The sequence below is a fragment of the Poeciliopsis prolifica genome, unplaced genomic scaffold (assembly GCF_027474105.1).
Source record: "Poeciliopsis prolifica strain line A6 unplaced genomic scaffold, Auburn_PproV2 SCAFFOLD012, whole genome shotgun sequence".
In the NCBI taxonomy this organism is placed as follows: domain Eukaryota; kingdom Metazoa; phylum Chordata; class Actinopteri; order Cyprinodontiformes; family Poeciliidae; genus Poeciliopsis; species Poeciliopsis prolifica.
The window spans coordinates 2,765,559-3,857,054 of record NW_026562387.1 but is presented as its reverse complement, the minus strand read 5'-3'; the positions used below and the strand labels follow the sequence as shown (position 1 = coordinate 3,857,054).

The window sequence follows — 1,091,496 nt, the reverse complement described above, 5'->3', positions numbered from 1 at the left end:
ACCCTGTGTGGCCGCCCTGCAGAGGAAACTTCACTGCGGGGCTAAAAGATGCGATTCTGAATGCAGATGAGAGGAAGAACACTTAAACTCCCCGCAGGCCCTTCTTTCCCTCTTTCTTTCCCTCTTTCTTTCTCTTTTCTTCCCAAACGTCATGCTTTTTTTTTAAAATGAGATTTTTGGACTTTTCTTCAGGATGTGCAAAATGAACACCCTCTCTTTTCAAAAGAGCCGTATCAAAACTAGCGATCTGAAAAGTGTGGCGCGCTGATTTATTTAGCCCCTTCAAGCTGTGCCTTTTCTTACAATGACTGTGTCTTCTAAACAGTCCGATGCCGCTTCCCCCCCCTCAGCATGATACTGCCACCACTGACCTGAGGAAAACGTCTGTCGTGGGTTTTGTATGGTCTCGTTTTTGTGTAATTGAGCGTGGCTCACCACCAGGTCAAAATAAAGAATGTTAATGTGGTTTCTTTATTATTTTTTTTAAATATATATTAAAATAATGTAAGGTATATTACAAATACAGCCTATGTTTGCACACTTACACAAACCGTTATTAGACTTTGAAATCAATGCAAATGTCATGAAACGTTAAAGTTTAGTTTACTTTGAAAGACTACTACCACAAGGTACCTCAAGCCCGTGAAAACGACCCTAATGTTAGCATACATTGTGTCCTTGAGTAATGAGTGCTTTGTGTACTCCTCAAGAAACAAAAACACAATTCATTTCCTTTTCCTACATTTATGCACACGCCACATTCTTGGTGTCGACGAGAAAATAAACAACAAAACAAAAAAACAACAAAAGAAACATGAAAAACTTCAAGGGCAATGAAGACAGTGCAAGCTGAAATGAGTTCCCTCTTGAGAAACCACTTCTAGCGTCGACACCCTCTTGGAATTTCGTTTGCAGGTAACCTTCAGCGGCCGCACAAAGGTAAAAAGAAAAAAAAAAACTGTGTTGTGGACACAAAGTTTGAAGATTGTGACATTTTGGCATTTTTGTGCGAACGCGCCGCGTCGAAGCTTTCACAAAGCATTTGTGTTTTCCGTTGCTGCGGGTTGTTGTGCTGCTTGCCTGGCCTCTGCGGCTGAAGGTCAGCTTTGGTGTTTGAGGTGTGGAGGCGCTACATGCACATGCAGGTACACAAATACGCACAGATCTTCAGGCTGATTGTGCGTATTTTTACAACCTGACGAAAACTGACTTGCTGTTTCCTTCAGTCCATTTCTGCGTTTGTTTCTGTTGAGCCAAATAAGGCTCACCAACCAGGGCGGCATGACTTAGAGGGCGGCAAAAGCGCTCAATAAAAAAAAAAAGCTGACCCTCAACTAGACTTTTTTTTTTCTTTCTTTGTGTGTGTGTCCTATTCTGGCCCCTTAAACAAACCATCTAACGCATCAAGCTGCCTTACTCACTGAGCTACATGAGCTAACTTTTAGCTTGGTAGATAAGCTACTTGTCACACAAGACAATTAGGTAACTATTAACTTAGATAAAAGCTAATACCTTAGTTTTCTAAACTAATGAGATTACTCATTAGCTTAGTTACCTAATATGTAGTTTCCCTACCAAAGATATGCATTAGCTTAGTTACCTATTAGCTTATGTAACTAAGCTAATAGCTGGTTTAATATAAGCTAGGTAACTATTACCGAAGATAAAAGTTATCAAATTATCTTAGGTAACCAAGTAAAGTTACCTAAGCTTAGTTACCTCGGAAACTATGCTAAGTTGCTTAGTTGCCTAAGCTAGGTAGCTTAGCTTAGTTACCTTGCAAGTTTTATTAGTTAATTTCCAATCTAAGTTACCTAGGTAATTCAGCTAGAGAGTAATAAAGCTAAGGTAACTTACCTAGCCAGGTAGTTACCTCAGCTAAGCTAAGTTCATTCTAATAGAGTGAAGTTTACTGCATTTCTAATAGAAACAGATTTTATAGCATTTATAGATAACAAAATGCATTTCTTTTCATTTTATCATCTCTAATACAAAATATGAAACAATTAGGAACGTTCATACAATGGTTTTCAATTTATGCTGGGAGTAAAACACGTTTTAAGTTGCGTATTAAGCATTTGTTTGCAGAACGGGCTTCACTGGGAGAGGGCTCACCCAGGGAGCCACTCATGCACCGCGACCCGTCTCTTTATCCTAACGCCATTCCAGCTCTTTCAATTTGCATGATGAAAAGCGAGGGGGAGGGAAAAAAAACGTATTTGCTCTAAAAGCATGACATGTTTGCTGAAGCCAGACTGAAAAAGTCACTTTGAGGCCCTGGCAGCTCAGCGGGGAGAAAAACTTCCTCTCAGACGGAGGAAACAAAAGGCAGAGAGGGCGGTGAGAAAGGGGCGGCTGGGCTGCCTGCCAAGCTGCAGTCTGCCCTCAGGACACCCACAAATATCCATGTAAATTGCAGTTTAGGACAAATCAATAAAAGTGACAAGTTGCCAATTCCACTATCAGGGCTGTAATGAAGGTGAGCTGGTTGTGCGAGGGGGGTGGGGAGGGGCTCGGGTTGCGTTCATAGATAACGCTGAATGGGTGAAGTGGTTTGGAAGTACAGGTTGCAGAGGGAACACAAACACACCGACGTCGGAAGGTCACTGTCGACAGATTGTTGTTGCCTCCCAGCAGAAGCAGAGAATCTGACCCAGTTTATCCCTGTTGTCATCTGCTACATGTACTGTATGTGTGTCTGCACATGTTGACACCTTAAAGCAGTCCGGCGTTCAACACCAGCTGCGTTTCCATTGATATTATAATTACGCAAATCTGACATTTTGAATCTCAATTTGCTGACATCGATAAGTTTTGGCGCTAAGGATGAGGCGGGCGGATGCAGGCACGGCATTTGTCTTCACCACTGGCTGAACCCATTCTGCACACAAAAAGATTGGCAATACTACTACATAAAGTTTGCAATTTTTCTACATTTTTCTTGCGATATAGCTCTTACATTTCATTCATAAAGGTCTCAACAGGAACACCTCGCTTACGTACTTTAGATCAACTTCAGATCATTTTTCTTCTTTTGCTCTTTCCTTTGGTTTGTCATTTTGTTTGTATTTCCTTTTAATCCCCGTAAAGCGCTTTGTATTGCCTTGCTGCTGAAAATGCGCCGTACATAAAGAGAATTGAAAAAGATAAAAACGCAGAATAAACAGCAAATGCCGACGTTGTTACGAAACAAAAGTTATTTAAAAGGAAAACTGTTGAAAGCTGTCCAAAATAAATTGAGTGGGCGGTGTGGGTGTTGGTATGAGTTGCAGAAGAAGGGGGGTTGCCACTCATCCAGGAGCCCTTGTTGGAGCCGAGCATGTGTTGATAAAATGTCTGCAGGCCAAAAGTCAGCTAAGGGCATCAAACCTGCGTGTAAAAACTCTTCTGAAAACAACGCTTTTTTTTGTCTCATGTTTTCTTATTTAGTCAAACACTTGGCATTAGTTTGATGTCATATCTGTGGATTAAAGAGTTAGATTGAAATTGTGATTACAGCAAACACGTGGCAACAACTTCTCTTTTCCTTCCCCCCTCCGTCATCAAATCAGACACCTGCAATCTAAGATAAGGAGTTCAATCAGAACACCTCTCAAACGCGTTCATTTCCTGCACTCCTGATTAAGATTTTCTTAAATCTATGTTTATGGAAGGCGCTCTGAAATGGAGAAATAAAAAAGTTAGCTTCTCTCGCTCTCTCTTTTTCTTTCTTTCTTTCTTTTTTTTTTTTTTTTTCAGTGGCATTCAAAATTACCAGAATAAATATTTTAACACCTTGTCGTAGCTCAGGTAGCACCGTCTCCATGGTAATGCACGTGTTGCTCTCATCAGAACAAAGTAATTAACAGCTTTTAAAAATAAAATAAAATAAATAAAGTCACTGTTGAGAAACAGCATGTGTTAACATTCAATGCGGAGCATTTGGCCCCTGAGAGAGATACAGTTAGCACTACAACTCTCTAAGTTTGAGCTCATATTCAGCATGCAGCTGCAACCATAAAATATAATGTTTTTCATCTGGGGCAGAAATGAAAGAACACCACAATTAATGTACGGATTTTTAAAGAGAAATCAGTAAACAAGAGTCCACCTGAGGGCACGGCTGTTTATCTAAATCTATATGACAGCGCTAATCAGAGGAGCAGTGAGGACAGAGTCTGAAGTCTGTGACTCTTCAATAGTTTCGCGATAACTTTGCTTGAAAATAATATATAATGAAACACTTTTTTTTTTTTTAATGCTTCACGCATACATTTTCAGATATATTCAAAACAGTTAACACCTCCAAGATACAATAGATGATAAATAATATATGCAGTAATGGCACAAAAGCAAAAATGAAACAATAACATACAAATAAGAATAAATCATGTAAGTTGCATCCGGTGGCACAATTTCTGTTTTTGCTGCATGTTATTACCGTTAAGTTGTATGAATCGGATGACCAAAGAAAAAAGAAGCGAGGCGAAGAAATTAGAATGGAGGGAACTAGCCAATTATGACACAGAAAATTAGTCTGAAAACTGTCAAATCTCAGAATAAAGTTGTCACTCCTTGATGGAAATACCGTGCAGAGGGAACGCGGGTCTGCTGCTTATCGACCCTCCCAGCCAGGTAAATGTGGTGATTGGAGGCTTCAGAGGCCGCCCTCATCAGTCTCTGGGTGAGTACTGACTTTAAGTATTGCCCCCCCCTACCCTTCTTTTTTTAAGTGGTTGGGTGGTGGTGGGAGGGATTAGGTGGCGGTGGCCTTATCAGGTGCACAGGCTGCTCACAAGGCGGGCGGCTGGGAGACTCACACCGCAACCTTCATCTTCCCTCCACAGCCGGTTTGCTCCTCAGCCTCTAATCCACGGCGAGCGGCGGCACTCTGCTGCAGTGAGTCTGGGCGCACTGGCGCAGTGTGTGTCGCACACACACACGCGCACACGCATGCGCTCTGCAGGCAGGAACCAGCCCATGATGTGTTACAACTGCTGTTCCTTCTTTTTGCTGATAGTTGTTGCAAATGTTGGAAAAGCGGGATTGTTTCACACGGCGGATTCACCGTCGTCCTTTAGTAGCTTTTTGAGCCAAAAGGTAAAATAGGTCAGTTGGTTTACGGAGACAGGTATGATCTACAGCAACACAACTTAACTCTCTACCTGCTTGTGGTTTTCTTAATATAACATATTTTTTGTTGTTGTTGTTTTTGGCAAAAATATAAATATGCCACTTTGTAGACAATTTTAGGTGCTTTCATTTGAACCTTTTCTTTTTGTATTTCTAGTCTGTATTATTGTGTTGTCCTTCTTGCAGTGAACTGAAATTTACTCAAATGAAAGCTAAATTTTGTTATATTTTGCAACCTTTTGCCAATGTTATATATATATATATATATATATATATATATATATATATATATATATATATAATTGTGAAGTCTGGTGTAGTAATAGTGATTGTCTGAGTTACGTTTAACTAAAAAAGAAACATCTATTGCCTCTGTTTTTTACATAAAACAATATGTACTATTTTCAAGATATGTTTGCAAATTAGATGTAGTTAAGCACTAGTGATTATATTTTACTCAAAAATGTGCACCAACCAGAAGGCAGCTCATCACATGGGCATCAAACTTTTAAAAACTGATCATCAGAACATAGCTCAGTTGAAAGACATTCAATAACTTTCGTATTAAGTGGAGGTAAAAAAAAAACAAAAACAACAAAAAAAAAAAAACAATTTTCTGTGACTGAAAACTTAGTCTCAGGTCAATTTATAACGCATTATAAAAAATTCACAGCCATGTTGGCAGGGGCGGATGCAGAAAAATATCTGTTGGGTGGCAAGAGGGGGGCATGGAAACATGCCAGGGGTGGCAGTATATGCACATGTGTGTGTGTCTCTTTCTCACATTTAGCTCACACAGACCTAACATTGGACTTAATTTACTTGATTTACTTGTTGCAAACAACATTTATCTAATTTTGTTTCCATTTTTGGAAACATTCCAAAATCAGTTTCAGGAAAGTTGTTACTATGTCTCCTTTTCCCTCTGCTGTCCAATTATTCACATCCTACATAACTACACAACAGTCTGAGGTAAAAACTTGACAATATTGTAAAAAAAAAAAAAAAAAAAAAAAAAAAAAGAAGTTACATTTCTAACACTGTTGCAAGGCACTGGATATTTTTTTAAATCAACTTTTTTACCACAGGGAATGACGCAAGTAAATTACGGCAATATTGTAAAAGTGGACTTGCTCTGATGAATGCACTTGAATATTTGCCTTAATGTACTGTGTATAATTATGAACACAAAGAATCCTAATTGCTACCTAAAAACTCTTCGCTCACACCTCAGCACAAGGTTGAATTCTCCAACTGAGTTTCAACTTTGAAAGTGACTTTCAGCATATTATTTTTGCAACACGTATCTGCAGCCGGGGGGGTAAATTCTTAATTCTTGCAGAGGAACTGCCACCAATGCACCTTTTCACCAATGTAACAATCTCCTCTGAATGACTTTTTTTCTCTTTTTTTCCCCCCATTTTCAACCTCAGCCCACCCCTCTTAAGTGACACCCATTAATCACATTAGTTCTTTGGGAGAATTGTCTTCCGAGCGACAAGTCTTGGCTGACCCCAACATTTGGAGAGTGAAGATAAAGCCGTTCCACTGACAGCTATGAAATAGCCTTTTTTCTTGGGTCAGCATTCAGGGGAATATGAATATTATTATCCACAAAAGGAGAGCGAAAACAATTGAGTTCTTACTCAACGGGAACGACACTTGCTTGGTTTGGCAGCCTGGAGAAAGTAGGGTTTAAGGAGATGAGAAAATGTTTCAGAAATTTCAAGTCAAGTTCTTTTGTTCTGCTTCTTGGCAGTTTTTATTTATCCTTTAGATTCCTCCCTTTCCCTTTTTTCTTAACATCATTCACACAAAATCAGATTCAGGACAGTTTTGATCTACATAAACCCGCATAAATATGACAGGGTGCAGTTTTAAGCATGCCAAACCCCTAGGGGGCAGTGTAGCACAATGATAAAACCTACGTCAGCCAATCAAACAGCTTTAAAACGACGATGAATTCCTATCAGGAGTAAAACATGGCGGCGGCAGGTTCATTTGTGTGGACAGACATATAGGTTAAACTACTTTTAAATAGTGTATCAGAATATAAAGTTATTAAAACACACGACGACATCAACTGTGTCAAAGCAAGCATGTGGACATTGTGGTGCATTATTTGTCGCAGACAAAACTTCTGTTTTCCCATGTAAACACAATCACAAATACTGAGGCGTCTCCAATCTCCACTTTGGTTGGAGTTTTTATAAATAATAATTTTTCAGTGATATTAAACTTGAGTTTTTGTGTGGATGAAAGGCCAAGACGTTTGTTTTCAGATATCCAGCTACCTGTGGACTAGGTCTCAGTTTTTCTGCTTTGTCCTGGTCTCAGGTGTGCAATATTTCCGGATGACTTCATCTGGTCATATTATCACCTTGAAACTCTGCGTCAGTATTTGAGCTTTGGACTTTTCATTGTCCGGCGCTGGATCGTCCCATTTCCATGCCTGACATCTGTTGCCTTCCAATACCTGTGACTCTGTCCGTTCATGCTCGTCGCCTCTTATCTGTCAAGTTTTTGTTTTAATTGAAGTCATCAACACGTCACTTTCTTGTGCCTCTCAGCATCTTAGCCACGCCGAGCTACACTTCATTACAGTTTCTGAGTAAATCCACAATGTCCGTCAAAACTGCGTCAGAGGTGCCCGAATCAAGTCCTTAAGAGCAATTTTCCTGCTACAGTAGATGTTCCACTATCTCAGCACACCCGTATCAAATAAATGGTTTATTTCAGGCCTTTGCAGAACATGACGACATGCTGAATTGGTAAGTGAACTATTAGTTCAGCTTTGTTGAAACAGGAGATTACTTCTTGAGGACGAGAGTTAAACATCCCTCTATGGAGTCTATGTTAACTGTGTGTTTCTTTGTATTTATTCCCTGCTTTACTGCGATTTCTTTCTAATTGAACTCCGTTGTTGTTGTCTAGGTCAGGTTTCCCTCCCAAAAGAGATCTGGGATCTCAATGGGAGAAACCTGGTTAAACAAATCAATATGTGGAGGTACAAAGGACATCTGTAATAATCATTAAATTATATCTTCCGAAATTTATATTGCTTTATAATGTAGTCTTTGGTCTTCTTTATCAGGAAACCAAACATCTTCTGACATGCCGGGTAATAAAATAGTCTGAAACCCAGTAATAATTTGGTTTAATATAAGAATCCTTAATTTCAGAAAGCATTGAATATTATGGCTCTCTTTGTGAGTCTACATTCCAATCAAAATGTCTCTCTGAATAGGAGCTAACATCATTGCCCTTAATGTCACGTAACATTATCAGCTCTGTGGTTTGGTACAATGGAGCCATTGTGCTGTGCGGTGAGGAGAGCTTATCAGTGAAAGACAGGAAAGGGGAAAGCGAAGGAGAAAATGAATAGAATAAAAGTAAATTTGATCTCTGTTTTGCAACAGAGCCTTTCGCACAGAGCTGTATTCAGAAAAACCTTATTCAAACTCAAATGATAATAAAAACAGATTGTTGGTGTTTGTTCTGATTGTTAAGCATAGAGCTCTTTGTTTTTTGTTTTTTTTTGCTAAGGATACAATTTTACAATTTACCATCAAGCTTCAAGCGAGTGATGTAATGAGATCCAATGGCGGGGTTAGGTTGATTTACAAAAAAAGCTATATATGTAGACAATAGACTCCTCATATAGTCCTTAGGTCTAGTTTTTTCTTCAAATTATTTATTACTGATTTAGCATACATTCTATTTACCCTGGAAGATGGAGCATTTGACATCACATTTGAGGTGACAGCGTTCCAGCTTCGAAAGTCAAGCAGTCGGGATTTCAAGATGGCCACGCCCAAGGAGACATTGTTCGCAACACCTCTCATTAAGGTTATTTTAATGAGATCCACTTTACATAAGCAAATACCACTTTGAATTTGTTCACTTTAGAGTTTTAGGTGCCACATGTAACACGGAGTTTAGGCAAACGTTTACATGTGTTTTGAAAATTATTGTTCTGTGAATTGTTTCCACCGCAGCTTACTACTGTTGATGCGAGGAACGGCCATATTGAAACGTGAAGTCAGCCTTACAGGGAGTAGTCAAAGATTTCCACTTTCCAAATTGCAAGTCCAACTTCAGAGGACGTTCCAATTGAACACACACTGAGGGAGGATTTGGAAAGCCCAATTAACCTACCAGTCATGAAGAAGCCGGAGTACCCGGGGAGAACCCACACATGCACCGGGAATTGAACGCAGGACCTTCTTGCTGCAAGGTAACAGTGCTACCAACTGCGCCACTGTGCTAGCAAATAAGAATATCAAGTATGCATACTCAAATTTGAATGTTCTCACCATCCTTCTAAAAAAGCATAAATAAAGGAATGCATAATTAAAGCTGTGCCCAAATTAATAGAAGATGGAGCTTTATCCATGGAACATGGGGTTGTATTTTTTTATTTTGTAGGTTAAAATAAAGAAAGAGTTTAAATCTGATCTCTATTTAACTCATCAGAATGACCTTCTGAACGAGCTATTTGCTCATATCCGGAGTTCTAAAAAAACTTTATAGCTATTTTTTTTCTCTTTCGCAACAGAAAAACTTTTTCTACTGTGTCACTGCCTTCACAACCTGGGATCTCCTGTGTTTCTTTTTCTATTTCGTCGCTGTTCCTACAGTATTTCCATCTCAATCTCAATCTCAATTGAGATTGAGAAAACCAATTGTTGGTTGTTCACAGAAGAAAAACAAAACAAAAAACAGCTTACTGGTGAAAAGGTTTGGGATCTAAAACGCAGCAGATTTGATTTGTGTGGTATGGAGCGAAAGAGCGAGAGGTTTACGTGTCAGTGCCAGGCTTAGGCAGCTTTGTGTTAATTTGTTTGGGATTGAGGGGTAGCAGATGTTCATTTATTTGTCTGATTCTGCTGCGTGAACATTTGAGTTTTAATGACAGATTGTATCCAGCTTCAGCACTGTGACATATATAATAATTAAAGAGAAAATGCAATGGAAGTACACGTACGCAGAAGACGTAAAATCAGCATTATTATATCATTGGTAAAGGATTAATTAAAAAACTTCTCCATTTCAAATCTCAGGTGGTGTTTTCACAGATGTTCCCCTTCCTGTATAAAAATGTCAAAGGATGCATAATAAATATTTTAATTTCAAGAAATTCCAATGATCCTCTGTTCTTGATTGAGATAAAGAAAAAAAAGAGTGTTTTATTTTCTTTTTACATTTCCTACTGTCTTCATTCTCGCTGGAAAAAAAACACATTACCTTGTGTCGAGCTCAAGTTTCAGATTTTTCTGCACCTCCTGAGATAAGTTTGTGTTCTCGGACAGACAGTGAGATATATCTGCGCCGACAGACGGAGGAAGGCGCTGTGAAGCTCCTGAAGGTAAAGAAGCTTGTTGTGCCAGGTCTGATCAGGATGAATTCTGCAGCCAGAGGGGAAGTGATGCACAGCAACGTTTTGCTTTAGCTTTACTCATCGGTATCAAGCAGGTACAGTGGCGGCGAAACTCCCCCAACCTCGCCGAGAGCAAGTCTCTAGTACAAACGAAAAACCTTTGAAATTCAAAAACAGAGCTCTCTCTGTCTCTCTCCTGGATAATCTTCATGTGATGTAATGTTTTTCTGCCCAATGATTCACTGTACAGCTCATGTGTTTGTGGACTGGGTGATTCGTAGCCCACCACTTCTCTGAGTTTAGCGTAGAGTGAATCAAAAATATTAAGAGGAAATTAAGCTCACTGGAAATTTTCTGTGATGTAAACACATCACTGCAAAGAGACATGCCGAGCCGAACAAGATGGATTAAATATTTAGAAAATACTCACTTTAGTGGTCTGGATCAGCTACGTCACTAAGGCTATGTTCACACTGCAGCCTGAAGTGATCCAATTCTGATTTTTTAGTCAAATCTATTTTTTTTTTGCAGTGGTCGTCCACAGTTCCAAATAAATGCGACCTGCATGTGATCTCCAGTGTGAACTGCAAACGACCTGGAAGTGTCCCGCATGCGCAGTAGTGGGAGCAATAACGTCACGCATATAGAGCGTGCTCAGTGTTTGGGGAAGTAAACGTGGATGCTAACGGTGGGGCATATCTTGCGATTTTGAAGTTGTTGTCAATGAGCTAGAACATTAACAACTTAATCCTTGTTTTTCTTCCTGCTTCAGCAAGTCAGGGTGCAAAATAGGGGGATCTGTAGAGTATCGATGACGTTCAAGTCAGGCATGCATCAGGTATCCAAGTGGCCCGGGTCGCATTACACCAAAAGAATCTGAATTGGGTCACTAAAGGCTGCAGGGTGGACGCAGCCTATGTTAGTAACACTGGAGGTTCCTTCCAGTCTCATCTTTAACAAAACAAAGTACATTTGTTGTATTTTTCACGCACTGATTGATCAAGACTGCACAAAATTAGCCTGGTAAAATTCAACTTCTTGCTTAAAGCTTCAGTCTAAAGCAACAAGTATTGAGAAATAATTACTTCCTGGAGGTGTTTTGAATTTTACCTAGTTGCTAACTGTGATGATATGTAAAGTGCCAGGTTGATGCTATGAAGCTTACCTGCGCTATTAACAACCGTCCTCCACTGTGATGAGAGAAGTATTGAGCCGAACAATACGGCTGTTAACGTTAATTCATTACTTGGCACATGGACTGAATGACTTCATTCGCTTCTAAAACAGCACAGAAAATCAACGTCTTTGTGTACAACTTCTTCTGTTCGGAAGTTGGAAATTCTACTGGAGAAATCCACTTCAGTGGGAGAAAGCCCAGATGGACCATTGAAGGGAAATGAGAATCAAGTGGAATAGAGTAGAAAAGCAATGTCAGGTTTATTTATTACTGGTCTTTCTCTGAAGATACTCAATAGATGAGTCTGAATCACGGCAAAGTTACTTAATTGGCATTGCTGGAGGTTCCTTCCGGTCTCATGTTTCACCCAACAAACTCGGTTTGCTGTATTTTTGACCCACTGTTTCATCAAAATGACCCTAACAGCACAAACCCAGCATCTGGCTAAGAGAGAGAACCAAGCTGTTTTGTTTTCGTGTTGCTCTTCTGTTTGTGACCTCAGAACAAATAGGGGGTGAGGGGTAAGGACATGAGTAAAACGAAAAAAAAAAAAAATCTAATGTCAGCAGGGCTTAGTTCTGATCAAACACGCTGTTCGAACTGACAGAAACTGGAATGCTCGATCCGCTCGCTTGGGAGCCGGTTGTAATTGAAAATGAGCAAAAAGGCAAAATCAAACAAACACTGTTGCAATCACACACCTGGGATAGAGGTGGGAGGAGGCATGGGGGATCACTAAACCTGCCCTTAGCTCGTCCAAAACTTCACACATGCAGATTTGGATCTCTGCCACATATTTGCACAAAGCGTCAATACATCTAAAAGGGAAAATTAGTAAACAGAAGCTTATCATCTTTTCAGAAGATCCCAAAGGCCTTGAAGCTCAGCTGTATCCCATTTTGAAGACGGAGATTAATTGCCTCTTTTCCGCCCCAACAGTAATCCTTGAAACCGCCTTTCGCTTCGGCACCGCAGCATCTCTGCGCCTGCAACCTCTCGTCTCACGCGGCCTCGTGAAGTCAAACCAGTCCTGACGAAACACACACAAGTATCCTCCAACACTATTCATCTGCCCATTAGGCACATAAAGGCAAAACATCGAACATTAAGACGGGGCTCACATGTGCTAGAAGTCTTTGAGATGGCCGGGTGAAGCGAGTGGCATGAATGGATTCATCTCAAAATGAAAGCCAGCTCGGGTGAGCCTTAACCCCGCCAAGACCCCACCGCTCCTACTCCCTTAATACCTCTTGGAATAAAGAGCAGATCAGAGCGAGTGTGTGCTTGTTGACACTCGCAGGTGTTAAAATAATCAAAGCGGTGAGTTGTGGGTTTTAATTAATGGCCCTCGTCTTTGTTCACGCGACGGCGCGAGCCGCGCGGCAACATATGGCGCGCCCTGTTTTCGCAAATCCTCAAACAAAAAATAAATAAATAAATCCAGCCCTGCGTGGGATTTGTGAACACAGCAGATGAGGGCTTGATGATTATGAGTGTGCTGCTGATGGTTGTCGGCGCTTGGAAAGGTTGAGCCTTCGACTCGGCGTGCCCCGGCATATGCCGCCGGTGGATACGGAGAGGTCATCCAGATCTTCTGCCAAGCGCTGGCCATTTCATTACGCCACCAGATGGCTGCGGGGATTTTATCATTAAAATATCCTTCTGTTGAATCTTTCTCATATCATGAGAGTTATCAAACTGACACAGATTGGGGTGACATTTAACACGTTTTCCTCTTGGAAATGATTTTAATGGATCTCTTCATCACTCCCAACTGTCGACCAACTCCGCGTCATGCTTGTGAAATGTTCAGTTTCTTCAGATTACCAAGGATTAGCGTTTCAGGATGCCCTTCAACATACAACGATGTTTCTTTTTCAGTACACAGAAAAAGAAAAAAAATGTTTTCATACCATTAACTTGTTAAACCAACCTGGCCTAGTGTGAAAATATTACCCCTCTTGTAAGGAGTTTAATTAACCGTGATTCTCATTATATCCACATCCAGGCTTGATTAGCGCCAGACCAAGAAATCACTTGAACAGAACCTGATGACAAGAAGAAAGCTAGAAGGTCAAAGAAAGAAACTATTTAGGAATGTACAGGAGTCAAAGTCAGGTTTTGGGGCAGTGAAAACCATGATCCACAAATGAAGAAACCACTGACTGTCTGCGACTCAATGAAGAGGCCGCAGATCAACCTAGAACCACTTCCAAGGTTATTTTGTCACATCATAGTCTGGTTGAATAAATGTACTCCATGGTGGTGAGTGAAATCATAACACATAGTATAGCTGTGTTTCTGTTGACCATAAAATTGCGCAATTTGACATTTCAAAAATAATTTTGCTTAATGCAAACATGGCAATTTCAAAAAAAGTATTTTTTTCATTTAAAGGTTTTGCCACTATCAATGAGGTGAGTATTTTTTGTCCTTATCAAAATTGGTTTATTTTACAAAACTACAATGGGGACACAATCACATGAATAACCAAATGCAATTGCTGTCAGAAACTGTGAAGAAGAAGAAGACGACAGGAACCAGTAAGAGGAAGGAAGTCTTTTTAATGACATAACGTGTGAACAAACTTACCTACCTGTCCCTCCCCCCCTCGCCTGTAGCGGCGCTTCACCAAGAACCACTGAAGCAAACGACAAAGTGTGACAAAGAAAGAAATGCAGAGAAAAGGTGCAAATTCTTTTCCACAGCATCGTCATGTAGCGCTTCATCCACCCAAACCTCGCGGCTATTGACTTTATGTGTGCGTGTCGGATTTTGATTTCAACTGAGATTACCCGGCACTAGAATGCAGTCAGTGATTTTTTCCCCCCCTCCCCTCTCCCAATAGGGCATCATGTTCCCACCGTACGGATGCTTATTACATGGCCCTGCGTGTGTTTCCGTCCTCTGGAAATGGTGAGGCATGAATAGAGAGTAATCAGTCTTGGAGCCAATCAGAGGCTGATGTCTGGTTGACTGACAGGGAGGTCTCTGCGGGCCTCTGATGAGGCCAGAGTTAAAGGGCTCCCAGGGGACAGGCAGCCATGACAAAGACAGCCGATGGACAGCAGCAACTCACTGACATGAATGCAGTGACAACTCCACACTTCAGTGTTAAAAAGTATATCTTTGATGTGCTAAATCAAAAGTAGTGAAATTATTAAAAAAACAAACAAACAAATTAGAAAATAAACTCAGTTTAAGTTGATTTCAAGCCTAATTTTGATCAAAAGTCTATTGCAGTTACGGGAGTCTAAAAGACAAGTGTCCTGCAATAATTGTTAGTAGCAAAATAGAGGTAGAATTTTAAAAAAAGAAGTTAGAACTTGATTCTTCGGGTTCCAACATCAGAACCAACACAGTAGAACAAGAAAAGACTTGTTAACGGAGTCCGTGAATTTAAGTTAGGTCATATCTCTTAATGCGGTTGATGGGTTTAAATAATTATGCTTTCAAAAATGCTAAAAACAAATTCTGCCATGCTGCTGCAGTTGTTCCAAAGGATGACGAGGTTTTTCTTCCAGCTCACACCTGTTGTGGTCGTTTATTGAAAAAAAAAAAAAAAAATTATTATATATATATATATATATATATATATATATATATATATAAAGCTGTTGCCTTTACTGTCTTATTTACAGAACTGAGGATAAAAGGAGGCTTGAAAGAAATGAACTCGGATGTCGGGATAACTTTGAGAAAACGGAGTACTGTAACACTGAGTTTGGGTTCTGAAAGGCAGGTCAGAGTTGAGGTGGACAAATGTTTATATATATATATATATATATATATATATATATATATATATATATATATATATATATATATATATACCCTAGTAACTGACCCAGTTAGAAAGCAACTGATGTAGATGCTACAATATTTTTCAGTTTTCAGCAGCCTTACTCAATACCACCAAGTACCTTTTTAGATAGACGTAAAAATTTGTTTTAATGTAAGACCTGCTGCTTTTCAAAATGAATATATTTATCAGTTTTGGAATATGTATCATCCACACCTACAGTAAACCCTGAGTATGATATCTTGGTTGTGACCAAGCAACGCCTGAAAGCAAATGTGCTATGTACTAAAGGCAAACAGTAAATGTATTTGCAGCCTATAATACAAATGAAAGGTTTATTCATCTCAAACAAAAATAAATATGAAGCATTGCAAATGTATTTGCACTCCTCTGGACCTTTTTTCTACAAAAAAAGAAAAAAGTTTTGTCCTGTTACGACGACAAACCTCAGGATATTTTACTGATGGAAAAGGTCAGAGGAGTATGAACATTGTAGCATATCTGGGATGCATCTGTATTCAAGTGAAGGTGCAAAGTTTTTTTTTTTTTTTTTTTGTGCAAAGGCCTGGGCATTATGTTCATACTGGAGACCTTCAGCGTTTCAAGAAAAACCTTGAGCTCCCCGATAACAAACGTCATTCGCTCCAAAGCGTATTAAGGGAACGTCTTGCTGAGCATGACACGCCTGACCAAAAGGCATTCAAAACGTTAAAAATTATGAGGAATCAAATGAGAATAGTATGTACAACCTGAAAAGCAGAAAAAAGGTTTTCCCTTATTATATGTGTCTTAATTTGACATCCGTTTTGCTCCAATCATGATCGTCCTGCCACGTTTCATTGCCACAAACTCACACGAGGGAAGCGTGGCTTAACGTCAGCTCCCCTAAACGAACAGCAGATGGTGGTAGTAAACATTTTTACATGCAGTTGAGTTTCAAACAGCAGCTTCTCAAATCTTTAAAATTGTTCAACGGTACGTAGATTTTATTTCTGCACGTTCAAGGAAGAGGTAAAGAAATACATCACCCCCTCGCCCCAAGTCTTCTTTCACTTCCATGTTCACATTTCTCACATATCAAAAGACAGTGTCTTTACTTTCCGTCAGCTCTGGATAAAAAGTACGACACGAGGTCTACACAGTGTTTGACAAAACGCAGGAAGTGAGAGACAGAGCTGCTAAATCCCTCAAGTTAAGCTCATCACCTCCTCCTTCTCTGAAGGCTCCTGTCTTTCATCAGGCAGGGTTTATCACCGCGTCAGAGACAGACAGTGTTTGAAGTTTCGACTCTCTTCCCCCCCACCCGTCCTCCCGTCCACCCATCCCCCTCACTCACTAAACCACACATTGAGGTGAGGCAGCGGCTGAGATTAGATCCCCATCAAAACGGGCGAATGGGGCCTGGTGAGAGCAGGAAGAGAGGGGTAGGATTCAGCTTGGATGTAGTTTGACATGCCAGGCACGAAGGCACATGGGTGGAGTTGGGGTTTCTTTCTTTCTTTTTTTTTTTTTTGTCTGGCAGGAATTTCAAAAAAAGCCTGACAGAAAGCAGCATCATACAGTTGGAAACAGACAGTGTATTTGTGGGGAGAGCTGCCGAAGGAATAAAAGCAATGCAGATTAAGTAGTCAGTAGGGGTGTGTGGCATCGCTGTTGCTGGCTTTGCAGAAAGGAAAGTAGCTATTGGCTGTCCCAAAAAGATACATTATTAAAGGACATTTTTTTAAAATGTACTTTTGTGATATTTTTTGTAATGCCTTAAAATTGGGTCTCTGCCTCTTTAAGAAACTCTTGCTCATTCTGAAACTCTGCATTCAGTAAATCATCGCAACGTTGCGCCCCTATTAATACTTTAACAGCAATTTTACCACTGAGCAGTATCTCAGATAATGAGCTTATCAGACGCCTGGGTCCATCGTATGTTTGCTAAATGCTGCTGGCTAGTCTGAAGGAACTGATTGGAGGAAGTCATGCATGATAGAATCTGGGCAACACATGACGTAAAGCTCAAAAAAGGCGACTTTACTTAAGTCTGGTTTGGCTTAGGAACATGCAGGTCTAACGAGTGTGTTTTGCTTCGTTTCTTACGTTATCTATATGAACAACCTTAAACTCACCAAAAAGATAAGTGATTCATTTTACTGCAGCACTCTAGTTTTGACAAAGACATGAAGTTCTTTGCTTTGTGCATAGAGAGTCATTGACAGTCCAGATTATGAAGGGTCATTGTATAGCTTCAGCTGATCTGGGGCTGCTGTGAAAGGACCCACCCACATGCTATATGAGCTTTGAGATTGGGACCCACAGCCTCACCTGCTGCATGTTAAGGAGAGCGAGAACAGAACGTGCTTTCCTTATTCTAAGACTCAAATAACTCCTAAAACAGTGGTTACAGCAGTTGCCAAGACACTATGTTTTTTAAAGTATCACTAGAAGGTTCTGGAAAGTTGCTAAATGTAGCAACAAAGTGGTGACGCCGAGACCCTTGCTGGGTAACCTTGAACAAAGCCAACCACAGCTTTATGCAATCAGTTTTTACAGAAACATTTAGATAAAAAAATTTACCACCTGATGTAAATTACTTCATATAAAAGCATTAATTATTTCTCAGGCTGCAAAAATAGTACACAGACTTGCACCGCTGCAGACAATGAAATGTAACAATAACATTTCACTGAAACCCAGTTCCTTTTAAACGGAGTCCTAGTGGTGAACTTTAGGAATAACATGACATAAAGTTCAATGTCATAAAACCAAAGGGTTCAGCTGAACATACTAGTTTCATTTAATTTCCCAGCATAAACTCTGAATGTAGCCAAAGTGTTCAAAAATATCACTCTCCACTAGCAAGAAGTAGCAAATGAACTAACTAGCCAATGCGTTAGCTCCATTCGCTGACAGTGCAGTTTCGCTAGGGCCTGTCAAGAGCTAAATTAAAAGCTAGTTAGCTTAGTTGGTGATTATAATGGACTGGTCTATGATAAAATAATGATTACATTTTCAAGTGTTTGACTTTGTAAATGAGTTGTTAGCTGTTAAGCTAGCTAGCATCTCCATTCGATTTAAGTGGAGAAACTCCTGAACACTCTATTTGGCAGGTTGGTTGTTAGCCTTGCCAAAAAGTCTAAATTAAAGCTACAGAGAGAATTACAATAAATTAAAACAAATATATATTCTGAAAAATATTTTCAAATAAATTTGTATTTCTTTTGGTAGAGAAATATGTTTTTTCCAAAGCTGTTGCACTTGTACAGACTCTTAAATAACACGTAGCGAAAGAAAAGGGGATTTCTTATCGACACTTCCCAAACCTGCTTGCTGCACAACAATCTAAAGAAGGCTTTGCTTCAAATTCTCCAAGGAGATACGCATCATCTAAATGGTCCCAACAAACACCGCCGCCGATTCCAGATTTTCAGCTAAATGCTGTGAGCATAGAAAGACAGGATCAGAAGCGTTTCCTGCTCTGCCTTTGATTTGTCGGCGCTCGGGGACGGTGAACCAGCGGGGGAATTTGTTTTTTCTTCTTCTCCTTCTTTTGGTCTCATTAGACGGCATTGATTTCTTCAAAGACGACAGTTGTTTTTTTAATTAAAACAGTGAACTGGCTAATTGTGAAATTGATTCAGGTTGGTGTTTTTCACTGTGTGGAGCAATATGCTGGTGCCCTCGGTGCTATCTGTATTTATCAGGGAGAGTAAAGCAGCTTGCACACAATCTCTTGCCTGTCTTTCGTTTTCTAATTCTTGGAGGGAGCCTTAGCACACACACACACGCACATTGACAGTTTAGGGCGTTTAATGCCGTAATCCCGCAACTCTTCAGAAACGTTGAAGAAGTTTTTCAGTAAGCCGAACGTATGAATGACAGTATAAAAGTCCTTTCCTCGCTTTGCGAACCCTGTAAGCTCATCTGCAAAGTAGTTTCAAAGTCTGTATCAACAACAGGATTAAGCATCAAACTTCTGAGGTGATTTGGCAGTAGTTCGCCGTTGCTCGTTTGGACAGTTGAATTCTAAATGTGTGCTATGTGGACACGTTCGGGGGGAGGAAACATGGACTTTCCACTCCTGTCAGTATGATTTATGTCATGCCTGAGAAGAAATTTGCCTTTGAAAATTGTGTGACAAAACTTCACATCAGTCTTTCTTGAGGGCTAAAGTTACCTTCAGAGGTTCTATATTTCAGCGAGGTGTTTCGCCACTGGATTAATCATTGCGCCTTAAATGATTTATTCCTCATCCAAAGTTGAGGAGCTGTCCTCGGTTCAATTTCGCTCCACGATTTTCCAGAGAAAAACGGCCCCTTGTGACGTCGGACATTTGTGTTTGACTGCAGGTCCATTGGGTCACAATTTATTTTCCTCTATAATTGTCAAGGACAATCTCATTACAGAACTCCTAACAAATTTCTTCTGCTCTTAACTTGTGTGTTTTAGATCAAGACTTACCTAACTTTTCCATCCCACAGTCCCCAACCAGCTTCAGCTGCAGGCTGGTGAGCCTGCAGCTGAAACCCTGCTAGACAATGTTACAAAATATGTACAGAAGTAAACTTTTAGAATGTCTTATTCTTGATAATTATTGCATTCATACCTTTTTAGTTGCTTTAGTTTAGAATTTAGTTGCCATGTTAGCTTGAGGAGCAACACTGCTTGATGAATTGAGCATTTCAATTAACGTTTTAATAAATTATTTTAACTTGGATTATATAGCAGTGATTGAAATATAGATAAAATTTTATGATAAACAAATATTTTGTTTCGAAAAGCACCTAGCACCTCTTGTGGCCCTCTGGTGAAAAAGGAAAAATACTGACTACCTTAAGGCACATGATCACTATGTCATTATTATTTGACATAAATAAATACTTAAACAAAAAAACTTAAATGGTAATTAGCAATTACTTGCAATTAATATCCACAGTGGTGCTGGAAGAACTGGTTCTTAGCTCCATGTTGAGTGGCCAAGGTCACTTTTCTTTTCACATCATGCAAGAGGGAAAACAACCTACCGTCACAGGATTTATTTGAACCACGTTTAACAGGAACTCGGCGACACAAATTGTCTCCCGCAGGATGTTTCCCAGCGCTCGCCTTTACGACACTTTCCCCAAGAAAACGCTCGGCGAGGCACAACGGTCTGAACTGGAGAGGTGACAGCGCGCCGTGAGCTGCTAACTCTGCCGGGAAAACAATCCCTGGTTTGTTAGCGGCACATGTCCTAATTAATCACAGGGCTCTCATTGCCCAGCTAAATGGCTGTCGATTTGGAGAGTGTCAAGGAGTCAGGCTTATTTATTGCTGCCAAATATTTCAAGACTTCAGTCAGCTGTCGCCTCTGCGGCTCCCCTATGAGGTTTTATAAATCAGGCCTCTAAGCCAATGAACCTCTCGTTGCTTAGCCATGTCTGGACCTTCGAATGTTAAGTGGCACCTTGGAGTAATTAGCGAGATGCTCAGACTTTGAGGAGTTTTGAAGGAATGCAATGTGACAAAACCATGAAGCACTGCGTAGTGTACTGTACGGATTCTGTGAGCTGCGCAGACTCTGCACTGTCTGTGGTCAATTGAGATTATATAGTCAACTGTACCGATTGCCTACATTTCTCATAATAAACTTCTTAATTTCCCCCAATCCAAATGGATACTAGCAAGTTTGATGAGCTAGCTGGGTGCCTAGAAAGCCAGGCTGCCCTGGTTCCTCTCCGTCAAGGCAGCCACTGTACACGCGTTAGTTCCTGTGCGTTTTTACGACTGGTAGCGCAGAATCTAAACCCAGTAAACTCGCTTACAGAACAGTTTGATGTGAAAACCGTTTTCCGCCTAGCAAGTTTCTGAAAATAAACTTTAACTTTCTATGGTATATTTCATATGTATCAAAACTATCCTGTGCAGTATTGTGCTAATTTAAAATATTATTTCAACAGTGCCCAAGTATGCAGAACCCTCAGCAGAGCAGGTTTCCTTTGCTTCATAGTGGAATTGCAAAAATACAAAATCTTACCATTTTTTTTCCTGTCTAGATTCTAGTGCTAATATTTTGGTACACTTGAAATAAGAAAAAAACTAACTTACAAGTAACTTTTTAGTAATACATAGGAGTTCGTATTTTAAGTCAGTAGTTCTTGAATATCGATAAATTCTAGATGCGCTTGCGGATTATTTCTCTTGTAATCAGTATAAAAATGTACTTTAAAGTGAAATAATTTGACAGTCGACACAAAACTTTTTCATAAATATTAAGAAATTATTGCCTTAAAACAAAACATTTGCTCTTGAAATTAGATAGGAAAGAAACACTTGATAATATTTTGTATATTTGCATCGAGGACGTTAATGCTTGAAAATCCTCGAGTGAAAATTCCTCCATGGTGGTGCTCTTGATGGGAGTTTCTTCTTCCAGTGGAGGCGTAGTTAGCAGGTTTAGGGGACAAATAGATCTTCACTCAAGAGCTGGTTGGCTTGGACGACCATTTTTCTCTTAATTCGAAAACTGTATTTTGAATTCGGATGGTCTAAAACAAACAAAAAAACGACCCCTAAAATTTGTAACACTCTTTCATGACACTGCAGCGAACTGTGGAGATTTTCTGGGGCTCCAACACACTCTGAATGCTGGCTTGCCAGGGTTGTGAGGATAGACCGGGTAAACATTGAGATTTCATCCCAAACAAAGCGCCGGCAAGTCACAAATCTGGCTCCGGAGAGGGAAATCATTCTCACCTAAGTCCCAGCGAGACTAAAAAGGATCCAGGGATTACAGCGGCGCTCTCACTTCACTTTAATCAACGTGCAAAGCCGAGCCGGCTACTGTTGTCCTTGTTAGACATTCAAAGGAAGGAGGCAGCGTCGGAACATTTAGTTAAACAGACTGGTGAGTAATTACTTGCTCTAGTTACAGTGTCAACATCCAGCATGTTCTACTTGCTCTGTTTGTTTTCTGCCCCCGCGTCACCCCCTCCTTGAGCTCCTCGCGCATTTGAAACCAGGGAAGACAGAAATATTCCTCCCTGATCATCTCCACCCTCAATTTTACCAGCTTGTCTTTTGACTGTGTCGCCGTTTTAAGTGTTTTTGAGGTTTCTCTGTTATTGTCGGAGCGCCGCGCGCAATGTGATCTCCATATATAGCGTTTTTTGTTGTTTTTTTTTGTGTCGGGGCTTTTCGTCTTTTTGCGACATCAAACAGTCAAATGCGGCGTGTTTACGCTTGCGTCTGTTCTGCAGCCCGCTTTCTGTTTAACCTCGACATCATTGCGCTCGTCTTTGATCCCTCCTCACCTCTCTTTCGACCCGCCGGTTCCTTTGGGGACTCCAACCGAGGCTACGATGCGGCACCGGGAACGCGGGAAGGAAGGAAGACTCTCTCCGTCTCTGTTCTTCAGGGAGACAAAGGAAGGCCCGGAAGCCGTTTCACCGGGACACGCGCAGGAGGAGGAAGGTAAATATAGATCACTGCGCGAGCAGGTAACAGGAACTGCTGTTATGATCCATGTCAAGGGAACGGTATCCTTTCGAATCGATTTTTTTTTTAATGACATTTCAAATCAACTTGAACACTAATATAACATAAACACACAGACACAGGTGTTTGGATTCAGGTGTTTACAAGTACGCTATCTTGAGCTGCAGGTGTGAATGTAATGCGTCATGTATTAATTAGTACTGTAATGTTGTTATATATGAATATGTTGTTGCTGTAGTTTCCTGTTTTTCTCTTCTTTCAGCAGCAAACGTTTTCTCTTTATCCTTCATCAGCTCTATCCTTGCCTGCCTCTTTTCATTTCAACTTTTAGCCACACCTGTTGTTTTTTTCTGTTTTGTTCCCTTTTTTATGCATATATCTAATAATATTAATCAGGAGGAGCGTTGCAACAAAAACTGTAATGAACATGCCAAACTCAATGCTTACGACGGGTCAAATCTGGGAACAGTGTGAAAAACAAACAAAACTATTCTATTTATACAGTTCTCATAAAATGCAGACAGTACTATTCTTTTTATATAAATTGTTTATCAGTGTAAATGGTTGGTTTTATCAATAAATACGTCCCCCTCCATGACCAGCCCCGTGAAATCTTAACAATCTTTGCGTGACCCAAAATAAAAATGAGTTTTACACCCTGCTGTAAAGCTCCACTTGTGAAAGTCAACACTGATGGACACTACTTGTTAAATAATAATAAAATAAAAATAAAACTTGAATATGCTGCAAAATGTCTTAAGTGAACAAAATAAATGGCAAGTAAAAATGGGATATTTTTCATTCAGTGACATATGTTACTCATATAATGTAATTTTGTATCAGTTTTCTTTAACTCAGAGTAACTCTTGGTTCAACAGTCAAAACTATCGAAAGTTCCCGAAAACTCCGGTACATCTTGCCATTAATCAGCCGAGCCACGTGAACTTTCTGGCAGTGTTCCTCTCATTAACAAAGTAACCCATGACAATGTTACAGACCCGAGCTTAGGCCTGCCTCGTTAAGGGGAACGTTGGCGGATAGATGGACTGAAAATGATCAGACTACTCTGGACAAAAGGATCACGCTTAATGACTTTCCTTTTGTTTCCACCGACCATGCAGCTCAGGGCGAAGACTTCCTCTCACTTCACTGGGATAAAGACTCAGGTTTGGTCCTTCGGGATCAAGAAGTAAAACCTGGGTCTCACTCGAACCTTTCCTGGTACGGCAGGCGATCTCAATCCCTTGCAAACCAATGGACAATTTCAGTCACCAGTATTAAAAGATTAAGCTAGTTACTTGATAGCATGAGTAATATTTGATCAAAAATAAAGACTAAAATATACAAAAATGTGAAGATCAACAGATCAAGAAACCTTGAGACTTACTGAAACGGAAGACTGGCTAGATTTGTTATAGATTTTCTTTATAATTTTCTTTACTTGAAATATTTCGTCCTGAGATTTGTGTACATCAATGATTGACTCAGATGACTTTAGTTGTTCAATAATAAAATTAATAGAACTTCTCTAATAACAGTGATTTGTAGTCTCATTCAAGGAAAGGCTTCAGGATGTATCTGGTGCGGAAATCGTACAAACCCTGGAAGGTAATTTTGTCGGGCCAGGAGAAATACCTCTCTATGAAACACCCATACTTTCTGTCTGAAGTTTGGAAAAACTTTGGTAAAAACATCAAAATTAATATAAACATTAGGCTTAAGGTAGAGGTATCCAAATTCCTTGATAAGCCAATCCTTAAATCAATGCTCGTACATTTACTGAGTGAATTAGCTTCAAATCTAAATCACCACTTTGACCATGCCAATCTGCAACAGCCCCAATTCCCTTTTCCAGAAAAACTCACATAGCCTTGAAAGCTTTACACATCTATCACGCCATCAGAACGTCAGAAGATTAAAGTAACCAACCAGAAATTGGCGTGATCTTACGTTTGCGGTGACTTTGTAACTATTTTGAAGGGACAACAAACAACATGATCATCATCATCACCACCAGACACCCAAAAGCCCCAGGAAGTAAGAGTGGGCTCATTATGACATTATGTGGATGATGTCTAACCCTACCTTCTTGTTTCATGTTGGGTAATATAAAGCAATTTTGTCGCCCTGCTCCTGTCCTTGTTCTTTTTTTTTTTTGCTGGGGAGTCTTTGAAGATGGAGCAGCATCAAAGTGGACTGTGGTGGTCAAATTGGTGACATCTGGACACCTTCGGTCATTCACAAAGCTGATAAAAAAGATCTTATTTATGGACGGCTGCTTGATGCAGTATTCTGAGCGTTGTCAGTTCTGAAAAAGCCACACTCAGGTTTTCTGAAGATATATATATATATATAAAAAAAACATTTAATGAGGCTTATTTCAGCTCCTTCCTTTACTGACAATGACCTTCACACAAAAATAATTAAATATTTTTGGTCTGGTTTCTAGAGGAAATATCTCAGTACAATGGAAGTAAGCCAAAACTATATTACAAATAACTTTTCAACAAGAAATAGGAGTTTGTTTTAAGTCAATAATTCCTGAATGTTGAAAAAGTTTTAGTTTTATTGGCAGATTATTTCACTTCGAACAAGACCTTTCCCTATGTTTCCCATGAAGGCATCAAATGTCATATTTTCAGTTCACAGGGTAACAGAATCAACCAACTGATAAATATGATTAAAAATTGAAACATTTTTGAGATTCTGCTAATGTCGAAAAAACACAATTTTGCAATTGCATTGTTTGCGTTACAGAAGAAATGACATTAAATCACGTGAAAAAGCTCCTTCCCCTAACATTTCCTGCAGTCTTCTTTGTCTTTTCCATCAGTAGTAACACCCTCCTGTGAGACTCGTCTAATGTCATAATGGTGCTTCCATTGCAGTTTTGCGAAAAACACTAATTTTGACACAGCTGAAAAACGACCTCATATGAGCACAAAAACATTGATCAAAAAACTTGTTTTCTGAAATTGCTGTTATCATTAAGCACATGTATTTTTGCTCGAAATTGTACTTTCGAACAATTTGCAGTTATATAGTCAATGCTAGTGAGAAATTTACAAATTACATTTTGTCTAATTATGATATGCCAGCATGAGGCTCAAGTGACTTCTGAGTGACTATGTAATTCATATCTGTCACCTACATTTAAAGTCATAAAAATGAAAATAAAAAGGACTGCTATGGTGAATATGACTATTTTGATCTGCTAAATAGAGAAAAAATGGATAAAATTCAAATTGACAACTTTTGTTCAGAAAGCTTTTTTCTTTCCACATGCTGCCTTTTTCAGGAAAGCTCATCTATGTTTTAGGTTCCAAGACTCTCTCTATGTATATTCGCTGATCTGTAATTGCTGGAGGAAAGAAAAAAAAAAAATCTCAGAAACATGTCCTCTGTCAGTAACAACTCTTTCATCCCTCCCACCCATTGGGATGCTCTGTTCCTGCAGCTATTACTATAAATTTATTATTTAAGTGAATAGCTATCAGCAATGAGCCGAGCAATTTACTTGTCAAAATACGCTGCCTGTATGGTCTGAAAAATGACTTGTGGGAGCTCAGGCCCAGGCTGAGCGAGGGAAGGAGAAGGAACCTTCTGCTAAATTATGAATGTTGGTCTGAGGTTGCAACTTGCGCTGAGTGATGAGCTGCAAACCCGAACGCGGGGAAGCACAGGTAAGAGCAGAACAAAGAAAAAACGGATTTATATGGAGTATGAAACTGTTAACAGAAAGACAGCTTTGGAGGTGGAACAAAAGCTTTGGAAAGCAAACTAGTAGCCTAGTAGAAACAACCAATCAGAGCTCGGAGGTGGGTCTTAGCGCTGCTAATCACAATTGTGTGGCTACTAGCTCAGGCTAGTTAGTAAGGCCTCCGATGATGGCTTTCCTGTAACGTTAATTTTTTATCATTTTTTTTATCACATTGAGTATCGAGTACATGAGTTTCATTGAGAGTGCTAAGCCCCTCCTGCTGGCTCTGATTGGTTGTTTTTGAAAGGGAGTGGTGTTTTCCTTCAGGTGACAATAATAGCTCAGGAAGGAGGTGGCTAAGGTTGATCTTTTCACAGATTATCCATCTCAACTCACTGTCATGACAACAGTAAAAAAAACAACATTCTTTATTGATCAACTGTGGCAAAAAAGCAAAAACTGGTATTGTAGATGGTACTGCTGGGTGGTGGGGTAAATACTTCTTCACAGCTCTGTAAAAGAAGAAAGCCGCCTCAGGACAGAAAGGACACCAGAAAACTGGGCCACTGAAATCAGTACTTTCCCAGGCTTGTTCTTATCCTACTTTGAGCTCTCCTAACTTCATCACCTCTCATGCTTTTCGAAGACCTAAATAAACTCTTTCCAGCTAGGGACACAGGAAAGATGGATTCTCTAACATAAAATCATCATGACCTAAACTAAAAGGAAAAGTAAAAAGAACTGCTGCAGAGACTAATGAAGCTTTTATTTTTTTTCCCCCCAGCCTGTATCAGGCCTTAATGCTAATCTACCTCTTCTTGTTACATCAGCTTTTCCCCTCTCAACACTTCTCTTATTTTTGCTGAAGCAGCTTTGATCCTCTGTAGACCCCGGTGATCTCCGCTGCATTGGTTAAGTGCTTAGGCTGGATTAGGAGGAATGGATAAGCGATGTTGGGACACGGCCCCCATCCACATTTCCTGGAACGACGCACCCTGTAGGGAAAAGGCAACACCCGGCCGCACGGACTGACAGCTAACAGCGCAGTGCGCTACTGCCAAAGATTAATCTCGTCTACTATCCGGTTAAATGCGTTTCCTCCTTTCCCTCCCCTCCATTTGTTTTGTATTTTTCCCCCCTCCATCATCGACTGTATTTCTTGAGTTTGTGCTTCTTCATTTGCAACCTCGCCCTCCTGAGAGCCTCCCAATAGAGGATTAAAACAGCTCTAATGTGATTCATGAGATATATCGAACTCATCCCCTGCTGGTTGGAGAATAACACCATGCTTCCCGAGAGAGTCTTAAAGAGAGAGAGAGAAAAACTACATTATTTAATGGAGTCCTTGTTTCTGCGTTGGTGAGGTGCTGGCCGGGCTGCGGCTGCCTAAATGAGGACTGTCGTTTGGTCCCTGGTGGGGACGTCTTCTCTGTGGCGGCGCGCGCGTTGGTGGCTGCTGCTGTACCCACTCGGGAGAAAGGACCGCCGCATTCCTCCGAGCAAATCTAACACAAATCAAAGAACTTCTCAAAGTTAAACAAATCGCCCCCCAGGGGAGTGTTGTCCTTTCACATTTGGCTTCGACTCTAAGAACACAGAAATATGAGGAGACCGCCTGAGCGGCAGAGCAGCGCGCAGCAAAGTGGAAAAAAAAAAGTTGTTGGGCAATAAGTGAACACTCTTGATGTGAAGTTTTCTTCTTCCTTTCTGCTATGAACAAGAATGTTGTTGTCATGTAAAGTCAACTTTTTTGAGCTTTACGTCGCGCTATGATGTTATTCCCTCATCAGAAACATACCTGGAATGTTTGAGAAGTCTTTTAGTCTCTCGTGGCAAACACTCAGCTGTACAAAACGCCTGGGTCGACCGTGCGCCGTCTTCGTGACGCAGCTGCAGTTCCCAGGCTTCCCATCTTCTGCATTAAAGAGCAACTCTCATCTGCAGCTCCCCCAATCAGCTCCTTCAGACTAGCCGGCAGCAATTGGCAAACACCTGGTGGAACTGGGCATCAGCTGAGGTCATTGTACAACGAGCTACGTCTCAGGAATTTCTTAAAAGAGACAGTGATCCAATTTCAAGGCGTTAAAATGCTAAGTCAAATTCAACAGTCACATTTATATATGTGGCATATATAGCAGGGTTCAATAGGTACACAATGAAACTGAACAACATGCAACACCAGTTCTTTCAACTCTGGTGTTTACTCCCTGCAGACTCCAAGTTGTGGTGAGTATTATTAAGTAACTAAATGCAATATTTCCAAATCAGCAGCATGGCTTATTTAATAAGTTACAACTGCTTATTTTGCAGTGAAGCAACTTGGTTGTTATATTCTGTACGACATGATCAGACAATCTTATTTGAAAAATGTTTTAGGAGGGAATTAAATGTAGTACTGCCTTCATTAGCCTGCATGCATCAGTGTTTAATTATTAGCCGTTATTCATTGGAGTGCAAGCCGTTTTGATTTTGTGAATGCGTACAGTGATGTTGCATCACCAATAAATTTGGGTGGCATTAATATGCACACATATAATTACATACAACTCAACTTTAAAACTTACTTCAAGATAAAAGTCTATCAATCAATCAATCAATCAATCAAATTTTATTTGTATAGCATTTCAGCTACAAGGCATTTCAAAGTGCTTTACATCATAAACACAAAACACAAAGGCATGCAACATAGAATAAAATACCAAGTTTTTTTTTTTTTTTTTTTTCTTTTTTTCCCCCTTCATTCCCTCTTCTTTCCCTTTCTTCCCCCTTCCCTTTGACACGGAATTTAAGCGCCTGTTACCGCCGGACTCCGCCGTCCGTTTAACCACGGGTATTCGCCGGGCCCCGTTGCCCACAACAGGAAAAAAAAAAAAAAAAAAAATTACATACATATCCACAAAATCAAATTCATACATATAGGCATCAACTGGGCCTTTAAACCTTTGGTACTTTAGTCAAGATATTATTTGACAAGGACTCCAACCTAGAATTTATGGTACTTTAGTCAAAATACTATTTGACAAGGACTCCAACCTAGAATTTATGGTACTTTAGTCAAGATATTATTTGACAAGGACTCCAACCTAGAATTTATGGTACTTTAGTCAAAATACTATTTGACAAGGACTCCAACCTAGAATTTATGGTACTTTAGTCAAGATATTATTTGACAAGGACTCCAACCTAGAATTTATGGTACTTTAGTCAAAATACTATTTGACAAGGACTCCAACCTAGAATTTACGGTACTTTAGTCAAAATACTATTTGACAAGGACTCCAACCTAGAATTTACGGTACTTTAGTCAAGATATTATTTGACAAGGACTCCAACCTAGAATTTACGGTACTTTAGTCAAGATATTATTTGACAAAGGACTCCAACCTAGAATTTATGGTACTTCAAAATACTATTTGACAAGGACTCCAACCTAGAATTTATGGTACTTTAGTCAAAATACTATTTGACAAGGACTCCAACCTAGAATTTATGGTACTTTAGTCAAGATATTATTTGACAAGGACTCCAACCTAGAATTTAGCTGATATTACATTTCAAATGCAACTCTAAACAGGTGCGTTTTTTACTTGAGATTTGAAGGAAGTCAGGTTTCCGCTGTTTTACAGTTTTTGGAAGTTTGTTCCAAAATTTTGGTGCATAGATTCTGAAAGCTGCTTCTCCTCTCTTGGTTCTGGTTCTGGGGATGCAGAGCAGACCAGAACCAGAAAACCTGAGAGGTCTGGAAGGTTGATACAACAACAGCAGATCTTTGATGTATTGTGGTGCAACCATTCAGTGATTTGTAAACTAACAACAGTATTTTAAAATCTATTCTTTGAGCTACAGGGAGCCAGTGGAGGGACTTTAAAACTGGTGTTATGTGCTCTATTTTCCTGGTTCTAGTGAGAACGCGAGCAGCAGCATTCTGAATCAGTTGCAGCTGTTTGATTGATTTATTGGACAGGCCTGTGAAGATGCTGTTGCAATAATCAATGCGACTAAACAAATGCATGGATGAGTTTCTCTAGATCTGGCTGAGACATTAGTCCTCTAATCCTGGAGATGTTCTTCAGGTGATAGAAGGCCGATTTTGTTACTGTCTTTATGTGGCTCTCGAGGTTCAAGTCCGAGTCCATCACTACTCCCAGGTTTCGGGCCTGATCTCTAGGTTTTAGTTGTAATAACTGAAGCTGTGCATTGACTCTAGATCGTTCCTCTTTAGGTCCAAAAATAAGGACTTCAGTTTTATTTTTGTTCAGTTGGAGAAAGTTTTGGCACATCCACACATTTATTTGTTCTAAACATTTATTCAGTGATTGGATGGGTTCAGAGTCACCTGGACATCGTAATGTAGAGCTGTGTGTCATCCGCATAGTTGTGGTAGCTAATATTATTTCCTGTTATGACCTGAGCTAGTGGGAGAATATAAATATTAAATAAGAGGGTCCTAGGATTGAACCTTGGGGTACCCCACATGTGACCTTTGACCTCTTTGATGAGAAGTTTCCAATTGAAACAAAGAAATCCCTGTTCTTTATGTAGGATTCAAACCAGTCGAGCACCGTACCAGAGAGTCCAACCCAACTTTCAAGTCGATTCAGTAATATGTCATGGTCGACAGTGTCAAAAGCTGCACTGAGGTCCAACAGAACCAGCACTGTGGTTCTCCCACAGTCCGTATTTATATGGATATCATTGAGTACTTTTACGAGGGCAGTCTCTGTGCTGTGGTGAGCACGAAAACCAACTGGAAAGTGTCAAAGCAGTTGGTCATCATGAGGAAACTATTTAATTGTTTACACACTGTTTTTTCAATAACTTTGCTGATGAATGGGAGGTTTGAGATTGGCCTGTAATTCTGCAATAGTGATTTGTCCAGGCTGTACTGCTAGTGCGCAACGTATTTTATATTTTGAGTTGAAGGAAGCACAGTTAAGCTTCAAGAAAAGGAAAAACTAAGAACTCAAGTTTTATGGATTTATTTTTTGTAAAAGTTGTTTAGTTGTTGTTTAGAAAACTTGCACATCGAGGCCACAAGTAGCAGCCATCTGCCTCGCTGGTAGGAGTCGTAAAACGTGCCACCAGTGGATTTTTACGGTTTGGAGCATCATGGAGGTGGAGAGTGAGTCACCGAACTGAAACAAAAAAATTAAAATAAGTTTGCACTTTTAACATCAAAGCAAAAAAAAAAAAAAAAAAAAAGTTAATTACCAACCGTCAGGTAAAATGTGGGCATGATGAACTAACAGATGTTTCTTGTGCAGCAGATGTTGGCTTACATAAAAAAAAAACACATAAAAACTCAAACACTATCAATTGTAGAATTTTAATGCACAGTGCCGTCTGTAGCGTATCTTTTTCTATCTTCTTTTTCCAGAGGAAAGTACACAGCAATCAGGCGCGCCACATCCATTGAGTAGAAATTACAGGATCAATACCACTTTCACTTTAGCCTTAAACAACTGAAATGAAGCCTGGAGCTCATGGCGTAATAAATCATATGCCACAGTGAATCAATGAAATTGCTAAATCCACATGCTCTGAGTGATCATTAGACTGAATGAGGATACTTATGTCTAACAGCACCTTAGTTAATAGCTCCACAAGCCCTCAGAGCACAGTTGTTTCAGACAAAAGAGAGTTTTTTTGTTTTCTTTCTAAGGTACAGCGGCGAAGCTGCAATGATGACGTTATTCTGATGTTTCTTTTTTCAGACGGGGCAGAGCTGATCCTCCGATGAGGAGATAAACCCTAGAGATTCATATGACGCGAATGGATGCCAGACTCATCCATGGCTCGTGTTGAATGCGTTATTAAAAATTACAAGTAAATGTGACGTGCATTAATGTCACATTTTAAATCTGATGTACAGCTCCGGTCTGACCTCCACGTGCAAAATATAAGTCGATTTAAAATTTATTACAGTTATCCACTCTTGTTGAATATTATACACAAAGGCTGAAGCATAAAGTTGCACCCTTATCTGTGACTGACTCAACTTTGAAACTTGACTCACTTCAAGTTTATGGAGGTCAGCTCTGGTTGCCAAACGCCAGTCTGATGGGGTTCTCTGAAACAATGTCTCTCGACATGGTGACCTATTTGATTTTGTAGATCTTAAAATCTTAGTAAAGTGGCTCTGAACTAGTTGAAGATTTATGTGACAGAACTTATTAAGCTATTGCAGAAAACCCGAGGGATCTACTTTGGTCCTTGCAGGATTTATAAATGCACCCTTATAGAGCACTAACTAAGGGTGCATTCACACCAGCCTTGTGTCGTCCACTTTAATCGAGATCTGGTTTGTTTGCCTAAAATGTCTGGTTCATTTGAGAAGGTGTCGATGCATAATCAAATGTTTTAATTATGCATTGATTAACAAAATACATTTTTTGGATTCTGAGTTTTACTATGATACCTAGCCAATTTTTATACAGCCAATCAGATACAATTGTCCCAACTAAGCAGGGTTTTTACAGAAGTTTTTTTTTTAATAAGTGTAATTTTAAACCTTTTCAAACATACCCAGACTTCCCAAATGAGACAGTTCCTAAAATTGTACAATTGTACATTTATTTTGCCATCAATCAAATTTTCTCTCCATTGAGAAATAAGTTTGTTGGGATATTTATGAATTATTGGTTTCAATCAAACTCCTATCATGTCTTTCTGAAAAGTTACTTGAGTACGCTAGAAATAAGACAAAAAGTAAGATGTTTGCACTAGAAAACAGACAAAATATCTTCGGTGCAATTTTGTGTTGTAACAAAGTTTTTAGTTATGAAACAATAAGGCAATGAAAACTTCTCCTCAGATGTTTTTTGGTGAGCACGCCTGTTTCTTTTCAGAGAGAAAGGAGGCGAAATTAACTCTCTTCGCCTCGGTCCTCTTCCCTCAGTGTAACAATGATTGATCCCTCAATTGGTGTTAAGAAGCACTTCTCCATCATGCGCTTCCTGCCACCTCCACCCCACGTTCCCTGAGCTGTCGTGACGGGCTTGTCTGGGAGGCCCATGATAACGACAGACCCGGGACACAGAGGTAAATCAATCTCAGCGAAGGGGTAAGCACGAGCACCCGTTCCCAGGATTGGTGCTTTCCTTCTTTCTTGTATCACCCGAAGGTGCTGATGGTGCTGATACAAGTCCGTTCAAACATCTACATGATATGTGTGTCAGGATGGATCACCTCAACGTAAAGCTCTGTGTCTAATTTCAAGCAAACTGTTTTAAAACCTTTTTGGCACAAAGACCTCATGACCCTAGCCTGGACGGTTAACGTGGCCGCTGCCATGACGCATATTAGCGGACATTTGGAAAATTATTTAATAAGAGTGATTGTTGTAAGCTGCGTTTCCATTGACTTTCACATCGTGGAAATTGGAATCACAAAACGAAAGTTTCTTAACGGAAACGTACCGATTTCAAAGAAACTATGTTTTCCCTAAAAGCTTTCGCCACTTAGATTAGGCGGTTCATCAGTCATCAAAATAAATGTAGTTCACAAAACTCCAGTGGAAACACTTTTGTTTTGGCATCACACGAATCACGCGAACAAACAGATGTTGCTCGTGATGAAAAAGAGGACAGGAAGTGGTAGGAGGATGTTTATTTGTTCTCGTATTCATTATCTTCATGGCTGGAAATGCATCCAGCATCCCGTTGCCACAGACACAAAAAGCAAATAAGACGACACAAAGAAAAAGTGAAAGGTTAAACAGACTGTGGTCTCCTTCACTGTAAGTAATGGTGGGATTAAATCGACAAAACAAATATATTCGTTATCTTTATTTGGTTCATTTATATGGTTTCAGCAGTCAGTTAATTAAGCCAGTTGTTTATTTTTGGCGCTATATTTAGTCTCGCTTCGTTCCCTGGATACAGTGTGGCCAGAAAAGCTGAAAAAAATAAAAAGAAATGTTTTTCAGCCTTGAAATTATCATCTTTTTTTGTTCACTGCAAGAAGAAGAAAAAGTTGTATCTCCTGTAATTATTTGTCTAATTTTATCTTTTAATTTACTTACGTCACACATTTATTTAAATTTACCCAACAGGAGGGAGCATGGGCTAAAGTTTGATCCATTTTACACGTCGCTGCATCCTTCAGCTTATCACAGCTCATGCACATCCGTGTGAGTGTGCGTGCGCTTGCAGTGGTGTTGCTCGGACAGGTCGCTCATCCTGAAGTCCGTCATTCAGGGACGGAGACGAGATCTCAGCAGGAATGGGAGCGAAGGGTGTAATTAGACCCTGTCCTCGTGTTTGATTACAGTCTTGTTCCCTCATAAAGCCCACCTAGAGGGAGGCTTTCTCTGGTCTTCTATGTCTGCCTGATGATCTGAGCCAAATCCCTGAAAGCGGCGTTCCTTCGTTTTTCCTCTCCCTGAACTCCACGGGGCTAAAACACTCTTAACATATTACAGGTTTGCAGCTGTTCACGTTTCACACCTTCCAGCTGACATGAACAAATCTCTCATGTGCCACAGCTTTTTAGCAAGATTAAATATTATTTTATCAATCAAATGACTGCTGTTTTTTTTTTTTTAAATCTATCTGCTCACTGCCAAATCACGTTCGTCGGTTCCTCCAGTTTTCTTGAGGTTTTTTTTTGCGACCGTGGAAATTCTCGCAAAATCAACAGACCTACGTGTCACTAACGTTTTTTTTTTTTACGTTACTGAATAATTGTGAGTATTGAAAATGATCTGCAAGAACGGTCAAAAACTAGCTGCGTTTCTATTGTGACTGTAAGCAAAACTGTGTTGAAAAGAAAAAACTATTTCGCAATTAAACAAATTTCCATTAAACAATGGGCGCAATTAAACTCACGTGAATAAGTTTGCTCACGCGACAAGTCCAGAGGCGATTCCAGTTTAAAGGTTTCAAACATAAAAAGGTGCGTTCACATTCAAGATGACCTAAAAAAAAAGAAGAAAAAAAAACAGCAGTTAAATAAGATGTTTCTGATCACTGCTGCAAAGTCTGGTTTAGTAATCTGCAGTTGTTGGGTTTAGTTTTATTACTTGAAGTCTTTGATTCAATGGCCCTGACATGATGGAGAGGCTCTACGGGAACAAATAAAGGTCATGAACGTTTCATCTGTCAACTGGTTCATTTCCAAATGACCAGGAATGCCACTTAGTGTAAAGAAAGAAAAGGTTGAGAGCTTCTCAGTCATTATGAAATTGATCGTTGTTATCATAAACATCAATAAGTTATTTATCAGTAACTCCCAAAGACCTTTAGCAAACCCAACTTCTAACTTTAATTTAATGTCCTCGCCGATCAATATGCAATTCCCATGTAAATATCACATTGATTTGTTGCATAAGCAAACCATTAAATACCAACTAAATATGTATTCTTAGTATTTTGAATTTAAGAGTTTATTGAATCCAGCTCTACAAAATACTTTCCAGCGTTCAACTTATTCTGGGTTTTAATTCTTCTGGGAAGTCCATCATGGAAATGAGATAACAACAACAACAAAAAAGAAATCAATACTTGATTATTAAATGTGTATCCCTTATCTCTGTTTTGACTACCACACCATGATCTTGTTATCTTCAGAGTTGTAACCTTGAGAAGGTCACATGGGATTTACAGATGATCGCCGCGAGCAACAGTCTCCAGTTCCCGGGAAAATGGGAGCAGAAAGAAGACACGACTGTCTCTCAACGAATCCTAGACATTTGGGACAAAGAAAAGCATAACTATATATATATATATATATATATATATATACATATATATATAAGGCACAAAGACACAAGAAAGTAGAGAAAGAATAAATAAATAAATACTGGAAGACCAGACAAATCAAAACAGTATCACAAACATGTCAAGTCTCACGAACAACAGTATTTAACTCCTATTTAGCATTAGTTAGCATTTCAGCGTAAATTTAATGTTATAATTGTGTCACTCCCACACTCGCTCCTGCTGGATTTTATCCAAACATGTAGCCATGTTGTTGGCCATGTGTTAGCTAAATGCTAACATGTAGCCATGAGCAGGAATGTTTCTTCTTGTTTTCCAGACTTGGTTTACCACGTTTTCTGTCTGCTGGAGGTTAATTTCCAGTGTGATTTGACAAAATGCAGCATTTACCTCGACTTCTAAATGTTATATGTATTGCAACTTTGTTTTAAGTTGGACTGCCGTTGCTCCCACCCTAAACCCGGCTAAACCGGCTCTACTCGACTATCGGCATTCCTCACCACATAACATTAAGAATGCAATTACAGTGGCACAAAAGAGGAGCCGATGATGCGCTTTCCTCTACATAGGTTTATGATAATTAAGCGACTGAAGGTCAAAGGCACTGTGTGTTAAACTAATCACGGAACAACACTGCATGCATTTTTAATGACCAGATAAAAAGGTGAAAGTCTGAAACCGGAAAAGAAATAGATAAATAATTTTTGCATTGAATCGATGGAATCTTGCCAGGGAGGAATTTCAAATATATTTGCAACTCTTTGGCTCATGTCTGTTTGCCAAAGATACCGGGAAGTTCACGAACGGGTCGGACTGTGTGCGTCGCTGTGATGTCCATGTTAAAAGAGGCCATTTTCACCCATGACACACAGGTAGAGGGAAAAAATAGATGAAAAAAAGAATAGCGAGGCTTGTCTACAATTAAACTGCAGTAGTTATTTCTGAATGACGCCGCAGACTGCTTCCCAAAAAGGTGTTATTTGCTGTAACGTGTCTGGACTTATGACACAAATTCTTATATTTGAAAATTATATCTTTTTTTTATTACATTTCGCTGCAGCGAATATTGTAGAAATGATTAATAGCCACTGAATATGCAGGAAACGGATGTTTTTTTTTCTTCAGCCGTATTGTTCTTTTTTTTTGCTTTATTTCTGCACTGAATTCACAAAGCAATTTGCACCAAATACACAGACGAGCTCATCCACCATTCAGTTTTAGTATCTGGGACCAATATTTCATTTTTTCTTTTTTTTTCAGGTTTTAGTTTCTCTCTCTTTAACCACCACAACAGCTCGCCATCCTGTTGTGTTGGGATGACGGTAAAACAACTGTTTCATCTCTTTACCTGCTTTTTCCTGCAGCTGTGTGTGGAACCATATGTGTAACGCAAACATTTTGTGGCTGAACTATCATCAAAGTCAGTCTATCCCGTCAAGTCAAGTCAACAAGTGACATTCATCTACCTTTATGATATACAGAGTTAAGAGTTTCTTTTTGATCACTTTAATGGCTGTGGTTTATAGCTTATGAAAACTTGAAACTCATTGTCTTCAAAAAGCTGAGGATCACACACGTCCAATGAACTTGTCCAAGCACTTTTTTTCTGTGCTGCAGTTTTTCCTTCCACTCAACTTCTCGTAGGTTTGCTCGGATGCCGCAGCGTTCTGAAGAGCCGGCTTCTTAAGCCTGACGATATCCTTTTTGTTTTTAGTTGTATGACAATCAATAAAATAAAAAATGACAAAAATTGTCCGTTTTTTCTAAACAAGTCAAATAAATAAATAAATGATGTATTTGTTTACTTTTTGAAATTTAAAATACTAAACTCAATAAACCCTAAAATGAGCATTTATGCATTTGATTAATGATTGGTTTAAACAACAACTCTTGTTGGTCATTAGCTACAAATTCCTCTCTCAAAGTTTCCTTTCTGCTTTGTTATTGTTGGGTTTTTAGGTTCTTTTTTTTTTTTTTTTTTTTGCATCAAAATCAGCTTTTTTTTTAAATGTATGCAAGCAGAAAAAAAGGGGAGCAACGTCCAACTAATTTGTTACTGCGCTCAGATTTACATTCCCTGGCCCTGGGAACAGACGCTCGCTTGCTCCGGCCCATTTGTTCAGCACTTAATAAATTGCGCGGCGGGTTCAGAGAGGTGATATGATTGATCACTGGATGTGGAGCTCCCTAGCAGGAATATTAGTCTGAGGACGCAGAGAGAATTAGCAATAACTACGTATTTGGGAATTTGACTTTCAGAGATGGCATAACTGGGACGATATAATTGCTTATATTAAAACGCACAGAAGTTTTTTTGCTCTATTTTAGCGAAATAGCTTTAGTAGAACAAAGAACAGCAAAGCATATCACCGGTGTGCTGGGTCTTTACCAGGATCGACTGAATTCACAGATTGTTCTCTGACTGTTTGAAGAACTTTTGCTTAATAGAGACTCTAGGGATAAGTTAATTTCACCTTAGTCATTCCGATGAAGGGCTCAGTAATCAGGGTAATTGCGGATAATAACCCCGGCCTGCGCTGCGGGGTCGCGAGTTCCAGGGGGCCCCTCCTGTCCCGTCGACGGTTCTTCCTAACGAAGCGGTGGCCCCTGCTGCTCGGCATGATTACCACGGCCTTTGATTCTTAACGCGCCTCGCTGGATAGCCGCTCTCCAAGCGTGCGTTGTGAATTTCAAAGAAACATGTTTGCCAGTCGCAAGACGCTGAGTCAAAGAAGTCAAAGATCTGGTGACATGTGAAAAGCACACTAAGAGTTGTGAACGATTTCCCAAAACTCTTACCTATATTATGACCCTGAAATCCCAAAAGCAAGTCAGAAAGCAAGGAAGAAGAAGTATATTTGAGGCAAAAGAATATTAACTAAAATCAGGGCGTTCTGTCTCAAGTAGACTTTTATTTAAAATTATAGTGCAAGGCATTTTTTTTAAATCACTGGCATGAGGATCCCAAAGTTTTCTGCAAGTTCTGTCCAGGGTTGATTTGATTTTAACTGGACTTAAATATGTAACAGGTTCAATCATCAACAAGTCATATGAAACAAAACTGCATACTAGCATTAGCGTGGCAACAAACTGCTCAATTTGAAAAGATCAACAGCAGAAACGCTGTATAAGTTTTATAAAGACCCTAGCTATATGTATTGAGTCAAACATAGCTTCTTAAAGAAATGATAATGTTTCTTCAAAATGTTCTACCATTTTGTCAGAACATCGTAGCTTTCATAATCTGAGGTTTACTCGTATCGTTTAAGGATGAACCTGCAGAAACACAAGTTGGGGCAACACGTCTTTTATAGACAAGAAAAAAAAGACATAAGTGTGAGCTCAGTATTAGATAAGGCTTGCTAATTCTTAAACTAAAATCACTTAAATAACAAATAATTAAAAGAAGAAAACTTCTAGATTTTGTAGGCTTCTGTAGAGTGTTAGAAACAGACTAGGTTCTCCAAGGGAGTGTATGGTTAAATGTAGGACATGTTAAAGAACTGATTCTTTGTCTTATTATGCTCTCAAACAGATATTAGGGTTATTTTTTGGCATAACTACATTTTACAACAATCTAAGAAAACCTTTTACGTTCATGAAGCAGAACAACTTTTTTTGTCAGTTTAGTTAACTTACATTTAAGAAGCACAGTGAAATGTGACTGGGTGTTTTATCGGAAAGGAGAACAAGCAGGCTAGCGTCAGCCGAGCGCTTTAACCTGGCGCTACATCTAAACGTCAGAAAGAGCGAGGTTCTTCTGACGAATGCTGGCCAGGTCGGTCCAGGGTTCGATTACCATAATGCTGTTATGCTAACAAAGAGTGATAACTATGAACTGGATGAATAATTTTAGCCTTTATTTTTTGGTAAGAATGTGAAGAAACCAATAAGTTTTTATATTTATTATTATTTCCTATTGCACATTGTTTTAACGTCTTTTGAGAGATTCCTGCCTCGTTTAGAATAATAAACACATTTTTTGGTGGAAACCCCCCCCAAAAAGCTTAAATGTAAATTACGAGGGGTATGAAGAGTTTTGACCTGACCTGTACACAGAGGTTTCAGTGACAGGCAATCAAGAAGCAGCTAACCTCATGCAGGAGCAGCTTATTTGAGGTCAGCACGTACTCTGAGAGAACAGAGCAAATTGTTCTTTTCCTCGAGGCGGGAAGAACAAGAACAAGAAGTTCCCCCTGACCATAACATTTTATTCTTCGCCAGAATAAACTCAAGTGGAAAACTCCTGGGAAGTCCTCGCAGGGCCCTCCTGCTGCATATCAAAGGACGAGCCCGGCCCACCGTGAATCTCTTCTAAGTCCCACTATAGCTGCTGGACGTGGCACAAGAACCCCCGCTGCAAGAACAGTATGACATGGCCTTGTTCTCGCAGTCGTGGGAGAGAGGGCCGATGGCAGGATCTCCAGTTGCAAGAAAATGTCTGATACTGATGATAGAAATAATGTCATCACCGGTGACGCTGTGGAGCTGAGCGTCATCGGTGAGCGAGTTGGCTCGGGCCCAATCGTAAACCAACGGGATCCCGATGAAATGTGCATGGCGCTCGGTTTGTCAAGTCAGGTTTGCTTGTATTGCACACAAACAAGGCATTTCAAAGTCACAGATAAAACAGTCAACAGCTGTGATACAATCGATAAACATTACTCTGTCAAAGTCGTCCAAAGATACACAAATATCTCGATCGATGTTCCAGTTATTGCGAATCAAAGGCAGCTCTAAACTGGTAGGTTTTTAGGTCTGGTTTAAAGGGACTCAGTGTTTCGGCTGTTTTGCAGTTTTCTGGACGTTTGTTCCAGATGTCTTAGCGCTGTTAATCATCCTTGTATATGCACCCTGCACATCCTCATTCTTGCTCTTTGCCATGCTACAGCTGGTGCTAAGGCTAGTTAGCATATTCATCATTGATGGTGGAAAAACTGTTTTTGTGGAATGGCAAATTGTTTCTCCAAAATTAGCAGCTTGTATGAAAGGATGATTGACAGCGGTAAGTCTTTCCTCTTCCTTGACTCTGATTGGTTGTTTTTGGCCGGGAGCGGTGCTTTTCGTCAAACACCCATAGGAACTCTGGGAGAAGATGGAGCTTGATTTTATTTATTTATTTTTATTTTTTCACAGAGGTTATGGAATGATGGCAGTTTTAACAAATATGGAAAAAAAGATTATTGTAAAAGTTACAAACTGCTGCTTTGAGGAGGTTTCAATGACGGTATTTTGTATGCCAACTAAACATTAGGCATATTTGCGTCCTCCACGTTTAACACGCCAATTTTCTCCCTTGCTGAGAGCCAGCCTGCCATCGCCACTGCAATGGCTCATCTGTTCTTGCCGTTTAAGACATCAAACCCGGAAAAGTGATGTTTGTTATGTGCCCTAATGTCTCTTAATTGATGCTAGGCTGCGGACAGGAATATTGATGAGCCGGGCCGGCCAGATTGGCAGCTGCATGAATTGTTATTAGCCAGGCGGTTTGGACGCCCCCCCGATGGGCCAGGAGGAAGTTCAATATGCTGCCTCTGACAGAACATTTGGCCGTCGGACCCGGGGGAACGCGATCAGGAATCCGACGAGAGATAATTAACCATCCGAGGCCGGCCGCTCGCAGGCCAGCAGCCGGGTGAGGAGGGGAAATGGATGAAACCACAGAGGGATACAAACAGGAACGCAAAACCTCCTGCGCTGACTCTCTGTACTCAGTCAGTGGACGTCGGGCTCACTGTACAGGCCTCAGACATGTTAATACTGGATTGAACTGGAAGTGGACAGATAGGCAGATGTGACAAATATAAACATTTCAGATCTAACATGAATTATTTTGTTGCTAGTGAAAGTATACGGTAGAAAAAAAAAGCAGCAATATTAACTGGATTTATTTCCATATCTTTGTCATTTATGTGCCCTAATGTGCAGTGTAGTTCAAATGCTTTAATTCTTCATGTCATTTTTTGAAAATTCAGCCTCTAATTTGAGAAAATTGATCCAGAGGTATTAGAATATTTTTTTAACAAAGACACTCCAGGACCAAAAACAAAACAAACAAAAAAACTTGAACTGAAACTTTTATGTTTTTCTTTGAAAAGCTCATTTAGGGTGAACTCATCTTGTGTTTACCTGGAGTCTAAATATATTGCTTTATTTCTAAAAGAAAAAAGGCTGCAAAACATGCCAGCCCAGTGAGCCAGTGGAAGGTTGTTCTTCACATGCCTGGATATTGTTAGAAACAAAAGGACTGGAGCCACAATTTAAAAGTGGGTCGCTAAGTAACAGCATTAAAAATAATAAAAATAAAATAAAATCAAAGCACAACTAGCTCCAAAGCAGATTGTTGAAGAACTGATGAATATTTTAAATGCCACTGTTTAAAGAGAGAAATCAAAATTGGTTAAAATTCGGTGAAGCAGGTTGAAATTCTGATCAGTCCTCAACTCGGCCCTATAGTTTAGAGAGTCAGTCCCCAAGAACAGTAAATAATAAGAAAAAAAAGTTTTCGAAAGCTGAACAGGAAGGAAGCCTATCAAATATTGACTTTGTGTCTGACAGAACCCCGTATGGTTGTTTGACAAATACACTTCTCTGGTATTTTTTGAGGATCCCTGGATCAATAAACCAACGTTGTGCGACTTCTGGTCCTGTACAGACCAGGACTGTCTGGTTCCACCATGTCAGATCTGCAGAGTTGCCCTTTTTTAGCAGAAACAGTAACATCAATTACTAGTTTTGTAGTGAGATTAACTGGATTACTAACTCAGATATAAGGGCAGCTCAAATCTGACTTTGGACAGCTGTAAAGATTAAAGGGGCATTGTTATGTGACATAATTTTTTTTTAGCTTTACATCATGTCATAATGTTATTCCCTCATCAAAAACATTCCTGGAGTGTTGCCTTGATTATTTCATGCATGTTTCAGAAATCCTTTAATCTCCCATGGCAACCATTCAGCTGTACAAAATGCCAGAGGGACCTAGCTCCGCCTCCAAAGACGAAGCTCCTCCTCAGCTGCAATTTCACAGAATGCCCCTTCCCAGCTCCTTCAGACTAGCCAGCAGCAATTAGCAAAAACCTGGTGGAACTGAGGATCTGCTGAGCTAATTATATGAGCTCCTTCTCAGTGTTAAAAGGGTTAATAGAGGAACGATGTTGTGATGACTTCCTGAAGGTGGAGTTTCAGAAAGAGCAGAAGTTTCTTAAAGAGACAGAGACCCAATTTCAAGGCATTAAATTACAAAGTCATATTTCTCTTAAGTCATATTTGATGTACAGAGAATTTTTAGAAAAACTCAAGGTCACAGTTACTTGATTGTGCTATGAAATTACACTATTGGTCTGGAAAATACATAAGACTTCTCCTTAAGAACAACAACAACAAAAAAAAGAGATAGTATGTTAAATGTGTTTGTTGCTGAACATATCCTTTGACTTTAGCGAAAGCCTGAGGGAGAGTCAGTCACCTTACAAACAGCCACAGTCCAGGTGACAGGTTATTGAACTGTTGCAACTGTTATGATGAATCATGCATGGAAACATTTAAAAAAATGAAAGAAAAAAAAATCTGTATCTCTTTTCTGCTTGAGAAGCTGACGGCAGCAATCAGCTGGAGATGAAAAGGCGCTCCGGACCCGTATAGCGGCGTAGCGCCGCGCCACCGCTGTCGATTAACATAAACGTTCCGGGACGTGGCTCCGGGACCGAATGTGTCCCATTTCCGACGAGAGTTTGTCAAAAACCTCGCTAATCCCAACTTCTCTACAATAATGGTCGCGTTTAATCGCATTTGTCAGGGAAGAGAGGCGACGATTGTCAAAGCGAGGCGCCTCAAGAGCTGTCACTTCTCCAAGTCTCAGAAAAGTGCTCTATGGCGTAAATCGCACACTTCCAGATCACATGTCCCGTTTCCCTCACGTACAGTGAAGCACACACACACACACAAACACACACACACACAGATATACGGCTGGGTTTAATAAACCTGGCGCTGGTTTTGCCTGGAGGCTGGCAGTGGACGGTAAATTACACAGCATCCCGGCTGAAGCAGAGGGGAGGAAAGTATTGTTGCAGAGAGCGGATTAAATACCTTGTTCATTTTGTGCTCAACACTGATATTGACTGTCTGCTGTCCTATATGCTGTGAGTTGCTAAGCAACTCACAACGCTAAGCAATGCAGGGGCGCCAATGTGGCCATCGGCCAGCCAAACACCTTAAAGAGCGCCTTGTTTAATTACTTTCGTCCTCTGGTCTCTCCCATTCATATTCATTACCTGGACTATTGTGTTTATGTGGCTCCTTGACGACATAACCAGAGACCAATCATGCTTGTCTTTGTGTTGTTTTTGTCCAAAAAGCAGCATTTAATCAATACATGTAAATAAATGTCTGTCATTCTGACACTCTTTCCTGAAAGAAACAAGCTTACTGGGCATTTAACTGATGTGATATTACTCTCCTTTGAGGGATAATGCTTTATAATGTATATGTGATAAGCAACCAATGTGTACAGTACATTGGTTGTTCTGTACACATTAAATGGCTTTTAATGGTTTACACCTACAAAAACATAAGGCGTTTCATATTTTTCACGAATCTAATCCAAAGTAATTGCTTAGCCTTTAACCAGTGCTAGTAGTGGAACAAATAATGTCCCTAAAACAACAATACACGTTTTGAAAGGCATCTAAGAAGCCATCAGCTATAAGCAATGACATTTCTTCAAACTAAAAATGTACCTTTGACTTCTGTAGATGTATTTAGTCATGAAAAAGGTACAACCTTGAGAAATAATTGCTTTTCTCAAAACAAAATGAATTTTTTGAGTTTTTTTATTATAACTTATCTTCTTTCCTGGCCTCTTTCGTCAAAAATCAAAGTATGCGTTTGTGTCCACCAAAGATGGACGCGTCTTCTCAGACCAGAATGAGCAACTCCTGCTTCCTCTGACCTCTCCAGCTCAGGCCGGTGGAACTTGATTGATCAAACCGTGACAACCCCTCTGCCAAGATACCAAATTTAATTATGAAGGCGATAAATAACCCCTTTTCCAGAACTGTATAGATCATCTGCTGCTGCGGATCCACAACTTCTGAATTATTCTCCAAAAGGGAGCATCCCATCATTAGGAGCGCGATGACAAATCAAAGCAACGAGGCTTCTCGAACTGAAATATTTATCTACTCCCGAGTACAAATGCTTTCCTTATTAATGCTGCACTTTTCCGTGTAGAATTATGATAAGTCCGATTTGAAAATGGCATAAGCAAGAAGTGGTATGCGATTGTATTTCACTGGAACCTCAGAAAAGCAAGAAACGTGCATGTGTTTTGACTACGTCACAGTAGGCATGAAATTGCTCAGATTGAAATGATGAAAATTGATTTGCATCACAGAAACACGGCAATTTTGAAAACAACTCAAGTTTTCTGACGTGAAGTTTTAGTGTTGGGTGTATCGAAGCGTTTGCCGCGTCACACGAGGCACATGGTCAGCAGCCGGATGTTACTTCAGGCGAAAATGTTGAAGAAGATAATGACAGGAAGTGATGGGAGGAGAAAAGTGTCAGGTGTGATAAAGCATGAATGAAAGGAAAGGTGTAGAAAATGGTGGTGAGACCAGCATTGCCGTTTGGTTTAGAGACAGTGGCAATGACGAAGAGGCAGGAGGCAGAGCAGGAGGGAAGAGGGACAGATATGTTGAGGTTCTCTATGGGAGTGACAAATAAAAGTCTTCATCCACGAAGATAAAGTCAGAGAAGCCAGACCGAGATGGTTTGGACATGTGCTGAAGAGAGATATTGAGTAAATCGGTAGAAGGACGCTGAGGATGGAACCTGTAAGGCAAGAGACCCAGAGGAAAACCACAGAGGAGATTTATGGACGGATCGAAGGAGAGCATGAAGGGAGTTGGTGTGAGAGAAAACGATGCGGAAGATAAGTTGGATGAATCACTGTGGCGACCCCTAAAGGGCAAAGGGCGAAAGGAAAAGAAGAATTGCGTGAACAAGCTAATTCACAACAATTTATTCAAGCTCATTCGTTTCATTCCTTATTTAATGGAAACATCGCAATTTCAAAAATGTGATGTTCAACATTAATAAAATATTGACTTGCCAATAAAGATTTGCACACATTTGTAATGAAAATGCAGCCAGAGAGAGAATACAGTTACTTTGCGCTGCAGTTTAAATTTTACCATCTGAGAAAAAAACAAAAATAAACATGGATGAAAAAAACAAGTTATCACCAAGTTGCCGCATTATCTTTTTAGTACAAACATTACTGTGTAATTTCAGAATAGCGTTTTAAAGTCCTCTTTCCCCCCCATTGTATTGTTATCAAGCTTTTCCAGAGAGGCAGCGAATGTTGTGGTGAGCATACGCTGATTGTTCTTGGCAGGTTGAAGGTTATAAACAGCAGCAGAAACAGTAAATTTACTCTGGATACTTCAGTGCGTCGGGATACAGCTGAGAGGATCACAAGTGAATGGGGAACGGGAAGACGGGGGGGGTGAAAGGAAAAAGACAAAAAAAAAAGAAGTCAAATAAATTCAGAGGCAGCCTGGCAGACATTACGTCCATTTGTCACCTAGCGCCGCGTGCCGTATAAAAGGCCGCTATGAATGGAGTCTATTATGTGAAGAGAGGGCAGCTAAGCTGCTTGCTGCTGTTGATTTCTTGCAGCGGTCGATAAATTGAGCCAAGCCGAAGCAGACCGTGGATGTCCCGTTAAACAGAGTGCCGCTCGGCATGTCGCACTTTTCACCGATGCTCCAAGCGGTTTCCCATGATTGCTATTCTCCGCATTGATTTGCCGTATTCACGTGCTCACCATGCGGAAAATGCAGAGGAGACAGACGCTGTCTTTTCGGGATGCATAATGCTCCTAATAATACCTCTGGTGCTCCTGTCCTGCACATTAAACTAACATTAGCGCTGACGGCGGCGGTGGAAATTGAATTCCCGTTGAGAGGACATTTATACGTCTACGCTGAGTTTCGAAGGTCTCATATTGACTTTGGACCGGGCTTCATTTGCATGGTCCACTGTAAGACAGTTACATCATCTCCTGCAGAAGAAGCGTAACGTCATTGACCGTTCCTACACCCTGGTAAAGACTGTTACGCGTTACTGAGAGCGCAGTCCAAACGATTTCTTGACAAGACCCAAGAGTGTGTTTTTCTAGAGTCACGTTAATTTCATGTCAAACTTTTCAGTGGTGATTGAGCCTTGCAAAACATTTTAACTGTTTTATTTGAAAGTTGGGCTGAAACTGGACTTTCATGTCAAATTTGGTACTTGTGTTATAGTTTGAACGAAGGTGGTCCAACACAGCACCCTCTACTGCCATGAAATGTGGTTTTAGAGAAGGACCCCGCTGCAGGAGTGGCAGAAGCTCACACAGCAAAAGAAGAAGAAGAAGAAAAACAATCACAGGAGCCAGGGGCAACAGGGAATTAATGAGATTTAGCAAGATTTAACAAGAGGAACCAGCAAGGAGGAACTGAGAATGAGTTGTATCCAAAATGGAGAGGTTGATTAGTAAAGAATGAACAGATGCCTGATTAGAAACGGGTTGTGAAGGGAGAGAGATGGAGAGAAGGGGGAGAGAGAGAGAGTACACAAGGGACTAGGAAATTAATTTAAGACTACAGAATAACTCGATTAACAAAGAAGAACTAGAAACAAGAAATAAACATAACTAGAAACACTAAGAAGGACTGAACTAAAGTAAAGCAGAAACAAGATTGATCCTATCAGAGAAAGAGATTAAGGAACAGAGAATGAAATCAAAAGCAGCCCAACATTATTATTCTTATTCTTATTCTTATTATTATTATTATTATTATTATTATTATTAACATCTCAAGAGTTTGGAAAACAGAGCAAAAACGAATCCAGCTGATTCATTTTTTTTTTGTATCATCCTGGGCTTCCATTTTCCCACAACTAGCTGTGTCAGCTCTCATTTTAAATACAAAAATAACTTTCTGTCGCAACAAGAAAAATAGTGTGGCGTTTGACCTTTAGCCGGACACCTCGTCTGTAGCACAAAAGACTGCATGCAAATGCACAACCGCTATTGTACGGCTTAATGCATTGTCCGTTCCATTTCCACATTGTTAATTAATCTCCCCTGGCCTGGTTTAGTAACGTGGAGGTAGTTTATTATGAGCAAGGAAGTTAAAAAAAAAAAAGCACAGAATTTGCTTCTCATTACAGAGGCTGCTCTTATATCACAGCGATAGAATTATGCCACAAGTGACATAACAACATTTCTCCTACTGGCTTTATTAGCTGGCCTGTTTCCTAATTATCAAAATGTGATCTTTTCCCCTCCCGTGCCTCATTATTCACCTTCAATTATATGAAGAGTTTGTCCTGTGCTACTTAATTACTTCATCCAGGAAGATGATAAGTTAATTTTGTGATTAACCCTTTGACACCTGAGCAGACAAGAACATCACGGGGGAATTGTTATTTCAGCTCGGGTGCGACGACGGGACTGTCGCTAAAAAAAAGCCGACGCCGAGTTTCTTTAAAAGCAAAAAACAAAAAACATGCTTCTGTGTTCGTCCGCTGGTCTCGAAGACAAATTGAATTTTATTTGACCGAAACCTCGGTGAAATGACTCGTCCGGGTCATCGCAGCGTTATCATGTCAGAGGGACGGCAGCAAACAAATTGGAGGAACAGTTTAATTAGTGCTCCGGCTCGCTGTTGGCTTCCCTTCGCTTCCCCTCTCTCCGCCATCTCCTCTGATTACTGGCATTACGGCAAATTCGCAGTTGATAATCAGCCTCATATTCCTGCTAAATTTCTCATTACGCCGCCGGAGGTGTCACTCGGGCTTTGAAATTTGCATTAACGGGAGGGGAGAAGAGTGGGGGCGCCGCCGGGGAACGGGAAGAGGAAGGGAGGCAGTTAATCTGCGAGCGCGCGTGTCTCAGCGCGAGCTGACGCCACGCCGCCTTGACGCAAGTCAGGTACAATCACGAGCAGATTCCCCTTCGACCCCCACCGAGGCCACTTGTTGAACAATTACCCTTCATACTTCATTCCGACATATTGGCGGAGAATGATTACATGCGGGTCCTGACGGAGCGCGCGCGACTTGTTAACGACACCGACCGACCGACCGATCCCGGAAACAGGCCTCCGCTGGCGCCCGCGTCGTCTGAACTAAGCGGTGGGGGAAAACCGGGGTTATGCTCCTTGACTTCAATACTCTTAGGGTGACGGAAATGTGTGAAAATCCAAAGCTTTGGTACTTCAGTCAGTTTCAGGTAATGAAATTAGAGCCACATTAGCAAGAAACAGTAAAGTAAACGTCTCACTAATGTATCACGCTAAAGTCAACAAGAAGTACCATTAATTTTTTTCTCCCTTGAACCAACTGGACTAGCTTCACCCAAACATAAGGAAGACTTTGGATGTTGGCTTTTGCAGCAGTGTCAAGACAGTTTCCATTGAGTGTAATAATGTATATTTGGCGACTGAAGTGTTAAAATGGTCAAATATGAGAATTTTAAAAAGGGGTCGCCAGAATTTGTTGATTTCAGCCATTTCCAAGCAGTCGTGGTGCCCCGGCTACAACAAACACTGGGAGTCCACCGCATTTCTGGGAAAACAGCTGATGAGTTTTTGTGTTTAGTTTAGTGTTTTCGCAGACATTTTTAATCCTGTATGTCAGGATTAAAAATGGTAAAGGCAAGTGGTAAAAACAAGCAACAATTGGTGCAATATTGTGTTAAGTGAAAAAAGTATTCAAAATGTCTTTCTTGCTCTTCTTAAGGCTTGTTGTTTTGGCATTAGGCTCCTGTTTTGTGTTGTCTGAACAAAGCCAATCTCCCTCAATCAATAATGTCACCGGTTCTCAAACGGGAAATGACATTACATTGCAAATATAACTAAATGAAAAGGATCTAGGCAAAAAAAAATCAATGAATATGAATTTTCACCCCAAAAAGGGCACCGCTGAACAATCACCTAAATTTCAACTCTCATAACAAACTGCACCCATTAACTTTTTAATCTTGATTAAATGGCGGCGCATCACACTGTGCTCGGCAGAAGTGACTCGTAATCAACCCCCAGTCATTAATGGCCCCGTTATCTGCACCTGGCTTATGAATAAACAAAAATCTCATTTTCCTCCTCAATCACTTGAAAGTTATCCCACTGAGAGCCACTTCCAGCATCATCAGTGACACGGCTGATTTTTTATATTTTTATTTTTTTGGGTCCCAGGCGATGGAGCGCTCCTCTCCGAAGAAAGCCTGATCAGCTTCCCCCCGGGGCCCCCGAGCGCCGCCGCTCTCTCCGATTCACGCTGTTCAGCGACTCACAATCACAGCTCGCCTCAATCGGCCTCATTGTTGCGGGCCCCGCGAGCCTGCTTTGTATGCTGATTGATTCATGTCATTTGAGAGCAAGATCCTAAAAAGGACCCATCATCATTCATTTGTGCCGCTTTCTGTTTTATAGGCCGGCCTGTATTGATGATTGCTATATCAGGGAATCTTTAATTAGTGGCTTTTGTGCGGAAGATGAATGGAAAACAAAAAAAGGCAGCGGCCTCAGATTGGTGCAATGGTTGACAAGTAAACATTTTAATTGTGCCGTTACGTATTAAATGAAAGGGAATGTTTACAGACGAATAAGCATAAAGGTCACTTTTATCTGAAAGTGGTTGCTTAATGGCTCCTCTCCTGGCTGCTCGGTCTTCCTGTAGCCAGTTAGCAACCTCATTTGTGAATATGAGCAACTTAGTACTGCAACTGGTCAACTCAAACCCAGTTTTGGTGGCACTCTATAACACAATAACATCACTCACAATCCAAGCTGGACGCCGGTAGCAAGAGACAAGATATCAAAGCATAAAAATGTACCAGGACAGAAAAACAGCAAGGTTTTAGCAGTAATCCATTTCTAACTTTGATTTAAAAGCAACGTGTCGACATGATAAATTTATGCAACCATTTCTACATCCCCAAAATTGATAATCGGCAAAAATAAGAAAGTTGATTGAAAGAGGAAAGGGAGACGAACCAAAAAAAGGATACAAGAAAGGAGGAGTGGTAGGAAACAAATAGCGTGCAAAGACAGAAGGATGTAGAGAACATAGCTAGGACCAATGAAGGACGAAAAGAAGTACAAAAAGAATGGTGTACGAACAAAGAGGAAGGAAGAATGTGTGACAGATGTGTAAGCCTTGATCTTGCTTTGGGCCCCAAGATGAAGGAAGTGAAGAACAAGAGGAAGAAAGGAAGACAAGGAATAAATGGATGGAAGATATGGAGGTTGGAAACAAGGAGAAGGAAACTAAGAGCAATAGAAAGAGAGGAAGAATGTATGTTATCTTCAAATGTGGAAAATACAGACTTTTCTGTCACATTTCACTTTAAAACACTTTTATGTTTCAGTGGCTGAAAGGTCCACGTCTTCTTCAGCTTCAAAACAATCACTCCGCCCCCACCGTACCTTCTAATGGATACTTTGCTAACGTCTTGTGTTTTGTTTTTAAAAAAAAGGCAATGTTTCAGAGTGACATTTTACTTCCTAATTCAACATATTTAAATTGGGCCTCTGTCTCTTTAAGAAACTCCCGTTCTTTATGAAACGTTGCGTTCAGGAAGTCATCACAACATGGCTCCTCTATTGACCCTTTAACAAAGTTTTAACCAGGATTGCACTGAGATGTAGCTTTTATAATAAGCTTAGCAGATGCTCAGTTCCACCAGGTGTATGCTAATTGCTACTGGCTAGTCTGAAGGAGCTGAGTGGGGAAGGGCTGCTCTGTGAGGCAGAAATTTGGAAACTGCAGGTTGGAGGAGGAGCTGCGCCTCGGAGGCGGGGCTAGGCCCAGCCAGGCGTTTTGCACACCTAAATGGTTGCCATGGAGATTAGAGGATTTCTTAAGCATGCCTGAAAGCATCAATGCAACACTCCAGGTATATTTTGTTGAGGGAATACTAGTATTACATAATTTAAAGCTCAAAAGAGTCAATACTATGTACCACAGCCCCTTTACACAAATCGGTGCTGATCACCGTACGGCTGAAACTCTTCTGAGTGTCCGGACCGCCTTTTGTTGGCCCGTTTCAAATCATCTCCGAAGTGACCGCGCAGATGTCCAAGCCCTCATTGTGTCTTGGTGCGCAGGACGCATCAGACTGAACTTGCTGCTTTTCATCACATCCATTACATGACCTGATCTGGTCGGAGACTTTCGGCTCGCTCGGAGCCCCGACGTGACGCGATGCCGGCTGACACGTCGTGACAGGCCTCACCCCCACCCTTCCCCGTCACCCTCTCTTTGCTGACTGCGGGCGCTCTGGTGGAGCCTGGTGCTCTACCTCGCAGCCTGCAGTCACCCAGATATCACCTCGCCGCCTTTCTGACAGCGGAAGGAAAAACGTGGAAGTGAGACACACACACAAAGACACAACCACCCAGCGTCAGGCCTAGCAATGAAAGAGCTCCGACTCTGCAGGTATCTCTTGCACGGAGCTGTTGTAGATAGCGGGAACAGAACGCAAACTCCAGCTTCCTTTCCGCTTACGGAAATATCAAAAAGCTCGGAGGAAGTGTCTGAGGCAGTTGTGTTATTTCCGCTCCCGTTGAACTCTTCAAATTGCGTTTCTTCAAAAATAAACCTGAAAGAAGGAAAACAAAAGATGCGTGCGAGAACTGCATGAGACTCTTCAGAGTCTCGAGTGTTTTCACTCAGGATTTGAACCCACTTAAAAACTCTTTCTTCTATTTCCCTGAATACTTGTTTTCTTTTAGCCTGGGAAACTTTCCGGTGATTATTGCGTACCCTAATGACCTTGGCCGGCATCAAACAGGGTGCTTTACAGCTAATCTGCAGCACAGGGACTTAAACAGCGTGAGCCAAAGCAGAATTCCTCGCGCCGAGCTGCGCCCCGGCAGCATGGCGGCCTCAACTGAAGGCAGACGCACATATAAATAAATAAGTTGCTCAGAGATGTGCCTCTCGAAGGCGTATTACTGGGCTGACGGCTTAAGCTTAGGGAGAGTGAATGAGGGACAAATTTGGTAGCAGATCTTAGAATAACTAAGGTGGGGATAAAGCTTATAAAAAGTGCAAATGGCTGCACTTCTGGACGCTATGCTTAAGGCCCCAAGATGAAGTGCTGACTGTAGTGTTTGGAGTTTAGAAGAGGGAGGGTAGAGAAAAAAAACAACTTTTGATCAACTAATTTATGCCTGTTAATCCTTAAAAACAAACTCAAACTGAAGCCGAAGCACTGTTTGGAAATCTGAAAATGGGTTTGTATGAAGGCAAAATAAACAAACAAACATAAAACCTGGATTCACTCCAGCGTTGCTTTCTTCTCGTGTCGCGGCTGAGACGAGCAAATGTCAAATCTGAGATCTCGAGTTTGGCTTCACGTCAGGGCTGAAAGTGTGGTGCAACAGACTGAAGGAACCAGGACTCAGACAGGTGTTGGACTAAATCCCATTTTCAACCAGGGCCTAATGAATGTCTGCTTCACACAGAGAGTGAAATGCTCTCCCGTAATGTCTTCATGCGAACAGTGGGTCCGCACTGCGTCGTATTTGTTGGAAAAGTGGTCTTCACGCTGTATCAAATGCAAGGACACGCACTGAATGTCTTTTCATCTTCAGAAGGACTTTGCATCGACTTTCGTTCTTTTTTTTTTGTCATTTCTATGGGCTAACCCCAACCCTCACCCTACATCTAACCATTACATTAGTTTAGGTTTCACACCTCACCTCTGTACCAAAACCCTAATCTTAAAATAGGGGGCCCACCATAGGACAAGAATATGGCCCACATAAGGTCCATTGGACTTCAGAATGTTAGTAGATATGCCAGAGAAGGTCCCAGATAGAATATCAGGAGGAGTTGATCTAAATCCAGTTGTCCTTGCAGGGTTACTGAGGGACTGATTTCTGCTCGTCCACCATGTAGTCTATTAAAAATATGAAAACCTGCCCAGTGGGACACTGAACACCCCAGAAACTGATTTGTCAATTGGCTATTATTATAGTCTGCCACCTTACTGGTTATATAATTGCGTCCTTTCATAATTCATTGGTAATAATTCATCAGTGCCTGCCATCCTGATGTTTCGCATCCCTGACTGCGTTGCCACCCCCAGCACATAATTACCGCTCTAACAAAAAGGTCAATCACACAACAAATGTGATCTCGGTTTTTTAAAAGCATAGAAAACGACAGATTATGGTCAAATTGAATATATTTTTACCTCCAGGTGCAGGAATAGGTATGAGGAGGCAGAAATACATGCTGGTGTACAATATTAGAATCCCTTTCATAGGTCATCTCCCAACTGCTCATGTATGTATGGGTGAATGCACCCATGCTTTTTTTTAACATGCCTGGGTGCATTCGCGTCAGCCTTGCTTAGTCGAACTTCAATTTGTTTGGCCAGAAAGTCTGACTCGTTTGGTGAAGGCCGGAATGTGGACAAAGTCTGGTCCGCCTAAAAACTTTGGTCTCGGTTCAACAGAAGTGGACTCACAGTGTCGTACGAAAGCAAGAAGCGGACTATTCCGCAGGGCATTCTGGGTAAATACAACCAAAACCAACCTGCATGTCTCGTGGCACTGGGAGAATCAGTTTGTGGTCTTTTACTGATGACAAAAGAGAAATACTACAACCACTAAAATCAAAGTTCACGTGTCATAAAGGACACCTAAGGTGTCTTCTTCAGACGTTTTTGTGTCGTTTCGGTCAGTGGCACAGTGCCACCACAGGCGAGGAGTGGGGTGAACTTGTTTTTCAAAGTGTCTGGAGGGTTTGATGCGTCCAAACACTTTGGAAATGGAACAAATTATGGCACTTAACCATAAAGATCAACAATGGTTGTGATGACCTTCTTGTCATAATGTCACATGATAAAATAAATGATTTTCTTTTCAAAATAAAAGTGCTCGGCTCATGTTTTACTCTTATTTGAAATCATTGTGTTAAAGCAGAGAAATCAAGACACAATCATATGATGAGAATGTTATACTGGCTCTTCCCTTTTAGTGTGACAAACTAATTTAAAGTGATAGTAAACACTTTATATCCACCTTATTATCAAAAATGTGGAATTTGTTTGTAACTTGTTTTAATTAAATCCAGGAGTGTATAAACCTTCTGTGATGGGCTCTTTTACAGGTAAATGTTTTGGATACAAATGCCAAAAATCAACCCAAAAGTCCACAAGGTTTAACAAGATTGCATCTTTCCGTGAGCTGTTCTCCAACCTCAACCTAGCCGAACCCAAATTCCCCGACGGACCGGCAGAAGTTCTGCTCCGTCTGTCCGCCCACCTTCGTGTTTTTGAGCCTCCGCCCTCTCGGCTTCCTCCAGCTGCCCGCAGGAGCCAGAACGGGCGAGGTGTGGCGGTTGCGTCGCCGGCTTGTGCGACTTCAACATCTGCTCCGCAGCAGATACTCCACTTCGAAGACCCCGCTCTCTTCCGGAGAGGAGCGCGGCCCTCCTCGGACCGCATCGGGCGATGTTGTCGCCTTCTCCTCTCCATCTCTCCCCGCCCGCTCCTCGCTCCTCCATCTCCTCTACTGGAGTTAATACACACGCTGCTCCTGGAGTTATTACCGATATGCTCCGGCCAAGTGTAAAGCCTCTATCTGCCACTTATCAGACTCCCTTCTGAGAAGAAGGAGAAAAAAAAACAAAAAAACTTCCCATCATGCCACAGATGCCTCTCCTGTACCGGCAACACGTGATTTTTGCTATTTCGGTCGCCTGAGAAGAAAACTTTCATCACTTCAGACATGAGGCTCGACCTGAGCTGCGTTTCTTCATTCCAAGAACAAGCAGAGTTCAAAAAATTCTAGCACAGCGAGAATTATTATTATATTTTTTCCATCTCTATTTGCATCTTCATGAGCATGGATTACAAAGGAGAAAAAAAAAGACCAATTAAGGATTTAAAAAATTAACTTGCAGAGAACTCAAATGAATTTGGCAAATGCTTTGGGGTAAAAAGCTCTCTCTCATTCTCTCGGTTCACACACGCACACACACACACACGCACGCACGCACACACACAGACGGGAAAAAAAGGGACTCTGGATCCTATTATGTTATTACAGAATAAGAACAGCCATCAGAAATTGATTAGCCTTGTAAAACAAATTTGGTTTCAGTTTTTGAAAGAAAAGCGATGAGCTTCACATGGGGTACATTAGTGCAAGAAAGAGTAAAATGCTTTAAAATCAAATAACAACAAAAATACCCCGAGCGACGTGATGAGTTTTAAAAACTCATCACCTTTGGCACAGAGTGAGTGAAGAAGGAAGTGACGTCCCTCTATTGTAGTTTATTAACTGTATGTGAAAATTTTCAAGAAAATTTTGGGATTTTCTTTTTCTGCTTTAAAAGAAAAGCAGGGGGAAAAAATGCATTTGTTGGTGTTTCCTTGCAATTTTCAACGGCTGTCCACCGAAATCTTTTTATTCTGAGAGCAGAATAAAAAGAGATTTTATTTTTTCCAAACGTTTCTTGCTCCACGTCAATTAGAAATACTCTGTTTTTTCTTCTTCTTGCTAAATGCCTGAAAACTTAGCAAGAACATTTTTCTTTTCTTTGCGCTCATCCAGCATTCAAGGCATTGTAATTTATTGAATGACTATAATTTTGCCGCCCGCTAAGTTTAATTATTAGTATTTCTATCCCCTTTTTTGACTTGTGTAAGTCACAGTTACATCCCAGCTATGATGGAAGGAGACCTTTGATGTTTTTTGTTTGTTTTGGGGTTTTTTTTGCTCTTGCTCATGGTCCTAGGTCGATAATAGTTCAGCTTTAAAAGCATGAGACCAACCAGAATTCATTTAGCACCACAAACCAACACTTCTCAATCTTTCTTCTTCAGCCGCAAAGCCAGATTTAACCCCTAAGTGCCTGATTCAATACCCTCTCTCTCAGTTGTTACAAGCGAACACAAAACTTGCCTCAGTTTTGCAACTGCGGTGTTTAAATTAAGAAATGCAATTAAAATGGCACGTGAATAAGTTTGTTTGTCTAATAAGGGTCGTCCTCTTTGTCTTTTCCACCAGTAGTAACATCCGGTTGCTGATAACGTGACTCGCGTGATGAGAAAAAACAACAAACAAAAACTTTTTCCACTGCAGCTTTGCGAAATGCACCAATTTCGATACAGTCAAAATAAAACACCTCATCCAAGTGAAAAAAACTTTTATCAAAAGATATGAGCTTTTTATTTCCAAATTGGCATGTTTCCACTAAGTGAATTTCTGTCCTTAATCCTAATGGTCGAAGGAAGCTACTGTGTGTTCATGTCAGCTCTGTAGAAAATGTGATTGGTGAAGATCTTGATGAGAAAGTGCTGACACAGGCACAATGTTTCAGTCATATCCACACGTTCCAGAACGTACCAGGAACGCTTCACTGTGAGCGACGCCGTTAAAAGTCCGCTGGTGAGTCCACTTCTGTCTCTCTGTCTTTACATTGTGCTGCAAGTTTGTTTGCAATTCTTCTATTGCTTTTTTTTTTGAGTATTTCAGTGTGCTTCTCCACTTTCACTTTGTTTTCCACAGTAAAGAAAAATTATTATGCTCAACAAAAACATTGTATTTCACTGTATGCTATTTTTCCTTCTTGTTTACAAAGTTACGGTTCTATTTTTCACCAAGAAGTAGATATTTTTATCTTATCCCTCCGTCCCTCAATGGAACCAAATTGGACGGCTTGATTAAAATCCAACGGGGGAGAGAAATAGCATAAACGTCCGCTGTTCAGTCCAGTTCATGTTTTCGCACGATCTCTGAGCACACGCCACGTTAAGAATGACTTAAAGGTAGAAAAGCAAAACAAGACGAATTTCAAACGACTATTGTCTTTTTGTAGAGGCTAAGACAGCTCAGCGGCCCTCCCCTCCCTAATCCATGAACACATGTTAGCCCCTGGGGCAGCTAATTTCGAATGTAATTATCTATTTAATCACAAGTTAACATTATTGATCCCCATGTTAAAAGCTATTTATGTGAAGGCCCGTGGGCTGCCAGGAAAGCGCGCACGCTCCCATCTGTGTCATTTATTTCCCACTCTGCCGTGCCAGCCAGACGCCTGCAGCATGCTGCAGAGATAACAAATGAATTGGGTGTCTGCTGAGGAGGACCATAGATGACGGAGCCGGGGTAGATGGAGTGGGCCCTTGCTCCAACACACGGCTCAGTATTTAATAAATGCAACAGATGTTAACGAAAGCGAAATGATAAAACCGCTAAGGCGGTCTCTCTCAAGGCCTTACTGCGTCAAGACAATTACCTACGAGTCAGACGTCCCGGTTGACGGTGAATGTTATGAGAACTGGGATGATGCACTTTTAGAATAATCAGTTATTCGTAGCTTAATGTCGATTAAATAGCTCAATACCCTGAAAGCTAAAACAATTGGTTTCTTTTCGCAGTCAATAGTAGCCATACAGCTACTTGTTGATCCAGATGGGTAAATTGTGCAATCAAGCGCAAGACAATGTTCAGTATAACTCGTCTAAATGCGCTACGCCAGTTGTTTTTTTTTTCACATTTTATTGATTTGGGAATTTACATTAGCATTGATTTAGCACATTATTAGTGAGTCCTAACAGTGAGGTTGAGTATTTTCAATCATTGTCATACAAACTGAATTGGTATGGGGGGAGTGAGGGGGGCAAATGAAATTCCGCTTCGGGCCCCGAAAAGCCTTGAGCCGGCCCTGGTTACCGGCACTTTTTTGTTTTGCTCCGTTTTGTTGAATGAGTTATTGGATGAACAAACTTATCCATGTGTGATTTTAATTGTGTTTCATATTTAACGAAAACACCACAGTTGTGAAACGGTGTTTTGTTTTGTTTTTTCACATCGACACAGGCCGGCGTACGTTTGTAACGGAAACCCACCCACTGCGTTTGCATCCGGAGCATCGGGTCGGGCGAGCAGAAGCAAACAGAGTGAGGGCACCGCGGTCGGGTAAAGACACATCAGCGGCGTGTGGGACCACCTGATTAGCCTACATGTTTAAACATATTGAACAATCAACGCTCTAAAGGATTCTAATTTGCTTCATAGTGTAACGAGCTGCTGATTTTTATACATAATGCTTGCCGTCGGATTAAATCAGAAAAGGGCTCAAGTGTGTCATGTAATCAGTCTTACCTCAGGCACACACACACATACACACACGCAATTATTTAAGCACCAGAGGCTTCAGGTTGAGCCAGGTAATTAAGACCAAGTGATGGTGTGCCAGAGCCCGGCATCGGGCCCTGCGGTTTCAGGAAGGTGTCCTGCCTTATCAGAACCACATTGATCCGACCCCAAGGAGAGGCCGGTCTGAGGGAATCTGTGTTCATTTTGCGAGCGGACGGAGCTGTCAGCGGGCCAAAGATTAGTCTGTCTAAACGAGTCTTCCTGACAGTACCGGTAAACACCGTCTGTCTGAATCCAGACAAGGGGAATCAAACTTCAGTTTCAGTGTGTGAAATAAATCATGCATGACTCATTTACCCTCTTCACCCTTAAAACCATTAGATGTGCTTCCATCACTGACCATGGGGGCCAACCTTTCAGCAAGGGAAACTTTACGTATCTGTGTTCTGAAAGTCTTCAAGCCTTCCTCCGCTGACAAACTCAAATTTCTTCGACTTGGCGTCGTTTCTGTTGTGATCAACACAAGAAGGATGGAGCTGGCTGGCTAGACGAATGCCGGCGGAAGATAAAGTAGGTCTGAGCCTCGGGAACTAATATCAGATTTAAATCACAAAGGAAGGATTTAAGACTTTGACCTTTAAGCTGCTCTTCTCAATATTTTTTACACCCGCCGTCAGTCAGACGTGTGGCGTGTGACGGAGTCGCAGGCAGTGGAAAAAATAACAAAAAAAAAAGAGGAAAGTATTAAAAAATAGGCCCAGTAAATCCTTGCAACTTTCTACGGGTTCTTGTATTTTTATGTAACACATTAATTTGGTGAGCAAGCTGTGATTTTAACTAATGTTACGACGCTGGAAAAATGAAGTATTTTGCACAAATAAGCTGCCTATTTAACATAAAGTGTAAATATACTTCCAAAAGAAAGAAAATCTATTGCATATGATGGAATATAATGGATTTTTCAAAACCTGCAACATTCATAGGTTGTTGCATCTAACATTATGAACCATTACTAATCATAACCAACCAGTAATTAGTGCTGGAACTATATAACCTGCAACACGCCGCTTTAAAAAAACATTAAAATGGCTGCCGAGGACTGTTCAATAAACTCTACGGCTTCAGAAAAGGCTCGTTTTGCCTCCATGTGCCAAAATGCATGGGTTAAAGATGTTCGATGACATATGAAATATAATAGATGGAGTGACGGAGCTCGACAAGTGAGGATCCATCAAACACAATGCACTTGAAGAAGCAAAGCAGGTCGCGAAGAACGACAGAAAGGTGACCTGATGGGGGGGAAAAAATGGTAGTAATTCATGGGGCTGTTTGATTGCCAAAAACCCAAAGAAAGAATATTTCATTCAAAATTCTTACCACACAATAACACAACTTAATTCCACATAAGTTTTAACTTTATGAAATGGCAAATGTCGGCAAATGTTTAAGTAAACTTAAGAAATGGCTTTTGTCTGTTGAACAAAATACTTGTTTGGTTTCATTGAACTCTTGAACTGAAACAGTTTTTTTTATGAAAAAATAAAAATCAACATTCTGAGATCTGGGAAAATACAGAATAAAAAAATCTGTATTTTTCTATATTTCTTCTGTGTTTTTAGCATATTTACTGAGAATCTCTTATGATTTTGCGTTGCGCTTTCTCTATACAAACACTAGGGCCCGTCAATTTCAAAATGATCGTATTTAACATTTTTTTTATTTACCTGGATGAGCATTTTCTTGCATCGTGGGTGATTGTTTCTTTGTCCCTTTATTGTCAACTTTTGTAAAACTCATTATATTTGTGAGATCCATTCTTAGCTTATTGCCGTTAATAGTGTGTTACTCCCTCCCAGACTGAACTCTTACCCCTCTGATGCATCCCTGCATGTCCATTGATTGAACCCAGATAAGTGTGTCCAATTAGTGTTCCTGTCTCTGCTGCGTCAGGCTATGCTAAATCTGCCCCCCCAACCCCCAAAAAGCCAGGGATCCTATTAGCTCTGAGTAACACCTCAGTGTTTTATTCAGCTGCTTTTATGGGATCGCCAATGTCACTGCATCAAAGGAGCCTTGTCTGTACATGAATCTCACCATGGAAGAATCCTTCAACCCCATTATCTGAGTGAAGTGCCCTTCCTTCGCTAGTCCTCGCCTGCTGTGCCTCGCACCATTACCTTCCAATGGGCAATCGCTCCTCAGGCCTTTTTCCTCTGTGTCCTGCTTTTGTTCAAAGAAGAAGAGCTTAACCAAATAAGTTTTGTTTCCATGCATCGGGATAAGACATAAGAGCACTTTGGAAATTGTCTTACAAAGAGTGTTCATGCTAGATACAGTATATGGGAAACATCTCAAATATTGTTTCTTTACTGCCTTGATTGACAAGGAAAGTTCATGAAGTGAGAAGTTTTGGGTCGTTGCAAGTCAGAATAGTTGCCATGTGAAACACCTGAAAAGAACTTTGGTTTATGATCTTCCAATAATGTGACGTATTTGTCTTACATCTCTAATGTCAATAGCTGTGTTTGAATTGACCTTAAAGCTGAAATTATGTTACTCAACATGCTTAATGGAAATATGCCAGTTTAAAAAAAGACAGCAACCTCCGAGACCAAGACCAGGACCTCATTCTCCAAAACTAAGACCAAGACCCCGTCTTCCAAGGCCAAGACCAGACCTCCAGAGAGCAAGACTAAAAAACTGGTTGGGAGGAAGACCGGTCTCAAGTCCTCCATCCCTGCTGAAGACTGCATTTACTCAGACCGCCTGACATTAGAATTTCTTTGAAATAAAATAAAAATTGAATAAATCTTTTAAGGGGGAAAATACATTCTCAAGGTCCTGTATTGGGAAAAAAAAAACAAAAAAACTCAAGGCAGCGTTTCCATTAAACACGCATTAGATGATTATTTACTCTGGATGGCTGTGGTTCTGCTCAGTGATGCATAGCCGATCTCTGGAGTCACCCACCATAGTGGTGGGTGAATATGGGGTGAGAGGGGAAAAAAACCCTCAAGGATAATGGAAAATTGATTTCTATCTCCCCATATCTGTTTAAATATGATTAACAGTGAGCTTGACACAGCATGCCAAATTAATAATGACGTGCTGAGGGAAAAGGCAATCAATAATTGACAAGATAAATATAGATAAAGGTTCTTAATGCTCCTGACGCAGGTCACAGCGATAACAAATGGATCATTACCATGTGAATGATAATCAGGAATCATTAAGTAGGTGTGAATGACAATACAAAAGCGTTGCGCCCACCACATTTCGACATTACCCGGCCGGCACGCCGAGCCCCGGTATCTCTCTGTTAATCTGCTCTGCTGCCTGATAGGAACCTAAAGGTCATTTGGCCGTGCACAGCTTGCACTCCCCAACATTGACTCCTCGCTCTTCCTCCTCCTACAATGGCTTCCACTGGATCAAAAGTGAAGTGGCGGCTAATGAAAACAGATCGCGCGTTCGTACGTCGTTAGCGCGGCGCGAGATCTCGGGAGGCAGACCGTCGACATGTGAGCACGGTTCAGCGGTGATTACGCGGAGGTTAACGAGAGGTCTGACTTAAGTGTTCGCCTCCTCGTATTATGTCGATTTACAGAGCCGTTGAGCCATTACCGTTCACCCCGGCGCTCAGATAGAGGTGTTTGCCCACAGTTGGGTAGACGGTACTTTGCATTTATGAGCGCGTACATTTCATCTGACATCAAACATTTGCTTAACATTGCCTCCGAATCTCATCACGCTTCAGTCAGGTCATCATTTCCTCGCTGTTTTGTACACGTTTTCGGAGGATACATGAATTAACCAGGGCAGGAAAAAAAAAAAGAAAAAAAAACTTGCAAGAGTGTGCAACGTTCCTGCTTTGACTTATCGTCACCCTGCTCAAAACTATAGGTTTTAGATGACAGGGCTCATAAATGGGTTATCTAAAATCCAATATATATTGGAAGAGAGATTGCAGGGGGAAAGGCGCGCTTGACTGTTTCATCCTGATCCATAACTTTTCCTCCCAACCAGGGACCATTTATTGTTCGATTCCATCCGAAAGACGCCTCCGTCCGTTCGGTGGGAGTCTCGCTGCTGTTTATTTTCAAATCGATACTCAATTACTATAAGGAAGATCCACTCCCTTGCCCATTTTCAAGATGAAATTATAGACTGCAGCAATAACACTTAGTCAAGGCGAAAAGCTGGTGTCATTAACTCACGACTAGGCGGGATAAGTGCCCCGAGATTTTTTAACAGCTGGATTTCTAACCACCCCCCTTCTCTACTCCTCCTTCTACCCTTTCGGTTTTTAATTAATCAATATGAAAAAGACCTTTCTTGACAAGACGGATTACGAGAGAAAACAATTTTCACCCCAACAGCCGTTTAATTTGAAACTCCGAGAAAGCATTGACTCCAACTCCCAACAACCCATCAATGCTAGTTTTTAATGCACTTCCTCTTTTGTTATGGAGAAGAATGGAGACCCAGATCCTCTTCATAACTCATGTCATTGATTTGCTAAATGCCAGACATTTGCCACAGGAAAGAGTCCTGTCAATGGCTCTGGCGGGGTGTGAGTAAATTACTCCATTTGGCGAAATTTTGGTGATTTATAGCCGAGAGAAACAGAGGTAATCTGCATCGCTGATTGAGTGTTGTGGCGCAAATGCACATCTTTTCTGTCCTTGTCACATGGAGAGAGACAAAAAATATATTTAATATTGTTCCATAAGAGCAGAAGCCATTATTCAATGTAGCACATTATGACAGACGGGCTTTGGTTGTGTGAAAGTAGGCTAGAGAAAATCACAGTGGACACGCGTTAAAAATGAAAAACAACAGAGAGGGAAGTTTTAGAGGAAATAGAGATGGAAAAACGTAAACATTGACTCAAATCTTTTGTAATCAAAGAGATTGAGTAGATAGATTATGGAATTAAACGTAGGTTAACGTGCCTTAAAAAGTTCTATCCAATTTGTTGTCACAATTATTAAGCTTTTAGAATATATTTGAGGAGTAATTTGATTGTTGCAGCACCTGAAAAGACTGACTTACCATTCGTCTGATGCATGCGTGGGATTTTTCTGGGTGTTCTGGATTTATAAGATTGCCTGAAAACACGCTTTTCAGGTTTTACTCCACACAATAACATAAACATATAAAGCCCATAAATAGGATTCTAATAGACTAAGACTATAAACTTCCAGACACCTTGCAATGTGATGTCATGCACACAAGATCCCCAAAAAACTGTTCGCTGACAAGGGCTAACTTTGGTTTTAGCTGTCAAGTTGTCAATATGATGGGATTAATCTCAAATGTATGAGTGATATATAAAAGAAAGAGGGACGCAGTGCTTTGTTGGGAATCGTCAATACTGTGTCATCAAAAGGCTTTTAATAAATAAAAAATAGCAGGTCGGTTAGCTATGCTAGCTTGACTTTGACAAAATCCGCCAATCAGCCACCGCTGTTTGCAGATGATCACGTAATTATCGGAAAATACATATCTAGCCTGAAAACATAAACTTTGTGCGGGGAATATATGTTAATACGGGTTATCGGGTATCAATATGCTTTTCATTATCTGCACGTTGATGTATTCATTTATTTTTCATCACTGATGCAATATTCTAATTTTAAACGTTGTTTCCTATTAGATGTTTTTTGGAAAATCATCATCATGATTAACAGAAATAAACGCTTGAAAGCATCAATCTGTGTGTAATTAGTCTATAAAATGTGTTTCACGCAGTGATAAGAGTTACTGCAATGAATTAACTTCCCACTAATATTCCTATTCATCGAATATGACGGTATATTATTATCATGTGCAGCTATTGTGATACCCGGGTGTGTAACCGCAGCTGTTTGAAGTATGCGGGTTGCTCTAATTTATTCCTGAACAGAAATTGCTTTTGTTTTTACTACATTTAACAATCTCTTTCTGGTTTCTAATCCAGCTAATATAATTGTAAAATGTATATGTTCCAATACATGGACGACAAGCCCCAAAGCGTAGCAACAAGGAAACATGTTTTCACTATCAACACGGTCAATGTGGATCGTCTTCTAGCTGTAATTACCAGCAATCATGGTTTCTGTTTAGAGACGTGGGTTCAGTGAGGCAATAATTGATACATCTTGACCTAAGTTGTGTAAAATGCACAACTTTACATCACGCGCCATTGCCATGGTTAAGATTCAAATGAGAGCTGTCTCCCTGATTGCAATTGTCCTTTGATGTTAATTGTTTATTCGTATGCACGAGGTTTCATGTTTGCGTGTGCAGCCGGTGGATATGAACGTGCCGCAATCGCAGCGGCTGCACAAAGAGTTTTACCTGCGTGGTCTGCAAAAGCAGTGGCGCATTTTAGTGAACAAAACCTGAACTTGCAGTGACAAAATGGGCCAGTTGAGTGGTGAGATATATATATATATATATTTTTTTTTTTCTTTTTTTTTTTTGCCTCAACTCTTCTTTGACACTTTGATAAGGCAATTATGGAGTAATTACCTTAACCAGTGGCATCAAATAAAATTACCTTCATTTTTCAGCTAAAATAGCAGCGAATTAGTTGTGGGTGAATTTCAGAATCTCTAATCAGTTCCTCATTATGCTTCGAAACTGCATGATTTAGTCAGCTGTCAATGGCAAATGCAATTAGCGCCGCCCAAACAGAAAAAAAACCCCAAAACGTAACCACACTGTGCCAAATAAATATTTAAAGCTTTGCTGTCGCACAAATCCAGTAGTTGCATTTGGAGGGCCAGTGCGCACGCCTTCGGCGCCGAAAGAACCCGGAAGCCTCGGCGTCTGGGACGCGTGGGAGCTGCAGAGTCTGTCCTCTTTCAGTCAACAGGACAGATAAGTGAAAACACGGCCTCCTCCCGAGTTTAGCTGGTGCAGCAAGGTCAGGTGAATGTGATCAGCGAGTGTGTCTAAGCGCATTATCAGGTGAAATCTGTCGAGCGACGTGAGAGAACAGGGCCAGTCAGCTGTCTGAAAAGAGAGAGAGAGAAAAAAAATAATCATTTCACAGGGGAAGATATTTTGGATAACTTTCGAGCCAGTTCGGCTGCTTGGGATGCAGTGCGACCAAAACGCCCTTGAATTAAACACTTCCCCATCTCATCGGTCAGCAGTCTAAGCTACAAGGATGAGCGTATGACTTTCAGAACAAAACGTGTCACGCGCTTTAAAAACCGCGGCCTCTTCAGCAGTCACGTTCAGCGACGTCTGCGTTTCAAAACTCACATTTGCTGTTCAGGGCGTTTCAAATCTCTGTTCCAAAAAGAGGACCTGCACTGAGCGAACGCTTCACGTAACGAAGTTAATAAACAGTTACGCTGCAAAAAAGACTAAATCTTACCAAGTCATTTGGGTCTGGTTTGTGGTGCACATGAAACAAAGACCAAACTAACTGCAAGCAGCTTTTCCTGCAAGAAATAGGAGATTCCATTGGCAGATTGTTTCACTTAAAACATTTTTCCAATGTAATAAGTGAAATAATTTGCTAGTCAATATAAAGGAATTATTGAGTTAAAGCAAGCCCCCATTCCTTGTAAGTTAGTTTTGTGGAGAGACGCTCGACCACCATCCTGCTGTCATTTCTGTATTATCCTAAGCTTTGTAAGTGAGAGGCAAACTTTGTGCGTGTGCTTAAGCCTTTTTACGGCGTCGACTGTTGTTTGTCGCGCGTTAATTATTTCCGCGGACATAAAAAGACACATTTTGGACACAAATCACAAGAAACGAGCCGTTTCCGTTTGCGTCACCGCGGCGTTTGATCCGTGAACAAAAGAAGGGAAGCGGCGTCTCCTTCTTGTTTTTTTAAATCTTATGACCAGAATTCATACTTAGTCTCATCATCACAGATCCTTAATTACCATCTATAATTAGCTGAAGATCAGCCTAATGATATAAGACACAATTATGTCTCTGAATGCATTGTTCCTAACGACGCGCTCATATTCCAACGCTGCTCAGTGAGGGTGAGATGTCTGTCTGTCATCCTGCTTTCCGCGGCGGCCCCTCCTCAAGCGCCGCGGCGGCGTCCGTCCCCGCGTGCACGGGCGCTAATCGAGGCGAGGTGCCGCCGTTACCGTGCACAAACTGGACGTTTGAACTAAAATGGCGTTTAATGACTCATTTGAAGTGTCTGAATTGCAAAGGGAACGGCACACGGCTTTGAAGGAGGAAATGCCACATTCCAATCAAACATTTCACTGTTGCGAAGGTTAATGAATACTATTAGCCCAGCGCCAATAAATTCAGACTCGCACTTTCACAAGATGCATAAATTAGATAAGGGGTCCAAATCCACAGCTTCATATGGGGTTGGGGAGGTGGTGGTGGGGTTGGGGAGGTGGTGGTGGTGACGGGGAGGGATGTTTATGAGGAGCAAAATTACACACCCGTGGAAGCAATGGAGGCAATTTGACAAGGTTCAACAACTAGAACTTAGTGCTTCTATCAACTCCCAACTTTGTCTGAGCTGTGTTTTTGTTTGTATAAATATTTATTGGTTGTCATTATCATACATTTACAAAATCCTCCCTTAATTGTAGCTCATCTGAAGGCGTATTAGTGCTTTCCATTTCCAACATGAATAAATCCTCTTGGAAGTCATGTCAGACTGCATGACTGAATGGGTGACAATATTTATTTCTGGAGATATTACAATAATTATTCACCAATTTTCTCTTAAGTTTCCTTTTGATGCTCATCAGGCGCTCGTTTAGTCGGATCCTCTCGGCCAACGGCTCATCGCTTCTTAGAGTGTCCTGCTTGGCACTAATAAGGTCTGACATAGGCATTTTCTCTACTTCATTACTCCGTTCAAATGATCACTTGGCCCTTTTAATTACATGATAGCTGAGTTATAGCCCCGCTGTAGATTGCGACCTTGAGAGCAAGTCGAGACCTGACAAATGACAGCGACGGCGAGGGAAGCTTGTCCCGACTCTGCGTCGATCCGGTCTCCAGAAGCAGTCGCATCAGAGATCGGAAATGTGGCTTGTCTTTTGTCAAACGTAAATTTCCCCTCCAAATTATTGGGCTTAATGATGAAAGATTTTTTCCATTAAGCTCCTGAATGTGTCGTTTGCATTATTGCAACGTTTTAGGGTTTAGTTCGACCTTCCTCAATCGATAAGAAAAGCACATTTCTGGTTTTGGGACTCTTACTCCCATTTTCTCACTTACATCAAACAAGAGGCATATTCTAGGGTTTGCTGTTCACCTTGTAATACTTACACGTAGTGAAAAACCCAAATTTTAGTGCTTAAGATATTTAGAATACTGGGAAAAAATATCGTTGATGGAATGCATGTAATTGGCAATGTAATTAGCTAAATAACTCAAAACCCCTGCAAAGTTTAAATTAGCCTTTCGACTGTCTCAATCTGGATCTATAGGCTACACATTAGGAAAGGTGGCTGGTTTGGCAGTTCTTTTGGGGGAGGGGCTTAAGTAAGTGGGCGGGACTTCAAGGTTAGCTTCTCTCCGATTGAGGAAACTAATGATAATGTAAAATAAATAAATAAATAAATAGACAAAGCATAAAACAGGAGGGAAGAAAATGCAAAGAGAAAATAGTTGAAAAGAAAATATATCAATGTATGACTTTTTTTAAAAAGCGACGGCAAATAAAAATTTGGTAAATAATTACAGAATATAAAAAAACTAGAGTAAATCATTAAATAAAATGTGAAAAATAGATATAAATGCAAGGGAAAAATATAAAGCAATAAAATGAAATGATAGCAATAATGTTGAATTAAAATAATGAACAAATATTAATCTATGTTGCTGTTCATCATCAAATACATATAGTATGTTCATTGCTGTCCTCCATATGTGCCATGAAACAAAGCACAAATTAAATCTGACCAGGATTTTTGTCGTTTCGATTAAATTTCGTCACAAGCTGTAATCGTCCATTGAAATGAGAGTGCTCTTAAACCGCTGCGTCACGTTCCAGTTTAATACGTCTCCATTCTACTTTCTTTCAGACATTTCACCTGACCTTCTCTACCTGAATTCACCATCAGAAATGTGTAAATTTATAAATGTGTTTTAAAGAATACGAATCAGCAGTAAGTCCAGTGTGCACACAAAGAAGGCAAAATGGTAAATTGAGGTTTTTTGTTTTGTTTTGTTTTGTTTTTTAACCCCTCCCCTCAAGATTTTTGGTGCTGCTGGTTAAAGCAAGGCTTACCGCAGCTGTTCCATCTCTGAGGCAGCACTATCACTCTTGATGTACACCACCACATCACTCCAGTAAGCAGAATCCCCCGAGACGGCCCTTTTTTTTTTTTTGCCTGCGCTAACATGTGAAATATTGCTTTCCTGGGTGTTCACTCAGGCGAGCAAAAATCATTGCCTCTCTGTGGGTAAGGCTGACAGATGGCCATCCGTACTGTGAGAAAAACAAAGGCCTGGATGGCAGAGTGAACAACCAGGTCGGCCCCATGTTTTATCCCCCTCCTTCACTCTGTGAAGCGGCCTCCAAGGTTAACCCCGAGCTGCTTTCATTTAAGAGAAACCGGGGTGGGGTGGGGGCGACGGGACCCAGCAGGCGTCTTGAACCTGCTTTCTGCATCGGCGAATGATTTCAAACTTTTACTCTATTTTTAAACACTCTTAATACCTGACAAGGTGTGTCTGACACGTTCGTACATTTTAATCAACGCGCATAGAAATGACGAACTTCAAAACGGGGAGCGTAATTTGCATGTGCTCGCTTGTGCAGAATAATCAAATCACGCGGTCGCCGTGCGTCGGGCGCCGCAGACAGTGGTTTTGTTCTGTCTGAAGTAATTGAGCCCCTCTGCCGTGTGTTTTTTTTCTTTTTCCCGAACAGAACCCGGCATAACCACAGGTTGTCGAGAGTCTGAGGAGTATCAGATGAATCATTTTTAATGTTAATTACATAGCAGCAGACAAACCCTTTCATGACAGGCGACGCGGCGAAGTTAAAGATGTCATTAAAAGCATTCCCCTTGGTGGTACTTCTGGAAAGAGAGTACATGTGAGCACAAATAGCTGTCATTTTTTTTGCTATATTAATTTCCAGGTCAGGGTTAAGCAGAACTTTTTTTTTATTATTATTCTTTTAGTTGCATTTTAAGTTTGATTTGGTTCCAGTTTTAGTTCCTCCGTCTGTTTATTTAGGTTTGAAGATTCCAGTGGAGATGAATGAACGCCGTCAAGTACATAAACTGAATTAATGCAGCACCAATAAATGGAGATCCATGGGGTTCAGAGAGCAGCTGTTAAAATGCCCTTACAAAGCAGCAAACAGTTATTTGAAGCTGCTGGTCCCTCTGGAACCTCAAGATAGAGGATCCTCCTGAGGCTTGCGGTACGTGAACCGACTATTGGGCCCCTAACCAGCTCACAAGCAGAAACTGGGCCCAGCTGCATACGAAGATTCATTTTCAAACAGACTTGGTCACTGATGACTGCTGTGTTTATGGTCCAGATACAGGCAGCAGTGGATGGTGGTGGACGGCCACCACGTCCCAACACAGCTGTGACGTCAGCAAGGAGGTGGTGGAGTCATGCTTTGGGCCCTTCAGAGTCCCTGAAGGTGTGCAAATGACCTCAGCAAAGTATATGGAATTTCAGACTGATCACTTTCTTTCATGGTTCAAAAATGAGAGCCGGACTTTCAGCAGCAACATCGTCTTCATGCATGGCAATGAATGCTGCAAGGAATAGCACTGTGTCATTGGCTGCTGTGGGCATAAAAGGGGAGAAACTCACTGTGTGGTCACCATCTTCCTCTGACCTCTGACCCTATGGAGAACCTTGGAGTTTCCTCAAGCAGACAATGTGAGGGTGCAATGCAGTTCATATCAAAGCTGCAGCTCTGGGAAGGTTTTCTGACATCCTGCTAAGAAACTCAAGCAGAAACTTTCCACAAACTCACAAGTTCAATGGATGCAAGAATTGTGCAGGTGATACCAAAGAAGATGTTCAATGTTAACTGTCTGTTAAGATGTTTTCCATTGAAACAGCTTTGGATTTTAGTGCATGTTAATAAATGTGATTGATACTGTAACAGTTCGTGACTGACCATCATTTGCATTGACCGTTAAAGAAAATATCACTTGAAAACATCACGGTGCAGATACAGTAGAACTTTTGCACCACTTCTTTCTAAAATCCGTTAAAGGTTACATTATCAATCTAAAAAGAAGTGTGTAAATAAAAAAAAAAGCCAATAAAAGTCTCCAGTTTAATATAACGTTACAGCACATAATGAGTGCATGTCAACTTCTTGCAGGGACTTTAAATGCCAACTTTCCTGCAGATCAGAGTTATGAGATTTTATATATAAATATATATATAATAAAAGAGCTAAATATGAGATTCCAGTCAGTAATGGGTGCAGAGTTTGCAACACGTCGAAGCAAAAGTCATTAGGGCGTCTGAATTCAACCGGTTCTGGCAGAGCGCGTTCCCTCCATCTGCTGAGGTAAAATTACAATAATTTAGAGAAAAAAAAAAAGAAAACTCATTTAAAACACCATTAAATTTTATATTATAGATAATATTTAACTGCACATCTAGCCTTGCAACATAATGTTGCTTCACTGTGTATCCTGGAACAGCTGTGATTACACCTAAAGCTCGCCATGCTGGCGGTAAAACCAGGAGACCGCGGAGGTGTTTGTGAAAGTGCATAAAATACTTCCTAACATGGGGCATTTAAAAACTGTAAATTATAACAGATCGTTAGAAAAAAAATAAAATAAATTCCAACAGCTAAAGCTTGTTTGTGTTGAAAATGTTGCAATGTGTGGACTGAACTACCTGAAGGTCTGAATGGAGGTTAAGGTTTCAAATATTTCACATTTAAGACATAATTTATAAAAAAAAAAAAACAAAGAGCAAGAAAAGCAGAAGACATGCTGATTCACTGGAGTCTTTAAAGCTCCAACTAAGGATGCCACCATTGGAAAAGACACAGTAAATATGAATAGTAATAGTAATATGAATTCATCTTTCACTGAAGTTTCAGAATCTATTGCTGAAAATCTGAAAAAGAAAATCCAACTGTTTGTTTGGAGGCCAGACAAATAATTATTTCTAACTAAATCCTCTTTGCCTTGGTTATTTCAACCCCAAATTTAATAAACAGTACACTGATCAGAAAGTCAGATTTTTGTTGCTTTGAAATTTACTGCCCTGTCTTAAAATATGTATTTATATATGTACAATCTGGTATTTGCAGGAGCTTCCGAACTGAATCCTTAAAACCCTTAAAAAAAAAAAAAACAATCATAACTGCCAATAGAAAAACAGAAAAAATGTGTACATTTTTTTTCTAAATAAAGTGCAAAATCATTATCATTTGAGAGCACACTACAATACAAAAATATTTCAAGAGGAAATTTAAAACGAAAGCATCGATCTCACCGCAATGACATCAATCCGATACCGATACTGATAATCGGGTTGGCCTCAATATTATCGATATTTTGGCTCAATTCGCCCGCCTCCAGCTCTCATTCAAGATGTGCAGAAATAATCTGTGTTCTGCACTTTTACTTATAAAGACCTGCAGTGGAATATTAGCATGGAACAGCGAAAGTAAAGTGAACACGTGAAATCAGTGACTTCACCGAGACGGTCGTGTGTTTTACGTCTTTTAGACTTTCTTATTTTTGTCACTGGTGGCAGAGGCGCATTGATCAAGTCGGCAGACAGGCACAAAGAAGACCGACTCCAGCTTGGCAGCGCTGAAGATACTTAGTCGCTTTGGTGCTCGCACCAAGCTGTCAGCAAAAATGAACTGAGTGGCTGCACACGGCGCGGGCCTGAATACAGACAATGTCACTCCGCCTGGTTACCGAGGGCCAGAAGCTGCTTGGTCAACCTTGAAAGTGTGTGAGTGGGGTTGATTCGATCTGCTGAGGAGGCAGAGGAGAGCGGAAAGGGAAAAAAAAGAAAAGCCGTCCCTGGGAGGAGGGATCTATTCGAGACGCAGGATGGTCGAAACCTGGAGAATGAGGTGCTTGAAACTCATTCAGGATTAAAAATAACTCTCCAGGCCGTGGCGAGGCAGAGGTATCATGTCACGCCGGGCGCTCACATTCAATCTACCTCCAATGCATCTTTTATTCTCACCTCTCGCACCAGGGCGTACATCACTCTAAATAGTTCTTGTGGGTGGTCTTGCCTCGTGTGGTCACAGAAGAAGCCTCCTGTCCTCTGGGATCGAGGAGTAATCCCCTGCAGCATTGATTAGCAGCGTGTTACACTGACATGGACGGAGACAAATAGAGTCTCTTGGATCTGTCCGACTGATAACGTCCGCTGCCAAACAAAGGGAAAGACGGGGGAAGCCGAACAAGCACGATGTGTTCCGACATCGCCGTGGCTGATGTCAGGAGGAAACTGCTTCGGCAACGAGGAGCTGACCTCGCGAAGGCCGCATTGAATATTCCCTTGACCCGACTAGTTGCGCCCCCACCGCTGAAAGATTGTTTTTCAATTAATCGCAGCCTCTTTGCAGGGAGCGACACTGACAGATGGAAAAGTCTCTGTCGGGGTTGAGACGGATAGTGCTTACCGGTGGGTAAAAGTGAATTTTGAGGGTCAAATGGTGACCGCCGGTGAGGCAAGTTTCAAAGTGCCGAATCCGCTGGAAGTGCAAAGAAGCAGGAAATAAGGCGGAGTTCTCTCTTCGGGTCTGTTGGGTGATATCTTGCTATGTCAAGGGCCTTTTTGAAGTGATAAAGAAATGTAGTTTAAAAATCACAATTCTTCGGTTTTACTCTGTGCCGGAAGCTGTCAACAGTCCAGGATGGAACGGCTTTGGCTTATGTTTAATTAAAAGTAGTCAGACGAATGCCACTCTGATGGAAGACAGCAACATGAAGCATTTCTTAACAAGTGTCTTTTTCAGCATGCACTACTTTCCAAACCAACCTATCAGTGTCCTACTTTTGGATTTTTCGCTATCACGAGTCATCAACGTGGGTCTGGCATCAAACAAAGGATGAACGAGGGGGAGGGCACCTTGCTCCTGTTGTTAAGTACAGTGGAGGGTCTGTGATGCTCTGGTCTGTTTTGAGATGTTGCACAGTGTAGTCAATTAGAGCAGATCAACAAAACATTGTAAAAGAATCAAACAAAACAAACCGGGCAACGGAATTTATTGTATTTTCATTTGGATCGAAAAGGAACTGTACGGATTGGATTAAAGAACGACGAGGGCCGATGTAAGGAAACAAAACAATAATCTCTTGATTATTGTTGTCATAACTAGATTTTGGGGGTGAATTGAGGGAACCCTTGCGTTCCCTCAATTCACGTCGCTGCAGTTGCTCGGCGACAGTCCCTCGATGACAGTCCCTCTCCTTCATGTCCCACTAAGGAGCAGCAGATGCGTCGTTAAGTAGCTCCCAATGACTGCTGGTGGAGGCCGAACCTTTCAACGGTGCTGAGCTATTGATTTTGCATTAGGTAAACATGAATCTTGTAAATAAGAGGTGAGTCTGGATTCATTGACCCTCCCCTCCCTGTCGTACGATCAGGGGGAGAGGAAGAGGGACGGCGGCAGGCAGCTTTTAAACACTAGCCGATACAAAAGGAGTGTAATTATCTTTCCCACTGAAGTGCGGCGAGGGAACAAATGGGAGCGCCAGAGGAGACACAGACTCCTCACTGGTGGACTCCATAGGTCAAACCTCCGAGCTAAAGCCGGCGGGTGAGAAAACCGAGAGGCGTGATGGCTGACAAAACGCAGCTGGGGCCAAATACGAAACCAGACAGATGGAAGCAGATAAAAGGCCTTTAAGGGACCAAAAGCGCAGAGGTCATCCACGGTGCCACGCAGACGCGTTCATCCTTCACGGTGTTTCGCCGCGTTACAACCACAAGCTTCATGGTGTTTACATGATGGACCAACACACAAAGACAGTGCCGGCGATGTGGACTTCAAGTTTCAAAACGACACTTTGTGGTACTATAATGATAACGGCGTAAGAGACAATCAGGTCCAGTTCCTGCCTCTGTCTCAGGCGACTGTATGTCTGACACAGCAATCATAACCTCCACACATATTTTCAAAATTGTTGACGTTTTCTGATACTTTCACAGAACAATTTGATATGCAAGTGCATTCATAAAATTAGGCCATCCTCACTCCCCAAATAGTTTATAAACTACGAACCACTTATTCTTAAACATGGGGGAACTAATACATAATTTTTATTGGTACTTTTTCTTCTTTTGCTCTTTCCCTTGGTTTGTTGTTTTGAATGTATTTCCCTCTAATTCATGTAAAGCACTTTGAATTGCCTTGATGCTGAAAACATGTTTTATAAATAGAATGACCTCACCTTAAGTTTTCCAGGCGTGAGTCTGGAAGAGGATGAACATTTGACTTGACATAACCTGGAACACACCATCCGCCGCGGCAAAGCACGGTGGTGGCAGCATTATTTTGTTGGGATTTTTTTTTGCCCCCTTATGATCAGGGAAGAAAACCTGCCAGTGGTAGAACAGGACAAATGAATATATTTAATTTGTGCTTTCTTCTATCCTGATCTAAAAAAGTCAAAAAGGCCTGCTTGTCTGCCGCATCATCGCCCCCGCCGACCCCGGCAGACACCAGATTCAGCAGAATGTCAATACATAAACTGCTGTGAAACAAAAAAAAAAAAACGCTCTGGTTCTTATCTGGTCCTATAATTTCAATACGCTCGTATAGACATAAAACAACGGCGTGGCGCTGTAGCCACGCCATTCGACAGGAGGTTTTCATCAGGTTTTTTTTTTTTTAATGACGGCAATAATGTTCTGAACGGTGGCGGGGGGACAAAATTCATTTCGGACATGGAGGAAGGAGGGAAGAGCCTCGGCGGCGTTTGATTCATCGGTTAGAGGCGCTCTCTGTGGAAGAAGTTGAAGGGGAAAAAAAAGAAAAAGAAAAAAAAAAGCAGTCTCTAACAAGTCTGATTTATGTTTATGGGCTTCTAAACAGACAGGTAGTCATTGGAGCCCGGGGAGCGCTAAACAGAAGTACATAAAAACAATGGAGAAGGGATTGGATCAGCTCAGCTGAAACACATTTGTCCCGAGAGGGGGAGAGGGCGGCAAGAGGGGGTAAAAAAAAAAAAAAGAGCCTCTTCGGCACCAAATAGCCGGCAGAGCCAGTATATCTGGGAAATGGAATCCTCTGACTGTTTATTAATCAATAAACACATTGGCTTGCATCAAAGCGTGACACATTTCGGCCTGGATTTTAATGTCACTGATTAATTCCGGCGGGGTCTTCGGTTCTGCTCGGGGGGCTGACAGCTAACATATCGTGGTAAATACCTCGCTGCTGCAAAACAGCAAGCACCAGTGGGTATCGCGTTATCAGCTTTTCTATCACTTTCCTCATTATGGCGTGTGATTATGGGCCGCATCGAGGCTGTGTGAGAAAACCGGCCTCCCAGATGCTTTTTTTTCTCGTGTTGTTTTGTTTGTTTGTTTCTTGGCGAGCGGAGCGCCTCTATATGTTTTCTCGGTCCGGCGGCCCTCTGCATCTCGCGGTGTGGAGCCAAAGCAAGTTGGACTCTGGATGAGATTGAAAGTGAAAGCCTTCCAGTTCTATTCCGCCCTCCCTTTCTGATTCAATATGAAGCCTGCCTGTGTGCAGATGATAACTGAGAGCTAAAGGTTGACATCAATAGGTCTGACTGACTGTCTCTGCTTTCCGTCTGTGCGTGTGTGTGTGTGTGTGTGTGTGTGTGTGTGTGTGTGTGTGTGCATGTGCGCGGCCGTGTCTACATACATGTAGCCCTATTTGTAGGGATCACACACACGAGTGCGCTGGGTTCAGATCTGTATACACGGTTTTGTGGAAAAAAACATTTTCTCCCCTGCAGACGTGTTTCGCCTGGGCTGCTTCTAGTGTCGCCATGTTGCTGCCCGACTGCGTGACCGTCGTCCGTCGTGCCGTTCCTATGCACCGAGTGATTTTTTTCTTTATATTCATAGAAATCATGTGCAACACAAATGAACATGTCGAGGCTCAAGGGTGGCGAGGAAACGAAGATTGCAATCAGAAAAAAAGAAAAATACAACAAAGTTTTGGCAGATTATGAATTCAGCACTAAGGGGTCAAAGCTCTGACATTGCGTAGAGCTTTAAGGACTACAAATACCAAGATACGTGGGCAAAGAAATAAGTTATTCTGGGTTTTAGCTTGAAAATTTTACAGCAGTACAGTATTTTATTTTTTTTATTGACAGAAGCTAAACTGTTTATGAGTCACACAAGGAGAATACATGCTTTGCATGTCAAAACATCAGTGATTTTAATCCAGTTTTAATTTAAGCCCCATTTTATTGAAATCAAATAAGAAATAAGAGCACTATGAACTTTTCCGTGACAGATTCCCGCTCATCATAGTAATGGCAGCCGCATGTGAACGCCGCTAGCGACTGCAGCTACCAGGGACTATCTTATCCAGTAAGACATATTGATGGAATCTCTATACATGCTGCAGATCTTCAAGAATCGCAACTTTAAAAACACTAACTGAATGAACAATACATTCTGCTCTCTGCTAAAGCATAGTGAAGGGTAGTCAAGTCTGAATTGCTCAAAATAGCTTCAAACGAAGCTTTGGGAACGGCCTAGTCCAGTGGAAACACGGCAGCACGACTTTTAAACACTCAGTGCGGTTGTGTTAAAGCAATTCTGCAAAGAAGAGACGGTCAGCATTTCAACCAACCATTGGGTGTGCAGGAGGCGAATGCTTTTCACATAGAGCCAAGTTGCGTGTACTTAAGTGAAATCGTCACTTAAAAACAGAGTTACAAACACAAAGGAATCTGTAACGTGGCAAATCGTTTCCCCACTGCACTGTAAACATCAGAAAACAGCAGTGTGTGTTGCTGCGGGAGAGCCGGACCTGTCAGTGAGTGATTAGTGAAGCCTGCTACAGTAATAATCCTCCTGTAATAGTTTTCTCAGACGATGGCCTATTTGACTATTGGAATTCGTTGGGGCCTTTAATTACGCGCACCGGGCTAATTTGTACCACCGTCCCGCTTTGCATTTCAAAGTAGCAAATCGTTCTCGCCGCCTTTATTAGACACCTCCGACTCCTGGAGCGATACTCTCCGCCGTCTCTCTCTGTCGCGTCAATATGGAAAGTTTGAAATTTAATAACCCAAACGCCGAAGCAACGGAGGCAGGCCACACGGGCAAACACAAACCTGTCTCTTAATCATGGGCTATATGACCTCAGCCCTCTGAGGGGGAATGTTTCAGACAAAAAAAATAAAATACTTTGAGTGCGTAATGTTTTCCGTTATTACCCAAAAGTCGAGCTTTGACGCTCGTGGCTAAGGTTTATTAACCTCCTCATGAAAGTGCAGGTCGTCACTTTGACTTTCTTTTTCTGTCTTGCAAACACGGGATTTACGTGGACATTTCTCTTTTAGCACTCCGCTTTGATTTGACGGTCGTCATCATTACAGTCTGTTTGCTTTTTAACAGCTCAAACTCATTCTGCAGCTCATTTGAGTGTCATATCAGCGCCAGCAGTTTTCTGTGGCTTTGTTGGTTTGCTATCATTATCGCAGCATCTTAAAAGGTAATTGTGCTGTATACAAAGGAAATGCATGTACAAATTTACATTTTTATGCTTTCAACTATGCATCTTCAGCTTTAAGAAATAGCCAGAAATGTGTTCATTGTCTTTGGATAAAAACTAAAAAATGTGGAGGCTGCAAAAGACTTGACTTGGTGGTCCGATAGTTCAACCAGAACCTACAATATGATAACATCATTAGGCCTGTCAGGATAACAAATTTTGCAGGGTGATAAATTGTTCCAGAAGTTATTGCGATAAACGATAATATTGTTGTTTTGAGACCATTTTTAAGTGATACAATGCAATAGCAAGACAGTAATGGAAGAGCACAGATCAGTAAACTGTAGATTACAGTGAATATTTCACACTGTAACTGGAAGACATTTTAAATATTCAAAATAGACAAACAAATAAAATGAACTTGTAAATACAATCGTCCTTCAAACAAGTGCAAGTTGAGACAAAAACGTCAAACTGAAGACTTTTTGTCTTGCGGTTTTTGGTAGAAAGGGAGAAAAAATGAAATAAATGACAGATCAAGCCAATGGAAATTACTGAGTTTAATTTATCGTGCGATCGATTAATTTGCTGGTTATTGTGAAAGGCCTAAACATCAGATTCTTGCGTCAGAACGGCCCACTCAAAGTCCAGACACAAATCCAAACGGGAATCCGTGCCGAGACTTGAAAACGATTCTTTGTAGACGCTCCCCATCGAACCTGAGCCTGAGCTACTTCTTGCAAAGAACAATGACTCGTCGTAGACTCAGCTCTGAAGCTGGTGGAGACACAAACCTGAAGACTTGCTGCTGTAATTGCAGTGGCGTGAAGTCAGTGGTCTGAATGCAAATCAGCGTCACGCTTTTCAGAGTTTTCTTTGAGAAATTTCCTGCCGACAGAAAAACATCAACAGCTAAAGTGAACACATTTACTATTTATATACCTGAGCACTTTGGCAATCCAAGAAGTCAAACAGTGCTACACCGACGTATCATTCACATCTGTTCTTGAAACGCAGGCGCCTTTTCGTGTTTTCAGATTTCTTCTTCCATCTCTTTTCCCGATCAAAACAACCCCCCGGGGAATATTTTCTGTTCTTTATTTATTTTTTCTAAGCCTTCCTCTAATTGGTAAAGCCTGGCTCCTTCCGTCATGAGTTGCCCTCTTTTCCTTACTCCTGGCTGCAGATGCTTGAACTGATTTCTCCGCCTGCCGACGCTGATAAGGTGTGGGAGCCTATCTGATGCTGCTTGCTGAGGAAGCGCGATTAGATCTAAGCTATAAAGTCACTTTAGTCTTTCCTGAGAGCGCCGGGAGGCGAAGGTTCGTTCGCTGGGAAAACGTAATCCGCAGGACAAAACGCTCGGAACAACAACCGTACATCGGCGAGTGTCGCGATCACCAAATCAAGGCGGGTTTCTTTCCAGGCAGTTTGTCTTTTGTCGGGCGGGAAGCAAAAGTCGCATCGGAAAAATGCGCAGTTGCCAGGCAACAAATCTAGCAGGGACAGGTACATTTCAATGTAATCATGATATGGCAACATACTTATGTGAATGTTGAATAAAGTTCTAGAGATAGACGGTCATCTTCTGAATTAGAACCACAGAGAAGAAAAGAAAACATTGTTTGGTTTCTATATGAATAGTGTTATATAATTCAATGAAGTGACTTCAATCTTCATATATTGTTTTTTTTTTTTAAACCAACATACAAATAATAATAATAATAATTACGTTCTGCCCAGTTTGCCTTTCTCAGTGATTTCTAGTCGCATTTCTTGCTCTGAATCCCAAAGGTGTAGCTTCAGGTTCCAAAATGGCCGCCCCTCTTCCTCGTTTTAATTCAAAACCTCCCTTCAAAAGCCTGCTTCCCAGCGCAGGTGTTGGCGCGGCACGTCCGAGCTCCGACTTACATTCTGCAAATAACCAGGATGTTTGTTTTCTTGCGTAGTGGAGGGGGCAGAACACCCAGACAACGACTTCTGGTTCAAGGTTAATGCTTGTTGGCTCACCTCTCGACACACAAGGCTGTGATTGATGCATGCTCAGTTGCCACAGCCGGAGGATTACCACTACCTGAATAACAGGAGCGTTTACATTCGGTGACCTCTTGCATCACCCTCCCTCTACAGCGTGGATTACCTTGCTATTCTTGTTCGTTGTCCACCTTTGTTCTCCATTCAGAGAACACATAAAGGAGGGTTTGGCGGATTTATTTAAGATGTGTTCTTTCGGTTCAGATCTATTGTTTCTTAAGTGAAACTACTCCGCGCTCTCGGTTTGGAAAGAACATGAAGGATCCAAAGCGGGCGCGTTTACCACACACATCCACACGTTCTGTACGTTCCTGGACACAGACTGCGTACCGCTGCGTTTCCCTGCCCTTGCAATTCATATGAAAAGTAAACAGGGCCCTTGGGCGATCGTCATGCTGCACCGCGTGAGAGTCGATCACAGGCCATCTGGTCAGGCCCAGAAACAGCTCCGCCGTAGGCGAACTGTAAAAGCAAGTCATTTGTAAATGTCGCAGGTGGTCCCCCACGTCCTCAGAACGCGGTAATGAGTAATGAAGGTTGGTCCGTCGAGGATCAGTCTTCCAGCGGGGGGCTGTGAACGCAAGGACACCAAATTCGCCACCAGGTAGAAGTTCCATAATACGTTATGTGACCAATATCAGGAAAGCAGGCATTGATGGGGGATTGTGTCCTTCAAGTAATCAGTAAGCAGAGGCCTGCAGTTTAACACCAATCATTATAGATCCCAAAACAATAAATAAATAAAAAAACCGGAGATAAACTGTATTTGTTGCTGATTGCTACAATTTGCCTGTGTTTTTCAGTTTATATCTGCATGAGTAAGAGAATGCTTTGACCGACTTGGGATTTTTTTTTCACTTCTCATGTTGTTATGTTCTCCACTTTGAGGTGTCTTGTGTATTTTGGGAACGTTAAGGTGGTCAGACATCCGTTTGACATGCTCTGTCAGATGTTTAGTGTTGCCTCCCCAATGCATGGTGCTTAAACTCAATATAAATATTTTTCTGTTTGCTTTTAGGAGTCCTGCCTAAGCATTACAGGCTTACATTATGGAACCAAAAATTGTAAAATCTGTTATATTTTCAGATGGTGCATTTTACAAGTAAAAAAAAAAAAAAAAAAACATTTGCGTGACTTGCTTACCGCCTGGCCTTGAGGTGGCGCTGCACCAAGAACTACTGACCAACATGAAAACCCGAGAACAAGACGCAGAGTGCGGAAAAATCTGAAAAACACCCCAGAAAAAAAAAATGCGAGCTCACTAAACCCAGTGAGCTTAGTATAGTAATAGAAATAACTACAAAGATTTGTGATTCATGAAACGGCTTCACCCTTTAATAAGAGGATGAATTATTGACGCATCCGCCAGCTGGAGCGTCCCGAATCCTCACACACAGTTTTTATTTACTGAAACTTCAAATGAGGAGCTGACTGGAAAACTCACAGGTTTCTAAAAAATCCCAGGGAGGAAATCAGACCGATTTTCTATGTTTACAGCTCAGAACATTTAGACTCAGTCCCATGTCAATTGGTTGGGTGTTAAATAAGCCTGGTGAAAACCAACCATTTGTCCTGCACTGTATGCTTTGCCCAGATGGTCTCAAAGCTGTTGAGGAACGATTTGGTTCTGACGTGGTTTTACATTTTACCCAATTGATAATGTTTGGCCGTAAATGTATGCAACGCAGTTTGACGCAGAGAAAGCTTACCCCTGCGAAAGGTCCTCCACTGCAAAAAGAGAGAAGTTTTTGTTTTTGTTTGTTTTAGAGTGGAATTTCAAAGTGAAGAAATGACCACGTTAAATAAAAAAATTTACAAAAAACTTGAAGCAGAGCTCACATTTGGGTTGGAAGCTTTTAACCAGCAGCACAACGTGCAACAAGGAGAGCAGGCTGAATGAGGAGACATACGGGGAAAGTAGGTCTCATTTCCCAACTACACGGTTTGACTGGCGTCTGATGTCGGAGGGGGAAAACACCGCAACGCCTTTGGATGCTGAGCAGAAGACGGAGAAGCGCGCTGAGGAAAGAAGATCACCCACCACTCCCAACATGTGACCAACCACAAACTGCAGGTGAAAAGGAAACTCTCAGCACTGCCGTTTCCACTCTGTGAGGAAAGTTCCTCAGTCTGAAGCAGCGCAGTGGAGTAGTGGCCTTCCCTCCCACTCCTCCATATATGAGGACCTAAAGACTGCTGTCCCTGGCTAATAATTGCTGACACACCAAAGCCAACATAGCCCAGTGAGCCTTTAATAGTTTTCATTTTTCTTCCTTACAGGATGGCCTCTAAGGTGCCATCATGAGTGATCAGCACACAGGCAGCTCCCTGTGCAGGCTGCAGCACGCACACACACACACACACACACACACACACACACACACACACACACACACACACACACACACACACACACACACACACACACACACACACCTGCACGCACGCACACACAGTCCTTTCTCTGCTCCTATAACTATCACCGACATCTTTCCACTCTCTGGCTATTTCTCCCCCTGCGTCTTCCTCACCTCTCATCTTCGCCCCATACAGACAATTTATATTTATAAAAAAGATTTTCTTGCTTACACCTTTCATCACAGAGCCTATTTTTATCACAGGGGCTATTTCACAACATTAATCCACTGTTCCTTTCTTACCAAAAAGCCGTGAAAACATTAATTTATTAACCATTTACGTGGGTGTCATCCATCAGAGGACGGGACGGAGGATTTACTGCAAACACAAAGACAGGAAGAGGGGGGGGGGGGGCACGTCGTATTTTACCCTGACCCAAGTTACTTGGGGGGGCTGTAAAGAACGGGCCATTATTTTACCCTGAAGGCCTTCAAAAGGGTGAAAAGCATGGAGTTGCTCACATCAGTGGAAAAAGGTTGGAGCCCACATTTCTAAAGCAATCCAAGTGAGCGAAAACGTCTAAAAGAAAATGCCAATGATTGCTTAGAAAAGCAGCATGCATGGGTTGTAAAGATCAGAAAATCGGTTTGAATGCGACTTGAGTCCGTTTCAGTTGGCACGCTATTAAAAGGTTAAGCTAAAGAGCCGTTTCTTGTAGCACATACTGGAGCGGTATTTGATTTTTAGGGCGTTTTGAGACCTAATAGTCTGATAAGTTTCAACGTTTTTTTCCATTTTTATCTGGTGCGGCTTTCTTTCATAATGCGCTGCGTCCAACGAACCAAAACACTTGAACAAAGCTATTCCCCTCCTCGCCTGAAGGTGGCGCTGAACCAAAGACGTCTGAAGGAAACAGCTGAGCTTAACTTCCTTTTTGTCGCAAACTGTAACCAAAAATTTAGCAGTATTTCTCTTTTGTGTTTGGTAAAAGACAGCAAGTCATTACTCCTGCTAGTTTTGTTTCGGATGCATTTACCCAGAATTCCACATTTTGCCTCCTGCTTCTGCGTGGCGGTCATGTGAAACCTCGGCATGTAGGTGAACAGCAATTTGCATCAGAGTTCGATTGCTCGAACCGAAAGGATGACGCGCGTTCAGAAAAACCGAAAGGATTTCCTGGATGCGTTAATGTAAAAAAAAAAAAACAGTACAAACTCCAAATTTACAATTTAAATATACCAGCGTTGGCTTGTGCAAAAAAATAAAAGAAGAAAAGTATGTGCAAGCTTTCAAGTTTTGCCCACAAGTCCCCGTTTGGTCAATCGAGTGGAGGCGGTGGCAATGTGGGGGGGTCGCCTCGCTCTACTTCCTCACATCTCGGGAAACAATGGAGCGTTTTATGCAAGAGGACACACTCCTCAAAGATTGATCACTGTGCTTGTAATTCCCTAATTTCCAATACACTCGGCGACTTTAACTGGAAGCAGCCATTTTTTTCTGAACGCCGACCAGATTCCTTTTATTTCAGGGCTAAATGGGTAGAATCTTCCAGCCCATTAAGCAGGCTGTCTGTCATAAAAGTTTGCCGGCCGGGTCTCGGCTTCCTCTCTCCCTCTCAGAGGCGGCAGCGGCACGGAACGGCGTGTTTGATCTGCAGGCTGCAGGTTAATAGAAATCAACCTGCTCATCAGCAATAGTGGATTGAACCTAACCACCCACCTCCGCCCTGTCAATTCACATTTGAAAAAAACCCCACTAACACCGGCTGTAGACTCATTTCCCTCTGTCAGGCAATCAGTATCTCACTTTAAGCCTATTTAAGGAAGCAAATCACAAATCAGAAATGGTCTGTGCGCGGCTTCAGAGCCCAGATGGGAATTTCAACCCCGGAAAGACCAGCAAGGGTGTCCAGAAAACCTCCAAATGCTTGCTCTTCGGCGACTTTGCAATCCTAGGGAGTATTCCGACGTCGTATAATCGGTTTAAGCAGATGCAACCTTATTAAAACAACCAAAACATGTTTAAAAAAAAAAAAAAAGAATGTTTATTTCGGTCAGATTTAAAAAACTTTAAAAGACACAATAACTGATTGAGTCCAACAGCAGATTTCAACAGCGCTTTTTATTCTAGCATATTTCACATATAAAATGGAAATTCATAAATGTTTTTCTCAGGGCACCTTAGGTGGGGCGAATTTCAAATGAATGTATAGAATCCAGTTTGGTGCGTCTGAGCAGAAAAAAACAAAGGAAGCGTGTGACGTTAAGTCAGCAATAGCTGAGTTAATGACTCCAAGCAGGAAATAAACCCAACAATGCTCTGGCTCAGGGATCCTTTCTATGGAGGAATTAAAAAAACCAGTGAGAGAACAAAGTTAATGGAAGAAATAATGACCAAGTGATGGATAAAGAAGAACATTACGAGAAGAAAAACCAGAGTGAAAACCAGCATCCTACTCAGCAATATGACTGCAAAGATGCCTCAGGGTGACCAAAGATACTCCAACCACAAGCTAATCTTAAACTGAAGAACAGGTGATGTTGCGTCCTCTGACTTTCAGTGTCTGCATATTGATAATGAATACAATTATGCATGTAATCATGTCACCATGATAAAAAAAAAAAAACACCATTGCTTCATTAAAATTAAGTCTGATTTATATGCAAAAACTGATTGCGCCGCAGACCAACTATTTTATTGCACACTGCAAATATATTTTCTGAAGAATTCTTTGTTTCCTTGATTGTCGCAGGAGAAAACATGCATCAGGAGACCGAACTGCTACTTACTTCGAAGTCTAAAGATAAGGTGGCCATTGTTTTGGTCAACTTTAGGAAGCCCAGATGATGCAGTCATGGCTCCTTATGCTTTTGTTCAAATTTTCAATTCCCTAATAGTGCATTGTTCATCTGTTCAGATGATTTTATGCAACACCATGGTAATTCCCCAAGTATCATCAACAATTTCAATGCAATTAATCACATTCTTTTTTTTAATCCATACCAGGGTTCCTGTTGAAACAGATTGGACTGATGCAAAGGTTCCAACAGGCCCAGTTTGTCCAACTCAGACCTTTTTGCATTTCTGATACGCCCGTAAAAGTTGGGCAAAAAGGAGCTGGCCGTGTCAACGCTGAACATGTTGCTGCAGCACAGATCTAACACTAATGTCAGCGTCCAGAGTCCACAGTTCAAAAGTATTTTTTAAAAATAAGTTCCTTTAAGACTTGAAAGCTGAATGGTATAGTAAAACTTTTCACCAATTTTATGGCTCAAAAACATATGTAACAGATTGAAAACAATAAATATCTTCCTTATTGAGCTCATAGGTCTATGTAATGATTCATTTAGTAACAAAAAGGGTATTTGAATTGAAAATGTTGGTTATCTTGAGTTAATGCGTGATTAATGAATTACAGACGGTGCAGTTAATTTCATTACAATTTTTATTTGAGTCCCACAATATATATATATATATATATATTTTTTTCTATTTTCAATATCACGTTCTATAACAGCCTGCTAATAAATATGTCATCTGCGTTCAAGAATAAATGGGTATCGCTTTTTTTCTCTTTTAATTTATCGCCAGGATCCAAAAATAAAGCAGACGGAAGAGTACAGCATCATCCTGGAAGTCACAAAAAGTTCTAAAAGTTCAGAAGTCTTAATTTATTAAAAAAACAACAAAAAAAACCAAACAAGCAATTTAATTTTCATCTACTTCCTAACAACTTAAATCCTAGCTCCGCTCCATATTCTTGAATAATTTCCGAACGGAAACCGCCTGATCTCACTACTCCCGTGGAAACGTCACAGCTGAGGGGAACGTGAAGAGGATTTTTCTCCCCGCGCCGCCTCGGTTCGTCCACTGTGTCAAGCAGGCTTTCGTTGACTCCTGGCTCCACAATCAATCTGAGAGAAAACAAGATGCCAGAGAAGATCGCCCTTTCTCTCACTTAAGCACCGATTTGGCTGAGAGTAAAAGAAAGTGGAAATATAGCTTGACTTGAACGTCATTAAGGAATTAATTGAAATAAATGGAGAGATGAGTTTCAGGCTGGCTGAGTAGGGAGACGGAGTAGTTTTTGCAGGTTATAATCAGGGTTTTGATTACAGACCAGGCTGCTGATTGAGAGGCTTCAATCAGCAGACTAAATACATAACCATAAGCAGTCAGGTGAAGGGACTTTCAATCATCATTTAATAATTAATAGTGACGAGGAAGAGATGCAGTCCCACAGTGTGGAGCCGTAGATACTTTGCAAAAATAAAAGGCACAAGACAGCGTACTGAGTTTAGTGAATACGTGAGCTGCTGAGTTGGAGTCGAGTGTGTTTCATCGATGGTGTGAATTCACTTTGATGGGAATTGAGTGTGTGTCACAGTCAGACTTATATCCAAAGAACAAACATATTTGTTGGAATCTTTTTCCTTTTTCATGTTTCAACCACAAATCATTCCCATTTTCTAGACTTGGGGTTGAATTTATACTGTTACAATGTAATATGTACATCCCTCTGACAAAGTCTGAAAAAAAAATGTACATTTTTTTTTACATTTGGCCAGGCCACTCATGCAGATATTAATGTGTTTAATTGACTTTTTATAATGACAGAGAGGCAGGACATAATTATGATGATTTCTTTTTCAATAAAAAAACTGAAAATTTTATATATATATATAAATATATATATATATATATATATATTATATATATATATATATATATAATATATATATATATATATATATATATACTCCCCTTTCCTCTAACAACCAACAAATTAAATTCCTGTATTCCAGAGATTTATTTAAAAAGCAAATAGACTTCACTAAAACTTTAACTTAATGTTTTTATTTATTTATTTATTTTTTTTGCATTAGCAAGGAAACTGGTCAGGAGCAGCATTCCCACAACAAAGGTGTGCAAATCCTTGTCGATGTTCCGCTAATGTCGACAAAAAAAAAACAAAAGAAACACAAGTGCTGCGTTTCCACTAGGCGAATTTATTTCCGTAATCTTGACTTGCGCAACTCTACGCTTAACGGAAACGCGGCCGGTTTGAAAGGCAAAACGGGTGGAGCTAAATACAGAGCGACTCCAGCTGTTTGTGGCTGGACAAAAAAAAAAAGAACAAAAAGAGGAATTTGGTGTCTCAGCAGCGAAAACAACCCCCACCCCCACCCCCAAAAAACAAAAAAAACAACTGACATGCAGGCTGAAAACCCCCCAAAAAACATTAGCAGCAAAATTGGGGAGAAGACTGAAGACATAAAGCATTGAACACGACTCTGATCTTATTTATAGTCAGAAAGACCCCATGTAAGTGGATACGCAGCGGTTACGTCAATGCAATGTTAGCAACAGTTCCCAGTTTGAACAAATTCGACAAAGTAACCAACACAGTGTCACAGCTGGCAAGCAATTAGCTACATATCCTCATTAGGAACATGTCTAATAATAAACCGTTTCTCAGTTTGCTCTTGTTACTCACTGCCTGTCTGAATACATATGCGACTTCGGTCTATTTTAACTTGACAACATATTGTAACACGTGGACTCAAATGGCCTCCTCAGAAGAAAGGGGCCCCGCTCTTGGCCTCGGGTGTGTAGAGAAAACAAAAAAAAAGAAGAAGCAATATCTCCCTTTTCAAGCTCTCACATCCTTTCATTTCAGCAAGACTCCAAATATATATTTTTTTCACTTCACCTTGCTCCAACAATAAGACGCTGCCTTTAGAGTAATACTATATTTTTGTAAAAATGGTTCCCCCCCCACCCCCCCACGGATTTTCCCTTTTATTCAATTTTAGTTAGTAATCTGGCGTTCTGCTCTTACTCTGTTAAGAGCGGCTATTTGTCTTGTTCCCTACATTACATACCATCAGCCTCCACCTATATATATCCTGTGCGCGTAAATCATTTCAGCAAAGTATTCAATAACTCAGTTTGCCTGAACTGCAGAGCACCGCTGCTTCTGAAGATGTGCGCCTCAAAATAAATGGTTGTTATGGAGACCCACTGACGCCAAGATGCCTCCCTTTGCTCCCGTAAAGCTGATGACAGAGTGCAAGAGATTTCTTCTTTTTATTCCTGATTTTACCCATGGTTCCCATTGAGACAACGCTTGCGTCAGTCTGCGCTAAATGTGAGTTGCCAGCAGCCAGGGAAAAGCAAACGGGAGCCCATTGAGTTCCTTTAATTTGAACTTTTTTTGTATTTGGAAAACAGTCGGGAATTTGAATATGCAGCAGAAAGTAAGTGAATGGAAATTTATAGTAATGACACAGATAAAAACAAAGGCACATGTGAGGAGTGCACAGAAGATAATTAGGAAGTTAAATAAATTTAAAGTTGTAGCATTGTGTAAAATTGACTTTTCTGAGCTTTCGTGTTATAATGTTATTGAAAACATACCTGGAGTGCTGCCTCGATTCTTTCGTGCATGTTCGAGAAATCCTTAAATCTTCCATTGCAACCAGTCAGCTGTGCAAAAGGCGCGGGTGGACCTAGCTCCGCCTTCGAGACAGAGCTCTTCCTCAGAGCCGTAGTTTTCCAAGCGTTACGGAGCACCCTTGCCGCACTTTTGTACCACTCAGCTCCTGCAGACTAGCCAGCAGCAGTTAGCAAACACCTTGTAGAACCCCACATCAGCTGAGCTCATTACACAAGCTGTTTCTCAATGCAACGGCGCTAAAGACGTTGTCAAAGCGACTGTAAAAGACCTGACTTCCTGAAGGAAGAGCTTCAGGAAGAGCAGGAGTTTTTAAAGAGACAGAGGCCCAATTCTGAGGCGTTAAATTGTGAAGTACCATTTCTTTTAAGTCATATTTGACATACAGAGATTTTTTTATAGCAACTGAAGGTAACAAGTTGCTTGACTGTGCCATAAAATGGCACCATGTGCCTGAAAAACCCATCATCCTGGCCCTTTAAAAGGGAATGTGTGACGTAATATCTGCATAATACTAGTCAATTATTTGTAAATCTTAAGTTTTTTTTTAAATTAAATATATGATGATAATTTCTGGGAAAGTCTTTTCCTTAAAATCCTTATTAGTAGCAAACTTGGTGGAAGCTGACAGTCGCATCTTCGTTCTTAAACTTTTCCTGTCAGTTAGGAAACAGCTGCATTCTGAGTTAAATTGTCACCGTGGTGCACAGGAGTTTCTTTCATTGGTCGGTTTGACACGTCTTGTGGGCTGTGATCTCTCTCCAGCTTGCTGCCGCTGTTAAGCATGTGCGATCTCCAGTCTTTCAGCAGTCTCACAAACATTACCTTTAATCATCCGGCAAGACAAACTTAGAACCTCATGCAGACTTTTTGGTTTTTTTGTTTTGTTTTGGTTTTTTTGCAGCGTTTGCCACGGTTTTACATTTTAAAATAACTGATTTGGTGTTCGGGTTGGGCAAAAAGCTCATTTCTGGAAGCAGTTTGCACACTTAGAAGGAGAAACACACAAATATCATACCTTACCGTATTCCTATCTTAAAAAGTGGCTTGGAAAAAAAATTGTGGGCGGAAGCAGGCGGGAGCGCCAGGTGCCGACGAGCAGGAGAACCGTGATTGTTCCAGAAGCTTCTCCAACCGCGGAGTCACGGCAGATGCTCGAGATGACAGAGGGGTCCTCGAGAAGCGGTGACAGACTCTCGGCGCGCGTCAAGACCCAGCTGCAGCGCGTCGCGCCCGACGTCTCCTCTGCAAGCTGTGTGGCGAAGGAACAATCTGGGCTCGGCAGAAGAAAGAAGTTTTAGCACCAGTAAATTTTCAATTAGAATTTTTATTATTATTACTATTTTTACAATGCCTTACAAAGTATTTATGCTGGATCTTTTTCCATCATCTGTCAGATTAAAAAGGATAACCTTCAGAACAGAGGCCATTGAGTTGTGATGTTGAAGAACAGCAAAGTTCCTTTTCGTTTTTTTCCTACTTTGATACCTTTGAGTTTGTTAGAGAAGCAGTAAAGAAGACTGGGATGACTCTGGAGGAGCTGGAGATATCTGCAGCTCGGGTGGGAGGATGTCTTTTCAGAGCTGTTGGTTGTGCTCTGTGGCCTTTTCGATCGATCGATCAATCAATCGGTTTATTCACTCAGTTTAAGAAATTTACAAAGATGAAAAAAAATCTTCCACAAACCTGTCCCATTCTCAATAATTACAAAATAAATTTTCACGGTCTTATTTTTTTACATGCACACCACACTTTTCAGTTTTCTGGTTTGAGAGGCTGTCGGAGGGTTTGGGAGGTGGGATGCTTCCTCCACAATGGGGATTTGTCATATGAAGTCCTAAGAAAGTACTTTGTTGTAAACTGACAACATGAGTGAAAGTTCAAGGAGCATAAGTAAAGTACTTTACAGATATAGTTTTGTAGCCAAACAATATGCAAAACAACATTTTTAAAAACAGGAGGGGGAAAACAAGTATTCTGGAAAAATCCGACATCCAGTCGACGTGCTGAACACAAATGTTTTCTTTCTCGGGATGAAGCCTAAATGTGTGCTTTATTCTGACAGTTGCCGCAGATTCCTGTTGATGTTCATGGAAAGTAAAAGGAAGAACCTCTCAGGAGGAAACAGACACGCTGACAAGCAACATGGCAGCTGTCTGACATGCAGCTTTGTAGCTTTGAAACCAACAAACACTGCTGGGTTTGGAGGGACTCAGAGCCTTGCGTTCACATTTCACCTGAGCCTCTGCTTCCCTCTAGCGGTCGTCTGGCATCATTGCAGCCACTCCAGGCCAGGCAGGGCCTTTCCTTTGTATACTGCCCTGAAAGACATTTTTAGCCGGAACACAGAAAATGGATTTTGAAATATATAAATACATTTTTCTTCATATTTTTTGAAGTCACAGCACATTTGATTTGCATTCTCCCCGCTTTGTTTTAGGACTGGTTGCATTCAGCGCCAGGCCGCTCTGCCCATTATCCCGTCCTAATAGCTTGTTCAATGGCGCGATTTGCCATGTGGGTTCAGTGGTCAGCCGAGACACACGCCATTAGTCCGGGCGACCGTCGCCTCGCAGCGCCGCGGCAGGAAACGCACCTTATTTGTACGGCATTAGCTCTTCGATGTGGCGTGGCGTATTACGTAAACAGATGCAATTTATCAAACAATCTTTGGGCCCGGATGTGCTTCGCTGACGGCGCCATGGCGGGGGCCCCAACATCAGCCATCTTTAGCCCCTCGCCTCCGTTCCTATGGAAGTGGAGCGGCGGCTGCAAATAAACTCCGCTTGTGTCATTGAGCGTGCTAAATGGCTTGCGACGCATAATCGTCTAAATAATTACGAGGCTGCCATTAAATTGAGCCAGATAGATGACACGTGAGGGGGGGAGGGGGGCCACGGAAAAAACTGGAGGTAATGGTGCAACAGGAGATGATGGGAGGGTGCATTAAGGATAATAAATAAATAAGAGAGAGGAAAAACGGTTTTCTCCTTGGTGTTACAGAACCCCAGACTGGATGTGGTGGAGGTGGTTGGCGGGCTTGTGAATCGGTGTGATTAAGCCCAATCAGAAAAAGAAGCAACCAGGGATTGCCGTCGCTTTTTTGTCCTCCCACATTTCATTAATCAGCAACCTGAGGACCCCCCCCCAGAAAATCAGTTCAGCAGATTGGCGGCTCTCTCATTTGTTCCCACGTGGCAATCAGGGCGCGGGAAAAGAAATCAGTTCACAACCTTTATGCTATTACCTGCCGCCATAAGCCGTCTCTTTGTGTTCTTTTGTTACTTTTTCGTCTGACCTCCATCAGTCCCGGTTTTGTACCTCAGATACTAACAATTGCATTCTTTTTTCTTTTTATATAAAAGGAAAAAAAGAATTACTCCTATTATTAATGGAGTCCTGCTTATTTCTTTTTTGTTTCTCTACGCAGCATGCGAAAAACACACAGATTTTCCTCTGCTTACTTTAAGTAGGCCTCCCGTGTCCGCCCGAACGACGCGTCCTGTCAGCAGACGTGAACGGAAAGAGCAATAATCCTCTGCTCTTGGAGGATATTGCGCGCCACTCTGCACCTTTCACACGCCATTTGCTCACAATGTCCGTCTGGCGCTTCATCCTCCCCACCCCTTAATGTGGGAAATGGAAATAAAGTGGAAATGAGCTCCTTGCGACGAGGAGGATGAGAAGCACAAACACACGGATCGCTTTGCCAAAGCCGAACTGAGTCCTTTAGGCGCCAAAGTAAAAGGAACGTTGAATTATCCACGTGTTCTTTAATGGGTCTCGTTTCCTGCTGTGTTCCTCTTGTTTAAAAGGTCAATGTTTCAACTTTTTTTTTTTTAAAAATGACCCATTCGCGTCAACATCCAAGGACGCTGAAGGAAAGAGAAAATGCTGCTGTCGACTGGAATGACTGAACAAAATAGTCTGTGAATATGTTACCTCAAAGGGTGAATCTGCACGTCTATGGGAGCCCATTTGTGCCACGAAAAAAAAGAATGAAAGCCCGACAGGAAGTCAGAATTACGAGAATAAAAGTCATAAGTAAAATACAAAATAAGGACATTGAAGTTTGTGTAGGTTTAAAATCCACTGAACCACAAACTGTGTTATCCCAGCACAGCTAGAAACAACAACAACAAAAAACAAGCCAGTGAAACAAGAGAAATGTGCGTCCCGTACATTTTGCAGTCGTTTCCCTGTGGGGGTATGGAGGAAAACGATGCTTTCCAATATCTCGCCCTAGTTTCTCCCATGAGAGAGGCAGCGCATGAGATTGAGCTCTGTCCCTTTGGGTCACAATATCTGCTGAACCCTAATCTGGACAAAAAAAAAAAACAGCCAATCTGAATGACAACATGCAGCCAATAAACATCCAATCAATACGAGGCCAAAACTCGCTCAAACTGCCGGCTGATTTCCCCCGGGACACAAAGTAGCAATGAGCGACGCAATAAGGTGTGAGCGGTAAAATGACCAAGAACAGGAAATGTAATCTGACAGGCAGAGCCCTTCCTTAATGGACAGATGGCTGCTGGGATGTGAGGCCGCGTCGCGAGTGACCTCCATGGGGAGTTGATAGTAACAATCAGCCTCAGCCTGGGCCACTAATGCTGTGCAGAAATTCAGCCGCCACCGTAGCGATTTCTACTTAATCAGAGGTTTGTTTAAATTCCTAAGATTATGGGAAGCAATCTCAATGTCACTTTTGTTGGGGGTTTTTCACACCAAGACTGAAATTAATTTTTTCATTTATTGTTTTTGTCAACATCAACAACATGAAATGAAGCTACAGGCACGAGGCATCGATGCCTCAACTTTTGTTATATTTGATATACAAAGCATTCTCATAACAACTGAAGTCAACACTGTTACCTGATTATGTTATAAAATGCCTCTATATGTGCCAGGAAAAAAAAAAAATCCACAATACTTCTTTAAATTCAGCAAATCACCTCAAACATTACAAACACATCAACATATTCTCCCCTTGGTTTTATTATTACATTTCAGCATCCTTTTCCATTCACTATTATATCTATCACAAGGATAAAATAAAGAGTTGCTGCCTCTTTAAGACCACAGTTGACAGACTACTGTATGTTTTAGGCTCCAGAACGTCATTAGTTTAATTGGATGCTCAGAAAGCCATCCTGCCACTTAAAAACTCCTAATGGATGCTTCGCTACAGTAGGCTGTGATGCCGTGCTCCTGAAACGCTGAACGTCAATGCAGTGAAAATACAAACTAAAACTCGCCGCGTGTTTAACGCACGACGATTTGTAGCATGGACGGGATCTTTTTCTGTCAGCAGGATGTGTTGCCACTGGATCTAAATGATGTGCTTTGGCAGATGATATCTTTCGACGGCTTAGTGTTGTACGAAGCAAAAAGAAAGAAAAAAACACCAAGTTGGGGGAGAAAAAACATGACAGATGAGTGCAGATAACAGACAGATGAAGAGGCCGTGCGTCAAGTCTCCAGCTGCCGGCGTCATCGTCTGCAGATTCCACCAAAGCCATCTTCTCAGCAGCTGTGTTGAGTGTGAGCATATGATCCCTAGAATCGCCTGAGGGGAGCAGAGACAAGCTAATGTAAAGGAAACACAGCTAATGTAAAGAAAAACGTACAAAAAAGATCTTTCCATAATAATGTCAACGTCAGAATATTCTCTCAGATGCTACTAAATAAATGTCTACATGCAGCCAGGTTTGTACACAAATAAATAAGCACTTTGCATTTTTCTGAAGCGCCGAGAAACTTTTTCGCGCATAAAATACTTTTCTGGATTCTGAAAATTGTTCCGAGGAATGGTAAATAGAAGTGCCGCTGTGTCAGCGTCACCTTTTGCAGACTCCATCATCCCCCCATTTGTTTAAATGTGCATTTCCATTATAAATGAATTAGCGGAATATTTACAATTCTATCATTGTTTTGTTCCATTAAATAAGAAATGCAATCACCATCGCACAGGAAAAAGTTAGGTCACACAATAGGTCAAGAAAAAAAACAAAACAAAGACCGCCGTGCGATCACCCTTCTGCCATTCTGGTCGTCTTCTTCGTCGTTTCCGGCGGTGGTAACATCGGGTTGTTGAGCACATTTCGAGACCCCAATCCAACCTCCTTTTCCAAGCACAAAAACAAAACAAAACGTTTCATCGAAAAACATGTTGTTTTTTCCACAATTGCTGTGTTTCCATTAAGCAGATTTATTTTCATAATTCCAATTTGCACAATTTGGAAACGCTGATCTGTCTGCTTCAATTTAAAGGTACTTGGCGGTAAATAAAAATGCACGCTAGTTCTTTCTTGCAAAAAGTTTTCGGGGTAAAAAAACAATTTAAACACTTCCGTTCACCTCACAATTATGCCCCCTTTTTATTTTTATTTTTTCCAAGATTTGACCATTGAAACCCTCAACAGAAAGCATTTGACAAAAACTAAACAAACTTCATGGGCATATGAATACTGCAAATACGTTAAAAATGAGAAGGGAGTGGGGTGCGTGCAGTGTGAGACATTTTCAAACTGAATTTTCACTCAGACACCAAAACGTCTGAGTCGATCGTGACGGCAGAGATCGCTGTCTTCGCGGGACTCATAGACGCAGATGAAGACTGATGTATTCAAGCAGGAACACAGAATCTGTAGTGACGTGCGTGTGGCGTTTCCCCCCCAAACTCCCACCCCACCCCCACCCAAACAGTCATGGCCCATATCTGAAATGGCACACAGCCTTTCAGGGGAAATGACTGTGACACTTTGTCATATGTGCTGGGAGAGCGTATTACTTAACTTGTAGATATGTCAGTTGCATTTTACTGTCAGACACATTTTTACTAATGTAGACTTTTGTACCAGAACTCTCATCACTTTAATGTGAAGTCAGGCTGTTCTAACCACTGTTTTTTTGACTGAAACAAACTTTGTAGATCTTGTTTTTTATTTCTTTTTTTTTTTCTGGTGTCAATTCTCTACTGCAAAAGCTGCTTTTTAAAAAAATATTTTATTTTTAAAGCCTTGAGCATATTTCTTTCTTCACAAATGCAAAAACGTCACTATTCTGAGCAAGACTTTGCAAAAAAGGCCTTTAGGTGAAATTAGATTTAGTTAAAAAAAAAAGATTCTTTATTCTCACTCTGCTCCTACAAATCCCCCAAAAAGGCAATGTTTAGTACCTTTTATTTTCAGGTTGTTTTTGTTGTAAGTTAATGTTTCCTGCGATGATAAGATTCTGTTTCGCTCTCCCACTAAAGGCAAACAACTGTTGACTTTTGTTTTTTTAATTGTGCATTATTTTTCTTTTCAGCTGTCCAGTAAATAATTATAAATAATTTCATTGAAACAAAGTAGAAAAGAACACTGTACTGTAAGCTAGAAAGAAATGTCTTAGATGGAAAATGGGTGCCATAAATTAATTTATGTATTTCTCAAAAATCAGTCACAGATCTGCCATTGGACTCTTGTTCTAATGGGTGATTACGGCAGTGACCCAGCCTCCCACATTTGTTCGCCAACAAACGTTCTTTCCTATGAATATGAAAGGGAAGCAAATTCTGTGTGAGTTTTTCTGAGTCAGTACAATAATTAGTTTTCCATCATGTGGCAGAGGAATAAAGTACATGTAGTTTGCGCTAACAGCCTCACGATGGAGACACTGAGCCACAATCTGAGGCTGCAAATTGCACATTTTTATGTGAGGACTTCCTGGAAAATCCAGAATTGAGTGCTTTACAGTAAGTGTGACAGAGCAAAGTGCATGACTCACACTGAAGCAAGCACAGATCAAACTGGATTATTAAAGGAAGCATAAAAGAACCACTAATAGCTAAACGTTACAACTTGGTAAAAAGATTAGCGTATGATGAATCTGCAGATGGACAATGCTGTCCAGTAATACAAACCAGCTCAATATGTGGATAGTTATGAAAAATAGCTCTAATTCTCCTGGTCTAGGAGTTTTAGTACTTCGTGGGAAATGCCAAATGGGGATTCAAATGCATATGTCCTAATAGCCCATAAGTAGAATGCAATAGCAGCAACCCCACCAATAATAATTATCATATTAGCCCATTGTAACCACTCAACCACTTTCTTTCCATCTGTTTTCAATTGATATATTCTGTTGCACAACCACATTTTCTCAATGGTTTCACTTCCAGTAACTTAAAATGTCCTGGACTATTTTCAAGAGGTATACATTTGTGATTTTCTAGGGTCCAGGTCTTGTAGAGTTTTTGAACCTTTGCTACTTTTTATTGTTTCTTTTTGTGGACTAGGTTTTCTACAATGTCCTCACCGGCTACTTTGTCGCTGGTTTGCACCCCCTCTTCCCTTGTTTTTTTGTTAGTTTTTTTTTGCAACATTGATTCAACAACAAAGTTGATGGCAGCATTTCTGAGGAATTTGAGTCTACGCTGTCATGAAAGCATCACACATCTGCTAGATTTGACAAATGGATACCCAAATATCAATCTGTTCGGGGAAAAAAAAAACAAAACAAAAGACCTCAGTGACTTTAGGCCACATCGGAGTTCTGCTCAAGAAACCGGTTTTAGGTTGAGTTTTGTTATAATATATACAGTGCAGTAACATGCTGGAAGCTGTCATAGAAGTGGCACTGTGGGGTCAAAAAGTGTTGGACATGATCAGCAATAATGGCCCCACATCTGCCGTTCAAACCAAACCAGCCATTTCTGACTGAAATTGTGACTATGCAAGCTGTCGTTGTCCAATTTTGTCATGCCTGTGAGAACTGCAGTCTCAGTTTTATGCTCTTCCACTGGTGTAGTCTATCTGCTTCAAGGTTCCATGTGTTTATCATATTTACACACACCAGCACGGGGGGATAAGTCTTATTGAAAAAAGTGCTTCATTAGACAGCTTGCACTTTTGAACATGTCACATTCTCTATGCCATCAGGTTAAACAGGCATCACACGAGTTGTGGGATTTAAACTGAGCAGATTTACACACACACACACGAAAAAAGTCATTTATTTTTGTGTTGTAAAGTATGCACGTTCCTGCATGTGTAATGCAGGAACAGCCACACATGGATTACATAAGAGGACCCGTTGAACCAGAGTAAACAATTGTTGTGGTGAAGTCGTAAAATCTTCATGTTTACGGCCCTGTGAAACCTTGGGAGGGCACTGGGTCAGAGCAGTGGCATAGAAAACAAATATAAAAAAAAAAAAAAAGAAACAATGTAAAAAAAAAAAAATTAAAAAAAGGGTTGACAGAAAATAGGCAGAAACTGCATAGTATCCAAAGAAAATCCAAAGATAGGTCTATAAACGTGTGGGAAGTTTTCACGACTTTAGAGTTTCAGAACTGGTGACTCAAAGCAGAATCAACCTGCTTTTATTTTAAAGTTGGGTTTACACCGCAGCCACCAGTCTCATCGAATCACGCACCTTCCACTGCTCAGCCCGCCCACAAGCCAGCTACGTCTCCTCCTATTGGTTCATCTTCAAGCTGAGGCCACAAAGTAAGAAGATAATTGGTGCGTCTGTCTGCCAATCAACCCGTCTTCGCCGGCGAGACGCGGAACAGACACACGAGAAAAAACGACCATACTATCGGCAGAGGGGGCTGTGAAGACTGCTGCCCTTCATCACTTTTCGGTACAACCAGTACAGAATTGTTAGGAGACTTTTAACTACTCTGAGCCGAAATAAATATATTAACCAGTCGAGAAAATGGCGCAGCCGGACAGCAAGAAGATATTCTTCGAGAACCTGTCGGGAGCAGGGAAAGCCATCGCAGTGCTCACAAGCGGAGGAGATGCTCAAGGTAACTTGTCGCATTCATGGACTCAGGTTTATCGAGGTTCCTATGCATTAATGCAGCCATGCCCGTAGAGGGCGAACATACACCCCCTCCGCAGCGATGCTGTGTTGTCAGTGATAAGAAAGGCCATGTTTGTGCAACAACACGTCTGTGGAGCTTTGCGCAGTGGGCCCCTCAGTCTCCGGTAAACTAAAAGCACGATGTTGAATCATCCAGGAAGAGGCAGCTGTTAGCTGAGATGCTAACGTGACGCAACGTCATAACTCAAGACCTCCGCATCCTCAAACTCTCCAAACCCCGAGCAGCTCAGAGAGATGTCAAGGTCGAGTTATGTGCTGCGTTTCCCACCGGGTGCTGGAAGCTCGTCAATTATCTCACGGCGCTTTTAGTTTGAACGAGGAAGTGAAAGTCGCGGGCGTGCTGCTCGTCACGGCGGCGGCTCGCTCGCCCGAAAGGCTGAGCTAATATCGAGGGAGGCGAGAGCTGGAGGTTTAAGCAGCGGAGTGTGGGCCAGCGGCGGGAAGCCTCCATCCTGCGTACGTGATGAGCGGCACCCGGCTGGCTCTACGTCACAGAGGAACCTCTGAGTCACGTGCTCCACCGGCTCGCCTCTTTATTTATCAAAACGCTCTGAGCCGCTAAAGGACGCATTAATTTGACACATTTATCAACTCTACTCTAGCCAACCCACACTCTCCGTTAGCATATTTTTTTTTTATTCAGACGTACCGTTTCTAATTATTAAACTTTTGTTTTTAAGTAGGAATTTTAAAAAAAATTGGTTTGTCTTATTTTTTTTCTCTAAATGGTCTGAACTACTTTTTGTCTCGAAACAAAGACCTTCTATACAAATATGGCGTCGAGTCAATGTTAATGTTATTAGTGATAAACAGTAGAAAAGATGACTCCTGTCTTATTAAAAAACGTCTTTAGTTTTTAATTCCAGACAGTGACGTCATTCAGATGTCAAATGGCTACATTTTTTAGAAAGTAAATGGCATATTTTCTTTGTTTTGGTGCATATGATGACTTTGGAATAACAATGATAATAAAAAAAAACATGTATGTTTTTTAGTATGTGAAATAGGGAAGACCAAAGTTTACTTTTCTCTTCCAGATGTAATTAAATAAATTCTTAATATAGTGTTTTTGAAAACTTCAAAGTGGTTAATTAGAAAGAAAGAAAAACAAACCCCTCTAAAAATAGATTTTTGTGTGTTTGTTTTGATCTTAAACCTGCCCTGAGCGGACCCCAGAGCAAAGTGAAGTTGCATATGCATGACAGGAGTCGTCTGGGGCATTGTTCAGGCTTTTTGCTCCAGGCTTTGTGGGCGGCGCGCCGGAGAAAGCGCCAGTCATGCAGAACGAGAGATGGGTTGCTTCGATTAGGGCCTCGAAAGCCTCAGAGGAGTCGAGTGGGAGAGACTCCTCAATAGGCGTTTGTGTGCGCCGTTATATAACCGCTCAACAGGTTGCTTGACTCGACTGTGAATGAGTTCTTCAAGAATATCCTTCAGAACAATCCTTTTTCCAACGTTTTCTTTTCCAGGATACTGCGAAAACTTTACCTCCTTTGACGTTAAACGCAGTATTTATCAAATAAACACCAAAGGGCTTTTGAGTACAAGTAATAAATAAAAAAATCCCAACAGATGCACAGATTGTTTTTGTAAATGTTCTCCCCTGCTGTCCGGCAGCCTGAACTTTTGCGTTGCTAAGCAACAACCCTCCGGCAGCCCACCAGTTTTTGAGACATTTGTTGATTTAAAGCCGATCCAGTCGGCCGAGTTCTGTCCCAGCGAGCGAAGCGTTAACCGTTCTGGTCTCCTAACCCTGCATTTACTCTCAGATCACATAGCAGAGTCTCTTCGTTAATGAGCGCACTTTGTACAAACCGCACTGTAACAGAGAGAGAGGGGAAGGACGAGCTGGACGACATTGTGCCCATAAAAGGCTTTCAACTCTGCAATAAGAAACAGACAGACCTAAACCGCAGAAGTCTAAAACATAAATTGTCTGAGCTTACACCGAAGCACGCATTCCCTCTCCTACACTGCACTTCATTACAGCAAAGCTCCTCTGGTAATTATTATGAGCATTGTGCAATTTTCTCTCCTCTCCTCCGCAGGGATGAATGCGGCAGTCCGCGCTGTGGTCCGAATGGGGCTGTACGTGGGAGCTAAAGTTTATTTTATTCATGAGGTGAGCCCGTCCGCTTCACAGGTCCAACAAAAGCATGACTCTGCACAAAATGCTGTTGTGTGAAATTAGTTACGACTGCTCTCACTCATGAGAAGGTGTTGATTTCGAAGTGTGAAGCGTTTGCGCAGGTACGGATCTGTGCTAAAGGGAGAGGATGTAAGCGGAGCCGTAGGAAGCAACAGTCGTGCTCTGCTGCTCGTACCGTGACCCCAGTTCATCTGTCCCAGCTCACTCTGCATGCCGTTACGTAACAGGCTTAAGGCTTCAGCTGGAGGCTGATGGGAACGCCTTACTGTTCCTACAGCTCACAAAATGACGAGGGACAAACCTTCAGCATGAGAGAGAGTATCGCTAACATGGTGAATCTAGAAAGTGTACACACCCCCTGTTAAAATTCTAGCTCATTGTGACGTTAAAAAAATAACATTATGGTAGAGCTGGGTGATGAATTGATTTGATCGATTAATCATATTGGAAAATCTTTGTTTTTTTGCAGTCCTTGGGTTTCCAGAGTTTCCAGTGATGTCAGCACGCCCAATGTCTCTATCTTGTTTGAAAGGCGCTTCTTCTTTTTTTTTTTTCTTTTCCGTTTTTCTTATTTATTTGGATTTTGAATTCAGGCCAACTCTATAAGGGTCAGCAGAAATGCAAATCTTTCAGTGTCTTAACAATTTGACTGATTTTTTTAGAGTCACAATTTGATTCAGAAACACATTCTTTCTATTCAAATGGTCTAGAGACCCTGTTTGAATTATGTGACTGACAAGGAAACCTGAATGAAGTCGTAATGATAGGAAAATGAAGAGGCAACATAAACTCCAACACAAAAATAACAAATAATTAATTATCCAACCATTTTTCTCATTAAAATGTCTTTGGAAATGAAAGTCTGTTGATCCCTGAGAGGGTTTATTTGCATCATTATGCTTTTATTTGTTATACCAGTGGATTTTTATGTGAAAGAAATATTCTTCTATGTCATCGCTGTAGAAGACATCCAGTATTTACCGAAAGTCTCCGCAACTCTTTCAGTATTGCTGTTTGTTTCCTGAAACCTGCTCTAACTGGTTTGCATCGTGTCTTTTCATTAATTATGGAGAAACATGCAATTTTTGTACAGCCACTGTTGCAGAATACAGGCTGTGCAAACAGGTTCTCACATATTTCCCATCATGTTTTCCCTTCAGGGCTATCAGGGGATGGTGGATGGAGGGGACAACATAAGAGAAGCCACCTGGGAGAGTGTCTCCAGCATGCTACAAGTGGTAATAAACATGTATCTGCTTAGAATGAGCTGTTTTAAAAGAGAAAACACAAAAAAAAAATGTTGTTTTTATTGTTTATTAGTAGGACTGAGAGAAACCAGAGTTGTCTGTCAACACTTTTTGATTTAGTCCTGAATTGCTTCCCCTGCTTTCTTCTGCGCTGCCATCAGGGTGGGACTGTGATCGGCAGCGCCCGCTGCAAAGACTTCCGCAGCCACGAGGGCCGCCTGAAGGCGGCTCACAACCTGGTGAAGCGCGGCATCACCAACCTGTGCGTGATCGGCGGCGACGGCAGTCTGACGGGAGCCAACCTGTTCAGGGAGGAATGGAGCGGCCTGCTCTCTGAGCTGGTGCAGCAAGGTAGTGGAACACAACCAAAATATCAGCTGTTCTTACTTTAACCAACAGGAAACAGTGGATATTTGAGAAGTCCACATCGTTGTCAAAAGTTCTTGTGCAAACAGTTCTCAAAGGCGAGGCGCGCATTTGTATGTGATCTCTTTTACGCTGTTATCCGTTAAATAAATTGCAACCAAATCTGTTAAGTTACCCACATATCAGCCATCCATTCAATCTTTGTCTTCCTCTTATCTGACATCCAGCTGTGAAGTAATAGGACCAGAAGGGAAACCGATACACCACTCTCCATGGCAACAATCTCTAGTTTGTCGTCTTTATGGTACAGTGGCTATAAAAAAAAAAGCCATGAGAAGTTTTATTCCCCAGGACAGCTCCTGCAGACTAGTCAGCAGCAATTAGCAAACACCTGGTGGAGCTGAGCATTAGCTGAGCTCGTTATAGGAGCTACATCTCAATAAAACTGGTAACAACGTTAAAGGGTTAATAGTAGAACCATGTTGTGATGACTTTCTGAAGGCAGAATTACAGGAAGAGCCGGAGCTACTTAAAGAGACAGCGGCCCACTTTCAAAACGTTAAATTTCTAACTCAAATTTCTTTTGAGTCATATTTGTTCTGTGTAGTATTTTTATAACAATTGAAGGTAACACAGTCACATGACTTGTATGAAATGGCACTTTATTATTGGAAAGTACATGATACTGCCACCTAAGGGAATGCTGAAACAGTTTGTTTCTGGCTTCATGGAGCCAGAAAGAAACGTGATGAAACCAGAGTTGAATGAGTTTCTCCCGGTCCCTTCAGGTCTGATCGAAGCAGACGCCGTGCAGAACTACTCGGCGCTGCACATCGTGGGGATGGTGGGCTCCATCGACAACGACTTCTGTGGAACCGACATGACGATCGGCACCGACTCGGCCCTGCACAGAATCATCGAGGTGGTAGACGCCATCATGACCACCGCTCAGAGGTGAGAGCCAAAAACTTCTACATCTCTTGAGTTTCCAACACCAATCTTGTACTGATTCCACTTTCACCATCCGGCCTTTTCAGCCACCAGAGGACGTTTGTGTTGGAGGTCATGGGCAGACATTGTGGGTAAGAAAAATAGACAGCAGTGGGTGTGGTCAATGGTATTCACATGAAGCTGACGTATTTGTGTGGAACACGGCAGCTACCTGGCCTTGGTGAGCGCTCTGGCTTGTGGCGCTGACTGGGTTCTGATCCCTGAAATGCCCCCAGAGGACGGCTGGGAGGAGAAGATGTGCCAGAAACTATCTGCGGTAACTCCGTCGCATTCCCACAGCAGCAAAAATGAACCAATATACCAGCCATTTGAATGACCAGTTTCATTTCCCTACAAACCCCCCCCAAAACATTAGTACCTAAGTTATCTAATGTTTCAGTGTTTTTTCTGTTTGAAAACCTCACAATGTTTTATAATCCAGACCCGTTCCAGGGGAACAAGGCTGAACATAATCATAGTAGCAGAGGGAGCCATTGACAGGCACGGGAAGCCTATAACTTCTAGTTTTGTCAAGGATGTGAGTACACGAGTGTGGAAATAAGAAGGGGAAGCCAGAAGCACGGCGACCCGACCGATGCCACCAGATTGTACCCGAACGTTCACTTCTGCTGTTTAGCTACAGCGTTTAAATCTCACGCAGGGAAAGTGTTGACAAGCAGCGATAGAAGCAGGACACAGCTGATTATATCATGAAGGAAGCTGTTCTTTCTCTCTCGCTCTCTGTTTTTGGCTCCCGTGCTTCTGAAAGCCCACGTCACAGCCACACACTCAGTTTTTCTGTCATGTTTTCTCTCCACCACGCCCTCCTTTTGTAGAACCGCGCAGGGATGAAAAGGCTGAATATCATAATTGTCGCCGAAGGGGCGATTGACCGTAACAACAAACCCATTACAACTGACTATATTAAGAATGTAAGTACGGAGTTGTGTGCAGCGAGCCTCCAGCCTCCTGTATGACTCTGACCCTGCCCCGATGTGGCTTTTGACTCTGTTGCTGTGTTTCTGGAATGCTCTATCAGGCACACTTGCTAGTTTGGTAAGAAGGCTTTCACGGTTCTGTACTCTAACGACAGTAGGACACTCATTAAACCAAACACACATTTTCCCAAACCAGCTGCCACTTGTTCAGTAGAGATGCACCGATCAGAATTCATGTATTTTTTTTGTCAATGTAATATCTTCATATTTTAAGAATTTTTTTAAATCTGCTTCTATTCTGCTTCTTTGCAAAGCTAAATTTCAAGTTAAAGAATAGCATTTTAAAAATGTTAGCCTGCCTGTTGTTGTGTAACTCATTATTTGAATTAAATTTAAACAGCATTATGTCATGCGTGTTCAAACTTGTTGAGCCCCGCTGGGTTTTCTGAAGTCTGTGTTTAAAATAACAAAAATAACATACATAAGTTTTAAACAGCAGTATTAATTTGATATTATTTGAAAAGTGAGCCAAAATTCCTTTTGCAGATACATTTTAAACTGGCTTTAGCATATAGCAAATTGCTTCAACATGTAAAATATTATGTAATTAGCGAGGCTGGCGTTTGTCTTGTGGATTCCCTGGCTTTATTTTAATCATCCCAACTGATATAAAACAGGTATCTTTGAGGTAACAACAACTTCCACTCCATCGAGTTGTTGTCAGAGCAAACATGTTGCTGTTAACATGTGGATTTTTGTTTCCATCAAGTCCTCGTTCTCGGTGCATCTCTATGATTTATACCTGCTTTCACACATTAGTTTTCACACTCATTCATTCAACTAACTGGTGATGAAGTCTAAAGTTTTATTGTTTTATCAGTACCTGGGTATTTCTTTTCTTTTCAATGGTTCACATCCTGCCTGGGTTCCTATATGGGCTAAAAGCTATTTTGCTAACATGACTGAAAAATTAGAATGGCTTGCTTGTGCTTTGCAGTTTCCCCTTCTCTTTAGCCTTTATATTGTGCCTGTGTTTTAATGTGTGATGTGCCCAGTTATTTTTGAATGTTTCTACATATACAAAGTGTTTCTTTTTTATATGTTTTTCCGCAACAATGCCTGTTTCTAAATCTTTTTGTATGTTGTCATCAAAGCTCGTTGTCAAAAACTTGGGCTTCGACACACGGGTCACCATCTTGGGCCACGTGCAGAGAGGAGGGACGCCGTCTGCTTTTGACCGCATCTTGGTAGGTCCACAAGGAAGAATTACAAAACAAAAAAAAAATAGCACATTGCCTCAATTTCTTATTGTCAATAATATAAAATATTCGGAACCTGATGTGAAAGTGTTTTGTTTCTTCAACATCAGGCTGAACAGATGGAAAGTTTGAGGTTAATCATGATATTTGAAGTACAGGCTGAGTTTTTGCGGTTTGAAATAGTCAGTGCATTACCGTAATTATTTTTATTTTTCATGGCCCGTCAATACAAAAAAAAAAGAACGAATAAGCAGTCATGGCCTTGAATTCACCTTGAGGCTCCAGAACAAACCAGTCCACATTTCTGTTATGCCTTTATGAAAAGCTAGCTCTAAAAGCAGGGATATGGATAAATTATTTCATTTTCTTCCTCAAAGTCCTTTCGAAAGCTACTCTAGTGCCAATTGCACAATTATTAGAATCCCTGGTCAATAAAAATTGGATTTATGAAGCAGAACTGTTTTATCTTTAATTGCTGTTGCATCATTGCATACTAAAATGTTTACTGCAGTTATCTAGTAGTGATCTTTTTTTTAAAGGCATCCTCATTCAACTTCATTTTTTGCACTGACTGCAACAAATGAAGTGGTTGCATTGCAACAGTTGTCATGTGTAACCAACGCTCATTGGTTTGGCTGTACTTCAAATATTTAAAACAAAAGAACGAATCAACAATTATTGATATCAACTGATATGAAATGCTTATATGGTGATACATTTTTCAGCCTTATCGTCTGGCCCTAATTTAAAACATTTCCATCCTTAATTTTGTTTCCATATTGACTAAATACTACACAACAATCAGTGACATTGTAGGAAACTGTAACGCTGTAAGTGGAAGCTCTAGACAGGAATATGTAAACATTTGGAGTTGTAATGCTAGTGGTAGAGTATTTCATGGTAAAGCCTCAGTGTGTTTGTCTTAAAGGAAATGGTGTCAGGGATTTGAGTTAAGCACATGATGGGATTTGAGGCCGAGGACACGACTCGTGAAGACGCGTTTCTACGCCCGCACTGCAAGCCTACCAAAAATAGGTCAAGAAGTGAAAATGAACTGGAAAAGAGCAAACAGAACAGGATTTAAATGTTTTAATAAACACATGCGTGCAAAAATAAAGCAATAATGACGCACTGTTGTTTGTTCCTGTCCACCCGTAAAGGCCAGTCGTATGGGAGTGGAGGCCGTCCTGGCTCTCCTGGAGACCACCGCCAACACGCCGGCCTGTGTGGTCTCTCTCTGCGGGAACCAGTCGGTGCGCGTGCCTCTGATGGAGTGTGTTCAGACGGTGAGTGTGGCGCTGAGCTGGAAACGGTCCAAGAGATCCACACACCCTTTAAGTTATCGTGCACACACTTAAGCAACGCACAGGAGCTGAGAGGAGCCAGCTGGGCTCAGAGGGGCTGTAACGTCTAAAATGTTGTCTGAGAAACAGTTGTAAATGGTTGATGATCTTCTGAAGCGTTTCGAAGGGGTTGGCGATGACTGCCGAGTGATGATGTAACAGCTAATCATCTCCACAGGAACAGAAAAGAGCTTTGTTGTTCTGTTGGCCAGTCATGTTTGGAATTTGGCAAATGTCCCTGGGAAGATTTCTGCTCATCCCTGAATATTTTTATTTCAATAAAAACAGGAGAATCTTACCTTTCCATTTATGTCTTTCATAAGCCATTTCTTTCAATCATAGATCACAGTCAGATAATATGACACATACCATTGTTCTTTCATTTCTTTTCTTTGTGTTTAGGCTTAAATGTATTACCTTTTCTGTCCACGTTGCAGAAAACACAAAATCTTATCAAGTAACTTTGATCTAGTTTCTCGTGCAAATATCTAAGTACACTTGAAATAAGACAAAGACTAACTTGAAAGTAACTTTTCAGCAGGATATAGAAGCTTGTTTCAAGTCAATAATTCCTTAATATTAATGGAAAAAGTACTAGTTCCATTGGCAGATTACTCCACTTATAACAAGACATTTCTCACATGTCTTAAGTAAAACAATCTGCAAATGGAGCAAGTACATTTTAAAGTCAATATTAAGGATGTGTTGTAGCAGAATAAAAAACACTTTATGCTCACAAACAACACCTGCAACTGCCTTGCTGCTGATTGCGATACTCTCAATTGTTGCCTCTCAATTGTTGCCTCGACATCTGCATTGCTGTGTCTTTGTCCACTTCCTTATTTGTTTTGATAACAAAACAGACACAATATTTGCGATCTGTGAGGAGAAGCTGTGTTCTCTATATGCAGTAATTGGCCACACATTCATTTGACCTCTTCTTGAAAGGAAGGCATTATACATCAGAACAACCTTGTTTTATTTCTTGAACAACAGGCACTCAAGTTTTGGTCTTTATATGTGCTCCATTATAATCAGTTTATGGTGATAGTGTCTCAGATTAGAATATGTAAGTAAAATGCATTTTAATCTGACATGATGGCTCTCAGCCACAAGAGAGAAACGGATTGCAGTTAGTTTTTGTTTCAAATGCTTTAAATGTAGGAAACATAATTTTTTTTCTCTTTTCCTCAGACTCAAGAGGTCCAGAAAGCCATGGACCAGAAACGGTTTGAGGAGGCCGTCAAACTTCGGGGCAGGTAGGGCTGACATAGAAATCTCAGCTACAATTAAAGCTTTAGTAGGAAAAGATGTAATAATTTGTTTTGCTAATATCAGTCAGCTGGTGTGTGTTGCGATAGCTTATAAGCACAAGAAGAAGAGTTTAAATGGAAGCAAAAATGTCTTGATGTGTTCCTCGAATCGAACAGGAGTGCTGACTGTTTCTCGCCGTGTTTTACAGGAGTTTCGAAAACAACCTGAGGACGTACAAACTGCTGGCTCACCGCAAACCCGAGTCTGAGCTGCCAGTTGTGAGTTGAAAACGCAGAGCGCACGACTTTCACACACAACCAAAGGAGCAGATTGCTTCCAGAGAGCCGAAAGTGCCTCGCACAACCCTCTGATAGGCTGAATTATTTATTACTGTCCTAAGGTTCTAGCTACAGAGAAAGACTCAGAAACTGCAGGCCTCACACACCATGCTGCTACTGCTGGATTCTCGGCAAAACAAGAAGCAATAAATAAGCAAAGCAATTCTCTAAATATGTAGCTTTAGACGTTTAGGGATCACAACCAACATGTGATCAGTTACAAAACAACTGAACTTTCTCCATCTTCTCCCTAAGCTACAAAAGCCATCTGCAGAAATGATCCCCTCCCGGTGAGAAACAACCAATCAGAGCCAGGAGGAATGCATTAACAGGGTCAATCATGCTCATGTACGCGCTGATAAATGTAATGGTGGCGATGCAACTTAACCTTTCCAGAAAAAATGTTTATCCACCATTATTGATGCCATGCTAACTAGCTTTAGCATTCATGATGGGCTCTGCTGTGTGGTTGGTTGTTTTTGACTGAGCTGTGTACTTCTGCTAGTACTGGCTGTGATGGAAGATGGCAAAGAAGCTTAATTATTTTCACAGATTATTTATCTTATGTTATTATGTCACCAGAAAGCGAGTTAACAAATAAAATTTATTTTATAAGTTACATGCTGTAACTTTATGCTTAACTGTTATCATGTTGAGCTGAATAACAAAAATATAGTAACATAGACTTTTAAATCCTGAAATACTTCTTGGGGCTACACCCAATTGTAATAAATAAAAGAAAAGCAATAAGCGACCTGCCTGACGCTTATCTTTGACAGGCAGGTTGTCAGCAGCCGTTCATTAAATAACATAATCCCAACAGCTACTATCCACCTGCTTGCTAAACAGCTCTAACTGTAGTGAGCATAAAAGCCCTTCAGGAGACTCAGAGCTGGGTTGATGTGCCACGCTGGGTTGATGTGCCACGAGACGACGCCTCAGCCTCCGTCTGAGAGCCGACCCTGTCAACCCGGCCAGGAGGCGGGGCGTCTCACACCGAGCGAGGCGTGGAGGCAGCAGCCCGCCTCAGGGCCCGACTCACTCTGCATCCGTAACGACAGCTGTGACGTGCTCCCAGGAGCACGCCGGAAGCTACGTGTCGATTTCTTCTTTTGGAACATCAGCAGCTATCCTCCCATCGTGCGGTGTGTCATTCAGCAAAGCTGCAGAGTGAATGATTGAGCGTTGACGGCTGCTTTGTTTCCAGCGCAGAAACCACCTGGAGTCAGCACGTAGCTTCAGTTCTTACAGCTAGAAACCAGACCTGAACCTTCTGAGACGCATAAAGGCAGTTACAAAGTCAGTCTTCTATCATATGAAGAAAATTTCCAGGATTAAAGGACTAATGTCGCAGAAAGATCTGGAGAAGCTCAGTCATGTGTTGCGTTGATTAATGCAGTGGTGCTAAAAACCAGAACACTGACAGTCATTACTTCAGTGGAACATAAGAGCGGTGGGAAAAAATGAAAATGAACAAAGTTCCTGGTTATTAGGAAGTAAGCTCAGGCATTTACTTTATATTTTAGTGTTCAGCATTTCTAAGAGGAAGATTTCCTTCTATATTGAAAACAAGATTTCTCGCTTCAGTTGCGCATCATGTTTGAGTTTTTAAAATCTTTTTTATCATCTTGTAAAGTGAATATTCTGTTGAACCACAACAGTTTGTTTCATTAAGTATTTTTATTTGCATTTGGTTGCTGATTTCAGACTGTTTTTTTTCTTGGCCAAATTTAGTTGGCATTTATATTTATTCATCCATTTTATATTTTCTTACACACTAAATGTACTGTGTGATTTTTGTGTACATTTATGAATGTATATTTTTTTAAATTATTATTCTTGTGGGTGTGTTTGTGATATCGTTATTGAGGTAGTGACATAATTTTTGGCAGTAGTGACAAAAAAATATGTAGTGACATAATTTTTGGCAGTATCGCCCAGCGGGTAACACTAAGTTCCTTTTAAAGCAAGAAAAAAAATGAGTGTTTAGAGCTGCGTTTGATCAACGTACTTGATGTGAGTTGATGATTTGACAAAATGTTGTGATTATTGCTTGTTCGAAGCACTTTGAAGTGTCTCGTTGCTTAAATGTGTTACAAGATTAAACTTGACTTGAGTTGACCCGTTGTTTTGACCCGCAGAGCAACTTCAACGTGGCGGTGCTGAACGTGGGAGCGCCCGCGGCGGGCATGAACGCCGCCGTCCGGTCGGCCGTCAGGGTGGGGATTTCCGAGGGACACAAGATGTTTGCCGTCAGCGACGGCTTCGAAGGATTCTACAAAGGGCAGGTGAGCTGCTGGACCGAAAGCAGGAAATCACATAGCGTGGAAAAAGATTTCCTATTGGAAATGAAATCTGGAATCTGGAGTGCCGCTTTGGTTTGATGACTCAGATATCGCACTCTCTCTGCTTGCTCATCTGACTGAAGAATAATCGGGGGATAATCCGCGCAGATTAATGTAAACCAATTTCCAGCACCGACTTTCTCCCTTTAGCTTGAGCCGACGCAGCACCCCAGGACACCACCAGATGGCAACAGGAGAGTTGTGATCTGACTCAGAACGGCTCTCTGTAGAATTACAGATGATTTCCACTTCAGTTTTTCAGCAGAACAAACGGATTTAGTTGTGAATGAAGCATAGATGCCTGTGAAACCTGCAGGGGGGAATCTGTTGTTCTTTGTTCTGTTACTGATAGAACTGGTTTCACACTCCTCCCACTGATCTAGTTTTGTCCTTTTCCCCACTGAGAAAACCTCAAAGGGCTTCAGGTCATGAGAGTGAGTTGGTTCAGAATAGTGCCAGGTTTTTTGTTGTTGTTTTTTTTTGCCCTGAATACACTCATCCTCTCTGTTTTACAGAATGTGTTCGATTTTTGGCAGTAAATTACCATTCATATTTTAAATGTAGGTGTCCATAAAAGTAGAGAAATTTACACCATCTTGAGTTGCTTTGACATTTGTTAAGCTTGGATAATATCACGTGATTGCTCTGTATTTCTCTTTTTCCAGTTATTTAATAATGTGAAACTTTCCAGTGTTTGATAAGACTTGAGTGTCTGTTGTCCTCTTTTCAGATTAAGGAGATTAAATGGGGGGATGTTGGCGGTTGGACTGGACAGGGTGGCTCCCTGTTGGGAACTAAAAGGTGAAAATCTCCAAAATCTATAAATCTAAGTTTTTGTTTTTTTCTTGTAATGATTGTTGTTCAGATTAGAGGTTATAAAGGCAAAAAAACAAAGAACATAAGATATGGAAAAACATCTGATGTTCTATTGAAATGAAACTATTTCATCTAAAAGCTGACTATTCTGCTTTTGTAGAACACACCTATTAAAAAATCAGGCAACATGTAACGAATGGAGCATTATTTTATCCAGATCAAGTAGAAGATGGACAATGTGGAATCCCAGCATAATTCACATTTCTATAACAAATGCCTGCACAGGTCTAATGGTGCACATTTGAGTTCTATGAGAACTCAAATGTGCTGGTGTTTTTCTTTTGGTGGATTATTAGTATTTTGTCAATTACATTACGTCATTGAAAATGAACTACTTTGAGGCATGTTTTACAAAGTGACAGTGTTAAACTGTGACCTGAAGTGGTTCCGTGTCACATCTGTAATCCATTCTCTTCGCTCCTCGTATTCTGATGACTTTATTGTTTTTGCATCGAATGACTAGAAATGCAGAAGCAGCTTTTTTTTATTTGCCTTCTCCTCCGCAGGACGCTTCCTGCGAAGCACGTCGACAAAATTGCCGAGCAGATCCGAAAGTACAATATAAACGCTCTGCTGGTGATTGGTGGATTCGAGGTACGTTGAAATCCTTTCCCGTCGCTGCCTGTTCATTAGCTTTCGTTTCGCTCCTGAGGTCTATCTTTCATTTTGGCTACAAGCTCGTAAGCTCTTCAAGACGTATATTTATGACTTCAGCTACAGCCTTATTCCTCATCAAATTAAAGCAGACAGCTGTTGTTCTTTACTCCTAGTATCAGATGTGCTTATGTTCTGAATCTTGTTTAGTGTTGATGTATTCCATTAGCCCTGTTCCTTTCATGCCAGCACATCACCATATGCTCCATGTGTTCATATCAATGCTTCAAAGTCATTTCTCTGCCTAAAACCGCAAATAGAGCGCTGATGAGTTTTGTAATTAGCTTCCTTTTTTTTTTCTTCCAATTTTTGCTGTAAATGCAGATGCCGTGTGAGAATAACTTGAAGCATTAGTATATTTTTAATAGATAATTCTCCTGCTGAGACAGATTTGATTAGGAAACAGTAAACATCTGCTTCTCTCCAGTCATTTCACGCAAATCCTGTTTAGATGCTCACCAGCTTCGACTTTCCTGCGATGTATGGAAGTAGAAGAGTCTTCCTTTGTGAATATGAATGTTCAGTGAGGCTGAATGTGGAGTGGTACCTGTCTGTTTCGCTGCTGTCCGTTGTGATAGACCTGGCTCCTCCCCTTGGCAGAGCACTTACGTCCTTTTCCTTCCTCTTGTTTTTTTTTGTTCTTGTGGCGAGTAGCGCCTCTCTCAAAACCAAAACCCACCTGCCACAGTTCCACCCTCGCACTACTAAAGCCATTGGCTCTGCCCTGCAGGCCTTCCTGTCACTGCTGGAATTGTCAGCGGCTCGTGGGAAATATGACGAGTTCTGTGTGCCCATGGTCATGGTCCCGGCCACGGTCTCCAACAATGTGCCTGGCTCAGACCTCAGCATTGGCGCTGACACGGCTCTGAACGCCATCACTACTGTAAGTGATGGGGGGCCTGGCGACAAGACTTTTAGATGACCTCAGCAACACACCAACAGATGAAAAAATAAAATAAAATAAAAAATAAGACAAACAAAACACCACACCCACATGCACTCAAGAATGAAATCCACAAATATGCTGACGCAGCGAAAGCCGGTTGTCACAAGAAGGGAGAGATCGCTCACTCTGCCTTTTCACCAGTGACTTTGTATTCCTGCCTCCCCGTCTGGGAATTGTTTGGCAGAAATTCTTGTCGTGGTCAGCGCCTGTAAGCCACATCTGGCCTACAGCGACGCTCCACTCAGAGCGTGTGTGTGTGTGTGCGCCCGCTCTGAGAGGCCAGACTGGTGAAAGTTACAGTGTACAGCAGCATCCCTCCCTTCATGAACAGGTAAGTAAGTGAGTGAGAACATGGACGCATGCTTTGGGGTGCACAAGCGTCTTGACCGCCATGTTTGCTCTGCCTGCCCCGCTCAGTGTGTGTCTCCCCCCCCCACCCTCTTCTTTTTAGCATGAAGATGAAGTGCGAACAGAGTGCAGCGTTGCTGGCTTGTTAGACGGACAGAGAAGTGCAAATAAAAAAAGAAAGCTTGTCTCCTAAGCTTGATTTTATGGCTTTTATTTTCTTACAGACAATATGCAAATACAGTACTTCCAGCTTTTGTCGCAAAATGCATGTTCCATTTTGCATCTTGCAGAGTTAAAAGAAAAAGAAACCTGTCACATCTTTAAAAAGTCTCATTTATTGAAGCAACAATTAAAGTTACGAGTCTTAAGAATTCGTCTTCTTCAGAGCATTGTTTGATTCTTTCCCCCCACAAAAAAAAAACTGCCCATAGTAACTGCATAAAATCATATTAGTGACCTTGTTGAATCGTAAAAGAGATTCAATAAGGTAAAATTTCATTGGAAAAATGTGTTAATAATAAAAAAGTAATATATTTCAACAATACAGTGAGTTTTGAGGATTTCCAAACATCAATAATGGGAATTTATCAAATTTCTACTGTAAATTTTCACCTTAAAGAAGAGAATTATTGCAGTGACTCATAATTAGTATTACTAAGTCACATAACAATAATTAATGGTTTTCATCAATATTTTGTGAGTGAACCAATTATTTTGTGCTTTAATGTAGACTCTGAAGCTAACTTTTTGGCATTCATTTCCAATCTGTATTGAAAATATTTCAATGTAGGATCTTATGAAGTGACATTAAGTTGCAACAAGCCTTTGGGAGGCAGGCATGAACTCCAATAGATAACAATGGATCACTTTTTCTACTGTATTCATATTGTATGGAAAGAAGTGAAAGTCAGAGTAAAATATGGAAACAAGCTCTTTTTTTAAATGAGCATTTCTCAGATAGTCCTGACACGTATTTAGGCTTCTAAATGTACAAACTAGATGTACTAGCTAGATGTGAAAGAATCACAATGCATTTTAAACACAATGATGCTGGTCATCATCCCCTCAGGTTCCCAGCTCCCTACGCCCCACACCCTGTGTTAGTGGGTTTGACCAGTGCTGCTTGTTTGGCTTGCAGTGTACCAAACCTCCATAGCCGATTTGGCAGTTTCATGGCCGCTCTATGCCGTATCACCGCTGAGGCGCGCCAAACACCACTCCCGGTCTGTCATTCTTTCTCTTCTTTCTTTCCTCTCACCCTTCGCGCCCCCCTCTTCTTCCCCTCCCTCCCTTCCATCCACACCTCTACATTTTACCTTCTCTGCTCTCCTTCCACACTCCTCTGTCTACACTCCCGCTTCTGTTTGCCAAAGGGAAGCCACCGCAGCTATCACACGGGAAAAGCCGGAATGGCAGGATACGCTCTCACTGGCTGAGAGGGTTTTATCGCTCTCTCAGCGGCCGGCCCTCTCTTAGTGGCTCTAACAAGTTTTCTATATGCTGCCGCTTCAGGCGCTTGAGTGTCTGCTGCAGATGTGTGAGGCCCGTTCTACCTTTGAGGAGTTTTGCATCCCAATGTGTATGCTGCCTGCCACCATAAGTAACAATGTACCGGGCACAGAGCTATCTATCGGGGCAGACACGGCCCTGAACGCTATCGTGGAGGTAAGGCAGTTTGAGCCGCCAGCACCGCCGATGAAGCTTTGATTGCTTTGTTTAAACTGATTTGTTTGGGAGGGGGAGAACTAATGGTCCAGTCCTAATAATTAGCAAAAAATCAGGTTGCAAGATGAGCGAAAGTAAAATGTGTGAATATTTCTAATCTATGCGTTAGCTCCAGTCCCAAATGCAGTGAACCCTAACTGAAATTATGAATATTAATCTTTGTCTTGCCCCTGTTGTTTGCAAAACACCATTTTTTTTTCTCAAACTAATTTTAAGTTTCTTTCTCCTGCTTGTGGTACAATTGAATTAAAAATGCCGTCTACACCGTCATCCTGTGCAGCATGGCGCAAATTTAGAAGAAGATTGTAAGCACGACTAAAGCAGTTTTTCAAAAAACGTTCAAACTGTGCGTGTTGGTACGAACAGCCCCATCACCTGACTGCAGAGCGACTAGATAACTTGATTATCAGCACTGGGCCATTAAACAGGAAGTTCACACCAGCTAAGGGTAAACAAACAAACCAAAAACACCCCTCTGATGTTTTTACATGTAATGTGCTCTCTCATTTTTTGCAGGACTCCTGTCAGTCTGGTAAAAACAGCATCTAGCCTGATGAAATAGTGAAATATTTTGAATGACCAGCATGCAGTTTTGGTGTCGTGTTTCTCATGTGGAATGTCTTCCAGTATGCTAACAGTTTTGATGGCTAATTACTGCCTCTTGTATACTCGCTGGTTTGAGTCCTAAAAATCCACTTAAATGCATTTATCAGAGGATCAGACTTGTGGACTAAAGGGATTGTGTTAGCCTGCGTCCATGTTTTAACATACTCACTCTGCGAGCTTGGTGTGCGTGTGTCAGACTTGCGACCGCATCAAGCAGTCAGCCAGCGGGACGAAGAGGCGCGTGTTCATCATCGAGACCATGGGGGGCTACTGCGGCTACCTGGCCACCGTGGGGGGGCTGGCGGCGGGCGCCGACGCCGCTTACATCTACGAGGAGCCGTTCGACATCAGAGATCTACAGGTAAAGACGAGGCCGGATCGCCCGACTGGCCGCTTTGTCGTTTCAAAGGAGTCAACGCTGGTCGTCGTTTCTACCTTCAGGCTAATGTTGAACATCTGACAGAGAAAATGAAGACCAGCATCCAAAGAGGACTGGTGCTCAGGTGAGAACCAGGGTTCTGATTGTTTTGTTTTATTTCATTGTGACTTTTGTTTGTTGCTCGCTGGCACTAGAGAATAAATCTGTGTTTCTGTCCCTCGCTTTTTGACTCTGAGCTGCTTATACACTAAACAGAGCGCGTGCTGCCGTCCACAGCTCATAAGCTCGCATCATGTAACACTCATAACAACACCTCCGTCGGTCTGTTCAGGAACGAGAACTCCAACGTGAACTACACGACGGACTTCATCTACCAGCTGTACACGGAAGAAGGCAGAGGAGTGTTCGACTGCAGGAAGAACGTGCTGGGACACATGCAGCAGGTACCGCCGGGCCCCGACCCGCATGCTCTGCTGCCGCACAGCGGATTATTCTAGAAGTCGGGGGTGAGAGGGGGGACCAGACCGGGGAAGATTTGTTTTTGCGTTGGAAGCACGCATATCCCCCGTTTGCAAATGAGGTCTTTTGTTTTGTGCGCGTCTGGAGATTAGTACAGATAAAGCAGGATCAAACAAAACTTTTAATAAGAGAATTAATAATATGCAGAAACAAACAAAACACACATTTTTTTTTTTTCTTGGAACTTTTTTGCATTTCATCACCTTAAAGCTACAACCTTTAATGTATTTTAATGAGACAGTCCAAAACAAAATAGCTCATAATTGTTAAGTGGAATGAAGAGGAAGCCTGCTTGGCAGCATTACTACCTGCAAAGTGTGGAGTGCATTTTTATTTAGACGCTATAAGCTGGATAGCCCTAAAGACAAACAAGTGGAATGAAGTGATCTTATCCTCCTCCGCAAATATCTGAAAATGATCCACTGACCACATTTGCTCTGCTTTAGCAACTCTGTTACAATGTTTAGTGACTTTTCAGAAGAAAAAAAAAATCAGCGTTGGCCAAAATGTGCAGGTCAGGTTTTTTTGAGAGATTGTGATTGGCCAAGAAAACGCCATCGATTCACCTCTAGTTGAAGCTCAATTATTTGCTAGAATGCCCTAGTCAAATCCCAGACCTAAATTTAAACAAGACTTCTTGGCCCTAAAATTATGTATTAGCTGTTTTTATTGATCAAACTCCTCCACTGATCTGACCGAGTTAAGAAGAAAAACTCAATGAAAAGAGCGACGTGTTAACAAAATTATGCCAGAGTATAAAGATGACGGAAATACACCCCCGAAAATTCTAAGAATGTTTAATTCTCCTTCTTTTTCAGAATTCTGAACCACTTTCTGTCAGCCTGTCACATAGAAACTCCTATAAAATACATAGAAGGTTTTAAAATGACAATACGCAAAAAGTCAACCGCATCAGCAAATGTGAGCAATAAACCTTTCTGGAAACGGAGAAAGAAAAGTGTTTAAACTTGAGAATTCCTTTGAAAGGGAGGAGCGCCGTCGCCGTTCGACCGCAACTTCGGGACCAAGATCTCCGCCAAGGCCATGCAGTGGCTTTCCCAGAAGCTGGTGGAGACGTACAGAAAAGGTGAGGCGTACCAGTCGCTGTGTTTGCTGCTAGATGAAAAGCCAAGCTGTGGACCCCTAGAGGATCCTCCCTCCCTACAGAGACGTGACCGTTGTGACACAGATCTGTCATGGAGTCGCTCAGTCGTTTATTCTTTTAACCGCTGCCTTTTGTCCAGGCAAAACATGTTTTGAAGTGAATCATTACAAAGTACCGTTAAAATTAAAGCTGTTTTTTTTTTATGTTTTGTTTTGTTTCCCTCTTACATACGGATCACTTAAGATGAAGGTAAATCTTGCTTTTTATGCTGGCTCCATGACCATCCCCGTGTCCTTGTGTTCCCATTTAGTGGCCATGAAGCTTAGAAATTCACACTTCCTGTGCAGACGCACATTTGTGTTCGTGTCTTTCATGTTTATCAGCAGCTGTCATGCAGTTCTATTTCCAGATTGTGACTCATCTCACAGCGAGCTGGAAATGTGTGAAACCTTGGGCTGCCTCTCCTCGTTACAGAAGAGGTTTAGGGCCATCGGCAAAAAAAAAAAAAAAAAAAAAAAACTTTTTTCCTCATAATTCTGACTTTAAACTTTGAATTCAGATTTTTTTAAATCAACAAAATTCCAACTTTTTTTGTGTAAAATTCTGACCATTTCTCAGAATTTGGAGTTTAACATCACTAAATTCTGATTTTAATCTCAGGATTTTGACTTTTAATGTCTGAATATTAAAGTCAGAACCGTAAGAAAAAAGTCAGAATTCAGAGTAAAGTGAGAATTTCCAGTGGCCCTAATCTTCTCCTGTCCTGTGTCTGTCTGTAGCTTTTTAAGTTCATTCTGATTTCTGAGTCATCACCTCTTTTTTAGATTTCGCTAGTGTCTTGTCTTAGAGTAAGCATCATCATTTCGTACGGCGAGGACGAAGCTGAAGCTCCTTCGTGTGCGTCCTGTAATTGCCGTAATGTTTCCCCCCCGGCAGGCCGAGTGTTTGCCAACACCGAGGACACCTGCTGTCTGCTGGGGATGCACGCCAGGGCTCTGGTCTTCCAGCCCGTCGTGGAGCTCAAGGATCACACGGATTTTGTGTGAGTATCCGGGATGCAAGATGTCAACGAATGTGTCAGTCTAAAAGTGATTGATCTTGGTGACTAATGAGCGACCATTCTCTTAAAAACCAGAGATTTTTCTCTTGTATGAAGAGCCTCAGTCGTCTTTCCATGACATAAAGGGCACATTTTTTTCCATATGTTGAATTTAAAAAAAGAAAAATGTAAACATTTTAGCATTGTTTAGCTGATTTGAAAGATGGAAAATAAAAGAAAAAAGAAATTCCCATGAACAGAAAGATGTTTGTGGCATCTAAATAGGCATGATTGGCTGTGCTAAAACCCGCCTCCTGGCTCTGATTGGTTGGTTTTAGTTAGCACAAGGAGAATGGTCACAATACAGAGACAGTTTTAACAAGTATATAAAAACATATTCTTTATAAAAGTTACATCCTGCAGCATTAAGATGAAACTTAAGGAACTTGTTTATATTTCAAATCAGAACTACATGAAGTTCAATTTGCGTCCCACACCGCACTCTGTTTGGATCGGTTCTCTTTTCCGCTCTAGTAAAAGGTCCCGTCATCTTTAAGAATGACCAGTGGTGCCCTCTGCTGGATGGCAGGCGAATGACAACACTAAAAGAAGGTCTATTATTAGTAAATCGATTGAAACTGCTTTTAATCTAACCATCAATCAACACTTAAGTCGATTAAAGGTGAAGATAAGAAAGGAATCTAAAAGCAGCGATCTGGGTGAATAATTTTGTGGTCTTCTGTTCAGCCACAGGATCCCCAAAGAGCAGTGGTGGCTGAAGCTGCGTCCCCTGATGAAGATCTTGGCCAAGTACAAGACGAGCTACGACGTGTCCGACTCGGGCCAGGTGGAGCACGTCATACACAGCCGACCCAAAGACTCGGACGCTTCGGTCGCCATGTGAAGGCACTTCGCTGTCCGGTGTCCCGTGAAGTCCAGCCTCTCTCTGTATGTGTGTGTGTGTGTGTGTGTGAGAGCGAGACTAGCAAGTCCAGATGTTGTAACAGAAGTCAGCTGTCAGAGAAACAGCTGACTTCTGTTTTTGCTCGTCATGTGCGTTTCCTCCGGTTTTGACTCGTTACCATCATGAATTGCAACCGAGCCTTTCAGTACTCCCGATGTTGCATAACGCAACAGTCTTGCCATGCATACGCGTGTTCCCGTTGTCCTGGTTGTTTAGCGTCGTTGTGGTTCTTTCTTTTTCCTTTTTTTCTTTTTAAATTGCACTTTTTACTGTCTCCGGCTGCATAGACAGACTCTGATTGCAGAGCTGCAAGTGGACAGAATAGACACTTTATCTGCAGTAGAAAAAAAAACAAAGAAAAGGAAAAACTCACCAGCACAAACGTGGGGGTCCAGCATATTTATGACGACTGATGCAACGACGTTCTACTGCTGCAAGTCAACTGTGTGCTGTGCTTTTCACAGAGAACTAATATTTATATATTTAACATTGTTTATTTTGCTTGTAAGCATAGTTATATTAATCATTGTACTGTAGGCGATGCTGTAATCAATAGTTGTCCATCATTGATCCAACGAGTTAGATGTGTACGAGATTAAGGTTTACCACAAAATAAAATCCAACCTGACAAGTGTTACCTATTGATTGTTTTTATTATTTTGTTTATTTACTATTTTAATTGGCTGTGAAATAAAGTCAAATATGTTGTTAAATTGACAAAAAAACAAAACCCTGCTTCATATTTGCAATATTTTTTTATCGCATATATTCATAAAGCTGTTAGAAAGACGCAGAGCAGGGAAAACTATGAACCAGTTTGTTATTGGAAAAAAAGCCAGACAGATTCAAAATGGCTACCATAACCATACAATTATGAGCACACACACACAAAATAGTCTTAAAAGTAGAAAACAAAAAATAAAGGACGGACTTAAGGAAAGAAAAACTAAAAGAAATGTCAATAAAAAATGAACAATATAAGATGAACAAGGAGCAAACAAGTAAGATTTTCAATAAGATTTCAAATGACAAAAAGAGCTAAGATGAGAAAACCGTTGACAGAGATGCAATTTTTCCAAACAGTCAGAACTGCATCATTTTAGCGGCTCTACAAAATGTAGGGATGTTCTAAACAATGTTTTAAATGATCAGTAAAGTAGCGAACACAGATTTAGAAACGGTTACAACAGAAACAAGATGAAAAGACACCAAACAGCTGCAACTAACAGCAGAATGTTGCTCTGTGAGTGGTTACCGATCTGGGAGTCTTTCACTTGTTTCCCATTGAGGAGAGGTTTCTCTCTCTCTCTCTCTTTCTCTCTCTCTTTCTCTCTCTCTGCCCAGATTTCTGCTGCCTCACAGTCCTCCAGTGAGGATAGATGCTCCGGGCCATTTTGGATCATTGCACACACAACAATCGGCTTAATCTCATCTTACATAATCAATCGGCCATTTTAGTGGCTGACCTTGGAAATTCTCGTCCGAAACAGAAGGTCGCCCTCTCCCTCCGTCCTGACCGTGATGGGAGGACTGAGAAGGGCAGTGATTCACCGAGCCAGTTGTGAACCGGAGGATCCAGTAGATGGCGGCAGAACGCCATCAGGCCCGCTGCAGTCCTCCGGTTCACCGGGTCCACTGTGACACGGATTCCCTCCATCACTGGCTGTCCACCTTTCCTCACAGTTCCACTGTATGGTGGCTTTTTTACTAAAGTAGATTAACTCTGTGTGTGTGTGTGTGTGTTGCCATAATTAGGAATTAATCTGATCATTTGAAAGAAAATTTCAATTTCCCACGGGTGTATTAATTGTGTATACATGTAATTGGGCTCCCTTTTTATTTTTAACCGCTTAAATTGACTTTTTTTTTCTCCCTCTCTCTTTTGCCTGTGCTAACTGGGAGTAATTACATACATATATGGCTGTGCTGAGGCCATCGCTTAGTGACAGTGGAGTGACGTGAAATGTAATTTGAAGAAAAAGCTACCCGGATCACCTTTGCTCCCCACAGACGGTCCAAGAATAATTATTATCCCCGACTTAGACCCTGTACGGTTAATGCAGGTTCACTCGCACGGCTCCACGCTGGAAAAGCAGACTGGTCTCTCTTCACGTGAATTTCTTGAGACTCCCTCCTCCAATGACTGCTTGGTTCGTCGTGTCGGCAGTTTTGTGTTGCCGGCTCCCTCTCCCTGAGCATGAAATTAGAAAGTTCAATAATTTGGGTTGATTTAGGAATGCAAGGGGAGAGCACAGGGTTATATGCACATAGGTAATCAATACTAATTACCATTTCATTTCTCACTCCCCCCCCCACACACACACACACACTTTCTCTTCTTCTACAATCACACATGAATCGGATCTCGCTGGACTGATTAAAGGTTGCAAATGAAGCATCCTCACCTCCTGATTCTCATCAAAGGCCAACCCTGCGCTCAGTGACTTTGTCTTCATTTAATTCTTCGCGGCTTCAGACAAGCTCCCCCATCTCTTCCCCTTCCCCCCAATTACGAGCTCGCAGTGAATCTCTAAAATGGCTTGCGCACATTGACCTTTTTAGATTAAAAGCGCATTCTGTATCTCTCGTGGACTCTGCTACACTCTAATTTCCCTCCTAATGAACCGCGCTGGTTGGGATTCCTGGAGCTGTAATAACTAGTTAGGAGCCAGCAGTGCCAGCATAGATCACCGTAAAGGTAGCCTGTTAACAGTAGCAATGAGAGCCAATGAATCCAGACTGACTGGTGATTGGGGGGGAGGGACAGAAAAAAAAAAAAGCTTCGGATTACTTGCATATGTGGTGAAAATTAACGCTAGGGCGAAGCTACGCGAGAACAAACAAGCGTTGATTACAGGACCTGTTTGCAGACTCGGGATTGAGGGATTTGATCCGGCCGCCCGCGCACACGAAGAGAGGCTTAGACTTAAAACAACTCCAGTGAGTCCGCTCTCCCAATTTGAGGCCCTCCCGAAATCCAGCGGCAAGAGCAGCTCGCCTGAGAATCTCCTTTCGACAATTAAGACGCCCATGGAGGCATGGAGAGCTCTCTCAGTTCCATGAGCCTATGTGCTGTTTCACTCTCTCTGTCCACTGAGCCTTAACTTACTTATTAGTACAAGTCTGCCATATTTTGTTAGGGAAGCGATTAGTGGAATCTACATGAAAAGGCAACCCACCAACCAACGCTCCCGGTCATCGTTTCTTTCTCTTCGCTCCCTCACACTTCGCTGAGATGGGACAGATCTAAAGAATGGCATTTGCGCACTAATGAAATTCGCTCTGCACCATTTCGGATGTTAATCTCGGGATGGAAGTGACTTGTGTCTTTATTTACTCGTTTCTGTCTGACAAATGGTCAGAGTTGGCAAAAATTACATTGGCGCCGGTGCGCTTCCCCCTCTTTAACCAAAGGCGGGCGGCAGGGGCTGGCAGTCGGCTTAGAGACTGCAGCTCCACTTTGATGTATTGGAGTTAATATCTTCCTGACATTTCTCAGGACAGATTTTCATCACAGGATTCATCTGTACTTTTGAGGCTATGTGATAAATGAGGCGGGACATTCATTTTCCTCTCCTCTGTTGCATCTGTAGAGGGACGGCGTGCGCGCAAGTGCGCGTGTCAACACTGTGTCTGTCCACTGTTGAGATGCAGGGGTGTAAATCTCTGCCTGAGCTTGTGCAACTGTGTGTGTGTGTGTGTGTGTGAGCGCGCGCGCCCACGCGTGTGTCTCCACGGCGGTGCCTGGCGCGTGCGTGCCCATGACACGAAATAGACGGCGGCATTAATGGAAGTGACATTAATTTGACAGAGCGCTCACTAACATGCGAAGTCACTCGCAGTTCATAAGAATAATATTAACTCGGCATTAACATGCAAGGCTGTCTGTTGCACCAGATGCCGAGCGTTTTGGAGAGCGGGTGCTGCAGTCTGTCTTTCTGGGCCACAACTAGATGACGGTTGGATGCATGCAGAGCAAGAAAAGCCTCTGTGCTAATGTCTGTGTGCTCGCTGACACTAAGAATCCCCTGTCGTCGTGGCCGCGGGGAGACCAGACAGCTTTCTTGAACGAAGGGAAGGCGAGAAGACGCTGGGTGTGGGGGTTTGGTCGAAGTCGAAGGAGCAGGAAGTAATGTCGGTTCCTCTCCATGAACTCCCGTTGGAAGTTGGGCCGCCAGGCGACGATTGGCTTGCCCTCAGCTCGCCAAGCGACGAGCGAGATTCGTGTACACGGAGACACAGATGTACACACGCACAAGGTGGCTTAAGCTTTAGCCTGACGCCATCGTCCTTCGTCCCCCGTGTGTCAACACCAGTTACACGTCGCAGGCTTGCGACGCAACACTCGAAAGTTGAAAGCCGTTGCTTTGAGGTTGACCTTCCAGGAGGACTTTAAAAAAATGCATCCAGAGCTACAAGTGCAGTTACATTCATTAGAAAAAATGGAAAACCATGAATCATTTTTCTTCCACTGTATAATGAACGAACTATTTGATGTTAGTCGACAAAACCCTGGACGTTTTTGGTCGGGAAAGGACGAAATGTGAAAAGCTCAATTGCTACAAATAGCTTTTTCAAGATTACCACCCCACCACCTTCTCCCACCCCACTGCTCATCCTTGCAAAGCAGATACAGCTTTTTCAGCTTGATGAATCGCTGGCATGCCCTTGAGCAGAGCAGCAACACGCACACATAATAACAAGTGTAGCCAGTGGAAAAGCTGAAGGCTATTTAGTCCGAGCCATTAACACTAATCAAAAACCACTTTACCTGATAAGAACTACAGGGGTCGTCTTCCAGCCACTGGCACCCGCATTCCTCTTCGCCAATATTGACTGTGCTTAAACAAGGTGCCACTAGTAGAAACCATGAACGTGATGAAGAGATACAGGTGAGAGTGCTAATTTGTAGCAAATCGAAATGGGGACCATTCATCCGCTGACCTGAGCAATTAGTCGACGACGGGCTCAAAACGCCGTAATCCAAAACAAAGGACAAACACCGGATTGGCGCTCAATTGTGCAGCACCTTAAACACTTTAAAAAAAGAAGAAGAAAAAAAAAACACGGTGAGGTGCAGAAGAGCTAAGAAAAAAAAAAAGGACAGGAAAAATAAAGTGCGGGCTTTCACACACTCTTTCGGAACACACACTCGCACACGCGGTGCCATACAGTATGGATCGGGCATTGACCAGCGCTCATGAAAGATGCAGTTATGCAGATGGATTTGGGGTGACTGAATAAAGGCCACAGGGGGCTGGAGAGGGGCAGCTGAAAGCTTCCCCCTCTGCTGAACAGGCAGCTCTTCCAGGCGACACAAACCTTCTGGTGTCACACAAAGTCACAGAAATACAATAATGCACAGTGCTAGTTTTGTCTGAAAATATTCCACAAAAAAAAAAAAAAAAATCCCCATACGTTGGGAATCAGGGAGAAAGGCCCCACCGTGGTTCAATGCTGACGCCCCATTTCCATTTTAAAGTTAAAGCCATTCAGTTTGGTGGGCGGCTCCTTTCTGGTGCATAATCACATTTTTCTGCCATCGTGCCAAGATCCTGCATCATCCGTCATCTTTGAAACACTTTGTTTGTAAAGACTCAGTGCATCTTGTAATCTCTTAAGCTAGTGTTGATAAATTGATGAGTCTCATTGTATTTTATTTTAAAACTCACGCTTCACAGAACGCCTTCATATTACCATTAAATGTGTGGAAAAACAGCCAAAGTTTCAGGACGTTAGTGCCGACAAAGCTCAAATTAAAACACGGGGAAGTCTGACTGCTGGGAAACAGAACCTCTAAGAATATTAATATGTGCTCAGAACCTGCGGATCACAAACTCCTTGTATGTGGAAGGCCTGCCAATGATTAACACCCGTTGTCTAACTTTACAGCTCTGACTCACACCTGTGTGGGTGTTCTACTTTTGGCCTCCGTGAGCGGCCATAGGTCTGACCAGGGTCAACAACCCACACGGTTTCAGGTTAATGAAACTCTCGGTTGCTTTTCTATCTCTGCCCTCCTTCTGTGGCACATGAGTTGGAAACCCAGATGAAAGTCTTAACTTTCAGAAATGGGTGAGAACTACACATTTCAAGGTGCTGTTCATCTTGGAAAGCATATCCAGGGTTCCTTTGGGGATGAAAATCGCAAAGATTTGCCGGAGAGAAAAGAACTTTGAGAGAAGGAGATGATTATCTGCTGTTCAGTCGCTTGCAGGCGGCTATCAGATGGGGAAAAAAAACACACACAAAAAAAACTCTTGCATAGCTGCTACAAAAGAAGTAACTAGGTAGAGATGATATGCTGGTGGATGGATCCATTTGTGCACCAAACTGGTAGGTCTTACACGAATGGTACCCAGGAATATCTGCTCAGTGTCGTACTTTGTTGTGTGCTATCCATCTTTTCAAGGGATTTTGTACACTTTGGACAGGTCGCTAGTTTTTTCATGGAAATTTTAACTAAGCCCTGATTCTAAGTACACCAGTGTAAATAAAAACAGTTTTCTCAAAACCGTCTTAAATCAGCAGCGGTTCATTGCATCAGTCAGAGAGTGTGCCAATAAAACACCAGTAACTGTATCCTGTGTTGTTTGACACCCGTCTCACAGTTACATATTTTAACACCTCCAGGCAGTTTAACATTTAGATTTCGGTGAGTCTCTTGCTTAAAAGATAAACCATGAGCAATTTCTTTTTTTTAAAATGCCGACAAGGAAAATGTTAGGATTTGACAGTGAAACTATCCCAGTTAGACAAGATTAAGAATTTAGTTGTACTTTTGGGGATATCTCAAGTCTCATTCTCGGTTAAAGAGTTTTCCTTCAGTGTGGAATGATCCATTTTGATCAGCACGTTTAATTTTTGAACATGGGACGATGAAATACAATCTCAGCCATTTAAAACTGTAGAAGGCCTTCAGCACCGACAGGAAGCTATGTAGCAGGTGGCGTTTCTCAGCAGCTAGGCATTAGCCTCCACTAGCATTCTTACAGTACTTGCAAACATGCATCACTCTGGCATTAGGGAGTGACAAGAGTGACAATAATCCTGCAGCCTGCAGTGGACTACAGTCTGCAGAGGACCCTTGATATTCGCGAGGGTTTAGAGACTGAAGCTGAAATCCACAAATGCTTGAGACTGTCTCTAAAAATGCTTAGCACTGCTTATTTTAATAGTTCAAGTGTCTTAACATACCTTAATATCCATTGATATGTACAGTTTGCAGCATTGTAGCACTAACATAGAAGCTAATGTCTACGATCTGCTCTTGGATTGCCTCCTTTGGAAACAGCACAATGTCACATAACATTGTGCCTATGCTTTCAGCTTCAGAAACTGCGTTTTCTTTTGAATAACTTAGACATTGCTCCTTAAAAAAATACCACAAATCCCTGCAAATAATTTGACTTTATGTTCCACAGAAATTAAACCCAAGATTTTGTCAAATAGACAGTTCTCGTGTCTTTTTCTACCTTTATTTTATGAGTCTCATGAGATAAAATCTCATAAAATAAAATCCCTGGCCAAGAGGAATGCATACAGTTACAATGTAATAAAAGTCGCTAAGTTTGAAATTAGCCCATTGCTAACATTTGTCCACGACGGTTTGATGCTATGAAGCTTACCGGAAATTGTCAGTGCTGCAAAACAGCCACCCCCCACTGCGTGGAGACAAGTGCAGAGCCGAAGAAAGTGACTATTAATGACAATTCAATGTTCGCTTCTCCTCCTGTAGTTGTAGTTGCTTAAACTGCAGGCAGACTATGATTCCAAAACAGCACAGAAAAACATTGTCATCGTTCACAACTGCTCCTTCGATTCGCTGATCGGCCTGCTTCAGATTCAAGGTCCCAACGGGTTACAGCAAGTATATATATTAAAATTTTACAGAAGAAATACAGCTTTTTTGTTGTTGTTGTTCTTGTTTTTGATTATGACAATGGTGTGGCAGTCTGACTCCAGCAGTACGTCTGTAACTCAAAAGCTTTCCCGAGCTCCGTTCCTGCACTCCGAGCAGTTTCATAAAGCAGTTCTCGTTTCATCCTGCATCCTAGAGTCGCGTCACCTCCTACACAGCCCCGCTCGACGTGAGTGTTTGTCAGCGTCTGCAGCGTCGTTTGAAGTTCTCACTCTCCCTGCAGAGAAGTACTGCCATTTATGGAGCAGCTCAGCTGGTATCGGCCCACATTTTGGAGGGTCGCTGGGGTCGAGCGAGGAGAACCGGCTTCGCCCCGGATGACCGCGTGGCGAAAAAAAAAAGCAGACGGCGGGGGAAAAAAAGCTGTGCAGTGTCCTTCTGCAGATTTCCATCGTTTTCTTCCATGCATAATTCAAAGTAATATTTTCCCATTTTTACCGCCCCTAAATATTCATGAGCGGTAAGAGCTCAGGGCAAACTTTCCCCGAACTTGGGAGATTCCGTGAAAACTCCCCGCTTCTTTGTCGTGTTTGTTTTTCAACTGGGCCTTGTTTCTCTGTCGTCGCCTCCTGCTTGAGCGGGGATTGGTATCGCGGCATCCATCTGCACAACTACGACGGCACCGCCGCCGCCGCCACCCCTCCACCTCCGAGCACATGGTGTTGTGTTACACCATCACCGGCGAATGAAGTAATGAATTCACGGTTCGACACAAAGGCAGACGACGGCATGTTTTTGAGCATTCAAAGGACGGGAGAGCGGAGGGAGAGGAAACCGTGGGTGGGGTGTGGGGGTGTGGGGAGGCGACATTCCCAAAATTAATTTTCATCTCCAGGGTTCATGCATATTTAATAAGAGAGCGCTTGAATATCATAGGGTAACACTAGCCGGGCGTGCATGCAGGGGCCCGAGCTGCGGAGAGAAAATAAACGACCGTGATCGTTGTCATGAGCAATAACTCTCGGCAGAGCTGCGAAACAAAATAGCCAGAAATGCTCCGATGAAGGAGAAGCAGGAGAGAGGATGAGGAGGAAGAGGAGGGAGCAGAGGTTAAAGACTGGGAGAGTGATGGCCCCTTTGGATGCAGCAGCTGTGGCCCCTGCCTCTGTCTTTGTTTTGCAGTTGGAGGGAGAGAGAGCGGGAGAGGGCAACAGAGCAGGGAAGCATGGGATATTGCCGGTTGATGACTGAGTGACAGAAGCTGACAAGCCTCATGGTTGGAATCCCAGGAGGTTCTCGGTTGCCCACCCCCCCATACCCCTCTAGTTCCCCTCGACATCTTCCTTTCAATGAGTAAACACATCAGAGTCAGCACGTGCACGCAAGCATGCAGAGCTGTGTTGCACTAGTAAGCCCGCGCGCTCAGATACAAGTTCACAGCAGTTCCCCCCCCACCCCTTCTTTCTAAAACATACGAGAAAAACCACCGCAGCCCGAACACGCGCCACCAGCTGCAGCTGCTGCTGATAGGCTTGGCAGGGGGTGGGTGCGCGTGCGCGCGCATCAGCTCCCAGTCCGTTACCTGCGCGCGCGCCCCGCCGTTAGCTTATTAAAAAGAGCCGAGCTCATCCCGCATTCGCCCCGCGCGTGAAAATGAGGCATGAAACAGCGTCGTCATGCTGAACAGAATTTTAATTACGGGCCCCACTCCTCCCTCTGCCGGCGCGAGCGCTCCCACTTGGTCTAAAATAACAGTGGGGGGAATAAAACGAAGAGCAACAAATGACAGAAGAGGGAGGCAGACGGGGCTATTAGCACATGGCTGCTATGAGAGCGCGCGCTGAAAGGAGCCAGGGAGAAGAAGAAGAATGGAGGAAAAAAACAAGTCAACAGCTCGAGAGTTCAAGTTGCTGGGATTTGAAGCGAAGCTAAAGACTGACATTGATCTGAATAAACTTGCTTGATTAGCGTGCCCCCCCTTTGCCTACCGTCTGATGTGCAGCGGCCCCCACGCCGCTCCGCCAGGCTCCCTGACAGCTCGGGGAGCCCCACTAACTCATCTCAGGCCCCCGGAGCGCCGACGCCCGGCTTGTTTTATTTCCCACTCGCTAAATTGAGTCGTAAAGACTTGCTGGAAAATAACGACGCGGACGAAAAAGGCGGCCTCGTTCCCGTTTCCCGAGCTCATCTCCCCCACAGACCCCCCTCCCGACCCCGTCTTCCCTTTCCCACGAGTCCCAGGTGGGCCGTTTGTCGACCCAATTAAGTGCCGTGACATGTAACCAGAGCGCGAGGATATTTACGGAACGCTGACTTCCAGCGACTGAATCCAGGTAACCGTGTTTCTCCTGTTCAGTGGAGGCTGTGCGCCAACATCCTTTAGCACAGCCGCTAAAAGATGCGTCAAAAGGTTTTAAAGTGAGTTTATGTCGCATTGAGGTGAAATAGTCCGCAGTCAGTGCTGGTTTGTGCAGCCCTCTTTACAACAGGACACACAAACGCCTTGTAGGCCTATAATAATAATAATAATAATAACAGGTCAACTTTGAGTGATATGAGCCATTTTTTTGTTTTGATTTGACCAACTGAAAGACCAAATCATTTTTCACTTTGAAACATCTTTGAAATCTGATGTTTCAAATTGTTGGTGACGCACCGTAAACTTCCTAGAACCCCAGATCCTTGTGTACATCATATTCCTCCTCTTCATCCCGAACCTGCCTCGTCTGAGGAAAAAACTCTGTCTCAGACCTGTCCGACCAAACAACGTTGTCGTCTCAAGACCTTCCTCAAGACGTGATGACTGAACTTCTACAGCCGTGTCGAGATGCTCAATGGCGGCAAAGAAAAATTCACGCAAAACAGATTGTACAGACGAAAAGCTTAAATAACACTCATTTTCATACTGACAGCCAGAGAAGGGTTTAATTGATGGGCCTTCAACCAGTTGGCATTGAGATATTATGATCTAAAGTACAACCAGCGTAAAATATACCTCTTTGACGTTTTTTTTAATATTCTGCGTTATTTGAATCACCATGTCCTCCAGCGCTTCCCATTTTGATGTGGAAGACTTTAAGAGAATTGGCGCTCCGTAACATTATTCCGAGAAGACACGGATTACAGATTAAAAGGTTCTTTGGGGCTCTGATTAACCCATAAAAGTAAAGCATAAACACTGAGATGCACCAGTTAAATTTCATTTCCAGGATTCGCAAGGTAGTGGCCAATTACGATTTTATTATTATTATTTTTTGTTTAAACCCATGAATTAATGACTCCAATTAGCGTTTTCTTTTCTTCCAGTGTGAAATTGTACCATTAGCACAAAAGATACATTTTAAGTCTTTTTTTTTTTTTACATTCCTACCATTAATTGCGCATGCCACAAACTGAACATCTGGATACGGTGAGACGGACTCCAGGCCTTCAGGAAAACAGCTGCCAGGATCACGGGGTTTATCTCAACTTAAGGCTCCTTTTGGTCGCACACACTACAAATTCCTTTTATAGCCCCAAAGCGGTTCAATCCTTCATATTCTCCGTTTCTCACCGTTCACTCATTAACCATTTCAGCATCGATTGCGGTTCCCGTGGCAGTTAACCCGTGTTTAACAAAGGCAGCAGAATGAAAGGGGTGTTAAATTCAGTGAGGAGCAATACAATTCATTAAGTGTAATTTGGTGGCTGTGTACCTCATAAATCATCGTCTGCTGGGTGGTAGATCTGCGCCGCTGTATTGTACGAGGCGGCACAGACACAATCTGCAAAAAAATAAAAAAATCCCTTTTTTTTTCCTTTTCCCCCTGAAGCAAGCTATTGCTCTCAGAGTCTGCTGCACAAAAAAGCCACAAAAAAGGACAATGCAAGATATACGGCCCTGTTAATATGCATAAAGAGTGTGTGCATTAAAAAATGCATATGTCCTGCAGCAGTTAAAGGCGCACTTACTGTAAATATTGCACACTGCTGTGGTTCCCCACTTGGAGGTGGGTTACAGTCTAGCACACATAAAATGGGAGCTCCAGGAACGAGAAGCTCCATCAGTGCAGTGTGAAGGAAGGAGCGCTGACTCTGATGAGACGTGTCCCTCTGAGGCCAGCGGAAAGACTGACATCCACACGCCGAGTTACTTGGTTTTCGTGCGAGCGCGTGCCCGTCCGCCCCGTCAGGCACCTCACACTTTCATCACCCTTCTGGACTCGGCCATGTGTGAAGGAGGAACATGCCCAGCAGGCTGCAGATAAAAGCTTTACACGCCGCCGCCGCGTCACTGCAGATCTCCTGTCACTCATGGGCTCTGAGCAGCTGGACAAGTGACGGCGGTTTTTACTCCGAGGCTGGGCGAAAGGCGCTGTCGTGCTTTTCCTGTAGTTATTCTCGGGCTTTGTCTGCGGCCTAGCTCAAAATTTGTGGGTGTGTATAGTTTTATGTAAAGGTAACGATGGATTGTTATGCCGCAATGCACCGCTTGCCAACAAGACTCAAGAGTAAATGTGCTTTGAAGTGGATTTCAAGTAACTTTTCATAAAATAAGTTACTTACCTTATTATAATCTAATAACTTAAGCATATTCTTCCATGTCAGTGTCTTTATCCTTAGAACTGGAGACAGATATCTCTCCCATGCCAGGCAGAAGCTTCAATGGTTAGTATGAGGCATCTTCCAGGCTCATAGGGCCATTTTATATCACAATTAACTGTTACCTTCAGGTTTTGTAAAAATGCTGAACATATCAAACCTGACTTAAAAGGAATTTGACTTCACAATTAGTGAAGTTTAAGAAGCTCCTAACTCTTTCTGACACTCCTCTTCAGCACAACAACACAACTTTCCTCCATTAAGTCTGGAGGAGCTGAGTGGAGCAGGCGAAGCTCGGCTGGACTTTGCAGCTCCAAGGAGGAGGTATGTTAGAGCAAGTGTTCAGATACTCTCCGAGGGTTTCCACAGGAGATTGAAGTATTTCTCAAACATGCATGAAAGAATCACAGCGGCACTCCAGGTCTGTTTTTGATGAGGGGATAACTTTATAACATATAAGGTAGTAGTTTGATGGCAGTTTTCAGCTGAACCTGAAATTATTATGCCACTGTTTAACGTTGCAACTCCAATTTGTGCGCCTGAAACAAGGTCGACGTGTCTACGTCTGTTGCCTCTATCGGTTTTGCTCTCCAGCGAACACCACCGGCACAGCACAAATCCTCAACGTCAATATTTGTCTAGGCTGCGGGAGCCAGCTACTCGTTGCAAAGCTCTGAAGGGTGATCGGGATCAAAGAGATGACAACGGAGACAGCACCGTTTACCGTCAGGTAAAGCTGGAGTATGTCAGGAGACGGAGCAACCACATCAGACTGCTGTGTCCTGTGGCAAAAGGAAAAAAAAAAAATCACATGAATGATTTTCAGGGTTTGTTCTTCTTCCATCCGAGATGCTCAATTATGCATACAATTCTCCTCTGGACCTTCACCATGGCAGCTGACAGATTGGTTAGGCAGTTCTGTGGGACATTTAGAAGGCCTTGGAAGAAAGAAAAGACAGTGAGAAAGAAATACTGTCAGCACTCAAGCCATTCATTGGTCCCTCAGAGACAGAACTGCCTAACAGTTTTGCCTGGGTGTATGAATAGGCCGCGTCTGTTATCATACGGCGGAGACACGAAGCACGCAGGCGTTACCTGGAAAAAGAAAACGGAGCGTCGTCCTGAACTCGAGGAACAGACGGTAATATTTTTGGCACTTGGAAAATCTTTGCTTTAATCGGGAAGTAACTCTTTTTATCCTGTGTTTCCATGGAAACGAAGGAGGCCGGTGCAGGAGAGAATAGGCGGGAGGTGTGATAAGGGAGAAGAGCATCTTTCAGAGGAGCTGGAGGAAGGGGATGGCAACGGAGGAAAAAAGGAATAAAAAGGCGTCCGTCCGGTTGCCTCGTCTCTCGCTTCAGTTCACAAAAACCGTCCCATCACCTCCGTGTCCTTGGCAAGCCTGCTCACAAAGGTATTTATCGGCCTTCGCTCTGTTAATTACCATCCAATTAGCTGCTCCCACAGTGGAACTGCAGCAGTCGTGCACAGCGTCAAGTCAGTCCATTTAGCGAATCCTAACACCTTTGTGTTCGCCGCTCTCTCTGCACTCAAACTGGTTAAGGGGCAGAATATTTTCTCAAAGGAGCCGTCATAGTGGTGACATGTTCATTTACAGTGCCCTGCAAAAGTATTCATATCCCCCTTTACTCAGCGCCCCCTTGAGTCAGTACTTGGTAGAACCAAATATTTCGGGAGAGATCTGTACAGCTTTGCTCAAACTAGAGACTAGACGTTTACTTATATTGGCTGGAGAACATCAGTTCAAGGCTTGTTATGGATTCTCCAATGGAGTCTGGACTTTAACAAAGCCATTCTAACATCATTTGATTTGCTCTTCTTAGGACCATTGCCTTGCCGGAAGGTGAACCTCTGCATGAATCTTAAGTCTTTCGGAGCCTCTAACCATCATGTCTGAGATGAACTGTGATTGAAACACGGGAAACAGGAGACTTTTAGAATAAATGTTCAAATCATAAAGGCTTGGGGCTCCATCGCTTCAGATTAGCAATGGAACCTGGGAGGGAGAAACAGAATAGTGTCGCTCAGATGGGACCTGGAGGTTGATTGAATGTTTGGGTTTCTGCTTTTTATTGTAGGTTAGAGAAATGGCAGGAAATTTAGTGGGAGACCCCGGGGTGGAGACGTCAACTGGGAACAGAGCTCCAGGTGAGAGTTTTGATAGATGAGACTACGGCAGCTGGAGAGCATACAGGCATGAATCACAGGTGAGTTAACCTTCATTTTCTCCTGCAGCTACTCCAGGTGGATGAATGAGCGGGGCGACAAGTTGGGCGTTTCTCTTCTGACGTTTGTTTTGCAGGTAGGTTTTCATCCATGGGAGGGTATTTTTTTGTTTGTTTTTGAAGAAAGTCAGACATTTCTGTGGTGACACAGGTTACTATTCAAATGGGGTTCCAGAAAGATCCAGACACAAAGCGACACTGGGGTTAGCACCATCTAGGAGGCTGGAATATTTGCTAGGAAGGTCTCTAGGAGAGAATTAACACAGCATTAACAGAAGTTCATGACACAGACGCGTCGTTTCCACTGGGCGTGATATTCCAGCTGCCGCCAGTTGGAACATCACAGGGAAACTGAGGTTAAACTCAACTACCTGCTGCGTCACGCTTGTGAACAAGGAATGGGGTGCACAAGTATGTCTACTGTGAACCGCATGTTTGTTTTTGTTGTTTTTTTTTTAAGCTGCATCTCTCTTGCTGCCCTGCCTGCGCAGTGTTGCAGTGCCACCGATTGGTCCGGCGTACGTACTGCAGCATTTCCAGTGGCTCTGCATCCTGTCCGTGTGAACGCATGTTTTTTTCTTTATCGTTTGCAAAAATGTGTTTTGTTTTCATGTTGTGCGCTTACATTAAACGCCTCTTATTTTCTAATTAATTGATTCCTGAAGGTAGTTAGTTGCACTGAATTTTATTTAAGGATTTCAGGGCTAAACAGGTCTGGAGACATATGCAGATCACAATACTGGGATTTGTACTGAGACCAAACACTGCATAGTGTTGCTCTACTTTTTGCAACATGAAATCCCCTTTAAAATACACAGATTTTTGAAGTTTTTTTTGTTTTTTCAGCTTCCAACAACAAAGTATGTGAAAAAGGAAAAAAAAAATGCATTAATCTCCTTTTTAAATATGTAGTGATTCAATTTGTTGGACAGTTTTGTCACTAAATAGCCGTTTTGGCTAATAGGCGACGCAGCTTAGCCTTGTCTGCTTCATGTCACTCGCCAGGCGTCTTTCATGTCAGCAATACAGGCTTATTAATGCGACGCGCCTTCACACCCCTCACAGACCTCTTCCATTCAAAAGCCTCTGAGGGGGGAAGAAAAGTTTACAGTGACTTTTCTTGGGGTTGCGGGGGGCTGACAGACCCAGAGTGAGGCTGGCTAATTGGTTTGCTTTGAGGCTGGCCTACCAGGCTGTGGGCAAGGACAAGCATGTGGCATCGCTGACTTGTTAGCATGGAATTAGCCTCAGAGAGCGAATTAGAGGATGCGCCTCCAGCCACTAGCCATCACACGAGTGTATGACACCAGAAGAGAGCTACCCCATCTTTCCAAGTGCAAAACAAACACACATTTGCATCTCGCACGGGCGAGTCTCGCACACACACACACACACGCATTAACGCAGCACACACAAACTTATCATGCTCATAGCCAGACGCTAAATACCCCAAGAGCTCTTAGCTTTGTGCTTTGCATTCATAACAAATCAAATTGAAGTTTCTCATAACAGGCTTTCGCTCTTTCCCCCCCTCACTCCCCTCGCACCCACATCCCGATGAAAAATGCCCGGCCTGTTGGGTAACAGGCGCATTTGCTGGATGAATGCAGACGGCGGGCATGTTAATGTGTGCACAGGCGGGTCAGTGATGAGGAGGCGTTTGTGTGTTCGGGTTCCAGTGAGCTGAGAGGCTGAGTCTGCAGCACATCATCCCACACACCAAGCACAGTGCCTGAGGTTGTAGATGAGTTCTTTAGGCATGCTGTGTGGACATCTTCCCCCTCAACCCCACCAACCCCCCCTCAGCCTTACACTCACACACACATGTAACCAGCCCGAAACCCCCATGGACTGGGAGTATGCTGACAGAGCAGCTGCTGAAATGGACTCACACACACACACACACACACACACACTGAAGGTTGCCTTTTCCTTCTTTGATCTGGCAAGCGTACTGCAGAGAGTTTAGTCGACGGCAGAAGCTGTTGATGTTTAGAGGTGATTATGGACGCGTGTTAGAGCCAGACGTCTGTCAGCTGACATTCAGATATGGGTCAGTCGTGGTGTCGGTGTCAGTTTTATTCAACTTCAAATATGGGCATTTGGCAGATTAGCTCCAGCCTACAAGCATGTAATAAAAAAGAAAGAAAATAAAACTTCAGGCAGACTGCGATTCTAAAACAGTGCCGAAAATCAACGTCGTTGTTCTCAACTTCTCCTTCTTTTTGCTGATTGGTCTGGATAAAACTCTACCAGAGGAATCCACTTCAATGAGAGGAAGACCAGGCAGAGCACTGAAGGGAGATGAAGGGACCAGAAAGTGCTTGAACATGTGGCAATGTTTCCATAAAAAAGGGAAGACAGTAGATAAATAGACGTACCCCTGTTTGCTAATGAAATGACCTCTGAAGGTATTGCTTGTATTGAATTTTGTTTAGGAGAATCACAGTGAAGGAGGCAGAATACCGATTCCCACTTTTCAGAATTTCAGTTGGAAAAGGACGCAAAAGCATGTTTTTCTCCGCTGTTGGTTTATGCCAATCCTCCACATAAAATCACAGTAAAATACATTTTATTAAACGCTAAAAGGCTCAAAAGGGGGTTATGATTACTTGGCAAGACACCGTAAACAGAATGAGTGGAAACTTCGGTCCGCTGGTAGTACTTGATGAAATGCAAGCAGACCAGCAAATTAATTTCAGGAATAATCTTCCGTGCTAAACTTTATGGTAACCTCTTCATGAGTTTGGAGGAAATGAGAACATCCAGTTCATTGCTGGCTGTAGATGAAAGGTCAGGGGAAAAGCAGTCAGATTGATCCTGTAGAGAACACAAAGGTCTGAACCAGATTTGGCTGCGTTTTTGCACAGAGCGTAGTGACCTCGCAACCAGGGTCAGCCGAGGGTGCCGCGAAATGAAAAAGATCGGAAACTCCCTAGTTACCTTTCAGCAATAAAACGCAGTCAAACAAGGGTATGAATGTTTCAGTACATAAATCAAAAGTCGAAGGGACAGCTTGCTTGCGTGTGAGCTGGCAAGCAGCGAGCAATATTTAAGTCTGTGCAAATTGCAGACGCAGTACATATAATGAAAAAGAAAATATACATAACTGTGCACAGGTAAATTTACACATAATTCACTTCTGCACGTGGAGAGCTGACGCGAGCAGGAAAATTGTTTCCATCCATTGCTAAAAAATAAAAAAATTTGGTGGGGAAAATTAAATCAGGGAACTGGTTCTTAATAAATAAGGCATTATCTGAGGACTTTATGCATAAAGCCGTGTCAATCTCCACGTTTTCTGCTGATCCTGTATGAAATGCGGTGGCTCGCAAAAAAATTCGTGCCCCGTGAACTTTTTATCTATACTTTGCCACATCACAACTACAGTTTATTTGCATTGTTTTATGGAATAAATCAACACAAGCAGCCACATAAAAACGTGAAGCAGAATTATTTGTATTCAGGCCCCTTCACTCCAGTACCTCCAGGTAATATTCAGTGCAACAAACTGCCCGTCCTCTAATTAGCAGATAGTGTTTAATTTAATTTGAATATAAATCCATCTGGCCCGTTTGTTAGAACACATTAGTTCAGAGTGTCCACATATCCGTAAAACGTTTAAAATTCATACTGCTCTTTTATTTGATTATATTTATATAACACACTACTTGCATAGAAATAAATATGTTGCTTAGATGAGATTAAACAATCATAAAATGTCATCGGTAAGGCAGTTCCTTGAGGAGGAACTGATACTTTTATTCCCCATGGGAACTCTGGAGGAGCTGCAGAGATTCACAGCTTAAGTAGGAAACATATGTTAAGAAGGAAAGAGCCACTGCTAGAAGAAAGCCTCAAAGCCTAACAGGGAACTCCACAATCATGTCAAAGAAGGTCATCTGATCAGATGAAGCCGAAATGCAACCTTTTAGTGTTGCTCGATGTTGCAGAAAGAGAATGCAGCACAAACCACATAGAGTCATATGTATAGCAAAGAGAGTTTCTGCACCTAATAATAATTTAAAAAAAGGCAACCGTGAAACAAAATGTGAAAAGTTCAACAGGTTTGAATATTTTCAAAAGACTTGGCTTCAAGTCCGGCCTGCCGGACGCGTTTGATGGACCGGATACACCATCGGCGCGGCCGAACAAGTTCGAGTTCTCGTCGCAGAATGCGAAAGAAAGGTCATTAGTTGTCCTTAGATGTAAAGCCGGGCCCAGTGGAAGGCTCCACGCGCAAAGAAACATGTTCTCTCAAAGGACTGATTACAGCTGTGACCTTTCATCTGATGGCTCACTAATTGAATCAGGTAGTAAATAGATGATGATAGTCGTGGCTGCAGATGACGAGGATAATAAAGAAAATGGCTTTTCCTCCTCCCGACGCGTTGCGGAAGAGGTAATAGTAGTAATTGCCGTTTTGAGTGGAGGGGTGCTGCGGAAAAAGTCAAAGACACAAGGATGACATGAATAATACAAGAAGCAGCGAGATAAAACCAGAAGCCCTGAGCTTGCACTAAAATAGAACTAACCTCGCAATTATTACTGACACAGAGTGAAAATGATCATTATGGGGACCATATACAGACCGTTAGTAATTTGGAGTGAGCTACCGCGCTCAGAGGTAATAGCGCTCGCAGCAAGCAGAACATGAATTTTTAAAAAGTTTTCTACTGTAAAAAACAGACACTATACCTCAAACAGCCATCAGACACGTGAGTTGGGGGGGAGGATGGGAAGGTGCTGGTAAGCCGAAGCTACTGTTATTTGATGGCACATGGAGCAGAGAGCGAAATGATTGACATAATCAGAATCATAATAATTGCCACGGAAATAACGCTGCCAATCAGGCAATCATGTTGGTGCGCGGCGCTATGGTAATTGGAAAACACGGTGACTGACAGTATCAGTGCGAGCCGTCCCCACCAACACCTGCTAAACCGCGGCTGGCGCGGCGGTGCAGACAGAGGACGGCGTTGAGTCATGAGAGAGAGACAGATGGACGAGCCGCTTCGCGAACACTCCGAGCAAAAGCGCCAGCCTGCTTCGTCGGGACGGTTTAGTAGCCGGCCCGCCTTTGAACAGGGTGTTGAGTCAGGGGTTAGCGCAGAGACACGAGGATCTTCTCTTGGATTTGACTCTCCTGGCGCTGCCGCAGGACGTGAGAGTTGCGAGCCGCCCGCGCGTCTGTGTTTATTCCATCCATTTTGATGCATAAAAGAAGGTTTAAAACTAGGGAAACATGCCTGCAGTGGAGCCATCTGACACCGACATCCCAGGTGTATTCACCCCGCAGCAGTTTGATGCATCTGCTTCTAACAGATGGGTCCGTTATTGCTGTCTTGACATCATTTGTGTCAAAGCTGGTACCGTCTCTGGCAAATCCTTGTAGCACGCTCCAGAGGCTCCACCCGCTGGAATATTTGACACCGAGATGAAAAAAAAGAAAAAAAGAAATTGAACTGCAATAATAAGTGACAATTTGTAGATGGAGATGCACTGATTGGACTCTTAGTCTACGTTCAGATTGCAGCCTGATGTGACCCAATTCCGATTTAGTGTCAAATTGGATTTTTTTTTTTACTTCCAAACATATGCGACTCGTATGTGTTCTGCAGTGTGAACGTCAACAAACTGCATGAGGAGCAGAGGGCTCAATAGCGTCAGCGTTCTCAGTGTTCTGCCCACCGCCATAAAGAGAAGCAGTGCTCAGTGTTTGCGGAAGTAAACATGGAGTCTAACGGCGGAGCATAGCTTACACATTTGAAGTTGTTGTCCCACCGGAGCCAGGATATTGACAACTTAATCCTTAAATATAGTCCGTCATACTTGTTGTCTTTCTTCCCACTTGCGCGTGTCAGGACGCAGAGTAGTGAGATTTGTTGAGCACCAATGACGTTCAGTTTGGATGAATGCGACCTGGACATCAGGTTGTATTTGAATCGGATACGTATCGGATATGCATGCGGCCTGTGTGAACGCAACCTTAATGGTTCATACCAATATAAGGAATCAAGGAGGTAGAAGGCTTGAATTGTAGATGTTTGCTGCTGCGTTTTCTGTCTTCTCTCTTTCTGTAGGTGTAGAATCAGACTAATGTTGAACTGTGTTTTGTTTTCATCTCCTCTGCTCTCATTTCCTTTCCTTTTAAACATCACTTTTCTCCCTTTCTATTCTCCTTTCTTTTTTATCTCTGCCTCCATTACGTTTTAAATAAACCCGAAGCAATTTCTAATAAAGTTCCATGTGGAGGATCATGGTGAAAGCCGTAATGCTCCACTTGTGACAGTAAATCTGTTGGGCCTCACCTTCATGCTTAGTAAATGCTGTGCTTTGATGTGTTTAAGGACTGAAAACTTTGGGAATTCTTAGTTTCGATGTTTTTTTTTTCCTTTCATATTCAGTTGATTAGTTCAGCTCTGTTGCTCGGAGCCAGGGCAGATTATGGGTCTATAATTAACCAAGTTTTGTAATCAGGAGATCTTTCACTGATTTCACTTTCAGACTTCGCTTTGTTCCCCTTTTCTACCGCACGGTTTACATCCGTTTTGTTCGTGTGATGCCACTGTTTCTCTAGTGTCACTTCCACTTCCTGTCTTGAATGCTCTGACAAGCGACATCGGTTCCCTTTTGACTATTTAAAGTAATCAAACCCAAAATGTCCGGATCAACATAATTATATGTTTTAAGTCAGTCCCTTTAAAGCTGTGACAGTTTATTACTCAAACTGAGAATATTTAAAAGCTGCCATTTTGCAGAAATGTAAAATCTGGCTAATAATGCATTTGTTTTGTTGTTGAAATGCTGCAACTTGCATTCTCGATGCATCTAGAATTGGCTAAAATTAAGAACTAAATGGAAATCAGAGTAAATGTGGAAAGTGTTCATTGCCCCTACATGTAAAGTTTGGTAGAATTATTATTATTATTATTATTTTGTACAGTAGAATACTGTGAAAAAAAAAAAATCTCATGCTCAAAATTTTTTTGAAAAGTCCAAACTTTATGTTGACATAAATTTAGTAGGTACGTTTCCATCTGATTGTCACCTGACTTTTGAGCGAACTTTTAAAACGTCACAAAAAAGCGAATTAGCTGTGTGTCTGTGTACTGGTCTGGAGCAAATCACTCAAGAGTGTTATTTAGTCAGACTTTGAAGCTACGTATGGCTGTAACAAACAGGAAGTAAAGGTTGTAAACTAGCATGGACCACACAGCTCAGACATGTTGTGTCTGGTGAAGACTGTGCTGTTTTGGCCATACGCTTCAGATCATTCTACTGAAAGACCCAATGATGCATCATTTTAAGTTTAGTAGTTGAGGCTGTATTTATTTATTTTTTCAGTTTTTCAGTTTTTTCAAGACTCAGTGATATCAAGCCCCTTCAAAGGAGAACAGGCCCACAGCGTCACAAATCCACAATCATACTTAACTGTCCGAATGTGGGAAGTTCAAATCACATTTGGCAAACTCTACACACTCGCTGCCTCTTAAACATTCACCAGGGATCTGCAAAGGGAAACGAGTCGTTGATTCCGCACTAAAATTTCCTTCAGGATCCGAAATGTAACGTATAAATAAAATACGGCTTCATTTTCCTTTTATTTTACAGGAGTTGTGAAGGGTACTAATAAAGGTTTCTCTTGTTGATTTTTGGGGTTTTCTCCTCTACGCCAATGTGCTCAAACTAAAGAATGGATTTCACTCCAGATTTCGCTGTTCAGATTTCACTGCTGCAGTGGAGCATGTATTTGTTTTAAGTTTCTTTTTTTTTTAACCTATTTTTAGAGGAGCCAATATTATGAGTCAGAGTTGGAAACTTGCGTATTAAGAGAGGGCTGTTATTTTTCTCAATTACCCAAAGTAATAAGTCATATAAAGGGCCTTCCTAAATCATAACAATATTTGGGGGGAAATTAAAGGAATACGGTTATTGGCAGCGTCTATGTTTTTTTTTTCTTTTTAAATCACAACAAAATCACTGGCTTTGAAGCAGTTCCCTTTTTTTTATTACAGTGATGATTAAAACAGTTCTGAGGGGATTTTTGAAAAAATGTTTTCCCCCCATTTGTTTAATCGCTGTTTTAGAATAACATGAAATAATATCCACATTTTGCCATGTCACAACCGCAAGCTTTAATGGCTTTTCTGGGGATTTGGGGAAATGATTCATAGCATTCAAGATTATTTACAAAATAAATATGAAAGGGCTGCTGGCTGTTTGCGTTCTGATCCTTCGCGAAGACGCATTCGTGGCTGTTGCCGCCAGCACTTTTCTCCGTAGGAATGCTGTGTTCAGGGCGCAGCAGCAGTTTTCTGTCCTTAAAGACCTCAGAAGTTAGTTGGAGAACATTGCTGAGCAAACAGCAACAAAAAATAAATAAAAAGTAAAGGAAGACCAAGGAGAAGAGTCAGAGATAAAGTTATGGAGAAAGTCAAACTGGGGTATATTTTGCACATCTCATGACAGTCATGTTCTCTACAAATCCATTCTTCGAGAAAGCAGGGCAAACAAACAACAAAAAAAGAGCCGGTGCCTTGAAAGAAAATTTTATTTAAAGAGAAAAGCTAACTTTTCTCTCTGCGTCCCTTTAACTGGAGTATTTCATCACAAAGTGTGCTATTGCCTTGAACTGACGCACATTTGTAACCTCGTGTTTTATTGCGACACCTTGGCAGATAACACAAAGACTCTGTGCATCTTCATGTGGCCTCTTCCACCCAGCACATTGAAGAAAATAGCACAACAAAGCACTTGGGGGAGTCAAGTAGGAAACATGAGCAAATATCACTCCCTATTGATCTGACCACTGCTATAAATACAACTAATGTTTAGTGGAGGATCTCCTGTTCAGATACAGGGTGTTTTGCTGTAATGCCTTGTCCTTCATGAAGTTATCTTTTTAGGATTCATGTTCTGGCCTTAGTATTAAATTTCCCCAAATCAATTATTTAGTGGCTTAAAGTGGCTATCACTAGCCTCGGAGTTAGCTTTAGACCTGCAGTGGGCCAACACCATCTGACTGAGGAAGCTTTCGAGACGATCTGATGAGTGTGGAGCAAAGAAGCATTCAGGATAAATAGGAAACAAATAATTAATCGTTATTTCGTGCATGTCAAAAACATACAGTGAAATGAAGGGATTCGATATAACCTGTCTGACAACATGAATTAGGCTGGAAAATCTCTAAAGAGAACACATCACGCTCCATCAATATGGAAATAGTGACGGTCATTTCTAAAGCTTTAGGTTTCTGGTAAACTAACAGTTAGAGCCGTCTAGATCACAACCATTGTTCCAAACTCTCACCATGATTATACCAAAGAATACCAATAATGTACAAATAGTATTCTCTTATGAGACATACTTAAAATGTTTCAAATTGCGTATTAGGGTGAATTTACACCAGGCCTGTTTTGGGGAGGTGTTACTTTACAATCGAGCTGTTGTCCGCTTACAAACCTAGGTTTTGGTTCGGTCCAGGTGAACTCTGATGCTGTTCATATTCATATGTGAAGGCCAAGCGGACCGGAGAGCGCTCCAAAAGCAGGGAGTGGACTGCAGCGCAGGGCATTCTGGGTAAATACAACCTAGAGAGTCTATATTTGTCTGGCGCTGGCCAGAGAAATGCCTGGTGGTCCTTAGAAAAAGACAAACGATAAATCCGACGCCACTCCATATTCATTTACGCTTTGTGAAGAAGGAAGTCTTCTGGTTTCCTTCAGATGTTTTTCATGTTGCTTCCTCCAGTAGTTCTTGGTGCAGCGCCACCACAGGCGAGGGCGGGCGGGGTCAGGTTTTTCAAAGGGTTTGGATCGTTTGACACGTTGCAGTGAGAAAGCGAACCGCGCCAGCTGAAAATGTAACTGGTGTTGCTCTTTTGGTCCCCAGTCAAACACCCTTCTTCGCTTCATGAGTGAGCATAACAGACTCGAGCCCCTCTGAATTCAGAGAATATCATCCATTACTGCCACCTAGTGTTGTGGATGTTCCTTTAAACTGGCAAGCAGACTGACAACAAGTCTGCTTGCCAGTCTCATTTGGTTTCAGCTGGTCTGAGAAACCCTGTAGTCTATGAAAACCTCTGCAGGCTTTCACTTGTGACACCATTGTGTTAATGTAACCGCATAGTCTTTACAAAACCTGTGATAGTTGTGCAGTTTAAAAGCATTGGAAGGCGAAACAGTGAGAATGAAAGTGGGTTTGGCTGTATAGACATCAAATCACTACATTTGAAATAGATTCACATAGAAAACAACCATCTACTTTAATCTTGAAAGTTATTCCGTTTTGGTAACACTGAAAATGCTGCTGCTTTAGCTTGTAATCACATCTATGAGCCACATGTGAACCTTTTGCAAGGTTGCTTTTTTTTTTCCTGCTGTGATATTTTAATAATGTATTTCTCTATTTTCTGAATTGAATTACACATCTCACGGCCTGCCTGTTGTCACCTGCCCCGCTCAATATATATATATTTATATATATATACATATATATAAGAAAAAACGCTTTGCTTGAAATCTCCACGACAGCTTATTGTGGCCTCAGGTTGACTCAACCTTAAGTTCACCCCTCTTTACACAGCGCGATTTCCTCGCCACACTAATCTCTCGGGTGCATTTTACTGCACACGGCTCGTTGTTTGTCTCGGGCTTCAACTTCCAACCCCGGGGCAGGTAGCAGTAATGGGCTATACAGGAAACAACATTGAAGCAGCGCCCTGCAGTGTGGATCCTAATGAGAACAGGAACAAACACACATACACACAGACACAGACAGACAGAGGCAAGCATATTTCTTTCTTGGAGGAATTAGATTCTTAAAAGTGGTGGTGGTGCAGCGACATCCGTTGATTCTCTGGGCTTTTTATGGAAAGTTCTGCTCCCCGCCCACCTTCTGAATGTACAGTGCCGTGCAAAAGTGTTCAATCGACTGGACGTCTCTTGAGTTATGTCTTGAGCAGGTTTGCATTTCTTATCAAATTTTCTTTACAAACGAGTTGAGCTCTGTGCATGGTAGTAGCATGATGTTGCTACTCTCATGGTTTACTGTGATTATGGTGTGTTTAGGGTCTGGATATGCAAGAGGAGTTGCTGTCGTGTTGCAAGGTGATGCTCCATCCCATGCTCAAGTCTTTTGAAGCCTCTACCACATACCCATCCAGAATTAGTGAGGAAATAACTCATTTCTGACCAGATTCCCCATCTTTGTTAAGAGTTGTCCTACAGCTTGATGGTACAGTAAATTGGTACGGTTATCTGTAGTGTTTAAGCTCCAAAATACTTGCGTACTGTACGTATTTTTGTATCCAGGCAAACTCCACCTACACCGTCTGCAGACCGTTGAGATTTCATAGTCAAGCATATTGACCGCCTGCATTTCTGATGACAAATTCCTTCTTTTCCCTCTATCTGAATAGATTCTATCAAGTTGATGAGCAAGCTGGACACCTTCCACCATTTCTTCTCTGCCAGGGCAGCCATCACACACCGGTCAATGTGGTACGGAGTGGCAGTCTGGCCGTGACCTGGCAACTGTTTGTGCCAACTCACAACATTATCAGCACATATAAATAGGTCGATGGGAACACTGTTTCCTGTCAAAAAGGTTTCTGCACAAAACAGAGTATGCAGTCATAAAGACTTTCCTTTGCACAGATGCAAAGGAAAGTCTCTGACTGTCTTGAGGAGGAGTGGACCTTCGCGGAGTGAAATGTATACCTGAGCATGAGAGGGCCTGTAGTTCTCAAAAAGGTCAAAACGTTTCGTTCTGTTCAGCTTTATTCTTGCTGTGTTCCTGTGTAGCTTACTGCAAGCTTGATTTTTATTTTTGACAATGATTCCGGTCTCAACATTTTTCTACAAAGGTGGGGCTGGTAGCTTCTGGGCAGGGCTTGCAGCCCAGCCAGAGGTTTTTCTGCATGGAGTTTGAGGGTTTGCTCCAGGAGCTACTTTAAATGATAGCCTGCAGCACAGGTGACAACCCACATGCTGTCGCTCTCTGTTGTAACACGATGAAAAAAGGATCTAGCTCAGACACTGGGTTGGATTTTTGCCTTGAACGAAGTGATGGCTAAATGTTAAGCATTCTTCTTTTGTGTGTAACTGCATCATTCGGTAGATCGTAACTGCAATTTAATCCGCTAAGGATGCAAGTTGTCCTGCAGCCCCTTTTATTGAATCATACAGATTTGAAACACTTCTCATATTCCAGGCAGGTACTTGTAGCCAAAGTGTAAGTGGCTCTATTTGCTGTGTCAGGCCTTAAGTCAGTGTGAACATGTGAATGTGGAGGTGACTCAGGGCATGTGTGTGTGCATGTTGGCTAATATTCCTGCCCAGGCAATGGAGCGCGCTCGCCGCAGTCTGTCATCGTATGCTTTCATGGCTTTGAGCTCCTGTAGAAACCCACAGTTCTTCCAGTCTGCATTTTCTAGCACACACTCACACCTACATGTGCGTGCTTTGTTTTGATTGAGGCAGCTCACCAATGGGATTGTGTGTGTTTCACCACAGCGAGCGCACCCCTTTACTCTGATACTCCTGATTAAAATCCAATGCTACCAGCTGTCTTCAGAAATTTACCCGATTAGTCAAATGGAGTAGACCGGTGCGCAATTTAATCTGTCTAAACGCAGCTTCTTCTTCTTTTTTTGTTTTTTTCTGTGAAGGCCTCAGAGGTTTAATATTTGCAAAGAAAGTGTCACTCTGGTGGAAGATCAGAGATCCACATCTCAGGCATGGTGAGAATATTGTTTCCTTGAACAATATTGTTATGCAGATTTACAAGAAGAAATAAATGTTCACCTTCCAGCAAGTCAGCAACGTCAGACAGATAGCCAGAGAGACACTGACAGCTCAGATCAAATAATGTTCATAAGTTGGATTGGCCTAGTCAAAGTCCAGACTTGAATTGAACTGTGAAACTGTGGAAAGAATTGGAAATTGATGCTGCATTTGCTTTAAAGGGTGGCTGGATAGAGATGCACACCGGACTTTTCAGACTGATGTTTTTTTTTTGCACTACTTTATATTTTTCTATTATGTAACAGAATTAGTCGTGGCACTCAATTAAAACATTTATCAAGTTAATTGCAGGGTCTGTCCTTGATTGATCAAAATTAATAGCATTTCAATCAAAAAGCGTGAAAAATTTTAATTTCAAAAATCCTTTTTGCTGCTAAATCATTGAATTAATAGGAATATAACCTCAAAAACAAATATTTATTGTTTTGTATCCTATTCTGGTTATCCTAAGTGCTATTACACCGAGTGTTTCAGGAACCGAACCTAATCATCCATGGAACTGCTTTGAAAAAGACTCTTCTTCAGAAATGTGGACTGATGTTAGTTTTACATGCGAACCGGAAACATGTGCATACAAAGGTTCTGGCTTGGGACCAGGAAAAAATCAAAAAACCCAAAAACCAAACAAACAAACCCCCAAAAATGAGTAATTGAATAACATTTTTACGTTCTTAATTAATGAAAATTAACATGTTCAAGTCCCAGCCATGTTACAGAGTATAATACTCATTTAATTTTATTAATATTAGATCTAAGATTTTGAGAGTTTCTTTACTGATCATGTCTCAATTGGTTTCGTCTGAATCGAGGTAGTGGGACGCGTTACTTCTGTTCCTCCATTACAGCACTGGAAGCAAAAGGAGTGACGTCATGTCTATTTTCATTATTTCTTTTTACAGGGGCTAACAGCCATAAATTGAATAATACAAAGTTGCGCATTATTCTAGCGTTGTGTGCTTCACTTTCTCACCCATCTGCTGATCTATTTCTCCAACATTACCCCTATTGTATTGTCTAGGTAAGAGGAAATTATGTAAAAATGAAATATCAGCGTGCCTGGTTCTCATTAATGTGCATTCTCTATTGTTTTATGACCAGATGATGCCTCTGACACCATATTTTGTTAAAGGGACAAACACAATCCTTAAGGCTCCAACACCGACATGTTTATGTTTGTTCATTTTCCACCATGAAAGCCAAGACATCGAGCTGCCTGTAAATACCGAAGGCAAGCAAAGTTTTGAGAAAGTTCATGCAGATGCTTCGGCACAGCAGGACTGTGAACAAATAAACAGCACAAACACAAATTAAGCAGAAACACAAATTAGGAGCAGATTAAATTCACCACAGAATCCGCTTAGTTTTTTTTTCTTTTAAACATTTTTTTCAGTGATCTGTGGCCTAAAATTAATTTATGTGAATAATTACAGATAATCACATTCAATTATGCAATTAATGCTAATATGACTAATAATGCAGACTAATTAAGACAGCCTTGACAATTTACAATTTACCAAAGTAGGCCACTTTTTTTTTTTTACTTTGCAATTAAAATTTCAGCTTAACATTGAAAGTGGGAAAAGGAAAAAAAAAACCTTGCTGAGGATTTCCCATGGAGCTGGTAGACGGCGCCATGTAAATACAGGTGACGGAGAGGGTAATAACACACTTATATGTTATTACCATAAATATTGATGTTGCGGTATAACCCACATACATTTCAGCATCACAAAAGGTCACATCACACCACACTATCAAGTCCAGCATGAAACTGATTATCACCGGCACCTCGTCACATGTCGAACACATCATTATGCGCGGGACGGCTCCCGCCGGATGCAACGTGCCGGATTCTGATCTTCCACGGGGGCCCGTTTCGCTTTGTCACCAGCGGGCGGACGGTCAATCCAACGAGCGGTGATTGGTAGAAATGTAAAACGTGACCTTTCCGAAAGGAGAACCAGCACCATTAACTAAAGGTCAGAGCAGACAACACATCTAACACCGGCCACCGCTCCGCCGGCGCCGACACGTAGCCGTCCAGGACAACAAAACCCGCCACCGGTCATGCAGCCGGTGGATTCGTCTTCCATGGGCTTCCCCACAGTGAGGAGACCTGGCAGGGCTGCAAGCCTGTAAGCCATGTGGGCGACATATTGTGCAGTTTAATAAAGCACATCAGCTGCTCTACAATGCTCAGAAACTGCATTCGCCCCCATACACATTTCAGACCAGTATGAGAGCTGCATAAATGTTGTGTATTCAGGGAAAGAAGCTATCCCAGCCAACTTCAGACGATCTGGAAAAGTAGTTGCTTAACTTGTTATCAAGCTATGAGTAACTACCGTTTAGCGTATTTTTGGAAAGTTTCACCCATCGGTCTATCGCTTAAACAAAACCTTTTTGACAACTTGAAGTAGAGTTAGAAGTCTCAAAAACCAACACTGATCACATGCGAATCAGTGTTCGCATGTCATGGCAGGTTGACACGATTGGTCAACCTGCCAATGGTATCACAGATGAAAATGAGCTGCTTGGTCATAGTCTCGTGTATGTACATATAGTGTTCATTGAAGGGGAAGTACGATGTAAAAATGACTTTTTTTTTTTAGCTTTACATTGTTAAAATGTTATTCCCTAGAGTACAGGTGTCAAACTCCAGTTCTCAAGGGCCACTGCCATTCAACCTTTAGTTGTGCCACTGCCGCACCACACCTGAATAGAATAATTAGGTCATTTGCAAGACTCTGGAGAACCGATCTACACAAGAAGATAACTGCCCTAAAGTGTTGCTTTGACTCTTTCATGGAGGTTTGAGGAATCCTTGAATCACCCGATGATCGGGAACCTTTTCCTAATAATTTAAATATAAATTATTTACATTTCTTTGTGACCTGAGGTACGCCCCACTTTTTTTTTTTTTTTTTTTTTTTTTTTTTTTTTTTTTTTAAATCTTTTTATTCGATTTTTACAACAAAATACAAAATATGCAAAAAATGTATAAACAAAGTATATAAACTTTTTCTATAACAAAACCGGACATATAGAACGCATACATAAACTTTCCCCTCGGGGGGAGAAAAAGAAAGGAAAAAAAAAAAAAAAAAAAAAAAACACAAAACAAACAAACAACAAAAAAAAAAAAAAAAAAAAAAAAAAAAAAAAAAATTAAGTAAACGTGTACATCAATGGGTATTAATGACAAAATAAATTATTTGGTAAATAATATAATAAAATGTAAATAAAAAGGTCAGGCAAAAATAAAATTTAGTTGGGTACCATACGGGACGGCAGCGTCTGAATAAAATCAAAAAACGGCTGCCAAATTTTCAAAAAATTAGCTGAGCAACCTCGAAGGGTAAATTTAATCTTATCAAGTTTACTAAAATGTAAAGCATCTTTAATCCAAAATTCAAATGATGGAGGTAGAGCTGATTTCCAGCACAGCAAAATTCTACGCCTCGCCAACAGAGTGAGGAATGAGACCAAATCAGCCTCGAGTCTTGACACAGAAACCCTCTCAGAAAGTACACCAAACAGTGCAGTTAGTGGGTCAGGCTGGATGGACATGTGTACTGCTTCAGACAAAGCTGCAAAAATATTTGTCCAATACTGCTTTAATGATGGGCATGACCAAAGCATATGAATCAATGAGGCAGGTGTCTGATGACAGCGGTCGCATTCCGGACTAATGTTTGAGTATATTTTAGAGAGCCTGGCCTTAGTCCAGTGAGTGCGATGCAGGATCTTACACTGGATTAGTCCATGTCTGGCACACAGTGTCAAACCATGTACCCGATAAAGAATTTTATCCCACAGGTCATCTGGAAGCAAAAAACCCAGGTCCTCTTCCCATGCCGCTTTGATTGAAAGGATTGGGGATTCACGAAAACAGCACAGCCTCTCATACAAACATGATACAATGCCCTTTTTCGGTGAAGGGGGTAACAGAAGATTATCCAACTCATTAGCAAGAGGCTTAGATGGAAAAAAAGAAGTTTTTTTCTTAACATAACTTCGGACCTGTAGGTAACGAAAAAAGTGGCTCTTTGGGAGGTCAAACTTAATAGAAAGCTGGTCAAAAGAAACGAATGTACCTGGTCATAGAGGTCACTAAAGCTTTTGATACCATGAGAGAACCAAACAGAGAACGCACTATCAATAGCGGGCCGAAATAAAGGGTTCTTAAAGATAGGAGATTGTAAAGAAAAAGAGTTTAATTTAAAATAACGGCGAAGCTGGAACCAGATTTTCAAAGTCTCTCTCACCATTTTATTGTTTGGAATTTCAGCACCAGATAGCAGTTTGGGAGCATAAACTAAAGCAGACAAAGACGATTGTATACAGGAGGAGGCTTCCAATTTCAACCAAGCTGGGGCACTATCCAAATCCTTTGCCTTTAACCAGTAAATAAGAATTCTAATATTGGATGCCCAATAATAAAACATAAAGTCCGGCAGTGCCATTCCACCCACACCTTTTGGTCTCCTCAGATATGACTTACGAATTCTAGAGGGTTTATGACCCCAAATAAATCCAGTAATAATTTGGTCCAATTTACTGAAAAAAGAAACCGGGATAAAAACAGGGATACACTGAAAGAAAAAAGAAAATTTGGGAAGCACGTTCATTTTAATCGTATTAATTCTCCCAGCAACGGATAAATGAAGCAAAGACCATCTATCCAGGTCCTGTTTGACCTTGTCCACCAATGGTTCAAAGTTAAATTTAAAAAGTTCGCAGAATCTACTCTTGACCTTAACCCCTAAGTATGTAAAACCATCAAGGGCAACCCTGAAGGGGAGAGAAACAAGTGAATATTTTCGAGCCGCCAAATTTATTGGAAAAATTTCACTTTTACCAAGGTTTAGCTTATAGCCAGATATGCGGCTAAAATGATCAAGAGTTGAAAGTACAATAGGAACTGAAGTGGCTGGTTTAGAAATATAAAGAAGCAAGTCGTCGGCATATAAGGAAAGCCGCTGTTCAATGCCTGATCTTATAACCCCACTTAGATATATATTGGATCTAAGGGAGATGGCCAATGGCTCTATAGCAATTGCAAAAAGTAATGGGGACATGGGGCATCCCTGTCTAGTGCCTCTGAAAAGAGGGAAGTACTTAGAGTAAATGAAATTTGTTTTAACAGAAGCAAGAGGAGAAGTGTACAAGAGCTTTATCCATGAAACAAAATTATTACCAAATCCAAATCGTTGAAGTACATAAAAAAGGTAACCCCATTCCACTCTATCAAATGCCTTCTCCGCATCCAGACTAATCACAAATTCAGCTTCACTAGAATCTGTGGGGTTATAGAGCACATTGAATAACCGTCTAACATTGGAGAAGGCATATCTCCCCTTAATAAATCCAGTCTGGTCAGAATTGATCAAAAGTGGCAAAACAGTTTCTAAACGGAGTGCTAATAATTTGGCAAGAATTTTATAGTCTACATTTAAAAGAGAAATTGGACGATAGGAGCCACAAGACAAAGGATCTTTATCCTTCTTCAGGATCAAAGAAATAGAGGCCTGTAACAAGGATGCTGGGAGAGTTTCAGATTCAAATGAATGTCTAAACATATTCAGCAGGAGGGGAACCAATTTGAGACTGAACTTTTTATAAAATTCGACAGGAAATCCATCCTGTCCTGGGCATTTTGAACTCTGCATATTATTAAGAGCACGTACAACTTCTTCTGCAGCTAAGGGCTCTTCCAGTTGAAGACTATAAGTTCGGTCTAGTACAGGAAAAACAAGGTTGTCACAGAAAGAGTCCAAAGATAAAATATCAAATGGACATTCAGACACGTATAATGAAGAATAGAATTCATGGAACTGATTATTAATTATTTGTGGATCCGAAGAAATGCCCGTGTGAGTCCGGATCTGTGGGATAAGATGTGCTGCTGCCGCGTTACGAAGTTGGTGAGAAAGAAGTTTACTGGCCTTGTCTCCATATTCATATTGAGCATGCTGTGACTTCAAAAGCATCTCGTCCACCTGCACTGATGCTACTCGGTCAAACTCTGCCTGTAAAGACAACCTGACATTATATGCCTCGGGTGAGGGGAAGATGCATATAGTTCATCCAACTGCAAAATTCGAGTCGTAAGTTCTAACAATTTTGCCTTTCTCTGTTTAGTTTCGAAACTAGTATAGGATATAATCTGTCCTCGTATAAAAGCCTTAAAAGTGTCCCACAAGAGAGAGGGTGATATACCTGGAGTATCATTTGTAGCAATAAATAAATCTATTTTTGAAGTAATAAAGGCAACAAACTTATCGTCAGACAAGAGACGTATGTTCAAACGCCAAGGAACGACAGAGGGAGAGCCTCCTCCCATCATCAGGTCCAGTGTCACAGGAGCATGATCTGAAATCACAATAGCATTGTGAGAGCAGGATCGAATATGGGGTATTAATCGGCTGTCTAAAAGAATATAATCAATACGAGTATATGTATGGTGCACTGGGGAGAAGAATGTATATTCTTTACGAGTAGGATTGAGAAAACGCCAGGCATCAATGACTGAAAATTCTTTAAGAAAATTATTAATAACTTTGGACGAATGCGATTGTCTGTTAACTTTAGTTGATGACCGATCCAAAGGACCCAACCAGCAATTCAAATCGCCAGCTAAGATAAGAAAATGTGAAGATAAATCTGGGATTTTAGTAAAAAAGGAACTAAAAAAATTATGATCATCCCAATTAGGTGCGTACACATTAGCCAGAACTAGTTTTGTATTGAAAATGCTCCCACAGACAATAATGTATCTACCGTTAGGATCAGAAATAATATTAGAAGACACAAATGGTACTAATTTGTGAATTAAAATAGCAACACCTCGGGATTTACCTTGAAAAGTTGAATGATACATTTGGCCAATCCAGCCCTTCCGAAGTCTAATATGATCTGAGATTTTCAAATGGGTTTCTTGTAAAAACACAATATGAGCCCCCAGATGCTGTAAATGATGGAGGACTTTACTTCTTTTAATGGGTTGGTTTAAACCCTTGCAATTCCAGCTACAAAACTTGAAAACCTGACCCTTTATTACATTATCACCCACTTTTTAATTATTTCACAGCTTCTCTCCAGATACAAACAAACTTCTCTGTGTAGCGCGTACCTTCTAAAGTTTCTAATTGTATTTCACCCCTTAACAATAACTTCCTTCTGTTTCACTGGAAATCCTTTGAATGATTGTGTAATTGATGAAAGCATGAATTATGCTCTGTACCAGGAAGTCATGCAGGGCAATTATGCAGAAGGCGGTGCTGAAGTCAGAGTTGATGGGAAGATGGATGGAGCTAGTTAAAGGCACGGAAAGCCGAAAGAGGCTGCAAAAGACGCGGGACTGTGGCTGAGACGCCTCTCAGCAAGACTGTAAACATACAGCGAGTGCAACTCCGGAATGATTTAGAGCGAAGCATATTTATGTGTAAGAATGACCCGGTCAAAGCCCAGACCTAGATTCATTCCAGAATTTGTGGCAGAGCTTTAAAATGATGGCTTGCCGAAGCTGTCCAACCCAGTGGCTTGAGCTATTCTGCAACAAATAAGTACAACGAGTCATTTGTGTTAGTATATGAATAAAATGTTCATAAAATCAGTAAATGAAAATAGTTGGATTGTGACAAAATATGATAAAAATAGATTTAAGAGGCATTTTTCGCTACATTAGCTCTGTGGGTTATACATACATTTAAACAGGCAGAACACACATCATATTTTACAGAGTTAGTGATGTATTTATTGATCAATAACTGTGTTTTTATTGTTTGTACCTGCTAGAAAGCTATCTTAAAGCTTTTAGTTGGCTTTTCTTGCTAGGGTTTGATGGCTTTTTACAAAAAAAAAAAAAACTGCCAATGATATGCTAATAGCAATAGATTAATATCCCAAATTGCCCCATTTTCTTCTATTAAAATTGCAGAATCTGCATGAATTATAAACTTTGGAATCGTCAGTGTTTCTGACAGCCAGAGAACTCCTCTGAAGTGTCTGTGGAGTTCTCTGTCTGGGTGGTTTGTGACCCGAAGGCCCCGTTGACACTCATGACATTGGCATGCCCAGACTGCAGCGGATAATGGAGCGGACGGACGACCTTTATGATGAATTAATAATTGATAGAGTAATTGGGTTGGCCTCTTACTGAGGCCGAAGGAGGCGACGGTTTTTGCCTGGTGCAGCTCAAAGAGAGCCATTATTCTGCACCGTGTGGCCGGCAAAGGGCAAACAGCAGATCAAATATTCACCATGGAGAACACACACACAATTATCCCTGACTTAATGGGGGCTGACTTTACAAAAAAAAAAAAGTCTTTGCTAAATGCAGCCAACTGGAGCTGACCACGGTTACTGGGGGTCACCTTGCAGGATTCGGTCAACACTGGAGCTAATATGACCGGTAGAAGCGACGGTGGCGGAAATGATCTTCATCCGGCTTTGTCAACAGAATATCAAGGATATGATTAAATATAAAAAGGTTGGGGCACGGGGGAGGAGGGAGTATTTTCACAGCAATTAGTCTAAGATAGCACTCGCTCCACAATTGCTTCATGAGGGATGGTCTTTCAAAGAGGGGAACCGTTCACATCCGAGAGCGTTCACTCCTCCATCTGTCCTCCCCTCTCTTGGTCTTTCTTTGACGTGGAAATAAATGCGTCCTGCCATGTCTGCTTAAACGCTGCCTCGGTCCTGCATATCAATTTTTTGACAGCGTTGCTTCGCCGTCCATTAAGGCGTAATTACGTTAAAGATCCTCTATCTATTATTTGATGCTTAGCTGTGCACGCAAATCGCGCCGAGGTCAAACTCCAATCGAAGTCTGCCGTTTAGTGACTCTTGAGTGCCTCGTAGGTTTTTCTAATTGGCCTTTTGAGCACTAATGGCACGTCAGGACTGATGATTCCCCCTCCACCCTCCCAACCACCCCCGGTTTTGAGGTCCGACATATGCTTTTTGCCAAACGCGGGTAGACATTAAAGAGAGCGGACGGGCGGGGAGAGGGGGGGAGACGTTTCAGCTTGCTGACTATAAGCAGATCGCTCGTCATTACTGACTCATTTGTATTCTCTTGATGAAATCCTTTTTTTTTCCCCTCTCCATTTATTTGGTGTGAAAATGGAAAGTTACGGGTAAGTTGAGGGGAAAGTCAGAAGGGGAAAGCTGAACAGAGAGGTGGGTTCACAGGGTTCGCTCAAGCATCAAGGGTGAGGCGCCCTGCCTGACCTACGGAAAGCGCTGTACATTAACCAACTTCAGCTCGCAGAATGCAGCACGAATAACTAATAATTCTCATTTGTGTTGACTGCGGTGTGCTCCCCGTCTGCCTTTATAAATCATAGTGCTTTATTAAACTATTCATGCCGCATGGATTTCTTTTTTTTTTTTCTTTTCACATTAAATGTCAAAGTATTCTGTTGGAACCTTATGTGATAGTCCAATACATAGTTGATAGTGGTACATTAGAGGGGAAAATGATTCATGGTTTTCGCTTTATATTCACAGATTGACCCATTTGAGAATTTTATTTTCTGTGGAATGTAACTCCTGATTATTTATTAAAAACCAGCCGTGTCGTGGATTTTTAATTTTTTTGTAACACGTGAAATATTCGAAAGAAAATGCAGCTTTGGAAGTTGAGACACCGAGGTGCCGTGCTCCTCGCCAATGCAGGAGTGCCGTTTCGTTCCTGTGGCGTTGATTGGCAGCACCGCCACAAGTGAAAATATCAGCTTCTCCCATAGTTCTCAGATGGTTTCCACTGTGCATGTTACCGTATATATTGGAGTATATTTGGTGTTTAAACTACTGAGAGGCAGTTGTAGGCATTTTTACAAGTTTTTGTATTCTTGCGAAACTTTGTTCTAACCGCCTCCACGTTCCCTGCACCTCCCATCCGTAAAGACGCTTCACTGCACAGGATTTTATTTAAGGGTACATTGCAAATGCATGCCGCAATTTTCTATAGGCCTATCTTTAATAGAAACCTTTAAGAGCAACCGAGCCCTTTCCTTTCGCTTCACAATGGCGGAGAACTTTGTGTTGCACTTATACAAAATCCAAACATATGCTGAGGTTTGTTATTCTACTGTGAGTTCGTGTGACAAAGTTCAAGGGGAATGCATACTTTTCAAGGCACCGTATTTGTTTTGGTATTACCCCCCCCGCCACCCACAGACGTGAGCGTACTCGCCACCTCACCTCCCGAGACACAGAGACAAAGAGGCGTTTTACATGTTTGCAGGTGAACAAGAGGCGACTGGCTTTGTTTCAGTATTTAAATATTTATCAAAAGGGTGGTAAAAGAAACACCCACCTCCTTTATTATGTTTTTTTTTCCTCTCTTTTTTTTTCCTTTTTTTTTTTTTTTTTGTCTTAACTAAACCTGGAATAACAGCTAAAAATGGATCGCTTTTAACAAAAAGCGTACCCAGAGAGCCTCGCAGCGCAGACTCGCTCTTTGAAGTGCGCTTCCTGCAGCTCCGAGCGATGGAGGTGCAGCCTGTCACCTCCTGAATATTCTCTCAACAACATGACAAGCCGCTTAAACACAGATGAGCAGCGACGAGTCCACCATTTACCAAAAAGAAAAAAAAAAAAGAAGGATGTTTTGTTGTCTCAGTCCCTCATCCTTCCCTTCCTCCCCCCTCCCTCCCTCACTGGGGCTGCAGTTGTAAAGCGTGGGGAGTGACGCGCACAGCAGGTGCTTGCAAACTCGACTGAAGCTCAGTTAAACACACCAGAACAGCTCCCTTCTCTCCTCCGTCTGCGCTGACGAGGGATCAAACGCAAGAATGTTGACACGAACAAAATAAACCCAAGAACACGGCGAGGCTTGATGACGAGATCAAGTGGAATTCTTGAACGTCCCGGGATAGGCGTCGAGTGTCCCGCGCTGGATGCCTGGAAGCAGCCTCATTAGCTATTCCAGACCACATCGGAGACGGTGCTCGGGGCAGGTGGTCTGTGAGGGGGCCTCCCGGATCCCCCGCTGCGATGAAAGGCATCTGCTTGTCACGCAGATTTGACTGGACGACGTTTAATCGCCGAACTCTGGTTCGGCCGTTGGTTCGTTGTAGCCAAAGCCGGCCCGGTGAGCTCAACGTGGGCGCGTATATCAGCTTAAAGCAAAGAGGACGTCGAGCTTGTGGCAGGGGGTTGGCAATAAAGAAGATTTGTGTGGTAGAAGGGCTTCGGCTTTCCAAAGAGCATCCTCTGTTTACCGCGCCTTGACAGGCAATCACATCCTCACGCCATTTCATAGTCTGGTTTGCGGCTCTGCAGGAAAACAGATTCGTGAGGGATCACAAAGCAAAATTATTAAAAGGAGCCAAGAAACAATTGACTAATCCGGTGCAAACCCAGGTATTGGGTCTTATTGACTTACTGTCAGCGTAATCCATATCTTATCCATCTGCTCCAGTGCTGTAAAACACCAAAAGCATATTAGTTGTTTGTCTCCTGCGAGGGTTTTAGCTGACAGTAGCCTGAAGGGCTCTGTGGAGTCATTTGGAAGAGTACCTGTAAAGCCACGCTCTGTGAATCCTAATTCTGCTGTTGTGTGTGCTTGTGGTGAAAGCTCAATAGCTTTCTTGCCTGGGTTAACACAGGAGCACTCCACAGTGAGCACCGCAGGAGTGTTATGCCTTCACACAGACGTGGAATAAAGTCTTTGGAGACCCATCTCTGTCTTTTGTGTGAGTGAGTGAGTGTGTGTGTGTGTGTGTTGCTGCTGGATTGCGCTTTACAGCAAATATTTTCATTTAAATAATTCACGAGAAGCAAACAGTTTTTCGGGTTAGGAAACGTTATAGAAGCATTATGTTGTCTGACTAGAGGTGTACCGGTGCATTCAGACAACGGCCGTTGGGTCCACAAGAATAAGACGGGGTTTAAGGGATATTTGTGGGGTGGTTATGGGAAGGCAGCTGCAGCCGTTCCTCCTTTTGGGTTGCTACGTTTGCGGCCTTGTGTGCACACCGATGTGGGCTACTATTGCCAGGAGGTTTGAGTTGCCGTGGTTGATTTTTAATTGTTTTATTTTTTTTTAATTGTCATGAGTTTATTAGAAATTGCTTTGGGTTTACTTTAAATCAAACATGGGGATGGACAAGACAGAGAAAAATAAAAAGAAAGAGATTGGGGGAAGACGATAAAAAGATAAGGCTGCGGTAAGAAGAAGGAAAAGACGTTACAAGACCGTATCCCAGAAGAAACCACAGAGACCAACAACATATTGCATTTAGAACAATAACAAAAATTCAGTTTCTTGGGACTCTTTACTACTTTTATCCAGTTGCATAAATTTAATATTACTAAATTGAAATATAAAGTGTCTGTTTCTGTAATCCCAGTTTAAGGGATTATATCTTAAATTACCATCACTAGTATCAGTATCAAACTAAACATACAGTAAATTTCTTTTGACTTTTTTTGAGCTTTGTGTCATGTTATAATGTTATTTCCTGATCAAAAACATACCTGGAGCAGGGGTCACCAACCCGGTGCCCGCGGGCACCTGGTCGCCCGAAGGGACCTTGTCAGTCGCCCGCAGAGCTCCTTCTAAAAATAGCCATTATCATTAGGGAGCACTACCCAAAAAATAATTTAATTAAATGTTTTTACATTGAAGTAATGACGTTTGCTTATAATTTGAGTTCAAAAGAGCGAAATGATAAAAACAAATAAATTGCTTTACATATAGAAGTCTTTCCTGCTGTTAAAGTTCAGAACTGCACGCACCACCTGAACCTGGGAATCAACACCAACCACATGGAGAGGCTTCACTTCCATGTCTTTATTATTTAGCATCGTCTGGAAAGGAAAGTCCGCTGCTCTTGTGGTTTAGGTTTGTGTGGATTTTTGCGCATTGGAGAGATGCTTGTGCTCTTGCAGGTCAGGTGGAGTGATAGTTTTGTGTCAGACCTTTATTTTTTCACATCTGCTGGTGTCAGCCAGCAGGTGACCCGTCAGCTGTTCGGTTCGCGAAACCACAAATAAAGCTAATAAACCGGCGACCCGCCAGAACCGCACAGACTATCAGAAGCTCAGGCTGATCTTAGAACAACGGGAGGTTCAAACCCAACTTGTTCATTTTTGCTTTTGTTTATTTCACCCAAAGCCGTGAAATAAACAAAAGCAAACTGACCAATAAGATTTAGGCTTTGGCGTTCCCCACTTCAACCCTCAGACTAGCACAGCTGTGTGTGTATAATATCTTTTGACACAAAAGATATTTTATTTTCTACAATTTTGCTTATATAACAGATGGTTAGATAATAAAACAATAACTATTATTTTCTTTTTCATTTAAATAAAAATTTTAAGGTACTCGGTGCTGTACAGCTGCAGGTGTTAATACAATAATCCATCAGTTTGCTTTTGTTTATTTCAGTCACTTGTGGCCAGTTTAGAATCACAGAGAAAAACTCCAAAAGGAAATCAAACTTAAAACTGTGAGCTCAGAATTTCTGATCACATAATAGCAATTAACCATCATGGTAAATTATTACTGATAACTGTTGTGAGTAGTTCTGACATTAATATGATCAGGCAGCATTGTCATATATATATATATATTTAAATATATGTGTGTACTTATCAAACAAGTAGCCCTTTGTGTTGCTCTGTACCCGTGAAGTAGCTCCCAGTCTTAAAAAGGTTGGTGACCCCTGACCTGGAGGGTTGCTTTCATTCATTCATGAATGTTTGAGGAATGCTTGAATCTCTCATGGCTGCCATCCCTGCAACGTGCCGCGTATTTACCCAAAGCCGAGCTCCAGCCAGAGCAGCCCTCCACCGCCCATTCCCCACGTAGCTCCACCGGACTATTGGCAAACACCTAGTGGAACTGCAACGCTCCTAAGAACAAGTGCAAACAGCATCAATGAACGGCAAGGGGAACCATGATGACATGCTGACGGAGATGCATTGGAGAAGGTTGGAGGTCATTTTCAAGGCGTCAGATAAGACTATAATTCAAGGTCAAATTTTGCAGAGTTGTTTTATAATTCCATGAGGCCTGAAGGTAACATAAGCTTCGTTCGCATTAACCTTAAAATTGCACAAACTGAAATTAGGAAAATTAATTTGAATGAAAGTGCAACAACTTCCAAACATGATGGCGTGGCATGCTTTTTAAAGACTTATAAAGAGAACAAACTTATTCACATGTGACTTTAGCTACATTTGTTACTTAACGGAAACACCGCAATTGCAAAGTTGTGTTTTTTTGACATTTGCAAAATATCAACAAAGTTTGTCCATTTGTAATGGAAACATATATGGTATGTGCCATAGCACCTCTTTCTTACACTCTGTGGCCATCCTAGTATGCATTCGCTTTTTGTTGACTTTGCTTTACGACAGAGCGTAAAGGAACATCTTCCTTCCCACTTCAAGATAAGAGCCGTAGCACAGATACAGCAGGAAGTGGAGCTTATAGCACTCAACTTCATATCCTGGATACGCAATAATGGCTCACTTCACCAGACAAAGTCACATCCTGACAGCAACTGAATATTGCTTTCCAAGAAAGAATTTGATAACAAGTGGTGGCGTTTTAATATCGCAAGACCTCATGTCATAAATCTTGTTACAGCCTTCCATCTGGCAGCATTTTGTGATTTCCTGAGAATTGGGATATGTCTGGTTACGTCGTTCTCGTTCATAATAAACTGCCCAACCGAGATCCAGTGGAGGCCAGTGTGTTGTAAACTCCCAGTGACTGAAACTGTAATAACCTTCTGAGGGCTAAAATACACAGAGGTCATTTTCTGTCCACCACCTCCAAAGACGCACTCCGTGTTCAGTGCTTCCCAGAATCGTCAGAGCCATCCAAACAACTGGACACAACCCTGCTCTGAGGTTTTAATGAAACCCGCCCAGCTCCCATTTCCGCTGTGACCCGGGCAGGGGAAAAAAAAAAAAGAAAAAGAAATGGCCGGGGTAATGAGGTTGTCTGTGGCCTTGACGGTGACTCCCCGTTTCAGCCCAGAAACCCTGCAGATTCCAACTCGTGTGCTTGCTTTCATCAAGCTCTCAGCAGAAGGTTCCTGACTGTGGCTGCTTGTGCTCGGCGGGGTTGAACGAGGAGAGCAGTGATAGGTAGGCAGCCCTAATCTTGGCTTTGTCACTAAATATCAAGAAGACAGCAGGGATAACGGGGTGTGACAATGCAGGATAAAGCGCACCAGAGGGCTGTTCATTGCACGGCTTGCTCCGCTTCCCCTGCCTCGCTCTCACTCTCTCTCTTTCTCTGATCCCGCGTCTCACTTCTCTCAGTCTTGCTCGCGACCCTTTCTTGTTACAGTGTGTTATCCAAGGTCTGATCCCTGTTCGTACTTTTAATATCTTTCTCTCTGCCAGGTGAGCCACGGAAAATGAAATGCTGTGAGCAAGCTGAAGACTGCGTGTGTGTGCGTGTGTGTGTCTGTGCGGATGTGCCTCCCTGAGCTGTAGTCTGAACTGCCCCGACTGATGAGTCAATACAGGCAGCAGAATCCGTAGCTTTTAGCAGAAAACCAATATGCTGTCTTATCGACTTGTCTAAAGATAAAACAACGCTATATTTTGGTGGCTTGAGCATCTTAAAAGCTGTAAATAGTGTCAGGTCCACGGGGAGAAGACAATGGCGTAAAGAGAAAAGCAAGATGTTACACTGCCTTTTCTTGGCACATGTAGGCCAAGGATTTCTGATGATTTATTGACCAGAAGAAGTCGCAGTTCTATGGGAAGTACTGACACTATAAGTATGTCTAAGGAATTGTCCTTAAAAACTGGGTTCAAACGTTTCATTCTTTGTTTTGGCAGCGTCTCCGTCATGTAATGTAAAAACCAGATAACCAAATAGTTCACCAGAGGGTAATGAAAGGACATTCATTACTATCTCATCACCCTAAAACTTGACCCTATGGTTGACCCTACTAGATTAGTAAACCCTAGTAATACTAGCGTTTCTAATGATTGTAATCTTACAAGGTCAGGGCTTTAAGCCCAGCCATAACTCTTTGCTTATTAAATATTAAATATTTTCTTTGTGAAATTGCCAAGCTTCAGATAATTTAGTATAATTACAAAAGTTCACCTGACGTTTATGGCAGGTAGATGGATTTGATGGATGGATGGACAATCAAATTGTGATGTGCAAGTGTAAAACAAGTGACTGATGGACTAACAGACGGGTCAATAAAACCACGTTTCCATATTTACCCACATCTCGGAAATACCTCAATCGAATTCCAGCCATATTCAGACCACATAGCTAACCCAGTGTGTTTAAAGCCTAAAGTTCAACTTCAGGTTAGACACACATTCAGATGAGCATGCATTGGTTAGTTGCAGCCTTAAGCCCTCAAAGGGGAATTAATTTGTTTCTTTAAAAGGAGAGCGGGAGAGAGAGAGAGAAAAACAGAAGCCTGTGGAGTTAAAGAGAGATGATCATCACGCTGTCCAGAAACATATGGAGAAGGACCCTGAGAGACCTGCAGAATGAAGATAAAGCTGTTTTCCAGCTGCTCTGAAGACTCGTATTATAGGGTTAGCTAGACAAATGAACAACACCTCTGGCGAGTGGTATACAGGGCTCAGCTTATAAATAAAAAGTTAAGAGGGATCTTCTTTGTTGTGAGTCATTATAGATTGGCTCAATCAGCAACCCCTCACCCAGCCCACCCGCTATCAATCTCCCCACCGCTACATAAATGCCAGGAGCCGATAATTAATGATAGATCAGCGGCTAATGAAGGCGGCGTGAGTGATCCTACGCAATCAGATGGCGTGTTCGAGTCTTTGGAGGCTCGACAGGCAAAGGTACATCAATTCCACCCCGGAGACGGGTGTGCCGTAACAGCCTGCTGGTCAAAAAGCAATGACAGCTGCGGGTGAGTGTTATGAAGAAGGAGAGACGAGGTGTCCGCGCACGTCCCCCCCCCGGTCACCCGGTTGTGACGCGCGGCAGAAGGCGGCCCAGTCAACCGGGAGCGACCTCGTGACGAGACAGACAGCCGTTTAACCCCGAGACCTCCTCAGGCAGGCACATCAGAGAGGGAGAGCGGGGAGGAACCGGTGGGGACCTCAGAGACGAACGCTCCTGACAAAATATTTAATTCCGACTTAAAAGGTTATTTCACAATAACACGCAGTCCCTCTTGGCTCTTTTTCCCCCCCCTTCTGTCCCCTTCCCCTCCACGGCATTCAATTTATTTCCTTCAGGCACACGCTTCGCTGGGTGCTCTAGTCGACTCCATCGCTCACTACAACTGCTGGTTTATTAAGTTTCCATGGCAACTTGCCGCATCCACTTGTGTTTTATTCCAGCCTGTCGGGACCCCACAGGGTAAATCTTTAAGCCGGAACACCGGGAAGCGATAGGTTTAGATGGAGGGGGGAGTACAACCTGCGGCAGCACAGAGGAGAGGGATTGTTGGAGAATTGCTCGTTGCCCTCCGCTCCATTTAACCCGCCATGAGGCAGTGGAGCTGAAGCATTGTTTTTTTTTTTTCTTTCGTTTTTTTAATGCCACTGCGTTGCCTTGCATCAGGCCAAATTTGAAAACGTATTGACAAAACCACTACCGGCGAGGGAGGCATTCATCTTTGTTTCATTGTAAAATAAGTGCCAACAAAGGAGCTCCGCATTTAAATTGTTTTAAAGGACACTTTGCTTCGAAGGCCTTGCTGTGTCAGGTTGAAGGTTTTCGCCACGGTAGCTGCACGGCTCCAGGCATGGCAAAGTCAGCCTTTTGTCGAGACACAAAAGTCGTCAAGATCCACCTTTGCAGGGTGCAATAGAGTTTGTGTAATTTTCCGTGCTCCCCAGAGGACAAACTAACAAAAAACTTTCTGCACTTGGTACTTGAGGGCACAAACGTTTTCAAATGTTGCTGGCTTGCTGGTACACTGACAGACTTTGCTCTACCTTTTAATTTTCCCAGATCTTTCTAATCACCGGAAAGTTTACTAAAGTTTCAGAACGATCTTGAATAAGGCCTGAATCTGAAAGACAATCTAGACCGTGAAAGACTTGGAGCTCATCACCAAAACCATAAAGATATTAGTGGAAGCTGAAATTTCCCACTGACTATCAGATTCTTTCCTATGGAAAGGTTGGTACATCAGGGAAGATGTACAAACCAGATCTGCACATCTTTCCAGATGTGCCATAAGACAAGTTTGATCCCTTTAGAGGCAACAAAAGCTTTTCAGTTAATTATATAGAAGGGTAGACATATGTTTTGACAAGCCTGTTGCAAAGAAACCATGTTAATAAAAACCTTTCACTCAGAACAACCACTTAAAGTTTAAGGCAGAAGAGACATTTTCCCTCCACGGTAACAGTGTACCTTTGTGGACAGACGTTGCAGTTGATAAAATATGCACCTGCATCCAATTTCTATAAACCTTTTTTAAAAAAATATGAACTAAATTGTGAAAAGACAGACAGAAGTCACCAAAACATCATAGTCATAAATAGTGGTCAGACCTTGCAAGTGAGGTTTTGATCTGTTTAATACAGGTTATTATTATTATTCTTATTATTATGATTACTATTATTATGACATGTATCCTTCTTTTCCCTGGATTTCCATAGTTTCCATTCCTGTCCACTCCATCCCAAGATTCATTGCAGGCCGGATGAAAGATATTTGCTCTTGTAACAATTAATTAATCAAATTGAAAATAAGGATTAATTAAGGTAAAAAGAAAAACTTGTGCAACACTGTGTGCAGTTTACAAAACTGAAGGGCATCAATCTCAAATTTGTTGTAGTTCAAACAAACTATTTGAACTACAAATTGCCGTTTTATATATATATATATATATATATATATATATATATATATATATATATATACTCAAACTGACTGCTTTAGCACTGGGAAAACTAAAAAATGTCTCTGTTTCAGGCGTAAAAACTGATTTCAGTCCAAAACACAAACCGTATTAGTAACTCAGTTGGGAAGGCCCCCGTTCATCTGGAGGCCCTGTAGCTCCACACCTGGTAAAGCCTGCAGAGTGGCCGCTGCAGTACTTTTCCTGTCACCGATTCGATCTCGCATTTTCATTCCACTACTTAATCACCGGCTCAACTCTCTGGGACCTTCTGAGAGCAAATAGATCTAATCTGCCGCATAATAACTTAATGATGTCGATTTTATTTTACAGTCCCACATTTCACATGCATACTAAGGACCTTGTTAAGATTCTTACCAAAAAGCCATAATTAATAACTTTATTTGCAAAATGAGAAATTGTCTTATCTTTAAATTACTCTTCAAGGTATTACACCAGATTTAGGATTCCAGCTCTAATTGGACGCTCGTTCTTTAAAGGCATCTGTGCCCGCATTACTGTCTTCATTAAGTGCCAACCCTATCAGAGTCGGCGGTTTTTCATTACCGTAGACTCCACACAATCAAGACCCCTTTGAAAATGATCCCCTTGCACTGTGTACTCAGGGCAGGCAGAGAGGAGGGGATCTTTACTCAAACTGCACACGTTTTAAGTCATTTCATTGACAAATTGCCGTTAAATGCACTCTGACCACACACGGCCGCGGTGAGGGAACTGAGCGAAAGGTCAAGTTCAGTGGAAAGTGGCACTAAAAGGCGATTAGATGAGCCCCTAACTGCCCTAGTTAAATAATATTGATGGCTATCGCTCACGGTGTGGTGCGAAAAGTCGACGACAATGGTGGCAAAGAGACTGGTTTAAAAAAAAAAGAAAGGAAGAAAAGAAAAATAAAGACAGATGCCATTCCTCTGTGTTATGAGGATTTGGCTCGTTTAGCCGCCAGACTTATGAAAACGTTTAATCTGCGAGCAGAAAGGATAATTGGAGACAATGAATATGTCCCCTGCTAATTGTTTGTGCTTCGGACAGCGTGAAACCATTAACAAACACCACTCAGAGCCATCAATTTGTCTTCTTCATGACAGGAGAATTAAATACGACCTCATCGCTTTGCTAAAAGTCAATGAGTAGAAATGCGCAGGGGTTGGAGGGGAGGGCTGAGTGCATCACATAGTGCTGGAATAATATGCAAAAAAATATTCACACCCTTTGAAACTTCCCACGTTTTGTCATGCTGGGTCACACACCCCAATGCATTTTAAAGGAGCAGTATAAAGTATTTTTGTGTGGTGCTGTAAATCTCAAAATAAGTTTTGACTTTGTAATTTAATGCCTTGGAGATGGAGCTCCAAGGAACAAACACAAGATTTGCAACAAACACTTTTAAAAAGGTAAGAATATTAATATTTGTATGCAGTCAAATATTGCATTATGATGAATATTTCTGGAGAAAATGTCCCACCATCATATAGCTTAGCACGTACAAAAAAAAAAACTGTTGGCATCTATACTTTTGAACACTGCTAAGTTCTGCTTTGGTGTTGGGGAAAACACAGTCATGTGGTGTGAATTCAGGCAAAGTCAAGAATTTGGTCAAATCAACAAACGCTTGGGTGCTGTGGTGGTGCAGGGGTTGAGCGCAGCCCACATAAGGAGGCCTTAGTCCGTTGCAGGTTCAATTCCCGGCCTCGAGACCTCTGCTGCATGTCTGCCCTCTCTCTCTCTCTCTTCACCTACTTTCCTGTCTTAATGCTTTCAAATAAAGGCCACTTTGAGAATAAATCAAAGTTTGCTGTCATATTCTGGCAAAAATGCAAAAAAAAAAAAAAAAAATGTTTTGAGGGGTGTGAATACCTTTGCTGCACTTCACTGTAAAAACGTCCTCCTCTGCTCTATACCATGCGGGGATGAGGATTTAAATTTTAAAGACCACTGCAGGGATGCGAGCTCTTTAAGCCAGCTCAGATTTAAGAGTGAAGGCCACAGGGGGCCAGATAGTAGATCATGAATGGTTCCACTGTGTCTCGGTCTGGAGCTGGACCCCAGTGCACACATACACACACACACACACCCACCCACACACACACTGGCACCCACCGCACACTCCACTGGTTCAATCTTTTCATTGCCCTGGTGTCACTATGGAAACCCTCTCCTCCCTTCCTACCCCCCTTTCCGTCATACCGTCACTCCCACAAACTGTCCCTGCCTCAGTAATCCTCTGGACTGCGAGGAACCGATACTTCAGGCAACGGATGGCCGGGTTGGTCTAATCGAAGGGTGTTGGGAGGGTATTAAAAGGTTTGGAAAAGTGCGCCCACCTCATCCGTCCTGCCACACCTGAGTGAAGGCGTTAGTTTGAGAGGGTGCCGAGTAAAAACAGGCCGCCGAGTCGGCCAGGAAGGCATTCTGGCGGAGGCACCTTTGGGAGGACAGGCCATGATTAAGCAGCAGTTTATCACAAGCCGCGGCGTAAATACCACATGTATCACATTCGCAGCCTCCCAACAAGCTCTGGGACAAAGGGATCATTCTGTTAGCCTGGTGATCTCACTGCCGAGCTATCTCACGCTCTCCGTTATAGTGCCACGGACTGAATCAGAGCGTTGCCAGCTCCTCTTTCTTTCCCTTTCCCTTTTATCACTTTTTCGCTTCCCCGGTTAAAAAAAAAAGAATATCAAGAGTCAGAATTTCCTTTGGTGCACTTCCTGATAAGTGATCTCTGTTTTCCCAGCCTCTCGGTGAGACGGGGCCGCTGATGCGTTAGAGATATGCGGCTGACTCGGTTTTGGAAGAAAGAATGATACACTGCAAAAACAACACAACAAAGAAAAGGAATTGTGGAGAGCATAAGATATTACAGTCTGTTTCAATTATTTAAATTTCAATTAGATTAGTTTGTGGATTCAATATTCAGCTACGTTTACACGGGTCTCAGACACGAGGAAACGAAGAGGATTTTGTCATGTCTTTAATGCGTGTCGCTGCTCAGGAGACGTCACAGTCCCACCAAACCGTCAGTTCCCGAAACCACACACACAAAATGACCTCATAAAAGCGCACGCGGGGTCAGTTCAACCCGGCCGGACCGCACACAGGGTAAAATTAGATCACTATCTTCTAAGAACGCGGCACAGTTCAAAGTATTGGGCTAATTGGTCATTTTGTAACTGAGTGCAGCTCATCAAATTCACTTTATTGATGTTTGTTTATCATAACAATTTAATGAACTTAATTAATTAAGTTAATTTGATTACTTGTGACCAATTAATGCAGTTTTTGCCTCTAAGTTGGAGCTGTATTCTCTTTGTCAGCGTATACTGGGATCAAAGGTGCGACATTCACAGTGTTTGGCTGAGTCAAGACACGATGCTATACATTTGCTTTGACGTCACCGTCTCATTGTGTTTACATATGTTGTCTTATTTAAAAACAGAAATGAAAAAGTTTCTATGAACCAAGTTAAAAACAATTTCTGAAGCAGTAATTATGATTTTATTATCCAAATCAGAATCATAATTTGAGAAAAACCAATAAAATTAGCTGTAACAATTTTTTTTTCTTAAGTTGATTCACAAACATTTATTTGCAATGTAGGCCCAAGCCTATGCAAGAGAAATAAGGTATATGAATGCATGGACGTGTTATTAATGTATTAGAAGTTGTGGCAGTTAATCAGACTAATTGTCCGTATTTCACAATAAAGGTATTTTGCGACCAGGCACATTTGGTGAGCAGATGAAAAATGTGTAGAAATGCAGTGCTGGAAAAGGCAGATATTAGAACATTATTTACTTTGCTTACTAACAGAGATATGGGTAAAAATTGACAGACTCTTTCAAATTTTTAGTCATGGAGAACAAACCTGAAAACCAAAATTACATTTGTATTCAATGAAACAAGACAATGAGGGGAACATAAAACAAACGTAGACTAAGTAACTATTTCGGCCGCGTAGGTACGTTTGAAAAGGTTGTTGGAGTTGAACCCGCAATCTTTTTGCTGAACTTCCTTCTTAGAAACAGCGGTTCAACTCTACCCTACGAAAAACAGTTGCATTCCTGGTGGAATTGCAACAGATTGTTTTTTGGGGTTTCAGCGTAAGGGCGAGGAGGAGCGATGGGGAGAACCCCGAATCCACAAGGGGAACAGAAGGGAGCGTAGGATGAGATGATGGAGAGGGTCAGATAACGGAGGCAAGGGAAGGACGAAGAGGGAGACAAGATGATGGCAATAGGTGTGTGTGTGTGTGTGTGTGTGTGTGTATGTGTGTGTGGGCGGCAGGGAGGAGGGGGGCTGATAAAGACAGAGGGGCAGTAAGAAGTCCCTCCTCCAATGTGATGTTGAACAGGGCTAGTAGCAGAGCACACATTCCATTAGGCAGTAAATATTGACTCAGCAGCGAACAACTGGTTTCTATTGCATAGCAAACAAAGCTATTGTGTGCCTGGCAGCCCTGAAAGGCCTCTGTTTGCACATCACGCTCACAGCTGATAAGTAGGCAGTCTCATTCACTGTGGGGGTCTTATACATCTCCCTTTTACCTCAGAGTTTTTCTCTTTTTTTCCTTCTTTTTTCTCTTCACGCCTCCTCCTCCTCTTCGTCTCGCTCTCTACATTTCTCTATCTGTCTCCCGTCGTTGGCCTGTAGCCACTGGGCCAGCAACCTTGACTGTAATCCCTCTACACACCGTGTTTTCAAGTAGCAGCCGAGTGTGCGGCTGAATTAATCACGGGCATTCCCGTCTCAAACGACAGGGGTCCAAACGCGGAGCACGGCAACAACCCCTGGCCCGGCGACCCACCCGCTCCCGGCTCATCGGCATTTATGAGATTGCGACCCATCATGAGAGGCGGCGGCCGCGGTGTTTACCCTGATGACTGAGGCGCAGGACAGGGCGTGTTTGTCTGCAGATTAAGGTCTGCATTTACATGCTGACCTCTGAACCTGGCGCAGCGGCTCTGTGGGGCGCGGTTTGGGACCAGAACCTGGGTGTCCGCGCCCACTTGCGCATTAGTTTCGTTGGAGATTGCGCACAGTCCTTACCGTTGCATCATGGCGGCTGACTCATGGTTTACAAAGGATTGGGCAAGGTTACTGTTGTGCTATTGTGTTGCGATTGCAGGTGTGTTCAGCATGAGCTTAACAAGGGAGGGATTTTACTGCAGCCTGCAAGACAGGAGAAGAGAGAGAGGTAAACTGAAGTGGGTGTGAACTGAAACGTAGGAGGAAGCTGAGCTACGCAATTTTTAGATATAAATAAACTCAAAATATTTGTTAGATTGTGATTTGAGTGGCTTTTTCTCGATAATAATAAATCTAGATTTTATTTGTTTAGCACTTAGATACTTTACAAGAATCAAGTACGTTTACAAACATAATCATAAAATGTGAACGTACACACCACCTTAAAAAAAATCACTAAAAATAAAAAATTCATAAACCTTAATTATGTTTCATATATATTGAAACATTTGTATAACCTTGTCAAAATACTGCGTAACATCACTGTTTTACAAAATACCATTTATAGATTTATGTAACGACCTTTCACAGTTCCGTCTCCAGCTAAGCCATCCAGCCACGTGTGCATCACTGTGTAAGAACGAATGCAAGTGCTGGTCAAATGTTGCAGCAACGACCCAATAATAGGATTACTTCATCTTGTTATGCTACTCTAAACAGATTCTCTGTCTGCGCTGATGAAGATGAACTCACCTCGGCATGCTGATTGCCTCCAGGAGCTCCAACCGATGGAAGAGGCATCTCATATATTCAAAACCCTTAACTCCCATTTGTTTTTCTTTATTTACTGAAAAATAAATGTTAAACAATTGATATTTTTAGCTCTTAGGTTGAAATTTCGCCTAAATAAAAGCAACACAAGATGTGTGATACGTCAGAATTACACATTCTACTTTTGTGTTTAGTATCAATTTTTTCTGTAAATACGTTATTATTTTGGAATATTACACATGCATTGCAAGTTTGTTTTATATGCTGCAGTGTCTCCAGAACGATTCATTCTTCCATCCCTATTTGAGGGCTGAACCGCCTTCAAAAAGGAGACGGCTTCATTTCAGACCCTTGAAAAATCAGGAAAAAGATAAACAGAACATCTGAAGTACAACGTGATTATATCTGAATGGAGCCGGGAGCTGGTCACGTCTTGTGCAAATATGTTTGCATTGAGTCATGCATTTCTGCGTCGAGATTGGTTGCTTCATAGTACAAATGTGCCTTCATTGAGAAACCATAGTGCCATCAACAATTGCAAAAGTGTACTTGGCTCCTTGTCAAGAATGTTCCATTCTATCCCAGCCCTGGGAGCGTGCCAACCGCTGTGCTCTCAAAGTACACATCGAGTTCAAACCGCAGCTGAAATACCTCCTAAATTAGAAATTGTCTGCTTCAACATACCAAACAGATCATTAGAGTAACCTGTAAATAAATCAGCGGAGCAGGAAACAGACCTTCACAGACTTTGCAGACATCTGAATGTTACCAGTGCAAACAGTTAATTGCCGGGGACTCATGTGGAGGCGTTGCCCTACTTGGGTGTCGCTGGAAATGTTGCAGATAGAGGATGTTGCAACTTGGCACTACGTGTCATAAGTCCCAGACAGCCAGGAACAAACTGTACATAGGTGTGCCAATTATGATGAAACTGGCAATTGCTTCATGTGGGATGGTTCAGAGGTTTAAGGACAAGAGCTCAAGTTTTACAATATGTACCCAGTGGAAGTCAGAAAAACTGAGAATTCCCTTGGATTTCTATGCACAGAGACAAACACCGGAAACATGAAAAATACGGCCCACGTGGTTCTGAATTACTTAAGTTTTAATTTGTTTATTGAGGGGTTGTTGGTGATAGCCGCTATTGTGAAACCTTGACTTACCTTAATATCAGCTAAGGGAGGTTTCCTTCCTGAAACAATGACCGTCTTGCACATGAACACTGTTGGTGTGTCCAGTTGTGTAACAGAATCCTGCATGTGTGCTAACATGGTCCAGGTCACCTGGACTCAAAAGACTGCGCTGTAACTTTACAGCTCGACATGAAAAACCTGACCAGCAGTCACTTATAATTTTGGTTTCTTCCCCCACACACATGCACACACACACAACCCCTCACGCCTCATTCAAGACTGACTGTTCGCCTGCCAAAGTGGCACCTACTTTAAAGAACCCCTACAAGGTCCTGTGTGGTCGCTAGGTGTAAGGCGGCGCATTATAATTACACTGCTTTTGTCACTGTGTGATACTCCGACAGATGTTCGGAGAGGAAGTGCCCCGGAAGGCGCAGCGCTGTTTATCACAATCTGCCGCGAGACCTGTAATACGAGGCACAGATTGAAGACTTTAATACTGCTCCTCCACAGCAAAGAAAAACGGCAGTAAAAATGAAAGCCAACCCATCAAAGTACAATATGTCCAGGCGACAGCTTTGCAGAATATTTCGCCGCCTCCACTCCTACCCTCCCCTTCCCCTCTCCTCTATGTCTTACTCTTACTCCTCTCCTTTCCTCATCTGTTTCCCTCCTTTGTCACCGTCTCTCTCGGCTCTTTCCTTCCCGTTGGACGGCCACCTCCAGCCTCCTGCAACCGGATGATCTCCTCGATAAGAAGGGTTTCACCATGACCAGGACCCCTTTGGACTCAAGCAATGCCAAAGTCTGTGGAACTTTGCCATGGTATTCTGGGACTTTTGATCCTAGTGATCCTGAGAGGGACGGATGAAAAACAATCATGATAGGAGGCAATTTTTTTATGAGGCAGTGCTTTGGATGAAGTATGAAACGGTGACTCACAGATGTGACTAAATTGTAAGCACTGTTGGAATACCTCAAATGCTCAGTTGAGTGCTTGATGACCTGACTAGGTATCTGTTGGAAAGTCTTTGTTTTCAGGTACGACAGGAAGTAGCTCTTGAATTGTGGCCCTGTTGCGTTGAGTTTGCTATTACTAATAGCAAATTATTAACTCTCCCACGGCCTTAGCGCAAAGCTCAGAAGGAGCGCAGCAGATGTCACGGTCAGACAGCGGGGAAGTGGGTGGTGAGGGTTGTCCCATCAGACTGTCTGTTCCCATAACCACACACACACACACACACACACACACCCACACACACACACACACACACACCCACACACACACACACAACTTGGTAAAAGTGCACGCTGGGTCTGTCACCCCGCTACATCCCACACAGCATACCCTGTCTCTTAAGACTGCCAGAGAATTAAAGATGTTGTTAGGCAAGGAAACTCCACCACTTCAAGTACTTTAGGTTCAGAAGAAAATTAAATGGTGACAGACAAGACATGTGCAGCACAAAAATAACCGATCATTTCTGTAGAACACAGTGACAAATGCATCATGAATAAAATTACATTTAATTCAACTACCCTACTGAAAAGGATTTCGGGAATTGTTGATGGCTTCCTGACCTGAACTTTGGTAACATCAGCTTTAGAACACAATTTGTGATTCTGAAATTTTTATTATGGTTAGTTAAGATTTTTAATTCACCTCAAAATTATATATGAGTATATGAGTTGTGCTTTACTAAAATCTCTGGAGATGAATTCTTTTTTTCCTTCTTTTCATGAAGCACAAACAGTGGAGCATCATTTGAATAATGTTTCATGAGCGTCTCCGCTCCTCCATCCCCCTACATCGCTCCCCGATCGGTTCATCCTCACGTCCCACCCGGGGAGGAATGTATTACGATTTACTACAACGCACACACAAACCACACTTATGTCATCCTCATGCGAGCACACATTCCCACATAAACCAGAGATCACCATAATGCCTAGCAAGTTGAGGGAAAGTAGATTTTTTTCTGATTTTTTTTTTTTTTTTTACTGGGGTGGATTTCAAAGGGAACATCGATTGAATTCCCTCTCTGTTTCCCTCTGTGATATAGTGTGTCCTAATATAGTGCATCTGGAATGAAAATGGATGGTATTGCATGGAAAAAGATTATTTCAAAGGCCACTGCTGCTATTTTGTCTGAATATCAATGTTACTCCCAGATTTTGATCCCATACAGCACAACCGCATGGGTTTGATATTAGAGAACAAAGGTTATAGCTTAAGGCGAGGTTTGATGCGAGCCTGTAATCCCATGCGCATGCAAGGGGACATCTATCCACAAGACGTGCTGCGACTACTCTCGAGTTTTTGCACAGCTTGAAGTCCCCCTCCGGCCCCCCAACCCGCCATCCCCCCCTTCCCCCCATTTCATCTGTTTTAGCATGTTATGGTGGAGAAAAAAAGAAAAAAAAAGAAAATATTCCTTTTAGTTATCAACCAGTGGATTGATGCCACTGGTTCCCCTGGCCCAAATGTCTGGGTAAAAATAACTACACTTCATAGCTTGATGTAGTCACATAAGATCAAATCCTAATTAATTAGGAAAAAAAGAAATAATGCAAATGTGATACTTTGGTGTTCTTCCGTGCTCCCTTAGTAGATTAATTTAACACACATATATAAGAACGAATATATCGACAAAATCCCAGATGGTGGATAAACACGACGCTCGCAGAAAGTGCTGTAAAACTAAACAAGCGTAAACTTTAATATGCTTTTAAAATAGGACTGGCAAATGTTGTTAAGTGACAATTAACATTATACTGAGGCCTATAAATTATTTTAACGCTCCGTTCGCAAATACACAGTGCTAAACCAATGTTTTTATTTATTTATTTTTGCGTCTTAAGGTTCATTTTTACAGACTGTTTACGCGCTAGCTAAGAGATCCGAGATTATTTATCCCGTCGGATTGTCTCCGCTCAGCGTTAACGTCAGCGTTGCACCACCCGCTGAGGTTCTGCCACGTTTGAGGTGAAACATTAAAGGCCTCCTCCATTTCATACCTAATATTTTATGATATGATTTGAATGGAAATGAAGATCCAGCTGTGCTCCTGGGTTTGAGTCCTGAAACCTCTGCAAAGTGTACATTGTATATTCGTTCTACAAACTCTTGCATTCTCTTTACCGTTCTTCTCTTTCCCTTTCTGCTTTTTGACTTTCTTTTTATTTTATTTTTTTCTTAAAAATAAATTTGTCGGACCTCTCCTTGGGAACCGGACAACGGTTTTTGTTACTACACTGTTTGGACAGGACATAATGTGCAGCAGAAAGAAATAAAAAATTGACACAAAGTAAAAGAAGGTGTGATTTGGTGCTGCCCCTCTGTCCTTTTGCATCTCTTTTCTGCTAAAATGCAAAATGGGTTTGAAATGCAGTCCCTCCGGGGTTTCGTGATTGTTTTTGTGATTTTCTTTTTTTTTTTTTTTACACTCAGGTAAACTTTTAATTCCACCACCTCTGACACGTGAATGGCAGCGGCGCTGTCTGCTGTGTGACGTCTGGTCCGTCCCTGTCAGCGCAACATTTTGCCGTATTACAATAATTTTGTTCACTCCTATGTTTTGTCGGGTCCCCTCCTTCAGGAGGTTGCCTTCTGGTTATCATGCGTCATATACTGTCATATTTCATCAGGGATCAAATCCAAGGTGAATCAATCATGTGATTTGAGGGTTTTTCTAACTTTACATCTGTAATCCCTGAAAATAATGAACTTCAAATAACAATAAGTTGATACTCAATGTAACGCAATGTAAAACTGCAATATAAAAACTGATTTTCATGTTGCAGTTTTTTACGTTTGCTCTCAAATAACTTTTTTTTTTTCACTTTAATTATTTAGGAAAGAAATGTAAATAGAAAGTATCAGCATCGGTATCGACATCAATATCAATATTGATGGTCCCGTATTGACTTGGTATCGTACCACCAAAATTTGCGGTGTGTCTACATCGGTATTTCTATTAAAAATATGTTTTTTGATTAAGCAAGTATGCAGAAGCTCCATCGACGCCTCTGCATATCTCCATTTGCAATAGTGTGAGAAGCTCCGTGTGTCTGTGTGTCCATTGGCAAAAACTTTGCAATTTAGTGCCTACTTCTTTAAAACATCAATCATTTATAACTAGAGGTGATGAGTTAAAAACTGTCTTTGCTAAAAAAAATTTAAAATGGCAGACAGGACTGAAACTTTAATGTCATTCAGAATTCAGGTGTGTGCCGCGGGTCGGCAGGGTCCCTTTGTCTTGTCATGTTCAAACTCCTCTGCGACTTCTAATGAGCTCCTCTTCCTTCTTTTGTGTTCCACTTTTTAAATCTTTCATTCTTTTTACCCCTGGACCGTCCCTTTGGGGAATCCTCGCAGGACAACTTTCACGATGGGAGACTCATTAGAGATGGTCTGCTGTACTCAGCCGCTGTCACCGGGTTATTTGCGATATTATCTGGTTTAAGTGTGCAACAGATTCATTGTAAAGCTGTGATAAATCAAATCAAGTTAGGCATTGGAGAGGGAAGGGAGGTGGGGGGACACGAGGAGGAAGAGAAAGTGGGGGGTAAGTTTATGTTGCTGGCTGGAAAACTAAAGAGAGGAGCCATTATTGGGATATTGCCTAGTTAGAGGGAAAGGTCATAAAAGTTTCCAGGTACGGAATCTAATCACCTGAGAAAACGTGAGAGAGTTTATAGTGTCCGTTAAAAGAAAAGTACCTGCACAGGCTGCTGCTCCTTGCCTCATCACTTCACTTGGTTGTGATACGTTCGACGCGAGTGATGAGTGATAGCCGGGGAGACAATCGCTCAACTCACATATAATAAAGTTCCATTTCCCGGAGGGAATGCTGAATCCTGCCCGTATTACACCCAAAGTTTCCCTCCCATCATCACCGAGACCCGATTGGATTTAACGACCACTTTACGTTCGTGCTAATATCACCGAGAGACGGTAAAAATATTACTGCACCTTAAAAGACGACAAAGCGTGAACTCTTCCCCCGAAACCCCACACTCAATCCAGCAAAGGAGTGTCAATCAGTGGCAAACGTCAGTACTTACAGAACAAATGATGGGACTGATAGAGCTGCAAAGAGTCAGGCAAGACCTTAAAATGATCAAAGAACCTTATCAGACACTCTGTATCTGAACTAGCATACGTAAGCGCCTCCATCTGTTGGTGTGGAATCACAGACAGCTGCTATAGGAGGTTTAAGATCTAAGTGGATCTCTTATTCCCGTCTTGTCTGTTATGTATCATGTAGACAGGTTTCCTTAAATAGCTGCTATGGGGGCACAGATCTGTCTAATACGTATATAGACACAAGACTTGGCCCATAGTTTGATTGCGGTAACAGTCTTCTGCTCCTTCATGCTCTTACACCTGAATGAAAACCAGTACAAGCACCTGTGTGAGATTCAGGCCTAATATTGAGATCTCACAGGTTTATTAGAGAACAAACATGAACAAACAGCATTATGAAGACTGAGGAGCAAAGCAGAAAGGTAAAGGGAAGCGTTGGGTCTGCAACACCTCAAACATGGCTACCTCCCCAGAACTGATTGGTCCAACATAGGCCTACGTCAATAACAAATTTTGCTAAACGATAAATTGTCGCAGAAGTTATTACGATAAACAACAGTGTTTTTTTGAGTCCATTTTCAACTACAATATGCCACTGTTATTTACGCCACTGTGTGAGCCACGTCCTCTTTGAAACCATCGTGTTGCACCTCTGTAATCTCAATCTATGACGTCGAAGCTCCGACTCTCTGTCTATCCTGTGTGCGCCTCGCTCTCACAAATACCAAACATGGCGCCAATCAGGAATTTTCTGTATGTCGTTACCTGGCAATGTTACAGTGTCACCCGTTGGCCTGCCATCACCTACTGCAAAGTTTTCTGTTCTCTAGTTGTCTACGTCTGCACAGGACCTTATTCAAAGTGTGTCACGAGGACAAAGACAGCAAAAACTTGGAAGTAGGTTTCCTGGCTCAATGAGAGAAGAACCGTGCTGGCACACTACACATGTCATGGCCAAGCGTTAGCAATCGGATGCAATAAGTTCAGACTCCAACAGAATCCGACACACGCAGAAACAATTAAGTCACCCATTACAGAATCCCCAGTCGAATCATCATGCATGTTCGTGGATAGTGGGAGGACATCAGCGTACCAGACGACCAGGCAGCTTCTACCTGTCTGCCATCTTCACCGACAGTCTACTGCGCGTCTCATTTCCTGTAATGACGCACTTCAATAAATTACGTCCAAATTACAGCTCAAATACCATCATTTACAACTTTGCGGATGGTGTTGCCGGCAATAACGCGACGGATAAAATGTCACGCCGCATAAGCGTGGTATTTCCACTGAAACGGGAGGTTGTCACTTTACTACCAAGTGGTAAACATGGGGAAATTACACCTCATTATCTGCTCTCCCACACAGTGACCCTTCCCTTCAGCTAAATGCCCACAGCTTCCAAAGTCAACCATGTCGCTATGTAATGATGGGTTATCATGCTCATGCTTCGAAAGACGTCAACGTAGCCAAGACGCAGCAATTACATGATAATTCTGTAAATGTTAGCTGCAAAGGCACGTCGGAACCGAAGCGGCATCTTGCGTCTGAACCCACCCCGCCACCCCCCTCACCCAGAACGGCGTGGCCACGGTCAGCAAGTTTAAGCACAGAGAGAATTTAAAATCCACTACTTCTTCTTCTTCTTATCTCTTTTTTTTTCTCTCCCTGTGTGTTAACCGACACTGTAAAGGAGGAGGGGAGCATGATTACTATTCAAAGCCTTTAAATGAATTTAAAAACAGTTACTTTAGTGCATTTGCAATTCAATCACCACGTCTCGGATTAATGCAGAAAATGCCATTTGCATTCCTGCTCCGAGTCGAGTCGAGCTGAGCCGGGCGCTCGCTCGCTGATCCACGCCGAGGATCACAGGAGCAGCTAATTTATGTGTTCGTCTGCAGAATTATCATTCATGATCACCTGTACGGGCTCCAACATTTGCAGCGGAGCGCCGCCCCGACCCACACTCCCTTCCGATCCCAGCAGAAACTCTGCTCGGTGTACGCGGCTCACGGTGCGGAAGAACCTCAGCCGCTGCCGTGTACAGAGCAGCGGGGTGCGACGGTTTGATGCCGCCGTTGAGCCCTCCTGCTGTTTTGACACTTCCCTCCGAGGATGCAGCATGTTTTCATGATGCAACATGCGTTGCAGCTGGGAGACTTAGCAGAGCCCCGTCTGCTCCAAGTTGCAGAACCGGCATGAGCCCTAATATTTTGTGACTGGAATTTTGATCATTTAAAAAAAAAAAAAAAACTCTTGTTTTATCTGCTCTTCCTTATTTTTTCGCTCCTCTCTCTCTCTCTCTCTCTCTCTCTCTCTCTCTCTCTCTCTCTCTCGCCGTCTGCATCAGCCGCAGAATAATGAGTTTCTCATCCTCCCGCGGTGAGCCGCACTCGCTCCGTTACCCGAGACCTCGTTTGATACGGGTTCAGCTTACATCAGTTACATCACTTATTGTTGGAATCCCTTGATTTTTCATCCTCTCATTAAAAGCCAGTCATCGTTGAGAATCTTAAGTTCATTTTGCTCCTTTTTTCCCCCTTCTTCTGTTTTTTTTTTTAACCTGTGGAGCAAAAGAGCCTTTTCAGACAAAAACTCTGATCAGAAAAATGTAAGATTCCTGGAGATCAAAGCAAGCGGCGTGTATTGCTCACGGTTCTGTGTGCGATGGTACTGGAGGCGGGCAATTATCGTATCGTTTTTCCATTTATTGTCATCAGTTTTTTGTGATAAGGTTTTTATTTTATAAATGCCAGCTAATGTAAAAAAAAAAACTAACTGAAATGTTATTTCCACTATGGTGTTCACAAAAAGCATCAATAAATATCAGTATATTTTGATATGCGATTAAACCAAATTTCTAGATGCAGTTTGGTGATGTATATTTCAAATAGAAATGTTTTTCAAGAGCAACATTCTGCGTCATGCAGTCACTTAAAAAAAATGACTGAATGGGTTTTAAGCATAATTTCTATCATTATCATGATAATGATAGAATATTGTGGTAAAATTCAAAGTCCTTTGTTAAACGGGGAAACAAGGAGATCTGTATCTGCAGAATATCTCCTGCTCAGTGCTGAAGCCGTAACTTAGAAATGACCATGTGTGGATTTGCCCTCCGGTTCTGCCTCCGTAGTAACAGAGATTAAATTAGCACTGCACTGAAACGAAGGTATGATGTCTGGTATGCAGGCTTCAATATCCTGTTTGCTCTCAGCCACTTGCTCTGACTTCATATGCTGCTGGTAGACAGAGGAACTCTCCTCACAAACTTATTTTCCATGACTTTTGTGAGATATGACTTTTGGTGTCGCTCGCTGCGATCTGCTGATCCATATCTGCCTTATAACTTTTGGAAAGCAAAGAGAATCAGGTGGGAATGCGCGAACAAATGGCTTGCAAAAGTATGGGCATCACTCCCCCATCCCACGTTTTAGTAGAACCTTCGCTGTCCCCTTTCCGTCTGTTGTTCTGACTGAGTTTTTTGAAAAGCGTCGTTCCACTCTTGGTACAGATTGGGTCTTGGTTGACTCAATATGACCAATGAGCATGCTTAATTGTTTCCGTGGTCGCTCTGGCTGCCCTGTTAAGATCGTTGTCCTGACAGAAGGTGACACGCCACCCAAGTCTTTTCGAGAGAAAAGCAACCCTACAGCCAAATTTTGCGTGACAATTTTCTCATGGCAGTCCTTTCATACGGGTACGTTTTGGCCATTTAATGTGAACATATAGCAGATCAGTCACGTCTAACACCCCCTGTTGTTGCTCCCAGGTTGTGTTACTCCAGAAGGGCCAGCTCTCGGTGACAGCCAGCAGGCTGCTAGAGGCATTGGAAAAGAAACAGTTTTGACCAAGAGTTACAAACAAAAAATGCAGAAGGAGAAGGTCTGAAAATAGTGGAAATGCATGCAAAGAAATGCTTGGTTTAGTAGTCTCAGATTAAAGGTATAGACACACCGCAAGTCTTCAAACTCCACTCAAATTTTTTTCTTGACGTACTTTGATCTCCGAGAGTCCTATGTTTTCCCAACTCAGCAGACCCTCTTTGGACCACCTGACTCGAGAGTATGGAAACCACCAGCATAAACTCAAAGCTGCTTGAACAAGCTCATACAAGAGTTCTGTTTCACTCTTGATTTTTCTTTTCTTAGCTATTATGGGTAAGTACACTGCTTTTTTTCGTGAATGAAAGACTTTAATTTGTACTTCCCCTCAAAGAGGATGTGTTTTACTGTCCCTCTGTGTCTCACTTCCTGTCTCACTCATGACATTCCTGTCAGATTCCAACCAAAAGCTCTATCAATCGGAGACACAGTTGCAGGGAATCGGCAGTGACCTGCAAGGCCTCATGTGCTTTAACTTTCTATAATTGTGGCGTACATCTTCCGACACAATTTTCCATCGGATCGGATCCCAAAATGTATCCGGGTATGTCGTGGGCTTTAGAGTGACGGTTAGGAAAGACTCCAATGCCTGTATGACTCTAGTGTACAGTGAAGGAGAAAATGGCATGAATGCAGGGATTAACATGTTAATGAAATCAAACACAGACATAATCTCTTTCTGCCACTGTTAGATTTATGTGTTTTTCAGAAACAGTCTTTGAGTTTCATTCCAGATCTACAATCATCTGGTTTTATTGGCTGTCTACATGATCTGGACTTGAGTAGAAATGTTTCTTTGAATCATTGGGGATGTAAGATTTCACTTTGACTTCACCTGTAAAGTCCTGAGACTCAACTTGTGCCTGCCCTCAGACTTGAGGTTTCACTTGAATTTCTTTCTGAAAACCAAACCAAGATTTGAACTTGAGATTGAGGTTTCACTTGAATTTTTTCTGAAAAAACCAAACAAGATTGAACTTTGAACATGATTCATTCAGGTGACACTTGGAAGTGACTGGACTTTGATTGGACTTTCTCCTCAAAGACCGGTCTCTTAAAGACGTGATACTTGATTTGCTGCAAAAGAATTGAAACTTGACTCGATCTTGTCCATTAAAGACTTGACTTTGACTTGTTCTTTAGATACTTAAGCCTTGACCTAGCCCAGTAGCTGCTAGGCATAGGACCTGACTGCCAATAGCTGACCTGTGAACATCTTTTCCACCGATTGTTGCTTCTACTGAAGTACTTCATTGAATTGACTGCCATTGTACATGTATTTAGATGCGTATTCACCCTTTCCATTGATCCTATTCCTCATGTTAGTGTGTCAACTTTTCTGAGCAATAAACTATCCTGTAAGACCAAGTCTTGACAAAGACTTACAAAGAGATCAGTGTCCTTTTATAAACTGTCATAGAAAGTAAAGTTTAACAGACATACAGAGAGTGTCTTAAGGGGACAAGTCCACAAAGTCTAACTTGTGTTATCTTATCAGCAAAAGCATAAAGTACCCGGGACGTCTTACGCTGGTTGCCAGATGTCTTGGCGGTCCAGGCCGCAAATCTGATAGCAGGGTCATTTTTGCATGAGCGTGTTGCGATACAGACGCTCCTCACTCTCTGCTCTGTTTGCAGAGATGAAGACCAGGCATTCTGCGGTTCATCTGCAGAATCATATGAAAATACACAGATGAGTAATATTAGCTTCTGCTGTTTGAGATATGAAGATTTGAAAGGGTGTGTGTGTGTGTGCGTGTGTGTGTGTGTTTGGGTTGGCTAGGAAGGGCAGGTAGAGAGCTCCACAGTGAAAGACATGAATAAAAACATGGAAGCCGACCTCAGTATTTACAAAAGCATCGTGAAACACTGGAGCTTTACTTAGATTCAACAGGGACTTCTATAATCCTCGCAACAAATGCCAGTTATTTACATTAGATAAACTCAGGAGGCGAAATGATTGCAAACCATCTTTCCTCTTTAAGAAGGAGAGGGAAAACACTGGGTGCCATTCCAGCAGTGATGAATGAGGCCTCGCCATTGAGCTTCCAAAATAAAGGAGTAAAATAACATGGGCGTGTGAGGAACTCTGTGTGAATGAATTGTTTTGGCTGCGATCCAGAGCGTTCCTCCGGCAGAGCCAGTTAAAACACAGATAGTGGCATGGCTCATTGTTATTTGTGTGTGTGTCGAGGGGAGGGGAGCGGTTGGGAGGAGAAGGGGATCTGCCCCAGAGCTTGGATTTGTGCTCGCAGTACAAAAGCAGGGAAATTAAATAGTAAAACAAGCTGGAATGGGAGTGAGGATGTGTCATCCTGCTTGGGCTGAGGCGATGTGATGTTGGGGTTACGCAGGGTTGGCGACATGTCCTTGGGGAGATGAGCTGAAATTTAATAAGGGCCTTCACAAGTTCAGGCAAGTACTGTAATCTGCACTGACTACAAAAACAGCAGAGTAAACCCCACTCCACCCACACACGCCTACACACACACACACACACACACACACACACACACACACACACACACACACACACACACACACACACACACACACACACACTCCCCTCAACTCATGTCATGAAAAAAAAGCCTTGTTTACTACTACAGCTGCTTGGTTGGGGAACATTGTGTAATAGCGTGCAGTTTTCTGCTATTCTTTAAAAAATGATGCAGAAATTTGCAAAGTTGCAAAGCATCACTTCTTTAGGCTTCCATCACCTGATCAATGAACTGTCCTTATGTTGCCAGATGTTTTAGTTTCACTGCTTTAACTAACCATTGGTTACCGTTGCACCAGGTAAAGCGGTAGCTCTTGACAGGCCCGAAAGGCACCTTGTCGAGAACTTCTGCTTGATGAAACCGGTCCTTTAGGTGCCTCTTGTTGCAGCCAGAAGAAGATTGTACCTCCAGTTTCTTTGGATTTTGCTTTGACACCGACTGGTAGAGGCTTACCGTTTGGCCTTTGAGTAGACACAGGTACAAGTTTGGATGGGATTGACTTCAACAACCAGGATGTCAGACAGGTTCTGGGCCTTCATGAGTATCTTTGCTTATTTTAAGTGGGTATGTGGAAATCCAAGAGATCTTAAAGTGATTGTACACCGTATACCTGCTGGTCAAACCACACCCCTGCAAACAATGTACCACTGGTGTCTTGCTGTATTGTGGGGACCTGGGAGATAGTCTTTTTTTTCAGAAAGAAAGTGAAGCCCAAATAAACAACTTCTTGTTCAAAAACAAGCAGAAAACAGCACAACCCAGCAACTCATCAGATTTAGAAACTTTAGAAAACAACAAGCTCAAAGTTGTTCACCACATGTCTTCCCTCTCTCTCTCTTTACCCTCTTTTCTATCTAACCACTTTCACATAAAGACTGCTTGAGCTAATAAAGACTTTTAAAAAATGCACATCAGCTTGACCGGAAATTTTGAAATAAAACACCAGCCATCCACGCGTCGTTGTGGATGATAACGAATGAAATGATAAACATGATTTCCATTCAGCAGATTTCACCACCACTCATCCCACCCTGTTGCTGTTTCACAGCGAGCCCTCCAGAGATAAGCCTTCCCTTCATGTGCTGTGTCTCAGCACAGATTACATGACCGTGTGGGATTCCCCTCCGCTTGCCTCCTCATCCCTAACGTTTCCTGGACATAAACAAGGAAGATGCTGGGACCAGCGAACAGGCGTCCACTGTGCTCTGTATCTTTGTAATCCCATACGGCACAGCTGTATATTGAATGGGCCCACCCATTCACTGAGTCTCAAATGGCTCAACAAGTGATGTAAATAGTCTTGCGAAGAGCTTGCAACCAAAAGCTTTTTTTTGTTTAGTTTAATGTGAATGCAGATTTTTATCCTCACACAATGCATGAGAAAGATGTGTGCAGAAGATGCCATTACCTTCCCTTTATATCAAAATAATGAAAGAATTGGTGGTAAAATAGGCTGAAAATGTGTTAGTCATACAAAGAGATAAGAAGACTAAATGGGAGAAGTCACTCAAGCTCCAGATGTTTTCTGGGACAGAAACTTCTGAAAGGTCCAAAAGAAATCAAATGACATGCATGTACAGTTAAAAACTGTCTTAAGAAATTGAAAAATTGCCACCTTCTAACACATTATAGAGGATTATTACATTGCAATTGGTGTCCGAATCATAAGACAGTTCTTTCCTCTGTTTAGGAAGGATGAGAGCATTCTTCCTCTTAGATGCTCTCATCCTAGCATACGTGTTGTTTTACTCTTTTCTTGTATCTGTGAAGTTTTGAGTTCTATTTTTGTGTAATTGTTTTTTTGTTTGCTCTCAAATTCTGCACAGCACTTCAGTCAGCTTCTATGTTGTACTTTAAGTGATTTAGAAATAAAATGGTACGGTACAGTATATAGGAGTGGCATATGGTATGCCATTGTATTGTACGATGTATGTTGTGGTATAAGGTGCAGTATGGTGCAGTATGGTACGGTAAAGGGGCCAATCCACAAAGACCTCACAATGTCCCTGCTGACCCATCCTCTCTCTGGCTTATTTTTCACACATTTTGAAGGCACCATAACCAGGAGCATAGTCAGATGGTCTTCTTTCTTTCCAGATTTCCTAAATCAAGTCCTTGTGGGGCTAACCAGAATGCCTTTTCTGGCATTTGCCAATTGATAATTTGTGCAAGTACAATTTCACTGCCTTGGAAATAGTTTGCTTTACCTGCTGGATTTATTGAAGTGCTTTACTCTTCTTTTTTATGTCTTTGGGGCTCTACAGAGGTAGAATCACAGCCCTCAGTCTCATCATAGCTGCTAGATTTCCATGTTACAGTGAATTCTTCACAGCATGCACAGATTTCGTCTTTGCATATTGCAGCAGCTCTCCGGCAATACTCTGGTGAAAACCCTTCCTCCTCTTCTCCCTCCTCCTTGTACTACTTGTCCTCAGATAACTGCCTCCAGCAGACAATGTCCTGTCGGCACCTGGCACCCAGGGGAGCCGAAACGCGTTATTCCCTACCTAATGCTCACACATGCGAGCGTACACCAAGTGAAGAGTGGGTGTCTGTGTTTGTATGCTAGTGTACGTGTGTAAAAGTAGCTGCCCACGCAACAGCGGTGCAGCATGCAGTGGTGTGAACGTGTGCCACTGCATGCACGCCGTGGCGGTGCTGAATTATTATTGTGTGCCTGTGAGCTGGTGTTGTCTGTCAATCTCCCCCTCAATCCCCCCCAAGTCCCAGTCTGCTCTGCCTGGTTTTATTGAAGCAACAGACAGCATGGGCACACACAAATACTCACTGACACACACACACGCAAACCCAGAGCAGCCATGATCCCAGGCTGATAGAGACAGAGACAGACTTGGTGAAGTTGAGAGAACAGCCTGAGGTTGTCTGCAGACCACGGGGAATACGCCCCCGAGTCATGAAAAATACGGATTAAAAGCCAAAAAAACTCTGCTAAAACCTCGCCCCTCCCCACCTCTATGCTAATGCTGCCGTTCAGCTCCCGTCTGTCACTCATCCCTGCAACTGTTCTAATCGTTCTCACTTTTATGCTTTGCAGTCATCTACCGATCCTGGATTTGTTTTGTTTCCTCTGTCGAAACACATGCATCTGGTTGCTCCCTTTTTGTTCAACATTGCCATCAGTCTTGCACGAGGAAAACCTTCACATCAGCAGTGTAATTTTTGTAATCAGCGCGGCGAGGAATACAAATCAGATCGGAAGCACGGCCGCAATGCACGTAATCCATCAGCACGAACGCGTTGCAGACAAATGATAAACACGCATTTTCGAGGTGATTAATAGTCTGATTAACAGATTGATCCGTCCAGAGTTTCTTTTCTTTCCCTCTGAAGCATGTTGGTGGACTGGTGATTGCGGCTTCAGAGCCATATTTCCTGTTTGCTTTGTAAAAAAAAAATCGATTTAAATACACTGACTGTTTAGGAATACGCATTGCACGACTGATGCATTTTTATTTCCCCTGCAGGGCCATTACAATATGTGTCTGATTGTAACATTTCATTTTATTTATAGTCTTTCTTCATTTCAATGCACTGTATTGTTGGTTATTAGGTTTTATAAAGGACTGTAGAACTTCTTGTTGGCTGCCTGCTCCCACTTCACGACCACCAGACAACACTGAAGTATGGTGAGACGTTCACATCACAAAGAAACAAGCTCAGTAGAGACAGTCGGTAAATTGATAATATGGCCACCGGCCATTTTTATACTTCTTCAATTAATTGTTTGCTAACGCAAATACTTAATCAACCAACCACGTCACAGGAACTCAGTGCATTTAGACACCTTGATGTGGTGATGTTCGAGTTGAGCATCAGAATGTGAAAGAAAAGGCCTTTTGGGATGTTTTCAATCCTGATTGTGTGGTAAAAATTTTTATTTTTGTGACATTTTCAGATGGAGCTATTCGCTTTCACGCTCTATTGTGTCAAATGATTCAAACCAATTGAAAAACCTGCTCCGCCCTTTGACCTGCGAGTTCGCTGCACCAAGAACCACTGAAGGGATTGACAAGTACCTCTGGAGAAGAAATTGAGTGTAACTTCTTCCTTCACCAAATATAAATAGAAATGGAGGAGCCGAATTTTAGCGGTTGCAGGATTTCTCTACTGTCATAAGTCATTCATACTGCTATTGCTAGACTCATCTGATTGCTTTGGAAATGTTTACCCACAATGCCCTGGGCTATCGTCTTCTCCATTGTTTCTGAAGTGGTCTCTGGTCCAAACCCAAATCTAGATTTTTAGGTTCTACAGTCACAAGAGTCACATCCAACAGAACCCATCCGAGATGTAGAGGTGTGTCGACCTTAAGTGTAAATATGGATCAAAATCTCAGAGGAACGATTTGGACGCTCTGCTAAATCTTTGCCAAAAAGAATTATAGCATCTCTGAGGGCAAATGTGGGGGCTGGGGACATCTAACCTGGTTCTACCAAGATGTGTTAGCAAGTGTACCCAACAAAGTGGCTGATGTAGAAATATCCTCTGAGTCGTAATTCTGCAGCTTTGCCATTAGCTTCCATTTGAGTTAACATAACCCTTCGGTGGCCGAAGCATCAAACGTGCTAGCGCCTCGGTCCGCTTTCAGAGCACCTGACTTTAAAGCCATTGATTCATGGCCATCGATCGCCAATCCTATCAACTCCCGCAGATATATGATGGTCATTTTGTGCAGCGGGGCACAGAGAATAATCATACTGATTGCTCTTTCACTCCAAGAGGCGATTGGTCTCTCCTGCATAACCAGCAGCAGCGGCGGGGCTAAAGACGAGACCAGAGCGATTGACATCGGTCCCCCTCCCCACCCGGCAGTCAAAATATTGGGCCCACGCCGCCTGGCCCGGCCGTGGCTATCGCAATAAAAGATTGATGAGGTTCTTCAGGTGGATACAAAGCTAAGTGTCTTGTTTATTAATGTGCTGTGATTGGATCCATTAGCTGCCTGTGTAAACTAATCGCCTCATAATGTGTGTTGTCATTTCAGCCTAACTGCTCATAATGTATTCCTCCCCCGTCTTTGCAAATGCAGTTATTTTCTAATAGACTCGTAGAAAATAATGTCGTGTCAGGAGTAAGGATTTTTTTATTTTTTTTCCTTTTTCATTCGGTCCAGTGAGCAATGAGCATGTTTCGCATTCGCATTGATTACTGACTTTGCTATGCGCTCCGTCCTGCTGTAATCTCTTATGAGGAGTCGTATGCACAGCAAGGGCAGCAGAGGACAGGCAGGCAGCTTTTTTTTTTTGCAAATCGAGATGCGATGCAGACCTTTTGTTTTGTTTTATTTAGCTAATTCTATCTGGTGGAGGAGTGAAGATTTTCTGACATACCGAGTCTTTAACTTGAAAACAAATTGGGTCAAATCTCAGTCGCATCCATGCGCTTTGATTGCAGACGACGTTTTCCCCTCGCTTGACACGACATCCAGAGACACTTTAAGCGCAGCAGCGACACCAGGGATGAAGATTATTGACTCATAATAGCACATCTAATAGTATCGTTTTCACAAAAGGCTGAGATTGAAAAAAAAGAAGAAGAAGAAATTATTCAAAACCTGCCTGACAGAACGGTAACCGTATCATAACCACCTTGGCTGTCACCCAGCTTGCCATCCTTGCGGGATCAATTTCTTCAAAGCGTAATGTATCTTCTTTCTTCTGCATCTGAGATGCAGAGTTGGTGATCTCAAGGTGCGCTGTGAGACTTTGAAGTGCAAAAGAGTCGGAGCGGGGAGATGGAAGCCTGGCAGCCCGGGTTCCTCCCCACTGAGGCGCTCTGACCTCAAGTGAACGGCGAGAATGTGAGCAAATTGAAAAGATTTCAGTCGGACGCACTGCAGTTCGGTGTACACACCGGAAAATAAACCTCATGCAACCACCTGTCAGAATCGATTTGCGATGCCGGCGAGTTTTAAGATTGTATCCTTGGCTGCGTAAATGGGCCCTCCTTTCTTACGCCCAACACTGCAGAGGTGCAGAGCCTGGCCAAGCAGAGGCACCACTTGCCTCTTATTGTGCAAGTGGTGCCAGATTGTGAGGTGGAAAGCAAACAGAACACAGTTTTCCAACGTTTTTTTTTTCTCTTCTTCTTTTAAATAAAAGGTTTCTTATTTCTTGAGGTAGTGGAAGGATGTGGATGTTGAATATGAGGGGTCCCATGATTGAACCTTGAGGTACCCGACTTTTGCCTATTGACACAAAGAAATCCCTCTTTGTTAGGTTCGGCCTGATAAAGTCAAGTTCTGCACCAGAGTCCTATCCAGCTCTCCATTCGATTCAGTGACATTATCATGGTCAGCAGTGACGGATGGTCCAACAGAACCAGCACTGCGACTCTTTCACAGACCGTATTTATGTGGATGTCACTAAACACTTTGACTGGAACAGTCTGCGCACTGAAAGACGTTAAAGTACTTGATTGTTGTTGGGAAGCTTTTCAACTGTTGTGATGCGGCTTTTTAAATCACTTTAATTCTGTAAATAATACTAGAAACTTGTTTTTCCTTCCACTTTGCAGCTGCATTGTGTCGGCCTGCTACATACTTTGGTTGTGGCAAAATATGATAAAAGTCCCAGAACTATACATAGCTCTGCAAAGCACCACACATTTACTTTTCACACAGCCGCTGCAGAAGACATTTGAATTTAAAAAAAAATTACAAAACTACAGAGCGTTACTATTTTCATCCTCTCCCTGCTGATCCCTGCGTCACGTACAAAGTGACAGGTGTGCTTTGCTTTCATTTATTTTTTTCCTTTTCTTTTCTTTCTGCTGCATGCACACACACCTCTATAAATAAAACTAGCCCGCTCTTTTTTGTTTTGTTTTTTTTGCATCGGGGACTCCACTTCAGAAGGAGCAGCTCGACAAGAGCCACACATGCAGGAAATGAGCGAACAATGGCAAGAAACTGTGTCTCTCTGCCTTTCTTAGCGGCCAACACTCCACGCGCTGCGCTAGCTGTGAGCGAGTCGACCTTTGAGATCGGCCGTGTTTCAGGAAGCAGAGTAACGGATGCACCGTCAACAACCTGGTCGGGAGCTAAATTCGCACGTTAAGCCTTTTTGGCACTTAAGCAGGACAAAGGCTTCAGATCTCTCTGATTTTATTCAAAGTATCTGAGCTGTGTCGGCTGTTTGTGTTCATGCAGTGTTTCTGGGAACCAAAGGATGTACTTTAGGGGATATAATAGACTGAGGAAAGAAAGAAAAAAATAAAAATCGCACGCAAACACTCCTCCATCTGCTCCAAAAGAATAACAAGCGCACATTCACACATTTTCTTTGCTCTTTCTATTGTCCTGATTATAAACACACCTGCAGTTCCTTCCTTCCAGCAGCAAGGTTCCCACAAAACCAATCAGGCAGGCCTGAAAGCCAGAGCTACAATGATGTAATTACTCACCCTGCTTCCCAGGACATACAGAAAGGAAAGAGAGGAGGGTCCGGGTCCCACAGCCGTGGCTAAACAGCAAAGACTTTGGTGTAAAGCGATTCCGGATTAACCTGATACATAAGTTAAAGGCGCATTCCGCATCGGTCCGGCCCACCAGAGCGCTCAGCACAAAGTAACAAAAGCAAACATGCGGATGTAGGATGTCTGGAAAACAAATCTGGAAAACCAATCTTTTTTTTTTTTTTTTTTTATCTTGTGACAAATTCAACTAGGTTAGATTGCTTCACTTGATGAGTCAAAAGTAGAATCATGCAAAAAAAAAAGAAAAAAAGCATTAAAAAGCATAAACCCTCTGGCAATTTTGTTGAACAATGTGACAAAGTGTGATATGTTGGACACATACATGATGAATGTAAATGTGTAGGACTAAAGAAACGTACAGTTTTCTTCCTACAGTAAATGTACAAAAACAATTTAGACACCAAAAAAATTTAATTTTTTAAAATTTTTGCCAGTAGCGGAAAAATGAAAGCTATAAGTGAAATACTCTCCGTATGGAGCCATTAATCCATTTTAAGTAATTATCAACGTAAAACAAGCTGCCGTATCTTGTTGAAATGTTAGTTGTAAGTTAGTTTTGTCTGATTTAAAGTGCAGTGAGATATTTGCACTAGAGACTAGACCAAAAACACTCAGTAAAGATTTTGTGTTTCTGCGGTGTATATGGCTTTAGTTGCTAAAAATCCAGATTTTTTTTTTCTTTTTACGTTTACTCTATCTCCCTTGCATGCTGTTGCAAAACCAGAACATCTTCGTCACCTTAAAACAATTTGAGTCCGAAACATTTCGGTGTGACACTTTATAAATCTTTTGAACTTCGGTCAGCAGTCGTTTGTTCACTCGTTCCCGACACTGTGTTGCTCAGCTGGATTGTCGCTCCAATTGAAACATGTATTGCGAAATGTAGCCTGGACCCATCTGATGCTCAATTCCTACCCCTGAAGTGAATGCCACATTGCTGATTTTCACAATGTATTTTACAGAGCCAGATTTGGCAATCCCGCTCACTCGCTGCTGACCTAAAAAACAAATCACTCTTGTCCAGAGTGAAATCGATTGAAAGTATCAGAATTATCCGACTTTCTCTCATTGTGTCATTTCACAGCCATAAACTCTGATTTTAGATTTTGTCATTAATCCAAAATGCGTGACACACATTTGTGAAAAAGATGACTGTGACACCATCATGCTGCGGGCTTATTTTTCCTTAGATAACATTACTGGAGCTAAATACACATCTCCCCTGGAAAAAAGTAGAACATGTTTTGGAACACTCAACCAGAGCCGCGCTGATTTCATTTAAGACATATCTAAATGTAAATGATAATTGTTGGAGGCAATTGATAACATTTCCAGAGGCTCAAGTTTGCGAAGGAGAAAGATAAGAAAAATTGAGCGTCCCGATGGTCAGTGCTTGTTGAAAATACATTAAAATTTGCGGGCAAAGTGTGGATACTTGCGCCTGATATTTCCCTGTTATTTGAGACGGACTGCCTCTCAGGCAATGCTGATTGTGGACTGTGATTTTTAAGGCTTATCTGTAAAGAGCAGGGTTTTATTGGCGGTTGCTCCCAATATGTCGCTTGTGTTTCTCCACTGTGTCTGTCAGATAAACCCCAAAATGGGGCCCTCTGTCCAGACGCTAGCATCTTCCCTAGAAGAGCTAGCCTCTTCCCTGCTAACGTGAATCCAAATGATGGCGAGTTTGGCAAAATTGACTATTGACTACTTAAGCTTTGTTTATGATGCTAAATGAAATGGAAATAACCTTTGAAAATAAAAAAAAGCGCAGCATGAGCAATCATCAGCACTTGTTTGTAACTTCCTGTCATCCTCTAAAGTTTGCAAATTCATCCTTAAAACTCAATTTTTGCTTCTCTTGACAGAAGCATTCAGGACAAAATTAGTCAGATCAGTCTGTTTTTCCATCTAGTTTCACTTTCTAACCGATTTGTCAGTCAAAATTCGAAGGACGAACGAAGCTAACACGCGCGCTTGCTAGCGCCCGCTCTTACTTCCGCTAACAACTTAGCAGAAAATGTGAGGACTGCCTAGGCCTAACATGCTTACAGTCTTCTGTGTTAGTGACAGTTTGTCACTCAGAATAACATGTCTGTTCTTTGTGTTAGATTTTAGCAAATAAATTTCCCTCAAAAATGTGACTTATACTCCGGTGCGACTTATAGTCCGGAAAATACGGTAGGTTACAATTTTTAACCCCGTGTTTGGTCAAAGCTACAACGTTCCCGTCTCAGCATCAACAAGCTTTTGTGTTCAATAAAATCCTTAACAGATTTTCTTTCTTTTTTTTATGTAAAACTGTACAAGTTACAGAGAGGTGTTTGTTTTTCTTTCTGTTTGCAATGTACGCAGCTCTTATCTAGCAAAACTTGATGTTTGTGTATATTCACCTCACATGACCCCGCTGTGGTACGCCCCGGTGATTTCACACCACCACCTTTTTTTTCCGCTCACCTCCGATTAGCGAGTTACTGACTCCATCCGCAACGCGTTACTATCTGCTCAGTTTATTTCCTTCTCAGAGCTGTTCTTGTGCCCTTTGAAACACCCATGTAAACCAGCGCCATTAAAATCGGGGCCCGTTTGTAGTCGTCCTTGTGGCCACTACAGCACTTCTTGAAAGAGAAAAGCTTTCTCAAGAGGATGCAGATGAAGACGAAATGTTTTATTGCCTCTGAAGTTGGAGTGGTTTTTAGTGCTTTCCAACGACGACCTTCACTGCGCTTGTTTTTTATGCAGTCTGAAGTGCCTGGGGATTTGATTGCGAGTGAAAAAAAGGGGATCCTAAGTGGTGTAGTCACCAATTGAGAAGATATAGGGGGGAAAAAACACACATATATAGCTAAAGATATGTATGTCTATATGATTAAATACAGACAGCAGAAAGTGGTAAATGTTGGTGATAATTTTGGACACAGGGAGAGCTTACAGTAGGTTAGTTGGATGAATCTTCAGCTGGAATCTTTTACCTGCTAAAGGGTTTGAAGAGAACTCAAGAAGTCGAGAGACACTTCAAAAAGGCAGACACTCGAGAGGCATTAAGCATCCCAGATTGCTAAAAAATTAACCCCTGGAAGCCCACATCAATTTCAAATGACTCGCACACGACAACACCAGATATTAACACGTATTTTCACACCTTTTTATTCCTCCTGCATGAATAAGTCGTTCTCGGCAGCCTGCTTGGCTCCTGAGCCCTTAACTTTTTGGTGGTGGATGATTGGGAGGAAGTTGTGGTGGGGGACCGGAGGGGGAGGAGGGGGCGGCCACAGTTGTAAAAGTGTGGGTTTTTGAACCCGTGCCATATTCTCTGAAGCTGGAAAACAAGCCCCATCAGTTTCTCATTTTGTATGGATGTGTTCGGATGCGGCAGCAGCTTTAGTCTCTGCTCAGTGTGGTGCCTTGCTATAGGCACTTTGTGTTTGCTTCTGTCTTTCCCTTTTTCTTTTGATTTTACAGTTGCAGAGGAGGCTGTCGGGTAGCAAAAAGAGGGAAGTTGATGCTCATCTGTAGTTTTTTCACTTGTTGTTTTTTTAGGTGTCTGCCAAACCCGAGTCCCAGTCTGATACATTTGAGAACAAACGCCGTTTATACTAAAAAACGCTACAGCCTTAAATAATAACAAAGCTCATCACTAGCACATGGTCCACACTATTGTCAGTGTATTCAACTTAGCTCACTGATTGTGGATCTGAGTCAATGGTTTTTGTGACTTGAGATTGCTCCCCCCCCCCCAAAAAAAGGTGCTGCTGTAGGTATGCCGGGCCAATCTGTGGTGCTGCACCAAGGCAACAAAATGATGCACACAGAAAAAAAATACTATAAACCCCACCAATCTGTGTTTTACTTGTGAGAGTAACAGAGCTTCAACGTCATCTTTTCAAAATAGACGCTCCTCGCATGCGCACCACCAAAAGATGGAACCGCTGTTTTCACATTTTTCCTCTGGGACCCTTTTTCAGAAACGATCATTTCCTGTCTCCCAGATCGCCGCATCCGTGCCGGCAAACAGCCTAAACGACAACAAAACCTTTGCAGAAATGCCTAAACTCCTCTCCAAGTGTCCAGGGCTCAAAACAAGATAAGATTTCAACGCTACCACACTTTGGCCATACAAATCACAACCTGTGTTTTCAACAACCTTATTGCTGTTGAGCTTTCAAGAGATTGAGATTCAATGGCTGCTTAATTGTTTGCCTGTTTAAATCCTAAACAGGGAAACAATAGTGAAAAGTGAAAAGCTCTAAATTACTCATTTTCTGTGTTTTCAAAAAATAGGTCAAATTTTGATGAATCCCCAAAGTTTTATCAAGGAAGCTTTTTAGAAAAGACGGAGGCTTCTTCAGTGATTATGTAACAAAGTGCTGTCAGACAGCTAGATAAGGTCTTTGTAAGCAGACTCTGTCAACACATTAGGATCTCACGTTACAAGACCTCCTTACGACACTATTTCAGTTCTGTCCCAGTTAATAGTGTGATAAAACATGCAAAATGCCTCTCTTCTCTTTGTATATGAAGCGTTTTGCTGCTAATGTCATAAACATTTAGTAGAGTTTAAATTTAGAATGCTTTAGCTACTTTCAGTGCAACTATTCAAACCGAACGCTGCGTGGGAAAATCCAAAGACACCATGACATGACCGTGAAAAGAGAGTCGCAACAACTGTTTCACATGAAATGACGTCTGATGTGAACGTCAAACGTCATTTGAATAAAATTAAAATTATGGTTAATTTTATTTGCCATAAAACTAACCAATTTTATGGTTAATGTGTTACCATTAACCATAAAATTGTGTAAATTGAAAGTACAAAATTAAGTTGCATAATAGAAACATGTCAGTTTAGAAATAAACTTATATTTCAGCTAAAGTTTTTCCACTAGGTTAATGTGGTTTTTCAGCCATGTCAAAATAGATGTTTTTTTTTTTAATCACACAAGTCACTTGCTTAACAACCGGATGTTACCACTGGCGGAAATGGCAAAGAAGACAACAGGAAGTGGCCGGAGGATGATGGTTTGTTTTTGTCGTTTTCAGACAATGTGCAGCTGGCTCCACCAGAGCTCTCACGGCATCGCACAGTTCATAAAATGTTGGAGGTCATTCGAACATTTTGAATCCATGTATCTTCTGTACAATCGGCGACTACAATTTTCTCAAAACATAGCTGCTCCTCAGTAGGCGGGGCTTGTCGCTCCGACACCTGAATAAGACGCCAACATCTCCTCTGATGACTCATAGCTGATGACTGATAGCTGATGACCGCTGGCGCCACGGCTAATTATGAAAGTATCTCACGTAACTGGTTACATCCACTGACATGATTTTAAATGACTTATTGCCTGCACAAGCTCATTCACTTGTTATTTTGATTTAATTTCTCAATTAATTGAAATGCCACAATTGCAAAATTGTATTCTTTTGACATTGGCATGAAATAAATACCTAAAGATGTGCATACATATGTGATGAAAACGCAGCTACTGTTGCTGGCTAGAGAAAACCCTGACTTGATAGATCTACAAAGTAATTAGTATCTTGTTCTCAGCTGTTTTTAAACCTTTGGTAAGCTCATTGCGATTGGGGAACTCGTGTGGCTGCGTGCTTGGCATAAATTCAAATGCAAGAGACCACAGAACAGGTAATGTGATTTTAGTTGTAAAATGCCATTGACAAAAAGGGAGAGTGGTGTTAATGATAAAACAGCAAAACATCATCGCATACAAAAACATCCTAAGACATCTGCAAAACTCCTACTACTGTTCTGGGAATACATACAGATCAATTCAGCATGGGGTTCAACGGCCAAGGCGGTTGACATTTTGATCTCTGTTCTGTGGCTGTAAGTGGCTATCAAACTGCTGCTGTTCTCCAATTGAGCGTGTTTGAGTGAGCCGTGTTTTCCTCTGCGTGCGCGCGCTCGCGTGGCTTCAGTCAGAGAAAGGGGGGTGGGTGGGAATGTCCTTGGGGAGTCATCAAATTCCAATCCCCCACAAAAGACACAAACAGGAAATAGGAAACAGTATGGGCAATTAATAGTGCATTTCCACTCAAAGGCCTGACATAAAAAGGGAGTCTAAAATAATTGAAAGTAAGCAAAAGCAAAAAAAAAAAACAAGAATCCCTTTATAGCCAAATGCTTTTTTCCTTACATTTGAGAGCGCTTTGTTTGGTTGGCTATTAGTGGCTAATTGAAAGAGTCCTGGGATAAGCTGTGGAAGAATGTAAGTTCAGTCCAAGCCATACGAAGCCCCCACAGAGGCGGAGCAGAAAGGGCCACATAGGAGGACAGATACCTGCTTTTTCTGCCCCATTCTTCCTCTCTACAACTTTCTAATTCCTACTAGGAGTCCGCTTCACTGTACGGATAAATTTGAGCGAACCGCAGAGAAAAATGTCTGAGCAGTTTTTTTTTATTCTTGCCCCCCCCCCCGCCACCCCTCGCAATCCCCCCTCCTTCTTCCTGATGAGCAAATCTCCTCCCAGCGCCGATACATCTTTTGTTCCATTCCCCCGATGGCTTGTTCGCTCGCTTCCCGTTTTGACGTTCATTTGTACCAACTTCAAAAAAACACGCTGGCACTGAATACACAGACAGATGTTAGCGATGAAATATTTATCCCGTAAATTGTAACCTGGATTCCCTCACTCGCCTTGTGAGCTTAGCCAACATGTCTATTATTCATGATGAATGAGGCCCTTTTTTTTTTTTTTTTTTTTTTACCTTTTTATTTTTCAGCTCTGTTGATTTGTAAAATAGCTGCTCAACAACTTTTTTTCATACTTTTTTTTTGTTTCTTTTTGATTGTTTTTTGTGGCCGACAATGAGCGATGGGGGGCTAGAAAACAGCAAGCTCAGGTCTGTTCTCGCCCGATGAATCTTCATCTGAAATCCATCTTTATCCACCCTCCAATGGTGATGACTGGCCATTTAAAGACACTCAGGCTGTCTGTTGAGACGGAGCCAGGAGCGTTTGAGCCGGAGCTGTGATCCAGGTTCCTCCCACCGCTTTGACACATAAATAAAAGGGAATAATAATGTTCGGCGCCGGCCTACACAGCATGCTAATACGACTTAAAGCACCCTTTAACCAATGCGCCATATCAAAAGGTGGAAAATATGCCCCTTGGAGGCATCTTAGAGTCTGTGGAAAGCTGTAATCCTACACAACCGAGGCTGCTGCCTTATTTTATCTGTGGCTAAATAAAACCATTATGCTCTTAATGTCCACATCTGAGGCTGAGCGAACAGCAGAATCAATCTGTTTTTAACGGTGAAATCTCCAGGTGTAAGCTGTTTTTTGCCACATAAACGAAGCACAGTTTAGGAGACGTCTTTTTTTTTTTCCCCCCAGTAAGCTTTGACTAAACCAGTAACGGTGGGAAATTAAGTGGTGCAGATTAATTGGCATGCAAGTGGAGTAACTGTCCACAGTCTGCCGATCACAGGGCAAGCCAAGCATGACAAGCATAGCCTATCTTCTACTTTTCATTAGGCCGCGGACGGGGGGCCAGCCTCAAGCTTTATGCTAAACGGGGTTGATACGGCTGTGTCAGTCTCCCATAGACCTTTACACCCTCAAAACAAAACAACAGGATATGTACCAACAAAAGCAAACAATGCTGGAGGAAAAAGGCGGAAGGAGGGGGTCGGAGGGTTTGAAAATGATGGGTCTCGTATGAAGTCTGTCGTGCAAAACAAGCCAAGAATGAAAAGTTGGCAGAGACATAAGGAGGAAGTGCTGTATCAAAAGTTGTCTTGATCAATGATTCTGGAAGCATGCCTGCTCAATTTTCAAAATATACATTTCATTTGTTGGGATCCATTAAGCGGGGCGTCTTGGCAGAGTTATAATTTCTGCATGCAACAGTGGCAAAGCAATTAAGATATAAACTGGGCTGTTGTTTTTAGTTGTCTGTTGCATCAATGACTTGAAAACTAATTGCAAGCAAACAAGGTAGGAATAGAAGAAGAGTTTACCTGTGTGTGTGCATGTGTGTGCGTGTGTGTACTTGATCTTTACAGCACAATGGGAACTGACACGTTAACAGACAAATGACCATTTGGACAAATAACTGGACGGACGGCCATTATGAATTCCATTTTTCACACCTTGCCACAGATTCTCATTAGATTCGGGTTTGGGCTTTGACTAGCCCATTCTACCACATTATTACAGTTTGAGTACATATCTGCATTTTGTATGTGTAGGTTTATGGACACCATGTAAGTACAAACTGTAATATATTAATTCACACGAATAGCATTCGTAAGTTCTATGGCTCGTATTGTCATTTTTGATAACCATGCAGTATTTTTATTTTTGACCTTGTTCTTACTTTGTTTTGAAATCCTTTGGTTTTGCTATATATTTTTTATACTTTTAAAACCTTTTTGTGAACCTACATGTCCCACAATTTTCAAAATGTGGGACAATAAAACATATTTTTATTGTGTTATATTCTTCAATAACAGAACATAATACAAAGCAAATGGTTACACTTGGATTTTTATTATCAATATTTTAGCAAAGGATGCTGAATATTAACACTGCACCATTCATACTTTTCCTTCCACTTCACTATATTGTGTTTTCATTAATTAAAATCATTACTACTCATGTGAAAAGACCTGTTCCATTCGAGATGCTAACAAAAAAAACAAGTTTGGAGGTTCAGTTGTGAAATCTGAACTCCGAAATCAGAAGCACATAATGGCAAATGTTGGACATTCATTACACTTGTTGTTCGGTTCCCATAAGGACCCACTTAAATTAAGTGCAATTATGCTTAGACATATTCAATTGGGTTTTACTCAATGGACACTTACAGCTTGATGGAATAGAAAAGACAAAGAACTCTTAAGAACTTTAAAGTATTCCTACCAACCTCTATGGCAGGCTTCATATTAACATTCCTCTTTATCCGGTCAGAGGAAGTGACCTGACTTTGACTGAGACTCAAAACAAGATCGGTCCGATTATTATAGTCTTAACCTTCGCTGCTACAAACTACCTTTATCATTTAAATCATCTCTCCGTTGGAAAGGAGAATCCTGATAAACACAAGATAATTTCTAGAGACTCTCCCAGGTCAAGAGTGACACAAAGGCAGAGAGTGTTTTAACATTTAGTGTTGTCTCAGCTTCCTTCTCTGTTCAAAAACAGTAAAAGACGCTACAGGTTAGTGGTTTTCACTGGAACTTAAGGGTAATTTTGAAAAACACCATTAGTAACGTTTTGATGGTAAGAAGTACTCTGGAAAAGATTTAGTCATTTTCTTTGGATAGGTAATAATTTAATTTTGTCTAGACTAGGCATTCCCAGTGACTGAACCATGGAACAATATGGTTTGTGGATCAAATGGTCTAAAAAGATTATTTGATCAGCAGTCAAAATGATTGGCAATTCCACTGTGATGTACCTTATTTTGGTCTGGTCCTTTCAGTGCTTTTGGTGGACTTGACCCAGATCCCTCAGCCAACTGACTTGATGGTTAGAGAGGGTTGGCGTCTAATGGACCAATCCATTGATTTGCATTTTTGCCCCATTCTAAACTGGTCCAAGTGCCAAAAAACCTTTGATTAGTATTAATATATTAGATTTTGAAATCAAGATTAAGCTGAGCCGGCAATCAGAAACAGTGCAGATCATTTAGCATCTATAAATATTTTGGAAGTAGATGTCAACACTAGTATATTAGTGGGTGATGGTTAGCCAGTCATAAAGATAAAACTTAACATTTCACCTCTGCTTTTTCTGAAATTTGTATTGTGAATTTATTAAAAAGTACTATATAAATAAAGTTTTACACACCTGCTTTTACTTAATTTACTAGTGCATACAAATTGTCCTTACCTTGTGTCTTTTCTGTATCTGTTGTACAGTAAATTTCCCCCAAAGAACATTTCTTGTTTTTTTTATGAGATTGATCTCACAGCGCTTACAAATCATTTGCAGTTTGTCTGTTTTTCCGTCACCATTTATTTATTTTTTTGCCTAAAATGTTCCCAGATAAACAACTGAAAAGTTCTGGCAACTTCTTCAATGTTTTTTGTGTTGAAAGTGTTTTGGCTAGCCTCTAGCTTGACGAAAAGTCTCCAGTAGTTGTGTTGTCAAACACAAACTACATCTTTTCAAAATATAATACATCTCTTCAAAATAAGAGCCTCAAACATAGTCACAGCACATCCTCAGGGCGTACAGGCTTGTGATAGTAGTTGAAACTTTCTTCATCAGGCAAGGTCAGACACTCAACAGGATGCAGCATCAGCAAATCAGTTAGCACTGAGCCAGCGAGCGCTCCACGGCCACGGCACGTTATCGTCCTCTCCATTTTTCTCCTGGCTGACATACTAAAGGTGGAGACCTGCTTCCTACAGGGCGTGTGGGAACGTATTATTTTGATAGCGGCTCCTCCCATTTTCACAGATGACAAAGAGCCTCCCCATTCTGCCGGAGTGTATTCTTTAGCCTGCCATGGGAAGCCTCATTCACAGTCAGCGAGTGTTAATAATGCGCCAAACAATTATGTCACAGTCTTTGGTCTCCCACGTGAGAAAGTTAGCCCTCCCTCCCCGGCTGTGTTACAGTATGCAAATGGCGAAGGAAAAAAAAAAAGGGTTGAAGTCTGAGAACTGGATCTTATGGAGAGGGGCCAAAGTCCTGTGCTGGAGCAAAGTGAATGGCATCTATGAGCTTTTATGGGACAGTGGTGTGAATTAGAGCAGACTTCCATGGGAAATAAATTGGTAATAAAGGAGGGACATGTTTTTTCTATTTTTGTTGTTGTTGTCCAGGGTAGCCGGGGTAGAGTTCGCGAGCATCCATAACAAATTTCTAGTTTTCCAAAACATGCTAGCTACGTAGCCTTTCACATGTACGTCTGCCTGCAGCCCGTCCAAACAGCTCAGTGGGGATAAATTATGAGAGCAGCAGTAAATGGTGTTGGGTGACAGAAGCAAAAAACATTAGCAAGTTACAACCTCAGGTTTACTGTGGGAAATGTTCTCTTTAACAATTCCCATTAACTTTATTAGCAAAGCAACTATTAAAAATGTTGAATACAACAACAAAAAAAAGCAGAACCTTGAAGGATCTGAGGACGATTTTTTGGACTATTTGTTTCTGCTCTTTCCCACCCCACAGTCTCACATCTCTGCATCATAAATTACTGCCAATACTTCCATCAGCAAAGGTTGCTGAGAGAATGTAAAAGCGGTGATGGGGTCAATGCATCCTCAGTGCTCTATAAATTGTGCGCCCGGGTGCATGTTTAATCACATGAAGCACAAGGCTAGCAGATGAAACCTGGCCTGACCTTCTGATAATTAAAATGCAAAGTAACCTGTTGCCCGTCTGCTGCAGTTATTGGATGTGATGCGGTGCAGACGCTCGCTCCTACTGCCGCCGGCACGCAAATCTGCTACCTTACTTACTGCCTTTTTGAAACTTGTCCTGTGCCGGATTAATACAGCTGTCGCATTGCATGGGGCATTTTCTTTTTGTTTGTTTGTTTTTTCAGATTATTTGCATCCATTATTGTTTTCCACATTTTATCATATTACAACAGATTTTAATATTGTCACCTTCCGAAAATAATGACTTTTGTCTTTTTTTTTTAGAATTTTTTTTCTTCTTTTATTTTTTCCCTGAAACATCTCTTGGGAAGACAGAAGTAGCAATTTTTATTCATTTATTTTTGCAAAAGTCACTTTTAGAAAAAAAGACTATCATTTTATGAAGGTGACAATATTAAAGTGATATATTTCATTGGGATTTTATGAATATAACAACAAAGTGCACAAAATTAAAATGATACACAATTTGCAACATTTTAATGTTTAAACAGAAATCTGAAAAGTGCGGCACTGAAAAATGGAAAGGAAGCCACTGTTTGAAAGATGAAAACAACTCTGGAAAGGACTTGAACTTCTTAGCTGACCTGCAAAACCCTAAGCTATAACAATACCTTTTGATAACAATACCTACTGATATCGATACCTATTGCGATAAACAATATCAGTGGAAAATACATCCATTAAATTTTCTGTAATTTAACTGAACTCTGATCCAGAACCGCATGGCATTCTGGGAGATGTAAGCAGAGCAAATGCTCTCATGATCGAGCGAAGAAAGGTTGGAAGCTAACTAACCCCGTTCCTCTTTTGTAAGCTAGCAACAACATGCAACACACACAGTAGCAATTTCATGTTGCCCCCAACATATTTGGGCGTCTTTCAATTTTTACTCGCACAGGACACTGCTTGGCAGGAAACAGCGTTTGAACTGTTTCATGCGACACCGATTTGGTATCTGAGCGCAATCAGACGCAAGAATACGCATGAACACAGTGCTGCCTTGGCGGCATCACCCTATGGGAGAATAGATTGACCTAAACTAAGGTTGGTCCAGGAAAAGAAACTGAGCTGCAACAGACTTGAGACTAAAGCAGAGGCCACCATCAACAGGAGTCGTTCATATTCATGTGATCAAACGGTCCAGTCAAAGTCTACAGCTAAATCCAACTGGAAAACTGTGGCAAGACCGAGGTGCAAAACTGATGACCAATTTGACCAATTCAGTTAGAGTGAGCGTGACCATTCTGTGCTCAAAACAAACTTTTACATTCACATCACAGAAGATCTACTGTAACTGGAGCAAAAGGAAAGAAAGACTGTCGACGGAGGGAGAGCTGGATATAATGCAGATGTTATCGAGTTTAAAAAAGATGCATGAACAAAACCTCGTATCATTTCAACTTGGAATAACTTTCAACAAGAGTCTAGATTGACTCTCCAGTGAACAAACAGCACAGCTGAAAAATTTGTGGATGAGAAAGTTTTAACCTCGATTGCTTTTTATGCTTATGTTTTCTATTAGCATCTTTATTTTTATTTTTTCATTTAACATTAAACAAATTTATTTCTCTGGTTGAATCTAAATGTCAATAGTTGGAAGCGATGCTGCTGTCTTTCCCAGTCCCTCTTGGAAAAAGAGATAGCCGAGCTCAAGTTATTTTTTAAACATGTAAAATCCCATTAAAGATCCCACATGAATGTTTGCGGGTGTACCGTATCTCTCAAAAACGTCGTCCTTCTCATGCCTCCCCCCCCTGACCCCCCTCCTGACCCTGCACTGTTGAATCCAGCGTTCACATAAGATTTGGTCGACTTCCACATGCGGCCATTCAAAAGGAATTCGCTCCGTCTATAAAAATAGCCTATTTAGGTTGTTTTTGTGCTTCACATTTTCCACGAAGGAAAAAAAAAAAAAAGAAGAAGAAGAAGAAAGCTGCATCAAAACCCCCAAAATAGGAGAAGCGGGGATTCCACATAACCGCTGATTCATGTCTGTTCCCTGCATCAGCCTTTCCTCTGAACTGACTGCGGTTGGAGGGCTCATGCCTCGCCGCTCCAGAACCATTCAGCATTCCGCCGCCGCCGATGCCGACGGCTCCAAAGTGTTACAAATGGACACGCGTGAGAGGTCGTTCACGGTCAAGAAATGTTTTTATGTTTTGTTCTTGTATATTACAACACGACCCCCTTGACCCTGAAGAATTAACTGGCAAAACAAAACAACCGCTTCGATAATCGGAGGACAGATGTCTTTTTTTTTTTTTTTTTTCCCATGGGGAGCAGCAATTAGTCTTTGAAATATGCTAGATAATATGTCAGCTGGAAATGGAAAGTGCCTGCCCTTTCTGCCTGAGCACAGTGTGTCGTCACTGCACCCCCAGTGTTACTGTGGAGACGGTACGCACACATAACCACAGCAAAGACTCTCCAAGATTACAGCAGGAGCAGCAGCATGAATTGGGAGATTTAAAACTGTAATATATATTTCCTGATAAAAACAGAGCAAACACAGGGCCGCCTCATAAACCCTTTACACACCGTTTCATACCTTGTACGTTGACTGACTGTAGTAATTTCTGTACGTTTTTTTTTTTTTTAAGTTGAGAATTAAGTAGTGTGACCAAAAATTAATTAAGGTCTAGTCCAAATAACATTGGTGTGTGTAGCAATAGAAAAAGAAGAAGAAGAAAAAAAATGAATTCTTGAGATGTAGGTGGAGAGAAAAGGATTAATACTGTACATGATTGTTCTGGTTCACTTGTAACCCTGGGTTTTAATTGGATACAATGAAGTGAAATGTAAATATCAAAGTGTAAAAGCTAATGATTGACTTGCAGCGGCAACATTTACATATTTGCGGTAAAAAAGAAAAGAGGGCTTCGTGATTTATATACATAAAAAAGGGAATTTGTGAAGTGCAGCTGGTGATGAATCGGCTGTTTCAGGACGCTGTGGCGACCTGAATACTGTTGGATTAATACACATTAACAAACCAACAGCAGATAAAATTCACCACCAATTTGGTTTTAGCCATGTTTTTGGGAGAAATAGCAATTTCACAAAATTCTGACATTTTACAAACAGACCTTTCCTTAAAAAGTCCTGCACTATTTCTCTACAGCTCGGTTACAAGGCAACAGCGTGCAGTTGCAGGATGGCCCCAGGTTTCCACAAACTTTTTTTCTAAATTTAGATTGACCTTTTTACCTGTGACGTATATTTTATGAAGCCTTGCATGGAGCCGCAACCTGTTGCCACATCAGAACAGAAATCTGTCCTGGGGGGAGGGAGAGAGAGCGCACCTGGGTGCTGCAGTCTTTCAGAGGTGCTTTTGTCAGTAGAGGCACGTAGAGAGCCGTGTGCTGTCCTCGGTGCTGAAACATTTAAGCACATCTCTCAATTCGTCTTCTCCCCCCCCCCCCTTCTCCTGAGCAAGCTTTCCAGACAAAGTGGCTCTGCGACATGTGATCCTCACCACAGACTTCGCCGTGATCTTTGTGCTTCTGGTGCGCTCGGCTTTGTTGGGTTTTGGGAATTGATGTTATTATTTTTTTTTTTTTGCCTACTATTTCCTCTGGTTAGAAATGCTCTGCAGCTGGGATAATTTTTGCATTTTTTTTTTTTTAACTTTTGGACATTTTCTATGATGTGTAACCATGACAACAAGGCTTTTTTTTTCCGTTTCTCTTTTAACCAGGAGCAGCTGATTATCACCTGAGAAAGCACAGTTAATACCTGAGCAGACAGAGACGCAGGAAGTTCAAAACATCTCTTCCGCTGGTCATAATGGGCGAGAATCACTCATACAGAGAAGTAGCAAAAGCAAGTGGGGTGGATCAGCAGCGCTTAACAACAGATGGTGTCACTCAGGTCGATAACAGATATTGCTGGACAATAAATTGTCCTGGAAATCATCGCGATAAACAATAATATTGTCATTTTGAGACCATTTTCAAGTAGAACGTTGATAATGATGTAACTTTGCAAATTAAGAGAGCAACACACTTGAATTTTGTACACTTAAAACTGGAGCAAACAGATGTTTAAAATATTCTAATTAAAACACAACCAAAAACAGTAAATAGGCCATAAGTAATAAAAAGAAACACATGACCAAAACCATAAATAAGTTGGATTATATATAAAAAAATGAATTCAGCATGTGATTAACTGATTAATTGCTAATTGTGACAAGCTTGGCCAGGACTTGTTGCTGTAGAATAATTGAAGTAATAAAAAAAAAGTACATAAATAAATCAATAATTGCTTTTGTTGCAATGCTAAAGTTGTGAACCAGCAGCACCAAAGACGGGCCAAAACGGCCCAAACTTTTAAAGCGGAGTGTTTATGAATTCCTAAAGCGATTCAACCTCATCTTTTCTTGCACAACGATCACAGTGCGAGGAAAGCAGAAAGCGTGCAACGCATGAGTTGAAAGCAGAACCATTTTCAAAGTGTGAAATTAAAATACACGTTGTCGCGAGGCTATCAGAATCTCTCCTCTGCTTTCTTTCTGTAACTCTTTCTTTCTTTGTTTCTTTGTTTCTTTCTTTCATGCTTTCCTTCCTTCTTTCTTCTTTTTCTTTTCCACTGCCAGGTACAACACACAGTCAGGAGGCAGTTGTCATGGTGATTAATGCAAATGCACTCTGTTAACCTGTACATGAGAAGACTTTTTTTTTTTTTCAAAGCATCTCAGACCTTGACTTCAGCTAATAAGTGTCTCTCCTCACTACCTACGGTACACAATGGCGGCAGAAATTGAAAATCACGCCGGCTTTTATGACGGTTTGACATCTCGTTTAGCTGCTGTAAATGAAACCCCCCCCCCCGAACCCCCTGTTCTTCAGATTGCGGATTGGTGTCACGGTTTGACGACGGCGCGCCGAGAGCGCGACGCTCTTTCTCGAAACGGGAAGAAGTGACAAAGCAGTTGTTCTGCTGGAGGAACCTGACACGAGCGAGCACAGCAACCGGCGACAGCCAATGCCACGGCAGCGCCATAACAACTGGAATCATTAGCGTACAAAAACCGGTAAAGTATTGCGTCGGTGCTCCTTGGAGCAACGTGACCTGCCTGGAATGCCTTAATGAGAGCGGGAAAGGGCAGAGACAAAGACGTCCTTCCATCAGGGAAGGACGTACTCGCCTGTCCTCGCTCCTTCTCGACCGCTCGACCCCGGGCTGCAGCAGCTAACGCTGCGCCCCACTCTATCCCCCATTGAGCACAGCCACTGCTGTCTACTGGTCTGATACAAGCCAGACACTCAGAGACCCAATCTAATTACAGACACAATTATGACTGTGACCCGGTTCAACCCGGATTTGTATCCAAATGGACTCATTTACCTTGTGTCCCGGAGACGCGTCTTCTGAGGACTGGACGTTGAGTCCAGAGACCCGTCTCCCGCTCAGGTTCTTCATCTCTCAATTATAGGAGTCACACGTGTGTGTCCTGCACTCAAACACTGTGATGATTGTTTGATTATTTCTTTGTTTCATTGTCACGATGTTCTTTCTTACTCTCTGTCAGATTTGGATCACAAAGAAAGTTTGTCTGTGCAAGAATTGTTTTAGTTTCATTTGGACTCCACCGAATTAAAGGGGCATTTACAGCACAATCAAGTGGCCTTCAGTTGTTATAAAGTTGCCATATATATATATATATATATATATATATATATATTATATATATATATATATATATATATATATATATATATATATATATATATTAAATATGACTTAAATGAAATTGTACTTATGCCTTGAAATTAGGACTGTCTCTTTAAGAAGCTCCTTCTCTTTCTGAGGCTCCACCTTCAGGAAGTCGACACAATATGGCTCCTCTATTAACTCTTTAATAAGTTCTTTTTGTTTTTTTTTTTTTTTAACAAATGTTGCACGGAGAAGTAGCTCCTAAAATTAGCTCAGCAGACGCACACTTCCACCAAGCCTTTGCTAATTGCTGCCGTCTAGTCTGAAGGAGATGTGAGGCTGAAGCCCGGGAACTCGCCTTGACCTCGAAGATGGCGCTCGGTCCAACCAGCTGTTTTTCCCAGCTGAACGGTTGCTACGAGAGATTAAATGGTTTCTCAAACATGCATGAAAGCTCAAAAGCGTGGAAGTTACATAATGCTGCCCATTTCGTGTATTTTCAGTGTTTTCTGCAAAATCCTTGCAGGATCAACACAATCGCGACTCAACGTGAGACGTTTTAGTCGCCTCGGGATGCTGGACGATTGAAACCTAAAGTTCCAGTCAAGTTTCTTTATTTCTGTGAATTGTTTTGTGAATACTTGGGGAGGATTTATGAAACATGTGGATTGCACGTCCAGACGGTCAGTTGATTCTATAAAATCAAACAGAAAATGAACAAGTCGGTATATCCCAGAAAGTAACAAACCCGGTCACAGCTTATAAAAATCCTTTCGTGTATCACACATAAACTAAAATTAAAATGAATGTTTCAGACAATCTTTAAATATATTTTTCCAGAACATCAGGCTGCTTTCATCAGTTTTGGTTAAATGACATTCTGTCAAAACGATTCCCTAACTCATTTCAATTAGACTCCCTTATTCTTGTTTTGCCCGGTATGTTTTGAATCGTGACAGTAATAGGACAGACAAACTCCGCCGATACGAGAAGGCATTAAAATCATAATGCAGACCACTTACTGTCTCTGACGGTTCCCTGTCATCCAAGCTGCAGCGGAGTCTTGCCAAAGTCTGCAGGCAGAAGGCAAATTACAGGCTGAAAAGCTGACAGATTGTGATTTTTGCGACATAAATGATTCTGGCAAACCCCGAAGCCCCCGGAGTGCTCCGCTCAGTATTGTTCCGCGTTTTGGCGGCGGAGAGCCCTCGCAGCGAAAGTGCTGAGGGCAACAAGTACGTACGATAACTGGCAATAAACTCCGGTCACGACAAGTCGGTAACACCAGGTCGCGTCGTAATGAAGAGGTTGAGCAGCCGGCGTGCTCAGGAGGGAAAACCACCCGTCATTCACAACCAGAAACGATGACGGCGAACAAAAATGTTTCGCACAGAATCCAGCTCTTTCCTGCAAATGCAAGCGCAAATGGTTTGCAGGAGTAATTCTCAGCTGCAGCCAAACATGCTCACTAACATCTCAAACTGGAGTTGAGCAAATGAAGCTTAGAGTAAATTTGGACAGATCCGACATCGCAATGAAAGACCATGCCAGTGGACACCAAGTGTTTTCGCTCCGTTTTGTTGCATGTGAAACGATGTTAATAATGGCGATTCAGAACAATTTTAAAGCGGAATTTGCAGACCTATTTCTCGAGTGAAAAACAATCAAATTCACCAAAAAAAATAAAAAACTGTAGTATTAATGAGTCGAACAAGAAGCGGACTATTTTTGAAAATGTGCAAAATTACCTTCATAAAATCTGAATGTCGGTTAAGATTGTAACCTGTGCTGCAGAGATTGGCTAATATTTCTTCAGTTTTACTAATGTGACTTTATAAAGAGCAGAATGTTGAAATGGTAAAAGATTCAACACAACAAGCTCTGGACGGAGTTTATTCTAGATGCTTTTGCACAACTTTATCCAAAACAAGAGACAAGAGAGAGAAAAACTAAGTTTTTAGTAACATCTCGCAGAGTCCTCCCTCATTCAGCTCCTTCAGACTAGCCAGCAGCAGTTAGCAAACACCTTTTAAGTTGTTTTTGACGCATACAGGCGTTTTCACGTCGACCGGAGGTAACATAAGCTGTTTCCTTTACATTTGTGCGCGAAGCTTTGTCGGTATTCCGCTAATATTGAGAAGACACACAAGTTTTGTAATGAAGTAAGAAAAGCAATTAAAATTACACAAGAATATGTTCATATGTGTTGAAATTCTAAAACATCCACTTCTCACACTGTGTGTGCGCCTCGAACACAAGACACAGCAGAAGCGACGGAAAACAAACAAATTCAGCTTTGTTGTGGCCAACGTTCTCAGCTCTTTTAATTCCAACATGCTAATTAGGTCTGGAATCCAATTTACTGTGGTGGTTCAGTTAAGGAAATATGCATTATTTAAGGAGGCAGGGCAGGAGGGGGGCATATAGGAGGGATTAATCATCGACTGGAGATGGAACAAAAGCAGCGCTCTTCCAGACGCGACAGAAAACACCGGAATGGGAAGGACGACGAAAGCGAAGAGATATCAACACGGCAGGCGATGATCACGATAATGGCAAAGTGTTTGTTTTTTTTTCTTTTTTTTTTTGCCAACCGGCTCCTTGGGTGCCAAAAACATGAAGGAGGGGTCGCTGACCTCGGATTTCAGCCCCGTTCCCGCTACCAGCCAAATCATAATAGAGTCCATTAAGAGAGGCAGAGGGAGAGAAAGCCCTGACTCTGGAGTAAAGTCTGCATATGTGATGACTTGCAGTCTGGCTGGCTGAATGAAGCAGGCTCAGAGCCTGATAACCTTCTCTTTCCTTATTATTTCCCCTCATTTAACTCACTCTGCGCCTCCATCACAGTCCATTTTCTTTGCGAGTGCGTGCGTTGCCGCGCGGCACCCGGCCGTGGAAATCTCTCACTCCTGCGAGCGCGTCTGTTATTTCACAGCAATTTTGGATAATGATTTATTTTACAATCCACAATTGGAAGGCCTTCCGCTTGAAAGGGAACGATAAAATAGTAATCCCGTTGCAATTATGTCGTTAGAGATATAGTCACATGCATTGGGGATCAGGGATACAACCGGCGTGGACCCGACAGTGTTTTTTGGAATCGCTCTGACAAACACGTCCTGTTAGCAGAGTTGGCAAGAGGCCGCGACTTTAATCTGCACTCTTCTGCACTTGCTGTGGAGAGTCGATCCGTAGCCAAATATAGAGATATGTATTGTCTTACCGTTTTTGTGCAATTGCTACTTATAGATTCACAATTTTGAAAGCACAAAAAAGTAAAAAAAAATCAAAAGAGCAGATTTGCCACCAAGAAAATGTGCAGCCTACTGACTTGAGAAAAGGTGTAGTTAAACCCTTTTTTTTTTTTTTTGAAGATTTCTGATATTTTATTGTCAGTTCCTGAGTTTAGAGGCAGTGTGAACCAGGCACTTGCTGCAATTTTATAGGACAATCAAGTAATTATGGTAACTTCAGTTGTTATAAAAATGTTATATATATATATCAACCAGTCTGGTTGGTATTGAACAACCAGACTGAACAGCTGTCACAGACCAAAACGGGAAAACACAACGACATCAGCTCCCACTCCGAGAATTGAATTTTCCCAACTAAGAATTAAAGTCCAAAACTTTCTAGTTCAAGCAGAGGTTTTTGACCAAGAATAACGAGCCACTGTTAAAGCTTTTATTCACAAATTAGACGGGAAAATTTAGATTTCTGCGGTTATATTTTCTATTATTGAGATAAATGGGATGTATTTTAAAAAGCATCTTCATGTCAGAACATCCAGACACAAAAGTCGTCTTCACCCTAAACATACAACTTCAATTTATCCTTTGTTTGTTTCACAAATGTTTCAAAGCCCTGATTAGTTGTTTACCAAAAGTTAAATTTAGATTTTCAAGATTAAATTAGGGAACAAATATAACCAAACATCTTGTTTGAAGGGATGGGGTGGGGGGGGTCTCACCAAGCTGAGAGAAGGGGTTAGAGAAATGCTTAATAACCCTGGGGAGGACGTAGCTTTTGAAACATATGGCTCAGCCCACCCTAATGAATTTTGCACAGTTCTTTCAAGTATCAAGTTCGGGCTGTTTCTCTGCAGAGACGCGTCCCCCCGTGGCTCAGGCTTTGGGGTTTTTAAACATGCAATTTGGGCTCGAAAAAATAATGACTGAGTTGTAAAACCGGCGTTGCAGAGTGAACGCTAAAAACACTACCAACAGCAATTACTTTCGGCTGACACGCTCGCACGCTTTCTGTCGCCTCGTGACAAAAGCACATTTCCAAGCCCCTCGCATTGTCATGGAACGCCGCAGCCCCCCCAATCCCACCTCGTCTTCAGTCGAGACGGGTGACATCTAAAGATGATGGATTGTTCCCAGCCATCCTTTGGGGTTGAGTCTGTGTTACAATATCAATGTGGGAACGCTGACGCTGAATGGGAGAACGGGCTACATCAAAGGAGGAATGGAATCTTCGCGCCAGATTTATGAGAAACTTTATCCAAGACAGGCCACTTCAGAGAGGAGGCTGTTGTATGGTGAGCAGAGACGGCGCGAGGTATCAGCCTCAAAAACGTCGACGTGGAACCCCAAGACGCTTTTTGGGGCGAATGTGGCTAAGTTGGGGGAGCCTTAGCCACTTCGCAAACGTCAGGCGAACGAGATTGCGGAAGCTTTCGAAGTCAACTGCAGAGGACTTGAAATGTAAGGAAGAGGCAGAAGAGGCAGAATGAGGCAAAAGCCTGGAAGACACATACAAAACACAAAAAGAATGTGGAAGAGGAACGAAAACTTTTAGAAAGTGCAAAAATCCCCAAAAAGGGAAAAAATAGGACGGGTTTACGGTTGGGCAGAAAGTTGGGAGTACAGTTGGAAGGAGGGTGGAAGACGTCGATACGATGAGACGCAGTCGCAATGTCATGAATGATCAGAATGAGGTAAAAACTGAATGGCTGAAACAGCACAAAGTACGCAGAAGTAAAGTAGTAAAAAGTGTACAGAAAACCAGTGGAGGAACTCAAGCGGGTGAATACATTAATCAGGATCCATGGGGATCCATCAGGATTAATCGTTTTTTTATCATAAATTTGAAAGGCAATGATTCATTTTTATAATGTGATAGTTTCAGCTTGTTGACATAGTTAGAGTGACATTAATTAGCAATTACTCATTTTTAGAAGCGTTATTTACAGATTTTCATAACTGCTTATTCAGTTCGGCGGCTCCTTCGTGACTCTATGAAGATCCTTGTTGCCATGTTTAGCGGGAGGAGGACAGGACAGGAAGTGGGTCCCAAAATCAAATTTTGCCCAAGGCCCCGTACAGCCTTGGACCGGCCCTGATGAAGGACAAAAAAGCCAAATACATTCATCACCACATGTCCAGCTCCGGATGAAGAGTTTGAAACCGAACGGGGTTCCTTTTTCTCTTCAGCTCATACGTTAGACACGATATTGACAAATTAAGCGAGGCAGCAGTTTGAGGAGATCAAGGAGCTGCGGTGTTCTGGGCAAAAACAACAACTCTTGAACACTCGAGCCGGGAGGCTTAATTACCAACTGGGGGGAAAAGCTTTGTTTAGGGCTCTTACTGGAAATCAGGGCCGGCCCATTCGAGGTCAACGGCATTCAGCATTTCTCTTTTTTTTTTTCTTTCCTCCACCTTATGCTGATGTTAGTTTGTGTCTTAAAGTCGCCTCTTTGGTTTATCAACTGCTGTTTTTATGTCATTATCCATATCAAGTAGGGTAATTAGCTAACAAATGTATAAAGGCGGCTCTCGAATTAAAATGCCACGGGCGCTGAGAGATGGAGATAAATTATTTATGCTGCTTTGATTAGCTCTAGATTACTTGAAGGAATGAGCAGTCAGACTTTTTCTTTTTTCTTTTCGGTTTTTATATTCCGGCAGAATATTGCTCCGAGAAAAGTTGTTTTTGTGGGGTGTTTTTTTTATTATTTTTTTTAATTTAAAGAAAAGTTTAGTCAGTCGAGGAAATTAAATAATTTTCCCCTTGCTCGCTAAATGACTCGCAGCCCGCTTCACGTTTTGTCCCTTTTCTGAGCACAAATTAAATGTGTTTCATGGAGAATTTTAGGTTGTAGACCAACAAACTAGTGGAAAAACGCTGAAACGGAAGAAAATTGATTTTGCTTCCTCTTTCCCCCGTTTTTACACACATATATATAAAATGTGTGTATCCACGTCAGCACTTTTCATCTATTTTCAGTCAAGTTTGAGTTTTAGTCCACTCGGTTTTACTTTAGCGGCTAAAACATGAAGTCATGTTTTAGGGTTTCTGGCAAACAGTTGTGCTCAGAAGTTAACTTGTGAAATTGAGAATACAGCCGAAATTTAACAAAGCGGGTTCTTTTGAACCAAGGAACACAGAAGGAAAGTCCGCTATAAATTTGTGGAGAAGTTGAAAGTAGGTTTGGAAACGACATCCTAAGCTTTGAACATCTCGCTGTTGAAACTGCAAATATGCCAGGAAAAGGTCATCGATGTAATCCGTCACGGTAACTCCAGAGTCGCTGGATCCGCACTTCGTTTGGGGAAGAAAGACACAAAACAGTCTGCGTTTAGTTTGCAGCAAGCCACAAAAGAGACGCGGCACCCAAGTCGAAAGAGGAGTTCTTCTTAGAGGCGACCTAAAAAGGATACAAAAAAGGCGATGGCACAGCACCCTAAACGCACCGCAGTGGTAAAGACGCTTCCATTAAAGATGAAAACCTGTCAGAGGCTGCAGAACAAGCCGAGGCCTACAGCAGCAGTTCGAGGTCACAGCATATTATGGCCCAGTCAAAGTCTAAATGTTTGACTGGACCAAGGGAGAATCTGTGTGAAGGCTTTAAAACGTTTATGCCGATTTATGCTGAAGAAGAAATGGGAGAAAGTATCACTGTGGTTGTGCACAGCTGGAGTTGCTGGGCTGAACACAAAAGCACGCCACACTTTTCAGATCACTTATGATCCAGCCTGTATTGAAACCACTAGGCGCCGGTCTCTTGCATAACATTCCGATAAACTGCATCAAGATGTGAAAATATGCGAACGTTCGAAAAGGATATGTAACGTTTTTTTTTGCAAGGCGCGCTATATATCCTCGCGTCTAATTTAGCCAGAGTACTGCAGAGCAGCATGCCAGGCGGCCATTTTCCCCCTCCAACCGTGCAAAACAAGCACTCACAGTAATAAAAATCCAAGTGAGCAGAATCAGCTGATGAGACAAAGGAAGCCAGCCAAGAAAAGTCAGATAAGAATTTCTTATTATTCCAATAAAAAATACATTCATACAGAAATATAACAATTTTGCAAAACAATTTCAAATAAAAATTTCATAAAGCATAAACATAACAATTTTACAAAAGTCTTTTTTTTTCTCTTATACAAAGATTCAGTTGAGAACAAAAGAGCTGTGTGTGTGTGTGTGTGTGATAGAGAGAGCAAGAGATAGTGTGTTTTCTGTATGAGAGAGAACAGCTGGGTGAGTGGGATGAAAGAGAGATGATGATGATGATGATGTGGAAATAAATGCAAGCAAAATGAAAACAAAAAAACAAAAAAAAAAAAACGACGCTAAATCAAGGCTCAATTATCACTGGAAGGATATCGGCTCGCCGACGTCACAGATGCTGCGGCTCTTTGCAGCAACTCCCCCCCCCCCCAAAAAAAAAAAAAATCTACCGCAGCAAGCAGTTTCAAAGCTTGAACTCATCCTCCGTCTCCTGCGACTGATCCGAAATCCATACGTCCGGAGCGTGTCGCGGTCGCCGCGACATCGGAGGTCGCCGACCCCGGGTGGGAGCGGACAGATCGCCTCATCCTGATCAACTGAAGTCAAATCACCTCTTTTTTTTTTTTCTTCCTCCCACCCCCTGGCAATCTTTCTGCTACAGTGTCAATAATGTTTTTTTTTCCCCCCCTTCTGCCTAATTTCCTCATGCATCCCTCCTTCATTTCCCCTCTGCGTTACAGTTGCAGCTTTGGCCGAAACAACGCGCTCCAGACAGGTCAATAACCAACCTACACAGTCAGCAGTCTGTGACAGATTCCATGCCAACAAAGCCTTTAGCAATTCATTACCGAGAGGCAGTACAAGGCGAGGCCTGTCCGACTGCAGCCTGTTAATTACAATAAATCTTTAGCTTTTTTTCTTTTCTCCCCCCTTCAGTCCCACTTGGATGCGGGGACAGGAGATGGGAGAACCAGCAGAGGAGAGGAAGGGTAACTGAGTTCAAGCTAAAGTTTCAGACAGCCGCCCCCCAGCTGCTTTTATCACTTGCCGCCGAAAAGAAAGTCGCGTTTCTTTGTCGTCTGTGCCGTCAGACGGTCGGATTCTCGGGGCCACACTCGAAACGTCGCCGACTTTTTATCATTTCAACATCTTGATCACTTTGTACCTTTGTGCTGCTGTGTGAGATGGACTCGAGTACATACTACACAGTAGTTAACGCCTTTAATCAACAAATTTAAGTGCTCCCAGGTTACAGCATCGCCTTATTTACAAGTTAACTTAAATGCGATAAACAGCTAATCCACTGCTCCGTCTCAAAAAATAAAAAACTAACAAAAAACGGCAAACCAACTGATAACAGGTACTTTGTGTGAAAGACTTAAAAAATGGAACAACTCAATTAGTCGTGGGGAAAATGTAACTATTGCAACTGTTTTGTAATTGAGCCTTGATAGAGCTTGTAAAAAAAAAAAAAAAATTATAAATCACCCAGTCGACAAACGTGACATCCCCAGGTGGGAGGCCACTTGCATAAGGCACCATTAAGGTCAACAGTGCATTATTAGGTAGAAAGAAAAACGAGTATACGCACACACACATACATAAACAAAAGAAGTACTAAGCAGAAATTAGTCTTTGAGGCATCAGATGGATATGAGCAGCAGTGAAATCTCCAGGCAGATGAAAAACCACAATGAAGAGGAAACTTAAAAAAAAAAAAAAAAAAAAGGGGATGAGAATAGAGATGAACCGATCAACCAGCCAGATGTTGAATACATCAAAATGAAAAATCCCCACTTTTTTCAAGTAACTTTATCCTTTTTTGTTGTTGTTGTTGAATAATGATAAAAAACGTTTTAATTTATAGGAATCTGGTAAATGTTGGAGACATACAACGTGATGCACAAAGAGGGGACGAGTTATTCCTTCACTTGTGTTTGATTTAAAAAAATATAAATAAATAATCGGCATGGGCCGGTCAAGCCAGATCGGTGCATCTCCACCAAAAACAAAATAAAAGGAGGAATTGTCGAGGCCTTTATGTACAATATTGTAACATCTAACCGTTTGCGTTTTTAGCTGCACTTTTCTTGAAACTATTTGCAGTCCTGATTACAGTGGGAAACTGGAAATGGAAACAATCCCTAGAACCATGCAACACCTGTCTATGATACTGAAGTTAATAGTATAGTTGTGTTATTACCTCTAAGCACACAGCTCATACAGTCGGTACTACAAATGGGTTTTGTAGCTTGTAGAAAAATTAAGAAACCAGGCTACATAACACATTGCACATTTAGTAGCTGCACCAAAAAATAACAAAATAAAATTAAAATAAAAAAGTAAAAAGAAAAACCACCAAAACAAGGCTTCTGTCATTCAGGGAAGAGGTGGTGGAGGCACAGACCAGAAGGCGTCATGTCTATGTTCTGGTCGGACCCAAAGCCTGACGCGTTTCAGATGAAGCGATCCGAACCACCCCGGCCCCCCGTTTTTAGAGTCTGGCAGCCAGACAGACGTGACCCGGCCTCATCCTCACGCCGCTGCCCTGAGCTCGCCTCCGCCACAGAAACTCATTCAGTCCACAGCAACATTGGTACCAGCCCCGCACCAATCCGTCTTCTCGTCAGTCCTCATCCTGGGCCGGTCAGCCAATCTCAGACATTCACAGTGCAGACATGCTAACCTCAGACAGGTTTGTAAAGTACCAGTGTATCTGCTGTCCGGGAGACGTTTCCCCCCCCCCAAAACATCATGCACCATACATACAATTCATTCACTCGCCTTTTTTTTTTTTTTCTTTTTCTCCTGTAAGCATTTTTTGTTTGTTTTTTTGTTTCTCCCCACCCCCCCGGCTTCCCCTTGGTCTTTTCTTAAAGTTCTCGATGGAAAACCATTTCCTTCCCACTCGCGTCCGCAATTTCGTCGTCCTGTTGCAACAGAAAACCATCAGAGCGCCCGTCTCCAAAAAAAGAAAACACAACAAGAAAAAGAGAAACAAAGTGAGGTCCCGGAGGCACTGGGTTATTTCGGTACGGTGCAAAACGGCATGCTTTGGCTGGGACACGCCTCCTCCTTCCGCCCCATTCGCCCTCGCCGCTCTGCTCTCTGGGACAGTTCAACCAAGAGGCCAGTCGGGAGATGGCGTGCGTTTGGATTTTTAAAATTTTTTTTTTCCTCTCTCCATCAAAAAGAAAAAAAAAAGAAAAAAAAGAGGAAAAAAAAAAACGTTTGAGAGAGAAAATTTCAGAGGATTTTCCCTTCGGTGCGTTGCCCGGTGGACGCTGGCCCTGCGTTAGACGTGCCTCTTCATGTGAAGGGCCAGGTGGTCTGACCTGGAGAAACATCTGAGGACAGAGAGAAAGAACAAGAGGTCAGTCGGTAACCAAGGAAACGGTTTAAAAAGATCAAGGGTAGGGATTAATCGATTGTGCTGACGATTAATCAGATGAAAAGAAATTGCACCTTCAGTTTTTAATTTAAATCGCATTACAAGATGCCGATATATGATTCCATTCTGTTTTAAATAAGGACTAAACATTTTCTTCACTATTAACTTAGCATTCTTTTAATGTACACTTGATCATTTGTAGCAAAGGATGCATCTGCAGAAAAATAAAAATAAAAATGAAAAGACGAGAAGCTTTCTGCTGGACTTGACATCAATGTATTGCAGGCTGATCTGCTGATTCATTTTCCGATGAACCAGTCAAAAATTGGACAGCAAAACATGGTGTTTTTTTCCTTCTACAAAATGTTTAAGTTTTAACTTCAACATTTGAAGCCAGCAGTGCTAAAACGATTGATCACGATTAATTGTTTCAGTCCTGCTTCACATTTTGTCACACTGCAACATTTCAGGATCGTTTGTTTCCTTAGAGTCTAGATCTACATAGTAGCATAGTCGTTGTCAATTAGCTCTGATTCTGTATTTCACATTCCCACAGGATGATGCCACCATCACCATGTTTCTCTGAGTTCACAGCTGACTTTGACTAGGCCACAGCACAATGCTGTAATGTGCAGAGTTACCTTTCTACCACATGTAGGCCAAAACTTGAACTTTCCTCTTATCTGACCAGAGCACCTTGTTCTGCTTCTATGCAGCGTTACTGGTGTGAACTCTCGGCTGCTTCTGGATCCTTTATGACGCTGTTTCTTTTTTTTTGTTTTGTTTTTCTTTGCTCACCAGTGTTCTCTAAAAGAAAACCTCCGAGGCCTTCACAAAACATTCATGAAGACTTCTGAAGGTAATTGGAGCAGAGGGGATGAATGTAAATGCAAAACTTTTGAGATATTTATGTGGAGAAACAACAATACTTTCGCCGCCTCCACATCACAATAACTCACTTTTGTTTGTCTGTCACATAAAACATAACCACATACTCAGGTTTGTGGTTTTTATTGTGAGAACGCTGCTAAAACACAAATCTTCTGAAGTGTTTTTTTTTTTTGTCTGTTTTCTCGTCTAAATGTATCTGAAATAAGAACAACCTAACTTACGAGCAACTTTCCTGCAAGACAGAGGAGCTTGTTTTGCAATTCCTTAATGTTAATCAAAACGTTTTGGGTTCACTGGGATACGATTTCACTCATGACTTTTTCCCAGCTTATAGAGTCAAATGGAACTAGTGCAGCGGACAGTGCGAGGACAAGCGGCTTACCTGTCACAGTGATTGCATTTGAATGGCTTGGCCCCTGTGTGCTTCCTGAAGTGTCTGGTCAGCTCGTCGCTCCGTGCAAAGCGCCACTCGCAGCCCTCCCACGAACACCTGTACGGTTTCTCACCTGCGGAGCAGACGCACGGCGACGTTAGAGGGACGCTTACATTCTCAGCGTAGTTATTTAAATTGCATTCAAATTGGCCGTGCGCGAGAGAGAGAGAGAGAGAGAGAGCGATGACGCAACTAAAACAACAACAACACACACACAAAAAAAGCGCCCACAATCCGATGGAGACTGAAATTCCTACAGAGTCTGTTGGCTCGGGTTCGGATTCTGATGCGACCTGCAGCAGGCCGAGAATGCAGACTAGTGCATCGTGGGAGCGGGGAGAAGAAGGGAGGGAGGAAGGGAGAGTGGGGACAGAAATAAACGAGTAAACCGAAACAACACAAGCAATTTCTCGCTACTAAATAAAAATAAAAGACATTTAAATGACCATTCGGAACCCGGCGGCCCCCTTCGCTCCCCGCCCACTCAGCTCTTTCCCATGGCGAAACCCAATCTGTTTGGAAGTCCTTTCATCTCCCATGTGCCACCACTCCCCCCTCCCACTCCCACCTCTCTCTCTCTCTCTCTCTCTCTCTCTCTCTCTCTCTCTCTCTCTCTCTCTCTCACCCACTGGTTCGCTCTCTGGCTCCGTCAGTCACATTCCACATAGATTAGGTCACAGTTTAGGTATCCAGCCATGCAGAGCTAATGCTCGCAGCGCTCCAGCTGAGGACATGGTGCAACGTGGGCCTTTAATTACATTACACACTGGCTGGACAATGCCATTAAGGTGGAGGACTGAATTAGCAGCACTTCCATGAGTCACTGGTAGTGATTTTTTTGATTTTTTTCCCTCCCTTGGTTTTCAAGCCACAGACTGACCCTGCAGGAAGCTACGATCGCAACCGTTGATCGACAGTAACTCGTCATTCACACGTTTTTTGCGCGGACTTGCGAATTTCGTTGCGACTTTTCCACAAACCAGGCCCGGTCGTTTACTTCTTCTCTGACCAATCACTGAACTTTGGTTGAATTCTGACCAATCCTCTCAGCCCCTGTTCTAACTTCGCTTCCTGTTTCTCAATGTCTTTCAAAGGTCGAACTTGCAAGATGAAAGTGTACGATGCTAACATGCAACGTCAGCCTATTTATTTATTTACTTTTTTCCGAAAATCATTTTCATAGGTTCTGTAGAAGTTCGTGTTGCCTTCAATGACCAACATGGAGTTCTTCTTTTTGCACTCTGACCGCTCCTCAGATCCTTACGACAAATAAATTAGTATTAAGGATGTTACTTGAAAATGTTATTTGGACTTTACATACTAACTTCCTCAGTATTACCTTCCGTTTGTGGGAAGGTAATGTGCAGCAACGTCATTCATAGACTGTGCAAAAATTAAGCTTTGCAACTTTGGCTGCAATCTTTTAAAAAAAAAAAACTGCAGCAGAAATCAGTCATTTTAGGCCACAAGAACAAAAATAATTTTAAAAAAATCATGGATTGACTGCTTGGAGATGAACTGGTTTTCCTTGAATGGAGCAGCCCCTCCTACTCCGTTTACACACAGATCACATGACCTCAGCGTCCCCCTCCCCTTCCACTGAAACTCACCTGTGTGAGTGCGCTGGTGTGCCTTCAGATGCGAGCTCTTCGTGTAAACCTTGCGACAGCCGTTGAAGTGACACCTATGTACCCGCCTCCGGGCATCCGGGGACGCGTCTCCGCAGAGGAGTCCAGTCTTTTCCGTGGCCTTCGCCACCGCCGCGCCTCCTACTCCCACGCCACCACTGCTGCCGGTCCTGATTTTGACGGGCAGGTTCAGCCCGGCGTGCGTCGCCACCCAGCCATTGACGGCGGCGGCCGTGCCCATGGCGGCCTCCGGCGAGGACGGCGGCGTGCTGATGACGGAGGGGCTAAAAGGTCCAGAGCCAACCAACGTCGACCCCAACGGGTTGGAGGTAAAGCTGTGCGTGGGGGAGAGCTCCTCGAAACTGTCCGAAGCCTCGCTGCTGGCGTCAGAGTTGACGCTGTTGCTGTCCAAGAGCTGGCCGTCCTGATTGTCCTCGTCGTGGGCCGGCACCAGGGCCAGGTTTGGGTCGGCCTTGGCCTTGTCCCCGCAAGCCAGGATCAGCTTGCTCCAGAGGTCCTCCTGGCCGCCGAACTTCAGCTCGGACGTGGAGACGTACGGCTCGCTCTGTAGGTAGCGTTCCAACTCCAAGCAAGTCTGCCAGAATGCACAGGGAAATAAAAAAGAGGGGAAAAGAAAATTATTGTAACAGCTTTTCCTATAGAGAAGCAGCTGAACACCTCTGTGAGGGAAATCCTCTTGAATCATGCATGCACACATCCCCCAAAACGCTTTTTGGCAGCGTCATGCTTGCTTACAACAGGAAGCGCAAACCAGAAAATCAAAGCTACTCCTGCACTTTTAGGGATTAGCTTCAGGAATGTAAGCAGGAAAAAAAAAACCAAAGAATCATGGATCTCTACTCTTGGCCGTGGTGAGTATGTGGCAGAAGTGTTTAAATATTATCTCTGCAGACCTGAATGATTCATTGGGAAAACATCACACTCCACGTCTTCGGCTCCAACCCAACGTGACCCTTCGCAGGTGGAAGTCTCCAGCTGCAAATGTGCACCGTCATTTCAGCGCCGATGACTCACCGAGCAAACTTTAGAGTCCTTAAAAGGAAGACGCTCAACTTCCCCTTGCGGCCTCACAGAGCCGTTCAGTCGCTTTCCCTCTGTTGACATGCAATCCCATCCTCCCCTCAGCAACCAGCAAGTCCAGTAAAACACACACCGTAGCTCCCAGTTTACTTAGGACGTACACGGGAGAGGCCGTTAAAAGTCGGAGGCATTCGTTAGACGGTGCGGGAATAAAAAGATTCTCTGGCTCCAGGTGCACCCACTTTAAATCTGACAATCTTCTTTCTCACCGCTTCCTCACAGTCATATAGCTTGCATATAATTTATTATTTTTTTATTATTATTATTAAAATGGATTTAAATGTAGAGCTTCTGTATGTTTTATTCATTCACTTGTTCATTTGCATGTGGAGGAGCACCAGTCAGGCTTCACCTGGGCTGACCTGCCAATTCCAATTTTGACAGACTCCTTTTTTTCCCCCTCCAGCTGCTTTTCTACAAGGACTATCACCCATAAACGAACAAAAAAATAGATGTAGGCTCTTTAACAGTTGCATTAGGTTTACAAAATGAGATTATCAGTCATTGATATATCAAATAACAAGCTAATGAAAATGAATAAAAAGCAAAGCCGTTGGTTCTTGCATTTAAAGACCAAAAATGGTGGGATTTCTTGGTTTTCTGAAATGATGCATTTATGAGTAAAGCATTCAATTTTCCATGGTAAGCACCTTAAAATGGACCCCCCCTTGTGTATGACAGAGTAACATAGCAATGCCCCTTCCCCATGTTGCTGTGCACTGCCAGTCAGCTGACTGGAAAAAGTCACTTTTTCAAATCATTTACAAATCAACGTAAATGATTTAAAACAAACAAACAAATGATCATGATAGCCAGCATGTGTAAACCAAAAGAGCGCCACCTGTCACCCATATTAAGGCAATGCAGTTTTAAAGCCCATATACACACCTCAAATGTTACTGACATAAATGATAAACATCATTAATGTTGTTGCTTATGTTGTCATGAGCAACAAGACAGATAACTTGTTTGTGACATTTTTGGCATAAAGTGGTGTAGTTTGTCAAGGTTTTCAGCGATGACAGAATAATAAAACTCCTGAGATTATTTTTCCGCTTTTGTTTTTGCCATCCCAAGTTAACCCATAACAGCCCCCCCCCCCACCCACGACCCCCTCTCTACCCCCACCAATCGAAAACTTTCTGGAAGCGCCCCTGCAAGCCTTCGCCAAAAACCTCCTCCAAGCCGAGCTGCTCTGCTGCCTCTACTCATGCGCGAAGGAATTGACATTTCACCGCGTCACGTCGAGGAGTCCATTCAAATCTCAGGGTGAATGCAGGTGAGCGCCACGAGCAGGAAAACACTGTCAAAACCCAGCGCGTGCGTGCTGGGGGAGGAGGTTCGTCGTCATCTCGTGAATGAGTTCAAACATCCACTTCCTCCTGCATCGTCCGTTGTTTTCTCTTAAAGGCAGCGAAAGTAGCTCTCCCACAATAAAATAAAAAATAAAATAAAAAAAACAGGAAAAGAAGAAGCGGTAAAGCTCGTGTTTATATTTACATTTCACAACGCCGTTAAAGATAAAAGTCGCTCGTGTCGCCGAAGGAGAGAAGCTCTCCTCCATTCATTCTGAACGCAGCGCGGCCAAAACAACGACGAGACCCTGCGTGAAGCTGTCAGTGTCAAAGTGAGCCGCCTCGGCGGCGGCGACGTGCCAACACAACTTCACAGCGAAACCGAGACCGAAACAAGCGGCGGGGCACCGTGTGTTCACCACCATTACAGCGACAATCTCACGGACAACTTCTGACACCGCTCGGGTCGGCGGCGTTTGATCTGACAGGAGGCGCGTGAAACCCGCTCAGTTCCGCTTAGCTCGACCAGCTGAGAGTAGATTTGAAAAAGGAAAGAGAAGAAGAAGTTATATTCACCTGCTGCCAGTACTCCTCCAGAGACGGTAAGGCTGAGAAATAGCCCGTGTCGTGAACTATTTGAAGTTCTTGAAAAATACTACACATCGGTAAAACATCCATTTTTCTTCCCCGCACTTAATTGTCTGGAGGGGAGGGAGGTGGGAAAAATAATAATAATAGTAATAATAATAATAATAATAAAAACTATGTAAACACCCGCGTTTTAAATAAAAAATGTCTGTGAAAGGAATAAAGAACGATCCCCTCTGCGATGCAAGCGAAGGTTTGTTTGTAGCAGCAGTCCGTACGTCGGTGCTCCACTTCCTTCTCCCCTAGCCCTTCGCAGCGCTCAGCTCAGGATATTTGCAAACAGCACACTAGACTGGCTGCCGGACAACTGCGCTCTGCAAACTTCCCCTATTCAAACCTGGACCCCAGCCTCCTCCCCTCCTGGTGGCTGCCGTGCATGTCCAATCAGCTTCGAGCAGCGTACGCGGCGGCGAATGACATCACAGCCGGCCAATGGACGCGCTTCTGGTTTGGCTATCTCCCCGCCTCGATTGGCTGACTTCATAAGTTGCTCGCGGCTGATTGGTCGGTTATTTTTGGCGTGTGTATATAAGCGAGTGATGAGCTCGCTTTCCCCGTAGTCTTGACTGTCGGCTGCGCGTTTAGCCACAGACAGCGTATGTGAGCCGAAATAAATAGCCCGATGTGGAAAACAGAACTGCAACTTTGACACGAGTAACAGTTGCAACAGCGCTGCTCAGAAGGGCTGAGTGAGGAGAATGTGTTGACACCAACCTCAGAAAAGACTCTGTGACCATGAGTTGACAGGCTATTATTATGTTATCAGGACACACATGAGCTAAGAGGAAACATTTGTTCTCTTTCTCTATGATTGACTTCATCACCTTTAAAGCAAACTTCTGCTTTCTTTTTTTTTGCCAGCCGCAACATTGAAAATATTAAAATGTGCACTGTCCCTAAAAGCAGAAGTTTGACTATATTGGTTGAAAAAAAAACTTATTTTAACAACCTAATTTGCATTTAAAAGAGATTTAAAATGAAGGATTAATATTCAAGAGCAGTTCCTGAAAGTTAAGGAGTTTGTTTTACCCCGGTTTAGATGTTATGATACATGGGGGGATCTGTATAAATTAACTCAAGAGTTATTCCAAAGATTGTTATAGACAAAAATAAGGAGTCCATGCCATCATTGTATGGTTTTAACAAATTCATGAAAAACTAGTTCTCTGGCTTTTTTTTTTTTTTTGCTGCACTACAAGTTACGAGTTTTTATGAATTATGCAGAGTTGCATTTATACAACTTTATGTTTACTCAACAGTCAAATGTGTAGTTTTTTTTCCAATGAGATTCTCAAAGCATGCAATGTTCAAAGATTTTTCATAAAAATGTGACATGTTCTGACTTATTTATGGTGTTACTACAGCTGCATACATTAGCACATTTGGGTACTTATTGCTCACAATGTAACTGTTTTAGCTTCCATTAACAGTTAGCGAACAGAGGCGGGGTTTCCTCCTGGAGGTAGGGGCACCTGAGCAGTCCACCGTGTTTTTGTGTTGAAAAATGTCAAAAAGTTACAAATATTCTGTGGCGTACAAGCAGGCATGATCATTTAGAAGCCAGCGCAATTGGTAAAATGTGTCAGCTATAAACCTAGCTTAATCTGTCTTTATTGTCACTATTACCTGTGTTTAAAAACCCTATCTACAGTAAACAAACAACTCTTAGCCTGGTGGGAAGGGAAGAAATAAAGTCTGGAGGCCCGCCAGGCTTATTATAACCTGTGGGGAAACCTTGACAGATCCTAATTTACTCAAACTGCCGCATACTTGTTACTTTTTATGTGAGTAGCCAGTAGTCCTTGTCAAAATTTATCACAACAGTGAACTTTCATGACATTACATCGGTCCTTACACAAATGGATTTCCTCCCATTTAACTTCCTTTGGTTATGTCAACTTCCTCTCAACCGGGTTACAATGTTTTGATACACACTACTTTATACATCGGCATGCGGTGGATTCCTTTACTCTAAATAATGCTTGCAAACAATTTCCCCACAATTTTTTGTTGAAAATGATGTGTATGGACACATTGGATTAATTATCGGAACAATCTGATTGTTCAGTAAGATCTGCAGTCAGCTGCCACACTCATAGTGTGGCGTCAGAGCAGCCTTACCCTAATAAGATCATGCTAACAGCTGAATTAGTCGAATTTAGTGGTTTTCGAGGCAGCGTTGCACTTTAAACAACCAGGAAAACCTTTGGTAAATCTTCAAGGTTCAGTGAGATCTTATGGTTCTAAAACTTTCTTTGAGTAAAGCTCATCTTGCTTTTCCGGAAACAAAAACGAACATTTTCACTTTTCCAATAAATGTTTCTCCCCAAATTTTGATGCATCATTCGTCCAGTGCAGTGGGTCTATTTTACATATTTCTCACCAATTCCAAAAATATTGAGTAATGTTTTTATTATTTGAGGCTGTGATCATGATAATAGACCTTGTGGTGGAAAATTCTCTGTTATCGTTTTCACTCCTCAAAACAGTCACTGTACTTAGCTTTTTAGTTTTAAAATAGATCCGGACTGACATAACAACGTGATTCAACAAATACAAATACACACAAAAAAAAGACAAGAAATACAAGTACAGTGCTTACAGGTGGGTATTTAAACCTCCAACTCTCAATGCAAATGGAACAAAAGACTGAATAAAACAAGTGAACTCAAAGACTGTTAGAACATGACTCGCATCTCTGATGTTCATCAAAGCGAAACCGGGAACATTTTTACACTGAAGTTTGTTCGCAACACCCAGAATTCCTTTGCTGTTCGGCAACCACGCCGACGCATTCTCCCGCACGTGACGTTTCATTCCTGTAGCAGTCCGAACACACATTTCTGTGGTCCTTACATCACCCCATCTCATTCTTATCATTTCCTCTCTGCTGAAAACACACGTGTGTGCACGCGCACGCGCGTGTGTGCCACGGCGGCATTTCTCTTCCGGCAGCTATTTCATAGGCGCAGAGCCGCGCCGCAGCCTGGCACGCCATTTGCTCATGAGATAAACAACGCTTCGACACAGGCGCTTCATTGTCTTTCTGAGTGGCAGTGTGTTTTGCTGTTGCCTGGCTGAGCAGACAACTGAGCGGCCTTTGTGCTGCTCCCAGTTGCAAGGTCATATTGGTCACCCTTAGCATCTGATTTGATCATATGGCAAAGGGATGTCTTTTGAAGCCCAGAGCAGCCCTGGAAAGAAATTCTTGCGCTAGTTTTGGGGAGTTTTTTTTTTTTATGTTACAGATGGAGCCCCCAGTCCATTATGTCCACCCTGGACCCAGTGGGTGTAAAACGTCCACATAGAAGAGCGGTTCAAACGTCTTTCGTTGCGATGTTGAAATGTCATCACACGACAACATGCTCGCACGTTGTTCATCCCTTTCCAGAGCGTGCCAGGGCTTACACAGTGTGGGTTTTGATGAATAACAGACTGACTGGTCCAGTCCCGGCAGAGCATTAGCGGGCAGCTCCACAATAATCACTTCCTTCAGAAGACCTCTCAGACGAAGCATCTGGAGAATGCGCACGGCCCCGCATGGCAGCTTTTATCTTGGAAGGCCAGGTCCCCCAGCTTCATCATCGTTATGTAATTCCAGCTCGGCCAGTAGCCACAGGAAAGAACAATTACAGGATGACCCATTTGAATGCATCACTGTCAAGCCAATCTGTGACTTGCTCTAAAAAAGAGAAAAAGGGGGTTTTCTGGCTAGCAAGGAATCACTTTTTTTTCCTTTTTTTTTTAACATGGGCTTTAGATGAGGATGCTTCCTTGCCTTCGACACATTAATGTTTGGAAAAATTATGTGGACTAATTAATTATTTAAAACGATAATATTTCAATGGGTATGTGCATTAAACTAAAGCAGGCATCGTGGAGAGAAAAGCCTTCACGTCCCTTTGATAAGGCAAGGATTTTGCAATGATTAAATCCGTTCCCAACTTTCATTTTACTTCATTTTTTTCCCACATTTTAATTCAACTGCAAAACAAACAACTCTGTTTGAGTGGGAAACATGAAAAGCAACAAGGCTGTGAAACGCTAAACTTAACAGTTCGTCGATTCACCTTTTTGATTAAATTCCGGTGTTAGCTTTCAAAGGTGCAGCGAGGGAAATCCACATGCGTTCCGCCATCCAAGCAGGCGTAGACGAAATGCTTTCCAAGAGAACAAAAGAAGAACGATAAGATACATCAAAAACACCAAAATATATAAAAAAAAAAAAAAAAAAAAACTCAAAAAACAACATAATGCATCATATGAAAGGAAAGAACCACTGAAATTATCCACTTTAGCAAATTAAAACCTCAAGTACGATGCAAACCAGCGGACGTCATTCATCTTCGTGGATAATCTTGCAGTACAAGGGGAATGTTTTCTCTGGTCATGACCTGAAGAAGCCAACAGCTTCTGCTCATCTCGTATTTAGTTTCAGAAACTAAAAGCTGCGACTTGCTGTTCTGGTCCTTGGAACGCAGCCTGAAGAGCTCTCAGACCACCAGAGAGGAGCACGCTGCACACTCGCTCAACCTTAAAACAGACGATGCACAAGGACAAATAAAATGTGCAAACATAAAGTAGGCATCCACTAATTGAGTAGCTTTTTGCTCTTGGCTTAAGAGTTGCGGTATTAAAATACCAGTATGTTTATTAGAAGTAAGATGGAGTTTCTTCTAGTTTTTCCACACCATGACTGTATGGTTTTTTTTTTTTCCTCAGAGCTGATTCGTCATCCTTGTGAGTGAGAGAAATGTGTGGAAGGCTTGTTTGTGCCAGCTGAACAGCAGTGCTCGGCAACAGGAGTCTTATTCAACAGGCTTTAATGCTGTGATGTAGTTGTAGTTGTAGCTATGTCCATTCCATCATATAAACCCCCATATTGTATGCATTGAAAAGTAAAAAAAAAAAAAAAGTAATATTTTACCACCTGAAACTTCTTCGGCACTTGCTAACATAGTTAGCGAGTGTTAGCTAAGCTAACTATACAAACTCTAGCTTCATTTTGTTCTGTCAAATGTCTTCATGGCACGATTACATGACAATGTTAATTAGTTTTCAAGTTGTACTATTAAATAACAGCCTTTACTCTAAGTTAAAGTCTGCTATATAACTAGTAGCATCAAATTAACTTATCATTAGAGACAAATGATGGAAAAAAAAAGAAAAGTCTTCCTTAGCATGTAGCGCAGAGTCAAACTCCGAAATTAATTAAAGATCCCTCCATTTAAAACAACAGGAACGGTCACAGAAATAAACAAACAAAGATCTTGTTTACATTCAGTTTACTTCACTGTCAAAGGGGAGGCTTTACGTGGCTCAAGCAAACATGGCTGCCTCCGAAATGAATTAATTATTTGCCTGCTTACTACCAGAAGGCCTGTTAGTAATGAGGTACAGGCACATTGATAGAGATGCATTACTCTCCGCCGGGGCCACTGAAAATTTGTCCAAGCTTAAATAAAATGAGAATAAAAATAATTGATTGATAATCAATACACATACATCATTCACTCCTTTGTTAAAAGGAGAATTGGAAGGAAAGAGAGGGAGAAGGGGCTGGGCTGTCCTGGAAAATCAATGTTCATTCGAATCATAAATCAGAATTGAGTCAGCGCTTGTGGGGTGGTGGGGGATAATCATTGGGCTGGTTTTGGATTACAAACGGCAAGCGGCGGAGACGTTGTCTGGCCCGAAGAGACCTCGCCCTTCATCAACCGCCTTCTATCCGTCCTCACAAAGCATCATTGCGAGATCCTCTCATTGAAATGCACTGATGGTTTAGTTGCCAAACTGGCCTGTCAGCCCAGCGTCTGGGGGACAGCTCAACATGTGTGCACAAGGGGTCGCGGCGTGTCAGAGCCATCAGGCCATCGGCGAGCGGGCTGCACTCCCCAACACGTCTTGACCTTGCGGGGTGAAGAGTGGGGCTGCCGAGAGTGTGTTTATGTGTGCATTTCGGTCGAGCGAACATGCATGGGCCACGGCAATCAGTCAGGATGCTCTTGTGATGCTCGGTGATGGAAGGCAGCGAATTGGTTTGTGCGCTCGCATTCAGAGCCGGCCAATATATCAGTTTTGCTGATATACTGGGGCAAAGAAATCAATATTGTCCACCTCCAGCGTGATAGAGGCTCTTTACCGCTCACACTTGCACTCAAACGCAGTCGAAACGGATTCATCTCGGACGCGCCGGTTAGGCCTCGTCGGAGCTTTTGAATATTTTTGACTCAGCTGGTGTTTGTTTTCCTCTTGTCAAAAGGGGACGGTTCATTTTAATTCTATGTAAATCCCCCACTGACCTTTGAAATTTGCTGAGGTTTGCTAAGTGGCTAATTTGCATTAATAATCCCAAGGTAATTAAAAACACACATTTTGTAAAGACCTGCATAGTTCTGACTAGATGTAATAACACTTATCTCAGTGTTGTGCTTTCTTTTCTCTTTGATGATAGGAAGAAAGCGTGTACTTCTTAATGAAATGGAAAAGGTTTATTGGATGGGTTTGCAGTATGTAGTACTGTTGCCTTGCAGGGATCTTTCTGCATGAGTTTTGCATGTTCTTTCAGAGTACTCCGGCTTCCTCCCACAGCTCAAAAATATGTCTGTAATTGGACTCCCTCTATGTCACCCTTTAGGTATGAGTGATCACATGCATGGTTGTGTATTCTTTATATCTATGTGTTACCCTGAGATGGTCTGCTGACCTGTCCGAGTTGTACCCCCACTTCTTCCCAATGAACTTTGGAGATAAGCACTTTTATTTGTCGTTTGCTTTGACTAGGCTGCCAGGCAAAGAAATCAATCGTTTGTACACCTGAAGAAAAAAAAAATCTCTAAAGCTTTTTGAACTGCAAAAAGCACCACTAATCCTATTAAAAGAAATTATGAAAAGAAAGAAACAGCAAAATGTTTATAAAAAACAATGTTACCATACTTGGCTACATTAAAGCAACAAAACAGGTTACAGTAGAAACATCGACATTAATGACATTCATTGGATCTATGTAAGTTTTGAGCAATTTTTCATGTAGCCTATTGCGGGCTTAGGGGCAGTTTTACAAGAATAATATATTGCTATGTCAAAGACATATTACAAACTTGGGGCATAGCAGTACGGTTAAGCTAGCTTGAGTATTTGTGACGTATTCGTCAATGCAAACAAAACAAGTACAATTTAAACCAATATCACTTCTGTTTTCGTTGTGAGCCAACGCTTAAAATAAGGGCCCCGCCAAGAGCTTTTTGGAAAGTGCCGCAGGCTAAAACCCCGTGCATGTGAGCGGAGGGGCCCTGTGTGTGCTGGTGATGTTTTGACAACAGACAATTATCTGCGACCATGGAGGCGGTGTCACACAGCCTTGAGATTATCACTCAAATGAATAGCTACAGTTTCAGTGATTCCGAGACACTCTCGCTGTGCCCTCGGGAGCCTCTGAGCTCAAGTGAAACAAATAGTTTCCAGCAACATTTATCGAAAAACAAGCCACACACATCCCGCCCCTAACCCCCTGCGAACCGAGCCTCATTCACATCCACTAATGGACATTTGGCTGGCCGGAGATTTCAAGCGGTGCTTTGTTTGGACTTTGCCGTCACGCAGGGGAGAGATTTCGGGAGTAGATCTTTAAAAAAGCGCTGGAAAATCAGTGGGACAGTTCAATGGTCATTGTTTCACACGGGGTGGTGCATTCAGGGGCCGCAAATTGTTTTCCCCTCCACTCATGCCAGCTCTGCACTAAGAGCTACCACTATTATAGAGGGTGGAGGAATGTTGAGCATTTGATTTTTTTTACTTTTTTGCCAACGTCTGTGGGAACCAGAACTCTGTTCACTGTTTGTGTGGTGGCATTTATTGAGGCCAGGGTACAAACACAAGTCCAACCCGCTGATTAGGGAGTCGGGATGCATTCATTGTCCACTTTCGGGTGTGGGAGAGGAAAGAATAAGGAGAGAATGAGTAAAAGACGGAGGGGGGGGGGTCGGTTCATGGTTACCCTGACTGTGAATGCGTTGGACTGAATGTGGTATTCTCAGACCTTTATTTATTTATTTTTTTACATCATCGCCCAAGTTGTGGAGAGCACGCAGATGGATTCCTCATGCATGAATGGAAGCAACGCTGCCTGAGTCACAGTTTCAGAGCCGGTCGGACAGAAAAACAGCTGTAATCTGTTGGCCCTCGCTGTCACAGGAGCGTGATTGTTGTCTCAGTTGGCATGGATTCAATTATGTCTTCTCAGCTTCACAGAAAAATATGTCCGCGTTGGGCTGCTGGAAGCACTTTTCCGTAATGTGCCGACATGCGGATATGAAATTGTCCGTGTGAGCAACAACGTGCCCTCAGGGTTTGACATGTGGAAATGTATATTTTGCAGCTAGAGGGCCAATGCAACCCCGCCGCACGTACAAGCCAAAACAAAAGTTTTTTTCTGTACTCGTTTAAAACCAGGTATCTATTTCCAGCTCTAAAGCACTGAATAAAAGTCCTAATTAAACAACAGTCGTTTTTTTTCCCTTTCTTTTACTAGAAAATAAAACGGTCCCGGATCCCCGGGGAATACGACTATCAGTCGTTGTCTTCCTCTGCTGTAGTCACTATTTGCACCGGCAGATCCATTAACACTTAACTGTTTGCTTAAAGGTACTTCCACCGCGGTGTAATTCCAATCCCAGCTGTGATCGGTTAAGGTTTTCACACTCTCTCCTCACATCCACCGAAAACAATACCATGCATGTTCTTTTGCGCCGAGTCGTCAGAAAAACCAAGTCCATTAAAAGCAGCATTTAAACTAACTGACCTTCTGATCATGTGGCAAACTCAAACTTTCATGTACTTTATAGGGATTTTATGCAAATCATCTGCAGCAGCAGCTTTATTAAAGACACAAATAGGTCCATAGAAAGATAAGAAAATGAAAAGAAGAGAAGCAATCACATAAAAAGACAATAAAGCACCAATATGATTGGCTCTGCTATTAACTTCAGAGGTAAACATGTCCCTCTTGTCTGAAACATATGATAAATACAGCTCACTGTAGAGATCGAAGCAAATTTCTCTTTGTAATGGCCCATGATTTAATTTTACTAAATAGGATTCATGATTTAAAATGTAACAAACTTTGGCTCTTTATGCTTTATGAAATATTTCATCCTATTGGACAATTGCTCTGTATATTGCCACATTCTACGAACAAAGGATGCAATCTGTCCTGGGAAAAATGTAGAAAAACAGGTGGTTATCTTATTTTTTTGTCAGTGGGTCAGCTTAACGTCACACACAGACTCGTTGCCATGCCAAGCAATAAACAACAGGCCCCGAAGCGCAGAGCGAAGATTATGTTCAAGTGCATCCGGAATTATTAACACTAAAAAACCCCACAAAAACATTTCCCACACAAAAAAGGAAATAAAAACACCAAACAGAACGTTCTGTCTGTTGCAGATTTATGCTTTTGAATTTACATTTTGCGATTATTAGTGATGCGTGAACATTAGCGGTGGTTGATTAGCTAACTTAAACAGCCGCACTTCCTTTATTTTGCGCAAATTGAACTGAAATACTCCAAACTGTGCAGCAAGAGTATGTGTGAAGTTAAGCTAGCATAACTAACCTACTCTTTTTACTGACCTGTGAAAAGTGATCCTTTTGAACCGTGTTATCTTGCTGTTATAGAATTGACAATTAATATCAAAACTTTGCATCCCCTATGCTTCACCCTGAAACGCAGATCACCTTGACAATAAAGCATAACGGTGGCATTCTTTAGAAACGCCACTAGATGGCAGAGAAGTGCTTCCAAAACATTACTTGGTATGTGTAGAATATGCATCAACAGGCATTTGTGGTGTTCATAATGGCAATTAAAGGTGAATTACAGAGAGTGGTCCAAAAGAGGGTAAAAATGGTAAGTGGTTTTGAAGAAAACACAAGCTAAATTTGTTTAACTTGAACCTCTTCAAGATCTTCTTCCAGGTAAAAATGACATCTGCTGTATTGTAGAGTTAAAAGTATGCCCACTTTCTGGTGTATCGGTAGATGTGCTTTCATTGTAAATGTTCAGACATGAGACAGGGCTGAAGTTTCACCTTCCAGCAGAGCAACCATCCTAAACATACAGTAAATAAAGGACATCCAAGAGTCAATGACCCAGTTAAAGTCCAGACCTAAATAAAACATTTTTGGCCAAGCTTAAAAATTGATCTTTACATAGCTGTAAATCTGATTGAGTTAGAAATATTTTGCTTAGCAGAAGGGAAAATATAGCTGCTTTGTCAGTCAGTGAAAATTTTAACAAGCAAAGAGTTGCGTCTGTTTTCTATGTTTTCCCATCCGTCACCCCGCTGTCTGTGCTTTTTGAGTTCATGTCTGCAAGCCATTGACCGAAGAGGCATTCCCCCTACTCGCCGGGATCGGTGCCCTCATCCCACTGTGAACAAAGTGGCTTCTCTCCTTGCTTAGCGTACCAAATCCCATCTCTGATCTACCGCTTATTGCAGCAGATTTGGGTCACAGATCAGCTTCAGTCCGAGGCACCGGCCTTTTTTCCTGTGACCCTCGCCAACTAAACCAACCAAAAACAAAAAGAGAGGGGCTTCTGTCTTCACGGGGCCCGTTTGCACTGAGGTGAAACACTTTTGAAAGAAAACTTTTGAGCGTCAGCAGCACTGCAGGATGAGTAAGTCTCTGGTCATCAAATTGGGATTCTGCTTCCTTGCCCAAGTCCTCCCCCTTCCCTGTGATAAGTGTCATGCAGCCAAAGTTTATGGCACAATAAAGAATGAACTTTGCAGAATCCTTATCCGCACTGTGAGGTGCTGCTTTATCATAATTGTGGTTTTGTCAGGAAAGCTGATCAGCAGCGGCTAATGCGGCGTGTGAACTTTAGTTGTCCGTGCTGTATAGGAAACACATCAGCTCCGCTGCACCTTTCGCTAAGGTCGTGACTTTTAAAGGTTGACTCCAAACACCGGCTTTGTTGACTCAGCGCCTGTCTGTACATTAGGACACAGATAGTGGACGAGCTAAAGGCCTGTTGTTGCCAGAGCAACAAATCCTGCCCACCATGACCTCACTCGCTGGTGTACACTGGTGAACTTTGGACGGCTATGTCATTTATTTGATGTGTGTGTCATCGGCATTTCCTTTCACAAGTTCCTCCCCTGGGTTGGCCTCCCTGTGCCCCCGCCCCAATCACATGTGTTTTTTTTTCCCATCAAAAGGAAATCCTATCCCTAATCGCCTTGTTTCCCTTCGTAACCTTTTATGCATTTTGCTTTTGTTGGGTTCCATTGTGAGTTCTCTTTCGTATAGCCATTAACCACACAGCCCTTTTTTTTTCCTCCTCTTTTTTTTTCCTCCCCTAGCTTACATAATGGATGTTATCTGAGGGTGAACACTTGAGTGAACGCTTTGATTTATCCTGACCAGGTTCAAATCGAATCCAACGATACCAAAACTAATTGGTCAAAAAGCAAACAAGCAAGAAATCAAAAACAAAAACAAGGGCATAATCAAATCCAGTTCTGGATTCATCTCTGCTGGTTCTGGCAGATTCAATAAATAAGCATTAAGGTCCTTGTTTGTACATCAACATCATCTGGTTGCTGCAGCAATCAGATGATAATCATCATCATCGCTGGAGAAAGCCCTTCGCCCCACTTCCATCCATCCCCCCTCTCTCTCTGTTTCACTCCCTCCTTCCGCTCAGCAGATACCTTTGTCCGGCTCAAAGTGACTCATTCATATCTCATGACTGCTTTCCAATGAAACGCGTTGTTCCGAGCGGCAGCTTCCGGGAAGGAGGCAGCGCGGTGAATTATACCATCACACCACAGCGGGCTCCAGGGACCCGGGCTGACATAAACAAATATACAGAGGGCCGACTGTACATACTAATGGCCTTAATTGCTTGTCAAACAGACGTGAAGGCAGTGCGACCGCCGACATGTTTCTCTCTGAACCTAGGAGCGCTAAATATTCTTAAAAGACAAGAGACGGCGAATAAATCTGCCGGTGTTTTTTTTTACCCGTGACACGATAAGAAGTATGACAGAAACTCTGTCCCTGTCTCTCGCAATACACACATCGATTTGTCCTTGGATAATCTGCTGAAGCCCACATTCCTCCAAATGTGTGTGTGTGTGTGTGTGTGTGTGTGTGTGTGTGTGTGTGTGTGTGTGTGTGTGTGTGTGTGTGCGTGTGTGTGTGTGTGTGTGTGTGTGTGTGTGCTTCGAGTACAACTTCCTTTCCTTACTTGGTTTCTGTTACAGGCCGCGTGTTGATCACTAACTTGGGATGATAAGGAGGAGTGGCTGGCTATTGTGTGTAGATGATATCTAGTGGAACACATTGTGCCTTGAATATTTACATTTCTTGTCACGCTTTGACCCATACATCGATGTTATTCTTTGGGGGCTTTAAAGGACAAAAAAAAAGATAAATAACAAAATCTGCTTCCCCCAAAAATAATATATGTTGTTTAAATAAGCCAATACATCTACATTTTTGGGAAGCAGATCTTTTTTTTTTTTTTTTTTTTAAGAAAAAAAAGCAATTAAATCAATACTATTTAGAAGAATAAAATAACATTTTTGGGGGATTTTAACTGTCTAAGTGCCAGTATGTTCCCGTTGTTTTAATTTTGTCCAATGATAAAGCCAGAAATTAATATAACTTCAATTAACTGCAGTTTAATAATTATTTGACCATCATTATTATTATTATTCATAGGTTCTGAGATGGATCAACTGGCAGCAAAATGTTAATGCAACAGTTTTTTTGTTTTTTTCATAAATCAGTCAAGGACCTAATAAAAAAAAAGTTTGCTTCCAATAATCACCCAAAATGCCTCAGACACACACACACAGTGTATGTGTGTGTGTCTAAACAAACATAAAAACATAAAATTGATAGCTGGATGTCCAAAATGAAAGTTTAACATTATGGGTTACATACATTTAGTGATGAGATAAAAAAAATTTTTTAAATGAAAATCAAACTTTATTTTTGATGGCTTTTTTTGGCACATTTTTAGGAAGACGTGTGAGTTTTTATAATGTTTTTGAAGCTTAGCCGTTATATGTTAATTTAATAAACTGAAATGACAACTCAATATAAAAACATAATTAAAGAAAACAGAATGATCTTTTAGCAAATTTGGATGATATTCATTAAAATCACTCAAAATGGCTTGAAAATTAAAAAGCAAATGGTTCAAAGTAACGACCACTGAAGACTCAAGAAGATATCCCGAAAGTCCTAGAATGTCTTTTAAAATGCTAATTTTAAGTGGTTGTCATTCTTATTACAGGTGTGAGATTGAGCAATAATCTGAACGAAGGGACATTCCACAGAGCCGAAGGGAGAAAACCACTGATGTAATGGTCACGGAAGGATAATTGTAAATTTACACAAGGTGGGAAAGTTTTTGAAGACATTTCCAAACAGCTCAAGAATTCATGTTCAAACAATTATTAACATATCCAAGTGAGTCATATGTGTCAGCACTTCACAAGGGCTCGAGTAAAAACCGCTTCCCTCCCGTCAAAGGAAATTGGTTTGGCTGTTCAGGAACAGACATGGCTCACACTCGTCTACTGAGAACAACAAGATGACGGGACAATAATGAAGCTGTTTGGCCACATCATTGGCATGTACAAGGTGGATTAACATCTAGTGATACGCCACAGACGTGTTTAACGCTACAAAAAGCAGGGTGGGAAGCAACAGTTTGCAAACAGCCATTCGTCCAACTGGTTGTGACATAGATATGTAAAATTAAGCTCAAAAATAGCAAGCTTATACCGTTAGCCACCTGCCCAATCGGAAGCTTTAATTGGAAGCTAACTTCAGCTCCATGCAGTGCTGTATGTTTATTCTTGGTGTCATTTAGATGAAGGCAAACTCTGACAAAAGAACACATCTAATGTATGTTGCTTACACATATTGTATGTCAACCAGTTATCTTGATATGGTTTCCTTTAATGAAGAAAGTATGAGTCATGAGTGACCAGCTACAGGAAGGAGGCAATACAGTGGGTGACTCGCCTCGGCATGCTAGTCACTTGCCTCATCAAGGCTAACACAAGTGTGTGGTCTCCTTCTCACCGCTAGCATCAGTTGCTCAGTTAGCAGTGCTAGCCCATCATTAATCACATCAGTAGCTAGCTGTGGAAAGGATATAGCCTCCTGCTACAAGGAAGTAGTCAATAGTCTTAATTTTGACAATGAAAACACACCATAGGTTTAAAGTAATCTTCTATATTTGCCAACAAGATTGAAACCAATATTGACATTTGGGAGTGGCAGGCCAGAGACTTGACTTGAATGACATAGACAGTCTGTAGCTGGAGCTAAAGAATAAAGTTGATGGAAGGACGACATACAGACCCAAAAGCCTTGGAGCTCAAATTGCTGAAATACCAGTGGCATATTTAATTTTTTTTTTTAGCTCAGTATTTCGAAGAGTGTGAATAATTTTCAGCACACCTTTTTCGTCAGCCCATTCATAAGCGTGCAAGAACTGTATGTACTTTGTTCTGGATCACAGATAGCAGTCCGCCAACATAACGTCAAGACAGTGAAGGGAAGCGATGCTTTCCCACAGGACGCATGCTTTTTTGCCCATCCCCCAAAATTTCAGCAACGTTAGCATAGCTAACTGATGACATGGTATTAAGCCGCTCCATGTGGCTTTTCAGCTGCTTGTCCTGTTGATGCTGATGATGTTGATCACGATGCAGACATCTCCTCATTTGGCAGAGAGCAGATCTAGAAAGATAAGGAAAGATAAGGAAATTGTTTATAGCTGCGGGTCACATTTTTACGGTTATGGGTCACAACTCTATCATGTGACATTGATCCTGCACTACAGTAAACAACAGTAAATTGAGAAAATTCAAAAACATTTTGTTTTATGTGGTCTGGTTAGGGTCAGGGCTATACAAACGTCTACTTACAGGTGTTTGCTTCGGCCACTTCGCATATAAACCACTTATTTGACAAATTAGGCCACAAACAGTGACATCATGTGGGATTATTTTTAACATGTTGAAAGGAAGTACAGTTCACCGGCTTGTTAGTGAAAATGTTCAGTCAGCCCACAGTTTAGGAGCTGTCGACATTCGTCATGTTGTAATCATGAGCCCATAAGTTCCTTTTAGAGAAGCATTGAGCTTCTCATGCTTAGCGATTCCAGTCCTGTTGCGGAGGACTAAAAGGCAAAAAAGAAAAAGAAAAAAAGAGAAAACTTAGAGGGAGAAAAACCTGTAAAGAATAGATAACACTATCTATTCACCAAGCATAAAGTCTCAGGATTGCAGACTTATTTTATACTGCCTCTTTACGTTTTCTAATGTTACATTTATTTATTTGGATTTTATGTGACAGACTAATATAATGTGCAGAGAAGTCAGAGAGGATTTATAGTTTTTAAGGAATTTTACACATACAAATATGAAAACTCTGGAGTTTGTTGTGTTTGTTTGTCCAAATTCTCCTGTAAGTTTTAACAAAATAATTCAAAAGGAAAACCCACAAACCTCTGACCTCATGGTCAGAGGTTTGGTAATGGAAAAATTTTAAATAATGGAAAAGAATCGGTATCAGTTTGGGTATCGATGATACTGGTTCAATATTTACTTGGTATCAGACTGAAACCACAAAATACAATATCAGACATCTCTACTTTGACCAAGCATTTGTTGCTGCAGTTACAGCTGCAAGTCTTTTCATACAGGCCCCATTCCCTCAGTACCACTGCCATTACTAATACATTCTCTGCTTTTCAGATATTGAAAAAATGTTGACAATCTTGTATATATTCCCTTCCATCTTCACTATAATGTCCTACTTTGAGTTGTTCTATCTAAAAATCCCAACATTACATATTTAAGTGCGTCTTTGTAACATGACAAAATGTAGAAAAGTTCAAAAGGGTGTGATTACTTGTATGTAGCTTATAATTATAAATGCCAATAAGTTTTAAAAGTCTCACAAAAAAAAAAAAAATGCTGCACATTTAAACTGCACGTTCAAACTGCCATTATCAACCTGCTGTCACTCCCGGAGCATCAAAGCTCCTCGCATCTTTGAGATATGCGCAAGGTGTCCTTCAGCATTGGGATGCGCCGGCCGTAGCAACATCAAATGCAGACGGCAAACATCGCTGTGAAGTGTTTACCGCATCCTGAGAAGACGGCTGGCGGGCCGATGGGGGAAGAATCACAGGACCTACACACAGAAGGCTTGAGTTTAGGACTGCCTTGGAACAAACAGTTTTGCACTTTTTCTTTTTTTTTTCAGCAACCTTTTTCTAGGAGTTTGAACCCCTGTTCAGTTAGATCTAGGTTTAAAAAATATTGATATTCAGTGCTGCAGAAAAGTATTCATGCTCGAGTTTATTTTGTGCTAATTATGTTTTCATCCTCAAAATAAAATCGGATACACTCCTTGTACATTAATTAGTTACAGTCTACTATGGGGCTGTAAACAATTAATCTGATTAATTAGATTCCGATGAATCCAAATATTCTGATTAATCACAATGAACCGGTTATCAAAATAATTGTCAACTAATGTAATAACTGATTAATTGTTAACTAGAGGATACAGATTTTTACAAAAGGCCATTTGCTGAAAGAACAAACTACTCAGTAACAATTTAGTCAAAACTGCACAAAATATTGACACATTTTGGATTCAAGATGAAATAAAAAGCATTGTCTGTAAATGTTTTCAACTCAGAACTCCTCACGTGTCAAAGTTTCAGCTTCAGTCAGTTCTGTTTTTACCATCTCACTACTGATCGGTTTTTCCAAAAGTCAATCAATAGATCAGTTCCACATTACATTGATGTTGAGTCAGACAGAAACGGTCGAGGCCACGTGTTCATGTCAGAAGCATGTTTCGTAGCTGCAGATGCATCCTTTGCAACAAATGATCAAGAAGGAATGCTATGTTAACAATTTTAGGCAAGGCAATTTTTATTTTCTTATTTAGAAAAGGAATACACGTGTTTGTTCATACGTGTCTATTAATGTCATTCTAATGTATAAAAAGGTCTAAATGAAAATTCTAATCAATTTCCCCATTGTTTTTACCCGATTAATCGATTAATTATCGGAATTATCGTTAGAATAATTAATGACTGTAATAACAGTTAGCTCCAGCACTACTCCAAATGACTTTCTGCCTCTCCTCAACAGGGTAAGCTGGTTTCTCCTCTTAGACTAGAACAAGTTGAGAACCACAACTTTATATTGTGCATTATCACTCTGTTTTCTCCGTGCTCTTTCCATTGCAGGCTTTTTTTCAAAAGCGCGTCACGGAAGCAGGGTCGGGTTGGGTCGGCCTCATAAATCTAAGCTCTACTATAACTTCACCGCAAGTTCTCCGACGTATTGACCCTGAATACAAACACTAATTTTCCATTTTTATTTTGCAAAAAGTGGTGCAAAATATCCGTTCATTACCATCCGGACGAGTTTTTCATAATTGATGCATCCATTTGCATCTTCATGTCAAGCCAGCAGTGTCTCCACTTCCTCTTCTGACATTTTCTCACCTAACGTGGTGAGCACATGACGTAGCATCTTTGCTTTACATGCTTTGTGCATCACATAAAATTCCTGTAAAGTACGCAGCTTGCGGTTGTTCCGCAGTCTTATGTGAAAAGCGTCAAGTGGCATAGCTCCTCTTTAAAGACACCGTAAACAAACAAACAAAAAAACAATAAAATAATGCTGATGTAAAGCATAAGTGGAGCTACTTTGAGTGCAATCTGAAATCTTCTCCATTTCTGACCTGCGACTACGTCATCAAAGAGCCCCGCTCATTCAAGAGCCCCGATTCGGAAAACCATTCTAACCCCGCCGCTGCTAACGAGAACTCCGAGCGCAGCCGCACTGGCATTCGTAATGAAAGAACACGAGATCCGGGCCGTCTGTGATGGGCGGACCGGTGTCGGGCTGAAGCAGAGGCAGCGAGGCCCGCCACACCGCAGCAGCAAGGTGACACGAGAAGACAGACACACTCGCCGGCAGACTAAAGCAGACAGGTAGACAGAGAGACAAGCAGGACCGGGGGAGGAGGAATGCCCCCGAGAGCGATGACACGAGCCAGCGCCTCTCGGCCAAGGCTGAGCGGGCAGGAGACGGAGAGGGAGGCGGCGGCGGTGGCGGCTTTGAAATGACTGAATATAGACACGGTGGATCCACCTCAAATACACAGCCTGTAATGACTGGAGACAAGGCTGCCTTCCCCAAGGGAGGAAAACAAGAGGTTGTGGGGTGGAGGGAGAGTCGGGGGATCTCAGCAACACCTCTTCCCCCCAACAAACCCTAATAGCTTGGGCTCAATAAACAACAGCAGCAGCAACAACAAGCTAAACAAGGCCTGACAGCTCGTGGGGTACCTGAGCAAGCTCCTAATTGATCGACCTCGGTTGAAACCCTCCCCAGCCTCCCCTCCCAACTCTCCCTCCGAGGGCTTCCATCCAACACACGTGCCTTTTTCCTCATGCATGCATGCCACTCTCACGTTATTTGCATCGTGGCTATTCTCGGCGCCGCTGTTTGCTGTGCTGATGGTATTCAAAGCTGCGTAGCTTCAGCTGTAAACAGGATCCAGAAAGAATAAAAAAAAAATCGCACTCAGAAGGTATTCACGTCCCTCCAGCATTCTTCGTTGTGTCGCTTTACAACCTTAAAGTTCAGAGTATTAACTTGGGATTTAAAGCGGCAGTGCGTAACTTTTACAAAAGTGTTGTTTTTCCATGTGTTAAAGCTGTCACCAAGTTGTGATAGTATAATGTGACACAGGTAATCTGTGAAAGGAACTGTCGGCTACTATAGCCGTCCGGGGCCAAGACAACCAATCAGAGCCAGGAGGAGGGTGTTAGCAACAGTGCTAAACGAGCTAATGGGTTTGTTTCAAGTGTCATGTAACAAATTTGATGAAAACAGAGCTAATTAATCTTATTGCAATGTTTGTTCATGGGAGCTTCTGTGTTGTACGTTAGAAAACGGTGGGACTTGCAGGTAAACCACAAGAATAAACCATCTTGTGGTTTATTCAAGAAATCTTTGAATAAACCACAAGGATTTCCTGTGGTTTATTCTTGAATAAAGCACAGGAATAAAATGTTTACAAAAAATGTTTTACCACTATCTGAGTCGTTGGTTAAAATAAATACAATAAATACTGATATATGAATATTAGTCATTTATACCACCTGTGCCACATTTCCTTTGGGTAAGCCAAAATGGATCCCAAATTCCTGGTTGCAATTTTCCCAGTTGAAACTGATGTGTTTCTGACTGGTAACGCAGAAATCTTTAAAAAGTTCAAGTCCATTACCCACAATATAAAATGATAAAATGTCTTCAACATTCCTCTTGCTTTGACTTTATTTGCTCAGTATTTGTTAAATGTGGCCAACATGGACTAAACAACTTTGCTCACTTCCTCTGCTGCCATGGCCAAACTGCACCCTATGAAGGCAGAGTACAATTCCAAAACAGTGCAGAAACTCAACGACATCCTTCACAAGTCCGCTTTCTGTTCACTTCAACCAGAGAAATTGAGTTCAATGGAAGAAATCACAGACTAAAGAGAGATGAGCACCAAGCGGAATTACATAAGCGAAGACAATGGCCAGATTAGACTCAGTTTGTGATCTAAGGTGGTCCAAGTTTTTCTGACTACAAATATATACATATCTTTTGTATATCACATAAAATCTCAATGAAATACACAGAATTATAGAAAGAATTATTAAAAAGTTCAAGGGTTATAGGTACTTTTTCAAGGCTCTGTTTCCATATGAAGCTGTCAGGCAAGACTTATTTCTGGAGTCCAGCTCTTAACTGCGGGCCAACGCCAACATGCAGCCAAAGCATGTTCTGCGCTCGCCCGAAGCCAGCCAACCTATTGTGAGAATTAATTAACAGCCCTGGCAGATTTTAGCACAGTTATTTGGGACTTTCTGGACGTAGGTGTGATACATGGGGGATGGGAGGAAGCAAAGAGGCCCGGGCATCATGTCATCCCACTGTATCGGCCAGCGACAGAGCAGCCTCAGTGCACGTGTTGATCCCCGTCTGGCGCAGTTAACATTCCCCACCTCTGTGGTCGCCTAATCCGGGAATTTTGACAACGCGGCCGACACTTCCAAAGCCGGCGGATCAAATTCTCTCGGTTGACGCTGCAGTAGCTCTGCCAGCCCTGCCAGTTCGCCCACAAAGCGGCAGAAATCCTCCCACCCCTCGCGCTCTCGGAGCCATTCTCGCCCTCAGCCACACGCAACGCCGAGTAACAGAGGGTCGCTAATCGTGGGCTCCTCTTGTCTCTTCTTACTTTTTTTTTTCTCCTCCCCTTTCAAAGCTTTTATGTGTTTTTCATGTCCTAACCCGGCTCACCTTTTGAAAATGAATTTAAGCCAGTCAAGATTGTCAGGTCTTTAACTTTGATTATGGCTCCTGACATTGAGGGGGAAGAAAAGTGGGTGGTACGGGGTGAGTTTGCACACCGGCTGTGGGGGGAACAAATCCAGGCCAAGAATCGAGATAGGGAGGGGGGGCCGGACACATCCAGAAATGCAATTAGGCTACACAGCAGTTTGAGAGCAATGCAATTAGGGAGTGTCATTTTCAAGTTTTATTTTTCCAGCTTCACGTCCTCGCTTTTCACTCCAGACTATCGCAAGGTCAGATAGAAGAGATACCCGGCGCCTGTGTCGGAACCTGTTGGCCACGTGAGGTAATTACTGGTGTCCTTTATATTTGATGTGGAATAGGGATGGTAACCTTTAGTGTTTGCCTGTTAGAGCACCCCCCCGTATCGCCCCACCCCGCCCTCAATTGCTGCCACCTCCGTCCCCCTCCGCTCCTGGGAGCCTGAGTGGAAAACAGGAGGCATGCTTTGGAGGGAAATGCGAAGTGTGTTTGAGTGCCAGCTGGTGCCCAGGGATTGCTTAAACATCTATTGGCCAAATGGCGCCCTGTCATTGCTGTGAAGCCAGATGACACTGTTTGATGGGGGCCTGCTGTCCAGGGGGGTGCGGGGGAAAAAGAGGAGGAAAGGGCGAAGGGCATTAGGATGCATGCCTTAGTCCTATTTATAATGCTGGTGCTACAGCTATACAGTTCTGATGGTGGTATGTCGAAAGTACAGTAAAGCATTCACTGTAATCATGGAATCGTCAAACTTTATTATATTCTGTTAGCTTTTATGGGGGGACAAAAATAAAGTTGTCCGAAAACTATAAAGAGACACATAATTTTCTTTTTCTTTTTTGCAAATGAAAACATGCTATGTTTCGATCAGTTTCATTCACTTAGAGATTAGAAACTGAATGAAAATCATCTGTTATCATCAATTTTATATTTAGCATAAATGACATTCCATCTGTATTAGTGTAACTCTGTGTGTGATACTGCATATTTTGGCTTTGATCCGATACCAAATGAGTACAGGGCTAATACTGCTGATGCTGATACTGATACTGATTCTTTTCATTATTTAAGTTTGATACGTCAAATTTCTGACATTCAGGTGTTTTTGTTTGAATTGTACTGTTAAGACTACAGAAGGAATTTGAACAAAGTTCATGTGTGTCTCCACAATACATTAATCACATATTTTAACACGTTAAACACAAACGGCAAAGAAACAAACAAACTATTCTGTGTTTTTTTGCTAAATAAACAAAGGGCAAATTTTCAGAGAAAATCAAAACAACATCTATAAGGTCGAGCAGAAGAACTGCAACACAAAAATGTTAGACATTGACACATTTGGAGTGGAAGAAGAGCCAGAATCCAGTCAAATGTACAAAAGGATGTCACAATTACAAGGAGGAATGAAAAAAGAGCAAAAGTAGCAAAGGCATTTAATACCAAAATTGGTTTAATATTTTATTTTGAGCCCTCTGACTTTTAAATTATCTAATTGTATTAGAATTTGAACATGGAAGAAAATTACACTTTTAGAGAGAGAGAGAAAAACACAAAACCTTGATTATTCAGCTTTTTTTTCCCAAATTTTAAATTATGCTCCACTCTCTGATCTTCACAAGCAAAAGTCCAAACTTTTCTGCTTTGGCTCTTTTGCTAATTGAAAATCTCATCAGAATTCATAAATTTCAATTAACTTCGGGAGAAATGAGCTAATACCGTGCGAATACTTTGTCTGAGATTTAAGGGCTGGCTGGAGAAATCTGATTAATCTTTTTTTTTTTTTTGTTCTTCTCTCCAGCTGCAAAATCTCTGGATTCTACTTAACAAAGGCCGACAAGAAGAATCAAATTCATTGTTAACAATTAGCCCACGGAAGAACAGTTCATGCTGTTAGCATTTAAACGCTAACTGGAGGGGCAATTGTCTCACAATGTAGCTCCATACTAGGAAAAATATTGTAAATCTCTGACACATTCTTTCTCTCACTATTTTGCAAACTAGAGATAATTTTGGTAATAAAAAATTACTTAAAACAAACTAGGGTTAGTAGGATTTAGCTCCGGATAATGAGGAATAAACCCATGTCTTTTTATTCCGTACTCTCAAACATAATGACCAATTTTTAAAAAAAATTCTCCAACTCTCAGAGCCAGAGTGGTAAAAGTAAAAGGGAACCTGAAGGTCTGTACTGAGACAGAGTCAGTGCTGAATGTGCCTACAGCTCAGTTGTTGCTGGGCTACCAACATAACATCTCAGTGTTTTTGGGTGATCTTGAAGATGTCAACTTAACAGGAGTTTGTCCGCTGAACTATTTCATTCATCTAAACAGACTCACTGCATTTTTTTTCCTACTTAGTCAACATTTTTAAAGTCAAGATGTTTTGCAAAACAATTGCAATTTTGAGTGCAGTTTCACTGTTTGCACAGGGTTAAATACTGCCATGTTACATGCTTTTAAAAGGAAGACATAAGCACAGAATATTTTAGGAATCCAGGAAAAAGTGTTGGAACTCTTTTGCAGAATTGCTTTGTTTTGTTCTGGACTGTTACAGAAAAGAAGAAAGTAGAGAATGCAAACACCAACATAAAGGTGTCTGCATAGATCAATATTCATTCACCTCAGCATGCTCAACGCTTGAATTGGCTCCAATGGACGGTGGTATGACCTAATTTCTGGTCGATTTAGATACTATTGAAATGTAGCAGTGATTGATAGTGGTGAGACCCTCCTCCTGCCTCTCATTGGTTGCTTGCTTCTGACCCAACGGCGCATGTCTGCAGATAGCAGTAGGACCACAGGGAGGAGACAAATGAGCAGAATATTTTTCACAGATTATCCGTCTCACTTTGTCATGACATAGTGACTCACCCAGTTCAGCTTTAACGATGAGGGAAAAAAGAACAGTAACATCTTACTCTGTCCTGACGCTGTAGGTTGTTGTGAAGTTCACCCCCTTCGTCCCAATACTCATGTCCTGTTGACTTTAGTCTTATATTTTGGGAACTTTAAATGGGATAGCAGACCACTTTTCATCCAAACTCCAGTTATGGTTTCTGCTGATCAGAACAATAAAATACAGGAATACGACATGTGAATAGGAGCAGCTGCTTTGGGTATTTGATCATTACAAAACGCAGTTTATGCAAGCAGAGCTGGGCATGCGATGACATAATTTGTACGCTAATTTACGAATGACGTCACACCTTATATATTTATTAGTTTCTCACAGAATAAATGAACCAGTGCTTGTTCCTGTTGGAGCTGTGAAGTCTGTTATGTTTACCTGAGAAAGTCAATGAGTTTAGTGATAGTTCTCATCACTAAGGACAAAGCAGGACAACGCTGCACGCAGCAGAATGCAAGCTTGACACAATGCCTGAAGAAGTGGCTGAGAACATGTGGTAATTATAAGACAGTGCAGGGGCTTTGGCTGCAAAGCTGTGGTTAGATCGAAACTCCTGCATTAGCACGCGGTATAAACCATGAACCTCAGCCGCTTCCAGCTGAGCAACCTCAACCTGAAGTAAAGTTTTGCCAAGTAAAAGTTTTGGAATTTCTACAACTTTTGTTGGGGCCTGCCCATAGCAATGCATAAGGAGAGCAGTTACTGACTTGCGAAGCAAGTCAGTAACTGCCTCCATGCATTGCATGGCAGGCACCTATTGTTCTTCACCTAATAGAATGCCTCTTTATTGGGGCCTGCCCATAGCAATGCATAAGGAGAGCAGTTACTGACTTGCGAAGCAAGTCAGTCACTGCCTCCATGCATTGCATGGCAGGCACCTATTAATCTTCACCTAATAGAATGCCTCTTTATTATTATTATTATTATTGGGGCCTGCCCATAGCAATGCATAAGGAGAGCAGTGACTGACTTGCGAAGCAAGTCAGTCACTGCCTCCATGCATTGCATGGCAGGCACCTATTAATCTTCACCCAATAGAACGCCTCTTTATTGGGGCCTGCCCATAGCAATGCATAAGGAGAGCAGTTACTGACTTGTGAAGCAAGTCAGTAACTGCCTCCATGCATTGCATGGCAGGCACCTATTATTCTACACCCAATAGAATATCTCTTTATTATTGGGGCCTGCCTAGCAATGCATAAGGAGAGCAGTGACTGACTTGCGAAGCAAGTCAGTCACTGCCTCCATGCATTGCATGGCAGGCACCTATTGTTCTTCACCTAATAGAATGCCTCTTTATTCTTATAACTTATTCTTCCGTAGACCGGAATGCGGCTCGCACCGCTGCGAGCCCACCCACAAAAGTGGTATCAAAACGTGCGGCTTGTTCCCGGCATTGGAGCTATTACTTTTATGGGGAATCGGCGTTACGACGGCGACGTAAAAAGCGAAAAACGAGCAAAATTTCCAACTGCCGAACCGAAAAGCTCAACTGCCAAAAGCTAGAGTGTAACTGACGTTTTGTTAGAGTGTGGGAAGCATTGCGATTCTGACCCAAAATAAATTTTGAAATCGCCATCACGCCCACAAATATCGTGCTATCGGCATCGAACTCGATCATGACATCGATACGAATGTCTGCTCCGGTAAAATGTTTTCGAAATTTTTCTAGGGCTTATGGTTTTCTGTCAAGGTCTTTTAGAGCAAAATCAAGTTCCAGCCTAACTGACGCTCTCCACCATATATTTTCATACTTTTAAGGAAAATTTCAGACCTCAGCACACACCATTTTTCTCATCGCTGTAATTACTGTGAATGAGCTACAGATATGATTTGCAGGACTATCGGAGACGAAAAATAGCTCTCTCATATGCTTCAAACGGTTTTCTGATACGTATCACGGTTCCCGAACGGCAAGGAGTTGTTCGTGCTGCTTTTTCCATTATAACTGACTGAGCTGTCTCACAAAGATAGAAATCTGTCTCTGCCTCACACACATGGCAGTTGACCTCTTTAGAACTACAATTCCTGAAGGTTAGAACTACAACATGGCGGAACACTCAGTGCCTACAAAAGAGGTCAGAGCTGATTCTAAGAACTACAACATGGTGGAACTGTCAGTTACTACTGAGGAGGAATGAGCTGGCCTTTAGAATTACATTGTGTTTGTGCTTTTTATCACTGATTTTAACCAACCATTGTTACACACAGTATTTGTGTGGAAATTTAAAATTAAGCTGAATGAAAATTTCAAAATAAAACCTTGAATATTTCTCTCAGGCCTGTCAGAAAAACTAACTTCTTCAAGCATTTAGAATTAAGTCTCTCCTTGTGTGTCACACTGACATGACAGTTGACCTCCTCTTTAGAACTACAATTCCTGAAGGTTATGACTACAACATGGCAGAACACTCAGTGCCTACAGAAGAGGTCATAGGTGAATATAAAAACTACAACATGGTGGAACTGTCAGTTACTACTGAGGAGGACTGAGCTGCTCTTTAGAACTACAATTCCTGAACGTTAGATCTACAACATGGCGGAACTCTCAGTGCCTACAGAAGAGGTCATAGGTGAATATAAAAACTACAACATGGTGGAACTGTCAGTTATTACTGATGAGTAATCAGCTGGCCATGACAAGTACTTGGTTTTTGGAAATTTTAGAACTGATTTCAAAACTCCATAGTTACACATGGATTAGTGTTACCATTAAAATTAAGCTTAATGTAAATTTCAAAATAAAAGCCTTGACAATTTTTCCATCAAGTAATTGCTCTTTTGACCACTATATCACTGATTTAACCCAATCAGTGTTAAACATGGATGAGATTGGCCATTTAAAATTAATCTCAATGAAAATTTCAAAATAAAAGCCTTAAGATTCCTTTCTGGCTCATGCCTATTTTAGGCAAAATGGCTGCCTCAAACTGATAGAATTAAGTCTCCCCCTGTCTGACTCACAGCTGGCAGAGCTGCTTGTGTTTTGGGCCTTTTATAACTATTTTTAACCAACCATTGTTACACATGGAATTAGTGTGGAAATTTTAAAGTAAGCTTTAAAAAAATTTCAAAATAAAAGCCTTGAGAATTTTTATATTAAATAAGTGCTCTTTTGACCATTATATGTCTGATTTAACCAAATCACTGTTATACATGGTATTACATTGACCATTTAAAATTAAACATTCTGAACATTTTAAAATAAAAGCCTTAAGACTCGGCCGTGGCTATGCAGCGCCGCAGGCGCTGCAATGATATTAGCTTGCATTATCTTTTCCTCTCAAGTTAGGGCACTGTCTTGCCCAGCAAGACAGTGCATTAGCATTAGCACAAACATTAGCATTTCTCTGTTTCCCACCAGTGCACTGCCGCAGGCAGTGCAATAAGATTATCCTGCATGATCCTTTCCACTCAGGTTAGGGCTCTGCCTTGCGCAGCAAGGCAGAGCATTAGCATTAGCCTTTTACCTTGCATGAGGTATTAGCTATTCCCTTACTTATTACCCATATTTAGTATACTGAATGCAGTAAGTCATGCTTGTGACTCTCCACATTGTATTGATGACATTGCAGCTTTCTTTAGCATGGATGCTAATGTTTAGCATCAGAACGCTGGGTCAAAATCGACGGGCACACTTTGGCAGGCCCCGGTTAAATTTCTTCAGGAATTTTCTAGTTATTTATTATTCTTCCGTAGACCGGAATGCGGCTCGCACCGCTGCGAGCCCACCCACAAAAGTGGTATCAAAACGTGCGGCTTGTTCCCGGCATTGGAGCTATTACTTTTATGGGGAATCGGCGTTATGACGGCGACGTAAAAAGCAAAAAACGAGCAAAATTTCCAACTGCCGAACCGAAAAGCTCAACTGCCAAAACCTAGAGTGTAACTGACGTTTCGTTAGAGTGTGGGAAGCAGTGCGATTCTGACCCCAAATAAATTTTGAAATCGCCGTCACACCCACAAATATCGTGCTATCGGTATGAAACACGGACATGACATCGATACGTATGTCTGCTCCGGTAAAATGTTTTCAAAATTTTTCTAGGGCTTACGGTTTTCTGTCAAGGTGCTTTAGAGCAAAATCAAGTTCCAGCCTAACTGACGCTCTCCACCATATATTTTCATACTTTTCTGGAAAATTTCAGACCTCAGCGCACAGCATTTTTCTCTCATCGCTGTAATTACTATGAATGAGCTACAGATATGATTTGCAGGACTATCGGAGACAAAAATAGCTCTCTCATATGCTTCAAACGGTTTTCCGATACGTATCACGGTTCCCGAACGGCAAGGAGTTGTTCGGGCTGCTTTTTCCATTATAACTGACTGAGCTGTCTCACAAAGATAGAAATCTGTCTCTGCCTCACACACATGACTGTTGACCTCTTTAGAACTACAATTCCTGAAGGTTAGAACTACAACATGGCGGAACACTCAGTGCCTACAAAAGAGTCAGAGCTGATTGTCAGAACTACAACATGGTGGAACTGTCAGTTACTACTGAGGAGGAATGAGCTGGCCTTTAGAATTACATTGTGTTTGGGCTTTTAAAACTGATTGTAAGCAACCATTGTTACAGGCAGGATTAGTGTGGCAATTTTAAATTAAGCTTAATGAAAATTTCAAAATAAAAGCCTTGAGATTCTTTTATATCACGTAATTGCTCTCTTGGCCATTATGTGACTTTTTTAACAAAACCACTGTTAAACTTTGGATTATTTTGGACATTTAAATGAAGCTTAATGAAAATTTCAAAATAAAACCTTGAATATTTCTCTCAGGCCTGTCAGAAAAACTGACTTTTTCAAGCATTTAGAATTAAGTCTCTCCTTGTGTGTCACACTGACATGACAGTTGACCTCTTTAGAACTACAATTTCTGAAGGTTAGAACTACAACATGGCGGAACACTCAGTGCCTACAGAAGAGGTCATAGGTGAATATAAAAACTACAACATGGTGGAACTGTCAGTTACTACTGAGGAGGAATGAGCTGCTCTTTAGAACTACAATTCCTGAACGTTAGAACTACAACATGGCGGAACACTCAGTGCCTACAGAAGAGGTCATAGGTGAATGTAAAAACTACAACATGGTGGAACTGTCAGTTACTACTAAGGAGGAATGAGCTGGCCATGACAAGTACTTGGTTTTTGGGAATTTTAGAACTGATTTCAAAACTCCATAGTTACACATGGGAATAGTGTTACCATTAAAATTAAGCTTAATGTAAATTTCAAAATAAAAGCCTTGACAATTTTTCCATCAAGTAATTGCTCTTTTGACCACTATATAACTGATTTAACCCAATCAGTGTTAAACATGGGATGAGATTGGACATTTAAAATTAATCTCAATGAAAATTTCAAAATAAAAGCCTTAAGATTCCTTTCTGGCTCATGCCTATTTTAGGCAAAATGGCTGCCTCAAACTGATAGAATTACGTCCCCCTGTCTGACTCACAGCTGGCAGAGGATCCATTACCATGGCAACGGAACACAAAGGGGCCAGCTGATTAGTACTACAAAAACGCATCACTGTAGTTCTAACTATGGCAGAACTCAGAGAAAAAAGCTGGACTTTAGAACTGCTTGTGTTTTGGGCCTTTTATAACTATTTTTAACCAACCATTGTTACACATGGAATTAGTGTAGAAATTTTAAATTAAGCTTTAAAAAAATTTCAAAATAAAAGCCTTGAGAATTTTTAGATTAAATAAGTGCTCTTTAGACCATTATATGTCTGATTTAACCAAATCACTGTTGTACATGGGATTACATTGACCATTTAAAATTAAACATTCTGAACATTTCAAAATAAAAGCCTTAAGATTCGGCCGTGGCTAATGCAGCGCCGGAGGCGCTGCAATGATATTAGCTTGCATTATCTTTTCCTCTCAAGTTAGGGCACTGTCTTGCGCAGCAAGACAGTGCATTAGCATTAGCACAAACATTAGCATTTCTCTGTTTCCCACCAGTGCACTGCCATAGGCAGTGCAATAAGATTATCCTGCATGATCTTATCCACTCAGGTTAGGGCTCTGCCTTGCGCAGCAAGGCAGAGCATTAGCATTAGCCTTTTACCTTGCATGAGGTATTAGCTATTTCCCTTACTTATTACCCATATTTACTATACATGCTTGTGACTCTGCACATTGTATTGATGACATTGCAGCTTTCTTTAGCATGGATGCTAATGTTTAGCATCAGAACGCTGGGTCAAAATCGACGGGCACACTTTGGCAGGCCCCGGTTAAATTTCTTCAGGAATTTTCTAGTTGGGGCCTGCCCATAGCAATGCATAAGGAGAGCAGTTACTGACTTGCGAAGCAAGTCAGTAACTGCCTCCATGCATTGCATGGCAGGCACCTATTATTCTACACCCAATAGAATATCTCTTTATTATAATTTCTTCTTCCGTAGACCGGAATGCGGCTCGCACCGCTGCGAGCCCACCCACAAATGTGGTATCAAAACGTGCGGCTCGGCGCCGGCATTGGAGCTATTACTTTTATGGGGAATCGGCGTTACGACGGCGACGTAAAAAGCAAAAAACGAGCGAAATTTCCAACTGCCGAAACGCAGAGCATAACTGCCACCAACTGCCGCTCCGCTAGAGTGAAAAATGAAGTGCGATTCTGACCCCAAATAAATTTTGAAATCGCCGCCACGCCCACAAATATCGTGCAATCGGTATCAAACTCGGTCATGACATAGATACGAATGTTTGCTCCGGTAAAATGTTTTCAAAATTTTTCTAGGGCTTACGGTTTTCTGTCAAGGTGCTTTAGAGCAAAATCAAGTTCCAGCCTAACTGACGCTCTCCACCATATATTTTCATACTTTTCTGGAAAATTTCAGACCTCAACACACAACATTTTTTTATCATTGCTGTAATTACTATGAATGAGCTACAGATTTGATTTGCAGGACTATCGGAGAAAAAATAGCTCTCTCATATGCTTCAAACGGTTTTCCGATACGTATCACGGTTCCCGAACGGCAAGGAGTTGTTCGGGCTGCTTTTTCCATTATAACTGACTGAGCTGTCTCACAAAGATAGAAATCTGTCTCTGCCTCACACACATGACAGTTGACCTCTTTAGAACTACAATTCCTGAAGGTTAGAACTACAACATGGCGGAACACTCAGTGCCTACAAAAGAGTCAGAGCTGATTGTAAGAACTACAACATGGCGGAACTGTCAGTTACTGCTGAGGAGGACTGAGCTGGCCTTTAGAATTACATTGTGTTTGGGATTTTTATCACTGATTTTAATCAACCATTGTTACACACAGGATTAGTGTGGCAATTTTAAATTAAGCTTAATAAAAATTTCAAAATAAAAGCCCTGAGATTCTTTTATATCACGTAATTGCTCTCTTGGGCATTATGTGACTTTTTTAACAAAACTACTGTTAAACTTTGGATTATTTTGGACATTTAAAATTAATCTGAATGAAAATTTCAAAATAAAACCTTGAATATTTCTCTCAGGCCTGTCAGAAAAACTAACTTCTTCAAGCATTTAGAATTAAGTCTCTACTTGTGTGTCACACTGACATGACAGTTGACCTCCTCTTTAGAACTACAATTTCTGAAGGTTAGAACTACAACATGGCGGAACACTGAGTGCCTACAAAAGAGGTCATAGGTGAATATAACAACTACAACATGGTGGAACTGTCAGTTACTACTGAGGAGGAATGAGCTGGCCTTTAGAATTAAATTGTGTTTGGGCTTTTTATAACTGATTTTAAGCAACCATTGTTACACACAGGATTTGTGTGGCAATTTTAAATTAAGCTGAATGAAAATTTCGAAATAAAACCTTGAATATTTCTCTCAGGCCTGTCAGAAAAACTAACTTCTTCAAGCATTTTGAATTAAGTCTCTCTTTGTGTGTCACACTGACATGACAGTTGACCTCCTCTTTAGAACTACAATTCCTGAACGTTAGAACTACAACATGGCGGAACACTCAGTGCCTACAGAAGAGGTCATAGGTGAATATAAAAACTACAACATGGTGGAACTGTCAGTTACTACTGAGGGGGACTGAGCTGCTCTTTAGAACTACAACATGGCGGAACACTCAGTGCCTACAAAAGAGGTCAGAGCTGATTGTCAGAACTACAACATGGTGGAACTGTCAGTTACTACTGAGGAGGACTGAGCTGCTCTTTAGAACTACAATTCCTGAAGGTTAGAACTACAACATGGCTGAACACTCAGTGCCTACAAAAGAGGTCAGAGCTGATTGTCAGAACTACAACATGGTGGAACTGTCAGTTACTACTGAGGAGGACTGAGCTGCTCTTTAGAACTACAATTCCTGAAGGTTAGAACTACAACATGGCTGAACACTCAGTGCCTACAGAAGAGGTCATAGGTGAATATAAAAACTACAACATGGCAGAACTGTCAGTTACTACTGATGAGTAATCAGCTGGCCATGACAAGTACTTGGTTTTTGGGAATTTTAGAACTGATTTCCAAACTCCATAGTTACACATGGGATTAGTGTTACCATTAAAATTAAGCTTAATGTAAATTTCAAAATAAAAGCCTTGACAATTTTTCCATCAAGTAATTGCTCTTTTGACCACTATAACTGATTTAACCCAATCAGTGTTAAACATGGGATGAGATTGGCCATTTAAAATTAATCTCAATGAAAATTTCAAAATAAAAGCCTTAAGATTCGTTTGTGGCTAATGCAGCGCCACAGGCGCTGCAATGATATTAGCTTGCTTGATCTTTTTTAGTCATGTTAGGGCTCTGCCTTGCGCAGCAAGGCAGAGCATTAGCATTAGCCTTTTACCTTAAATGAGGTATTAGCTATTTCTGACTTATTAGCGATATTTGGTATGGTGAATGGAGTAAGTAAATTACAGAGAACATGCTCGTGATTGTCCACATGCTACTGACAGTATTCATTCTAACATTAGCATTTTTGCTAATTTTAGCTTATACACTTAATTTAACATACTGAATGGTGCAAGTTCATGTTAGTGAACATTCTTGTGATTCTCCACATGATACTTTGTCATTCTTAGCAAAGCTTAGCATGGATGCTAATGTTTAGCATCAGAACGCTGGGTCCAAACCGACGGGCACACTTTGGCAGGCCCCGGTTAAATTTCTTCAGGAATTTTCTAGTTCTCTTTTATTTTTCTTCCGTAGACCGGAATGCGCTCGCACCGCGGCGAGCCCACCCACAAAAGTGGTATCAAAACGTGCGGCTCGTTCCCGGCATTGGAGCTATTACTTTTATGGGGAATCGGCGTTATGACGGCGACGTAAAAAGCAAAAACGAGCCAAATTTCCAACTGCCGAACCGAAAAGCTCAACTGCCAAAAACCTAGAGTGTAACTGACGTTTCGTTAGAGTGTGGGAAGCAGTGCGATTCTGACCCCAAATAAATTTTGAAATCGCCGCCACACCCACAAATATCGTGCTATCGGTATGAAACTCAGACATGACATTGATACGAATGTTTGCTCCGGTAAAATGTTTTCAAAATTTTTCTAGGGCTTACGGTTTTCTGTCAAGGTGCTTAGAGCAAAATCAAGTTCCAGCCTAACTGACGCTCTCCACCATATATTTTCATAATTTTATGGAAAATGTCAGACCTCAGCACACACCATTTTTATATCATCGCTGTAATTACTATGAATGAGCTACAGATTTGATTTGCAGGACTATCGGAGACAAAAAATAGCTCTTTCATATGCTTCAAACGGTTTTCCGATACGTATCACGGTTCCCGAATGGCAAGGAGTTGTTCGGGCTGCTTTTTCCATTATACTGACTGAGCTGTCTCACAAAGATAGAAAATCTGTCTCTGCCTCACACACATGACAGTTGACCTCTTTAGAACTACAATTCCTGAAGGTTAGAACTACAACATGGCGGAACACTCAGTGCCTACAAAAGAGATCAGAGCTGATTGTCAGAACTACAACATGGTGGAACTGTCAGTTTACTACTGAGGAGGAATGAGCTGGCCTTTAGAATTACATTGTGTTTGGGCTTTTTATAACTGATTTTAAGCAACCATTGTTACACACAGGATTAGTTGTAGCAATTTTAAATTAAGCTTAATGAAAATTTCGAAATAAAACCTTGAATATTTCTCTCAGGCTGTCAGAAAAACTAACTTCTTCAAGCACTTACAATTACCCTCTACTTGTGTGTCACACTGACATGACAGTTGACCTTTCTTTAGAACTACAATTCCTGCAGCTTAGAACTACAACATGGCAGAACACTCAGTGCCTACAGAAGAGGTCATAGGTGAATAAAATCTACAACATGGTGAAACTGTCAGTTACTACTGAGGAGGAATGAGCTGCTCTTTAGAACTACAATTTCTGAAGGTTAGAACTACAACATGGCGGATCACTCAGTGTCTACAGAAGAGGTCATAGGTGAATATAAAAACTACAACATGGTGGAACTGTCAGTTTACTGAGGAGGAATGAGCTGCTCTTTAGAACTACAATTCCTGAAGGTTAGAACTACAACATGGCGGATCACTCAGTGCCTACAGAAGAGGTCATAGGTGAATATAAAAAACTACAACATGTTGGAACTGTCAGTTACTACTGAGGAGGAATGAGCTGCTCTTTAGAACTACAATGACTGCAGGTTAGAACTACAACATGGCGGATAACTCAGTGCCTACAAAAGAGGTCAGAGCTGATTGTCAGAAACTACAACATGGTGGAACTGTCAGTTACTACTGAGGAGGAATCAGCTGCTCTTTAGAACTACAATTCCTGAACGTTAGAACTACAACATGGCGGAACACTCAGTGCCTACAGAAGAGGTTATAGGTGAATATAAAACTACAACATGGTGAACTGTCAGTTTACTACTGATGAGGAATCAGCTGGCCATGACAAGTACTTGGTTTTTGGAAATTTTAGAACTGATTTCAAAACTCCATAGTTACACATGGGATTAGTGTTACCATTTAAATTAAACTTAATGTAAATTTCAAAATAAAAGCCTTGACAATTTTTCCATCAAGTAATTGCTCTTTTGACCACTATATAACTGATTTAACCCAATCAGTGTTAAACATGGATGAGATTGGCCATTTTAAAATTAATCTCAATGAAAATTTCAAAATAAAAGCCTTAAGATTCCTTTCTGGCTCATGCCTATTTTAGGCAAAATGGCTGCCTCAAACTGATAGAATTAAGTCTCCCCTGTCTGACTCACAGCTGGCAGAGGATCCATTACCATGGCAACGGAACACAAAGGGCCAGCTGATTAGGACTACAAAAACGCATCACTGTAGTTCTAACTATGGCAGAACTCAGAGAAAAAAGCTGGACTTTAGAACTGCTTGTGTTTTGGGCCTTTTATAACTATTTTTAACCAACCATTGTTACACATGGAATTAGTGTGGAAATTTTAAATTAACTTTAAAAAACCTTCAAAATAAAAGCGTTGACAATTTTTACATTAAATAGGTGCTCTTTTGGACCATTATATGTCTGATTTAACCAAATCACTGTTATACATGGGATTACATTGACCATTTAAAATTAAACATTCTGAACATTTCAAAATAAAAGCCTTAAGATTCGGCCGTGGCTAATGCAGCGCCGCAGGCGCTGCAATGATATTAGCTTGCATTATCTTTTCCTCTCAAGTTAGGGCACTGTCTTGCTGTGCAAGACAGTGCATTAGCATTTAGTATACTGAATGCAGTAAGTCATGCTTGTGACTCCCCACATTGTATTGATGACATTGCAGCTTTCTTTAGCATGGATGCTAATGTTTAGCATCAGAAAGCTGGGTCAAAATCGACGGGCACACTTTGGCAGGCCCCGGTTAAATTTCTTCAGGAATTTTCTAGTTATAGAACTTTATTTTTCTTCCGTAGACCGGAATGCGGCTCGCACCGCTGCGAGCTCACCCACAAAAGTGGTATCAAAACGTGCGGCTCGTTCCCGCATTGGAGCTATTACTTTTATGGGGAATCGGCGTTACGACGGCGACGTAAAAAGCGAAAAACGAGCGAAATTTCCAACTGCCGAAATGCAGAGCATAACTGACACCAACTGCCGCTCCGCTAGAGTGAAAAATGAAGTGGATTTCTGACCCAAATAAATTTTGAAATCGCCGTCACCCACAAATATCGTGCAATCGGTCTCAAACTCGGTCATGACATAGATACGAATGTCTGCTCCGGTAAAATGTTTTCAAAATTTTTGTTGGGATTACGGTTTTCTGTCAAGGTACTTTAGAGCAAAATCAAGTTCCAGCCTAACTGACGCTCTCCACCATGTATTTTAATACTTTTATGGAAAATTCAGACCACAGCACACAACATTTTTCTCTCATCACTGTAATTACTGTGAATTAGCTACAGATTTGATTTGCAGGACTATAGGAGACAAAAAATAGCTCTCTCATATGCTTCAAACGGTTTTCCGATACGTATCACGGTTTCCGAACGGCAAGGAGTTGTTCGGGCTGCTTTTTCCATTATAACTGACTGAGCTGTCTCACAAAGATAGAAATCTGTCTCTGCCTCACACACATGACAGTTGACCTCTTTAGAACTACAATTCCTGAAGGTTAGAACTACAACATGGCGGAACACTCAGTTAATACTGAGGAGGAATGAGCTGGCCTTTAGAATTACATTGTGTTTGGGCTTTTTATTACTGATTTTGACCAACCATTGTTACACACAGGATTAGTGTGGCAATTTTAAATTAAGCTTAATGAAAATTTCAAAATAAAAGCCCTGAGATTCTTTTATATCACGTAATTGCTCTCTTGGGCTTTATGTGACTTTTTTAACAAAACCACTGTTAAACTTTGGATTATTTTGGACATTTAAAATTAAACTGAATGAAAATTTCAAAATAAAACCTTGAATATTTCTCTCAGGCTGTCAGAAAAACTAACTTCTTCAAGCATTTAAAATTAAGTATCTCCTTATGTGTCACACTGACATGACAGTTGACCTCCTCTTTAGAACTACAATTCCTGAAGGTTAGAACTACAACATGGCGGAACACTCAGTGCCTACAGAAGAGGTTATAGGTGAATATAAAAACTACAACATGGTGGAACTGTCAGTTACTACTGAGGAGGACTGAGCTGCTCTTTAGAACTACAATTCCAGAAGGTTAGAACTACAACATGGCGGAACACTCAGTGCCTACAAAAGAGTCAGAGCTGATTGTCAGAACTACAACATGGCGGAACTGTCAGTTACTACTGAGGAGGAATGAGCTGGCCTTTAGAATTACATTGTGTTTGGGCTTTTTATAACTGATTTTAAGCAACCATTGTTACACACAGGATTAGTGTGGCAATTTTAAATTAAGCTTAATGAAAATTTCAAAATGAAAGCTTGAATATTTCTCTCAGGCCTTTCAGAAAAAATAACTGCTTCAAGCACTTAGAATTAAGCCTCTCCTTGTGTGTCACACTGACATGAGAGTTGACCTTCTCCTTAGAACTACAATAACTGCAGGTTTGGACTACAACATGGCGGAACAGTCAATGCCTACAGAAGAGGTCATAGGTGAATATAAAAACTACAACATGGTGGAATTGTCAGTTACGACTGAGGAGGACTGAGCTGCTCTTTAGAACTACAATGACTGCAGGTTAGAACTACAACATGGCGGAACACTCAGTGCCTACAAAAGAGGTCAGAGCTGATTGTCAGAACTACAAAATGGCGGAACTGTCAGTTACTACTGAGGAGGAATGAGCTGGCCTTTAGAATTACATTGTGTTTGGGCTTTTTATAACTGATTTTAAGCAACCATTGTTACACACAGGATTAGTGTGGAAATTTTAAATTAAGCTTAATGAAAATTTCAAAATAAAACCTTGAATATTTCTCTCAGGCCTGTCAGAAAAACTAACTTCTTCAAGCATTTATAATTAAGTCTCTCCTTGTGTGTCACACAGACATGACAGTTGACCTCCTCTTTAGAACTACAATTCTGGAAGGTTAGAACTACAACATGGCGGAACACTCAGTGCCTACAAAAGAGGTCAGAGCTGATTGTCAGAACTACAACATGGTGGAACTGTCAGTTACTACTGAGGAGGAATGAGCTGGCCTTTAGAATTACATTGTGTTTGGGCTTTTTATAACTGATTTTAAGCAACCATTGTTACAGACAGGATTAGTGTGGCAATTTTAAATTAAGTTGTAAAATTTCAAAATAAAAGCCCTGACATACTTTTATATTATGGAATTGCTCTCTTGGGGATTGTGTGACTTTTTTAACAGAACCACTGTTACACTTTGGATTATTTTGGACAGTTAAAATGAAGCTTACTGAAAATTTCAAAATAAAAGCCTTAAGATTCCTTTCTGGCTCATGCCTATTTTAGGCAAAATGGCTGCCTCAAACTGATAGAATTAAGTCTCCCCCTGTCTGACTCACAGCTGGCAGAGGATCCATTACCATGGCAACGGAACACAAAGGGGCCAGCTGATTAGGACTACAAAACGCATCACTGTAGTTCTAACATGGCAGAACTCAGAGAACAAAGCTGGACTTTAGAACTGCTTGTGTTTTGGGCCTTTTATAACTATTTTTAACCAACCATTGTTACACATGGAATTAGTGTGGAAATTTTAAATTAACTTTAAAAAATCTTCAAATAAAAGCGTTGACAATTTTTACATTAAATAGGTGCTCTTTTGACCATTATATGTCTGATTTAACCAAATCACTGTTATACATGGGATTACATTGACCATTTAAAATGAAACATTCTGAACATTTCAAAATAAAAGCCTTAAGATTCGTCCGTGGCTATGCAGCGCCACAGGCGCTGCAATGATATTAGCTTGCATTATCTTTTCCTCTCAAGTTAGGGCACTGTCTTGCACAGCAAGACAGTGCATTAGCATTTAGTATACTGAATGGAGTAAGCCACGCTTGTGAATATCCACGTGCTATTGATGACATTGCAGCTTTCTTTAGCATGGATGCTAATGTTTAGCATCAGAACGCTGGGTCAAAATCGACGGGCACACTTTGGCAGGCCCCGGTTAAATTTCTTCAGGAATTTTCTAGTTATTATTATTGGGGCCTGCCCATAGCAATGCATAAGGAGAGCAGTTACTGACTTGCGAAGCAAGTCAGTAACTGCCTCCATGCATTGCATGGCAGGCACCTATTATTCTACACCCAATAGATATCTCTTTATTATAATTTCTTCTTCCGTAGACCGGAATGCGGCTCGCACCGCTGCGAGCCCACCCACAAAAGTGGTATCAAAACGTGCGGCTCGTTCCCGCATTGGAGCTATTACTTTTATGGGGAATCGGCGTTACGACGGCGACGTAAAAGCGAAAAACGAGCAAAATTTCCAACTGCCGAACCGAAAAGCTCAACTGCCAAACCTAGAGTGTAACTGACGTTTCGTTAGAGTGTGGGAAGCAGTGCGATTCTGACCCCAAATAAATTTTGAAATCGCCGCCACGCCCACAAATATTGTGCTATCGGTATCAAACTCGGTCATGACATCGATACGAATGTTTGCTCCGTAAAATGTTTTCAAAATTTTTCTAGGGCTTACGGTTTTCTGTCAAGGTGCTTTAGAGCAAAATCAAGTTCCAGCCTAACTGACGCTCTCCACCATATATTTTCATATTTTTATGGAAAATTTCAGACCTCAACACACACCATTTTTATATCATCGCTGCAATTACTATGAATGAGCTACAGATTTGATTTGCAGGACTATCGGAGACAAAAAATAGCTCTCTCATATGCTTCAAACAGTTTTCCGATACGTATCACGGTTCCCGAACGGCAAGGAGTTGTTCGGGCTGCTTTTTCCATTATAACTGACTGAGCTGTCTCACAAAGATAGAAATCTGTCTCTCTGCCTCACACACATGACTGTTGACCTCTTTAGAACTACAATTCCTGAAGGTTAGAACTACAACATGGCGGAACACTCAGTGCCTACAGAAGAGGTCATAGGTGAATATAAAAACTACCACATGGTGGAACTGTCAGTTACTACTGAGGAGGAATGAGCTGGCCTTTAGAATTTCATTGTGTTTGGACTTTTATAACTGATTTTAAGCAACCATTGTTACACACAGGATTAGTTTGGCAATTTTAAATTAAGCTTAATAAAAATTTCGAAATAAAACCTTGAATATTTCTCTCAGCCTGTCAGAAAAACTAACTTCTTCAAGCACTTAGAATTAAGCCTCTCCTTGTGTGTCACACTGACATGACAGTTGACCTCTTTAGAACTACAATAACTGCAGCTTAGAACTACAACATGGCAGAACAGTCAGTGCCTACAGAAGAGGTCATAGGTGAATATAAAAACTACAACATGGTGGAACTGTCAGTTACTACTGAGGAGGAATGAGCTGGCCTTTAGAATTACATTGTGTTTGGGCTTTTTATAACTGATTTTAAGCAACCATTGTTACACACAGTATTTGTGTGGAAACTTTAAATTAAGCTGAATGAAAATTTCAAAATAAAACCTTGAATATTTCTCTCAGGCCTGTCAGAAAACTAACTTCTTCAAGCATTTAGAATTAAGCCTCTCCTTGTGTGTCACACTGACATGACAGTTGACCTCCTCTTTAGAACTACAATTCCTGAACGTTAGAACTACAACATGGCGGAACACTCAGTGCCTACAGAAGAGGTCATAGGTGAATATAAAAACTACAACATGGTGGAACTGTCAGTTACTACTGAGGAGGACTGAGCTGGCCTTTAGAATTACATTGTGTTTGGGCTTTTTATAACTGATTTTAACCAACCATTGTTATACACAGGATTAGTGTGGCAATTTTAAATTAAGCTGAATTACAATTTCAAAATAAAACCTTGAATATTTCTCTCAGGCCTGTCACAAAAACTAACTTCTTCAAGCATTTTGAATTAAGTCTCTCTTTGAGTGTCACACTGACATGACAGTTGACCTCTTTAGAACTACAATTCTGGAAGGTTAGAACTACAACATGGCGGAACACTCAGTGCCTACAAAAGAGTCAGAGCTGATTGTCAGAACTACAACATGGCGGAACTGTCAGTTACTACTGATGAGTAATCAGCTGGCCATGACAAGTACTTGGTTTTTGGAATTTTAGAACTGATTTCAAAACTCCATAGTTACACATGGGATTAGTGTTTACCATTAAAATTAAGCTTAATGTAAATTTCAAAATAAAAGCCTTGACAATTTTTCCATCAAGTAATTGCTCTTTTGACCACTATATAACTGATTTAACCCAATCAGTGTTAAACATGGGATGAGATTGGCCATTTAAAATTAATCTCAATGAAAATTTCAAAATAAAAGCTTTAAGATTCGTTTGTGCTAATGCAGCGCCGCAGGCGCTGCAATGATATTAGCTTGCTTGATCTTTATTAGTCAGGTTAGGGCTCTGCCTTGCGCAGCAAGGCAGAGCATTAGCATTAGCCTTTTACCTTAAATGAGGTATTAGCTATTTCGGACTTATTAGCGATGTTTGGTATGGTGAATGGAGTAAGTAAATTACAGAGAACATGCTCGTGATTGTCCACATGCTACTGACAGTATTCATTCTAACTTTAGCATTTTTGCTAATTTTAGCTTATACACTTAATTTAACATACTGAATGGTGCAAGTTCATGTTAGTGAACATTCTTGTGATTCTCCACATGATACTTTGTCATTTTCAGCAAAGCTTAGCATGGATGCTAATGTTTAGCATCAGAACGCTGGGTCCAAACTGACGGGCACACTTTGGCAGGCCCCGGTTAAATTTCTTCAGGAATTTTCTAGTTATTATAACTTATTCTTCCGTAGACCGGAATGCGGCTCGCACCGCTGCGAGCCCACCCACAAAAGTGGTATCAAACGTGCGGCTCGTTCCCGGCATTGGAGCTATTACTTTTATGGGGAATCGGCCTTACGACGGCGACGTAAAAAGCGAAAAACGAGCGAAATTTCCAACTGCCGAAACGCAGAGCATAACTGCCACCAACTGCCGCTCCGCTAGAGTGAAAAATGAAGTGGATTTCTGACCCCAAATAAATTTTGAAATCGCCGCCACGCCCACAAATATCGTGCAATCGGTCTCAAACTCGGACATGACATCGATACGAATGTCTGCTCCGGTAAAATGTTTTCAAAATTTTTCTAGGGCTTACGGTTTTCCGTCAAGGTGCTTCAGAGCAAAATCAAGTTCCAGCCTAACTGACGCTCTCCACCATGTATTTTAATACTTTTATGGGAAATTTCAGACCTCAGTGCACACCATTTTTCTCTCATCGCTGCAATTACTGTGAATGAGCTACAGATTTGATTTGCAGGACAATCGGAGATAAAAAATAGCTCTCTCATATGCTTCAAACGGTTTTCCGATACGTATCACGGTTCCCGAACGGCAAGGAGTTGTTCGGGCTGCTTTTTCCATTATAACTGACTGAGCTGTCTCACAAAGATAGAAATCTGTCTCTGCCTCACACACATGACAGTTGACCTCCTCTTTAGAACTACAATTCCTGAAGGTTAGAACTACAACATGGCGGAACACTCAGTGCCTACAAAAGAGGTCAGAGCTGATTGTCAGAACTACAACATGGTGGAACTGTCAGTTACTACTGAGGAGGAATGAGCTGGCCTTTAGAATTACATTGTGTTTGGGCTTTTTATAACTGATTTTAACCAACCATTGTTACACACAGGATTAGTGTGGCAATTTTAAATTAAGCTTAATGAAAATTTCAAAATAAAAGCCCTGAGATTCTTTTATATCACGTAATTGCTCTCTTGGCATTATGTGACTTTTTAACAAAACCACTGTTAAACTTTGGATTATTTTGGACATTTAAAATGAAGCTTAATGAAAATTTCAAAATAAAACCTTGAATATTTCTCTCAGGCCTGTCAGAAAAACTAACTTCTTCAAGCATTTATAATTAAGTCTCTCCTTGTGTGTCACACTGACATGACAGTTGACCTCTTCAGAACTACAATTCTGGAAGGTTAGAACTACAACATGGCGGAACACTCAGTGCCTACAAAAGAGGTCAGAGCTGATTGTCAGAACTACAACATGGTGGAACTGTCAGTTACTAGTGAGGAGGAATGAGCTGGCCTTTAGAATTACATTGTGTTTGGGCTTTTTATAACTGATTATAAGCAACCACTGTTACAGACATGATTAGTTTGGCAATTTTAAATTAAGCTTAATAAAAATTTCGAAATAAAACCTTGAATATTTCTCTCAGGCCTGTCAGAAAAACTAACTTCTTCAAGCACTTAGAATTAAGTCTTTCCTTTGTGTCACACTGACATGACAGTTGACCTCCTATTTAGAACTACAATTCCTGAAGGGTAGAACTACAACATGGCGGAACACTCAGTGCCTAGAGAAGAGGTTATAGGTGAATATAAAACTACAACATGGTGGAACTGTCAGTTACTACTGAAGAGGACTGAGCTGCTCTTTAGAACTACAATTCCTGAAGGTTAGAACTACAACATGGCGGAACACTCAGTGCCTACATAAGAGTAAGAGCTGATTGTCAGAACTACAACATGGCGGAACTGTCAGTTACTACTGAGGAGGAATGAGCTGGCCTTTAGAATTACATTGTGTTTGGGCTTTTTATAACTGATTTTAACCAACCATTGTTACACACAGGATTAGTGTGGCAATTTTAAATTAAGCTTAATGAAAATTTCAAAATAAAAGCCCTGAGATTCTTTTATATCACGTAATTGCTCTCTTGGGCATTATGTGACTTTTTTAACAAAACCACTGTTAAACTTTGGATTATTTTGGACATTTAAAATGAAGCTTAATGAAAATTTCAAAATAAAACCTTGAATATTTCTCTCAGGCCTGTCAGAAAAACTAACTTCTTCAAGCATTTATAATTAAGTCTCTCCTTGTGTGTCACACTGACATGACAGTTGACCTCTTTAGAACTACAATTCCTGAAGGTTAGAACTACAACATGGCAGAACACTCAGTGCCTACAAAGAGGTCAGAGCTGATTGTCAGAACTACAACATGGCGGAACTGTCAGTTACTGCTGAGGAGGAATGAGCTGGCCTTTAGAATTACATTGTGTTTGGGCTTTTATAACTGATTTTAAGCAACCACTGTTACAGACAGGATTAGTTTGGCAATTTTAAATTAAGCTTAATAAAAATTTCGAAATAAAATCTTGAATATTTCTCTCAGGCCTGTCAGAAGAACTAACTTCTTCAAGCACTTAGAATTAAGTCTTTCCTTTTGTGTCACACTGACATGACAGTTGACCTCTTCTTTAGAACTACAATTCCTGAAGGTTAGAACTACAACATGGCGGAACACTCAGTGCCTACAGAAGAGGTCATAGGTGAATATAAAAACTACAACATGGTGGAACTGTCAGTTACTGCTGAGGAGGAATCAGCTGGCCATGACAAGTACTTGTTTTTTGGGAATTTTAGAACTGATTTCCAAACTCCATAGTTACACATGGGATTAGTGTTACCATTAAAATTAAGCTTAATGTAAATTTCAAAATAAAAGCCTTGACAATTTTTCCATCAAGTAATTGCTCTTTTGACCACTATATAACTGATTTAAACCAATCAGTGTTAAACATGGAATGAAATTGGCCATTTAAAATTAATCTCAATGAAAATTTCAAAATAAAAGCCTTAAGATTCGTTTGTGGCTAATGCAGCGCCACAGGCGCTGCAATGATATTAGCTTGCTTGATCTTTTTTAGTCAGGTTAGGGCTCTGCCTTGCACAGCAAGGCAGAGCATTAGCATTAGCCTTTTACCTTAAATGAGGTATTAGCTATTTCTGACTCATTAGCGATATTTGGTATGGTGAATGGAGTAAGTAAATCACAGGGAACATGCTCGTGATTGTCCACATGTTACTGACAGTATTCATTCTAACATTAGCATTTTTGCTAATTTTAGCTTATACACTTAATTTAACATACTGAATGGTGCAAGTTCATGTTAGTGAACATTCTTGTGATTCTCCACATGATACTTTGTCATTCTTAGCAAAGCTTAGCATGGATGCTAATGTTTAGCATCAGAACGCTGGGTCCAAACCGACGGGCACACTTTGGCAGGCCCCGGTTAAATTTCTTCAGGAATTTTCTAGTTGGGGCCTGCCCATAGCAATGCATAAGGAGAGCAGTGACTGACTTGCTCGCAAGTCAGTCACTGCCTCCATGCATTGCATGGCAGGCACCTATTAATCTACACCCAATAGAATGTCTCTTTATTATTATTCTTATAACTTATTCTTCCGTAGACCGGAATGCGGCTCGCACCGCTGCGAGCCCACCCACAAAAGTGGTATCAAAACGTGCGGCTTGTTCCCGGCATTGGAGCTATTACTTTTATGGGGAATCGGCGTTACGACGGCGACGTAAAAAGCGAAAAACGAGCAAAATTTCCAACTGCCGAAACGCAGAGCATAACTGCCACCAACTGCCGCTCCGCTAGAGTGAAAAATGAAGCGGATTTCTGACCCCAAATAAATTTTGAAATCACCGCCACACCCACAAATATCGTGCTATCGGTCTCAAACTCGGTCATGACATAGATACGAATGTCTGCTCCGGTAAAATGTTTTCGAAATTTTTCTAGGGCTTACGGTTTTCTATCAAGGTGCTTTAGAGCAAAATCAAGTTCCAGCCTAACTGACGCTCTCCACCATATATTTTCATACTTTCATGGAAAATTTCAGACCTCAGCACACACCATTTTTATCTCATCGCTGTAATTACTGTGAATGAGCTACAGATATGATTTGCAGGACTATCGGAGACAAAAAATAGCTCTCTCATATGCTTCAAACGATTTTCCGATCAAACGATTTTATACACGGTTCCCGAACGGCAAGGAGTTGTTCGGGCTGCTTTTTCCATTATAACTGACTGATCTGTCTCACAAAGATAGAAATCTGTCTCTGCCTCACACACATGACAGTTGACCTCTTTAGAACTACAATTCCTGAAGGTTAGAACTACAACATTGGCGGAACACTCAGTGCCTACAAAGAGGTCAGAGCTGATTGTCAGAACTACAACATGGCGGAACTGTCAGTTACTACTGAGGAGGAATGAGCTGGCCTTTAGAATTACATTGTGTTTGGGCTTTTTATCACTGATTTTAAGCAACCATTGTTACACACAGTATTTGTGTGGAAATTTTAAATTAAGCTGAATGAAAATTTCAAAATAAAACCTTGAATATTTCTCTCAGACCTGTTAGATAAACTAACTGCTTCAATCATATACAATTAAGTCTCTCCTTGTGTGTCACACTGACATGACAGTTGACCTCCTCTTTAGAACTACAATTTCTGAAGGTTAGAACTACAACATGGCTGAACACTCAGTGCCTACAGAAGAGGTCATAGGTGAATATAAAAACTACAACATGGTGGAACTGTCAGTTACTACTGAAGAGGACTGAGCTGCTCTTTAGAACTACAATTCCTGAAGGTTAGAACTACAACATGGCGGAACACTCAGTGCCTACAGAAAAGGTCATAGGTGAATATAACAACTACAACATGGTGGAACTGTCAGTTACTACTGAGGAGGACTGAGCTGCTCTTTAGAATTACATTGTGTTTGGGCTTTTATAACTGATTGTAAGCAACCACTGTTACAGACAGGATTAGTTTGGCAATTTTAAATTAAGCTTAATAAAAAATTCGAAATAAAACTTGAATATTTCTCTCAGGCCTGTCAGAAAAACTAACTTCTTCAAGCACTTAGAATTAAGTCTCTCCTTTTGTGGCACACTGACATGACAGTTGACCTTCTCTTTAGAACTACAATTCCTGAAGGTTAGAACTACAACATGGCAGAACACTCAGTGCCTACAGAAGAGGTCATAGGTGAATCTAAAAACTACAACATGGTGGTACTGTCAGTTACTACTGAGGAGGACTGAGCTGTTCTTTAGAACTACAATTCCTGAACTTTAGAACTACAACATGGCGGAACACTCAGTGCCTACAAAAGAGGTCAGAGCTGATTGTCAGAACTACAACATGGTGGAACTGTCAGTTACTACTGAGGAGGAATGAGCTGCTCTTTAGAACTACAATGACTGCAGGTTAGAACTACAACATGGCGGAACACTCAGTGCCTACAAAAAAGAGGTTAGAGCTCATTGTCAGAACTACAACATGGCAGAACACTCAGTGCCTACAGAAGAGGTCATAGGTGAATATAAAAACTACAACATGGTGGAACTGTCAGTTACTACTGATGAGTAATCAGCTGGCCATGACAAGTACTTGGTTTTTGGGAATTTTAGAACTGATTTCAAAACTCCATAGTTACACATGGGATTAGTGTTACCATTAAAATTAAGCTTAATGTAAATTTCAAAATAAAAGCCTTGACAATTTTTCCATCAAGTAATTGCTCTTTTGACCACTATATAACTGATTTAACCCAATCAATGTTAAACATGGGATGGGATTGGCCATTTAAAATTAATCTCAATGAAAATTTCAAAATAAAAGCCTTAAGATTCCTTTCTGGCTCATGCCTATTTTAGGGAAAATAGCTGCCTCAAACTGATAGAATTAAGTCTCCCCTGTCTGACACACAGCTGGCAGAGGATCCATTACCATGGCAACGGAACACAAAGGGGCCAGCTGATTAGGACTACAAAAACGCATCACTGTAGTTCTAACTATGGCAGAACTCAGAGAAAAAAGCTGGACTTTAGAACTGCTTGTGTTTTGGGCTTTTATAACTATTTTTAACCAACCATTGTTACACATGGAATTAGTGTGGAAATTTAAATTAAGCTTTAAAAAAATTTCAAAATAAAAGCCTTGAGAATTTTTATATTAAATAAGTGCTCTTTTGACCATTATATGTCTGATTTAACCAAATCACTGTTATACATGGGATTACATTGACCATTTAAAATTAAACATTCTGAACATTTCAAAATAAAAGCCTTAAGATTCGGCCTTGGCTAATGCAGCGCCGCAGGCGCTGCAATGATATTAGCTTGCATTATCTTTTCCTCTCAAGTTAGGGCACTGTCTTGCGCAGCAAGACAGTGCATTAGCATTAGCACAAACATTAGCATTTCTCTGTTTCCCACCAGTGCACTGCCGTAGGCAGTGCAATAAGATTATCCTGCATGATCTTTTCCACTCAGGTTAGGGCTCTGCCTTGCGCAGCAAGGCAGAGCATTAGCATTAGCCTTTTACCTTGCATGAGGTATTAGCTATTTCCCTTACTTATTACCCATATTTACTATACATGCTTGTGACTCTCCACATTGTATTGATGACATTGCAGCTTTCTTTAGCATGGATGCTAATGTTTAGCATCAGAACGCTGGGTCAAAATCGACGGGCACACTTTGGCAGGCCCCGGTTAAATTTCTTCAGGAATTTTCTAGTTATAATTTCTTCTTCCGTAGACCGGAATGCGGCTCGCACCGCTGCGAGCCCACCCACAAAAGTGGTATCAAAACGTGCGGCTTGTTCCCGGCATTGGAGCTATTACTTTTATGGGGAATCGGCGTTACGACGGCGACGTAAAAAGCAAAAAACAAGCAAAATTTCCAACTGCCGAACCGAAAAGCTCAACTGCCAAAACCTAGAGTGTAACTGACGTTTCTTAGAGTATAGGAAGCAGTGTGATTCTGACCCCAAATAAATTTTGAAATCGCCGCCACGCCCACAAATATCGTGCTATCGGTATGAAACTTGGACATGACATCGATACGTATGTCTGCTCCGGTAAAATGTTTTCAAAATTTTTCTAGGGCTTACGGTTTTCTGTCAAGGTGCTTTAGAGCAAAATCAAGTTCCAGCCTAACTGACGCTCTCCACCATATATTTTCATATTTTTATGGAAAATTTCAGACCTCAACACACAACATTTTTTTATCATCGCTGTAATTACTATGAATGAGCTACAGATTTGATTTGCAGGACTATCGGAGACAAAAATAGCTCTCTCATATGCTTCAAACGGTTTTCCGATACGTATCACGGTTTCCAAACGGCAAGGAGTTGTTCGGGCTGCTTTTTCCATTATAACTGACTGAGCTGTCTCACAAAGATAGAAATCTGTCTCTGCCTCACACACATGACTGTTGACCTCTTTAGAACTACAATTGCTGAAGGTTTGAACTACAACATGGCGGAACACTCAGTGCCTACAAAAGAGGTCATAGGTGTGAATATAAAAACTACAACATGGTGGAACTGTCAGTTACTACTGAGGAGGAATGAGCTGGCCTTTAGAATTACATTGTGTTTGGGCTTTTTATCACTGATTTTTAGCAACCATTGTTACACACAGTATTTGTGAGGCAATTTTAAATTAAGCTGAATGAAAATTTCAAAATAAAAGCTGGAATATTTATGTCAGGCCTTTCAGAAAAACTAACTGCTTCAAGCATTTAGAATTAAGTCTCTCCTTGTGTGTCACACTGATATGACAGTTGACCTTCTCCTTAGAACTACATTGACTGCAGGTTTGGACTACAACATGGCAGAACACTCAGTGCCTACAGAAGAGGTCATAGGTGAATATAAAAACTACAACATGGTGGAACTGTCAGTTACTACTGAGGAGGAATGAGCTGGCCTTTAGAATTACATTGTGTTTGGGCTTTTTATCACTGATTTTAACCAACCATTGTTACACACAGTATGTGTGTGGACATTTTAAATTAAGCTTAATGAAATTTCAAAATAAAAGCCCTGAGATTCTTTTATATCACGTAATTGCTCTCTTGGGCATTATGTGACTTTTTTAACAGAACCACTGTTAAACTTTGGATTATTTTGGACATTTAAAATTAAGCTGAATGAAAATTTCAAAATAAAACCTTGAATATTTCTCTCAGGCCTGTCAGAAAAACTAACTTCTTCAAGCATTTAGAATTAAGTCTGTCCTTGTGTGTCACACTGACATGACAGTTGACCTCTTCTTTAGAACTACAATTTCTGAAGGTTAGAACTACAACATGGCGGAACACTCAGTGCCTACAAAAGAGTCAGAGCTGATTGTCAGAACTACAACATGGCGGAACTGTCAGTTACTGCTGAGGAGGAATGAGCTGGCCTTTAGAATTACATTGTGTTTGGACTTTTATAACTGATTGTAAGCAACCATTGTTACAGACAGGATTAGTTTGGCAATTTTAAATTAAGCTTAATAAAAATTTCGAAATAAAGCCTTGAATATTTCTCTCAGGCCTGTCAGAAAAACTAACTTCTTCAAGCACTTAGAATTAAGCCGCTCCTTGTGTGTCACACTGACATGACAGTTGACCTCCTCTTTAGAACTACAATTCCTGAAGGTTAGAACTACAACATGGCGGAACACTCAGTGCCTACAAAAGAGGTCTGAGCTGATTGTCTGAACTACAACATGGTGGAAATGTCAGTTACTACCGATGAGTAATCAGCTGGCCATGACAAGTACTTGGTTTTTGGAAATTTTAGAACTGATTTCAAAACTCCATAGTTACACATGGGATTAGTGTTACCATTAAAATTAAGCTTAATGTAAATTTCAAAATAAAAGCCTTGAAAATTTTTCCATCAAGTAATTGCTCTTTTGATCACTATATAACTGATTTAACCCAATCAGTGTTAAACATGGGATGAGATTGGCCATTTAAAATTAATCTCAATGAAAATTTCAAAATAAAAGCCTTAAGATTCCTTTCTGGCTCATGCCTATTTTAGGGAAAATGGCTGCCTCAAACTGATAGAATTATGTCTCCCCTGTCTGACTCACAGCTGGCAGAGGATCCATTACCATGGCAACGGAACACAAGGGGGCCAGCTGATTAGGACTACAAAAACGCATCACTGTAGTTCTAACTATGGCAGAACTCAGAGAAAAAAGCTGGACTTTAGAACTGCTTGTGTTTTGGGCCTTTTATAACTATTTTTAACCAACCATTGTTACACATGGAATTAGTGTGGAAATTTTAAATTAAGCTTTAAAAAAATTTCAAAATAAAAGCCTTGAGAATTTTTACATTAAATAAGTGCTCTTTTGACCATTATATGTCTGATTTAACCAAATCACTGTTATACATGGGATTACATTGACCATTTAAAATGAAACATTCTGAACATTTCAAAATAAAAGCCTTAAGATTCTTCCGTGGCTAATGCAGCGCCACAGGCGCTGCAATGTTATTAGCTTGCATTATCTTTTCCTCTCAAGTTAAGACACTGTCTTGCGCAGCAAGACAGTGCATTAGCATTAGCACAAACATTAGCATTTCTCTGTTTCCCACCAGTGCACTGCCGTAGGCAGTGCAATAAGATTATCCTGCATGATCCTTTCCACTCAGGTTAGGGCTCTGCCTTGCTGCGCAAGGCAGAGCATTAGCATTAGCCTTTTACCTTGCATGAGGTATTAGCTATTTCCCTTACTTATTACCCATATTTACTATACATGCTTGTGACTCTCCACATTTTATTGATGACATTGCAGCTTTCTTTAGCATGGATGCTAATGTTAGCATCAGAACGCTGGGTCAAAATCGACGGGCACACTTTGGCAGGCCCCGGTTAAATTTCTTCAGGAATTTTCTAGTTATTATTATTATTATAACTTCTTCTTCCGCTACCGTTAATGCGGCTCGCACCGCTGCGAGCCCACCCACAAAAGTGGTATCAAAACGTGCGGCTTGTTCCCGGCATTGGAGCTATTACTTTTATGGGGAATCGGCGTTACGACGGCGACGTAAAAAGCGAAAAACGAGCGAAATTTCCAACTGCCGAAACGCAGAGCATAACTGCCACCAACTGCCGCTCCGCTAGAGTGAAAAATGAAGTGGATTTCTGACCCCAATAAATTTTGAAATCGCCGTCACGCCCACAAATATCGTGCTATCGGTATGAAACTCGGTCATGACATCGATACGTATGTCTGCTCCGGTAAAATGTTTTCAAAATTTTTCTAGGGCTTACGGTTTTCTGTCAAGGTGCTTTAGAGCAAAATCAAGTTCCAGCCTAACTGACGCTCTCCACCATATATTTTCATACTTTTCTGGAAAATTTCAGACCTCAGCGCACACCATTTTTCTCTCATCGCTGTAATTACTATGAATGAGCTACAGATTTGATTTGCAGGACTATAGGAGACAAAAAATAGCTCTCATACGCTTCAAACGCTTTTCCGATACGTATCACGGTTCCCGAACGGCAAGGAGTTGTTCGGGCTGCTTTTTCCATTATAACTGCCTGAGCTGTCTCACAAAGATAGAAATCTGTCTCTGCCTCACACACATGACAGTTGACCTCTTTAGAACTACAATTCCTGAAGGTTAGAACTACAACATGGCGGAACACTCAGTGCCTACAAAAGAGGTCAGAGCTGATTGTCAAAACTACAACATGGTGGAACTGTCAGTTACTACTGAGGAGGAATGAGCTGGCCTTTAGAATTACATTGTGTTTGGGCTTTTATCACTGATTTTAACCAACCATTGTTACACACAGTATGTGTGTGGACATTTTAAATTAAGCTTAATGAAAATTTCAAAATAAAACCTTGAATATTTCTCTCAGGCCTGTCAGAAAAACTAACTTCTTCAAGCATTTAGAATTAAGTGTCCCCTTGTGTGTCACACTGACATGACAGTTGACCTCCTCTTTAGAACTACAATTTCTGAAGGTTATGACTACAACATGGCAGAACACTCAGTGCCTACAGAAGAGGTCATAGGTGAATATAAAAACTACAACATGGTGGAACTGTCAGTTACTACTGAGGAGGAATGAGATGCTCTTTAGAACTACAATTCCTGAAAGGTAGAACTACAACATGGCGGAACGCTCAGTGCCTACAAAAGAGGTCACAGTTGAATATAAAAACTACAACATGGTGGAACTGTCAGTTAGTACTGAGGAGGATTGAGCTGCTCTTTAGAACTACAACTCCTGAACGTTAGAACTACAACATGGCGGAACACTCAGTGCCTACAGAAGAGGTCATAGGTGAATATAAAAACTACAACATGGTGGAACTGTCAGTTACTACTGATGAGTAATCAGCTGGCCATGACAAGTAGTTGGTTTTTGGGAATTTTAGAACTGATTTCAAAACTCCATAGTTACACATGGGATTAGTGTTACCATTAAAATTAAGCTTAATGTAAATTTCAAAATAAAAGCCTTGACAATTTTTCCATCAAGTAATTGCTCTTTTGACCACTATATAACTGATTTAACCCAATCAGTGTTAAACATGGGATGAAATTGGCCATTTAAAATTAATCTCAATGAAAATTTCAAAATAAAAGCCTTAATATTCGTTTATGGCTCATGCCTATTTTAGGCAAAATGGCTGCCTCAAACTGATAGAATTATGTCTCCCCTGTCTGACTCACAGCTGGCAGAGGATCCATTACCATGGCAACGGAACACAAGGGGGCCAGCTGATTAGGTCTACAAAAACGCATCACTGTAGTTCTAACTATGGCAGAACTCAGAGAAAAAAGCTGGACTTTAGAGCTGCTTGTGTTTTGGGCCTTTTATAACTATTTTTAACCAACCATTGTTACACATGGAATTAGTGTGGAAATTTTAAATTAAGCTTTAAAAAAATTTCAAATTAAAAGCCTTGTAAATTTTTATATTAAATAAGTGCTCTTTTGACCATTATATGTCTGATTTAACCAAATCACTGTTATACATGGGATTACATTGACCATTTAAAATGAAACATTCTGAACATTTCAAAATAAAAGCCTTAAGATTCGGCCGTGGCTAATGCAGCGCCACAGGCGCTGCAATGATATTAGCTTGCATTATCTTTTCCTCTCAAGTTAGGGCACTGTCTTGCCCAGCAAGACAGTGCATTAGCATTAGCACAAACATTAGCATTTCTCTGTTCCCCACCAGTGCACTGCCGTAGGCAGTGCAATAAGATTATCCTGCATGATCTTTTCCACTCAGGTTAGGGCTCTGCCTTGCGCAGCAAGGCAGAGCATTAGCATTAGCCTTTTACCTTGCATGAGGTATTAGCTATTTCCCTTACTTATTACCCATATTTAGTATACTGAATGCAGTAAGTCATGTTTGTGACTCTCCACATTGTATTGATGACATTGCAGCTTTCTTTAGCATGAATGCTAATGTTTAGCATCAGAACGCTGGGTCAAAATCGACGGGCACACTTTGGCAGGCCCCGGTTAAATTTCTTCAGGAATTTTCTAGTTATAACTTATTCTTCCGTAGACCGGAATGCGGCTCGCACCGCTGCGAGCCCACCCACAAAAGTGGTATCAAAACGTGCGGCTTGTTCCCGGCATTGGAGCTATTACTTTTATGGGGAATCGGCGTTACGACGGCGACGTAAAAAGCGAAAAACGAGCAAAATTTCCAACTGCCGAAACGCAGAGCACAACTGCCACCAACTGCCGCTCCGCTAGAGTGAAAAATGAAGTGCGATTCTGACCCCAAATAAATTTTGAAATCGCCGTCAGGCCCACAAATATCGTGCTATCGGTATGAAACTTGGTCATGACATAGATACGAATGTCTGCTCCGGTAAAATGTTTTCGAAATTTTTCTAGGGCTTACGGTTTTCTGTCAAGGTGCTTTAGAGCAAAATCAAGTTCCAGCCTAACTGACGCTCTCCACCATATATTTTCACACTTTTCTGGAAAATTTCAGACCTCAACGCACACCATTTTTCTCTCATCACTGTAATTACTGTGAATGAGCTACAGATTTGATTTGCAGGACTATCGGAGACAAAAAATAGCTCTCTCATACGCTTCAAACGGTTTTCCGATACGTATCACGGTTTCCGAAAGGCAAGGAGTTGTTCGGGCTGCTTTTTCCATTATAACTGACTGAGCTGTCTCACAAAGATAGAAATCTGTCTCTGCCTCACACACATGACAGTTGACCTCTTTAGAACTACAATTCCTGAAGGTTAGAACTACAACATGGCGGAACACTCAGTGCCTACAAAAGAGGTCAGAGCTGATTGTCAGAACTACAACATGGCGGGACTGTCAGTTACTACTGAGGAGGAATGAGCTGCTCTTTTGAACTACAATGACTGCAGGTTAGAACTACAACATGGCGGAACACTCAGTGCCTACAGAAGAGGTCATAGGTGAATATAAAAACTACAACATGGTGGAACTGTCAGTTACTACTGAGGAGGAATGAGCTGCTCTTTAGAACTACAATTCCGGAAGGTTAGAACTACAACATGGCGGAACACTCAGTGCCTACAGAAGAGGTCATAGGTGAATATAAAAACTACAACATGGTGGAACTGTCAGTTACTACTGAGGAGGACTGAGCTGCTCTTTTGAACTACAATTCCGGAAGGTTAGAACTACAACATGGCGGAACACTCAGTGCCTACAGAAGAGGTCAGAGCTGATTGTCAGAACTACAACATGGTGGTACTGTCAGTTACTACTGAGGAGGAATGAGCTGGCCTTTAGAATTACATTGTGTTTGGGCTTTTTATAACTGATTTTAACCAACCATTGTTATACACAGGATTAGTGTGGCAATTTTAAATTAAGCTGAATTACAATTTCAAAATAAAACCTTGAATATTTCTCTCAGGCCTGTCAGAAAAACTAACTTCTTCAAGCATTTTGAATTAAGTCTCTCCTTGTGTGTCACACTGACATGACAGTTGACCTCCTCTTTAGAACTACAATTCCTGAAGGTTAGAACTACAACATGGCGGAACACTCAGTGCCTTCAGAAGAGGTCATAGGTGAATATAAAAACTACAACATGGTGGAACTGTCAGTTACTACCGAGGAGTACTGAGCTGCTCTTTAGAACTACAATGACTGCAGGTTAGAACTACAACATGGCGGAGCACTCAGTGCCTACAAAAGAGGTCTGAGCTGATTGTCAGAACTACAACATGGTGGAACTGTCAGTTACTGCTGAGGAGGACTGAGCTGGCCTTTAGAATTACATTGTGTTTGGGCTTTTTATCACTGATTTTAAGCAACCATTGTTACACACAGTATTTGTGTGGAAATTTTAAATTAAGCTGAATGAAAATTTCAAAATAAAACATTGAATATTTCTCTCAGGCCTGTCAGAAAAACTAACTTCTTCAAGCATTTAGAATTAAGTCTCTCCTTGTGTGTCACACTGACATGACAGTTGACCTCTTCTTTAGAACTACAATTCTGGAAGGTTAGAACTACAACATGGCGGAACACTCAGTGCCTAGAAAAGAGTCAGAGCTGATTGTCAGAACTACAACATGGCGGAACTGTCAGTTACTACTGAGGAGGAATCAGCTGCTCTTTAGAACTACAATTCCTGAACGTTAGAACTACAACATGGCGGAACACTCAGTGCCTACAGAAGAGGTCATAGGTGAATATAAAAACTACAACATGGTGGAACTGTCAGTTAATACTGATGAATAATCAGATGGCCATGACAAGTACTTGGTTTTTGGGAATTTTAGAACTGATTTCAAAACTCCATAGTTACACATGGGATTAGTGTTACCATTAAAATTAAGCTTAATGTAAATTTCAAAATAAAAGCCTGGACAATTTTTCCATCAAGTAATTGCTCTTTTGACCACTATATAACTGATTTAACCCAATCAGTGTTAAACATGGGATGAGATTGGCCATTTAAAATTAATCTCAATGAAAATTTCAAAATAAAAGCCTTAAGATTCCTTTCTGGCTCATGCATACTTTAGGGAACATGGCTGCCTCAAACTGATAGAATTAAGTCTCCCCCTGTCTGACTAACAGCTGGCAGAGAATCCATTACCATGGCAACGGAACACAAAGGGGCCAGCTGATTAGGTCTACAAAAACGCATCACTGTAGTTCTAACTATGGCAGAACTCAGAGAAAAAAGCTGGACTTTAGAACTGCTTGTGTTTTGGGCCTTTTATAACTATTTTTAACCAACCATTGTTACACATGGAATTAGTGTGGAAATTTTAAATTAAGCTTTAAAAAATTTCAAAATAAAAGCCTTGAGAATTTTATGATTAAATAAGTGCTCTTTTGACCATTATATGTCTGATTTAACCAAATCACTGTTATACATGGGATTACATTGACCATTTAAAATTAAACATTCTGAACATTTTAAAATAAAAGCCTTAAGATTCGGCCGTGGCTAATGCAGCGCCGCAGGCGCTGCAATGATATTAGCTTGCATTATCTTTTCCTCTCAAGTTAGGGCACTGTCTTGCGTAGCAAGACAGTGCATTAGCATTAGCACAAACATTAGCATTTCTCTGTTCCCCACCAGTGCACTGCCGTAGGCAGTGCAATAAGATTATCCTGCATGATCTTTTCCACTCAGGTTAGGGCTCTGCCTTGTGGAGCAAGGCAGAGCATTAGCATTAGCCTTTTACCTTGCATGAGGTATTAGCTATTTCCCTTACTTATTACCCATATTTAGTATACTGAATGCAGTCAGTCATGCTTGTGACTCTCCACATTGTATTGATGACATTGCAGCTTTCTTTAGCATGGATGCTAATGTTTAGCATCAGAACGCTGGGTCAAAATCGACGGGCACACTTTGGCAGGCCCCGGTTAAATTTCTTCAGGAATTTTCTAGTTGGGGCCTGCCTAGCAATGCATAAGGAGAGCAGTGACTGACTTGCGAAGCAAGTCAGTCACTGCCTCCATGCATTGCATGGCAGGCACCTATTAATCTTCACCCAATAGAATGCCTCTTTATTATTATTATTATAGATCTTTATTTTTCTTCCGTAGACCGGAATGCGGCTCGCACCGCTGCGAGCCCACCCACAAAAGTGGTATCAAAACGTGCGGCTCGTTCCCGGCATTGGAGCTATTACTTTTATGGGAAATCGGCGTTACGACGGCGACGTAAAAAGCGAAAAACGAGCAAAATTTCCAACTGCCGAACCGCAGAGCACAACTGCCACCAACTGCCGCTCCGCTAGAGTGAAAAATGGAGTGGATTTCTGACCCCAAATAAATTTTGAAATCGCCGCCACGCCCACAAATATCGTGCAATCGGTCTCAAACTCGGACATGACATCGATACGAATGTCTGCTCCGGTAAAATGTTTTCAAAATTTTTCTAGGGCTTACGGTTTTCCGTCAAGGTGCTTCAGAGCAAAATCAAGTTCCAGCCTAACTGACGCTCTCCACCATGTATTTTAATACTTTTATGGGAAATTTCAGACCTCAGTGCACACCATTTTTCTCTCATCGCTGCAATTACTGTGAATGAGCTACAGATTTGATTTGCAGGACAATCGGAGACAAAAAATAGCTCTCTCATATGCTTCAAACGGTTTTCCGATACGTATCACGGTTCCCGAACGGCAAGGAGTTGTTCGGGCTGCTTTTTCCATTATAACTGACTGAGCTGTCTCACAAAGATAGAAATCTGTCTCTGCCTCACACACATGACAGTTGACCTCTTTAGAACTACAATTCCTGAAGGTTAGAACTACAACATGGCGGAACACTCAGTGCCTACAGAAGAGGTCAGAGCTGATTGTCAGAACTACAACATGGCGGAACTGTCAGTTACTACTGAGGAATGAGCTGGCCTTTAGAATTACATTGTGTTTGGGCTTTTTATAACTGATTTTAACCAACCATTGTTACACACAGTATTTGTGTGGAAATTTTAAATTAAGCTGAATGAAAATTTCAAAATAAAACCTTGAATATTTCTCTCAGGCCTGTCAGAAAAACTAACATCTTCAAGCATTTAAAATTAAGTCTCTCCTTGTGTGTCACACTGACATGACAGTTGACCTCCTCTTTAGAACTACAATTCCTGAAGGGTAGAACTACAACATGGCGGATCACTCAGTGCCTACAGAAGAGGTTATAGGTGAATATAAAAACTACAACATGGTGGAACTGTCAGTTACTACTGAAGAGGACTGAGCTGCTCTTTAGAACTACAATTCCTGAAGGTTAGAACTACAACATGGCGCAACACTCAGTGCCTACAAAAGAGTCAGAGCTGATTGTCAGAACTACAACATGGTGGAACTGTCAGTTACTACTGAGGAGGAATGAGCTGGCCTTTAGAATTACATTGTGTTTGGGATTTTTATAACTGATTTTGACCAACCATTGTTACACACAGGATTAGTGTGGCAATTTTAAATTAAGCTTAATGAAAATTTCAAAATAAAAGCCCTGAGATTCTTTTATATCACGTAATTGCTCTCTTGGGCATTATGTGACTTTTTTAACAAAACCACTGTTAAACTTTGGATTATTTTGGACATTTAAAATGAAGCTTAATGAAAATTTCAAAATAAAACCTTGAATATTTCTCTCAGGCCTGTCAGAAAAACTAACTTCTTCAAGCATTTAGAATTAAGTCTCTCCTTGTGTGTCACACTGACATGACAGTTGACCTCCTCTTTAGAACTACAATTCCTGAAGGTTAGAACTACAACATGGCAGAACACTCAGTGCCTACAAAAGAGGTCATAGCTGATTGTCAGAACTACAACATGGTGGAACTGTCAGTTACTACTGAGGAGGAATGAGCTGGCCTTTAGAATTACATTGTGTTTGGGCTTTTTATAACTGATTTTAAGCAACCACTGTTACAGACAGGATTAGTTTGGCAATTTTAAATTAAGCTTAATAAAAATTTCGAAATAAAACCTTGAATATTTCTCTCAGGCCTGTCAGAAGAACTAACTTCTTCAAGCACTTAGAATTAAGTCTTTCCTTTTGTGTCACACTGACATGACAGTTGACCTCCTCTTTAGAACTACAATTCCTGAAGGTTAGAACTACAACATGGCGGAACACTCAGTGCCTACAAAAGAGGTCAGAGCTGATTGTCAGAACTACAACATGGTGGAACTGTCAGTTACTACTGAGGAGGAATCAGCTGGCCATGACAAGTACTTGTTTTTTGGGAATTTTAGAACTGATTTCCAAACTCCATAGTTACACATGGGATTAGTGTTACCATTAAAATTAAGCTTAATGTAAATTTCAAAATAAAAGCCTTGACAATTTTTCCATCAAGTAATTGCTCTTTTGACCACTATATTACTGATTTAAACCAATCAGTGTTAAACATGGAATGAAATTGGCCATTTAAAATTAATCTCAATGAAAATTTCAAAATAAAAGCCTTAAGATTCGTTTGTGGCTAATGCAGCGCCACAGGCGCTGCAATGATATTAGCTTGCTTGATCTTTTTTAGTCAGGTTAGGGCTCTGCCTTGCGCAGCAAGGCAGAGCATTAGCATTAGCCTTTTACCTTAAATGAGGTATTAGCTATTTCTGACTTATTAGCGATATTTGGTATGGTGAATGGAGTAAGTAAATTACAGAAACATGATCGTGATTGTCCACATGCTACTGACAGTATTCATTTTAACATTAGCATTTTTGCTAATTTTAGCTTATACACTTAATTTAACATACTGAATGGTGCAAGTTTATGTTAGTGAACATTCTTGTGATTCTCCACATGATACTTTGTCATTCTTAGCAAAGCTTAGCATGGATGCTAATGTTTAGCATCAGAACGCTGGGTCCAAACCGACGGGCACACTTTGGCAGGCCCCGGTTAAATTTCTTCAGGAATTTTCTAGTTATAACTTATTCTTCCGTAGACCGGAATGCGGCTCGCACCGCTGCGAGCCCACCCACAAAAGTGGTATCAAAACGTGCGGCTCGTTCCCGGCATTGGAGCTATTACTTTTATGGGAATCGGCGTTACGACGGCGACGTAAAAAGCGAAAAACGAGCGAAATTTCCAACTGCCGAAACACAGAGCATAACTGCCACCAACTGCCGCTCCGCTAGAGTGAAAAATGAAGTGGATTTCTGACCCCAAATAAATTTTGAAATCGCCGCCACGCCCACAAATATCGTGCAATCGGTATGAAACTCGGACATGACATCGATACGTATGTCTGCTCCGGTAAAATGTTTTCGAAATTTTTCTAGGGCTTACGGTTTTCTGTCAAGGTGCTTTAGAGCAAAATCAAGTTCCAGCCTAACTGACGCTCTCCACCATATATTTTCATACTTTTCTGGAAAATTTCAGACCTCAGCGCACACCATTTTTCTCTCATCGCTGTAATTACTATGAATGAGCTACAGATATGATTTGCAGGACTATCGGAGACAAAAAATAGCTCTCTTATATGCTTCAAACGGTTTTCTGATACGTATCATGGTTTCCGAACGGCAAGGAGTTGTTCGGGCTGCTTTTTCCATTATAACTGACTGAGCTGTCTCACAAAGATAGAAATCTGTCTCTGCCTCACACACATGACAGTTGACCTCTTTAGAACTACAATTCCTGAAGGTTAGAACTACAACATGGCAGAACACTCAGTGCCTACAAAAGAGGTCATAGGTGAATATAAAAACTACAACATGGTGGAACTGTCAGTTACTACTGAGGAGGACTGAGCTGCTCTTTGGAACTACAATTCCTGAAGGTTAGAACTACAACATGGCGGAACACTCAGTGCCTACAGAAGAGGTCATAGGTGAATATAAAAACTACAACATGGAGGAACTGTCAGTTACTGCTGAGGAGGAATGAGCTGGCCTTTAGAATTACATTGTGTTTGGGCTTTTATAACTGATTTTAAGCAACCATTGTTACACACAGTATTTGTTTGGAATTTTAATTAAGCTGAATGAAAATTTCAAAATAAAACCTTGAATATTTATCTCAGGCCTGTCAGAAAAACTAACTTCTTCAAGCATTTATAATTAATTCTCTCCTTGTGTGTCACACTGACATGACAGTTGACCTCTTCTTTAGAACTACAATTCCTGAAGGTTAGAACTACAACATGGCGGAACACTCAGTGCCTACAGAAGAGGTCATAGGTGAATATAAAAACTACAACATGGTGGAACTGTCAGTTACTACTGAGGAGGAATGAGCTGGCCATGACAAGTACTTGGTTTTTGGGAATTTTAGAACTGATTTCAAAACTCCATAGTTACACATGGGATTAGTGTTACCATTAAAATTAAGCTTAATGTAAATTTCAAAATAAAAGCCTTGACAATTTTTCCATCAAGTAATTGCTCTTTTGACCACTATATAACTGATTTAACCCAATCAGTGTTAAACATGGGATGAGATTGGCCAGTTAAAATGAATCTTACTGAAAATTTCAAAATAAAAGCCTTAAGATTCCTTTCTGGCTCATGCCTATTTTAGGGAAAATGGCTGCCTCAAACTGATAGAATTAAGTCTCCCCCTGTCTGACTCACAGCTGGCAGAGGATCCGTTACCATGGCAACGGAACACAAAGGGGCCAGCTGATTAGGACTACAAAAACGCATCACTGTAGTTCTAACTATGGCAGAACTCAGAGAAAAAAGCTGGACTTTAGAACTGCTTGTGTTTTGGGCCTTTTATAACTATTTTTAACCAACCATTGTTACACATGGAATTAGTGTGGAAATTTAAATTAAGCTTTAAAAAAATTTCAAAATAAAAGCCTTGAGAATATTTAGATTAAATAAGTGCTCTTTTGACCATTATATGTCTGATTTAACCAAATCACTGTTATACATGGGATTACATTGACCATTTAAAATTAAACATTCTGAACATTCAAAATAAAAGCCTTAAGATTCGGCCTCGGCTAATGCAGCGCCGCAGCGCTGCAATGATATTAGCTTGCATTATCTTTTCCTCTCAAGTTAGGGCACTGTCTTGCGCAGCAAGACAGTGCATTAGCATTAGCACAAACATTAGCATTTCTCTGTTTCCCACCAGTGCACTGCCGTAGGCAGTGCAATAAGATTATCCTGCATGATCTTTTCCACTCAGGTTAGGGCTCTGCCTTGCGCAGCAAGGCAGAGCATTAGCATTAGCCTTTTACCTTGCATGAGGTATTAGCTATTTCCCTTACTTATTACCCATATTTAGTATACTGAATGCAGTAAGTCATGCTTGTGACTCTCCACATTGTATTGATGACATTGCAGCTTTCTTTAGCATGGATGCTAATGTTTAGCATCAGAACGCTGGGTCAAAACCGACGGGCACACTTTGGCAGGCCCCGGTTAAATTTCTTCAGGAATTTTCTAGTTAACTTATTCTTCCGTAGACCGGAATGCGGCTCGCACTGCTGCGAGCCCACCCACAAAAGTGGTATCAAAACGTGCGGCTCGTTCCCGGCATTGGAGCTATTACTTTTATGGGGAATCGGCGTTACGACGGCGACGTAAAAGCAAAAAACGACCAAAAATTTCCAACTGCCGAACCGAAAAGCTCAACTGCCAAAACCTAGAGTGTAACTGACGTTTCGTTAGAGTGTGGGAAGCAGTGCGATTCTGACCCCAAATAAATTTTGAAATCGCCGCCACACCCACAAATATCGTGCTATTGTATGAAACTCAGACATGACATTGATACGAATGTTTGCTCCGGTAAAATGTTTTCAAAATTTTTCTAGGGCTTACGGTTTTCTGTCAAGGTGCTTTAGAGCAAAATCAAGTTCCAGCCTAACTGACGCTCTCCACCATATATTTTCATACTTTTCTGGAAATTTCAGACCTCAGCGCAAACCATTTTTCTCTCATCGCTGTAATTACTGTGAATGAGCTACAGATATGATTTGCAGGACTATCGGAGACAAAAAATAGCTCTCTCATATGCTTCAAACGGTTTTCCGATACGTATCACGGTTTCCGAACGGCAAGGAGTTGTTCGGCTGCTTTTTCCATTATAACTGACTGAGCTGTCTCACAAAGATAGAAATCTGTCTCTGCCTCACACACATGACTGTTGACCTCTTATAAAACTACAATGACTGCAGGTTAGAACTACAACATGGCGGAACACTCAGTGCCTACAAAGAGGTCAGAGCTGATTGTCAGAACTACAACATGGCGGAACTGTCAGTTACTACTGAGGAGGAATGAGCTGGCCTTTAGAATTACATTGTGTTTGGGCTTTTATAACTGATTTTAAGCAACCATTGTTACACACAGGATTAGTGGGCAATTTTAAATTAAGCTTAATGAAAATTTCAAAATAAAAGCCCTGAGATTCTTTTATATCACGTAATTGCTCTCTTGGGCATTATGTGACTTTTTTAACAAAACCACTGTTAAACTTTGGATTATTTTTGGACATTTAAAATGAAGCTTATGAAAATTTCAAAATAAAACCTTGAATATTTCTCTCAGGCCTGTCAGAAAAACTAACTTCTTCAAGCATTTAGAATTAAGTCTCTCCTTGTGTGTCACACTGACATGACAGTTGACCTCTTTAGAACTACAATTCCTGAACGTTAGAACTACAACATGGCAGAACACTCAGTGCCTACAGAAGAGGTCATAGGTGAATATAAAAACTACAACATGGTGGAACTGTCAGTTACTACTGAGGAGGACTGAGCTGCTCTTTAGAACTACAATTCCTGAACGTTAGAACTACAACATGGCGGAACACTCAGTGCGTACAGAAGAGGTCATAGGTGAATATAAAACTACAACATGGTGGAACTGTCAGTTACTGCTGAGGAGGAATGAGCTGGCCTTTAGAATTGCATTGTGTTTGGGCTTTTTATAACTGATTTTAAGCAACCATTGTTACACACAGTATTTGTGTGGAAACTTTAAATTAAGCTGAATGAAAATTTCAAAATAAAATCTTGAATATTCTCTCGGGCCTGTCAGAAAAACTAACTTCTTCAAGCATTTAGAATTAAGTCTCTCCTTGTGTGTCACACTAAAATGACAGTTGACCTCTTCTTTAGAACTACAATTCCTGAAGGGTAGAACTACAACATGGCAGAACACTCAGTGCCTACAGAAGAGGTCATAGGTGAATATAAAAACTACAACATGGTGGAACTGTCAGTTACTACTGAGGAGGAATGAGCTGCTCTTTAGAACTACAATTCTGGAAGGTTAGAACTACAACATGGCGGAACACTCAATGCCTACAAAAGAGGTCATAGGAGAATATAAAAACTACAACATGGTGGAACTGTCAGTTACTACTGATGAGTAATCAGCTGGCCATGACAAGTACTTGGTTTTTGGGAATTTTAGAACTGATTTCAAAACTCCATAGTTACACATGGGATTAGTGTTACCATTAAAATTAAGCTTAATGTAAATTTCAAAATAAAAGCCTTGACAATTTTTCCATCAAGTAATTGCTCTTTTGACCACTATATCACTGATTTAACCCAATCAGTGTTAAACATGGGATGAGATTGGCCATTTAAAATTAATCTCAATGAAAATTTCAAAATAAAAGCCTTAAGATTCCTTTCTGGCTTATGCATATTTTAGGCAAAATGGCTGCCTCAAACTGATAGAATTATGTCTCCCCCTGTCTGACTCACAGCTGGCAGAGAATCCATTACCATGGCAACGGAACACAAAGGGGCCAGCTGATTAGGACTACAAAAACGCATCACTGTAGTTCTAACTATGGCAGAACTCAGAGAAAAAAGCTGGAGTTTAGAACTGCTTGTGTTTTGGGCCTTTTATAACTATTTTAACCAACCATTGTTACACATGGAATTAGTGTGGAAATTTTTAAATTAACATTAAAAAAATTTATATATGGGATTACATTGACCATTTAAAATGAAACATTCTGAACATTTCAAATAAAGCCTTAAGATTCGGCCGTGGCTAATGCAGCGCCGCAGGCGCTGCAATGATATTAGCTTGCATTATCGTTTCCTCTCAAGTTAGGGCACTGTCTTGCCAGCAAGACAGTGCATTAGCATTAGCACAACATTAGCATTTCTCTGTTCCCACCAGTGCACTGCCGTAGGCAGTGCAATAAGATTATCCTGCATGATCTTTTCCACTAAGGTTAGGGCTCTGCCTTGCGCAGCAAGGCAGAGAATTAGCATTAGCCTTTTACCTTGCATTAGCTATTTCCCTTACTTATTAACCCATATTTAGTTTTCTGAATGCAGTAAGTCATGATTGTGAATCTCCACGTGCTATTGATGACATTGCAGCTTTCTTTAGCATGGATGCTAATGTTTAGCATCAGAACACTGGGTCCAAATCGACGGGCAGACTTTGGCAGGCCCCGGTTAAATTTCTTCAGGAATTTTCTAGTTGGGGCCCTGCCCATAGCAATGCATAAGGAGAGCAGTGACTGACTTGCGAAGCAAGTCAGTCACTGCCTCCATGCATTGCATGGCAGGCACCTATTAATCTACACCCAATAGAATGCCTCTTTATTATTGGGGCCTGCCCATAGCAATGCATAAGGAGAGCAGTGACTGACTTGCGAAGCAAGTCAGTCACTGCCTCCATGCATTGCATGGCAGGCACCTATTAATCTACACCCAATAGAATGCCTCTTTATTATTGGGGCCTGCCCATAGCAATGCATAAGGAGAGCAGTGACTGACTTGCGAAGCAAGTCAGTCACTGCCTCCATGCATTGCATGGCAGGCACCTATTAATCTTCACCCAATAGAATGTCTCTTTATTATTATTATTATAACTTATTCTTCCGTAGACCGGAATGCGGGTCGCACCGCTGCGAGCCCACCCACAAAAGTGGTATCAAAACGTGCGGCTCGTTCCCGGCATTGGAGCTATTACTTTTATGGGGAATCGGCGTTACGACGGCGACGTAAAAGTGAAAAACGAGCGAAATTTCCAACTGCCGAAACGCAGAGCATAACTGCCACCAACTGCCGCTCCGCTAGAGTGAAAAATGAAGTGGATTTCTGACCCAAATAAATTTTGAAATCGCCGCCACGCCCACAAATATTGTGCTATCGGTATCAAACTCGTCATGACATAGATACGAATGTTTGCTCCGGTAAAATGTTTTCAAATTTTTTCTAGGGCTTACGGTTTTCTGTCAAGGTGCTTTAGAGCAAAATCAAGTTCCAGCCTAACTGACGCTCTCCACCATATATTTTCATACTTTTATGGAAAATTTCAGACCTCAGCGCACACCATTTTTCTCTCATCGCTGTAATTACTATGAATGAGCTACAGATATGATTTGCAGGACTATCGGAGACAAAAAATAGCTCTCTCATATGCTTCAAACGGTTTTCCGATACGTATCACGGTTTCCGAACGGCAAGGAGTTGTTCGGGCTGCTTTTTCCATTAAAACTGACTGAGCTGTCTCACAAAGATAGAAATCTGTCTCTGCCTCACACACATGACTGTTGACCTCTTTAGAACTACAATTCCTGAAGGTTAGAACTACAACATGGCGGAACACTCAGTGCCTACAAAAGAGTCAGAGCTGATTGTCAGAACTACAACATGGCGGAACTGTCAGTTACTACTGAGGAGGAATGAGCTGGCCTTTAGAATTACATTGTGTTTGGGCTTTTTATAACTGATTTTAACCAACCATTGTTACACACAGGATTAGTGTGGCAATTTTAAATTAAGCTTAATGAAAATTTCAAAATAAAAGCCCTGAGATTCTTTTATATCACGTAATTGCTCTCTTGGGCATTATGTGACTTTTTTAACAAAACCACTGTTAAACTTTGGATTATTTTGGACATTTAAAATGAAGCTTAATGAAAATTTCAAAATAAAACCTTGAATATTTCTCTCAGGCCTGTCAGAAAAACTAACTTCTTCAAGCATTTAGAATTAAGTCTCTCCTTGTGTGTCACACTGACATGACAGTTGACCTCTTCTTTAGAACTGCAATTTCTGAAGGTTAGAACTACAACATGGCAGAACACTCAGTGCCTACAAAAGAGTCAGAGCTGATTGTCAGAACATGGCGGAACTGTCAGTTACTACTGAGGAGGAATGAGCTGGCCTTTAGAATTACATTGTGTTTGGGCTTTTATAACTGATTGTAAGCAACCATTGTTATACACAGGATTAGTTTGGCAATTTTAAATTAAGCTTTCGAAATAAATTTCGAAATAAAACGCCGTCGTAACGCCGATTGGCGGAACTGTCAGTTACTACTGAGGAGGACTGAGCTGCTCTTTAGAACTACAATTCCTGAACGTTAGAACTACAACATTGCGGAACACTCAGTGCCTACAAAGAGGTCAGAGCTGATTGTCAGAACTACAACATGGCGGAACTGTCAGTTACTACTGAGGAGGAATGAGCTGGCCTTTAGAATTACATTGTGTTTGGGCTTTTATAACTGATTTTAAGCAACCATTGTTACACACAGTATTTGTGTGGAAACTTTAAATTAAGCTGAATGAAAATTTCAAAATAAAACCTTGAATATTTCTCTCAGGCCTGTCAGAAAAACTAACTTCTTCAAGCATTTAGAATTAAGTCTCTCCTTGTGTGTCACACTGACATGACAGTTGACCTCCTCTTTAGAACTACAATTTCTGAAGGTTAGAACTACAACATGGCGAACACTCAGTGCCTACAAAAGAGGTCATAGGTGAATATAAAAACTACAACATGGTGGAACTGTCAGTTACTACTGAGGGGGACTGAGCTGCTCTTTAGAACTACAATGACTGAAGGTCAGAACTACAACATGGTGGAACTGTCAGTTACTACTGATGAGTAATCAGCTGGCCATGACAAGTACTTGGTTTTTGGGAATTTTAGAACTGATTTCAAAACTCCATAGTTACACATGGGATTAGTGTTACCATTAAAATTAAGCTTAATGTAAATTTCAAAATAAAAGCCTTGACAATTTTTCCATCAAGTAATTGCTCTTTTGACCACTATATAACTGATTTAACCCAATCAGTGTTAAACATGGGATGAGATTGGCCATTTAAAATTAATCTCAATGAAAATTTTCAAAATAAAAGCCTTAAGATTCCTTTCTGGCTCATGCCTATTTTAGGGAACATGGCTGCCTCAAACTGATAGAATTAAGTCTCCCCCTGTCTGACTCACAGCTGGCAGAGAATCCATTACCATGGCAACGGAACACAAAGGGGCCAGCTGATTAGGACTAAAAAGCGCATCACTGTAGTTCTAACTATGGCAGAACTCAGAGAAAAAAGTTGGACTTTAGAACTGCTTGTGTTTTGGGCCTTTGATAACTATTTTTAACCAACCATTGTTACACATGGAATTAGTGTGGAAATTTTAAATTAAGCTTTAAAAAATTTTCAAAATAAAAGCCTTGAGAATTTTTATATTAAATAAGTGCTCTTTTGACCATTATATGTCTGATTTTACCAAATCACTGTTATACATGGGATTACATTGACCATTTAAAATTAAACATTCTGAACATTTTAAAATAAAAGCCTTAAGATTCGGCCGTGGCTAATGCAGCGCCGCAGGCGCTGCAATGATATTAGCTTGCATTATCTTTTCGTCTCAAGTTAGGGCACTGTTGCGCAGCAAGACAGTGCATTAGCATTAGCACAAACATTAGCATTCTCTGTTCCCCACCAGTGCACTGCCATAGGCAGTGCAATAAGATTATCCTGCATGATCTTTTCCACTCAGGTTAGGGCTCTGCCTTGCGGAGCAAGGCAGAGCAATAGCATTAGCCTTTTACCTTGCATGAGGTATTAGCTATTTTCCTTACTTATTACCCATATTTAGTTTCTGAATGCAGTAAGTCATGCTTGTGAATCTCCACGTGCTATTGATGACATTGCAGCTTTCTTTAGCATGGATGCTAATGTTTAGCATCAGAACGCTGGATCCAAATCGACGGGCACACTTTGGCAGGCCCCGGTTAAATTTCTTCAGGAATTTTCTAGTTATAGCTTCTTCTTCCGCTACCGTTAATGCGGCTCGTACCGCTGCGAGCCCACCCACAAAAGTGGTATCAAAACGTGCGGCTCGTTCCCGGCATTGGAGCTATTACTTTTATGGGGAATCGGCGTTACGACGGCGACGTAAAAAGCGAAAAACGAGCAAAATTTCCAACTGCCGAAACGCAGAGCATAACTGCCACCAACTGCCGCTCCGCTAGAGTGAAAAATGAAGTGGATTTCTGACCCCAAATAAATTTTGAAATCGCCGCCACGCCCACAAATATCGTGCAATCGGTCTCAAACTCGGTCATGACATAGATACGAATGTTTGCTCCGGTAAAATGTTTTCAAAATTTTCTAGGGCTTACGGTTTTCTGTCAAGGTGCTTTAGAGCAAAATCAAGTTCCAGCCTAACTGACGCTCTCCACCATATATTTTCATACTTTTATGGAAAATTTCAGACCTCAGCACACACCATTTTTATATCATCGCTGTAATTACTATGAATGAGCTACAGATTTGATTTGCAGGACTATCGGAGACAAAAAATAGCTCTCTCATATGCTTCAAACGGTTTTCCGATACGTATCACGGTTTTCCGAACGGCAAGGAGTTGTTCGGGCTGCTTTTTCCATTATAACTGACTGAGCTGTCTCACAAAGATAGAAATCTGTCTCTGCCTCACACACATGACAGTTGACCTCTTTAGAACTACAATTCCTGAAGGTTAGAACTACAACATGGCGGAACACTCAGTGCCTACAAAAGAGGTCAGAGCTGATTGTCAGAACTACAACATGGCGGAACTGTCAGTTACTACTGAGGAGGAATGAGCTGGCCTTTAGAATTACATTGTGTTTGAGCTTTTTATCACTGATTTTAACCAACCATTGTTACACACAGTATTTGTGTGGAAATTTTAAATTAAGCTGAATGAAAAATTTCAAAATAAAACCTTGAATATTTCTCTCAGGCCTGTCAGAAAAACTAACTTCTTCAAGCATTTAGAATTAAGTCTCTCCTTTTGTGTCACACTGACATGACAGTTGACCTCCTCTTTAGAACTACAATTCCTGAAGGTTAGAACTACAACATGGCGGAACACTCAGTGCCTACAGAAGAGGTCATAGGTGAATAGAAAAACTACAACATGGTGGAATTGTCAGTTACTGCTGAGGAGAACTGAGCTGCTCTTTAGAACTACAATTCCTGAAGGTTAGAACTACAACATGGCAGAACACTCAGTGCCTACAGAAGAGGTCATAGGTGAATATAAAACTACAACATGGTGGAACTGTCAGTTACTACTGAGGAGGACTGAGCTGCTCTTTAGAACTACAATTCCTGAAGGTTAGAACTACAACATGGCAGAACACTCAGTGCCTACAGAAGAGGTCATAGGTGAATATAAAAACTACAACATGGCAGAACTGTCAGTTACTGCTGAGGAGGAATGAGCTGGCCATGACAAGTACTTGGTTTTTGGGAATTTTAGAACTGATTTCAAAACTCCATAGTTACACATGGGATTAGTGTTACCATTAAAATTAAGCTTAATGTAAATTTCAAATAAAAGCCTTGAAAATTTTTCCATCAAGTAATTGCTCTTTTGACCACTATATAACTGATTTAACCCAATCAGTGTTAAACATGGGATGAGATTGGCCATTTAAAATTAATCTAAATGAAAATTTCAAAATAAAAGCCTTAAGATTCCTTTCTGGCTCATGCCTATTTTAGGGAAAATGGCTGCCTCAAACTGATAGAATTAAGTCTCCCCCTGTCTGACTCACAGCTGGCAGAGGATCCATTACCATGGCAACGGAACACAAAGGAGCCAGATGATTAGGACTACAAAAACGCATCACTGTAGTTCTAACTATGGCAGAACTCAGAGAAAAAAGCTGGACTTTAGAACTGCTTGTGTTTTGGGCCTTTTATAACTATTTTAACCAACCATTGTTACACATGGAATTAGTGTGGAAATTTTAAATTAAGCTTTAAAAACATTTCAAAATAAAAGCCTTGAGAATTTTTAGATTAAATAAGTGCTTTTGACCATTATATGTCTGATTTAACCAAATCACTGTTATACATGGGATTACATTGACCATTTAAAATGAAACATTCTGAACATTTCAAAATAAAAGCCTTAAGATTCGGCCGTGGCTAATGCAGCGCCACAGGCGCTGCAATGATATTAGCTTGCATTATCTTTTCCTCTCAAGTTAGGGCTCTGCCTTGCACAGCAAGGCAGAGCATTAGCATTAACCTTTTACCTTGCATGAGGTATTAGCTATTTCCCTTACTTATTACCCATATTTAGTATACTGAATGCAGTAGTCATGCTTGTGACTCTCCACATTGTATTGATGACATTGCAGCTTTCTTTAGCATGGATGCTAATGTTTAGCATCAGAACGCTGGGTCCAAACCGACGGGCACACTTTGGCAGGCCCCGGTTAAATTTCTTCAGGAATTTTCTAGTTATTATTATAGATCTTTATTTTTCTTCCGTAGACCGGAATGCGGCTCGCACCGCTGCGAGCCCACCCACAAAAGTGGTATCAAAACGTGCGGCTCGTTCCCGGCATTGGAGCTATTACTTTTATGGGGAATCGGCGTTACGACGGCGACGTAAAAAGCGAAAAACGAGCAAAATTTCCAACTGCCGAACCGCAGAGCATAACTGCCACCAACTGCCGCTCAGCTAGAGTGAAAAATGAAGTGGATTTCTGACCCCAAATAAATTTTGAATCGCCGCCACGCCCACAAATATCGTGCAATCGGTATTAAACTCGGTCATGACATAGATACGAATGTCTGCTCCGGTAAAATGTTTTCAAAATTTTTCTAGGGCTTACGGTTTTTCTGTCAAGGTGCTTTAGAGCAAAATCAAGTTCCAGCCTAACTGACGCTCTCCACCATGTATTTTAATACTTTTATGGAAAATTTCAGACCTCAGTGCACACCATTTTTATATCATCGCTGCAATTACTGTGAATGAGCTACAGATTTGATTTGCAGGACAATCGGAGACAAAAAATAGCTCTCTCATATGCTTCAAACAGTTTTCCGATACGTATCACGGTTCCCGAACGCAAGGAGTTGTTCGGGCTGCTTTTTCCATTATAACTGACTGAGCTGTCTCACAAAGATAGAAATCTGTCTCTGCCTCACACACATGACTGTTGACCTCTTTAGAACTACAATTCCTGAAGGTTAGAACTACAACATGGCGGAACACTCAGTGCCTACAAAAGAGGTCAGAGCTGATTGTCAGAACTACAACATGGTGGAACTGTCAGTTACTACTGAGGAGAATGAGCTGGCCTTTAGAATTATATTGTGTTTGGGCTTTTATAACTGATTTTAAGCAACCATTGTTACACACAGGATTAGTGTGGACATTTTAAATTAAGCTTAATGAAAATTTCAAAATGAAAGCTTGAATATTTCTCTCAGGCCTTTCAGAAAAAATAACTTCTTCAATCATTTAGAATTAAGTCTCTCCTTGTGTGTCACACTGACATGAGAGTTGACCTTCTCCTTAGAACTACAATAACTGCAGGTTTGGACTACAACATGGCGGAACAGTCAGTGCCTACAGAAGAGGTCATAGGTGAATACAAAAACTACAACATGGCGGAACTGTCAGTTACTACTGAGGAGGAATGAGCTGGCCTTTAGAATTACATTCTGTTTGGGCTTTTATAACTGATTTTAAGCAACCATTATTACACACAGTATTTGTGTGAAAATTTTAAATTAAGCTGAACGAAAATTTCAAAATAAAACCTTGAATATTTCTCTCAGGCCTGTCAGAAAAACTAACTTCTTCAATCATTTAGAATTAAGCCTCTCCTTGTGTGTCACACTGACATGATAGTTGACCTCTTCTTTAGAACTACAATTCCTGAAGGTTAGAACTACAACATGGCGGAACACTCAGTGCCTACAGAAGAGGTCATAGGTGAATATAAAAACTACAACATGGTGGAACTGTCAGTTACTACTGAGGAGGACTGAGCTGCTCTTTAGAACTACAATTCCTGAAGGTTAGAACTACAACATGGCAGAACACTCAGTGCCTACAGAAGAGGTCATAGGTGAATATAAAAACTACAACATGGCGGAACACTCAGTGCCTACAGAAGAGGTCATAGGTGAATATAAAAACTACAACATGGTGGAACTGTCAGTTACTACTGAGGAGGAATGAGCTGGCCATGACAAGTACTTGGTTTTTGGGAATTTTAGAACTGATTTCAAAACTCCATAGTTACACATGGGATTAGTGTTACCATTAAAATTAAGCTTAATGTAAATTTCAAAATAAAAGCCTTGACAATTTTTTCCATCAAGTAATTGCTCTTTTGACCACTATATAACTGATTTAACCCAATCAGTGTTAAACATGGGATGAGATTGGCCATTTAAAATTAATCTCAATGAAAATTTCAAAAAAAAGCCTTAAGATTCCTTTCTGGCTCATGCATATTTTAGGGAACATGGCTGCCTCAAACTGATAGAATTACGTCTCCCCCTGTCTGACTCATAGCTGGCAGAGGATCCATTACCATGGCAACGGAACACAAAGGGGCCAGCTGATTAGGACTACAAAAACGCATCACGTAGTTCTAACTATGGCAGAACTCAGAGAAAAAATCTGGACTTTAGAACTGCTTGTGTTTTGGGCCTTTTATAACTATTTTTAACCAACCATTGTTGCACATGGAATTAGTGTGGAAATTTTAAATTAAGCTTGAAAAAAATTTCAAAATAAAAGCCTTGAGAATTTTTATATTAAATAAGTGCTCTTTTGACTATTATATGTCTGATTTAACCAAATCACTGTTATACATGGGATTACATTGACTATTTAAAATTAAACATTCTGAACATTTTCAAATAAAAGCCTTAAGATTCGGCCGTAGGTAATGCAGCGCCGCAGGCGCTGCAATGATATTAGCTTACATTATCTTTTCCTCTCAAGTTAGGGCACTGTCTTGCGCAGCAAGACAGTGCATTAGCATTAGCACAAACATTAGCATTTCTCTGTTCCCCACCAGTGCACTGCCATAGGCAGTGCAATAAGATTATCCTGCATGGTCTTTTCCACTCAGGTTAGATTAGCATTAGCCTTTTACCTTGCATGAGGTGTTAGCTATTTCCCTTACTTATTACCCATATTTAGTATACTGAATGCAGTCAGTCATGCTTGTGACTCTCCACATTGTATTGGTGACATTGCAGCTTTTTTTAGCATGGATGCTAATGTTTAGCATCAGAACGCTGGGTCCAAACCGACGGGCACACTTTGGCAGGCCCCGGTTAAATTTCTTCAGGAATTTTCTAGTTATAACTTATTCTTCCGTAGACCGGAATGCGGCTCGCACCGCTGCGAGCCCACCCACAAAAGTGGTATCAAAACGTGCGGCTCGTTCCCGGCATTGGAGCTATTACTTTTATGGGAAATCGGCCTTACGACGGCGACGTAAAAAGCGAAAAACGAGTAAAATTTCCAACTGCCGAACCGCAGAGCACAACTGCCACCAACTGCCGCTCCGCTAGAGTGAAAAATGAAGTGGATTTCTGACCCCAAATAAATTTTGAAATCGCCGCCACGCCCACAAATATCGTGCAATCGGTCTCAAACTCGGACATGACATCGATACGAATGTCTGCTCCGGTAAAATGTTTTCAAAATTTTTCTAGGGCTTACGGTTTTCCGTCAAGGTGCTTCAGAGCAAAATCAAGTTCCAGCCTAACTGACGCTCTCCACCATGTATTTTAATACTTTTATGGGAAATTTCAGACCTCAGTGCACACCATTTTTCTCTCATCGCTGCAATTACTGTGAATGAGCTACAGATTTGATTTGCAGGACAATCGGAGACAAAAAATAGCTCTCTCATATGCTTCAAACGGTTTTCCGATACGTATCACGGTTCCCGAACGGCAAGGAGTTGTTCGGGCTGCTTTTTCCATTATAACTGACTGAGCTGTCTCACAAAGATAGAAATCTGTCTCTGCCTCACACACATGACAGTTGACCTGTTTAGAACTACAATTCCTGAAGGTTAGAACTACAACATGGCGGAACACTCAGTGCCTACAGAAGAGGTCACAGGTGAATATAAAACTACAACATGGTGGAACTGTCAGTTACTACTGAGGAGGACTGAGCTGGCCTTTAGAATTACATTGTGTTTGGGCTTTTTATAACTGATTTTAACCAGCCATTGTTACACACAGTATTTGTGTGGAAATTTTAAATTAAGCTGAATGAAAATTTCAAAATAAAACCTTGAATATTTCTCTCAGGCCTGTCAGAAAAACTAACTTCTTCAAGCATTTATAATTAAGTCTCTCCTTGTGTGTCACACTGACATGACAGTTGACCTCCTCTTTAGAACTACAATTCCTGAAGGTTAGAACTACAACATGGCGGAAAACTCAGTGCCTACAAAAGAGGTCAGAGCTGATTGTCAGAACTACAACATGGTGGAACTGTCAGTTACTACTGAGGAGGAATGAGCTGGCCTTTAGAATTACATTGTGTTTGGGCTTTCTATAACTGATTTTAAGCAACCATTGTTACACACAGGATTAGTGGGCAATTTTAAATTAAGCTTAATGAAAATTTCAAAATAAAAGCCCTGAGATTCTTTTATATCACGTAATTGCTCTCTTGGGCATTATGTGACTTTTTAACAAAACCACTGTTAACTTTGGATTATTTTGGACATTTAAAATGAAGCTTAATGAAAATTTCAAATAAAACCTTGAATATTTCTCTCAGGCCTGTCAGAAAAACTAACTTCTTCAAGCATTTATAATTAAGTCTCTCCTTGTGTGTCACACTGACATGACAGTTGACCTCTTTAGAACTACAATTCCTGAAGGTTAGAACTACAACATGGCGGAACACTCAGTGCCTACAAAAGAGGTCTGAGCTGATTGTCAGAACTACAACATGGCGGAACTGTCAGTTACTGCTGAGGAGGAATGAGCTGGCCTTTAGAATTACATTGTGTTTGGGCTTTAATAACTGATTTTAAGCAACCATTGTTACACACAGGATTAGTGTAGCAATTTTAAATTAAGCTTAATAAAAATTTCGAAATAAAACCTTGAATATTTCTCTCAGGCCTGTCAGAAGAACTAACTTCTTCAAGCACTTAGAATTAAGTCTTTCCTTTTGTGTCACACTGACATGACAGTTGACCTCCTCTTTAGAACTACAATTCCTGAAGGTTAGAACTACAACATGGCGGAACACTCAGTGCCTACAGAAGAGGTCATAGGTGAATATAAAAACTACAACATGGTGGAACTGTCAGTTACTACTGAGGGGGAATCAGCTGGCCATGACAAGTACTTGTTTTTTGGGAATTTTAGAACTGATTTCAAAACTCCATAGTTACACATGGGATTAGTGTTACCATTAAAATTAAGCTTAATGAAAATTTCAAAATAAAAGCCCTGAGATTCTTTTATATCACGTAATTGCTCTCTTGGGCATTATGTGACTTTTTAACAAAACCACTGTTAAACTTTGGATAATTTTGGACATTTAAAATGAAGCTTAATGAAAATTTCAAAATAAAACCTTGAATATTTCTCTCAGGCCTGTCAGAAAAACTAACTTCTTCAAGCATTTAGAATTAAGTCTCCTTGTGTGTCACACTGACATGACAGTTGACCTCCTCTTTAGAACTACAATTCCTGAAGGTTAGAACTACAACATGGCGGAACACTCAGTGCCTACAGAAGAGGTCATAGGTGAATAAAAAACTACAACATGGTGGAACTGTCAGTTACTGCTGAGGAGGAATGAGCTGGCCTTTAGAATTACATTGTGTTTGGGCTTTTTATAACTTATTTTAAGCAGCCATTGTTACACACAGTATTTGTGTGGAAATTTTAAATTAAGCTTAATGAAAATTTCAAAATAAAACCTTGAATATTTCTCTCAGGCCTGTCAGAAAAACTAACTTCTTCAAGCATTTAGAATTAAGTCTCTCCTTTTGTGTCACACTGACATGACAGTTGACCTCCTCTTTAGAACTACAATTCCTGAAGGTTAGAACTACAACATGGCAGAACACTCAGCCTACAGAAGGTCATAGGTGAATATAAAAACTACAACATGGTGGAACTGTCAGTTACTACTGAGGAGGACTGAGCTGCTCTTTAGAACTACAATGACTGCAGGTTAGAACTATAACATGGCGGAACACTCAGTGCCTACAGAAGAGGTCATAGGTGAATATAAAACTACAACATGGTGGAACTGTCAGTTACTACTGAGAGGAATGAGCCGGCCATGACAAGTACTTGGTTTTTGGGAATTTTAGAACTGATTTCAAAACTCCATAGTTACACATGGGATTAGTGTTACCATTAAAATTAAGCTTAATGTAAATTTCAAAATAAAAGCCTTGAAAATTTTTCCATCAAGTAATTGCTCTTTTGACCACTATATAACTGATTTAACCCAATCAGTGTTAAACATGGGATGAGATTGGCCATTTAAAATTAATCTCAATGAAAATTTCAAAATAAAAGCCTTAAGATTCCTTTCTGGCTCATGCCTATTTTAGGGAAAATGGCTGCCTCAAACTGATAGAATTAAGTCTCCCCCTGTCTGACTCACAGCTGGCAGAGGATCCATTACCATGGCAACGGAACACAAAGGAGCCAGATGATTAGGACTACAAAAACGCATCACTGTAGTTCTAAGTATGGCAGAACTCAGAGAAAAAAGCTGGACTTTAGAACTGCTTGTGTTTTGGGCCTTTTATAACTATTTTTAACCAACCTTGTTACACATGGAATTAGTGTGGAAATTTTAAATTAACTTTAAAAACATTTCAAAATAAAAGCCTTGAGAATTTTTAGATTAAATAAGTGCTCTTTTGACCATTATATGTCTGATTTAACCAAATCACTGTTATACATGGGATTACATTGACCATTTAAAATTAAACATTCTGAACATTTCAAAATAAAAGCTTAAGATTCGGCCGTGGCTAATGCAGCGCCGCAGGCGCTGCAATGATATTAGCTTGCATTATCTTTTCCTCTCAAGTTAGGGCTCTGCCTTGCACAGCAAGGCAGAGCATTAGCATTAACCTTTTACCTTGCATGAGGTATTAGCTATTTCCCTTACTTATTACCCATATTTAGTATACTGAATGCAGTAAGTCATGCTTGTGACTCTCCACATTGTATTGATGACATTGCAGCTTTCTTTAGCATGGATGCTAATGTTTAGCATCAGAACGCTGGGTCCAAACCGACGGGCACACTTTGGCAGGCCCCGGTTAATTTCTTCAGGAATTTTCTAGTTGGGGCCTGCCCATAGCAATGCATAAGGAGAGCAGTTACTGACTTGCGAAGCAAGTCAGTAACTGCCTCCATGCATTGCATGGCAGGCACCTATTATTCTACACCCAATAGAATATCTCTTTTTATTATTATAATTTTCTTCCGTAGACCGGAATGCGGCTCGTACCGCTGCGAGCCCACCCACAAAAGTGGTATCAAAACGTGCGGCTTGTTCCCGGCATTGGAGCTATTACTTTTATGGGTAATCGGCGTTACGACGGCGACGTAAAAGCAAAAAACAAGCAAATTTCCAACTGCCGAACCGAAAAGCTCAACTGCCAAAACCTAGTGTAACTGACGTTTCGTTAGAATGTGCGAAGCAGTGTGATTCTGACCCCAAATAAATTTCGAAATCGCCGCCACGCCCACAAAATATCGTGCAATCGGTATGAAACTTGGACATGACATCGATACGTATGTCTGCTCCGGTAAAATGTTTTCAAAATTTTTCTAGGGCTTACGGTTTTCTGTCGAGGTGCTTTAGAGCAAAATCAAGTTCCAGCCTAACTGACGCTCTCCACCATATATTTTCATACTTTTCTGGAAAATTTCAGACCTCAGTGCACACCATTTTTCTCTCATCGCTGCAATTACTGTGAATGAGCTAAAGATATGATTTGCAGGACTATCGGAGACAAAAAATAGCTCTCTCATATGCTTCAAACGGTTTTCCGATACGTATCACGGTTCCCTAAAGGCAAGGAGTTGTTCGGGCTGCTTTTTCCATTATAACTGACTGAGCAGCCTCACAAAGATAGAAATCTGTCTCTGCCTCACACACATGACAGTTGACCTCTTTAGAACTACAATTCCTGAAGGTTAGAACTACAACATGGCGGAACACTCAGTGCCTACAAAAGAGTCAGAGCTGATTGTCAGAACTACAACATGGCGGAACTGTCAGTTACTACTGAGGAGGAATGAGCTGGCCTTTAGAATTACATTGTGTTTGGGCTTTTTATAACTGATTTTAAGCAACCATTGTTACACACAGTATTTGTGTGTCAATTTTAAATTAAGCTGAATGAAAATTTCAAAATAAAAGCTGGAATATTTCCCTCAGGCCTGTCAGAAAACTAACTGCTTCAAGCATTTACAATTAAGTCTCTCCTTGTGTGTCACACTGACATGAGAGTTGACCTTATCCTTAGAACTACATTGACTGCAGGTTTGGACTACAACATGGCAGAACACTCAGTGCCTACAGAAGAGGTCATAGGTGAATATAAAAACTACAACATGGTGGAACTGTCAGTTACTACTGAGGAGGACTGAGCTGCTCTTTAGAACTACAATGACTGCAGGTTAGAACTACAACATGGCGGAAAACACTCAGTGCCTACAAAAGAGATCAGAGCTGATTGTCAGAACTACAACATGGCAGAACTGTCAGTTAATACTGAGGAGGAATGAGCTGGCCTTTAGAATTACATTGTGTTTGGGCTTTTTATAACTGATTTTAAGCAACCATTGTTACACAAAGTATTTGTGTGGAAATTTTAAATTAAGCTTAATGAAAATTTCAAAATAAACCTTGAATATTTCTCTCAGGCCTGTCAGAAAAACTAACTTCTTCAAGCATTTAGAATTAAGTCTCTCCTTGTGTGTCACACTGACATGACAGTTGACCTCCTCTTTAGAACTACAATTCCTGAAGGTTAGAACTACAACATGGCAGAACACTCAGTGCTTACAGAAGAGGTCATAGGTGAATATAAAAACTACAACATGGTGGAACTGTCAGTTACTACTGAGGAGGACTGAGCTGCTCTTTTGAACTACAATTCCTGAAAGGTAGAACTACAACATGGCGGAACGCTCAGTGCCTACAAAAGAGGTCACAGTTGAATATAAAAACTACAACATGGTGGAACTGTCAGTTACTGCTGAGGAGGAATCAGCTGGCCATGACAAGTACTTGTTTTTTGGGAATTTTAGAACTGATTTCCAAACTCCATAGTTACACATGGGATTAGTGTTACCATTAAATTAAGCTTAATGTAAATTTCAAAATAAAAGCCTTGACAATTTTTCCATCAAGTAATTGCTCTTTTGACCACTATATAACTGATTTAACCCAATCAGTGTTAAACATGGGATGAGATTGGCCATTTAAAATTAATCTCAATGAAAATTTCAAAATAAAAGCCTTAAGATTCGTTTGTGGCTAATGCAGCGCCACAGGCGCTGCAATGATATTGCTTGCTTGATCTTTTTTAGTCAGGTTAGGGCTCTGCCTTGCGCAGCAAGGCAGAGCATTAGCATTAGCCTTTTACCTTAAATGAGGTATTAGCTATTTCTGACTTATTAGCGATATTTGGTATGGTGAATGGAGTAAGTAAATTACAGAGAACATGCTCGTGATTGTCCACATGCTACTGACAGTATTCATTCTAACATTAGCATTTTTGCTAATTTTAGCTTATACACTTAATTTAACATACTGAATGGTGCAAGTTCATGTTAGTGAACATTCTTGTGATTCTCCACATGATACTTTGTCATTCTTAGCAAAGCTTAGCATGGATGCTAATGTTTAGCATCAGAACGCTGGGTCCAAACCGACGGGCACACTTTGGCAGGCCCCGGTTAAATTTCTTCAGGAATTTTCTAGTTGGGGCCTGCCCATAGCAATGCATAAGGAGAGCAGTGACTGACTTGCGAAGCAAGTCAGTCACTGCCTCCATGCATTGCATGGCAGGCACCTATTAATCTTCACCCAATAGAATGTCTCTTTATTATTATTATAACTTATTCTTCCGTAGACCGGAATGCGGCTCGCACCGCTGCGAGTCCACCCACAAAAGTGGTATCAAAACGTGCGGCTTGTTCCCGGCATTGGAGCTATTACTTTTATGGGGAATCGGCGTTACGACGGCGACGTAAAAGCGAAAAACGAGCGAAATTTCCAACTGCCGAAACGCAGAGCATAACTGCCACCAACTGCCGCTCCGCTAGAGTGAAAAATGAAGTGGATTTCTGACCCCAAATAAATTTGAAATCGCCGTTACGCCCACAAATATCGCGCAATCGGTCTCAAACTCGGTCATGACATAGATACGAATGTCTGCTCCGGTAAAATGTTTTCAAAATTTTTCTAGGGGTAACGGTTTACTGTCAAGGTGCTTTAGAGCAAAATCAAGTTCCAGCCTAACTGACGCTCTCCACCATATATTTTCATACTTTTCTGGAAAATTTCAGACCTCAGCAAACACCATTTTTCTCTCATCGCTGTAATTACTATGAATGAGCTACAGATTTGATTTGCAGGACTATCGGAGACAAAAAATAGCTCTCTCATATGCTTCAAACGGTTTTCCGATACGTATCACGGTTTTCGAACGGCGGCAAGGAGTTGTTCGGGCTGCTTTTTCCATTATAACTGACTGAGCTGTCTCACAAAGATAGAATCTGTCTCTGCCTCACACACATGACAGTTGACCTCTTTAGAACTACAATTCCTGAAGGTTAGAACTACAACATGGCGGAACACTCAGTGCCTACAAAAGAGTCAGAGCTGAATGTCAGAACTACAACATGGCGGAACTGTCAGTTACTGCTGAGGAGGACTGAGCTGTTCTTTAGAACTACAACTCCTGAACGTTAGAACTACAACATGGCGGAACACTCAGTGCCTACAGAAGAGGTCAGAGGAGAATATAAAACTACAACATGGTGGAACTGTCAGTTACTGCTGAGGAGGAATGAGCTGGCCTTTAGAATTACATTGTGTTTGGGCTTTTTATAACTGATTTTAAGCAACCATTGTTACACACAGTATTTGTGTGGAAACTTTAAATTAAGCTGAATGAAAATTTCAAAATAAAACCTTGAATATTTCTCTCAGGCCTGTCAGAAAAACTAACTTCTTCAAGCATTTAGAATTAAGTCTCTCCTTTTGTGTCACACTGACATGACAGTTGACCTCCTCTTTAGAACTACAATTCCTGAAGGTTAGAACTACAACATGGCAGAACACTCAGTGCCTACAGAAGAGGTCATAGGTGAATATAAAAACTACAACATGGTGGAACTGTCAGTTACTACTGAGGAGGACTGAGCTGCTCTTTAGAACTACAATGACTGCAGGTTAGAACTATAACATGGCGGAACACTCAGTGCCTACAAAAGAGGTCAGTGCTGATTGTCAGAACTACAACATGGCAGAATGTCGAACTAACAACGGCGAGCTGGGAGTGCTCTTTGCAGGTTAGACTATAACATGGCGGAACACAGTGCCTACAAAAGAGAGAGTGCTGACTGCTACAACATGGCAGAACTGTCAGTTACTACTGATGAGTAATCAGCTGGCCATGACAAGTACTTGGTTTTTGGGAATTTTAGAACTGATTTCAAAACTCCATAGTTACACATGGGATTAGTGTTACCATTAAAATTAAGCTTAATGTAAATTTCAAAATAAAAGCCTTGACAATTTTTCCATCAAGTAATTGCTCTTTTGACCACTATATAACTGATTTAACCCAATCAGTGTTAAACATGGGATGAGATTGGCCATTTAAAATTAATCTCAATGAAAATTTCAAAATAAAAGCCTTAAGATTACTTTCTGGCTCATGCCTATTTTAGGGAAAATGGCTGCCTCAAACTGATAGAATTAAGTCTCCCCCTGTCTGACTCACAGCTGGCAGAGGATCCATTACCATGGCAACGGAACACAAGGGGGCCAGCTGATTAGGACTACAAAAACGCATCACTGTAGTTCTAACTTTTGGCAGAACTCAGAGAAAAAAGCTGGACTTTAGAACTGCTTGTGTTTTGGGCCTTTTATAACTATTTTTAACCAACCATTGTTACACATGGAATTAGTGTGGAAATTTTAAATTAAGCTTTAAAAAATTTCAAAATAAAAGCCTTGAGAATTTTTATATTAAATAAGTGCTCTTTTGACCATTATATGTCTGATTTAACCAAATCACTGTTATACATGGGATTACATTGACCATTTAAAATGAAACATTCTGAACATTTCAAAATAAAGCCTTAAGATTCGGCCGTGGCTAATGCAGCGCCGCAGGCGCTGCAATGATATTAGCTTGCATTATCTTTTCCTCTCAAGTTAGGGCACTGTCTTGCGCAGCAAGACAGTGCATTAGCATTAGCACAAACATTAGCATTTCTCTGTTCCCCATCAGTGCACTGCCGTAGGCAGTGCAATAAGATTATCCTGCATGATCTTTTCCACTCAGGTTAGGGCTCTGCCTTGCGCAGCAAGGCAGAGCATTAGCATTAGCCTTTTACCTTGCATGAGGTATTAGCTATTTCCCTTACTTATTACCCATATTTAGTATACTGAATGCAGTCAGTCATGCTTGTGACTCTCCACATTGTATTGATGACATTGCAGCTTTCTTTAGCATGGATGCTAATGTTTAGCATCAGAACGCTGGGTCAAAATCGACGGGCACACTTTGGCAGGCCCCGGTTAAATTTCTTCAGGAATTTTCTAGTTGGGGCCTGCCCATAGCAATGCATAAGGAGAGCAGTGACTGACTTGCGAAGCAAGTCAGTCACTGCCTCCATGCATTGCATGGCAGGCACCTATTAATCTTCACCCAATAGAATGTCTCTTTATATATTATAACTTATTCTTCCGTAGACCGGAATGCGGCTCGCACCGCTGCGAGCTCACCCACAAAAGTGGTATCAAAACGTGCGGCTCGTTCCCGGCATTGGAGCTATTACTTTTATGGGGAATCGGCGTTATGACGGCGACGTAAAAAGCGAAAAACGAGCGAAATTTCCAACTGCCGAAACGCAGAGCATAACAGCCACCAACTGCCGCTCCGCTAGAGTGAAAAATGAAGTGGATTTCTGACCCCAAATAAATTTTGAAATCGCCGCCATGCCCACAAATATCGTGCAATCGGTATCAAACTCGGTCATGACATAGATACGTATGTCTGCTCCGGTAAAATGTTTTCAAATTTTTTCTAGGGCTTACGGTTTTCTGTCAAGGTACTTTAGAGCAAAATCAAGTTCCAGCCTAACTGACGCTCTCCACCATGTATTTTAATACTTTTATGGAAAATTTCAGACCTCAGTGCACACCATTTTTCTCTCATCGCTGTAATTACTGTGAATGAGCTACAGATTTGATTTGCAGGACTATCGGAGACAAAAAATAGCTCTCTCATATGCTTCAAACGGTTTTCCGATACGTATCATGGTTCCCGAACGGCAAGGAGTTGTTCGGGCTGCTTTTTCCATTATAACTGACTGAGCTGTCTCACAAAGATAGAAATCTGTCTCTGCCTCACACACATGACTGTTGACCTCTTTAGAACTACAATGACTGCAGGTTAGAACTACAACATGGCGGAACGCTCAGTGCCTACAAAAGAGTCAGAGCTGATTGTCAGAACTACAACATGGCGGAACTGTCAGTTACTACTGAGGAGGAATCAGCTGGCCTTTAGAATTACATTCTGTTTGGGCTTTTATAACTGATTTTAAGCAACCATTGTTACACACAGGATTAGTGTGGCAATTTTAAATTAAGCTTAAAGAAAATTTCAATATGAAACCTTGAATATTTCTCTCAGGCCTTTCAGAAAAAATAACTGCTTCAAGCATTTAGAATTAAGTCTCTCCTTGTGTGTCACACCGACATGAGAGTTGACCTCCTCTTTAGAACTACAATAACTGCAGGTTTGGACTACAACATGGCGGAACAGTCAGTGCCTACAGAAGAGGTCATAGGTGAATATAAAAACTACAACATGGCGGAACTCTCAGTTACTACTGAGGAGGAATGAGCTGGCCTTTAGAATTACATTGTGTTTGGGCTTTTTATCACTGATTTTAAGCAACCATTGTTGCACACAGTATTTGTGTGAAAATTTAAATGAAGCTGAACGAAAATTTCAAAATAAAACCTTGAATATTTCTCTCAGGCCTGTCAGAAAAACTTCTTCAAGCATTTATAATTAAGTCTCTCCTTGTGTGTCACACTGACATGATAGTTGACCTCCTCTTTAGAACTACAATTTCTGAAGGTTAGAACTACAACATGGCGGAACACTCAGTGTCTACAAAAGAGGTCAGAGCTGATTGTCAGAACTACAACATGGTGGAACTCTCAGTTACTGCTGAGGAGGAATGAGCTGGCCTTTAGAATTACATTGTGTTTGAGCATTTTATAACTGATTGTAAGCAACCACTGTTACAGACAGGATTAGTTTGGCAATTTTAAATTAAGCTTAATGAAAATTTAAAACCTTGAATATTTCTCTCAGGCCTGTCAGAAAAACTAACTTCTTCAAGCATTTAGAATTAAGTCTCTCCTTGTGTGTCACACTGACATGATAGTTGACCTCCTCTTTAGAACTACAATTTCTGAAGGTTAGAACTACAACATGGCGGAACACTCAGTGCCTACAAAAGAGGTCAGAGCTGATTGTCAGAACTACAACATGGCGGAACTGTCAGTTACTACTGAGGAGGAATGAGCTGGCCTTTAGAATTACATTGTGTTTGGGCTTTTATAACTGATTGTAAGCAACCACTGTTACAGACAGGATTAGTTTGGCAATTTTAAATTAAGCTTAATAAAAATTTAGAAATAAAACCTTGAATATTTCTCACAGGCCTGTCAGAAAAACTAACTTCTTCAAGCACTTAGAATTAAGTCTCTCCTTTTGTGTCACACTGACATGACAGTTGACCTCCTCTTTAGAACTACAATTCCTGAAGGTTAGAACTACAACATGGCGGAACACTCAGTGCCTACAGAAGAGGTCATAGGTGAATATAACAACTACAACATGGTGGAACTGTCAGTTACTACTGAGGAGGACTGAGCTGCTCTTTAGAACTACAACATGGCGGAACTCTCAGTGCCTACAGAAGAGGTCATAGGTGAATATAAAAACTACAACATGGCAGAACTGTCAGTTACTACTGATGAGTAATCAGCTGGCCATGACAAGTACTTGGTTTTTGGGAATTTTAGAACTGATTTCAAAACTCCATAGTTACACATGGGATTAGTGTTACCATTAAAATTAAGCTTAATGTAAATTTCAAAATAAAAGCCTTGACAATTTTTCCATCAAGTAATTGCTCTTTTGACCACTATATAACTGATTTAACCCAATCAGTGTTAAACATGGGATGAGATTGGCCATTTAAAATTAATCTCAATGAAAATTTCAAAATAAAAGCCTTAAGATTCCTTTCTGGCTCATGCCTATTTTAGGGAAAATGGCTGCCTCAGACTGATAGAATTAAGTCTCCCCTGTCTGACTCACAGCTGGCAGAGGATCCATTACCATGGCAACGGAACACAAAGGGGCCAGCTGATTAGGACTACAAAAACGCATCACTGTAGTTCTAACTATGGCAGAACTCAGAGAAAAAAGCTGGACTTTTCAGCTGCTTGTGTTTTGGGCCTTTTATAACTATTTTTAACCAACCATTGTTACACATGGAATTAGTGTGGAAATTTTAAATTAAGCTTTAAAAAAAATTCAAAATAAAAGCCTTGAGAATTTTATATTAAATAAGTGCTCTTTTGACCATTATATGTCTGATTTAACCAAATCACTGTTATACATGGGATTACATTGACCATTTAAAATTAAACATTCTGAACATTTTAAAATAAAAGCCTTAAGATTCGGCCGTGGCTAATGCAGCGCCGCAGGCGCTGCAATGATATTAGCTTGCATTATCTTTTCCTCTCAAGTTAGGGCACTGTCTTGCATAGCAAGACAGTGCATTAGCATTTAGTATACTGAATGCAGTAAGTCATGCTTGTGACTCCCCACATTGTATTGATGACATTGCAGCTTTCTTTAGCATGGATGCTAATGTTTAGCATCAGAACGCTGGGTCAAAATCGACGGGCACACTTTGGCAGGCCCCGGTTAAATTTCTTCAGGAATTTTCTAGTTGGGGCCTGCCCATAGCAATGCATAAGGAGAGCAGTTACTGACTTGCGAAGCAAGTCAGTAACTGCCTCCATGCATTGCATGGCAGGCACCTATTAATCTACACCCAATAGAACGCCTCTTTATTATTATTGGGGCCTGCCCATAGCAATGCATAAGGAGAGCAGTGACTGACTTGCGAAGCAAGTCAGTCACTGCCTCCATTCATTGCATGGCAGACACCTATTAATCTACACCCAATAGAATGCCTCTTTATTATTATTGGGGCCTGCCCATAGCAATGCATAAGGAGAGCAGTGACTGACTTGCGAAGCAAGTCAGTCACTGCCTCCATGCATTGCATGGCAGGCACCTATTAATCTTCACCCAATAGAACGCCTCTTTATTATTATTGGGGCCTGCCCATAGCAATGCATAAGGAGAGCAGTGACTGACTTGCGAAGCAAGTCAGTCACTGCCTCCATGCATTGCATGGCAGGCACCTATTAATCTACACCCAATAGAACGCCTCTTTATTATTATTGGGGCCTGCCTAGCAATGCATAAGGAGAGCAGTGACTGACTTGCGAAGCAAGTCAGTCACTGCCTCCATGCATTGCATGGCAGGCACCTATTAATCTACACCTAATAGAATGCCTCTTTATTATAACTTCTTCTTCCGCTACCGTTAATGCGGCTCGCACCGCTGCGAGCCCACCCACAAAAGTGGTATCAAAACGTGCGGCTTGTTCCCGGCATTGGAGCTATTACTTTTATGGGGAATCGGCGTTACGACGGCGACGTAAAAAGCGAAAAACGAGCGAAATTTCCAACTGCCGAAACGCAGAGCATAACTGCCACCAACTGCCGCTCCGCTAGAGTGAAAAATGAAGTGGAGTTCTGATCCCAAATAAATTTTGAAATCGCCGCCACGCCACAAATATCGTGCAATCGGTCTCAAACTCGGTCATGACATAGATACGAATGTTTGCTCCAGTAAAATGTTTTCAAAATTTTTCTAGGGCTTACGGTTTTCTGTCAAGGTGCTTTAGAGCAAAATCAAGTTCCAGCCTAACTGACGCTCTCCACCATATATTTTCATACTTTTCTGGAAAATTTCAGACCTCAGCGCACACCATTTTTCTCTCATCGCTGTAATTACTATGAATGAGCTACAGATATGATTTGCAGGACTATCGGAGACAAAAAATAGCTCTCTCATATGCTTCAAACGGTTTTCCGATACGTGTCACGGTTTCCGAACGGCAAGGAGTTGTTCGGGCTGCTTTTTCCATTATAACTGACTGAGCTGTCTCACAAAGATAGAAATCTGTCTCTGCCTCACACACATGACAGTTGACCTCTTTAGAACTACAATTCCTGAAGGTTAGAACTACAACATGGCGGAACACTCAGTGCCTACAAAAGAGGTCAGAGCTGATTGTCAGAACTACAACATGGTGGAACTGTCAGTTACTGCTGAGGAGGAATGAGCTGGCCTTTAGAATTACATTGTGTTTGGGCTTTTATAACTGATTGTAAGCAACCACTGTTACAGACAGATTAGTTTGGCAATTTTAAATTTAGCTTAATAAAAATTTGGAAATAAAACCTTGAATATTTCTCTCAGGCCTGTCAGAAAAACTAACTTCTTCAAGCACTTAGAATTAAGTCTCTCCTTGTGTGTCACACTGACATGACAGTTGACCTCTTCTTTAGAACTTCAATTCCTGAAGGTTAGAACTACAACATGGCAGAACACTCAGTGCCTACAAAAGAGGTCATAGGAGAATATAAAAACTACAACATGGTGGAACTGTCAGTTACTACTGAGGAGGACTGAGCTGCTCTTTAGAACTACAATGACTGCAGGTTAGAACTACAACATGGCGGAACACTCAGTGCCTACAAAAGAGGTCAGAGCTGATTGTCAGAACTACAACATGGCGGAACTGTCAGTTACTACTGAGGAGGAATGAGCTGGCCTTTAGAATTACATTGTGTTTGGGCTTTTATAACTGATTGTAAGCAACCATTGTTACACACAGTATTAGTGTGGCAATTTTAAATTAAGCTTAATAAAAAATTTCAAAATAAAAGCCTTGACAATTTTTCCATCAAGTAATTGCTCTTTTGACCACTATATGACTGATTTAACCCAATCAGTGTTAAACATTGGATGAGATTGGCCATTTAAAATTAATCTCAATGAAAATTTCAAAATAAAAGCCTTAAGATTCCTTTCTGGCTCATGCCTATTTTAGGCAAAATGGCTGCCTCAAACTGATAGAATTAAGTCTCCCCCTGTCTGACTCACAGCTGGCAGAGGATCCATTACCATGGCAACGGAACACAAAGGGGCCAGCTGATTAGGACTACAAAAACGCATCACTGTAGTTCTAACTATGGCAGAACTCAGAGAAAAAAGCTGGACTTTAGAACTGCTTGTGTTTTGGGCCTTTTATAACTATTTTTAACCAACCATTGTTACACATGGAATTAGTGTGGAAATTTTAAATTAAGCTTTAAAAAAATTTCAAAATAAAAGCCTTGAGAATTTTTAGATTAAATAAGTGCTCTTTTGACCATTATATGTCTGATTTAACCCAATCACTGTTATACATGGGATTACATTGACCATTTAAAATTAAACATTCTGAACATTTCAAAATAAAAGCCTTAAGATTCGGCCTTGGCTAATGCAGCGCCATAGGCGCTGCAATGATATTAGCTTGCATTATCTTGTCCTCTCAAGTTAGGGCACTGTCTTGCGCAGCAAGACAGTGCATTAGCATTAGCACAAACATTAGCATTTCTCTGTTTCCCACCAGTGCACTGCCGTAGGCAGTGCAATAAGATTATCCTGCATGATCTTTTCCACTCAGGTTAGGGCTCTGCCTTGCACAGCAAGGCAGAGCATTAGCATTAGCCTTTTACCTTGCATGAGGTATTAGCTATTTCCCTTACTTATTACCCATATTTACTATACATGCTTGTGACTCTGCACATTGTATTGATGACATTGCAGCTTTCTTTAGCATGGATGCTAATGTTTAGCATCAGAACGCTGGGTCAAAATCGACGGGCACACTTTGGCAGGCCCCGGTTAAATTTCTTCAGGAATTTTCTAGTTCTTCTTTATTTTTCTTCCGTAGACCGGAATGCGGCTCGCACCGCTGCGAGCCCACCCACAAAAGTGGTATCAAAACGTGCGGCTCGTTCCCGGCATTGGAGCTATTACTTTTATGGGGAATCGGCGTTATGACGGCGACGTAAAAAGCAAAAACGAGCAAAATTTCCAACTGCCGAACCGAAAAGCTCAACTGCCAAACCTAGAGTGTAACTGACGTTTCGTTAGAGTGTGGGAAGCAGTGCGATTCTGACCCCAAATAAATTTTTGAAATCGCCGCCACGCCCACAAATATCGTGCTATCGGTATGAAACTCAGACATGACATTGATACGAATGTTTGCTCCGGTAAAATTTTTTCAAAATTTTTCTAGGGCTTACGGTTTTCTGTCAAGGTGCTTTAGAGCAAAATCAAGTTCCAGCCTAACTGACGCTCTCCACCATATATTTTCATAATTTTATGGAAAATGTCAGACCTCAGCACACACCATTTTTATATCATCGCTGTAATTACTATGAATGAGCTACAGATTTGTTTGCAGGACTATCGGAGACAAAAAATAGCTCTCTCATATGCTTCAAACGGTTTTCCGATACGTATCACGGTTCCCGAACGGCAAGGAGTTGTTCGGGCTGCTTTTTCCATTATAACTGAACTGGGTGTCTCACAAAGATAGAAATCTGTCTCTGCCTCACACACATGACAGTTGACCTCTTTAGAACTACAATTCCTGAAGGTTAGAACTACAACATGGCGGAACACTCAGTGCCTACAGAAGAGGTCATAGGTGAATATAAAAACTACAACATGGTGGAACTGTCAGTTACTACTGAGGAGGACTGAGCTGCTCTTTAGAACTACAATTCCTGAAGGTTAGAACTACAACATGGCGGAACACTCAGTGCCTACAAAAGAGTCAGAGCTGATTGTCAGAACTACAACATGGCGGAACTGTCAGTTACTGCTGAGGAGGAATGAGCTGGCCTTTAGAATTACATTGTGTTTGGGCTTTTTATAACTGATTGTAAGCAACCACTGTTACAGACAGGATTAGTTTGGCAATTTTAAATTAAGCTTAATAAAAATTTCGAAATAAAGCCTTGAATATTTCTCTCAGGCCTGTCAGAAAAACTAACTTCTTCAAGCACTTAGAATTAAGTCTCTCCTTGTGTGTCACACTGACATGACAGTTGACCTCCTCTTTAGAACTACAATTCCTGAAGGTTAGAACTACAACATGGCGGAACACTCAGTGCCTACAAAAGAGGTCAGAGCTGATTGTCAGAACTACAACATGGCAGAACTGTCAGTTACTACTGATGAGTAATCAGCTGGCCATGACAAGTACTTGGTTTTTGGGAATTTTAGAACTGATTTCAAAACTCCATAGTTACACATGGGATTAGTGTTACCATTAAAATTAAGCTTAATGTAAATTTCAAAATAAAAGCCTGGACAATTTTTCCATCAAGTAATTGCTCTTTTGACCACTATATAACTGATTTAACCCAATCAGTGTTAAACATGGGATTAGATTGGCCATTTAAAATTAATCTCAATGAAAATTTCAAAATAAAAGCCTTAAGATTCGTTTGTGGCTAATGCAGCGCCACATGCGCTGCAATGATATTAGCTTGCTTGATCTTTTTTAGTCAGGTTAGGGCTCTGCCTTGCGCAGCAAGGCAGAGCATTAGCATTAGCCTTTTACCTTAAATGAGGTATTAGCTATTTCTGACTTATTAGCGATGTTTGGTATGGTGAATGGAGTAAGTAAATTACAGAGAACATGCTCGTGATTGTCCACATGCTACTGACAGTAATCATTCTAACATTAGCATTTTTGCTAATGTTAGCTTATACACTTAATTTAACATACTGAATGGTGCAAGTTCATGTTAGTGAACATTCTTGTGATTCTCCACACGATACTTTGTCATTTTTAGCAAAGCTTAGCATGGATGCTAATGTTTAGCATCAGAACGCTGGGTCAAAATCGACGGGCACACTTTGGCAGGCCCCGGTTAAATTTCTTCAGGAATTTTCTAGTTATTTTTACTGTCTAAATTTTTAACCCCAGCAGCTAGAGCCAGGGTTGCCAGATCTGACTGACAGATTCCAGTCCAAAAACAACATAAAACCCGCTCAACTCTATAAACCCGGGCTCAAATCTCAACCTCTATTTAAATTCATATTTATAGCACTAGATGGGATTCAGACTTGTGACAGTTCACGACGATTTCGGTCGTCCTTTATTATGTTCTGCCCAGAAATAGAACCTATTGGGACTTCAAAGGGCTTCCAACACAATGAGACTTGAAGGTTTTTTTGCTGTTTTTTGCCACTATGTCTTTTTAAATCATGATTTTGCCATGAGATTTACAGTCCTACAACAGTCACATTTGATTAACCGGTGACTAGCCACAGTTGTCGTCATGCTCAACAGATCGTATAGAGATTTTCAAAATAAATTCACTAAAAACATAGGTGAAATAACGCAGCGATTTGTTAACAGTTTTGTGCTTTCAAAGACTATTCCTCTGAACACTTTCTAAAAACTCACCAGATGTTGTGAGAAGCAGCCAAAATTTTAGCAACCCGCTCAAAGCTGTTATTTTTTTGGGGTGGGAGGGTTTCCAGCCCAAAGTGTTTAAAGGTGGCCCAATCTGGCAACACTGGCCACAGCATTGTGAGGTTAGCCCTCTCATGCATTGAGCTGGATGCAGCTCGATGTTGAGCCTGTTCTGGGATTCATCACGCACAGTAATTCTAAGTAATGAGCAAAATCACAGAATGAACACAATCTGGGGTTATCGGATTAAAAGACAATTGGATTCTATAACGCGAGTCAGAAACAAAGGTTTGTGCGTCTGTAAGCTAAGACTCAGAGGTATGCCAAGTTTCTCTTTCAGCAGATAAATAAAAAAAGAAACATTTAAGCAAAAAAAAAAAAGTCTTTGTAGTTGGGATTAAGCCCCAATGCATTATCCAAACACCTTTCTTGAATGTAAGCAACTGTTTAACCAAAGCCTTGGATTATAAATGCATTTGTCTACAAAAATACTGAAATAACAGAGGGCGGATAGATTCAACAAAAAAAAAAAAAAAAAAATGTTTGTTAAGTAATACAGGATTCTTCAGAGGATTAGCAATCTGGACTTGTGATTACTTGCTCGTATGAAAGCTTTCAGCCAGAAGGCAGAGCGCTGAGACTCCAACATGGCCTCTGGCTGCTAATTAGACTAACAACGGTCCCACCATCAGTCTCTGATGAGCTGCTTTTAATTGGCAGAGCAGCAACTGGATGGGAAAAGAAAAAAAGTAGAAGAAGAAGAAGGAGAGGGGGGGCGCTTGTGGCCATTAGCGTAAGATCCACCTGCAATGGAGAGGCTCTCCAGCCGGCCGCCTTCGCAGCCCAATCACACACGGCTGCATTTCATGTAAGCGCTGTAATGAAATAGCGATGCGCATCTGTCAGAGCTGCTCTTCCATCATGTCAGGACGTTGTGCAACAGTCTCCAGTATCCTATAGCAACCTCCCCGCCCCCCCCCCCCCCCCCCCCCCCCCCCCACCCATCGTGTGAACACATTCAAGTGCGCCGTGTTGCAACTTGCCAGGTGTTTGACAAGCAGGCCGTTGTTTTATATCTCTCTCGAGTGCCTACATCCAGTGTGTTATGCCACCCTCCACCTGCTCCACCCCCTTCATCCGGACTGAACCGGCTTATATAACCTTGTGTTTACGTTCAGCGTTCCGTTCCCTCGGAGGTTCCCGTTCCAGCTGGAGCAGCGGTGCAAAAGGGCGGGGCGCAAACCTGCACAAAACACCTGCATATTTCAGATGCCAGCCAGGAGTGATGTCCACAGTGAACACACACGCTGGTCTCTGTGCACGACAAACACGGAGGAACTCCCGCCTTATTGCCTGCAAACGAAACACTCAGCCGGCCGATGGGATAAGCTGGCAGCCCTGCAGAAACTATTCCCACCTTTTTAATTGTTGCACTTTTTTTTCTGTTCCAACCATAAAGCTCAATGTATTTTATTGAAACTGAATGTTTGTGACCAACATGAAGTAGCAGATCTCACGCCGGGGTATCAGATTAAAACAGTCTTCATTTGTATGTCAAGGTTTTTATGTGCTGGTTTGTGCCCATTTCCTGCTACTCCACAGTTCTGCATCGTCTTATGTTTGTCTTTCATATAAAATCAGAATAAAATCCATATTTCAAGGCTATAAAGAGACTAAATTTGAATAGGCTGATGGGGAGCAGAGGCTTTTCTGCTCTTGTTAGCATAATTTGTATGTAAACATGTTTTAAGCAGGGGCTTGTCTTCATGCACAGGGTGCACCGGGGAAATCACATGATTACTCACTCCACTCATAGGAAATATAGAAGCTGCCTCAGTAAAAATATCACAACTGCAAGAGGCCATAATATTGCAATTACAATTGGTTAGGGAATCCAGCAGTAAAATGATAATGGCTTTCCATGGCAGCCGTGGCAATAAAGGCATTTGCAGCCACATTATCTACACATATTGATATTTTTTGTCATTACTTTCCCAGCTAATTTCATGTCAGCCTTTTCATGGGGCCGCTATCGATTTGGTGAGAAAACAGAAGTGGTATGAAGTGATACAGATGTGAAGGGAGCAGAGAATATGGGACGACGGCTGAGGTCAGCAGCGGCAGCAGCGCCGTTGGTCCGGGCGCTCCGTCCCATTGTCCGTTGGTGGATTGCTGAATGGCAGCTTTTCTCTCGCCCCGATACACTTTCGACCTTAAAATATCTCGTCCCTGTACAAACAGGCCAAACTTGACCCCGCCATTCACCGGAGAGCTCTGGTCGCGGAAGGAAGGTGATGCAGCAGGCAGCATCCAGGGTTACATAAAGACACCAAGACATTCGCTGGAACCAATGGTAAAGAGGAAATGGCAGAAGTAGATTTTATTTTGAAACTCACAGATACACCAAACAACATTACATATATGGAACTTAATCAATTTGATTCTTCTTAAATTATGTAAGGATTACGTAAGATCAACATTTTTTAGCTTTATGTCATGTTAAAATGTTATTGCTTCATCCAAGACATACCTGGAGTGTTGCCTTCATGCATGTTTAAGAAATTCTTTCATCTTCAACCATTCAGCTGACCCTGTGATGCCAGGGTGGACTTAGCCCCGCCTTCGAGGACAAAGCTCCTCCTTGTTGATAGTCAACTCAGCAAATTCTGCACTGCAAAATCTGCAGCAAAATATCAGTAGATGTCTTATGTGCACATAAATGGGATACACTAAGGGTTTGGAACCTGAGGCCCGACCCTCCATTGTGACTCTTACAAAACGAAAACGGAAATATTTTTCACTATGGTTGAAATGTAACACAAAGTGATCATTTCAACCATAGTGAAATGATCTTATTTCTTAAGATGGGATTTTTTTTCTTTCCTCCCCTCGTAATAAAACACACTGAAACTTAACGATACATTTTCTTTTGAACTTTTCAAACTGCTGTTACGATTACGACGGCACCCTTCACCAGGGGTCCCAACGAATTTGACTGCAGCCTGTGAAAAAGACGCGTGGAGAAAAGTTTGATAAAGTCGACCTGGCAAATTCTGCACTTGTGTCGCTTTTTTTTTTAATGGCCCTATTTCGAGAAACCAGGTCAATGCAGCTCTCCTTCCTCCCCAACCCAAAACACAACCCGTGCTGCTTCCTCCAGGTGAGCGTCGTTACCCTAAACCGAGCCGTGTCGGGGCACGCCGCTGAGCATTTGTCACAAGTTTGCTCAAGCAGCGTGTTTGCTTGCGTGCGTGTGTGTGTGCGTGGAGTTATTATTTATGGAGTCTCGTTATAGAACCTCATTGTTGACGTTCGCTCAGGGCACCTGCACGCGTTTTCATCACCTCCTCTATCTCTTCATCAGACCTCGTTAGCATCGGGTTGTGACCGATGTTCCTAAAATCTCTCTCCGCTCAGATCCTCTTTGAGGTGTTTTTTTTTTTCCCCCCTTCCTTTCCTTTACTTTGGTGAAGTAAGCGCTTGAAGTGAGGGGTAGAAATTGACGGCAGCTTTCGGGGTGGGAGGAAGTGATTGCCACCTGCCACTTCATTCCGCCGCATTTTAATCTGGGGTGTCTGGAAGGAATCTCGTTTTCCGCAAATGACTTCGCCGGAGGAGTGTCGGAAAGCAGAGGAGATTCGGGGGCCGCCGATACCTCGTAACAAATCACCGGGATATGAACTATTCACTTTCTAATGGGAATCCATATTCATCTTCCTCTCCAAAAGCTCTCCTGTGGGGATGCAGATGTGGGGCTGCTTTTATATCTCCTCCTTATCCACTTCCCCATCCATGTACCCTAATCAAAAGCCCCCACGATTTTTAAGGCCCTACACCATCCGCTCACTCATATTGGATTTCCATTGCTCCACCATTGAGTTTATGGACCATCTTGGGGGATTATTAATGACGCAGCACCGAGTTACACATATGAATATGGAGATCAGCCACGTTGTGCGTTCGCTTTCCTATATAACAGGATTGATCTAAATCCCTAATGTCTTTTTTGACTGATGGCACCACCCCTTCATCCTGCACACACTTCTCTTATTAATGTGTCCCCCTTGCTCCTATTATCTGTGTATTTAAAACCAGAGAAACCCCATCCCACCCCTTTTCTTAAAAGCAGCCATGAATGATAAGCCCAGCCCCACACAAACTCTCTTCAATTCAATCTGCGCTTCAGATAAAGGGGTCAACTTCATGCTACGAGGGACCAAATTGAGACGGTAACGGGTTTAGTTCTGGTGGTCCCCTCACCCCCATTTCAAGGTACAGAATTTGCGTTTTATTCAGGCAAACTTGAAGGGCACCTTCATGCGCCCCACGATTTCGGGAGCGTGCCGCCTATGCTCTTGCGATACAGCAACGAGATATGCTGGATGAATTATTACTGTAAATGGATTTTATTTATTAACCGGCCCGTGGAAGTTGGGAGCGTCGCCAACTGTTGCTGCTCCATTCAGCGACGGATCATCCGTATTGTTGAAGGGCAGATAAATACTGTGTGGCTGTATTCATAGGGGAGAGATAATACACAGCCACACAACCTGAATTCACATTAGAGGAGAATTGGTGTTGTGAAGGAGCTGGGATCTTGGGGCGATGGGTGGGGTGGCTACCTGTCCTCGGCAAAAATCTACACCCCTTTAACGTTTTCATATTTTTTGATGTGTCACATTTTTGAAGAATTTCATGACATAGACTGACACATATTGTGTCATTGTGAATTGTAGTCACCCCCCTTGAATATTTTTACTGCTTCTAGAAATGAGTCACAATCAACAAAAGTTGGCATTTTTGACTAAATAAACTACAAAAAAAACTCTCTAACCCTCCCCGTGATCTTAGCGCAGCACTCAGGAGAAGTGCAGTGTTTGTCTTGGTTGGTCAGTGGGGACATAGACGGGTTGTCCCAGACCGTCTCTCAATAAATGGAATGGAGGTCACCTGAGCACAGTGACTGTGCCTCAAGTGATTGGAGTATAAAGACACCTGTGTCTGGAGGGTGCATTCAATGGTTCATTGGTATAACTGGCTGACGTTAGAGCAGAAAGACACAAAAAAACACTCCTAGCAAATCAGGGACAAGGTTCTTAAAAACTATACGCCTACAGTAATATGGGAAAAGGTTCAACCAACTGGATGATTGATGATCCAGGCCACCATGCAGTGAGTCGGAGGTGGCCGGTGGATGTTATTTGAAACCGTTGTATCTAAACGTTCCATAAATTGACTCAAATTGTTTGGTTTGAGATAAAACTGTGGCAACGGAATATGGATTTATGCTAAGACGTTTTACACATCTATACCTTTAGGTGCCAGTTATGAAGTCCTTTCTCAGTAGATCATGATGCTGAATATAAATGCAGGAGTATCAAGTCGAAATAAAGCAACTTTCATTGGCAAAGCAACCATTGTTAAGGTCTGAATGGTGCAAATAATTCTGGGGAACACTGGACTCTTTTCACAGTTTTTGACAAGCAGGGCTCATTGTGCGTCAGTCATGAGACGGAGCTGGTTAAAAGAGACAGAGACAAAAGATAAAGAAGCTGTATATAAACAAGGTCCCTTGGGTTTCTGCTTTCTCTTGTCTTCAAACACAGATTTTCACCTCACACATAGTATTCACTGAACAGAAAAGATAAATTGTAAATACTTCACTGGGAAAGAAACAATTACTTTTCCTCCTTTTTTTTCCACGTAATCCTATCATCATCATGATGACGATGATCATCATCATCATCATCATCATCATCATCATCATCATCTTCTGGGACGGCATCTAAGGAACACTGGGATTAAACCCAGAGCTTTCCAAAGCAGAAGATGACGGATAAAAATCCAAATGGTACATTTATACCGAGGTGTCTTGCAGGAACGCATTGCATGGCAAAGCAACAATCAATATTCTAGCATGTGCCATCAACTTGTTCAATATGATATTACGTGACAAGATTGCAAACTGCAACATCCTTCTTTGGGACCATTTACATACTTTAGTCTCCCCCATGGGAAATATCAAGGGTAGAAAGGAGGGAGAACATACTATTAAACTTTACAGTCATGCTTCTTAATGAACACACGCAGTCTATGAATTCTCAATTCACTTCACCTTGCTGGTCTCGCCGACCCACCTATTGGTTTTTAATATAAGTTGAAGGTACAACAATACAAGAGAACACTGGCTTATGTACTGATTTTTAATACTTTTATTTATTTTTTTTGCTGATATTTATCTTGTCTTGCATGTTTTGTCACACTTGCATGTATTTCCATACGTTACACCAGGGGTCTGCAACCTGGGGCTCCAGAGACACATGTGGCTCTTTGGCCCCTCCGCTGTGAGACCCACAAAACAAAAAAAGCGAAATATCTTTGAAAATGGACGCGACAAGAAATGCAGAAGTTGCGGATTTTTTTTTCTCTGTAAGTTCTTTTAATATCTATCAAACACTTTGTGTCATTTTTGCCATTTTTCATTATAAGAAAATAATCTCAATAATAATTTCACCTTATTTAAAAATATTAAGCTTATTGAGCAAATTGGTATTAATTCTGAAATGGCAGTAAATCAGTCCTAAGGCCATAAACAGCACTGAACTTCCACTGCAGTACCGGACTATACTGAACTTATTCTGCTTTCTTAGTAAGATTATGTAACATTCAGGCAAAAGCAAGCATGACAGTTATGAGTGGCTTTTTTCCCCTTGCTTAATGCTTTCATTGTCCACACTTCCCCATTTCTATCGTTGTCATTTTCCATGAGTCCAGCTTTCGATGAGGGAAGCAAATTATTTCAATTAAGCACAACGAACCCAGAGAGGTGTTGCTGTTGTTGTTGTTGTTGTCGTCGTCGTCCACGTCTTCCTGACCTGCGCTGGTAATGAGTGTCATCTGCTCATGCTTGTGGAGAACTGTTGCGATATCAGCTGATAGTCATGTTTGCTCAGGGTTGTTATGCAGGGGTTGAGAAACAGCCCGCGGTAAACAAGAGGAAACAGAGCGCCTACACATGAGACTGGCCTCTCCAGCAAATGACATCAAATTGCTCTCTTGATTTTTTTTTCTTTTCTTTTTTCTCCCCCCCCTATTCGCATTCTTTCTATTGGTTTTAAAGTAAAGCAATGCTGCATCATCTAAACAACAATTTCTGGGGTGGGGGGGAGAAAATGGCAGAGAGCAGCAGCTCCGAGTCCATGAGATAAATGTCCGCCATTCAGCATCCGAGCAAAGCCTTTCACTCGGGGGAGTTAGGTTGTGGTGCCGGGGGTGTGGGGGGGAGGAGGAGGAGGAGGTTCTCAGTCGTGTTTTTATTCGTGAGCGGCGATTTCATCTCGCCGTTTTCACACTGGTCTGAGAAATCCAATAAAGATGACTGACTACATTTTATCACTGTGGGATTTATCTTTCAGGGAGATTTACAAGTCCAGCCTGATAATGTGGGGAGAAAAAAAAAAAAAAAGAAACTATGCACCCAATATGGTGACTGAGCCGACGCATGCAACTCAGTCGTTACTGCTGCGACAACCGAGCTGCTGATTTGTAGTACCGCCTGGTAGGATTTGCTTCTGGTTTTGCCTTGTTGCGGCTGCGGACGCCGCCAGACCGGCTCCTCAGTTTAAGCGAAGTCAGGAAGAGCCCGTTTGACCCCCCCGACCTCTGTCGTCAGTCACCTCGCCGTGCGGACAATCATGGGATCAAGGCTGGCCAGGAGAAATCCTGTCCCCAGACATAAAAGAGGATGCGAGCTGTGAACCCTCCTCCCCTCATTGCCAGGAATTCAATTTCACTCAGCTAACATCTGCCGGAGATAAGTGAAACATAAACAATGTCACACACACACACACCCACACACCCACACACAGAGTGATTTCAGGGCTTTTAACTGAACAGCACCGACACGTGTTCGAAATGCTACCGTGACATTTGGTGACCAGCAGTTTTCTCTCCTTGTGCTTTTTCCTTCTTTGATTTAACCCTTATTGAAAATAAGGGTTAAAAAAAAACTGACATGATGTATGAACTACACACCTTTGGGCCTTTTTCTGGGCAAGCATATCCAAAGGAAGAAATCCCCATGTCCAAACATGTCACAGCGATCTGGTGAAGACTCAAGCAATACCAGACAACAAGGAGCGACTGGTTTCAATTTGGTCGAAAACCCGGAGGCTTCTTCAGCTGGAACTTTGGCAACAAATTGTAAAACATGCATAGATGTAAGATTGTAACTTTTCATGTTTTCGTGTTAAGAAAACAAGATTGATAATAAGGAGTAGCACCCAGAACAGCGCCATGAATTAACACACACCAATATCTGAGCTGTTGTCTAAAAGGATGTTTTAGAGTTGAGTTTCTTTTACAATGATGTGCAAAAGAACCACAGTTGGTTGTTAACGTGCCATGGTACACTATAAGACGACGGAGCAAAACTTTAATAAACATTTCCGTAGTTCATAATAGACAAAGAGGCCAAATAAAATCCCAGGCTGCAGTATGTAACTTTATTTAAAAAATATATGTTTTTGACATTTTTGTCAAAACATTTTAACAGTTTGAAGTAAGACAGATAATCTATGAAAACATTTTATCTTCTATGCTAAATTATTTTCACAGTTGTATGTCTGTACTAATGGCAGAAATACACCACTCAGACAGAAACAACCAATCAGAACCAGGAGGCGGGTCTTAGCGCTGTCAATCACTCCAGTGCTCTCCCAAAGTGTAACATGACATGAATGCTGTGGCTAGTTAAGCATAATCACCAAAGATGGCGGATGAACGGTTTTCCTGTGATGGTGAGCTGTCTTTCCACCATTAGCACATTCATAAACATGGACACAAAGATGATTGACAGCGCTAAGATCCTGTCTCTGATTGGTTGGAGTGGAGTGTTTCTCCAGACGACAGTAGTAGGTCAGGGTAGAGGTGGATTAGCTTTATTTTTGCACATATTATCTGTTTCATTTAATACTAGAACAGCATTGGCGACAGTTTTAATGTGACTGCATGCGGAAAAAAACTCACCAAGCTTTCTGGGGTTTGAATACTACTGCCAGGGACAGATCCTCAAAACCACAACCAGCCTTGCATGAATGATGGTGGGTGTAACGCTGCTGTACCTCTGCAGCCCGAAGGCTTCACTGTACTGGAGAAGACGCAGACGGGTAAAGTCCTGGCATGGCCCTCGGGGGCCCACCTCTCATCACGTTAGAAAAAGCTGTTTACACTGTAAGAGCGATAGGAGACGCTCCGGTGCTAACTCGTGCCAGTATGCAGTCAAACCGTACATCCACGTTGTTTTATACACATCTTAAAATTTTACAAGGGGTCATGTATCAGCTTCTGTCCTGGCAGCCGGCGCAGAAATCATCATAATGATCTACTGTGGGCTGAGGGGAAGATTGCAGGTTTGCCCCGACCGTGGAAAATGTTAACGGTTTTCCCCATTTTTTATTTTCATGCTGCTCCCTCATTCCTTCCTTGCTGCTCAAGCAGCAGAAACTGATCAAAGTTTCCAAATCAAGGTCATTCAGAGAGTTCTGTAATTGTACCACAATTAAGAGATGAAGGATGTTGGATATTTGGAACTGGTTTTTGTGTTTCTTTTGGTAAATTGCACTTCTGTACATGTTTAGAGTGAGCAGCTGAGCAGTTCTAGGAGGTTAAAAGCAGTTATTAACTTACATTATCTTAGAATATTTAGTTGATTACAATGCTAATTCAATGAAGTGGATTTCTGCCATGATAATCATGGCAGAAATGAAGTGCAGGGACGTCATGGCGATTGGATGATCACAGTGAGCTAAAGGCTAGCTAGACTCCAATTTCTGCTGGTTTGAGCCATTTAAAAGCACTAAACAGTAATTTTCCAGGCACATCCTGCCATTTTATAGCAATTAATCAAGTTTCTATGTTACTCTCAGTTCTAATAATGCTATAAATATCATATATGACAAAGAAATGTTATTTTGTAATTTAACACCTTGAAATGGGGCCTCTGTCTCTTTAAGACACTCCTGCTCTTTCAGAAACTCCACCTTCAGAAAGTCATCATAACATTGCTTATCTATTAACCCTTTAACAATGTTTTTATTAGCGTGTCACGGAGAAGGAGCCCGCGTTTGGTGTTTGCTAATTGCTGCTGGCTAGTCTAAAGGAGCTGATTGGGAGAGGGCTGCTCTGTGAGACGGAAGCTCGAAAGCTGGAGACCTGCAGCTCCAAAGACGGGCTTTGTCCATGAAGGCGGGGCTAGGTCCACCCAGGCGTTTTGGACAGTTCACTCGTTGCCATGGAAAAGCAAAGGATTTCTCAAGCATGCATGAAAGAATCAAGGCAACACTCCAGGTACGTTTTAGATGAGGAAATAACATTAAAACAGGAAGTAAAGCTAAAATAAAAGTTGACTAAAAAAGAAATGATTCATATGTATTTTATGTAATTCTCCAATTCTCTCTGTCTTTTCTGACCCTTCAGTTTCAGCAGGCTCCCCGATTTGAGCCGCTCATCCGCCGTCTTAACAACCAGCGTGGCAGTCGGACCATTTCACAGCTTGTCATCAATAAAGCAATGATGGGCTCTACCTTTTGTGCAGCCCCCATCCATCCCCCCCAGCGCTTCGCCTTAAGATTTATGGCTTATTGAAGTATGTAAGGAACACATAATGCAATAACCTTATGCTGATAGAATAATATCATTTTCTCCTTACAGCCTCAAAGGGAAACACAGCCCTATGTTACTGCTAAGTATTCTCTGGAGGGGGGGGGGGATGGATCCAAACCCCCTGAAGGCGGTATTTGTGTTCTCGGTTTGCCAGACGCATTTGGAAACACCAGAGAGGATCAGCGTTCACGCAGACTTTGGTTATTTGGTGTGCAGACCTCATTATATTAGCATACCAGGAGGTAAACGACAAATAAATGCAGCACTCATCGCCGTCTCTATTTCTACTTGACAGCGCGTGTTCTGCATGAATGAATATTGATGCGCTGCTTTCCCTGGGAGTTAGGTTTCCTCCCCCCCATGCCCCCTCTCTTTTCTTTTCTTTTTTTTTTCGGGAGAGGGATGAGGTTACCAAAAAAAAAAAAATGGGGGGAGGAGGAGATACAGCAACAGCAGCAAGGAGACATGTAACTAGCACACATTGTTAGCTCTGAAAGCGTTTCCTGCTGGTAGTCAATAAACAGGATGCTTGCTGTGTCATCCCAGACGTTTGAAGACAGATGCCGCATGGCAAAGAGGGAACAGCTTGGATTCCGTTACTTTGAGCCCGAAATCTATTTCTGGGATTTATCATCAGCCTTCTTTCCCTCTTTTTTTTTCTTCTTTAAAAGGAGGGAAAGAAAAAAAAGTGGAGCCTTCCTTCCCTCCTCTCTTTGGCTGCCACAGCATGCACCCACTTCTTCCCTTTAAGCTCCTTCCCCACGCTGCAAGCTTCACACACACCTGCTTTTTGTTCGACACAAAGCTGATTACCCTTTTCAGCAGAGCTATTCCTCGAGAAAAAAAAAAAGAAGGAAAAAAAGGCACTCTCAGGTAACTATGCAAACTCCACGTGGAACAGCTCTGTGCAGCTTGCGACTGTTCGCGCTGGCATGCTAGTTGCAAGTTAGCAGGGACCGTTGACATTTTCTACAAAGCTGTGGTTCTTCGCAAAAAGAAAGAACTGGTACTGTGGTGCAACAATGTTTGAAAAAATCCTTCATACCATTTGTGATACATAGGGAGATTCAAGACAAAGTAAAAAAAACTACATGAAGCAGCTGTTGCATTGCACTCTTTAGCTAAAAGGAAGCTAAAGTTAGCATTACTTCTAAGAAATCAAGCTACCTTTAAAGCTTAATAAACTTCTCAAGATGTTTTACTTGTACTATGTAAAAAGCAAAAGAGTAAAAAGGACATCATATTCTGCACAATATTTCTATTTTAGCATTACGCCATCGTTTTCATTGAATCCTCTATCCTTATAGAGGATTCTCCTCTAGATGGTCCTGTGGGTGAAACAATCCCCAGCAAAGGAACAAGATTTCCTATAAGATTCGCCTTTGAAACCATATTCTGATGAGTTACTCACCATTTTCTGATTACACAATACTTGTAATCAGATTGCTCTGACCATCATTCATCAACTGGTAAGAAGCTGATATTGATCTGCTATATTCTGATCATTGATTATAGTCTGTTTAACTTGTGCTGTGGGGACTGTGGTGTTTTTGGGTCAGAGTTGTGCTAAAATCCGTTACATTAAAACGATGCATGGAGAGTAGCAATACCAAAGCACACCATTTTCCTGAGAGTTCACTGAAACCAATCAAGTCCGTTCCAATGTCTGATACCGGACCATGAATTATTGAAACACTGGAAGAATATAAGCAAACTATGTCCAATTTTTCTACATAAATATACAATGGCAACCTTAGTAACCCAACTGCTGGAGGCATATTCCCAATGTAGCCCAGAAGGTCTCAGCTTGTCCTGTGTTTCGGTGGAACTCTGCAGATTTCAGCGTCGATCCAAGCTGTTCTAACTTAAGCCTTCTTTCATGGTGCCACTCAAATGAGCTAACTCTGTTTATGGCTGAGCTGCGACCTCTCCTCTTTGTCTGACACTCAGTGGACAGATATGAGGCAAAGCTGGATAATCTTAGTAGTGAAATATGTTTTTCAGCAGCTCCTTTATGAGGAAAAAGCAAGGGAAGTCTCTCTCTCACGCACCATCTGCTTAACGGGTTTAAGAGCTGGCCGCAGATTATTGTTGTACTGTAACAGAAAATTTGATGGATCTGTTTTATTCCACATTATTCTACAGAGGAAATCCTAAATAATAATAAAAGAAAGCCAGCAGAACCGACCACGGTTAGAATTTTCACATTTTTCGAAAGTCTCATCCTTTAGAGTGAGACAGAAAACAGGCACAGGGGCAGGGAGCAAAGTAATTTTTGACTTTTCCACAATTTTCACGAGTTCCTGCTGTGTAGAAGACTAAAAGTGACAGTGGACTGCGTTTCACTTGAAGTCAGTGGTGAGCAGGTCAAAAAATACATAACTAGCCTTGGCCAAAGACAAGAAAAGCAGCATCTGAATGGTGGAGGCAGTTTTTTGCTGACTAAAAAAGACAAATAAATCGTTGATATTTGCCAAAAATGTACATTTTCCCCTCAATTCTGGGTCAAGTTATATGCATCACTGCCTAAAACTACTGTAAAAACTGTTTCACAAAACAGAAAGACTAAACAGAGTATAGCAAAGTTTCTCTATTGCATGACATCAAGATATCCATGCTTATTAAAATTGTCACCATGTTGTGACATCATGGTATGTGTCAGATAATCTGTAAAAAAAAAGGGACAATTTTTAGCTCCTCTACTTTCTCCCAGTGCTAGTGTTGTGCAAAACTGCACAGCACCCAGTCCAGAACAACCAATCAGAGCCAGGAGGAGGGGCTTAGCGCTGTCAATCAACTGATGTACACTGCTCAGTGTGATAGTGGAGGAAAAACCACATACCATTGGAGGCAACACTAGCAATGGTGGAAGACTAAGTTGTGGAAAACCAGCTGTTGTTTAGCAAAGAGCTACTGGGAGGTGATGAACACGAGAGTGATTGACAGCATTAAGACCCTCCTCCTGGCTGTGATTGGTTTTTTCTAACTGTAAAAGTTACCAACTGTGTTCTAAGACTAGAGCTGCAGAGTTTGAAAAACAAAAATTAATAAAATTAAAGTAAATCTTGAGCCCTGTTTTTAAACTTTTTTTTACTATTGTTCCCAAACAGAATTCAGAGATCGACAATCTACAACAAACCTCCCATAAGTTCTTCTTTCAGCAGTAGCATGATTCCCAGGGCGGCAAGTGGAGGCATGTCATTGAAGTTCTGTTTACCAGAAAAAGATCACACCAAATGGGATGTGAGCCCACGGCCCAGAGGTCGACAGGCGCTGGATTCTTTTATACACAATCCGTCCGAACACAGAAGCGTTTCTTTCAAAGCTGTAAAACTTTGAAATGCAGACCCAGCCCGTGGATAACCCCAGTACCTCATCCTCCCCTCGAGAACAGCTTTACATCTGTCCTGCTGTCTTCCACAATCTCTTCACCACTCGCCACATCTCTTTTTGTGCTCCACTCCTTCTTATTATTCTTATTCTGCCTTTACGGTGAGAGAATCTGCTGAGCCAAATCCCCAGCCGTCCACCCACTTTTTTCCCACTTCCGATACCGATATCTGAGGTTTAGTATCGGCTGATACCAGTCCAATACAGAAAAACGAGGCTGAATTGAGTTTCAAACATGGATGTAAATGTACTGGATTATAAATGTATTACATAAACTTAGCAAGATATGGTGAAAACAACACAGTTATAACTTCATCAATCAATTAGGATTAAATAGGAGCATAAAACCTGATGTAAAAAATTATTAATAAAGAAACTGAAATTGACAATAATAATAGGTTGACTATCTTGGTCAAACATGTAAAAAATTAACTGCAACAAACCTTGCTTCAAACAGTTCAGAAAGTGCAGGTAGTAATTTCAAATGTGAAATAAAGAGTGAAGCGTCACAAGGAGCTCTAAATAAAAGATTTTAAAAGTAACAAATTTGACAGAAAAAAAGATCAAATTTGGACATGAATCTCAGAAACTTTCTGATGAAAACCTGGACAAAAATCTCCAGCAGTCAAAAATGTTCAAGTGAGAGAGCCAGATTTTCACTTTTTTTGTTTGAAAATTTCTTTTTTTTTTCACTTGTTAACCTTTTGCATTTTCTAAACTCAGTAATTTTCAGATTTTTTCTTGAAAATGTCAGTTTTTCGCCTGAAACGTTCTCATTTGAAGCGACCCCAACACGTCATAGTCACCTCCAGGCGGACACACCTGCAGGTTTACCTCACTTCCTGTGGTCGCGACAGCTTGGCCTCCTTCTGGTGCCTCAGATTGCCCCTCGCCGCCCCCCAAATTGTTTTATTGGCTTACGTTTGTTTGGGAAACGCTGTAAAAATGTGCCACCTTCCATAACTCCTGGCTCTCGGGCTTCAGTCAGACTTTAATCTGGGCTCACAGTCAACCTTGGCCGGGGTTTTCTCCCTGACCCAGGCCACCATCTCAGCAAATTCCAGGCATAAATCACACCCATCTCCCACCCGCGTTGGAATCTTATAAATTCATTTATAACATCCTTTGGGAGCTGTCATCTTTACAGCAACATAAACAAGACAACGCGTCAGCTTGACCTCTTTTTTTTCTTTTTTTTTAGGGATGAGAATACAACACCGCACACCGAGGGGTGTAAAAAAGAAAAATGAACTACGATTCTTTATTTTTATTTCTGTCTCAACCCATTTCCTTTTAATTTTTTGCCATTACACGGCTTAGGAATTACTCTTATTGTTTATCGCTGCGGCAGCTCAATTGAGTTAGGCGACTCAAAACAGGATGTTTTGCTGCGCAATTACCGCTCACTGGGAATGATGGAGGAACAAACAGGAGCTGAAGTCACAAGAAACAGCGATTTTCTTTCTTCTGGGTGGAGGCGGCTCATTGTTTGGACTCTCTGGTTATTCTTTGCTCCGAACGCTTCCTGCTCCGACAGTCGGCCTGGACAGTCGGAAACGTTCCCCGCTTCCTGCTCCTCTTCACCGTTCTCCCGGTCCTTGTTCTCCTGGAATTCATAATCGAGGGTTCAGCGTCGATTTGAGACACCTGAAGCGTTGCCGATGTTTTTATGGTTCTGATCGGGCGCTCGTTGTAAAGTTACAAGCCAAATACGTTTACAGAAGGAGGGAAACGTCTCGCAGCGTCGCAATCTGTTGATGTCATCTCAAAGGAAAGGAAACTGTCACTGACTTTTTAGGTTCAGTTGTTCTCTTTGTTGCTCCTTTGACGACAATTTGGAAATTTTTTTTTTTTTTTACAGGACCGTCTCTCTGTTCTGCCTTTGTTTCACTCCTAGGAAATCAGGCAGAAATCGGTTAACTCTCCGCTACATAATGAAGTTTGCAAACACAAAGAAATAACTAAGATCAAAGGTTAACTGCAGACACCTAATCAAATCAATAGATATTCCTTCATTACTAAAAAGCCATGAAGTTAGCGGCTGTGACTTAGTGATGAAGGTCTAAAGAGAACCTTCGCTGCTCAGGTTTTCCTAAAATAGGACCGGACATTTCTGCTGCCGCCTGTTTTTACCCCCCAAATTCTCCACTAATCTTACTAAAACGTTACAATTCTTTTTTTTCACTACTTCTAATGCCAACTCTTGCGAAATGTTATTTATTATTATTATTTTTCAATAAATCTGAGAAAGGCCTTGATGTTTTGTTCATACTTACGTCCCCATCATGAAAACCAAGCACCGCTGATACTCTGGGTGACTCAGAATCGACCTCCTCGCCGCTGATTTAAACGGCTGTGTGAAACCGTTAATAGAACATCTCAGGCCTCGAGGCTGAAGCGCATCGATCCCATACAATGTTTTCACTGAGTCCAGATAGAGGAGTATTGATACACTGCATATGGATTGGCCGTGTAATACTTTTCTTTGGAAGTGCAGATTCTTGACATTGAGCAAAGACCCGATCATGAACAGCATGCATATGCGGACGTATTGCAGTTCGTCGGCTCTTCATCACTTTGACGTTCAGACGAAACGAGTCGCCTGATGCAAATATGACCAAGAACCCCCCTTCATCTTGAATATCTGATGGCGGTTGGGGGGGTGCGGGGGGCTCGAGATGGATTGATTCGTCTGAGGCCTCCATGACGGACAAAACGTTTCATTACAACGATCAATATGAGCGTCTGGCTCAGTTTCATTATGAGCCCGGTGTTAATCTAAGGTTTTCATCTCACAACGTGCTTTTTGGGGGGTTCATTAGAAAACACGGTCCGGGGGAATCAAAGAGGCGCTCCACCCCACCGTCGTGGTTGCCGAGGAACCAAAGAGCGAGGCGACAACAGGAAATGATTCCATCGCCTCCTTTCTTTTAATATGAAGCAGCAGAGGTGACGCACCGCGACACGAGCGACCAGAAGTGTTCAGAGGAACGACTGGATGAAAACATCACATGGTAACCAATAATGAAACAAGCCACAAACATTGTATTTAATAATATTAATATTAATGTTCCGCCTCAAAGGCAGCTCTCAGCATGCCGCTGGTTTGAAGGAACTCAGTTTTTCAGCTGTTTCGCAGTTTTCTGGAAGTCTGTTCCAGATTTGTGTGACATAGAAGCTGAACGCTGCTTCTCCATGATTGGTTCTGGTTCTGGGGATCCAGAGCAGAAGCAGAAAACTTGAGAGGACTGGGAGGTTAATGTGATCTTTAATGTATTGCGGGGCTCAGTCGTGACTCATAAACTAACAGCAGTGTTTTAAAGTTTATATTTGGAGCTGCTACACTGTAGAGCTGTGCTCTGCCTTAGTGAGAACCTGAGCAGCAGCTTTATAGATTTTTTTAGCTGCGTTTTCATTACAGATGTGTGAAAAACTTTGTCAGTATTCCACAAACAACATAAGTTTTGCATTTGCAATGTTTCTACAAAATAGGAAAAACATAAAATCGAACGTGGGTAACTTTGTTCACGTGATAAGTCATTAAGACCCCCTTACCACTTCCTGTCGTCTTCTTCTTCATGCGTTTGTGTCAGTGGCAGCATCCAGTTTTTGATCTCGTAACTCATGTGATGCAAAAAAAAAAAGGTTTCCATTGCAGTTTTGCGGAAAACACCAATTTCAACATGAGCAAAGTATCGAAAGAGCCAAAGCATTTTATACCCAAAGTTTTCTTTTTAAATCTTTGTGCTTCCATTAAGCTAATTTCTTTTTAAAATGTCAAACAACTTTGTGGTCAAAAGCAACGCAGCTACTGTTGCAGTAATCAAAGCAACTAAATATATATTTTAAAAAATCTTGTTGGGACATTAGTCCTTTAATCCGGGAAATATTCTTCTGGTGATAGAAGACCGACTATGTAACTGTCTTTATGTGACTCTGAAGGTCCAGAGTCACATGAACCTTCAGATTAGGATTAGGACTTTATGTGACTCTGAACTTTGCGTTCAGAGTCACATAAAGTCCTAATCGCTTGTTTTTAGTTCTGATAACTGAAGCTGTGTGTTGACTGTAGATTGTTCCTCTTTTGGTCCCAAAATAATCATTTCAGTTTTGTTTCTCTTTGGCTGAAACAAAACTTAGCTAGAAATGCAACATCATAAAAAATTTATTTATTTTTAATATATACGTGTGTGTGTGTGTGCGTGCGTGCGTGCGTGCGTGCGTGCGTGTGTGTGTGTGTGTGTGTGTGTGTGTGTGATGTCAGACGATAGTGCTGGTCTCTATTCATATATCTAAAAGGAAGATTTTTATAAATCGACTTTGTCGGCCAGCATCCAAACTGCTTCTTCTTCTGATCAAATCCTTAAAAAACAACAGGTGAGGTATGTTGTGGAAAATCTAAACCATTTGTCAACAAATTTTTCAAAACCATTTTCAAAAGCAAAGCTTTTCATCTGGTTATCAAATATCTGGTTATGACAAAACAAATGTTGTCATCCAGAGATAACGGGAAAATCATCCTGCCACATGATAGCAGCTTTCGTTTCCTTGGGACGACGTCATTTTCTCAAGTGAAGAACATTAAAAAAAAAAAAGCATTTAGCTCAACATTCTTTGTGCAAAGTGCAGTTTAATCAAAGTGACGCATGAGAAGTGGAAGTAAACTCACAGGAAACAAGACGATGGTCGGATCTGTGCCGCGAGTCGGCAGTTCGTTCTGCGTTCCCTTCCACAGTCAAACAATTTGTTTTAGGCTAATAAAACCAACATGTTCGACGTTCCCGGACTGGAATGCAAACGCGCACGGCTGAGCTGCGCCGCATTCTGACGGGGCCCGAGTGCTTGGACAGCGTCCAAACCCTCCCACATCCCTTTAAATTTAATGAGTGATTCCATTCTAAATTACAATGTGTTCGTAAAAATGTACTGAGGGACGGAGCAGACTGACCCGACTCCCAGCCAGTGTGTGCAGCGAGATACTCTCTGTGTCCAACTTACCCAAACAACACACACTCCTTCTGAACACGCAATCCTACAAAGCTCTTCTGGTCTACTTACAAATAAAAATATCACTTTACACTTTGAATAAGATTAAGCTAACTTTTGGCTAACATGTCTACAAGAAATAGGAGCTTTATTTAAGTCAGTAATTGCTCGATATTGATTGAAAAGTACTAGATCCACTTGCAGATTGTTTCACTTATAACAAGACAGTTTTCCCTACTTATAAGTGAAATAATCTTCCAGTGGATTTTTAAAAATCAATATTGAAGGAGCAGAGTCACGTAAAATTAACTTTTTGAGATTTACGTCTCGTTATTATGCTGTTCCCTCATCAAAAAACATACATGGAGTGATGCCTTGATTCTTTCATTTGAGAAATCCTTAAATCTGCCATGGCAGCCATTCAGCTGAGCGAAATGCTTGGCGAAACGGAGACCTTGGACCTGCAGTTTCCAATCTTCCGACCTTCTGCCTCAGAGACTCCGTCACTCGGCTCCTTCAGACTAGCCAGCAGCAATTAGCAAACACCAGGCGGAACCGCATGTCTGCTGAGCTCATTATGTGAGCTGCTTCTGGTGAAAAACGTTACTAAAGAGCTAACAGAGGAGGGATGCCGTGATGACTTTCAGTTGCACAAGAAACTAGACAAAAATAAATAAATACTTGGTAATATTTTGTATCTTTGTAATTAAGATAAAATACTGTGATTGTTTATGTTATAAGGGCAGAAAAAACAAGAAACAAAAAACAGTTTGTGGCTTGATGGACGTAAATTCGAGCTCCTGCTTCCTGTTGCCACGCTGAGAGCCAATGTGCCTAATGTGCGGTGGCAGCGATGGGAGTGCTCCTCCGAATGATGTGCACTTTCTTCATTAGAGGCCGGGAGCTCGGCGTCGGGAGGAGACTGACGGTTGCCAGGTCAGAGCCGGAAGGCTCCGTCTGGGCAGATAAGAGTGAACCATCGCAGAGCGGCCTCGGGCGGCCCTTCTCTGACATCTTCTCATGCTCGCTTGATTGAGCCGGGAGGAATGTAGTGTGGATGCACCGAGCCGCCTGTCTATTAAAAGTGGGGGAGGGGAAAAAAAAGGAAAGAATTTGCGCTCCTTAGATATCACAGCGAGGAATGTTAGAGTCCGAATTGCCTGTGTTTTGTCGTTTCTTGATTGAGCTGTGAGGAACGCTCTCACTGTCAAAGACCACAAAACGTTTCGGGCAGAAATCACCTCCGTGTGTCACTTAGGGGAGGATTTTTTTTCTGCTTTTGATCCAAATTGATTGTGTCCCGTTGTTGAATATTCAACAGGTGACGCCGAGCGCGCGGCTGATGTAAAGTTCTCGCAGTCGCGCGCCTCTGAGACGTCCCCGCCGCGCCACACGTCTCCGTCTCCTCCATCAACCAGCCCAGCGGTACCTGTCCTGGGTTAAAACGAAGGACGTCCCTCAATGATCTGTTTGCTTTTTGTTGTTTTCCATTTCTATTCTGGCCATCCGGCCTCCTGAAAGCACAACTTCTGCTTTCCCAGAAAAACGCGGTGGAATTTCGCTCTGGGGGCTGATGGGTATCCCTTTCGACGAGCCCAGAGTGGAATGTGTTTGTAGGGAGGGAGGGGGAGATCGGGTCGGGGGACGTGGTGTTGAAGGAGGAGGTGCTGAGGCTGTTTGAGCTGGAGCCAAACTCTCCACGGCTCTCGGAGAGACGCAGAGAGTGATGTAAACATGTGGCGGGCTGATGAAAACGAGATTTTGAAGGTGGGCTGGAGGGTGGAGGGTGGAGGGTGGAGGCGGGGGTCGGTGGGGGTCATCTGAGGCTGCGATGACACTGACGTCGCCGTTAACATGGCGCGGCTCTGTGGGTTGATGAAGGGAAGGGGGAGGGGGGGTTTGCGTTTCACGGTCTTAATTAGTGAACCGCTGTGGTGAGTAAACTGTGCGAAAAATGAACAGAAACGACAGAAATCAAAGGAGTTGAGCTTTTAAAAGTTAATCTCAAAAAGGAAAATTGTTCAATTATTTTTCCAAAAGATAAACAAAACTAAAGCTTTCAATCACTAAGTAGCAAATTATGTTCTAAAAAAAAAATGTTCATGACTCGGTAAAATGACTTCTTTTTTTTTTTTAATTTTGGGCTAATAACAGTTCCAAAACACACAATAATCTGTCGTTCTTCCCACCACCAGTGTTGAGGCATACAGAGCTTCATTCTGAAGATTTAAACTCTTTTTAATGAAATCCCAGAGAAACTGTTAAAAAAAAAAGGTGAGCGGACCAATCCAAAACATTAATAATATTGATACCAAGTCGTTATCAGTATCGGATTGATATTTTAGTTTCAGATTCCCTCTTCAGTTTTTTTCCCCTCAGTTTCCTTTTCAATTTCTCAACTCAACCATTAAGAAGATTTTGCTTTGAATTGCTCTCAGGTTCTAATTTTTTGCAGTTTATTTAGAAAACAGTTTACGATATGTTTGGAAGCTTATTTCTGATTTTTGACAAAACAATGTGCACCGTACATCAACATTCAAGTAATACTTGAGATAGTAATTTGGAGATAAAACACAAACTAATAAATGACAAAAAAGGAACCAAAAATGAAAGAAGGTACACAAACAAAAACCCAGCAATTACTTCCATAGGTTAACAAAATCATAGGCAGAAAATTAACAAAATCTAAATTAAACAGAAAAAAACACAACTAAAGCAGAGCACTTAAAAGACAATCTATTCTGTGCAAAAGGAAAGATTTTATACAGTTTACTTTTGGACCAGTTTACACTGAACAATTCTGTGATTTGTTTTGTTCTCCTATCATTTCAGTACACCATGTAAATATGTATTAAAATAAGTTTGTAGACACCTATAGACCTTATTTACATTTCATCCAAGGTTTCAAAAGAAATAATTGAAAAATCCCCCCACAAAAATACCTAAAAAAAAGGGGTCAGAAGTTTGACGATAATATCGGTATCAGTATCTGCAATACTGGTACTGATAGCAATATATCTAGTATCATACTGCATTAGGAAGCTATTACTCAATTCAGGTGTAATTTTGTTTTTTATGCAAGGTTTCCAAAAAGAAAAAATCTTAACACCATCCCAAGTTCAGAACCCCTTCTTTCTCTCTCTGTCTCTCTCTCTCGTGATTAAGTGAGATGAGGAACGCTTTTGAAAACATTTAATGCCGTGACCCACTGCTGCTTAAGTTTCAGGGTTACTTCAGCGGGAACGCTTGTTTACTTGGAGTAAAAAGAAGAGGAGCTGTGATAAACTGTTTGGCTGAGAGGAGACTGATGATTGAGGGGCACTTAGAGAACCCAAACAAACCGAAGGAGCATGAGCCACTCAGCTTGATTGACAAGTGAGATTTCCTTTGCAACAGAATAAAAACAGACATGTACTGGACACATAAAAATGCTACATTACTCTGGATGGTAAATTTTGAGTCCCTCATTAGCCCAACCAGTGACTGGCCGTCCAATGAAGAGACAAAAGCTGAATGCTAAAGGGTTGCGCTGTGTTCCACACTTCCTTGAGCTGAGACTTTTTTCAAATCCAGTCCAGTATCAGTGAAGTGGTTAAACGTAAGAGGAAATACAGAAGAGTCTCTTTAAAGTGAATAAACTTAGGCTCCTGTTTTGGTAATCTAAATCTGGTAATCTGGTTAGAATTTACACAAGACAACTGTCTGTAAACTGGGAGTATTTTCAGACATTCATTGGCGGAAAGTTCAACGTTCAGACGGTACCACCAACACACCTTCAATCAGCTGTAGTTGCCATGCAAGGCCACTAGACGGGGCTGTGATTTTATCATGTTGTCAAACATGAATGTGCTTCTGACCGTTAGCTTCCTCAGTTAGAAAAAACACATCTCTTATCATTGTAACTCTTGTAAAATATGTGTATGTGTATATATTTGATCAGAAGCTGCACTGACGTCAACATTAGCGCAGCACAATGCTAGCTAAAAAGGCTCCAGTATTTACAGAACATTGTTGAGGCTTCCTCCCGATTCCCCCAGAGACAATAGTGACATCACATTAAGTCAGCCAAGATTGGCTAGGCGTTTCATCTGCAAAGATATGCATTTCTAAACATCGTAAAAGCATTGTGCATTATTCATTGGAGCTATTAAACAAGGTGGACTTTGGGGTTATAGCAAATCAGAGGGACAAATATTAACCCATGAGATTAGCATGCGAATGAGCAAACCGTCTTCTGAATGACTTACATGGGCTGGTTTAATAGAACATGCCCCAAACGTAAGCATCGCGCCGCACCTGAAAAAAACAACAGATTACAACGGATTATAGCTCCATGATGACCCCTCGTGTACTTATGCTTATGTTTCCTGCTGTTCATGGTGAATGTCACGTTTTTGCCAGACATGTCAATGGAAAGGAACATACTTAATCCTGTTAGTGCAAGCTACTAGATTGTGCATCATTGATTTAGAAAGTCCTGTTTCTTTGCTTGTGTCGTGCAGATCTTGCCCAGCCAGATTTACACAGACCTTAGTCCCGTTCCACAAGCGCGCTCAGTCTGTAAAACTCATTAGCACGGGATTGCAGTGTCTCCCCTTTCTCACCATTTCTTTTCTCGTGATAAAATAGAAATTCATGAGGATAAACTCAAACTGGACTCTCAGCCTCCTTTCCAGCTCTGCTGGAAGGCTGCAGCACAAACAGCCAATTAAACATGTGAATAGCTTCCAACTCGTCGGGGATTCACAGAAGCCACAAAGTTTAAAAACGGACCTCATACCACTTTAGATGAATCTTCTCATTCGACAAAAACTCTTCTTCTGCTCATATGTGTCTATGATTATCAGTTTGGCAGCCTCCCCACCTGTCTGTCACAGCCTAAGCTCGTACCGACTTGTCAAGAAAGTGACGCAAGCAGACTCATCTTTACTTGACCCGGTTACATCACTTCACTGTCTCTCATCTCGCCGCATTTGTCATAATTACATAATTGGCAGAGTGTGAAGTTGGATGCATGTATGTTTAGAAAGCGAGAGGCTCCGATTGCTAATTAGTATTTAAAACAAAGTGATTTTGGGGATGCAGTGTCTTTGGGGGAAAAGGTGTACAGAACAAACTATTTGATACTTGTTTCATAACTAATCTCTGCAACAATTTTTTAATTTTGCTTTCTTATTTTGGTCTTTTTGAGCCGTGTTGCCAACTCTTGCTGTCCTCATTGGATTCTGTTTTAACAATGCAGGGGCTTTGTAGATATATCAATGAGGCAAGCACAACTTTTTGGCTATAAACAATTCAAGAAGTTCCAGCTCCTGTGGTTGGAAACACAGTTTGTGCTACTTTTGTGGAAAAAAGAAAACTGAACGGTTGCAGCAAATGCTGTTCTACTGGATTATATTGGTGGCAAGGTGGTTATTATGTTGCCTAGCAAATCAATTGTTGTTTCAGGACCTCGACCAAAGTTTGTTGCTTCAGCTTTGGTCATTGGAGTTAATGATGTTGAAACAGGACTGATATCCATGGCTTAGAGTTTAGCAACGTAAAGCAATTATATTGCTGTTTTGTCCTGCTAATGTTTTCCCCTCGGATAACTGGGTGGATTAGTTAAAGTGCAATTCATACAGCATCTAAGCCCAAGACTGCTGTGTTTTTGTTTTGATTAGCTCCCTCCCAACCTCTCTATAATACAGCAGGAGGTACCGGCAGGATGACGACATGTTTGACTTTAGTCAAGGTGCACTATGATTTTCCTTCTACAATTGCACAATTGTAAATGGAATGAACTGATGCAGTGATTTTCACTGTACAAGTTTTTTTTCTTTTCTTTTTTTTTTTTTTACACCAGAGCCACATTCAGCCATTTACACTTGCACCCTTTTATACAGTGACGCACAGATCTGTAGGTAACTTGGGGTTGAGTGCCTGTCCCAGGGGCACATCCACATCTTTCCAATAGTTTCCCCAAAAGCATACACATTAGCCTCAAACTGTTTTTGGTTTGAAAGTACAGGAGGATAGTTGTGTGTCTTTGTGGGGTAAACTGACAACATGTCCAAGACGTAGTCTGCCTCTTCTCCATTGGATGCTGGGATAAAACCCAGCTTAGCAATTCTGAGGAACGTTGTTGTTCCGAAGACGTTCTTTCTGTGCCTGTTGCTTCAGTTTCCTTCACTATGACACTCAACACGTACACAATGTGTCTCAGAGCGTTTGTGTCATAACCCAGGTGGTTCCTTCCGCCACTCATCAAAGCACAGCTTCCTAATTACACATAAAACCACAACAGAACAGCAGAAGTTGACACTGAGTTGAAGTTATGGAGGAGCTTTTATGAGTGTTTCGATAATCCCAGCGGTATTTCTGATCCAGTTTTTCCGTGGCTGAGGCTGTAGACATTCAACCTTTCCCCAGTCAGACAGATCAGTAATGAGAAAAACTTGTTTCCGTCTGAAAACATGGCTTTCAAAAGGCTGGCAAGAACCCCACTTTGTTTGACTGTTATGGCCGGATCTTAAGTGGGTCAGTCTCAGTAATGGGCCGCTCCATCGTCTTTCGTCTGGTAATTCGGGGCATTGATTGAACTTGGTCTCAACTCTCCGTTAACCTGTGCAGGGAAGCAGAAGACACGGTATCACTCAGGAGGAAACGGGACAACAGAGGTGATCGAAGGGAAAGACGGTGTTCTCGCATGCTTGACTTGGTCTGTAAAAGCAATGAGCATTTCCAAATATAGCAATGTGACCTATAAGGACATGGTATTTAGCTCTCTATTGAGTCTGTAAAAGAGTGAGGTAAAATACAATTAGTCATTCAATATCTGTGCGATTTATCCTGTTTGCTCACTGAGGGAAATGTGAGAGCCACGTGCAAAATGCTTTTCTTGTCAACGTGTTTCACAGATTTCCCCTTTCTCTGCTGAGTGATGCAAACTTTCACAGTGCTTCTAAAAATGCATTTTTCTTTCACTGCGGCTCTATATTTAGGTGCAAAATCGCGGACATTGTTGTTCCGATACCAATAATCTAGTTTTCATAATCAATGACTCCCGGGGGGACATGTGATGGATTGTAACGCCACACGAACACAGGCCGAGATTACAGATTCAGATTTACCAGCGAGCGGCCTTCATTGTTTGTCCTTTCCACATTTCAGCACATCTATTCTGCATTGAAAGCCATTCATCATTCCTCACTCAAACACGTTTCATGAGCGAACCCATAATGCGGTAGTGAAAAGATGGATACCACGCCGCATAAAAGGCAGTAGATAATAGGCCCCTCTTGGACTTGGGGATATTTGTCACTTTTGTTTGTACGCCACAAAAAAAGCTAAGTACATTAGCAAGGACAAGTGCAGTTTACATGAACCAGTGGCAGGCGGCCAAGCAAAGAGTAATAACAGACAGGGCCCGAAAAAGGGAACCACCTTATATCATCCGAGGCGTTGAAGACCGGCAGGAGAGTGATGGAGACTGTATGTCTCACAAAGGAGTGTTTAAAGGGTTCAAAATGCAGTGCAGACTGCTGTAATGGCAATTTGAACATCCCTTCTCTTCACCTCATCCATAATTATTTTGTCTGACAATTGCGCATTTATTGTGACTTAAGCTCTTGGAGGTACTGCTTGGCGCCAGAACACATCCATTCAGGATTATGACCATTTCACGTGTCAAGGTATTCAAGGCTTCAAAAAGTTTCAATGTGAAATCCCTCAAATTTTTCCCAATCATAATCTTCTTATGGTTTAAAGTGCTGGGGTGACTTCGACAATCTAGTTCGGGAATGACAGTAGCTGTGTCTCCCTTACGAACGTATGCAAAACCTTAGTGTCAGAAAACAATACGATTTTGCAACTAAGTTTGTTCACATTTAAAAAAAAAGACATGCCGATTTGTCAGAAGCTATCAGTGATGATTTGTTGCCTAAAATTGATGTCATATCAGACACACAGTGGAGCATTTTAGCTCACTTTAACAACTGAAGAGAAACATGGTAAACTAGTTGTTGTTTTCTGTGTTGAACAACCTAAGTCCCATTGGCAGAGGTTGCTGTCTGTACTAATCTTCCCATATTTATTCATTTATTCAGTAAATGTCCACTCTGAAGGCCAAAACAAACATCTTCTGTTTTCTTGGCGGAAGATGTCTCAAGAAAAAGTGAGAAGAACTCCCAACCCAGGGCTGCCAGAGCAGAATTATATTGTTCAGTCTTTGTGAGCCAGAAAGACGCAACTAATTCCTCTGCTCTTGTACAGGTCGTCAGCATGCTCTAGAAAAGTGCTGGCATCCATTCTTCTCAGCCGTAGATTTGCTCGGCTAAGAAGCTCGGTAATGTCTTGTTAAGTTTAGGCACTTGATATTTCATGGCAGTGTTTTATCTGATGGGTGTGAGCATTTTCACGTTTTCAGCGCAAGTTGTGTTCGCCTTTCACAACTCTGAGGATTTATTCACTTCGCATTGAATCTTACTTCAGCTAAAGGATATATGTTTGACAAAATCCTGCAAAAGCTAAACCACAGTTGCCATGCTGCTTGCTAAGCAGTATTTATTTAAATGTGTCAAAAATAATACGTTTGGCTAATAATATATTATAACTGATTAGAATTGGGTTGTAATGTTTTTGCAGTAGTCAGCCTAATTTTCTTTTCTGTTTTAAACATTGTCAGTTTTTGCATGCATTTAAAAATGAATAAATACTACATTAACATAACATTTTCACAAAAGGTTATAGGAGAATTTCATACTAACCCATGCGTGCCTTTTCTGTAGTTTCTTAAAAATCTATGTAAGCATGCCTATTGATTTACATCTATTACAAATCTTCTGCTAAGTTCTATTGACTGTAAGGATCTTACGACATTATTACCAGTATTTGGTGACCCCCCCATCACCCCCAAAGGGGACACCGTCATCCCGGACAAATGACAATCCGTCATCAGAATGGAAAGGTTTTGCCACAATATAAAGGTGATGACTCAGAACAACTTTGCATTGATTCGCAGTGACCTTTCCAACTGAGAGGACAAGAGAATCCAAACTTTGCCAATGAAAGTCGCCTGAGCCATATGTGAGTCAGTTCCCGTCACTGCAGAGGTCAAGCGCTCCGTCCTTCCCTTCATTTGTCACCCATCTGTATACATCCGGCAGTAAGCTAGATTTTGACACAGAATGTCCTTTACAAATCACTGAGCATGAACCCTTTAATACTTTTTCCAATTGCAAGAAGTGAACAATGGTTTCAGAATGATACTAATAACTCCGCGGGCCGTTTCTTGCCCTTTGAGGTCAACAGATAGATGCTTCACCTTCACACATTTTTATTTATTCCCTTTGACCGCCCGGCTTCCTCTCCACACTTTCTGACAGAGTTCTCGCCGCCCGAGCCAGATGGTATTTCTCAACACAAACGAACGCTGACGAAGAACGCGGGGGCCATAGGAAAGTAGCAGCGGTCCGAGCGCGATGCCTCTGAATAAATCATGGGCTTTGAGAACAAAGACTTCCTGCCGGTTGATCAGCAAAAGCCGGTTTAAATCTCTTTTTAATGCGCTAAGACCTGCAAAATGTATCAAACCTGGCAGCATTAAACTCAGCTTAACATTTACCATGATGGGGAACCTTGTCTGAAGGAGCTGTTAATTCCTCATTTATTCTCCGCAGAGGGACACTCTCCAAGGTGTGCTGAGTTAATCTCTATTAGTTGATGACACTGTGAGTTCTTCCCTCCATTTATCTGACTACTGGCTACAGATGCAGGTAAGTAACTGTGAGACTCTCCTCCTGGCTTTTACTATGCCTTATTTTTTTTGCCTAAATATAGTAATATATCAGACCAAACACTGAAGCATTATAAGTATTACTGACCCAAAACACTCTAAAAATGATAAGTTAAGCGCTTAACAAATGGCTATTTTGATTAGTGGAATATATCCCTCCAAAATTGTGTTCACCACTTAAAAATCATTTTATTCTGAGAGAACCGATTAGACTCTGGAGGTTGAAGCCAGTCTTATTTGTGTCTCATGTCTGGTGAAAACATTATTCCCCTTTATTTCTTCTCAGGGAACAATCCTGCTCTAGTTGTTTTTAATTTTCTAACTGTAACTCCTTTGAATAATGCCGCTGCCCAACCCATCCATTGCCTTCAGCTTATCCAAGATCAGGTCGAGAGAGTAACATGACAGCTATTAGAAAAAGTCAAACACTTTTCAGGTTACTGTGAGGGATCGCAGGTCGGCCTCTTCAGCTTCTCCTTCTGCTGGACGTGGCATTCCTCCCTAATGAGTTGCCTGGTAAACATCCTGCTCAGATGCACAAACCACCTGAACTAAGCCTTTTCAATACAGACACGCAAAGGCTCCTGAACGGCAGAGGACCCACGTCATGCACAGGGAGAACATGTCGGCCTCCAGGCCCAGGATTCCAACCCAGGTCCTTCTTGCTGCAAGGCATCAGTACTAACATTTGGCAAAGTTAATTCAAATAACTTGTGCAATTTAGCTGTCCTGCATAATTTCAGCTTCAGACAGACTGTTGATGGGGGACGTTTAGCAGAAATGAGATTGATGGAGTTGGCCTTCATGTTTTTGAGAATTGCACGCTCCGCCATTTGCATCAACTCTGCCTTCTGTTTGATCAGCTCTTTTCTGACAAAAGGTCATCAGGGAAACATCCAGACCTGCACCTCAGTCATTAGCCCATTTGTGATCAGAAAGGCCTCATCCTAAACAAAATTGGTTTTTGTTTTTCGCCCTTATTTGTTCTTTTTTTTTTTTTTGCAGGCCAAGCCATTAACCTTTTCAAGAATTGAATCTGAGTTTGACAAAACTGTGGCCTGGGTTAATGCGCTCCATCCCCCAGCCAGGATAAACAACAGCAACAACAAAAGAAAACCTGGAGCACTTTATCAAGCTGAAAATCTGAACTAAGGTAGTTAGACAGTTTGAGGTAAACCAAAATCTGGGTCACTCCAGGAGACTATTACTGAACAACGCCATCCTCTCTTTCTTTGGCTCTGTGCTTCCTCCCTCCCCCCCGTCGCTCTTCTCCAGCAGATCCGCTCTCATATTGACCACATGCATTACGGCGCTCGCGGAACACGGCAACTAAAGTCCTTCATTAGAAGTTTGGGTTTCCGCGAGCGTTATGGGGAGGAGGTGGAGTATCGATCCGCGCAAGATAGCTAACTGGAAAACGCTTCCCGTCGGAGCCGACTGGAGCTCATTTGGGAGGGAGCGAATGCTGCTGGCAAGCTGGAGACTGCTCCACATCTGGTTATTGGACCCGAGGCGCTCCTGGGTACAGTATGTTTCTCCCGCAATCAAAAGACACTGGGAAATCTATGTGTGGTAATTACAAATTCATGCCACCACTGTGAAATTGAACACTTGGCATCATTATAAAGTAATGGGCACATTAGGAGGGGAGTTTGCCCGCGATGACTCCCCCTCTCGTGTGAGCATCATCAGCAGTGATCCACACGAAAAGCAATATTATCCTGTGGAATTGCACAACGGGTGCTGCTCAAGGAGAACCCACCACTGGGCTGCACTTTTCCTTCAAATAAAAAAAGGGAAAACGGCATAAAATAAAAAAATTAGAAGGAAAAGACCGCATCAGAGACGGTTTCTCCCCGGTTCACTGTAAATCCCTTACTTTGCTTACCAAGCTAATTTGGAGGCCATTATCTCAAGGGAGGGTTTTTATATCTCCACTACAATGGCCAATTTGTACATGAAAATGTACGCAATGGCTCGCATCCATTCCCCCAGCCTGTAATGTAATTTACCCCGCATGCTGTAACTCCCATAAATATTCAAATGTATCAAAACACAACTCAGAAGAGACACATTTCCTCCCCTCGTCTCAGCCCCCATCAAGTTGAAGCGTCACATGTGCTTTTATGGAAAGAAAATATCCCTTACTCTTTTGATATTGGACAAGAATGGCTGTGCTTTGTCCAACGCTGACAGAGTAAAACAATATATATAGGTCATAAAGAATAGCGTCCACTTAAAAAGGGCTCATCAAGCTGGAAGGGAGCGTCCCTCCCTTTTTATTTATTTATTTTTCTCCAGCGGTGCCGAGATGAAAGGCCACATCAGCTTTTATAGTCATCTCTCAAAGACAGTTTCCACAAATGTTATCCAGTCTACTTCACCAACGCTGACAGCCTTTAATCAATGCATTAAGATTGTCCCGTCTCGGCCATATCTGGCCTGTGAAAAGACGCTGAAAGAAAGTGCTGTTTTCTTTCATCATTAAGGATTTCTGTGCAGACTTTGTTTTTGAGGCATCAAAGCGTCCCTCGTCCTTCTGTAGCCGCTCGCATCCAAATGGAGATGATCTCAGATAAACATGTTGCCTTCTACAAGACGGGAAACTGACGATTATGGTCAGGCTTCACTGCGGTTAACATGTCACAACTCAATTATGAGGCCGACTTAATAAGGGCGACGTGTCATTTTCAAGTTATACAACCTTCCGGGAAGGATGCCTAAGAAGAAATACAGTGTGTGGAAACCAATTGGCATTGAGATAAAACCGTCATGATCAAAGTGTCCCTTAAGTTTGCTGCTGGTCCTCCATGTCCCCCGCAACAATGAATAAGAATTGTGGCTCAGTCATGTGGAAATGAGCAAAGAGGGAGGTGAATGGATGGTATTTGTTATGGCCATGCTCAATGAAGCTATTAATTGTCCTTCGCGAGTAAAACAAACCCTAAATGTCTCCTCCTTCTTAGTTGTACCGCTGTGTTGTCTCTTTATTTACCCAAACCATCTCCACAGTGTGAGGGCATCCGTCCGTCCGTCCGTCCGTCCGTCCGTCCGTCCGTCCGTCCATCCAAACCCTCTTGTCCTTGCAGGGTCACGAGGGGCTAGTGCTTCTTTGCGGCACTCATTGTGCAAAAGGCAAGGCACGCCATGGACGGGTTGCTAGTCCATCACAAATTGTGATGAAATTGATGAAAAAAACCTCAGAGCAATGTACAATGTTCTGCACGTTTGACATTTTTGCAACTGAATATGCAGTAACGTACAACAGTTCCCAATGGCTCTCTATTTGTGACTGGGCCCAAAAGGGTTGAGAGAGTGGAGAATTATCCTTTCCCCATTTAGGTCCTGGTATGTACTGTATGAGGTTCAAGAAGAGTCAGTGAACTGAATTAATGAATTCCTTTTATCGAGACTAAAATATTGTGCTGGTCCACATTTCATGCTAACCCTATGGGCTAACACAGCAAAATGGCACCTAACAGTTTCTTGTTCCTTTTGTGGGCTTCCATCTCAGCTACGCCTCCAAAGAGGGCGTTCCCAAGCGTGTGTGTATACAAGCATGCAAATAGCGAAAAGAGACAGAGGAAAACACAATGATTTTTTCCCAAGAAGAGCTACATGAGACAGACCCCAGTCTGATCTGTGGCCACAGAAGCTGGCTCTAGGGACGAGGAATGTTCAGATCAATGCCCACTTTTGGTTTGCAATGGCCCAGTCAAAGTCTGTGGATAGGCCTTCACTTTCAGCTGATGGTTTTCAGATGCCCTTCGTCCACTCAGACTGAACATGATTTGATTTGCAATCAATCAAGGGGTGCACGCAGATCAAAGCCGCAATATTCAGATTTTTCTTTTGCAAAACATTTTGAAAACTCTATCATTTTGTGACTGTACCATGACACAAAAACATTTAAAAAATAGTTTGAGGTGTATGAGAAAGCACCTTATGCTTCACAACCCTCGCGATCCAGTCAGAGTCTGGAAACTTGAGATTTAATAAAAGTTGTGAGTGAAGAATACAGATGGCCTCCTTTCGCTTTGCCAAACTTTACTCCGCTGTCTTAATTAAGCAAAGTCAGATCACTGTAGAGAGAATCAATGATCTAAAGAAACTGGTTCTTCTTGGTGCCGGATTGGCTCCTGAAACAGACATAACCTCGACGTGGTGACAGTTATCACTGATCATGGCACGTTTACAGCCTCAGACAATCCATACATTTAAAAGACGCCGTCATACACAGGGATGAGATTTCTGCCAGAGCGCAAACGTCTTGTAAATAAAGTAACAAATCACGTATACTGCTTCTGATTACTTTGTAGTTCTTCGGTTTTATTTGACTTCAATCGATGTTACAGTAATGTGGGCTTCGATGTTCCCGAGCTTTGCAAACCTGGGCGCATTTCGCCAAGACCAACAGCCGGTTCCAACGAGTCCAGCTAACGTTGTGGGGGTTTGTGTTTTACGAGTCAGCGTCACACAGACTCGATCAGCAATCGGCAACGCTTTGATTGACTTTTTTAAACAAATGAACAGAAAAAAAATTAGGCGCAAACACAATGCTGCCACTTCGAGGTTTGTCACAATGTGCTGTGCACTTATTTTCAACTACTCATGTACCTTCGTTTCATTTGTATTCATTTTCCAATATTTCTTAAGGTTAGCAAATTCTTTTAATTTTCATATTTTAGAAAACATGTACTTTTGCATAATACTGTCACTAAATGTGAAAGTGGCAAAAGTTCCATCTTAATCAATCTGGTAATTTGTTAAAATTAGCAATCATTGGTTCAAATGATCATTCCTTCCTTATGTATTGAACCACATTGGATTCAGTTCTTTGCTGCTCAGGCATCCTATCAAATCATTGGTCGTGGCTTAAACATACCCAGCTGTTATACACAGCGACACAAAGCAAAGCTAAAATGGGACGTAAAACACAGAAAACTCTGTGCCCTTAAGAGCACCTCAATGCTCGCTGGCCGTTTTTTGTCTCTGAGGCGCGACATCTGAACCCGCTTGCAGATCCGCTCCCGAATATTTTGGCTGCGGCCGACGATTAATACTCGCATATGGATTGCCACTTTAGGATGACAAGCACTAATGCACGGTGCGGCGAAAATGTATAAATCTGACGGAATCACCGGTGTCCTTCATTTTTCAGGCTAATAGCGGCAGCATTAACAGCTGCTAGTCCCTGTCTTAAAGTCATTTATTACCACCCATGTTATCCTAGTCTGCCATTTTACTACCATAACACCATAAATCAGGGGGACAAGAAGAGGGCCGCCACCCCCGTTCAAGCCTGCCTCAGGAGAGAAATATAGAGCGGTGAAGCCTGTGCTCCATAAGCCGCGGTGGATGTAACCTCCATATCTGAAAAGCAGCAATTAAAAGTCCGTCATAGCATCTGCCTTGCCTCCTGGTCAAACATGTTGCAGCTAGCGCTTAGCTGCTATTCTGCCTCTTGAATTAGCCAACACGTCTGCTACACAACATCATCAATCATTACTTTAATAGGACGTTTTGAGGACTCTGTATTTAAGCCCGTTTTTAGAGGGTTGCATGATTTTCACATGAAAATAAATAAAATAAATAACTAGCATGATTTAGCATTTCAGAAAGGTTGTGGGGCCTGGAAAAGACTAGCGGAGGGAATAAATGTTTGGGCCACAACAGCGCAATCCAATATATCCCTGACGGGCCTGTTTGCTCCTGTGCGGCACGGCAGCGCAGCGCATTTAATTTACTAGTGGCTCCACTAAATGCGCCATGGGAGGCTCTCCATAATTCATGAAGGAAGAGAAAGAGAGAGGAAAACGAACATGATGAATCTACGGTTGCTATAATTCATGTATCCTCCCTCGTGAAATTTCAGCTGAATGTTAATGGCTGGAGACAAAAGTGGAAAAGAAAAACAGAAAGAAAAAAAACAACAAAACAAAACAAGGGGAGTCGACACGGACAGAGATCTGAGTTTCTATGAACGAGTTGGATTTTTGTGGAATATGTGTTTATATGTGTTCATACAGCAGAGACATGATTTAAAGCCAAATCCAGACCAGAAAGAGAAGGGGGGAGTCCTCTCTGGTTTTATATTAATCGTTGCCCATTTGGTGACTGACAGCTTTGTGTTTTTTTCCTTATCTCCCTAATTAAGTTATTAACAATTATTGGCTGGATAGCTTTGTGCTTGAGAGAAAACACAGGAGGAAAATAATAGCTCACCCTGGAGGATTCAGTAAAAATATATACGAAATAAATAAATAAATGAAACAATCTCTGCATAGTAATCAAAGATTAAAAGGTAATGACTAACGAAAGCGATATTGGCTCGGCAAGGGCAGGCAGGAAACATTCTCACACTCTCATACACAAGCACGCTCCAACAAACACAACCTAATCTGAGAGATGAAAAATGACCGCAGGCGTTTTCACACACTCTACCCGCCAGCACCTGCGCTCACACACAACGTCACCCACCTATCCTGGAACCTGACCTGTAAATCAGGACTTGACAGGGTGGAATTTATTGCGGATCTTAGCATTTTTTTTTCTTTTTGCAGTTGCACATGGGAACGCTTTTAAATACTAATGCAGGCTGGTGATATACAACAGGGGGGATCGTAACAATCTCTCACAACCGCTTCCAAAACACGAAGAAGAAGAAGAAGAAGAAGAAGGAGGAGGAGGTGAAAGATTGATGTTAGGTGAAATATGACTAAAATTATTTACAAGTGTGTTTGTTTCATGGAATTGTTACTTAGACACTAAAAAAAACATTCACGATTGATTCGACTTCTCAGTGCTTCATTGCTCAGGGAGAGGGTTTTATTCTCACAGTTAGCTCTAGAGTTCGCTGCCACTGCCTTGCAAAACAAATTATTTTCTTCATTCACCTGCAGGTTGATTTAACCCATCAGGGTTCAGTTTTGCGCTATGTTTTAGACCTTAAAATGGGTGAAAGTGACTAGTGTCTAATGTTAAAGCAGCAGTTTGTAGCTATTGTAAAAACATATATATATATATATATATATATATATATATATATACATTTTTAACATAGTTTAATCTGTCACATGTTGTGACAGTATAATACGACAGATAATTGTTAAAAACATGAAGCTCCTCCACCTTCTCCCAGTGCTAACTAGTAACAACCAATCAGAGCCAGGAGGCGGGTCTTAGTGCTGTCACTCACTCACCGTGTGGCGCTGCTCCACTTTGATCTCTGCTATGCTGTAGCTAGCATAGACTGTTGTGAATGCTAATTCTAATTAGCATGGCCCAAATGATGGCGGAAAAACAGTTTTCCTGTAACGGTAAGCTCTCTGCCATTCGCACATTGAGCAGCAGATATATGATGTCCATTAAATGGTAAATGGGCTTTCCCAGTCATTTTGACCACTCAAAGCGCTTTACACTAGAGTCACGTCCAGTTGTGTTTTTCATTTAGAATGTGAGGTCTGAACTCTCATTTGTTGCAGAACCTTTTCAAACCTATAGGAAGCCGGGGTCACAATACTGACCCAATGTTTGCTTAACAATACCAAACTAAAGTCCCAGCAGCACAAACTTTGCAACGGGTTTGAAAAGTAATAGATGTTTCTGTGTAAAACAAACAAACAAACAAAAATCTCTGTTATATTTTGCAGGATGTTTTATTCAGAACACTTGAGTTAATATTCAGGCCACTCTGCTGGGGTGAGAATCCGCCTGTACTGTAAGTTCTGGCACTCATCAGCTGGACAGCTATTAACTCTTACAGACATCCTCAGCGCTCTGGGTAATCTGTGCCAACCAGCTTTTATTTCCTCAAAGTCAAAATGTAAGTAAGACAGTCCAAGGAGAAAATTCCCAGAGCTTAACATCTGTCTCAACGAATATTTACAAAATATGCAAATATGTGCCTTTTAACACAATTTCCCTAAGAGGGGAAGGGATTTCGAACTTTCCGTTGAGTTTCCGAGTGCTGCTTACTCTTAAGGCTGTACGTTTCTTTCCTTTTTTTTTTTTTAGTTGTTTTTTTACCATCTTGATATTTGTACCCGCCTCCCTTTAAAATGCTCGACCTTGACTTGCAAGGCTCCCATAAACGGTGGCTTCTTGGAAGCATCAATCGTTTGGCATTTTTCTCTTTTGTCAGGCTGTGTTCAGTACCACACCAGTAATTTACTGGATGTGATCTTATACACATTCATAAAAGTTAACAAGCTCACTGTTAAACCCAGGTTTGGACATTTATAAGGGCTTTGTGCCTCTCTGCTCTGCACCGGGAGAATACAGAGGGCAGTTGTTGAGAGAGCCTCTGATGTATTGGCTGTTGGTGGGCTTTGGTAAATACATTGTTTCTTTGATCTGCTAAATTTGTTTCCACTCGTTCGTCTGTTACTGGCTTACTCATTACGCTTTCCCATGGGAGTAATAGACTCCTACCTTTTAACACAATAAGATGGGACACTCCATTATCAGACGTCTCCTCGAGATTACAAGGACACATCAAGCCGTCCAACATCTGTGCCACCAAAACAGTTTCACCCAGTATATTATAAGCCTGGCGGGCCACCAGGCTTCACTTGTGTCCCTACCAGGCGTAGTGTTGTTTGTTTATTATGGGTTTCCTGACACACCAGTCACAGTAATGGCAAAGACAGGTTAACATAGTATGGTCAGTCTGTGAACACACATGGAGTCAAAGGTCAGGTGTCTTCTTCCACACATGATCTTGTGTGGAAAGACAGGAAGTCCTGGTTTAAATATTTAATTGTATTTGAGACTTTGTGGTTGGTGTTTGTGTTAATAATTTCGTCCAATGGCTCCTAATTACCAAGTGATATTTTCAAATTTCCTGCCAACATTAAACAAAAAGATAAAATCTTACCAAGTACTTTTAGTCTAGTTTCTAATGCAAATATCTTAGTACACTTGAAATAAGACCAAAAAATAACTTACAAGTAACTTTTTTAGCAGGATATACAAGCTTGTTTAACTCAATAATTAATGCTGTTAATGATGTACTTGTTAAATTTGCAGTTTATTGATCTTATAACAAGACATTTTTCCCATGTTATTAGTGAAATAATCTGCCAGTTGAACTTTATCATCTATATAAAGGAATTATTTTCTTCTACACCTTGTTGAAAAGTTATTTGCATTACAAACTGGACCCCAAAATATTTGGTAAGATTTTGTGTTTTTGCAGTGTATTGCCTTTGGCACAGGGTTTAGCAAATTTTCTGGGGGAAACCTTGCAACGGGTTGACTGGGCCGTCTTCGTCATGAAACTGTACGATTTTTTTTTTTTTAAAGGAAGAGATAACAGCGATGTGTGGGATAGTTAATCCCTCTGATTTGGAAGCCTTGTTCCAATCTGGCTCCAATCACCGTGTTGAGTTCCCGAGGCCACTGCTGATTTTCTCGCCTTGGTTGAGCAATCGCAGGGAGACGGGCGGACATGCGCTGCCAACCCCAGGATCGCAAGTGTTACAAAAAAAAAAAAAAAAGAAAATATAATCTCACGTTGAGATGACCAACTGTGTGTATTGGCTCTGCGCTTTTCCTGCCAACTTTGGCGAGACCAAAAAAGCGTTCCGGTTAGACTCCAGTATGAAATTTTTTCATACCATTCCTCTGCATCGCAGAGGTGATACTGACGTTTTTCCACACACACACACACACAAACACTTTCAAGTTCCGTAACACTGTGATATCACGGTGTTTGGCGTTTGCTGTGGGCGTCTGAAGAATCGTCTCGTAACTCGGCATAAAGCTGCCGCCGCAGTCGGCGGAACAACCCCGCCGCTCCCATTGAAGTGAGCCCGTCAATGGCGACCCGCTGGATCAAAATAACCGCACAGAAACAAACCCCTGTGGCTCGCGCACCTTTGTCGCTCCCTTTAGAAGGCACATTGTTAGGCATTCAAAAGGGATGTGGAAGAGGTTATTACTTTGTCAGAGAATATTTCCAGCTGACAAAAGATGAGAAATACTCTCCTTCTTCTCTCTATCGGCCTGCTCAAAAGCGTGCGCGCAAGAGAGTGTAACCTTGGCGGTTGGTTGGCGAGGCGCTGACCCGGGTCACTTTGTCTGATGTATGATGCACCGTCACAGGGCACACAGCACATTTATTAGACTGTGTAATGATAAAAAAGATAGTGAGGGGGTGTGGAGGGGGTGCGGGCTGGAAATGGATGATCGTTGAATCGGGGGCCCCACGCAGGGAGACGAGGACGCCACTAGCAGTCTCCCGGCGGTAATATCATAAAGCAGACGAGAGGAGATGCTCCCCGCGAATACAAATGCCGCCTTTAAGTTGGAATCATGTGACCCGAGATACGCCACCATATTGAAACGGGGGAGCTGTGTGAGGGGGAGGGCGGGGGCGAGATTTAACTCTTGGGCCGATTAATCCTTGTCATCATCTTGGCATTGTGGAGAAGCAATTTAGATGGTAAATACAGTTTGCATTCCATATATCACTTGGTTGGTGTCGGGGTGCGCTGAAGTTTGGATGCACGTTTGGAGGCTAAGCAGGATTTATGCTAAATAAATGGTCCCATGTGTCATTGAGATTTTAGATTTCTTTTCATGGCAACAGGAGAGATTTTTTTTCTTTTTTTTTGCCAGGGCACATTTACATTTCATCACCTGTAGAAAAAGTTCAACTCGTAGGACAAACTGTTTTTGTGTATGAGGAGGAGGAGGAGAAATGCGGGACAATAAATTACATTTGCCAACTAAGAGTAATGGAAGGACAGGGGTGGGGGGAAAAAAAAAAACAACAACAAAAAAAAAACGGCTTTGCAATAACATAAACCCAGGAAGGAATGTAGTTATGATGATAATGGGCTTTATTGCAGAATGCAAGGATATTCATATGTTCTTGCAGGAAAAGACAAGAACTTACATAGACTTTCTTTACATGTGATTACTAAAGTATAAACTTTTTCTCATTTAAATTCACCTTTTTTTTTCTTTTTTTTCCCCCTAAAAAACATTTGCTGCAAAATACCAGCCAGTGCAACTTGCTCCACAGGAAAATGATACCCAAAGCCAAGCCGGTTGCCACCACAACCCAATATCAGATAAATGACAGAGTACAGATTGACGGAGGTCAGCCTCGATTGTGGCGAATCTTTTGCATTCCTGCTTTGACATCCTGCTGCTGTTGGCCCGAGCAACAATACAGTCTGAATGTTCTGTGACCTTTAAAGAGCAAAGGTCGTCCAGGGATCTTGGCTTCGAGAACAACTTTCCTTTTGCGATAAAACTGGAGATAACGACGGGGTCTGTCATCTGCTGATAAAAAAAAAAAAGATTTCACTTCAGTTAATATTAAAAAATGACTTGAAACACTTGGTAGAAAATCTATATGGAATATAAGATTTAAATTCAAATGAACTTTACGCCTATCAGATTGCTGCAGAAAAAAACTGGAGGTCAACTCAAAGGTTAGCGGGTTTGAGGAAACGTTGCAAACATTCGAAAGTTGTGAAATGCTCCTCGCTGGGCACCGTAGAATAGATCAGTGACATCATTACACCTAAGAGTACATTTTTGCAGTGCGGCTCTCGACCTCAAACAAACGTTTGCACAAATGAACTGGAGCCTTCGCAGCGCCAAGCCGCGATGCCTATTAGTCTTTCATCATATGTCACAACTACCTTCACTAGAATCAGAACCGGGAGGATCTTGTTTTTTGCTCTGCGCCGCTACGCCCCGTCTGACTTTCCTCGCATCTTTACTTTTAATGAGCACAAAAAACAAAAAAACACTTTCGAAGGCCGTCCAAACACCCAACTCCGTGGCTCTATAGGGAAACGTGGAATCCGTAGAAAGCTAGCGAGGGGGGAAAAGAAACCAAAGCAAAGCATTGAAATCACGGCGAGCTTCCAGCACTCCCCCGACTGCAATGCATGAGATCTACCGCCTTAATATCTCTGTTTGAAACCGTAAAGTGTGTCTCTTTATAAGTCCAGAGAAAACTGCGCGCCGGCTGCCGCTCCACTCCACTGGCGCGGCGACAAGAAGTGGCTTGATATGGAACGCATGTTTCATATTCAGTAGTCAATGGGGTGAATAGTGAATTATGCTCCAGTCTGCCGCCAGAGCACATGCACTGCATGCTCTGTGTGCACAACAAAATGCAAGGCAATTTTTACATATGGTATTGGTATGACATCTGGAGCTAATGGAAAATATATAAAACATAGCTTCAGAGTGTGTGATTGAATTCTAAATTGTATTTTTCACCTGGATGCCTCTCTGGGTGATCATTCGACCAAATATGTGATTTATTTATTTATTTTTAATAGAAACAGAAAATGTGAGCTGGGTTTCATGTAAAAAAATGGAGAAAAAGTGTAAACAGAAGAAATCAAGCCCTCTGTTGTTTTTGGTTTTTTTTGTCTACCTTGTGCCTACTCCTACGGAGGGGGGGGAGAGGGGGGATGATGTCATCCTGAGACATTACACACACATTGACCCTGGATGTCTGTAGTCGAGCGAAACTCGTGGAGGGAGCACAGCTTCAGATAATTGACAGAGGAGCGGCTTTGAAATGCTGATTAGGCACAACCTGCCCTATAACCACCGCCACCCCCTTTCAGACGGATCGCTCTGCATGCGGAGGAGGAGGCTTTTTGACACGAGGAGAAAGCCTTAAAAGGAAGCTCCTTCTGATGGAGTTACAGTATCACCACGCATCTGAATTCTGAGGCGCTTCTCCAGAGATTCCCTCGTGGAAAAAAAAGAGATAGAGAAAAAAAAATGGGGGAGATGTGAAAAGCCTTCATTAGGGTGTCAGAGGTTCATTAAAACCTCCTTTCTGGGTTAATATTTCCTGGATAGATGCATGCGAGGTTCTGTCACACTGCCTAGGCCTCGCCGCCGCCGCTATCGGCGCTTCGTTACGCTCGGAGATAACGCCACGTTGGGAGATTAGGATAGCGTTTGGAATTAAAATTTTAGGGCTCGTTAATTTTAAAATCGTCCTGAACACACCAGCGTGTGTTAACACGGCATGTTTTGTCTTTTTATATATATATATAGTGGATCTCCTTGATTAAGCCATGAGGCATGGTAACATTTTTCAACTTTAGCATTCGGCCTTCTGTAGTCATGCCAAACATCAACTGTGATTATGACTAACGCCCAACCCACAACGACACAGAAAACTTGCTAAGTTCGGTGGGTGGGTGCTAGGGCCGTCATTGATCCAGTATGTGTTATTAAAAGATTGGAATACTGAACACCAACTATAACGTCTTAAAAAAATGCAAACATTCTAAAAATACTTTAGAAAATAAGCAGTGCTTAGCCTGGTGGGGGCACAAGTAAAGCCTGGTGACCCGCCAGGCTTATAATACACTGGAGAAAATTAGATGCTTAAGTTAAGTTAAAGTATTAGCTTAGGGTGTGTACACTAATGCAACTAGTTGACACATTTTTTTTCCCAAGTCAGCGAAAACTCCCCCCCAAAAGAAGGGGGGAGTTTTCGCTGACTTGTACATAATTTGTGACTCTTTAGTGGTGGGAAAGGCTTGGAGATGATTCTCATGATGTCATGTTTTGTCTTGAAAACTTGCAATTTTAAGAGGGGTGTGTACAGTTGAGAGCCAGTGCATGTCTGTCATACCGAAAATTATAGCAATCTTTAAGAGGAATGTAGTGTTTTTGTACTTTCATTCAAAGTTAGGGATGTACCGTCTGAACGTGAGCTAATCTCCACAGCAAGGTCATTGTTCCAGAGGACATTTGTCTCCCCTGTAATACGATGAGAAATATTGACCAAGAAGCTGCGAAGAACCCAGAAAGTGCCGTGACACAACTTTGTCACCCTGACATATAAGCGAGGCAGAACGGTGAGCGTGGATTAACAGACTTGATGGTGAGGAGAGACCTATCACTCAGGATGAAGGATTGAGGGGTTACCCAGGGGCTATTTGCGCTCACCCTTTTATTTATTTCTTTTTCTCGCGTTGTGTAGTCGCCACAGACTGGAGGCCGGTACGTGGAGTTCCCCCCGACAAACAGGATGACTTACCCCCGTCGTCTCGCCGCGCTCGGGGGCTTGACAAATTTGTCCCCCGGGAGCAGAAAGACCTTCTAACATAACTCAGCACTTTGACCTTTCAACCCGAAAATGAGGCCTTTTCCAGCGGTGATGGATGGCGGTTTTGTGCGAGTTTCGTGATATTTGGAGAACATCCCGCCCTACATCCCTTATTTTCCCTCAGATACGTCGACTGTTGATTGAAACAGCTCTCCCCGCCCTCATGTTCATCTATTCTTATCAATTAACATGTTGCCAGAGGATCCTGTGGCGCTTTACGCAGGATTACAGATGGATATGGTAATCTTGAGGGAGTCTCTCTCTCTCTCTCTCTTTCTGACGACTCTTCAATGGGGCAATTTTTCACTTTTTTAATATCCAACTGCCAGAATGTGCATTTAATGGCTTCCCAGGGGCTATAAGCTCAAATGCATTTTTGTGTCAAAGTGCTGTACCTTGGAGTGTTATGGGAAACTCCCACGGTGATCCAACCTTTCCATTAGAGACATGAAAGCCTTTCTATCCATCTTTGTATTTGACCCAAACCCTAAACCGTAAGTCTGTAAAAACTCTTGCAGCATTCTAGAACCAATGGAAAGGAAAATGAGGATGGGCTGAGGTGGAGGGTCAGCACAGAAACTCAACGTAGCGTCTCAACTTGTACGGTTTCGGTCAGGGTTCAGCTCGAGCCATGAATGACCCCGTTCATTTTTGCCTTTTTTCTTGATATATTACTTCCCTTCTTTACGTTGAACGCAATCGGACCTCTTCTATCATTTCCTGAAGCTGTCTCAGTCTGCACCCCAAAAAAAACTTCTGCGTTAGATCTGTGGTCAAATCAACCATTACAATTTACAAGAGCCTTGTAGCATGAAAAGCAACAAACATGCAGAGAACGGATCAGGATTCTGTCGCTTTCAGGCGACAAAATGAAGAAGCAGCTTCTTACAGCTTCGCCTTTCCTCTGTTTAAACTTAAACCCTTTACCCTATGCTGCAGTGAAATTGTTCATGGTCACAGCACTGCCAAACAAATAAAAAGAAAGAAAGAAAGAAAGAAAAAAACACCTGATTTCCCAAGAGCCATGACCTTTTTTTAGGATTCGACGCAAGAAACTGCACATCTGAATCCAACAGTTGACAGCGTGGGAGCTGACTTTTTGTGTTTACCCTTGTGGATGACTCAAGCAAAGCGAGTGTGGGCTAATTGATTCTTAAACCTCATGGATACAATTGTATATGGTAGATAAGAGCATCAATTTTCTTTGGTTTGTTTTGCTCTTAACTTGAATTATTCAGAACAACTGCTACTCTAAGCCTCCGAAGCAGCCAGCAGACGACCTGCAGTCGGTGAAAAGACGGGAGGGTTCCCGTCGTCGCGCTCCTCTTCCGGTCTCTTTTGCTTTAGCTCGCCTCTGTGTGTCTAACACGAGAACCTGGGCAAAAGTATTTCGGCCTCCGAATCCCGCCGGTCTCGCCATGAAAACCATAGGCTGAGTGGTAAGAAAAAAACAAACAGACAAACAAACAAACAAACAAAAAAAAAAAAACGGACAGGAGCAGCACACAAAAACGGGGCGAAATATCTGTGTTACATAATAACCTGACAGGTCTGAGCAGTGCAAGCTGCTCCCTGCAGATCGGTGACCCAGACATATCTGCAGCGGTTTTACGGCTCATGCTATATTACAAACAGCAGAGCTCTCACCCACGTCTGCGTACCGTATGGCAATGAGAGAAACGGAGGGCTTTTTTTTTTTTCCTCCGTAATGATCTCGAACACCACAAGTAAATATCAAATACCTTATAACTATGTATCTGTTACATTCTATATAATAACGTCACAGTAGCATTTACATTTGGCCATATTTGAACCTTCCTTGCTTCTTCGGACGTCTCCAGGTGCTCCAGTTTCCAGCGTTGTTTGAACTCACCAGAGAAATAAGCAACCAGGTGTGCAAAAAAAAAAAGGAAACAAAAGTCATCCCCCCCGTGGCCTCATAATACACTAGTTATTGAATATTTTTATGTGTGATAACTCAAATATTCCCCTTGATGTTGACGTCGAGTTTGGAAGCGTAGTTTGACTAGCAGGCGCTGACAATGAAATTAATGGGAAATTTATTGCAACATTCATTTCTTGATAATTAATCACTATATATTAAGCCAGTAGTTGCTTGGCTGGCTTAATGCACGGAGGCTTCAGGTGAGTTTAGTCGTGTAACAGTTTTATGTGCATTTCCGGTCCAGAATCTAGTGCAGATATCTTCGTTTTGTCTAATTAAGTTTAGCCAATATACATTAGTTTGTTTTAAATCATTATACTCTGAATATTGATAAAAAATAAAAACACTATTTCCACTGGTAGATCTGTTTTTTGTTTTTTTTCTCCACTGGTGACAATGTTTGTTTTCATAAGCGAAAAGAAAATATTCTAGCAAATTATCAACATTGAAGATATTTTTACATACAAGAAGTTATTATATGTTTCTGAAAAGTTTATTGTAAGTTGTTTTTGTTTTCGTTCAAGTGTACTGAGAAATGGACACCAAAATCTAGACCAACACTATTTGGGAAGACGTTATATTTGTAGTGAAGGGAGGAAAATATCGACTGCATTCTTAATTTTAGCTCACCATAAAACTTCCGCCAAATACTGGAATCCAAGATCTCACAATATTGAAGCACTAAAATATTTCTTATGTTTCACTCCGAAGGCATCAGCACAGGACTTTGTCTGGTATCTTAAAGGTAATATGTTATTTTCAGCCGCAGATGTGGAGACTTGTGCTTTATAAATGTTTCAGACTCTTATTTTGAAGTAAGAAAGCAGGTTTTTCTTGACCTGCCCAGCAGCCTTGGTCCCTGCTCTGGACCAAGGCTGCAGGTTGGACTGGCTGAGGACACTACATAATTCGCATTGAAGAGGCTCCCATCACTTTGAAATAGTTTGTTTGGTTCCTAGGATTACAAATAATAATAATAATAATATTGCTAACTAACCTTTAGCCACTGGGCTCCTAATGGCGATACGTTAACTGGCAATTTTGAAATTTTTGAATGAGTCTGAACTGTATTTGATAATGTCCGGTTAGTACAGTGGAAAGGGGCATGAATCAATGGTGCAACCCCAAGTTGTCTTATAGGTCAAATTAAACAAGTTTTTGAACTAGAAATTCTGAGGTAGAAATATATTCTTGATGGTGGACTTATAGCGAGGAGATGAAGGAAGATTTAATAAATGAATATCTTTTTCTTTTGTGTTGATGTCGTCCCAGGTTAACTAACCCTTCCACCTTATTAGGAAACTGGGTCATTTGGACACTTACCGCGTGAGTGCTTTTACAAGTTTATTTTGTGTGGTTTCGGGTACTGATGGTCTGATGGGATAAATGAGAGCGTTCATGAAATCTGGTCTTCGAGGTAACACACCTGCTGGGTCATTCTACCATTTTTAAACTGTAACTAACGCCCAGCCCACGTACTCTGGCGCCAGAGTAGTGAAGTGAGCCAGGTCTGCTAGGGTTAGCGTTAGCTCGTAAAACTTGCTGGCATTAATTCGGATTGTGGGAAATGAAGGAATCTGTCATGAGAAATGTGGGCCATCGGTGTGCTTGACTATGAGCACGCCTCAGAATGTGGAATCGTTGAATAATGTTTTCTAACCGTTTGCTATCTAGCAAGCGTTCCCTCAACCTTTGGACTCGTTGGGAGTTTGGGTCTCGTTGCCCCGCCTTCATTTGAGAAATTCAATTTGTTCAAATTGTGTTTTCCAGTAGTGCTATGTTGAAATATTTTTTGTCCCTCCCCTCCACTTGGCCGGCATCCCATCAACCATCCAAAGTGCCACTGGCATGAGAATCGAGTCGAGTGTATCTTAAATAGAAAGGAATAATACGAAACACCTTTGGGCGCACTCGAATTAATTTAAATCTCGCACAAAGCATCAGCGATTCCTTTTGGAAGTCCTCCCTCCCTCCCAGCCAGCCAGCTGTGATGTTTACCGCCCCGGCTTGTCTATAGTTTATCCACACACACAAATCTGCTGCCGTCGTGCCGCTAATGGGTGTGTTGGGGGGTGGAAGACAGAGATGACTGAGAAGAGGAAAGAAAAACAGAATAATTAGACAGATCAAAGGAAAAGATCCTTTGTTAGAGGTCATGCGACTGATAAACGATGGGCTGGCCTGAGACGCATGCTAAGTGAGCATCGGCGTAATTATCTGGGCTGCGGCGTCCGCACCAGTGTGTATAATGTCACGGCCTTTCTTCCCCCAACTCCCCTCAGGCGCTTCCCTTCCTTGTCTGATGCGGCACCGACAGGGAGGGAAGGTTACTTGACCAGAAGAAGAAGATGGAGGGCAAAAAAAAAAGGTCAAGGGCGGGACCGTGCCCACGCAGAACCGACCAACCCACTGCCACTGAATGGGGGAATTTAATTAAGAACGAGAGTGACATTTTCTTCTCCCCGTCTCTTCGCTCCTGCCTCCCAGTGTGCGAGGTTGGGATTATCAATTTTTCTGAAAGAACAGCCACTTCAATCAAATGAGAACAGAGCCCCCCGAGGGGATTAATGAAGGTTTATAGGCTTATTTTCAGCGCCCTGCCTCATCTTTTTTTTAAGCAAGTAAAAAAAAAAAAAAAAAAAAAAACTTTCAGGAGAATCTCTTGACAGATTTTCTCTTTTTACCTAATAGTGAAACTTGACAAGCTTGTGTGCGACACAAAGCTTTGTTTTTTCCCAAACGAGTATCTTCATTATGACATAAAAAAACAACAACAACAACAAAAAAACACAAACAGGAAAAAAGAAAACTTCAGGAAGAAGGCGCACCTAGTCTGTCTAGATGGAGAGGAGCTGGTGCCGTGACAATCTGTGCTTGCTTTGCAGATTCTCTGGAGCCGACTTGAGACCCGGCGCAATAATTATTATTTTTTTTTTAAAACACGAGCCCCTTCCTGAAGGTCTGGCGGTGCGTTTCCGTGGGCGACAACGCGGGGAGATCAAGGCAGCGAGAGAAGTGACTGGGCAGGCCGCGAGCCGCCTCTCTCTCCTGGGACTCCTTGCTTTAATCACAGCGCGGCCGAGCAAAGTGATGCTGAACTCCGCACGCCTTCAGTCTCCTTCGTCTTTATCCCGGTTTTCTCTCCACGTCCTCACACTGCCGCTCCATCTCCTCCTACTCGCTCGCATCTTCAAACGGTGTTTGACGAGCGTTTGTTTGTTTATATCACAGTCAGGAAAGTATACGGTTAATAATGTAAAAAAAAAAAACAAAAAACACAAGCATCCTCCTGCAGCTCTAATTGAGGAGAAACCATGTCCTCCTCTCAGCTCCCTCCTCCCCATCGCTGAGCCTCCAGAGGCCAGCTGCCATAAAATCAGAGCTTGGAGCAGTCATTACCAGGCAGGGAAACATATGGTGTCAGGTAGCTTCACACCGAGGTGTCCGGCGGCTGGCTGAGGGAATAAAAGGCAGGGGTCGCTGGGGCTGACCATTATTGGCCATGCAGCACCTTCGCTGCTGCAGGTTCTCTCTTCTCTCTCGCTGAGAAGCTGCAGCCCTGTCACAGACTGGCTGTGCATCCTTAAGAGGCCTTAACATGTCGGAAATTAATAAAAAAAATAAAAATAATGGAAGTAGGTCTTTAATATGTTAAGACTCGACAGGACTATTTGATCTATGTATGTTCTAACTATATTCTTTTGGCTCATGACCTTTCGGTCAGGCAAAAGTTTATGTCTGTCTATGACTTGAGGCCTGTCCATCCGTCCGTCCACCCATCCGTCCGTCCGTCCGTCCACCCATCCGTCCGTCCGTCCATTTTCTAACAGCCTTGCACCCTGTGACCTGGTCATCAGTCTGTCGCAGAGCAACAGAGACAGACAAGACAAGCAACCATGCACAGTCATACCTAGGGAGAATTTAGAGAGACCAATTAGCCTGGCAGTCGTGTCACGCACAGGGAGGAACACGCAAACTCCATGCAGAAAGACCCCGGGCCGGGAATCGGACCCAGGACCTTGTTGCTACTGCCTCCCAGTGTGCGAGGCAGTAGCAACAGTGGCAACAGTTGGCAACAGTGCTACCAACTGTGAAGCCCCGACTCAAGGCCATATACAGTAGTACAATTAAATCTTAAAAAATGAATATTAATGATTATGAAAAATGCTTGGGACTTCCTTTAAAAAAAAAAAAAAAAGGTCTAACTTCCTGTTTGAACAGTTCAAACACTAAATATATCTTAAAATGCACGGTGCACCACCACAGAAGTTAATATCCAGAGCCTAGCCAATTAGCAACAAGGACTAGATACCTCTGTATGCAGTTTCATTGTGATAAACAAAAAAAAAAGTATTAAAAATAAATGTAAATACTGCTCAGTCTTATGCTTTTGCCTTTGTCGTGAGGCTTTGTTGCACTCTGTGTCTGGAAAAGCTGAGAGTTTGACTGACTCACTCTGCAACCCAGTTCTAGTTTCTTCTCCCCAAGCAGCACAACTCCACACAACTGCGGGCGTTTCAGTCTGCAGACCCAAAACTGTTTTCCACTCCACAGCCGGAGTCTCACACAGCGGGACGCCACGCTGCAGCCGCACTCCCGTCAAATTTAACTCGGAGCTCCTGACATCATCCCCGCATTCCCAGAACGCTTCTTGAGGCGAAAACCCGTAACAGTGCGAGCGAGCCAGCAGTGGCGTGCACGCTTCTCCCAGAACAGCTCCTGGAGTCTGGAGTTGGAGTGCACAAAGCTCTTTCTTTTTTATGATTGTGAGCGGCAAGGAAGGGGTGAGCCATTAGACTCTCAGCAGAGCCTGCGCTGTAAGATGATGCAGAGAAGTAAAGCTGTCAGAAAGTCCTTATCAAGTCAATAATGTCTCTGTTGCTTGGCAGGCGTCAAAAACAAATGGCGTGTGCTACAGTGTGTGTGTGTGTGTGTGTGTGTGTGTGTGTGTGTGTGTGCACGCCACTGAGGAGGAGGGAAGGAAGAGAGAAATGTTATTGAAGTTACTATGGTGATTCAATTTCAGTTTCCTCCAGTCCCTCCCCCTCCCTCCCTTGTCTCACTTCCTCTGCTTCCTCTGCTTCACTTCCTCACCAGAACAAAAAAGAGTAAATATTTCTGAGAGGAATTCCCTCGTATGTTGGAGCCGATGAGCGCGAGGTTCAGGTGAGAACGTGTTTCCCCGCTGGGTGAGTCGCCGCTTCCGACACGCATCCTCACAAGACGTGCTGGAAAGTTGAACAGAGTAAAAAGAAATAAAACCCAGCAAAATAAACAATGAGGATTTCTATAGCTTCTGAGTGTTTTCTGGGTGAAATTTTAAGTCTGGAGAGTGGAAAGCAGACTTTGTGCTTTTACCGAAAGGAGGCGACTGTTTAGAGTGAGTGCTGAACGTTAAGTTATGTGTGTTTGAATGATGACCTCTGTGTTGTGTGGTCACATGTAAAAACTGATTATCTTAAAATATGAAGCCTTATCAAGGAAAAGTCGGCTTAAAGTTGGCTTAAAGAAGGCCAATTACATTCCATCAGTTCCTGGAGAGAATCCAGGGACTGAAAGTTTAAAGTGTGGTGAGTTGGATAACTTTGACTAAGTCATTCTAAAATTGGAGTATGGTTTCAAATTAGGATGTTGTAAAGAAGCTCTTCTCATTGCTCTCAGTAAACTAAGGATGTTTTAAATTGTGTGAGTTTTCTCTGAGCTTAATGTGTGCGCGCAGCGTCGATTCAACCCAAAGTCAAAGGCTGCTGCAAGAAAACTGCAAGACGAGAAGTAAGTGTACAAAGTGTTGGAACGACCGTGGAAGTCAAGGAGACGTCGGCGGACGTAGATGAAGTTGCCGTGTCTTCTCTGACTCCTTCTCCAAATAATAAGCTTTGGGACAGCTCGATTTCGACGTCACAAGATTGGATGCGAGCGCCTCGTTACGCCCTTATCACATCGAGCAGCCGCAGCAGCGAGCGGCGCTGGATGTGTGAGCTTGTTAGCGGGGAGTTTTTTTATTTCATGTCTACACTTCCCCGTCCACCAAGCGCCGTCCATCCGCCTCCTCACACATCCACACGCGCCGTCTCTCTCCCTCTCTCTCTTCAGTTTGAGCTGAAGCGCTTCCTCTGCACCGACTGCCTCACAGCCACCATCTGCCATGTTGGAAGTCTGCCCTCAGCCCAAGAGCTGGAGGCCGACTGGGGAGCTGTATATAAATATAGCTCGCCATATTTCACCTCTTTAAGAAGCACGAGGCGCCGGGGAGGTGGTGGCGGCGGGGGAGATCTTGGTGGTTTGTAAATCAGAAATCACAAATCATAAACAATTTTACGCGTCTACCAAAGCACCTCGGTCTCGCTGTGCTGGGAAGTAATATAGCCGTGTAACCCCATTCTGTGGTTTTCCTGCGTTGGGCCCTTTGCGGCTAAGTAATTAGAGCCGCCACATGTTCTGGGTGAGGTGGTGGTGGTGGGGGGGATGTAGGGGGGGGGTGCCAGTCACCAGTTGGCGAGCAACGCAGGGAAAACCCCTCGGCGGTTGCCAGAGAAAAGGTTGACGGTAATTCGCGTTCCCCTGCGGCCGTCACTGGACTGAAAAGGGAATCCCTTCCTGTTTCTGCTCTGTTTTGTCAGAGCACTGCCACGGCAACCCCAGTGTTTACTGTACCGGCCTCGCTAGCAACTACATAGCAACGGGCGGGTGACGTGTCAACACGGCAATGCCTATTTATAAGTGTCAGCGGTGAGCCGTGTGTGCATGAGAGAGTAGATCCAGGCTCAGCAACAGGTGCTGATTAAACAAGCTAGCAGTCAGAGCAACACAGGGTCGTATCCAGAAGATGTGGATGTGGAGGTCACCATAGCAACAAAAAGTGATAGCATTTTGAATGGAGGCGGATCTGGGTTTTTTTAACCGTTTTACTGCAGTACATTCGTATGTATTGCAGTGTTTGTTGTTTACAACTTGCAAAAGTATTTATACCCCTGAAACTTTTCACGCTGCCACCAAAGGAAACCGCATCTGTCTGTTGCCAGGGAACAACTGTTCAGTAACATGCCTGCAAAACAAGTAATACGGTCCCTTTAGCCCTTGTATGCTGAACGCAGCGCTGACAATTCAGCCATTCAGGAGCCATTCTTTTAATGGATGGTAAATTGCAAAAATAACTTGCTAGACATGGAAACTTCACGTTGTTATGGGTAAATGGGCAAATCACAGGACATTTAAAGAACTGCATGCACTTAAAACAGGCCAAAATATGCAGGCAGAGATTTGAAACTCAGGACTCAAAGGGTTAAATGCTGAGCTACGACCGTCGCATCTTGTGCACCTGATATGAAACACATTTAAATAGTGAGAGCTGAATTATGACACGAGCCAGCACAACTCCGAATCAGACAAAGTGGGTGTGAAAAAGAGACTTAACTTGTCAGAGGTAAAATATCAACACCCAGAGTGAGCTGTGTAAAGATGCAAAGTCAAAATGAACGCTAAGAATATATATATATATATATATATATATATATATATATATATATATATATATATATATATATACGATAATGAAAGAAATCCCTGCAAACAGTGAGTAGGACCACCGAACAGGACGCCTCTGTGGAGCTCAATTAGAAATCATCTCTATCATTAACTCAACCCAAAACCCATTAATGATCTCCAGCTATTTTTCATGATAAGGCTTCCAACATTTGAAAAATCCTCATTAGGGCCTAAATTAGGGCACCGTGGTGGATTGAAATTCGTCATATCTGGGTTCTTTTTAAAAACTTTTTTCATTCCAAAATAAAGATTTTATGACATGTCTCCCTTCACTGTTATGTTTTTTTCTAGCCAATCTTTCTGTCTCGTCCCCCCAGCACTGCGGTGTGTGCTCTGTTAGACCACGGATTCCTCAGAAAGTAAAGCTTTGAAGTCAAAATGGGTCGTCCTTAGGCAGAAACTCACATACTTCCCCACACAAACAGCAGGAATTGACGTGACGACCGTGCGCTTTTCAGCCTGTATACCCATCCCTCTAACTCGCGCACACATATCGTTCCTTCAGTCGCATAATTCAACGGGGAAAACACAATGACTTCACAGTCCGCAAACACCTGACAACTCGGATTCCCTACCTGAAAGTGAGTGCGGATATAAAAGAACGCGTTTGCGTGAAGGCCCCTGAATTTTAAACAGCTCTATAGGAACCAAAATGAAAGCCATGTAAAAATTAATATTACATTTCCGTGACTTCCTATGCCGTTTAAAAAGTAATGAGTCTGAATAAAAAAGCACTCAAGTTAATAGCCTTGAAATATTGCGCCCCTGACATTTCATCTGCGCTACGAGGAAGCAGACAGTGTTCAAATTGTTGGCCATATAACCCATCTTTTACATAATGCCCGTGTCCATTTGATAACTTAATTGTTCACTGCATTAGCGGGAAGCTTTTAAGGAGACTCTTTCGGCGAGTGGCTCGAGGACGACAGGGATCGTCTGAACGTTGACAAGTCTGGGCAAAACATGGCTGAGCGGTGAGAAGTCTGGAGGATTTCTGCAGATGAGGGAGCCGCATACGCAGACAATCACACATCCATGGGTGTGTTCTCCCTCCGTCCTGCTGCACAAACACACACGCATAGACAACACTCCTTCATTCCTTCTGGGTGTGATCCGGTGGAGGGGTGTACTTAGGGACATCCCTCTTTGGTTTTCTGAGAGGTTTGACTCAAAGCCAGTCTCCTTATTTTTTTTTTATTCTTTTTTTTTTTTTCATTTCCACAAGAACATGCTGTCCTGTTTTGCCGGTCCAGAAGAAGTCTGTTTTCATCCACAACACGGCTTGCACGGGGTTTGCGGCCGGTGTTTTCAATAAAAAGTGGGCGTTGTTCTAAATGTGTGCACTTTGAAGCATCACTTCGTACCTGCAGCAAACCCGTGCAGCTGTGTTTTTCCATCTGCAGGGATGTTTTTTTTTTTTTTCAAACAATAATAGAAATGTGTAAACTTCGTGTTTGGATTTCTTTCATGGTCTTACCAAGTTGAGCGGCCAAAAAAAATCCAAGTGTATGTATGTTCCTATCGACGCAGCAAGAAGAAAATACAATAAAGTCAAAATTATGAGAATAAAGTAAAAATAATATGAGAATAAATTCATATTTTGAGAATAAAGTCATAATGTTACAAGAATGTGAGAATAAAATCAAAGTAAGACAAAAATAAAGTCATAATAATATGCGAATAAAGTTAATATTTTGAGAAGAAAACCATAATAATACAAGCCTGAAGTCGTAACATTACAAGAATAGTCATGATAATACGAGAAACAAAATCATAATAATCAGAATAAAGTTAGTATTTTGAGTTTGTCTAAGGAGTTCTGGCCAATTACCATTAATTTATTCATTTTGAACCAATTCCTCCATCAGAGCAAGAAAGTGGCGACAGTGGAAGGGCAACAGGAAGTGATGCGTCACCAATGTTCGAAGTAACGTGGAGTAACTTTCTTGACTAATCGCGTGAAACGCTTTGCAGTGCTGCTATGTCAGCTAGGATTAATGCACCCTATTCCTAAGATCCAAACATGAATATATATATATATTTTTTAAATTAAATTATTTAATCTCCAAACAGAGTGCAGGGAACATACAGTACAAAAATCAGTTTTACAAGCCAAAATATAAAAAGCGCCATGCTTATGTTTGGTTGTGGTGATGTTGTCTGCAGTCATTTGAGCAAAAGGAAATAAAATCGCTTACCTTTACACACATTAAAAAGCAGCGTCATGATGCAAAGGCTCCATGTGTTTTTGTGAGTCACTTGAGTTTTTGTCGAGAATAACTCTGCCTGCTTTGCTCTTTACCTGCACGACAACTACAAAAAAATGACACCAACGCTGATGCCTCTTCGGGACCGAAACGGCGCGACAGCAGCAGCTCCCGACGTCGAGCTCAACAGCTCCAAAACCCTGAACGCACACATTTTCACTCCAAAATGTTTTTGCACACGTCCGAAATGTGAAAAGAAATTCTGCTCCATGAAAAAACAGAAAAATCTAAGAGACTGAGTGTACTGAACTGGCTGAAACACAGCAGGAGGTACGAATCTGACTGCATGATCAAAGTCTTCTCATAGAATGCTATGTTCAGTGCTGACGTCTTGCAGAAAAAATAATGTATTAACATAATTAAGGTTTTTAATACAGCCCCAAAACACAACTCAAAACTGCTAGTGGCATTATTTACCCTTCAATTTCGTTAAACTTCCTCCAACTGGCAGTCTGCAGCCTATGAATGGGATTATTTATATCCTGCTTAAATCTACTGCCTACAGACAATCCTATGTCACTGGATGTTTTTCCGCTGCACTGTGGTAACGCAAACAAGCTAAAGGGCTGGGATTCGGTCATTCGGAACATCTGGATGTCATTTTTGTTGCTTTCTGAATTGCAAACGCCACGTCTTTTTGGTCATTAGAGAGGGACATGAAGACAAAAAGAGAAATCCAAAAAATGTGCATTATTGTCTTGTGGTCAGGGGACATTACATGTAACTGAAGCAGGAAAAAACAAAAATTAAATGGCTCTGTGAATGTCTCTCGTCACCATCAATACGGAGGAATGTCACATTGTGGGATATATTAGCTTGTTTCCATTACAAATGTGCACAAAACTTTTATATTCAGCTAATGTTGGAAAAAAAATGCAGTTGCGGTGTTTTCCAGTTAAAATCATAAGTCAATCGATTGTTTAAAATTAGTTAAATTAGGCTATTTTAAGTGTAGTATATCATTTCATTAGAAAATCAATAAAGTTCTAGTCATAAATTTAAAAAAGTCAGACGTTAAGTTCGGTCTTGGGAGAAGTCATTCAAAAACATGTCGTGCCATCGTCGTCCTGTCGCTTCCTGTCGCCTTCTTCGTCATTTCCGTCAGTAGTAACATCCGACTGTTGACGGAAAAGCAGCTAAAGATGAAGAAAAGTCACAGCCCCTCTGAGATTTGTAATGAGTTTATGTAATGGAAAAATGCTGCCCAAGCCAGTCATACTCTTTATAAAATATGAATCATTCTTCCTCAATCACAAATTAACAGAATATATCATTGAATCCAATCTGTATATTGAAAAAAACACCTAAAAAGAACTTGTCTGACAACATGAAGTGGGCTAACATATCTCAGAGAGTCAAGTCAAGTAAAGCTTTGTCATTATCTCAGTGATCATTCAACATAATACATGGAAAAAAATAAAATATTGCTCTCCTGAATCAAATGGATGACACACAACAGCATCGCACTCAGACTGAACAACCAGAGGAAGATAGATATTTTCACTATATTCAACAAATTTACTAAAACAATTTTTTTAATAAACTACCCACCAACTGCTACCCTGATCCAAACACTTTTAACAAGAGATGGGAACTAAATTCACTGACATGCATTTGGTCCACAACAGCATTCCTGAGGCCTGCGGATCCCGAGGGAGCCCACAGCGAGGAACATTATTCACAAATGAGGAAAACATGGTGAAACCTTCCCAGGAGTGACCGGCAATGTCAAAATGACTCCAGCGCCACCAGCTCATCTGCGAGATTACGAAGGAATCCGGGACAACATCTGAAGTACCGCAAAACTCATGGGTTCAAGTTCAGTGTTCATGATTCAACAATGAGAAAATAAGGTTTATGGGGGAGGACCAAGCCCAAAACCACTGCTGACCAAATATAAGGCTTCTCACATTATTCCATAAAATGTTGTGATGATTCATTTTTGGTACAAAGTGTTGTGTGAACCAGAGAGACAAAAGTAGAACTTTGGTTGTAAATTTGCTTAACGGACATGTGGCCAAAGAAAAAAAAAAAAAAAAACAGATTTAGATTTTTTTTTTCCATGCGACTGGTGTCCTAAAGAAGCTGACTAAAAATGGAAATATTTCAAAAGAGCGGTATTTGTGTTTGTGAGGTTATGACTGCTGTGTCAGAATCTGAATCTCATAAAACTGTTTTAAGGTTTTAATAAAAGAAGGAGAAGCATAAAACAGGAATATAAGTTCACAGAAAATTTGAAGCTATTTGCAGAAAAAAAAAGTGCATCACCTGCAGGTCTTGAACCAGGGCCACACTCTTAAGGATTAAATTGCATCTGACAGCTGTGTAGCGCGAGAAAAGCAATACAGCGGGGATTAGAAAATGAAAATAAATGAGCTTTTAAAACCTAATGAAGGATTTAACCTAAATGAAGCACAGGTGGCTGGTAATAGGGTCTGCTTCTACGTCCAAGGCAGAACAGTCTGCAAGACTTCGAAGGATTTCAACTTGCTATGACTCCCTCCGTTGTCTTGTGGACATGCCTCTGGTATTTACTCACGCTTTTCCTGAGGTCGCCGTGTCACCAAGCGGAGCTGATGGGAACGTGCCGTTTTCCAGTGTTTTTCCCTGGCTGGGGCGGAGGGGGGTGGGGTTGGGGGTGGAGGGTGTAGAACATGGGAAACGAAGGCGGGCGTCCTCTGTCGTCCCACCCTGAACACAAGACCTGACCAGGACCCTCCCGCCTGCCACGGCGCCCCGCTGTCTTTGGTCAGAACACGTGAGGAAATTATGATGTCAGAAATACGGGTCGTGACCTTTCGCGGCCTCTCTTCATGGGAAGAACTTTAAACCAAAGTGACAAACTATCCTCCTGGGTAGAGAGCATGCAGAGGAATTTAGGCACTGATATCCATTACACTAAGAGTTCACAAACTGCTTTTGTTTTTGTTTTTTTAACCCAGCGTGTATTAGTCATGCTAAACACAAGCGGAGTAAACATGATTAACATTTAGGTGTGCTGAACAATAGCTTGATATTTCTCCTCTGATAGATTAAGGAAAAGCACAACAAAAAGTAAAAAAAAAAAAAAAAAAAAAACGTTTGTGAAAAAGAAGAAAAAAACCAGGCTCATTTCATGATTAAACAGCTACAAGATCAAAATTAACAAGATCAAAGAAACTCCCAGAGTTAAAACTGAATAAAGAATTACTCAGTGGAATTAATTTATTTTCTATTTTCTCTGTTAACATGTAGTGCTTTGCATTCGGCATTAGGCAGCCACGGCGTTCGCAAATTGCTTTTCCCCTCCTCTCTGTTTGGCGCTCTGGCTCGGTGCGTGTGGGATCCGCGGAGGAGCAGCGAGCGTCTCGGATGCTGCTGGGGTTGCGCGGACAGATCCCTGCCGCTTCCCACACTCAGAACTTGGTCGTTTCTCAAAGCAGCGGACAAGAAACGTGTTATGTAACCGCATGCAGGAAGCGGCTGCGATTTAAACAACTGATGTAACTTTTATGCAGAGTAAAATTCAAACTTCTTGTTTTGGGTTTTTTTTTTTTTTTTTTTGCACTTTATGAGACTAAAGCCACAAACCTCAATGTCTTTTGAGATTGTTTTGGGTTCGACCAAATGTTCAAAGGTTGGGTTATAGTTTAATACTTTAACTTCGCTTTGACCTTCGGTTCTCTTCGTGCTCTTTGAAAACTTCTGAAGCCTTTGAAGATTAGCTGTATTTATATTAGTGCTGTCAATCAATCAAAACATGTGATCAGATTAATCACACTCTGGCGCTGTGATGAATCGTGATTAATCGCCACATAAGATTGAAACATGAATATGCATGCAGTTGTGTTTTTTCAGGAATAATGCTGCGAGTAAGCCCCGCCCTCTGCCGCAATCCAACCAATTAAAACGTAAGCAGTTATCAGTTTGTTTGGATTTTCTTTTTGCAGCGGAAAGCAGGTAGTGTCGTCTCCCAACCTCCTTTCTGATGCCGCTCTGGGCAGCTGCCCATATAAAACAGCCTCTGTATCCATGTTACAACTAATATTGTTTTGCAAGGAGCAGGCAACAGCATCTGATTGAGCTAATTAGTTACGAAAGATGATGATGAAAAATACAACACAAAAAAAAGACTATACTGATAATACAACCTCTAAACTACACTCAGACATATCTGAGTGTAAAAACTGTGTGATTAAAAGTGGGGGGGGATCCATCTCATGCATTGTAAAGGTCACTTTTTGTGTTTTTTTTTTTTTACTCCTGCTTGTTAACAGTCTGGTATGCAGATTAAATTGGTTCATTTTTCTGTATTTTGGTGTTTGCTTTGCTCTGACCTGTCTTCCTTTGTTTTTGTAATTCCCTCAATACATTTTAATTAAACCTCAAGCTTCAGGCTATTCATGCTCTGCCTGTGTGTAGAATACAGTGCATATGTCAGAATTGGTTTCTTTCTTCCCAAGCACAGACAGCAGCACTGCTGGCAGATTGAAACCCACTTATGAATACTTGTTAGAAGGTAATTCATTACCGTTTCTTGTTTCATGACAAATAAAAAGCGCGGGGGAGTTGCGGCATCAGAGCTGGTGGTTGCAGAGAAAACGGGAAAGGCACGGTTCCTGTTGCGTCAGAACTCACACGGAATGTCACACGGGCATCAATTACACTCTCCGATTCCAGCACTGCAGCATGACCTTCAACCTCCCGATCTGCCTCCACGTCTTGGAAATAACAACTGAGAGGCTCGACAGTAAGGGCACACAGACGTAACAACACCAGTACAGTAGATGCACCCGCAAAGGTGGGACCTTCCCCGTTCAAGTCGGGTCAGTTTCAGTTTATCTATGCATCACCTTTCAGCACCGAGGCCGGTCAAAGTGCTTCACGTCGTAAAAACGACCGACATCAATTAGGAAGCAAGCAAATCAATTTTGCATTTTGTCAAAGGCCACCATCAAAATCGCCAAGCAAATACACGTCAAATATGACGATCAACGTTCCACTTGCTACGAATGAAAGCTCGACTTTACATGGGCGGGCTGTTAGCTTTGAGTTAGAGGTTCTCGGCGTTTCGGCTGTTTTGCGGTTTTCCTGGAAGTTTGTTCCTCGTTTGTGCAGCGTAGAAGCCGAGTGCTTCGCGCTTTGGACACGACCACGTCACTCAGGATCTGTGTTAGCGCAAGCGACGCTAAATTCAGGTGTGAGGCAATCAATAAAGCAGTAAAGGCTACCAGCACAACACATGCCAGTAATCTAATGAATTTGGCCAATTTAAAGCCAATAATCTAATAACTTGTCAATGACGTAATGACATGTTTAAGCCAATTACATAACATAATTTTGCCAATTGTATAAAAAGCTGCTACCGGCAAGTTAGGCAGCCAATAGGGTTTTATACATGGAGGACTCTATGCGATGACTATGATTTCCACTATGTTTAGTTTTTGAAGCACAAACTTAAGGAAAAATAAAAACATTTTATTCGCATTATTATTATCACTTCGTAATTCTGAGTAGACTGACTAAACCTCCTGAGGAAGAGTTGGGCAGTTTAACGAACATTGAAAACAGTACTTGAAAAGCATGTAACTTCCAAAACTGGCTAAAAAAAATTAATAAAAAAACATTGCTTTAAACATTCATCCTTAAGAGACACAGAAACAAGACAGGGAAATATCTTCACAGATGTACAGATAAAGAAGGCGAGAGTCTAATCTGCAAAAGTCCTGTCAAAAGCAAGACTTTAGTGGACTAAAAAGATGAACAGTGTTTCTAAAACTCTTTCCTTTTAGCAGCTTTTTTCCCCCCCAAACTTTTATGGGAGCAGAGAATATACCAGCGGCTGTCCAATTTAAATCAAAGAAAGAAAGACAGTAACATGGAGGGGGCGGAAAAATGGAGCGGATACGATACTGCAGTGTATGAAACTCGCAGTTAAATATGGAGGCTGGAATATTCAAGCCCCAGGAAAAGGGTTTCTACTCTGGAGTCGGACATCTGCTGCAAATCTGGAAGGTGAGTCTTCGGAAGACAGTAATCGCGTCTCCATTGCTTATAAAGTTGCATAAAGTAAAAATTACAAAAAGAAATCTGCTTAATGTTAATTGCTATGCTAATATGGTGAAAAAAAAAGTTTTTGCACTGGGTTTTTTTCGGCCACGGGAAAATAGATGCATTTCGGAAAACCGCAAAGGAAACACTTTTTTTGCATCACGATAGTCACGTGATAAAAAGGTTGATGTTACTACTGCTAAAGACGATGGTGCCGCCTTGTGCAAATTGAAATAAAAAAAAAAATAGGAAAAACTCCTTTTTGAATAAAATGTTTTTGCGCTGGGATGAAATACATTTATTTCAGTGGTACTGAAATAGATGCATTTTGGAAAATGTCAATGGAAACACCGAATGTTGCTTCTGGCAAAAATGACAACGAAGACGACAGGAAGTTGCAGAGGGACGACGGTTTATTTAGTTTTTTTTTTTTAGGTAACTCCACGCCCAAGTCTCACTGCGTCACAGCTCTTAAAAAAAAATTACGCACCATTCACACATTTTGAATCCATTTCGTAAAATATGCAACTACAATTTCCACAAATCGCAGCGTACGTAGCTTCTCTCAACGATAAGGAGCTTGTCGCTGCCAACACCAGAATAAGAAGCTAACATGTCCTCTGGTGACTGCAAGATGAGCGTCAGCATCGTGGCTGAATTATGAATTCATCTCACATAACTGTTAGCATCCATTGCTGCCATTATTTTTAACGACTGATGGCGTGAGCAAGCTTATCCACATGGGGTCTTTGTTTAATTTCTTATTTAATGGAAACACCACAATTGCTAAGTTGTGTTTGTTTGACATTAACAGGACATAGATAAAAGATTTGTGCACACTTGGAGAGTGATGCAGCCTGTGACAGAGGGGCTGAGAGTCGCAGCCTTTCCTCCAAATGTTAATGAGGGACGGCAAAAAGGCTGACTTCAAAGACGCAACAGGAAGCGTCACAGGAAACACAGTCAGATCGTGCTAAGATAGTTCCGCTTTGCCAGGCAGCTAACGTTCTTGCAAGACTGCAAGGATCAAATAAGGCATCCTGCATGCCCTCTTGCTGATTGTCTGCTGCTAAAAACACACAAGCTTAGCGCTAACCGTGATTATCTCTTGATTGGATCTGCTTGCAGCGTCGCATTGATCGAGCCTCCATTGAACTGTGTGGCTCCATGATTGATACGGTTAGTCCCACTGGATTGTGCAGATTACCCACTGAACTGCATTGAATAATAGTGAAATGGTGATGAATTTATGACTTTAATTCAATAATCTCTTTAGACCAAGAAGGGAGGCTGGAGGGGGGAAGAAAGGCAGAATTTGAAGACAGTTCTTTGGCTGGAGTGTATTTAAAAAAAAAAGAAAATAGATAAAAATGTGCTGCAAGAGCTTAATGGCCCCCTTCTTCCTTTATAGAGCTGTATCATGGGTGTGGTGCAAAAGCCCAGCGGCTGCATACTGTGTGAGTGAATAATAAAATAAATTGTGTTTGAGGAGGCTTACATTAAAGATTAGTCATTCATGAATCATGAATAGGAGGGGAGAGAGTTCCTCTCTGCTCTCAGTTTTCTCCCGGCCTTTTATGGCTCACCACCAGTGCTTTAAACCAAACCCAGACCTCTGCTCTTGGAACAGGCCTGGACCTTCCTCTGACTCACAGCATGACTTATTCACCACTCTCAGGAGTTTCTGGAGAGTGCAATAAGGAGCGCTGCAGAGCCTGGTGCACTCCGAGGCCTGGTGCACGCGGGGCCTGCGTCTGGCAGGTGGCCGGGCCCCCAACTCGAGAACTCAAAAAGGGTTTTTGGATCGACCAGTCGCGTTCCGAACGGCGTCGCGTTCGTGTCAACCCGCCGCCGTCGTGGACGTCTGAGCGGAGGCTGTCTGGGGGAGTCAGGAGTTCCCAGTGAAGCACGTAAAGATTTAGTGGAGAACTTTTTGCAGCTGGGCGTTTCGCCTCCGCTTCGAGAACATCATGTAAATAAAATTAATTCATGAGAAAATTCAGAGTTGGGCTTTTTGTAAGTTGCACAAAACAGGGAACCAAATAAAATGCTCATTGTTGGTGTAAGGCAATACATAATTTGTTGCCTGGGAGCAATTTCAGCTCTATATTACAGATCCTTACATAACAATGAATCTTTTTACATTTTAACCCTAAATCTATATGTTTTATCAGGATTTTACATGATAGACCAACAAAGCAGCATATATAACACAATGGCTTGCAAAAGTATTCATACCCCTTGAACTTTTCCGTATTGTGTAACATTACAACTGCAAACATAACTATATTTCACTGCGATTTAATGGGAAAGTGGCACAAAATTGGAAAATAGAAAGAAAATGATTCAAAATATTGTTTTACAAATAAAACATGGAATAATGTGGTGTGCAAAATATTCAGCATCCTTTCTCTGACTGCAACCAATTGCCTTCAGAAGTTGTCTGATGATCGCTAATGACAAATTATGGGTGTGTAATCTAATCCCAGTGCAAATGCAGCTGTGCATAATAACTATTTGTATTTTGTTTGTTTTTGCATCCCCTCTCAGAATGGTGACGTCCACGAACTTACAGAACTGACCGACTCTTTAGCGCAAGCTGAACCGAGCCAGAGTTCAAAGGCAGAGAACAGCACGGCGCAAACGACCCACAAATTTCACAAAGCAAATATTGCATGATGAGTCGTGGCCACTGCAGCAAAAAAAAAAAGATCAAATTTTAAATCTGAGCCAAATGATACATTACCACATCTGGATGGACCCTTTCAAATAACAAAACGATACGGGGAACTTTTCCAGAAATAACTTTTTCTAGTCTGAGTCAACAAATATTTTCAGGATGACCAAAAGAAAAGATGAGACTGAGAATTAGAGCCACATGTGTCAAATTCAATTGAAATGAATATTTCAGCACGCTAAACTTCCAGCAACACAATAGCAAACAGCATACAGAACCAAGTACACATCAAATATGGCTTCAAAGAAATGTGACTTCCTGATTTAACGCCTTAAAATTGGGCCTCTGGCACTGCAGCTCTGAGGTGGAGCTTTGCCCTCGAAGGCGGAGCTAAGTCCACCCAGGAGTTTAGCGCAGCTGAATGGTTGCAAGAGGACATTAAAGGATTTCTCAAACATGCATGAAAGAACCAAGGCAGCACTCAAAGTATGTTTTTGCTGACGGGATAACATTAGAACATCAGGTAACGCTTGAAAAATGTGATGTTACATAATACTCCCCCTTGAAGAACAGATTTGGTGGTGATCATTGCCTTTATCTACTGTACTCAGACGTTGAAAATAAAAAGTAGAGCAATCAGACAGTCATTCAGGAAAACCTCGAGGTTAGGAGTTGAAACCCAGACAGCTACACTGAGATCTGATGGCCTTCGTATATGTGGCGTCTTTGTCTGTTTAAAAGGAACAAATCCTTGAGATCCAGCTCCAATTAAAGAGCCATAAAATCCATCTCTGGTCTCCTCACATCCAGTATTTTTTTATTTTTATTATTTTTAATAATGCCACAGATTCTCAATTGGATCTCGGACTGAACGTTGCCTAGGTCACCCTATCACAATGATATGGTTTCATTGAAGTCATTCCACTTTAGCTCAGGCTGTACGCAGATTCTAGTTGAATTCTGTCTTCAGTCCTGACTAGCCTCCCTATGGCTGTCCCCTCCCACTCGTAATGGATCTAAAAATGTGAGCGTGTGTGTGTGTGTGTGTGTGGGGGGGGGGGGGGGGGTGAATGTGGCCGGGAGAATAAAAACATCCTGAGTGAGACTAAATATGGCATCCACAGCGACGAGGCCCATTTACATTCAGACTTAAACAGACCATCTTAACACATGAATTAACTTTTCAAAGCCACATAAGTGCATTTCTTTATGATTTAAATCCAAAGAAATTAAACAGACTCATTTCCATTGATATCTATTATTAACTGCACAGTCAAATGTCCCAGGAAATCATGTGTTTGTTGGTAGAATTAAAGACACTGAGCTGGTACAAAGTGATGATTTAAAGAATTATTTTTTATAGAGTTGGCAGAGAATTCAAACGTAAAGCGTTATAATAGAGTTATTACAAGAGTTTTTCTCTGAGGCATCTGTGTTTCAACCTGTCTGGACTCTTCTTGCTGAGAAGCTGAACTAACTGAAGTAACAAACTGATGCAGAAGGAATTAAAAAAAAAATAAAATAGAATGGAGTTTAGGTTCTGTGTGCAGAATCGGGACGTAAACAAGATCCCGCGGTCTGAGATCTTGTGATAATTCCTCATCAAAGTAAAGTTTGTCTAAGCAATCAAAGTTGCAGTGAACATGTGACTTGGGTAAAGTAAGCATCAGCTGTTGTTATGCATCCTGGATATGAAGGCGTGTCCTTTTAAAGGGATAGTTTGAGATTTTTGAAGTGAAGTTTGGCTAAAGGTTGTGAAAAAGTTGCCGGCAGTAGATGAGTCTTCTGGCAAAAACACCATAGTGGTTCAGGTTGATCTTATTTTATGATTTAAAACTATTTACACAGTACATGGAGGTTGGGGTAGTGTGTAAGAATTGGTAATAAAATCACTTTGAGATCCTTGTCAGTATCTTCTTAAGTCAGACTGGACTCTTTGACCCGGGTCTCCACCTGAACTTATTGCCAGACCGGCAGGAAGCGGGGAGACTTTCACCTTATCTCCTATCGATCTCCCTTTCTCAGCGGTGTCATTTATTCGCTGGCTGATATAAGTGGGAGTGATTAGAACAAGGGCCTTGATTGATTTGCGCACACACGCCGCGCGACAATCAGTGGGAAAATCAGACCCGGCGGGGGAGGGAGAACGTTCATTGGAGGCTTGGCCGGCCCCGTCATGCCACCAAACATTATCCGTTGCGTGTGAGTGATTGCAGAACGCGCCAGTGCTTTAAATCAACCAGAAAAGCAAACAAATGCAAATTGCCTCCCAATTTGTTTACAAACAATGCCCTACACCCATTACCCTCATCCACACACACACACACATACACACACACACACACGCACACACACACACACACACACACAATCAGATGATAGGATAAATGATGGTGTGGCCCTTTCCTATAGCACTTCCTCACTAGAGACTCTTCTGATTGATTTGAGGCTGATGCTGACCCTGGCACTGAAGCGCCATTACAAACATCTCCAATGTCCTTGTTTGTGCATTATGTATGGCTGAGTAACTCTAATAAGCATCTTTCGCTTGTTGTGTTAAAGGAACAGAGTGAGATCTGGCCTTCAGTCTCTCCCGATTGATTAAAGGAGCGGGCCTGAACGCAGAGCGTAAAGGCCCTTCTGCGCAGCGCGTCGGGAGTGTCTCGTGATTCACCATGCTTGGGAGTCTCTGTCACCCCTCAACAGGTGGGCGAACACTTTACTTTGCAATTCGGCACAAGCCAGGAGCTTTTAAGCGGCGCCTGCAGCAGGTGACTGCCTTTCACTGTGTCACGCTGCTGAGGAGGCACAACGGGGAATCTGTAGATGGAGGACGGTGCCGCCTTCAAGAACGCCCCGACACAACTGGAATAAAAGAAGTCAAACAAGCCGTTTTGCCGCACAAACATTTCGGCAGCAAGGCGGCGCAAAGTGCTTCGCATCATAAAAACATCATACACTCATCAATTATGAAACCAGGCAATAAATGCTAGATCTTGTCAAATGCCAACGGCAACTCTGAAACAGATGGGCTTTCAGTTTTCATCTGAAGGGACTCGGTGTTCCGGCTGTTTTTGCAGTTTTATGGACATTTATTCCAGATATGTGGTGCGGAGATGCTGAACGCTGCTTCTCCACGTGTGGTTCTGGTTCCAGAGCACATGAGTGATCTGCAAAGTTGATGCAACAGCAGCAGATCTTCGCTGCATTAGCTTTTCAGTGATTTATATACTAGCAGCAGAATCTTAACGTCTTTTCTTGACAGTGTAAGGACTTTGTATTTGGGGTGATCTTTCATCCAAGATTTAGTGAGAATACATGCAACAGCAATGTGGATCTGCGGTAGCTGTCTGATTTTTTGTATTTTTTATTTCATACTGTGAAGACAGTGTTGGAGTAATCATTGTGACTAAAGATAAATGCATGGATGAGTTTCACTAGATCTTTATTTAATCCTGGAAATGTTCTTCAGGTGATAGAAGGCTGATTTTGCAACCATCCTTATGTGACTCTAAAGGTCACATCACTGCAACCAGACTTCAGGAGTGATCACTAGTTCCTAGCTGTAATAAATGAAGCTCTATATCGAGCCTTTGTAGGTCCAAAAATAATAACTTGAGTGTCAACTCAGGGAATCATCTTTTTTCATTTTTTTTCTCCATTGCTCCTTCACATAAAAGCCCAACAATCCTTGTGCAAGACGCTGTAAGATCACGTCTTCCATGTCATTCGAGCAAATTTACAGCCTTCGTCCTGGACGTTTTCTTTCTTTCTTTCTTTCTTTCTTTCTTTTTTTTTTTTAAGTAAAATGTTTGTTTAATTAACTGGAGTTGAGCAGAAAGTCAAATCTCCACTAATGATCCGGTCATGAGAGCCACACACATGCTCCCAATTTTCTTTAAAGCAAAGCTTTTACTTGTGAACAGCAACTCTTGTTGAAAACGTTTCACCGAGGCGTTCCCACTCTTCTAACTTTGCATTCCTGGAAATCACAAAGACAACTTTGGGTGTTTTGGTTACAAGCTCCAGGTGTTTCTCCTAAAAAAAAATCAAATAAAATAAAAAATTCTGTATATTTCACAAAGACTCAATATGGAGGAACTATTAGCATGCCGTATAAATGGGATAAAGTCGGACAAATCTACAGGGTCTCAATTAGAGCAGAGCCGTTTTTATCTCGGCAGCGATGTGTCGTAATGAAGTCTGCTGGGGCGTATTTGTAACGTAAACGTTGCTCGATGCGCCTCTTAATTGATCGACTTATTGTCTGGAGAGATTATTTATGAATCGGTGAGAATCGCCTCTCTGTGGCATCGAGGCCTTCAGTGTCTGAATATTCACTGTCTAAGTCACGATCTACGCCTGAATATATAGAAGCGTGTAAAAAGCATTTGCTGCTGACATGCCATCTTTCCGACATTAGCAGCTAGTTGGGTTTATTTATGCGTGCCTGTTTTAAGGATCTGTTTCTGAGCACTTGGAAGAGAAAGTGGCCAAGTACTTGTCACCGAACTAAACTTTGTGGAGAAATTTGCAACTGGTTCAGGCATACTCTTCCTTAACTGTGCTTGCTTTCAGCAGAAAATTTATTTAACGGTTGTAAAATTACTTCTTCTTTTTTTGTCTTTTTGTCAAGTGGAGTTCCACTGAGAGCTTATGGGAGGTCAGGGTCTTGCCTGCAAAAACATAAAACACAAAACCAAAGAAAACACCTTAAAATATTGTACTGGTTCAAAGGTATTGCACTGCAAAACTACTATTAAAAGTACATTGTTTCCGAAAAGTTATTCTAATAAATGTAACTAGTTACAACTCAACTCTGGTTTAATAACGTCCAAAGTCAGAATGGCCATCTGTCAGCAAATTCCAGAGTGAAAAAATGAATTGGAAATTAAATTCAGCTCCTGTGGTTTTGATTAGTCATTGGACTTATGGCTTTTTGAAACAGAGTGAATATACAGAATCTCCAAAAGATCCATTCGAATAAATGTACATTTTTCTAAGAACCATCAATTTGATCTGTTTTATACTTTTGTTTTGTTTTTGTGTTTACAAAAAAGTCGAATCATTTGTATTAAGTAAATAACAGCAGTGTTTCCTTGTAGAAAAAATATGAGCGTCGCTCAGGAGGATCGCGGCAGGTCCCACAGTAAAGACAGCATAGAAGCAGAGACTGTCCAGTCAGACCGTCAGTTCCCAGAACGACCCCGGTGAACCTCACAGGGTAAAAAGCCTGTGGGATCCAAATGACCCCATCTTTTGACATTGCACGAGGGTAAAATGGAAGTCATATTAGACTCCATTTTCAAAAAAATGATTCAGTTAAAGTAATTTTGAAGAAGAAAGACAATTTGGATCAATGAATTAGAAGTTTAGCTGTGTTTTTAACTCATCCTAATGGCCAAATTCTGCTTTTCTTACTGTAATGAAATTACTTGGTCTGCATCTTCTCCCAGCAATTGATCTTGAATGTCCTTCCCCTCCGCAGAGAATTTGGTCTATACCCTGTCCTTAAATCTTATCTATCTGCCTTCCTTTCTTCGTCTGTCTGTCTCTGTCCGCCTCGCTCGCTCACACTTCCCCTGTACATGCATATTAACGAAACATGCCGTGCTTCTCCTTGCCTGAAAGTCGTTTATCCTAATATGGGAGGAAGTTGCGGCCTTAACCGTCCTCCTCATGACTTATTCAGGATAATGTGCGACGGTGACGCTCTAATGGCATCCTGCTGGAGAGCCACTAACAAATGGCAGGCCCGTAGCGTCCGCCCGGAGGCAGATTAATAAGTGGTGGCAATCGATAGAAGTGGCTCAACCCCTGGGGCGTTCTGTGGGAATGAAATCAGGAGGGACAATAGTACCTACAGAGAGTACATAATGGACCATATGTTTGACCAGCTGAATGTATGTTTGCTTCCTTCCTTCTCTGAATACGCTTGAAATCTCCAGGGCAACTTGTCCTGAAAGGAAGGACGTAATATAAGTTTCTTATTTCAGGACGTGTCAGAGGATGTGAATGTTGACAGAAAGTAAAGTTTCCAGTGTTATGCTGCTCTTCTATTCACGGACGTCTCAAGTCTACAGACTGAAAGTGTTTGATCTGCCGTGTCTTTCTCGGTTCTTCCTCAGCCGACTGTTTCCTCTTAAACATATTGACCCTACAAGAAAAGGGGCTGTAGAGGGGGGGTTGGAGGGGTAGCACAAAGAAGCGCAGCAATTTGGTGGTCGGCCAAAACGGAGAACAGCCATCGATAAAGCTACACAGGCAATACAGCAAGGGAGAACCAGCACATCTCTGGAGCTTTCCACTTTTTAACCGCAGCCCTTACAACCCCGCCCCCTCAGAGTTAAGTTCTAAACGATGACAGGCCAATTAACCTGCATCATTAGTTCGGAAGGAAGCTCTTTTAGATGAAGCCGTGAGACAGAAGTTTAGGGGAGGTTTTTGCATTATTGATCTGGTGTCAGAGCCGGAAGCAGCGGTTGTCATTGGGGAGTTGATGCAGGCTAGAGCGAATTACAGTAATGGCTATCTGTGCCATCTGAAAATCAGCTATCATTGTTAACCGCTAATGGGCTGTAACATACTGTTGGTGTGCTAGCTAATGCATTGCAGATCAGCTGGATTCAGTTTCCTCCCTCTCATCAGTTTCTTGTTGTTTTTCAAAGATTTTAAGGACGTTGCCTCTGTGTGGATTGAGCAAGCATAGATATATTTAAACTTTTGTTTTCAGCAACTCATCATTTTAGGCTAAGGCCATAACATCCTTTCTGTAAACTACCTGGACACCTACCTAGTGAATGCATATCCAAAGCAAGCAAAGAATAATGCTAGTTAATTTAGGGTCTTTCAAGGAGTTTGGAGAATATCTATCAGCCATAACTAAGACTGCAAAGGAGAAATTGCTTTGTCACTCTGCTGGACCTTGTTACTGGACAATTTTTTTAAATCCCAAGACTAAAACACACTGTCCTTGCCAATAAGGAGCTCATGGTAATAGCTTTTATACTGGAATTTACAACATGACATAGTTGTTATAGACTGGCTGGCTTTCTGTGAACTTCCCATTTCCTCTTTTGCATTTCTAACTGAACAACCAACGCATAAAGTATTTCTTCTTCGCATCTTACGGGACACTGTCACCCTAAAACTGTCATATCGATGTGTGCAAGTTTAAAAAGACAGCAGTCAGCCCCATAACAGGTGTGTGACACGTACCTCTGCATAACCCAAGTTCATGGAGTGGCAGATGTTCCCTTTCAGGTCTCTTATGGTTTCCATTCCATGTCATCCATGTCCTGAATGAGCAAGGCAGTCCAAGACCATAACACCACTAATGTCATACTTTTTTCCCTTTTAAATGGTATTAGATTTATGTGAGACGTAATAGGATGCAACACTTCCAAAGGTTCAACGTCTGTTACCCAAAAGTCATGGCGATCCTCCAGGTATTTCTTCTAGTTAAATGGAAGATGTACACTTTTGTTTGTTTTGGTCAGCAATGGTTTTCCTTTTTGTTGCCCAGTATCAACTCTGAGAGTTGAATCATGAACACTGACTTTAGCTGAAACAAGTGAGGGGACCATTGAATCTGGTTCTAGGTTTCTTTCGTAACTTCTTGAGTGAGTTGTTTATGAACTATTGGAGTAAATTTGGTAAGGCAGTTTATGACCGCGACAAGTTTCCTTCATTTGTCAATTGCGGTGGTTCACAGATGTGTAAAAGCCTCATAAATGTTTTGTAGCCCCTTTTTATGAGGGCATCATGTCAAAAATCACTTTTCATCTGTCCTTCAATGCTTTCAGAATGGAGCATAAAGTCTTTCCATCTACTTCATGTTGCCAGAAAGGTCCTATGTACATTTCATACTGATGCTACATCCAGCAATGACAGCATAGCATAAACAGAAGAAAAAGAGACATGTAAAACCAAGTTGAGGTTAAGAAATAGGGTGAGAACATGTTGATAAGTTGCTTTTTACAGTTTCCTGTTTCAGCCCGAGGTGTGTGAGGATGTGTGTGTGTGCGTGCCTGGTGACCTGTCTCATGTCGCCCTCTGATTGCTGTTGAACAGATTTGCGACCGAGACAGTGCGTACGCCACCTCTTGGACAGCGAGTGCTCCCATGACCGCGATCGGTTGCAGAGAGTGAATGAGCGAGCGAACGTTGAAAAGAAGTCGCTGTTCTCCTCTAATAAAACCTTTGAAACTGTTTCAGTGGGATAAATGGGATTTTTTTAAATTTTTTTATTCAGGCCAGATTCTACCGTGTTACTTTGTAAACTCCATAAGCAGCTTGGGAATCTGTCTTCTCACTTACAGACAGGGGAACTTCTGTGGCGAAGGAACGTCTGTCAGCTCCAATATATTTTTGATTTGATGTTTTGACTGTTGGCAATCATCTGTCTAATTTGTCCATTTCAAAATACAACTATAAAGAGGCTGGCTTCTCTTCTACTTTTTTTTTATTTTTCAATAAAATTGGTCTTCACTGTGAGGATTAATATTCTTCTCTCCCAGCATTTGCAGGCACAAATCAGTAACTTTTGTCGTCTTCTAATGCTTTGAAAAGAATGTTTCCTGATATACAACATGATTTTCTTCAAAGTATTTTTTTTATAATGATACAAAACACACATAAAATCACAACATCGCCGCATAGCATCACTTTGAACTATCCAGACAGAAGAATGTATGTCCTTTATGTACAGCTGAAACCAGATGTTTACCCACTCTATCAAAAGATTATTATGTTTTGCAATCTGATATTATGTCAGCTGAAATGAATTCTTTTTGCCAAGTTCCAGACAAATGAGAGAGAGCTGGACTGTTTTGTCTGAATTATTTCAAGGAATCGTTCCAGAAGTCGGAAGGTGCCGGCTGGTTCATCGGCTCACACATTTACATTGAAGGACGAACACCATGGAAACGTCCAGCCACCGCACTGTTTATGGAGGGGACGGGGGAAATGTGCTTTTTGTGTTAAGTGTGCACGTAAATGTGGAGACAGCAGCAAAGGTCCGTGCAAAGACATTGCTCGAAACTGACTGGATATTGTTCTGTAATGAGTCCTGTGTCGACAAGCCCACCAGGAGAGGAAGAAGCCATTACTCCAACAGCAACATAAAAGAAACAAGAGCAGAGTCTGCCAATGCAATTAGAGACAAATAAATATTGAAAGCCATATCCTGTGGTTTAATAAAATTAAAATTGGGAAGTTTGGTCATGATGGATGCTTATAAGCCTGGGAACATCCTAACAACTGTTAAGTATGGGGTTAGCAGCACCATGTTTTATGGATGTTTTGTAGTGCCGGCACTGTGTGTACCTTGAGATTTTCCTTTGAATGGGGAAAAAAAATAATTATTATCGTTAATAATAACTATAATAAACAAAATTGCCAAGAAAATCAAAATTGTATCCAAACATCTTGTATGTAGCCTACATCTGGTAGAGTCTGTACATGCGAGTCCTTAAGCTAACTTTAGTTTATTTTGTGGCGTGGAGCCAGCTTGGCTATTGCCTTCCTGAAGAACAAGTCGTAAACGTAAACGATGACGACAATTTTCTGCATCAGAGCAGAAGATTGCCTGTAAACTTAGCAATGGCAGCAGAAGAAGTGAACGAAGCCGTCCGGGTGTTGGCCACATTTCTAAACACTGAATTAACATCAAAAGCCACTTCGTTCAACTCAGCTCTTCTCTTTTCGCAGTGCAGGACAATTCTTTACCACACAGGCAATTTCTGGTAAGCTTCATAGCGTCAAACAGCTGCATAACACAGGTGACGGGCAAACTTTGGCGATTGGGAAAAATGTCAAACTTCAACAGAGTCCACGCCTCCAGGAATGGACTGCAGTGCTTAGGTAGCTGGAGGGGTTAGCAGCAGCTACAGTTTAAAATAGGTTTTTCTTTTTAGGTTTTTATCATAGTATAATGTTATTCCCTCGTCAATAACATAACTGGAGTTGCTTTGATTTGAGAAATCCTTCGGTCTCCCATGGCAACCATTCAGCTGTGCAAAACGACTGGGTGGACCTACCTCTGCCTTTGAAGACAAAGCTCCTCCTTGGATCTGCAGTGACCAGGTTTCCAAGCTTCTATCTCTATGAGCAGCACTCCCCTAAAACTCCCCAGTCAGCTCCTTCAGACTAGCCAGCAGCAATTAGCAAAGACCTGGTGGAGCTGCACATTTGTTGAGCTCATTATAGGAGCTAGTTCACATTGAAACTCTGGTCAAAACATTCAAGTGTTAACAGAGGAGAGATGTTGTGAATACTTCCCAAAGGCGCAGTTTCAGAAAGAGCCTCTGTCTCTTTTTTTTTAGAGACAGAGGCCCAATTTCAAGGCATTAAATTACAAAATGTATATATATATTTATGTCATGTATGATATATATCACTCTCTTATAACAACTGAAGGTAACAGTTACATTATTATGCTATAAAATGAAACCATGAGCCTGGAAAAATATTATACTTAAAAAAAATGTAAGAACAAATTTTAGTAATCCTAAGCGACTTAAAAGAGGCAAAACAAAACATGATTGGTCTTTTTAAACATGCAAAAAGACCAATCATGTCATTGGACATTACTGAAATTTGCAAAAATGCAAAATGTGTTCAAATGCATGAGACATATCCATATTCAAACTGGTCACTGAGGTTTAGTCTTTTTTCCCCCCCCTCCATTCAAAGCATTTTACGGTTTGAGGGAAAAGGCGTTTGGAGAAAACCTTGGTACATCATCCTCAGTTTTATGATTTACTGCATCCTCCAGGTCTGCCCAAGAGGCGATTAATATTGACCAGTACCACACATTTATATACAATAAATAAATGATTGGTGAAGTCTGAGCCTCCTTTCTTGCATATATTTTTTATCATCCCTTTATCATTGTTACTACCCCCAGAAAATCTGCCTAATAACCACTGAACTTTCACATTCTTCATCATATTGTGAAGGGTTTGGGGGATACAATAAAAGCCGCATTTTCTCACCTCATATGTATTATTAACTACCAAGAAAGAAGATTCTCTCATATCTCATTAGCCATAAAACAGCCAGTATAATAGCGTCTAAAATTGCTCGTTGCAGTGCGGCGTCGAAGCGCACTTTTTTAATAGGACAGAGACTAATATCGGGCTTTAATTCCGGTGTTAAAGATGTGAAATTCAGCGAGCGGACATATTGTTATGGAAGTCACGGAACCAGAGTGCAAAGTTTGCTCTATTTTTTTTCTTCGACTTTCTTTTTTTTCTCCCTCCTCCACCTTCCTTCCTGTGCCCACATCCCTGGCTTTGAAAGGCATATGGTCTCAGTTAGGGGGGGGAAGAGCACGATCCCGAACTGCATTAGAAATGTGCTACACGTGCCTTCACAAAAGTGATATGTAAGCAGAAAAAAAAACCAAGAAGGAAAAAAAAAAAGAGAGAAACCCCGGTCGAGAACGCGCCGCCGCTTCGCCGCGGCACTACTTTTTCTGCCTCTGCGTGCCACGAGCCAGCCTCATTACCTTCAAAGAGCATTTTCAAACAGCGTTTCGGGAACGCTTGCCAACGTTTCTCCTTCCTCTGGAATTTTTCAAAACAATTTTTTGGTTTGCCATCTTTATTTTTGTGATTTGAGCTCTGAATAATTAATGCTCGCTCGTCTTTGCCTCATCAAGCCTTTTCCCTCTCCTTCTCTGTTGGCTTGATTGAGAGAAAGGCGATAAACGTAAAGATATCACTGCACACAGGTGTGACGTTCAAGGATGAGGCCTGAACGTAATTACCAATAAAGGGCAAGTCATTAGCCCCAAGCGGTCAGAAGTGCGAGAAATAACATATTGAGTGTCATTGACCAGATTAATCAATTTTACAGCTTCTTGCTTGTTTTTGTTTTATTTTGTTTTTAGGATCCCTGAGCTGCAGGACAGAATGAAGCATTCAGCACATTTTTGCAGATACATAAAAGTCCCGGGGTTATGCCTCTCAGTGGACTTTAAAATGAGCAGCGAGGCTGATGCTTCAGAAAAAGGAAGAAGAAGAAAAAGAAGGGGGAAAAAAATGGAGCCAGAGTTAAAGATGAAACCAGACGGAATTCGGGTTTGTCGGAAGACGTGCTTGCAAAGAGGAAAGTTTGCAAAAGCAAAAACTCCACCGTGTCTGCTCCATTACACGAGGAGAATGTAAAGTCACGGGGGAAAACAAAGAGCGATCCCAAGATTGAATGGTTTCGGGTCCAGAATATTTTCAACATAGCCTCATTGAGGTCTGCAGGCATTCAGCTGAAATGGGTTAAGGTCTGGACTTTGGGTCATTGCAGTCATTTGATCACTTTCTCTTAAAAATTAATTTTGCAAAGAATTTTTTGAAATTTTCTATAAAAAAGATTGAAAAAGTAAAAAAAAATGTGACTTTCTAAATAGCATGTTTTTTTCAAGAACATGTCTAAAATGAAAGTAAACTTCTAGTTTAATTTTTTATCAAATTCTCCACTTTTCACTGTTTCTCTCAGGGATCTCACCTTACATGCATTTTTTTACCAGGTTTTTTTTGTGTGCTTTTCAATTACATTTTGTGGTTTCAAAGGAATAAATATGACATATCTTGAATGAAATAAAATGCATGTGACAATTTAAAAACATTAGTGAATGTCACAGCCGCAAAACAAAACAAAAAGATAAGTTTGCCAATTAAAAAAAAGATATTTCAAAGTAAAAAATCTGTGACCAATGCTAGTTCAGATAGTCTCAAACATGAAGACAAGAAAAGAGAATATTTAAAAATAGAAATGATACTTTGTTCCTCTTCATTATTTTTTCATTAGTTCCAAAGTGTCAAACATCCACTCTGCTTTTATGTTAACTGTACGGGCATTCCTTATGAAGTTCCTTTTCCAGTATTTGTGTTTTCCCTGCATGCACACCTACAGCGGGGTTGACGGAGGGGACGTGTGAGCCCGGTGGATTGAGCGCGATGAGCTCTGGAACTCATCCTGCTGCCTGTTGACTGATGGCTGCCCTGCAGGCACGGCTCACCTGGCGACCCTTCACCTCTCCCACAGTAAAATCAAAGCCCTGAGAAAACCCGCAAACGGATCCGGCAAGGTCACATTTTAAAATGTGGAACTTTGTTCCGATCAGATGACTGAGGTTAGAGTCAGGAACCGTCAGACTCGAATTCAATGCCGATCGACCGCCAAGGTAAGACGGCAGACGTGACGTGAACCACGGTAACAGCCGACGGGCGGATGAATCTCCTCCATAGCCTTACTCTTGCATGTCTCTCAGGGAGGTTTCTCCTTGCAGGATAGACTTTTCCGATTGCGAAACATATTTACTCGGCTGCGGTGTGGAGTGAGTCTGAAGGTCTGAGCCATAAAACTCAATGGGGTGAAGATTACGGGCCTTGATCGACGCTGTGAAATATGAATTAAGTCGGCCGTTATTAGACTTGCAAAGGGTCGGTTTAAGCTGCACTCGGGCAAATTGGGAAACAAATGTATTCTGCACGCTTTGACGGTAGGGAAAAGAAAAAAAGAAGCAAAAAACACAGGGCTCTGCTTTCCAGTTTGCTGTCGTCATCAACCAGACAGATGCTCTTATCTGTTTTTCTTTCTTCCTGCATTCCCGATCAAGTGTTTGAGGTCAAGCATGTTGACCCGTTCTGCAGCTCAGCAGCCACCGGAGATGGAGCGCTATCTGACAGATGTGGACTACATATCCCTTCTCCTGCTCTGCGTCCCTCTTAAGCTCTCTATCTCCAGCTGAGATGAAGAGAGCTGCCCGGCATCCCCAGAGGATGGAATCAAAGTTGACCCCGCTACGGCCAGACGCAGAGGGGAAGCGAGGCAGGGGAGACACAAAGGGAGGGCCCAAAGGGGCTTCCAGGTTCAAAGGCCTTTATCACCTCCAGAAGCTGACCACTGTCACCTCCAGTAGAGCCGACTGCCTTTGATTGTCTCCTTGTTCCCTTGTATCTACCAGGGGTTATCCGCCTCCGCTGATGCATGCTACAGGCTGCTAGCTTTGATAGTGGGGCTCTGAAGAGGGGAAGCGGCAGATGTCGTGTCCGACGAATACTGCCCAGTCGGGCTCCTTCCAACTTCTTTTCCCCTTGGTGAAGTTCTCATTTCTTTTAAAGTCGTGGATGACGAAAGGAAACAAAAAAGATCCAATAAGTCCGCCACACCTTTTGGTCATTTAAAAGAAGTCCACTTGTATGCAATTAGGTTCTGCGTAGACACAACAAAAACAAACGTGGGAGTTTAGCGATATCGGGAGAAACGAAATCATACAACGGCTAAAATCTGATGCCACTCCATTTGTGCTTGCAGTTTGTGAAGAAGGAAGTCGCTCTCAGCGTCTTTAGAGGTTTTAGTGTCGTCCTCTTCGGTAGTTCTTGATGCAGCGCCCCCACAGGTGAGGAGGTAAACATGTTTCTCAAACGGTTTTTCATTTGGCACAATGAACCAACCAAGCTGAAAATATGACAAATGTTGCAATTTTAGTCTTAATCTTAATCTGAGAGGTTCATTGGAGGACACAGGAGAAGAGTCTGCTCTCTGGTCTGGCGAGACCAATGATGAAATTCTTGTACTATATGCAAAATGCTAATGCAGCAAAAAGCAAACCACGAGATTGGCATTGACTAAACAGTTAGTTAACAGATAGTGAAAGAAACTAGCTAATCCAGCTTTTTTAAAAATTGTAATAATCAATCAACTTATGCTTATCAAAATATATTAACTCTAAATTGTGTTAAACAAATGTAAATAAAGTAAGTCTGACAAACTTCATTCGATTACATATAAGAAATTAGATCAGCTTTTTTAAGATCCCGTCCGAGCTACACTGGAAAAGGTGGAACCATATTTTAGACGCTTAATGGCCTAGTTAAAGTTCAGAAGTAGATCCAATTAAGGATTAGGAACTTTGACAAATCTCCAGATGTTAAAAAGCTCATAGATTAACCTCAAATTATGTCCTGCTGTGATTGCAGCTCGAGGTGGTTTTAATAAGTATTAGGTGTTTGTGATGAATACCAATGAATGCTGCACTTTTCAGATTTCAGGATGAACAAATTCCAAGCTAAACCGATTGAAAAATATGACCAGCTGTGCTGATCTGATCACCTGAACCCTGAAAACATTCAAAGAGAGAGAAAAAAATACTTTTTTCCAGGATGCTACCTGTGCATCCACCTTCCACTTGATTTACGTCGTCGTCCTCCCCTGTGAGCGCCGCCGTCGACGTCCTTCTTCTTCACCTGTCTGTTTGGGTCTTTTTACCGATTTAACTGAAATTTGCTGACACTGGCAATTTCATTGTATTTTTTATTTTTTTTCGTCAGCCTTTGACTGAAACCCCATGTAAATCAAATTAATGGCAGCAGGCTCCAATGGCGTCGTTTTTTTTGTGTGTGTGTGTCTTTCTTCCCTCTGACAGTGTATCGCGTTGCAGGGGAGGCACATGGAATGTATTCCGAGGGTGTCGGAGGAGGGCAACGCGCCTCATTGGCTTTCCTGTGATGTCCTCGACGGCTTTGAAGATGTCCTCCAGCTCCGTTCACCTTTGAATTCTTATCACGGCCCAATAGATCAGTAGTGAAATATACCCTCAAAAGTTATGAATTCATGAATTTTACACAGGAATATCTCTCACCGAGGCGGCATCACCAAGGGTAAAGTTTTCCTGCTCTAAGGGTAAAGTTGCAGGCCTGTAAAAATAAATAAATAAATAAGAGAAGTAGACAGCAGCATTGGTATTCAAAGTTAACACCTGGATCATGTTACATTGAATTAACTTCATGTGAGGGATCGCCTGTGCTTATTTCATAGAAAGGTCACCTTTTTTATGAGGCTGATAAAGGCAGAAATCACACAGCATGGGAGGAAAAACGATGTCCTGCACTGCTTACGCCGTGCATCTTTAAAGAAGTCACGCCCCTCGATCTGTTTCATGGTTTGCTACGTTTTAAGAGCAAGCTTCCGTGTATTTTATTGTGCTTTTGTCTGAATGTGATGTAGTGCTAAATTGAGCTGAGGAAGAAAGACTGCTAATATTTAAGAGGTGATGTTTGCAGGGAAATGCGAGTAAAACAACCATTGATATCATAATTAAGTTGCAAAATAAAACAGCTATAAGTCTCATTAATAAGGTGGGATACCATGAACCAACTGATAAACTCTTTATTCAAAGTGATACATTCAAATTGAAAGATGTTGTTGATATACAAAGACTGGAAATAATGTGTGAAGCATTGAACAAAATCTTCCTTCTGATATTCAAAAATGATTTAAGCTAAGAGACAATAAATATAATTTGTGAGGTTTGTTTATATTTGGATGTGCAAAAGAGAAGAGCCAGATAAAGTCTAGACGAGTTTCAGTTATTGGTCTGAAACTGTAAAATTATTTGAATTATGATTTTAAGTTATGCTCTTTCTTGGTGAACTTGTATTTAATGTGGACAATTTACCAAAATAAAGTGATTGATGATGATGATGCTCTTCTTCCAGTCTATTTGTGTAATTTGTTTACCTTTTCAAAACGTAGCCGTTTTTTGTTGTTGCTTATTTTGACCCAACGTGGCATATTTGCGTTTACTGTTCATAAATCTGACTTTTTAATCTGACTTCTTCATGTTGTGGGGTCGGGTTGACAACTTTTCGTGAGCCTCTGCAAGAAGTGTAACTTCTCTGCCAGAACGTCCACATGTGCATCTCGATCAGGTTCTGCCACAATAAATAAGACTTTGTTTCTGCTAATTACTGTGGTTTGTTAACAAAAGGAGAGTTCAGACATGCCCTGCTGCAGGTCGCTGTGTACTGTTCAATTCCGACTGTGTTTGCAGCTCTCATAATAGCTCCAGCAGTGACTCATTCCTTCTTCACGTTTGCACTTGCAAACAATCACGAGTCCAACAAGCATGTGTTTTGTCGCACGCACACACACACAGGTTCACGCAAACAGTGTATGGGAGATGCAGATAAACAGCTGTGATTTACTTCGCTTTTCCATCTCTGCTAACACCAAAGTGCCAGATTGCAGTGGGCTTACTGACGTCCCTCCTGTTTCCTCCGCTCAGAGTCAGTTGGGAGGGCACCGCTGCCTGGTACGCTGAGGCACGGTGCAGGTCAGCGGCGAGCAGGGCCCCCGTTGGCAGAGCGCCAGAGACGATGGAGTAAACAATCGTGATTCACTCCTGCCTTGCTTGGCGGCTCCGAACGGGGCGGAGGCGTCAGTCGCCGTGGCCTCCTCTCCTCGGAGAGAGCGACCCGGGCCAGAATGTCCCAGAGGTCGAGTGGGGGGGGAAAGGAAAAAAAAGAACAGAAAAACAAAAGGGAAGCAGCTGGGAGTGTGAGAACACACAAATGGATTAACAATAGGAAATCACACACTTGTGCAGAAAAAGTAAAAAAAATAAAAATGGCACACCACAGTATCACATCCTCTTGCTCTTATCGGGTCCACATCTGTTTCCTGGAGCTCTCGCCAGCTGACCAAACGCCCTGAAGCGGAGCGGGAGGAACAGGCCGCTGCTGCTGCTGTTCATGAATGCTCATCTTCTCACAACCCTCCCCACCCTTGACTCATGTATCCCTCGTCACCCCTCACAACTGTAAACACTTCGAGGATGTTCGCCGCGTCCTGGATAGGGCCTTCGGTAACAATAGACCGCCATCGACATGCTAGCATGGCTGTAGAGCGGATTCAGGACCCCGTCGCTACGAGTGAACTCGTTTGTTGTTTAAAATTCAACCACCAGGAGAGAAAGGATTTTTTTTTTTTGTTTTTCCATTTTTAAACTCAGTTGAGTACTTTTCAAACCTGCATTCAATTCCACACATTGTGACCTGAGGTAAGCAACCTGGAGTAAAGGTCGTATTCACCTGTTGAGTATTTTTCTTTTCCGTTTATCTCATCGCCTCTTCGTCCGCCGGTTCCTCATCAACGTATAAATGTGATGTTTCTAATGGTTTGAAGCCGATTTCACGTTAAACTGCACCACATATCCAGGTAAACTCCATCTTATGGCTTTTAAAGTGTTACATAATTTGGCAGTACTACCTAATGTCAGAGCTTTTTCCTGTTGAGCCTCGTGGATTATGTAATCGCTTCCTACTTGCTCCAATGTTGTTGTTTTTTTTGTTTTGCTTTGAACAGACTTGGTGTCCATTGACGTCCTTTTTCTTAAATCAATGTTACACCTAAAGGGAGAATTCCACATTTGGTATAAACGTCAAACACAAAAACATCATGAGGTGTATATCAATGCACCCCATGCATTGAGAATTTTTAGTCAAAGTTGTGTTTTTTTACCCCCCAACCCTAAAAATAAACTGTAATGTTGTAATAAAAAAAGCAGAATAGGTCTAAAGATAAAGTTCCTCTCTAGAGTCTTGCATCAGCATGTTTTTAGGGCTGTAGTCACATGAGGAAATTCCTCCGGTTCGCTCAGTGGGTAAGCAGTGCCACTCATAGGGGGCGCCGTGGTAGAGGTGGCACCAAAACAGAAAGAAAAAAAATATTTCTTGTCGACATTTTTAGTATTCCGTAGCTCTTTGTGAATGTGTAAATGACATTATCAGTGTAGAGTAATGTGTATTTTCACATAATACTGCTGCTGGTTGAATCTGTCTGCAGAAGATACAAGGTTGTCCTCTTGTTTGGTCTGGACAAAAATCTGACTGTATTTTTTGTTTGGTGCGGTTTGCTTTTACATTGTTCTTTCTTTGTAAGCAAATTATAATTTGCAAACAAAGCCACGCCATTGATGATCATTGCTCCCGTTGGATTGAAATGATGGATGCGGGAGAGAGCAATTGCATCTTAGAAGAGCGGGATTAGGGCCTCCTGCACAACCAACAGGAATGGTAAATCCACAACAAAACACTTCCCTTTCCCAGTCACCATTGGGAATGCGGCAGACGTAAGGTCTCTCCGTTTTGGGGAAGCAGAACAACAAAAAAAAGATGTAAAGAAGTTGCGGAGTTCAACTGATCGGTTCAGATCGGACAGATCCAGATGACTGATGAGCTAGCTCAGATTTCTCTGCAGATGCGACCAGGAGGAATTTGTGACGCTGTGCGTTCAAACCCCAGCTGGGTTAGTGCTGGTAATTTAAGTGTAGCTGTTTAATTTCATTTATTTTAAGTCATTGGGGCCACAGTCAGTGGTTTGTGTCACTACGGAGAAAAAGTTGGATGCGTTTCTCTGCTCTATGTGTGATGGGATCTGGATTCACGGTTCAATAGGTGAATATTAACTAAACCACATAAAAATATGGCTAAATAGCCCAATGTTAGTAAGATTATAATTTGACGGGTAAAAATAGTACATGACCGATTTAAAAAAAATTTTTAACATGTTTTTAATGTTGTCAAAATGATGGATAACAAAAAAAATATCTGCCGCCACTCCTAATGTACACACCGTCCTCCATTCATCCACCAACTCTATTGAAATGTAACAGATCAGAATGCAGCTGAGCTTCAACAGAGTGATGAGTGGGCAGATTAATAAGGTAAGATGGCATCTCAGTGGTGACCACAACACATGTGGATCAGGCAAGAGGGATTTCTACGAAACAGAGCTCAAAGGATGAAGGAGACGGCCTTACAGGAAGAGACCAGCCACCAACTGCTGACAGAACAACCAATCCATCAGGACACCACATTAAACACCAGGGCAGCTTGTTAACCAGTGACTCAAATTCATTTCTGTGATTTAAAGCTAGACATGCTGCCACAGCAGAAGCCTTCACAATATTAGTTGTTCAGACATTAGCTTTTGTTGAGCCAGATAAGTTACACAAGGGGAATACTATAGCATATTAGGGCCATTGTAGATGGAAAAGATAAAAAGAGTACATTTCTGCCCCAAAGAAATTCAGAAATTCTGATATCAGTCTCAGAAACACGTGAAGATTTCTGAATTTGAAAAGTCAAAATTTGCGGAACCCCACCCCAACTCAAATTTAGAGATTGATCTGGCAAAATTTCCAGACAGAACAATCTTCAAAAAATTTCCTATTTTCATGAGTTGCAGATTTTCAACTTTTGGAAATGTGGAGTTTCAAAAATCCAAAATCGCCACCGGTGCAAGCCGCAGAGGAGACGACGGCGTGCCACGCTTTTTTTTTTATGACGTCACGTGAACGAACTTACGCAAGTGATTTTAATTGTGTTTATTTACTGGAACCACTTCAATTGTGAAATTGTGTTTTTTTTTACCAACATTGATGGAACACTGAGAAAGTTTTACACACATTTGTAATGGAAACGCAGCTTACAGTTTCAGGTTTGAAAATAAATAAATAAAAAACAGAAAGTATATCTAAGGGTACAAACATATGTAGAGGGAACTCATATCTGATTCAGGATATTTCACTCCCACACAATTTTTTTTAACAGTGCTTTTTGTCTTATATACATTTTTTTGGAAAGTTAACGTTTACCTCGAGCGAAACAAAGCAAAACAGTAAGTGAGAGTGAGCAAAGGGCAATAATTTGTTCCATTGTGCTCGGGGCGTTTTAAACACCGAAGGAGAGCGCGGCTGCGTGTGATGGAGCGTCGTGTTTTTGCGCCCAGCACGGATGCGCCGCAGGATGTAAATGAGACTCTGATTGCATTAGTAACCATTTTCCTCCTCCGATGCGCGGCACATACAGATGTTAAGGATCTGCAAACCACACACTGCCCTCGCCCCCCCCCCCCACCCTACTCCCCCCTTGAACCCGGCCTGCAGGGGTTAAGCGCAGCAAAAACAGTGCAGCTGTAAGAGATTTGCCTCTCCACCCACCTCCTCCTCGAGATCTGCATTGCTTCATCTTCCCATCCCACACAATAGCATCGCTTGCCTCCAGCTGACCCGGGCTGCTAGGCCACTGCCACTTCTGTTGCCATAAGCCAGCTGGTTTCCTCTGTGTGTGTGTGTGTGTGTGTGTGTGTGTGTGTGTGTGTGTGTGTGTGTGTGTGTGTGTGTGTGCGTGTGTGTGTGTGTGTGTGCTTTGGTAAGCGTGGAAATATTCTGATTCAGCCCAACAAAGGCGGAAAATAAATAAATAAAAAGGGGCTTTGCTGCTGGTGGGCTTCCCTTGGCTTCTCAAAGCCTCGCACACAAACAAATCTCCTCCAGTGGGAAAAAAAAAAGGTGTGAAAAGATGTTATGAATGAAAAGCGAGGCAGCGATAGTGAACAAAATGTCTGAGTCATTTCAAACTCATCATAATCCCTGAGCGCCTCCCCCCAGAGACAATCTAGCATCCCTGTATTTTATGTAATAGGTCTGAATGGAGAAGCTAATAAGGCTACGTTCACACATGTTCACTCCATGCTCAGTTCAGATTTTTTGCTGACATTTCTTTTTTTCGTTCATACTGCTGAACGATCGAGCGTCTGTGTGAACCTGCACACGCAGAAGAAGAACGTAGACGTCACACAGCAGCGCACTGTTTACGTAGGTAATAGTGGAACGTGCAAAATTCAAGAGAACGTTCTCAGTTTTGCAAATATGTTTTCAGGTGTTCTTTTGGTTTTTCCACAAAAAAATTAAATAAAAATAAATAAGAGCTGATGCACTAATGGGGAGATGAAAACACATTTGCCGAATGATAGCAATTCAGTCCTACAACCGCTAAAATCCAACATCCACTCTTATTTTTGTTCACATTTCATGAGGAAGCTCGGCTCGTGTTTTCCTGTCATGTCCTTCAGAGGCTCATGGTGCAGCGCCCCCACAGGCGAGGAGGTCAGCAGGTTTTTCAGAGGGTTTGGTTGGTTTGACAGAGCAGGGAGAAAGTGGACTGCGCCGGCTGGAACTGTAAGGAATGTTGCAATTTTGTTTTGTTTTTTTCGTCACTCTTGAACACTTGATGTCCAATTTTGGCAATGATGTGGAAATGAAAACAAGAAACCTGATCAGTATTGGATTTAAATGACATGTCCTGGTCAAAGATAATACCATGGTTCTTTTTTTTTTTTTTTTAAATCACCACAGGAAAATTCAGTGCAAGCGACTAAAAAAGCTAAACGTGTTTCAAAGGCTCTGGTCTGAAGACGACAACTCTTAAAAGAAGAAATGAAAAACGCCACATGGTTTTTATTCTTTCACTCTGTGTTTGAGTTGGGAAAGAATTAAAGGATGTACGATAACATTTGCAAGCTTCTGTTTTCATCCACAGGTCCAACAAGATCCCTGTTAGAACCCGATAGCTCTGGCTGATTTCTGCACAGCGAGATATCTCTTAAAGACTTCTTATCTTTTAGTTTTTATGGCTCTTGCTCACCCACTTTTCCTCCTCCCTCTGTGACCCCCTTAAAAAGAAAAAAAAAAAAAGCACGCCTTCGCCTTCATCCCCTTTCGTCTCTCGGCTGCAAAGTGAAGCTAACTGCCCCAATAAGTCCATCCTTAAGCAATCTAAGCAAAACTGGGGCCCGTCTCTGAAGTACTATCAAGAGGCTGCCTTGCATATGCGTTTCTGAGACCCCCACCCGCTCACACCCCTCCTCTGCTCTCTCCCCATCTGTCTGCAGAGGCATCTCGGTGCCGCCGAGCCGAGCGAAGATCAATGGCCGGCTCCTGCCAGTTCGAGCCAGGAGACTTTTTGTCGTAATCTGTGCCACATCGACACTATAACCCACAAAGCAGGTTCTCTGCAGGTCGGGAAAGCGTTCCCTTTTGCTTTATTTGTTTTGAACCGGCTGCTGCTTTTTTTGTTGTTGTTTATTTTTTCTGGCAGTTACCGCCTCATTCGGAGGAGCAAATGATTCATTCCTGTGGCTTTAATGTTATTCAATAAAGTATCTCCACAACTGGATGTCAGCTCTAAGATGTTGGGGCCCTTGAGCTATAGACCATTTACAGAGGGACAGAAAAAAAACTATTCCTTTTCTCCACAGGAGCGTTAGCAGACTGGCAAATTGAACATGAGACAGCAGCAAGAGCTGTCACTTTTCACCGCAGGAACGAGAAGAAGCGGCTCGGTCAACGCTGCTGCATACATAAAGGCCTGCCAGAAGCCACTTCAGACCAAGAACTGCTTTCCAATACGCAATTCAAACAAGCAACGGTTATAATATGACAATTGCACACTTGTAGCGGTCTGCTTTGCCAAAAGCCCTCGCCGCTAATGACAGGAGATGGCAGTTAATCATGTTCTTAAGCGGGGAAATGGCGGTGGAAAGGCACCGCAAGCAGACAGCGCGAGTACCTCTCTGCGAACTCGTTGGGCGCGGTTCTGGAAAGTTCGGCAAAAAGCGTGTGACAAAGAAGGGCCTGCCGGTAAAGACGGGGACGCCGTCACGCGGCACCACGGTGGTCAAAGGGTCAAACGGAGGGGAAAGGTTTCAGTCTTCACGTCACATCCACTCAGGATCAGTTTACCTCCAGCTCCACATTGTTGGAAACTGGAAGCAGTTCAGCCCCTCATGTTTGAGAAGAGTTGATTATTTGTAGCTGAAAAATCCAAGGTTTCTACAAGAGGAGGACATTTAACACATCAGGACGAGTATAGGAATAAAATGATGCAGTCTTTCTTTTTGAAATTCCAGATTCAACATCCCAACATCTACGCAAATCAATGAATAAGGGCAGTTCTGTTTACTGACACGTCAAAATCCATTTTATTTATGGATTTGGTTGTGTGTTTTTTCATTTGTTTCATTTACTGTTTTTGGTAGTACTGTTTATTTTGGATATTTGAAGTACTTCTGAGTGTTGTGTGTGTGCGTGTGTTTAAAAAAAAATAAATTAAAGTTTACTAGTCTTTGAGATTGACAATTTGCATGGATATGCTACTTAAAAATGACCTCCAAACAACATGCTATTTATGCCAATAGTTTGTAGAAAATGTATATTCTAGTAAAATTTGTAATTGTGACGTCCCTATTACTGCAGTTTTAAAGTCCCTATAATGGCTCCCTGTAACTCAGAATAAACAAAATATATTTTTGAAGTCTTATAAATCACTGAACTGTTAGCCTCAAAAGACATGTAGTTGTATCCAACTTCCAGACCTCTCAGGTCTTCTGGATCTGGATCTCATTTAGTTTTGCAGATTCCATACTTAAATCTCGACCGCAGTCAAAATATCTGCCATAAATTCATGACATCCTTGAAATTCATGGCTCTGTAAAAGCCAAAATGCAAATGAAAACTCTGGAAAATAACGGACCCGCCATGGGAACGTAGGCGACCCGAGAGTCTGCAGCGTTCTGCCATCTCCGAATGGCTCTCCACGTCCTTAAATAGCCGAGGAAGCCGCCGTTGGTCGAGGCGACGCTCGTATCTGCTTCACGTGTCTCGTCCATATGGAAGCCAGACAAACACATGTTTGTGAGCGCATCCAGTTCACAGGATCAGCTGTCCTCTGTGACCAACATCTGCTGGCCTGGCGGCGCCCCAGGCTGACAAATTTAGCGTGCAAATGCAGACATGCAAGCACACACACACACACACACTACGCCATATTAAAATAAATAAATAAATAAAAAGCAGCGTCTAATGGCCAGATGCCCAGTAAAACTAAAACATTTTGGGATAAGGATGCATTTCTGTAATTGCATATAAAACTAAAGTGGCAGGAGAAAGGTGCCCTCAGACCTCAATCGTCTTGAACTGAAATAACCCCCATCATGTCCCGTCTAATCCCATTGCGCGGCCGTAACGGCTTTTACCCTAGTTAATTATTTCCCAAATCTTAAAACAAATACATAAGGTACAAGCCTTCAATTGGATTTAAATGTGCAAGTCAGGCCTCTGGAGGCTGGAGCCGCTGCTGTTCCATATCCATTTTTACTCAAGGTAATCAAATGACCGATAATGCTGGCTGTGTGTTCTCAGAGATGAGAGGAAATGCAGCATCTTACCAAGATAAGAAATCAGTTTCTGCTTTTCTTTCTTTCTCCCCCTTTTTATTTTTCCCCTGTGTTTGATTGGATTACATCTAGGAAGGGTAATCCTTCATAGTGCTCACTCTGGGAGTCCATGCACAGCAGAAAGCAAATGTGTGAGTGGGGAAAGATGTGCTGGCGATGGTGGAGGGGGAAGAAGCGGGGAATCTGAATGGGAGAGGATTTGGAGTTTTGAATCCCTGAGAAAATCTGAGTTTGGGGGGCGTGAAGGAGCGAATCAGTAACTCTGCCGCCTTATAACCCCTCAGTAACTCTGCTGATGAGGCATCCTGACAAGAGTATGGCCTTGTGAACTTGGTTTAAGTGACTCCTGCTTGATTTTCCTTTTTTTTTTTTTTTTTTTCCACAACAGAAGCTGATGTGACTGGGATAATTACATTATAAATAAAGAAAATAATTAAAATATTCATTCACATTTACCGGTTTGTAATCCTACTTCCCGAAGTTCAAACCAAGCATTACAAAGGCGACGACCCCGGTAATAGCTGGGTGCAAACTGTCAAAAGTGGGATTATTGCTACTAGCTGGACAAATACTAGTAGCAAAATATATTGTTTTAATGTGCGCCTGGGCTATTATTATTAACTGGCCACCATTAAAAATAACATTGGAAAAAGTGTTAGTTTCTTACAAAATCAGCATGTGATGGTAAATGTGACTCAGGATAACAGATATTAGCAAATCCCTACTTTCCTGGAAAGCAGAACAGTGCATACATTTTCATTGTGTTCACCCAAGGATAAACATTGAAAATGACATGGGTACGCAAGGCATAGGTAGGTAAATCAAACAAAACGTCGCTGCTGGCCTGGACCCAGTCGACTCAGTGTTTGTACTTTCATGTTAAAAAGGATGGAAATAGACGTGCAATTATACAACCGCATATCTTTAAAAAGCAGAAGTGGAGCTTCCTGCACAGCCAACAAGAATGGAGCGAGCTGTTTCTGAACGGTAAGTCAACTACAAGAAGGGCAGCCATTGCATACACTTGGAGCGGTAAAACCGGCCAACCAAACATGCTGGAGCTTTGCTGGGGTTGCTAGATGATGGACGGTGCTTGCTGATTTGTGCCAATACATCCTGGAAGGTTTTTGAAACTGCTAATTTCACAAACACCAAAATATGTAACTTATTTCCAGAAGACAGCAGGGTAGTTTAAGCATCTGGGTTATTTTAAGAAGTCATAGAAACCCACACAGAAGTATAAAGAAAATACAAATTGTGAATTGTTTTCAGCTAAATGGCTGGCACTATATCTTCCCATACGAAGTGGTCAGGTCTGCTTGTGAAAACGGCCTGTAGGTGCTGTGGCCCCAAGGTCTGAATGTGTTTGGAGCATCTGTCTGGGTGACTGATAGACCTCTGGGGACAAGACTTTGACTCTAACCGCTCAGATGGACACAAGCAGAGTGAAAGACATTAGCTGCTGCTGACAGATAGTCACCTTTCGAGTCTCCTGCCAAAAAGACAGCTATCACTTTGCGTTAATGGCTGAGAGATCTGATCTGGAGCTGGAATAAACCTTTTTTTTTTCCCTCCCAAAATTGTCTTGTTTTTTTCAGAACAGAACAAACAGGTCAAATCAAACTCAAAGAGGGAAAAACTATACCCCAGGGCTACAACTACTTGATCTGAGAACAGATTAGATATTTTCCCTTGTTTGCTTAGTGTTTCCTGCTTTGTGCACACTTCCGTGAAGACATAAACACTCATCTGTAGGACAATAGGGCAGATTTAAAGTAATTGAGAGCTTGTGTACATTCTTTCAGACCTTGTCACAAAGGCCATCTGAGGTGAAGTGAGCCATGCTCGCCTACCAGGCTGCAATGGGGACGTGTTGCACTCTAAAGCCACTCGGTATGTGACCTGTGCAGACCTGCTTGCGTCCCCTCGCCAGGCGCGGACGTAGAAACGAATAGCACCTCGTACTTTCGCCGCGTCACCATTGCTATGGCAAGACAAACATTTAATCTCGATGCATTGCCGCACAGAGCAAATTATCTCGGGTCTCGTTCTATCAGCTCCTAAATGAGATGATATTGAATTAGATTATGGCAGAAAATGAGGTGTTCACGCCAATTGAAAGTAATCAAGGTGGTGGTATCAAGGGATAATGAAAGCCTCCAGAGCTAATCCCAGCCAGCGGAGGAGTTTTCGGATTAATGGCATAGGCTGTTTGTCAAGTGAATAAAGTGGGGGAAAAAAAAAATCTTTATCTATATATCTAAAAAAAATCTATATATATATATATAAAACAGCAAGGTACAGTAAAGAGGTTAATAGGCTCATGTCACCGGGGTTGAAAACATCCATCAGAGGATCTATTGGCTAAATATTCATGCCGTCTACAGAGAACCCAGAGGGTGGTTTCACTGTACAAACCAATGACTGCAACTAATTTAATTTGGTCTGTGGAATTGTGCCAAGAATGGATGACAAGGCTGTAATAGAGGAAGTAAACCTGAATAATCAGCAGGTAAACAAGTGCATAATAAGTGTCAAACATCTTGTTTCGTTACAGTCCGTTCCAAATTATGTAGAACATGCCTCGGGAGAATTCACCTACCCAGTGTTTTTCATTGTCCTATAAAGATCTCACCCCAAACTCAAATGTCTCCAGCTTTTTTTATTTATTTATTAATTTTTTGCCCTGCGGCTGAAACTGTGTTGCTTATCAGGGTTGTCCAACGGTATTGCGAGATCCTGTGGGATGTTAAAACACCAAAATATGAAGTGAAGTCTGCCAAAGTGCCAACTGTTTGCTGCAAGAGGAAAACTTTCCCCTAGTGAAGTAAGCGTAGGCTTTTCTATTTTTTATTTTTGCAGAGTCAAAAGGCAACAAGAAGTTGAGTGGTTTAGGCTTCGACCCCCGTTATATGTCATCAGTCATATAACGATGTTCTTAATTAAACCTGCCAAATGCAAAATAGTTTTCTTGGCACGCTGGAGAAAATGTTTGCAGTAAACCGATCAGTCAAGAAAGATTGAAGATAAATTATGCCGTCTCTCCACACAAAATACCTCTTTTAGTGGCTGTTGCATCCCCGACATTTTTCACCCGCTTCATGATAAGAATCTGTAGGACTTAGTAAAACAACCCTTTTGAGATCATGACTTGCCTCAAAAAGGATTCATAACCCAGTCTGCATGACCAAATGTCACTTCATCAATCTTCAGACAGTCATTATTAGGGGAAATAAATGTTTGATGCACCTACAAGGTATCAAACCTCTACTGTGAGAGTTTAAGGTGTCACCAAGGTTACATATGCAAAGAGGAAGAGCCCACAAAATGTTTTTGTGTGGCCATGTAAAGGCAAGAGAAAATGGCGCCATAAGTCTGGAAAATACATATTAATAGTATTTCTTTAAAGATCTCTTAGTTTGTAGATTGTGAAGTATTTATTTGTGGGGGGAAAAAAATAGGATTTCTAACTTTACCAAAAAATATTACCAAATGTTTGGTCATATTTTGTCAGTCAAGAAGCACATTACATTCCTAACATGTAACATAAGATTTGATCTCAACTTGCACAGACCCGTCGACAATTTAACTGCAGCGTTTCCACTTTTTATGTCTGTACCATCTCTTCTGAACTGGGAAACATTTTCACACCTGACCAACAAAACTATCCCGTCAATACCGAGCACTCAAGGTGAGAGCCGGTCATTTTCTCTCATGTTTTTGAAGTGAGTAGGCAGACCAAGGTGCCATGTAATTTAAAAGTGTTGAGTTCAGAGACAGCGAGAGGAGGGGAGAGAAAGGCTGGAGGGAAGCAAGCCGAGGTGAAAGCACTGAAGACTCACTTCCACAACCGGAATGATACAATGCCAAGTAAATAAAACACGACGGTGCCTGTGCACATTCCCAACGACCGCACGCTGTGTAGTTGGGAGGCCCTTCAAATCAGAGCGGCGCAAAGGAGTTGCATAAGACTAACTCCCAATGAAGATAAAATGCACAAGAAATGCTGCTTGCTTACTCAGGATGCGCAAAAAAAAAGCAAAAAAGAGAAGAGTTTGGCTGGGTGACCAAAGTATGGCCCATTGACCGATAGCATCTCTTTATACGAGCCGTTCGGAGAGCCAGCTGCTTTATGTCTGCTTCTCCGTCAAACAGTCCACTCTGTTCTGCACGGGAAGGGGGGATAAATCAAGCGTCCAGACTGCTTTCCTAACTCATTCTGGCTTGCCAGAGAGTGGTGTTTCAACAACAACAACAAAAACACTTTAGCTGTTTACCACCATCCACTTCTTCAGTGTCTTATTTAGCTTCCTCCAAATTTGGCCTTTCTCGAAAGAAAAAAAAAAAAAGATCGACCGCAGCCATCTCAGCCATCCCCGGAATCTACTCCAAATGATTGTTTTGCTACTCCTCTGCTGGCGTGTGTATTGCATTGTACGTGTGCGTGTGTGAGAGTGTGTGTGCGTAGCTGCAGGGTAAGGAGTGGTGAGGGAGTTCCCTCCCCCCCCACATCTGCTCACCATAAGAGCTTGTTGACAGCAGCTCTTCTCTTTTAGCTCCCAGATCACTCCTTCTTTGGATTCTGTTGTCGCCGCTCCTCATCCAAGATTAAGGAGAACACGGCGTTGGCCCCAGTGTAAAGGGGCCCGATGTGAAGAAAAGTCAGACTAGGCCCTCCATAAGGTACCTTGTCACGAAAGCTTTTGTGAAGCCAAGTGGAATCGTCTCCATGTGATATTTCTCATGACGGTCTCATGTTGCTCTCTTTTTAAAAATAGGGAATAAATAGTCCTTAGTTTAGATGGAGTTAGTGGTGTGAACACAAATAAACTATATTGGATTGTGGCAGGGATGGAGTAAATAGAAAGTGTGTGATTTGTTTCCAAAGCAACACAAAGAGCAAGCAATCTGAAGTTAAGGCCCGTGTTTTTTTTCCGTCAGAGGATTGAAAGCCACCCAAGTATGTAATTGGGAAAAGGGCCATTTGGACCATCAGCGTTGTCCATTTGTTTTTAAATCGGGAAGGAAGCGATCGATGAGTAGCATTAAGAGATCTGTGAGAGATCTAAATGGTTCTGCGGGCCGCGTAATCTTTACTTCCTGCTCCAGAGATACCGGCCCCGAACGATCGGGCAAGAGAAGTAAAGCCGTGAAGATGGGCCAGTCAGATCGGACCATAGTCACGGACCGACACCTATGCATCGACCCCGGAGTACAATTCTTTTTTTTTAAAGGTGTTACAAGTTAAGATCACATACCATCCCTAGGACACATGCAGACAAATCAGCTGTAAGCAGGCACTTGGCTACCCCAGTTGCTTGTTTCAGCTTTGATTGCGGCGCTAATGAGCTTTGCTGTAATGACTTTAGTGGAAAGGTGTAATTGAAGTTCTTGTGCTCAATTATAATCCCTATGGGTTGTGTTGGCATGACAAGGAAGGAGTTGGATTGAGTAATCTCATGTCTTTGTTCCTGCGACGGCACTCTGGGTTTTTTTTTTTGTTCGCCCAACGCCTCAAAGGGCATCGATCCGCTCTCGCTCCGTTACATGGGACGGTATCGACAGGATTGTGAAGACCTGTGCATGGGAACGGCTCAGCAGGAAAAGGAAATTTCTGCCTCCACAGAAGAAGACAAAATAAAGAGTCATGTCTGCTTTTAAAAATGCTCTCACTGTGGTGTTTTTTTTTTTTCTTCTTCTTTTTTACAGGTGAAAATCCCACTAAGGACGCACACCTGCTCTAACATCCGAGAGACGGCCGACTTAAACTGCTGGAGCTGTACAAATGGGTCCTCTGAGGACTTCTCCTGCGTCTTCCTTCTCCTTCAGAGTGGAACGTTTTCCAACAGCTGGAAGGCGATAAAAAGTGAGTGCAGTCGGGCTGTGATTTTTAAAGAGGCTCAGAGAGATTTTATGGAAGGAGGTGGGGGAGGAGGGGAAAAAAAATAGAACTGTTGAGAAACGGATGTTGTTCAGAGATGCGCAATTGGGTGACCCCGGCTCATGTGTGAAATCTTCTGCGTCATTCCCACAAAGTCTAATTAATTTTTTGTCACCCCTGGTTTTTATGACGGCTAAACACACAAGCCGGCGTATCTACAAAGTAGATGTCGTAGTTTGTGGTGGGATCCACCTTTTCCACAAGACGTAAAACAGTACCACTGACAGAAGCAGCTAAAAACCAAATGTAGGAGATGCATCTGACTTGCCATCAGCTGGTGCCAACACTTATTGTACCGGGGATCCTGAGTGGACGGCATGGACGCTTGCCAGAGTCTACAATAGTCAATGAAAGCAGTAGACGGAGGATGTCCTTGCAGACACATTAGACGGCATTATCAACGTCCCGACGGAGTGTGGTACAAGTCGTGTTTTTGGTCTTAAATTGGGCTGAGACTACATCCTGCCACTGCCCACCATGCCGAGCATTGTTCACTGGCTGTAGAGTTTACGTCCTCAGCACACCCCCTCTCACCGAAAGGACAGAAATCAATTCCTTGTAAGATCTCCAAGATTTGCTTATCTAGTATAAGAACAGCACTCGAATTGTGAAGCTGGCCCACCAGAGTCTTCCTATCAGCATCCTCAGAATAGTTTACTGAGCTTTGGAGAACAGTGTGTTGAGGTCGTGCTTCTTAATGGCTGCATTTCCATTATAAATGATGATGTCAAAAAATATTACCATTTTGCAATTGCGGTGTTTCCATCAAATAAGAAATTAAATGAAAATAACATGCGAACGAGCTTGTTCACACTATAAGTTGTTATATTTTAGCCTTATCTTGAGGTGGCTTTTGAATTTTGCGAAAAAGCACGAATGAGCAGAAAGGCGAGATGGAAGCACATTTGCTGATTTATTTGTAAATAGTTGAAAATATTGCATATTTAGTATATACATTGCTGAGCAGAAAAAGAAAGATATTTGTTTTATGGTTGAAGTGTTTTTTTTTTTTTTGAGGATGCAGGTACTTTCATCTTGGCGATTTCTTCCTACGTGACAAAAACGTTCCCACATCACTGGATTAACGAATGGCAGCTTAGAGGATTATCATCTCTTTAGCAAGACCACACCATATAAACTTGAGATCTGCTCAAGGTTAAGAAAAGAGTTGGACTGGCAAAAGAGTTTCGGAGGTTTGTTTGCAAAAGCTTGTGCGAATATGACAGCAGCTTCTGACATTTTTCTGAGAACAAAAGATCAAGAGCGAGCAGCAGTTGGCAGCGGGACCTCTAACTGTGTCCTTGTGTTGTGCTGAAAATGACTTCAGCTTCAAGCGGCAAGAAATCCCACTGTTGCTGTGTATGTCATGGCAATGTAACAATTTGCTTTTACAAGTTTCAAAAAACTCCTTTTGCCCATTCCGGCTCTGCCTGGCATTTGATTTATGCGAGAAAACAGGCTCCATCCGTCGGCTGCGAGGACGGACATTCACACCTGCGAGCGGTTTACCTGAAGGAATTGCACTGTCTGGAACCATAAAATGTTTTTATACAAGTGACGCAAGTACCACGTCGATAAATGCTAGGTTTCTGCGGTAGCATCATCAGATCAGGAAGCAGCCCAGATCCCCAACTTGCAGGGAACCCTAAAAGTGTGTGTTTGTATTTTTACTTTTTTTGTTGTTGTTGTTGCTCAAAATACTAGCAGCTAGCCTTTTGAACCTTTTGTTGCTCAAAAGGCTCAAGCTCAAAATACGAATAAATATTTTTTGGGTATTTTTGTTTAGATGGTCAAAGCTGCAATACACAAAAGCCACTATGTGGTGACAGTTTGTACGTACTGTTCACATCTTGTTTACCACAACAGAGTCTGCCATGAATGCTAAGGCTCGATCGAATAAACAGTTTTGTGCCATTAGCACATTTAGCACCACATACACAAGGTTGATTTGACAGCGCTAAGACCCTCCTTCTGGTTCTGATTGGTTGTTTTTGACCGGGAACGGTGCATTTTCTTTTCACAGAATATCTGATATCATACGCTCACAACATGGTGACAGTTTTAACAAATATGTAAAAAAAAAAAAACATGATTTTGTAAAAATTACATGTTGTGGTTTCAACAAGTTCCACAAACTCTTTAAGTCGTTTGCAGGCTCCGCCTCTGGTCCTCCTGCCCTGACCAAGAGTTTTTCAGTTTTTTGTTATGTTGTAAAAAATAAACCAAATCCTATCCATTTGTACTTCATGACTGTTTGAAGGGTTGTTTTATTACACAGAGTGAAACTCTCAATTGTTAAAACATAGTAAAGAGATTTCTCACTAAGCATGACATAAAAATTCAATATGGCTGCCAAGCAAAAAAAGTTGGGGTTTTTTTGTTGCAAAAAATTAAAAATAATGGTCAGATATTTTTCCCTCAATAAATCTATCACACATTGAGAACAACAAAACACTTTTTTCTTTGAACATGCTGCAAGAGCAGCGGTACAATGTAGAGTGAAATTCATTTACATTAACTTCAAATAAAAAGAGTCTTTAGTCTATTTAGAAAACCTCTGAACCTGTAAAAATTTGAACTGGAATGCCGTTGAGTTTCCCAGATGTGAGTTTCCGTTTTATGTTTGTTGCCATGTTGTCTGAACAACTCACTGTGGGTTCCTGATGTCTCCTCCACTTGTCTTCACATCAAAAGGTGCTTCTATGGCTTGAAGATCTAGACTGTTTTGTCTTTTGTTTCCCGGTTACAGTTTCCCATTATTGATAACCGGAACCAACATTTCTCTTGATAAACCTCCACAGGCAGCTCAAGTATCATCTTGAGAAGCACGACTCCTCCACGCCGCCTCTTCGCGCCCATCTGCGAACACATATGGACGACTGAAGCGGAAAGAATTTCCTTCTCAGCACTTTCCCTGACCTTATTTGCGATAGGAAACGATGAGATTTCTTTTTGTGCTGGGCTTTACTCCCAGACTTGTATGACTGAACAAAACAGTTCGTTTAGGCTTCAAGAATGAAAGCACAACCCCCCCCCCCCCCCCTCTCACCCCCCAAAAAAAATCCACCTGAAGGATTCAGTCAAACAAAAAAAAAACTTTCACACATCATATTGAATTTTTTTGTTCCTTTCAATGTGAATTCTTATGAATCTGTGCAGAGGGGCAAACTGAGCCTTTTTTAGTATTCTGTGCCCTTTTGGTCTTCAGCCTCGTGGCTATCCCCTGTCTTGAGACGAGTCTCTCTCTCTCTCTCGTTCTCTCTTTCTCTCTCCCTCCTCTCTGTCGAGTCTCTTTGTAGCCTCTAAAAGTGCTCGTCTCCCTCTGAACCCGCCACTGTTTGCCTCGGCTTTGATGTGAGTCGGGGAGAAGGCAGTGAGTTCTCACCTGTCAGCTTTCATGGCTCCCTGAAGGTTGACTTTGAGCCGGTGTCTGTTAAATTGGGATTGATCGCAACAACAGGAGTCACACATCCCACACACACATACACACACACACACATACACACACACACATATATATATATATATATATATATATATATATATATATGGAGTCACACGCACTATGGCGGGGAAAAACAAAAACGCGGCATTTCCTGACAGTCGCACAGGGGTTGCTGCCGCACGCTTAAAAGTAACCGTTTTTCATGCCCGACGAGGCAGTTTGATGTAGCCATTTGCCATTGTTGTTTTCTTTTTTTTTTCCTTCCCCTTCCACCTTGCCACAGCGAAATGTCAGTCACAGGAGTGAGACGCAGCGCATAGGGGTTTGCTTAATTCGTTGTCAGTTATTTGCTAGAGTGGTTATTATGGAGAATTAGGGACACGAGGGAATAATATCCCTCATGTCATGCGGAGTCTCCATCCCCAGCTTCCCGCCGAACTCTGAAGCCAGCAGTGTCGCTCCTAAGTCCTGGCTCCTCTCTCAGGAACATGGAGACTGAATAACAATTTTTAGACGTCATGTTGGAGCTGCTGAGCCACATGTTCAGACTGAAAATTCAAACCAGACAACTCGGGATAGGCAATAATCGTATTTATCGTGATAACTTTCTTGGGTTTATTGCTGTCACGATAAATTCCAAGCAATGTTAAAAATCGGACTAAAATGCTGTTCTGTCTTTCTTCCACCAGAGTGTCAATAAATATCAGTAAAATCAAAAATAAAGCACCTGGTTACTTCGCAAAACGTAACTTTAATAAAACTCACTTATTAACAGATTTTTGTTGACAAAATATTCAAAGGATAAGCCTAAAGTACCTACCTGCAATGCTATTTGACATGCTACCAGTTGATGTTTTCAAAGCCGCCATTCCAGAAACACTTATTTTATTGTCCTTGCGAATATCAGAGGTCCACTGTAGAGCTTTTTAAACAATTAGTCATAATTAGTCAGTCCATGATGATTAAAATCTTTACTATTGCAGTGGAGCTTTGTTGCATAATCAAAAATTCATTCTTCTGTTTTGCTTTCATTTTTGGAACATGGAGGACGAACCAGATAAGTTCATGACAGAAACAGCACTGAGGAGAAAAGGCTAATGGTAGACGGGATCCACTACCTCCACAAAACACAAATGACAGCAGCTATGAAATCCTTCTGAACTTTTCAGATTTAAATATGTAGGAGGAAAGATTAAGCTGCAGAGATAAATTTAACATTACCGCTTCGGTTCTGATCTGTTGACGAGGAGATGTTTTTGTTCTCCATTTCATTTGATTAATAGACAGGTATTCAATGAGATCTCGCAAATTTATAGCGGTGGAATATTTCTTGTCAAAATTAAGTCTGCCTCGTAAAGTACCCAACATTAGGTCTTGGCGTGTGACCGTCTGGCGGATTAAATACAAAGTTATTATTATGAGTTCACCAAGAACCACTGCAGGAAACGACACAGAAACCTCCAAAGACGTGAGCGCATCTTCCATCTTCGCGAAATGTCAACAGAAGTGGTTGGATGATTTCTTTTTTGTCGTTGGTCAAAGACCACAGACCATTTCTCCTACTAGCGCTAGAATCATACCTTTGCTTATGTTGAATTTACCCAGAATGCACTGTGCTATAGTACAATTCCTGTTTTTGGAGCAGTCTTCGGTTGGCATGGCGTTCACATATGCATTTGAACCGCATCAGAGTTTGATAATGCATTCACACATCCCAAACAAACCTGACTTTTTAGGCAAACGAATTAGATTGAGGCGGACTGAACAAGTGTGGCAGGCGCCTTTAGTTTTCCCTAAAATATAGCTAGTATCTCATCCCATCCTTTTCTTGTGAACCCCACATGACATATCATTTCTTCAGGATATAACGTCACACCCCTGGTGAGAGATGTAGTTCCACCCTGTGTGTTTCTGATTTCGGAGAAGACAAGAAGCAACTGTGACAGAGGTGAGCGTATTGACCAACGCAAACACACAGCTGGGGAAAAAAAGAAAAAGTTTTTAGGAGCATTGCCAAGACAAGAAAAACTCCCTCTATTCTTTGGACGACTTCAAAAGCCGTCACTGATCGGGGAGAGAAATTTATTTGGCTGTGGAATCTCAAATAAAGCCTCCTTATCTGCACTGATAAATGCGTAAGTGGGGAAGGGAGAGCAGGGAGGCGGGGGGAAGAGAGAGTGCGGCCATTAAAGAAGGGTAAGGGAGGATACGAGAACCCCACCATGGATGCTACTGTCAGCTGTGGGAACCCAGATGAAAGTGGTGCAGTCAGATACCAGCGCCCTTTGATCGTTGCCTTTGTGTGATAAACATCGCACCATGCCAGGCCCGCTCAATGCGTCGTGCCAGGCCAGCTGTGAAGGTGGAGGGCTGCAGGGGGGCTTCCAGCTCAGCTCATTTCAGTACCAGCACACGGATGAATTATATATATATTTTTTAGCAGCAAATTGCTTTCTCTTTCTCTTTTCTAATTTTTATCTCTCCACAATCTCCCTGTAAGATTCCTTTTTCTTTTTTTTTGTTTAAGATACTCGTTAAAGATGCTGTCTGGGTTGCACCGTTCCAGCCTTGGAGCACGGGTCCCATTTGAACCAATAATCATCAAGTGTTCAGAATTAAAAGTGTGCTAGGAGAGCATGCTGCGTTCCCCTCCTCCCCCCACCACCCATTCCACCACGTGTTGTAATAGTAATACCGCCCATGAATATTTCATATCCGCCACTGCTTTGAAACACTCCAGGTTTGCAACGTTAAGTGTAACAAGGAAGGTATGAGGGAATTCTGCCAGAGTTCAGCCTCTGCATAAAATCCTCAACGCTTCTTACTTTCCACGTCTTCTTGTGCGGGTACGAAGCTGCGCGTACTGCTTCTTTTTCTCGGTGTAAAAGAAACGGGGAGTCTGTCTCTCGGCTCCCCGCTCGAGCGCCTACTGTAACAAAGCCACATGGTGATTTTTATTCGCTTAAAGAAAAAGAGAGAGAGGTAGGGGGGGAAAAAAAGAGGAACAGGAATCCGCCAGCGTTTGGTGTCGGCGCGAAGTTAAGCGTGTGTTGAGTTGGAGGTCGGGAGAAAGAAAATGCCAGGCGTGTGTGGGAAGTGATTTTGGCAGGGTTGGAAATTAATGATCTCAACATGTGCTGTATTTGGACGAGGGGAATCGTCAGGAAGAAAAGTGCAGACAAAAGCACTTGCAGTACAGCCGCGCAGAGGCCACAGATGGCGGAACCGCGACGGACAGAAGTTGCGAAGAGAACTCGTGATGGCAAATATGTTCTTTTGTTTCTGTAAAAAGACTCCCAACGGCGATTTCATTCAGAATCCGAGTCGAGCGCCGTCAAACGGTCTGACGCATCGCATCGACGTCTTCCAGCCCGTCGCGCTACTTGCTCGACGCCACGTTGCCGAGGCGGTGCGCGTTTCAACGCAGATGGCTGGTTTATGAAAACGTGGCCTCGGGTTGATGATGCGTGGTGGAGCAGCAATAAAAGGGCCCTCTGCAGGATAAACACAGAGACTTTATTGTCTTAAAGGGGCGGAGACGGCGGTGGATTGCTCTCTTTGGAACAACTCGTGAACCCGCGCATGTAGCACACGAGGAGGTCACGTCCAGGTGACGCATGTGGTCGCAATCTGTGCAACTGCATCAGAGGAAGTCGGAAGGTTTAAAGTGAAGTGTTTTTCCAAGTTCGTCAAAAATCGATACCACAAATTGTGGAATTTTCTTATCTGACTTTTTCTCTCATTTTTACACCCAAAGAACTCAGCCTCAACAGAGTGTGACTTTAAAATGCATTTAATTAGAGATTGGACACGGTGACTTTTATTTGACAATTGGCTAACTCGCAGCACAAAGGAGGAATTTCAACTCAATAATATATATATATTTTTAAATGGAGCCTTTTTCTGTGTTTTACGGATAAAAGAGACAATTTTCAGAATAGGGGACAAGCTGCTGATTGCTGAGATTACCATCACAAAAAAAGCTGCAATGCATGAACAAAAGAGTATGACTAAGTGGCAATTAAATTGATTAATGAGTCCTTAAAGGGACAGTACAGGAATTTTGAAGAGAGGCTCACTTCAAACTATGTAAATAAAACATGGGAGGAGATATTATGCATTTTCAGTCAACGTAACTGAATAAAAAGGTAAGGCTGTGCAAAAATCGAACATGTTGCATTCATTTAACTCCTTACTGCTTGAATGGATTCATAATGATCTAAGAAAAACATTTTTGTTTTTGCTGCGAAGCAAAATGTAAATGAAGCACTGATTATTTGAATACAGGACATACAATAAATTCATATGTAGGTATATACTAAGCAACTCAGTGTAATTATGTACATCTCAGAGCACTAAACTGCAACAAAATACTTTTTTAATAACAGATTAAATCTACAAATATGTAACATGAGAAAAAAATCTGAATCCATAAATACTGAACCATGAATCTCCTCAATGTGGGAAACGCTTCAACAGGCACTGGTGGTATGGAGCTCTTCGGCTTTGTGGCGATTTGAGGTGAAACATTAGTCAATGAGCTGAACTGTGCCACAATTTTTTATTTTGCAAAAAGCAACAATACCTAAGAAGCACGTTAAGAATATTAAACTCAGTTTTTGAGACTTCTTGAGTTAAAGAGTTAAAGTTAAAAGCCAATGCACTACAGTAGGACTCTAGAGAAATGCTTGGAGAAGTTTTTGAAAATTTTTTGGTTATTTTGTAACTTGTGTTTATAAAACCGTAAAAGTTCGGGCTCCCACTTTGTTGTCCAATTTTGTGAATGCTGGTCACTTAGGGGCAATTTGATCTATCCGAATGTTGTCTGTTGCAGACTGATTCATCGTCCAGAACTGTCTAACCTGGATGGAAGTTTAAAAGAAAAGACAGGAAAAGGTTTATCTGTAAAGTTCAACTGCATGTAAGATCCATTGTAGATGGAAAAAATTACATTTCCAAATCTCAGAAAATTTCCAGCAGAAAGTAGGAAACGTCTGAGATGGAAAAGTTGAAAATTTGCAAGAAAGAAATTCTGAAATTTGGAGATTAAGCTCTGAAATGTTTGAGAGAAAAGAATTTGGAAATTTGAGTCTTGAAAGTAAAAAAAAAAGTACATTTTTGAAGCCGAAATTTTAGACTTTTGGTTTTTATTTAGGCATTTTTGTTCTTGAAAATTTCTGAGATGAATCCAAAAAACTTCTGCACTTATTCTTTCTATCTACAGTCGTCCCAACCTGCCTTGGAAAAAAAAAAACCCTCCTAACTTAAAAACTGAAGCTTTAATCTATCCCTGGATTTTTTTTTTCCTACACCTTGCAGCTTTAAAGGAACAATAAATCCACACGCCGCTGACATTCCGCAAACATCTCTGCAATTGTACGCACCAATCAGAGCTCCTTTAAGACAATCGCAAAACACAGAAAGAGATATCAAGTGTGTCAAAGTTTGAAGGGGGTTTGGGTGGGTGGGTGGGTGGGGGGGATGTCAGAGCACGCAGAGCGTATCCAACATTGTCATTGCAGCTCGCCTGTCTGCCTGTGGAGAACACGCGCTGTTGACAAGAGGTGAGCGCCGGCTCCTCTTCGCATCAGTTTTGGATCACTACTCTCAATCAAAGCCGGTGGGGCGGGGGCGGGCGGTGGGGAGAGGGGCCCCGCATAATGTGACAGAGCCTGTCTCTCTCTTTGGCTTTTGAAGCCTCGGGAAGGGCTCAACGAGAGCAACCCCTGTCAGAAACCTGCCCACAGGCCTAGACACAAAGAGATCCAGGAATGTGAGGAGGCAGATAAACAGAAAAAAAAAAGTTGGAGACACACCAGCAAACAAAAGAGTCGCAGTAACAGAGGGTGGGAAAGAAAAGGGGGGGGGGGGGGGTGTTGATAAACAGCGAAGGAGTGCCATGATGCAGCAGGTATAGATGCACGAAAAGCTGTAAAATATCCAGCTACCATGTGTGATAAGGCTGCACTTTTCATTAGGCGTCCTCTGTGGAACAGCTAAATGTATTTGCAAATAATGGCAGTCAGCTTTAATGACATTATGAGCCATTAAAGAGGAGGGGGGAAAAAAAATCTAGTGACTGATCTTATCATCTTCTTTTTTCACATTGATTGCCAGATCTGATATCTTGTTTCATATCTCTGCCCATCTAATGCACTAACAGCTGTGGAAATCCGAGCCGATGTGCATTGTTAACTGTGTTTATTGTGGTTGTGTAATTACAAACTGTATAATGCGCAATCTAATTTATTAGATTAGTGGAAAGGGTTGTAAATCCGTAATTGTGAGACGGGAGGAGGCTCGGCCGCGCCGCGCCGCTGCTGTTGTAAAACAGTGCCATCTAGTGCGCTGCGGGTTCAGGGTGGAGGCGGCGAACAGCAGCTGGCAGCTCGGCGTGGAGGACATGAAGTCAGATCGTTTACGTCTCCCACAAGCACAGATAAGGAGATTGGAATAATTTATACCAATAAATAATCCACAGAAGCAGCATGCTCAGTTGGGGAAAAAAAATCTGAATCATTATATTTACATTGAAAGTCTAGAAGCAGTTTTTTTTTTTCCCCGCCCCCAATATTATTTTGACCTGTAACCCCGACACCCTGACTGTTTTGGGGTTTTTTTTTGTTTGGATGATGTGCAGCTGGATCTCATTACTTATACAAAAACAGCAACTACAATTTGCTGATATGAAAATCACCACAAAAAATAATAATTAAAAATTGTGTAAGGATGTGTAAAGTTAATGTAGCCAGGTAAACTTGATTTTTGACTTTTAATCCTTAAAGATTTCAGATTGTTTTTCTGTATCGGTCATATGTCACACAAAACGTTCCTAAAAGAAAAATGCTTTGCGTTTTTATTCTTATGATTGGCAAAAGCTGTATTGCAACCTGCTGCTTATGGTTTGAAAACATTTACCAAAACAGAAAGAAATGATTTTTCCATTAATGCAAACAACATCAGGACCCAGACAGAGTCATCTCAGGACGCGCTCGAGGAAAGGATGCAGGGACGTCGGAAAAGGCTGCACATGTCGCCGCCGCGCATTCCTTCGCTTTTACACCACGGAAAAGAAAGCATTGCACCAGATTTGCCATCGAATCGTACCAAAGATAGAAGCTGGAACATGATCGCAGCCACAATCTGAAAATAAACCCCCCTAAGGCGGACCCAGACTGAACCTCCTTAAGCTCTTTCCTTTTCTGTCGTGGCAAAACGACAAGGAAAATATTAGTCAAACTGGCCACATGTGTGTAAATGAGATCAAAATGGATTAGGAGCGCTGAAACCTGTTTGAGGCCTTCTGTTCTGAACTGCGTGAGTTTTTCACCCAGAGTCCCAGATGTGAGAGGCAGAACTGGGGAAACTTTGAATCCGATTTCCTCTCTTAAGCCTTTAGCGTAGGTAAAGGCATTACAGGCGATCAAACCACTTAGCCTCGTCTACTTGTGGGATTTGATGTGCATTACTGACAATGAGAAATGGTCTGCCTGAAACACAATATCTCACATCGCCGAGAGATGGAGGGCGGGAGAGGCAGCGCAAAGAGGATATGGAATGACAAGATGGACATTTTGAAATTGTAGTTAATGCGGCCTTCGGGGGATGGGAAGAAAAAAGTTTGTTACAATTCAATAGAAAAATTACATTTATGGGGGGGGGGGAAGAACTGTGGTTGAAGGAGTCAAAGGAATGAGAGTACTGACTAAACTCAAGGTGCATGAAACATGATGAACATCTCTTGTTAAAGTAGCATAATTTCTCCCGGAAATTACAAAAAAGCAAACTTCAGTTTGAGTACATTTAATGAGTAGGGATGAAAATATCATACAAAATGACAATATCTCAGCTGTTACAGTTATACGTTACGTCTCGATTTCCTTCTGTTCCGCCTTCTTAAAAATGGAAAAGAGTAAAGAACGTGATTTAAGTGAGATGTCTATGGATCTTCATAGATTTGGAAAAAGTTCATATAAATAACTACCTGTGTCCTGTGAATTCTGGGTGTTTTATATTGCATTGTGCATTGCTGCCAAGTGTTGGACCTTTCGGGAACTGCTTCACTTTTATGTTATTGAGTCGGCACGTTTGATTTGCTGACTGTACAGCAAATGAACAGACGTGTCTATTATGAACGCCGCATTCCAGGTCGAGTTCTTCCAAGCAATGCCTGTAACTTGCAGCTTATACTTCAAAATGAACGTCCATGTTAACATATGAGAAACCAAGTAAGTTGTCTATTGAATTTATGTTCAATTGCTTCTGGAGATATCTGTGGGCGATTCGATTATTTGCTACGTCATTGGTAACTAGCAGGCTGTTCAGATTTCCTAGGCCATTGCGTAGCATTGTTACCTCATCCTGAGGTAGCGTTGTTGTTTGAATGTATGCAACTGTATGTAAAACCCTTCTGTTAGCTGCTCTGAGCTCATCCTGAGTTGTTTGTGTTTTGAGTTTCACTCCATTCTATGTGGAATAAAGGAAGAACTAATTAAACCTGACTCATGTGAGAGGAGTTTGGCTGATGGTAAGTTTTGCCTAAACGCGTCTATATCTATGAAAACAACCAGAAGTTGGAGAAATATCCCAAAATGTATCGTGCCTCTCAGAGGATGAGAAAGGAGATGAAAAAGTCACCCAAAGTTTACCCTAAGGCCCAAGTGATTTAGTCCATATTTTTATAGAAACAAATTTTTCTTACATTAAAGAAAATGTGCTTCTGATCTGCATGTGCAGGATTCCTGAGTAGATCTAAATCTTGTCTAGAGCGTCTCCAACAACTGGAGTTCATATTTTCTCTGACACTGCATAGTGTTTCCTTTCAAGCCATTAACGTCTTCAGCTCACACTTTAAGTTTAATGGAAAGAGTTGTGACAAAGTGAGCCAGAAGTGGAAAACCACCATAGAAACGGCTCCATTACAGACACACTCAAAATGGATCTATGTAATGTCCTTTCTTTTCTTTTCTTTTTTTTTTTTAAATAATCTATGGAAACCCAGTGGATATGCATACGCCACGGCTTATCAGAAACTTTACGAAACATATTAGTTTCACACCAAAGGTTTTTTGTGATCACTGGAGGAAAACGTAAAGGGAATTTTTTTTTTTTTTTTTTTTTGGTAAGTGGTTAGGAAATTAGTAGCGTGGGAAAAACTATCACCTTGTTCTACGCTGTGCTTCGTTCAGGGGGTATGGTCTCTTAACCGTTGAATAACCATTGCTTCCTTAATTTTGTTGAGGTTTTAAATTTTACCCAATCACTTTCATTTGGCTGTGATGTGCGAAACGCAGCAGGTCTCCTCTCTGAAGCTTCCCGGAAACGGCCCGTGCTGCAAACAGCCATTCCCCACTGCGAAGACAGAAGAACTGAGCCAAATGAGGTGGCTGTCAATGTAAATTCCATATTAATATTGAATTGGAAACGTGGCCAACATGGTCGGAACGTCTTCGTTCACTTCCCTTGCTGCCGTTGCTAAAACTACAGTCTGACTGTAATTCTAAAACAGCACAGAAAATCAATGTCATCCTTCACAATTCTCCATTAGCTGATTTGCCTGGTATGAAATCTGCAGGGGGAATCCAAGTAGATGGGAGAAAGTCCAGTCTGCAAAGCGCCAACTTACACAGGAAGGCAGCGGCCAGGCCAGGGAATTAAAGAAATGAAGCAAAGTGTGAATTGTTTGTGTTGTTGAATATTCAAAACAACAGATTTTACAGGTGTGGCGTACAAATTTACCAGTTGTGCTTTTGAAAAAATGTTGTTACAGTTTATTTCTAATTATTTTTTTTTCCTTTACTTAAACTTGGAACTAAATGAGAATTTTGAATTGCCGAAAGTGATTACAATTTTTCTTTTTTTTAGCTAAAAATACATTACCAATAAATTTGACAAGCAAAAAAAAAGAAGACAAGTTGACTTAGGTATTTAGATCAATACATTAGGTAAATAAAAGTACAAATACAGGCAAAACAAGTTAGATCAGCTTTGAATTATGCTAGAATTAGTCTAATATTAGCATAACATACAAACTAGTTTTACCAAAGTGCTTTGGTGGAAAGTGGCAAGTCATAGATAAAACCTTTTCGGTTCAAAGACTAATAGAGTTCATTAATGTATAAACCCAAAATACAAGGAAAACACATTCTGCCATTATTTGGTTTGCTTAACAAAAATAGACATGTTGATTTATTTTTGATATATGCGATAGATTGGATAAATTTTACAATACTTTGTGTGTCTCTGATGAGTTTCATATTATCCATTCATATTTATGACTTAGATAATGTGGTACCACCATGTCTAGCAACTTTAAAACCAGTCAATGCTGTTCAAAATAGATTCAAAGTGACTTTTCTGGACAGATAAAGGAGTAAACGCAATATATAGGGAAAGTGTTTTGTAAAAATATCTTTTATTTAGCTGCATGCTATACTTCACAACATAACCTTCGACGGTACAGAACCACTGCGTCCACACGGCTAACGCAATAAATCATTTGATTCGTTTGCCAGAGATGCGCTTTGGAGATATTCCTACGAAGGTTTGATCCGTTTTGATTCAAAAAGTCAAATCTGCCGCTGAGTCATCACTTCCTACTTTTCTCTTTGAAACGACGTTAGATTTTTTTCAGCTGAACCTTGGTGCAGTAACTGTATTGATATATTTCTAAAGAGCCTTAAATGAAAAGTGAATGGGTGGGGGGGGGGGGGGGGGGTGATGTGACTCCGCTGGCCGACACGCTCCGAGAAAGAAAGGAAGAAAGCTGAACTGAAGCCCGTATTGAGGCGGCTCTCCTGTAATAGACGTTTTCACCTCGCCGCATTCAGTCCGCCCTGACTTATCCGTGCCCTCGCCACCCCCCGCACACCCCCGTGACATAATTGAGCTTTTCAAAGTGGCGGCACATTTAAGGCCTCGCGTATTGATATATGAGTTTGAAAGTGACTAAAATTGAAGGCTTTTATTAACAAAAAGTGGCTCAATTTTTTCTAATCAGGCCAAAGTCAGCGGAGCCGAAAGAAAGCAGATGTTTCCCCGGACCGGCTTTTCACCTTGTCGGAGGACGTGCCGCCTCCGACATACGGATACGGAACGTGGAAAATATGTCTCGGACTCGGGGTGTCAAAGTCAGCTGGGCTACACTTCCTTTCTTTAAATAAACTTTCCTACTGGGACTTCCTTCTCCAAAACGTTGTTTACTTCAAGCCCTGTCTTTTTCCAACCACTTCCTCTTCCTCCTGCTGTGCAGCTGCGTGTGTACGACATGTTTTATCTCCACCTTAGCATCCCAAGCTTGTCCATTCGTCTTTGACCTCCGAGTTACTGATTCCTCGGTAACTCAGGCCTTGTTTGACACCAGACAGATGTTCATCCGGCCAGCCGACATCTGTGACCTCTCTCTCGCTAAACTAAAACATGCAGTGGATGAAGAATCATCCCCCAGAAGTCCTTTTCTTTGTCCCGCCCTCTCCACAGGAAATGTCCTGAGACAGTGGAGACAGGATGTGCCGCGGGGGCAGAACGCTACCAGCTGAGATCAGAGTCTCAGAACGTCCATATGGATAATCTGTATGGGTGCACCGCTTGCCGTCCGAGTCAATATCCATCCTGCACATCTGTTCACAGGGATGCATGTTACATGGTTGTAAGACTCAAGCTTTTAATTTACTAAAAAAATACAGTTTTATATTTTCAGCCTGGATTATTATTTTGGGATTATTAATAAGAGATCGCTGTGGTGGATTAGCTACTATTGTATAGCCGATTTAGCAGCGAATCTAATGCTGGCTAAATTTGATTTGCTAATTAAAACACTTGTTCTATCAAAGATCTGTCAGAGTTGGCATGTAGATCACCTTTTTTTATTTATTTTCTGACTGAATCGAAACACCAAATTCCACAGCACACCTACGTCTTAAGGTTGTAAAAGTCAAGCTAGCGTAACTGACCTATCTCCAGTTTACCTTTAGTTAAAACTTTTTCTTGACCTCAAGTTGTCATCGTATTGACAATTAGAAGCAAATCAGTTACTGCCGCAGAACTACTCTTTATGTTGTGTTTTTAGTGCCTGTTTCACACAGGAAGATCTTTAGCGGTGCAAAGCCTCCGAGGTTTCATCTTCTGTGTAACTAATCAGCAGCTTAGAGGTTTTTGAAATTTTCTTAGCTTCCTAACACAGGCAAAATGTGACACGCTTGTCAACTATTAAAGAAAACGTTCTTCAAAAATGTTTGTTTTTCTAAGATTGCACTTGCATTGCTTGTTGACATTTTTCTCTGTATTATTGGAAAATCACTCATTTCAGATTTAGATTAACTTCATTTTGGTAAATTTACAACTTTGCAAAGAAATGAAGGAAAACAAAGCATTTATCAAAAAAGGCTGAAACCAACTTGCCTTTCCTATTAATGAGCTCAGTCTCAGCAGCCTACTATAATGATCCATATCTGCTGTCCATATACATACATAAGTACATAATTGCATTTAGATTTAGATATGAATGTATATACATTACATTTAAATTACTCCAAATACAATGATGCCTTAATGGAACATTGTTATTACTGCATTAACATTTAGATCTCTTTGACAGTTATCTATTTTTCTTTTTAAAGAAAATGATTTATATTATTCTGTTTTTGACATGTCATTTCCACAGATTTATAGTCGGAGCTGACGGGAATTAATTTGATGTAAAGTTAATAAATTGTCAAATTATGTGCGCCTGGAGAGCTATTTCACTCCAAAATTGTAGTTTTTCTATTACAAATGAAGGGAAATCTCTAATGTTCATAAATCATTTTTGATTCTCACTTAATGTCTCCATTTGTTCAGCAGCTTTCAGGTCAGGACAAACCCTCCCCATCTGTTAGCAGCCTGGCTCAAATTGCACTATAAATACTTGGTGCCAAAATAAGTTCCAACTATCAGTGTAATTATGCTTGGATGTCATTAAAAAGAAACAGAGAGAGCATGCTTTAATGCTTTTATTGCTTCCTCACAGGTCTGTTTTTTATGTGCTGCAAAATTAGGAGTAGATGCGAAGTGTGAATAGTAAAAATAATTGTTCAGAGTGACGCGATGGCTTGTCTGACGGAGCTACTTTTCCCTCTCGACCTCTGAGTCCAGAGGTTAATGAGATCATTAGCATTCTGCCGGGGCTTGCCCGCCGTCTCTTTCCCGGCAGGATTTGGACTCTGCTCTGAGGCTGACTAAGCCAAGGACTTAACACCGGGCAAGGCTGAGCACAGTGTGTGTAAGAGAGAGAGAGAGAGGTGGGTGTTTTGTGTAGTCATCCTGAAAGTCTCAGATAATACTGGTACTGTGAGTCAGATGCTGAGAGTGAAGGGAATAGGATGAGAAAAGCAGATTGGACATTGGAGGGGAGCGGTGGTAAGGCAGGACGTGTTAAGTGGTGACTGGATCCGTTACTCAGATGGAGCAGGACCTGTTACTCAGAGGGAGAGTCCATTACCAAGGGACGTGTGCACACAAACACATTGCGTTTCTCTGTCTTCACCATGACTTTGCATTGACTTCCATTCATTTGTACAGCCAAACCATAAGCATAACCTTAAGTAAATTCATACTTTATCCTAACCCTTAACCCAAAAACATTTCTTCAGCATTAGGTCCTTACAATGTATTATTGTGTATAAAAATTGTTAGAATGTATCAAATACAAAACCACACACACACACATACGCAGAGACTACAGACTGAAGGCACATGTCTTTCAACAGTTTGTGAACTTTGGTATAGACCCGATTACATCTGGAATTGTTATCTCAAGAGCAATCAAGTGGTATAATGACTCTTCATTTAATTTTGAGAATGCATGTATTCAGTCAGTAAGCAAAAAACCAAACTGGACAAATGTTAAAATGAGTGTATGATATAGTAAATCAAAGGAAACGCCAGGAAATCTAACATAAATCAGAATAAACACCTGAAAAAGGGTTTTAAATTTGCTCACATTGGAGTTGGAAATGTAATTTTACTTAGTGATTTTATATGATGAAACAACAATAAACAATGCATAAAAAAATTATAGAATTAATTTTTGTTCATTTTATATGTATAAATATCTGGTTTCAACAGTATTCCCTTAATACAAGCACTTAAGATTACATTCCATCTAAGCTTTGTCATATCAAACACTGGCTTTTGCCTCTCTGCAGTTTTGCAACGATGCTGTTTCACCAGTTTCCCAAGAAGTCTCTAAATGTTTTAGGAACTAGACACTCCTTCCAGTGTGCTTTCAGATCTATCTTGGTGTAAATAAACAGTGCGCAGCGGGTTAGCTGTTCTCTGAAGGACGCTCCACTGACTCAGTGTTATTCTGCTGCTGTTGCTATAGTTGCAGAAACTCCGAGCACTGATGGAAACAGCAGTCTACAGCCTCCTGCTCCCTGTCATTTCCCCTGCCCTAATTGCTTTCAGTTGCTGTTTTGTTTTTGTGTGTGTTTGTGTGTCCTTCCAAAGCAGCAGAGGCAAAAAAACAGTTATGTAACCATGGCTATAGCTTTGTGTCCAGGGCCGGATTTGAAAGGATGTGGGTTCCTGGGATGGAGCCAGTTTTGATGCCCTTTCCACTAAGACAAAAAAATACTTTACTAATATAAATTACACGACATTAATAGGTGTTGTATAACACCACCCTGTAGTAGAGGAGGGTGAAATGATCTGGTACTGATACCAGATCAGTATTGGATCGATACTATGTGATAAGGTCGATGCTTAAGTTTCAGACTGTATCTTGAAATATTTTTCTTTTCTTTTGTTTTTATTATTATAAGTTCTCAACTCTACCTCAAAAAGATTGACTTTTGATTTGCTCTCAAATGATAACTCTTTTGGACTTTGGAATAATTTTTGTTTTTCTGTCGTTAACGTTTTTCATGTTAACATGTTATATAAAAATAAATAAATAAAAATTGTAGATTGTAGACAATAAAGTCTGGACAAATTCTCATGTTTGAATAAATTAATGAAAAAAAACTTCACAATACTCCCTCTACCCCAAAAGAAAAAAAAATCTAGAAGTTTGATAATATGTCAAACATAAGTTGAAAATATTGGTATACTGGCCCTTTATTTATTTAGCATTGATTCCATTCCAAAATATGCTGTATCACACATCTCTGGTAGTAATTTAAGTACGGTAGGTTTAATTCGTCCTTCAGAAATTAACTCCATGCTGTTGGACACTGTGATTTCCAAATACTTGTGTATTGTGTATTTTCATAAAAATCACAAAATAATACAACTCAAATCATTTTGGCATATGAATTTTATACAACGTAAAATGCTTGCAAAACACCTTCATCAAAAAAAAGAAAGATTAAATGTTTTTTTTGTAGGACCACAGCCCTTAAATCTGGCCCAGCTTGTGAATCAATCGACTCTCATTTCTTATAAGTGCCTCAGTACTTATGAGATAGAAGTACTCAAGTATATTTAATATATATTGGTGAGCAGCTTCCAGGATCTTAGAGAGAACAAGGGAAAATGCCAGAAGCTAATCTCTTGGTCTGTTGTCATATGTCTGGAAAAAGAACAGACTCTGGGACTCAGAAGCCCCCGCCCCTCTCCCCCTTTAAACAGATGACTCTGTTGGTAATGTCAACACCTTAACTGGGCATCAGAGGAAGAGGAGTGTGGCAGCAGGAGTTTTGGGGACTGGGGGGGCTGTGGAAGTGATTTTCCACGCGGGTGAGTCGCACTTCAGACACGGACTGAAATTCAAGGTGGCAGAGTGCAAGCTGAGGCGCTCGCAGCAGCGCGCCACTTCTTGCACAATGTGAGTATGTCACACCTCTGTGCCAGAATGTTGGGCTGACCCAAATATAACATGCTGGGTTCCCCACCTCTCCGTTGCTGAGTGTTAACACAGAAGTAACCTGACTGGAACCGGGTCAAGGGAAATGTGGAGGGAAGAGAGACAGAGAGAGAGAGAGAGAGAGAGAGAGAAAAGGAAAATCAAACATCTTGAACAAAAGAGAAAGAAGAAGAAGAAAGTTGTTATAAATGTTTCATTTAGATTTGCAAATGGTCTCTGGCTAACCCTTCATTTTGAATTTGCAATAAGTGAAAAGGCACGCGTTGCTTTTGTGCGTTTTCAGTCTGGTTCAGGCCGAGGCGCTCGATGCTCGTATTAATTTCCATGTCAAGTTGATAAAAGCACGCAGGAAGAAAAGTGACAGCAAAGTCTGCAGCATTAATGTGATCTCATGTCGCAAAGGATCTTGTGAGAACCTGTCCAAAGAGAGACAATACAGTCCTTATAAAAAGTATTTACTCCCTTTAGATGTTTTACCATCTTTATTGTTTTATAAACCAATCACGATCGACGCAATGTGGCTTTTTTGACTAAACAGCCAATAAAAAAAAAAAATTAATACTAAGACAAAAAAATTGTGCTTTATAGTGTGAGTAAGAACGCATTTCTGCAAACTAACCTTTAGTTTTTACATGAAACTCCCTTCAAGTCAGTGTCAGCACTTGCATGGTAAAATCAATATTGTAGTTTTGCTTTGTAGATTCTCAACTCAAAAATACTTTTATTTCTTCTTTTTATTATTGTTTGTCATGTTAATATATTATTAAAACATTTTATAGACACATATAAACTTTCTCCAATTTTTTTTAGCAAATTAAAGAATAAATAACAACAAAAAAAACACCTAATGATTTGTCAAACGTAAATAAAAAGCATCAATATCGGTATCTGTATCGGTGACACGATGCGCTATGTTTATTCGGTATTGGATTGGTAGATCGACAACTTCAATAAAGATAAAGTAAGTGAATTGTAAAAAATCTGCTTCTGTAATAACTTCTATCTTTGAAAGATATTATATATATATAACCAGGAATATCTAAATCAAAATGTCAACACTTGCACCTTTGAAAATTCTCTTCACATCAGTCCAGTGACAGACAGGTACTCTGCTGTAGCTCATATTAACGCGACCAGTCAATGTCTTTCATCCACTCTCTTCAGATAAACGTCTCTCTTACTTTCCAAAGACTCGTATTTGAACTGGAGCTAAAGACGGCCTCTTGCTTATTTTAATTAGCTTCACGCTTGTAAGGCATGAGCAGTAGCGACAACAAACTTTTTGGTAAACTGCCGTCTCCTGGTGATGAACATGGAAGTTAACATGTAGCTCTGCACGGAGATGAGCTGCTTAACGTTCACTGCTTTTACTGACGTGGCTTTTGTTTGGGTGGTTACAGGAATGGACATGATCCAGAGGAAAAAACAATAGTGCCATAGCATTTCACAAAGCATTCGACGCTGCTGAATACGTAACCCGATCACTGTGTGGAAAAAACCCCCAAAACAAATAAGGGCAGCAATATCCACATGTCATGTACACCACACATATTGCACCAAGCAATATTGCGCAGTCAAAGCAAATAAAATTCATCTGACAGAGAAATGACCCAATAATATTCCTATTAATCGCAGACCGTGCTATATGAAAGCTTTAATCACAAAAATTAAAAGGAGATCTTGAGGGCCCTCATAAAGCGATGAAATTTCATTTCTAAATGCTCAGTTGATCCTTTCATACATAAAAAACGATGAAAGAAAGCCTGGACAAACTAAAAGTAACAGCCCCAGTAATGATGCAGCAGAATACTGTGAAACCTACAACCCTAGTCCCAGGATGCAAGCACTGTTCAGAATGGAAACACACATAATGCAAAGACATGAATTTGCAAAATCCTCATATATCTTCATGTCTAGACCTAAATAACTTGTTTAAAAGTGCATGGGTTTATGGTGGAAGTTACAAAACAGTTTGACACATTTTACTTGAGATTATACTTAAAATTCAAAGTTTTAGCTGCTTTGCCCCGCTCTTTAATACCACAACTAAGGCTAAATTAATTACAGCAACGCTTGCCATTTAGAATTAAACATGTGGTGCTCATCATCCTACTTTTTTATTCATATGGTTCATATGGTTTGCACACATAATAAAAAATTGAATGAAAAATCCATCCAATTAATTGAGGTGTCTTGATTTGTAGCATGTCTTAGCATAGCTTAGCATAGCTACGAGCAAGGTTAAGCCTCAATATCATTAGCTTGATTTTTTTTTTATTATTTAAGAAAAAAAAACTGGCATTAAGTCTTTCACACATATTGAAAATATTCAAGTACTTTCCTGTCTTGAAAAGAAAGTTTTTAATTAGCTCCTGCTTGATTTTTTTTTTTTTGGTAGCTGGTGAGAGCTGCGTGTAGCAGCTGTGTTCTCAGCTTTCAGAGCTGATAATTGTCTGTCTCTGCTTGAGAAATTTTCCAACCCATCTGAAACTCGAGCATGAAAATCTGTTTTGCAAAAATGCATCTAATAAAGGTGCAGTAACACAATTGATGTGCTGTGTTAAGCAAATTTGAGGGAAAACTATAATATAAGAGGGTTTGGGTTAGTTAGAGGAGTTAATAGAAAAAAAAACAGCTTAGGCTGTACTTATTGCTCCCAAAAACATTTTTAATACATATTATGTAATCGACAATAGCCGATCCAATACCAATATGTGTATCGGCCTCGATATTGAAAAAAAAAATTGGCTGGATTTATTAGGTTTAAATCCATACTTTGTGCTCTGAGCAACATTTGGCATAATTATTGATTTCACATTACATTTAAAATTTCTAATTACGCTTTCTGAACCCTTTGAATGGCTTATTGTAGTTTTTTTATTTTTTTGTCTGAACAAATTAAAGTTGTTTTTTCATGTTTGACCAAGCTTAAGAAACTATTGGTGTATATAAATGTGTTGTACTTGTGCAGGGTTGTCAAACACATTTGTAATTCAGTAGATATATAGATATGTGTTTACAAAACAAGGAAATATTTCAAGTCAGTTCAGGATTGTTTTTCTGTATTGGCATTGGCCGATCCCAAACCTCAGATATTTGTATCAGAAATGAAAAAAAGTGGATGGGTGCAGGCCAGTTGTACAACTCTGAGGGAAGAATAAAAGGAAAGGATTTCATGGGATCCAAATTGCTTATTAGAAAGTGTAAAAAGCATCAGGTGATTAAGTGAAAAATTGAAAATTGCGCCTCCACCGTCTCTTATTAATACCTACTTACCCTCGGCAAACAAAACCGAATCCCGAGCTGCTCTCAGGAAGCAGAGGCATGGAGCAATAATTAGCTGTGGTGCGCGGGGAAAATTTCCCTACGCCGCAGAGATGATCTATAAATGTCCCAAAGATGGCGTCTTCATTAAGGCCCAGGCTTTTGAAAGCACTTGCAACCCGGGTGGCCGAGGATCACACTGTTTCCTCTCTGGTGTCTCCCTGATGCTCCATCACTCTCCAATAGTGTCTCTAAATAAAGATTAAAAAGAGATGACACATCCAGGGTGTTTCTCTTTTTTTTCTTGGTCTGTAGGAGTGTTTGTATGTGTGTCCCTGCATGTGAGCCTTCCAATAAACCCACAACCCGCCTCTAGTGAGCTCATCTGATGCAATGGCTTGGACTCATCTTGGACATGGTACTAAATTGAAATTCCTCCATGAGCTCACGGCTCATCTGGACCTGTTTTAGCTCTTGAAGGAAACCCTCCAATTGCTAGAAGGTAATGAAACTGTTCCATACAAAATTATATGCGTCTTAGCAAACAGGAAAAGTAATAACAGACCTAGAAATTTTCACATGTTGTCGCTTTACAGCCACGAATCTAAATGTGTTTCATTGGTATTTATTGTGGCAATCAAATGGAAAGTGATGCATTATTGGGAAGAGAAAGAAAAATGTGTTGTTTTCAGTTTTTTTGTTTTGTTTTTGTCTTTTTAAAGTGTGGTGTGCTTTTCAATTCTTAGAAAATAATTTTTGTCAGTTTTTTTTAATCTAAAAAGTGTGGTGTGGTTTGAGAAGAGAAAAAAAGTAGGTTTCATGCTTTTTTCCTGAGATAATCTGAAAAGTGTGGCATGCTTTTGAATAACTGGGATGGAAAAAAAATAACATAACCACAACCATATATTTTTCTCTCTTCCTGAAATAATATGAAAAGTGTGACATGCTTTTGAATTTAGTCCATTGTCATGCATAATTGGAAAGAGGGAAAAAAATGGAGGTGATTGAGAAGGTTTTTGTTTTTTTGTTTGTTTGTTTTTTGAGAAAATTTTACGTCTTGCCAAAATGGATCCCATGAATCTGGGTTTAAGTTCGATTCGCAGACAGACACAACAAACATAGGATACCGAGCATGAGGGAGAAAGTGTTTTCACCATATGAGGCCGCGGTTAAACCTTTGACCTACTCAACAAGTATAATGGAAGAGCAGCACTGCAAAACCTCACCACAGTAAAACATAGCTGGGAACAAATGCAGGCGCTGCTATTCAGGATTTTAATTTTAACATACCTATGTTGCTTACCTCTTGCAACACAGGTATGTACCACTTTGTCGCTCCATCGCATAACAATAACATACATTAAAGTTTGTCCTTGTAATGAGAAAAAAGTTTTTTTTTAAATCATGCTGTTTGAATACCAGCAGTTCCACATGACAGCCTCCTTGCATTTTACAGAACGCAAAGCTTTCTATAGGCTACATGAAAGCCAATTAGTAATGTAAAAAAAAAAACAAAACAGAAAACAAGCAACTGTTTAGGGATGTCTAAACGGTAGCGTAGTTTAGACATTTCTGTTTTAATTGATTTAAGCTTTGCAGTAAAGAAAAAGAAAAGCGAAAGAAAAAGTGGGACAGTTCTGTTTTGCAGCAAAAGAACTTAAGCAGAGAGAGTGAGGAAAAAAAGTGGCACTCAGCCTTTTACCTGTGAGACAATTGAGTTCCACTAATGATGTCATGTGAAAGGATGCAGGGATAAAGTGCGGCTGTTTCTGTGTGCGTGTCTGCATCTATGCGCGTGTTTGAGGTGGGAAGTGTTTTTGGGGTTTGCTTTCAAAGAGGACTGGGAGACAATTTGCATAGGATTGATGCACAGCGCAGTCCCAACAGGGGCAATAAAATTCAGGGGTTAAAACCATGTTTGAGTTCTTTGTAAGCGTTTCACAATGACACGCTGTTTCCTCTAAACATCCGCTGCAGCGCTCCCAGCTTGATAGGTGACTGCTTAATACTGGAATAATAGGATGTGCTCCATCGCGCAAAGCAGATACCGGCCCGGGAAGCCCAGTATTTATCAGCATTTGTAGCCAATATCCTTTCGCAATTCGTGTCTGGTCCTCGTTGGATGCATTTTTCCACCCTGAGCTGCAGAAGGGCATCCTGTCTGCTTTATTTACTTTGTTTCCTCGACTTTGGCCGACCCTGCAGCATCCTGGCTGCCCAGGAAGCAAGGAGCCTCGAGAATTAGATTAAGATACTGTGTGAAACACTGGTTCATTCCATAATGCCGCATCGACATTGGCAGCTGCCAATAAAATTTATGACATCTTCATCATCATCCCGAGTGGAATGAACAGCCCTGTCAGCTCGCACGGCGGGTGGGGGCGGAGGAGCAGGCGTGGAAACGGGCGGAGGCATGTGAGCCGGCAGTAAATCTTTATTCATAATGCGCGTTCGGCGCAGGAAGCTCTTCGGTTGGGGTTTGGATTAAGGGTGAATTGGCACCATCCCTGTTTAGTCCGCTTGAATCGAACTCTGGTGGGTTTGTGAAGAAAGTCCGCTTCATTTGCGGAGGTGTGAATGCGCAATCGAAGTCTGTTTCCAACGCTGATCCGCTGTACAATTGAGGGATATTCTGGTGACGTCTGAATGGCAAGCAGACCAAAGACTCCTCTAAAACCAGGAAGTGGATCTTAGCGCAGGGTATTTTGTGCAAAACAAAAACACAAGAATAATGCTGGCAAGAGAAATGGCTTGTGGTCTTTATCCAGACGGAAAAGAGAAGTCCTACAAAAGCTACAACCTGATCTCAATCCATTTCTGTTTACATTTGATAAAAACATGCTACTCAGCAACGTCTGATTGTTTATCACATGACTCTCGTGATGCAATAAACGTGTTTTCGTTGCAGTTTTGCAAAATACGTTCATTTTGATATGGCTGAAAAACAAACCCCCTCCTGGAGCAGAAATGCTTTATCAAACACAAATGTTTTGTGGTGTAGTTCCATTGGGCAAGTTTATTTTCTAAATTTCCATTGAATAAATATACGTGGGAACGTTGCTGGTCTTCTCTATAGGTTTTTGTGTCGTTTCCCTCAGTAGTTCATGATGCAGCGCCACCACAGGTGAGGAGATGATCATGTTTTTCGAAGGGTATGTGTTCGTTTAACACAGTCGTGTAAAAGCGAACCACAAAAGCTTAAGATGCAACAAACGTTGCGGTTTTGCTCCCCAGTCAAACTGAGCCTACCAGACTGTCAGGTGCGAAAACTCCCCAAAAAGCAGCGGCGACGGCGATGCTCATTCCGAGCGAATGGCGCTTGCAGACGTGTCGCCATGGGAGACAGGGCCACTTCATGACCGACCCCCCCCTCCCCTCTAAGCTCCGGATCTGCAGAATAGCTTTGCATATCCACTCGACCTGTCCGTCTGACACGACCCCAGGGCAAGCCGAGCGAGGACACACAGGCGGGCTTAACCAAATCTCACGCCACCTGCTAGAAAAATAGCTCTGCAGGTAATGTGGCCTGCATTCTTTCCACACACACACACACACACACCTGCGGACATGCGCAGAGACACACACACGCGCATGCACACACTTTCATCCCAGGTGAATTCCATGGATTTAACAGGGACACTTTGAATCCAGCCAGGGCTCAGATGAAAACAATCTGAGAACATGGCCGCCTGATTATGTACGGTCGGCGAGGGGGAGATTCTCATTCATGTATGCATCTCAGCACGCGCTCTTCTTCATTATATGAGTCTGCCGCTCACTTCCACGCAGACTTCTGAGGAGAGTCTGCCGCATTGCCCTGCTGCATATCCAGAACATGTCGCCTCATATGAATTTTTTTCACTGCCTTCCTTATGCCGGACACATGGATTCTGCATCGACCAAAACATAAATCGATGCTGTGTTTTGGCTTTTCGAAACCCAGGCCAATCGAGATTTAAAAACATTGAGTGTTTCAGGGGGTTTTTTGACGGTCATTTTCACACAATGACACAGAAATTGAACATCGCCACATTTTTTTATTTAATTTTTTGTATCCAGTTCAAAAGCAGCTGATGGTGTTTTGTGGGGAATGTCTCCACCAGTTTTACCCGTCTAGAGATCGAGAGTTTATGCCACTTCTGTTCTCCAAACCGATTTTATCTGTGTCGAATCTGACAGATGGCTTCGGTGAGCTTTAATTGGCCATCCTAACACACAAATATGCTTTGATGTAAACATTGCAATGGTAGCTGGGGTTGCTGTCCAGCTGAAAGGTGAAGCACTGCGTTTTGCGTCCTCTGACATATTTTTCAGGATATTAAAACATTTTTTGTTACACTGATAAAAAAGAAAAAAAAATCTTACAAAGTATTTTTGGTCTAGTTTCTAGTTTGAATTGTTTTCACACACTTAAAATAAGATAAAACTAACATGCAAGTAAAGTTTTTAGTAAGACAAAATTATTTATTTCAAGTCAATAATTCCTGGCAGATTATTTCACTTCTAACATGGGAATAATGTCATTTCATAATCTTAAACTAACTAATTTAACCCACTTAAAAGTTTTATGACAAGATCTCTTCTAAATGCCTGAAAGACAAAAGAATCAGGCATTTGAAATTGAACTTTAAACCAAGTACATTTGAATGTAATGACTGATTTTGGAACCCATAAACAGATCAGTCGTGCATGTAAATCAGAGCGAGAGCCGAAAAGCAGGTAAATGAGACGTATGCTTTGGGAGGATGGGATGTGTTATGACAAACTCAACATAAGCAGCAATAAGAAGCAATATTTCCACCACATAAAGACCAAAACAGGTGGAGGCGGAGGCGAGGTCACGAAGGAGTCCGTCTTCTGCTTTTGTCCGGACGCAGCGATGCAAGACAATCTGCGCTCATGGAGGTCAAAAGTTAATGAAATTCCTGTGTTCATTTAAATAGTCATTTAGGCAGTACACTTTGCTCCATCCAAACCGGTCATAAATCATCCTAATTTAATAAATGTAGGAATAATGATGAGACGTCCAGCGAAGACGCTTACTCTCAGACCGCCATCCCGCTGCAATCGTCGCGGCGTAAAACAGGAAGACGTCAGATGGCATTTAAACGGCAATGCATCACACCTAATCGGGTCAGATCCTACCTGAGGATGGCGCTGTGCTCTTCCTTCTTCATGTGGAAGGTTTTGTGTATTTAAAAACTAAACACTTTTTTTCTTCTTTTTTTGTTCTGCATGTGATTCCAGATCAAGCAGGGTTGTTTTTTTTTTCTTTACTTTTTGGTTGTTGTCTTCCTTTCATTATTCAGCTTATTTTCCCCATCCAATAATGAAAAAAAAAATCAAATGAAATAATCAGCCAAGTAACAATTTGGATGCATTAGCAGATAGCCAGGGTTGGCCAAGATCTATATTTTACAAGCTCTATATTTCCAGAGGGAGGCGTTAATGAAGTGTGAAGGAGACAATCTGGCGTTGTAGGAAGCCCTGGTGAATATGAATTTGGTTTGGGAGCTAAAAAGGGTCATATAGTTCAGGGGAACCATAGAAAAAAAAAAAACACAACTATAACCAGAGACTTTATGGAGCAGCAATGATTATGATTTTACCTGCTGCACCTTTCACAATGTTCCACATGGGATACATTTACGACCCCAAACCAGTAGATTTTCTTTGGATTTCACATGAAACAAAGTAAAGTAATCGAATCCTTTACTTCAGTATCTCTAAATAAATTGCACTGCAACCAGAAACCACCTTATTAGCAAATGCACTCCAGCTGCATGGCATTTAAACCTGTGGAGACGTCTGAGGAAGGATGAGCCTGAAAAACCAACGTCCCACGTTTAGAATCATGTTGATCATCATCGTCGTCAAAGTCTGTAAAAGAGCTCCGGTTTGTTAAAAAGTACGTAACTTGGACTTAAATGCGTTAATCACAGGCCTTACATTTTGTTGTGGCAAAACCAGGCTTGTATTTTCTTAAAAATGTAGGTTGATTCTCTCGCTGAACTTTACTGTCAAATTAAAGTTTGACGTCCTCATCCCGTTCCGTGACTGGAGGCTCGCGGCTAATCCAGCCAGCTTTTCCAGCTAGAAAAAGCTAGCTGGCGCTGTCATAATTAAGTGCAGATTTGTCTCCGGTTGGCTCGTCACATTTGTTCGTTTTCGCCACCTCTGTTGTCAGCCCACACGAGGAGAGCTCATCTTTAACGTTTTTAATGTCTTTTTCTTTAGTTTGTTTTCCTGCAGCCATTGAACCAGAGAGCAATAAACAGACAATAACCAAACATGAATGTGTGACACACGTGCGATGCTCGATTGTAATTCAGCGGGAACCCTCAGCCCTCGTTATTTCAATCTCAAGTCTCATCCAACGTGGCTTGAGAAAAGTCTTCCATTTAAACTTCCAAGTCCTGCAATCCGAACCCTGATGCATCAGAGAAGAAGCTTTGTAAACACGTTGAAGGCTGCAAAATTACAGGCCATGAAAAGAGTCCTTCATTTAGAGAAGCAGCCAAAATGCTAACGGTTCTTCTGAAGGAGACTGAGAAATCCACAGCACAGGCGAGAGACGCTGAGGACACAGCAACTGTCGGCTCTGCACTCCACGAATCTGCTCTTTATAGATGACTGGCAGGAAGAAATCCAACATTGAAACACTCATAAAGAGGTCAGGTAGACAACAAACCTCTGCATGCATCCCTTTATAATGACGGAAGCATTTTCCTGGATTTAGAATGAAACGAATCCAGCTCCCACAATCCATTCGAATCTTGGATTCACAAAAGTTGAAACAATTAAAATCCCAATAAATTGTGTTTGAGTTTTTGTTTGTAAGGCGCAAAAGTTCCAAGAATGACATGAGGAGGCCATGTTGGTATCGGGAAATCACCAATCAGAAACAGCAATCCGATGTTCCCGTTTTCTGCATTTATCTGTTTATGTTGCAGACAAACATCTCCATTTCAGTGTCTTTTTCCTTTTTTTAACAATCTAGCGCCCCCTCATGGTTGAAGGCTATATTACCTCAAATGAACCTTCTGAGATTGCATTGACAGCAAAGCCAGCGTTATATATTTGAAGACTTTCAGCACAGTGTTCATGCTGATTTGCCCGGGCCCTTTTGAAACGTTGGGGGCCCCCTCCTCTAAGCCGCTCTGCCGTGAGAAAAACGGTCCGTTTGTTTGACACGACGACAGGAATCGTCGCTGTAAGCACGGGCGGAAGGGGAAAAACATCCAGCACGAAGGCAGATCAATGAAATCGGTTTGACTTTCAAGCCTCCAAAATGCCAAAGTACAAAAAAAAAAGCAGCATTTCTGTGTGGCCTATCAGAACCCGCTGATTCTTTCTGACATTTCCCTGCACTATGTAAATGTCCCCCGGCAATCTGATTCAAACAAATGTCATGAGCTGAACAACAACTGGACAGACATTTTGTTTTTACGTCTTTTTGTCTCCTGTGTGTTTTTTTTTCTCATCTTTGTCTCCCAGAAAGTAGGTTGATGGTGGAATAAAAACCTGCAGACAGATGTGACATTTTTCTTCCCTTTGTTGTGTGAAAAAGAAAGAAAGAAAAAAGAAGTTGTTCATTATGCAGAAGTGAGGTTCGTCCACTCAGTGTGGCGTTTTCGTCAAGCTGAGATAGCAGACCTGGCTTGGTGAAAACGTTCATTTTTTTGTAGACGGGTGGGCTTTCTACCCCGCTGTAAAAAGCTCAAAGCTTTTTGTTTTGTTTTGTGTCTCTTCCGCTGCAACTGCTGTGGGGGTTCAGCAGACCTGAGGCCGGACCGGACGAACTGCGGAGAGCCGACACCGGTTTGGCCGAGTTTACCGCAGAGGCCTGCGGGTGCGGCGGAATGACAAGGAGCTAAATCCAGGCGCAGCCTTCGGGAGCTCTGGCATGCCGACACGAACGACACCGTCCTGGCACCGAAAAGCCCCCCAGGAGGGCTAATTACTGGTCCAGACTGACAAACGGGGCATCAGGGCATTAATCATTCTGTACAAAACGTTGGCATGCGTCCCATTTAAGATGTTGTGGACCGAATCTTCTGGTTTCTAGATGTGAAAAGGTAAAGGAAGGGGAAATTTCGGAGCGTGAGGAAACATGCTTCTTTGAGTTAGAACTGCACACACAAACCACTCTACATGTTTGTTCTGCTGCTGCTTCCTCCAGCTTTATCTTGCTGACAGCGCCACCAAGTGGTGAAAACCCCGAATGCCCAATGACGAGGCCCAATTCATACAATCATGATTTTTTTTTTGCCAAAAGTTATTCTTTTAGCCTGAATCATCTTCTGACAAACAAGAAGTGGCGTTTCTTTTTATGTATTTGTTTAACAATTTTTTTCTTCATCACACATTATCAACCACATTTTAAGACCAAAGATAAGCTGCATGAAACATCTTTTAAGTTATGATCTCTATTATTTGGATCTCTGTCGGCATGGGGAGGGTTACAAAAGATCGACGGGATTCCAGGGAACCGCACTTAATTTTCCACAAGAGCAGAAACCCTGGAAAAGCGGCGAACCTTCCCAGGAGGGGCCTGGAAAACCTCATGGAGGGTCACAAAAGAATCCAAAACACTAAACTTCTGCAGGCTTTGCTCGCCTCAGTTAAGGTCAGTGTTTATGATCCAACAATTGGAAAGAGTTGCGGAAAAATGTCCTCAATAGGGGAGTTTCACATTTGCCAGAAAATCCAAACTGATGACACTGAAGACTTTTGGGAAAATATTCAGTGGACTGATGAGGTTGAACATCATACTACAGATTTATAAATACATCTTATTCTGTAGAGAGAATAAGACCAGAAGACTTGCATCCATCCCCGACTGTCTGAAGAAACCAGTGATGAAGATTCCTGGAATTGCTTATTTAAAGTCTCGACTTGGATGCAGTTGAGATGCGGCGGCATGACCGTGAAAAAAGCTGGTTCACGGATGAAAACCTCCAATTACCACCATTACAACAATTCTGCAAAGAAAATTGTCCAAAATCTGCTCGGCAGTAATGGAAAAACTCCAAGCCAGTTATCTCGATGGCAGCTGTTGTCACCAAGGGTGGCACAACTACTGATTAGGAGTAGATGGTGATTAGATTTTCACGTGGAGTGCAGGTTGGTTCGGATAGCTTTTTTTTGTCTTTTTGTATTGCAACAAGTTGCCTGCGTCAAATATTAAAATGTGTCTGATAATCCAAAACACTGGAGTTTTAATTTAACAGTTTAAGAGGCCAGTGTTATGTGTTTTCCAGGCACACAGTGCCGTTTTATAACACAATCTTCAGTTGTTAAAAATAAGAGGCTACATCGTCACCTTTCTATAATAATTGCCTGAATTATTTTTTGGCAAAAGTGATTTTGGCCAAAGATCACCACCTTTTTCTTTCCAAATGATGTTTTAGGCTATTAGCTTAGGAAGGTTGCAATATATATATGATATGACTATGTATAACTCCTTAGAATTGGACCTTTGCCTCTTTAAGAAACTCCTGCTCTTTTCTGAAACTCCGCCTTCAGGAAGTCATCACAACAGCAATCCTACAAATCCTTTAACAGCATTTTTACCGGTGTTGCACTGAGAAACTGTTTGTGACATGAGCTCAGCCTCAGTAGGTGTTTGCTAATTGCTGCTGGCTAGTCTGAAGGGGCTGAGTGGGGAAGTCGCGGGGAAGGAGAGCACTTTGTTATGGACGCTTGGAAGCTGCAGCTCCACGGACGAGCTTCATCCTCGAAGGTGGGACGAGGTTGCCATGGGAGACTAAAAAAATTTCTCAAAAACCTGTGAAAGAATCAAAGTAACACTCCAGGTACGTTTTTGATGAGGTAATGACATTAGATGTACACAATCTCATAAAATGTACACAATACTAACTCTAAGATCTTTTGAGTTGAAATCTCCATTATCTAACTGTTATTACTCAATGAAACTTGCCAACCTTTCAAGTTCCGTCCAATATCAAGGTTTAAAACTAATTGTAGCCGTTTGTGTGTTGAAGCACAGGCATGTGAAGCCATTTTAATGCTCCTTCAGTTTTAGATATTGTTGCCTTTTTGCTATCTCATGCTGAAGCCTCATAAATGATTAAACTCCACTAAAGCAGGAGTGAATAAACCTTGAAGCATCAACCTTGGCCATGTTTAAGACTCTCTCTCTCTCCTGTGGGACAGAATGAAGAGTTATTACACACGTTAAGAGGTGCAAAGGTTCTGTGCTTGTTAGCCTTACGTGTGTGAGACGTTTTACTTTTTTAACACAATTATTGAAGGGCTCTGATTAGCCTGCTGGTAATGTTTTGTTGGACAGTTAAAGCCCTCTCCGTGGTTTATGAGGTCACCGTGTGCAGTGCAGAGTCTGGAACTGGATTTCACCAAGCGGCTCGCAGCGAGAGCTTTGATTTCCATTCGCAGAGCACGGCAACACGAGCGGCCTCCGCAAAACGTCTTCATCCGCGTAACCGGCGGCGTGAACGCATCCGTGACCGGCTCATTAATTTCTGTTCACATCGTCACATGCCGCTTTGTTTTTGCTTTCATGCACTCTCCGTTTGTGATGCCGGAGACAGATACGTGTTATCTTTAACGAGCAGATTATCAACGTTTTAGCCACCCAGAGAGGCAATTAGCTGATGGAAGCGTACTTTACTTTTTTTTTCTTTTTTTTGTCATATTATGCTGTTTGAAATTTCAGAGTGTAGATGTGGAAGATACACAGCAAACATTGATATGATTTCTAATCAGAGGGATATGTTGGTAAGATTAAAAGTTATTTTAGAGCTAAATCTCTTATACTTAGGGCTTAACATATGGTCCATAGGTGCTTTCAGCTTCAGTTCTTTTCTTTCTAAATGTAGAAATGTCCATTTTCTCACCTGCATTTCCATTACAAATGTGCACAAAACTCTGTCAGTAGTACTGCAAAGTAAATTAAATAAAATCCATGCAATTAAAATTGTTCCCACAATAAGTCCGTAAACATTAAAAGATTGAACAATCGAAACATAAGATAGGAAGTAATTGTCTGCCTATCATCACTTCCTGTCTTCTTCATTTGTGCCAACTTCTGTTTGGTGATCATGTGACTCGTGTGATGCAAAAAAAGAAAGAAAAAAAGTGGATTGAACTCATTCAAAAATTAATCATATTTTGTTTTCCGGCTATTTAAAGTGAAAGAATCTGTCGGCATCTGTGGTTCGCTCATGTGGCACAAGGGAATGAAAAACTGCAACAAGACACAGCCAGACGGCTGTCAGGTGGCGGCGAGAGCATGATGGGAAGGTGGAAACGGGACAAACCGGTGGAACAAAACTCTCTGCAGGAGGGGACAACGAGGAGGTGAGGATGTTCCCACAGTCGTGTCAGGGGATGCTAGCACTAATGATCCCTCACGAGCTCTTTCAGCTGGCCCCATCTCAGCAGGGAGGAGAGAAACATATCAGCACACACTACACACACTCCTATCTCTCTCTCACAAACATACACACACACTAGAGTCCGGAGAAATGTAGAGATTCAATATCTGTTACAGACTTGAAAACCAAACGTATTTGGCTGTGAGTGCTGCTTTATTCACATAATTAAGCTAACTTCTGCCCGACTCTCAAGGTTGTGTCTTTCCTGGCTTTTCCCATTAGGAGCTCCAGCGTCTCCAGTCTGCCGTGACAGCACCTAAGAAGCTCATTAGCAGCGGAAAGACCAGGATGGGGGAAGTGGGGTGGGGGATCAAAAAAAAAAAAAAAACACAAACAGTGTCAGCCGCCGAGACAAGTAGCACAACAGCACATTGCCGGGTTGCTCAAGTAGATACGTGTTGGGAGCGAAGCCGCGTGTCGGTACCAGGATGGAGATGGTTGGTCTGAGGCCAGCTCTCCTGCCACCGCCTGTCGCTGAGGATCCAGAGTGTGACAGGCTGTCAGAGCCAGCAGCCGGAGGAACGGCGGTCCTGCCTCCACGTAAACACAGCCCCCGTCTCGGTGCTGATGGGTAATTAGCAGGATGTGGAGTGGGAAGCGACGGACACCATGGAGGCACACACGGTGTCAGAGATGCTCTGCTAGGTAAAGGAGGGGCTACAAATGTGCCAGATTTTTAGTGTTTTCACCCAGATAGCACAGTAGATTCGGTTTGATTGGGGACCGTAATTGTAGCATTTGATACATTTTCAGCTGGTACGGTTCCCTTTCACACGGCACCGCGCCAAACAAACCAATCTAATCGAAAAACTTGTTCACCCAATTGCCTGGACCAGAACTCTTTCTCTTGTCTGGTGAAAGACCATGAGTCTTTTCTTCCGTAGCTGTAAACATATGTATTGGCTCCTGCTTGACCGAGAAAGCCCTGCGTTGTAGTCCACTTCCTGCTTTTAGAGCCGTCTTCTGTCTGCCTGCCGTTCACATACGTATTCACACCGCACCACAGTTCCCTTCAACCGAACCCAGACAGATGTCTTTAGGAGGACCAGAGTTCGCTTTCTTGGTCCACATTAGACCCCCCCAAAAAACCCATCACATCTCCCCAAACAAATCAGACTTTCTAGGCAAGCAATTAAAGTAAGGCTGGTGTGAATGGACCCTAAATTGGCACATACTGGCGTTGGCAAATACAACCAGCATCCTTAGCGTTGTCCTTAGTAGCAGATTCTGTCAATAAAAAAAATTCTGATCCAGTCTGAACACAAAGTGCAAGCAACTCTTGATTCCTAAGATAAAATAATTAATCCACTTAAATGAATTGCTCTTACGTTACGTTTGGTCTTTCCAAACAAACAAAAAAAATCAGCTAACGAACCGTCGCTTAGAAAACGCATTTTCTACTTTCGGATATTAACATCACTATCCAGTGAATATAATTTTGTCAAAAAACAATCGTAGTAATTCAGAGCACAATCAAATCACGCATAAAGCCGGACACGTCGAACACGTTACAGTATATTCTACCCCTCCACATAGACTTTGAATGTAAACCAGATGCTGAAAACACGTTCAGTGTAAACGCACCATTACACCAGAGGTACGTGGGAAAAACAATACTTTATGATTAATGACACGTTTTACTTTATGAGATCAAAAATCCATTTCAACCCAAAAAAAAAACATGATTGGCAGAGACCATGTGACCGCCGCACACTGGTTAAAAACAATTATTGAACATCATCCGTAGAAACGCACTGGTAAATCCCATTCAAACAGCAAAATGAAGAAGCTTGGAGAAACACAACTGCAGCTGGATGTGCTCACTCAGCAGCAGCAGAATTTTATTTATTGGTTTTTTAATCCCGCCAAAAAATATAACCAGCTCAGAACATGTTGTGTAGTTGGCAGCACAAATCCCTAATCCCCTCTGAGTGACACGTAAACCAGATGTAATGGGACTGAAAACAAGCAATCACGCTGATGCGGCTGATAATGGGTTATTACTGTTCAACACCGGCTGTTTTGTCCTTCGCTTGCTCTGACATGTCAGTGTGAAGAACCTATTAGGCGGCGCTGCATCCACAAAGAGCTTCCAAAGTGTGAGCTAAATTCAGCCGCTGTCCTGCTCCAGCAGTAACTCCGGTATTAGTGAAGTGTTTTCACCACTGACTGTGATTTCACAACTACTCCCACCAATACCATCACCACCACCACTACTACTAATAATAATAGTACCTTATCTGACCTTGTTGTGCTGTCAAACCCCATCTAACGGGAAGCAGAAATCATCTTCAGGTGACATTTACTGTCATTAACCAATCAGAGTAACAATAACTGATCGCTATTTTCGCTCTGATGTGTACTAGTCATCTATTTGATGTATTTCACCGTAATGTGTCAAACATAGTTCTGCTCTGATGACTTTTCAATGATTTTTTTGCAAAGTGTAATATGATGGAAAACCAAGTACTTTATAGCACACCCGACTGGTCGATGATTTTCTTCAATATTGGGGACGACTCAGAATTTCACAGTGTGGTTTGTAAAAGATTGCTCTCTGTCATTCAGGACGCTTAAAACAAACAACAACAAAAAACAGAGAAACTCCTGACAGCTTGAGATTCACTCATTGCTTAGTTGGCATCCAGGACCCAACGGTTCAACGAGAAAATAAAAGCTGTGCTTTTTAATCCCCTCAAGACACGGTATGTCTCTCTGGAGCTGGGTTTTGAGAGAATTAAAAACTTAAATTAACAGCTTAATGATGAATATTAATGTTGCACAACTACGGCAGAGACGCTCCGGGTCGGCTTCCAGACAGAGCAAAATGTCTGCCGCAGTGACGAAGACGGCAGCTCCTCCTCCCTGGGGACAGAATGGAGGGGCTTCACGGGGCCCGAGGTTCTGGCCTCCCTTAACAACAGACCTCTGGCAACAGAGTCGTGATGGATGAGCCATGTGAAACGGCAAACGCAGGACGAGCCCCCGGAGGGACATCATTTTCAAAATCGTCTGGCAGGTTTGCAACGAGTCGTGTCTGTGTGAGCGCGTGTTTGGAAATGACTGAAGCAAGTAAAAATGTAACACAAAACTTAACTCGTGGAATTTACTTGCCTTTGTCTTCCCAATGTCCCATTTGTCCAAGTGATTAATGACTGTACTGTTTTCTCATGGAAAAACACCAAATGTGAATTATTGTGGAGTCAAGATTCCTGATAAAGTTGTCTGCTGGTATAAATCTCATGGCCTTAAAGGACCAGTTCCCATTTTGCTCATTTCTAGTCTTAACATTTACTTAGTCTGTAATTTTCCACTTCTTTTTAAAGGGCGGTGTCCTGCACATTTGTAATTTTTTTCTCTTTTTACATGTCAATGAAATATTATGTCCCATGCATGGTGTTGGTAGTGACGTGACTAAACCATTCATCTTTGAGACACAGAACCAGTCTGAAGACGGTTGGACTTTTCCCATCATTTGCACGCAATTGTTAAGAACCGATAAACGCGAAACAGACTTGTAACGCGGAACCAATTTCAACATTAACACCTGTGATGGTATGGACATCGGGAGGAGGAGGAGTTTAATCCAAATTTATCGTGACGACGATAAACCAAAAAAAATTCCTTTTGCGACGGGAAATGTATCACGATGATAAAAGATGCGATAAATACCCTTTAAAATACATTCCCATGTGAGCCTCTTATCAACGCAAATGTGACAAACTGGTTGTAAAGACATGATCAAATAAATCTGACATATTCTCTTAAATTCTTCTGGCATTTAGAAAGCATATATAAAGATATCTCAGATGGGAAGTAAAAGAAAACATGCATAAATTTACTGTTTTACATCTTGACTCTGAGTTGTTTCTTCATGTGGGTCAGGAAGTTAAACTCAGGCATGACGCCATCAACCATCCGGGATTTTGTTTCTGCGCAGGAATGAGCGTAGCCCTAAAAGACCCCGACTTCTTCGAGGGAAAAGAAATTGATGTCTGACACATTTAAAAAAAAGAAATCACCTCATGCTGACCCTGCTATATACAGTAGACAGGGAAAAGCCAGGAAAATATCCATCACTTAGCGGTGTTTGCTCCCAGTCCCCAATCGTCTTTTCTCCTCTCACGGCCGAGCCAGACATTCTGCTGTCTCTATAAAAATGCTAGCCCTGATCGCCTCTCCCTTCTGGCAAACCTGGAGAGCATCGGATCCCCAAACAGCATCAATCTGCATCAGTCCAGCAGAGCTGCTGCTGGACTGCAACAGGTTTTCTCATATTCCCTTCACTTCTCCCTGCAGGAGAACCCTGAACGTTCAGCAAGCATTTTCCTCAACTATTGTGGATCCATGAACTCTAAGGGCGTTTCCACACCTGATGGACCAGAATTTGCAACATTTGTTTCATTGTCAGTTGTTGCGGTTCGATTGCGAACCAATCCAAATGCGATTTTAGTGGTTGTAGGATTTCTCAGGTAAAGATAAAATGACACGAGCCATTTTATTCACCCAAAACGCCGCGCGCCGTCGTTCACTTTGTGTTCTCTGAGATGCAGGTTTGCAGGTTAATCAGAGTTTGCTTGTTTGGGTCCGTATTCCCACCTAACCACACGAGCCGGACTTCACCCTGTTATTTCTGTTTTAAATCTATCAAGCGTGCAAGTGGTCTATTTGGAGAGAATGAATAAGTTTAGCTGAAAATCTTTCATTTTTTGATTTACACAATACATGAATTATCTTAACTTGACTTTGTTGTGAATTTCTTTGATTTCTAGTTGGAGTGTTGACTCACAGTGACATGTGTGTGTGTGTGTGGGTGGGTGTGTGTGAGAGTGTTTTAGATTGAAAATCTAAAACAACCACGCTCATAAATGTATAGTGCAGTTAATTCATGTTGACATACCTGAATTCATTTCAAAGTATGACTATATCAAATGGATGTATGCCTCAATATGGCCACTAGGTGATAGCAAAGCCCCACGGTTTCTGGTGTTATTGTTGGATTCAGCAGCCCTTAATCCAGAAGACTTATAAATGTCATTTCAGTCCAGTTCTTTTATAGAGCTAATACCAGTTATTACAGCAGGACATTTACGCCAGCTGAACAAATGTGTAAACCGCACAGAAACATGTAGAGAAAGTGGGCTCAGGTTAACCCAGCTCCACATATCTGACCCAAAAAAACAAAACAGAAAAAAAAAAAACAACTCAAGGACAAAAATACGACTGGTCAGAGCTATTGGAGGAAATTACCACTCTACATTTCCTCAAAATGTGAATTACTGGCTTTCTTGCCAAAAACTACACATCCCCTAAGCCTGCTTTTCTCCCTCCCTTTCTGCTCTCAAACCATCTGTGGAAAATTGAGTTACTTTCCATTTGGAGGAGTGAAACGCCAGACCGGAGTGTATTACACGTTGCACGCAGAGATGAGAGCAGGAGTGCAGCGGCTGCTGGCTGTCACTCTGTGTGATTGAGCATGTCCCGGTCTGGGCTGATCCGAGATAAGCTCCTGCGCCGGGCGTGCACCAATCAGGGCCCGGATCCACGTGCACCTGGAAGCATCGGCCGAATAAAGATCAGCGCAAGGGTCGTGCTTATTTCTTTTAGCGTAGAACCGGCGCGGATTTGCAGCAGCAAATCACCCGGGGGGTTGGAAAACGAAGGGAACAATTTTGTGGAAAATATATCAGCTGGGGGAAGGAGGGATTTTTGTGTCATGAACTTACGCAACTTTCCACCAGGAGACGTCTGGTTCTCTTCAGTCTGTTACATTCCTTACCTTCTTTAGCTGAAACTCGTATTAATTGTTGTTGTGTTTTTTTTAATCGTTGCATGTTCAAAGTTTTCCTGGAGTAAATGTGCTTGAAAACAATTATTTTTATAAATACTATGAATACATTCTTGGTCAATTGGAAGTAGTGGGAAATGTAGTCCAGTATGTGGTTCCCATGGTTCTACCTTGGAATGGTGGAACGTTTCGTTTCACATTTTGCATTTGGTTTCGATCCAGGCGTAAGATGTCACCTGTAGACAAAGTTCCTCTCTGTTCACACTAGTTCCCCGTTTTATTGGTTCCTGTTTCTCTTTCCGTTTTCCTGTTGCAACTTCTGTTGACTAGTCTGCTTGTTTCTCCGTCTCCTGCTCGTGTTGCTTTCCGTAGGTCGCGTAATAAAATATTACGCGAGATGGACTGAGGAGTGGCGCAGTGACACCGATGCTCTTCCTCGGAGACGGCAACAACCTCAACGACCGTTTCTTGCTATAGTGCACTCTGTCTGGCACAGGATGTGTGTCTTGTTTACTATATTTTTTACATAATATGTAAACGTCAATCTTACATGGTAACTTTACTGTATTTACAAGTTCGGTCTCCGAAGAGACCGAACGCTCACATGGCTAGCCTTGCGAGCTAACCCACTAAATCCCTGTGTTTTGTCAGCTGACTTTCCCCCCTCGAGGCGACAGACAAGCTGCAGCGTTGATAGGAAAGGTTAGCAGCGGCAGGATCGGGCAAACTGCTCGCCATCGTCCGTCTCTTTCACGGGGAGCCCATGGGCAATCGATCACGACTAACCATAATTGAGCAGCGGCTCTGGTCGGAGGCGGATGCTATCCATCACGCTGAGGGTAATGTGACACTCATAACGTTTGCACACAGACTCGGTGGATGGACTCAAATGAAGTGCTCTGTCCTTTGAAGCGCCGTGCTTGACAGGCTAATGATGATGGAGACGAAGGGTTATTAAATCTTCCCGCGTTCTGTCCTAAACTCAACAAAGTAGGCCTTGGTTCGCTCTGAATGTTGAAAATTTCATTTGATTTGGAGGAACTTTTCGAACCAGTCCTCTGTCGGATGTGATATCCGTCAGATAGAGGCCTCCTTTGTCTTCTGTTTATGGAAAGTGATTCTTAGATGGCCAAACTCTAGGAAAGGAGGACCGATTCGCTGTTTTCATGGGAAGGCGCTAAAATGAAAATCCTTGTTTCCCGTAAGGCCACAGAGAAACACTTGTCTTTTTTAAACCCCAGGCTCCTTTTCGTTGGTCCACAGAGCCACCCGTGAAAAGCCAAGGTGGTACGTTATTATTTCAGCTCATTCTGTCTATTCCAACTCTATAATTACTCCCTACATGTCATTTAGCTCCCTCTTTTTTTCAAATTACATGTCTGATCCTCTTTCTGGGATAGGGTTTCCCTTGCCGTGTATTTTAATGTGCTCTATTTTAAACTGTTGCTCTGTTATTATTTTTCATTTTGGGTTTTTCCTTTAATCATTCTCCGTATGATCTTGCGTTTGGTATTTTGTCTGGAAGTAAAAACTATGAGGCCGTTAGCTTCCTTAAGCCTGCTAAATGTCCTTCTTTGTTTCTGTTTTTGGAACAAAAATAATGCAAAACAGGCGGGTACAGTTGGCAAACTTGGTATAGGCCACCTCATCATGACAAACACATGCATGTCATCCCACACCCAAGAGTCAATGGTCTCTGTCACCATTACTCTTAAAGGCGCAGGATTTTGATGAGGTGGTTTTAGCAAGTTATAAACTTTAATACCACAATATTTAATGCATTTATTGAGTTAGAATGAAGTCGCCAACATTTCTTCACAAGCAAGAAGAAGTCTGAGTTTACCAGATGAGCCAGTCTAAAGGAGAAGACACAGACAACCACTTAGCACCTTAAAACAACTAGCACTATTTAATGCACTTTAAAACCACATCCATCTTTGCACGGTGGGGTCATTAACACAGAAACCTGATGGTTTACATGTTAGCCACGTCTTTGCGAGGCTAACACAAAGATGAGGCTCACTCATCTTCAAGAATCCCAAAAATGCCACTGATTGTCCTGAAAGCCTCTTGGAAACTTCCTCCTACGCTACACCTTGAGTCATTCGAAAGGGATCTGTAATTGTCACCAATTACAGGGGGGATAAATAATGTGATTTGAGACAAATAATATTTAAAAAAAAAAAAAAAAAAAAAAGCAACTAAATCCATCCCAGTGTCAATCTCCCCTTTCTGTCTGTGAGTGTTTGGGGAAAGGGCTCACAGAACCATTTTTGTAGAAAAGAATAAATACATTAAACACAAGTATTAGGAGTCTCTGAAAGTCCTCAAAGATACCAGACAAATGTTTGCTAGAAGGAGCTAAATTTGGACTAAAACTCAAGATAAAAATGCTAAATCAACACCAATTACTGAGTACAATATATATTTATATATATAAACATTCCTGGTTAGAATCCAAAAAATAAAGCAGTGTAAAAAAAAAAGAATAAAAATACGGTTTACAGAAGTGCAAAAATGTGTTTGCTTTTTATCTGCATGGCACATTTCAGCAACAAGGTCAAAGTGCTTTACAGCATACAAATATTACATTGCAACCAATCGTAGAAGAATAAATGAGCATTATGTTTTGTCCAATCATGTCCAAATCATCAAGCATTTTAACATCAAATGCATTGATCAACATTTGAATCCAGGGCAACTCTACACAGGAGGTTTTCCAGCCTTGATTTAAAGAAAATTGGTTTTCTGCAGTCTGGCAGTTTTCGGGAAGTTTGTTTCAGATTAATGGAGGATAAAAACAGAATGTTCAGAGGTTCATAAACACTATTTGTTAACCCAGCTGTGACCTTTGCGACTTGTTTCAATCCAGTTAAGGTATTTGGTCTGAGCTTTCCTCAGGCCAGTTGTTAGCTCCAGAACGTAATCTACATTAACACAAAACGACAACGCCAAGAATGGTAACAGTTTACAGGTAAGACAATAACTTACTCACAATAACTTTTTATTATCGCTTTACGTAAAAAAACAAACCAAAAAAAAGCACAAAATGGGAAATTCTGGGAGTAACAGAGATGTCAATTCCAAGAGAGTTCCTCCTCTAATTTTGAACCAGAACATCACATCACTGGACTGACGACAAGTGGCGGCGGTGGGCCTCTCAGGGCTCTTGTTGACATGAGCTCTGCAGGCGGAGTTCCCACAAAAATGCACAGGGACGCTTTGTAAACAGGACTGGAGCGAAGCTGCTGTTCATCTGCCAATCCAAACAGAGCGAGGAGCTCATGGTGAGCTCCACGGTCAAAGCTAATTCTAGCCTTGGCTTCACTGGAGAGCGGGGCTGCGGTTCACCCGCACACTGCCAGAAAGGGAGGGACACTTCTCTGACTGGTGAAGAAAAATGTGAACCGCACACACACACACACACACGCGCACACACACACGCGCACACACACACACACACACACACACACACACACACACACACACACACACAAACACCCACACACACACACACACACACAATGCAAAGACAGAGAAAATGTGTTATTTAGTTCACAAATAAGATATCTTTATGAATGTCTTATCCTAAAATCATATCAAATTGGTTGAAATAAATATTCTTGAAATTTTATATATGCTAAAAGAAAAAAAAGCACAATGTATGAGACAGACATGAAGCAGTGTCTTTACACATCCAAAGATTGACATTTTTTGCCCTTTATATGGAGAGTTTTAAATTTGGATCCGGACTTTGACTGGGACATTTTCACCGGCTTTATGTCAAGGGTTACTGTCCTGCTGGGAGGCGATCATCCGCTTCGGGTAAAGCTCCTTTTGTGGGGCTGCAAAACGTTTTGCAGCATGAACCAGAGACCCACAGCTGCACTGTCAGAGATATAATCCAGAAAAAAAAAAATAGTAAAATATCAACAGGTACAGATTGTAAAATCCAAAGATATTACACCACTATAGAAAATACATAGAATTACCAGAACTCAAAAATAACGTTCATTAAATGAGGAAACACAGAAATTTATTGTAAAAAAATCATGGTAACGCTAAAATCTATTGAAAAATACTATATTTTACCAGCAGTTAATTATGCTAAAATTAACTGTACCAATCAGCCCAAATGATGGATTTTGCTGATACTTAATACTTAAACCTGCAGCGTGAACAAAGAAGAACTTTATTAGTTTATCAGAGGGGAAAGTGACAGAAACTCTAAACCAGAAACAAAGAAAGCGACACAAGAACAAAAGACAGAGAGAAAGAAATGACTTTCAAACCTCTGCAGCTCATCCAGAGTAGCAACGATCGCTTGCATGCATCGTTTTCATCTCGTCGCCGTTATGTGTTGGAATTCCTTACAAGGCTCCGAACACGACATCTAACTCCGAACCACTGCTGATGTAATCGCCGACCCATTACCTCCAACAATGTGCTCTAATTAGGCCAGATTTTCAGACAGGAAACCCTGATTGCATCCGATTTCGTCAAGAGCAAAATGTGAAAGCAGAAGGCGAGCGTCTCTCCCCGGTCGTCCCCAAACGACACTAGGGGGAGCTAAGTTGCAATAAATCAGTGGAAATCGTCAGTCCCAGAGCAAAGGAAGTTCTGTCTGTGTCCTCTCCTTCTTGTTAGAGAGACAGAGGGATCACGTCTCCGTTTCTTCTGCTGGGAATAACCTTGTTGTGAAAGTTGGAGGTAAACTTTGGTAGCGGAGGCGCTGTTCATTAAGCCGGTGGAGCGAAGTGGAGGCAGGCTAATGAGAGGCCACTTTCTGACAGACCAAAGGGGATTGTGTCATAATTGGCAGAGAACATAGAAAGAAAAAAAAATCACAGCAGAAACAAGAAGTTAAATGGTAAAAAAAAAAAAAAAAGCTTTCCCCACTTAACTGGATTTCACTGTTTTCCAAAGATTTCACGGTCGAGCGGTCCCACACATATTGATACAAATCCATAATCCATATTCTGGTCTAAAACTTGCTTCTCGCTCCAGTTTTTTTTTTCTTTCTTCCCCTCGTGGGAGTGTGTTGAGTATTGATCCCAGCCTGAATAATTGAGGAGCTTAAGTTAAGCGAGCAATGTGAGGGAAACGGTCCTGAGTAGTACATCCCAAAATTGGGCATCAGGTTTGAAGTGCATGGAGCCGCAGGGCGAGTCAAGAATTAATCAGGTCTGGCTGGCGGTTCCTGACTGCGTTCGTGTTCTTAAGGAGCCTGAAAAAAGGGACAAGTCCTAAAAGGACTGTCCAGACCGGACGCTGCGTTTATCTCCACATCAACAAATTCAATTTTAAGATCCTTGACCACGACAAAAAAAAAAGTGCCAACCATGGAATATTTCACTTTAATCTTTTTTTTTTTTTTTTTTCTCACCGCTTCTCATAAAAACCCCCCAAAACAAACCATAAAACAAGTAACTGTTGAGGTTTTTTAGCCTTGATTTAAAGAAATGTGTTTCGGCAGTTTTGCAGTTTTCTGGATTTTTGTTGCATCGAAGCTGAATGCTGCCTCTCCATGTTTGGATTTAAGTCAATGGCTCATGATTCAGATGCATAAGTCCAAGTTTTTTACTTTTATTTTCATCAAAAATCACTACATAACACACATGTACACACACACGCACCAGTTTTCTGTTTTGGGTTTTTTTTTCCCCAACCCCCTCACTCCTCCTGTCACGGTCTGGACGGACGGCGTGGGACGAGAGCTTACGGTGAAATATGACCTGATGATTTGTGAATTGTCTGCTGCTCTGCAGAGAGACAGGTCCTCGTACGGGAAGCCGGAAGCTGCAACAAGCGGCAGAGGGTTTCTCAGCACTGCAGAACTGCCACGCGCAAGACAGGAAATCGTCGAACCAGACTGACAACAATATGTGAGATATTTGTTGTTACGTAAAACATTTGTTTTTTTGGGTTGTTTTTTTTTTTTTTTTGCTTGTTTTGACTCCACACAGAAAATCTCAACGTTCGTTGGCGACTTAAATAATTCACATTCTGTTTTGATCTGTATAAGTGCTACAGTTTGGTAAACCGGGTATTTTGTTAGTTTGAAGTTTCTCATTGGGTGTTCTGGTTTTGCAACAATTTAAAAACAATCAACACCAGATTAGCGATTTTGCATTGAGCTTTTCCTCGAGTGCGTGAATGCATGGTTACGAAGTTATGAGAATATGATGAATTATTGTAACATTTCCTTATTTTGGATAGTCAGTAAAACCAACATAAGTTCTGTTTGGCGAATCCTAGAAACAGGATTTTTGTTTTGAGATTCTTAAACACCTAACTTTTCAGGTTTTTGTTGCTATGGTCTTTGCAGTTTGTTTGTTTTTCAGCTGTAAGAGAGACTTTTCCAAACCACCCACATTCCCCACCCATTAAGTGTTCCTAGGTCACATTTTAAAATTGAGTGGGCATTAAAAGTAATGTCCGATCCACATGGACGTTTGTGAAAACATTCGCAAAGTTGACTGTTGGTCATTCGCCGTGGACGTTTCAGTTACTGGGGCGGAAAGAGCAAAACTTTGAGGACACGCACAGTTCAACTCAAGTCAAGAGCTGAGACGACAGTAAATGAACAGATGACGTTCTCTGCTCGGCCTCTTTTCTTCCCCTTGGCTGTGTTTTCAGGTTTCATACACTTTCAGATCACACAAACCGGAATCTCTGCTCGTTTTTGTCCAATTTGAGCCTCCTGATCGGTGCATTCTCTCACGCCTTTCCTGCATTTTGGATCACCGCGGTGCAAGTTTAAGCACCTTTAATTTACTGTTACCAAATTTACTGGACTGTACTACACTTTTTCCATTACCTCTGTAGAGAACGAGAATGTTGGCTTCTTTTACAGAAATATTATTTTTATGGTCGATTCACTATCATTATTGTTTTCAGACAGTGTGCTTCGGTTTCACGTCCCGTCCACTTTCGAGGTCCATTGGGGTGAATATTCCCTTCAGGAGATCAGGTTGCATCCTCTGTTCCTCCCTTCCAGGTCCCAGCTGTCTGAAAACCACCCGTAATTGTTTTCTCTCCCTCAATACAATATCGTCTAGACTGCAGGTCGGTTATGAATAATGACGGCGTCTCACCTGGAACCAGTGGCCTCATAGTGTACTATCTAAAGATTAACCTTCTTTTTTAAAAATAAATCACCATGGTGCTGTTGAAAGAGGAGAGGCTGAGCTTGGCTCATTCTGCATATTTCTTACAGTTTGAGAACTTTTACTACAGTCTCTTGCACAGATGTTAAGCTACATACTTTCCACAACTTGTCATGCTTGTCACTACGAACCTTTGTGTTTTATTGGGATTTTACATCTACAAACTAGTCGCGGAAGGAAAATGGCAGCTGTTTCACAACACTTGTTACAAATGAAAATCTGAAAAGTATGCCACGGATCTGTGTTTTTGACGCCTTGCGTGATTACTCGGTAGAATGAGTTTTTCTAAGCCTTTCCAACCGCACATCCTTTGGGGAATGTCTCTACCGGGTTTGTTAAATTAGAACTGAAAGTTTTGCGCGGACATGTTTTGATCTAAACCAGGGGTGTCAAACTCTGGCCCTCAAGGCCCGCCGTCCTGCAACTTTTAGATGTGCCTCTGCTGCACCACACCTGAATAGAATAATTAGGTCAAAAGCAAGTATAGCATGGCAACAGTATGGCACAGTACAGTATGGTAATGGTACGGTGTGGTATGGCATGGCATGACATAAACGTTGGGTCCAGCAAGGACGGCATTCATCATCAAAATGTAAAATGCTTTTTTACATTTTTGGTTGATTTGATTGAACAGTGTCTTGAGATAACCTCACGCTCCTTGGCCTTCACGATTGCAGTTTGATCATCCTATAGTCTCTAAGATTTTCACAGAGGGTGTTTGCATCAATCTGTCACAAAGTTTTATATTTGCAAATCATTCGAAGCCGTTTTACTGCCTGGTGTTTTTGCAGTATTCCATTCCCACTGTCCTGCCTGTCTTTCTTCTGTCTGGACGCTGCATCGCTGAGGCCCAGATCTGGTTTATACATCTCTCACATTAGAGAAAGCCCAGGTTTTGTTTTCTTTGCTGATTGCCATGCTCACGAGGTGCGCCGCCATTTCAACTCACAGCCGGTGATGAGGGCGCATGGCGAGCGTCAGGTCTCGCCATGCAGGTCCGTGCTCCACACGCATTAGCTCCCCACTCTGTTGAGCAAAAAGGGTAATGGTGCTCGGCGCCATGCTAAGTTTCACGCAGCGCAGGGCTCCCCATGTCATTGCATCTGGTTTTCCAGTTCAACACCCAGTTTGTGTTTTCCTCGAGACAAAACCCTCCGCCGGCGTGAGTCAACAACGTGGAAAGTGTGCGATCTGGGAAGTTTAAATCTGGCGCAAACGCGGCTGCATTTATTCCCAATCGAAACACATACGAAATGGGCCGTGCCGGGCTGCAGCTCCTGCTTGCCGAACACAAATGGAGGAAAGCGGGCCTCTAATTGCAGGCAGGTCTGTGTTTGCTTAGCAGTGACAGAGGCAGCCACCGAACCTGTGTTTATTTTTGACTTTAGATGACTTTAGAGGAGAATAAATCATCCCCGTGAGGCGGCATCTTAAAAACCCCTCAAAGTCAATGTCAAGTTGAAAGAAACCTGCAGTGTGTGGAGAAGTAAATGTTTTCTCCACCTTTATTTTTCCTTTTTTTTTTTTTTTTTTTTGTGTGTGTGTGTGTGTCTTTGAAGAGCAATGCCAGAAAAGCCCCTTTGGCTAATGCATTAGCAAATGACTGTTTCCCCTCACTCCTCAAAATGTAAAATATCCACTCTCCTGCATTAATTGCGGACATTTCAGGAATCTTGGGGTAATGGTGCTCGGCGCCGTGCTATTTTCCACTTATTACCTCGTTATATGATAAAACATGCAATGACGGGTCCATTATGGAGCTACGCAAAGAGGGATTTTAGTGACTGCTCCTGTCGCTCGGTCCTCTTTGCCCAACAGAGTGGGGAGCTAATGCGTGTGGAGCACGGACCCGAAGAGCTTCCAGGGATGCAAAAAATAGCCGAGAAGGTAAAAGTAATAACATTAAGGCGATGCCGGCGGTTACAGTCAGTGATGTGGAGGATGTGGCCGCAACACTTTTAATTAAGGAAATACAGGCCATCGTGCACACAAAGTACTGCTGCTGCTGGGTTTTTGAGAGGGTGGGTAGTTTTAACTAAACACTGGGTCAAAAAGTGTAACGGCCCCGGTTTGTTGGTTTTGCGATGGGAAGCGGCCGCATTCATTCCAGAGGCGGCCATTTTGAACTAAGCTCTGACCCGATCTTCGGTGAGCCTCGACCAAATAGCAACGGGTTTGAAGTCAAGACGTCGCTGCGTGGTCGTTTTAAAGTCGTTTTGTGAAAGCACCGGCTTTGGTTCACCCTAGAGAAATACGCTTCTTCACTGAAGATGGATTTAATAACAATTATTTCCACAAGATTCATCATGCAAGTCAAAGTTATGTTGAGTTATTTAACACATAAAAAATGTTTCTGTAAGAGTTTCTCTGGCAAATTTGTATTAGCATCCAGTATTTTAGTATCCTCCGTTTTATATTTGTCTAAGGAATGCTCCTGAAAGCATCACACACACACACACACACACACACACACACACACACACACACACACACACACACACACACACACACACAAAAATCAGTGTCCACAATTTATTGGGTAATAAGCAGCCAATAAGCTCCCGGTGTCTGTATTTGTGAGGATGGCGGCCTGGTTCTGCTGTAAATCCGTCAGCATGTGCACAAAGTGTTACTTTCCCAGCTTAGCCTGTGATTCCACTCTGTAGCGATGAGCATATTTTTGTCTGAAGGTGACAGACTTGCCGACAAACTGAGCGAGCGCCTGGACATCCTGACGGCCGGCGGCAGAGGCAGTCCTCCAGGAGGTCCGGCTCAGAGGCTCAGAACTCTGAGCCGGACCGTGGATCTGCCATTTGCTCACGTTTCCCTGGTGCGGGTCACCGTGACTCGCAGCGGGACGGCGAGGTTCCAGCGGGGAAACGTTCATGGGAGCGTTGCCCTTACTGCGGCGTACGAAAGCATTCGCAACTTTGGAATAGTTTTGGAATTTTTTTTTCATGAGTTTAGATTTTTGTTGTTCTAATTCAAGTTAGTTTTAATTGGTTTTCAGAGCGGGCTAGAAGTGGTAATTGGTAAAACTCTTAAAAGTTTTACTTTAGTTTTTATTAGTTATGACAGTATTTTTTTCCCCCACACTTTGGTAAATGTGTAGGCACAGAAATCAAAGAAGTATTATATTATATTACATATTGTATTATCGGATAATGATTAATCAACAGAAAATAAAATTTTTCAGTAAACTTTGAACAACCAACCGAGTGGAACTTTTGCCCAACTTTTTGCTCTTACCATTTTGCGATCTAACGTCTCCGACTGACGTAACCGGCTTGCGTGAAGAAAATGACGACAAATGCGTTTCACTAAGTTAATCAGGCTAATAGATTCACAAAAACAAAAGGACATTTTATCAATGTTTAAGTTGGTTTTCTAATCACGCAACACGGTTTGTTAATTTGTCCCCATACTTGTCGTCGTCATTGACTTCAGTTAACGGAAACGTCTTCTCAATTTCGTCTGCACATCAACAACACTTTGCTTATAACTGTGAATTGGGGCAATTTTTAAAATGTTTATACACATCTGTAAAATGGCCCAGGGATTTGACCTCTGACCCTTAACATGCAGTCAGAGTCAGAGAATTTGAATAAAAATCCACGTTATTTTCAGATGTTTTCACATTTGTCAAACATATGCATTTTTTTGGGACTTTCCATCGCAAAATTTGCATTACTTTATATTGACCTCATCAATAAAATGATGGTAAAATTCATATTCGTGTGGCATAGGACTACAAAACAAAGGGAAAACATAAAAAGTGTGAACATTTTTTGCATCTGTGCTTTACTAAACTCACACTCATTTCAGGTTTGCTTTTGTTCACAGTTTCAATCCAAGCCATTAAGCTTCTTCTTTCCCTTTTTTTTCCCCACGCTCCTCCGTTTTAGGGTTTGACAAAATGTTGCGTTTCTCCTTTTGTTGCCAGAGTGAGGACGCGCGCGCAGAGCCGCGGTTTAATTCGTCGGCCGTTCATTACTGCTGCGCCGCGGCGGACAAAGCGCCGCCGGTTACAGCCGGCTCCGGCTGTATTTCTGAAACGCTTGCTCACTCACAGCTAATTAACTCGTCCGCGCAGCGACACATGAGTGGAGCAGGAGAACGGCTCTGACCGTCTTGGCCTGCAGTAAACAAGACCCCGGCGGGGGGGAAGAAAAAGGGGGTCTTGTCTTGCCTGGCTGGCTGTCCAATTTTAATAAATCGATGCGCTAATCATCTGGTGCCCCGGTTGTGCTTCCAGTCCCGATCCCTTTGAGCTTAATTTAATTAGGTTCTAATGCTGAAAAGGCCCGACGTGGACGCAGAAGTGCAAGGTGTAATTGATTTTTTTTTCTTTTTCCTCTCTCTCTTTTTCTCTGTCTTTCTGATATATGCTGCTTTTAGGTGGAAATGATGTTCAGGGTGAAGGGAATTTAATGACAAAAAAAAAAGAAAGAAAGAAAAAAAAAGAGTCAACAAAGAGCCAATTTCTCTGGCTTAGGGAAAGTTTAGGTTGAGATTTAATGGTGGGAGAATAATCCTTTACAAATAGGCAGTGCATATTTACAAGGAACTTCTCTTAAAAAAAAAAAAATTGCTTTCTTGTTTAATGGTTTTTCACAAATTGGCTCCACGTTGATTCAAAGTCAAAACGAGACTTTTTTTAAATTATTCATTTTGGTCTCTAACATGTCTTTCTATTGACATCAGATCCACACCAGATGTTGGAAACAACCAGAGTGCTCCACATATGCAAATAAATACACAAGGAATGAGTCCCTAAACTATGTTATGTCACGAAGTGAGATGCTGCAGGGAATTCGTATTGAAGATATTGATGTGAAAATGGGTGTAGAAAGCCAAGAAAACCAGCTGAAATATGTCAGTATTGCTGTAAATAAACATTAGTTTTGTCTAATTTTATCTGAGCAGTTTAAAAATATTGCTTTATGCAAAAGAAAAAAGCATGTCTCTCTCATTAGCACATTTAGCAGTGAGTACATGAGAGTGATCGACAGCGCTAACACCCGCTGTTCCGTTTCCCATCATCTTCTGTCACGTTTTGGGGCAGCAATCGCTTATCATCACACCGTGTGTGTGTTGAAACATGTAGAGGTTTTAGCTGTTTACGCTTGTAGGAGGTTTCTTTGCACCAAAGGTGGACAAGATTTCGCTTGAATCAGTGGATTTCTTTCTCTTTTTTTTTCCACGCGCAACTCTTAGCCTTTAAAGGTATTATTTATTTAGGTGCACCTTCTCTAGACCTAGTCAAGCTCTGGCCTTGCTTTTGGTACCGGCGGGCGCCCCAGTCAACATTTTTGCATCTCACAAGGCTAGCTGGTATAAATATTTCAGTTCAGGAAAGCAAACAGCCTCCCCACCCCCCAGTCTATTAGTTGATTGGCAGTAGAGGTGATGGAGCGCCGCGAGATTAGTTATTCATGGTGGTGGGCTTCGGTGTGGGCTGTTGCAATAAAAAGTAAGCAAACAGAACAAACATTTTGGCCGTCCGTCTCACAGAATTTAATTGAATAATTCTTGCTTGGGCTGTAAAGCTTCGGGGCTGAATCCAAGTGGCACAGCTGTCCCATGAATAAAACATGAAGTCGGCGAGCAAATATTAGTATTAGTAGTTCTGATTTTGCGGGGTTTTTTTTAATGTCAAACAGGCACTTTTGTTTCGCAGCGTATTGTGATTGTAATTGGTCACGTTTAGCCGGCTGAAACACGCGGCGTAAGCACAAGACAGAGAAACAATCCGTTATGGTCTTGCATGTTTTTCTACAACATTCTCTTGGTCATTTTTTTTTTTTTGTTCTTTGCTTATAATAACCAGTGAATGTTTTCTGTCCGCATTTCCTCAAATCACTACTGTCCACTTACACGCTTAATTAAATGGTGCCAGGTATTTATCATATCGTCCATCATGTGTCATGAAAAATTTTGTATCATGTCTCAATAATTTTCAATTGATCAATAAAAACAAAACTGGCGGTATTTTCTGATATTTCCTTTTTTTTTTTTTACCATGTTCTGCTTGTTTAAATATCAGTAAATTCCAAAAAATGATTTTCTTTAAGTAAGTGGTGCCCTGAAGGAAGCCTGTTTCAAATGATGTTTTCCAAAAACAATATTTCTGGCACTGTGAACGCTGTGCCATGCAGTCACACACAAACAGTTACCATAATTTGATCGTAATTTTCAGGGATTAAAAATTACAATTTGTAATTTTTACGCACACGTCACAATAAACAGGACGTGTGCGCGTTTATCGCGATTGTCCAAAATATCACAATAAAATGTTGTATCGCCCACCTCCAGTTTAAAGACACCAAGTCACCTAGTGTTTCTTTAAAGCTGCAACAAATTATTTGTTTTCTCATCTTATAACTTTAGACAGTTTCTGTAGAAATGGACTGTTTTGCAATATCAAAAATATTAAAGGCAACTGATTGCAAAAAATTGTTAATTTTTCTTTAGTTCTTCAAGGTAGAACAAAACACACACACACAAAAAAAAAAACAATGTCCAAGTCTTTCTGAGTCGTCTGGAGCTAAAAAATATCCAACAAGCAGATCAAAAAATAAACTGACTAAAGGGGCTGAAGAAACCCTGTAGCTTCAGGTTTTTTTCTCCATTCAGCTTCAGCTTCAAAGCATCAAGTCGAAAAGTATTCGCCCTGCTTGACAGGTGAGCAAAACCACAGTTTTTTTTTGTTGCTTTCGGCTTCGCTTCTACCTTCAAATTGTCACCTAAAGTTAGACATTTGGACTCTGCAAAGTGTTTTATGTTCAGACAAGAGCAACTGACTGAGCCAAAGTGTGAGAGAAAACTGCAACGTAAGGACTGTGGCAGCTGGTATATAAATTGCTACATTTGGCGGTGCGTACGTGTTTGTGTCTGCAGTGTAAGGAGCTGAGGCCAGTTTGACATTTAGAATTTCATGAGATTTTTTTTTCAAGGATGCGCCAGAAAAAAAATTGAATTCTTAAGAACTCTCCTTGACCGAACGGCAGAGGAAGGAAATTCAGAGTAAAAGGTTATTAAAAAGCGTGCATTCACACCATTCCTGCTTAGTCCGCTTTAATCAAACTCTCGTTTTTTCCGCCTCAAAACTTTGGTTTGTTTGGGAAGACATGAATGTGCAAATGGACTATGAAAAAGCTAACTCTGGTCTGCCTACAAACCGAGGTCCCGGTTGGGTTAAAGTTAACTTTGGTGCCGTTTGAATGCATGCTTGGACACCAAGTGGATTGGAGAAGGCACCAAAACACAGTAAGCGAACTGTAGTGCAGGGGATTCTGGGTAAATAAAACCAAAACAAACACATTTATGAAGCTTCCAACTGACTTTCTGTAATGAATCCTTACAGTGGGGTTTACTATTTGGCTTCATCAAAAAAATACCCCCCAAAAAACTAATAAAATTAATTATCTTGGTAAATGTTTTCTATTGTCATACACACACACACATATATATATATATATATATTATATATATATATATATATATATATATATATATATATGCTATATGTATATATATATATATATATGCTATATGTATATATATAATTTGTTCTTAAATGGGCCTTTATATATATTGTGTGCTTTCAGTTTTACATAAACATAAATCTTTGTTGTATCGCTTGTAAACAACAATTAGTTAAATAAGGTGAGAAAAAAAAAACAAATAGAAGTGCACTTTTTGTTTTGTTAAGACAGTCTTTGCACACTTCTACCCATCCAGCTCTCAAATATAATTGTTTCAGGTTGACTTTCAGGCACACAACTTTATGTTTATGTACTAATTTAAATAAGCATCTTATTAAGACAGCAGAGATGATTTCTCAACCCAACATGCATTTCAGTAAAACTCGACGCCTCCACTTGTTGAGCAGCTCTCTGTTGCAGTAGATGCATTATGAACTGATATTGTCATTCAGTGCTGCAAAAATATTTTTGCACTGATAAACAAAACAAATGACATTTCCCCAAAAATCGTTGGTGTGTGTCAAGAGTATGTCTTTTTGGTTTTTGAAGTTACACCTCTGCCTCACACACATGCTGTGTGTGGGCCTGACTAATAAGGGTTAACTGGTGTCAGAGGTCAAAGAGGGGAGTTGCCCACCCCGTCACAGTCACCCTGCAATTTTGAAAACATAAGACGACATCCTCAAGGTGTGATGTAGCGTTCAGCTACCTGCAACGCTGATTGGGAACGGTTTACGGAGGCTTTGGACGCTAAAAAGTCACATTTCTGTGATGAGAAACAAGATTTTCCACCAAAGATGTGGAACGTTGGCGGTAACTGGAAACACTTTTAGTTTTCTGTAGCAAAATGAGAATGTATCCAAAAAGCTCCCTTCCTCTTCCTAAATATCCGCTTTCCGTTTTTATTTAATTTTTTTTTCTTATGAAACCAGGCCGATGAGAGCGCGGTTGCAGGTGAGGCGCATTTGAGAAAAGACGGATTCAATCACCTTCTGTGGAGGATAAACTTCCTCACGCTGCGTTGTCTTTATTGCAGCAATGTTTACATTCGTTGGCACTTGTCTGAAGTGTGTCCCGATCTCTCCATCCACCTCCTGCGCCGACTGCACTCGGTGTTCAGCTGTTTCTGCTGCTGTCCAAACAGGTGCTATCAGGTAACCATAATGTTTTTTTTCCCCTGCCTTTGGAGGCATCGCCCAAAGCACGGTCAGGACTTCTTGCCCGAGAGACATCGAGAAGGAAAAATACGACTTGAATTCGATGAGTTACCCAGAGTAAAGACGCTTCAGAAACAAGCCGGGATAACACACACACACGCGCGCACACACACACACACAAAAGGGAAACCACAAAAATTTCCACAAGAGGTAAAACAAACACCTGACACCAACAGGCTACAATTTGTCCACTGATTCTGATGTTTCTCTGGAACCAAATCAAGTTACATACACAAATGTAGGTCAGAACAATGTTCCCATGCATGCAGAAGTGGTGTTATATGACTACAAACATACATGTATACCTGTATTCAGGTCTGAATGTTTTGGCGGCAGCCAACCTGGTGGGTCGTGGATGCAGCTTAAATAACGTCGTCTTTCTCTGGCGTTTCACATTCACACTCACGTTCTTCAACCCTTTGTGAATTAGTTTTTATGGTGATAAATAGTTCAAAAACTCTTAGTCTTTCCCTGTTTATATAGGATGTGATCCCTGTATGCACCCTCAGATTGATGAAATCTGGCAATTTCTAAAAAAAAAAAAAAAAAAAAAGTTTTTTCATCTAAAGTTTTTTGTGCTACAATATGGTGGATTTTGGTATATTTTGCGAAATACTTTTTTTTGAATCACTCAAGTCACATGATCAACAACTGGGTGCTGCTACTGGCGGAGACCTCGAAGAATGCGACAGGAAGTGGTAGGAGGACATGGCATGTTTTTTAAAAAATCATTTCGTCTGAAGGAACTTATCCATGTGATTCTAATTAAGATTAATATTCAGTGGAAACACTGTGTTTGCAAAATTTTTTTTTTTTTTTTGCTTGACATTTGTGGAACATTGACAAATCGTGCCCTCAAATTGCATCATGCAATCTTTTCAAAAAATGAATATGGTCAGCAACTGTCGGTTGAAAACTAACAGTAACATTTACAATACGATAAATTGTCCCAGACGTTTTTTTGCGATAAACGATAATAAGTAATAGTAATATCACTTGAGACTATTTTCAAGAAATATAATGGTAATAGTAAAATAATGCAAGTCCACATTCTTAAAGGTGAAAACACTTTAAATTCTAATGAACATTTAAACCAGGAATTGTAAGCCCTTAAAAATCCAGGATAAGTAAGAAAAACAACAGAAACAACAAATAAAATGAATTATAACATTTCTGTAAACAAACTGTTTCTCAGCCAAAAAAAAAAAAGGTTTTTGAGACCAGAGAGAAGACTTTTATCATTAAGTTTTTGGTAGAAAGAGATAAATGCAAATGTTAACAGTAGTTTGTTGTAACTTATCGTGATTCATTGCGATGGGCGTAAACGCTTTAACCGCTCAAGTTTTCATCGTTCTTTTAAAAACCGTCTGCTGGCCAACTTCTGTTTCTAACGTGAACAAATTTGAGGGGTAAAGGATATCGGGGAGAAAATGACAGCTAACGTGAATTGACACCTCCCCATTCCCGGTCTCATTCCTGGCATACCGCTGCCGTTCCCCGCTGTTCCACTCCGCAGACTTTCCCTCTAAGCCGATCTGACAGAAGCTGTGGCTTTCTAAGATAATAGTCAAAGTTGGGTCCAATGCAGAGAGACGTTTGGGCCTCTGTGATGAAGGGACCGGCCGATAGCTCAAGCAGGGCGGTGCAGGCAGAGGTCTGCAGTAGCCGGGCGAGGGGGGAGGGGTGGGCGGGTCATCGCTGGCTGTCAGCAGGCATGGACCGGGGTCACCGCGTGCCGTGCCTTATTAGGTCTCCGTCAGTAAAATGCTGACTGTCAGGGCACGGCATTGAAATAGAAGAGGGCTCCCGGTGCGCCTTCTGCTGCTCAGCGCCAACTTTCTGGCTCAGTGGTCACGATCAAACCCGTCCGGTCGGGCCCACCGCGATCCCTTGTGTCACTCCATTAAACAGAATGTATTGCTGGTTTCACGCCACGTTAAGGGGGCGACAGGGAAAGTCGACTTGACCTTGAGTGCTCCGGCGGCTGTCATTCTTTCTCAGATGTGGTAATCAACAGACTAATCAGACGACGCGAGACGCCGCTTTCAAGAAAAATACGACGACACAAAGTTAATGAGGTTCTGCCGCGCTGTGGGGTCAGCAAGCCCCTAAATAGTTTAAGAATCGACACCTCGGCCTGTTGAGGATTTAACTCGTCCCGAGAACGAAGAAGTAAGAGCGCTTTATTTTGTGAAATTATATCAAGGTCAAAAATTTTTTTTTGTGTGCGTTGTATTTTTAAAACAACAGCGTAGAGTTCGTGGTTAAATATCATCAGGCCACATTTAGAGACTGCCAATTTTTTCTTTGCAAATAAGTCAAGCTCAATAAGCTTTGATTTAGAAGATATGCCAATGTCAACTTTCAAGAAGGAGGAGATTCCCAATTGAATTCAAAAAGTGTGAATTAAGTTTCTCTTCCTGCTGTCTCAACATCGTACCCGCAGCTTTTGTCGATTCCCGACCCGATTCAAACGGTCAGCTCATCCCTCCGTGGCGTTTTTTCCTCAGGTGATGAATGGATGCGCCAGCTCACTGGAAACACAACTGAAACTATTTTATTTGGACCAAAAAGATGAGCACAAGTTGTCAACTTTTACAGCTAAAGACAGCTTACAAGGCCCAAAATCTGGCTGGAGTGATCGACTCTGACCTGAACTTTCAAAAACAAATAAAGTCACAGAGCTGGACTTGTGTCAACTGAAGAACATTTTCAGGACTGAAGGACTAATCAGAGCTTGAGAAGTGTATCCATACATTTATCTTTAGTTGACCGGATTGCTGCAACAGCGTGCTTTTGCAGGTGTATCTAAAAAGACAGCTGCAGCTGATCCAGAACGCTGCTGCTTCTCATGCGAATGAAGAAAATAAAGCGCATCACCCCAGTTTTACAGTTGTTACATGTTTCACTCCTTGTAGCTCAGAGAATAGACTTTAAAATATGTCTTCTGGTTTTCAAACCGCTGCATGGCAAAGCACCAAATACATGAAAGATTTATTGATGTGTATTTCAAAATAAGAGTCGCACCCGCAGATTGTTGGTGCGAGTCTTACGAGACCGGCTCATGAATAAATGCCTGTTAGGCTTTTCGCTCCGGATGAAATGACTTGATGACATCGACCGGACAGCACTTCCCAATCCACGGTTAGCTCTGACGCAAACCGCCACCATTTATTAAAAGCATTAATATCTGGAATATTGGCCCTTTATCCACAGCCACATTGGAGTCAGAAGTCTAGAAGTGCAAACCAACCGACTGCCTTTGCCTCACACCCTGGATCTAATAACAAACTCCCTCTGCAAATTCCCCTGATGACAGCCAGCTCCTAATACTGTACACTGCGTGGCCACACCGTCTCAACGCTGGGCCAAGAAACCCGAGAGCTGCACCGAGCAACAGGAGCCGGCGCTGGGGGGCCGCAACATCCGTACCAACGCTCTGGTTACAAGGGAGGTTTATCAGGGCGGGGGGGGGGAGTTGGCAACATGCTGAATCAAAATGTCTGATGGACGGTGTTAGTCACCACCTAATGATGGATGATTCATAGGTGGAGGTTGTGTAACGTAGCACATCTGAACAGGATATTGCGTAAGCTGCACGCTCAGCGTTTGCATAAAATCCCTGCATGGAGACAGAAAGGTCTCTAGTTTTTTTTACATTGTCATGAAGACAAACTCTCTTCTGTTGCCCGGATTCCTGGAGGCTTCATTGCACAAAAAGAGATTTTTGTTCTCCCCTTCTATATTTAACGGACTTTTTGTACGAGGAAATGAATTTGCATTCTGATTTAATCAGCCTTAAGTCCAGGCAGGGGACCAGACGATTCCTGAAGCTCAGTAGAGCGTGGTCAACTGTAACCTGGTTAGGTAAATGACTCGATAAAATGGCTCCTGCAGCCTGGACCTAAATGTACGCGCAAACAAAATGAAATGCGGACCGTAGCGTTGCCTCATGTCCCAGAATCCTCAACAGGCCAAAAAAAGAAAGAGAAAAAAAAAAGTGCTTTTTTTAGCGCCACGATGAAAGACGCCTGTAATTAATACGATATGCGGCTGACTTGGACGAGTTCCTGTAACCGTACCTTGAACACATGTTTTTGCTGAGGAGTTGAAAGATGGCACTCTCCGGGCCAGAACCGACTGACTCCATCCTTGCCCCCGCTTCTCCAAAGTGCTACAACTGTTTTACGCGTAAAGGGTCCGGCAGAGGGCGGGCTGAAATTGAGAGCCACCGGACGCGGAGAGGGCCGAGGATTGTTTACTATCGCAAGAACATTCCAGAAGTCGACAGCCGTTCCCCCTGGTCTGGATTGTTGAGTTTTGCTGCAGTTTTCCAGACTCCGGACGCAGTGTGTGAACTCTCAGCAAGACGTATCTGGGCCTCCTCTCAACACCTCGCCTGCAATTATTGTGATTTAAAATGGACCTGATTTGTTGGAGCTCGGCGATTCGTCTGTGGGAGCAAAAACGGCAATGAAAGATAGCAGAGAAAACAACCGATTCATTCTCAACTTGATTTACCCCGTGGAAAGAAGTTGTAAATTCTCCCTTCTTGGCTGCCAGAGACCTGACTCACTTGAGATCTATATTTGAGTTTTTATGCAGGCATTCCTGCTTCTCTTCTCTCTCCTCCCTTTCCGGCCCCCCAAAACGCGGTTGCCTCATCGGGCTCTCGAGAAATGCCAGGGTAACCGGACCGAGGCGCACTTGAGTCAACTTACACCTCCACTAACGACCAGGAAAGGCACCCTGGTGTTGACCCCAGAACAACATCCCAGAATTAGTGTCCGTATTTAAAGAGCACACTCTTCGGTTGCAGGACAAGAGTTGCACCCGGTTTCTCTTCTCTCTGCGGCTCACGCCAAAGTTCGTCTGAGATTCGGAATATTGTTTTTCTTTTTTGTCCTGTAACACCAAAATTATTGTGACTTACAAGCACATTATGGATCTTAAATTTAATGCTGTGGTTCTGATTTGCCACCATTTTTGCCAAGCATTTTCGTACCATATCAACGCACGACTCGGATTCCACCCCTTAAATCGTAGCTCTTTGTTGTTGAGCTCCGAGGTAACAGCCCAGAAAATATTCAGGATAAAAAAAAAAATTAAAAAATCAATCTTATAATACTGAGCAAGTAAACATGGCACACAGCAGAAAAAAAAAACAAAAAACAATTTCTGCACCAAAAACAAACACACTTTATAAAGTGAATATCCTTTTACAAGAATGTAATTGGAATCCAAAGTATGTGAAGTGAAGGCAAACCTTCAAATTGACCTTTTTTTCTTAGATTCTGCTATTCTATTCTATAAAATAATAATACAATTTTTTTATGTATTTTTTTTTTATTTTAGTTATTTATTTCAACCAGTATCGGAACACCACTGACATATAGCATAATTTTCTGGACACAGCTAATTACAAAAAAAATAGTAGAGTTTTGATCAAAGTCTAGGGCTGTATATTTATCAAGCAGGGGAAATGGCGGCGCTGCGCAGCTGCAAGGAGTCGATCACTACGGGGTGAGGCGGAGCCACTCCCCCAGCAGCTAGTAGTAAACAGCTTACAGCCGCAGCAAATTCCGGGAGCCAAGGTAGAAAAGCCTTTTTCCCAGAGTCCAAAAGACTAATCCCAACCCTTTACTCCAAAATGCAGCCACCGAATGTCATAAGAAAAACATAAGTGCAATGATTTGCATATTGAGAGTCCAGAGGCTGATAATATCACCACTCACTGTTGAAACTTAGTTTTATGTCAAATCCACATGAACTGAATTGACAGAAACTAATTTTCTCACTGCATCTTTCATTCATTTTGTCCAGCTGTAGATTCTTAGACTCTGTCCAGTCACAGTCAGGTGTTGTCTTTTAATCAGTTTTCAGTTCATTAAGTCCAATTCCATGGAACACAAAATGTCACTACAATCTTCGTATGTCTAAATATAGGCCTCAGCGCATAGCCAGTTCAGCAGCACGTTGCACTGCACAAAAAAAAAAAAAGAAAAGGACTGCGCTCTGGACGGAGAAGGAACATCGTCAGCCGACTGTTAAACGGCGCTCTGCCCACATGAGGCGGTGCTGGGGGAGCAAACAAAGGTCTGTCTTTTTAGGCGAGCTGGTAGGAAATGTTTCTCTTTTCAAAGTGTGCTACACCCCCTGGTGATAAATAAAGGCAGCAGAAAGAAAGAGGACAAGTTGCCGGGAAGCATGAAAACGTTCTGCTCAGCCCCAGGTGCAGGCAGTCGCCTCCCACCCCGCTGACGCCTTTTCACAAACACTTTGTCCACCTGTCTGCTTGACGGGGCAGCCGGACAGCTCGCTGGACAAACGCCTGGTCTCTGGGACGCTTTCCGGGTCCAGACGTGGGGCGACAAGTTTACACTGACTGTTAAGTGTCACAGGATGCAAAAACGACCCTAATAGGTCTTACCGAGTCTCTGGTTTCTAGTGCAAATATCTTAGTGTCTTACAAATTAAGACAAAACTAACTTACAAGGAACTTTTCGGCAAAATATAGCAGCTTGTTTGAAGTCAGAGATTCCTTGTTGTTGATTGAAAAGCAGTTCGACTGGTGGATTATTTCACTTGTAGCAAAACATTTCTCCCCATGTAAGTGAAATATTTTGCCATTGGAACCAGAACTTTTTAAAATGAATGTTAAGACATTTCTGATTTGAAACAAGTTCTATATCTTTCTGAGAAGTTACTTGTGAGTTAGTGTCGTCTCATTTCAAGCGCGCTCAGGTATTTTCACTCAAAAGTAGAAAAATAAAGACGACTTGGTCAGATTCAGTGTTTTTGCAGTGCACTGCTTTTCCCTGGACCTCTGCACTGTAAAACATAATAATATATCCTCACTTATTAATGTATATGAAAACTCTGTTTTTCATTTATTTTTTACTTTTCATCAAATTAACTGATTAAAACTAACCTTTGCAATTTTAGTAAAGGTAACTTAAGTCAGCTTAATAAATTTGAATATGTTGCAATTGCTTAACACCAATTTTTATTTATTTATTTATTTTTATTTTTTTTTTTGGGATGTGTAAATGAACCCCAAAGATTCCTGAAGGCAGATTTTTCTAACCTGAAACTAAAATAACATGACTGCAGCAGGTCTTAGCTCTTGCTTCGTATTTGTTTCTTTTCCTCAAACATTAACAGAAAATATAGGAGGCAGAGATGTTTTGCTCAGTTTTTTTTTTTTTTAGTAAAGTAAACACAAGCATAAGCAAAGCTGAGCCTTCAGGCAGAATGATGTGAAACATGAACACAAACATACGACTCATGGTGTAGTTTCATGTATATGAATGTAAATGCTAAAAATAAGGTGATGAGAGTTGCACTGCTCTGAAAGTAGGCGGATCGCTAAAGAACTTTTTTCATGGCATATTTGTTGAAATGTGACCGTATGGGATGAGACGGACAATCTGTGAAAAGTGAAACAATTTTGTCCGCCTTTTTCCAGTGTTAACTAAACACAAACCAATAAGAGCTCAGATATTCAACAAAGTATTTTTGAATTTAATTGAATCGCCATCTCGCTCTCTAAACAGCTTCCTTAACGGCCCCTCTGCTGACCGCTCCGCTCGGCTCACATCAGCGGGGGTCAATTAATGAGCCTCTCCACCCCCCGTTCACACAATAACTGGATCCCAATTATTGCTTTTGGACTGTGTATGCCCCCTCAATACACAGTTCACCTTATAAAGTTCATATTAAGCATGGATGGATAAATCCATGCTTAATATGCTTTTTTTTTTTTGCAATTTTTACTGACCTAAAACCGCTGAGTATGATTTCACATCAGTCGGTGTGAAAAAAAGATGATTTGACATTTTATGTGTCCACATCCTTTTTGAATGTATGTCAGTAAGAAAAGTTGCATATTTCATACTTCGTTGTTCGACGCGTTAGCAGCCACTTTGAATGACGAGCCGTTTCTTTTTCTTCCTCCACATAATGGAGATTCGCTCCTTCCTGATAACAGATATGGGTTAGGACACTCGCACTCACAAACACCGTAAGGAGACACCTTGAAAGCACAGGCTGTTGCTCTTTGTCAGAAGAGCTCAGGGCAATTCAGTGATAAGCACTTCCTCCAGACACAATACCTGACGTTTCGCCCCCCACCACCACCACCAGACCTCCCCTCCTCCCCTGCTACTCCCATACCAATATCCTGTGACAGCCTTGTCCAGTCATGATGTCAATATGCGTACACCTCTGCCCTTGTTTTCCCTCTGTCCCATAAATGTTTGACAAGACAGCATTATTAAGGCAGAGGAATGTTATTTCTTTCACCTTCCTTTCAAACATTCTCAGGTACAATGCCTGTCGTTGTCCCTTCAATAAATAATGGCTTGTACCGGCATTTTTCCCATACAGCACATCCGGCGAGACATAAATATGAAGACGCGTTTGAGTTGACATGGGGTAATGAGACATTTGACAACCGTGACAGTTATGCACCTGATGGCGCTGCGAGTCTGGGACACTGTGCCATGCAATCAAAATGTTGAGTGGAAACGTCTGCAGAGTGAATCCTTCAAATCAGCGCCAGACATATTCCACCATAGCATACTGTATGCTGCAGGTATATGCAGAAATCGGGCAGCCGCCGAGAGAAAATAATTAGTTCTAATTTGGATATTTTTACTGGATTTGGGGAACGTGGGGGTATGTTTTACTGTTATTTTATATTTTTTTATGGATCCGGAGATCCATATGTTGTGCCGAGGGGGCCACAGCTGCACTGTGGCCCCCTCGGCAGTAAATACCGTTAACAGGAAACGGGAGGAAGTACGAGCCAGTGAGCGCGTTATTATGCCAGCCAGGCAACAAATACCCATCCTAATTGCTTCACAACTGTTTTAAACCAGCTATTATGTTGCAATTAGATTTCTTTAAGCCGCTGCTCTAGTTACAGGTTTCGGCGCACTTAATTAAAAACAAGAGAGCGGGAAAACCCCAGGCAGAAGCTTTCCTCCTAAGCTTCCTGTCATGTCACATATTTCGACTGTCAGTCAAGGCAGAGACAGCCTTTTCACACTCAGTCTATTCACCACCAAAATCTCTGTGGTGTGATTTTTTTTTAAACGATCCCGGTGCAAAGTTGAAAAAAACCCTAGAATTAGTTCCTAAGAAGTTATTTATTTTGGAGACGTTAAGGAAGTACAAGATCGTTCTAATTGTGGCCTTTACTTTTTCTGCACCGCCGGGTCGGATGTCACAGTCCTGCTGCATTTCCTTTACAAACTCGCCCAAATCTTTGAGCATTATCTTCTAATGTAAGACAGACGCAATTTCCAAATTGCGGCGTTTCCACTGAATAAGAAACAAAGTTAAAATCTCTCGTGATAAGTCATCAGAAGTTACTGCAGCGCAGTTCTACGGCTAATGGTGACCCAACTATTGTCATTCATGTAAATCTATGGTGTCACGCTGGATTGAGGATTTTATCTGTGCTCTGCACGGACAGCCGCCATTCCCCCGACAGCAGCAACCCCAACGTCTAGACTCTCCTCGTTGCTTGCATCGTTGCAGTTCGTTGTGCTGTAAAGTTGCTTGAGTTGCGAGTCAAACGGAGGTCACAGGATGTCAATGTATCATGTTGAACACGGCAGGAACTCCTGAAAGGGAATCGCTGCGACTCGGTGAGGATTTATGCCAGGACGAAGAATCCACAATGGGATAAGGAGTTAAAATTTGACCACTGCTGGTGCTGACGGACAGCAAGATGTTGCAGCTCCTCAGACTTCTTTTTCTCCCCCTCCTTGTGTCATTACTGGGTTTTTTTGTTGGTTTTTTTCTTTGCTATCGATCGCCTGCTGCCTCCTAAATTATGTATTCTGCAGCTCGGTTCGGAGGGCTCCCAGGTGGGTTCGTCAAAAGGAAGGAAGACACATGTATTTGGGCAGTGTGGCCGGGAGAGCTAGAAATCCATACCGGTCACAATCATGTCATCCCATCAGTTTTAATCAGTCGAGCCTCAATGTGAGCCGGTGACAGGGCTTAGAGGGGGATTCGGGACGGGCTTCTGTCTGGGCGGCTCCCCTGACGCGTCGAGCTGCGGTTCAATACCGCTGAACGCCACTGACAGAGACTCATTATCATCAGTGTGTGGCTGGCGGCCGGGCCGGGGCGATGAGACGGCGCCGGTCTGGGCCTGTTTCAGAGCGCGTTCCCATTGCCGCAGGACAGCTTGGGTTCGATGGGTTTGTCGGAGGGTTCACCGCCGTTCGCAGGTGGTGGTTGTTTTGGGTTTTTTCACGCTGCGTCTGATGACGCATTGTAGAGTTCCCGCATGACCGGGAATTGTTTGGAAGTTGACACTTGCTTCATCTGAGTCGTATCCTGTGCAATTTATACGCGCCCCAGTCACGTATGAAATACGACCCAGATGTGGAATTAATGCTGTGAGGCTGGGTTTCACAGAACATGTTGGGTTAAGTTCTCACCAACTGATTGCCTGAAGTGACAATGTCTAATGTTAAGGCCACTGGTTCTGTTGTCATTCAGATTCTTTATTTTCACCTGGGTTCCTTTTTAGTCGTCTTAATGGATCAGGATTCACACTTTCTATTTAAAAGTTTTTTTTTCTTTTATGTATTTTAATTTAATTTCGTTCATGAGGACATTGTGCATTAATCAACATTTTTGTAAATGTGCCAGGATTAGCTAAAAGGCTACTTTTCATTTCCATTCATTTGTTGTCATTGCTAAAAATTAAAATAAAAAATGGTACAGAGCTAATGCTATTTTAAATTAGCAAATTAGAGTGTGAAAAAAAACTGTCACTACTTTTTAGTGCATTCAAAGGGTCTGGATTGCAGGACTCTTAGACTGTGTTACAATTTTACATTTAAACCTAAAAAAAAAAAAAAATTATGTACGTTGTTACACAAATTTTTGTGCAATGCACCAGTTACTGGAAATTGAAAACAACTGTCCTTCACTGTGAAGAGGGAACAAGGCCGCTGTTATAGTTCATTCAATATTTGAAAGCAATGGCCAACACGGACTGAACGGCTTCGTTCAATTCCTCTGCTGCCACTGATAGAAACTACAGTCAGACCGCAAGTATAAAACAGGAAAGAAAAATCAACATCACCGTTCACAGCTTCTTGCAGAATTTGAATCGAGCGGAATTGGATCGGGACGTAAAGACCGAGCCAGTACAAACCCAGCATTTTGGTTGAAGAAATCACCCGCTGGCTTAATTTTGTTTTGTGCATCTCTGAGCTAAATGGAAACTCTCGCGTCTTTTGTCATGCTGAGTGCAAAAGACACTGATTATTGTTCCTGAGCGGTGGGGTTGTGGCAGCGTCTCCAATAGGACCCTAAGTGGATCAAGTTGCGTCTGTCACGTTGTGAGCCTTCCCACAGCCGGGCGTGTCTTGAAAGGAGGCGCACCCCTTTTTTTCTCCTTTTATGCAAACAGTCACTTTTGTACAACATAAAAGCAGGGAAACACGGCGGGGTCGAAAGAACAAATCCACTCTCCTGTTTTTGCAAAAAGGGCATGGCGTGATTTTCTTAACAACGGCACTGAAAGGGCCTTGATTTTCACAAGGCAGCTGAGCGGCTGAGAGCAGGTGTGCCTCAGATCCAGTTTCAGACTCGCCCCTCCTGTCCCGCACACCTGCCAGCTGACGATTTCCGCCACTGTACCCAGGTGCCTGTGATGGTGGAAATAAAAGCAAATCGGCTGAGCGCTCCCTCGTAATCTGACCCTTCGGTGATTCTCGATTCGATCCAGCGTCGGAACTGAAAACCGACGCTGGATCAGAGTGACTCTTTTTGTTTTCCATTTCTGTCAAGAACGTGACGGCAGAAGAAGCGAGTGGTTATGGAAGAGGTTTCTGATGCGTCCTCCCCGAGCTCTGTGAGGAAAACACCTGACCTCTTCCTGTTACACGGTCACAGTTGAGGGAATCTCTGTGCGATGTCCTTTACAAATCATGTGTCAGGTTTGTACTTAAAAAGCTGGAAGATAATGAATGTATTTATTGGCTCACGTTTACATTTTTAAATCAGTGAACCTACAAAGTGCGCATTAACAAGGAACCTTTTAAAGTTGAGCAAAGTGGTTGTGGCGCCAGAGTGGGATCAATCTAATTCCATATTTTCAAATTCATTGACAGCTGTCTCAAAACCTTGCATGCCTCTGAAATGTGTCTGAACACATTTCTGCTCTGTGTAAGCAGAAGACGTCTAGAAGACACAACATCCTCCAACGTGCTCCACGGCCTCACGTGCAGATCGCCAAAAATAAACCCTTGCACAAGCGACGAGGCGCTGAAATGTTTGTTCCGACTCTTATCTCGGACCTTGCGTTTCCGCTGAGGTTGCGCAACGTGAGCTGATGTTTGGTTCTGCAGGATGCCTCACGGAGCATCCAGGAAACCGTGTGCAACTGAACTGCCCTCTTCAGACCGCCCTCTCTGGGACTTCCAGGCTGCTTCCTAAACCAGACTTCTCAATAATTTTGCCTTGATACACCAAAAAGCAGCACAGCTCCACCACGAAGTGGACATTTTGCAGCTTTACAACTGAAAACGTCAAATTCGGCAAAATCCAATGGAGCCAACTGCTTTCCAAAGTCCCATCATTTGCAAATGGATTCCACGTGTGCTTGACATCTCAGTATGTCCTGATGAGTGCTGTTCCAATTGCTAAGAACAGCATTGTGAAGACGGGAAACACTGCAGGGACTTCGGGGGAAAAAAAAAAAAAAAAATATATATATATATATATATATATATATATATATATATATATATATATATATATATATATATATATGTGTATATATATATATATATATATATATATGTATATTATATATACATATATATACTATATATATATATATACATATATATATATATATATATATATATACATATATATATATATAATATATATATATATACATATATATATATTATATATATTATATATATGTATATATATATATATATTATATATATATATATATATATCGCAGGGAGGTTAAAGCAGAGGTTAATAAAACAATCTATTTTCCAATAATGGAGGAAATGTTTCACAACAGCACGACATGACCATCCAGCTAAACAGACAAGAGAAAATGCATCTAAATTTGCAATTAAAGTTTCACTACAGTACTTATCATGTCCATCAAAATAAAATATAGAGAAAAAAAAGGCCTTTATGGAAAAGTGGCAAGATTCCGGAAGTAATTTTATCTCGAGCTTTCCCCAAGAAATGTGGAAAGACACGAAGGAGAAGGTAAAATCCACTTCTTTTAAGCTTCACATCATGTTCTGATGTGAACATACCTGGAGTGCCGCCTTCAGTCTTTCATGTGCGTTTGAGAAATCCTTCAGTCTCCTTGGCAACCATTCGGCTCTACAAAATGCCTGGGTGGGCCGAGCACCTCCTTCAGACTAGCCAGTAGCAATTAGCGAACACCTGGTGGAACTGTGCATCAGCTGAGCTAGTTAACGATGGTAAACGCGTTAAAGGTCTCATAGAGGATCATGTTGCCATGAAGGCGGAGCTTCAGAAAGAATAAGAGTTTCTTAAAGAGACAGAGGCCCACTTTCAAGGCGTTAAATTATAAAGTCTAATTTCTTTGGTCATATTATACACATATAGCTTTTTTTTTTCTTTAATAAAAACTGAAGTCAAAGTAAATAGTTGTACTATAAAATATACCTGGAAAACACATATTAATGCTGCTTTAAGTCACTGACTGTACATAGACTCCCTCCCAAGAACAACACTGAGCAGAGACAGGGAAAAAAAATCAAAGCTCATCAATCAGCATCATTTAACAATTTAGTTCCTTCATTTTTCACGGCATGATTCAGGTATAGAGTGAATCTTTGATTTCGCTCTTCTTTAGGTTGAAGGACCAGCAACATAACAAGTCTCTTATGTCTTTGTCTTTGTGGCTGTCCTACACACATCTTCTAAATACTGATTTAAAGTTGCCCCAAATTTTCTGCTAAGCTTCCTTGGCTTCTCTTTTCCCCCTTTTTAAGAGATTCCCTTGTGCTGGTGCTTGCCGGAAGCATTGCAGCAAATGTATCATTGGGCCTATGGGAGAAATATGCAGATTTTTACAGTAAGAGGTTGAGTTGCTTTAGTGGTGCAATTGGAACAGTGCCAGAAAGAGCTCCTCTGCCCCGTGGCATGAGAGGACTGCAAGCCACATTCAAGTCTGTGTGTCTCAAAATTAGGTTTAGTTCATCAGACTGGATCCAAGTTATAGACGTTTAGAGGAAGCGATACTCAAGCACGTACAAATTTTCCATTGATGTTTTGCGAAAAAAACTAAATATTCCATACTTGGGCCCGTAACATTTATTTTCGAGTGCAGCGTCTCACATGTCGGCGATATCGATGATACGTTTTAAGTTTGATATATTGTCAAACTTTTGCCCTTTCGCAGTCTTTATGGATTCTTCTGTTGAATTAGTTTTGGACAAAGTTTAAAAGTATGTACAGAAATACTGTAAATATGTTAACATGATTTGTGTGTGGAAGAAAAAAATTAAAGCAAATAAAACAATTTAAAAAAATGTATGTGCCCATTTGATTTTTTATTTTTTTTGGGGGGGGTATGAGGGAGAGATTTTATTGTAATCCATAGGGGGGCCCGGAAAATCTTTGGAAACCACTGTCCTGGGTGATGGTTATGCATTTTCCAGTGATTTCTAGCCCATTTAGATCGCTCATGTCATTTTTTTATTTATTTATTTATTTTTCTTTACAATTACATGAGTTTGGACTATATGAGGATAAAGAAAGAAGACATGAATGAAGTGAATGCAGCAGCTAAGTGTCCATCTGTCTCTCTCATAATTCATGAGACCGCTGACGCAACACCGTGCAAAGAGAACCGCTGCAGCGGATTATTACAGAAGTACAGTAAAAGTGCATTTTCAATAACTCATGGTCCCTGCAGGACAGTATCCACGAGACACCAAACTCTTCATTTCGGCGAAGGTCTGACAGGGATGTGCGAGGAGCATGCATTGTATCTCTGAGCCAGGAACCACGAGCTGCAATGAAGGAGCCCTTCCGAACCAATTAGCCGCACAGTGAAGCCCGTGTGAACGGTGTCAGTGGGTTGAGTCATTCATTCATGTTGAGATATCATCGGGAGTGACACTACAGCATGTTGACTGACAGTGGTGCAGTCAGAAGTCTTGGGCTGTGGAGTGTGGGATCAGTACATGAGCGTTGTCACCTTGTGTCATTCAAGCTGAAGCAGAGGTGAAAAGGTTGAAAGCGGGAGAGTTTCCCAGGGGCCAGTCAAGCTGCGACAAACCCTGGATCGGGTTGTTACATGACAGCATGCTTCCCCTGATTCCCACGAGGCTTGCACATGCATACATCATAACGCCAGTAAATTACAAAAAAGAAATCTTCATGAAAGGGTCTTTGAAAGGAGGACTTTTCTTTAAAGGGGCGGTATGATGTGCTTTGCAGGCACACAGTGGCATTTTATAACTTCAGTTGTTATAAAAATCTTGAATCATATCAAATATGATTAAGAAGAAATTTGACTTTGTATCTTAACACCTTGAAATTGGGCCTCTGCCTCTTTAAGAAACTTCTGGTCTTTCTGAAGTTCTGCCTTTAGAAAGTCGTCACAACAAGGCTCCTCTATTGAACCTTTGTCAAATGTTTTTACCCAAGTTGCTCTGAGAAGTAGGTCGTTGCGCAATTGCACCAGGTGTTTGCCAATTGCTAAGAAGAAAAATGTTGTGTTGCTCGTGTGAATGTCTCACGCCCCTCTGATTTTCGAATGCAAGCACCACGACCATCATCTAATTATTTTGTTTGAAAAACCGACCTGTTGTTAGGGCGTCCTTGTTTGCTGTTAATATCCTGGTTGCAGCATTATGTCCAAATAGATGTTCGAACTTCTTATTGACCTCAAGTGTGACACTTCTTAAGGTCGGTTCCCCTTTTTTCGTACATTTATTCACCCCTTCAGATGTGCTAAGCCGACATGTGGGAAACGCTCATTCAATCACAGTTTGAAAAGGTCATTTATTTAAGAGCTTGCATTGTAACTACCCTTACAGTTTGGGTTATCGTCTAGCTTCTACTTTTTGAAACACGTTCATTTTGAACTTCTCCTGGAGGGAGAAAAAGGGCAGGGACCTCATTACTCTCCTGTAAAACCATAAAACAACAGCTGTAACTCTTAATAATTGCCCAGCTTCATGTTTGAACTGGTTGAACTTTGTTTGCTCAGGGAAATGTGAAGCTGAGGCCAAGCCAGGGCCACCTTCCATCATGGTTTTGTCATTACTCAAACCCCTCGCTAATACACTCACATGTACTGTAAACTCAAGCAGCGATGTGTCTAAGCTCTGCCTTCCCCGACCCAACGACCAAGGAGTCTGCACGACCGCCTCCCGTCCGGGGAGCTGTTACTGCTGCGAGCGACTTTCCTTTCCGGTCGTTTGTGGAAATAATGGCTCGCAGAGGCCAACGCTCCACGGTGACAGAGGCCTGTTATTCCTAGCAACGGCCCAAGCTGCTCAGAGCATTAGTCAGAGTTTTGGACCCAAGTGAGGCACTGAGCCCTGAGCTAAATGTGAGGGTCTTTAAGAATTCAGAGGTTTAATAAATTAACCGGTTAAGTCAATACTTTGTGATTTATTATGGACAACATCTCAAGGCCGTGATTAAAACGAGCTTTGCCCTATTGATTTGTTGCTGAAACGGGTCCGTTCTCCACGCTTTTTGTGCCATCGTATTTTTTTCTTTACCATTTCAACACGTGCTCATGCATAATTAACGCCCTGCATGCGGTACCAAACCATTTGTTTTTTATTGCGAAGAAAAATATTTACTTTTTAACTTCGGTTCTGTCGACCGACAAGCATTGAAACTCCAGATCAGTGAATCGCTTGATTTCAATAAAACACGTCGAGTCGTAATCAGGCTTTTAACAGGACTTCAAATCAGTCAGCACAGCCCGCTCCAATCGCAAAACAGAATCATTTGGTAACATTTTAGTGATACAAAAACAGTTAGCTTGCTACGCTAACTGTTGGGCAGTTAGCTTGTTTTGCTAACAAGCTGATCTTAGGCAAAGCTCCCCAAGAGAGGGTCTTGTACACATTTGTGTAAGTAACCGATGGCAGAATACATTGCTAATGTTAATAAGCCTAAAAGGTAATAGTTAGCACTGTTAACGGTTCACCAAGCTAACTATTAAGGCTAGCTGCTAACTGCTAAGGCCAGCTGCTAACAATATTTTAACAGTTAGCTTAAATCCTATAAGTCGTAATGAACATTCAGCTTTTGTAGAATTTTCTAAATGTTTAGCTTAAATTATGTTTGTCAAAGAATGAATTTATCTTTCTCAACAAAACTGTCAGGAAAATAACATTGGCTGTGAATTTGCAGAATTAGTTTTTTGACAAACTTCACGACTTACATCTGTTCAGATGAACGCAAGGTCACCGCCTTCAGCGAAATGAAAAATGGACTAATTGTTCTGTGAAAGCCTGCCAGCAAAAACATGGATTTCATTATCCAAAAAACAAGTGCCCCTGCACAATGTGGAGAGTTTCTACAAACAAATATTTGTTTGTGCATGTCTGCATCTTTTTGAAATGAATTTAAGTTCACGGCGGAAATGTTTTCTTTTTAGTCCCTCAGAGAACAATATGCCCTTTCAAAATAAATGAGATGAATGGTTTCCTGACAGGGTGCAATTTAGTCCAAAGATGAGCATGCATCTTATAGATGAGTATATGAAAGGTCCAGTGAGTTTCAGGTCAGGAACCCAGTCTGTCACAGCTGCCTCAAGTTTGTTAACACTTCTTGAACTCTTTCACTTCTTAATGTCACGAACATCCTTCATATTTCATTGGAAGTCATTTGATAAATCTACGCAAAGTAGTGTCTTTTTTTTTTTTTTTTTTTTTTTTTTTTTTACAAATTAAAATGTGAAAATGAGGAACACAGTTCTTAAGTATGTGCCAATGTTTGGTAGAACCACTTTTTGAAGCAAGAAAGTCATTTGCGGTCTTTTATCGGCCGCGCCCATCTTGAGACTTCGATTTTTGCAAGACAGGTCATCCGAAGTCAGGCTGGTTTCTGGTTGTCTTTGAACATTAATTCATCAAGTCTCATCACAGATTCCCCATTGGATTTGTATGTGAACTTTGATGAGGCCCTTCTAACAAATTTGTCATTTTTAATAACCATTCAATCTTGAAAGGAATTTATTTGGTGACAAGCAAGAGACTTTTCAGGACTTACGTGGCGTGAGGTGAAGGTCATGGGCCTATTGTCATGAAGAACGCATTAAACCTGGAGTATTTATGAAAAATATATTTATTTTTTTGAAACTGTCACTTTGTTGTGATAGTATGGTATGAGACAAATAATTTACAAAAAATAAATACATAAAGTTTCTCTTTCTTCTTACCGTGCTCTTCATGCTGCCAATGATTGTCATGTGTGCTCCTCTCCATGTCTCCAAGGCTCCCGGCTATCTTTTCTCTGCTTTTTGCAGAGAACATGTTTTGAATGCTAAGGCTAGTTAGCATGGCCCACCATGATGGCAGATAAACAAGTTTCTGTAACAGAGAGTTGTTTCTCCACCATGAGCAGACTGAGCAGTGCATCCACAAGGTTGATTGACAGCGCTAAAAACCTCCTCCTGGCTCTGATTGACAGTGAAAGTTTTAACACGTGAAAGAAACATATATTTTTTTAAAGTTATATTCTTCCACAGCACATGGACCTTTTTCCGGATCAGACTAAGACAGATGCTGCAGGATCCTACATAGTCCAAGGCCTCGTTCCTCGTTGACTCCAAACACCTCTTCAACTGAGATATAAAAGATGGGAGGGCGAGACCAAGGGAGCGCCAGCATTTCCTGATTTGTTCGAAGAGAACAATGAAGCATCAGCTGGATCCATGACAGAGGCGGAAGATAAAGCATGTGAGGTGTGAAAGGAAACCTGTGGATCAAAGAGAGTGGGAGGTATATTTAGCTGCAGGCAGGAGAGAAGCATGCTCTCCTAACCTGAACCTGGTCAAGATCATGTTCAGTTCGTTCACTTTAACCTTTCTTCCAACAATCTGTTCCCCATTCTGCTTCAAACCTGATTATTATCTATGAGCACACACCTTCTTGTATTAGCTTGCCCTCCAGCTTCTTCCTGTACGTGCTTTTTTTTCTCTCTCTTTGTAATCTTGACTTTAAATTGTTTCATGTATTACTGGATATTTCCCCCATCATTGGGGATCCAAGGGTTGCTTTTTGAAAATCTTCTTACTGATCTGGTGGGAATGGTGTTGTCTACACAAATCTTTAGATCCATCATGCACTTATTTTGTGCGTGATGTGATGGGGCTGGCAGAGTGCATCCCAATCTGTAGCCACTGAAAACACTATCAGAACTTCTTCAGCTTTCTGTGACCATCTCATCAGTTCTTGTTGTGACAGGTTGCCTGTGGTCAGCTTTGCCAAGAGAGGGTCTTGCCATGGAGATGCATGCATTCCTGATATTTCCAAAGGTAACTGATGGCATAATATACTGCATACTTTTGCAAAGACAGCACCAGGGATCTTTCTCAGTAAATAAAACAGACCTAACAGCTAAATATCCTTACAGCAGATATAACAGCACAGTAGAATGTCCTGGATTATGCCATCTTATGTTGAAAATCCAAGAAGTCAAGAAGTACTTTGGAGTTACGGATATGATCTTGCAGCTATATATACTACACATAACCCATCCGAGCATTGAACAGATGTTTAGAGCAAATCAATAAATGGATGTGACATAACTTCCTTCAGCTGACCAGAAACAAATTTGAACTTATTATATTTGGAGCCAAAGAGGAGCGATCTATAGTCAGCACACAGCTTCAGTTATTACAGCCAGAAACTAGTGAACCGGCCCGAAATCTAGGACCGAGACCTGAACCCATAAAGACGATTACAAAGTCAGTCTTTTGTCATCTGAAGAACATTTCCAGGCTCAAAGAAATCACTGAAAATATTCTGAAAAACTGAGTTTCTTTAAATCAAGGCTAAGACTAGTTTAGAGTTGCCTTTGATTAGCAGTACCTGGAACATTAATCAACATATTTGAATTGCATTGGCTTTCGATGACGACGTTTGACTAAATGTGATGTCTATTGCCTCCATAACGTCTTTGCGATGTAAAGCACTTTGAACTGCCTTTTTACTGAAATGTGCTATACAAATAAACTTGACTTGCCATAACACAGCATTCCCAAAACTGAGGGTAGGCCTTAGCAGTGGTTCAAGGTCACCCATTTTTTTACTGCAATACATTTTACATTCCCCGTTATGATTGATGCAAGCCTTGGTTCGAAATTCCTGCTTTGCTCCCGCTCTGCATCCACAATGTTTTCATTTTCGCCCACTGAGGAAATATTAAGGGGTACCAGACAAATAGGGTCGAGTACAAATGCACGACTGACTTTTGAGGTTTTTATTAGCACCAAATATTGAAAACCACCGAGCATTTTCCATCTACATCACAATTATGCTCTAGATATTCTGTATGGTCCTTGTATGACGCAGTGTGGCAGAGCCTGTCCTCTTGAGTAAACTCCGGAGAGATAGATTTACAATTGATTTACAGTCTGTTTGACCCCATTAGGCCTGTGAGCACCTTTGTTTCCCTAGCTTTGGGGAATGCGTGTGTGTGTGAGTCAGTATCTGCTACAGGGAGACAGAAAGAATGAAAGAAAGGAAAGGAAGGGAAAGGAAAGGAGGGGTTCGGTGAGATGATACGGGGGGCTTCCAAGGCCACTGCAGCGTTGGGTTCTGAGCGTTGCATCAGGTCCATGTTTATTTCATAAACTTTCTTCCCCAGCTGTCAGTCTGAGAGACATCGCACTCGCTCCCCACTGATGCCCCCCGCCCACCTTCCGCCTCCCAGCTACCCATCGGGGTAAATAAGCTGCAACACACCTGCAAAGTCTGCTGTCCTCACATGAAAACGGGAAAGTCTAGTAATAATGAGCGAGCCACTTCGAGTTGGATCGGAAGCTGAAGCCTGATGTGCAACACAGATGCCGGATTGTTAGCCAGCCTGGAATCTGGAAGCACCGTTTTTTGCACAATTTCCTTGTTTTGAAACACAGACAAAGACGATTTATTAGTTTTTTTATTTATTTTTGCCAGAGAGGTCATCGCTCAGGTGAAGGGTCAAAGAGGCAACATTAGCCCTAATATAATGCCTAAGCATCAATCAGCGGGGGCGCGCCTCGCTGCGCTCTGCTCACTACCTGCTGATGAGAGATGTATGACGGGGGCGGATATAGAGGTCTAAAGTCCCTCTCCTCCACTCCCCCCGACCCCGTCCCCAGGGTCCCATCATCCTCTGCGCTCATGTGGAAAAACTCAGAAAAAACAAACGCTTGGATCTCAACCCCGAGGGCCAGAAAGCCCATTGATGAAGCCTCTGCTGCATTTATTGGGAGCGTGGCGTTTATTCATACCCACTCCGAGCGTTACCATGACATATCTCTGCCTTTTTTTTATTTATTTATTTTTCTGCTCTGTTTATGTATGTATGCGTAACTTAGTCTGGGGTCGGTTCTTCACGCTGCCTGCTGGCCTTATGTAAATAAAGCTGTCAGCCACTTGTTATGGCCAGGCTGGGAGTCATCAGAAGAGCCTGGCAGACTTTTGGGTCTCTGGCCTCAGTGTGATTCATGCCTGGCGGAGGGACAAAGAAGGGGAAAAATGGTGGAGAGGGAGGAGGGGGGACGGGTTGGGTAACTCAAGTATGTCCAAATCCAAATAGTGCATGTAAGGGAAGGCAAGTGTGTGTGTGTGTTAATAGAAGAAAGGGGGGAAATATAGTGGCATTGCTTGTGGTGTGTGAGGGAGGGAAGGGCGGAGCGATGGAGTGGATTGGCAGTTTGTAAAGAGACAAGTGCTGCAGAGGAGTTTTGGGTACATTGAGCCAAGGATGAACTCAGCTGGTTTGGATGCCCCCCCTCCCCTCTCCCCTCACCCTCTGATTGTCTCTCCTCTCTTCCTCCTTCCTCCTCTCAGTCACTGTCACTCCAGTCAGGATGGCGGTTCATCCTCCCTGCACTCTTGGCCTCATTATTTTTTTTTCCTCCTCTTGCCGCATCTCTCCCTTCCCCTCCCTCTTCGCCTTTCCCTTGCCGCATTGATTGGCATGAACCAATTTCTAAAAGTTTAATTTCCACTAAACCCCAAGGAACACATTGCCTCCAACAATTCTCATGTACGACTCAAAGTTGCCATGCAGTGAGGACTCCATAATGATACGGCGGAATGGAACCCATGGTGGGTTCTGAATATTATAAACATTAGCTGGAGGTGAATTTGGTATCCAGCGCTGAACATCCCCTTAATTGCTACATTGCTGAGTTTCACTTTCTGGGAGCTAAATTATAACCCAGCAGACCCACTGAATTAATAAATAATGAACTTCTGGATTAAAATAATTGGATATTAGGAATTCTATACAGGCAGCATCCCTGGGCAGCTACATTATTGCTGCTAACTTCCATCACTTTTTTTCTGATTAAATCATGCCACTAAATGAAAATAATTGTACGTGACCAGTGAGCACTTTTTTTTTCCTGTACTGTCTCTGCTGACTTTGTGTTTCCAAACCATTCCCTTCACTATATTAATTGTGCAACTTGACTCTCCTTAAAGAGACACAGGCCCAATTTCAAGGCATTGGATTACAAAGTCAAGTCAAATTTCTTTTAAGTCATATTTGTTTTGTTTATAACATCTGAACAACTGAAGGTAAACAAAACAAAAGAATGACACTATTAAAATGCATAATGTTGCCCTTTACGGTTGATGTCTTTATGCTTTTGTGCAAAATGACATTCTTATGTTAATTTGTTGGCCAAAGAAAACTGTCTATAATGCCACATTATGTTGTGACAATGTAATAAAACCAGGCTTCAATATGAAATAAAACATAATTAAAACTGCATTATGGTATTGGTCCTTGAACGCACATGTATTAAGATGACATTTCGCACCAAATATTGCAAAAAAAAAGGTCTTTTGGAAATGACAGTATGATAATGTGGCATGTTATGTAATGAACCATCGCAAACCTGTTTGTGTTCATCTTGCTTATTATATTACTAATGACAACTACGCACATTTAAATCAAAAACTTTGGCCAACAAATGCAGAACCTTTGGTCCTTCAGTTGCCTTTTCAGACTCGTCTGGTTCGTTTAAGACACAATTATTTAAAATATGTTCAAGGATTTTATTTCGTTTTGCGTCGATTATTACACAGTATGGCTCTGATCATGTTTTGTGACATTTCAAAGGCCGATTTCATAACTTCATTATATATTGCGGCGTGACAACCACCTTTGCGCCGCCCACCCTCAACTGAACTAGGACTGAAGACTCTGAATGGCAAGTTTGTGAGAACGAGAGAAAACGAAACACATTGTAAAACACTTTGTAAAAGTAGCCAAGTTTAGAAAATAACAAAAAAAAAAAAAGTTTCGTGAAAGTGCAAGGGAAATTGAATCTGTTTCTGTACTTTTTGCAGTTTCTCAGCCAGAGGCGAACTCAGCTTTAAAGGGTGTGTTGACTTCGACATTTTACTGTAAGAATGATTAAAGTTGTGTCTCATTTGTACTTCAGTTCCTGTCAGAAAATCTCAACACGGCAACCCATAAAGTCCCAAAATCTGATTTGGAAAAGTTGCCTTTCAAGTTCAGTTGCGATTCTCCCGCCACATGTATGAAACATCGTAAAAGTGGCAAGAATAAACTGTTCCCATTAAATCAGTTCCATTCGCAGTACCATACAGATTTTTTTTTAAGCTGTCCTTTCAGTCTTTCATAAGAAAATGTCAATGGCATATATTACCAACAGTAGCTAGACTGGTCGCTGACCACAACACAAACATAATAACAGGTCTGAGACTCGCAACTTATGCTCAACTTGGGCATAACATCAATCTCATTTCACGTTCCAACTTAAAACTGTTAAACCATGTGAAAAGGACTGTTGTTCTATTTTTTAGCTTTCCACTTCGCTGCCCATCGTTTGTGTTCTGTGTTTAGTTTCTTATCACGTTTGGACCATCAAGGTGCCGAAATGCGTCCGCAACATAAAAACACAAAAGATTTCGACGGTTCAGAAATGAGCTCAAATCGTTCTCTCACTAACCTGTCTGTAATGTTATTAACCCACAGCAGAAATGCCATGAATAAAAACATCAACAATAAACATCTAGAATGAGGAAGAAGATTTATAGACGGGATAAAGCAAAGATAAGAGAAACGTTTCTCCTTTTGAAAAGCATTTGGTTTATGTTCCCCACTGCCGGCCAGAGTAAAAAAGTCAGAGGGAAAATGTTTTAGCGTTTTGAACATGACCTTCTGCTGGCGCTTCCAGCAACCTCCACTCACTTAGTAGGAGATCAGCAGTTCTTTTAGTGGGATTTAGTCCATCATGCCAGCTGAAACGTCGCTCTTCTTCTCTCTTAAAATACTGTCTTTCTGTGAAACAAACTTCCTGACTCTGTGTGTGTGTGTGTGCGTGTGTGTGTGTGTGTGTGTTTACTATTTTAAAACACCTAAACTGAGTTTCTATTTGACCGTTAACCAGTGAACCCTCATTGATTTTTAAATTTTATTTCATTTTTCACAATATGCTGTGTTAACTATACAGACTACAATGCATTTGGCTGGGATTTGTTGACAGTAGCTTGCGCTTTATCGAAACACAGAAGACACATGGTCTTTATATTTTTTTTAGTGATGGAAGTTGGCTTTGCATTTGTATTCTGCCACGTCAAGAGGTGGACAAGAGCCAGTGCAGCTAATTAACTTCAGAAGGTACATAATCAGGGCTGAGTTCAAAATAATACACACCTTTGGCATAATTTGAGAACCAAAGTGATTTTCATCCAATCAAAAATGTTGTTTCTGATAGGAGATAAGACGGGGATCTCTCAAAAGGCAATGTAAAAGTAGCATTAAATTAAATGGGGGAAATAACTTAAAGGTACACATGCTGCCATTTTATAGCACAGTTAAGAAACTATGTTGTTAACATATAAAAATGTGGTGTGTATGAAATATGACTTAAAATAAATTTTATTTTGAAACTTAACGCCTTGAAATTGGGCCTCTGTCTCTTTAAGAATCTCCTGCTCTTTCTGAAACTCCACCTACAGGAAGTCACCACAATATAATCATTCATCATCCTTTAACTTCATAAAGTTTTCACCAGCATTGCAATGACAAGTAGCTCATAGAATGAACCCAGTGGACTTGCTGGTCCACCCAGGTGTTTGCTAATTGCTGTTGGCTAGTCTGAAGGAGCTGAGTGGGGGAGTTGCTTGGGAAGGTTCGCTCAGTTTGGGCCACCCTGGTGTTTTGCTCAGCTGAATGGTTGTCATACTGACATTCATCAAAAACATACCTGGAGTGTTGCTTTGGTTCTTGTTTCAGAAATCCTTTAATCTCCCATAATGTGATGTAAAGATCATTTTACATAACACTGCCCCTTTAAATAATCTTGAAATTGATTCCCCGCGTTTCAAAATAACAAAAGTGATTCCGGGAAGAAAAAAAAAAAAATATATATATATATATCTGCGCTAAAACTAGGAATCAGTTTGCAGAGGAAGGTGTTTATCTGGGTATTCATTAAAGTGTCGCCACGTCGACAACTGCACCCGACATCCTGTCATCATCTGTGTGGAGATGGTGTGAAATCTGAGGGAAAAAAGGCAACAACCACACAAAAAAAAAGCATGAAGGTGTCAGATGTAGCCTTGTAGCCGTTTTGCATAAGCTAGAAAAAAAAACCAGGGTCTTTGGGGAGAATTCACAACATTAGTAATCACATTTTTAAAAACACTTCAAAACAACTGGGGTATACAGTTGTTGTTTTTTTTTCTATTTATTTATTTTTTTCATTTTCAGAGTTGGAGGCTGACTGCCTACTTCCGTGGCCTCCTCCTTCAGATCAGCCGTTACACCGTGGTGGCGACGGTGGTGGAATAAATTTGGATTAATTGCAGCCCCGGTGCCTGCTAGCTTTCTCTCAGCTCGGTGACCGCTGGGATGTGAGCAGAGGAATTTTTTAAAAAATTTTTTGCGTGCCACCTCTTTCCCCGCACCGCATCTCCCTCGTCATTGCGCCTGCTAAAACAAAGGTAATTAAATCTCCCAGCTCTCATTAAAAATACAGCCGTCTTCCACCGAGCGCCACATCGCCACTAAGCGAATGTAAATTTTCATTTCATGGTGCTGAGAGAGAGGGAGAGAGGCTGTTCTCCAGGAGCCCATGCTTGGAAAAAAAAAAGAGAAACAAAAAAAACCCTGCTCCCCCAGAAATAACTGTCCTTTTGTTTCCTGTAGTATTACATAGGGAAAAGGGTCCGTGAGTTATATAATTTGCAGATTAGGTGCAGTCACGGGGTCTTTTTGGTTACAGCTAAGAACAGTGAGCCTATTCAGGTGTCTTTTCTTTTTCTTCCCTCTACACCCCCAACCCCCTCCTTTTTTTTCTACAAGCAGAAAAAAGGTATTTGCAGAGATGTTAACTGATTTTTAATTAGATTTTCCTCAATAATAAGCTCAGATGCTCGTCCAAGATTAACAGAGGGGAACTTTTTTTTTTTTTTTCTGAGGTTAACCACTAGTTGACATGCGAAACACAAAACCCCCTTCTCTCTCTCTTCCTCTTCCTCAATCAGGGGAGAAGAATGGTTTTTGCTGATTTTGAAAGATTGGACTAGATTGAAATGGGGTAAGGCTGCAGAAGTGGGGATGCGTTGGAGGGTGGGACAAAGTCAGGTGCTTAGACTGGCTGTGCTTTAATAATGGAAAAGCCTCTCAAGGTTCTGGTAAAGTCATAAAGTGGCTTAAATTTTAAGATCAGAATTTTTTTTCAGGCCTGAAAACAGTCCAGACTGTTTTGGTTCTTGTTCAAGGTGTGGCTTAAATTTCATTTTTCCACTGCATCTCATTCTCCTGATTACAGAATCAGGACGTGACAAAGGTGTCAACATTGCACGTTTAAAGAAGTCCAACTTGAAAAGAAAAATGCAATTTGGAAAAAAAGAAAATCTGTTATTAACTGCTGTGAAGACTTAAAGGGACGGTATGATGTGGTTTCCAGGGTAACAAAATAAGAAGCAGCAAAGGTTACATCATGCCATTTCAAGTCCAAAAAGTTGATATTGTAATATTTTTAGTCTTTGCTTCCTGAGTTGAGAAATTCTGGTCTATACATCAAAAAGAAGCCTTTACAAATCCAATTGACAAAGGAAGTAACAGGTTTTAAAAGTAAGGTTTGGTTTTTATTGTGCAATCTGAAGGTGGTTCCAATGCTAAAAAGTTAAAAATGACCCTTTTGTCTTATAATAAATTGAATGAAGTTGTCATAAATCACAAACCTGTTTCTAAAAGGTCTCGGCTCAGTCTAGATCAGGTCTAATCAACCAAGTTTAGAGTCTGAACCGGAGACGACCAAATGCATCAGACGCCAACATGAGCTGCTGGCCGCTAACTGCTAGCCAGTTGCTACGTTCTGGCCTGTTTCTGTGCAGTAGCTGTTGGTTTAGGTCAGTCACTTTAAAGGTGGATAAAAATGTATGTGAAGCATCATTATTTTTGTAGGAATCAGTATTTTTTCCCCCTTTGCATACACTGCCTTCTAAGCTCAACTTCATCCTGTGTTTCCAAAGTACTTGTTTTAATTCTGAACTTGCACAAGCACATTCCAGATTCCCGCTTCTTTTCTTTTTCTTTTCCTCTCTCTCCCTCCCCTCACCTAGAAACTCTGCGGATGAGAATGAATGCCGGGGCTTTCCTGCTCCAACACTTCAAACAGCCGGCAGCCGAGCTCGAACAGCTAAGGTGTTACTTTTTATTCCTTCTGCATCAAACACATCCTCGATCAAACATCTCGCTCCTTCAAACAAGGTGTCATCTGCTGCAGTCCATTTGGGTTTGATATGAAGTAGTGTAAAGAGACAAAGGCTGCACTGATACCGTGATTGCCTGCCTCCCCTCCTCTGACGCCTCACAATACGATCTCTGGAAACGAATCCGAAGGGAAACTGACAGCGAACGCCTTCCGGCTCAATCTCTGACTCCTGCTGTTTTCGTTTGCTCGCCGTATCCACCTTCAAACTGTGGTTTATTGTCTTGATGAGCTGCAACGTTTTCAAATGTTTTTACTCCCTTTGAGTCTTTATTTCTCTTTTCACTTTTTGCGCTGTTACTGTCCAGCTTCATACGTTAATGATATTAAACGTACCTGAGTGCGACAGACCAACACAGAGTGGGGCACAACTGTGAACTGCCAGGAGCCTGACCTCTGTTTGACCTGTTGGCCCGTGACGGCGCCGCAACAAGAACCAGCGAGGCAAATGAAGCGAAATCCTTTGAAGAAGACACGAGCGACGAGCGCAACTCCATTCCTTAAAGAACGCAGACAAACATGGAGTAGCGTCAGATTTTAGCGGTAAGTAGACGGGGAAGTAGAAACTCACTATAAAGAAAATCTGTGTTGATTAAAAGTAAGCCCAAAAGTAAGTCATTGTTTCATCCCCACTGAAACAATGACCTTTGTTGTTGTAATGTGACAAAATGCGATATGGTTAAAAAAAAAAGAAAAAGGTATGTATATTGCTCCAAAGCATTTAATGCATATCGACATGATAGTTACAGTTTTTGACTGCGGCAGAGGGAGGGAAACCACTATTCCAGCTGCTCGCGAGTCAAAAGCAGCTCTCCATTGGCTTGTCCGTTTACACAGGAAATCAATCTATTTGTACTACGTCCAATTTGCTGCTCACTTATCTTGCGGCTTGCTTCTATTTTTTTTTTTTATTTATGCCAAAACTGGACACCGGTGTCTACGGTTTCACTACCAGAGGAAGCCCGCGTCCTCCGGACGAAGTGAAAAGCCAGCCAGCTCCAGTCCAACTTGCTGCAGGTTTCCCTGAGGAGAAGGAAGCCGTGTTGATTTTGGCACACGCTCCCAGACCCAACCAACAAATCCTGCCTTTTTTTTTTTTTTCACCAGACAAGTTGGCTCGGGAACTCACTGGAGAACTGGGAAAGGAGCAGAAGAAGAGGAAGAGGAAGGAGGGAGAGAAAGAGAGGGGTGAAAAACAGCCCCGGGGTTGGAGGGAAGATAATATATGCATGTGCACTCAAGCACAAGGTTTGTGGCCAGCTGCTTAAGGATTTTTTTTTCTTTTTTTTCTGGGGAGTCAAGATTATCCACAGAGTCAATAGAGTGAGGGAGGAAGACAAGGAGAGAGAGGCTGCTTATGCCAGTGTTACTGGGGGGAACAGAGAGGCACTGTCAGCACTGATTTGTTTTATACTCTTCGGTGCAGGACACACAAACCCTCTTATGCGCAGATCTGTGAGAATTCATTTTGAACTCGGTACACCTTGATAAATCTTTACAACCGGATTGGAGGCCGTGAGTCTCATCTGGTCCTGCATGGCACATTCGCTTCAAAGCTCCGAATCCCTCCTACCCGTCACTTTCGTTTTAAGCGTAATGACGACGCCTCTTCTAATATCTCTCAGTTTCATTTTTTATTTTTTTTTTAAACATGACTGATGGGGGAGAAGGCGCCGGCGTTTCCTCGTCCCGGTTTGAAACCGCGCGGTTGCCAAGGTTGCGGCTTTCACATTTTCACAGCCATGCCTGTCAAACGGCTAAAAGGGGGCTCAAGCCCTTGGAAAAAATAAATAAAAAAAATAAATAAAAAAAAAAAACACCTTCCGGCCGGCTCTTCCGTTCTGCATTTGGCGAAAACCCGCTAAAGGCGACACAAGGAGGCAGAGGGACGGAACGGGTCTGCGTTTCACTGATATACCAAACGGCACCGTTGCTGTCGCTCTAGGAATGATTGCGAGGGACAAGCTGTGGATGCCAGAGCGCGGCCCAGCATAATACCTCCGCTTGGGGCTTCCTCTCACAGCCTGGTGCTGAAGCCCGGATGGCGGCGCCATGCAAAGCCAGTTAGCAAAGCCAGTTAACTACCTAAAGCAGGCTGAGGCGGCGGTTCGTTTTCCAAACCGCTTTAGCTCCTGCCTCGTCCGAAAACGATTGAGACATTCCGCACGTCTCGGTTGAGGAGTCCTCTTCTTTTTATTTTTTTGTGGCGCCGTGGCGTGGATGGACAGCCCCATTCAGGCAGCCTTTCAAGGGTTTTGTCAAGCAAGGAATTTAGATTGGAGTTCTTACATGACCTTTCGCGAGGGTCACCGGGTGAGATCTGCTGGGAGCTTTTGTTGGCACACCTGGGTGATGGAGGCTGGACAGAGAAACAGGCTCCTCTTTCAAGTTTTTTTTTTTCCTTGGTGGGCCTACAATGGGCAGAGAAAGAAAAGAAATCCGAGACTGAGCAAGAAGGGCCGGAGAAAAAGGAAACAATTTTGTCAGACATATGTAACGGTTTTGTCAAACTGATACTGGAGGTTAGCACCGCTCCATAGATGCACACAAGAACAAGTTACAGTTCTTTGCAGAACATACGGAACACTTTTCACACAAAACTAAGTATTTTGAGGGGAATCAGTGTGATTTTTATTTATTTTAAAGGGGCAGTGTTATGTAAAATCAACTTTTTTGAGCTCTATATCATGTTGTAATGTCATTCCCTCATCAGAAACACACACGGTGTGTTGCTTTTACTCTTTCGTGCATGTTAGCGAAATCCTTGAGTCTCCGTGGCAACCATCCACCTGTGCAAAACACGTGGGTGGATCTAGCTCCGCCTTTGAGGACAAAAGACCCCCCCCCCCCCCTTGGAGTTGCAGTTTCCAAGCTTTGGAGCTTTTCCCTTACAGAGCAGCTCCTTCAGACTAGCCAGCAGCAATTAGCAAACATCTGGTGGAACCGAGCCCATTTTACGAGCTACTTCTGAGTGCAACGCTGGTATAAAGGGTTAATAGAAAAGCGATGTGATGACTTTCTGAAGCGATGACTCGTCCAGAAAGAGTAAGAGTTTCTTAAAGGTGTTAAATTCCGTCCATCCATTGTTCAACACGCTTATCCCTAGTGAGGTTGTGAGGGGTGCAGGTGCCTATCTCCAGTAGTCCATCATAGAGCAACAATAATACACACACTCACACGTAAAGCGAATTTAGAGACAGTCAACCTCGCAGTCATGTTTTTAGACTCTGGGAGGAAGCTGGAGTACCCGGAGAGAACCCACGCATGCACAAGCAAACTCTATGCAGAAGATAGAGTTCGGTAGGGATTTGAATCCAGGACCTTCTTGCTGCAAGGCAACAGTGCTACCTATGGCACTACTGGGCAGCCAAGGCTTTAAATCACAAATTCAGATTTCTTTTAAGTCATATTGGATATAAATTCCATTTTTACAACAAGTATAGGTAACATGATTACTTGTTTGTGCCATAAAATGGCTCCATGTGCCTGGAAAACACATAATACTGCCCCTTTAATACAAAAATCTTCAAAATGTGGCATACATTTTCATTCTGTCATTGTATAAAGAAAGATATAAGTCCCATTTATATAGTATGTATGGAATACAGCAACATGTGGACAATGGATGAGACAAAAATGTAACTTCTTGATATTTTTGGGTTCATATTTTTCTTTTATGGGACAATAAATAATGACGACGCCTTGTTTATTGTCCCAGCTTGGAATTTTAACAGTTTAGTTGCACACATTTTGACTGACCAACACAGGTGGCTCTTAACTCACATAATAAAAGAATTAAAGAAAATTTAAAGAGAGAATTAAAGTATTCATAGATATTTGTTTGTGGTAGATACTTTAGTATTGACATCATAGATATTTTGGATCAATCTCCCCAGCTTCTGTTCAAACATCTTGTTTCATCTCGACCCTTCATGCAGTTCTGAAGCTAAAAGACAATCTAATTTATTAGCAGGCCCCTGTCATGTTAAAATTCAACTACAAAATATGCTCTGGAATTTCTTTTATCAATAAAGCAAAAAAAAAAAAAAACTTTAAATGGATAAAAGCTGCAAATTTGCAGTGTACCATATCTAATCTTAGCATTAAGCAGCCACATTCTGAGCAGATGTTACCTGCATAAACAAACACAGCTGAGTTAGAGGCTGCTTGTAACCACTAAGTGTTGCATCCTTACCAGGAAATCTGGGAAATCTGAAAATAGGCCCCAAGGCTCCCGGTGTTATTGTAGGGATCGAGGTGGATGATGCTGAAAACCCATCCAGAAGCCACAGAGTGACGGCGTTGGAGCAGACTTTGTTTGGATAAACGCATTCAGAGATTACATGGTTTGCTAGCACACCGCTACTTGTTTTGGCTTCGTCAAACCTTTGGGCGTGTTTTCCTTCAAAACGGCACAGGCATGGACAGAGGGGAAGCCAAATCAGTTCTGCATGTGATAAAAATCTGAAGAATCGGGTCAATCGAAACCTGTGAGCAACAAGTGAATTAAGCTGAGCTACAGTGTAACAACTTCTGAGTGTGAGTCAAAAAGTATCTCTAATGGCATTAGAGAGTGGAGGACCTTTGGGGAACTCGCCCACATTGCCTATGTGAGTGCAGCGCTCTTCATAAAGGCCCATGTCGGTCGGTATGTGTCACCTGAGTCGAAACGCACAGATTTCCACAGCTCATCTACATGTCAAGGTTGTCATAGTCAAGCTAGCATAACTGACATATTCCCTTCTCCCTTGCTATTTTTTATTAAACTTTTTCCTGACCTTGTAATCCAGTTGTCATAATGTTGACAATTACTAGCAAAGCAGTGCATTCATTTATACTGACACACATACATTAAGATTTAGCACGTCATGCTGACAACTAGCACGTCATGCTGACAACTTGTTAGCTAAAACCAATGTTAGTTGTCTGTGAGCAGTTTATTTGCCCTCTAGCATGGGGGTCGAGGTGGGAGGCATCTTGCATGTGTTTGTATCTAATCTTCTTGTCTTCCTGTCTAAATTTCAAGTGTGTGAGCATCTAAAACATATTGACCAATTTAAAGAGTTTCAGGTTTAAAACCTGAATCACAGTACTGAAACAACACTTGTGAAAGTTATATAAATTAAATCCCATCTTAAACAAGTTTCCTTCTTTCATCTCCAGAACATCACCAAACTTAGACATATCCTACAATGGAATGGGGCAAAGCAAACTGAGCCAAGTATTGTCACATATTAGAGTGTCTCAAAGTCCAGATCTACGTCCAATTGAAAATCTGTGGCAAGACTTTAAAAAATGATATGAAATCTTAATTCTTAAGAGAATAAATATTTTTTTGCGTCATACTTTATGTCTAATCAGAATCTTGTGTGGCTGAGATTGCATTGAACATTTTCCAAATTTTTTTTTTTTTTGTAGATGTTCCTTTACAGCTTAGCTCCCATTTTACTTATATGCAACAAAACATGCATCCCAGAACATTGGGCAAATACGTTCAGTTCGTCTCTTAGCCTTCGCTAGAGGCTGTTTTCATTCTTATGGTTGAGTGAGATGATATTAGAGCACTGGCTTTTGGCTTTAAAAATAACTCCTGTGGCCGGTTCTTGGAGGCATTTTCCTGTAATTCAGTTGGAAGTCCTTCATTTCGCTGGCTCTGGAGAGCAGAAGGGGAGAAAGTGGGCGAGCGAGGGAGAGAAGAGCCTACTGTTTAGAAAGCAAAGTGTGTGGTCGTGGCATCGTGTCACACCTAACCAGCAGAACCCCGATGAAATCCAAACGGTAAAAGCAACAGGAAAAAGCTCCTTATTCTTTATTTGGTAAAGCAAAATAACTTTGTTTTTTCTTTTGGGAGAAGCTGGGCTGCTGTAAATACTCACAAACTATAGTCCGTGTTTATCTGAATGCTCTTTAACACGTTGGCTTCATATCCTGCTGCTTGACTACATTTCCTGATTTTGCGACCCATGTCCTAAAATAAAGATTCAAACTCGTAGAAATGTTTGCTTTTGCAGAGCTACAGATTAACGTTGACACCTTCCACCACCTTCTCCACCCTCCAGCAATATTTCATCAAAATAATGCCAAACACTGCGCTCTCTTTGAACAACTCAAACAACCTGAGCAACACTGATCCATTATTTTCTCTTGGATATCCAGTGGACGCCTCGTTTCCCACAGTTTTGGGGACGACAACTATCCATGACGATTAGAGACCTCACTCTTAAAACATGTGCAACTGCCTGTTCAAATGTGTTGAACACCATACATATCGTAATATGCATTATGAATATGCATAGTAGAAGTAGTTTTTGTCCTGCTACAGAAGCTAATCCCTGAGCTTATCTCCGCTCTGACTCGGGATATCGCCAATGGAGAATGAACGACACTCCCGGATTGGCCACTTATCAATACCTGGCATTCCTGTTATGCTAGGTATTTCAGAAAGCTAACCGTGCTGCATTGTTTTTTGGGGGTTCTTTTACATCTTTTACATCTTTTTCAGCACCCGTGCACCAACATCACCGGTTTGCCTAACATCTCAGAAAAACCCCATCGTTTACCGTTTCTGAAAATGTACAGTGGAACGGGGCAAAAATTTCGCCTTGAGCCAGCAAAATTTGAGGACAACTCGGCACAGTCTCTTTCCTGTCAATTATTTCCCCCAACTTTCGGTAAGTCGATGATAATTGGATTGTGATCTGCGAATGCTTCAGTTTCCTGCTGCGACACTGAGAAGAGGGTAGAATGGGTGGTCAGGAAAGAGAGAAAGAGGTGGAAAACATAAGAAAACAGCAGCCCTTATGAATTGTATGAGCTCCCATGTAGTTGAATTATAGATTTGCTCTGGTGTTTTTCTGCTGGAATGATTGACAGAAGGGGTAGTAGGCACATCTTTAGACTGCATGCCCCTGCCATGAAAGTAAAACCTTCAACTACACACAATAGCTCAGTAATACTCTGCATGCCTACAGTTGGAAGTGAAACGTCTTGATTGACCTCGCTTGCTTCATGCAGTAATTATGTAAAAAAAATTATAATAATCAGGCAATAAACAGCACTCTGCTGTTTAATTGTCATTTATAAAATTCCAGCAGTGATAAAGCTGAAGTATGTAATTTTTACTAAAAAATTCTTTTTTAAATTCTTGTTAAAATTGCCACTATGTTGTGATGCCATAACAAAAGACAGAAAATCTGAAAAGATCAATCTCCAGCTCCACCCTGAGCTAGTGTCGCTGTCTGAAGAAATGCGTCACTCCCAACCAGAAACAACCAATCAGTGCCAGGAGGAGGGTCTTTGCGCTGCCAATTAATCTCATATACTCGCTGCTAAATGTGCCAATGGTGGAGAAAGAATTTACCATTACAGAAAAACTGTTTAATGCTAACTATCCTAGCATTCCCAATGGCCTATGCTTTCAGGAAAAAGCCACGGGGTGATTGACAGCGCCAAGGTCCTCCTCCTGGCTCTGATTGGTTGCTTCTGACCGGGAGCTGTGTATTTCTGCAGTTAGCACTGGGAGCACCGGGAAAAGGAAGAGGAGCTTGACTTTATCTGTTTCATACTACATTGTCACAACATAGTTACAGTTTCAACAAAAATGTAAAAGAAAAAATAAATAGTAATAATATAAAAGCTACATACTGCAGCTTTAACATAAAAAATAATAAAAAATAAACGTAAATATGTTTCAAAGATGGAAGAATACCATGTGGAAGCACCCGTGATTAGGAGAAAAAGGCCCAGAACATTTTTTTCAGTTTGCTGTTAAAAACAACATACCAATGTCTATTAAATCAGCAGAAGCCATTTAAACAAATGGCTTATAAAATGTTATAAGACTGTTTATCATCCAAAATTGTAAAGTACTGACATATTTACCTGAGTTTAAAAGTTATTTGCTGTTTTATTCAAGTATCCAAACCATCTGTGCAAAACACCATGTCTGTTGAGTCTGGGGAATATACAGTCATGTAAACAAATATGGAGTAAGACAACATATCTGGCCTAGATAACGCTATAAAGATGTTAGACAGCCCCACAGAAATTGTTTATTCAGTTATTCATGCATTGCTAAGTCTAACTGAATTTGGGTATGTTAAAGTCTGGATACTGTTTTGTGATTATATCTGTTAGCTGCTCTTGAAAGAATACTTTTACACTTGATGAAAACCGCCCAGTGCAGTCACACAATCTTTTCACTCCAGACTTAGAGGAGGTACTACAGCTTTGATAAATAAGCCCTCAACCTCGAAGCAGACCGCAACCATCTCCCGGTTTCTCCTCGGCGGCTAATGTTAGCTAACATTCCCACGCTAACGTGAGCTGACCACCTCGACAGAGTTCTTGGGAACAAACACGCAAAATGTGAGTTAAGCGAACACAAAAACTGTGTGTGCGGTTAGTGACAAAAAATGAAGCTGTGTGTGACAAACTGACCATCAGCATGGTGTTCTACACAGAGTCAGTGTTGAGTTGTAGCAGCTTATTGAAGCTAATCAACGGTTAGCTTGTAGAAGACAGCAGCAGCTGGCAGGTCATTGGTAGCTTAAGGGGAGCACAGTCATGACTCACTGATTGTTAATTATGACACGTTATTTATTTAATAAAGTGTCAAAACGGCTCTCGGTTTTCGACACTTTCTTATTTACAATTTTTCACATTTTTGTTCAGAAATATTTTGTCTGAGTTCACCTCTACTTTTGTTGCTGTTGGACTTTTTAGTCTGAGGATTTAGCCTCAGGTTAACCTGTGTGTACTTTTTTTTGTTGCTTTCTCTTTCTACTAAATAATGCCTCTAAACTTTCTTGATGTCTGTATTCTGATCGTTCCACCTTTTTGTCTGAGACCTCTGGTCTCAGACGCAAAGGACTGCAATCTAAAGCACTGCAGGAGTTCCTTTCAGGAAAATGAAAGCACAGGTTATTTTTATCCGTTTATGACAACAGTTTTGACTTGCTGATTACATTTATTTTTGGTATTTCTTTCTTTCTTCCTTTCCATGCAGGTATTCTCTGATGATCAACAAGAAAGAGAACAATGAGGAGAATTTCAAGTTGTTTTTGTTTCCACAAAGTAAAGTAGGATTTCATTAAGGGTTTAAATGCTGGTTAATGCTGTGTTGTTTGCAACGCCGCCTTGCTAGAAAACATTCAACATATTTCCCGTCTGAACTGAAGCATGTGTTCTTCAACCGCAGGGTGAGTTAAGTTTAATTCTTCACAGCGGCGGAGCTGCGTCCACATTGGTTGTGCAGCGTACTGTGTTACGGTCTAATTAACTTCTGTGCCTTTATTTATTTCCTCAAGATAAACTGCCGGCTCCTCTGTTTAGACTATAAATGGATTTCGTTGCATTCTCTGGAGATTTCTCTGTTCTGTAGGTAATGGAGACTGGAATTAAAACGGCAGACGCTCCAAAGCATCCTGTCCACAACCCTTCAACACGCTGCCAGGTCCCGGTCAGAAAGACGCATTTAGTTCAGAGTCCATGGGATGGTATTCAGAAATAATATTTTTATTCATTGACTTTAGTTGCCTCTGCGATGAAATGTCTGTCCATGTGCACCAATCGGGGGTGTTAATTATAACCTGTCAAATGACTGACAGGCTTCAAAATTTTCTGGTCGTTTAAAAAAATAACAGGTCAATACGGAAAATATTGCGTTAACGCAACGTCTGATTCTAACTCTGTTTTTCACCTCACATTCTTCCATCCTTTCTATGGCTTCAAAGAGCCGATACCCCAAAACTCCCAGGGGCCCGGTGATTGAAAGCTCAGAAGGACCAGGTGTCAAAGTCTAATATAGAACGTATCAGAGAATACATATCATATGAAGATTACATTGAAACACTGCTGGTATTATGCAGAAATATGTTAATTCAACTCTTTAGAGTTATGAGATCGATCAGAGAAACTCCTCAAATTTCTCCTTGACCAGTGGTTGTGACCCGCATCTGACAGAGAAACAACTTTCCTCCACCATCAGACGTTTTTCTTACCGGCCGATTCGGCGTGACCTCTTTAGACATTCTGAAAACTTCTCTTCCCCCTCCCAGACGTCTGTAACCCAGGCCCCGAAAATAAGAGGAGGGAAGAGTCTGAGACAAACATATTCATAAATCTTCCTCTCTGCATGCCTTCGGCCCCCCTGCTGTTGCTCTACACCAGCCTCTTTGCATGGATGTAAAAAATCATTTTCCTCTGCCGCTTTGGCATCTCAGGAAGTGTCTCTTCAAATAATCAACTTATATCAAAAACGAAAAAAGAAAATCACTCCAAACCTAGACGAACTCCCACAGCGCCACCGGCCGCTCCACTCCAGCCTCAAGTGGAGGATTGGTGACACGCTACCGACGGAGGGACAAAAAAAGTCCATCCGTTCTGGCGAGATAGGGGAAATCAGAAATAGAATATATTTACCGTTCATCTACTGAGAAAGAAAAAAGGGCAAAGCGCGCAGATGTCCGCTTCAGTTCTGTCTCAAGTTGAAAAACCTATTTCACATTACTTTAAATTGTGTTTGCAGAGGTTTGATTTACCCCGAATTTCCATGGTGGACCAGAGGGTGGAGTGGGAAAGGAGAGGCGGAGGAGTGGGGATGTGGGTGGGGTGGGGGGGATTCAGCTGCACAAATACATTTGTCATCAGGTCTAAAGCTTTTTTGGCAGGCTATCCTTGAGCCAGCCAAGGTCCTTGAAGTAGGAAAGACTTTTCCTGCTGCTCTCCTCCTCTGCATCCCAGCAGGTCTGAGGGATTAAATTCACGCCCTGCCGTCAAAGACTCTGACAGGCCTTAAAGTGGGAGGGTGTGTGTGTGTGTGTATGGGGAGCGGCTCTTCTCCGGCTCCCCTAGATATGGCTCCCAGAGGACGGCGAGATGGGGCCGTTTTCATTGGCAGCGGTGCCCCAGTGAGCTGGCATAATGCAACTCCGGGCTTAGAAGCTACGCTTGCCACAGCTCGCTACGTCTCACTTTATCACGTCTTTTCTTCCTCCCTTAGCCGTGTCGTTCATGCGTGTCACCACCCTCGTGCTCATTCTGCCTCGGATTCAAAAGCGCCCGTCTCCTGACGTCTTCATGCCAGCGCATCTTTGTTCTTCTCTCGCTGCGTTTTGTCTCTTAAAGTGGTTAGCGCTGTGAACAACGCTGTTGACTTTTACTGGGATTCAGGGCAGGAACTTTTCGCTCTGATTCTCGGGAAACTGGACTCGACTTCGACACAGAGCTGTAATGATCACATTTTTCTAATTTAACAAATTCATAAGACAAAAAGTAGCCTTAGACTTGCCATGATAACTAAATTTACTGAACGATAAATTGTCCAAGGAGTTATCGCGATAAACCATAACATTGTTTTGGGACAATTTTCAGGCAACATAATGGTAGTAGCATAACAATGCAAGAACACACTCTCAAAGAACAATGAATTTTAACTTTTACTGAACGTTTAGCTCTGGAAGTGGAAGACATTTAAAATATACAAAATAAATTAGATTGCCCGTAATAGAGTCGTCTTTTTGTCCTCCAGTGTTGTGTGCATGTGCAAAATTTCCGGATATCAACAATGACACGCAGAGGGTCTCTATAAGCAGGCTATTCAAAAACAGCGCATGTTTTGTAGACAATGTGCAGATTTTGCTTCTTAGACATAAATAAAAGATGCTGATTGTATTTCGGAATTACAAATAGTATCCCTTATTTTAGTGGAAGAAAATAAATTAAATCATAAGCTTTAAAAAAGTACTTCTCAAGCGTCAGCAGGAACGCTTAGAGTTATTAGTCACCTTCCTATTTTTTTTATTTTTATTTTTTTTTATCATAAGTGATTTTGGCAGAAAAGTAAAATCGCTTTTGTAAAAAATGTGTGGGGGTTTTCTGCCATAAAAATATCAGGAAGGCGACGATGTGTTTTGTATATATAAACTAATGACAGAAAGCGATTCTTTATAAACAGTATCCATTTTAACACAGAATCAAACAGCATGAGTATAAATCAAAAACAAAAAAAAAATAATAAAAAAGTCAAACTGACAGGTTTCTGTCCTCTGACATAGTTAAGGTGAGCCTGCTTCCCCTCGCCACCAGTGCTCCAATTATCGATAAAAACTGGGATTTCCATTCAGTTCTGTGACTCATTGTCCAGCTCTCTCCTTCAGTCGCAGCTCTTGGCCCCAGAGACTAACTTTGGGAGTGTTTGTGGGAGGGTTAATGAATTTAAATCAGTGTTTGCTGCAAACACAGCTTCGATATCCATTGCAGTGGCCTTGAGATCGGCAGCCTCAAGGTTAGAGTGATTTAGACAAAGCTTTTGATTAAGAAGGCAAACATCAGGCACTTCATAAATAGACCTAGAAACTAGCGAAACAGAAACGTGGACACGGCAAAAAGGCCATAGTTAGCACAGCTGATCCAAACACTCATCAGACATCTAAAATCAATACAATTTTATTGACCAAAATATTGGTAAAGATGAACCAATAGTTTGGTCAGTTTTCATTTTCATTTTGCACAGTAGATGGCCTTCATTGACTGCTCTACACATAGTGGCAGCGTTTCCATTACAAAAAACAAAAAAACGTTTTTTTGTTATTTTTTTAATTGCTGTGTTTCTGCAAGTGAACTTATTTTTGGGATTCCAATTCGTGCAACTTTACGGTCAACAGAAGCACAGTTGGTGTGTGGTTCAATTCCTGTTTATTTCATCAAGATGTTAAAAAACATGTTAAAAACAAAGCAACGGTTTTGTATGTAGGTTTTCTAGCGACAGGCTAATTTGCAAACCCAGTCATCGGTTGGACTTTGTTTAAAAGGCACTTAAATTAGATTTAAGAAGACTGTCTGTCATCCACCTCTGTCAATTTTTAAATGTTCATGTCTCATATTTTGATTTTGTACCTGACCCGTTTCTTGAATCGTGACCATCACCTTTGCCAGCCCCACTGGTTTCTCTGATTGCATCTCCGCCTCTGACCATTGCTTTATGGATCTGGACAACGATTACAGCCGGCGGTTTTGTGCTGCATCCTCGCCCTTCTCTGTTTATATAAGTATTCATTTTCTTATGGTAAAAATACATTGTAGTAGTGGTAATTCGCAATCTTTGACCACATATTTGAGCAATTTGACATTTTGAAAAATCTCAAAAAAAATAGTTTTTTTTTATGAAAAGTTTTTGTGCCAAGATCACCGTTTTCCATATCAATTGGCAAAACTGCAATAGAAACACTTGCTTTCACATCACACAAGTCACACGGTGAAAAGCGAGATGTTAAAAGAAGACGATGACAGGAAGTGGTAGGAGTATGTTTCTTCATGACTTATTGCAAACAAACTGATTCATGTGTGATTTTAATTGTGTTTCTTAGTTAATGGAAACACCGTAATTACAAAACTGTGTTTTTTTGACATTATCAGAAAACAGATAATAGTTTTACGCATATTTGCAATAGGAGCACAGCTAGCACAGCTAGTGCTAGATTTCAACTGGTCAGTCCCTGACAGCGGTAAACTCTCAACCAATCCCCTGTAGTTAGCTCAAACCAAGATGAAGCCGTCCCAGGGTTTGCCGATTTCCATTTCACAGCTCCAGGTGGAGTACGACATTTGAAAAAGAGTCCTGGCAAAGAAGAGTCGATTACACATAAGAAGAGCCAGATGTGACAAATCATATTTACACGCAGGCTGATTCTTTTGGACCAAAATTTAAACAGTTTCTTTCACTCCCATGTACCTGTGTGCCTGCTAGACAAATACTTGTCATACATGGCTCTACCCGCTCTCACTGCTCCCGTTTGCCGAAATAAACAGCATTTCCTGGGGAATAAGCCAACTCATCTGGGGGATTCAGGTTTGAGAGGGAATGGCAATTTGTGGCGATCATGCAACACTAATTTATAATGACACCCCTGGAAACGTTGCCTCGTTTGATTTGCAATGCTAACGCGCCTCTGGACGGCGTTAACGTATCTCGGTGGCGGAGTGCACACGGGGGCCTAATTGCGCAGAGGTGGCCAGTAGCGACATGAGAGCCTGTAATTGGGGGACACACTCGGTGTGTGTGAAGAGCCATTTGCATATCACTTCCACTGTCTCTGTGAGGCGGCGGAACGTTATTAACTGGAACGCTCGCGGTGTTCATGGTCGGCGCATCCCGAATTTATTTACTCTGCCTTCCATTTGTGAGACTTTTGGTCTAAATCGTGTTGTCAGTACCTCGCTGCAGCTCCATCTCTCTGAACCGGGATGGATCAAAATGTGGCGCTTCCCTCATGATTTTGTTCTTTCAGAAATTAGTCAAAGCAGAGAGACGCACTCTGGTAAATATCAGATGAGTCTGTGGAGATTTAAAGTCGTAGAGTGACGTTTTAGGACCTTTGTAGATAGAAAAAAAAGGAATACATTTCCACAAAAATCTCAACCAAACTTTGAGGTCAATCTTACAAACTATTCAGAAAAAAAAAAAAAAACTTCTAGAAAAATTCTGAGTTTGAAAAGCAAATTTTCAACTTATGGAATTCTAAGTCTGTCATAAGATCAAACAAATGCAGCCAGCAGATTTTGGAAAAATGCTGGACTCAAACAGAATGACTTTATTCTTGGTTTTGTAAAAATTCACAGGTAACCCATGAAGTGAGACTCCTGCTGTTTGGAAAACAGTAAGTTGTTATGAACCAAGTAGAAGGAGAACGAATTCAACCAGATGGTTACGTTATAATTTTGAAGGAAAAAAAAATGGGTGTGAGTGAGTGTGACTTTAGCAGCTCTACAGGAGCCAAAAAGGAGCAGCCTCATTACTCAGCTTTTTAAAAAACCAGAAGACTAAACTTTCCCCACTTGGTTGGAGCGGTTCCCTCTTAGATCTTGTGGGGCTTGTTAGGTGAAACAATACACCTAGCAGCGGCGGAGTTGTCCAAAGCCTCCTCCCCTCCGAACAATGAGCCTGTTGTGCTTTCGCTCAATGGCGAGGAGCGGTCCTAGGAGACGGCAAAGGCAGCTGTGGTGGGATCCTGGGACAAGGGCTACGACTCAAGGAAGGCGGAGTGGTGCATTGGTTTTTTTTTTTTTTCTTCTTTTTTTTTTTTATTGGAGAGCAGTGTGAGGTTACAGAGTGTAGAGGGGACTTGTGTGTTGTGGGAACTCCTGATTCCCCCTCCCGCTCCATCCACCCCTTCTCCCCTCCGATCTTTTCTTGACTCCAGAAAAGGCCGAGGCGACAGGGCTGGCATTTGCAATGCAGATCGGGTTTGGGAGAAAGGAAAACAGGAGCCAGGAATCAATGGTCCGGTATCAATCCACTGACTGCTAATGTCCTTCACAATCTGATTTTTGACCCAGACAAACCCCCATTGTTGTTCTGTGGACCCCACCTATCTCCCTGTACTCCACTTGGCTGCCAAGCAATGCCGCGTTAAGTGAGGAAAATCCACAACTTTGTGTTCCCCCTAAAGAGAGATGCTCCGAGTTGTCACTTAGAAATGTGTTCAGCTGGTTCAGGACTGTGGCACAATGGGTGGAAAGAACCACCCCAAAAAACAAAGAAGCGGAGGAAGGGCAGGACGCTGTGTTTAAACCAGCCAGTGTTTAAACACAGCACTCACCCCTTGTGGTGATTGTCATAATATCCCAATTTGTGTCACAAGTCTGGTTAAAGTGTTACGGTGAATCAGAAAGAGGAAGAAGAGAACGCCAGGTTGCAGCGGCCAGCCACGAGGAAGAGGATGACGATGGATATTTCTGCTCATTACACCTAAGCAATACACAAGGACATTAGGTGAAATACCTCTTAAAGACTAAACAGGAGCTATAACAGAAAAACACGCAAGCAAACTAAAAGAAATGTCTACTTTTTTATTGATAGTGCTGAAAAACTACCTATGTTTCACTAGCTGCGTTTCCATTACAAAAGTGCGCATGCCTTCGTCTGTATTCTGCTAATGCCAAAAAAAAAAAAAAAACATTTTGCAATTGCAAGGTTTCCACTGATTAAGTAATGAAACTAAAATCACACGTGAATAAGCTTCATGCGACCAGTCGTGAAAATCATGGCAGCGACAAATATAAACCGTAAAGTGATATATGTTCAAAATGAATCCATGGCGCTAGCGCTTATCGTATATCATTCATCCGAGGAAACGCTAGCATCTTAATTCAGGTGGAGCGATAAACCGCTTATACTTGGGAGTGACTACGTATGCAGCACTTAGAAGAAAGTGTAGTCAGATTTTACAGAAGAGTTATGGACTCAACACGTTGCAATGACACAAAATCTTTAATGAACGGTGCGATGCGAGGGGAGCCAGCTGCATGTTGTCCAAAAAAAAAAAAAAACAATCAACAAATCACAAAGACTACATCTTTTTCGTGGGTTTTCCCCAGTACTAACATCTGACTGTTGATGACATGGCTACCTTGATGCTAAAAATGTCCTTCCATTGCCGTTCTGCAGACTACATCTATTTCAGTACAATGAGATTTTTGAAATTGCCATGTTTCCAGTAAGCAAATTTATTTTTGTAATTTCAGTTTGTGCAATTTTAAGGTTAACCGAAACACAGCTACTGTGCTTACAAAGGTTTTAACCTTATGCAACATGGTTTTCCATAGATGGTTATGGAGAGCATCTTAACCATTTGTTTTGCACCCCTCTCTCTAACCCATTGACGTGTCATAAAAAAAATCTTAACTGCAAAGGGCATTTAACCATGGTGTTTTTATTATTTTTTTTCATAACTGTACCTCTCTGGCCATTCAACAAGGGGAAAAAATGCATACAATTAGCAAACCTGCAACTCTTACGGAAAACATCGCAATTATTTCTAGCCATTAGTGATGTGGTTTGAAGCAGCAAACCGGTTCCAAGCCCTTGACCTCAGGGGTTTTCGGGGGCAGGAGAGCGGAGCAGAATGCGAGTGAGGGAGCAAATTGGCCGAGATGCGATTCCCGAAGCCAAAAGTTCAGCATGTTCAGGGGCAGGTTGGCCTCGAACTTTTCATTAGGCCGCGAGATTGAGATGGAGGGTCGTCCGGTGCCACCTCGGCTCTCATTTGGGGGTGAACGTCTGGGAAGGAGAAAAAAAAGGTCCACATGTGGATGGCGTGACCTCTCAACTCACTCGGGGACCGACTGAAGGCCTCCAATCATAACATCGCCTCGAGGTAATGAGAGAACCGGGAGCATTTTGCTGTTGTGCTCTGGTTTTTGCTGTCCGCTGACCGCGCGGGTGACATTTTACTCACTGAAAACGGCTGCATGGTTTCAGGCAAACACTCATTTTTATTCCTTCTGTGTTCACAGGTGGGAAGAAGAATAATAAAGAAAAAGGAAGGGAGTTGTTTGTACGCTCCCCTCTCTATAACCCGTAGCACATATGCATGACTTCCAATCAGGCTGCTTCTGAATAAAAATGCTTTTACGCTGGATTAGCCTCCACTCAGTGGTATTATTTGACAGCGTGTCAGTTCCTCCTGTCCATGAGAAGGCTGTTCAGTCCTGCTGTTTATTTATGAGCAGCTTGCGGCCCGGTGTTTTTAATCATTTATGAAACTTCGACGGACTGCAAAAGAAGTCAACACAATGCCGGATCGCCGTCCCAGCCAAAAGCAGTGGGAGGGGGGAAAAAAATGAAAAATATATGTTCTTGGAGAAGAAAAATAAAATGCAAACATTTATGTGTGGGGGGAGTTAAGAGAAGAGGTTTGCATACAGATCTGATTGGTCGGGTTTTACTGTTATGATAGTGTGTTAGGGCCAATTTAGACAGGGGAAACAAAGAAAAAGGTCAGAAATTCAAGAGGAAAAAAAACAAGAAAATTTCAAATTCTAAAAAATTCCAAAAGTGAAACACTTTTGGCTTTTGAAACTCAGACGTTTTCCTGTTTTTTTTCCTAGAAATTTCCTGAGATTTATCTCAAATTGTTTTGAGTTTTTTTCAAGAAAATTTTTGACAGAAATCACTCTAGTAGTTTTGTCATATCCTTTACTTCCTGAACTTAGTTTATCTAACATTTTCAGTCATTCAGATAACCACATCAAATAATAACTTTTGCGTAACTAAGTTGAGATTCTCAATCAGTTTTTAATCACAAAGTTGAAAAGTTCAAGTAGAAATTGCTACGTTTACTGCTCAGCCTGAAGCAGTCAGATTTTCAAACGAAACGAGTCGCTTGATTAACAGAAAATGATGTGGTCTCCTTTTTTTTCTTTGTAAACTCAGTTTCTTAACCTCCGTGTCTGGGACAATTGTCTTTAAGAAAATACAGGAAAGGGAACATTTAGCAGCCCACGCACACGCGCACACACACACACACAGAGGCATATTTTTCACCTTTATGTCCCAGTTTTCAAAATATACTATTTTGTGAGGACCACTGCTCCTTGTAAGGCCAAAAGGAAAGAATAACAGCTGATGCGGGTGTGTTTAGTATTAAGTCATGAATTGACTTTAAGTTACTACTACAGTTAAGCATGTACGGTTAGGGTTAGGCTGTAGAAATAACTGAGAAATGAAGGAAAGTCGATGCAAAGTCCTTGTGAATAGAAAGACATACTTTGTGTGTTTGTGTGTCAGCACAACTCTCCAGAGTCAATTTAAGCAGTGTGAGATCATAAACCCAGTCAATTAGTCCCCATAAAGACACCGGCTCACACTTCATAAATCATCTCAGGGTTTTGACTGAGGTATAATTAAAGGGTCTCAAACTGGTCCAGGCTGCTTATGCAGGCTTAAAACAGCATGCAAAAGCATTTAAGGATAATCCAGGTCTGGATAAGAGTAGACCCAAGTTTGCTTCCAGACAGTCTTTCCCATTCTAAAATAAAAGTCAACTCTTTTTTTTTTTTTGATTCAACTAACTTTCAAATAAATATATGGTGGAGTTAGCTTATCTAATGTTTGGACACTATTGATAAAGTTTCCTGAATATTGTTTTATTGATGTGAAATCTTATACCAAGAGATAATGTTGACCTCCACAGGAGTTTTGAAGCAATGCTGCCATTTTACCCACCAATGTATAAATTAGGGTTGATGGTTGTAAAAATGAAGTATCCCATTGTTCTTTTACAGAAGGAGTGACTCTCAGACCAGGTACATGGAAATGCATTTAGTGAGAAAACCCACAACTCTTTTGGAAAACGTCCCAGACAAACTGCATGTTGAATTAGTTAAAAACGGTTTGATAATTTGAAGCATTTAACCCTGAAATGAGTTGTGTGTTCTCTCTGGAGCTACCTAGCTTGCTTCCTTTCTAGCTTTCTCCTTTGCTTCCCTCCTTCTTAGCATACTTTCTATCTAGGGTCTCTCCTTAACAGCTGCTTTTCTTACTTCCTAGCTTCTTTCCTATCCAGGGTCCTTCCGTTTTTTCCTAATTTCCATCCTATCTAGGGCCCTTCCTTCCTAGTTTATTTTCCTTGCTTACTATCTTCTTTCGTAGGTTTCATCGCTCCTACCGACCCTCCTTTCTTCTCTCCTTCCTTCCTACATAACTTAGTTCGTCCCTACCTATCTACTGTCCTTCCTATCGAAATTCCCATCTATCTTCCTTCCTAACGGCACAAACGTAATAATATGCTCTTAATCTGAACATAACCGAAAAGAAGCAGTTGTAAAGAAATAAACTTCATAAAGTCATCTTCATAATAGTTTATGTTCCTTGGTTTTTGTTGAGTACTTGCAATAATACATCAACTCTTAATACTTAAATTTGCACTCTCATAAGTATGAACTTCAGTATGCGTGTGAACATGCACAAATATCTGCTGTTTTGCATTGGGCTCTGGTTCAGCATGACTTGGTCGAGGACAAAACTCTTCAACCTCGTTTCTGGTCCAGATGACAGGACTTGACAGATGTTGAGGCACAGCTGCATTACTGAAGTGCCTCCGAATTGTTAGGAAATGTCTTTGCTGTCGCCACGCCAGCATCCAGTGAAAAAGCCTAAGGAAAGCCTCCCCACATACAGAAGATGGGACATCTGTGTTACTGAAGGGCAAAACACAAGACACCCGCAGCTCTTGGAGTAGACACTAGGTCTTAGCAGTAGCCAGTCCAAAAGGTTAGCCAATTTGCCTTACAGCGAATGGAGCCGAGCGACTCGTCCTGCATTGTCACCCAAACGCTGGCTATTCACCAAATCCCGATTCTCTCTCTAAATGAAGTCGGAGCTTCAATTAACAGTTTTGTGAATGTCTGACAGAAACAAATGCGAAACAGTATGTTACTGTACATTAAAGGCCTTTTTAAGACCGTTGATGCCCACCTACGTCACCGAAACAACAGCGTGATGAACTGGAACATATAGCAGCCATTTGCATCTCAACAGTTTCCCAAAATGAGCGTGCACGGCAGCATGAAAACATCAGTTCAGAGTAAACGCCTTGATCTAACTGAGACAATAAGCGCCCAACAGGAGAAAAAGATGGATTGCGGAGCAGAGGGTCACCACTGTTTGTGTGATCGTTCTCTGTGTTTACAGAGAAGGGATCTATTCTCCATTTTCTTTTACAATGTCGTTTGCAAGAAAGGCCCATATTGTGTGAACATGGAAAGCTTGTGTGAATAATTACTGGCTTAAGGGTTAAATGACAATGTCATGTGAACTTCCCACATTTTTTTTTTTAGTTCGGGCTTTCGCACCTACCAAAACAAGAATGCACTGGGCATTTTCTACTTGAGACAAAACACTGAACTCAACTACAAACTTCAATCTGTTTTATTCTTTGCTTTTTTTGGGTGTCCTAAAATGTGCTACATAAATTTAACGTATAATTATTGATTATTTTATCAGGTTGACCATATCTACATCAACTAGTGCATATTTGTAAAAAAAAAAAAAAAAATGAAACTGATGAAAATATTTGCAGACAAATGTCAAAAGACTGTAAAGAGAACCAAACCAAAACATTAGCACTCAACATTAGCATCTAGAGATGCTAAAGTCTCCTTAAGATGCCATCACCTTTAGGATGTTAGCATCTCCATCTTTAGGCGTTATCATCTAACAACGCACAAAATCTCTAGATGCTAACGTCTAAAGATGTTTGATGTTAATATTGGGTTTAGCTCATTTCAGGTTTAGCATCTGCAGAAGCCACATTAAATTAGCATCTTTTTAAAACTTAGAATCAGGAGATGCTAATTTTGGGTTTCTTCTTAGAAAACTAGTTCAAGGTCAGTCGGCTTGAGAGCAACTGTGAACCTCAGTCCACAATGCTACCCACAGTGTGACGCAGGCAGTTTTATCTGTCATTGTGCAGATTGCATGCAGAGAGTGATTGGTTTTGGTTTCTTCTATCGCAAGTTCTTTCTTCTACGTGTTTGTTGTGTCTCCTACATGGTTTTTAATAACTAGGAAACCCGTAGCAAGATTATAGGGACTGACTGGCTTTATGATTCACTGTATGTACCATTATGAACAACCCAACCCGCCCTAACCCTAACCCGTTTTAAATTATTTTAGTCAAGCGATGGAGCCGAGAGAGTTGAACCTTATGATCGTGCACATGCTATATTTGTACAAATGTGCTTTCTGGCAAATACAAATTTACAATTGGCTGCATCCATATTCGGAAAGAGGTTATCAGTTCAGAATGTGCGACAGTCTAAATATGAAGACCAATGTATTTTTTCTTTAGATTTTCACTGAGTAGCATTTAAACACGAAATACAACAAACTGACAATAAAAACAAAGCCTTGAGAGACAGCATTCTCACGCACGTGCTCTGCCGACTGAAATCTTGCAACTGCGTCTCTTCCCTGTCCCAAATTGCGCTGCCGCACACTTTTCATCTGCTTGCAAACTCATGCATTCCCATTGTGCCCGCACTGCATCCTGCTCGCCTCACAATAACTGTCATCCCTGCCGCTTAATCACGTCAAATTGTGTTGCCGTGGCTGCGCAGTGGCGGTGGTTGTTGTTGTTGTTTTGCTGTTTGTGGGCATGCCCAGAGGAGGAGTTCTCTTGAGCCGTTTACGAAGAGGGCTCCTCCTTTTTTATTATTATTTTTTTTCCCACAGACTCGATGCAGGCAGCTCATTAGCCAACTTTCCCCTCATCCTCCCCAAACAGCCTGGTTTGCATAGTGAGGCAAATGGAAAGCGAAGGTGTTCTAGGCAGAATAAAAACGAAGCCTGGAACTCCCATTTACCTCCTGATTGGCATTTTTCTGTCAGAGCCTTTTTCATGTAGGCAGAGGCATAAACATCCACTAACCATACCCCTCCCAAAACATTCCTGTCTGTCTACAAGACTTAGGCTGAGGATTCACCTAAAAGGCTCCTGCTTTTACTTTGCAGTCAGTGTTTTTGCAGGCTGTGCTAAAGTCATTAAAGTGGTATCTTTGTGAAAGAAAGAAAGAAAGAAAGAAAGAAAGGCTGTGAAAGAAAATACGATTAGATACCTGTTTGCATTTCAATGATGCAGGAAGATGTGCCGCTTCAGATGAATGGCGCTTCAACATCAGCTTCTTTAGCGTCTGATACAGAAGGAAACTCAATTTGATCATATGGCATATGGGTTACTGCAACAGAATAGCCGCGGATGCTAATCAGACATTCTGCCAATATAACGGTGAAGCAGATGAAGGGTGAATGAAGCTTGATCTGAACCAGTCTTCACTGGATCAGGCCAACGAAGATTTTCACAACAGGTGACGTTTAGTGCTTGGAGTGGCTCCAACCAACAGCAGTCTGACCTACGTTCTGCTTAAATGAGTCCAACATTGTTTTGTTTGATTAGTGACTGAGTCAGGTTTAAGACTCAACACTTTGTCGATATTCCGTTGATGTTCAAGAGTGATACATTTTTCAATTGCAGTGTTTCCAATAAAAATCGTACGTGAAAACGTTTGTCCACGTGATAAGTCAGTGAAAATCATGCAAGGACATCGCCCCGCACCTCTTTCCTGTGGCCGTCGTCTTTGTGGTTTGCGGCAACAGCGTCGTCCGGTTTTTGATCGCTCGACTCGTGTAATGCAAAAAAAAAGTGTTTCCGTTGCAGTTCTTCACTTCAAAAAAACGTTTTGGTGCTACAGTGAGGCGCTTTTTCAGCTGCATCAAAACTGGTGCTCGGCAAAACCACAGATTTTTTTTGTTGTGTTTCTGGGAAGCATATTTGTTTGAATAATTTTATGCTGAATGGAAAGGCAGTTTATGTTGTCTCAAAACAAGTAGTAGTTCAAATGTAACCTGTCTTTCAGGAAACAATGAATGTTTCATAGTAAACATATGATACGTTCTGTGCTGTTCTGTGTCAATTTTTTGTTAAGTGCGTAGGGAGATGCTATATGTTTGGCAATAAAAATTGAAAAAATACATTTATTATGTCACCTTCTATAATGTCTGTGAGGTAATGTATCATAACTATTTCCAAAGCACAGATTAATATTTAATGTGAAGCTGCAATGTGTCTTTTGTGAGACATTTGACCTCCAAAAGCATATTTTTGAGTTGCTTGGAGACTGTTTCCACAAGTGCTGATGTTGGGTGGGCAGCAGAGGCTTAGCAAATTAGCAGTGGTCTCCATTAGAGGTAGTCTCCGCCTTTATAGTCAGAGTAAGTTCACTGCGGGTTTCTGACATAAGGGGAAATGAGCTGACATGGTCTCCAGGGCCTCCCTCGGCTCTCGGTCGGAAAACGATGGAGGCGATGGAATTTCAGGTCTGGAAAAAGCCGTAACTCTGGTGCTGCTGTGAACGTATGCACCTCTTAAAGGCTTGGCAGCGCTTGCAAAAGGTAAACACGATCAGTTTAACTACTTTGTCAAATTTTCCTGAGGCTTCTTAATGCCCTGCGAAACTTACAGTCCGTATTTAAAAGGGCTTTTTTTTTCTCCCCGGCCCTCCCAGCTAGTAATGGGGAGTTCTGTTAATCATTTCTGCTTGTGTAAGCACAATTTAACACCACTGGATTTATTTGCATGTATCGTTTGCATTTAGAAGACATTTTTTTTTTTAAAGAACTGCGTTCCAATTAGTCCTTTATGTGAGCCTTAATTTCACGTTTTAAGCAACACAAATGAAAGTTAAGTGAAAGCTGGAAAAGTCTAACAAAATCTGTCTTAAAGGGGCAGTATCATGTAAAATTCCTTTTTTCTGAGCTTTCCATCAAGTCATAATGTTATTCCCTCATCCAAAACATACTTGTTTCTGTTGCCTTGATTCTTTTATGCATGTTTGAGAAATCCTTTAATCTCCCATCGCAACCATGCAGCGGTGCAAAACTCCTGGGTGGACCAAGCTCCACTTTCGAAGGCAAAGCTCCTCCTCAGAGTCGCAATTTCCAGGTTTCTGAGCTTCCACGGAAACCTGTAGAAGTCTGAAGGTGCTGGCAAGCTCCTCCAGACTAGCCAGCAACAAATAGCAAACACCTGGTGAAACTGCGCCATCTGCTGAGCTCATTATATGAGTTACTCCTCAGTGCCACACGGGTCAAAAGGTTGTTAGAGTTAATAGAGGAGCCATGTTGTGACGACTTCCTGAAGGTGGAGTTTCAGAAAGAGCAGGAGTTTCCTAAATATGCTGACCTTTAAGGCATTAAGAAGTCAAATTTCATTTGAGTCATATTTGATATATGTAACAATTCTATAACAACTGAAGGTAACAGTTTCTTGATTGTGCTGTAAAATGTCACGATGCGCCCTAGAAATTACATAACACTGCCCCTTTAATTCTCATAATTCTTGCAGATTATTGACGCTGTGTTGCTGCAACACCCGCAGGCAACCCCAGAAACATGGTTCAGTCTGCTTTGGGTGCATGTAAACAGTCATTAAGACAGTGGGGAGCCCCATTCATGCCTTTCAGCTGCTTGATAGAAGCAGGACGCTTTGCCAATGTCTACACAAGCTGTTCTCCAACATAACGGCACCAACACTTTGACAGAAAACAAAAAAAGCAAAAAAGGGGGCGAAAAACTTACTGTGCACCTTTTTTGACTGATGCGTACACACAGCACAGCAAACATCTACTGAGGAGGTGTACGAGGCGAGGGGATCAACTCGGGCTGAAGATAATGTGTTTTTTTTCTTCTTCTTCTTCTCTGGAGTTTCTATGGCAGATGTGCTAGCGCTGTAAAAGCGAATGGGATGCATCGGGGGCTTGTTAATTAGCAGAGTGTTTTTTGAAAGGCCTCGCGTCCCGCCTTGGCTGGCAGGTTGGCAGCACCTGATTAGTGGGGAATAGCGAAGCGCTGGAACGACACTCTAGTTCCCCAAAATAAAGACAAGAAAAACTCTCCATCTCTCACTCTCTCTCTGAGGCACACACACATTCAGAGGGCCCATACGCTGACCTCATTCCTTTGTTTTTCTCCTCCCGTCTTCACCTGACAAATTGCATTCTTCCTCGTGTAAAAAGCACATACTCTGCAGAGGGAATTTGTGTGTCTAAAGCTGCTTTTTGAACTGGAAAGTGCTGAGGACATCATCAGAGGCGTCACGTTGTTTTCTGACACGCAACATGCTCGGCTTAAAACGGAGTCAATTAAGGCGCCTCGCTGAACTCTCCGTACCACTTGAACCTTTCCGCAGTCCGTCACGTCACAAGCCCGAACATTACGTGATTTTACGTGACGGGCCGACAGAAAGAGGAGCTTCGTTACGGGGCAAAAAGGACGGCATTCATTTTCTTTGCTTACAAATGAAACTGGAAAGGGTTTGATTTGATTCTTCCTGATTTATTACTTCCTGAAAGCACTTTTTGCTGCATCTGCTTTAGAGAATACACAGACAGAATAGAGATGCAGACTCTAACATCTAGGTTTTCTAACAGGATTGACTTGAATTTAACTTGATCCATCTTCCATAACTAGTCCCTGTAGCTGCTTCTCCATAACACAGTGCTGATGCTCCCCTGTTTTATTGTTAGAAATGTGTTTTTAGGGTAATGTGCATTGTCATTTTTCCATGTATGGGAGTGTTTCCCACTCCCAATAGTCCGGTGGACTCTGACCAAAGACAGTGGGGAGCCCTGTTCACTTTCACGCCATACTAACTTCATTGTGAATTTGTTGTTTTACTTAAATTCTACAAAATATGTGTAATTTCCTTTATGGAAAGGTTTTGAAATTTTTATTTTTTTTATCAAAGCCTAATTTTTTTTAACCTCCCAAATAGGTGTGTGTGCCATGTTGAGGTCGACTATACGTTCAGAAAGCTACAGACCAGTACAGACAAAAATAAAAATTCGGTCACTGTGATCGTTTCTGGCACTTTTCCACACTCCGTCCTACACATGTGTTATTCTTAAATCACTGCTTTAGCATATGTCAGTGATACAGACATATGCATGTCACCAGACAGCCAAAATGCCAGGTTGTATAAATGATGCTCGCGGAGCCGCGTGAACCCTTCAATCTCTGAATGACAGCGTTTCAGCGAAGGATAAAATTATAGCTTTGGGGGAAGATGCACATTACCGTCTCGGTGGATGCACTTGGAGAGGGAAGTCGTGAATAAGTTTAGGCTGCCTTGCACACACACACACACACACACACACCTCCCGAAAACCACCACAACACATCCTGCAGTCCTGTGTCATAAAAACGACTCCATCTATCAGGAGCTATGTATGAAAAAGGAAACTGCGGAAAGGTTTTGCACCGTCACGTTCTAAATTAATAAATAATTCAAGGTGTTTGCAGTTTGCAGTGTGATAAGCAGCTTGTGTTGCTAGAGCAGACTCTCTGACCTCCCACAGGAGTATGCGATTCAGACTATTTGTGTTTTTAGGCCTTTTTATCCCCCTTGTTGCCCTCCATGTCAAGACCACCGTGGAAAGTCTCTCCTCAGGGGAAATATCACCAATCAGTGCCTCATTTCTTTAGGTCAGGATAAACTACAGCAACCTAAAACGTTGTGGACTTTCTGTCTCTGGTTCTCATTATGTGTTAAAACTAAAGCAATTGATCGATTAGCAGAAATCGATTAATCGCAAATGTGTTGAAACATTAATAGCGATTGATTGCGGTTAATCACTTTTCAAAGAAACCGAATAATAAAGACTTATTAAATGAAGTCACAAATACGACTTTTTACTCACACACATTTTTAGCCTAAAAAAATGCAGATTAGAACTTAACTGAGGCTCATTATTAACATCACATTTTTAGTTTAGAACATTCACAATTATATTTAAGTATTAATTAGAGTGAGCTGTAGTTTTGAACCTTGCAGAACGTTTCTGTTTTGCTTTGGATCCAGATTTCAGCAGCAAGGCGTTTCAAGATGCTTTACATAATAAAAAAAAAATTAAAAAATCAGTGCTTTCTCCCTGCATCGTGTCCTGGCTCCTCTATAATATTTACAGGTCGACATTGTTTCACCAACAGCCTCCATTATTTTGTTGGTAAGTGATGAAATTGTTCCGTAGTGATTAGATTCACCTAACTTGACTGAGCGAAAGTTGATTATCGTTAAATTAATTGTGGCATAATTTTTTTTTTTTTTTAGTGCGTCAAATTAAAAAGAAATATTTCAACAGCCCTAGCTAAGACATGTGTTCAGAGATTTTACATGAAACGAGCTATATGCCAATTTTGTGTTAGCTTCTAAACAAGCTAGCACATGCTAATTTTTTAACAAATGCATGTTGGTCAACAAATTTCACATGAATGTAAATATGCAGGGATTTCAAAGGCTCATGTTAGTTTCTGATGATATATGCAGCTTGTTGGGTTGTTCAGAGGAGATGCTGACAAAGCTGGTTCATGTGACAGACAAACAGAAAAAGTAAAGATCATGCGGGGGGAAAAAAGTCAAATTTGCCTGGATCCAGCGGCTTGGCTTGTGCACCATATATCATATTCCCAAAACAACATGTTGAGGAAAAGGTCTTTCACGTGAAGCCACCTCCGAAAGCCAGGTGTGCGAGACACAAAAGCAGGATTGTTTGTTTTACCAAATCGATTCAAGCAGTTAGCAGTGGAACACGATGTGCACCATTCGTTCGGTGGAAGCTGCATAACTGATCTGGAATAGTTTTATTGAACCACAAGGTCTTAAAACCATATGATGAAGCCGGTTCCCAGCTTTACACATTAATAAACACTTGGGCATGTTTCAGCTAAGCCACAATGAGTCATGATATAATTTCTGCAACGTCTCAGACACAGTCAGTCACTAGAAATTCATTATTATTTAGACATTAGCAAGCAATCTTGAAGATGTTTTTCATAAAACCTTTTAAAGTTTAAATCAGCTGTCAAGTCTTTCTTTTTCCGAAGCCCTTTTTTTTTGTTTTGATTTCATTCCTAAATCACAATAAATATTCCACGTAAGTCTTGATTGAGCTGATTTTGAAACAAAGGCAACGTCTGCGTTTCCACTACAAACGTTCGCAAATATTTGTCAACTTTTTGTGACGCGTACGATGCCGTGAGCTTCACATTGTCTGACAGAAACCACTTCCTGTCGTCTTCTTTGTCTTTTTTCCCAGGAGCAACATCCTGCTGCTGATCATGTGACCGTGTGTGTTGAAAAAAAGTGTTTTTGTTGCGGTTTTGTAAAAACCCATTTATGTCAATGCGGCTGTAAAACCACCTCATCCTCGCGCCATAAAAGTTTTTCCGAAACTTTTGAGACTGGCGTGTTTCCAGGGAGCGAATATATTTTTGGAATTTCATTCTGCGCAATTCTATGATTGATGGAAACAGTCACAGGTACTGAAACATCAGCTGTGAATACTTAGCTTCACGTTCAACCGCCTTTAATGTTGCAAAGCTTTTCCAGTCGCTACACACCTTAACTGTCGATAAAGAAGCACGATACATGCAATGTGTCCAAATTTCCAGTTAATAATATAGATTGGAAGCATCTTGGGACGGGGTGAAAAAGGAACAAAGCAGCCAGGCCAGATGGGAGAATCTATATGTGGAGTGGCACAGGACACTAGAACCTCCCTTTGCCGGTCACCGGTTCAAGAACCGGACATCTGTCACAGTCCCCTGACGGCAGAGCGGACCGCTGTCAGAGCTGCAATGAAATATGCATGAAACAAGAATGTAAAGCGGCGGCGCGCCCGCTTGCTAATCAATGTTTCGATCCAGCAGCGCCAAGCGCAGAATACATTGTTTTCATGCTGTCAGTCTGATGCATTCTGGACCCTCGACGCGGTCGTAAGGCATCAGAACGAAATTCAAGGTGGTCCAGTAACATGCCCAAAACCGTAGCTGCCTGAGCAACCACCAGCACTTCTTGAGGGGGAAAACAAACAAAAAAACAACAACAGAGACCATATTTGTAGTACAAAAGTAGTGGACCGCTAAGCTTTTCTTTCTAATTACCTTACAAAAAGCGGGTGCCCTGCATGGTGAGCCAGAGCTAAGTGACCTGAGCAGGGGTAAGCAGTTAGCAGCCAAGGGCAAATGTAAACCAAATCCTGTACCTGGGGAGCGCAGGCTATTCAGGCTAATCCGCAAGCCCAGAGGCTGCCGCTTTAATAGGGACACTGTGGAGCTCGTCATTGTCCTCTCCACTCAGGAAGCCCAAATGCAACACGCTGGCCACACCGCATCGCAAGACGCCCATTCACCCGCCGCTTCCTAATTATCCGTCACACGAACCGGTCACAGCTTAAAGCGAGAAAAAGATTTTCAAAAGCGAAAAATATTGCACACTTTTGTCTGGCAAACTTTTGTCACTTTTCGGTCTGCCAAAAGTTGACGATGTGTTACTTTTAAAGAAAAGGCAACAAAACTCGTAAGCCGCAAACGGAAACAAAGTGCGTCTCAGGTGCGGGCTTGTAGAACAGCGGCGGAGGCTTCGAATCGAGGTAAAGTGCAAAGAGCGAAGCGAAAGGAAATATAAATAGACTGAAGGGAATGCTGCTGGTGCTGCTGCTGGATGTGTAGTGGATGCATTATCAAACGCGCCTTTCTCCACAGGCCTGTCATTTGGCGGCAGCCACAAAGAGAGCGCCAGGAACTGTCAGCAGCAACCTTTTACATATCTACCCCGCTGATGCGTCTCATTGGTCTCAGTGTTTTACGAGACTTGTTTTTTGTTAAAATTTCACTTCTCTTTTTTCTACTATATGTTTGCCTGCAAGCTAGTCCTCTACACATACAGTGCCGTGCAGAAATACTTATTCCTCTCAAATTTTGCCACTTATTCCAAAACTGCAATATTGCATGAATTGAAAAGGACACCTGTTTTTTTTTAAATGTAACAAGTTAAATTATGGAGTCTGTAAGTATTCGATCCAGTCTAATCTGACGCTCCTGACTAAAATCTACCCCCATTTTACTTTGGGAAAACAATTCAAGCTCAGTCAGATTGGATGGAAAGTAAAGGTCCAAATCCATAATATTGATAATATCAATACCAAGTCATTATCAGATCGAACATAGTGGTGTAAAATCATTACTTTAGTTTCAGATCCCCTTTTAAAATTTTTACTTTGTTTTTCTGTTGTAGTATATTCTTTGCTTTAATTTTCTTTTTGTTTATTTGGAGGAGGGGAGACCACAAATTAAGTTTTTTGTTCTTTTATTTCTGTTGACCAAAGTACCTTTTGAATACCACAAATGCCCGTTGATGCATATTCTACACATACCAAGCATTGAACGTCAATCACTCTTTCCATCTAGTGTTTGGGGTTTTACCCAAAGCACCTGATTTTCCTCAATGTCATATTATATACCAAAATTTATGTATGATGTAGGGGCTGTATTCAAAGTAATTTCTTCTAAGGTCTTAACAAAATAATTCAAAGGAAAAAAAACACCTAAATGTCAGAAGCTGGACACATCAAAATTAAATAATAAAAAGTATCAGTATCAGTATTGACAAATGCAAATACAATGAAAGCTTGTGCCTCAATTGTGATAGCTACACCTTCAGTTTCACCTCACTTTTTAAATTTACACAATACACGTTTATACACAAATACATTATAAATAACTACTTATTTATTGATTTATTAGCTTTCTTTATCTGGGACCAGATGTCAAATTTCATACTACAAACAAACCTGGAATGACAATGAAAAATTCTCAACTCGAGTCCTTCAAACTGTTTGAACATTTGTATCCGTCCTGCGTGTTTTTAGGGATATGTCCATCTGCATCAGGACAGCAGAGAAGTGTGTTGTGCACACATTTACCCCTTCTGTCACGGGAGCCTGGAGTACGCCACGGGCTGCCGAGGTTTCACAGCAGGGGAGAGAGCCTGTGAAGAGCTGCCTGAGTAAAAGCCGCTGATTATCCGTGCCAATAATTCACACCTCCTTGACCTTGGTGCTCAACCTATACACCCCAGTATTAGTCTCAAGTGGCACAGCGGAGGCAAGACTGCGTCCTTACAGGCCGATAAGGACTGTGAGGACGCAAACCAAAAACAAACAAATGTTTTTGGTTTATTTTGGTTTTCACATTTCTGTGGCTGCCACATCATTCCATAACACTTGGAAAAAGAAATGGCAGCTTGAAAATCTTTTTTCTGCTCATTTTCAATTAACACTTTGACGGTCTACGATGCAGTTTTTCTGGACTTTTCATCAAGTCCACTGGAAGCACTTGTCTTTCAAATGAGCGTTCCCTGTAGATGATAACTGTCTTTGGAACTAATGAACAGAGTCTGTCTCTATCAGGTGTGAAACACCCTTAATCTTTCGCAAACAATGCTTTGTAGCAGGATCCATGTACAGCAGTGGCCACATTTAAACTCTACATTACACTCAAATTAATCTCCTAACATTTGCTCTGTCGCGGCCCAGTGAGTCTCTGTTATAACTGCGCAAACAGAGTCTGTGTTAGCTAACTATTGGCCGGGCACTGCCCCCCCTGTCTCAACAGTTAGCTTCTGTTAGCGCTCATCATCATCACAGGAATGTCAGCCTTTGATAGCTCCTCCTCGGTGGCGGCGTCACAGGGTACGGTCTCCTCACAGTTTAATTATCGGGGACTTATTTTTTTTTTTTGAGATGCTACTCTGCTGCTTTGTTCCCCCCCGCACCCCAACGCCCCACTCCTTTCGCCATTATTATTTAATTATTGTTTTCTATGAGTATGGAAATGCTTCCTGCTGCACAGTTTTTATCATTTATCCCCAAAATCTGAGGGAGGCCGTTTTGAAGTCACCATCGATGTGGCGGCGCAGCGCTCCACGGCCGGACGGAAGAGACCAGCAGGACCGGTGGGCGGGTCCTTCGGGGCCCTCTGTGGGGTGATAAGAATGCGTTCTGTAGGCTTAATTGAAAGTGGAGGCGTCATGTTCCACACAGACAGCCACATGTAATTATTCCAGTCTGCCAGGCTTCACTTTGCCTGTCAGCTACCTGCCTGGGCTGCATGCTGCTGCCGCTTGAGGGTGTATAGAGAGAGAGAGAAAGCAAGAGGGGAGATAGAGGAATGGAGACGGGAAGGTTGTTTTTTGTGTGTGTGTGTGTGTGTGTGTGTGTGTGTGTGTGTGTGTGTGTGTGTGTGTTCATGTGCGCTCGGCCGGGATGGGGAGTTTCACTGGAGGGGTGCATAAAAAGCAGTGATCTTCCAATTTGTCTCTGCTGCTCGGTCTTTTTTTTTTTCCCTCTCTCTCTTTCTCTATCTTTAACTCTCTTTCTACCTACTTTTCTCTGGTGCCAGCACCCCTCCAGTCAATCTCTTCTCCTCCTCCTCTCGCTCTCTGTTTCTGTCTCCATATCTCCTTTCTTCAGGAAGAGACACGGGAGGAGGAGGAAGAAGAAGAAAAAAGCCATACAGAAAACGAGGCATAGAGAGGAAGAGCAAGCGACAGTAAATGTAGGCCCACTGCAGATAGCCAGTGCCGCTAAACATAGCCTGCCTGGTTAAACATCAGCTTTCACTTTGGGGAACCTCAGAGTATTTTGTTCCTCCATGTGGCAATTAGGATGTCAAATCAAAACTTTGGGAAGGCAAACAGCAGAGCGAGCCTCCTCGCTGCTATTTCCAGACACAGCAATCTCTGCCTCCAACCTCTCTCCCTTCACAGCCGTCCTGATCTCCCAACCATTATACAAACTCTGGAGCTTCTCAGAGGTATGTATATATATATATATATATATATATATATATATATATATATATGCATGTATTTTTTTCCTCCATATAGACCCGCATTGATAAGTCTTATGGAAATTATCACATTCCGTAACAATGCTGAGTTCCGTGACCCGGCGGTCGGAGGATCCATAAATCAGGGGGTATTGAGCGGAGGCCTGACCCGTGACCCGCTCCGACACTAGGCTCCGTCCTTACCGTCAGTCAGGCCTTTATATCTGCCTGACCTTTAGGCCTCACCCCGACAATGGGGCACGACCGAAGCCCTTGTCCCCCCCAATCACATGGCTTTTTTTTTTTTGGAGTGGGAGGCTGGGGATGTGTGGGGGGGGGGTGCGCGTGACACCGACATTTGGCCCTGCCCTGCCACTGGACGCATCAATCTTGTCCAGATTTGGTTTTGCTTTTCTTGGAATGTAGAGCCTAATTATGTCAGGTATGTTAACAGACAGGACAGGACCATTTTCATGATGCTCTATCTGCATTCTTTTTTCTGTTTGTCCACCTTAAACAACGGTCTGGCCTCAATTCCAGCTGACCTGTTCCTTTAAAGGGGCAATGTTACGTCAGACTGACATGACATCATCATAGATTGTTATTCCCTCATCAAAAACATATTTGGAGTGTTGCCTTTCCTGCATGTTTGAGAAATCCTTTAATGTTCCGTGGCAACCATTCAGCTGTGCAAAACACCTGTGTTGACCTAGCCCCGCCTTCGAGGACAAAGCTCCTCCTCAGAGCTTCGGCTTCTAAGCTTCCTAGCTTCCATCTCATTCCTTAGATGAATGCATTTCAATGCGTCTCGGTGGCCCAATTGGTCCAGTCGTAGATCTAAATCAGACTGTGTGTAAAAGTTTCAGTATTGCTGAATCATACACCAGAAATGAGCGCACTTAGGCCATTTTCGAGAGATTAAGGTAGGAAAACAGATGCGGAAAGATGCTAACCCAAAATCCTGTTAGAGTAATTGCAGCACAAGTTGGTTGTAAAGATCTTTTTGACTCAGACTTGATGAATCCAAAGGCACACCATGCTTTTCACAATATTAAAGACAAAGAAAAATGGGGCATTTCCTTTTTACACAAGTCGGTCTATCATATACCGTCCTCATAAAATACGCTGAAATCTGGGGACCACGCAGTGACAAAACGTGAGTGTTCCACCAGCACGAGTACTTTCCAAGAACCTGGATTTCACAACCAGATTTCGAGCCTCCAAGGTTTATCTAAACACTCCAGGTATTGTTTGTTCTGCTCAGTGTAAGAGTAGACGTCTCCCCAGTTTACAGGAACTTTCAAAGGCAAAACCACACGAAAGCGACGTCTACTTTATTCCAGTAGTTGTTTTCTCTCCTTTATTTTCTGCCACCACAAAACGCAGTAAATTATAATGACTCGCACCCCATTCAGACAAAATTTAAAGACAGACAAGCCAATAGTGTAAATTGCTGCTTAAATTAGAAAGCGCTTTGTGAATCAGTTGCCCAAACCTCAATCTGCGAGGCTCCAAACACGTCTTCAGCGTGTGTGTGACGGAGTGATTGCTGAAGTCAGTGTGAGTAAGTTGACTTTGCACCACATAAAATCAGGTTTTGGAACAGACTTGCTAAATGGGAAGTGGGCCATGCTGTTTGTGTCCAACGGCTGGAGACACCCAGGAATTCAGGCTGTGACTTTGGACTCGCTTTGGGTCACTGCTTACAAAGTCACCCACCCTCTATCCTCCACCCTCCACCCTGCGCCCCACCAAAACCCCCTAACCTACCCTCCTTCTGTCTTTGTCCTTAGCTACCCTTAAGGATCAACAATATTGCATCCAGACCCTTGTTAAATGTAGTGTTTTAGAAAGCAAATGACCCTCTGATCATTTTTTTACAATTTCATATTACAACGTTCATATTAAGAGATGAACATTGTTAATATTTGGCCTTTATTTATAAAACCTCAGGTATAAAATATTTGTTTTGTAGGGTGGGCATTGCAAAAAAACAAACAAACCAAAAAAAAAAAAAACATGTATACCTGCTGGTATACTTGTACCAGCAGGTGTTGATACTTTTGACATTTGCATCAAAACTCAAATGAATAGCGCCTGAGCGCGGCGAAAGCTATGTTGAACTTTAAGGAAACTCTGAGATTTAAAAGTTTTTAAGTCACTTTTTTTTGACGGTCTAAAGATTTTACATGTCATCTCTTTCCACTTTGATGGAAAGCTATTGCCACTAAGGATTCAAACCATTAATCTAGCTCTTAAGACAAGTCCGTACTTGATTTGGGTTCACAAGGCGAGAGATGATTTCTGTCGAAAAAGAAGAACGAACGAGCCCCATTTTTTGTCTTCGCAGTCTAACATGAACTCACGGTTTGGACAGTCTCGTTGCTCTCGCAGTGTAAATCATTCATCTGTCACTCTTAACAGTTTTTCCCCCCCATCAAAAACACGAAATGCTGTCCGATATTTAAGTACTTATAGACCTACCTAAAAATAAAAAATAAAAATAAAAAGTCAACGAAAGCTGCAGATGCTTCTTTACTGCTTTTATAAGCAAATGTTCCTAGCTACCCGAACAGGCAGTAATTATTAGTCGTATCAACGTAGCAGAAAAACTTAAAACCTACTTAATTTCTTACTTCAAAATAAAAGTCTCATACATTCATGCAACAGGCTAACAAAAACACATGTCACTGCATCAGCATCATTTACAAAGACTTCATGAAATGAAGCTACATGTTCTCAGTGTATTGATGATTTCAACAATGGCACTTGACAAAATGTTATGTCTTTTACTGTTTTTTTTTCACCTGTTGATTATATGATGTGCTTTTCATGTTCTTTTTAAGTCTTCGTGACGTAAAGCACTTTGAACTGTCATGTTGCTGATCGACTGATCGATCGACCGCAAGACAGACGACTTAACACCATGAGATCTTCTGACATCAGATCTACTTACATCCCTGATAGGTTGTATTTGTTGAAACTGAAGCACAAGGCTTGTTTTTTGGGTTTTTTTTTTCAAATTACTCCTGACTACATCTTTTATTAAAGCAACTCTTTCAAACCTTTATGTCAAATTTTCCTGACAGCTAAATGAAAACACAGCTTGTCGAGGCGTTCTTTCGGCTGTGAGGTGATTTTTGTTTTTTTTTTTGTTGTTTTTCTCCCTCACGACTTAAGAATTGAATTTCCAAGCGTCTTAGCAGGTAGACAGATGGTTCATCTATTATCCAGTTATTTCCCCCCCTCCTACCCCCACACCAAATATTTCTTAAAGTGTCTCTTATTTCCCATGCAGTTTCCCCATCATACTCTATTCACTTTACGACCATATTCGGAGTGTCCTCTCACTCACCGCCATAAAGTATTCGCTACAACAGGAAACAGACAAAAACACATAACAACCGACAGCTGTTGATACATTCCTGACTCTGCTGGGTTGTAGCACCGCAAACTATTTCTATTCCGGACATTATTCCAGAGTGATAATAACACTACTAAATTATGATTTTTAGTACGATGATTAAGTGGGTTCATACAGAACTGATGGCTCTATATGAAACAATGTCTTTTGTCCATCCTCAAAGACATGATGACAGCTGCAGCGATGCCGTTACAAACTTTGGGTAAGCAGACACTGTACGCTGACAGTGTTCAAAGGTAACAAATGAACTGAATTGATCCTGTATTTTTGTATTTGATCCTTTCACTCTATAGATGTTGCTTTACAACGCAAGAGTTCAGTTTCACCAACATAAATTCTGATTTTCTTAGTTCATACGATTTCAAAGCGTTTCCTTGACATGTGGACTGGGAAGTCGGCCGGAAAAAAAAAAAAAAAAGAGTAGCAGACTAAAGGCTCCAGGTCATTCTGTGCATTCCCCTACTCTTATTTCACACCCAGGCATTCACATTTTGCCTCATGCTACTTGTTTTTTATTTTACCTTTGAACAAACTATTTCATTTCTATGAACTTAAACCATTTGATTTTTTTTTTTTTTTTTTACATTTATTTCTATTCACTTCCTGTCATAACATATTCAGATCAATAGTTATGTTGCATATAATACAGTGGAGAGGTTAGGGACCACAGCTGCCTGCAAATAGCTAATATCTGTCATCAACTTTCAAGATAACAGTTGTGATCTGCTGAAATATCATTTTATCAATCAAATCAATCAATTATGTCATTGTGAAATAAAGTTCAACGTTGTTTTATTTCAAGAAGTACCCATAGAATGCAGTGACTGCTATTTCTAATTATTTTAAGTCTGTTTTTTTTATATACATTCTGCTACAAATGGCCCTTTGAGGACATTTGTGATCTTGATACAAATCTAATCGATTTAGCTGACGTTTAAGAGGTCAAAAGGCGCACTGCCAATTATCATCTCACGTTGTATGACACCTTGGTATTTGGAGATTTTGTACGTCAAGTTGATATGTCAAATTCAGCAAAATGAGTCCACATTATCCACACCATAGATTCAGTAACTAAAGCTCTAAAAAGTGAAAGTTTAGCAAGCTAAAAGCTTGCTAAACTTTTAGCTTTTAGCCTTTTCACTTTTAGCCTTAGATAGCTAGCTGTGTTAGCTTAGTTAGTCAACTTGTGGTCTGGCTTACTTTCCCTCTTTTTTAAATAAGAGTAACTAATGTGAGTAAGTGGTCTTGGAATGTACGTTAATGTCTAACTTTCAGAAATGGAAGGTTTTCAAAACTTTTGCAGAGATTTCATATCGCTTTTTTATGAAACACGTGCAAGCAAAGCTCCAGAACGAGCTTTCAGCCTCCAGTTAACATCGGGACCCGCCCGGCTTTAACAAGCCCGGTGAAGCAGCAGGCGCACCTGTGAGCCGGGTCACCAAACGAGGGGAAAGAAAAACTCTAAAACTGCAATGGGAGAAACACGTTATTTGCATTTACATTTCTTTCCTGACAGAACAATCAAAAAAAAAAAGAAGAAAAATCACAGATTGTTGGTTGGCTCTTAATGCAAAGCCTTTAAAATTTGCCTTTAGCAGCGAGAAAAACAACTTATTTACTGTAGGGACCACTGGAGACAGATTACATTTTACTGGCTGCATCGCTTAGGCTTGTACACAATCATTTGACCAGAAAAAACATTGATACTGATTATGCCCTTTATCAATTATCTAATGCCTGTAGACTTGATTGTTGTTTAAAATGACTCGTTTGATGTGCCCTGCCTTGCAGAAGCAGTGAAGCTTGTTGTACTTTCTTAGGATTGACGGCGGGTAAAAGTAAGTACCAGGCGATCACAACTTTTCATAGTGAACATATTCCTACAGGGGCTACTGACATAACATTTTCACCAAGTGTTGGTAATAACCCAAGAAAGAAACTAAACCAAGTTCAGAAGTTAAGTTATGTATAAAAATGTGAAATGACACTGGGACAAATGCAGAAAGAGATGGAAAACCAAGACACCAGCTGGAATCTATCAGTAGCTTTGTTTCCATTGACCATATAATTGTGTAATATGATATTTTGAAAATAAATTCACTTAATGGAAATGCAGAACTTTGATGGACTGGAAACCTGTCCAGGGTGATCCAGCCTCTCGCCTGTTGACTGCTGGAGATGGGAACCATCAAACCTGGCGACCTAACTAGGGAAAACAATGTCTGATGGATGGATGGATGGATGGATGGATGGATGATGGATGGATGGATGGATGGATGGATGGATGGATGGATGGATGGATGGATGGATGGATGGATGGATGGATGGATGGATGGATGGATGGATGGATGGATGGATGGATGGATGGAAATGCTGTAATTTTTTATTTTTAATACTGTTTTGGCGTTTGGATGAGGTTTCAAAATTGGTTTATTCCAAACTAAAATAAGTTTGGACTGAAAGTCGTGTCATTACCAAGGTGTCACACAAGGAACATCTCATGATGGGTAAATATGTTCACTATAAAAAAATTATTTCACCCACCCAATGTTAGCAATACAAAATAATGCCTGAATGTGAAAATAAATGATGATGCATGGTTTTCATGTTTCTTCTTGGTAAATTGTTCATGCAGACTTAATGCAGAAAAGCTCTTTCAGGTTTCAAATCCTGACAGACTCTAAGATTTAAGTGTGAACAGCCATCTTGAACTTCTGAAGGCAGTTGGTTGTTTTGCAGTATATTTAGCAACATTGTACATTGTGTTCAGTGTAAGGCAGTACAAGATGATTTTTTTTTTTTTTAGACATACCGCAATTCTGAACTTGCTTGACCAAGTCTCAAGACTCATTTTAGGAGTAACTGCTTCCACATCAATAAAATGGAAACAGTCAGGCTCTGAAGTTGTTTCACATGGAATTTTGAAGCTGAGCTTAAAGGGACAAAAGTCACTTATTTCTGCAGCAAATCTGGGCCAACGTCTGCCAAAGCTGACTGCGTCCCTCAGGCTCACTAAAGGAAGGCCGGTAAAATCTGATTTACATCACAGCCGCCCAGGCTTCTGCAAAGCAGCGTCGACCCTCGTATCCAATAGCGGGTTCCAGTGATCCGCTGTGCATTGCACGGTGGCCGAAGTCGTGCGGGAGCAGAAACAACTGAGGAGGGAGGAGCAAATCCAAAGGGGCCTGTGGCAAAATAGGAGTGTAGAAAAGAAAGAAGGGGGGGAAGAAAAAAGTGAGGGAGAAAAGGGGGAAGGAGAGGTCAAGAGGGCAACGCGGGGCACTCCCAATCAACACTGTGTAAACAGGCCTCCTCCTGGAGTGGACAGGTTGCAGCAGGGGGGAGTCCTCCACGGGCCACTGAGGCTGTCAGCAAAGTAGATAACTGATGGCAGGAATGTGGCATTTGTTCTTAAAAACAGGGAGCGAGGGAAGAAGAAAGAGAGGCAGGGAGGAGAGGAGGAGGAGTTCAACTAGTGGCAGAAAGCGGGGGCTGCCAATTAACATCCACTTGATGCATTCATACAGCCGGGCCTCTGGCTCCTTAAGCCCTGCAGCTGCATTTGTGCTGGCAGGCAGTGTACCGGTTTCCCTGGCCATGCGCACTCACTCACCCAAACTCGCGCACACATCCCTTCAGCAACACAACGGCCCCAGCTCCCAACACTTTTCCATGAAGACGTTGTCAGACCGTTCTGTCATGGCTTTGAAAACTCTTAGTCAAAGGGAAGAACTTATTAATTTGTTCAGATGTTTTGTCCTTCAGAATGTAAAAGCCAATGAACTTTACAAAAGAGCCTGCAAGATGGCAGTGGACATGCAACCAGGAAGAACACCTTAAATGTGTTCAGTAGACTCCATCCGACTGGGGACGAAAACGGCAAAATTTGGAACGTTTTCAACTGGTGCGCTTTGCTTCCACACTGTACTGTGTCAAATGAACCAAAACCTTTGAAAAACCTATTTGTTTTCTCTCACCCAGAACTACAGAAGGAAATGACACAAAAATCTCAGAAGATACAAAAGCAACTTCCGTCTTTGGAAAATGTCAACAAAAATGGAGCGTTTTAGCAGTTGTACGATTTCTCTTTTGTCTCTGGTAAAAGACTACAAATCACTTCTCCCTCTAGTGTTTGACTCTCATGTTTGTTTTGGTTGCATTTAGCCAGAATGCCCTGAACTACAGTTCGCTTCCTGCAATTGCAGTGGTCTCCGGTTCGCTTGCATCCACAGATGAATTTAAATTGCAGCAGAGTTCACGTCAACCGCACTGAAACCTTGATTCTCGCCCAGCGTCAGAGTTCAATTCCCCATGCAAACCAGGCCTTCTAGTCAAACAAACTAGAGTTTGATTAAAGCAGACTAAACAGGACTGGTGTATTGCACCCTGAAGCTTCCTGTTTAACCCTCAGCATGCCTGATCCTTCAGTCTATAACAGTGTTCTACATGCCAGCTCCATTTGCATAAAGATTGCGCCCAGGAAGTCTAACACCAATTTACGATTTAAGCCACGCTGATGGGATTAAAGTGAATCACGAATCAAAGTCCTGTCTCCAGCCTCTGCATGTGTTCCGTCTGCCCAGAGAGCTGCATTCATCTCTTTCTGATCCTACAACAGTTATTAGCTTGTCCTCCCATCAGGAGCATACATAATCAAAATCAGAGCATGCTGACCCTAGCCTTGTGCTCTAAAAAGAGAAGTGGGCTTTCCCTCAGTCTGCAAATGGAGCCGCGATCCCTCGGGTTGACCCTCCCCTCTACCACCACCCGTCGTGGTGGCCTTTGAGGCCAAGTGAGGTGTAAACAAATCTAATATACACTGCATTGTGCCGCACCCCAAGGGTCCTGGTGAAGTTACTCTGGAGGTACAAATCGCTCCGGGTCACGGCTTGCTTACTTTTTCTTGCTCCGGTTCCCCAAAGGACGGCAGTCACCCGCACTGTGAATGCTGCCCAGCCATCCTGCGCTACCATCGCATAGGTTTATTTACATTTGTGTGAAACAGATTGATTGAACGGGCCCCTTTTGGGGATGGAAGCTACACACCAGCCTGCTTAGTGTTCACAGAAGAGACCACCATGTAGAGAAGGAGAGACTCGTACCTTCAGCTTCCTAAAACTGTATACTTTTAAAACTCTGGTTATACACGTCTTAAGAGTTTCTTAAACCACAACTTGCAAGACATAGGCTAAAACTCTTCCTAACTAGCACAATATTTTGTTAAAATATCAGAGGCATTGGAGGAGATTTAGAAGTTTGTGTGGGCTACTAATCCACTTTCATAAATAGTGCAATGACAGAGGCCATAAAAAGTGTAGAATATTCTAGTCCAGGTTTAATAAACCATCTACTGTGATTATACTAAAACAGTTTTGATGGAGCTAAGCATTTAGAATAGCTCCATTTCCACAACTAGAAAAAAAAAAAATTCAGGTTAGAGTTACAGTTTTGAGTATTCTAATGGTGCATTCACACCAAATCTGTCTGCCTCCTGGCCTGTGGTGGCGCTGCCCCACGAACCACGTAGGGCAACAGCATGAAAACATGTGAACCCAAAGTGTGTCAAGAAAACAGTCTCCACAACATTACACCACTTAGCAGAAGCCGGAACTGTTGTTACAAGGAAGCATGAATCAATGGCCGAGTTGTTTATTTCTAGCTCTCGAGACCTGGTGTGCTGTATGCTTTAAACATCGTCCTGCTTAAACAAACTTGAATAGAATGAATGGCTCATTACCAGGCCTCTGTAGAACTTGAATCAAGTTTACCATTTGTGTTAAAGCAGTGATGCGTCAAAGCATACAGGATGAATCTTGGGAATTCATGAATCCAGGTTACCCGGTCTGACGACAATAACACAAAGTATTATTGTCCAAAATTTGGCATACCAGTGAAAAACGTAGTCTCAGTTCAAAATACTTGGAATCCTCAAATCCCCAAATAACCGTCACATCTAACTGCCGAAGTGCGTTGAGTTGATTCCAAGATTGGGTGTTGTGGTTTTCATAATAGTAGTCACCAAGTGTCTGGCGGTTGCATGCAACAGCTTGAACTGACATCACTGGAGAAAATCACACACTGACAGCAAGCAGGTAGAGCTGTGAGACATACTTTTACACTGACAACACATTCTGCTGTTTTAATACGAGCTGTTGTTTCAAACAGCAGCTCCTCTGGCGCAGGGATTGTGTTTCAGGTTAATTGCTCAAGAAACATAATCTAGCTGACTGAAAATATTGTTTTTTCCGCTAAGCCATGTTTGATTAGAAAAAGGAAGCGCTGACCCGGGGGGACATCATTAACAGCTCATAGCCTCTGTTTACTGAGCGAACAGAGAAAAACTTTTAAAGAGATGTCGCTGATCAATCCATCGTTTGGCTGTTTGGCTTGCTTCCTGCTGTGCCATTTTAATATTAAACAGACATCCGCAGTCCTGCATTCCTTATTAAGTAATTTTTATAAATTGCCTCTGATTCTTGGTAGTTTCCAGACACTGCTGCACTTTTTCTTTTAACACTGTGCAGTAACTGTGCACAGTGTTGTGTAAACAGCAATGAGTGTCCTGGGTCAGCAGGGCAGAGAACAACTATCCATTTCCTGGAAAAAAAAGTCTCCCCCTGCTGAACCTCGCAGCCGGTTATCAGGTCACCCCAGGTTCAGACTCCAGGCGCGGCCCGCCGCCCGTCTGCATGTTTCCTACAAAATCAGAGAACAGCAAAAAGAATGTGACGGAGGGAATAAAAATCACACCACTGGATGGCAAGAAGTGAACTGGTCACCTTTTGGTCAAAGATGTGAAGTCAAAATCCGCTGCATTTGAATTCTGCCCACCTGAAACGATATTTTTTTTTAACCATTTTCTAGAAATTTTTGCAATTCGTCTTTTAAAAATACCTCAAAATAAATCAGATTGGATTTAAAGCCTTAAATATAGATTTTAACCCTCCTCTGTCTTAGAGAATTGCTCAAAATGAGTGTGAAAAACGTCAGTTGGAAAACAGGGAACGGGGGATGTTATTCCGTCTCACCATCAATTTCAGAAATCACACACACACACACACACACACGCACACGCACACACACATACAAAGTTTTTCACAATTCACAAGTCTGCAGCTGCTGCAGACTTGTGAGGTCTAAATGACAGAGTCTCTTAATACTGCAGGCAGCTTAAAAGCATTGCCAAGCATTGATTCCTTGTTGTATTTGGGAGTGGACTTTAACTGGGCCGTTCTAAGTGGATCTCTGCAGTTCCTCCAAAGTAACTCATGGGCCTCTTGTCTGTTTCTCTGCATAGTGCTTCGCAAGTTAGGACAGATATGGTTCAAATGTTTTGGGTTGTGGCAAACTCTTCATGTTCCAAACGACGGATTGAACCGAACGCCTGGAGGCGGTTTGGGATTTGGACGTATAACCCAACTTTGTTTTTAACTACAGGATGACACATTTTGAAGTTTGGTATTATTGACATATATTAATGATCAACTTGGAGTACTTAATAGGTAGATGGCCAGTTTTCAAAAATTCTTTGAATTTGTAAGAACGTTTGCTTTTTTACCACTTAGTTCAACAACCTATCAGTAGGAGCCAAAATGAAACCTTTTGGTTTCATTCAGTTTAGGTATTTGTACCAATAACTAAATGATCCAACACAAACATATTTAAAGAGTGTAAATACGCAAAAGAAATTCTCCTACTGGGTGCATAATACCATGATAATGATTGTTGCTGTAATGTAAATGTGCGGGTTCAGCTTCTCAGGGATTCTTGTGTTTATGGAAGAAACCAGAATGGATGTTTCAGCATCACTGGATGTCAACAAAAGCTTCTTTATGCCCTGTTATGTCACGGAGAAGAAGCGTCCTCGCTTGAACTCAGAACCTGTTAGGGAACGGAAAGTTCAGTGGAGCAATAGTGTGTGCGTCTCCCATCTGTGTGTGTGTAGAGTCTGAACATGAGTGAAATTAAGTCTTACGGGAGTCAATTCATAGGAATTTGTTTGGTGGAGTTGAAAGATGGCCGTCACTGCAGATGTACTTCACTCATTGTGAATGCTCTATAACTTGATCTGACAGGTCTGTTAGGGCTGAGCTGTCCAAGCTAATGCAAGCAGCAATGCAGCCCGACTACTCAGAAAGGTTAGACACCGCCTGCGAAGTGGCGCCTGCTAATACTAGAGCGAACGACGGCTTGATTCTGGTGTTCATCATGAGCCGGCTAACGCAAAAAGAAAATGTTTTCTGAAGCGTTAGCAGCGGTGCTGCGTCAGGGCAGTTATAGTTCTATTTAATGCAGACACCAAACCCAACAGCATGGCGCTTGCACAGCTTCCATCAACCTTGCATATTTCCCAGACATACAGCTAAACTAAGCAAAAAGTGAATAACTTTTCCTATAAAGCTGGGATCAGTCAAATCAGAAGACGTACGTCCACTTGACAACCATTTAAGGTCATCGTGTAGAACCATAGTTTGACTGCATGGTTATCTGATAAGAAAGATCAAGACGTCAACATGAAGTTTTCAGATCAACTAAAAGAGCTGAATAGAGCCAAAGAGGTAAAGACTATGGAGATGCGACGTCTGTGACTTCAAAACGCAGAAGAAACCAAACTAGCAAAAGCAGGAAGTATGTCTGGGTTTATATTCACAAGGGTTTTATCTGCTTTTAGACTTTAAGACTGAGAATGGGAAGCAGACAGGGGCCGTGTAATTATCTCGGGAGCGGTTTCCCAGACTTGACTCGACTATGGTGAGATAGGTGCGTCTGGCGGGACATCCTGAGGCTAGCTAGCTGGTGTAATTACAGTACTATCTTACACCATCAGGTATTTAAGTAAAACAGTTTTGTCTGCGTCCGTACAAAAACCACAGTAGGGTTTGTTTTTTTTTCTCTCCTGCTCGTCCCAATTCACGAACCTCAAAGCGGCACAAAACTTACTGAGAGGTTCCTCAAAATCAGGGGTCAGCAGCCATTTTAATGCTGAGTCATTTTTGCTTTCACTTGTGGTAAATTATCTCTAAAGCTGTAAAACCCATGGCTTTGTCGGTAAATGAAAGAGGCACAGTTTTATTTCCGTTCTGTGGTTTTACTATAATGAAAATTCAACTTTTACAACAAACAAACGAACCAGGCGTCTAGAAAAGACCTTCCTTAAGCTGTTAAAATGCCCAACTCCAGTTCCTATCACATATAATTGATTTGCATAATATCTTAGGTTGATTCATTCAATTTATGTAAGTAAAAGAATGCCGTCGTTTGGCTGAATTAGTTTAAAAAACACATTTTTTATTGAGTGGAAGATTCCACATTTATGGGAAACACAGGAAGTGTGCAGCCTGTTCCGAATGGAAAAAAGAAACGATGCACATCTGGTAGTCCGGTAGACCTGACTGGATTGCAAGATTTGTTACATTTGCAGCTGGAGCGGTTCGCTTTCACGCTGCACTCTGTTAAACGATACAAATCATTTGTAAAACCTGTTCCCCTCCTGAGCTGTGGTGGCGCTGCACCAAGAACCACTGAATGAAACAGCACAAAACCCTCCAAAGACGACACAAGCGCAACTTCTTTCCTCACAAAAAGTAAACCAGAATGGAGTGTCGACTGATTTCAGATGTTTTTTGCAAAAGACTACAAGCCATTTCTCCTGCTAGCGCCAGACACAAGCATTCGTTTGGTTCTGAAAGCAGAATGTCTGCTTTCAGAACGGTCTCTGGCTTTTGTGAGCAGTCAGAGTTTGATTGCACATTCACACCTCCCCAAACAAACTGGGCTTTCCAGGCAAACATACTAGAGATCGATTAAAGTGGACTAAACCAGAATGGTGTGAATCCACCCAAAAAACTTCCATGTAGACATTGAACCAAAACTCAGGAAATCTGCTACAAATCCACTTTTATTAAGATTTATGTAAACAACTCCTCTCAGTTCTACATAATCTTTGACTGGAGCTGCAAATGGACAAAGTGTGAAACACTTGGATCATTCGCCACACTTTGCATCCGTACAGGTGAAGTTGATGGAGCAACACGTGGGCCTTTAAATGTTGATCAGAGTTGCGTGTTTTAACCAGAAGAGTCTGAACCCCAGCTCAGACAAAAGGGAGCATTCCACGTCGACGGATTTGGCTTTGTTCATCATCTATCAAGGAATGTCAGCCGTTGGATCTGCGAAATGCCATTTGCTGAATGCTGTCAGGCTTCCCAAACCAATTAAACTGAACTGACAGGGCACACACACACACACACACACACACACACACACACACACACACACACACACACACACACACACACACACACACACACAGAGAGAGAACGGGATTATTTTCATGCAATGCAGTCATTCACAAACAGGGCGTGTGTGAGTCAGTTTGGTCAAGAAGTCACGAATATTAACAGTAGCAAGAGGCTTAAACAGGGGGAAGATGTCTGAGGTGAATATATAAGCCGTCTTTTGTTTGTTTTTTGTCTTTTTTTTTAATAAAGCGCCGCAGCAAAGCCTTCTCTCACTGCAGCCTGATGAAATCCGAGTAAATTTAAAAGCGCCGCATGAATAAGTTACATGTCAGACGTTTAGCACAAAGCTTGTTTGCAGCCTGTAGATGAGCGAATCAAATGTTCCTACTGGGCACATGCATTTTAAATGACACGTCGGCGCTCATTAGTTTTTCATACCGTTTACAGACCCGCTGGAGTGTGGAAAAGCTCTCCAAATTAAGCCTGCTTTCTGTTTTTTTTTTTTTTCCTGGACGCAAATATTGTAGGCCAATCTATAAAGTATGCTGTTGGATGTCTGTATACTCCCAGGGCCTTGAGGAGGATTTTTTATGTATTTTTTTTTCAGGGAGCGCAACTTTCGGGGGTGAGATGTTTATTGGAAATTCAATGAAACAGACCATCACTAATGGAGTCTCCAACACATTACGAATTAAGCAGATACCGTTCAGAAAGGGGCTGGAATCCCCCCCCCCAAAAAAGATTGAAGTATTTTTGTATTTACCACCTCCAAGCAGGAAATGTGAAACAAAACATCATAAAATCACAGCAGAGTCTCATTTCTGACCACTTTGAGAAGACCGAGAATGTTTCTGCCTTCACAGTTTGGTCACGATCGTCACATTTCCAGAGCGTGTCAAAAGTTCCCTCTACAAAAAAAAAAAAACACCACCGGCCTCTCTCTACCTGCAGCTTCTGGATTTTGGCTGTGGTCAGCTTTGTGTGTACGTTTTTTTTCTTCTTCTTCTTCTTCTCTCTGCACACTTCTATCTGCAGCAGCTAATAAGACTATTTCAGCCTCTACACCTGCAATGACGGCTGAGATGCTCTCCTCAATAATGCATTAGACAGGCAGGCGAAGACCCTTGGGCCCACCACCACCAATACTAGCAGCAGCAGCCTCTCTTTCTTCCATCCCCCCCTCGCTACCCCACTACACACACTGTACAGCCGAATACAGTTGAAGATGCAGCCTGACTCAAAGGTGAATGAGGCCTATTGATTTATGGACACAGAGCTCCACTTCTCATCTTCCCCTGGCCTGCCTGCAAAATGGATTGGGGTGAGGAAGATGTCGAAGGTGGTTGGTTGGAGGAATACGCGCGCGCACACACCCACACACACAAGCAGGGGGAGATGGAGAGAGTTAGAGAAGGTGTGTGTTTGTGGAGGGGAGGAAGAGGGGACACAAGTGGGTAATTGGGAGGTTTTTTTTGTTGTTGCTTTTGTCAGCTGTGCTGCCACTGCTGCAGAGAGATGTTGGGGTTAGCATTAGTCGCGTTTCCATTGCAAATTTGCAAAAAACTGAGTTGATATGCCGCTGGGGTTTAACGCCGGGTAAAGAAATGCAGCAAATTTAGCAGAAAGTTCTGTGTTTTTCTGCTAAGTGATAAACGCATCTGAAATGAAGAAGCCCGCTCATGCGATAAGTCGTCAATCGATCTTAATGGGTTTTCATCTGGTTACATAAAAGATTTAATAAAATAAATTTTATGAATTTTATTTGGATTTAAAGTGACAGACCAACAAATTGCACAGCAGGTTTTCCAGAATTATGATGAAATCTTTTCACAGACAGAAGAAAAATAAATTTCCTATTTTTATGTGTACACATATTATATATTTGTATCGTTTTCATATTTATATTTTCATTTTTTTTTCCACCTTGATGAAAGCAATTTTCCAGCCTGTGAACTTGTTTACAAATGTTCAAGAATTTATCTCTTTTAAAACCTAAAAATAGAAATTTAAAAAGTGGTTTCATAAAAAAAGTAAAAAATTCCTATTGGAAAAAACTTCACCCTAACCCACATTTATTTCTTTTCCCCCATTTTCCATAAGGAAAAATATCAAAGCCGATGTAGTAAATGGGCAGAGGCGTTTTCAAAAGGCCAGTGACATGATGTCAGGCCTGTGCCTGAAAGTGAATTTGCACAAGTTTGCAGGAATAAAGATAAACAGTCCGGCGGCTGAAGTTAACCAGAGCGGAGCCAAGATAAAGAGCATTGTCTCCCTGTCTGTCTCCGTCCACTGGTGGCTCCCCAAGTGGACGCCACCATTGATAACGACATAATGCTTTTCCTCCCCGCCGCAACAATGGCTCCCTCAGCCCAGATGGCAAATTAGTGCCAATTGTTCAGAAACAATGCAGACGGCTGATGACAGACGCTCGGAGTGCGCGGCGGAGACAGCAGTCCGGATGTCGCTTCCTTCATGTTTATGAGTTCGTCAACGGAGCCCGGTGACATGTTACCGGGTAGAGTTGAGGAAAAGATGGCCATTAGGAGACAAACTGCGCCACTTTCTCTGCGGCAGGAAGATGTGAGGAACTGAAATGGACGCGACTTCCTTCTCCCGTGCAAGTTGAAAAGAGAAAGCGTACGTGTTTGGGTTGGTCAGTTGTTAATGCCACAGAGCGAGATGAGGTAGCGGTGCTCTGGATTATATTTAGAAAAAGAGGGAGAAGAAAAAAAATCTGCTGAAAGTTCTGCTGAAAAAAAAACAAACAAACCACAAAATGAAGAAGCCACAGCTTCTGTTCAAACAAGCGAGACTTATTTTAGATTGGCCGGTGAGCTCTTCCAGGACACACACACACACACACACACACACACACACACACACACACACACACACACACACACACTTCCACAGCCAACAGCTGCAGCCTCCACCAGAACCACAATCTATTACCATTAGGCAATAAATCAAAAAACAAGAGGCGGCCGCCAAGAATAACAGCCGTAAAATAGAGTAAGATCACCCTATTAAAACGCAGCTCGCTTTCGGAGTATGCAATTAGTTTTTATTTTATATGGCGCGCTGCTCAGGCACAAGAAACCAGAGAGGAAATATTTAAAACGTAAAAAGAGGAAATACGACTGCTGAAGCTGGTTATTGCTTCCTAGCTTCATCTTATAACCACGCATTATGGGACAGAGGTTATGTTTCCTACAAGTGTGTGCTGAAAGAGGAAAAAAATATTACTTCAATTTATCTCCTCTTTTACTGAGCTGATATCATGTACGACACATTACTGGACAAAACAATTCGGATCGAAATGTAGTGTTCATGGTATTTAAATGCATTGCGCAATGCAAGGAGTTTAATTCTGTCCATTTTAAAGAGCTAAATCCAGTTTACCAAGAAACCATAAGACCGGTGGCTCAATGGTTCAGTCAAACACATGTTGACACTCAGCTCTCTGAAGACATGGATGACAAATCTGTTTCTCTTGGCCCACTGGCAGTAAAGTTTTGCTTCAAAATTTAATTGGACTATTGCTACAAGGAGTTAGCTTATTACCAAAGCTTTCAGGTGTTAGCGTCTCAGTGCTAAACATCAAGATCAAGCCAACGGCAACGAATGACGTCCCCATTACTAATGTCAGTATCAAGAGTATTCATTTCTGAAGAAGTATTGTTTCCATGAATGACCGGATGTCCCTGAAAAACTTGAAATCTCAATGGGTGTAACAACAATCTGATGGCCGAATAACCTAGATTGAAGATTAAAAACAATAAACATCTTTGTTATTGAGTTCGTATGTCTATTTTTTTCCATTGCTTAGCTGCGAAATTGGTTTTAGGATTGGGAATGTTGCTTATTTTGTTATGTGGTTTTCAGTGGAAGTTAATTTCAGACCCTGTGAGTAGCTTAATTAAAAATTTAATTCGAGTCCCTACGCCAGTGAAATCTCATCACTGTGACTGGAGAGACGGTGGTACAGAAGTTCACCTATAAAAACCTTCACTGCAAAAGCACAAAGTCTTTCACAATATTTTTGGCCTGGTGTCTTGTGCAAGTATCTTAGTACACCTGAAATAAGACAAAACAAACTCTGAAGTAACTTTTCAGCAAGATATAGGAGCTTTTTTAAAGTCAATTCATTAATATTGATGTAAACGTAGTGTTGCATTGGCAGATGTTTTACCTATGGGAAAAATGTCTGGTTAAAAGTATAATAAGCTGCCATCCTCTTGATTTCTAAAGAATCTACGGCCTGGAGGCGATAACGCCTGATTGAAAAGCCTTTATTTCCTTGACCCGGTCTTGGACTCGGTCTGGACCACGCCGCACTTCGACGGCCGTCTAACGAAATAGTCTGGCGAGGCAACAAAACCCTGTAAATCAAAACACCTGTTGCTACCAAACCAACACTTTCAAAGTCTCTCGACTTCTTTGAACGTGGCCACCTTCTTTCAGCCTCCTTTTTTACGGCGGTGATTTACAGCCGGCGCAACACTTGATAAATAGTCCGCTAGCGGGGTAGAGAGACAGAGAGAGGTCCTATCTGGATCAACGGCAGGAGAATCTAACCTCCGGGGGGGGGAGGAGGAGGAGAGAAGGGCGGACGGAGGCGACATGTTGAAGCACGTCAGCTTAAAAGCAGGTGTAAAGAGCCCCTCGGCGCATCCTGGCATCCACTTCCTGCCATTTGTTCTCCGTCTCGGAGATAAAATAAAAGAAAAAAACCACAGTCTGTTGGGTCTACACTATTTTTTTTTTTTTGTCACTTTTGTCTGCAATTACCGTTTGAATTTGTCCTGATGTGAACTGTGAAGGTTTCCCTTCTTCCATTCAGCGTTTCTGAGGCTTTGCCTTATTTACACTCAGCTATTTTCAGGATTTCAGCTGTTGAGAAGAACACTGCTACGTGAAGCTCCCACACACACAGGATTTGTCATCATTTAGAAAACTCCCTCCGTAATTAAGTCATTTTGTACATTTTTGCTCCTCAGGAGTGAAACTGGAGATACGGATGGGTAGACTGGACTATGCAAGACTGCGTTAATTAATGCTGTGTTTCCTCTCAGTGTATCACTCGTCGTGTTTTTTATTTTTATTTTCTTGGATCACACTGAGGAAACTTCAATTCGTCACCACCATAAATGTGTCGCTGCGTTTGTTTTTGCTCAGCCACGTTTAAATTCCTGCTCCAATCAAACAACAACCATCCATTTATGGACAGCAGCGGCTGTGTTTTCGTCCGCCATGTAATTTTGTAATTTGACGTTTCAAAAATAAATTTGCTTGATGGAAACATTCCAATTTGGAGGGGAAAAAAAAAAAATCTAATCTTTCGATAACTTTTGGCGCTACGATGATGTGGTTTTTCGGCTGCGTCAAAACTTGGTTTATTTCACAAAACTGGAATGGAAACACTTTTTTCGCATCACATGAGTCACGTTGTCAATAACCGGATGTTGCCACTGGCGCAAACCACAAAGACGAAAACACCAGGAAGTAGGAGGAGGACGATGGCGCATTTTAACGACTTACCACATGAACAAGCTTGTTCACGTGTGATTTATATTGCGTTTCTTATTTAAGCAGAAAAACCGTAGTTGAGAAATTGTGGGGTTTTTTTCTACATTAGCAGAATACTGACAAAGTTTTGTATACATTTGTAATGACAACGCTCCTGCTAAGCGACTCTGTGTTGTCTTTACTTATATATGAGTTAATATAACAGCTTCCTCCTTCATCTTCCTAAAACACAGATTAATGTCAGCTTGGCAGAAGGTTACAGGGTAAAAACTACCATCAGGATTACGTACGTGTGCATGTGTGCGTGCCCGTCTTCGTTTCCTACACCAGCTGCCAAATCCACTTCCTTAAACATGTCAGATTTAATTCTGCTACAGCCAGAGGGGCAGAGGCGGAGGCTGGACGGAGTAGACCGACAAAACGTATCTGTCCAGGTGTGATCGTCTTGACCGTCATATGAAAGGGACGTTTAGAAAAATGCTAAATTACCCGCTTTAGCTGGCACTTTGAGAAACCACAGCTATATTTTTTTTTTTCAAAGCAAACAGCCACAGTGGCCGTGGATGGTGGATGTGGGTTTGAGGTGCTCCTGTCTTCTGCCAGAGGTTGACTCGACTTTAAGTGGAAAACCACAGATGTCAACAAAGCTTTTACTGGAGTCTCACATTGAGCTTCTTTTCCCCTCTTTGGTGCTGAAACTGTAACCAACTCTCAAATCAGCTTTTCTTTCCCTCCCTGGTAAACTGTTAAATGTGATATTTGGGGTTCCAACTTGACATTTCTGTGCAAACTTTCGACATTTTTGTGAAAAGTCGTTTTGTCTTGTGTCGTTTTTGCCTCAAAGTGTCTCGGTGCTGGGATCCATCGGTCGAGCGGTCCTTTGGGAGTTGAGGTTTCCTATTGGTTGCAGCAATAAAACTTGTTACAACTACATCATAGCCCAACATTCGGATATAAAAACATCTCACTCAGACACACCGCCCCGCCCGGTGGTGAGTCAGCAGTTGGAATAGTAAGCATCAATAGAGTTTTTCAGGCTCGACTTTATTACCGATTAGCATAGCATTTTATTTTAGGCATTTAGACTATTTAGTCATCAAATTACATTGTTGATAGATTTTGTGTTGCTTGTTAAATTCATAGATCAGACCTAATAGCTAAAAGTGAGAGTGTTACATTTAGCTTTAGCGTTGGTTCTGGTAGTTAGTTTAGCTGTGTTATCGTGTGCATTGTGTCTTTTCACAGTTGACTCAGTCAGAGCAGTTTCTGGTAGAGCTGCTTAAATTGAAATCTGTGGAAGAAAATATGTGCCAGCAGGATTTGAATTTAAAATGCCTCTGAAATTTGAATGTTGTATATCTGTTCTTATTATTTCAGTGTTGAAATACACTCACAACATATTTTAACATCAAAAAAGTAATACATATTTTAAAATGTAAAATATTTACATTTCAAAAATATTCAGAAACTATTTAAACACTGAAAAAGTAAGTAAAAAGTTGAACCGGTCATGAGTCAACACTTAGTTCAAGTTTGTCCAAGCAGCAACACGTACCATAACGTCGGGTGTGTAGCTGTGCATGTAGAAATTTACATCACGCGTTTTTTTTATTTTCACTATTCAGTGTTTGTGCATTTAACATGCATGTCTTGCTCTCTCGCAGAGGTAAAAGGGAATAGATGAGCCGCTCTCTGTAAACAACACAGAGGCAACGATGAAAGGAGGACGCGACAGGCTGGCAGGAAGAGACAGAAGATACTGTCCTTAAAATAAAGAAGTCAGCCTCTCCATTCCATCTGTCACCGACTCCAACCTGCCATCTCCTCCGTCTCAGGTTGTCTTCTTGGCATCCGGAGCCACGCTCAGCTGAATCAAAACTAAAACAGAGAACGTGGTAATTCAGGGCCTTCTCTCAGTTTTTTTTTTTGTTCTTTTTTTCCTTTTTAGATAATTCAGAGGCAGTTTCGAAAGAATAAATGAGAAAGTGTTGAGAAACACAACTTAATGTTTAAACTGTGCCTCCGGTTTTACATTATGCGAACCTGAATCAAATAAATGGCTTGTTACCAAGAGCTGAGTGACTGAATGCTGATGAATTCCTGGGAATAACTAGCCGAGTCTTTATTACAAATGTGTGGAGAACTTCGGAGATATTCCGCTCATGTCGAGAAAAAACAACACAGTTTTGCAATTGAGGTGTTTCTATTAAAAGAGAAACAATTTAAATCACTTGTGAATGAGAAAATGATGCTGCTCCTATCACTTCCTGTCATTCTTTGTCATTTCCACCAGTAGCAACATCTGGCTCTTCGTCACGTGATTCGTGTGATGCAAAAAGAAATTGTTTCCATTGCAGTTCTGCGAAATACGCCAACATCGATATTGCTGAAAAAAAACAACACCTCACTTAATTGAAAAACGTAATTTTTTTTCAAAACCCGCGTATTTCCATTAAGCAAATCTGTTTTCGTGATTGCAATTTCACATTTATACAGTCAATGGAAACATAGCTACTGTCAGGGCCAATGAGGACACAAATAAAGGAAAAGGACAGGCAGGTATAGTTCTTGATTTAAAAATAATACAATAAAAATGTAGCTTTTTTTATATATCTATATATACATACACAAAACTTACATACTGCAGCTTTGAGTTTTGAAACTACTATTTACAAGCTGCAATTGGCACGTAGTTAAACAGATGACCCCAGAACGTGAGCAGATACCCTCACTAATCAACCAGCCAATATCAGCTTGTTGTTTCAGTGTCACTTCAAAAATGTCCAAATAGCAAAAATTTTTCATTTTCTACATAAAAAGCATATTTAACTACTACTAAATTCACCAGGTGGTCATGTATTTCTGCTTATGTCAATATATCCCAATCAAAAAGACAATGAAATAATGAGCCATAGTAATATGAAATCATAAGATGTTTTTTTTTTCTCACAAAGTGAGGTACTTTTGGATATCTTTGGGATCCGTAACATGAATAGCTCTATTTAAAACAAAAAACAAAAAAACATATAGATATATTGAATTGTATGGATCTCCATATGTCATTGGGTAAAATAAAAATGAGACATGGACGTTTTTCTTCGCACGTTCACATAAGACAGAGGAAAGACCTGTAGCCACGTTGCCTGTTTTACAGACGCAGAGTGGTTTGAGGATTTTTGCAGTTCTCCCATGCAGCTGTATTCCAGGCATTAAAGGCATTCTGAAGCACGTATATCATCCCGCTATGTAACTCAATCTTTCACAGAGGTTCAAAAACAAACCTTGTCTCCTCCAAGGAAGGCTAGAAGTAGCATCTGTCAATAAAGTGGAACTGAGGGGCTTGGTTATACAGCTGGCTGGCCGGGAGCCACGTCTCCAAAAGACATCAGAGGGCGAGCAGTGAACGGAGGAGAAGACGAAAAGTGAGAATTTGGTTGTTTTTTTGCTTTGGCCAGCCAGTTCCGTGGTCATGCCAAGAACCGGAGGACCCGCATTTGTCCTGTAAATCGTCTTTCTTCGCTCTCGCCTCTACGAAACCTCACCCTCTTCACGTGTTATGAAATAACCTTCTGAGCAGTCCCAACGGGGTTTTTTCAACGATGGACTGAGCAGAAGGTTCTGGCATGGAAAGGTGAATCTTTTAAAGGTGTAAAGATTACGAGGAAACTTGAGATAGTCTCGTTTTTTTTTTTTCTGATATTACCTACATACATACAGCGCTTTGTCAATTATTTGATGTATATTTTTGGATTTTAAGTGAAACGTGGTAGTTTTACAAATGGAAGTCTAAAATTCAGCCCCCAGGACTCTGACAGAACTAAAAAATAAATAAATTCCACTTACTTTCAGGAATCAGCTAATTGCTAAGTAAATAGAGGTGAGCAAACACTTTAAAGGTCACAGTGCACAGCAGAAAGAGGGGGAAGTTTAAAGCTTTGCTAGTCAAAAAAGTTAGTTGAGAAAGTTTTCTTTGACATATTATCTTTTTTTTTTTTTTAGTTCCTGAGTATGAAAATGTATTAATGAAATGATTGTCACCATTAGGGTGTCTCTTTGGGTCTCTGCTAAAGAGGAAGCCCATTTTGGAAACTGCTGTTACTCAAGAGCAACAATAAACCAGCTTTTGTTTGCTGTACAGGCAAATCTGGCTGATGACTTGAAAACTTGGAAACTAATGTTCACAACTGCTCTCCATTCAGAATGTCTGAGCTTGAGCAAATTTGTGTCAATATGCAAACATAACAGAGACGAAGCCCAAAAAGCCAGCAGCTTTCCAAATTTGTATTTGTTGTAAAAAATCAAGTTAAATAAACAAGTTATCCTTTGCATTGACGTACCAAATAAAATTTAAATAAAAACTTTTTCAAGACCAGGTGAACGGGTCTGCAGCTGCGTTTCCACTGAGCACAAAATTACAATTACGAAAATAAACTTGCTTAACATGAACAAGACAATTTCAGAGAAAATTTTGAATAAAAAATGGACAAAGCGTTTTTTCCATTCTAGTTTTGGTAAAAACTAGAATGGAAACACTTTTCACACCTGAATAAGACGAACTCTATACTCATAGAGATGGACGGTGAGTTATGAATATATATCATGTAACGGTTTACTTCTGTCGCTGCCATGACTTTTAACAACTTACCACGTCAACTTATCTGCGCGTCGTTTCAATTTCATTTCTCATTTAACGGAAATGTCGCAATCGTGACATTGTATTTGTTCGACAATTAAAGGAGATACTCAAAAGATTTGTGCACAACACACAACTTGTGTGTTTGCCATCTCCTCGCCCACTGGGGCAAACTCCTCAGGCTGCAGAAAAATAAACCCCACGATTAAAGCAACCCACAGCTCCATTCAGGAACCTGCACCTAAACTTTTCCACTCTCCCTTCTCGTCCCACAGCAGTCCCCCCTTTTTTTTTTACTCCCTGTTCTCTCCGTCCCCTCATCCCGTTCCCACCTCCTTTCTTCTTCTTCTTTTTCACATGCTTTTACAGTGAGGTATATGCTGAAAGCTCTCTTTGTTGCCACGGTCTGTGGCGTTTGAATGGTACCAAACAAGCGTCCAAGTGCACCAAGTGCCCAAGACGGCCGCTGAATAGAATTCTTCCCCTGACTTCTCCCTGGCCGAGCGACAATGACTGGGACCACTCCTTTCTAGTCGAGCCCCGCACTAATGGCTAAGACAATATTTGCAGGAATGAGGAGGATTTAATTTGCATTCAGGCTGTCTCCCGACTCCTTTTCAGCAGGACTCGGGCCTTCTTAGTTCAACTGCGCCGCGGCTTCTGAAAGTCCCTCATTCTGCCGGTTTCGCTTTGATTTTTTTTTTCCCCCTCTCTGTTTCTTTCACCCCACAACCCTGTCTTCTTTCTTCCTCTCTCTGTTTTTTAAGTCTTTCAAACACCATTTGCTGCCCAGCGCTTTGGTCCTCCCATTCAGATCTGCTTGGAAGGGGGACAGGTGTGGCAAGAAAGGCGGATGACGTGGTTTGTCCTACGTTGCATCCGGATGCGTCCTGAACCGCTGTAATCCTCCTCCCCGCTCGGTTGCGCTAATCAAACTGGTTTCTGCATTATCCTCAGGTGAAACACTGCCTTATCAAAGCCCTCGAGATCTTAAAGGGTCCACATGAAACGGTGAATCATTCTGGGATTAAATATCGGAGTTTTTTTTTTTTAATCATAAACTATTGTTGCAGGTTCAAATTTAGCTCCGGGCTGCAGAAATAATTCCTCGACCGGCCCCTGATTAAATAAAGCAATTAGCAGAGTTGTTTTAAAACCGCGGCGCTTTTAGATTACAAAAGAAAAATACAAGAGGCGAACGCGGGCCTTAATGCTGACTGACAGCAGAGCGGGCGGTGAGATGTCGTGAAAAACACTGAACTGTTTTCTTTTTTTTTTTCCTGCAGGCTTTTTGAAGTCCTTTAAAGCTGCTTCAGCACACAGTGCTAATTATCATGGCAGTGATTTTTTTATTTTTTATTTTTTACTCATTTGATGCAGAAAATGAAAATACTCCTGAGGAATGTTTCCACAGAAATCTGCCCCCCAATTCTCTTCCTTCACAAAATGCTTGTTGCATCAATTGCTGCTGAATAACTGACTTTTTTTATTATTATTATTATTTTCTTGGCTGCTGAGAGGCTCGGCGCAGCGAGGCGACAAGAAGGACTGAAGAGTGCAACGTCAGCTGGGATATTACACCAAGGGAACCTGGAATGCCGCCATAAGCCGTCCGTCCGCACAGACGGATCATTTGCATACTTAAGGACGGCAGTGAAATCTATATTTGTATTGCTGAGCACGGGGGGGGGCGGAGGGAGGAATTTGTCATTTCAGGGTTCCATGCTTTTTCCTATTTATTGTGGAATTTATCACAGATATTTTCCACAGCTAAAGAAAAAACAGAAACTGGAAGGAAGGAAGAAGAGAAAAACATGAGAAAAGGGGGAATGGCAGACTCGACATTTAGACTGTAGGAAAAGAAATTAATTCTGAATATACTAATATTTTTCTATGTTTTGATAAACAGGTTTTTTTCTGTTTGTCAAAACCTATAATATACTAAAAACAGTGTAGGATCTCTGTCATTTAAGACAAGAACACACTATTTTGAATATTTTGCAGTGGCTTCCTACTCTTTTAACATATTTCCAGTGCCCGTTATAGACTATACACCTTGTTTGCCATTATGTGTCAGATCAGATATCTCACTTGCTAGAGCCATTACTTGAACATTACATAATATGTAAAAAAAAAAGAAAACTTTTTTCAAGATTTGCATCATGTTATAATTTATTCCCTCATCAAAAAAATATCTGGAGCATTGCCTTGATTCTGTTGTACATTTTTGCAGTTTCCAAGATACCAAGCTCCTCCCCTGTGATTCCCCCACTCAGCTCCTTCAGACTAGCTGGCAGCAGTTAGCAAACATCTGATGGAAGTGCCCATCTCCTGAGCTCGTTAGAAGAGCTACGTCTCAGTGCAGCTCTGGTAAAAATGTTGCTAAAGGGTTAGAGAAGTGATGTGATGGCTTCTTGAAGGTGGAGTTTCAGAAAGAGATGGAGGCCCAATTTCAAGGTGTTGAATCAGGAAGTAAAATGTATTTTTAGTCATACATGATATATCCAGCTTTTTTATAACAACTGAAGTTAACATGCCTGGAAAATACATAATGGCCCATTAACACCCAGTTGAAATACATCCTCATACCTACATAGTATATCTGATTATCTTAATTTTAATTACTTAGGGACATGATATGAGGACTTTTGCATTGACTTCCATTCAGTTTTCCGTCCTTTCTACAGCCCAATGTTGACCTTTAAACCTAAACCTAACCATTACCAGTAAACCCCTAACCCTAAGCCTAACCTACGCCCAATTCATACCTCAGTCCTTAACCCTAAACCCTATCCCAAAACAACACTTTTCCCTAATTTTGGGCCCCTTAAGGAACGGTGGGTCCTCACAATGTAGTATTTTGTTGGAAAAATGCGCCTTACAAGGCGTGAAACACTGAAGCGCACACACACACACACACCCACACACACACACACAAGCCTTCAGAAAGGCAAGTTTCTTTGACAATAATTTGTCCTCCAAGATTGTGAGACTGACATTGTTCCCACCTTTTAACTTAGAGGCAGCAAAACGCTCTTGTTTAAAGACATCGCTCTTCTGGAGAAGTAGCTGTAGCCTCTGTCAAGAGGTTTGTGCCTCTGGGAATGTGAGATGGTAAACAGACGTTTGACAGAACTCTCAAACGCACGCGCACACACACAACACACGTCTATAAAGCAGTTTCTGTTCGCATATTCTCTTTTGAGATGTCTGTGCAGGGCCCAACGAGGGGAGCATTTGTGCAGCTTTGCCTGGAATGTGTGTTTTAGTCATAAATATTCAGCTGACAAACGAATAATAATACCGGCAGATGTGTAATTTAGGATGGTATTCTGACTGACCCCACGGGTGACCCTTTCAAAATAATGGCTCATACAGCTGAATAATTTAATATCACACGCAGGCTTTGCACATAATAAAATTTCTTGGCATTTACGACAACTTAGCATTATTTCACATATGCTTTAATGCCGCGTGATCATTTCTAGTGAGTACATAATACAATGTCCTGAAAAAGCATTCATACCCCCGGATTTATTTTTGAATTTTTTGACATTTATAACAGGAAGCCCAATGAGGTTTTCATGTGACGGACCAATACAAAGAAGAGCAACGTATAGGCTTCTCTTCCTTGGTAAAGGACATGACTTTGTCTTTAAATATGGCTAAAATCTCTCCATTGAGATTATTGAGAGAGGAAATATCCATAAAATGCTTAAAGATGGGTGCATTGTTTTATGACTTATTTGGCTATTTAAGTCAACTTTCAGCTGAATAAAGTTTGACATCTGTGTTGAAATTTTTTTCGACCGTTAAGAATTCGTGAAGTAGCTCGTTGTTTGTATTCATGCTCTTATTTTGAAGTGGGCAAAGACTGCTAGGGCAGCAGTTCCATTTCCTCTCCTCACCTTGTCAACTTGTTTATTCTGTACCCAGAATGCTTCAGTTCTGGAAGTTACTACTATTCAAAATGACAAAAGACAGGAAGTGGTTTGTAGGCTTACCATGATTTTTAACGTCTCATTAAGTGAACAAATGTATTTGCGTAATTTTAACTGTATTTCATATTTAATGTAAACACAACTGCAAAATTGTATGTTTTGTTTTTGTTTGCCTTGGCGAAATGTCAACACAGCAACCATGACAACTTAAACTTATATTTACTTGGATAAACTCCATTCATTAGCAACGTGTTGGTCTATTAAATGAAAAAGAATATGAAACTCAACAATGTTTGTATCTAAAAGGTGAAAAAGTGTTAAAAGGTTTAAAGCGTGTTCATGCCCTGCGATCGGACTTCATCAGCTCTCCTCCTCATCGTTCCCAAAACCCCTGCAAATAAATCCTCATCATCCGAGCGAAGAACGAAAACACCAGATTCACCGTGACGGGCGCACTCGGAAGAAAATGACAACTCCACCTCTTTTTCCAACCCTTTCCACCTTCTGGACGGCAGGGAGAGAAAGAGAGGATGAGAAAATAAAAAGAGAGACAGCCGCTGTCAAATCAAATCGAGATGTCGAAACGTTGAAGCCTCCACATTTACACCTTCAGCTTTTGCCTTCACAAAACCATGAAAAAGACATCATGTACAGCTTGCAACAACAACAAAAAACAAAAACAACGAGAGGTCAAATTGGAGCCACTGACTTGTTACAAGAGAGGGTGACGGGTGTTGATTGGAGGCCAGTGTGTGGAGCGGGGAGGGACGGAGCGTCCACGCCAGGTCTCAGACTGAGGGGGACCGAGCTCCAAGCACTCTTTTTCCGCCTGCGGTCATATTGACTCCAGCCAGGCTGTCGGGTGTGATATGACCGCAGGCTATGCGCGCACCCAGGCTGCCCCGCTGGTTGCTCTGTGAATCAGCCGTGAAGGTGGTGGGAGGGAATGGATGCTCAGAGAAATAAAAAAAAACCTGTGAGCGTGTTTAGTTTCCACAGGGCAAATACCCTCGCTCCCGTCTAGCAAATTAACGAGATGAAGTCAAGACGATAACGATTCTGACAGCCTGCCTGTCCGCCGGAGCGCGGGCGGGGGCCGCTCGCGCCGACGCTGCAGGAATTCCGATGAGCTAGCTGGCGTCTCCAGAACCCGGTTTAACGAAGCTAAACAGTTCAAATCTACATTCCTGTCCCGCTAGTCAAGACAAGCCTGTGTTACTGGGCATCTCATGTTTTTTTAAGTTCGATATTCTTGTACATCATAACTAGGTTTTAGGAAGAAAATAACTCAGAAGCAAAGATTTGGTGAACATTTTCTTGCTGGGCAAGAGTTCTACTCAAACTCTTGTCTCTGTCCATGGGCGCTTGCCGTAGGTGAAACAAGTGTGTCCTTTATCACACACACACATATAGTGCAAAAGTACTGAAAGACATAATAATAATAATAATAATAATAAAAGATTTACTGACATTGTGTAACATTAAAACTACATAATTCAATGTGTTTCAGTGGTATGTTATGAAGCTGTCCAACACAGACAGCCACATGACTGGAAACTGGATGGAATATAAATATAAATTCAGATTTTTTTTTCTCAGAGTTTCGACTTTTTACTCAGAATTTTGACTTTAAACTAAAAAGTCTGACTTCAATTGTGATTCTGAACTGAAAACTCAAAATTCCGACTTTTTTCTCCAAAGATGAAAGTCGGGATTCTGAGACAAAAAAAAAGAAAGAAAATTCTTCATCTTCCATACATATTGATTATAACTTGACAAATACATTTTTAGAGCTCTCTCTTTTTGTCCTGCACACCTTGTGCAGGAAAAAAAAGCTACATTCCTGCAAACAAGCTCAACTTATTTGTCAGGATACGAATCCATCACACTTAGCGACACACACGCTGTTAGAACGAGAAATGCACAGCGAGACGTTTCGAACGGCAAAATGACGAGTCAGGGCATTTCAAAGAGAACTTGTGATCACTTGCATCACGTTCCAAAAGCCGGGCGGGGGCCGATCAGATACGGGAAGAGCTCCACTCGTTAGCCTGTTGATCTCCCTGTCTCGCTGTGTACAGACTGGATGGTCCCCAAAGAGGAAACACTATCAGGCTCCGGCGGGGCCTCTGCCCGAGAGCCAACTTCATTTGCTCTTGTTTCTCATATGCATTTGGCTCCAGCGCGCTGGGGGCCATCTTTGGTGTCTTGCCTGAATATCAAAGCCGGAGAGAAATATGTCATGTTTCCCAACAGAGATCATGATAGTTTATTACGTAAACTAAGCAAAAAACTTGAGGGAAAAATCATACCATGTTGTGTTTCTTTGTCTAAACTCATAGTGGGAAAAATGGCTTTTGTGCTTGATTTAATTGTTGTTATTCCTGCACTTGATTTGGATTTTACAGTCAGGAGAGAAACAAACATTAAACATGTCAAAAGGGCAAGTGAAAAGCGAGTTCATAAGCAAGTGGCGGTTCCCCGGACGTGTAGCTGCATCTCCTCCTGCAAGCTGTCAGAAATAGCTTAAAGATGTGTAAGGTTCGAACGGTAGCAGTAAAATCACAAACAGCTGCCACATAACTCTGTCCTGTCCAACAGCAACAAATCACGGCAGATTTATGTCTTCCCAGTCAGTTCACGCAAAGCGCCTTAGTCAGTCAGGAGCTGATCAGTTACATTCACTTGAGTAACTTTTTGAATAAGAATTGCGTTTTAGGAAGTTGTGCTTTTTTTTTTATTTTTTACTTTTGCTACAATGAAGACTATAGTCACTCTTTAACGGAGATTTTTGGATACTCTATCCACTGTGAGATACAGACAGACACCTCCAAAGAAGACAACTTCCTTCTTCGCAAAATGTAAACAAAAGTGGAGTGGCATCAAATTTTAGTGGCTGGAAGATTTCTGCTTTTGCCATTTCCCCTGCTAGTGCTAGACTCATGTGTTTGTTTTGGTTGTGTTTACCCAGAAAGCCCTGCGCCGTGGTGCACTTCCTGCTTCTAGGGCTCCGGTGCACTTGCATCCACATATGCAGGCGCATTAGAGTTCGATTTGCACCCTTAAAAGTGACATTGTCAAGTCAAACAAGAACACAAAAGAAGCAGTCTCCACAAAAACTATCTGCTTCATCTTTTTCCCTTATTAGGCCCGAGCAGCTAAGCGCTGCGAAGGCCTATTGTTTTCCTATTTAGGCCCGAGCAGCTAAGCGCTGCGAAGGCCTATTGTTTTCCTACTGTTTCTTATTATTATTCTGCCCCCCTAAAGAGGGGCCTTTTTGGGGGCTTTATCATTTTCAAAAACTCACCAAACTTGGCGGACGCGTAAAGGGAGTTTCAAAATTTTGTATTTTAAGGTCATCGCAAAAATCCCATAAGAAATGGCTCAATAGCGCCACCTACAAATTTTCAAAGGACCCTTTGCTATTCACTTACTTTATCCTAGAGACATGAAATTTGGTACACTTGTAGAGCTCCCCAAGATGCTCAAAATTTACAATTAATGTCATAGTGCAAGTATCACAGGAAGTCGGCCATTTTGGATTGAAGGTCCAATTTTGAGGCCATTTTTGCCGTTTACAGCCTTCGTATTTGATCGAACTCCTCCTAGGGATTTCGATTGATCGGCTTCAAACTCGGTCAGTCTGCTCATAAGGCATGTCTCATCTAAAGTTATCAAAACGGTGAGTTTTTGAGTATGCTGAAGGGGGGTTAGCAGGGGTCAAAGTTCACCTACTCGCCATAAAAACATAAACTGCTATATCTCCTACACAGAAATTCACAGAGGCACCAAAGTTTCTGTGATTTATCATCATCGGGTGTCCTACAATACCTAATGGTCGAATGATGACATCACTTAGGCCACGCCCCCTGAGAACAGGAAGTGTAATGTTTTACTGTGAACTGTCGCTATCTGACCCCTTTGACCTCATCAACATGAAACTGTGCCAAGACACAGAAGACATGTTGGTGTATTGAGGATTCCAACCCCGACCAGCTTCGATGGAGCAGGTGGGCGTGGCGGCGTGGCGAAGTGACCTGTAACGCCATCGCCATACGTTTGGCTCTCAATTCCACATTTTCAGGCCCAGCTGCTCCAAACTCACAAGGATGGATCTTCATCCACTCCCCGACAGGAATCCATCACAATATTTGGTGGGCGTGGCCTAATTTCTTTATAGCGCCCCCTAGAAAATTTTAAATGATCAGCCCCAAGCCATGCTTTAACCTACAATTACGAAACTTTGTACACATTTGTATCATGTCAGGACTTAAAAGAAAGTCTCTTGGAGCCATGGTCTAAACCCCACAGGAAGTCGGCCATTTTGGATTGAAATTCAGATTTTGACCCCATTTTTGCCGTTTACAGCCTTCCTATTTGATCCAACTCCTCCTAGGGATTTCGATTGATCGGCTTCAAACTCGGTCAGTCTGCTCATGAGGCATGTCCCATCTAAAGTTATCAAAACGGTGAGTTTTTGAGTATGCTGAAGGGGGGTTAGCAGGGGTCAAAGTTCACCTACTCGCCGTAAAAAAATAAACTGCTATATCTCCTACACAGAAACTCACAGAGCACCAGAGTTTCTGTGATTCATCATCATCGGGTGTCCTACAATACCCTATGGTCGAATGATGACATCACTTAGGCCACGCCCCCTGAGAAAAGGAAGTGTCATGTTTTACTCTGAACGGTCGCTATCTCACCCCTTTGACCTCATCAACATGAAACTGTGCCCAGACACAGAAGACATGTTGGTGTATTGAGGATTCCAACCCCGACCAGCTTCGATGGAGCAGCTGGGCGTGGCGGCGTGGCGAAGTGACCCGTAACGCCATAGCCATACGTTTGGCTCTCAATTCCACATTTTTGGGCGCAGCTGCTCCAAACTCACAAGGATGGATCTTCATCCACTCCCCGACAGGAATCCATCACAATATTTGGTGGGCGTGGCCTAATTTCTCTATAGCGCCCCCTAGAAAATTTTAAATGATCAGCCCCAAGCCATGCTTTAACCTACAATTACGAAACTTTGTACACATGTGTACCATGTCAGGACTTACAAAAAAGTCTCTTGGAGCCATGGTCTAAACCCCAGAGGAAGTCGGCCATTTTAGATTGAAGTTCAGATTTTGATCCCATTTTTGGCGTTTATAAACCATTCAGTAATTCGCCACTTGGGGTCAGTATTGCTCCACAAATGAAACAGCAGATAAACAGGATGAAGAAATATCAGTTTTTTCGCCAGTAGGTGTCAGTGTTCCTCCACCAATGACAAACAGATCCACGGGCGGATGGGCGTGAAAACTTTGTGAGAGCGTTGCCATGAAATTTCTAAAATAGAAATGTCTCAGATAATTTTTGTTGAATTAAATCATGCAGTAAATGTAGCGTTTTCTTACTTCTTACAAACCATTTCAGTAATTCGCCACTCTGAGTAAGTATTACTCCAACAATGAAATAGAGTGCTTTAGAAAACAGCTGAAAATGATGAAAAATGACGAACTGTAGTACTTCGCCATGTGCATATGATCGGCTGTAAATGACACGTGGATCATCCGACTGACACCAAATTGGATACGTATGACCTTTGTTGACCTCTAAAGAGAACAACAGCATTGAAAGATATTTTGACTCCACTGCGCGTCCTACATTAATCCGCTATATTTCCTCGCTAACCAATGAATCTGCACCACATTTTTTGCATCGTCAAGGAGCGCCTCCGAACGCATCAGTGCGTACCGCCTGGTGGACGGGCGCGGAAACTGCGCAACAACTTCTGTGTTAGCACGTGGGCAGCGTTGATGGAAACTGAGCAACAGCTTCCGCGGTGTGGGCGGAGGCGCTAAAAACTGCGTGAGAGCTTCTGTGGTGGCTGACGTGAGGCGACGGTTGCTAGTACCCCGCGGTGGCAATAGGCCGGAGCGGCGCTTGGCTGCGAGGGCCGTTCGAGGCTGCTTGCAGCTTTAATTATTATTATGATTCTCCCTCCAAATGAATTGGCTTTTTGGGGGCTTTATCATATTCAAAAACTCACCAAACTTGGCGGAGGCCTCAAGCCTGTTTAAAATTTACGTATTTTAAAGTCATCGCAAAAATTCCACAAGAAATGGCTCAATAGCGCCACCTAGAAATTTTCAAAGGACCCTTTCCTATTCACTTACTTCATTGTAGAGACATGAAATTTGGTACACTTGTAGAGCTTCCCAAGATGCTCAAAATTTACAATTAATGTCATAGTGCAAGTATCACAGGAAGTCGGCCATTTTGAATTGAAGGTCCAATGTTGAGGCCATTTTTGCCGTTTACAGCCTTGGTATTTGATCGAACTCCTCCTAGGGATTTTGATTGATCGGCTTCAAACTCGGTCAGTCTGTTCATAAGGCATGTCCCATCTAAAGTTATCAAAACGGTGAGTTTTTGAGTATGCTGAAGGGGGGTTAGCAGGGTCAAAGTTCACCTACTCGCCATAAAAAAATAAACTGCTATATCTCCTACACAGAAACTCACAGAGGCACCAAAGTTTCTGTGATTGTTCATCATCGGGTGTCCTACAATACCCTATGGTCGAATGATGACATCACTTAGGCCACGCCCCATGAGAACAGGAAGTGTAATGTTTTACTGTGGACCTTCGCTATCTGACCCCTTTGACCTCATCAACATGAAACTGTGCCCAGACACAGAAGACATGTTGGTGTATTGAGGATTCCAACCCCGACCAGATTCGATGGAGCAGGTGGGCGTGGCGGCGTGGCGAAGTGACCTCTAACGCCATCGCCATACGTTTGGCTCTCAATTCCACATTTTCGGGCCCAGCTGCTGCAAACTCACAAGGATGGATCCTCATCCACTCCCCGACAGGAATCCATCACAATATTTGGTGGGCGTGGCCTAATTTCTCTATAGCGCCCCCTAGAAAACTTTAAATGATCAGCCCAAGCCATGCTTTAACCTACAAATACGAAACTTTGGACACATGTGTATCATGTCAGGACTTACAAAAAAGTCTCTTGGAGCCATGGTCTAAACCCCACAGGAAGTCGGCCATTTTAGATTGAAGTTCAGATTTTGACCCCATTTTTGCCGTTTACAGCCTCCGTATTTGATCGAACTCCTCCTAGGGATTTCGATTGATCGGCTTCAAACTCGGTCAGTCTGTTCATAAGGCATGTCCCATCTAAAGTTATCAAAACGGTGAGTTTTTGAGAATGCTGAAGGGGGGTTAGGAGGGGTCAAAGTTCACCTACTCGCCGTAAAAAAATAAACTGCTATATCTCCTACACAGAAACTCACAGAGGCACCAAAGTTTCTGTGATTGATCATCATCGGGTCTCCTACAATACCCTATGGTCGAATGATGGCATCACTTAGGCCACGCCCCCTGAGAAAAGGAAGTGTCATGTTTTACTTTGAATGGTCGCTATCTGACCCCTTTGACCTCATCAATATGAAACTGTGCCCAGACACAGAAGACATGTTGGTGTGTTGAGGATTCCAACCCCGACCAGCTTCGATGGAGCAGCTGGGCGTGGCGGCGTGGCGAAGTGACCTGTAACGCCATCGCCATACGTTTGGCTCTCAATTCCACATTTTTGGGCGCAGCTGCTCCAAACTCACAAGGATGGATCTTCATCCACTCCCCGACAGGAATCCATCACAATATTTGTAGGGTGTGGCCTAATTTCTCTATAGCGCCCCCTAGAAAATTTTAAATGATCAGCCCCAAGCCATGCTTTAGCCTACAATTACGAAACTTTGTACACATGTGTACCATGTCAGGACTTACAAAAAAGTCTCTTGGAGCCATGGTCTAAACCCCAGAGGAAGTCGGCCATTTTAGATTGAAGTTCAGATTTTGATCCCATTTTTTTGCCGTTTATAAACCATTTCAGTAATTCGCCACTTGGGGTCAGTATTGCTCCACAAATGAAACGGCAGATAAACAGGATGAAGAACAATATCAGTATTTCGCCAGTAGGTGTCAGTGTTCCTCCACCGATGATAAACAGATCCATGGGTGGATGGCGCGAAAACTTTGTGAGAGCGTTGCCATGAAATTTCTAAAAGGATAGAAATGTCTCAGATAATTTTTGTTGAATTAAATCATGCAGTAAATGTAGCGTTTTCTTACTTCTTACAAACCATTTCAGTAATTCGCCACTCTGAGTAAGAATTACTCCAACAATGAAATAGAGTGCTTTAGAAACACAGCTGAAAATGATGAAAAATTACGAACTGTAGTACTTCGCCATGTGCATATGATCGGCTGTAAATTACATGTGGATCTTCCGACTGACGCCAAATTGGATACGTATGACCTTTGTTGACCTCTAAAGAGAACAACAGCATTGAAATATTTTGGCTCCACTGCGCGTCCTACATTAATCCGCCAGCTATATTTCCTCGCTAAACCAATGAATCTGCACCACATTTTTTGCATCGTCCAGGAGCGCCTCCGAACGCATCAGTGCGTACCGCCTGGTGGACGGGCGTGGAAACTGCGCAACAACTTCTGTGTTAGCACGTGGCCAGCGTTGATGGAAACTGAGCAACAGCTTCCGCGGTGCGGGCAGAGGAGCTGAAAACTGCGTGAGAGCTTCTGTGGTGGCTGACGTGAGGCGACGGTTGCTAGTACCCCGCGGTGGCAATAGGCCGGAGCGGCGCTTGGCTGCGAGGGCCGTTCGAGGCTGCTTGCAGCTTTAATATTATTATTATTATTATTCTTCCACCCAAATGAATTGGCTTTTTGGGGGCTTTATCATATTCAAAAACTCACCAAACTTGGCGGAGGCCTTAAGCCTGTTTAAAATTTACGTATTTTAAAGTCGTCGCAAAAATTGCAACAGAAATGTCTCTACGGCGCCACCTAGAAATTGGAAAAACACCCTTTTTTACCCTCTGCTATTCACTTACTTTATCGTAGAGACATGAAATTTGGTACACTTGTAGAGCTCCCCAAGACGCTCAAAATTTATAATTAATGTCATAGTGCAAGTATCACAGGAAGTCAACCATTTTTGATTGAAGTTCCCATTTTGACCCCATTTTTGCCGATTTTTGCCTTTTACAGCCTTTGTATTTGATCTATCTCCTCCTACGGATTTTGATTGATCGACGTCAAACTTGGTCAGTCTGTTCATAAGGCATGTCTCATCTAAAGTTATCTAAACGGTGAGTTTTTGAGTATGCTGAAGGGGGGTTAGCAGGGGTCAAAGTTCACCTACTCGCCATAAAAAAATAAACTGCTATATCTCCTACACAGAAACTCACAGAAGCATCAAAGTTGCTGTGATTAATCATCATCTGGTGTCCTACAATACCCTATGGTCGAATGATGACATCACTTAGGCCACGCCCCCTGAGAACAGGAAGTGTAATGTTTTACTGTGAACTGTCGCTATCTGACCCCTTTGAGCTCATCAACATGAACTGTGCCCAGACACAGAAAACATGTTGGTGTATTGAGGATTCCAACCCCGACCAGCTACGATAGAGCAGGTGGGTGTGGCGGCGTGGCGAAGTGACCTGTAACGCCATCGCCATACGTTTGGCTCTCAATTCCACATTTTCGGGCCCAGCTGCTGCAAACTCATAAGGATGTACCCTCATCCACTCCCCAACAGGAATCCATCACAATATTTGGTGGGCGTAGCCTAATTTCTCTATAGCGCCCCCTAGAAAACTTTAAATGATCAGCCCCAAGCCATGCTTTAACCTACAAATACGAAACTTTGTACACATGTGTACCTTGTCAGGACGTACAAAAAAGTCTCTTGGAGCCATGGTCTAAACCCCACAGGAAGTCGGCCATTTTGGATTCAAGTTCGGTTTTTGACCCCATTTTTGCCGTTTACAGCCTTCATATTTGATCTATCTCCTCCTAGGGATTTTGATTGATCGGCTTCAAACTCGGTCAGTCTGTTCATAAGGCATGTCTCATCTAAAGTTATCTAAACAGTGAGTTTTTGAGTATGCTGAAGGGGGGTTAGCAGGGGTCAAAGTTCACCTACTCGCCATAAAACATAAACTGCTATATCTCCTACACAGAAACTCACAGAAGCATCAAAGTTTCTGTGATTGATCATCATCGGGTCTCCTACATTACCCTATGGTCGAATGATGACATCACTTAGGCCACGCCCCCTGAGAACAGGAAGTGTAATGTTTTACTGTGAACGTTCGCTATCCGACCCCTTTGACCTCATCAACATGAAACTGTGCCCAGACACCGAAGACATGTTGGCGTATTGAGGATTCCAATCCCGACCAGCTACGATAGAGCAGGTGGGCATGGCGGCGTGGCGAAGTTACCTGTAACGCCATCGCCATACGTTTGGCTCTCAATACCACATTTTCGGGCTCAGCTGCTGCAAACTCACAAGGATGAATATTTATCCACTCCCCGACTGGAATCCATCACAATATTTGTAGGGCGTGGCCTAATTTCTCTATAGCGCCCCCTAGAAAACAGCAGCCCATAGGTTATGTTGTTATTAATTATTTAAATATACATTATTATAACTTTTTTATATATATAAGTTTATTTTGTGGGTTAAAGTACAAACATTCATTCATTTTTGCTAGAAATAATACAAACAAAGTCATTCAGCAAAACTTATGACACAGCGAAGTAAGAACACACTGGGGTCAGTGTTGATGGAGTACCACTGGCACCTTGTGGAGAAATACTGGTACTGCTAGTGCAATACCAGTATTGCGACAGCAGGAGGCAGTGGTACTCCATCAATGAGAAAACAGATCGACGCTACGTAATAACAGTCAGCCGGCGACAGCTGGAGCTGCAAAGTTTTCCTGAACATTTTGCTTGCTTTTTGGAGCCACAGAACTGGACTACGCTCAACATTTTGCTTGGATTTTGGAGTTGCAAATACGAACCACGCTTTGGAGCAAGAAGGCTCTGTTGGACCGGAGTTTGAGAAGTTTAATGGGCTCTTTGCACCTCAGCTTACACATTCGGGAAACACGGCTGAAATGTTTTTCCAAGGTAACAATTAATAATGTACATCGATCCGAAACCCCAACAAGTAAGGCAAAGAAAGGTTTTAAGATGTTCGCCTCTTTATACATTCACAGATATGAAGGTGAGTTTTATTTTCTTTAAACTGCTAGCACAAGCCTGCTAGCTTTCCAGTAAAAATCTGCTATTTAATTATCTAAAGATTTCTCAGCCATTCTAACGGACACTGTTTGTGCCTTATTTTCAAGCATATTACGTGTGTTTATTGTTAACGAAAATAAAGCAGCAGGGAGGGGGAGGGCAGATTACAGTTCAGACTTTTTGCTTGAATTATGACGAAGAAAAACGAGCACAGAGCTTACTCTGGTATGGGAGTTCTAGTTCAGCTGACTGTTCAGATTCAGTTATTACTTTTAGAAAAATATGGCCGTGTTGCTTAAGGTTTCTGTGTTATTTCGTTTTATTACTTTTGCATGCTTGTTGTGAATGGCTCATTAAGACGGTGTTTAGAGCGGTGTGTACGATGTTAGCTTCAAGTGGTAGCTTTAACTTGTAGCAAGGAATATTTACAAGCTGTCTTAATTGAGGATGGCTTGGAAATCCATGAAAACTTAAACAAAGTACATAGTATTTTTTTATTTGTGTCTTAAGTACGACTTTGTCTTTTATAGCAGTCATAGTTTCTGAAAGTGGAAAAAAGAGCCGCATTCGGGTATACAGTTGTGACGTCAGCGCGGCAGGTGCAAAGAGCCCATTGCTGTTCGTTTAAACAGTCGTAACTCGCGGTGCGGTGAGTAATTTATTCCTTCCTACTGGTTCTGGAAGCCGTCATGTTTGGAACAGTTATTCTGAGGAGGATGCTAACCCAATGCCTGAGGCCTGCAACGTTTTTTAATGCTAACGAAGCGCTTTACTAATTCAATAAACTGAATAGTGTGTTTGATACATCCAGTTTCATACATTCAGAGTTGTTTGTTATTATGTATAGAAGATGTTTAAAATGTCGTTTGAAAAAGCTCTGAGAAAATGCTAAGTATCTTTTTACAGATCCATTGGGGTTGTAATATTTAGTTGCAGCACTTCCTGTGATTAATACCTAATTAATGGATGGGATTCAGTCTGTGCTATTGTTCTAATGTGCTGAAAGTTAACTGTGCTCTGTTATTGTGCATTGCCCTTGGTTTATTACTGATGGTTTATTAAACTGATACATCTTAACCTTCACCATTTTCCTGACTCATTTCACGATAACGTCAAAGTTGCACTGCATTTACATCTCAGTTGTAGTTAACATCAAGCATGTGGGTGTGGCTTAGTGTAAAACTTTCACTATTTACCATGAAACATCAACATTAAATGACTTCCAAATGCAAGATCACAGCTGCATCATCACACTTCCTCTGTCTTTCTAGAGAACAGCCCTGAACACATTTCCATGGTCACTTGATGACCTCACTGTAGCCCCGCCCACTTTTAAGAGGCAGTCACATGTTTTTTCTGCTGTATGTTTTACTGTTATTCTATAATTTATATGGGTTTCATCATGTGAATACTGACTAAAAACGATAACATGATGAACTCTATGAATGCTGGCTGCTGACCGAACCGCATTGGGGTGTAGAAATGACGAAATGCATTACTTCGCCACGTGCATATGATCGGCTCTAAATGACACGTGGATCATCGGACTGGCGCCAAATTGAAAACGTATGACCTTTGTTGACCTCTAAAGAGCAAAACAGCATTGAAATGTATTTTGACTCCACTGCGCCCCTACATTAATCCGCCAGCTGTATTTCCTCGCTAAACCAATGAATCTATACCACATTTTTTTGCATCTTGAAGGATAGCCGCCGAACGCATAGATGCGTACCGCCTGGTGGACGGCGCGGAAACTGCGCAACAACTTCTGTCTTAGCACGTGCGCAGCGTTGATGGAAACTGAGCAACAGCTTCCGCGGTGCGGGCGGAGGCGCTGAAAACTGCGTGAGAGCTTCTGTGGTGGCTGGCGTGAGGCGGCGGTTGCTCGTACCCCGCGGTGGCAATAGGCCGGAGCGGCGCTTGGCTGCGAGGGCCGTTCGAGGCTGCTTGCAGCTTTAATAAATCAATATATTTTCCCAGAAATCTCATTGATCTCGGAGATTATTTAATGCTTGTGCTTGAGAAAAGCACTCGAGAAAAGAAGGAAGAATGTCTGTTTACTTGGGATTTTTTCACTCGCAAGACGACACAGAGGAAGCGCGAACGCGGCAGGAACAGAGAAAATGTGACAAATGTGTTACAATCGCGGTTTAGATCCAAAACTTAAAAAGTACGAGCTATCCATTGTTTGAGCAAAATAAAAGCTTTACCAAAATGTCAGCTTTCTACTGTAAATGTATCAGTTTTGTTACATGACATGAAGCTCCAGTCCCTTCATAACCTGACTACAGGAGGCTGGCTGTGCAAGCCAACAGCCACATATTTACAGGAGGAGGAGGAAGGAGTGCGAGGACACAGTGGTGGCCAGAGTCGGCGCAGGTTACCACTAAAGGCTCTTCTATCAGCCTCCAATTAGGTCTAATTGGATTGCTCGTCACCCTATGAATTAGCTCACCTAATAAGGCGTCCTGCTGACAGACAACTGCATGCAAAAAATAATGAATAAATACGCCGTTTGAGGTGTGACGCTCTGTTGTTTCACACTTGGAGAAGCTCGACAGCAATAGCAATTAAGTGGTAGCGCGGGCATCAGAGAACGAGGAGAGAGAGAGAGAGATGGAGAAGAGGAGGGAATTATGAAAGCAACCAGACACAACTACAGGTAAAGGAATGTGATATTTGTTGCATATTTAACAAAGAACATTGGTGTAAAAGTAACACAGTTTTTTGTTTTTTTTAGACGGCGTTTTGAGTTAAGACAGAAAATGGCTTAGAACTCAAATGACCAAATTGACATGTGGTAGAGTTAGACATTGATGCGGATATAAGAGCTTCGCAATGGATGAATTCTGATATTTGAGTTATTTGGAGATTCCTTATGTTACTGAAACTGGGATAAGAATCATCCAAAGCCTTAGTAGAAACTGGAAGGAAAGTGGGGAACCTCCATCTATGGGAAATAAATGTGAAAGCAAGAGTTTTTCCACATGCACAAAGCAACGGGAACTCAAAGGTTTGGATCAACCTACCAAAGATTGGCTTCTGGGCCAATGAAGGAAGGTCATGTGGTCTGAGAAGTCCAAATTCACCATTATGTTCCAGAATGAAGAGTTTGACAGGATAAGAAGAAAGAAAGTCGAAGTGATGCTTCCATCATGTGCCAGAGAAGAATTTGAGGAATGGTCCGTCTCCTTCAGACTAGCCAGCAGCAATTGGCAAACACCTGGTGGAACTTTATTTTTACTGAGGTCATTATTGGAGCTACTTCTCAGTGCAATGCTGGTAAAAACATTGCTGAGGGGTTAATAGAGGAGCCATGTTGGGATGACTTCCTGAAGGCAGAGAGCAGGAATTTCTTAAAGAGACCAAAGCCCAATTTCAAGGGTAACATAGTTACTTGATTGTGTTATAAATTATTCTATATGGCTGGAGAATACATACTCCCCCTTTAAATTAAATTATGCAGCTCTATTGATTTGCGGTTTATTTTCTGTGTGACTAATGAACCAGAAGATGTTTGGCTGACGCTCATTCCTTCCTTGTTAGGTTTTTGTTTTTACACACATTTGTTATTTTGGCGCTCAGAAGTTAAATACCTCAAGCAGACGCAACAAGGTACCCAACCCAGCTGCCGCCTCGCCATTGACTCTGCGACGAGCAGCAGACGATCCGAACCGGGGGGCGGGGTGGAAAAGGCGGCTTCGTCTCTCACTTCCTAAACCCTGAAGATACAGAGCAGGATAAAAACCTGGACTGAAGAATTGATTGAACTCCCAGTTCCTTCTCAAGAAAACTCAGCGCTGCAGAAATTCAGAGAAAGAGAAACTAGTCACGCATTTAACAGCTATTGTCCACGGACACGGGAGCTTTTAATGCCCCCCGGAGCCCTCCGAGGACGTGCCGAGCAAGTAGCGCCTTTTAAATCAAATCAAATCTCCGTGCACCGTGGCAGCAAAAGCCTTGGCCTTCAATACAGAGGAAGACTGTCTTATCCTCGTAATTACATTGGGATACAGAGATTGCGTTGCCCCCGGGGCTAAAAGTCTCCCATCACCAGAACTTCTCGGCAGCTCCACATGGAGATGGATGTGGCTCGCGAGGAGGGCCGCAGTCACGCTGCGTTTGATCCCCGTACAGTAGGAAAGAAGGAGAAGGGGAGGAAAAAAAAAAAAAAAGAAAGAATCAAGCTCAGGCATGAAGTGCTGAATTCCTCTAAGCTTTCATCCCTTTTGAGATGGATGAACATGTGTACATAGCGCTGCTCACGAAGACACTTGCCACGACTTAATGAAAAGACTGATGTAAAAACACTGGAGCAGATCGGGGATTTCTGGCTCCAATAGATCTTGACTTGACATTTCTGCTTAACAAAAAACATTCTACTTTTTGTTTTGAAAAATAAAATGGCCAGAGAATTTTTGAGTCGAGATCTTAAAGAGGTATGCACTTTTTCATGCTTTTCAGCTAAAAATATAAATATATTTTTAAAACTGCAAACTTAACACAACAGACCTGTCCTGCATGCAGACTCAGGGTCTTATTGGTTGAGTTATCCTCGCAGAAATGGATCTATTCACAGTAGGTTGAAAGCATTTGCAATAGGTCCCAGTGTGTCCCATTTGACTCACTGGGAACTGTCCAGTTTAGGATTCGCCAAAACACACGACAGGGTAATATGTGACTATTTAATTTTTAAAACTATATTTCAGTTTAAATTTTCTGTCATATCATTTTTCAATAAATTCCACCTTACTGTCCAAGTTTTCTTTAAAAGAGCAGTACTACGTATTTTCCAGGAAAGTAGTGCCGATTTTATATTACGGTCCTTTTTTCAGTCAGCGTTTCACAGAGGAAGACATTTGGTAGCGCACCACTTCCAAAATCCATTTCCTGAATAAATGAGCACAAGTTCTTCTGTAAGTAACTGGCTAGAGCCAACAATGGCAATGGTTAAAAGTGAAATTTTCATAAACTGCTCAGATGTTTTTAAAATCGGATCTGTTTGGAGTTGGTAAAAGTTCATATAAATGTAACACACACTGCTATCAGGAGGTTTCTTTCATTTTGCATTCGTGTTTCCACATGTGTGCCACTGATTGTTGCAGGTGTAGATATCTGTGTCTGTGCGTGTCTGTAAATGCTCAGGTTTGTCCTGAATATTGAAAGAGATTTGAAGATTTCAGAACTAATGAGGGGGGAAAAAACATCAATTCATCAGGTTTAAGATCTTTACTATAGCTAAGCACTGACATTTTGATTTCCCTTTACAGGGAATGTAAGTTGTTCAGGGCCTACAGGACAGAGGGCACTAATGAAATGCTTTAAGTTTTGTGTTTTCCTTGTTAATAGTCACGGACAGGCAAATGACTGCTGATGAAACGAGATTTCACTCCCAGAGCAGAAAAAAATAGTATCTGGAAATTACATCTGGACTTTAACTAGACTAATCAAACACAAATGTATACTAATGATTTAAATCATCCAGGTTGATCTCTGTTGGGACCAGATTTCAAATTAGCTGACTTCTGAAGGTAGTTGCTTAAACTGGATTTTAGTTTGGGGTAATAAAACTAATTGCTCAGACATCCAGCCCGAATAAGCACTAGTTTGTGTTTGTCTATTATATATCATCCCAACAAATTTTAAGTCCCTGTGCCGGTTGAATAGAGCAAAAGAATCCCCTTCTTCCCTTCATTTTCTTTGTAAAGTTCATCATTTCCAGCTTGACTATTGGGATAATAAAAGTGAAAAATACCCCAGCGTAGGTTTGACATCTCTTTAGGAGTCATTGTAAACGGAACTGGCTTTTTGCTATTCAGCCAGAGTTAATGTTCGCCAACGTGTGGAGGCCACAGGTTATGGGAACCCAGGCTGTGGTCAAACCCTGGAACGGCGGACAAACAAGAGGACGCAGGAAACAAATGAAATCCGACCCCGGCCCATTTTACTCTGCAGGGCCTGGAGAGACAACGCCACAAGGACAGGAACACACGATACGCTCTCACTCTGTTGTCTTTCCCTTTTCACGTCAAAAGTTCAAATTACCTCCACTTCCTGCGTGACCCCGCCGCGAAGTGTTGCTGCTCCGGCATGACGTAACCCAAACAACCGTTGCGTCCTTTTGTGTATCTTTAAACTTCCTGAAGAGAAGCCGTTCTATACGTCCCCACTTCGGTCATGCCTCACTTTCCCCAAAATAAACACCCAAAGGCAGAGGAGTCAAAACGTGGCAGAGCTGAAGAGCATTTAATATTTCGCTCTTTTATGCAAAAACTACAGCTTCTGTCAGTTCGGCGGCTCTGCCTGCTCCGGATCCCCTGCCTCGTTGTCAGATTAGGGAGTGAGTCGTTCATGAATATACAGCTGCTTACCCGCAATTTCTAACATTAGTCCCTGTTTGGCTTAGAGCCAGTACAGTAAGGGCAAGTAGAGTAAATACAGACAGGCCTTGCAGATGCTAATGCACTTAGCCCTAGCGGTAAACAAAATGAGATTAGCGGGGAGGGAAGGCAAACTCTGAATTTGATTTACTCAGGCTTAGCGTAAACAGCTTGTCAGACTTCTGCTCGGCTGCTGTGAAAAGGCGGCACAGTGTGTATTGGACTAACAGGCGCAGTAAGTGTTTCTTGATTTTCATGGAATTACCAAGGCGACTGTTACAGCAGCTGGAAGTTGGTGCGAAAGCTTTTTGTTCCCCCCGAAATTTATTTTCTTTTCCCATCTCTTGTTGTCTGACAGGAATGGTTTAGAATTTTTAAATAGGGTTCTGTTGAAAGGTTAAAAGTGATTAATACCTAAAACTCCCGGGGTGTCTTCATTTGGCATAAATCCAGATTAGTTGCTGGTACCACACAGGAACAGAATTTAGAATTAGAATTTCTAGGAGCCCAAAATTTCCCTTTTGTTATTAAATCAATGTTTTTTGAACTTGTTATTTAATTTGTTTCCTAAAAACACTTATTCAATCCAAAATCCTACCAAATAATTTTGGTGTAGTTTCCAGTCATGATATTTTAGTATACTTGAAATAAGACAAAACTTGCTTATAAGTACATTTTCAGCAAGATATAAGAGTTTGTTTTAAGTCAATTTCTTAATACTGATTAAAGATTCTAATCGCATTGACAGATAACTTCACTGATAACAAGACATTTTTTTCCAAAAGTTAAATAATCTGCCATTGGAACAAGTAGGTTTTCATCAGAATTAGAGATTTGTTAACTTAAAAAAAGTTGCTGTATCTTGCTGAAAAGTTACCTATAAGTTACATTTGCCTTATTTCAAGTGTATTAAGAAATTTGGACAAGAAACTAGAGACAAAAACGTAATAAAAGTTTGTGTTTTTGCAGTGATGAAGATGATTGTTCAACAAAGGATGTTTTAGGAAAGGAAGAACAGATCGGTTGAGGTGGGCCGGGTATCTGGCTCGGTACCAGAATAAGCATAAGACAATGGATGGGTGGAAGAACATCACAGATACCCATTAGCATCCTCTTCAAGAGACGGTAGTACAGCAACAGAGTGTTTTCAGTCAGACAGCAAAGCAACTATTTGAAAATTATAACAATGGGAATTTTTAGATTTCTCAAAGTTTTTCATTTGTAGTCGAAAAATACCACACCTTTAGAAAGACCAAAAACAAAATCAGACTGGAAAAAAAAAAACAGGCCTAAAAGCCCCGAAGCTACGAAATGGCGAAGCTAATGGCTAGCTATCACTTCAAGCAGACTTTTAGTATAATAAAGCAGCACCACAAACAAACGTCTCAGAGAAATTAAAGTTCATCAACTTTGAGACAATCTGCAGATTTTCAGTATTAATATAGAACATGATCATTATTTATTCACAATAAAATAAAGGTTGGAGGTGGCGCACCACCAGTAATCGTCCCTCATGAAACAAGGAATAGCAATAGGATTCTTGCTCAAAAAGTTTAAAATTAAGTAAAATTTAATTTTACTTAAATTAAATTTCAGTTAAACTGATGAAACAATATAAATTTTTTATTTTTTTTTTACTCCATGGGACGCCCACACGAGTCACCATTACTTTAAGCACTTTCTCAGCATGTGTTTCACGGAGGAAGATTTTTGATGGTGCACAACCTCCACCTTCCGCATCCTGTAAACAATCATTTTATACTTTGCATATACCCTCCCAGCGCCAATGTGATCACGACCCAAAGGTCCATTTTACATTACTTGTATTCACTCCTTTGACACTTTGAGATTGGAGCGCTTTATCCCATTTGAAATCCTGAACTGTTACTTTAAGACGTGAATTAAACACAGTTTGTTTTGGTAAGACTTCCCTCTGAATTCAGTTAAACTAAAACATGCGAGTTTGGTTGAAACAGGAAGCTGAGGAGGAAGACACACTAATGTGTCCATATGAATCTGGAAAATTATGCAATCTGGAGCTAACGAGCGGACGCCATTCCTTATGGGAATAAAACCGGCAGGCAAATCAGAAGGAGCCGACTTGCTGCTCTTAAGTGATAAATAGGATTTTCTTAGAATTTTCTGTTGTTGTTGTTGCATCTTATTTTCCCTCTATAGCCATTATTGTGGTTGTTGGTGGTTGTGATAACCACACCGGTCGCATTTTTGTAATCGCCAACAATAAAGTTTCCAACGTGTTTCCATGAAAAGACTGGCTAATTGCACAGCAATAATTCAGCGATTAATTTTAATGACCAGGCGAGTTCATTTATCCGCCGTCTGGGTTGCCAGGTTGCCTCACAATGTGGATTAAACAGGGTTGGAAGATAAAACTTGCACTGGGGGCAGAGAGACTGGGGGAAGGGGTAGGGAGATAGATACTGTTGGGATTCTCTTTACTCTTCCTTCCTCCACCTTTCCCAGATGGCAGGAAGGTCTTGCAAGACTCCTGAATCGACAATTTGGAGGAGCGTTTGGGGCCGTCATGGTGGAGAGGGACGAGACGGAGAAAGGACAGCAGGGAAGCTGTAGGAGGCAGGGACAGTCTCAGGATACACTTGATGTCCCTGTGAGCAGCCGGTTGGGATATTCTCATTAAAAAGGCGTTTCTGCTGAAGTTTGTGCACGAAAAAGTGGCCGTCAGTGAGTCCGACTTGGTCCTGGTTGGGGAAATGGAGATGTAAATTTGACCCTGTAGGCAGAAATTCACTTTTGATTCTGCATTAATCCGGAGAATGATGCAGTTTGTTAAAAAAAAAAAAAAAAAGATAGAGCGAAAAAAAAGTGGAAGGTGTCGTTGCAAGTTGAACAGATCTACCTTCAGGTCTCGGTTGGAGGGAGATGAAGGCATCGCCGACCACTCCTCACAAAAGGAGCATTTCCTCCGGTCCTAATGGCCTCTGAGCTGCAGCTTTTGTCCCCTGATTAGCCGCCCCATTCAGGACTCAGCCCTCTAATTGCGTAGCCTGTTTAGCTACCCGGCATTACAGTAAGAATTAATGAGACACAATTATTGCACCCAGGAAAAAAAAAGGGGGGTGGAGGGAAATAGAATCTCTCGTCCCGGTGACCGCTCTGATCGGCGGAGAGACCTTGCTGAGTAAAACCTCCTTAAGCCTCCTGTCAAAAAAGAGAGAAAGAAAAAAGTGGAACACAACTCCCCAACCCCCCACTTCTTCTCAGGAGAGAGAGAGAGACAGAAAAAAATACATGTATTTATTCGAAGCTAGCTCATAATTAGGCCCTAGAGTGAATGAATGAGCAGGAGAGGATGAAGGAGAAGGAGAGCGGTGTGGGGGTGGCGGAGAAAGCAGCATTCAATAGCGAAAAGGCTGACTGATACAAAAGGCAGAAGAATGACGGGCACAAGAGTGAGACCTGCTCAGAGGAACGAGGAAGGGGAGGAGGAGGGAGACGGAAATGATGGACGAGGCAGGCAGGGGGGAGGAGAACGTGAGTGAGTTTGGCTGCGGATAAGATTTCCTCATTGGGCAGCTGAGGCTAAGCTAAGCAGCTGAAACACGGAGTTCCTTTAGATGGAGACTAAAATCCCACCTGCTTAGAGCTGCTTTAGAACCATAATAAATGGAACTTTGACCAACATGTTTGATACGATGTTTCTGATGATTTCACTCGACAAAGTGCAATGTTTACTGGTTTCTCAATTGGTGACTGTGTCATGTTTATGACTTTGTATTTTTGTGTTTTTATTATGTAAAACTCTTTGAACTGGACTGTTGCTAAAGTGTTCTATACAAATAAACTTGATTGATTGATTGATTGATTGATTGATTGATTGATTGATTGATTGATTGATTGATTGATTGATTGATTGATTGATGCTACGGGTTAACAGGGACCTCTTCCCCTTCTTCAAATCTATTAAAACTGGTGTCAGACATTTGTACTGCAAACATTTCTGCTTGTGCCGCTATGATTTTAAGAAATATAAAGAAATGTTTCCACAGGTCATGAAAGGTCAACCAACCCCTGACCCTCATGCCAAACAAATTTGGTGTCAATCAGCTATGGCGGACGATAGTGCGGATTAAGTTGTCAATGCTTAATGCTCTGGTTGGACAACAGGCTTCAAATCCACCATTACCATCCATGTTTACTTTCTCGAACGCTGAGCACGCTCACTACGTGTGATGTGACTGCGTCCTCTGCTGCATATGTGGGACTCCTTTAGGTCGTTTGCAGTTCACAGGGGAGATCACAAAAAAGTTTCTTAAATTTGTAAATGTAAACAACCAAATAAAACACCAGCTTTCACAAAAACATGAGATTTGTGTATTAAGTTGTTACTTTATTGGCGCCGCTACTACTTTGGAAAGGGACATAATTATTGCATCATTTTCCGTTATGACACAATTGGTTGTCATGTGGTATTTGGACATGTTTATTTGCTGAGGTAATATTAATTTATTGGAGCAACAGATTTATTTTTCTTTCAAATTAGCTTGCAACTATGACTAAAGCTAGAAATTAGTTCACAAAGAACCAGAAACCAATTGGACTTTTTGCATCTCAAAACCAGTTCCAACTTCGCAAAAGAACAATTCTGAAAAACATCATAGTGATTTATGTTAGCCATACGTTATGAACCTTCAGGTTGTCATGACATTAGCATAGGCTGGTTATATCCAGGGAGGATGATGATGATTCACGCAGGAAGTGAAGATAAGAGGTGTCTTTGTTTCCTGCATAAATAACTGAATTCTGTTAAATGAAAAGGGTTTTTATAGTGACAATAAGGCATTAACTGCTCAACAGAGGCTCATTTAAACAATCTCTCACTATCGTTTTCACGAACAGGTTGTCTAAAAAAAAAAAACACAAGCAAAACTGACATGGTCCACAAGTGCTTGTTAGGGCAAACAAGTGTGGGGAAAGCTCTCTTGCGGGGTCTTTAAGTTTCGAATTTGCCCGAGATTAGTCTGAGTAAAGAGGATTATTGCTTTTTGCCTGGAATATTTTCAACACTAGCATAGAAATTTCTGGAATGTTCAGAGGGGCTTTTAGTGTGTGGTGTTTACCCACCTGTCAGTCTGTTTTTCCTTTTCTTTCACAGAACCAAAACACACACACACACACACCTCACCCCGCCCCGATCACTGACTCCGGTGTCGTTAACTGTGCAAACTCTAGTACATTAGCCACAATGTTATCTGCGCAGGGAGCTTTGGTCAGCTCAGAGCGCTTTACCTGAATGGCCTTTGTTTCTCTGATGACCCCGCTGCCCCCCTACGCCCCCAGACCCTTTTGAGCAGGTCACAGCCTGAAGCGATTCCACCCTGGATCAGGCCCTCCTCAGGTTTCCACCCCAGCTCTCGGAAAAAAAAAAAAAAAAAAAAACGTGGGGCCGAAGAAGAAAAAGGAGGGAGGAGGAGAGGCACAGCGAGATGTGAAACGGGAGGTCAGGGGCTCAGGTGAACTTAGCGTGTCGGCTGTCAATCAGACGTGATACGGCGCTGCTCAGGGGAAGCTCGACCTTCTATTTCGCTGCCCTCTCTCCTCATCCCATAATGCTTTAGGCACAGCCATGTCTTTCATGGCATTTTAATATGTACTCTGAGTAATCCAGAGTTCTGCTTCCTTGCTATTTTTTTTTCTTCCTTTTTATTATTGAATTTGTGTATCAACATATTTTATTGTGGTTCTGTGTATCAGTTATCTCTGAGAAAATGATCAATCACTCTTGTGGCTACAAAACTTGTCATCAGTGGCGTTTTCATTGGCCTCAAAGTTGCACAAATTGAAATTACAAAAATAAATTTGCTCACTGGAAACAGAAATTTTGAAAAAAAAAAATACGAGTTTTGAAAAATGTTTTTGTGGCAGTATGAGATGTTCTTTTTTTCTCAGCCATAACAAAATTAGAGTAATTTCCTAAACTGCAATGGAGACAAGGGACACATCACACGAGTCAGACCAAGAAGATGACAGGAAGTGATAGGAGGATGACGGCTTTTAATAACTTATCACATAAATCAAACTTATTCACGGGTGATTTTAACTGAATTTATTTTTTTAATTGAAACACCGCAATTGTCAAAATGCGTTTTTTTCTTTTTTACATCAGCAGAATATTGACAGTTTTGCACACATTTGTAAAGGAAACGCAGCTGCTCCTTTTCCGTAGAGCAACTTTTAGCCTTGCAGCCTTCGAAGTACGTTTGCATCGTCTGAAGATCCCAATCTTTACATCGCTAGTTGATAAAGATGTGTTTCGCCTATGTAGGAGAGTCAGCATCATCAGCTGACAAATTGAATCATTATTATTACAAGTTCCTCACTGTTCCGATGCAGTCACTGGACGTAAAACAAAGCTCCCTGAATGAGGGTCTAGGTCCGGTTGTCTGTTTGGATTATTTCAGCAGTTTTGTGATTTCAGGTGGTCCAATCAGCATTTGCAGTAGAGGCAATAAGGTGAGAGGTAGCGGAGAGTGTCAGGAGTGAGCTTTAATCTATTGCTTTTGTTGCACATTGCACAGATAGATTGGCTGTGCAAGCATTAGGTCCAATAGAGGGAGCACATTGACCGTGACATTTTCAATTTCTGTATGCAACAGTTGATCAGTTAACATAATGGAGGTGTAGTGGGCATAAAAGATTTGTACTTCAAAGTTGATGAGATGAATTACATCATGGTAAATGTTTACCGCAGTCTGTGGTGTGAAAGCGCTTCCTGTTTTCTGGCATTCTGGCTGAGAAACTAGCTTCTCAGCACTATGTAGCTCTACGTTGGTTAGTAGTAATCATTGAACGAGTTGTCCCGAAACAAGAGGCAAATTTACAAATTTAAGTTTAAGTAGGAATGAAAAAACTTGGAATAAACTGATCAAGATATCTGTAGGGCAACATGAATCAACAGGACAAGACATGCCTTGAAATTTCTTTCCTTTCTTTCCTTTTTCCCCACTTTTTAAAATTGTTCCAGTAGTGTCTGGTCAACAACCATTGCTGCAATACATGATATTCAACAATCTGTTTTGAACGTTTTCTTATCTGAACTACTGGCACCTCTGATACATGGCTGGAGTGAAGCAATCTTCTCTTTTTGAAGCTGTAGCGTAGATGTAATACTGGGGGGCTAGCTAATGCTAGCAGCTGAAGTAACTTTCTAGTGCACAGTTTAGACAGTTGTGGCACTTCATCTCCCCGGGAGATTTGCTGTGCCTGTAGGCATAGATGGTGGAGTCATTGTAGGACGGGGCCAGCGTTGTACAATGCGGTGAGGACAGAAGAGACAGGAAAATAGCCGGGAGGAAGTAGGAAGAGTGCAGCATGATCACGGTTGCTTTCCCAACATCTGCTGGGATGCTAGGGGTATTCTGATTTTCTCCAAAACATCCAATTTAGGTTAATTAATCGGAGGCTTTCATTGGTTCCTAATGTGTGAGTGTTTGCATATGAAGATGTAGCCTCCAAAGACAAAGGTTTAGAAAGTCACATGGTCAAAATCTTGCTTGGTGTCATGAAACAAACAACAGGGAAGGTATAACATTTATAGTGTTTTACGTCGAGTGATGGAACCTCTAGAGTCTGGGGTTCTGTGTGAACTCCTTCTGTAATTATCTACGGCATGTTGTTCATCATCAATTCAAATGGCTTAACCATGTGGAAGCGCTGTGCCTCAGAGTGCTAATGTGGAATGGTGGGTTGAAACTTGTTGGAGTACAAATAGACAAGGAACACTTCGATCAGAGATCTTGGAGCAGAAAAGGTCATCGGTGGTCTAGCATTACGCTTTACATATTTAGACAAACACCCTCACCACCGCACGCACGCAAACAACACACTCACACGCGTTCCTGACTCACCGAAACCTGGTGATGCTTTTCATCATGTACTTCCTGCCAGGAACAGCTTCTGTAATGAAAATGTGACCGATGGGATGTCGGTTTTCTCATGTAAAGCCGACATGAAGTCTCGATTATTACTGTAAATACAGAGCACATTTACATAAATAAACACTTTTTAATTAGACCGCTAATGAGCAGCATGGAGTGCTCAGGGTACCTCGTGAGGGCCATCGCTCGGCTTCTGATGTGCTCCCCGAGAGCAACCGGGAGGTTTGATCGGAGCCCGCCAAGAGCGAGTCACGTTCTCCGCAAGGTCGTTTTGTGTTTTACACATCTGCTGCCTCGCCGCTTCTTCCGTCTCTCACCTTCTGGATATGATTTCCCACTTCGCTACCTTATCCTTTTCTACTCTCTCGCTCCCTGCTTCCTTCTGTCTGGCGGTCAACCCTGCCCCAGCCATCTGTCTCGCAGCACGCCACATATGGAGACGGAGGTAGACGGGGGACGGGGAAGGAGCGTTGAAGACAAACATAATAGCGAGAGGCAAATATGGAGAAGATGCTGACAGTCTTCATCCTAGTGAGACAGCAGACAAATTGTGACGGTTTTCCTACCTAAAAAAAGTTTTCCATTTCTTTTTGCTAGCTTGCCAATGGTAGTTGCAATCTCTTGGTTTCGCTCATTTTGTGTGAGGTGTGGTAAGGAGACTCCTTTATATAGGCCGTTTGGTCTGAAGCCGGATGGCGCTTTAACCCATAAATTTATATTCTAAATTAAATAAATTTTAACACAATAAATCTTTTTTTGTTGTTTTACAAGCAGGTCTATGGCAGTTTTATATGCACTTGCAAACTGAATGGTTATATTAGAACTTCGCACAAATCTGATGGTTGAATGACCTAAAGAACAAATTAAAAACAATAAATATTTTTTTGTGGAGCTTGTATGTCTATTCAGTCAATAATTTAGCAGCAAAAATGTTTTTTTCAGTTGAAAATGTTGCTTATTGTGTCGATATATAGTTTTGAATAAAATTTGATCAATGAAGTAACTTGATTAAAGCTTTTAACCAAGTTCACTAAACATATCAGATCTTACACAAAACATGGATCACATCATTCTGCAAGAAATGCCAAACTCATATATTGTCAGTTTATACTGAGATTGAATTACAGAGAGGTTGGCTATTTGCTATAAAGAGGCTTCAGAGGCCAGTTGACTGGATTTTATGGACAGTGTATTACAGTAAAGTTTAATACAAATTCCCGTCATGCCTTTCACATTTTTATTTGTAACAGATTGCAAAAACTATTATCTTCTTTCTGCTTTACGATCTTGGACAACTCAGTGGTGATCTATCGCATCTCAAAATATGACAAACTCAAAACGACCTTTGCAAACCACTCCCTCTTTGAAAATAGAAAAACTTACAGATTTCTATTGAATCTTTGAGGCGGGCTGGGAGTGGTAGAGTTGAAATGAAACATTATGTGGTTCCTCAGACATTCCTGTACATACAAAAATGAATATCTTGTTGCCTACTCACTATTGTTTAGTCAGCTTGCTAATGATAGTTTCAATCTCTTGGTTTCACCCGTCTTGTGTGACACCTTGGTAAGGAGACTCCTTTGTAGAGGACATCAAAGGATGACCTATAATCCTTTGACCATCTGGATTATCCACCTTATTCCTTGCCCCCATGAGGCTTAGCGTCATTTATGAGCGCAACTTCCGCCATAAACCGGAACCACCATTTGTTTACATGTTAGCAACTTGCTAACTGGCTTCAATCCAAGGTTTCAGGCTTTAAAATATGAGGGAACTCCACCTTTCACAGCTTAAATGTGGCAGTATTGTTTTACTGCAACCTACAGCTAATGTTGGAGGGATGGCGACTTGAAGAAATGGCTGCAAATAACCCGCACTAGCATCATTAGCTACTTCGCTGATTCAGTTGCTGCGGATGCAGATGCAAGTTTTCTTCCTTTGGCTTTTTGTCCACACAATGAAACAACATAAAGCGTTTTGGGTTCCCTCTTCAAGTTTAGAATTTGTAGCCAAATTCTTTGTGTTTCCTTATCTGTCGGTAGGCGATGAAAATCACCACTTATCACAGAAACTCTGTCTTTTTGGTTTCGGGAGCACGTTCAAAACACACCTGTTGCTGCCACAAATTAAGTTTGGTCTGATTATTAGAGAAGTGCCACAAACAGCACAACAGTTACTTGAACTCCACAGGGGCATCTTACAGCACTTTCTAGTGGAAAGTTGTTCTCTATAACAGATTAATGTGTGATTCAGTTCGGTTCGAGTCCAATGGGGGGAGATTATCTGTATTATGGTCTGAAGTGCAGCAGCTGAGGTCATTTCTCAGCTGATTTGCAGCATCACTCAGCAGTGGAGAACCTCGGGGTTCTGGTTCTGATGGACTAAATGAACCTAGATATTCTATTTTGTCTTATAGAAATGTATTGCTGGTCCAAACATAATGATAAAACACACTTCCTGCAGCCACTTGATGAACTTTTTTATTTCTTTTTAAATTCAATTAAAAAATCTAATTCACAACACACCAAGCTAATATTAGGGAATTCTGCTGTTTTATACTGTCGGCACAAGCCTGCAGCTCAAAACTTCTCTGCTTTTCTCTTTATTACTATCAGCTCTTCAGAGAAACGAGCTGCTAGCTGCGCTGCCAATTGACTGACGGTCATTCCGTTACAAAACCCAACTCTGTGTTCTTGTCGTTCCCAGTGATTAAACTCAATATTGCGATCCTCTGTACAGAGCATCTCTCAGGCAGCAGATGGTGTGTGGGTAAACAAGTTTCACTAAATATTGTATTATAATTGAAAAGAGAGATGTAACTTCGATCATGAATTAGCAAAAAACCCTACAAATTACAATGAAATACGACTACTTCAGATGAGCGCCGGAAGTAAGACCCAGAATTGTTTCCCCAGTAAGCCTCCCAGGAATAAGGTGGACAGGCCGTCCTATATCCTTTGCCCTTTGGTCCAAAGTCTGACCAAAGTCTTCTCTTTGGTCAGAGCCAAAAGAGAAAACTTTCAAACCCTTCTATATTAGAGCCATTTTTACTTGCCATGTTCCAAATGATGTTTTTAGATGCAGCAAAAACCATTACTTTGTGCTGCTAATGTAAACAAGCCTGAGCAGAAGAACCTTGCTTGGCCTGCTTGCCTCTCTGGATGATGAGAACAAGTTGCTCGATGTCCAACAGGAGGGAAGGTAAACCTAACTGTCAAATATCTGGAGACACAGATCGGCCGGGCACAGAGTCGGCCAGATTCCTGTCGCATCAGATGTCTGAAGAGCAGCAAACAATCACAAAGCAACACATACACACACACTAGCAACTTGGCTCAGGGAAACAGGGAGTTCCTGCCAACAACAGTCTGCTTCTTGGCTGCAGGAGAGTCAGCCAGAACCCCTCCACGGAGATAATGTGATTTTTGTTTTTAATTGGTTAAGCCAGAAGTATACCTACCTTATTGGATTTTACAGGCTTCCACAGATGTTTAAGAACTAAACATTAGTTTTAAATTACCGATTTTCCAAGAGATTGCTTGCCATTTTCGTGCATTTAAAGTCGACTCGAGCAAGTCGTTTACATAAAACTTAGTGCTGTTCAGGGGCCCGGTCTCCCCGCCAAGTTTCTATAAAGGCAGATGCCAATACCAGTCGGTATGAAAATACTTCAAAATGAATAGGTGAACGGTCTACTGGAAGTAGGCCGTTTAAAGTGGCTGAAAATATGCCGTGTCTTTCTCGCCAAGCACCGAAGAGGTTGATTAGCAGCGACAAACAAACTTTTCGACATACGTTTGAGATTGTGTTCAGTGTGCTCTGGTGTGAACTTATGAGGCTTTGGATTATGGGTATAGAGAGATCTTTTCTCATTATTGCTAAGCAGCTAAGAAGATACAGAGTTCTTCTAAATACCCCCTCATTCCAATTTTAACATAACATGTTTTATTCCATTCTTTCACAAATAAAAACAAAATAAAAGTTTGGGAATTGTCTTTCACTGCATATAGAGCTCCAAGTCTTGGCTTGTAAAAATATTCATACCCATAGAACTTTTCTATATTTTGTCACATGGTAACTAACCACAGACTTAAATAAATTTCATTGGAATTTTATGTGAAAGACCAACATAAGGTGGTATACAGTTGTGAAGTAGAGAGAAAATTGTATGATTCAAAACTTTTTTCACAAATAATGACTGACCTTTTCAAGCCACCGTATTCTTATTATCTTGATTTAAATCTTGTACGACTTTCTTCTCGTACTATTTTGTCTTTCTTCTTGCACAACTTCGTACTTATAATGTTTTGAATATATTCTCATAGTACTACGACTTTATTTCTATAATATTTGGTTGGGGCCGGCTACATTCACATAATACCAAACTTCCTTTGGAATTTTATAAACTCAGATTGTGTTTTTTTTTTCTGTTACTTTTCATCCCCTTCTACTTCTTTTGTTACCTTCTTCCCTTTGAGTTCGTACCTCTCACTCCACACTCACAGAGATGGATGTTGGCCTTGAGGAAGGATTTACTGGGGGCGCCTGTCCTCCCAGCAGTAGGCTGATTGGGAGGGCTGGCTTTGTTTGTTAAGGTAATGGGGCCTAGGTGAGCTAATTCACAGGCTACATGATGTACGCTCTGTCACCTCGGGAGTAACCCCCTGTGTAAAAGGGAGATGACAGCGAGGGCCTGGAACTGAAGGCGGGGGAGGGGACGGTTGTCTGTCCAAAATCCCCTCAGCCTTGTTCGGTCTCCTCCAGCTCCACCTGAAAGTGATTACCAGGCCAGCCAGGAGCAAACAAGCCCCATATGGACGGGCTGCGGTTGGGGCTGAGGCTGGAGCGCTGGGAGAACCTCCTCCGCCGCTTTTTGGAGAGGAGAGGCCTGTGCAAACACAGCTAATGAAGTCTTAACAAGCAGCTTCGGGTTAGCCTGAGCCCACTAAATGCCACTGAGGCTCTTAGAATTGTGTCCAGCAGATTGGCCAAATCTCCTCCAAGCTTTCTTTTACAAGATAAAGTTGCATTAGCATATCTCTGTCTCCACAATCTTTGAGGTGAGTCCAGGATCTTGGCAAGCGGTCACACTTGTGCGCTTCCTTTCTTCAGCGTCGCCACTTGATTCTGTAAAAGGGCTTTAAATTGAACACATTAACTTGGGATCTTGACATGATGGTGGATTTTATTCATTGGTCACAGATGGATTCTTTAAGACCTCAACCTTGGGGAGGGATGTTCTCACAGAGGTGTGGGAGATGAGTGCAGTTCCTCTGAGTAAATGATTGAACAGACCCAACAGTCTCTCTCCCACACTCTGACCAGCACATTATCCTCCCAACTCCCTTCATTTTGAGTCCCGAGTTTCACACACATCTGGAAAAATATCCATCCAGTGCACAAACACTCACTCGCATACCTCCATGGCCCTGGCATCTCCAGTTCTTGTTTCCTAATCAAAAGCAAACACCGATTAGCAGAGCTCCTTCCTTGTTATCTCATGCTGGCGAGCCACTTAATCAATTTGTGTTCTCCTGGGAAAACACAAAAAAAGTTGCCTCGCATGATAAAGAAACTAAACTTTAACTAGAAAACTAACAACTCCACACCATAAGACTGCACCATCTGGCTTTCATCCACCTTTTAGCATAATTAAGCATATTTGAGCATGGAATTATAGTTCTCAAACTGTGCCATCGGTACTACCGGAGGTGCTCTTTTGTGTGACATTATGGTGTCAGCGAGGTTAATATAGGTAAACTTTAAACTGCAAGCTAACCTGTGAGTTAATAAGCTTAAGCAGCCAAAAGATTCCTTCTCACAGAATACGATTTGTTTCAATCAAAAGCTACTCTTACAAGAAGTGCAGTGGAGAATATTTTTTAAAACTGACAGCAGAAACTGAAGCAGAGGTTAGCTGGTGTCTGTGCTCAGATACAAGGCTAGCTACTACTAGCAAACAAGCTAATAATCTATTTTGTACATTCTGACACTTTAGCAGCACGTCAGTCACAGAAATTATTGAAATCCCTGACTTCATGATGCAACTACTACTAATGCATTTTTAACTTGAGTCAGTCATATTGGACTTTGTTGCTGGTTTATGAAGACATCTCTAACTTTATCATGTGGAATTCTGACATCAGAGGGATTTTTATCAGTTTTTTTCTTCTTTTTTTTTTAAACGTTTTTAAATACCAACTTTTAAATACAAATTAAAGCATTCGTGTGAAATCACCCCCTTTGACCACATAAACAAAGTCTATGTAGAAGAATTTCTTTTTCACTGCTGTTGTCCTTTTAGTGTATATGACACAGTACATCAAATAAGAAAAAGTGCTCCTGTTGTCACAGTGATGTAAGGAAGCAATAGGAACTTGCAATGAAACGTTTGAGAACCTCTGGCAAAGATGCTTTAAAATATGTGACGTTTATTTTCTCATTTCATTGGATGGACGAGATTTTGTAAATATTCTTCTAAAATGACAAAAACTACACAACGAGCAGATAATATTTACACATCTGTTGAGCCTACTGGCGAGGGGAAAACTAGATTCTAAAATCAGATTAAATTATCCCACGAAATAAATTTAAATAATGTTTCAATCACATTCTAGGCTGAACTTTGAACTAGAAATAATTGTTTCTGATGTTAAGAGTCAATTGTTTTTTTTTCAAGACTTTAGCACTTGTTGAACTCAGTTATCTGTATAATGTGATGCTGCTGTCTCATCCTCATATTTGACATGTACTCCCATGTCCAGAGCTGATGAAGGGATGGCATTATTTTCATGCGTCTTTTGTCTGAAACGCTGAGCTGCGACTCCAAGGATGTGCCGACTAAACATAATCCGACTTGTGAACGCCTCTGGAGAAGATATAAAGTCTTAACATAAACTCTCAGTTATTACGGCAGCATATTGTCACTGCAAAACGAAGGAAGAAGGTTCAGCCATTACTTTCATCAGAATGTTGTTATTTTTGTTTTGGCGAGGGGTCATATGCTCGCAGATTTTACTCATGCCTTCAGGTTTAATCAGAAGTGAAATAAATACACAACGGATGATAGCTTTGAGATAATAATAATAATATACAGCTGGATATTTTATTTTTTATTTTATTTTATGATCAATAAAAAAACAATATGTCTCGGGTGAAGTTTGTTTACAGGTGGAAATGTATATGTGAAAAAAAAGAAAAGCAGATTGAAACAAATGAAAAGTTTGCTTCACGGATGTTTGTTTTCAACTTTCTCACCATCCTGCTCATTGTGTGGCGGGAAGTGAACTCTGGGTTCTGGTCCTGAAAGTATCACTGTGCTGTTCAGTAGAAGCATTCCGCCATTGCTGAAACGACACGTGCAGCGAATGAAGAACGAGACCAGCTGCGCCTGGGTTTGTGACGCAGTTATTTCAGACGTCGTAGAAGAGAGTTGAAGAGTCCGAGGAGCTTCTGGAGGAAGTCGTTTGATTTATTTGCTTTGAATAAAACGCAAAAGTTGCCTGGGCGAAGAGATGGTGACCGAGTGTAGGGGAGGCGTTCCCACTACAGTGGGATTACTGTCACTTCACAGCCGAGATCCTTGTCGGGCTCGGCCAGCGCGCTCGCGCTGTTATCAGGGCTCTGCCGCTGTGTGCGCGCGCTTGCTCTTTGCCTCGCGCAATACCTAACGCCTCCCGCGGAGCTCCATGCGAGCGTTAAACGAAACATTAGCACCTCATTTAAAAGTCTTAAAAACAGCGTTTCACCGGGACAGACAGACAGCTCCCTGGGCAGGCTTCTCATGGGCAAATTAGCCAATTTACCAAACCGGCTGTCTCACTCTCTCCCTACGGAAGCCTGTTTAGTGAAGTTGACTGAGATATAAATAGCCTACATCAATTGAGTTTTAATTACGCAATAGCTACGTCGTGGGTTCACAACCATGGCCCGGAAATTGTTAATAGCAAACCAGACTTATTATTAGACGTGCAGAATGGCATTGCTCTCAGCACTTTTCCTTAATTGATTAAAGGGGCAGTATTAGGTCACGCTTTCTGAGCTTTGCGTCATGTTATGACGTTACTCCATCATCAGAATCCTTTCATCTCCCGTGACGCTCCCCACTCAGTTCCTTCAGACTAGTGGCGACAGCAATTAGCGAAGACCTGACAGAACTGAGGATCTGCTGGGCTCATAGGAACTACTTCTGAAGGCAGCGCTGGTAAAAATACAGTGAAAGACTTAATGGAGAAAGTGATGATGCACTAAAGGCAAATGAGCAGCTTCTTAAAGGGAGAGAGGCGCTATTTCAAAGCGTTACATTGCAAACTCAAATTTATTTGTCATTTTTGATATATACGGGGTTTTTATAACATCTGAACAGTTACTTAATTAAGTTATAAAATTACACAATGCCACCCCTTTAAAAAGAAATTATTTTATAATATATAGCTATACATTTTCCATCACTATACAGGAAATGAATATATATAGCTGTGAATGATGTGCATGTTTAGAAGCAGAGACTATATTCCTCTCAGCCGATGTACGGGAGTAGAGCAGAAATTGTGTATCATTACGGCCTGAGGATGTAAACAGTGAGTGACTGGAGGGGCAAGCTCCGCCTCTGCCGCTCTGTGATTCGCCGAGTCCCGCCGGGGGGGCGTGTCCAGCCAGGCTCCCGTATAAACGGGCGACGCTCCGCCGTGGAGCTCATGATTTGTATGGAAGCGCCGCGCGACGTTGTGGCGGGGGGAGCAGACTGAATGCAGTCATCGTGTATCTGGACGGGAAGAAAAGGAGGCCGCCACGTTTTCTGTTGTACGTCGTCCGGACAGCTGCGCGCCCTGGTTGCTGTGATTCTCTCTCTCTCTTTTTATTTATTTTTATTTTATTTTATTTATTTATTTTGGAGGACTGACTGGATACTGACAGCAGCTGCTGTGGAGCTGAAATCTCATCTCAGCCATCTTTGACTACCCCTCCACCCCCTCCCCTCACCACCACCACCACCCTCCCTCCTCCTCCTGCTGCTGCTGCTTCTCCTCGGCTCAAAGTAAACACGGCTTGCACGTCGCGTGCAACTCCATGCAGGATCCCGAGGCAGACGAGATGGGCTCGGCGCGCGACATCTGACCCGATCCGCTCCCATCCGAGCCGCACAGGGGAGGGGACGCGACTCGCCGGAGTCATGGACCTGCTCGGGATCTACCTGCTCCTCTGCCTCGCTCTCCTTCCCCGATCCAGCGGCACCGCGGCCAAGGAGATCACCTGCCAGGAAATAGTCGTGCCCCTGTGCAAGGGGATCGGCTACAACTACACATACATGCCCAATCAGTTCAACCACGACACGCAGGACGAGGCCGGTCTGGAGGTGCACCAGTTCTGGCCTCTGGTGGAGATCCAGTGCTCGCCGGACCTGAAGTTCTTCCTCTGCAGCATGTACACCCCGATCTGCCTGGAGGACTACAAAAAGCCGCTTCCTCCGTGCCGGAGCGTGTGCGAGAGAGCCCGGGCCGGCTGCGCGCCGCTCATGAGGCAGTACGGCTTCCCCTGGCCGGACAGGATGAAGTGCGACCTGCTGCCGGTGCAGGGGAACCCGGACACCTTGTGCATGGACTACAACCGGACGGACTCCACCACGGTCTCCCCCGTGCTGTCTAAGCCCACCAACCACCCGGGGAAAGGATCTAGCCCGGCTAAAAGCAAGACCGCCAGACTCGGGAAGTACAAGCCGCCCAACGCTCCGTGCGAGCCGGGCTGCAAGTGTCTGGAGCCCATGGTGCCGGTGAACACCGACCGCCACCCGCTGTACAACCGAGTCAAAACCGGCCAGATCACCAACTGCGCCATGCCGTGCCACAACCCGTACTTTACGCACGACGAGCGGGCGTTCACCGCCTTCTGGATCGGACTCTGGTCGGTGTTGTGCTTCGTGTCGACTTTCGCCACCGTGGCCACGTTCCTCATCGACATGGAGCGCTTCAAGTACCCAGAGAGGCCGATCATCTTCCTGTCCGCCTGCTACATGTTCGTGTCGGTGGGCTACATCGTGCGGCTGGTCGCGGGGCACGAGAAGGTGGCGTGCAACCGGGAGTTCGAGCTGGAGCACATCCACTACCAGACCACCGGCCCCGCGCTCTGCACCGTCGTCTTCCTGCTCATCTACTTCTTCGGCATGGCCAGCTCCATCTGGTGGGTCATCCTGTCCCTCACCTGGTTCCTCGCGGCGGGGATGAAGTGGGGAAACGAGGCGATCGCCAGCTACTCCCAGTACTTCCACCTGGCCGCCTGGCTCATCCCCAGCATGAAGTCCATCGCGGTGCTGGCGCTCAGCTCCGTGGACGGAGACTCCGTGGCCGGGATCTGCTACGTCGGGAACCAGAACTTGGACAACCTGCGCGGCTTCGTCCTGGCGCCTTTGGTGATTTATTTATTCATCGGGACCATGTTCCTCCTGGCCGGATTCGTGTCGCTGTTTCGGATCCGCAGCGTCATCAAGCAAGGCGGCACCAAAACCGACAAGCTGGAGAAGCTGATGATCCGGATCGGGATCTTCACGGTGCTCTACACGGTGCCGGCGACCGTGATCGTCGCCTGCTACTTTTACGAGCAGCACAACCGGCAGAGCTGGGAGATTACGCACAACTGCTCCAACTGCCTGCTGGAGCGGGACCGCCGCAGCCCGGACTACGCGGTGTTCATGCTCAAGTACTTCATGTGCCTTCTGGTTGGCATCACGTCCGGCGTGTGGATCTGGTCCGGGAAGACCGTGGACTCCTGGAGGACTTTCTGCACCCGCTGCTGCTGGGGCAGCAAGGGCACGGGGGGCTCCATGTACAGCGACGTCAGCACGGGACTGACGTGGAGGTCGGGCACGGCCAGCTCCGTGTCCTGCCCCAAGCAGATGCCGCTGTCCCAGGTCTGAATGTGGAAACGGGGGATGTTGGGGTAGCACCGCGAGGGGCTTGGAGGGGGGTAAAAGCTAAAAGCGGCTTATAGAGGACTGCTAATTGTTTGGGAGATAACTCATCACATGGTGTTCTGAAACAATTTGCATTGTAATGAACTGCTGCTGAGCTGTACCTGGCATTCACACCAAGTTAAATCCCTTCTGTTTATATGTATTAGACAGGGCCGGTCCAAGGTTGTGTGAGGCCCAAGGCAGAATCGAGAGTGAGGAGGGGGGACGGGGGCCTCCATCACATTTATCACAACTCTTATGCACTTGAGTGAATTGGAGCGACTTGGGGTACAGTTTAAAGTTTCGATCCCAAACTATAAAGAAAAGTTGACGTACGGAAGGGAAGTCACAGAAAGGATAAAGTTGAAGAAATTCATTCAAATATGAAACTTGTTAAATTATTGAAGTGTTTGCAAGCTGATGCTGTGTATAGTCAAGTGCTCTTTGGGGGAGGGGCGGCGGTCTTAGTTTGCATATGCCTTGGGTCGGCTGTGGTAGAGGTACAGACTGAGAAAACGGGGCATTACTTATTGAGTGTAAGCAATTTTTTTTACAACGATTTTATCTACTTTCTGGCAGATACAAATGCAGAATTCAATCACACAGAGAGAGGAAAAAGGAGGGGAGGGGGGTAAATTAAAGCCTTAATCGTGCCCAAGTACTTTTTCTTTTTTTTTTTTTTTTTTTTACGGGTCCTTCATTTTGTAATTTCAAATGTATTTATATAAAGCTAATGTAAAATACAACTGTGTATATTTGTGTATAAAGGAAACCTTTATAAGATATTGTAAATGTGTACAAAGTGTAGAGATGCCTCTTGTTTTTTTCTGACAAAGCAAAAATGACTTTTATTTTGACAATAAAACTTTGGATAAATGTCAAGCTTGCGCTGTTTTTCCCACCGCACTTGAGCGAATCGCTGAAGTGTTTGCAGTTTTGAGCATTAAGTTGCGTTTACCTGAAAACGAATGTAAAGAAGCAAACTACAACATTCATATGTTTGTTTTGAGCGCCTTAACCGGGGGTGTTGCCATGGATCCATTGACTTGCACACACAAGTTTTAAGGGCGACAGTTAAGGGGTCGAACTTTATGGCGTTCTGCATCCCAACATCCATAGCTGATTCTTATTTTGCGTCCCCAAAAGTACTACAACTTCTTCATAAAACGTCTTAAATCCCAAAGTTATTGGTGGTCCTCCACCCCACCCCCCCATTAACCCAGGACTTTTAGGAACCCTCTGCATCCCGCAGGAGTATTTGATGGTCACCCCTTGTGGAGGGTGGCAGCTTCCTGGGAGCTAAAGAAAAGGGAAGCCCTTTCTAACCATCAGAGGCTGGTAATTAGAGGCAGGGGTTGAGTTGGAGCATCTCCATAATTGTTAAAAGTCCTCTTCACATGCTTGCTGAAGCCTGCTTTCTTAATTTAGTAAAGGAGGGAGGGAGTTGGGTGAATGGTGGTGGGTGGCAGGGAGTGGGGGGGGGGGGTATAAATGCAGGGAACGGACCCTTTTCATCTGCAGAAACTTTGATCTTTCTTTTCTTCAACAGCCTGGAATAAAGGTGGAGAGCATTAGAAGTGTCTGTCTGATGTGGCCCAAGGTTCCCCCTAAATGTCCCCATTTGGACGCTTTGATGGACGTCTTACAATTGAGAGCGTTTTTTTTTTTTTTTTTTTTTTTGAAACCCCTTCTTCTTCTTCTTCTTCTTCCAGAGAGGGGAGGTATTTGTGGGAGCTGAAACCTGCCAGAGCCCCTGCTTCTTGTGTTGTTTTCCTTACCGCGTCTCAATTGAAACATCTTCTCTCTCTCGGCTCAAGCTGTGTCAGTGAGTGCAGGGGCCTTGACATGAATGATGCTGAAATAGCAAAGAAAGCCCCACAGGTGGTCTGTTCACATGATCTCACATCTTTAGGGGCCCTTAATCAAGGCTCTTCTTTTTTTCAAAATTTTTGCTACAAATGTATCTGGTTTGGTCCCAATTAACCCAATGTGCTGGCACGGGATGATACACTGTAACCCCGCAGAGCATTGCCTTTGATTTGCCGCTTGGTGGTCACAGGAGGGTGTTTTTGTAGTTTGGGGCTTCGCTTTGACTCACACGGTAAATTCAACTTCCATTGGGTTCAGCACAGATGTGCATCTGTTTGCAGCATCAATCAGCCGTGTAAACCTTACAGAAAGACATCAGGGAAGAAATACTTCTTCTCTAGCCTCTAGCACAAAAGGTCTAGCAAAAAGAGTTTTGCACAGAAAACAAACAGTTCGGAGAATTTTCTGGATTTATTTAAAATCTAGTGGTTCTGACTCAAGAAATTGGACCCTGTGTTTTGTTTTGGTTTTTCCCCTTTGCCTTTTAACTCCGAGTGTAACAACTCTGGCACAAATGAGTGTCTCCATCTAGTGGTGAAACCAGCACAGCACAGGCTTTTCTCCAGAAGGTCCAATTCCAACTTGTCACTTAACTGAGCTGAACTTTTGCATTAGGAGTTAAAGTGAAGATAATCGAGTTTGCATGATGCTAAGTCATGCAACTGTAAATATCTAATAACAATTTCCTTAAAGTTTCCTAATTAACTTTTTGGAACTCTTGGTTAAAAAAAAGAATAAATAAAAAAAAAATTCAAATATGTCAAAATGGGAAAAAAAAAGAAATAAATTGTTGATAATCTCAAACTGAAAAATCTGGAAAATCCGATCTTTAGTTTGAATAAAGCCAACATTCTCACATAGAAAATAGACCTCTAAAGGTGCACCCGCCAGACTTTAATAACATTTTGATTTCGCCTCAAATGATGTTTTTCTACTTCATTTTGGAAAAATGGGCATAATTATGTTCATGTAACATTTTATTTGAGGTAGAGGTGAGAAACTAAGATGCAAAAACAAATAACGATTCTGATACTGACATCGTTATCGATATTTTTGCCTCAATCCGCTTGGTGGTCCTTGTGACGCTACCACCACCATGTTGTTGTGTTTTGACTTCCTTCAACCCGAGTTCCTTCTTCTCTCTGAGGCTCCATCATTACATAACGCCCTGTTGGGGTAAATAGCAGTAAAATATATTAACATTTATGGTTGTCGTAAGTGGTTTCCGTGGCGTGTTTTTTTATTTTATTTTTGCAGACTTGTGTCAAAATGAGTAAGTGAAAGTGAAATATTCGCTGTACTTTTGAACACGGAACCCATTTCGTTCAGTGTCGGACCTTTTAAACTCTTACTCCATAAATATTATTTCTCCCTTCTTAGCATTAGAGACACCAGATGTTGGTGAATAAAATTGCTATCGTTTTTTTTTTTTTTAAGTTCCTTCAGGACGAAACATTATGGTTCCTGTGTGACATGTCACGTGAGTCATTCGAGTTAATCTGGCAACCGATTCCGATTCAAACAGAACATCCAGAACAAAAAGCACGATGAATCGTGCGTATCGGTCACTGTGTTTTTGTTGCTGTCATTGTTTTTGTTTTGATATTTAAAAAAATGGGATCGTTTTGTGACCCGCTCTCTGAGGGTGAGTCTCACTGCACCCCCCGCCGCCTCGTCCAGCTCGAGGACCCGCTCCTCCACCGCATCCGCCAAAAACCCAGCAGGAGTGGAACACAGTGTCCCTTTAGTTTCCCCTCTGACTGACTGACGCGGACATAAAAGCGGGGCCGGGGGTGGGCTGACTGCTTTCATCCGAAGCGCCGACTGTTTTCCCAGATTCGGCCCGGTCCGGGCGTGCTGAGCGGAACCTCCAACCCCACAAAACTCGCGCGCCGTGATGGATATGATGTCACAGAGACGGTAATGGATGAATATCGGGTAGAACAATCTGGCGTGATGAATGATCAGTGATGTAGTTCTTTTTTTAAAACACTACATTTAAACGTTTTTGTTTCAGTCTTTAGAGCCACAAGACCAGGCTGTTCTCCTCCCAGCCTGTAATAAAAGGACTTTGATGTGTAAAATTGCCTTTAATGTTGCAAATAGTCCTGAAAGTTACATATTAGAGAAGCAGTTTTTTTTTAAATTGCCATTACTATCTAGTTGTGTTTTTTGTTTTTTGTGTGTGAGGTTGTAGAGTAAAGCACTGAGAGGTGGGCGTGGCTAGAAAAGCTCCAGGTGAATTCTGTGCACAATGGATCCCATTTCATAAATATAACATATTTTGGCGCTAAGTGTAAAATTTGAATGCAAAAGATTCAGCAGAAAGCTTTTTGATATTTAGATCTACATTTAGAATCCTAAATATCTTGATATTCAGGATTTAGATTGACATTTTAGATTTAGATTTGAGTATTTAGACAGCAATATGATATCTACCATTAACATTTAGTCATAGCTTTTATAGATTTAGCATTTAGACAGAGATATACATTTAGAGACACACTTAACATGTTTAATGTTTCAAACTGGATGTAGTATTTAGATTTGCTTACATTTTGTTAAACGTAAACATGATGGTATGTGACTGTTTTTATTTAGACATTTCTATTTGAAATGTTATTAAAGTGAGCTAAATTAGAGAAAGAAAACTGAACAAAAAAAATCTGATAACGTTTTTTTGCATTCAAATGTTCCTCTTGGCACTCCATACTAAAAGTGATTTGTTTTTACTAGGTTACATTTGGATGTACTACCAGATCCTGACACACGGGGGAGCCATCAACCTGGTACAGGACATGAATATCCTGTTTATTGCTCTATTCTTAATGATTTGCTTAAATTGTCCCTACTCCAAGCAGTGGTTAAATGTCAACTTTTGTTGAGAGAGCTGAAGAAAGAACAAAAAATATCTTTAACTTGTGGCACTAACTGAAAACAGGCAGAGGGATCAAGATTACATTAAAGAACTCAGAGAACAAGCGTTTCAGGAGAGAAAAGAATACTTTAATGAGAGGATGAATTATGAAACTCTGAAGGAATCCATAAATTGGAAAGAGGCTAAGGTAGAAGATGCTATCGCTGTGGAAGCACCTAAGGCTGAAAGCGAAGTTGAAACACAAACCAACGAAAAACAAAGTCAGTTCATAATCAAAGAACTTTGTTTCTGAGTGAAGGCAAGTTAGAGCCACATTTTATAGTAGACAACCTCACAACACAAGAAAAGTTACAGCAATTTAAGCCAACGGCCACTAGCACAAGGAAGTCTGAAAGGCCACCATTGATACCGACAGGCAGGAGGATTTATCTCAGTGAAACTGAGCAGAGAAAGGATGAGTGGGGAACCTGGCGGGAGTGCCACAGTAGAGGAGAACGGTGAAGTTCCCTCATTAGAGGTTAAAGGCAAAAAAATATGAGGTGCATTTGTGAGTATAACATACAAGAGGCTTATACAGCTGGGGGCTGGGCTTTAACCCCCAGATGGACGGGCCGACCATTAACTCATAAGGTCTGCTTAGACTTTTATTTATTCTTGTAGTTTGGCATAACCACAATTTTCTGTTTTAATCTAATCAATTTTAGAATAACTCAATGATTAATAACTTTAAATAGGACTTTTCTCCGGGTGCTCTGGTTTTCCCTCCCATGTCCTCTTGGTGGCTTCGTCAATACAAACCAAACATAAAACCAAAAAGCAAAACTAAAAACCCCAAAATACAAGCTGAAGTGACTTTACTTCAGCTTTAAAAATGAGGAAACTTTTCATGAAACACAGTAGAACACAACAGAAGATTTTATTGGATAAAAATATTTTTAAAAAATTCCTTTTTAATCATCACTTTTGAAACACAAGCAACATTTTAAGCCCTTTTACTGACTGCTTTAGATCGGCAGATCTTGGAAAATGAAATCACAAGAAGTTGCATTTAAAACTCTTACTAACTGCAGCAGAAAGTTAAAGGAAAGAAAAACATGTCACGTCTTAACGTCGTCATTCTGTGTCACCAGGAGGCAGCAGAATCTCAAAACACACCTGTGTCGGAGAAGCAGCGAATACTAAACTTGATTGAAAACTAACACATAAAAATCGCATCTATCTCGAGTGTTTGTCTGGTTCAGAACCAGACAAACGTGCTTGAGATTGAAGAGATCATTGCAGTCAGTGATAGAGTTCAGCTGAAGCTTAAAGCAGGGTTAGGGCCTAAGTATCTAAAATATTCTAAGGTCTAAGCAATGTTCACAAAAATCTACGTGAAGGGCGTATAAAATCTCAAATGGTTTTAGTTTGTTTTTGTTTTTAGTACAAGAATTTTAGCATGTAAGAATTTCATCAGAGAATTTAATTTAGATTAAATACCAGCCCAGCTGAATTATGGAAGCATATAACAAAGACACTTTGGTGGAATAATAATATTAATAATAATAATAATAAACTGTTCATCATACATGCTTTTGTCTTTGTTTTAAAAAAAGGAAAAGCCATTTCACAGTCAGTCTGCAGCTCTCTTTACAAATCTAAGATATGAGTCGGGAAGCTTTTGTTGTCCTCTTCAAAAACGACCACAAGAAGAAGATCAAGAGCTTTCTCTTTCCACAAAGATAAGCTCCTCAGCTCCACAGCAGCTCAGTCATGTCGATGATTCGTTTCAATCGTTTTGTGTAAATGTTTTAAAGTGGTTTCACTGGCTGTGTAAACACAGCGACACATCATCTGGTCCTTAACGGGCGAGCGTCGCGTTCATTTGGACTTGGATCAAGGTGAAACTGAAGCCACAGCCGAAGCAGAGAGCAGAGATCCTGCGGGGGCAACAGCTAACGCTCCTCTATTTCCAGTGTGGAAGTGTTGCTGATGTTTGTGGTCCTCTTGATCCCTCGGAGGCCCTGAAATAGAGTGACAAGCTGTCGCCGTAAATACTGGGCCCCGATGGGGGAGCGTAATTACTTCGTGATCCTATGTCAGCTTTTAGGAGCCTTCGTAGCGTCCTTCACTTTGCAGGAGGAATCTCTTTCCATCTATGGGCCGGGTGACGGCATTGCCTCTCGTTTTAGTTGAACCGTCTGACCCGGTCCAGTGGACTTTGACCTCACTGATCCATGCTCAAAAGCAGGGCCATCTATGTTAGGAATCATATGAAGGGATTTGAGAGGGGGCAGCGAACAGAGTCCAGGTCAAGACTCGGATTAGTTGCGGACAGTGTTGGGGGCAAAATCCGTATGGAGACAAACAGGTGGGCTGCATTCTTTTAGGTTTTTTTTTATTTTATATTTTAATTACCCCAAAAACAACGTTTGCTAAAAGACGCCTTATTCAAAACGCTTCTGTCATTGCTAACTTTGATTCAGAAGGTAGGAGGATTTTTGTCGTAGCATCACAGAGCAGGGGCCCTAACAGAGAGGGCAAAGCAACAACATGGAATATGATTAGAGCTGCACTAAAAAAAAAAAATGTCCAACTTGATCACCCCTAACCAGTGTCCAGGCAGCTAGAAAAGGAAAAATATATATTTTTCCCAATCAGTAAAGACATCATGCATCACAACTACCAGGTCATACAAGGGCTGACAGAGACTAAAAGCTATTTAGTAATTTTTGGTTCACGACGGCCTGGGAAATTTCTGGAGTGCAGAAAGCAGCAGCCCATTCTGATTGGTGCATCTCTAATTATGATGTGTTGAGTCTGAGGTTTACGTCTCCATTTCAGATTCTCAAACTAAACAGCAGCCTGGGTTTAAAGCAAGAAAAGAGGTGGACGCATTGCTGCAGCACGGGGAACTACAGCAACGTGTGCCTGAAGCTCACACCCACTCTGATCTTTTCTCCTGACCACCTTCACCGCTTTGAGGCTCAATACCGTTTCCAAGTTCAAACAGCGAATACTGACCCACTCTCCTGGTACAGACTGAAGTTGTCATGGAAACATCCTTGACCGGTGCTACCGATTGCCCAGAGGGTTGTTTGAGGTCCAGCCTGGGTGGAGGAGGGGGTTTAGGTCTGTTGCGTTTGTTGACTCTAATGGGTCTTGGCGTCCGTATGGTCTCCTGAGGGCAGAGGGCGACCTCGCTGCCATTCCTCTCCAGAACCTCCTCCTGGGAGACCAAGATGTCATTGTTACCGCTGTTGCAGCACGGAGGCTCTGAAGAGCATGGGTGCGAGCAATGGCCCAGGGTGGACGCCTGCAGACTTGAATGACATTTCCCACCACTCCCGTGCCTCTTCCTGAAACTTTCTATTTTCTCAGACTGGGCCTCTATATCTTGCTGAGTATTGGATGTGCTAGGATCTCTGCAAGTGGAAGCCGTACCAGCAGAGAGGAAGCAACGCTCCTCTTCAAATATTTTCTCAACCATCATCTTCCTCTTGGTGTTGTGCTTCAGCGATCGCTTGACGGCCCAAATGAAATCCAGAACATCGAGGAAAAGGGACAGAGCGGCCACAGCGAGCATGAAGTTGAGCATAACCGTCTTCTCTGTGGGCCTGGAGATGTAGCAGTCCGCCTGGGTGGTGCACGGAGCGTGCTGGCACAGGAATCTCCTGGGGATGTGGAACCCGAACATGTAATAGTGAGCGGCCCCAAAGCCGGCTTCCAACAGCGTCCGGAACAGCAGATGGAGGATGTAGGCCCCCGCGAAGCACCGCAGCCCCCCTCTCTGGTCAACCGCCAGTGGCACCTTGTTCACACACATCTTGTTGAACTGCTCTTTGTGGACCTTGAACAGTTGGAAAGCTTTGGCATGTCCGGTTGAGTTCAGAGCCACAGAGAGAGCGTTGGACACCTTGTGGATGACGTAGATGATGAAGATGATGTAAGGCAGACACAAGGTGACGAGCTGCACCAGCCAGAAACGGAAGAGGGAGACGGGCGAGAAAAGATCATAGCAGATGTTTGCACAACCGGGTTGGATGGTGTTACAGACGAATCTCTCCTGTTCGTCCTGGTACAGAGGGTATCCGGCAAAGATGAGAATCAGGACCCGGAGGAAGATCATTACAATGAGCCACACCTTTCCTGTGAAATAAATAAATCACTAATCTGAGAAAAAACACAAATTTTGAAATTACTTTATTTTAACCTAAAACATCCAGATTGTTTAGGCGATATAAAGACAAGAGGAATCAACTTACCCATCAAAGTGATGCTGTGACTGACAGAAATAAAGAGGACCTCAGAGACACTTGATTCTACCATGGTTACTCGGCCTAATGCTCTAAAAACTCTCAAAATAAAGTTGAAAATGTCCTGCTGGTGACACTTCACTCTACATTTCTCAACTGATCCATCTTCCACCTCTACCACTCCTGCCAAAGGTCAGCTGGAGCGTGCGCTCCGTCCTTAAGGTTGAAATCCTTCCTGACCCGACTCCAACGAACTGACAGTTTGACAGACCAAATGACGCGCTCCGTCTTACTTCTTCATCTGCCCTTTGCAGCCAACCGCCTGTCGCCAGAAAACAGAAGACAGGAGCACGCTCCATTGTCGGTCTATTCTTAACACGTTTCCAGAAGCACGTTGCCGTCCTGGCATCGCAGAGATATTTTTGTGCTGTTGGCTCATTCTTACATCAAGCCTCTTGGCTTACTCGCTCCAAATTGGACTGGTCCTGAGATTTCGCGGACAATGACAAGCACGCTCACATTGACTCCTTCATAATCCTGGAGGAACTTGGTGCAACATAGATCAGTCACGGAGCATACAGGTATGCGGACTGTTTAAATCTCGCTCATGAAATAAAACCAGGTTTTAAATTGTTGTTTCCCTTCAAGTGACGCTGGTCTATGGGGGAAGAAGAATTAAAGCTGCTTCTTGTGGGTTGCACAAGAAACAAAAGTGTAATTAATCATTACTCATATGAGACATGCTTGTTTTAGGACCACTGTTCACTAAAGACAGTCAGAAACAATAGAGGTCTCACAATTTAAAACACACATGTGGGAGAATTTGAGTTTTCCTAAAACTGACAAAATTATGAAAAAAATTATTTTATGAGATACCTTATTGAATAAATATCTAAATGCCAAATCAGACAAACTTCCATTTCTAGAGTCTCTCATAAGGCAGAGTTGTCTCACCAGAAGTTAACTGCACTTTTATTGTGTGTGTATGTTGCTGCAGTTATGAGACACATCTCACAGGCTTTAATTATGAAAGCTCTGTGGATTATTCCACTCGCAGTTGTGAGTCAGGCTCGGCGCAGTTCATTTAAATTCAGTCTGGGACTTTAAAACTACAACTGACGTGAAACAATGTGAGATTAATGTTGTCTTGGTCTGATTTCATCACTTTAATCTAATCTGTTCCTTCAGATCAACGCTCCACTCCAACAGGAGGAAACGGGCAACCCAACTGTACTTGCATGCAGTTGGGTTGCGCACAAAAACGACGTCGATGGTCGGGAGAAAGAAAAAATAATATTCGAGACCTCATTGTGGACACTTGACAAAACGTGATTGTTTTGCAGGTACCCCTTTGTCTTTAGATGATGTTACATCTAAATCAAGCAAAAAAAAAGTACAGATAAAGTCAGACAGGAGGTTCTGCAAGAGTAGATTTGCTTTAATTCTTGCTGCATTTTCTTCCTAAACATTGCTTCAGAGGAGGAATGGAGACACAGAAATCACAGTTGAAAACGCACAGAAAAGAAAAGAAAAAACAATTTGGCAAACTGAGAACAAGAACAAAAGCAATTTAGACTCACTGGGACACACAAAACAAAACTACAGAGTACAATTCACTGAAAATGTCCATTGATGAGAGGGGATAAAAAGAAAAAAGTTCAGATACAGTAGTGGACTGTTAGCGTGGGAATTATGATCGAAAATGAGCATCTCAACACAAAAACATTTGAAACAGAGAGGAATGAAAGTAAAGAAAAAAGGTAACTCTATGCGGAGGTAGAGCTCAGTGCTGTGACACTCGTCTAGCGACCAACCATCGCAGCGCCACAACCCCCCACAACCTTCACCTTGGAACTCAACAAAGCCGGCCACACGGCAACAACGCTCAGTTCTTGGCGTTTAAAACACCGGGGCCTCAACATATGTACACACACATATGAAATAAATACAATATACAATCTTTGAGGACAGTTTGAGCAACTCTAGCAACATCACTTTCCTACAGACACTTATATTTGGAGGTCAATCAAAGCCTCACGCAAACCCTTTCAAAGAGCAGACTCCTCGTTAACTAATGTGCAAGTAGACTGAGAAAGAGCAACACACTGGAAATCATCTTCCTTCATTTCTCCTCGACTTTGGTTCGGTTCTTTCCCTTCTCACTCGTGGAGGTCAGACGTTAATGACTGACTGGTTCCTTAGCGGTTTGACAGACAATGGAAAACGACGCAGTGGAGGCCGTCAATGAAATGCGCATAACGTGGAAAGTACAATACACTAGTTGAAAATGAAACTTCTTCAGACCTTTGTCTCTTAGAAAAAGGCAATAGAAACTGACTGCTTAATATTTAACTTTTTTTTTAAATATTATGTTATTTCATTAGTAATATCACGAAGGAATGTGAGTCCAGTTGATCATAAGGCAAACAAGCACTGGTGTAAAGAAAAGAGAAGAAAGGGTTTCTCCCACAAGTTCACCAATACTGTCGAACGAATAGAAGTATTCAGTCCGTAGCGTCATTTTTTCTTTTTCTCTATTTGTTCTCTACGAGAAGAAGAGAGGTGTGAAAAAATACTGACTCTATCCAGAAAATATAAATACTTTGGAATCCGGAAACTGACAAAAACAAGTCGAAGTTTATTACAAAATGGATTAAAATATTTGGGCCAAAACAAAACTTTCTGTTTCAACATTTCTTAGTTAGTTTGTGACCGAAATGTTTAGATCAGCAACATTGCTTATTTATAGGCTAAGCCAAAGATAGCTACATATGTAGTATCAGCTAACTACATATGTAGCTAGCTGAGAAGGTGATAGCTTCTTAGCTAACGATACCCCGCTACAGAAAAGTCAAATTAAAATGTGAAGTATACACGACGCAAACTATGGTATTAATTAATACAGAAGACAAATAACACTATTTACGTCAATTAACATGATATTAGAACAAGAGCGGGCAAGAATACTGAATGAAAAACAAAGGAAACTACGTAGCTAATGCTAACCATTGCTAGATAAAACTTGTACTGAAGTTAATTACTATATGATGCCATATAATTCAACTTTTTATGTTGTGAGCATCAAGCAACTATTACCGTAAATAACTATTATATTCTACATTAATTAATGTAGAATACAGGAAATAAATTAGCTCGCTAACAACAGAAAATTGAAAGGGCAACTGAAATAAATGGAGAAATACCAACTTTACATTACTCAATATTTGGTAATGTATAGCTTTCACTGTCGTTGACATTTACACTACTACATTTTTTTTTTTTTGACAGTTTCAGGCCTCAGTACAAAATAAATGAAAACCAGTTGCATTTGGCAATGTGGTTCAAGAAGTCTTTTGGAAAATGTGTAAACGTTTGGTGAATATTTAGTGATATCAACATACCATTCACAAAAAGTAACACATTCAAAGGTGACAGATTTTAATTCTGCAAAAGTTAACAAGATAGACAAAAAAAAAATCTTGAGTGGTGTGTCCCATTTTAATTTTAATACTTCACTTTTTTTTTCTTTACTTGATTTGTCACAGGAGCACAAAGTCATACATACAATATTCACTGCCTCCCCCCTCCATAAAAACTGATATAAATATTCTAACATCACTCTGCTGCCTTTTTTTCCTGTTTTTACAACACACTTTTTAGTGAGTCTAAAAGTCTTTCACAATTTCACAATTTATTCACACTGTACAAAGAAAAGTCTGAAAATTTTTATATATATTTTATACAATTTCTCATTTTCTGAGCAGTGTTTTAATCAGCGCTAAATATTTTGCTTTTATTAATTTTGGTCTTCATTAGACCAACAAAACCCCTGAAGAATCATATTTAAGTGGCTTCGAAATGTAAATTCCATATTGTGCCATTTCTTTTTAAGACGGAAGAGCCATACAAAATAGTGAAGCAGAGAAACTGAATTTGTTCTCGTCCTGATAGAGAGAGAGGGGAAGAAGTGTTAATTACAGGCACCACAGGTCAGGACAATGGCAGTGGACACAACATAAACTCTACAGTATGTCTCGCATTCGTCTTCAAGGCAATCTTCTCCAGAGTGCGTATGCTTTTTATCGTGTTCCATCCGAAACGCAGAGATGGACTGGATATTGCTTTATTTGATAGAGCTTGGTGAGTTTCTGCACATGGAGGTTGAATTGGCATTTCCTGATGAGAGATTCTCAAGGTAAAATTTGATCTAAACGGGTGTGTGATGAATTCTCTGGACGAATTTAGCCAAATGACCACAGTTTTAATAAGTACTCAGCGGGTTAGTTTGGTGATATGTAGTCTACTGAAATGCATCACCTCTGCTCTCCACCCAGGCAATGGAATGTACAATCTTTTTCTGAGTGTTTGATGGGAATGCAAAAAATAAGAAATCACAAACATTGTGAGGAAATGTGTCTGTATGAGGCGTAAAATGATGCTCCAGTGAAGGATTTGAATTAAAGAAACGTAATCAGCCTCCATTAATCAGATGTACAAACCAGTTGAGCTTCAAAGAAAACTATTAAAACTCTTCTGCCATTCTTTTTTTCTCCCCCTCTTGTGTCTTGCTATTGAATTGCTTTCCAACTTTCCAGTCTCTCAATTTATCTCCATTAACCTGCTTTTCTCCTGCAACTTACGTCTTCATTCCACATCTTTCAGCTCAGTTTGCTTCAGGCAACCAGTGGGACCTTTTATGTACAACAGTCAGGGAAAAAGGCAATCTCACTTGTCAAAGTGCCAGTCTGAATGGAAGTTTGTGTTGTGTGGGTGTGTATGTTCCAGACAGACCCGCCGGCCTGCAGTCGGCCGACCCGCTCACCTCCCTGCTTTTCAGGCAACATAATGGCAAAGGTCTATTTTCTCCTCTGATCCTCTGAAGGTGGCCAGGTGTTAAGAAATGATAGCCGGACACCACCGCACCACCGTCAGGTTGTCCGCGCTCACCGATCGCTTCTTGGCCAGTTTCCTCACGTCCTTGTACTTATCGCACAACCGTGCGATGGCCTGCGAGACGAAACAATAAACACAGAGAGTACTTGGACTGCTTATCAGAATACTTGCATGTCGAGATCTCTCGAGAAATTGGATGACGATCGGACAATTTTAGGTTTGATCCTCCTACATCTTTTTCCCCTCAAACAGTGAATGAAACCAGAAGTGTACCCGACAACACTCATTGTTGTGATGACCTAAACTCGGCTTTTATTTTGTTTAGTGCAGCAAATTTACTGCATAATCTCCTTTTTAAACTTTACGCCTCCAGTAACGGGACATTTGGGAATGCGTAGAAGCTGAATTTTACAATTACTAATGATAACCTTTGTTATGCAGCTGCTGTTTTGATGTTGCCGGTCACAGAAAATATGTAAGAATTGTAAAATTGCATCTTTATTCTGCTAATAGTTATAGCTAGGCCATAATACTCTGTCACAGGAGTGACTGAAATAAAGCCACTTTTTAAAAACATTTTCTATCATTTTCAACCTTTTTTTGTCTTTCTTTCTTCTTTTTTAGTAAAAAGAGAAAAAAAAGATGAAAGTAGGAATTTATTTTGTTTTTAAGTGATATTGCCCTGCCTTAAACATAACCAACAAAAATGTCTTTTAATACATTTATAAAAGAAGAATATCATTATTAGTTACTTAGGGGGAAATTGAAATATCAGTGCAACAAAAGAACAAAAACCAGAAAAACATAAGACCTGTGTAGACAGGTGGTCCTCACCTCTAGTTTCTGGGCTTTGTCCCTGCTGAGCGGCTCCAAGGGAAAGCTGAGGTTGTTGGCCTCAGCCAGGGAGCGCAGGTCGAAGTAATACTTGGCGTAAACGCTGGACGGTACGTTGATGTTAAACTGCAGCAGCTCCAGGAACTGACGCTCCAGCTCGTTCCTTTAGAAGACAAAGGAAACAAAAAATGTCTTGTTAGGAACGCCTTCTTGTTCAAGCAAATTAAAATAATCATTATGTTGACTTCTGTCCACAAAGAACCCCAAAGACGGCAGAAGTCCGACTGAAGTTGAAACTGATAACTTTGATAACAGGCAAAACAAGCTTTGTCAAATATCGAACAGAATGCTTTATAAGTAAACGCTCTGAGTGTTGTGTATGAGGAGAATTAATCCCAACTCCAGATTATGTTTTTGTCATGCACACTCGCTCCTCGGCAGCTTTGCGATCCCTTCTGCGCTGCGATGACAGCAGCTTTCATCTGTTTCTCCTCGGTCGTGACCGACTCTTTTCTGCTCTGTGGCTTCCATCCACCTCGCCTTCTTTGTTCCTCGCCCACACACATTTCAATGCTCACAGCTAAAATTAGACTCCATTGTTGCCAAACTCTGCCTAATAACGCTGCTTTGGTTTTCTTCTCTTTTGTTTATTTTTGGATTGCCCTGCTCAACGTTCTCCATAATTTCCCAGCAGCAAGCAGGTGGAAAGGGAGATTCAGAGGTCACATAGGAGGAATTTTGCAGCATAGAACTGGTCTGATTCTGAGTCACTGTCTGGTAAACGCTCAGCTGTATTGTCCGGAGTCAACTCCAGACAGGTGGATTGTGGTCACTTCAGCCCGAAGACGAGAATAGACCTCCACCGGCTCAGCAGAATGTGCAGAGGTCAGAGGTTAATGGGGGGGTAGAATGTCCATATAGCATCATTTGCACCATCAGGATAATCCTGCCAAGATTCCATAGGGTTAAAAAGCCATGTAGGATGTAAAGGATATGAGGTTTCATGGCTGATTTGAACTTAAGTAAAGTCTTTTTTTTTTTAAATGTTACATTTAATTTCTCCACAGAGCTCTTTATTTCAATGAGTACACAGTTTTTATCCTTGCATCAAATTTTAACCAAAGAAGAAGGAAAGCAATTCATTGTTTTTCAATTTTTTTTAAACCAAATTATGAACAAATCATGGAGCAATGTTGCAATTACCATCTGAAAGTGTGGAGGTTGATATCAACCTCCACACTGACGTAGCCAACCAGATGTTTATTTGCCAAAAATTGGAAAAAAGAGTGTTTAAATGTAAAAAACTGTCCTTAACATAAATTATAAGGAATACTAGAGAAAAAAAAAACATGGTTTGGACAATTATTTTACTTTTAATCAACAGTGTACCTACGGTTTGATCTCTGCTTTCATCGCCTATTCTATTATGCTGTTCAAAAGGTGACCCGCGGCTGAGATTAGACAGAAACAAAGGGAAATCTGATGGTTTTCTATGTCTTTTCAAAGACTTACATGTCCTCTACTGTGATATCCTTGAGAATTTGGCAGTAGTCAACATTCCACACCGCCTGGTCGTCCCAAACTTTGGAGGCTAAGAGGATCGCTCCCAGCACGATGCGCTTCCAATTGGCAGGGCAGATGTCAATCTCAGCATAGGTTAAGAGCCTTTCCAAATAAACCTGAAACAGAGAAGGTTTTCTGTTTTTAAGATCAGACAAGTTAAGACTCATCTTCCCTCATAAAATTACTTCATTTTAACAGCTTCTATGCTGCTTTAGAGTTTTTCAGGCCCCTAGTAACTCTTCTTCCTCAAAGATCCAGCCTGGAGCTTCCTCATAAAATATCCATGCCAATCAAAGCACCGCATGTCTGTGTTCCTTTCCAACTTCAGTAGGTTCACACACTTCCCACAGGCTACACCGCTCCTATAGGGCCCCAGGATAAAGCAGCGCTGATTCACTGGATCACCTGATCATTTTGTTAGAACCAAAGACATTGGTGAGTTGAAATTTAAACACAGACACAGATCAAAGCTGGATTCCTTTCCTAAAGGAGAAATAACGTGTTTTTTAAGCGGAGCAGACTGATACAATCTGAATTATTCATATCAGTCTGTTTTCACATTAATAATTTGCAATTTTAAGATATAATTTGGAATATTCCAATCTTTCTTAATACTGTTAATGCAGACTCAGACTGAAATACAAAATGGTCCTTCAAAGGGGCAGTATCATGTATTTTCCAGGCATTTAATGACATTTTTGCAACGATGTTGTCTTTAGTTGTTATAAAAATGCTACATCTATCAAACATGACTTAAAATAAATATGACTTCATAATTTAAAGTCTTGAAATTGGGCCTCTGCTTCTTTAAGAAACTCCTTCTCTTTACAAAAAAAATTGCCTTCAAAAAGTCATCACAAGAGCACTCCCCTATTGATTCTTTTATAAGGCTTTTACCAGGCTGATAACTAGTTCATTTAATGAGATCAACAGATGTAAAATTCTAACAGGTGTTTGCTAATTGCTGCTGGCTAGTCTGAAGGAGCTGAGTGGGGGAGTTGCGAGCAGGGTTGCTCTGTGAGGCAGAAGGTTGGGAGATCGGAAGCTGCCGCTCCGAGGAGGAGCTATGTCTTGAAGGCGGAGCTAGGTCCAACCAGGCATTTTGCACAGCTGAATGGTTGCCACGGGAGATGAAAGGATTCTTCAAACATGCATGACAGAATCAAAGCAACACTCCAGCTATTTCTTTGATGAGGTAAAAACATTAGAATTTGATGCAAAAGAAAATAAAGAAGTTGACTTTATATAATACTGTCACTTTAAGGAGTCAGGTACAAACCTGAACTTTGTATTTTTAATATTATTATTATTATTATGGTTACACATATGTACCTCCAAAACAATGATACCGCATGGTTAGGAAAACAAGAACTGTGATAAGGAATAGTATAATTTTGCAGTGATGTTTGAACAGCTCAGGTGGCTAATTAAAGGAATCCTGCCAGAGGGGGGTTTGTGCCTGCAGGGGGTGTCAGTCTGGCCTGCTGTAGGTCAGACACCAGCAGCAGGCAGGAAGCCCACTGAAGGAAGCCCCCACCCACCAGTGAAATGAAAGCCAGACCCCATGCTGGCTCACTCGCAATACAAACAAACACATGAATGAGCACAAATGGTTTATGATGCTACGTGATCATAAAATCTCATGTTTTATGCAGATATTTCATCCTAACATCTGCTGGAATCGAGTGTGAATTGGTCTCAGTATCACTCGAATAAATAAAGTAGTTTTTTTTCTCTGCTTCAGAAAACCCAACAATAGACATAATCTCGTTGAATGCATCAGCTATAAAACAGAATTTGCAGAAAACATAGTGATATAAACACTTGAACTTTGTCACTCTTTTGTTGTACTTTTGGAAGACACTGCAGGGGAATATTATCTGTACATGATCCATTTCTGCTTAGCACAGGCCTGCTGGTTGCTCTTGTCTTCTGCTTTTCCCATCTTTTAATGAAGCCACTAATCTCTTTCCCAGTGGAGCAACAACTACAAAGCAAAGAGAATCCACGGCTTCCATCTGTATTTTTCTCATGTTTAAGTCAGCTGAACTAACTTTATTACCACCAGCCAACTACTCTGTCAGTAACTGGTAGTCTTTCAGATTTTATATGGAGAAAGCAGAGCGTATGTATTTTTAAGCTATGTGTCGGCATTAGACACTTTTTTATAAATAGCCATGCAGAATAAAGCATGTAGATAGTAATAAGGCTTCCTAAAGTCCAGTCTAGAAATTAAATATTGTTACCACTCATTACATCAAGTAGCAAAACTAAACTCTTTACTTGATTTTAAGCTTCACAGATATAGAAGTGGACGGCTTATTTTTGGAGAAGTCAAAATAACAGAGAATCAGAAAGCAGCCACGACCCCTCCTAGTGTCAGTGCACATTTTGGCACCCTCAAGTATTTTGGCACCTACCAAAGTGACAATAGCACACTCGGCAGTGAGCTGCGCGGCGCTGAACAGCGTCCGGACAAAGCGATAGATCTGCTTCTGCTCAGGGTCGTATTTGTCATAATCAGCAGGAACCTCAGACTTCTGGAAACGGAGGAAGAAGAAGGAAAAAAAATCAGACAAGTAATATAAAAAAATAACCTATTTCTACCTCATCAGGTTTTTTCCAGTAGAAAATAAAATAAAGAATGCATTTGGCAAAGTGTCAGAGTACATTTTGAGAGTAAATCATTGCAAATGCTCTCAGATGGGAACAGATGAGAATGATCAAGCTGGATTCCTCAGATTTCCCCCCGTATTGTACTCATTGGTATTCATTTGCTGTTTGTTCTGCTGATGAATGCTGACATCGCTACGGTTTGTTCCTAATGGGGGTTTTGTCTGCAGCTGAGGCCGTACCGAGAGAGGATGCAGCTTCTCATCAAAAATGTCTAACAACATTCGTCCGTCGACGTCTCTGGAGAGAGAAAGAGAAGGAAAAACATCAAAAAAAAGAATGTAAAATCTGAGTTGAATAGCTATCTGCCTGTTCAATAAACCCCTTTATTAGCATTTATATGTTTTTCATTCCCACCAAAATATGATGAACTGAAACACCGGACTGAATCCAGAGAGATTTGTTTTTTCTGTGAGATTTGCATTTATAAATGCCTCAAGCAGGATTGACAAAGTTGGATAAATTGTAAAAAAAAATTATAAAATTCTGAATCACTCTGAATTGTGTTAGTGCTTCTAATTAGTAAAAGAACACCGGTCTGTCAAAGAAACATTTTGACAAAATTATTAAATGTAGAAATTTCAAACTTTCAGCTGCTTCCATTTACTACCGTTAATTTTTCCCCCCCACATTTTCCAAGAAGGAATGATGACATGCATCCTTTAATATGTGTTTTTAATGTTGGCTTTTTTTTTTTACAGGATTGCAACATGCATTGGAGAATTTAAAAAGGTAGAATATTTTCCAGACCTGTTTTTTATGTGGTAGTAGATCGCCAGGGCTACACTGCAAAAAACAAACAAACAAACCAACCAAAAAAAGGCAGATTAAAAATTATCTTTGCTATAAAGAAGCAGGAAAGGATAAAATTCTGAATATTTCTGTAACAGTGAGGCGAGTTACCATTTGATGGTGTATTTGAGGTTGGGCTGACTGACTGTGCTGTCGTCCAGAAATATGGTGGAACAGGAGCTGTACTTTCGTCTCAGAGGACCTGGATAATGCTGGAGCACATTTGCACACGGTCATACAAAATACGCAAACACATATATGTGGATTGATCAATATCTTTAAAACTATTCTGGGGAACATTTAATGGCTTTATAACAGAGATGGAAAGAAGTGCAGCTTGAGTGCTTTACATGGCTGCATGCATGATTTAGATTTATGATGTAGTCTCTCTTTAAAGAAGAATAACAGTTTAATTTCAAGTTGTTCAAATATGTTTTTGTTTATATATTTACAATATTACATTCCAGATTTACCTACTTGGATTTCTCAGTAATTGTGCACACATATCAAAAATATTAAATATGTACAACAAGGTAGAGAGGAACACACAAAATAACCTTAGTCACTTTTTCTTTTTTCTTTTTCACATTCAAACTACATAAAAAACATACACAAAAAAAACAATAACAAGGGATTTCAAACTGCAATTACAAGCATGTAGGATCTGTGAAATTCACAAATAGAAGATATCAGGACGACTGAATGGTTATTACTTTACCTTGTTTTCCAAAATGTGTGTGAACTTGCAAAGCATACAAGACATTTGAATTACAAAACGGGTCTTTTCTTTAGTTAAACAGTAAAACAAATGTGTGTTATTTCACTTACGTGGTTGATGTAAAGGCTCTTCCGCTTTTCTCGAACTGGAAGGAAAGATGAGAGACCAGCGTAAGCGCAATACCTCACCCCAACAACAGGGAGCAGCATCTCTCTAAAGTTCTCTTGTACAGATTTTTACCACAACATTTGAAGAACGGCTTGTTATTTTGTTGAATATTTTAAAAAGTAATTGTAAATTGCATTTTAATAAAACAACATAACAAAGCCTGTGCATGGTTTTTATTATGGAATTGAAATCCAAATCAGGTTTGATTTGATTTGGATTAGAAATAACCAAATCTGGTTACTTGTGTTGCCAATTTATTTCAATGGATATGTCTATTTGTTAGTTTTATAGATGCCCGTTTTGTTTTAGTTTTTTTATACATGATGGTGTGTAGCATGTTCTACAAGCGGCTAACACCAGTGTCTCACTTTCTGTATGTTTATCTACACTGTTTGACTGGAGGTGGAAGTGTTTCATGGCAACATTAGGCTTTCTGTAATATTAATCTGATACGACTACACCAATGTATCATAATATGTCAAACAGGAAACTGTTGAAAACGGCAATATTTAATTGAGAAAAACTGGAAACTGTGGCAAATCTTGTCATGACCAGCATGTTAGCAGGATAGTGAAAAAAATAAAAAAAAATTGGATCAGACAGTGACTCATTTTTTGTTTGTTTTAATTTTATTATTTGAGTTACTTGTTCTCCTGTTCTGAGGAGGGGCACTAACTGAATTGAAATCCGAAAGTGAACAAAAGATTTATACTAAGTTGCAACTTTAGTTTCCACGTTTTGAGCAATGAACCAACACTTAATTGGCTGAGAAAGACTGAGAAACAACCTGATTTAGAGCAACCCCTGGCACATATCGGCACAGGTCTGTTATGTGCCGATAATTATATAATGTAATTATACAATTGTGCTTGTAATTTGAGATTACAAGAATAAGTTTTACATCCCTGGCACTTTAAAGGTTGTGGTGGGAAAAACAAGAAAGATTAGAATTACCACTACACATTTACAGAGAGATGACCAAGTCAGAATTAATCTGCATAAGAGTAAATGATCTACTGTATTTTAACCTATTAACCTATTCCACAATGCTGAAACATCAAAGCTGAACACCAATCTGGAACATTGATCAACATATTTGGTGTAAATATGCTTGATGATTTTGATGACATTTAACAACATGCAATGTTTATTGCTTATTCATCATTGTTTATTGTATGGTGTGACGTAAAGCACTTTGAATTGCTTTGTTGGTGGAATGTGCTACACAAACTTGAATTGGCAATTATTTTCTTCTTCTGGTTAAACCAACAGATTAAACAATCATTTGAGAACCTATTGTTGCCATGATGTTGAGTGAAGAAGTGTAAGCTTGTAGACAGAAACATACTCTAAATATATAGAAGGAGGAAAATGACTGCTAGCAAAAGCAAACAGGAGCAGTTGGGAGGGAAAGTAGCAGAATTAGACACATGCGACAAAGTACTGAGGTACCTCACATTTCTTATCCCAGTTTTCTTCTGTATCTTACCTCTAATACAGTGGTGCTCTTATAGCAATGCACATTTTACACTGACAAGTCTGGAGTACAACTGGTTTAAGCAACAAGCAACAATTTTATTTTTATGAAAGAAAATTAAAACATGCATAACACATTACATTACATTACGGGGATTTTGGAAGTTTTGATCGGTCTAACTACAGTTGTACTCATGGACTGACATGTGCAGTGGAAGAAATGTACACACAAAATGACTGAAGTAGCTCTGCTCGAAACACAAACAACTACCTTCACATTCACGGCATGATGACGCATAACGTAGACAACATTGGCCAAAGAAAAATACAACATGAAGGCGGTACAGCTTTAGATACCAGGAAGGAGCTGTTCTCTTCAGAGTTAAGCCCGAACAGACAGTAAAGCAGGGCGGTGTTTGCCAGCCCTGTTGGGGCCGGACACACAGACGTGCTTACCTCGCTTGTTGGGCAGCAAAACTGAAAAACAAAAGTCCAAGTTGGCTTCATGCTTTTCGTCATGACAGATGTTCAAAAGAATATACACAATGAAGTCACAAATGGTGAGTCTGCAAACATCAAGGATGCGGTTTTGGTGAGGTTTTAGAAAAAGTTTTATTTAATTATTCAATATGTCTCAATCGGTTGATCCTTTCATTCTACAGAAATTATCAAGTGCTGAGAACAATGGCCTGCAGATCTTCCCACAAGAGCGTAATCATGGCCAACAGAGGAGTGAGGAGTTCCAGCACATAATCCCTGATCAATACACCATGCTCCAGGCAACAGGCTGCAAAGTTCAACTGGCGTTTCTCCAGGATTAAAGATATTAAACAGCATTAGAATACTTTTCACCAAAGTAAAGAGGCTGTGTTCGAATCGGAAGAAAATCTGAAAATAGCTACACAGAATGAGACAACAACAGTGTCTTTTGACAGTAAGGGTCCTTAACTATAGTTCTCGTCAGTCATTATTTGGTTGTGCTAAAATGCTTGGACACATTCTTGCTCCAACCCACCTGAGTTAAATAGATCAGTTACCTCTATAGCATGTCATCAAGTTGTGTGCAGCCCCCTTAGTGACTTGTCCTTTTGATTCAGGTGTGTTGGAACAGGAATGCCTCTACAGCATCTAGAGCTTGTTACACTTTTAGCAACCATTGTCAAGTCTCCCCAGATTGAGACATGACAATGGTTCTAGCCGAGTTGTGTGCGTCTCTCTGGGCAGTGTGACCCTCACTATGGGGGTGGATCATCAGTGTGTGGGACTTGTGGTCGACGCTCCAATGACGTCATTTTGATTGTGAAAAACTGGCCCTGGTTGGCCATTTTTCCTGAAATCTCTCTGTATATTTGTTCGTTGAGGTTTGCCTTGACAAATCGACACTGTATGTCGATTTGTCTTATGTTAGGGGAAAAACACAATCATGAGCATAAGTTTGCCATAATCCTGAACCATATAAATTGCTACAATTTTGTCGTAGATTGAAAATGGTGTTTGATTATTTTTGTAGACGTAAATCCACTGACAATCAATGAACACATTCTGCTGGCAATCAAATCGCTTGGCCGCAATATCCAACAAGGTCCGAATTGTACAGGATCCTGTACAGTACTGTACAGGATCAGTACAACACTGTACTGGTACCAAAAACCTGGTGATACCAAAGAACCAAAGTATTTCCAAAAACCTAACTAACCTGGTAAAGGTTCACTGGTGAAGAACCGGTTAAAGGCTGAAACTCATGCAAAACCATCACAGATGGTAAAATATGTTAACATGGCTAACTTGATAGCATATTGGCTTTCCACTAAAACCATAATCTCTGGATGCATTCCCTTAAAACCTCCCCTTCAGTTCTGAGTTTTCCTAAAAAAAAAAAGAAAGCCCAAAAGAATGACCAGAACAAACTTTCATCTTCTCTTTGTAAACTGATGAAATAAACTTCAAAAATGCATGAAAGTGGAATGTTCAAAATTATTAAATTTAATGAACAGCTTAGGAAATTTACTTCGAGGCAAATATGCTTTCACAATGGTTCACATTTGAAAATATTTTCTCCTTTTGTGATTTATGTGTGCTTAAAGATGGATGTGTATAAAATTTTACAGCAAAAGTCAGTTAACTTCCTTACATCATGCTATGCTAACCCAGTCCAAACAGATTGCTCTATGTATCCCAAACACGAATGCTTATTTGTAGATGAAAAATGTATGCAATTCATAGTCAGCTCAAAAAGTAGAGATATTTTAGATGCACCATTCAAAGAAATGAGAAGTCCCAGTATGGGTCACAACTTACCATCTGTTTGTGACTTGCTTAGAAAGATGGTGCTGGCTCGAGGATGATCTGAAGGGTTATATTCCATGGGCAGATCTGGAATTACAAAAAAAGAACATTTAAGTTCAAAAATCCCAATCCCACTTGGAATGTGATGGACAAACACAGTGAAACACAAAAAAAACAACACTAACATATTTTTACGTTGATTGTAAGAAGATTATATTTTTATTAATTTATTTGAAGACAAACGTATTTAACTTGGACAAACAAAACATGCTGCGTTCAAGTTCAAATATGAAATGAGCTCTCGGGATGAAGTGTCTACCTTGTAATGAAGTGAGCTAAATGAAAAGGTAATCTGTTAGCTGACAGTGTGCTGCATCAGTGCTGTGCTGTGAAAACGGCGGTTTGGAAATCGATAAACTCAGCAAACACAGCAGAGTATTATAGATCTGGGTTAGATCAACGTCTGCTGATCACACAGGAGCCGGCAGAGTAAAAGCAAAGCCTTCAGCAGGGAGATTTTATGAACTACAGGACTGGTGTGTTGAGATATACAGTAAAATGTCTGCGCAGGTAACTGCTCAACCTTATAGCTCTACTTTTCATAACAGTCAGCCAGGTACAGTCATTTTGCGATGCAAGACGGTCATAGCAACATTGTCGAGACAACCACCAGGGCACAGTGTTTTAGTTTATCAGGTGCTCTCTCCCAAGAAAAAGTATTCATGACATTTTTTACAACCTTTCATCAATTTCACTAGAATTCTAAACACGTGACCACAAGGCAGAACCTAATTGGCTGAATCTAATTAATGAATGTAAATATAGTGCAATTTGGAAACTGCAGAAGACGTAAGAGGAAAGGGGTCTCTTCATCCAGAAGGATGACATCCCCAAATATACAATAAATAAGTAACAATAAATAGGCTTAGATTGCTGCTGCGTCAAATACTTTGAGATTCACTTCAGTGTGCTTGTCAGTGAAACAGATAAAAATACAGACAGCATCAATAATGTTTTTTTAATACTTCTCATACTGTTTTCTATCTCTTCTTAGCTACACTGGTCTATTTCTTCTTTTTTTATTTAAATGTTGTAAATTCGTGCTTCAAATTCTGCTTTTAACTGTTGCAAGCACTTTATTTTTGTGCGACAGTACATGGACTGGATGGCTGTACGTAAGATGTTATTTATGAGATTAATAAATGTTCTCCTGAGCAGAACTGGAACCACTGGTTTAGATTTTTGTAAAAAGCTACAGACCCTGATGTTCAACGGTCAGTTTCTGTTTCCGTCACTGAATGTAACAGTACCCAGTTTTGTGTCCTACATTTCACCCTGATTAAAACCCACAAGGATAAGCATGGCGGAAAGGGTCATTTTATTTAGAAAATACAGGCAAAGTTGGTTAGTGAAACTCTACACTGCAATTGAAAAATCCATCTGGGTGTGGTGAGTTAATGTCCCTAATAGCACAACATTTGTTCAGATTCTCTAAAGATCCTTAGAAAATGTAACATGACCTACTTACTTCCAAGTCGTAGAACACCAATAGCGTCAATCACTACATTCTGCCCCTAGACGGTTTTACAGCTAAATTGAAAGCTAAATAGAAAGATGTCAGTGAGACAGGAAGGGTAAGACAGGGCTAATGCCTCAACGCATCATAGAGAAAGAGAATATGAGACAGATAACTAAGAAAGGCTCACAACTGGAGAGAGCAGAAAAGTAGGAAATGGAAATACCAGAATGACATGATTGAAAGGAAGCAGAGGATAAAATAAAAAAAAAACAATGTAAAAAGGATATCTACAGGTTTTAGCAATTCCAATATAAGACTTTTTAAGACCTTTTTAATGCCATCTTGAATGAAATTTAAGATTGTGCTTTTCACTCTCACAAAGGCTCTTTGTACTCTTAACCCTGTAGTACCAAACTTAAACACTGTTTCACACTTAGCTTCATATGGGTATGGCACTGCAGGTAACACACAAGCCATTGCCATTGTCTCCTTACTCTTTTGAACTTCAGTGTTTTTGAGCTGAAGAGCCACTTAAAGAGCCTCAAAGGGGCACTGATACATGCACAGGGATACACGCTGCTGTGATGTTGGCGGAATAAAGATGGGTGTGTAGGAAGGCATTAAGAGGGCTGAAAATGGGTTATGGATGCTGCTTTCAGAGTTAGTGACCTCGATAGTGTTGATGAGAGCATCCTTTCCTTCTCTGCAGCCAGGGTTTATAAAGTTTCCTCCGATTTCCAGATAGCATAGAATACATGCAGGAAGAAGACAACATCCACAGACAGGTGTGTCCCTGTCTGTAGCTGCTACTGGCAATCCCCCTTTATTTATTTCCAGCCTCTCCAAAAACTCCAACCCATTTTCTCCAACCTGGGGAGAAGAAAGCCCCCATCAACATCTGTTTCAGGAAGTAACAAGGAAATAGAACAAGGGGTGGTGATTGCATAGTGTGAGGGAAGCAAACTGAACAAAGAGCGGAGGGAACAGGTCGGTGTGGGGAGGAACTTCTACATTTAACAATTTTCACAGTTACAAAATCCTGTCAGGGTGAACAGCCATCACTCTTTGTGAACTTTAGTATCTCAACCACTGAAAAAATGCACAAGTGTAGATATCATATCCTGAGGAAGTCTATTCAACAGGCAAGAAAAGGTCCAGTCCCACACAATTTATATGAATAACAGAATTATAATCAAATACGGCTTCCAAGGACTTATTTGTGATGACTACATTACTCACACTGATAATGCGATTTCGATTGTGATTTTATGTTATGCAGCTCTAATTTGGACTTAGCATCTCAGATAAGCAATTAGCAAGGTTAGCAAGAGCAGCTGTGTTTCTATTACAGATGTACGCAAAGTGCCGATAGATTCAAAACTTTCGAATGACAAACTAAACTCAAATTTTGTATTCCTGAACAACTGTGATAGCGCCATAGTAGTGTGGCGCTATCACAGTATTATCACAAACCTCAGTTCTTCCCACAATGTTTTTGTTTGTTGTTTATATTTGTACCTGCCTTACTGATGAATAACAGATCAGTTCGAGACTTCTGAACAGTACTTTTATAGCATTTACACCAGATGTGCTGTGTTGTTCCCGGCACCATGCCAGCAGAGATCCTTCTGAAGACTTCAGTTTCCAACATCATCCTGGAAAGGACACCTACTGATGGTTTCTGGGTGACCTGTATGAGTGCCTGTGTCGGAGGATCCAAATGGTGCAGAGTGGCACTGTGCAGCTGTCAGCAACAGGCTTTCAAGCCAGGAAACCCACTAATAAAATACTTTGGGAATTGCTACGATTAATGCACCCAGGGCTGAATGGCTGAATTGTGAGTCTGGATGCTATCGTATTCGCTCCAGGCTCTTTCAGGTTTGTGCGATTGCTTTCAGTTTCTGAGCACATTTGTCATGGAATTAACTGATTAATTAAGTGGCTTAAGACAGAGCTTCACAAAGAACTAATTATGAATCTAGTTCAGAATTTCAAAAAAGCCTGGAAGCTGAAACCTAGTAAGATGAGAAACACAACAAATGTTCAAAAGTGATGAGAAGATGGGGAGGAAAAGATTCACTTATTCTACACCAGGGGTGCCCAAAACGTCGATCGCGGGGAGGTTTTGAATCGATCTCTGCAGCAGGTGACAAACTGAAGACCTCCAGGACGCGGAGAGCAGCACTTCCTCCTCTGACAGACTTATCAAAAATAGTCACTAAGATCCAAAACGTTTGTAGCTTCATTAAAAAATAATAAAGCCTGAAACCTGATATCGTAACGGACTGAACGTTTTTAACGTAATCTTTGCTCGGCTTGCGGGGCACAGGCGGTTGCCACGGCAACGGGTGTGCTTAATGATAAAGAGAGAGAGAGAGTGAAACGGTGCGAGTGGTTCTGAGTTGATCACCTGTTCGGGTTATTTTACCTTTGTTTTCCTTCGCTGTGGTTCATCACAGCCACTGGAGTTTCTGAACGTTCAATAAACGACAAACTTGGACTAATGACCTCGTTCGTTTGCAGTAAACGTCACAACCAACATCAAATAGGACACATATATTTGATTACATTTTAACAAACAAATGGCTTCTACCACAATAATTGTGTCAAATTACATTAATTATATCCCAAATTCAGAAGATTTGCCTTTACCTCTGCAGAGCTCTTTGGTTCCTCCTATCAGTCTGCAGTTTCGCATAGTGACGTCATCAAACCAAATTTCGGATCTACCATAACTGACTGACACCTGTTGGCCTGCAACCAGCTGCTGACTGAGAAACCAGTAACCTGCTCCCAGTGTCAGAATCTCACTGAGGAAGAAACTGCATTAGGTTTTCTATCACACTTTATGTTTCTGACCAACTGATGTATATTTGCATAGAAAATTAGTCAATAGGGTTTCATTTATAATTTGTGAGGTAGATCTCAGCCGGCTGGTGAGAGAAAAAGTAGATCTTGGTCTCAAAAAGTTTGAGCACCCCTGCATTTGATTATTTTAGTTCATTTTTATCTCCAAACAGTGTGCTGCAAAAGTTTGAACAATCGCAAACGGACTGATTAGTGTGAAAAGATGTTCAATATTATTTTATTTTAAACACTTATTGAATGCTGAAACACCTATTCATTGATATTTTAACAATTGAATTGGTTTTTATCAATGCAACCTGGCACAACATTCAGATTTTTGATCTGGGCCCAAATGGAAATGAGTTGATGTCCCTGACATAAGACAAGAGAATCATGGACTATTTTGACTGAAACAAGATCTTTGGAGGTGGAATGATGTCACACCGCCAGCAAAGGGATTCTGTGATGTCACTGGCGATGCCGCCTGTGATGTCATCAACAGCAGAATTCTATGTAACACAATTCTGCATATTTGTCATTGCTCGCAATACTACTGACCAGTTCAGACGCTCGCAAACTCCTTAAGATATTTTATCGACGATTTCATTGATAGTGTTTGAGAAAATGTCTCAAAGTGCAAGATCAACCATGATGGGATTTAATCCAAGGAGGGGAAACCACCAACACCCCCAAGGCAGCTGCTCTACTGCCAACCCTGATGATTTGGAAAGAGAGATCCGTAGACTGAACGGCCTTTTGAACAAGGAAAAGGCCAAAAGGCTTGCAGTGAGAGAGAAACTGGAGGAAGAGCTCCAAGAAATGGAGTTTCAACTCAAGAAGCAGGAGGAGTTAAAAGTTGGCTATTTTGATCAGGCCTGCAAAGCGAAGGCCGAACTGGAAAGGCTGGAGAAGTTCAGAGACGTGGAAGTCCTGAAATTTGATGTCATCGCTTCTCAGGCTCAGCTTGAAATCAAAGATATGGAGAAGGAGGAAATAAAGCAGAAATATGAACAAGTGAGGGTCTCCTGCTTTCACACAGTTGAAGCATTTATGGACGAACTACATGAAGAGAAAGAGAAGAATAAGGCATTGGAAGAAGAACTGAAGGAGCTCCAGAGGTCATTCCAGGAGCTCAATGCCAATATAATGCTGACTTGATAAAGAGGAGAGAAGAGACCAAGTCACAAACATTTTACGAGGAAAAGATTAGTGAGAAGCAGCGATTACTGGATATTGTGAAAACAGAGATGGAAACGATGAGGGTAGAAATGATAGGAAAATTGAGTCGATGCAAGAAGCAGAACAACTTTTACAGAGAGAATTGGAGGAATCTAAAAAATCGTATTATGATCTGACTTTGGCCCATGAGACGGAAATCGCAATCTTGAAACTAGACCTGGAGCGATGCCAACAGGACTAAGCAAGAGAAAGAAGATCATTTAGAAAACCTTGGAAAAAATAAGGAGCTGACTGAAAAACTGAAAGCCCAGAAAGAAAGTGGAGAGATCCTGAAGAAGCAAATGATTGAAAACAACAGATTTTATCTGGAGAAAGCAGAGGAGGAGAAGAAGGTAATAAACGTCTTAGAATTGGAAAAAACCTTCCTGCAGAAATATCAACAAGTGAATTAAATGCCTGCAGGACAAACTGAAAAACGCCATAGAAGAACTAAACAAAGTTGACATTTTATATCAAGATTTGTCCGTGAGATATGAAAGAGACATTAGTTCACTTAAAAAGCTGCAGAACGAAACCAAATTAAAAGTAATTCCGCGGAAAATATTGTTGAATCTACAAACGATTTACCGTCAACCACCACGGCGAGTCCTCAAGAAGAAGAAGAGGAAATATCAGTCGGCCATGTCGACGATTAATGATTCAAATGACATGGATTCAGAGGAGGAACAACCTGAACCAGAACCAGAACCAGAACCAGGTTGTTCTAAGGACGCTGAAGACATGGAGGATATTATGACCCAACAAGAAAGTGGCCTTCAGGATTTAGACAGTAAAAAGAAACCGAAAACCACCATTTGGAAAAGAATGAAAAAATTTCTTGGATTTAAGTCAAAACGAAAACCAAAGAAAGAAAACGATAAAGATGATTAATTTTGATATTTATCAAGACATTAAAGAGAAGAACTGAGGACCACATCCAGGTTGTCGCCTCTGTGTTCAGGGCAAGTTTTAAAAGTTTAAAGTTTTAAAACTTTTAAGTTATAAAGTTTGAAAACTTTAAAGTTTCAAAACTTCAGTTTTAAGTTAACTTAAAACTTAAAACACTGCACGGCCCAGTATTTTAACACTGAAAGTCGCATTAATAGTGTTTTAAGTCTCACCATTTTATCTTATTGGAAATAAACCCATTAAAACTTCTTGATTAGCTAAAAACTGACGTGGCATGAACATCGGGATTCAGAGTATAAAAAAAATATTAAAACCTCTTTAAAACTTAAGTTTTAAAACTTAACAGTTTTAAAACAAAGTTTTAAAGACAGAACTTCGTCTTAAAAAGACAGTTTTTCCCCCGATTGACAAAATAGATCCTTCCAACCCAACAGAAACATCGTGGGCAGCACGGTGGCGCAGCGGTTAGCGCTGCGTCTTCACAGAGACCATCTGTGTGGAGTTTGCATGGTCTCCCCGTGTTTGCGTGGGTTTTCCCCGGGCGCTCCGGTTCACCCCACATCCCCTAAAACATGCAGGTCAGGTCAGTTGGTCACTGCAAATCGCCCCCAAAACAGTTTATAAACTCCAACACATGTTCAGTTTTATTGTTAAACTTGTAAAATTATTGACATTTTCCCTCCACTGGTTTAGTGATAGAGGCTCATTACTGCAACACTCAGCTAAATATTTATAGCAACTTGTTGATTATAGTAATGATTTCTGTTTATTTTCACTGTACTTGTGCTTTCCTGGTTTGACCTTTGGTTGACCTTTTCACATGAAATTGCCCTGAATTGTAGCTCATTATGCTGCGTTTAAACCTGTATTTTAGAGAAGATAAGCAAAAGGATCATGCAGTGGCGTCTTTAGGACGACTGTGTCTCTGTGGGTAGATGGACCAGAAGGTTGTCGGTTCGATTTCAGCTTCCTCAGCCACATGTTGAGGTGCCATTGGGCAGGGCATTTAGCGGCAAGTTGCCCAGCGACCTGCATGTGGGTGTAAATGTGTGTGTGGGTGAATGTGACTGCAGCGTGAAGCGCTTTGAGTATCAGCATGATTAGCAAGTTCAGTCCATTTACCTTTGATAATAAATCCTGGTTTTGTTTTCATTAGTGATGTTTCATGACGTGCCGAGGCTTCGGAGCGAGGCGAGTAAAGGAGGGGAGGTTTCCGTAAAGCGCGTATCGAAGCTTGCTTCATTTAGGGGAGGAGCCGAAACGATGACGTCCGAAGCCTCACTGCCCGGCTGTACCATGTGACCGCTTCAGGAAGTGGTCACATGGTACATGGCTTCATTAACCCCACAGGCTCCATTTAAATGTGGATTGTTGTAGGCGAGTTGCGGTCAGTTAGAGAGTGGATAGAGGTTTGATAGTTTGGATAGCAGAGTTTGGATTGTGGTTATTTAGTTTGAGACAGTTAGTTTGGAGTTTGGAGAGTTTAGGAGAGAGAGAGAGAGAGAGATCTGAGATTTGGGATCGTCTCTTTTCAAAGGCTGGAGAAGTAGTGTCAAAAAAGAGGAATCCTTTGAAACAATAAACTGTGGAGAAATTGTTGTTTCTTAATAAAAATGAATGAAATCATCCAAGTTACACAAGCATTAGCCTCTTCACTGCCCCTCCCTAGTTCCACAAGCACTTTCACTGTCCTCTGCCTGATGAAGCCATTTTTCTAGAGTCACAGAAAAACATTATTACACAACATGCCATATCACATGACAACTATTTTGGGAAAAATTACACACAGAGAATACATTCAACCAATATCTTATTATTCACATATGTATTTACATAATTTATGTAGACAAATGATTTTGTCCTACACCTTTTGTGACGTCATTCCCAAGAGCCATAATAGACAAAAATTTAATGCATCACACCTGTTTAAGATACAGCTGGCTGTGATTATACACCTGGCCAGTAGTGGTTTCGTGAGCACATGAAGCTTCAAGAAATGAACCCTTTCTGAACCAGTTGGATCAAGTGGTTCAATGCCTCATGAGGCTTCATCTCACCATCACTAGTTTTCATACCAAACATAAGAAACGTGATTTAACATGTTTAGACTTTTTCAGGTTCCAGTTAAGTTAAGATTAGAGTTAAATCTGTACATTGAATTAGATGATAATTGTAATCATAATTTAATAATCCGGACCGTGAAGAAGCCCAGAGTTATTTTATCTCTGATAAAACAGGTTTTATCAAAGATAAAAGTTATTGTGTGAGCTTTCTCTTTGTCTTTATTTACAATAACAAATTCAAGATAAACTAAACAAAAAAAGTGCAATTCAACATGAAAACTGTGTAGAAAAGGAAAAAAACAAGAACAATCCATGAAAGTATGAAAACAGAGAACTTAATCAGAAATCATTTCCATTACAGGAAGAAATCAATTCTTAGATAAATACTTTGTAATAAATATGAAGCTTTTGTGTTGTTGAGCTTATTGCTGTCTGCTTGTAAAAAAGAAGAAAAAGGGGCTGAGAAATGCCTAAATCAGTTTTTTAACCAGCTTTATAGTCAGACTGCAAATTATGTTTTGTTTAGGATGTTACTTATCGGTTTTGTTTGTCAACCTGGGTTTAATTCCTAGTCCTGGGGAATCTGCTGCATGTCATTCCCTCCTTTCTCCTCCCAATTTCCTGTTCAACCACTGCAAAAATAACGGCTACTAGAACCTAAAACACTTTATTAGAGCCTGAAAACTTTTTAAAAACTAAACAAATGGACCAAAAGTCAGAATATGATTACCTCCACATTGTGCTCGTTTCCTCATGTTAACAACTTTCTTCCATTGTCTCTCATTTTTCTCTTTCCTACATAATTAACAGGTTATTTAATACACACACACATGCACACATTTACACGTCCCCTCCATGGCTGCCACCTTATGGTGGTGGGGGGTTTGAGTGTCCCAGTGATCCTAGGAGTTATGCTGTCGGGCTTCATGCCTCTGGTTGGGCCACCCGATGCAGACGGGTCCAAGGTGAGGAACCAGACCAAGCGCAGCCCAAAGATCCCATATGATCAATACGACCATTGGAAACAGGTTTGACTCGACCGTACAGGAGGTCCTACCCTTACGGGGCCCAGAGGTGCAAACCACTTCAGCATATTGAAAGCACGATTACAAATTACATAAGCGCTAAAACATGAACGAAAGTGTAACAGAGAACAAAGTGTGTGTATATGTCTTTGTGAATTTTGCCCAAAATAATGAAGGTTGTGTCTGTTTCTGGTGGGATTTTGAGTGATGCCACGGTTTAGAGCCACCTAGTGGTGTGATGACAGACTGCATGTGACGGGTCCTTCAGGTTTCCCCACCAGAATCCTGTGAAGTTCTGGTGGGGGTCGGTGCGAGAGAGGCAGCTCTTCATTACTTCTTTTACTTGGGGTCATATTTTTCTAGTTAAATACTAAACAAAATACTATAACATTTAACATCTACAAATATGATTTATAAAGTTTTATAATGGTTATGCTAAAAAAATATGACCCTATAGGTGGGAGCTGCGCCAGTTGGTGTTCCTGGCTGACCATTCAGTCATGATGCTAACTGTGTCTTTTGTTTTTCAGCTGAGGGGCCACAAGAAGGCAGTGACGTTTTGAAGATTTGTCTTTAGTTTTTTTTGTCATTCTAGTAAATAAGCAGAGAACTTTACACAAGCACTAAAACATGAATGAAAGTGCTACAACGTTGATGAAACTGTTAGGATTCAAGTTGGTGTGAGTGCTCCTCCGAATAGACGATCTTCGTGGGAGCGTTCTGGCAGGCTGACGCACCTGAAGCGGATTTCTGAAATCGGCTGCAGGATTCTTAAGAAGCGGTGGAGCAGCCATTCATCGCTCGATGGTCCCACTTGTTGGTCAGAGTCAATCCCAAGGTTTTGCCAAGCTTCATGTTGACCAAGGACTAAGTTAATCTTTGTGTTGTTTTTCTCAGATTTTGGATGCACTGCCTGGACCCAGCTAGGAACCATGCCCACCCGAACACTGACACCGATTACCCACCGGACTAAACGCTCTCGTCTGCCGCCCGAGCCTGCAACCTTCTCTGAGCCTCTGCACCCACGGATCCTACCTCCTCCTCGGCAATCCTCCATCAGATGAACTGTAAGCCCTTCCCTCCACTTCCCTGTCAAGATCCTCTCACTCCCGCTCCTACTAACCTATCCCCTCTCCAAGCAGTACCACAGCCGCCCGGCCGCTCCCGATCCCAGTGGACAACTTAGGCTCAACATATTCAATAATAACTGTAAATAAATCTTTGAATCAAAAATCTTCCGGTTTGATGTCTAAACCTGCATGTGGGTAAAGAAACTCAAATCCAACATGACAGAAACGGATCAGGTATGTCCCAGTGGGAGATGTAAGAAATCGCTCCTTCCTCTGCGGCTCGTTTTTACTTTGAATCGGAAGTTATTCTGGCTTTAACGTGTTTTTGAAAAACATGAACGTTCTTGGTGATATAAAAACGCTTTCATTAATGTCATTGTGTTTTTGTTCATGTTATAGAGCTTTTGTAATTGTGGTTTCGATTTGCTGAAGTGGTTTGAACCTCAGGGGCCACCGTACACCCTGGAGCCAGGCTGGGGCGCTTTGGGAGCCCCTGGTGGCCAGTGGCTGATATGACAATAAAAAACCTTTAATCCCTGAACAATATTAACTATTTGTGCATCGAGAAATACACTTAGCATACTAAGGTAAATGTTATTTAATTTGGTTAAGAATAATTATCGTACTATCAATAAATGACTTCTAATGCATGTTGTTAGTTGCCAGAGCAACAATAACACCTTTATCAGCTCAGAGGTTCAAACTGATGAAAAGTGAGGAAAGATGCTCTCTACTAAAATATTCCTCGCCATCTTCCATGTTCTTTCAGCAAACAGTGGAGTTGCTTTTCTTTCTGCAAACAACAGAGTTGTTTTTGGTTTCACCACCATTGACCTGCTACTTTACCCGCCATTGAAAATTTTATTAAAGGTTGTCTGCTAGTCTGCAGCTCATGTGACCAAAGCAGGCGAAGAGGTGAAAGGTTAAAACAGTCAACATTGTCTTGTTGGGAAACCCCAAGATCATTGGGAGTCTTAAAAGATGCATTTGATCAGGGGTGCCCAAAACGTCGATCGCGATCGACCGGTCGATCGCGATCTACCGGTCGATCGCGATCGACCGGTCGATCGCGATCTACCGGTCGATCGCGGGGAGGTTTTGAATCGATCTCTGCAGCAGGTGACAAACTGAAAACCTCCAGGACGCTGAGAGCAGCACTTCCTCTTCTGACAGACTTATCAAAAATAGTCACTAAGATCCAAAACATTTGTAGCTTCATTAAAAAATAATAAAGCCTGAAACCTGATATCGTAACAGACTGAACGTTTTTAACGTAATCTTTGCTCGGCTTGCGGGGCAGGCGGTTGCCACGGCAACGGGTGTGCTTAATGATAAAGAGAGAGAGAGAGTGAAACGGTGCGAGTGGTTCTGAGTTGATCACCTGTTCGGGTTATTTGTTTTCCTTCGCGGTGGTTCATCACAGCCACTGGAGTTTCTGAACGTTCAATAAACGACAAACTTGGACTAATGACCTCGTTCGTTTGCAGTAAACGTCACAACCAACATCAAATAGGACACATATATTTGATTACATTTTAACAAACAAATGGCTTCTACCACAATAATTGTGTCAAATTACATTAATTATATCCCAAATTCAGAAGATTTGCCTTTACCTTTGCAAAGCTCTTTGGTTCCTCCTATCAGTCTGCAGTTTCGCATGGTGACGTCATCAAACCAAATTTCGGATCTACCATAACTGAATGACACCTGCTGGCCTGCAATCAGCTGCTGACTGAGAAACCAGTAACCTGCTGCCAGTGTCAGAATCTCACTGAGGAAGAAACTGCATTAGGTTTTCTATCACTTTATCGTTTCTGACATAACTGATGTATATTTGCATAGAAAATTAGTCAATAGGGTTTCATTTATAATTTGTGAGGTAGATCTCAGCCGGCTGGTGAGAAAAAAAGTAGATCTTGGTCTCGAAAAGTTTGAGCACCCCTGCATTTGATTATTTTAGTTCATTTTTATCTCCAAACAGTGGTGCTGCAAAAGTTTGAACAATCGCAAACGGACTGATTAGTGTGAAAAGATGTTCAATATTATTTTATTTTATTGAATGCTGAAACACCTATTCATTGATATTTTAACCATTGAATTGGTTTTTATCAATGCAACCTGGCACAACATTCAGATTTTTGATCTGGGCCCAAATGGAAATGAGTTTGATGTCCCTGACATAAGACAAGAGAATCATGGACTATTTTGACTGAAACAAGATCTTTGGAGGTGGAATGATGTCACACCGCCAGCAAAGGGAGATTCTGTGATGTCACTGGCGATGCCGCCTGTGATGTCATCAACAGCAGAATTCTATGTAACACAATTCTGCATATTTGTCATTGCTCGCAATACTACTGACCAGTTCAGACGCTCGCAAACTCCTTAAGATATTTTATCGACGATTCATTGATAGTGTTTGAGAAAATGTCTCAGCAAAGTGCAAGATCAACCATGATGGGATTTAATCCAGGAGGGGAACCACCAACACCCCCAAGGCAGGAGCTCTACTGCCAACCTGATGATTTGGAAAGAGAGATACGTAGACTGAACGGCCTTTTGAACAAGGAAAAGGCCAAAATGCTTGCAGTGAGAGAGAAACTGGAGGAAGAGCTCCAAGAAATGGAGTTTCAACTCAAGAAGCAGGAGGAGTTAAAAGTTGGCTATTTTGATCAGGCCTGCAAAGCGAAGGCCGAACTGGAAAGGCTGGAGAAGTTCAGAGACGTGGAAGTCCTGAAATTTGATGTCATCGCTTCTCAGGCTCAGCTTGAAATCAAAGATATGGAGAAGGAGGAAATAAAGCAGAAATATGAACAAGTGAGGGTCTCCTGCTTTCACACAGTTGAAGCATTTATGGACGAACTACATGAAGAGAAAGAGAAGAATAAGGCATTGGAAGAAGAACTGAAGGAGCTGCAGAGGTCATTCCAGGAGCTCAATGCCAAATATAATGCTGACTTGATAAAGAGGAGAGAAGAGACCAAGTCACAAACATTTTACGAGGAAAAGATTAGTGAGAAGCAGCGATTACTGGATATTGTGAAAACAGAGATGGAAACGATGAGGGTAGAAATGATAGAAAAATTGAGTCGATGCAAGAAGCAGAACAACTTTTACAGAGAGAATTGGAGGAATCTAAAAAATCGTATTATGATCTGACTTTGGCCCATGAGAAGGAAATCGCAATCTTGAAACTAGACCTGGAGCGATACCAACAGGAGCTAAAGCAAGAGAAAGAAGATCATTTAGAAAACCTTGGAAAAAATAAGGAGCTGACTGAAAAACTGAAAGCCCAGAAAGAAAGTGGAGAGATCCTGAAGAAGCAAATGATTGAAAACAACAGATTTTATCTGGAGAAGGCAGAGGAGGAGAAGAAGGTGATAAACGTCTTAGAATTGGAAAAAACCTTCCTGCAGAAATTATCAACAAGTGAGATTAAATGCCTGCAGGACAAACTGAAAAACGCCACAGAAGAACTAAACAAAGTTGACATTTATATCAAGATTTGTCCGTGAGATATGAAAGAGACATTAGTTCACTTAAAAAAGCTGCAGAACGAAACCAAATTAAAAGTAATTCCGCGGAAAATATTGTTGAATCTACAAACGATTTACCGTCAACCACCACGGCGAGTCCTCAAGAAGAAGAAGAGGAAATATCAGTCGGCCATGTCGACGCAATTAATGATTCAAATGACATGGATTCAGAGGAGGAACAACCTGAACCAGAACCAGAACCAGAACCAGAACCAGGTTGTTCTAAGGACGCTGAAGACATGGACGATATTATGACCCAAGAAGAAAGTGGCCTTCAGGATTTAGACAGTAAAAAGAAACCGAAAACCACCATTTGGAAAAGAATGAAAAAATTTCTTGGATTTAAGTCAAAACGAAAACCAAAGAAAGAAAACGATAAAGATGATTAATTTTGATATTTATCAAGACATTAAAGAGAAGAACTGAGGACCACATCCAGGTTGTCGCCTCTGTGTTCAGGGCAAGTTTTAAAAGTTTAAAGTTTTAAAACTTTTAAGTTATAAAGTTTGAAAACTTTAAAGTTTTAAAACTTAAGTTTTAAGTTAACGTAAAACTTAAAACATTGCACGGCCCAGTATTTTAACACTGAAAGTCGCATTAATAGTGTTTTAAATCTCACCATTTTGTCTTATTGGAAATAAACCCATTAAAACGTCTTGATTAGCTAAAAACTGACATGTGGCATGAACATGTATAAACATTCAGAGTATAAAAAAATATTAAAACCTCTTTAAAACTTAAGTTTTAAAACTTTAAAGTTTTAAAACTTAAGTTTTAAAACTTTAAAGTTTTAAAACAAAGTTTTAAGACAGAACTTTGTCTTTAAAAAGACAGTTTTTCCCCGATTGACAAAATAGATCCTCCCAACCCAACAGAAAAATGGTGGACAGCACGGTGGCGCAGCGGTTAGCGCTGCGTCTTCACAGAGACCATCTGTGTGGAGTTTGCATGGTCTCCCCGTGTTTGCGTGGGTTTTCCCCGGGCGCTCCGGTTCACCCCACATCCCCTAAAACATGCAGGTCAGGTCAGTTGGTCACTGCAAATCGTCCCCAAAACAGTTTATAAACTCCAACACATGTTCAGTTTTATTGTTAAACTTGTAAAATTAATTGGCATTTTCCCTCCACTGGTTTAGTGATAGAGGCTCATTACTGCAACACTCAGCTAAATATTTATAGCAACTTGTTGATTATAGTAATGATTTCTGTTTATTTTCACTGTACTTGTGCTTTCCTGGTTTGACCTTTGGTTGACCTTTTCACATGAAATTGCCCTGAATTGTAGCTCGTTATGCTGCGTTTAAACCTGTATTTTAGAGAAGATAAGCAAAAGGATCATGCAGTGGCGTCTTTAGGACGACTGTGTCTCTGTGGGTAGATGGACCAGAAGGTTGTCGGTTCGATTTCAGCTTCCTCAGCCACATGTTGAGGTGCCATTGGGCAGGGCATTTAGCGGCAAGTTGCCCAGCGACCTGCATGTGGGTGTAAATGTGTGTGTGGGTGAATGTGACTGCAGCGTGAAGCGCTTTGAGTATCAGCATGATTAGCAAGTTCAGTCCATTTACCTTTGATAATAAATCCTGGTTTTCTTTTCATTAGTGATGTTTCATGACGTGCCGAGGCTTCGGAGCGAGGCGAGTAAAGGAGGGGAGGTTTCCGTAAAGCGCGTATCGAAGCTTGCTTCATTTAGTGGAGGAGCCGAAAACGATGACGTCCGAAGCCTCGCTGCCCGGCTGTACCATGTGACCGCTTCAGGAAGTGGTCACATGGTACATGGCTTCATTAACCCCACAGGCTCCATTTAAAATGTGGATTGTTGTAGGCGAGTTGCGGTCAGTTAGAGAGTGGATAGAGGTTTGATAGTTTGGATAGCAGAGTTTGGATTGTGGTTATTTAGTTTGAGACAGTTAGTTTGGAGTTTGGAGAGTTTAGGAGAGAGAGAGAGAGAGAGATCTGAGATTTGGGATCGTCTCTTTTCAAAGGCTGGAGAAGTAGTGTCAAAAAAGAGGAATCCTTTGAAACAATAAACTGTGGAGAAATTGTTGTTTCTTAATAAAAATGAATGAAATCATCCAAGTTACACAAGCATTAGCCTCTTCACTGCCCCTCCCTAGTTCCACAAGCACTTTCACTGTCCTCTGCCTGATGAAGCCATTTTCTAGAGTCACAGAAAAACATTATTACAAACATGCCATATCACATGACACAACTATTTTGGGAAAAATTACACACAGAGAATACATTCAACCAATATCTTATTATTCACATATGTATTTACATAATTTATGTAGACAAATGATTTTGTCCTACACCTTTTGTGACGTCATTCCCAAGAGCCATAATAGACAAAAATTTAATGCATCACACCTGTTTAAGATACAGCTGGCTGTGATTATACACCTGGCCAGTAGGTGGTTTCGTGAGCACATGAAGCTTCAAGAAATGAACCCTTTCTGAACCAGTTGGATCAAGTGGTTCAATGCCTCATGAGGCTTCATCTCACCATCACTAGTTTTCATACCAAACATAAGAAACGTGATTTAACATGTTTAGACTTTTTCAGGTTCCAGTTAAGTTAAGATTAGAGTTAAATCTGTACATTGAATTAGATGATAATTGTAATCATAATTTAATAATCCGGACCGTGAAGAAGCCCAGAGTTATTTTATCTCTGATAAAACAGGTTTTATCAAAGATAAAAGTTATTGTGTGAGCTTTCTCTTTGTCTTTATTTACAATAACAAATTCAAGATAAACTAAACAAAAAAAGTGCAATTCAACATGAAAACTGTGTAGAAAAGGAAAAAAACAAGAACAATCCATGAAAGTATGAAAACAGAGAACTTAATCAGAAATCATTTCCATTACAGGAAGAAATCAATTCTTAGATAAATACTTTGTAATAAATATGAAGCTTTTGTGTTGTTGAGCTTATTGCTGTCTGCTTGTATAAAAAAGAAGAAAAAGGGGCTGAGAAATGCCTAAATCAGTTTTTTAACCAGCTTTATAGTCAGACTGCAAATTATGTTTTGTTTAGGATGTTACTTATCGGTTTTGTTTGTCAACCTGGGTTTAATTCCTAGTCCTGGGGAATCTGCTGCATGTCATTCCCTCCTTTCTCCTCCCAATTTCCTGTTCAACCACTGCAAAAATAACGGCTACTAGAACCTAAAACACTTTATTAGAGCCTGAAAAACTTTTTAAAAACTAAACAAATGGACCAAAAGTCAGAATATGATTACCTCCACATTGTGCTCGTTTCCTCATGTTAACAACTTTCTTCCATTGTCTCTCATTTTTCTCTTTCCTACATAATTAACAGGTTATTTAATACACACACACATGCACACATTTACACGTCCCCTCCATGGCTGCCACCTTATGGTGGTGGGGGGTTTGAGTGTCCCAGTGATCCTAGAAGTTATGCTGTCGGGGCTTCATGCCTCTGGTTGGGCCACCCGATGCAGACGGGTCCAAGGTGAGGAACCAGACCAAGGGCAGCCCAAAGATCCCATATGATCAATACGACCATTGGAAACAGGTTTGACTCGACCGTACAGGAGGTCCTACCCTTACGGGGCCCAGAGGTGCAAACCACTTCAGCATATTGAAAGCACGATTACAAATTACATAAGCGCTAAAACATGAACGAAAGTGTAACAGAGACAAAGTGTGTGTATATGTCTTTGTGAATTTTGCCCAAAATAATGAAGGTTGTGTCTGTTTCTGGTGGGATTTTTGAGTGATGCCACGGTTTAGAGCCACCTAGTGGTGTGATGACAGACTGCATGTGACGGGTCCTTCAGGTTTCCCCACCAGAATCCTGTGAAGTTTCTGGTGGGGGTCGGTGCGAGAGAGGCAGCTCTTCATTACTTCTTTTACTTGGGGTCATATTTTTCTAGTTAAAATACTAAACAAAATACTATAACATTTAACATCTACAAATATGATTTATAAAGTTTTATAATGGTTATGCTGAAAAAATGACCCTATAGGTGGGAGCTGCGCCAGTTGGTGTTCCTGGCTGACCATTCAGTCATGATGCTAACTGTGTCTTTTGTTTTTCAGCTGAGGAGCCACAAGCAGGCAGTGACGTTTTGAAGATTTGTCTTTTGTTTTTTTGTCATTCTAGTAAATAAGCAGAGAACTTTACACAAGCACTAAAACATGAATGAAAGTGCTACACGTTGATGAAACTGTTAGGATTCAAGTTGGTGTGAGTGCTCCTCCGAATAGACGATCTTCGTGGGAGCGTTCTGGCAGGCTGACGCACCTGAAGCGGATTTCTGAAATCGGCTGCAGGATTCTTAAGAAGCGGTGGAGCAGCCATTCATCGCTCGATGGTCCCACTTGTTGGTCAGAGTCAATCCCAAGGTTTTGCCAAGCTTCATGTTGACCAAGGACTAAGTTAATCTTTGTGTTGTTTTTCTCAGATTTTGGATGCACTGCCTGGACCAGCTAGGAACCATGCCCACCCGAACACTGACACCGATTACCCACCGGACTAAACGCTCTCGTCTGCCGCCCGAGCCTGCAACCTTCTCTGAGCCTCTGCACCACGGATCCTACCTCCTCCTCGGCAATCCTCCATCAGATGAACTGTAAGCCCTTCCCTCCACTTCCCTGTCAAGATCCTCTCACTCCCGCTCCTACTAACCTATCCCCTCTCCAAGCAGTACCACAGCCGCCCGGCCGCTCCCGATCCCAGTGGACAACTTAGGCTCAACATATTCAATAATAACTGTAAATAAATCTTTGAATCAAAAATCTTCCGGTTTGATGTCTAAACCTGCATGTGGGTAAGAAACTCAAATCCAACATGACAGAAACGGATCAGGTATGTCCCAGTGGGAGATGTAAGAAATCGCTCCTTCCTCTGCGGCTCGTTTTTACTTTGAATCGGAAGTTATTCTGGCTTTAACGTGTTTTGAAAAACATGAACGTTCTTGGTGATATAAAAACGCTTTCATTAATGTCATTGTGTTTTTGTTCATGTTATAGAGCTTTTGTAATTGTGGTTTCGATTTGCTGAAGTGGTTTGAACCTCAGGGCCACCGTACACCCTGGAGCCAGGCTGGGGCGCTTTGGGAGCCCCTGGTGGCCAGTGGCTGATATGACAATAAAAAACCTTTAATCCCTGAACAATATTAACTATTTGTGCATCGAGAAATACACTTAGCATACTAAGGTAAATGTTATTTAATTTGGTTAAGAATAATTATCGTACTATCAATAAATGACTTCTAATGCATGTTGTTAGTTGCCAGAGCAACAATAACACCTTTATCAGCTCAGAGGTTCAAACTGATGAAAAGTGAGGAAAGATGCTCTCTACTAAAATATTCCTCGCCATCTTCCATGTTCTTTCAGCAAACAGTGGAGTTGCTTTTCTTTCTGCAAACAACAGAGTTGTTTTTGGTTTTCACCATTGACCTGCTACTTTACCCGCCATTGAAAATTTTATTAAAGGTTGTCTGCTAGTCTGCAGCTCATGTGACCAAAGCAGGCGAAGAGGTGAAAGGTTAAAACAGTCAACATTGTCTTGTTGGGAAACCCCAAGATCATTGGGAGTCTTAAAAGATGCATTTGATCAGGGGTGCCCAAAACGTCGATCGCGATCTACCCGGTCGATCGCGATCTACCCGGTCGATCGCGATCTACCCGGTCGATCGCGATCTACCCGGTCGATCGCGGGGAGGTTATGAGTCGATCTCTGCAGCAGGTGACAAACTGAAAACCTCCAGGACGCTGAGAGCAGCACTTCCTCTTCTGACAGACTTATCAAAAATAGTCACTAAGATCCAAAACATTTGTAGCTTCATTAAAAATAATAAAGCCTGAAACCTGATATCGTAACAGACTGAACGTTTTTAACGTAATCTTTGCTCGGCTTGCGGGGCGCAGGCGGTTGCCACGGCAACGGGTGTGCTTAATGATAAAGAGAGAGAGAGAGAGTGAAACGGTGCGAGTGGTTCTGAGTTGATCACCTGTTCGGGTTATTCTGTTTTCCTTCGCGGTGGTTCATCACAGCCACTGGAGTTTCTGAACGTTCAATAAACGACAAACTTGGACTAATGACCTCGTTCGTTTGCAGTAAACGTCACAACCAACATCAAATAGGACACATATATTTGATTACATTTTAACAAACAAATGGCTTCTACCAATAATTGTGTCAAATTACATTAATTATATCCAATTCAGAAGATTTGCCTTTACCTTTGCAAAGCTCTTTGGTTCCTCCTATCAGTCTGCAGTTTCGCATGGTGACGTCATCAAACCAAATTTCGGATCTACCATAACTGAATGACACCTGCTGGCCTGCAATCAGCTGACTGAGAAACCAGTAACCTGCTGCCAGTGTCAGAATCTCACTGAGGAAGAAACTGCATTAGGTTTTCTATCACTTTATCGTTTCTGACACAACTGATGTATATTTGCATAGAAAATTAGTCAATAGGGTTTCATTTATAATTTGTGAGGTAGATCTCAGCCGGCTGGTGAGAGAAAAAGTAGATCTTGGTCTCGAAAAGTTTGAGCACCCCTGCATTTGATTATTTTAGTTCATTTATCTCCAAACAGTGGTGCTGCAAAGTTTGAACAATCGCAAACGGACTGATTAGTGTGAAAAGATGTTCAATATTATTTTATTTTAAACACTTATTGAATGCTGAAACACCTATTCATTGATATTTTAACAATTGAATTGGTTTTTATCAATGCAACCTGGCACAACATTCAGATTTTTGATCTGGGCCCAAATGGAAATGAGTTTGATGTCCCTGACATAAGACAAGAGAATCATGGACTATTTTGACTGAAACAAGATCTTTGGAGGTGGAATGATGTCACACCGCCAGCAAAGGGAGATTCTGTGATGTCACTGGCGATGCCGCCTGTGATGTCATCAACAGCAGAATTCTATGTAACACAATTCTGCATATTTGTCATTGCTCGCAATACTACTGACCAGTTCAGACGCTCGCAAACTCCTTAAGATATTTTATCGACGATTTCATTGATAGTGTTTGAGAAAATGTCTCAGCAAAGTGCAAGATCAACCATGATGGGATTTAATCCAAGGAGGGGAAACCACCAACACCCCCAAGGCAGGAGCTCTACTGCCAACCCTGATGATTTGGAAAGAGAGATCCGTAGACTGAACGGCCTTTTGAACAAGGAAAAGGCCAAAATGCTTGCAGTGAGAGAGAAACTGGAGGAAGAGCTCCAAGAAATGGAGTTCAACTCAAGAAGCAGGAGGAGTTAAAAGTTGGCTATTTTGATCAGGCCTGCAAAGCGAAGGCCGAACTGGAAAGGCTGGAGAAGTTCAGAGACGTGGAAGTCCTGAAATTTGATGTCATCGCTTCTCAGGCTCAGCTTGAAATCAAAGATATGGAGAAGGAGGAAATAAAGCAGAAATATGAACAAGTGAGGGTCTCCTGCTTTCACACAGTTGAAGCATTTATGGACGAACTACATGAAGAGAAAGAGAAGAATAAGGCATTGGAAGAAGAACTGAAGGAGCTGCAGAGGTCATTCCAGGAGCTCAATGCCAAATATAATGCTGACTTGATAAAGAGGAGAGAAGAGACCAAGTCACAAACATTTTACGAGGAAAAGATTAGTGAGAAGCAGCGATTACTGGATATTGTGAAAACAGAGATGGAAACGATGAGGGTAGAAATGATAGGAAAAATTGAGTCGATGCAAGAAGCAGAAACAACTTTTACAGAGAGAATTGAGGAATCTAAAAAATCGTATTATGATCTGACTTTGGCCCATGAGAAGGAAATCGCAATCTTGAAACTAGACCTGGAGCGATACCAACAGGAGCTAAAGCAAGAGAAAGAAGATCATTTAGAAAACCTTGGAAAAAATAAGGAGCTGACTGAAAAACTGAAAGCCCAGAAAGAAATGGAGAGATCCTGAAGAAGCAAATGATTGAAAACAACAGATTTTATCTGGAGAAGGCAGAGGAGGAGAAGAAGGTAATAAACGTCTTAGAATTGGAAAAAACCTTCCTGCAGAAATCATCAACAAGTGAAATTAAATGCCTGCAGGACAAACTGAAAAACGCCACAGAAGAAACTAAACAAAGTTGACATTTTATATCAAGATTTGTCCGTGAGATATGAAAGAGACATTAGTTCACTTAAAAAAGCTGCAGAACGAAACCAAATTAAAAGTAATTCCGGAAAATATTGTTGAATCTACAAACGATTTACCGTCAACCACCACGGCGAGTCCTCAAGAAGAAGAAGAGGAAATATCAGTCGGCCATGTCGACGCAATTAATGATTCAAATGACATGGATTCAGAGGAGGAACAACCTGAACCAGAACCAGAACCAGAACCAGAACCAGGTTGTTCTAAGGACGCTGAAGACATGGACGATATTATGACCCAAGAAGAAAGTGGCCTTCAGGATTTAGACAGTAAAAAGAAACCGAAAACCACCATTTGGAAAAGAATGAAAAAATTTCTTGGATTTAAGTCAAAACGAAAACCAAAGAAAGAAAACGATAAAGATGATTAATTTTGATATTTATCAAGACATTAAAGAGAAGAACTGAGGACCACATCCAGGTTGTCGCCTCTGTGTTCAGGGCAAGTTTTAAAAGTTTAAAGTTTTAAAACTTTTAAGTTATAAAGTTTGAAAACTTTAAAGTTTTAAAACTTAAGTTTTAAGTTAACGTAAAACTTAAAACATTGCACGGCCCAGTATTTTAACACTGAAAGTCGCATTAATAGTGTTTTAAATCTCACCATTTTGTCTTATTGGAAATAAACCCATTAAAACGTCTTGATTAGCTAAAAACTGACATGTGGCATGAACATGTATAAACATTCAGAGTATAAAAAAATATTAAAACCTCTTTAAAACTTAAGTTTTAAAACTTTAAAGTTTTAAAACTTAAGTTTTAAAACTTTAAAGTTTTAAAACAAAGTTTTAAAGACAGAACTTTGTCTTTAAAAAGACAGTTTTTCCCCGATTGACAAAATAGATCCTCCCAACCCAACAGAAAAATGGTGGACAGCACGGTGGCGCAGCGGTTAGCGCTGCGTCTTCACAGAGACCATCTGTGTGGAGTTTGCATGGTCTCCCCGTGTTTGCGTGGGTTTTCCCCGGGCGCTCCGGTTCACCCCACATCCCCTAAAACATGCAGGTCAGGTCAGTTGGTCACTGCAAATCGTCCCAAAACAGTTTATAAACTCCAACACATGTTCAGTTTTATTGTTAAACTTGTAAAATTAATTGGCATTTTCCCTCCACTGGTTTAGTGATAGAGGCTCATTACTGCAACACTCAGCTAAATATTTATAGCAACTTGTTGATTATAGTAATGATTTCTGTTTATTTTCACTGTACTTGTGCTTTCCTGGTTTGACCTTTGGTTGACCTTTTCACATGAAATTGCCCTGAATTGTAGCTCGTTATGCTGCGTTTAAACCTGTATTTTAGAGAAGATAAGCAAAAGGATCATGCAGTGGCGTCTTTAGGACGACTGTGTCTCTGTGGGTAGATGGACCAGAAGGTTGTCGGTTCGATTTCAGCTTCCTCAGCCACATGTTGAGGTGCCATTGGGCAGGGCATTTAGCGGCAAGTTGCCCAGCGACCTGCATGTGGGTGTAAATGTGTGTGTGGGTGAATGTGACTGCAGCGTGAAGCGCTTTGAGTATCAGCATGATTAGCAAGTTCAGTCCATTTACCTTTGATAATAAATCCTGGTTTTTTTTCATTAGTGATGTTTCATGACGTGCCGAGGCTTCGGAGCGAGGCGAGTAAAGGAGGGGAGGTTTCCGTAAAGCGCGTATCGAAGCTTGCTTCATTTAGTGGAGGAGCCGAAAACGATGACGTCCGAAGCCTCGCTGCCCGGCTGTACCATGTGACCGCTTCAGGAAGTGGTCACATGGTACATGGCTTCATTAACCCCACAGGCTCCATTTAAAATGTGGATTGTTGTAGGCGAGTTGCGGTCAGTTAGAGAGTGGATAGAGGTTTGATAGTTTGGATAGCAGAGTTTGGATTGTGGTTATTTTTGAGACAGTTAGTTTGGGGTTTGGAGAGTTTAGGAGAGAGAGAGACAGAGAGAGAGAGAGAGAGAGAGAGAGAGAGAGAGAGATCGGGATTTGGGATGTCTCTTTTTCAAAGGCTGGAGAAGTAGTGTCAAAAAAGAGGAATCGTTTGAAACAACAAACTGTGGAGAAATTGTTGTTTCTTAATAAAAATGAATGAAATCATCCAAGTTACACAAACATTAGCCTCTTCATTGCCCCTCCCTAGTTCCACAAGCATTTTCACTGTCCTCTGCCTGATGAAGCCATTTTTCTAGAGTCACAGAAAAACATTATTACACAACATGCCATATCACATGACACGACTATTTTGGGAAAAATTACACACAGAGAATACATTCAACCAATATCTTATTATTCACATATATATTTACATAATTTATGTAGACAAATGATTTTGTCCTACACCTTTTGTGACGTCATTCCCAAGAGCCATAATAGACAAAAATTTAATGCATCACACCTGTTTAAGATACAGCTGGCTGTGATTATACACCTGGCCAGTAGGTGGTTTCGTGAGCACATGAAGCTTCAAGAAATGAACCCTTTCTGAACCAGTTGGATCAAGTGGTTCAATGCCTCATGAGGCTTCATCTCACCATCACTAGTTTTCATACCAAACATAAGAAACGTGATTTAACATGTTTAGACTTTTTCAGGTTCCAGTTAAGTTAAGATTAGAGTTAAATCTGTACATTGAATTAGATGATAATTGTAGTCATAATTTAATAATCCGGACCGTGAAGAAGCCCAGAGTTATTTTATCTCTGATAAAACAGGTTTTATCAAAGATAAAAGTTATTGTGTGAGCTTTCTCTTTGTCTTTATTTACAATAACAAATTCAAGATAAACTAAACAAAAAAAGTGCAATTCAACATGAAAACTGTGTAGAAAAAAAAAAACAAGAACAATCCATGAAAGTATGAAAACAGAGAACTTAATCAGAAATCATTTCCATTACAGGAAGAAATCAATTCTTAGATAAATACTTTGTAATAAATATGAAGCTTTTGTGTTGTTGAGCTTATTGCTGTCTGCTTGTATAAAAAGAAGAAAAAGGGGGCTGAGAAATGCCTAAATCAGTTTTTTAACCAGCTTTATAGTCAGACTGCAAATTATGTTTTGTTTAGGATGTTACTTATCGGTTGTTTGTCAACCTGGGTTTAATTCCTAGTCCTGGGGAATCTGCTGCATGTCATTCCCTCCTTTCTCCTCCCAATTTCCTGTTCAACCACTGCAAAAATAACGGCTACTAGAACCTAAAACACTTTATTAGAGCCTGAAAAACTTTTTAAAAACTAAACAAATGGACCAAAAGTCAGAATATGATTACCTCCACATTGTGCTCGTTTCCTCATGTTAAAACTTTCTTCCATTGTCTCTCATTTTTTCTCTTTCCTACATAATTAACAGGTTATTTAATACACACACACATGCACACATTTACACGTCCCCTCCATGGCTGCCACCTTATGGTGGTGGGGGGTTTGAGTGTCCCAGTGATCCTAGAAGTTATGCTGTCGGGGCTTCATGCCTCTGGTTGGGCCACCCGATGCAGACGGGTCCAAGGTGAGGAACCAGACCAAGGGCAGCCCAGAGATCCCATATGATCAATACGACCATTGGAAACAGGTTTGACTCGACCGTACAGGAGGTCCTACCCTTACGGGGCCCAGAGGTGCAAACCACTTCAGCATATTGAAAGCACGATTACAAATTACATAAGCGCTAAAACATGAACGAAAGTGTAACAGAGAGCAAAGTGTGTGTATATGTCTTTGTGAATTTTGCCCAAAATAATGAAGGTTGTGTCTTTTCTGGTGGGATTTTTGAGTGATGCCACGGTTTAGAGCCACCTAGTGGTGTGATGACAGACTGCATGTGACGGGTCCTTCAGGTTTCCCCACCAGAATCCTGTGGAGTTCTGGTGGGGGTCGGTGCGAGAGAGGCAGCTCTTCATTACTTCTTTTACTTGGGGTCATATTTTTCTAGTTAAATACTAAACAAAATACTATAATAACATTTAACATCTACAAATATGATTTATAAAGTTTTATAATGGTTATGCTGAAAAAATATGACCCTATAGGTGGGAGCTGCGCCAGTTGGTGTTCCTGGCTGACCATTCAGTCATGATGCTAACTGTGTCCTTTGGTTTTCAGCTGAGGGGCCACAAGCAGGCAGTGACGTTTTGAAGATTTGTCTTTTGTTTTTTTGTCATTCTAGTAAATAAGCAGAGAACTTTACACAAGCACTAAAACATGAATGAAAGTGCTACAACGTTGATGAAACTGTTAGGATTCAAGTTGGTGTGAGTGCTCCTCCGAATAGACGATCTTCGTGGGAGCGTTCTGGCAGGCTGACGCACCTGAAGCGGATTTCTGAAATCGGCTGCAGGATTCTTAAGAAGCGGTGGAGCAGCCATTCATCGCTCGATGGTCCCACTTGTTGGTCAGAGTCAATCCCAAGGTTTTGCCAAGCTTCATGTTGACCAAGGACTAAGTTAATCTTTGTGTTGTTTTTCTCAGATTTTGGATGCACTGCCTGGACCCAGCTAGGAACCATGCCCACCCGAACACTGACACCGATTACCCACCGGACTAAACGCTCTCGTCTGCCGCCCGAGCCCGCAACCTTCTCTGAGCCTCTGCACCAACGGATCCTACCTCCTCCTCGGCAATCCTCCATCAGATGAACTGTAAGCCCTTCCCTCCACTTCCCTGTCAAGATCCTCTCACTCCCGCTCCTACTAACCTATCCCCTCTCCAAGCAGTACCACACCCGCCCGGCCGCTCCCGATCCCAGTGGACAACTTAGGCTCAACATATTCAATAATAACTGTAAATAAATCTTTGAATCAAAAATCTTCCGGTCTGATGTCTAAACCTGCATGTGGGTAAAGAAACTCAAATCCAACATGACAGAAACGGATCAGGTATGTCCAGTGGGAGATGTAAGAAATCGCTCCTTCCTCTGCGGCTCGTTTTTACTTTGAATCGGAAGTTATTCTGGCTTTAACGTGTTTTTGAAAAATGAACGTTCTTGGTGATATAAAAACGCTTTCATTAATGTCATTGTGTTTTTGTTCATGTTATAGAGCTTTTGTAATTGTGGTTTCGATTTGCTGAAGTGGTTTGAACCTCAGGGCCACCGTACACCCTGGAGCCAGGCTGGGGCGCTTTGGGAGCCCCTGGTGGCCAGTGGCTGATATGACAATAAAAAACCTTTAATCCCTGAACAATATTAACTATTTGTGCATCGAGAAATACACTTAGCATACTAAGGTAAATGTTATTTAATTTGGTTAAGAATAATTATCGTACTATCAATAAATGACTTCTAATGCATGTTGTTAGTTGCCAGAGCAACAATAACACCTTTATCAGCTCAGAGGTTCAAACTGATGAAAAGTGAGGATAGATGCTCTCTACTAAAATATTCCTCGCCATCTTCCATGTTCTTTCAGCAAACAGTGGAGTTGCTTTTCTTTCTGCAAACAACAGAGTTGTTTTTGGTTTCACCACCATTGACCTGCTACTTTACCCGCCATTGAAAATTTTATTAAAGTTTGTCTGCTAGTCTGCAGCTCATGTGACCAAAGCAGGCGAAGAGGTGAAAGGTTAAAACAGTCAACATTGTCTTGTTGGGAAACCCCAAGATCATTGGGAGTCTTAAAAGATGCATTTGATCAGGGGTGCCCAAAACGTCGATCGCGATCTACCGGTCGATCGCGATCTACCGGGTCGATCGCGTGGAGGTTTTGAATCGATCTCTGCAGCAGGTGACAAACTGAAGACCTCCAGGACGCTGAGAGCAGCACTTCCTCTTCTGACAGACTTATCAAAAATAGTCACTAAGATCCAAAACGTTTGTAGCTTCATTAAAAAATAATAAAGCCTGAAACTTGATATCGTAATGGACTGAACGTTTTTAACGTAATCTTTGCTCGGCTTGCGGGGCGCAGGCGGTTGCCACGGCAACGGATGTGCTTATTGATAAAGAGAGAGAGAGAGTGAAACGGTGCGAGTGGTTCTGAGTTGATCACCTGTTCGGGTTATTTTCTTGTTTTCCTTCGCTGTGGTTCATCACAGCCAATGGAGTTTCTGAACGCTCAATAAACGACAAACTTGGACTAATGACCTCGTTTGTTTGCAGTAAACGTCACAACCAACATCAAATAGGACACATATATTTGATTACATTTTAACAAACAAATGGCTTCTACCACAATAATTGTGTCAAATTACATTAATTATATCCCAAATTCAGAAGATTTGCCTTTACCTTTGCAAAGCTCTTTGGTTCCTCCTATCAGTCTGCAGTTTCGCATGGTGACGTCATCAAACCAAATTTCGGATCTACCATAACTGACTGATACCTGCTGGCCTGCAACCAGCTGCTGACTGAGAAACCAGTAACCTGCTCCCAGTGTCAGAATCTCACTGAGGAAGAAACTGCATTAGGTTTTCTATCACTTTATCGTTTCTGACACAAACTGATGTATATTTGCATAGAAAATTAGTCAATAGGGTTTCATTTATAATTTGTGAGGTAGATCTCAGCCGGGGGAGAGAAAAAGTAGATCTTGGTCTCGAAAAGTTTGAGCACCCCTGCATTTGATTATTTTAGTTCATTTTTATCTCCAAACAGTGGTGCTGCAAAAGTTTGAAAATCGCAAATGGACTGATTAGTGTGAAAAGATGTTCAATATTATTTTATTTTAAAACACTTATTGAATGCTGAAACACCTATTCATTGATATTTTAACATTGAATTGGTTTTTATCAATGCAACCTGGCACAACATTCAGATTTTTGATCTGGGCCCAAATGGAAATGAGTTTGATGTCCCTGACATAAGACAAGAGAATCATGGACTATTTTGACTGAAACAAGATCTTTGGAGGTGGAATGATGTCACACCGCCAGCAAAGGGATTCTGTGATGTCACTGGCGATGCCGCCTGTGATGTCATCAACTGTAGAATTGTATGTAACACAATTCTGCATATTTGTCATTGCTCGCAATACTACTGACCAGTTCAGACGCTCGCAAACTCCTTAAGATATTTTATCGACGATTTCATTGATAGTGTTTGAGAAAATGTCTCAGCAAAGTGCAAGATCAACCATGATGGGATTTAATCCAAGGAGGGGAAACCACCAACACCCCAAGGCAGGAGCTCTACTGCCAACCCTGATGATTTGGAAAGAGAGATACGTAGACTGAACGGCCTTTTGAACAAGGAAAAGGCCAAAATGCTTGCAGTGAGAGAGAAACTGGAGGAAGAGCTCCAAGAAATGGAGTTTCAACTCAAGAAGCAGGAGGAGTTAAAAGTTGGCTATTTGATCAGGCCTGCAAAGCGAAGGCCGAACTGGAAAGGCTGGAGAAGTTCAGAGACGTGGAAGTCCTGAAATTTGATGTCATCGCTTCTCAGGCTCAGCTTGAAATCAAAGATATGGAGAAGGAGGAAATAAAGCAGAAATATGAACAAGTGAGGGTCTCCTGCTTTCACACAGTTGAAGCATTTATGGACGAACTACATGAAGAGAAAGAGAAGAATAAGGCATTGGAAGAAGAACTGAAGGAGCTCCAGAGGTCATTCCAGGAGCTCAATGCCAAATATAATGCTGACTTGATAAAGAGGAGAGAAGAGACCAAGTCACAAACATTTTACGAGGAAAAGATTAGTGAGAAGCAGCGATTACTGGATATTGTGAAAACAGAGATGGAAACGATGAGGGTAGAAATGATAGAAAAAATTGAGTCGATGCAAGAAGCAGAACAACTTTTACAGAGAGAATTGGAGGAATCTAAAAAATCGTATTATGATCTGACTTTGGCCCATGAGAAGGAAATCGCAATCTTGAAACTAGACCTGGAGCGATACCAACAGGAGCTAAAGCAAGAGAAAGAAGATCATTTAGAAAACCTTGGAAAAAATAAGGAGCTGACTGAAAAACTGAAAGCCCAGAAAGAAAGTGGAGAGATCCTGAAGAAGCAAATGATTGAAAACAACAGATTTTATCTGGAGAAGGCAGAGGAGGAGAAGAAGGTGATAAACGTCTTAGAATTGGAAAAAACCTTCCTGCAGAAATTATCAACAAGTGAGATTAAATGCCTGCAGGACAAACTGAAAAACGCCATAGAAGAACTAAACAAAGTTGACATTTTATATCAAGATTTGTCCGTGAGATATGAAAGAGACATTAGTTCACTTAAAAAAGCTGCAGAACGAAACCAAATTAAAAGTAATTCCGCGGAAAATATTGTTGAATCTACAAACGATTTACCGTCAACCACCACGGCGAGTCCTCAAGAAGAAGAAGAGGAAATATCAGTCGGCCATGTCGACGCAATTAATGATTCAAATGACATGGATTCAGAGGAGGAACAACCTGAACCAGAACCAGAACCAGAACCAGAACCAGGTTGTTCTAAGGACGCTGAAGACATGGACGATATTATGACCCAAGAAGAAAGTGGCCTTCAGGATTTAGACAGTAAAAAGAAACCGAAAACCACCATTTGGAAAAGAATGAAAAAATTTCTTGGATTTAAGTCAAAACGAAAACCAAAGAAAGAAAACGATAAAGATGATTAATTTTGATATTTATCAAGACATTAAAGAGAAGAACTGAGGACCACATCCAGGTTGTCGCCTCTGTGTTCAGGGCAAGTTTTAAAAGTTTAAAGTTTTAAAACTTTTAAGTTATAAAGTTTGAAAACTTTAAAGTTTTAAAACTTAAGTTTTAAGTTAACGTAAAACTTAAAACATTGCACGGCCCAGTATTTTAACACTGAAAGTCGCATTAATAGTGTTTTAAATCTCACCATTTTGTCTTATTGGAAATAAACCCATTAAAACGTCTTGATTAGCTAAAAACTGACATGTGGCATGAACATGTATAAACATTCAGAGTATAAAAAAATATTAAAACCTCTTTAAAACTTAAGTTTTAAAACTTTAAAGTTTTAAAACTTAAGTTTTAAAACTTTAAAGTTTTAAAACAAAGTTTTAAAGACAGAACTTTGTCTTTAAAAAGACAGTTTTTCCCCGATTGACAAAATAGATCCTCCCAACCCAACAGAAAAATGGTGGACAGCACGGTGGCGCAGCGGTTAGCGCTGCGTCTTCACAGAGACCATCTGTGTGGAGTTTGCATGGTCTCCCCGTGTTTGCGTGGGTTTTCCCCGGGCGCTCCGGTTCACCCCACATCCCCTAAAACATGCAGGTCAGGTCAGTTGGTCACTGCAAATCGTCCCAAAACAGTTTATAAACTCCAACACATGTTCAGTTTTATTGTTAAACTTGTAAAATTAATTGGCATTTTCCCTCCACTGGTTTAGTGATAGAGGCTCATTACTGCAACACTCAGCTAAATATTTATAGCAACTTGTTGATTATAGTAATGATTTCTGTTTATTTTCACTGTACTTGTGCTTTCCTGGTTTGACCTTTGGTTGACCTTTTCACATGAAATTGCCCTGAATTGTAGCTCGTTATGCTGCGTTTAAACCTGTATTTTAGAGAAGATAAGCAAAAGGATCATGCAGTGGCGTCTTTAGGACGACTGTGTCTCTGTGGGTAGATGGACCAGAAGGTTGTCGGTTCGATTTCAGCTTCCTCAGCCACATGTTGAGGTGCCATTGGGCAGGGCATTTAGCGGCAAGTTGCCCAGCGACCTGCATGTGGGTGTAAATGTGTGTGGGTGAATGTGACTGCAGCGTGAAGCGCTTTGAGTATCAGCATGATTAGCAAGTTCAGTCCATTTACCTTTGATAATAAATCCTGGTTTTCTTTTCATTAGTGATGTTTCATGACGTGCCGAGGCTTCGGAGCGAGGCGAGTAAAGGAGGGGAGGTTTCCGTAAAGCGCGTATCGAAGCTTGCTTCATTTAGTGGAGGAGCCGAAAACGATGACGTCCGAAGCCTCGCTGCCCGGCTGTACCATGTGACCGCTTCAGGAAGTGGTCACATGGTACATGGCTTCATTAACCCCACAGGCTCCATTTAAAATGTGGATTGTTGTAGGCGAGTTGCGGTCAGTTAGAGAGTGGATAGAGGTTTGATAGTTTGGATAGCAGAGTTTGGATTGTGGTTATTTAGTTTGAGACAGTTAGTTTGGAGTTTGGAGAGTTTAGGAGAGAGAGAGAGAGAGAGATCTGAGATTTGGGATCGTCTCTTTTCAAAGGCTGGAGAAGTAGTGTCAAAAAAGAGGAATCCTTTGAAACAATAAACTGTGGAGAAATTGTTGTTTCTTAATAAAAATGAATGAAATCATCCAAGTTACACAAGCATTAGCCTCTTCACTGCCCCTCCCTAGTTCCACAAGCACTTTCACTGTCCTCTGCCTGATGAAGCCATTTTTCTAGAGTCACAGAAAAACATTATTACACAACATGCCATATCACATGACACAACTATTTTGGGAAAAATTACACACAGAGAATACATTCAACCAATATCTTATTATTCACATATGTATTTACATAATTTATGTAGACAAATGATTTTGTCCTACACCTTTTGTGACGTCATTCCCAAGAGCCATAATAGACAAAAATTTAATGCATCACACCTGTTTAAGATACAGCTGGCTGTGATTATACACCTGGCCAGTAGGTGGTTTCGTGAGCACATGAAGCTTCAAGAAATGAACCCTTTCTGAACCAGTTGGATCAAGTGGTTCAATGCCTCATGAGGCTTCATCTCACCATCACTAGTTTTCATACCAAACATAAGAAACGTGATTTAACATGTTTAGACTTTTTCAGGTTCCAGTTAAGTTAAGATTAGAGTTAAATCTGTACATTGAATTAGATGATAATTGTAATCATAATTTAATAATCCGGACCGTGAAGAAGCCCAGAGTTATTTTATCTCTGATAAAACAGGTTTTATCAAAGATAAAAGTTATTGTGTGAGCTTTCTCTTTGTCTTTATTTACAATAACAAATTCAAGATAAACTAAACAAAAAAAGTGCAATTCAACATGAAAACTGTGTAGAAAAGGAAAAAAACAAGAACAATCCATGAAAGTATGAAAACAGAGAACTTAATCAGAAATCATTTCCATTACAGGAAGAAATCAATTCTTAGATAAATACTTTGTAATAAATATGAAGCTTTTGTGTTGTTGAGCTTATTGCTGTCTGCTTGTATAAAAGAGAAGAAAAAGGGGCTGAGAAATGCCTAAATCAGTTTTTTAACCAGCTTTATAGTCAGACTGCAAATTATGTTTTGTTTAGGACGTTACCTATAGGTTTTGTTTGTCAACCTGGGTTTACTTCCTAGTCCTGGGGAATCTGCTGCCTGTCATTCCCTCGTTTCTCCTCCCAATTTCCTGTTCAACCACTGCAAAAATAATGGCTACTAGAGCCTAAAACACTTTATTAGAGCCTGAAAAACTTTTTAAAAACTAAACAAATGGACCAAAAGTCAGAATATAATTACCTCCACATTGTGCTCGTTTCCTCATGTTAACAACTTTCTTCCATTGTCTCTCATTTTCTCTCTTTCGTTCATAATTAACAGGTTATTTAATATACACACACATGCACACATTTACACGTCCCCTCCATGGCTGCCACCTTATGGTGGTGGGGGGTTTGAGTGTCCCAGTGATCCTAGAAGTTATGCTGTCGGGGCTTCATGCCTCTGGTTGGGCCACCCGATGCAGACGGGTCCAAGGTGAGGAACCAGACCAAGGGCAGCCCAAAGATCCCATATGATCAATACGACCATTGGAAACAGGTTTGACTCGACCGTACAGGAGGTCCTACCCTTACGGGGCCCAGAGGTGCAAACCACTTCAGCATATTGAAAGCACGATTACAAATTACATAAGCGCTAAAACATGAACGAAAGTGTAACAGAGAACAAAGTGTGTGTATATGTCTTTGTGAATTTTGCCCAAAATAATGAAGGTTGTGTCTGTTTCTGGTGGGATTTTTGAGTGATGCCACGGTTTAGAGCCACCTAGTGGTGTGATGACAGACTGCATGTGACGGGTCCTTCAGGTTTCCCCACCAGAATCCTGTGAAGTTCTGGTGGGGGTCGGTGCGAGAGAGGCAGCTCTTCATTACTTCTTTTACTTGGGGTCATATTTTTCTAGTTAAATACTAAACAAAATACTATAACATTTAACATCTACAAATATGATTTATAAAGTTTTATAATGGTTATGCTGAAAAAATATGACCCTATAGGTGGGAGCTGCGCCAGTTGGTGTTCCTGGCTGACCATTCAGTCATGATGCTAACTGTGTCTTTTGTTTTTCAGCTGAGGAGCCACAAGCAGGCAGTGACGTTTTGAAGATTTGTCTTTTGTTTTTTTGTCATTCTAGTAAATAAGCAGAGAACTTTACACAAGCACTAAAACATGAATGAAAGTGCTACAACGTTGATGAAACTGTTAGGATTCAAGTTGGTGTGAGTGCTCCTCCGAATAGACGATCTTCGTGGGAGCGTTCTGGCAGGCTGACGCACCTGAAGCGGATTTCTGAAATCGGCTGCAGGATTCTTAAGAAGCGGTGGAGCAGCCATTCATCGCTCGATGGTCCCACTTGTTGGTCAGAGTCAATCCCAAGGTTTTGCCAAGCTTCATGTTGACCAAGGACTAAGTTAATCTTTGTGTTGTTTTTCTCAGATTTTGGATGCACTGCCTGGACCCAGCTAGGAACCATGCCCACCCGAACACTGACACCGATTACCCACCGGACTAAACGCTCTCGTCTGCCGCCCGAGCCTGCAACCTTCTCTGAGCCTCTGCACCCACGGATCCTACCTCCTCCTCGGCAATCCTCCATCAGATGAACTGTAAGCCCTTCCCTCCACTTCCCTGTCAAGATCCTCTCACTCCCGCTCCTACTAACCTATCCCCTCTCCAAGCAGTACCACAGCCGCCCGGCCGCTCCCGATCCCAGTGGACAACTTAGGCTCAACATATTCAATAATAACTGTAAATAAATCTTTGAATCAAAAATCTTCCGGTTTGATGTCTAAACCTGCATGTGGGTAAAGAAACTCAAATCCAACATGACAGAAACGGATCAGGTATGTCCCAGTGGGAGATGTAAGAAATCGCTCCTTCCTCTGCGGCTCGTTTTTACTTTGAATCGGAAGTTATTCTGGCTTTAACGTGTTTTTGAAAAACATGAACGTTCTTGGTGATATAAAAACGCTTTCATTAATGTCATTGTGTTTTTGTTCATGTTATAGAGCTTTTGTAATTGTGGTTTCGATTTGCTGAAGTGGTTTGAACCTCAGGGCCACCGTACACCCTGGAGCCAGGCTGGGGCGCTTTGGGAGCCCCTGGTGGCCAGTGGCTGATATGACAATAAAAAACCTTTAATCCCTGAACAATATTAACTATTTGTGCATCGAGAAATACACTTAGCATACTAAGGTAAATGTTATTTAATTTGGTTAAGAATAATTATCGTACTATCAATAAATGACTTCTAATGCATGTTGTTAGTTGCCAGAGCAACAATAACACCTTTATCAGCTCAGAGGTTCAAACTGATGAAAAGTGAGGAAAGATGCTCTCTACTAAAATATTCCTCGCCATCTTCCATGTTCTTTCAGCAAACAGTGGAGTTGCTTTTCTTTCTGCAAACAACAGAGTTGTTTTTGGTTTCACCACCATTGACCTGCTACTTTACCCGCCATTGAAAATTTTATTAAAGGTTGTCTGCTAGTCTGCAGCTCATGTGACCAAAGCAGGCGAAGAGGTGAAAGGTTAAAACAGTCAACATTGTCTTGTTGGGAAACCCCAAGATCATTGGGAGTCTTAAAAGATGCATTTGATCAGGGGTGCCCAAAACGTCGATCGCGATCTACCGGTCGATCGCGATCTACCGGTCGATCGCGATCGACCGGTCGATCGCGATCGACCGGTCGATCGCGATCTACCGGTCGATCGCGGGGAGGTTTTGAATCGATCTCTGCAGCAGGTGACAAACTGAAAACCTCCAGGACGCTGAGAGCAGCACTTCCTCTTCTGACAGACTTATCAAAAATAGTCACTAAGATCCAAAACATTTGTAGCTTCATTAAAAAATAATAAAGCCTGAAACCTGATATCGTAACAGACTGAACGTTTTTAACGTAATCTTTGCTCGGCTTGCGGGGCGCAGGCGGTTGCCACGGCAACGGGTGTGCTTAATGATAAAGAGAGAGAGAGAGAGTGAAACGGTGCGAGTGGTTCTGAGTTGATCACCTGTTCGGGTTATTCTGTTTTCCTTCGCGGTGGTTCATCACAGCCACTGGAGTTTCTGAACGTTCAATAAACGACAAACTTGGACTAATGACCTCGTTCGTTTGCAGTAAACGTCACAACCAACATCAAATAGGACACATATATTTGATTACATTTTAACAAACAAATGGCTTCTACCACAATAATTGTGTCAAATTACATTAATTATATCCCAAATTCAGAAGATTTGCCTTTACCTTTGCAAAGCTCTTTGGTTCCTCCTATCAGTCTGCAGTTTCGCATGGTGACGTCATCAAACCAAATTTCGGATCTACCATAACTGAATGACACCTGCTGGCCTGCAATCAGCTGCTGACTGAGAAACCAGTAACCTGCTGCCAGTGTCAGAATCTCACTGAGGAAGAAACTGCATTAGGTTTTCTATCACTTTATCGTTTCTGACATAACTGATGTATATTTGCATAGAAAATTAGTCAATAGGGTTTCATTTATAATTTGTGAGGTAGATCTCAGCCGGCTGGTGAGAGAAAAAGTAGATCTTGGTCTCAAAAAGTTTGAGCACCCCTGCATTTGATTATTTTAGTTCATTTTTATCTCCAAACAGTGGTGCTGCAAAAGTTTGAACAATCGCAAACGGACTGATTAGTGTGAAAAGATGTTCAATATTATTTTATTTTAAACACTTATTGAATGCTGAAACACCTATTCATTGATATTTTAACAATTGAATTGGTTTTTATCAATGCAACCTGGCACAACATTCAGATTTTTGATCTGGGCCCAAATGGAAATGAGTTTGATGTCCCTGACATAAGACAAGAGAATCATGGACTATTTTGACTGAAACAAGATCTTTGGAGGTGGAATGATGTCACACCGCCAGCAAAGGGAGATTCTGTGATGTCACTGGCGATGCCGCCTGTGATGTCATCAACAGCAGAATTCTATGTAACACAATTCTGCATATTTGTCATTGCTCGCAATACTACTGACCAGTTCAGACGCTCGCAAACTCCTTAAGATATTTTATCGACGATTTCATTGATAGTGTTTGAGAAAATGTCTCAGCAAAGTGCAAGATCAACCATGATGGGATTTAATCCAAGGAGGGGAAACCACCAACACCCCAAGGCAGGAGCTCTACTGCCAACCCTGATGATTTGGAAAGAGAGATACGTAGACTGAACGGCCTTTTGAACAAGGAAAAGGCCAAAATGCTTGCAGTGAGAGAGAAACTGGAGGAAGAGCTCCAAGAAATGGAGTTTCAACTCAAGAAGCAGGAGGAGTTAAAAGTTGGCTATTTTGATCAGGCCTGCAAAGCGAAGGCCGAACTGGAAAGGCTGGAGAAGTTCAGAGACGTGGAAGTCCTGAAATTTGATGTCATCGCTTCTCAGGCTCAGCTTGAAATCAAAGATATGGAGAAGGAGGAAATAAAGCAGAAATATGAACAAGTGAGGGTCTCCTGCTTTCACACAGTTGAAGCATTTATGGACGAACTACATGAAGAGAAAGAGAAGAATAAGGCATTGGAAGAAGAACTGAAGGAGCTGCAGAGGTCATTCCAGGAGCTCAATGCCAAATATAATGCTGACTTGATAAAGAGGAGAGAAGAGACCAAGTCACAAACATTTTACGAGGAAAAGATTAGTGAGAAGCAGCGATTACTGGATATTGTGAAAACAGAGATGGAAACGATGAGGGTAGAAATGATAGAAAAAATTGAGTCGATGCAAGAAGCAGAACAACTTTTACAGAGAGAATTGGAGGAATCTAAAAAATCGTATTATGATCTGACTTTGGCCCATGAGAAAGAAATCGCAATCCTGAAACTAGACCTGGAGCGATGCCAACAGGAGCTAAGGCAAGAGAAAGAAGATCATTTAGAAAACCTTGGAAAAAATAAGGAGCTGACTGAAGAACTGAAAGCCCAGAAAGAAAGTGGAGAGATCCTGAAGAAGCAAATGATTGAAAACAAAAGATTTTATCTGGAGAAGGCAGAGGAGGAGAAGAAGGTCATAAACGTCTTAGAATTGGAAAAAACCTTCCTGCAGAAATTATCAACAAGTGAGATTAAATGCCTGCAGGACAAACTGAAAAACGCCATAGAAGAACTAAACAAAGTTGACATTTTATATCAAGATTTGTCCGTGAGATATGAAAGAGACATTAGTTCACTTAAAAAAGCTGCAGAACGAAACCAAATTAAAAGTAATTCCGCGGAAAATATTGTTGAATCTACAAACGATTTACCGTCAACCACCACGGCGAGTCCTCAAGAAGAAGAAGAGGAAATATCAGTCGGCCATGTCGACGTGATTAATGATTCAAATGACATGGATTCAGAGGAGGAACAACCTGAACCAGAACCAGAACCAGGTTGTTCTAAGGACGCTGAAGACATTGAGGATATTATGACCCAACAAGAAAGTGGCCTTCAGGATTTAGACATTAAAAAGAAACCGAAAACCACCATTTGGAAAAGAATGAAAAAATTTCTTGGATTTAAGTCAAAACGAAAACCAAAGACAGAAAACGATAAAGATGATTAATTTTGATATTTATCAAGACATTAAAGAGAAGAACTGAGGACCACATCCAGGTTGTCGCCTCTGTGTTCAGGGCAAGTTTTAAAAGTTTAAAGTTTTAAAACTTTTAAGTTATAAAGTTTGAAAACTTTAAAGTTTTAAAACTTAAGTTTTAAGTTAACGTAAAACTTAAAACATTGCACGGCCCAGTATTTTAACACTGAAAGTCGCATTAATAGTGTTTTAAATCTCACCATTTTGTCTTATTGGAAATAAACCCATTAAAACGTCTTGATTAGCTAAAAACTGACATGTGGCATGAACATGTATAAACATTCAGAGTATACAAAAATATTAAAACCTCTTTAAAACTTAAGTTTTAAAACTTTAAAGTTTTAAAACAAAGTTTTAAAGACAGAACTTTGTCTTTAAAAAGACAGTTTTTCCCCGATTGACAAAATAGATCCTCCCAACCCAAGAGAAAAATGGTGGGCAGCACGGTGGCGCAGCGGTTAGCGCTGCGTCTTCACAGAGACCATCTGTGTGGAGTTTGCATGGTCTCCCCGTGTTTGCGTGGGTTTTCCCCGGGCGCTCCGGTTCACCCCACATCCCCTAAAACATGCAGGTCAGGTCAGTTGGTCACTGCAAATCGCCCCCAAAACAGTTTATAAACTCCAACACATGTTCAGTTTTATTGTTAAACTTGTAAAATTTATTGACATTTTCCCTCCACTGGTTTAGTGATAGAGGCTCATTACTGCAACACTCAGCTAAATATTTATAGCAACTTGTTGATTATAGTAATGATTTCTGTTTATTTTCACTGTACTTGTGCTTTCCTGGTTTGACCTTTGGTTGACCTTTTCACATGAAACTGCCCTGAATTGTAGCTCGTTATGCTGCGTTTAAACCTGTATTTTAGAGAAGATAAGCAAAAGGATCATGCAGTGGCGTCTTTAGGACGACTGTGTCTCTGTGGGTAGATGGACCAGAAGGTTGTCGGTTCGATTTCAGCTTCCTCAGCCACATGTTGAGGTGCCATTGGGCAGGGCATTTAGCGGCAAGTTGCCCAGCGACCTGCATGTGGGTGTAAATGTGTGTGTGGGTGAATGTGACTGCAGCGTGAAGCGCTTTGAGTATCAGCATGATTAGCAAGTTCAGTCCATTTACCTTTGATAATAAATCCTGGTTTTGTTTTCATTAGTGATGTTTCATGACGTGCCGAGGCTTCGGAGCGAGGCGAGTAAAGGAGGGGAGGTTTCCGTAAAGCGCGTATCGAAGCTTGCTTCATTTAGGGGAGGAGCCGAAACCGATGACGTCCGAAGCCTCGCTGCCCGGCTGTACCATGTGACCGCTTCAGGAAGTGGTCACATGGTACATGGCTTCATTAACCCCACAGGCTCCATTTAAAATGTGGATTATTGTAGGCGAGTTGCGGTCAGTTAGAGAGTGGATAGAGGTTTGATAGTTTGGATAGCAGAGTTTGGATAGTGGCTATTTAGTTTGAGACAGTTAGTTTGGGGTTTGGAGAGTTTAGGAGAGAGAGAGAGAGAGAGAGATCTGAGATTTGGGATCGTCTCTTTTCAAAGGCTGGAGAAGTAGTGTCAAAAAAGAGGAATCGTTTGAAACAATAAACTGTGGAGAAATTGTTGTTTCTTAATAAAAATGAATGAAATCATCCAAGTTACACAAGCATTAGCCTCTTCACTGCCCCTCCCTAATTCCACAAGCACTTTCACTGTCCTCTGCCTGATGAAGCCATTTTTCTAGAGTCACAGAAAAACATTATTACACAACATTCCATATCACATGACACGACTATTTTGGGAAAAATTACACACAGAGAATACATTCAACCAATATCTTATTATTCACATATGTATTTACATAATTTATGTAGACAAATGATTTTGTCCTACACCTTTTGTGACGTCATTCCCAAGAGCCATAATAGACAAAAATTTAATGCATCACACCTGTTTAAGATACAGCTGGCTGTGATTATACACCTGGCCAGTAGGTGGTTTCGTGAGCACATGAAGCTTCAAGAAATGAACCCTTTCTGAACCAGTTGGATCAAGTGGTTCAATGCCTCATGAGGCTTCATCTCACCATCACTAGTTTTCATACCAAACATAAGAAACGTGATTTAACATGTTTAGACTTTTTCAGGTTCCAGTTAAGTTAAGATTAGAGTTAAATCTGTACATTGAATTAGATGATAATTGTAGTCATAATTTAATAATCCGGACCGTGAAGAAGCCCAGAGTTATTTTATCTCTGATAAAACAGGTTTTATCAAAGATAAAAGTTACTGTGTGAGCTTTCTCTTTGTCTTTATTTACAATAACAAATTCAAGATAAACTAAACAAAAAAAAGTGCAATTCAACATGAAAACTGTGTAGAAAAGGAAAAAAACAAGAACAATCCATGAAAGTATGAAAACAGAGAACTTAATCAGAAATCATTTCCATTACAGGAAGAAATCAATTCTTAGATAAATACTTTGTAATAAATATGAAGCTTTTGTGTTGTTGAGCTTATTGCTGTCTGCTTGTATAAAGAGAAGAAAAAGGGGCTGAGAAATGCCTAAATCAGTTTTTTAACCAGCTTTATAGTCAGACTGCAAATTATGTTTTGTTTAGGATGTTACTTATCGGTTTTGTTTGTCAACCTGGGTTTAATTCCTAATCCTGGGGAATCTGCTGCATGTCATTCCCTCCTTTCTCCTCCCAATTTCCTGTTCAACCACTGCAAAAATAACGGCTACTAGAACCTAAAACACTTTATTAGAGCCTGAAAAACTTTTTAAAAACTAAACAAATGGACCAAAAGTCAGAATATGATTACCTCCACATTGTGCTCGTTTCCTCATGTTAACAACTTTCTTCCATTGTCTCTCATTTTCTCTCTTTCCTACATAATTAACAGGTTATTTAATACACACACACATGCACACATTTACACGTCCCCTCCATGGCTGCCACCTTATGGTGGTGGGGGGTTTGAGTGTCCCAGTGATCCTAGGAGTTATGCTGTCGGGGCTTCATGCCTCTGGTTGGGCCACCCGATGCAGACGGGTCCAAGGTGAGGAACCAGACCAAGGGCAGCCCAAAGATCCCATATGATCAATACGACCATTGGAAACAGGTTGGACTCAACCGTACAGGAGGTCCTACCCTTACGGGGCCCAGAGGTGCAAACCACTTCAGCATATTGAAAGCACGATTACAAATTACATGAGCGCTAAAACATGAACGAAAGTGTAACAGAGAGCAAAGTGTGTGTATATGTCTTTGTGAATTTTGCCCAAAATAATGAAGGTTGTGTCTGTTTCTGGTGGGATTTTTGAGTGATGCCACGGTTTAGAGCCACCTAGTGGTGTGATGACAGACTGCATGTGACGGGTCCTTCAGGTTTCCCCACCAGAATCCTGTGGAGTTCTGGTGGGGGTCGGTGCGAGAGAGGCAGCTCTTCATTACTTCTTTTACTTGGGGTCATATTTTTCTAGTTAAATACTAAACAAAATACTATAATAACATTTAACATCTACAAATATGATTTATAAAGTTTTACAATGGTTATGCTGAAAAAATATGACCCTATAGGTGGGAGCTGCGCCAGTTGGTGTTCCTGGCTGACCATTCAGTCATGATGCTAACTGTGTCTTTTGGTTTTCAGCTGAGGGGCCACAAGCAGGCAGTGACGTTTTGAAGATTTGTCTTTTGTTTTTTTGTCATTCTAGTAAATAAGCAGAGAATGTTACACAAGCACTAAAACATGAATGAAAGTGTTACAACGTTGATGAAACTGTTAGGATTCAAGTTGGTGTGAGTGCTCCTCCGAATAGACGATCTTCGTGGGAGCGTTCTGGCAGGCTGACGCACCTGAAGCGGATTTCTGAAATCGGCTGCAGGATTCTTAAGAAGCGGTGGAGCAGCCATTCATCGCTCGATGGTCCCACTTGTTGGTCAGAGTCAATCCCAAGGTTTTGCCAAGCTTCATGTTGACCAAGGACTAAGTTAATCTTTGTGTTGTTTTTCTCAGATTTTGGATGCACTGCCTGGACCCAGCTAGGAACCATGCCCACCCGAACACTGACACCGATTACCCACCGGACTAAACGCTCTCGTCTGCCGCCCGAGCCCGCAACCTTCTCTGAGCCTCTGCACCAACGGATCCTACCTCCTCCTCGGCAATCCTCCATCAGATGAACTGTAAGCCCTTCCCTCCACTTCCCTGTCAAGATCCTCTCACTCCCGCTCCTACTAACCTATCCCCTCTCCAAGCAGTACCACACCCGCCCGGCCGCTCCCGATCCCAGTGGACAACTTAGGCTCAACATATTCAATAATAACTGTAAATAAATCTTTGAATCAAAAATCTTCCGGTCTGATGTCTAAACCTGCATGTGGGTAAAGAAACTCAAATCCAACATGACAGAAACGGATCAGGTATGTCCCAGTGGGAGACGTAAGAAATCGCTCCTTCCTCTGCGGCTCGTTTTTACTTTGAATCGGAAGTTATTCTGGCTTTAACGTGTTTTTGAAAAACATGAACGTTCTTGGTGATATAAAAACGCTTTCATTAATGTCATTGTGTTTTTGTTCATGTTATAGAGCTTTTGTAATTGTGGTTTCGATTTGCTGAAGTGGTTTGAACCTCAGGGCCACCGTACACCCTGGAGCCAGGCTGGGGCGCTTTGGGAGCCCCTGGTGGCCAGTGGCTGATATGACAATAAAAAACCTTTAATCCCTGAACAATATTAACTATTTGTGCATCGAGAAATACACTTAGCATACTAAGGTAAATGTTATTTAATTTGGTTAAGAATAATTATCGTACTATCAATAAATGACTTCTAATGCATGTTGTTAGTTGCCAGAGCAACAATAACACCTTTATCAGCTCAGAGGTTCAAACTGATGAAAAGTGAGGATAGATGCTCTCTACTAAATATTCCTCGCCATCTTCCATGTTCTTTCAGCAAACAGTGGAGTTGCTTTTCTTTCTGCAAACAACAGAGTTGTTTTTGGTTTCACCACCATTGACCTGCTACTTTACCCGCCATTGAAAATTTTATTAAAGTTTGTCTGCTAGTCTGCAGCTCATGTGACCAAAGCAGGCGAAGAGGTGAAAGGTTAAAACAGTCAACATTGTCTTGTTGGGAAACCCCAAGATCATTGGGAGTCTTAAAAGATGCATTTGATCAGGGGTGCCCAAAACGTCGATCGCGATCTACCGGTCGATCGCGATCTACCGGTCGATCGCGGGGAGGTTTTGAATCGATCTCTGCAGCAGGTGACAAACTGAAGACCTCCAGGACGCGGAGAGCAGCACTTCCTCTTCTGACAGACTTATCAAAAATAGTCACTAAGATCCAAAACGTTTGTAGCTTCATTAAAAAATAATAAAGCCTGAAACCTGATATCGTAATGGACTGAACGTTTTCAACGTAATCTTTGCTCGGCTTGCGGGGCGCAGGCGGTTGCCACGGCAACGGGTGTGCTTAATGATAGAGAGAGAGAGGGAGTGAAACGGTGCGAGTGGTTCTGAGTTGATCACCTGTTTGGGTTATTCTGTTTTCCTTCGCGGTGGTTCATCACAGCCAATGGAGTTTCTGAACGTTCAATAAACGACAAACTTGGACTAATGACCTCGTTCGTTTGCAGTAAACGTCACAACCAACATCAAATAGGACACATATATTGATTACATTTTAACAAACAAATGGCTTCTACCACCATAATTGTGTCAAATTACATTAATTATATCCCAAATTCAGAAGATTTGCCTTTACCTCTGCAGAGCTCTTTGGTTCCTCCTATCAGTCTGCAGTTTCCCATAGTGACGTCATCAAACCAAATTTCGGATCTACCATAACTGACTGATACCTGCTGGCCTGCAACCAGCTGCTGACTGAGAAACCAGTAACCTGCTGCCAGTGTCAGAATCTCACTGAGGAAGAAACTGCATTAGGTTTTCTATCACTTTATCGTTTCTGACATAACTGATGTATATTTGCATAGAAAATTAGTCAATAGGGTTTCATTTATAATTTGTGAGGTAGATCTCAGCCGGCTGGTGAGAGAAAAAGTAGATCTTGGTCTCGAAAAGTTTGAGCACCCCTGCATTTGATTATTTTAGTTCAATTTTATCTCCAAACAGTGGTGCTGCAAAAGTTTGAACAATCGCAAACGGACTGATTAGTGTGAAAAGATGTTCAATATTATTTTATTTTAAACACTTATTGAATGCTGAAACACCTATTCATTGATATTTTAACAATTGAATTGGTTTTTATCAATGCAACCTGGCACAACATTCAGATTTTTGATCTGGGCCCAAATGGAAATGAGTTTGATGTCCCTGACATAAGACAAGAGAATCATGGACTATTTTGACTGAAACAAGATCTTTGGGTGGAATGATGTCACACCGCCAGCAAAGGGAAATTCTGTGATGTCACTGGCGATGCCGCCTGTGATGTCATCAACAGCAGAATTCTATGTAACACAATTCTGCATATTTGTCATTGCTCGCAATACTACTGACCAGTTCAGACGCTCGCAAACTCCTTAAGATATTTTATCGACGATTTCATTGATAGTGTTTGAGAAAATGTCTCAGCAAAGTGCAAGATCAACCATGATGGGATTTAATCCAAGGAGGGGAAACCACAACACCCCCAAGGCAGGAGCTCTACTGCTAACCCTGATGATTTGGAAAGAGAGATCCGTAGACTGAACGGCCTTTTGAACAAGGAAAAGGCCAAAAGGCTTGCAGTGAGAGAGAAACTGGAGGAAGAGCTCCAAGAAATGGAGTTTCAACTGAAAAAACAGGAGGAGTTAAAAGTTGGCTATTTTGATCAGGCCTGCAAAGCGAAGGCCGAACTGGAAAGGCTGGAGAAGTTCAGAGACGTGGAAGTCCTGAAATTTGATGTCATCGCTTCTCAGGCTCAGCTTGAAATCAAAGATATGGAGAAGGAGGAAATAAAGCAGAAATATGAACAAGTGAGGGTCTCCTGCTTTCACACAGTTGAAGCATTTATGGACGAACTGCATGAAGAGAAAGAGAAGAATAAGGCATTGGAAGAAGAACTGAAGGAGCTCCAGAGGTCATTCCAGGAGCTCAATGCCAAATATAATGCTGACTTGATAAAGAGGAGAGAAGAGACCAAGTCACAAACATTTTACGAGGAAAAGATTAGTGAGAAGCAGCGATTACTGGATATTGTGAAAACAGAGATGGAAACGATGAGGGTAGAAATGATAGAAAAAATTGAGTCGATGCAAGAAGCAGAACAACTTTTACAGAGAGAATTGGAGGAATCTAAAAAATCGTATTATGATCTGACTTTGGCCCATGAGAAGGAAATCGCAATCCTGAAACTAGACCTGGAGCGATGCCAACAGGAGCTAAGGCAAGAGAAAGAAGATCATTTAGAAAACCTTGGAAAAAATAAGGAGCTGACTGAAGAACTGAAAGCCCAGAAAGAAAGTGGAGAGATCCTGAAGAAGCAAATGATTGAAAACAAAAGATTTTATCTGGAGAAGGCAGAGGAGGAGAAGAAGGTCATAAACGTCTTAGAATTGGAAAAAACCTTCCTGCAGAATCATCAACAAGTGAAATTAAATGCCTGCAGGACAAACTGAAAAACGCCACAGAAGAACTAAACAAAGTTGACATTTTATATCAAGATTTGTCCGTGAGATATGAAAGAGACATTAGTTCACTTAAAAAAGCTGCAGAACGAAACCAAATTAAAAGTAATTCCGCGGAAAATATTGTTGAATCTACAAACGATTTACCGTCAACCACCACGGCGAGTCCTCAAGAAGAAGAAGAGGAAATATCAGTCGGCCATGTCGACGTGATTAATGATTCAAATGACATGGATTTCAGAGGAGGAACAACCTGAACCAGAACCAGAACCAGGTTGTTCTAAGGACGCTGAAGACATGGAGGATATTATGACCCAAGAAGAAAGTGGCCTTCAGGATTTAGACATTAAAAAGAAACCGAAAACCACCATTTGGAAAAGAATGAAAAAATTTCTTGGATTTAAGTCAAAACGAAAACCAAAGAAAGAAAACGATAAAGATGATTAATTTTGATATTTATCAAGACATTAAAGAGAAACTGAGGACCACATCCAGGTTGTCGCCTCTGTGTTCAGGGCAAGTTTTAAAAGTTTAAAGTTTTAAAACTTTTAAGTTATAAAGTTTGAAAACTTTAAAGTTTTAAAACTTAAGTTTTAAGTTAACGTAAAACTTAAAACATTGCACGGCCCAGTATTTTAACACTGAAAGTCGCATTAATAGTGTTTTAAATCTCACCATTTTGTCTTATTGGAAATAAACCCATTAAAACGTCTTGATTAGCTAAAAACTGACATGTGGCATGAACATGTATAAACATTCAGAGTATACAAAAGTATTAAAACCTCTTTAAAACTTAAGTTTTAAAACTTTAAAGTTTTAAAACAAAGTTTTAAAGACAGAACTTTGTCTTTAAAAAGACAGTTTTCCCCGATTGACAATATAGATCCTCCCAACCCAAGAGAAAAATGGTGGGCAGCACGGTGGCGCAGCGGTTAGCGCTGCGTCTTCACAGAGACCATCTGTGTGGAGTTTTGCATGGTCTCCCCGTGTTTGCGTGGGTTTTCCCCGGGCGCTCCGGTTCACCCCACATCCCCTAAAACATGCAGGTCAGGTCAGTTGGTCACTGCAAATCGCCCCCAAAACAGTTTATAAACTCCAACACATGTTCAGTTTTATTGTTAAACTTGTAAAATTTATTGACATTTTCCCTCCACTGGTTTAGTGATAGAGGCTCATTACTGCAACACTCAGCTAAATATTTATAGCAACTTGTTGATTATAGTAATGATTTCTGTTTATTTTCACTGTACTTGTGCTTTCCTGGTTTGACCTTTGGTTGACCTTTTCACATGAAACTGCCCTGAATTGTAGCTCGTTATGCTGCGTTTAAACCTGTATTTTAGAGAAGATAAGCAAAAGGATCATGCAGTGGCGTCTTTAGGACGACTGTGTCTCTGTGGGTAGATGGACCAGAAGGTTGTCGGTTCGATTTCAGCTTCCTCAGCCACATGTTGAGGTGCCATTGGGCAGGGCATTTAGCGGCAAGTTGCCCAGCGACCTGCATGTGGGTGTAAATGTGTGTGTGGGTGAATGTGACTGCAGCGTGAAGCGCTTTGAGTATCAGCATGATTAGCAAGTTCAGTCCATTTACCTTTGATAATAAATCCTGGTTTTGTTTTCATTAGTGATGTTTCATGACGTGCCGAGGCTTCGGAGCGAGGCGAGTAAAGGAGGGGAGGTTTCCGTAAAGCGCGTATCGAAGCTTGCTTCATTTAGGGGAGGAGCCGAAACCGATGACGTCCGAAGCCTCGCTGCCCGGCTGTACCATGTGACCGCTTCAGGAAGTGGTCACATGGTACATGGCTTCATTAACCCCACAGGCTCCATTTAAAATGTGGATTATTGTAGGCGAGTTGCGGTCAGTTAGAGAGTGGATAGAGGTTTGATAGTTTGGATAGCAGAGTTTTGATTGTGGTTATTTAGTCTGAGACAGTTAGTTTGGAGTTTGGAGAGTTTAGGAGAGAAAGAGAGAGAGATCGGAGATTTGGGATCGTCTCTTTTCAAAGGCTGGAGAAGTAGTGTCAAAAAAGAGGAATCGTTTGAAACAATAAACTGTGGAGAAATTGTTTTCTTAATAAAAATGAATGAAATCATCCAAGTTACACAAGCATTAGCCTCTTCACTGCCCCTCCCTAATTCCACAAGCACTTTCACTGTCCTCTGCCTGATGAAGCCATTTTTCTAGAGTCACAGAAAAACATTATTACACAACATTCCATATCACATGACACGACTATTTTGGGAAAAATTACACACAGAGAATACATTCAACCAATATCTTATTATTCACTATGTATTTACATAATTTATGTAGACAAATGATTTTGTCCTACACCTTTTGTGACGTCATTCCCAAGAGCCATAATAGACAAAAATTTAATGCATCACACCTGTTTAAGATACAGCTGGCTGTGATTATACACCTGGCCAGTAGGTGGTTTCGTGAGCACATGAAGCTTCAAGAAATGAACCCTTTCTGAACCAGTTGGATCAAGTGGTTCAATGCCTCATGAGGCTTCATCTCACCATCACTAGTTTTCATACCAAACATAAGAAACGTGATTTAACATGTTTAGACTTTTTCAGGTTCCAGTTAAGTTAAGATTAGAGTTAAATCTGTACATTGAATTAGATGATAATTGTAGTCATAATTTAATAATCCGGACCGTGAAGAAGCCCAGAGTTATTTTATCTCTGATAAAACAGGTTTTATCAAAGATAAAAGTTACTGTGTGAGCTTTCTCTTTGTCTTTATTTACAATAACAAATTCAAGATAAACTAAACAAAAAAAAGTGCAATTCAACATGAAAACTGTGTAGAAAAGGAAAAAAACAAGAACAATCCATGAAAGTATGAAAACAGAGAACTTAATCAGAAATCATTTCCATTACAGGAAGAAATCAATTCTTAGATAAATACTTTGTAATAAATATGAAGCTTTTGTGTTGTTGAGCTTATTGCTGTCTGCTTGTATAAAAGAAGAAAAAGGGGCTGAGAAATGCCTAAATCAGTTTTTTAACCAGCTTTATAGTCAGACTGCAAATTATGTTTTGTTTAGGATGTTACTTATCGGTTTTGTTTGTCAACCTGGGTTTAATTCCTAATCCTGGGGAATCTGCTGCATGTCATTCCCTCCTTTCTCCTCCCAATTTCCTGTTCAACCACTGCAAAAATAACGGCTACTAGAACCTAAAACACTTTATTAGAGCCTGAAAAACTTTTTAAAAACTAAACAAATGGACCAAAGTCAGAATATGATTACCTCCACATTGTGCTCGTTTCCTCATGTTAACAACTTTCTTCCATTGTCTCTCATTTTTTCTCTTTCCTACATAATTAACAGGTTATTTAATACACACACACATGCACACATTTACACGTCCCCTCCATGGCTGCCACCTTATGGTGGTGGGGGTTTGAGTGTCCCAGTGATCCTAGGAGTTATGCTGTCGGGGCTTCATGCCTCTGGTTGGGCCACCCGATGCAGACGGTCCAAGGTGAGGAACCAGACCAAGGGCAGCCCAAAGATCCCATATGATCAATACGACCATTGGAAACAGGTTGGACTCAACCGTACAGGAGGTCCTACCCTTACGGGGCCCAGAGGTGCAAACCACTTCAGCATATTGAAAGCACGATTACAAATTACATGAGCGCTAAAACATGAACGAAAGTGTAACAGAGAGCAAAGTGTGTGTATATGTCTTTGTGAATTTTGCCCAAAATAATGAAGGTTGTGTCTGTTTCTGGTGGGATTTTTGAGTGATGCCACGGTTTAGAGCCACCTAGTGGTGTGATGACAGACTGCATGTGACGGGTCCTTCAGGTTTCCCCACCAGAATCCTGTGGAGTTCTGGTGGGGGTCGGTGCGAGAGAGGCAGCTCTTCATTACTTCTTTTACTTGGGTCATATTTTTCTAGTTAAATACTAAACAAAATACTATAATAACATTTAACATCTACAAATATGATTTATAAAGTTTTACAATGGTTATGCTGAAAAAATATGACCCTATAGGTGGGAGCTGCGCCAGTTGGTGTTCCTGGCTGACCATTCAGTCATGATGCTAACTGTGTCTTTTGGTTTTCAGCTGAGGGGCCACAAGCAGGCAGTGACGTTTTGAAGATTTGTCTTTTGTTTTTTGTCATTCTAGTAAATAAGCAGAGAACTTTACACAAGCACTAAAACATGAATGAAAGTGCTACAACGTTGATGAAACTGTTAGGATTCAAGTTGGTGTGAGTGCTCCTCCGAATAGACGATCTTCGTGGGAGCGTTCTGGCAGGCTGACGCACCTGAAGCGGATTTCTGAAATCGGCTGCAGGATTCTTAAGAAGCGGTGGAGCAGCCATTCATCGCTCGATGGTCCCACTTGTTGGTCAGAGTCAATCCCAAGGTTTTGCCAAGCTTCATGTTGACCAAGGACTAAGTTAATCTTTGTGTTGTTTTTCTCAGATTTTGGATGCACTGCCTGGACCCAGCTAGGAACCATGCCCACCCGAACACTGACACCGATTACCCACCGGACTAAACGCTCTCGTCTGCCGCCCGAGCCCGCAACCTTCTCTGAGCCTCTGCACCAACGGATCCTACCTCCTCCTCGGCAATCCTCCATCAGATGAACTGTAAGCCCTTCCCTCCACTTCCCTGTCAAGATCCCTCTCACTCCCGCTCCTACTAACCTATCCCCTCTCCAAGCAGTACCACACCCGCCCGGCCGCTCCCGATCCCAGTGGACAACTTAGGCTCAACATATTCAATAATAACTGTAAATAAATCTTTGAATCAAAATCTTCCGGTCTGATGTCTAAACCTGCATGTGGGTAAAGAAACTCAAATCCAACATGACAGAAACGGATCAGGTATGTCCCAGTGGGAGACGTAAGAAATCGCTCCTTCCTCTGCGGCTCGTTTTTACTTTGAATCGGAAGTTATTCTGGCTTTAACGTGTTTTTGAAAAACATGAACGTTCTTGGTGATATAAAAACGCTTTCATTAATGTCATTGTGTTTTTGTTCATGTTATAGAGCTTTTGTAATTGTGGTTTCGATTTGCTGAAGTGGTTTGAACCTCAGGGCCACCGTACACCCTGGAGCCAGGCTGGGGCGCTTTGGGAGCCCCTGGTGGCCAGTGGCTGATATGACAATAAAAAACCTTTAATCCCTGAACAATATCAACTATTTGTGCATCGAGAAATACACTTAGCATACTAAGGTAAATGTTATTTAATTTGGTTAAGAATAATTATCGTACTATCAATAAATGACTTCTAATGCATGTTGTTAGTTGCCAGAGCAACAATAACACCTTTATCAGCTCAGAGGTTCAAACTGATGAAAAGTGAGGATGCTCTCTACTAAAATATTCCTCGCCATCTTCCATGTTCTTTCAGCAAACAGTGGAGTTGCTTTTCTTTCTGCAAACAACAGAGTTGTTTTTGGTTTCACCACCATTGACCTGCTACTTTACCCGCCATTGAAAATTTTATTAAAGTTTGTCTGCTAGTCTGCAGCTCATGACCAAAGCAGGCGAAGAGGTGAAAGGTTAAAACAGTCAACATTGTCTTGTTGGGAAACCCCAAGATCATTGGGAGTCTTAAAAGATGCATTTGATCAGGGGTGCCCAAAACGTCGATCGCGATCGACCGGTCGATCGCGATCTACCGGTCGATCGCGGGGAGGTTTTGAATCGATCTCTGCAGCAGGTGACAAACTGAAGACCTCCAGGACGCGGAGAGCAGCACTTCCTCCTCTGACAGACTTATCAAAAATAGTCACTAAGATCCAAAACGTTTGTAGCTTCATTAAAAAATAATAAAGCCTGAAACCTGATATCGTAACGGACTGAACGTTTCAACGTAATCTTTGCTCGGCTTGCGGGGCGCAGGCGGTTGCCACGGCAACGGGTGTGCTTAATGATAAAGAGAGAGAGAGAGTGAAACGGTGCGAGTGGTTCTGAGTTGATCACCTGTTTGGGTTATTCTGTTTTCCTTCGCGGTGGTTCATCACAGCCAATGGAGTTTCTGAACGTTCAATAAACGACAAACTTGGACTAATGACCTCGTTCGTTTGCAGTAAACGTCACAACCAACATCAAATAGGACACATATATTTGATTACATTTTAACAAACAAATGGCTTCTACCACCATAATTGTGTCAAATTACATTAATTATATCCCAAATTCAGAAGATTTGCCTTTACCTCTGCAGAGCTCTTTGGTTCCTCCTATCAGTCTGCAGTTTCCCATAGTGACGTCATCAAACCAAATTTCGGATCTACCATAACTGACTGATACCTGCTGGCCTGCAACCAGCTGCTGACTGAGAAACCAGTAACCTGCTGCCAGTGTCAGAATCTCACTGAGGAAGAAACTGCATTAGGTTTTCTATCACTTTATCGTTTCTGACACAACTGATGTATATTTGCATAGAAAATTAGTCAATAGGGTTTCATTTATAATTTGTGAGGTAGATCTCAGCCGGCTGGTGAGAGAAAAAGTAGATCTTGGTCTCGAAAAGTTTGAGCACCCCTGCATTTGATTATTTTAGTTCAATTTTATCTCCAAACAGTGGTGCTGCAAAAGTTTGAACAATCGCAAACGGACTGATTAGTGTGAAAAGATGTTCAATATTATTTTATTTTAAACACTTATTGAATGCTGAAACACCTATTCATTGATATTTTAACAATTGAATTGGTTTTTATCAATGCAACCTGGCACAACATTCAGATTTTTGATCTGGGCCCAAATGGAAATGAGTTTGATGTCCCTGACATAAGACAAGAGAATCATGGACTATTTTGACTGAAACAAGATATTTGGAGGTGGAATGATGTCACACCGCCAGCAAAGGGAGATTCTGTGATGTCACTGGCGATGCCGCCTGTGATGTCATCAACTGCAGAATTGTATGTAACACAATTCTGCATATTTGTCATTGCTCGCAATACTACTGACCAGTTCAGACGCTCGCAAACTCCTTAAGATTTTTATCGACGATTTCATTGATAGTGTTTGAGAAAATGTCTCAGCAAAGTGCATCAACCATGATGGGATTTAATCCAAGGAGGGGAAACCACCAACACCCCCAAGGCAGGAGCTCTACTGCCAACCCTGATGATTTGGAAAGAGAGATCCGTAGACTGAACGGCCTTTTGAACAAGGAAAAGGCCAAAAGGCTTGCAGTGAGAGAGAAACTGGAGGAAGAGCTCCAAGAAATGGAGTTCCAACTCAAGAAGCAGGAGGAGTTAAAAGTTGGCTATTTTGATCAGGCCTGCAAAGCGAAGGCCGAACTGGAAAGGCTGGAGAAGTTCAGAGACGTGGAAGTCCTGAAATTTGATGTCATCGCTTCTCAGGCTCAGCTTGAAATCAAAGATATGGAGAAGGAGGAATAAAGCAGAAATATGAACAAGTGAGGGTCTCCTGCTTTCACACAGTTGAAGCATTTATGGACGAACTGCATGAAGAGAAAGAGAAGAATAAGGCATTGGAAGAAGAACTGAAGGAGCTCCAGAGGTCATTCCAGGAGCTCAATGCCAAATATAATGCTGACTTGATAAAGAGGAGAGAAGAGGCCAAGTCACAAACATTTTACGAGGAAAAAATTAGTGAGAAGCAGCGATTACTGGATATTGTGAAAACAGAGATGGAAACGATGAGGGTAGAAATGATAGAAAAAATTGAGTCGATGCAAGAAGCAGAACAACTTTTACAGAGAGAATTGGAGGAATCTAAAAAATCGTATTATGATCTGACTTTGGCCCATGAGACGGAAATCGCAATCTTGAAACTAGACCTGGAGCGATGCCAACAGGAACTAAGGCAAGAGAAAGAAGATCATTTAGAAAACCTTGGAAAAAATAAGGAGCTGACTGAAAAACTGAAAGCCCAGAAAGAAAGTGGAGAGATCCTGAAGAAGCAAATGATTGAAAACAACAGATTTTATCTGGAGAAGGCAGAGGAGGAGAAGAAGGTAATAAACGTCTTAGAATTGGAAAAAACCTTCCTGCAGAAATTATCACAAAGTGAGATTAAATGCCTGCAGGACAAACTGAAAAACGCCATAGAAGAACTAAACAAAGTTGACACTTTATATCAAGATTTGTCCATGAGATATGAAAGAGACATTAGTTCACTTAAAAAAGCTGCAGAACAAAACCAAATTAAAAGTAATTCCGCGGAAAATATTGTTGAATCTACAACAATTTACCGTCAACCACCACGGCGAGTCCTCAAGAAGAAGAAGAGGAAATATCAGTTGGCCATGTCGACGCGATTAATGATTCAAATGACATGTACTCAGAGGAGGAACAACCTGAACCAGAACCAGAACCAGAACCAGGTTGTTCTAAGGACGCTGAAGACATGGAGGATATTATGACCCAACAAGAAAGTGGCCTTCAGGATTTAGACATTAAAAAGAAACCGAAAACCACCATTTGGAAAAGAATGAAAAAATTTCTTGGCATTAAGTCAAAACAAAAACCAAAGAAAGAAAACGATAAAGATGATTAATTTTGATATTATCAAGACATTAAAGAGAAGAACTGAGGACCACATCCAGGTTGTCGCCTCTGTGTTCAGGGCAAGTTTTAAAAGTTTAAAGTTTTAAAACTTTTAAGTTATAAAGTTTGAAAACTTTAAAGTTTTAAAACTTAAGTTTTAAGTTAACGTAAAACTTAAAACATTGCACGGCCCAGTATTTTAACACTGAAAGTCGCATTAAGAGTGTTTTAAATCTCACCATTTTGTCTTATTGGAAATAAACCCATTAAAACGTCTTGATTAGCTTAAAACTGACATGTGGCATGAACATGTATAAACATTCAGAGTATAAAAAAATATTAAAACCTCTTTAAAACTTAAGTTTTAAAACAAAGTTTTAAAGACAGAACTTTGTCTTTAAAAAGACAGTTTTTCCCCGATTGACAAAATAGATCCTCCCAACCCCACAGAAAAATGGTGGGCAGCACGGTGACGCAGCGGTTAGCGCTGCGTCTTCCCAGAGACCATCTGTGTGGAGTTTGCATGGTCTTCCCGTGTTTGCGTGGGTTTTCCCCGGGCGCTCCGGTTCCCCCCACATCCCCTAAAACATGCAGGTCAGGTCAGTTGGTCACTGCAAATCGCCCCCAAAACAATTTTGGGGGCGACGGGTGTGCTTAATGATAAAGAGAGAGAGGGAGTGAAACGGTGCGAGTGGTTCTGAGTTGATCACCTGTTCGGGTTATTTTACCTTTGTTTTCCTTCGCTGTGGTTCATCACAGCCACTGGAGTTTCTGAACGTTCAATAAACGACAAACTTGGACTAATGACCTCGTTCGTTTGCAGTAAACGTCACAACCAACATCAAATAGGACACATATATTTGATTAAATTTTAACAAACAAATGGCTTCTACCACAATAATTGTGTCAAATTACATTAATTATATCCCAAATTTAGAAGATTTGCCTTTACCTTTGCAAAGCTCTTTGGTTTCTCCTATCAGTCTGCAGTTTCGCATGGTGACGTCATCAAACCAAATTTCGGATCTATCATAACTGACTGACACCTGCTGGCCTCAAGTTTGCAACCAGATGCTGATTGAGAAACCAGTAACCTGCTCCCAGTGACAGAATCTCACTGAGGAAGAAACTGCATTAGGTTTTCTATCACTTTATCGTTTCTGACACAACTGATGTATATTTGCATAGAAAATTAGTCAATAGGGTTTCATTTATAATTTGTGAGGTAGATCTCAGCCGGCTGGTGAGAGAAAAAGTAGATCTTGGTCTCGAAAAGTTTGAGCACCCCTGTTCTGCACCAAACAGAGCTAGACCCACCCTTCCTCTTTCTCCTCTGTCCCAGCCCTCACATCTTCTTGCTCACTGTAGCTAGGCAACGCTGGCTTGAAACAACTCCGATGGTAGAGGCGGACCCATCAAAGGCAAAGGCACACAGCTGAGCTTGCTGTCTTCTCTTCCCTTGCTTAATCTCTCGCTGCCTAGATCACCTGTTTGAACACTGCATTGTGCTTTTAGCAGTTGGCTCTTGCTGTGTTTTCCAACAAAGACGTAACAGCGGGTGGCAGTACCAAATTGACCACTGAAACATTTTTAAATGAACCACACAAGAAGCACCCACATCTTGTTGTGTCCAGAGCTTAATCACTTCAGTGTTGCTCAAAAGTTTGAGCAAAAATAAAAAGTATTGCAGCTGAAAAACGCTTTCTACTGCAGTTTAAAACTATATTTATGGTTTGTATCATTATAACTGCATTTTTCTTGACTGAATTTCTCTAAGATCTTTGTTGAGTAAAAGTTATTTTAAAAATAAGCATGGTAACTATATTTCCAACAATTGTACAGATTCACATTATGTAGACTATGAGATATGAAATAAAATCTGGAAATATAAATATTTACAGCTTTCTTTTGGCATACACTTTAATTCAATTCCAGACTTCTTTGCGCTAGCTTAACAGTAGCATAGCATTCTTTCTAGTGACACCCAAAATGTGTAACGTCAATGCTCATTGCCAGACATGTTCCAGAAAAGGTGATGAAAATGTATGATATATTATTGTTACCAAAAATAAGGCTTAAGGACGCTCTTGTGGCAAAAGTGATAGAAACTGATCCGATTTCATCTTTCTAACCTGGCACAAAACTTTGCAAAGAAACACTACAAACCCACACAAGGGCAATGGCTTTTACCTTTGTCCCTCTCAGGTCAAGGTCAAATAAAAGGCGTGGTTTGAAGATGTTTTGCCAATGAGGCAATAAATAATAAAACGATTAATGTTAAAGAACAGAACAAGGTTGTAGCTAAATACATTTGCATGGCCAAAGTTATTGCTCACTCCTCCTTTCCAAAACGTTTGTACAACTCAATCCAAGTAGGAAATGATTGCATTGTTTGTAATTTTTCATGAGAAATTACTCATAAATTTTAATTTACTGTTGTCACTAAATATATATATATTTATATATAATTTTTAAACCCCTGCAAATCTGTCCGCATCGTTGGGAATGCAGCTTTACTATTTTCTCCAATGAGAGAAGGTCAAATGAGATGTGTGGTGTTCTCTATACAAATTTTAAAATATTATACATGTGTGCATTAGCTGCACACATTAACTGCAGTCATATGAAGTGTGAGACAAATCACACTTCATATGACTGGCGTCCTAAAAAAGCATATTGAAAAATTGGTATGTTTTTCCAAGAGCAGTATTTGTGTCTATGGTTGCCATCGACACAGTCACACCCATACAATTACCTGAAAAAGTAGTAAGTAGTTCTTTTTATCACTTTTTGCGCTATCACAGTACTATCACAAATAGTATAATAAAACCTTTATACTCCCATCCCTAAATCCAGACAGAAATGATATCAATCACAATTGGTAAAAAACTTTACTTTTATTTTAAAGATACTGGATTAATACCAACAAGCCATCATAGACCGTTCAATTTCTGTGCAGGGCAGCAAAATGGAGCTCATAATAACAGATCTTAGTGTAATTATGAAAAGGTGCTGCTGAACTTGTGAAAGCTGGTCAAGCGTGATGTATTTTCCCTGACCACACTCAGTTGCCCAGACTTAGCTCTTCTTTTATACAAAATACCTATGATAGTTTCAAGAGTGTTAAAATTGTGAGGGAGTGAGGATCGTCATTGGTGTTAAGCCCTGTGAAACTGTTGACTGTTTTCTGTTTCGTGGCTAAATCAGACATGACAACATGACTCTTCCCAAACAACAAGGCTTTTACTACTTTAACCTCATAAAGATGTGTGGTGTTGTCTATACAATCCCATTGGTATCTTAAGGTAGTCATACTCCTTCAAGGCGTTTAAACACCTGCATTTATGAGGCTTGGAATATTCTGACGTTGTTGAAAAATGAAAATCAAACACCCGTTATTAGCCGAGCTTAATTTGATAGTGTGACCACTCTGTTTTTAAGATGGCATTTTAGTCACAATACATAATTTCAAGGTGAGAACTGTAATTTTACTCTTACAAGAGGCCTGTAAAAGGTCTTATTCTGCAGAACTACGTAAGACCACACACCATATTAAATACATTCTGTGCCACATTTATATGTCATTGTCCCTTTTGCAGCCTTCCCCAGTATATCTTTCCAAATCTGCAGAATACAGACCTCCCACTTCCAACTATGCCCACACGCTACATGAATTTCCACTGCGACTCTTTTTCCAAGCATATGTGTAGCTAAAAGCACCACTTAAGAGAGGGGGGGGGGGGGGGGGGGGGGAAATGGATGTTCTATATGTTCTATATGATTAAAGCAGAACCCCAATTTTGCCATAAAAAGTCTCTTGAGAATTTCTTGAGAAAGATATTCTTGATCCAGTGTAACAGAGGAACACCTAATAAATGATAAGATGAAGTCTTAGATCATTCTAAGGGGGACAGTTTGGGAAGGACTATGATTTAAAGATACTTGTATTCCCAGAGGAGGCGCAGTGCAGACTTCAGACAAACACATTAATGTCTGCTTGGACAATGTTGGCCTTTCAAATCCATAACAGCTTTGCTGTTTTTATAAATGTTAGCATCTCCCTCTAATCACACAGAAACACGCAAAGAAAAGTATTAATCTCAACACAAGATAGAATGAGCTTGTCAAAGGAAACTGCACTTTAATTCATATTACATGCAGCAGCTAATTTGCACTTAAAGAAGAAAACGGTCCCTTTCAAATAATTTGTTTCTTGAGGGAAATATCCGAGCAGTGACAGAGTATTAATTATATGCATAGTTTCAATGAGGAAGTGTACCACAGATGGTACATAATCAAATTTTCTGCCCTACATTTCAGTGTTTGTCTGGAAATCCCTTTGATGCATGTCACTCAACCAGGAACAGAAGTGATTTATCTTGAAGACAAGTCTGGATTTTAGTACAAAGCAATTAATCATCAACCTGACTGTGATTCTTTATTTGTTTTGGCTAGAAATGAAACAAGACATAGACTGTGAATGGAATCAAATCATTTTCAGCTTGACTGGGCGCTGAATGGTGACCAACTGGTCAGAAAGTCAATAAACCAATATTTTTCCCACACTTCAGCTGCGTTTCCATTACAAATGTGTGCAAAACTTTGTCAATATTCTGTCAATGTGAAAAAAAACAAAACACAATTTTGCAATTGCAATGCTTCCATTAAGTAGGAAAAGCAATTAAAATCACACATGAATAAGTTTGTTTACATGATAAGTCGTAAAAGAACATGACGGGTCATCATCATGTGATCATGTGACTTGTGTGATGCAAAAAAAAAAGTGCTTACATTGCATTTTTGCGAAATAAACCAATTTCCATACGGCCAAACAAATATAATAAAAACTTTTTTATTATGAGAAGACAAGGTTTTTTTTTTTAATTTAAATGTTTCCATTAAGCAAGTTTATTTTGGAAATGTGAAATTGGAAAACTATATGGCCAATGGAAACACAGCTAGTGAAAAATAAGTACAACCAAGTCACTCTGTCTTGATTGTGTGGAAGTTGTTACTATGTAAAGACAACTTTACCATTTTTAGTCCCAGACAAGTATTTAAAAATGAAGTCAAAGGAAAAACATATACTTAAGAACTAATAGTGTTTTCTATGACGTATTGACACGTCTGCATTACATTAAGGCAATAAAATAGTGAGAGAGAGCAGAACTGTCAGAGGATAAAGGAAGAAAAACACGTTTGGTTTGTTTTAAAGCTAAAAAATGATTAAAATAGAAATAGAAAGCAATTTTAAAGGAAAGTGTCTTTTCTACAAAGACACTTTTGTTCTTTTGTTCAGGCTGCAAAGCAGCGAGAGAGAGCAAAAATTCAGTTGATGATAGGAAGGCTAAAAGGACAGTAGCAACTTTCGGTTTTTATTTGTCATGGAACATGCTGAATTCATAAATGGATGTATTACCTCACTGTATTGCTATGAAACACTTATATTGTGATATGTTTTTCAGCCATATCATCTAGCCCTATTTGATTATATATTATGTTCAGTAAAGATATAAAACATCATCTCTGGTTGGTGTTGCTATGCTATGGAGTGCTTGAAGTTTAACTTAACACTTTTTTTTTCTTTTTGTTAAAGCTCAGTTATATGTAGAGTGCATATTTTGTCTTATTGTCACTCCGGTAGTGGGCTAAATATTAGATCTGGGTTAACTAGTCTGGAGTACAGTTAGGAAACTCCCCAGACTCATTAACTACACATGAATAATCTATGCACAGATTATAATTAGCCTGCAAGTGGGACTCATCAATATCTATGTGTGCGCGTATGTGCGCGCGTGTGTGTGTGTGTGTGTGTGTGTGTGTGTGTGTGTTCCAGAAATAGCTGACTTCACTACTGATGAGACTGAGCTTGGAGCCATCTCTTATTTACAGATGTCACTTTTAAATAAAACTCAAAGAAATCATTACCATTTTATCAAGCTCTTTTAAACTTCGCATGTTAAAAATACACTTGAAAAAGTATTCGATTTGATTAGAGGTAAAGTAGCAAGTGTTGAAAAGACGGTTAAAGTTCAGGTTTGTATGCCTTATGTACTGATTTTACTTGTCTTTACATAAAATAATATTATACTAAACCAATCAGTTGAAAACAATCTACCTTACAGTACAATTTTCTTCAGGTTCTGCAGAGTTTTTAAGGTGAAACGGTTTCAGACGAGAGGACATCTTAATTGTGAAATCTGGTTATTGGCTGCAAAAACAGAGGAGCAACAGAGGTCTTTTATTAATAATTTCCTCCCACTTAGCAGTCAATTACTCAGCATCTGAATTACAACAAGAAGACTTGCTCTCAGGCCCAACATATGAGTGCTAACAGACATGTATTTATCTCAGTTAAGGCTGTGATAAAAACACAAGAACGGTGAATCCATTGGGAAAAACGAGAAGCACAAGCAGTCAATCAGCTTTGGTTATTGAACTGAAAACTGTTCAAAGACAAGCAGCGGTTCCATTACAAATGTGCACAAAACTTTATTGATATCCCACTAATATGGAAAAAAAAAACACAATTTCACAACTGCAGTGTTTCCATTAATGAAGAAACACAAATAAAATCACACATGAATAAGTCTGTTTGCGCTACAAGTTGTTAAAAGTCATGTGGTGCCAATATCCTACTACTACTTCCTGTAGTCTTCTTTGTCTATACACCCTTAGTAACATTCGGCTGTTGATCATTTGACTTATGTGATGTGCAAAAAGGTGTTTACATTGCAAAATACACTCATTTTAAAACTGACATAAAGTTGTCGAGCCCAGAATGCTGTGGTTTACATAAGGTGGGAGGGAGAAAGATGCATAGCGTAAAATAATAAACTTTCATTTTGCACGGAACAGTCAACATTGGAACTGGAAGATATTTTAAATAGCCAAAAAAACAACAACTCAAAACAATAAACGAAAACCAAACACCTATGACAGTTAGAACCTTTATCAGAATATGTAAAAGAACTGAACTCACATCAGCGTCTTATTTTTTTCCAGACGTAAAATGTAAGGAAAACTCACTCAGTCGATGATTATTTACCAAGCATGTCGCTAACAACGACACGCTTCAGGACTTTAACCACGCCTCATTATCAACTTAAGGAAGCTTGCACAGGAGAAAGGAAACTTACACAAACATTGTTCCACGGAGCATAAAGCTTCTCTCTTATCTCCTTGTGTGAGGAAAAGGCAGCTTATTGTCTTCAGTTTCAAATTAGCAAGAATATTCTGCTCCAATAGGGAGAGTTAAAGCCAGGTCCTTCTGTTTAAAAAAAAAAAAAAACTCTAGTAAGCAATTTCCTTTACTGTGGCGACATGCTGGGAAAACTTCCTTTTCTTCATTTACTCCCACTTCCTCAAATTTCCAACCTAATCACTGTGGTTATACTCTGGTACCAGAAATTTTTGTTTTGTTTTTTTGCTTCGAGGTGGAATATTGTTTCTGTTTTTGTGAGAATCTAACACACACAAGCTTTGGGCTGAATAAAATATTGTATCAAGGCAGAACATGTTTCAACTAAAAAGGTCTGCAGAACCTTTAATGGCAATCCTGACTAGACTTTCAGAAAAAAGAGCATATGATATCTTAGAACTCTGATAAAGTTTTCTGGAAATCTGTTCTCATATGATTGTAAGTACATTGAAGAAGTCTCTCATCTCCCTGTTATTATAATCACATGCATTCCCACTGGAGCAGTAATTCACACTAACACCTTAATAAGCTGCTCCAGGCTCGTGCATCTTTGTGGGAGTGCATCCACTCCCACAAAGATGGAGGCTGAGAAAAACTCGAGATAAACGTAAAAAACAGAAATGTAAAATGTGTCAAAAAAAAAAAAAAAAAAAACCTGCAGAAATGCACGTATTGATTTGATGAGTGGGTGTGTCTTTGCACAGCTGTGGCAAGCTCTCAATAGAGGTCTGCAGAGAAGCTGGGTAAATCCCCACGTCCATTAAAACGGCATTTAAATACTCTGAAAATGAATTTCCATTTGAGCAATGTGCTCCAAAACTCAGTGAACTTCACTTCAGACCTGTCAGTCTGCGTCTTACCGTCTATATTTTCTCTGTCGCTGATGTGCTGGAGATTGCAGCCCGTGTCCTCACGACTCAGCTCCGGCTCCGGTCGGTAGGGCTCCAGCCTGGAGTGGTTGCTCCTCCGGTGTTTGGGGCTCGACGACACGCAGCAGGAGGTTGTATTCCCCATTTTGTCCGCGGGCCCCGGTGAGAGTCTTCGCCGCCCCAAGTGCTTTATTTACCGTGCTGTCGGTTTGCTGGAGAAGCGGGGTTGGGGTGGGGGGAGGACGGGGCGGTAACGCTACGAGCTGCTCCCCCGGTATCCGCTAGCGCTACACGCCCTTCTCCGGTGTTCCTATGGCGTGCCGAAGGTTGAGCGGAGCCATTACAACTGACGAGAAACGCGAAGCTCGTGTCGGTAAGTCAGAAGAGGAGACCAGCGTCCTCCTCCAAACCTTCAAGCGGGGACAGGCAGCGCCTCGAAGGGCTTCGGCTTCCCCTCGACTCGCTCGCCTCGTACTTCCTGACAGGACGCGCAACTATCGTTACAAAGGCATTTTCGGGTCCCGGAAATTTTTATCCTACACGAATAAAGGTTACAACGCGGTTCCTAAACAGTTCAGGAATTGACTGCTACATTGTTGCCACTGTACAGTAGATTGCTGTTGCAGCTACATCCGCTGTCCTGCTGCATTCAAGGACATGGCATAAAATAGGATTTTTATTATTTGTAAAGCGCTATTTATTTTCTTCTGAACAAATTCCATGTAGGTCGCGCCTGAAAAACAAAGTATTAAGTGAAAAATCACTAGTTTTATGTTTCAAAAACTCCAAATAAAGCACAGTTAGGATAGTTTTAACATAGTTAAAACTATTTTAAACTAGCATAGTTTTAACAGTCAAAACTACACTAAACAAGTAGCTTTCTTAAGGTTTACCTTACATTTCGAAATTGGTAAAAAAATAAAAAATAAAAAAGCACACTCGATAAGACAAGGAATAAATTTAATTTGCTGACCACTTTGCTTTTAAATTTCCCAAAACGTAACGATTAATAATGTATGTCGAAGAACGAAAGGAAATTGCAACATTTCTGTCGGTACTTGAACACATCCACATTGTGGCCGTGATGGAAACGTTTCCGGTTCAAGTGGGTGGTTACAGCTGAGTAATAAATAGACTAAAGCGATAGTCCTCTGGGTTTTACAGTTGGATTAGTGCAGATGTGCTTCTGAAGACGGTCTGTTTTTGCTAGACAAATAATGACAAAAAAAAATTTACTCTCCAAAATGTTTTATACACAAAATATTATGTTGAGTACAGTGGTGGCCTTGGTATTATATGGGCCCCTGGGTGTGAGAATTGGATTTTAAGTCCTTTTAACATTTTGCAAATTTAAATAAATTGACCATCGGGTACATAATAACCTAAACTTTTTTCTGTTTTGTCAATTTCCCCCAAAAAATAATATCCTTAATTATTCTTAATTTGTATCATTTTATTTAAAATTATATATTTATTTTGTTTTCGATGAAGTATGGAAATAAATACCAAGAAAGTGCTCAAATCGCTCATTTAATTAAATGTATTGGTGAATTCTGGCAGAGCTTGTCTTACACACTATTTCCACTGGTTGTAGTTGTGATGCAGTTGGAATTAGGTGACCCCATGAAATAAATCTATTTGAAGTGATGGTATGGCACATCCTGCTGGTAATGCAAGTACACTGCACTTTTTGATACAGGTTGAGTTTTGTGTTGGAGTGGTCCTTCTTGCAACTGAATGTTTTGCGGTTCAGTCAGTAAAACGTTTTGTGTGTCTGTGAAGTTGTGTGTGTGTGTTAATTGACTTCTGTAGAACAACCATTTCAACATATTTTATCGATGCTGTCATGTTTGACAATATGCGTGATTGAATCCAGGTCGAAACCTAAAATCAGACATACGTCTTGCTCCGGAACTGGGAAATTGGCAACGGTGAGTTTCCCAGTGTGGTTTTGTTCCAGTCAAACCAGAGAATGGCTGGGTTTTGTTTGAAGCATTCACAGGAATGCAGTTTCACAGCAGATCATCTTCTGCACTGTGTTTCAGATCTCCTGCAGTACAAAATGAATCAAAGTCCTAATCTGTGTTTATTCTGTCAGTAATTCTTCCATAACTGCAATCTACATTTGGCGAAATTCCACACTTGTCCACACTTAGGTGTTTAGATTAATGTGGATTCCCTGGGAGATGGTATATCTTGTGTCTGTTCTCTTCAAATATCAATTCTCAGTTGGGTGAGTTTTATGGAAAACTTACTCATCCTCTCTCACTGTGTACCGCATATCAAAACACTAGAATGTGTTTTTTTAAAGCCTGTCAGCCGAAAAATGTGACAAAACGTCTCAGAGTGTTAGAAAAAATGAAGGACAAAACATCTGAGTAGTCACACAAGGTTGAATATGAAGACGGTAAAAGCTCTCTGAAACACTTGCTGATGTATGAGTCAGAATTAAAGTCTAAAAGTTTGATAGCCTTGGGGAAAAAATACATCACTTTTTTAGTAAAGAAAAGAAATCATAGCAGAGGATGACAGCATTGAGCTGTTATCTTTCTTTTTAATGCTTGTTCCTAAAGGTTCTGGGAACTACTCTGGAACATGTGAAGATTCATATATTAATAAAAGTTGTTTTCATTTTTTAACTGAATTATTATGGTGTAGCCCTTCTTCTGCATTGAATAAAACTCCTTAAATTTTCAGATCTTTATCACCACGTTAAACTCTCTTAAAATCTCTCAACTTTTCCAAATGTGATCCTAAAAACTGAATACTTACAGTACGTTGCATCCGCGTTGGCACAATATCGAGATGAAATAACTATTTGGGCAAAATCGGTGTAAAAGTCTGGGATCTTTTAATATGGTGAAACTAAACCCATCAAACAGCATTTGCAGAGAATAAAAACTCTTAACAAAATAAATAAAACACAAAATCCAGCAGGCAAGACGGGTTTAAACAGCATTGTTAATATTAACAAAACAAATGAGGAATTGTATTAACAAAAAATAAATCTAACATAAATCTATTGAGCCAAAAAAAAAAAAAAAAAATCCTGCCCAAAAATAAATAAGCAATGATATTTGTCTTCAGATATGTAATCACATATATGAACTTTGGGACCTTACAGGCTGCTTTTCAGTTAAAATATGAAGTATCCTGCAACTATAATTCTTTCAGGATTTTTTTTTTTTAAGAGAGTAATAATAGTAAATTTAGTTTTTTGGAATACATTCTCAAGTTTTTCCTTCTCACAACATCAGCTGGCGATGCAAAACAGTAGCGAGCTAATCATGCGGAATACAGAATGCGACACAAATAAAATGAGATAGTGGCACGAATAAAGGCAGTGACTTCTGCTATTTTCACTCAACCTCACCCATATGTGTCCAGTGAACACCGGCACGCACTCGCAAACCTTCCCTCCTAATACTCGCTCTTGTTTGTCCTCCTGGTGTTGGATAATTGCGACCCTTGAAATCCTGACATCATTGTGTGAACACAGAAAATTAACGACGAGGAGTGCTTTGTGTCAGCGCGTTTGTTATTCCAGACTCCATTCAAAAAACACGCCACTGAAACAGACAAAAGTCCACAGAATCCCACGCTGCCGATGTCCTCTGCGACGGCAGTCACTCCACTTTGTGTCCGTAGATGTCTTTCAGGGCTCTGAGCTCCTCTATGAGAGTCTTGTTTTGCTGCTCCAGCACGGCCACTCGGTTTTCAAGGCACGAGACGTACTCCTTCTTCTTTCGCCGACACTCTCGCGCAGCTTCCCTGGAAGCGACAGCAGCAACGATTAGAGGCCTGGACATCTTTGGCCCCTCTCCCAGATTAAACAGAGAGCGTATTGGGGCCATAAATTATGAAAGCTTCTTTGTAATGTTTAGGTCACGACCGCCACGATGACGCTAGAGTAGAACTACACTTTGGTTGGATGGATTTTCTGTGCGTAGTGAGATGAGTACAAAGCACGATTGAAACAATACAAAGCCTCAACAAAATAGCATTTTGTGGCTGGAGGACCACAACAGTCATTCTTTCCTTCAAAATACGTCACAGAAAAGCTAACAGAAAGATGACCTGACAAGGGAGAATGATTGGTCCCTCTCTACCTGTTTTTCATTAGGCGGAGCTCCCTCTTCTGCAAGGAGTCCTCTAAAGGCTTCTGAGGGCCGTAACTCCCAAACCCGGAATTGGTCTTCAACTGCTTAGAGGTGGGGTTGCGCAGCTGGCAGTTGGTAAAGTCGCCAGAAGCCACAGAACCTGGGAAGAGGCAAAAAGAAATACAGTACGTCAAACTACAAGATTGATCTATAGGCCGTACTGGATACTGGTTACTCAGTAACTAACGAGTTAAAAATGATGGGACATAAAATAATGTGTTACAGTCTGAAAGACAACAAGTCAAATGTTAGCAAATCAGTAAAAACAATTATATAAAAAAAGAAATCCCCAAAAACAGCTTTTATGTTTGAACAGAAAAAAAATTATTCCAACCATTTGCCAACGACTGGAAATAATGGGTGTTTCCAATAATAATGTTTGCTGTGTATGAGTTTAAACTGCGGCACTTTTCATGTCAACGCCGACTATCGTCACCAGCTGCGCTTCCATTGCAAATGTGCTCAAATCTCTGTTCATGTAAAAAAAAAAAAAAAATGGAATTTTGCAATTGTGGGGTTTCCATTAAACAAGAAATCAAATCATCCTTGAATAAGTCATTAAAAATCAAGGCAGCGACAGATGCAGACAGTTGCATGAGATACATTCAGAATTCAGGATGCATGGAGGAGAATTCAGCCCAGGCTACAAATGTAGCCAACGTGTGAGGTAGCCATATGTAGCCAGGGAGCAGCTACATATTTTTGTCAGCGATTCAACACGTTCGAATGACGCACAACTTTTTATGAACTGTGTGCTGGTGGAGCCAGCTGCACATTGCCCAAAATAAAAAAATAAAAAATTAATTTTAAAAAATGAATCATGCTCCCACTTCCTGTTGTCTTCATGGCTTTCACCAGTAGTGACATCCGGCTGTTGGTTATGTGACTCCTGTCGCAGTTTTGCGAAATAAATAATAATATTTAAAGGTAACAGATAATGTAAGTCACAGCGGAGTTTAAACTGGCCTAATATGGTGCATCTTTCTTACAACAGTTAATCAATCAGAGTCCACCACAAAGCCCCACCCCCCTCAAGATTCAGGGAAACAGCAATAAGTGGCACCAGAAAACAACCCTGGTTCCTGTAAAAGGTTCCTGAAAACAAATTGAAACTTTAAGTCTTTTCTATGATCATTTTCCAGACTTTGCATGGGAAAATATTTATCTTTTTTTATTTTCAAATTGTTTTGGTTCAGGAAGTTTGATTCCCATTTCTCCTTTCGTCCAAAACAACCAGCTACAAACAGGAACATAACCATTTAGTTTGGATTAACTCAGTGACTGAGCCTGTTCCAAGCAAATCATATGTATAAGTGCATTTTCAACAAATCGAAGATAGCAAAGTCGACAACATCGAAAATGAATTAAGTGAAAAGACATTGCTTATCTATCATTCTGTCAAAAGAACTCTTCCCTCATGTCATAACTCTCTGCTGACTAATTCAGTCATATGTGGAGCTTGCAAAAAATGAGCCACATCTAATCGCAGAGAGTCCTGCGACTGACGTCAGGGTACATCTTATTTGCTGTTTCACATTTACACGTTGCTGCTGGGGGTCTGTTCCAGGAAAAGCAGTGACGTAAGCCACTGCTGCTATGCAAGTGAGTAAGTGGGTGAGTGGGCAGTGCATAGCACTGAAGCATTTCACAGATGATGAGCGAGAGAAACGCAGAGTGAAGAGCACAGAGAAAACGTCGAGCTTTTCCAAAAGCGTTTATCAAAGTAGGCTTGTTGGATTTTAGCATCCCAGTGAAATACTTTATATTACTTTTTTCAAGCGAGTAAACTAAATTTTATTTGCTGAAGTCAAAAAGACTACATTTCCCAAGGAAAATCCAACTTTTTTTAAAAGAAAACATTCTTTTTTCCATTCCAAAGCTCTCCACCTCATTCCAAATGCAACTAGTTTGAGTTAAACATATAGCTGCTCAAAAATTCATGAAGCAATACTTCACGTTAGTTACAATGTAAAACATATACCTGCTTCTGTCTCATCTCCAGTCACAGCCATGCTGTATCCGATCCCGCGTTCCCAAGAAGAGACCGTCTTCTTCTCCAGCACTGAAATGTCACCACAAGCAACAGTGAGACTATGTATGCAGTTTACAATTAGAGGCACTGACATCACTATGACATCACTGGTCTCTTGATGTCAACAGTATGGTTTGTTCTCCTCCCCTCCTCCCCAGCTGCCCGACGCAGCGCTATGACTCAGGGACTCTGCTGTTTGCATTTCCTCAGCTTGAGCTTCTGAATGATCCTGCTCTTTGAACGCCGGCTGTGACTAGTTTAGCTCAGTGCGAGCAATTGAGACAGGTGGCCTTCCTGGTGGATTGGGCAAAATGTTAAATCAACTCTTGACCCATCATTTGGTATTATCTTAAATAATAATAATAATAACAAAAAAAAATCAATAGAAAAATGCGCTTCCAATCATAAATGAGGCAAAAAAACTAAATTATTTTAATCTGTAAATGAAAACAGCACTCTGCCCATCATAGTTTTTTTTAGTATGCTCATAAATAAATCAAACAGACATGCTTACTGTAAAACTTAAATAATAAGTTTTAGAGTAAATAGTGGCGCTCATAATACCAGAACATACTCTTTATGGTTAATACTAAAGGAAAAGCCTCCCTCTACAGGTAGTGCAGAGGAACAGACAGGACAATGTGTGATGGAGGAAATTGTTCATTGACCTGGAAGGGTACCTGCAAGTTTCAAGTTTCAGCAATTCCAAAATAGACCAAAAAAAAAAAAAAATACATATTAGAATAGTTGGGGGAAGTGGCTGCATAACAATTAAGCATATGTCAAAATCTGTGAACACGACTTTGTGTCCGTGATAGAGGTAAAAACATACCCTGGTATGTTAGCAGCTACACTGCCGATAACTTTTGACAGGCGACTCAGACTTTTGCCTGAGTAAAAGGCAAAAAAATAACTAGATTAAATAGTCTTGGCTGCCACGACAAGATTTAAGATCTGCGATTAAAATCAACTGTACAATCCACGGACATTTTTCATATTAATTTAAGATATTTTAAAGACTTAGTTTTAGACACACAAATTTAAGACTTTTTCTTTGGCCAAAAACTTTTTTTTTTTTTTTTGCACGTCACAATTTTTCCAGAAGTTTTAAACTACAATGATCTTTTGGATTTTGGACACCTTGACGAATTTGGTTTTCCATGTGTCTACTACCAAATATCCCTCCTCCTTACAGCACCGCCATCCTCAACGACTCTCTGCAGATACTTGGATGATTTGAGTTCCGACGTCATTTAATAAATCATTTATTGTCACTTGCCGCACTGTCTTTTTAATGAAGATGAGGATGGTGTGGGTCACTGCAAAGGGTGGAATCTCAGGATCATCAAACTTCCTATTTTCACCTCTACACAACTGTGGGCATCTATTCATCAATAACTGAAAGGAAAAAGGCACGAATGCCTTTCAGAGAGAGGAGGGATGGAAAAGGGGAAGGAAGAATGGGAGGAAAGAAGGAAGTAACGAAGGAAGGAGTTACCTTGTGCCATAACAAAACTGTTTGGTCCTTGCAGTGAATCCATGTCCTCTGCTGCTGGCTGCTCATTGGTTCTGCTTACAGGAACAGATGCCAGGGTTAGAGTACTGTCTTGCTTTTCTTGCTTTACCTGGGCAGGAACGCCTTGACAACAACAAAACAAATAAATGCTTTAAAGACAAGACGGTTGTATTTGAGATTATTGCAACCAGTTTCATCAGTTGGTGATTTAGTTTGAAATGTATGAAATATTATACAGCTGTTACAAGACACAACTTCGACACAACGTCCCTTGCGTAGACCTTAGAGATTTTGGAACATTATGTGCAATAGTCTAGATGAAGATTGGGTGTTACCTGACAGTGAGTACATCCAACGCTGCTGCATACAGTTATACATCTCCTCATAAAGCGGAAACGCAGTGGCAGGAGGAGGCTGCGGCATCTGGGCGCAGCCCATGGAAGAGGACGGCAGGTTTGGCATTGGGTTAAGAACGTAACCGACAGGAGGTGCCTGAAAAAGCCCAGCTGGAACAAGCAGAACGGGATAAGGCTCAGATATATTACATATCATAATATAACAACTGCTTGTGATCGTGCTTTCAGACATGCTTACTGTGCTGGTTTTCCATAGTTCGCTGGAAAACCTGATCATTTCCCTCTGACTTAATTTGGTACATTGTGACTGACTAAGCCTGCAAGGGAAACCCAGTGGTACAGAATGGTAAACAGTTGGTCTTTGTTTCATGTCTTTATGCAGGATATCGTTTTAAAACTCTACAACACACACCTATTAATGTCTACATTTCTGGAGCCATTTTTTCCAATGGAAAAATCTCCAAATTTTACCCAATTAAACATTTTCCCTCCCTGGAATCACATGATTTGTTGGCGTTATAAGGTATCAGGTATGAATGGGGAGGGGGTGAGTTGAGTTATTTTGGTTATGCAGTTGCATAAGCTGTACAATAATTTGATACATTGCATCAGAGAGTCATATCTTCAGTGCTGTATTATGAAAACAAATATTGACAAAAAATCTGAAGGGTGCGCTCACTTTTGTGTTTGATGCCAATCAATCCAATAACCCATGACTAATGAAATGCTTGCTCACCTATTTGCACAACCATTTGTTTAATCAATGGCAAATGTTTGCCAAGTGGTTTTCGGTTGTTATCAAGTTGTTATTTGTCGGCGATGAATTTACAACTGAACACTTCTGCCATTTAAAATCAAAGCAATTCATCAGAAAGAGGAACCTGGCTTAGACTAAACAGAAGTGCGGTTATTACAACGAAAGGCTTATTTGGGGACACAAATGTCTTAAGTGTCACCCTCTGGTGGCTTTGGTAAGATGTAAAGAGCCTTCAGGGGAAACCTGGCTATAAAAATATGATGCACTTCTTGAAAAATTTGGTCAGGATAGCACAAAGCTAACAGATGTCTCTGCCTGGGGCGCCACGTTTTTGTCAACACCAGCAAGCTAAAGTTTAAAGTTACATTGTGAACTTCATAGCAAAGAGCTAATGCACTAACATTGCTTACTTTTAATAACAACAGTGAAAGGCGTGACTCACGATTAAGACTGCTTAATTTCGCCGGAGCGCGGCCTCGGTTGAAGTTTTATTATTATTTATTTATTTTTATTTTTTTTATCACTCTGTTTTCGCAAAATGTATTTGGTGCTTTATTCTGTTGCCAAGTAACTGTTTGACCGTTTTCTTGTTTTGGTTTTGTTCGTTCCACATTCAAAGCCCCTTGAGCGAGAAGCACAAGGTTAACGACATGTTGTCTATTTGTACTGTGAAATGAAAAACAACAATAATGACAATGATAATAATAATAATAAGAATAAACAAGAACATGATTTAATTGATAATAGAATATTGAAAGCAAAAGCAATTTTTATTTTACAAATTATTATTATTATTATTAGTATTATTATTATTATTATTATTATTATTATTATTATTATTATTATTATTATTATTATTATTATTATTATACTGAAAATAAAAGTTTTATGAAACGCCTCCAAAGAGGCTCCCGTAGTTTTGGGCGATACCATTAAAAGCGAGGGTGTTTTTAATATTTGGGACTGACTCGGTCAGTCTATACTATAGTTTATGATATAGTATAAGCAACTGAAAAACTGTTCCTAGGTCTAAGTACAATTTGTAAACAAACTCGCGCGTTGAAAATCAGAAAGTAGCATTTTGAATGCATTTACTTATTTCTTTACAGCGCATTCCCGACTCGCCAAAATGGTTTGATCCTGGAGGTACCAGGGAAGACTTGTAAAGCGAAATCAAGTCCGTGACAGCGGAGAAAGCTGACTTTTATAAAAGTAACTGGTGTACAGAGGTTGGTAGCACTTTCACGGCTTTTCTTGACCTGAGCGTGCTGTTATGTGTGACTGTGGCGACATGTTTTGCTGAGCTGTCAGAACGACTGTGCTGAAACTACTAAGATGACAATTTGATAGTGATAGCCAAGCTACCGTTAGCTAGCTACTAGCCGGCTAGTAGCTAGCTGTTCCCTAGAAATTGAATGGCACTGAACAGGAAGAAGAAGTAGCATGTTAGCGAGAGGCTAGTTAGCCTTGTAGCTCGCCAGCCTATTTTGGGATTGTCATTCCGCTAGCCAGCAACCTTTACTTCGCTACGTTTATAGTAAAGGTAAGAGGGGTGCTTGTCAAGCGACAGTGACGTGTTTTTATCCGAGACGAGTAATTGTACACAATAAGTAACCAGAACCAAAAGCTGTCATGACGCTGCAGTGTTATTTTTGTCTTTAAATGAACTGTTACAGTAACACGGGGCCTCCGTTTTGGTACACGATGTAATGTGAGTTTTCTGGGACACACCTGAGTGTTCATTGTGTTCTTGGGGGGCGTTGTTGCTGTGGTAATCTTCAGTACTTCACGGTGATGAATGTGCAGATGCATTCGGTAACCCGGAGCTTCCATAATGACGATTTGAATAGAGCTTTTGAGGCAAACTTAGATCTTCTTACACTGATTTAGTTTCAATATTAGTTTTGTTTTGTGTAGTTTTCCAGCCCCATTCTCAGTCTTAAACGTGCATTTGGTGTCTTACTACAATGCATTTAATGTCAATTTTACCGTCATAATCGACTTTTGTTTCCTTGCCACTGTTTATTATTTCAACATTCTAACTTGGCAGTCTTAAGCATTCTAATTGGACTTATAATGGTCCTCTAAATTAAAAGATGAATTGCAAGGTCAAGGTTAGAGCATCGTTTTTGGTTCCCACCACCACAAATGCATTTTCATTTCATATCTATAATAATTTTATTTGATTTTTTTTAGGGTGAAATAGAAGCTGTACCATGTCTTTGAAGCCGCGGGTGGTGGATTTCGACGAGACATGGAACAAGCTACTAACTACAATCAAGGCTGTTGTGATGCTCGACTACGTGGAAAGAGCCACGTGGAATGATAGATTCTCGTATCCTACATCGCAGTGTTTCATAATGCAACTTGAAGGTTAACAAAGTGGCTGAGTATAAATTTAATCGGCTGCATTTTATTCATATATAGTTTGAAAAACTTCAGCAGTTGTTGTGGATCAGACAAATAAGATCATGTGACGCTTTTGCGTTGGACATTTTTGTTTAAATACGGCATTCGAGGTCATCTCATGCTGACCATTGCCGACTTAGTAACAAAACTATATAACATAATTGCCGTAAATAATGTTACTTGTGCAACTAATGATGTGTTCATCCTGAACTCCCAACTCCAGCGATATTTATGCCTTGTGCGTTGCTTACCCAGAGCCTTTGGGTGAAAGATTATACACAGAGACCAAGGTTTTTCTCGAGAACCATGTCAGGCAGTTGTACAAGGTAAGAACTCGCCAAACCCTCCGCTGCCGACCTGTTCATCTACTGTTGTGCTCCTCCTGCTCTTAACACCATCTGTACTTATTTGTGTGTTTTTTTGTTGTTGTTGTTTTTTTTTTTTTTAGAAAGTCCTGGATTCAGAGGAAAAGGTTTTAGTTATGTACCACAGGTACTGGGAAGAGTACAGCAAAGGAGCTGACTACATGGACTGCTTGTACAGGTGAGACGCTGCTGTTTACAGAATTTACCATTCCTGTTTATTTTTAAAGAAAAATGTGTGATGTTGCATTGTGGTCAGGATTCGCTAATTGTAAATTTGTAGCTTTAACTTACTGATACCAATTCCTGCTCTTAGTGATTTGTCTACTAAGAAACTTTAAGAAGATGTAAAAGCTGCACTTAAAATATTATTTCTATCCTTCTGTGCAGTGAGAGTGAGCTCTAATTAATCATTTATATCAAGAGCGGGGTAGTCTCTGTAAAACAGTGCTTTCTGTTATTTTGCAACTAAGACAAAATGATCCCTTCGTCAACATTGAGAACATTGAGTTGTTTTAGCATCTTGTTGGTGATTGGTTGTATTGGTGTCCTCCCCAAAAGCAGCAGTGTCCAAAACCTTTGCATTGTGGGCCAAAGACACCAAGTTGAAAGGGGGAACCTTGATTTTTTTTTTTTTTTTAGATTAAATAATCAAAACAGATTTTATTTTTGAAGAATTTCTTTAATCTGCTTCGAAATGATTAATTATGTAATATGAAATAAAGTAGAAATGAACAAATAATCTCAAATGTTTGCCTGTATAGAAGAAAGGCTTCCAGTTTCCTAACTTTTTGGATTGGTTGATTTCTAGAAAACATTTTAGCCTCTATTTCGCCAAATTCAAGGAATATGTTTATTTTCCCATTTTAAAAAAAGCACTGGATGTTTGTGGGATTTCAAAATGAAAGCAAAACAAACTTGACATTTTTGGGCAATGTCCAAATGATCTACCTGACAACAGTTTACCTGTCATTGAAAGTCATCTAGAAAAACAAAACATCCTTCTGTATCAGCTGCATTTGCCACAGAGCCAATATTTTATTCATTTATTTATTTTATTTACAATTTTTTGAGCTGAACTCAGGAACCATGCAAAAATGATTTCCAGGACCAGAAATGTCTCCTGTGGTCACACTTTGGTCACCCCTACTGTAGAGGATGAAACTCTTCACTCCAACTCTGAAATTTCCCAGAAGTCTGCCAATATTTCCAAATCTAGCAATTTTAGCTGCCTTACTGATATAGAAAGTGAGACTTTGAGCTATTTCCTTTAAGTAGCAAGTTTCACATTGAAGGTGACTGTTGTTTCTGCAACGTCCAAACACGATGTGTTCATTTACTGGAAAAGACCTGAGTGTTTTGAGTTCCCCACTCCTGTTAGTATCACTTTTTCATCATAAACAGAGTCAGCTTATCACTTTTTTGTCCTTAATCATTTACAGACTTAATTTAGTCCTTTTTTTCCCTTCAGATTTATTTTTATTTTTTTTCACAGAAATACACCTGCTTAGGTGCATTTTTGAACCAGCACAGATTTTCGTCTCAACTGTCTCTTTTCACAAGCAACAGTAATTCTGCCATTATGGTTTTTATTTCTTAGTTATTTTTTTGTCATTGCCTTGAAAACGACCCGTCTCAGTCGCCAGCAGACGCATTAAGTGTCCCGATTTCAGTCGGCGTTTCTTTTTAAAGAACTTTCAAGTCTATTTTTATTTGTGTTTCTTCACAAGAGTGACTGTCCATCTAAATGCCTGTTATTTATAGTGTCACTTAAAGCACAGGAAGTGGCTCTCTGTGTGGGGATCAGTTTGTATTTTAAAAAATATATATTTTTGTGTGCTATTTTTTTTCTGACATCCTGGTAAATGTCTTTGATATTTAACACATCTGAATAAATGTAATGCAACTTACAGTGGCCATATTCAGCCAATGGGGATCAGCTGAATGGCTGGGGACAGTAAATTTGAAAATCAGATCAAATATGGTTACCGTGTGCTGTTTAGAGTTAATAATTACACATTTCAAGTAAGAGACGTCCATTTCATATGGGAATGTTTTTCAAGACTAATATTTGTGTTTGTGCAGCATGAATACCATACCATCCAGTCGCCTAAAAAAATAAAAAAAATAAAATCATAATCTTTGTTATTATTACAAATGTGCAACAATATATCACAATAAAACAACACTTTTGCCAACTTTGTTGTATTTAGCGACTTTTCAGACAAAAACAAAATCGGAATTGGCAACAGCGATGATCGGTTAGAAAACTGCAATCCTGTTTAGAAACTTAATGCTTGTCCATGTCAAACAGCAGAATCTAACCTAAACCTTTCAGAGCTTGTTATACCTTGAAACCAGTAACCCTGGCTGGTCTCTTGAGTTTACCAGAATCTGTTGGAAAGCAGCTACCAAAACAAGACTTTTATTTCTGCTTTTCACTGGGGGGATAAAACCCAAACTAAATCATGCAACCACTGATGAAATTAGTTGACCAAGTCCATCATTTCACGCCTGTCCCTGTGCCTTCCAGGTATCTGAACACACAATTTATCAAGAAGAACAAGCTAACAGAAGCAGACCTACAGTACGGCTATGGGGGAGTGGACATGAATGAGCCGCTGATGGAAATCGGAGAGGTACTCACCCATTCTTCCACATGTAGCTTATTTGTTTTTTGGTCTTTTTTTGTGTCTCTCACTTGATTGAGATCACATGAAATTATTTGTTATTTCTATCGTGAGACAATAACGCAGTGACAAAATGCTGTCTTGTTATTGCAGCTGGCTCTAGATATGTGGAAGAAGCTGATGATTGAACCCCTGCAGGCCGTCCTCATCCGGATGTTGTTGAATGAAATAAAGAAGTGAGTGTTCTTTCAAAAAAATGAATATGTTTTGAGTTCTATAAAGTACAACTGCTGTGATGATAGTAGATTCTGCATGGAACTGTAAAAAGCTATGTGTTTCGAGTGCCTTTCAGCGACTGTTGTGCCAAAAGAAAAAAAAAAAAAAGTCCATAAAAAACATGTCTGCTCATGTTTGCAACACTTTCACACTAGTTGTATCAACAAATCATTCCCTCAACACTTCCTTCCCCCATCTGGAAACACGCATCATTATCAAGTCTGTTCAACCTGTGCTGTCTTGCAGTGATCGCTGCGGTGAAAACCCCAACCAGAAGGTAATCCACGGGGTCATCAACTCTTTTGTTCATGTTGAACAGTACAAGAAGAAGTTTCCGCTAAAGGTGAGCAGACAAGAAAACACCTGTTCTCCCATTCAAGCTTTTTGTTGTTCTTGTTGTTTTTATTCTTTATATGTATATGGTGCCATTAAAAGACACAAGGGTCAAAATCCAGAGCTAAAAATGCGTAGTCTGCTAAATTGCTTGCACAGCGGCAAAAACAACCACTGAACATGCCAAAATTTTACTGCTAGGTTTGGCTGTGAACACAGAATTCACACCAGATGTTGGTAACAATCCAAGAAATATATACGTAATCCAGAACTGGAACTATTCCATAAAATACATCCAGATTTAAGCTTCCAGTTTCATTCCTGTACTTGGGATAACCATTTTGCTAAAATATTCGCCCTTCTTTTATCTCCAGATTTCTTATCTCGTCATCCTTTTGTTAATTATTTGACGCTTCCTGGTAGCATATCTGGAAAGATGGAATCAAATCATGCTGCCCCACACCCAAAAAACTCACTTTTTGTGTTGTATTTTCTTAATTTATTCACCTAACATGGTGTTGAGTTGTGCTCCCACCTTGACCAGAAGATTTGGGTTTTTTTCAGTATTTTATTTATCATATTTTCTGGACAATAAATCGCACCAGAATGTAAGTTGCAAAAGTCAAAAAATGTGTCATGAACACATTTTTGTTCATAAAAAAATGAACAAAAAATAAAGAAAAAAAAGCATACATAAGATGCTACTGAGTACAAGTCACTGGACCAAATTATAAAAATAAGTGTGACTTTTAGACAGTTGACATTCAACAAACTTTGGAAATCTGTTGGAAATTCTGAAAATAAGATTCCACTTATTTTTCAGAAGTTTTCACAGGACCAGACAAATTCTGAAAAAAGTGCAACTTATAGACCGGATAATACAGCACTTGTTCAAATGTTCTTCAGCCTACTTTAAACAAGCTTTCCCATGGTTTTTCTTCAGCAGTGGAGTCTTGTGTGGTATGTATTTACGGATCATTATGTGGATCACTTGTTTCCATGTAACCTGAAATATTCCTTATGTTCTGCACTTTATCATACATATTCTCAATTGTTGGACAGATTTACTTCATTTCTGTTTATGTGTAAATTACTGAAATTTTATGTCAGTCATTCAAAGTTTATCAACTGAGGAAAGACATTCACATATATCTTTGACTGTACTTGTTTCCCCCACTGTAGGATTGTGTTAATGACTACAAAAGAATATGTTTCTCAGTTGTTTTTTTTTTTATTTTTTTTATTTCTGTGTTGCAGTTTTATCAAGAAATCTTTGAAGGGCCTTTTCTGATAAAAACAGGAGAGTATTACAAACAGGAAGCCTCCAATCTTCTCCAGGAATCCAACTGCTCACAGTATATGGAGAAGGTAAGTCGCGGGGGAGGCGTTCATTGGTCGAGTTTGAGTTCACACAATTTCTTAATGTTCAACCAGGCGGTTCGTAATCTTGAGTATTAGCTCAAACATTAATCCACTCTCACAGATCTGATATTGTGTTGACCTCTGGCTTTAATTTTGTTCCCTTGATCTTCAGTCCCATTTCTTAACAAGGTGATCCTGTTAGTGGATGACAGTAGGAGCCGTAACTAACGAGTATTGTAGTGATCGATCACTCTGACATTTCATGGGCTAGGAAAAGCTTGCGCATTCTGCAAATTTTTTTCATTTAATCAGCATTTTTATAGAATATTAAAAATACATTAAAAGAATGAGCAGCACAGAAAAACATTCTATTGACTAAAATATAACAACATAGCATTACTTTCCTGAATTTTAACCATGTGAAGCTTAAATGATGGGTAAAACATATACAAAGGTGTCTTTATCTTAAATGCAAAATGTGTTTATATTTTGTACATTTACTTCTCTTGATACGTTGCTCTTTCAGCAATTGGCCTTTATTGAGTTTGTATACTCCAGTCAACGATTAATTGATTACTAAATTAGTTGACAATTACTTCAATAGTTGATTAATCACAATACAATTAATCATTTCAGCCTTCCTGTCCGATCAGCCATTGGGGAGTAAAGCTAACATTTCATACAGTGACTTCCTGTCTGGGCAAGCTCAGTGTTGTTGACTCCTTTAAAACAACTTCCTGCTATGAGAAGAAAAACTCACCTTTCTCTATATTTTGTGGCATGATGGGAAAACCTTTTGCGTGTCTCTGCGTCGCTCTCGTCTCATAGGTACTGGGCCGATTGAAAGACGAAGAAGTCCGATGTCGGAAGTACCTGCACCCCAGCTCCTACGCCAAAGTCATTCATGAATGCCAGCAGAGGATGGTGGCTGATCACCTGCAGTTCCTACACGGGGAGTGCCAGAACATCATCAGGCAAGAGAAGAGAGACGGTCAGTAAGCTTTGTGCTTCTTTTTTTTTGTTTTGTTTTGTTTTGATGTCCTGACGCCGTCCGCACGCCGCATCCTCAGCTAACAGCGACCGGCGAAATGGTTTGTTCCATTCAGACATGGCCAACATGTACACCCTGTTGCGGGCCGTGTCAAACGGGTTGCCTCACATGATCCAGGAGCTGCAGGTCCACATCCACAACGAGGGCATCAGAGGCACCAGTAATCTCTCTCAGGAAAATGTTAGTACCGCTCCCACACGTTATGTTTTTTGTTGGTTTTTTTTTTCCATCAGACTTTCAAAGTGCCTTGCAAAAATTTGTTTTGTGTTTTTGATTTTTAGCCTTTTTAACAGGAACTGTTTCTGCTCTGTCTCCCTTTAGATGCCGACCCTTTTCGTGGAGTCCGTGCTTGAGGTTCACAGTAAATTCGTTCAGCTCATTAACACAGTCCTCAATGGAGATCAACACTTTATGAGTGCACTTGATAAGGTACAAACCACAAATAGCTGTTGCCTCATTGCAGAGTGGGTTTTTTTTTGTAGTTTTTTTGCCTTGATTATAATTTCCTTTCTACCAATTTAGTCTCTCTTGCCGTCTCTCTCTCTCTTGTAGGCTCTGACGTCTGTGGTGAACTTTAGGGAGCCGAAGTCCATCTGCAAAGCCCCAGAACTTGTGAGTACACACACACACACACACAGGAACTTTCACGTCGAGTTGTACGCGCAGAGCCTTGACCGAGTCACCCCCTTCCTGCTGCTATCTCTGTCCAGCTGGCAAAATACTGCGACAATCTGCTGAAGAAATCTGCAAAGGGGATGACGGAAAACGAGGTGGAGGACAAGCTGACCAGTTTCATCACAGTGTTCAAGTACATAGACGACAAAGACATCTTTCAAAAGGTACAGGAAGATTTTTGTTTTACAGTATACCCAAATGTGACTCAGTTTGAAGCTTTAAATTGGTCTAAAACTCATCACATCTGTTTTTTTTTTCTTTCTTTTTTTTTTTTAGTTTTATGCCAGAATGTTAGCAAAGCGATTAATACACGGTTTATCATTGTCAATGGATTCAGAAGAAGCTATGATCAACAAACTAAAGGTAAATAAACAGCAGAAACCTTTTTATTATTTTTCTTCACAAGAGACTCTTGTGTAACATGTCAATAGAGGTCACTCTATTATGTGTATTACTTTATTGTAATGACCTATTACGTCAATAGTTGATTAATCACAATGTCCTCTTTCCATCCACTTTGCAGCAGGCTTGTGGCTACGAGTTCACCAGCAAACTTCACAGAATGTACACGGACATGAGCGTGAGCGCCGACCTCAACAACAAGTTCAACAATTTTATCAAGACGCAGGAGACGGTGGTGGACCTGGGGATCAGTTTCCAGATCTACGTATTACAGGTCTGCTGTGAGGAAGCCAAGAACAGCCGGTTGAAAAGATGCCAGAAATACTAGTTCGCCTGACACTTATGGCATATCGTCCGCTTTTTTACAGGCTGGCGCTTGGCCTCTCACACACGTCCCCTCGTCGACGTTCGCCATCCCTCAAGAACTAGAGAAGAGCGTTCAGATGGTGAGTGGAGCTGCTAAGATTTGCTCTTGCGCCAAAAGAAGCGCCTTCTGATCATCTCTGCCCGTTTTCGCCCTGTTTTGCAGTTTGAATTGTTCTATAATCAGCACTTCAGTGGGAGGAAGTTGACTTGGCTGCACTATCTCTGCACAGGTAACACAAAACGATGGCACATTTAGTCAAACGATTCAGCATGTTCTGGTTAAACTCAGAGGAAAAGACATTATAAATTATGTTCAGTCCTTTTTAAAGCTCTTGTCGCAGAATGTCTACACATCTTTAAACTAAGGCCTTAAATTCATTTTTAAAAAGTAAGCTAGTCTTTGAGACGTCAATCACAAGTTTTAAACTTTGCCTTGCCTGGATTATTTAATCTCATACATTCAATGTATATATATATTTTTCTCGTGGGACTTTGTTGTCAGGTAAAAGTTTGAGTCGCACTCAAGACAGTTGAAGCTACTTCTAACTTTGCTAACTTGCTAGCAAGCTCTTTTTGCATTTATGATGGGCAAGTGCAAATTTCTCACTGGTTGGCTAGATAAAGTTTGCACATTTCTGTGGCGATAAATATCATTCATAACAGTCTCTAAAAGTATTACATTTAATTTGGTTAGCCCTGCAGAAACTCTTTGCAGCTTTAGCCGAACACTTCACAGTCATCTTGTGCAAACATAATTGGACTCTATTTAAAGGTAATGTGACAAGAGTTTCTGAACTTTGACGTTATGCTTGTTGCTCCTTCTCGCAGGCGAAGTAAAAATGAACTACCTGTCCAAACCCTATGTTGCCATGGTAACCACATACCAGATGGCTGTGCTTCTGGCCTTCAACAACAGCCAGACGGTAACGTACAAGGAGCTGCAGGACGGCACCCAGATGAACGAGAAGGAGCTCCAGAAGACCATCAAGTCCCTGATGGATGTCAAGATGCTAAACCACGACTCGCAGAAGGTCGAACGCGAAACGATTGTTTGGCTAAAGTTGCTTTTTACTAGCAACTTTAGCTAGTAGATTAAAACTAGCGGTGAGGTACAGTCAGGTTTTGGTTTCAGACGATGAAAGTTGTGTACGTTTTCCCCTCGGCACAGGAGGAGATCGAAACAGAGTCGACGTTTTCACTAAATATGAGTTTCACCAGTAAACGAACAAAGTTCAAGATCACGACGTCGATGCAGAAAGACACGCCGCAGGTAAGGGTAGTTTCTGGCCGCCGGCCTGCCGAGAAATGGTCCGAGCGATAACCAACCGAACCGCCGCGTGTCTGTGACCTTCAGGAGATGGAGCAGACGAGGAGCGCCGTCGACGAGGACCGCAAAATGTATTTACAAGCTGCTATAGTGCGGATCATGAAGGCGCGGAAGGTCCTCCGACACAACGCCCTCATCCAGGAGGTGAGTGGGTGGATAGGGTCAAGACCTTTTCAATTCGAACCGATAGGATTTATGGATATTAGCAGGGATAAAGGTTGAACGTATGTGCCACAAAACAAAACAACAACAGTCTAAAAATCACCCAGTGCCTTGTGGTTTTAAAAAAAAAAATGTATTCAACTGTTTTTTTTGTTTTTCTAAACGTGTTCAGGTAATCAATCAGTCCAAAGCCAGGTTCAATCCCAGTATCAGCATGATCAAGAAGTGCATCGAGGTGCTCATCGACAAGCAGTACATCGAGCGGAGCCAGACGTCGGCCGACGAGTACAGCTACGTCGCATAGGCCCCATGAGCCGACCACGAAGGGAGCATCTCCACACAGAGACTCGCCTATGAGACAGGTTTCAAATTATGAACAAAGCCCACAACAACAGACTCATTCATCTTTTAGAATTTTGAACTGCAGGCTGTCTGCGACGATCAAAAGCAGGACTTTGTGCCTCCATCTACGGAAAAATGGAAAAAAAACCCCAAAAAAATAAAAAAATAAAAATAAAAAAAAAGACTGATGACATCATGTCAGCGCCAGACAGCCGGCTCGCACCACCACTCTGATAGGCCCCTCTCCTCCCTCTCCCCCCCCCCCCCCCGCCCATTCGAACCTCTCCCACTTTCTGGTTTTTAAACTGTTTACAGCATCACCAGTGCCACGCACCTGTGCGTCCAACGTCAAAAAGAACATGCCTCTCTCGCTGTTGGAAAAGAAAGATGAGACGAGCCTATTTGTTGAAAAAGTACAGAGGGGGACGGAGGGGGTGGAGAGACATATTGATGGCTACATATTAAACATGCTTTCTTTTCTCACGTTTGCAGTTGTGTGTGTTTTTTTTTTTCCTCTTTCTTTCTTTGTTAAATGTACTGAACTTAGGGAAAAAAATATTGTAATAAAACTGGTATACTGACTATTGTTATCTTTCACATGTTAAGAGAAATGAGTGACAAACATGAACTTGCTGCTTGTCAAATAAACAAATAAATAAAAAACACTGAAAGCTTTCATGTAAATACTTGTGATATGTCCATTAGAGAATTCTCGCAGAACGTGGTTGACAAGTCTTTACTGCTGTGCTAAAATTAAATTCTTTTTTAGTTTTTGTGAGAATGTAGAGTTTTTCCATCCTTTTGCTATTGGCTGGTGTGTATCTGATTTACTTTTAACTTTTTGATGAGCTTCTTTCCCTTTTCATTCTGAGTCATAAAAGGCTCTATTTGGTATACTGCCCTCTACTGGACAGCTAATGTAGGTTTTAATTTCTTCCTGCCAGTTCACCCTTACACCTATATAGTAAAAAAACCCCAACAAATTAAACTCAAAGTTCGAGTGTAATTAGTTTTTAAACAACTATTTTTATGTTGTAAAGTATTTACCGTAATAATTTGTAATTTGTATCAATGTTAAAATAATTTAAAATAAATTAAGAACTTACATTTTAAAGTGACAGAAAAACTGTTTTAATTCATGTTTGTCATTCATATATGAAATCACATCAACCCGAGTGGATTTGAAATACTCTTTGACAAGTACATTAGTATAAACATATTTTTACGCACTTTACGTCCGCGCCTCATTGTGATTGGCGCATTTATTTGTTTCGTGGTCTCGCGCTGAGTGCGCGTGAGCGTGAGAAAACGAGGCAGCTGTCCTTGGTGCTGACGTCAGCTTAAAGAGACATAAAATATCAAGTCCCCTGTTCAGGACTCATTTGCTTCGGAAATTGTTCGTCTTTTAAGGAGATGTCACGGCTAGCGCTCACGGTATGTATCTAATTTCCAAAGAAACGGACATTGCAACGGCCTGTACTCTGGCTGTATGAGCCTCTTTGAGGCGTACAGACAATAACGGCCTCGTGGCGCAACGGTAGCGCGTCTGACTCCAGATCAGAAGGTTGCGTGTTCAAATCACGTCGGGGTCAAAGCTTTTCTCCTCTCGAAACAGGAGGCCACAGTGAAATTCATACGTTAATGGATGATGTCATTATAAAATATGCATGGTCAGATGCTACAACTTGCTTGGATGCTTGTTTTTCCATCCACATGCTCCTCGAGTTGATAATTAGCAGCAACCAGGCCCTTTGGAGGACACACTAATCACGTGAAGAAGGTGGAACAAGACCCAAATTTTGTGGTTGTTTCATAGCAAACCGTGAAATACGCCTTCAACACACCGTAAATGTCTGTTTATTCCAGATTAACTGTGTGCAACGGCCTCTGGTTGCATTTGTTAACCCATAAAAGCTGGGGGCCGAAACAGTGACATCGACTCTCAATGTTCAACATGCGCCCCAAAAACCACAAACAAGGCAGTTAAGGATTTTTATTTATTTTTTATTTTTTCCAAAAACTACTGAAACATGGCAAGAAGACCAGGCAGAAGGAAATGCATTCATCAGCTTCTCCTAGTCATAATTGCAATTTGTAAATAAGAGCAAACCTCATGTATCAACATTAAGATTTTGTCAAAACTGTAAACTGGTAAACAAAATAAGACATGTCACAATTAAAAGCAGCAGCCAAAATTACTCCTTTGTTTTTGGGCTTGACGTGCTCCCGCCTCATTGCACGTTGAACGTTTTGGTGTCTCACTCAAGATTGTGGATTAACGTTGCCTTGAGCTAATGATTTTTGTTTTTGTTTTTTTTTTTTCATACAGCTCGTAGTGGAGCTGCTGTGCAAGCCTCAGCATGCGTCAGGGCCTTCATTAAAGCAATGTCAGACATTGTCGAGTGTGTGTGGTTTTACCTCGATCCTTCAGGTTTTAAATCGTACAATCAAGCGAGGCACCTGGCCAACACGACATTCCCTCTGAATGTTCTTGTACAGACTCAGCTGCTTCGTTCTGATGAGCAACTGCATCAAGATGAGGAGGGGAAAAAGAACAAAACAAACACTCAAGCAGTTGTTTTAGCCTTGATTCGAATAAACTCATCAGTGCTTTGGCTGTTTTGCAGTTTTCTGGAAGTTTGCTCCGGATTTGTGGTGCTTCACAAGACTCCAGCCCTGCCCCGAAGTCCAGGAGCAACCGAACTTTGTTGCTCTTCCGTATTTTCTTGCCAGATCCCATTTATGTGCGTGTTTGAGTTCACTCAAAGAAGACCGCCTTCCATCAAATGAGCCACAAGGACTTCTCAAACACTCAAAGTTATTGTCAGTACCTCGGTTGCCTTCGGTAGAAAGCTCTACTCGAATCCGCAGGGGGAACGTCAAGGAACTGTTGCCATTTTGTTAGTGAGTCGGTATCAAAGCGGTCTTTGTAAGTACTGACACCTCATAGTGTGATGTAACCATGTCATGACATTAGGACGAACTCTGAACGCCCGTTCTTCAGACCGTGTTCCAGCACGCAGGGTAAACACCTCCATGGCAGTCAGAACGCACACAGAGACAGGCAGTCGGTGTTTACGTCAACTCCCTTGTGTTGCCAGTCTGCTTTCCATGCAGGGCATGTCTGGAAATGCATAAACGACGAAGGTGTGTTTCCCACACTTTCAGTAACCAGTGGAGGTGGGGGGTTTATAGAGCAGGGCTCTATGACTACCAATCTTCAATTCTCTGTCAAATACCTTTTTTTTGTTGCTAGTTTCACTTATTCCCAAAGGTAGACTTCTTCATTCGGAGGGCCTAAGGCAAAACACCGGCATCGTTTCAGTCCTTATTTCTCTGAAAACAAGTTTGTCGGTACAGTTTTCACTTTAATAAAATATTGCTACTTTTTTTGCTGTCAAAGTCCTAAAATCTTGGGTGGCTGTTTAAAAAAAAATCAAGAACTGAGTTTGTAAATCATCATGTGGCCAGCAAACCTTGGTACAAAACAATGGTTGCTTGTTTTCATCATTTAGCGCTGATTACTGTGATTAAATAAACTTCAATTGAAAATGACATTAAGATTTTTTTTTTGCAGAAATGTGTGCCATTACATAAACTGTAAAATTATAACTACGTGATATTCATTCTCTACTCATGGTTAAAAAAAGGTGCACATATTCAAATTTGTGTTTTCACATTTAATATTTTTCTCTCAGCCACCACTAGGTGGCGATAGCTACATAAAAGTGAAAGCAGGTGCGTCGTTGCTGCACGTCATCGGCAAGATCCAGGAAAAAATAACGTGTGGAAACAGTTCAGCTCAGCTTCTCGTGCATTTCCTATCAAATTTAAAAGCTTCACAGAACTCACAGCATTTGCAAACGAGCAGACCACAGAACACATTTCCCTCCAGAGTCAGGTGTATCACCGGACATACAGCTGAGGCAGAATATGTTAGATTACGCCTCTGCAGGCCGAACCCTGGCCCCTACAAACAGAAGAAATAAGGAAGTCATAGAGCATGGTCTGAAGTTATTATTGCAATAAACAGAGACATCTGACACCGGGCAAACACTCGGGCCTCGCTTAGAAAACTTCAGCCCCTGTGACACCCTAATGCTTGTACTGACACTGAATGGTTCTGGACCTGGTTTGTCCATGCTGAGCCGACGTTCATGTTCACTCATTTGGACTACATTGGATCATAAAGAGTCAGAGCTGCAGGGAGCGAGGGAAGCTCCACAGAAAGGTTTCAGCTTTTCTCTGTGAACTGGGTCATGTGTTTTATCTATCCTTTGGTATAGTTCTTATCCAGCTATGCAGGTCAATAATTCATACACAGTATAATTCCTCCAATTAGAACGTGCTCTGCAGATAAGACTCGTAAGACTTTAGCAAACATATTCTCTTGTTTTGCCTTTTTTTGTATGTTAAGGTATATTTGATGTCTGCACAATTACAACAGGCAGGTGTATTTTTTTGTGACAGACTCAAGTATTTGTGGATTTGAGCTGTTGCACGTCAATACACTTTGATCTAACTATTTCATTGTTGCTTGAAAGAAGAATCTCACACCATACTTCCTCTATGATGCTCCATATTTTGGTATTAATCCAATAGCAAATAAACACAGGGGTTGTATTGCTATTGTTTTCATTATGTAAGTTGATGTATCATCAAACTTTCGTCCTGAACGAGAACAAAATATGTCAATGACAAATTAATATGATCAACAGACACGGCAAAAAAAAAAAAAAAAAAAAAAAAAGAACAGCAACAAAAAAGCGAAGCATATATCTTAACACACTGATATCTTGAGTTGATATTGGCACCGTGTTGACCTGGAATCAATATTATCGTTATTCTGTATCGACCAGGCCACTTCTATTTCATCTCACCAGACCAGAATCCCTGCGTTCACGTTTTTTTTTTTTTTATGTCTTTGCATGTCTTGAACTAAACTGAACTCGAATGCACTTATATTTGAAAGCCAAGTCAGGTTAAAAAACCCCAAAGTGTAGTCGTTGCAAAAAATAAGACAGGTCAAGAAATAAGACTCCAAAGTGCATTACAGTTATAATACCAAACCTTTTTTGTTTGTTTGTTTGTTTCTTTGACAAAAACTACCCATTTCACTTTCAATCGTCAAACAAATAAAAACAACAGACTCCAAACTAAAAGTGGAAGCGTAAAAAAGTGGGATTTCATCGACGGGCGGCTCAGGCTTGGGGCTGCCGAGCACATTCTTCGTGCCTGCTCGAACATGTGGCTCTCGCGCAGTGTCAGTTGTCAGCTGTGCAGTCGGAGTCGGGAAGGCTTTTTCTTTTTTTCTTTTTCTTTTCCTTCTTGGGAACTTAAAAGCAAGTGAAGTGAGTCAGTGAGCGCGGCACGAGGGAGGTAACGCCACCCAGCCCCGCCGCTGGGATCCTGCGCGTGCAGCTTCTGCCCGCTTCTCCTCGGAAGACTTCGGCAACGCGGCGAAGAGCGGCTCTTCTATCTCGAGGGATTTTGACTTGTTTCACCTTCACCCGTTTCCACTTTCTCTCTTTCTTTCTCTCTCTCTCTCTCTCTCTCTTACACACACACACACGTTCGCGGGATGGTTGTCGTCGTCGTTCGGACGCGGCTTTTTCCTCTTTGGGATTAAAGCAGCAGCGGAGGAGACATGAAAGTGACGGTGTGTTTCGGGAGGACGCGCGTGGTCGTTCCGTGCGGAGATGGGAACGTCAAAGTGCAAAGCCTCATCGAACAGGCAGCCATGAGGTACAAAAAGGCCATTGCAAAGGTAGGTCTCCCCCTATTCCTCTCTCTCTCTCTCTTCCTCTCTCTCTTACACGCGCACACAACGCACGTTCTCTCTCTCCTGCGTGGAAGTGATTTTGTAACGTCTGCTTTGGATTCACACCGGGGAGCCTCAACATGGCGCTCTCTTTCTCTTTTTGCTTTTTCCCTCGGGAACGACTGGAGACCCCCAGGTGTCCCTCCTGGACAACTTCCCCTCCCAACCCGAATTGTATTTATTTATTTATTTTTGACAAAACCGGCAATTACAGCTAAATAACACTCAAAACTTCTCCCACACGTGAATGTCTGATTTAAACTTTTTATTTTTATTTTTTTTCCCCACTCCTCTATGAGAACTTTGAAGAAACAAAGTAAGGAAAATTTCAGAATGAGCAGGAATTCAAACTGGGTGGGGACGAAAAAAAAAAAGAAGACCCGCGCTGTGTGACTGCAGGTATTTGTGTGTAATTACACAAGGAGGGTTGCTCAGGGAGATCAGGTGAATTGGGCAATAACTTCTTTCCATATCGTCTGATCCGGAGCATCCAGCATCTGCCTGCTGCATAATCCTCTCTGACATTCTCTCTTTAGGCTCACACGGTTAAGAAAAAAAAAAGTTCAACGTGATCAAGTTTAACGTGATAGCTTTGTTGTTTTCTTGTGCCTTCGCTCCAGACCCGCAAAATACAAATAAAAGAATTCCTGCTTGGTGCTGTTGCCGTGGTGTGTGCCAGCACTTTGCCAATTGGTTCTATTCTCATTGGAGTCTCATCAGAGGAGGGGTCTGGTTCTCTCAAATTTCCAATTAGGCGTGTTCGAGATTCTTCTGGCACGATTGCTTTGGCTTGGTTTATGCAAAACTGTAGAACATGGTCTGATTTCCTCTATTTAAAACCGTTGCCAAACAACTCGTCGACTTTTTCTGTAAAAACATCTCGGTAGGTTAGTGGCTGTGGAACTCAACAGGTAGGCCAAATTTCAAAACCATCTAATTATTTATTATTGTTATTTACTAAAGGTGAGATGGCTCTTTGCCCAAGTTGTGACTCTGTTAGGGGGAGGCACAACAGATCAAAAATAAGTCGTCATCAGTTGTGGGTACGGAAAAGACTGAGTTGCCCTGAGAGTCGGGACTGCAGCTTTTCTCATGGTGAGGTTTGTACCTGGACAGACCTTTATTGAAGTTTCCAGTCGCCTGACTGAATTTGATCGGTATTTAGCTACATTCACACACTAGGTCTTTACATTTACAATTTTTTGCTGAAATCCAATTTTTATTTTATTTTTTTTTTTGCGTGGACAGTCATGCTATTAATTATGGTAAATGCGACCTCATTAAAACTTCTCCATGAACGATTTTAATTTTGGCCTTAAGTATGTTTAACAAAGGGTTATAGGGCAAAGGTTAATAAATGACAGGGGGAACCAGAACTGTTGCTGCTCTCCTGAGAAAGCCCGTCAGCTTTACAGTGAAACAGCGATTAATCTGATCAGCTTTATTGGTCATCCTGAGGAGCATTTCCTCCCCAGACGTACACCGGAAACAATGCAGACATCTCTCTCCTCTTCTTACCAGAGCTTCATGCCTTTCCTCACCTCAGCAGAATTCAGGCGACTCGTCCATTGATCCATGCAGCCGTGGATTTGAAAAGATCTGATGTAGTTTCCCCTTGGAAAATGCTTAGCTTTGCTTGTGTAAGACAAGGCCTTTCAGACCACACAAAAGATGTAATCTCTCCTAGTTTTATAGGTTTACAGCTGCCAGCATCTTGCTCGTCATCTATCGTAGTGCAATGGATTTCTTTCGATGCAGTCTCCTCTGGCATCTTGTGATACGAAAGTTTTGCTCAGTGTTTGCTATGGTTTGACATAATAAGCTGAGACCTTAGAGAAAGTGAAAAAAGTGTCTTCCCCGGAGTGTAGGGTCTCAGATTTCAAACCCCTCTCTGAAGAGATGCTTCTGAAAGATGTGACGGACTGTAAAAAGACTTCACTTTCAATAGCAGTACATATTTTTAGTCTCAGATGTCTGGTGTGTACTCCATTTGAATCCACTTATAATGCCTTGCAGAAGTTTTCACACCCGCTTTTTTTTTTCATTTTTGCATTTGATTGCTTTTTGATCATAGACTTCAACATATTCTATTGGGATATTCTGACAGACATACTATAAGACGATAACTTGTCTTCTAATCTCCTTAAAAACAAGATATGCATTTACATTCAGCTTCCTTTGCACTGCCACCAATTCAGAGCATCAATTCAATTTAAACTTCGCCACAAACCACGTAAGAGGACACGTGCAAGAAAGATGCTAAACTCCAGATGTGGTGGGAAAATACCACTGGATATCGGTCTAAAAACACAATTTCGATGGTGAAACATGGAAGTGCTCTAGATCATGCTCTGTGAATGCTTATTTTTGAAAGAGGAGACGATGGGAAGACAGATAGAGGTAAATACAGGACAGTCTTTGGAGAAAACCTGTTAGATGCTCACAAAGACTTAATGCCTAGAACACACAGGAAGATTTTTAATACCAGTATTTGTTCAGAAATCTTAAGGATGTGCTGATAACTGGGACAGCTCTAACGATAATTTTAAGCAATATTCCTGCCATGTGTGGAAAGTCGTGGCGACCACTTCAATCTAAAATTTAACATGTTGAATTGTCATGGCCCGATATTAGAGGGTGACTGGCATCCCCCAAGGACAAACAACAACGCAGCCTGTTGAATGTGACATATAGCCAATCAAAAAGCCAGGTGACAGAAAGATGGAGCGGATTAACAAAAAAGTCCTGTTGGACGTTGGAGACATCACTGAATTGTATTTCCTCTGTTAAATATGGTCCACAAACTATCGCCAATGCTTCTTCTCTCTCTTTGCGTCGAAGGGTTTTGAGATCCCCTGTTTGACATCTAAATGTTGGTGAGCGAAATCAGTTGGTGTTTGGTGTTTTGCTTCTGCTGGGTGACTTGACACCATAAACCGTACGACCAAACCTGTTAAACCTACGATTTTGTATCATCACGTGCTGTCTCTCAGGTTTTGAAAGTTGGTCAGTAATTTTAAAATCTTGCCATGTGAACCAGGTGCAAAACAATAAAATGGAACAGCTTCAAGTAATACAAACGGCAATGACTGCTGTTCTGAGATTTCTCTGTCTATATTTGTTGCATATATTGAATAGGCTTACTGTCCACTTTGAATTTGATTGCAGCAGCTGAGCTCAGTCATTGTACATCCCATGCTGATGTAACGGAGCTTCCCCAGGGACTCTTGATGCTTTTGTCACTATGTCTGTGGGGAGCAAAAAAGAGGCATCGGTTGCCCTGTCAAGCGATATTACCTTCGGCTCCAATCTGATGTTACAATCAGCACACTCAAGGAAGATTAGAGCCGCTCCTTCCCTTATGTTGCTTTATGCTCTCAGAGCGTTTGTCTTTACTGCTCTTCTCCTCAAAAAGCAGAAGCAATAAGAAGATGTGATTGGCAGCAACAGATCTCAACTCGTCATTGTGAAACTAGAGTCCCCTAACGGACAATGTGTGGTAAATAACAAAAAGGCATGCATATGCTCACTCGCACCATCCATAGTTTGTGGTTCGACACTGAGCTTCTGATTCTTTGAAGAGCTGCATTTCAGGGTGGTTATTCATCCTCTGCTTTTCCCACAGTTGCTGAAGCTAAATGTACGATAAAGCCCTAAAGCACATAATTGGCCTTTTTTACTCCCCCTAGACTCCCTAAACACAGATTTAGTGACATGTCACAACACAGCCACACTGTTAGGATATACAAATGCAGAATTTTCTTATTGGAACAAAATTATAAGTCAAGACTGGAAGTTGCATATTTCGATACCAGTGTTTCATTTAAGCAGCTCCATTATCTGCATATGAAGAACATGTGTCCTTTGAGCCAGAAATTTAAGGGAAGCTTCATCCTTTAAGCCATTAATCTGTTATAGACCATAAAGATCTATAACAGATTAATGTTATAGATTACACATGACATCATCCATCATGCCATAAGAAGCTTATAGATTACAGTGACTCTTTAAAAGTAGCGGTGCATTGATAAATCTATATGATTTGGAAAATTGGTATTTAGCCAATACTTATAAGTAAACCACTACCTCTGCAAATTTATGAAAATCAATCACTTTCCCCTTTTGGCTCTGACATAGGAGGGGATTGACAGACCGATCAGCCTACCAGGTTAACAATAGTCACCTCACCATTGCCAATTTAGCAACTCCTTCAGAATATTTAGTGACTTTTCAGACAAAAAAAGTTGTATAAAAAAAACCTGATTCTCTGTAAGACTAAGTGTTGTGTAAAAGACACTTAGTCTTTTACACAATTCAGCAATTGTGCATGGAAAAGGTATTTTTCATGCAACCAAATGGTTCTGAAAATATTTGTTTGCCCTGGATTCTGGATTTAGGGGTTGTCATATTAAAATGCTCATCACACTTTCCAGAATTTTCTCTGCAAATTCAAAACTACTTTGTGCTCATGGGTTTGGTTTGAGAAGCACGCTTTTGCAAAGGACTCCAGCTTTGAGGCAACACATTTTCCCATGTTTTGGTTTGGAATACTGTGTTGTTCTCATGGCAGTCCTGAGCAACACTCTGGGCTCCAGGGCTGTTGCAACAGCACCCAACGAGTTTGCCTGTGTACTTAAAGTGACATTGCACACAAGTTACAAGTTTCTTGGAGTTAAGCCAGAAGAATGAACCAATCAGAGCCAAAAGCCTTTCTCTACAGGAGGAGTACTTGTTTGTTTCCTTTGAGAAGATAGCAATCTCTGTGTGCCGTAAGTGTGAAGGTAGCCAGTGGGTAAATCATTTAGCTAAAAGGACAACACTACTTTCCACATCTATTTAAACATACCTCTTTTGTTTTGTCTGTCTCTTTTGTGTGAAGCCAGCTATGGGGTGTTTTTTTTTTTTATGTAGACAAATGCACATCACTATTTTCCACATCTATTTAAACACACCTCTGTTGTCTCTTTTATTGAGTTGCTAGGTTGGATTTCCCCCCACTCCTACAAACAAACATATTGAAAGGAACACTTATGGGTTTTGGTTTTACTGCAAACAAGACGGAGTCAAAAGTTCAATTTTTAATCCTGAAATCCTCAGGTAAAGACCTGTGATGGACCCATCCTGGTGATGCTGTGCAGAAAAGCTCACCATTTAGAATGCGGGAAGTTCTTTAAAAGAACTGTCAGTCCTCATTAGCTCACTTCACTTAGCTGTTACGTAACAGACTGCAGCTGCAGCATGAATGGGGGAACCAATTCAGGTGGAGGGTAGAGATTTTATGTGTTGGAGAAGGCCATATTGGATAAAGACTTGCAATAAGTGTTGGCTAGTCAATGCAACAACCAAGCTAAAGTAAAATTTTTAACCGCAAAAAAATTTTCATGCAGAGACTACATGAACATCGTCACCATCTGTAGATCACTTCTCATTTCGTACTCACTTTGTTTCAGGGAGCAGTCCGGTACCAATCCCTGTGTAGAATCACTCCTGCTGCTCCACAAGTCATGGGTTTCAGTTAGCCCAGCCATCCAGAAGAGATTTAAAGTACCTAAAATATGCAAAGCCCTACTTCACTATTACCGAAGATCTAAGTGAACGATTGAGCTGATCACATCCATTTTTGATTTGTTTGAACTAAAATATGGACAACCACAAACTTTATGCATTTTGTTGGGGATTATGTGAAAAACTGACACAAAGTAAGACATATATTGTCAATAGAAAGGAAAATGATACAAAATCTTTTACAAATAGAAATCTGAGAAGTGTGGTGCGCTTTTTAAATCTGTTTATTTTTTTTTACACATTCTTGTTTTCAAAATAGCTCAAACTCCAATTAAGTGTAAAGCATACATTTTCAAGCTTTGCCCAAATTTCTGGATCAGATTGGATATTGATATTGACCCAAATTTTCATATTGGTGCATCAATACTGACAAGCTCTCAGTCAGTATGGATGGACCTGCTTTTGGAAAAGTGGGCCCATAACATCACACTACCACCACCATTTTTGGTAGCCATAGTTGGTTCAGGGTAGAGATTCACCAAGACGACAATGTGTAACGATATCCAATATTAATATTGAACGTTGTTGTTATGGTTGATTCCCAATATTTGTATATATAAGAATAGTATACATACATACAAAAATAAAAATAAACATTAGTTACTAACATTGGCCCAGTTTTTCTCATCTGACCAACACCAATATTTTCAGACTAACCAAGGCCATTACCAATGTTAAGTCTGATACATTGTTCATCCCTAGTTTAGGTTGACAATTTTTATTGGCTGCCACACATGCATTGTGTCCAAATTCAGGGACTGCATCCTTTCAAGAACGCATTTAGAGGCTGATTATGTCTTTTATAGCCTTAATGCTGCTCTAATTGTGCATTTGGTACAATATGTATGTAAAAAAAAAAAAAGCTACTAAGCTGTTTCATGCTGAAACCCACAGAAAAGACTGATTAAACAACAGCCTGGCAAACGTCCCCTGCTGATGTGAATGGCATCGCAGACTTTGACTTCTGTCTACGTGAACCTTGTGTAATCCGAACTCTTCCCCACCCAGGTGCAAGGATTTCAGGCGCAAACACAGGTGATGATGTACACATTTCTATGCCGATTGTTGGAGGGTGTGCAAAGAGCACAGGGAGCAAAGTTGGGAAAACGACTGAGCAGAAAAAGTAGGCAAAATACCACAGTGGTGACTGCCAGAGTCTGAGTATGCCATGGCCATGCCAAGGATTGGTTTTCCTGCTATGTCCTGTCTGTTCAGGGTCAGGATCTGTTTTGCTTGGTGGTGTAGTTTCTCAGATTCTTGGGTTTCTGTTTGGTTTTTGCTGTTTGCTTTCAGTGCTCTTGGAGCTGAATAGCAAAACATCATTTTCATGCTAAGCTGTTTCAACTTCAGATTACAAAAGATGCTGATTGTAAAATCTTACGTTTTGCATACTAACATATCTTGTCATCTGTTCCGTAGACATTGTCTGGTGGAGGTGATGCGGAGTCCTTTTAAGGTTTTCAAAGATCCGCTCAGGAATACCAGACCTGAAATCTGTGGACTACTAAATCTGTCAAATCTTTTTTCCATATCTTAACTTATCATCTAATTCTAAGAAAACACAATTAAAACAGAAATGTAGAACAAAATGCACTGCATGAAATCTGACATATCTTTAATGGTATATTTATGTCTGGAAAGAACTTAATAGACAAAGGGTGGTTGTAAAACTGGTAGGTTTTGAACTTCCTGTTTATTTAAAACAGTAAAATACTCCCTTAATAACGTATGCCAGGATGAAGACTGTTGTTCAACACAACCTTTTTTTGTCAAGAGCAAAAAGTTTCTGAATTGTGACGTCAGCATATAATATTATCAGCGAACCAGTTATATCAGTTTGCCTGAAGACTGAAATATTTTTACATGTTTTTACATGCTGTGTGGCATATGTTTTGACAGATTTAAAAACTGTGATAGGAAACGCACAACTCAGTTTTGACCGCACTTTAATTTTTCCAAGTCATTAAGAAAAATAGAAATTGCAACCTCTGGTTCCAATTTTTTCTAAGTTTTCTTTAAGCACTACAGTTAGCAGCACTTTTGTTTACTTGCTACTTTCCTGTTAATTATTTATACGAGCATCTTGTCTATAAGACAGGAATATCCGGAAACTGAGAATTTGCCAATTTAAAACAAAATCAAATCTACTTCAGTCGCTGACATGTCAAACTGTTTTTAGCATTTAATGCTAGCGTTTAGCACCCCTAGCATTATTAGCATTAGAAGGCCCTAGAAAATTCAAAGCCTTATACAAGACTGAAATTGTGAAATTTTCTAGAATATTGCAAACATCTCCAGTATTCTATTGTAAGGAGATGTTAGAACCCCAAGAATAAGGCTGCTATTTGGCATTTAGCACTTTATTTAATGTTTTTTACCTCATTTAAAATATTTTCACTTATAGGTCCCTTTCCTAGCTTTCAAACTCTGTGAGAGACTTAAAAAGGAGCAATGAAAGCAAATCAATTGGATCAGCAGTGATTTGATGCTTGGAGAAGTTTGGACAACACGTAATTTTCTTTTAGGATAAATCAAGTATATTTGAATTGAATTGAACTGAATGTATTTAGGAGACTCTTCTCTTTGTGCATTTGTAACTTCTGCACCAAAGAGTGTTATGGTTAGCGCCAAGCTATGGTGTGTTTATTTATTTTGTGGGGATTTTAGGTTTTCAAAGCTGGTCAGGACCATTTAAGATAAAAATCTCCATATTCTGGTCATAACGTAGACAATGAAGAGAACGGAGTAGAACTGGCCTCTGCAGGTGATGAAGTCTTTTCTATTAACTTTTAGCACCAGCTTTTTCTTTGCTAAAACAACATCAGCCTCTCCTCTCGTGCCTTTCTGCCACAGCTTTTCCAAACGCTTATATCAAGGACAAAGGTGATGATGTAATGTTGGCTCTCTGCTGTCTTTCCCGGAGCTTTTATCATGGGTCTAATCCTGCCTTTTATTGTGACTAAGAAATAAGTAGTTGCAAACATATGAGGCAATTCATTTCAATTGATTAAACGTGTTAGCTGTTGCTGCACTTTCAGGAGTCGAGTTGTGTTCGCAAAAGAAGCAGTGAAACATGGTTCCAGAACAAAGGAGCCAAACATGGGAATAAAAGGTGTTGGGCAAACGTTTCCCCCCCCCCCCAGAATTCAATTTCTCAAGCGGAAAAAAAAGGAAGAAATAAAACACGCTCAGGCCTTTGCACAGAAAGAGCCCTTGGGGAAAGAGGTAAATTGTCTCATTTAATGTGTGTTCCTTCTTTGCTGATGGAGCAAGCACAAAGAACAGAGAGGTAAAATAATAAAATAATTATTCTACTATTTTAGACCTCATAACTTTACAATGTCATCAGTTGAGGTCTCTCCACCCTCTGTTAACAGAAGAAGACATGCCTCAAAGTGAGTCGAAATGTAATTGATGTAGATTAAAGACTACCGAACAGCTGAAATCTTGTTTCTTTCATTTGATTTAAGATAATTGAGGTAATGCTGGTGTACATTTCGTTCTACAGACAAATACTTTGCTCTAAGCATAATTATGGTGTTCTGCAAAAGCTTCTCTGCGGTTTGTCATGTTATGACCACAGACTTCAATGAATTGAATACAGATTTTTTGCAGGCAACCAACACAACATCCCAATATTTTCTATTCAGAAAATTGAGTAACTTATGCACAGGTAACTTCTCAGGGCAACTTATGAAACATGGTAGTGGTAGTAGCATCATGCAATAGAGTTGCTTTTCTATCAGGGGCACAGATAGGGGTCAGATTGATGGAGCTAAAGATAGGACATTTCCAGCAGAAAACTTGTTAGGGGCTGCAAAAATTTAGAGACTGGAGTGCAGGTACCTCTTTCAGAAATAGCCCCAAACATGTAGACTTATCATTGTTGAACTACACCATAATGCATAAGCATAAGTAGAATCCCCAATATGCAGCCTACAACAAAACCAAGAAAGCAATTTCATTCCATATCTTTTTGATGCAACAGTGACAAATCATTAGTTAATATTATTCTGATGTCCAACCCTTTTCCATGTTCATCAAACCCACACATATCTCATCATGTAATTATTTGATTGTATCAAAAGAACTGGCGGTGCAAAAAAAAAAAACAATTTAACCAAAAGTTAAAGGTCTGTTGTGATTGTTTGAGTTCAGCGATGAGCAAATATTATGCAGGAATTATGTTACAAGGTAACCAAACTATAGGAACAACTTACGAAGAAGAAAACATTTTTGAAAAGGTGCACAGAAATATATTACAGCCACTGTATATCTTTTGTTCACTCAACTTGTGAACAACTTGTGGACAGAAAAAAAATGTGAGGCAGGTCTGCTTTGGAGCACATGGTTGGGACAGCTATCAGTTTGCCTTTGGATGCAACAGAGATGCACTCCTGAGTCATTATACTCAGGGGTATAATGACTGCCTTTCCTCACCACATCATTTGAAGACTGCTTCATCATCAAAGAGAATGTATAGTTATTGGTTCTAAAGTAAGGATCAATAAATGTTCAGGTCAATGATTCCAGCCCTAAAGCATTGAAATGATCAGCTTGCATTTCTGATCTGCAAGCTCATTCAATACAACTGTTCATAAAATGCTGTGAGAATAGACTTTAATGTCCTGCACTCTAATACTCTGTCAATGCACCAATACCTCCCCAACTACTTTTTGTTGTTATTATTTCAATAAACACTTGAGCTTCCACCCTTACTTACCGGGCACACACCCATATGTCATGACAGAGTAGTACATGGAGAATAATAGGTGTCTTAGGAAAGAATAGCATCAAGTCTGTTTCATGCAGTTCCTTCAACCAAAGTGGTTGTTTGTTAGGTAGAGTGTGGAAGTCAGGGGAATCCCCGTCACAGTAACCAAAACAACATATCGTCTTCGAAGTAGACTCGCCTTTTTTTGTTGCCACTTTACAAGTTTCAATGCAATGTGGTTTTCAGAATAATAAGAAATGCAAATAATTATTTCTGAACTCCAAAAACACCATACTGTGGTTATCTTGTGGCCAAATCTGGAACACTAAAAACAGGCTCACTCAATGCATGTATCCATTGTCAACACAGACTTGTCCTTCTATAGTTGCTAGAAGGACACTGTGGGTCACTGGGTGAGAGCTGGACTATCTGCAAGTACATCTCAGAGCAACATAGTGACCTACGACAATTTAGATTTACCAATCATCTCAAGTAGAAGCCAGTATACTCATAGAGAAGGCATTCATGCGTAGGTTGAACTTGCCGACTTCATGCAGAACCTTTATCTGCATGGCAACAGTCCTACCAGCCACACCACTGGCTCACTCAATGCATGTGTTGAGTGAGCTAATGTTTAACTCTCATTCAATACAACTCAACTCAAAGACGTTTAAAAAAAAAAAGAAACAACAGAAGTTGACCAAAGTGTGGAACAAGTCAATAAAAGCTTGACTTTTTGTTGAGTAGTGGGTACCTAGACTAGGTCAAATGTCCCAGACAGTAAAGGCCAGAGTGATATTAGATGGATTTCACACAGAAAGGGCTGGTATTAAGCTTCATTTTGCTGTTGTAAAGGGGAAAGACTCTTCAGCTTCTCATTGCATTCTTCCAGACAGCGTTCACACCTCCCATTGTTTATGCTTAACACGTTTTAACAAGAAGGTCTCTTAACTTCAAACACACAAATTACTTTTCTGTTTAGTAATGGTGGTGCACAATTTTATAGTCAGCAACGGTTTCTACTTATTGATGTGAAGTTTGACATGACGAGCAAGCAAACTGTTAACAGCTACCATGGAGTACTTTTTTCACCTGCCTGTGGTTTTAATGATGATATTGTTAGCCAGTCCGGTATTAAGTTCTTTATTTTTATCAAACATAATCTAATACTATAAGTATTGTCATCTGAGGTAGTGGTTCTTGACCCAAAGTCAAAGGTCTAGTACTGCATCTTGGGTCTTCTCGTATCAGACCAAAGAGAGGGAACAAATAATAGTGTTTCACTCTGTTTTCTAAAACACACACTTGCCTGTTGTTTGTTCATATTAGCATGCATCAGCAAATTTAATTACTCAGTTAAAATTAGAATTATGTTTATTGAAACACAAAGCCACCACATAAACTGTTTTTTCCATTTAAAATCAACGGCATACTTGTTTCACACAACCTCAGTGATAGTAAAAGGCATTCAGCATACCAATTGTTTCCACTGACCATATAATTGTGCAATTTCACATTTTGAAAATAAAGTTGCTTAATAGAAACTGAGCAGTTAAAAAAAAAATCGAAAAACAAAGCTTGTTTTTCAATAAAAAGTTTTGCTGATTGGATGAGGCGTTTTAATTTGGCTTTATCAAACATTTTCAAGTGCCCAATGCAAAATATGCCTGGCTGTTATTTCCTGGCAAACTAGTTAAGGTTTCTGTTTAGGAGGAATTGATGGTCATGTGCAGTTTTTAAACCATGTTCAGTTTAGTAGCAATGATGGGTAACAATCCTACAAGTTTTATTCGGACTTTTGCGTCTTTTACAGTAAGAAACATTTCCAAGCAGGAATACTTGTCTTCGCCTTCTTCCACACAGTGCAAAGCAACAGATGGAAGAGGGCCAGGGCTGATTCAGCTACGCTCCACACAGCTGAAAACCAAATGGAGATAACTGCAAGCCAGAAAGAATCTATTTCATAAATTAGACTGTTAAAAACTCAAGAAAATTCTCTACCAGTAATTGGCCCACTACTGGTTGACAGCAATGCTTTCGGTATGGCATATATGATGGAGGTTCCAGCTCTGATTCCATTTTATTTTGGTAAATATTTCTTGTTTTTTCTCTCTGAGATGGCAATCTGTGTGTCAAACTATTCAAATTGGAGCAAGTCGTAGCATAGGCCAACTATGTGGTTTGTAGTGTTTCGACACGCAGACCATGCCAGGCTTTCTTGGGTGTGATCCACTGTTTTGTTAACAGCATGCATCAGTTTCAATGCACTTTGTTAGTGCCGCGGAAGCTCGCAGTGTTTGTCAAAACATTAACAACCAGCCTCTATTTTAACAGGGGACACCTAATGCATTTCATCTGAAGCCCTTTTTTTTATTTCTGTTAATGTAAGACGTTCACCTCTGCCACATTGTGACGCCGTCTGGTTTATAGTGGCACAGCTGGGATGCATGCACTGCTTTATCCTTGCCTAATACATTCTGAAACAGTTCCAAAAACATTCAAAAACCCTCATAACTATCCGAAAAGCTTGCCAGCAGAGATAACACTCCAGCAGCCTTTTTTATTTAAACTGTTGCCAGTCAGACTTTTATGACCTAACAAGCACAAATGGAGCTAATCACTGGGGGTCCTGTTGGTCTGTTCAGTTCAGTTCAGTTATCGCTGCAACGTAAGAGAGAAAAGTAAATATCTTCTTATTTTTCTTCTTTGATTTTACTGGTGGTTGTTAAAGTAAGTATTGACATGGAATGGATATTTTAAAAATACACCTGGACAGGATACAGCCCTAATGAATACCACTAGTCAGACCTGTGGCTTTTGTGTTGCAGCAGGCCTCGATGCTTAGAAAGTGCTGGCTTTGTAGTACCTTAATTTGCTTCCAGCACATTCACTTTTACTTGTGCGTCTTCTGTGTGACAAAAATGCAAGTTCTATTTCTCTTCTTAACTTGTGTTTACCGCCAGAAAATATGTAGCTTTTGCTGACTTTTTCCCACTTGCTAGAATGTAAGCTTTTCCACATCACAGCTAAAGATACTAGGTGCTACCAAGAGCTCGCAACTGTGTTTCTCTTTAAAAAAAAAAAAAAAAATCTTGTCCTGTTTAATATCACAATTTAACATCATGCAAAGCATTATGTACTCTGTTTCACTGCAGTGTTCTAAGGTTTAATTATTTTGACTGAAAATGAATTAAAATAAGACCTGGGCTTATGCAATTTATTTTGTAGCTGTTCTCACACTGTAAATACCGTGAAATAATAAAAAAAAAGGTAAGTCTTCTTACAGTCCTCTTACAAACAGATTTCTAAAATGTCTGAGTGCCAATTTGGAAGCTTTTGACTGGGCTGATTGAAATTCCAAGGATTTCTTATGAATACTGAAATTTATCAAAGTGTTTTGCTGTTTTTTCTCTTTTTTTATTATCTTTTGATCATAATGATCTATTTATTGTTTAAAGCACCGCTCAGGCATCAGTTGCTAAAGAAAGCTCTAATAAATAACCTGTTAACTTTCATTTTCATTTTGGATATTTTTCAGATGTTCATCTTAATACTCTAAGGCCTATCCTTAATTTGCAAAAGTGTTTGCAACACAAAAGCAGGTCTAATTTTTCCTCAGCTGGACATTTGATTTTTTAGCTTTATTGACTGACTGGAAAAAGCACTAGAAGTGCCAATGTCAAACGCTGTTGTAACACAGACATTAGTCGCTGATTTGGATTCCACTGCTCTGAGCTCATCTTAGTTCACTAAGATGTACTTTCATCCCTAAGCTGGGTGTTGCACACTTCTTAATTTCAGCATAGACCTTGCGGTTTTTTGCACATGAACTTTAAATTCAGCCCATCTGGTTTTAATGGCCGCCATGCAGCTTTCGCATGGAGAATTTCACTGAATATATAAAGTTGCGGATTTATCTGCGCAGCATAATTTCCTGGCCAGACATTTTTCCTGGTCACCGAACATGCTGTGGGATGATAAGTCTTTACTTGGATCATAAATCGAGGTCATTGGTGAAGGCGAAGGAAGTGGAACTCTGTAGAAGTAAAATTAGGATCAGTGTGTTGATCATGTTAGCCTGTTTTGTTTTTTCAAATATGGTTTGGATAAAATACAATCTGATTCAGACTTTTATTTTAAAGAAACTGAAAGATGGCAACAGAATGAGTAAAAATCTCAACATATGTGAAAAAGATGTAGTCATATGTGGCTCAAGTCAAACTTATGTATAGCAAATTGAAACAATAAAGCAATTCAAAGTGTTTTACACCATAAAAACACAATTATGGAATAGAAATAAACATGACACTTTGTCAAATGCCATCATCAAGAAAATAAATATCAAATATATTTTAATCTATGTTAGTTTTTAGGCTTGATTTAAAGAAACTCAGTGATTGTTTTCTGGAAGTTTGTTCCAGATTTGTGGTGCGTATAAACTAAATGCTGCTTCTCTATATTTGATTCTGGGGATGCAGAGCAGGCAAGAATCAGAAAACCTGAATGATATGGAGGGTTGATAGAACAGCGTGTCTTTTGTATTTTGATGCTAAATTGCTCAGTGATTCTAACCTAACACATATTTTGAAGTGTAGCTTCTGAGCCAGAGGGAGCCAGTGTAAGGATTTTAAAACTAAGATGGTGTGCTCTATCATCCTCATTTTTGTGAAAATACAAACAGCAGTGTTCTGGATCAGCTGCAGCTGTTTGATTTACTTTTCAGGCACACCTGTGAGGGCACTGTTAAAGTAATCAATATGACTAAAGATAAACACAAAATCTAGAGTTTCTCTAGATCTTGTTGGGACATTAGTCCTTTAATCCTGAAAATGCTCTTCAGGTAATAGAAGACCAACTTTGTCCTAATTTTTATGTGAATCTGAAGGTTCAGGTTAGAGTCCATCACTCAACCCAGAATTCAGGCTTGGTCAATACTTTCTGGCTGTACTGACTGAAGCTGTGTGCTGATAATTTCTCTCACTTCAGTTTTGTTTCTGTTCCTACTGGAAAACGTGTTGGCACATCCACACATTGGTTATAAATTTGGCTGATTTGAGAAAACAATGGCTTTTCTGTAGTTTTTGTAGTGAGAAGTGTTTGCTGGTGATGACAGGTCGGGTTCTGCTCATCTGTTTCCTTAGTCAGAGGATCCCAAATGGCCACAGACAGAGCAACAATCTCACAGCCTATCATTAAGGATAGGCTGTGATAGGCCCGAGGGAAGGATAAAACCTGTAGTATCTGTTTCCTGAAAACATATTTCCCAAAACCCAAGCTAAGAAAATCTGACCAGAAATGATGGTTTCTAAGTTTCTATTTTGGATAAAATGAATAAAAACATAAATGGAAAAAAAACAAACAAAAAAAAACAAGCAGACGCATACTATATTGAGTAATATTTTCACTTGAGAGTGGTGTTTCAGTTGGATGGTAAAACAGTAAAAAAAATGTGAGTTGTTGTCAAAACATGCTGCAAAATGAGGGCATTTTTGGCATCTTGGTAACTCTTTGGACTTACAATGTACCGTAGAAGGACATAATTTAGGTTTTATTTTGATGGGTATAAAGTCTGTACAAAAATCTGTAAATAGATGCCTGTATACTATGTATGACTTCACTTTAACTTCTGGGAAAAAAGTCATTCAGATGTAGGTGAGCAATTTTCTCTGGCTTTTATGAAGCTGACCTGTACATGTCACTGCTAAAACTGCAGTTTTAGCAGTGACATGTGACTTCATAATGTGATTAACCACAATTTTTCTCGTTTTTCTCTTTTTGTGTTATTGAGATAGTTGCAGCATTTTCCATGCATTTAAACAAAGATCCATGACACCAAGGTCAGTGATAGTTCAACAAACAGTCCAAAGAAATTGTCAAGCAGAGCATTAAGGCATTTCATTCGAAATATAAGAAATTACCTCAAAAGTCTTGACATTTCCAAATTCCCGATTCCATAACAGAGAGCTCAAAATAATAAAACAAAATATCTTTGTTGTACTTCCGTCAGCCTTTCTGTTATCTGCTGAAAGTCTCATCCTCTCTTGCTCCGAATAAATGAACCGGATACCAGTCTCAAAAGTATTTGTTTGCTTTTACTTAATTTTAACCCTCAACCCCTCGTCCCCGGATCTTGGAAATTACACGTGGAGTGAGTCTTACTTAGAGAAGTAACTTCCACACCCAGAGGAGTGTTGTTGTAAGTTGCACTAACTGTTAAAAAAAGTGACTTTTGTATTTCTAAATGTAGATCTGACCAAGCTGAAAAAGCTTTGGCTTTACTATATGTTGTTGCAGTCACTATTTAGCAGTGGTTATAGTGTTTGACTGGCGCTCTGCTGACTCAAGGACTTTTAGATTAAATGCTGTTTTTTTTCTGGCATATAACCTAAGGTTTAGGTCAGCATCATCCACTTTTGGAGTAGCTCAGTTAGACACAACACTCATTGCATCACGAATTCAGTATCCTTTTGTATGTGTTTGGGGAGAGCTGAGTTTTTTTCTTTTTTTTCTTTTTTTGTCTCGTGCACACTGTCAGGTTTTAGGTGAAAGACCTGGTTTGGCCGGTTTGTTCTCCACCACGTCTGTCAACCGAATAGCTTCCCATGTAATACCTCTGTTTGTATATGATGACTAAGTAACGCTTGAAACTACCTCCCGTTTTCCCAAGAAACACTTAAAATTCATCCCTTCAACTCCCCAAAAATCTAAAAGTCTTCCCTAGAGTGCTACTAGATAAATCTAGAGTTTGTTTTAGCAATGCTGAGTCGATGATGATCAAACCCCCTGAAAAGTCCAGATTGAAATTGTACGCTTTTGTCAGTCAGTGAATCGAAATGAAGACACAACACACAGATTAATAGATTACTATCGTGGATTATACGCCAGCTCTGTCAACAAGGTGAATTTAGATTTTGTTCTAGAGGGCAGTCACTAGAAAAAGCTCTGTTCTTTGACGGAAACACCCACTAGTACTTTGAAGTCTCAACTTTTCAGCCCAGTATTTACAAAAGGTCTGCTATTCCTTATCTCTACAAACAAACATTAAAGCCTCTGGTGCAGTTTCCACTTCACCGTATCCCTCACATTGCCACCACCAACCACAGATGCACCACAGATATAGTTAGCACGGAACAATGCCACTCTCTCTGTCCAGGGCCACTCCTTTCTCACCAAGTTTGCAACCGTGGTGGTCCTTTGGAGCACCGATGTCCTCTTCCATCACTCCCTGCTTTTATTGTGTGCAGCCAAGGCGAAGGCAGTGGGTGGAGGAGGACTTACAGCTGTAGGACAAAGGGATAGTGGTGGGCAGTTGAACAGAGACAATGTGGCCCACAGTAGGGCTGGCACAAGAAGTGAGCGATGAGTCAAAAGATTGATGCTTTTTGGGTGGAATGCAAAATCTGAATTGGTAGATTTAGAACATGTATGAAAAGCAGCTGTTAAATCTCGTCTCTGAGCAGATATGTCTTGTGTTGTCTTCAGCGCCACATTCAGGTCAAGCAGGGACCTTCACGGGCTCATTAATAGCGTATTATCATCTTTTGTTCAAATTGGTCACGTTTGGTTGGTGTGTTCTTCGGTTGTGATACTAACTGATAAAGAACAAAGTGGGCATTTATTGTATCGTTTATCATTTAGCATGGTAAATTTCTTATCACTATAAGAATTTTGATTCATTACTATAGTCATAAATTACTATTAATGATGGTTTAAACTGTCCTTACCACCAGGATTGATAGTTTTTACTATTTTCTTCACTATTTGTTCACTCAATAAATTTAGCAAATACATTTGAAAATACAGTTAACGTGTCCAGTTTCGATAACACGTCCTCATGTGAACGGTGTCCTGAAAGAAGAGCATTACTAATGGGAAAGTTTCTCAACAGCATTATTTTTGTTTGTGGGGCTACAATTGCTGTGAAACACAGTCAGTTATGCAGTTAAGAAGTAGCAGTTATTGACACTTATCGTCATCACAATAGTACTGCAAAATGACATGTTGAAACTTTCGGTCCACATCGCCCGTCCCAATGTAAAACTGATTCCTCTTGTGCTGCTTCGTATCAACTGCAAGTTGTTTTTCCAGCTCTTTCTCATGGCGTTTTGTCACAATCTATGAGAAGGAAAGTATTAAAGTCACTTTACATTATAGTCTTGTTTAAAACTTCAGCAGGCTCTGAAATTATTCAAAGGATGTTTTAGCTTTTTCTGTGATTCACTTGTCTGCAGTTACTGGGCTACAACCAAAAACCTTGCTGGATGGTGATTTTTCTCAGCATCCTATCATTTAACTACTACTTCTTACTTTTGTAGTGTTCTGATTTTAACAAAGAAAAAAACTTTTCATTTTTCATGCAACAAAGCTTATTGTTAAACTGTTGCTTGTAACGGAGACCTTGAAGTATTGCTGTTCTACTGAAAAGTGCAAAAAACGTTCTAGTTGCGAACAAGGGATTCTATGCATATTTTCTTTTTGTCTGCATGTGAGAGAAATTGTGCATCAGAGCAGGGATTGACGTGAACTGATGCGACCCTTTACTCCAGAGGGTTCAGAGAGGGAGGGACATCTGATCTGCACCACAAAGGATCAGTGAAGAACAGATAAAACATGGTTGTACAGGGGGAGCTACACAGACAAAAAGATGCAATTGTCGACATTCTAAGTGCAGCTTCTTCAAAAAATTATAATAAACCCGGAAGTTGTTAAGCTTTTGTCACTTTACAGCAGCAAATGTCCATTTGTTCTATTACACACAAATCAATGAATTACTATGAGGAAGAAAAAGTAGTCATTGTTTTATATCATTTGGTGTAAATTTTTATATGCTACCTTTGATTTATTAATCCTAAAGAATATGTAGTGTACCAGAGCTTTTTATTTGATTGAGCTTAATCAAAATACTTTTTTTTTTTAAAGTAATCAAAACCATAATAGTTGACATATGTCATCCAATCCAGTATGCCGAACTAACCATGGTATATTTTTTAACATAGCTACAACCAAGGACTCAGAGATTACTTTTTACAAAGATTGTTGGCAAAATAATTAACGTTTTTAGTTTTTGTTTTAAAAACTACAATTAATTTTGAGAAGTAACTGCTTAGCTTATAATTGATACGTTTACATTCTACGTAAAATCAGGCTGAGGAAACTTTTGAGACGCTTTTACCCTATAATTATTTTTTTCATTTAGAAATCATATTTATTTACAAATACAACTGAACAGAATACAGAGTATGAAAAACTATGTGTTTCTACTCTAAGCTGCACCTCCACATGGATATTCGTCTAGACTCTAGGGGGCAGCGGAGGGCGACTTTGGCAAGCGTGACATGTTTTAGAAGTAGTAATAAACAAAAAACACTGTTGGTTGCAACACCTGTGAGTGGTGGTGTTTACTGTCATTATGGGGCGAATCATTACGAGGTCTTTCTTTGTGCACCAATGTTGGAAGCAGCTCCTGCTTGTCCGCCATGTTTTTTCGCACGGACCTGTCCGCGTAGTTGGGGAAAAAAGCAAAAAATAAATTCAGAGATGCGCTGAGCGTTGCTGCTTTACGCAGAACAGATTAATGGACTCCAGCTGCGGATAAGTTCTGCAGCAGCAGCGATGCTTGAAATGGGAAGAAAGAGTTTGGTAGAGAGAAGCTTTTTTGGTACGCAGGGGCCAGTCACTCAACGGTTTGTTACAACGAGAAATAACAGGCATATTTTGTGATGCGTGTCACACACCACCAATGTGTATGCATTTGGAAAACATTTTTGGCAAATGTATACCGAGTGAATTGTAGTTTAAATAGCAGTTATTGGCTGCTCTCGGTGCAGACAGATGTTTGACGTTATCGCACGTGAAGAGCTCAGCTGCACAACTCCCTGACAGTTTCACTAACATTTCACACAGGGCTTTGCATTTCTGTGGCTTATGTTTTGCTTCTAAAGAGTATCCATTGTTGGCTTCTTTTATTTCATTGTGTTTTTCGCCAGACCCGTTTGTGACTGAACTTGCATTCCTCCATTGAGAATCTGTAGACTTGCCCTGCTGTATATTTTGAAGTAAGAAAGCATTAACATCACTGGGTTAACCGCACTACCGTGGTCTGTTTACAGGAAACAAATGGGACTGATGCTTCTACAGTTCTGCGTCAATAGGACAAAGCTTAGAGCTATATTGAGGTTGTGACAAATTTGTGGATAACAATAAAACAAGCAAACATTTGGTCGATAGACAATTTTGTTTGCACACGTGTGTCTCGGTTGGTTTGACAGGACAGGACTTCCACGTCTGGGAATAATTTCTTACCAACCGTGTGTGATCTTATGTTCTGTGGTTTTGGTCCCTGTTGCTTCTTTTTAATTTAGTTTGTAGCACGTAAACGCCTTCAGCATGTTTCTCTTTTTAGCAGTTGTTTAACAGAAGCGAGAGGCAAAAAGAAATTCATGTTTGCCTCTCGCAACTGAAACTGAACTGAAATGACACCCTTACAAAATGAAAAAAACACGACAAACTATAACATCATGCGAGTGGTTGTATTTAAAACAAAAAAAGATCGATGATCCCAAATGTTGCTAAAATATCACATATTGGGTTTTGCATTTACAAGAATGATCTTTATAGCATTACCTTATTATTTATGTTTTCCTGTGTACATTTTACCTAAAATCTAGGATAAACATATTCAATTTCTTGAAGTAGTTTACAAGTATAAGTAGTAGTAATGTGAGAAAAGTAACACAATTATTTAAAGCTAACTAGCTCGTTGGGTAGCGAGATCACAATTGACTGTCTAACATACATCCTGCTCGTAATTTGGAGACTGTGCTTTTTAAACAGCATAACCTTAAGAAAAGAAATTTTAGTTCCACATCATGACTATCAGTATTTGTTTATTACCAGATATCTTCCAAACAGTGTGACTTACAATGGAGGCTCATACATGTATGAATTTGATTTGGTAAACCGTTGGATGGTCTCCTATACATCCAATTTGCTGAGTCTCATTTGACGTTTGGTTTGTACGTTGAAATGTTGTCTCTGCTGTGGAAGCTCAACTTTGGGTTCGTAAAATTATTAGCAATCTACCGGATAACTTTGTGGCCTGCATATGTGGAGCTCTTTTCCGCTGACATGCGAGACCTTTTGAGAAGGGAGTTGAGTTCAGCTATACTTCATTCTCAGCGAGTCTCTGTTCTGCATATGTTGTTATTGGACCTATTCATATTTGCAGACACACAATAATAGAATGTTCTGTCTCAGTCAGCATGCAATTAAAGTGAAAAGTGATGTTTTAGTGTCATGGGCTATTGTTTCCAACTTAAAAAATAAATTTAAATTTTCCTAGCGATATTTAAAGTGCCAGGATATCCTTTGGTTTGACTACTTGACTTTGATGTTCTAAAATACCCAGTGGAGTGAACAGTGAAGCATTGTTTTTCCTTGAGATTTTTGTGTGATTTCCAAACTGACCTGATGAGACTGATTGAAGTTGATTGCAATTTCTATTTATTAGATCACGTTCAGAATATTTTATTCCAGCCTAAATCCAGTGAATGGTTATTAATTATTTATAAGGCAAAGAGGTGATTTCTAACTACGTGTGTAAGAACAAATTGTCTTCAAAACAGGGTTTTACTATAGTTTTGTAGCAAAATAATTCAAATTTTAACAATTTAAAGTGTATTTAGCATCTGATTTTAGCTAACCTTGCACAATTAGCAAGGTTAGCATTACTAAAGATGCTGTTACACTGTTCCCTAGCTTGCCATATGGCTTTTTTAGAAATATGTTTGTGTTTTCCGCCCTCATGAAATATGCGTGTCACTTATGAGATGTTTTGGGGAAAAAACAATGTTATGTTCACTAGCGTAGTCATGCTGCACCATGACCGGGTCCATATTTGATATATTTGACTAAGCCCAATGTTGGTCTCGTCTGAACAGACAACCTCCTTAAACACGTTGACATGTGAGAAACTTAACTGAGATTTTAATGGCTACTCCTCACTTTCCTCTCGCTACTGTTCCAGAAAGACCAGATTTGTTGAGTGCACAAATGATGATTCTCGCAAATGGGGTTGTGGGTCTCTCCTTTCGTCGTTGCCAGTTTCTCAATCTTCAAGTGGACCCCATTTACAAATTAGGCAACTTCCGAAGACATTCGGTTGCACAGGATGTCATTTAGGATTATCACTCTAAAGTTGAGTAGAGGAGGAGGACTGCATACTGCAGTTTCTTGATCTATGATGTTTAGAAAAAGCAAGAAGAGCTTGTATTCTTGTACGCTTACAGGAAGACCAATGGTAAGAACAAAAGGAGTTTGTCTTTGATGTTTAATCAGCCGGCCACAGGCAAATCGTAGCTGAATGTTTACTCTTTAATCGGTTTAATGATGATTAGGTGTAATTATAATGCTACTTAATGAGGGTCTCCTGTGATAATGTCTGTCTTAATTTGTCAGTGAAACCTTCATCACAGCAGTTCATCCAGTACAGGCAGGGCCATAAAACAGCTTTATTGGTTTGTGTGAACCCACACCCTCACACTCCGACCTGCTCCTAGTATGTAGACCAGATGGTCGGCTGGACTTATTTTAAAGGGGAGGGGAGCCGGAGACGTACGCAGCTGTGGACTTGCAGTCTCAAGGTTTAGGGACAGCAAATCCACTACTACAGCAGATCAAAGAGCTGGAAAGATGACTACAGGGTTTACTGCTGCATATGATTCATGATCAGTCAAAAAAAAAAGAAAAATCAGATGTCGTATGACTTTAGAATGACTATATATTTTCGCTTACAGCGTAGAAGATCATTTTTATTACAATTTCCTTCTGCTTTTTTTTTTTTTTTTTTGAGAGAGAAATTTGAGACATTGAAACATTTACAGCTGTTGAATTTTTCCTGGGTTAGAAATTAAATTATTTCTAACCCAGGAATAATTAGCAACATTTTAGCAACAATTTCTTGATTTTCTATCTTTGCTCTTCTTTCGTTTACGTCTCTTTTTTCTGTCAACCTGATTAGGTTTTAATTAAACTAATTAGGTTTTGAAATTCCTCCATTTTAGTCAAATGTTTTTTTTTGTCGGTGAACAACTAGCATTCTTACTCAATTCCCTTACTTGTTCAGATGAGGCTCGTTTTATAGATTAAAAGTAACTTTTCAAGCAATCAATTATATTTATATAGCTCATTTTAGCAACAAAGCAAGAGTACAAAGTCATAAAATGCACCATGCAGTACATCAACTTCTGAGTAATATCCTTTTGGCAGCTACGAAACATGTTTTTCATTAAGTAAGCAGAAAATCAACATGATGAACAAAAACGAAGGCCTAAAAGCATCCGTTATTACTGTAATGGTTATCCTTGTCTTATGAAATCCCAATAAAATACAACTGGTAACTATAAAACATGGAAATATTCAAGGTGTATCCCTTTGGTAACTAACTCCTTGGGTGGAGCAGAGTAACGGTACATCTCAGTACAATCTCATTTATTTGATTGCTCTGAAATCTGGTTTTATTTTTCAAATACAAGCAAATATTGCAGTCTCAATATGTAACTCTCTCTTAAATGTAACTCTTTTTATACTTTTCATTGTCCACAATGACATACTCCGGTGGATAATTGCGTACAGTAGACCTCTGGCGGGTGCAGAGCTGTAAGCGCGTGTACAGCAGCGTCTCATATTTCTCTGTTTTGAGCTTGGCAGGCTGCAGCTGTATTGCATGGGCAGCACATAAATTATGCACAAACCCTTAGAAAACCCCCCCAAAACAAAACAAAACAAAAAGAAAAAACATAGTATGGCTTCCCTCATAAGACAGCTGCAATCTTCCTACACATAAACTGTAATCACAGTTTAAGCCTAGCATTTTTCTCTTGGACAAAATGTAATTCCCTGAAGCAGCGTTCAGTCTATTTTAGCAGGATAAATCATGCTAAAGTCTACTGAAAAGTACATTTTCTCTTTTTAACAGTTTGTGGAAGTTCAACTCTGACAGAGTTATGGTATTGTGAGCTTAAAAATATTGGAATAAGGCTGAGTAAACTTGCACCATTTTGACTGACCTAAGGTTTAATAACTGTGTTTCCATTACGAATGTACAGAAACGATTGTCGGTATTGTCAGGTATTTGTGGATTTTAACTATGAAGTTAAAAGTTTTTGACTTTTAAAACTTAGACATTTTTTTCTATAAAATTTCTGAGATTCTCAAAATGCGAGGGTTTTTTTGGTGAAGATATCCTCCTTTTTTTCTATTTAAAGTGGCCCTAATCCACTGTTTACTCTTCTAATTTTTGAGAGTAAATAAAGGCCGATGACATGCATGACATCCTATGGCAGATAGAAGTTGAAAGCTTAAAGGAATACAACATTCACCCTTCTTGTTATCTGCTGAAAGTCTTATTCTCTCACAAGACTTTCAGCAGATATAAGTCTTGAGAAAATGGCTAACTTTAAAACTATTTTTCCTAAGTGGTCTGCTGAAAATGTAATTTTCAGTAGACTTTAGTATGATTTATCCAGCTAAAATAGACTGAATGGTGCTTCAGGAAATTACATTTTGTCTAAGAGAAAGGTGGGATAGAAACTTTTCAACCTGTTACTGGTTCGGCGTGATCAAGATAAAAATCAGCTGATTCTAAACATCAGTCAGTTTCCCAGTGCAACTATAGTTTGTTTATTTCACATGAATAATTTTGTTACTTCCCGACAGCTACAAAACATATGGAACTCAAAGAGCACGAATCACTGCTCATATATTAGCAAAAATAAGAGTTGGATTTTATATGCAGACAAAGATATTTCCCTGGTAACATGCTGCTCTTGGTTCAACAAATTCTACTGAAGCTATGAATATTTTGGTAATGATAAGGAGCTTGTGGAGTTTGTGCATGTATGCGGGTGTGTGAATGTCTGTTGTGACAGTGGTGTTCATGACACACAAGGGAGAATTTTCACTCCATAAATTGCTACAATTATGGAGCAGTAGAGTAAAAACTCTGAGTGGGAGGTTGAAGTTGAGAAACATCAGTGATTCATGGTATTGTTAGTATTTCTAAAGGTCAGATGTCACAGGCTAATGGTAGGGTCTCAGCTTTGTGCTGAGATAGTTAAAAGTTGGTAGAAATATCTCTAAAGAACTTGTTGCTCAACCTGTTTGCTGGTTATTAAAGATACTCTGCACTCTATATATCATTCTGTGTTTTGTTCATTTCGATGTGCCAAGTTTTTCCAAGCCTTGTGTGAAAGAAATACCAAAATATTATCCATGAATCAAAAGTTTAAATGTTTGAATGCTACAGAGTCGGGCAAGTAAATGTAAGTTGTCTCAGGATTCCAGCTTACATTTGTGAGATTTTGCAAGTTTTGTGATGTCTGCAGCATTTTTTAAAAAAGTTTCCACGTTATCATTTCCCCTACAGTCCAGGTGATATTTGAACATTCACAGTGGCCGTAGTTCCCCTGTGGTGGAAGCAGAGCCTACCGGTGATGTGCTGGAAACGAGCTGTAGGGGAAACGTCTCGGTCAGCAAGCAATTAAAGTGAAAAGCGGGGAAACTGTCCTTTTTTTTAAAATGAATTCCACAAAAACTGCCAAGTCAGAAGGATTTGTGTTGAATGTATCCCCGTACACCGAGATCTCTCTTCAGATTTTCCTCACTGACTAGAAAACCGTATCTTCTGTCAAGCACTAATTTAATGTATGGGCTGCAACTAACAATTATTTTAGTAATTGATAATTCTGACAATCAGAAATAATTTTTAGATCAGTCTTTATTTAAATTATAAAAAGCATTGAGTCATTGTGACATCCCTTTTATAAGCTGCTTGCATTTTCATCATATTTCATTCTCCTCAGTTTACAGAGAGAAGATGATAAAGTCATCTTTGGATGATAACATCCATGGTCACAGTTAGCATCTAATTGTGCTCTGTGAAAGCATGCTGTTTTCTTTAAATGCACACCAAATCCATGTATTACTCTCTAATCGGGTTTGTTGTCGAGCTCATTGAGGAGAGTTTCTGCAAGCGTGAAAAGCTTTGACCCCGACGTGATTTGAACACGCAACCTTCTGATCTGGAGTCAGACGCGCTACCGTTGCGCCACGAGGTCCTGCTGCCGACTCAGACGTGGGCAGTGATATTAGCCCAGTGGGAATAGCAACTCTTGCTGTTGCTGTAATAGCACCGAATAGCAACACACTGGCACACGCTCAGTCTTTGTCGTTTTCCCACTCTTCTCCTTATGCCGTGATCCCTTGAGGGCAGCAGCAGGCTTTGTGCCGTTTTCTTTTTGACAGGAACAGACAACCCCACTCTGCTACAAAGACATAAAGACGCCGAGACCTTCTGCTTGTCTTGATGTGACACAACAACAACCTCTCTGTTTCCCTTCACCTCTGACACTAGATGATCTTGGCAGATACATGAACAGACAAAGGAGGCAGTCTTCATGAGGGGAATGAAGGAGTAATTTAAAAAAAATGACTAAGAAGGTCACTGGCAGGGAAACAGAATGACTGCTTTCCAGTTCCCATTCACATATTGTCACACCTTCCTTATCTGCTGCCGTCTGCTCTGTTTATGCAAAATCCCTTTCACTTGCAGGTGTATCAGTTTCATAGTAGGGATTATGTTGTGTGTGTGTATGCGACAGATTGGCGACCCCACCTCTTGGCCGAGACATTAGCTGGAGATGGGGACCAGCGTCCCTCCCAACCACACTGGGGACAAAGGTGTTAGAAAATGGATGGATGGATTGTGCTCTGGTCGTCTACTGTTCATGTTAGGTAGTTCTTGTCATAATGATGTCTTACTTTAGTGGTTTGAGTCACTCTATGACTCAAACCACTAAAGTCTATTGCCACATCTGTCATTAGTCTCATTGTGTTTTAACATCTCCATTGGTCCTGATGTTGAAAAAAAATGTCTATATCAGGTGTTTGTGACAATGTGCTTGATCCATAAAGGCAGATCTATTCAGTCTAATCTTATGCTTTGTGCTCTGAACGATGCCATGCATTATTTATTTCACATTATATAAAGAATTCTTAATTACACTTTCATTTTTACATGTCTGACCAAACTTGTGATATATTTAATATATTAATTGTAATATATATTTATATTATCTACCATATATTATCTATTTATATTATCAAGTATATTTAATTGTGCTGCCCTAGTGTTTACAATTAGTAGCAAAGCACTATGTTAATTTTTCTTATATATATTATGCATACATTTAATATGCACACACACAGATCTTGGATGTTGACAACTTGACATCTAAGATGTTATTCAGCTAGGAGTGTTTTGCCCTCCAACAGGGTCACATTGCGACTTGTCTAATGAAATTCATAAATAAATTAAATTTCAAGTGACAAAAAATGGCATCCAAGCTGTCTGCAAACAATGACAGATTACACTGCTTTTTAATAGATTTTATAGGTGAAAAAATTTATAAAATTTTCCCAAAAGGGGAGAAAAAGTACACAGTTTGCTGAAGCAGATTCTGTCCACATGCAACCTCACGAGAGAAAGTGCCAATGCTTGTTTCCAAAACTACCGCAGTTTAGATGGTGTGTTTATAGAATTATATTTCATGATTACAGTTCTATGGTAATCTGATACTGGAGCAGTTTCCATCCAGCTAACACCCCATGGGTCAGAGAGATCTTCTGTCGCCACACCGACCCGTAAAAGAGAGTGGTGTTCTCTGTGTGCAGACTTCCAGTGATGTCAAATGGAACTTGACGTAACACTGCAATAAATCACACTCTGAGGAAAACATAAGTGCATGTGTAAAGAGTCCTGATGTCAGAAGGGTCGATGTCTCCACTCTGTAATATAACGGAGTGTGTGTTTTTTTTTTTTTTCCCCTGCAGAGATGTGGTAACAGTTTGAGGTTAACTCTTATGTTTGCTAAGACTTTATCAGCTCAGTGCTTTCCTCCCTATACCAGCTGTTACTATATGCTGCAGTAATAGAAATGGCTGTACCACAAAGCTCCCTTTGTTAAAATGATCATGTCCCTCTTTTCAGTTTCTCCTCTTTACATTTGTACCACTTTCTAGTTCACCATTTGCTTAGACCCTGTCAGATAGAAGACTGTATGCAAAAAAACTGCATGCTTGAGTTCACTTCAGCACTTCACTCTTACAAACATGACTTTAGGAGGCATTAGTTGTCGAAGTTTAAGTCAGCGATTAATTCCTTTGGGAACTTACCAATGCCTGTATTATTGTTTATAATTTTTCCAACTGTAAATGTCCTAATGCACGTTTTTTAACCTTGCCAACATGTTTTATTTGTAGGTTTGTGTAAAGTGTCTTGTAAAAGTGTTCATGACCCCTGAACCTTTCCATCCTTGTCAACAACAGGCCTTGATTTACAAACTACCTCAGAGCTATGAAATAGAAGGAAGTTGAACAGAATAATCTGAAAAATGTGGCATGCATTTGTATTCATTCTTCTTTACTCTGATTGCCTTATACAAAATCCATTGTGACCACAAAAATTCTCAAAAATATAGTGGACAAAAATGACACATGTGGAAGAAGCTCCTTTGACAAGTCGAGTAAAAAATTAAAGGGATAGCTTTGGTGTTAAATAATGTTTGCAGATTATTTCCTAATCAAAAACATGCCTGGAGTGTTGCCTTGATTTTATTTATTTTTTTATGCATATTTGAGAAATCCTGTAATCTCCTGTTCATCCATTCAGCGGTGCAAAACGCCTGGGTGAACCTAGCTCCGCCTTTGAGGACGAAGCTCCTCCTCAGAGATGCAGTTTCCAAGCTTCCGATCCTCCCCCTTTTTTTTAAACATAAAACAATGGAATTTCCTCCTTTTCTCATGAAATGACCCATTACTTGATATTATAACATCACAAAAAGTGAAGTTAAGAGTTACCCTATCTACGTGTCATCACCACATGCATGTGAGCCAAAAGGATGACAATATAAAACACAACCACAATGTATTAGAGAGCTGTTTTCCGTTCGCATGAAGCAAAGAGCCACAGATAAAATGTTCCAAGATATGTCTTCACAAGTCCAACCTAAATGGAGCATATGAAAGCAGATTTTTTTCCTCCCCTTCCATCCATCCGAAGTGTAATGCCGAGATTAATTTGTGTGGTTCAGCTTCCCCCAGAATATTTGTTCCTTGTAATCCATCTGTGGAACATGTTTGGATCAAGATTTTACCAAGCCGACACAGACTTAGTCAGCATTTGAACACATCTTTTTTTTTTTTTTTTGAATGCCGAGGGTTACTTTGTGGCTTGTAATAACTTCCAGAGAGGCTGGATTTCAGCTGTTTCTGTCTCTTCTGGGTTTTGGTCAACTTTTATCAGGCTGCATCGCAGAAGTAGTTTATTAAATTTTGTCTTCCTGACTGGGTTCCTTCAAAACACAGAGTATATTTTATTACGTTTAAATCTGGAACACAGAGAGAATATTTTCTTTTGACTGGAGAGTAAGATGTGTGTCTGCATAGTAACTTTTAGCCTTCCTTCCCTTTTGATTTAGATAAAATCTGCCAGTTTTTTTTTTTTGTCTTCTAGATTTAACTTGTTTCCCTTTGCAATTTGGACCATTATCTCTGGTGAACCACAATTCAGTACAATATGAAGGCATTTCACCAAAATGCCTTGAAATTATGGAGACAGTTTAGTTTGGATAAGAGAGAAGTAGTGGAAATGAAGGACCCCCAAAAAAGAAATGAAAGACATGCCTGTTTCCAAATTTACTTTAGAGAGAAAGGCAGTCACTGAACTTACCATTTTCTCTGTTATTTTGTGTCGTAGAAGCTAGAATTAGATGTAAAGGGTGTCCCATCGTTTTTTTTTTCAAACAAAACCTAATTTTTCTTTAAGAAGAACTATAAAATGGGATTAAAATGTTTTTTTCTTCCCCGGCCTTCATTCTTGATTACTTACAAACACATAATAAACTCATCAGAGACGATATGACACTGTATGAGAGAGGAGCCTTTGTGAAACGAGATTTTACTAATATTTCATCAAAAGACAAATTGATGACCGAGTTGACAATGTAAGCGAGCTTTAGCTTCCTATATAAGTTACCCTGAGTTACCCTATCTGAGATTCTGAACGGCTGCCAATAGCATGTTCCAGCATGTTCAAAACCAGCATGTTCAAAAAATCAAAGCAACTTTTGCACAATTTTTATTTTTTTTAAATGTTTTTGTGCTTTTTTGTGTAATACTCAACAAAGCTCAGCAGTCTATAATAAATGTCAGTTTGAATTTTCCCCATTTATAAGGAGCTACAATACTCCACTATGATGTAATTACTTTATTTTTGTTTTTAATCTGATAAGCTCATTTAATCATGTGACAGATCATACAAAACATTTATCTTGAATATGTTAAACAAGTTTTCTTTCATTAAGTCACAAACAATGACTCACTCTTGCTTCTTCCTATTTTATCACATAGATAATAGATTGGACTGAATATCAGTTGAGTGGTGAATTGAATTGGTTTAAATCTTCATCAGATCTTAATGTGTTGTTACCTTCCTAAAGTAATGGCCCAAGTCATTTTTTGTTAAGTGCCATTATTTTAGGAAAGTGCCGATATTGGATCATTAACAGTGTTTCAGAATGTGTATCAACCACAAATCAGAGGTAGCTAACACTAGACCACAGATTACATTCCAACAGAACCAGTCTTTCACTTTGCATAATTGTTCAATTTAGATGTGAAAGTTTGACATTGTAATGAGGGGTGCATTGATTTCCTTGCTTTTAGGAGATTGGATGATAGTTGCATGAGAAACTGGTCTTATCCAATGATCTTATCTACCTTTGCAAATTCCTGACAGTCAGCTACCATCTATCTCCTGTTGCTTTGTTGTGAGAGAAGTTTGACTGATGAACCCACCCACCAGATCACAGCTGCATGTGAGCTAACAATAGTCACCCCACTGTTGCCAACTTGGCAGACTAAAAAATCGGAATTGACCAAAATTGGAATCGGCATAGAATTGCAATCTGTGCACTCCTAATTTTAATAAGGACTTTTCATTCGTAAATGTGTGACAGACATGATTAGCCACTTATTTCAATCAGCCAGCTTGAAAATTTTACATTATAAATTAATGTGTCAGCTGTTAGATGAAGCAAAAGGTGTTTTAAGGGATAGTTGAAGAGTCAATTTGTCATATAACATGTGATAAAATGAGACTGAGAGCCTTTTTAAAGTTTATAATTGATTTTAAATACATCTGGATAAACAACATAGCAAATTGTCATAAAGAATAAAGCTGGGCCATGAAAGTAAACTGATTTTATCAGGTACCACTGAAGTTTCATCTCGGCATTATTCATGCCTGAACCATTTTCATATGGCTGATACAAAACAGAAAATGACAGCTATTTTTACTTCCACATAGAAGAGTGAAGATTTTTTTATTTTTATTCATTCAAATATATAAATAAGAACCGCCCTTCATCACGTAACATAGATTGCCCCAAATAGAAAGGTCGAGACCACTTGTTTAGGGAATGACCACGTTTCCCGGTTTCAATCCCTAACCATGTCACGTCCTATATGTGCGCCAGCGAACCGGATCATGATATAAACCCCATGATGATCAGACCAGCTGATTCCTAAGAAGACACAAGCTGGTAATTCACTTGGCCGAGCAGCGTTTTGTGGCTTACCTCGCATAATGCAACAAATCCTGCGTCTATATGGTTCAAATAAAGCAAATCTCATTATAGGGCTTATGAACTTTTTTTTTTTCTTTCTTTCCCAGGATCCCAGCTACTGGGTTCAGGTCCACAGACTGGAGCATGGCGATGGAGGCATTTTGGACCTTGATGACATGCTGTGTGACGTGGTAGATGACAAGGATAAGGTAAGTCCAGTTATATTTCACTATGCAAATAAGTATGTATTTGCATTGCAACATTGATATTTCATTTCTTTTTAAACTTCCGTCACCTTCTGTCTCTTTTCTAATTTGTCTGTCACATTTGCTTCAAATCATATTCGAACTTGCCACGCAAACTGAAAGACTTGCATTACTAAGGCTGAAGTGTCATGTGTTCTTGATCAGATCTAGTCCCTATTAAACAGTACAGAACTACTGAACACAGTCATTTCCTTGATCTAATTATTTCAACCTGTTTGGAGCTTCCCACTAGTGGAAGGTTTAATGATGCTGTGTAACTTTCAAGGTCCTAATTTTCTTGGTTTTCATTTACCAGTATGTGGTAGAAACTTGGTGTCAGGACCATATGATGATCACAGTACCCACTCTTTCACTGCCCTGTCTGGGCCCTTACCCAAAATGTCCCTGGATTTTTTCCACGTTAGCAGTGGTGACTACACTTTAGTCACCGGTTGGCTTTAATGTTGGGCCAGGTGGTGAGCTATTCCCAAATTTGAAGTTGTTGATGGGTAACTTGCAAACTTGATTTTATTTGTCTAGATGAGATGCTGTTTAATTTGGTCATGTTTATTAGTTTTGTAAAGCAGTAAAGGAGGTCAGTATCTTGTAAAATCGTCTTTGATTTCAACCTTTCAGAGGGGTGAACATGGCACCATCTTCACCTCACTCAGCTCCTTCAGACTAGCCAGCAGCAATTTTCCAACTCCTTGTGGAACTCTGCTTCTGTTGAGCTCATTATACGAGCCACTTCTCAAAGTAACGCTGGCAAAACAAAACATTGTCATCATGTTATGATGACTTCCTGAAAGCGGGGCTTCAGAAAGAGCAGGAGTTTTTAAAGAAAGAAGCACAATTTCAAGGCATTAAATCATAAAGTAAAAATAATTTTCGCATTTTATATTTATCATTTTTACAGAAGGTAGCATAGTAACCTGACTGCTATAAAATGCTACTGTGTGCATGGAAATCTCATATCGCCTCTTTTAAAACTTAAAGGGATAAAACAGAGCTACTTTGATTTACTCTGTTCAACCTTCCTGTTAGATTAAAATATTTCTAAGATCTGAAATTTAAACTTTTATATTTTTTTAAATTCAAAAGTTAATCCATGTGACTAACTTTACAGAAGCTCTTAGAGCATTTTCTTTCTGAGCCAGACAAAAAACCCATGTCTGCTTACGTCCCTACTCACCTGATGATAACCGGTAGCTGCCATGGTTACACATTAGGTTGGATCAAGGAGGATAGCAGCTGTTTTGCACCTGCAGCCACATACACACCTTTCTCCCCTTTTCCTTCTAATCTCAGCAGCTTTCTGTCTCCCGTGGCCTGTCCTCTGTAACCATCGGAAACCAGATGACTGATTATGGAAAAAGAAGAGATGAAATTGGCAATCATTTTTTTAATATTTTATTTTATCAATTTACTCTTATGCTGTATGTACTCCCTCTAGTGGCCTTGTAAGGTCATTACACTCAGTTTTCTCAGAAAATATTCTGCTCAAAAAACTAAAGGGAACACTCAAACAACACAATATAACTCCAAGTAAATCAAACTTCTGTGAAATCAAACTGTCCACTTAGAAAGCAACACTGATTGACAATCAATATCACCTGCTGTTGTGCAAATGGAATAGACAACAGGTGGAAATTATTTTCATATTTATTTCATTCATTCAGATCTAGGATGTGTTATTTGAGTGTTCCCTTTATTTTTTGAGCAGTGTAGATAATAAATGTATAATTTCTTCTTATTTTATTCGATGCATTTCCTAAATACTTGGCTGCACAAGCCTTTCTTAAAAAGTAAATGATGACAATTGATGGGAATGACTTCCTGTGGTGACATGTTGGTAGTTGTCGTGTAACAGAGTGCAGAGTTCAGCTGGGGCAGATCTGGGTCAGCCAGCTTTGTTTGTGTGTGTGTGTGTGTGTTTGTGGTGTGTGTGTGTGTGTGGTGTGTGGTGTGCGTGTGTGTGTGTGTGTGGGGGGGGGGGGGGAGGTGTGTGCATGTGTGTGTGTGTGTGTGCGTGCACACCTGTGTGGGGAGTTTATCTCACTCTGTGGGTGTTTGCTTCTTTGTGTGTGTACAGTTGTAGAAGTAAAGCCAGTCTGTCCAGTTATTTCCATTAGCCACTACCTCCTTTCCTGTTTTTGTGCTGTTGAAACTCTTGACAAGCAAGAACAAAGTCAAGCTGTTAAGTTTCTGTAACAAACAACAGCCGTCCTCCTGTTCATGCAAGTATCACTGCTTCAGGCTTCTTGTCATGTGGGGTAATATATGTAACATATGTATATGGAGTCAGAAAACAATTGCTGATCTCATCTAAAGTAAATAAGCATGAGTTTACACTGAAGAATTGTTCCCATTTTTAACATCTGTGTGCAGTCAGGCGTGATCAATTTAACACTGAATAAAACTCTTGCAATTTAAAGGCGAGCTGCACTTTTTAAATTTAATTTATGGAATTAGAAAGACATGACTTGCGTGTTGCTTCAGTGTAAAGGATGATCGGCAAGACATAATTTAGTTTAGTTTAAATTCTTCTTGTTGCTGTAAGATGTATTTCGCTATGTATCTTTTCCAAACATTTTTAAAATCTCTACTGGGAGGGGAGAGAAAAATTTGTTCTCATGTCATCAACTTGTGTCTCTTCTGGTTGACATCAGAAGAAACGCAGGAAATCCATCAGTAAACGCTTTAGTGAATTTTCGAGTTAAATGTTTAAGTTCCAATGATCCTCATCCCATAATGGACGTGTCAGAAAAATTGCTGTTCATCTTCAGATTTTTAAAAGCTAACACTTTGTTTGTTTGGATTTTTCCACCTTGATGATTCTTGAAAAGAATAAATCTCTTCATTATTGTGTCACAATAAATAGTTGTGGCACATTTTGAAGTCTTCCTGTTGTAGTTCATCTGAACAACCTTTTTCTCTCCTATAGTTAACAGATGGGATGATTTTTTTTTTCCCTTCTTGCATTCATAATTCCTCTAATATTTACTGAGATTATGGCAGTGGCAGTACATGTTGTACTGCAAGTGTATGCACAGCAGGGCTAACTGGTAGAACTGGGTTCGTTTTAAATCTGCCTGGCAATTATTTTTGATGGAAGTAGTGGGTTATACAAAAGCTTTTAGAAAAGCTTGGCATGAAATGATCACTAAGGATCTTTGATAATAAAATCTGCAGGCTGCCTTTGTTGTTTTCACAAAACACTCCCATGTGTTTTATTGCTGCCAAGCACATTAAAAAAAACAGAAAAATCCACAAAGTGTTCTCATATATGGCTCAGAGGCGCACAATGCATGTAAACACCTCAGAAGGACAGAAAAAACACAAAAAACTAACCCAAGAGAATTAGATGATATTGCAACAACATATTAGGACCATTGTAGATAAAAAAAGAACAAACAAAAAAAAAATGTTGCATCAAATTTCTGCCAAAATATTTTTTGATTAATTTCAGAAACTTTCACACATTTCCAAAAGTTGAAAATCTTTTACTTTTGAGACTAAGAAAATTATTTTTTTTTTCTAGAAACTTTGAAACTAATCTAAAAATTAAGTTTGCAAATCTCCAACTTTTCAAACTAAAACATTGACTTTTGTTTCTTGAAGTTTTTTTTGTTTTATGGTGGAGATTTACTCCTCTTTTTTCTATTTACATTGGCATTAATATGCCATTACAGCATTACTTAATGACTTGCAAGAACATTTTAAAACAAATAGAAAAAACAATGATGGTGTGTTGTTCCCCAGGAGGCAGCTATAAACTTTTGCAGATTTTCCAGAAAATTACTCTACAAAGTAGCTTCATCGTTAACGTCAATGAATTTCTGCATTATAGTAGAACGTGTTTTTTAATTTGGTGTGAAGTGAGTGTAAGAGAATGACATCAGTGTTACTTGTGTCGTGATTAGTTCAGGAATATTCGTCTGAGCTGGTGATGTGGGTGACAGTGTGTGTTGCTTGGCTCAGGTTCAGAAGTTGTACTATGAGAAGTGATTCATAAGCGCTTGCTGAGCTCTGCATGCTGCAACCTGTCTGTTTCTGCTCCACAGACTGTCGCACCGACGATCTAACGTCCATGTCACATGACCGATAAATCAAGACTGTATTTCCACAGTTGGGTAGGTTTTGGGTTTTTGTTACACACCTGACCTCGCTACCGTTTCCAAGGGTAGCGAGGTGAGGCGTCATATGTGAGCTTAGATTTCCAATGTTGAAATTCACTTGTTGTTGAATAGTTTCCAGAAAAAACATGTTAGTTATCCTCTAGAAAGCCTTGTGTCCCTGGTGTGGCAAGATTAAGAACAAAGAAACAAATCGATTATAGATGTGGACTAAATGCCAGTAACGTAATATTTCTTTCCCTGTTAAAACCCAGAGGTTTGTAGCAGAGATGGGAAACCATGTCAGAATTCATGGGAAAGATGGACAGAGCTCTATGAAATTCACCATTCACCATGTCCTAAAACATGGTGAATAAGACAGAATAGGCCAAAAATAATGTCCTAAAACATGGTGAATAAGACAGAATAGGCCAAAAATAATGTCCTAAAACATGGTAAATAAGACAGAATAGGCCAAAAATAATGGCTTGGCATGGAAGGGGTTAATCAGAGAAGCTTTGAGATTCTGTGGAGGAGCTGCATAAATCTATAGATCAGTTGGGAGAATTTCTTGACAGAACAACTCTTACTCCGTGGGATAAAAGCCCCTCATGCACAGCTTGCTGTTGACACTTCATAAGTTATGAGCGAAAGTGACGGCCCACAGCTTTAGAGTCACACACATGCCAGGTAAATGACCTCTGCATTTACTGTAACTAATTATTTACTGCGTACCACATACCACACTCGTTACACCAGTTCATTGCCGCATTACTCGGCAGCAGCAACCGCTCCAATTATTCTACTCCACACTTCAATACAAACTAAGAATAGATTGCGGAACACCACAATTAGCACAAGGTGTCAACGCTCTCTGCTTCGGATGCATTTTTGACAGAATGTCCCTATGAGGGATAGACTTTCATGAATGATTACTTTTACTTCTTGTGAATTCTTGTGCTGACTGGAACTGTGGTGTCGAAGCTTTAAACACACCAGCAATTAAATACACACATCATTTCCATGTGTCTGTAGGTTTTCAGCTATCACATAACATGTGGAGGCCCAACTCAAAAGGGCTCAAAGATTCTGCCAGTGTTTTCACTGAGCTGTCATTAATGAGCTGTTTGGTTAGAATCATTAGTTTGACATGTCAAAGATGCCTTAAAGTAGGGCAGAATTATGCAAAATTGACTTTTTTGAGCTTCCATCATGTTATAATATTGTTCGCTCCTAAAAACATATCCGGAGTGTTGTCTTAGTTCTTAATTATTAACATTTTAACACTGGTAAAAATGTTGCTAAAGGGTTTATAGAGGAGCTATATTGTGATGACTTCCTGAAGGCGGAGTTTCGGAAAGAGTGGGAGTTTCTTAAAGGATTTCTTTTTAGTTATTACATTTCTTTTAAGTCATGTTTTAAATATGTAGCATTTTAATAAAAACTGAAGTTAACATTTGCGTGATTGTGCTGTAAAATGTCACCATGCGTTTGAAAAACGAATAGTACCACTCCTTTAAATATGTATATATGAATAGACTCTTTGATGTTTTGATGGTTGACATACTCAAATGTGGTTATTTTGGCTCCATCCAGATGAGTAACACACTGAACAGTCCATCAATGTGTAAATGCATGCTTTCCTCAACACCATAATTGTGAATCCAGTGAAATAAGAACATAAGTAACAGCAGTCTAGTATTAAAGATGAAAGAAGATGAGGCACAACTATAAAAATGTAATTCTGGAATAATTCCTAATGATCGCCGTGCAGCTTTGATTCAAACTAAGAAACTATGCAGCAGATGGCAGTGTCACCATTAAATTGTGAGAGGATAGCCTTGAGTGAGACATTTACAATATGGGTCTGTTCAAATAGGGCCATAAAAGCGACAAAATGCCTGTAATATGGCCAATTAGGGTAAATGAAAGTAAAATCTAATGGTTGTTGGATGCAAAATGAGAAATAACGCCAGTAATCATGTTGTTGTGCTTCTCGGAGATGTTGATGCTGCAGAGAACAAACTTATTTTTTGTATAATCATAAGAGAAGGTAGAATGCTTGCTGCATTGCAGGGAATGTCATCAAAGAACAGAAAATGTACAATACTTGGAAAAATACAAACCCTAGATATACTAATACTTAATTAGAAAAACACTTTTCAGGACAATCCTTAAGAGAAACTTTAGATCTTTAGATATTCATATTTAATTTGAGTTTGCTTTTTTTTTAAAATAGCAACACCCTTCTAATGCTTTGGTATACAATGGTATGCGACTGTCTGGTTATAGCTAATAGCAGGTGCGCTGGCAGATATGTACCTGCAGAAAGATGTTGCAGTAATGCATTGGAACCACAAGGAGGCAGCATATCCTAAGTGACGGTCACTTCTAAACATTTTCCTGCATGTATTCTTAGTATATTTATGCGACTTGCTTCATATTAAAAGACAGATTTCTAAGTTAAATTATGTATAAACAGCAAAAAAAAAAAAAAAAAAAGAAAAAGTTTCACCTGGTTTATCTCTTCAGGTCTAACTGCTTTCTTCATTGGTCCTGTTTTCTTTGTCTTTGTAATGTCACATCACTGGCCCCTGTGGTTGGGCTCTTTGGACAACTGGCATTTTCTTGGCCTCCGAAGTTGGCATTGCCATGGAAACGGCGGTCGGGTGCCAAGTGGGCACCTGTGCTGGGTCGAGATCAAGCAGTGAGTGAAATTAGCCAAGGCTAAAGCAGGGTCCCACAGCTGCCCCCTGGCACCACAACCCTGCCAAGGGAAATCAAAGACTAATTATCGTGTGTGTGTGTCAGAGTGAGGGAAAGAGGAAGCGAGAGAGTCTGATTGGCCAATTCCTGATATCGTTCCTTAGACTTCTTAGTATGTGGCTTTTACACATGGGAACAAAATGTGTTTGGTCAGATTTTTTCTTGTCAGGGTTGGCATAGAGTTTAGGTGGGACATGTTATATATATCCGCAAGGCTGTGTGGCATATTTAGACACTTGGAAATCTCATTCATAAGAACAAAGGACAAAAAAGATACTCACAGGAACGCTGTTTTGAAAACCAATAAAAGAGGGACAAAGTTTTGTTTTTTACATCAAATCGGCCTCCATGCTTCTTCCTTGAAAACTGTAAAACAGCTGAAACACTGAGTTCGTTTTAATCTCGACGAAAAACTCACCTGTTTAGAGTTGCATTTGAAACATAATCGATTATGAATTTAATGATGGAACTTGACTTAATGTAGCATTTTAATTGTTGATTCTATGTTGCATGACTTTGTGTTTTTGTGTTTATGATGTAAAGCACTTTGAAATGCCTTGCTGCTGAAATATGCCATACAAATAAAATTTCATTGATTAACTACCATCACAGTGAGTTTATAGACGACCACATCAGTAAATCATAGAATTGGGCACTTTGGGCCATGTCCGCAGCTTCATTAAATAATTAAATTTTATGCTTCTCAAACATACATAATTCCATTTATTTTGATTGTTGTATAGATTTGAATAAAACAGTGATAAATTTAGTTTGTTCAGAGAGTGCAAAATAGTGTAAAAAGTCAGAATCATAAAACAATGTTTTATGTCTTAAGAATCTTAGTTTGACTTACACTATTATTAGTATTTCTATCAGACATGTGAAGTAATTATAATCACATAGGTGTGATTAAAAAATTGTTGAATTAATGAGGGGTTGCATCGGTGGTGTTGCCCTCTGGTGGTTGAAACTAAACATGCTACTCATGCTACAATTGTTTTAGCAATTGGTTTTAAGGATGATACATACAGTACATAACATATATATGTATGTTATGATTTATTAAGAGATTTTTAAAGTCTGTGTCTGACTGCACAGGAAAAATACTAAACAGACACATTTTCTAAGAGTGCTTCTTAGTATTTTTGCTTTGGAAGGTAATACTTGTGATGGTTACATTCCACACAGAAGTGCAATAATAACAAAATAATCCTCAAAACCAACAGAAATGGGTTTTTTTTTGCTTTAGAAATACAGATACAGGAAAAGTACTGCAAACATTCACTTCTTTCACTCTTAAAAATATAAGTCACTCCCATTCTTGCAATTTCAAGCAACTCCCATCGATCTATCAATCCATGGAAGCTGAGAACCCAGGTATGCACAGCAGTGCTACCCATCTAATTATGCAGTTATTTTAAAGAGATGCTCAGAGCTTCTACTCCTGCGTCAGCTCAGCACCTATATATAACTTATAGGAATTGATTTATTTGCTAATAAAAATGTAAGCCTTGAAGTTGAACTCTGTATGATTACAAATGTGGGTAAAATTTTTGGCTGGTATTGATGAGGTTTTTATTTATCCCCTTGTTTTTCTTTTCCTTTTTAAGTGTGTATTTCTTTTTTTATTCAACTCCTTTGTTTTGGTTCGCAGCTGTTTTAGGTTTGCCGACGTTGGGTTAACTTCTAAATAGCGTACTTGTTCAACAATGCTAATAAAAAGAGGGAAACAGACAAAAAAACACCATGTATTTAGTAATATCAGGTTTTCTGAAGGCAGTTTGCTTTTCTTGGTTTTCTTTGAGGTAACAAAAATGGGGAAAGTACATTTTTAGCAGTGAAAACAAATTAAAAGCCGAGCATCAAGTTCTTTCCAATAAAAAACGATGCATGTGTTGATCTATCACATAAAGTCCTCATGAAACAAATTGCCAGTCATTGTAATGCGGCATGTCACAATTTAGACTAAAGCAGAGGCAAACTATTTATTTTCCTCGGAGGATCACATTGCTTGAATATAGCACATTTACTTGCGTAATCTTGGTGCAGCGTGGAGATAAGGTGCTGATGTGGAACAAAGTTCAGCTGCTGGTTCTAAATTGAAAGCACAAGTAAGACAGCATGTTTACATGTACAGTTTCAGTAGATTCCAACACACTGAGCCACCAGTATGGATAACATGAGACCAGTCTTGTTAACAAAACCATAGCTTCAGCTGCAGAGCATATGCAGCATGACATACTCCTTGTGGGCCTGGGGTAACAATGTTATGACTCCATATTGCAGAGCAGCAGGCAGCTCCTCCATCCTCTGCTTGTTTTTTGTTTTTTTTCTTGAAAAACTGCTGAAATGAGGTCATGTCACCAAGCCTGTCTAACAGCTTGGAGGAAATCCACCAAGTCACGTAGGTGTCTTTGATTTCTTCTTCATGACAGCTCCCCCCCCCCGCCCCACAGGGAGAGTTTTCTGCACACATGCCAAATAGCTCCTGACATGGCATCAGCCTGCCACAATCTCTGCTGGAAATACCAAGACGATTCACCAAAAAACGATGATTAGGCAGCGCCAGAGGAACGTGTGCATTTAAAACACACCTTTGTAGTCAAAAGCCATCGACCGCCCCCCCATTCTCACACTGTCAACAAGAAAACCCATCACAGACAATGGTGTTTATGCACGTGTCATGCAGGAAGATGTTCGTTCTGGTTGACAGCTGTCATGGCTGCTTTGGTTCCAGCGTCTGGATACGTTGCCAAACAAGCCTATTAACTGCGGCGGTGGAGCTCTGTGTAGGGGCTTGGCATTGCCTCGGGGGGCTGATTTGGGTCAGCTGCTACGAGACAGGCCCTAAATGGAGGTGACAGATACAGACCCCCCTTGTGGGACCCAGCCAGCCTTCCAGAGACCCCTGCAGGGGGTATATTTAAGAGCAGTAATATAACAAAGGAGTCGTTTTCTTAGTCATGTGGTGAGTGCTGGACCCACAGGACTGACATTAAGCAGAGGGAGAGATACTGACCTGGTTTCCGCTTTGAAAAGGATCGATTGCATATTTGTTGTTTCTGCTACAGTACCTTGCAAAATTTATATTACCCTTGAACTTGGTCATGCTACAACCACGAGTGACTGAACAGCAATTTTTCAAGAATTGCTCAAATTTCTTTAAAGGATTTACATATGAATATTGATTGGACCAGGTTAACTTGTGAACATGGTTTGATACAAACCATTCCATTGCAGCACTCACTGAATGTTTGATATATTGTTTTGCTGGATTATGAGTTATCCCCAGTCTACTGTATCCTCTGATATATCTTCTCCCAGTCCTGTCTTTTATTTAGGTGTATCTGTCTCATTACCTCTGACCAGATTCTGTTTCCTGCTGTATTGAATTATCACAACAGCACTGTGATGCCACCACCGTGTTTCACAACTGCAATACTGTATGCAGTGGTCACCCAGCCAGATGCGCTTCAGTATTCAAGAATTCACTTATTCATGGATTTATTTTGTGGAACTTGACTCCAAATTATAGGTAGAAAATTTGCCTGTTTGGAGATTTTTCGTTTAGGTCATGTCTAAAATATAGGAAAGAAAGCTTAGACAGCTACAATATCTCGTCACAATGCTACTTCACACATTATTGACTGGCATTTGTAATTGATTGACGTTACCCCTTTAGAGCAGACAAAAGGAAGACTGCAGATGTTGACTTCAACGCAAACGGTTTCCATTGTGCCTATTATGGCATGCTTGTTGTTTGAACTATTAAAATACATTGTTCGGAACATCTTTAGACGGGTATTCAGATATTAGATGGAGGTCTCCAACCTCCACAATTACCACTAAGTATCTGACGAGAGCACCTTCTTTCCCATGTTTGCAATGTCCCATACATGGCTCATTGCAAACTGAACTATTTTTTTTAGCTTTCTTTCAACAGTGACTTACTTTTTGCCGCTCTTCCATGAATACCATAATATTTGGAGTCATAGGTAATGGTTGTAGATCTCCATAGGTACTACAAAACCACCGTGGACCGCTTGCCTTCTACTATTATTGCCTACTTTATTTCAGGTGGACAGCCAATTGTGCCATTTATTATTCTATCTATCACTGATATGTTTTTATTTGTTCTTTGGTCTTCATCACTGATGTTCTCCAAAGAACCTCTGAAGCCTTCACATAAGAGCTGAATTTATCCTGAGATTGAATTAGCAGAGGTACACTAAGTTCACCAATCATCTGACTCATATAGTATGTATTGTATTTATCATTTTCCTTCAACTTTTCTGTCGTGTATCGTTTCTTGTTTTGTCACATAAAATCACAGTGAAACTCTTAGAGATTTGTGGTTATAATATGAAAAAGTTTAATGAATAGTTTTAGACGGACACTATCATCTGGTGAATCTTCTCCTCCTCGCCTCACGGGGAAACGATGCATTCTTCAGTTGTCTTTAAAATGATTGCCTACTTAGAAGTTACTTAGCCAAAGTCAGAAAGAGACCGCAATCTCAAATAGGAGATTTCAATCAGCTCTCAGATGCGTCCTCTTTTGAATAGAAACCTACTTCCCTCTCACATATCTCCCTCTCAACTCCTTGTCAAACCAAGCAAAGTGTCTTCTGTGCATGACAAGTATCCCTCTGTAGCTTTTGTCTCAAGGGTTTCTGTGAGTGGCTGTTCTCAATACTTGAATACTTCCCTCAGAACCGTATATAATTACCCTCGCACATCCAAAGTCACTCCAAGGTTGCTTCTTAAAATTGGCTCTCGCGTAGACATCGGACAGCAAAGCTCTCTTTTAGACTGGCTTAATTTATAGCTGGCTATAAGAGATATGCCAAGCTAGTTGGGATATTCAGCGGTTGCTGGGTTTAAATTTTGTACTAATTAGGATAGCTGTGAAAATGGTCCAGGGGCGAAGAGGAGGTGGATTTTAGTAACTCTTTATAATTACTTCTGAGGAAACAGTGTGCGTCTTGCATAGCTCATCATGAAAATAACATTTTAATGCAGACAAACTGATGGTAATGAGGACAAATAGAAGTATCATAAAAAGTATTAGATAAAGAGTGGCATGAAAAGGTGGGAAGGTAGAAAAGATTAGAAGTGAGAAGTGGAAAGCATGTATTTCCACAAGCTAAGGAGAGTCTGTCATGCAGCTGGCACGGCACCAAGCTGTAGTTGACTCTGGCACAGAGGGGGAGTGTGGCAGCGCCAGGACTGGGAAGCTAAGGCCGCTTAGGAGAGCTTTAGACAGGCATATTGTAGCAGACAGCTGAACACCCTCTAACATCATGCCTGTGAGCTCCCATTTCCTCTCCCCTCATGAGACAAGGCTCAACACCTCTTCAACCTCTCTGAACACTGAAACTTACTTTCTTCCTCCCACAACATCTTGTCAAGGTTTGTTGATGAAAGTTTAGTCGGAGTATTTTAATATAAAACTCATTCAGTTCTGGCCGCCATCCAGTTTCTTCATGCATCTCTAATTGTGAGTTGTTCTAAGTTGATAGGTCACAAATGGTATAATTACAAAGAAGAAAAATTTCATCATCAAAACAGATTTTTGCATCAAAACAGATTTTCTTACATTACAGTGTCTCTGAAACTCATAACTCTTGTGCCCTCGTTGTCTTCCTTCTCCTGTCTGCCTGAACTAAAAGTCATGAATACTAAAAGCTGCGTGCATTCATTATGGGGAGTATCTGAAGGTCAGTGGGCCAATTTGTGAGAAAGTGTCTCTGTGTCTTTGTCTGCTGCCATGCTTTTTTCTATTCTTTTTTTTTTCTTCCCTGGAGGGAATTATTTAGGAATTACTGTTTTAAGACCTCTTCACCACCGTGCCATCCCTCTTCTGGAGCATTTCTAAAAACGCTCATTCATCACACATTGTGTGTACTGTATGTGTGGAGCTGGTACTTTATGGGGAGTCTTAAAAGTCTCTTCATGGATGCCTTATGTCTCCTCTATCACAGATGTACCACAGCCTAAGGCTCTAGAGTTGCAGCTCGTTATCTGATTGAGCGTGTGTGTGTGTGTGCAGGAGCGCTGCATACTATTCCCATTTACATGTCAGCAGGGAGTTCACCTATAAAAGATCAAATAATAGGTAGTCATTTGACTCTAAAGACACTCCTCCTTCTGCACAGACACAATTGCACAAACGACCATGTAGTATTTTATTGCTCCACTGTTCCAGAGCTACCGTTCTGTGGACATGCATTAATGTAAATGTGTACCTTTGCACTTTTGTTATTGCCTCCTGTTAGTAACGTCTGCTTTTCTTCTATAAAGGCCATTAGACTGTAAAAGCTTTGATTCACTTGCTGACACTGTGTGTGGCCTCACCTTTTGATGACACCCGCAAAGGACACAGAAACGGCCCTCTCACTGCCTCCAGAAAACTCTATTATTTTAAGTGACTTCAGAGGCGACATGCTATGGAGCGTACGTCGTCTGTGTAACCTATTTGCCTCCTGTCTAAAACGATCTGCTTCTTCATGGATGCTCTTGTACGACAGCTGGGACTATTAGAGGTGAAGGCTGAAGAAAGGCCGGTCGATGGGGAAAGCCTGAAAAGACGTAGTTTCATTATGATCTTGATCAATTTTTTTGATGTACCGCACAGTGATCATCTTGAGCGTCCTGCTCTGATGTGTGGGAACACAAACACTAGCAGCATAGCTCAACCTTTTAGGTAGAGAAAAAATATTCACACTAGGGATGCAACCAATGAAATGATTTAGGATTGGCTATCAATGCTTTCCTAGATTAAAATTGATTCACATTGATTAATGTCCGCTTACCTAATTTTAGTGTTGTAGTTTGGCCACCATCCAGCTGGGGGCACTACTGGTCATCCTTAGAATAAAGCCAGTTTTTACAGAATAGAAAGGAAAGAAGATGGCGTAGCGATTCAAGAATGGAAAAAAATAAACAGTTGAAATGGAGTCTATTGTGGGAGGCAAAATGCACTTTTGATTCTATATTTAATACAGCTGACAAAAATGTTAAAATGTAACTGTTTTTAAATTAAGATTTTTAGTGTTTAATATACTTAGAAAAGACTGTAAATGTGTAAAAACCCACTGTAAATATACAGATGTATCAAAATTACCACTTAGAACAAGAACAGAATAATCAAAAACTTACAACATAATGATAAACAAGTTTAAGTACTGTACAAAGAGTGCAAAACAATATATACTGCTTACAATAATAGATGGTTTCTAGTTATAAACTAGAAATAGTTTATAACTATTGGGAGATGTTTCAATTACAATTTAGCCCTTCAGTTATTGAAAGACTGTCATGTTTGATACATGACCAGTCAGTTTTTTTTTTAACAAAATGTCTGCTTATCAGTTAGTCAATAAGTTCAATCAGCTTAATATTAAGACCTTAATCAATAACTTGCATGCTTAGTTGGCATCCTTTCTGCCACCAGGAGACACATCAGGGAGAACATGGTAAAAAAGTTTAAACCTTAAAAGTTAGATGTTAAAGAGTGATGGTGGTGCTTTTTGCACATGAAACATGTCAGAAATGTATTTATTTTCTCCACAGTTCTTATCAAAAGGGGCAACTCAGATTTTTCAGATGTGTGCATGCCATTGGATAAATATAAAATGGCTGTTTATTAAACCGAGCAGTAGATTTGACGCATCATTAGCAGCTTTGCCTCTACGTCAAACTGTGATGTTGGCTCTCTGTCACCTAAGAGTGACTTTGCAGACTTCTTCTGATGATCAGGCCTTTTGCAAGAAATGGAAGCTTCCAAGAAAATCAAAGATAAGATTTTTTTTCTTTTCTTTTTTATAGCTTAAAAATCTAACTGAACACTATTTATACCAAAGATTTTGCTCTCCATCTGTTTCCTTTATCTTTAAACTCTGCGTTTCAATGTCACTGTGTGGGCAAAGCTCATGGATACAAAGCACAGATATGGAACATTACTTTTATTACAAGTCCAATGATAATGGGTGTTGCTGCCAGTGACAACCGGATGTTAATTATTCTCGACAGAGAAAAAAAAAGTAGAAGTGACAGATGTGTTGCTTACTCGTTTTCAGATATGCCCTTTGGAACTCAGCGCAACACCGCCTCTCCCTGCCTCACTCCTAGGAACGAACTCTTTGATTTACTATTCTTTCATTTTTAAACTGCAGGGTTGTGGTAATTGTTTGGAGTTTTCAGCAACAAGTAGTAGAATTGTTGTTTGTGTGCTGTGTTTGGTTCTATTAATGTATGAAATCAATTGCATTCTAATAAATGATAAATATTTTCAGTGCACAGAGGCTTTGATAAGGCATACATTCTGTTCTCCTTCTCACTGAAACATATATCCTTACAAACTGAATAAGGTTTTTCCCCTGTACATTTGAAGATTAACAACCATTTATGATTTTGATTTCCCTTTTCTCTCTCTCTCTTTTTTTTTTTTAATCGCAAGGTATAAAAATATCTGTGTAGACTTTTTTTTTCAGACCCACTTACCTCACAATCAACTCCCCTTGTGGCTTGGCCTTTGTCTGTGTGTGCGCTGTCACTCTGCCACGTTCCAATTAGGAGCCGCGTAAGCCGAGGTGTGGCACCTGTGACCACAGAAGGTGCTGTGGGAGTTCCCCATCTCCCCTCTTAACACAACATTAAGAGAACCGGTCCCTTCTTTTGTTTGACAAAGACCTCACAATGACACTCCGCTCCGGAGCCAGCCATAATATTTTGTCCTGTGGCGGAGAAAATGAGTTCTAATGTCTCAGTCACCCATTACTTGGGAGGTGGAATAATTCAGACACAAAGCTAAAACACTTACTGTCTCAGTTTGATTTGATATAAGAAGGGTCCTTATATCGGGAAACCTTTTTTTTTTCCACACAAAGTGCAATAAAGTAAGAATGTAACAATAACCTGCAAGTTGTACTTGTGATGCAAGGCTCACATGGAGCCTGCTTGTTATTCTCACCTACAGGGATTTTTATGATATGCTCTGTGTTCACTTATGAAACAAATGATTGCGATAGATTGCAGAAGGTTCTTAAAAGTATAATTGTATTCAGTGTAATAATGCCTTCCTTCCCTTAAATAAAATTTATTGCACGAAACTCCCTTTGTAGTCACGTAATTCATAAAAAGCATCAAATTATGACTTTTATCAAGAGATTTTGCTGTAGTTTTGTAATATGAATAAAAGTGATATGTTCTGTGAAGGATTTGTTAGACAGCAGCATCAAAAAGGATAATAAATATAGCAGACAGGTTAGGGAGAAAACTAGAGAAGTTTAAAACAGGGTTAAGTTGTTGATTAATATCACAAACTTAGAGCAAAGACAAAGGTACAGCTGTAAGATAAATGTGGGCAATATGGACTTTTATCATGAGATTTCGCTGTAGTTTTGTAATATGAATAAAAGTGACAAGAACTATTTTGCACAGTTTTTTAAGGTAGCTGTATGGCTGCAAACACATACCTATTTGAAGTAACCTTCTTCAAGATGCCACCTCATGGAAGGAGTGTAATTTATATCACTACACTTCCCATGCAGACTTCATTTTCATCATATTTTAAAATTTACTGGTATTTATTGATAGGGCAAAAACTGTGGGGAAAATAGTAAAAATAACATTTTAGTCCTTTTTTTCTCCCCCTCCTCTGCTTTGTGTTAATCTATTACATAAAGTCCCAATAAATATTATGTTATTTTGTGATTGTCATATGATGACAACGAAGAACCCAGGGGGCAAGAAGGTTTTTGAAAGACGCAGACATCTGACCCTGTCCACTGAGTGTGTTCTGCTCCCTAATTGTGATGCTGATTACGGCCTTGTCTCCGGAGCGTCCTCGGCTTCCAGCGGGCGGTTTGGCAGGGACCGCCGTCCTTCAACATCTTCCTCTCAACACAATCGACTGTTGTGCCACTCTTCATTAGACACTGGCGAGAAACTTCTCCCAACTTTTAGAGAAGCTGCTTGTTATTCTCCTCACTTTATCGCCTGCCTACGTAGTTTGCACTTTGCAGGCTGCATGTTTTCATAGAATCAAGAATGCCAATCACTGAGGGTGCGTTTCAACATGTCGCTTTTATGTTTTGTCATTATTTTTCTGTCACATTTGAAGTAGGAAGTGATGGAACAGGTAGAGAGAGAGAGAAAGGAGCATGAGGGGGTTATTTTATTGGAGCGTACGAAGATGTTACTTGATATGAATACCAAAGATTTGGGTCTGTGTGAGCAGGTGATGCTGCCTGTGGCGTTCAGCACACGCTGACAGGTGGTCCCTGTGGTGTGTACGCTTGGCTTTCCATAAGTTTGGCTGTGTTTAAACTTGCGAATATGCACTGCTCTTTGTCTGTGCTTTCGCCTGCTTGGGTTATGCATTATACAGTGTGTTTATTTGTTTCTACAGATGAATCCGCCGTATCAGACTGTGACAGAGCACGTCTGTTGTTTAACACGTGTGACGTCTCGTCCATTTAAATGAGGTTGATCTCAGTGGGTGGGGGATCTGCTGTTTTAATGTTGAGTAGAGCAGAACAACCTTGACTTGTATTTCAAAAGCTTCCAGCGTAACGGAAGAAAATATGATAAAATATTAAAAGGTGAGTGCTTGGAGTCCCTAAATGATGTTTTGACAATGATGTGGCTTTTTTAGGGTGGATTGTTTCTGTGTTTAATTAGTAAAAAAAATTAACTCTGCAGAGAAAAATGTAAAAATTGCAGCTGTGTTTACAATAGACTGCTGCCTGGAAACTGCTGGTATTTTTTTTAATTATAAGAGACTATACCAGTATAGTGCCATGTATTGGACAGCACTGCCAAGACACCTCAAGTCAGCTGTTGTTGTCATGCCAGACCACTAGATGGCACTGTGATTATTGCATGTCATCGACCATGCATGCGCTTTTGACTCTTAGTATCGACCATTAGCTTACACCTCATTGTAAGCAGTGACCTGTTTCGAACGAAGTGTTGACGTAACACATTTAGTCCTTGTCGAAAATTTCGCTAAACAGAATTAGTTAAGTAGCACAACAGAGCAAAATTCCATCAGACATTGTAATTTTTGCTATCTGCCTTTGCATGCGTAGCACAAGAACACTTTCATACCTGCTGAGCACTTCACTCCTCTGCCTGGGGTATTGCAGAAAAGTTTCACCCGTGTAAAAAAGCAGCTGCATTGCAACATAAATGCTACGTATTAATTTTCTTCTGCATGTATTAGATAGATGTTTTCACAATTCATTAGTAGAAAAGAAAAAAAAAATCACCATTTTGTATGCATAATTGAGAACAGCATTAATTCAGGAGCTCAATTCTTAAAATTACATTTGAGTACCCAAATTGAGCTGTGTTATCTTTTCTATTTAGTTTAGATATACCATACTTTTGACACTTTTTGTTTATTTCTTGGTAGCCTTTGTTTCTGTTCTTTGCCATCTCCTTAGCTGTTAGTAGCACTTAGCATTTGTTAACAGCATTGACTGAAGTGCAACACATAAAATCATCCCACCTGAATACAGTGCATTTAACAATAAAACATAATTAAAATTCTCATGGCAGATAATTTGCCTCAAGAACTGCTAATCAGTGTACTCAAATTGTTACGGCCCTAATGTGTAGCTTCCCCTTCCTTTTCTAAACTAACCAGCATCTGGTGTTATCTTCTGCTGCTGGAAGATGCATAGATGTTGTTCTGAACATTAAGTGTATCTAGTGGCTATTCAGGTTATTGTTGCCTTTCTGTCAACTTAAACTGGTGTGCCTTTCTCCTCTGGCCTCAACAGGGTATCTTCCACACTCTCAATTGTTGCTAATTTGAAAATGTTCATTATTTTGGACTGTACTTTGTAAATTCAAAAGATATTTGTGCTTGGTGTTTATGCTAAAGAGGTGTAAATGCAAGTTTTAATTAGTTTACTTAAAATTTTTTATTGCTTTACTGAACATTCGAGATAATATATCCGTAACTAATTTGTATACATAACATCCATCTAAAAACTTACCAGTATACATATTTAATGCATCCTAAAAATATGTACATCTTCAACTTTTCCACAGTTCTTCATGTTTCAAGAACTATTTATCAATCTGGTGTTTTTTGAAGGCAACAGGTTGAAATGAATTCAGATTTTAATTTATAAAAATAACGCCATTTAAAACCATATGTCATTTTCTTCCACTTCATCAGTTCGATGCTACTTTCTCCTCACCTATCATATAAAACCCCACAAACACTAAGTTTGTGTTGTGACAAAATGTAGAACTTATCAGAAATCAAGTGAACTGTCCAAAACCTGATACACTCTCAATATCTTGTCAATAATCTCATTGACTGAACTCCACAATAAGCTAATTTCTCTGAAAGTACAACTGGGAATTCTTGACCTATACCAAACATTCCTTGTTCCACATGAACTGTGTCAATGAATGCATACATAAGAAGTAGCATAAGAGCCTCTCCAGGGTGTCAGACTGATCCACTGGCTGAAATAGGAGCCTCTTGTATTGTTGTGGCTCCAGGCTTTCGCCTGCTTGCAATTTGCTCCAAGTGCAGCAGGGGGCACTGCGGTGTCACTGTTGCCACTTCTACGAAGGCTGTTCAACAGGGTCGCATTTGTGTATAAGCACCAACTTTTTCTGCTTTTTACAAATTGTCACTCCTAGAGAATTAAGGTGAAACCATCTGCACAGTTTTCAGATTTCAAATGATATTAATTTGTCCAAATTCATGCTTCGTATCATTCAGAACATCTGTCATTTCAGGTGTGACTATTTTGAGCTTATTACCTCTGCATTTATTGTTAAAAAATGTGGCTTGATTGTGGTGCGCAGTGTGTGGAGGTTTGCAGGCATAACAAGCATGTGCCGATCTTGTGCACATATCATCAGATTACCGTCATGTTAAAACCCATCCTCCTTTTTCAAGAAGTGATGGGAAAAGCAGCAACGCAAGTCATGTGAGCTGCTGATTGCCAAATAGTTCATCAGGGGTCATCCAGAACAATTTAACTGAATTCATAATCCTCAAAATGACCAATATATGATGTCTCAACCTCTAAAGAAAGTTGGTGTCAAAGAGAGAGAAGGGAAAAAAAAAACATCTGAAGTGTTGAAGTTTCCAGGTGTGTGGTCACATCAGCCGTCACAGATCACTTAACAGGCTTGAGATCGACACCAGCCTTCCTCTCTCCTGCTGTCACCTTGATGTAGAGAAAGTGGGAAGACTTTCTTTCTTCTGAGGCAGATGGGGAAGGGGGGATGCCCCATTTATTATCCACTGTCTCCCTCCTCCTCCTTCTTCTCCTCCTCTCCCTTCTCCACCTCTTCCTCAGACAGTTGCCTTACACCAAGCGTGAAATGGCTCCAAATGGTTTCCTTTGTCTATTGGCAGTTCTGCTGCTATGCTTTACACTAAACCTGGTGTCTGTTGGCATAGTGGGGGTTATACAGTACCAGTGACACACTCGGTTGTGTCACTGAAATTAGCAGTATGGGGACACCACACACTGGAGAAAGGTGTTTACATCCACACTAAAGTGTCTTGCTAAAATACACATTATCATTTGATTAATTTATTTTAAACATTTATATTGGTCCTACAAATGGAACAATTTATGTATAATAAATACATACCGTCATTGGTAGTCAATGCTCCATCAAATAAATAAATGTCCCTATGAGATGAAAACAAAATAAATATTAATTATCATAATGGTGTTTTCATTTATTTTATGAAGCTTCTTTACGTATTTCACAAACTTTCATTTTTTTTTACTCTTTATTTCTATTTCACGTTCTTATTTTCAGATGCTGTGATTATGTGTAGCATAAAGTGTCCCATTTTCATCTAGGAAGCCCATTTTTGATTTTGTGACCTCCTAAGGTCCTGCATGTCTGATGAAAGTGGCCAGAACAGAGCAGCCTTGGTTTCTTAGTAAATCACTTTCATCAGTCACACAGACACTTTGTACATTAGTCCTGCTGCTCATTGCTTCTACTGTAAAACCGCCTCTCCTTCCCTCTGCACGGAAATCTCCACTCAGCATACTTTAGCAAACTTCCCCACAACTGCTTTAAAGCCCTAAGCCCTCTGCCTCCTGACTCCCACCATACACATCTTTGAAGCATCACTCATTGGCAGTACTGCGCAGCTCTAAAAGCTTATGCACTGAAAGCTTAATGGCCCCAGCGCTGGTTAACTTTCAGGCTTATACCCCGGTTGATGAACTCCGGCAGTCATCACCACTGTCTCTCATCCCTGCTTAAACCTGCATTGTGCTGGTGAGGTTTAGAGATGAGAAGTGAGAGGATTGTCAATAGATAGCGTGAGAGGGAGGAAAGCTGAGTGGGAGGGTAGGTTCTTAGGCGAAACCTGTGAAGAGGGGTAGAAGTTGGATCCAAAAACTCCGGAATAATAAACTTTGCGGAATCTGACGAGTGAAAACGGTTGCGAACAGATTTAAGGCGTTTTGAGTGCCGGATTACCTACAGGGTTATGCACAGTCACATAACCCTGACTGACAGGGATTCCTGCTGCACCTTAGCATGAGTCAGACAGCCCTGACTGGGACTCAATGGCATTACTATGTAGAACATAACATCTTTATGTTGACACAAGTCTGTTTCTTTAAAGCCGTTGAGATTAAGGTTCTCCATTGGATCCGACCTGACACAAAATCCTGCACGAAATATCAAACGTGACAGCTGTTCAACCAAAAAGACGACTTTGGTCTCACTTTCCTGCTGATGGCCACTTTTATGTCTCCTCCCTAAGATTGCAGAGACTAGTAAATCATCGTATAATATAATTTATGTATGGATGAATATTTGGACTCTTGCGACAGATGCTAAACATCAGAACATATTGTTTTATGGCACTCATCATAACATCCTTCTGGTTGCGATAATTATATTGTTTAATCAGAAGAAAACAGGAAAAACATTTTCAGCTCAAATTCTCCCAATACATCCAGCCTTAGCCAGGACGACCAAACAAGAGTCTCAGTCCTGTAAATGAAGGACAAAAGCAGCAGTAGGATGATTTAGTGCTGTACGAGTGAAAGAAGCTTGGTAATTCCATTTACAGGTAGCAGCACCACACACAAAAGAGTTATTGAACAGATGATTCTCCTAAAGAGGATGAATCTTCCTGTGTGATAAATCTCTAAAGTACCAAGTCAACATAAATATCCAGAGAGCGATGTCTTATTTGTGGGATTTTTTCCCCTTCAAGCATTTTAACATACAAATGCTTGCAGTTGTGGGAAAAACAACAAAGCGAATATAGATGTTTAAGACAATGTCAAGTGTTATTATATAGCATGTTTATGAACATCGGTTGATGAAAGTGCTTCACTTTGGTCATGAAACAAAATAGTAGCTTTTGATCTCCAAACTTAGGGGAGAAACCAGCTTGTTGCTTGGAATGCTCTCAAAGATTAAGGAGGTCACATGAATAAGATAGGACGAAGCCATGTAAAACATTAAAAGTGAGCAATAATATTTTAAATCAATGCCAAGACAAAGAGGCAGCATGGACATCCCTCTCCAAGTTGTTGAAATTGAGATATTGCTTCAATTTGGCAAGAAGTTACAGTGGTTCTGTTTGTGTAAGGTGGCTGTCGAGGAGAGCACCCAGCTTCTTCTCTGCAGCTTAACTACTAGAAGTAGTTAAAAAAAAATACTAGAAGTAATTATAAAACAAGAACCAGATGACCTTAATCTTCTTTTATTCATGGTCAGAAAGTTTTATCGTCACCCAAGTTTTAATTTCAGCCAGACTGTTTAATAGGGGTGTCAGTGCATCAGTGTTTCTGGATGCCTTCAGTAAACCGATGAAAACGTTCATCGTGTCTCCCAAAAATAGATTCTAGGGGCAGAGAAATGGTCTCTGGGGAACTCCAGGACAGAGAAAGACTGCTGAAGAGGAATAAGTGACAAACACTTGTGCATGTGAGATACGACATGCACCTGGAGAGAGCTGCACATTCAATACTGACAATACGTTCCAACCAGAATAACAAAATGTTGTCTGTGGTGACAAAGCACTAAATCAGCAGGATTTCCTGGGTCTGCTGAAGAATGTCATTAAAAACTCCTTATGATTGGTCAATCACTGATTAGATCAGATCAAACTGAAAATCTGCTGGCACCAATTCAACCAAACTAAACATCACACTTAAACTGATGAAATACGCATATAAGAATCTCATATCTGTTGAAAGTTTGCATGGGGAAGTCGGGCTTAAGAGACATTTGACCTGACCAAAGCTTCATTGTTAGTTGACTCAAACATTATATGTGAGGGGTTTTGTTGCCACTCTAAATCATGTTTTTGCCCCCTTGCGTTTATCTCAACACTTCCTCATTGTGTTGTAGCACAGCTTCACCTTCCTCTAAAATGCCTCTCTGTGTATCTCATAAAGTTTGGAGTTTAGTAGGGTCTAGAAATCCATATAGAGTTGATAAATTTATTGTCGGTGTTTTAGCTTAGGTGAATGGGAAATATTCTACAGCTCACCTCTGTGCCTACACAGCCACTGATATGTAGATGATTGTGCAATAAATGGCTGTAAATTGTCCTGAGATTGCCTTTTTTTTTCATCAGTATGAGCTGGCCCCTCAGGCTCCATGTAATGTGAGCATGTTATATGCTTGTTTGTGTGAGGGTGTGAGATGTATTCACATTTAAACATTTGATACTTAGATTTTTGTCCGTTTCTTCGCATTTTCAGAGTGGTTTCCTGCCAGCATTAGGTTACGTTTCTGCATAGCTAATATGTTTTACCTCCTCCTCATGTGTGTCTGAGCACAAATGAGCAAAGGCTTGTTTACCAGACTGCTTTATGTGCTTGTCACCCTGCATATCTCCCCTGCCTTCTCCATTCTCCTACATTAGCTCATGGTGCAGATAAAGAGCCGAGATAGCACACCCTATCGAATCAAACAAGCTGAGGAGTGGGCTTTGAGGGCGAACTCCATCCTTCCTTCCACTCCTCTCCCTCATTCTGCCTTCCATCCATCCCCATGTTAAACCAATTAACAGTAATTACTGGGCCACCCCAGGCACAGCTTCTTTCTGCTTGCTTGGCTATTTTGTACTCATCACCACACCAACACAAAGGGAGGCTCTGAGATGCTTCGAGAAGAAGGTCATTACTGTTTATTAGGGAAGGAAGGTTGATTTCCCTTGATGTTCCCTGATGATGAGGCCTGGTGAAGTTTTGACGGCTTGTTCATAAAGCTGACTTTGCATATCAGCCCAGCTTTTTGTTACTGGTGTGTTAGCATCATCTATATATTCTGTCGTTTAGTTGCAGTTCATTGCGTTGTGCCGTTCATGCTTTGATAAGATTTTTATGGCATTAAAACAAACCAACTGCACACTCAAAGCTCAATATGTAGAAATCAGCTATTTTTTTTCTCTTGTGTAAGGTAGTGTGAACAATGGTTCATTGCAAAAACACAGCATTTATGGTTTAACTTGTAGTATAACCCTCAAAGCTGATCAGATTCCAACAGTGCGATATGACCGATCATGAGCAGTAATTATTGAAACTAGAAAACTCCAGTTTCCCCAAACTTTATTTCTATTTATTATTTGTACCCCTTTTCCTGAGTTTTCAAATACCCACATGCTTCCACAGACAGATCCACGATTATTAAGAGAAGTCCTGGGTCATGCTCTGGTTGGTATTAGATGTGAGCATGAGGTCACAGTCCTCTCTATTACCTTGTGACACGTCCTGTGATGAAGTGTGTTAATGCGCACAAACCCAGTTGACACTTGACTTATGATTATTCTCACACACGCACACATATGTCTGCACAGCTTCACCCACATGTCCTCCTGTTTCACAGGGACCATGATCTCATCATATGAGAAATCCCCCATTGCCATGTGGGGTGGACACCTAGTTCCTGAATAATTTAAGCAGTTATATATTGGGAGTCTTGATATTAGTGGATGATGCCAGCCCTGGCAATTATGTCAGCTTCAATAATAGATGAGAGGTGGGAGCATTGGTGCCCATTCAATAGTTGTGGGAATAGGGCTGGCATGGTAACATTATCTGACTAATATTTGATGAGAAAATAACTTTTACCTTAATTTTGTAAAGACATGCTGGAACTCAGTGTGTCTGAGGGTATACACCAGATGGTAATTGCTTTTCTTATCTGCTGATTTGAGAGCAAAATTAATCATTGCATTTTACACTCTTTACGTTTTACATTGACACAAGCACAAATTCAGTTAGGATTTTATACAACGGAACAAAAACAAAATTACATATTTCTTCAACAGAACAAATAGGAGTCCAGGAGCCTCCGGGTTGATACTCTGATTGGTCCAGTCGGTCCACCAAATGGTCTTTTGTGAAGGAAAACAGTTGGACTTTATTTCATTGGAAATAAAATAAAGTTTTTTTTATATTATAAGATATAAAAAACATTTTCTGGTTTTTATATTTTATCTTTTGAAAGGCATGTATTTTTCTTTTTTTCCAATTATTTTCCGCTTTGTGTTGGCCTGTTGCATAAAATCCCATCTTTTTTGTAGCTTGACAAAATGTGAAAAGGTTCCAGGGGATATGAATACTTTATAAGGTACTGTGTAATACTCACCTACCTGACTTGTCTTTGCATCATGTTTTTTGTGTTGGTGCTCAGTGAAGCATGTATAACCTGGTCAAGAAAATCCATCTGCTGCCTAGTTGGGGAATCTTTTTTTTTTCCCTCTCCTTTCTGTTTTCAACGCACAGTCACCCACACAAACACATGCATATACATCCTTATATTTCAATCAATCTGAGGACTTTGAATTGACCTCCATTTATTTTAGTTACTCCATTTATGCCTAACCTTCACACTTACCTTAAACCCTCGTAAATTCCTACTAAATCTTCAGTCACACCTTACCTCTAAATCTAGAGTCTAGATGAGAAAAAAGTCAGGACCACAATAATATCCTCACTTTTCAGCATGAACAAGTACACACGCGCGCACACGCAGTCAGTTGCTCAGGGTTCAGCTTGCATCTCCCAGCTGCAGGTGGCTCAGAGGTCTTATGGCTTCGGGGCTGTAGGGCAGGCACTGACCTGTAAAAACCTCCAGCTCCATAATGTTCACTCCAGTCCATGGCTAATTTAATAAAGGCCATTCAGACAGACTGTAACCAACATCTGTCTGAGTTCACGCATCACCTCTCGGAGTCACAGGGGCCACAATTCATGCTCGGTTAGCGCTTCATTTAAGTTTTCAACAAACTGCCATTTAGTGCTCCACAGTACTTTGGTTTTTAGTGGTTAACCGTGGCTAAATGCTATAATATCATCTTCTTTGTGTGTTGTGACTATTGAGAATTTTCCACACTATGAGGGCCCCTAGTGATGTGTCAGTGTTCAATGTTATAGTTTTAAAGTAGAGAAGAAACTGTAAGAATCTGAGACGGTATGTTGGAAATGCTTAACTGCTGAGGCAGTTTGCAAGTTTTCTGCGAATCCAGGTGGAAGGAGCAATAGGGCAATCATTCATTTTGAGTAAAAAAGAGGTTAAAGTTGACAGGAAAATTGAAAATATGACTGTTATTGGAAGACATTATTAAAAATTGTTTAACATCAACTATAAAACCTCAAAAAAGACAACCCCCCCCCAAAAATACAACTAAAATATTAATTTTTCCACTTTAATTAATTGTTTTACCCTAATTTAAGTGTCCATTTTTAAAATCCTGTATCCGTGCCCTGTCACTTTATCTGCTGAGGTTGTTGGTGTGTGGACCAGTAAAGACAGGAAGTGGTTACAGAGTTCTGGTGAATAAATAGACACCAGACCTCAATCTCCCGGTGTTCAGACTGACTGGACTATGTCGCTGTCATGCTTCCAACTGCAATGCATTGGCTGAAACCCTGTGAGGTATTGGAAGCACAATCCGAAAATAAATCCCAGATTTGGACTAACACATTTTGCCATTTTTCTGAGTATGACATTAGAAACTCCAAACAAATATTCAACAGGTAATGTTTCTGCCATGAGATGCAAGCTGATGCTCATCTTCATTCATCCTACTTTTCTTCTGCCATCTGTGGGTGACAGAGAAGAGGTCTTTGTCTGAAAATGCATGGGGTGCTGGGTGGAGAAGATGTAGAGGATGGGAAAAGGGGGGAGGTGAAAGGGGTAATAGGAAGGATATCAAGTTTCTTTCCTCCCCCTTTACTCCTTATGCTGTCTCCTTGTTTCCTGCTTATCAGTCCTCTGCACTTCCAAATTAAATTTGTCCACAGATGGGGTGAATAGTGTGGTGGTGGGAGGGGTGGGCTATATGGAGGCCCCTGAAGAGCTGAGCTGGTCGTGATGATGACAAGCCAGATGCAATCAGGGATTGGTCCCGGTCCATGTATGAGTCTGTGTGTGTGTGTGTCTAAGAGGAAGGTGAAAGGAGCACCCTTCCACAGAGATAAACATAGTGTAGCATCAGTGGGGCCCTCGGGGCAGAGCAAGTGCCCACTTCCTGTCTGCTCTTTGTCCACTCACAGAGGATTGATTTATCTCTCCTCCACAAGCTGACACATCAAGAGGAAGATGTTGCGCTGTGTTTTACCGGCTCAGTTCGAGCTGCAGCTTCTGTCAGAGAGCAGATGGACAGCAAATGAAAGCAAAAGCATCTCGAGTGAATGCACTCAAGCTGCAACTGTCGAGCTCTGAAACAAAGGGAAGAGTTCAGGAACACGTTGCATAAGATATCTTCTGTTACTCTGTTCTCATCTTTTGCAAAAGTACTTTGCTGGTATTGCTGTATTGTACACTACTGGGATGTCTTTATTTATTTTTTTACATAACAGCCAATCATAACATCATTTAGTAATGGGGGCTACATAAGTATTTTTGTGTGTTTAAAAAAAAAAATAAATAAAAAATAAAATGTTTCTGTGTCTTTGTTAGTAATTGCTAGTTTTGCACATAAGGTAGTAAAAAATGAAAACAAAAAATACTACTTGTTGTCCTGTGTTACTATGTGATCAGAAAACCTCTGCATGAGTATTGCAAGTTCATCATTGTTTGCTAGCATTCTTGGTTTACTTGGATACGTTTGTGAAAAGGTCAGCTCCCTGTGGTTCCCCTGTGAAAAATAACCCCAATATTTGGATTCTCATTCTGACAGCTACAAGTGCCGTGTCCAATTTCTATTGTCGTAGACAGAATACAAACAAACCCAAAGCTTTTGTTGGACGTGAAGCCTTCAGCATAAAGGTTGTTCCTAATTGAGGAACCATTCAGCCTTCTGTTGAGATAAGAACCAATATAGGCGGCTTTGAGACGTGTTGCCCATTGGGACAGGACGTCATAATAGGCGTCTGGTATGCCAACGCACAACCTTTCACCCACTCAAATCTAAAATTGCGAATATATATATAAAAAAAAGGCAGCTAATCAGACACGGCGTGACGCAGACAGTTTTGGAACAAACACACATGGGTCCCTGGATGGCCTGTATTGGTCCTTGGTGATGAATGGGACAAGAGGCTTGAGAGAGAGCGAGGCCTGGGTTGGCCGCATGACAGAGCCATTGATTCTGCCTCTCTGTCACTCACACACACATGTGCACACGCGCATTGTCTGCACACTCGGTGACAATGCTCCTTTTCAGACCTCTTAATCCTCCTGACATTGACTAATTGAATTCATTAACTGTCTAGCTGCAGGCCTTTCTTTGTGTTGCAAGTTATTTACAGGTCCATTTAAAAAGTAACAATCCAGGAGGAAATGTCAGGTTATAGCTGGAATGACATTACGTGAAAGCACCGGCTGTGAGGGCTTATTCCTCTGTGTGTGTGTGTGTTCATCATTAAGTGTCACACTTTGAATACATGTGTACTGTTTAACATCCATGAATGATTTAGTACACAGCCTAGAGAAAGTGAAGGAAAGCTCACAGTTCCTCCAAACGACTTTGTTTTATGGCCAGATAAAGACGAAGAAATAAATCATAACCTACTTAACAGTTTGTGCGTGCATGTGTTTGCGTGCGTGCGCATGTCGCGCAGGGTTAACCAGCCTATAGGTGGAGGGGGTCTCCAGGGAGGTTTTTAATTCCAAGCCAAATAAAATCCTACATCAAGTGTGGTTTCAAAAGTTATCCCGGAGGCCCACTTAGGAAAATATCACCGCCCTATTTTCCAGATCCAGGGAGTTTTCAACTCTGGGAAACTGCTTTCATTTCACTTCCTTAGGTTATTATCTAAACTGTTTGGACATGTAATGAAGTATGCTTTTCATACATTCTCGTTAGTTTGCCAAGATTTATTGAATTATCTTCAGAGTGGGAACATTTCAGAAGGTCTAGCTCACTTGTTTTACTACTTTTATTTTCTTTAAGACAATCCCTTTCAAGTAATTCAGTCTTTTTCAATTTTTTGGCTTGCTGCAAACACTACTTTTATTAATAAAGAAAAAAAGATTTTGTTGCCTTCCATATAGTTTTCATAGTTTGTTCCAGGTAATTTTAAAAGTTGGATTCACCTGAGCTGTGGAGCTCTACAGCTCCTCCAGAGTCCAAAAGGTTCTTCATGATGGTGTTCAGTGATGTTCACCGACAAACTACCTTCAATAAAACCCTTGAATTAACCCAGCTCACATTACACACAGGTGACCTCTACGACCTATCCAGGCAAATTTGGAAGACATTTGGGTATTTTGGATTAAAAAGGCTAAATACATGAGCACTACATTTTCATTTTCAACAAAAATGTAACAACATATCTTGAAGTGAACAATTAGCTGAGATGTGACAAATGTGGGGATAAAAGTTCAAAGGTAATGATACATTTGCAAGTCAATGTATGTTTGATAATGAAATTCAATTTAACTCAGTGGAATACCTCTGGCATTCCAAATCTAGAGAAGTTGTTATATTTGTTTGTCTCTTTGAGCACTATCTCTTCTCTAACAATAGTTAAAGTCACAAGTTTAAATCACAGTCTGTTTGTATGGTCATTTCTTCAAGTTTCAAGGCAGTATATTCAAACAGCCCAAAGGTGTCAAACCAAATGGGACCTCATCTTGGATGGGGTCCAAAACAAGATGACGTTTTGTAGAAGAAACTGGAAACGTCCACGAATTCAAAGTATTGAGTAAACATCCAGAGATCTGTTACCCCTCCCAAAAGTACTTCAAAAACAGAAAGTAGTTGCACAACGAATGTGAAAGACTACAAAGTAGTTTTTCAAAGAGCATACAACATATGAAGCCCAATTAACTATAGGACATTGAGCCCGACTTAGAACTACAAAGCCTTTTGTTCTGGAAGCCATGTGCATACAAAGTATTTCAGAGGTTAGAAATTGCAACTGAATAATCTGCCTGTCTGAATGAAACGACTGACAAATAATTTCAGGTGGGAAGACAGTGAAAGTAAAAATAATCACGGTTAAGACACCAGACCTTTGTGACAAATGGAAATTGAAGGTGTTCGGGGATGGATGGAGACATTGGTTCCTTAATGAGAAACATCTGCAAGGTGATGTGAACCTGTCTAGTTACACCTTATAGTGAATGACATCAAGTTCACTTTCCTTTGAAGATAATAGAAGGTATGTAGAATTATTAGAAGTGTAATGATACTTTCAGCTCATGAGACAAGACCGAACATGATGCTGGGTTCACAGCAACGAGACTTGAGGAAATGAAGTTTCACAAACTTAATCAGTGCTTTAGTAGCCAAGCGTTGGTGCCAATCTCAAGCATAGCGTCAAGGGTAGCATACATTTTCATATCCGAGAATCTCTATAATAGTTTTCTAAATGATATTTCTTCGCAGATCTTCATACGACTCTTCCATAAATGCATTTGAAAGTGAAATTAAATCTGTCTCTCTTTAGCTTCAGTAGAATTGAATCAATAAATCAAAACTTTAACCTCCCTGGAGAAACAAAGGAAAGAAAAGATACTCACAAACAAGGGAAAAATGTATCATCGATAAATGATCCAGCTTTTTGTGATGATGTGATCATTTAAAATCATGCTTTCAAAGTAAGACATTTGTAGTTGTCAGAATTAAGAACTACATCAAAGTAGTACATAAGTTATCAATTATCATGTCAAATACTGTCACATGTTTTTCTAACCTTGTTTTTTTTATTCTAGATCTTTTTCTTGGAATGCAGGATTTTGTATTTTCTAAAATATTTTGGAGGCTATAATTTCACCACTTTATTCAATTGTATTTATTACATGTTTTTACAGTAAATCTAGTCAACAGAATTTCATTTCCACATTTTCTCATCCTCACTAATTGATCAACCTGTCTTTTTTAAATCAGCATCGTTCTATGATATAATTAATTTACCCTTAATTTACTGATTTTAATATTTGAGTTTCTCTTGTGGATTTCTGTCTCTTCCTGTTTTCTATCTCTGTGCCACTTAGCATTACATTGAACTATATAGAAAGTGCCCTATAAACAAAGTTTTATTTATATTGACAAATATAATATAAGCTCTTATTATATCAGTTTATCCTACTTTTACAGTTTTACAGTATTTACAGTTTCTTGTTTGGACACTATTTGTAGGCACAGTAGTGTTGTCATAATTGTGGCTTAAAAACACTCCACTGGTCTGGTCGCTTTTCCATAAATCTTAGCAGCTTTTAAACAACACTGCCTACTGCTGACAAACACACACACACACAAACACACATACTTGCACACAATACGACATCACTATCCAACTCTTATGCAAGTCACCACATCACAGGTAAACAGTCCTGCCTCCCTCAGTAATAAATTGCTGGCTGGCGGAGAAGAGCTCATATAGATACCCATTAGACCTCCCCAATTGTCTTACTGCCAGCTTTGGATGGTGTCTAGATGAGTTTAATTGAGCCCTGAGTGGCATTCATCAGAGTCTATTGTCATTCTTCTTTTTTTTGCCTTTCTCACTGGAGGTAATTGCCTGCAGAATAATGCCACCCGATCAGTCCATCTATGGAGCGACAAGCCGTAGATTGATTAGGCCTAAGGCGGCGCGGCGAGCCGCACAGTGGCTGTGATATTGTTATTCTCCAATATGAAACCGCTCTAATGGAGCTGGACAGAGACTGATGATCAGAGGGGATGGGATGGAATAAGAAAAGCATTGAAACATTACCACAGCTCATTTATGTAAGAGGTAGATTTTGCAGAGTGAAAAGGTTGAGTCGTTCAGCGTTTCGTCTCTTTATATTTATGGAGAAAGAAAGCAATATTTAGAGTTATTTTACTGACACTGGTTCAATGCCTTGTTCTTGGTGCACTACAAATGGCACCTTTAGAAAAGTGCTCAACCTAAAGGCATACTGAAGGTCATAAAAGTATAATTTCTTCTAGTGTCTCCTTTTGTAGAAGCCAGGAGGCTGTGGTTTTTGTCAGTGCCTTGAAAAAGTATTGATACATTTAAAACTTAATATTCTGTCATATGAAAACTACAGAGTTCCATAATGCCTTGTGAAAGACCTAATGAAGTTCGGTACACTATTATATTGGTTTCCATTGTAAAATTGGCCCATCCAACTGACCCATGCATCATTCCTGGACCCCATTCAGTTGTAGCTCCATTGGACAATGAGGACAAAGCAGTCCATGTCACTGCTTTCTATAAGGATAAGACAAACCATGTCACATTTGTTATTGAACTTGTATGATGCAATGTGAAGCATTTGAGTTTAACCTACTTGCCCAGTGAGAGTCCAATTGCCAGTGGGAATGCTTTCTTGAATGTGCCAGTCCATAAAATAATCTATCAAACTGATTTATGTCATACTGCCCATTGGAAATGAGACATAAGAGTTTTGAAACATTGTAACTTCCAGGTATATTCAAAGCACCCAATATTGACTTTGCTGGTCTTCCATGAAAGTCAGGAATGTGATATTGGTCCAGTCAACAGATCCCTTGCTGGGCCTGTCAGATTAGGTGGATAACTATGTGATAGGTTTGAAATTGTGTCATGCTCTCTTTTTTTTGTAATGATGTGATACTCTTTCTTTCTTTATGTAGTCTTATTATGACTGTTATGCATATTTCTACATGCAATCAAAAATGAAAATATAATCCCAATGTATGCATAATTAATCTTTACATGAATATTACAGGACGGGGAAGCTATTTTGTCTAGCCATGAATTATGCCTTATAGAGGTGTAATTCCTTTCACTAACTTCTGTTCATCAATAATAGAATCATATCTGGAAAATGAAGAACAAAAATGAGAGAACCTGTTCATTCACTTATTTGAGTTGACGGTGTCATCTCTGTTTTTTGTTTGTTTTTCAATTGGTGTATGAAAGTTTTATTCCAAAAAGTGTTCACCTTTTCTAAGGTGAAGATAAAAGCTTCTGGATTATGATGTCCTTGATATATTACTGCTAAAATAAAAAAAGAGGAGAACAGAAACAAAGGAAAAATATGAGTAACAGTGAGTTTTTTTTTTTTTTTTTTTTTTTTGTTTCTGACGAAAGTGACAGTGACAGTGGGCTTATTGTCCAGTCAAACACACAGTCGCTGCCCCACACAGCCTGACCCAGTAATGTGGAGGCCAATGAAATGTACTCATTGGGAGCAGGGGACATGGCCGTCGGTTCCATCACTGAGCGAAACGGTCTCATTCTTCTGCTGTCATACGCAGAAAACAGCAGACTTCAATCACAACTGCGTCGGGGTCCTCTGAGGTTTGGTGGCGGCAGCTTTGACACTGAGGATAAGGATTTATGCTGCTCCATTGTGATATCCAAATGGATCTGACATGCAATTTCACCTAGAGGGAGCACAAACGGCGGTTTCATAGAGTTATATTTTCCTTGTTTTGCTTCAGGCGTTCAACAGGGAGAGAATGTTTGAGACGTAAATTGACAGAGATAGAAAATGACCTGCGTCCAACCTCCTTTCTTCCAAAGGGTATTCGTAATAGTTTGGTCCTTTGTTTCCCCGTCCTGTAATCAAACTACGGCGTAAGGAAAGCAGTCGGGGACCTAAAATGAGCTCATCTTTCTGTGGAAACCTGTATTTTTGAGCGATGTTGCCTAGAAATGGCTCAAATAGTAGAGCATTTAACACAACTCTTCACTGAGCGTTTGCCTAACTGCAGGCCCCTGAATTTGGATATGCTTTTTCAATTCCTGGTAAAAAAAAACGGTAATCTGGGGTCCTTGTCTGGAGTGGTTCAGTCAGCCTTGGAACAAATACTAAATAATAAAGATCAAACCTGGTCTTGCAGTGCACCAGAACCTCTCCTTTATCATATTCCTTACATGCTTTTCATGTCATGGATTATGGGGATTTGATGAGCAACCAGCACTTTATAAAATGCCCCTCTCCATGAAGTCTTGTGACTGCACAAGCAAGATACCAGCAGCACAATGTTAAAAGGATTAATAAGCAGTTCAGTGTGAAGAATTCTGCATGAACTTATTTTGGCATCCCGGCATCCTTCCTATCATTGGCATGTTTGTAAAGTGTGAATGAAACTTTATTTTCTTGGCCAAATTGAAAAGGAGAATAAAGTAAACACGACATCAATGGTGTGTCTGCTCTCACTGCTCCTTCCTCCTCCTATCTTCAAACCAAATGTCCTTGGGGTTGGGGGGGGTTTGGAGAGTTGAGGCAAACCCTGTTTTCTGGAACCTTATCTGCTCTGCAGCCTGCTCCCGCCCTCCTATGCAAAAGCCCCACAAAGACTCCAAGAAACACAGAAATTAACATAATTTCCAATTTTCCATGCACATTTTTGCCATTCTTTAATATATTCCTTTGACGTATCGAGCAGTATTTCTCGGCTGCCGAGTTGAAATCCAAAGCACACCTTGAGAAATACGCCGTTCTCTTAGGACTGCACGTTGCTTTGAATATCGGGTTCAAAGACAGGTGTTAATGGCTTCAGAGAATGAATTCAGCCAGGAACAAAACACTCCGCAGTCTTTTACGGAAAACTGTTGTGACAAGCAAAAAAAACAAAAAAAACAAAAACGGCTTAAATTAATCCCTGTTTGTTGTTTCTAGTTTCTTCTGAAAAAAGAAATTATTTATAATCACAGTTGATATTACTTGTGTACTGAAAGTTTAGTCCTTTTTTTCACATCTCTTTTTCATATAATAAACTCTTCCACATCTCTTTGATAGGTAGGCTACTCTAGACAACACCAATTAGCATTAAAATGCCAGTTAGCATTAGAAAGCTAATTGATTTTGTCAGCATGATCTTTCCTGTGAAAGTGATCATCTGATGAAGTCGAGATGATTTTGTCTTGTGAAGTTAATATATGCAAAGTTATAAAGTGTTGACCTTTACCTTTAACGTTCGTTTTTGTGACTTGTTGTGAAGTAAAACAGGAAATACCTGTGGAGAGGTTGTGTTCATATCTTTGCTCCATGAGTGCACATTATTTCGTTGGGTTAGCTTGTGTGAGAAAACAAGGTTTTTCTACTTTCTTAAAGGAAAAGCAAATTAGTTGATGTAAATTCATATTTAGCACTCATTTGAGTTGATGTTTTATGTTTTGTCGGTTAGCTTGATTAGCACAACTAGCTTTTTAATTCTCCACTTGGGGAGAATTAAAAAATTAACTCATAAACTTAACTCATAAACTTTGAGAATTAACTCATAAACTTCCAAAACTCCTTGACGTACTATATGACAGACAGACGTTAATAGCTCAAAAGACTAAAATAGAGCAACTTTGAAGTTCTGTTTGCCCTCTGCTAATGTCTTGCTCTCTCTCACTCTCTCGCAGCTTGAATGAAGGCAAATGCCTCGCAGTTTCTTAGAAAATGTAGTTGACTTTTGAGTATCTTCTTATATCCTTATGCTTTCCATGTGTAAGCACATCATTGTCTTTAAAATAGCTCACTTTGAGCCTTTACTCAACAACTTCTACACTGTTGAGTGTTGATTTCACTGTATTGCATTTCCTGATTCCAGGCAATAACTTGTTGCATCTCTACTTTCAAAGGACTTATGCCAGAGTGATTGAGAAGATAGGACTACTGTGTTAGCAGTGTGAAACATGCAGACTGCGAATTACTTGGAGGTCTAATAAACCACTAATTGGTATTTTTAATGGTTGGATTTCATCAACTGTCCAAAATCAACTGGTCTAACTTGAGATATAAAATTCTACACTCAGAATCTGTAAAACAGTTTGATATTTTCAAAACATTGACTGTATTTGAGTGTTGAAAGGTGAGGCCCGTCTATTGTGTTTTTGACATATGTCCACCTTGGCTTTAGACAAGCAACATGTCATGTAATTTTTGAACACATCAAACCCACATTGGCATGTCCAATACTGATTACAGATTCGTTGTCATTTCTGAAATGTTTTTTTTTTCCATTTCCGGGGAAAAAGAGGATTTTTTTCCTTTTTTTCCCCGTTTTCCCAAACACATTGCCTAAGTCAAGTGTATCGTCTTGTCCTCTGAGCTGGATGATTTGTTACACCCCTACATAGCATGTTTTACTTCACCTCGCTGAACACGGATTTTGGTTTTTGAATTATTCATTTTAATCCTATTTCATTTTTTCCCCCCGCTACCTTGAATGTTTTTTTTCTTTTTCGGTTTTGTTTTCCTCTCACCTTTATTCTGACTCAGTCCCTGGTATCCTGGATCTCATCTGTATTCCTGGTTCTATCACAGTGCAGTTTTTATTTTTTTATTTTACCCTGGTCCTATGCTCTTGCTCTTCTTTCCCAATAAGTGATGCTGTGTTGCCTAGATACTCGTCTCCTCGTCTCGGCATGAGGGAGGCTGGCTTTGGGAAAGATGGGATGGAGACGGAGGGGGGAGGATACAGAGAGAGAGAGAGAGAGAGACGGTTGAGGGAAACAGGCCAACAACAACCACCAAAGGGGCTATGAACCCACTGAAGGAAGATGGCTAGTTTTTTTTAAATAAAAAACAAAACTGAAGAAACACAAAACAGAGGGGGGTTGCTGTCAGTATATTGATCTCCATCTCAGTCTGTTTATTTTTTTTATCATATGTGTAAGAAGTTCTCACCTAAAATAACATCTGAACTTGTGTGTATGTTTGTTTTTTGCCTGATTCGTTTCAAAAACAATGTCACGAGTGTTGATGGATAGCCATATCTTTAATCGCTAGACACGCTCTTTCTTTTCCCGTCAATCCCCACATTGTGGTCTTTGCACTCATGTTCACCTCCCTGCTGCTCATTCTCCCCTCGCTCCCCCGTTGTTTTTTTAAACCAATGCTAGTCTCCGTTTCCAAGACAACCGCTCCATCATCCTCTCATGGCTTAGCTGCCAATAGTATTGCTGATGATTTGCGTGTGTGTGATAAGTATTACTGTGCCCTGCTGTGCTCCTCTCCTCCTCCTGTTTGGTAAGACTTTGAAGGTTTAGAGCCGGTCAAGATTGAAAATTGATTTCTGATGCATTATGTCGAGACGTGATCCATACACAGGCTGCTGAGGAGTTTTTCTGGTAAACTCATTAAAAGTTTCAGGACTGATAACTATAATAAGAGCCTGTTCATATCATTCTTAACTTTTAGTATAAGGAAAAGGTCAATACTTAAGATTGTTTTATCTGGTACTTTCACTGATTGTGTCTGAGACTGAGTTTATTCATTTATTTTTTTCCTTTTTCATTGAATCCCTGTTTATCTAACACCAGAATTTTACATTATTGGTGATATGTTATATCATAATATGTGTATATTAGAATATACACATATTACTAATGTGAATTTTATAATGATTTAGGCATTTAATCATGCATTTGAACATTTTTACATGCATGCAGTGACTAATGTATCCACTGTTGGGGGTTTTCTGATCCATTTGAAAACACCAACAAGCTTCAGGGATTCTTGCTGGAAATTGTATCAATTTTTCTTTCTTTTTTAAACAGCAGAGTTTATTTAAACTGGTGGGTTTACTACAGTCCAGCTGGCCTTTATGGATATTTACAATATGGTTGAGGTTAGAGTCTTTGTAAAAACTTGATGTTGACCTGATTTTTGCAAAACGAATGTCTTTAGGATGTTTGGTGTGTGCGAGTTATCCATTGGAAAACCAAATGTGCCCAGTGTTTTTGGTGATTAATTACTTTTTGAAATGCAGTTCTTAGGGGTATTTTTTCTTTGCAAAATCTTCCTATACCTCCTAATTTCTTCATCTTGTTTTTATTTTAACTGTAAAATGCCATGTCTTCACTCCCACCTAACCTTCTTTGTCTGAAATTTTTATTTGCTGCTCTTTCTGTCTTTCCTTCCTTCCTTCCTTCAAACAAGTGACCACCATGTTTCTTTGTGTATGGTGTAAGGAGGGGGAGCAGACAAAGCTAATAGGCCTACTTGGCCTGACGTTAGTCTCCACAGTCACTGCTTCTATATTATTCTGCTGCCACATGTCCAAAGGGAGCTCTGTAAGACTTCAGCATAAGAGAAGAGTAGACAGGATGAGCAAGTGAAAGAAAAGGAAGAAAAGACGCCTTTACAATGGAAATTAAACCTTTTTTTTTACTTTGAGAAAAATTTGTATGATTTATTGCATGTTGTTCCTTGTAGAAAACAACTCGGATTAATGATTATTTGTTTTATCTCAAGTGCACAGATCCTTGTAAAAAATCAAGATTCATTAGACAGGACAACAAAAAAGCAAAACAATATTCATCAAAGCCAAATTGAATGAGAAAAAGTAGCTTTTAAAAACATTGAAATTATATTATATATATATAATTGTATTATATAAATAGCTTTCTATCAGCTTTAGGAAACATTTTTCTTTCCAGATTTACTGATTTATATGGTTGAATTTATTGTAGTGACAAAGAAATGAGCTCTTCTATAAAATTTCTAAGTAATTTGATATGATATTGAGTTGATTTATCATCAAACAATAGAACTTGTGTTGTATATGTGCCAGCTAACATAAAACATATTCTCTCTTCAGGTGTCATAAAGAAATGCATTCCCAGACTCTTTTCTCTGTCCCCTCCTCCCGTGATGCCCCTCTCAATCCACCACCTCTCAATATTACATCTCTAATACTTCCTTTCCAAGTGCAAATATTTGAGTCTGCCGTCAAATCCCTAATCACACCGATCAATCTCCAGGATATTACCGTTCATTTGAAGGCTTTTGGATATGTCTAATGATTTAGCTTTCCCCCCCGCTCCCTCACAGATGTATTAGGTTGGAGCGATTTCAGGCACTTTGTAAAAAAAGAAAAAAAAAAAGTATATTACTCATTTCTCACTTGTTTTATAAAGTTGTTGCAACAAGATTGCCATCTTAGGGCATTTTTCTGGTACAAAAAACAAAAACAAAAAAAAAAAACAACCTCCCAGCCCGACTTGATCGCAGTAGATTCACTTACTGCCTCGTATTGACCTTTTGAGATATAAATACAATTAAAATGCAAAGAACACCACAGAATGAACTTGTGGCTGGAAAAAAAAATGCACAAAAATAACAAGGCTGCGTGTTTTGAGGGTGGAAAACAAGAAACTGTCTGGAGCCTGCATATTATCGGGGTAATTAGGCAGAGCAAGGCATTCCGAATGCATAGCTAATGAGCACCTTCTCCATCTCTGTCGGGATCACCCAGCACATCTAATGGTCACATAAATTCTCATTTATAGGTCATAATCTGTCATTTATGTAGACGAACCGCCCCAATTAGAGACTAGGGTCCTTCAGACTGATGCCTCTCTTGGGGATTCGCAGCTCTGGTTTCCCTTCCACTCACAAAAGCCCGTTAGAGACAAACCTCGACCCGGAGCGTCATAATTGACCCTGGTAACACCAGAAATAACATGGCTCATAAAAGGCGCAGGTACGAGCAAATGGTTCCAGGTGCTTTTGGTGAGGTGCTTGTGTGTGTGTCTGTGTTTCTGTCTGTTTGTGGTAAAAAAACGGCGGACTGGCAGGAAGCTAACATTAAAGCTTTGACGAAGTGAGTGAGGGGATGAATAGCAGGAACTTTGCTGCCATTTGCTATTCCGCCGCTGCCATTTTGGTTGACAATTACCATTGTGTCATCGTTTGCCAAAAGTATTTATATAAAGCATGTGGACAGAATTAGAATTGTAAATAGATCATAAACTTGGACTGCATTCTGCTCCACTCTAATTAGAAGAAAAAAATGTAAATTGCCAATGAGCAGGGACATTTAACTCTATCCCAATGGAACCAGTTAAAGGCCAAACAGTCACTTTTCCATGACCCATTGAAGTGATATGTGAATGTAGGGGGAAAAAAAACATAAACCAACTACTGAGGGACTATGCAGGGTAAGTTTTAATTTGCACATCTTGTAAATGTACTTAATAGAAAGCACATTTTAAAGATGTTTCCAATTGTTCCCACATTTCTACACTATATTAATCACATGGAGTATAATTTCAGGCTTAGAATCTTAACTTGACACTTAACACTTTTTGGCCTCCCCAATCATTGTTCAGAATGGACCTATTAGTCCTGAAGATTTATAACATAGCTGTATGTTAACATCAACCATCTTGTTTTTCTTGTTTTTCATTAGGTGGAAAGTAGAAACTAGTTAGTGATACTAAAATGGTTAGAAACCCAAGTGAATTTTAGCAAATTACAATATCATCAAAAAGTAATTTGATTCATTAATTGGTTTGAAGTGAAATTCACATAGATTCATTTCACAGATATGTTTTTAAAAAAATCTTGAAATGTAATAATTGTCATCACTTATAGTTAACAAATGGCCATACAAATTACCTTCAGTTTTTTATGTCTAGTCAATCTTTCCATACAGATCCAAAATAAGCTACAAGGAAAGCTCTTGGTTATCAATTTTTGACTATTTTTTAATTTTTTATTTTTTGTCTGGCCCACCAAACTAGTTTCCCATGGAAAAAATCTGTACCTCTCACCAAACCAGTTCCAGTGTGTTACTTGTTTCTAGAGCTTATTTGGCAACAATTCTTTGCTTTCTTATTCACCAAGTGCTAGACTGAGTCCCAACAAACCAGAAGACTGAACAATAAATGAACAAAGTGGAACTGATTGCACATTCAAGTGGTGTTTAAAGTAGATCCATTGTTGCACAGTGAAGAACCAGCACAAGCCCCGGTTAAGAACTGGAACGATTTGGAAGGCAAAAGCCCTACCTCTATGTTACGAGTCTATCTGTCACTACATTAAGTTTAACTAATTTCTTGTGGAAATTCAGCTTTAAAAACTTGCATGAACGGTAAGTAATAATGTCATATCAGCTGAATTCAAGCTTGCTCTAATATCACCAAGAGAAGCTAATGGGTGAATGTTGAAAGGCCCACGCTTTGATGACCCGGAGATGAACCTGCGTTGTTAGCCCCTGTTGACCCATTCCACATACGGTCGTCACTGCTGCTGCTGCTTTTCCAGAAAGTCAATTCTGATCCTTTTACCTCCAGCTGTCCCAGGAGACCCCTCCCCTGTTCTCTACAGTCTCATCAGGGTCACATTTAGTCTTTCTGTAACTTATTTTTCTTCGATAGCTGTCAGGGAAAGAGCTCAGAAACCTCAGAGGGCTGCCTTTCAGAAAAGAAAAGCAACAATGACGTCTTACCCCTGTCATCCCTGTCAAATGGTCAGTGCACATGGTTGGGCTCAGAAAGGAAGGCTGTTTGGTAGCTCAGCTCTAGGTAGATTACAGTGGAAAAAGTAGGCCAATCATTTTCTAACCTACTTCGTGTTTCAGTCAGATAATAGATTGCGCCATCGAGTGCGGTAATTACTAATGCACAGAGAAAGGGAGGAATCATTTTCCTGCACTGTCAATATTGTGTTTCTTCAGGTATTACTTACAGAAAGGAAGCCAAGCTCAAGTTGTGGGCAAGTGCTGGAATCCAAAACTCATCAGAAGCAGAAAGCCAATACCGTTCAGTTACAATATGGGTGTTTTTGGATTTTGTGTTTGGAAGGCACCCTCTTGAGAGGTACAAATTTTTTCTACGGGGAAGATGAGACAGTTGTGTTTTGGTTAAACTCTAGATTTGTGGGAACAAATCTGAACAGATGATTTGATTTCTTTCTAGGACTGAAGCAAAACATTCTTGTACTTGTTTTAATAAAATAAAATCTCAAGTGACCGCAACAGCTGAACTTTCTACACTGAAAGGTCAGGTTATGAAAGGTTGCACAACTTAAAAGTACAAGTACAGCACATGTATAATATTGCAATCAAGGATAAAGTTAAGTACTGTACTTGTCCTGAGACCTTCACTCAAAAATTTGTTGGAAGTGTACTGAAAGATGTCTTTTTCTTTGGACAAAACTAATAGCAACAGCAAACAAATATTTTATTTAGTTTGGGTAAAGAAAAAAAAACATACTGTATTCCTTGTGAGCAATTGTTTTATATGTCCCTGATCTGTACATGTTTTAGAGTTTACAACTTGAAAACATAAAAGCTGCATGTATTCTTGTCTGGGGATCTTATTTTTATTTCATACAGGAAAACGCTCTTGAGTTGCTGCCCAGCTAATGACATCAATACATCAGACTGATTGAAAACACTTTTGAGTTTTAAGTAGAAGAAAGAGCAGTGACAGAAAAGATGGTTTTAGAGGACCACATTTTGGAAAGTATTTATTGCAAATGCAGCAAAAGCTGTACACCTTCTAGATTATGAACGCCTTTATTTACCTATTTTATAATGGTGCATTTCTATATCTTGCTTTTTAAATGTGGGAAGTCTGTTGTGTGAGGATGTAAGATCCTTTTATCTCCAGCTGTACCAGGAGACCCCTGTCCTGGACTGGATTATTGCATTTCTATTATCACATTTCTGCTTGTTCTCATAAAATGGCATTTTATTTCTCCTTGTTTGCCTCTAGATCTAGTGGTGTAGATATTTTTAGGTGATTTGAACACATAATGTTTGCTGATGGGTTCCATCTCTGACATCAGCTTTAAAGAACAGTACTTCTTCTATGCAGAGCGTTGTTGATTATCAACAATTATTATGTCAGAGCTTCTTGCGATGTGTGTATTTTTTAAATATAAGTTTATATAAGTTATCACTTTAAGCATCTTAACTTGTTGATGCAGTTTTACCAACACTATGCTCTTTATTGTGATTGTTGGCTAAGAATGATTCTACAAAGATTGTTAATTGGCCTATATGTGAACAGGTACATCTAATGCCAAACCCAACATTTTTATTGCTTTTAAACTTCCTGTGTGACCATGTGTGTACTTAACAGATACAAAAGTCTTATTGATGTTTGGACGTGGGCCTGTCTTTACTATTATATTCCTATTGACATTCATTTCTCTGTTGATGTTTCAGTCTCCAATGGTTACTGGTTGTCTCTGAATAATGCATATTAAGTAATGAGCTGGCCAAATGGATCAGTGGACAGACAGTTAGGCCTTGTATAAAGCAATCAATTATTCGATCAATAGACCTTATTAGTCCATCATATAGTTAAGCTGTATGTATGGGCCTCCTGATGGAATGAATAATTCACAGGACACCTAGTGGAAATGGGGAGGCTGGCTGTTCAAGGCTGTCTCATGTCTGCCATCATATTCTTATCAGATAAAATGAGAACATAGAGACTTTACCTGTCCATGCGTTTTTTCTCAAATGCAAAAATGTCTGTGACAAAGTTCTAAAGTATCTTTTATTAAATGTAATATCTGAAGAAGAGTCATTAGTATTTCTCATAGGACTTTTTATTTGACAGTGATTGATGTTTGGACAGATAATATAAAGCAGGCCAATGTGACTGAATCTTAAGCTTAATCAGGTAAAAAAAAAAAAAAATCTCTCTTTTGTGTTGAAAGATTGGCACTGATAAATTTTTGTATGGTAAACTTGTGTAATGTGACCATTGTCCAATTGTGTTGAAAATTTCCCCAAATTGGGGACAGTCCAATCATTATGCTAAAGAATGGAATTCGTTTGAGGTATAAAGGAAGATGAAACCTTTGCAGCACATGTGAAACTTCACATAGCTTTTAAAGTCTTTAACTTGGAGTCTTGCTGCGAGTTTTGTAAGATTTCCAAAACACGTTTTCAGATCTTGGTCGGCGGTCGAGATTCCGACATGCGGTGGTTTGTGCTTGGTTTGGTGTTAATAGGCACTGTTACATAGACCTAATGCAAACTTGCTCAAGGGGGCAGCGTAAGGGATCTGGAGCACAGCCCAAACAAGTGGCGCCAGTCACTCATGGCGATAATCTGGTTGAGGCGAAGCCTTTGAAGATCACAGTGCAGTTCTGTAACTTCTCCTCTATCCCCCATGGGAGCCTTTAAAAATCATATAAACCCATATCAAGCCAAACTTCATTCCAACTCCATTTGTATTTTGCTAATTTTTCCGCACAATATTTTCCTTATAAATAAATCTGAATGTGACTTGATTAATCAACATGATGCCAACTTACAATCACGAATTCCATTAGGAATACTATGTCAGTCCTCATTAGCTTGTGCATGAACACAATTCACCATTCTTGGTTTGGTATTCTAAATCCCCTTCCTGTTTTAAGTGTTCATGTTTCCTGTTGTTAATTGCATCCAGGTTTCTGGAATCAGACCTTAATGGTTGTGTAGGTGTTAATTGGTTGAAGGACTGCTAACAGGAGCCAAAGCAGAGAGATGAATTAAGACAGAGCATGGTGCACATAAAGTAGCACAGTGTGGCCTGAACCCTGTCATGCCTTGGACAGAGGTATTCTGGCTAATGTCACTTCTAGCCAGGCCCGGCGGCATGAGCAGTCATTGGGGGGCAGCTTCCAGTCCCCCCTCCCCTCCTGGACTGGAAGCTGTTTGTTGTTTTTACTTCAGATTGGCCAACTTTCTATTATTCCTATATCTATCTGATACAGTAGGGGCTTCCGCACTTCCCAAATCTGTGTCCTCTGTCACTTTTTTCAGAAGTTAGAACTGTTTAATCCGTTGTTAACATGTCGTAACCTGTTTTTCCGAGCTGCCTTTAAATGCAACATGAGAGCCATCATGCTCGCGCTGGGTTTACACCTGTGCAGCAGACCTGCTGCTGCTGTGCAGAGCTGCGCAGGTGTGTGATAGAATCATGCAGCAAAGCAGCAAAACGCAAAGAACTTGGCACAATTTTCCCCCCAAACTAACAAAACTGAGTTGAGTAATGCTGTTGGATGCAGGTGATGTTTGCTAAATGATGACTAGCTAATAACAATACAACACCTTAAGCTTGTTAACAAGTTGCCTGTAGACTATTGATGTTGTCTATGTTCAGCTACGTAGTTTCATTCCTCCCTCCAAAAAACATAAGTCAATGCCCCCCATGTTAAACTTGTCTGAAGCTGGGCTGCTTTTGGCCGAGGTCAACAATGAAGCAATGCACAATACAAACTCATATTTATTTTCTCAGTTTCAAGACAAAGTATTTTGTTCATTAAAGTTAAATATATCCAGTTTCAGTGGGACAACACAGTAAGGTTTTCATAATTCATGAAGTGAAGATGTAACGCAAGCTGCAGAGATACAGTTTAGATACTCAGTGGCAGCAGTTGAAATACACAAAATACATTTAGGAAAAGGGAAATAAGAAAGAGAAAGTTTAGACAGGCAAAAGTAGAAAGTGCGAGTTGACATTCTAAGGAGGTGGACAGGAGAAGAGAACAGAGCCTCTCATCTTTACCTCTGACAGTGTCTGACAGCATGATCCATCACCTGATTTGCATTCTTGCCACCCTGCGTGTCGGCGCAGAGCTCTGACTTCTTGTGAAGAGCTGATCTTTATTTTACTTCGACAACAGATTCCCTTCATCTCCCCCCTCATCCCACAGCTGAGAACCTCTTTTGCGTTTTGCTAAGTCTTTGTATTGCGTGTGAGCCATCTCTTTATGCGGCAGGTTGTTTCATAGTTGTTGTGCACTTGGAGGATTTTTCCCACTAGGCTGCTACTCTCACAACTGTTTTATAAGTTTCAAACTCAGGGCCAAGTCTTGACAGATTGTGCCTCCAATGACCTTTCTGATGACATATCAGTGACAGGTCTAACGTCTTGTAATTGTTAGGTACTTTAAGCTTGTCTTCCCACTGGCAGAAATAGAGAACCATTACATGCAAGTTGGGCGAGCTCTGTAAATTAAGGCATTGAAAAGTTTTGATACCCATTAAGTCAGATTAGAACTTGCCTCAACTCCAGAGGCACACACGTACGTACAGTACATAGGACACAAAACAGTCTCTTGACATGCCGTTGCAGTGAAAACATGGATTGCTGCCTTTTATAGAGGACACAGACTTTGCTTTAAACAAACAGGAGCTGTGGTTTCTTGCATGAACATGTCGTCCACCCTGCCAATTAAGAGTTGATTAGGGGAATTCAGGAGAGGTAAGAACTCTGTGCCAAGAGTTCACCCTGCATACCAGCCTCGACCCACAGCAAGCATACATCCTTTCTCAGTGAAGGCAATGTCATTATTTTGATGTACATGGCAGAGTACTTAACTTTAAAAGGATTAGTGTAGATTTTTTTTAGAGAGAGAGCTCCTGTGATGTTATTATTATTATTGGCTTCTTTATCTGTAGTATAAAGATGCACCATCACTGTTAACTTGTTGGAACCAAAGTAAATCCTCAGAGGTGTTGGACTCTAACACTGTTTCAATCCGTCTTATCAGGTGATTTGCCAAATCTGTTTTAAGTCTAGTTAAATCATTTTCAAACAGCAGAGAGATGTGGGAAGAACAGGAACATATCATATCCAGTGCTGCTACAAAACTGAAGAAAAATCCTAAGATTTACTCTGTTCTTGCCGGAGCTAGAGTGGACTCTGTTGGGTTCATGCGGAATGTCAAGTTGCAGTCATGTGGTTACCTTGTCATTAGGGGTGAAACGGTACCTAAAACTCACACGATGAGGCAAGATACAACATTAAGTTCACAAAATTGAGACAGGAGAAGATTGCAATCTCCCTGTTAACTATTTTTATAGTGATGCTTTCTGCCACCTGAACAACTTACAGTGGTTATTACTGTAAATACCCAGGCAGCCATCTCAGAACAGTAGTTATGAAGTGCAGTGGTGTTTTCCAAAAAACTATTTTATGTTTGATGTGAAATGACACAAATCGAATTACAAACAAGTCTTTTCAATCACTTTTAAATGAAACTCTGGCTAAATCAATGCCCTACTTTGCCAGCACCTGATGCATACCCTCTTCCAGCATTTTGCCTCAGATTTCTTGCATGTCCATATTTTTAGTCAACCTTTGGGACTCTAGATTAACCCCCCTCCCACATTCCTCTTGTTTCAAAGCCCTGAACTTGCCCAGTTCATGTCTGTGTTCTGTTCAGCTCCACACAGCTTCTCAAGGTCAGGCCAAGGAGAAGCTGCTGAAACCCAGCTCTTACCATCTGTTTCATTTGGAAGCTGACCCACATCGGGCCATGCAGCTACAGCAGGTACAGACAATGCCAGACCTGACTTACTCCAGGCAGAACGATTCAAAACACACAGTCTTACACATGTTTTCAGAATACCAGGGCTTAAGTAAGTGTGAGAATCAGACTTTCTTTGGAAAGGTCTGTTATTTGTTTTTTGGATTTTTTTGTTGTTGAAGATGGCCTAGATATTAATGAAGGCTTGGGAACAACTCCAACCTCTTACTACTAGCATATCACAATTCTAAGTGTCTTCAAGTATTTCCTTGCACATTTGACAGCCAAAGAGCTTTTCTTTTCTTACGTAAATATTATTCTGGCCTCAGTGGGAGCTGAAGCCATGGGAACCCCCTGGCCTCTATTTATCACTGCCCTCTGTCTGCAAGGTTGCCAAGTCAAACTAACCAGTCCCTTCACCTCTAACAAACTAACTAACCCGTGAACTGTGAAGTCCTAATTCATCACGGCCTCGATAAGGGCTCTCTTTAATTACACCGTGCTCCGCTCATGTGGATCTTTATCTCTTTTAACTCTCCTAACGGACTCCCATCCATCCTTCCATCTATCCAGCCATTCCCAGCCATCCCTCCAGCTCAGGCTATAGCATGTCACTGTCCCAATGCTCGAGACTCAGTAAGTCGATCCAACAGGAAATCAATAGCAGGGCCTAATGCTGAATAATTGAGGTTACGGGAGTTCAGCAGCACTCCCTAGACAAACATCCCCCCGCCCCCGTCGCGTAATTTCCTATTATGCACAGGGTAGGGCGCGCTATGTAGTCATTTCCAAAATTGAGCATACAAATGCATTTATTACCTACCATCTCGGCACTATTTTCCTTGCTTTCCTGTCGCAAATTTACAATTTTAAACAAAGATGAGGTGTTTTAATTCTTTGTTTCCCATAAAATCAAAAATGTATAAGTATGACATCTGAAAGTTGTAATGTGGAGTTTTTTGTTTTTAAATTGGGACAGATAATGTCGTTCCTCTTTGCTTTAGAGAACTAAAGTGCAGAGTAAGGGGAAGAGTGCTGCTACTTTCAAGGATTTTGGAGTGCACCGTGCACTAGAGGGCACAAGCTGTCTTGAAAAGATGCCGACCTTCTGCTGGAAGGAACAAAGCAGCTGAGCCGAGTGTTGGACTCCTCTCAGAAACTGCCTGCAAGTCATAACAGAGGGGCTTGGAAAGAAACAAACAAATAAATCAACATTAAACTGTATTCTGTCATTACTTTTATTTACTTGATTTGCTTTTTTTGTCAGGAGTTAGAATTTAGTATTTTTTAATAGATAGTTGTGTAGTGAAAATGCGTTTGTTTCCATTTTGGTTGTTGCTTTCAGTAGAATTATTAGAAAGTAAAAAGAGAAAAAAAAGGTTTTTAGCATTGCTATTAGGCATGAGTTGTTGTTAGAGTATGGGTCACATCACTGTTACTACTGTCATCACTGTTATTGTCAGGTCGTATCATAAATAGAAACTCCTTTTTAATAGCTTATCAGACTAAATAAAGGTTGCATCAGCCCTAAAGTATTAAAGGAACTATGCATAATATAATATAACTGCTATAAAAATTAAGAATGAAAAGTTATTTCTTCTCCTGAATAATTAATCCAATATATTAACCACTGCAGATATAAAAATGTCATTCATATTTTATATTTAATTGTCAAACATGGTGAGTGTTTATTCTACTGTAATTTTAGTTTTTTTTTTGTAATCATTTTTTTCTCCAAAGAGTTTTTTTTCAGTATTTTTGACAGTAGGCAGACAGGAAAGAGGGTGAGGAGAGGGGAGAAGACATGCGGCAAAGGTCGCCGGGACCGGGAGTCAAACCCGCGACGTCCGCGTCGAGGACTGCTAACCCCCTGCGCCACCACAGCACGCCTATTCTACTGTAATTTAAAGTAAACACTAACAATCCTGAGTGAATAGCACGGTTGATTGACACTAGATCTGTTGCATTATTTTAAAGGTTGACTGGTTGACCTTTGAGGGCACAGTGGCACAGTTGGTAGCACCGTTGTCTTGCAGCAAGAAGGTCCTGGGTTTGATTCCCGGCTCGGGGTCTTTCTGCACGGAGTTTGCATGTTCTCCCTGTGCATGGTGGGTTCTCTCCGGGTACTCCGGCTTCCTCTCACAGTCCAAAACCATGACTGTCATGTTAATTGGTCTTTCTAAATTCTCTCTACGTTTGAGTGTGTGTGTGCTTGCTTGTTTGTCCTGTCTGTCTCTGTGTTGCCCTGCGACAGGCTGGCAACCCGTCCACAGTGACCCCGCCACTCGCCCGGCACGTTAGCTGGAGATAGGCACCAGCATCTCCCAACCCTGTTAGAGACAAGGGTGTAAGAAAATGGATGAACCTTTGATGATCTCTGGATATATAAGTCTGATCTGTATCACTGAACTCCATACAGTAATTGTATTTAATTAGAATTTCTAATAAATTAATATTTATTGACACTCTGGAACAAACATTGGAGAAAGTAGTAAAATCCTAATAATACGGACAGTTTTGGGGGCTTATAAACATTGTTAATTATAAATTACTGTGTCAGCGGTAAATCAGAATCCTTAAGATAACAAATTTATTATGATAAATGACAAACGGAATGAGAAATGCCCATCAAATAAGATCATGAAAATCCTACCACATCATTTTTAAATTATGCAATCGTCATTAAACGCAATGAATTTAAAACGCTTCCAGACGCACAAATACACCAGTAATGGTGTTAGGTTTGTCTTTTTTTTGATTGGCTGTTCTTGTTTTCCTGTGGTTGCACACTTCTCTCTCACAAAGCAAGAGCTGTGTGTTCCCTTTTCAGAATCCGAGCCAATTCTTTGTTGTCCTCCGCCGTGATTTGGTGTGTTTGGGGGAGCGTGTCGCTTCTCACATCGCATGTTTGCCTCCCTCCGAATGCACACATAAGGGGTGGCATCCTCTCGCTGCGCTTCACCTTCCTCCTATTCATTTCCTCTCACCTCCAGGCTGCGGCCACTCAGGCCTGCAGATGGCAGATAATGACGGTGCTGTCCCCACCGGCTTCTTGTGCATGTGTATGTGTTGTGGGTGTTGGCGCTGTCTCTGTTAAGTTAAGTGCCAGCAGCGGGGCATTTAGCTCCACTTGGCTCTCTTGTGGCTTGCCGACTGGGTCGTGGGTTGGAGTGTTGCCGTGCTGGCTGACCACGTTTCCTGGCTTACAGATCACTGGGACTGTTTACTACTGTGTTGTTTGTAGTGGGAGGGATGGGGAGAGAGAGCAGCTTTTTTGGCTGACCAATTCAAGTAACTATGCGACTTCATAAATCAAATGTATGCCATATGTATATCAGATTGATAGTGTATTTATTCATTTTTCTCGTTCGACATCTGACAAACATACGATTTGACTGGGTATTTTTTCCTGAAAATATGTTGGAATCCATCGTCCATTGGCATCTGTGTGACAACCCAATGCAAAAGTAGTGCCCAGGTAAAAAGTGGATTGAAGGGGGATTCTGAATTTTTTGCAAATGCTTATCTAAAAAGGATAGCATCCATCCATATTCAACCTTTCTTAGACAATGATGTAAAGGATGCTTCTTTGATGCCCCATCTCTAAACCAGCTTTGCACATTTCTCGACTGTCATACTCAATTTTCTTTTCAAATTAGCTCAGTTTCAATCAGATTGCATATTAATTTATTTCTGAACTTTGACTGAACCATTTTAGCACATGCATATGCTTTAAACCAAAAATTGTGGCAGTTACCAGGATCTTATAATTAGCTCAATCCGTTTCCCCATCAATAGCCAGATTGTTGGAGTGAACCAACAAACTTTATCTGCACGTTTTAGCTCGTTGCCATGTGTTGGGGTAGTTGAAATAGAGCTACATTATTCCAAGCAAAAGACATGATTTTAACGTGAGTTTGTGCATGTCACAGGTTGGACACATTATTTAGTAAGCTAATATATTTTAAATGGCAGACATTCACACGGCATATCAACAATATGAAAGGTCTCAAACTGCCCTAAATGCCCACATCTGATGTGCAGCTGTAAGTGGCTAATATGCTAAAGCTCATGGTGTAATGTTAATGGAAGAAAAATGTCATGAAATCTGGACTAACCATTGTAGATACTGTCTTAGAGTGCTTCAGCCATTGTGTATTCCCCTCAGCTTTTGAATGTTTTCAGTAGAAAAACAAATGCTGCTGTCCACCCGCAACGTTTGCAGCACTTTATGAAATGTTTATGGGCCCAGCTTATATGCCAAGAGAAAAAGATGCCACACACATCGACTGTATGCCATTTTTATTTATTTTTTATTATTGTAGGTTGTTTTTTTTTGTTGTTGTGATAATCCCATAAGATACAGAAATCTCAGAAATTGATTCTTCAAGAACTCTTCTGAAACTTTTATTTTGATAAAAAAATAAAAAAATAAAACCCCAGTGACCCATTCTTAACTTTTTATTCAAGACTCAATTGAAGAATCCCTCAATCCTGCTGTACTTTTGCAGCAAATTAGTTTTAAGATGATACCAATGTGATCATTATTTATATTCTTTCAATCTAATCTTAGTTTTTATGCAATTTGATAAGATAAAATGTCAATTATTTCTTATAGACCTCCAAAAATAACTTCAAAACTCATCAGATGCAGTCAGGTTCTTGTTGTGTTTGCGGTTTTGAGTTCTGCTTTCCATTGGGAGACATCGGCCCATTTTATTTACCACATAAAGCCGTCAAGATGAGCGCTTAACTCTCAGGGTTTGGCTTTGTTGAAGTTTATCACTGAAGGTTAGCTGAATGTGCAGCTCAGGACCACAAAGCCTCAGAAGTTACTGTGAAATAGATGCATTCAAGGTAGGCCTTTGCTTTCAGCTGCTATGCACATTGAAGTGTTAATTCTGAACTCTATTTAGTTCAAATGCAAAGTGCTTCCTTGTGCATATTAAGTAGTTTTAGGCACATAAACAGCCTCTGTTGTTGGTCTGTGGCTCGGGGCGATGAGGCGGTGCACCCAGGGCCGTCCCAGGCGACAGCATGAAAGCCAGAGGGCAGATATGAAAACCCTAATTTGCCAACAGTTACTTTGCGAAACCAGGTTGACAGGTTGACAGCAAGCTGCGTGAAAAGGTCCTTGGGAAGTATGTCATTGTGAAAAAAACATTGGAATCCTCATTAATACATTATTTTTTACTACTACAAAGATATGCACCTCACCGCTTTGATTGAGCTAAACTGAAATATGGCCGTCTGTCAAAACAAAAAAGGATGTCGGTCAACATTTTCCCAGTGTTACATATGACAAAGGCTCTTCTGTGGAGATATGAGCTCTGAAAGTCATGTAGATCCATGTGCTGTAGGTCTGTTGCTCACTAGACTCTGAGACAGACAATCAATCCACCCATCCACCTATTTTTGCAGGGTCACGTCAGAGACAGGTGACACTGATAAAAAGAGTGAGTGAAAACCTTTATGTCTCAATAATTGGACCTAGTTTTGCCGCAGGTATTAAACAGCTGATTTCCAACGCACTTTGATAGCAGGGGATGCACAGGCTTTTCAAGGATACTCTCTTCCCTTTGAGTCTGCCCCATCCTCTGTCTGCTGTTCATTCCGTCCGCTTTATCCCACAAGGGACACCAAAAAATGTTTGAAGCTCTTTGGTTCTTGTTTTTTTGTTTTTCTTTTCTTTCTGTGGCGTTTTGAATTATGTTTTCTGAGTTTTATTTATTTATTTATTTATTTTGCCTAACCAATTGAAGGACAAATCCTTTTTAAAGATTTTTCTGGAATATTTTTCTCTTCATCAACCCCTTTTTTGGTTTATAGAGAGGAGTACTAATTCACACCATGTTACTGACTGGCTGGCCTTTATTTTCTGTGTTGATGGGGGTGCGTAGGGAAAAATCTGATGATACCAGTCCCATTCATTATCCTTATTGTCAGAACCTTCACTTCATCTGCAGTCACCAGGCCACAGCAGGCCTCTATAATGCAGTTAGCCCAAACACATCACCGCTGCAACCATCCATCAATTCAAAGGTGTGATTTTCTGGCACACAACCTGGAGTAAATAAACGATGTGTGCACCGAACAAAAAGATCTGTACTCTGTTTACTACAGAAACGTGCTTGAAACTGACTATATGCTGCCTGTCACAGCTTCCTGAATTAGCAGGCTAACTGCTAGCACCGCGTGCTAATGCTAGCGTCCTGAAAAGAGTTGACATGGGATTCACCTCATTGATTTATTGCACTTTATTTCACTTTTACCAAGGAATCAGCCTAATTGTGGGACATACGGAATAAAATCAGTGCTGACCCGTGTACAATTTTATGTACACATTTCTCTGTGGCTGTATTGCAGGTTATTTTTGCTGTCTTTTTTTTAAACTCTTAACAAAGGTGAGCGCAATTACAGTAGCACATCTCTGTAAATTAAATTTATAGATGAATTTTTATGACGACCGCTCTTCCAGAGATGACCTTTTTATGGTTCATAATGAAGAAAACACATTTCCTGCTCATTATGGAGTTACTAAAAGGCTATGTATGTATCTGTTCAACACTGAAATGTATAACTTTCCATGGAGTCAAAGAGATTAAGTCGCTCATATTGAATTTTGACATGCGTGTTCGTTTATGAGAGCGAATGTAAAATAATTAAACTTTTGTAAACGAATGCCTGTCTGAAATACCTTTATTAATGAGGCTTCCTCATGAGGCTGTGCAGAATGTTTTGGAGAAACATAATCAGCATTATTTCATGTGTCTGCTCAGTGTTAATAACCCTTAAGCAATCAGTGGCTATTAAGCCCATCAAGGTCGTAAAATGATTACGACGTCTCCTTCCTTCTGTCTACAGAGATTCACTTTAATTGCTTTTAATGTCATCACTTTTTCTGCTCTCGCTTGATAACCTTGGCTCCTTTCTTACTTTTCAGTCAGCAATGATCTTTTGTATGTCTTGGAAAAATAAAAAATTTTTATGTTTTTTTTTTTTTTAACATTTTATTTCCCAGGGCTGAACAAAATTGAATTGCACATGTGAGCATAGGTTATAAGGTATTAATATACATGGAAGAATGTGTCAGGGGCGCAGTAGGAACTTTCTCCTCTGTCAGCAATGCGTAGGTAGCGCTCTTACACCGGTCTCTAATATGTGTGAATTCATTACCCGTGCCCAGGAGGAAAACTTCAAAGGTGGACGGGAACTTAGCCTTGTGGATTTGAAAGGGATGATTCTGTAATCTGGTTAAACTTTGCTTGGTCTGTGTATTTTCTCACTGTGATCCACATTGTCAGTGTTCCCACAATGTGTTCATTCCTTTTTTTTTCTGTGGTGAACCGTCTTTACCAAAGTGGAATATATATATATGTGTATATTATTTTAGCTGAGATTAAGCAGAACAAACCAATTGTCTGCTTGGTATTATTGCATGTGTTTAAGGCTTTCATCTCGCCCGCCCTTCTCTTTGATTCCCGGTGCCCTGTTCCGCTGCTGATGCACAACTTCACAGTTAGTTAGGATGCAGTTTACATGTCACAGCATTTTAAAAAATTTTTTGTCCCACGTTACATTGGATTTCCAAGTTGTGTCATCATTTCCGCTCTTGCTTATTTATTTTAATGATTTTTTTTGCAAAAGCCAGCCTTTGGGGGCAGTCTTCCCTTGCATCAACCCCATGTGACAGCACCTGCAATATGCATTCGTTTCCAAAGCGCCGCCGGGTGCAGTTTGATGGTTATCTGGAATGCAAGTGATGGGCCAAGAGTGCTGGAGACTCTTTCTTTGAATATTTGATGCTCTTGATGAGTAGGAAAATACATAACTAAGCACTTTGTTAGACTGCTTGACTCACGGTGTGTTAGAAATAATGGACAGGAGGAAGAATAAAATATTAAAAACTTTAATAGGTTCAGAGTGAAGGGAGAAAGGGCTGTTTGCGCCAGTCTTGGTTTAAGGTAATAAAAAAATAAATAACTCAGAATGTCAAGTTGATTCTTTAAGAAGACAATTCTTTTCTTCTACAAACAAAGTATTATCTAAGACCATCCTCCGCTAGTGTTGAAAACTGAGAAATGCTCCAAAAGCTCCACAATGTGTCGGGAACGTCGACGGGATTATGAATAGACAGACAGATGGATGGAAAGACGAGTAGTGTGTAGATGATTTATGGTGTCTCACAACCATAACTCAACAAGTTTGAAGTCCTTGGATTCTCTGGCGTATGTTACTTCATTGTTCCACCTCTACTGTACCTATAATAACTTTGTGCCACCGGTGCCCTTGCAGTAAAATGATGATAAATGGCAGCGAGAGGGGAGATGAAGCACTGTCTGTCTCTGTGAGTGTCAAGATACGTGTTTACTTTTCCCACTATATAGCTCTTTGTTAAATATTTCATACCCTTAGGACAGTAACTTCATTTCACGAAACAAAAACGGAGTGTCAATAACTGTCAAGTGACGGGAAAAGGATGCAGTGTTTTTTATGAATCTTAACTTATATGTATTTTCCAGGAACATAGTGTCATTTTATATCACAATCAAATAACTAAATAGCCTTCAGTTGTTAAAAAAATGCTGAATATCTAAAAAAAAAGAAAAAAACAAAAAAACTTTTCATTTGTGTCTGAAATGGCCCTCTGTCTCTTTAAGAAGTTCTTTTTGACACTCCCCAACCAGCACGTCATCACAAAACACTCCATTATTTACAACCGTCTTTAGGGGTGTTGGTCTGAGAAATAGTTCATATAATGAGATCAGTAGATGCACACTTCCACCAGATGTTTGCTAATTGTTGCTGCCGCTAGTCTGGAGGAACCGTGCAGGGTAAGACTCCTCTGTGGGGGCGGAAGCTCAGCTGTCGGTGGAGCTTTGGGTAAATAGATGTAAAAAAACTCAAAATTAATCTCTTTTGATGTGGAAAGCAATTTTTTTTTCAATTTTTGCAACTCATTCTCTATTTGATTCAAGCCTGGACTTTGACTAAACCATTCTGACAGAGCTGCTCCATTCAGGTGTTAATTTGCTACTTAAAATTTCACCATATACAATGCATATAAACGTTTTCCATGCTAAAGTAACTAATTTTGTAAATGTTTCCAGCGTACGAATATACCAGCAGCGCAAACAAAGGCACTGCTAGAGCAAACAGCTGCTAATAGCTTCTGTTGTCTTACTCCTTTCCCGTGCCACTTGGCGAGTGTTTTGGACAGGCATTTTGCAGCGACGCCAATCCCAATCGCCCATGCATCCGTGCAGATCACAGTTTCTGGTAGGCCGGTGTGTTGGGTAGGGTGGCGGAGGAAGAGAGCAGATGCGGAGAGGAGATGTTGAAAGAGGTTGTCAAAACCGCTTCTCATTCCCCCCCTCAGCTACCTCCTCTCCATTTCTTCTCCTTCTTCACCTTACTGCCAAAAGCCGGGAGGTGATCAAAGGAGGCCAACATGAAAGGCATCCCTGAATTTCATTTTTTTTTTTTTTTTTATAAATACTGTCTGCCAGCTCACTCCATTTAATGATATGGAAATACCGAACACAGCTTGTACCTACGCAACTGAAAAACGCTTGGCCTCAGTTGACTTTCTGTTTTCTTCCACTTCCTCCTCAATCCCCCGCTTCGTTTCACCCGTTCAACATCATCTCTATCCATTCCCCCGCTCATGCCTCTCCCCCAACAGCCCCTCGGGCTTCCAGGTAGATAGCGCTTGATTGGCAGCTGCTGTGACAGTCAGTGGAATAGGCTGAAAGTGGATGAGTGTCAGCCTTGCTACAGGGGCTTAAAGCAGCATCTGTGTTGTAGCTCTCTCCTAGAGGGAAAGAGAGAGAGAGGTCCATGAAATAAGACTGCCAGCTCCGTGCTTTTCCACGGTTCTCTCAACTGAAGCAGGTGGGAGCTAAATAGGTTTTTGAAACCACTTTGGAGTTTATCCCAAGCCCGGAAACTGGACATTTTTTTCCCCCTTCTTCCCCTAAATCTTTCTGCTTTCTCTCTGCCTCTTCATATCTCTGGTTTTGATTGGTGTGTTTCATTGTGGCATCACTTCATTTAGAGTCTCCCTCAGCCTCGGCTGTCACGCCACTCACCAATTAGCCATCGTGTCTCCTGGCCTAGAAAGTTTTCTCTCACTTCAAAAACATCTGAGTTTATCTCCGGCATCCTTTGTACAGTAGCTTAAAGGAGACGGTGAGTGAATAAAAGAGAGGGGAAAAAATAATCAAAAGTAGAAATCAAAAAGAAGTGTGAACTTGTGTGTGGTCTGAAGTGGTCGGGATCAATTCCCAGGAGCAGACGAGCGCTCTGTGATGAAATTCACTACTTTAGCAGTTCGAGTTCTTTCTCACCAAAAGCAAAAATTGCGTCAGTTCTCCCTCCGGCCACGGGTGCCCTGCTCTTCCTTACACAGACAGAGGTCAAAACGGCACGAGAAAAAGCTCCGAGACATGCAAGAGAGACAAGTGAAAACCTGGTGTCTGGAAAAATCTACTTGCTGTTCCAAAGACACTTCACAGTCTTCCGTGTAAGCTTTGTCAAATAAAAGTTAAAGCCTTCTCCAACTAAAAAAAAACACAACTTTTGGAAAGTAGATAAACCTATTAATGTGCACCCTGCCACACATTTTTTCAGTGCATTATAGGAACATGTGCTGCATGAGGTAAATAATGCTCTAGTGTCTTCCTCCTAAGCCTCTGACACTGTAACACAGACAAGCGTAACTCTGCCCCATGTACCACATGCAGTTAAAACCAGACGTTTAAAAACATCAAACAAAACAATTAACACATTTCTCTTGTTTTCTCTGTAAGATTGACCAAAATCATTTCTGTTCGCTAAATGCCACAATAGAGAGTGAATATGTCAGATGTATTTATTAATATCTTCAAAATCAAGCTGCATGTGTGCCATTGCTCTGGTATTTACATAAATTCTAAGCAAGGTTTTGCAGCAATTAACCAATATTTACATTATTTTATCTTTTGAAACTATGCAGATTCTCTGTCTGCACCGGTGAAAGGTCACTTACTTTGGTTTGCTTGAAAGCTTTGACTCACTCCAAGTTGTTTTCAAACATCATGCATCTTGTGATTACTTGGCCAAGCATTTTTAAACATACTCATCCTGAGAATAAATAAATTTGTCTTCCTTCCTCAGTGACAACTTCCAGACCAAAGAGTTTTATTCTAGGACAAATCAACAGTTATGTGCGGATCTATTCACATTCTGCATCCTCAATTCCTGGTTTATAGCAGAATAAACTGCTCAGTGCTGGACGTCGTAAATCCTGAATAGACTAATTTGATTATGAAACAGAGTGCTTAGTGGTGGGCAAGACAAGCTGACTTAATTAATGAGACTTTAAAAGTATTTAAAAATGAATAGCGCTTTCCTCCAGATAGCAACAACAGTATTAAGCACTTCCCTAAATGGGCAGCTGGCAGACACATGGCTTGTCGAGTTGCTAAATACTCCCAGTAAGACATGAATGGGAGGCCTGATTATTTCATTGCTGATGATCCACTGGCCCGGCCCGCACGCATCACACTAGGCCGGCACAAACGCCAAAAAATCTTCCTGTCTTTCAGGCCCTCTTCTTTTCATTTCTACAAAAATATTTAGCGCATTAACCCTTCTTCTTGGAAGAACTCGCCCAAGATGCACACATCGCTTTTTACTCTTTAATCTCCCGTTTAAGTTTGTTTGCAGTCAAACCAAAAGTACGCCGTCTTTTACGCCTTCACTCGTGAATTCGCATATTTACCAATAAGCACGCCTGAGCTATGATGCCTCCTCTTATGCTGGTAGTAGCAGATCGCTTTCGTTTCTGATTGCCTCTCTGGTGTGCTGAGCACATTCGTGATAAACCCTTACAATCTGAGGAATGTAATTTTAACATCGGGATGGAACGTGATTAGGGTGAAATGAAAGCTTTCGGTGATAAAGAGGGTTCTCGGAGACGGCACTGGCACGCGGCAAAACATCTTAAGGGAAGGAAAAGAAGAGGGGGGGAAACCCAGGCTGCTTTAATTGTGCAAAGCCAGCGTGAGAGACGCTGCTGTGAATTACAGCTGGCGTAAACCACACGGGCATACATGCGGAGCGGCATGAATTCATATGCAGACACACACAAACACACGAACACGCTTAAGTGTAATACTCTTCTTGTGGATATGAACCAAATCAAACAGAGGAGCAGACACGTTTCAGCTTGTTTGTATGCAGATTTTCCTGTGTTGGGGAGATGAAAAAATAACAAATACATAGGAAAACTGTTATTATTATATATATATTTTTGCTTTCAGATCAACCTAATATGATATTCATGAATGACAAAATCTTTGTGTGTGTGTGCGTGTGTGTTTGCAGGTAGCAGAAAAATATTAAAAACTCATTTCAAGTCTTTAATGTATGCGTTGTTGTTTCGTCTTGCATGCTGCACATCTTTCTGCTGCTATTTGGTTGCTTAGTCTGGACTCAGGTGGAGGTTAATCCCCTTTTGAGAGGTTCAGCAGCAGATTCAGCTGAAAATGAAAAAGCCACTTGGCACTGCCGTGTCCTCCCTGCTACCAAAGGTTGTGCAGTATTGCATTCCTTCTGTCTGGAGTTATTTCAGCAAGGGTTTGAAATCCACCAGACTTTCAGAAAGAATTTAAATCATCTGGGTACTTCCCATCAGCTGACGTTTTGTCTTCTTCTGCTGAGTTATGTTACACATTCTCCTTTCGTTATTCGGCCATTTTGGCTCCGATAATGAGCGGTGGTGATCTGATCATGCGATGCCTTGCGGAGTTTTCTCCATCTGGCCTGGGAAACATGGCAACGAATCATTTTTTGCTAGAACGGAGTATCAGCTTGCTCTGGAAGCTAAACCTGGCAACCCAGAGCAACCCACACCATTACAGAAATGCATGTTTCCGAGATAAGCCTCTGCTCGCATGTTGCTAAATTCCCCCGAAAGAACAAATTATTTGTAATAAAATTCCACAATGACACATTGCTTTGGAGTGAAATGATGCCACTTGGAGTGATTTTGGCTGTAGCGAATGCAGAGTGTCTGGCACTAATGCGCCATTGTGCGGATAAAAAGATACAGTATGTGAAAGCATTCGTTTCATTGTCTCCTCAGCTGGTTGCAGTGTACGAAGAGCAGGATCCACACAATGGAGGGGACGGAACCAGCGCCAGCTCTACGGGAACGCACAGCCCAGAACCGTTTGCCAGCGAGATGAATTCAGCGTCAGCATTCCAGCCCTACCAAGCTGGCAGTGAGATTGAGGTCACAACATCTGCCCTGCGATCAAGTAAGTCCAACACGGGCCTGAAAATACGCTTAACTTGGAGGGTGAGAAAATGGGTGACACTGGGACCACAGCAGTGAGACAATATTCTAGCAATATTTTTTTTCTGATAAGCGTTTCACCGTTTTGCAAAATGTGGTTAGAGTAGAATATTCCAGTTCAGCTTTGAATCTCCCATTTGTCAACATTTTTATGTTTGCCTAATTCTAAGATGGATCTGGTGACAAAAGGTGTTGGATATTTTCCGTTTGTGTTTTTTCAAGTGGAAGGGTTTCCTAAAACTCCAATTGTGTTTCGTAAATAGTTGCTGTTCTCTCCAGAAAGGTTCAATTCCAGTTTGATCAATAAAAGTCGGTCCAGTTTGAACTGGAGATGATCAAACATAGTTGTGACATGATGAATAACTGTGGTATATCCCCTTAAGCTTAGCTCTGATAGGAATCTGCAAATAAGATGCTAATTTTAATAACCAAAAGCCAGGTTTAGGTTAGGTTGCATCATTCTCAGAGTTTGTAGACTACATTTTGATTTTCATTTTGATTTCAGCTTATCTAGGTCTTTATTTTTAATTTCTGTCACACACAACAAAAAAACTCAAGAACTACTACTTTTTCCTGTGGATACATGTCATAGTCTTATAGATACAAGCCATATTCAGAAATCATAGTAGCTTTGACTTATTTCACACATCATAAAGAGATGCTAACAACTAACTTATTGCTGTTTCTTGGTCTAAATATCAAGAGATCTTACACTTCTGGAATAATGCAGTAACTAAGGACATTAAAAAACATAACTGTGTTCAAACTGACAACACAAACAATAGTTAACTTCTAACATTCAAGGCCAAGCTAATGCTAAACTTCCCCATGTGTGGTTTATGTTTCAAACCCTTAAGAACGCTCTTCAGACTTCATCCTAATAATCAGGATTTTTTTTAGCTGCTACATGTCAGAAAAATCTAATACAGAGTTCCCAGCAATCACACTAAATATGTCAACATATTTTCAGTTTCATTTGTAAGCAATGACAGTACTAGCTGTTCTGTTATTTGGAGAGAAAACATCCTGATTTAAAAAAAAAAAACATCTTCTCAAGACCGTAGCAAACTCCTTCATGTCTTTTATTGCAATAAAGATTTGTACAGATGAAAACTTTATAGGAGAGTGATGCCAAAAAGTACATTTTGATCCGATTTAGAAAATTAACAATCTGAACAGATTCTACTTTAACTTTGTGAAAATACCAAAATATCTGCTTTTTAGTCATCTCTTTGGTTTGTAAAGTATTAGTTCCAGACCTACAGCTTCAGACAAGGTGTAGGGATTTATATGCAATGCTGAACCATAGGCACACATCTCACAGTGCCACATTTGAAGCGCAGTAAGAACCCAGATTCGGGAAGCAGCTCGGCGTCGGGAGAAAATATGTTTTGAGGGAGAAACCAAGGCACCGAACAGCAGGAAAGAAACTTAATGTAAACAACCAAACACGAAGCAACATGACAAGACTTGGAGCACAAATGACAACGGTGTAGGTGAAGGGTGATGATGAGAAAGATGCACTAAGCAAACAAAACAGGAGTATATTCCCACAAGGGATGATACACGTATTAGCAATCAATCACCACAGCCGTGCTGAGGCCCCGGGCAGGAAAATAGCAAAACAGAGAAACTGTTCTGGTGAAATAAGTTTTAATGTAACAAATGCAAATAAAACACAAAAAGTATAGAGCAGGACAAAAGGATTACCTGCACCAATTGACTACAACAGAGACAATGTATCGGTAGATGGTCTCTTGTTCTTTGGAAACAATAAGTGGAGTTTACAATCCAGGTCTTCCAAGGCTTCCTGCAACTTTTACATCAGTCTGTGCTCAAAAAGCCATACTGGACACTGTCTTATGGCATTTGTTTTTTATTCCTAGAAAAATCTTTTATTACAATAAAACAGAAAATTTGGTTTATGTTGCATGGAATATATTGATATAGTTTGTGTATACACTATGCATTTGTTTAGTCCCTCTGCTAAACAATGTAACCATGCCCAGAAGTTTTAAGATTGACAAATGCTTTTTTGCAAACTTTAGCTTGCACAATGTTCAAATAAACACATTTAATTTGACATTCAAGGAAAATAAATATCATGAAAGAAATCATGAAAGAAAAAAAAAACAACAACACAGACACTTTAGTTCAGCCACAAAAACTGCTGGCATCAGTTCTGTGATCGTATCGTTACCTCGAGGGAACGCGTTAATGACGACAGGAAAACTGATCTCACTCTGTTATTCTGATTGAATTAGAAGAACAGAATGGTTGCCTTAAAGCGGCGTGGTGCTTAACATCATTCTTCATTGTCAGCCACGGATACCGCTGTCGCCGTCATTTTGCATCAGACGAGCTTCACAGGCAAATAAGTTCTTGTCCGGGTCAGCTATTTATTGAGTCATCAAGAACTTCAATTAATGCAAAGGGAGCTTCAGGTTGATTCAGAGAAGCCAGCGGTGTCAGGACACTGGGAAATTAAAGGGTCCAGAATGGTCTGGTCGAAGTCGAGCAGTTAATGGGTGGGATTGTCGAGGTCCACAAGACGCACCGAGTCATGTTCTTGCAGAACCCTTCAAACAAAAATGACTATTATGAGTTTATGAGTTCGATGGACACGGATGTAATGATTGATGAACTAGAAGATATCATTTTATTTCCCATATTACTGGAAAAAAAAAGAACGGATGGTGTCGTTGGGAGATTTGCCTGCTCTTTTGGACCAGGACAGAGTAGGAGACGTTCAGTGTTTTGGTCCAACTGGATGTACTTCCTTACTTCGTCACGGCTGTGGACAGTTGCTCCACAAAACACCACAGCCCAGCTGAGGCCTCTTTGGCTGGAAATCCAGTTTCTGGAAGTTAGAGGAGTAGTTTTCCATATAAACAAACACATCTACGAGACTCAGACAAATCACACAGTACGTACGGTAGGGGACAAAAATTTGCCATTGGGGTTGTGGCACGAAGGGGCGGGCAACAAAAGAACACAATGATCCAATTTTTGTGACCCAAATATCACAATGAGAACCGATTTTGGTACATCGACCATTCAGAGATCTTAAGCGATCTGCCACCAGAGCAGTGCTTGGTCAGGAATTGCAGAGTTTTGGATGCCTGGAAGTGAGGCAGAGACTTTTGGATACACGCTTGATATCAAAAAGGGCAGCAAAGAAATCATTTCTCTTTGAGAAAAACATTTCTGTGTATCCAACATCTTTCCCAATGATCTGCAGACCGCAGCAGCAGACTGGAATGAAGTTATTTTCTTTGAAGTCTCCTCCCGACGTTCAGATTGTCTGAAAGAATTGCTGTCCAGACAAGAAAAGCTAACAACGAAATACCCTGCGGCAAACCATTTGAGGGTTTGGCCCTTGTTTAAGCATCTGGGCTCACAAATCACTTTCCTATCAGTAAAGAATTGGATCTCAATCTTTTCAGAGCGTTTGGTGATGGAAAAGCTTTTTATTCCTGCACATTGGAGTTCCATGTCACAAGGTAGAAGTGATAACTGTGGTTCGAAAATATTAGAAAAGTTTGCCGATTTTAATCCAGTCATGAACTTTTCGTCAATCTTTAAGGCGAGTGAACAAAAATAAATGTGAACTGACATTACTGATAAAGCAAGAACAGGCCACTATCTATCAGGACCTGGCATGGAAATTGATATCCAGTATTTCAGAGAAAGTTCAACATTGGGCCGTTTTTCTCTTCATGGATATTTTGCAAAACTTGATGTATTTCTTAAGACAAGCCTTACAAATGTGTTCAATAGTTTTTATTGAACTATTGTATAAGACCTAGCAAATAAGGTGGTTTAACATTGAAGCTTGTGGGACAAAAAAAATATTGAGCTAATTTGGGTTAAAATGGAGTCAAAAGTGAAGATGGTTAAATTGATCATAGATGTGTTTCATAGCGTAGACAAACTGTAAGGCACACATGTCAAACTCAAGACCAATGGGTCAAATGTGGCCCGCAACTTTTTATGTGGCCCTCTAGATTCTCGCCTAAAAACTAAGTGCCGAGTTACGCTATCAATCACATCAAATAAGTTTTTATTTGTTTACTGCCAAATGTTATCAATCAGTCCCTCCAGTTTCTTGAGAATTATTGTGGAAATTTATGCAAAATCAACAAATCCCCACAATTTTTTTTTTTTTGCAGTGACAATTTGCCAAAATCACAAAAACTATCACGAAATTGTGGAGGGACTGAAAAGATGTTCAGCAATATGATTTAATTTTAGGAATTAAATTATATTTTAACAGTTTGGTGAAAAAGTTTTATTAATACATTCTGGCACAACCGGCCCTTTGAGAGCATTCATGATTTTAACTTGGCTGAAAATGAGTTTGACACCTAATACCAGATAATTTTTCCTAGTGGATGAAAAATATTGGAAAAGTTTTTATTTTTATTTTTATTATTCTGCACAAACGTTTGAGAGGCACTTTATGCAAAGTTCAAATACATGATGTCAGCCGATAGCTGGCTCATATTCAACGTCGGACCCCAATATTATTGGATTTAGGAAATATTATTTGAAATTAGGAAACAAAATGACAACCAGACTAACTTACAAACACACAGAGATTCATGAAAGTGTATTAAAAGAATGAAATAAATACAATATCTTGATTGGCTTTTGGCAAGGACCAGAACTGTATCCTGCATTGTGTCGATTGGCTGCTTTCAGAAAAGCTTAGCTTCACCAGGTTTACACTCCAGAAATCATACAAAATACAATCTTCACTTTTCACTGACAATTTTAATATACCTTCCCGTAATTATGCAGAGTGTGTTTTAATTTGAAGGGGGGCTGGTTGGTGTGATACACCCTTTCTACATGGTCAGGCAGATGAACAAGACTGGCAGGAGGCGGTCCCTCTTGGGATGCAGATGAGCAAATTACTGCCAGTAATATTTCATATCAGACTTGAAAGCATTGCAGTGGTGCCCTTGGCAGCTGTACTCTGAGGCAGAGAATTATGTCTATTTAAAATCATTATCTTCTAGAGCCATATTGATCCCCTCTTCCTTCACACAACTCCCAAAGTCCCAAACTCTACCTCCCTTTTTTTTTGTCCTCCACCCATCCGTTGGTTTAATCTCAGTAGCCTGTTGCTAATAATTGGATTGGAGATGGGATGTAAATTACAATAATGAATGCAATTTTCCTGTAATTATACAGATGCCAGAGTAGTCTCCTCCATTTCGCACAAATGTGATCTTTTAAAAGTAGAAGAAAATGTTGAAACTTTAAATTAAAATTGGATTTTGACAGTACGCCTTCTATTCTTAGTGGTTGTGTTTTTCATTTTTCTGTCGCACATTTCTGTCGACACGTAAACACGAGGCCGAAATAGAACGTGCTAGCAACTTTGTACTGCTTATTTGAGGCTAATGTTACTTAGCAACTAAAAGTTAGTTACTAAGTGATGGAGGTTATTTCTTTCTAACATTACCTGTGAGCAAAATTTTATGTTCTAAAAGACTATGAAACTAACACAGATGTGTCGAAAAATGTCCAGATTTTCTGCAATTATACCTTTTTTTTTTTTTTTTTTTACTTTTGCATCTGGACATATACGGACGAACATGTTTAATGTTTGTCAATTTGTCACATCGAACTCCGGGAATGCAGATGTTTGCTGATCACACAAAACCCTTTGAACACACATGCGTATATCAAGTCGAGCCTAACAGGCTTTAAGCTCTTTGGCGACAGGGCTGCTGAAACGCCACTGAAAGTACTGCCTGTGCAGGAAGGTTGATGCCTCAAAGAGAAAGGCCTTCATCGGATCCACTGGGCTTAGTGATCTGTCACTGTGGAGACCGCCCGCCACCAGCCCAGGCCACAGTAAAGTCGCTGCAGAAGAGGCGACGGACGCAGTGAGAAAAACCGAGAGTACATCACAGAGCACAGTCAAATAATCCATTTTTAATATATACTGGCTCACCAAAGTCAAGCCAAGACAGGTGATCTATAATACATGTATTTCTTACAGATATTTGCTCCAAGACGCTGTTGGGAAGTCCATTTGCCCCCCTCTCTCTCTTTTGCAACTTTTCTCTCTATTCCAGAAATATTTCACTTTAGTTAAAATTGCTGAGCTTATAACAGTGGCATTTTTGTATCCGCTGATTAGTCTGACAGTTCATTTAACTCATTCTTGTCTGTATCAGTCTTTGACCCAAATGTTTGGCAGTTTTCGACACATTAATGACATTTTTTACACATAAATTTAAATGCGACAACATGACATATATTGCTGTACATAGTTTTAAGAGCAGTACGAAAAACATTTTAGTTTTTAAAGTTAACATTTCAAGTATGTTTTGTTTTTCTAGCATTCCTCTATTTTGGGAGCAGAAGCAAAGACCATACTGTTATCCAAGTGAGCAGAAAATAAATCACTGCTTGTTTTAGCATCTTGTGTTGGCATGCTAGCACTATTTCCTTGAGTATTCTGTGGAGAAGGTAGTTCATGAACTTATAGCTCATATTGCGTCATCTTCGCTCAGCAGCGACATCCACCCTGAAGACTGTTAGTAATTAGTGCCTTACATCTTTAATAGAAGCTACATTCAGAAGTTTGTGCTTTATTTTTCAGAAGAATGAAGTATATGTTTGTATCATTACCTGTCTCCCAAACTTTTATTGTTTCCCCTTCCCAGTGACAATCTAGCTACCTTATAAATTCATTCAAACCTGTTGAGATAGCTAGCTGAAAATTAGCTAACTGAAAGCTCCTGATCCGACTGCAAGGTTCGAGGAAAACATGGGGCCCATGGTGGATGTTGGTGTGAAGCAGCTGAGGAGTGGCTGTTCTTTATTACCCAAACTCTCATTAATAGGGTCTTGATATAATTCAAAGCAGATTATAGCTAATGACTGCAATTGGCTAGATGGTGTTGGCAGTGCGAGCGTTGGTCTCCACTTAGCGCTGATGGGAATGCGCTACTACTGCAAATCCTTTTGTTGCTCCTGCCAGAACCCTAATAAAACTACAGCTAAGTGGCGGAATCGCGTGAATGTGTGTGTGAGTGGAGTGTGTGACCGTGCTTGACTACTTTATTGCTTCCTGAGCCGGGCTCTGCAAGTCATTTGACTGAGATAAAGTAAACAACAACAAATCAACTTTTGGCATGATACATAAACTCCACTGCGACCGATGGCAACCCGGGGACAAAGATCATGAGAAAAAGAGACGGAGCTGGTCGTTTCATTAAGTTGAAGAATATCTAAAAATGGAAGAGTTTGTGAAAGAGCGCATCGAGAAATCTGTTTCTGAGAGCTGCTCACTTTTTTTTCTCCAACCCCCCACAAGAGCGCTATCTTTTTCCTCGATGAAAGTAACACCTCCAAAAAGATTTAATATGGAAATTAACTGAGAATACAGCAAAGATATATCAGTGGTAGATTTTCAGTCAGTATCACCAGGGGGTTTCACTCTTTATTTTTTTTAACTCTCAGTAGAAAAAAACCCCCAGATATGATAGTTCTTTGCATTTGCAATTTATTAGACTGCCAGAAAAGCCTGAGGTGATTTCTAGAAATAAAAAAATTTCCATAGCTAAGTTAATGTAACATTGAGTTGTTCTCTCCTTTTTCTTAAAGAAAAAAAAGTAAAATTTCCTTTTTTTATTTAATTTTTTAAAGAAATGTATTAATTTTCATTTTGTGTGAGATCTATTAATTTGTACTTTTAAAAACAACAAAATTTGACCATGATTTAAAAATTTAGATCAACAAATAAAAAAAAAACTAACAAATAAAATCACAGACAAAAATGCAACAAACTGAACTAAACACGCAAAACTGTTTTTATATATTTTTATACCAACATTTACCTGTTTGTCAAGTTTCACTGGGCCTCACATTTTTCAATGGAAAGACCGTGATTTGATTAGGAACTTTTTTATCACAGGATAATCCGGCACAAGCAAAACATTTTCCAAGCTGACATTTGCTAAGCTACAAAAAACTGAACTTCATTCACATCTTGAGTTCATTCTAACAGCTCATCACAAGGTGAGCAGATTTAGTGAACTTTAAGGTTTTGTCTTCACAATGAAGAGTATTTTACTTCCTAAAAATGGGGCAGCACAGACAAGAACAACAGCAATGAGTTGAATATGCACGTTTGGGGAACGAGGGCTTTTTGTAAGAAGGGTATGACAAATATCATCCAAATATGCTTTGATTTTAAGAAAGGACGAGTCAAGTTCTGCTCAATTTGCCGCCTCCATAACAGAAAAGTGAAGTTTTCAGTTTTCAGGTTAGGAACATAGCTGGTTCCAGTTTGTGTTGAGAACCATCTGTTCAGCCTCAGTCACAGTAAATCCATCTCTGTCCTTTTATCGCTTTCTGTTTCGTGTTAGCTGGATTCAGATATAATGTGCGCCAATGCTCTGTGGAAATCCCAGAAAGCTCAGCTTGCAACATTTTTTCTTCAGATATGATTACTTTCAGAAAGACCCTGATTTGGCTCGCAGTCACAGGTTGGATCAAAGTAAAACATTTGTTTTGTTTTCTGCTCGTCACTCAAAAGGGCTTTCTTTGGAGACTTTTTGAGTATCGTAGTCGATTTAATTTGACAACGTGCCCTGTGGACATAATGTGCTCTAGCGATGAGATGATTTGCGGACGACGTGTGTGATGGAAGACAGAGATGACCGGCTTTAAAATGTCCCGATATAAAGCTTATAGAAGGTTGGGGTCCCTTTTGATAACTTAAAATATTTATTTGAGAAGAGAAAATGGCAAAAACAAGTTTTGAAAATAAAACTGAACCTTGAGGCAAATTGTAGTGAATTACATTTTCAGTTTTAACTTTTTGCCACCCAAAAACATACATTTTATCCCAGATACTGGAGTTTCACATCATTATTTATACATGCAAATAATTATTAAAGGTGCTTTTATACACTTTATGTATGTATATATCTGCTCCTGGTCAGAAACAGCCAATCAGAGGGTCTTAGTGCTGTCAAAATGCTCGCCTACACGCTGCTCAATGTGCCAATAGTGGAGAAACAAGTAACAGTTATATGAAAACTATTTATCTTCTGTTATTGGTGGCCATGATGACTAGCTTGCACACTCATATCAAGCTCCAGTCTGGGGAAGAAGCCATAACATGTACGTAATTTGTACATTTCCATTAGGACAGATCTTCTTTCATTTATAACCGTGTCCATATGCCTCAGATTCCGACACTGAGCTCTGTTTCTTCTGTCCAGAAAGAGAAAATCACCCCGGAGCTCCGGGTCGGCTTTAATAGTTTCGTCGATCTTTCTGCTCACTTCCTAAAGCCTTCCGGGCCAGGTTGTCCTTGTCACGCCGAATTCAGCCAGGAAGCGTAGATCAAACCTCCGACCAGCTGAACTGAAGGGTCTCACTCCAGAGAGAATTTGCAGCTTTGGCAATCAATGCGGTGGAGCTTTTGACTGCCGAGCAACACGGCACAGTTCCAGCATGGCTGCTTTTCTTCTTCAGGCTGGGTCAAAAGGTCGTCTAAAACTTAACTGGGTTCAGGTCGGCCAGTTATATCTTTCTGAAAGAGAGAAAAAAAAAAAAAAAAACATATCCAGACTGTTTTTCTGAACCTTAAAAGAAGATCATCACTGTGTTCCTACCAACCGATAATGTTTAAACTATAAGAAATTAGATGAAATATGTTTGCATTTTTGGAAAAAACATAGTTATTTTCTTTTAGGATCAAAAAGGTTTTCTATCTAACTTACTGATTAGAAGTATGATGACCGCTTGTCCTTACAAGCTGGTTATGTAACCTAAAACATCAAAAGACACTAGTAAAAAAAAAAGTCTTAACCGCTCCTAGTGGTAAGACTGCTGTGTTGCTGTGTTTCCGTCTGACTGCAGTAAACGTCGTAAACTTAACGTATGCTGGCACAATCACAACAACCGCTGCACTTTTAAAGTCCAATAAAGCCTCACTAAAATCAAACCTGATCATTTATGATGTAAAAGTGATTTATGAATGTTTATTTGCCTGACCTAACTTCTCTTAAACTCTAAGCACACTCACAGAGCTTTATTTTGGACAGAGTATTTTTTTTTTTTTTTTTGAATTTGTAACCTACGCAGAAGTCGGCTGATCTGGTTTTACCCAGAATGCATTTTTCAAGTGCCGGCATACAGAGGGACAGGCTGAGATATATAGCTTTTGTGCATGATGTTTCTATTTTATAACCCCCTGGTTTGGATTTCTGTGAAAATCTCTTGTACTTTAATCACGCTGTGATTGATCTCTGCAATTTATATCTAAAACAGCCTCTACATGTCAGGAATAACATCTGTTTCTCGATGTCTTGGTTTGGCTTTTTCGAAAACTGTCATAATAAAGCTTCTTCAGCTGTGGGCTTATGAGCCCCTTTTAGAGTGACTTGTTCTGCATTTTTGGAAAAAGTACTTTGTTTAAAACTTTCGATGATATTTTTCTTTCAGCTTCCCATCCAATCAGATATCAAATCTCCTTGAGCTCCACATTTTGTGTCCTGGCACTCGTGTTACTTTTATAACCCACAAACCAAATAACATTCGGTAAGCATCAGAAGGATTCGGATTGAAAACTTGAAGTCTTTGGTGGAGCCGACATTGAACTGTGCCACGTCCGTAAGGCGAACAAAAATACCCTGCATGGTTTAGATGTTGCATAACTGCTGGAAACTTGATTGTACATTGTACATTGTGTATTTACTCTGCATTTTTGCTCCTTATTAATTTTTTTAAAATTAAGTTTTCTCGTTGTAAATATGTTTCTGTGCCATTTTTGTAAGTCTAGCACTTGTTAAACATAAAATAAGACCTCTACTGTCTTATTTAAATAAAAATCAGAGCTTTATCAGTGTGCACATAAGTGAAAACTACTCTGGATAGTTAAAAGAAATTGATTAAAATTTGATTTTTTTCCCGCTGTTTTCAATGCCAAAATTAATTCCCACATTTAACTCTCCAGGCAGATGTTGCAGATTTGCAACAGCTCAGTTCCCACCAGTGCAGAACACGTTTTAAAAAATAAAAAGTACATTCTCTTGCTGTAGTTCTGTTGTTGCCTGAGGGTTATTGGCTTTCTTGAAAAGAAACTTTGAAGGTTTTGAAGTGAGTCAGTTCCAGATACCAAATATTAGAATGTTGTTTTATTATTTATTTTGTAGCTGTAGTTCGTCTGATCAGAACACACAAAGGAAAACGAGTTTTAAAATCTGAAAACCCATGTGGTCCAGATATTTAGCAATAAACACCTAACCTGAATGCTTTTGTTGTTGTTGTTGTTGTTGTTCTTATTTGGGCAAATGCAACACACATCGTCACACATGCAGGCATTGACCTAAATCAGTCAGATCTGACATCTAGGTGTGAACACTTTGCCTCCTTCTTTTCCTGGGATTCATGTTGTATCAGGGAAATGGTCTCTCTCTCTCTCCCTCTCTCTCTCTCTCTCTTTCTCTCTCTCTGTCTCTCTCACATACACTTCAGTGTTATTGTTGAAGTATTTGAGTGTCTGCTGGAGATCCTGTCTCAGAGGGCATGAGGAAGGCTGACACCTTTTCCTCTCTTTTTCCAGTATATTGTCTGTATTGTCTTTCTGTCAAGAGAGACAAATCTTTCTCTGTGTGTGTTTCTTATTGAGACTGAAAGCTGAATAGTGAATTCAGAAGTCATGTGGGAACAAAGCTGCTTCCTGCTTCTTTCCTGCTTCAGTCCTCACAAACCAGAGTTCCTGCAAGGTGGTTTTATGACTAAACCAAGGACTGATGCTAAAAACTGGTTCTTAGGTGATTCTTTAGAAAGGTTGCTGGGAACCTTTTGGTTTTTCACAGTCGGAAAGCAATCTAGATCACACATTGTTACATCACTGAAGCAATTTATTCCTGTAAATGATGGTAGTTAAGGAAGACAGATGTTTCTCTTTGGACCTTGCAGACAGAAAAGAAATGCTGACATACTCTACTGAAGGTACCGTGAGTTTCACCCAACCAGATATGTTTTCGTCCAGTTGTCATGAGAATTTTGAGCAAACTTTTCAAATGTTGCAAAACAGGTTTTAAGAAAAAGCTAATTATACCTTTCCATCTACTGGTTTTGGAGCAACTCAATCAATCAAATTGTTATTTTGCCAGATGATGCAACGTAAGACCTTTGTAACGAGGAAGTACAGGTGGCAAACTGGACCACACATCTTACAGAAATGGAGAGAGCCCTTGGTGCCAGGTTGGAGGTTCAGACTTAAAAACCTTGTACTGGACACATAAAGCATGGCTGCCCTCCATCCCTGTAATACACTGGGGGAAACCTTGAGTGCAAATGCAACAGCTCTTTTTATTACATAATTCCTAATTCTTTATGTTTTACTTCTAAGTTCTAGTGAGTTTCTCAATGACACAGTGCTATCTAATTTGGTTTTTAATTTCACATGTGCATGCACTCAGTCACTGAGGCTCTGAGGATGTTCAATGTGCAGCTTAAGGCCACTCTGGCACACTGAATTGGGAAGGGAATTAAACTGCCAAAGTTTGAGTCAGAAAACCACCGTGCAACTGGGTTAACACCACCCCCAAGACAGAATGGTGATGGTTTTATATGATTTTGGTTTGCATATATTGTATTTCTTAAAAGATCTGCTCCTCGGAGACAATGAAAACTAAGCTATACCTCTGATACAATGTCTTTATGGAAGACATATCAACTGATGCTGTATTGCATTTCTGTGTTTGTAATAAATACTTATAGCCTGCAGGGTTACATTTGCGGGATTGCTTGACAAAAACTCTGTTTTTAAAGGTACGTAATCATGATTTTGAAGACCAAAAGTATTTTTGTGGTACAAAGAATGAAACTAAGTAGTTTTTGCTGCTGCTTTGCCTAAAAGCATTTTCCATCTATCTGATTTAGATTAAATCTCAGTCTCATGGTAAAGGTCAGCAGTTCGTATTTATCCAGAGGTAGTTTTGTGGTTTCACTTTATGATGTTTCATCAGATTACACTTCTACAATTCTAGAGAAGTAGAACTTTTTTTGTTGTTGCTATTTTCAGATTATTAGATGTCTAGCTCTCCTTTTTCAAACTTCCTCATATTTCATCTCCATCTCCAGCACTTGAGGTTCCCACCGCCCCAGTACGCCAACGTTCTCATCCAAAAATGAAATTTTTTGTCCTGCTCTGGATGTATGCTATGGAAATCCCCATGTGCACAGAGGACATCAATATGTAGTCGGTGGTTAAAGAGAGAGCTAAAATTGCTCAGAACCATAATTTATTCAGATACTGAATTTGTCCATGCTTGAGAGGTTCAAAGTTGCCTGGGAAAAAAAAAAGAAGCTTTTGGAGATTTCATGAAGCCATGGCCACTTGGCATTCATATTTAAATCAGGCTGATGTGAAAGCAAAAGCCCAAAATATACAAGGGCTCCGGGGCCACAAGAAAAAAAAATCCACAGATAGTCTTTATGTGTGTTTGGTCAGTGATGCCTTAATGTTTAGCATGAGGAAACTTTTTAGGTTAGTTTGGATCTGACTGCATTAATTACCTAACCCATGGTTTTTCTCAGTTTGTAAAAGTACAGAAAAATATGAAATAGAATATTTTTCCATCATGTTGTCTAAAAATTGCATCCATCCTGGAAATATTAAAATAAGGTTTCTGATGTTGTCAGCGTGTTTTCACCTCTGACAGTCCAGTAGACTCGGTTCCGTTGACCAACAAAATTTTCAGTTGGTGTGGTTTTCTTCCCCACTGCACTGTTAAACAATCCAAACTATTGAAAAACCCATTTGCCTCCTTGCCTGTGACGGCACTGCAACAAGAACTACTGAAGGGAACAATATAAAAACCTCTGAAGAAGAAATGAGCACAATGTCCGTCTTCACAAGATAACAAAATGGAGTGGCATCAGATTTTTTCTCTCGTCTTTGATATAAGACCAACTCACCGTTTTTCCTGCCCGCCTTAGACTCGAGTGCTTGTTTTGGTTGTACTTACCCAGAATGCCCTGTGCCACAGTTTGCTTCCTGCTTTTGGAGCGCTTTCCTGTCCACTTACACTTTCATAAATGTATTTGAACCGCACCGGATTTCACTTTCACGGAACTAAGAGCTAGGTTTTTAGGCGGACCAGAGTTGGCTTTTCTGGTCCCCATTGCACCTCCACAAACAAGCCAGGCTTTCTAGGCAAGCAAACTAAAATTTAATTAAAACAGACTAACCAGGGCTGGTGTGAATGCATCCCAAGTCACCATAAGATTGCTTCTGTTGTGCTATTTCATGGTGATTTTAGCTGTGAAATAATTAGCAAGTCAGTTATTGGATATTTATATACAACCTGCTGCTTTATGACTGTTGTTTGTTATATATCTATATACATATTTATATATAGCAGTGCTTTTATCCCATGGTGATTCCTATGAGGAAATTTCACCTCTGAGGACAGCCAGTGTAAAAGTTAAATAAAGGACAAAGCAATGCGAGGTAATAGTCCTCGGAGAATCCGACCTCTCTTTACTAAATTTTAGTTTGTGTACATGTCCATGACCCTGTGGCCCCACCATAATCCCTCACCACAGGGGCTGGATTAGGGCCTCGTTTTATTAGCCATCCACCCCAACTGTCTCACTCCGTCTTCAGTCTGGATCGATCGCCGGCCCGCTCTGAAGTGGCGGTGCTGGATATTAAACGTGGGACCAGCCAAACCCTTTGGACTGCACGGATAATCCCATCACAAATTAAAAAGAGGAAAATTGGTTTGATAAAGTGAGAGAGAAGTCTTCATGTGGTGACCTCCTTTACAGTCAACACATGAAAAAAAAATCTTAATACATTCCTTTATTTATCATGGGTAAAAAGCTGCTATAGAACTGTGCCAGAATTTTATTAAAGAGGAAGATTTCATAAATGGAAATTCTGTCAACGTTTATGGAGCACATAACTAGGTCTCCAGAGATTTTTGCAAGGTTTCTTATAGCTATAAATAACAAAAACAAATGACTAAATATTAGAACAGAAAAGTCTGAAACTCTAGATTTTAAGGTAATGCATGTCCATGTCATGGAACACCATGAGAAATGCCATCAATAAAAGTAACCTAAGAAACAAAAGATCACAAGCATCATCATATTTAGAGTATGATTTGCACACAATAAGCCCGCTTTCCTCTAGAGGCATTGACTTTAAGTAAAGTAAGATGGACTTGGTTAAACTAAATAATTTTAAAAAGCTTCTAGTTACACCTGAGCTCTGATGTGTTCTGGGAAATACATTGTTTTTCATCTATAGCAAGTCAGTAACCTTTTGTAAGAACACAAATGAGGCATGGCATTATGAACACATCCGTGTCTGGCTGCCAAACACGGATGTGGAAATCCCCATGTGCACACTGACCCACTGAGGTTTAAGGAGGGTCAGTTTGCTCAGGACCAAGGATGATCAAAAGAGAAGACGATGCTGCTATATTTTACGATAAACATTTAATCATGAATGCTAATTATGTATACACTTAGTCATTTTGATAATAGGCTAATATCAACTCTTAAGGCCTGTTTTGCCTTCATGATAAGCCTTTTACAAGGCTTTTAATTTTTTGCGGCTCCAGACAGATTTGTTTTTTGTTTTTTTGGGTCCAACATTTTTAGTTGCCGGCCCTTGGTTTAGGGAAGACTGTCTCCTTGTTGAGAGACAATAAGTTGCAATACTTTAAAGGCGCTATGTGTAAAAGTAACATCCACTCAGATGGCAAGATACAGAGCATCATACGGGCTTCAGTATTTTGCCTCCTTCCCACAGTGCATCTTGATGCCATGTGTTCCTCAGATAACCACCCTGTGATGTAAAAAAAAAAAAAAAAAAAAAAAAGAAGTGATGTCGCTGATCAGGCCACTTTTTTGTCATCACTCTGGTTCAACTGCGCTTTTATCTGATGGGCCTGCGCTAATCTCAGTCTATCAGCTGGCCTGCAGCTGTGCGGCTTCACTCTGCACTTTTACACCAAGCTATCAGAATCAAGTTCTTTGGCGAAATGACGTAAGCTAGTTCCTTTGTCGGAGCTTTCCCACACATCAACGACAATGTCGTAGTTTCCCCATTGTTCCCTGCTCGGACTGTTGTCGATAACACAAACCAGTCCAGACTAAGAACACCCCATAAAAATTGCAATATTGGAGATGTGATGGCATCACAATATGGAACATGCTAAAATCCGTGTGCTAACTCTTTTTTTCCTGCTTTTAACACATTAACATTGTTTCAGCGCTTGTATTCACTAAGCATGCCTGCTGAGAGTCCTGGTCTTAACATAAACCAGCCATTACTGAAAAGGGAAAAGATTTGTTTCCTGGTATTAGATCTGCAACCTAAACTGGATAGTAAGCTCACAGTGACTTGCCTGCTGGCTGACTTCTTTTGAGGTTTCTTCATCTGATTTCTGAAGGTATTTCGAGACCCTTGTGGTCATCATATAAAATAAATGAAACACATTCGCAACCAAGAAAAGCACTCGTTAAAACCCGGCGCTTGGATTCGCGTGGCACGGTTTTACGCGGAGAAATACTTCGATAATGACAGAGATTAGACATTTGTGGGAAGTCCTCTGCCAGCTACCTTGCCTCGACATGCAAGCTAATGAAGTATTGATTTCTTAGAGACACACAAAAAAGAGAGCGAGAGAGAAAATCTCTTTGGAAACGACATTCATCTGGCTGCTAAGAAAGAGTCGAGATGTTTCCAGATGCCGTAAAAATGTGCCTACAACATAACTATGATGAATTACAAACTTTATAAAAGGTAATTTAAGTACAGCAATAATAGTTTCTAGGTAAACAAAAGGCTTTTTTTTGACAAAGTTAAATAAAACCACTGAAAAACAAGGAATGACATGGAAAATGCTTTATTGTTTAAATTAGAAACCCTAACAACAAAGAGTTGGAGCTGCTGACTCAGAGTCAACAAAGAACTGATAAAGGCTGTACAGTAAATTACAGTGAAATAAGAAATAAAACAGATGTTTACCAAAAGTATATCATCAAGGATAGCTTGACAGATGTGCTGCAAAGATGACTGAGTTGCTGAATGAAAGAAATTACTCATTGAAGTTGGGACGTAAACGTTCTTCAAAATAACATCAGCTTCAGAAACCATTTCATGAAATGACTGCTACATGCTACTAGATAGAACATTGTAAACAACGTTTACATTAAATAAGGAGCAAACAAAATTGTACTCTATTTACAAACCATATACTTTTGTTTTCTTGATGCATAAGTATTTTAATAGCACAGCATGTGGATATCATGGTCCTCCATAAGTTTTTTATTTCATGTGAAACCTGAAACATTTCCATATCCGTTGTTCAGGCGCATTGAAGCAAATGTCAGTAATCTGTAGGAAGTGATGCAGCTGTAAACAGTTTCCTGTCTGCAGTTTTCTTTACATTATTAATGTTTGCTGCACGAGACCTTCTTTTAATCTGATTTGCCTCCTGTTTGCTGAGAAATTAGGACCTTGAAGTCAAATATCAGTAGTTTTTGAATGTCTTAATTGGACTGTGGCTTGTTGGAGAACATTGGGGAGCAAACAGCATCATGGAGACCAAGTAAAAGATGACGTGACTGCAAATCAAGCAAGCCATGGATAATGAGCAGAGATCTACAGCTATGGAGGAAAATCCCTTTGACGGGATAACCTTAACCAACCTGGGCTTCAAAGCAGAGTGACAAACACAACCACTGCTGAAAGAAGAGTAAACAGTTTAAAAATTGTCACAAGTCATCTAGGAGACACAGTAAAAACATGAAAGGGTAATCTTGATGTTGGGATGCTTTTCTTAAGCAGGGACAGAGATATTGGTCACTGTCGAAGGAAGATGTGGATGGAGCTAAATATAGGATGATCCTGATTTTAGTCGTTTCATATTTTGATTTCTTCTCCCTCTGCCTTCCCTGCTCCAGGCATGTCGCTGAATGTCCGTCGAGGCAGCGATCCCTCATTGGCTGACCTGCCTAAGGGTGAGGCTCTGGTTGGTCAAGACGAACCGTCAAGACAGAACCCGACTCGCTGGTCCACAACTGCTGGTTTACAGAAGTACAACAACAAGCCAAACCCTCGGGGCGCCTCAAGCACCTTGGATCAACAGGTAACAGTGTTGTGTTTGGCATTGACTGCTAAACCGAGACGAACACCGTCAAACGTAGCTGTGTATGAAGACGTAGACTTTGTATCTGTGCTTTATAATAGACACCTATTAGTTCGCATTGATTCAGTTTTACATTTTTGTACTACCTTATTAACCGCAGTTCACCAGATGTTCTGAAGTGGTTTCAATTAGACATGTGTGATGCTAGTTAAGTTCACAGAACTCTCCTGTCTCCCCACAGTCTCTCTCATTTCCACCCTTTTCTCTTCTGCCGCCCTAAATCAAAGGAACAACGGTTAGAAACTGAAACACTGCCAGCAGTAGCAGACAGTCCTTGTCTGAGACGAGCTTCTTCTGATGGCACCTCTTTTATCCATAAAAAGGCAGGATTTGTTAAACACATTACCTTTTTTTTTCACCTTTTTGCTGCTTTTTCAGACTGATAATAAACCTAAGGTGGGGGAAAAAAAGCCCAGATATCGCCTGTGTGTGGCATCCAAAGGGGATATGAAGCTAATTAACGTCTTGAAATGGTTTTCTCTCCAAGGTCCTGGCAGACCTTTTACTTCTGATGGAGAATGAGATATTTTAGCAATCAAAAAGGAGATAAATGAGAACTTGGGAATTGAGAAAAAGCTACTTCATAAGTGATCAGCGTGTCTTGAAGCAGGTTCTAATACTATTCAAAGGCATTTTCATTGTCAGATATCACTGTCGCTATCAGAAAGTGGAACAATATCTGGGATGACATGAGTATCAGGTCTTTCATTCAAACTGTCAGAGCAGTTGTTACAGCAAGGAGCTTGTATGCAAAGTGAAAATCAAAAGCCAGAGGCTCCACACATGCGATTTGTGTAATGTGCCTTTAAAGGTAACACTCCTGTGAAGAGGTCTTACATAAATTCTGCTCCAGACAAGCCCCTCATTCTGGACCCAACATGTAATGAGATCATGGTAACAATAACAAGATGGTAAGATATTGACTTGTCTCAATCGACGGCAAAACAACAAAAAATTTAATAAACTTTTGACTGCACAGTTCTGGTTTAACCAGTTTAAATATTGCGGTTTAGGAAATAGAAATGCTTAAATGTCATTCAAATGACTTGTGAACCAACACTGATTCCCTTCTGCTATGTGGGCAAAATAGTTGCCATCAAAATGGTGAGTTTCTTAGTATTATTGGTGTCATGGTCAGTAACCATATTAACCATTTATTAGCGCCAGCTGTCCATTGGGAAAGCTATATGTAGGTCGTAGCTGCATTTAGCTTTCTGGGGCTTCTTTTTATGCAACTTCCTGGCATGAAGTAAAGGGAAAAAAACCCCATAAAAGATCAGATAAACCTTAAACATTTCCTGGAAGATGTTTAAACAAGCCAAACTCTGCGGTTAGCTTTGGCCATAGCATGTGCTCCTGCTCCGTTTGGACACAGTTGTAAAGGCATTAAAATGACACAAAACACTTAAAATGTTCATCCTAAGATATTATTACTGCCCAGGTGGAGGAACAGTGAGCAACCAGCTTGCAGTGTATTGTCGAGAGTCTTTAGCTGCTGGGCTAGCAGTTTGGTTTCCTGGTCAGCCAGCCTGGGCCCCTTAGCAAACAGCCTGGAGGGGTCACATCTTCAGTTGCAGTCCTGGGACGTCTGCAGCGTTTGATCAGGGGTTTGTTCACCATTGCAGACTAGCGGTGAAAAAACGGTCCAGAATCTCCTTTCAGCTCCGTTTTTATAGACAAATAGTTAAGCGTGACTAGCGTAACTCAACTTTGGAAAGTTGGTTCTTGTTATTTCTAGTTGGAGCAGCATTGTCTCTGGTCGGTATTCTGTGTTCAGCTTCCTGTACTGAACATCATTTTACTACTTTCCATTTGTCCCATAAATCTGACAGAGTGTACAGCCATGGATCCGAACCGGAAAATGCTTCTCACTCTTTTTTTTCCCCCTGTCTTTCTTCTTCTTCTTCTTCTTCTTCTCAACACATAAAGATCCAGGTGGCAGCATTTAAAATTGCAAAGTGAAAAACTTTGGGGTGGCTGAAGGTTTTGTAGTACAGCAGGTACATTACATACAGAGAGTCCTGAAAGCAGCTCCAGACAGAGAAAAACACGTTAGACACGGAGATAAAATCAAGACTTTGGAAATGCGATTTGAGGTATGTATTATGAGTGCAGCAACTGTGTAACAGATTGCTTATAATTTTGCTTTGCAATGTAAGCAACAGTGTATTTATATAATGAACATACAAGACAATAGGTTGAGTGAACAAATACTTTAGTTGACTGGAAAACCTTGTTGGCTTAACAAATTAATGACGTACAGTGGACTATTTTCGGATTTATTAATACATTTTCAGATTTGTTTCATATAACATATCAAAAATATTGGAAATAATATGCAGCTTGACTGGCTGAAAACTCCTAGGAGCAATGCTACTTGATATTTTACTGGCTGGGTTTCGCAAAGCAGCCAATCCAGAACTGGGAATTGCTTTCTTTGGCGCTGATCGGCTGGACCCACAAGACCATAGATGTTTGCTTCTACTTTAGGCCCAAGTTTCCACCCTATTATTGAATATGCCAAATACATTATGGCATATTTGGTGTTTGAACGATTAAAGTATGCAGTTATATGCATTTTTAAAAGCATTTAGGGATTCTACTTATTCGTGAATTGCCTTTACTATAAAGGTAGATTTAAATATTATCTTTTTAAAAAAAAAAATCATACATCAAATGTTACCTGTATAGCCTACAGTACCATTGCTGTGCTAAAAGAATTTAAAAAATGACCTCCGTTAGTGATTCTCAGTGCCTAAACACGTTTGGATTCATGCCTCACACATAAAAACCAAGTTTTTGAACTGTATGGAATAATTTCTGTTTCACAAAATGCCAAATATTCATATCCCAGATCCAGTTGAGTTAAGTTTATCGAATCAAACGGAAGTTCTCGGTCAACAGCTGGATGTGTAAAGTCATCACACCTCAATGACTTCACTACACTTTACAATTCTTCTTCGCAGCGAACACACCAGAATAAGCATGTATTGGGGGTCCGCTGCCCTTTTTCCCTTTACGTTGTAAAAGTTTGTGGACAGGAGTCGGTTGTTCCTCTGCGACTAAAGACCGTGATGGTTATTAAGGCCGTCTCCCTATCAGGCTCCACATGTTCAGTTGAGTTTTATGGTCCTGTCTGCATCGCTTCCTCAGGCTCCTTCACGGCACATTGAGCTGTGCCGAAAACACGTGTTTTTATCACAGCATGGAAGGATCAGGAGTCTGACTTCTTTATTTACAATTGTTAGCTGTCATTTAGTGATGTGCTCAGCATAACTTGCCGTCTTTATGCCTCCTCATCTTTCACGTTTCCTCCCTTCTCATGTTTTACGATGAGATTCGTGCGTAGTTTGTTCGATTTTGTTATACGGCTTTGTTTTTGCTATATATTCCTAACATGGTGCACGTAGCTAAACCTCTTGATCCACAATTTGTCAGTTTTTTAATCATCAAATCTTAAATTGATGTCTTTTATACTAACTCACTCCACTTTGGGTTTTGATATTTAATTGCTTTTCCCCCTCCTGCCCGCTGGTAGTTTTTATCTACAACCTTCAGTTGTTGAGATTCAAATGCAACGCTTGCATGTCTGGAATATTTTTGGGACGTAATCCTTTTCAGGTCTGCTGATGTTTAATGTTACCTTGGCAGGAGAGATTTGGAACATTCTATTTTTGTGTGTAGTGGAGAGGCTTAGATTTGGCACTCCTATTAAAAAGTCCCTAAAGCCGTGAGTAAAGGTCAAGGGAAAAGAGGACGGGTCTGAATGGGACTTGAATGAACAAACTGGGCTATTTGAGGCACAGTATAAAAAAACAACAAGAAAGCACTAAGGAGCTTCCAAGACCTGTGATCTATGGAGTTGAGCTATTTGCAAAAACACTGGAACTTTGAGCCTTTCTTGACATCTGAAGAAGGATATGTTTTGTCCTGTAGAGGAAAACTCCTTTTGAAAAGAGAAAAAAGTTGAGGGTGAACTTACCCAATCTGCAAAAGTCAGAAAAAGTGAGAGAGAAAATCAACCAGTGATTGCTGTAGCAGCGTCTCCTCTGCTGTATTTTTATTCAAGGTATTTATACCAACACATCGATAACTCTACGTTTTTTTTGTTGTTTGGCAGGGCAGGGGAGCCCAAGCCTATCGGAGTCTTCCTCGTGATGCGAGCGCCTGGACTGCTCAGTTTCACAGAGACATGCTTCGTTCTTCCCTTAGTGCCAACCATCCTATGGTTGACCAGTGGCTTGACCAGCAGGAACAGGTATGATGCTAATACCAGCAGCAAAAGCTTACAGTCCAGTATTCAAATATAAACAAAGCAAATAAGTCAAAGTAATATTTTAAAATGAAATCTAGACTAAGTGCTTCTCCTCCATGTTAAAACTCATTATTTGAGTCAGTTTGCGCAGTGGCTGATTACTATAAATTGTTATTAGCGTAGTGATATTTCAAGGCTGAGGGGTACAACAGAAAGACCTTGAACAAATACCATCTGATATAGAGTTGATTCATTTTTCTAAGAAAAAAAAAACTTGAATTACAAAGCGTAGATCTGAACCGGGCTGTTGTCGGTCGGGTAAGGTAAAAGGCGCTGCCGGGTAATTAACGCTGAAACAGCTGAATGACCTTCAAGGGTTGCCGGTTGCTGCCAAAATCAAGTTTTAAATTCAAGTCACTAATCCTTGGCTATGAAGTGACTTTTGGGTCTGGAATCAGCTAATTAAACTCAGTCATGCACCATTTTGACCTCTGCAGTCCTGTGAAGAACTTCAAACTTTTACTTAGCTCCTTTTATGTTTCTCAGAAGAACAATAACTCTGACAGCGGGTAATGCTTTGACGCTACATTTTTACATCTGATCCGCTGACGGGAAAGGGAAATCTGCATTCTTATCTGTGAAACACAAGAGTTACTCTGACCACTGGTAAATCATCCAGTGGACATTTCACAAAATCATGCACATACGAATTAGAGCTCAATGTCAAAAATATATAAAGTGTTGCATATTGCAACGGTTTTGATAAAGAGAAGCAATAATTTTGTCATGCTTTATAATTATTTTCTTGTCTGGTCATCAATTCTGAAATGGACAAAAAGGTAAATCTGCATAATCCCTGATTGCGATGAAATTTCTGGCCTGCTTCATATCCGAAAGTTTCCTGTAGGATTGTAAACATGCCAGCAGTTGTCTGACCTTTGCCCTCATGTCTTTTTATAATTGCGGTCTCCTATCCAATTTGCTGCCTGAACTACATGTGTGGTTGCTGTGGCTTTTGCTATGCAACAGGAGGAATATGGCATCATTCCCTCGTTGTAGACACAAACCGCAGACACACAGCAACCAGACCCGCTTTTACATTTGCAGATAAGGAAGATGCAAATGCTTTTTGAAAACAGCACACGGCTTTGGTGTTGTTTACTTCTTTTATGTCTTTAAGTTAATAAATCCGGTTATTGTTTTTGTATTTCAAACTGTGAGAAATATTAATAACCCTCTCTGTTCTCATACTGTAGACATTATCTACCAAAAAAATAAAAAATGATACATTAAAAAATGAAAACAAATTTAATCTGAAGGACTGTTTTATGTTAAATGTGACTTTTTGAGCTCTATGCCACGTTATAACTTTCTTCCCTCATCAAAAACTTGCCTGTGTTCTTTCATGCTTGTTTGAAAAATCCTTGAATCTCCCGGTGCAAACGCTCCGGGTAGACTTCCCCACTCAGCTCCTTCAGACTAGTCAGTAGGAATTAGCAAACATCTGGTGGAACTGCAAATCTACAGAGCTCATTGAAATGAGGTGCTTCTCAGTGCAACGCTGGCAAAAACTTTGTTAAAAGGTTAATAGAGGAGCCATGTTGTGATGACTTGTCAGAAGAGTCAGAGTTCTTTAAAGAGGCAGAGGCCCAATTTCAAAGTCAAATTTCTTTTGAGTCATATTTGATATTTACAAGAGTCTCTAAACTGGCCGTGCTATGAAATGGCACTCTGTGGCTGGGAAACACATAATACCACCCCTTTAATGATATATTTTTCATATTTGTGTGCCTAATGTCAGTCTAAATTTCAACGGGCTCATGACATGAGAAGCACATTGAGATATTTTGACAGTGAGTGACTTACAGTTGCTAGATCTGGTTGCAATGTCAGATCACTGATCAACTTGAAACAGCCAGTGACCGACAGACTTCCCACTTCTGTGTCCATGTGGAGATACATTTCATGCAGTAACGGTGTAAAGTGTTAGCGATCCCAGGCTGGTCTCCTCCCTTCACACGTCCTCGCTCTGTTGACGCTTTGTGATTGAGTCAGTCCATGACTGGTCCCTCTACTCCTCAATCTGTCGAAGGAGAGAAAATATGCTTCCTTTAAAAGTTATTAAAAGTGACAGAGCCTCTCTGCAGGGAGCGCCGAAATGACCTTGGGAAGTGTTAAAGCTCTGAGCCTGATGAGAAGAAGATTTCCCCCCAGTTCGTGTGTTGGGCTCTTACTCTCCATTATTGGCTACCCGCTATGACTTCTTGTATAGCAAGATTAAGAAAAGTCGAGGAAAGGATGTGGCAAGATGAGTGATTGCAGACTCATGTTGAAGAACTAAAGACAGTCAAAGTGAAAAGTGTTTGATTGATATATAAAATACAAACCAGAAAAGATCATTTTTTCCTGTGGCATTTCAGGATTGTTACCTTTGCGTTGCAGAGCTTAAGCTATAGCGGCGATGGAAAATTAGTTAAAGCTAAAGATTGAGACTTTGTTTTTTCTTTTTTGTTTGTTTTGTTTCTTACAAAATAAATATATTCCACTAATTGGAAATGCTGTTTTGAAGGCAAATAAATGGCAAAATAACATTTCTACATCTTAGAGTAGTATTTCCTAAACTCAAAATTCTAAATTTAGTTTTGAATCCCCCCAGTCCATGAACACACTAAATGCAACACCATGACAAAGGACTCAAAATAAGTCCAGTGAGGTGCTTAAAGTGAAGTCACAGGAAGCACAAACAGCGTACACAGCTACTTAGAAGGAAACTGTTTTCTACAGAGGCATGTCATGTTTATTCAAGTTGTCACATTTAACAGGGAACAAATATATTACAGAATAGTTGCTCATTTTTCCAATTTCAGTTTCTGACTCTTAGGAAGTCTGCGGGATTCAAAAATGTCTGCAGTCTTTTGGAAATATCACAGCTTCAGTAAGAGTGTACATTTGTTAGTAGATACACATCGAACAGATCCCTATTCAAGTTCTGATTTTTAACTACACTGATAATGCTATTGTCAGACTTTAATGTCAGCTTTAAAATGTCCACTAAGGACTTATTTTTCTTTGCTTTACAAACTCCTCCCCGTCAGATACAATCTCTCAACGGTATGGCTGTAAAAGTAAAGGTGAATGCTGTTAATGATGATGGTTAAGAGGCAAATGCAGTTCAAAGATCAGAAAGTGTCTACAAAGCTGATTGGTTTATCACAAGATGAGCTTTTTTCATATTTTGTCCACAAGCTGGATAAGATTAACACCTCTTCTACGTTACCATAGTAAATGATAAGCAGCTGCCAGTAATTACTCTCTTAATTATAATCATTTATAAAGTCATTTTTCCTAGTAAAAAACGTCTTTTATTATAATATTCAGAAAAAGTGATGAAACAGGTTCAGGGAGCAAGAAAATGCAAAAGTTTTCTAGCACAGAAAACTAACTACTCAAACAAGGACTAGTCTAACTACATCGAATGCTTTCTTTTTTTTTTAATCTGCAACTAGTCGTCAGGCCCTGAATAATAATAAAATAAGATTATATGATCTACAATTGTATTAATTTCCTTACTAACTTTAAAAAAACATGCATCTTTTTTCCACAAATTTGAAAACAAACTAATCCAAGATTAAGGTTTTGGCTTAAAACACCTCGACAAATATGTCGAGGTGTCTAAATGTTGAAGATTATTATTATTTCAGAGTAAAGGTTAAACCAGCTGAGTTATGTAAATATTTAATGAATAACAGCAGGAATGCCACAGCTTGACTGCAGGCCTCCACACGGTGGCTAATTTTTTTTTTTTTTTTTTTTTTGCTGGCTGTTTGTAATCCGACAGCTGCGTGACTCAGATGAGTCGCTAAACACAAATCTGCTCATTAGAGGTGAAAGTGGATATTTGTAAGTGGCGTCTATTTCCACTCGCTGCAGCTAAGTCGTGATGGCTGCCGTCTCTCCGCGCGCGTGACGAGTTTGATATTTTGCCTCCTTTGTCTGTCTGACGGGCGCACGGCGCAGCGGCATGAGATCGCGAGATAAATATACACTCCATGGGTTAATTAAAAAGAACTGCGATCTGTGCTACAGAACTGGCAGAGATAATGAGTCGACACACGCACAAACACTGCTACGCGTTCATATATATCAAGGTTTTAGGCGGAGGGGAGGGAAAAAAAAACACCCCAATTAGCAGGTCTTTGTTTGTGGTGGATTATGTCTCTTCTGGTTTTTCATTATGCCTCACAAGTAAAAATAGCAAGAAAAAGGAGGGGACAGAAAACAATGAGAGAGTGTTAAACTTATTTTGTTTTTTTCCAGTGAAACAATTGGCACCGAGTGTATTTATCCACAGGTGGGTTTTTGTGCCATGTTCCAACAGCTACTACTCTTCTACTCCAGAGCTGTTGTCTGGAAAACAACTCATTTGTGGGTAGGCCTGTCACAATAAACAATGAGTCAATTCATCTCATGATAAACTAAAAGAAACTCAATAATGTTCATTTGCCTGATTCATCGTTTTTCTCTTTTTCTTCCTCTCTTTTCACCAAAAACTGAGTGATAAGACTTTATGGTGTTTTGGTCTCAACTATCCCTTTGAAAAAAAAATAAAAAGATCATCTTGTTTAGAGAGAAACTTCATAATTTATGTTATTTGTTGTTTCTGTTGTTTTCTTTGTGTATTTTGAATATTTCAAATATCTTCCAGTTTCAGTATTTAAGTGTTCATTAAAATTTAAAGCTTATTGATCACTGAGAATGTGTTCTTGCATTTTAGACTATGATTACAATTATATAGCATGAAAATGGTCTCAAAACTGTGTTATTGTTTAATCGCAATAAGGTCTGAGACAATTTATCGTCCAGCAAAATTTATCGTGGAAACTAGGCATTTGTGACAGGAAAGATGAGTGAAAATACTAGAAAAAGAGCTTAAGAAAGTTCTAGATTCAGGGATAAACTTTGGTTGGTTGACTAACACCTTAACTTAAAATTTCTCTGACTTTTGATCAGGTATAGAACCACATTACCACTACAGCATCAGAGCTGGTAATGAATTACATAGTTGAGGCATTGGGCAGGAAATGGAATTGCGCAGCCTTATTTGTTGATCTGGCCAGACCACTTGATTCTGTTCACCAGATTTAGTGATGTTGGTCTGAGTTTTGGGATTTTAGGATTTTAGTTCTACCTAAAACTTTGTTTTAGGTAGAACACAGTGCATTTCTGCAGTTGGGAGTAAGATTTTTGTAGTAGCTCCCCATGGCGCAGTTTTAGGTCCCTGTTTTTTGTTTTTTTTTCAGAGCTCATTCCTATATCTCTTGGTGTTTCTATTCTTGGGGGTATCATAGCTCTCTTTCAGTGTTAATTTTTAAACTTTTAGTTAAAAAGCGTAAAGCACCCTATGACCTGAGTACTTTATCAACACCTTTCAACATTTAATTTTGCACCTTTTTAATAATAATCTTCAGAAAACCTCAGATTCCGGGAGCTCTTCCAAAGGCTTCTTTCATTGAATAGTGCCACTGCTACTCTTAAGCTGTCCCTTGAACATACATTACATTAACTCTGGTTTTTTTTTTATATATTTCAATGTTGATATCAAACCTTTAGCCTGAAGTGTGCAAAAATGTCACTTCTTTGTTAGCTCTCCCTTGAAAAAGATGTTAATCATTACAGAAACACTAAAGGAATAACAAAAATAAACAGTGTTACAAGAAAGTGTTTGATTTCGGGGTTTTACTTTAAATCCCAGATCATGTTTCATTCCTTTTGTTTTTCTTTTCTTTTCTTTTTTTTAGTGCTTTGTCCTCTTTCTTGTGCCTTGGTAACACACACTAAACACAAGGCCATCCAGCCTGTGGTTAAATCTGGCAATTGTCTTTTGTGTAGCTAGCCAATCAATAAATTTATTTCAGTGTCAGATGGTGCCTTTGGAGATTTCATAAACTCCACCTCCAGAATCCCTCTTCACCCTAGTGCGTGCACACACACACACACGCGCGCACACACACACACACACACACACACACACACACACACATCTCCTGCCAAATGTGGCGTGGAGTAGAGCATGCTTTATCAGCCCATATACACAAAGGCCTTATGAGTTATTTTTCATATAAACAGCTGACGTTAATGCTGGTCTATTATCCCACTGATGAATGTTAATGGGCCTTCCCGCTCAACATATACACACACTCCCTCACGCACCCACATTCAGATCTGGTTGAGTGGCTCGCCGCTGTGTTGTTTTGCGGCCTTGATGAGGAACCGGAGGCCATTATCATGAGCTGCACCACTGTCTGGACTGACACCAGCTGTCCGTCAGCAGGATCTAAACCAATCAACGGCTAATGCACACAAATCAGAGGGAACATGGTTGAGTTGTGTTTGTGAAGCTTTGTTCCTGTTGGTAGCTTCTGAGAATGTGAGGAAAAGTTTCAAAATAAGATGCTGTGTTTCTCTTTGTAGTCGTTTAAGTTCCAGTCTGGTTTAATTTTACATTTGCAACTTGTGAAGTGACTTTTCTTATTTAATGTGGCTACTCTAAGTTTTCTTTATATTACAACGTATTCTGGTGGGATTTCATGTGACGGACCGACCCAAACTAGTGGGTGATTGTAAAGTGAAAATAAATCAAATCATTCAGTTAAGTGCAAAACATTAAAGGCAAAATCAAAATGAAAAACTGAACTTTTTATTCATATTCATCATGATGGAGATTGATCTGTAACAGCAGCCTCTCCATTTTGTTTCTTTTTTACAAGTAAATTTCAGGTGGTGGGTCATGTCTTGATGGGTTTGCTGTTGTTCCACATTCTCCTTTTCTTTTTCTTTTTTTTTTTTCCAGTGGTGGTGTGCAACGAATGCTGTCCTTGGAAACAGTCTTTTTCCTTCAACCTTCCCATTGTGCATAGTTTTTTGTAAATGATTTTTTTATTTTTTTTTGGGGGTGGGGGGGTAGGAAATCTGATCTGTCACATAAAATTCAGAAAAACTCCAATAAGACGACACAAGGTGAAAAAGTTCAACAGGTATCAAAACTTCCAAAATGCACTTTGCTTGTTAGGTTATAGGTTCTCAAAATTATGTTTCAAGTGGTAATTCTCATAATATATAGTGGTGCCTGTGGTCATCGGGGCCCTCGGGGCAGTAACCCCCAAACTGGAGCAGTGGCTACAACAGATCCCAGGAACAACATCAGACATCTCAGTCCAGAAATGTGCAGTCCTTGGCACAGCCAAGATACTGCAGGACCCTCAAGCTCCCAGGCCTCTGGTAGAGGCCTGGGAGCTTGAGGGTTCTCAAGCTCCCAGAAGCTTCCCTTCTCACCCACCCGCGGTGGGTGAGAAGGGAATTATATATATATATATATATATATATATATATATATATATATATATATATATATATATATATATATATATAAAGACATGAAATAAAATCCATCCAGAGAGACAAAAATAAAAGTTGGAGAGGCTTGATCAAAGATGTGTAATCACATCTTTGATCAAGCCTCCGACTGTCGGAGTGCATCCCTCGATTTGTGGTTTAATGAGACGTCTCGTCTGACGCGTTTTACAGGGAACACAAAGTGATAAGCAGCCTGGCTGAAACACTGAGACAAGTCCCTTCATTTGATATATTTCAAATATTTTCAATCGTTAAGCCAGTTTCTGCATTCTTTTTGTACAGTTCAGCCTCGCAGAAGAGCTGAAATCGCTTTCATCAGACAGACAAACGATACTTATTGTTTGTCAGCGAAAACCATAAAAAAAAACTCCCAATTTCTGCCTGGAATTGCCTCACATATATTTGTTTTAATTAATGTTTAATGTCAAACACCCAAATAAAATACTGATGTTAAGGTGATGGGATTTTAAATTATAATAAAAAGAAAAACAGCCTGAAAGACTTTTGAGCATGAGGATGTAAGTATTAAATGTGTAATTGCTGTTGTTTGTGAGTGAACTCAGTCTTTTCCCCACACTTGTTTTTTTGGCAAAGCCCACACAGTCTGTCGGCCCTGAGGCGAGCTGCAGGCGGTGTCAGGGCGGCTGAGCATGCAGACACGAGTTGGGAGTATTTTTTGCCCCCTAAGAAAAGAGGTGCACACCTGCAAGTCTCTGTTTGTCTGTTACAGCCTCTCTATGCTGCTACCTGGTGGAGAAAGTGTGCACCTCTACCTTCATGCTCCGTTGAGTCACTGGACGCAGGGCTGTGGGCAGCAAAAACCTTAAGTTGCTGTTAAAACGTAGAGCAGTGCAGTCAGATGATCTTCCAGTTTTTCTAAGCTTGCTTTCTTAGTCCTTTAAGAGAAAAAATAAGTAATACTATCATAAAATCAGTTCTGGAAGGTTGAGTTTTGAGCAGTATGCTGATGTTTTCATGATCAAATTCTTGGATTGTAAACGTGTTGACGCAACAATACTCTTGCAGCCAGCAGTAAACTCCTGTTTGACTCACTTACATTCTTACTGACTTTAAGCTGAAAAAAACTATTTGCTCCTTTGCTGATTTCTTTAGTATATTGTTTTGTCCCTAAGTGTTTCAGATGATCAAATTGATTTTGATAATAAAAATAACCTGAGTAAATATGAAATACACTTGAGAACGAGCAGGAGGTTTTAAAGATTTCAAAATGTTAAATTACAAAGCCAAATTTAAGTCATATTTGACATAAACAGTGTTTTTATAAGAGCTGAAGGTACATTATTGTGCTTTAAAATGCATAATACAATAATATAAATGAAAATTTCTGTTTTTCTGTCGTGCCATCCCATCACGGTGCTGTTGGCGTTACTCTTATGTGCTTACATGAGAGATATTCTTGGTATTCTCAGGAATACCAACTCTTCAATTATTTTAACAACCTCTCTCAAAGCTCCACTAATAACTATGTAGAATGCAACATTTCTGAACTTTCCGACCTTCCAGCTCAAGATATGGACATTACTCTATTGTTCTATCCGTCTAACCTTTGTCTACATCAGCGACATCATTTGCATCATCTGGGTGACTACACCTCTCTCCATTGCTGGCTGTGAACATGTTAATTCCTGACTCTTGTTTAGAGTTCACGCGTTTGCCATCTCCGTTTTGCTCTGTGGAGTGAGAAATCACTTTCTCAATGAGAATAATTGAACACGGGCAGGGGGGAGCCAGCTCATTACCCACAAATCACAGGGTGCAGGGGCACCTTAGTAGAAGACAATAATGACTTCTGGGAATAGAACGAGGCCGCCAGCCTGGAGCCGAACCGGCGTGGGCAACACTGAACAAAGATGGGAAAGGAAGCTGTGTGCTCATCCTCAAGATGAAATGACATGATCATCTTCTTCAGTTCTTTGTGAATGACAGGTTTCAACCCATTTACCGACTCCAAAGTCTGACTTACCTCATATGGAAATCTACATGTAGTCTGTGTGAAAATCTTTATGTATGCAATGTATGTTCGCACTTCAAATGTTGGAAATATACTTTCTTTAATACTAGAAAGTGATGAAGAGGGCGGTATTATGTGATTGATGATGTCCATTTTGTCACATGACACCGATGTGGGGCCAGCACTGTGCCGAGAGCCAAATGAGTCCACTCTAACATAATGAGTTCCATTGTCACAACAGACTTTTCTCACTGTTTTATTGGCCCCATTTGCAAGCCAAGGCTTTTAAGTTGCAGAGCGAACATAATAAGGCCCTCGCCAACAATAAACATCCACTTTCTAGGGCGCACAGAAACAGAAGAGTAGTCCACTCGTCAATCTCTGCCAAAAGGTTATTTTGTAGTAGTGAGAGTTTTATAGAAACCTGGGGGAAGAATACATTTTCATTTCAGAGCTATTGAGAGGAATCCCAAGTATGGATGCACGATATTGGATTTTTTTCAATATGCTGATATACTGAAACTCACTTGGTCGATAACTGATACCAATATCGAGACTATATGGCTTTTTCTGCTGTGGATTAAAATACTGCATTATCTTTGTCAATTTAGCCTGCCAACAAAAGCAGATGCTAAAAAGGAGGCTGAAAACGATGCAACACTTTCAACTAACATTATGTTTAATGTCAAATTTATTCATGATATTTGCTCTCTCTAACACAATAACAACACTCAGTGCACATTTGATGTTGTGCTGTGCTGCAGGCATCATTGTCACTGTCGCCTTTTATATTGGCGAGATATTTAGGTGAGAACTTGGTTATACTGTTATATTTAATAGCGAGAGAGAGAGGTGATTCACGTTGGTGACCCACAGGAGGAAAAATCCTAAAGAGTAGAAGAAGTTATGTTGTTTGCTTATATGACTCACTTTATGATTGTGTCAGTAGTTTATACACACAGGTCAGAGAAAATAGATGCTGCATCAGTTTACAGCCAGGATTAAAAAAAGAAATTTGTGCTTCTACAATTCAAAAACACAAAATATCACCAAGTAATTTTGGTCTAGCTTCAAGTGCAAATATCCTATATCTTAAAATGAGATAAAACTAACTCTTAAGTAACGTTTGAGCAAAATACAGGAGCTAGTTGCTTGTTTTTAATTAATGACTCCTTAATATTGATGGAGAACTACTAGTTTCTTTGGCTTATTTTACTTTTAACTTGGGGAAATCATCTTCCTATGGAACTAGTAGGGAAATACTGAATTTAGAAATATTGACTGTCTTGTTAATGTTAAAGCATTATCTGTCATATTTTAAAGGTAATGATCATTTTTGTTAGGACTGAAGTTGGGAAGTAAAGTGTGATCGCATGAGCATAGCAGGCAAATAATTGTTTACTAATAAAAGTGAGAAATGAACTGGACAACGTAAAGTCTGACTTTTATCATGGCGTCATTTTGAAGAGGACAAATGCAAGAAGTGTACTGTAAATTTAATGTCACCTTGACCTCATTCAGGTGCTTTTATTTGGAAGGACATGGATACTAGTGGTGCCATAAAACGTTTGAAACCACAAAGAAATTGTTGTTTTTCCAAGATTGGGACAATTTCTGGTATGACATGGGTTTTCTCCTGCTGAGCAGTTTACCATAGGAATTGTCTCTTCTTCAGGGTGGAAGCACACAGGCTGTTGAAGTGCCTTGTCAAGCAGTTTCCCTGCTGGGCTTCATCACAGCCGTTTCTTCATGCATTCCTGATTTCAGCCACAAACATGTTTACATTATTTTCCATTTTTTGAAAAAGCAGAGTTCCCAGTCATTCAGCGCTGTACCTGGTGATGTTTTATGTATGTTGCCTTTGATCCAGATAATGTTGGCACCTGATTGGCTGAAATCTGAACTTGTATGGAAATCTGAACAGTGAGGAAATAAGTATCAAACAGGGCAGTGTTTTTGTGTTTTCTTTAGAAAACATATCGTGCTATTGACGTTCATCCAAAGCTATATATCAGGAAGAACCCAAATAATGCATAAAATAAAAGCAAATAAGTCGAAATTACTAACATACATATAAAGAAAATCTGGAAAAGTGCTTGTAAATTAAGAACACAGCTGAAATTGGTCAGTATTTGGAAACGATAATAATCCCAGTATCAGTTAATACATCCTTTAATTGCCTATATAATTGCCTATTAAACAATTTCTCATTGGACAAGAAGCATCTCATAATGGGTAAAAGCTTGTTATCCATTATGAGGAACATAATGAGTAACATACTAATTGCATCAGTTACACATGTACTTTTTTTTTTTCTATTTGGGGATTAGCACTGGACGTGGAAAAAACCTCTTTCTACCCTGAAACACCAATAGCCACTCAGAGAGTAGAAGCACCTGGAATTTGTACAAACAATACACGTTTTCTTTGACAACAACATAAAATTCACTCAGCCATGATGGCCAAAGTGCATTCAGTGTTGGAGAAGTCAATGAATTATTAGTAGAATATTGTCTTGGACTGATGTCTTTGAATGTTAAAGCACACAGTATGTTATGAGAAGAAACAACAATTCACTTCTCTCAAAAAACATCGTACCAGCATTGATGTTTGGCTGTAGATTTTCTATAGTGTCCTGGGAGACTTCACACAACTAAAGAGAAGAGGAATAGATACATGTGCCCTGGCATTCTTGATGAGAACCTACAGATGAAAAAAGGGAGAACTTTTTTTCCCCAGCAAGACTAATAAAGAATAACAGAAAATAAAAGTTGCTTGAATCCAGCTTAAGACATATAGAAGAGACTTAAGATCAGATTTCACAGAAGAGGCCTCCAGAAACTAAGCTTTGAAGACATTTTGCGAGGAGATTGGTTCAGAATCACATCTCGGCAATGCTTGTCACTAGACAGGAGACGCTTTAAAGTTTTCAAACCCAGAGATTGCTTTCCATCAATGCTGTACATAACAAAACATATCGACTAATTTGTTTAGATTCCCTTATATGTGTGGATTACTTTGGTTGTTACACAGGCTGTACGATGAATTAAGAAAACATAACATTATGTTATCTATGTATTTATTTTTTTAATCATATATCTTTATTGAATTTTAAACCTTAACATAGGACATCAATTACACCAACCACAACAAAAAACAACAAACATACACAACACCCAACTTACTCCCCCATATCCTCTGTCAGTACATCCCTTTAATATGCACTATATTTTCTATAATATTAGCAAACAAAATTCTGTCCTTCACCAACTTGATAGAGAATGGGATTTCTGGGATGACGCCTGCCCAGCAAACATGTGAAGACTTATATAGTTTTAATATTGATGTGATGAAGTTGTTTACGATTACCCCCCATTCCCATCACCATTTTCTCCCTTACAATCTCCTCATTAGCCTCCATGCGCTTCCAATCTTGGCTAAAATCAAGATAATTCATCGGCGTAATGGACAGTGAAAGCCCATCTGAGTTGCCAGAGATATTATTGGAAATAATTGTTTTAATGCACAGCCATTGAAATATTATAGCACACCAAAAACTGCATGCAAGCAGTCAACGAATCTGCAAATAACTTTCCATTTAATCTTTGGGCCAGTCGACATCTTGTCTCGTCTTACTGTCTTTGCGTTTGGGCTGTTTGTACATATCAGTTTTAGTGTACTAAACTCCCCTAGACCCACTTCAGAACAGTTTTCCTTCTTTATCCTCCTTTCTTTCCATTTTCCTTTTGTACTGAAGCAGCAGCTGCCACAACCAGTCCTCAGCTCTCTCCTCTCTGTTGGGTCTGTAAAATTACTGTGACCCTATCGGTGCCTTTTGGGATCTCTCTTCATTACTGGCCCTCGCAAGACCCCCCACGCATCCCACCTCTTATTTCGACACAGCCGTCCTCACTTAGGCTTGGTACGGAAGAAGGATCCAGCCGAATGGCTTTCTGTCTCCCCCTTTATCCAAGAAATTTGCCATCCAATTAAAATGAAATGGAAAGCCCTCCCCAACCCCTTTCACAAAACCTCACACCACACTACTCCCATGATGCTCCAGATGAGCCCCCTATTCAGGACCCTCTAAAAACAAGGCAGCCACCAATGGCTGTTGTGTCGAGCATTTACCTTCTAATAACAATCTAGTGTGTACTAAGCCTTTATTCTGCTCAAACTCATCCTAATATCTGTTCAATTTGGGCATATTTCAGATTTTAAGTCACTATGTAAATGTTCATCATAAAAACGGGTGCATCTACCATCATCATCGTTCCATTATTGCCCGCTGGACCACTTGCGATGAAGTAACTGTCGAAAAGAGTGGTTTATATAGAAATTTAGCAAAGTAAGAAATGCAGTTTGTTGGCAGCTTCGATGCGACTCGATAAACCAGCACGATCTCGACACAACTAATTGTGAGAGCGTCCACTAAAAAAATAATTAGAAAGAGAAATTGTATTTGATTACAATTGGATTCAGATCTGTGGGGCGCTCTCATTTAAATTCAGGCAACTGCTATTATTTCAACAGGGGTAACGTTCAGTGACTGACCTTCACAGTTTGAAAGATGGATTAAATGTTCGGTGCAATGGAAAGCAGACTGTCCACCCACTTAATAAGCTCAAAATGATGATTAATCTGCGAAAAGCACCGCAGAGCTCCTTTTTAATGCATGGTTAAAGACCCTGGATTCAGCTGGGACCGTCGTCTCTGCGGGGCCGAGCACTCATCCTTCAGGATTGGCTGTTCACAATTACCTCCCGTCAACAAAGACAGACAAAAAGAAAAAAAAAAATGGTGTCCCTCTGCGTCAGAAACACAAAACCAAGTGCTACCCTTAGTAACAAACCCAACCCCCCAAAAGTAAGCTTTGGTGTTTTAAGTATTTTGTTTCTGTCCATAAGCAATATTTAGATATCTCAGATCTTCAAATGTTGTCTGGATAGTCACTGCTGATGATAAGTTAATTTGCTGTCATCTCTTCCTTGTTTGAACCTCTGGCTCTCTGGCTTATGAGCAGTCTGCTCCTGTTTCAGCTGTTATTGATGAGGCTTGAAAAAAAAAAGGTCTTGAGCATTTCTGTCCACTTTGTGCCTTGCTTATTGACCTGGTGATGGATTTAGGGCCTCATAATTAGCTAGCCTAATTTAATTAAAGTGCAATTTCACATTACAGTAGGCAAAGGGAAATGCAGCTGTGTCACTGATAGATCAGCTTGTGCTTGCTGTAAAACAGGCACGTGTTCCTCCTCCTAGGGTTTCCACACACACACAAACGCACACAGAGAGAGAGAGAAGTAACATCATAGAAGTAAGAAGAGATATACTACAATGTATCCATCTTACATTAATCCCTACACATCTCACTGCTCAACGTTGATGTGGACAAATCCATCCTCGCTTCTCTGATCTAATTTTCTTAACAGCATTAACTGTGTGTCCCTATGACCCACTTCAAGTACGTTTCTGTCAGAGTGCAACATCTATGAGTCAGAGGCCGTTCCTTTTTAAAGCGAAACAAGAACTAAAAGGTCTGAAGTTTTGGTTCTCTGTTGATTTTAACTGAGAAATGTTATGGGTAGTTAGAAATACTTAAGGTTTTGTCCTCCTAACTTCATTTTACACAGCGATAATGAGAGTTGTTCATTTTCAAAGGAGAACTTGTAAGCGATTTAAGCTACCATCAGGTGAAAGAAAATGCTTGTTGTAAAATTGATCAATTATGATAATAAAAAGTTTAACTTTGAATGTTGAAAAAAAAACAACACTGGACTGATGTGACATAAGCATCCAGTATTTGAACAGCGAGGCAATGAATATGGATACAATGTGAATCGGTTCGCTGCAATTAATTTCTCCAACTATTCATAAAGGGCTAATTTAGTTTCATTGTTCAGCTTCCCTAAAAATAAAAATATTTAGATAAGTAGGCTCTGAATTAAAAATTGCTCTACAGGCTTACAGAAAAGTCAAAAGGAGATGAAGATATCACCTCAGACAATGAAACTAAAGAGTGTCTTACCTCAAGCGAGAATGCCTTGATGTCATACAGCTAGCTCTGTGCTGCACATAACTACCAGAATAGACATTTCTATTAATTTGTGTATAAATTGTACATTACAAATGTTGATCAGTTCTCACCTTTCCAGTTCCCAACTTGTCAGCCGTGATGCTTTGGATCATCTGAATCCAAATCTGAAGTTTTCACTTGAACTTGGTGCTGTTTTTATTTCCCAAAAGATCTGCAGCTTCCATTCCAAAGAGGCTCTATGGTGGTATTAGACAAATGAAATATTTCTTAAATGTTGAACAATATAAATTACCATTGCTACAAACCCCACATTTTATTACAAAGTCTTATCACTGGCTTTGTCCGTCATTCTTAAGATGCTAAGTCTGATATGAAAGTACACCAAAGCTATTTTGGCCTCTCTGCTGACAAGTTATTAATTGCATATTAGAGATTATGTGGTTAGGGTGAAGGTCATTATGATCCTCTCATTTTCCTCTAAGCAGTTAAACTCTCTACCCAGCCTTCAATAATGCACAACTATTGCCTACATAAATGTAAGTAAAATGTCTTGCGACCGTATTTATGACGATGTATTGGTTGTCTTAATGGGTATGGAGTTCAGTGAACTGGGGTCCAGTGAAGGGGGTAGGTGACCCCTTGCCATGTTAAAGCTGAGCTGTTGGGTCCAACCCACATGTCACATCTTATCAGCGAAGATAATTTGGCATGAGGAAAAAGAAAAATGCATCTGTGGCCTTAAACAATTCAGAGTAGACAGTTACACATATTCTGGCTTACATAGGTGGCTTGTGAAAACTCCATTAGGAATCAAATTAAGGTAAGAAAGCTTTTTGTACAACACCATAAAGCTTCTTTTAAGAGCCGAGTAAAAACAGTAAGCGTCTGGCTCCGGTTAAGATGGAAAAGCATTGGTAAATGTCTCAAGGTCAAATGAACTTTAATGGTACTATTAGGAGTTATTACCGCTGGTTTGTCTTTGTATAGCAATGCCATTGTGCAATGCAGCGTTGCACTGAACTTCAATTTGGTCCAGCAGGTTGTTCAGCGTTCGGCTAAACTGCATTTAGCAAAAGTAATTGGGGTGCAATTAAGGCTCCTCAACCTTTCTTTTTTTAGCGACAGGTAGAACCTTAGCGTCCACTTTTTCTTGGACCTGGCCTCTCTGCAAACAAAATCTTGCCAGCAAAAATGAAAAAAAACAACAACAATACTGTTACCTTTGGCTGGTTGGATGTTGCTGTAAGGGGCGTACGTTCTTTTCCATAATTAGCATCCCTTAATGTAAGCAGTTCAGACGTCTGCTTTCATAAATGCGGGTCTGTTTACTTTTACGGGACAAATAACATTCTGGACTTACTCAAAAAGTAAATAATAAAAGAGACTTATTTTTCATGTTGAGATATTATTAAATGTTCAGCTCAGGTAGAAATTACTGTGGAAACAAAGCACTCGTTGTTGTGTATGGGGGGAAATGTCTGTTCCACATATAAAGCTGTCACAGAGATGTGGGCCCCAGATTGGAGCCCAACAACACTATTCAGTCTGACCTTTGAACCTGTCCTTGTTAGCCTCAGACGTCAAAGATGGGCTCAGGAGAAACCCTCCTTTCCCCTCCACCTATTTCTCCCCACAGTTACATGTTGTACCTGCCTATGAGCGCACACACACGCGCATGTACACACACACATTACAGTAGGACTTTAAAGGGGTAGTTGGTGATGGGGAATGACAGCTCCTCAACACACTGCTTTTCACCCCAGCCTTTAAAAGCTGTGTGTGTGTGTGTGTGTGTGTGTGTGTGTGTGCGCGCGTGTGTAGAGTATCTCCCCAGTCTCCGAACCAAACAGCTGCTACCTCTCTCCGTTCCTTTTAGTTCCCTCAACAGTCTCTAACCTGCCGGTTTATTTGAAGGTAACAAGATTCAGCACTTAGTAGCTGCTTCTCCTTTATATGGCTGCAGTTTCTCTTTGTCTGTTTTTTCTAATATTGCATGTGAAAAAAAAATAAAATCTGAAAACCAACTGTTAATGTCAACATTGTTCATGGTTGATTTAATTCTTTTTTTTTTTTTTTTTTGGCTTCCTTCGTGATAAAGGCTACATGTGAGCATAAGTTTCTGTACAAGTATCTGATGCTTCTTGCACAACCTTCTAGTCATTCCCGATGTACAGACAGTCATGTACAAATATAAAGAGAGAAATGAGGCTCAACCAGCTAAAACTACTGTCACAAGTTGCGTTTCCTTTAGCTGTAGAATTGAGCTAATTGAAATTACAAAAATAAATTTGCTTCATGGAAACACGGCAATTGTGAAAGCAGTACTTTTTTTACTTGGCTGAGGTAACAAGTGGAATGGAAACCTTTTTTCCACCTAGCACAAGTCAAATGATCCACAGCCGGACGTTACTACTGGCGAAGACAACAAAGTGGTAGTAGGAAGATGTTTTATTTTATGTGGACAATGTGTAGCTGGCTCCACCAGAGCTCACAACATCACATACTTCCTAAGCGTTGTGTCATTCAAACGTGTTGAATCCACATTTCTTTAGTAAAATCATCGGCTACAATTTCCCCCCAAAACGCTGCATATGTAGCCACTCCCAACACGGATGTCTCCTCTCATGGCTGATAGATGATGAGCGCTAGCACCATGGCTACGAACATTAAACATGTAACCTTTACATCCATCGTTGCCATTATTTTTAATAATTTATTGCACCAACAAGCTGACTTCCGTGTGATTTCTTATTTAATGTTAACACCTCAAAAATGGTCTTTTTGACATCAATAAAATAACAAAAATCTAATGCAACAGAAATGCAACCACAGTTTCCCATGCTGTTTTGTTTACTTGTGTTATGGTAAAAAAAAAAAAGTCAACCATTAGTTATACTTTAGTATTAGTGGAAATGAAGAAAATCTAATCTTTGTCCTATGACGTATTTGCAACACGTGCCCCGATTCAGCATAATCTACGAATATTGACAATGTTGTGGAATTCACAGTGTCCTGTGGCATCATCACTACACACAATACTTTCTTGTAAGGTCACCATCCCATTTTATTAATTTATTTTTTTCATATTATATCACCAACTGTCCACCAGCTGAAGAAAAGTAAATTCTCTTTTAGTGGCAGGTTGGATTATTCCATGTTATGTTGATAAACAGAACCTTTGTTTTCACAGAGATTTGGTGTTAGAAGATTCATTAAACCGTGTATCATATCTTGTACGTCGCTTTGTTGTCGCTTCGTTGTCGCTTCTTTTTGTCAATCTTTCCAAATGACAGTGGCACCCACAGGTAAATTCATTAACCTTGTGATATGCCGTAGTGAAGTTCTAAATGCCATTTGGAAGGATACATTTCCTTCCACCTTCCAGGATCTGAATCTTCAGAATCTTCATGAGAGTAGGAGAGAGAGAGGAAAAAATTGGAGGAGCAATAGATGGACGCAGCAAGAGGGCAAGCTAGGGAAAGAGCAGCAGGAGAGTTGAAAAGCCTTGTTGCATCCCCACTTCACTGGTTACCAAAGGATCAACAGGGTGCTAAAAGCACTCAGGGGAGGAGGAAGTGGATGGATTTTAGAGACGGGGGGATGGAAGAGGGGATTCAGAGCGATGGGGAGATGAAGAAAGAGAGCATAAAGTGGGAATAAATTGGGAGGGAGATGTGTATTTAGCTTGTGTCTTTCCTCTTCTGTCACTCAGGGCTGAACTTTGCCACTGACTCAAGGACAGTCAGTAGGGGGGGTTTGGCTCCAGATATAAATTGCCTGCCACTCCCCTGATCACAAATAATATGGCTTCTGCAATATTGGTTTTAGTAGGAGGAGTTCTGCAGCTATTTTAAAGAGCATGTATTTTGTTCCATTTATTAAGATTTATAGCCAACACAAGTTGGGTTTACTAAAATCTAGTTAACTGATTTGTGTGGTCGCTTCTTAATTTTTATTTATTTATTTTTCTGGTTCATTAAATAAACACGACCACTATCAGACAATTTATGTGTGGAGAATTTATGAATACAAAGATAATATATAAGTTTAATATAGGTCTCAAAAATATCTGAAGTGGGTCACATTTGTAGTTTGTGGATACGACATGCAAACACAAAGAAGGGAATAACTATGGAGTGGAATTCTGAAAACCATCTAACCCCGACCCCACTGTTTGTCATTGCACTTTTCTAGTTGTTGTTTTTTTTGGTTTTTGTTTCTTTCTTGCATTTGTGCAGAAAAAAAGCCCAGTCATAAACACTTGCAACGTGTTCTCGTAAACTAGCAGCTACAAAATTGATGCAACATGTTGCAATGAAGTAATTACGTGTGCCCTGCAATTCAGCTTGGCTTTGTCTGCCCTGAAACGGCAAACTATTTACTGTGTTTTTATGTAATTCAGTTTTTTTTTTCCACAAAAGTAAAAGAATCAGTTTTCACACTCTGCTCTTTTACCTCTTTTTCTTTTTACTTTATGCACTATTCATGCTGTATTTATTCTTTTGTAGGAGGCTTTTGAGTCTCTCTCCTCCCATATTTATGTATGAATTACTAAAGATGGTATAAGAAGTTTACTTTGAGGAAGAAAAAAAATGAAATCTATCCCTTCGCCTGGGGGTGAGGGGTATTTTCATAAAAATAAAAAAAAAAAGCTTTGTGGATAACAGGCCCTTTGAGACACCCGCAACCTTAGCTGACATGTAATTAAAGGCAGGGGTCACCGGCTGACTGACTCATTTTCATATCGGATGGTTAGAGAAAGGAGGTAGTCAGGGGCTGTAGACGACGTCTTTTAAGGTGATGAAATTTTCATGCACTCTCCTTTCTTCTCACCAGCAGACTGTAATAAATAAATGGAAGACAGAGTCTCACTGTGACACCTATGAGTGTCTTCTAAGATATCCTGGTCAATGAAAAGGGTTGAATCTATTTCCATAAAGAAAGCAGAAAGGCGCCGGACCTATTTGGATCTGCTTGACATTTCAGTAAAAGAGAGATTGGGGGGGAAGGGGGAGGGAAAGGTGAAGGGTGAGGGTGGGCAAATTGGAGTGACTAACAAAGCGTCTCCCCCGACCCCAAGGAGACAACCCACTCTCCGGATGCTGCTCACACACACTCAACTATCCACAGTCCCTAACCCAGCTGGAGGCAGAAAGTGAAATTAAAAGGAAGAAACTGTGCTGCACAGCGTGCTTGTTAGCTGTTGATGAGAGATTCAGCAGCTGGTTAGTGGAAACAAACTCTGTTATTTGATGCTTCTTCCGGTTCTGTTGCGTGGAAGATGACAACTCACACAACCACGCGCGAGTGCAAGGCTCAATTGGTAGCCTCCCCATAAAGAGAACTTAAATGAAGATTTTTATCCCTCATTAGGGGAGCATGAAGCTGTCGCCTTATCCTAGTTAAGTCCTCAGATGTCTGGCCTGCCTGGAAAAGCCACTGCCTGCCTAATGGCCCTGAAGGAGGAGGAACGAGGAACGGCGAGCTCGAGAGAAACGGTCAACAACACTTTCCTTTGGCTCTAGACCTTCATTGAATCACTTTAGCGACTGGTATCGGTGCCACTCCACAGGTCAAATGTAACTGATCAAACCTGAGCAGTTCTGGTTTGTACTGCTGCAGTTAATGGTGGCTTTTATAACTGGTTATACTGGAGAACTGTCAATATGCGCTGAACTTTAACAGATTTAGCACGTAGGCACTAATTTTCTAGAGACATTGCAGACATTAGACGTTAAAGGCACCGCAGAGATGGTGTTTTAATATATTTTTTCCCTTTTTGTTTTCTTTAGGAGGAAGAAGAAGCAGAGCAAAGAAAATATGAAAGGAGGATTGAGCGAATCGGACCTGTAGGGAGGGCCGACTCTTCACTGGACCGTTCACCTGTGTCAAGTCTTGAGTGAGTGGCCCTGCTGACAAAACCCCACCCCACACTGGGCTTACAGTTTTAGTAGTATGAGGCTCCTGTTTTCCAAGCTTCACAGATATGTGGACATGATATGAGGTAAACTGTTGAAAATGAACCTATACCTCTTAGTTTCTTTTCACATTTTGCTACATTGTAGCCACACATTCATATGTCCTAGAAAATTATTTAGTAATGGACTAACATAAAGTGTGTATTTGTGCAGTCGAAGGAAAATGATGTATATTTTTCAGTGCTCATCACTGAGCGTTGTTAAATCTACCTTCCAAAATGAGCACAGTGCGGCACAACTACATATTTACTAAGACATGGCCGTCCACCTAAACTGAGAAGCAGCATGTACGTCCATAGTAACTCTGGATGAGTATCAGATATCCACCGTTGGGAATATCTATCAATAGGACAACTATTTATTTATGAAAAGTGGCTAAAGGAAGCAAAAAGTTCTAACTCATTTGCTGTTGATTGGAAGATGGATGGAAATAGGACACAAAAACTGCAGAAGCTGAAATGGCTTCCAGAGTAACCCTAATAATAAAGCTGTAGCTGTGATAGAATGGCTTAGATCAAAGCATCCTTATTTTTCTTTTCAATAGCCTAGTCAAAGTACAGACATGAATAAAAATGAGTATAATTTTAAATGTCTACATGTGCAAAGCTGATTGAGACATAATCAAGACTTGAAGCTGCAATTACAATAAGTGACTGTACTGCAACTTCTTGACTCTAAGTCTAAAAACTAACTTCTCAGACATCGTAGGTCAATGCAGTTTGTGCTTGTGGAGTGACAAAATGTGAAAAAAATAATGAAAGGGTGTGAAGACTTACAACACTTTGCACGACTTCTTTATTTGGTGCGAGGTGGAAAAGTGCACCATTTAATTTGGGGGTGAGAAGACTACTTCAGCACACATCAAATGCCAAGGTGTTCTTTCATGAGATGCATCCTACCGATCTGCATTGATGGTGGCTCATGTTCATTTGTCTTCACGTCTTTATCTGCTCAAATTAACCTTCTCCTCCAACCCGTCCTCCCTTCCCTTACATGTTTTCAATTAATCCGCTCTCTCTTAGCAGTCTGATCTTAATCACTTAATTGGAGTCTCCATTTGGATCTCTAATTGACCCCGAGGTCCACTTGTCAGACTTTGTAATGGATGACTTTGTATAGGCAACACAATACAGGTCCGACCAACAAAGCAGAGCAATTTTCCATCCTCGACACTGCCATCAAGCTTTTGTCGTGTTGGACTGTATTTCCCTTTTACACACCGCATTTTTTTTTTTTACGTGCCTTTGTCATATTTATTATTTGTATTCATGCATGTCTCCTCCTCCCTGTTTGTTCTTGTCATCTGTCAACGTCCTGCAGAAGCATGCTCAAGCCGGTCGAAGTGTCCAACGAAGGAGGGCCCCTGGGGATACACGTAGTTTCTTTCAGTTCACATGATGTTAGGTAAATAAAAAAAAAAAACACATATTTTAATATTTTTTTTTCATTAATTCATTCATTGCCTGTTTTTCTTTTCATCTGTTTTTATTGAATTTCTTAGTCAATGTATCCTTTGTATGTTAATTCAAGGGCAAGTCTCTGTGAAAACAACATGTTCATGCTTATCAATGCTATTGGAATCAGAATCAGGTTTTATTTTAGTCTCACATTGACAAAAGATTTATTTTGGTAATTATTATAAAGTTGCATAAATATATAAATATTTACATATATTCGTGTATAGTATGTACAGATTGACATAGCAGGTTTAGAATTCACTGCTTCTATTCACAACAAGTGTGTCCCTGTCACACTGTGGCAAAAAAACAAAACAAAAAACAAAATCACTTTTGGCCAAATATTACTAAGGCCAATATTTTTTAGAAAGTTTCTGAGATGAAGTTTGATCTTCAGTAAAAACACTTTTAGAAATATTGAAACATTTATTACAATGGAAATTATGCTACTGCTAATCAGATATTTCAGTAATTATTTCATGAGACCATGAGATTATTTCAAAACACCATGAAATAATCTCATGCTACATTGTGCAGATTAACCCCAACCCTGTCTGCACTGACGAAGATTTACTCACCACAACATTTCGATTGCTTGAAACTGAGAGTGTAAGCAATGTTTCAATTCCTTCCCAATTTATTTAGCTAATAATTATCGTAGAGAAAATTTACAAGACAACTAAAACAATAAAAACAATTAATTATAAAATCTCAGTAAACAAAATTGTCTTTCAAAAAAGGGATGATTAAGACAAATACTGAAGACCAATTTTGGTAAGAAAATAGAAAAATAATAAATCAAATAAAAAAACGAATGAACTCATTTAGTTTGACAAGTCTAAAAGTGCAGGACTAAATAAACAAATAAAGTGCAAGCAGGTTTATTTTTATCACTGCAACTTTCTGATGTTATCAAAAGTCGTATTTTAAAACCCCTCGTTTCCCGTCACAACTGCATCAAACGTGATTCTGGCCATTTTCTTTTACTTAACTTTTAACTGATGAGTGTTGCTTATAGAAAGAGCGGGGAAGAAAAGGAATGAATTTCAGTTTATGGTTTTTCCTAAAAAAAAAAAAAAAAAACAAACATCTAAAGGACACAAGAAAGTGTTCAGATCTAATCAAACTAAAAGCCTGTGTAAAACACAGACCCCTGCTGAATGCCAACCGACTGGCCCACCTCCAAGGTGAATGTGGCCACTCAGCACTGGGGAAGAAGGACGAGGGGCAAAGACAGGGCATGGGGAAGAACTGGGAGGACATTTAAAGGGGTGGAGACATTGGCTGTCATTGAGCACTGGAGACAGTAATCTTGTTGGTGTTTATTAGCATGTGTCAGAAAGCTATATTTAGCTCTGACTTCTTGCTAATTCACCCCGCAGTTCTAACACTCTGAGTTTTTCTCGGCCAGAAAGGGCGGATAACCTGCATTTAGAAATAGAAGCGTTCAAAATTGTGAGTTATATTGCTTGAATAAAGTCCATATCCACCTTGACAGACTAATTATTCCTCAATGCTGCCCTTTTATTCCAGTAAAGTCATTGTATTGGTCTCCTTTCCATCAGCTTTAGCTTGATACTAATAGCCACCACAGACTTCAATTAATTTCAGCCATAATAAGACTTTCGTCTAGCCAGTGGGTTGATGCTAATGGGCTGGCCCAGTTCTTTCCTGTTTGCTGAATGCTAGGACAGAAGGCATTAAGCTCAGTGGGCTGTCATTAGTGTCTAGACCAGGGCCAGAGGGGTCAGACAGCAAGCAGGGGGAAAAAAAGAGAAAGGAAAAAAAACAGACAGGCAACAAACAAGGAACTGTGGGCACTCCAGCGTCGACTGTCCACATTCTGCTCCACTGCACTGACATAAAACGAGATCCGGGGTGGTGGGTGGAGAGGAGACAGCTGCAGGAGAGAGCTTAGAGTCTCTGTCACTCCAGCTGACAGTATCTCTCTCATACACGCACATCCAGATGCACCGATCCTCACCTGAAAATGAACTTACATCCAATCACTTTGTGAGAAATATGGGCCTGTGGGCCTGTCTTCCCCACACGGAATCGAGCCGTCTGTCTTTCCCCATGCAAGCCGTCAAGACATTCACACACTTTACACAAACCCGCTCGTCTCTTCCAGACGAATTTTGTGCCTAATGAACTTCTAATTCCATGACCAGTTTCGATTGTAAACAAATAGAGGACATAATTGCCGTGCAGAAATAATCTTGATTGGAGCATTATTCGATTAACGGCAGTTGATGAGAGCAGGTGGCCTCCTTCAGATTACTGCCGATCCGCGAGACGATGTGAAACGTGAGTTGCTGCTGTCGTTAGATACAGATTCATATTGTCTTGGAAGTGGTGCCTCGCAGTAGCACAATGTACGCACATCATTGGAGATTAGTAAGAGACGCCAATAGGAAAACTTGGCCTTCTAGCACAGACCTTTGATGCAGATTGAGATATTTTAAGTCGAGATTTTCAGTGGAAACAGCTTGCGCTTCTAAGACTTTGTTCAAATTTACTTGGAAAGTGTCTGAAAATCACTGATGAGATTATGAAAAAACCCAAGAGATATGGAGGAATTGCTACAATGCACATTCTGCGTTACAGTCGACACAATGGCAGTGCTTACATGAAATCATCTTCCATAAATCTCTACAAGATGCTGCTTTATCCCCGCCGTCGCCTGCTGCAGCTTTGAATACCGATTGCCGATCGACTTAAAACTCCCTGTTAGCAGATCAACAGTCATCTTGAGTGCGTCCACGCTGTAATCTCTACAGGGTAACTCTTTTGTTTCCAAGCCGACAGCTTGGAAAAAAAGCAATGTCATCTCCGCCTCAACGGTTCCCGCAATTACTCCGAGCGCAGCAGCCTTAAGATGATGTGGCATCTTAAGGCTAAGATGGCGATGGTGGGGGGAGAGAAAGGGATTCATTGGTTGATCCTCGTTTCAATTTATGGCTGAACCGTTTACCCCCTGCTGATCATCTGAGACGAGTCCGTGGTGTGAGTGTGGATGTCCACATTATGCAGCCAATTACTGTAATGTTCTGAAAGTGGTCCTGTTTGACTCAAATGCTAAAGAGCTCTTTAAATCTACACTTGACGTCCACAGTGAACCACAACTGAAACAATGCCGAATCGTCCGAAGGTTCACAGCGGCGTTAGTTGATTTCTTTTTTTTTTTTTAGATGAATGCGTCATTGTTTTTCACCTGGTATTTTATCAATCTATGGTTTAATCGAAAAACATCAACAGAACAAAACAAAGATAAAAGAACCTCAGGCCTTCCAGTCAATTTCACATTAGCTGGAGTTATCAGTAAAGCCCAGAAAAAGCCCAAAGGTGCAGACGGATGTATTTATTCCAAGAGCAATAAAAGGAGGAAGTATTTGAAGGTAAAGGTCTCTATTTTTTTAAGGGATTGCTGAGATGGCACTGCAGTAAAACTCTCTGGGTATTTAGTTCACACTGCGAGTTCTTACCTTTAAGCTCCAGGGAAGGAAGCTGTAGCATTTCCCTCAAAGCCAAAGATCATCTCCTAGTTTGTGATTTGGATTATTTCAGACAAACCTGCCTGTCACTCTCTCAGAGCTGAACACATATAAAGAATGGCAAAGGAAAAGACAGACAGGAGCCGAGAATCAAGTTCCAGCTGCAGCGTTTTTCCAGATCTCAATAAAATTCTGCTTTTTATAGGAAAGGTATAATTTTTCCATCAACAAGTAGGGATGAAAGTATCCTTTTAGTCTATTTACATATTCAAAACCCTTATGTTTTTCATTTTGTCCCATTACAACAACAAAAAAAAAATCTTTTTTTTTTTTAGAAGTTATGTGACACAAAACCTGTTTGACGCTGCAGGGGATACGTCCAACCAGAGAGCAAATTGGGCAAAGTTTTGACTATTAAGCATATTGGTTAAGCATAGAGATATGTAAGATATGTGTTAAAGATCATCACCTTCAGAACATCGTCTTTTTTGTTTTTCTTGGCTTAATGCAGATTGACATTTTTGCAAAACAGAGGTGGTGACACTTTTACCAAAATCATGTTTGTAAAAAATTATGTAGGCCATTATATTGAGAAGGTGTCGGAATGTAAACGCACACACTCTCAATCTGATTTGCATGTTTGTTTGTTTGTTTGGAGAAAACGGGGTGAAAAATTCAAGGCCTGAATCTATCATGTTACAGACATAACCCAGAACACCTGAAACCACTTTCACAACTAAACATTGCGCTACAAAATGTTGATTTAGCATGCTTCACTCATTTCAAAGCCCTCACTCAAAAAAATTCCCCCCAAAATACATTGAAGTTCTTTGGAAAAAATTCAGTCAGGCATTAAAGATAAGTTTCATAATAATAATAATTCACAAAGATTGCTCTGATATAGGTTGATTCAGCTGCAAAATCTGTTGACTTGCATTTTATAATCTCCGTAGTTCTTTCCCCCCTCTTAATATTTAAAGGATATCCATTAGGTACTAATCTGTAATGTGCTCATTTGCAGGACTCAGGGCTTGCTGGTGAAGCGCTTGGAGCCCGGAGGAAAAGCTGAGCATGAGCATCTCTTCCAGGAAAACGACTGCATCGTCAGGATTAATCAGGGAGACATTCGCAACCTGCGCTTCGAACAGTAAGCTGCTGATAGCGATGGGCGTAGCACGCATTTAGTGCAGCAGCACACAAGATGAATGCTCACTGGCTTTAATTAGCGCTCGCGACCTCTTAATTGTCGAGTTCCGAACACTTTTCTCCCTCCAGCCCCCTGTTTTATCAGTGCTGTTCTCCCTTCAGATGTTTTAACACACACCTTCATTATCATCATCCTGTTGCTGGTGAGTGAACTGCGTCGCTGTCGAACAGCACAATGCGAAGCCGCGGCAGAGCTGGAGATATTGACGACTTGTTGGACGCGCTGTAATGGCTCTTGTTGACCTGCAGTGCCTCGGCGCTGCTTTGGCCTCTGATCTAACACCGCCCGCATTCTCCTCTGGATCCATTTCCAGCAATTCATTGCTGCCCTTCATTTCCTAAAGTGGGAGGAAGATATAAGGCTGGCACTCCTCCACTTCCATTTACCCAAAGCCACCTTCGCTCTCACTCACACGAGGCTGAATGTGTGGACTCACATACTTAAACTTGTGCTGACACACGGATTCAATGACACAGAGGAGCTCGGTGTCCTTGCGGTTCACTTCTTTTCTATTTCTTCTCAGAAGCCAGTGGAACAGGTTTTTGTCTAATGAAGGCTAAGAAGTAGGAGATTTTAGAACTTTAATTGTACAGAAAGAGAATATTCATAACGACTGCATCGCTACCAAGATTATAGACCAAGACTTGTCTGGAGACACCTTTATGGAAGAGCGGTATGAAGAATGGACTTCCTGAAAGGAAGCCTTACAAACGCTCCCTTAAATTTTCCATGTGAAACAAGGTAAAGAAACTGAAGTTGCTGGCAACAGAATAATACATTGTGTTACCAAGAGAAACAGGGAAACTGCTTAGAGTTGATGGGGAGCTAAATACAGGAGGATCTTATTAAGAAACCTGTAAAGGTTCTCCCAAACTTTATCTGAAGAGTCGAAATTGGGTTCTATTGAGGAAATTGCATCACAAAAATGACACCATGTTGTCTTCCTCCCGTTTTCAACACCAGGCCTGAAAAGCTCTGCAATGTGTTGTGTGATTGGACTGAACACAAACGATTTGGCAGACTGCTTCAAAGTTGGTAGCAACATAACCCAACTGACAGTCAACTTTAATTGCAGTGAAAGGTGGTTCTACAAAATCCACAACGCTATTGTTGGTCCCTCCAGACTGTGAAAGAGGCTTAAATATACCAAATCCACAAGACTCATGTTACGCAGCATCCAATCACCGACATGCCCGTGTTTTGGGCGATTCTGCATGAAAACGGGACAATGGAGCTAAACTTTCCTCTCCTGCTCCATCTGCCCCTCCACGCTCAGTCATGATTGCGTGCCACAGAGAGTGACAATTTAAAGTGATAGTCTAATCTTCTTGGATTGTTTTGCATGGGTAAATATTTTGAGGAGCTTAATCTAACTGAACGTAATGATGCATTGATGGGGGTAATTTATTATTCAATCAGGCTCGCACAGAGGTTGATTGCTCGAGCAACGGTAGCGTATATGAGCGTTTGGGAACATTTGGAAATAAACACATGCGTTATGCGCGCACGCAGACACACACCTACTTATCCCGTCATCAGCACTCAGTGTGAGTTTGTGACTGATTTTGGTAAATTACCATAAGAACAAAGACGTGAGAGAGTCCAAATCCTGCAGAAGAGGCTTTGGTGCTGCATTCAGGCGTTTGCCTTTGTGACACTGCGTGGATAAAGAACTCAAAGCATTTTTAAGCACTTGTTATTACAGCAGGTTAGGTATGGTGTTGCTGTGAGGTTGTGTGAGGTCTAAATATCTGCATACAGTCATCTAATTATGCTTCTGGCATCCTGTCCTAATGCTTGGCTCTTTCCTAAGTTCCTTTGCAAAACATTTTTGTGTTTTATGACGCTGTAACCTGAAACTTCTGTTTATTTAAAATGGTAAACAGATTGTTAAATAGAGCTTTTCTAGTCGCATCGACCACTGAAAATGTTTTTACAGTAAGCATAATTTTCATAAACTCATACACAAATCAGTAGGCATCAAGTTAAGTGTCTCTTGCCTGAAGGGGAACATCTGTCTGCGACATGGCGAAACCTGGAATTGAGCCAACAACTTTCCCAATGCAAGCCAACTACTTTTTATTTTTAAAAGTACAAACAAATCAAATGAACTTTACACAGTTATTCCAATAAACCATCCACCCATCTACAGAAGTTGAATTTTACAAATGTAAAATAACTCATCATTCAGTTTTTGAATCATAGAATTTTTTGTGATATACACACACAAAAGTTTAGAACACGAAATTCAATTATACATTCCATTTTTTTTCTACACATAGAAATCAGAAGTATGCCGTATATAGAAGTTTTGCTGCATGATTTCCCCACTAATTATTGCTATAAACAGTAATATTGTTTTTTTTAGATTACTGGCAAGTAATATATATTGATAATCATATAATAATACAAGTTTCCCCCTTCAACAGCAATATATTGTAATTTTGTAGAGAACACTTGACTCTGGTAGAGGAAGACATTTTAAATACCCAAAACAAAACATGACAACCTAAACCAAATATAAAATGTATTATTTGTCAAAGTGGAATGAAAAATTTTGATTTAGTGAGTAATTTATTGCTTTTTGCTTGCTTTGTCTCTTTAAAAGTGAGGTTTTTGCTCTATTTCAGCAGTCTTGACTCTTACCCCTCTTCCATAAAGGCCTGTGAATACACAGGGTGACGTCTTGTCCTTGAAAAGTCTTAATTGCATATATCTAAAATGAAAGCCTTAAAATGACTTTCATTTATTTTCTAAAAATGTTAGTTGACCTCAAATGTGTAAATCATTGGGCTGAAGTTTTGTCATGGCATTTAGTCTCCATAGTTGCTAATATACTCTTGTTACCCTTTTAGCTAGCTGGCTTTTTTTCTTTTTTTTTTGGCATCTGGTTTGGGTAAGTGTGAATTTGTTTGACCAGACAATGTTCATTTCTACTGACTCACTATGGCTACGGTCACCATAGGTTAACTCAAACGATGGTAGGTGCATGATGTGCAAAAAATGTTTAAGCTTATTTATCTCACTGATCCTGCTTTCTGTCCACCTGTGTGCTTTTATTGTTATATTTTGTTTGGAAAGAACAATTTGTGCTTTGCTCGCTTGGTGGTTTTATTTTCTGCACATCCTCCGCCGTGCAAAATTCATCTTCTCTGCTCAGTTTGTTGAGCCAATGCGTGTCCTCTCAACTCAGAGACTCACGCAGATGACAAAGTGGAACTCTCATTCGAGTGAACTTTGAGCAGAGGGAATTCTGGGTAATCATTCATCACTGATGCACTCTTCACCCAGCATGTGCTGATGCTGGTTATTACAGATAATGTAATGTCTGTCTTCTATCGCTTTATAAAAGTTCCCCCCGTGATTAGCTGTGCTACTTTCATCTTTCTGCATCACTCTTCAACATACAACACACTGCAGCTTTCTCTGTATATTTCTATTTATCAGCAAAGCCCATGATAGTACCACCTATCATGTTAAAGTTGATGTATTTCTGTCTTCCTCTTCTTCCAGAGCTCAGAACATTTTCAGGCAGGCGATGCGTTGCCCGGTCATTCTTTTCCATGTGGTTCCTGCCTCTATGAAGAGACACTATGAAATACTTGCAGTCCAGAACGAGCTCAGTTCACCCCAGTCAACCAGGGTCCGCTTCAGCCAAGACTCCCAGCATCCAGGGGACCTGTCCAGTCTGGATGCAGGGACGCCGTCCAGATCTAGGCAACAAGAGGCCGTCAACCACGAGTGAGTCTTACACTTAATTCAGTATTCATAAGTGTGACACCCAGAATGGAATTAAATACAAAACTCTTATAAAAAATGTTCAATACACTTTCTGTTGATCTAATTGCAATGAATTATCGCAGATTTCATTGCGACAGTTATTGACTGTCCAATAATGTCTTAATACCAAATCCATTAAAGTTAAAATGTGCTATGTTATAACAGAAAGTCATGTTTTTAACCCAAGACATCTTGTTGAAAGACTAGTTCAGAATTTTATATGGGGTTAAATGTGCTTAATATTTTCCCAGCAGCCATTAACTCTCTCAACGTTTTCATTTTAGTGTAAATCCAGGTCCAGCCTGTCCCGGAGGCTGACGCTAATGGCTCCGATCTCAGAAATGCTTCTCCGCTTTAGACAAACTGTGTTTAATGAATCATTTAATTGTCATAACATTTTCATTTTATGGTCAGTTGACGGTCATTTTCTGAGAAGTTGATGATTATACACATGAGAAACATGGTGGAACCAAATCACGCGTTGTGTTTCTGTTTGGAGTCACTGTCTGATATAAAAGTAAAATGCTGTACAAAGCAAGAACATTATAGCAGGTTAAGTTAATACTGTTAAACGCTTCACTTTTTGGTACTTTGATCAGAAGCACTTTAAACTTTGGGTCATCTGGTTCTGCTTTATACAGGGAAATCAATGGCGTCCTACGTTATTGCACGCAAAATAATTGTTTTCTGTGTTTTCGTGATCAAAAGGGATCACAAAGATGCTGGTATTTGTTTCTGACCATTTAATAAGTGAAGCATAGAATAAAGTAGCAGGTGTACAAACACTGCAGAGGATCAATCATAGAAACAAACAGAAAAATAAAAGAAAAAACTGCTGAGACAACTGCAGTTCAAAGCAGAACACCTCACAGTCCAATTTTCTGTTTCGAATAAAGAAAATGCATTTCAAGAAATTCTAAATATAATTAATTGATACACCCAAGCCACTCATTTAAAATGTATGAACTAATTATTCATTTATTTCCGATGAAAGCTGTTAAATCTGGTTCTACATCTAAATATTTTACAAGATAGGCGTTATGCAATGGAAACATGTCAATCGCAACTAAAACAGAAACGTGAACATTAGCCTCATCACCTTTGTTTCCCACATCTTTGTTGAAAAGTTTTCCTTTCCTTTGATCAATAATTCACTAGAAATTGTTTAATGGTTTTCACAGACAGAAATAAACTCTGTGTTCCTTCTGCAGCCACCAAGGTCCTCTGGCAGGAAGCACCCCAGAACCAAGTCGCCGGTATGCGACCTTACCCCATGCCGTACCTCACCCCATAATCTCCAGGACCCCCTCAGCGCCTTCCCCCTCCCTGCAGCGCAGGATAAGCACTACTCCGTCCAACAGCTCCTACCTAATGAAAAAAGGACGCAGCTTCAACATCCAGCTAAAGAAAGGTAAGATCTGACTGAATGACTGGATAAAAGTGCTTGGTTTTAGTTCAGTACCTCCAAATTGTTACATTGCACACATTGATAGACTACATACCAATCTGTAGTGGTTAGCTATTAAGCTATTACGGCTAACTAATAGTTAACTGTTGTCTGAGGCTGATCAATTCCATTTGATCAACCTCGGCTTTAAGCGAACTGGTGTTGAGGTGGCATGCTCTAGCTCCTCTTTGCTTCTCTGCATGTTGGCCGTAATGAGCAGATGCGTAGCTGAAAGCTGGTAGAGTCTGGAGTGCAGTGAGCTTCAGGGAATTGCTCAGCAGTGAGGGCAACAGAGGCAGATAAATGGGGCAAACTCAAGGGAAATGAAGTTGCAAGCTACTCTAATATGTTTGGCAAGGATTTCGGACTCCTGCCAGCCCAGTTCATTGGCGAACGCTCTTGTTGTTTTTAACATCCTAAAGTTTCTCTGCCTTTTTTCCCCACAAAAATACATGTGATTTAAGCAGATAAGGGGCGCAGCGGTGAAACAGCACCGGTCTATTTTTAGCAACCCTATAAATACCAAACTTAAATTATAGTTTATTTATTCAGGACTTCACTGAGTCGAACTGCCTCCACTGTAAACTCACTGCTGCGTCCAAAAGCAAAACATAAAACAAATTCGAGCCAACATGTTGTTGTATCAGAAAAAAAATTGTACAAACATGCCCAGAAATCATTTTGACATCTCCATTTAATTACCACCAGAGTTTCTCTCTGCTAATGTGCTTTCAGATGGGGCCGTGGCAGTTTTGTTGTTGACTCGATGTAATTGTTGTGATTCAGCCTAAGTGTCTCCGAGTTCCAAGTGGCAGGAGCAGATCTTGAATGGCACATTAACAAGAGTGCCCTAATCAAATACTTCTGTTGAAAACAACATACGCAGCCCATTAAGTCGTTGTCATGTCCCCCAGCCTCTCCTCCTGTTTGCTGTTTAATTGGCTTATTGGAGCCAGGATTTCTAACTAATCTAGAAAGGGATACAATTACTTTTATCCTGGTCTTCTATTACCCAAAAATAAAGACATCAGTGGTTAATTACTGAAGGCCTATTAGTGATGTATTCTCCTAATTGCCTGATTGGGCCATTAATGACAGTATCTACTGATGGAGACAGGAGTTTGATTCTGTTCATTAAGCTGCATCTTGGACTGGGAGGAAGTAGGAACGTGGAGGATTAGAGTACAAAAATCACAACAAAGAATTTCATGTTGAAGTTTGAAAAGAAGAAAGAAGTTTCCAGACACTCACTGTCAACAAGAGTGTTGTTAATATTGGGTTTTTTTCTTTCAATTTGACCCTTTTTAGAAAATAATTTAAGGCAGGATTGAAATGCAGCTTCCGCATTAAGCTAACAAGTAAGAGAGTAGACCAGACTAATTGGGGAAAAGTTTAATAACTTTTACAAAGATGGTGCCAGTCACACACTGTAGTTGTCATGCCAGGCCACTAGATGACACTGTGATTTTAGCATCTAGTTGAACATGTTTTCGCTTTTGACCCTTTGCTTTGACCTAATTTTAAACAGAAAACCATGTCACATGGTAACACATAAACTCCTTATCAGAAAATGTGCTAAGTTGAACAACTCAGCACAACGCTGTCCGCCATTGTTTTTGTTATCTGCTCGTTTTGTGCATGTTGACTTGACATCCTTTGTTCAACCCGCTTTGCATGGTGCATGGTGACACCAGCGTTCTGGCTGTTTCTTGGTCTGTGTGCTATATAAGCATTCCACTGTAAAGATATGCATATCCGATAATTCCAGCAACAGAGTGAAATATTTGAAACCACATCACCTTTTTTGTTCCAAAATAAAAAAACAAAAAAGCTGCACTTATTTGCTTTTCTTTTAAGTCCTGAAAAATGTCCCTAATGAGACAAAGTTCTCAGTGTAACTTTGTGACCTTGTACTAAAAGTTGAGCAGCCATGAAGACAAACTGCATATTTGATGCTCAGCATAAATAATGACAGCTATTTTGGTCTGCTCAGTTATCACGACACACTGATGGGGAGATCAGAGAGCGTCATTATCCTCAACAGCTCAACTTTCCAACCCCATAAGCAATCTCTTTACCCTTCTGCAAGTTTGTTTGCGTGAAGGAGTCGGGAGGAAAGTTGCCGTCCTCGTTTGTTTCTCCTGGTGTTCCTTGTTCATCACCTCATCACTGTCAGCAGGCTGACAGACAGATCGACAGACTGCCGGAGAGACACATGGGGGGGAAAGTAGGTCATGATGAACTATCAGAGGTGCTGACAGCTCTCTGAAATGAGCAGCTAGTTTGACATGAATACTAATCACTGCTGTTTGAAAAGCCTCGACTGAACCAACGTAACACAACTTGCCATCCAGACTGCCAGAAATACACAGCAAGGTTGGTCTTTAGGGACTTCTAACCGTCTCTCTGATCACACTGACTGATTAATCAAGATTGAGCTTGAATTGAGACCAGAGAGAGATTTTATGTATTTATGTCCCCTTTTTTTCCAGACTGAATATGTATGTACGTTTAACAAATTTTAAAGGCTAGCCTGTAAACCTAAATACACAAGTTGCTGTGAAAATAAAATGTTCAGATCACCAATTAAACGTTTATCAGAAGGCTTGAGTAAATTCAATCAGTGCTTTTTTTTTTTTTTTTTACCAAGGAAAAAAAATTCCAACAAACCTGAAGAACCTTCCATTCTTATTACCTTATGGATCAAAATTGATTTATTCAATTCCATTTCTATGACTCATAGAGTCAAATCACAATACATGTTGAGGCCACCAGTAGATTTCAAGTCAAGTTGCATACATTCCAAATTGATTCTAGCTTTTAAACAATGTATCAAGTTCAGTTGATTATTTCAGTCTAATATCTAATATCAATATCCGATATTACTAATATCATGAATATTTCCCTACTCTTTCAATATCTTGAAAAAAACGCAGCCACACCACTGGCTTCTCGACTGCCTTTAGTTAGTCTCCCCACAATTCTGCGCTACATCACTGTCACATGACAAAGCAAATATCACATGATAAAACCTTGGCCCCCAAGAAGCAAAACATAACAAGATGGAAATGAACAGCAGGAAACAAATATCAATACAATATCAACTGATGTTAAAAAAATAAGTCATACTGACCAATACTTATGTTAGTGCCGACATATTGTGTATCCCTAAAACATATTGTCCATTTTCATGTTTTTTATCATGTTTCTGTGTTATTTTTTTTCTCTATCTGACTAGGTCCAGAGGGTCTCGGGTTCAGTATCACCTCCAGAGACGTCCCTATTGGAGGAAGTGCACCCATTTACATCAAAAACATCCTCCCTCGAGGCGCTGCCATCCAAGATGGACGACTGAAAGCTGGAGACCGGCTGTTGGAGGTAAAGCAGGCCTTACAACCAATCTCCAACCTTTTTGCAGAGTTTGTAGAGTGTTAAAACACTAATTGTCCGTGACTTATGCATTTATACTCCAGCTCTCTTTCGGATATCATCAGTTAGAACAATACTCAGATTTTCTCATCTGAGTAACACCACGGTTCAGGTTCCTGCTGTGTTTGTAAAGCCTGGGTCATGTTAGTGACTGTTGGACATGTTGTGCAGGTTAGTGGAATAGACCTGAATGGAAAGAGCCAGGAGGAAGTGGTAGCCCTGCTTCGAGCTGCACCTATGGACGGGATGGTGAACCTGTTGGTGCTTCGTCAGGAGGACCCACTTCTGCCACGAGAAGTGGTCAGTACCACTCTGTTTTTTCTGACAGAGCAAGAAGGCAGGTCATCTGTCTCACATTATTCTGTCATGACGTAGGGACAGTTTTAACAAAAGTGACGGAAAAAATATTTTATAAAAGCTATATGCTGCTGCTAAATGCAGAAAAAGTTCTGGAATTTTTTAATGCGTTACGTAAAATAATAATACTAAAAGAGGTTGTGGCATCTTTTTCCTGAGAGTAAACTCAGAACACAATAGAGTCCAGACATTGATGGTAAAAGACAGACTTTAGTGTGCACCAAAAATACACCTTCAGTTACATTCATATACATTAAACAAGCACAGAGACGCAGACACAGACACCAGCGCCTGTACACAGGGTGACTTTGGCTGTCTTGAAACAGATGGCAGGGCTGCTGCCCTCATCCAGCCTGCTCTCAGTGTCTCTGACAGCAGGTGTGGGCTTCACAGCGCATCAGCAGACCAGGGAGCCCTTTATGCCAACCTCACTTCTTCCCATAAACCTCAGCCTGGCATCCAGGCTCCTAACCCTGCCAAAGAAGCTGTTAAAACTGTACATTGCTGAACACTGGAGGCATGTTTTACTAAATAAATGCAGCCTGAGTCTATACATTTCAGACTTTTGTTTTATGAAGAAAGAGCCATATTGCCTCATTCGTATTCGTTATGCTACCAATGTTAAATTTTCTGTCTTTTAGCGGTTCCTAATGGCTTCCTCTCTGTTGCTTTCCAAAACACATATTTCTTTAATTTTATATGGACCAAACTAATTCACGTAATGGTTCTTGACAGTACCTGACAAATGCTGCAGGAGTGACTAAAATGCTGTGGCAACTGTGTCTTCAAATCATTAGTAATGTAGTAGATATTGTAGGCTGGATTTTGTTCACTTCTCAGAAAATGTTTTTATCATTAATATTTTGACCAGCATGACAGTAAGTATGAATTTTTAGTGGACCATTTTCTGCTGAAATTAAGTTTTTTTTTGTTTTTTTTTTACTCGTAATATTTGTTTTGACTTAGAGCCGTCATTTCTTTTTCAGTACCAGTATCACAGAAATTATATATATTTTTTTCTTTCTGGTAAAAAAAAATTTTATGAGGAGGTTGATGTTTTGACTGTGACAGAGATTACTAATAAAGCATGATGGAAAAGCATAGCGGGTAATTACCTCCTGTCCCAGAAATTGTGGATAGATGAATGTGTGTTTGCATGTGTATATTCTACCGATCAGTCGCCCAGATCCACATGAATGTAAGATGTTTAGTGGCTGTCATTCATCCAATTGCCTCAGTGACAAGCTAATGATGTTTTTGAATTGCGGTTTGAATGATATACACACTCACACATTCGCACACACACAATATGTCTTTCTGTCTTCACAGGGACTTTTTGTTGACTTCCATACATTTTCTACTAATTTCCATAGCCTAACCTTAAAACTAACCAGGACCAGTACAGGATTAATCCTAAATTTAACCTGAACTCAATTCAGACTAACCCCTAACCCAAAAGCAACACGTCTATTTATGGGACCCTTGGAGGAGGGGTCTTCACAACATGGCGCTTGTTGGAATGATGGGCCTTACAATGTACCAAATACAAGACTACCCACACACACACACATGCACTCACACACCACTGCCAGTATATGCCTTAACCCTAACTTAACCCAAACGTGATTCACACCATACCTGCAGACCTAACCAATAAACCACAGAAGGTATTCCGCTGCATTAGGGCCAAGCTTTGGCCGTATTTATTTAGAAAGTTAGTGAAAATGCTAGAGAAGGTCTTGAATAGATTAGCTAAATGAGTACACACACCCACACGCACAGACATATGGGTTAACAGCAGTAAAAAGCAGGCCTTTTTGTGTGGTTGACATTTTCCCACTGATGTTTGATGTTTGTCATAAATCCCACACATCCCCTTTTGTTTGGCTGTTCCATTACACGTTTACTACAACATCTCCCTGGGGAATTAATTTATTCTCCCAGTATGTTTGCATCGCATCCTTAATTAACACGGTCAGAGTGTGTTTTGACATGCTTTCGGAGGCAACAGCAACAGCTCTCAATAGCTTTCAATAAACATGTACTTTCAGGGAAGAGAAAAGGTTAAATGTTAATTGAGCAAAATAGGGCATTGCCCTTTGTGGTTTCTGCAGTCTGTCATTTTCCACTCTGCAGTCCAAGGATATCAACAAATATTTTCATATAGATAAATTACAACCTATACAATAATATTAGCAAGCTTTAACCTTTACTCAGCGCTGATCTCATCAACTTCTTCAAAATCGAATCCATCAACCATAAGGTTAAATAGAATCCAAATGAGTTTATTAACTTATACCGCCACCACACTATTGCATATCTTCCTTACATTTAAATGATAAATATGCAGCAGGATATGCAGCTTAAAAGAAGCAACCCTCCAATATCGCCTTTTTGGGTCCGGCTAAAAATTATGCAGCATTAATATGACACGTTTGTGACGCCTTATGTACACTTCAAATGACCATTGCTACAGATCAGTGCATTCAATGCAAAATAATGTTACTATTCTAACGCTAAGCTATTTTGACTCTCTGACACTAAGATCTTGTTAGGTGTGCATGTTGAATAAAGTGGCTCCTTTTGTCTAATTCAGCTAATAGTTACTTGACCTCTTGCAGGTGTTCTTGCACTGAGCTTTTATTCCTATATTGACAGTTTACCCCAAACAGCTTATGCAGAAGTAATATATATATATATATATTATATATATATATATATATATATATTATATATATATATATATATATATATATATATATATATATATATATATATATATATATATCTTATGGCATAATATTTTACGACTGTGAATTCCACATTCTTAATCCCAGAATACACTCAGTGTACAATGTATATCGCCCCTGAATTTGTGAGGCTATAAAGATTATTTCCTAAGATGTCAGAGGTCCACAAACAGTTAAACTTTCATATGCAGCATCACACTGAGAATCTAACAGATCCATAACACTGAACTGTACCATGGCATTTCCAATAGATGTTTTATGCTGTTGGCATTAATCTCCCAGCTTGCAACAATTGTCCTTTTTGCTATATTCATTGTTTGCTCCGTATTGTGAAGATTAATCTTCCAGCTTTGTAATGTCAGAAGCCATGTTTTTCTGAGCAAAAGGAGATATCAAATATTACAAGAATTGCCCCTTTCTCCACCTCTTTACTAGTTAAAAGCCTCCACATTTATTCTCCACTCTCTCTGTGTGCCAGACACACCCAAAACAAAAGCAGAGCGTATGTATGTATTAGTCATCAGAAATAAAAACGATGAGTTTGGAAAATTTTGGGCAAATCTTCAACATCTCTTCCGGTGAGCAAATCTGAACCCAGCCTGGGGTGTAATTATCCTTAAAATAGCAGTTGTTGGTGCTGCGTCAGCAACAACTGTTGTGGCGCCAGATTATTATTTCACTTCCCACACTCACACAGAAGTTTATATCCAATCATATCCTGAGCATATTTTAAACATGCTAATGTGCTCCATGTGAAAATTGCACTCAGCAATCTGGCACCGATTAACTACGCATGCTTTGGGTGGTGTAATAAGATTGTCCATAACTGCCCTTACATCGCTCCATGGCCCTACATGAGCAGAATATTTCATTTCCAATAGGCCCGGAGAAGATATGGTCTCATATAGCCTCAGCTGGAACACTGACGGCCGCATAAGAGCAATTAAGCACTGCATTAAAATTCCCTCTTTATGATCGTATCACACTTGTCTCTGATCCATTAGTAGCTGTATCTGCCATGCAATGAGAATCTTAATTGCACAATTAATTGAGGCCTCTGATTGATGTGACAGTTAAATTTATATCATGTGTGAATACTGAGAACAGGGTAGACAAATGCGTGACAGTATTGGTGACAATTATCGTAGAGTAATGGGCTGTTTCATAAGTGCCAGGCCCAGTGGCCTGGTTTAATATCCCCCTTGTATGTTTTTTTTATGTTTTATTTTTTTTACCCCTGGACTGTAGCTGAGTCACGGGGCAGGGATATTTAATTAAAATAATTTTTTGGAAAGAGAACCCTGGTGTTTTAACAAAATGTGGGTATAAAATAACTTCACTTTTTGCCCATTTAAAACCAACATCTAGTTTTGTCAGAACATGAATCTAGAGAAACCCAGACTAATTTATAAAACTTGGACTGCTTATTCTTATTAAACACGAGGAACCAATATGTAGTTTTATGCTTTTACCTTTTTGTCTTTCTTTTGGTTTGCTGTTTTCTTTGTATTTCCTTCTAATTCATGTAAAGCACTTTGAACTGCTTTGCCTGTTCAAAGTAAAGCAGTTCAAAGTGTTGAAAATTTTCAGCACATTTTCACATTGTTGCTGAAAGTGTGCAATATAAATACATTTGCCTAACCTTAAAACTGGATGCATTCAGTGTTGGACATTTGCTCAAATTACTTCTCCAACCATCTATTTTTAATGGCATAAGTGAATTTATATAGCACTACTCTGTTCAGACCAACTAAGAGACACATTCACTCATAAACACGCCAATCGGAAGATTGGTTTGGTAACCTGGCCGATATGTGACATAAGGAAGCTGGAATTGGACCCACAAATTTACGACTGCAAGACAGCTGCTCTACCGGCTGTGAGAATTTTCTTCGGTTTTATTATTAAAGTGGAAATTGAGAGAAATGGTACGGCATCTAACTCAATGTCTGTTAAGCTTACACTTCTTCATTTTGCTTAATTGTCTTTTCAAACCAGGTCGCATGAATCCAGCAATAGGTAGTTTTTCATTCTTGTCCTTTTCAATGGAAAAGGCTAAACTTTTCCTTCTAATATTCATGAAGTTGTAGCACAGCAGTCTTTTGATGCTATCAATAATCTTAGCCTCTTGCTCAAAATTCAGTATGATTTTCCGTGGAATCCACTCTACTCAATCAGTTTTCCTTAAATTCTCCAATGCCTTTTAACCCAAGGATGTAGGAGAGGCCTTTATCATAAAGCCCATGGATTTAAATGCATTTGACTTTGCTGATATTATTCTTACACCACACATAAATGTCTGGTTAGTCTATGGTTCTTATTTAACACTCAGAAGTGGGGTTTTCATGCAAACTTAATTTTAAATCATATTTAGTTGCTCATAAGTATACCAAGTTACCAAAGGTTTTAATATCTGCTGGAGTTTCTTATCATTTTTTTTTCCTTTTTATTTATGCCATTTTATTCAATATTAGACTTTTTGTCAGTTCTTCATAGGAGCATGACATGGAGATTTGTCTTTTTAGGCACTTAACTGGTAATTTATTATTTCTAGTTTGTTCATCACAATATATTTTGGCAGTGGCAGAGCAGACTCTCAACTTGCAGAGGTTAAAGTCACTAATGCATCTGTTCCAGATAGATTCACAACACCTTATCATTTACTGCTTGTCTTTCCCTTATCTCTCTACCCGTCTTACTGTCAGGCTACTAATAAAAATGAAAATATATCCAATTTATGTGTGAAGCATCTTGTGATATTCATGCAGTCAAAACACTGAATTCGTAAAATGTGCTAGCTTACTTCCACCGCTGGATTTGTTGTGGTTTTGACTTTGTCGTTCACAATTTCCCCGCTTTGAAGTTCGACATGAAGATTAGATGTTCAGTTGATCTCCATGTAGCAGAAGGAAGAATGGATTTACACTATCTGTTCTCATCATTTTCTTCTTTCATAAACATATGTTCTTTTTCTCACTTCACATCTGCTCCTGATTGAAAAGTGTTGGAGAAGGTAATGATAACGGCTATGGCTTACTTTTCTGAAGCAATGATAAATGGCCTGCCTTTCTGAACCTGTGCACCATCAGCAGCCAAGCCAAAAAAGACATCTTCCAAGTTAATATAATTAGATGTCTCTTAGAGTAATGCTTCCTTGCAAGGATGATGCAATGTGTTGCAATTTTCCTAAATAATGTGCGAATGACAGAGTTTTCCATGCCAGGTCTTTTAAACAGTTTATTTATGTTACTGCAGGTGGTTCCGGCAGATATATTACCACAAGACAAATCATCAAACATCTCAAGGCGATGAGTCAGTTCTTGGTGTAAAAGAGAATCTGCAATATTTTTTGATGGTATTTGCAATTTAAGGTGTGATGAAGCTTAAAAACTGACCTGCAGTTGAATATATTTGTGAGTAAAAAGCAGATCGCTTTATTTCTTCACACCACTGAATGCATCTCTGTAAATTAGCTTGTAACTTATAGTTCATGCTCAGGTGAGGCTAAATTCCAGTGTATAGAGCCTATCAATGGAAATATGTCTGAGTGTGCAAGCTTATGTACAGCACTGTGCTTACTGTAATGGCTTCAAAGACTCTAACTAGGGATGCACCAATGCACTTTTTACACTTCTGAAACTGATACCGATATCGGAGGCTTGGTATCGGCTGATCCCAATACGTTTCACATTCGGTGAAACATTTTCAGTTTCACCAAAAAATTTTTATTTTTTTTTGTACTGAATAACACATTTATAGGACAATTCTAGTACAGCAGATTTGAATACACCAATAGCTTCACAAGCTTGGTCAAACACCAAAAACAACGCAACCTTAATTTGTTTAGTCAGTGCAGTTAGGAGTTTAGCAGTTAATATGCAAGTAAATAATAAAGAAACTGAAACTGCCTAAAATAGATTGACTACTTTGGTTAAACATGAAAAAAGACACTACCCTCTTCTAAATGGTTCAGAAAGTGCAGTTAGGAATTTTCAATGCAATTATAAAATAAATAATAAAGGTATAATTCACTTGGTGAGAATAAGACTACAGTAAATAGATCTCTGCTCTACTGGATTGGGAGCATTGTCACCGATACCCAATGTAGAATGTTTTTCAATATCCAAATATTAATATCAGATCAGATTCATGGTTTGAGTGCATCTCTAACTCAAACCATAAATGTAAGGGATGGATGAATATTTAGTTTAGATTCAGTAGGTAAAGGATCCAGCATGCTAGTTTAGTTCAAAAACAGAACTAACTAACTTTTTATTTCACTCTGATTTCAGCATCACTATTCTCTTTCCTTCCCTTTACCTCGATTTTTCTCTTTTTTTTTTTTTTTTTTTTTGTGTGTTTCTGCATAATTGTCCGCTCCTAACGCAGCGTAAAAGAACCTGATCAAACTTTTCCTTTTTATGCCGGTCTGAGAACTGCATTGCTGCCTGATCAAACGGGAAAAGTTTCGAAACATCCTCTGTCATAATTAAAGCCGGAGCTGCCAAGCGTGGTCGAAGACAATGCCAGCCCGGTTAACATTTTCTGAGCGAGTCTCACCGACGCCACCTGTTTTCGTTTAGCACTTTTCCAGCAGCTGCTCCCATAATTACACTCGCTGTCAGCGCGGTGCGGTGTATGGGATGGTGCAGTGCAGCGCTGCGCATTGCCGATAAACAAGGTAGTTAAAGGCCACTTACAGCGGCAAAGTTACTCTCCCGGAGGGGATTCGGCATCTGCTTTCGGATCACGTTATGGGCTGTTGTGTGTCTGCAGTCGGATGTATCAAATCTCTCTTTAACCTATAATAACGTTGAATCAGAGGTGTATGTTTCTTGATGTGTAATCCCCTCTATGAAATGCTGTTTTTGAACAGCTTCCAAGAACAGTAAAAAAGTCGCTATTTTATTATTCTTGCTCCGACTAACGTAAACTGAAACTTTGAAGCAGTAAAAGTATTTTTCTTCTAAAAACACAGAGTTCCTGTAAATCTGGACTGAAACCCACTTTTTTAGAGTTGCTGTCAAAGCATCATAAATGAAACATTGACCAACATATTTTATGTGTATGACTTTGGCTATGGCACTCATCAAAATATAATGTTTGTTGAACTGTTGACGGTATGATATATTTTTTTTGATAACTTCATGAATGTTTATGACTGTTGTCATGAAGTGTCTGTAAATAGACACTTTTTTTATGCAAAGTTGGCAATTTTAATGGACTTTGCATTAGAAGTGTCATTACTTACCAAATAACTCTTCATGACAAGTCGTATATATTATGACTGTTTATATATATATATATATATATATATATATATATATATATATATATATATATATATATATATATATATATATATATATATATATATATATATATATATATATATATATATATATTATGATAATGACAGTGTCATGTCAGTCTCATGCACACCCTTTCATGTAAAGTCTTACCATTTTTAGTTTATTCATAATTCAAACTCTTCCACAATCAGCTTTTCCCTCCACACCCTCAGATTCTGTGAATTAGATTTTTCTTTTGTTTTTCTTTTTTTTTTTCCTTTTTTTGGGCGGTTTAGAGTTACTTGATATTCGCCTCTATTGTCAGAAAATGTTGCAGGGGAGAATCACGGCCAAAGAAATTTGTGTTACAATGCCTAGCACGGGTGCACCTCTTTTATAATTACACCCATGGCTGATTTCTTTTATCCACTTTTAGATTAATTTCCAATGACCTTTATGTCACTAAATTGGGCCAAGAGTGGAAAGAAGCTTCCAGCAGTGTTAATTGTTTTAGGCATTGATGTGCAGAGAACTCCATTTTTTTGTGTGTGTGAATAGACTTAATTGCAGTTCATTTGCTGTGTCTTTTTCTCTTTCTGTCTTGGTTTTCCTTGTGTTTTTTTTTCTTTTCTTGCTGTGTTTTTATTTTTGACAGACACATGGGCATATCTCTTTTCAGCACAGAATAGGTTAGACACTGTATAAACACCACAGAAACGGCTGACAGGCAGACGGGGTCTTGCTAGAACAATCGTCTAACTCTTTCCTGTCTGTGCCCACCCTCACTCTCCTGCCATCATCTCTGTGGAAATGTTTCCTTTATTTCCCTCTCCTGTCGATAATGACTGGGTGTTATCCCATCACACTGTTAATTAATAAAGGCCCTAATTGAGTAATGGACGACGACTATAGCTGAGTGAAGAGGAGGAATAAAAGCGAGTGGAGGCAAAGGGTTGTCCTTTGGGTTTGTCTCGCCTACCGGTTAGACAGACTGTTGAGCTCAGGAAATAATGATATCACAGCTGTTCTACATTATAATTATCCTGTACTGTTGTGAATACATAGCTGCTTATTTATAAAGTTTAAACTATGAATCTCCAGTTCTCACATCTGTGATAGAGTGCAGTATGTAAACTAGCCTTGAACAATTTTTGTATAACACATTTCAGTAACAAAGCAGCTCAAAGTACTTTATACTTTGTCAAACACTTTGACATTATTTTGTCAAATGCCATTGTCAAAATGATCATTGTTTCGACTGTTTTGCAGTTTTATGAAAGTTTGTTTTAGATTGGCAGTGCGTAGAAACTGAATGTTGCTTCAACATTTTTGGTTCTGGTTCGCTAGATCTTGTTGGGACATTAGTCCTTTAATCCCGGAAATGTTCTTCAGGTGATAGAAGACCAACTTTGTAATTGTCTTTATGTGGCTCTGAAAGTTCAGGCCTGAATTCATCACTGTACCCATATTTTAGGTCCTAATCTCTAGTTTCAAGTGTGTGCTAACTCAAGATAGTCATCTTTAGATCCAAAGATTATAACTTCACTTTTACTCGATGTTTGAATAAATTTAGATAAGCATCCACTCAATATATTAATTACAATAAAAAATAATACTAGTTGTGATAAGTCAGACTGTTCCTTCTTTTTGTCTTCTAGTAACTTAGTATATTGCCACTTCCGTTATGCTTTCTATCCCAGGTTCATAAAATGCTGAGCTTTGAACAATGAACAAAAACAGTCTCTTTCTTTTTGTTTTTTTTTTCCTCCTTTGTGAGGGTGGTTAGGTTCAACTCTTCCTTCAATTGGAGCAATAACGGCTGTCGGGCGGCTTGACAAACTCATTTCTGGCTGGCGGCTCTTGTTCCTGTCTGACAAAAATGTTACAGTGCTGTCTCATTCTTTGCCTCGGCCTTCTTTTCCCGTAACACATCGCTGAGTGGGTGGTTATTCTGTCATCATTTTGGATGCAAGCATTAGCGCGCAGCACAAAGGCTCACACCGCGTCTGTCCACCGTCGTTTTTCCAGCTGCTGCTTTCTGGTTGACTTTAACTAGTTTGCTAAAACCCTATACAAAGACGTAGCATCTGTTCACTGTGAGTCCTTTTCCATTTGAACAGCCCCATCACTATTAAAACATGTTTCTTTTTTAAATAATTCACATGCCAGAATTTTTGTTCTTTTTATGTTCACTATACTTGCAAAAGCTTGCTGAACAGTTGGTGAATTGGTATAATAGCATAGATTTGTATTCGATCCTTTTGACTGCAGTGATTTAAATCCAGTGTAACCACTTGCTTGTACAAGTCAGCTAAGTCATAAATATAGCCCACCTTTGTGTGACTTAATCTTGGTTTTAATTGAGCTTCTCACAGGGTTTTTCAAGAACATTAGTGAACAATTGCATGCTGAAGACCAAGGAAAACACCAGACAGGTCAGGGATAAAGTTGTGACTCTGGTAGTCAAGGAGTCTTTATGTCTTCCATACTTCCTTCAAACCCAAACAATTGATGCGTGGTCGTGTGTTTGCAGAACGCTCATATTGAAAGACTTCGCAGACCACCCGGGTGGCACCCATTTCACTTCATCATCCGTCACACCCCACCAACTGGGATTCCCACTTCCTCCCTGCATCTTCCATTTTACTTTTACAAAAACATTCACAGAGAGAGCGCCACTCCTTTCTGCAGACACCCGCCTTTGTGGACAGTGACTTTGCAATTTCCATCCTGGAGTTTTTAGCCATTTGACAATCTTTTAATTATTTGGTGAAAATCGTACAAATGTATGCAATTCACTGTAGTTTAATATTCTTCCTCTTCTCTCTAACTCAGACAGGCCATGGACATTTAAACAATATCGATGCATTACATTTGCTCCTAGTGTGGACAAGGAATTTTCTGAAAGCATCTGCTTTTCTGGCACCTGCTTTTCTGGCTCCAGCTGCTCCCTCAGTCAGCAGTCGGAGGGAAAAAAAAGGGTCATTTCCTGCTAAGACCTGGGGATTTATATTTTAAATTTTTTGTGTTAGAACCACAGGTGTTGAAATCCAGCGCGATTAAATGGATTCCAGTGGTCGGCATTGATGAAGGAGTCCGGTCTCAAACAAGGACCCCATCTTGGCAAGTTGTACGGACAGGTGTAGAGCAATTTCAAAAGCAAGAAAGAGAACAGAGATAAGAATGGAGGGGCAGATAGTAGGGGCACCACATGAAGAATAGGGGCCCAGTCAGATGGTGTTGAAAAGAGCCTCCACTTGAATGCATCGCTGCATCCTAATAAGTCATCAGCGCACCAAAAACTCACAAAAAAGACACACACACCTTATATTCAGTTTTTCCATTCTCTCTGCTGCTTCCTCCTTATCCACACAGCAACCATTTATCTCTTTTTCTTAATGTTTGGGGTTAATGAAGTTGTTCATAAGAATATTTTCTGGTTTTTGCTTCGGCTGCTAGCTGAAATCGTGCCGATCCCAGCCTCTTACTGCTGCCCTCAAACTCCTCATCTGAGTTCACCAGTATGAGACGATCATCTTCCTTCATCTAGATACAAACACATTTTTTAGTGACTGAAAAGAAAACATTAATTTTGGCCAATGTTTCATTTGGATTATTGAGTCCTGGTAGTTCTGAGCGTGTGGAGAACAGAGACCTTGGCTGAATCATGTCAGAGCTGACTTCTTTGAAATGTTCTGGAAGTAAAATTCAAAGAAGTAGATCCTCCTTTCATGAGCATCGTGCTATTCAAAAAAAAAAAAAAATAAATAAGAAAATAGAAAGAGCTGTGAAGCAAAATTTTGTTTCAGCTCATTTTCTGTGCTGACACCTCTGACAGGGAGCGAACCGCTGATCATGAATTATTTGAAAAGATTCTGGAGACGGCAGAAGATTTTCAATAGACGGAAATGTGTTTAAGAAGCAGCTGCCACTTGTTTAATGCTGACTAGTGTCTTCTTTTAAGTCTTTTTTAAAGATTGATATACATTATCACAAAAGTGCATGATCTATCTTACATCAACTATTTTTTATTAGATTGTGTGTATTCTACAATTACCTTTAATAATATTATATTTTTACAACCAAGACAAACTGTTTTGTGCAAAGTGCTACATTAAGATGAACTCAGTTCATCAGATGTGTAGGATAAAATGGTGACGTCAGTTTGGTTCTTTGTAATTTGTAAAAGAAAGCTGCTTTTCTTAATCTTTTTCAGATTTTGAGTGACAGTGTAGTTAATACAGTCTGTTTTGTTTTTTTGTTGTTGTTATTTTTACCATTTGGGTCATTTTTACTCTTTTGAACCACAAAGACACCAAACTCCAGTGGTGTGCTGGTGAGAAATCACTTTAATATTTCTTCTCGGTTCTTTTCTTCTTCTATTCTGGTGAGCATACAGATGTCACTTTGTTGGATTACTGCTCCCATCAGGTTGTAATAAAACTCAGGAGGTGTGTGCTCCTGTATTCTGATATCATACAATTTTTTTTGTTTGTTTTAAATTATGTTGCATTAAATTAGAAAGAGGCCTCTTGTTGGTGGCATCAGGGAAAGTTTCTTTTTAAGAAATCAACTTCTGAAAAGTGCTGAATTTCTATGTAGGAGTCAGAATTCATTGTTATTGCCTTGTATCTCCCAACAAAGTTGTTATACTGGAATGGACTTACTAACATGATTCACAAGATGGATTGCCATATGAGATATATGGCAATCCATCTTGTTCACAATTCTGAACATTATCTATGTGACATGTTTTCTAAGCCTTTGATTTCCTGCTTCCTCTGTTTTCTGTTTCCGGTCAGTTTCCAGTTCTTTCTATATCTTCTCCCCAGTTCACTGTTTTCTCTTCTGTTTCTTAATGCAACAGTGGACCTCAACATCATTTTGTCAACTTAGGCAAGTAAGTAATGGAATCCAGTTCCAGGTTTATTGTGTTCTGTTGTACTTTTTGAGCTCCACAAACAGATTTGCTGTCTCTAGTGGCTTTGCACTTGCTGTTTTTTCAAAATAAAATACCACTTGTCAAGACTGCTAAAATGACTATGAAATATTTTTCTCCTTGGCCTGGTGAAAATACACTTCTTACTACATAAAGTAGATCCCAATCTTATCATTTATTTTGTTTGTTTAATGTCCACATCAGAAACAGGACAATGACACGATGGTGACCCCGGATGGAACAGGAGAGTTTCTGACATTTGAGATCCCTCTCAATGACTCGGGCTCCGCTGGCTTGGGGGTCAGCGTGAAGGGGAACCGCTCCAAGGAGAACCATGCTGATCTGGGCATCTTTGTGAAATCCATAATTCATGGAGGTGCTGCTAGTAAGGCAAGTAGCAACTTCTTCCTTCTACTTATCCTCTAACCATTATGTTGATGGACATCACTGAATGAATCTGATGAAGATTCACAAAAGGTTGATGAATGCTGTGTTGGCGTATAGGACGGACGTCTTCGAGTCAATGACCAACTCGTTGCAGTCAATGGGGAGTCGCTGCTCGGGATAACCAATCAGGATGCCATGGAGGCCCTTCGGAAGTCCATGTCAGTAGAGGGCAACAAACGTGGGATGATTCAGCTCATCGTGGCTCGGCGGTTGATGAAGGTCAGCGAGGTAAGCAAACAGAAAGTCAAGTGTCATGGCTAATTTCTGTCAAAATAATGTTTGAGTTAGTTCACGCATCAGTTTGTCTTCCCCACAAGTCCAGATATGTTGGGTGGTGAGTGAAGTATATTGCTTTTCACCTGAGTTAACTTGGACATGTGACTAAGCACAAAATTTGTCCATGTTGTGATTAACGAACACGCAATTCAATTGTTACTGCAGGACAGAAACCTGTTTTTAAGTGCAGCAGGGTTTTTAAAATCAAGAGCGATAAGAAGCAGATTAAAAAGCAAATGGGGGACTACTATTTTTAAACTTCACTAAATTTGACAAATTTTTTCTTCAATTCTGCACTGATCCTAATCTTTTTTATCTGTAACTTTAAAAAAGTGACATGGAGAAAGAATTTTATAGCAAGACTATAGCATTGCATCTTACCTCAGTGCAGTGTTTCTCGATTCCGGTCCTCACGCCGCCCTGCCCTGCATGTTTTAGGTGTTTCCTTCTGCCACACACCTGGATTGAATCTTTGGGTGATTAACAGCATTTGATGTCTGCAGAAGAGATCATGCAATCATTTGAATCAGCTGTTCTGGTATAAAGGCACATCTAAAACATGCAGAGCATGTGAAGCCTGAGGACTGGAATTGAGAAGCACCGCCTCAGTGAAACACAGCTTCATGATATCCGAGACACACTTGGTTGGTTTTTGTTTGACTATTGTCCATTGAAGCAACAAAAAAGATGCGATTATGTACTGCAAGTATAATTTTTGTTGTGAGGCAAGAGCAGAGAAAATTACATTTGTTTCAATTCATAAACGTCCTCTGTGACATTTAACAGTCAAACCAATGTGTTTTGTACCTTTTAATAAAAAAGAAGCTCATTCAGAAATCATTTTTTGTGATGCACAGCTCGATTGTGAAGCAGCATTGTGGAGTGCAGGTGTGAATGCATACACACGCACATGCACACTGAGTCACCCTGCAGCCAGTGGTTGTAGATCAGATTTGATTAGAGTTGCTGTGACTCTAATTGGAGCCCGTGTCCTGTGGCTATGTGTCAGTTTGGAGTACCACGCTGTGCCCCTCCCCGCTAATTCTCATCCTTCAAGCGGCGTCTCTCTCTCCTCTTACACATTTGCCACATGCCATGCACTTGTTTTTTTTCCTCTTTGTTTCAAAGCTAATTCTGACCCCCATCTTGTGATTCTCCACTGACTATAGCTGAATTCATCAGAAACAGGCCACTATGTTGACTGATTTTTTTATTTTTTTTTTTCATCTGTGGAGTATTTTGTTTTCCATCTCTCGCTCTCCTTCCTTCCACCTTCAGACGTAGAGCAGAGGACATGTGTCCCTCCTGGGGATCTCAGTGCTAAGGTTCACCGAGTCCTATCGCCCCAGTCCAGTCAGTCTCCTGTCGACTTTAATCCCTGACCGGACTCTGCAGAGAGGCTGACACTGAGCACACATTTACGGCTAAATCTGCAGGAAAAAAAAACCAAAAGAGAAGAAAAAAAATTAAATAATTCTTCCTGGGGGAAGATGAAAAGCCATACATTTTTTAAACCTATTTCTTTACTTTGATCCCCAGCATGATCAGCAAAATCTTTACAAAGATTGAAACACTAATTGCCATGAGACAATAGGTTGACCGTGTGATGCAAGTTCACATTAGCTATGAAAGAAGTAGGAGTGATAATGTCCAATATTAAATTCTACTAATTTCTATGTCCCTCCATCCATACATGATCTAGATCTGTCACAATAACACAATTTGCTGGATGATAAAATGTCCCAGAAGTTGTTGCAATAAACAATAATATTGCTGTTTTGAGACAATTTTCAAGTGATATAATACTTGAAAATTTCCACACTTTGGGAACCACTGGCCTATTGCAACCTTCTATGATCTTCTGCTTAATCTGGGGTTAAATCGGCCATAGCATTGAGGCTGCCTTGATTTTCAATACGCATCTAAACGCAGAATCCTCAACATTAACAGATAAATTTTTGTCATAACTGGGCTCAGATTAAAAGCTGCTGCAAGAAAAGCAAGGTTATCTCAACGGAGATTCTTACCTCGCTTCTTTGCTTTGCTGCACTGGTGGGGTGGGTATGTGGGGCTTGGGGGGAGTGAGGGCGCAGACCAGTTAGCTTCTGTCACCCAGCTGAATGGGAGGGAGTAGTGAAAGTTACCAGAAATGACCACCATGAAATGAATCAGATCCATCACTGTCTGCAGGGGAGAGAAGCCAAGCAACACAGCCTAATGAATCAAAGATTTTTTTGGGGGGATGGGTCTGAGTATGGGGTTTGGGCGACCACCATATACAAGCATTTTTAGTCAAATAAAAGGAGAAAAAAAAGGTTTTAAGATCTCTTTGACCTTTGTAGAACACATAATCTTGAGTCGGTCAAAGTTAATGTAAGTTAAAGTAAAAGTTATAGTTTTATATCAGTTAAATGCATGCTCGAACACTTCACATACGTGACTTTTTCAGTTGAAGTTTACTGGTAGAATTTGATCCACTTTTACATACGGTAGCTGTACAAACCTTAATGGAAATGTGAAACGAGCTCTTTGGACACGGTTTTTGCTTTGATTTTATATGAACTAGATCATCCATAAGAATGCCCTGTGATGACATCTACAGGATGTACTCCGCCTGTTAAGAGTTGTACCCCATACTTTTATGGGAACATCCACAGAGTCCAATCAGATCAGAATCAGAATTCCTTTATTGTTGCTGTACAGAAACACAGCAAAATTTCCATTCAGCACAGCCCGTCCCAAGAAAAGACAAACGGCACAAGGCATTCGAAGGCAAGTGCCTGAAGCTGCAGCCATCTTGAGAGGCGCCGTCTTTGAGAGACAGACATGGTTGGATATAAACTTTCACCAAGTTTACAAAACACAAAAAAACCTGGTCACATTTGGTCGGTGTGGTGGCCAGAGTTTGACGTCAGACGAAATCTTTTTATGTTCTCGGCTTGTTTGAAGAACTGCTGTTCTGCCCCAGATTGTCTTGTGATATGATTGGTCACTGTCAATTAGTTTCAAAGCATTATAATTGCATCTCTGCTTCTGGAGCAGTGTAATCTCTACATCCATATCTTAGTTCTATTAATACATCGTCATGGGTTTCAACTATTACATTTTCGACAAGTCATTTTAATCCCATTATTTTTGGAACCGCATTCCCTTAGACGTGTGACTAAATTCTGATCTGTCATTAGAAATTATTTGTCTCTTGGCTACAACTTAATGATGCTAAAAACTTGTTAGTAACAATTCAAATATTACCTGAATTATCTTTTATCCACGTCACTATTTGAAAGTGTATCTACAAGAATGTTCTGTGGCATTATAGTTATTTTTTGCTACCTATTGTGATTATAAACCAGTCTTCTTATGGAAGAATAAAAATTAAACCTCCCCCCTATTTTTTCCTGATGATGTGCTCCAGTTCAGTGTTTGGTGTGTTGCAACATATGTCACAGCTCGGTGTATTACTGAGCTATTCATCAGATAAACATCTGAAAGGAGACAATCAGATGAGTGTGTCTGACACCGTTTTATTTCTGCATTCCTTTCACGTCACTTGATGCGCATGCTTGCCTCTGTAATTAGAGATTATAAAAATGATACTAATCTGTAGGAGATTTTCTTTTCTCTTTCTTGAAGCACACATTAGCCCGCATCTTGCTGCCTACGTTGTCTGAGCCAGGACTCGATGCGAAATGGCCTGAAGACATGATCGTATAGAGCCCATTTTCCCTTTGCTTTTTGAAATATTTCCCAGTCAAACAAACTCAATTATGTAAATAAGGGGAACGAACCTATGCAAAATAAAAAGTCCCGGCACATAGCCTGTCATTTCAGACTTTTTTTTTTAGAAAGTTCCGCTTGTGTCCTCTGTTCCTGAACAAATGAACCATTAGCGTTGCCACAGCTTACTGCAGTGACTGTGTATTGATGTACTCTACATGACAGCTAATCAACATTAGAGCTTTGAACTGAAGATATATGACAGGCTTATGAAAATATGATGCATGATTTGACATGGTACCATGTGGAAAATGGCTGCTGTTTACACAGATTTTACACAGATCCTTTTATGGTGGGATTTTTTATGTGGAACTCATTTTCAGTGTTTATTGAAAGGATAAATGTGGTCTAGTTTTTTTTTTTGTTTTATTTTTTTTTGCTTTTCCTGCTAGCATCGTGACCTTGGCTTGGGGTAAAAACAAATCACTTCTTCAGACGGGACTTGAAATAAGACAAAACTAACTTACAAATGACTTTCCAGCAAGAAATCGGAGCTTGTTTTAAGTCAGTAATTCCTTAATATTGATAAAAAATTGTAAGTTTCACTGTTAAAATATTTCACTTGTGCTTTGGGAAAAATGTTTTGTAATAAGTGAGAGAATCTACTGCTGACACTAGTAGTTTTTTGTATTAACATTAAGGAATGATTTACTTAAGTTATATGTTTTGTATTCAGTTTTGCCATATTTCGAATGTCCTAAGACATTTAAGAAACTATATCAAAAATACTCACTAATATTTTGTTGTTGCATTGTTAATTTTTAATATCAACGGGAACAACTGTGAAAGTTAATAGTTGTTGCTACTGTGATAAGAATGCTGCCTATTAGTCGCCCATTAGACACCAGTACCAGACAGAGAGGCTCGCTGTTATTTCTGTGCACTTTCCACCTTAACAGTGAATAGCAACAGAACCAGCATAAACCAGGATGGAGATCTGAGCTGCTGCTAAAACATGCAACTTGCAGTTGAATGCAGAGTCAGCTTAACAAGCCTGGCGGCAGAACCACAAAAGGGACAGTCCTGAGCATCACTCTGGAGCTCCATGGTTACAGCATCCATTAGAATGTTTTTTTTTTTTTAGTTATTTCAGTTTTCACAAGGTGATGGAAGAATTTGGCACCTTGTATAGTAAACCAGCAAAAAAGAAAAAAATAGGTTGTGTACATATATTACTGTTAGAATGCTAATGAGCTGAAGAATCTCAGTCTATATGAAGGTAGAGACCAAAGGAGGAAAAAAAAAAAAAACTGGAGTAAACAAAAATAGTAACATCAGCACTTTGTTCTCTGTGTTACATTTACATTGTGGCAGCAGAAACAATAAAAAAAAAAAAAAAGTTTACTGACTTCAGAAGAACTTACGGTGGATGGAAAGAGCAACACGGTGATCTCACTGGCTGCTCAGAGGGCGATCCATTCCAACGGCATTGTTGCTGGTCAGCCTGAGAGGGTTTTATGCAAAGAGACAAGGGGGGAAGGAAGTGGCTGGCTCGAACAAAAGACGCTAACTCGGATGAGAGTGGGGCTGATCGATAGAGCCTTGAGAGAGCTATCAATCAGAGTCCCGCTCTAGTAGATTATGCTTTTATTAGTATTGAGCTGACCACTGCTGAGAGAGACCTTAAAACACTGAGATGCTTCCCACAACAGAGGCAGGAGAAAGCAGAGGGAAATTTGTGCTTACCCCCCCCTGCCCCTTCTGCCTCCCAACTTAATGTGGACTGATTGAAGTGTCTTTGGATCATGACATGTGCAGCTCTGCTGTTTTCACAGCGAACGGCAACGACTCACGCGGAGGGGACAAAATGAGTGCGCGGAGTGCGGCACTCTGGGAAATGCAGTTCGCTGAGTAAATTGAGAGAAGTAGATCACACAGTGGCAGAAATGCAATTCCAGTGCTGCTGGCCCTCATTCCTGACTGGCTCTCTAAGGACTAACTCATTTAAGAGCGGCAGGGGAAACTCAATAGCACCAATTGAGAGAATAATATATTGAATCTAGCAGGTTGAGTGGGCAGCTTGAACCACGGTGGAGGACTGTGGAGTTGGAGTGTCTCGTTTCATGCTCGAGAATGGTTGCAGTGCTCAGAAACACACACATAAATATTGGAAAACATACGCAGGCGGAAACCACACAGACCTTTTATCCACACGTAGCATGACATGGTAGTTTAAAAGTTAGGCCATGCCCTGCACACACTTACCCCTTTCTAAAGATGCCATCTTTTTAAAATCATAATAAAAAACATTCAGGATGATTACATTACTGGGGTAAAAAAGAAAGTCACATAAAGAATAAGCATCAGGTTTGTCGAAAACAAGTTTATATGGCATTTTTTTTAAATCGCCAGTGATGAGGAACTTTTAATTAGTAATCCACGACTTCCTGTTTCCTGGTGCATAAATAGGATGGAACACACACCGCCATCACCACTCCTTGACGTGTGATACACAAGATAACATGCCATCAATGTAAGGCGTGTTGGTAAAAACAAATATGTTAATAAATGAACCCAAACTGTGAGTTAGTTGACGGCGCCAACCTAGCTTAGCTTCGCTGCTCAACAATGAGAGGCTTTGAGCGGCTAACGCCTTTCCTCTGCTTACATGCCCATTCTTTGACTTTTAAGATGTTATTAAACTTTTATTTAATTAATAGTGAATTGTCAGTAAAGTGGATAATGAGAGAGGGGGGAAGATATGCAGGACTCGAACCTGTGACGTTTGGGTCGAGGACTTACGTCTCCATATGTGGGTTGTGCTTCACCGCTGCTCCACCACAGCACCTCTGCTGTGCGGTTCTTGATTGGAGTTCAGTAAACTTATTATATATTCGGTCAGATATTATCTTTTGACATTGAGTACATGTCTACTGTGATCTATTTTATTGATTTATTGCCCAGCCCTAATTCTCACTAGGCTTTTGTTTTTATTGCTCATTGTGGAAATAAGGGAAAACAAGACCATTTACGTCTTTCATTTCACTTCACAATTCCACGCCACGTTGGTGGTGTTGTGTCGAATTAAAAGCCAAGTAGTGAACGAGCGTCTCTACATGGTGTTGTGTGTCTCTACCTAAACACACTTGCTTCAAGTTACTGAATTATACCCAGCTTATCAGCTTTCAGTTTAGCCAGGCGTAGAAATTATTTCCAGACTTCAAGAACCACACATAGAGATTCGCAAAACGTTTCAACCAAAGCCATTCGTGGACGTTGACGCGTTGCTCTGGTTTGCCCTTCCTATTTCTGTTGTGGTTTGGTGAAATTGAAGTCTTGCGTGGAACTCCAGAAAGACCACGCAATCTCACTTATGGAAGCGTCGGCATTAGGGGAGGCTCTGTCTGGATGTGTTTGGCTAATGAAAGCCTCAGCATCGAGCCGGAAGAGGAGAGGAGAGTTGTGCCCTGGGTGGAATGCAGCAGCTTAGAGAATGTAATTACTGCATTATGGCGGAGATAGACTGGATTAGGGTTATGGCAACCGACTGAGACCAGGATAGAGGGTTCGGAAATGACCACGGAGGAGACATTATCAGTAGTGCTTGAAAGCTTAAGACCGAACCTTTTAACACACTGCCTCTTCATCCTCGCTGATTACTCAAGGTCAGGTAGACGCTGACCCCAAACAACACGTGTATATGATGCTGCGTTCACCACAAATAACTTCTCAGTGCAGTGAAACGTGCACAAGACATTTACACTCTTTCACGCTGATGAATAAAAATACTTGGATAACGAGACATTTTGGAGTCTTTCTGAGTCGCACTGCTCCGTCCTTGCCCTCAATCAGCGGGGTAATCCACAGAAAATGACTAGATTGAGATGGTTTAAATGCATAAAGTGAAGCTGTGGTGAGAATAGATGAAAATATCACTCGAAAACAAGTCTAATTGTCGACCAAAGCTCCTTAATCAAGTTATTTTGTTGGGCGGAATTGAAAACACTTTGATACTACCAAGCAGAGTGTTTTTTTTCCCTCTTCTATTTATTTCACTCATTTCTATTAGATTTGAAGTTTGCACATAAAATACTCTTACCGTGTTTTTATTTCAAGAACCAACTGCTTCAGCTAAACCAGCATGCTGCTTGAAAAGATAAGTCCCGGAGAATCACCAGGCTTACAGTTGGATATTTGGTGGCAGCAGAGTTATATTTTATCTTTTATTTTTTTACAGAAAACTCACAGTTCAGCATGCACACTGTCTCTATGTATATACACATATTGTATCTATCTATCTATCTATCTATATATAAATATTGTGAAAAATGTAAAATATTTGTAATATTTTTATGTAATCTGTCTTTTGTTAGAAAAAATATGTAAATTTTACATATTTTGATGAAATACGTGTAGCAAGATTTAGATGAACCGAGTATAATGTACCAAAAGTATCTATATTTTTGCTTTTATTATTAACTGCATATAATTATGTAAGAAAAACTTGAATTCATAGTATATAAATGTACTTAAAAAATATTAGTGCAAATTGATACAAGGAATTTTTAAAAGTATGTCTTGTTCGTTTTTTCATTGTACGTATAGCATACAGTCTGCAATGATTTTTGAATTGACCAATAAGTATCACATATTGGTGAAAAAATAAAATAAAATGAATGGAATAAAAATGGTTTTTCAAACTGTTTACAAATGAAAGTTAGCATTTTCAGTCTTCTAGGATAACTCATTCTTGAACATCTCATATTGTGCATGCGCCAACATAGAAGTGGGAAATAAAAATAAATTTAAAAAAGTAGAATCTTTAAACTTTCTACTCTTTTCTCTGCACTGACTTGCAAGTATTGCCAAAGCAGCACTCTGATTTTTCTTGGCCGTTCTCTCATTCCAAGACGATGTTTTCTTCATTCCTGGGTTTTTCTTCCTCTTCTTCTTCTGTGTGGTTCCAGATTCAAGGGTCTGACTTGTGTAATCAGTCATAATCAGTCAGGTCCCAATGTCACTGAACTATCATCAAAATTGGAAAGAGTAATGGATTATTAGGATTGTATATGATATAAACATCATCTCATTTTAAAATAAAGTTCAGTGTAAGTTTCTCACCACACACAGCATTGCATGTGTTGGCTAAACGGTTCATTTGAAAAGTTGCGTATGGTAAATTTTTTTTTGCAAGGATACTACAGTAAAGGGAGTGCAACACATATGCACTACATATTTTTCTTCACAGAAAGTTATGCATCTTTTCTGCTTTTTGGTTGTAACACTCTGAAATGTGAAAAGGTCAACGAGATACAAACACTATTGCACTTTATATAATTTCAGACTTAAACAAGAAAACACCCAAACCCCGACATCTCTCCTTCACACAGTCAAAGTTCAGTGCCTATTAAAAAACTGCAGGCAGCAGTCAAGCAAAAGTGAGAACGTAAGTTAAACAAGTCTTCATTTCAGCAGTCTGAACCTTACTGAGTCTAATTTTTCCTGGGAGATGGTTTTCATTAAAAGGCTGGCTGCAGCCATGACTCTGATTGTAATTGTGTTGACCCAGCCGTGCACAGGCACCGCTCCTCTCCCGTCTCGCTCTTATCAACACGCTGTTCTGATAAGATTTTGTGCTTTCAACCACATTAAACCTCTTATTTATATTAAACAGCCAATAAGTACCCCTGACCTCATAGCCCGGCATATTGCGCGCACATCGAGACCGCGTGGCAGCACCCTCGCTGCTCTGGGGCATCGGCTCCAACACCCACACGGGTCCTTCTTCTCTTTTTACGCAAAAGTCTTCATTTTCCTCCATTTTACACACTATTCCAGAATGTTGGCTCTTTCTTCTTTGTGATGAACCTAACAGAATGTTGTGCCTGTGCAATACTAATGAGGATGTTGTGGATTTAAGCTTATGATGCAGAAGTGCGATAAACAAACAGGTTATAAGGAATGAAAGGTGTTTTCAGTGGGTTTGTTTGGGGACCAGAATTGCTACATTTGTCACATTTTTAGCTGCTCTGCATCAAGCAACCCAAACCTTTTGGTGTCACCCCTGCCCTCGCCTGTGGTGGCGCTGCACCAAGAACTGCTCAAGGACGTGGCACAAAATTTCAGATAAAGACCTCAGCACAACTTTCTTCTTCAAAAAGCTGTAAGCAAAAATGGAGTAGGGTGAGATTTCAGCTGATGTAGGATTGCTTTTATGTCTTAGGCAAAAGACAATGCGCCATTGTCCTGCTAGCGCCTGACTCGCATGTTAGTTTTGGTTGTAGTTACCCAGAATGCCCTGTGCTACAGTCCACTGCCAACTCTTGGATCGGTCTCTGATCGTCTTGGCATTCAAGTCGCATCAGAGTTCACTTCAGCTGAACTGAAACCAGAGTTTTCTTTATTAGTCCTCATCAAAGTTTGATTATGAAACAAACCGAACTTTCTAGTTAAACAAACTATAGTTTGATAAAAGCCGACTAAACAGGACTGGTATGAATGCACCTTGGACCCATTTTGCACATTTGCAACTCCTGAGATATATCCTGAAATTAAATGGTTGATAAACTATTGTCAGTTAAGGCTCAACATTTGCTCAACAGTGGTGTCCAAACCAGACATGTCCCCGTACAAGGAGTGGCTCATGGAATAAGTGTGCGGTGGGCTCAGAGACCAGCAGTGCAGAACATCGACCACATGGCAAATGTCACCGGTCCCTCTACTCAAGCTCATTGTTAGCGACAGCTGTCTGCTGGCCTGTGGGAAATCCATGGAGCTTTAACCAGCTTGGACTCCCTGCTGGACCTGTTTCACACTGCTGAACCGGAAAATACTGAGCTAAGCTGAGATGGATACTCTCAGGCCTTGGTTCCGTCGTTCCTGAATATTGATGACACAACTTTAGAACCATGTGACATTTGAGTTTTTCTGTCCTTTTGTGTGAATACAGTCCATTTTGATACACTTTGCTTATATTGTTGTTCAGTTAAAACTCTGTTTAGCATGTTCTAAAGTGTCATTTTGTAATTTAGGTTTTACAGGTTGACTTTTGACTTTTCATTTTTGTTTTACAGATTATAGATTAGCAAAAGCACTTGGGACAAAGCTACACCATTTCTGTTAGAACACAAGCATCTCTTAGCAGAGAAATATCATTCTAAATTAACTTACACACAATGCTGTGCAGGTTTTCATACACTGTGACAACCATCACAGTGTGGTGCATAATTTTGAAGTGGGAGGATGGGAACACAGATGTTTTATTACAAATGCAAACCAGAAAACCATGTCAAGCAATTTAGCAGCTGTAATTGTACTGAAATGAAATTGTGACATATGTAGAATATAAGAGGCAATTGTTTTATTACTTTTTATTCAGAGTCTTCACAATAAAATGGCCTGAATACAAATGCATGCCACACTTTTCAGATTTTTATAGTTTTCCATTTATATATTTTTTTACATTTAGAAATTATGTTTTGTTTTTAGAAAAAAATTAATTCCAATAAAATGCATTAAAACTTCTGGTGGGAACATAAAAAAGTTTGAAATGCTTAAAGGGGTGTGATTTTTGATTTTTCTTTTTTTTTTTTTGTTTGCTGAATGTTGCGGTGTTTCAAGACACCAGCTAAGTCCAGTTATTAGTTATGAGATTTTCGAATAACATGCGCTCTTGTCTGTCCATTGATAGGACAGCTCAGGAATGTTGGAGCTTCATGTGAATGCGCCTTTGGACGACAACGAAGATCAACTCTCTCAGTCACTCTACGAAACGATTGACTGCTCGGACAACATGCCTGCATCACGCACTAACATACTTGCACGCAATGGTGAGTTTTCATTGGTTGTTAAACCTATTCACCTTCATATATACAGTGCCTATAAAGAGTTCTCACAGCCCGTTTTAATCAACCATGAGTAAAAAAAAAAGTGAAGTGAAATCTGATTTCTGCAAAACAATGACAAGTGAATCAAAATACTCAACATAAAATGAATGACTGCTTAAATATTCACCCTCTTCAAGTCAGAATTCAGCAGCTTCAGCACTGCACTGTGTTGATCTGCATTGCACTCAGTGTGAGACTACTAGCACTAATTGGACTAGACCTATGTTGAATTAGGTCAATCATTTTAAAGAGGCAGTATTATATATTTTCCAGCCACTTACAGCAATTAAAAGTATAATCAAGTAACCTTTAGTTATAAAAATTGTGTATATATATCAAATAGGACTTCAAAGAAATTTTGACTTCTTAATGCCCTGAAATTGCTGTCTCTTTAAAAACTCCTGCTCTTTCCTGAGCTCCTCCTCCAGTAAGTCATCATAACATGGCTCCTCTATTAAACCTTTCATGTTTTTATCAGCGTAAAAACGTTTTACCAGAAGTAGCTTGTTCAATGAGCTCAGCAGATGGACAGTTCCACCAGGTGTTTGCTAATTATAGCTGGCTAGTCTGAAGGAGCTGATTGGGGGAGTCAGAAGCCCGGAAACTGCAGCTCTGAGAAGGAGGTGCTTCTCTAAGGCGGGGCTTGATCCACCCAGGAGTTTTGCAAAACTGAATGGTTGCCAGGGGAGATTAAAAGATTTCTCAAATATGCATAAAAGAATCAAAGCAACACTCCAGGTATGTGATTGACAAAGGACTAACATAACATGATGTCAAGCTCAAAAAGGTCCTTTTTACCTAATACTTTCCCTTTAAAGGTGGTGAATATCAATACAAACACATATTTTATGTTAAATATTTTGATTTGTCATTGTTTTTCTTTATTGGTATTAGTTTTCACTTTGACATTAAAGAGTTTTTTTGGTCGTTCTTTTGTGTCCAAAAAGTCTAATTGTAGCCTATGGGAAGCACTGAGTACGGATTTTGTTTTTAGATCGATAGAATATGTACTTGAGCAGCTAACCTCGTCAACACGTTGCCTGACATTAATAACTGCGCTCATAAAATGCGCATTCCACCTCCATCCTTCCAGGTCTCGAGCGACATCGTCCTCAAAGCCTGATCTCTCCTCTTCACATTCCACAAAGCACAATTTCGCTGTTCAACCACCCCCACCCCGTCCCCAACCTCCAGGGATTAACGTCAGCCCCAATCCCCCCTACCTTCACTCCACTCCACCGGTTTCATTTGGGTCAATTCCAATTCTGGCCCGAATTAAATCAGCGGGCCAAGATCTTGGCTTCTTAGGTAGATTAGAATTGGCAATTCAATCCTCAAGCAGTCACCGCTGTCATCTCAACGTTGACAGAACCGTTCACATATCCACGTTCAGAGGCTGAAGGTGATTGCATCAGTGCGAGGGATGACAGAGCGTGGCAAGAGGCTATCCCCTCCTCCCTGCTTGGGATTTCAGGAGGTTCTTGAGAAATTGCTAAACGGGGCTGGTTCTCTTTTCAGGTTTTGTTCAAGTCGAACATTTGCTTAAAAGCAATTTGAGTGAACTTGTAGTGGTTTTTTTATGTTGTGTTGTCCTTCTGCCCTTCGCCCGCCCACTCTCCTGTTTCGTTTCCGTCCACTCTCTGCCTGCTCCCCCCGGAGCGATGCCACTCTGCCACTGATCATGGAAGATCAGACACTGAGTCAGAGGCATCCGACGGTTAATTAAGACTCCAGATCAATAAGTTTTGGTCCTGACACTTTACCTCCTTCTGAGCCCCATCTTTCCTCTCCTTTCTTTGTTCTGTTACTAAATTTATCTAAGTTATTTCTTGGTTTTACACAGCTATGTTTATTTACACCACTGGCTTTTCAAATTGATGTTCTGATCAACTACAAGCAGGGGTTGCTGTGAAAAATTTTTATTTATTTTTTTCATGTCCTATTGAAGCTTCAAGGGCATCTGTCTCTGCCTGCAGAGTAGATGTCAAATGAGGGAAGTGGAAAAGTTTTGGGGATGTGGGCGGAGCGGCTGCCAACGCGCTGAGCTTTCACAGCTGAAGCTCGGCGCTCTCAGATCTCCGACGCGTCTGTCTCGTCTCGCTGCGAGAAAATGTCGGGATATTTTCCCTCCACGTCTTCGGTCTGCCTCCCGAGTTATTCCATGATTAACCTGCGTCGAGGCTCTTTGACAGGTCTTCATCTTTTAAACTGACACACGTCTCCTGTGTGCAGCAAAGGTTGGGTTTGTATTTATAGATCCGACACACGGGTGATATTCAGCAGCTGAAATCGAATTGGTGGATTGTTCAGCTTTTGTCCAGCCGATTGGTTGGAACTTTCTTGACTTAATTTGAGGCGGCGTTTATTTGCAATCCATGATATTCATATATATATATATATATATATATATATATATATATATATATTATATATATATATATATATATATATATATATATATATTGCTTCTAGAATTTCAACAACCAATGCTTCTTAACAATGTTCTGTACTTTCTTCTGAGTGCACAGAATTTTGAACTTTGTTGAACTAAAAATGAATAAAGTGGCATTTATTCTTATTACAGAAGAAACCAGTATCATACTTAGTTCACTTTTCAATGTTGCAAAAAGCACAACAGGGGGTTGGCTAGTCTCGTGAATTTTTTTTTTGTCCTACCACAAAGAGCAATCTTCTTATTTAGTCACATTTGAATGAACTTTTTTAGTTTTTTAATAAGTGATAGAGTCTGTTATTTGAGAGTAGAAACATTTAGAGAAATTGACTTTTGATCACAATTGGTCAAATTTCAAACAATTGTCATATAAGTGCCAGCGGCTTTGAAAATGTGAAGTTATTAGAAGTGAATTCTACATGCAGCATGCAGTTAGATGTGTAAATGCTGTTTTTTTCCTTGAGGCACTGAATAGATCTGCATATATCTACTCCATATATCCCCAAGAGTGCGTCCCTTTGAGAGATTTTGTTTTATTTTTTATTTGTGAGTCATGAAGCCTTGTAAGTCATACTTTTAAACTTGTGCATTGAAAACCCTTGGCAGGGTTTGGGGCATGCATAACGCATCTGCATACACATCAGAAAGTCTGTAGTTGTCTCTGTAAATATCTGACTAAATTCCTGGCTCCACTGGAAAAAACAATGCAGTGTGATGCTGAAATGATCTCATAGCTGATAGTCCAGTGGACTGAGTTCGATTGGGAACCAAAATTGCTGGTGTTTTCAGCTGGTGTTTTTTTGCTTTCTCACTGAACAGTGGAACCATCCAAACTATTGAAAAAGCTGTTCACCCAGTGGCCTGTGGTGGCGCTGCACCAAGAACTATTAAAGAAAATGGCATCAAAGCCTCTGAAGAAGACATCAGAAAACTGTATCATATTTCCTTCTTCACAAAATGTAAATAAAAATGGAGAAGCATCAGATTTGAGATTTTTAAAGGATTTCTCTTTTGTTTTTGGAAAAAGACCACAAGCCATTTCTCCCAACTATCTCTAGAGCTGTGCATTTGTTTTGGTTGCATTTATCCAGAATGCCCTGCGCTGCAGTTCACGTTGCTGACATTGAACTGGGACAGTATCTCCTTTAACGAAACTGGTTCTTAGGGTTTTAGGTAGAGCAGAGTTCACTTTTTTGGTCCATATCAGAGTTTGATTACGTATTCTCACCTTCCCAAATGAACCAGATTTTCTCTTCAAACAAACTAGAGCTTAAACAAAGCAGGTCTGGATGGACCTTTAGTCTTATTTAACTTACATCACCTCCTTCTGCGTTTGTTGAAATTGAAGTTTTGCTGATTTTCCATAAAGAAACGATACAAGTCGTCTCATCAACCTAGAGACAGAAATCTGACCGTCTCTTTTGTCCATTTCAATATTTTGAAGCATCGTTGGTGTATTTATTTCTGCCTCTCTAATAAATGACATTTTCTTGTATCAAGGTTAGTTCTGTTATGACATTTGCCAAAGTCTCATATTCATTCAGAGAGTGCCTTGAAGGATCGGCAGATTATCTTACGAAGTCAACCTTGGTCTTGATTTGTCCATCATGCTGATTGGTTGGTTGGGTCTTTTCTTAAATATGTTAGTCTTTGAGGCCGTTTTATACCAGGCATAATCAGTATATACTCTGATTACCGACTGTCAGTGTCGTTTTTGAGTCAAAGGCCGTAAATGCCAAAGCTCAAGCAATTTTCTTCTACCAATTCTTCAAACATTTTATGTTGATTCATTACATAAAATACACCTTCTGATGCTTGTATTTAAATTCATTAAATGCGTTGTGCCGTAATGTGGACTTGCCAACTGAATTGTGTTTCAAATTGTGGTACTCTACAATGTGCAAATATCAAATTGGCTCCTCGCTTTGACATCAGATATTTAATGGTAAACGTCTGCGGTCTTTGACAGCGAGTAGCCGGCTCCCCTCCGTCTTTTTCTGGGCGTTATTTCAGACGGACTCAGACATATTGCCTGGTGCGCGAGACGTGACAGTTGTGGTTAGAGGCCAGATGTTGAGACGAGCTCAGCGAGGTCAGGAAACACACAGCCGCCAGGGCTTGACTGACAGCTTGATGTGGAGTGTATCTAAAGCTGCTAAATTACTGAATCATGAAGGTTAGATATCGGAGTTTGAGTTGTGGCGCCGTGCGCACCTTGCACGCGTTGCACAGACACAGCTACGGACAAATGCACAACCTCTGCTCGCTTGAGTCATGCGAACATTTAGTGCTATCAGAACTTAGTGGATTTTTTTTTTTTTTTAGTCTTTAGGAAGACCGAAGGAGAGGAGTCCCTTAATCAAATCAGCTGTTTTTTTCCTCTCTTTCGCTCGGCTCCATTATGCAGCTTCTGCTTCCAGAAATGAACCGAGACTCAGAACTAAATGAAATAGAAAGGTTTTGATGCTGAAAAATTAAGACCTGGCTTTAATCGTGAGTTATCGGAGTTGGCGGCAAATCAATATAGCGAAAATGTGAACTTGTTCCTGCCCAGCCGTGAGTAGTTTCTGTCCTGTGAAGTCAGCCGACAGACGCCGTGCTCCGCTGCGAATGTTCCAACATTTCACATACAGTGTTTGATTTAAAAAAAAAAAAAAAATTTAAACAGTTCTTTTGTAATTGTGCAGCTGGCTTAAAATGGGAATCGTGATTTCCATAGCGACACCATACATATTGATTAAGTGACATGTGCTTTAAAGTTGGTTCAGTGGCGTCATGTTGACGGTAATAATCACTTTCCTTGAACTTGAGTTGCCTCCTACGGTCTGGTGTTCCATGTTATTGACGCCTTCAGCTTCACATGTGCTTACATTATGCATTTGTACACCATGTGCAATAGTGTTTTAAACAATATTCTATTTTGTTTTAATTGCTCTTGATGCCTTCTTCTCCAATATGATGTCTGAAGTCAAATTGAAGAAGAATATATCAATAAAGTCTATTTGCCCCTCAAAAGGGGAAATTACATGGAGATGTAAGGTGTGTGTATATATATATATATATATATATATATATATATATATATATATATATATATATATATATATATATATATATATATATTTAGCATATCTAAATATATAAATACCTGTTTAGCATATTTTTCTCTGTATATATATATACAGGGAAAAATACGATGATCAGATTTTTATTCCAAGGTCATTTGGATGACACAGAGCTTCACCCGGGTTGTCTGTAATAGAAAAGCATCGCTAGGTGTGGGTTTCACATGCTGGGGTGAAAATTGGGACTTGAGGGCAGAAGCATTATGTGTTGGATCCCAAGCATATTCACACCAAGTATCGGTGCCTCACTAACACATAGATTTGGACCAGAGTTTCGGAACCACAGTGCTGGATTTAAATTGTTTTTTCACAAATTGTTTTTGTGAAAAAAAAAAAGAAAGTGTTTGTTGTAATGTGTACTGTAGAGCTCAAGGTGCAAAATCCTGCAGTCAGCGTAGCCAAAAACAAACAAAAAAAAAGATGGTAGGAAATATTGTAAACTTTTGACTTCATAAAAGTAACTTCAGCTTTGCTTACTGAGATATAGTTATTCTTTCTGCTGCGAGCGATCCTTAAACCTGCAAAGTTTTATGAAACAAGCAATAATAAAAAAGTCTTATTTTTTGTTTGTTTCTTGATTTTAATTGACACACCAGGGATTTCTGGTGATTTCTTTATGACAACCAAAAATATTTTTCTATTTTCTAAAAAGGCCAGCCAAAAGGCCATGTTTTCAAGAAAATACAAATTTTTGTTTTGAGGTAAGTCTCTCATATACATATACCAAAAATGATGCATTTCACACTTGGGTGATAAAATGTTTACAGAGCAGCAACTTTATGCCTGTTTTTCTTTTTTTTTTTAAGTTAGCTTTTTACAGTCTTTATAACCTCAACTCTTAGCCTCACAATTTTAATTCTGTCAATAGGGGTTTGGTTAAATAAGATGCGGTGAGTCGTTTTAGAAGGTGGAGAGATAAAATCTTCATATTTTGACGGTGAAGCAATTCATAATAAAACCTGTGCTCATTTTTTTCCAAGCTTGCAGTAAGTAGTCACTAATTAACTCAATGCATCTTAAATATGTCTTCCTTGCAGAAGTAAGCCATTGTCATCGAATCCCTTTTTACTAAATGTCCAGATCAATCATGCTGATATGGGAATGGGTCCTGTAACATGGTGGAAAAATGGCCCAGATGTTCCACCCGGTGTGCATAAAGACAATGGTTTTCACTGGTGTGTACTTAAAGTGATTACCTGCTGCAGTCCATGTGTGGGTTTTAAAGCCACGGCAGCAGGGATCAACTAATGATCTCTCCTCCAGTCAAATCAATAGGCCAAAGTGTCAGAGAGGGAAGGAGGACGTGAGAGAACACAGAGGAGAAATCATAAAGGAGAAGGGAGATTGTGTGGGGCTATTAGTGTGTCCTCTCACCTTGCAGTTCAGGGTTTGAAGGGGCAGAGCCTGGTCAGCAGACAGACAGACAGAGAGGAGTCGGGCGCTGGTCTGTTGGGATGAATGCAGCCAGGGGGCGCTGTAGGTCTGAGAGCTCATCAGTCTGCAGAGGAAGGAGGAAGAACATCGCCGCTTCAGTAGTGGAAGAGGGTTTCCATGAGTTCAGCACCAGAGAGGGGTGCACTTACACAGGATCTTGGGAGCAAGTTTATCTTCTTTTCTCCAAATTTCAACAGTTAAGGTTGAATTTAAAAAAAAAAAAATTAAACACAAACATGAACGTCTGTCAGTGAGTTTTCATTTTTTGCGGCAGTGTTATGCAAAATTGACTTTTTTGAGCTTGACATCATGTCATAATGTCGTTCCCTCATCAAAAGCAAACCTGGAGTGTTGACCTGATTCTTTCATGCTAGTTTGAGAAATCCTTTAATCTCTGTGGCAACCATTCACATGTGCAGGACACCTGGGTGGACCTGTCTTTGCCTTTGAGACGAAGCTCCTCCTCGGAGCTGTAGTTTCCAAGTTTCCGAACTTCCACCCTCAGAACTGCCCTCCCCCACTCTGTTCCTTCAGACTAGCCTGCAGCAATTAGCAAACACCTGGTGGAAGTGCTTGTCTGCTGAGCTCATCCTTCTCAGTAAAATGCTGATAAAATTGTTATTAAAGAGTTAATGGCAGAGCGATGCTGTGATGAAAGAGCCTGGGTTTTTAAAAAGACAGAGGCCCAATTCCAAGGTGTTAAATTACAAAGTCATATTTCAAATATTTATATAGAGAGCTAAAAACCGAAGGTAACATAAACACTGGACTGTGCTATAAAGTGGCACTTTGTGCCTGGATAGTACATTATACTGCCCAACACAAACTAGGGCATAATATAGAATATAAGTCAATGGAAACATTCATTAATTGGTTTTAATTTTTATTATAAATCAAGGTATTTGCATTTAGCCTCATACCACCTCCTTAAAAACACCACAGTCCATAACAACTAGAGTTCAGCTCTTCCTTGTTTTAGCTTAGAAAATATCCAGCAGTTTTGTGACGTTCTCAGGAAGAGAATATTAGTACAATAAACGCCATGAAATAATAAAACACCTATGATCTGATTGTCCACTTCATAATTTATGCACTACAAATGTTAGTTTATGATAAAGTTCAAAGGGTGCAAATATTTTTGCTGAGGTGAGAATATACAAACTAAAACCTACTGTATCTCTCATTATTAGGTAGTTGTTGTTTTTTTATATATAAACTAATTTTCTGAGGCAGAATCCCAATGAAATTCTGTGTTCCAACACTGTAATTAATGATCAACATAATCGAATTGACTTTAATGTGTTTCAGCTGTTAACTGTAATTTTGTTAAGCTCTAACATTTCGGCTTACTTATTACATTACTGCTACTTGGCACACGCCGACCAACAACTTCTGCTCCGTGTTTTGTTAGCAGGACGCTAACTGGAATAAGGTGGTGTTTATCTGCCTCGGGACGAGGGGACCCATAAGTGGCCATTTCTAATAACGGCGAGACCATCAGGTTGCAGCGACACGGTCATGTTACCGGGGAAATCTCCTGCCAAACAGAGCAAAAACACTGAATAACGCCCTTTGTGAGAGGACCGGTTTTCTGCGGACTATTTATTGTAATTGGCAATATTTATTCCCATGTGAACTCATTTTAAAATTGTGCTGATTATTCCCAGTAGCTTCATAATATTCATGTTTTTCCTCTCCTCTGTCTATTCTGAAAAAAAAATGAATGAAAGTTTCTTGTGTTTGTTTTTATTTAATCAGGATTGCTGAGGTCATAAAAAGCTAAATAACAGCATTTTCAGATTTTTAGCCAAGATATGAGTTCTGGGATCGGGTAGAAAACAATAATTGCGTTCACAGCGTTCAGGTTTCTGAGGTTATTTTTGCTCCGGTGCTTTTAGATAAGGAACAGCTTTGAATAAAAGAAAACAAAACAAACAACAACAACAACAAAAACAACCCCACAATAATTGCGAGAGTCAATTTTTATGGAGCCAACAGCTGGCACAACATTCCATACGCATGAAATAAATCACAATATCCTCTATTAAATCTTTATAACAATAAAAAAGGTTAGAAAAGAACATTTTCACCATAAGAAACAGCTGCAAATATACATCTGGACGGCTGATGGATGTGAAAACCTCTAGATCGGATTTGCCGTTCTCACCGCTGAAGCCGTGAGCAGCTGGTAAAAGTCAGCGGTGGTAAAACTGTCTACTTGGTGGCTTGATTTGAACCGCAGTGTTGCTTCCTGTTCTGCCCAGGTTTTTATGAACTCAAGAGCCTGTCGCCACAGATCTCCGTGTTGTTTGCACTGTTTGACCTTTCTGCGCCTTTTTTCCGTTTCCCCCGGTTACACAGTCACAACGGCCACGACGAGTCAAGTGCAGCGAGGATAAGAAGCGTCGGTTTGCGGGTTGGCCGCTTTGCTTCATTATGCCGACAACTGCAGAACACAAAGTGCTCCAGTTTCTTTAATTGTTTTCACCTTTCCGAGCATCACCGCCGGCCCGGCTGTGGCTTTCCAATATCGTCCAATTTGTGTGTGTGTGTGTGCGACAGTGAACGAGTTTAACAATGCCTCATCTGCACTTCTACATCTTGTGTCAAGAGTTCGTGGCTGGAAATTTTTATGAGGCTCCCAGCTTCCAATTAAAGCTGTCCTTTGCCAAGTGCCAGGCCGTCATGAAAGAAAACGAGGTGATTATTTGTAATTTATTGACCTGAAGAGGACATTGTGTGAACAAAAGCGAATGCTACATTCTTGGGCAAAAAAGTGACAAAAAACCCCCCAAAACAACCTTTTGTATGACGGCAAAAACTGCGGCGCTACTCCAGGTTGGAGCTCATGACATTTTCAGTGCAATGAGACACTTAAGCTTAGCAACGAGGGATGTACTGACCAAATTATTTTTTGTCCCTCTTCCATATTTGAATTATTTAAGAGGGATTCAGCCTTTGTTTCTTATTTTAGTTCAGTACCATGCAGCTACATTTGTTAGCCGCTCTTGAAGTAGCCCTGCTACAGCCATTGGATAAATGAGTTACAAGTTCATTCAATTTTCCTTTGAGATTAGTTATTTGATATTTGAAATGTAATTGAATTGAATATGCTTAAATATTTGATGCTTTAACTCGTAGTGAATTAAGTGCAATCAATAACCTGTGGTATATAGTAGCATTAGGATTTTCCATTTCATTTTATTACGTTGTACAGAAAGCTGTCTCAGTTTTTCTTTTATTTTCACAGGAGTTGAACATGCAGTTAAACCTAAAATTTATTCAATTTCTTTTTATGTGTTTTTTTTTCTTGTCTGATTGGAAATGAGACGGGTATCTCTCAAAAGACAATGCGTACTAACAAAAACTTTATATTTTTCCTGTCACCAAATAGTAAAAGTTATGTACTTTAAACCTTTGTAACAATGCAACAATCCAACCCTTGTTGTAATTTCATGACTTTTTTTTTCTACACACGGATATGAGACGTTTGTTTTCCGTCCATGATTTTCTCCTCCTCTTTGTTTTGCTTGAGCGAATCTTAATACTCAGCTGTACATTTCACTGCTGCACTGATTGCTGCTCACATCTTCCTCCGCCGTGTTCATTCATCATGTGCGCGTCTTGCCCTGACCCCCGTCAAATTAGGAACTCTCTCGTTGGAATCACGCCAGGGTAAATATTGTTGTCTGCTGTTAGTGATTAAGTACAATTGTTCCTAAGCTATTAGATTTGGGAAAATGACTCAGTTTTATAATGGAAACATAAGCAAAGGCCACAGGAAGTTCTGAAAGCCTTCCCTTTAATGGCGAGCAGGTGATCTTGTAATGGGTCTTGACTTTGGGCTGATGCGTGTGTCATAGCCTGAGTGAATCGTCTGACCGAGCGTTGTAATTCCTCTTCTCATGCAGCCGAGCGGCTCCTCCGCTGCCCTTGGTGCCGAGTGCCAGAACATTCCCCATTGACTTTGATTCCTGAGGAGTAGCAAAGGAGCAATTGTGGATGTCCTCAGCAGGGAGGGTCGGGACGGACAGAATACAGATCAGGGAGGCTCTCCTCGGCATTTGTCCTTGAAAATGGCTGAAGCGACTTGTGTCAAAAAAGTTTAGTCTGTAGGAATAGTAGACCTGATTCTGGATGGCAGGTCTTTTAAGCTTCCCTTATAACTCATAATGTCCTTTTAGTGGTTGCCACTTGCTGGTTGCTATTTGGCAGGTGTACTTGAATACAATCAGAATTTGTCTTTGTATCGGTCAGCTCATTAACGGGGTTATGAGACGGAGAGGAATGAAAAACAACCCAGAACGTTTGCATTCCTCAGAGATATACCAAGACTAATTTGTTGCCAGTTTCCAGTCTTTGTCGTTGGGAAAATTTTGACCTGTCAGGATCAATTTTAGCTAATTCCGATTTGATTTGAAGAACTAAAATGACTATATGAAAACGACATTCATTTCTTTTTGTCTAGTTTCTCTGCTGTAAGAAGCCATTAATAATTTATAGACATCGTGTCGCTGTGGTACAATGGAAAAAGTCATTTCAGAAGTATGCATCTGGAATTCGCCTCATTAGCACTGCTAGCATTGCAAAGAAAATGTTCTCCATAGATATTTCAATGGAATGAAGGCAATTTAAAAAAGTTTAACACTAATTTGGCTCTAGTGGCTTTATTGAAAAGAATGTGACATGAAAGAAGGTAGAGAGAAAGAAGACGTGTCCAAAACGGGACAAGAGTGGGAAATGTTGAGGACTGCAGCCTCTGCTAGCTCCCATGCTAGCTCTTCCAACTGAGCCAATGTCCTGCAGATCTCTGTTACTTTTGATCTTCTTTTTATTCATTTGCCAAGGGACATTTTGTGTTATTGTTTTGGTTGTTGTTTTTTAGGCTACAAGATTAGATGCAGATTAATATGCATTGCATTTGTATCTTGAAGTCAAATGTTCAGATCTTAATCTTTTGGGGGAAAATGACATAAGAATTTCACATATGAAAATTAGGAGGTTCTCTCCAACTTCAACCTCTGAGTCCAATATGGCTGCCAACAATTTAACACTTGATATACGTAGAAATAACATTCACTTCTAATCATGTGTATCTCATAAAATTTTTGACACAATATGCCACACAGCTATTTTGCTATATAATGTTGCAACAATTTGTTTTACCAGTATGGTGTGTTTAGTGCTCAGAAAAAAAGTGAATTTTTCAGCTTCCGACCTCTTTCTGTGTGTGTGTCTTTGCCTGTCTTGAGAATCAAAATTGTTTTCTGATAATCAATCTGCTTTTTTAGAAATATGTGCTTTGCATTGCCAGCGTTCCCCTGATTGGCACTTGTTTTAACCTTTTTTATGCCGGTGTCCTTGAAACAGGCTCATAGGAAATGTTCATTGTGTAGTCACACAGCGTTGCTGTTCTTGTCTGAAGTTATCTGTTGGCTGGATGCTTTATCTTAGCAATTTGTGAAGCAAGATATTATTATGTTTATCACACAGCGTCTTTGAAGGAAGCGGAGTCTGAAGTTGCTTCAGTATGATCCCATATTTGTCAAATATTGTGCTATCAGTCCTCTCTGCCTGTGTGGAATTGAATATTGATGGCGTTTTAAAAGTTTGAAAGTCACACTTTAGAAGGAACTTATGTAAATTCCTCCCCGCTTAGCCGTTCTGTTTCTTTCGCAGGCCTCTACCAGCTCTCTCCAACTGTGAACATGCCTCAAGACGACACGGTGATGATTGAGGACGATCGGCCGCCCCTGCTTCCTCCCCACCTGTCTGACCGGTCGTCCTCCAGTTCCCACGACGACATGGGCATTGTGGGAGAAAACCCGGTTGCCTGGATACGTGAGATGCCAGGTCATAATGAATGGTAGGTTGCAAGTTGTTCTTTAGAACTGGCTGAATTTTTCATGTATCTTTGAACTCTAGGTAACCCTTGGTGGAGAGAAGCAGGATGGTGGGTGTTTAAAATTTTTAGTATGGAGGCCTGAGTTCTCACCGCGGCCGTCGCATGTTCGATTCCCGGCCTGGCGACCTTTGCCACATGTCTTCCCTCTTTTCTCATTTCCCACTTTCCTGTCAATTCACGATCAAATAAACACCCAAAGAACAAACCTTAAAAAAATAAATTATGGTAGAGCATGATGCTAAGGACAACCCAATTAAACAAGATAACCATTTCACCACAGGAGTGGTGTCCAAACTTTTTGCGCTGATTGTTAAAATTGGCAAATTTAAATTACTGGCCGGCCATAAAGCTCATTAAATTAAAAATGCTAAAAACTTGTTTTGGTTTATCTTGTTTTGTTGGCCAAAACTTACTATTCCAGACCTGTGTTCAGAGTCTGAACAGAATCACTCTATGGGCCACACATGGGCCCAGGGCCACACTTTGGACACCCCTGCATGATATTGCATATATACCATAAAATTGAAAAGTATAGTATCATGTAAACTATGGCATTACCTTTTATACTAAGTAGTTTAAAAATGGAGTGCATGTGAGTTTTTAGCCAGTAGAAATATAAACCAAAGGACTTGCAACTATAATTACAGTAAAAAGATGGTTTTATATAAGTATTGACTGAAGGGGGGCTGATACACATGCATAACTCCCATTTTAAAATGGTACATTTCATCTGTCACATAAAATCTAAGCTAAATAATTTGAAGTCAGTCATTGTAACATGTCAAAATGTGAACAGTGTTACACTGACTCTGCGTTGTACAGTGTAATTTATGGTCTGAATTGGAGCAGGTCAACCAAACGACTCCATAGTGACCAAAAGAAAGAGAGACGGGATTGTGATTTTATGCTGCATGAAGGTTATATCTGAGCACAAATGTCTACGCGGCTTTTAGTAAAACTTTTGTAACAGTGTGTTGGTGTGTGTGCTGTGTAAGGGCGTTTGATAAATAATTGATTAGCAGTAGAAGTCAAACTGTGAGTGAAAAGACTCTCTGGGGCTCAAAGTTCCTCCACCTCCTCAACTCCAACCACCCCTGGGATTTTAGTGCCCGACTCGGCGTGCGGACCACAGGCCCGGCTGCAGCACCCTCGTAATAAAATGAAGCCAAGGCTCATCAACCTTGTCAGAACACAAAGTCTCTGTTGGGAATGGACCGTTTAAGCTGAGGAACCCTTTTTGCACCAGGCTTGTTAAAAAAAAAAGGCAGACATTTTAGCAGTTTCAGCTAAGATAGCACAGGCATTCACCTCAATGATTTAATATATATTTTTTGTTGTTTTAAAAGGTGTGTATCTGTTTATTTGGGAGGGAGTTTGCGTGACAATCTTAGGCTTTACACCAAAGATAGACTTGCTGAGTCAAATTTTTTTTTCTTCCCACAATTCAAAGTTTTCCTCTCCCTAAAGTCTCCCCCATCTCTCCCTCTGTTCTTCTCTTCCTCTGACTCATTTATTATGGATGAGTGGATTTGCTCAGCATGCCTGCTGTTCATGATGTCAGAGGTTTGTCATAGCGGATTAGGTCTACAGCATATGTCTGAAATGCACTCAGACTTCCTCATGCCCCGGCTACAGACACACTCACTCGCGCACGCCGGCCCACGCTGCCCACACACAACCGCGGTGTGTCCACACGCACAGGGCTGGAGTTTTACCGCGTACCGGAGCCTGGGGTTATTCTGAATAATTCATGTTTTAAAGTCACAGACACACATCAGGCACACATTGGCTTTTACTCACCAGCTAACAGCTGGCTATAAACAGTAAGAGTGCATCGTCTTTCTTACTTACTTGCACCGTTTCTCATTTTTCTTCCAACATCCCATTGGAGAAGAAAAAAAAAAAAAACATCCAGGGAGGAGGGGAGCTGTGTGGGTCAGCCAGAGTCCAGTGTACTGGAACTGTTGCTTTTTAATTAAGCTCTTGCTACAGTTGAAGTCAAGGGCCTGGGTAGATTGAATATGTATTGTGCAGAGCTGGGAGAGACTCACCTTTGCCCTCTATTATTATCCAGCCTTCTGTCCTCAGGGGAGTACCTGGCCAAGGCCACAACTATGAACATGCTCTGCATACGCAAGAGTGGCTGGACGGCTTGTTAAATCAGTGTGTTTTCAGGCTCTCCCTCTTGTCCTCCTTACTGTCGCTACAATTGGACAAATTAGTATTTCCCATCTCCTACCTCTAATTCCTTTTGTTCCAGCAGGTTCCAGATATAACGCGTTGGAAAACGTAGACACACCCAATGAGGTTCAGACAAGCACAAACCTGAATGTACTTGATTGGGATTTCATGGTAGACCGACTCGAAGCAGTGCCTGATTGTAAAGTCGAGGAGGAATGACGCATGATTTCGCAGTCTATTATGAAAAGACTGCGTATACATTTGTATTCAGCCATCCTTATGTGTAAAAAAAATATACAGTTCAGGTACAGTAGAGTCCTGTAAGTACTTAAGAACCTCCATAGCAACATTAAAGCTGCCTATTTTAATACATCAAATATACCTTAACATCCATTAATGCGCACTGTCGTAGCACTACCGCAGAATCTAACAATTGGTCTTCTTTATCTCCATTCTTGATGGTTACAGCCAATCAGATAAATGACTCTCCTGTATTGGTTGTTTTCCATATGCCAGTCAACAGCATCTCAAGAAGCATTGCTCCCAGCTATTTCCGCCTCCCAATGTAGATTTTCATTGACATGTATATATTCTCAAATATATTAGTTAGTTTATCACATAATCAAATGCGTGGATGTTTTTTCCTTGTAATGTAAAATCACGGAAGATCTCTGGCACCGCTTTATACTTTTGTCGTGTTTTGAGATTTGCAGGGAAATGAACTATATTTTCTCAATGTCCTTCGCTAATCTCATATAGTCTATCCTATAAAGCCCTGCTGAATGAGTCAGTTTTATAGGAAATGAATAAAGTAAGAATGCAACGTTTTGCCAGTCCTTTTTGTGTGATAAATATTAGGAGCAGTGTGTTTCCCTTCAAACTAGCTTTAAAAGTCAAAAGAGTCTCGATGCTTTCGTCTAAAAGTCTGAGCTTGGTTGCTGCATGGGTGTTGAGGAGTTTGTGAAACTGATGCAGAGAATGATGGTGATGGAATCCAGCCTGTGCTATCTCCTGGGTTTCACTGGATAAATAAAGGCTTTAAATTATTACTTTGCATATCAGCACTAAAGGTTGCTCAACACCGGGTCCCGACCCTCTACATTAATTTCCTCGGCTGTGTCTCCCTCCTCCTCATCCTCCTTCATGAGCTTTAATGGAAAGCCAAACAGGAAGAACCATGTCGAAGTGATACTAAGCAAGACATACACGACACACCACCAGATATAGTGTCCAAATAACGGGAATAAACAAAGAGATAAAAGGATTTGCTAATAGGAACTGGACGACTTTTCTTATTTATGGGAGATTTAGTCGAGTAAAACAGGAAAAATAGGGATGATTCTTTTCTCTGCCTGGTTTCTGTCTGAGGAGCTGATGGAGCGCAGTTGTGCTTTCATAAGGGCGTGTGTGTTTTCTCGCTGCACTCAGACCCGTGCTGTCTGAATGTCCTAAATCCTAAATCAAGATCTAGGAAAAACATTTGAGTCGAGGGTTCTCGACGGGTCTGTCCTGTCAGGTGTGCAGCGAACCGCATTGAATCTACGGCCTGAAGTGTTATTTTCGCCGTCTTGGCCTTTTTACTGAAACGCTACCAACTTTGTCTTTAAGGAGCAATAAAATAAAAAGACTTTTCAGCTTTTCTGTGACAAAACATGCGCAAGTGTCTGCTTAGGAGAAGTTTTAGAGACAAAAGGAGCGCTGCAGCATCCTGCCTTTGATTGAGGGAGGAATGAAAGTGTCTCTCTTCTCAGAAATTCATCCTCTCCCTTTCGTCTATGAACTCACAGTGATTTTTGTTCTTTTCTTAAGCTTCTCCCAGTTTTGATGCCGAACACAAAAGACTTTGTGCCAAAAGCAGAGTTCTGATAAATCATTAACTTTTAAAGACTGTATTATAATCTAGAACTCAAGGACTTATGTTTGTGTTTTTGGTTATTATTTTTGTGGCACACATACTGTAAGCTTTGGAGGTGTAAAAGATAATCATAATTGTAATATAATGCTCCTAAAACAGGCTTTCCCGACTATATACAGTTATTGGTTCTGCTGTTTCTTTTAGTTTTATCTATTAAATTGTATGAATGCTTGAGTTTTGTTTGATTTTATAGGACTATGAATGGAAATTAGCATTTTGCTAAACTTGGTATATTTACACCAACATTGTACCTTCAATAAAAGGCTAACTTACAAATATCTTTTTTAGCAAGGCACTGGGAGTTGTTTTAAATCAATAGTTTATTTATGTTGATTTTTAAAAAGCGGTATCTCCATAGGCATATTATTTCACTTATACAAGGAAGAAGATGGATCATTATGGAAATAATCTGCCGGCGGAACTATTACTTTTCACTAAATGTTAAGGAATTACTGACTTAAAAAAAAAAGTGTTGTTAAAATATTAGTTGAGAGTTAATTTAGTCTTATTTCAAAATATTTACACAAAAAAGAGACAAAAAATACTCTAAGGTCTTGACCGGCTTTCACTGTGCAGGCAGTGAAAGCCTGTCTTGTTTCATTATTTGTGTGTACTGATTTATATATATTGTGAAATGAATTCAGGCTTCGGACCTTACGGAAATCTGAATATAAGCAAAAAAAAAAAAAAAAATGGCAAGAGATTATCATGAAATCCTTAGAAAAATAATCCAGAACAATAGAAACCAAGTGGGAGCTCTGCAGCAGCGGTTAGTGCGATCTGGACCTTTCTGCTGGACGCAGCAGACGCGGGTGTCAGCTCCTATTAAGTTAAGAGAGCGGCGAATCGGACAACCAGGGAGACGGTGTGAGAGAGGGAGAGTGAACTAGACTGTGTCCTCCTCCGTCTCTATGAGATGTCACAGGTGGAGACATCATTTTGCAGGCAGCCCTGATACAGGCTGTCAACCAGCCAGAATGGAAAAGGATTCCAGTCAAACATACAGGCAGACATTTTTTGTATTTATTTATTTTTTCACACCCACAAACACACAGACGCGCGCAGTCTCGCGAGTGTTTAGATACACAGTGGCTGGTAAACAATTTCACAAATTAACATATAAAGTGGAAAAAAGGTCCACACAGACCCGAGCAAACAAACTTTGCAGGCAGACTGCCTACTTGGGTTGACTCCCTAATAGTCTCTATAATCAGCAGGGTAACTAAGATCCCCTAGTGCTCCATTAAGCTCAAGCTTTTCTCATCAAGTTATCAACATAATGACATAGAAATGCAAAAAATGCCTGTAGTGCACACACACACACACACACACACACACACACACACACACACACACACACACACACACACACACACACACACACCCCCCACACACACACACACACCCACACACACACACGCCCACATGCGTGCTATTTGACTAATCTGAAAAGTTCATGTCGGTTGGGGCGTGACTGTATTTGTCAGGTAACACACATTTCCACACATCCGTTCTTTTCTCTTTTTTTTTTTCCAGAATTGCCACAAGTGCATACTGAGTACGTTTCACTGGAACGCTGCTGCTGGAAACATGTCATGAATGTTCTCGTTGCTTCAGTCCCCCTCCCTGTGTTTATCTCCAGCTCGCTGCACAATGCTCAGGGTGTGGCGGCGACACGTGGCACACTGTGCCTCTTTGATTGTGCTGCAGCTGAATATCAATATTTGTGAGAATGCAACTTGTTCGCTAAGGATTTTTATGGCAAGTGATTTCTGGCAACGCTGGTTTCTGTTTAGGAACCGCAGCAGAAGAGGATGTGATTTGCAGCATTTCTGACATTCAAAACAAGAGACAAGAGATATAATTAGTAGGGAATATCTAGTGTTGGTGAATAGTTTTTTTTTTTGTTTTGTTTTGTTTTTTACAGCTGTTGGCAAAGCTAGCATTACAAAAACAGTTGGCTTGGTGTGTGTCCTCTGCAAACCTATGACAGAGGTTGGAATCATAATAGTATAATAGAACAACTTTGCTGTACTCAGTCCATCCTTTCTGTTGTCAACTTATGTTTTACTTAAGACTTAAGTTGTGCTTTCTTGCTTGCAAGGTTTGAGTGCTTTCTTGCAACTTGGATGACATGCAGACATCTCTAATCCCCATTTTATATCATGTTTTTTTGAATTTGGCATTTTTGCCATTCAGCAGATTTATTTTCAAAATGTCGAATTGCACACTATATAATCGGAGGAAACACCGAACAAAACAAATGCATGTATTCATGCACCCACTGAAAGCCAGAGTACCAGGAGAAAACCCACTTATCCACCCAGAAAAAATCAAAAACACATCTACCAAGTATTCATGGCTAAGTCTTCTTCCTTTAGTAACAACTTCTACACAAAAGAATCTTGTCAACATAACTTGGTAAGGTTGTGGCGTGTAGCATTTTGCCGCTGAGAAAAACAACTATTACTTTTATTGTCCTGTTACCAGTCTGTCCCACTTCAGCGCTAGTCAGTTTGAAAACGGTCTGAATCAGGTCACCGTTTCCTGAAGGTGAATGAAAAGTGTTTTTTTTTTTTTTTTTCTGGTTGTCCTCTTGTGCACGTCTGTAGCAACTTCACATGTAATGCCTTATGCACTGAAGGCAGCCCAGCGATCAGCAGCTCAGCCATCCAGTCAGCTGAATCAGAGCACTCAAACCTCTGGGGAACATTTCTCTGGTTTCTCTCCTATCCTGGTTTTGACGCATGTAAATATTTTCCAGGACTTTTACCTTTTATTCACAATAAGATGGGTGTTCTATGCATGTATATATTTTTAATCAAGTTCGTATTTTGCGCATAAGCTAATTATAGGTAAACTCACTGTAAGGTGATTGTCAGCGCAGAGAGCTTTTAGCAAGCGCCACTTTGCGACAAGGCCACTGTGCAGTTTGACACATTTTCATTTCCTGCGAGGAAGGCAGAGATGGGAACGCTAATGCAAAATGCAAGTGGAAGTTGTGGTTTTGCCTGTGAGCAATACTCGGCTCTGGTTAATTTTAGATGATGGGTGAACTTTAAATGGAGAGGAAACCATCTGCTCAGTATTGGCAAAAAAATGCTTTTAAAATCTGCTTATGGAAGGAGAAATTGGGAAAATGTATGATCTCTCTAGCTTTGGCAGCCTATTAAAAATGGGCTAGAGGCATGTGGGGGACCAACCATCCAAATCGGTAACTAAATTATCTAACTCGTGAGAATTAGCTATATGGTCAAGGTCCTGTTCTTTTGGGTTTTCTTTCCAACAGATTTTGTTTTTTGTTTTTTTTTCTAAGGGTATAATAGGAAGCATGTTTCAGGGTTGTGGCAAACATATTCCAAGTCTCCTTAAGTATTTAATCTATTTACAAGAAGCCACCTCTACAGGGAAATATGTAGTCTGCAGTTAATTACTCTGCTGCATCTGCAAATGTTTGGCTGCTTAAGGGTCAGTGACATGTTTGTTCTAAAAATAAACCAAGTAGAATGTTAAATGTGTTGGAGTCAAGGGCTTTGCTTACAGTATGTAGAAAATATTACTTTTACAATTTACTATTTTAAAAGGGATATTATGTATTTTCCAGTCACATAATGCCATTTTATAGTACAACCAAGTAACCATGCTGCCTTCAGTTGTTATAAATAAAAAAGCTGTGCAGATCCAAAACATGTTGAAAGAAATTTGACTTTGTATCATACCCGTATCTGGCAACATGAAATTTACCTCTGTCTCTTTAAGAACCTCCTGTCTCTTTGGACACGCCCTCTTCAGCTGGCTCTCTCACAGTGGTTCTCCAGTGATGCTGTTTCCAACCATTCTTGGGGGCGTAGTTCGCGTGATGAGTTCTACCAGGTGTTTGCTAATTGTTGCTGCCTCTAGTCTGGTGGAACTTTGGACCGAAGCTCCGAGGTGGAGCTTTGGGTAAATTGGTGATGTATTGTATGAACAGTCGTTTAGTCACTTCTGAATGGTTGCCAGGGGAGATTCAAGGATTCCTGAAACACGCATGAAAAAGTGGAAGCAACACTCCAGGTATGTGTTTGATGAGGGAAAGAGATCATTAAGACATCAAGCTCAAAAAAAGTCAATTTTTGCATAATACCTCCCACCCCCGAAAGATTTATGCATCTTCTGATCAAAGCTGTTTAGCGGAATTGGCACCACTATGCCGAAAACAATCAGTGGGAGCCGAGACAGCTGGTGGTTCTGATAATACAATTTCCTTTTTTCTCATCAGGTTGTTGAAGGCTCTCACGCTGTGCATTTAGTCATTCCTCTGTGTGTTTCATATTCAATCAAAAGCGGCACTAAAACAGTTGCCAGCTTAAATTTGATTCCCCACTAAGCGAATTGACACCACTGCAGAGCTCTCTCGCTGAACTTCACTCCTACTGCCCACATATTTCTCACCAGTTTCACCCAGACACGCTGGATGCTGACCATTTGTCTGCATAATTATTCCCCCAAATGGTCACACATTCATCAAGTCTCTATAACTGAGCAGCAGTGCGTCTGCGGGCCTCTTACTTTGTCCTCGTCTTTTGCACGTGTTCGATTGTTCCGGTGAAACAACAGGAGTAAGAGTGAATTCATTCTAAATGCCGGGTGAAAATGTGCCACTTTCTAGCCGGCGCTGTCTCAGTCATGCTCTGACAAATGACATTTGTGGAAGTAGGAAAATAGAGGGCAAGCTGATTTTGTGAGCCCCCGGAATGATGACAGGAGAAAAAAGCGAAAGATGATGAATAAATGAATAATACATCTGTGCTGTCATTCCCCTCTCCCCGCTCCGCCTCACTCTCTTCCTGTGTCATCTGGAGTTGGCCCTGCGCGGCAGTCTGATCTTAGTTAGAATTGTCAGGTATGGTCGATGGCGAAGTGACAAGTTGATGCCAGTCCCTCTGTTACACACAAAGCAGGTATTTTGTTAAATAGGGTTGACATCCTTAAAAAGAATGATTTAAATGCAAACAAGTGCCATCAGCTCTGAAGGGGAAAAAGCTCAGAACAAAGGCTGCTCTAAGAGGATTTTCTTCAAAAACACATTTCTAATATTTTGCACCTTCACAAGACATTTTAGACTCACCGCATTTTCCAAACTATAGGTAGCATTTAATTTTCATGTCAGTTGGCCTCGTGACTCACAGTCAAATTGCAGCTTATATGTTTTTCCCTTCTTCATGATGCATTTTTTGAGTGATGCAGTAAATGTTCATTTCTATTGATTGACGTGACCTTCTGCAGCTCACGGGCTTGAAAGCTGTAAGGCCAGGAAAGGGAGAACAAGTCTTCAGACAGAGGATTGAAGAACGTGTGATGGAGTTACTCCTACTGGTAGTTGCCAAGGAGATGAATATAAATGTCTATGCTGTCGGGTCTTTTCGGTATTGATGCTTCATGCATCGCAACAACCTCTCTACCGCCCTTTATTTATACTTCATGTGTCTCTGCTGCGCTGTGCACTTCAGCAGCAGAGCTGAGTTGTTCCTGACCACCCTGGCTTGAAGAACAAACATTCACCTGTAAAAAAGATAGGAAAGACAGTTTGAAGAGTATCTTTAAAATCGGTGAAAGCACAAGAATGAGATATTATGTTTACCATACGTGAACACATAGGAAGTCTGAAGAAATGCACACCACAAAGCCAATGTTGTAATAATCAAAGGTCCTATTCTAATTGACACAGGTTTAAACTCATACGTACATGCTTAACCAGTAATATTTGGTCAGATGTGTGACAAAAACCTGAACAATTTTTTATCCCTGAGCATGGCCACAACAGTTGCCATTGTAACTGTGGCTTGGTTGGAAAGAGTTGTCATCGCACCGTCCGAAAGCTGCAGATTTAATTCCAGATTCCTCGTGCTGATATGCCCCTAAGCAAGGCAACTTAACCATAAATTGCCATTGGGTGAATGTAGCTGTAACGTAAAATGCATTAAGCGATTGGCAGAGAAGGACTGTAGAAATTCAATCCACCACGCCATAATTCTTACTGATTTTTTCTTGGCAAATTGATAAAGTTCATTTAAACACATCTTCTTCTGGCACACCCTTGGTTTTTATAAAAGTAGTTCCTTTATCCTCCATAGAATTGAGGCAATAGGAACATTACAGACTCCTAATGATAGCCTGCTTATATATTATATTCCAAAACCAGCTTTGACATGTTTGGCAACATTTTCCTGTTGGGCACGCCAGCTGTGTTTTATGACTTATGTCTAAGTTCCAACCATCTGACTTCAACTGGCACCTTCAGATGAAAGGATATTGGTGAGGATGTTTTGTAAAAAAAAAAAAAAAATCCAGGGATCACTGAGGCTGGAGCTGATTATGAACCGAAAGACGCTGAAACAGTTATGCGAGTTGAAAATCAGCATAGATGGAGAAGGTGCCGACCGAAACAGAAACACCTTTCCCCAAAACCGGCACCTTGTAAATTTTGCAACTTCCCACATGGATCGGCTCATTGCCTCCTTTTCACAAAGCCTGTGGATTAAAGACGAACTGCAGTTGGATGGTTGAAACTTGGTAACAGCTGATGTCTATAACAGGACAATGATCCCACAACATAGAACATAACACATCATAAATTGGCTAACATTAAGCTGTAGAATTACTCTCAACTCAACCCTGCGGAGAAAATGTTGGCCTGTGCCAGGAAACTAACAGATTTAAACAAGCTTTTCATATTCATATAATGAGTAGTGGTAAAATATCCAGTTGGAATTAAAGCCCACTTCAAAATAAGTATGGTTTTTCTGCAAAGTGACCACAGCAGTGGAGTTTTATGTGTATATGTAGGCAACTATGTGTAATTTTGACCCCGTTTTCAATTTAAAGCATTCAGGAAATTCAAACATTACACCTAATTTTCTTTTCCAGAATAATTGAAAGTGTATGCTCAATAATTATGCCCCCCTCGTCTCCTACTAGTTGAACATGCATAATTGACTGAATGAATGAATGAATGTATGTAAACCTCCGACATGTTCTGCATATTATCACTGAAAGAATCGAAAACATGTGATAGTGATAACACCATTTGTTATCAATTATTTTGTCTCTGAGTAAATGGCAACATAATTATATTTCTTCCTCTCACTACCTCCTTTTTTTAACTCCCTTCTGATTTTCTTTTAATTAAGATCCAGACAGAGATACTGTAGATCTTAAAGGGAGTTCTCTGAAGCGGGTTGGATTCTGTCACGCTCCAGACATACACGTTTAGAGGGTGGTGGTGGTGGTAGGCAGGGGGGCGGATGGGAATTGAGTGGCCCTGACCCTGGAGCTCTCTCACCTCACCGGGGTGCCACATAGCCTCCTCTTTTCTAATTATTCCAAACGTAGGCAGAGGTGGAGGTGCCCTTCATTAAAAAGAGTCATTGAAATGAAAGATGAAACAGTGTGTAAACATATATATGCAAGTGTGAGCATTGAATGTCGATGTTCATTATCTCATGGTGACTGGGCCGAGGTTTGTGGTTGTGTAAATATTAATAGGTCAGTTTTATTCCTCGGCCGTATAGCAGGCGAGGCCAAAACGTGATGCACATTTAAAGACGTTTGTCCTGCAATCAAGTAAACTGCGTTAACGTCATGTTTAATCTGCCTCTCTGTTTCTTCCCGTTGTTATCCCGATGGTCCACAGCTCTCTGAGTCCGGACGCAGAGCCCGATGCCTCCTTCCAGAGGGAGGGTTTCGCCCGCCAGAGCATGTCAGAGAAGCGCACCAAGCAGTACGAGAGCCCGGCTCATCTGGACATCATCAAGAACCGCAAGTCCAAAAGCATGGATCTTGGTAAGTTCTAGGGAACTTAACCCTTGCAGCTTTTGCTTGACTGATGAAACGCATTTCACCTTTAGATTCCCCGAGGGCTTTAATAGTTTTCCGTCTAATAGAATAGAGTAGAAGTGTAAATTATTGTCCCGCATTAGATTCTCACTTAGATTAAAATATGAAAAACCAAAAACATATCATTCAATTAGAACATACGATAAAACAATACTAGTTATAAAATTAGCATACAGAGATTGACAGAAATGTGCAGCTGATTAGGATAATTTAACAAAAAAAAAAAAACCCATATCCTGTATGTTTTTAGTGTTAAGTGCTTTGGAGTACACAGACTGCTTATAAATAATGGAGAAAATGCCAGTAGGAAGTGGCAATATGGACTTAATGTTTTATCACAATATTTTCATTTTGATAACAATAAAAGTGAAAAAATAAATAAAACCAATAACATCGACAATACAGATAGTCTTGGGGGTTGGATGTCGTCACTGATGCTTGAGTTTCTTGGGCGCTGCGACGATTATAACATTTTAACAGCGTCTTGAAGGAAGTACATGTGATAACGCTCCTTTGTGCACCTGGGATTCAACAATTGCCTCCATAAAACATACAGTCAGCTTTTGAAGACAGCTGTTGTTTCTTCTGGCTTTCTCTTTTAATCTCAATCATGTTGAGTGGTTAAATATTTCATCTCTGTTCTTCTTGCAACTGCTTCCAGACCAAAGAGTGTTGATGTGAGCATAGCCTGGTAGCTAATATGTATTTGACATTCAATTCAATTCAAAAGCAGGAGATATTTTTCATTTTTCAACAAGTTGATCTTGTTGATTCATGTTTTCCAAGTCGTAATTCTTTATTTAGAACTCCATGCTTGGAAATTGAAACACTGGAGACGAGCTTTTATTGAGAACAATCTGCTTAAAACAAACTGTTTGCTGCTTCATGTATTTAGAGTTTCTTTAAATCTTAACTGTTCATGTTCGGTGAACTTTAACTGTGAAGACGGTAATTGCACAGAACTTTTCCCTGCGGATTCTCTCGGATCCGTGTTTAATTACATCAGTCAGCAGTCTGCAGGTTTCTCCATCAAGTTCAGGGACCGGGTTTCCAACATAAAGCTGCTTAGGAAGATGTTAATAAGAGGTCACTGGGTTGGTTTCACTCGTCGCATTAAATTGGTTTCCATTATGCGCTTTGTGTGTTGAAAATGTAATTGAGTGTCGCTCCTGAGAACAGGAAGAGAGCAGAAAAGACAGGATGCTAAGATAACTCACCGTAATGACGCTGTTTGTCTTCAGTGCAAATGCATATTTTATCAACACATTTCATCAAAAAAAAAGATCCATAATTGTACTAAACTGGAGCCGCCATTTATTCGTCAATTTGATTAGCCGAAGCCGGCGGGGTGTCTTTCTTCTGAAACTGGGTCATCTGCTCACGCTGTGGTGCCTGTCTCATCTTATACCCAATCTTATTGATCTATAGTTGTTGAATTATTATTGTACGGGTGTGTCACGAGAAGAAACTAGAAGTAGCACTCCTCCTATCTCGTCTGTGTTATGATAGCTGTGGCTACAACTTTACGTGACGAAGCAGCAAATAATTGTGCTTTAATACATATCTGTATTAACACCAGGAGTTCTTTAGCGTGCAACATGCATAACATCTGTTTTATGTGTGTTTTTATTTGGTGAAGGTGCTTCTCGTTCTTAATTTATTGTCGGCGTCCTTGTCAGGCTTGCATAGCTTGAGGCTTTTGTTCTATCTCTCAAACTCAGACTTCAGTTTACCATAACCTGCTTTTAAATTCAGATGAGAGTAAAAAAAAGAAGAAAAAAAAACCAGCGTGTTGCAGTCACATTTTGAATTTCTGAAATATTTCATTGCATTTGAATAAGTATCAACTTTTACCTTATTGAAGGTTCTCGTTTTAGATGTTTAGAGTTGCTTTGGAACCATAACTATTGGATCACTGACCAAAACATCTGATGTGTATCGATGATTTTGACGAAGGCACTCAACAAAATGCAATGCTTGTTACTGGTTTCTCAGTTGACGACTGCATGTTGTTTTTATGACTTTCTATTTTTGAGATTATTTTTGATGTAAAGCACTTTGAACTGCCTCGTTGCTAAAATTAGCTACACAAAAAACACTGTTACAGCAGGAAAAAAAATATTCAAAGGATTGTCATTGTCTAAAAGTGTATTAATGTACTGACCTTTGTACATGTGTAACATGATAGTGATGTACAGCCTTTTACGCCCATTATAAAGTGCTTTACATTAAATAAATTAAATAAAAAACATCATAACTTTGTACCAAATCAATTAAAATGCATAAGACAACAATGAAATTAAACAATGCAAAAGAGATTATAATATTGTCAAAAGTTGCTGCTTTATTGTAATAAAAAGATGTTTCTGAAAGGTTTTGTGGGGGTGGAGGGGAATAAATGACACACCTTTCACATTTTTATTTATGTCAAATAAACAATACAAATTGTATATTTCCTTCATTTTACTTCATTTGCTGTTAAACTATCACATAGAACCCAAATAAAATCCTGCGTTACTTCACTTAGCTAAATATGACAGCTCAATGTGTATGAATAATTTTGCGAGCTACTGTAGATATTTTCGATTTTTCTCCGATTTTGTTCAGATTCACTGCAAGTCCTACGGTTTTTAGGCGCTCCTCATATACTCAATCCACAACGTTCAATTTTTTCCCCCGTTTTGTTTCCCCCCCTCCCTTCACTTTCACCACGTTTGAAGTCTCCATACTCAATTCAGCATACAGATCACATGACTTTGAGGCCTGCCTTTACTGAAATATGTCAAACTTGTCAGACTCCCTGTTGCTTTATATGTGTCAAGATTAAGCGAAGAAGGGAGGGGGAAAGAAAGATGTGAGATGGGCCATCTTCCAGTATTAATACATTATCTCATCGCAGGCATTTGTAAGCCTCATGATGGACAGGTTTTTACATCAGGTGTAAGATCTTTTCTATTTGGATAATTGAATCCATCCTTCACATTCTGACTCGGCCTTCTTTTGCTTTGCGTGTGCTTGGTAACGTGGCATCAAGTGCACTAACTAATAAGGTGGCGGGTTGTTAAGTACAAACCGATGAGATTAGCTGCAACACAGGGGTCACTGGGAGCGAGCAGCTAGCGCTTGATACACTGTCATCATTATTTCAGACAAGCGTTCTGGTGGGTCTGCAGGTCATGAAGAGAATGGAGGAAAAACAGGCTTATTCTCTTTTTTCATAACCAGATCAGAAATAACTATTTATTGGATGTGGGATTGTGGCCCCTTTACACTCTCACAGTGAAGAGTGTTGATGTAATTGCCGCATAGTTAAATTAGTTTTTTTTTTTTCCTTTTCATATTGCTGAGAGAGACTTTTGTGATATTGAGTACAGAACGGGCAACCGATGCCAGCGCCATTGTGCTCATTCTGGCTGCAAATTTAAAAAAAACAAAGCAGAAAAAAAACACTTAATGCTCATAGAAGTATGGAGGACCAAAGAGAGCCAGGCAGTGAAGAGGCTTTTTCTGAAAGTAGATTTTCTTAGCCGGTTGGCCTCCTCAGCTCTTGCAATTGATCCCTCATAATCAGACTCTTTATTTTTCAGAATTACATTAACACAGACGGCCCGTTAACACAGGCAGTTTTTAACACACAGGTATTTGTAATGAAAAGTTGGTCTTAACGGTGGAGTTCATCATGTCAGCTATAAAAAACATTCTTAGCTCTGTCCATCTGTCTGTATAACCTTCTGTCCAATTCTCTCCAGTGTACTCTGGGGATCCCTACACTCTCCTGGGCCAGAAAGCATATAAAATACCTTCTTCTTTAACCTTTGTTTAACCAGAATAAAACTCTTTGAGATCAGAGATCTCTTTTACAAGAGTGTCCTGACAACAGCGCAGTTAAAACAGTTGGTTACAAAAAACACAATCCACCACCTGAGTTTTCATGAGACTTCTGCCAATGGGACCTGCCTTGAAAAGAATCCTCACCAATTACCCAAATTATCTCAACTCAGTCCTCTCGATGCGGAGGAGAAGGGGATCTACTGTGACAACATGATTGATGAAACTCTTAAGCTTTTGCCTAAGGTAAAACCCATCCACCCTGCAGCGGAAGCTTATTGATGGGTGAAGGTTAATAGAAGAATTTGTAAATCAACATTTCTGCTTTTGGGTTCAAGGAGCAGACACAGCAGCTCTTAAAAACAGTTCTGCTTCTCCATACTCCAACAGCACCTATAAAAAGCCTTGAAAGACACAAGAGACATGTGGACCAGACAAGCAAACCCTCATGACCTTGTTAGGGTAAAGATCAAGTCTACCGTATTGTCTAACTCTTCCATGGTCAGATAAATGGTTTTGAGCTTCCTTTTCAATACCATGTAGTGGACTTTCTCACAGGGGGAATGAGTGTTATCCTTTAATAGTTGGTTCACACTCTACAGTTCCCTCTTGAGTCCAGAGTTAGGACTAGTACCTCTGTCTGCAACTCCAAAGATGTTGTCCAAGCCCTTATATCCCTCTCAAACAATGTGGGCATTCTTTTCTTGCCTCATTATCAATTTCAAACTGAGTCTTTCACATCTTGATCTCTCGATTAGTCAAGTTACTATGGATTATGTTTTTTTGGTCTAACGCGCTACTTCTCTAGAATTGTTGGTATACTCAAATTACCTCATTTCCAATGCCAGTTGGAAGTAAAAATAAATGTTCAAACTTAATTCTGGTTTGGCTGAGTAGCAAATATCTCCTACTCATACTCTGAGCACTTGTACTTCCTTCCTTGATAGTCAGGCAATCCTTCAGAAACGAAGCTTTTCTGATGCAGTATAGCACTAAATTCCACACCCTTGATTCCAATACACATGTACTGTGGAGAATAGAAGTGCATCAGAAGTGACACACATATTTCACAGAGGCGACAAGCTGCTGAAGAGTTCACTGCAAATTTTTCTGCCTCCTTAATTCATATAGCAGGCATAGGTTCAGGTCATAAAGGCAAATGTTGTGTGTCTTGTACAAGCCGCCGGAGGACGTACTACTTTGTGTTACTGATCCACCACTAGGATAGACCTAATAGCATATCTGACCCGAAGACACCTTATTTTCATCAGGATACAAGCGCACGGCCTTTACACTACTCCCTTAGAAGCTATTTTTACCCTAATTACCCTTTTAACGCCCAGTGTAAAGCGCTAACTCTGAATAAATTATGTGTAATGGAGAACCTGTCTGTACACAGATCTTTGAATGCAAGGACCTGTGGTGAATAATGGTCGGTAAGCATAGTCTCAGCCACTCTAATCATACCACGGGCTTCTGTCACTGTAATAACTGCTTCTTATTTATTCATAGAGTTTGCCACATCTCCTTGATAGTCCTTAATAGCAATAGGTTGTCTCCGATTAGTTGTCCTTGGCCTTAATCACGGTTTATAACTCACCACGTTGGCCAGTTTTGTTTGCAGCCGTGATGAGTTTCAAGGTGTACTTCCTCTCAGTTTAATTTGATTGTCTTCTTTTCTTATTCTGATCATTTTAATTTCTCCCCCAGACGTGTTGGGAGTGGCAAACCCGTGTCTGTATGCAAATGGGGGAATTTGTATTTTCTTCCCTCTGAATGCGAAGGCGATGAGCAGCGGAGCACTGGGGCTCCCGTTGTGTGATAGGAATCACATAATAGACCAGTATACAGAGAGCTGTCCGTCAAAGTCTCCCAGGAGAGCCGGGGGCCCCAAAACAAAGGCAGCTTGGAATCATTTGGGTCTGTGTGCAAACTGTCTCTCTCTCTTTCTCTCTTTTTTTCTCTCTCTCTCCTTTTGCTTCGCTCACGCATTCTCTTTGGGTCTTTGCTCCTCTCAGTCATCCAGAGCGTTGACTAGAAACAATGATGAGTAGGATTGTAGGGCAGAATACCAAGCAGGAGGATAATTCCCTGTACAAGTACAGCAGATGTCATTTGGGTTTCTTTGAACAGGCACTGAGTGAACTCTGTGGAATTCACAAGTGGCAACCTTTATTATTTTATTATTTATTTATTTAAAAAGAAGAAAAAGAAAAAAATATGGTTTTAACATTTCAAAGTAATTAGTATTTGAACCATTAAGCTGGGACATTTTGTATGGTTGTGGTTTTGCTTTTTTTTGCTTTTTCTATTAAATAGAAAGTTTTTCTCTCTTGTCCTTCACACAGTCTGTGAGTTAGAGAGACTTATTTTGTTTCTGTTAGTGCTGTAAATATGTTTATTCTCTGTTGGTATTCATATTTGCCATAACAGCATTCAAATAAAAACTATGTGCTTCCAAAAAAAAAAAGAAACTTTTAGGATGAAGCAGCAGTAATCCTGATCTACTGAGCATTTTGTCAATGAAGGTGCATGTAGGACATCTCCTTATGCAGTGGTACAGCCTTGTGCTCTGCTATATGCTTTTGGCATCGATTGCATGGTCTAATTAGCATTGACCAAAAAGGGAGAAAGGTTGTGTTAATGACGTACAGAATTACGATGTTTACTCCTGTGACTGGCAGCTGACCTTTGAGCCTATTTGATTTGTTTGCCACTTAAGTCCATACCTGGCATTCATGACAGTGAGGTACTCAGTGAGGACTTGTGTGTTAGTTGCTAACAAAGCAAGGAAGGATTCTGCCTTATGTGAAAGGATTTGCCAAGATTTGCTCTCCATTATGCTGCTGCTAGCATAGCATGTTTTCAATGCTAGGCCAGCTAGCATGGCCACCCCTGACTGCAGATGAACAGTTTTCTTGTAACAGTAAGTCCCACTAGCACATTTACCAGCACTACATAAGATTGATTGACAGCGCAGAGACCCTCCTCCCAGCTCTGATTGGTTGTTTTTGGTTGGGAGCGGTGCATTTCTTCAGACTGCAATGCTAGGTCCAGGAGAATGTAAAGGAGATCAATCTTTTCTGTCTCATGACAAACATACACACAGTTTTAACAAATATGCAAAAGGCAGATTCTAAAAATTACAAATTCAACAAAGAAGTTATTGTGGAAGCTGCTCAGTCCACATCAGCTAAGCTCTAATTTCCACAAGCGCCACTGAAAGCAGGAGCCAAACACAATGTTTAGAGCAGCATACATCAACACCATATGGTCATATTAAAACCATTCAGTGAAGAAGAATGAGCCAAAGTCTTTGAATGCGCAAACCTGCCAGAGTCGTACCCCGCAAATTCTTTCAGCTGGAATTGCTTTTTTTTTATGTTTAGGGGGCGGCTTTCCTGAGCAACAAATAGTTTTCTTTCATTTAGCTTGTTTGTTTTGTTTGCCAAGAGGTCCATGTGATCACCGGCAGTGGTCGAACACGCCTCATTTAGGCTGCTTTACACGTGACATGGATCCTGTTCATATCACTTAAATGTTACTGCTCCTTTGGGGTCCCTAAAATTGTTTGCATGTGTGTGTTAGTAACTAAATCACATCGTGCCATTTGCTGTCGAAAACCCAAAAACCTTCATTATCTGATCTAACGTTAATGGCGCACGTCCTTTATGAATGCATTTTCTCAGCATATGCCATGGCCTCTGAATCAATAAGTCTAACAACTGTTACTATTATTATTGAAAGTTTGTTTTTTTAAAAAAAGCTTTACTTGCGCATGCTATTTGGACAGTAACCTGCTGCACCCTGAGTCAAATAGGAGAAGAAGGAACTGAAAATCGAAAACAGATCTACTTGTTTACCAGCCGCTGCATAAGGAGAGAAGTCGGGTAGCTGATGGATGCTCCCTGACAAAATGAAACACCAATACCCAAGTGTGGCTCTGCTTGCATAAGCTAAACAAACCTCTCGAAAGTATTGCTTTAAAAAAATAAAAAATACAGCTGTCTGGAACACAACTCGCTGGTACAAGAGGCAGAATGCTTTCTGTCGTATCGTGTTAACAATTTACGGTTCGTGTTAACTGTTTATTTGCGTTGTCGTGCAAACTTTAGTTGTCACATAACTACGCGGTGACAAAGTGCCGTAATAGCCCCAATGCCTTGCTCAGACATTGCTACGGTTTATATAAATGATTGTAGTATTCTGTGAAATTGTACAATTTGTGGTGGTTCAATGCTAAAAGCTAATCAACATGAGGCTCGGGATCTATTTTCTTCATTGGTTTGTTGCAGCTGACAGCCATGTCTGACATTTGCAGAAGTAAAAACTCTGTTACAGCTGTGAGATTCCCATACAGTCTATTATGTATCTCTAAGAAGTTAAGTAAAAAAAAAATCACTGCAGATGTTAAAATTAAATTTTTTTATAAAATTATTACAGTATATGGAATTGTTTGAACAGTTCAATTCAAATCTTATTTATTTATTAATTTATTTCATCTGTAATTCTGTTGGATTCACACATATTTACAGAGCAAACAAAAAAAAAAAAATAGATTGGTAAAGTTTATTTCGGGAATCAATTCTCAAGCGACGCAGATTGCAGTCACACAAACCGATTCTTTTCACGCCTTTATTTCGCAATCAGCCGATGAAGACGTGACACTTAAGATTAGAGTATCACATTATCTGGAAAGAGTTTAATTAAAGGTTATTTTTAAAGATGCTTTTAATCTAACAAGCAAGTCTCGTCAGAATGCATATTCTAATTTATTGAGTATGATTTAATATATTATTACAAGGATTTATTGAATTATGTCACTCGTAGCCCTCAATCTTAAGTTGTCTATGTCTGATTTTGATTGATACACTTTAACTTTTTCTTTTTTCCAATGACGTGGAGTCTTTGTCAAAAATATGAAGCATTTATTTAAGTGACCCAGTTCCATAGTTTAGACATACTAAATCCTGCTTGCTTGACACTGAAAGCCAAAAATCTCACGACTGTTTCTACACTCCGCACTCGTTTTTGCAGGCTTTGAAGAGCGACAAATCGACTCTGCCCCGCGTCTAAAAAAGTCCAGCTCAATGGAGAGTCTCCAGAAAGATGCCGCCGGCGTCGTCGCGGGCGACGGGCTCAACGTCCAGAGGATCCATCCGCACATCATCAGGGGCCGAGGCTGCAACGAGAGCTTCCGGGCCGCAATCGACAAGTCATATGTGAAAGCTGGTCTCATACCAAGGGAAGAAAACAGTGTGGAGACATGTGAGTATTTATATATTTACGCTTAACAATTCTATTTTTGTTCCTGTTTCTACTGCAAATATCTTATCACACTTGAAATAAGACAAAACTAATTATAGGTAACTTTTCAACAAAAAGCGAAAAGCCTCTTCTAAAGGGAGTTTGTTGCAAAATATCTTTATTTCGGGGTGTTACACTGAAGAAGTTCAACATGTCTGTCAACACTTTTCAGTTCTTTTGTCAGAAAATCACACCAACAACTCCCCAAAATTCTGCATTGTGTTGGTCTGTCTTGTAAAATCCCACTAGAACACCGTGACGTGTGTGATAAAATGCTAAAAAGTTCAAGGGGTGTAAATATTTCTGCGCGTGTCTGTAGTCGTCAGGCATATTGACAACACACACACACACGCACTCACGCAGGACGCAGAGAGACAGCCGTGTTACAGTTTCCGACAGGTAATAACACTGCAACACCACAAGAGTAATCACTCGATATAAATTTCCTTTCACCATTAAAGGATTCCATTAAAAGAGCTGGGGGACATTTGAAAAAGAAGGAATTATTTGCCTGAAACGCTTTGTTCTCATAAGCTCTGTCGGCAAGCCACTAAATACAGTCTTATCTCTGCAAAGAAAAATGGGGAAAGCAACCGATTTCCCCTGCTGCAGTATATTGCATTCTCCCCATGATATTCAAATAACTCTGTTTTTCAATTTAGATAAAAGCAGCCAGCCTGCGCTCGTCACTGAGGTTAATAGTCAGAGTTGACAGATAAGCCGCTGCCTTCCACATGCTCCCAGACTTTTATTTACATAAAATAAGAACGGAGGAATGGGTGTGGAGGGGGGCAACAACACGTAAAGCAAATGTGTCCCCACAAGATATTCTGCTGGACAAAAATAAAAAAACAAAACAAGAAAATGCACTTCCTCTTGTGCCGCTTTTGTGTTGTTCTGTTCTGAAGGAATAAGATAGAGAAAGTAAAATCGTCTCAAGTTTTTTATGTGATGGGGGGGGGATGGGTGGAGAGAAATGACTTGCAATTTTCTTTGTCTTTCACAACCTTCGCTGACAGGCCGTCTTAAAGCTCTATGATTATCAAGGGAGAAAAGTTTAATGGCTGATTTCAGAGAAGTGACAAAATGTTTCAGGCGATTGTCGCCTGCCGCAAATTATCTGTGCGCCTCCTGACACTGTCATCAAGGCTTCTGCTATCGGTTGAAAATGTCGAGCTTTTTCTTCTTTTTGAGACCCATCAAATCAGTCTACCCGGCCTCACTTTCCCATGACTGACGGCGAAGGCTTTTTTCCTGCTTTTGAAAACATATTGTCATTTATTGTCATGTTTAATAGTGTATAAATGTGTATATATATTGACTTCAAATCAGCTTGAACATGAACAAAAACCTGCAGGTGTGCGCAGAAAGACGCGTTCATCTGCTGCCCTCTGGGAAGTTCTGGATTAAAATATTGAGAGTGTTATCTGCAGCTCAGCATCATTAAGCAGAGGTAGGAACATTAGCACCACTGCTAATCTCATTAATTTCACTAGCCAGATACAGCTCACAGCTGCTACTCAGCGCCATTGTTCTTAAGCGGATGATAAGCAGGCGGCAGACAGAGGGATCAAGCAGATCCCTATCCGGAAACCGCATACGAATGTGTGCAGGTGCCCAGGATCATCTCAGGTAATCACACCAGCCCTGTTTACTCTGCTCAGACCCAACTCCCAGTTCATTTGCGAAGAAAGTCCGGTTGGTTCGGGGAGGTGTGAATGCGCTATTGAACTCTGGCATGGATCAAAAAAGCAAAATGAACTACAGCGCAAGGCATTCTGGGTAATGTTGGGAATAAAGAATTCTGTGTGTTCCTCTATCTGTTTTAGCTACTTGCATGCGACACATGCACACACTCTAGGGAACACCCTCTTTTGGACCTGATTTGCATAGAGGCCTACTAAAGGAGTCAGAAACTGTTAGGTGTCATTTTTGCTGTGCTTTCCCATAAGAAAACCATGGCAGTGGATCAGCGTTGCATTTTAGTCTTCATAAATGGAATTCATGAATCCAAGTCACTGGCTCTTCTAGAACCAGTGACATCACAAACCCAGCTGGAGGAAGAACCGTCTCCAACAGTAAACACAACCGAAACAGACCGCCATATCCAGTGCGAGTATGAGAAATGACTCATGGCCTTTACAAGGTACCCTATAAGCCTACTGCTAGCAAGCGGTAGCTTGCAGCTAGTTAGCCAGGTAGGTAGTTTTTTTGTGTGTGGGTAGGTGGAAATGTATCAGCAGTTTGCTGGCTGACTTGTCTTTGCCAATCGCTCACTTCTTTTGCTAACTCACACAATGCTAAATGCATTCTGGGCAAAACGGCTGCGCACTGCCACTATGTCAAATATGTTTAAAAGTCTTACATTTAAGTTGGTGAAACCCTGATTAATATACTTGGACACCACAAGCTCAACCAACCTTAGATCAACACTCTTTCTCACAATTAAGTGGGCCATGACTTGATCCAAGCACTGCGGTTCTATATTACAAAACATTTTGTTATTATTGTAGCAGGCAATTGTTATTGAAACTGTCAATAACAGTTGGGGGAAAAAAACACACACATGAAGTTTCTATTAAAACTACATAATCACTTTTTGAATCGAATTGTTGAAACGAACTGAGTTTTCCGAGACATTCTAATGTGGTGCATAGGCACCTGTGCAAGCAAAGGCGAGAGGCCGTGTGCAGAGACCAGCTGCATAATCCAGCAGATTTAAGACACTAATCTCCTTTGTGTTCTCGCCGTTCGGGGCTCTGTGTTCACATTCCGTTTCGGTGGTTTCCTTTGAGGTGGCAGCTGAAACAAAAGGCTGATAGCTGCACAGATCACAAGAAGAAGAAAGCCAAACCCGATCATCCTTCAAATCTGATTCCAGCATACTCTCTCCTTCCGTAGGCTGCCAAATATCTTTGTCTCGCCTCCCTCTTCTTTCCACATGATAAGCACTTTTTTCTCGCTCTTTCTTTCTCGCGCTCTCTATATATATATATATATATATATCAGAAGCAGAAGTTGAACAATGACATGCATGGGTGTAATACATTGTAATCTAAGGGACATCTACTTCATACCTCAGAGCGCAGACGGGAGCCGTGCCAAACTCGGCGCACGTCGTATTTGCAATTATGATCCCCAGAAGCCTTCTTCAAGATTATTTAAATGCATAATTAGTGACGGATTAATTACATTTTCTACATTGATTCTGATTAGATGTGATGAAAACTTTGGGTTTAATCAACCTTGCAGCACCTAAGGAGTTTGGTTTGAGTTTGATGTCGGGTTTAAAATTACTTCAGACATAATTAAAAATCAGATTCGCATGACTATCATTACTGCTTACGCTTGCGTGAAGGCGTTTTTTTTCTTTTCTTTTTTTTAATGCGTAAAATACAGCAGAAGAGTTTTTTTTTTTATCTTTCTTTCTGTAATCCATGTGAAATACACACAACTGAAATAACTTGAGCGCCTTAGCTAAGTGAAAATCTGTTCCACTCTCAGTGGGTGTACAATGTAAATATATTCTGCTCTAATGAGGCGAATGAATTCAGTGTGTTTTGTTCAGAGCTGCTATACCTTTTGGGACACAGTTTCTTTTTTTTTCTTTTTTTTCCATGGCTCCTCTGATGTTGCTAAAAGAAAGACGTTATGCACTGCAACTGATAAAAGAAAACTGGCGCTGTCTGCTGATTTCAAATACAGCTTCATTGATCTGCAGGGAGTCGGCTGAAAGTTAAAGTTCATTTAGTTGCACTTCATTTTCTTCAGCTGCCTTGGCTTGCGTAAAAGTTCCTCACAATGTGGAAGTGCTGTGATTAAATGTGTCCTTCTTAAGGTTCTTCTTTTGCTCTTTGTGCCTTAAATGTTACAGATCAACAAACGTCGTGAGACAAAAAACAGGAGTTTGTATGAACTGCTTTTTAAAATTAGTGTGTAAAGAGAAAATCCATCCAAATCAGCTAAGCTCTATGTGAAAAAGAAATCCTCTAATGGCTCGGTCACTCCAATTGACCACAATGTCTGCAATAACAATGAGTGGAGAAAGTTTGGCATTTTTTTCTGGAAAATTGTTTTAATTACAGGGTTTAAGAATGTTCCATATCATGCTTCATGTTGTCAGACAGGTTCTCTTTAAGCAATATCTTCATTCTGGCATTAACTAGGACTTGTTGTGGCTGGTGAAATTGAAATCAAGTTTCCAGAAATATACTTTACTAGACTTGAATCAAAGGAGGACTGTTACTTTTTTTTGATGATCCTCACCCATTGCATTGCGACTGCACAGCAAGTCTGTACCGCTGCTGTATATTTAACACTCCATCTGACTTTTTCTGTGCTTCCAGTGGATGAAGACACAGAGGGGAGCTACCGGTCAGGCCTCGAGTCGATGTCCACGAGCGATGACCTCAGCCTCGGCGGCGGGCTGGTTGATGACAAACAGAAAGACGGTGCGCTGGGCGGGCTGAAGGAAACCAAGAGCGTGGACAAGGAGAAAGACAAGGTCAAGAACAAACCAAAGAAGGGTGTGCTGAAGGGCCTGGGTGAGATGTTCAGGTAGGGACACCAGAGGGCCGAAGCTGTGCTCCCACGCAACACCGACACCCTGTCACTCTCCGTTTGCGTTGCCCTGAGCGCCAATCGCTGTTTTGTTTAATTCCACACAACACGTTCGGCAGCGGATGATACAGACTGAATACATTCTCTGGATGTCGTCAGCGCTAATCAGGGACCCTTTTCCTTGAACCCTGTGAGAGTTATGAAGCGAGGGGAGGGGAAGTGGTTATCGACCTCAAGGGCCTTTGGCACTTTAGAGCCAGATTATTTTTAATAAGGGCAACATGTTTTATTCATAATCCCATGTGCGCGGGCCTTCTTTGCACATCGCTCAGCATTGGTTAACCAGCAGACATTGTTCAGAGCCGGTGCGAGCGCTCATGGGGAGGGGCCCGAACGTCGCTTGGGGAATTAAAGACCTTTGGAGATGGTAAAATCGACTTTGAATCACTTAGCTCTGTTGCCTCTTCCTGACTGGAACAGCTTCTGTTTCAACTGCAGGATTCCAGCAAAAGCATATATTTTACTTCTTCTCTCTGAATCTTTTCGCTACTATTATCCAACCACACAGGATGCTTTATATAAATTATGCACATTAAAAACATTTGCTTTCGATCATAGACCGACTATCGACGCAGACGCATTCCCAGACTTGCACTCGAATAAAACTCACATCCTGCAGGTATCAATTCAGCATTCCCGTCGCATGAAAAACTTCCAGCGGAGTTCCATTAATTATTTCGTTTTCTGCACATTTTAATAGGGCATAAATTAATGGCGAAGGCGCTCCCCACCGCTATCATGCCGTAAGTTGTTTTCATGTGGATTACCTTAATAGGATTAGTTAGCATATCACTGGGAAAGGCACAGAACTCTGAACAAAAGACGACAAGCGTGTTTCCAGGTCACAACTGATGAAGGCGCGGGGGTGGGAGCTTGTTTGTTTTGAATGATTTCAGTTCAGCACATTTCATGTTTCTTTTTATTTTTCATCGTTGCTCAGATGTCATTTCAAGGTTTGGCAACAATATACAAGTCACACACCAGGCAAAAGCACAAACATGCAGAGATGCTTTTTTTTTTTTAGGAACTGCAGAACATTTGAATAGAGGCAGCAATTTGAGCCAGAGGTCTGACACTCTGACATGCAATCAGTGCTGTGGGCAAAGCTTAAATCTGTCTGAGTAGCTTTGTGCTGCTGGTGATTTTCCCCTGTGCATGTGGGCCCAGTACATGCCCTCCTTGGCCTCATCATCATTCTTCATTATCTTTGAGTGCCACAGTCACTTAAGAGTTGGCATGCTGCGGGCCACTCTGACACTCCCAGTGCTCTGCGGGTTTAACGGCAGGCCCCGTGCCTCCTGAATACAAAGACGCAGACCTGAGAACCGACGACAGCGTGTCAAGGCCACTGTGTATAAAATGTGGAAATTTCTGGGTGTGAAAAGTTACAAATTTGCTTTGATCTCCAAATTTCCTAGATTTTCAAAGCAAATCTTAGAAATTTCTGAGTTTGAAAACTCGGAAAAAAAGCAGAAATTGTCTCAAATTTTTAAAAAAAAAGTATTTTTCACTTGAAAGTTGCAAATTTGCTTGGAAGAAATCAGAGATTTGGAGATCAATTAGAAATTTTCTCCAAAAAAAAAGTTAAAAATTACAGAAAAAAATTGGAAATTTCTGAGTTTGAACATTTTTGACTTTTGGAAATTTTCTAAATGTCAGTACTTGAACATTTTTACTTCCGTTTCAAGTTTGTTCAAAAAACTTTCCTCGACATTTTTGCTTGCAATTATCATGCTTTGAGTCTGAGTATTTTTCCTTTTTCTGGAAAATTTCTGAGCTCAATCTAAAACCTTTAGTTTTAAAAAAAAAATTCTAAGATCAATTCCCAAAATTTGAGTTATTTTGACTATTGTGTTTTGTCCTATCTCCGATGACCCTCATAGCAAACCAGCCTGACTTAGCCTCAGAGTTTTGGCGTCGTCTCTACAGCTTCTTCTTCATGTCACTTTTCAGCTTAAATCCTATAAAACTCCTCATGCCGTCTTAATATCTTCTCTTCGTTTTTCTCCCATTCCACCTGACAGTTTTTAAAAAATCTTAACGGCAAAGAACTGAGGTGAAAATAAACGCGTCTCGCCGGGTGCAACAACAAAACACTAAGTGCTGTGAAATGCCTGGCGGTCAGGAGGGAGGATAGAGAATCAAAGTGTCATAACTGTCTGTTGTGTGTCTTGCTTTTAGCAATTCCGGCGAAAGTTTTGTTTCTTTTCGTGGAGGAGAAAGTTGCGGTGCTCATGACAAAGGCTCCGACTGACAGGGGGAGGAAAACGCTCCTTGAAGGCTCGCGCTTCGCGGACGGAATTCATAGCGGTGATTTTCACATTCGGGTGTCTCAGCGTTGCATCAAAACATCAAAAAGACATCCTGATTAGGTTAATCCTTTGTGCTGCTCGTCTCCGCGGTTTTCATCAGCATGAATCGGACAGCCCGCCGCGTCTCCCAGATGCGTGTCTTCCACACGTTCTGCCTCTCAGGATTTTCAAGGAGTTTTGCAGCACGCTGCAGTTTGAGCTCATTTGCATGCAGGCCTCCTTGGATGGCCTGATGAACGTGTTGTCCATGTCCGCCTAATAGACAGCCTGATTGGGAGTGCATTAACGTCAGTGCCAGGAGAAATGGAGGGCCGCCTAAGTTCAGGGGTAGGAGAGGAGGAATGCAAATTTAAAAAAAAGAAAGAGTTGAGTGCAAGAATGTATAAAGTTGTGTTGTACAAAAAGAGAGCTGAAAGACATGCTGGGCCTTACTGGAGTCCTTTCTTCTCTTCTCAATAGTTTACATTACAGGTAGTCAAAAAGTGAAACATGTACGCGGTAGTGTTTTACTAAACACAGAGTGAGATGTTGTACTTTCTCTCTTTTGTCACATTTAAACTCCTCAGAGTTTATAATCTGAAACCAGACCGAGGTGTGCAGAACATAGTTATTAATCAAGTTCAGTCAGTGTGAACATCCACTTTCTAATTTAAAGTTCATGTCTGGACTTTAAAGCTGCGTTATGCAACTTTTACTTACAAAAAAAAAAAAAAAAGACATATTTGTCTTTTTATGTACGATGTTGTGAAAGTACATTGTGAGACACTGGAGAAAGTCAAGCACCTCTGCCTTCTCCCCGTGTTCCTACTGCACAAATACTCCACTTAGTCAGAAACAACCAATCAGAGATATGAGGAGGGTCTTAGGACTGTCACTCATGCACATATACAAGCTGCTACCACGCTCTCCTTTGCTTGTCCACCACCATGGAGTCTGCCATGAATGCTAAGACTAGTTAGCATGGCCACCGATGACATCAGATTAACAATATTCCTGGAATGGTGAGTTGTTTTTCCACCTTCGTACACGTACACAAAGTCAATTGATAGCGCTAAGGCCCTCCCCCTTGCTCTGATTGGTTGTTTTTTACCAGGAGCGGTGCATGTTTTTCAGACGGCATCTGTAGCTCAGGGAGGAGGTGGAGGAGATGGATCTTTTCACAGATTATCTTGTCTCATGACAAACTGTCACGACATGGTGACAGTTTACCAATTCATCACAGGAATATCCTGGACGTTGACTCTCCTCCAAGAGTTGACCTTCCAGAATCGCCATGTATTGATCTCTATCCTCCTTCCCGCTGAACATGATCAACTGTTGTGATTGCATGAAAAACATCCTCCCATAGCATGATGCCGCCACCACCATGTTTCACAGTGAGATATCTCAGAATGATGCCAGTTTGCCAGCACACTGCTAGTTTCTGTTTTTTCTTATTAATCTGTCAACTTTTCACATAACAGCTGTATGACTGAACATTTGCTCTTGGAATAAATGAAACAACGACTTCCAAAGGCGAACGTGGGTTATCAGAATAAATGGAGTTGGTTTTTTCTTTAATTTTAACACTTCCATTATGTTTCTTTCACTTTTGGTCCAAGTAGTATGGACATTTTTACAATGTAAGCGACCCAGAAGACTACTCTATAATTTTAAGAATGGGCTGGACTCTCAACGTTTGCGTGCAGAAGATAAAAACAGCCCTGGGCAGTGATTCATCTGCGTTATTCTAAGAATGCCCGTTACATGCATGTTGTCGCAGTGTACATGTCTGCATTCATTAGGCTATAGGGGCCACACGGGGACACATTATCCCCCCTAACCACTATGCTCTATTATTTATGTCCTTTCTAGTGGACAACACGTGATCATTACCTTCCAGTCCGATCAGGATTGTCTCCATGTCCACAGCTTAGCCCAGGGCCGCGTTGGCATGCTATCGCACAACGATGCCTCTAGAACTCCCTTCAACGGGACTAATGAGGTGTTGCTTATCTGCTCTGTGACTGACTGACCTCTTCCATCAGAGCCCCAAACTCCATCACTCGGTGTTAAAGTGTGTCACGTCTACGAACATGCACCGAATCACGGAAAGAAATGGACGTGGGTAGCATCCACCCTGCAAAAACGCAAGACCTAAAAGGATAGTTTTGGTACAATTTCTAATAAATATCTTAGTGTGCTTGAAATAAGACAGAACTAGCTCACAAGTAACTCTTCAGCAGCATATGAGCTTGTTTTAAGTTCATATGCTAGTTCTAGTTCTCGTTTTGGTGGCGGATTATTTCACTAAAACATGGGAAAAATGTATTGTTGTAAGTGAAACGACATATATGTAATTTCACCCAAGCTACAAAGCTAACACTGCACTGCAAAAACACAAAAAGTATTTGTACACACTAGTTTCTAGTGCAATATTGAAATAAAATACAAGAAACTTTTCAGCCAGATATCAGCCTATTGCAAGGCAATTGTTCCTTAATATTGTTGAGAAAGTGCTCGGTCCTCTGGTAGACTATTTCACTAATAACATGGTGAAAATGTCTTGAAATAATCTGCCAATGGAACTAGAACTTTTTTTATTGATATTCAAGAATTATTGACTTAAAACAAACTCCTATAACTTGCTGAAAAGTTACCTGTTTATTTTTATTTCAACACATTTGCACTAGAAACTAGACTGGAAAAAATACTTGGTAAATTTGTATGTTTTTGAAGTGTAGCGTTGGCTTTGCAGCTTGGGTAAAACCATATTCACATCCTATATGTGATCCTTATATATATTTATGAAGATTAGACTTGCATGCATTAATATGCATTCAAACGTTTTGTCTTTAACTTTGTTTTTTCTTCTTTTTTTTCCACTTTGATACATCAGAACAGCAGTAGAGAGACAGGAGGGTGAAGCCAGGGAAAATGCAAAGAAGAGCTGGGTAGGGAAATGGTTTCCACAGAGAGGAGGTGGAGGTGGAAGTGGGGGGTGGAGGGAGAAAGGGAGTGTGTGCACTGGAGTGAACTGGGGCACCGGGGGAGAATGGAAACCAAGGATGAAAAGCAAAGGGAGGCGGTGGGGAAGGAGAGAGGGATGAGAAAAGAGGGGAGCCTTTTTTTACAGTCAAGCCATCACGCCACTGTCTGCCTGCCTGCAGGAAGGTTTGGGGGATCTGTGGAGGTTTTTGTACATCTTAATGCAGGCAGTTGGGCGAGCGAGCTGTGAGGTGCATGTAGATCCGTGTGTCTGCTCGCGTGTAGTGCGCGTCTGCGTGTGTGGAAATGAAAAAGATTGCTTTAATAGGCTCTGGCATCAACTTCAACCCTTCCTCCCCTGTGTATTCTCACCCACACACACACACTCAGTTTTTTTGTTTTTTTTCTTGATTTTTACTACCCTCTCCACCAATCTGATAAGTGGCATGCCTCATGCAGAGCCATCAGCCGACACTGGAGCTGAGTGTGACAGTCGCGATCCCCCCCCTCTCTGTTGCCCCCGTCCTTCCCCACCAATGCGCAGCCCCACTCAAGGCTGCACAGGGGGACTCGGGAGGGCCGGGCCGTCGCACGGAAAGGAGGAGTGGTGAAAGCCGGAGAGGAAGGATGCTTTCTGTCCTTCAGCCCCTATTATTCTTATGCGGTGAAGGAGCACACCTGAAGTGCTGGGGACTGGACCAGAGCGGGACTAAAGCGTGTGTGTTTTTCTGTGCATGCACCGGTGCTGCCTGGAATATGGATAACATATTACAAAAAGCATGACCATGACCGTGTATATCACTGTAAAACACAAAATCTCACCAAGTATTTCTGGTCTAGTTTCCAGTGCGGACATCTTGGTACACTCTAAATAAGGTAAAACTGTCTTATAAGTAACTTTTCAACAAGATATAGGAATTAATTTTAAGTCAATATTTCCTTAATATTGATTTTTTTTTAAAACTATTAGTTGCATTGGATGATTATATCACTTATAATGATAATTTTCACATTTAATCTTGCCAGGTATCTCTTTTGTCTACTTGTTAATTTAAATATGGTAAATGAGACAAAAGTAAGTTGCAAGTAACTTTTCAAAAAGACATAGAAGCTTTTCAAAAGTAAATATTTCCTTAATATTGATGAAAAAAAAGTTATTACTAATAATGAAACATTTCTCACACAATGTCTCGTTTGTGTGAGACACATTGTGTCTCACATGTATTTTACCACCTATTTTCAGTCTAATTTGTAGTGCAAGATACGGGCCTCTTCCAAGTCTGTAATTCTTGAATGTTGATTAAAACATCCTGGTTCTTTTATGTATTTCACTTATAACGAGACCTTTTCCACATTTTATAAGTGAAATAATCTGCCAGTGGAGCGAGTACATAAAAAAAAAAAAAATCAAGATTCAGGAATTATTGATACAAAACAAGCTCCTACATCGTGTTGAAGCGTTGCATTTAAGTTCATCTCGTCTTATTTCAAGTGTACTGAAATATTTGCACTTGAAACTATACCATGAAAATAAAAAAATAAGATTTTGTGTTTTCCACGACTCTTCCCTGCTCATGTTGTTAAAAACCAACGATGAACAAGCTTGGTTCATCATTACTGTCGGTTTCCTGCACACACACTCTCTCGGTTTAACACACAAGCCTCTCCGCTTCCCTACGACATGCGCTCGCATATTGTAATATTGTGCTACATTTGATTTGAAGACAGCAATTAGACGCCTCCACATGAGAGCCCTGACATCTGCTGAATGTAATCTGAGAGAAAATGATAATTGTCCTGCTTTTTCTTTTTCTTTTTTTTTTCCCCCGCCTCACTTATCACAATGTCTGGGCCGAGGTATTAAAGGCAAGCGTGAGGCGCAGCGTCAAGCTGGAGCCCCTGTGTAGCAATGAGTGTCATGTGGTGCTATCTCAACAAAAGAGTAATTATGTAAGAAGTCATTAAAAATAAAACACATTTTTAATGTGGATGGTGAAGTGAACATAAACAGTAACTCGTATTTGGATAAGATTAAGTACACTGACAGGAAATTAGTTTTGTTTTGAATATTTCTTGAACTTTTTCATTTTTTGCCTCAGTTTCAATATAGACTTTTACAGTTTGAACAAAACAAAGTAGTGAACTTAGTGTTAGGTCAGTTTTTCAAATAAACATCGAAGCAACGTGACATGCACTTGTGTTTGCGCCCAACTTACTCACAGATAGAACAAACTGTAGTCCAATGAAATGCCTTCAGAAGCATAAAATCTTACCAAGTCTTCCACTTATAAAAAATAATTATAAGTGAAATAATCTGCCAGTATTTTCTTTTTTAATTAATATTGAGGATTTTTCTTTTTTTTTTTTACTTGAAACAACATATCTTGCTGAAAAGTTACTTTTAAGTTAGTTTTGTTTTATCCCATATGTACTAAGAAATGCACGCTAGAAACTAGATTTTGTCTTTTTTTTGCATTGAAGGTTTATGGCACACCTAAAAACTTTCCAGTTGCTAGACTGACCCCCACGGACAAGAAAAGTATTAACTTGTGAAGCAGCCAAAATGTCCATGTCTCGTCTGGAGGAGCTACAGAGATCAGATCTCAGGTTGGAGAATCGGTTTTCACATTACGGGAACTGTTTCCATGTATGTTTTTTTTAGAAATATGATGAAAACGACATCTTTTGAAATAAATTTCTCAATTTCGCAAGAACGTTATTACCCTGACTTGAGATGGTTTTGGCTCTGGTGAAGAAGACTTGATGATCTGAAGGGGTGAAGGAAACACATTTGCCAAACAAAGTCTGACATAGTGAACATTTACCTCATGACAGATCAGCTGTGTCCACTGTTGCCGTGCAACAAGTACACCTTGCATTGTCAACATCTTAGAAAAGTACGTTTTCCTGTTTGATTCGCTTCAAACCAGTAGATGGAAACACCCTTAATATGCTTTTTGTGTGTGTGTGTGTGATATTTGAAAAGTTTGCTCAAAATTCTCATGACAATTGGGACACAACTAGTGTTTATCAAAATACTCTACAAATCTAACCTTTACAGAAGAGAGGCGGGGAAAAAGCCATTGTAGAACCATCATCTGGTCACAGGACCTGAATGCAGAACAATCCAGGAAGAACATCATGTCAGAGGGCGTGAAAGATTCCAGACTGAGGCGCAGTTTCACCTTCCAGCAGGACAATGTCACCAAGCATTCAGTCAGAGCAGCAGTGGAAAAGCCTGGATAAAAAACATGCATGAAGTATCAATGTGATTAAATGTGTCCTCAATGAAGCAAACGCCACATTTTTCCAAGTCTTTATTAGTAAGAACTGTATTTTTGGTGATCCGAAAAAGACTGGCACACCACATTAACGCATGCAATGTAAGTCATAAAGAGGCCAAGAATGCGGCATGGGGGGGGGGGGCAAATTAGTGACAATGCATCCCCCCACTGAGAAGATTAGCGACTCAAAAACAAGCCAGTTAAGTAACTAAACTCCAGAGTGCGGCATATTAAAGCAAACACAAACGCCTTTGTCTGGTGTTAAATAATTGAATGTAACTATCAGATTGTTGCAGGGCTTCAGGACTGGGGGGTGACGGCTAAGAGATTTAGACATGGGGTGAATCAAAGTGATGGGATTAAAAGGAGAGCTTTAATGGGAGGGGAAGGACGGGGGTTGATTTTACCCACCGTAGAAAAATGAGAGACAGTTTTGTCTGGTTGGGACTTCTCAGCTTTTGGCCACTCAGTGCAAATATGATTGGGCAGCACTGGGCCTCCGTCAGACGGCTCTGGAGTAATTAGGTTTGGAATGCTGCATGCAGTGCTCCAAGATAGACCTAGAAGCATGGAGAGTAGAGGGTGTGTGTGTGTGTGTTCGTGTGAGAACAGAGGTGGTACTGCGCGATGCAGTTAATTGAATCTGAAATCTTGTTGGCCTGAAATGAGATCCACCGATGTCTCTCACGCTGCGTCTCGTGCTGAGGGGCTGCAAACATGACTGAATTCATAAAGTGCCTTATTAAAGAGTTGAAATTAAGTGGAGCAGTGCAACTCTTTCATAGTCTACCAGGCCCATAACTGCTAATGATCCAACCCTGACGGAATGTCAACCCAAAGACAATCTCTTTCTTGTCTCACTCCTCCCTTTGTTGCTTCGTTCCACTTGAGCTTCTATTGCCTCTCCATTCCTTCGCCACGATTTTACACGGAGTTCATCCAGTGTTTCTTGACTTTCTCCTAATCTATTTGATATTGTGTTTCTTTTTTCTTTTTTTTTTCTTTTTTTTTGAGGCAAGGAGACACTTTGATGTTATTTCCCACTTTGGGCTGGAATCTCTTTGATCAATGCGAGGAAGGCTACTCAACCTGAAATCTCTCTCTGAGGACAGGCAGGCCGAGCCAAAGTTATGAAAAAACATTTCAAAAAAGCTGAGAGGAACAGTTACGTTTTGTTTCTCTGGAACAGTGTTAGTAAACCATGAATATTTCCTGTAATAAAGCATATTCAGCGTTTTCGAAGACAAAAAAAACCCAAAAAGCCCAATAAGCTGAATTAGAGATGCATAGCATGTTTGATATTGCGGAGACAAAGGTGAGAAATGCACAGGAGGGAATCTATTTATTTTCTCCTATGCACAATGCAAATGAAGTGGGCCGCCTGCTACAGTGGAAGTCATTACTAGTCCGCTCACCAATCTCCTTGGCTCAGAATGTAATGAAACAGAGGCCTTTGGCTGAAATGACCTTTCCCATTGGTGGAGTTCCCTCATGTGCAGAGACGCTAACATACACGGTAGATAGTCTGCGGGAGAGACAATCACCGGCATGGCGAGGAGGAAGAACAAAACCTCCGAAAATTGCTTTTGAATTGCAAAGATAATATCAATCAACGTTGAATTACCTTTCTGATTTCCATCAAAGGCAACCAATTAAAGGCAGGAACCGGATTCCTCTTGCTCTGTCACCGCCTCAAACATGTGTTTGGCATGTTAAGAGAAAATGTCTGCGTTCTTTCTTTTTTTTTTTTCCTCCTCAACAGTCTTCAAAGAGTATGTCGGGGAACGTGAGATTCCTGTTTTTTTTTTTTTTTTCTTTTGTTGGATCAGGATTTCATTCCTTCTTGTGTTTGTCATGAAGGAATCTTAATTGGTGTCTGTCTTCCATGCCATACCGTAACTCATGAGTCTGCTCCCGGTAAAGGTTGTAAGTTTGGAGAGAGATGGTTTGAATGCATGGCTGAGATGGATGAAATGGTCCAGAGCAGCAGATGATTATCAAGGCATGTTCAGACCATTAGTGAATAGGTCGGTGGAGGTTCACGCCTCTGTTGTGATTGACGGGCCTTGCCTCGCAAAATGACTGTCCTCGAATTTTTCACATTTTGTCAAGGCACGCTCATAAACAATGGGAACGCACTAGAAAGGTCAAAAGTGTTGACAAAGTTCAAAACAGCGTTATGTTAAAAAACCAACAACAATCCCAAGCTGTTTCATCTACCTACAGGGAAAATGGGAAATTGCCTGTACAGCACTCTTCTTGTCCAGAAGGGCTTCACACTTCCTCGAGGGCCGGTGTCCTGCAACTCTTGGATGTCTCCCGGGTCCAACACACCTGAATCCAATAGCTGAATCACCTCCTAAATGCATTCAAGTCCTCCAGAGTCGTGCTAATGACCTCATTATTTGACTCAAGTGTGTTGAAGAAGAGATACATCTAAAAGCTGCAGGAAACTGGCCCTCAAGGACCAGGAGTGTCCACCCCTGGTCTAACAGAACCTCAACTGTCGCCACCAATAGTTTAGGTGGGTCAAGTGTCTTGCCTAAGAACACTACAATGAATGTGACAGATGAGATTATTTTTCAAAAATATCATGTTTGCAGTTTTATTTTGAGGAATAAAACTGGAAACGTGAGGAAAAAATGCCTCTTTGGATTGTAAAAATTACAGAAACGTGCAGATTACGTATTATCAAGTGTTGGAATAGCGCAGTCATAGAGCAGGCCTAATCCGTATGAGATTTTGTCGCAAATTTTGTCAATTGTGGTTCAAAGACTCTAGGTTTTAGCTGAATCTCATTTGCCTCTCTAGATCAGCAAATCTGGTAGAGAGAAATGCCCCCAAAGACTTGCAGCTGTAATTGCAGCAAAAAGTGACTCAACAAAACATTGACTCCGGGGCACTGAATACTATTTAACGCATACAACCGCAGTAACGTACACAGGTTTGTGCTTATTATATCAGTAAATGTGAAACTGGTTTAAGGGGTAAAGATTCTCTAGCTATGCACTACAAACTTGCTCCCCTAATGGGATATAGACGCTTATTGTGCTACATGTTATAATATTTATTTGTGGAATGATCTTGCAATCAACAGATATACTTTTTGGATTTAGCCATTTCTGTCCAGTATTTGCTCTTGTCATTTTGAAATTCCGAGTGCAGCTTTTTTTTTTTAACTCTTCTCAAAGGTGTTTCAAGATGACTAATGCAGCTTTAGAGGAGGACTGTCCCGAGTTATTTATCTAACCCTGCATCCTCTGGACTCCTACTTTTGCTCAACCTCACTTTGTTCACCATGACAGTCACTCCACCCCCTTCTTTTCTTTCCATATATCCTGACACAACCGCCCATCCCCTCCTGTTTCGCCGCTGCCCTGGAGATTCATCATGGCATTGACAGAAAGATCTCTCCCGTCTTCCTCGGAATGCTTAGAGGGTTGTATATCACGGCTCGGCAGTTCTGCTGTCTCCGATCTCCAACGGTCTTGCATGTGATGCTTGGGCCGATGCGCCTTCATGCCTGTATTTCAGTCTGACTGTTATGACACAAACCGACTGCCCCCTCCCCCTTTGCCCCCCATTTACCACCACCTCTCCTTCAGGTTGAAAGTCATTCGTTTGAGTGGCACAAAGCTCATTTGTCTCTAGATTTGTCAGCATTAAACTTTGTTTGCAAGCAAGAATCGAAGGAAGAGAACTGCCTTGTAAAATTATATTAATCAACTTATTTTTTATGACAAAGGATTTTGTTTGATGTGAAAACACATCTAGTTGAATCTCCAACTCTTTTGCATAAGATTCTCCTGTTTCTCATATTTGTAATGAAAATGTGGCTTGAGACGACTTTGCAAAGAATCTTCACTGACAGGCGGTCTTGCTTTTCCATCATCTACCACTGACGCCTGTCATCTGAGAGCTGAATGCTTGTGGACGAGGCATGTGGCAGAAGTCTAGCTGAGGACACAGACTGTAGTACTGATCAAAATGGCCCATTAGGAATGCAGTGTGTTGTTCTGTATCTAGGTCACAGCCTGAGCCACCTACTCTAGGTCTTCTCTAGAGGCCTCACCATGCTGCCCATCTCCACCCTATCCCCTCCCCATCCCAGCACCCTGTATGGAAGTGCATGATTGGGACATAAGCTTAGCACCAGGGTGTGTGTCTATCAGGAAATATGAGCTCGTGTGACTTTCTGTTCTGGTCAGGCCGTGTTCCTGGACGAGGTCACTTGATAGCTGTTCATGTTTCACTGTTTATCTGTCTCCAGTTTGAAGGAAGCAAAGGATGACTGAAATAGTAATTCACATAGAGTACCTAGAAAGTGTTTTAGACCAGCTAAAAGTCACAAACAGGGACAGAGTAAGATGAGACAAGGATTTCTTATAAAAATTTAACAAGTATGTGGAAAAAACCTCACTTCCACACCCCAAGAAGATCCTTTTTAAACCGCCTTATGCTGATTTATATCTGGAAGCAAAATAGCTCAATCAGACCAGCTGAGGAATGAGCAGCAATTTTGCTATATATTCTCCATTAAACCAAACATTTTCTAACATGTTTTTATACAGAATGCCATATCTATATCTCTCCTTTTTACCTAGTCTACTTTTCCCTCCTTGCTGACAAAAAGTTCATGAAAGTAAAACTTGTGGCGTGAGCAACATGCAGTTTTCCTGTAGACACATTCTCCCACTTGAGTTGTAGATCTTTGTCGTTGCTTCTTGGCCAGTTTAGATGAAAGCCCCTGTCTCAATCTGTAGGAATACTTTTACATGTCACTGTATAGAGATTAGCCTATTCACAGGTGAACTCTGTTTTCTAGTTAGGTGACTTCTGGAGCAGTTTTATTTAGAAGTGCAAGTTAATTGTGACTGAATGCACACCACTTCTTCACATTTTCATTTCTAAGTATCCTCTGGATGGTCCTGCCAGTGAAACAATCCCTGGTAAACAGACCATTTGTCTTTCATCCTCTGTTATACCTCAAGAGTTTCAAAATTGTTGACATCTAAGTCTTTGTAGACAGGAATCCATCTCTGTAAAGTTCTTCTTCCTCAATACAAACCCACTATAACCTTTAATGGGTCCTTAACGCACTACATATTGTTTTCCTCCCTCTATTCAACTATGCACTACTTTCTGTTGGTGCATCACATAAAATCCCAATGTATTGCAGTTAAGTTTGTGTTTGTAATGCGATAAATTAAATAGAAATATTTTTACGAGTCGCCGTCATAACAAATCACACAGACACAAAGCTTACCTTGATACCTGGGGTGTTAACAGATAGCCTGAAGGTTTCGTAGTAGATTGCCCTTCAGAAACTCTTCCTCACTGTACTCGTATACTTCAACTAATGGATTTATGAATGCATTCCGACTGTTTATTTGTGTAGTAATGAGAGGCTTTAATCAGGGTTGCCAGGGACTTGAAACGTTCCTCTGAGTGTCTACAAAAACAGCCCTCCCCTCGTTGGGCATGTCCACACACACTCACAATGCAGTGATTTATGGGAAACATTACAGGCAATCATGTCGAGCTGGGCCGTGTCCCTAGCATTGTTCAGCCTGTTTGAAATATGGAAGAGCCACGGTGCCCCCCTTGATACACAGATTCATAAAGATACAAGCTAGCGGACAAAAAACACAGATACACGTTTGGCTTTCGTTTTCTTTAAGTATGAATAATTTTTAATGAATAATAGAGGACGAATGCGGCACTCTCTAGGTCGCAAGTGCTCAAGCATATGCATTAGTTAGAAACTTTGGACAGACCTCTGCTGTAAACACGCTAATAGACTCGCACTTCTTCAGCTCAACAGTCTCTTTGATAGTGATAGTTGTTAGTTTAAAGGCAGAGAACATCCTCAGTTATTCGCTCTGATATCATTTCAGTGCCTCAGATGTTGCTGCGGCTCTGTTTATCTTGTTTCTGTCTGGTCTCTGTGGCTATATAAAAAAAAAAAAGAAAAGGGAAAAAAACATCTCTCAGTAAGAGCGGATTAACTGGGATGCACACATTTGTTTTCAAAATACCCCCGGCATATGTTTTCACAAAAATGACTAAAAAAAGAAACATATTGGACACCCATGGGCCGGGATGCCACACAATAAAAGCCCAGCGGCTCGATGTGACGGAGCATTCTCCACACGTATTTTGGTTCAGACCATTTCGTCTTTATCTCATTTTTCCTTTCGGGGGTGTTGAACGCGGGGATAAGAAATGCTTATGAAGCTCCGCTTGTCTTTGGCTGCCAACGTCTACCGACCACCACTGGAACGCGGCTGTTGATCAGGCCATTGGATGCGCTCACAAGCATGAAATCAAAAAGCGGACAACTCAGAAAGATTACTTCTAAAAGAGGAGTTTGAAGATGGAAGGAAAGCACACAGAAACGGAGGGGAACAGAAATGGCACCAATCGCTGATAGACACAGCTGAGAAAGATTTCAAGGCAACAAACAATTTCGGAACAGTGCACTGCAACGGCCAGATCCATTCACCTGGCAGAAAATCTTCATTTCTATGTAAACAGGTTGGTAGCAGTGGGGATATTTGGGTAGAAATAGAGCATTTAAATACCATAATTTGACTTGACACACAATGCGCACCTGAAAGTAGTTTCTTTTTCAATATACTTTCCACGGTTAGAGACCGCATGCGATGTTTCTAAAACTGAGCAGCATCCAGCTTTACGGTTTCGCTCCTGCTCGTCTGGGAAACCTAAGAGGCATGGAAGTTTGTGGCGAGAATCGTTTTCCCTCCGATTCGCCCGTGTCGTCGTCCCCTTACTGGGACTCGGTCTGATGTCATGAATAAATGCATGTCATGCCGCCACGGTGAATAACACGCCACTTTCCCACCCAGGACGAACCATTCTCAACCTCATCTTCCTTTCCCTCCTTTGTTTTTACTTCACTGCCGAAAGACTTTAGAAGGACTTCACCCCCCCCCAGAGCCGAGGCCAATCACAGAGTCCGGCCCACCGCTTCTCGAGAAAAGATTTGGTTGAGTTTGCTCACACCCTCGGCCAAAAGTCGGGGCTGTCACGGTTGAAATCCCTAAAGTGCCAGACGTTGAATTCTTGTCTAGTCAAATGAGTGATTTCTTTCTTCTGAAAGGTCATATTTTGTTATGCCAGCCACTGTAACTCATGCATTGAAGGATACATCTTGGCTTGAAGTTGATTTTCTTGTGATGTGTCAAATTCAAGTCTCTTGCGAGAAAGAAGTCTGCCAAAGCAGAAAAAGCTCACACTAACCCAACGGCCTATGGATAATCAATTCCTCGGGGAAAAAAAGACAATGGACTGCAGACTGGTACATTAAGGCAACCTTCCTTTCTTCCTTGACGTTATGCTGCCAGGAAAGCGAATAGTTTCATGATGTTCAGAGCAAAGTGAAAATGTACTTTTTCTTTCTTTTACTTCTTGTCTCTATTTGAATAGTTTTTATTCACATTTGCTTCAACACACAGCGAGTCAAAAGCTAAAATAAAATTAATTAAATGTCCCAATAGGTTGTGGTGCAGCTCTGTATTGAGATTCCTACAGTATGACAACCTTGAAAGGAAACATTATGGTTTTTACAGTATTAACAGTTTTAACTCGAATGCAAAGTGTAATGTGGAGACAACTCTACAAACCGCTAGAGAAAAACTCCAGCCACTCTGTTACACCAGTACTCTTCTTGGCATCTTGTAATAAAATCTTTAAACTTTAGGAATGTCTTGGTTTTTCTTTTTTAGAACTTTAAATCCCCTTTCAAAAATTAGGTTCAAAGTTTCACTGGTCGCAAACAGAATTTGCAAGAATTTGTAACCCGAGTAGAACAATTTATCTGGTCCATATGATGCTGAGTTTATGTCGCCCCCTTATGGTGATGTACTCAAACTGGTTTTTAAAGGAGCTCTGTTCTGTGTAAAATTATACAGTTTTGTTTTAAGAATATATATATATATATATATATATATATATATATATATATATATATATATATATATATATATATATATATAGATATATATATAAAAAATTCCCTTCTCACCCACCGCGGGTGGTTCTTATCCTCTGAGCTCGGGTCCTCTACCAGAGGCCTGGGAGCTTGAGGGTTCTGCGCAGTATCTTGGCTGTGCCAAGGACTGCACATTTCTGGACTGAGATGTCTGATGTTGTTCCTGGTATCTGTTGTAGCCACTGCTCCAGTTTGGGGGTTACTGCCCCGAGGGCCCCGATGACCACAGGCACCACTGTGGTCTTCACCTTCCAGGCCTCTCCAGTTCTTCCCTGAGGCCCTGGTATTCTCCAGTTCTCGTGCTCTTTTTCTGATGTTGCAATCACTTGGTATTGCTACATCTACCACAACGGCTTTCCTCTGATGTTTATCCACTACGACAATGTCTGGTTGGTTCGCCATTACCATTTTGTCTGTCTGGATCTGGAAGTCCCACAGGATCTTAGCTCTGGCGTTCTCCACCACCTTTGGGGGTGTTTCCACTTTGATCTCGGGGTTTCCAGTCCATATTCTGCACAGATGTTTCTGTACACTATGCCTGCCACTTGGTTATGTCGCTCCAGTACGCTTTCCCTGCCAGTATCTTGCACCCTGCTGTGACGTGCTGGACTGTCTCAGGGGCCTCCTTGCACATCCTACACCTTGGGTCTTGTCTGGTGTGGTAGATCTGGGCCTCTGTTGCTCTGGTGTTTATATATATATATATATATATATATATATATATATATATATATATATATATATATATATATTACAAACCACTGGATTGATGGTGCACTATGGGGTAGAATTCAATGATTAGAATAGAAAAAATACGGCAGTAATCAATTCATGTTAATTGATTACTACTGTAATCAATTAATTGATTACAGTAGTAACTCTACTCAATTAATTACAGTAGTAATTAATTGATTACTAATGTAATCAATTAGTAGCAGTAGCCTACTATCCTTTACCTTTAATGATAGGTAAAGGAACGTGGGAGGACTGTGATGTGAGCAGGTCGATATTAAGGCACATATTGCACATGTGTTTTTAGAGCTTATTGCATCTGATGTAGTATTAAAGCAAAACTGAGCATTACTGTCTCAATTCTTTCAGCTTGAACTGCCATCATAATTGTAACCAGAGCTGAACATTCAATGAAAGGATTTTAAATCATAAAGTGGCACTGGTCAAATGTAGGCCAGACTATTTCAAAAATGATGAAATTGATATTTAGGTTAGCACTGAGAGGAAGCTGGGTATGAAGTTCCTGTTTGCAGCTAATGGTTAGCATACGGTAGCATTGCTGTGTTCTACGGAGGATCCAAAATGCTCCCAGGCAATCATTTAAGGGCTAAAGGTTGGTGTTAGGATGCTCCCTATTCACCAACAACTAAATGTGGACTTTTTTCACACTTTCACAAATTGTTGAGCCAAAATTACTCACCATCAATATTTCATAACCTGCGTTTCCATTGACCTTAAAATTGCACAAATTGGAGATATGAAATAAAATTTGGAAAAATGGCAATTTAGAAAAAAACCCCACCTTTTTAAGGATTAGGTAGTTTTTTTGTTTGTTTGTTTTTGTTTTTTTTTTTTTTTGGCTATATTCAAATTTGGGAATTTGAAAAACTGCAATTGCAACATTTTTTCACATCACCAGTTGTACAATCAACAACTGGATGTCGCTGCTGGCGGAAACGACAACAGAAACGACAGGAAGCAAGAGGATGAGGGTGTGGCATGTTTTTTTTAATGACTTAACACATAATTTTAATTCCATTTATTGTTTATTGGAAACATGTTAATGCTGAAATGGTTTTACTCACATTTGCAATGAAAATGTCGCTGTAGTGGCATCTTAAAGCCATCAGCTAACAGTAATTGAATTAGGTCTAATTACAACTCATTTAAAACTGACATTGCATTGACAATCTGCTGCCCATCGGCAAAGCTATTTAGAAGTAACACTCTCTTTTTTTCCCTTCAACATTTTATCACATTGGGCAGAAATGTAAGAAGTTATGAGTCTTTAGTCGTGTTTCTATGTGCTTGTCTTAACTTTGTGATGGGCTCCAGCCTTCCATTAGCATACAGATAGCATATCTTTGTTTTGCTCTTTGAGAAAATACGGTTTTAATGGGTCTTTACAGCAGATGAAATCTGAAGGTGGGCGAGTAGTTATTTATTTTCCTCTTGAGTGCCACCAGCACACTTTCAGGGGACGGGTGCTCAAACACCATTAGACCTCCGTGGGGGGGGAGTGGGAGGGGTCTTTGCCATGGGAGATATAGATTAAGTTTCAGGTTGGCCGAGCAGAAACCGTAATGATTCTCACTCTCTGCCCTTGAAATTACCTTCTCATCGCGGATTGATACACACAGTCGTTTTTTTTTGTCTTTTTTTCCCTCCTTTCTAACTCACCTGTTTTTCAATCGCAAATTTGAATAATGGCGAATGCTTTAACACTCAGAGTGAGTGCATCATTTCAGGTTAAAACCCCCGGTGGTCTTTTATACCCTTTCACACTCTGTCAAAGCCCACACATTTAGGCAGCAGAAACGGGATGCGGTTTCTGCTTTTGTTTCTCCCTAACTCGATGAGTGACTCTGAACCAGCCTCAAAAATTCCCCACAGAAGATGTCAAAACAGATTAGCTTCTCTTAAATCCACTCCCCAGATTAAATGATTGTACAAATCAAACTGGCTTTGAGGCTTTGCATAATTTATTTATTTTTTTCTCTCCGTTTAGAAATTCTGTCTTTGACGTTTTACTTCTGTGTTGTGTTTGAGCCTTGACAGACTATTAGTCCATAAATCAATGGAGATGATGTATGAGGCACCCGGTGCTGGGGGGGTATAAACCTTTTTGTTTTCTATGATATATGACCATGTATCGTGGTGGATAAATTACAGTTTCACTAACTCCTTTTCATGTATGAGCAGAGTGTAGCATTCAGTTCATCAGTAACATGCCACATGTTGATTATCATTTAAAAACATTAAAAAAAAACAACGCAATTGATGTAATACTCAGGAAATTAAGATTGAGTATCTTGAATTGAATATGTTTGATCATAATTTATCTTGTACAATATGTTGAACACATGCAGTGCCAAAGATGAGTTTACAAACGTACTCATGAATCTTATGTTGATTTTGGACTATTAATATTCAGAAGTGTTTGGAGGTTGTTGGGTTTTTTGTTTGTTTGTTTTGTTTCCATGTGAAATGATTATACAATAAAAAAACCCCAAAAATATGGCTTTTTATGAACTCACAGATTTTCAAAAAGATACATACTGGCTCACATGTAGATAATATAGAGAATAGATAATAATGCTTGATTATTTCCTGAGGGAAGTTCAAATTCAAAAATACTTTATTGATCCCAAAGACAAAGACAGACTAACTGTACCCAACAGGTAGGGGAATGAAACCTGAAACCTGAATATATTTTGGTGATATTCATAAATACAGACCAAAACTGAGTTTGGAACCATTTAAAATGGCTAACATGTAGTTTGTGGAAAGACCTGGACCTCGTTGATTTGTCTATACCAAATGATTTTTGTGATCAAGAGACTATTTAATGTTTTTGTTTGTTTGTTTGTTTTGTTCTACTCTGTGTTAAAGTAGTACATAAGGCCCTGTGTATTCCATTTTCTGTATTAAATTCCCTGATTCATCTGCATTTTCCAAATCTCAGAAATCCTAGGGTCCAAACTACACCACTTACGGTGACTGTAATAGAAACATCTGAAGCATTATTATTGTTGGCAATAGGTACATTTTTCTGTACTGACACATTTTTAAATCTTTAAGGATCCAGATGAAGGAATAATAAATGTTTCGTAATCTTTAGGTAACATTTCGGATGCTCATGGGTCATACTGACAAGACTCAGACTACCAAAATAAAAAGGCTCACCTTGTTGTCAGTGAAGCAGCAGATTTCCCAAATTGCCTTTTTTTTCCCCCTTTCCTGCTCTTGTGCTTTGATCAGTTCCTCTTTCAGGACACAATAGATGTGGGAATAGTCTTTCATATGGAGCTGCCGCATGCCTAAGGTCTTGCTCAGCTTAGTCTGTCGATATGTTTCGCAATAAAGACATCTTTCACTTTATTAAGGTCGATCCGGAAGAAAAGGGATTTAAAGTTTCTCCTCCCGTGAGGTTTCGTCATGCTTTTAGAGGAAGAATGGCAATTCTAAAAGAAAAGGTAAAAGCAAAATTTCACCAGAACGTAAATAAACATTATTCAAGCGAGGTATTTGTCATCTTCTTTGAGCAGACATATTTAATAAATTACAATATTTTTAATATTTGTTCTGCTCTATCACCAAGTGAAGCACATTATCACACACAGACAGATTTTCCATTTATAGTTAACAAAAAAAAAGACATTTAAAATGAGAGAATTACAAAAGACCAATAAAAAAACACATTTTAAAATGTATCCTTAATGACCAGTTTGTTTAATACCTGGTTAAGAGGTTGCAAATATATATATATATATATATATATATATATATATATATATATATATATATATATATATATATATATATATATATATATTTCTGACAAAATATCCTCATCTGAACAGTTATTCTAACTTACTGAACATGGCTGTAATAGTAAGATTATCATTTATGAAATGATCTGATGACATCTGAATGGATGATCTGTACCACAGGTGGCAACTTTCGTGAAGAAAGCTGCAAATGAGAAAACATTGGAATTCTAAATAGGTTTCCTCCAAACCCATTTGCAAGTTCCATGTTGTTAAAATATAAAGTAGGACCAAAGAAAAGGGAAAAAAAAAATTCATTAGGGAAGCAGCCTCCCTTTCCATGAATATATCTGCTTCCATCGCCTAAAAGTCAAATCTTGTCTGATGTAATTTTTCAGCTTTCAGAGAAAGTTTTCAAACTGTCAAGAAAAGCTGTGCTGCGAGGAAGGTAAAAAATAAACCTGGAGCGAACCACCGCAGGGACTGGAGACTGCAGAGCTTAGTGCTTTCAAGGTCTTAAAATCCCCCCAAAAATACAAAAAGAAAAACCATGTGTAACATCATAATCAATGTCTGTACATAAAACGCAGTGAGGCACATTGTGGAACAAAAACGCTCAATAAAACCCAGATCTTTGTCAGTGATTATATTTATTGGATTTCTTGCCACTTGTGGCCACCTGCTCTCATGTCTGCACCCTTTCCTGCTACTGCTTTGTCGTTGAAGTTCTCAAATACTTTCATGAAATGACCTCATTTCGACAAGTCTGTGGGTTTCTCTGGCTGTGGTGCTGCTCCCACAACAAACAGCTAGCAGCAGCAAACCCTGTTTTACTTTTAATTATGAGATGCTACCAGTGACATTCACAGTCTCTGCCCAAAATGATCTCAAAACATCCTTTTGCTCATGCAGACTGTATGAAGCCAGCACAACTCTGAAGACAAACTGTAGTAAGTAGTGCATTTTCTATTGGATTTAACTTGAAGTACTTATGAGCGTTATACAAATGGAACTTTATCATGATAAAGTGGTTCACAGATTCAAAGAGTGGATGGTATTGTCTAGCACTCTGCAAAATTGGCTTTAAACCGTGTCAAATTTTGATTAAAAATCTGAGTGAAGAAAGATTACATTTGGAGTACCTCAAGGCTCCCTTTTCGAGCCACTTTGACTCAATATCAATACGCAATCCTGGTTTGTATACGTATGCTGATGACACACACAATTATGTTTACATGCCATTATGAGACCACAGCACCTTAAAGTTGCTGCATTTTTCTCCAGAATAATTTTAAAAGTGAGATCAAAATCTAACAATTGATAGATTTTGGCCTCACGTTTGTGAGGTTAGAGGTCAGCACCTAACTGGCAGAGATCTAGGTCAAAACAGGATGCGCAAAATTAGAAGTTGACTTTATTTAGTGTGATGGTTTCTTGACTGATCTCTGCAAAAAGTGTACATACAGCCACATCTGCGTTATAATGCTTCTTCATCAACACTGAGCCGCACCAAGACAATGGATCATATTACATCAGTTTTTTTGCTAACTGTTTTTGCTATGAAAGATTTGTTTTGAAAGGTTGCAATGGTTCTACAAGGTACAGTTTTTGTTAACAGAAATAGGTAAAAATGTCTCCTGATATGTGTGAGAACCTGGTGACCAGCCACCATGTCATGTTTTGCTAACACGTCTCGAACCGAAACAATTTCTACCACGAGAATCATTAAAGCCACTCACTTTGCCGTCTCCTCCGTTCAACCTATCACAAATTCGTCTCATTAAAATGTAAAAAGTTTGCAGCCAGTTTCCTTCCCCTGCAGTTTGCCAGGATGCAGATATTTTGTTCTCTCTGCTTGAGTCGAAATCACGAGTTGTCACAGCTCCCATCACTCGGTGAAGCTCAGGAAGAAGAAAAAATAAAAAAATAGCTTATCCTTTCTTTGGAAAAGCTGACTTTGACCATTTTTATTATTTATGCTTAAGTTTCTACTGATACTTTTTTTAACCTAATGGAGTGCAGAAAGAAAGGAAAAATCACTGTTTGGTAATCTTTATGCGACTTCATGCCTTCTGATTCTCTTTATATTGAATAGGCAAATTATTATTTCAGTATTGAATTGGTGCCCTCCGAGATTGTCTTCACAATACAAACACGGCCTGCACACCCTGACAGTTTGACACTTTAATTTTCAACAAAATGTTTCACCTGAACTTCCCTGATAAAGTGAAAGAAATTGCCCTCATAAATATATTTATACTGTGTTGGAAAACACTGCATGCTTCCTCCTCCATCCTACAGGTTGGTGCTCCAGAGCGCTATCTGCAAAATAGAGCCACTGCAGTGACGGTGTCTTTTCTGAGTCTGTCTGTCTGATGAATAAAACACCTTACAGCCTGACTTGTTAGCTGGCCTTAACTCTCCTCTAAAGTTTCTACAGTTATACTTAATGTGTGTTCACTGTGATTCCTTGGCCGTTAAATCCGATTCTGAGGCCTCTTCTCTTTTCCTAGGTTTGGAAGGGGCAAGAAGGACGAGGACAAGGTGGAGAGAAAGAGCTCAAGGAGATCGAAAGCTGAAGATACGCAAGCGTATGAAGATGACACCATCCAAATGAAGCAGGAACAGGAAAGGTAAGCGCAGATTCTGAACTAGCTAATGGCTCAAAAAATGATACCTGAAGAGTTTACTCAAATAAGTGTAAACCTCATTACCCGAAACTGCTGTTTAATTACTGAGATTATCTCATAGCTAACAATTCCCTTGTTGTTGAGTTATAAAAGTGTGGATTTCAGTCCATAAGGTAAGTTAAGGTGACCATGTGTCCATAGCCAGGGTGATCCTCTCTATATAGGCATGAACATGTTGGCCATGAGCGCGCAGGATCTGTGGTCGACGTTCTGATGATGTCATTTTGAGTGTGCACCCTCGATCGACCAGTTTTTTTCTGAAATCTCTAGGCATATTTGTCCGTTGCTGATTGCCCTGTCCAGTTCATGTTATGTGCACTCTTTTGCCAAAAATGTACAAAAAGGTTTTGACCTTGAGGTCAAACCCTTTTATTGACCTGCATCTTGCAAGCTACCACAAGATGGCATCTCGTTGTAGAGTCTTGTCAAGTTCCTTAAGTTATCTCCTGTCTTCTGGTGAGGAGAATGTGATGACAGAAAAGTCATGAAAAATGGTAACATGATTGAATGAAACACGACGCCCCTACGTGTCACACTGTATGCTTCGGAAAGACAGTCAACCCTCTTTATTCAAGAGAAACGTCAGGTTTTTAAGAAAATGGCCGCACATAGATTAATCGTTTGTTGATCGATAAAATCAATCAACTTCTATTGATCCCTGTTAGGGATCGTGGATCAGTTTCAGTATCTGAAAATACTTGAAGAAGTCAGATTGTCATATGTAGAAGAGGAAAAGGCCCTGGCAATCTGAAACACACCACCTTGTTTCCAGATGTATAAGACTGACATTTTGCAGTGGGCATAACAATCTTTAGATGTTGAAATATTTTGGGTTTACTTGAAAAAAAAAATGCTGTTTCTGCAGCACAAACCAAGAAACTCAGAGGAATCCTGGAATGTGAGTTGGAATACCTATTCACAAGAACCAGGAGTTGACTCCATGAAAAACAGATGTGGAGCAGTTCTCAGAAACTGCTGCTTATAAAACTGAACATTAGAGATTCACACAAAAAGCTAAATATTCAGACATTCTCAGGTTTGTTCAGAAATGGTTGAAACTTGCAATGCTGACATTGCTATATTTTATTTTCCAACAGTGCGAATTAATTTTTTCTCGCTTTCTGTGACTCAATAACAAAAGTGCATTTTTTATCTGTTCCAGTGTTTCAGCTCAGAGTGCTGTTATTTAAAACACAGTTCTACATTCTTATGCTCGACAGGCGTGGACAGTTTGCCAATATTCAAAATGTGTCTTTCCATTTCAGTGGCACATTGAATGAATAACTTATGGATTCTAGTGGCCCGTGCCAATCCCAGCTCTTAGTGTCAGTCCTGTGGATTCAGTCTTATTGTTTGGTGATTAACTAACAACCATCAACGAAGGTTGTTAGTCTTCAAAGAACACACTGTGTCTCTTGATCCCAACCTCGCAGTTTAGTGACTTTTGATCGCATTGTGGACGTCGGGATGTGGAAAAGAGTCGGGCGTCGCATCAACCTCGCTGCCATGACCTCGCTCCTCACCCACATGAAACTCGCGCCAGTGAGGAAGACGGCATCGGTGGCAGAATGAATGAAAAGGCAGCTCGCCGCCTCCGTCGTTCTCCACCAGCCAAATGAACTCAGTAATCAAACCACCGTTGGTAATGACGGCTAATTGAATAGAAACAATGGAGCTTGATAGCGCGCCCTCTTACAGCGAAGGAAGAAAAGGATGGATGGTTGTTGAGAAAGTAATGCGCAGACACACACCCACTCAGGCGCGCACACACACACACACACGGGAGAGAGAGACCGAACTGTCACAAAGCCTGTCTTTCCTGCTGAATGGAACATCTGGAGGTTTTACTCAAATAACTGCACCACATCGTGGTATTGAACTGTGATTTGCAGTGAAGGTCCGATCCATTCAGACTGGGAACCTCTCTGGCTGTGGGCCTGGACTGTTTCTTTCTGTGAGCTTTGGAAACCAGCAGGCCTGTTTTTTTTTTTTCCCCCATCCAGACCCATCTCCTTTTGAACGGCTCCCAAACAGCAAGAATCAATACAAAAACACAGTGGGCATGAGATAATGTTCGGTGCCATGGACAAGTTTTTATGCCTATTGAACCTTTTTTTTTTTTTTTTACATTCTGTTAACCTCAAACCCTTATTTGGATTAAATGTGACAGAACAGCACAAAGCAGCTCATGATTGTGAAGTGGGAGGAAAATGATGGTCTTTACAGCTGAAGCCTCCGTTTATTTTCACCTCTCTGTACGCCGATGCTCATACTTTGCATCCGCTCTTTTAGAGCGGAGTAACCTATCTACTAAATGCAGTCCTCCCCTTCTTAAAATGTAAATTCACAGTACAAACCTATCAGGACAGTGCTGACCACTTAAACTGAAAGGCTTAATGGAATAAACATAAATCATAGAAGAAGCCAGGAGGCCCATAGCATCGCCGAGGTAGCAGCAGAGACCCACTATGAAATCTGTTGAGAAAACATCATCAGTTGTGCACATTTAATGGAATTGAAGGACAAGAAAGCTGTTGGGGAAAAAAAAAATCATAACAGCTTTTATTAGCAATTTTCTTCAAGTCATCCAGGGATTGTGAATAAGAGGTGGAAGAAAGTTCTCCATCCAGACGAGGAAATTAAAAAAAAAAATTTTTGGCTTACTGCTAAGTTGAACACACCATCCCCACTCTGAAGCATGGTGGTGGCTGCCTTTAGACCTAATTTTTTTTTCAGCAGGAACTGAGAATTTGGGCAGAGCTGATGGAACTAAACACAGGGAAACCCTGAAAGATTTGCTAAAGCAGGGATGTCCAAAGTGAGGCATGTGGGCCAAATGCGTCACAAAGATTACTTTGCTGCCGCATGGGATTTTTAATCAATAATGGTAAAATGTGGGCCTCCAGTAAAATTGCTTGATTAAGGTTTTCGCCGACAAGAATGGTAAATAAATACTCCTAAGATTAAAATAAAAGGAGCCTTTGGTTGAATTTGATAAATAGAACTAAATACATTTAGTGGCTTTTACTTTTACTAACGAGACCTTAGTACCTCCACTATTGTTGTTTTCAAAGAAATGGTGAGGTAACAGTCCTTCTTGTAGGCCATACACCCAAAATAAATTTTTTGGCAAAGAAAATGGACAAAAGACTCTATGCAATTGTTGAAGATGAAATCCTTCAGACGAGCACTCATCTGCGTGATAAAAGTCCTGACCGGCAATAGAGGCAAACCTTGGAAGTTTATGTTCAGACACTCCAGCTTATCTGACCTTTAAATTGTTTTGTAAAGAAAATGTCGAACAATTTCAATTTCTAGATGTACAAAACTGGTACAAAAACACGCCAACATAGTCTATGTTAAGTTAGTAACACCAAATATTAACTCAAAAGGTACTAAATTCAAATATTTTTTTCCATTTCACAATTGTCCTTCGTTTTGATTTGGTTTATCCTATAAAATTTCAATAATGTACTCTGGAGCTTGTTTCTGTGATGTGACAAAATGTTCAAAAGTAATGAATACTCCTCAAGGCATTGAATAAATACTGTACCTGTTATATTCTTTGCTTCTCCCACACGTTACTGTTGATTTGTCTTGTCCTGCGTCTCTGAGCTCTTCCCATATTTCTTCTGCAAGGACTGACCCTCTGTTAATGGAAAGGAAATCCTATGGGAAATTGCGGTTTTTAATAATAGACCAACATGCTATAAAGCCAAAGTCCAAAGCTTTAAGGTTTGGCGCCGTGACGGCCCAGACGTCCATTACCAATTGCGTTCTTTGGTGACATCGCCGTTTCGCACTTCTGCTGCAATAAATTTCTCAGTCGTAGTCGTCCACAAGAGTCATTTGAGCTGATTGAGCATTCTTTTTTTTCTTTTTTTTTCTGAAATGGAGACCGGACATTTCTGAGTGCCTTTAAGAAATGATTGAGCTCATCAGTTCAGGCTTATGGCGACGCTGCGCCGGCGCACTACCCACAGCTGTGAACCTAAAGTGTCTGCTCAGCCGACATTAGTGATCATTAATCCGAGCAGACAGTTCTGACAAGGCTTTAAGTGATTAAAAATAGCAGCCAGTGAAGAGGTGAAGCAGATTACTTTATAAAAGGTTTGCTATAATAAGGACGCGATGATCTTATATTTAAAACTTTGACCCTTCTATGATTCTTGTGATTGATGGTTTGGCCTGCGGGGCTCACAGACACAATCCATTTATTTTAGGTGAGGTGTGATCCAAATTAATGTCCTTTCAGTGTCTTCTGAGCTCTAAATGATGGAGATGAGAGTACATAAAACGTTGACATCGCTCCTGGAGCTAAGCTATGTTGTATCACTGGCACAATGAGTGCCTGCCTGCAGAGGTTTAGTCAAATTTGGCAGTTTTTACAAAGCCACTGGGCTTAGTCATTTCATGTCCCATTGAAAAGCATCCTGACCTGCTGAGAGAGCACTACACTGTACCAACAGCTCAATTTAAGGTAGTAGTACAAGGATAGGTTGATTAAGCACAATAGGGGCAGGTTGTAATGTCTAACATTTCAGCTAATAAAGAGTAAAACAATTCATTTTTGCTCTATCTTTGTAGGATTTATGTGAGTGTTTGTGCCAGTATCCATCTGTCGTTGGTCACTCGGGCATAACCCTGACACCCAAAAGACAAATGGCCAAAACAAACCCAAACAGAAAATGTGTTTATGCTATGGGAGGAAGCCGGAGTACCCAGAGAGAAACCACACAAATACAGCAAGAACCTGCCAACAACTGGGGGCCAAAATGGCAACATCTGGTACATTTGCAGCTGGTGTGGTTTGCATTCACACGTCATTGTGGTAAACTGTGTTTATAACCTCGCCTGTGGTGGCGCTGCACCAAGTACTACCAAAAAGAAACAACAAGAGAACCGCAGCAGACGACACAGAGCGCAAAGTCCTTCTTCACAAAACGCAAAGAGAAATTAACAACTGTAAGATTTTTCTCTGGTCTTTTGACCTCGCTTATCAAAAAACCACAAGATATTCATCTCCCTAATGCGAGACGTGTGTTTGTTTTGGTTATGTTTACCCAGAATGCCTTGCACTATAGTCCATTTCCTGCTGAGTGGTCTCTGGCATGATTTGGTTAAATGCAACCAAAACAAATTGTGGAGTACTTACACAGCAACCAAGAACTGGAACATTTAGTTTATATACTTCCAGAACAGAAATTAAAACAAACCTGGAATCCAGAGAAACTTCTGTTAGTTTATCTAGAGAAACTATTCATTACCTTAGATCAACATCTGGCATCAACCTTTTTTATATCAGAGCAAGACCGAGAGAAACTCCTGTTAGATTACAAATCTAGAACAAACTTACAAAGCACCACCTACTTTATATAATCAAACATGGAGAACCAACATTTGGTTCTATACCTCACTAATCTTAACAAACAGAGAACCAACGTCTGATATGATCAGATCAATGATCAGATCAATGATCAGATCAATGATCCAGAGTAATCCCTACCAGTTTATAATTTACAAACTACTTTTTGTTATTCTTATTAAACATGGGGAACCAATACATAGTTCTGTACGTAGTTCTGTACTTTTACCTTGTCTTTCTTTTGGAAGGTTGCTTTGTTTGCATTTTCCTTCTAATTCACGTAAAGCACTTTGAATCGCCTTGTCCCTGAAAATACCTTTGCATTCGAACCGCACCAGAGTTCACTTCAACCGAACCGAGACCAGGGTTTTTAGGTGGACCAGACTTTTATTCGACATTCACACCTCCCCTAATGAGCTGGACTTTTCTAAGCAAACAAACTGGAGTTTAGTCCAAGTGGTCTAAACACGGCTGGTGTGAACCCTTCGGGGTGTAGCTTGTCTCACCAGAGCAAGCCAGTATTCCAGTTCTCTTTAGTCTGCGGACAGTAGCCATAACACTTTTATCTGACTGGCTCATGTTGGGAGGCCAATGGATTCAACAAGTTCCCTGATTGCATCCGCAGCAACAGCCGGACTTATTCATCCAGTAACATCAGGGTGAAGAGAAAGGATGAAAGACACACAGGCATTGGTCGGGCTTCTATCAGTCTCTGGCTTATCTCTGCACATTCCAGTCCTGAAATTTAATTTTTCTGTCCAAAGTGATTGGACAAAAAAAAAAGAAAGAAAGAAAGAAAGAAATGTGACATTGTTCTGTCTCCATTTTCTGCCTGGGCTGAGCACCATTTTCTCTTTCTCTGAAGCGGCTGATTATGATGTCCGTTCTCTGTTATCTGCTTGGCTCTGCTTGGCTTCTAATCAGCGACCAGCAGTCCTCTGCCACTCCTTTTGTTACCCCTGCCTGGACTACAGCAGAGCTCATCTTTTTTTCTTCTTCTTCTTCTTCTTCTTTTTTTTATTCCAAGAAAGAGACTTCCTCTTGTTTCTTAATAGACTTCAAGCTGACTCCAGGCAAACACAACCTGACCCCGTTTTCTGAACTAGTCAGCACAATTTGCTTTTGAGAAAAAGGACAGCAAAACAAAACAAACCTCAATTAGGGGCAGGAATTTGCTTTTCTAATTACCAAAAGAATGAGAAAGCAATCTGCCTCAGGGAACTCTTTTTTTTTTTTTTTTCCACTCTTCTTTGCCACCAGTGATACTGTTCCACTTTGTCAAACTATCTCATTATTTTCGAGCGTGGCGTCTGCATCTCATTTGCAGAGCGAGTTCAGAGAAAGGTCTAACCGGCTGATTGAGAAGAGTGACGAGTTTTGTAATTATATTGATACCTACAGGAAGTTAATATGATTATTAACACCAGAAAACAGAACAATTATCCCCGTGATTGCGTTACGAGCCCGGTTTCGACGGCGAGATGGGCCGCTCGAGGTTTGTGATTCTGCACAGGCAGCTGCGTGCGGAGCCATTTGCCATCCTTTGATGAGATTCAGATTCATTCTGCCCTCCACCTGCACTTCGGAGTACCGCGAGCATGTTATGATGAAGGCGTACTGCAAATAAAAATCTATTCCACAAATCTCAATTTAAGAGTACGAGAGCAAATACATTCTGTTTCATCTGCCGACACAATCCACACCGAAGAGGCATGCCTTCAAACTGCTAAGTGTGCTGACTTGAGAATGAATGAGAAATAAAGACGACGTTTCCTTTTCACTCTTGTCGCTTAGCGTGGATGAAACACTGTCAGAAATACGGCGATGGAGCTCGCTAGCTTCGCTAGATCAAAACATTGCTTCGGTTTGCTTAGAATTGCCATTTATTTAAGGAGTAGAGGTCTCAAAAAAGATCTAAGGTCTGTTTCTGCAGCACAACGCCATAAAGAAGCTTTCATAAACATTCATTAATAAGCGTTATAGAGGCAGTATTATGCAAGCTTGACTTTGTTAAACTTACTGACTTTAATACACCATATGATAATGTTATTTCTTCATCAAAAACATAACCTTGATTCTTTTGAGAATGTATGAGAAATCTTTTCATTTCCATGGCGACCATTCTCGCTCCACCTTCTACACGGTTTCTAAGCTTCTGAGTTACAGCCTCAGAGAGAAGCCCTCCCTCACGACTCCCCAAATCAACTCCTTCAGACTAGCCAGCAGCAATTAGCAAACACCTGGTGGAACTGGGCTTCAGCTGAGCTCATTACCATAGCTACTTCTCAGTGCAACGGTGGTGAAATGTTGTTAAATAGTTAATAGAGGGCAGATGTTGTACTGACTTCCCTAAGGTGGAGCTTCAGAAAGAGCAGGGGTTTCTTAAAGCGCAGGAGAAGTAGGGTGTGATCTGCGTGAAGGAATGTTCTTGAAGAAATGTTTAGTCAGTGAATTAGAGGCTGAACTTGAACTGCCCTGGTTGCCTTAGCATTAGACTGTCTAGACTGTCTATTTACCAAGAGGAAATGCTATTCCAATACAAAGTCATGAAAGCTTAAAACTGAATGCAATTTTTCCTAGAAACTTACTGTTTTTTTTTTAGTTTTTTTTCATCAATTTAATTAAATAACCCTAAATAAGCCTGCAGTTGGATACTTTACTGTTCCATTATGTCCCTGAAAGGTTTAGTTTTGAAACTGCATCACTGTCTTTGCTAAATGTAGGCTGTGGTTAGGGGAGGAGAAAGAAGACAGGCAGGTAATTGGGATTGTACGGTAATAATGTGTTTGGTGTGGGCCAGACTTTCCTGGGTGTTAACATACGGGGCCATTAATTGGCTAATGGAGTATATGTGGTGGAGAACAAGGTGGTCTCTGAGGAGGAGGTGGGGATGAGGAGAGGAGTTGGCAGTGAAGCTGTTACAGGTTGCTGAAGTAAAGCGCTATTAGCAGGCGTTTGAGGTTTGAGGCTAATGAGCGGAAAAGTGGTCCACGCATTTCAGCACTCTTGTTCTGCTTTTAGAACAACTTTATTGTTCGACGTCCTTTTTTTCTTTCCAAGCATTTTAGTAGGGATTCAGAAATACAGAGGCGTAGAACAAGATTGCAATGTTTGCGTTTCAAAATTTTACGAGTACAACTTGGTTGTCAATCCTACAAAAAAAAATGTGCTTCATTTTAATTATATATAAATATCAGTCCATACATCCCTATGTTCTAATATTATACCTATTCCATGTCCATTTAAACCAGGATATCACATAAATATTTTTAGGACATGTTGAAATATTTGCTACATTTTTGCCACAGTTTGAAGACACCATTTAAGAGATATAACCTACACTTGTACAGTTTGAGTGCTGCACAAATGCCACAATGCGGACACAATTAAGACATTATATAATCTTGTGCTACACTATTCAGACACCTTACACTAAATGAAGACTCCTTTACCTCAGCACCAGTGAAATATCTCCCTTCAAACATACAGGGAAAAATATTGAATATTTAAACAATTTAACACAAGCTGGATCCAAATAAAACAATGACTTTGACGGCCACACGATTTAGTTTTGTTAGTTTTCATAAGTCTGTTGATTTACGTTTTTCATGTCAGACTGCAGCCTGGAAAGAAAGTTTCACCTCTAGCTTACAGCTGTTACTCCAACCCTAAGGTCAGTAAGTAAGTTTTTCATGGATCTGATTAGTCCATAAAACACCAGAGGCTCTTTAAATCCCAGGGGAATGACGTGAACCTGCAGTAACATCACTCCCGACTGAGACCTGACGTCATTGTGCGGGTGGAAAACCTTGTGCAAAGTTTGAGTTTTTGTGTCATTTCTTGACCTTTTTTTCCTAAATAAAAAAAAGCTAAATTAAAGCACCCTAGTTTTAACTATCTAAATTCAGAATTTGTTATACTATAGCACATTTTCGAATATTCAAAAGAAAAAAAAATCAGAATGGCTCAGCTCGTCGCTAAAGATGACAGCACAACTCGGAGCGTTGCATCAGCCTTCCAAATCTCATTCTCCAGATAATACCAAGAAAATAGGATTCAGGGCGGTTTGGAGTAAACACGGCCGCCTATGGACAGGATGTGGGAATTGGGTTAATCTGGCACTGAAAAATGGTGATTGTTTGAAATGTGATTACCGTTATTAAAACACACAGACCTGGGAGAGCCAGTCCTGCAGGGGGAATTGTACTGTGCTCCAAACCTGCCAATCATCTTCGAAGAGCGGCAGGAGGGGAGGTCAGAGGTCAGCTGTGACCTGAGGTAACGGGGAGGTTTTAGCAATAGGAGGCTGCCTGTGCGTGCATGAGTGCGCTCCCCATTGTAGAGCATCCAACATCTGGGACCAGTGAACGGTTTGGTGGCTGCTGTTGCCGGGGTCACCACGCCCCCCCCGTTTACTCCATTTTGGCTGTCCTCGGCGCTCCTCGCTCTGTGTCTCTCTCTCCCCTTCACTGTCCTCTCCATCTCCTCCTGCGGTGCCAGATCTGCTCGCACACATGCAGAGTGAGTCTCATTAGCCGCAGACAGATGGGCGATTGCATGGAACCGTTCTGTACGACGGGAAAGGTCTGTGAAAGGCTGTGTTGTGTGGCAGGGTTCCCAAGGGTGGAACAACATGGAAGGGGGCATGAAGAGAAGAAAATGAGATTTCCTTCCCACCTTCTCTTATTTGCAATGCTAAGGAACTGATCACCACGAGGCCTCGCTTTGCTGACTGGAATGAGCGCGCGTTGCAAAAACGCAAGATCCTACCAAATAGTTTTGGTCCAGTTTCTTGTGCAAATAATTTAGTACACTTGTAATAAGGCAAAAATTAATTGCAAGTAACTTTTCAGCTTGTAAAAGTCAATAATCCCTTAATACTGATTAAAACAGTATTTATTCCATTGGCAGATTATTTCAATCATAAAGTATTTTTCTAATGTGTGAAATAATCACATAACAGAACAAGTGCAGTTTTATGTAAATTAAGAAATTATTGACTTAAAATAAGCTCCTATATGTTCCTGAAAAGTTAGTTTAGTCTTACTTCAAGTGTAGTAAGATATTTGCAGCAGAAACTAGACCAGGAATACTTGGCAAGGTTCTGTGTTTTTGCAGTGTTTTAATTTTGAGACTGACATTTTTTTTTTCCCCCACACTTCATTGCAAAAGAGTCAGTCTTGTGACACAGACGCTTTGGGGTGCAGGTCCTCAAGTGTTAATAAAGGGGCACCTTGTGCTCCACATGCGACTCTGGTCTGCTTTAGCGGTGTGAGATTTATTACAGCTCATCATCTACATTTTAAATCAAGAGCTATTTGTAGCCTTATGCAGATGTTTAGTAATGTTCAACGGAACAGAATCGATCAGCCACGTTTATTTGTATAACGCATTTCAGCAACAGTGTAGTTTAAATCAGAGTAAATAAATGAGACAAATGAAAATGTAGGCTATACATTTCCACTTTTTTGGGGAGGCGAGGGGCGTCTTCTTCAGGTTTTGTGCTTTATCAGATTGAAGCATCCATTATATGCGTGTCATTGTTCATACATTTTGTGTCTAACCCTTAACCTAATGTCGTTCGTTCCAGAATCCAGGCCAAAATGCGGGAAATTCGGGAGCGGCAGGTGAAGGAGCGGGAATACGCCGAGATCCAAGACGTCGTCAACCGCACCTTCAGCTCAGACGAAGAGCACACCTACGCTGGCATCGAGTCGCTGGGCTCGTCTCAGGACAGCGGCAGCGCCGACCCCTATGGCCACCACTACCACCTGCCTCAGAGCCCGCAGAGCCCTCGATCCCCCGTCAACCCACAGTGCAACGGACCACCTCTGGAGGCGCTGTACGCCCAGGTCAACAAGCACCGCAACGGACGACCAGCGGCTCCCGACAGGTAAGGAACCCAATTCAGGTCCTGCTGGTCGTCTGAATGAGACTGACGAGCCTTGCTCCTCCGTAGCTCACTGATTTGCATCAGTCTGGGCGATTTACATCTCATCTATTATGCATAGACAGTGGTGTGAGTTCATTTGTTCACTTTTAGTTGGCAAAGACGAGACACGGTTCACAGATCAACGCTGAATTTCACACAGTGTTTTATCACATGCTTTATCTACAGGGCATTCCCCAGAGCAGGCTGGTAAAATCCAGAAACAAAGTAAAAGGAACATCAGAATCCTATCAGTAATTTTTCATGTAGCGGCATATATTATCTAGCGTCGTCTCACGTTTTTTTTTTTTTTTTTTTTCATTTTGCCGGGATCACAGGTAATCTCCTTGGAGCCACGTCTTTACCTTGAACGCATGTGCAGCCGACGGCTTGGCCACGTCAATAAAATGATAAATCTACAGTTTATAAGGTTGCAACACCATAAAGTTGCTTTCCTGTTCCAATAGGAAATTATCCAATATTTTGCCAATCGGCAGCCACTAAGATCTCGTTGCACAGTTTGTCGGCTCTGTGGCTTCAGATCTCTGTTTTGCCTTTGCACTGGAGATAATCCAATCTGTTTGGAAGACGCAGGAGAGATGAGTGTATTGTCGGCGAAAACTTTTTCCAACAGATGCCATAGGGCTCCTTCAGGCAAACCGGTAAGTTGTGAAGCTGCCGGGTCATGTCAGGAAAGTTTTTCCAGAACATTCTTTCCTGTAACTTAGTTTAGTTTTTCCATTTTTACTTGACAAAAACAAATTACCTGCGACCTTATAACATTCATTACATTAACTTGCTAAACCCTGATGCCCTTTTCTCTTTCTGAGTTGACGTACGGTGCATTTATTGATACTCATTGGGGGAGCATCAGTAGACCACTGGTCTACTGGTCTTTCCAACTTTCGGAGGACTGGATAATACCCACCCCCTGAGACAGACATGTGTCTTTGGCAGTGTAGTGACCTTTCCCTGCTGGGCGGTGGTTGGAATAGTGTGTTACTGTGTGTGTGGGTGTGTGTGTGACCAGGAAAGAGCACCTCAGGATAAGTAGCTGGATGTTTTTAAGAGGATTTGAGGAGGACGGATCTTCATCCTGTAACCCAGTAAATATAGAATAACAAGGCCTTGTGTTCCTCCTGGAAGCCAGATCAATGCACATGGGAAACAACCCGGTATTTCACCAAAAGCCAAAGATCAGCATCCGCTATCTTCTCTGGTCCAACTTTCAAACAACTGATTACAAATACGTAAAGAAAATACGATGATTGTCTTGACCCGAGCTTGTATTTCAAGGTCTTTTTTCCTTTTCACAAAAAAAGGTTTTCATTAAAGAACCCATTTTCTTTTATGCCTTACAAACAAAACATCAGAGAAGTACAACTTTCCACATCACTTTATACATTATTTTGTAGTATCTTGCTTCATAAGTCACATCTTTATTCTGATTTTTTTTACGCCTTTGAAATTTTTCTGATTTGCAAGAACAATGAAAGTATAACCTTCCAGCTTCATATGGATAATAATGTGACTCCAACAATAGCTACAAAGTTTAACGTATTTTATAAGGATTTTTTTATTTTCTATAGAAAGTAGCATGTAATTGCAAAGAGGAAGAAAATTGATGGTTTGGAAATTATATGAAGAGCATTTTAATTCAGCTTTAGTCTGACATTTTTGCCCATCTCTGGCAACACTTGCTCATCTACCTACTGACTCACCGTTATGCAGCATGATTAGTTCTGTTTTTAGTCTGAGTATGATGGAAATTTAAAATTAAAAGGAGTTTTGGAGGTTTATGTTTAAAGATAGACATAAACCTGGATAGACAAAGATGGTGAAACTTGCCCGTCTTTGGCAAGACTAGTATGTTGGGGTTATAATTCTGCTGGAAGGCGAACCTCCACCCTAATCTCAAGGCTTTCTTTCTAGTTTCCCTACATATCACACCACCCTGGAGGATTTTCATACAGACAAGAAAGCTCAATATTGTTCTCATGGCTTAATAATAAACTGTAAAGTGGATTTCTTATGGGTTTCATTCTCAACAATGTCTTGCTGTAAGCTGTTCTTCCTTAATGGCCAGACTTATGGGGTACATTACAATTCTCTCACCTGATGTGTCACTAACGTCTCATGACTTCGTAAAAGAGCAGCAGTTTCAGACTGATTCCTGGTATTGTACTGGATTTTGGGGTGTCGTAATGAGGATGAAACTTATACATTTTCCGACTTCCATTAGCCAAAATATTTCCAAGTCATGTGTCGTTTACCTCCCACTGCCGTCCTCTATCATAAAAATCCCAAAACAGTATGTAAAAAAATCTCATCACTGTAATAATGTTTAATTATTTCAACTTAAAATAACACATCAACAGTACGTACACCTTTTGTTACAATGTAAAGAAAAAAAACTTAAAGGGGGTGAATATTTTAGCAAGAAATTGTATTTCTTGTTTTGCCTCTTTTGGAAATATGCAGATCTGTAGGTTTATTTTCATATTAAAACTTAATGTTTCATGTTAATTACATGCAGAAGCTTCTGTTTGGCTTTGTCTGTGAGCTTTGAGTATTGATTGCTGAATGTGGAGCTTATTTGCAGGAACAGGATTAACTTTTCTGAACGTAGCGATTGGATTTCAAATATGCACAACGTGTACGACACTTGGGTTTTCGTTTTGCACCCCCATCTCGCTTTGCATATCTTATGTATGCCAGCCCAGCTGTGTGCCTGCCTGCAGTATTTGTCTGAAATACAATAATATCCACTGCTTCTTGGTCGCCTCTGTTTTTCCATTTACTGCTTTCAAAAGAGAGCCAGAAGCACATTCAGATTTAAAACTCCTGTCACTTGCCTATCATAACCAACGTAAACAGCAATTTGCATTTATAAATTAATCTTAATGGAACTGTCAAGTTTAAAGCTCCCATAAAACAAAATTTGCAATTATTTCCGACCTTTCTAACACTCACTTCAACAACCATGAGCTAAAACATTTAGATAAATACTTTTGTTGCATACTCTTTATTCCTTTTTGAATCTGTAACAATAACATAATTTGTGCAGGTGAAGATATATGGAAAAAGAGGTTTATGTCTTACTCAGTATACCTGTAACATTACATGGAAATATTATATCCCAACTATCCCAACTTAACTGTATTTACTGGTGTCTAATTGCAATTTGACTCCATGTTGACAGAGCTCCTTTAAACTGTTTTAACAGACTTTTAGGTAACCAATTCAACTTATTACTTTTTTCTTATATGTGCTAGAACCCTATTTTGATGTACTCTTGTTTAATTTCCTAAAATTTCTGATTTCACTTGCATCTGGAGTTGAACTGCTAGGAAGACTGAAGCTAGCTTTAAGGGAACACATGGCATGTGGTGCGCTATGAGACAAAGTTGTTAGCTTAGCACATTTTAGAGCTAACTGCACCCAATAATATTTGCTCCCATTAAATACCAACTGATTTTGCCATGGAGTGTGCATGTGTAGAATGGCCACCTAAAGTTTTGAGCCAACTTCGCAGCACTGTGTGATATTGACATTGTATGCTTTGCAATGCTAGCGAAATGCTTCGTCATTTCGCTAGCATCCCGCCAGCGAAATGACGAAGGGGTAGCCCCATGCTAAACCTAAATCTGGATGCTACAGTGAATATTTCCATAGGTTCAGTAGGACTGTAGATTTTCTAAAAATATAAAATGGAAATTAATTACATTTAAACTGTTGTCAATAACATCTGCTACGTTTAAGCAAACCTGAAACTTCAGACGTAACATTGTGGCCACAGGCAATTGAAGCGAGCAACACGGATAGTCTCGTCATTAATTGCATCTGTCAGTGGGGAGGTTATGTTTGGCAGCAAGTGAACATTTTGATTTAAGTGACTTTGACTGTTGTCAGATTTTTATTTGCTTGAAAGCCTGGTCAGAGCATCTCACCAATACTGCAGACCCGGTGGTGAGTTCAGTCTCTGCAGTTAGAAGCATCTATGAAAGCGGAAGGCAGTTTCCTCCATTAATGCTTGATTGGTGTATATTTTCAAGGTTAAAACAGTTCAAGTGCCATGGTAAGCTAATTAGCGCTGCGTCGCTTCAGATTTTTTGTCACAAGTCTGACTATCAGGTAGTTGGTCATTTGTTAGACAAGGTAAATTTCTCATTTCTGCAAGTGCCCTAACACATTTGTTTGGAAAATTCAACTCATTTACACCCTAGATGTTTGTACATACATGTACATTCACTTAATGCCTTAGTAAAAGCACTCAGCTATGACTCTGCAATGCTTGGTAAGCTGCTCTGTTGTTTACCCACTAAATTTCACGAAGAGAGAGAGAGAGAGAGAGGCTGCAGCTGGATAAATAACCTCCGTATGCACCCCCCCCTCTAATAGACCTTTGGTAATGGAGCCCTAATGGGAAGGTCACTGTGACTGTAAAGCCAGAGTGAGTCAGAGCTGAGCCAATAAACCACCGGGAGATACGAGGACCCCTGCTTGGTGTGGGCGTTCAGAGATACTGCCCACTCTGCCATATTGAGTTTTACAGTTCCTCTCTGGGATCACGCTACAACAAGAGCTCATTTGACAATTTATTGCTGTGTTATTAGAACTGGCAGCTATGGTTGTGTTTTGACAGTGCTGTCAGAATCAGTAAAACTGAGGGACACCGGTGGAAACTGAGGATTTGTTTGTGCTCGGTGTTGTAAAAACCTCATATAAAACCAAAAGGTAAATTTGGCGTTTCACCTCAATGTCTGAAACGTTGATTCTGCTTTGTTTATCATGGAGTTCACATGAAAGTGAGCCATGCCTGTACGTCTGAGCACATTTTCTTTTTAGATTGGTTTGTTTCACCTTATAAAAAAAAAAAGAGGCAGACCTCTAAAAATGGAATGACCTCATTTCTCGACAGACATCTGACAGGTCAACCCCTCCATCTGCCCGGAGACTGTGCGGTTTGGGTGACTGGAGTCGGTGCTGCCTTTTAGAACGACATCGTGACAGGTTGCAAGGCTCAGTGGGATTTGGGAGAAGCAAGCGTGAAACAAAGCATCACCTTTTGAAACTCGAGTTTGATTGACTGCTGCTCCCATTACCCAGCAGAGTTTCCAACACACCTTAGCGCGCGGGCAAGAAAGAGTCAGAGAGATGCGTAGGAAAGGGGGTCGGGGTGAGAGAAAAGATATGACGCTTATGGATCTCAGCTTTTCAAAGTCTCCAAAGTCCCAGGCAACTCAGCAGTTTTGAAATGTCTGTTGAGGAGGCAGAAATAAAAACCCTAAAGATCTCCTCCTTAAAGGAACAAACAGTGCTGTGCTTTCTTTTCCCCTTTGCTTCCTCGTGTTAGCCTCAAAGGTTAGGTGACAATCGTCTCTTTTTGCATTCTCCTGAATTGGATTATCATGAGCATTTGATGAAATATATTTACGTCTAAGTAAAGTTTATTGGAAACGTTAACAACCTTCATGGCTACAGGTTCAAGGATGTTGTCCTGGGAATCATTAATCTGGAGAGGCACAGTTGCTTACCCCAGATGAGAGGTAGTACTATATAATTCCTTGCAGAAGTAGTCACACCCTTTCAATATTTTGATATGTTGTCATGTTACAACCACAAACTACACTGAGATGGACTGGCGAAGTGACCAGGGTGCACCCCCCGCTTCTCGCCTAATGCCTACCGGACATAGGCTCCCTGGAGACCCTGCATGGGCAATCATTTATAGACAAGTGAATGGATCGACATTACCACAGACATCAAACGTGTTGCCAACTTAAAGTAAACGTTTATCCATTGTAGAACTCGCTGTATTTTAGCCAGAAGTTGGCCTGTCTCAAATCCCCAGACGGTTGGGGCAGATGGCTGCTCTCAGTGAGCCTGGTTCGTCTGGAGGTCATAACGACTGAGTGTTGAGAGTCAATAGTTCAGTGCAGTCTTTCTTTCTTTTTTTTATGTATCACCAAAATAAAATGAATTTGACTTTTATAAGAGCTAGGAGTCTCGTGATTCACCTTGTAATGCCCTAGTGGGACAATACAACCAATTTGCGTTTTTATGATGTAAATAAACTGAAGTGAATTGAGCTAAATCTTTTAGTCTTTGACAGGTTTTCATCCAGCATATATATCCAGCATATATTTAGCTTAATAAATTTTCCTATCAACTTTTACCAAGCTCCCTGCCCATGGTGGAACAAAACATAATGCTGCCACCGCCATGTTTCAACATAGGTATGGTGTGTTACCAGTTTTCTTTCATGGTCTGTCAGTTTAGGTGGACAGTCAAGTGTTGGTCCACACAACTGCTATGTCTTTCTCTTTAAATGTCGTTTTGCTTGTTATATGATACGTTTATCTTGCTTTTTATCATACAAATTTTGGACAAGAGAAATTCTAACTCAGATTCTACTCCAACTGAGACATATATTCCTGTGGTTCTGTTTTGTGCTTTATTTTCTGAAAGGACAATTTTACGACAGCATCAACGTCATAAATTATGACAATAGCATCTCTGCCTCGGGTCAAATAATCACGGAACCAATCTACAGTAATCACTTTTTTATTGTTTACTCTCGTATTTTGTGTCTGTAATTAACTCTGCAATCAACAATCAGTTTGATTTTTATAGTCTCTTTTAATTGAGAGGCAATCAAAGAGAGATTAACAACACTTTTGTCTGCAACATCTGTAGCTTTGATTAAATCCTTGCCTCTCAATAATTCATCGGTATACAAATGAATCTTCTACAAGCCTTGCATCTGCATTAAGGCTTTAATAACAGCTCCTAAGTCTCTAATAACCTTTACTTGCCGTCCCTCAAGGGAGTCACACTGATATTTCTAACATCAAGGAACAATTTGCTCTAATGAAACGTATACATAAATGGTTACTAATAGTGATTTACGTTCTCATTGGTGCTTTGCTTTGTCCAGAGATCGTTTTATTCTATTTCAATTCAAATGGGATAAATATTATACGCCCTTAATTTCAAGAGTTAATAGCAATTAGTAGCAAAAGATAGATATTTAATGCTCAAGTCTTGCAGTCACAACTGGAGCTCAGAACCTAAGAAGTTTTTAGTTTTGGACAAACTAGATGTCACACATATGGTGTGTGGTCTGATCATTTCAGCCACTAGAAATCTGACACTTGTCTTACTTTTGGAGAAAAAGGACTCAAATATTTGAGTCCTGACCTGGACTTAGATTTATGTATTTTTCATATAGAGGACATTGCAAATTCATCAGCATGAATACATCACGTACATTTTTGCAGTTTTAAAGGTAATGCCACAAAAAAGTTGATGTTTTCATTAAAAATGGATGTTAAGCAAATGGGCTTTGTCACATCGGGAAGATGTGACTCTCTGACTGTCAGAGTTTGATTTTGCGTATTGTGAAAAAAGAGTTGATGATCTCTCTTTCACCGTGCAAGAAAACGATGGAACCAAGTACATGCAGTTGTACACGTACAGCTACATGCATACCCTGATATTTCCCCCCTTTTATCCACATTTGCTGTAGGCCCAAGACATCAAACACATATCAAACTCATCACAGCAACTCCACACTGAAAGCAATGCAGATCTAAAAGGCGAAGCAAGTGAATTATTTTTCTGGTGTGTGTGCTTGTGTTTGAACCCCTCCCCACGTCGGAAAGGACCCTTGGGATAGATGTGATGAGATGAAGTGCGCAGAAGGCAATTTATTCTCCGTTTGTATCATTACGTTCATTTAGGAAGCCAAACAGCCTGAAAGCAAAATAAAGAAGAAAAAGAAAACATGGGATAGAGAACATGAGAGGGATATCGAAACATTTTGGCTTCAACTCCACACAAAGTGGATCTGATTAAGAATCTGTGTACTATATTTTAACAACGCCCTTCAAGGCCTCAAGGACATGCAGGCAGCACCTAATGAACTAGAACAAGATCAAAGGAAAAAGAGGGAGTGTTATTTAATGCCGCTGTACCCCAACAAGCCAAATATGAGGTGGAGGCGAAGGAGTGCGAACCTGACCGGAGGGCTGTTGATCAGCACTGGTGGGCCTTCCATTCCCAGCAAGCAGTAGCAGCAAAGCAGCCAGTTAATCCCATATCAACTCTCCTGAAGGCGGCTGATGCCCGACACCGTAACCACGCCACGCCACACCGCAACGTACAGCAACAGACGAGCGCTCGGTGGAACTTGCAAGGCTTTCCTCTCCAGATTTAAAGCCGATGTGATGATTTGTTTTGAAAATGTCACAGCAACTAATTGGGGTGCACACACAGAGAACATACTGTTGGCAAATGTGGGATATACTTCAGTGGAATTCAATCACGGAGAAATCCATTTTGATTAAATAACACGCACGCTGCTGCATGCCTGTCGTGTTGGTATGAAGCCGTTGCGTAAGAAAGTCTGCTTTTCACATGACAGATAACCTAATTTCACAAACTAACAGCAGCTCTTCTGCACAAATATAGAATCACTGCTTTCAGCGCTGTTACTCAGTGCTGTCAAACAGGCTGTTATAGCTGTAGATCTAGTATGGCTGAGACACAGAGCTGGTAGGTCAGTGACTTCTGACTTTAAGGTTTGGGTTTGATCTGTGAGTCATTTCACCAAGCAGAAAAGCATAGCAGCGCATCATCATATCATCATTCTCTCTGGGTTTTATTGATCTTTTGGGTCAGGCATAAATGCACAGATTCTGGTGACATCAGCCTGTGAGGAAATGGATCTGATGTTTATAGTCGGTCAAAAGAGGCCATGGTGCCTCTGATTAGTGGAAAGCAAAACGTAGTGCTGCTGTTGAGCTTGCTGCAATTGTAATGCATTTTTATTCCGCAACTAATCAGACCAACGCGACTTTTGCAGCATTTATACTCGGTGCAACTCGCCCTGCTGTTGAAATAGTCTGCAGGGGGCAGTGTAGATTCCCTAGGGCAAGCATGCAATGCATAATGTTTAGGGGGGGAAAAAAAAACTGTAGCAACACAGCTACACTCAAGAGCTAAGCCACAATTGGCTCCAGCGATGCTGGAAGAAGCAGCTGAACAGCTTTTGACTCCAGCTGAAAACTCTACAAGACCACAGTCTGATACTCAAGGTTATCATACCGCGACAATCTCCTTCAATGCCATTGCCAAAGTGAAAAGTAGCAACTCACTATTGAAGAAGTTCATTCTCTTTGAAAGTAATTCAATTCCAATCATGAGCAGTGTGTAGGTGTAGTAGTACCATAGTAGCAAAGATGCCAGTATAAGTGCATTGAAAGGAGTCTTTCCTCTTCATCAGATGACTGAATATGCCCTAACACTATTTTCTAAGTGGTCACTCAGGTTCAGTTATTTCAAGCAGTCCGTTCATGCTGAGTCAAAGCCAGCAGTGTGTACAGGGCATGTAATTAAATTTACCTTAAGCCATCACACCCCACACACTCAATGCAGGACCGCATTAGTTCTCTCTATTTTAAGAGCGGTATCCATATTTCTTTGTCAGACTGAGCCGTTGTCGTTCCAATCCTCCTTCCTCGAACAAGCTTCCGGAGACAAATTGGATCTCGGCAAAAGCCTTTGTAATTACGGGGAACTGAATAGGTGACTACATAGCAAATCCTCAAAACCAGCGACAGGCATATTTCATCTGTCTTAAACCGTATTCAGAGTTTGACTCTTAAAGAGCCTTTCAAGGAAAAAAAGAAAACAGGACAAATCACCAGCATTGTCAATTCTTGTCTTTTTTTCAAAAGGTTTCCCTATTTTTGCATTTCCTGGTCAATGACACCAAATATAAATCAGAAATTCTTGCTAATATTGTGTTGCCGAGTTACTCTTTAGACTGTTAGTGATTATTTTCTCAGCTGTTTTCTCTGTCTGAGTGAAGCTACATCATAATGGGCTTATTCTAAAGCCTTCCTTGTATATGTCTGAAACCAGTACAGCTTCTGCTAATGTCCAGACTCAACTTTAGGGACCCCTGCTGAAAAATGATCCAAGTGCTTTGTTAGGTCACCTGAACCAGACTTTGGTACCTAATAAAATCCAGTGGAAGCCACCAGACATTTCTAATGGCATCAGCATGCTTGTAAAAATGCTCTTAGTCCCTTGTGACAGGGTAATGGCAGCACGTGGCCTTGTTGGTCCACTGTAATGGGCTCATGATGTCATCATGGATCACAGCAAGGCCAAAGTTCTCAAAACCTGGCTTGTTTTCAAAGAAAAGCAAGATAGTTTAAGGGAATGAGACATTAGTATCTCTCGGTTTCCACAGTATCCTCTCTGATCGGTGGATTCTTTTTTCTGTTTTTTTGTGCCAGGGGAAATAACTGGAGAAGTTTATAACGAAAAGCACTTTAACAAGGTCAGGCTTATTGAATTGGTTTACTGATTTGAAGTAATACGCCACGTTAGTCTGTAAGTCACAGGCCCAGCTATTTTTTCTCTGTCCCCTTTAGGCCTGGACATACTGCAATCAACGGATTTATGCGCCTGATATTTCAAATGGTATCATTTTTACAGATTTTCCTATTGGGTTGGTTTGTGGCTCATGGTTTGTACGTCAGTATTCTTTGTTTCATTCGGGCCACGAATCACCTCAAACGCTTGTTGTTAGATAAATTTGCTTTTAACCAGCTTTTATTTTGAAAAGATAACCACTCGAGCCACATTCTGTCCCATTGAACCTCCGAAAGCAACATTAGCTGCATTTCCATTACAAGTGTTCGCAAAACTTTGTTCATATTCCCCAAATTTATGGTCAACAGAAATTCAGACACTCTTGGTTGAAATGGAACACCACACATAACATCTCCTGTCTTTCTTGGTGGCTCGGATCAACCACCCGTGCTACTTTGGTCCTCAGGTAATTTGAAAATATCCTGTTAAACTTGCTCGGTGTGTATCTAAGATTTATTACCATACCGTACTGGTTTCATAGATGATTGATCATACGTTCTATAAGAGTGTTTGATAGTGCTCGGACTGATAGCAGAGCTATTACACAGTGTCTGCTGCAGATAAAAATAATTGAATGAATACAGTGTGGTTAAATCTCCAGAATCACTGTGATCTTCTAAAGGAAAATGTCACAAAATCTGGGCATTTCGATTTCTTGTGCTCACAGGAAGGTGAGTTTCAGACCACGAATAATAGTTTAAAAACAAAGAAATTGTTGTTTAACCACTTTCCCCTAGATTACTGACCAAAACGTGTCTTCCTTAATAGCTGCTTATGTTTGTCACTGTGAGGTTTTCAAAAGCTTTCTACCTGCCAAGAAGCATTCTTTAGTCATTGAAAATGCATAGAACAAAGACAATGTTCCGTTCCATCTAAAAGGTTAAAAATACGTTGAAAAATTGAGGAAAAAAAATATGTTTGTAAAAATTTGACTTACAGGATGTTAAAATGTGCTGGAAAGGGTGTTGGGATTTTTAGGATCTGCTGCCTTTGTGACCAGCTTGATAGCTTTCTGCTTACCTACCGCTCTGATGCCCGGCATGCTATAAACCCTCTGTAGTGATCGGCCTGCAAATCCTCTGGTATCTGATCTCGGTGTGTCTTACACCTCGCTCAACATATCTTTGCTGTTGTCCCTTTTATTGTTTTATTGTTGCTAACTGAATATGTCTGCTACATGTTCGACAATTGTGAGATCACAAATATAATCAGTTTAGTTTTTCTTGCATTTAGCAAAAGATTGGCGTAAATCGGAAAAATGGGGCAATATATGGCCTCCGATCTTTATTGAAAACAACAGAATATATATATATTTTTTTTTTCAAAACTACAAGTACTTTTTTCATTCCGTCAGTCAAAAGAAATCGGCAGGTTAGTCTTGAGACAAGTTCACTTATGTAGTTTAAGTGCTGCCTGATTTATTAAAGAGTTTCTGGGCTTTACGAGAAGAAAAACGCAAAAAACATTTCCATAAATCCCGTCTCTTCTTGAGTGCCTCATGACATTTACTAAACGGGAGAAAACATTTCATTTCATTTTATTTTATTTTTTTAGATCATTGCAATTATCAATACTTCTGAGCATTATCTATAATTTTCCAGCCCTCAAAAAGTTACTTGAGCTTTGAGGAAGAGCTTAAACACTGTAAAATGACAGCAGCAGTTCCAACATCATCCGATCAAGAGATGGCTTTTTAAGTGATTTAAAAGTGAAGCTCCTTTTTAAAATAACATCTCTTGTCTGGAACAAGGCAAAGACTTTGTAAATGTGGTCATGAGATGGTGTGTCAGGGAAAGTGGCGAAGGACTAAAAGGGAACGCGAAACATTAGCTGCAACATGGAGACGCGAAATGGTTTTTCATGTTGTTTCCTTCCCCTTCATTTCATCCGCTCTCCATTATGGGATCGGCTCTGCTTCATTAATGTTCCCTTCTCTCATCCTCACATCTTATTCTTAATCTCTTTCTCCCCTCGCTCCTGTTGCGCTCTCTTACTCCCCACCCCTATTTTTTTTCTTCCCCCACTCCGCACCACCTCTTTTACCTCTCATTATCACTCTTTCTTCCCCCTCATTTTCCACTGATGCCCGGGATGGAGAACAAGCCCCAGCTATCCAGAGAGAGAGAGAATGGAGCGAGATCGCCGAAGCTCTGATTCATCAGAACAAAGAGAGGCATGGGGGAGCGAGGGAGAGGGAGACGCTGGAGTGTACTCTTGAATGGCTTTGGACTGTAAACCCCCACAGCTTCCTCCTCCTTTGGCTGTATTTTTCCTAATAGCCTCTTGGGCTATTTCTGGGTCTCTTTTTTTTTAAATGGGAGGTGGGAGAGAGTGAATACAGTGAAGAGAGGGTGGAGAGGAGCATTAGTGCGAGTGTGGGGGGGCATTTGGCCCTGCTGAGGCAGTGAATAAGCTCTCTGACTCACAGCGGGATCAGTGGTGGTGGCAGCAGGGCTTGGTGTATGTGTGCAGGGACATGGTGTTGCTACTGGAGACACAGGAAGAGATGCACACACACACGCACACATACGTAGAAATGCACATGCTGAATGTTGAACCTCTAAAGCTGATTAGTCAAACTTGTGATTTCCAATTTCAAACCCGCAACACAAATCCCATACTTAATATTCATGCAGAACGCAGTTAGGGCTCCTCTCCACCCCTCGCAGCTGAAAGGCTCGGGGTTAGGTGGTGTGTGAGTTGGGTGTTGGGGTGTTGCCTTTTAATCAGCTTAGTTAAAAGAAGAAATATGATGGAGGGAAAAAGAAAGGAGTAGGATGAAAGGAAAAAAGGGAAAGGAGATCTTGTGGGTTGCCCTGCAGTGGTAACACACACACGCACACACTGAAAGGTGTGTTCAAACATAGATTGAAGACACTTTCTTTGTGTTCATTATAGCAAGATGAAGCTCCTTTGATTGCCCCACCTGTGTTTTATTGTCTTGTTTTATTAGGTCTGATCACCAGAGGTCAGTAATACAACCTGACAGTGTCTTCCTTTCCTGTCATTTATTGTGTTTGGATGTCTCAGACAATACTCTTTGTACATCATCACTACGGCACAGCTGAGAGATGTCATTACGGCGACATCGGGCTAAGTGGAGTCAGTGTTGAGTCCGCCATCTGTAACTTTTAACCTTGCGATGGAGATCTCATCGCCATCTCTGCTCTGCACGGTCAAACAAGAAGGGTTCAAACGACTGAGGATGAAAGAAACAATGCTACAGAGACGAAGAGATGAGGATTATTTCACCCTGATTCCAATCCAAAGCATTCGCTCAACTGGGGCGACTGTTTCTCTGAGGGTAGAGTAGATCGGAAGGTCATAGGTTCGATTTCAGCTTCCTCCTGTCACACGTCAATGTGGCAAGGCACTTAGCTCTCCGTGTCGGTGTATAATTGTGTGTACATTTGTGAGTATGAATGAGTAAATGTGACTGTTTGAGTGTAAAGCATTTGAGTGGCCAAAATAATTGGAAAAGCACTATATAATTTATTGACCATCAATTGTCGCCCTCAAAATAGTAAGAAAGGGTCAATGAGGACACTGGCGTCACCATGACAGTTGAAAGGTTAAAGAATACGCATCAGATACAGAGTCTTAGTCCAATACTTGCGTGGACATGACTTTGTAGTCATTCATAGTTTCTGTAGGTCAGTCCCAATATTGACCCTTTGCAACTCATGTCACCTTCTTACATTTCAAGGTATATAAGTGAAGTTAGTCGCCAAAACGGCGACTTCTGAGGACGGTTGATGCTTCTGGGAGAAGCTGCTTGTTCTCTGTTTTTAATTTTGTTGTGTTTTTTGCTTCTTTTTTCTTTATCTATACCTCAGAATACTAATACTACTACTAATAATAAACATACTGGCTTATTTCCAGGAGATAGATGTTAATTAGATGGCTGTGTGCCTGTGGCGTGCTGACAGAGTGAAAACACACCCTGTCAGCCCTGCATCCTCCAGGTAGCCGATTCTTCCTTCAAACATTTCACACTGTAACATCTGAGACGGATAAAAAGCATATTTAAATACAAATGAACTGCTGTTTAGTGTTTTTTTTTCTTTTGAAGTTCAGACTGTCTACCAACTTGACTAAGAAGATTATATTTCATTTAACACTGATTTGCTCCTGAAAGATCCCCGCTGTTATTTATTTCATTTTAATCTCATCAATTTTGGTTTGATCACCTTTTTTCCATAGAAATGGCAAACTGGGCGAAACATCGTCGCAAATGAATTCATGTTTTACTCAACCCGAAACGATTTGGACACATTTGTTCTTGCAGTATCGCATGACAACACTTGGATGCGTTTTTTTTTTTAAATACACGTTTAAAGAAACCTGAGTCTTCTATGTGTAACCAAACAACAAAACAAGTGGTTTTGTTTGCATCAGTGTCCATGTTTTTCTGAAAACAACAAAAAAAAAAACACACCCAAACAAGATACATCCATTCTGCTTGTCAGCAGACATCCAGAAAAATATCAGATTAGGACTCATTTTTAACAAATGGCAGTTAAAAAAAAAAATAAAAAAAAAGAACAGATAGTTCTTCAAAACATAATCGAAAATGGTCAGGTAACAAAAGAAAGCAAGACGACAGCTGCAGGGAGGAGCAAGAGCAGCAGAGAGACAAAGATTAACCTGAGCCAATAGAATACAATGACACAAAGTGGACCTGCACCTCCCAGAGAGCGAGAGCAGTTGGACTGAAGAGCGCCTCCCGCCACCGTCTCTCCAGCCTCACTCCTTCAGGTCGAGGCCCCAGCTGCACCCTCCATCCCATCATTCACAGAGCGCAGCAGAGCGATGCGAGGCGTTCCCAGTCGTCACCGCGCTCCATAACTCACCCTCTCTCTCTCTCTTTCTCCCTCTCTCGCCCGTCTCCGGAGACAGAGATGCGGTTCAAACACTGTCTCGATCCACCTCTAATCGCTCCCATCGGTCTGTCTTTTAAAACAACCATTAGTGACATGGGACACAGCAGCCTGCGACCCTCACTGTAAGTCTTCACATATCCAGCAGGCTCAGCCACCTGTGGGGAGAGGGATGGTGGGACAGTAGGGGGGCTGTTCCTCTGTGAAACTTTAGGAAAAATATGGCGGCGTCGTAGTCCGCAGAGAGGATAATTCACCTGCTCGGCTCCCCGCCGTGACGTGATTATCATCCATACAAAGCAGAGCTGCGTCATTTACCGCTTACATCTTGTTTCGCCAAAACGACGACTTCTGAGGACGGTTGATGCTTCTGGATGAACGGTTTGATCTCCGATTTTAGTTCATGTTGGGGGTTTTTTGCTTCTTTTTTCTTTATCTATACCTCAGAATACTAATACTAATAATAATAATAATAAACATGCTGGTTTATTTCCAGGAGATAGATGTTAATTAGGTGGCTGTGTGCCTGCGGCGTGCTGACAGGGTGAAAACACAGCAGAGGAGCTTTCATGCGTCAGCCCTGCTTCCTCCAGGTAGCCGATTCTTCCTTCAAACATTTCACACTGTAACATCTGAGACCGATAAAAAGCATATTAAAATACAAATGAACTGCTGTTTAGTGTGTTTTTTTCTTTTGAAGTTCGGACTGTCTGCCAACTTGACTAAGAAGATTATATTTCATTTTCTGCTGATTTGCTCCGGAAAGATCCCCGCTGTTATTTGTTTCATTTTGATCTCATCAATTTTGGTTTGATCACCATTTTTTTTTTTCATAAAAATGGAAAACTGGGGAAACGTTATCACGCATCGTCGCACATTAATTAATGTTTAAGTCAACCCAAAACAATTTGGACACATTTGTTTTTGCAGTATCGCATGACAACACTTGGACACTTTTTTGAAAAATACATATTTAAAGAAACCTGAGCCTTCTATGCGTATATAAACTGGACACGCCAGGGAGTTCTTCTTTCAGGTTTGGGAGTTTGTTTTATTAGAGGCGATGACTGCATCTTTCAGGCTTGTGAAATAAATCAACCGGCCGTCACGGTTTCCATATTCACTAGAGTTATATATGTCATCCGGTTTAAAGGAGGCATAAATAATATCCTTCCCCTATCTCCACTCACCTGAAGACTGAGCCCAACACTCTATTGAGATACTGTGAAGCGAGTGGGATTTATGACAAATTCCTGGCAAGAAACTCAATTTGGAGGGAAGAGAAGACTTAAACCTCCGGTGTTAGTTTAGGCATCCTGATGTGCCTTGGTTTTGACCGGTTGTATCATTTATTTATGGGATGCATGTAAATTGGAGAGAGATTTGCAAATATTGTGACAGACATCTTTCTTGCCATTGCAGTTTTTGCTGCTCCACACCAGCTTGAGCTTAACATTGACTTTAACATTCTAGTTTTCATGTTCTTTTCTTGAAGAACTGTCATTTGAAAAATCACTTGAGCACATTAAAAAAATAGCTAACACTAGGGGTTGGCATGTATCGCACCATTTCTAATTTGTTGTGATAAAGCTTTGATTTATCATCACAATAAATTTCTGTTACGGATGTTTAGAATCCCGTGAAACCGTCCTTATTGTCAGGATTTATAGCTTCACTGTTTTCTCCACTGATTGTTCAATGAAACCATCAATAAAAAAAATTTTAAAATACTGTTATTATGTGCAGGTTAGTGATAAAAATGACACTTCTTCATGTTCCTGCTCTCTTAGAGAAGTGACTTTCAAATGTTTTCCAAGCACAGTATTTCTGTTTGTGGGGCTAGAATTACTGCGACACACAGTCACGTCGTCATGTAGTTACCTAAAAAATATGTAATAAATAATTCTTATTGTGGCTTTTACTATTATGTGGTACTCCAGAAGTAACTTTTGAGTGTGAAGAAAATTTACTGTCCACATGAAACCAGAATCTGACAGTCGAAAGCAGCAATGAGATCTAGCAAAACTAGAGCCTACACAAATCCATTATCAGGAACCAAGAGAATATCATTTGTAACTTTTAAAAGTTCTGTTTAAGTGCTAAGAGGAACTCTGAAACCTGACTGAGGCTCTTTAAACATGTCAAATTACTGTTTTAGATGGTCACACACTTTATGAGCCCATATTTTATTAAGGATTTTAGATAAGACAGGGAGTTTAGATATAGGTCTTTTATTTAGTGACGCCAAAGAGAGACCCCATGGTATTGATTATTTTATCAATATCAAAGACTCCACACACATTGCTGTTTAGGTCAAATCTAAAGGTGATCAGTTGCACTGGATTGTACTTCAGGGTATCAGACTAAAGGGGCTGAGCACAAATGCAACGTGGTTGCAATGTGACAAATTTCAAAAGGCACAAATAGGTTTGCTTTTTGCTTTTTTGCGCTGAGTGTAAAGGACAGTTGTGAATCAGCCAGCAGCAGTGCGTGGCTCGCTGGTGATACATAGAAATCCTGACACGCATAAGCAGCAACACTGGTATGCACACATGACCACACACGCACGCATGAGTGCCCACACCAATATTAAGTCCAACCCCCATCTGGTAAACACTTTCACTCCGCAGACCATTTTGACGTTTGAACTCGCAGTTCTAATTTAGTTTAGCATTAAATTACCCACAATTACCTTTTCAGCTCTGCTGTAGTGCTCCTCCCCCACTGACCCCCCCATTTCCTCTCTTCATCATCGACAGCCTCTTGTCGCCTCATCCTCTCTGCCCTCTCACTCCATCTCACTTTCCTTTTTCTTCCTTTGTCTGACTCACTTTCCACTTTAAAGAACACACTCTCGCGCACACACACACACACACACATCCAGGGGAGCTTAGGCGCCCTTAGGAATAGCTGTCAATCACCCATCAGGCACCCAGGTCAATTTGCTAGGCTGCCAAATGTGTTGTATCAGTGTGCTCCCCGGTGTCAAGAGCCCTCATTATAGGCCAAAGGCTAAACCAAGGAAGTGAATGAGGCTTTCCTCTTCATTATTTTCGGTCCCCCATGACCCCCTAACATTCTTGTACCCCCTCCCTCAATACCTGGTCATAACAACACTACAACCTTTAACAACCAGACTAGTTTAACCCTGTTTACCTGCAGGCCATTGCCCCAGTGCTCCCTCGTGTGAATCTACTCTTACTTCCAGCTCCTTCTCTTTTTTTTATTATCCATTTCTTTCTTTGCTACATTTCTTCTGTTTCCTGTTCAAGTGCCCTAAGGAGTTTTGGGGGAATAGAAGAGCGTTTGACAAGCGGCCGTAGAGGAGTCTTCTTTTTTTTTATATATTCCTCCTTCCCTTCTGCTTGATGCTGACAGTGTTTAATTGTGTGAGAGAGAAACCCTGTTGCTTTTCAGCTGTTGGAAAAAAAAAAAGGATCACCTAGACAACATTAGATTAGACAAAACAGCTGGTGGATTGGAATCAAACTAAAAGCAGGGTACTTCAGTGCAGTCACGCTAAGGATAATATATTTCCAGTATCAATGTTTAAAAATGAAACTCGAGCCAAGAAAACAAACATGCAGAGTCATTTTCTCTATGTACATGTCAACTAAGTCATTTTCAAATCTAACTTACAAGGTAAATGTTTTCTTACTCTCCCACCTCTGTAATGCTGACCATGTTAGGCAAATTAAAAGTACAAATTACAAGTAAAAGGTGCCAAAGAAGCCTTACAATTTCAAATCAGTGCTCTTTGCAGATTTGCGTAACACTGACTGTTTTCTATCAAACAAGGTTCAATTTGGCATTGAACCTTCTATTCTTTATGGTTGCAATAAAGAGTTTGATTTAAAGATAAACAGTCAATCAGAACTTTTTCCTCTTACATATTGACTTGGACACAGCTTGGGTCAGTTTTGAAATGGTCTTGTTGGAAAAGAAATGTATCCATTAACTTTGACTTAATCCAGGTTCGGGTCGACTACCCTGATGAAAACCAACCTCTTGTTCTATACTTCAACGAGATCTGGGCTCTCGGCTATTGAGAAACGATTTCTTCCTGGAAGGGTGAACTGCGTTGAAGCTTTTAAATGTTACCCAATCGCTAACATTTGCCTGAGATGCGTACCAGTACAGTAATTGCTTGGTATGTTAACACCCATCTTCCATTGTGCAGAGAGAAGAGTGGAGCGTTTGCAGGTGACTGCTAATGCTAATTCCATATTTGGAAGCGTGTCCAGTGCAGACTGAACAGCTTCATTCACTTCCTACACTGCTATTGCTAAAACTACAGGAAGACTACAATTCTAAAACAGTGCATAAAATTAACGTTATCGCTCACAACTTTTTCTGTCAGCTGATTAGAGAGGCAAATTCGGCACTTTGCATGAAATATGGAGGAGCCTTAAGAGAGATCACGGCCACCACTTGGATTCACCGCCTCATTAGTTTGGACAGAACCCAGAACTCATAGCCATCGATGAGGTTAGGAAAGCAGATCGGCTGGTAGAGTCAGAGTTCTGTCTTTTGGGATCAGCTCTCGCTTCACCACACGAAATCAGTACAGTGGTCTCATCAATGCGGAACCCACCTGTCGATCCACTTTCCCCGACTTGGCAAACAAGATCCCGAGATCTAGAAAAGTTCAAGGACTTTTTTTTTTTTTTATTGTTAGTTATAGTCGGAATTGGACTTGGCTAAATTCAGGACCACTAAGTCATAGATAAATTCTTCAATGCTGCTCTGCTTCTTGTGCATGAGGCGCCACTGGGCAAAAATTCATATAAATGAAACATCATCTGCTCCAAGTTTTGCTGTACACAGTCTGGGAAAGGAGATGAAATATTCAATGTTCTAACCTGGGTTTGTTGCCCCCACCCCATCACTATCGGTGTGATCAGTATATCCACCCCGCAGCATGTGGAGCACCTTGTTGTTGGCAAGATAGCATGACGGCGGAATCACATTGGCAGCAGAAATATCGTTCTCCTCATTATGAGTTCACAAATCAATTAACTGCTGTTGCAGCGTCTGCCTGAGGAATCACCTGTAATTACGCCGTAAGGTGCGACAGAGCCCCTCCTCTGTTATCTGTCTTCATACCCGCCCGCGTATTGGTCAGGCAGGCCGATGTGAGCTCAGATGGCTCTCCTGCACATTAGCCTAATGCAGTTAAACTAATTATCGATCCCAGTCTCGACTCTGTGCAATTCGCAGCTCAGATAGAGCTCTGAGAGACATGAAAGGCCCTGATTTGTGGTGAGATTAGGAGAAAGGAGTAAAAGCTTTTGCTGAAGGACAACAGTAACTTCAAAGCTCTGTTTATTTTTCTTCTTTTTTCTTTCTTTTTTTTTTTTTTTTTCAAACTCCGGCGGGCTGTTCGGATGGCAGAGTTTTATATAATGCGGGACATACATGTATAGAGAAGAGTAAACAAGGTTATCTGGAGACCTTGATGGCTTTACCTCACCCACACAAAGGCCCTACCTTTTGTTTGCTCATCTTATCAGGAGGCAAATGAATCACAAACAGCATCTGTGCGCGTATTAAATATCGACCTTGGTCTGGACTCAGTAACAACCTGTGGCTAGCGTTGCTCTTGGTAAATGCCATTTTAATTCTGAACGCAGCTAAAGTTACACTTGCACAAGTTTACAGCACTGTGAGTCTTGCAGTATGCAACAAAATACCAGGCACTCTAAACAATGACTTAAGCATCTAGTCATGCCGTTTAATTTGTGTTGTTGCATATTTTATATGAAATAATAAACCTTGCCTACCTAGGTGTTGTTAATTATGTTAGCTTAGATAAAACATTAGCTGATTAGTTCATGGTTTGCTTTCTTAAAGTTCTACTTCACTTTATTACTGTCTAATGAGCGAACGTTTTCCTAAAACAAATTGAAACAAATTCATCAGCAACGTAGGATGTCTTGCTTATTTTCACATATTGTTCATATTAACTTGGAAAAATACAGTTTTCATTCATTTAATGTTCTGCTTCCATTGTCACAAAAGCTAAAGTTAAAATCACATAAACAAGTGGAAAATAAAGTAACATTTCATTTTAAATAACTAAACAGAAGCTCAAGCAGCTTAAAAAAATCATGTCCATTTTTAAATTCTTAAAGCTTGCTCAAGCAAGAATTCAACTCAGTAATGTAATTTTTCATTTCAGTGGCATGTCAGAGACAGATATGACAATATTTACTCAAAATCTTGCAAGACTTTCAGGAAATCCCCTACAACCAACAAATAACGCAGTAAAGAATAAAAAAAATTTATTGAACTTATTTTTCGACACTTTTTCTTTTCATTGATTTTACTTTCCCAGCTTTTCTTCAGTTTTATATTTTTCTTCTTTGTAAAGTTTTAACATGCAACCCTGTGAAACTGAATTAAAACAAACATCCGTACGCTCGTTTTTGGCGCTATGACAACCAAGAGGTAACTGCATGCAGAGCAGTGGCCGTGTGTGTGTGTGTGTGTGTGTGTGTGTGTGTGTGTGTGTGTGTGTGTGTGTGTGTGTGTGCGTGTGTGTGTGTGTGCGTGTGTGCGTGTGCGGGCGTGTGTGTGACTGTGAGAATGTCAAGTAGCTTAAGCCAAAGCTCACTGGTCTCAGCCTCCTCCTCCGTTCCCGCCAGTGTTGAGCTAACCAGCGCTGCATGTAAAGCCTGCCCCTCACGGATAAGCCTCATTCAGTCCGACACATGGTGCTTGACCACGATGGGAAGAGAACAAAACAGGAAGTGTGGTGGGAGAGAGTCAAAGAGTAGAGAGCATTCTTCAAGCAGTTAGGAGGCATGCTAATCCTCACTCCCCTGCCAGGTGCTGAGAGAGGAGATAACTTGGGAGACAATGGCAATGAGCAGGCCTCTCCATATGGTCCTAAGTGTGTATATGTGCGTGTGCAATTGTGTGCGAAAGCTGCAAAGCAGCCGTGGGGTGGCCAGGCTGAGTGACTGACAGATCTGATGTAGGGATGTGGGATGTGGGGGGGACTGGCATTGAGAGGACTAACAGGAGTCAGCCAGAGGGAGGGTGAGGCCTTTGTCTTTGTTTTTACAGGCCTAAACAGGGATTAGTGGCTCGCTGACACTTTCTGTCATTTGCCGCACGGCGACGGCTGCTCCGAGAGGCCTCAGCTCAGTGAGAGTGACTGAGGAGAAAGTGGCCCACCATGGCTCAAAGCCACGCTTGACTGATTTGCATCAAAGAGCTGAACTGTACTGAGCCCTTCAGTGCTCTGAGAGAGAACCACCCAGTTTATGTTTATGTCAAGATAAGGCAAAGCAGAAGTTTGCCACATGTTTGGACGTTTTTTGTGTTTCATTCAGATTCATTGATTACATCATTTTTAACCCAAACAGCAACGGCGGACAACAAAACCACTTTTCATGACCCGCTGCGGGATTCATTTCTGCTTCAACAAAAACAATCCAAAAAGTTATTATTGTGCTAAAACAGGGTTTCCCCTCAGAAAATCTGCTAAGCCCAACAGTAAAGCTGGTGGACATATCTGTCCACAAGTGCCTCATTGTGTTTTTGTATTAAAAAAGTGAAAAAAAAAAAATAAATTGCAGGCATCATAATTTCAAATAATAGCGTGTGAGGTCAACGGGCAGGAATGGCACAAATTCAAGATGTCAACTATAAACCCTTGTCTTTTTTTTTCACTTTTACTGGTGTATAAAAAGCCCTATCTAAAATAGGCTGGTGGTGGGAGGAGCAAGTAAAGACTAGTGGCCCTCCAGCCTTATATTACATTAGAGGGAATCCTGGAAAATAAGTTAACCTATCAGCAAAGCTACTAAAATAACATTTCAATGCTAAACATATTGCAGCATCCTCAGTACACATTTCTAAAGAAGTATTTTTTCCTAAATTATTAGAGGTTCCTGAAAGACATGAAAGCTGTATAGGCATAATAGCAATTTGCCCCAATACGATGGCTGAAAAACTTAAATAAAAAATTAAAAAAAAACACATCTTGTCTTATTGAGCTCATTTATTTATTGAGTAGTTTAGCAGAAAAAATATCTTTTGAATTGAAAACATTGCATATTTTGTAAATACATTATGTTTTTAAAAGGCAATGAATTTTGACTATTTACACACTCTTCAGTTTAACACATATCAGACACCATTTACCTGTTTCCATTTTTTTCTTTCTTGGTAACATATGAAAGGGAGATCTTGCATTTTGAATTATGTCTCAAAGGGTAAGATCATGTTTGTTTATATACACATCTTTACATACACACATATAGCACTGCTAATTCTATTAGTGTCGCGATTGTGTCGTTGAGCTACTCTGTTAATTTAATATTTCAAACAATAAGGCGTTTAATACATTGATCGATGCGTCTCCTCTTTGTTTCCTCTTAATAGGCTTGAAGGTTGATAAGATCCACTAATTTCCCATTATCGGATCAGATTGTCGCAACGTTATTAGAGTTTCCTGCGATGGCTGATGAATACATAATTTCACTAACAGTCAGCTGAAACTGTCTTTGGACATTTTTAAAGCCAATGCTGCAATGCTCTGTGAAATGAAACGTCCCTAAGAGCAGCTTAGAATCTGAGCTTCTCTTCCAGTTAAGACTGTCTTAGCAAATGCTATATGCTAGTGACAGCTAAAAAAAGGCTTTCAGTTACTTATGAAAATTTCAGTTATTTATGAAAATTTTAGGCTTCATGACATACTTTGCAAGAACTTTCATGATTCCACTTACTTTGTCTTGTGAGACTTCAGCTCACATTAGAGGAATTATCCTACACTGTGAGCTATATGAGGTGCATTTTCTTTTTTTGAACAATGACATGGTAGCTGGAGAGATTCCATGGAAAGGAAGAAAGTGATGCCTGTATTTGATGTAAAAGTCCGCAGATGCATTTCTCTGCCTTTTCTGAGATCAAATGTCATTCTGGTTGTTAAAGTTTTCCCCTGGAGTTTCAGGAGGAAGGGGAAATGCAAGAATGCAAATCAGCTCCTTCAGACTAGTCTGCGGCAATTGGCAAACATCTGGTACATCTGCGCATTGGCGGAGCTGAATAAAAAAGAAGCTACTTCTCAGTGCAACAGTGCTAAAAATGTTGGTAAAGGATTGATAGAGAAGCGATGTTGTGATGACTTCCTGAAGGCGGAGCTTCGGGAGGAGCTTTTAAAGAGACAGAAGCCCAATTTCAAGGCGTTACATTTGAGTCATATTTGATATGTATTCAATTTTTATAACAACTTCAGTTAACAGATACTAGATTGCGCTGTGAAATGGCACTATATGGCTGTAAAACACACAATACTGCCCCAGTGTTTCCTACTGTGTTCACCGTTTGAAAGAGTACTAAAGAAACGTGCGAAAATGACCTTCCCTCCATGCCTCTGTAAGTACCCACAAAAAAAAAAAAAAAAAAAAAAAAAGAACAGACTGGCATAATTGTGACTCTGTAGAGGCGCGTCACTTTTTTATTCATTTGTAAAACCCTGTTGAAGGCGGTGAACAGCGAGTTTCTCCTGGTACTTGCACGCCCACACGCAGGCGCTCACATAAGGCGGCTCCCATTGTGAATTCTGTTTCTTCCTTCCACTCTGTGAAAACTTCACATCTCTCTGCAGAACTCGCTGCTCTATCTTTATAAAAGTTAAAAGAAAAAAAAAAGTTTTCCAGGTAGAGACCACAGAGAATAGTGTCTGTGTTTTTTTTTTTTTTTTTGTTTTGCTTTCCATATTCTTACCTGAATTCGCTTCAAACGTGTCAGATTACAGGGAACTCTTTTTTTCTTTTTTTCTTTTTTTTCTTGTGTGAACCTAGATTTTTCTGTGATGTTTTCTTTTAGCAAACTAATCTTTTTTCTCTCTCACCTGGAAGCGCAGTGGCAAGTTGAAGAACTTTTACAAAGTGCTGGGTGGAGGGGTGGGCTCCGCATGCATGACCAAAAAAAAAAAAAAAGTGAAAGATGGGAGGGAAGAAAATACGCAGTAAACTGAGACGGTGAGACTGCAGCTCTCTGTGCGAGAGGGGAAGTGATACGGCGATAAAATGCCACACTGGGCGAGATAGGACATGACACAAACATGGCTGCCACTTGACAGCCTTTCCACTTTTCACCCACACGTCAGATGGATGTTTTTCTTTCTTTCTTTTCTTGTTGTTGGGTTTTTGTGGGGTTTTTTTTTGTTTGTTTTGTTTTGTTTTTCTATGTAGCGTCAAACTTAAACAAGCATAGGTTTGCTACAGTTTCTGCACAGACCTTTCACAATCCAAAGTCCTGCTGATAAGATCAAGAATGTAAGACTCCCTGATAGTTTCCCGCAGGCCCCTTTGCTTTTCTCCACGTGTTGACAGATGTTTTGTTCCACTCTTTTGAAAGTTCCCTCCTGCCCTCAAACTTTTGCAATTTCTTTTGTCACAACAAGAAACTTTGATGCATTTGATAGATAAACGCAAAGTCGTTCGTATCTGTGTGAAAAGAAAATATATTTTAGGGATTTTCTTTGTTGTCCGTTAAGCCGGACGTATTCAAAGATTTTCTCTGCCATTTTTGCACTTTAGAAGACTGGAATTTAGTTTTTTGGGGGTACATTTCTGAACCTCTGGAAGACTGGATGGTGAATTTCTGTAAAAATCAATTATTATTTTTTTTAAATCTAAATGTCCAAATCTTCTACATATTTCCTAGACATTTTTTTCCCCCCAGCTGTGAGTTATTTGTTTTTTTCTGCCTTTACATGATGTTATAATGTTATTCCCTCATCAAAAACAAATCTAAATTGTTGATAAAAAATTTTCAGGAATATTTCAGGAATCGTTGAATCTCCTGTGTCCGAGATTTTCAGTTGCCTAAATGCTTCCTCATCCAAATCGTCGCCTATTTTCACTGAATTCCTCTGGACTGGCGGTGGCAACAATCAACCGTTAGCAAACACTTGATGGAAAACTGTGTGTTTGCTGTGCAAACAAATTGCTTTGCTTTGACTTCCTGAAAGTGAAGTGTCAGAAAGAGGAGGAGCTTTCAAGGCGCCAAATTACAAGTCCAATTCCTTTACAGTCATTTCCAATATACATACATAGAGCATTTTTATAACAACAGACGGTTACATAAGTACTTGATTGAGCTGCAAAATGGCAGTAAATAGGCCTACCTGGAAAACATGTAGTACTCCCTGATTAAATCTTGATTTCTAATGGAATATCAAAATTATTTTACTTCATGCTGCAGATTTGTGGGAAAATCCAAATAACATACTTTGAAAAATTAAATTGTCATGTGACAAAATATGGAATGTTAAGACACTGTAGATGCTGTATGCCAAACCAACGCCATTTGAGTTTGTTTTTTATTTTGCTGAGCATGTCCGCAGTGCAAAGAAAGCCACATGTCTTTTGGAAAATTCCTTTTAATATGTTTGCTTAACTCGGAGCCTCAAAAGCTGCCCCTGTGCCTGACTTTATGAGACATCTGACCGCGCCTGACATGTGAAACCGCCGACCGTATCAGAACAGAGGATGCAATATTGCCACGATGAAAGCTGGCTTTGTTGCGGCCGCATCAGAACAGAGTCTGAATGGAGACCGTTAGACGCAGGAGTCCGGAGGTTTCAGTGGTCGTGGAAGTCCTCAGGACACAATGGAGATAAGCTAACAACGACCGCCTTGTCCCTGCCACTGTGGGAAGAGCGGCTTACAGCATGGAAACAAGCTCGAGGCGCCCTTCGGTGTGTGCTAGTTTGTTTTTGCAAAACTAGCACACAAATAAGCGACAGAGCAAATTAGCTGTTGACAGGCTACTGCTTTAAAGAACTGACTGCAGCTTGTGGATGTTGAACTATAGGAAGGGAAATAAAAAATACTGGAGATGCACCGGTCCAATATTCATTTCTGTATTACTCCAGATACTGAAAAAAACCCCAAAAAACTTATATATTAGGTTTCAGTAGCAATGTATCCTATCTTTATTTTATTTTATGTTTTTTCATTGTCTGTTCTACTCCTGATTGTACTGACAGAATAATTTAAATTTGTGTTGTTATGTTTAATCAAGTTAAGCTAGCTTAGGAAGCTCGGTGTATTTAAATGTGCTGTACTGGTGCAGAGCAATCAAACAAGTGTATAATTCAGTATGTTTATGTCTGCCTTAAAAAAATAAATACAGTCTGTTGAGCAGTGTTTTTCTGTCTCTGACTAGTATTGGTCGATCCTAAACCTCAGATATTGGTATTGGAAGTGAAAAAAGTGGATCGGTGCGCCTCTCAGAAATAATGTTGCAAACGTTTGAAAAATTATCTGCAATGGTTCCTCATTTTATAAAATTGCTCCTTATCAACAAAAAAGACATTCACTCTGTGTTATTTCTATTTTTGAATTAATTGCCCTGTACTATTTTTCTGGTACAATTTTATTTATTCATATTATCTGTTTAGTATCTTGAGTTTTTTTTTTTTTCTTTTTTACTATCATTTTTAAACAGAGTGTGCGTTCTATTCCGAGGAGATGCCAGTCATAAATATTGATGATTAACTTCTAACATTTCAATATTCCTCCCTCTCTCTGTGCTTCACGCCGAGGTGTTTAAGAATATCTGCAGGATATAAATCCCGACCTCGGTTGGGTACGCGGCAGATAGCGGGGATGTTCCCTCTGCATTCTCTCCGTTGCTCGTACAAAGTGTTTTTCTTTTCTTTCTTTTTTCCCCCAGCTCGCGGTTCCTCTAGCCTGGCACTTCTCCTCAGTTGTTTTGATCTTAGGTGACAAGTGAGGGCTTTTTGCAGACGGGTGAAGAAGCATGCGGCATGGCGCGCCGAGAAAGCGGCTTTGATAGTTGAAATTAATGAGGCTGGATATGTTTGGCTCTGCTCATTATGCCCACACATAGATCCCGAGCCCTGGGGGCCCCCGGAGTTCTGCTTCTCGTCGGCGGGCCGTGATCTTTCCGTCTCCTGATTTAGAGCCTCCTCTACTCTTTTTATTTTCCCTGTTTGCAACTTTTTTTTCTTTCCCTTGTCTTTGTTCGTTTTTTTTTTTTTTTTTCTCCTCCCCGCCCACGTGTCGTCCCATCTCTCAAACAACCTAAAAGATAATATAATCAGCATGGTGAGAAGTGTAAGTGTGTGGTGTCGTGCTCACTAGATGCTTCAAAGCCACCTTTACATTTCACTTGAGGCCTGACTGCCTCAAGGAAGGGAAAGGGGCAGAGCAGCTATAGACTTTCCCTCTCCCTCGGTCAAAAGAAGCCATCAGCGGCTTCAGGAAGGTTTGTTTTGTTCATCTCTGAGCATACGAGTGTGTGTTTGTGTTCCAATTAGAGGTAAGATGACCTCTTAATTGATACACACAAGATCCTATCCTCCAGTTCCCTACAGAAGACCAAAACATACTGCTAGCCGACATTGACTACCTTTGGTTTTAGCTGTTGAATCAAAGTACTGCATCCATATCATGTATGCATATATATGTATATATGTATGCATATATCATGCATACATGATATATATATAAAAGAAAAATGGATGCCGTACTTTGCTTCTAATTGCCAAAACTACAACAAGATAACAAGGTCAGGAAAAAAGCAAGAGAGAGGGAAGTATGCTAGTCATGCTAGCTTGACTTTGACAACCTTCTATGCAGATGTGCTGTGGAATTTGGTGTGTTTCTTAAAAAAAAGTGGGGGCGACCCTATAAAAATGGCTACTTTCTGACAGATCATCAGTAGAGCAGGTGCTTAAATTAGCTAATCAACCAACGCTGTGTTCAAACAATCAGATATTAATTATTAATAATCACAAAGAAAATAATAAAACTTGAAAAAAAAAAACTTTAATGTCCTCTTCTTTCTGTCAAAATGTTTTTTGGGGGTTTTTGGTGTTGAATTCTGATCCATTAGTGGAGCTATTTTCAGTTAATTTCCACAACAACAACTTTGTGTGTAGCATAGCTGACAGAGAGAGCGAGAAAAAAAGAATAATACCAATAATTTTCATTTTTTAATGGTTTTTTGGGGTTACTAATAAGTATATCTTTCTTTTTCTTAATGGAATTGTTCTAACGCAGCAATTAAAACCATTTTTTGCCCTGTATCGCTGTGCACATGAGCAATATCTCGGGTTTTAAACAAAGGAAGGAATTAAGTCTTGCATGTAGACACATTGTATACGTGTCTACATGCAAGACTTAATTCCTTTCACGATTGAAACTTTACAGAAGCAGCCACCATCCGTGCACATTTAGGTTGCCGATTGTTGGTTTGTGCGTGTTGAGGGGTTGATGGGCTTGAGGTTTGGTCTGGAGATAAGGGGAACATCTGTTAGTCTGTCTTTATCTCTGGCAGCGCTCCTGGCAAACCAAAGTAAGAAACCCCATCTAATCAGAGCAGACAGAGAGTCAGAGAGGAGGTTAGCATGGCTGCCAGCCCTGTCCTGCCTCAGACCTGGCGCCAGGACACACACACAAACACACACATACACACCCAGAGAGACGCCATGTTCAGACAAGACAGATTTTATTTGTTGCTACCTTTTCACTTTGGCTCATTTTAACCGTCTGTTTCACCAAATGGTAGCTTTTTGTCATTATGTTGTTTTCCATTAAGTGGCATCTGGTTACTTCTCAACATTCAGTATTACATTTTACAGTCTCTGTCCACACCACTACCATTGCATGTAATGATCAAATTTCTACTTTTGTCTTTAGCCCGCTCACTTTATCCAGATCAACCAGTGCGATCCATCTGTTTCTAATTTGAACTCAGTAAAAAATGTTCCGCAAAGGTCTCCCAAAGTTTGTTAGCAGACGTTGGTGAGCAAATAGCCCCAGTTCAGCTTATTTAGGTAGTGCCAATTCTGAACACATTGTCAAAAGGGACTGGACAAAAAAAAAAGTCCATCCAATCCAATCATCCAATGTTGAAAGATGGTATTAAAGCTGCATAAAACTGTTCTGAAGGCTAGAAATCTGCAGTATTCCTGTAAGTTAGCTTGTTTCTCCACTGTTAAGAAAGCTGCAATACATCGGCCATCTTAAACTTGAATGACAATACCAGCTGTAGACGGGAAAGGTGTGAGAAGCGCATACACAAGACCCTCCTTCTGCCTCAGATTTGTTTGGTTTCTGGGTGGGAGCGGCAATGAGACCACAGAGAGAAAACAAAGGAGACAAATTTTAGCAAATATGCAAAAAAATGTTTACTAAAAAATAATTAAAGTAACCCACTGAAGCTTTAAGTTAGACATCCAATGCAGAAGTGGGGACATTTGTCAACAGACAACTTTTAGTTCCCCCTCACAGAGCACTCCATAGCCACAAATTCCCCACTCTGCTCCTTCAAACTAGCCAGCATCAGTTAGCAAACACCTGCTGGAACTGCACATCTTCTGCGCTCATTATATGAGTTGCTTCTCAGTGCAACTCTGGTAAAAACATTGAAGTGTTCATGAAGGTTTGCCATTGTGATGACTTCCTGAAGGCAGAGTTTCAGAAAGAGCAGGAGTTTCTTAAAGAGACAGAAGCCCAATGTCAGGGTGTTAAATTACGAAGTTAATTTTGTTTTTAAGTCATATTTGATATATTTTTGGTATTTCCATTACAACTGAAGGTAACATAGGTACTTAATCATGCTATAAAATTCCCTGGAGAACACATAACACTGCCCCATTAACATTACCACCTGTGAAAAAATTTCAGGGTATCGGCTGTGTCCATAAGTTGCCTCAAATAATATTTTTCTTGGCTAAGAAAAATGCAACTTTATAGTTTCTTTTTCATCTTGCAGAAGTCAGAATTGTGTCTGACACGGCCAACTTTCCAAAGTCAAACACAATAACACGGCTGTTGACACGAATTGGCTGATATTGACTGCTCGGTGGTCTCCCTGTGAATCAGCATCGATTTATGTTATTCCCATCTTCTGAATTATTTTAGTTGGAGGCATTTTTTTTGTGTGTGCGTGTGTGTTTGTGTATTTCGGGTAACCGGCAGTGACACGGACTTGCTGCGCCGTATGGATCCGATCGCTGGGAGGTCTTATAAATGTGGGTGGGACTTGTCACCATGCGCCTCCTTGCATCCTGCTGCCGATCGTGAGAGTCGACAGGTGTGTGCAGCTACGGTGGCTCCCTGGGGAACGGCGTGCAGCAGGAGCCTACAGGCACGCACACACACACACACACACACACACACACTCACGCACGCACACACACACACACGCACACACACACACACACACACACACACACACACACTCCATGTTCTGGTCAAAAGAGCATCATTTATGCCCTTCTCCACTGCTGAGCCAGTAGAGCAACATGCTTTTGAAAAAAAAGCAGCAGGAGGTTTGAATAGTACCTTTGGTTGCTTTGGGGCAAAAAATGGCATAAAAAGCAAAACAGTTATAAGATATTCATATCGCTTAAACTTTCTTATATTCTGCCACTTTGCAATCACAAACTTTAATGTGTTTCATTGATAGAGCGACACACAGGAGTGAATAGTCATGGGGTGGAATTGAACCGTGGCGTACGTTTGTATTCAGAACTTAGAACTTTTTTTAATCTGCTGCTGGTTCCATTGAACCGGTTAGATTAGCTGAGACAGACGTTTCTGCTCGCTCTCCTGTGGCAGAAGCGAAGAGTTGCTCTTTAGTCATAATAAATTGAACTTTCACCAACATTTTTGATGCGTTGATGATTCTGATGATGGTTCTTGAGAATATGTGATGTTAGTTACTGGTTTCTCAGTTCGTTCCTGTACATTGTTTTTTTTTTTTATGATGTAAAACTGTCTCGTCACTGACATGTGCTAAACAAATAAACTTGATTTCCTGATTGATTGATTAACGACTGCTAGAAGTTTTGCCTCGACTAAAATTTAAATTTTGGTCTGGATTTTAATTGGACCGCTGACCCCAGCCATCTTTTTCTTTCCGAATCGCTTTGCGTTTTTGCTCCTTCCATATTTCATTTGTCCTAATCAGTTTCCTTGTGCCTGCCAAATTAAAAGCATTCATGCGTCGCTTCGGGAACGATGTGCAGTTAGTTTTCCTTCAAACGTATTCAGACGTTGTGACGTACGATCAAACGTTCAGCAGCTTATGTGGTTGTGATGTGGTCAGATGGCTTGTGATTTAGTGTTTTCTGAACGAACAGCAGTCACATTTTGATGATTAATCAAAAAAATTAATTTTTAAATCACATTTATTATTTAATGTATTAAATGGTTTGTGGCTAAATTCAATTTTTAAATTTAAAGCTTTCTAGTTTTATAACTTTTTGCCATGACTCCTGGTTTATTTGTTACGATGTATTGGGGTGGTGGGTTTTTGGAACATGGATTTTGTGATCTTTAAATCCAAAGCTATTGCTTAAAATTTGTAATTCTGCTTAAAAATTCTCAACAACTTTATCCTAGACCTGTTATTTTTCTAAGTCTCCATGATGCCGTTCACTTGCTAATGTTCCCTAACCTACCCCAGATGTCTTTTGCTGAATATATTGACAAATGATTAAACTCAATGCGGAAATCAAGAGACTTTTAAAAGGTAGCCGAGTGCACTGGCATAATAACCATAAGCCAAACTTTTCAGTTTTTTTTTTTTTTTATATATATATGCAGCAAATTTTCTTTCTGCACCATTGTTTGTTTTGTTGGAAGAAATAAACTAATAAGCTAATATATATGTATTTTTTTTTTTTGGTTTTGTTTTTTTGATGGTTAATTGCTTTTTTTCCCTTTCTTGTTCTCTTTTTCTTTCTCATTTTCTTATCTCTTTCTTTCTGTCCTTCCTTCTTTTCTTCCTTTCTCTCTCTGTTTCTCTCTTTCTTTTCTGTACCACTTTGGTCTCCCACATAAAATGTCAGTAAAATAAATTGAAGTCTGTGCTTGTAATGGAACAAACTGTGCAATAGTTCAAAATGAACTTACGCTTTATAGCCAGATAGACGTTGCGGTTTTTCATTTTATGCAATATTGTTCTTTTGATAAGAGCCTCTGTAAATGCAAAGCTATAACATACACTCCGCCAGAAGTGCTGTTTTATCTTCGATTTGGCCTTACGTTTTTGTTTTTTTTTCAGATTTTTTTTTTTAATGTTGTTTTTCTTTTATTCCTAATAAGCATGAAAGTCCTGGCAACACGAGATAGCATCTTTCATTTGTGTTGACTGCGAGTCAAAGATTATTAATTTTCCCATCTGTAATGAAAATAGATTTGAGCTAGAGGGGCCTTGCATTTGTGGGGGAATTAATTTGCTTGTGATGGAGAGGTTAGCCAAGTTTTACATTGTGTTTTGCTCTGGAAACACATCTATATCTTCACAGAGGAGTGCATGCTCTGTGGTTTTGGCGTGGTTTTATGGACTGCACTGTGGAGTGGATGAGAAAACGTTTAATTTGCTTCCAGCCTCGATTGTAACTGTACTGACTGGCGCTCCTTAAGCCTGGATGAGGAAGTCCGTTTTAATTCTAAGACATTTTATTTAGCTTGTTGTGCTACGTCAAGCTAACACACGGATGGAGATTTACAAGCATGGGCCGCTGAGTCTTTTTCTCACTTCCCCAAAAAGGTCAAAAGCCACACGCCAACCTTTTCATATAATGACTTAATTAAAGCAATTTTCTTTTTTTTTTTTTTTTTTCTTCTTTAAATTCCCACCATGCCAGCTCTCACGCTGGGCGACCTTTGACTCGTCTCCCCTCCACGCCCGCCTCATCCGGTATGCTGAGTTTTAACATGTGTCACTTCTCCTGCAGCGCGTTCCCATGGCCCGCTTGGATAAACGCCGATCTAAAGCCCGGCTTGTCTGGAGAAATTATGGTTTCACATGTCATCTCGGAGAAAAGCCAGAAGCCTGTTTGTTTACTCACGTGTCATTCAAAGTGTGGCTTTAAAAGACAGACACTTTCCCCTTTTTTTCTTTTTTTTTTGGAAACACTCGGAGATTTAGGAGAACTGGAGCACTCTTTCAGTGACTTGAGGGGAAACGAAGTGTGAGGAGAGGCTGTGGGAGATGCGTCAAAGGCGGCGGGTAAATGAGAAGCTAAACAGGCCTCCTTTGTTTCCCTGATGCTTTGTTTCTTCTCTCCGTGGTTTAAAGGTGCAAAATTAAAGTGCATTTTGTCGAAGATCTGTCACATCTATGAGATATTTCACTATGTTTTCTTAGTGAATGAATATTGGCATGATGGGTGTCTCTGGCTGTGACATCAGCACTTCTTTTTTATTACATTTAAGAATAATCTGACCACCTCATTGATTTGAATCACTCAAAGCATTTGAAATGCAACTTCATTAGCGCAGACAAAGGGCCTGCATAGAGCGGCATGAGATTAAGCAGAGTTAGAACTTCCTGAACGTATTAGTATATTGAATTAAATTAAGTCATGACTGCACACAGTATATACGGTGTGTCAGAATTGTGACCGAATTTTTCATCTTGACACTCAAGAAAAACAAAACAGGCTGGGTTTGCAGGCATTGCACACGCTTTATATGTTTGTTTTCAACCAAGGCCTGAGTTTATTTTCAGAAATTGACCAAATGGGAGATCAGAGAAAACAAACATGGCTGACTGAGAAGAAACAACAGCAATAAATTGTGGACTTTAAACAGTGAAAGACGTCTCCGACAGCCTCCAGATTTACTGGTGTTTTGTCTTTTGTGTATATTGAATTTCCCTTTCCTGTTTCTGTCACCTTACTTTATGACTGGCTTTAAGTCACGTTCAAGAGGCTGTGTTGACATTTGTCCTTGGAGGACGCCACACATTCTGTGACATCAGGTTGAGACAATCCAACATGTAGAATATTCCCGATTTTATATCCCTCTTAAAATAATCTTAAGATGAATTCTGATAATTGGTGCGGAAGAGGGAAATCGGGACAAAAATCTACATAAAAATCTTTCCATGTGAACTTCACCTTAGGTAACATATCTTCCGGTGCCATTTAAGCACAATGTACTAATCAATTTGGGTGTAAGGACCTCCTATTTTCTTGAGGATGGAGATATTTTCTTCCTCAGTGGAGTACTTTGTTTCATCATCAAACTGAACCAGGAGGTAGATTGCACCTTGTTTTGCACCTTTTATTTTCCCCTCAGGATTAAAACTGGCCATTTTTTAATTACAGTTAGCATGTTTTTCTACCTCTTCTGTCAGCTTACTTTTTTACATCACCTGTACTTTTGCTTTTCCGTTTTTCCAAAGTGTGCTGGTGAACGAACTGACGCACAGCGATGGGTCTTGCTCCTCAAATATGGCACTTCTTGGCAGGGTGCAGGGCATAATGGCGGGAAGCGTACAACACAACACACCTTAAGCGCCCAGGGAGGTTACCTCCTCCCCAGCACCAGCCCATGTAGCTTACTGCTTGGAGTGCAGCAGCAGGGGGGTTGGCCTTTGCTCAGCTGGAGCTTTCTCCTTCCTTCCTTCTGGCTCTCATCAGACCATCATTTTTTTTATATTTTTTTTTTCACATTGGATGGAACGCTGTTAGATTTGTTAGATGTGTGTGTGTAAGAAAGCAAAGTTAAATTCAAAATATGAAATCAATATAGTTAGCTTGCTGAGTTGTTACAAAAATGCTACATACATCAAATCTGACCGGAAAGAAAATTAACTTTGTAATATAATGCCTCATTAAAATAAAAAAAATGTTGAATATATATGTAGTAGATAATATTTTTCTGACTGTGATAATCAATTCTGTCATCATTTTATTATAATGGATATTATTATTATATTATTATTTTAGTAGCTGAAAAATGTACACTTAAAAAAAATTAATTGTGAAAAGAGTGAGACCATCAAACAGTGGAAGTACTCAGTGTCATCTTACTGCAAAAAAGTCATTAGGCCCATGCCTGCTTTCAGCATTTCCTATTGGAATCACTCAAAGCATAACATGCAGTATATCTGCCTTCCAGACATACATACTGGCAGGTGGGTGAACTGATCTCGCTTCCATACCTTCTAGAAAACAGAACAACAAAAAAACAATACCCATACAGCTATATATTCTGTCTTGTTGCTTTCACAATGTTTTTACCGCACTGCACAGAATTCACACCCCCCACCAACCCCCTCATTGAAACAGGTTTCAACTTGGTTGCACTCACACGAAGATGACAATGTACATTTGAAGCAAAACACCTCATCCACACGCCTGGAACATCAACCTCACTGTCCAGAGTGGCTTCATAGCCTGTGATTTAATCTTTTTTTTGTTGTTGTTGTTGCTTCTTACTGCAGTAGCATCCTTTCCTATCCCCTGATGCCCAGTGGTGAAATAACAGGCTTTGGGCTCTTGCACAAAACCCACAGGACCGCTCTTGAATCATTGCTACAATTTGAGCTATCAAATCATAATGGCTGGTCGAGATTGGCTCTCTTTTCTTGGTGTGTGCCCTCGTGTGTGTGTGAGTGTGTACATGGCAGGTAGCTAAGCAGGTTTACAGTCTCTGCGCCTGTAGGCTTTATTTAACGCTGTTAGATCGCTCACAATTTCCTCCTTCTTTTTCCCAGCTGAGGGTAATGTAGTTTTTCTTCATTGTTATACAGTTTTTTTTTTTCTTTTTCCAGCTAGAAGTGCTTCTTTATTATTTATTGAAAAGCGGGAGCAGCTCAATTGTTGCCTGTTGGTTCATGTATGAATGTCCCCGACGCGGCCTGGATGATGTTTTCTTGTTCTACATAGCTACACTGTGATTGTGCTATCAACTTTTCCCAGCAGTTACCGTGACAGCCTCCCCGGCGGCGGGTCAGCGCGCGGCGCCCTCTGAAGGGTAATGGGGGTGGGTCTCCCAGAGGCGTATCTTAACTGCTGGCAATAAAAGAGCGGCCGGCGTTCGTTCAGAGAACGCTGAATCTATTTCGCGCAGAGCGGGCCGTCGATGGGCGTCTCTGCCGTATTTCTGTCAGGGCGTTATAATCTTTCCCCGCTGACGGCTTCACGTTAAATCATTTGTATGCTTGCGATTCACACTTTGGCATCATTTAGGACTTTTCCCTTTGATTTAAAATCACACTGCTCATGACAAGCTATCAGTGGCACAGCAAAAGACATACAAAGGAGAAAAGGGCAAAACGCAATGGATGATTGCCCTCGGTCCACCGGCTCTGTTATTACAGAGCTCTGGCTGTGCCACTGTGTGAGCGGTGAGATCTATTTTATTTATTTTTTTCCTCCCTCTGTGAATGGAATGTAATTTACCTTCAGCTTTGTAAAAGCAAGCCTTGGTCATGGCTAAGAGGGCTCTCTCTTCTGCCCGGGCTAATGATCAGCTTTGACAGAGGAATGGCCACCGTGCTTTTCACCACAATCCTTATTCTGCTCACATTGATCAGCCCCACTCTCCCCCCACATCACCCTCACTCATGCCTATTTTCACAGAGTAATGGATGGCATTGTCCCTCCCTCACCAATGTTAGCACAAATAATTACGAATCAATATGCACTCAAGGCACACATCAGAATATAATTTTGCCACGTGATTTATTCCCCATCAAGTCCCTCCTACACCCGGGGGGTCGATGTTGATAGGACTGTTCTGCAACCAACACTCCTGAGTCATGTGATGGTAACCAGAGCGATCGGGGACAAGCTTGCAATTTTTAGTTGTTAGATTGAAGATGCAGCTGTTGGTATTTTGTGGTGTTAGATTTGCTAATTGCATTTTTTTATGCTAGTTGTAACTTGTGCAAAAATATGTTTTATCCATATTTATTAAAATTGTCACCATGTTGTGACAGTATGGCATGAGACAGATAATCCTCCACCTCCTCCCCGTGCGGTCCGCAAAAACGCTCCAAAAACGACCAATCAACCAACAGGAGGGTCTTAGCGCTGTCAATCAATCTCCTGTTTGCTGCTCAATGTGCTAATGGTGTAAAACAACTTAATGTTACAGAAAAGTAATTTGTCCGGCCACTAACATTGGTGGCCATGCTAACTAGCTTTAGCATTTGTGGCAGGCTGTTTTGTGCTGAACCAACTGTGAGCATCAGCATGATTGACAGCGCTAAAACCCTCGACCTGCCACTGATTGGTGTTTATTGACCAGAAGCTATGAATTTTTGCAGATCGCAATAGCACTTCTGGGGGAAGGTGGGGAAGCTCAATTTTTTTCACCAAATTGATAAAAATGATAATTTTATATGCAAAAAGAAATGTATTTTTTATATAAAGATTACTATGGCACTTTGGTGGTGAACTTCTAAAGTTGTGTTTTTTTGTTAATGGAATTCTGCTTTACTGAAAGATATGAGTTTGAGACCAAATCGGGTTTGAGCAACAATCTTGTCAAAATAAGTGTCTTCTTTTTTATTCTGGTTTGAATAATCAAATTCAGGTTGACTTAAGCACATATGGTGATCTTATGCTCGTCTAACCTCAGATTGGTTCAAAAGACAAAAAAAAATAGCAATGCAGATGTTCGCTTTTTGAGATTTTACAAACGCAAGTAGTTTTTGTAAAATCTCAAACTGTATTTTGGAGCATCTTTTTGGGTGCAATATTGCAATTCAGCTTCAATAAACCTGCCTTTCATCTTGACTAACGAGCTCTGAAGCAGATGCTAACTTTAGCTTTGCAAGCAGATAAGATTAAGCAAGTTGAGATACAAACCTCGTACGAAAACCAGTTTAAAAGAGCTGGGGGCTCATTCAATGCTTTTGCTACTGAGTATTGTCACACAACAGGCTGACTGGTGCTAAAACAGTCTTAGCCATGTGGTCTGTTGAGCATAAAGTTGTCACCTTCATAACTACGGCCCAAAATAGCAGCATAGATTTGCTATAGCAGTGGGAGTCCATGATGATACTTGCTGCACTTTGAGACTTTGACAAGAGATATTATGGCAGTTTAAAATGTTGCAATGTTGTTCCACTCCTAATTTTCACCTCTTCTTATATCTGATGTTCTCCCGTGATTGTATTTTAATTTTTGTGACTACTGAAGGTCAGCTTTTGATTGTAGTCATTCTGTACCACCGTTTTGTTGTATGACTTACAAAAATCATAGAGAAGCCATTGATATCTGTAAAATATTATCATACATGTGTCAAACTCAAGGCCCAGGGACTAAAAGCTTTTTATGTGATTTTTTAAACTCTGGATAGACACATGAGGAGAAGCTTCAAGATGTGTTCTTAATTTGTGTAAAATTACAAACTACTCATCAAATGCAGAGACCAAATTATTGATATTTCAACACCTTAATAGGTAATATTATCATTATATTCTCTTTTCATCTGCATTTTGAGGTCATCCATGATATATGGCCCAAAATAAAAATTAAAAAAATAAGTTGACACTCCTGCATTAGTGGGACATGTAACATTTGCAATTATCAAATTATTTTCCAATTGGAATGGAAAATGTGGCATATGGCATTTCCCTATTTTTTTACAACACCAAAGTTTTGTAAATATGTTTACCACGATAAAAATAAATGCAAAATCAAAATGATAGTAAGATACAGTAATGTTGACAGTGTGATATGTTATTTCCATTTAACTTCACTTCTCTGTAGAATTTGCATGAACTCTGTTTCAACTGAACGCATCGCTTTAAGGCAGAACCGCGCCGCTCCGAGCCCACATGGCAACTCCACTGTCATCTTCTATAGATAGAGTGGGTACTGTCTGCTCTAAGCCCACTGGGGCCTTTGTCAAAGACACAAAGACTCTCTAAGAGTGGCAGTGTGTTGTGTGTTAATAAGCAGAAACTGGAGCAACCAGCTGGCAGCGGTCAAGTCAGGACAGGGATGTTTGTCCTGCGTCAGACCAACGCAGAGCCACAAAACTGTTCACATCCAAATATAAAATCATTTTTCTTTCTTTTTTTCTTCAACACGTTTCCGTCTGGTGAGAGCGTTTGCGGCGATGCCTGTTGCAGCAGGATTACGGTCTTTGATTCTCGGCAGATGAAATAAAACCAAATATGGCACCAGCAGCTCCTGACAGATGGAGGTCAGACACTCGCAGAAGTAATTCCCTGTTATGGATTTAAGAATGAACATCCACCATGCTCTCGCGTACCACACACTCTCATGCGCACGCTTTAAATCCACACGCTTGTGATGTTAGCAAATATGAACGCAGCGTCTCATCAGTGAAGGCGGATGAGTGTCTTTGGGATTCTCTTTGATGGCTCCGCACCCCCTGCTGAGACACCAAGTCGCTTCTCTCTGTCTCACATGCTTCTCTTCACACCCATAGATATACGATCTGGAATCATTATGGACATGCTGATGAGAGAGTGTGGTTATTAGAATGCAGGTTGGCCATTTTTACATTTTCTTTGGCGATACAGAGACAGAGTGGCTCAGCGACTCATTTATTCACTGATAGATGTTGTGAAAACGCCACAAGCCTCAAATGTTAAAGCTATAAACATAAACCATAATTATGAGGTGAAAGGAGAAATACTAATTTGTATAACCACAATTCCAGCAGCAAGGTTTTACCAGCTAGGCATATCTAAAGAGTAAAAATCTCACCAACTTTTTCTCAGCCTCAGTCAGATTGTCAGGACAATATTTATGAACATCCATTTCCAAGTCTTGAATCAAATTATTATTTAGATTTAGGCCTGGACTTTGACTGTCCTTTGATCTAAATAATTTTTATTGTATCTCTGATTTTACTTTAAGGGTTCTTGTTTTAACAAGATTAGTTTGTAATTAGCCAAATCTTTAACTTAACTATTCCCCATTCCTATTTAGGAAAAATACTCCCACCTCATCATACAGCCACCATCATGTTACGTTGTAGGGATTGTAGAGTCAGAGGAATTTAGACTTGGGGTGCATTCACATCAGCCCTGTTCAGTCCACTTTAATCAGACTTTAGTTTGTTTACTAGAAAGTCCGGTTCATTTGGGGAGGTGTGAATGCACAATCAAACTCTGCGAAAGACCAAAGAAGCAAACTGTGATCCGCCAAAAAATCTAGGTCTCAGTTGGGTTTGGGTGAAGTTTGAATACGATGCCAAGTGGACCAAAGACCGATCCAAAAGCAGGACATGGATTATTGACAAGGGCATTCTGGGTAAATACAACCAAAACAAATGTGTGAGTCTGGCACTGAAGGTAGAAATGGCCTGTGGTCTTTTGCCAAAGACAAAAAAAGAAATTCTACAAGCGTCAAAATCAAATGCAGCTGCATTTTTGGTTACAGCGGCCTCCTCAGAGGTTCACATGTAAACAGTTTTTTCAAAGGTGTTAGATCCTTTGGCAAAGTGCAGTGCGAAAAAGAACTGCACCAGCTGAAAACATAGCAATTGCTGCAACTTTGGTCCCCGATCAAACCGAGTTTACCAGACTATCAGGGGTGGAAACACCCCAGGTTTCATTTCACTAATTAATACATGGTTTCAAAATCTTTTACAGATAACAATCTGAAAAGCATTGAATCCAGCTGCCTTCCAAAGTCACCTTGCAGTCGTGCTTTTCCAATGCGTGCCGCTGTGTTTCTATCGTTCCTCCCCTTAGGGCTGACGTTGAGCCACAGTTCTCCCCAGTCCTCCCGACCTTGCCTCTTCTTCATTACTGAGTGACCCCTTTCAGAGTTGGCCTTAATTAAAAGTGGGCTGCATCTGTTTCAGCTCTTCGCCTGCCAACACAAGACAATCCAATTCATCGCTCCTTATTTTCAGCCATTACCTGAATAGCGCTGGGCTAATGAACATGGCTGAGCAGCAGGGAGATTTTTCACTTATCTGCTCCTTTTAATTTCAGACGTTTTATTCGCCGCCTTGGAATAAGTTTCCGCGGCGCTTTGGCTGTGTACCTTGACAAAGGGGGCAGATTTAAATAACTGAAAGCGCCTCGGCTTAGGCCTAATTCCTCCCCTCAATCTAATCAACCCCACTGTTCCCTTCTTTGCTTCTTAACATTTTCTATGTGATTTGGTGAAGCAAGGCCAGATAGAGGCATTTAAATATAAGTGCTGGTAGGTTAATCTCCTCAAATCCACTCTCCATTGCTTTCATTACTCCACCAAAGTGTGTGCGTGTGTGTGTTTTCTGGATCACTCCTTTTATGTTACAAGTCAGAAGGTGATTTTTTTTTACAATATGAAAGACAGCAAATTGTTCCACTTTCCGTAAGAAAGAAACCCCCCGGGCTGTAAGAGAAAATTTGATGTGGACTTCCCTTTTTCTGCACCAACAATCTCTGGTTGGTCAGAGTCAATAAAAAAACATCACGTTTCTTTGGTATTCAGCTGCAGTAAGCCTTCCTAAATACTTCTGCAAACGTGACATTTATTTTATTACGTACCTACGAGCCGAGATATTGCTACAATCCTGGGAAGACAGAGCTAGACTACATCTCCTGCAACTGATAAGACCTGCTTTTAACCCCTTTTATTCATTGGTCTTTAGGCCCTGAAGCAAAACAAGGCAGAGAAATGAAACTTTCATGAGTGATTTGAGCAACAAAAGCTCTTGTGACATTCTGTAAAGATAAAAATCTTTGGGGAGGAATCTCCAGCATCCCTTACAGCCTCCGCATTTCACCATAGAGACTCCATGAGCTGGAGCAGACAGCCTTATTATTGTGTTTCGTTCCCATTTGTATTGCCGTTATCATGTGATGGCTGGCGGACAATAGACACGTTTCAACGCGTGATGTTACATTTCAATGTGACATCGCGCATGCAAGGTCCTGCAAAAAATTCCTCGTTGACGTTGACTACACCTATCAAGTTGTCAACATAACCAGCTAAATCTTAGTTTTACTAAAATAGAAATATATAAGTAGGTCGGTTATATAAGCTTGACTTTGATAACCTTAACATGTAGATCTGCTGCAGAATTCTGCAGAATTCTGTTCAGTTTAAGAAAAGGCGACCCGCACACCAGCTCTGTGACAGATCGTCAACAGACCAAGTGTTTACATTAGCTAATCAATCAATTAATAATCATCGCAAAACAAACATCAAACTTGAAAACTGTCCAGTCCCTCACATACAACTGTGATGGACTGACTGCTCCGTTCTTTGGGTGTTTGCGTGTTTTCTGGTGTTGAATCCGGATGCACTAGTGGAGCTGTTGTCAGTCAGATGCTATGGCAATGGATTTGTCCGCCGACACACAGTGCAAGAAAAAAGAATACCACGAAAGTTTCACGGCCATTGTTTTCTCTTTGTCGTGGTGCACCACACTACATTAATAAAATCTACATATCCATGTTGCATTTTGTGAAGAGATTTGTTCCAGCCGTGTGGCTATGGATGACAAGTGAAATAATTATTTTTTTTGCCACCTGGCATTGTGTGCACATGCAAAATGTCCAGACGTAAACAATAACATGCAGCATCTTTATTGGGCGGCCCTGCAGACTCTTGGTTCCAACCACAATAGAGTTGAATTTCAGCTACATTCACAATTACTGTGGAAATGGCATGCTACTTCCTCTTTCATCCTCCAGCAGGGATTGTGTCATAGTGCTCTGCATACATGATTTGTGCACTTATTCGCAGTAATGGCTTCATCTTTCCCGCTTCCTTACCCTTCTGTCGGTGCAGCACCGTCCCTGATTTCGCAAAAGGGCATACATTTCCGTTCAAAGACCTCTTTCTCTCACGGAGCCTCTTCCGCATTCCGCGAGCGTATTCGCGGTGAAAGGAACAAAATCCACAGAGTTTTTCTCCTCTTCACGCCTGAGCTTTGAAGTTCTGAATTCGCCGTCATCCCTCTCCATCCCTCGCTCTGCGTGTCCAACAGGCGTTCCTGCACTCGGACGGCTCCGACATCTGTGGAGCATTCTCGTTTCGGTTTCCGACGCACCGGGCCGCAGCTTGCATCAGGAACTGATTAAACAGAGGGGGGTGAAAGTTTCAGGTTTTTAAGAGGCTGGTGTGAACTTTATTAAAGCGGCGTGTCTCTGCGGCACTTTCAGGACTTCCCTTTGATCTGTGTTTATTTATAGAGTTCAGGTCGAAGCGAAGGCTGCGGATCTCAGCGGCGCTTTTATAAAACACTGCACCTGTTTCAGCAGAAATTGACAGAATGCAAGGGTTCTTGCAGGCCAGCACTGTCATTGACTTAAAAGTTTTGCAAGTCGGAATTACGATTTGCGCTAGAATGAGGTGGGGATGTTTTCAGCCGTGTCGAAATGAGCGCAGTTTGCAAAACTGCAATGGAAACACTTTTGTCTCATCGCGAGTCATGTGATCAACAATCGTTTTTTAGCGCCGTGTTGTTCTCTTCTTTCTGATTTTGTCAATATTGCACTGGAAGACATAAATACATTCATTCGGGCACCATTTTGGACCGTGGAGCAAAACATATGACGCATTTCATGTCACAGATCCATTCAATAAAGTTGGCCATTTATTTCAGGAAAATTTTCACCAAGCACAACACATTATGTGGGTTAATTACACACTAATTGATGTTTGAAAACCTTTATGTTAAACGTGATGATTTTCCGCTTATAACTAGTGGAAACATGACATTTAAAAATGAAACACCAATTCGTCAAAAAATTATATAAAAAAACAAATATATGTCTAATATCTGCTTAAAGGTTATTTTCAAAAGGGACTTTTAATCTGATAAACACATTATCCTAATATATTGAATATATAAGACTGCATATTCAAACACATAGTGTGTACTGCATCTTCTCTCTCCAATGATGATGAGTTAAACAGCCAGATCACCCAGGTTAAGACAAAGGACGAGTGCAGATTTAGAAATTAATCTTCAATTGGTTTGAAAATCCATAACACATTTTTCTGTTTCTACTGGACTTGCAGGGCGGCTGAATATAAATCTGTTTTGAGTTTAGTTTAGTGCATTCAGAGCCCCTTCCTGACCATGACCTTTCCCTCTGCACAAGGTTTTCATCTGTTTTCTGTTTTTTTTTTTTTACTTTTTTTTTTTGTTTGCCTGTGATATTTTTATATTCCTAGTTTTGGGTATCTCTTTTTATCTGCTTTAAAAGGCTGTAAAGCTTTCATGGGTCGCGATTTATCGTTTACAGTAAACTTTATTTATGACGAGTCATTTTTACGGGGGAAAAACAGAAATGCTCTTCATGACGTGCAGACAATTAGGTCCAGACCTTTTCCACAGTTGCTGTTGCCACTTTTTCTTGATTGTGGACGATTTACTCCTGGACATGTCTCACATCTGGCAATGCAGCGTTAATGATGTTAGTTAGTTACGCATCCGTCTGCAAGAACACAAGAGGCGTCTGAAGGCACAAAGCACACTGTAAAACTCTTGCAGGAGCAGATCAGGATGTTTTGTTTGTATGTAAACAATGAACATTTTTGCTAAACCACGTCAAAGAGTCAAAAATACATAAACATAAACCCAAACCCAGAGTTTGAGAAGTTATTTTATGTTTTTACCAATTCAGATACTTCACGGATGACCAAAACACCATCCAACATCCATGAGCAAATATGTCATTTTATACCTTTTAGTCCAACAGCACTTTGATAAGCAGTTGGGCCCACAAAAAGGATTTGCTACCCATGTACTTGTCAGTAGGACAATATTGACTCATCAAGGGGATTGATATGTTGAAAGGAAACAGACAAGATAATATACAGTGCTGAAGGCAGCTGGAGACCAATCTTTGAGTGGTCCTCTTTGTCTGCCATCTCCCCCTGCCCTTCAGAGCCCCCCTGCCCCCACCCCTTCCTCTTCCTCCTCGTCCCTTAATTCCCCCTCGGTGCACAAAGAGGGGACAGCGCTGGCCTGAGTCATTTGGATAATAATTATTTCTGCATTTAGTGCCAGCTGGGTGCCTGAAAAGGTCAGGGAACAGCACGAGGACCGGCCGATCTGAATGTTGGTGCCGGCTTCCGAACGGCAGCGGACAATAGAGGGGTCCTTGGCCCCGGATTTAAATGGCATGGCAACGGGACAGCTCCCTCGCCGAAGCAGCACCGCCCACTGTGGCCTTCTGAATTGCCACACAGGCTGTTGGCCGGATGCTTGGTGGAGGCAAATGTGAAGATTGATGAAGAAGAGAGCCACAGGAAGGGTGTGCTGGAAGAAAGTTGCTGGCTTGTGAGAAGAAATGAGAACAGCTATATGTGGATCCGCTGCAAAAACACAAAATCTTATCAAGTTTCTAGTGCAAATATCTTGCACCAGTCAAGATGGTGCAAGATATTTGCACCATCTGGCAAAGTTATGGCAGTTAGTTTTGTCATATTTGAGATATGGCAAGTCTAACTTAACAGTAACTTGCATGCATGATATAGGAACTTGTTTTAAGTCAATAATAATAATAATAATAATAATAACAAAATATTAGTTCCACTGGCTGATTTTCTTTTTCACTTATAAGGAAAAAATGTATTTTACAATTGAAATAATCTATCAATAAACTAGTAGTTTTTAATCAATATTCAAGAATCGTTGGCTTAAATCAAGGTTCTTTATGTTCCTGAAAAAAATACTTTTAGTTTTGTTCTTTTTTTCCTCCCAAAGTGTACTAAAATACTAAACCCAAATACGTGATGGGATTTTTGTGTTTGAACTGGCAAAAGAGGATATCTGTTGCAAACAGACACAACTTCTCCAACACACAAGCATAACAGCTCATTTTAAGCCATTACATGGAGTAAACTTTGCTACAGTTGTCTGATTCAGGGTAAATATTTTGGTTTTGCCTGAATAGAAGCGCTGAAACGCGTTTGTTAGAAAGTCCGTCTCTTGACTCGCCGCCTTTGTTGCTTTAGCTTAATGGAGTCATGTGAACACTGAGAGGTTAAAAAGTCTCGCTTCTTGCCGCTCTCCATTCAAACCTCCCTTCATCCTTCGCTTTTTTAGGTTACCATAGCGCCAAAGGCCCTGCAGCGACCCAGCTTAAGCTGCATGAATGAGATTTTGTTTTTAATATGCGGCGGTGCTTTTAATCTCGGTTCTCTGACAGCTTTATTTCATTCTCTCTCTTTGAAGGGTTTGCATTGGGCAGTCTGTGCTGAAAAGAATACCAGGGTGGGAGAATTCACGTCTATGTGAGAATGCGTATGAATTTACAAAAGAACAACAACAAAAAAGGTTTATTGAAATCCAATGTCACAGAAAGCCCTCTGCTGGTTTTTCTTTACATATTTGTAACACATATCCAGTTTGTTGGCGTGTCAGAGCGAATTTTTAACAATATAATAAGTTTAAAGTAAAAATAACATGGCTACAGTATTTATTTATTTTTTCTTTTGCAAAATTCTTATGATCTGCAGATGTTTTTGTTTGTTCAATCAATCAAGTTTATTTGTAACAAGGCAGTTCAAAGTGCTTAACATCATAAAACACAATGAGAAGTCATAAAAGCGACATACAGTCAACAATCAATCAAACAATAAAGTTTACTTGTCTAGCATATTACAGCAAGAAGGCAGTTCAATATGCTTTACATCATAAAATCATAAAATACAAAGAACACACAGTCAACAATTGAAGCAATAATGTTTGATATTTTCTTCTTTGCTTATTTCCATTCATTTCACCTGTTTGTTGTTTTTTTCTCATTCTGCTTCAGGATTGTAACTTTAGATTAGTGATCGTTTGTTAGCTGTCATTAGCGTTTCCCCTTTTTCATTGTCTACTTCATTTATCTCTCTCGTTCCACCTGCCTGCCAGCTCGCTCCCCTTCCCAGCTGTTTCTCATTTCCTCATTTGCTTCTACCTGCTGCCTTCCTCTTTTGGTCTTTTGGTCCCTTTTGTCATTTCTGCACCCCCCCCCCCCCCCTTAATTAAAGCTCAGTTTTCTCCTTCCCTGTACTTTTGCCGTTCATTTATTTTTTTCTCTATGCCTTCCTCTGTTACTGGTCGTTTCTTTTTTTCATCACTAAATGCTTTTTCGCCAACAACGTCCCAGATCGCCTCATTGCATTTTGGTCGGATTAAATCGTAACTCACCGACAAAAATGTGCAACGTGAATTTAACTGGTTGGTGGTGGGGGTGCTTAGCCATGGCAACTCAAAGTATTTTGTTGAAAGCAAAGAACATGTAGGTTAACAGAAGTGCACACAGTTTTATTTTTGCATCTCACTAAAATGACTTTAAGCAGTGAGATCAGTATATAGAAAATGTTTTAGTTTACTGGTGCTGGCGACAGCGGGTCTTGTTGCGGTTCAAAAGATGAGGCCATCACCATCGCCGTTACTTTAATGACAGGCTGTTGATTCACTTCAGGGCTGAAGTCACGCTACATCTTTGGGCCCAAATGACAAGCCCTCAACTGTTCTCTTTTTCATATGCTTTCTTTTACGGAACGAGCCTTAATTTTATTAAAAGGGATCTTGGCAGTGTTCGAAAAGATTCATTGCTTTATCATAAAGGGACTTTGTTTTTGGTGCAACCTGTTAATCAGAGTGGCACGACAAAGGACGCAAGCCAACAAAACCTTCTCCAGGCACCATTAGTATTTTTTATTATTTTTTTTATGTACCAACTGTTCCAGGTCGTCATGCCGTCTCAAACGGGGAGAGGGAGGACAGGCCTGGGAGGGCGTGGACGAGCTCGGTTGAGCAGAAGAAGAGTTGGTGTGTGTCTGATACACGCTGCTCCGAGGTCCATTTCAGGAACCGTCCCACTGATCTGCAGTAAAATGGATGGTCTCAGGCTCTAATGGCGTGGCCCCTTCTTTCAGCGTTGGCCGTCTATCTCAGACTGTATGAGACGTGATCAATGGGCTGAAATGAGGCTGGAATCAGGCAGTTCATCTTTAGGGTGTGGAGTCTGCTGAAACACCTTCGGGGCAAATGAGAGCAGCAGTCAGTCTTAACATTTGTCATATCACTTTTTAAACAAACTGGGCAGAAGATATTTAAAACAAACAAAACAATTATCAATAATTATCAATATCTGGAGATATGTAATCCTTACATCGTGATACAATAACCCTCACCCCCAACTGTATCAAATGGTTTTTTTACATGGATGTGCGGATTAGGAATAGAAAACTACAATGACACCATGATCCACATTACTATTTTTATACATTATAATGTAGAACAATTTGAAGTTAAAGCTACAAACACGCAGTTAGCTAGGTGGAACTGATATCAACTTAATTCATTTGACATCACACTACATGTCCTTGGATGTAAGTCAATTTAACTGTCAGACGACGTTTTGCCAGAAGAGTGAAGGCCTATAGTTCCTATTTATTTCAGGAAATGAATCTAAAGGAGGAATAACCTTCTCAAACCATTAGCGAGCTTCTGTGAAGCTGCCGTGAGCGGAATACCTGGAGAGGTGCAGAGTATTGGACCTAGTGGAGCAATAACCAATTTATACTGCAGAAGTTTGGAAAATCACACCCACAGGGATATATTCTCACAGCTATGAGCCACTATGAACTCATTCTTGTGTAAACTTCCTGTCAGAGTGGAGTCACCTGGTTTCCATAGCTAAACAGCCAGAAGAAACAAGAAGGTAAACATAGCAAACGTATCAAACCCCAGCTGGCTCTCATAAAGCTAATTCAGGGTGGGCTAAACATCATCAGCATTTACAACATGCATTCACCAAGAAAACACATCAAATTGACTACGCTTTTGACATGGAATTTCTATTTTACTGTAAACCAAATTTTGATACTTTTTCATTTGTGTTAAGAAGACAACTTGTTGCTTTTTTTAAAATTTAGTTGGTCTTTTATCTGTGATCTTAAGTATTGTTATTAACAAGTAAATATTTTCTGTGGGTATTTTCTGTTCTCAGAACCAAAACTTAAAACCAATTAACTGTATTGTGTATTTGCCATGTGTGTGTTTAGATTTTGAAAAAAACTAAACAAAAACCCTGTTTTTCTGATTTGTGCGTCAGGATGAGGGGATTTGTGAGTTGAATCGCAATTGGTATACTTTGCAAATTTTCAATTGAATCATTTTTTTTCACATTATGCCAGTTTGTGTACAGCAGAAAAGGGCTTATTTGCAAACACTGGCCTCCTTCGACAACACGCAGCTGGCTCCACCTGAGCTCTCACAGCCTTTCAAAGTTCATTAAAAGTTGAGTTTGTCGTTTGAAAGTGCTGAATCCACGCCTGCACTCTAAAACCATAACTCCAATTAACAACGCAGTTGCGAAAGTGTGTTTTCCGACATTAGCAGAACATTGAAAAAGTTTTATGCCTGTTTGTAACGGAAACGCAGTTGATAATATAGAAAAATATGCTGCCATACGTTAATCAAGCTGGTTATATGAAAACACTTATTTACAATGTTCAGCACAAAGGTGATCAACCATGGCAAATAAAATAAGCCCATAGGATTGCTTTGCATTAGGACAATACTCCATCCTGAGACAGTAGAACAGCATGAACTCCACACCCTTCATCCTGATAAACATGGACTATACACATCAGAAGCAACACACACTTGTGTTCCACAAAAATATTCCTCCTTTTTCCACATTCAGACCAATTTGAAGCATGCCAGTAAACATAGTAAGATAAAAAAATAACTGTGACAGCATCTTGTGATGCTGTCACAGTCGTTATAAACTGTTTGGTGGATGTGGGGCGGGGGGTTCTGTTTTTAGCAGCGCAGCCACGCCCTGCTTTAAGATCTGCATTCTGTGAACCCCAGCCAATTGGCGGGCCTCGTTTACTACCAGCTGCGTTTGCACATGAAAGATGCCGCCTTCTCGTTTACACTTCAGTCTATTTTTTTCTCCCTTATCATTAATTTTTACAAGATCTCACAGTGTGGTTCAAGTTGAGCTTTACCATAATTTACTGGTCTTCGGGATTCATTAAAGTTGTTTTTAGGAACACTTTGGTGTTCATCAGTCTGTCGAGAGCTGAGCTGGTTTCAGTTTCCAAGAACCACTCTGCCGTGTTCGCGGACACGGTGCCCTCACCGTTACTTGATTTTCCTGTTGACACAGACATCCCACCAGAAATTTGGAAAAGCTTCTTCCTTTCTCTTCTTGCTTCATATCACCTTCCCAAACACTTCGCTTTAAAATGGAGCTGAGAGGAAGCTAAAAGACGATAATGGACAGCTTCCTATCAGTGCCCGACAGTCGATCCATTGCTTAAGATGACTTTTAAAAACATGAAATAAACTGTTACCTTTTTTGTTTCCTTTTTTTTTTTTTTTACTGTCGTATCATGCATGTGTTTGAAGTTCTGACAGTGAGGGGATAAGTGAGATAGAGGATTTGATTTTTTTCACAGAACTTCTTGCTCAGTCGCTCACTTTTTTTTTTTGTCATATCCACAGAGCTCCAAATCAATTTTCCATGCATCTACAGTTATCCCTAAGCTTGTCAAGATTCACCGACAGGCAGAACTCACGTTTCAAATGGACACATTGCCACAATCTCTTCTAAGTTTCTTTGTTTTTTTTCCCCCATATAGGTCTCCTCCTTCACACATTCTCTCCTTAAAGGAGCCACCTATTAACACCCATCCTCACACTTTGGGACCATGAGAGAGCCAACAGACTCGTTTATTATCACTTCTTTATTATCCTCCAAGCCGCTAACGACACCGTATTATGGAGCATATTGCCGTTAGGATTTTAATTTTAATGGCTCCGCTCTCAGGAAGGTGCCTTCGGTCTTTAGCGATTTACAGGAACACATAAAAAGAGGAAAAGATGTAAAATAAGCTCATTTTCTTTTGATGGTCCATTTTTGTGCGGTTATCTTTCTATGGGGTGTAAATTATGTCGGCAATTACACCTCCGTGTTGACATTTTACACACTTAAGCTTTACATGTAACGGTAATTATTACAGTAAATAATTTACTTTCAGTCCACACTGGGACTGGTTTAATAGAAAACAGTACCAAAGCCTCAAGGTTCTGGATTTGGTGTGTTGGACAAACATTCATTGCTCTCAGTGGACACGTATTTTAAGCAGGTGAGATGCTGAACTTCAAGACCAGGGATGGTATCACATCAGGTAAATTAATTATAATCAATATAGTGTTTGATCCCACAACATTGTCTGAACTACGTGTTTTCCTTGATATTCTATGGCCAAAGTTTCAACTTGTCCAAGAAATAACTTCCTTCATTTCCATGTTTTCTCTGCCTCCATTTGTAAACACCTTACTAATATTGTGAATGGAAAAAAACAAAAACAAAACAAAAAACACCTCACCAACAGAAAAAGAGAATTGTTTTTACAGCCTGGCAGAGCATAGCTGTGCTGGAATCACTCATTGAAAACGGACCCAAACCTGAAAACTGTCTGATCCCGGTCACCAGCTGATTCCCATCTCTAATTTCTGTGACATCCTTGCTCCACCATGCTGTGTGTGTGTGTGTGTGTGTTCTGTCATAGCTCGAGGACGTGTGTGTTAACTCAGCAGGCTGACCATTCCTGAAGGCTTCTATTGTTCTCGGCTTTATTGAAACCTCTCCAAACACAGGCCTGTAATTAAAGGGATCACTTCCACTTAATACTTTTGTTCCCGTGCCCTCTTGCCCTACATACAGGACTGTGGAGGGGAGCCGGTGAAGGATAATGAATGTGCATAGGTGTGCGTGTACTCAGATAAGTGTGTGTTTGCAGGCAGATGCAAGTGACGGCATCTTCATTTAGCTCTGACTCACCACTGCGTTCATTCATACATCATCTAGTAGTAGCGGTTGCCATCTGTGGTCGAACCCGTGACCGCCTGGACTCTTTCATCAGCACAAAGGGCTAATCCCCCTGTGGCTTGTCTGGGCCTCGGAGAACACCAACAGCTTCCTCCCTGACATCCCTTCCTGAAACCACCTGAAGGTGACAGTGTTTTGTCATAGCTGCTGTTAGCTAAGAAATCAGTAGTAGACATTCCGTGGGCAAAGGCTTTCTTCTTTCTGGCATTACAAGGAACATTTAATGTTTGTCTTTTGTGTAATTGTCCCTACCCAGCTCCCCTTTTGGAGTTTTAGTCTTTAAATGCTTAGGGTGGCCAAAGTGAGCGATGTCTTATTAGATAAAAATAGAAGACCCCACAAGAGGAGAGTTAATTATAATTACTTTTTGTTTCTGTGGCCAATTCTCGTGAAGATACTTTTTCTTTCTTCTTTTTGCTTAAATTGCAAGCAGGAGTACCTCACAAGTGGAACAAAATGAGGTAGATTTCCTTAATTTAGAACACAGACTTTGGTTGTGTACCAGCCGTCTCATCCCCACCGCAATTCCCCCCCATACCTCGCCCGTTCCTCCTCACCGCTCTGTTTACTCCGACTCAGAAGCACTTAGTCTTTGTCTGAGGATTAGAGGAGATTACACTATGATCCAGTTTATGATAGCAGCTCATTTTTGGGGAAGTCCAGAAGTCACCCTGCTAGGAAAGACAAACCGAGGCAGACAAAACACCCAACTAACGTGGGTGAATTGCTAACCGCGTGGCTCAGTGACTGGTTGATTTCCTCCTATCAACCATCTGTTGGCAGGAATCAGACCTCCGAATACTCACTGACCCAAGTCTGGATGTTAAGCCTAGAAAAGGCATCGGGATATAATCATCTCATATGAGTTAATAATGACAATTATTGATTAGCTTGTTGTTTTAAATATCTGACACACTGCTAAGCTGGTGGCGTGACGTTTTCTGTTTGTCCACAGCTTCTACCTTACGCCATTATTGTTTATTTTTAATCAGTTATGAGGCTGAAACTGCTGCTGCGCAAGTTACTGGACAAGTTGTTGCTCGGTAACCAAAGAGTAAATTAATCGACATCACCAACCCAGCTTAGCTGGCTGTGAGATGTTCAGGCTAAAGTCTTTCCTCTGCCTGCATCCTCCACAATGATGTGTGATGTTGTATCCACACTTTTTACTCCACACACATTTTTTTTTTATCTTTAAGCAGTTATTAAGCACTGTTGTTGCTAGGTAACCAAAAAAATCTGTGAATTAGTTGATGTCACCAACCTAGAGAGAGGTTGACCAGATCCCTTACGTCCCCCAAAATGCTGTGTGATTTTGTATCAGTCAAATGATTGAATATTCTACCAGATGTATTATCTGTTGATTTATCGCTGCACGGTGTTGTCGGTTCCTTGTGCAGCCCTAACTGAGACCCACACAAACTTCAGTCTAATCCGCTTCACATCCATTGGCCTGGAACATTATCAGGCCAGGACTGCTGCATCCACTGAAACTTCCTTTAGATGCGTTCCTGTCCCAGCACCGGGAGGACGGATTCATTAGGGAGTGTGTGCACCTGGAATGTTGCCATGACGTCTGACTTATGGGCTAAAAGCTTGCCACAGTTGACCTCGCTGCCCTCTTTTATATGGAGCATGAAGACTTATGGTCCACTAAATCTCTGAAGAGGACAAAAAAACACTAAGAGATCCACTTTGACCTGCCTGAGAAGACGAGTCTTTGGAACTTTCTCACATTTGACCAGGGCCGGACTATAAGAGCTACTCTTGTCTGTTTACTTTGACAGGTACCTTTCAAAAAACAGGGCTAAGTTAATTAATGTCTACCTCATTAGAATAAATAATTATACTTGACCAATTCCGTGTCCGATGGCCTTTTTCATGCCGCTGATTATCGACTGCCGCTGGTCCTGATTAGCATGTCGGTCACTGGGGGAATGATGCCCCACAGTCATGGTGATAATTGAAAAAATATTCACAGCCAATGAGAATAAGTGTGTTTTCCTGGCTGTAATGATTATGCTAATGCACTGGGGGTGAAGTGGCCAGCAGCTGTCAGATGGACTTTTTTGATTGATTGATGTCTGAACCGAGGTGATGGAGGCACAGTCCCATTAAATGCAGTGACAGGCAGGACGGGGCTTTAGCAGTTTAAGGTAACATAATGTCTTCATTAAGAAAAAAACAAAACACCATGGCCATAGATCATGATGGTGTCAGCTCCATATTTTGTCTGGCTGGATTGATAATGATGTCATGAATGCTGGGGGTCATAGGTTGAGGGGGTATTGACATATACAAAACTCCTCTCAGGTTGACTGGAGAGGAAGGAAGAAGTCTTACAAACCTACGTACTTAATCAACTAATTTTATTCAAACTTTTTAAAATGTGGTAAAAAAAAAAAAACATGATTGGTGAAATTGAGGAAATTAACAAATTTTACTGGTAAAACAAATGTATTACACATCCTTATATTTTCATAATTCATGTATTTTTCAGTCATGCTTACATTGCAGGTTCTAAAGTTTGTTCAGTTAACTTTGTTTGAGGTTGACTCTTACCGGCTTCAATTAGTCCCACAGTTTGCTAAAGTAAATTAGACACTATTTTATGACATAAACACTGTTATATGTGCTAAGTCTCAAAATCTGTGAATTTGACAACAATCTTAATAAAATTAGTCGGTAACCCCTGCGCCTTATATGGATAACATAGGTAGTTAAAAAAAACAATTATTTTAAAAAGTTGCAAAACAAAAAAAAAAACAGCACAATAAAAAAAAAACATTTGGACAGAAATCCACAAATATACATATATATAAAAAATTCCCTTCTCACCCACCGCGGGTGGTTCTTATCCTCTGAGCTCGGGTCCTCTACCAGAGGCCTGGGAGCTTGAGGGTTCTGCGCAGTATCTTGGCTGTGCCAAGGACTGCACATTTCTGGACTGAGATGTCTGATGTTGTTCCTGGGATCTGTTGTAGCCACTGCTCCAGTTTGGGGGTTACTGCCCCGAGGGCCCCGATGACCACAGGCATCACTGTGGTCTTCACCTTCCAGGCCCTCTCCAGTTCTTCCCTGAGGCCCTGGTATTTCTCCAGTTTCTCGTGCTCCTTTTTCCTGATGTTGCAATCACTTGGTATTGCTACATCTACCACAACGGCTTTCCTCTGATGTTTATCCACTACGACAATGTCTGGTTGGTTCGCCATTACCATTTTGTCTGTCTGGATCTGGAAGTCCCACAGGATCTTAGCTCTGGCGTTCTCCACCACCTTTGGGGGTGTTTCCCACTTTGATCTCTGGGTTTCCAGTCCATATTCTGCACAGATGTTTCTGTACACTATGCCTGCCACTTGGTTATGTTGTTCCATGTACGCTTTCCCTTGCAGTATCTTGCACCCTGCTGTTATGTGCTGGACTGTCTCAGGGGCCTCCTTGCACAACCTACACCTTGGGTCTTGTCTGGTGTGGTAGATCTGGGCCTCTATTGCTCTGGTGTTTAGGGTCTGTTCCTGGGCGGCCAGGATGAGGGCCTCTGTGCTGTCCTTGAGTCCAGCTTTTTACAGCCATTGGTAGGATTTACTGATATCAGCCACTTGGGTTATTTGCTGGTGGTACATCCCATGTAGGGGCTTGTCCTCCCATGATGGTATCTCCGGCACCTCAACCTCCGTTCCCTGTTGTCTGAGACATTCACTGAGCACATTGTCTGTAGAAGTTTTGTCCCTGACGTTTCTATGGATCTTAGATGTTTTGTCCTGGACACTGGTTCTCACACTCACTAGTCCTCTGCCTCCTTCCTTGCGGCTCGTGTACAGTCTCAGGGTGCTGGATTTGGGATGGAACCCTGCATGCATGGTTAGTAGCTTTCTAGTCTTAATATCTGTGGCTTTTATCTCCTCCTTTGGCCAGCTAATTATTCCAGCAGGGTATCTGATTACTGGCAGGGCATAGCTGTTTATCGCACGGATTTTGTTCTTGCCATTGAGCTGGCTTCTCAGGACTTGCCTTATTCGTTGGAGGTATTTAGCTGTGGCTCCTTTCCTTGTGGCCTCATCAAGGTTGCCATTTGCTTGTGGTATACCTAGGTACTTGTAACTGTCCTCTATGTCTGCTATTGTTCCTTGTGGGAGTGAGACTCCTTCTGTGCGGATCACCTTCCCCCTCTTTGTGATCAGCCGACCACACTTCTCTAGTCCGAATGACATCCCAATGTCAGTGCTGTAGATCCTGGTGGTGTGGATCAGTGAGTCGATGTCTCGCTCACTCTTGGCATACAGCTTGATGTCATCCATGTAGAGAAGGTGATTGATGTTGGCCCCATTTTTGAGTCGGTATCCGTAGCCAGTCTTGTTGATAATTTGGCTGAGGGGGTTCAGGCCTATGCAGAACAGTAGCGGGGACAGAGCATCTCCTTGGTATATGCCACATTTGATGGACACTTGTGCAAGTGGTTTGCAGTTGGCTTCAAGGGTGGTTTTCCACAGCCTCATCGAGTTTGCAATGAAGGCTCTCAGAATCCTGTTGCTGTTATACATCTCTAGGCATTCAATGATCCAAGTATGCGGCATTGAGTCATAGGCTTTCTTGTAATCGATCCAAGCCATGCACAGGTTGGTGTGTCGGGTTTTGCAGTCTCGGGCAACTGTGCGGTCTACGAGGAGTTGGTGTTTGGCTCCTCTGGTATTTACACCGATACCCTTCTGTGCCGTGCTCATGTGTTTATCCATGTGTTTGCTTATCTTGGCCGCTATGATGCCTGACATGAGCTTCCAGGTTGTGGAGAGGCAGGTTATTGGTCGGTAGTTGGGTGGGACTGGACCCTTTGATGGGTCCTTCTGGATTAGGATTGTCCGCCCTTCAGTTAACCATTCAGGGTGAGTCCCACTTTGTAGCAGCTGGTTCATTTGGGCTGCCAGTCGCTCATGGAGAGCAGTGAGTTTCTTTAGCCAGTAGGCATGGATCATGTCAGGCCCTGGTGCTGTCCAGTTTTTCATACCTGAGACTCTTTCTTGAACATCTGTCACAGTGATGGTTACCGGTGCTTGTTCAGGGAGGTTGCTGTGGTCTTCTCATAGCGAGATCAGCCACTGTGCATTGCTGTTGTGGGACGCCTCCCTTTCCCATATGCCTTTCCAGTATTGTTCAGTCTCCAGCCTTGTTGGGGCTGCTCTGTTGTTATTACCCTGCCATTGAGAGTACACCTTAGCTGGTTGAGTGTATATATATATATATATATATATATATATATATATATATATATATATATATATATTATTTGAAGCACAGTAGAGGCAGTGTGTTCTCAAACTCAATCAGAAATCGTGACAAATGGAGCTGATGTCCATATTGTTCAGAACAATCCAAGCTATTCTTTTCCGTAAATGAGTTGCTCTAATTTGACCTTTCATTTGCGTCCGGAAGCCTCCGTCCCCTCCTTTCACCCTCCACCGTTTTCCTCCATATTCTTCATTTTGTCCTCCATCTGTCAGTATCTGCCAGCCTCTTGACCTTCACATCGATTATTACACAATATTGATAGTCCCAGTTGAAAGAACTCTGCCAGACATGTTTCTTTTCTTTCTGCGTCTCTCTGGTCATTACTAAATGTCATGACCTCTGACCTGCTCTGCTTTTTTTTGTTGTTGTTGTTGTCGTTCACCCCTCTTTCTGGAGACTCCAACACTTAATCTGGTGATGGAAATCCCAGTTGAGAGCACCAAAAGAATCTCAACATCTAACCTCTTTGTGTGACTTCAACTTGAAACTATCCAAATAGGGAGAAGGGAGGGGGGGATAAAAAGAAGAAAAAAAAAAATCATTCAAATCCATCCTTTTAATTCTTCTTTATTACACCCGCCGTCAATATTTTTATTGTTTAAAGTGGCTCTGGGTGATGGACATCCCGCCCCGTCTCTCGTTCATTATGTATAGAAGGACTAGTGGTGGCACACTGTGGGGTGGGATGAGGGCTGTTCAGGAGAAGACTTGTTGGGATGCGTACAGGGCAATGAGGGAAGCAACGCGGGGCAGATGTGAATTATTTACGGGCCGGCTCGTGGTTCACATGCTGAGCGTCAGGGCTCTGACATTTGGAAAAGGGAGCGATCGTCTGCATTCGGCGCAGCGTGACGCCGCGCCGAAGTAAATGAGATTCTTTACAGGTGTAAGCCTCCTAGAACGAACCTGAGAAACCCGAGTGCCTTAATAAAAGGCAGGATTTCTGCTCTGCTTGTTAGTCATTAAAAAGGGATTAAAACTGGCTGTACATGCTGGCAAAAAAAAAGAAGAAAATGAAGAAGGAAAAAAAAGCCAGAGTATGAAAGCAAACTGAAGAAGGCAAGTCTGTTGCAGTGATACATTTTTGAAATCTCATCTAATATACAACCAATCGACCTTTGCTTCTTGAGCCTGTTTAAATTCTGATGTTAGCTTTTCATTACAGGTAGTCTGTCAGAGTGTGTCGCTTTGGTAATGTACCAGAAAAGCAAACAAGTACTAGAGGTTTGTGCAAATGTGAATATCTGTATGTGTTGAGTAGATCAATCTGCTCCTTCGGATTCTGACAGGTTCCCATATATTTGCATTAAACAACCACAGAGCTCAAGCGCTGTATAAAAAAACCTTTGGATTCGTTCAGCCGGAGTAGCTCATAAACCACAGAAGACATTTTTTCCAGTTACGTCCTGAGCCTGCTCTGCTCGCTGTACATTTAATTGAAGGTCATTTCTTCTAAATAATGTACAATTTCCTTTTCCGTTCTTTTTCTAGCAGCACAGAATACCAAAAAACATTCACTTTGTTCTTTTTTATATTTGGTGTGCTGACATGTTTTACCTGAAAAACCCATCTTTTTGCAGTGGTCCGACAAGTGCAAGGGGGGCAGCTGATAGGTGCTTCAGTTTGAGAGGGTGTTGTTGAAATAAGCGGGAGGCAGGGGAGCTGATTGGCCTCAGGTCGAAAGCCAACGCACGTTTCGCCAAGAGTTTGAACTGGAACTTCCGGGTTAAAAAATAGGCCACCTTCACTTTCCTGTTGCATATCGGTTTAGCACCTTGCAGTGTTCAAACCAATGCGATTAAATACAGACACTCCAATTAACTCGATTGAAATTTTTAATTGAAACAAGATGCATGGAGGTTGTCGGTTTCAGGGTTGCGAACACGTTTTTAATTTTCCATGCAGTCGGTGGTGTTGGTTTCACTCAGTGACTGAAGCCGAATGCTTTAGCTGCTCGGGTTTCAATATGGCAATGAATTGAAAACCTGCAGAGGTATCTCATCACCGCTCAACACTGGCTTCAGGTATCTGCCGTTTGATTTGAGGACTCGTAAAGAAACTGTTACATACTACAAAAGAAAGCATAATTCAGCTAATTTCAGCGGTCAATTTGACTCACACGTTCGATTTTGTTTCTTTTTTTTTTTGAGTTATTGGGATCAGAAGCAAACTCCACCACTTGAGGTTTTTTACGACAGGTACTTACAAGTTTCATTATTTTAGATGATCATCTCACGCCGCTGTGCTTTGTCTCTGCGCGAAGAGGTCCTGCCCTGAGTGGAATGCAGGCGCTGAAGTGCGTCTCTCGCTCTGCAAATACTTTGTCTCTTTTTTTTTTATCAATTCATTGCCATCAGTGGCCCGTAGTTCACAGTTCTTCATCTTTACACTCAGCGCTGAGAATGAATCATTGAGATTTTCAGAACCATCAGGGCTAACTGTTTGCAGAGAGTTATATGTTCCCATTCAGACAACAAGACGCTGACGTTCCTTTGATGGGTTTTTTTTTGTATTTTAAATTTGTTTAACAGGATGGAAATAAAGCTCTTGATGTGGAGTTTAAACTATGTTAGACTGAATTAGATTTAGCCAAACCTATAAAGGTTAGATAATGAACTTCTCCTACCTCTTGTGCTCTGTAAAACGTCTTCAAAATTTACATTTCAAGTAACTGTGGAAGATCTTTCTTTGTTTTCCCCCCCAAGTTTACAGCCCTCATTACTTGTAGATTTGACCGTTTAAGTGGATAATTGTAATTTAATTTAGATTGGAATGAGCAGTGGTTTTCCCCTTTAAGATCAATGCAAGCCACACTGCGCAACGGGCTAATAATAACACTGGTTATGACTTCATGAATGCATACAGTCTGTCTGAAGAGAAGAAGTGCTGACTCGTGGCAGACTGCAAGATGAGTCATGCAAACACCACATTAACGTAGCAGATTTTTATTAGCCGACGGCCTGGAAAACGACTGGCTTGTTTTGCAGAACGTGTTAATATGCTGGCTGGTTTTCTGCTCACTTAAGAACACTGTTCTCTCTCTCTCTCTCTCTCTCTCTCTCTCTCTCTCTCTCTCTCTCTCTCTCTCTCTCCGGTTTTGTTTTCAGTTATTTCCATGCACCGCTGTGATTATGATGTAGGCCGGAGCTTTACGGTACACAGACATGACTGATGCAGAGACAGAAGTTGGCTGGCGTCAACACATCTGAAGCTTTTGTTTTTCCCACAACAGTGAAAGTGATTCTTAGCAAATTTGCAGTCAGTTCCAGCCAGTTCCAAAAAACTCTCATTTAGTTTTTTTTTTTTTTTTTTTTTTTTTGAAGCGGGTACATTCGCCGCTTCACACACTACCACCCAGAAACACCATTGTGGTCTGGTACGCTTCGGATGCAACTTCATAACAACGGTAGCCCAACCTTGACTGGACCATGACGCCTGAGGTCCCCCAACCTGTTTCAACACACCTGAGTCAAACAGCCAGCAGGACTCTGGAGAACGTAACTGCATACTGAGGAGGTGATTCCGCCATTTGTTTCAGACACATCTGAAAGTTGGTGGACACCGGCCCTCAAGGTCTAGAGTTGAAGACCCCTAATCTAAACACCTCAACACTAGTTTACCTCTACACCCTTTCTTGGTGGTAAGCAGCTTGTCAGGGAGAGTTCAAACAAGCTCAGTGGGAATGTTTTTGGTTTCGTGTGGATCTACTCCACCACCTCCTCCTAGGAGTTTTGGTGCCTGGCCCTCGCTTGGCGGGTCCGTGGTGGAACCATGTTCTTTCCATTTTATGAATAGATTTGATTTTTTTTTTTTTTTAACTTCTGGACAACTTTGTCCCTAACTTGTTTGGAGAGCTCTCAGATATTTGTGGTGGTGTTGCAGCCTCTGGAGCCTTTCAGAAACGGTGTTAAAGTTGGATTTCATTTCACTAAGCATATTTTGTTTTTCTTATTTTTCTTATGATGCAGATGCATCATATTCAATTTAGATTTAAAAAACATTTAAATACAACTTGTAGTGTAGACAAACACGCAAAAAACGCCAAGAGGGGTGAATACTTTCACAAGGCCCCGTATGAAATTCCTGTTTTCTTCATAATCTTCAGCTCCATTTCCCTAGATGACATTTTTCTGTGCTCCACTTTGGGGCAGGCTTATTTTTACTTCTTTCTCCATCGGGAAGCGGCAGATGAATTGCACGCTAGAGCCCTGCCATGCCGGACTGCCCTCTGGAAGGAGCAGCTTCACAGACGTCGCTTCTGTCCCTTCCTAATCAGAGCTCCAAGCCCCCAGTCACAGCACCACTGTGACCTCGGCGGGCGTCCCAGATGACGGCCTCTTAAGACCCCTGAGGACCTCCGTATGTGCTGCTTTGCAGTCTTGACTGAAACCATGGATACCCGCTCACACAGCTCAACCTCGGCGAGGGCTGCAATCTCAAAAGCGCGGGCGGTTCAGCTGGAGAGGCGCCACTGGTGCTGCACCAGTCACAGGAACACACGGGTGAAGTCAGAGCCTGACAAATCCAGGGTATTATCAGGCCCTTTGTCAGGCCTGCAGCTGTCACTTACCAGGCTAGTGGGAGAGCATGAGGGGGACACAGGGGGACTCATAAACTATCTTTTTAACCACAAAGGATGGTGGAGGCATTTAAGGATAAAACGAATGGAAATAAAACCAGGAAAATTTCTATTTCTGAAGAAATTAGCTGAAAAATAGCAAAAGTACAAAGGTTTGCTCAAATATGGTGAACAGCTTGAGATACATCACTAACATCAACTTCCTTCATTCAACATTAGTGTATAATCTAAAAATAAGCTAAAATGTTGTTAGTAAGGATGTGGTATCACAAGCATTTACATTGACTTGCTACTTTCACTGTGCTAATTTATTGAAAACATTCCAAGGTTAGCATGAGGCCTATCACTAACATGTTGCTTAACATTGTCATAAAAATGAGCTAAAGTGCTAAGGTTAGCAAACCTCAAAGGATCGTTGGGTCAGTTAAGGATAAAACATATTGGAACAAAATGAGGCAAGTAATAGAGGAACGAGGCATGAAAAGAGATTTTCTTTTAAAAATTTTTTTCAAGATGAGAATGAAAGTATAAGGCACGAGGAAGGAAATGCCAGAAGGGGGTATATATGCTTGAAACACTTTCATTTGATTGCTTCCCAAAATCACTGTGATTGGGTGAAGATGGTTTTCTCCCCCAAAAAAAAAAAAAAAAAAACTAAAAAATGTTTTATCTCAGTCCTTCTTCCCTACATATATGACCAGGGGTAATGTAGATCTAATCTCCTTCTATCATCGCAGTTGGTCCCAAAGGCTGTCCGTTCTTCTCCCCCCCCAAAAAAAAGCCTCATCTTTCTTTGAAATAAATGAAAGTCCACAGGGTGATGGAATAAAGATGAGCCGAGGCTTTGACTTGATGCAAGATTGCCACAGGGCCCAGACTTAAGAAGCCTGCACCCTCGTCTGCCGCGTAGAGATACTGGGGCCACGGCAAGGAACCAGATAATCTGATAGAATTTCAATCAACATCGATCAGATAAGAAAACAGCAGAATGTCGGACTTTAAAGTCGGGACGGCGCTCCGGCAGCTTCAGCTTTTTGTTTAGTTTATTTGGAAATGAACACCCGGCGACAACGCGCCGAGCTCCTGTCAATCTCCTCCAGAAACTTTAGCCTCTGTAATTCCGACACACCGGCTGCGGCTGGCTTGGAGCGACCTCTGAACTCCAGGTATTCTCATATGATATGCGTTACGCTCAGAGTGACGGGATTACTCCTTTATTAGCCGGTGGCGGCGTTTACGGGACATGCAGAGACTCGGAGCGCCTTTGATCTGCAAACAGAAGCAAACAGGCGGACTGCAGCATAGTTTGCATCTCTCAGCTTAAGCCTTCTGGTGTGGGAGACATCTGCAAAAATCCTCTTGGATCAAAGGATGACTATTACACATACAGGCCTCAGCACACCCCCAGCTGCAGCTTTAGAGCACTCGTGACCCCTATCAGCAGGCCACCAGGTTTAAAAAAAACACAGGTGGGGAGCAGGGGGGGTCACGCATTCGGACACATGCTAACACACACCCACCATTGTTCCGTCCGCTGTGAAAACCGGAGAACTTATCGCTCGTTACTGCCGAAGCCCGCAGCTTTTTGGACCTCTTCTACTTCAGCTGTTGCATTCAAAGTGGCAGGTGCGGAGAATCACTGGACATGTTTTCATTCGTATGCCACAGAAGTCTTATTAGTTCTGACCCTGCTTGCCTGTAAATTCACAAGTTCGCCTCTCTCAATGAGCTCTCAGACACGCTCCAGAGGCGGCAATGGTGTGAATGTTCTGTGTCCTTGTAGCAGACTGGAAATGCGTTGCCCTTTCCCTGTCTGCGTCTACGCCGCTTTTTAAGTGAACTGATAACTCTTGAACCGTCTCACTTTTTGTTGTGTTACAGCCACAAAGTTTGGCGCACGGTTGTGTTCTTGAGATTTTATGTGATAGAGCAATTCAGTATTGCACCACTGAAATGGAAGTGAGATGGGCATGTGTCTTGAACAATTCTGTAAAATGGAGCACCTGTTTGTATGTAGACCGAACAGGTCTATGTTTTTAGAACAACCTTTCAATGCAGTAGCAGATTCAAGTCTTTTAAGGCTTATCTCTCACCTTAGTTTCAGGTTATTTTCAGCTATTTATGGCATTAATCTTCCAATATCATAATTATCAGGTGAATTTTAAATATTTTTTTAATCAAAAACATGGCAGGCCGCTGCACAAATGGCTGCCTGAGCGCCCAACCACTGGGCTTAGCAAGTTTTCTGGGGAAAACCCAGAACAAGCATCTAAATTGCCACTCTTGAGATCATGACAGGCAATCTGTATGGAGACTCTCTGTGCACATATTGCCAGTGACCTTTGTGCTCTTACACAGGTAAGAGCAAATTAATGAGGATTGCTCATTTACGGTCCCTATAACCCATCTGATGCTGCAGTGACACATTCTGCGAGTCTGTGAGGTTGTCTCCTGATCAGAGTTGCCGGTTTCCTGTGCCAGGCTCCTTGTCGCACTTCTACTTCAGGCTCATTACAGACGCTGATGCATTCGGAGGTAAATTTAACAGTGAGACCTTGGAGCATCGGTAACAGTCACGACCGGCTAATTATCTGCTGAATTGCTCGGGCTCAATTCAAGGAGTTACAGTGAAGTCAACTCAATCCATCTTTTGATTCTGCAGAGCTGTGCCAGACGCTTGCTGTTTGTCAAAGCAGGCCGACTCCGTTGGTGTCTTTGCTTAATTCTGAGATGTAGCTAACTCCATATTGCCCTCATAAAGCGTGGAAGTCTTTCCAGGAAACCGGGGTCTGGATACGGCCGTGTGGGGCGGAGGTCCGAGAACAGGAGCCACTGTATAGCAGTTTGATAATCCCCAGACTTCCTTTGTACTGTCATGGTAGTTTTACCTTTCATTAAATCTCACCCCAGGTCTAGGCCTGGTCTCAACGCAGTTTCCATTTGCAGCACGAGTTACTGAAACACAGAAACTTGTTCTAATTGCAGGGTTCTAATTCTTTAATTTGCCCCAGGATTTGTTCACATTCTTCAACCCACCACATCGTCCATCACACACCAGACTAGATCCCTGTTTACTTATGGAGACCGGCTGGTTGTGAGAATGGAAGAGGAACATCAATAGAGTTGCTTACTGCACAAAGTACCTGGCTCTCATAGCCGGTACACGCTTGAGATGCTGATCGTAACAAAAACCTTCCCTTAAGGGTCAAACAGAAAAATCCATGAATCTGTTTGCAGTGAGTCTGGCCTGCTCTTTGACCAGCAGCAGGGATTAAGCTAATTGCATGCAGTGGACTTCACAGATCTCTGTTTGGTGGAGTTTTCCCACCTCCTTCTGTCTTGTTAAGCCTCTCATTTAACAAGCTGGGATGGTTGCAGAATGTCCGCTGCCTAAGGAGAAATAGAAGAGAGATTTAATAAGTACCTTGGAAACACATTCATACCCACTTTTCAGATGTCTGTACGCATAAAGCTAGTGTTTTTGCTAGCTTTAGCAAAAATACCTTGTGATGGTCTGTTAGGGTTGGAATTGTAATTGTGACGTGAAAATTTATAAGGGATATGAAGACTTTCAAAACTGGAAAAAAATTTTTGACTTCCAATCATTGATGAGAAGCTAATGCTAAAGTGCAAACTTCAGTTCAAATTATATCAAAGTAAGACTGACCAGGATAGAAGGGGAAAGAAAGAGAGATGATTTTCAGGAACGGCTTTCTGATTTTCATCAATCGCATTTTTTATTATGGCCTTTGCTACTTAATTCACCTCAAATGAATAGAGGGGACATTGATTTAGCAATAAACAGCAACAAAAAGCCTCCCCCCATCAGCCCGCACCATAAAAGCATAAGCTACCTCACACCCCAGCGAGCCACCTAATTGCCCTTGTCCGCATAAAAAGGGCCTAATGCAATCCTCACACGTATAAACTCATAGGAATCAAATGGAGTATAACTAATACAATTGATTGTGATCAGGCAGTATGAATAAGACGATAACTGAGTCTCCCCCAAGTGCTGCTAAGAAGGAAGCGCCGGGATCCATGCATCATTTAGGAGCAGCTATTTATTGTGCTTTTAATGAAGCCTGATTGGCAGCGTGTCCTGGTGCCCATTATCATCAGAGGGATGTTCTCGTTCTAATCTGCAATTATCGGCATAATTGCGCTCGGAATCCTCCGAGTCTAAATAAGCAATCACTTCCCGGCGCTCGCGGCGCCACCTGTGCGATTGGCTCCGGGTAGATGCGGCCGGTCCCGCCTATCGACGAACCCTTTTAGAGCTCGTCTACATCGGGATTTTTTTTCTAGATTTCATGTTTTGCTTTGTTTTTTTGGCCTTGAATGTTACATCCACCTTGGCTTACTTTGTGTCTTTTTCCCTTTTTTTGTGTCTTCCCACGTGCTTTTGTTTAACCTTTCGTATCCCCCCCGTCCCCCACTCCCGCTCCGCCGTGAACATCCCTTGCGCTTTTATCTCTTCGTCCTTGTCTGACCCGCACTGCTCATTCCAGTCCATCACCGCCCCTCCTGAACGTCCTCCCTCCCCCACCCAGCGCAAATTCCTAACCTTTGGTCACTTTCATCCTCGCGGTATGCATAAACTCGGGCTTATTATCAAGCCGGTTGTTTCATCATAATTATGTGTTTTGTCATGTGCTGCCTCTGTAGCTGATGATAAAAGGAGAGCCTGATTAAGCTGAGGGAGCGCTATTGATTCCTATTGACAGGCCCCTCAAAGGCCTTTAATGAAGGAGATGTAAATGAGGGTTTTCCACGCCGTTTAATGACTATGTGCTATAAAAGGCCGACATTCTTCAGCATTCTGAATAGAGACGTACATCATTTGGCTGTGGTGCATTCTCGGCTATGAGGGTGGGTTTTTTTTTTTTCTTTTTGGGCAGTAATAGCTAGAAATGGAGAGAAGGTCGGAAGAAAGAGACAAAAAGGGGGGGAAAAAAGAAGCACTTGAGAAATGTCAGCCCAGATATGCAAGTGTGAATCACGACTGTCAGATCAGGGGATCCCTGAAAGCGCTTCCCGAGGGGAGTCGGTGTGGTCAAGTGAATTATTTAAATGTGACGGTGTGGGGAGGGAGGGGGTAAAAAAGCACCTGCATCAACATGCTAGTTAGACCTGGAACATTAAGGATGTTCCCGGTGAAGACTCGCAGCCACGGCGTCTTAGTTTTAACGTCCTCTTGTCCTCTCTCGGCAGCAGTCCGATGGCTCCCAGCAACCACGACCGGATACAGAGGCTGAGACACGAGTTCCAGCAGGCCAGGCACGGGGAGGAGCCAGAGGAACATCAGGGCTCCCACAGCTTCAACCAGCCCTGGGTGAGTACCGCACTCTGTCACAAAGACGCTGAATCAGCCACTGATTCATCTAATTTTATCCTTATATCACTTTTTGTTTTTCACCTTTGCCAAAAAAGCTGGGACTTGTATGTTGTATGTTTTAATATTTTGTGGTTTTCTATTTTTTTTTCCTATCCCACATTTATGCTCTAGTGAGGATTTTTAATGAAATAAATCCACAGACTCACATTAAGATGCGTCATAAATTCTTGAATGGTGAAAATAAATCTCATAAAAACAGAAGGCGAAGAACAGAAAGTTTCATTACTTAACCCACCAGTTGTCCGACTGAAAATAACAAATATCTATGTCAGACCTTGGAGTTGTACAAATAAAAACCTTAGCTGGCCGGAGTATCAGGTTTTAAAGAAGCTGCTATTCGTTCCAGAGACGTTTTCTTCTGGATAAGATGCATAAAAGTCGGTGAAGACATATCACTGAAGAAAAGCATTTTATGCCACGTAAGTGTGCAGGACTCGCTACTAAAAGGAAACCGACGGCACCGAGCCGCCGCGTTCCATTTAATTTTCATTAAACGTGATTAGAGGGATTTTTACATTTTCTCAATTAAACTTTGAGAGCACTTTCTTTAAGCTCATCTCCACTTCCACGATTGATCTGGGACAACAATGGGATTTCCTCTTCATAATTGGAAAAAGGTAATTAAGTTAATTGCGTAGTTAATTTATTCCGGCTTGAATCGCATCACACCCTGCTGTGCATCAGAAGTTGGGCTTTGAGTTCAGCTTACACGCCGGGTTGCATCTCAACCGGCGGCCCGACATTTTTTGCCGATAATCTCGTTTCGTGACGTTTTTTGGTCTATGCTTTGGTGTTCACTGACATTTTATGAAGTTGGCTGGAGTTTTTATGAAGTACTTTGAGAGACAGTCAGAATTGTCGGAAACTGCATGTCCAGCATATCTTTTTCCGCTTAACATCCATCGATTTCAAAGAATCAGTAACTCGCTGCGCACGCCAACAATCTTCCCAGAAACCTGCAGCCTGTTGGGTCGGTACCCAACGGTGGCTGCTCCTGCACCATATCAAATGTAAACTCGACAAAAATCAGGAACTTATAGATTAATAACTAGAAAATCTTAGGCACTGAGTTAAAAATTTCAAAAAGAATATTGAGTTAAAGTTTCCATATTTATAGATCGGGTCTTTATTAGTCATCTCAACTGCAGTTTAAACCAGATGTTTGTCTACACTACATAAAAAGAAACGGATGCATTTTTTTCACACTGACATGGAATCAAAATAAACTTTTCCCGTTTGACATCAATCATTTTTTTAGTTAAGTGCCAGAATAATGAGAGGGGTCATTTTTAAAGGCAGTTTTCATTGATTTCTTCAAAGTCAAAAGTTTAAATAACACTTTTTAAGCAATTTCAGACATTTGATGTCACGTCTTCTCTTAGGCTTAACAGGTGTGTATTTATATTTGTTTTTGTTTTCCACGTCCTTATTGCACACACAAAATAAAGAAACAAGTTGAGAAACCAATGAACCTATTGGAGCCGTCATCTAAACGACGGGTCAGAATGTCAGACCTTGAAAGTCAAATTAACCGGCACACAATTTTCTGGGGAGCAAACGGTGTCATTTTGTCAGTTTAATTGCTTTGGTGTGACCTTCGTGTCCTGCTGTGTTTTTTTTTTTCTTTCTTTTTTTGCAGTTGTCCAAATTACTTTAGGTAAGACTGCAGCAATCTGCAGACTTCCCAGAAAGTTCCTGTGTGGATAAAGGCGGCCCTTTGTTTGCTCCGGGTTTGCGTCAGTGTTTGTCCAGCTGATGGGCAAAGAATCACTGAGAAGACGTCCATCTCTGTTTTCCTCATTTCTCTCTCTCTCTTTCTCTCCTTTCGTTTGCTGCAAGATGTCAAGTGTTTGTTCAGCACTAAGCAGTCTAAGTCGTTCTCTTTCAGCATCTGAGCTCCTAATTGCTTGTGACTGTTGACATTGCTGGGCATTTTGTGCCATACCAGTGCCGTTCCTCTAGCAACAAGCTACCGGGAGGTCACAGGAGGATCTGTATTATTAGTCACCATCTTATTCCATTTGTGTAAACAAGTAATCACAAAGGAAGCACCTGTAATCAGATCCACTTGTGTAATAATGCATAGAATCTAGAGAGGTTCAGCAGGGTTCCCTCCAGAAAATCAGCTCAGCCACTTGGTAGCGGTGTGAGGGCAGTCCAACAATGCTTTTGTGTTTAAAAACCTGTAAAAGTGACTGGACAATTTAGAAATAACAACAAAGAAGGTACAGCAGTGAACAACATAAAAGCACTCTTTCTGTAGATTGTGTAAGGAAAAGCAATTTTTAGCTTTTCTGCTAAAGATTGCTGATGTCTTATTATCTGAAAATACAAACCTTATCGTTAAACTGGTTGTGATTAGAACAGGAGCAGAATGTCAAGTTCATGTAGTTTCAGGGATTTTCTATAGGTGAGCAATCGTCCGGTTGGGTCTGTCCTTGTAGACCCAACGATTGAGCAAAATGTCCTAAAATCTACTGATCACTCATAAGATGATGATAAAACAGACATATTGACACCAACACATGGTTTTTTTTATGCAGTCGGACTTTATATACTCCACCATGTATTCATATTCTCAACTTGATTGCACTGGAATAAACCAGCGTATTGCGCTACTTATGGTTCTGGATGTAAATATCGACCTCATTATTGATACCAGCAGCTTGCCGTAAGGAATTGATATTTGACACATACGTTGGTGCAAAATGAAAAATGCAAGTTAAGCTGCTCTTCAGGAGCACCTTCCACACAGATCATTTTGAGTGAAAAGTGGTCGTCTGTGCCACGTTAAGATTTTTCCTTTCACTGCTATTGGTGTATTAAAAAAATCATTTCAAATAAATGAAAGAATAGCCAAGTGAAGGAGGCAAGTGATGCCTGGTGGCCCGCCAGGCTGATGAGTTCATGGAAGAAACCTTGGACCTTTGATTATCCAACAGCAGGAACGGTCATGAACGGATTGATTCAAACAGGACCAGCCAAAGTCGCCCTTCTTCTATTTTCAAAAATATTATCCGACTCGCACACAAAAATGTAACCTTGCCGTTGTGTTTTGTTCAGAGCAATTAGCAATCCACTTTGAGCTGAAACTGATACGGTCTTTTCGTACAGCGGACCCGGCTCCGCGTCGTTCTCGAACGTTGCCCGCGCCAATGAAAGGGAAACCGTAATAACCTCCACTCTTGTAAATCCAAACGTTTACTGAATGCAACTCAGAAAAAAAATGAAAATTACAAAAAAACATGAGATGCTCCAACGGGGCGATCAGATGTCTTCCACATCAAAGACTCGATGAGCCGCTCTTTGATGAACGCCATCCCTCGCTACCCGAGGTTACATCATAATGGCTTCCACGCAGATCGTAACCGAAGCAGCTGCTGCCTCCTTTCACTGTTTATATTCTGTTTCTTGTAAAAGCAAACTTGGACTACAGATGGGACGTGTTAGCTGGCAAAGATGTGCCAAGAGCTAACTTTTTTGGGGGGGGTTTCAATTTCAGTAGCTTGATTTAAAATAGATTTTCATTGGTGGCACTGTTATTGACACCTTTGCTAATTCCCTTACAATAAATGTAACTGGTGTTTTTTGGAAATTTCAATCTTTTAAGATATTTACAGCTTCTATGAATGTCTACTTCATAATACACAACATTGTTTCACCTTTGGTATAAATATGACGAGACACAGAGGCCAGTTTCTTATAGCAACACGGCGATACCCCGGCCTTCTCGTCACTTTGTCAAATAAGCACAGATGGTAAAGAGGTTTAGAAAAATCCCAAATTGTTATAAAAACGGGCCATTTCAGGTCAACAAGACCACATGACAGAATGTTTTTGTCAGACGATACGGAGCTGCTACACTCCCTATAGACTAAAACATTAGAGCTGAGCCGAGGACAGAAGCTAGAAATATGTATGATTTAAAGAGATTGTGCAGCATCTGTTTGTTCCACCGTTGGAGATCACTAAGTGCTATTGTATTGGCAAAGTAATGTCAGAAACACTTGCATTTGAAACCAATTTGTCGGAAAAGCTGAAGTCCTGATGAGATGTGGCTACCAGGGGAAGGAAATTCATGGATCAGTCTGAAGCATGGGGGCATGCTGACCGTTGATTTGACCCCAGCCTCTCTCCCTGGGGGAGTGGGCCGCTGGGCTCAGGTGTGGCTGCTGTGAACAGCTGTAATGGCTGTGTTCAGGTCAGCACTCAAACCTTTGCTCCAACCTTAATGGAATAACGTCCAAGACACAAGAAGCCCTGTCCATCATGATTTCCCTGCCTCCCTCCCTCGCTCTGCGCTGCTCTCTGAGAGAGGATTTCCAGATGTTTATCATGAAGCTGCGCATATTTTTAATAGAGCGAGCTGACCTCGTTTTTTTTTTTTTTTTCCTTTTTCTTTTTTTTTTTGCAGAGCGTTTCCTCTCTGCTATTAAAATCGACATGCGTTGTTTGGCGGGCTCGCCGATGATGAAGATGACCACACAGCGGAGTGTGAGCGCCATGCTGGTGCCTCGGATCAAACAGAGCAGCAGCAGCTTGTAAATTTCCTATTTATGGGAATTCTTTCAGATTTTATGACATTATTTATCTCATGCTACCAGGGTACATGTGTCCACAAGTATTTATTGTGTTTATGTAAACTTTAGTTGCCCTCGTTATAGTACTTTATGTTGATAGGGGGGGGCTGGATTGCATACAGCTGCCTCTCTGCTCTCTGATCACATGTAGAATAAGCTACTTTTAGCCACAGTCACTTGACTTTCTTGAGGCTAGATGCTGGAGCCTGCGCCGAGGCTCAATGTGACTCTCTGGTTCTGAGCATACACACAATACAAGGAGTGTGTTGTGGGTGGCTGTGTGGAAATTCCATGTAGGATTCAGTTTAGAGCCGGAGGTGTGGTTTCCTTTTCTGTGTTAAAAGCCGACCTATTACGCTTCCTTGATGAGGTTAGGATAGGTCTGTGTAAAACAAGTCCGTTAGGTCTATCTTTCTTTTTTTTCCACAAATTATAATTAGACTTCATTTTGCTCAGTTCTGCCTCTTTTAAGCTGTTTCAGGGCTTCTTGTCACTTTAAGTCCAAATAATCTGTTGCTGGCCAAACCCTCCAAAGTCAAGGTTTACACTCCCATGTGAAAATGACAGCAAACAAGATGCTCTATTAGACAACCGTACATGTTTGAAAAGCATAAGTCGAGCCTCCTGTACAACCAACAAGAAAGAATGCAGCAAGTGCTTTCTGAATGGAGGGCAAACAACAAACTTTTCCAGCAGCCATTGTAAAGTGCATACAGTGAGAAAACCATCTGACCTAACGTGCTGAAGTTAAGCCTGGTTGCTTGGTAAAATTGTGCCTAAACAATAGGATAGTATTTGAAACAAGTCATTTCCCCATTACCAAAAACCTTAACTTACTGCCTAAGAATTGCTGGGTGGTTATTCTTATGTGCTTGTGTTGTTTTTAGACCCAAATGGAAATATAAAAACTTTCAAAATGTGAATTCTGCATTAAAGTGTAAAAAATTTGAAGGCAATTTTAGGTTTGACCGATGCAGAAATTATTCTTGCGCTCAAACTTTTCGAAATTTGTGACATTTCGACCACAATCTTATGCGATAAAGCAACACAAAGCAGAGGACAGGCATAAAGTTTGCATGTCAGTCATGTCAGCTCCCTCTCCCATATATTTGGTGGGTTCTCTGTAAAACTTGTGGCAAACTGCAAAGATGACCACAACTCATAGGCGGACATTTTCTCACCTGATAGTCCAGTAGACTCTGTTTGATTGGAGATCTTACAACATCGGTTTCATTTTCAATAGGTGAAGTTTGCTTTCAAACATCCCTGCTTCAAACAAACTAAACCCTTTGAAAAACCTGTTAACAGGATAAAAAGCACAATTTCTGACATGTTAACAAGAAAACCCAATCCAATAAGTTAGTACTGGTACTTTTAGTCATTATAGAAGATCCAAAGAGCAACTTGCGTCTCCAAACCCCCAGTTTAGACAGACGCCATGTCGCGGTACGTTTGCAGATATGCCCCGTTGTATCTATGTGTGATTGAAGGATGAAACTGTGGTGTTTAAATCTTGGTTTATTATTTCCCAACATACTTCCAGCACAACTTCATCATGACAGATAAGTGCTTTTGTGAGGCACTGCAGTGGGGAACAACTGCGAGCAACTGAAGCTAAAATATGTGCAGCACCTGACAGATAATCATAGTGATTTAGCTTGTTCGTTGGTGTGCAAACAACTTTTTTTTTTCTTTTTTTAACAATCACATCAGCATTGTCATGTGAGCGCGCTGCTGCCAAATCCCAGATTAAACGATCACCTTCATTCCTCAGCATGGCCAGTGCGCATGTGGGCTGAACTATGTCTTCTCTTTTAAAGATAAGATGGAGGCCAGCGTTGCAGTTTAAGTTATAAAAATAGTTTTAAGCTCAATTGATTCTATAAATCTGCCCGCAGTCATAAAAAAAAAAAAAAAGCCCCAATATTTTGTTGTTCTTTTCAAGTCTGAACGTGATACGGGGAAAACCAGACGAGTTTCCCATTCTCTCTGGTTTCTTGGGCAAGAAGACCGGGAAACAGCAGACCACACTGCATGCACTCAGATGGATTCGCCGCCCGAAGCGAAACACCCCGCCAACCACAAATGGACTGGGCTTCCTTATAATAAATTGGCGGAATTGGGTTGGCGTGCTGACTTTAAGAGGGGATCATGATCCAAGTGGGCTTTTGTCAGGATGTGGTGGTTTACTACCATTCTCTCACTTTCTTCTCGTTCTGTATGCCCATTAGCAGCGTCAATGTTTTCCATATGTCTGTTTGTTTACAGCCTGGCTGCTTCCTTAAAGCGGTTACATCTGTGGGCGGCCTCCGAACATAGCAAGATAGGGGCGGCAAAGATAGCAAGTCCTTAATGGCAGCACTGATCCAAAGCAGGAAGATACTTTCACAATGAAAAAGGTTTTTCGTCAATCGAAAGTGGATCCATACCGCAGCTATTCCGCCTTTTAAAGTTTAACTCCCATCCAGGTGCTTCCACTTGTCTGGGACTTTTGACGGCTCCAGACAATTTCCATAATTGCATCCCCCTGGCTTTTATGTTTAAACAGGTGGAGGAGGTTTTTATCATTATTATTTATTTTTTGCTTCTTTCTCTCCAAACTCGCTCTGTGACGCCAGCCAAGGAAACAAGGGGAGATAAAAAGCGTGCCGTATTGACATCATTTTTCACGTTATTGGATAAAAAACAAACACGGACATCTCTTTGATTCGATTTCGACAAATGTCATATTTCATATGGCATTATATTCCAGCCGTAACATGGAATAATCTGATTCTCCTTCCCTGGATAATGCCATTACACTGACTGATTTTTCTCTCCTGGCCATTTCTCTTGCATTCCTCTCAGCTTGCCGTCATCCACCTCAAACCCGTCAGAATGAATCCGAGGCATCATCAAGAGCAGTGCGTGACTAATTATTTTCTCACCATTTGGCTTCAGTGAAATAATTCCTCTTGTGTTTTTGTCCCTCCCTCACGTTTCATCTGATATTTGTTTATGTGCTCTACACTCTTTTGGAACCGGAGGGATAGTGTTGCTATAAACTCAAACATGCGAGTCCAATTCCATCCACCCACGTGGAATACTATTATGTTTTTAAGGACTTGGCGAGCTTGAGAAAGGAGTTGCTATTGACGAGGAGTGAAAAGTAATTGTGGCTGTTATTGCAGCTGTCCAAGTGAAAAGGAAAGCAGCCATTTCAAGAACACAAGATGTTTCCAGGAAGACATTTATTTTATTTATTTTTTATTCAGGTTCTGCCAGTGGATTTTTATCCCATCAATCTATTCGATAATGCGCCGTCAACAGTCTACCAGCAACGGCACAGAACATATAGGGCTTAGAAAACTATGAGTACCTCCACAAGTTCACATTTCATCACTTTACAAACTTTAATGAAGGAAAAACTGGTGCAATGACAGACATTTTGAAACAGGAACAATTTCCTCCTTGTTTCTCGCATCCTCTATTTGGCAAAACCTTCGTAAAAAGTTCAAGTGGATTTCTTTGACCAATGACTTTCTTCTTCTTGTCACGTTTATATAAGGACTAGATTTGTGCTTTTCATTACAAAAGGTCCAGGCAATGTCCCATCAATGTGTTTGATTCCTTTTTATTGGTTTCCAAAAACATGAAAACTTAGTTATAAGCGAGTTCCAAGCCCTACTGACCTCGTTTGCCCTTCACCCCAACCCTCTCTGCGCACTCTGATTCCAACACTGGGGCAGCTTAGCATGTGGACCGAAGTGAAAGTTTTCAGGACAGTGCTTTAGATTCATGGGTGATAGTCACCAAGCAACTGTGTCGTACCTTATGAGATGTTGGAGCTCGTCAACATCTCATTGTTTGAGCGTACATATGCAGCGTATTGAGAAAATTGGAGTTGGCAATTTTACAGAAGAGATTCAACATGTTCAGATGAAAACTTTTTATGAACTTTGTGATGCTGGTGGAGCCAGCTGCTCATCATCTAAAAACAACAAGAACAGACCAAAATCCTCTCAGCCCCTCCTGTTGTCTTCTTCCTTTCTGCCAGAAGTAACATCCAGCTGTTTTGACAATGGCTGAAAAACCATTTCAGCCATTCACAAACAACTTTTTATTGAAATGTGTGGGTTTTTTTTTTTTTTTCCCTAAATGGCTTTGTTTTACTTCACTTGTTAATGATGACCTTATTACCTAGATTTGCCCTGAACACTTCCTGGATCTCCCTTGATTGGTTGTTGTCTGTTTTTTTTCTTTTTTATCCTTTAAAAAAAACCTGTGAGGCCTTTACGAATCATCTGGATTTATCATGAGATTACCTGAAACGTGAAACAAAAACAAAGCGAAACACTAAGTGAGCTGTGAAACACATAATCCAGTAAAAAGAGAAGAGAGCGACTGGTGTTTCCTAGCGCAGAAATGTCCGATAGAAAAGCATCTGGCATTGCCACGCTACCGTCCGAACCGCATGAAAACCGACACCCGGCAAAAGCATGTTCACAACACTTTCTCTGCTTGTTTCTCTAATTGGCTTGTCTTGTTCTTTCATCAGCCAGCTCGTTAGCGGCGCGCTGGCGGTGAGGGAGACGATATCTCCATGTCAACCCTTGAAGATAATCAGACAACAAAGACAACACTGTGGGAATATGAAGACTAAGGCCAATAGGTTTATAGGGTGGGAAGCATGAGGATGTCACCGTCAATCTTTTTCTAATTAGAGGTTTTGAGCCCAAGAAAACATGCTTCTTCTTCCATCATCTCTTTAAAAACACGCTCTCGGCCAATGGATTCTTTAAAGAAAACTTTTATTTCTCTAAAATAATATTTTTAGATTCTCTAAAAGTCCAAGGACAACATCTGCACCCCTCTGCGTTTTTTGTCCCACCAATCACATGTGAAGGAGTTTGATTCAAGCTGGACGTAAATCCCTCACTCGCCCGGATGCATGCCCAGGTACAGCTAATTCCTCATCACACGCACTCACTCGCTCTCCTGTCGGGGACTTTGAAGTGCTTTCAATGATTTTCTGCGGGGTTCATTTCTCTCTGAGCAACATTTCTCATCGTGTCCCTCCGTAACCACAGTAACTCCTGGCTATTTTTACTCTCGAAGCTGGACCACGCTTCATTTTGACGGCGTCGAGGGAGACGCTTTCAACTGGTTTTCTTGCTCCTCGGGAGTTTCTGTTCCCCGTGGCAGCCGAGTGCATTACAGAAGCACTTGAGGTTAAACTGTGCAAACTTACAACCTGTCAAGGCTGGCTAACTTTTAAACACTTACTCAACAGTTCAGGGAATCCTCTGCCAACTAATGGCCCACAATGCAACACGCTGCACATTGTAGTATTAAATCTAATATTTGAGTTTAGTCAAAAAACATCTGGTTAAAGTAACATGTCCATCTTTTTTATACTCATTTGCCATCAGTATGCAAGAAAGGGATTCTCACATATATGGTACAACTCAGCAAAAATACAAAAAATATATATTTTATTCGGACAAGAACATATGCTCTTTTTTTCCTAATAAAAAGGCTCTAATTTTACTTTTAAGTGTGAAATGACACCCTCTATGTACATTTTTTTGGGGGTTATTTTGAGATTTTTTTCTGACATATTATTGCAAGAACATAATTTCGATGACGAAATATGACAAACAAAACTTTCTCACAAGTACTTTACCAGGCAAAAATAAGAGTTGGTAAAAAAAACGTCTAATTTAATGCAAACATTGATTTCATCCCCAAACATTAACACAGTTTTTGCTAAATCAATTTTGATTGCCAATTTTTGCCATGTCATTAAATTGAAAAAGAAAAAAAAAACTAAAGTAACAACAATAATAATAACAATGCAGCCACACTGACACGAGTCTAAATAATCATAAAGTTAATATAGCAGTGAAATGCATACTGTTAATGATTAACAATAAGTCAGTAGTAAACGTGTCATAACTACACAAACATTTCACACCCCAAACAATAAAATGCCGTCTGCTTCCTTACCGGTATTATCAGCTTTGGAATATTTTCTAAATGACTTGCAGCCCTGAATGGACCCAGCACTCTGCAAGTGGGTCATTTCTGGGACGCGTGTCAAAAACATGGAGAAATCAGGGCAGGGAGTGAACCAACTTCAATGCTCATTAAACCTAAAGCCATGTTAAAACATGTGACCTGAGCTGAAGAAAGGGAAGAAGCTCTTTCTTCTCCCCACACACACACTGAATGTCTGCATTCAAAGAAAAGCTTTGAATTTCAATGTTTACAAAGGGAGGTAATGCTGCTTTAATATCATCTCAAGCAATAAATAAGGAAAGAGCTTATTTTGTTGTTTTTTAGCACCACGGCCATCATAGTACCTGTTCCCCGCTGGCAGGTGAACGCTCAGGAGGCGTCACGCTGTTGGACCACATTCTGCCCTGAGGGGAGTGTGTCCCATAGAGGAAATATGAGTGTGAAGCTTTTGTCATTATCTGTGTGAAATTGTTTATGTCTGTTTATGTGGGTTTTTTTTTTTGTTGTTGTCGGGGTTTGTTTTTGACTCGTGTCTTATAGCGCTGGGTTTCTTGTCTCCTGTTCATGGTGTGCCAGGCGAGCAACGGGACCGAGACGCAGAGCGGACGCCATTCTGCCACAGCCGAGACTCAACAGCAGCAGCAGCAGCAAGAAGACGGGGACGGTTTCCAACGGGCGCCGAGGCAGTACAACTCTCTGCCACGGTGAGACCTCAGCCTTCCTCCTCACCCCTCCTCCTCCTCCTCATCTGTCTGTCTGCGCCTCACCCTCCCTGTGACTTATCACGTCCTCCCTGCCCTTTCTCAAACCCTTCGTTTGACTTTTTCCATTTCTATCAATTCCTTTTTTTCCTCTCATGTTTTTTGCCTCTTTTCTCAGTCGTTCACTCATTGCTTTAGATGTCCTCATAGTCGCTGCCCCACAAAGCTGCTTTCAACTCGCCCCGCAGACGTTTTTAATGAATCTCACAAACGCTGTTTAGATGGTTGTTTTAATAAAAGCGATTGCTTCGAATGGCAGTCAGGACCGCTCGTCAGCCTGATTAAGTCGGTGCTGACTGAAAGGATCGGTCGCAAACATCAGCGCCGGGGAATTGCTCGTAGCGACTTTTCGGTTTCTCCTCTGGTACGGCCGGAGTTCAGAGCTTAGGGGAGGAGAAGGGGCTTCATCTCCCCAATCTTTTGGCGTTCCAACAAAAATGTACCATATCTTACATCTGGAGGCAGAACATCAAGATTTGCATTTGCATCTGTCTCTAAAGTGTCGTTTTCGTTCCTCTGGAGCTTCTTAATCTGCCCTCAGCCTCTTCTGAAAAACCTCCACATTTGAATCTTAAAGGGGAAACTTCCCCCAAAGGCGCTGATTCAATGAGCAGACTGACTTCTAAGAAAATGAAACTCAACAACAAGATGAACTGTATCAGTAAAAATGTTCATGTTAAAAACAAACTGATGGGAACTTTTTTCTCCCTTGAAATATAGTGTGTTGTATAATGTGGACTTTTTGCATTTACAGCTCAAAACGTCCACAGGTTGCTGGACTCTGTATTTCTGTTTTGGTTACCTTATTCTCTTCAGTTTCTTTCTTTTTCATGCAGACCACTTTCTCTCCACTACCGCTGACCAGTCGCTGGCCGATCGATGAAAAAGTGTTCCTGCGTCTGACTATGGATTTGCGGTCCACATGGACACATAATCAATATGATCCGTATAAACCTGACTGATCTATGCGTTCCTTCAAAGGTGTTATCTGCCGGCATCTCATGCGATGTGACAGTTGCCCGGAGGCATCCGCACAGTGAGTCGTGCTTCTCCTGGGAAAGTTCAGCCTGACCAGCCGGGGCTTCCTTTGATATGCCTTCGTCTCGTGATCTCATAGAGGAAAAAAGAAGTTGATGAGTTCGGACCTGACACTTGACCCAGATTTAGACTTTTCAGAACCTGGGGTTCATCTGTCCACGGGCCAGCTACTGGTGCCAAGGAGTAAAAGATAAGGGGTTCAGAAGTGTTATATATTCTGTCAATATCGATTCTACGGTTCAAATTGTTTTTTTTTAATGAGATGCCAGAGATTTCTTCAGCTGCATAGAGACAGAGCAACACAGTGTTGCCTTTCTCCCACAAGTTGCTGTGCATTTCTGGTCAGTTGACTGACAGAAGGCTACTATACTTTGAGTGCCATGTATCCGTCTTATTCAGAAAACGATGGTTGAAAACTACAGTTAGCGAGCTAGTCTGTTAGCAGCTGATAGAAAGCTAGCTACCTAACGAGTTAATCAGCTACATCCTGATCTCTTTGCTTCCCAGGATTATTGAACGGAGCGATCAGGTCTCTTAGCCCCTACCTGGGAACGAACATAGTGTTGTTTTTGTCAACATGGCCATGGCTTCTACTTGTACAAGCAAAGCTAACAAAAGTTGGACATAGCTAGCTTAGAAAGCAAATCTTCCCCCTTTTTTCGTTTTGTTGATTTGATGACGTTTTCAACTTAAGCCAAGGAGTCGACCCAAGTTTCTCCAGAACAGAGAATTTAAATTTAAAATGTAAAAGTCTAGATGTTAGCCAGTTTTTTTGGTGTTGAGCATGAAGGTGAGGTGTCCTGTCCATGGTTAATTGTCATTAAACGTCTACCTTCTCCGCAGTGCAATGTTCCATTGTGTTCTGCCAATCTAACCAATAAAGTAGCTGTGAGTTCATTTTCTAATCTTGCACAAAGTGTTTGCTGTTGATCCATGAATACGCCGAGGGCAGCGAGTCCTTATGAATAATGGTGGCTGTCCATCGCTGTCGTCTTTCTTTATCAAAAGAAACATTTCGCAGTTCAGTTTGCATCCATGTCAGTTTGTGCTCCCTTTAAGTATTTTACTGTAAAATCAACAAAGAACCTGTTTTGTAAAAGGTGGCGTGCAAATAGCAGATGTAGAAAAAAAACGTCTAAAATTGTCCACAGGCCGCAATTCAAAATGATTAAATATAGAAAGTGGGTTGTTGTTTTTTTTTTTTGTTTGTTTGTTTTTGTTTTTTTCTAGTAGTTTGCTTAAGTTTATTTCTCAGAATTAAATGAACCGCAATTTTTGTAAATTGCTATAATATGTTGAGTGTCCAGAGCAGCAGTAAAGATAATTGCTATCAATTAGCAATGCATTTTTCTTAGCTTTTTAGTGCAGTGAAAATCAGTTTAAGGTTGTCATATTGCGAGAATCTCAAAAAAGTCTCCATCTAGTCCCTGATTACAGAGCTACAGCTTTGCATCACATAACTCTAATAACCACAAACTTACCTACTTTACAATATTTGCCTTTTTAGGGTAAATAGTGACACCCCCCACCCCCACTGCCCTCCAGCAAGAAGAAGAAAAAGCTGAACAACTCAAAGAGCTTTGACAAGAAGCCATGGTGGCTGGTTATCAGATGACAGCCAGGCTTAACTCTCCTTGTGGGATGTGAGTATTGGAAGAGCACTAATGAAGGCTTGTTGTTGGAGCAGGATTAGTGGCGACAGGCAGCGGAGGGCGAGACGGGCCCGGAGAGGAACAAGTGTTTTAGTGGGAGCGGGGAACCACTGATTAGCCTGAACGAGAAACGCACACACACAAATGCGCGGGCAGGTTGTTGTTGTTGAGATAAGGTTCTCGACTCGGGGGGTCACTGGGTGCCGAATGCAGGCTGAGAGAGTCTGGGAAACGTTGGATTATGATTTAGAATGAGAGTCAGGAATCTATGTAGACTTTGACTTGAACGTTATATTGATTTGGGGACTTTTATCAATGATTATTAGCGGCTTATCATTACAAACTGGAATTTTTAAGCATATATTTTTAAAAACAAGGACTGATTGTATGAGTGGAGTTCATTCATTTATCATCCATCCATTCATTCATTCTGTAATTCATCCATCCATTCGTACATGCAACGTTTCATCCGTTGTTCAGTCCATCCATGCAGCGTTTGCAGATATTTATGTTCAGATCTTCTCATTTTTAGAACCGTCTCCAGTCAATCCACACAGGTCTGAACCTCCACCTGATCATCCTCCATCTCTGCTGCTTTGAGTCATGAGTCTGTAGCTGCAACATGTCCAGGATCCCTGAGCTTCAGTAGCCGGTGGTTCCTTCCTGTGGCTTCCTCCGCCTGAACAATATTATTTTTCCAATTCCAAGTTTAAAAAAAACATTTTTTTGTGTCCATTAAAGGAATCACTGCTTCATTGTGCATTTGATGCATTTGAGGGATTTTCTGTAATCAGTTTAAGTCAGAAATGTGCGCATGTGCATGTGTGTGTGTGGAGGTAATCTTTCTCCGACTTCTCATGAAGTCTGATTTTTCCCAGCTGCTTTAAAGAAACACACAGCGGCCACAATTTGTTTTGTTTTTTTTCCTCCAAGCCAACTTCCTGCCTTTGTTTGTTATTTTCCATCATTCTGAATCCATCCTACTTTTCGCTAACATGTTTTTTTTTTTCTTTCTCCTCCTGTTCTCTCCTTTTGTAAATGGAACTAATCTATTCCGTGACATATTCTGGCGTAGAGGTAGAGGTGATAAGAGCCCCAGATCTTCGGACACATCGATCGCGGCCACATTCCCGCGTGGAACCAGCAACGGCCGCTCCGCTTTTTCTCATTCTTTATTTTTTTTCCCCTTTTGCCGCGGAAACAAACCTTCTAAATCCGTTCTCTTCTGTCACAGAAAAGCCTAAAAGGTCAATCGGGAACTGCAGACCGCAGCCTGGTGCAACAGGCTTCCTGAGTTTAAAGCGAGCTAACTCCCCCCATGAGCGCCGTTGGCTGCTCCGCGAGCCAAGCCAGAGCGTGAAGGCATGGCGCCTTGCCCAGACAGCGAAACCCAGATACAGAGCATGTGGTGGGGCTCTCTCTGCAGTCTGTCCCTGCATCTGTCTTTGCATCAATTACACTCTCTCATCATCATGTATACAGTGTAACAAAAAATATATATATAAATAAAAGCCAGTGTATTTAAGTCACATTGTAGGACACATGAAAACATATGTATCTGGCCCCACATGCGTGAATTAGCTTTGAGTTGTGCTGATTTGACGCTAATTTTGCATGGACTCAGATGGTTTACAGTAGTAAATAGACTACGAGTGCTTAGATAAAGCATAAACACCGGATTAAACATCTTTAGCATCAGTCTATTGCATGTGTCAGGATGCTACCCTAAATAATTCACACTGTAGCATCGGCTTCATCTGATAGGGAGGCCAGTTCATTTCCGGCAGAGCATTTTGCTTTTATGTACGGTGGAATGAGATTTTCAACCCAGAGACTCTTACATGCTGCGTTTATACACCTTCGCTTGGTCTTTCTATGAGTACAGCCTAAATGTGTTTGAAATGATGCCATATAAAACATGCAGCACTTAGAGCAACTGTAGATAAAGACAGAGTACATTTTTTGGGAAAAGAAAAAAAAAATACCCATAGAAATTTTGAGATGAATCTTTTTTTTGTAGAGATAAAAACAAGGACATTTCTGAGCTTAATGTCAAACAAATCAGAAGTTTTGAGATTCAGAACATTTCTAGAAAGAACTTGGATGATTTTTATTAGAACATTTCTGAGATTAATTTCAAAATGTCTGAGTTTGTTTCTTGCAAATATCTGACTTTTGGAGTTCAGAAAATTTTGTTTTTTTTTTTCCAAAAAATTTCTAAAATTAATCCCAAAATGTCTGCGTTTTGGCAGAAATGTCCTCCTCCATTTTGTTTTCTACCTAAAATAGCCTTAATACAACAATGCAAACACATGACCTTTACATGCTTCGGAATGCAGATGCTTTGTCTGCGCTCATGAAGAGTTGATCGTCTTTAAATTCTGAATGGTTGGGACATCTCCTCCAAACAGCAAACCAGGATAGTTTTTAGTTATTTCAGGAAATGATTTGACCATTTGGAACTTGTTCATATCGCTATCGACTTCGGAACATTTCATTGCTAAGTCATGCTGCCTTGTATTTAATTCTAAAGTTAATGCAATTCAAGCATCCACCATTTGGCTATGTCATAGACTTTCTTGTTTATGTATTATTTTAGGGAAAAAAACAGCAGTTTTTCCAGTAGTAAGAGTGTGCATATATTACTATATAGTTATATTTTTGAATGACCACAAGCCCACTGGCTGGAGCTTATCTCTGATGCCCATGAGTTCTGCTGCTAAGAATAAAACTGAGTGCTTTTGCCCTTGATGTGCAGAATTGAAAGAAGCTTTACAGTTTTTGTTTATTTCTGCCAAACATAAAGGATATTTGATGAGTTTCTTCTTCTCTTCTTCTTCTTCTTCAGACTTCACAGTTTCAATTTGAGCAGAGGGTCCACGGTTGAGCTGAAAAGTCCCAAACTGCTTGTGTCTGGAATGCGGCCCCCGGGGGCCAATAAGACACAGTTTTGTCCTAAAAGCATCTTGAGATGCTGTTCTCTCAATTTTTTTTTTTTTTACCACACATCGGGTCACTGAGTTGTGAAGAGGGTTTTCTCATAGCACTCTCCATGTAAAAACTTGTTAGTGGTCTCCCATCACACGTTGGGCATCAGTGGAAAAAACATATATATATATATATATATATATATATATATATATATATATATATATATATATATATATATATTTTTTTTTTTTTTTTTTTTTTTTTTAATATATATTATATATATATAATAAATGATAAAAATTGACAGGAAACATCAGTAAACCGTAAAATGTTTTAAAACTGTTGATTCAATGTGAAGTTGCCACAAATGATTGGTGAAAACAGTAAATTGTACATTTTACATTTGTACATTCACTTTATAAGTTGCTTTCATGTTCATTTTAGGAATAACATTATTGTCCTTAAATTGAAACATTTTTTTCTTTTCCCAGTGAATCACTGACTCCAGCACCAGGTTTAGACATAGACAACGACAACGTCGTCCAGCCATTCATGAAAACAAATGTTTTACCCATAATTTTAGAGTGAAATTTTTGGGCAATTTCACCGAAAAATTAAAACTGTTTTAACATTTTGATTTTTTTTAATTGATCCTGATAATGGACGGACAGATTTAACCCTTTTCCAGCGAAGGCTTTCCACAGCTAATTCCTAAGAGCAGCAGATTTGTTACAGTGTTGTTCCCGTCTGATTTTTACATATTTAAAATTTTTTTATCCCCCCCCCCCCCCCCCCCCCCCCCCCCCCCCCCCCCCCCCCCCCAAAATCTGGACTTGACGTGGGTCTCGTGCCGTCCTAGAGGCCGGCCGACCGGCCGGCCGGCTGGAGAGAGATGAGTAGAAGGCAGAGAACGCTGCAAGGCGCGCTATTACTCTGTCTGTTCTGTAAGTTCACCCACCTGCGTCTTCAAAAGGAAGTTAAATGGATAAAAGCCGGCGTTTCTCCTATCTCTGTGTGGTTTTAGCTGTTGTGTTTGTTTACTACGTGGAACTAATTGTCCCGTGGGCATTTTCAGGCTTCTGCCATTTGTTTCCTCTCCGTTGCGTGTCTCACTTATTATGCCGCTGGATGCAGGGTAATCAAGCAGCAGAGCTGAAACAGATTCCTCTTTTCTTCTCTCGTGTTGTTCCTCGTATTTTAAGGGAAAGGAAGGTAATGGCACGTCCTTCTTTTGTTCTCACTAGTTGGTACAAGAAAAAAGGAAGAAAAAAAATCAGTGCCTTTAGAATTGGTTCATACCCTTTATGTCAGAGCTTCATGGTATTAGGAAAGCAATATAAGCAAACAATGTATGCATTGCACTGAACTGATCAGCTGTAATTTATTGCACTTTTTCTATAAATGTGCATTATTCTAAACTAGCAGGTTTCCACATGATGAACTGTTAAACTGTCTGGTGTTAAAAGCCTGGGATGTGTTTTCTAAGCTAACCTTCACCTGTCTGCTGTGATTCTTGGTCACCATCATACTTTTTTATTTATTTATTTATTTTTACTTAATGTTTGCTAGCAAACTTCTCAGGTCCTTAGAGAACTGCTAGATGTGTTCTGAGAATAAATGATACACATATGGACTCAGTTCACTGATTTAAAACTTCCAAAGTAGGAATGTTCGAAATATCTGCACCGCTATCGGTATGGTAAGTAATTTTTTAAACATATCGGTATCGGGATGCTCAGGAGAAATATACCCATTTGTGATGTATTTTTTTTAGGATAGCAGTCATGTAAAAAAAGAATGATTATTATTATTACAGTGCACTCAGTGACTGTATTTAATTGAAATTTTAAATGTATTTTATTGTACAGTCGTTGGAGAAAGTAGTATAACTAACAATCCCAACAATGTGGATAATTTCAAATGTCATTTATCGGAATTTATTGCAACAACGATGAATGATAAAAGATCACTTTAACCCTCCTGCTTGACTTTTTTTTTTTTTTTTCAGGCAACCTCGAAAGAACCCCAGCTTGGCGTCCCATGATTCCTGGGAGAAGTCCTACCCACCGTCCGAGGGATTCCAGACGTCCAAAGAGAATGCCCGGCTCTCCATGGGTCCAGGCCCTCGCAACGGCTTCATGGGGAAACCCAGCCTGAACGCCCGGGTCATGCTGGAGACCCAGGAGCTGCTGAGGCAGGAGCAAAGGCGAAGAGAACAGGAGGCTAGCAAAACCCAAGCAGCTCCCGCGCAGGAGGGCCCGAACAGCAGCGGCGGCTCCGCCTCCGGCGTCTGCCACCACAGCCAGGCCTCGGCCCCAGGCCATGCACCGGGCCACGCCTCAAACCACACCCACTCCTCACAGAGGTCCAAAGGCCCCTACAGGCAGGATGTTCCTCCGTCACCCACACAGCTGGCCAAACTGGGCCACCGTCAGGGCTCAGAGAAGGGACGGTTTTTATATTCCTGAGGCCAGGAGAGAGCGGGAAGAGATCTGAACAAGCATTTCTACAGCATGGACACAGAGCAGGGAATGAGTCTGGTTTTATATACTTTGGTTAAAAAAAAATGTTTTGATTGGTTATAAATTTGTAATATTTTAAAGACAGATTTTTTTATAATATAAAATTTATAGGGTGTTTTTTTTAGCTGTAATATAAGGAAATCAGAGGTTTTTAACTGTTTCATGTATTTTTATAAAGTGCCTTTCTTCTCTGTGTCACCCATCCATCCGTCACGTACAGTAAGACACGGCGGCTCCTAGAAGTTTTGTAACCTCCGCACTGCAAAAACACTAAATCTTACCAAGTATTTTATTCTTGTATAATTTCTAGATAAGACAAAACTAACTACTTATTGGAACTCGTTTAGGTCAACAATTGTAAAAATCCTTGATAGAAGTGAAATAATCTGCCTCACTGTGATAAGTTTTTTCTGGGCGATACATTGTCCCAGGAGTTATCGCGATAAACAATAATATTGCTGTTTTGAAAAGAGAAAAATCATAAGTCATGCAGATGCAAATTACAATGTGATTATAGGACTTGCTTTATTGTGGCAGGCATCTCTAGCACTCGAACTTCTGACTATAGTGTTGAAACGTTTTGCTCTGGGAGCCAAAAGTGGCAAATTTTATTAATTACTAAATATGAAAAAAAAATAATAATTTTTTTGTCGATTTTTTTTTTTATGTTGCTCGATAAACATTTTTGTGATGTTTTCAGATCAAAAACACAAAGCACAAAAATGTTGTTGCCTTTCTCAAAGCAAGACTGACAATTTCCAAACGTCGGGGATCATCAGTTTTTTTCTAATTTGTCGGCCAAAGTCTAAACGTCTTTGACTTGTCGTCAGGAGTCGAGGGCGGCCCATCAAAATCATTTCAAGGGCCACAAACGGCCCCCAGGCCACACTTTGGACACGTCCTACATCCTGATGAAAAGTTACCAGTAACCCAGATTTGTCTTCAAGTGTATTAAGATATTTGCTCGTAAACAGACCAAAAACACTTTGGATGTGATGACATCATGGATCTCTGCTGGTTTAACCAGGTTTATTGTTGCTCTTCATGCCTGCTTGTGTGATTAGTGCAGGCAGGAACTGACATGCAGACACACACACCGGACTGGAGGTTAAAGGAGCTTGGGCCAACTGTGAAGTCAAAGCTTGGATTTCGGGCACACACACACACACGCACACCCCTCCTATATTCACTATGATAATCCTGAGTTCTCTCTTCCTCTCGGCTGGCTGCTTTATCTCGGCGTTCTCTCCTCACGCTGTCGCCCTCATCCCTCCGCTCCCTCAGTCGAGGAAGAAAACAGCTTTAGATCTCCTTTTATTCTCGCTCTGCTCCACTCACCCAGGGACAACCGGCAGAACAAAACAGGGTCAGCGCCGGGTTATTAATTAATGCGTGGAGTCAAAAATGAATGCAGCCCTTTGTGTGTGTTTGCTGTTGTGCGTGGAGGCGGGCGGGGGGGGGTTGATGACGCCACTTCTGGCTTCACCTAGTAGTGACTCGGTTGTAACCAGAGCTGTTTCTCAATGAACATTTCATCGCCATGGGAGACCGGCCCGTCGGCTGTGCAGTTGGTACCTCTCTGTACAATGGAGCTGATTTTTGTTTTCCCTCTTGATTGTGGCCATTCATAAGAGCGCACTCAGGAGCCCTTTTCTTTGTTCAGTCAACAATTAGCGGCGCATTATGTTTCCGCGCGCAGTTTACCAGGAGAGGTCTGGCAGTGTGAGGCCTTTTAATGATAAGGAAATTAAAGGTGAGGATTTTTTTTTTTGGAAGGACCAGCAGAGTGACATGAGGGTTTCCCCCCAGAAGGGCCCGCTGAGCCCTGCGGTAGGGACAGCAGGGACCCCCCCTCACCCCCCACCAGCAGCCTAATGTGTTTTTGAGTTCAAAAATGTGAAAAGTTGCAGAAATTGGTCGGTGAACGAGCAGGCATCAGAACCTGGAAATAAGAACGTGTGAGGCCAACAGGAAGTTAAGATTTTTTTCTTACCGTTTGTATCATCAGATGATACAGTTTCAATAAATGATCAGTTCATCTTTGGGGTTAGCATACACTTAGCAGAGGTGCGAACAACTCGGCATGATATTCCTGGTTTATACGTCTTACACCCATAAGATTACACAAGTCCAGTCCCTAACTAAATACTGCAGTGCTCCCTTTGTAAACAATATACCACAATATGGTTCATGTAACGTTCAAACCGGGCAAAGTCCTTGAAAGAAAGCTGATTGGAACTGATCAAAATCTCAGCTGCAGACCAAGTTCAACTGAATCAGATGTTTCTAATTTTAAGTATCAGCTTCAGGAATCTGCTGCTTTTGAAAACATTCATCGTGTGACATTATGTCAAACTGGTGTCCCTACAGAAAGAACATTCAGCCCAGTTCTTTAGGTCCATGTGGAATACGTCACTAGACCTGTCTGACTGCCAGAGTTTCACTCTAATAGAATAAAATATCTCAGTCACATCCTAATGTGTGACAGTTTAGATGGTTGCTGGTCAGCAGTTTGTAGAGTAATAGCCAATCAATCCTAACCAGCATCCAAAGCCTCCATGCATCCATGTTTGACTCCTGCAGGCTAACAGCCCACCTGAGCTGTGGGTCTCTGCAGCCCCTCCAGAGTTACCACGGGTGTCTTGGCTGTTCTAGCCTGGCCTGTCATTACCTGCATTTCAGTTGACCATAAAATTATGCAAATTTTGATTAAAAACAATTTTCAACAAAAACGTTTTGAGCTACTATCCGGTGGTCTATCGGTTTTAAAATTGGTGTGTTTTGTAAAACTGTAATGGAAACACATGTTCAGCATCGATGGCATTATTTATATGCGCAGCCAGATCCACCCGAGGTCTCACAGCATCAAAAGTTGAGTGTTTTTTTTTCATATTGAATGTGTTGCTTTTCTGTAAAACCAGCGACTACAGTTTCCCCAAAACGCTGCATACTTAGGGGGTTGTCCTGTCAGAATGTCACAAAACCACACAAAGAGCTCAAGCGGGATCGGTTCGACCACGCCGGACCACGCAGAGGGTGAAAAGCTCGGGGTCCAAATGATCCAGTGGGAGCGTTAATAGAAACAGCTTTATATTGCTTGATTCAAAGAATTACAGTAGTTATGATTCTACTCTGCTTTTGACAACTCACTACACATCCTCCTGTTTGACTTCCTTAACCAGAACCCGAATAAGAAGTTTGATGTTCTTCACGGTTGAATAACAAGGCATCTTGTCAAACATGCTACCTTATATTAAAAAAAAAAACAACAACCCAGCAGTAGCTCTTGCGTAGGCGTGTTTCTGTTTCTGTAAACATCGCCAGTGACTGGACTCGTCGGCCGGCGTACGGAGGAGATGACCCCTCTGACCCCTCTGGGTGACTCAGCGGATGCAGTGATCACCAGCGCTCCTCTGAGTCTGCGGCACAAACGGGGAGGTTAAGCGGCGAGGCGCTTTTTCAGCCGCTTTTCATCTGCGCGTCTGTTCAGCGTCGTTCCAGGTTCAGATCTGCTGGGCTGAAAGTTCTGCCAGCTTTGCGAGTGTGTGTGGGTGAGTGTGTGTGTTTGTGTGTGTCGGATGGTTCTGCTCGTACTCAGCAGCTTTATTAACCAATGTTCTGTATGTTTTATCGTAAACTGGAGGGATGCCTGCAATAAAGATTTGTTTTTTCATCATATGCAAATTTGATCATGTTTTGTAGATTATTTGTGTTGTATAATTAATGTTTGAATGCCTGACTTTTTCACATAAAGCTATTGTTTCGTTTCAAGGGATCATTTTCCTTTTTTTTTTTTAAGACAAGAGAAATATATTATTGTTTCATTGTTTTTATGACCATCCTTCATTGTGTTTTATTGTCCACAGTATGGTACTATGCTGGTGAAAAATGACTAACGTAAGCACTGTGCAATTTCCCCGTTTTCTTTTTTTTTTTTTTTTTTTACAATGATGTATTAAGAAATGTCTCTGCTGTTCTCTGTACATACAGTCTACACTTGTCAGTGAATAAATTGAGGGGAGTCTCAGCCTTTGTAACAATAACTTCTCTTGATTGTGTTTCTTTAACATTCACAAATGGCTTCTCGCCCAGAGAAAGATGCATAATTAAAGGCAAACAATGAATATCTTTTTTTCTTGCTGCCGCTATGCAGCTGCTGCACTGACTCTGCTTATTTTCTCATTATAAATATAACATTAGCTTTCCATATATATATATATATGTTGGGTTTTTTTTCAGAAGTAAACATATTTAATATTGGAGACTTGTAACTTGTCCTTTCAAAGTCTACTTGGCCGACTTAATCACATTTTATCATGTTGCAACCTCAAACCTTTTTTTTTCTTTCTGAACACTTTTTCTATGTTTTTTTTTTTTTCTAAGCAACAAACATTCGATCATTTGCATTTTCTTAATTGTAGGATGTGTCAGCAAAGACGGCAAAGATTCAGGGATCGGGCAACGTTTTCTAGTTGCCGCTGCATCAGCAGCTCGAAACTCGAAGCTTCGGCTGAAAAAAGATTTTTTTTTTTTTAAATCCGTTTTTGCCCGTCTCTTTATCTTCCACTCCTCGTAAGTCAGTGGAACAGCTGGCCAGGAGGGTTTTCACTGAGAGCTTGGATTAACTTCCAATAACGTCCTGCGATGACTCCAAAGCACATAAAATTTAAAAAAAAAACATTCAGATTTTATGATGTTCAACTCCAGGGGAAAGGGCAGATTTTTTTTATTGTTGTTGTTTTCGGATTGTAGATTTGAAAAAGGTTCCTGCCAAATCTGCGTCACAGACAGGCTTTTGAGAGAATCCATCTGGTCGGCCTGGAAACACTGGGACAGCTCGACACGCAACCCAGATAAAGATATCCACTCGCCTGTGTGGCACTTTTGGATGGAAGGGTAGAAATGAGGTGAGGAGGACAGAAATGAGAAATTTACAGGAATCATGAGAGGGCAGAGAGTGGCTTTGACCCCAGATGCTACCAGGGACGGGAGCTTGATGGGCCCCTCTGAAGTGACTCGGCTCTTCCAGCTTCCCTGCTGAGTCCCACTCTGGTTCAGTCGACATCACCGTTGATTGAGGGACAATGGAACAAATGGAGAGAAATGATTTGACGTTTGGCTCCGATGTTGATGCTTTTTAGATGTTTTGGTTTTTCACCTCGCCAGACGCAAAGACGCTTCTGACGTCTGTTTCGCAAAAAATCATCCACCTAATAAGTTCTCCACCACAGAAGGAGCAGTCAGCGTTCGTTGCTTCAAAGGGGCAGAATTATGTAAAATTTAGTATTTTGAGTTTCACATCATGTTTTGATGTCATTTCCTCCTCAAAAACGTACCAGGAGTGTTTTCTGTTTGAGAAATCCTTTAGTCTCCCATGACAACCATTCAGCTGGGTGGATCTAGCTCCGCCTTCGAAGACAAAGCTCCACCTCTGAGCTGCAGTTTCCAAACATCCGCCTCACAGCATCCCCCCCCGGCTCCTTCAGACTAGCCAGCATCAATTAGCAAACAGCTGGTGGAACTGCACAACTCCTGAGGTCATTAAAGGAGTCACTTTGCTGAAGGTTTAATAGAGGAGCCATGTTGTGATGACTTCCTGAAGGAGGAGTTTCAAAAACAGCAGGAGTTTCTTAAAGAGACACAGGTGTTAAATTAACTCAAATTTCTTTTAGGCCATACTTGATATATGTAGCTTTTAATTTTTACAACTGAAGGTAAAGGTTACATGACCAAGCTATAAAACTAAATGTGGTTGTTGTTTTTTTTTTTACCTCTTTGAGCTCCAACTGGCGTCCAGAAAAACACGACTGAATTGTTTATTTTTGCCTCATTTCTGATTCTCTGACCGCATCGACTGAAGCTATCATAGGGACAATTAAAGCTCGACGCTTGCATTCGAAAACTTAACGAATTCCATCCGCTTTGGTTCACCCAGCCGTCGTGCATTGATCCGTCCTCACTGAGCTCATGAACTGGGCGCCAGAACGAGATCGGAAATCAGGCTTTTTTAACCCAAACCACGTTTTTGTTGTTGTTTTCTTTTTGTCACTGAGGCCAATTAAAAGCAGGATGTGCATGCAAATAAGGATGTGGGAAAAGCTCCTTTGTCATGAGCGAGCGAGCTAAAGTTTGATTTGAGTCAGGATTCCATCCAGGAAAAACACGCATTGCTTCTCTTTCATGGTTTATGAATTTTCAAGCCTGTTTTGTTTTTTTGTTTTTTTCAGTTTTGTTCTGGATGTTTTATCCTGAAATATTTCTGTCTCTGCAGAAAACTATTTATCCCTGCAACACTTTTCAAGGTCCCCTCTTCTGTGTCCACAGCCAGTGTGGATGTAGTCCAGTTTCCCACTCTTCTTTCGTTGATCTGTCCATCTATCCGTTTGCTCCTCTGGCCCGTTGTGTTCTGTTCTGACTGAACCTCTTGGATTTGCAGTTGTTTGGATTTTTCAGTGGACTGTGTGATATTGTGCATCAGCCTTAGCGCCATCAGCCATTTCATCTGGCTGCCTCTGATGCAGAAATGCACCAATCAGAGATTTATTTTTGTGAATTCCAGTTGCGGGTAAAAAGAAAAATATATACAGAGCACGTCCCTAATAGGCCTTTAGCCTTTAGCTAGCTTCACTTTCGTTTTCAAATTTCCGACATGCTCTGTGAAAATGTCTGCATGTAGCTAAATGTCATTGACATTCAACTGAAATAAAGCAAAACACAGGCGAAGCTGCAAAAAAAAAAAAAAAAAAAAAAACGTTTTCAGAGCGTCAGCCTCGAACTGTTCAGCTAAAAGCTCCAGCTGTGTGTGCGGCCCGCGCGCCGGACGGCTCCAGCTCAGCTGATTTACGTATGAACAATCCTGCTGTTTTCCACTCGGTTCTCGCTTGATGACGCGACGCCCACCGCATTCCCTTCAACATCGCCGTTCCAGATGTGACATCACAGGCGCTCGCCCGTTAGATTTACGGCGGTAATCTAAATCCATTAAAAACACGATGGGCTTTATCCTCGCGTAAAACCAAAAAGAGGGCCGTGTGTTACCATACTCTGCAGTATCGGCTTCGCACACTTAACACTTTGAAGCCTGAGGGAACAGTAAAGCTGTCGGTGGCCCCCACTCCGTCCGACCATTACTCAGTCTGAAAGAGCTCTGCTGAGTCTTTCATATCCTCCCTTTTGAATCTCCCCCACACACCCACACACACACACACACACACACACACACACACACAACCCATCCCATCGTCATACGTCATAATGAAAACCTTCAGCGATTTCCACTGATCAGCAGCAGCCTGTTGTCATACGGGCTGCTTTTGATTTCATTACTCCGCTTGGTGTGGTTGACCTCTGCAGGTCTGACCAGTGGACCTCTGAGCCGACGAGAACGTCGATATGAGAAGCAGATGGGGGTTCGGGTGAAGTGTCTGTAGATAAAAGCTGGTTGACAAGACCTTTTTTTTCTTTTCTCCTTACGTTTGACCCACAGTCACCTGTTCTGGCTTGAGGAGCCTCCGTGTCCTTCTGATCCGGCCTTGGCGGGAAGCCGACTCGGCTCCTAGGAAGAACTGTCCACGTAAATCTCGACAGATGTACAGGAAGAGCCCCTTGTGGGGGTCGGATATTTAAACGCGCGTACCTGCCGCTTCTTCCCTTACCGCTTTCAGCAACATCTGGCGAGTGTGTGTGTGCGTGTGTGTGGGGAAAATGAGGAGTGCAAGCTCGGCTGAGTCGAACGTAAAGTAGCTGGCTGAGTCCAGAGCAGATTAGAGTCGTGTTTACTAAAACAAACTCTGCCTTCTGGTTCCTGCTGTCAGGAACAAATGACACTTGGAAAGGAGAAACTTTCAGCTGTTAAACGTTTTGTTAAACCTAACACCCGGTTGAGACCGTATGCAACGAGACAGATAATCTGTGGAGAGCTACGACAATCAAGAGTCAGGAGGCGGTTCTTAGTGCTGTCCAGCATCCTCATGTACTCGTTGCTAAATGTGCCAATGGTGAAGAAACAACTTACCGATACTGGAAAACAGTTTGTCCACCATCAACAGTGGCTATGCGAACCAGCATAGCATTCACAACTTGCCATGCTAGTTGCAGTGTAGCGGAGAGCAACGCCGGAGGAAGGATGAAGAGCGTCACACGGAGAGGTGATTGGCAGCGCTAAGACCGGATCCTGGCTCTGATAGGTTGCTTCTAGTTAGCATTGAGAGAAGGCAGAGGAGCTTGATGTTTTCACAACAAAATATATTTATAACACAGCAGCTTTCAAATATATTCATACATATCAATACAGCTTCTACTGACAGGCCAGTTCAGTTCGTTATAATCCAACAGTGTTTTTTGTTCTTCTGTGAGACAAAAAGGCCTCAGTCAGTGAATTTAGATGCAATGAATGTAATGTTGCAAAATGCTGTCATTTCTGTCTTTTATAACGTCTTGGGGACAGACATCCTCATCAGCAGTTTAAATTACGAACGCGGTTACTGGGGACCACGTTCTGGAAGGTCCACAGCTATCTGACAACACTGCTGATCCCAAAGCGCACCATGAAATCAGGGTTTCCTTGGGCCAAAACGGGGGGCCAGGCGGGCTGCAGGATCCCCTCTGACCCCCCCGACGGCTCTTTCTCTTCCTGTCCCAGTTCAACCGGAGGCCTCTTCCCACTCTGCCACCCACGGAGCGTCGCACGCCACCCGGACACACAACCGCAGCCCTGAGGGCGACGGGAGCCGAGGGCTTCCCCCGCAAAAACCAGAAAAAACGATCAAGATGAAGAACATGCAAATGCTGGAGCCTCGTAAAAGGTCAGACGTAATAGTCGAAGACGGTCTTCAGGGTTTCCCCTTAAGTTGCGACGCAACTTTATTACGCAGGCAACTGCTTTCCAATCAGTTTCCCGAGAAAGCCCTCGACGTTTTACGTGTGAGGTTTTCGTCGGCGCGACGCAACTTAGGTCCGTAAAAAACCCAGGGTGCAGTTCGCTTTGGCGCGCTGTCGCCATGCAGCGTGTGAACAGGCGCGGGATGTTCCCTGGTGCACGGACGGTAATATGTCCTGCCACATCCAAGACACACACCCATGCGCAGACACACACTTCGCTTTTCAAGCAGCTCGTCAAAGAGCCGGATTGAAAACAGAAGGTGTTTTGAGAGCCGTTTGATTGGCGACATGTGTCGAAAGAAACCGTCGGGGGGATGGCAACGGTTTCTTCTCCATCAGAGGGAAGCCTTTGATTCCTCTCAGAGCCTCTTTGAGGCATCTGTCCCGCACGCCGCGACTTCTAAGACACACAATGCAATTTGCCCCAGACTGTTTCATGCGAGCAAAAGCGAGCCAGCAGAAGTTCACCGCGGGGATCCGCCGCTCGGTTTGAGGGCGAGAGAGGAAGCGAGAAATACGCCAGACAAACAAGAGTCGTCCCGTGTTTATGTGCGGACATGCTTGACCAGCTTTTGAAATGGTAATGTGCCGTTTGAAGTGTTTCCAGTAAACAAAGTCGCTCTGCAAATGCAAATATGTGTGAGTCGTTTTGATTTTATTCTAATCTTTGCACCCAAAATCTTGGTTGTTTCCATTTTTCGACATCAAATAAATGATTTTCCTTCTTTATGTTCCTCTGTGTGTGACAGCGGCAATAATCATGATGTCCGTTGCTTTTTTTATGCTCTTGCTTTATCAGCCATTAACTTTAATGAGAATTCTGATTCGGTGAAGCAGGTTATGACTCGTTGACATCAGAAAGAGTGCGTTCTCCTTGCAGAACAATGCAGCGTTCAGATTTGATCCATGACAGAATCTGCTCTGCTTTGTAAAAGCATGCACACTGTTTCATCTTTTCTTAGTTTGTAACATTAAAATCACAAAGATCAAGAAGTTTCACCGGAAATGTGCCCACAACTTCAGCACACTGTAAAACACAGTTGCACAGTAGTGAATTTTTAGTATTATTTTTTTTATCTGTTAATTGGAGTTTTGCTGTTGCATTCTAATGTAATTCTATTTTTCTTAATTTGTGCATTTTTTATTTTTTAAATTTTAGCTTAATTTTAAAATGCCAAAAGTTCCACATGCTTTTTATGTAACTATCCAGTGATCTGAGCTCAGAATATCACGGTCGGCCAGCAGGGGAATTGGAAGGCTGTCCCGTCAGACCGTCAGTTCCTGAAACTACACACCGAAAAAGTCTTATTTGTATGATGACATAATTTTAAAATATTAAGTCAAACATCAGGATCAGATAGTCAGTACTTGAGTAGCTGTTTTCTTTATTTTTTACTCCTACTTAAATTATTTTCTGGACGGCTAAACTGCAAAACAGCAGCTCTTTCTTTTTAACATAACGTTTTACTGCCAACAAAATGTTTTTTGTTTTTTTCTTAAAATAAAGTCCAGAGTGCAAAACGTCCTTAAAAGACTCACTCTTGTTATGTTTCTTTCGTGCCGACCTCTTGCTTCATGCTCCACACTTGGCGCATCGTGGCAAATTTAGGAGGACTGCAATTTCCCACTCGGTCCACAGCCACGCCACGCCTCTTCCGTTTTCAGACGATGGACCGAGCAGACGCCTGTGAGTCGACATTAGAATTTTTGTTCGCCAACGTTTTCGAACAAACTGCCAGAGAAAATCTGGATTTATTCTGAGATTAAATTACCGCCAGGGCAGACTGGGTTTAGCCTTTAGGTGGAATCTGAAGACTCTGGATCCAAGGCAGCTAAACACAAATACACATAATGCATTTTAGAATTTTATCTGCAAAAAAAACAAAACCAAAAAAAAAAGCTTTTTTTTTCACTTAGCTTATAGGTTAGATTAAGTTACATTAGCTTGTCTTAGGTTAAGTTATCTTAACTTAGTTTAGCTTATGTTAACTTAGGTGGTGCTTTTTTATTCCAGAGGAAATTATGAGGTTTTTTGTTGCTTATATAGATTCATAACCGTTCATGAAAATATTAGATGAACAACTTTAAAACATCATAAAATGTACAAAAAACATCAAAAACACAACAATGTCACAATCATGTGTTCGTTTGTTTCGTTCTGTTACATAAAATTCAGCAGAATAAAACACAGAAGTTGCAAATGCGACAAGATGTGGACAAGCTAAACCAGACATAAATGCTTCCCTGGGCTCTATATGTTGCTTCGTCGTTCAGGTTGACATTTCATTTGTTCACCTTGACATGTGCGAGTTTAATCCACGCCTGCGCCGCTCTGCCTTCCCGTCCCGGGTAACAAAAGATGCGGCGCTCCCGCATTGTTCGATATTTATGTATTTATGGATTTATCCTGAACATCCCAGGTTGCTCGTTCTGCACGGGGGGGAGAGAACAGAATGGCTCAAGCAGAGCAACTCTGTTGAAAATCTACATGGGAATAAATCCTATAATCTCTAACCGGTTTGCACACAAGACTGGCTCAGAGCAATTACTCCAACAAAGAAAGCTTTTCACCCCCCACTCATCTTCCTCTTCCTCCTCCTTGTGTTTAACCATCCTCTCTGCCTTGTGTCAAATTAATCCTCTGAACTTTCCTAAAGATCTCCTCCTCGTCCCCTTTTTTATTTTGATGCGGCGGGCGTAGCCACCCTGTCTTCTTAAAGGGGCAGTATTATATAAACTCCACTTTTTTTTTTAGCTGTTTGATGCTATTCCATTGTCAAAAACATACATAGCTGCAGCACCTTGAATCTTTGTTTTGGAAATCCTTTAATCTCCCATTACAACCATCCAGCTGTGCAAAATGCCTGGGTGGACCTAGCCCCGCCTTCAAGACGCAGCTTCTAAGGATCCACCTCATATAAGACCCCCCAACCCCAACCCACCCCACAACACCATACAACTACTCACTCAGCTCCTTCAGACTAGCCAGCAGCAATTAGCAAACACCTGGTGGAACTGCATGTCTGCTGAGCTCATTATAGGAGCTACTTCTCAGTTAAATCCTGGTAAAATGTTGTTAAAGGGTTAACAGAGGAGCCATGTTGTAATGACTTTGTGAAGGTGGAGTTTCAGAAAGAGCAGGAGTTTCTTAAAGCGACAGAGGCCCAATTTCAAGTGTTAGATCAGGAAGTAAAAGTCTTCCTGATCTAGAAATACTTTTTATTTGATTTAGAAATACTTTTTATATCAACTGAATGTAAGATAGTTACTTAATCATGCTATAAAATATCACTCTGGAAAATATATAGTACTGTCTCTTTAAGATGTGGAGCCTGAGAGGGGAGATTCTGAATGAAACAGCTGCCATGAACTCTGTGTGTCTCTGCACGGTGTCTTTGTTTTACCTGACCAACACACTCCTCCTCTCCCTCCTCTCATCACCCAACTCCACAATAAAAAAAAAAAGGAAAAAAGGGAGCCACGTAAATACCTTATCTCCTCTCAGTGGGATCCTCGCAGGTGCTGAGCGATGGGAGCACGGGAGGCGAGGAAGAGGAAGAGGAAGAGAGGATTTAACAAGGGGGCGGCGGGGAAGCTGGGGTTCCTTTTTAGACGAGCAGCAGGAGGGGGAGGCGAGGTGGGGCGGCAGATTATCTAACGACGGAGGAAAAGACGGGGGGTGCGGGTGGGTGGGAGTTGACACCTGTGGGTGGTGGGGGGCTCAGGGATGGGGTGACCATCTGTTGCAGTCACAGGCGATGCAGACGGGAGGCACTGGGAGCCTTCAAGCTGGTCCAAAAATGTTAATGGTTTCCCCCCTACCTCCCCCCACCCCCCATGCATATCATACACATATTTGAGCGTGTTTGATCGCTCAGCCACCTGACTGCAAAACACACACACACACACACACACACACACACACACACACACACACACACACACACTGCTTTCTTTTATCACCATCACCCGGGAGCCTGTTGGTTGTCTCCTTCTCGCCATGCCTGACTTTCATTACTGCATTATTGAGTCTCTGTTTAATTGACCTGGTAGCATAAATGCCCCCAAACCAAACAATCTATACCCTAAATGACTCTAATTGGATTTTTGCTTTGTTTCTGTTTTAAACATTAATCTGAATTTGATTGCGGATGCGGCCAAGCGAGGATGATGAATTGTTTGTTTCACAATGGCTGCCACACGGCAAGGTTACAGAACTTCACTTTTGAAAAAGAGCAAGTGGGTCCCGATAGAACTTTCAGAGGCGTTGTGTAAGGTTATGGACTCGGTAATAACGTCTGCAGCAGATCAACAGTGTTGCCGACTTCACGTTGCTCTGCGGCGTCGATTTCCCACAAGCGAAGGACGGCTCTACTTTTTCTATATTAGATCAATAATTGCATGTGGTCATGGAAACCTACTAGGAAGTAAGTCTTCTAATACTTACACAATACTTTTTATTGAATTAACAGACGGTGGGAATATGACCAACCAGCTCACTGTTACGCTAAGAAATGCTGTTTTGCTCATAGGAATGCAGTCATTGGCTGGGATGAAATCCTTATGACATCCTTATGGTTTGGCAACCTTTGGTAAAAACAAAATTTCTCTGCAGTATTTACAGAAAATTTTGAGACAAGCTCTGTGCTTTTCTTGAAAACAGAAAAGCAAAAATCTAAAATAAACACCTGCTAAATGCTGAAGCCTTGTTTCATACAGACTGTATTTTATTTGCCATTCTTCTCTTTAATTGTTGGCTGGCTACTCAGGCTACTAGTTCGGTGCAGTCGGCTACTTATAGCTGTAGTACCACCTTAAAACTTCAGTAGGTAACGTAGATTAGGAATTCGGCAAATACACGAATGTGATTGACAGCGCTAAGACCCTCATCCTTGCTCTGATTGGTTGTTTCTGATTGGTGTATTTCAGAGATTCATTCTCTGTCTCATATTCTACTGTCAGGACATGGCGATAGATTTAACAAGTATCTACAAAAATATATTTTTAATAAAAGTTATCCACTGCAGCTTTAAGTGATAAATGATTCTTTTATTATCATTTCCCCACCTTGTCTTTTGGGGTGAGCAAACATTCAGATCTGTCTTTCTCATGAATGAGGGCAGATTTAGCAGCATTTTTATCAACCAGCTCACCCACCAGATGCAGAAACATGTGGGGGAGGGGGACATGGAGTTACAAACTTAAATTTTAGGCTTTTTTAAGTTCCAAAAAAAGAGTTTCCACAAAAATACACTGTTTAAAGTCGACTATAGAGGTTTAGCGCATTGTGTCCTGTATAGTGCAGTATATAGTGAATTGGGGGACAAGTTCATTACACAAAAAGACAAAATACCAAGACACTAAAACACTGTAAAAATATTTAAATTAGCAGTCCATATTTTTTTTTTTGTTTTAAATTTAATGTTAAAAGATGGAGTTATATGTTCCTATGTGAATTTAGATCATACAGAATTTGAATTCCTGACCTACAGCAGTTCAGTCTGATAGGTTGACTTGACAGCATCCAATTGGACTTAAATTTCAAGACTTGAGACTTGACTTTGACTTGGGGAAAAAAAAATACATGTGAGCATCTGTTCCCTCATTGCATTACATGACTTCATCCTCCATACAGCTGGAGGAGACTCCCATCACTTTGGGTCTTTGTTTGGCAAAAAAATTAGAAATACTTTAAACCATAGAATGAAGAGTAAAAGTTGCTTTGAAACCAAACAGCGATAAACCCAACAATAGTGTAGAACTTAAATGGCACTTAACTAACAGAGACAGTATACATTTTTGCATCTCTATTTGCAGAATAAACTTATCAATCCCAAGAAGACTAATAAATGTAGACTTTTAATCCACGAAACTAAAACTTGCAACTGTAACTATAGAATTTTCTTAATTTATTATTATTATTAATGAGACAAACCTAATATAATACACAAAACAAATAGGATGAAAGTTGTTTCAATGTGAATATTAACTCCATGTGTTTGTGTTTGAAATCATGTGCTGTAGTTTGTAAGAAATTTGCAGTCTGGAGGATTAAATCTGAAGTATGTAATTCTTAGAATTTGTTCTTTACATATTTCACTTTTATTGAAACTGTCGCCATGTCGTGACAGTGCATCATGATATCGATCTCCGACACCTCCCCGCTGAGCTATTACGGTTGTCTGAAGAAATGCACCGCGCCCGTCCAAAAACAGCCAATCAGAGCCAGGAGGCGGGTCTTAGTACAGTTCATGTACAAATTACATGAACTGTAATTTGTACATTACAGTTTACTCTTTACCAAATGTGCTAGTAGTGGAGAAACAAAATACTATTACAGGACAACAGTTTTTCCGCATGATCAGTGGCCATGCTAACTAGCCGCAGCATTCACAACATGCTATGCTAGCTGTAGCGTAGCAGAGAGCAAAAGGTGGAGCAGGATGAGCGCCATCTCATAGAGTCATAATGACAGTTTCAACAAACGTATAAAAAAATATGTCGTACAGACTGTAATTCTAAATGAATATGAGCAGCATTGAATGACCTCCATCAATGCAGACGTATTTAATGAACACCAAGCCCTCACAAACCAATATGTCTTCAGAGAACTGGGTCCTCCAGAGCCTGTGTTTTGATAAGGGAGCACATTCCGGGTCCGTCACGACGACCTGGCCCTGCTTTCTCCGGGCCGTGACAGGGAATATGTTTAATGGTGACAGTGTTTTGTTTTTCCCCCGTCTCCCGGGATAGATAATGGGGGAGAGCTCCCCCTCTGAGGCGAGCGGGCCAGGAGAGGCTCTGTAAACACAAGAGAATGAAGATTAATCACACACTGGAGATGGTGTTCCCACTTTAATAATCAGTATTGATTACTGTCACCTTACATCTGCGGCAGCAGCTGCTGCGGGGAGGGGCCCTGTCGCCCCGGGGCCGGTCCACCTCACACTCCCACCATTAAATTGTAGAGTACTCTGTGGAGAATCACAGGTTTAGAAAGCAAAGCACACCACTAAATATTCTTTAGTGTCTATCAAGCGGCAAAGCTACACCGACTCACTTCGGATTTATGGCTCCGTGATGGAAACCCAGCTTAACCTCAAGAGAGCAAACGTCCTGATACATTACCTGGAGGTTTATTTCTCCTATAATTAATTCATAGTGAAGACAATAACCGTATAAGGAGACATACATCCATGTAAAGTGTTAAGAGAAAGGAAGAAGGAATTGAACTGGAAATGACCCTCTTGAGCTCCGGTTTTGCCTCCATCTGTTCCTGTTCTACACATAAACGATGTTCCCTCCGCTAATGTCAACGGTGACATTATTTTAATAGTATTTATCCACATTTTAAACCTGCCAGGAGCTCTGTTTATAGAGCAACATAATCAAAGTTTAAGGGCCAGTTTTATGTATTTTCTTGCCATTTTATTAATGCAGCCAGTTCCCTCCAGCTACTATGTACATCAATCCAGTGCTAGCAAGTTCTAGCAAGGTGTGTCTAATAAAGTGGCACGTGAGTGTATATATGTTTTCAATATAGATCTTTTTTATTGCCTAAGTCTTTTGGACTTAATTCTTCAACAGCTGACATAGAAACACAAACGCGTTTTGTTTGTCTTTTAGAATGGGAAATACAGAAAACCGACAGCTGGGGAACTTTGTAATGCTGAACAGGTTTCACAGGGCAATGAAAATTAATTGGTCGGCGGATCCCCGGTAGGACCTCGAATCCCCGGTAGGAACTCGTTCCCCTAATTGTTTGACCAATTCTTCATCTTGTAAGTGTCCCCCTCTGACCGTAGTAGCCCGGGAAATCAATGTCCTATAAAAGCATTGATTTGATTATTCAGAAAAGCCACCCTGCGGCATCGGCTATGGGATTTCAGTTTACACGTTGGAGAAACTACAATGAGTGAAAAGCAGAAACAACAGTTTTTTTTTTTTTGTTGTTGTTTTTTTATCAAACTTTTGATAACGCTGACGCAGCGTTAACATTAGGCGTTCCGGTGCTGTTTTAAATATGGCAAACTGAACCATTTTCTCCCCAATGAATTTCAGAGAACGTTTGCAAATTTGCATTCTCAAAATTAGCCCTTCTACAGATGAAAATGTAAATAAGAAATCAAACTGAAGAAAATGAATTGATGAAGGGGCAAGGAACGTCTTGTTTACAAAAATTACAGCATTGATATATCTGAAGACAATATATGCAAAGAGAAAAATGAATAGAGAAACAAAAAGAGCACAAAGCAAATGAGAACAGATGAAACACAATGTTAGATCGCTAAAATTATTCAAACATTTTGGTGACTAGAAATTTCTGTCCCAATTCTGACTGGTACATCGGCATATAAAACATAGCAGGCGTGAATGGAAGCAGCTGAAAGTCTCACTTTTCCAAGTTTTTCAACAATACATCCAGCATACATTCTCTTATGCAACTTACACCCCTCTAAGTTGATGTGTTGTTAGATTTCTCTCAATGTGTTTGTCTTCAAGCTAATTCGGCACATGAGGTGGAAATACTGACATAAAATCTTAGTGAACACTTTTGAATTTTGTGGATTTTGTGGACTGAAATCCAGAGATCCATACAATCTGTCTATCAAAGGCTGTGTAGAGGACGTGCAAACTCTTCATGTGAATGACAAGCTTCTGGTGACTGGCACAGAAGGTTCACGTAATAGCATACATGCTTCTTCTGTCTTAGTGTGAAGGTAAAAGCTACATTTACTAAATGAGTTTTGCTAGTTCTGCAGTAAGTACTGAAATAAATATCATAGATATTTGTCCAAGTATTACATAGACATATCACAGATAGTCACAGAGTAATAGTTGTAAAGTATTTATATTGTTTAAGTTAGGAACGAGGTGAGACCCAGTTTTAAGCTCGTGGCTTGTTTATTGTCATGACAACTCCATAGCAACAGCCTGCCAAAATGGCTGCCAGTTACAAAGTTTAGGTGTGATTAAGTGTATATTCTCAATATATTTTCTTCTCTTCTATTCTATTATATTAGCAGATGCTTTATGCTCACAAGCGACACAGATAATTGGCAAAAACTACTAAAACTAACTACGGATCTACAGATAAAACAAAAATCACAGTTGCACATTTTCTAGTTACCACTTAAACATTCTACATGTTCATACAGGAAGCAGCGCTGTATTTGTTTACTGCATGTACAAACCAACAGAGCTGGACGTTTGGAAATCAATCCTCTACTTTGGAAATGAAACGAAAAAGGTGACCTGCTAAAACAATTGAGTTTTTTTTTCTCCTTCTTTATTAATCCACAATCCTGCTCAAGTTTTCCCCATATTTATTATTTTCTCTTACTCCTCCAGGCTGGGCACTGCGACGTGGGAACGCTGTCCAGCTCTGCTTCAGACGGGTAAACAAATCAAATGTGCATGATCTCTTGTAAACTGAAGAATTTACTGCAGCTACATCCAAACAATTTTAATTTTTATGGGTTACGGTGATGATGGTGCAGAGAGCAAATGAAAGAAGAAAAAAAAAAAGAAAACAGTTTCAGTCATAAGTGAACTTTGACCTGGGGCTGAGGCTGCTGTCCAGAAGGGGATTTCCACAGACAGGGTTTTTTTTTTTTCGCGGGTGATGAGAACAGAACAGCAGCAGGGTTTCTCCGAATGAGAACATAGAGCAGCGTGACCCCTGGCTGACCTTTCTCCATCTCCAGAGCCCAGGGCAGCAGGGGAAAGGGGAGAGGCCGGTAGATTGAAAAACGATGGGGAGCGCTTGATTGACGTCTCCACTGTGTCGATCTGACCGAGCACAACACGGGAGGAAAGGTTGCACACGAGTCGGAGGAATACGCTCCATCGATAATAACAAGAACTACTTAATAAAAGACGAGCGACTGCTTTGGAACCAGCAGAAACCGAAGCAAGCGGAACGTTCCGGATCCGACGACCGAAAGCATCGGACTCTGTGAGTCGAGAAAGCTCCAGTCCGAGCGTTGTACCGAAGCCGCCGCACAATCTCGCTGTCATGTTCAAGTGCGCGAGCAAAATACTTTAGCAGGCCCCATTACAGCGATTAAGAGAGCAACACCTCGAAGATAATTACGTGGCAAAATCAACAGATCAATGAAGAGGGTTTCTTTTGAAATCGCCTGTAAAGCAGAGTTTGTTCAAACCCATTCTCTCCCCCTCCCCTGACAAAACATCACCAGGACAGAGAGGTGATGATTGTTGGTTTTGTGAGAACTGCAGGGATGATGAACTCTTTTCCTTCTTACTGAGTGTGCGTCGTTGTTACTCAAGCACTTTGAGGACGCTGCAGACGCATTTGCAGCTGCGTGCATTAGAGGACGAATGTGCAAAGACCCTGAGATATACCTCCTTCCTGCTGAGCACATGATTACATTATTAAAACTCACTCTGAATTATTCCCAGTGATTTCCCGCTAACGTGGGCGCAGGCGGGGCGAAGTTATAACAGAAAACAAACAACATAAAAATAAAGGCAACTTGCAGCTTCATAACCAGGCAGCCTGACTAATGGCTCTGGAAGCTGGAAAGTGTTCTCTGTGAACATGAAAACCCAGCAAGAAAGGCTCTAAAATCATGAGGAATGATAAAAGGGGCGGTAAGTTTGGAAAGAATCTGCACTTTCTGATTTGTTGTTTTTACCTCTTTCTTGTTTCCCATAAATTTTTCTTTTTCAGCTGGAGAAAAATCAGTGGGAACATCCTCACTGTCTCTATTGTTTGATGCATTTTTAAAAGGAAAGTTTCTCAAAATGCACATCGTCCCTGTTCCTGTTCAGTTTATATCACAATTAATTGCCTGCAGTTGTGAAAAAAAATGCTCTAAATACCACATGACTTATAATATAAACTGAACTTAATCGTCAGACGCGGCGCTTTGCCCTAGAAGGCGGAGCTTCAATCTCGAAGGCGGAGCTCAGTTGTCGAAGGCGGTTCTTGGTCCACCCATTCGTTTTTGCACAGCTGAATGGTTGCCAAAAGAGATTAAAGGATTTGTTTCAAACATGCATAAAATAATCAAGGCAACAGTCCAGGTTTGTTTTTGATGAGTGAATAACTTTATAACATGACGGAAAGCCCAAAAAGGTCAATTTCACATCATACTGCTCCTTTAAGTTCATCATTGTGAGAAGAAAAAAATGTTTCTTCCATCTTATTCCTATTTGTACCATGATGATGGGATGCATTGATTGACCTGTTTGGTGTTATTTATATAAGAAATAATTCTGTCATTTTTAGGTCAGCCTTGACAGTGTTGGATTGTTTTTTGTTGTTTTTTTCAGGAACTTCCAGCTCTGAAAAGCTTGGATGTGTGTGAAGGCGATGAGGAGGAGAAGGAGGGGGAGTGCCAGCGTGTAAACGTCTGTCTTCCACCCATTGCTTATCTGTGCGCATAATCATCCTTGTGTGGATGTATGAAAATGTGCTCCTCAAGTGTCAGAGACATCTATCAGCATGTCTAATGGAGACCCCGGTCGATGAAAAATGCATCACCTGAGATTCAGATGCGCGGCGGCGAAACAACTCGTCGAATTATTTATGTCCGGAGCGGCGTGGAGGAGAGGAAGCCGGAGCAGTCGCTGTAATTCGTTTCGAACGTTGCCAGTGACCCGTCGCGGCCGCGCGGCTGAGAAATGAGAAGCGGCTCTGGTTCTAACCAGGCGTAACTCACCTAACTGAGCCAGAGGGGCCAAACAATCGCGGCGGTAGGTGAAGAAAACAAATACGTCAATTTGCGTGTTATTTTTGAACATGGCAGTCTTAGTAGAATGCTGTGTGTTTTCCTGTCACACATAGAGCCATTTTACAACCCAATCAGGTTTGTGTGTCAGCTTAAGGTGTCAGAAAAATCCTATAATATATATTTGTATATATTATAGGATAAGAAACTTGACTTTGTAATTTAACGCCTTGAAATTGGGCCTGTCTCTTCCACCTTCAGGAAGTCGTCACAACATGGCTCCTCTATTAACCCTTTCACAACGTTTTTCCAGAGACACACTGAGAAGAAGTTCCTATCATGAGCTCAGCAGTTGAGTAGTGACACCAGGTGTTTGCTAATTGCTACTGGCTGGTCTGAAGGAGCTGGTTGAATAAAAAGATCCGTCAAACAATTTTTTAGAATTAAGGGAAGACGACTGACTGGACAAAAGTCCTGAAAACAAGTCGCTGACATCTTACAACAGCAGGAAAATCATCAGCTGTCTTGCTAACTAGCCTTAGTATTCACAGCCGGTTACGGTCTTGTGAGCCAGCTTTAGTGGCACACAGAACAAGATGTTGTGAGTAGCGTGTACGCAAGAGTAGTTGACAACACGAACACCCTTCCTCTGGCTCTGATTCGTTGTTTCTGACTGAACAGCTTGTTTCCACAGATGGCTGTAAAACCGCAGGGAGAAGCCAGAGAAGTTATAATTTTGTCACTGATCTGTCTCATATTAATCTGTCAATCTGCTTTGACACATTGACGTCAGATCGAGGTTTCAATAAGTTCTATTCTCATTTGATCTCTATTCCGCGTCTTCATTTAAAACACCCACAATGTGCCCGCAGCGCGGCGCGTCGGGCTTTAATGCTTTGGCACTTCTTTTCATCTCATGCTCAGTAAGAAAAGGTAATATTAACAGACGACTCAACCTAAAGCCCCCGGAGGTGAAATGCACCAAAATGGTAAATGTGTTAAATGTTAGGTTGTCATGGCGACACAGAAAGGTAGGAGACTGCCAGCTTCCTGACACATAACTGTGGCGTTATCTTGAAACAGAGCTGATCTGTCACAGTGATCAAGGTTAATAAGAGGCATGACAAATGTGCAACAGAAACATTATCCATAGTGGGAAACCGCTGCAGGCTGACACACGCTGTGGAAGCCATTAGATCAGGAAGATTTGGTAGTTTTATTCTTGGTCTGGTGAAACTTTAGCTAATTTTCAAATGCGGTCCAGAAACTAATGGCCGGTTTAAGAGCCCTGCAGGGCGGAAAAAAGAAAGGAGGAGTAATTTTCCACCAAAAGATTGAGATTTATCTCAGATATTTCTACCCCCCAAAATGTATAAATAAATAAATAAGTTTGCAAGTTTCAAAAGTCAAACATTTACAAGAATTTTTCAGAAAAAAAGAGCATGGATATTAAGGTTTTCAAAAGTCAAACCGTTGCTGGGATTAATATGAGAAATATCAGTTACAAAAATGGATACATTTTCAGAATTTGATATTTTCTGACATTAATCTCAGAATTTCAGTTTTTTTCTAGCAAACTTTTGCAGCTCAGAAATGTCCCTTTTTCTTCTAGAAAACCTAAATTAATCTGAACATTTCTGAGCTTTTTGGGCGGAAATGAATTCCTTTTATTTATTTTTTTGATCTGCAGTGACCCTGAGATGCCGCCGTAAGTAACTACCACACAAACCACAACATGTCGATTTAACATATTCCTCTGGCTACAATCTAATCCTGTTTCATTCCATGATCATATGAAAACAGTCACAGGAAGCAATAAGACAGAAATAGAAATCCAACACCCCTACCCCTCTGACCATATCTTCAAGAACCTGTGAGGCAATACATCTTGTGTTTTTCTTTCCACCTGTCAGCCTCTTTTCCATTTCCAAGTCTCTACCTGTTTACTCCTTGGAGAGCCTTTATGATTTCATGGAGGATATTCTATGTGCCATCTTTTGTTACACTTCACGGCGGCGGTCATCTTCGTCGTTGTTTTCCTTCTCCCGTTTTCATTTGAACCCCTTCCTCTTTGTGCTTCTAGGGGGCGTGGCCTCCAAATCCCCGCCAGTCTACCTGATAAACGTGACTCACCAGCCTCATCACTGACAGTCCGCCTGCTGTGGGTTCGTCCTCTGCTCTGTACCGGATCGCATGGCAGGTTGCTGCTTTTACAAAGTTCTCCTCAATATTGTTCACGTGAAATAAAACAAAATAAAAAACTATCAACGGGTTCCAAGCCCGACCCGGTCAGGTCCCTCCTGGCCCCGCCCCCGGCAACGAATCGAAACTGTTTCTAGGACTAAATGGACATAATCCGTTTTTATTACAACTGTCAATCCCTCAAAGGGCTTTAAGTGTTTTAGTCAAATATTTCCCTTTCATTGAAACTGACTGAAATGTATTGAGGGTCTCGTAAATATGCATTTTCACGTTTTTATCAACAGTCACAGAAATTCAGCGCATACGTCTACATATGACAGGAGCCTTTAGTTTTAATTTTGCAGTCTTTTAAACAGAGCCAACCAAGGACCAGGTTTGCAAATTAGAAGACCTGTGTACAAAACAATGGCTGCTTTGTGTTTATTAGACAATGAAATAAACTTTAATTGAATAAAATGTGCCAATGGTTGCTTCAGGAAACATTCATCAAAACTGCTGACTGCTGGTATCAAGTGAAAAAATATTAAATGTAATAAATCACACAGTAACGCAAGGACGTAACCATCTCTGAGTGGCATAGTCGAAGCAAATTCTGCTGAGGTTGTGAAATCTGAGAACATGATGTTTATGGTCAAGCTGTTTGTCTGAATGCCTGATGACAAACAAGGAATGCAACAGATATTACATGCCTGGTTATTTCTGACTTTTAATCGGCTTATTTTGTACGTTTTCCGAATTTGGGGGATTATTAATCTGTCCTCAAAACAAAGTTGATGTCTGCATGAATCTTTAAATATTCCTTTAGTTTTTAATCAGTAAAGATTACATATTGGCATGTTAAAACGCCATTGCTCTAAGGTGCGCTCATCCATGTCTTTTAGAGCTCATAAAATCCATGAAAAAAGTTGTAAATTTGAGCAATGAATAACAAAATAAAATAATATTTGAAAGTTTCTCCCGTTAGGATTGGTGCGTCCCCCTCTTTTGTGACGGATAATCCAGCAATGGGAGAAGAGGTGATCAGATTATACCATTTGAGCAGGGTAATCAAATTTACATGTTCATTATAATTTCAGGCAGGTAATCATCAATTTGCAATGGATTATCCCTGCAGAGTAACCCAACAGACCCCGATAATCTATTACCGTTCACCTCTACGTAATTTCAAATTAAACTTTGTGGCAATTCATTAGGCGGGCGCATCAGCTCTCGAGTGTGCAACGCGCCGCAATTACAGCCCACGGCGGCGGGGCCTGACCCCGGATCGGGCCCGCAGTCAGAGCTGGCCGTGACACTAATGAAGGCGGAGGAGAGAGGGGACGCGCCGGAGACCCCGACAGGTGAGAGAGAGAGCCTCATCCGATTATTTATCAGGAACATGAGCTGAAACATTAAGGATGACAAGGAGACGTGGAAACTAAACCTCGCAGACGCCGACCGGCGGCGTGTGATGCAGACGATGTGTCTTGTCTGAGGAGGTTCACGCAAGAGTGACTTTTAAAGCCGGTTATAAACAGACGGGACAGAATCTTAATTATCTGATTCTGATTGTTAATTAAGCCAATAATATTACACAGTGACGTGATTGTGCTATAAAATGGAACAAGTGGCTGGAAAGCACAGAATACTGATGGACTTATTCGTCAACATACATTGTCAGCTGATTTTCTACATCCTGTTCTACACAGGGTCATGGGAGACGGCAACACGATAAATAAAAGATACACGAAGCTACAAATCAGAAACATTTTCAAGGTGTATCGTTTCACTCAAAGAATGAGTCAGTAAAAAAAAAAAAACTTTGCCTGTGGAGCAAACAAAGACAGATCTGAGAAACCTTTGGGCAAAAAACATGAAACCAGGTTGACTTAAGTTGTTTTCCTGTTTGCAGCAGTTAACTTCCGTCACCAGTTTAATTATACCCAAACCATTGGAGGAGAAATGTCGCACTACCTCAGGGGGCTTGCAGAATCTCACAGGTTAAACTTAGAGCGAGGAGCGTGGGCCGCAAATCCACCTGCTATCCTCCAACATGCCCCGCAAAATGTAGCGGAGAGGGAAAAAAATAAACAATAATACAATTGATGGACAGGCCAAAGAAAAGATTAGCTTTGATGCAATCCCCCAACTTTTACCCAGCTGTATGGAGACGGACGAAGGGGCTTGTTTGGAACACAGGTGGGAGGTTTAGAAGTTAGCATTCAGTGGTGCAAAAGACGACGAGTTGTCATCGGTTGCAAAATCCCAGACTCAACATTTACAGTCGGAAAAATGATGACGGAAGAGAAAGAGAAACGTGACAGCGACACAGGCAAGATGTTACGACGCAAGAAGAACTGGCTTCTAGGACGCTAAGTAGATCGCTAACAGCTTTGACTTTGTTAATTGGCTTAGACCTGCTCTACAGTTCCATCTGCCAGTTAGAGGTTATCAGGGATTATACCGGAAAAATGAATCACTGTTGTGATTACAGGTCTGCTTACAAATGAGTTGTGTGGGAAGACCAGTAAACAGAGAAAAAAAGAAAAAAACAGAACTACTAGTCTCTTCTATATTGTTAATATAGAATAAAAAACAAGACATGTTTGTGCAATTAATTCTGATAGGATCATTCAGGTTGTAATATACTGGAAACTCTTTAGAAATAAATCTTTCTGTTGGAATAGTCTCCAAAAATGACGTCATAGAAAAGCTAAATTTCAACAGACTCGGTTTGATTCTAGAGTCGCAGCATTTGTTACGTTTCCAGCTGGCGCTGCGTCAAACGATCCAAACTCTTTGAAAAAGCAGTTCCCCTCCAAGCCTCTGGTGGCGCTGCACTGAGGATCAGGAAGGAAAAGACACAATCACCTCTGTGGAGGACACTTATTTGCAAAACATAAACAAAAATGGAATAGCGTTTTAGACTTTTAGGACTTTTAATTACACCATCCAAAAAATTGTTATGCATTAGTGTTGGATTAAGTCTTAATTTCTTTTTCAAAGGGAAGCTCTAAACTCCTAAAACTCTGATATCTAAATCCTGCTCTGCTCTACGAGGCATTTCCCCCGCTGTCTCTAGACATACACGTTTGTTTTGGATGCATTTCTTCCCTCCACTGTGGTCCACTTGACAAGACTGTTTCTTCACCGTTTGCTCAACTCTACAAATATACACCACTTTTTGTTTATGAATCTCAAAGATGAAGCTTTTGAAAAAAAAAAAAAATCTTTCATCAAATCTTGGTAACTCCAAATAGCCAAGAGAAGTTTTCAAGACTGGCGTGATACGGAAAAAAGTGTTTCCGTCACGGTTTTTGGTGAAATGCATTCATTTCAATACGGCGGGGAAAACCGCTTTATCATAGCGGCGAAACATTTTTCATCAAAAAACGCGTGCTTTGTGCAAACCGCTGTGTTTCCATTGAGCGGGTATGTTTTAGTAATTTCAATTTTGAGCTCAGCTACTGTTGTTATCAGAGATAAAAGGTAACGCTCAGAGAGTTATTCTTTTGACTCAATATTTTTGAAGCTGGATGAACTCTATTTTTTTTTTTTTTTGCCTTCCAGAGAAGTTCTCACTCAAAGGCCAATCCTAACAGCATGACTGGGAACCTGAGTTCCCAGTCACCTGAGATAGAAATGCCTTCGATCCATAAAAGACATTTAGTTTCGTGTCTGGTTGTTGTCTGTAATTTTTGTGCCGTGCCATCAGTCCTGATCCGCTCTCCTCTTGCAAGTAAACAAGCCCAAAAGGCAGCAACGATGCGGTGACCTCACCCTATGGAAATTCAGAGGGACAGCTGGAAGTAGCTGGGATAATTGGATTCACTTGTCCTTTGGACACAGTTCGCCTGACTGTGTCGACTTTATTGCAGGTCAGTGATGGAATGCCAGCTGGCGGCACAGATAGAAGGCTAAAGGAGAATTTGCGGTGAGTTCGTGCCCGCAAGTGACGGGGCAGTTTGCTCAAGCTTCGAAGCGTTTCCTCCTCCACTTCAGCATGATTGCGCAGATGGCAGTGCTCAGGTGGCGGCCATTAGCCGCATCAACATGCATGAAATTCCCAGTGGCCTTTGCCACAGAACGGTGTCTTGAGAGAGACAGGGTACCAAAATCAATCCAGACACGTTTAAATGTGTTGGAAGACCTCATTTAGAACTTATTTATGTCTGGATAAACACCACTAGGTTTCCTGTGATTCTCGATTTCTCCATAGAGCTGAGCTACGTCCATCACGTTTTAACTCTGACGAGGCAGTGAGGGTCAGAAGCACCGCCGATGCTCCGATGAGACCGAAGTCACCCAGACTAGCAGTCATGTTGGGGGGAGGCTTGTTGCCGCTGCTGTGCTTCCACCGCTGTCGATCTACGTCAGAGAAGCGAGACAGCTGCACAGAAAGGAGAGGGAGGAAGAGGTGGCGAGGCGAAGACAGGCAGGATTAGGGAGGAGGATTTGGATCCTGGCGAAGTGTGTCCAAATGGTGAAAATGAAGGCAAAAACAGTGAGCGGTAAAACTTACTAAGACAAATGAGATTTAGCTAAGCTCGGAAGTGGTTCTCGGCCAGATGCTGCTTCGGTGGAGGTCGTGGGTGATTTGGCGGCGTAAACATCGAGACTTCCCACAAAAGCAAACTTCTCAAATGTACCGATACTGTCTCTAATAATGGAAAGGAACCTTTATTTCCATCCCTTCTTTCAACAACATATTTGGACTTGGATGCCTCAGTCTTAAACACAGTTAAGCTTTTAATATTTTCTTTTTTCCTGTCTTCAAACTTTAGATGTATTTTACATGAGATTAAAGCCAGATGACATTTCTATTCCTTGTCCAATTGGCACATTGATGTTTAATAATAATAAGAAAAATCAGCCTCAGACTACTGTACGCAAAAAAAAAACTCTTCATAAAGCAGAAAATGGGGTAATTAAACAGTTTGTCATCTTCAATGGTTCAGTTATTTCACCTTTTAAGTTGATAAGTTGAATAGACAACGATACTAAAAATAGAGCACAGAGTTAAGATGCGCTATGTGACTAAAATAATTAGCTTGAAACACGTTTACAACTTTTGGCCCTTAATTGGTGCGCCGTCCTCCCATTAGCTCCAGCCTGGAATAGCTGATCCTGTACTGAAAGCAGCCATTTACTACTGCAGATAATAAATTGGATTAAATTCTTTAATCGTTTTTAAAGAACTGTTAAAAAAAACGTGAGCTACTATTTAAAAAGCAATAGATAATTCTGCTTTTAGCGACTCTTTCTCAAAGCCGCAGCTGCCCTCCAGCTGCAAAGGTGCGCCTTACTGTTGGAAGGCTTCATGCCTGGCAAATTATGTGGTGAATTATCCAGAGCCCTGGATTCACGAAAGACATAACACATTCCCCTGAAAAAAAACCAAACAAACAAAAAAAACGGGTATACGAGATGAAGTTATGCTCATCTTGTAAGGCACAATGTCTCTGATAGATAGAATGCAGCACAGAAACACACAAATAGGAATAAAAAGCAAAACACTGACAGAACTCTAATGCTGTGTTGTGGAACAAAGCGTGTCATTTTCCTTCTATTATTTATATTTTTTTTATCCATACATCATTTGTCTTATTTTTAGCATTTGTGCATGTGCTCTGCTTTTTTTATTAGCTGATGGTAAAGATAACACCGTTACCTCTTCAGAAGAACTTCTTTATCCAAGCTGCTTCCCGAGCCGCATGAATAGTTATTTTTTTGTTTTTTTTCCCCCGTTTTAAACAACGTTTGTTCACCGAACGTCTCATTTCACAACCCGCCGCGTTGCTTGGCTAAGAGAGGCGCGACGAGTCAGAAAAGTCAAGCGAAAGTTGAGGCTTTCAAAAAGTTCTCGACAAAGAGAAGCCGTCAGACATAATTCGCCTCACGCATGTTGGCTTTCCTTTCTTAAAGAGATTTAATTTTCACCTCGCTCCTCTTTTTAAATGAAGAGCGCGAGCTAATACCTAGAGGCAGACAGAGGAATAATTTACACTATTGAGATGAAAGGGGTGTCAAAGAATTAATTACAGCATTAAAGGTGCAGATAGCAACAGTCGCGTCGCCTCTGAGAGAAGAAAAAACAGAGACAGAAAGGAAGGAGGAAGAAAAGAAAACGATTGGTGTGTCGAACGTTATCTCTGCCCCGCGGCATGATGGGAGTGTTGAACACAGCTTAAACACTTCAAAGTGCGAATCATGGCCAAGAGGAGCGACCTTTATTTCTGGTACGGATCACCTGCAACTTTCCCCACCTTCTCTCTTTCACCTCCAACTTCGGCAAATGTTGAGCAGAGTTTCCCGCGCCTGCAGGAAGCCGGCGCTCTTTCATCTCCAGCTGATTGCTGGGATGTTATTATTTTGATTGAGGGTGACAGCAGCTGTCAGAGCCGCCGCACGGTTCGGTCCGCTGGATATCAAGCTGCAAGTCGTGGCGGCGACTGGCGACAACGGCAGATCGGCTATTAAAGAGAAATGGCTGTCGGTGCTTCACGGCTGATGGCAATCAGTCCTCACCAGGAGGAAGCTCATAGGACCGATTGGACTGCAGGTGATTGGGAGATAAGTTAGCAGCCTGATGAATGCTGAATCTCAATTTTTAGGCCCGAGCAGCTAAGCGCTGCGAAGGCCTATTGTTTTCCTACTGTTTCTTATTAGGCCCGAGCAGCTAAGCGCTGCGAAGGCCTATTGTTTTCCTATTGTTTATTAGGCCCGAGCAGCTAAGCGCTGCGAAGGCCTATTGTTTTCCTATTGTTTATTAGGCCCGAGCAGCTAAGCGCTGCGAAGGCCTATTGTTTTCCTATTGTTTCTTATTATTAGGCCCGAGCAGCTAAGCGCTGCGAAGGCCTATTGTTTTCCTACTGTTTCTTATTATTATTATTCTCCCTCCAAATGAATTGGCTTTTTGGGGGCTTTATCATATTCAAAAACTCACCAAACTTGGCGGAGGCCTTAAGCCTGTTTCAAATTTACGTATTTTAAAGTCGTCGCAAAAATCCCACAAGAAATGGCTCAATAGCGCCACCTAGAAATTTTCAAAGGACCCTTTGCTATTCACTTACTTCATCGTAGAGACATGAAATTTGGTACACTTGTAGAGCTCCCCAAGATGCTCAATATTTACAATTAATGTCATAGTGCAAGTATCACAGGAAGTCGGCCATTTTGGATTGAAGGTCCAATTTTGAGCCCATTTTTGCCGTTTACACCCTTCATATTTGATCGAACTCCTCCTAGGGATTTCCATTGACCGGCTTCAAACTCGGTCAGTCTGTTCATAAGGCATGTCCCATCTAAAGTTATCAAAACGGTGAGTTTTTGAGTATGCTGAAGGGGGGTTAGCAGGGGTCAAAGTTCACCTACTCGCAATAAAAAATAAACTTATATATCTCCTACACAGAAACTCACAGAGGCACCAAAGTTACTGTGATTGATCATCATCGGCTGCCCTACAATACCCTATGGTCGAATGATGACATCACTTAGGCCACGCCCCCTGAGAACAGGAAGTGTAATGTTTTACTGTGAACTGTCGCTATCTGACCCCTTTGACCTCATCAACATGAAACTGTGCCCAGACACAGAAAACATGTTGGTGTATTGAGGATTCCAACCCCGACCAGCTTCGATGGAGCAGGTGGGCGTGGCGGCGTGGCGAAGTGACCTGTAACGCCATCGCCATACGTTTGGCTCTCAATTCCACATTTTTGGGCCCAGCTGCTCCAATTTCACAAGGATGGATCGCCATCAACTCCCCGACAGGAATCCATCACAATATTTGGTGTGTGTGGCCTAATTTCTCTATAGCGCCCCCTAGAACACTTTAAATGATCAGCCCCAAGCCATGCTTTAACCTACAATTACGAAACTTTGTACACGTGTGTACCTTGTCAGGACTTACAAAAAGTCTCTTGGAGCCATTGTCTAAACCCCACAGGAAGTCGGCCATTTTTGATTGAAGTTCAGATTTTGACCCCATTTTTGCCATTTACAGCCTCCGTATTTGATCGAACTCCTCCTAGGGATTTCGATTCATCGGCTTCAAACTCGGTCAGTCTGTTCATAAGGCATGTCCCATCTAAAGTTATCAAAACGGTGAGTTTTTGAGTATGCTGAAGGGGGGTTAGCAGGGGTCAAAGTTCACCTACTCCCCATAAAAAATAAACTGCTATATCTCCTACACAGAAACTCACAGAGGCACCAAAGTTACTGTGATTGATCATCATCGGGTGTCCTACAATACCCTATGGTCGAATGATGACATCACTTAGGCCACGCCCCATGAGAACAGGAAGTGTAATGTTTTACTGTTAACGGTGGCTATCTCAAGCCTTTGACCTCATCAACATGAAACTGTGCCCAGACACAGAAGACATGTTGGTGTGTTGAGGATTCTAATCCCGACCAGCTACGATGGAGTAGGTGGGCGTGGCGGCGTGGCGAAGTGACCTCTAACGCCATCGCCATACGTTTGGCTCTCAATTCCACATTTTCGGGCCCAGCTGCTCCAAACTCACAAGGATGGATCCACATCCACTCTCCGACAGGAATCCATCACAATATTTGGTGGGCGTCGCCTAATTTCTCTATAGCGCCCCCTAGAAAACTTTAAATGATGAGCCCCAAGCCATGCTTTAACCTACAATTACGAAACGTTGTACACATGTGTGCCATGTCAGGACATACAAAAAAGTCTCTTGGAGCCATGGTCTAAACCCCACAGGAAGTCGGCCATTTTAGATTGAAGTTCAGATTTTGACCCCATTTTTGCCATTTACAGCCTCCGTATTTGATCGAACTCCTCCTAGGGATTTCGATTGATCGGCGTCAAACTCGGTCAGTCTGTTCATAAGGCATGTCCCATCTAAAGTTATCAAAACGGTGAGTTTTTGAGAATGCTGAAGGGGGGTTAGCAGGGGTCAAAGTTCACCTACTCGCCATAAAAACATAAACTACTATATTTCCTACACAGAAACTCACAGAGGCACCAAAGTTACTGTGATTCATCATCATCGGCTAGCCGACAATACCCTATGGTCGAATGATGACATCACTTTGGCCACGCCCCCTGATAACAGGAAGTGTAATGTTTTACTGCGAACGGTCGCTATCTCACCCCTTTGACCTCATCAACATGAAACTGTGCCCAGACACAGAAGACATGTTGGTGTATTGAGGATTCCAACTCTGACCAGCTTTGATGGAGCAGGTGGGCGTGGCGGCGTGGCGAAGTGACCTGTAACGCCATCGCCATACGTTTGGCTCTCAATTCCACATTTTTAGGCCCAGCTGCTCCACACTCACAAGGATGGATCCTCATCAACTCCCTGACAGGAATCCATCAGAATATTTGGTGGGCGTGGCCTAATTTCTCTATAGCGCCCCCTAGAAACTTTTAAATGATCAGCCCCAAGCCATGCTTTAAAACTTTAATATCAATTCTTTGTACAAAACCTTGTCAGGACTTACAAAAAAGTCTCCCATGGTCTAAACCCCAGAGGAAGTCGGCCATTTTAGATTGAAGTTCAGATTTTGACCCTTTTTTGGCATTTATAAACCATTTCAGTAATTCGCCACTTGGGGTCAGTATTGCTCCACAAATGAAACAGCAGATAAAACAGGATGAAGAACAATATCAGTATTTCGCCAGTAGGTGTCAGTGTTCCTCCACCAATGACAAACAGATCCACGGGCGGATGGGCGCGAAAACTTTGTGAGAGCGTTGCCATGAAATTTCTAAAAGGATAGAAATGTCTCAGATAATTTTTGTTGAATTAAATCATGCAGTAAATGTAGCGTTTTCTTACTTCTTCCAAACCATTTCAGTAATTCGCCACTCTGAGTAAGAATTACTCCAACAATGAAATAGAGTGCTTAGAAACACAGATGAAAATGATGAAAAATGACGAACTGTAGTACTTCGCCATGTGCATACGATCGGCTGTAAATGACACGTGGATCATCCGACTGACGCCAAATTGGATACGTATGACCTTTGTTGACCTCTAAAAAGAACAACAGCATTGAAATATATTTTGACTCCACTGCGCGTCCTACATTAATCCGCCAGCTATATTTCCTCGCTAAACCAATGAATCTGCACCACATTTTTTGCATCGTCAAGGAGCGACTCCGAACGCATCAGTGCGTACCGCCTGGTGGACGGGCGCGGAAACTGCGCAACAACTTCTGTCTTAGCACGTGGCCAGCGTTTATGGAAACTGAGCAACAGCTTCTGCGGTGCGGGCGGAGGAGCTGAAAACTGCGTGAGAGCTTCTGTGGTGGCTGGCGTGAGGCGGCGGTTGCTCGTACCCCGCGGTGGACAATAGGCCGGAGCGGCGCTTGGCTGCGAGGGCCGTTCGAGGCTGCTTGCAGCTTTAATTATTATTATTATTATTCTCCCTCCAAATGAATTGGCTTTTTGGGGGCTTTATCATATTCAAAAACTCACCAAACTTGGCGGAGGGCTTAAGCCTGTTTCAAATTTACGTATTTTAAAGTCCTCGCAAAAATCCCACAAGAAATGGCTCAATAGCGCCACCTAGAAATTTTCAAAGGACCCTTTGCTATTCACTTACTTTATCCTAGAGACATGAAATTTGGTACACTTGTAGAGCTCCCCAAGATACTCAAAATTTACAATTAATGTCATAGTGCAAGTATCACAGAAAGTCGGCCATTTTGGATTGAATGTCCAATTTTGAGCCCATTTTTGCCGTTTACAGCCTTCATATTTGATCGAACTCCTCCTAGGGATTTCCATTGACCGGCTTCAAACTCGGTCAGTCTGTTCATAAGGCATGTCCCATCTAAAGTTATCAAAACTGTGAGTTTTTGAGTATGCTGAAGGGGGGTTAGCAGGGGTCAAAGTTCACCTACTCGCCGTAAAAAAATAAACTGCTATATCTCCTACACAGAAACTCACAGAGGCACCAAAGTTACTGTGATTGATCATCATCGGGTGTCCTACAACATCCTATGGTCGAGTGATGACATCACTTAGGCCACGCCCCCTGAGAACAGGAAGTGTCATGTTTTACTGTGAACGGTCGCTATCTGACCCTTTTGACCTCATCAACATGAAACTGTGACCAGACACCGAAGACATGTTGGTGTATTGAGGATTCCAACCCCGAACAGATTCCATGGAGCAGGTGGGCGTGGCGGCGTGGCGAAGTGACCTCTAACGCCATCGCCATACGTTTGGCTCTCAATTCCACATTTTCGGGCGCAGCTGCTGCAAACTCACAAGGATGGATCGACATCACCTCCCCGACAGGAATCCATCACAATATTTGGTGGGCGTGGCCTAATTTCTCTATAGCGCCCCCTAGAAAACTTTAAATGATCAGCCCCAAGCCATGCTTTAACCTACAATTACGAAACGTTGTACACGTGTGTACCTTGTCAGGACTTACAAAAAAGTCTCTTGGAGCCATGGTCGAAACCCCACAGGAAGACGGCCATTTTAGATTGAAGTTCAGATTTGACCCCATTTTTGCCGTTTACAGCCTTCCTATTTGATCGAACTCCTCCTAGGGATTTCGATTGATCGGCTTCAAACTCGGTCAGTTTGCTCATAAGGCATGTCCCATCTAAAGTTATCAAAACGGTGAGTTTTTGAGAATGCTGAAGGGGGGTTAGCAGGGGTCAAAGTTCACCTACTCCCCATAAAAAATCAACTGCTATATCTCCTACACAGAAACTCACAGAGGCACCAAAGTTTCTGTGATTGATCATCATCGGGTGTCCTACAATACCCTATGGTCGAATGATGACATCACTTAGGCCACGCCCCCTGTAAAAAGGAAGTGTCATGTTTTACTTTGAAAGGTCGCTATCTGACCCCTTTGACCTCATCAACATGAAACTGTGCCCAGACACAGAAGACATGTTGGTGTGTTGAGGATTCCAACCCCGACCAGCTTCGATGGAGCAGCTGAGCGTGGCGGCGTGGCGAAGTGACCTGTAACGCCATCGCCATACGTTTGGCTCTCAATTCCACATTTTTGGGCACAGCTGCTCAAAACTCACAAGGATGGATCTTCATCCACTCCCCGACAGGAATCCATCACAATATTTGTAGGGTGTGGCCTAATTTATCTATAGCGCCCCCTAGAAAATTTTAAATGATCAGCCCCAAGCCATGCTTTAACCTACAATTACGAAACTTTGTACACGTGTGTACCTTGTCAGGACTTACAAAAAAGTCTCTTGGAGCCATGGTCTAAACCCCAGAGGAAGTGAGCCATTTTAGATTGAAGTTCAGATTTTGATCCCATTTTTGGCGTTTATAAACCATTTCAGTAATTCGCCACTTGGGGTCAGTATTGCTCCACAAATGAAACAGCAGATAAACAGAATGAAGAACAATATCAGTATTTCGCCAGTAGGTGTCAGTGTTCCTCCACCAATGACAAACAGATCCACGGGCGGATGGGCGTGAAAACTTTGTGAGAGCGTTGCCATGAAATTTCTAAAAGGATAGAAATGTCTCAGATAATTTTTGTTGAATTAAATCATGCAGTAAATGTAGCGTTTTCTTACTTCTTACAAACCATTTCAGTAATTCGCCACTCTGAGTAAGTATTACTCCAACAATGAAATAGAGTTCTTTAGAAACACAGCTGAAAATGATGAAAAAATGACGAACTGTAATACTTCGTCATGTGCATATGATCGGCTGTAAATGACACGTGGATCATCCGACTGACGCCAAATTGGATACGTATGACCTTTGTTGACCTCTAAAGAGAACAACAGCATTGAAATATATTTTGACTCCACTGCGCGTCCTACATTAATCCGCCAGCTATATTTCCTCGCTAAACCAATGAATCTGCACCACATTTGTTGCATCGTCAAGGAGCGCATCCGAACGCATCAGTGCGTACCGCCTGGTGGACGGGCGCGGAAACTGCGCAACAACTTCTGTGTTAGCACGTGGCCAGCGTTGATGGAATCTGAGCAACAGCTTCCGCGGTGCGGGCGGAGGAGCTGAAAACTGCGTGAGAGCTTCTGTGGTGGCTGGCGTGAGGCGGCGGTTGCTCGTACCCCGCGGTGGCAATAGGCCGGAGCGGCGCTTGGCTGCGAGGGCCGTTCGAGGCTGCTTGCAGCTTTAATTATTTTTCTTCCCACCTCTTTGGGGGGCTTTTTGGGGGCCTTATCATATTGGAAAACTCACCAAACTTGGCGGAGGCCTTAAGCCTGTTTAAAAATTTTGATTTTTAAGGTCATCACAAAAATCCCACAAGAAATGGCTCAATAGCGCCACCTAGAAATTTTCAAAGGACCCTTTGCTATTCACTTACTTTATCCTAGAGACATGAAATTTGGTACACTTGTAGAGCTCCCAGGACGCTCAAAATTTACAATTAATGTCATAGTGCAAGTATCACAGGAAGTCAGCCATTTTGGATTGAAGGTCCAATTTTGAGGCCATTTTTGCCGTTTACAGCCTCCGTATTTGATCGAACTCCTCCTAGGGATTTCGATTGATCGGCTTCAAACTCGGTCAGTCTGTTCATAAGGCATGTCCCATCTAAAGTTATCAAAACGGTGAGTTTTTGAGTATGCTGAAGGGGGGTTAGAAGGGGTCAAAGTTCACCTACTCGCCGTAAAAAAATAAACTGCTATATCTCCTACACAGAAACTCACAGAGGCACCAAAGTTTCTATGATTGATCATCATCGGGTGTCCTACAATACCCTATGGTCGAATAATGACATCACTTTGGCCACGCCCCCTGAAAACAGGAAGTGTAATGTTTTACTGTGAACTTTCACTATCTGACCCCTTTGACCTCATCAACATGAAACTGTGCCAGACACAGAAGACATGTTGGTGTATTGAGGATTCCAACCCCGACCAGCTTCGATGGAGCAGGTGGGCGTGGCGGCGTGGCGAAGTGACCTGTAACGCCATCGCCATACGTTTGGCTCTCAATTCCACTGTTTCGGTCCCAGCTGCTCCAAACTCACAAGGATGGATCTTCATCTACTCCCCGACAGGAATCCATCACAATATTTGGTGGGCGTGGCCTAATTTCTCTATAGCGCCCCCTAGAAAACTTTAAATGATCAGCCCCAAGCCATGCTTTAACCTACAATTACAAAACGTTGTACACATGTGTAACTTGTCAGGACTTACAAAAAGTCTCTTGGAGCCATGGTCTAAACCCCACAGGAAGTCGGCCATTTTAGATTGAAGTTCAGATTTTGACCCCATTTTTGCCATTTACAGCCTCCGCATTTGATCGAACTCCTCCTAGGGATTTCGATTGATCGGCTTCAAACTCGGTCAGTCTGTTCATAAGGCATGTCCATCTAAAGTTATCAAAACGGTGAGTTTTTGAGTATGCTGAAGGGGGGTTAGCCGGGGTCAAAGTTCACTACTCGCTGTAAAAAAAGAAACTGTTATATCCCTACACAGAAACTCACAGAGGCACCAAAGTTTCTGGGATTGATCATCATCGGGTGTCCTACAATACCCTATGGTGGAATGATGACATCAGTTAGGCCACGCCCCCTGAGAAAAGGAAGTGTCATGTTTTACTCCGAACGGTCGCTATCTGACCCCTTTGACCTTATCAACATGAAACTGTGCCCAGACACAGAAGACATGTTGGTGTGTTGAGGATTCCAACCCCGACCAGCTTCGATGGAGCAGCTGGGCGTGGCGGCGTGGCGAAGTGACCTGTAACGCCATCGCCATACGTTTGGCTCTCAATTCCACATTTTTGGGCGCAGCTGCTCCAAACTCACAAGGATGGATCTTCATCCACTCCCCGACAGGAATCCATCACAATATTTGTAGGGTGTGGCCTAATTTATCTATAGCGCCCCCTAGAAAATTTTAAATGATAAGCCCCAAGCCATGTTTTAACCTACAATTACGAAACTTTGTACACGTGTGTACCATGTCAGGACTTACAAAAAAGTCTCTTGGAGCCATGGTCTAAACCCAGAGGAAGTCGGCCATTTTTGATTGAAGTTCAGATTTTCATCCCATTTTTGCCGTTTATAAACCATTTCAGTAATTCGCCACTTGGGGTCAGTATTGCTCCACAAATGAAACAGCAGATAAACAGAATGAAGAACAATATCAGTATTTCGCCAGTAGGTGTCAGTGTTCCTCCACCAATGACAAACAGATCCACGGGCGGATGGGCGTGAAAACTTTGTGAGAGCGTTGCCATGAAATTTCTAAAAGGATAGAAATGTCTCAGATAATTTTTGTGAATTAAATCATGCAGTAAATGTAGCGTTTTCTTACTTCTTACAAACCATTTCAGTAATTCGCCACTCTGAGTAAGTATTACTCCAACAATGAAATAGAGTTCTTTAGAAACACAGCTGAAAATGATGAAAAATGACGAACTGTAATACTTCGTCATGTGCATATGATCGGCTGTAAATGACACGTGGATCATCCGACTGACGCCAAATTGGATACGTATGACCTTTGTTGACCTCTAAAGAGAACAACAGCATTGAAATATATTTTGACTCCACTGCGCGTCCTACATTAATCCGCCAGCTATATTTCCTCGCTAAACCAATGAATCTGCACCACATTTTTTGCATCGTCAAGGAGCGCATCCGAACGCATCAGTGCGTACCGCCTGTTGGACGGGCGCGGAAACTGCGCAGCTTCTGTGTTAGCACGTGGCCAGCGTTGATGGAATCTGAGCAACAGCTTCTGCGGTGCGGGCGGAGGAGCTGAAAACTGCGTGAGAGCTTCTGTGGTGGCTGGCGTGAGGCGGCGGTTGCTCGTACCCCCGCGGTGGCAATAGGCCGGAGCGGCGCTTGGCTGCGAGGGCCGTTCGAGGCTGCTTGCAGCTTTAATTATTATTATTAGGCCCGAGCAGCTAAGCGCTGCGAAGGCCTATTGTATCTGTACTGTTTATTATTATTAGGCCCGAGCAGCTAAGCGCTGCGAAGGCCTATTGTATCTGTACTGTTTATTATTATTAGGCCCGAGCAGCTAAGCGCTGCGAAGGCCTATTGTTTCTGTACTGTTTATTATTATTATTAGGCCCGAGCAGCTAAGCGCTGCGAAGGCCTATTGTTTTCCTACTGTTTCTTATTATTATTCTCCCTCCAAATGAATTGGCTTTTTGGGGCTTTATCATATTCAAAAACTCACCAAACTTGGCGGAGGCCTTAAGCCTGTTTCAAATTTACGTATTTTAAAGTCGTCGCAAAAATCCCACAAGAAATGGCTCAATAGCGCCACCTAGAAATTTTCAAAGGACCCTTTGCTATTCACTTGCTTTATCCTAGAGACATGAAATTTGGTACACTTGTAGAGCTCCCCAAGATACTCAAAATTTACAATTAATGTCATAGTGCAAGTATCACAGGAAGTCGGCCATTTTGGATTGAATGTCCAATTTTGAGCCCATTTTTGCCGTTTACAGCCTTCATATTTGATCGAACTCCTCCTAGGGATTTCCATTGACCGGCTTCAAACTCGGTCAGTCTGTTCATAAGGCATGTCCCATCTAAAGTTATCAAAACGGTGAGTTTTTGAGTATGCTGAAGGGGGGTTAGCAGGGGTCAAAGTTCACCTACTCGCCGTAAAAAAATAATCTGCTATATCTCCTACACAGAAACTCACAGAGGCACCAAAGTTACTGTGATTGATCATCATCGGCTGCCCTACAATACCCTATGTTCGAATGATGACATCACTTAGGCCACGCCCCCTGAGAACAGGAAGTGTAATGTTTTACTGTGAACGGTCGCTATCTGACCCCTTTGACCTCATCAACATGAAACTGTGCCCAGACACAAAAACATGTTGGTGTATTGAGGATTCCAACCCCGACCAGCTACGATGGAGCAGGTGGGCGTGGCGGCGTGGCGAAGTGACCTGTAACGCCATCGCCATACGTTTGGCTCTCAATTCCACATTTTTGGGCCCAGCTGCTCCAATTTCACAAAGATGGACCCTCGTCTACTCCCCGACAGGAATCCATCACAATATTTGGTGGGTGTGGCCTAATTTCTCTATAGCGCCCCTAGAACACTTTAAATGATCAGCCCCAAGCCATGCTTTAACCTACAATTACGAAACTTTGTACACGTGTGTACCTTGTCAGGACTTACAAAAAAGTCTCTTGGAGCCATTGTCTAAACCCCACAGGAAGTCAGCCATTTTGGATTGAAGTTTGGATTTTGACCCATTTTTGCCGTTTACAGCATTCCTATTTGATGAAACTCCTCCTAGGGATTTGATTGATCGGCTTCAAACTCGGTCAGTCTGTTCATAAGGCATGTCCCATCTAAAGTTATCAAAACGGTGAGTTTTTGAGTATGCTGAAGGGGGTTAGCAGGGGTCAAAGTTCACCTACTCCCCATAAAAAATAAACTGCTATATCTCCTACACAGAAACTCACAGAGGCACCAAAGTTTCTGTGATTGATCATCATCGGGTGTCCTACAATACCCTATGGTCGAATGATGACATCACTTCGGCCACGCCCCCTGAGAAAAGGAAGTGTCATGTTTCACTCTGAATGGTCGCTATCTGACCCCTTTGACCTCATCAACATGAAACTGTGCCCAGACACAGAAGACATGTTGGTGTGTTGAGGATTCCAACCCCGACCAGCTTCGATGGAGCAGCTGGGCGTGGCGGCGTGGCGAAGTCACCTGTAACGCCATCGCCATACGTTTGCTCTCATTCCACATTTTTGGGCGCAGCTGCTCCAAACTCACAAGGATGGATCTTCATCCACTCCCCGACAGGAATCCATCACAATATTTGTAGGGTGTGGCCTAATTTCTCTATAGCGCCCCCTAGAAAATTTTAAATGATCAGCCCCAAGCCATGCTTTAACCTACAATTACGAAACTTTGTACACGTGTGTACCATGTCAGGACTTACAAAAAAGTCTTTGGAGCATGGTCTAAACCCCAGAGGAAGTCGGCCATTTTTGATTGAAGTTCAGATTTTCATCCCATTTTTGCCGTTTATAAACCATTTCAGTAATTCGCCACTTGGGGTGAGTATTGCTCCACAAATGAAACAGCAGATAAACAGGATGAAGAACAATATCAGTATTTCGCCAGTAGGTGTCAGTGTTCCTCCACCAATGACAAACAGATCCATGGGCGGATGGGCGCGAAAACTTTGTGAGAGCGTTGCCATGAAATTTCTAAAAGGATAGAAATGTCTCAGATAATTTTTGTTTAATTAAATCATGCAGTAAATGTAGCATTTTCTTACTTCTTACAACCATTCAGTAATTCGCCACTCTGAGTAAGTATTACTCCAACAATGAAATAGAGTGCTTTAGAAACACAGCTGAAATGATGAAAAATGACGAACTGTTACTTCGCCATGTGCATATGATCGGCTGTAAATGACACGTGGATCATCCGACTGATGCCAAATTGGATACGACCTTTGTTGACCTCTAAAGAGAACAACAGCATTGAAATATTTTTGACTCCACTGCGCGTCCTACATTAATCCGCCAGCTATATTTCCTCGCTAAACCAATGAATCTGCACCACATTTTTTGCATCGTCAAGGAGCGCCTCCGAACGCATCAGTGCGTACCGCCTGGTGGACGGGCGCGGAAACTGCGCAACAACTTCTGTGTTAGCACATCGCCAGCTTTGATGGAATCTGAGCAACAGCTTCCGCGGTGCGGGCGGAGGAGCTGAAAACTGCGTGAGAGCTTCTGTGGTGGCTGGCGTGAGGCGGCGGTTGCTCGTACCCCGTGTGGACAATAGGCCGGAGCGGCGCTTGGCTGCGAGGGCCGTTCGAGGCTGCTTGCAGCTTTAATTATTATTATTTTTCTTCCCACCTCTTGGGGGGCTTTTTGGGGGCCTTATCATTTTCAAAACTCACCAAACTTGGCGGACGCGTAAAGGGAGTTTCAAAATTTGTATTTTAAGGTCATTGCAAAAATCCCATAAAAAATGGCTCATAGCGCCACCTACAAATTTTCAAAGGACCCTTTGCTATTCACTTAATTTATCCTAGAGACATGAAATTTGGTACACTTGTAGAGCTCCCCAAGATGCTCAAAATTTACAATTAATGTCATAGTGCAAGTATCACAGGAAGTCAGCCATTTTGGATTGAAGGTCCAATTTTGAGGCCATTTTTGCCGTTTACAGCCTCCGTATTTGATCGAACTCCTCCTAGGGATTTCGATTGATCGGCTTCAAACTCGGTCAGTCTGTTCATAAGGCATGTCCCATCTAAAGTTATCAAAACGGTGAGTTTTTGAGTATGCTGAAGGGGGGTTAGCAGGGGTCAAAGTTCACCTACTCGCCATAAAAAATAAACTGCTATATCTCCTACACAGAAACTCACAGAGGCACCAAAGTTTCTGTGATTGTTCATCATCGGGTGTCCTACAACATCCTATGGTCGAGTGATGACATCACTTAGGCCACGCCCCATGAGAACAGGAAGTGTAATGTTTTACTGTGGACCTTCGCTATCTGACCCCTTTGACCTCATCAACATGAAACTATGCCCAGACACAGAAGACATGTTGGTGTATTGAGGATTCCAACCCCGACCAGATTCGATGGAGCAGGTGGCGTGGCGGCGTGGCGAAGTGACCTCTAACGCCATCGCCATACGTTTGGCTCTCAATTCCACATTTTTGGGCCCAGCTGCTGCAAACTCACAAGGATGGATCTTCATCCACTCCCCGACAGGAATCCATGACAATATTGGTGGGCGTGGCCTAATTTCTCTATAGCGCCCCCTAGAAAACTTTAAATGATCAGCCCAAGCCATGCTTTAAACCTACAAATACGAAACTTTGGAAACATGTGTATCATGTCAGGACTTACAAAAAAGTCTCTTGGAGCATGGTCTAAACCCCACAGGAAGTCGGCCATTTTAGATTGAAGTTCAGATTTTGACCCCATTTTTGCCGTTTACAGCCTCCGTATTTGATCGAACTCCTCCTAGGGATTTCGATTGATCGGCTTCAAACTCGGTCAGTCTGCTCATAAGGCATGTCCCATCTAAAGTTATCAAAACGGTGAGTTTTTGAGAATGCTGAAGGGGGGTTAGGAGGGGTCAAAGTTCACCTACTCGCCGTAAAAAAATAAACTGCTATATCTCCTACACAGAAACTCACAGAGGCACCAAAGTTTCTGTGATTGATCATCATCGGGTGTCCTACAATACCCTATGGTCGAATGATGACATCACTTAGGCCACGCCCCCTGAGAAAAGGAAGTGTCATGTTTACTTTGAACAGTCGCTATCTGACCCCTTTGACCTCATCAATATGAAACTGTGCCCAGACACAGAAAACATGTTGTGTGTTGAGGATTCCAACCCCGACCAGCTTCGATGGAGCAGCTGGGCGTGGCGGCGTGGCGAAGTGACCTGTAACGCCATCGCCATACGTTTGGCTCTCAATTCCACATTTTTGGGCGCAGCTGCTCCAAACTCACAAGGATGGATCTTCATCCACTCCCCGACAGGAATCCATCACAATATTTGTAGGGTGTGGCCTAATTTCTCTATAGCGCCCCCTAGAAAATTTTAAATGATCAGCCCCAAGCCATGCTTTAACCTACAATTACAAAACTTTGTACACATGTGTACCATGTCAGGACTTACAAAAAAGTCTCTTGGAGCCATGGTCTAAACCCCAGAGGAAGTCGGCCATTTTAGATTGAAGTTCAGATTTTGATCCCATTTTTGGCGTTTATAAAACCATTTCAGTAATTCGCCACTTGGGGTCAGTATTGCTCCACAAATGAAACAGCAGATAAACAGGATGAAGAACAATATCAGTATTTCGCCAGTAGGTGTCAGTGTTCCTCCACCAATGACAAACAGATCCACGGGCGGATGGGCGCGAAAACTTTGTGAGAGCGTTGCCATGAAATTTCTAAAAGGATAGAAATGTCTCAGATAATTTTTGTTGAATTAAATCATGTAGTAAATGTAGCTTTTTCTTACTTCTTACAAACCATTTCAGTAATTCGCCAATCTGAGTAAGAATTACTCCAACAATGAAATAGAGTGCTTTAGAAAAAACAGCTGAAAATGATGAAAAATGACGAACTGTAGTACTTCGCCATGTGCATATGATC

The 1,091,496-nt window shown here is 40.9% G+C and overlaps 8 protein-coding genes, 3 long non-coding RNA genes and 2 other non-coding genes across 27 annotated transcripts; 6 read left to right on the top strand and 7 right to left on the bottom strand.

Moving 5' to 3' along the window:
- Positions 1–99,536: 99,536 nt before the first annotated feature.
- Positions 99,537–121,901, top strand: pfkpa (phosphofructokinase, platelet a). Of its 6 annotated transcripts, XM_055037455.1 has the most exons (23): positions 99,539–99,797; positions 101,923–101,996; positions 103,184–103,261; positions 103,432–103,621; positions 104,425–104,590; positions 104,674–104,718; positions 104,795–104,903; positions 105,463–105,558; positions 106,719–106,811; positions 107,984–108,109; positions 109,361–109,425; positions 109,629–109,698; positions 111,900–112,046; positions 112,834–112,904; positions 113,486–113,573; positions 114,364–114,516; positions 116,440–116,592; positions 117,455–117,619; positions 117,700–117,761; positions 117,969–118,080; positions 119,144–119,243; positions 120,198–120,303; positions 121,048–121,901. In XM_055037455.1, the coding sequence occupies exons 1-23, from the start codon at positions 99,704–99,706 to the stop codon at positions 121,202–121,204; spliced, it is 2,520 nt and encodes an 839-aa protein (XP_054893430.1). In that variant the 5' UTR covers positions 99,539–99,703; the 3' UTR covers positions 121,205–121,901. The 6 variants fall into 6 exon arrangements, with proteins under 6 accessions (XP_054893429.1, XP_054893430.1, XP_054893426.1 ...); XM_055037451.1 differs by lacking the exon at positions 114,364–114,516 and having other exon boundaries at positions 99,540–99,797; XM_055037450.1 differs by lacking the exon at positions 116,440–116,592 and having other exon boundaries at positions 99,540–99,797.
- A 95,844-nt stretch (positions 121,902–217,745) lies between these two features.
- Positions 217,746–227,419, bottom strand: klf6a (Kruppel-like factor 6a). The gene is made up of 4 exons (XM_055037701.1): positions 227,047–227,419; positions 224,057–224,669; positions 222,396–222,519; positions 217,746–221,078 (listed from the first exon to the last, which is right to left on the bottom strand). The coding sequence occupies exons 1-4, from the start codon at positions 227,146–227,148 to the stop codon at positions 221,027–221,029; spliced, it is 891 nt and encodes a 296-aa protein (XP_054893676.1). The 5' UTR covers positions 227,149–227,419; the 3' UTR covers positions 217,746–221,026.
- A 313,446-nt stretch (positions 227,420–540,865) lies between these two features.
- LOC129364863 (uncharacterized) lies at positions 540,866–576,173 on the bottom strand. The gene is made up of 3 exons (XR_008606482.1): positions 575,916–576,173; positions 541,187–541,238; positions 540,866–541,103 (listed from the first exon to the last, which is right to left on the bottom strand). It is a non-coding gene; the product is annotated as an uncharacterized LOC129364863 (long non-coding RNA).
- A 16,706-nt stretch (positions 576,174–592,879) lies between these two features.
- fzd8a (frizzled class receptor 8a) lies at positions 592,880–595,993 on the top strand. The gene has a single exon (XM_055037892.1). It carries the CDS (start codon positions 593,339–593,341, stop codon positions 595,073–595,075), a length of 1,737 nt encoding a protein of 578 aa, XP_054893867.1. The 5' UTR covers positions 592,880–593,338; the 3' UTR covers positions 595,076–595,993.
- Positions 595,994–601,395: 5,402 nt separating this feature from the next.
- Positions 601,396–604,840, bottom strand: gjd4 (gap junction protein delta 4). The gene is made up of 2 exons (XM_055037481.1): positions 604,103–604,840; positions 601,396–603,986 (listed from the first exon to the last, which is right to left on the bottom strand). Exons 1-2 carry the CDS (start codon positions 604,164–604,166, stop codon positions 602,776–602,778), a joined length of 1,275 nt encoding a protein of 424 aa, XP_054893456.1. The 5' UTR covers positions 604,167–604,840; the 3' UTR covers positions 601,396–602,775.
- Positions 604,841–605,510: 670 nt separating this feature from the next.
- Positions 605,511–683,389, bottom strand: ccny (cyclin Y). 4 transcript variants are annotated; one of them, XM_055037477.1, is made up of 12 exons: positions 682,747–683,389; positions 619,509–619,583; positions 617,667–617,687; positions 615,677–615,711; positions 615,567–615,590; positions 614,960–615,060; positions 614,807–614,842; positions 614,239–614,296; positions 613,804–613,923; positions 611,333–611,499; positions 609,821–609,983; positions 605,511–609,100 (listed from the first exon to the last, which is right to left on the bottom strand). In XM_055037477.1, exons 1-12 carry the CDS (start codon positions 682,898–682,900, stop codon positions 608,987–608,989), a joined length of 1,068 nt encoding a protein of 355 aa, XP_054893452.1. In that variant the 5' UTR covers positions 682,901–683,389; the 3' UTR covers positions 605,511–608,986. The 4 variants fall into 4 exon arrangements, with proteins under 4 accessions (XP_054893452.1, XP_054893454.1, XP_054893453.1 ...); XM_055037479.1 differs by lacking the exon at positions 615,567–615,590; XM_055037478.1 differs by lacking the exon at positions 617,667–617,687.
- On the top strand, positions 654,089–655,105 carry LOC129364678 (uncharacterized). Its single transcript, XR_008606470.1, has 3 exons — positions 654,089–654,335; positions 654,413–654,582; positions 654,658–655,105. It is a non-coding gene; the product is annotated as an uncharacterized LOC129364678 (long non-coding RNA).
- Positions 683,390–685,788: 2,399 nt separating the features above from the next.
- Positions 685,789–693,391, bottom strand: LOC129364861 (cyclic AMP-responsive element-binding protein 1-like). 3 transcript variants are annotated; one of them, XM_055037784.1, is made up of 7 exons: positions 693,308–693,391; positions 691,058–691,136; positions 690,799–690,969; positions 690,446–690,586; positions 688,897–688,977; positions 686,865–687,015; positions 685,789–686,526 (listed from the first exon to the last, which is right to left on the bottom strand). In XM_055037784.1, the coding sequence occupies exons 2-7, from the start codon at positions 691,119–691,121 to the stop codon at positions 686,382–686,384; spliced, it is 753 nt and encodes a 250-aa protein (XP_054893759.1). In that variant the 5' UTR covers positions 691,122–691,136; positions 693,308–693,391; the 3' UTR covers positions 685,789–686,381. The 3 variants fall into 3 exon arrangements, with proteins under 3 accessions (XP_054893759.1, XP_054893758.1, XP_054893756.1); XM_055037783.1 differs by lacking the exon at positions 693,308–693,391 and adding an exon at positions 691,987–692,128; XM_055037781.1 differs by lacking the exon at positions 693,308–693,391 and adding an exon at positions 692,019–692,128.
- Positions 692,692–703,949, top strand: cul2 (cullin 2). 2 transcript variants are annotated; one of them, XM_055037780.1, is made up of 21 exons: positions 692,692–692,805; positions 693,773–693,911; positions 694,209–694,311; positions 694,434–694,528; positions 696,881–696,986; positions 697,131–697,213; positions 697,500–697,596; positions 698,844–698,954; positions 699,777–699,939; positions 700,055–700,179; positions 700,321–700,428; positions 700,552–700,611; positions 700,710–700,838; positions 700,951–701,037; positions 701,198–701,350; positions 701,445–701,522; positions 701,606–701,672; positions 702,271–702,473; positions 702,611–702,712; positions 702,797–702,913; positions 703,104–703,949. In XM_055037780.1, exons 2-21 carry the CDS (start codon positions 693,793–693,795, stop codon positions 703,233–703,235), a joined length of 2,238 nt encoding a protein of 745 aa, XP_054893755.1. In that variant the 5' UTR covers positions 692,692–692,805; positions 693,773–693,792; the 3' UTR covers positions 703,236–703,949. The 2 variants fall into 2 exon arrangements, with proteins under 2 accessions (XP_054893755.1, XP_054893754.1); XM_055037779.1 differs by having other exon boundaries at positions 700,019–700,179.
- Positions 703,950–704,793: 844 nt separating this feature from the next.
- Positions 704,794–704,865, top strand: trnaw-cca (transfer RNA tryptophan (anticodon CCA)). Its single transcript has one exon. It is a non-coding gene; the product is annotated as a tRNA-Trp (tRNA).
- A 3,587-nt stretch (positions 704,866–708,452) lies between these two features.
- LOC129364582 (partitioning defective 3 homolog) lies at positions 708,453–1,051,678 on the top strand. 4 transcript variants are annotated; one of them, XR_008606460.1, is made up of 25 exons: positions 708,453–709,040; positions 741,164–741,265; positions 801,709–801,883; positions 819,895–820,079; positions 824,260–824,397; positions 845,605–845,711; positions 847,111–847,194; positions 851,763–851,888; positions 855,462–855,689; positions 856,940–857,139; positions 860,414–860,553; positions 860,776–860,904; positions 874,146–874,331; positions 874,446–874,616; positions 886,072–886,210; positions 898,958–899,144; positions 910,952–911,100; positions 920,020–920,250; positions 924,636–924,846; positions 948,502–948,621; positions 959,634–959,936; positions 1,027,968–1,028,088; positions 1,039,308–1,039,435; positions 1,042,038–1,042,173; positions 1,042,715–1,042,858. XR_008606460.1 is itself a non-coding variant. In XM_055037304.1 (24 exons), the coding sequence occupies exons 1-24, from the start codon at positions 708,921–708,923 to the stop codon at positions 1,047,579–1,047,581; spliced, it is 4,131 nt and encodes a 1,376-aa protein (XP_054893279.1). In that variant the 5' UTR covers positions 708,453–708,920; the 3' UTR covers positions 1,047,582–1,051,678. The 4 variants fall into 4 exon arrangements, 3 of the variants coding, with proteins under 3 accessions (XP_054893279.1, XP_054893277.1, XP_054893280.1); XM_055037304.1 differs by lacking the exons at positions 1,042,038–1,042,173; positions 1,042,715–1,042,858 and adding an exon at positions 1,047,122–1,051,678 and having other exon boundaries at positions 874,446–874,607; XM_055037302.1 differs by lacking the exons at positions 1,042,038–1,042,173; positions 1,042,715–1,042,858 and adding an exon at positions 1,047,122–1,051,678.
- On the bottom strand, positions 735,417–735,488 carry trnaw-cca (transfer RNA tryptophan (anticodon CCA)). The gene has a single exon. It is a non-coding gene; the product is annotated as a tRNA-Trp (tRNA).
- On the bottom strand, positions 1,008,581–1,014,826 carry LOC129364583 (uncharacterized). The gene is made up of 3 exons (XR_008606461.1): positions 1,014,747–1,014,826; positions 1,012,844–1,013,009; positions 1,008,581–1,009,018 (listed from the first exon to the last, which is right to left on the bottom strand). It is a non-coding gene; the product is annotated as an uncharacterized LOC129364583 (long non-coding RNA).
- Positions 1,051,679–1,091,496: the final 39,818 nt, after the last annotated feature.

Bases quoted from the DNA above. Each gene is read 5' to 3' on its own strand.
- pfkpa (XM_055037455.1), top strand. From the start codon at position 99,704: ATGGCGCAGCCGGACAGCAAGAAGATATTCTTCGAGAACCTGTCGGGA. The intron at 109,699-111,899 runs GTGAGTTGAAAA...TTTGACCCGCAG, and splicing joins CCGAGTCTGAGCTGCCAGTT to AGCAACTTCAACGTGGCGGT. The intron at 120,304-121,047 runs GTGAGTATCCGG...TCTTCTGTTCAG, and splicing joins AAGGATCACACGGATTTTGT to CCACAGGATCCCCAAAGAGC.
- klf6a (XM_055037701.1), bottom strand. From the start codon at position 227,148: ATGGATGTTTTACCGATGTGTAGTATTTTTCAAGAACTTCAAATAGTT. The intron at 224,670-227,046 runs GTGAATATAACT...GCATTCTGGCAG, and splicing joins TGGAGGAGTACTGGCAGCAG to ACTTGCTTGGAGTTGGAACG. The intron at 222,520-224,056 runs GTGAGTTTCAGT...TCTGCTCCGCAG, and splicing joins ACACCAGCGCACTCACACAG to GTGAGAAACCGTACAGGTGT.
- fzd8a (XM_055037892.1), top strand. From the start codon at position 593,339: ATGGACCTGCTCGGGATCTACCTGCTCCTCTGCCTCGCTCTCCTTCCC.
- gjd4 (XM_055037481.1), bottom strand. From the start codon at position 604,166: ATGGTAGAATCAAGTGTCTCTGAGGTCCTCTTTATTTCTGTCAGTCAC. The intron at 603,987-604,102 runs GTAAGTTGATTC...TTTATTTCACAG, and splicing joins TCACAGCATCACTTTGATGG to GAAAGGTGTGGCTCATTGTA.
- ccny (XM_055037477.1), bottom strand. From the start codon at position 682,900: ATGGGGAATACAACCTCCTGCTGCGTGTCGTCGAGCCCCAAACACCGG. The intron at 619,584-682,746 runs GTAAGACGCAGA...TTGTAATTCCAG, and splicing joins CGACAGAGAAAATATAGACG to ATCTGCCCATGGAATATAAC. The intron at 611,500-613,803 runs GTAGGTGCCAAA...TCTCTGTTTCAG, and splicing joins AGTGTGCTATTGTCACTTTG to GTTTATTTGGAAAGGCTCTT.
- LOC129364861 (XM_055037784.1), bottom strand. From the start codon at position 691,121: ATGTACCAAATTAAGTCAGAGGGAAATGATCAGGTTTTCCAGCGAACT. The intron at 688,978-690,445 runs GTAACTCCTTCC...GTGACATTTCAG, and splicing joins CAGTTTTGTTATGGCACAAG to TGCTGGAGAAGAAGACGGTC. The intron at 686,527-686,864 runs GTAGAGAGGGAC...TGTCGCTTCCAG, and splicing joins CTCCGCCTAATGAAAAACAG to GGAAGCTGCGCGAGAGTGTC.
- cul2 (XM_055037779.1), top strand. From the start codon at position 693,793: ATGTCTTTGAAGCCGCGGGTGGTGGATTTCGACGAGACATGGAACAAG. The intron at 694,312-694,433 runs GTAAGAACTCGC...TTTTTTTTTTAG, and splicing joins ATGTCAGGCAGTTGTACAAG to AAAGTCCTGGATTCAGAGGA. The intron at 700,612-700,709 runs GTGAGTACACAC...ATCTCTGTCCAG, and splicing joins TCTGCAAAGCCCCAGAACTT to CTGGCAAAATACTGCGACAA.
- LOC129364582 (XM_055037302.1), top strand. From the start codon at position 708,921: ATGAAAGTGACGGTGTGTTTCGGGAGGACGCGCGTGGTCGTTCCGTGC. The intron at 801,884-819,894 runs GTAAGTCCAACA...TCCCTGCTCCAG, and splicing joins AACATCTGCCCTGCGATCAA to GCATGTCGCTGAATGTCCGT. The intron at 920,251-924,635 runs GTGAGTATTTAT...CTGTGCTTCCAG, and splicing joins AGAAAACAGTGTGGAGACAT to TGGATGAAGACACAGAGGGG.